The following is a 900,572-nucleotide window of genomic DNA, read 5'->3' on the forward strand; positions in this document are numbered from 1 at the left end:
AGAGGCTCTAGACAGGAACACTGCAAATGATTTTGATGAGTTTTGGTGAAAAATGGTCACACATGGATACAAACTATATTCAGGTTGAAAACAGATAAGGTAATTCACTACCATTGAATATAATGGGTTGCAATGTTTGGTTTTAAAAATGCAGGGTATTTTTAATAGCAGCATCTCTCTAGAAATGGTATTTATTTACTTTAGTGCATGTAAAATATGCTAGAATGACAGCCTGGGAAAATGAAAGCCTCTCTTCGTTCATTCACAGAACAAGTACAGGAGGAGAGTAAGCTTCCTTTCAACGCTCCACCCATATGCCTCAACTCACAGTGGGAGAGGACCATTTCTAGAGAATAAGAGGGCTGATCAGTTTTCATGCTCATTTGGCCTTCGTCCCGTTCCCCTCCACCCATCAAAAGTGCCAACAGCATTGCTAACAAATGCAAGTTTTCATGTGGGGTTTTTGTGCTGTGGACACATGTTCAGCTGGAAGTGAACTGGGATCACCAAACTCATTTCACAGAGGCTATATAGCCATTGGATGGTAATAACATTCCCTCACTGCCATTAGCTTTCCAGTTCTAATTCAGTATATAGAGGTGAAAGTTTTTAGATCCTGGGGTCAATCTCTTGAGTCATTCATTGATCTCATGTGTATCTTTTCTTTCATTTGTCAGAGAGAATATGCCCCATCCTCCACAATGAGCATCATTTCTGTATAGGGAAAAGTGAACACACCAAGTGTCAACTCAGAGTTCACCTGGCATTCTTCCATTGGGGGGAGGGGAGTGGACTCATACGTTTTCCCACTTACAGAAAAGTTTTGACCCACTGACTTCCATGGTATTATCATGGAGGAAGGCAATATTAAACATGAATGAAGGTATCAGAATTTGGCATTTAATATGTGGTATCAAACATATGTTAGTAATATTGTATATTTAAATCCAAATTTAATATACAATATGCATATTAGTAATCAAAATACTGCGTCACAAAAAGTGAACTGTGGAAAGATGCCTTGTATATTCTGTTGTATATCTTATTATAAAACAATTATAATCATGAATTTCTGTGTTTATTAGAGATGTGTAAGATTATACAGTTGTTTTTGAAATTCAAAAGGTTTTATTTGCACCGTAGTGTCTAGGAAGTGGACCTCCCGTGTAGATTGGTCCAGGCTGAGGTTGATGGTGGGGTGGAAGCTGTTGAAATCGTGGTGAAATTTTTCCAGAGTCTCTTTCCCATGGGTCCAGATGATGAAGATGTCATCAATGTAGTGTAGGTAGAGAAGGGGCGTGAGTGGACGGGAGCTGAGGAAGCGTTGTTCCAGGTCAGCCATAAAAATATTGGCATATTGTGGGGCCATGCGGGTGCCCATAGCGGTGCCACTGATCTGGAGATATATATTGTCATCAAATTTGAAATAATTGTGTCTGAGGATAAAGGCACAGAGCTCAGCAACAAGTTGTGCTGTGGCATCATCAGGGATACTGTTCCTGACAGCTTGTATTCCATCAGCGTGTGGGATGTTGGTGTAGAGAGCCTCTACATCCATGGTGGCCAGGATGGTGTTTTCCAGAGTCTACGGTGCAAATAATTGATGAACACATTAACACCACCCTATACCGAAAACCTACCGACCGCTATGCCTACCTTCATGCCTCCAGCTTCCATCCCGGGCACACCACAAGATCCATTGTCTACAGCCAAGCACTGAGGTACAACCGCATCTGCTCTAACCCCACAGACAGAGACCAACACCTACAAAATCTCCACCAAGCATTCTCAAAACTACAGTACCCACACGAGGAAATAAGAAGACAGATCAACAGAGCCAGACGTGTACCCAGAAGCCTCCTACTACAAGACAAACCCAAGAAAGAAACCAACAGGACTCCACTGGCCATCACATACAGTCCCCAGCTAAAACCCCTCCAGCGCATCATCAGGGATCTACAACCCATCCTGGAGAATGATCCCACACTTTCACAGGCCTTGGGTGGCAGGCCAGTCCTCGCCCACAGACAACCTGCCAACCTGAAGCATATTCTCACCAGTAACTGCACACCGCACCATAGTAACTCTAGCTCAGGAACCAACCCATGCAACAAACCTCGATGCCAACTCTGCCCACATATCTACACCAGTAACACCATCACAGGACCCAACCAGATCAGCCACACCATCACCGGTTCATTCACCTGCACGTCCACCAATGTAATATATGCCATCATATGCCAGCAATGCCCCTCTGCTATGTACATTGGCCAAACTGGACAGTCTCTAAGGAAAAGGATTAATGGACACAAATCAGATATTAGGAATGGCAATATACAAAAACCTGTAGGAGAACACTTCAACCTCCCTGGCCACACAATAGCAGATCTTAAGGTGGCCATCCTGCAGCAAAAAAACTTCAGGACCAGACTTCAAAGAGAAACTGCTGAGCTCCAGTTCATCTGCAAATTTGACACCATCAGCTCAGGATTAAACAAAGACTGTGAATGGCTTGCCAATTACAGAACCAGTTTCTCCTCCCTTGGTTTTCACACCTCAACTGCCAGAACAGGGCCTCATCCTCCCTGATTGAACTAACCTCGTTATCTCTAGCTTGCTTCTTGCTTGCATATATAAACCTGCCCCTGGAAATTTCCACCACTTGCATCTGAAGAAGTGGGTATTCACCCACGAAAGCTCATGCTGCAGAACGTCTGTTAGTCTATAAGGTGCCACAGGATTCTTTGTTGCTTTTACAGATCCAGACTAACACGGCTACCCCTCTGATAATATACACAGGGAAGTCAATCTAGATCAGGGGTCGGCAACCTTTACTATCAAAAGAGCCATTTTGCCCCCTCTTCCACTAAAGAAAAATAGTCTGGAGCCGCAAAACATAACACTGCTTATAAACTTTTAAAAGTTTTAATCTTTTTTTAATTTTACCTGTTACAACAACAGAATACAACAAACAGAAGTGCAGTGTGCATGTGTAGGCCTACTTTGAAATAAATTAAACACTGAACTATGCAGGCCTTTTTGAGTCCTTCCCGTATTTGTGTAAAATTAAAATAAAATGTAGCCCACTTTAATATAAAAAAACATATAGTTGCAGCTTAGCAGTTTTAAAAAAGTAAACATAAAATTAGGAACGTTTTTTGACAAGTCCATTTCAGTGTGCTCTCATCCTCTTCGGGTTTCATTCCATTTGTGCTCTTTAGCGAGAGTGGCCTTCTGACGGGCGACTTCTTCGAGATCCGCTGTCAGGCTTTTGAACTTGGACACCAATAAGTCTTTATCCGCTATGTCGGCCAGTTCAATTTCAAGATCGGGCTGACTTATCCCTGTGAATGCGGATATGTTCAGCAGGGATGGGTCGATGTCCAGCGGTGTGACAGGGAAGGACAGAGTGTTTTTTTTCCTTTCTGAACTTGCTGAATCTTTCTCCAAATGCAGCTTGTATTGCCATAATTGCACGGTGTAAATAATCACAATTTATGTGCTTGTTCTCTTCTTTGAACTCTCTCAGGGAGGGGAAGTGAGAGAGCGTACCTCTCTGTACATCTCCGGCAAACACTGTCATCTTGCGCTCAGACGCCAGAACATCCTCCAGCAACTGCAGGGCCGTGCTTCCCTTTCCCTGGAGATTTTTATTCATCGTGTTTAAGTGACTTGTCATATCCACCATGAAATAAAACTTTTCCAGCCAATTGAGGTCTCCCAGTTCAGGATAGCTGAGGCCTTTGCTTTCCAAGAAGGTTTTCACATGTTCCAGACAAGCAGCGAAGCGTTTCAGCACGTCTCCCCTTGACAGCCACCGAACTCTGTTGTGCAGCGGGAGATCCAAATATGCGCTCTCGACTTCATCTAACCATGAACAAAACTGTCGGCGGTTTAACCCATTTGCAATTATTTTGTTCACTATCTTAATAACGAGGTTCATCACTTCCACACATTCAGGGGGGAATGTTTGGGCGCACAGTGCTTCTTGGTGCAAGATGCAGTGAAACGTCATCAGCTCTCGATCCAGCGACTTTTGAAGTAAATTCACAAAGCCCTTCTGTGCTCCTCTCATACTGGGTGCACCATCAGTAGACACTGACACCAGGTGAGTGGTGTTTATTCCTTTGGCTTTTAGACAACTCAAAACAGCCTCACAAATGTCCTGTCCCCACGTTTGGCCCTTTAGCGGTATGAGTTCAATCAGTTCTTCCCATCAGAGTTCACATATCTGCATAACAGTGCTGTCTGCTCAATATCGTTTACATCACTTGACTCATCACAGGCAATTGAATATGCTTGAGCTGAATTGATGTAATCAATTTGCTTACTGGTGATGTTTGTTGCCATTTTAATGGTCCTGTCCTTGACGGTCTTTGCAGAGAGAGGCATTTCTTTAATTTTCTGAATAATTTCCTGTTTGTTTTTGAATTCGGAGAATAGATGCTCTGATATTTTTATGAACGATTTTTTCATGTATTCTCCATCTGTGAACGGCTTCCCCATCCTTACGATCTCATGAGCTGCCACAAAACTAGCAGCTGTAGTTGAGTTTGGAGAGTTGATCCACTTCTTGAAAGTATGTTTGCTCTGCTCAACTTTCCGTAGTAGTTCCGAAATCGCTCTCTTTTGCCCATCTTCAGTTGGGTACTTTTCAGAAAATGCTGAGTGCTTGTTTTGAAAATGTCTTTCAACGTTACATTTTTTGTTGTTTGCTAATTTCTCGCCACATATCAAGCACACAGGTAAGCCAGCGTCGTTGGCAGTGAAGGCAAAGGAATCTGTCCATGCAGAATTAAACTCTATTTTCTTCTGAGATTTTTCTTTTTTGGGATGTATTCATGGTTAGCTTACCGCGGGGGTTGCACACTCAAGAAGCCGCCTGCAGGTAAAGGCGAGGGCTATAGATGTGGATGTGAGGCATATTTTAATTGACAAATTATAAAACTTTTTAAAAATTCGATGTTAAAGTATCACCTCGAACTCCAAGATAACTGTGCAACAAAATAAACAAAAATAAAATAATATATAAATAAAAATTAAATTAATAAATAACCGTTATTCTTTTTTTTTTCTTTTTTTTTCTTTTGTCAAGGCCGAAGGGAGCCACAACAAGGAGGCTGAAGAGCCGCATGCGGCTCCGGAGCCGCGGGTTGCAGACCCCTGATCTAGATTGTAGTGTTAATGAAGGGGAAAAAACTCATCGAATTGCAGCACGGCATAGGGACAATTTAATTGAATGATTTGGGGATTATTTAAAAATTGTTCCAGGGCTTGTTTTTCCTCTTTTTGCATAGAAATCTGTTTTTTTTTAAAGTTGTACTCATTTTTCTGTAGAGCAAAATTGCATTTAGCAGCTATTTACCCAAAATAAACCGGAACTGGACACAGTATTCCAGTAGTAGTAGCACCAGTGCCATATACAGAAGTAAAATAACCTCCACACATCTGCTCAAGATTTCCCTTTTTATGCATCAAGGTGTCCCATTAACCTTTCAGCCACAATGTTGCACTGGAAACTCATGTTCAGCTGATGATTCATGACCCCCAACTCTTTTTCAGAATCACTGTTTCCTTGGGTAGAATCCCTCCTCCTGTCCTAGATATATACATTTAGCCATATTACAGTTCATATTGTTCCCTTGATAAACTGGACATAAACAATCCAGATTGCTCTGTATCAGTGACCGGTCCTCTTCATTACTTACTACTCCCCCAAATTTTAGGTTTTCTGCAAATGTTTTCAGTGATGATTTTATGTTTTCTTTTATAAAAGTGTTAAATAGCGTAGGGTCAAGAACTGATCTTTGTGAAACCCCACTAGAAACACACCGACTCAATGATGGTTACCCTTTACAGTTACATTTTGAGACTTATCAGTTAGCCACCTTTTAATTCATTTCATGTGTGCCACATAAATTTTATATTGTTTTAGGTTTTTAGTCACAATATCATGACATACCAAGTCAAATGTCTTACGGAAGTCTAAGTGTATTACATCAATGCTATTCTCTTCATCAACCAAACTTGTAATCTCATCCAAATCAGTTGGAATAGTTGGCAATGCAGTTGTTGCTTGGCAGATTCCACAGATACTTTCACGTGCGCAGTGCTGTTAGTTGTTCTAACAAATTCAAATTGGAAGTTCTACACCCAGAGGGAAGACAAAAAAAAATTGCAAAATGATTCAGGAGTTATAAAGAACCTGATTTTTTTTTAACGCAACCTTCACATTCTACTAAGTCATTGTGAAATTAACAATACTGAGCAAATATCAGGGCTCATGATTGGTTTACATTTAGTCTACAATAAGATTACTTTCTGGAGGTGAATCTAATTCAAAATTTTCTTCAAAGCATGCAGCCTCAGTGGACATGCATGCTTTCAGTTTGTTGTTGTTGTTAGAGAAACAGTATTTTCAAGTCTTGTGACAAGGAGAAAAAACAGTGGTTTTTAATAAGAGGAAGAGTAATTCAGCTGAGCTTAAGTGGAGTTGTACAAGCAAGCTGGAGAGAACTAACACCAGACGGTTCCATGCAATGTAATCCTCACACTTTCAGAGCCCTCCCACAGGAGATCATGTTAGTTATCAGAACAAGCGCTCACTCACTGGTCATACCCGGGGAGCAAGAGTAGAGCTGGATGGAAAATGGTTTTTCCATCCTGCAAAAAATTGAATTCAAACATTTTCCCATTCTGTCCTGGGATGAAAGAGGCAGCAAGAGACCCACTGAAGAAGATCTCAGTGTGGACACTAATTTGGAATATGACAGACCCCTATTCAAGTCTCTGTTTTGCTCAATTCAGAGCAAACATCTCTCAATATTCACTGGTCCAGAGAAAGAAACATATTCTATACCTCGGTAGTTAGGGCACTCACCCAGGATGTGGGAGATGCAAGGACTTGAACCCACAACTATACCGTAATCTCTGGGCTATAGAGTCAGTTTCTCTCTGTCTGGTCCAGTGAATATTTAATTATTTCTACAAAGTAGAACAGCTCGAACAGGAGAGCTTGAGAGAGAGGCTAACTATAACCTGGTGGTTATTGTACCTGAGCTGTGGGAGACCCAGGTTCAAGTCCCTGATATGTCTGATACAGAGTACTCGGATACAGAGAGCTTGAACCTGGGTTTTGAATATCCCAGGTGAGTGGCCTAACTACTGGACTACTCTTTTTCTCTCTCTCAACATAACTTCTGTTGGGAAAGGTTCTCAGAAACACATACATTTGTGCAAAAAGTTTGCTTCAACAAATTGGTATTTTTGAATGAAAAACTGTTTTGTTGAAAAAATCCCTACCAGTTCTGGGCATGACACTGTTGCTAGCCCTTTGTGGAATCAGAAGCTTTATACAAAAGTTAATTCTTTTTTGGTTCACTTACACCACCCAGACACAATCCCCAGTATGGCTTATGTGTGTACTCTACAATCTAATCTAACCAACTTTTTCATGCAAATGACTACACAGTTTATACGTTAAATAAACAACATTGGTAAGATTTGCTACTTTGGTCTGTTCTGCAACTCTTTTGTTTACAGTAATAAATCTAAGTGCTGTTTTAGTCTCTATTGTTAAATACATATGATCCCAAATCAAGAGATTTAAGAGTCCCTATTCCTGATACTTCTCCCTAAATTGCAGCTTCTTCAATTTTTCTTCTTCTTCTTCTTCCCAGTTATTCATTCCTTCAATCAATCAGGGAACAGAAACACCACCAGGTGATTTCTAACCAGTCACAGTGAATAAATACTGCACAATTTTCATATGTCAAGTATACAACTATTTGTGATCAGTTCAGAATTTTAAAAAATTCCCCAAATATTGAGGTAATTAAATACAATAATTAGTAAATTTGAGAATCACATCGGGCTTGCAGACACTCCAGGAACAGAAAGAGGCCAAATCAATCACCCTGACTTTTAGTTGTTACCATGTACTTAACAAGGTTAAGAGATCACTCTGTATGTCACTGGGCTGGTGACATAGGATGAATCTGTATAAAACCACTTCTTGGATCAGGTTATCCAGTCACGAGCAAGCTCACCAACAGGAAAGCAAGTTTATTCCTCCAGCTTGCTCCAGCTGACTTTATTGCTTGGCTGACAGTACAAACAGAGTTATTCATAAAATCTTTCTACTGTAGTTCCCTTCTCAGACTCCCACTTACATCTTCTAGTTCTTTAAGCAACCACAGTACCAAAAAATGTGACTGATCTGGTCCTTCTCTCACATTGACTTGCCCACACATAAATCATGATTTTACAGATTTGTTTTTCAGAATTGCTCACCAAACATACTTCCATTTTTACAAACGGTGTGAGGCAAACACTCCTCTATGCCTTTGGTCTCTGGAATTCTGTGTGATTGGCTACTGGTTACATCCTATGGTTTCCATTCCCTGAATTGATGACTTGCCCTCTAAATAAATAGGATCAGTGCCCAAAGAAATCACTAAGACATGTAATTTCCCATGTAAAAAGGTAAGGAGAAATAGGTAAGAAGTAAACAGGCTTAGAACATGTTACTGTCCCCTGTGGCAGTAGAACATATATTATATATATGTTTATATACATGGATCCCTGATTTTAAAATAGGTGGATTCCCAGGCAACTTAAGAGAAATACACGAGATTTATTGACTGTCTGATTTAATACTTGTACTTTTTCTTGTCACAGTCCCACCACGTACCTGCATGTATTGACCAGATGAGCACTTTGGGCTTGAAAACACTCATTTATGCATGGATATCTGGAGTTGGATGAATAAAAGATTTTCCCTCGAACATTCATGTGAACAAATGTAATGGATACTAGACAAGGTGCTTAGTGTACCTCTGGAAAGTGCTCAGCTACCATGGTGGCGGGCATGGTATAAAGCACCTGAAAATAAAACCCATTCATACAAATGTTTGCTAAATCCAGCTCATTAGATTTCCTGAACACATTTACAATTTCCTCCCCCTGCATCTCCACACTGTTCACACAGCCAGCTCTCCTGAAACCCCAATGCTCCTGAAACCCCCGAGACCACGAGAATCATTCTACACCCTTATCTTCTTTGTACAGAAACTTCCCTTCACAGGAGGATCTCAGAGGAGAAATCAGCTGAGTTAGCTACACATAGCTCACTCTTGAGGGCATGCATCCAAGTACCTAAGGATTATTGCATTTCATGAGCACTAAAATGACACCTCAGGCCTTGTCTACACTGGCAAGTTTCTGCACAGTAAAGCAGCTTTCTGTGGTGTAACTCCCGAGGTGTACATACTGCCAAGCCACTTAGTGCGCAGAAACTGTGCAGTTGCAGCGCTGTAAAAGACCACCCCAATGAGAGGTGTAGAGCTTTCTGCACCAGGGCTACAGAAAGGCTGGTCGATTACAGTGCTTTGATTGGCCTCTAGGAGGTGTCCCACAATGCCTGTTCTAGCCTCTCTAGTCATCAATTTGAACTCTACTGCCCTGTCCTCAGGTGACCATCAGAGATGCATGCAGCCAGGAGCTCTCCTCTACCCCGGAGGAGGCTAGCCAGTCACAGCTGTTGGAGCTTGGTGAAGCACAAACAGGAGAGGAGGCCCCTCATAAGTGGCTTTGATTTTGGGAATCACTGAAGCGAGTTGTTGGGGGCAGGAGGGTTGCAGAAAGCAGGCTTCTGTTTGTATGATGCGTGTACCACCACATGCCTAGTCTGAACAGTGGAACAGGGTGTTGATTGACTCCCTCGCTTCATGGAAATCTGCCTCAGAGATCTCCAGGAAACTCTCATGGAGATAGTGGGCAATCTGCTGCCACAGATTCTTTGGCAGAGCTGCTTTGTTTCTTTCCCCATTAAAGGTAACCACTCTGCATCACTGCGGGGGCAGAGGGACCATTGCTGCACACAGGTGAGCTGCATAAGGGCCAGGGCAGAAGCCACAGTCTTGGAAAACACGCTCCCTTGATTCCCTGCTCACCCTCAGCAGTGAGATATCTTCCATAAGGAACACCAGCCTGTGGAAAATGTGGGGACAGTAATGATTATAAGGGCCCCCGCCAAAGGCCACATGCCCAATGTACAGTATAGTTCTGGAACACTAATTTCCCCTGCCCCTGCGGTTACTCACCATTTTGGGGGTCTTGTGGCTCATGTGTGCTTGCCGGGGGTCAGCCAGTTAGTGACAGGTATGTGAATAGTGGCTGTGTTTTAAATCACTGAACCAGTGTTCTCTGTGTTACAAACAATACTGCTTCTGTAAAATGTTGCATTTTGGCTTCACAGAGATGACCTTGGGAGCCCAGCTTCCCTCTTTGTTATCACTGGCTGAACGGCTACGCAGAATTAGAAAGTGGCCATGAAGAACTAAAGAGGACTTTCTGAGTGAGGTCATGATGTACTCCACGGCCGAAGAATTGAAGGAGTGGCGGGACGGCGAGAAGAGGGACCGAAAGGATAATGCAGCATGCCATAACGAAGCCACGAAGCGGCTCTTAAGTGTTATGGAGCACCAAGCAGACACGCACCAAGCACTACAAACTGAGCAGCTCTGCGCCCGCCCTCCCCTGCAGCCGCTGTCATAAAACTCTTTCCTATGCGCCCCCCCAGACACCACTAACACACTCTTATCGACCTCCTGGCTCCACTCTGTACCCGCAGCATTCCACTCCTGCCCCGTCACAGTCCAGTCCTGCGGACTCCCAATACCCACTGCATTCATGACCCGTCCCTCTGCAGTTTAGCCCTGTTGAAGTACAGTACCCACTGCACTGTACTCCAAAGGACAAGGTTGCATATGATACCTGGACATACACAAATCTTTAACTGTCCTGGGATCTCTCCTCCTCACTTCCCCCATCCCTCACAGTGGGGATGTGGTTTTTTGTTTGTCTCTCTCCTCTGGTTGTTGTTTTTTTAATAAAAGAATTGTGTTGGTTTGAAAACAATAATTATTCTATTAACTGAAAGCAAACAGAGCCCTGCAAAGCAACAGGCAATTTTCTTAAACCTTCACAGTGCATCATCTGCACCAATCACAATAACCTCCTAGCATTACAAGCACTGCACTCCCAAGTGCAGCAACAAATATCAGTGGCTTTCAGCTTCAAATTGCTGCCTCAAGGCATCCCTGATCCTTATGGCCCCGCGCTTCACCTCTCTAATAGCCCTGGTCTCTGGTGGTTAAAATTCAGCCTCCATGTGTTGAGCCTCAGTGGTCCAGCCCTGAGTGAAGCTTTCACCCTTCCCTTCACAAGTATTATGAAGCGTACAGCATGCAGCTATAAGCATAGGAATATTGTCATTGGCCAGGTCCAGCCTCCCATATAGGCAGCTCCAGCAGGCCTTTAAATGGCCAAAAGCAAGCTCAACAGTCATTCTGCACTTGCTCAGCCTGTTATTGAACTGCTCCTTGCTGCTGTCTAGGCTCCCTGTGTATGGCTTCATAAGCCACGGCATTAAGGGGTAGGCAAGGTCTCCCGAGATCACAATGGCATTTTGACTTCCCCTATGGTGATCTTCCGGTCCAGGAAGAAAGTCCCTGCTTGCAGCTTCCTGAACAGGCCAGTGTTCTGAAAGATGCGTGCATCATGCACATTTCCAGACCAGCCTGCGTTAATGTTTGTGAAACGCCCACGGTGATCCACAAGCGCCTGGAGAACCATAGATAAATACCCCTTCTGATTAATGTACTTGGTGGCTAGGTGGTCTGGTGCCAGAATTTGAATATGCGTCCCATCTATCACCCCTCCGCAGTTAGGGAAGCCCATTTGTGCCAAGCCATTCACAAAGTCATGCACATTTCCCAGAGTCATGGTCTTTCAGAGCAGGATGTGTTTAATGGCCCTGCAGACTTCCATCAACACGAGTCTGTTGGTCAACTTTCTCACTCCGAACTGGTTAGCAACCGATCGGTAGCAGTCTGGAGTAGCCAGCTTCCACAGTGCAATCATGACGTGCTTCTCCAATGACAGGGCAGCTCTCATTCTCATGTCCTTGCACCACAGGGCTGGGGCAAGCTCATCACACAGTCCCATGAATATGGATTTCCTCATGCGAAAGTTCTGCAGCCACTGCTCGTCATCCCAAATGTGCATGATAATGTGATCCCACCACTCAGTGCTTGTTTCCCGAGCCCAAAAGCGGTATTTCACTGTGGTCAGCACCTCCATGAATGCCACAATCAATCTCATGACATAGCTAGAATGCATGGCGAGATCAATATCAAAGTCCTCTTGCCTTTGTAGTTAAAGGAATAACTCCACTGCCACTTGTGACGTGTTGGTCAGAGCGAGCAGCATATTGGTCAACAGTCCGGGATCCATTCCTGCAGATCAAAGAGGCAGGGCGCGCAGTACATAAACCGTTGAAAGATGTCGCCAAATGCGACGGAAGCACAGGGATTTCTGGGATGTGAAACAATGCATCACAGGGCATTGGGACAGGATCCAGGATGCTCTGCAACCCTCCTCCGCCTTCCCACAACTCTTAGAGGCAGAAGAGGAAGAGATGCTCTGCGGGATAGCTGCCCAGAGTGTACCACTCTAAATACTGCTGTAAGTGCCACAAATGTGAACATGCTATTGCTCAGGCAGCTGACAGACAGTGTGAACACACAACACTGGTTTCCCTTCAGCACTCTCTGAGCAGCGCTGTAACTGCTGGTGATGTAACTCTGCCAGTGTAGACATACCCTGAGAAAACTTTCCAGCATCTGACTCCAGAGGAGGAGATGATTACAAAAAAGTGTTGCTTTGAGACTGTAGAAAAGTGTCTGACCAACATCCCACTTTATCTTACCCTTCAGCAGTAGGGTTTGTAGAAGTTAGAAAATGCGGTGAGCATGAAACGACTTAGGCCAATATTTTCAGTACAATGCGGTTATGTTAGAAGTTGTGTGCTTAATTCTCCATGCACTGCCTTGAAAATTATCCCCTTCATATTAGCCTGGGATTTAGATAAAAAAGACAAACCAAAGAAAAGGAACAAGATGCCTGACAGTCAGAAGCCTGGGTGTTTATACAGGAAACTTACAGGGACCAGGGACATTCCTATACCACTGCACGTAACTACTCCAGACATGGTTGTACAGTGATTAGGGCACAGGGTTAAGCAACAGTATATTTGCGTTCCGGTTCCACCTCTGTCACTAATTTGTTGTGTTTCAATGAGCAAGTCACTTAACCTTTCTGTTTATCCATCTCACAGGAGTTTTGTGAGCCTTAACTAGATTTTATTTAAGGTCCTCGTAGGAAAGGTGCTATCTATGTAAGTTTAAAGTATTAATTCATCAAAATTCTGAGTTTTCAAAAACAAAAATAAACCTCAATTACTTGATTAGAAGAAAAAATTCTCTCTCAAATCCAACCACTGAGGTTTTTCATAGTGCCCCATAAGTTTCCATATGCATTAGGCATAAGGAATTGTTATGTAAGAAATTCAGTTCTACTTACTCAGTTTCCCGTTGAAGACGATGTGGCGAGGTGGAAACCCATTTTCAGTGTTGGTGGTCTTGTCCTAAATTACACAGCTTCTGGGAGTACAGTGTTAGTTGCCTACAGTAGCTTGTTCCAGAACTCTGAGCTGGAGCCAGGACAGTAGACAAATGAAGTTGATGTTTGTTTTGGAGCCTGATCCAGTGCCCACAAACTCAATGGGCATCTTTCCACTGAATCTGATGGTAGGAGGACTTGGATGTTGGAGAGACTGTCTGCCAACCTTGGTGAAGTCAAGGCGACTATGGGGCAGATCCTCAGCTGGTGTAAATTGTCTTTATACCAGCTGAGAATCTACCCCTATGACTTACAATGGTCTGTATGCTGAATCTATGGCATACTAGAGCACAAGAGGGAGTGCCTCCTAAATGAGGTCCCACAAATTGACTATACAGGTTCCCTTTTATAAAGTTGGAACTCAGAGTATTCCCTTATTGCTTTCTCCTGGGTTATGTACGGTTTGAACACTTCCACTACTTCTATTTGCTTCCTGTGGACAGACTCTGTAAAGTGCTTTGCACCTCAAATTCCATTGGCTTCTATGGGGCCTTTAAGTGCCTTTCACTGCCTTCTAATAAAATAGAGTCTTAAAAAAATCAATAGGGGGAAAAATTATCAGAACTTTTTTCACGGGCTAATTCCACCCTGATTTGATTATAGTATATTTATTTAATTAATTCTGATTTATACTGTGCTGTCTAAGATCAGAGTGTATAGTGTACTCATCTTGATACAAATTATTATATTATCACTGCATTTTAATTAGTCCAGATTTATGGGCTGAATCCAGAGCCCAGCTCCTCTACTCCCTTTGTGTCAGAGAAGTAGTACAGAGGGATCTGAAAGCAGCTGGATCTCTCCAGCTGCAGTTGGGTTTCCCTAGCTCCTACCTCATCCCTCTTTTAGCTCCTGTTTAGAGGGCATGCCAAGGGTGTTCCCAATGGGAAGGGGTGTTGCTGGATCACTGCTACACTTCTGCGATCCCCAGAGAGGGCTGGGTGTAGTTCAGAGCTATACTAGAGATATGATATGTGGTGAAAGGGAATTATACTTTAAAAAATTTGTCCCACAGTATAGTCAAGCACTTTCTTCAGAAGCAATTGTTCGCACTAATTACCCTCTAGGGATGCAGCTTCCATTCTTTCAGTTAAAAGTGTTTCTATGCTCTGCATTAGTGGATACCACGCAACAGAATAAATGTTACTTATAAGAGTGCTGAATTTATTATGTGGTTGGGAGCTGGGAAAATATGCTTTCTCTGTTACTTGCCAACTTTGTGGTAGCATAAAGCAGAAGACAGACATCAAAACATTAGCCCTCAGAATGTAAAATATAGACTGTATAATATCTTTCACTTACTGAAGCCTTGGTCCAGTTTGAAGCTGTAAAGATATTCACAGTTGCTTTCAAGTATGTCCAAGATGAACATGGCCATGCACAATGGCTTAGTGCTTTTGATAACTGCACTTGAATTAAAATAAACCAGTCTGATAGAGTCATAATTCAGGGCCAGATTCTGCACCCTTTACTCATGCTTGACTACCATATTACTGCTTGCCAGAGTACTGTACTAGTCAAAATGAATTAAGGTAGCAGATTCTCCTGCTCAGCCTTTTAGCTTCAGTGCTTATGATTGCATCAGTCTACGCTTGATATTTAACCTAATTCCTTCACCACAGACACCTATTTCACTTTGGGGTGCAATTGTCTTCTGCAGAGCAAAGCCCAAGAAAATGACCTTTATATGAAGAACAACTATGGGGGGTGGGGTGGGGGGGAAGGAGAATGGAATCTTACCCTCCTAATCTCCCCTCCCTAAACAAACTCAAAGCACAGGGCAATTCTGTAACTACTCTGTGACCACTGCCACAGCACATGGGTTAGAGAAGCAGCCACGACATCTTGTTTTCTGCTGAATCAGGAAGCAGGGCCACGCTTGACCTATAACCTCCCTTGAGGTTATAGGGAACATATCAATTTGTTTGCAGATAATTTGTCTAGATGGTTATATATTTCGGAAATTTAAAAAGCTCTAGTTCCCATTCTAAAAGAAAACATTATAACTAACTAATAGTGCTGGTTAGGAATATTTAGATATGGAACTCCCCACAAACTCAAAGGAAATGGCTGTACTCTGATGCAAGCCGCATAGAAATGATCCCACTGGCTAGAAATATATATATACTTTCAAACACGTGGGCATCTGTTTGTAGTGGGTAGTTGGTGTATTTTTCTACTGACACACAGATGTATGCATTTTTTGTGGCAAAATGTCTATTTTTCAAGAAGGTCCCATATCTTTCCCTCTCCATTTTATTAATAAATTTTGCTCAAATTTCATCAGATATTTTTAAGACATTACTAGGTCTTTATGAACTTTAATTGTTACAACACCCCATCATGAGAAAGGTAAGTATTATCTTACCTATTTTTCATATGAGACTAATAATACTTCATACCATTTTTATTAAGGCAGAAAGGTTAAGGACTAGATTTTGCCTATAAACACAGCCCTGAGCAAAGGGTGCTGTATAAGTGGCACTGTCCCAAGAAGTAGTCCCAGGAGACACTGTGCTTCACAGACACTCCTCTAAAGTTATAATTCCCTACCCACCTGATTCCCCATTGCTTTAGGATGGCCCATAATACAGTAATTTGTTGCTGATCTATAACAGCTGCGTATTATGACAATTTGCAAGCTGGTCTAATTGGTTATTGGGGGTGGAGCCAGTGCTCTGTCAACTTCCCATCTGCTACAGAAGAGAGGAAATAATGGACACAGATGGACACTTACTTCTGCACAGCACACCCACTGTATGGGTAATCTGTGCAGTTGTTCAATGGGGAGGTGGTTACTACTCCTTATGCCCCTGTTTGGGCATGTAGTCCACATCATAGGCCATAGTGATTTGATGAAGGCTACAGAGGGAAATCAGTGTCAGAGCTGTGACCATTCCGTGCTTAGTACACCAGATCCTGCTGCCACTTGTGCTCTTGAGTTGCCCCTCGTATGGTCAGAGGCCATGTTGGCTACACAGGAGAAGAGCTGGGTCAACTGCAGGCAGCCAGCAGCCAGGAGAGAGTACTCAGGAGCAGGGCTTTGGAGCCGTGCTCCGGCTCCACTCCAACTCCAGGCAAAAACCTGCAGCCCTACTGCTCCGGAGCTGCTCCAGGCTCTGCTCCAAAGCCCTGCTCCAGGGCCACCCAGAGAGGGGGGCAAGTGGGGCAATTTGCCCCAGGCCCTGGGCCCCACAGGAGCCCCCACGAGAGTTTTACGGGGCCCCTGGAGCAGAGTCCTTCACTCTCTCTGGGAGCCCCGGAAAAACTCTCGCGGGGCCCGGGCCCCTGGAGCTTCTTCCGCTCTGGGTCTTCAGCGGCAATTCGGTGGTGGGGGGGTCCTTCCGTCCTGGGACCTGCTGCCGAAGTGCCGGGTCTTCAGCGGCAATTTGGCAGCAGGGAGGTCCTTCCGCCCCAGGACCCGCCGCTGAAGTGCCGGGTCTTCGGAGGCAATTCGGCGGCGGGGGACCCCCAGGGCCCCTGAATCCTCTGGGTGGCCCTGCCCTTCTCAGGAGCCTTAGCATCATTGGCAGCAGCCTGAGTGACATGACCCTTTCCCATACTCTCCAATTGGCCTTGAGTTACTGAAAAGATCAAGTGTCCCACAAGTGTGGGTTTCCTGTGCCCCAAGGGCAGCCTTGCATTACTGGAGGGAGCCATAAGTAAACCATGACTTCTAAAAATCATCTTGAAAAATTTTCAACCTTAGGTATAATGTATCATTGGTATTATAATAGCCCCTAAGGGCTCCAGCCAGCATCAGAGCCCTATTGTGGCAGACACTGAGTTCCATTTACAGGGTTGTCTTCACAATAACGGGTTAGATTGTTAAGCCCCAGTAAAGGTTACAACTTCAGCCAGGACAGCAACACAGAGCTGGATGTTACGCTAAGTTTTCACCTATTGACTTCAAATAAGTTGAAATTAATTCATATTTGATATACAGTCTTGGAGCCTTAAAATCTCACCTGTCCTACTGGAAGGTGGGGCCTTTTTAAAATAGAAATCAGGGCCAGATTCACTAGTACACTCCAGCTGTGTTGTGCAGCTCTGGTGACACAAAGCAACCATTATTAACCCACTTTCACTGTCTGGTTAGATGGGGGTTAGAGCTTCTTTGTATTGCCAAAGCAATGCAAAGGAGACAGAACATAACAGTGAATCTGGCCCTCAGTATTGTTGTGCCTTCTTCTGATACCAGTGCCATGTTCTGAGGCCAATGTTGTCCTTCTGCCAAGTGGTAGCAGGTGTCTGGGACCTTGCCAGTTGTCTTCCCAGTGTGGGAGAAGTCAGTGATGTGAAGTCTGGGATACTTTAAGTGTGACTTGCTTAATTTAAACACATAATCCAGTCTTGAAATGAGATGGTCAGACAGCATGCAATCCCTTTCTCCAGGAATCCCAGAACACCACCAGCGCCCAGATCTCAGGGAGCAATTCTGCCTGAAGAACTGACTCTAATCAGAGCCTGAGGCAAATAACAAACTCTTATGCTGATTGCGTAACGCCATCTCTCCACAAGCTGCTTCTACACAAAAGCCTTGCCTAATCCAAAACTAACAGTGACAGCCCATCTCCTCAAGAGTCAAAACTTGCTTGCACACTAAGAAAAAGAGCTTGCAAGACTACGTGAACAGCCCCACCTTATGAAACTTACCATAGGAGTATATTGCTCAAAGGTATTCACGCTGTCGGGCAAATGCTATTATAAGGCTTCAAGACTGTATCTATTCAATGAGAAGTATTTTGGTTTCCATTTAGTCCATAATGTACAGATAGCAGCTAACCTGGGGAGAACTACAAGCAGGGGTGGCTCTGGGTATTTTGCCGCCTCAAGCACAGCAGGCTGGCTGCCCTCGGTGGCTTGCCTGCAGGAGGTCCCCGGTCCCGCGGATTCAGCGGCACGCCTGCGGGAGGTCTGCCGAAGCCGCGGGACCAGCGGACCCTCCTCAGGCATGCTGCTGAAGGCAACCTGCCTGCCGCCCTCGCGGCGACCGGCAGAGCGCCCCCCGTGGCTTGCCGCCCCAGGCACGCGCTTGGTGTCAGTGGTTTCCCCAGGAATTGAAATTGGGGGGGTGTTCGAATTTACGGGGGGGGGGGTGTCAGGACCAATGAGATATATAAAAGAGATATGAATAAAGTAAATGTTTTGCTAGGATTATGCAAATTTAACATAAGGAAAATGCAAGTTACACCAAAACACATAACAGATCTAGATTTCTAAAAAAAAAAAAAGTTAAAATAACATGTATTTAATTTAAATTGACTTTTGAAAAGTAAGCCATCATGGGATAAGAGGGCAGTTCTCTCATGGATCAGTAACTGGTTAAAAGATGGGAAACAAAGGGTAGGAATAAATTATCAGTTTTCAGAATGGAGAGAGATAAATAGTGGTATCCTTGAGGGGTCAGTACTGGGACCAGTACTGTTCAACATATTCATCTGGAAAAATGGGTAAACAGTGAGGTGGCAAAATTTGCAGATGATACAAAACTACTCAAGATAGTTAAGACCCAGGCAGACTGCGAAGAGCTACAAAGGGATCTCACAAAACTGGGTGACTGGGCAACAAAATGGCAAATTAAATTCAATGTTGATAAATGCAAAGTAATGCACATTGGAAAGCAATCTCAACTATACATACAAAATGATGGCATCTGAATTAGCTGTTAACACTCATGAAAGAGATCTTGGAGTCATTGTGGATAGTTCTCTGAAAACATCCACTCAATGTGCAGCAGCAGTCACAAAAGTAAACGATGTTGAGAATCGTTAAGAAAGGGATAGATAATAAGACAGAAAATATCATATTGCCTCTATATAAATCCATGGTACGTGCACACCTTGAATAGTGTGTGCAGATCTGGTCACCCATCCTAAAAATATATATATTGGAATTGGAAAAGGTACAGAGATGGGCAACTAAAATGATCAGTTTTCAGAGTAGCAGCCGTGTTAGTCTGTATCCGCAAAAAAAACAGGAGTACTTGTGGCACCTTAAAGACTAACACATTTATTTTAGCATGAGCTTTCGTGAGCTGCATCCGAAGAAGTGAGCTGCAGCTCACGAAAGCTCATGCTAAAATAAATTTGTTAGTCTTTAAGGTGCCACAAGTACTCCTGTTTTTTTTTTAAATGATCAGGGGTATGAAACAGGAGGATAGATTAAAATGACTGGGAATTTTCAGCTTAGAAAAGAGATGACTGGGAATATGATAGAGATCTACAAAATCTTGACTGGTGCGAAGAAAGTGAATAAGGAAATTTTATTTAATCCTTCACATAACACAAGAACTAGCAGTCACCCAATGAAATTAATAGGCAGCAGGTTTTAAAAAAAGAAAAAGAAGTATTTCTTCACACAATATAAAGTCAACCCAGGGAACTCTTTGCCAGGGGATGCTGTGAAGACCAAAACTATAACAAGATTATAAAAAGAACTAGATAAATTCCTGGCGAACAGGTCCATCTGTGGCTATTAGCCAGGATGGGGAGGGATGCAATACCATGCTCTGAGTGTCTCTAGCCTGTTTGCCAGAAGCTGGGAATGGGCAACAGGGGATGGCCACTTGATGATTACCTGTTCTGTTCATTCCCTCCGAAGCACCTGGCCTTGACCACTTTTGTAAGACAGGGTACTGGGCTATATGGACCATTGGTCTGACCCAGTATGACCATTCTTATGTAAAAATTAATTATAATAATAAAAATGTTTAGTACAGAAACTCCCCAACATAATGACCTCCCAAGATAGCAACAATGTGAGATAACAACCTTGGCAAATAATGCATTTTAAAAATCTTGGCCTACTAGGAAACATATTTATATAAGTTTCCATTCCCAGTCACAAATCTAGCATTCTGGAGCAAAGTGACTAAAATATAGTCCAACAAACAAATGTTTATTTAACATGCCCCTCACTTTTCCCTCCACCGCACTCCACTCACCGGTGTTGTCCTTGGTCAGTGGAGATTCAGAGTTCAGAGGTGCTTTCACATGAATACACCTTCCAGATGGGGGACAAGAAGGCACCTTTCTTGTTCCTCCAGCTGCTCACTGTTCGCTCTGGCCACGTCTGTTAGTTGTGCCACCGTTCACTCCACCACTCTGTTGCCAATGGCCCTGCGCAGTCACCTTCGGCTGCCACCTGCCACTGTGACCTCTGCGAGTTGGTCTCTTGAGGTTCCACCAGCTCTCAGTGATTTCAGCTGAGATCTCAGTGCGGGAACCTCGCTCGCTGCTAGTGCAGTCTGGGCTGTCTCTTACACAAAAACACTGTCCCCACAGGAACACTGTCCCCACAACAGGACTAAGCACTTAGACTTGATTGTCAGTGATTTCAGCTGCAGTGGTCACTTAACAGAACAAAAGACTATCTATGGAGCCTAATCAGCTCTGTCTTTAAACAGTGGAGAGGCACAGGTCCCCACCCTCTCTCTTGATGCCTTCAAATCATCACAGGCTACAGTTCTACTGCCCTTTACTCATACAATAAGAACAACATTTCATCCCCCATTCCCCCCACATTCAAGTGGTTTGTAACCCAACCCCAGCCAAAATCTATCACTTGGACAACACAGCTCTGTTTGCTGGATACCTAGGTAGATTAGGTGTGAATGTAAATATAATCTGGCCCTGAAGCCTTTCCCCGCAGCCCCAGCTCGTCACTAGCTCTCAGGGAGAGCTCATTTAGACTTTGCTTACAAATCAACATTTGAAATTATTAGGTTGGCCAACATCACCGAAATGAATGCACTGACATTGTCATAAAAAACAGCTGTATAAGGAAGCAAGGAAGCTAGTCTATGTTCATACTTTTCAAATCTATTATACTTTTTCAGATATACATATTTTATCATACACTGTATAAGCTTTTAAAGTGTGCATTAATGTTCCAGTTTAAATTCAGATTTCCAAACAGTCACTGAATTGGTATGTAACTAGCTCACAAAACTGGGGGGGGGGGGTGTTGGGGAAATTCAGGGGGAGTGCAGGGAAATCACTGTTTGGCGTGCTGGTGCCTGGAGCCGCCCCTGACTACAAGAAATGCTGCAGTCAAATTTGGTTTGTATAACTCCCAAAGATGTGAATACTTAACAAAAATGTATCCCAATTATACCACTCTAGTCCTACAGCACTATAAGAAAATCTTGGCATCTTTGTATTTACACTTTTAGTCCAGTCTAGAACCAGGCAGTGCAGAGAAGAATGAAAAATATAAACAAAAATTGTTCTGTAATGAGTTCTCTAATCTTTCTCTTAGTTCCAAATCCAAAACTGGCTCCCCTTTCTTCACAGATTTTGCTTTTGTCTAAAAATAAGATTTTCAGGTTAGAGTTGACAAGAATAATAATAATTTAAAAAGTTACAAAATCTTCAAATTCCCAAGAAACCTGAACTTGGTATACAGGGTTTATGGTTACTTTGTGATAGATAAAATACCCTTGAGATTTAGTGGGATAGTGGCCCTGCCTGATGTCCACATACCGAAGGTATAAGGTGAAGGAAGCAGCCATAAGATTCTAGGGAATGAGCCACCCAGATATGGGGAAAGAGGCCTACAGGTCTTCCATGAAGTCATCAATTGTAAGTGGAGGATCCCAGTGATGGAAGCAGAGAGCTTTTGATTATGGTGGAAAGATGTTGGCTGCCTGGCAGTAGAAGTTAATGTATTTCTATGTTGGCAAATGTTCTTTCCATAAAAATCATAAGATATAGTGAACCTAGAACTCATGCCCAATTACCACTAGTTCAAGGTTCCTTATGAACTGCCTTACTAATAGCTTATGTCTATTGAACATATAGTGTCTCTTATCCCCGAAGTTCCCAAATTGCCTCTCAAACAATTATACAGACTCTACATAAGGATCTCCACTGAAATGCAGCCAATTCTGGGATGAAAAACAACAACTGTTTAACAGCACACAGTTATACTACTCAATAGGACAGGAAATTAAAAAAAAGAAAAAGACACTTGTATGCAGCTGCAATTATAGGTAGAATTTTGGACTGCAAAATGTAAACAGCTGAGTTGGAATTTGGCCACGTTCCCCAGAGCTAGTACCCTACTACTAAAAAAATTAGAATGGGATTGTGAAAGACCAAAAGTGACCAGGACCTCATATGTATGTTTTATTAAGAAGACAGAGCTGGAAGAAACATTATACCCCCAGTACAGCATGGAGTTTTGGTTCTGTTTCAGAGTGAAAAATGCCATCTACTGAATTACCTATATCCTATAACACTTAGGTGTTTCTTGAAATCTTCTACAAGTATTGATACCACAGGATTCTGCTTAGCATAAGAACTCTGAAGCAGTCACAGCACAAAGTGGTCATGCTGCACACTTAGAACATTATTATGGGCAAATCAGGAGCATTATGTTTGGTCATTCTAGCACATGACAGAAAAAGAGTAGACAATACTTTCTGCCATCTTCCCTCTATTGCTCTATCTGCAGATGGAACTGTGCATATGAATGGGCACTGTTTTTTTAGAGAAAATCATATTACCTTCTGTGATGGGGTGCACTTGTACTGGTACTGCGAGGGTTAATGCCACTCTTTGGCCCGAGGAGGCCACACCCCCGTGGCCCTGCTGGGCATGCTCCAGCTGGAGATTAGGTATAAAAGGAAGAAGCTCAACTCATTCAGGGCTGGTCACCGGCGGGGAAGGACCTTGAACAGAGGCTCCAGCTGAAGAGCCGTCCCAGTCATTGCCTGCAGGAGCCGGAGATCCTGAAAGTCAGACTGGAGGTCTGTGGCCAGCAGAGTCAAAGGGAATCATCCATGCTGAGGAGCCTGGAGTCCTTGATACCCCATGGACTGTGGCTTCGGGAAACATGGTAGGAAGTGACCCAGGGAGGGTGAGTGAGTGGTATTTCCCACCTGAGTGAGGTCAGTGTGTTTCGGTGGGATTCCCCACTGACCCAGTGGTGGACCACTCCGTCACTGTTAGGGCCCTGGGTTGGGGCCCAGTGGAGTCAGGTGGGCCCGGGCCCCTCTACCCAGGCTGCCACCCCCACCTGATGGTGGCCTTCTGGGTACTGGCCGCTAGGTTGCACTGCTCTGTGTCTAGAGGCCATGATGATCTGCACACAAGGGCCACTATAACTGACCTGGCCATTGGGCCACACATCCTTGAGAGGAGAGTGGCCATATTGACTTTTTCGATTAGATCCCATCACCCCAAGACAAAGTCTGGTTGTAAGGATGTGACCACGGGGAAGTAATTACCACACGTCACCCCAAGAGGGGATGGGGTGTACTTGCCCCATGACACCTTTCTAGCTGGGGCTTAGGTGCTGTGACAAGCATTACTACAGGAACACATCTTCACTTTTGTGGCTGTCAAGCATGAAGTCCTGTAGAACTGCTACAAAAGTGTTGGCAAGAGCATTAGATTTTTTTCCCTCTTATGAAATCACACAGTTTTGTAGCACGTGAACTTTGCTTGAAGGCTTATCAACATTTTTATTACTTTTTAGGAATACTTACAGAAACTTTAATTAATATATCCCTCAATGAAAGAGCGTTATTGAGAGTGGAAGGCAGTCCCAAGAGGTGAACTAAATTCTGAATACTCCCTTCCCTCAAGGTAAAGCGTGGAAGAACAAAACAGTTGCTAAACCGGATGAGCAGAAACAACTGGAAATACGTCTCCTGAAGGGTGGTACATGCTCCCTCCTCAATGTCAGTCAAGAGTAGCAGCACCAATTCTTTGCCTTCTCCTAATCTTGGAAGGGTTTGGAGAGTCACACTTCTGTTTACATGCCTGTATTTCCTCTAACAAACCACATGCACACATTATCACATACTGCCTTTGATCCATGTACAGATCTCCCACTGATGGAAAATCAAGGGTAATAAAGGGTTCTAAATATCTAGGTTGCTTACTTGCTATTTCCAGTTACTGTATGAGCTCCTGATGTGACAGAATCTCTCTGACAGGAGTATAACAGTATGTACACTGCAAGAAGACAGGATAAACTCATCTTAGTAGGGGTGGCCGCTTTGTGAGGGTGTTTCCTAAAAGGAACCAGTTTAACTTAATGACAGTGAATTGTAATGACTGCTACTTAACTTAGACATTATTAACACATTTGGAGTAATAGGGATGCATTTGCCCAGTGCTGAATTTAGGACTAAAGTAGCTAAGTGGGTGGTTAATGACATTAATTGTTGTAATTTTCTGAAGTCTGGTGTCAGACCAGCATAACTTCTGTGACTTCAGAGGTGTTACAGAAGATTTACAACAGAATAAACAGAGAGCAAAATCAGGTCTGAAGTATCTAGTAAAGACATTGCCCAATACAGATCTGTTCCTCATCTGTATGTTCATACAGGAAAATCACTCAAAGTATCTAAGGAAGTTTTCTCCTTAATAAAAACCCACAATAGCTAGTAGGCCAAGTACTGCTTTCTGCTACTCTCATGTATCCTTATTGGGTATTGTTTACACTGCAGCTAGGGCTTCCCAGAACAGGTAGACAGACATGTACTAGCTCTGCTTGAGTTAGCGTGCTAAAAACAGCAGTGTAGCACGGCAGTGCCAGCATGGATATGAGGAGGTCCACCGGCAAAACAAATGTGGTACCTCTAACAACCATTGCAGCTAGTTTCATCAAGCCTTGATTTGGGAATTAAAGTAGTATAGAATAATAACATTAAGAATGCTGAAAGAGAAGAAAAGCATGAACCAGTGCATCATCATGGAAAACAGATGGGGTGAAAGCTGCCCAGCATCCCAGGCACCCTTAAGCCTGACCTCACTTGGAAAGGAACTAAGTCTGTTTTGGGGGAATGGATGCAAAAGCCACCTGGAGGTGGAATGAGACACCTCCAGACATTCAGATAACCATTCTTGTCAGACACCAAACCTGAATTCCTTTTAAAATCTGCCCATTACAAGGAGTAACCAGATTTAGCTGTTCAGCCCCGTGGATTTTAACAGTCATTGGAGGTGATTGTTTCCTGTTTTGCTGACAGAAATATTTCCCATTCTTACATCTTTCTGGTGCACTGCAATGGGTATGATACCTATGGGTTGCAATGAACAACAATTATTTAATGCCTGGCATGTGTGAGGCTAATAGCAAAGAGCAATGTGTTCCTAAGGAAGACCACAGTACAAGTGGGAGCTGTTTCTCCGTCCATCTGCCTTTTTAAATTTATTTACCCAGGAGAGCTATGCTCAGATGCTACATGTGGTTTTTAGAGAGAGTTTCTGCTAAAGGTATATCGATCATCAATAACATAGCAAGAGCTATACAGAAAGACTGCACTCTACATATTCTAGATTGTATTAAATACATACACAAATAAGTTGCATTGTTCTTGTGAGTCTAATCATAATACAAACTGGAGTGTAATTGTGGCCAGGCATCTGAAGGCCAATGTACAACTTCCATTATCTTGACTGGCAGAAGTGGGGCTTCAGTGTGTTGATTCCAGGTTCTCTAAGGTCTAGGGCTCAAACAGGCTGATTTTCAAAAGACAACCTCTAACTGTGGTTGTTTGCACATTTTGTGCACCACCCTGGGGTATGTGGTTAATACAGACTATCACATGTGTAGGTAGAAGTGCAGAAATTGCATAAGCACAAGTGGAGACCAGGTAGAGGCCAAGTGAAAAAATAAGGCCAAACATAGGCGCCAACTCTGTGGGTGCTCCGTGGCTGGAGGAAACTGGGGGTAATGGGGGAGGCCTGTGGCAGAGCCAGAGGTCGAGCACCCACCGGTACTTTGGAAAGTTGGTGCCTGTGATGCCAAACACATGTGTGTATGTGCATTATTATAAATACCAACCATTACGAAAATATCTGTATTTATAATAATTCAACCCATATGAAGATAATAGCCTGAGTTGTTATTTTTAACATCTTTTTTCTCATAAATTAGAAAAAAAATAATTTTATTCAAATTTGGATACAGCTTACTGCCATGGGAGAGGGTCGCTGATCTTAATGCATCTGCTTTCAAACTTTAAAGAACAGAAATGCCATTTATTTTTTAAAGTTTAAAATACAATTAAAGCTGGTTGAAAATTTTCCAATGAATATTTTTTTTAGACTTCAATGGGACCACTCACAACAGGTGAAGTTAAACACATGTGTAAGCCTCTGCTGGATTAGGGCCTAAAACAACAATTGAATTACAAAGGCATCCAGGGGAAAAGTTATAATCAAACATACACCATTTTAACATGTATATATACCTTTCACCTAAAGACCTTTGACCTCTTCAGACTTCTAATTACATAACACAAAAACCAGGGGCCACTCAATAAAATTAATAGGCAGCAGGTTTAAAACATACATAAGAAAGTACTTCTTAACACAGCACACAATCTATGGAACTCATTGTCAAAGAATGTTATGAAGGCCAAAAACTATAACAGGGTTCAAAAAAGAATTAGATAAGTTCATGGAGGATAGGTCCATCCATGACTATTAGGCAAGATGGTCAGGGATGCAACCGCTTGCTCTGAGTCTACACTACTAGGAAAAAAAAAAGAGATAAAGATACAGCTACGCTCGTGAATGACGTGCTGAAGTAATATCTATATATCTTCGATCCGATCTCCGCGGGCGTGGGATCGATGTCGATCGCTCTCCATATCTCGGACGCCACGGCCGCGGTGGAGTCGCGGTTCGGAGTCTCGAGCGCGAAGCGCGTTGATATGATATATCGTCGTCAGAGGCGCGATATATATATCCCCTGAAAATCGATCGCGCTACCGATACGGCGGGTAGTGTAGACGTAGCCTAAGTGTCCCTAACCTCTGATTCGCAGAAGCTGGGAATGGATGAGAAGGGATGGATCACTCAATGACTGCCTGTTCTGTTTATTCCCTCTGAAGCATCTGGCTGTGGCCACCATGAGAAGACAGGATACTGGGCTAGATGGACCATTGGTCTGAGCTAGTATGGCGGTTCTTATGTTTTTATGTAATTAAGTGGCCCATTAAAGGCCAGATGCCAAATCGCAAATATAACATTTTAAATATACATGTAATTGTATTTTTTGGATAAGCATAAATGTGATGGATGGAGCCACCATCACTTATATTCTCTCAGTTTGCAACCTCCACCTTTTGATACATTAAAGCAATACCAATGCCTGTAGAAAATAAATATGTTGTTAACAGTTGTTAATGTAAAGGTGTAATATAAGCAAAAGATATGGTAGCACTGAGCTTGCAATAAAATTGCAGTAGAATTGCACAGAACTCAAATGCTTCAGGAATGAAGATTTAAAATTCAGGTCAGCAGTGTTAGGTTTGGTATTTCTAGCTCAGATCAAAGGGAATTCTCTTGAAGAGAAGAACACTATTAGTCCTCTTGTCCCAGTCTGAAGCCTGCCCCTGCATAAGCAAAATGCTCCAGTGATGGTGTTCATTATATTAACAGGGTATCTTTGTACCGTGCAGTGCACAGCGAATGCTATGCAAATGAAGAAAACCCATGGACTATAGGTCATTTTGACAAAAATAATAGTTCAAAACTACAATTGCTTTCTCCATGATGGCTACATAGTGTGACCAGTTCTGCTCTTATTAACATACCTGTGCTACTCACTGGTGCGTTACATGTCCCCCACTGTGCCTGATCCACAGGGAATGCAAGTCTGTTACAGCCCCGACTAGAGAGCCCAACTCTTTAGTTCAGACTGTAGAGACTCATGTTTTCCCCTCCATAAGTCCCTGGTTCAATTCCTGGTGCTGGCAGCCATCACCTATGTATTCACATTGACTACATGTTAAGCTGGTGATGTGGCCCTAGAGTCAGATCTGCCATGTGTATTGGTGAAGATCTGTCAGAGGTGCCAAATGGATTCAGACCGGCTGGGGATATGACCTTTAATCTGTAGTGTTGTGTGTAAGCACATTTACTTTGTACATGTAACAGATGACTAGCAGAGACTTTGGGTCAGATTCTGTGCTGCACCTCCAAAACAAGGGGTGGGAGAGGGAGAGCAAGGACAGCTTGAAGTAACCTCCCTGCTACTTAGATAATTGTTCCCCCACCACCCTGGGCTGGGGGCCCATCTAACAATTGAACTTATAGCAGCCTCCCCAATGTTGCCTATGCCTTGGCAGAATAAGCCGTTGTGATTTTTGGACCTCAAAATTTACCCTAAGTAACAGTGAAAAGTATGTGAAAGTTCATAAGATGTCACAATAACTTTTGACTTTTTGCCTGCCTAAGAATTAACATGGAATATAGGTCACGTTATTTTAAATAAATGAATGTTATGAACAGGTGTAAGAAACCAGACGGAAAAATGGAATTAGTCCAAACAAAAATGGCTTTCTGATATAAGTCAAAGACTATGGGGAGCAGAGGTGAAAGTAAGCGGGTACGGGCCGGTACGGAGGACCGGTAAGAAAAGGAGACTGACTGAGGGAGGGAGAGAGAAGCCTGCTCCCTGCATAAGAATAGTTTAAACTCAGCTGTTCCCTGATGGTTCACAGCCCCCAGGGCTAGGTTTCTAGCCTCCTTGTTAATTTCACTCACAGTAGCTGGGGGGAGGGGGTTGAGGGAAGGGTGTGTTTGACCCTGGCAGGGGCAGTCCTTTTCTGCCCCCAGGGATGAGGGGATCTCTCCAATACTAATATACATAACAAATACAAGCATTTGGCTGCACAGCTTAAATCCAGAGCTAATAAAAGCAGGTGGAAGGGGAAAACTCACTGTCACACTGGTTTCTCGTCTCCTCCCTCCCCCTCCTCCAGCCAGGCTGCAGGCAAGGCTCTGCATTCCTCCCCATTCCCTCCCTCCCCCCAGCAGAGGTTTTCCTCTAGGCTCTAGCTTGAAGTAGGGAGACTGGCTGAGATGCCTGCTGCTGCTGCCTGCAAAAGAACAGTTTAAACTCAGCTGTTCCCTGTGAAGTTCAGTGCCCAGAGTTAGGAGCTCTTTCTGGCATCCTTGTTAATTTTACTCCCAGTTGTTGTTGGGTGTGTGTGACTATGGCAGGGGCAGTTCTTTTCTGCCCCAGGGATGAGGGGATCTCCTAAACACAATCAAAATCAGGAACCATTTCCAAGTTCAAATCTATCCCATTCCCTCCCCAGCAGAGGAACATGGTTGTGATGTCCAAACTGCTTGCAGATCCTCTTTGAAATGGTACTGTTTAAAAAAAACAACACAAAAAATATGGAGAACATGGTGGAAAGATGTGTCATGATGATTAGGGTTTATTTTGGGCAAAGCAATTTTGCTAAAGCTACTAAAGATTCACAGGGAAAGCAAATAGCCTCCATAGACAAAACCACAAAGGGATTGGAGGGGAAAACTGAATATTCAGGGAAATTATTGTGCCTCCTTTGAAAAATGTAGTTTTCATTCCAATCCACCCTCTTTATATATTGATTTAAACACCTGAAATGTCCTTAGGACATCAGGTGCAATCTCAGATCTCTTTTTGTTTTGTCCTGCCTGCAGAGTGCAGAGGCTGAAATTGACAAAACTTTCTCTAAATATCTTGTATATTTCATGAAGGCTGTTCCAGTTGTCCTTCATTCACCCCTGCGGGCAGCTCAGAGCCCTTTGAATCCTGGCCACGGCTCTGGCGGCCTGGCTGAGGCCAGGATTTAAAGGGCTCCGGGCTTCCCTCAGCGGCAGGACCTCTGGGCCCTTTAAATCTCTGCCCCAGCCCCGTAAAGCTTGGGGTTCCCCCTGGCGGCCAGAGCCCCGGGCCCTTTAATTTGCCCCTGAGCCCCGAGGGGCTCCTAGCCACCTCTGCAGCTGGGAGCACCTGGTTGATTTAAAGGCTCTGGGTCTCCCAGCCACAGCTGGTTCCCCAGGGCCTTTAAATCTTGAGAGGCCACGCCTCTTCCGGATGAGGCCACGCCCCCCTCCAGCAGTACCGGAAAGTCCTGTAAGTTATTTTCACCCCTGATGGTGAGGGTCATACCTGGTAAACAAGAAAATGTGAAAATGAATTTACCCCTGCCAAGTTTGGCCTTAATGGAAATGGATTTAATTGGCAGACAAAATAATGAGGATAAAATATGCTAAACACTTTTACTCCTTTTGGGGGTTTCTTAAAAAGACACTTTGGGAGGGAAAAAAAGGAAGAATCAACCTCTCCCCAGCTCATCCCCTCACCTGCCAGCTTTGCAACTCATCTCAGCTTCCTTGACCTTGAGGCAGCAGGAGCAGACGTGTCGAAGGGACTTTCTTCCTGAGAGGAAGGCTAACTGGCCTTGCTCTTGTTTAAAGAATTTCATTTTCACCTGCCAGTGCTGAAAGTCATCACATTATCGTGCCATCCAGCCACCAGCAGGGCTATTGCGCGATCCGGTTGTTAAATTTAGCAGCCATTTTAGCAACCAGTTCTATAAGGGCTGCTAAATTTAACAAAAGCTCCGGCCCAAGCTCTCCTGCTCCGCCCCCTTTCTCCTCCCCCTGCCCTGCTTCCCGCGAATCAGATGTGCGCGGGAAGCCTGAACAAGCAGCAGGCAGGCAGGCAGGTAAGCTGGGGAGGGGAAGTGCGGCTCCGCGGCGCGGCCTGGCTCGGCTCCTGCCCCGGGCTCCGCAGCGGGGGCTCCTGCCGCCCCGGGGTCCGGGCGGCGCGGCGCAGTGGGGGCTCCTGCCGCCGGTCCGGGGTCTGGGCGGCGTGGCGCGGTGGGGGCTCCTGCCACCGGTCCGGGGTCCGGGCGGCACGGCGGGCGGGCAGGGCCTCCTGCTGGTCCGGGCGGCGCGGCGGGGGCTTGGCTCCTGCCCCGGCGTCCGGGCCCCAGCCCCAGCCCAGCTGGGCCCCCATCTCCAGGCAGCAAGGTAAGGGGAGCAGGGAGGGCATGTTGGATAGAGCCTGGATGGGGTAGGGGTCCTGGGCGGCCATCGAGAATGAGAGGAGGGGTTGGGTGGGGTGGCAAGGGGCAGTTAGAGGACAGGGAAGGGGGGGGATGGGTCAGGGGTCCCGGGGGGTGTGTGTCAAGGAACATGAGGGGTTGGATGGGGCACAACCCCCCCCCCCCGGGGGGGGAGGAGGGAACCGGTTGTTAATATTTTGGCAGCTCATCACTGAGGCCTGGTCTACACTATGCTTTTATACCGAATTTAGCAGCCTTAACCCAAATTAACCCTGCACCCATCCACACAACGAAGCCCTTTATTTCGATAAAAGGGCTCATAATATCAATATCTGTACTCCTCACCGACGAGGGGAGTAGTTCTCAAATCGGTATTGCCATTTCAAATTAGGGTTAGTGTGGTCACAATTCAATGGTATTGGCCTCCGGGAGCTATCCCACAGTGCACCATTGTGACCGCTCTGGACAGCAATCTGGACTTGGATGCACTGGCCAGGTAGACAGGAAAAGCCCCGTGAACTTTTGAATTTCATTTCCTGTTTGCCCAGCGTGGAGCTCTGATCAGCACGGGTGGCCATGCAGTCCCAAATCCAAAAAGAGCTCCAGCATGGACCGTACGGAAGATACTGGATCTGATCACTGTATGGGTAGACAAATCTGTTCTAGCAGAGCTCCATTACAGAAGACAAAATGCCAAAGCATTTGAAAAAATCTCCAGGCTATGATAGACAGAGGCCATAGCAGGGACTCAACACAGTGCTGCGTGACAAGCGTAATGGAAAGCCAAAGAATCAAATGGACGCTCATGGAGGGAGCAGGGGGGGACTGAGGACTCGAGCTATCCCACAGTTCCTGCAGTCTCCAAAAAGCATTTGCATTCTTAGCTGAGCTCCCAACGCCTGAAGGATCAAAAACATTGTCGCCAGTGGTTCAGGGTATATGTCATCAATTTACCCCCCTCCCTGCCATCAAAGAAAAGGGAAAAAAATCGTTTCTCGCCTCTTTTCAATGTCACTGTATGTCTACCGGATGCTGCTGGTAGACGGGGTGCTGCAGCGCTAAACAGCAGCATCCCCTCCCCTCCGCAATGGCAGACGGTGCAATATGACTGATAGCCATCCTCATCATCATCCCATGAGTGCTCCTGGCTGGCCTTGGTGAGGTCGGCCGGGGGCGCCTCGGCAAAAATGGGAATGACTCCCAGTCATTCCCTTCTTTAAGCTTTGTCTCCTGGAGATTCAGTCCTGGCAGACAGTACAGTAGGGCTGGTAACTGTCCTCATCATAGCAGCTGGAGGCTGAGCTCCTCTCCACGCCACCTCCTTCATGTCTAATCGAGATTCTGGACTATCATAGCAGCGAGAGGCTGTGCTCCTCTCCCACCCACCCTTTAATGTCCTGCCTGGAATATTATAGCAGCTGGAGGCTGCCTCCCCCTCATTTTATCTCACTAAAAAGTCATTGTTTCTTATTCCTGCATTCTTTATTACTTCATCACACAAATGGGGGGATAACTGCCACGGTAGCCCAGGAGGGTTGGGGGAGGAGGGAAGCAACGGGTGGGGTTGTTGCAGGGGCACCCCCTAGAATGGCATGCAGCTCATCATTTCTGCGGGCTATCTGGGGCTCTGACCCGGAGCAGTTGTGTTCTCTGGTTCTCTAGTAGACTTGCCCCATATTCTAGGCAGAACTGACTCTATTTTTAGACAAAACATAAAGAAGCGAATGACCTGGGGAGTCATTCCCATTTTTGTCCATGCGCCCCTGGCCCACCTCAGCGAGGCCAGCCAGGAGCACCCATGACAGCAGCAGATGGTACAATAGGACTGGTAACCGTCATCGCCAATTTCCAAAGCAGCAGACGGTGCAATAGGGCTGGTAACTTCTCTGCTACCTTGCAAAGGCAAATGAATGCTGCTGTGTAGCAGTGAAGTACCGCGTCTGTCAGCAGCATCCAGTACACATATGGTGACAGTGACAAAAGGCTAAACGGGCTCCATAGTTGCCATGCTATGGCGTCTGCCAGGGCAATCCAGGGAAAAAGGGTTGTGAAATGATTGTCTGCCATTGCTTTCATGGAGGAAGGATTGAGTGACGACATTTACCCAGAATCACCCGCAACACTGTTTTTGCTCCATCAGGCACTGGGATCTCAACCCAGAATTCCAATGGGCGGGGGAGACTGCGGGAACTATGGGATAGCTATGGGATAGCTACCCATAGTGCAACGCTCCAGAAATCGACGCTAGCCTCAGTACATGGACGCACACCGCTGAATTAATGTGCTTAGTGTGGCCGCGTGCACTCGACTTTATACAATCTGTTTAAAAAAACCAGTTTCTGTAAAATCGGAATAATCCCGTAGTGTAAACATACCGTAATTGGCTGCATCTCAGAGACATACAAGATCCTGCATAGTTTTCCCTTCCCTTGTTGTGTTCCCCTTCCTCTTTCCTTCTATCCTATCTCTTATTCCCACAGCTATTCACTGAATCCTGAAATCAACTGTACTGCATTCATCCAAGCCTGCCTTGCCTAAGGAGAAAGGATCCAAACAGATGTTTCTGACCAGAACACGAACCAGGGTCTAAGCAGGTGTCATGGTGGACTTGTTGGCCAAAGCATCGACTTGTAACTAACCAGCAGTCCAGTATTCCAAAACCTCAGCAAAAGCCGTGTTTCAGCCATCTTTTCTATCCTCTCTTTCCTCCACCTTCTGTCCTCTCCCTCTCCCCCACCTTTGTTAAAAACAGGATAAGTGAATGCCTTGGGCACATCAGTGCTGAGAGTAAAATTAACCATTTCCTTTTAATCACAGAAAGGTTATTAATGAAAATTAAAGACTCTGATATTTTGATTCCAATTGAAGAGTAACTTTGATAGCATCTGACTAAATTTGTTTTTTGTGATTATTCAGCTACAGTTTCAATATAAGTACTTATTTTTAATTCCTTGTTCTTTGGGTGTGTTTAATCAAGAAACTTTCTGCTTGTATGAATTGGGTGTTTGCCAATTAACCAAGTCTATCCACGGTCTCTCTAGAAAATATCCCCCTGTCCATCTATCGCTGTTTAATGTTGAACAGAGGTTAAACACCTTTAACTCTTTAGGCCTCTGAGATCAATATTAATACAACAGGCCATAGTGACATATGCTATATCCCTATCTCCTCCTGCTCCTGATTTGCCCGCTACTATTCCAGAACTTGCATAGGGAAGTCTCTGTAGAGCCAGTAGAGGTGGCCCAGCACAGCAAGAGGAGAATTTTCCCTTTGCCCTTGCAGACTTTTTATGGTCTATCAGTGCCTCCAGACCAGCTAAAGCATTGCTTGGCTTGGTTTCTCTGCAGCAGAGGATTTCCCACTTTTCTTAAAGTGGGCATCTTAATAGACACTTAATACCTTCCTACCATTCACAACTGCACTGACAATATTCTCTCCCATCCCTCCACACCCCTGTAATTCATGGTTACATAACATTCATGTTTACATGGAAAATTAACATTAAAATATTTGCCCAGTATCTGCCATTGTAATCTAGTGATTAGAAACAAGAAGGAACCAATACCATGTGAACTGTCAGATCTCTGGGCCACAGCTTGGGACTTTCTGCTGTAGAAGTTATACTGTAATTTAGAAGACCCTTCCCATTGAGTCCTAGATCAAAATAAAATAAAACAAAAATAAAAATCAGTGCTCATTTACACCCTGCTTAGAATCAACTGACTTCAGTGGTTTTACAAAGTGCAAGTCATTGGAGAATTTGTCCACTAATCTTTAATATACATCCATATTCTGAGATCACAGCTTGAATCGCTCTCTCATTCAACAGACTGGGTCTACTCAGTGCTTGCAGAAACTCACAAGCACTGACTGCACTTCATGTGGACTATATTCATTTTAAAAATTGTAAAGAAATTAAACAACAACAAAAGTGGGTATGACAGAGGGCCAGATTTTCATTTATACCGAGGGTTCTTTACACTGAAGAGTGATGTAAATGGGACCAAAGTATAAACAAGAATCTGGCCCAGTGCAACCAGAGCATATTCTTTAATGGCACCCAGGTTAAGTACATGAAGTAATCTCACTGAGCTTCAGAAGAAAGCATAGACCACCTGCTATCCCAGGGATAGCCACATGCTAGTTGCCAACCTTAAAACTCACAGACTTATTTTAACTTCCTTTCCATGATTACAAAGTGTTTAAACCAAGTACTCTAATAGTATCCCTGACTGAAACATCTGAACAAAAAATCCCATAGTATTTTTCTTATGTGCAGACAGACACACCCCACAATGAGACCATACGGTCTGACTTTGTCACTCCTCCATCAAACTGCTTAGTCTCTCCAGTGATTCATACACAAATCAGAAAAGCTACAGGCCTGGCAGACATGTGGTTTCCTGTCCAGGAATACTGAAGTTTTAAAGGAATAAGCAATGGCAATAGATAAATAAAATGTTAGCAGTAGAATAGAAATGTGAGATTTGGGGCTGTATGTGAATTGAACTGTATTGAGCATTTTTAGAGGATCTGAGTAGAGAACGGGGAAAGCAAATTTGGATAATATATGCACTGTTGTAATAATTGGGGCCTAGCAGGCCTACTTTAATTATTAGCCTAATTGCGAAAAGTGAGCAATTGTCACAACCATCTGTTATATAACATTGTTTAAGAAATGCAAGAAGGAGACAGAAAGACTGAATTAATTTAAACAGAAAGGGTCAGCTGACACCACTCAAGGATTGCGTTATGATTATGACTGGTGACCAAGAGGACCAGAGGAGTAGAAATCAATAAACCAAAGTTGATGTGTCAGAGATTAAGCCTAATTTGCAGACAAATAATGAGATGTATTATTCAACCATCACCTTTTTGAAGTCCTTAAAAAAAAATAAAAGACTTCGGGGGAGAAAAAGGGGGAACTTTCTACCGTCACTGCAGCTACGGCATAAGGATTGTTGCCATGACACCAGACACCTCAATACTCCAATGGGGATACTTGACCATCATTCCTGCACCAGAGAGGACCCCAACAGGATACATGTGAGATCCTGCTTTGTCTTACCTTTCCTCATGGGCTTTTTTCTGTCCCTCCTCCCCACGCCCATCTTCCTTCTCTCTCTGCTTTTCACCTGATCCTGGAATCAGTTGTACTGTATGACACCAGCATGGTGAGCTGAGATGGCTCATTCAGCTCTGCTTGGCCTGAGAAGGACCAGTGAAGAAGAGGGACCTGACGAGACCAACCAGATGATTTTTCTGACCAGGCAAGTGAGCCAGGGTCCAGAGTGTGACAGTCTGTACCCTCATGTTCACTCCTTTACAGAATTAGGATACATTTTCTGCAAAGTATGCCTTGTGAGGTATGATTTGAAAAGTCATAGTCTGCTGAACATTACTGTCCTGTTAAAATATGTGTGGCAACAATATATGTAAAATTATATGATTCTACTACATGGGACTACTGAGACATTTCACAATTCTGGGGAACACCCACAGACCTGTTCCTCAGAGACAATAAGGCAAACTGACACCTCAGACGTGTGTCAACAAAATCAAATGGACTATCACCTGGTTAAGCGGCCATTCTTTGGCTGGAAAGAGGGTGTGAATGAGTTGACAAAGGCCTGGTCTACACTAGGCATTTAAACCGGTTTTAGGAGCGTAAAACCGATTTAACGCCACACCCGTCCACACTAAGAGGCCCTTTATATCGGTATAAAGGGCTCTTTAAACCGGTTTCTGTACTCCTCCCTAATGAGAGAGTAACGCTAGTATCGGTATTAACATATCGGATTAGGGTTAGTGTGGACGCTGATCGACGGTATTGGCCTCCGGGAGCTATCCCACAGTGCAGCAGTGACCGCTCTGGACCACAATCTGAACTCGGATGCAGTGGTCAGGTAGACAGGAAAAGCCCCGCGAACTTTTGAATATTTTCTGTTTGCCCAGCGTGGAGCTCCGATCAGCACAGGTGGCGATGCAGTCCGAAATCAAAATAAAGAAAGAGCTCCAGCACGGACCATGCGGATGTGATCGCTGTAAGGGCAGGCAAATCCGTTCTATCAGCACTCCATTACAGAAGATGAAATTCAGAATCCTTTTTAAAAAATCTCCAGACAGACGCCATAGCAGGGACTCAGCGCACTGCAGCGTGACAAGCGTAACGGAAAGCCAAAGAATCAAATGGACGCTCATGGACTGGAGGACTCAAGCTATCCCACAGTTCCTGCAGTCTCTGAAAAGCATTTGCATTCTTGGCTGAGCTCCAAATGCTTCTAGGGTCAAAAACAGTGTCCGCGGTGGGTCAGGGCATAGCTCGGCAATTTACGCACCCCCCCACCCACCCCCAGAAGTGAAAGGGAAAACAATCCTCTCTTGACTGTTTTACATGTCACCCTATCTTTACTGAATGCTGCAGATAGACGGGATGGTGCAGCACTCAACACCAACATCCTTGCTCCCCCCCCCGCCATGGGTGGCTGATGGTGCAATATGACTGGTACCCGTCCTCGTCATCAGCCTATTGGCACATGGGGCAGTGCAAAAGGGCTGGTAACCATGCGTACTAGCATCGGTCAGGTCGATCAAGGGCGCCTGGTCCTAATTTTTCCTGGTAGATGGTGCAGTATGGCTGATATCCATCATCGTCATAGCAACAGGGGGCTGAGCTCCATCAGCCCCCACCCTTCATGTGTAAAGAAAAGATTCAAGTGCCCCTGAACTAGCAGAGGGATGCTGGGCTCCTCTCCTACACACTCCTTACTGTCCTGTCTGGACTATCATAGCAGCTGGAGGCTGCCTTCACTAACAAGTCACTGTGTCTTATTCCTGCATTCTTTATTACTTCATCACACAAGTGGGGGGACAATGCTACGGTAGCCCATGAAGGCTGGGGGACGAATGAAATGAACAGGTGGGGTTGTTGCAAGAGCACCCCCTGTGAATAGCATACAGCTCATAATTTCTGCAGGATCTGACACAGAGCAGCTGTGCTCTCTGGTTCTCTGATACAGTGGTTCTCTAGTACACTTGCCCATATTCTAGGCAGGACTGATACTATGTTTAGATACCAAAAGGAGGGATTGACTCAGGAGTCATTCCCAATTTGCTTTTTGCGCCCCTGGCTAAGAGCAGCCAGGGGCACTTATGACAGCAGCAAATGGAACAGTGCAAAAGGACTGGTAGCCATGCCCATCTTATTACCAATTTATGGATTGGTAGATGGTGCAGTATGGCTGATAACCATCTCTGCTGTCATGCAAAAGCAAAAGCATGCTGCTGTGTAGCGCTGCTGAATCGCCTCTGTCAGCGGCATCTAGTACACATACGGTGACAGTCACAAAAGGCAAAACAGGGTCCATGATTGCCATGCTATGGCATCTGCCAGGGCAATCCAGGGAAAAAAGGTGCGAAATGCTTGTCTGCCGTTGCTTTCCCAGAGGAAGGAGTGACTGACGACATTTACCCAGAACCACCCGCGACAATGATTTTTGCCCCATCAGGCACTGGGATCTCAACCCGGAAATGCCAAGGGGCGGGGGAGGCTGCGGGAACTATGGGATAGCTACAGGATAGCTACCCACAGTGCAACGCTCCAGAAATCGACGCTAGCCTCGGACCATGGACGCACACCACCGATTTAATGTGTTTAGTGTGGCCGCGCGCACTCGATTTTATAAAATCTGTTTTACAAAACCGGTTTATGCAAATTCGGAATAGTCCTGTAGTGTAGACGTACCCAAATGAACAGCTTGAGATTCCTGTTCTGACAGACTTTCTGCCTCCTGAATCCAGCTGGAGAGGATTCTTGCACAGGAAAAGAGAACTATGAGAAAGGGGAACCGACGCTCCAAAATACTCCTTCATTTCTCTCTGATCATGACATCAACACCCCTGAACAACAGGAGGAGGGGTCCTGGCTGAAAGGATTCCAGCCAGAAACACTGCTAAAGGATGTGGTGAGAGAAACCTCTTGCTTTATATTCATTTAACTTGTTAAGTTAGATATTAGTTGTGTTTTGACTTTTATTTCTTTGTAACCTATTCTGGTATTATGCCTCATTACCTGTAATCACTTAAAATCTATCTTTTTGTAGTTAATAAACTCATTTTATTGCTTTATCTAAACCAGTGTGTTTGGATTGAAGTATATGGGACACTGCATTTGAGATAACAGGATTTGTGCCTATCATTTTCTAGTAATGAAATGACAGACTTTATATGAGCTTGTATTGTCCAGGAGAGTTCTGGGCACTATACAACACACATTTCTGGGGGATAAGTTTTGGACTGGGAATCTGCTGGTATTGCTCTGCAGTGTAATTCAGGAGTGGCTGGTCATAGTGATTATATAATACAGCTGGGAGCAATTTACATCCTGGAGGCCATGTGTGAGCAGACCAGGAGTGGTTGCTGTCATAGCAAAGCAGTGTAAAAGGCACCCCAGATTGGAGAATGGAGGGAACACATCTGTTCAGCAGTCCAGATTATACACTGGGTAATGTCACATACAACAACAGCTGACATGGATGATCTCCAGCCCAAGGCATCCATCTGTGACTGACCAGCCACCCTTTATCCTAATGACATCAGCAAAAGCTGTATTTCCCCCTTCTTTACAATCCTTCTTTCTGCATCTGTCTGTTTTGTCTAAAGCAGGAAAGTCCCAACTCAGAATTGAACAACAGAACAAACCCCTTTCTTTCCCATTGAGAAAGACTTATTTGACTGAAAAAGAAATTTTAACCAATATTGACTGTCTCTAAAAAGGGACTCTAATAGGTTTTGATGAAATTTCTTTTGCAGTTTTCTTTCAGTTTCAGAGCTCTTTACCTCATTTAGACTCTTTTCCTTTTGTGTTTTTCTATCAATATATTTCAAAACCTGGGCATGAATTTTACAATGTTTACCACAGTACAAAACAGGCTAAGATCTCTGAATACCAAGCCTTGTTTAAAACCGTTTAATGTTGGACAGTTTCAGGGTCATGATAACACCTTTGGCAATTTGGGCCCTTTATTCCATCTAAATAAATACACCAATACCTAGCTGGAAATATTAGGCATAAATGAAAGCAGAGCTGGGACCTATATTTATTCATGAAACAAGCAGAACATGCATTTTGCATTATCTGCCATTACATGTGGCACACAAATAGAATAATCATTACATGTTATTGTTATAAAGTAACATTTGTCTGAAGTGACTTCCCAAGGGTCCAAAAAACTCTGGTTGTCTAACTGAGCTGATCTTCTAATCAACATGGAGAAAAATTATATTCAATATGCTTGGGTATATTCTGAAGCAGTGTTACAAGGCAGGGACCATCTTTTTGTACTATGTTTGTACAGTGCCTAGCACAATGGGATGCCAGGGTATGACTGGGCTTCTGTCATAGGTTTCACCCCCACTGTGAACTTTAGGGTACAGATGTGGGGACCTGCATGAGAACCCCTAAGCTTAATTACCAGCTTAGATCTGGTTGCTGCCACCACCCAAATTGTTAATGAGTCATTTGGGAAACTCTGTCTACCTTCCCCCCAGAATATCTCTCCCCCACAAGTACTATAACCCTACCCTGGGTAGCCTTGAGAGACTCCTCCACCAATTCCCTGGTGAACACTGATCCAAACCCTTGGATCTTAAAACGAGGAGGAATTAATCGTTCCTCCCACCAATCCCTGGTAAGTCCAGATCCAATCCCCTTGGATCTTAAAACAAGAAAAAAAATCAATCGGGTTCTTAAAAAGAAGGCTTTTAATTAAAGAAAAGAAAGGTAAAAGAAAAACCTCTGGGAGATAGCATACAAGCTGATCTCACAGACAACAGATTCAAAAACACAGAGGATGGTCCCCTGGGCAAAATCTTAGTTACACAAAAGAATACCCAATTTGATTATCCCTTTTATGCACAAGACAAGTTACAAAAGAAAATAAACATAAACCTATTTATTTCTTCTCTGCTACTCAGTACTCTGATAGGAGGCTGATTCCTGGATCTTTCCTCTCCAGCACAAAACTTAATGAACTCTGAGACAAAGAAAAACTTCCCTCCTTCCTCTTGAAAAATCCTGTCCCCCATTGGTTCCTCTGGTCAGGTGTCAGCTAGGCAAGGTGAACTTCTTAACCCTTTACAGGTGAAAGACGCATTAACCCTTAACTGTCTGTTTATGACAGCTCCTATGTGTTATTGCAATACAAATAATAAGGATAGTGCTACACAAGGGTAACCTATTCAACAGGTTTTCACCTGCATTTACTAAATTTTAATTACATTTAAAAAATATAAATTACTACACATATTTTAGCAGTTTCATTGTTGAGTAACATAAGGGAAAAACTGGGGCCAAAGACAGTTCATGTTCCAAATATCTGGTACAGTCTTATTGAAGTTTCAATAGTCCAGAGGAACATTAGTTCTACATTAAACCCCCACGAAGATCACTACCTTGGTCTATTGCAGCTAAGGCCTACAGGGGAAAGCAAGAGTAAATAACGTATGCTAACATTTTATTTAAATGTGAAATGAATGCGACAAAAAGATATACTTTCAAGTGACACATTTAGGTTATAAATACAATGGGCCAGATCAACCCCTCCTCCACCCAAACTGTACAGGAAAACTTTCAGCGGGGTAGAAAAACTCTGAAGAGTCTGCATAGAATTCCTTCCATATTGTTCTGGGGGCGGCTCCCTTCCCTTCATGGATCAACCAGAGAGATTTATCCACAAACATGTAGTATCACAGACGTTCACTGCAAATCAAGGCCACCTACATAGATGTCCACAATAGCTTCAGCCTCCAGAACCCTGCCGTCTCTGCATCATCAGCACAGCTCTAAGCATCTTGGCTGTAGATGTCTTGAGGACCCAATTTAAATGAGGTCTGGTGTTTGTACGGCACTTTGCACACCTGGTTGGTGGCTCAGGATCCCCTGTGTTACCACAATTACAAATAAATAAGTTTTCAATCAGTTTCTAGGCAATTTCACTTTCTGATTCTCATATTCTAGCCGACCATTGCAGTGTTTGAGAGTTGCTGGAGTCACAAATATTTCAGGGACAGGTTTAAATCTAAGCAAAAAATGTTATTCTCAAAATTTAAATAAAAATCATTGAAAATCATTAAGTGAAATAATTGAAAAAAAAATTTCCAGCCATAGGGACAAAGTCTTTATGTAGAACTTTACTCCACAAGAAGCTCCATTGAAACCAGTGGCACTATTCATGGAATAAAATGCTACTCAGTGTGATAAGGGGGGCTCAACTGCCCTAAATTTGGGATCCGAATTACTCAACAGAATCTTTCTCACATATTAAAAACATTAAATAATATGCAAACTTTTAAAAAAAATGATGCTACGCATTCAAAGGTAGGAAGATGAATGCAGTCATGTTAACCACTCATATTTTCTGTGACTAGATGGATTTCGTTGCAAAGCATTTTTCATGAGTATCAGATTAGTGCATGGAAATAATGGTCAATTAAGGATATGTCTTCACTGCAAAAATATTGTGTTTTTACACTGAGATGACTCTCTTGCTACAAAATGCTAGGGGGAAGACACGCCGCTGCAGTCTTCACCTTGATGTAGTTAGTCAAGGAGAGCCCCAGGTCAGAGGCATACGATTGACCTAGACTAGCTACTTTGCAGTAAAAACCTACCTGTGCCTTGTCTCCACTAGGATTTTACATTGAGATAGCTATATCAATGTAAATACACACCTTTTACCCAATGAAGAGAAAGCCTACGTATGGTCCTGAACCAAAGCCTATTGAAATCAATGGAAAGACTCCTATTAGCTTCAGTAGGCTTTGCATGAGGTTCTGTGTTCCCAAGTAGTATGAATAGTAGTTTAAAGTAGCACATTTACGCCATGTTTCTAGGCTACTGCACTACTATTTTAGCTGTATGAGACGATTACCTAATCCTAGTGGGGTCTGAAGGGAAGGACACAAGGAAGTGCTGGATGGGAAAAGCATCAGCAGGCCAAGTATTTCTGCAGCAATGCAATTGAAATTTTATTTTGCATTGAAAGATGAGTCTTCGAACACTTTTCAGTTTTACTGCCTCTAGAACTCTTCCTACTAGAGCCATTTGCTTCAAAGGCCAGAGCTGCTGCAACGGAGGAAACAGCTGAGACTAGCAGGAATGGGCAAAAGGTGTGTGAACAGTGTCAGTGGTTCAGACTTGCACAGTTGTAAACACATTAAACATATGATGGAAAAAGAGGCAGGATTTAGGACTAGTTCCCTTTTATTGCAGGCTGTATGTTTGAATGCTCACAGAGAAGAAAAGTGCACAACTCCGGTTTTTCAATTTGAGAGCTAAATCTTCCCCTCCCCTACTCTTCTTCCAGACAAGGCTCTCTGGGCCAATTTCTGATTTCACAACAGCATAACTCAATGTGTGCAAGAGCAGAATCAGATACTCACTGAACACAAGGGCTGACACATGGTCGGATTTTTAAAAATGCTCAATGCCCAACAGAAAAGGTGGCCAAAAGGTTTTCGACAAAACAGTTTTCCTTTGAAAAATAAAGTTTAAACAGAATCAAAATGTTTTGTGGCTGTGTGTCAATTTTGACAACACTTTTCAATGGGTATAGGGTGAAACATTTTGTTTTAACACTGTCTTTTCAGTGCATTTAGTTTTGACATATTATATAATTGTAAACATCATATTAAATATAATATAAAATATAAAAGTAAAAACTAAGTGAACTGAAATTGCACTACCAAAACAAAACCTTTAGATGATCCTGTTTTTCGGAATTTTCATTAAACAGGACATTTCAAAATATCAGCTTTTCATTCCAAATGCAAACAATTGTTTTTAAATGTTGGAATTTCCCACAGAATAGAAATTCTAGTTCCCGCCCAGTTCTACCCAACAGCTTCTATTGTTGCAGATGGCCAGCAGGGGAGCTGCAGAGGAAGCAGTGGGAGTCAGCTGGTGAAGCAGCACACAATACCGCCACCTTCCTGTAGTGTTGGGGGTGATTCAGACACTTCACTCACCTCTACTTAAAAGGCACAGGGGTCAGCTCAGGAAACATATTTGCAATTCATAATCAGACACATCTTTTTTCTTTAAAACAGTTGCCCTTGAAGGCCACAATTTAGAGCCTCAAGTGCCAGAGATGAGATGCCACTGTATTACAACAAAGTCTTTAGTTACATAGTCTCAAACTTTTTTCCAAATACAATACAAAGCCAATACAAAGTCAATACAATACAATACCATATTTTCTACAGCCTTAGATACACAATCAGAGACCAAACAAGCCCTTACTCAGTCCTTTCATGTGTTCCAAGATGACCGGAGAAGATAAAGCAATGGTTTGTAAAGCTCTCACTTTACCTGATTGAATTTTAAGGAGTTTAGTACCTCCCCTGCACACGCATCCACAGCGTCTCTTTTGCACACCTACCAAGGTGTGACAGAGGGAGTCCAACTCTAGGACACCGGAACATCTCCATACCTGCCCATGGGGGCAGAGCCAAGGTCTCTGCTGTGCACCTTACAGAGTCTGCAGGCACTCTTCATCAATGCTTTCATATCTTACAAGGTCCAAATGAGCCTTTCCCATATGAAGCACACACTTTCCTGACAGACTAACATCTCTCCTTCCTGTACCTTGGTATGCTGCTCAGTTATGTCAGCATTGAGGAGGCACAATGTGATATTTAATAGTGTCCCAAGGGTACAAAACCCCATGGAACTGAATTCCCAGTAAAGAACCAATGATGGTGGCGATCAGACCAGCAGCAGCTTGCTGACCCTCAACGCAACAGCTACATCTGTAGAACATGACAGAGCTTGACTTTTAAGGCCAACAAAGTGAGCAATGTAACTACAGAACTAGCATTCTGTCTACCAGAATTAAAACTAAGTATGAAGGATCAGACAAGTCTCATATTTGAAATGCAACGACCAACACCAAATTTGAAAGGCATCCCGTTTTGTATGTTAACTCCCTTTGTCTATGAGAGAAATATTACTAAAATTTATGGGGTCAAATCCTGAACTAAGACACTCCTTCGATGTCCATGTGGATGTGTTGCAGAACTGAGGGAGGATCACAGGAACAAGCCCAGCAAACGGGAATTTTACCTGATGGATCTCACAGATCAATTAAATCCAACTTAATTTTCAAAGGAACCAGCGTTCCAGCAGGTTGTGTGCATGCTTTCTAACAGTAACTGCAGAGTCATCATTATTAGTTATTTTACTGGAATACCAAGGCAAGGTCTTTGGGGCAGGGTCCAGCTTTTTGCTCTGTGTTGCAAGTAAATATGTGATTAAATATATTTTTTTAAACATGGTGACTTAAATTTTCAAAAACATGACCCGTGCTTTTGGGTGCCCACTTTCAAGGAGCTTGATTTTTAGAGGGTGCTCAGGACTTGTTGAAAATCAGACTTCTATAAGGTGTTTTGAGTCAGGCTCCCAAAAATCACTCAGCACTTTGTAATTTTAGGCTAATCTATTTTAGTAACCAACAATTTTATCACAGCCATGCTCAATTCTATGGCCAAGGCACATTTTGGAGGTCTGCTTTGCATATTAAAAGGCATATAGCAAATTGTTTAGAAAAGCCAGGCACAGGTAGGTAATGGCAAAATTTACTTCATTTGTAGGTATGATCTGGAAACACCCTTGCAAGAGAAAAAGGTAGACAAAAACCTACTGAAAGCTTGATGAGTTCACTTACTAAGATCCTACAACTGATTCTGAGTTGCAAGAAGCACGACCTTTTATTGAACCCTTTCAGACTGAAGCCTTATATTAATTCTGGCTATAAGAAGCCTTCAGTTTACACCAACACTCAGAATTGTGTTACGGAATTGTTGCCCTTAGTTTAACTAGGTGACACACCAACTGGCCCAAAATATTATACTTTGACCCACACTGACCTCATTTCCCTTGAGCCATTTGGCATTCTCGGCTGTTGGTCTAATAATAATACTACAGTTTGGATTTAAATCTCTTGGGTTAGAGACAGGGCTTTAGTCCAAACAACTAGGTTTTTTCCACATAGCAGTTCCAACCAGAATATTAAATGGTCTATAAAGAGAGAAATCGTTTGTGACAGAGACATGGAACATGCTCATATAGAGTCATCACTTTTTGCTATTTATTCTGCAGGGCAAGTATTCTACATTGAGATGTCTTGATCAAACAGAGTCACAACTTGATGCTAATACAATTATGCACAGTTATCAACCTTGCAGTAAAATCTTTACCCATCCTTTGAACGCATCACAAACTAATTTGTATGCTTAAAAAAAAATCTGGTTTACATTTTTGGTTTTGGTTTGGATCAGCAGTGGGACTATAGAAACACAGTCAGAAAGGCTAATCTACAATATTTCCAGGACAGCTGGCCCCTCACTAGTTGCAACAATTTTTTCATCCATATTGGATTGTTTTTCCAAGGTCATCAGATAGTCACAGTGTTAGTAAAATTTGTGATTAGTCAATGAAAAACTTCATCCCCCCCCACACTTGCTACTAAAAACACTTTGCAGAATTAGGTGTTCTTTAATCTAGACCAGGGGTCGGCAACCTCTGGCATGCGGCTCACCAGGGTAAGCACCCTGCTGGGCCGGGCCAGTTTGTTTACCTGCTGCATCGGCAGGTTTGGCTGATTGTGGCTCCCACTGGCCGTGGTTCACTGCTCCAGGCCAATGGGGGCTGCAGGAAGGGTGGCCAGCACATCCCTCGGCCGGCCCCAACCTGCCAACACAGCAACACAACAAAACTGGGCCCCCCCCCCAGGTGCTGCCCCCCCTGGAGCCATGTGCCAGAGTTTAAAGTGCTTCACAGTATACCTCTTGTGAGTCACTCAACACTTTGAAGGATCTGGGTACCAGCTAGAAACTAGATTATGCCCCCCGTCCAAACCTCGTGTTCTGTACTTCTTTTTCACCTGCTATTTACATTCTTGTAAATGTAATACCCTTAATATTGCCATGCTTTTACCCCCGCAGAGCTTCTAAACTCATCAAGAACTAATAAAACCCTGCTTTGGGACTTAACTATTTACCAGGTAGCAGTTTTGATTTTTTGACAGCTGTCATTTTATAGCATTTTTAATTTAAGCTCCATTTGCCACATTGCACATTTTAAAATTACATCATCTCACTTTGACTACTAAAAATGATGTTTGACTCGCATCCTGGCAGCAATAAGTATCTGATATGAAATGGTGAAGTGCTCTTACCACTAGTTAGTCTGTGCCATAAACACCTTCATATGTCTCTGTGGATTAATATTTGTGTGGGACTGAAGTCCTAGGAACATGTAAAGTGGAGTGATATAAACCAATTAAATGCACCTTCATTGTTTAGTTGAATTTGCTTTGGTTAAGAAGCCCACAGTTATTGGCCTCAAATGGAAAGAATGAATTTGAGCTACTTACATTCTTTATTTTGATTTGTTTACATTGGGTTGCCTTGCACTGTAAGAATTTTAAGTCACCGTAGTCTGTGTTTATTGGCAGCCAAACGCCAATTATTTTTGTACTCTTCTCCAAATAAAACTACTTTCTTTAAATCCAAACCTATTAAAAAATATACAGCTATAAGGTTACACCCATTTCCTTCAAATTACAAATATTAAATCATTCTGTCAGGGCTTCCCCTATAGAACCATACAATGAGACCAAAAAGCAGGAGGGAAATGCTGATAATGCACTAAATTTCATTTTGGAGGCTATCACCAGCCATTGCAAAGAAAAACATATCTTATTTAAAAGGGTTGCACTGAGTCAGCTGAGAGGCCTTCAACTGAGACAAAAACCAAGGGCCTGGCCATATGCAGTTCCTAAGGATCTCATGACCATTTTCATAACAGTAGAGGCATTAGGCCCCATGCTCTGACCAAATTCCAATTTGGGATATTATAGTCTGCTTCCCAAAACATGTCCTTCAGGTTCAGTTCAATGAGGTTTTTATCATTTCCTGTCCTGAGTTATTGTGTAGTGTCCCTGTGTGCTGCTGAACATAAGTTATGTTTTCCTAGGACATCATTCACGTACTTAACAGAGGTATTGTAATGCTTAATTTTCAGTCATTACTAATTGGGCCTAGGCACACTGCACTGTGCCACACAGAACAAAGAGGAGTCAGTGGCCCTGTACCAAGAAGCTTACATTCTTGTTTGTAAGATATCTTGAGCAGTGATGTGCTGAAGGGGATTCCCGGGAAATACTATGAGCCCCTTTCTACCAATCTGAAATGGAGGGATGGGTAGTTTCCTAGCCTGTGGGAATTCACGCTCTCTTTGGATGCTGTTGAATCATCCCTGCCAGAAAGGACTTCACTCCAAAGTTCATTAAAACAATTGTTTGATTTTGAAATGCATCAGATTGTGCCAAAGTCAGATAGATATATAAAAAAATGAATAAGGGAGGACAGCCCTGACTTCCTGCACTAGATATCAGCCTCTCACTGCAACGTCACACGTGCATACACACAGCCCATGTTTCACACTATACAAACTGAGCACTACTATTAATATACTCCATATATTTTTCAGGAAGAAAGTATAAACATTCCTAGCCAGTGCACTTAATACAAGTTTGTTTGCCAAGATACGTTTAATCTTTCCTTGCTTATGACTACAAGCTAGTGTGTTTAAATGGGAGAACAAATGAGTGGATTCTCCAATCTTTGGCATTTCTTTTTTGAGGGGTCGATCCTGCAAAGGGGTCGCACATTCCAGCCCTAATCCAGCAAACCAGTTAAGCGCATGCTTAACTAGAGACATATCTAATTGAAATGGATTTTCTTTCCTCATAAGAACAGCCATACTGGGTCAGACCAATATCCATCTAGTCCAGTATCCTGTCTCAGACAGTAGCCAGTACCAGAGCTTCAGAGGGAGTGTACAGAAAAGGGTAATTTTGGAGAGATTCCCCACATTTTCTCTTCCTGGCTCTGGTAGTCAAAGGTTTAGGAGTGTCCCAAGTATGGGGCTGCATCCCTGACCATCTTGGCTAATAGTCATTGATGGACCTATCCTCCTTGAATATATTTAGTTCTTTTCTGAACCCAGTTGTACTTTCAGCCATCACAGTGTCCCATGGCAATGAGTTCCACAGGCTAATTGTGTATTGTGAGAAAAGGTATTTACTTTTGCTTGTGTCAAACCAGTTGCCTATTAACTTCATCGGCTGACCCTCATTTTTGTATTGTGGGAAAGGATAAATAACCTTTCTTTATCCACTTTTTCCACACCATTCATAATTTTATATACCTCTATCATATCCTCCCTCAGTCTCCTCTTTTCTAAACTGAACAGTCCCAGTCTTTTTAATCTCTCCTCGGATAGAAGCAGTTCCATACCTTTGGTCATCTTTGTTGCTCCTCATGGAACCTTTTCCAGTTCCACTATATCCTTTTCAAGATAGTGCAACCAGAACTGGACAAGTATTCAAGGTGTGGGTGCAACATGGATTTATAGATTGCTGGAGCCCACTGGTAAATATTATCAGTCCCACGGGAGGCTCTGGGGCTCGGGGCTTCAGCCCCAGGGAAGGCACCAGGGCTCGGGGCTTCAGCCCTGGCCACGGGACTTCAGTCCCAAGCCCTGGCATGCACCCCCACCCCCGGGCAGGGCTAAAGCCTGGAGCCCCGAATGGGGAGAGTGCTCTGGGAAATAATATTTGAGAACTGAAGACCTGATTATGATATTTTCTGTCTTATTTTCTATCCCTTTCCTAATAGTTCCTAACATTGTTAGCCTTTTTGACTGCTGTTCTGCATTGAGTGGATGTTTTCAGAGAACTATCCACAATGACTCTAAGATCTCTTTCTTGAGTGGTAACAGCTAATTTAGAACCCATCATTATATATGTGTAGTTAGGATTATTTTTTCCAATGTGCATTACTTTGCATCTGCTATTTTGTTGTCCACTCACCCAGTTTTTGTAATGAGATCCCCCTGTAACTTTTCAGTCAGCTTTGGACTTAACCTCAAATCTCCCACAAAAACAAAACAATCAACAAACAACAGATAATTTTTCACAGTATGCATAAATGCTACACAACTCTGAATGTTTTTCCCACCCCGTCAAATCATTTCATTGCAAGGCTGAACAAGCCCAGCAGAGATAAAACAAGAGCATGCTGTTTGATGTTTGGTCCTTTCACAGGGCCCATCCTAATAAATTCAGTCTTCCTTATGGCTATCCTAATGCTGTTAGAAAAATCTAAGGAGGGCTCAGAAGGTTAAGAGGAAGAGCTTGACGACCTCCAGCTGAGGACTATCTATTTAACTTGAACATAGTGCTGGGGCTACGTACAACCTGGGCTTATTCTTTGCTTTTGGCTGAAAACTTGCAGCAGATCTCTACTTCTCAACCTTCTCAATGTAGACATGATGCTTTTCTGAAAGAACAAGAGAAAAATATTAGTGTCTTGGCCAACATTGTCCCTCGCCAACTGTCTAGGAATCTATTGCAGACTACAGAATGGCTGCCTTGTTTGCCAACATAGTAACCGCCTAGTTCTACTAGTCTCTAATTCACCCTTTTAGAGCATGTTGGAGAATGACTTGGTGCTCTGAGCACAAAATATAATATTTAAGTTGTGTTCCATACAACTTCACCCTGTAAAGTCAGCGGGGGTTGCAAAGCTGAGATCAGTGGGTCAGCAGCTACCTGCAACTCATATAATGGCAAGGCTGCAACTGAATCATATTCAGTGGATTTAGCTGCCAAATAAGAGATGCCTTCAAGGAAGAAGTGTGGGGTGAAAGAGCAATAAAGTAAGGCAGTAAACGATCATTTCCAGATGGCAAACATGTAGTTTGGAAAAAAGTTTGAAGAATTTAAAGAGGAGAGAAAAAACAGTCAGTTGGCTTTCCCTGTTAATAGCGGGAGGCCTGGATAACGTGTGACTAGAGCTGTCCAAACAAGGGAATTTCCATTTCATGGGAAATTCTGGATTGGCAATGTTTCATTTCATTCTGGCTTGCATGAGGGAGGGAGTGCTGGCAGAAAACTAGGCAGGTTGGTAGGGAAGCTGGCCAGTTGGCCAAGTTTCCATCAAAAATGTGGGCAGAATCATCATGTTTCTGTGGAACTCTTTGATTCTCGCTGAAAACTGTTCCATTTGAACATTTTCAGCCAGCTCTGAAAAGACCATATTTTAAAGGCATAAAGAAAAGGGAGCAGAGTTTAAGTCAAGCCCCCAGCTACTGTGTGTCACATTTTGGACCTAAATTATATAGTCATGTCCTCCAATTGGTATTTCAGAGCTCGGGGGAGATTTTCAAAGGCACAAATGGCAGTTAGGCACCTCACTGCTATCTGTACTTTTGAAAATCTCTTCTATGTTGAATTTTCCTGGAAAATGAGAATTACACAGCAATGTTAGTTAATTATGAAATCGTATAACTCTCAGTTTTAGTGAAATAACTGCAAAAATACACCACAAAATGAAAACAGCCAACATACACGTTTTTCATTTGAAAGTACTACCATGGCAACTGGTCAGAAAAGAGTCAATAATTTTCCAACTTTTTTTTTTTTTTTTTGGAAAACAGTTTTCAGTTTTTAATTTAACAAAATGGACAAGAGAAAAAAATCTAAAATTCTCATTTTAAAAAGAAAGGCCTTTTTTTTGGTTGAAAATGTAAAATACAATTCCTGTGTACCCTATAGCTCTGGAGAAAGGGAGCATTACTGGACTCTGTGGCTTGCTGGGAAAAGGAGGACCAGGGATGTGCTGCAGCCTGAGGGACAAAAAAGGAAAAAACATCTATTGTGGGAATCACAGGATGTAGCTGCCATCTAGGATTTATAAACTCTGCTTGGTGGTTACCTCTCCAACTCTGTGCGTCTCTGACTCCAGACAGGACCTGAAGCATTACATGACAGACAGATTCCCCTAAGGAGAGATCTGATCCTCTGAAATCCCTTTTGGCGGCTTTGGGGGAAGAGTACAAGGGAGAAGGAATACAAAACAGCAGGTGCACAAGCTGAGAATCTGGAAGATGACAGGAAACGAGACTTGGATGCAGACTTAAGGAATGCAAATAGATTTATGCAATAACTTGGCATGAAAGGTAAATTGTATGGTCTTTTATGGTGCAACATAACGCATTATAGATGAAAGCTCAATCTTAACCTGGGCCTCATCTTTAAAATCTGCATTCCTGGACTTCTGAATGGTTGATTTCTCAAACCTCAACACTGCTAGGTTTTGCATGGAACACGTATGGATGTTTGGTGTATTTTGTGTTTCATTTACACAGGCAAAATGGAAGAGGAACTGAATTTGCTTTGGGGCATTGCCTCCATTCACAAACTGCATTCACACATACATTCTCTGTATTCTGAGTCATAGCAGTGAATAATGAACTACATCAGTGAAGATTCTCGAGTGAATATATAAGCCGCCTGGTATTCTGTCACTATTCACTGGCTTTCTAATGAATTCTCTTGAAGCAGGTCAGTACTCTGTCTGACCTCCACAATCTTCCATACATGAACATTCTTCCTTAACTTCAGCTTGTACCAAAACACTCCAGCCTACTCCCTTTACATCAGGAGCTATCCTCAAACCAGAAGTGATAGGGGGAGGAGTGAGGGGGGTGTGTCACGCACCCCTCCCCCTGATTTGCTACTTGGTTTGGACTGAGCATGCTCAGTAACATCTGCTGAAGCCACTGCCCTCACTGTGCCTCTCCCACTATCGGCAGGTACGGGTCATCTCTGCCTCAAACAAACTTTAAGACAGGGTTAAGATTGGAAATATAAATACCTTAAGCAAACAGAAACTCATTAAAAGATTGTAGTTTAAAGAAACCAAACATTTGAATGCTGGAGTTGCAGAGCTAAGCTTTCACAAAACAATGAGCCAGGCAGGCCTTAGTATTTTTTTCAAGCCCTGTGAAATATTATGCCACCAACCTTCTCATTTTCTCCCAAATTTCCAATTCCACCCACCCACAAATAATTAGATGCCTAACTTTATGCTCCTCAGATTCTGCTCTCAGTTACACCTATGCAACTTTCATTGCTTTCAGGGCTGATGAAAAGGAAAAAACAGCTCATGCTATGAAGACAATGGGGTTACTCAGGTGATCCTGAACTGGAATTCAGATAATTCTGCTGACATAGCAGCACCAAATGATTCAACATAACCATCCCAGAACTGTGTCACTCCTGAAAGGCTGACAATAGTAAAAAAGGAGGAGAAAAGGGGGAAAAAGTATCCTTAAAGTAGGCAGCTATGAATCTAGATACACAGGGCAGATTTGTTGATAAAAAGGAATTATTTGTACTAATTCATTTTTCAGCATAGTACCACACTAAATCTGTCCCATACCTCTACCACTGTAATGGAGAAACAGACAAATCCATAATTATATAGTTTTGTATAGTATAGTGTTACTACTTATACAAAATCCCAGCTTTCTAAATAAAGCACTTTATAGTTCTCAAGACAATTTCCAGAGGTATATATTGATGAATTCTCATTTCTCACCACTTAGGTGAGGATTCCTGCAAAGAAATCATCAGTGAGTAGGAAGCTTTGAAATTCCATATGCTACTGTTAGCTGGTCTTCACTAAACAGAACACAGAACTTCAGCTGTGCTGGTATGTACCCCTAGTATCTGTAACACCTAATCTGACCCCATCATGATTGGCATAGATAAAATTGCTAGCTCTCCTTAGATCAACAGGCAAAAAAATATGGAATTTTGTTGTATATACTTTGGAAGAGGAAATTATATTTTGGTCTATAATCATTTTAATAACATTTATTACACCCAGCAAAGTAAGAGGTAGCATTATCCATCTATAAAGACTTTTGATGGGGGTTTTAACAGTTTATCATAGGTCAAGAGGTACATTGACTTTAGAGTTCTTTAAATTGAATGCCTACATGTCACACAAGTTCAGTAGCAATTCTTGCTTGGATTCTTCCAGTGCTGGGGGCTCCTGAACCAGATCCTTGGCAGGTGTAAATCTGCATAGCTCTACGAAAATCAGTGGAGCTATATCAATTGAAGTCAATGGAGCTATGCTAGTTTACATCAGTCGACGCTTTAGCTCAGATATTGTTTTGTGTCAATTAGTGTTGTGCAGAAGTGACCCTCCCTGCTCCAAAATGGAAATTTTATGAAAAAGTATTTGCAATGTAATCTCAGGAAATATCATGGCCCATAAGTTTCACTTTTTGTAAAGTGCCTCTTTTTTGCATTGAAATGTGGAAAAAAAAATCTTCACATGCTTCAGGCTAAAAAAAAACAAAAAAACCCCCCACCCTCATCTTTCCCTAAATAAAATTCAAATGAGGTCAAAATTTAAACTAATAAGACTAGAGAGTGCATGCTTTGGAGGAAAAAAAAAAGAGCACTCTCGCTAAGTGAAAGTCTAATTTTCACTCAAATGATCTTAAGTGCATGAAAACAGAAGTGTTTTGTGAACTCAAATTTTCACATATTCAAAAAGGTCATGAACAGAGCAGTTTGAAAAATAGAAACATTTCCAGATATACACACACACACACGAAATCATCACTGATTTTCCCCCCTGCCCTGCCCATTTTGCTTTGAAATATCCAAGCTTGCAGAATTTTCTGAGCACATCTGTTCTCCATGGCCATATGCGGTAAAACAAGAGATCATCCACAAAATGAATAATTAACTACAGAAGTATCCAGGACAACTGGGTGAAATCCTGGCCCTATTGAAGTCAATGCCAAATCTCCCATTTAGCTTCAATGGGACCAGAATTTCAGCTTTGGTGTGTAGCCTATCTAAACTTTACTAAAAGTGGCTCAGCTATCAAAACTAAAAAACATGGGAAGAAAAGCAGACACCCCTTTCTTATGCCATATGCCAGTAGGATCTGCTTTGTAATATTCTTAGAATGCTTGTATAGAATTTTTATTCATTGGATTAAAGTTACTGAGAAATCCCTTTTCTTTCATTACTGTGGCCCCAATTCCATAAAGTACCTAAGCATGTGTGTAACTTTAAACATGCAAGTAGCCTCATTAACTTAAAATGAACATGTATATGTTTTTTCCTGGAGCCTGCATATACACCCACTCAAGGGACCTGAAACATTTTCTATAGCTATGGCCAAAACTTGCTCCTAGCCTCCAGTTTCTTTGTAACAGAGAATATTCTCTAAATTACAAATTGTGGCTTTCATTAGCCAAATTATTGCTCTAAGATTATTGATGCAATCATTATTTCTACTCATGGGATTCAAATTTAAGCAATTCTCTCCTCCTATCCCCCTGAGTGTAATACACTTTTTAAAGATTCACATAGTTCTCAGCAGTGTCCTGATTTAATACAGAACTGTAATGCAGAGACAGCTTGAAATCATTAAGTAGATCCTCTTATTAAAAGAACTAGCCGTATGAATCTAGAAGGACTTCTATTTGGAAGTCTACAAATTATTAGATCAATTGGCAGTCCAGTGGGATTTGGTGGGATTGAGTGTTTTGATTGCATCTACCACAATATTTTCTCAGAGGTAGTTTGTTTTTCATAGCAGGCAGTTTGTCATGGGCTAAACCTTGTTGTTTGAATTTATTCAAAGAAATATATGAAAGCATTATTGTCAGCCTGGGCTCTGGAGCGGCATAAATAATGCATTTCATGTTGACAGGTTGATGGAAGAGGCTATTTCTTGTTTCTGTTTGGAAGATGGTATATCCACCCTCTTGCTTTCTGACCAACCATACCAAAGATTGCCTTGCTTTTTCATCTCATTGTGTTGGGTCCTAAAATTAAACTTTCCTATTACAGTTGTGACATGGATGGACAGTATATTATGAACCACGTTGAAGTTTGCTTGCCTTTGGGCAGGCTGTTAATGGTATTCCTGCTCCATATAATTAACTCTGTTTTTCTAAATCAGAGATTATATTTTTATGCCAATTTCTGTAATGGGATATGTAGAAACCTGATCTCAGATTCTAGCTCTGTAGGCATCTCGTTGTATCCTGCAGTTGGTGCTTTTTCTTTTCTAGTGTTGAAAAATAACCTTGAATTTCTGTCAAAAACTGTGATATAACTTCTTGAGGAACTTGAAAAAAATTAGTATATACATATGTATAATAAAGATGAGTAGGAGTACTACTGATATTTATTTGCATATAAATATATGCAATCCTTTAGATGTCTTAGAGCTTGTATTACATTATGGGAGTTGTATATATTGCAGTACATTGAGGAAGTTCCACTCCTAGTTTTCTTACTTTGGAATTGGGCTAGTTTTAGAGGTGTCTAAAGAAATACCTAGTGGGTAATTAAAATAACTCCCTAAACCTTATAAAATCCTGTGGTAGTAGAGACAGGATAATACCTATTTAGTAGGGCTGTCAAGCGATTAAAACAATTAATCGTGATTAATTGCACTGTTAAACAATAATAGAATACCATTTATTTAAATATTTTTGGATGTTTCCTACATTTTCAAATATATTGATTTCAATTACAACACAATACAAAGTGTACAGTGCTCATTTTATATTTATTTTTTATTACAGGTATTGGCACTCTAAAAAAGCAAAAGAAATAGTATTTTTTTCAATTCACCTAATACAAGTACTGTAGTGCAATCTCTATCATAAAAGTTGAACTTACAAAAACCTGCATTCAAAAATAAAACAATGTAAAATTTGAGAGCCCACAAGTCCACTCAGTCCTACTTCTTGTTCAGCCAATTGCTCAGTCAAACAAGTTTGTTTACATTTGCTGGAGATAATGCTGCCTGGTGCTTGTTGAGTTAACTGTAATTAATTGACAGCCCTACTATTTAGGTTAAAAAAGGGCTGTCATTCACACATCTGGCATGGTGTGAACTTCATATTTTACCTATATGGGGCCCTTAATGAACCATTAGTACCAGCTTTTTTCTTAGCTATAATTTTTTATTAATTTTCCCAAATACAATAAATATGGCAAAATACCAGGTTCATCATAATACACAAAGTAAATAGGATTAAAATAAATGGAGGGGTCGGGAAGCAATATATCTTTCTTCAGTGTCTACATTACTCATAGACCTGTAAACAATCAGTACAAGCACTCTGAATTTTTTGGGGCATGCCCCTTCTGCGGAATGCCAGTCATTCATTAGCTGTGAGGTCAGCCACATCTCCGCGCCAGGCACCAATGTTTGGTGGGGATCAATTTTCCCATTTTTTGCAGGATACATTTTTAGGCGACCAAAGCTGCATGGTGGAACCATGCTGCCTGGTTACCAGTGTGTGTGGTGCGAGTCTCCCCTTTTCCCCAAAGCAGCTACTGTACATATGATGTAGCGCAACAGGATTTTTCTGTGTCTGAAGCAACTTCACAGTATGTTCTGTTTTCCTAAGGTGAAGAAGTTGTTAAGAATTAAACTTAAGGAGTGGACTCCAACTTAGCATAGAAGTTCATATTGGGTCTTTGACCCATCTCCTACCAGAAATTCATGATACAGGGACACCCCCAAAACATCTGAGCTAATGTAGCAGCAAGGAAGTTACATTTCCAACAGTGGCCAGCATTTGTGAGGCCCATTACTATTAGTCTATGCAGGACCATTACATTTGCAAAAGTGTCTTTTGGTGAATAAGCCAGTAGGTCTCAAGTCTATAGCTGCTTTTTTAACATTAGATACAATTGTATTCCATTGTGTTGGGGATATTTATGTATACAAATCTCTATTCCAAGCAACTCTCAAATTATCAATTTTTGGCAGAGTTTTTTGGGGCCAGGAAATTGTGAAAGGATACTGCTAGCTGAGTAAACTCAGGAAGTTTCTTCAAAAATAATAAAAGTTCTTCATGTTTTGGAGCTCCTAATGCATACAGTTAAGAACATAAAAACAGCCATACTGGGTCAGACCAAAGGTCCACCTAGCAGGGCCACCCAGAGGATTCAGGGGGCCTGGGGCAAAGCAATTTCGGGGGCCCCTTCAATAAAAAAAATTGCAATACTATACAATACTATATTCTCATGGGGGCCCCTGTGGGGCCCGGCGCAAATTGCCCCACTTGCTCCCCCTCCACGGGCGGCCCTGGGAAAAATAAACCGTCTGCATCTCAGCACAAACCCAGTTTTGAGAAAACTTCTTTACAAGGTATCACTGGTTCTCAGCATCAGCTAGTGCTAAAAGGCACTAAAGCTCATTAAAAGGGTTGGACAAATATTTTCCGTCAAAACTTTTTCTGGATCGAAAACTAGGGGTTTTTAAAAAGCAGAAAAAAAAATCACGGACAATGTCTGCTTTCCTTCAAAATTTGTTGTGGTTTTTTAATTGAAAAGCTGAAATTAGTCTGCCAAAACCTGAATATGGTTTGGGGTTTCAGAAGTGGTGGCCAAATATTTGCTGCTTGCTGTGTTTGATTGTTTAAAGAAACAATAAAAAAATTCTCCTTAAAAAAAATCCAAAACTTTTGAACCACCTCAGCTTATGACCAAACGCCTGAGCCCATCCAGTCAGAGATTTTTCCAGGTTTCTGTTACTCTGCTGGCTTCCTTGACTCATATCTGTCTCCATAACTTTGGGTTCATTTAGATGAGAACATAAGAACGGCCGTACTGGGTCAAATCAAAGGTCCATCCAGCCCAGTATCCTGTCTACCGACAATGGCCAATGCCAATTGGCATTTATTCCCCAGAGGGAATAAATCTAACAGGTAATGATCAAGTGATCTCTCTCCTGTCATCCATCTCCACCCTCTGACAAACAGAGGCTAGGGACACCTTTCCTTACCCATCCTGGCTAATAGCCATTTATGGACTTAACCTCCATGCATTTATCTGTTTCCACCACCCCCACCTCTGCCCCCTCCCTGTCCCCTGACTGTCTCCGGGACTCCCTGCCCCTTATCTAACCTCCCTGGCCTCAGCCCCAGCCTCTTACCCCGGGCTCCCCCCTCACCGGAGCCTCAGCGTGTCCAGGAGCGTCCCTGGACAGCTGCAGCATGGCTCTGGCGGGGCCCCTGAGCTCCTCCCCGCTCAGAGCCGTGTGATACGGGGGTGGGGCTGAGAGCTCCAGGCTGAGGCTATGTGGTCAATGGCCTTTTTGGCATCTAAATGGCAGCTCAGGGTTCTGTAGAATCTCTCAAAGTAGCAATTATATCAGAGATGGGCAAACTACAGCCCGCGGGCCACATCCGGCCCACGGGACTGTCCTGCCTGGTCCTTGAGCTCCCGGCTCCTCCCCTGCTGTCCTCCCTCCCCCCCAGCCTCAGCTCACCGTGCTGCCAGCGCTCCAGGCGGCGGGGCTGCGAGCTCCTGCTGGGCAGCGGGGCGGCTTGGCTGGCTCCAGGCGGCACAGCTGCCAGCCCTGGTGCTCTAAGCAGCATGGTAAGGGCGCAGGGAGTGGGGGCGTGGATAAAGGGCATGGGATCCCAGGGGGAAGTAAGGAGACAGGGAGCGGGGGCGGTTGGATGGGGCAGAGGTTCCAGGGTGGTCAGGGGATGGGGAATGGGGGGGGCGGGGGTTGGGTAGGCGTGGGAGTCCCAAGGGGTCTGTCAGGGGACAAGGGTGTGGATAAGGGTCGGGGCAGTCAGGGGACAAGAAGCAGGGAGGGTTGGATAGGGGTGGGGTCCCGGGAGGGGGTCAGTCAGGGGACAAGGAGCTGGGGGTTTGGATGCATTGGAAGTTCTGAGGGGGACAGTCAGGGGGTAGGAAGTGGGAGGGGGCAGATAGGAAGTGGGAACCAGGCTGTTTGGGGAGGCACAGCCTTCCCTACCCGGCCCTCCATACCGTTTCGCCACCCCGATGTGGTCCTTGGGCCAAAAGGTTTGCCCATCCCTGAGTTATATCAATCAGTTGACAGACATTGTCTGTTACAAAGGAAGCTGACCTGACTTGTGTGTATAATGTGAGAGAGATCTTTGTCCAATTGCATAGCTTTAGCTAAAATCTTGGCATCACAATTGATTGAAGTACAGTAATTACTATCAGAGGTGTAGCCGTGTTAGTCTGGATCTGTAAAAAGCAACAAAGAGTCCTGTGGCACCTTATACACTCACAGATGTATTGGAACATAAGCTTTCATGCTGAATACCCACTTCATCAGACACATGATATAGTAATTACTATATCATCCAAGGTCTTTTCCAGGTTTAGGAATAACTGAAATTACAGCTTTTCTTAGAGTAGGAGGGAGAGTTTGCTCATTCTTGGCCTCACTGAACATATTCAATAACCTAGGTGTTAAAGTTTTATAGAACTTTTTGTAAAATTCAATAGGCAACCGATCTGTGCCAGGAGTTTTTCCAAACTTCATTTCTTTTATAGACAGAGTCAGTTCCACGATTCTACAGGGGCATTCTGAGTGTCAGAGATCTGTGGCAGGGATAATCCCCCCAAAAAGCTTAAACCAGCCATGAATGTGAAGTACTTGACAAGTATTAGTGTTTCTATGTGGAGATAGAGATTTACCAAGGACTGAGTTCAGAGTTTCGTTAAAGTAGTCAGCAATAAGAAGATAGTGGCCAAAGTACTTTATACTCATAAAAATTATGAAAAAATTAGGGATCATCGTGGTTTGGTCCCTAGAGACTGGCAAAGATTATTATAGAATAGCCAATTTCAGCTTGGAAATTTCAGCTGCCCTCGCTGTCAGATACTGTGCTCAAAATATTAACATTAATTTTTTTTTTATGTATTAGTATAGCAACACTCCTCGCTTTAGAATTGAAGCAACTAGAAACTGAGAGGTCTACCCAAGGTCTATTCAGATTACTTGCTTCAAGTTCTGTCAGATGTCTCTCAATGTCAACATTCTCTATTTTAAGCACTGAATATATATATTTCTTTTAATAGGGTTATTAAAAGCCTTTAAATTCCAGAAGACACATTTAATTATTGGAGCCATCATTGTTAAAATATACCAAATAAAATGAGAACAAATGAGAAATTGCAATTTTTCCTGAGCAGCATACAGTGTTTGCATATCTAAGCAGCAAAAATTATATAATCAAGGGATAAGATGTTGCTTCCCAGTACCTATTGTACCGGAGCAGGAAGGAAAATCTCTGCCTGAGAGGGTCAGAAACAGGAATTAAATAAGTGAAAAAACAAAACAGAAAAGATATTGTATTTCATACAATTAAAAAAAGAAGAATCTGGTTAAAGAATCCAAAAAATACACACTTGCATAGGTGCTGACTCCATTGGTGCTCCGGGACTGGAGCATCCATGGTAAACAAATAGTGGGTCCTTGAAAGTTCCATGCCTGTGCACGCTTGACACCCACAGTGGGTGGCCAGATCAGATGAAACTTGAAGGTCTTAACAGTCCCTGGAATCACAAACATTAACACTAGTAGTCACCTATTACTAGTGCTTAATTTGTGCCAGGACTTAGCCATGGCACCTCTAGGCTTGGCAGTTCAGAGCCCTGGCACCTCTGGACTTGCTGCATCAGTTATGAATGTAAAAAAAATTCTTGAGCCTCAGCACACCTCTTTCATTACAAATTAAGCACTGCGTATTATCAATAAAACCTTGCTACAAGGAAGCACCATCTAATAAAACATTGGTTTTATATATTTTATATACTAATAAACTAATTGATTTTACATTGATGCTCCTTTCCCATGAGTTAAGGCAAAGGAAGCAAATTGATCATCACCCTATTAACCCTTAACTCCAATGAGTGAGAAAAAAAAGAAAAGGAACTAACATATCAGTATCAACCTGTGCCTGCCAACCTGTTTAGAGGAGCCATATTGCATCAGAGAGAGTAATATATAAATTCCATAGGGTCAGATCATTCCATCATACCTCTTGGTAGGGAGGAGTTTGCAGATTTTTCAGGTATTTTTCTACCTCCAGAGGAGAACTGAATTCTCACCATTCTTAATGTGGAGCATTGCCAGGTATTTAATAAAATTCTTCAAGTACATCTTCCCAGCCAAGTATTTTGCTTGCTTAAAAGCTGCCCTTATTGCAGACACATCATGGGCATAATTTTGAAAGAGCAGTATTTTAATTGCTGATCTTTCCCATAACAGCTCCTTTTTACCTCTGGATTTCTGCAATATAAGCTCCTTAGAGGTGAACTGCACAATCAGTGCTTTAGGCCAGTCTCCTGGAGCTGGCTTGGGGGCAAGGGCCTGTGTACCTGTTCTGTATCAAAACAAAACCTAGCTGCAGATCCAACAACTTAGTTAGCAATCTATGGACAAATTCAGAGGGGTTACCTTTCTCTGTTCCCTCAGGGACCCAATCCTCTGACACTACACTTTTGTGAGTGGCTTTCTAGATCAATTAGCTTGGTCTTAATAGTCTTGTTATCATTACAGTTCATCACAATCTGTAATTTGTTCTCTTTGAGATCATCTTCCACACCAGAAATTTTGTATTCTGCTTCACCCATCCATCTGGGTAGAGCTTGTAGGGCACTCTGAATCTTGGTCATGGACACTATAGATTTAATTTCAACAGTATCTGTGGCCACCTATTATAGCACAACCATCGGCGTCATTCCGTCAGGTTCACGCACCATTTTGTTTTTTAAAGGGCAGGGAGGCCTTTCTTCTCTGTTTTTTTTGGTGCTTTCAGATTCGGAGAGGAAGATGCAGAGCTAGAGGCTATCTTGGGGGTTTCAGTAGTTGGGTACAATATTTACAGTGTTGGATGGTGGGTTTTAGGGAATGTTTGGGAATTCCCCGTGGGCTGCTTCAGAACTCAAGCAACCTGCCTCCACCTTTGTCATACCACCTTCTGGTGTCTCTCGAAGCACATGCTTAAGTCCCACTTACTTTCATGAGACTAAAGAAATTTTTTAAGGACTTTGCAGGATAGGGATGGGCTTAATCATGTGTTTAAGTATTTTAATAAATTGGAGCCATAAGGCCCTAGTTATTACAAATTATTAGTCTGTCTCTTACGTTCATGAGTTGAATGAGAGCACTGCAGGCACACGCTAGCTAACAGACCTGTTCAGACACCAGAATTTCCATCTCATGGGAAATTCAGACATTTAAAAACCAATTCATTCCAAATCAGAGGGAAAAGCTAAGATTTTCTGCAAAACGAGAATTCTGAAAAACTGATTCAGAACGATCAAAACTCTTTATTGAAACACTGACTCATTTTGATAATGTAAAACGGTTATAAGAAAATATAAATAAAACAAACGTCTCAATTTTAACATAAGTTGAAACGAAAACTATAAAGTCAAAATAATTCATTTAAACTTTTTCCCATAGAAAATTTTGTCCAAATGAACACATCCCTGAATGATCCAGGAACGCCTTAATGACAACTGGCAAAGAGCACAGGCAATGCACAGAGATTTACAGGGATCCCTTGGTTCAGATATGTGGATAATAGCTCATCAAAGGGTGGCATGTGAGGTCTCTACCAAGAGCCAGCAGCCTATGGGTCATAATTATTGCAAGATGTTTATATGAGAAATAGCTCATTAAGAGCTATGTACAATGTAAAATATTAGGTTCCAAAACTGCTGAAATAAAGCTTGTCACCTGAGTCAAGGCAAGCCTCAGGGCTGATTCAATCAGTATATTGAACAAAAAACGTCTGTGGAGACAAGCTATATTTACTGTCTGGGCCAGATGCGGGCCTGAACATTTACAAAGACAAAAGAACCCCAAGATAAGTCTCGGATGAGGGGTCCTCCTGGGGTAAGAGACAATAGTCAATAACAGCATAACCTACCCCACCCCACCCACCCACAAGAGAGGAGAGGGGCCACGATTTTATCCTTCACCTACGAGTCAAGCAGACAGCATATTTCATGTGATGAAAAAGGGATAACAATCTGCCTGGCTGGAAAGTGCTGGTGAGAGATACTTTATTAGCCATGAGAGTGCCTTTGAGAAACAAAATGGATGAGGTAATATCTTTACTGGACCACAACTTCTGTTGTCCAATAAAAGATATTACCTCACCCACCTTGTCTCTCTAATATCCTGGGACTGAGAGGGCTACAACTGCACTGCATACAATGAGAGTACCTGGTTAATTAAGTGTAGGCTATAGAATCTGTGTTTTGATTTTATTTTACAGGTAACCATTCGTTTCCACTACTTCTACTTGCTATCACTCAAATCTCTATACTTTGTTAAATAAACTTTAATTTGTTTTCACCATAAATTTAGTGATCTGAGGTGAAACTGGTCAGCTGGGGTGTCCTGTTCCTTTGAGAGCAACAAATCTGTGAATACCCCGCAGAACAGGGGCTGGACACTCTAGGGAGATGCGCAGTCTTGGAGATTGGCGAGCGACTATCGCTAACCTGCAGAGAGATAGAGTGGAGCTTGTATAGGCTTAAAGGATTAGGGGAGCTGTATTACCAGAGGATTTGGGGAGCTGACCCCTACCAGGCACAGACAAGGCTTCCTCACACTAAAGGCAGGTGGTAGCAAGGTGTCTCACACTCCTGGGAAGTGTCACACTCTGCCAAACATTTGAATTCAGAAAAAATAGAATTTTCCCAATGGAAAACTTCCGTCTAAAATTTTTGACCAAGCTTTACTAGTCAATATTATTTTTGGCTCTGATCATGCAAAAAGAACTGTACGGGCATCTGTCCTGTGCAGATCTCGAAGGAATTCAATACAAGGTGCAGAGATCCATCTGTGCAGTTCTTTTTGCCAGATCCAGATCTCCAGATGTATATGCCGTGACTTCATGTCATGAAGAAGGAAGGGGATAGTCTCTCTCAGTACAGCTCTGGTGAGACCATGCCTAGAATACTGCATGTAGTTCCTGGAGCCTCCGTGTACTGGAAATACATCAGCTGTTTGAAGGACCATAATAACCAATACATGTGTAGTTTTAGTTGTATATTTTTTCAGTTAGTACATGAAACATCAGATTCACTGAAGCCCATATGAGACCTAACCTAACTCAAAATAGGCCCACCCATGATATTTTTTTTTTCTCATCCCATTTTTCATTTATTATTTGTATTGCAGTAACCTGTGGGAGCTCCAGTTATGGGTCAGGACCCCATTGTGCTAAGCACTGGACAAACAGAGCAGTCGTACCCTTATTTATTTCTAGAGCAGGTGAAGCAGTAATTACAAGGAATGTCACAAATGCTCTGACAGCCATCCACAGACAGTCATTTGAGCATCAGTCTTTTTGGATAAATATGCATTTCATATGGAGACAATGAGCAGAAAGCAAGTTTGTTCATCAGTGAACGAAAGCTCTTTTACTTGGGTTTTGAATTCTACATTCTCTCTTGACACCCCACGCTGGCAACGCAAATTTGCCAGTCCTAACTGGATTTTTTTTTTTTATTGCTGGACTATTTTTGTAACATTTTGATTCAGCTCTGCAATCATAATACACTTGCTATAGACTCCAAATAATTTGCTGCAGTTCCTGTCTCCATCTATACGAGGAAGAACAGGGTAGCTACTACCAGCCCAAGAAGAGTAGTAGTCACTATTTATTATTATAATAAAAAATTGCCATCTAGTAGTTAGACCAGGGGACTGGGAGACAAGACTTCTGGACTCAGTTCATGGCTATAAAGTAGTCAATAGTCTATTCCAGGAATGCTTAATCCAGGCCACGATTTGGAGAAACCTATGTGGTGACACCATACAGCACATGTGTTGCTCAGTCCAGCTCTCATCTAACCCCCCACTGAAATTAATGGAAAGACGCTCTGTGAAGCAGAGTGTCAATGCAATGGCTCCCCCTCTGGCCAAACATGGCTCAGCCCCTGAGCTCTCATAGCCTACCAGGGCTGTCCGTCTATTCCTGGTGCCCAGGGGGTCTGAAAACTCTTTCTTCACACCCAAATCCATTAGGAGGTTCTAGTAGGGGAACCCAGACCTGCCCACTCTACTGGGTTTCAGCTCACGGCCTTTGAGCTAGATAAGCAGGACCAGGATTCTTCAACTCTGACAGTGCCCTGAGCTCCTTCCTACTTCCCCTGGGTCTCTGCAGGCTCTCCAGCCTGTTAGTCAGTTAGTCCCCTTCTGGGCTGTTGTCGCTGGGCAGAGGATCCTTTCTCCAGCCTGCTCACTCCTCTGGTAGCTGCCCCACCCTTCTGCTTCCCAGCCTTTTTATCCTCCCAGCTGCTGAGAGACTGCCATTCAGCAGTGGCTAGCAGTGCCCGTATTAACCCTTTGGTTGCTGGGCTAGCATAGGGTATGTACACCCCATGACACTCTCATAGACATCAAAGGGCTCTGGATCAGGACCTCTGTGAATTGGAGAACTACAGTATCTGTTTGCATCCAACATACTAAATTCCCTTCCCCTTGCACTCACTACAACTGAGATAGAGACACTGCAATGTCAGCCATTGACTTGCTGTTATCATCTTGGGCAAGTCATTTGAACAAACCTGAGTGAGTGAAACTCAGTGGGGATTTGGGCACCTCATGCAATCTCCTTTGAAAACCCCAGCCTTTAATCACTCTGTTCCTCAGTTTCCCCATCTTTAAATTGGGGAGAATAATATTTCAAACCCTTGGAAAGTTGTATTAATCTAGGAAAGATTAAATTATTAATTTATTAATCTAGCAAATACGAAGTGCAATTCATGATGTCACAACAGCAAAAATTCATTAACAGTAAGGGTAACAATGCAAGCATCAAAATAGTCAAGGAGTTATCAGTTCAGATTTATCTCTCCTCCCTAAGTCCGAAAAATGCATTTGGGGGGGTTTGTAACTATTCGCTGAAATTGGGTAGAATTCAACTAATAGTTCTGGTTGAGGGAAAAAAACCTGAATGAGTCAAAATGTTTCATTTAGAAAATGTCAAAATGTTTCATTTTGATTTGAAACAGTGTTGCAATTTCAAAATTTGGCCAGTTATAAAGAAGTAGGGAAGGTCTGAGAAAAACCTGAAGTGGCTAAATTGAAACCAAAAACTAAAAGAAAAAGAATTAGTATAAACCAACCAAAATGTTTTGTTCAACTCTAAATGAATAAAAGAAAAAATGAAAATGTTTCAAATCAACGTGAAATATTTTGGTTGATTGAAATCAAACTGGATTTTTTTTTACTCAGATTTTTGATTTTGGCCGCTGGGCTGGAAAAAAAACATTATTTGCTCAGCTCTAGTTACAAAGCACTGCACACTCAGTGAAAGAGATTCAGTAGCTAGATTGTATCTATCCCTGGGCAAGTTCAGAGAGAAGAGGGTGTGGGAAGGAGGGCAGGAAGTAATTCAAGAAGCCTTCTCCCTCCCCACCCGCTTCTCCTCTGTGTAGGGACCAGCCACAGTCTGAGTCCTTGTGGGCTCTGCAACCAGGTGACTCTAACACCACCAGCAGAGAGCAAGAGCAAGAGAGAGAGAGCTGGGAGGGGGCAAGGTCACGATTCTGTAGAATTAGGCCATCGCAGGGGGAGTGCATGCTGCATCTATAAAGTGAAGCAGATGCCACCGCAGCATGTGCTCCCTGAGGCATTGTGTCTGCCTTCCATATAGTACCTCCAGGATCAACTGATTAGGTTTACTCCCTCATGATCTCCTCAGCCTCGTGCACAGTGACTAAAACCACACAATCTATCCCTGTGACTTTAAACATGAACAATTATTATTCTTATACCAATAGCTTTCAATCACACAACGTTACAGCTTATCATTCATAAGTATGTGGTACTTGAAATACAAAGTTATTTATGTGAGAACAATACATAAGAACAGAGCAAAGAACTCAAACATTGCTCATCAAATATACTTCAGTCTTAAAAATTCCTCTTTCCACTGACACAATGGATACAAGTCAAAGCACTATATTTATTCCTAAGAGATGTAGGTGAGTGGGTAAAACCCAGGGTTGGGAGTCAGGAGACCTGAGAGCTATTCTTGTCTCTGCCACTGACCTTCTGTATGACCTTTGGCAAGTCATTTGAAATCTGTTTCCATTTATCTTTCTTGTAGATTTAGATTGTAAATTCTTCAGGACAAGCACTGTCTCTCACTATGCATTTGCTCAGTGCCCAGTGGGATCCCAATCTTGGTTAGGGCCTTTAAACACTACTGTAATACTAATAAGTAAGGGGGTTGGTTTTTATTTTTTTTAAATAGAATATTTCCTTTAACCTTAATCATAGCCTTGTTGGCACAACACTATCATATACTGCTAGACACTTCTGGAGAAATGCTCAATACCATGCCTTTGATTTGGATATTTTAAAACTTATTATTGCTTTTAAAGTGAACTTGCCACAACACATCTTTCTGCACTTCCAGCTAAGTAGCTGAGGTTTTGCCTACATGGCCACTTTACAGCGCTGCAACTTTCTCTCTCGGGGTGTGTGAAAAAACACCCCCCTGAGCACTGCAAGTTTCAGCACTGTAAAGTGGCAGTGTAGACAGTGCACCTCCCAGCGCTGGGAGCTACTCCCCTCATGGAGGTGGGTTTTATAGAGCTGGGAGAGCTCTCTCCCAGTGCTGGTGCCGTGACCACACAAGCCACGTTAAAACGCTGCCGCTAGTGAAGACATAATAGCACCTAGTGAATGTTACCTCACCACTCCCACTGCAGAGCTGAACTGAGCAATTAAGTAAAATTCCACCTCACTTAGACCTGTGGCTGAATTTAACTCCTTAATGCCAGGAGTCAGATTTTCCTTAAGAGGGACATTCCTTATTTGCTGTGAGATGCACTGATACCACTTCAGGGCCGGCCTTAGGGGTGGGCCACCTGGGCAAACACCCAGGGGTGCCATGTTGCAGAGGGTGCCACAAGGCAGTGTAGAGGTGCACACTGCCAGTATAAAGCCAGAAACTCCTCATGGCTGGCAAGGGAGCTCTGCATGGGGGTGGGGGGTGGGGTGTCCAGATTTCTGCCTGCTTCCTGCTGGTGGAGAAACATGGGGGTGGTGGGGGCGCGAGCAGTGATGCACAGAAACTGCTCATCCCCCTCACAACATTCCTCCATGCCCCCTAGTGGGCTGTGATGGGCAAAACGAGAAGCAACACCAAGCGCTCCGTGTTTCCCCACCTGGGTTGTGCTGTGAGGTGAGCATCAGAAGCCACTGCTCTCCTGTCCTCCCCACAGACAGCCCAGATGGGGAAAGTGACCAGGAGGTCACTCCTCACTCACAGCCCCCTAGGGGTACGTGGGGGAGCAGCTTGGGGGGCGGGAAGGGGGCCCCGAGCAGCAATGCCAGCTGCTCCATGCATCCAGGTCAGTTTCCCCACATGGGTGCAGGGATTGGGGCAAAGGGGCACAGTACTGGGATTAGGGGTGCAGGGGGAGTGTGGGAATTAGGGTGAAGAGGGCACAGTGCAGGGGTGGGGACACAGGAGGGAAGTAGAGGGGTTGGGGCACAGAGGGACCAGGGCTAGGGGCATGGGGGTGTGTGCAGGGATTGGGGAGCCAAGTTCACCCAGGGCACCATTTTCCCTAAGGTTGGTCCTGACTGGAATCAGAAGAATGAAAGCAGTTTTCTTGCTTCTTGATGAAAGGGTACAGGGAGGACTCCAGCTGTCTTGGAAGAGAGACTTAAAAGAAACACTGTATAACTAGAGGGGAAGGTAGTCTGGTTGGACAGGATTTTCTTTTCTGATTTATAAAAACACGCTTAAGGCACTATTCCAGTCTGATTTATGCATCGTCTGGGGTATACTTTATTATATGGGAAAATTGACTCTGCTTTTTCACTGACACACAATTGGGATTCAACCATATTTAGCTCGCATGCAGCAGAGAACTTTGCAACATTTGGGCGGGGGAGGGGAGGAAAGGGGAGAGAGAGAGAGTGCTCCTCCAAATAAGAGGAGCAGAAAATAGAAGTTAAAAAAAAAAAAAGTGCGCACCTAGTATACTGGTTCATAAAAGCACAGGCTGTGGCACTGGAGGAGGGGATAGAATGGGGCCCCAACTGTGGCCACACCTGTCCCCAGCAACCTCTCTTGGACCCAGTAGTGTGCAAAGTAGACACCACCACCCTAATCTGGACTAGAATACTAGTGCCCCAAAATCACCGCCCCTCCCCCCCGTGGCCTTGGGGGGAAATTGCAGTGAGTAGCCAGCCAGAGGCTCCAGCTGAAACAGCCAAAGCAGGGACCTCTGAACATTCAGAGACCTTTCTACAGTTGACTGGACTTCCTATACCTGTGCTGATTGCCTTCTTGCTCCAACCCTTGCTCCCCCTCATCCTCATCACCTCAGTATCCCTCCTTGACTGCTCCTCTTGCTCTCTTCTCCCCTGCCTCATCCCCCTCACCTTGCCTTCTCTTCAATGTCCCATCTCCCTTCCCTTTTCTTTCTATCTGGCTTATCCCCTCTTAACAAAACCCCCTTCACGTGCCATTGGCTTGTGCGTTCTACCCCCTCCTTCAGCTTGTGTTCATCTTGTCTGTTTAGACTGTAAGCTTTTGGGGGCAGGGACTTCATGCTACTCTACCTTAACAGCACCTAGCACAATGAGACCCCATTCTTGGCTGATGCTTAGATGCTGCCATAATGAACATGAATGATTAAATGAAAACCCCATTAAAGTCTTCTGAAAAGTAAAATACCCAAATCATAATCCTTCTCACCCCCCATTTTATGCAATCTGCACTGTGTGGTAAATATGCCCTCCCTAAGGCCCCACAGACCTTGGGTGAAATCTTGACCCCAATGAAGTCAATGGCAAAATTCTCATTGACTTTAACAGAGGTAGGATTTCAACCCCTGATTTTATTAGTAACAATGTGACTAGAGTTTACTGTTCTTGAGTGATTTCTTCAGTGTATGAGACAAACATACTTCTTTGGAAAACATGCTTTGTCGGTAATTTCTCTCTTAATAAACATATTTATTGTAAGGAAAACCCCAACCTGACTGCCCCAGTCAGAGTTGTGATCATTTCAAGTGCCTCTTGCAGTGTTACAGCCCATTCGTGCAGAGGGCACAGGGAGAAAAATCGATTTTATGGTTAAAGTACAGAAGAGTATCCTTATTATTAAATATTAATATTGTAGTAATGCCTAGTGGGCCAGTAGGAATCAGGACCCCATTATGATAAGTACTGTACAAAATACATAGGGAAAGACTGTCCCTGCCCCCTTCTTACAATCTAAGAAAGACAATCTGCCTTTTCCTCTCAGCTCTTTTATGGACATCCTGTGTGTCCTAGGCTAGTTATTTCATTACCCTTTACTGCATTTCCCCCATTTTTGCGATACCAGTAATTACTCACTTCAGAGGCGCATGCCTCCCATATGCCCCTCATTTAGGGAATGAGCCTTAATTTTAGCCCAAAGTTACTTACTTTTCACACTCATTAGGTGCCCCCTTGACTGTTATTGCCACAAATTATTTACATCATAAATAACAAACCAGAGGTTATAGAAAGAGTCATTTATGCTACAGGAAGGACTTGGAATATTGTAAATTTGTTGCTTAAATAAATGATGAAAGTGAGGGACAGGCAACACTGTCTCACATGTGGGCACTGGCAAGGTGTGAGGTATGCACAGGAGTGCTCTGAGGCATCGTTCACTAGGGTTATAGAGCGCTTAGGATGGAAGCTACAATGGAAGCGCAGAGCTCTACTGTATTAGTCTGTCAAGCCCAGATCTTTTTCTCAGCTCCCCTTTCTTTTATAGCTGCCTACAGCGCTTGCAAAGAGGTCCTTGGAAGTCAGCCTTAAGTTACAGTTGTCTTTGCAGTGCCTCAACTGGAACCAGGGCTTTTCAGGACCCTCCATGCCAGCCCTTTTACCCAGCACAAAGGGGCCAGAGCAGGATCTTATCCAACCAGTCCTCTCTTTTCATTCTCTCTCTCTGTTCCTCTGTCCAAAACACAAGGCTAGAGGAAGGATCCAAGCATGGCCAGGAGAGTGCTCTGTTTTACACATACTCCCTCTTCTCTGCGTGGTTTCCCATTCTGGCCGCATGCTAAGTAGATTAGGGACTGCTAGTGATCAGTGTGGTTCGGGGAGACAAGTGCAGTGATGATAGGTAGCCCTATGACAGCAGTGTCAAAGGGATGCAAAAAGGAGGAAGTTGGACTGTGGACAAGGCAGGAAGGAGAAACCAAAAGCAGGAGATAAAAAATTCACTCAGTGTAATTACTTATTGGAACGGTTGTAGAGAGAGATGTAGCAAAATCTCAGATTGCTTGATATGCTTTAAGTCAACCATCAGTTATCAAGCACGAGGAGGGAATTACAGGGTAAAATACCGTGGCCTGTGTTAAGCAGAAGATCAGACTAGACAATCATAGTAGTCCCTTCTGGCCTTAAAAAATTATGAACCCATATATTCCTCTAGAACTGAACAACTCTCCCTGGAACCTGTCTAAATCTAAATTCCACTGGATGTATTTTTTTTTTTTTGGAGGGGTGGGCACAGGTGCCATTAAATTCTGTCTTTCCAGAATCAGAACTGATAATCTACATCTTGGTACATGAGGTATCAGTAGGAAAGATTGGGAATGCAGTAGCAGGGCTAAAGGTAATAACGTCAGCCGCTATGATATGAAACCATCAATTCCTGTCTACTGTATTCTACTGTATCTCTGAATTAGGTGTAAATGTTTAGATCACTCCATGCTGAGACTCACATTCTTCCTTATTGGAGCCAAAGAAATTCATGGCCAAGTATACAGACAGTGAAAACCCCACCCAGATGCTGGCATAAAGATGTATACTCTCAAAGTCATTTCTGATTAGTTCTGTGCTGCAAATACACACTCTGCAAGCAAAGTAAAGCCAATTTCTTGGGTGAACACCAAGTTTAACAGCATAATTCATACCCTGCATTGGAGAGGATCTTCTGTCCCAGAGAGGGAGAAGATACATTACTCTTCAGTCACTCAGACAGCCCGAAATCCATATGGATTTTTAGGCATCTCTGTGAAGGGGAAGCCTCTCTCTGAACTACACTCTCTGAACTTCCTGTCCGCCTATCCCTTGAGGTGCTAGAAAATGTGAAGCCAGGAAGTGTACAATGAATTGCATTAGCTTGTGTGGGAAAGTAGAGTGGAATTTCTGCAGGCTCGGAGATGGATGATGCCACACAGAATGCCCGTTCTGCAACTATGCTAAATTAAAACCAGGAGGAACTACTGGAAGCAATAAAACTGCTGAAAGCTCCCATCAAAGCAGAAAGAAGAACTGCTTTCCTTATCCTTAGCAGTCTTATGCGAGCTCTGAAAGCAGCCAACTGCTGCACAGGAGAGAACCACACTGTACAGATTCCTTTTTCCTCTGCGTGTATCATCAGCAAAGATGGAAGCAGCAAGCTGCAGAAAAAGGTGGAAATTGGACAAGATAGGGAAAAATAAAGAGAGAGAGAACAAGTTCTGTAACCTGGGATGTGTGTCATGCAGGGGAAAAAAATCTCCTTTAAGACAAGGAAGACAAGAAAGAAGTGCATCTCTCCCTCACATCCCAAAATCTAGACTAAATATGAGAGAACCCAGGAAGTAAATATACAATCATTATTGATAAAATTTGCTGATGACACAGATTGGTGGAGTGATAAATAATGAGAAGGGCACGGCAGTCATACAGAGTGAACCAGAACACTTGGTAACAAGGGCCCATTAAAAGAAATGCACTTTAATACATCCAAATGCAAGATCAACCATCTAGGATCAAAGAATGCAGGTCATACCTATAGTATAGGAGACTATCCTGGAAAGTAACAGCTTTGAAAAGGATTTTTTGACCACAGCCACACATTGATCAGAGGTCTTCATTGAGCCCCTTCACTGAGCCCACAATGACACCCAGGTCCCTTTTTGGGGGAGCTCTAATACAGCTGAAAGTACCAATACAGGTGCATATTCTTAGAACTTAATACTTTCAAAACACAATATATAGTAATAATGCCTTACATTTACATAGCACCTATCATCCAGAAGGAATGTACAGTCTCAACCCCATGGCATATTTGTGTGTGTGTGTGTGTGTGTGTGTGTACATTGCTAGCTATTTCATTCACCACAGAGCTATATTTCACATGAGCAAATAAGTAACTGAAATAAAGGCCTTTTTAAAAGAGAGTAACAAAAGTATTTAGCAACTAATAACTGTACCATTTCCGCATGCTGTCACTTTATACACTTAGTAAATCTATCTTTCTACCCCCAACTAGTGGAGCCCACATCTGCAGTATTCTCCTCAAAGAGGCAGCAAATCTCCTATCCTTTCATCCCCTGCTGAAACGCAGCCACATGCCAGGATACATGCCACAGCGCATAGATGGCAGATTGGGATTTAGAGCTCTGTACCAACTCCCTGGACAAGTAACTGATCCTCCCGGTACCTCCATCTCCCCCTCTGCAAAATGGAGATCCCAGTGCCAAAAAGACTAGAAGTGCCACATATGTGTTCCATATCATCCCATGGTGTTTCATGGCAGCCATTGGCTACCAACTATAATTAATAACTATCCTTTTAGAAGAGGAAGCTACTAATGGTTTTAATAAATGAAGCTACAGGCAAATTTGTAGAAAAGCAAAAATGGGTTTGTTGACCTTGCAAGAATGTGGTCTACTGTGAGGTTATCAGTATTACTTGTAGCATAGGTACCTATGTAAGTTGTGGTTCTTTTTGTGCATCCTTACATTTTTATGGGTCTTAGCCTCAAGGTCTTCAGAAGGCAACTGCCATTTGACACAGACTGTCATAGAGGAGACATGCAGGGCCTGGTTCTCCATGGTCCTGCACATTGGGTCATCATTTACACACCTTCACAGTTGGTGCAAGTGCTGTTATTTTGAGCTGGTAGTATTTTACACCCACTGTGCACAAGTGTAAATGATGACACAGGGTGCAGGGCGGAGGAGAGTTATGAAAGAGCAAACAGTATTGGCTTAATGATCTCGCTTCTGTTCTTTGTCTTGTTGTTCACTTACACCAGGGGTCGGCAACCTTTCAGAAGTGGTGTGCTCAGTCTTCACTTATTCACTTTAACTTAAGGTTTCGCGTGCCGGTAATACATTTTAACGTTTTTTAGAAGGTCTCTCTCTACAAGTCTATATTATATAACTAAACTATTGTTGTACGTAAAGTAAACAAGGTTTTCAAAATGTTTAAGAAGCTCCATTTAAAACTAAATTAAAATGCTGATCTTACGCCGCCGGCCCACTCAGCCCACTGCTGGCCTGGGGTTCCGTTCACCTAGGCCGGCAGCGGGCTGAGCGGGACCTGCGGGACCCCAGCTGGCAAAGGGCCGGCAGCCGGGACCCCAGACTGGCAGCGGGCTGAGCGGGGCTGGCGGCTGGGACCCCAAACCAGGGGTGCAGGTGAGAATGTGTGTGGGGGGGTGCAGGAGCTCCAGTTTGGTGCTCAGGGTAGGGGTCGGGATGTGGGGGGGTGCAAGAGTCAGGGCATGGAATGTGGGATAGCTGAGTATGTGTGGGGGGATTCAGGGGTCAGGGCAGAGGGCTGGGGTGCTCGGCTTGTGGGGGTGCTCCCAGCCCCCTGCCATGAGTGGCTCACGGCAGGGGGCTGGAGGGGATATGCCTGATTCCACCCCTTTCCCCAGGGCCCTGTCTGTCCCCATCTCTTCTCTGCCTCCTTCCCAGAGCAGGGAGCACGCTGTGGCTCCGCTCCCCCTCCCCCTTGCAAGGGTGATCAGCTGATCAGCGCAGGGAAGGAGAGGAGGCGGCACAGGAAGGCAGCACACTGGGGGAAGATGTGGGGGACAGGGGAGCTTGGCTGCTGGCAGGACCAAGCTTCTGCCTCCTGCCCCCACAGGAGAGAGCGGTGGGGCTGAGTGGGGCCAGGACCCCGGCAGGCAGCAGCAGGCCATTAAAAATTGGCTCGTGTGCCATCTTTGGCATGTGTGCCGCAGGTTGCCAACCCCTGACTTACACTAAAACTCCTACTGGAAGAACATGGTTATTCTTTTATATGGAAAATATAACACTACTTCTTTCCTTCCTTCCAAACAAGCCAGACTAGAAACTAGATGATCACAATGGTCCCTTCTTGCTTTGGAATCTCTGAAAAATATTGGCTCAAATATGATTTCAGCAATTCTGCTTCTTGTCCAGTCTGGAACCTTGACTTTCAGAAGGGAATAAAAATAATGAAAAAAGTTAAATGAACATTTCTGTCCTTTCAGAATTTAGATTCCAATTCTGTCCTGAAAGTAGAGATCCTTACTTTTTTCCAAACCAGGTTACCCCAGTTCTTACTCACTTCCATTGGGCAAAATTAGACATGGATTGTGTGTCATAGTCCTGGAGCAGCTACTGATTTTAAAGCAGTTATATCCCTCTGAAGGCAAAAGCATTCTTCTTGTCAGCATGACTTTCATCTACTTTGATGCAGCTGCTGAATGAGTTTTGATGCACTTGGAGCTGGGGGATGAGATTCCCAGGTTGCACATACATACTTGCATGAGTGAGCTAAAAATAACAGTGCAGCTGGGGTAGCATGGGCAGTGGAGAGCAGCAGCACAGACTAGCTGTGCCGAGTACAATCCCACCTGAACCCCATGGGTACATATTCAGAGAGGCCCACGCTACCCCAGATACACTACTATTTTTAGTGCACTAACTAGGGCAGGGATTCTCAAACTGGTGGTCAGGACCCCTCAGGGGGTCGCAAGGTTATTACATGGGGGGTTGTGAGTTGTTGGCCTCCACCCCAGACCCTACGTTGTATCCAGCATTTATAATGGTGTTAGATATATTAAAAAGTGTTTTTAATTTATAAGGGGGGTCCACACTCAGAGGCTAGCTATGTGAAAGAGGTCACCAGTACAAAAGTTTGAGAATTACTGAACTAGGGGAAATGGGATACCGTTTGGGGCTACTCCAAGCATCCCCTCGTCCCCCAGGCAGGGCTGGCCCAAGCCGCTTTCCAGAGGTCTGCCCTCCACTCCCCACATGGGGCTGGTGTCACTGCTCACCCGAGCCCTGCCCGCCCCCCAATCAAGCTGTGCCACCCCCCTGCATGGGCTGGCATCGCCAATTGCCCTCCTCCTCCACACACCACTTTTTTGACAAAAAAGTCAGGATGGCCGGGACAGAGCTTAAAAAGGGACAAAACAGGACGTATGGCCACCCTAGCACTAACTCAATAAGTGTTAGCATGAGTATGTCTGTGTGAGCTGGGAATCACATCCCTAGCTCCAAGTGTAGGCAGAGCCTTAAACAGAGATTTGATGTAAGAAATCAGTTCAAAAGAAATACACAAGGACCAAATTCATGCTTGATGTAAACTTACTGAATGAATCTGTCTTTGGGAAATCACACCGGTACAATAGTAGAGATATTAACTGACACTGATAGAGGAAATTAACCAAAAAAGGAAGAGCTCTGGCAGGATATTGGCAAAGCTAACTAGTCATTTCTTATTGTGCAGAAAGGCAGTGGTGAGCTGCAGCCGGTTCGCACCAGTTCGCGGGAACTGGTTGTTAAATTTAGAAACCCTTTTAGAACCGGTTGTAAAGGGCTTTTAAATTTAACAAAAGCTCCAGCAGCTCCCTGCCCTGCCCTGCCCCCGACCCCAGCTCACCTGGCTCCAGCTCTGCCTCTGCCTCCTTCTCTGAAGGCTCTCCCTCCCAGCTTCCTGCCAATCAGCTGTTAGCGCCGGAAGCCTGGGTGGGCTGAGAAGGAAGCGGCAGCTTCCTGCAGGTGAGCTGGGGCGGGGAGGCACAAGGAGGGCTCTAGGCGCCGCTCGTCCCTGGCCCCAGCCCCAGCCCTGGCCCCCGACCCCGACTGTGGCCAGGCGGCGCGGCTCCGGGCCGGCCCCCGGCCCCGACTCCAGGCCAGCCAGTGACTTCAGCTCCCAGCTCTGGGCCGGACCCCCGGTCTTCGACTCTGGCCCGACCCTCAACTCTGGCCTGGCCAGTGGCTCTGGGCTGGCCCCCAGTCCCGACTGTGCGCCGGCCCCCAATTTTGGGCTGGCCAGAGGCTCTGGCCTGGCACCCAACTCCAGCCCAGTGCCCGCGGCTCCCAGCCCCGACTCTGGGTGGCGTGGCCCCCATCTCCAGGCAGCGAGGGAGGGGGGCAGGGAGCAGGGAGAGGGTGTTGGATAGAGGGCGGGGGGTGGATTAGGGTCGGGACTGGGGGCAGTCAGAGGGCAGGGAACAGGGGAATTGAATGGGAGAACAGGTCCTAGGGGGGCAGTCAGGGAGGACCAGGGGTTGGATGGGGCGGTGGGAGGCAGTCAGGGGCAGGGGTTCCAGGGGCAGTCAGGACAGAGAGAAGGGGTGGTAGGATGGGGCAGGGGTCCCGGGGGGGCATCAGGAATAAGAGGAAGGGTTGGATGGGGCGGCAGGGGGCAGTTAGGGGACAGGGAAGGGGGGTGGATGGGGCAGAGGTCCTGGGGGGGCAGGGCAGGAGTCCCGGGGGGCGGGGGGGGACACGACCCCCTCGTGGGGTGAGGAGGAAAGAACCGGTTGTTAATATTTTGGCAGCTCATCACTGCAGAAAGGCAGCTTAAAGTAAAAAGAACTGATTTGTTTGTGTCTATTCTGCACTAAAGATGCATAACCCTTCAAGACTTTGAAACAACATGAATTGCACTGGATTCCATGTAGCTTTAAGTGTAATGCCTAGGACAAACACTGACAACTTAAAAGTTTTGAATCCAAGAGGGCTAGGTTACAGTCTATCCCTCACTGAGCTATCAAAGATTAAGGTTTTGTTTAAAAGATAAAAGGACTGATTCTGCAGCCAAATACTTCACAAAGGTAGTGCTAGTGAAGTCAATGAGCCTGTTCATGTGAATAAGGACTGCAGGACTGGGCTGAAATGACTTTTCTGAAAGGCCAATGGACAGCTTTACCAAGCACGAAAGTTAATCTACTCCTCTACCCCCTTATAACGGCACCCGATATAACACAAATTTGGATATGACGCGGTAAAGCAGCGCTCCGGGGCTGGGGAGGGGAGCTGCGCACTCCAGCGGATCAAATCAAGTTCGATATAACGTGGTTTCACCTATAACACGGTAAGATTTTTTGGCTCCCGAGGACAGCGTTATGTCGAAGTAGAGGTGTATTTGCTGTCTGAATGCACGCTCACATATAATCCTTCAAAAGTGACAACTGAAACAGTTGAAACTCTTCTGAGATTTCCAAGGGCATGTGAAGGGATTCTCAGAGCTGTCTAAATAATTCCATGTAGCTTGTCTGAATTATGTGCAAATTCAAGCAAAGCTTCAGAGCAGTAGCACAGGCTCTAGAATCAGCACCTGTGAAACTGTGATTAGATATTTGTGGTTAGATCTGGCTAAGATGGAAGCAGTGAAACTTGAGTCACAAAGTCTATTATTTGAGTAGTTCATTTTTAATTAAAGGTCTCTGTGTTTTAGCTAGATTTTCACTCGCGTGGTATTCTTGATTTTGAACATCATCTGTTCCTCTACTTTGGCTGGCACCAATTTGAACAGCGGAAGGATCACTGCTTGGTCTATGAAAAAGTTTCTGTGGATGAGAAAATGAAGAAATTCAGACTTTATAGCAGAATGGCTTTGGGGCCAGTTCAGTAAATTGTGTCAGCCGGTGCCTAAGAGAGCTGATGTCAGCTTTCCATTGTTCTCCCCTGAGGCCTTTCTGGTTATTCTGAAAACGGCCCTGGTTTCTATTTTGTTCAGTAAAGAGCAAACAAGTCTGCCAATTAAACAGCTTTTCACTTAAGCAAAAATAGAAGCTGTAATTGATGCACGTGATACCTGGAGTTCAAAGGTGAAAGTAAGAGTCCACGCTGCTTCACAGAGTTTCTCTGCATCTTACCCATGTGATCAGCAGCATTCCTAGTCAGCAGCGACAGGCGAGGAAGGAATGAAAGGCATGAGCAAATCCTCTAAAAGGAATAAAACCAGAGAATCAATAGACAGGAGGCCAAATTCTGCTCTCAGATGTGACACACAACTCCTATTGATTTTACTAGAATACACATTTCCCGGGGCTGAATCTGGCCATTGTAATTACCCAAGTGAAAAATGTTTATTTTAAATTGTACCTTTCCATTTTATTATTTTAATAAAAAAAATATCAGAAACTGTCCTACGTCACTAGATAAAACATATTATTTACATTACTGCAGTACCCATGGTGTGCTAGGCCCTGGGTGATCATCTACAGACAAAAAAACCAGGAGTACTTGTGGCACCTTAAAGACTAACAAATTTATTTAAGCATGAGCTTTCGTGAGCTACAGCTCACTTCTTCGGATGCACGAAAGCTCGTGCTTAAATAAATTTGTTAGTCTTTAAGGTGCCACAAGTACTCCTGTTTTTTTTGCGGATACAGACTAACACGGCTGCTACTCTGAAACCTGTCATCTACAGACAGATTCTCTCACTGTTTCTCTCACCGTTACTCTCACTGTGCAGTACTTTACTCCACATGCAGTCCCACAAAAATAAGAGTGAAACCAGACACAGGCGCTGACTCCATGCGTGCTCCGGGGCTGGAGCACCCACAGAAAAAAATATAGTGGGTGCTCAGCACCCACCAATGGGTCCCACAGATCAGCTCCACCCCCTCCCCCCAGCTCCATCTACCCGCTGAGGATCAGCTGTTCAGCGAAGTGCAAGAGGTGCTGGGGAGGCAGGGGTGAAGGAAGGAGGGGTACAGCTGGGGGAAGGGGCAGAATGGAGGAGGGAAGCCACAGGGCATGGGTGGAGCCTTGGGGGATGAGGTGGAGCAGGAGTCAAGCACCCCCAGCAAATCAGAAACTCGGCACCTCTGAAACCAGGGATTCAGATACTAAGTAAATGAAAGATGATAAAAGAACCTAAATAGATGTATGGATGGCAGAATCTGGCCTACCGGAAGGCACAGTTGCTGCTGCAAAGCACTTTTTTTTTTAAAACTCAGTCAGGGGATGTGGTAGTGGATTTATCACTAAGCCAGAGGCCATTAATATCATCCTTTCATCCAAAGCATTATAAAGATTTTGTCAACAGCAACCAACCCTTTGGTGCTGCTGGATGCTATATTGATACAATGGTCTTCTCCACTGGACTGTTAAATTTTTTTTTTAAAAGGGTTAAAATAATGAATAAAGCCATATTAAAAAGGAAACCTGTAATTTCTTCTTTAACATTTTTTATTCTAAGAAAATCACTTACAAGTCAGAAACAAAATGACCTTTAAGCTCCATAAATCAATATGACAGGCGATTCAATCAACCACATGCCTTCTCTGATTTAAACAGCTGCTAACTCATAGAGCAAGCCGAGTTCAGGTCCCAGTGGCTCTGCAAATGGGGAAGAAAGCAGCAGGTTTGCACTTTTGAAACCACTGAAGCCTGGCTGAGGAAATCACTGACACAAGTGAAATAAAAGGTACTGAATATTTAATTGACACAAGCTACTGGTACTGCACACCTTCCCATTCCATTTTCTCTCCCCTACATGTACTGTCAGAAGTGCCATAGAAAAATCTACTCTCTGAGGATGGAGTTATGTTCCTATTGTGAGGTATGAATCAAGCCTGGTTTGAAATTCAATGCACTTTACAGGCATGTACTTAATGAACTTTAAAGCAAGAACTATAACTACTGTGGCAGTTGTATAACTATTAGCACCAATATGGAGGAAGTAGAATTGAATAGACTCAGGGTGCCAAGTTCTGTTCTGACATACACTTACCAGTCCTGATTCCCCTTGCACTGGTGTTACACCAGAGCAACTCAATTGGCTTCAGTGGAGTCACTTCTGATGTAGACTGGTGTAAGTAAAAGGCGAATCAGGCCCATAGAGTTCAATGGAGTTTCACGGAATTTGTCACAGAATCTACAGGGCATGAACCCCCACAGATTTATTTGGATTCAGTTCACACAGTCCATATTTTTTCCACTCCAACTATTTATTTGTATATACTATATCAAATACTGCAGATTCAATAGCTTAGAGAGTGTCCACATAGCAACAACACTTGCCTTTTCTCAACTTTAGGAAGCAAGCCACAGAAAGAATCACAAATAACTGATCAAAGTGAAAGATTCATAGCCTTCTTTACAAAAGCTATAAAAGTCAATCTTTCAGTGTAAATTGCTAATGTATTCTCAGCTTCATAATGAAGTCTGCTTAGGAATATTGTTTAACCAGCCTTCAGGATCAGTGGGTTTGATGTTTAGCAATTACTTAGAATCAGGTGTTCAAGTCTCTGTCCTGTTTTATTAATGAAGGAAACATACTGTATAGATTAATTCACTGAAAGAAGGGAACAAAAGGTGAAAAAAAAATAACAGAAGATGGTCTCTGTTGGTCTTCACTCCATGCAATTAATAGATGCTCACCTCTTGCTCAGAAATGCACACAGGGGAAAAAGTTAATGCAAAAACTCTGAAAGAACTATGAAGATGGCACAGTCCATTGCTTGTATGTTGTACCAGTGGGGGTGTGAAGTGGGTAGATTCTCAAAAACCAGGACAACGTCCCAACTCCATGGAACCCAGCCAGATGCACAGATACCGTTTCCTTCTTTGACACCCACCAGCCTCAACACAGACCATGCTACCATTGTTTGACTGGCCCATTACCAGGTTTTCTTATTGCCCTTATTGCCCTAGATTATCCAGTGTGAGTTTAGGGATTCACTTTTTGCAACTTTAACTACATAAAAGTAGTATTGCAATCCCATTTCCTCTTTTTCCAAAAGTTATTTTGGCCACACAGATCTGTTGCAGAGAAGAGGTAAGTGATCATCAGAAAACAAGGCTATTCTTTCCCATCTGAATTGCTTTGCCCCCCTTCATACTGTTCCATCACTACTTTTCTCCACGGGTCTGTTCCCATCCACACTGCTTAGGTCTTAGATCCTTCAGGCGCATACTTTTGTTATGTCTCCAGATTCAAATTAACCCATCACGCTTTTTCAGTGAACTGGTTGAGAGACATAAGAAAACAAAGTCGCAAAAATGAAGTGAATTAATAAAGCAGATTCTTATTCACCAGCTACATCCAGCCTCACTTCATTGTTGGATTCCATCTCTAATTTCAGCTGCAATGGCTACTGTCAAACACATCTTTTAAACCCTGTCCCACAGAATGTTCCAAAACCTTAGAGGTACAGTAAGCAGGGGCGGCTCTAGGCATTTTGCCGCCCCAAGCACAGCAGGCAGGCTGCCTTCGGTGGCTTGCCCGCGGAGGGTCCGCTGGTCCCGCGGCTTCGGCAGACTGCGGGAGGTCCTCCGAAGCCGCGGCATCAGCGGAACCTCCGCAGGCAAGCCGCCGAAGGCAGCCTGCCTGCCGCCCTCGCAGCGACCGGTAGAGCACCCCCCGCAGCTTGCCGCCCCAAGCACGCTCTTGGCATGCTGGGGCCTGGAGCCGCCCCTGACAGTAACACTACATTTCTGAAAGCTCCTGTATCACAGGTCATCTCTTGCTCACAACAACAGGAGATTCAAGAGCAAAACATTGAAGTCAAGAGCAGCCCCATGGTTAGGGCAGCAGAATTTTGCCTGAAGTGTGTTGTCTAGATAAGAGAACTATGAAGCTCAGGAGTTCTGGTACCCACAGATCAAACAAAAGGCCATTCCTAGGGGATACTCCACACAAGTTTTAGTCATTTATTATAAGTCACACTAATCTTACTTGAAGCATTTTTTGAGGGGAAAAAATGGAAAATATTTAAGAGCACGGACTCTACCTTCCAACTGGAAGATTCACTTCCTCACCAGCCACAATCCACCAACATAAAATGAGTTTAAACCTTGGAGAAACACAATATTGCTCACTGGATCTTGGTGAACAAATGATTTATGCTGCATTTGCACTTAGTCTAGCTGAAGCCCCATCAATAAATAATTCTTGACATATTACTCCATTTTAGTAGTTGGAAGAAAGACCATAGAGCTAAATCCTCAGCTGGAGTACATCTGTGTCATTGTATTGATCTCAGTGAGGCTACACAGACTTACACCAGTTGTGGACATAGCCCTGTATTTTTCCTAGCTGCTTAATTTATTTACTTTTTAAACCAAAGAATGGAATATTTTGGTGGAACAGTTTATTATATGGATTAAAGGAAAAATGTGAGTTGGTAGCATGTTCCAACACTACAGCTCCTTCAAAGTGCAAGTTCCTTAGGCAGAAACCACAGTGAAATATTTTCAGTCCGTTACTTCATCTGCTCAAGAATTCCTAAATAAAAAAAAATGCATCTATAGTCCAAAACTCAGTCATTTATCCTGCATTGCTTCACTTCTTGGAATCTGCTTGAAATCGCTCTCTAAAAATATTATATCGAGAGAGAGGAAATTAACAGCTGAAAAAGTAACTGCTTGGAAACAGCTTTTCGTCATTCATAGTCATTATTAGTATCCCTGGAACAAGAAAGGATTTGTTTTTGCCACAAGTTCTGTGAAATATGAAATGCAAAAACCCCACTTTGAATTACATGTATGATGAAATATCCAGGGCTAGACCGTGCTTTGAGGCAGAACCCTGAGTCAGGGGTGATGCACAGACAGACTATCCAGAAGGAGCATCTGTGTCTCAAAGATTCCTGCTATCTACGGTACTTATATCTATGGCCCCCACTACCTTAACATCCTAGCACCTCTATCTGTAATATATTTATCTTTACAACTCTCCCTTGAGGTAGAAAAGTCCTGTTGCAGATGGGAGCTAATACACAGGAGACTAAGTAATTTGCCCAAGGTCAGACAGGTGGCACAAGGAACTGAACTCTCAGGGTAGGGCCCTAATCACTGGACCATCCTTCCTCTCAAATCCTCCTGGGCAGCTCCTATTGCACTGGGCAGGGGAGTTATCTGTGAAACCCTATGTAGTACAGCATACTCCCCTCCTCACAGTATGATCAGCTAGCTCTCCTGGCTGCCAATTGCAGGTGGCATGGGTGGATCCCTTGCTCCATCGCTAAATTGAGAGATTATTCATTCAGTGCATTTTCCATTCTTTAAAAAGTTATCCTTCTCTCAATTTACAGAACCTTACAGCCATGTTAGAGCTCAGCCTTGTCTGTTTTCCAGATTCCCTTAAGATTCTCCAAAATTCCCCCCCGGGAGATTACATTTTCCATGCTTAGTCTCTACCCAGAGCTGAATACTCTACTTGTGACAAGTTCAAGCAAAAGCTCACTAGATTTCAGTGGGGATGGGGGAAAAAACAAAACAAAACACAGTCACCTCCCAAATTAAAAATAAATCTTATCCATGTTTTTTCTAGATATTTTTTCAGCAAAAACAGCTAATACTTTAAACTCGACATAGGACTGGTCCTCAGGGGGGAAAAGTATTTAATCAAGTTCTGACCATTTCATTATTATATATAGAACTATGCTCAGTAGATAATCATTGCCTAGAGTTTCACACTTATATGCATGGAACAGCTGCTTATATGTACAGCTTGGGAAGTATGTACCTTTATAAGAGGGTTGAGCAGCTTTACCTGACCGGTATTACTAAAATACAAGCATTCCACCCCCTGGCCAATCCGCTGAAGCCCCTATATTAACCCTACATTTTAAGCACTTATTATGCCTTAATGTCTTAACTTACTCCACCTAAAGGACTTAAAAAAGCTTAAAAGTTTAAAACTTATGGTAGCTGAAACATTCATGCAGTTGACATTTTTTCCCTGTTTATTCCCTACTCCCCCCAACTTTTTTCTTTTAAAGAACTTAGGAAATTAGATGCAAAACAACATTAAGGCACTAGTAAGGTGGTACATTAAAACAAAACAAAACAAAAAGCCAGGAATGGAAAGACTTTATGGGTTACATCCAGAATCCTTGTGAGTAAATGCAGCTACTCATTTCAGGATAGTATTTCCATAGTAATTGACTGATTGCTGCTGAGTGCTCAACACCTTTCAAAGTCACAACACTTATTTAGGTACCTAAATCAGGATTTAGGAGCCTAAAACTAGCTTAAAAATCCTTTGGCTATATGTACAGAAGTTTGTCGGACATTAACTGGCTAATTTTCCTAACATACAATATGAAGGGGGTGGGTAGGTGTAAATTAGCCCCATTTTATAGATAGGGAGACTAAAGATAGACAGACTTACCACCACCACCACCACACAGTGATTGCCTGGCAGAGCCAAGGTTAGAACTCAGTGTGACGCTGTTTAGAAAGAAAATGACTATATATTTTGCTGCTGCTACCACTGATATACAATTGTGATAAATCTTATGCAAAGTATACCTTGTAAGGTATCACTGGAAAAGTTGTGATCTGTTGAACATTGTCCTATTTATGTGTGTGTATTATTGTCATGTATGAAGTTATGAATCTTTGCTATATGTTTGTATCTCAAACATACTGTGTTCCTGGGTAACACCCACAAAACAGATTTACATCCAGACCAGCCAACTGTCGTTGAAGGGCCATTAAGGAGAATCAGCTCTCCCAGTGGGCCCCTCCCAAGGACCCCTCAGAGAACATGTAGACAATGGATGCTCATGACTCAGCAAGGCACATAGAACATGTGATCCCTGACTGCATGTTTGAAACAGTAACTTTCCATGCACATGGACTGGGGGAATATAAATTAGAAAGTGTGACATCATTCCCTTGCCTCTTTCCTGCTTCAGATCTCTGGATTATGATTTCGAACAAAGGAGAGCTTTGAACAATGGACTGAGGACCCCAATATTTGGGATGAACTAGAGAGACTTATTACAAACTAGCAGATTTAACATATTATCCTGATCTACAAATTCTGAAATCGACTGTAATGTATAGGATTCATTTTAACCTCTTAATAACACTTCCTTTTTATATTAATAAACCTTTCATTTTTAGTTACTAAAGGATTGGCTACCAGCATGATTTTGGGGTAAGATTTATAGTATATTTTGACCACGGGCATTTGTCTTGTTCTTTGGAACAGGAAGAACTTAATATACATGATTGTTGGTTTTAATAATCATTTATCACAGAAGACTAGTTTGTCTGGGTGGTACATGAGGGGCTAGAGGAACTGCCTGTGGCTTCACACTAGCTAGTGTAGTTTTGGAAGCACACATTTGTTACTGGCTTGGTGAAACCTTATGAGAGAATATAACATCAGTTTGGGGCACATGCCCTGTTTCCTGGCAGTCTGACCGAAGATTGACGCTCTTAGCTGTGTCCAATACCAGACAGCATGACACTCATGACCTCCTACCTCCAAAACCCATGCTTGGTCTTACAGGGCACTCCTGTTTCTCACAGTCCAATAGCTCAAATTATTATTCACTTTGTAGCACCACCCTTGAACATTCATCCCCTTTTTGATTTTGTCCTTGAACAATTAATCTCAGCTTTGCCCTCAACACGACACCAAAGGGGAAGTCCAAAAGAAGAGCAACGGTTGCATAAAACTTACAAAATTTTATGGAGGAGAAAAAAAAATACTTTTTAATGTGCCAATTTATTGAATCATAATTTTCCATGTTGTAAAATAGGTACAGCATTCCTGAGGTTGGTACATGTTTGTAATGCATTCCCCTTGCAATTATGAAATGACTCTGCTTCCTTTCGGTGTACATTCACCCATAAAAGTGTGTACTGCCTGGTCTGTGGAGAACTGTATGAAACTTTCGTAACCCCAACAACTCAAGCTCACCCAGTGGTCTAGTGGTAAAAAAAAAAGAAAAAAGTAGCGAACAAACTAAACTCCATATTCCCCAAATGCAAAGTGAGTAAACTCAGTTTAACTGCATTTACCATTGACTACATTACTGAGTTCACCATGGTTTGTGAACCTACCAAGCAAACCTGGACCAAGTTTTGAGTGAATCTAGGAAGAATTTCTTGAGATCTCACTCCCACTCCGTGGGAGTCAGAAATGGATTTACTGATCACTTTAAATCATGAGAAAAACTCAAGACTAGGTAAAATGAGGTTAAAATCTTGGTGGTTTCAGCTGAGGGTTTTTCTGCGTTAGGAAATAGTTATTAATTGTGTAAAAATGGTAAATAGCACCTGCAATGATGCATACAATTCTAGAAACCTCATTACCAAGTAAGGCCATTATTACATAGTGAATGCTACAGCACCAATCACTGCGGTACTTGGATACTACGTTTTGCCAAGACATTAAACCAGGAGGGCCATCCAGAATAGTTCAGCAGGTGGGTGGGATCGCTTAGGAGAAAAGAATAAGAGATAGATAGAGTATGCATACTCTACATGATGATGACTAAGAGGAAAATTCATACGGTAAGACAACAAATATCTGGAGGAGGACTTAAGCAAAATAAATAGGATAGAGCTAGGAGCAATGGGATAAAATTTAGAAAGGAAAATTTGGCCTGAAAATTAGATGACAAGAACCACAAGATTTATTAGGGTATAAAGCAGAAAGGAACGGGTACAGGATTAGCAAGGGAAAAGGTGAAAGGCCTATCACTTGGTACATATAACAATACACTAGTACATTGAAGTGTCAGTATTTACCAGTTGTTACCAGAGTCACTGCTGTTCTTTTCTAAGTATATGGATAGTGATCTCTAATATTAGAGAGGGAAATACTGTAGAGAATTCTGCCATAATGGGAGACTTTAACTTCCCAGACATAGATTGGAGAATAAATGCTACTACTACTGGTAGGTCCCAGTTATTCCTGGATGGCATAGATGACAGCTTTCTTCATCCAAATTGTCACTGCACCAACTAGCGGGGAATACTAAAACCAAAGTCTAAAATAGCAAGTCGTGAGGACATCATAGAAGAGTTGGTCATACAAAATAACCGTGGGGCGAGTGATGACAAGCTGATTTAGTTTAAATTAAAAGGAATGATACTCAAAACCAGGTCGTCAGCTATGGGTTTTTTTCCATAGAATCATAGAATCTCTGGGTTGGAAGGGACCTCAGGAGGTCATCTAGTCCACCCCCCTGCTCAAAGCAGGACCAAACCCAACTAAATCATCCCAGCCATGGCTTTGTCAAGCCTGACCTTAAAAACCTCTAAGGAAGGAGATTCCACCACCTCCCTAGGTAACCCATTCCAGTTCTTCACCACCCTACTAGTGAAAAAGTTTTTCCTAATGTCCAACCTAAACCTCCCACTCTGCAACTTGAGACCGTTACTCTTTGTTCTGTCATCTTCTACCACTGAGAACAGTCTAGATCCATCCTCTTTGGAACCCCCTTTCAGGTAGTTGAAAGCAGCTATCAAATCCCCCCTCATTCTTCTCTTCTGCAGACTAAACAATCCCAGTTCCCTCAGCCTCTCCTCATAAGTCATGTGCTCCAGCCCCCTAATCAATTTTGTTGCCCTCCGCTGGACTCTCTCCAATTTATCCACATCCTTCTTGTAGTGTGGGGCCCAAAACTGGACACAGTACTCCAAATGAGGCCTCACCAGTGCTGAATAGAGGGGAATGATCACATCCCTCGATCTGCTGGAAATGCCCCTACTTATACAACCCAAAATGCCATTAGCCTTCTTGGCAACAAGGGCACACTGTTGACTCATATTCAGCTTTTCATCCACCGTAACCCCTAAGTCCTTTTCTGCAGAACTGCTGCCCAGCCATTCGGTCCCTAGTCTGTAGCAGTGCATGGGATTCTTCCGTCCTAAGTGCAGGACTCTGCACTTGTCCTTGTTGAACCTCATCATATTTCTTTTGGCCCAATCCTCTAATTTGTCTAGGTCCCTCTGTATCCTATCCCTACCCTCCAGCGTATCAACCACTCCTCCCAGTTTAGTGTCATCTGCAAACTTGCTAAGGGTGCAGTCCACACCATCCTCCAGATCGTTAATGAAGATATTGAACAAAACCGGCCCCAGCACCGATCCTTGGGGCACTCCACTTGATACCGGCTGCCAACTAGACATGGAACCATTGATTACTACCCGTTGAGCCCGACCATTTGTTGTTGTTGTTTTTTCCGTCTTCCTCCTCCTTCTCAAAAGGGCAGGCTTTGGGAAATAAACTAATTCTCTTAATGAAGTCAGCTGGACTGAAGAGCTCAAGGGCTTATATGGAGGAGGCTTAGAATTTCTTCATATCAAATTATATACAACTACCTGAAATTTGCATCCCAAGAAAAAGCAAAAAAACTTGGAGGGAAAGGCTCCAAACCCAGCTGAATGAATAACCATCTCAAAAAGGTTATTAAGAGTAAGCAGAGAGCCTACAGGGAATGAGGAAAAGTGGTTGATCAGCAAAGAAAGCTACAATGTGGAGGTTAGAAAATGTAAGAATAAAGTGAGAGTTGCTAAAAGTCAAGCTGAATTAACTCTTGCCAAGAAAAACAAAATATTAAGATTTTTGTATTTATATAAATAGAGAATAAGGAAGGATGAGGTTGGACTGGTAAGCAGTGTGGATGGGAAGGATACTGAAGATAATCTAGGTATGGCCCTCCTTGTTGGCCCCAAACCTGAATAGATACTTTGCCCCAGTTTTCAGTAATTATGAAAATACGGAACATGGGCATGAAGGCAGTAGGGCTGATGGAACTGAGTGTCTAGAAATGGAAATTACCACATCTGAGGTGGAAGAAAAAAATTAAAGAGCTTAATGCGCTCACATCAGGGAGCCCAGATAACTTCAATCCCAGAATACCAAAAGAACTGCCACATGAGATTGCTAGTCCAGTAGTAAGAATTTTTAATAGATCTATCTATTCAGTGGTAGTGCCATATGACTGGAGTGTAACTAATGTTGTACCTATATTTCAGAAAGGGAAAATACTGATCTGGGCAACTGTAGACCTGTAAATCTGTCCTTTGTAGTACGCAATGTTTTAGAGCAAATTGTGAAGGGAAGAATAATTAAATTTGTCGAGGTAAATGGTAATGGAGATGTAATGCAACATGGGCTTACTAAAGGTAGATCATGCCAGACTAACCTGATTTCCTTCTTTGAGAAAATAACTGATTTTTTAGACAAGCGAAGTACAATAGATCTAATATATTTGGACTTCAGTAAAGTATTCGACATGTTACAACATGGGACATTATTAGTTAAATTAGGGAAGATGGGGATCAGTGCAGGCATCATAAGAGGAATAAGTAATTTGCTAAAGGGGAGAATGCAAAGGGTTGTGCTGAAAGGTGAATTATCGGACTGGAAAGAGGTTATTAGTGGAGTTCCTCAAGGATCAGTCTTGGAACCAATCGTATTCAATATTTTTATTAAATGACGTTGGCACAAAAAGTAAGAGGACGCTGATGAAATTTGCTGACACTACAAATTTGGGAGGCATTGACAATACAGAGGAGGATCAGAACAGTATATAGGAAGATCTGGATGAACTTGAAGACAGGAGTGACAGAAATGGGATGTCAATAGTACATAGCTCAAGGTCAAGCAATTAGGATCTAATAACAAGAATTTCTGCTAGAAGCTAAGGGTTCATCAGTTGGAAGCAACACAGAAGGAGAGAGACCTGGGTGTGTGGGTTGATCACAGGATGATTATAAGCCATCAATATGATGCAGCTACGCAAAAGGCAAATTCTATCCTAGCTTGTATTAGGTGAGGAATTTCCTGTGAAGATGGAGAAATATTAATGCCATTGTACAAGGCATTGGTTAGACATCATTTGGAATACTGTGTACAATTCTGGTCACCCATGTTCAAGACAGATGAATTTAAACTGGAACAGGTGCAGAAAAGAGCTACTAGGTTGAGAGGAGACTGGAAGAACTTGGCTTGTGTAGTCTTGCAAAAAGAAGGCCGAGAGGGGATATGATTTCTCTCTTTTAATACATCAAAGAGGAAAATACCAGAGTGGGTGAAGAGCTATTTAAACTAAAGGACAATGTTGGCACAAAAACATATCGATATAAATTATCTATGAACAAATTCAGGCAGAAACCTTTTATTTTCCAAACCATCAGAGGGACAAGATTCTGGAGCAGCCTCCCATCAGGAGTTCTATGGGCAAAGAACTGAATTAGTTTTAAAAGAGAGCTGGACAAATTTATGAGTGCAATTGTGTAAAGCAGTTGCTTTGTGATGATGGTGGGCAGGGCTCCATAGCTCTGGGACCCAATTCCAGTTTATGTTCCTCACGCTCATGCTTCAAGGTTTCAGCCAGCCACAGGCAGGGGTTGGAAAGGGATTTTTCTCTCCCCAGTATATTGTGGGAGATTCTTTCATCTCCTTACTCTGAAGCACCAGGAATGGCCATGGCTGGAAATGGGACACTGGATAGGGTGGACAAGGGCAGTGAGGCGGTGCTGAGCACTCTCTCGCTCTCAGGTGCTTGACTGGCTGGTTTTTGCTTACATGCTGAAGGTCTAACTGATCTCCATATATCGAATTGGGAAGGAATTTTCCTCCAGGTCAGATTGGCAGCGACCTGGGCTTTTTTTCCACCTTCCTCTGCAATGTGAGAGTGCGGGTCACTTGCCAGGATTATCTGGGTCTCTCCCACTTAATCATTTCCCTTTCACTGCAGGGGACTCAGGCCACAGTCCTTCCTATTCTCTGCCTATTTCACATCATAATCTAGTCTTCTGAGGGTCTCATTTACTTTGGCCCTACTTCCATTGTTGGGTTTGTTGGTGTGCAAGTGCTAGGTGGCGTTGGTGACCTGTGACATACAGGATGTAAGATGAGGTGATCTAGTGGCTCCATCTGGCCTTAAACTCTATCCAGAGAATAAGGGGAAAAGATGGTAGATAAAGGTAGCAGTGTTTGGTAAACATGGGCAAATGCTGTAAGTGGACACTAGGGAATATGGATATTAGTCTAATCCAATATGGCCATTCTTATGGCCCATCTAGCCCAGTATCCTGTATTCCATCAGCGACCAGTGCCAGATGCTTCAGAGGGAAAGAAATAGAAGAGAGCAATTTATCGTGATCCATCCCATCATCCAGTTCCAGCTTCTAGCAGTCAGAGGTTTAGGGATATCCAGCGCATGGGGTTGCATCCCTGACCCTCTTGGCTAATAGCCATTGATGGACCTAACTTATCTAATTCTTTTTTTGAATTCAGTTATATTTTTGGCCTTTGCAACATCCAGACCGTGAGGCCATACTGAATTAAGTGCAAGTATCTCTGGAGTCCATTGTATTAAATGAATTGTTTATATATTACTGGGGGAATAGGACTGTATGTAACCTCTCAAAGGGAGAGATGTGACAGATATGAGATCTGGCTATTCCAAGGACTATATTGAACCATGTGCCAGACAAGAATGGACTTTTGGAATGAAAGGAGTGGGTTTCCTGGAGACTATCTAGGGGGAAGATGATTGCAAATTCCCCACCTTTGGTTACACAAAAAACCAGCCTTTTGAATCTGTGCCCTCAAGAGTGAGCCATTGTCTGCTAAACACCTGTGACCTGAGGCCATAACTTTTAAAACACACAGGGAGAGAGAGAGAGAGAGAGAGAGAGAGAGATGAAGTGAGGAAAGGCGGAGAAAGGGGGGTGAAGACTAACCTAGGAAGGTAGCAAGATCTGAGCCAAGAGAGATTAACTCTGTAAAGTTATCTTAAGATACAGGCAGCAGCAGCAAGTTTAGCAAACTGAGAAAGGGTATAAAAGAAAACTTAGCCAGTATGTAAAAATATTTGAGAAAGGTGGTTATATTTTTAGCCAGCAAGGAGTGTGGCTCCAGGAGTTAAAGCAGTTGGGAACCTGCACTCCTGGTTTTTATCCTGGCTTTGAAAGGAAAGTGCGGGTCATTACCTGCTCTTGCAAAACCTGAATTTGTTCCCTCAGTATCTGTTGCTTTTGTTTGCATGCCAAATGGATTGTGGGAGTGCTCTTACATGCTTTAGTTAACTGTTTTTGGGCAATTCCATCTGCTAATGCACCAATTCTAGGTGTTAACCTGCTCAATTGTGGTTTTTCACTTTGAAGTTTTTTTTTATTCACTCCCCTGCAATTGAGTCGCAGCTCCTGTCTCCTGATGTGCTTTCTGAACTGTTCCATTTTCCCCTTCATTTCCTTCTGTGTACTTACTCGTCCCATTCTGACAGCCACCAGTCTAGGTCCCAGTTTAGGTTTTACCAGAACGTGGATTTAATTATATGGTGGTGGTTGCAATGCAGTGGACCCCATTTTATCTTTTAATTTTGCTAGGACCACCTTTTTCCATTTCTATCCCATTCTTCAGGCACAGGGGAGCTACCTGAAGCCTGCTGTTGACCACAAGTATTTATAACAAGGGATGGCACATCTCTTTTTTGTAAAATTTTTACAGCTGTTTTCAATGTTATATTCTGTTTTTATTTTCTATTCTATCTTTGGGGATTTGCAGGGAGGGGATGAGGGAGTTCCCTAGCTTGTGGTTTTCTGCCATGTTAGATCATGATTCCTACAGAGGACAGCTCACTTACTTACCTGATCAGTGGTCATGGGTCACCAGTGTGGTTAGATGTTTGGATGCATGTGTGTGTGTTCCGTCTGCCACCTCAGCCCTGCGCAGACAGCTGGCACAGCAGACCTGGAGCAAACCGCCCAATGACCACAAGAACCATTCAGGGACAAAGGCAACCAGCCAGGTTTATTGTCAATGAAGCACAGTACTATTATCCTGCAGACTCCACCAGACCACTAATACATGCGTGTCCATAACAATGGACCAGCTCAGTGAGCAGTGAGACTTTCCGTTCCTCCTCAGGCCAGATATAAATACTCCCTTTGAGATACATCTTTATACCCCAATAGAAGCAAGTTAGAACTGCCCCTCTGAGATAACTAGCCACATCAGGGGGCAGTAACTATCACCCATTACCTTGTACATGTTGGTTCAATCAAAACATCCCTATTACGTACGGTCATCCTGACCTTATCTTTTAGGAGGGGTCAGTGTGTTCCTGTTATCCTCAGGAAATGTATTTGTACAATCCTTAATATTGGGAGGTTCTGGTACCACTTAATATCAGGATGTGTTTGCGTGACTAGCACTTCTTAGGAATGTGTATTTCTGCAATATCAGCCAGATTCTGTAAGCAGGTCCTGCCTCATACCAGGCCTCTAATACAAGAGCTTATGTCTCAGGCTCTCTTCCTATTACATTTTGGTTGCACTGTGCTTGTGGTTTGAATAAACAAATGGCTGTATTTCTCAGGACTGCCAGTCCACACTTGCCAACCTTTCTGTTTCTGCTGGAAGGCCTCTGTTTTGGAGACACCCTCCTAGCCTGTATACGTTGGCAAACTTCCTGGATTTCTTGGAGCCCGTCACTCATTCAAAGACGCAAAACAAGAACGGCACACCAGGCAGAAAAAAGGGCCATTAAAAAAAATCACAATCACTAGGAAATAAGAGTAGGGACCACATTAAGATACATTCTAAATACTGGAAACGAGAGCCATCCTCACAACAGTGAAGGGGAAAAATATCTGAAGAGGTGACGCTGTGTATCAGAGAGAAGATTGGCCCAGACATTTCCCTATTAGACATATGCTACAGAATATATACCACTACTATTGAATTCTATCGGTGGTTACAAACCCATAGAAATTATATTTTTCTATTAAATTCTCTAGATTTGTAAGAGTAATTTCTATAGCATCTTTGTGGTAGCATCTCTATTAAACTCCACGGGATTTTTCATCAGGGCTGGTCTTTATGTCCACAGGATCAAATTTCTACCTTGGAAAAGTCTCTTTGGTGATTGGTTATGCAGATGTATTTATTTGGGAGGGCGAGGGGGATTTTTAGCAGTTAATGACACAATATAACATTTTACCAGGCTCAAACTGCTACAGGCTAGAGCATGCTAGGGATTTGTAAAGCATGAAGCCCAAAAGCAACTGCAACAGAGATGCAGTAAAGCCTCAGACAAGCCCTGAAGAATTCCACAATTCTTTTAGGCAAGTCCTGTCCACCTTTGCCATCTGCCTCAATCATCTTTGCTTCCCCACAATGTTCATTTGGTTTGGATTTTTGCAACCCCCTCCCATAATCTGGTAGGCATGGCTCTCCGCTGCCTTTCTCCTTGTATAGTTTACACTTTTGCAAAGGTGTTGTAAAAAGCTACTGAATGAAAATGGTAACATCGCACACAGGTATAAGGAACTTGATCAAGGTGAGAGGCAGTAGAAAGCCAGATTCCTTAGGGTATAAGCATTACATGAAAATTCATCTCAAAGCTATCTTAAAGAGCGCAGCACAGGAGTAAGCTCTGAGTATCCCTATTTAGCTCAAGTATAGAACTCAATAGACAATGTCTGAGAAACATGGGCGATGGGTATAATAGACAGGGGAGGCTAAGTCTCCCCTAACCCAGGCCATAGGGCCACCCACACACCCCGCCCTTGCTTTCTCTCCCCTGAAGCCATTGGGGCTCAGGGCTTGGGCTGGCTGGTGGCCTGGGCAGATGCTCAGGCCTGCTGGCCAGTGTGGTTAGGGTGGGCTGGCTGGCAGGCCAGAGCTCAAGGCAGCTGGGGCGGGAGGGAGGGGACCAGTCCTCGGGGTGGTTCAGCTGGGGTTCCTCTGGCCATGGTGGGGCAGGGTGGGGCCTTGAGTGGAAGGGGCAGGGCACCTTGGGCGGGGGCTAGCCTCCCTGAAGGGAGGGGTTCAAACACTGCCCATGCTAAGAAAGATAAGTTATAAGAGTGAAGTCTTCAGAAGAGAGTACATTGTATTTCTTCTCCCTAGTAGGTTGCATCAACTGAACATTAAATGGTAGATACCTCCAGCAGACAGAGAATTCTTAGAAACTTAAAGGTGCAGTATGCAGAAAACAGACTACAGTTCATAGCTACATGCCATATTATTGGTTGGGGCTTTTTTTGATTGCAAAACGAAAACATCAAGTAGTTCACAGAGTCCCATTTATCTCAACCTAAAGACTCTGAACACGAGTGACTCTACTTTGGCCTACTTCCAATTCTTAATAAAAATTCAAAAAAAAATAAATTAAGATAATATATTTTATTTGTCAACTAAGCAATTAATCCACATTACAACAAACCTAAATAAGTTAGAGTGGTAATTAGCTTGCTTGAAAAATACTGAAAACTTCTCTTGGGGGTGGAAAATAATTCTTTTTAGCACAAAAGAATTAAGTATAAAATGACTAGGACCAAGAGAACAATCCGATTGACTTAAGTTCCAACTCATGCAATTAATGATTATTATTATTAAACATTTTACTGCAGTGTCTAGGCGCCAACTGCACAACTCAACCATATTATTCAAATAATAAAATTATAAATGGAGCAACACACTCTAGGGCATACACTTGTGAGATAGCTGTACTTCTGGTTGCTTGAAGGACTTCGCTATTTTCCCCGGACCTTACTACAAAATGGAGGTGCGTGATTCTCTCTCACAGCTGCATGTTCCATCATGTATCCTCTCTTTCTGCTAAAACACTCCATTTTCTCATGGGCTTTACTCCAGTGGGCCATATCAAGCTATTATTTTAATGTGTGTTGTGTTTTGAATATGCCATGAGCCAATGGGTTGCCTTGTCCGTGTTTACCTCATGCAAAGTCTTTTGTATTCAAGTTTTTACCAGAGTTTGCTGCTTTTCCTCAATTTGCAGTTTGGCGATTCTAAAACCTCATAATTATGCTACCAACAAATTAAAAAAAGATATAATGTCATGATTGAGCTGTGAATAAGTGAGGCTATGAAGAGTAACCTTTGAACTGCATGAAGCTGAGAGCTTAACTACTCTGTTTAATTAGACAACCCCCAAAGGCACTATTAGCAGAATTATTCATCAGCATCACTTTCATCTGGGACTGTGTGTGTCGAAATTATCCCTGGCAGCTTGCGTGAAAGAAGGGGAGCCCTTTTATAAATTTCACTCAAGACGTAGGATACTCAGTAAACACAGATGTGTGTTTTGACAATTGCAGAGTTGCCAGATTTAACTTCAAACACTTAACAGAGAGCTAAGCAGCCAAAGCACTTCATAGAGGCCTGGGTTTATTTTCTTTAATTGTCTCATATAATGTTTATAGCAAAAGTATGTGGGGTGTTGGGACAACAATTATTAAAATTATACAACCCCCCAAACTGACTCAAACTATCCTGCTCTTCATAAAATCATAGCTTTTCTGAGAAACCAGTGAACCAGAACAAAAACCATCACCATGACCACCAACAACAACAAATACAGGGGAAATTTTCAGTCCAAATCCTGACTGAAACCTTGCAGCCGGATCCAAAGCTCAAACTCAGGGTCTGAAAGCCATACAAGTTCCACAGGCTTCGGCTGACAATGTCCTATTGCTCACTATAGAATGCTGAGTGCTATCTTCAGATGCCTAAAATGCCCCAGTGGACCGTAGTTGTTGTGGCAAGCTACAGAAAGGCAATCTCTCAGATAACTGGGTCCCAAAATCATGCAGCATTTTAAAGATTCCAAGCTCTTGAATACTACACCTGAAACTGAATTATTGGTAATGCAGCATGAGGAACACAAGTGTGAGCTATACCTCATTATACCGGGGTGGATAACTGGGATATGGTCTTCATCAGGAAGGACAGGCTGCAGTCTCCTGGATAGCTGTGGATGGAAGGAGATGTGATGAACAACTGCTGCTGTCTGGGGTTCCAGAAATAGAAAGAACCAGCAGGACAATGAGTGTGGGAGCCACAGTGGAAAATGGTGGCTATGCATCAATATAGTGCATGTATGGTCTTCCCCTCTCTACCTCTCAATTTAGTTTATTTAGATTTAGTAAATGGTACCTGTTTAGCACTACAGGCATCTTCCATTAAATTTAAAAATACCTGCTTGGTTTAATTTTTTTTTTAATATAATCAACAGCCATGAAAAGAATTGCCTAAGAACTACTCAAAAGTTGATCTAATTCACATATAGCATCCATCATTTGCACAGACTCAGAGGATGCCATCCTCTTTGTTCCGTAAGTCATAGATAATAAATGTCTTTTTGCTCCCCTTATGTTTCTCCAAAGTCCATTGTCCTTTGCTCTGTTTACCTTATATGTAAAGGTACCTTCATTGTCCTCTGTCTGCAATCAAGCTGGTCAGACAGGCAAATCCATATTCCTTTGTCTAGCAGGCTGAGTTTATGCACTGGTTCCAACACACATATATAAGAACATATTTCCAGCATGTACATATAACTCTTTGTACCCAATTCGTACATCCATCACACAAGGTTATTCCTGACCAGCGCATTACTAGCTTACACAAGATACTTTACAAGATACCTATTATGACAACAGTGCGTTGGGAAGAGTGTGTCAGGCCTAATACGAGTTTCTGTATAGTGGGCCATCTGCCCATGGGCACTGAGGGCTCTCATGGTCACAGTCTAACTTTTAAAGCGTAACTGTTCTATTGTCTTAGCCACTGGGAGCCCACAGACCCGAATGGCCCAACTCAACTCCTACTGAAGTCTTTAGAAAGACATTGACTGACTTCAGAGGGAGTTGAACTGACAAATCACTTAGGTTAATTTCATGGCTGAGACTGGTTAGGAGTAGCTCCATGCTGGTGAACTAAAAATAAAGATTTCTGCAGAACCCTAATATGTCCCATACTGATCCTGTCAAGTTTTGCACTGAGCTTAATCAAGAGTTCCCATGCTCAGCGTGAGATGCACAAACATGGGAAGAACTCACCTGAGTCAAAGTACCCTGAACTCAAGGACAATCAGTTGTTTACTGCAGCTCAAAATGTATTACTTGTTTTACAGAGTAATTTAAAAAAATACATTATGGGTGCGTGAGCCCCCATCACTAGTCTATCTGCACACCCCTTTCCTTCCCCAGCTATCAGGATTTGAAAGCCTCCACATTTTTTCATCCTGAAGCCTTCCTACAGGGTCTCCTGGGCCCCAGGTGAGTGGTTTCAAAAGGGTCCTATGGTGAACTGATCTCAAAGACAGAAAGCAGAAGAATTAGCTCCAGCCATAGATGGATCAAGGCTAAAGTATTGCCCACACTGGCCATTAACACAAAGCCACAAAACCTAGCAACGGGACACAGGGAAAAAAGGGAAGTCCTTCTCCCCACAGCCATTAGCGCTGAGGCCTCTTTAAGTGAAAAATATCGTGGGGGGGGGCTTTAGGACTGGATTTCTTTTTGGGGTACAGAGTCTGCTGTGGTTGATCCTATCTTAGCAATAGTCCTTGGCATAAGAGAATATGCAGCCTATATATATAAATGACAGCGATAGAGTTATGTTTGTTTAGTTTAAACAGTAGTCATGTCAGATTGTCACCTCTTGAGTTGGTTGTTTACCTTTGAGGGTAACCATTCCTGCAGTCAAATCTTTCCTCTTAGTCTTTGTGCAACAAAGCATGAGCCAGACATGCCATGACTACTCTGGAAAAAAAGAAATGGCCTACTACAGCACCTGTATCAGAACTACAACCCTAGCTACCATTACACGGCAGGCGTGCTGCCTGCACACAACATAGGCAAATAATAATTAAGTGCAAATCTTCTTGGAAAGGCAGCTACAGTAAGAATGGTATTCTCTTACTCAATAGATCTCCTCTGGGTATATTCAGTCACATAATGACTTAAGTAGTAAAAAAATATTTTTGTCACTAGTTAGCTTCTATTTGCCCTGCAGTGTCAACACAGCTCTGAGAAAGGGAGCTGGATTCTATTCTGGCTCATGCATCATCTATACCAGTGCAAATGCATAATAGTTCCAAAAGCCTAGGTACTGCCCTCTATTATAGCTATCCACACCCACTAAGTACAATGGAGTTACCCATCATATTGTGCACCACAGTCAATGTACTAGCTGCTTTGGGAGGAGCGAGAGGCTGGCGACCCCTGAACACTGCATTGATACTGTGAGCACATAGGATGGTACAGAGTGCCTTTCCCCTCATAAGGCATGCAAAACTCCTTGGGGGCGGGATAGGAGCTTTTGAAGCATTCCCCTGGAACAAACCAAACATACATCAGTGACATTATGCATCATTGCCAGGAATTGTGGGATAGATGCAACAATCCATAGGGCCTGAAAGACTGGCAAGGAGAGGTATGGGTGGGTGTGTTGAAACAGTCTGGCTAGTGTGGATTTACCATACCATTGTAACGTGCACTCGGATGATCACACCAGTATACATTGTGATGGTGTAATTAATACTTTTCTGTAGACTTTTTGCTCATTTTGCCACTGTTTGCCACATTTTTCAAAAGAGAATGAGGAAGGCAATTTTGATTCATGGCTAACTCCTGCAGTCTTTTCTCTGTCAAAACTTCCAAGGACTTCAACGAGACATTTGACTGGATTAGGACTGCAAGATTTCGCCCACTGTCTCTCTTTAAAAAAAAAATGGTATAGGATGCAGAGCCATCAAGCTCTTTCTGGTTAGGACTTTTCATCCCTGGACCCTAATGCTGCTCTGCATTGCATAACAGCACACAGCTTGTTTTATTTAGCTTAGATCTGGCCCCTGAGAATTGGTATTTCTTGTTGCAGTGAACGGAGATGAAGTAGAGAAAAGTGAGCCCATTGTTACTTGGGAACATGAGGCAAGGAAATTTGGAAGTGTTCTATATTTGGCTTACAAGATGAGCATGTTTCCTACCCTCACCACCCACAGGGACCAATTGAACTACAGACTTTTGTACATTTAATCCGGAAAAAATATTTATTTCACAGCTGCAATGGCACCGCCAATTTCTCAACATCTCTAGCGAGCTAACAGAGCTCCTTGGCCCCCCTCTTTCATGGCAACCACAGTCATTTTCAGACAGTTAATACATTTTGTTTTCTGGATTTTGCCATGGTGTCTGGTTAAGACTCTTGCCTGTCACGAAGGCCACAAAAAAGCTGTAGGTTTCCCTCTCTCGTTCGCAGTCAGCTTTGTGCTTCCTTTGGGAGAGCTGAAATACTTGTTAACCTCTTACCCTAGTGAAAAAGATCATCTACTGCTTGGAGAGTGCATAGCTCTGTTGGGCTGCTCTCTCTTATAGCCCCCCCCTTCAGCTCCTCACAGAGGTGTTGGATGGCTTTAGCTGTTGGCCTGAATTTCTGGACAACCTGGGCCACAGTGAGGTTAAGGAAGGCAGAACCTCTGCTTCCCTTGCCTACTGTCTTTTTTCCCCAGTGTAGCCTCACGTTATACAGACATGGCATGATTAGCCACTGTGCTACAAACTTTCACAGTCTTTTCCACCACCGCTCCCTAGCTCCTAATCTTGACTTTTCTCCATTTGGTTTCCAACCAGATTTGCCCCTGGCTAGCTGAACCCCTCTCCTAGGACATTGCCCTAAGGTCCCTGAGCTACATATTTATCTTTTCTCCTTGCTTGCTAAATTAACTAATCTGCCCACAAGTTGGTGTGATCCCAAAAGGTGCTGAGCAAATGCAATTCCTCCTTCAGCCCAGTGAGAACTGTCGGTGCTCACCAGACCAACATCTCCCTTCACCACAAAAATATTAAAACAGATGTGGGACTGGCTTTAACCATATAACTTCAATTGTTTTTCCCAGTCCCCACATCCATTTGGGAAGCTGGCATATCAAGCCTGAGCACAGAGAGCTGCAATTAACGCAGTGAGCACGCTGAGAAAACAAAGTGTTTGCTATTAATTCCTTGTATACAGTGTTAATGTAGTTATCCTTAGAGACTGAATCAAGCCACAGAATTCAGGTTTGTTTTAAAGCCGCGCAATATCTAACAACGTTTAATTCCAGGCTTTTGGTTGAGCCTGTTACAGAAGGAGAAGCTATCTGCAGATCTTGAATCTGGCCTCATGCTTTGAATAATCCCAAGGTTTGGAGATGTTTGGAGCTAGTACTTAGAGTAAGATAGGAAATGGAGATGGGGCTCTAAGTACAACGCTTGATTTTAGATTATTATATTGAATTACAATAGTAGTAGTGATCCAGCTGTTTGGGTGCTGTGCCCCAGAAGGATAGTGTTAGGGTTTCCATTCCAAGACAAATATTTCTGGGTGCTATATTCCAATACTTTGAATATTAGCCAGATGATGATTCTTGAATAAAACATCCTTGGGCAGTGAAGCAAAGAGATGTACATATTGTTGGCTCCAGTAATGGTGAAGATGCAACAAAAGGCCTGTTTCAAGTCAAATGTTGAAATTAGCATCTAAAAACAAGATTCCTGCTCCTGTTCAAGAGAAGGCTTATTTTATAAGCTCTGCACTATGGTAAGCAAAGAAAGTGTTAGAAACACTGCTCAGGAAATATGTGCTGCCATGACAGTCCTAACACAGGGATTTTGCAAAATATTCTCCTGCACTTGGTTAACTTTGGATTTCTGACAGCTCATACATCAGGCGATGCATAGTTAAGAGGTCTGCCTTGTAAGACTTGTTTTTGTTCCCTTTTTTGGCTTCTATAACTGAGCTTCTCATATGAGATTTGTGACTTTTAAACAAACTCTTCCTTCAGAATAAGGCATTTTTCATGCTGGAATTCCACAGTGCAATAGTTCTGAATGTATTACTCCATTTGACAAAGGTAGTGTAGCAATTCAAAACTAAGGACCGTATACTGTCCTCGATACACTTGCACAACTCTCACTGGGATCCAGGGTGGTATATTATCTTAACTGTGTACTTTACATAGATACCTGAAAAACAATTGTCTGCTTCTACTGTGAAAGCTTATACATCAATATTCTGGCATATATGATGCCAATGTAGTTCTCTAAGTTCCTTGTACAGCCACATGGATATATGACAACTAGAGCTGGTCAGGAAGCATATCTTATTTCTCAAAAAACAAACAAACAAACAAACACTAATATTTGTTATCTGCAAAAAATTTTAAATCTTTTTGTGTGCAATTTTGGAAAATGAAACCCCTAAAAAAATTTAGTAAAAAGGGAAATGTCATGAGAAAATTTATATTTAGTCAAAAAGATATTTTCTTAAAACATTTGGTGAAACACCTCTGACCAGCCACAATGCTGATGCAGCATTTGCTGGCTAGCTTTTTTATTCAAGGACTTCCATAGGTTGGAGAGGGACACAAGTTACAAGACTAGGATTTGAAGCTATTTCTTCTAGTGACCAAACTCTAAAAAGAATCCTTCAATATAAATGAGATTTAGGTTACAATTAAAAAAAAAAGATATAAAAAAGTGTCTCACTTTAGACTTTTGAATCCGTATTTAAGCATACGAGTTTGTGGCTCAAATTTTAAGACTGCAGAGCACTAAACATACCCTTTAACAAGTGTAATGTCCAGCCTTGGCCCTTCAAAAATTAAACAGATGGTCCAGCCACCCCACTGGCCTCTTCTGTAAGGAACACTGGTTCTGGCATCTGTAACCCTGGTAGATGAAGTCCTGGATAGGGCTAACCTTTGATTGATGGGTCATTTGTGATGGCTCTGGCTGCTAAAGAGATTGACAAAACTGAGGCCATGCTGACAGCTCGGAAGGTATGTGGTAGTTTTATTCACACTGTACAGAAATTCATTTTATTCTCTTCCTTTTTGTTGGTCATTTTACACAGGTATAGCCATGCACTGCTGCTCTTGCTCTGTGCAATACTTGTCTACAGCCTAAGTCCTCCTTGTCCTTTCACAATTTGAATCTGGCAGGTACACAGGTATGGTCTCTGCGTTAAAAGGAAATAAAACACTAGACTACAGTAAATCTGTAGGCCACAGACAGACAAACCATAAACAACAATTAAAGCCAGCCACAATGCTGAAAAGTGACTGCAAAAATGACAATGGGATTTCATATTTATTGGATGACACTTATTTTCCAGATTGCATGTGCTCATCTTACAAGCAATAAGATTTCCTCCAAATTCCAGCTCTGCAAAGTGCAGACCCAACTGGACCAAAGAGCCAGGCTGAGTTCTTTCCTTCCCATGCATCACCACCAGTTATGAAGGGGCTACTGACCAAGTTATGCCCTCAGTTAAATTTGTGTAAGCCCATTGCTTTCACTGGGTTTACCCATGTAGAATTGATTGGAACTTGGTAAACAATTCTGTTGATGCACAAGAAGGAACCGAACCCAGGTCCTTCTCCCATAGCCACATTGGCTCTGCCAACTTCGGGAAAACTTGTTTTTCCTCAAAAGAGTCAGCAGATATTTCAGAGTGCAGGTCAGCTGAGTAAGAAGGTGCTAGTTTTACATAGTCACTTTTCAAACAATAGAACTACAATTTACGCTTAGTATAAATACGATGGAGTAATAAATTGGAGCGCTTTTTCTTTACATACCCTACACAAGATTTCTCTATGTATGGTTTCTGAATCTCCATTCATCTAACATTTGACATCTCTTTGGTTTCAGCTGCCAGCTATAGAGTTGATTTCAGCCTCTTACCAGAAATGAGGATATAGGTCCCTTTCTACACAGAACCATGCACCCAAGTTTGAAATTCTGCTCATTGCTCTACTCCCACCTGGACCAGGTGCCCACAGCTGAAAGGGCCAAAGCAGTACACACAGTAGCCTAAGACAACTACACATGCTTCAACATTTTTTCTTTCCAGGATCAAGCATGAAGAACCCCCTGTAGCTGCAGGCATGTCTGGCTGACTTCTCCCACCTGCCTTAAAGAAATTTTTGTAGGTGGAACTCAGAACTCAGTAGATTCCAAAATCACTGAAAGAACGGATTCTTAAAAATGAACAGAATTCAGGCCCAAAGGACTGTTTGCAGAAACATTCTGCAGTTCTGCTTCAAAGGGTTATATAAATATTTTTTATTTCATAGACTCATAGGAACGGAAGAGACCTCGAGAGGTCATCTAGTCCAGTCCCCTGCACTCATGGCAGGACTAAGTATTACCTAGTCCAACGTTTCTCAAATGCGGCCACTGTGGCCGCATGCGACCACCAGGGGCTTTTTGTGAGGCCATGACAGGCTCCTGGGTGGTGATGGGGTGGGGGGCAAAGCATCAGCTCCTCCCCCTCCCTTCCTGTTGCTCCTGGATGCACTGCCCTGCATCACCTCTGGAGAGAGTGGGGCACAACGTTACAGGACGAAGGTAAGTTCTTACCCAAGTTGGGGGAAAGGGGTTTGGATGGCAGGCTCCAGGAACCTGGCCATGTGGCCCCAGGCTCTGACCACAGGGCAGCAAGTATTGACACCCCCTACCCCCCACCTCTGGACGTGCGGCCCTGGCCTCCAGCTGCGGGGCTTCAGTCTCTGGCCCCTGATTCTAGCTGCATGGCAGCAGGTGCTGGCTCCCGGCTCCAGTTCTGGGCACTGGCTGTGCAGTGGCAGGCGCTGGCCACAAGTGCCGACCCTGAGCCCTAGCCGCATGGCAGTGGGCTTCAACCACGGGGCTTTGGGCGCCAACCCCTGCTTCTGGCCACGAGGCAGCAGGTGTAAAATAGAGAGAGAGAGATTTTAAATGGCAATAACCAAGGATTGCCCCCAGTAAAGTACAGCCAGGCTCATGCAGGCATTGAATCCAATCTTAATCACATTATTGTAAATCTGGGGCAACTCCACTGATCTCACAGGAACCCCAGATCCACCCCAGTGTAAGTCTAAGATAAAAATTTGGCCCATTAGATTTTAAGACACACATATAAAGTTTCCTTGTCAAGTTACGTCTGGGATTTGTAAATTCTTACCCAGAATTTCAACATGACTACAAGAATCTTGGCAAAGCCATTTTTACTGAGTGAAATTCACCCTTGTGCAGAGGGCCCAGAAATTAAAGTTGCTCATGGGGTGAAAAGTTCACCCATCATGAAAACAAAATAGGTGCAAAATGAATGCAGGGTACAAACTATGAAGTCTCACCCCAATGCCTGACAACTGATGTCAGGCAAACCTTTGGGACCAGATTTTTGCATACTAAGAATGTGGCACACGGAAACAATATTTACTGCATGTTATTTCAGGACTTTTAAATCAGACATTACTGGTGGCATTAAGATAGAAAAACAAGTCCATAAAGTCTCTGAGATCTGTTGGATACTTCTCAAAACCAAAGGATGCACACAGAGGTAGTAATTGTGTCATTCCAGGAATAGAGAAAGAACAAACCCAACAAAGTTGCAGATGATGCCTTTCATTGTCCAAACAAATACATGAAAAGAAAGCAACCTTCATAAGATGACGGAAAAGCAGAGCAGACGGTAAAACGGTGAGTGTTTGTTCAGACTCTATAGAATAATTAATTGCAGCAATATAAAGCTTGAATAAAAAAAATCAAGTCAAGGGCCATTTCATCCCCTCCTGGTGAAAAGAACAAACTCTGCTGAATACTCAGTATGTTGCCATAAAATCATGCCATTGGGTGAGTGACATGTGTTCCTGTTTCCGCATATAGTGTTTGAATGGCCTCTCTAGCTGTGATACTTGGTACACTAAATGCCAAATGGGCTGCCCACCCTGGAACTTTTAACACGAAGTTGGGCATGTGCGTATTTGGAGGCTGGAGTATACAAACTGGTAGATTGCTAGCCACATGCCTCAGGGACTATGTCCACACTTCCAAGTAAATAAATCTCACGTGTGCACAATATAACACAGCACCCATGGGAGGCAATGGGGCAGAAGACTCAACCCTATAGACCTGTACTGTACCAAGACTGGTGTGGACATTTTAACATCCAGGGTTTCCATATAGCTTCCTGGACTTCCTCCCCTATAATAATTTCTCTCAGGAGCTATGATCTTATGTGGATCCCCTGGATGGCTGCCCTGGAACTGTGGAAGGGGTTCCTATGGTAGAGGCAGTCATCACAAGATGTTGCCTATTGAGCCAACATTATCTTCCATGGGGAATCCACGTGGAGTTGAGGGAAGAAAAAAGCCACAGTCCTGCTCTATCTCCTGACAAGTGAAGCCGGAGCTTGGAGAGAGTATTCCACCAGAAGATACTATGGAGCTGACATTTCCTCCTTCCACATAGACCCAGCCTTTTTCACCAGGTCTGGCTCGTATCTACCATCATAGCAAAGAGCGAAACATTCCGCATGTTGATACCATACAGATGTGGAGTGGATTGCAATTTCTTCCCTATATAATTGACTTGATTACAGTGACATGAAGCTGTACGGATTATAAAAGGGGTAGGTAAGATTAATGACTGGTATTAAAAATATGTAGAATTTCAGTGCCCCATTCAGGTTGCCACTTTAGAAAATTAGACCATTCTAGATTTTGGCCTCGTAAGAGTGAAGAATGATAAATTATTTTTCCTTTGACAAAAGAGATTTTTTTTAATTGTTTTAATTTGCTCCCAAGATCTTTCTAGACATTTTAGGAAACATCATCTCATGGCTGTCCCTTCTCTAATTGGAAGGATAAGACTTCCTGGGAGCAAGGAACCCAGAGAGATGCTATCTGCATATCATATTCCAGTGATAATTAAACAACTGAACTAGAAGCAAGTCAAGATTTCCATTTTACTTGCCTCCTTCCAGTCATCGCCCTGCCCTTTCTGTGTACTTGCCAAGTCCTCCTGACTCCCCTCTTGGCTGCTCCTGAAGAAGGGAAGAGACTGAATTAGTCCTAATAACTTAAAAGCCTCCTTTGAATGTTTCATGCAGCACATTATCTTATCAGGAGCTCCACACAAAAAAAACATGTCTTCGAGGCATTTCACTTAATAAATAAAATTAGCTAAACAGAACTTATGAGAGCTCAAGCCTGTCAAATTTTAAGGGCCAGGTTTGGAAAGGGGCCTCAACCTGGCTTGTGTTTCTTTATGCTCAGCATTGCCATTTTTGAGCACTGTTACTTGGGCACATGCAAGCAACGCATCTACACGAGCAAAACCATTACACTGCATCTAAGTATGCCCAAGGCGGTTTGTTCATGAACATTCTGCAACAGCTGTGCACACAAACTGCACATGCAAGTTCCTGTGCACATTAAGACATGCAGGTACAAATGCAGGCCACATTTGGAACGCTTGGCCCACGGAGAAGTACAGGATGCATATCTTTGTTCAGTCTTTTAAACTAACCATAAGCAAGTATTCTACTGTCTGATAAGCCCCTGGCCTGCTCCCTTCAGGGAAGTGGATACAGTCAGTGTAAGGGGAAATAGGTGCGCGCTATTTTCAGCGTGGGGGACAAGGTGAGCTTATCTGTCATGTTCCACAGCCAAACGTTTCAAACTGAATGCCTGAAGTTAGGCATCTGAATAAGTGACCAGATCTTCAGAGGTGCTGAGTACCCACAACTCCCACAGACTTCAGAGGGAGCTCAGGGTGCTGAATACCTCAGAAGATTAGGGCACTTAAAGGGGCCTAACATTAGACACCTAGAGATTTGCAAATTGTAGCCATTAGGTTTAAACCGTTTGTCCAGGCAAAGTGTGTTGCTGAGGTTCATTGGAAAACAACCACCACCACCCACCACTAAAACCCTTCCAGATGTTTTGTGAGAGCAAGAAGAGTAAAGAGCATGACTGAAGTCAGAACCTCAGTACTATTCTTGTTTGTCTTTGTTTTCAGAGCTGCTTAATGGACTAGAAAAGCTCCTAACACTACGTGAAAAGTGAGGTTTACATTGTGTAGATAAGGTAGCAATTTACACATAATTTGCAAGGGCCTGACTTAATCTGCAAACGTTTGTAGTTTGCAAACATTATATAAATGCGTGAAGACTAATATTAATAAGCATTAGGTGTGCAAGCTCTCTGCAATCTGTCAATACTTGTTACTGTAATCGTATGTACACTTAGATACTAGTTTACACCACCATCCTTGCTGAGGGAACAGTAAGTCACATTGCTGTGCAAGAGATGTGTGCCCATAAATGGGGGATTTTGAAACATGTACACATTAAGATAATTGCTGTGCCCCAATGAGACACCTACCATGCTATCTGTCAAGTTGCATATGCCATTTCTTCCCAACCCAGCACTTACACACGCCTGTGATCTTTCTAGCACACAAACCCCAGTTCTAATACTGCAACTCCAAGTTACAACCTATGTAAGAAAGAATAGGAGAGTAGCTTAGTCAAGACTTTCCTGCATTAATTCCTAAATCTGCATCCTTCACTGATGTGCTCAGCCCAGGTTGGGAGTGCAGGTGACCTTTGTAAACCAGATAAAGGAAGAAGACCCTGATCCTGCCTGACTACCCCTTACAATCTCTTGTCCAGCTCTGCTCATTGCTCACCTGGCTACCATTTCTCTGGCCCAGCAGGAAATGGCAACATGCTTTTGGGAGTGCCAATCAGTCTCTCTTTCCCTCCCAAGAGCACTCTCTCCTTCTGGCTGCTCGTTACGGAGTCCCTGCAGATTCAGGCTGGAGCACACAATATGTAAATTAGAGGCTATATGACCTGTACATCACTGTTTACTAAAAACCAACCCAGGGTGGCCAAATCTGGCCTAGGGGGGGGGGGGTGGCAGGTGGCCAGGCCGCCTGCCCTGCCGAGGTGTGCACCGCCGCCGATCGGATGAGGCCCGCAGGACCGACGGCGAGGGGCGAGGTCTGCGGGCTCGGCCCCGACCGGACCTCCGCGCGGGCATGCGCGCATGAGCTGAGCCAGCAGCGCCGCGCCCCCGACCCGCAACCGCCGCCCGCCAGCCACTCCACTTCCCGCCCGCTCCGTGAGCCACAGCGTCATGCCCTGGCGGCAGGTCCGCTCGCCCGGGGCCTGTGGCCCTGAAGCTCAACAAGCGAGCCAACCGGGGGAAGAGGGGACCGCTGAGGAAGGAGGAAGGCGCGGCAGCACCTGCCGCTGGGGGGGGCCTATTTTCTAGAGCCGCCCCTGCTGTTTACATATGAATAAACTTTATATTACTTTCAGTGAAATACCCAGGCTAAGACATTGCCTTTCCCCTGCATTTAGAGGGAGACTGTGCTTAAGTAATCAGCCAAGGCGGAGTAGGGGGGCGGGAGGAAGAGAGAGAGAGAGAGAGACTGAGACTTTAGACTTTTAAGTCCATATTGAGGCATCTAACTTTCAAAAGCATGGAGTACTTGACACAGCTCCCTTTGAGGTCTGTGTACACTGTTGGGGGCTCAGGACTTTTAGAGATCAGGTAGGTGCCTCAATAGACACTTAAAGAAGCCTAACATTAGGCTTCTATTTAAAAAATAAAATTAGCTCTTGTCTCATGGTCATTAGCACTGCCTAAAGTCAGGCTACAGCGAACTGGATCCTGATAAGTTCAATTAAATCAATAGGAGCTGCAGTAGCTCAGGCCCTCTTGGGATTCGGCCCAGTATGAGCCGATATTTTGGTTTTTGTACATACACTGTTCTACCAATTCACCTCATCTCTCTCCAGCTATATCCCTCTACTGGGTCTTCCCTTAGCCAAAGGCTGCCCATAAAATAAAGTAGTAATGTACAATTGAACCTCTCTACCCTCTTCCAAGTACGAGTAGAAATACCGTTATATGAACTAACAGATTTCATTTATTGTGTTTTTGTTAAATCAAAGCTGGTTTGGAGTTTTAGAGAAGCATCTGGAAACATTTGTTTAAAAATAAATTGCCTTTAGTCTGGATTTTGGATAGCAGTTTCTGGCTGGAGTGAGCTTTTAGAACAATTTATAAGAGATCTGCTGGCAGATGATTACATATAGTGCATAGCTACAATTAGAGCAATATACACAAAATAATCCCAGAGTTATTTTTACTGCCTCTATTTGGATGTTTATATTTCAGCAGGAAGCTACACCAGACTGAAGGATTTGATCCTGTTCATACTGAAAGTGGTGGGGGCTTTGCCTCTAATTTTCACAACCTTTTCACCGTATGAATGCCATTCACAATAGACACCTTCTTCTGCCCCTAAATAATTCAAGAACAAAAACCCTACCCCAGTAGAGTTTTGACCCCAAAAAGAGAGAAGTGCCACAGACTCCATGAAGTCCACCAAAGACTGAGCTATTGCTACCGATGTTACCTGAAAGGCACTTAGATACTATAAAACCACCAAGATAAATTTTGATGGAAGTCAAGTCAGGGCCCAAATCAATCTAAAGTGGCATCACCTTCATATCTAGAGGTCAATGTAATTGTAATGCAGGAACAAAGGATAATCAATTCAGCCTCTGATAATTTTATATATGGTTCTATTGATCAATTAAAATACAGTAAGTGCTATAATTTTAAAACAGGAAAATAGTTACTAATATTACTACAGGTAAGGCTCAGACTGACCTCCAATGTAAAATACCATATCTCTTCAAATTAAAAAGAAACTAATGGAAGTTTTTGTCTCAGGTTGTTCAATTTTATGACTGTTCTGATGAAGACACTCTCCTAACAATAGCCTTCGCTTGAGACTGAAGTTGAAAGGGAACATTTTTCAAAAAGATCTAAAGTTCACGATTATCAGGCTGAGTGACTGGGTTTTCCTGCCAATTCTAAGTAACACTCTTTTCCCTCTGTGTATTACCCTGACTCAAGCCAGATGGTAGAGTGACACAGAGACATCCAGAGAACAGATGATACATTCAGAATACACGATCAACTTCAGCACGCAGCACAAAAGCCAAGCTAAGTTCCTCGGAGTCAAGCCTCTTACAATATTTTGAGATTTATTTTAAAACTGTTCCTCAAAAGGAGTGAAGAAAACTAGATCTGAGTCTGATTTGTCTGGGGCCTTCAAACTTTCATTCACTTTTTGGTTTGCAGTATTGTTGTAGCCACGTAGAACATTAGAGAGACAAGGTGGGTGAGGTAATCTCTTTTATTGGACCAACTTCTGTCAGTGAAAGAAACAAACTTTCAAGCTACACACAGCTCTTCTTCAGGTCATTAATAAGACCGGAATATAGTTACTCAGCAAGTACTAAGTATCTAGCTCACTTTCTTCTATACAGGAGCATAAATAACAACAGTATGCAAAAATCTGCACTAATAATAATGTAGATATTGCCACAATTTTAGATGTGCACAAAAGCCAGAAAAATTCAAAGCTAATGTTCCCATATCATATGTAACAACCACAAAACAGTATATAGTATTTTGTATTATTTAATATTAGAGATAGTTCTGAGCACAATCGTTGTGAATATCTAGACTGGTTCTGCTGATAAAAGATGGAAGACTACTGCAAACAACAGACCTAGGTTCAGATTTTCCAGAAGTTTTGGATTGTAATGATCTAACATGTTACTTTGGGACCATCTCCACTCTATCTGGCATGTTCATGCCTGTGCCTTATGCATAAAGCACTCCTTGTACATTCGATGTGGCAGAGCCTTTCACCCTGATAATTCAGAAATACTGGAATAGACTTTCCTGGAACTCACCAAATAAATTAATTTCTGGGTTGGAGCAAGGCTGAGAAATATCAGCTTCAAAAGGTCATTTTAAGGAGAAGTTGTAAGCATCTGAAAATAGGGATTTGGAATGAAAGTGCCGATTTCACATACATTTGTTGTGAAATCCACAAGTTACCTAGTGATCAGTTTAAAGGGCTGTGCACCATGCAAAGCAGACCATCCAATGGTTTTAACAATGTTTTCTGATTTTAATCTCTAGGCCACACTCATCCCCATAGTCTTCTGAGGGTGTACACCATTGCCAGGGTCCCTGGTGACAAAGTCCACCAGAGTTAGGTTACGCTAATGCAAATCGGCCTTGGCCTCCCTTCCATCAGGTACAAAGAGTCCATCACTAGCCAGGATGAGATGTGGCCTGGATAACACCAATTCACAGCATTCTTGCTGTGATGCGAGGTGTATATTTTATGAAGCTCTTATGAAAGATGCTATACCATATAAAGTTGTATTGCATTAATCTTGGTCCTGTTAAAACCAATGGGAATTTTGCCTTTGGGTCCTCAGTTGCCCCCTGGAACTAAAAGTTTGTTCCCAATTACCTCATAAACTAGCACTTTTCATTTGACAAACATAAGGAAATCCCAGACTAGACTGGATTCTCTGGTCATCCTAACATGAACTGAAGCAATACCCCCAGTCAGAGATAATCATAAATGCCTTCCTGTGTGCAGAAAATACATTTTCCCCCCCAACTTAGTCATACAGCTGTTTATATAGGTTGGCTCTAGATTGTTGTAATTGGAAGGGAAAAAATCCCCAGCATTTGTAAATTCTTACTGAACAAAGAAGAAAAACCATTTCATCAGCATCATTAAGAGGTGTGTCTCAGTAACTGAACTGAGGTTCTACACTTGGAGATTCACCCACTGGCACATACTGGTGTGATACTAGCACTCCTCTGTCAGCACTGTGTGAACAGGTGGGGATTGCAATACTGGCCTCGTCTTCCCGTTTGTGCAACGAGGAGATATGTTGTGCTATCCGAGGAATGCGCTCAACTTGGCTTTTTCTCCAAAGTACACCAAGCAGACATGAATCTACCCTGTAAAGCTCAGTTCATCCTGTCCAAGATGATCTAATTCCTTTAGAGTGAGCCGCCTGACACTTCTGTTTTACATCTCCCAGAGACTGTCTCCCTTACAAAACACAGATAACAGCTTCATAGCTTCTGAACAGTGTTTCCTCCATCCACTTGGTAAATTTAAACACAACCTTGTCTGGTGCAAAGGGAACCAAATATAGAACTTTTTAGCGCTCTCTCTCTCTCTCACACTCACACACACACACACACACACACACACACACACACGATGAATATACACTGCCGTTTCAGATCCAGGCACTGTTCAAAAACAGTGCACATCCCAGATTCTAAAGCCACGTGTAAGATGGAATTCAAGAGAAAACACAGAATTCTAACATCATTCAGTAAAAATTAAACAAATGGAAGTGTGTTTTTTTGGGTGTTCTGTGTAGCCTCTCTTAGAACTGATAGACATCAAAGGACCTTTCCCCTTACTCTTAGACATTTTTACTTTGTTGGTGGAGATTTAGAACTGTGTGTTTTCCACCTATACCTGCACATGTATATATATTGGATAGCACCATTATGACACTTTGGGGTTCAAGGGCAAGTGGTGACATAACCCCTAACTGGTCTGACCCCCAAAACATCACAAACAGACCTGACTTGAGTGACTTGGAATATATGAAACAACTTGGGATGGTCTTCATTGCCTAGAACGTTGAAAATATTAGGCTGCAAATTGACATAGGGGAGTATTTTGGAATAGGTGTGTAAAACAAGTCTGATGTAATTCTTACTAGAGATGGGTCTGAGCCACAAAGTTCAGATAAATATCTCAAATCCAACCTCAAGCTCAATGGGGTTAGGATCCATAGTTTTGAGTTAGCCCATAGGTGCCAGCTGCAAAGTTCGGATCTTCATCTGAAGCTAGACTAATTCAGACTGGAAATAAGGTGTGACATTTTAACAGTGAGGGTAATTAGCCATTGGTACAATTTACCAAGGGTCATGGTGGATTCTCCATCACAGGCAATTTTAAAAACAAGATTGAATATTTTTTTAAAAAATATGCTCTCAGAATTATTTCAGGGAAGTTCTGTGGCCTGCGTTATACAAGAAGTCAGACTAGATGATCACAATGGTCCCTTCTGGCCTTGGAATCCTTGATTTATGTATCTGCATTTGGATCTCAAAGAGCTTCCAACGGCTTTGCAGACCAGCTCAGGAAGGATATTTTATGTGCACAGAATGGTGTAGAAAAAAAAAAAGAGTCAAGGATGGTGATGAGGGAGCTAGCTAAATAGAAAACTTCAGTCTTCAAGGCTGTCCATCAAGATCTTTGGCCATCATTAAAGTCACTTAGACGAAAAATAAGAAGAAAAACAGCATTTAATTCTACTTTTTCCATTCTATGTTCTGTCCTATGGCTTCTTAATTTTAATCTCCCTTAGACTATGTCTTCACTAGAAACCCTGCAGCAGCACAGCTGCAGCTGAGCCACTGGAGTGCTTCAGTGTAGACACTCACAACAGCAAAGGGAAGCCTTCCCCCATCAACATAGTTAATCCACCTCCCTGAGCAGTGGTAGCTAGGTCAATATTGTCTATACCAGAAGGTAGGTCATCTTGTGGACTATTCACATGCCTGAGCAAAATAGCTGAGTGGACCTAACTTTTTAGTGTAGACCTGGCCTCATTCAGTGTTATGTTCTTCAACAATACCCTTCCAGTGTCTTGGACACTTGAAGATGCATGTGGGATGGGTTGGATCACAGAACACTCCCCCCCGGGAGCTGCCACCCGATGTGCCAAGACTACTTCCACCCCTGCTTTCCCTGCCAGCTCAGGACTCCAGCACCCTGTCTTGCTGAGCCAGACACTCCTGTCTGCTCCAACACAGACCCAGGGTCTGAATTACTTGCCCCAAAGCTGCAGGTTTACCTGAAAGTAGCTAACAGAAGTGTTCCTGTCTTTAGCACTCAGATGCCCAACTCCCAATGGGGTCTAAACCCAAATAAATCCATTTTACCTGTATAAGCTTATACAGGGTAAACTGTTAAATTGTTCGCCCTCTATAACACTGATAGAGAGATATGCACAGCTGTTTGCCCCCCAGGTATTAACACATACTCTGAGTTAAATAATAGGTAAAAAGTGATTTTATTAAATACAGAAAGTAGGATTTAAGTGGTTCCAAGTAGTAACAGACAGAACAAAGTAAGTCAGCAAGCAAAATAAAATAAAACACGCAAATCTCTGTCTAATCAAACTGAATAAAGATAATCTCACCGTCAGAGATGCTTCAGTAAGTTTTTTTCTCAGACTGGACCCCTTCCAGGCCTGGGCACAATTCTTTCCCCTGGTACAGCTCTTGTTCCAGCTCAGGTGGTAGCTAGGGGATTCTTCATGATGGCTTCTCTCCTCTTTGTTCTGTTCCACCCCTTTATATATCTTTTGCATAAGGCGAGAATCCTTTGTTCCGATGGGTTTCCACCACGCCCCTCCCACTGGAAAAGCACCAGGTTAAAGATGGATTTCAGTTCAGGTGACATGATCACATGTCACTGTAAGACCTCAAGCCTTCATTCCTCCCAGCCTGACTCACAGGAAGGCTTGCCTGCAAACAGAGCCATCCAGTCAATTGTCCTGGTTGATGGGAGCCATTAAGATTCCAAACCACCATTAATGGCCCACACTTTGCATAATTACAATAGGCCCTCAGAGTTATATTTCATATTTCTAGTTTCAGATACAAGAGTGTTACCTTTATACAAATAGGATGACCACACTCAGTAGATTATAAGCTTTGTAATGATACCTTACAGGAGACCTTTTGCACGAAGCATATTCCAGTTACATTATATTCACTCATCAAATTTTTATAAAATCATATAGACTGCAACGTCAAAGCATGTGCTTCCACTTATAGAGGAGTCCTGCCCATGCTCACAAGGCTGGAATTTGTCCTTCCCTGTAGGCGATTATAAATGCAAGATCTCTCTTTACAGCAACGGATGTAGGAAATATAACTCTACGCTTTTCATTTACCTTAATGGGAGTCATCTAGTTTAATCCTTATGCTGATACTTTCACAAATAGCTCTTATTTATGTGTATAGTTCCCACTGAAGTTAAGCTTTGCAGAATGGAATCCTAGAATTATACTTTTAGGTGATTAAATATTTGTCTGAGAAGTGAGTCTTTCTAACACTGGTTCCAACTGAACTGAAAGGAATTAAAATTGGTTCATACTTTCTCACTGGCTTTTATAGTACTTTCATACCCTAGGTGTGCAAAATATTTTCACACACAATGGAAAATGGTGATTTTTATTTCCTGCAAGACATTTGTGTAAAAAAAAAAAAAAAACCACACCCAACAAAGCAAAACAAAGAGTGGAACTAAAAACTACTTAAATTAGACGTAGGATTTGTACTGTTGGAACAAACACTTATCTTTTTTTTAGCTTAAAAACAAAACAAAAAGTGCCAAGGACTAAGCTCCTCCATTGGTCTTATTCCTGCATTAATGACCTGACCATACTTTCCATTTCCATGAGAGCTGCAGGCATGTGGATGAATGGCTACATGTACAGAACTTACAGGTGGTTGATGCAGGGTTGAGCCTTGAGCCCAGAGAAGGAGGAGAAGAGAGATGTACAACTAAATGCCACTAATAGAAGCAGGAAGATGCAAATGAAGGGATTATATGGATGAGAAAAAGGACATCCCAGTCCTATCTGTCCCTTATAAAAATTACTCACTATTCTAATGGTCCAACACATAACAGCTTACAGTAATATTACTGCAGCTATGAAGTAGTACAGATGATTAAGTTTCCATTACAGCATAGGATGATCATGGGTGAGCAGCATGCCCTGGCTATTACCTTTTGTTGCTGCCCTGGATACAACACTCAAGCAGAATTTCAAACCAGAAAGTATGGTTTTAACTGATTGACTTCCATTGACTCCAATGGGAATTTGACAGCTAAAACTCAGCATGCTGCTTTGAAAATGTGCCAGTGAAGTCCTTGCTAGGGCAAATTCAGCCCTGTTATAAGCAAGCACAGTGCCATTTTGGCCCATTTATTTCAATAGCATTTTTTCTTAACTACAGTGTTTAACCCACGGAATACTGGGCAATGCATTCATAGAATTTATATTTGAATTTCTTCTTCTGAAATGTCTAACAACAAAACTTCAGACCCAGAACTAGGCATCTTTTAATATATATTTTGATGATGATGTCACCAAATACTACACTCTAATACTAGTTCCCTAGTGTCACTGATCTGCTGATGTTAAAAATAAAGACTTTTTTTTCTATTTTCTTAGGGCTTTTACCTTTCCCAGACACCACATTCACCACAGAAAAACTATTTCAAGTGAGGAAGACAGATCTTTAGCATACTTTTGATGAATAGTTAATATCATATCAGGCACTGGCAGGCAAGCTCTTTTTCCCTGTTAACTTTTAGATTAATTTTTTCCTCCCACTTTGACTTAGTTCCTTTAATAAACATTAACAAATTTTAGCCACTGGCAAGGCTGAGAGGAAAAAAAAAATATGTTTAGCATTTGCTAACAACTGTTTTGCTAGGACTGATAACCCCTCGAAGTCCAATTAAGCAAGCTGTAGACACGTGATAATAACTGGGGAGACTGAAAAAGAGTGAGTGAACGTGTGTGTGTGCATGAGAGAATTTTAAAAATAGAAATATTGCTGCTTCTTTCTGTCATGGAAATTTAATTAAATACTTCCTTAATTCTTCCCTGAAAGAAGGTTAACCATACTGGCAAGAGCCCTAAAGAGACAAGCAGGAAATTTGTCTTATCCATTTTAAATGCCTGTTATGAAAGAGGTGAAAAAAAATGCTATTGATAAAAGTTTTTTTCTGGGAACCTTTTGGCATCTTCTCAGTGATGCGTCATTTCCACTCAGCCATTTGACAAGAAACACAATGTTCCAACTTGTTTGCATGTCTGAAGTGAAGTGGTCCATGGGGCAGTGCTGTAAAATATACATCAATTCCATTCCTCTTTGCTCCTCCCACTCCTCTGGAAGAGGTGGACAAACAGCATTATTTCCTGAGGTAAGGTGCTATTTAACTGCTCTTAATACTTAGAGAGAAAATCTGCTCCTAACTTATAATACTTGCCATCACTTGATAGTAATATTTTCAGCAGAGCCCAATCAGCCATTTCATGGGTTTATTATTATTTGGCCTTAGTGTGCTGTGGAATGAAGTCTGGCACACAAAGTATAAAGCAGGAGGCTTTTTTATTATTATTAAATCTGGCTGACATTTATTGAGCCATTTTTCAGGTCTACAAAAGAAGAACCACCCAATAAGGGAAGTAGTTTTGTTATTGCAGGTTGTTTTTGCTGTCCTGGAACCAAAACGTTGCTTCCATTTAAACAGTATGATTCTGTATGCAATGAGCCCATATTGTGGGCTTTGTACATAAAAAGCTTGTAAGATAATGGGCCAGATTCAGAGGCGATCTGTAACATGGTTCAAGTTTCACATCCAAGACTCATTAAAATCAATGACAGAGTTACCATTGTCTTCGCTGGGACCAGAATTTCACTCCCAGGGCTTGGCTACACTTGAAAGTTGCAGCGCTGGTGGAGGCTTTCCAGTGCTGCAATTAGTAACTGTCCACACCTGCAATGCACATCCAGCGCTGCAACTCCATGGCTGCAGCGCTGACTGTACACCTGGTCTGGTTGGGGTATAACAAGTGCAGCGCTGGTGATCCAGCACTGCTCGTCAAGTGTGGCCACACACCAGCGCTTTAATTGGCCTCCAGGGTATCAGGAGATATCCCAGAATGCTTTTAACTAAATTACTCTGTTTTGTTATGCAGCCTCTCTTTGTTTTGTTGTGAACTGGAGTTCCATTGCTGGTGCTGCTTATCTAAAAAACAAACAGAGCTCCTGTTTGCTGTGATCAATCTGTACCTGGCTGTAAACAATCAAATGAGAGGCAGGCAGGGAGTGAGTGAAACAGCGGGGAGTCGTGTTGGATGCAGGCTGTTTGCAATTAAGAGTTAAGACTAAGGGGTCGGAAACATTTTCTGATTTTTCAAGGCAGGAAGCTAACACACAGTGTTGGCTCCAAAAATCCACTCTCTCTCTTTCCCCCCGCTCCCTGTCACACTAGACCCCACTCCACCCCCCTCTTTTGAAAAGCACGTTGCTGCCACTTGAACGCTGGGATAGCTGCCCATAATGCATCACTCCCAACAGTGCTGCAAATGTGGCCACACACCAGCGCTGTTCCTGCACAGCTGCACGACCAGCGCTGTAACTACCAGCGCTGCAACTTTCAAGTGTAGCCAAGCCCCCAGAGTGTGCAACTTTCATGCACAAGGTCAGGGAGAAGGGATTCAGATGAAAAAAAGTGGAGGAAGCAAAAACTAATTCAATTTACAATCTCTCACACTTTTCTCTTGTGAAAAAGACTCCTATAGAATTTAGTGAGAAACCAAAGGTTTCCAAAGATTTTGGGTTCAAAAAATCTACAGAATATTAGAGAATTATGCTTTTTTCTATAGAATGTTTAAGCCAACCTGTAGAATACAACATAGGATTCTATAGGTCGGCTTAAAATAATTATAATTTTTTACCATTTTCTATTAAGTTCTGTAGGACTTTTCCATAATGACTGTTATTTGAGTCTCTGATTTAGCCCAGTGGCACTCAAATTCTGAAAGTGATGCACAACCTTCCATTGAGGTTATCATTACTTTTTGCATGGGGTGAACACTACAGAAAGGCACTGCTGATGGGCATACATAGGATGCCGGCATTGTCCTTTAAATGAGACATGCCCAAAACTATCAGATGGAAATTTAGATAGCTGGGTATTTCTGATCATCGTGACCACTGCCAAACCAAGGCAGTTACAATGATCACAGTACAGAGCCCAGTGCAGTGAGGCCTGAACGTTATTGGGCCTCTGTGTACTACAGTCATGCAATAATAATATATTTTAAGATTGCCTTTCCCATTCTCACCCTTAGCCAGAATAGGAGGTCAGGTGCCTTATTTTTTCATATATGAAATATTTCACTAAAACAGGTGGCATTTTCCAGTGGTGACAGCAGCAGCACATTATGCTACTGTTCCGAGTTCAAAGGAATCGCCTGGCTACAACTCTGATGGCTCAGGTCAGAGATCAAGTACATAGTGAAGGTAATGGAGATGGGATCTGTCTTTGTTACTCCACCAGTAATCGTGTACAACATGATTCCCCACATACTGTTTATCTCAGAAGTACCCTGACAAGTTAAAACGTGAAACCAATCAACTGCGACATGATACAGGTGATCTATACCCTGGACTGGCTCTTTGACCTGGGTGCACGGGAGATAAAAACTACATGATGTTAAGCAGCACAGAATTAGTGTCTAAAAGGTCAGCGAGAGGATCACTTGTTGGAAGTTAGGTACTTTCCTGCAATTAAATCATTATGTGGAAAGGCGCAGATTTCTGAAGTCGAGTCTGGTTTAAACTGGTACAACTCCACTGGAGTTGCAGCAATTGACATCAGGTGGAAACTTGGCCCATAGACTTTTTAGTTTCCTTATTTTAGTATAAGTGTACAATGTGGTTGAGGGATCATGACCACATTAATCAGAATCTGGCCTGAAGTAAGCTAACCCAGTGCAAAGTTAAAGCAGGATTTTCTTTAAGGGAGAAGGTAAGAGACTCAAACTCCACTTGTGACCTTGCTATATGTGTCTAGATTACTTGGGAGTGGTTTACATACTATAGAAAGCCCCAACGTAGGCAGAATAAAAACCACAGTGAAAATATGCTCAATGAGCAGGACAGAGGGAAAGGGGGTAAACGATCCAGATGGAAAACATACAACTGCTCCTCCTGGTTAAAGTGGAATACTAGAATTTTGAAGAGGAATTTTAACAGAGATAAAAAATGATACAATTCCCTTGAACATTTACACTCAGCCTAATATGACCAGATTTTCAAAAAATACTCAGCACCCAACAGCTCCTATTGAGAACAGTGAGAGTTACTGGGTGCCAAGCACTTTTGAAAAATCTGGCCAGAACTAGGTAGGAAGGGAATAGAGTAGTGCAAGTAACTGATCTTTCAGTTTGCTGGAAGATCTAGAAAAACAAATAATCAAAAAATGTTTGTTTCGAATGAAAACGGAAGGAAATTAAAAAACAAAGTCATTCTGAATCAAATACTCAAAATGTTTCCTTTGAAAAATGCTGAAATGTAATAGCATTATTTTTAAAAGGTTCTCTCTCCCCTCACCCAAAACAATTTGACGAAATCAACACAGATTCAGGAAATGTTTTGGTCAACCCAAATTGGCACTTTTCACTGAAAAAGTTTGTCCGGCTCTAGAAGGGAACAGGGAGACTTTCCCAAACACAGCTAGCTCATGCTAACAGCCTTCTTGCTGCCACTTCTCTGCCTGCTGACTTCATATCCACTCATGCAGGTGCCATGGGAAAGTCTTGGTAGATGAGGCAGACTTTCTAACTTGGATTCTGATCTCAATTACACTGCTGTAAATCCAGACTAACTATTGAAAACAATGAAGCTATTCTCAGTTTACATCAGCGTGAGCAAGGCCAGTGTGATCTGGCCCTGATGCTCCACATGCCATGTGGTAGGAAAGTTATTGGTTCATCACCAATCCAGTGTTCAAGAAATGTCAAAAGTCATTGTTTCAATTTTTGCTTTATGGCACAAGGGAGCTTGAAATGGCATCCAACAAAAACCTAGAAATGCTTTGGAAAAAAAAATCCTGCACTCTCTCACTGCCATGTCATGGCTTCTTGTAAGTGTGACTGATTTGGCAGAAACCGAGCCAAAACAAGCAGTGCGAGAGATTTCCTGTAAATTGGGGACAATAAAATATATCTGCTATTAAAAGCAGACAAAGTTGGAAAGACATGGTCAAACAAGAAAATGGAGGATGATGAAACACATTTGTTCCTTACATACTCTTAAGACTAAAATAATTATTCTCCTGTGAAAAAGGCTAGATTACCTGTTGCTGACAGCAAACATTGTCCCTAATTGACCTAAACTAAACCAAAATATGCCCAGATCAAACTGAAATCAGAATGTCCATATGGACTTTTACATTGATTTAATTAAATCTGTTTAAAAAACAAACATACTTTAGTTAAATTGTGGAACTCTGTGTTTATAAAAGCCCTCAATGCTAAGATTGATGTGTATTGTGCTCATGCCTTCTTGCAGCCTCGTGTCTGAATTTAGCACAGCATCTCAGATCACACCACATAATTCATGGAAATAATCTTAATGATCTGCAGTACCGTAGCACCCAGAGGCCCCGCTTGGGATCATTTGTACAAACACATTAAAAGACAGAACTTACCCCAAAGAGATTACAGTTCAAATTAAGACAGGAGGCAACAAATGAGTTTTAACAGACATTGAGAGAATTGGGGGACAGGAGGACAAGAGTAACAGTGATAAGAATGTGTTGTTATAAGTGATAACCAGAAGGTTTCAAGTAAAATTTTAATTTAGATAAATAACCCAGAGAAATTAGTGATGTCAGTTATCCCTGCTGGCTACCTCTCAAACTATTGTTTGTTGTAATTTATCATGGGTATAATAGCATCCAGTGGTTAGGATGCTAGCCTGGGATTTGGGAGATTGGGATTTGATACTCAGCTCTGCCACAGATTTCCTGTGTGACCTTGGGCAAGTCACTTTGTCCCCCAGTTACTCTGGGAAGTAGGAATAATAGCACTTTCCTACCTTGAAAGGCTGTTGTAAAGATAAATACACTACAGACTGTGAGGCACTAGACACTATTGTAATGGGGGGGTCATAGAGAGAAATGGGGTGAAGAGTGATTTGAAGGACAGAATGGTGGCTTTACAAATTAATTTGGGGATGGCTTTCTATGGGAGTAGCATGGTGGTACAAAGGCTTTCACAAAAGATAATTTTGCGCCTCCCCTCTTAGCTAGGATTTTTATCCGCAGATCAGTAGATCTGTGCTTAAATTTGCATATGCTTGGAGGAGTCCAAGTAGGATATTCAGTGCAGGGACCTCCTGGGAAGTTTCCCTGGAACCCTGCAGTCCAAGCCTGCATGAATACCCAATGTGTAATTTACACACACAAAGAATCAAATCTGCAGGATTTAAATTTAACCTCTACATCCCATCATTTGGGAGATGTGTGTTTTTGTAACCAATATCTACCTGTTTCAACCTCCCTCCCTTTACCTTTGTCTTATTCCAGTAATCCTCCCCTTCTCCATGCCACACATTAGATAAAGAGCAAACATTATCCATTTGCCAGAAAAGTTGTTAATGGTTATTGAATCAAAGAAGATCTTTAACAAAAATTAACTTGCATTTGGCCCTTTAATATTATCCTATATCAAAGTCAAGCACATCATGTTGTAAAAGATTTTGTACACAATTGCCCATAATCTAAAACTACTATGCCAGAAATTGAATTAACAAGCCTTTCATTGAGATCAGCTATCCAGTTGCAATTCAGTTCTCAAATGTCCAATCCAAATTCAGTGCAGTAAGCTGAAGCGAGAGAACAGTAAGAGGCACTGAACTGAGGCAATGAAGCAGGTGAGGCACTTATGAATTGTAATATTTCAGGTTTCTCTGGGCAGAGCATTCATATGGATAATCCATAACCCATTGGTCAGAAAAATTGGGGAACAGCCTGAGGAGAATGTCTGTTTAGTCATCCGGCCTGAGAGCCAGAGCAATATTTTGGATTTGGCTGAAAATCACTCCTATGGGATTTCTGGCACTTGTCACAAAAATGTGTTTAAAATCAAGATGAGTTAAAGCTGCAAAGCATAGATCTGGCCTTCTCCAAAGTTCATTTGACTCCAAGGGTTTAGTTTAAACACATCTCTAAACTGAAGCAGTTGAATGTAACCCATCTAGATTTGCTCTATTTGCTACTTTGGTTCTGCTTCTGTCATACTCAAGAATATAGGCCACAAGTTTGAAACTTGTGTGTCAAAGCTTGGTACTTGGGGCTTGTCTACACACACACAAACCTTGTCTGGGTTACAGAGAAACAAAACTAACCAATTTAAGCCTGAGAAGAGCGTCAACACACAAAATGGCACTGAGCAACAAAAGCAGGTTTAAAAAAAATAATCACTTAGCGTCCACAAACACCTGTGCTCTCAATTAACTATCCCTCCCCAAAGTCCAACCCCTGCAGAACATACAGCTATGCATGGTTTCAACTCAAGACCCTGAAGCCTTCCCCGACTACCTGAAACGCAAGCCAGGTTTGCCCAATTTTGCCCATGTTTGTTGAAAGTGTCACAAATCTTGATGATTTTGCAACAAAGCTTTGCTCAGCCCCATTACATAACCCTTGTCTTCCATGACTACACTTAAAGCGCTACAGTGGCATAGCTGCACCGCAGTGGCACCGGAGCGTAGACCCTCCAGTGACGGAACAAGTTCTCCCATTGTTGTAGGTAATCCACCTCCCCCAGAAGCAGTACCTAGGTCAATAGAAGAATTCTTCTGTCAACCTCGTGCTGTTGACACTAGGTCAGCTTAACTACGTCTCTCAGGGGTGTGGATTTTTCCGGAGAGATGTAGCTACGTCAGTGTAACTTTTCAGTGCTGGATATTTGCGTTTTCCTCCACATCTGTTGCTTACCAGAACAGTAAGAAGTTTACACTATTAAGAAAAGGCTCATTTATTTGAAGTTTTTTGGTATAAGTTGGATAGTTCTCTTTTTCTCTCTCTCTTTTTTAGGGGTGGGGGAGAACAAAAATGGAGACGTGCAGGGCAAAGTCAGGGCAAAGTGCAGGGCAAAGTCAGCACAAGAGACAGCAGGACAAAGTAACAGGTGATAATTATGGGTACAGCTCTCACACCTTTGCACTGTAAATTTTTAAAAATGCTGCTGCTGAGATCCTGTGTTTTGGGAACCTCAAAGATCTCTTTACATTACATCTAGACAGCTGCAGCGGCACAGCAGCCAGCAAGCAGAGCTGTAAACAGGAGAGTTTCAGTGGGAGTTCTGTTGGAGGAGCAGGTTTTTGTATGTATTGTATTTTGCAGTTTGTATGTGTGGAGGCTGGTAGGGGCAGGGTGTTGGGAGAGAAGCTGAGCCCTGCTTAGGGGGCAGGGTTTCCCTGCTTAGGGGTCCTATAAAGGTAGCCAGCCAGCCAGGCAGCAGCATAGACAGCTGCAGCGGCACAGCAGCCAGCAAACTGAGCTGTAAACAGAGGAGTATCAGTGGGAGTTTACAGGGGGAGGTTGCTGGGGAGACTTAGAGACCTAAGCAGAGGAACTGACAGGCTAGTGAAGGGAGTGGGTGGTGGTCTGCCAGTATTCTGGTGCCTGTTGGGGGTTTTGTTTTGGTTTGTGTTTCTTGGATTAGCAGGTTTTATGTGGGAAGGCTATGACCGATACAGAGGCAGCAGTTAAAGACACAATGAGGATGACTGGATGTGGAAGCTGCGGCATGTACATGATCTTGGAGAGGGTACGTGAAAAGAGTTTCGTCTGCATGAAGTGCCGCCTGATAGAGCTGATGGAAGAAAAGATCCGAGGACTGGAAATGCAGGTGGAAACTCTGGTTGAGTTTAGAAGGGGGTTCGAGCAGATGATGGAGCAAAGACAGGAGGAGGCTGAAGAGATAAGCTCAGACTTGCAGATGGCAGCAGGACCAAAGAATTCTGAGGGGAGACTGCTGGGTGAGGAAAGTGGAAGCATGTGACTAAGAGAACCAGGCAGAAGAAAAGACGGGCCAGTGAAGGAGAAAGAGAGCTCAGGAACAGGTTTGCGGAGTTGGAAAATGAAGAAGGGGCACAGCAGGTGGTCACTGAAGGTGAGAGGGCAAGGAAGAAGAGAAGAGCAGCTAGTCCTACAGGAAGAGGGGAAGAGTCAATGTAGACAACACCAAATATGAGCCCCAGGAGGATATGGGATGGTTTGCGGAAGATTGCAAGGGTGAATGGGAATTGAGAGGACTTGCAGCCAGTGGGAGCAGGGGATAGACCAGAGAATCACACTGTCACCAGGAAAAGGCAGGTCTATGTGATTGGGGACTCCTTACTGAGAAGAATAGACAGGCCTGTAACTAGAGCTGATCCGGAGAACAGAAGGGTGTGCTGTCTGCTGGGTGCTAAGATATGGGATGTGGACCTAAGGCTGAAAAGGATCCTAACGGGAGCGGGAAAGAATCCACTGATTGTCCTTCATGTGGGAACGAATGATACGGCTAGATTCTCGCTGGAACATATCAAGGGAGACTATGCCAGACTGGGGAAGACGCTTAAGGAAATCGAGGCTCAGGTGATCTTCAGTGGGATTCTGCCTGTTCCTGGAGAAGGGCAACAAAGGTGTGACAAGATTATGGTGATCAACAAATGGCTCAGGTAGTGGTGCTATAAGGAGGGCTTTGGGATGTACGGCCACTGGGATGCATTCATGGACAGAGGACTGTTCTCTCGGGATGGACTTCACCTGAGTCAGGAGGGAAATAGACTTCTAGGATGGAGGCTGGCACAACTGATTAAGAGAGCTTTAAACTAGGAATTTGGGGGAGATGGTTGGGAGATGTCCAGGTAATCTCCACGCCGGAATTTAACGTTGAGAGGGAAGAAAACAAAGTAAGAGAGGATACAGCCGTGGGTAGAAGAATGGACATAAGGAGGAAGGGTAGTGTAGATACCAGTCTAATAGGTGATACTGGTGGTAGAATGTCTGTGCCTAACCGGGCAAAGGATGTCAGTGAAGCCAAACGGCAAAAATTAAGCTGTCTGTACACTAATGCGAGGAGCCTAGGTAACAAAATGGAGGAACTAGAGCTACTGGTGCAGGACGTGAAACCAGATATTACAGGGATAACAGAAACATGGTGGAATAGTAGTCATGACTGGAGTACAGGTATTGAAGGCTATGTGCTCTTTAGGAAAGACAGAAATAAAGGCAAAGGTGGTGGAGTAGCATTGTATATCAATGATGAGGTAGACTGTAGAGAAATAAGATGGGATGGAATGGATAAGACAGAGTTTGTCTGGGCAAAAAATCACATTGGGAAAGAAAGTTACTAGAGCCTCCCCTGAGATAGTGCTTGGGGTGTGCTACAGACCGCCAGGATCTGATTTGGATATGGATAGAGATATGTTTTTAGTGAAGTAAAACACTAATGGGAATTGTGTGATCATGGGAGACTAACTTCCCAGATATAGACTGGAGGACAAGTGCTAGTAACAATAATAGGGCTCAGATTTTTCTGGATGTGATAGCTGATGGATTTCTTCACCAAGTAGTTGAAGAACCAACAAGAGGGGATGCCATTTTAGATTTGGTTTTGGTGAGTAGTGAGGACCTCATAGAAGAAATGGTTGTAGGGGACAACCAGTGATCATGAGCTAATTCAGTTCAAACTAGATAAACAAAAATAGATCTGGGACTAGGTTTTTTTATTTCAAAAGGGCTAACTTTAAAGAATTAAGGAAATTAGTTAGGGAAGTGGATTGGACTGAAGAACTTGTGGATCTAAAAGGTAGAGGAGGCCTGGAATTATTTCAAGTCAAAGTTGCAGGAACTATCAGAAGCCTGCATCCCAAGAAAGGGGGAAAAAAATCATAGGCAGTAGTTGTAGACCAAGCTGGATGAGCAAGCATATCAGAGAGGTGATTAAGAAAAAGCAGAAAGCCTACAAGGAGTGGAAGATGGGCGGGATTAGCAAGGAAAGCTACTTATTGAGGTCAGAACATGTAGGAATGAAGTGAGAAAGGCTAAAAGGCATGTAGAGTTGGACCTTGCAAAGGGAATTAAAACCAATAGTAAAAGGTTCTATAGCCATATAAATAAGAAGAAAACAAAGAAAGAAGAAGTGGGACCACTAAACACTGAGGATGGAGTGGTGGTTAAGGATAATCTAGGCATGGCCCAATATCTAAATAAATACTTTGCCTCAGTCTTTAATACGGCTAATGAGGAGCTTAGGGATAATGGAAGGAGGACAAATGGGAATGAGGATATGGAGGCAGATATTACCACATCCGAGGTAGAAGCCAAACTCGAACAGCTTAATGGGACAAAATCGGAGAGCCCAGATAATCTTCATCCAAGAATATTAAAGGAACTGGCACATGAAATTGCAATCCCATTAGCAAGAATTTTTAATGAATCAGTAAACTCAGGGGTTGTACCATACGACTGGAGAATTGCTAACATAGTTCCTATTTTTAAGAAAGGGAAAAAAGGTGGTCCGAGTAGCTATAGGCCTGTTAGTTTGACATCTGTAGTATGTAAGGTCTTGGAAAAAATGTTGAAGGAGAAAGTAGTTAAGGACATTGAGGTCAATGATAATTGGGACAAAATACAACATGGTTTTACAAAAGGTAGATTGTGCCAAACCAACCTGATCTCCTCCTTTGAGAAGGTAACAGATTTTTTAGACAAAGGAAACACAGTGGATCTAATTTACCTTGATTTCAGTAAGGCATTTGACACGGTTCCACATGGGGAATTATTAGTTAAATTGGAAAAGATGGGGATCAGTATGAAAATTGAAAGGTGGATAAGGAACTGGATAAAGGGGAGACTACAACGAGTCGTACTGAAAGGTGAACTGTCAGGCTGGAAGGAGGTTACAAGTGGAGTTCCTCAGGGATCAGTTTTGTGACCAATCTTATTTAACCTTTTTATTACTGACCTTGACACAAAAAGCAGGAATGTGCTAATAAAGTTTGCGGATGACACAAAGCTGGGAGGTATTGCTAACACAGAGAAGGACCGGGATATCATACAGGAAGATCTGGATGACCTTGTAAACTGGAGTAATAGTAATAGGATGAAATTTAATAAGGAAAAGTGCAAGGTCATGCATTTAGGGATTAATAACAAGAATTTTAGTTATAAATTGGGGACACATCAGTTGGAAGTAACGGAGGAGGAGAAGGACTTCGGAGTATTGGTTGATCACAGGATGACTATGAACCGCCAATGTGATATGGCCGTTAAAAAAAGCTAATGCAGTTTTAGGATGCATCAGGCGAGGTATTTCCAGCAAAGATAAGGAGGTGTTAGTACCGTTGTACAAGGCACTGGTGAGACCTCATCTGGATACTGTGTGCAGTTCTGGTCTCCCATGTTTAAGAAGGATGACTTCAAACTGGAACAGGTTCAGAGATGGGCTGCTAGGATGATCCGAGGAATGGAAAACCTGTCTTATGAAAGGAGACTCAAAGAGCTTGGCTTGTTTAGCCTAACCAAAAGAAGGTTGAGGGGGGATATGATTGCTCTTTATAAATATATCAAAGGGATTAATATCAGGGAGGGAGAGGAATTATTTAAGCTTAGTACCAATGTGGACACAAGAACAAATGGATATAAACTGGACACTAGGAAGTTTAGACTTGAAATTAGATGAAGGTTTCTAACCATTAGAGGAGTGAAGTTCTGGAACAGCCTTCCAAGGGGAGTAGCGGGGGCAAAAGACATATCTGACTTTAAGACTAAGCTTGATAAGTTTATGGAGGGGATGGCATGATGGGATAGCCTAATTTTGGCAATTAATTTAGCCATTGATCATTGGTTATCAGCAGGTAAGTATGCCCAGTGGTCTGTGATGGGATGTTAGATGGGTTGGGATCTGAGTTACTATACAGAATTCTTTCCTCGGTGCTGGCTGGTGAGTCTTGCCCACATGCTCAGGGTTTAACTGATCGCCATATTTGGGGTCGGGAAGGAATTTTCCTCCAGGGCAGATTGGCAGAGGCCCTGGAGATTTTTCGCCTTCCTCTGCAGCATGGGTCATGGGTCACTTGCTGGAGGATTCTCTGCAGCTTGAGGTCTTCAAACCACAATTTGAGGACTTCAATAACTCAGACATAGGTTAGGGGTTTGTTATAGAAGTGGATGGGTGAGATTCTGTGGCCTGCATTGTGCAGGAGGTCAGACTAGATGATCATAATGGTCCCTTCTGACCTTAAAGTCTATGAGTAAAACTGAGCTTTCACTTCAATTTCTGAATAATTAATGGCATTGCAGAAAAAAATCCAAACGCTTTTCTTTTAATAAAGTATTATTGTGTTACTTTCCTGACTTTCTTCTCTTCTTTTTCACACAGATCATGCTTTGGCAAAAGCGTCCTATAAGTAAACGATGAAAAATTATGGAACATATAGTAGAAAATGTGAAGAGCTACCTATATTTCTAAAGAATGCAGATTGAAAGAACATCTTCAATAAAGGACAAGGTGAAGTGACTGGTGTAAATACTGACAAATTCTTACCAAGACGTTGTCTAAACTAAGCTTTATTCTGAAGAATTTCCCATCATTAACACAGGTGCAGCTCCACCAATGGCAGCACTAATGTAAACAAGACACTGACAGCATTTTTACCATCTTGCGTAAACCAAGCAGGTTTAGATAGCACCATGGTTAGGATTCCATCTACAGCAGCGCCTCCTCCTTTGCTATGGACAGTGAAGATGTAGTGGTGTTAGCAATGATAATTATTTCTCCCTCCTCCCCTATAGTGTTGAGACAGTTATCAATCCCTGTTTTACAAATACCGCACAGAATTCTATTTTCAAAGGGTTGCCTGTCATTGACTGTATATCACACCAGCTCTTAAAGGACGTATCCTCAGTTGAGCAGAGATTGATTTCCACTTCAGCCTCAGTGTACATCCTGTACATGTTCCCAATGATTCTCAGAGGCTCACCTCCTTGTAAGACATATTGGAAATATGACTTGATTTAACTGTCAAGCTCATCCAGTGCCCACTACAGGAGATTGTTATGTCACTTACCTTTTCATTCTGGAAGTGGGTTGCAGTTATTTGATGCACACGCGAAATTATTTTTAACAGCATCCAAAAGCAGGCTGGCAGTTTCCTTGTCTTCATTGCCTAGAGCTGTATCAGCTGCCTCCTCTCTAGGACAGAGAAAGCAACACTGACTTTTTTCCCCAGCTGAAAAAAAATTGTTAAAGTGGAATCTTATCCCCCTCTCCCTTCCCCACTTTGAATGATTTTTACCTCCTCTCCTTCCCACCCCCACCTCCCCCCATCAGAAAAAAGGGAGAAATAATTGAGAGAGATTTTTTTCTTATCAAAACAAAAAAATTAAGGAGTTAATTTTAAAAGATTTCAGCATCACTATTAAAGCATCCATTATTTAAAGCATCACCACTAACACTATTCCAACATCAACAGGAGTACCACTTTCAATGAAGACTCCGACTTTAAGGCCAGAAGGGACCATCATAATAATAGTCTGATCTCCTGCACATTGCAAGCCTCAGAACCAAGAGTGAGCAAAAGAGCAGAATACATTTGAAATTGACAAGAAAATTAAGAGATATAGGCCAGATATTGAAAACAATCTTTCTAGTGTAGAGATTTGATATTTAGAAGTGGAACAAGTGATAGTTTACCTGCTGCTGCACAACAATACTTTGGATTCAACATTCAGACCAGTCTTTGACCACACAGCTATCCGTTCCATTACCAGCTCTTGAGCACTCTCTGACTGACAGCCAAAGACGTGGTATAAAAGCCTTATTCGAATAGACTGTGGAGCACATCCATCACGCTGGTATCTGAGAGCAGTTCCTTTGCACTTCCTGTTACTGGACCCATCACACTCCATCTGGACGAGGAAACAAATACAACCCAGTTCTTCTTATGTAATTGCAGATTGTTCAGTTGTGTCTTTGTTCACTCCACCAGGGACCATCACTAACACAACCTATCAATGAGTGGAGAGGAAACCCTCTTATCTGAGCCATGCTGTCAGTACATTTCAGAAAACACCAGCCTTACTGAAAAGGAGAACTTATACTCTCCTTTAAACCACTGTATTATTCAGTTCATGCAGCTTCTCTGCGTAAAACTAACTCAATATTTGTTTTTTTCACCCTAACGTGCATTTATGCCCAAAAGTTTGGCTACAGCTCAGATCAGGGTCTGATCTTTGGGTGCTTATCCTTAATGAAGTAACTCTCTGAACCTGAGCTTAACCCATTACCAGTAAATTGCAATTTTAGAGCATAAGAGTGTGCTGGTAAATCATACTTGAAAGATAATTAGACCTATAATTTATATCAGTTTTTGTCAAGGACAAGGACAGTTTAGAAACTCACACTATATTCTCCATGCTAGCGTTGAGAATTCCATTCATATGTGGAAATAGATTAGATGAACTAAAATCATGTGTATGCTCTATTGTTACCTATGTGGGCTCAACCAGAGATCTTGCCAGGCGAGAGATACAAGACTGGCACCACCATTCTACTTTCTTTTATTGCAGAGCCAAAATAAATGTTGTGCTGTTGATTCCTGCAGCCAAAATAAGGGTATAGCTGGGCTAAAATTGTCCAATGGCTCCAGTTTGCTGAGCACAACTTGGGTTAAGAGAGGTTTGTAGTATCCCAGAGGCACTGCTCTCAAAGCTCTTGGGTGAATGACTTACTCAAGCATGTCTCTGCAGAGGGTATAAAAGAACACAAGAGGTAGCACCACAGGGCGGGGTTCCCTCACCCTGAATTCTTACCGCAAACAGTCCTCACATAGATCAGTGGCAAGTTCAACACCAAGGGCTTTACACCAAGCCTTTACCTACTACCATGGCACAGAGTGGGGAGGAGAAGAGATCTTGTTTCTCTGAGGTCTTGGGCTTCTCTGGCCTACCCTTCCTCCTTGCTTTCTCCTCCTTCCTCTCTTAACTGTTTCCAGCCAATAAGCTGAATCACGCCGTCAGCTAGTTAAATCACTTATTTAATACTCCATGGGGGAACACTTCCAAAGTGCACAGGGTGGAAAGTCAGGCTGTTCTCACGCGGTCACTGGTAGCAATTCAAATGACAATAAGAAAGCAACGCAGACTGATGGTCTGGAGGACATGCAAACTGTACAGCAATGTGTGCTGCCCATTGGTTGTGGTGCTCACTACTGCAGTGAAAACAGGATGTAACAGCAATAAAGGAGATGTTGTAGTGTTTTAATGATGTTTTCACTGATCTTTTTACATCCATAGCACTGTCTTAGAGGACTCTTTTTTGGCAATAGCTACTTCACGGACAGAATGTAATACACACGTTATTTTAAAGATTACATATATAGAGCAGAGTATGTTCTTATAGTGCTTGGTTTCATTTCCTGTGAATATTCTTGACCATCTGTCAAGATGGATTCATAGATCAAACGGCATCACTTTCAGAAGTGCTCCTTCTCTGAAGGCAGACAGGGGAGAGTCTCAAACTAAACTCACTTTTCAGCAAACCGTTTTGATTTGCTAGAAGCATTTTGCTTAATTGCTCTGCCCCGTGCATATTCTCACCCATTCCAGACATATTAAAAAAGATGGACCCACCTATGCTCTAAGGAGCCAAAAGAATAATGGGATTTTTGGTACTTTCCATTTGCAGAGGGAGTGGCAAAGGTGAATCAGATCAACACCAAGGAGATGCAAGATTGATGTTTCCCTCTCCAGGTTAGATGGGTGGTTGCTAAATTTTCTCTTTCCATTCCAAACCATTACCTAATTCCAATTTAGATAATTACATTCCACCTACCAAATGCTCTCCCTGCAGTTAAAATTGGATATGGTCTTCTTCCCTCCTCATTCCTAAGATATTTTGAAGTGTAAGTGTTGCTGTATACTGTTAAATAGTTGCCACAGTCCATCCTATAATATGGGGGTGGAACATTTTAGTCATGGATGAAGTGAACCCATGAAAGACTATAGGATTGGGATCCTCTGGGTGAAAAGAGTGACAGTGTCATCAGGTCTCTTGGAGACCAGTCAGAGCCCCCGGTCAGGCTTTTCTACAAATGTGGCTCTTCCTTTCGATTGCAATTATAGGGCAGCTGAAGTCAAGTGTGTTTCCTGTATGATGGGCATGTCTGAATGTAGCCATATCCCATTTAAAGGGTGATTGCCCTTGCCCTGGAGCTGCTATTGGGACAAAGATGGTCTATCGTTAGTTTTGTATTAATTAACTCTGCCATGCCTTTTTCTATTTTGGTTAAGTTCCCAGCATAGTTATAAGTTGCTGGACAAATTATATCAAGTGCCTATTTTACACAATACATGGAGACTCACGTGTTTGTTCAGTTCTTCGGCTTGCATAAGCAGCTTTCTAACAGCAGCCTTTAGCAATACACCAGCTGTCTATCACCGCTTGATCAAAAAGACCTGGGCCCAATCTGACACATGTCTGGCAAAGATAGTGGAGTTCTTAGATGTAGGCTAAAGGGAGAAGTAGTACATGTTTTCCTTCCCCTCTTGCTGTGCTGCATTCAGAAAGGGATAATTCATGGTCTGTAACCCTTCTGTTGCCCTGGCAGAAAATCACTCCCCTATTGTGACAATCAGGGTCCAGACACCCCAGGGAGAAAAGAGGGAGGCTGAACACCCCAAATAAGCAATTGAATCATCTAATTGTATACAGTATTACTGTACCATAAAAGTATTGAGGTATGACATAAAAACTGGTGATACACGGATCATGATCATCATTGTATTATATATGTACAGAGGGTGCATAAAGAGTTATGTATGGGTGCTGGAAGTATGTTCTTAAAATATGTTTTTGGAGCATATCTGATAAACAGGTTTGTCTACACAAAGGAAGGTAGATTTGCTAATTTGCCAGGGTAAGCCGGAGACAAAGAAAGTACATTTACATATAAGATAAACAAACAAGATAGATACAGCTTGGCGAGCACACCAAAGTCTGTAGCCCCTAGCTCTGGAAGCATAGACAATGGACTTCAGGTGATATAAGGGGAGCAAAAAGCCATTTTAGTAATATATCACTTAGGGCCCACAGGGTACAGCACCTACAGAGCCTGAGAGAGTTTGGATGCTGTATTGAAATATTCTCTCTGTAACTGGCCTTGCAGACTCTGCTGTGAAACAATGTGTTGGGTAAATTCTGAAAAGCGTAGGGGGGAGCACAGCAGTTGTGATCCTTACTCAGTGCACACCTGTAACTTGTGGGTCTTAATCTAATCACTGGGGGCGGGGGGGAATATGTATAGAGGTTTATGAGTTTAAGCGTTAGAGGCTCATGATTTTTTGTATCTAGAGCTCCTGGGTTCAGCCTCTGCAGAGGACTCCTCCAAAGGTGGTGTGAACAGTGAGTCACAAGCAGTGACCCACACAGGAATTTGAAGTACTATGGATGGCTGAAGCTTGAGGTGTTTTGCTGGCTCGGATTGGGGGGTGCCTAATATGTAACCCACATAAATCCAATGTCAGCATTTGTCTCCTGTAGTGGCCAGAACCTGCATAGAAGGGGGCCACCGGTGCTGGAACTGTGGCCCTGCCCCCTACTCCGCCTCTTCCCTTGGGGCTCGACCCCATGCTCCTGCTCTTCCCCCAGAGGCCCCACCCCTGGCCAGGCCAGAAGCTGGAGCTGGGCTGGGTAAGAGCCACCCAGCAAGTCCCTGACCCGCCACTTGCCCTGGGCAGGGGGGCCCCCCCCCAAGAGCAACTTCAAACCTGTGTCCCCGCCCCCCTGGGCAGCTCTTACCACAGCCCGGCTCCAGCTTCCGGCCTGGCAGGAGCAGGGCCTCCAGGGGAAGAGCAGGAGCAGGGGGTGGGGCCACAGAGGGGGCTTGACCATATGCCGTCCCCGTCCCCCACTTCTACTGAGTTATAGGTCCTGTCCAGAGGTCCCTGGTTCATTCCCTGCAGACAATCTGACCAGGGGCATTGTTACACCATTATATTAAGGTTACTGTAATCAGAGAGTAGAGACCTGGCCTTTCCATGTATATGCCTGGGGACCAGAAAATGGAGGAAGCAAGCAATTGCTGGAAAGGGAAATTAGAGAAAGGGAAAAAAGACAGACACTGGGCCAGATTCTGCTGTTCCTCCAAACTTACTGCAGTACAACCAGGGCCGGCTCCAGGCACCAGCTGAGCAAGCTCATGCTTGGGGCGGCAGATTCTACTGGGCGGCTTCCGCCCAATCCTAGGGCGGCACAGCTGCTTTTTTTTTTTTTTTTTGGTTCGCTGCTCTGGCTGCCCTGTAGGGGGCGGAGGAGGGGAGCGCCCTACAGCAAACTCGGCAGGGCAGCCCGCGTCCTTCCCTCCCCACCGACCGGAGTGGCATGGAGCTGTCCTGGCAGGCGGCGCGGCGGTGGGGGCCGCGTGGCGAGTGCCCCGCTGAAGCACCGGCCACCTCCCTTCTCCCCCCCCCCGCTCCCTTCTCCCCCCACTAGACCGGGCGCGCACTCTCCAGCACAGAGAGTCCCCCTGCACCCTGGCTCCGGCCGCCCTGTAGGTTATTTTGGTTTTGTTTTTCCCCTGCTTTGCCGGCTGTGACGTTGTTTCTCCCCCCAACCCCCCGCTTTGCTTCTCCAGCCACGCCGTGTGTCCCCCCGCCCGCTTTGCCGCTCCGGCCACGCTTTTTTTTTTTTTCTCTTTCCCCTCTGCTTTGCTGGTCCGGTGGCCCCGCTCCCTTTTTTTTTTTTTTTTTAATTTTGTCTTGGGGCAGCAAAAAAGCCAGAGCCAGCCCTGAGTACAACTGAGCAGGATCTGCTCAAGTGCATTCTTGTAGAGACAGATACTTGGAGATCTTCAGCCGCCGGGAGCCCAGAGCCTTTTAAATCCCAGCCGCGGCTGGGAATCAGAGGGCTCTGCGCTGCCCGCTGCGGCGGGGAGCCCAGAGCCCTCTGACTCCCGGCCGCGGCTGAGATTTAAAGGGCTCTGGGCTCCCCGCAGTTGCAGGCAGCCCAGAGCCCTCTGACTCCTGGCCGCGGCTGAGATTTAAAGGGCTCTGGGCTCCCCGCGGTTGCAGGCAGCCCAGAGCCCTCTGACTCCCGGCCACAGCTGGGATTTAAAGGGCTCTGGGCTCCCCACGGCTGCCAGCAGCCCAGAGCCCTTTGAATCCCAGCCCCTGGCCGCTGATTGCCCCCTCCCCTGACCCCTGCCCCAACTGCCCCCCAGGACCTCCACCCCCTATCTAAGCACCACTGGTCCTTGTCCCCCGATTACCCCCTCCCGAGACCCCTGCCCCTAACTGCCCCTTGGGACCTCAGCCCCTATCTAAGCCTCCCTTCTCCTTGTCTCCAACTGCCCCCTCCTGAGACCCCCCCCACCTTCCCCCCAGGACCCTCCTACCGGGCCCCTGATAAACCTCCTGGACTCCCATGCCTATCCAATTGCTGCCTGTCCCCTGACTGCCCCGCTGAACCTCTGCCCCATCCAACCCCCTGCTCCTTGTCCCTTGACTGCCCCCCGGAACACCATACCTCTTCTCCAACCCCCAAACCGCTTACTGTGCCACTCAGACCAGCGTGTCTGGCTCCGTGCAGCTCCAGACAGTTGCTGCCATGCTCCCCCATGGAGCCCACAGCCCTCTCCCACCCCCAGCACCTGCCTTCCAGATTTGAACACCTCAAAATTCAGGAGTGCTCAAGCTCGGTTTGGGCAGCTTTTACTTCATTTCTCCCAAATCAGTTTCCCCTGCAAGGTGCCAACTGAAAGTGTTGGATAACAGAGAGATCGGGTGGCCTCCTAATACCTGGAAAAGAGACAAAGGCCGGAGGAGGGAGTGTCAGTGCCTGTGCAGACTTCTGGGAAGTGCACGGTGTGGAAGGGGTTGCTGTGATGCTTTGGAACAACTCCATACAAAGCCAGTCAGGACTCTGGGGGAGCCTCCTCTCTCTGAGCAGACTGTCTCCAGGGCAAGAAGCTTACACCTTCCTGGGTCTGACCTCGGAGCATTCAGCATGCCCTTCCACATGATGCACTTTCCACAGCGAGTCTGCCCAGGCTGGTCCTGGCGCAACCAGAGGTCCCTGCACCCCAACTCCGCAGTCAGATGTGACTCTCAGCCAGACAGTAAAACAGAAGGTTTATTAGATGACGGGAACACAGTTTAAACAGAGCTTGTTGGTACAGAAAACAGAACCCCTCTGTCAGGTCCATCTTCAGGGGTGGGGAGCCCAGAACCAAGTTCTGGGTCTCTCCCCATTTCCCCAGCCAGCTCCAAACTGACACTCCCTCCTCTGGCCTCTGTGTCTCTTCCGGACAGGGAGGCCACCTGATCTCTTTGTCCCCAACACCTTCAGTTGGCATCTTGTAGGGAAAACTGAGGCACCCACACAGTATTCAGAGAAAATATTAAGAACATTCCCAATTCATCACAACAGGTGCAACAAAATATAATACTGTATATTGAAGTAGGCAAGTGCTGCTTCTGACTTTCCACTTTTAATTGACCCTTGTAATCTTGTGGCACTGACGCGTTGTAGCTTCATTTTATATCGGCTTACAGGGCGGGAGCACCACCATTTTGGGCCCCACCAAAAATTATACAAACCTGCCGCCTATGAGCAGAGGATACACTCCTCATTTTATACCTGGCCCACGGACCACATCCAGCATTCTCTCTAGACTGAGTCTGACCTCTGCTCTAGCCCGCTGGGACAAGACTTCAAGTAAGATAGTAATTGCCAAACTATGCTGAGATTTTGGATAATACTGTTTTAAAAGCATTCTAAATCAAAGTCAAGAGTTAATGTATCATAAGTGGAAAACATATGTATGCTATTTAATTAAGCAGGGCAGCGTGCTTGGCAGTGGAGTGGAGGTTGTTCACCGTCTATGGGTAGCACTTGAGATCATATTACCTCTCTGCTGATGACTGGTGGTTAACGTGAATAATTTATTTTTTTTAAAATTTGGCACAGCACTATTTAGGTTATCTGGGACTTGGCCAAGCCCAGAGGCAGCACTCGTTTTTCTTCAGTTATGCAAACATTTCAAAGTACGTGCGTGCACACACATACGCCCATTTCTCATGAGGAGAGAGAAATGCTGCAGACAAAGGGCCTGATCTTGACATCAGTAAGAATTTTGGCTGATTAAAGGGAACAGGATCTGGCCCAAACAGAAATTAAATGGAGATTTTTACAAAAGGAGACTGAGAGGAACTTTTGCCCAGCGGTTATGGCTCTAACCTGTTCGGCCAATGAATCCCTGAGGTGACTGGGCCAGTCACTTAGTCTCTTTAGGCCTCAGTTTCCTATCTGCAAAATGGGGATAATAGCATTTCCCCATCTCCCACAGGTGTTGCTTTAAAGATGGTGAGGTGCTCAGACACTGCAGTAATGGGGGCGCCATACAAGTATGACAGTTTGTGGTAGGAAGAGACTGATAGACCAGCTGGTCAGAGGCACTACGTAATAACACCAAAAAACAGGTTCAGAATTTCATAGTAGCACTTTTAAATTTACCACACAACACTTCACTTTTCCTGATGTCAGACATGCTAATTTATTTTTATTATTTGGGAAAGGGAGGGAGTAATAATATGGCAGAAACCTCTCTCTCTCCCACCTAAACAGGCTTTCACAAGTGATCCTTGAACTTACAACTGTGTCAGCTCTCTCCCACCTAAAACCAGTAAATAAAATCAAGCCCTATTCTTAGTTACCTAAAAGATATTTACTGGCACTCAGCGTACAGCATATGTTAAGACGACAGTCAACTAACAGATGGCTGCTTACTTTTTCCACTGAAGTCTGCTGTAATCGTTACATAGTAATTCATAAGTAATCATCTGTGGAGAAGATCCACATATTACCCAACGTCAAGACCCATAGGACTTTCAGGATTTCCAAGGCTTATGCCTCACTTCTGACTTAAAGCTGCTCACTGGCAAAGGTTGCAGTGAGTTGAATGAGTGCAGGATCAGGTTCTTAAACTTCTATGTATGGTGTCAGGCCTGTGTTAACAAGCTGCCATATGATATTTTTTAAAACACAGTATGTAAACAAAACACAATGCTGGGTTTAATTAGCTTTTTTGGGTCATTTTCATGAGACCCATAAAAACAGGAGGGGAGGTCTTCTTGGGACCTAGCGCCAGGGCTCTCCATTTTGATCCCTACACAACTTAATCCTGGTTTGGCAATGTTTGGCAGGCATGAAACGCTGAATACTTGTCCTTTGTGATTGGTAGAGAAATGTAGTGGTACAGGTGGAAAGCAATAAAAGCAAGTAAGAGCCACAGCAGAGACTTGGGGTGTTTTGGCCATTCAGAGACCTTTCTACAGTTTTAACTTTCTTTGCCTGTGCTGATTGGCTGTCTGCGCCTGTCAAGGCTAATTCCCCACTCTGGCACTTTGATTGCATCAGGTGGGGGCCTGCAAGGATTCTAAAAATTAATACTGGCCACTCCAGGCTTGTATTAAACTCCGAAGGGTACAGCTTTTCTCTGACCTTGGACTGGTAGATGCTGCCACCACCCAAGTGCAGAACCCCTTTGAGAGCCCAGGAATGCCCACTTGGGAATTCCTTCCTGTGGGGTACCCTCAAGCCCCTTCAGCCCCCATCAAGGGAAGAGCTGAGAGAGAAAAAGAAAAGGAAATCAGCTGTTGCCACCAGCTAATTAAATGATGTGCACAAACCTCTTAAGACACAAAAATCCAATACTGTTCTTAAAAAAAGGTAAATTTTATTAATAAAAAATATACCTGGGAACTAGGCTATTGCTAGATTTAAAAAAGAGCAACTACAAGGATTGGGCACCAAGAATAGCTTTCCTGAGGTCCAGCTTAAAGGTTACAAGCAAAACAAAAGCACCTGGGGTTAGCGCAGAGGAATCCACAAGCCATAAAGAAATAAACCTAATTGCATCTTCCTAGACATTTTCTGATCTACTTACATACCTGGGGTTTTAAATGAGTAGTTTCTAGATATGATACTGGTGATTTTTTATACCTGGCCCAAACTTCTCACAGCATAACCCTCCCTGTTTGCCTATCCCCGGGAAAACAGACAGACAGACAAAAGGGAAGTCTTTATTAAATTTTAAAAAGTTCTAGCCTTCCCATCTTTTGGCCAGGTGTCCACTCACTTCCTTTTACCTATGCATAGCAGAGACACTTTTAAACCCTTTACTGGTAGAGCAATTAGAGAACAGCTACTAAGAGGGATTTTATAACTACTGGCTAGCTGGGTGTCCATAAAAGGGAGCTCCCCCCCTTCATTTACCACAGCACCAAACCTCCCGCACCTTTACAGTCCCTTCACCTTCACTTCACTCCACACCTGCCCATTTTACCCTCTTTTCCTCAGCTCCTTTCCAATCGCTTTTCTTTCTAGTTAGCTGATCCCCTCCTAAGTAAAACCACCCCAAAAATAAGGTAAATCATGGAGCTAGCATGAGGTTTGCAGCTATCACATCATTCAGTTCGCTTGTACGTTCTATCCCTTCCCACACTCCCTGTCTGCCTTGTCTGTTCAGACTGTCAGCTTTCTGGGGCAGGACTGTCTGTTACTCAGTGTTTGTGCAGTGCCTAGCACAATAAGGCCCCCCATTTTTGGTTGGCCGTGAGGCACTACTGTAATAAACAAGATGCATAATACTAAATCAGCAGATACAGAAACCACTGAGAACTTTTGGCTAATGAGACAGAAGTGGCAGAACTTTCCAAAATATCTTACAAGTGCTCATGTACTTAAACGGTTATAGCACAGCAGACATTGCAACCTTGGATTTATTCCTCTGATACCTAAAGAATGAACTCACAATAAGTGTCCTAGTAGGTGTTAATCTCTTTCAAAACTGTGCGTGTGTGGCATTTTGCCATCACTGCACCTCACACAGTGTTATATGCTACAGAAGATTTGCAGGGGTGGGTGGGGGGGAACCACATATCAGTAAAGTGGATTAAATAATACAACCCCTAGGGACTTGAAAGGAACACAAAGCCAGAACCAGCCTTATGCACTAGTAAAGCCTCTTTCAGTAGCATAGTTCAACTCACACTGACCTCTGATTTCGCACTGAATCAACTGGGCCAGAGCTGAGGCAACAATTTCTAATGAGATTCCCTTGGTCTCTGGCAATGGGATTGGATAGGTAGGCAATTTAACCAGGCTTCTGGTGTTTTAAGTCTCTGCAAATGATAAAGCCGGCCACCTCAATGGTACAGTACAAGATACCATGTGACTGAGGTGTACAGTCACCCAGCTCAAACATTGAGCTGCAAATATCAGCTACTCAGAGAAAATAAGAAAGTAAAGCAGTTTGTCAGTGATCTACAAAGACTGAAGCTTGCTTACACAACACATTCAGACTAGGACGTTCAAAGGAGCCTTAGGGAGTTAGGTCCCAGCTCCAATTAAAGATCAGTGTGAGCTAGGGGCTTGATTTAGGCTGCTTTGCAAAGCCTGACTCAGCCAATTTCAATTCATGAACAAGTTTTTAACAGTCTCAAATAAAAATGAAGTGAGTCTGGTTTTGATCATTGCAAACTATTTGTCCAGCTCTAATTATTAATCTCTTTTCATGCTGTCGTATCTTTTCAAAACATTCACCCTTGGCACTCAAAGTTTTCATAGCTTTCTACCTTCAGATGAATGACATGGTATACAGATAGTACTGAGATTTCTCCCCTCTGCTTTCTACTAATCACTACAACATTTCACCTTTTCAACTCTTCTCCAGAGTGGTGTAGCATATAGATCAGCTACAGTTGTAAGAATACTAATGTGACTTAATGACAGAAAAACCCTAATATTGTTTAGTTTAATCTTTGTTCCCCCAGTTCATAATGGTAGGAACTTTTACCTGAATAGGGCAGGAGAGAACAAACCTCATTCTCTCTCCAACTAGATAGAAAAGGTGAACTAACTACTTCCCAATGTGCCTTAGGGTCTAACCAGCTGAAGGCAATTTAAAGTTTCACAGGTGCCAAAATAACCAGTCAGTAGAAAAGGAGGCAGTGAGGGTATTCTGCTGAATAAAAGCCTGAAGCAGAAGAGTAGGTTACATCAAGCAGTTATTTTTAAGAGATAAGGTTCCATTTTAAAACAAGTCACTGAGTGTAGCTCAAGGAGGATATTGTGAGGCTTAATTCACTACTAACTAATATGAGTACAGTCCTTGGAAAGAAGGGCCTGTTTTGGTTCTGTTTGCACAGTACTTAGCACAAATGAAGTCCTGGTCCAGGAGTAGGGAATTTAGGTGCTAGTGCAATATAAATCAAATATATATGTAAAGTTAAACACATTTGTAAATGTCCTTAAGCTATTAAATAACTATGTAATGTATAAGTAACAGTCTGAGTCTTAGGCTGTCTGTTATAGGGATATTAAACTAACCTGTAAAATGAAAAGAAAAATCTGTTTGGGTAGACTGCATTTTTATTCCTGCAGGACACTTCAGTTCCCTGTATTTGATCTTCTCCACATTCTGTAAATCCTTGAATTTTGAGTTTCATAATTTGCCAGTTACTTGTCTGCTAATACTGACCATGTCACCTAGAGGTTTCTTAGGAAAGGTAAGTATTGTAATTTAAAGTCTGGGAAAAAATGAGGAGAAAAAGGCTTTGAATTATCTCACATAACTTCCTGTTACACACACAAAAAAATGTCTTATACCAGTTCCCCCATCCTGCATTGGCTCCTCTGCTCCTAATTCCATGGATGAAATGCATCTTCCTCTGGTGACATCTGTTGCAGAGTTGCTTTCAGAACTCAGTCACCCATTGAAGTAAATGCAATTCTTGCATGAAATACACCTAATTGCGTCTTTTATGACGGGACACTTATTTATCCTGTATGAATGCAAAGGAACAGCATTGCATTATATTTGCTGTATGTTGGGTAAAAAAGTCAAGACTATTATTAATCTCCAAGCTTCAAGGAGTAAGTTGATCTCCAGCTTCAGAGAGCTCACCTGATTACATGCAGCATTATGAAGACTTTAGACTGCTGTTGGCAATGGGACAACAGACTAGAGGGTGGCCTGTTTCTGGATGGCAAGTCTGGGACATCTAATCTATTTTGAACTCTGCTACTCACCTGTGGATGCCTTTGTGGGTTAATGTCACAAAGCAAAAGGAACCAGATGTTTGAAGAAAAAAAGACAGACATTTGTATAGAAATCAGATAAGCCCCTTAGTTTCTTTCTAATAGTTTTGAACAAAAAAAAGTCTGCCCCTCTGGAGACAATAATGGTCCAAATTTCACCCAGATTAGATTCTACGCAACTCCATTGTCTGAATGGAAATTTGGGCATGTGGGTTGAGGAAATGCTGCTGCTGGTGTCACCCATATACTTAAAATATAAAAATTGGCTGTGTTTTAACCTTTTAAATAGCATTTGAGATCCCATCACCTCTAGTTTAAATAGGTGCATATGTAAATATATATTTCCTTTACAGTATGGCAGGCTCTTTGGAAGATGTGCCATGAACACAGAATAGTTTGTTGGATGTGAGAAGAGTCTGCACCAGGTGATGTTCAGATAGACTAGAAGGAACTAATTCATCCTTGGCGTAACTTCACTGAAGCCCTTGAAGTAACACCAGTGATGAATTTGGTCCCAAGACATTTGTTTAAACTATTTAAAAGGAACAGAGACCTAACAGATGGAAAGGAAATAATTTTCCCAGCAAATTAAGATTATGAAATATTGATTTGAAATTCGGAGCCTCTGAGAACCTTATTTAAAAAAGCTTCCTGAAATGGACATCACATCCTTTCACGTGAGGCCAAACAATCCTCTCGCTGATCTCTGGGCTCACCAACTCTATTCAGGTTTATTATTAATTACTTCTTAGAGACGCAGCAGTAGCAGGGAAAGCTTAAATGGGGTGATATATCTAGTAGACTTTTCCTCCATACTAATCCTTTTTATCTTTGAATTAAGGCCAAAGGCTATGGAAGTTAATTCCACAGTGGATGTGATGGAACTGTAGTAACCTGTGAAAACTGCAACCTTGACAAAGAGAGTTAATCACTTCTTGCATGTATAGGCTTGTGAAACTGAGCAAAGATTTACATCAGTAGGAAGTGTGTTTTTCTTACACTGATTGAAGGGCATGAATCTACACGCTAACTTGTTCGCTCAGTGTCAACTAGCAGGGTTAATAAAAAAAAAGTTTACATTCATTCTAGAGGAACAGTGACTGACAATGCAATTTAAAACACAGAGCCAAAAGACTTTTTTATGCAGTGTTAAATAAAAGAAACAAAGTTTAAAAAATTAAAACCTTCCTGAGATGGTGATGGAAGAAAGACTTCATCTTCCCCTCTCGGTAAAATGCAAAATTATTGTACTAATTCCTCAAGGTCCCAAAACAACATTTGGGGAACCATTGTGCAAGCTGCTTTACAAAAACATAGTAAGGACAGGTCTACACTCCTTGAATTTACTTTCTTATTTTTAAATCAAATTCCATTACAGTTTAAAAAAGGCTATAACAACAAATCCTGCATCCCACTACAAAGCCTTCATCTTGGGGGGGTTGGGCGGTTAGACTCGATGACCCTTGTGGTGTCTTCTAACCCTGTGGTTCTATCAAACCCTATGGATCTAGGATTCTACACTGGCACAGCTGCACTGCTGTAGTGCTTAAGTGAAAATGCTCCTATGCTGACAGGAGAGCTTCTCCTGTCAGTGTAGTTAATCCACCTCCCCGAGAGCAGGGGCAGCTCCAGTCACCAGCACGCCAAGCGCGTGCTTGGGGTGGCAAGCCGCGAGGGCGGCAGGCAGGTTGCCTTCGGCAGCATGCCTGCGGGGGGTCCGCTGGTCCCGCGGCTTTGGCGGACCTCCTGTAGGCTGCCACCAAATCCACAGGACCAGGGACCTCCCGCAGGCAAGCCGCCGAAGACCAGGGCCGCCCAGAGGGGGGGGCAAAGGGGGCAATTTGCCCCGGGCCCCGGGCTCCGCAGGGGCCCCCAAGAGAAGAGCGGAGGCTCCCGCCTCCGCCCCTCTCCTGCAGCCTCAGCGCATCAAGCGCCGAGTCTCCGCCGAAGCCCCTGAGCCCCGCCCGGCTCAGAGCGGCATGGGGAGGGGGCGGGGCAGATGCCTCCGCTCGGCGTGGAGCTCCCAGCCCCGCCCCCTCACCACGCGGCTCTGAGCGGGACGGAGCTCAGGCCCTGCCGGAGACGCGCTCGGGTAAGAGGCTGAGGCTGGGGCCGGGGCGGGGGAAGCAGGACCCGCCGCCGCCGCCGCAGCGCAGCCCGGGGTCTTCGGTGGCGGGGGGCCCCTTCTGTTCCGGGACCCGCCGCCGAAGTGCCCCGAAGGCCCGCGGCGGGGACCCCCCCCCTCCGCCACCGAATTACCGCCGAAGACCGGGCTGCGCTTCGGCGGCGGGTCCCGCTTCGGCGGTAATTCGGCGGCGGGGGGCCCCCGCCGCGGGTCTTCGGGGCACTTTGGCGGCGGGTCCCGGAACGGAAGGGCCCCCCTGCCGCCGAAGACCCCGGGCCCCCGGAATCCTCTGGGCAGCCCTGCCGAAGGCAGCCTGCCTGCCGTGCTTGGGGCGGCAAAATACCTAGAGCCGCCCCTGCCCAAGAGGCAGTAGCTATGTCAATGGGCGAAACTTCCCCGCTGACATGGTGCTGTCTACACCAGGGGCAGGTCAGTATAACTCTAGTTTCATACCCCTGAACTAGTTATAGTGATGTAAATCTGTAGTGTAGATCTGGCCTAAGAGAACATTCCTAACCTGAAGATGTAAATAGAAGAGAGACAAAGGAAGAATTAATCTCCCATTTCACAAATAGAGAATTGAGGTAGAGAGAGACTGAGGCCTGGATTTTAAAAGGTATTTACACCGTGCTCTGCTCAGCACTGCAACGCTTGACTGAGGAGCCCAAGTAATTTTCAAAAGTAATTTAAGGCAATTCTAAACTACAAAATTAAAGTGACCTAAGTACGTCAATTTACAGCCACTGCAGTAATTAAACTGCTTTTGTATGTCCACACTATGCTCCTTATGTCAGCTGTACACGTCCTTACCAGGAGTGCTTGCTCAGATATAACTGTTGGTGTGGGGCACTGTGGGACAGCTTCTGAAAGGCAGTAACAGTCGATGTAAGGAACACAGTGTCTATACTGACACTGCATCGCTCTAACTACATCGACATAAGTGCTACGCCTCTCAGGTAATGGGTGAGTTACATTGGTGGGTTACAGAGTTAAGTTGATGCAAGTTGCCTTACATTGACCTAACTCTGTAGTGTAGAGCAGCACTTAGACACTTTTGAAAGTGAGATTTAGGGCTTCTCCACACAGGGTGATCCAGGAAAATTAATCTGAATTAACTAACTATATGAATTTGAAATGGATTAGTTAAACTGCATTAAACCCATGTATTAAGACCCTTTTTCAGCATTCAAGCAGCCTTAATTTGTGTTTATTTTAAGTTATTTCCAAAGTGAATTAAACTAAACCAAATTAAGGCCACTTTAATTCTGAATAACGGCATCAAAGGGATTTAATGCACTTTAATTAATCCACTTCAAACACAGATCTTTAGTTAATTCAGATTAGCTTTCCTGCATGTTCATCAGTCTACAAGACCATTGGCTCCTAAATTAGTTACACCTTCCAACATCCAGATACCTTTAAAAATCTGACCAGGTCACATAAGTAGAACCCAGAATTGAATACAGAACTTCAGTGACTTAGCCAGAAGGCCAACATACTTCTCCAAGAAGTGTTCTTTCTAAACTCTAAATAGGGTTCGTACAACACACATTCAATTGACTTTAAGTTAGAAAGCCCCACATCATTAAGTGGGGCAAGCTTTTAGCTTTGTGTCCTTATGAAAGATTTACTTTTTCACAAGTTGGTGATATTTTTCATTATTTCCTCTAATATAAAAAAGGTACTTGTTTGTTTTCTCTTTATTCCCTACCTGTTCCCATTTGAGGGCTGCCAGCCATTTTCCATACTCAAGGGGTAGCCACATACCTTTAGTCTGGTTTATTTTTGACTACCAAAAACAGGAAGAATGGACAAAACTTAAGTCTCTACGAATGAGCTAAGTGTGCTTCCTTTCTAAAAGGCTGCAGCAACTGCAGGAACAAAATGGCTTCTCTCTCTGCAGAAGGACAGGATTCATAGGTATTTAAAGGAGCTGTGTATAGAACAGAGACTTCACAATTTCTTATTTTCATTGTAACAGCATGGAGGTCACTCCAGCACACGCCCTGTGCTCAGGCACGACGTTGCAGTTGAGTCCTTGCCTCATTTTCCCCTCCCCCACGGTATAAACAAACCCAAGCAGGCTTTCTAGTATGAAAGAGCACTCTCTTCAGAGAGTCTCATTTAACAGAAAGGGATAACATGAAAACATAAATAAAAGCTTCAGTCAGTTACTTCACCAGACACTATCCACCCCCGGGGTTAATCAGGCTTATGTCCCACCCCTCTAGACCCAAAGCACTTTCAGGCTGGATTTCCTGCCTGGAGCTTGGGCCTCTGCTGGGCATATAGACAGATGCCAGTCTTCCCCAAACAGGGCATCACTCTTTGTTGAGCCAGTTCCTAGTAGCTCCACAGGCAGTACCATGCCCAGTTTGCTCTCCTGGGCTGCTCCAGTCACTGGCCTGGCTTCACTTTCCCAAGCCTGCTCTTCTCTCTCTGGACCTCTACTCCCCAGGGAGACACCACAAGGCGTAGTTTCTTGCTCCCTGCCATCTCTCTCTTCTCCAGCAATTCCTCTGTTCTGGGGCTTTTTGACAGAGCTTTTATAAGCCTTTATTAGGTCCAGGTGCTCCTTATCTAATTACCTGCCACCCAGTTACTTAGGTAATTAACTATCCACAGTTGGATCTCGGCTGGCTCATTCTTCTTAGCGTAAGGTGGGTACCTGACGCCCTCCGGGGCCAGCCCCCATGACATTCACATACAACAGTGACAGCCCAGTAAATTGCCAATATTCATACCAAGACCCATGATTCAGAACATCCGGTTTAAGAGGAAAGATGTGCTGCCTGAGAGATTTCTAAATGTCAAACCTCCTCTGAGTGCTACGTCTAGGTTTTATTCAACCAGGAGTTTTGCCACTTTGTTACTGTACATTAAATTACTTGACGTTTTGCACAGAATCATGAGATGATGTGTCATTCCATAACAGGACAACCCTCACATTCTTGTTTTACTGCTATAAACAAACAGTTGGGCCAGGGATTTAAATTCCTCTCAGGGTAGCTTGGCAACTTTTCTGTCTGTGAGATCAGGGGTTGATAACTAAGGCAATGCAAAACTCAGAGGCTTTGACTCATAGGGGTTTGCATGAACTTTTAGATAAATTCTAATTTCTGTTACACCTGTAGCTTTCACAAGCGCTAAATCCACACACAAACACATGAAAACGTATGATACAGATCACATTGACTATAAAGAAGAAAGTTCAGTCTAGCGGATTGACTCAGTCCATTACGCTGTCTGGCTCAGTCAGCCATACTGTTTCAAACATCATGGAGCTGCGTTAGTTTTGGATTTTTCTATGATTGACTCATGAGTCACTAGCAAATTATGGTCTGCCTATGAGTAGGCATCAAATGTGTGGGATGAGCCAGGGTGGATTCTATGAGAAACTAGTAAAAAGGGAGTAGAGGGAATGAAGGAAATCACCTTGTGATTGCGCTCAAAGGACAGTTATGCCAGGAAACTTCAGTTTCCCAAGTACGTCCTTTCAATAAATTAAAATGTAACTCCACTTGCATGTTTTTCTGTAAACAAAATATAATCTCTTAGAGTAAATCATAGCAGGAACATAAGAACATGCCATGGCACATGAGACCAGTGGGCCCTCTAGTCTATTATCATGACCCAGAAAGTGGCTAATGCCAGAGGAAGGCACAAGAAGTCCTGCAGTGGGCAATTATGGAAGAACCTGTGTATAAGAAAAGTTCCCTCCTAATCCCCCTCGGTTAAGAGTTGGTTTATGCCCTGAAGTATGAGAGTTTATATCCCTTCTAAACATTATTTTGATCTTTCTAATCTAACTGCCAAGGTTCACAGTTCCATCTAAATGACCAGTCCTTTTTTGAATCCTGCTGAATTCTTGCTCTCAACTAAATCTTGTGATACTGAGTTCTGTAGGCTAATTGTGGACTGTGTCAAATAGTAGTTCCTTGGATCAGTTTTAAAATGGTTGCCTTTCCATTTCATTGATTGTCCCCTTGGTCTTGTATTATAAGCAAGGATAATTAGAAGCCATTGATCTACTTTCTCTCTACCTATCATTCATTGTCTTGTATACATTTATTATGCCTCCTTTTATTCACTTCCTCTTGAAAGCAAATAGCCCCATTCTTGTCATTCTCTCTTTATATGAGTGGTTTTCCCTGCCTCTATTATCATCAGTATCTGACCACCATTTCTCCTATTCCGTTCATTAACACATTAAAAAACACCAGTGCATGCTGAGATTAAACTAATTTAAAAATGTAACCAAATCATCATATTCCTTTCGTGCAGCAATCAAAACATACGTGTTAAGGATATATTCAGGCATACCTTAGCTTTTTATATACAATAAATGATATTACCAGCATTAAGGTGAAGGTCTGTCTAAAATCTGTTGTAATAACTACAAGTCTGGCTCCATTGTGAAGCGTATTCAGAATTCCCTTTATTCTGTAGGCTTTATTTACTCTGTTTGGGCCTTGACCTTAAACAGTATTCAGCATAGTGTCTGCCCTATAAAAACAAACTATAGTGTATGCACTGTATATCAAATACAGAATGTTATTTGAGGGATTACCGAGGAGAGTTCTTATAATAGTCACAAAGTATTTCTCAAGTGGTCACTATTTACTCAGGGATCTTGACTATCTGGATCTAAATTTCCCTCTATCCTTCCCCACAATGGCATTATTGCTTTACTAAGGGCTCAACTGTACTACATGAAAAGCAAATACAAAGCTTTACTTGTTATATATTCAAAACAATATTTCAGCAGAGACTTCCATGGCCTTTTACTTTATATATTTACTATTATAGCAACCATTTTATTTCATGATGAATTTTATACATTATGGAGTATTTCCTTACACGTCAGGCAGGGGGCATCGAAGAGATGAGTTTGACTGTAGACTGATTTAGGAAAGAAGGATGAGTCCATTGGCTAGGGTGGTAGCCTAAGACTCAAACCTCAGTTCAACTGTCTTCCCTGCAACATACTTCCTGTGTGACCTTGGGTGAGTCACTTAATCTCTCTGACTGCAAACTGTAAAATGTTGACGATAGCAACATTTCCCTATCTCCCAAGGGTGTTGCAAGAATAAGTACAGTAAATTGTGTGAGGTGCTAATGTACTCTGGTAATGAGGAGCTATAAAAGTCAATAAGCTAGAGTTAGAGGTACAGAGTTAATGAGAACAGGTAATTAATATCCCACAGAAACCATGTCACCCTCAGTACCGTTGTGAGATACTTTGCTTATTCATTCTTTCTATTAACAGATGGAATTGTGAGGCAAAGCCTGATTCCACTGAAATCTATGGCAAAGCTCTGACTTTATTGAAACCAGGATTTGGACCTCTTTGTTTAAGGGGATTTAAGTTTGTGCTAGATTATGAAATCTAGCCCCAGGGTTATTAACTAAGATTATGTGTCTGGGCTTTTCCTTTCTGGAGTAGATGGGGTTGATTGCTATCAACCAGCCCGCACGCAAAGGGTTAAAGGATTCGTGTTTAATCCAAATGCATAGAAACCATCCTACTTTGCCCAAAAGGCTGGATCATGGGTGAAATGAGTGTGGGAACCGCACAAAGGGGATTCTTCTCGTCCTTGTCAAGTGCAGCACGAGGTGTGATATTATATTCCTGAAGGAGGTCTGCCAGCGATCGGTGTACAGGCCTGAGCTTGATCGGCTTCTATGTTTTTAACATCTCAATAGTCTTATAAATCAAAAAGATTTAAAAAAAAAACTGCAGAGAAGTAAGCTTAACAGCTCGTGAGAAACCCTGGAGCTCTAGTATGAGCACAGAAAATTAACTCTTTCTCCACTCTGTAGCACAATACACAATTCCACTTTAAGACATGTTATCAGAAGGATAAATAGTTATTTAAAAATTGATTAGGGTTGGGTAGTGTCCAGCAAGTAAGCACCATTCCTCACAAATTTCCCATCTGACGCAATCAAGGCACCTTCATCCTTTTGCTTCCTGTTTATTTGTGGAAGCTTATTATCCAAAAGCTCCCCAATTAAATTTAGCAGCTCCTCAGGAAATTGCCTCATCACCATCTTTTGCAACCATTACATAGCCTCCAGGCCTTCCTCATCCAGGTGATCTACGCTATCATCAAACTTGGGAGCCAAGCAATCCTTTGCTACATGTGGAAGCATTGGCTGCTCAGCTCGGCAATCATATCACTAGTTCCTTTAAACAATTGGGAGGGGCAAACGTGGAGTGACGAGTGTGGAGCGAGTGGAATAATTTCCTTCTGACAGAAAGGTCAAGGCCAGGAAGACAGGTTAAGGTGATCTGCAAAGTGACTGCTACAAATACTCTGTATTAATTGAGCATACAGGGCCTCTAATTGCTTCCACTGGCATAACTCCACTTATTGCAAGAGAGGATGGGCCCCTGAGACAGTCTCTCTATTAAGATGTGGCATGCTTTAGATAAAAGGTCTGAGAAGCCCTGCTGTATGGAAGACTAAGATGTTGTAGAAAGTGTTTGTGATTCCTCCTCCTGAGGAAAAAATGGTGGCCCTCCTCCCTCTGAGGCAGCACTGAACCAATGCCCCAGCTTTTTACAGGTACTCATGGTCCTGAAAGTTCTACCAGTGCTATTTTCTGAGGGGTGTTGTGATAACTGGTGTTTTTCTAAGAGCCCCAGCTCCTGTATCAAGTAATTGTGTGAGAATCTCAGCTTTTATTAAGTATCAGAGGGATAGCCATGTTAGTCTGGATCTGTAAAAGCAGCAAAGAGTCCTGTGGCACCTTATAGACTAACAGACATATTGGAGCAGGAACTTTCGTGGGTGAATACCCAGTTCGTCGGATGCATCCCACTACCGACGAAGTGGGTATTCACCCACGAAAGCTGATGCTCCAATACGTCTGTTAGTCTATAAGGTACCACAGGACTCTTTGCAGATTTTATTAAAAGAAGTAAATTTGTAGCCCTTTTGAGTACAGTAAAATGCTTGGAAAATGGGACTCCTAAAGGCTCAAAACTGAAAATCTCAAATTTAATTTTTTTTTAAATCTCATGGTTTTTGGAAGGGAGACTCCTGGTTTTTGAATATTTGGGACTGGCACTACTGAAGATATAAAATCAAACTAGAGAACACGTGTGGTAAAAGATCACATGCTACTTTTTGCTGGGATGAAGGTATAAATCCTGGTGTCCTGGCAATATTCCATCTGGAGTAATTATATTCTGCTCCATTTAATTCCCTTCAGTTTGAAATGAGTTTTAGTCTGTACTCTCCTACCTCAAAAAGATTGTTGTTTAGAGTTCCTGATGCAGAGTATCAGCTACCTTTTATCCTCAGAGGTGAAGCGATCCCTTTACATATCAGGCCAAATGTTTTTTTCACTTGAAACTCCATTGGTCTAAGTGAAATTACTCTGGATTCTCACTGGTGAAAGAGTAGAATTTGGCACAGCGTCTGTAAAACACTTTGAGATACTTCAAGATGAAAGGTTCTATTAAATGGAAGGAATTATTATTATTAAGTTGTGAGCTACAGCAGAAAATCTATGAGAACTTGGAAGCAAGCCTAAGAGAAAAGTTTTATTAAGCAAGATCAAACTAGCCAATTGAGAGAAGGTGGTGGGGAGTAAGGAGAAGAAATGACAGAAATGTAATTCATGTGGCACAAAGCCAATGCCAATCTTGTTGGTGCATGTAAACAAATCCGTTTTCTTCACCTTCCCGCTAAAAAATTAAGTCTTTATAAGGCGCACATTTCTTCCTTCATGATTCATCAGTTGCTTTGGGGACTGATTCTACAAATTAGGGCTCCTGCAAATTTTGCTCAGCATCTCACAAGATTGGGCCATTGGATTTACTTTTTAATTTGGTCCCTAGCCTATTGCTTTGCATTTCCTTTGGCATGTACATATTGTTCACACTTATCTGATTAAGTGAACTGATTAAAAAAAAAGTCAACAGGTTGTGCCCTTGAGATTTATTTTATCTTGGTCTGGAAGAGTGGGTGGGGACAATATGCTAATATCAGTGATGCTTATCTCATACTATCCCTTTGCTGGATTTCACTCCTTCCTGCCCAGAGCTTGGAAACCATGGGTACATGCCTACATGCTGTATAGGCCCCTCTCTGAAGCTACTATCTTGTTTTCCAGAATCTCAGTTATTTTTTTTAAATCAACAGTAGTAGTACTAGAACCCTCTACCAAGACTGGGGGGGGGGGGGGGTCCATTGAGCTAGGTGCTTGTATATACACATAGTAAGAGACAGTCCCTGCCCTAAAGAATTTAAAGGATACCTAGAGAGACAAGACAGACCAAGGTGACTTAGCCAAAGTCACACACAGGTCAGTGGCGCAGCTAGAGAGGCTCAGTGTCAGTTTCTCCTTCCCCTTTTAAGGCCTCCAAACAACTCACAGTGAAAGCAACAGGAAAGCTCATTTTCAGAGTATACACTTCTCCTTGGAAGTGGCTCTAAAGTTTGGTAGAATGAACAAATCTGAATCTCAAGTGAGCGAGGCTTCCCCTTCCAACAGCAGAGAGGTCTGTCTGTCTCCCAGCATCAGAGAGCAGGGATGTCTCCTGTAATTACGCTAGCACCAGACACTTTAAGTAGCAGCCCTTGCTGTGCTCCATAATTAATGGTCTTTCCCTCTCACTGCCTCTGTCTCCTTCAATAATATAAATGCCAAATGCAGTGAGCTGTCCTTTTAGCTGGAGTTTCTTTTTTTAGTCATATCTTCAGCATATGAAACCTTTTGTTTGTTCAGTGAAACATCCAGCCAAACTCTCTTCACCCTTCCCTTCCCAGCAAGCATAAACAATCGCCAGTCACTCAGCAGTACTGGGCTAATCCTCGGGACATACATCTCAGAGCACAGTTAGGAAATTCTGGTATCATTTCTTTTACTCATCTCATTGGACTCCTGTAATATTTAGAACAAGGCACCTAGAAGGGAGCTTAGACTTTCACCGCAGAAGATGGGTCTTTGGAGATCGGCAACTGGCCTACAGCAGGAGCTACAAAATGTGAAGTGGAAAAAAGCAATTGAAAATCTTCAGCCTTACCAGGAAGGCTTCTTGCTGCAGAATTTTTTACTTTAAACTTGGAACAATATCACTGTTTTGTTTTACAATTCCTATCAAATATAAAGTTGAAAAAGAAAAAAATATTCCCCTGGACAAAATCACAATCACAGAAATCTCTTTATCCACCTGGATGATGCTCCATTACAGTACAGGGGCATCTGTTTCAAATAGAGAGGAAAGTTTCCCAAAGCTGAAAGTTTTGCTCTGATTTCTTTAGGACACAAATCCTAGAATGGCAGAGTAAGCAGAAGACAAGTAACAAAAGAAACCATTACCGAGAAGAAGGGAAATTGGTTCTGAAACATGAGAAATCCCATTTAATTACTCTTCATTGTATTCAGTTGTTATTCTTCAGCTATAAAAAAGATGTGCACTCCCGCTGCTTGAGATGACACGCACTCATTGGCAGCTTTGGGGTGACAATGTATGGGGCACTTTTCAACTGAAAGAAATTATGGTGCTAATGTGACTTTTAGGCCCATCTACATTTATAGGGGAACAGCTGCATTATGCAGCTGCATTGAAAACTGCATCATGCATTCTATGAAAAAGTTACACTCGCTGTGGGGTGAATAGAGAAGCCAACCATGGGATATGGTCATGAAAGGGTTACACTTCTGGGGAGAAGGCAGTGCATGCACTCTTGGACTGCTAGGTTTACATATGGGTGAGTGGCTGCACCCAGTTATTAAATGGTTTCAGCTGCAAAGAAGTGAACTGGGAAGTGGCCGTAGTTGTGCTCTAGTTATGAAAGGCCCAGAGTCGCTGGAGAGTGAATGAGAAGGGGCTGCATGTTCTCTGACACGGACAAGGTTACACTTTCTGGGAAATAAATGGGAAGGAGGCAGAGAAGGAACATGAATTCAGACTGGCCCTATTCCCCTTCATGGGCCAGGGCTGACTGAAGAGTGACTTATCTCCAATCCCTGGCCTTTCAGTCTCCTTTTCTTCCTCCCCACAAGTCCTCCAATTTCTGCAATTTTCTCTGCCTCCTTTCTCTCCCCATTTGGCCTCTATGCTTCCATTAAATCTAATTACCAAGAGCTTTTGTGCTTGGGGACTCTTTCTTAAATGGAGTTGAGCCCAGCTGTCTGAAGTGGGCTCCAGTGAACACATGGCTGAAGGGGACTGGTGTTTGAGGCATTTTTTTGTTTTCTGCTTTTCTTGTCAGCTAATTAAAGTTGTGGAATATATTAAAAATCTTTACTTACATTTGTTGAGAAAGACCCTTTGAAAGAGATAATTTTCTAGGTTCTCTGCAGGAAGAATCTGGTTATATGCAGAACTGGTGAGTTTTTAAGTGCACAGAGTCCTACATTTCACAAATACATTTCTACCTCCACCTACCATTGAGACAAGAAAAGCATTCTGAGGACTGGTGGACCTGAGGATGAGAAAGGAAATGCATGAGTTTGAACAATTACTGTTCATAAAATGAGTTCTAATTCTCATGAAATGTAACAAAAAGACAGCCCTGGAAATTGAAATCTGCTCTCCACAGAACAAGTATAAAGCATCAGTGTAAATTTCACCACTCATCCCACATGTATACCTAAACTGTGTTCTGAAGGGGCCAACACTAATGTGACTGGATTGCCTCCAGTACTCACCCAATTAGTAGTCTCTCCAGGTAGGTGGTCAAAATTGTAAACTGCAGTGATGTTTTTTCTAATGTAGACACCTCTCCACTAGGAACTTTGTGTCTGAACTGCAAAACTCATTTCACATAGGCCACTGCATATGCCATAGGCCATTTCACTGCAGCCACTAAGAAAGGGTAACAATTTTTGGTCACTGCTAAGGTGAAATTCAGACTTTCGGCCAGAAGTTGAAAGGTGCCATATCCCATTATAAATTCTCTGACCAGTCTAGTCACAAGAAAATTAATATTTAAGATGTTAAAAAAAGAGAAGATGGGTGGGAAACAGTTGGGTCAAGGTCTTTTTTCCCCCAGAAGACTTCATTAGACACTTAGGGCTTTGCTACCTAAATAATTGTAGACTAAGCATTGCAGATCCCCTTCAGTCTTTTTTGTTCTCTTTTATCAGTATCAAAAGACATTCTTAAGTGAGTCATACCCAATAACACACTTGATTAAAGAGTAAAATCCCTTTGGTCCAGCTAATTGACAAAACTTGTACCAGTATTTATTTACATAATTTTAGGAAGATTGAAGGATATCTTTCATCATTATAAATCACCAGGAAAAGCATAACTGGAGCTTTCTTTAAGGTATGCAGCTTAATCCTATTGCACTCTACTTAAATCTGATATATAATGGATATATAATATAACACAATTTAGTAATTTTATGTATACACACATACAGCAGAGGTAGGTGATAAATGCAGATTATCATGCATCTTTGATTGTCTCACCTCCATTATGCTCACTAACGCATCTCAACCAGGATTATTTCTAACATTCCAAACTCTGAGTGGCTTTGAACAGCTGCCATTTAATAAATAAATAATTTTTAAAAGGCAACATTTAGCGATAGGTTTCCGTCTTCCCCCCAAATCTGGAATTTATTCCCTCAAAATTATACTGTTCAGGGTGAAGGATATTTAATCCTTGACCAGTGTCAGGAATATGGTCCAGTATCATGCAAGTCATGAGATCCTGGATACTGGCCGTTTGTCACTCTGTGCAAATCAAGGTGAGAGACTGGTCCCAAGGGGCAACTTAGATTGCTCTTCACTAAAAAGATGTGTGGGGTTTTTTTTTACTTTAATATACCTGCCTCAATCTAAAATCCCAGTGGAGATAGAGCACAGGTAGTTTTTACCTCAGTGTAGCTAGTCAAAGTCCGCGCTGTCCCCCTCAACTGGCATTCATCTTGATGTGACAGAATATACCTCTGTGTTTGCACCCTACACATGATTGTAATTATGTTTGTATAAGATATGTCTTCTAAGTTATCATTTGAAAACTCATAATTTTCTGGTCAGTATTATCTTGATAAAATGTGTGTGGCAGTATTGTATGTGAAGTTATAAGATGTCCCTGTATGGTGTTCATGTTCCAAACCCCACAGTCTTGCCCACACAGAAGTGTGCAAACAGTTCTGTCCTAAATAAAGGAACATGCATTCGGTTTAATTTGCATTTAAGCGGTAAACAAAGTAATCAAGCAGGAAGAGAAGACAAAGGAAGTTCAAATAGGTGAAAAAAAACAGCAGGGAACATCCTCCCACATAGTTTGCAACTGGAAATGTTTTTCAGTAGAGGTATGACACTATAAAAAGGAGGGACAAACACCAGAAACGACCCCCTCCTTCTCCCTCTGCCCATCATATTCACTGCACCTGAAGAGACAAAGGAAACAGGCACTGGACTCTGAGGGTGGGGTCCTGACCTGAACAGTTTGGTCAGTAATGCTGCTGACAGCCTGTAGTGAGAAAACTTTGCTTTGAATCTAATGCAGTTTGTTAAATTAGGCATCAGTAAACGTATTATCTTTATTTTTCTGGCAACCATTTCTAACTTTTATGTCTCCTTACTTGTACTCACTTAAAATCTATCTTTGTGTAGTTAATAAATTTGTTTTTCTGTTTTATCTAATCCAGTGTGTTCAAGCTGAAGTGTCTGTGTAACTCCATATGGGGCAAAAAGTTGTGTGCATATTATTCCCTTAAAGGAATCAATATATATGTAATGTCCAAGAGAGGTCTGGACAGTACAAGACACATCTTTTGGGGGTGGAATCTGGGACTGGGTGTGTGCTGGGGTCACCCTGCAGCATAACCAAGGCTTGATAGGAGCCAAGGTGTGATTTAGTCTCAAGTAGGATTTATTCTCTGTAGTTTCCATTTTATCAGAATGTATAGAGTCAATAGAAGAGGAAAAGATACTTAAGACCTTCCCACCCCCCCACCCCAAATCTACTGGCCTTTGTTGTCCTGCAGATGTGACATTTTAATCTATAAAAGCAGGGAGGAGTGGGTGGTAGCCTCATGGTAGGGGAGATGGTGGGGCCATGGGAAGCATAGTTCTGTTCATTTTTTGTTATTTATTTTTCTGTCACTCTTAATTTCCTGATTTAGCCAGGAGTGAAGTGAAAGTACTTGAAATGCCACACAAATGTTATTTTCACACTATATCGGAACTCCATAAACCCCTAATCAAACACCGTAAAGGTGGTCTAATCCATAAACAAGATTATATACACCCACAACTATGTGGGCTTGTAAAGATTAAATATGACACACATTGTATGTACACATATAAATGTTCAAATACAGAAAAATGCATTTGAATACAGTAACTGGTTATACTGATACAAGACATTTTAGAGAAGTGATCAAATAGCAAGGAGTGACATGCTGCTTTTGAATCTACTGCTGTTGTAGATGCCTTGGGGTATTTTTGTTTAGATAACATTGGTTATATAAAAGGGAGAGAGACACTGCAAAGACTAAAATGAAAGATGGGCAATAAACCTAGGTCTGCTGAAGATTTGACATTTTCTTCTCAGGAGTCCACTAGACAGGATATGGGGTTTTCAGCGTCTCACATACCCAAACTCATGGACACTACTACAAAGAGGCTGTGTGTGCTAACCACTATGCCAGCCTGCAAGAAGGGCTTGAAAGCCAGTTTCCACATGGCTCAGAGGGGCAAAAACATCTGTAAATAGTGACTGATGAAGACAAATTAGCTCGGACAGAAAATACTTAGCTAATGCTTACTAGCCTTGCTAGCATGAAAGAGGAGCTGGTATTGTAGTATCTATATTGACACAGTCTGTTAGGACACATTGGGACAGGACAGAGAGTCTTGGCAAAACTGGCAAATGTGTTTCTGTGAGGCTCGGGTATTTAGAGGGATATAGGCTAAATAGTGACTAGCTGGAGACAGGTGGAACAGGTTAGTTTAAAAATGCAAATTTACTGTTTTGAGGCTCCAGTAAACTTCAGGATTTCCATCGGGTTGTACCAGATATGATCTTGACATACTCTCCCCTGCTAAATAATGTTCAAATTGCTGGATTCAAGTTTCAGAACTGAATTCGTTTTTAAACCTTCCTTTGAAGGAACGCTGCCATCTAGTTGTAGCTTTCCTAATGATGATTAGCAGGAGCAAGCTTTTTTAATTTAAAAGACGTTGCTTATAAACCTGCATCAATTAAAACAAAATATTTTACGGACAAAATTCTTCCCTCCACTACAGGTGCAAAATGAAAGTGAATGGGAGCTGTACATACATGTCTCCGAGCAAAATCTGGCCTCAAGGGTATGCTTTTTCAGAGAATACAGTGCATCCGAAATTCCCTGAATCACATGGGTGAAGAGGGAAGGAGGTTGAATACATTTGGATACTTGAGGGTATTTTCAGTGTAATTAATAGTCACAGGGTCGGGGAGGAGGGAGGTGATCCTGTTTCAGATACCAGGAAGTTATGAGTAAATGATAGGAGAACAGAAGTTGCACTGTACTTTAAATCTTACTGGGGTATTTACATGGCCATCATTACTATAGTATCTGAGTGCTTCACAATCTCTAATGTATTTATTCTCACAACACTCCTGTGAGTGTAAGTAAGGTAAGCACTATTACCCCCCATTTTACAGATGGGGAACTGGGGCACAGAGACACTAAAAGCCAGATACTCAAAGGTACCTAGACGCCTAATTCCCCTTGAAATCAATGGGTAGCAGGTGCCTAAATACTTTTGAGTATCTACGGCTCAGTTACTTGACCACAATCACAAACAAAGCCTGTAGCAGAGCAGGGAACTGAACTTGTGTCTCTCTAAAGTACTGGGTTAGCATCCTAACCCTTGGACCATCTCAATAAGCTTGTGAAAAGGATTTATAGACCTCTGAGGAAGGCATCAGAGAGGCCCTGTGTTAACAGCTTGACAGGTCTGGATAGGTGGGACTATCATGTTTGGTAGGGAGGAGACCTTTAAAATGGAGGAAACTGCAGTTAGCTGGGAAGAGAGATCTCCCTGAGCAGGGAATGGCTTGGAGCGACTCCTGAAACTGCAGGAGATATACGCATCCAGGAGATCTCCAACCCTCTGTAAGCCTGACAGAGTGAGCCCAATTCTGTAGCTCAGCAAGAAGGACTCCTAGAAACAGGGGCGGCTCTAGGATTTGCGCTGCCCCAAGCATGGCGGCACGCTGCGGGGAGTGCTCTGGCGGTCGCCGGTCCCGCGGCTCCGGTGGACCTCCTGCAGACGTGCGGCTCCGGTGGACTTCCCGCAGGCATGCCTGCGGATGCTCCACCGGAGCCGTGGGACCAGCGGACCCTCCACAGGCATGCCTGCGGGAGGTCCACTGGAGCCGCCTGCCGCCCTCCTGCGGGACGCCGCCCCAAGCGCGCGCTTGGAGCGCTGGGGTCTGGAGCCGGCCCTGCCTAGAAAACCCTACACAGACAGCCCCAGTGTCAAAAAGTACTGCTGGCCCTTTCCCCTCTTAGTTGACTCCAGGAAGAAGTTATTCTTGGGTGCATTGGAACATTTATTTTCCTTTTGATTCCCCCTATCAGAAAAGGCACAAGTCCCACCACAAAGGGTGGGATCCCCTTGCAAGGACTAAGAAACTGGAGCCTTAACATAGGCCACCTAGTGTAAATAACTGGGCATGGCCAGGGATTCCGACTGTCTGGGAGATAAAACTAGGAGAACTCTTTTACAGAGCTGGTGAATTTTTTCAGATTCTTAATTTAATGCATCCTGAGGGAATTCATGAATGGATCTAAAATAGAGTTCTAAAGTTTGTTACAGGTTTTTAAACACCACCACTCTGGTGGACTTGCTGGGCTAGAGGTATTGCCTTACATTGCCATACAGGGGAAAAAACATTCACATTCCAGACAGTCTTTCACTTCCTGGGAGGAGCGAATGAGTGTTTAGCATTTCTCACCCTTGAACCTATGCCTAATTGGAGAGCAAATAGGAAAAGAAAACAAACCACCACAGATGTCTAATTTTAACTCTGATTCCAACTTCCTTAATCTATGCCTCAATTTCCTCGTCTGTAAAATGGGGATAACACTGTTTGAATACCTCTAGTGGCCGTTCTAATTTGCACTTAATACAGGCAATGTTGGACTAACACCACAGTAAGTGGGATTCTGCTCCGAAGCGTGTCTATGAAAGTGGTAAAGTTGTGATTCTACACACTAGGTCCCTATGTATAAAATCAGAAATATAACTGCCTACTTTACTGGTCTTCTGCTTTTTTACTCCTATCAGCACTGAGGAGCCAGTACAGCCATGAGAGAGTTAGCTACTCTGCTTCACGCTGTCTTCAACAAAATTGTTAGCCAAGTTACGATTACAGAATTTATATTTAATATATATTGCTGGTGTGAGCCAGATAGAACCCAAATTGATTTTCAAATCCCAGGCTCACATTGATGGGAAAAAATTATTCTTTTACCTCTCATCTGAACAGATTTGATGTAGAAGTTACTGAGAAACATGGAACTTTATGATGCAATTTCTACAGTCGCTTGTCAGAGCAGAACTGCACTTTAACAAGTTGAATGTGATGGTTTGGGGGAGACTGAAGGCTCAATGTGGACTGTCAGCAGAGCTCAAGATCTTTCCAAAGGTCCTTCCGAAAATGTAAACTCTTTGGAGGATCAGAACTCAATGTAGCAAAAGAGGTAGTGAACTTAAAAGCAAAGTTATACTGTTGTTGTAAAGAAAGATCAGCAAACTATATCAATGGGCTGAGTTACAGGCTCTGATTCTTTGCTACCTTGCAGCTTCTGCTGTCATTTAAACTTATTCAAAATGGGTGCAAAAATGCAACTACCATTGTGAATGGAGAATTCTGAGTTGGTAACATTTTACTGACATTACATGCAAGTGACAATGATTATAGTAGATGCAAAGCAGTGGAGAATCAGGACCACAGAATATAAGGAAGTAAAACAAATTTTGACTTGTTTTAAGAGGCTGGAGGACTGGCTAGTTACTTAAAGTGAAAAAGGAATCCCTGATTAGAAGCAAACAAATCACAGTCATAATTTTCCATGATTTTTTTTAAATTAACTTCGTTGTTACATAGAACTCCCCTCTCCCCCAATGGCATGATCTCTTTAGGACATTCAGTAGAATTTGTGTCTGAATTGTTCTGCCTAATGTCAACTATAATCTGTATCACTCTTGTTCACACTGTCTGTTCACTTCTTGGCTGCACGTAGCAGCAGCCTGGAAAGCTGCTTTTCTGTGTGTGCAGTTATACACATTGTGGGAATGTAGGGCACAAACAATGAGTGTTGAAAAAGAGCTTAGAAGGGTTTTTTGAACTTGTGTTTGTTTCATTGCTAATGAAACAATTGATTTCTGCTCAAAGCATATGTGGCCACAATTCAAAGAAACATATACAAACTGTTTCTAGGAAGCAAAAGGCATGAAAGTGTTCAAAGACAAACAATGAAAAAGAGGAAAATCAGAAACCTGTGTCCCAAAATCTATGATGTGGCTGAAGAAAGACAAACAAGGAACTAGCCCAGGGGTTGGCAACCTTTCAGAAGTGGTGTGCCTAGTCTTCATTTATTCACTCTAATTTAAGGTTTCGCATGCCAGTCATACATTTTAACGTTTTTAGAAGATCTCTTTCTATAAGTCTATAATATATAACTAAACTATTGTTGTATGTAAAGTAAATAAGGTTTTTTTAAATGTTTAAGAAACTTCATTTAAAATTAAATTAAAATGCAGAGCCCCCCTCAGACCGGTGGCCAGAATCCGGGCAGTGTGAGTGCCTCTGAAAATCAGCTCATGTGCTACCTTCGGCATGCGTGCCATAGGTTGCCTAACCCTGAACTAGCCTATGGGTTGCTAAAGGCAGAAATGGTGCAGAACTATGCTGAAACCTGAGTGTGGGCTGCTACATCTCAAGCGGTATCCTTCTCCCAGATAGCTCATTTCTGTTAACTCTAGTTTGGCATGTCCTGTTTTTGGTAGCAAGCATCCAGATCATAATCTTCCCATTAGCCATATATTTTTCAGCCATTGAGAGGGGTAAGGTAATGTCTCTTTAAGGTTTTAGAGGTTGCGACATTGCTAAAAAGAGGTTAATTATGGCATAGAAAATATACAGCAGAACCTCAGAGTTACAAACTGACTGGTCAACCACACACCTCATTTGGAACCGAAAGTACGCAATCAGGCAGCAGAGACAAATAAAAAAGCAAATACAGTACAGTACAGTACTGTGTTAAACAAACTACTAAAAAAACAAAGGGAAGGTTTAAAAAAAGATTTGACAAGGTAAGGAAACTGTTTCTGTGTTTGTTTCATTTAAATTAAGATGGTTAAAAGCAGCATTCTTCTTCTGCATAGTAAAGTTTCAAAGCTGCATTAAGTCAATGTTCAGTTGTAAACTTTTGAAAAAACAAACGTTTTGTTCAGAATTACAAATAACCTCCATTCCCTCATAACTCTGAGGTTCTATCGTATTATCTCATCTCTCTTCAGTATTTACAAAAATAGAAAGGGATGCAGACTTGAGCTCCGAGTGTTACGCTGTATTAAGTATTACAAACAAGGTGTCATTTAAAGCTATAAGTGTATTGTTCAAACAAGTGGCAAAGGCAAGTTCCAGCACCAGTGGTGTTCTGGCATTTCTCTCTCCACACTTCCTGGTTCTTTTTGGTGTCAAGTGGAACGTTTTGGATCTGCTCAGTGATGAGCTGCCAAAGTCTTAACAACCGGTTCCCTATAAAAAGTTCTGATTTAAGGGGGGGGGAGTAGGGGAGGGGCCGGGGCAGGGGGAGACATACTCGTGGGGCCAGGGGCCCCTGCAGGGCCTGGGGCAAATTGTCCCACTTGCCCCCCCCGGCAGCCCTAGAGCTTGCAGCCCCCTCCCCCCTTACCTTGCCCGCAGCTCAAAGCAGCAGGACGACTCCGGAGCTCAGCTGAGCTGCCCAGATGATGTCAGCGGCTGGCCACGCTGCAGCTGGGGGAACCTCAGCCTCCCCAGCTGGGAATCCTGGGAGCAACAGGATGGTCTGGCCCACGGACCGGAGTTCTTTGCCCCCCACCCCGGCCCCCCCGGAGGTTTAACTCCACGGAGGTTCTTCGGAGCAACCATTTTGGCGAACCGCTCACTGGACTGGTGGGAACTGGGCTCAGCTCTGCTCTGCTCTGGTGCTTGGCTTTTCTCTCTTCTCTCTTCTCTCTGTTTTCTCCATTCTCTCATTCCTTTGTCCTCTTTCCTTTCCTTTCCTGTCTGGTCTTCTCAAGTCAAGTTAAACATAAAAAAAAAAATAATCTTAAAGGCAAAAAAAATTAGTACTTTAAAAAACACAAAACCACAACACACAGACTGTAGACACATTAGTATAATTCTCCTTTTCTCTTCTTATTTTTATTTTTTTTATTTATTTATTTATTTTTTTTTTTATTGTTTTTTTTTTTGTTTGTTGTTGTTTTGTTTTGAGATTTTCATGAGATTTCAGATTTCAGTGTCAGTAAAAGTGGCCTGTATCAGGCAGCCTTTTATGCCTTTGGGAAATTAATCAAGATAATCCTGAGGGACAATCCATCATGTCATCCACCACACTAAATCCACCACCTCCACCAGTCATTTTTTCAGTCTCAGCAGCAGCAGAGAAGAAGCAGAGAGAGATATGAGAATAAAACTGGCCATTCCACAGAAAACTCAGGATTCAGATCAGAGTTCAGGCATGTTGTCAGGGCAGTGTGGACAAGTTTGCATTTCTCCTGCAGTGCTGTATTTGCTCTTGTGATGTAGATAAAAGATTATTTAATAACTAACTTGAGAAACACTGATAATGCAAAAAAAAAAAAAAAAAAAAAAAAGAATGTTTATACAGATGAGATTTATTTAATGTTTTTTTTTTTTTTTTTTTAGAGAAGATAGATTTCCAGACAGAACAGACAGAGACAGACAGAACAAATGATGTGGATCTAATCTGATCTGAGAGTAATGTAATAGTACTGAGTAAATATAATGATTATTAATATCATTTACACTGATGTATATGAATGAGAGATCAGATCTATCTTTGGATATCTTGACTGATAGGATATATTTGGATTTATTTCTGATCTCTTCTGCCTCCCTGCCTGTCCTCCTAAGGTTTTTTTTTTTTTTTTTTTATTTCTTTTCTTTTTTCTGGCAGATCCTGCAGATAATCTTGCAATCTTGATGATTGATTGTGATGTGAAAAGGGGTAGTATGTTACAAATTTTGCATTAAAGAGTGTTGGATTTGTATCCAGGATTCAATACTGACATGCATCCTGAGACAAAACCTTGCTCAAGAATCAAATAATAGGAGCAGGTGGACCATGAGAAAGCAAACTCTTGTTTAACTTTTGGGAATTGATGGATTTCTCTGGGTAAAAACAAATGCTTAATTTAATTTGATTTTTGGTATAACTGTTTTGCTCCTTTAAAGTTCATGTGAAAATATTTCTAAATGGGGATTATATTCAACATTTTTTTCACTGAGTCTGAGTCCAATTTGCTACATTTTTTTTTTTTTTTATTTATTAGAAGCTTGTCTACCTTATTTAAAAGATAGTGGCTGAAGCAAGCATGTACTATAGAGTTCTATATTTTCTGAAAGGTTGTGTTCAATTTAGCAAGTTAAATATCAAGTCTTAACATTTAGATAAAATAAAAAAGTCCCAAGTACTGCTGAAAGGCATTTTGCTTTTGCAATATTCACATTAAAGGGAACACATGAGATTCAATAACAGCCAAATAATAGTACATAATGACAAACTGTCATGCAAGATAAGGAAATCAGCTGATATGGCAAAAGCATTGGTCCATAATAGAATCCCAGATAATGGGGCCAGGAAGAAACCAGTTGGGTCATCCTATCAGACTACATTATACTCAATACATCATAACTTCTACCATCTTATCTAACCTGTTTAATATCTGTAGGGATAGCGCCTTGGCCATCTTGCTTGGTATCAATTCTGCTACTCAATTTCTCTTATCACTAAGCAATTTTTTCCTGATGTCTAGTTGAAAATATCTTGCCTGGATTACTGCAATGAATAAAAACCCCATTGCATTTGTAACTGGAGCCCTAACCCTGGTGTCCTGACCCAGTTCCATTTTGAGTCATTATTATATTCCGCTTACCTAACATTTCCCATCTAGTTTTAGTGGAATATGGTGTTTTTCACTTTCTGTCGTAACCGTTACACGGCGTTCATAGGTGCTGGAACCAAGGGTGCTGGGGGGGCGGCAACACCCCCTGATTTGAAGTGGTTTCCATCATATACAGGATTTACAATTTTGTTCAATGGCTTTCAGCCACCCCCACTATAAAAATTGTCCCAGAACCTCTGACAGCGTTGCCATGTGCTGTTAACAAATGATGTCTTCTACAACAGAAGTGACTGCAAAGTAATCTGTATTAGTATGTAGGGTGTGTGAAGTGTTCTGAGATTAATCTCTTATCATAAATTGGTGTTATGACTATCCAGAGAATCTGTGAGACTGCAGTACTAAATGGACCTATATGCCACAGTGTGGGCTGTATGCTCTGCCATGACGTAATACAGACATTTGCAAACACATACAATGTTGACAAAGTACTCACTCCTTTCTCTGCAATGACAGCCTGAAACGTCTATGATTCCACTGCTATGGGGAGGGGGCAGTCGGGACAGACTAGAGAGAGGACTTCTTACTTCCTCCTGTTGTGGAGCCCTGGTTCACTGTGTTTCTCTGCACAGCTGCTTGTGGAAGAGGAACAAGGCACAAGGAACGGGGAGTAAGAGACCAGGTTCTCTGCAGTTAAGTGGCACCAAGCTACTGGATTAGGGTTTTATGAGGGAGGCATAACTGGTTTGTAACTAGGGCTTCTAGGCCCTATGCCCTAGATCCCCAAAGGTATTTAGGCCTATGGTAGCAATAATAAGGAGAGAGGGATTCCTTCCACTCAACCCAATTTCTGTTATTTTGTGCGTAGAAAGGGTGTTGTGGGTGAAGGACCCTGTCTTAATTTTTTAGAAAGTACACGTTAAAAATAATTCCTGGAGCTCTACCTTTTAATCTTTTTTTGTAAAACACCCCACAAAGCATTGACTCAAAAAAAATTGCTACTTTGGACCATTTATGGGAGGCCAACTAAACAAACATGATGGATTCATTCAAGGTTACGCTGAAACTGAATATATGGTTGGATTTTGGTAACTGATTAGTTTAATCTAACCCTGTTTTTATAGTCTTGTTAGAGAAAGGAAACAGCTGGTTGCAGTATAAAGAGTTTCTATGAAAGTCTTCTCAACTAATCTATATAATATACTGAAATTCTATTTCCCATTATAGTTCTGAGGTTGCAAGCAGCTGAACCTGGTGGATTAAATTACAGCTGGTCTCAACACAGAGTAAAATCAACCTTAAGAGAGAGCTTTTCAAATTTAGGCTCACTCTTAATCAGAGGCAGAAACTCTGAAGTTCAGACAGACAAGCATTTCAGAAGTAAACAATACTACAGATTCATGTTTGCTATTGTAGTAGGCTACAATATATCGGGAAATATACAAAGACTATTTGTATTTGGCAACTTGATGGGCTAGGAGAGGTTGGAAATAGTAGAGTCACCAGCAAGCCCATCAAGAGAAATTTGGGGGCCTGGTGAATCATTTTGCTGGGGCCTCACCCTTCCCATTTCACTTTACTTACACAGATCTTACTGATATTTTTAGGGGTGGGAGGGGTCTTTAGCTCTTGGCCCCAGTACAACTGACCCCAGCCCCATCAGCCCTGTTCACCAGTTCACCACCTCAGTAATGCTATTACCACTCCAATTCCTATGCTGGTAGTATTGGCCTATATTTCCCACTGGTTAGTTTCCATAGCCACATCAAAAACCACCAGCACTCTTGATATTAACTATCACTCAGCCAAGAAACCAAAAATTGGTCTCTCCTCCCTCTGCAACCAGGATACCAATCATTGGGGCAGTGATGAATGCATCTGCTGGCTTACAAGTATTGAGGGCACACCTAATCCAGGTAGTAATGTGTTAAAATATTTTACAAATCAAGTAATTAGGAGTTTCCTTCCACATCATCTTTCCCCACAGGTAAATACAGTTGAGATGAAGTTATTCATGTTAACAGTTCTCCTAAAAAACTGGCTCCTCTCAAAAGCTAAACTTTTCATGACAAAACGCCTGATTGTGCAGTGAAAACACACGCTTCTGGCCAACCTGCCCTCTTTCCTACTCCATTTCAGTCTTCCTTTCACAAGGGATACTCAGGCCAACAATAAAATTAGCATGGATTTGGTCCTAACTACTCTTTGGTGATTACACTTCACAGGGTGTAATGGAGTGTGAAAGAATCAAGTTCACAAATTGAATGAACTGTTTTCTGCAAGGTCAGGTTAACAGCCTAAGGCCAGGTACACACTGCCGCTACCACTGTGATTTTGTAAGCAGTTAAGGGCACAGTCAGCTTAAGTGGTTAAAAATTAAATAGTGTGGTCTGTCCACACAGCTACTTTTCTGCCGTCACAACAATGTTTTTACCTCTACACCTTGCACTCTGCCTAACCATGAGTGAATTCTGGGCAGCAGTCCCACAGATCCTTAGGACCAGTCGCCCCTGCCAGAAACTACAGGGAGTTTTACAGAGCCGACCCACCGTTCTGCCTAGGATCAAGGGATAATCCCCTGCCTCAGGGGTCACTATGGCCATTTTCCATCCTAGACTGTACTGACACTTCAGGATGCTTGATCTGCTTAGCTTCTGCATTCTATTGCTTAGCAGCCTGGACACACAGTGGGTCAGATATGGTAACAGCACCCAGAGCACTCAGGTGTTACCTGAAAAGGAGGCAGAAGCATATGCAGTTTATGTCCGGCTACAATGCCCTCCTTGTAGTTCAGTTCAACAGACTCAGGGCCGGGACAAGTTCTACCTATTGGTGAGACAATGTTATGGGTATCTAGACAGACAGTGACTAGCTGAGACATTTGCACGTAACTAATCCCATTTGACTCTGAGTTCAGAACCAGGAGCTGCCTCACTATGGAAAATCCACCTTTTCGGAGAACTGCTGCCCCTGTTGACAAGAGAGTTACCACAGTCCTGGACAACACTGACTGCAGCAACCAGTCAGGACTCTTTGATGCAGGGGAGAGGTGAGGAGGGAAAGGGTGAGACCAGAGTATTTTACTACAATAAAGCAAGTACCTGTGTGATTAATGTTACCAACATTTGTAAAATAACGGAGGGTTTGGAACCTAACTCTGCTGGGGGTGACTCCCTTCCCAGTTTTTACTCCTCAATCAGGCCATGGAGTTCTCTTGCTGTACGGTCATGCAGGCTGTGGTGGGATAACATAGGTCACTTCCTGGAAATAAACACTGACTAGTCTGGCAAGATTCATGATGCATGAACAAGAAAGAAATCCTGCTTCTACAGGAAGGGACACTGTCCTCTCCACGCAGGAATATCAGTTGTGTTTTCGTGATAACTGTGATTCAGTCTCTTCTGATCAGGGACTGTTAGAACCCAGTCATTCCTGTAGCTAGTTCAACAACATCTTGTTGAACAAGGTCATATCTTTTCTAAAGACATCCCCACAGAAAGAGAACAGGACCAATGAAGGAAGATTTGATCTAACATAGAAGTAACACCAGGGATCTGGGAGGAGAAATTAAGATTTGATCAAAACGTTTTCAGAGATCCTTTTGGGGCCATGAGCGATGAAAGGAGAATACTGTCATGTGACAGCAGTATATAAATCACAGAAAGAGTTGCTTTTTTCCCCTAACACTGAAGGAGGAACCATATCAGAAAAAGAAAAGTAATATTTATAACAGAGGTGTGACACACACAAGAGTGCTTGTAAGAGACTGATCTTAAATTTCCTGGCTCCAGAACATTTACCGTATGCTGTCTTAACTGTCCCTTATGAAGTCAGCCCTCATGGAGCACGGCTTCAAAGGGTTAATACCCAAAACATGATTGAGTCAGTAACCACAAACTAATGGATCCCATTACAGTATTATTCTTAAAACTACTTAGTTTCTTTCTCCTTCCTTGTGGAATTTCTACCTAGAGTTTTCTCCAACCCCTTCTGACCTTCGCTATGGACATAAAGACACTGTACATATCAAAGACAGATACTGGATACTAATCAAAGTGATGTGCCAATAGGTTATTAAGGAAGGTTTGGAGCTTACTGATCATTAGGAAGTCTTTTGTAATGAGAGACAGCCTGTGTCAATATAGTCTGATTAAAAACGCAGAAGGCCAGAGCCCCAGAATTTTGCTTATGATCATGTCAGAACCAATATATATATTTTTTCCATTTAAAGGTTGTGTAGCCTTTCTTCATGACTGGCTCTTTCTACAGGCCCTGAATAGCTATACTGGCCACATCCCCCTCCCCTCCAAAAAAGATTATCCAAACTTTGTACACTGAAAAGTTGAGCTAATAAAAACCTGCTTTTTTAATGAGCCAGAGAAATTTATAACAATTATCAAGACAGTCTGAAGCAATTTTATTTCTCCATATCTCACTGTAACTTTGCTACTATGATACACAGATGTACTGCGGTGCCACCTAGTGTCAAAATTCAAAGAGTTGTTTCACATGCACAGCTCTACATTAGTCAATGTTTAAAGGTGAGCAAATGAGCATAAACAAATATATGCATTTGCCATGACTGTGCATGCTGAAGAATCCATTTTCACATTCAGTTGTCATAACAGTGCACAGTTTTGTATCTGCCAGTTTGGAAACAAATGCACAGGTAAGTGAAAAATTATCCCAACAACAATTTAGGAGTGAGTAGTGATGAAAACTTCTCTCTCATATGATATTTAAGAAAAAGAAAAATCAATCTCAGTTCTGACGAGGTCATAATTCACTAGAGCACATAGTATACCGGACCAATTTTTTTGAAAAAAATCATAAATACCAACCTGTGCCTGACCTAAAACAAAATATTTAACAAGTTCTACTGGATACTAAACAGATCACAGGCCACAAATTGCTGGAGATGCAGCTACGCACATGCCTCATGGTTTGTCAACACATGGAGTTATTCTGGAATAGCTATTGTGGAATAACTATTCTGGAATAAGTGTGTCCATATGTGGAGTTATTCTGGATTAGTTATTCTGCTTTAAATTCACAAATGTTCATGTGTAGACAAGCCCCCATTATCACAGCCTTTGGTCCATGAAAACCAAACACCTGGATTATTATCTGCACCTGTTCCTCAAAACCACTAAACTATACCAATATCCCTTCTGTTAAACTGTTCCTCTTTAGCCTCAATGAAGATGCCTCTTGTTTCATACAAGAGTGAGTTTTACTCATACACTGGACAGAGACACACCCTCCCCCAGTCTCAGAGTGGAAATCAGATTTATCATCTACCATCATAGTGAGAGGGAGGAGGAAACATCTTCCAGTAAGAGTCAATGAGTCAATCTGGACTTGCACTGGGAAATGTGCAAAATATTTTCATGCCAGAGAAGCCACTTTATGATAACATGTTGATACTTTTTTCTCCTTCTCACTCTACCTCTCTCCTTTCCTTTCTTCTATGCTTCGTCCTCAGTTTTCATTTTGCACACATCAATAATATTAACACATTATTAAAAACAAATAAATAAGGTGTTAGCTGAATGCTGTTAATTGCTGCACTCCTACATAATGGCATACCCTTGTTATTTTGTTGCTTTCTATTTTTTCTCTAAATAATGACATATTTAGAACTAAACTGAAACTTTAAATGTTTTTCTTCGAAGTTTGCCCATCCACTGTTGTTTGCTCAGAATGAATGATTGTTTTGTTTTTTAAAGAAACCGCCATGACAATATATGTTTATTAGAACTAGCTGGAAAATGAGGTTTCCCTTCATGGAAAGTTTTGACTAAAATGAATTACACATACACACGCACACCACATTTTCAGTGGAACAAATCAAAAATGTTTTGAAATTTTCTGTGGAAAGCAGATAATTTTCATGAAAAATTTCATTGAGTCAAACCCTCAATTTTCCATTAAAAACTATTTAAATGTAAAAATGTTGGTCAACTCTAATAATTAGTGCTCACGAGTGCTGTCTGTGGCTGTATATACAGGATGGTACATTTCCTGCCCCAGAGAATTTACAATAGACTTCTTCCAATTCATTTTGTTTTGCTGTTGTCTGTTTATATTAAAATATCTATATCTATGGAGAGAAAAGCTTTCTGAATAAAAGGTAGAAAGAGTTTCATAACTACTTTGCTTGTCACTATTTATTCATGGTGAATGTTTACTTCTGCCCTGACACAGCTGGAACATTGAAGTTAGACTAATCAGTTTCATTGCAGCTCATCCGCAGTTCCATTCTCTCTCTCACTCTCTCCGACTTTAGCACTGCGCTGATGTGCGGATGTGTTTATGTTCACTGAACTGCCAGGGCATATTTGTGTCCTAAAACTGTTGTCAATTGTACTTTTAAAAATGTATTGCAGTGTACTCTCTGCTGAGCATCTTCCACTTTCATGGACATCAGTGGGAGTGGAGTGCACTCAACATCTCACAAGAGTCAGGCACAGTTGCAAAGGGGGGCGGGGGTCAAAGGACAATACATTTTCACCCACTGAGGACTCCACATCTACCCACCAGAGGGTAGAGTCTGCAGGACTCTATTGAAAGAGGTAACCTGCAGAGTAGTTAAAGACCAAAAAAAAAAGTAGATGTAGGTACATCTGTAAGGTTAAGACATGCTCAGAATAGATCTTCTATCATCCATAATGGAAAGTATTCAGGTATGAATTCCTCCGGCCAAGTCCCAGAGTAAAATTACCAGGAGTTTCTTTTACCCAGTCACATCAGGCATTAGACGCTTTTGGCGGGGCACTCGAGTGTAATCACAGCAGGTGGTGCCCCCTCCTGGTTATTCTGGAGATTTAGCTCTGCACAGCCAACACCCCTTCCTGCAGTTGCATTCTGCCACACTCTCTCTTTTGCCATCTGTGGCCCCTCTCTTGCTCCAAGAGCCGCTGCCTCCTTTTCGTGACTCAGCCCTCTAGCCAGGTCCCTCACCAAATATCCCCCTTGCGGGGTACCAAAGTCCTTCCGCACGACTGGTCTCAGGCAGTCTTATTGGGCACTACCTGGTGATACCACTTCCCCAGTGCGGGTAGAGGAACCCAGGCCTGGCCACTACTCCAGGTTCCAGTTTAGGGATCCTGTACCTGGCTACTGTGGTTTCACTTAGACCCTGTTGCTCCTTCCCTAGACTCCTGCCTACAGCTTTTGGTTCCACCCACTCTGGGTGTACCAGCTCAAACTCCCTCCTCACAGGGAGTAAATATAGATTACTGAACCTCGCCGTCTCAAACACACCTCCCTTTTCCCAGGGAGTGATTGCAGACCCCTTCTTTGCAGCCCCCAGCTGCTCTTAGCTGTATACAGACCTTTCCTGGCTCCTCCTTCAGCTGCAGCCTGGGGATTTAATTGGCCCCTTAACCCTTCCAGGGCTTGTGTGGGGTGGGTGCTCCTTCACAAAGCTTCAGCCCCAATACACTCCACCTTCTTCAGGCAGCAGTCAGATAGCTTCAGAAACTTTGGTCCAGCCTAAGAGCCTCTAATTCTACTTTTCCTCCAAAGCTAGTTTGGGACTACCTCCTCTTTAGTTCCTCTAGCCATAATGAGCATCGTCTGAAGGATTCTCCCTCCACAAGCAATTAGCAGCTGCAACATTTTTGCCATAAATTCTTTTTTCCCCTTGTAGATTCTAAACCTCTGCTTTATTTGCCTTGGGCTCAGCCATGTATAATTCATCAGAATTTTCTAAGTTGCCAAGTGTCACAATATTTGGTGATTTTATTTAAAGTCCCAGCTCCCAGAGTCAAGTAATTATGTTCATTACAAAAAAAGTTTCTAGCATGCATGGTAGCAGCAAAGAGCTTGAAATCATGAACCAAATGGACTCTAAAGGCTCAGAAATCAGAACACACATAAAAATAATAAAGATGTTATGATTTAAAAATAAAAAGCTCATGATTTTTAAGCCAATCTCATGATTTTTGAGGCCAGACTGATGATGGAAACTCTTGAAGTTGGAAATACTGGATTTTACACACCCAAATTTAGATTTGATTTAAAAACATGGTTATGTCTAAACCAAGTCCCTGATGCTGCAAGCTGCTCCACCTGAGTGGGCCCTTGTGCCTGCAAAGCAATCAGCTGACGTCAAAGAGGCTCTCCCTACCCAGAGCTGCTTGCAGAATCATGGCCCCTTTCATGAACTCAAGCAACTTAAGAGTTTATCTCGATCATATGGCCTATACATCACAAGCAATGCACCCTTTAGTCATGCTCTCACCCATAAATTCCCTCTTCCCTTCAAAGCTCCACATCAAGACCCTGGCCTCCCTCTTCAGTAATAATTCCATCCATCACCCATTTATCTGGAGGCTCCTCACCCAGCTGGTCACGGGCAGCTCTCATTTGCTGCTCAAAACCCTCCCACAGATTTTCTGTTGGCAGGATGTTCAATGTCTTCTTTCCCTCATCCCCTTTTACAGGAAGAATAATCAGGAGAGGAAGATTCCAAACCCTCCTCCCCTTCATGGACCAGTCTTTGAGAAAGTACCAGGGGGATCAAATAGACATAGGCAGAGAAACAGAAATGTGCAAGCTCCATTTGCAGTTTATCTCTGTGTAGCAATACTTAGACTGATGAAGGAAGTGTCTTTGGACTCTTTAACCTACTCTACAGCCCAATGACTGAGTACCTGAGGCACTCATATTCAACTGGAGAGGAGCATTCCACATAGTCTGTGTATACTTGTGCATGTGTCAAAACACTGCCTGAGAAGTGCTTTAATCCTTTAAAAACTGTTTAGATGCAGAAATAAAAAATAATGGAAAAATTCTGTTCATATTTGTGTTTTAATGAAAACAGCAGTTGTACACGACCTCCAAATTTACACACGGCAGTGAGCATGCATTGATTCCTGGGTTTGTTAATGTTTGCTGGGTTCCAGGATAAACTCAGACAATGGCTCAGAATTCTGAGTCTAGCCTGATTCAAAATAATCCCAAATGGATTTTGCGAGAGGTCTTAATGAACTTGTTGCATGCTCTGGCTCTTTTTGAGCTCTCAGTTGTTGCTCTGTGGCTGTTTCCTGTTCCTCTACATCTTTCTCCTGATCTCCTTCCTGTTCTACACAGACCTTTTTATGAGCTTTCTCCCATTCCTCTAAGTCTTTTTTCTGTGCTCTTTCCAGGTCTTCCCACAACATTTTATGAGTTCCTTCATGTTCTTCTGGGGCCTCTTTCTGAGCTTCCTCCTCTTCCTCTGGAACCTTTTTCTGAGCTTTCTCATGTTCCTCCAGGGCCACCTTCTGAGCGTTTTCTGGCTCATCCAAGACCCCTTTCTGAACTCTCTCCAGCTCCTCTAGGGAGTTTTTCTGCGCTCTCTCCAGTTTCTCCAGAGCTTTCTGAGCCCTCTTCTGTTCCTCCAGGGCTTTTTTCTGAGCTTTCTCTTGTTCCTCCAGGAACCCTTTCTGAACTCTCTCCAGCTCCTCTAGAGAGTTTTTCTGAGCTCTCTCCAGTTTCTCCAGAGCTTTCTGAGCCCTCTTCTGTTCCTCCAGGGCTTTCTTCTGAGCTTTCTCTTGTTCCTCCAGGAACCCTTTCTGAACTCTCTCCAGCTCCTCTAGGGATTTTTTCTGAGCTCTCTCTAGTTTCTCCAGAGCTTTCTGAGCCCTCTTCTGTTCCTCCAGAGCTTTATTTTGAGCTTTCTCTTGTTCCTCCAGGGCTTTCTTCTGAGCTTTCTCTTGTTCCCACAGTACCTCTTTCTGAGCTCTCTCCAGTTCCTCCAATGCTTTTTTCTGAGCTTTCTCCAGTTCCTCCAGGCCTTTTTGAGCCCTATCCTGTTCCTCCAGGGCTTTCTTTCGAGCTCTCTCTTGTTCCTCCAGGGCCTTTTTCTGAGCTTTCTCCAGTTCCTCCAGGCCTTTTTGAGCCCTATCCTGTTCCACCAGGGCTTTCGTTCGAGCTCTCTCTTGTTCCTCCAGGGCCTTTTTCTGAGCTCTCTCCAGTTCCTCCAAGGCCTTTTTCTGAGCTCTCTCCAGTTCCTCCAAGGCCTTTTTAGCCCTCTTCTGTTCCTCTGTAGCCTTCTTCTGAACTCTCTCTTGTTCATCTAGGGCCTCTTTCTGAGCTCTCACCAGTTCCTCCAGGGCTTTCTGGGCTCTCTCCTGTTCCTCTCTGGTCTTCTTCTGAGCTCTCTCTTTTTCCTCTAGAGTCTGCTGCTGAACTCTGGCCAGTTCCTCCAGGGCTTTCTGGGCTTTTTCCTGTTCCTCCATGGCCTTCTTTTGAGCTCTCTTCTGCTCCTCCATGGCCTTTCTCTGTTCTCTTTCCAGTACCTCTAGGGCCTTCTGAGCTCTCCTCTGCTCCTCGAGGGCAGCCTTCTGTGCTATCTCTTGCTTCTTATGAGCTTTCTCCAGTTCTTCCATAGCCATATGAGCTTTCTTTTGTTCTGCCAAGGCCTTCTGCTGGGCTCTTTCATGTTCCTCCAGGCCTTTTTTCTGAGCAATCTCCAGTTCCTTCAGGGCCATCTTATGAGCTCTTGCCAGTTCCTCCAGGGCTTTCTCAGCCCTCTCCTTTTCCTTCTGGGATTTCTTCTGAGCTCTCTCCTGTTCTTCCAGGGCTGCCTTCTGAGTTTTTTCCTGTTCCTCTAAGACCTTCTTCTGAGCTCTTTCCAGTTCCTTCAGAGCCAGCTGTTGAGCCCTTTCCAGTTCTTCCAGAGCCTTCATCTGGGTTCTCTCCTGTTTTTCCAGCACTTTCTTCTGGGTCCTCTCCTGTTCCTCCAGCAACTTCAGCAGAGCTCTCTCCTCTTCCTCCAGCTCCATCTGCTGAGTTTTCAACTGTTCTTCCAGCTCAGTCTGCAAAGCTATCAACTGTTCCTCCAGATCCATCGGCTGAACTGACTCTTGTTCTTTCAATGCCTTCTTCTGAGCTCTCACTTGTTCCTCCATTGGCTCCTGTTGATTGTCCTCCTGTTCTTTCAGCACTATCTGCTCAGTTGTCTCAGGTTCCTTCATGGATTTCTCCTGTTCCTCCAGGGCTGCTTTCTCATCTATCTCCTGTTCTTCCAGGGCTTTCTGAGCACTCTCCTGCTCCTCCAAGACTTTCTTTATCCTCTCTACCATCTCCTTAAATTCATCTTCCTTGCACTTTTGCTCATACTTCCTCCAGTGGTGGGTGATTTTCTGGGCCCTTGGCTGCACCTCATTCAGCATGGCATTGGTCTCTTCATCATAATCCAGCTGACAGGCCAAGGAGAGGTCCTTGGCAGCCTCCTGCCAGTAACCCAGGAGTCGGAGTGCTTTCCCTCGCCACTTGTAGGGCTGTGCGGAGTCAGGGTTGATATTTATGGCTCTGTCACAGTCTCTAATGGCAGCATTTGGCTTCTGCAACTGCACATAGACACTGGCTCGGTTGGCATATAAAATCGTAAGCCGTGGGTTCAGTTTGATGGCATCTGTGAACAAATCAACAGCTCTCTGAAGTTCTCCTTTAGCCACTGCAACAAAAGCCTCCCTCTTCTTTTCAATGGCCTGCTTCATCATTTCGTCTGTTACCTTCAGAGTCTCGTCCCCCATCTCTTGGGGCTCATCCTCATCGGGTTCAATCACTCCTTCGTTATCAGTCTCCAACTCACTCTCGGGTTCCTCACTGGACTCTTCCTCACTCTCAGCTCTCCCCTGGGCCTTCAGCTGGAAATTCTCCTTGTCACCATGGGCCACTGGAAGAGCTCCTTCTTGTACTGTAGAGTATTTAAGATGTGCACCCCATTGTTCCCAGGAGGCCTGAAGCTTAACTCTTTCATGTTTCTGGGTATCCTGAGGCTGAGCTCTTTCCTCTTCTTGCCAGGCCTCAAGCTCATCTCTTTCCTGTTCCTCAGGTATCTGAAGTTGAGCTCCCCCTGTCTCCTCCAGGGCTTTCTTCATTCTCTCCAGGGCCTCCTTAAATCTCTTTTCCTTTTGCTTTTGCTCATACTTTCTCCAGTGGTGGGTGATTTTCTGGGCCCTTGGCTGCACCTCATTCAGCATGGCATTGGTCTCTTCATCATAATCCAGCTGACAGGCCAAGGAGAGGTCCTCGGCAGCCTCCTGCCAATAACCCAGGAGCTGGAGTGCTTTCCCTCGCCACTTGTAGGGCTGTGCGGAGTCAGGATTGATATTTATGGCTCTGTCACAGTCTCTAATGGCAGCATTTGGCTTCTGCAACTGCACATAGACACTGGCTCGGTTGGCATATAAAATCGTAAGCCGTGGGTTCAGTTTGATGGCATCTGTGAACAAATCAACAGCTCTCTGAAGTTCTCCTTTAGCCACTGCATCAAAAGCCTCCCTCTTCTTTTCAGTGGCCTGCTTCATCATTTCGTCTGTTACCTTCAGAGTCTCGTCCCCCATCTCTTGGGGCTCATCCTCATCAGGTTCAATCACCCCCTCGTTATCGATTTCCAACTCACTCTCCTCACTCTCGGGCTCCTCACAAGACTCCTTCTCCCTCTGCGCTTTTTCCTGATCCCATGTCGTATCAGCGCTTTCTTTTGCCAGAGCCCTTTTCACTCTCTCCAGTGTCTCCCTGTGCTGACATTTTTGCTCATTCTTTGTTTTGTGTTCAGAATTCTTCTGGGTTCTCACCTGCACTTCCTTTACCACATTACTGGCATCTTCATCATAATCCAGTTTGCAAGCCAAGGCCAGGTCACAAGATGCTTCTTCCAAGAGCCCCAGGAGCTGGAGTGCTTTTCCTCGCACCTTGTAGGGCTGTGCTAAGTTAGGGTTGAGCTCTATGGCTCTGTTACAGTCACTAATGGCAGCATTTGGTTTCTGCAGGTGCACAAAGACATTGGCTCTGTTAGTATATGAGTTGACAAGGTATGGATTCAGCTTGATGGCATCTGAGAACAAGTCAATTGCTTTCTGAAGTTCACCTTTACACAGGACATCAAAGGCCTCCCTATTCTTTTCATTGGCCTGCTTTGTCATCTCATCTGTTAGCTGCAAGTTTTGGTCTATCATCTCTTGGCGATCATCTTGATCTGGTTCAATCACCTCCTCTGCATCAGTTTCCAAATCATTCTCTTTGTTCCTAGCCTCTTTCAGGACCTTATCTGCCTCCCTGACCATCTCACCTGCAGCTGTATGGCTTGAAGTGGGAGACATGGGATTTTCCATACTCACTACTGATTCCCGAAGGAAGCGGCGATCTTCAGAATTTATAAAGCCCTGATTCAATTTTGCCAAGTTCTGGATCTCACTGTGAACTGTCCTAGGATTCATGGTACCCATCCCAGGAGAGAGTATGGGACACAGTTTGGTCTCAATGGAGGTGGAAGGAAGGAAAAGCAGGAAAATGACTCACTCTAGACAAGGATTTGGTTACTATGTTAACTTGAGGCCTCATGGCAAACATCTTTCTTCCTTCTCCCATTGTCCTGAATCCTCTTACAAGGCTAAAAGTCATCCTCAGGGTCCTATTGACTTGGTTTTTGTGATGTCATAAATCATGTCATCATCAGAATCCTGAGATGTGTTCTTAAAGTCATGTGCTGCCAATGTTTTAAGAAGGAGTTCCCACAAAAATGTACCTCCTCAGACTATAATATATTTTGTCTACCGGGATGTGTATGCTGCAAACAGAAGTGGGTACAAGACAGGGGAATTTATTCATTTGTCTTCTCATTTGAACAAAAATTCTTTTTCACAACCATAGGCAGAATCTGGCTACCTATCTTCTATTAAGCTGTGCTTTTCTGATATGTTTATATTCCATTAGTGAAAATATACTAACTATGTTGATACTATAGCACAATGTTCAACTTGAGTACTTTGAAGCGGGGAATGGGAATGAAAATCTCGGGGTGAATGTGAGGGATATCCTCTGGGACATTTTCCAAACATTTGGGAGAACTCGTTTATGCCAAAGTTTTAAAAATTGCTCTTCATAAGCATTTTGAAGCAAATATTTCAGGGAGGATGACCTAGCTGCATCCAGACAAGCCAAGAACTCCACCAGAGTCACAGAAAACACCTCAGTTTACTTCAAAGGGATCCTAAAGTGTTTTCTGCATGTCACTGAGATGTAAGCATCTTTACATAACTTTTTTTTCATCAATTCAGGGTTGATGAGTCAGCCTCTGTGGACCTCCATCGCCTGTGATGCTGGCAAGCCAGATGCCAGCTTATGCCAAAGTCCCCATGCCTCACTTGGATACTGACAAATATATAGTTAGAATTAGTCTGGCTCAGCTATATATTAGTATTGATGAATAGATATTAGAGTTATAAAATGTGCTTAGCGTTTAGACTTTATTGAATGTTTGTAAGTTGCTGCATGCATTAATCTCACTTATAGCACCCATATTGTAAGGTAATATTGGAGCATTTGCATTGTGATTCTCTGTAATTGTGTAAATCACTAGACAGGAAGGAGACATGAATTAGTATGAAACGCTAGCTTTCAACAGAAGGTGTTAGGTCTTGCCTAACAGAGAAGGCCCATAGACACCAGATGAACTACTGTGGAACATGTAAGGATAAACTACTTTTTTGATTGCTCTTCCCATCCCCCTGCTCCTCCAATGAAGAGAACACGTGAGTGAATTCCTCCCATCAGCTGAACTGGCTGCTCAAACAAGGGATGGGGGGAATGGGATAAAAAACCCTAACAAGAAGACTCTTGAGTGCAAGGTTTTCTAGGCATAAGCAAGAGATCTCACGTGTTTAGCCTGGATTAGCCCTAAGGGACATATAGGGCTTGCTTATTATAGAAGTTTCTATTACCTTTTGGAGCCTAAGACAGTAACTCATTTGTGTGTGTATGTTTACCTGCTTTTACCCTTGTCAATAACTCTCATATTTCCTTTTCCTAGTTAATAAATCTTTAGATAGCTTATTATGGGATTGGCTACAAGCGTTGCTTTGATGCCACTGACCTGGGGTAAGTGACTGGTCCTTTGGGACCGGGAGTAGCCTGAATATTGTTGTGATTTTGGGGGTAAGGGACCATCTGTCACAAAGGCAAGGTTGCCTAGGTGACAAGATACATCGGAGTACCCAAGGGGACTGTGTGTGACTCCATGATTAGACTGTTATAGTGCGTGAGGAGTTTATACTTGGTACTTGGTTGACGAAATCTAAGTACAGAGCTCACAGCCGATTTGGGGTTTGTGCCCTGCTCTTAACAGTTTGCCTTGAGTGCCACTTTTGAGCCACTGCAGGACAGCTTCAGTAGGTTGACTCTCCATGGTACAGTCCATTAGATATCAGACTTTCCTAGGCATTGACTTTGTGTCATTTCTAGAATTGGGTTCTGCTCTCGAAGTTCCAACAGTCTGGACTGGCACGGTGGGGTGCTAGAGCAAGGACGTTTCTCAGCTGTAAGATCATTTCTCCAAGTCCCTCCATGTCCCATGGCCAGGCCAAGGCGAAATCCTGCCACTTCTTCCTCCACAACATACAAAAAATCTGTCCTTTCCTATCCATCTCAATGGCTTAAACTCTTGTCCATGCTCTCAGCATCCCACTTCTCAACTACCACTTCCTTCTCCTCCCCTCTGACCTTCTGGATATCCACCTCACCTTCTTGTGTTGATGAGAGAGAGAAGCTTTTGAGCTACACAAGTTCTTCTTTCCCAGACCTGAAGACAAGCTCTGTGTAGCTCAAAAGCTTCTCTCTCGCACCAGTTGAAGCTGGTCCAATGGAATATGTTACCTCATCCACCTTGCCTCTCTAATATCCCGGGACCGACATGGCTACAACACCGCACACTGCACTATGTATCAAGTTCATACTTCTTGGTCTTGCATTTATAGCACTACATCCACACATCTCCAGTGTGTACCTCAGACCTTGTCTTTTTCCAGGTTTCCCCCAACCTTTTTCCAGGTTTCCCAGGTTTCCCTCAATCCTCCCTTCAGCCAATGATGGCCTTGTACATGGAGCTTCCACTCAAAACCTCCTCACCAAGCGACCTCTCTTCACTTAAATTGTTTCTTATAATTCACTTCAGCCAGATCATCTATGCAGAGTCAATACACTTAAGACAAAAACCAATCAAAAAAGAAATGCTCAGTATAGCCCGGAATCAAGAATTAGCACAGGACCAATAGAAAAATTTACTATTCTAAACTATCAGAGCGGCAGACCCTTAATAAAATCAGTTATCCTAAATATGCTAATATGTTATGATAAACATGCTAATTATGCACAGCTCTGGTACTGAGAAAAAATGTCTAGTGATTTCACCCTCCTCAGCTTACCAATCCATTTTTTTAAACTCAAAAAGGGGAATGAATGGAAAAAAAGAGATGAAAAACTAAAACACAAATTAGACCGTGACTTTTACTGTAGTAAGTGTAATGGTGCCACCTAGTGGAAGAAGGTGATTACTTTAAATGTCTCAAACATTTATATTAGCTATGTCAAGGGTTCTCAAACTTCATTGCACTGCGACCCCCTTCTAACAACAAAAATTATTACATGACCCCGAGGGGGGGACCGAAGCCTGAGCCCATCCAAGCCCCACTGTCCCAGGCAGGGGGCGCAAAGCCAAAACCCAAGGCCTTCAGCCCCAGGCAGGGGGCCTGTAATCTGAGCCCTGACACCCACGGCGGAAGCCCATGGGCTTTGGCTCTGGGTGGTGGGGTGCGGCTTGGGCTTTGGTCCTGGGCCCCAGCAAGTCTAAGCCAGCCCTGGCGACCCCATTAAAATGGGGTCCTGACCCACAGGTTGAGAATCACTGATCTACATGTATAATACAATCTCTAAATATATTTTTCTTAAAATGGTTGCATGAAAAATGCAGAAGGAAACACATCTGAAAATAAAAATTCATTTCATGTTACCACTTAATAGTTTAAAGCAATAATAAGTTAAACAGATCTTCAATTGGCACCCTTAAATGTTGATTTTTTTCTCTTTTTTTCTTTACCGTTTTCCTTAATCAAATATGATAAAAAATTGTCTAGGCAGACAGATTGAAAATCTATCAGTCTGGCTACTATATGGTTCTTCATCCAGGTGCTGATTTTGAATGGCCTTAAGAAACCTGGGGAGATGATGCTGTTTACAAAATACACCTTTAGCTCTTTGTATATATAAAACAAAACAGGTGAGATTCTCCACTATGCTACGGCTCCATTGCACTACTCTGGTCCTCCAAGTTGACTTTGCTAAGAGGCTATGCCAGCCTAACCAACTATGTGGGAATTTCCCATCTATAAATGGACGCCCCAGATGGCTGTGAGCTGGATAGCAGCATTACACCACCAGAGCTTTCATCTCCCAGAGTGCAGAGCATGGCTGGGGGAAAGCGGCTTGGCTGGTGTGCTGCCATGCCTTGGAAATGCCAGGCTGTGAGAATGGTCCCTTGTGATCATAGGCAACTGGGTATAAATTACAACAGCCCTATGGCTGCTCCACCTTACATCACAGGCCAAATTGGTACCGGGTGCCCCCCAAAACCATGAAGTGGCATAAAAATCTTGTAGTGAGTAGCATAGCCACCAACTCTATGGGTGCTGTGGGGCTGGAGCACCCATGGAAAAAAATGGTGGATGCTTAGCACCCACCAGACACCTGCCAATCAGCTGTTCATCAGTGGGTGGGTGGGAAGAGTGGTGGCAGAGTCTCAAGGAAGAGTGGAGGGTGGAGTACCCACCTGGAAAAATGAAAGTCGGTGTCTGTGGTGAGCAGAATATAATCTGTCTAGGGCATTAGTAATGCACACATTACTGTAGTAGCTGGGCAATCTTGAATGATCACAAGCAGTCAGAAACTCTGTTTTGTATTTGATCCAGAAGTTAGCACTTCCAACAGTATTATTCCTCCTCTAATACTATGCTGGGCAATGGTTCAGTAAAGACACTTTGCTAGAGGTCTCCTATTCTTCCACTGACTCTGCCTGACCCCAGTTCAGTTTATAAGATCTGACAAGATCATAGCCTGAGTTATTATGGCTGCATATTTATTACAATATTATCAACCTGTGGATGACAGAGTTAAATACATTGTAATCCATGCGATCACAGGTGTGATGAAAAATTCTGGAATTATTTGTCAGAATTGCCAGTCACAAAGCTTATCCTATCAGGTGCTGCTTTCTACTCAGATGATTAAGGAGCAGCGTAAATATTTGTTTACATAAGGATCCATGTATATATAAAATAAAAATCAGGCACATATTGAATTCTGAGGCTGTCATTCTATTTTGGACTTTGGAATTTTCAGATGTTGATCACACACAACTGCAGATGAAATTAACAAAAGCGGTGAGCGCTCAGCAATTCTGAAAATCCTGGTAACTAAATAAATGATTCAAGCTTCACTATTTTAGTTTGATGAACGGTAACAAGGACCCCTTGATGGAATTATAGCAGCACAATTCACAGCTGCCTGTTATTTATGTTCTATAATGTGTCACCAACACCTGTTATTGCAGTAAAATGTTTCTGCTGGTATTGCAATGAGATTGTAAGCTCAGATGTAAATAAAATTTTGCTTTTCTCTTGACAATGGCATAAAAGGTTAGAAACCAGAAGTAATCAGGAATATTTTAAAATCAAATGTGATATAAATCCATTGTGTTGTTATAGAATTTCATATCTATACAAACAATAGAACTTTCATTTTTCAGATGCATTTTTGAATGCGCGCTTGTATTATTAAAGGTTTTCAAGAGATTCATAGGTTACATTGCTCAATCTCCTCCATCATTTCTGCACTACTACTTCTTGTGTTTAATACTCACCCAAAAGGCAGGCTAGCTGGAGAGAGGACTCTTAACTGCATTAGCACCCAGGTCAGTCTCAGGCTCCTCAAGGTTTTGGAAATATCAAATTCACACTCCTCATGCCCAGATGCTTTACACAGGTACCAGCCTAGTCACTCCCATTCACAACTTGATAGCTATTGCTACAATACCTGGTGTAAAACTGGTAACAGGTTGACTGCTCTACTGGGGAGTAAAATACATTGCATGTAAAACTGAGATCCACACTATCAAAGCTATAATTCTTGATTTCTTCCCCCTCCCTGCCACCATACACACACTTAACCAGACAGACCATGATTTTCAAAAGCTTTTGTGGATATTACAAATTTATTAAAAATACACTATCATGCCATCAGGAGTGACTCATGGTAGCTCAGTGGTTTGAGCATTGGCCTGTTAAACCCAGGGTTGTGACTTCAATTCTTGAGGGGACCATTTAGGGAACTGGAGTAAAAATCTGTCTGGGGATTGGTCCTGCTTTGAGCAGGGGGTTCGACTATATGACCCCCTGAGGTCCCTTCCAACCCTGATGTTCTATGGTTGTGAGTGCCTATCTCAGCACAGACACCACAAACTGGTGGTGAGTTCTATAATTAGATTTCACCAAGCCAGTAACAAATGTGAACTCCTGGATCACTATGACAGTCTTACTGTGGAGTCATGGACGGTCCCCTTTAGCCCTCCAGACAAACTGGACTTTGTGATAAATTGTCACTTACACCAAAAATTACACCGTGCATATTCAGGCTGCTCCCAGTCCCAAGAGACCAGTCACTTACCGCAGATCAATTGGTACCCTAGAATGATCTTATACCAATGACAACACCTGTAGCCAATCCTCTATTAAACCACCTAAAGGTTTATTAACTAGGAAAAAGAAATAAGAGTTATTTACAGGCTAAAGCAAACAAACATATACATACAAATGGGTTTATCATCTAAATCCTAAGAGTTGTAGTGATCTGTTAATTCAAAGTGTCTTTCAGGGTGGAACCAGGAGCAGCCCCTGGAGATCACTTCAGTTTGGTGTCTCAAACCCTGTTAAAGTTCGAACACCGAAAAAGATGGAAAATTTTCCTGTGAGTTAGTTTTATTTCCTTCATTTAGCTTCCAAGTCCACAGGATGAGCTTCCTTGCACCTAGCATTTCTAAAGTGTGACTTGGCCATTAACCAGTCCTTTGGATTGTGATGTTCCTTGATGGTCCAGCTGATTTTGATAGTCTTTCTGGATGGGCAAGGGCAGGGGAACAATGCCCGTGCCTGGGCTCACATGTTCAGAGTACACATTTTCAAAGTTATAAAGCAAAACTTACATATTTTCTTACAGCATGGAATACAGACATTGCAAGTGAGATTAATGGGTGCAGCAATTGACAAGCATTTCAAAGTCTAAACACTAAATACATTCTTATAAGACTACTATGTATTTTGAGAAAAACTAACATACAGGTGAACTGGTCTGGTCTCCAGCTATGAGCTTGTTAGTTCTTAGCTAATGCCTGCAGTCTTGGCAAGAGCTGGTACCTGGTTTGCCAGCATCACATACACTAAAATGGAATCAGATGGATCAAAGAGAAAGTGGGTGACAACTTTAATCGCTGTATCAGTGATGTGAATCCAGCCCAAATTGGTGGTGACCATAAACTATTAGCTGGTGCCTATTAGTTGATGTTTGTGGTGGAGTGAGCTGGTGGTGACAGTCCATTTCTCCACGAGACTGCTGCCCATATTACAAAAATGAATCCCACAAGTCGCAGCCACTGGCACTCTTGTCACTCTCAAAAGAGAGGCCAAAGAGTGAATGGGCATAAAGGACAAACTGCCCTATTACTATGGTGGTGGCCTGTCCAGTTCTTGGTGAAGCACAGTGGGACGGCATGGAGAAGTGGGGGCTACTTCAGGCCTGCTCTGGGAAGACAGGATTTCTGTTTCTGAAGTCGTCACCCACACTATTTTCACACTATTAAAATGATATTGTCACGGTTTTCAGAACAATCATTTCCTCTGCCTTTACAGCAATCCCATGTGAGAGTTCTTAACTTCCATATTCCTTAAGGCAAGTTTTGATTCATCAATTCCAAGGCCAGAAGGGACCACTGTGATTATCTAGTCTGACCTCCTATATAACACAGAAGTTAGAAGTTCCCCCAAAATAATTCCTGAAGCAGATCTTTTAGGAAAAAAAAACCCAATATTGATTTTAAAATTGTCAGTGATGGATAATCCATCACAACCATTGGTCGTTTGTTCCAATGGTTAATTACTCTCACTGTTAAAAATTTAAGCCTTATTTCCAGACTGAATTTGTCTAGCTTCAATTTCCAGCCATTGGATCATATTACACCTTTCCCTGATAGATTGAAGATCATCATCATGTTCCCATTACACCTTTGGCATTTAGGGCAGCGACAAAGCTCCTCCACTCCTGTGTTTCTGGCAAGTCTTTCAATGGTTCCCCAGCTGTGCCCCAGGTTTTTCAGCTCGGCTTCCACAGCTCTTCGTTGTTTTTGGGAGGCCTCGTTTTTGTCTGCCTTCAGGTGTCCATCTTATTGCTACTCAGGTGATGGAATTATTGCTACTCATCCGAAGCACATGGACATTCCATCTCCAATGCCTGCCGGCAATGATGGTGCTCATGCCTTTTTGGCTGCACCGTGTAAAGAGATCTTGATTTGAGATTGTTCTGGGACAAAAGATACAGAGGATTTTTCTGAGGCAAGTTGTATGGAATGAAGACAGTTTGGACATCTCATACTTTCTCACTCCCCAGCATTCTGCACTCTAAAGTAGTGTTGAAAGTATACAGCTCTGATAAATCTTGTGTTTGGTTCTGATGTTGTATTTTGATGATTTCCAGACTGTATTTAAACTCCTGAAGGTGTTCCTGGCTTTACTGATTTTTGTCAAGGATGTCCTGGCTTGTTCCACCATCCTGGCTGATGGTGCTGCACAAGTATGTGAATGTTTCTACATTGGTGAGAACATGATCCTCTATCTGTACTGGTGCTGGTGAGGCAATATTAAAGGTCATTATATTGGTCTTATTGCGGTTGATTTTCAGTCCAATTTTTTGGCTGAATGTGTTGAGTCAAGTTGTTTTTTCTTGTATACGGTGTTGGGTATGTGATAGGAGAGCAAGATCATCTGTGAAGTCCAGGTCTTCAAGGGATGAGAAGGGTGTCCATTTAATGCCTCTTGGCATGTCTTCTGTAGTTCGCTGCATTACCCAGTCGATGGCAATGCTAAAGAGGATTGCAGACATTACTCACCCCAGACGTACTCCTGTTTGACTTCAAAACTGAGCTCACTGTGATCAACACTGCATGTAAAGTTGAAATAAAAGCTTTTGATGACATTAATTATGTGGAGTGGGATTCAATAGATTGAAGAGCCCATTATTAAATATTTGTTCCACATGTAGGTACTTATAGATTGTAATCAAGTCAATCATAGACTCAGACTTTACAACCAGAAGGGATTATCATGATCATCTAGTCCAAGGATTGGCAATCTTTGGCATGCGGCCCGTCAAGGAAATCCGCTAGCGGGCCAGGAAGGTTTGTTTATCTGCAATGTCCGCAGGTTTTGCCGATCACAGCTCCCACTGGCTGCGGTTTGCTGTTCTAGGCCAATGGGAGCTGAGGGAAGCGGCAGCCAGCACATCCCTCGGCCCGTGCTGCTTCCTGCAGGCCTGGAACAGTGAGAGCTGCTATCAGCCGAACTTGCAGACGCTGCAGTAAACAAACCATCCCGGCCTGCCAGCAGATTTCCCTGATGGGCTGCGTGCCAAAGGTTGCCGATTCCTGATCTAGTCTAACCTCCTGCACATTGTAGGCCACAGAATCTCACCCACCCACTCCTGTAATAGACCCAAAACCCCTGGCCAAGTTACTGAAGTCCTCAAATCATGATTTAAAGACTTTTCAAATTACAGAGAATCCACCACTTACACTAGTTTTAATCTACAAGTGACCCATTCCCCATGATGTACAAGAAGGTGAAAACCTCCCAGGGTTGTACCAATCTGACCCAGGAGAAAATTCCTTCCCAACCCCAAGTATAGTGATCAAACAGACACTGAGCACATGGGGAAAAACCCACCAGCCAGACACCTGGGAAAGAAATCTCTGTGGTAACTGAGAAAGCTCCCCATCTACTGTCCCATCACCAGCTGTTGGAGATATTTGCAACTAGCAGTCACAGATTGGCTACATGCCATTGTAAGCAGTCTCCTCATACCAACCCCTCCATAAACTTATCAAGCTCAGTCTTGAAACCAGTTAGTTTTTTTCCCACCCACTGCTCCCTTGGAAGGCTGTTCCGGAACCTCAATCTTCTGAGTATTAGAAACCTTCATCTAATTTCAAGCCTAAACTTGTTGATGGCCAGTTTATATTCATTTGTCCTCATCTCACGTCAACATGGGTGCTTAACTTAAAGAAATCCGCCTCCTCCCTAGTACTTATGCCTCTGATGTATTTATAGCGAACAATCATATCTCCCCACAGCATCCTTGGTTAGGCTAAACAAGCCAAGCTCTGAGTCTCCTCCTATAAGGTAGGTTTTCCATTCCTTTTCCATTTTTCCTCCAGCCCTTCTCTGCAAATGTTCCAGTTTGAATTCATCTTTCTTAAACATGGGAGACCAAAATTGCACACAGTATTCCAGATGAGGTCTCACCAGTGCCTTGTATAATGGTACGAACACTTCCCTCTCTCTACTGGAAATACCTCATCTGATGCATCCTAGGACTGCATTAGCCTTTTTCATGGCTGCCTCACATTGCTGGCTCATAGTCATCCTGTGATCAACCAATAGAGACAGGTCTTTCTCCTCCTCCTCCTCTGTCGCTTCCAGCTGTTACGTTCCCTGCTTATAGCAAAAATTGTTGTTGTTAGTCCCTAAGTGCATGACCTTGCACTTTGCACTATTAAATTTTATCCCATTTCTATTACTCCAGTTTTCAAGGTCCTCCAGATCTTCTTCTATTATATGCCAGTTCTCCTCCATTTTGGCAATACTGCCCTACTTTGTGTCATACACAAATTTTAACACACTCCCACTTTTTGTGCCAAGGTCATTCATAAAAATGTTGCTATAGATAGGGATAGATCTTGGGACTTGAGGAACTGCACTAGTAACCTCCCTGCAGCCTGACCGTTCACCTTTCTGTATGACCAACTGTAGTTTCCTCTTTAACCAGTTCCTTATCCACCTTTCAATTCTCATATTAATCCCCATCTTCTCCAATTTTACTAACAATTTCCCATGTGGAACTGTGTCAAATACCAGGTAGAGTAGATCTTCTGCATTTCTTTTGTTTAAAAAATCATTTATCATCTCAAAGAAGGAGATCAGGTTGGTCTGGCATGATCTACCTTAACTACTTCCTCTTTCAAAATTTGTTCTAAGAACTGGCACACAATTGAGGTCAAACTAACTGGTTTATAGTTTCCCAGATTACTTTTTTCCCTTTCTTAAAAATGGGCACTATATATGCAATTCTCCAGTTATTGGGTCTGACGCCCAAGTTTGCAAATTCATTAAAAGTCCTTCCTACTCGGCTTGCAATTTCATGTGCCGGTTCCTTTAACATTCTTGGATGAAGATTATCCAGGACCCCCCCGTTTGGTCCCAGTAAGATGTTTGAGTTTAACTTTCACCTCAGATGGGGTAATTTCTACTTCCATATCCTCATTTCCATTAGCCACCCTGCCACTACCACAAAGCTCCTCATTACCCTTATTAAAAACTGAGGCAAAGTATTTGTCTAGGTCCATCCCTAGATTATCTTTAATCTCCACCCCATCCTCAGCGCTTAGTGGTCCCACTTCTTGCTATAGGGAGTCATTCAATAAGTCCTTTGCACCTAGAACTTCTGTTGAATTTGGCTCACAATTCATAGATACATTTAAAGATTGTGAGATGCTCAGCTACTATGTTAATGGGGGGGGGGGGCATATAAGTACGATAGACAGATAGATAACCAAAAAACTGATAAATGGATTTACATTTATTTTACAAACAAGAAAAAAGTGCATACCCTGCATACAAGGAGCCTCCTTGGGCTCCCTGATACAACCCACAGTTAAACTGCAGCTCAGGGTCAAAAAATCAATTTAGTCTCTGTCAAGATTTTGCTTCTTTCCTTAAACTTGTAGCTCATTATAATAAAATAGATTGTGTTGTCCCGTGCTATTTTACAGTACCATGCATTTTGAAGTGCATACATTAAGTTGGCATTTCATGGCTGAAATCCTGGCTCCGCTGATCTCAGTGGCAAAACTCCATTGATTTAAAATAGGCCAAGACTTCACCCTATATGGTTATTTTCACGCCCAGGGAATGTACTACGGACAGATTCTGTCTTCTCCTCCATGTGCACATATGAGGAGATGTGGCGAGAGCAAAAAGGGAGAAGCCAAAATCCAAGTGTTGACATTCCCTCAGTACAAGCACCAAGGGAGCCATAGTGCCACTGGACATCGTGAATGGAGTGAGGCTGTGGTTAAGTTGGAGAGGGTGCATGCTGTACCACTTCTTAGTGTGCTCTCTCAGCTTCTCTGGAGACCACTTCTGCCTATCACTGCTACAGAGAGAATGTCTCTGTGAACCACTGCTGGTGGGCTGCTTCTCCCCAACCCTCTGCCCCCTTGCCGAGCTGTGGGTTTTACAGTCACAATATAGCCCCAACGTTGTTGCTTAGTAATCTGCCACCTTGTTCCTAAACTATCATGACACTGTGTTTTGTTTCTGGTTGGTCTCTGCTGAATTTGGATCAATAGTCATCACCCAAATCTAGAGGCAAGCTGGGAAAAAAAAGGTAACTGAGTTTATAGGACTGAACTGTTCAAGTTGGAGAAAAAAATGCTTGGCATTTCTACAATGCTCCATCCAAAACAACCATCCAGCTGGATAGCACATAAAATCTATGTAACCAATAAAACAAACAAAAAAGCTTTAGTGTAAAGGACTGGGGTAGTATCCCTTCAAATAGTTGTGTGCCGTCTAGTGGTGCTCCAGTGTTCTATCATCAGAACAAATCCTCTAGCCCAATATATGCTAAGAACAGGTGACAGTGTCTTGCAACCTGTCACAGCTGTTGTTTCCAACCTAACCCTTTGATGGGTGTTACATCTCACTGCCATGACAAACCAATTCTTACAAAACAACGAGTATGGAGTCGATTTTTATTCACCTGATTAGCTATCAATGAAATCTCATGATCTGTAATTGCACTATACCTGGGTAAAGTGGAGGCACTATGGAACAGTCAGACCTGTTTCCTGAGCATTAGAAATGAAAATGACCAGCATATAGCAGCACTGAGGAATTCCTGCCATCTTACTTGCCTATTTCAATTAATATTCCCATGCAAAAATGAATGCTTTTAGATAAGTGCTCCTTTTCTAAACTTGCACAGAGACATATAACAGAAATCTAAATTGAATAAAATTACTGATGTAATTAGGACAATCTTGTGATGTTAGAGGCCTGTTTAATAGCGTTATGCAGGAAGTGCCATAATTAAAGAGCAGATTTCCACACTAACAACAGTAGCATTGAACATAAAAGTTACATTTACAAAAACAAATTAGTGCCACAAAATGTTACAAACTGATCCCTTCAGAAACATGTTTTTCAAACTGAACAGCATACATGGAAAAGCCCTTTTGGGGAGTGCATAAAAGAATCAGATTGTTTTTTCATGGATTATTAGGAAGGGACCTCAGGAGGTCAACTAGCCCAACCCCCTGCTCAAAGCAGGGCCAATCCCCAAATGACTCCCTCAAGGATTGAACTCATCACCCTGGGTTTAGCAGGCCAATGCTCAAACCACTGAGCTATCCCCCTCCACCCATGCCTTTTTTGCTCTAGGAAATCCTGCCATGGACATATGTAAGTCACAAAAGGCATTTCTGAAAAGAACCCAGACAGAGACGATCACATCAGACAGCAGAGTAAGTCTTGTGGGTAGAAAACTTCAGCAAAAAACATGTACTTCATTACCTTCTAAATGTAGGAAGACCAGATGGCTCAGATAATTGTAAAAAACCTTCCACCTTTCCCAACCTTGATATTACTTAAGATTTTCATATTGCTCACTTCAGGCTGGATCACTATGTTTGAATTTTTTTAACAAAAAGTTAAACAGATCAATAACCCAGCCCTGAGAGAACCGGAAAAATGGAAATAGATGTGGGCAACACCCATTTACATGTTCTTATATAGTGCATTAAAAATAATTCCTTGGAGCAATGTTACTTAGTTTAGGATATTTTAAAAATATACTTTAAACATTAAAAAGATTACATTCAGAAAACAAAAACATTTCTCTTTAAAATTGCTGTCAGAGTTTTTATTTGTTAATTACTCACAATATAAACAGTGCTGGCCAAGAAACAAAATAAAGACAGTGTCTAGCCTTAAAATATAAAAAACAGAAACCTAGAAAATAGGTTTCCCAGCACCAACTATTTAATATGTTGTTTGGTAAAGAGTTCACGTGACTAACTCAAGGTTAGTCACACAAGGCGCCATAATCAGAGGTGATGTGTAAGGTGGTGTATGGTGTTGTAAGTTTCATATCTTTAAATGGGCATGAAAGAGTCTAAGGTCCTGTCTACACTAGAAGGGTTTTGCCAGTATAGTTATATTGGTATAGCTATACCAATAAAACCTTCTAGTGTAGACAGTTATGTCAGAATAAATGTGCTTTTACCATTATAACTTATGCCAGTTCTCCTGTCTGGCATAAGCTATACTGGTACAAGTACAATTATACCAATATAATTGCACCTATTCTAGAACTTTTACTGGCATAGCTATGTTGGTAAAAAAAAAAATCACTCCCATAACTGATACAGCTAGTCTGGTAAAACTTTTTAAGTATAGACTAGCCTAAGAAATATCTAGAACAAAACAGAAAGGGTGACTTACTGACACAGTTAATTTCCATGTTTCCATTATATGTTTTACACACTCATTCTTTACTAGTGTTGCCAACTCTTGCTATTTGATTATGGGGTTTGTGATATTTGGTGTTTTATGTAAAGACTCAGCTGCTGGAGACATTTGATTTAGTGAGAATCACAGCTTTCAATTCTTAAAAAAAGTAAGTTTCTAGTCCTCGTGGTTGCAAAGAAATCTTGAAAACGTGACCCAGGGGCCACTAAAGCCTCAGGAAGCAGCCGAAGAAGAAAAAGAACCCAAAGTGTATTGTTTAAAAATCTCATGATTTTTAATTCACTCTTTATGATTTTGGGGGCCTGACTCATGATTTTAGAACACCTGGAATTTGTAATGCCAAGGGCCAGTAAAGCACAGGAAAAACAATTCCCGAGGTCTGGTCTACACTACAGACCTATATATCGGTATAACTATGTCTCTCAGGGGTGTAAAAAATCCACAAACCTGAGCAATGGAGTTATACTGACCTAGCCCCCGTGTAGACAGCACTATATCAGCAAGAGCGCCTCTCCCATTGACATAGCTACCGCCTCTCACGGAGGTGGATTAACTATGCCCTGAAATTGATCTTTCCATGGAAGGTCACCAAAACATCTTTCTTATGGGACTTCAAATATCCGAGTACCCTTTGAACGAGAATGTTTAAATTTGGTTCCTTCATTCATTATGGGCCACCTTTAGAAAATCTTGGAGCTGCTGAACCAGCAGGGAGAAGGAATGAGCCCAGCAGACTCCTGGGCCATTGGCGAGCGGATTGGGGCAACTGTATATGTAGGGGAGAGAGGTGGCAGACAATAAATAGCAGTTGTCTTTGATTCAATCATTTGCATTCCTTAATTTTATTCTAGTTCCTAGTGATTGTGTGCCATATGAATATTAGATGTGAGTGACTAATGACAAATATTACTTGAGAATTTTTTATTCCAAAAATGTTGTGAAACTCACAAATATTCAGGACTGATTTATTATTTTTACCCAGCTCTCTAAATTGGAAAAAATATTTGCAAAATCATTTATTGGAAAAATATTGGAAAATTCTTCAAATAAATTATTTACTGACTATTATCTGACAAGCTGTAATGATAGACAGACCCTGGCATGAGCAAAGATTGCAAGGTCGGTTCTTGTTTCTTCTTGAGGGAGCTCCTTGTACCATCTTGGAGGGAGCTCCTTGTACAGTCTTCCTGAGAAGTTCTATCTCACAGGAACGAGCTTTACTCTTTATTGTGGGGGGTTCCACTGTGTCAGAGGGGCAAAGTTGTCAAACACCGTTTTCATTCCAGAGCATTAGGTGGTCTCTTAGATATCCTGGGACAGGCCATTTGAAATTCCATGGGAAGCCAGGATAGGGAGTGGAGGACAGGTTTGATGTGTTGGCAGTAGCCCATGTTGATGAAGAGACATGCTGCAGCATTCTGTACTAGCTGGAATTTCCTTAGCCTTGAAGGCTTCATGCCCAGGTATATCCCATTCAGACAAGAAGTGACAAATAGTGCGAATAACTGAGGCCAGGTCTTGATCCACCAGGATGGGATGGGCTCTCCTAGCCAGGCTGGCCGACGGGGGAGGTGGGCAAAGGGGGCAACTGCCCAGGGATCCGGGTGATTTATAAGGCTTCCTGCCTGCCCTCGCCCCACACCGATCCCAGAAGCGGTGAGAAAGGTCCTACAGCCCCTCGGGGAGGTAGGGGGCAGGTGGTCTCCGCGCACTGCTCCCGGCCCTAGCACTGATGGGAGCTGTGAGGGCGGTGCCTGCGGGCAGCAGTACGCGGAGACCCCCAGGACCGCCTACCTGCAAGAGAAGTGTACTGGTCGCTTTCAGGAGCTGCCCAAGGTAAGCACCGACCCCCTGGGCCCCTCCTATACCCCAAACCTCTGCCCCAGCCTAGAGCTCGCATCCTGCACGCCAACTCCCTCCCAGAGCCCGCACTCCCTCCCGCACCCAAACTCCCTCCCAGAGCCTGTACTCTGCACCCCTTCCTACACCCCAACCCCCTGCCCCAGCCTGGTGAAAGTGAGTGAGGATGGGAGAGAGTGAGTGACAGAGGGAGGGGGGATGGAGTGAGCAGGGGGGTGGGACCTCAGAGAAGGGGCAGGATGGGGGTGTGGCCTCAGGGAAGGGCAGGGCAAGGGTCTTTGGGTTTGTGCAGTTGGCAACCCTACCAGGCAGGCATGTGGAAGTCCTGGCTGTACTGGAAGAGCAGCCGGCAGCTCACTGGGCACCAGCCAATGCAGGCGCAGCACAGCCCAAATTGTCAGGCAGACCGTGTCCACCTGGGCACGGCGTGTGTGTGTGTGTGCGCGCGCCCGCGCCCATTGACTGTTCTGCCCTGGGGCCCGGAATTACTGTTGGCAGGCTTGCTCCTTGCTAACAGGAGATAGTAGAAAACACTACTTGTGGATACTGCTATGTGAGAGCTTAGTGTCAGCGAGGAATCCAAAAGTACTAAACTAAGGACTGAACTGACCAATTGTGGGGTAGCAGCTTCAACCAAAGGAGACTGCACCCTGGCTTCAAACTCTTCAAAATGCTTTCCTCTGCCCACCTGCATCTGTTGTATTTAAGTTCAGCTTCAGCCAGCTGTTCTTCATCCATGAGCTGATTTCTTCCATGCACCAAGCCATCCTGGTGGTAGTAATGTGGCTGTATAAGATGTAGGATCAGGGCCCGGCCTTAGGGAAAATGGTAACTTGTATTTTGGCACACCCCTCCCCCATCACCGTTCATCCCCACGGGATCCCTGGGATTCCCCTCAACCACATCACCTCTGGGCCCTGCTGCCTCCCCCAGTATTTAATCTGTATTGAAAGAGATGCCAGCGCTCAGCCCTGGCACAAATTAAGCACTGGCAGGGCAGCCTGATACCAGCGGGTGCTGGCTGGGTATGCAGCTCTGAAGGCAATGCCACCGCCAGCAGCAGCACAGAAGTAAGGGTGGATGGCATTGCCACCCTTACGTCTGTGCTGCTGCTGTGGCTTGTGGCGCCTGGTGTTCGGCATGAGGCTCAAGGCGGGCATCGTGGTGTCACATGGGGCTGCATCTTGCCAGCGCCCACGGCCCTCCTGCAGCCCTCTGGCCATCCCTCTGGCACCTGAAAACTCTAGGGTTTTTGCAGATAATAACATAGGAATTAGCTGACAGGAGCACGTCATCTAATTGTTATATACAGAAAGAAAAAATAAATAAAAACACCGATTAAAGACACATTTAAAGTTTATATGTAAGTTTATAACAATCAGAAGATAATACAGCAAGATATTCCCAATCCCAAGCCTTGAGGTATCAATTCTGGAGCTTTAACACAAATATCAGAAACACACACTTGATACTTTGTACTCTATCTTTAGTAGCGATAAATAAAAATAAATAAAATCTGCTAACTTTCTCTAGCAGACACACTCTGTTACACTGCTATTTTAGTCAATTGTTTTTCACTCCACTAAAAACATACTTAATTTTAACATACGTGATTAAGGGTTTTTTTTCTCTTTTATTAAGGAAGGGAATTAATTTTTCTAATTTCTTTGGCATTTATGTTTACCAATCACAAGCATGTACATGACTCACTAACATTTGACTCCATCATTGCTATTGGTATCCTAGTTGGAACTTCGTTTATTTTCATGAACATTTTAAGTTATTTTACAGATATAACTAAAAATACAATTTAAAAATAAGCAACCTTCATCGGCCCAGTGTCTAAAGTTATGTGTTTAGCTAATGGTTTTAAAACTGCCACTGCTAAGGTTAGTACAAGCTAAAGTTACATTCTAGAAGGATACTATTATTTGATTGTACCACTTTAAATAATGAATGACAAAGCACAACACGGTAATAAAACTAATAATGATAATTACTCCAGCCAGAACAGGTTAAGCATTTTAGAACTCACTACTCAAGGAATTAAATGTAAGCATAAGAAAGAAACAAAATTATGAAATGCATAGACCAGTCAAAACACTGAAATAACTGCACTTGAAAGAATAAAATTACAGAGAATATATGTGCACTGCAGGAAGTACCAAGAAGTAACACCACCACCACCACAAGTATGTTTTGAGGGTTGAGTGCAAAAGAGACGTGTGTGTGCGCGCGCGCGAGAGAGAGAGAGAGAGAGAGAATGTGTGTGAGACAGAGTGCTGTCCCTTTAAGCAGAGTGACACTCACCAGTCTGAAGGCTTGTTCAGACAGCAGCAGCCCCCAACAGCTCCATCTCACTCCTGAGCCCTGTCCCTGCTCTTCTCCCACTCTGCGGAGATTGGGTACATGGGCGGGGGGAGGGGGACACCCTGACACCAGTGCCCCCTCCCCCCGCTCTGCCCAGCTGACAGGAATCCTCCGGGGAGCAGCTGGCCAGGGGCGGCTCCAATGCAGGGGCCAGGAGCAGCAGCGGAGGGATGGGCACTCCTGCTCCGGAGGCGCCCTGCTTATAATGGCGCCCCGGGCTTTTGCCCCGTTGGCCCGTATTGAAGGCCGGCTCTGTGTAGGATAGGTAGAGATGTGTCACCTGCATATTGCTGGCACTGGAGTCCATGTCATCTGACCAGTTCTCCTAGTGTTTGCATGCAGATGCTGAAAAGGACCACAGAGAGAATTGAACAAAATTACTATTATCTAGTTTCAGCGAGGAAAAGAGAGCAAAAAGGAGGAACACTCTGGTTTTGTGGCCAACTGTTGCCCCAGGGTTATTTTGTAATCTTTGTTGACACTCCTAGATGATGCTGAATACATAAATAAAATTATATTTAATATAAAAAGTCAGCCCACAAACTAACAACTTACATGTGGCTGAAAATAAAGGAATACACTATATTGGAAATACAATCTTACCCTTCAGCCGTATTAGCATCAAGCTGAAATAAAATATTGCAAGTATTTTATCAAGGAAAACATTAATGAAATAGTTTCTCTTTAATCACCTCTCATACATAAATATGTCCTCTTCTCACGGATGCATCTATTTCTAAGTTAACTTCTTTATCTTCTATTTGCCCTTTCAAAACTTTATTCTGGATTCTTCACACCCTTTGAGTTTCGTTGTCATTTTTTTATACAATCCTTGTTTCTGTCAAAATCATATTTTTAATGCCAATGGAGATACAAATATTCAAAATGACCATGTTCCTCAGTTCTTCTGAATGTTACTGAATAAAAATTTTGGATTAAAAGGTCAACTTTAAAAATGCACACAATAAATTCACTGATAAAAATCTATTCTAACAGCATCCTGCACCTTCTCCACTGCCACACATTACATTATTCATGTCATCTTCACTGAATTTTAAGCAGTGCAAATCAGAAGATGGGGCTTGTTGACTGCTTGAGACTAGCAAAATTTCTTTCGTGCCCACAGTGCTGAAGGCTGATCTAGTGGCACTTCTTAAATTAATGAAGCTGATGCAGGGAAATAGAGCACAGACACTTAATCACTTCCTTCAGAACAAAGAATCTTAGCTATCATTTTTCCTCACATTAATCCCTTAGTATGCCCTTCCTTCACACGCACACTTCCACAGCCATTGTGGAGGGAAAATCATTCTTCTTCTCACTGTAAATCATGTAGAGATGCTCAGCAAATAAACAAAGACTTATAATCACATTAAGATCCCTTAGTGGAATGAAAAATAATTTTTAAACCCTCGGAAGCAAAGATATTCCAAAGATTTCCCAGGATAAAATAAATCACAGATATTTATGATATTATAAAATTAAGAAATAAAGGCCCTATCTATCTTAGGATCTTCCATAGCAGTGGTTTTCAAACTTTTTTTCTGGCGACCCAGTTGCAGATACTTGTTGATGCCTGCGACCCAACAGAGCTAGGGATGAGGGGTTTGGAGTGTGGGAGGCGCTCAGGGCTCCCTTGGGGTGCGGGATTAGGGCTCCAAACGGCTCTTACCTCCTGGAAGCAGCAACATGTCCCTCTCACTCCTAGGCGAAGGGGCGGACAGGGGGCTCTGCGCACTGCTCCCGTCCGCAGCACTGCCCTGCATCTCCCATTGGCCACGGTTCCCAGCCAATGAGAGCTGCGGAGCTGGTGCTTGGGGCAGTGCACAGAGCCTCCGTGGCCACACCTATGCCTAGGAGCCAAAGGGACATGTCGCCGCTTCCGGGAGCCACATGGAGCTGGACACTGTGGCCAACCGGACACTTAACGGCCAGGTCAGCTGTGCTGACCAGAGCCGCCAGGATCCCTTTTTGACTGGGCGTTCTGGCAACCCTATGTCAGCCCCATTCAACTGATTCTTCCCCCCTCCCCAGTTCTTCCAGTCAATTCAGCATTTGCCTCAGCTAACTGACCCTCTTCCTTTAGTATCCCCACCTGATGTCCTGACCCTCCTGAGTCTGTCCCCACCAAGCCATGCAGCTTACTGGTCCTCTACCTCCCCTTTCCTCCCTCAGTCAATTGATCCCGTCTCTCATCCCTCTCAGGCTGCCCAAGCAACAAAACCTGTCTCTCTTTCAGTAAAAAGAGCCTGTGCCCTCCCACATACACACACATCCAGCCATTTTAGACTGTGCCTCGGCCCCCACTCCAGCAAATTCACACTTTGCCTTCTACAATTTATCTGCTGGCTTTTTTCCAGGCTAAGTGATTCTCAGTAGCATCTTGTGGGCTGCACTGGATACCTGCAATGAGAGGGCAGCTATCCTGTAGTAGGGATTCAGGAGAGTGAGTGGAATACCTAACCTAATTCCCCTGTGAGCAGGAAAGAGCTGCTCTCTCTCTTCCCTTGCAGCCCCTGGGATGCAGCAGGCAGCCCTTGACAAGCTGCAGCTGGGGAGACAGAGGATATTCAAATCTCTCCTGGCTTACATGAATCTGCTAAGTACCCAAGGGGCAGCAGGAAAAGCAGTGAGGAGGGGATGGGGAGGTGCCCGCTATTGCATCCCCCTTGCTACCAGCCTGGTGTCTCCTCTGTGACAGTCTGAACTAACTGAATGCAAAATATCAACCTGTCTCTGCAGACAGCAGAGGCCTTAGAGATTTAAAGGTGCAATCCATGAAAAACAAAAGTGTTAACAGTTACACCACCAAGTATTGCACAGATCAAAACACTGATAATTTGATATCTGTCTGGTAGCCTATGTTAAATGAGTTTTGTGGTCTTCGTCTAATTCTAGTGGATAAGCGCCCACATCTAAAAACCATCTCAGCTGACAGTGTCAACCTTTCTACAAGTTTCAGCATAGAACATGAGGCCTGGATGGCAGTGAAAACTGATTATCCTTTGATCCCAATCAAGGATGAGGCAAATCAGTGGAGCAGCAATGGGAAGTCTGTGCTACGGCTCATACTATGGATAATTTGACCGCTTCACTTTTCAGTTCTGACAATCTGCCCCGTTCAACTGAACTCACCCACTCCTGCCTTCTCAAAAAACAAACAAACCCTCAACTCTCTTTTAAAGGACACTGCTAAGTATTACAGTTGTTGTGTGCACGGGTTTAACTCCCTACAGTTTATAACATCTTTGCAAGACCTATTCTAGCCCCATCAAAGCTCTGTACGTTGTCAAATATATTAGACATGGTGTTGAGATATTTATACAACTTGCTTTCAAATGCAGTCTCTCTGATGCTTTAAAAGCATTGCCAAAAATATATAAGATGGCTGAACCATACTGTTCTATTTATTATTAATAATAATAATAATGTTTATTTCAGTAATACCTAGGAATCAACCAAGAATGGGGCATTATTCTGCTAGGCACTGCACAAACACAGAATAGCAACCAGTCCTTGCCACAAAGAGCTTACTATCTAAACAGACAAGATGGATAATGGATAGGGGAAAGGCATATAACAGACAAGCCTAGAAAACAGTGCAATGGTGGCAAACCTTGGTTCCATGATTTGTTTCTGGTGGAGTTTAGTTAGATGGAGATTAGCTAAACAGAAAGACAAGTGTAGGGAGAGGGGATGCTGAAGGGAAGGGGTTGGAGGGCAGGAGGGTAAGAAGTGTAGGTTTAGTTTCTTGTGTGTGTGTGGTTTTTTTTTTTAACATAATACTCATCACCATATAGCTGGGTTCTGCACAAAAGCCTAAAATACCATTAATTAAAACAAGGCAGGGGTTCAAAGACCCAGCGAGAAACAGACACTGCCAAAAGAAAGCTAAAATAAAAATACTCCAGAAAGCATTTTCTCATCCTAAAAATGTATGAAGAGACACAAAATATAAGACAGGGCTCCTGCTTATAAACAATGAATATCCAGAACGAAATCTACATTAGCATATTACACTGTAGGATAATAAATGTTTCTCTCTGCTGAGAGTTATTATTTATTACTTATCTACTGCCACAAATTCAACCTTGTAAAACTCATGAAAATTTATAAGTACAGGCAAAAAACTTACTTGCCCATCCCCATCATGACGACAAGTAAAATGAAGAGAGGTTGGGGTGGAGTAGTAATATTTTAGCCACAAAAAAATGTTCGTCCAGGGCAGGTAGAATTTTTCAAACCCGCTGTAAGGTTTGTAGCTGGCTCTTTATAAATACATAAACAGATAAGATCCTTGCCCTGAAGACCTTAAAGCCTAATTTCATGGAATAACTGGTCAAGGACAAGGAAGGAAGGGACTGTCACTGGAAATATTCATGAAAGTGGATGGAAGGAGGAGAGAGAGCACTTGGTGCACACATAGAGAATCCAAACTGTCTAACTCCAAATCTAGTGCTCTGTCCACTGGACTGCATTGCTTCCCCTGACCTGGACCTGAATAGATAGCCTGTGCAACTGACAGAGATCTACTCCATTCAAAAGGCAGATTGCTGCATTCCACACAATGCTGATTCAGGAAAGAATCCCTATTCATTTATGGCATTTAAGCATCTACTTAAAGTTATATACATGTAAAAGCCTCATTAATTTAAAGGGGCCTTAAGCAGGTGCTCGTGTGCCCTTCCTAAATGCAGCTGCTTTCCTGAGTCAGCACCTCAATAGCTCTTGCCCCAGGTAAGCCATGGTATAGAAATTCAGCCTGGAGACCTAGGTAACCGGGGTGAGGTATTTAAGGTTTTTGTTTTTTCTGTCTATACAGGTAATTTGAACAAAGAAAAAGAAATACAGGTGGCCAATAATACATTTCATTTTATAATGTTTCCAGGCTGTGAAACAACAGCAGAATCAAACCTATAAAAGAGTGAATCAGTGAGCTAAGCAGATAAAATCTCACAAGTCCACATAAAATAAAACTAAATTATTGTGCCAGACCAAAAATGTTTTCCAAACCAAAATGGCCTTTGTAATACAAAACTTGAGACCTCCCACTCTGAGGTGCAGAGAACCCACAACACTGAATCAATGGGAGGTGAATGCACTTCCAAGAGAATGCACTGAACACAGTGCAGGATCCAGGTCTGAATTTATGGCCCTTCTCAACAAAAGAGATGGTATTCTACAAAGCTGAGAGTGCAGAAACAAAGATAATAAGTATTCAGAACCCTTAACAGCTTTATGTGCTTTCCATCCATACATCACTATCATAGGTTTTATCATTTCCATTTTACAGAAATTAAAGAAGTTAAGTGACTTGCAGCAAATCACTATTCATCTATTCTGCCCTGTAAGAACTTAGGACCTTGATTTTAGAAGGTGACATGGTATAACCCATAATTGCACATAATGATTTCAGATGTTCAAGGGTAAAATCTCACTTTGAGATATACCTATCTCATAGAACTGGAAGGGACCCTGAAGGGTCATCAAGTCAAGTCAAGTCCAGTCCAGTCCAGTCCCCTGCCTTCACTAGCAGGACCAAGTACTGATTTTACCCCAGATCCCCAAGTGGCTCCCTCAAGGATTGAACTCACAACCCTGGGTTTAGCATGCCAATGCTCAAACCACTGAGCTATCCCTCCCCTCAAAGACTTCGAACACAGATTTATTCATGGCATGAACATGGACTGCAAACACATCACTGCAGATGACATTTTGTTCCTCTGCTACAAGCATGCCATCCACTCCTACTCTGAAACTAAATGGCTTCTTGAGTAGTGTGGCTACATGTCCCTGAAAATCAAGAATGACCCACTGGTTTTACAAACCCAGTATTTTATCTAAGTTTACAAACGCCCTCCAATTCCCCTTCCCCCCGCCAACTCTAGACAATTTTCTCAGTGCAAATTTCCAGCATAAAGGACAATTCCTCCCCAAAGCTCTCTGTGATCTCCCTCATCCAGATGAGACTTTGAGTCACCCCTCTTTGCCCACAGGGAGTCAGACACTAGACCCCGTCTGACACCAGGCAGTGTTCTGAGGGGCAAGCTTATAGACAACTTAGCCACACCATCCCCACATGCATCTAGCTACCAACCTGTCTGCTGTCCTCTGTACTTCTTCCATCTCCTCTGCATCAGTGCAGTGGTGAAATGAGACTGTAGGAAAGCACAGGGGGTTAGGAAGAGCGGTGAAGGGAGCATGTTTTTGTGCAATGAAGGGGAAGGAAAGAAAAGGATGGAAAGTAGAAAAGTGAGCACAGTTCTCTAAAGCTCAAAAACCAGAAGGCAATAAGAAGAGGTTCCATATAGTTTTCTTAAAATCTCATGAATTTTTAGCTAGTCTAATGATTTTGGTAGTCCCAATTACTGAATTTTGAATGTCTGGGGTTGGCAATACTTATGAATCATAGAAGTGTAAGACTGGAAGGGACCTCGGCAGGTCATCTAGTCCAGCCCCCTGCATTTCAGGCAGGACTAAGTAATAACTAGAGTCTAGTTACTAGACCATTCCTGATAGGTGTTTGTCTAACTTGTTCTTAAAAAACCTCAAAGGATGGAGATCCACAACCACCTTAGGAAATTATTCCAGTGCTTAACTACCCTGACAGTTAGGATGTTTTTCCTAATGTCCAACCTAAACCTCCCTTGCTGCAATTTAAGCCCATTGCTTCTTGTCCAATCCTCAGAGGGCAAATGTCTTCCTAAAGTCAAGCTATACCACATCTACTGCTTCCCCCCATCCACAAGGCTTGTTACCCTGTCAAAGAAAGCTGTTAGGATTGTAAGCTGTATTTGTTTTATGTACTATTAGAACTGTTTGTATATGTTATTTTGTGATTTTATTGAAATCGTCATCTTGAATTTCGTAAGTTGTAGTTGGAACTCCATATTTGTGTCCTTCTTCCCCAGTTAGTTTGGCACCCTTTCTGAGGCGTAATTGCCTGATTGGTTGCAGCACAGACTTAATCTACCTAGCAACCCAAAAGGTGAGAAATACTACCTGACCCTGAGAGACAGAAGGATATGTAGAAACCCAGTGCAGCCCGTGTCCATTCTATCTGTGCTGTCTTCGAGAGGCAAGATCAACATCTTCAAGGAGTCAGAGTTTACCTGAGTATCATGTCTGATCTGAGTTCCTCCTGTGAGATTCCAACATCACAATAGAGGGTCCGGATCCATCCCGCTGAAGCTGAGGCAGACTGAGTTGACAAGCCGTCCGTTTTGTTTCTTGGTGTCATCCATCTGAAAGCAACATTAATCATTATTCATAGGCCTGTAGTCTGTTAAGGTAATTGGTGTTACATATTCGGTTTGTTCTGTTTTATATACATTGCTTCCCCTCTCTCATTACTTTATCTTACCCTTCAATAAATTACTTACCTGCTTTGCACCCTTATCATTATCTCCCTATTTTAAGCGACACCAGAAGATAGGATCTTTTATCCCTCAAGCAGCTGTCTATAGGGGCGGGGGGAGAGGAGGTCCTGCTAAACAACTAAATTAGAACTGTTATGAGCCCATCTAATCTGTTACTACACAACATCCTGTAACAGGTTGGCCCGACATGATCTTGACAAATCCAGGTTGACTGTTACTTATTATCTTCTAGGTATTTGCAAATTGATTGATTATTTGTTCCATTATCTTTCCAGGCACTGAAATTAATTTGACTGATCTGTAATTCCCCAGGTTGCCTTTATTCCCATTTTTTAAAGATTGGCACTATATTTGCCCTCTTCAAGTCCTCTGGAGTCTCTCCTGTCTTCCAGGAGTTTTCAACGATTATTGCGAATGGCTCATATCTCCTCAGACAGCGCCTTGAGTATTCTAGGATGTATTTAATCAGGTACTGCGAACTTGAAGACACCCAATTTGTCTAACAATTTTTAACTATTTTAGCCTCAGATCCTACACATTTTCACTGGCGTTCAGTATGTTACATCTCCGATTACTACTAACTTTCTTGGCGAAAACTGAAACAAAAAAGTCATTTAGCACTTCTTCCATTTCCACATTTTCTGTTATTGTCTTTCCCCTATCATTGAGTAATGGGACTTCTTGTCCTCGTCCTTCCTCCTGCTTCTAATGTATTTGTAGGATGTTTTCTTGCTCCCCTTTGTCTCTAGCTAGTTTAATTTCATTTTGTGCTTTGGCCCTTCTAATTTTGTCCCTACATGCCGGTGCTGTTTATATTCCAGGATGTTTGTATTCATCCTTCATGATTTGACCAAGTTTCCACTTTTTGTAGGACTCTTGAGTTTCAGATCATTGAAGATCTCCTAGTTAAGCCAAGATGATATTTTGCTATACAGTACTTCCTATCTCTCTTATGCAATGGGATAGTTTGGTCTTGTGCCTTTAATAACGTCTCTTTGAAAAACTGTCCTCTTGAATTGTTTTTCCCCTTAGTTTTGCTTCCCATGGGATTGTACCTACCGACTCCCTGAATTTGCTAAAATCTGTCTTCTTGAAATCCATTATCTTTATTCTGCTGTTTTCCCTCCTGCCATTCCTTAGAATCATGAACTCTTGTCATTTCATGCTAATTTTCACCTCAGCTGCCTTCCACTTTTAAATGCTCATCCAGTTCCTCCCTATTTGTCAAAATCAAATCTAAAACAGCCTCTCCCCTGGTAGCTTTCTCCACCTTCTGAAATAAAAAATGGTCTCTAATGCATTCCAAGAACTTGCAGGATATCACCCTTGTTTTTTTCACCCTGAGATTTTCAACAAGTTTGCATCCCATTTCCATCTCAACCTCAGTCCAAGTGTATACATCTTTGATATTCAAGGCATCAACTCTTCCCTGTTTTCCCTCCCTGTCCTTCCTCAGCAAGCTGTACCTTTCTACACCAATATTCCAGTTGTGTATTACCCCACCAAGTCTCTGTGATGCCAACTATGTCATAGTTGTGTTTATTCACTAGTACTTCTAGTTCTTCCTGTTTATTCCCCATATTTCTTTACTATACACACATAAGATAATGATTTCATTTCCCTGCTATGTTTCCTCTTGTCTCCCCTCTGTCCCTGCTATAAGTGTCCATTCTCTCCCACCCACCCCCAGTCTAACCCTTCTCCCAGGTCGCCATGTGTTTGACTTACCTGTGGGCTTTTGTCTCCTAGGTGTCTGAAGTTAAGCTCCTAAATACATATTTGGACAGCTGAATAAAAGATCTCATTTTAGCAGTGCTGAGCACCCCGCACTTCTCCCCCAAAATTATACTGAAGCCAATGGAAGCTAGGGATGCTCAGAACTTTTGAAAATTCTGTCCATTTTTGTGGAGGTGCCTAATACAAATTAGGAAGCCTAAGATCAGGTACCCGGATGTGAACATTTGAGCTCTATTGGGGCATGGGATTTTTCTCTTGCCCAACAAATAAAAAAATGGTGCTCCTGGGTTTGCATGTTATTTGCAAACAAGGAAAATAACAGCCACTGTCCCACTGGCTGCCTGCCCATCCCCCCCTCCACAATGCTGAGCTGTCTGTATGACACCCCCTCCCCTCTACTGTATTGTAGGTTGGGAAGGGCCCACCCTGGGAACCTCTAGCCCAGAGGCTACCCAGCTGGGTAATGCCTGCAAGAGAGGCATTGGATTCCTATGCAGAGAAGGAAGCAGAGCCCATCTTTTTGTTCTGCATTTGTACAGCACCTTGCACAGTGGAGGGATCCTCATATTAGCAAGGGGCTCACAGTCCCTCCTGCAGTACAATTAACATAGTGGCTCACCACAGTGCTGCTACTACTATGGGGCGCTGCACTATGGCAGTGTAACCGCTGAGCAGAAACGAGCGCGGGGGCTGTTACTTCCCCCAAGCCCCCTCCCACGACAGGGACCCATTGGGGAGCAGTGGGAATGGACCGACCCCATTGGCACCCGCACACAGCAGCGAGAAACGTACGTGACGTGCCCACCTAGGCGTTCCACCGCCCGCCCCGCCCTTCTTAAGCACCTAACGCTCTCCACCTGCGCACGCGCGGCTTGCCACACCCATCCTCTCCCCACCCGCAAGGGAGTGGGCGTGGCCTGCCGCATCGCCTCAGAGCGCCTGCGTCAGAGAGGGGCCGGGCCTGCCAACATCCCGGCCGGGAGCAGGCGGCGACGGCTTGGCGGGGGGGGCGCGTAGCGCCGGAGGCGGAAGTTCCGGCGCAGTTTCTCGTTCCGGTTCCGGTTCTTCGCCGTGACTTGTGCAGTTGCTACGTGTCCTTAGCGCGAGCGGTTCGTCCGGCCCCGCAGCCTCAGGTGAGAGCGGTAGCGGCTCCTCCGGTGGGGGAGGGGGCGGCGCCCTCGGGGAGTGAAGCGGCCGCGCGGGGCCCCCGCCCCGGTAGCTCTGAGGGGTGGCGGTGAGCGGGGGGGGGCCCGTCTCTTCCCTCAGCCCCCGGGGGCGCCCCTGGGGCTGTAACGGGCTGGCGGGCCCGGGGCTCGCGGAGCTCGTGTCCGAGGGCTGGGGCCGGCCTGGGGGAGCCCACCCGTCTCCCCTGCCCCGGCCCGAGGCCGCTGCGCTCCGTGCGTGGAGCGGGTGTCAAGGGAAACCAGAACGTGAGTCCGGCGAAAGCTTCGGCTACGGCTGGTCCGCGAAATCCCGGCCATAAACCAGCCCCTCCCCCCCCATTCCCTCTGCCAGCTCCACTAGCCCCGAGTCACTATTCCTCTGCTTCAGGGCGAAGCCAGCAGTGAATCACAGCCGGGTCCCGCTCCCTGACCACGGCTCCTAGGGGGCGTGGTAATAATACAAATCATAAAAGCTAGTGTGACGGTATCAACTGTGGGGCGATCGGATTCCACGAGGAAAAGGGCACTAGTGTCACGTCTCTACACGCTTAATAATTGCCGCTGACAGCAGTGTGTCGCCGAGCTGCCCGCCCCTCACTCTTGTAGGATGGTTTGCCTTGCTAAAGAAACTTCTGATTGCACGTCTGCTTGAATGAAATACCAAAGAAAACTGTAAAACATGTAGTAGATTTGTAACTCGTTGCACCCCTCTAGCAAGTTAAAATTTTGAAAAGGAATAGGTTTTAACTGATAACTTGAAGATATTTGAAAAGTATCACATGGCAGTTGGATCTTGCCCTTTGTAGGTACTAAACCTCCTTTGCTATCTAGGATTTAGATTAGGGCTGTTGATTAATTGCAATTAACTCACTTTTTAAATTGTGATTAATTTTTCTAATTGTAATTAATAGCACTGTTAAAGGGAATACAAATCCAAATATTTAATAAATTTCAATGTTTTCTATTTTTTCAAATATTTATTTCTAATACAACACAGAATACGAAGTGTACAGTGCTCATTTTATGTTTTTGATTAAATATTTGTACTGTAAAAAATAAAGAGATAGTATTTTTCAATTCACCTCATGCAAGTATTTAGTGCAATCTATTTATTGTGAAAGTGTAACTTACAAATGTAGATTTTTGTGTTACATAACTCACTCAAAAACCAAACAATGTAAATCTTTAGAACCTACAAATCCACTCAGTCCTACTTCTTGTTCAGCCAATTGTTAAGACAAAGAAGTTTGTTTACATTTATGGGGATACTGCCTCCTGCTTCTTATTTATGTCACCTGAAAGTGAGAACAGGCATTTGCATGGCACTCTTGTAGCCGGCATTGCAAGGTATTTACGTGTCAGATATGCTAAACATTCATATACCTCTTCATGCTTTGGCCACCATTCCAGAGGACATGCTTCTATGCTGATGATGCTCGTTCAAAAAAAATGCATTAAATAAATTTGTGACTGAACTCCTTGGGGGAGAATTGTATGTCTCCTGTTCTGTTTTACCCAAATTTCATGTTATAGTAGTCTTGGATGATGACCAAGCACATGTTGTTCTTTTAAAGAATGTTTTCACGGCAGATTTGACAAAATGCAAAGAAAGGTAGTGATGTGAAATTTCTAAAAATAGCTACAGTACTTGACCTAAGGTTTAAGAAGCTTAAGTGCCATCCAAAATCTGAGCGGGATGAGGTGTGGAGCATGCTTTCAGAAGTCTTAAAAGAGCAACACTCCACTGTGGAATCTACAGAACCTGAACCACCAAAACAGAAAATAAACCATCTGCTAGTGGCATCTGACTCATGATGATGAAAATGAACGTGTGTTGGTCTGCTCTGCTTGGACAGTAATCGAGCAGAACCTGTCATCAGCATGGACGCATGTCCTCTGGAATGGTGGTTGAAACATGAAGGGACATATGAATCTTTAGCGCATCTGGCATGTAAATATCTTGTGATGCTGGCTACGTGTGGACTTGTAGGCTCTAAAGTTTTACATTGTTTTATTTTTGAATGCAGTTTTTTTGTACATAATTCTATATTTATAAGTTAAACTTTCATGATAAAGAGATTGCACTACAATACTTGTATTAGGTGAATTGAAAAATACTGATGTTTTTTATAGTGCAGATACACCTCTACCCCGATATAACGCTGTCCTCGGGAGCCAAAAAATCGTACCGCGTTATAAGTGAAATCACGTTATATCGAACTTGCTTTGATCTGCCGGAGTGTGCAGGCCCCCCCCCCCCAGCACTGCTTTACCGCGTTATATCCGAATTCGTGTTATTTCTGGTCGCATTATATCGGGGTAGAGGTTTACTTGTAATAAAAAATAAATTGAGCACTTTACACTTTGCATTCTGTGTTGTAATTGAAATCAATATATTTGAAAATGTGGAAAACATCCAAAAATACTAAATAAATGGTATTCTATTGTTTAACGGCACGATTACTTTTTTAATCGCCGTACAGCCCTAATTTAGATCATGACACACTCACTTAAATGTTTACTGTTTGTTGTTCTGGTTGTAGTTAAAACAAAAACACGCCTCCTGGAAGAGTGTTCAGACAACTTATAGATGAAAACTGTAATGTGAAAGTATATCAGTACGCCAGTTAGATTCAGAATGTATAAACTGGTAAATATAGAAGGAATAATGGAGACAAAAATAGAGGAACACTATGCAGGAGAATGGGAACATCAATAAGACTCAAAGGATGTAAAAATTGGAAGTCAAAGTTCATGGTTCTTTGGATTGATTACTTGACTGTGCTAACGGGTGTGGCTCCATCTCCTGGGTACGAAATACATTGCAACAAAATATAGATTTTTAACAACTTTGTAGACTTAAAAAAACCTAGAATCCTGACATAGTGTGTGATTAAATACTGAATGTGAAAATGTTAACACTTTAATGTACATTAAATAAGACCAGCAGAAGGGCAAAGGCAGTATTTGCCTCTTGAAAAATCATTTAACATCTTACATAAAAATGATTCTTGAAACAATCTATGTATTAAAATTGACACTTACTCTTGCAGGCAGTCATGGATCAAGTAATGCAATTTGTTGAGCCCAGCCGTCAATTTGTAAAAGATTCCATCAGGCTTGTTAAAAGATGCACTAAGCCAGACAGAAAAGGTAAAGTATGCAAGAAGGAAGATTAAAGGGAGAAAAAACCTAGGGCCATAATGCTCATTTCACTTTTATTTTCTATCTTATGATATTGTCTGAAACACAAAAAAACAGGAAGTTCATGTGTTTATAGGCATACTAATGTCTATTCATTTTTCATGTTGACTGATTGTCAATTTTGCACTTGTGTAGCAAACAACCTGTTTTGCACAGTTTTGTCTGAAAAATCATGAGATGCACTTAATTCTGTGTATAACAACCAATTTGAATTATTTTTTCTTTTTTCTGGTATACATCTTGCTGAAGTCAAACTTGTGATAGCAGTAAGGTAGTGAGTTTCTGTAGCAGTCTAAACAGCTGAAGTGTTCTGAAATTTAAATTGCTTAATTTCAGAATCCTTTTGATAATGGCTTCTATGGACACTTCACATCCTGATGTTTAGTCTGATCAAATTAATCTTGTGCAGTGTCACTAACTTGATTTTGCTTGTTTTCTTTTGGAAATTGAATACTTTAGTACTTTGTTTATAATATTGTCTGACTTAAAAGTTCAAGTTAGCTTATCTGGCTTTAAGTAATATGATATTCTGTATTTTGTAATCCTACAAGTATTAATCCCTGGAAACCTAGTATTTCTAAAACTTGGGTTATTTTTAGAAACGAAATAACGGTTTCTTTGTCTCGGGGCATTTACCATCTAAAAGGCACGTCTAAAGTGCCTTTTATCTTAACGTTGGGAGAAACTTTCAAACGCACAAATCTCTCCATGGTCATTGTAGTAACCTAATCTACTGCATTTTAAGTGGTAGATTTAAACTTACAGGACTAAAACCTATAACTTCTTAAATTGCAGAATTCCAGAAGATTGCCATGGCAACAGCAATAGGTTTTGCGATAATGGGATTTATTGGTTTCTTTGTGAAATTGATTCATATCCCTATCAACAACATCATTGTGTAAGTAAATCTGATAAAATGGTAATGCCAGTATCAGAACATGAATAAGTGTTCAGAGTTGTATTGATAACTAAGCTTAGTATTTCAATGCACACAATCATAAGGCTGCTTTGGTATTCATTTATCCAAGTACTTATGTGGCCCCCATCACTATAGTACAGTATAGTGAGCACTTCAGCAACTTCATTTATATCTTGCAAACATTCAGGAGTTTTCAGTAAATCAATTTTGCTTTCAGATATTAGTGCTTCATCTTTTGTTTACTAAATAATATACTGCAAAATTTTAGTGCTATTCATTGCATTTGTAGATGAGAGAAGGTGGCCCACGATGTTTAAATACTCCTGGGGGAATTCTGTACCACTGTGTAATGCAGAATTTGTGCAGAATTCCATGTTTCCCCTGTGGAATTGGGCTGCAGAGCTGCTGGCCGCCACTAGGGGCTGCTGGACTTAGCAGAGCACAGTTTACAGTGAGTGGTGTGCCCAGCTCAGTGGGGATAGAGGCTGCACATTGTGGCTGCCCAGCTTGAGCCTCATTCTCCTGGGGACAGGAGAGGGCCTGGGAGACTCAGCTCTGGCAAAGGGTGAGGAAGAGCAGGGTCGCACCACACCATGTCCCCTGGCGGGACAGTAAAGAAATTAGTGGTGCATGCAGCTGGGCTCTGGGAGGAGGGGTGTATGTGTTCTGGAGCATGGGTGGCAAGTTTGTAAAAATTTTGGTGGGGCCCAGAACCCGCCCCCAACTCCGCCCCCACCTGCCTAAGGCTCTGGGAGGGGGCTCGGTGGGGGAGGTCTGGGGTGCAGATCCTGGGCTGGGGATTAGGGTGCAGGAAGGGTGCTGGGTGCAGGCTCTGGTCTGGGGCAGGGGGTGGGTGTGCAGGAGGAGGTGAAGGGTGCAGGCTTTGGGATGGAGTTTGGGGTTGGGAAGGGGTGGGTGGGATGGGGGTGGGAGTTTGGGGATAGCAGGGAGTGCAAGGTGAGGACTGTGGGGCTGAGGATGAGGGGTACATGATGCAGGAGGGGGCTCAGGGCTAGGGAAGAGGGTTGGGCTGTGGATGAGGGGTTCATGATGTAGGGGCGCTCAGGGCTGGGGCAGAGGATTAGGGTGCGGGGGGATGAGGGCTCTGGCTGGGGCTGAGGATTAGGGTGCAGGGGATGAGGGGTTCATGATGTGGGGGCGCTCAGCGCTGGGGCTGAAGAGTAGGGTGCAGGGGATGAGGGCTCTGGCTGGGGCAGAGGATTAGGTGCAGGGGATGAGGGGTTCATGATGTGGGGCGCTCAGGGCTGGGGCTGAGGATTAGGGTGCAGGGGGATGAGGGCTCTGGCTGGGGCAGAGGATTAGGGTGCAGGGGATGAGGGGTTCATGATGTGGGGCGCTCAGGGCTGGGGCTGAAGATTAGGGTGCGGGGGATGAGGGGTTCATGATGTGGCGGTGCTGTTGGCTGGGGCTGAGGCTTAGGGTGCAGGGGATGAGGGCTCGGGCTGGGGCAGAGGATTAGGGTGCAGGGGGATGAGGGGTTCATGATGTGGGGGTGCTCAGGGCTGGGGCTGAGGATTAGGGTGCAGGGGGATGAGGGCTCTGGCTGGGGCAGAGGATTAGGGTGCAGGGGATGAGGGGTTCATGATGTGGGGGTGCTCAGGGCTGGGGATGAGGATTAGGGTGTGGGGGGATGAGGGCTCTGGCTGGGGCTGAGGATCAGGGTGCAGGGGGCTGAGGGGTTCATGATGTGGGGACGCTCAGGGCTGGGGCTGAGGATTAGGGTGCGGGGGGATGAGGGCTCTGGCTGGGGCTGAGGATTAGGGTGCAGGGGATGAGGGGTTCATGATGTGGGTGCTCAGGGCTGGGGCTGAGGATTAGGTGCGGGGAATGAGGGCTCTGGCTGGGGCTGAGGGTTTGGGGTTGGAGAGGCTCAGGGTAAGGGCAGCCTGCCTTGCCAGTACTGGCGGAGGGCAGGCACTAGGACCCTGCGGCAGCAGACAGCAAATCTGCTGGGAGCCCTCCCGGCAGCAGCGCGCTGCGTTCTGTCAGGCAGGGACGCAACACAACGCGGCGGGGGTGGGGGGAAACACGCGGAGGGAGGGGGGTGGCAGGCGGGGGCTGGGACCTGCTCCAGGCAGGGTCGCGGCGGCGGGGGGAGACCTGCGGTGGCTGGGGCCGATCCAGGCAGGACGGGGGGGCGGGAAAAGAGACCCAGCTCCAACTATTGCTGGAGCAGGGCGCCCAGCCCTGAATATTGGTGGGGCCCGAGCCCCACACAAATATATAACCTGCCGCCCATGTTCTGGAGGGGAGTGTTCTGAGGACCCCACACAGCCCACTCCAACACTCCTCAGTGGGAACTGGGTCATTAGAGGGTTTCTTTAACTCCTGGGAGAATCTTTTTAGTTGTATGTATTGTTGACAGGTATTTTGAAATAAATTACCAAAATAATTGAAACTGGAGTGCTTTATTTGTCAAAAACAATATCAATATGCAGAATTGCCCCAGGAGTAATTACTTGCTGCGAGTTTAGGTAGTACAGCAGTTTGTTTGGATTTTGCATTCTCAACTTTCCACTTAATTTTTAATTAGAAATTTCACTAAGTGTCTTGAACACTTGCAGAGAATGTAGTGTAAATGAGGCATATAGTTTTGAGACTGTATTGGAAGAAATCACCCAACAAAGCTAATAAATAATAGTACTAAAAATACCTTTATTAAAAGTAAAGCAGTGTTTCCAATGTTACATAACTTTTGTACAATATACCACAATTTATGTATTAAGCTTTTGCATATGAACATTGAAGCTTAAATCAATCTGGTAAGTAGCACTACAAAAATCACGGATATTGAAGGTTTCAAACACTTCAGTTAAGACTTCTTAATTGGTTAAAAAAGCAGTCATTTTGGCAAAGTTATTCTCAACCATTTCCCTAGTAGGGATGCATATTACAACAAAAGTTCCAGGACCCTTCTCCCATCTAATCAAAGAAAAGAGGGTGACTGGAATCCTCTGACATGTTTCCTGCCTCTTTGGGATAATCCTCAAATTAAGAAAAAACTCTCAGAGCAAAGATGAGACTAAGGCACTGTGTAATGTTTGTGCTGTTTTTAAGGCTGTTTTAGTGGGGATTTAGTTCCAGTTAGAATGAGATGATGTAACTTAAGATAGTGGTCTTACTTGAAACTGATCAAACTCTCTTGTTCTACAGTGGTGGCTGAACACTCATCAAGAAGATCTGTTACCTGAAGTTTGGAGCGATGGACAATGGGCGGGGGGGGGGGGGGGGGTTGTTTAAAAATATTCCATAAATCTGTATCTTGTTTATTTACTGCTATAAACCAGGTTAAGATTTAAAACAAGCTTGACATCTGAGTTAGTCTCATTTTGTTTTACTGAGTCTTTGAACTCTCTAGGTTCAGTAAATAAATAACTTGTCACTGTTGGCTGCTCATTGTATGAGGTGAGGTAAAGTGACTGAACTGCCTTTCTTGGTTTACTGCTTTCAGCAGTAGAATAATTCTTTACATATATTGGCCCAGCATTAGGTGGTACTAAAACCTAATTCTAAATCCATTCATATTAAACACTAACCTACTGCCATTTTCCTGTCTTGTGTCTTGTAATCAGGGGAGTGGAGACCCCTACAAAAAGGAATGTGCCGTCAGAAGCATAAAGCAAGCTGAAAAGACTTCACTTTAGTCTTTGAGCTGAAGTAACCTTTGGTTTTACTTACAAAAAGTAGGGTAGTTTTTCAGATCTTGTTCTAAACACCATCTCTTTAAAAGAGGCAACAACTGAAATATATACTTACAGATCACACTATCAGCTGAGGGCCCTTATCCTTCCTTACCAAACAGTTTTGGATTCCACTAATGTGTCTTTACAGTGCTTTTCAAGATGGTGCAGCTTGACACTAACATTAGCACGAAATTTGTTATATACCGTTGTGTTTAGCATCTATTCAATGACACATGCATTCTGTACCACCTTACGCTAACAAACTCTTTACAGGAAAATATAGCAGTTTGGTTATCACAGCAGTCTGTTCAAATTTTACAAATTAAAATGCAACTTTATCCAGTTTAAAAAACTTGCATGAACTTCTGTATACAAAGCTCATACAGTTGTGACAAATCTAAACTTAATCTATAAAAGCTTGCACACTAACTAGCACTTTATTAGTTTAATGCTGCTTACCGTCTGTTAATTAGAAGTTTGTAAATAGTACTTGATGCTGGAAAGTAGAAGTAAAATGGCAGCACAGAGCAGCATTACAAGAAATACTCAGCCTTCTATTCTAAACTTCACTGCAGTGGTTTTATTGCTGTTTTTCTTTAAAATTTGCAATTAGCTTTTGCCTACTTCACTTGAGTTATGTTACTAAACAGCAGGGTAGATGATCAGCCTGTTCTAGTCACATTAAACAGCACAAGGTTTTCTTATACAAAACAAGAACATACATAATACATCATTTAGAATTTGACTTGAGAACAGATTCTTCAACCATTGATCTAACAGTAATATTAAAACCTAATATGGACACACTCCTGCAAGGAATAAAGTAGGTCAGTCTATGCCCATTAGTCCCTTCAGTGCTGCTGGTTTAGGAAGTGCATGTGTCCTACACATGGAACTAATAGGAGATATTCTGTTTTGTCACTATCTTCCTAAAGATTTTTCACTTGACCGATTGATCTCCATTGTCTTTCCCTTCCTTCTGCTCCTCCAAAAAAAATTATTTATTTTTTTTTACTGCTGGCACAGTAATTCTGTTTCTGTTAATGAGTGAAATTTTCCAGTATGTTTAAAGTCTTTGGTCAGCTGAAAGAAAGGCAGTTATAATTTTAAACATTTTGCTTATTTTTGATACCCATTGTCCACAGCAAGGGTTTATCTGTTTCTATGGTCACAACTCCAGATTCATCATAGGTATTTGAAGTGCTGACAAGCGTTCCAAACTTTAGCACATGGTTAGCTGTAAACAATAAAAATAATTTAAGTAAACACCAGGGAAATCTCTTTACAAAGGCATTTAAAAAACAAACTGCCAAATAAGCAAATGAAGTGACCTTTATTTCCTCTCTGGCTAAGGAGGTTTAAATTTCATGTTTACTGCAATGAAGACAATATACTCTAAAAATCTATATATATATATCCTTTTGTCCCCTAAATGTTTATATCCAAACCATTCTTTTGAATCAATATGTGCCATCTCAAAGGTAATTCTGCATAAATTTAAAAACTAAATCCATCATCTCTACTACAGAATAACCAAGTAAAATACAACCAACTTTAAAGCACAGGCGAGCAACTGACCGTAGCATGTATGTGTTTGAAATTTATTTTTTCTGCATAAACTAATTGAAAATAATAGGTGAGAGAGAATCCTTCATTTTCCACTGTAGGTTAAGTTAAGAATTCAGCTCTGGTTCAGTCATCAGTTCACATTTTTAAAAATACTGGTGCTTTTGAAAGGCAGCTGAAGGAAACAACTTACATGAATCAAGTACTTTTTTGGCCCAGAGTGATTCATAAACAAAATATAGGCATCATCTCCTTTTGGAATGAAGAAAACCCAAGGGTGGAAGAAAGCATCTGTTTAACAATGCACAGCAATAGTTTAGGAAGGGAACTGAATGTAGTAGCCAACTGAAATTCCTGCAAAGGGAATTTTAGGTAGGCAGAATTGTAATTACTCAAGTTGGAATTTGGCCAAGATAGCAGGGTTGATTCCTTTATACTTGCATGAAGTACCATGGGATCTTTAAAGGCCAGTATGATTAAAAGAAGAGAAAATTATCCTACTCCTTTCCACCAATTTAAAGATTGGAGTGGGGGGAGGGATAGCTCAGTGATTTGAGCATTAGCCTGCTAAACCCAGGGTTGTGAGTTCAATCCTTGAAAGGGCCACTTAGGGATCTGGGGCAAAAATCAGTATTTGGTCCTGCTAGTGAAGGCAGGGGGCTGGACTCAACCTTTCAAGGTCCCTTCCAGTTTTAGGAGATAGGTGTATCTCTCCAGTTAGAAAAAGTGTACTTGTTCCCTTGCCACATATCTCCCATGCAAGATGATGTACACCACATACATTGGATCCCTAGTCATTAAAGCTTGTTTCTATTAGAATGATTATTTTTAGCTTTTAATGTAACTACAGCTGGAACTGAGATACATCAGCAACGCTCCACATACCAAAGTTTGGGAACCACTCTTCTAAGCAATTTCTCTTGTAGCTGAGGTGCTCAGGAAGTGAGCTTGTTCCATGCACAGACCGATGAAGGAAGGGCAAAGGCTATGGGCCATTTTTGTTCTAGGTCACCTTCCACTGCCAAGCTGGCAGCAGTTTTCCAGGGAGAAGCAGCTTCTACATTATATAAATGTGGATTTGCATCCACCAGGATCAACCCGCGATCTGCTAGCTTTTACCTCTATCCACACCTGCAGCAGCAAGCCATCTGGAGGGGGAGAGGGGGGTGCCTTGCAGGGAAGAGGCAACACAAGGGCAGGGACTGGGGGGAAGGGGTGGTGTGGAGGAGGCGGACAAGCTGCTGGACAGCCCCAATTCTGACCTGATGCCCAGCTCTAGCTGCTGGCCGCCAGCCCCGAGCACGCTACGCTGCCCAAGCCAGACGCTGTGGGACAGGCACTGTTATGAGACATGGCACCGGAGCCCAGCTGCTACTGCTCAACATGTACCTGCCAGGTACTGGGCCTGCTGCCTCAGGGGACAGGACGGGGCCCAGGCTCAGAGCCCTCGCCACACGCATGGGTCTGCCCTCCCTGCGGGTACTTGGCCTGAGAGGATAGGGATGGGCTCCCAGAACTTCTCGCCCATTCCTGCTTCCTACTCCCTGGGCTCACTGACTTTCATCCCTCTGCTCCCCGAGCTGTCAGCGAGGTGGCCGGGCTCCTTGGCACTTCATGGACTCTCCATCCCCTGCCAGGCATCGACTTTCCTCCTTTCTCCCCCTTCCCTTCTTGCTGCTCCCAGCCTGGTCAGCGGACTTTTTATCCTATTTAAAGCACTCCGAGCTCTGTCAGAAATTGGATTTCCTTTTCCTTGACATGTTGCCTGGCTTCATAGTCCCAGCTCAGGGGAAGTGGTTGTGGCTGCTGCGAATGGAGGCTGGGGACCTGGCTGCGCTTTATAAGCCGCCCAGCGGGTGCTGGGAAGAGGCAAAGCGGTTTGGGGCTTGGCTTGGCCCTGTGTGAATACATCTCTGTCTCCACTCCAGATCCATAGAGCCCTGTGCTGTTGTATCTGCATCCACTGCATTATCCTCAAAAATGATCCATGGATTTGCACGGTTCTATATATAAAGATTATAATATCCATGTGTGTATTTTAAGATCAGTAAATCCTGTACCAATTTCTGCTTAGCAAGAGCATGAACTCCAAGATTGTCCCCAATTTCTGCTAAGCAGTATCACTAGGCTAAGGCCTTTGCAGGCCACATTAGAGGAAAATATTTACAAGATGTGCTTATTTTAGCCATCAGTTACATTATTACTAGCTGATGGGTAAAATAAGCACATAATCCACAAAATGGTAGCACGATCTACATGGCAGGGTACAGGGAGACCTTTGGCAACAGAGCTCAGGAGTGTGTAGAGACCAGCAAGTCCCTGTCTGTGGTCTCTACACCCTATCAACTTATGCAGCAAAAATGCATCAGTTCCAGTGGATCTGAAGCTGGACCCCTCTGGATTTGCAATTAAGTGGCCCAATGTAAATGAAAAAGTCTTTGCCTTCTGGGAGCAGAAAGTGTGGAAAGTTACATCTATCAACTAAGTAGTGGGCTGCCCAAAGAAATTCCCGTTGCAGACATGAATGTGGGCTGGGCAGTTCACGTGTATTGACTGGTTCCTTGCCTTCCACAACTCTATGCGGGACTATCTCCCTCATCTTAAATCACAAACTAGAGGAGTTGCCATAAATCTAGGTCATAGCAATCTCTCTGCATAGCCTCAAGAAGTACGACAGACAAGAACTAGGCATAACTTTATAATATACTTATTCTAAAGTAATCCTTCCTCAGGTCAAACCTTCAGTTGCTGATCCTATAGGCCCTACCCTCACTTTAGTTGCTGACTTGAGACTGTTGAGAGGCTTCTCTCCTCTGTCAGCATTCATTACAGTAGTGTCCAATTCACACAGCCCCTTCAAAATTCTTTCCTAAGTCGCTAACGGTCTTGGAAACCTTTCGGATCACAGAGGGATCTGCATTTTTTACTCCCCCACCCTGATGACATTCCCCCACAGCATGACTGCCATGCAAGAATACAGAAATTCAACAGGAAACAGCTACTGTGTTAGGTCAAGATCATACCCGCTCAAAACTTGTTACCTACCTTTCCAGTTCTTCGAGATGTGTTGCTCATGTCCATTCCATTCTAGGTGTGCATGTGTCGACGTGCGTGGTCATCTGAGATTTTTGCCTTAGCAGTATCCGTAGGGTTGGCAGTGGCGCCCCTTTGAGTGCCGCACTCATGTGCCGGTATATCAGGCGCCACTGACCCTATACCCTCGGTTCCTTCTTGCTGGCAATTCCAACAGAGGGGCAGGAGGGTGGGTAATGGAATGAACATAAGCAACACATCTTGAAGAACAGTTAAAAAGGTAGGTAACCGTTTTTTCTTCTTCAAGTGCTTGCTCATGTCGATTCCATTCTAGGTGACTCACAAGCAGTGCCAATGGAGGTGGGCTCAAAGTTCACGGTTTTGCAGCACTGCCCTGCCGACGCCAGCATCATCCCAGGCCTGCTGGCTCAGTGCATAATAGGATGTAAATGTGTGGCCAGACGACCAGGTAGCAGCTCTACAGATCTCTTGGATCAGTACCTAGGCTAAGAAAGCCACTGTGCTCTTTGACTATTGCCGGTGGAGGCACACTTGCCAGCTCATAGCAGTATCAGATGCAGGCTGTGATCCAGGATGAAATGCTTTGAGCAGACACTGGGTGACCTTTCATCCTGTCTGCCACCGCAATGAACAGCTATGTTGACTTACAGAACGGTTGTGTCCTATCGACATAGAAGGCCAGCACCCTCCGGATGTCCAGGGTGTGTAACCTGCGCTCCTCTTCAGATTTATGGGGCTTCGGAAAGAAAATATCCTGGCCAGTATGGAACTGGGAAACTATCTGGGGCAGGAATGCTGGGTGCAGCCGCAACTGGACCTTATCTTTGTAGAACACCATATAGGGTGATTCTGATGTAAGCGCTCTGATCTCAGACACCCTGCGGGAGGATGTAACCGCCACCAGGAACACAACCTTCCAGGAGAAAAGGAGAAGGGAGCAGGAAGCCAGAGGTTTGAAGGGAGGCCCCATGAGCCACAACAGCACAACATTCAAATCCCGGGGAGGGACAGGATCCCGGACATGAGGGTAAAGACGCTCCAGACCTTTCAAGAACCGGGCCACCACGTCATGTGCGAAGACCGATCTTCCTTGGAACGAGGAGGACGGGAGTGTGGAAAACCGAAATAGCAACCAGGTGGACCCTGACTGATGACAAGAACAAGCCCTGATGTTTGAGGAGCAGAAGATAATCCAGGATCACTTGCAGTGAGGCCTGCTCTGCCCGGATGCACCAATCCAAAGCCCAGCATGTGAATCTTTTTCACTTCTCCCAGTAAGTCACTCTGGTGGAGGGCTTTCTGCTACCCAGCAAGACCTGTTGCACCTGGGTCGAACATTCACACTCTTCCGCATTCAGCCATGCAATCAAGTGCAACGCCTCCAGGTTTGGGTGCAGGAGACTGCCGTGGTTCTGGGACAGCAGGTCCGTCCAGAGAGGGAGTCGCAGCGGAGCGGCTACCGAAATGTCCAGCAGCATGCCAAATCAGTGCTGACGAGGCCACTCCGGGGCTATCAGGATAACCCTCGCCCTGTCCCATTTGAGCTTCACGAGGACTCTGGATCAACGGAACCAGCGGGAAGGCATACATGAGGGCTCCCGCCCACGGAAGCAGGAAAGCATCTGACAGGGAACCCCTGTCCATCCCCCAGAGTGAACAGAACACATGGCATTTCCTGTTCTGGTGGGACACAAACAAGTCCGTCTGCGGAGTTCCCCACTTTTGGAAGATCAGACTGGCTGCCTCCAGATGGAGTGAGCACTTGGGCGAGGTGAGATGGTCCTGCTGAAGCGATCTGCTAGCACATTCTTGGTCCTGAGCAGCTGCGCAGCTACCAGATGAATGGCATGCCGCACACAAAAGTCCCAAAAGTTGAGAGCTTCTTGGCAAAGGGCCAATGACTTGGCTCTGTCCTGCCTGTTGATGTAATACATTGCGGTGGTATTGTCCGTGAGGCCCTGCACCACCTTGCCCCTCAGGTGAGGCAAGAACGCTTGGCAGGCCAGGCGAACCGCACGTAGCTCCCTGACATTGATGCGAAGGGCCAGATCGTCTCTCAGCCAGCGGCCTTGAGTGCTGAACTCGCCCCGGTAGGCTCCCCAGCCAAGGTACGAAGCATCTGAGACCAGGGTCAGGGCTGGGGCTGTGAAGGTAACACCCTCCAACACTGACCCAGGGTTCAACCACCACTCCAGGGATGACAGGATGTGATCCAGCACCATGACTACCCGGTCTAGATCGTGTCTGTTGGGGGTGTAAACCGACGCCAGCCATGTTTGACTAATCATGTATATACAGGCGGCCATGTGGCCCAGCGACCGCAGGCAGGTGTGAGCCGTGATGAGTGGATGGTTCTTCACACGGGAGATCATGTCTGACATGGCCTGAAAACATCCCTCCTGGCTCGCATGGAGTTGAGAACCGCCCCTATGAACTCTATGTGTTGGACTGGCCTTAAGGTGGATTTTTTCTTGTTTATCAACAGGCCCAGGTAGTGGCAGGTGGAATGCACCAGATTGAAGCTTCTCAGCACTTGATCCTGAGACCTGCCCTTGATGAGCCAATTGTCGAGATATGGGAAGACCTGGACCCCTCGACGTCTGAGGTAAGCGGCCACTAGCACCATACATTCGTGAAGACCCTGGGGGCTGATGAGAGGCCAAAGGGGAGCACAGTAAATTGGAAATGGCGTTCGCCCACTATAAAACGGAGGAAATGTCTGTGACCTTGTAATATGGAGATATGGAAATAGGCATCCTTCAAGTCGAGGGCAGCATACCAGCCTCCCGGATCCAGGGAGGGGATGATGCGAAATTTCAACTTTTTGAGAGACTTGTTGAGGCATTGCGGGTCCAAAACAGATCGGAGGCCCCCTTTGCTTTCGGGATTAGGAAATAATGGGAGTAGAAACCTTTCCCTGCCATATGCCGAGGGACCTCCTCCACTGCCCCCATGCGCAGGAGGTTTTTGACCTCTTGAACAAGTAGTTGCTTGTGAGAAGGGTCCCTGAAGAGGGATGGGGGGTGGGAGGAAGGGGCAGGCATAAACTGCAGGGTGTAACCTTGAGACGCTATGTCCAGCACCCAACAGTCTGCGGTGACTTGGGACCAGGCCAAACAGAAGGGACGAAGATGGTTGAAGAGTGGGGTGGATCCTGGAAGGTGACTGGGGTGTCGCTCTCGACCGCACCCCCAAAAGGAGCGCTTCTGGCCCCCGGGGTGCAGTTCTCTCTGCCTCGACCTCTGAGCGTGCCTCTTGCACCGAGCCTAGTGCTATTGGTGCCACCAGCTGTTGGTCCGAGGCGGCGGCTGATGAGAGGTGTGAAGGGGGCATTGCCATAAGCAGCACTCCCCACATGCTCAAATAAGGCCTCTGCGCTGGCCACTGGCCATGCTGCCAAGTCGGCGCTGTTGATGTTGACACGGCCTCAGGTGCCCATTCGTGCCAGTGCAGTCTAGGCAAGGGGCTGAACTGGGCTTCTGTGCCAGAGGAATCCCATTCTGGTGACCACAGTGGGGCAGTCAGTGCCTGGGTTTGTTTGCTGACCATTGCCGTCAGAGACCAGTGCCCAGAACAAGGTGATTGGTGCCTGTATCGAGGGGACCGGTGCTGGTGCCAGGGGAACCAGGGACACAATGAGGAGCACTCCCACGAGGCAGGCGATCGAGGCGTGTGCCGAGAGGATGACTGGCAGGAGGGCGAATGGCATCGGTAGTACGGAGATTGGCGTCTTCCTCTAGGCAATCCGCGTTGAGACGACAGGGACCGCAAACGTGGCACCAGTGACTGAGGGGGAGCCCCAGAGAGTCTGGGCTGTGACTCCAGTGATCTGCGGTGCGGCGGTGGAGAGCACTGCTTCATTTTGTGGGGTTGGCAGCACTCCACTGCTCCCTGAGTGGTCTTAGCAGCTGGCTTGCCCTTGTGGGGAGCCTTTGCCGGTTCCTGAGGTACGTGCTGCATTGGCGGTGCAGGTGGAGGCCTGTGCTCGGTGCTGGGGGAGCCTGTGAAGGTGTCGGTGCTGTAAAGGTGTTAGGTCCCATGCCGCTCCTGGGAGTTGGTGGTGGACCTTTCATGGGGCTAAGGACCCCAACTGGGGAGGTACGAGCATGCAGCTCCGGAGTGGTCAGGCAGCCCATAGCAGGTCCCTTGCCCGATGACCCATGGCCCTTTTTGCCTGGTGCCGGGGAGCTATGCTTTCTGGTCTTCTCTTTGGGCACCAGTGATGGGGGTACACTGCGCACCAAGGCCGATGTACTTGGTGAATCCTGGCAGGGCTGCACGGAGGCCGGACGCAGGGCGAACTCCATGAGGAGCGCCTGTAGCCGAATATCCCGCTCCTTTTGCATGCGGCGCAGGAAGTTTTTACAAATTCGGCACTTCTCTGTAATGTGTGGTTCCCCCAAGTACTTGAGGCATAGGCCTGCGGCAGTCCATGCAAGGCATAAACCCTGGAGCCTGGGGCATGCCCCGCTTGGGGAGAAGTCCTCTCTGGGACCCTAACTGCTAACTACTAACTAAACTTAACACTATTATAGACAAACTATTGACAAGGCCCTAAGGCTCGAAGTCAGTAGACGAAAAACCTCTAGCCCTTGCAATGTAAGGAAAGGCATTCTGACTAACTTACCCATGGGTGGTAAGAAGGAACTGAGAGGACGTAGGGTCAGCAGCGCCTGATATAATGGCACCTGAGTGCGGCACTCAAAGAGGCGCCACTGCCGACCCTATGGATACTGCTAAGGCAAAAATCTCTGACGACTGCGCACGTGGGTGCACGCACACCTAGAATGGAATCGACATGAGCAAGCACTCGAAGAACACCACAGGTTATAGTTCCAGGAGGGCTGCATCAGACCAAAAATACTCCTGAGGGAATTCTGAGCCAAAAATTGAAAATTCTGCACCAAAAAAAATAAAAATTCTGCACACGATACTTTAAAATTCTGCAAATTTTGTCAATGAAGAAATGTGAAGGCTCCATCACCGGCTGCACAGAGGTGGGTGATCACCTTGCAGCTCCCCCCAGGACATGGACTCGGCGGTGAGAGTGCACCTGACCCTGACACAGTGCAAGGGCCAGGCCCACTCCAGAAACACCCTGGGGCCCTGCTCCTCTGCACCAGGCGTACTAAGTGTGGGCAAACAGGCTCAGCCTGGCAGGATCCAAGTGTGGACAGACTTAGTGTGGGGAATCCAGATGTGGACTGAGAGGATTCTATGTGGGGCAAAGTGGGTGCGAGGGGGTCCGAGTGCAGGGGGGGCCTCTGGATGCACAGGGGCTAATCGACGGGATTCTGGATGCAGGGGCAATGGGACTCTGCAAGGGCATCTAGGTGAAGGTGGTTGGCGCTCAGTGAGGGATCTGGGTATGGAGGGAATGGGGTTCGTTGGGGGGCTCTGGGATTCAGGGGCTCAGCAGTGGGGTCTGAGTGGTAAGGGAGTTAGGCTTGGTGGGGTTGGGTGGGTGGGGGGTCTGGGTGCAGGTGGTTGAGGCTCAGTGGGTAAATGTCTGAGTGCTCATTAGGGTGGTCCAGGTACAGGGGTGGGGCTGGTTGGGTTGGGGGTTTGAGTGCAGGGAGCTCAGCAAAGGGTGGTCTGGCTGTAGATGTAGGTTGGGGCTCAGCTGAGGGGTCTGAGTGTGGGGGCGGGGATGGAGCTTTCCGAGGGGCTCTAGGTGCAGGGGGTAAAGGTCGGCACAGTAGGGGGTTGAGTGTGGTAGTCTTGGTGAGGATGCTTTTGGTGCAGGGGGGCCAGGCTCGGTGGAGGCGTTTCGGTATGAGAGGTCCAGATGCACGAGAGTTGGGTGGACAGGGGTGCAGCTCCCTGTACAGTGACCCCTCTCCCATGGCTGAGAAGCAATGCAGTATGAGCTTCTTGCAGCCAGAAGAGGTTTCTGGGTGTGGGTCTGACCCAGCCCCAGCTGTCCCTTACAGGGGAAGAGGAAGTCCTGTCCTCCCCAAGCCCAGCTGGGACTAGCAGCTGAGCCTGGTGCAGGGTAGGAGCCACCTGCCGTGGCTTCATCCTCCTCTCCTCTCCTCTCCCCTCCCCTCCCCCGTGATTTACCTCTCCACCAGATGCTCCAGGCACCCAAAACAACACGACCGCTCTTATGGCTTCCCTTTGTTTCCTCGTCAGAAGTCATTTTTTCTGCAGGGAAGCAAAGAAATTTGCAGAGGATGCAAATTCTGCGTACGCACAGTGGTGCAGAGTTACCCCAGAACTAATAAGACTCATGCTACAGTTATTCTTAGATAAAGGCCAGAAGAATGATTGCCATATTTGGGGTCGGGAAGGAATTTTCCTCCGGGGCAGATTGGCAGAGGCCCTGGAGGTTTTTCGCCTTCCTTGCAGCATGGGGAACGGGTCACTTGCTGGAGGATTCTCTGCACCTTGAGGTCTTCAAACCACGATTTGAGGACTTCAATAACTCAGACATAGGTTAGGGGTTTGTTACAGGAGTGGGTGGGTGAGAGTCTGTGGCCTGCATTGTGCAGGAGGTCAGACTAGATGATCATAATGGTCCCTTCTGACCTTAAAGTCTATGAGTCTATGAGTTAGTGTCGGCTGACTACATAATGGCTGGCTAGCGTTAGAGCACTGGACAGACATGTAGGAGAGACTTGGATTTTAAATCCAACTCTGCCACTGGCCTGTTGGATGAATTTGGGCAAGTAATTCACATCTCCTGGCCTCAGTTTCTCCATCTGTAAAATGGGGATAATCATACTGACCTTTGAAAGTGCTTTGAGACCCAATGATTAAAAGCTCTGTGTAACAGCTAGGCATTTTCATTAGATTGGAGACAATGGGAGAACTACTCCATCATAAGAGAGAGCAGCCTCTGCAGCTGTCTAGTCATAGAGGCCTATGGAAAATGCTTTCCTCTGGAGAAAGCCTTAAAATAGTTTGCATGCTTTGTTTTGCAAGCTTTGCAGTTCATCTTATTTCTTTAAAACCAACTCTGCATTTCTGAATTTTCATGCTAAAAATTGATGATCAAGTTAAACATTTATAACATACAGTCAGCTCGTAGAAGCTGTTTATGATCTGAAATGTTATAAAATTTCTTTACACTGTCTCACAGACATTTAATTTTATCATCTTTGAATATAGTACACAGATTGTACATTGCAGCTTTAGGGAAAAATACAACCCCCCCTGCCCCCCAAACAACCTATCTGTTGTTCAGCCCAGGACTTTTCCTCTAGAAATCTGATGGTTTAATAGTAGTATTTATTGCACCTTGCTTAATATTATGAAAATGATTCCTATTGTTTCATCTCCAAGTATGAAATAAAGGCTCAGTAACAAAGCAAGCATTAAGAACCTGTCAGCTTAATAAAACAAAACTGGAAGCAGTAAATATTCCATGAATAAAATGTTAAAAATGACGTAAGTTAAAAGAGGGACAAGTTTCTCTAATATCCCTGGGACCAGCACAGGAGGTTTTTCGCCTTCCTCTGCAGCACGGGGAACGGGTCACTTGCTGGAGGATTCTCTGCACCTTGAGGTCTTCAAACCATGATATGAGGACTTCAATAACTCAGACATAGGTTAGGGGTTTGTTACAGGAGTGGGTGGGTGAGATTCTGTGGCCTGCATTGTGCAGGAGGTCAGACTAGATGATCATAATGGTCCCTTCTGACCTTAAAGTCTATGAGTCTATGAGACAACACTACAAACATAAGTTAAAAGAAAGATTGTCAGTATAACTTCCTTTCTATCCAATAGGGGGAGCCTTTTATCTTCATCTACACAGGATTTTCTTCTTTGTAAGGATGGAAACAGAGGTGAACATGCAAAAGGATATAAACAACACTTTATTGATTCTCACAGTTCAAATGGAAAAGTTCAGATGATTTGCTTTCACACCCAGCCAACATTTCAACTAGTGTAATTAAGAAAGCACATTTTTAAGACAGCAAATGAGCAGTAATGTGTGGCGAAGTAGAGTTGAGCTGGCAAAGGTAATAGAACTAATGCAGCTTCTATGTTTAACTGTTAGTCTTGCAGGGAAAATTTATTACATCCTAATGTTTGTGTCACAACATCATGATGCTAGGTTATAATATTCTCAAAGTATCAGAAAATAGAAACAGTAAAGCTCTATTTGTTAATATCTGATCCCTTCATTCCCTGGCCAATGCAAGATTATTCACCATAGTCCATGTTCTTACGTTGTATCAAATCTAGCTTGAAAAGTCCCAAAGTAATGGCTCATCTACTCTTTTCAGGAAGTTTTTTTTGCTATTCACTCTAATTAAATTTTCCTTTTTTAAGTGCCATCCCATTATTGCTATTTATACCTCCATATAGACCTAGACAGAGAACAGAAGTTATATTTTTGAGGAGATTTTGAGATTTCAAAATCTGTTTTCATTCAGTTTCAGAACAGAAAAATTACTTTTTTTATTTTGACCTGACTTTATAATTATAATACAGAATAAGAAAATGTATAATGAAAGTCATTTCAAAAGGAAAAATCAAAAGTTTATATCCAATAATGTTGAAAGATCTTGTTTTGATCTTGAAAGTTTTTTCCCTCCCTTTTCCCCCTCAGAATTGGAATTTTGGTGAAAATGAAACGATTTTGCAAAGTGTTTCAATTCAGATGGAACTGAATTTTCTGATGGAAAATTGTTCTGCTGAATTTCTTCTGACAAGCTCTACCCTTATGTGCTATATTATTTTTTCCTATCCCTCCATCTGTAAAGCCACGCTACTCTAATACTATGAGTCTAATTGTCCAGGCTTCCAAGGGAAAAAAAGTATAACATTTTCAAACTGTAAAAATTATCTAAAAGGAGCTCCACCATCTGTGATGCTGTGCTTTTAATGTGTGACATCACAAGACCTTCCAGGGCTAAAAGCAAATGCTAATCTGCCTTCGGAAAAGTGGGGATCTCTTTCTAAATGTACACCTTTTCCCATTTCTAGCCTTGATGAATCACAGCCTGTCTCTGTTGCACAAAGGAATATTGCCTTGTCATTTGGGGGGAAAGTCAATATTTGGGGAGGGAGAAGGAAACAGTTCTCTCATGGTTTTTATATGATATGACAGCCAGATATTTGGAATGCTGGCAATAACGTAGAAAGAGATGGATTAATGGGGCTGATGATAGATGAGACTTTTGAAGGGGCATGATACATATAATTTATTACATGGAGATCACTACTACATACGTACATATTCTTTGGTATATTTTAACCTCTAATGATCAAATTATAAACAAAGCCTCATAATCTGTGGTAAACTCAGTGTTTGCAACTCATGATTTCATTGCAGGTCTCGTGATATTTGGTGTTCTTCGTAAAGTCCCAGTCCCCGGGGACATATGTTTAGGTGATAATCTTTATTTAAACCAAAAAACAGTCAACAAGTTGCTAGCCCTCGTGGCTGCCCAGAAAAGCTTGAAAATGTGACCCAAGACCACTGTAAAGTTTCAGAAACTGGAAGACAAATAAAAAGAACAGAACATTTATTTTTAAAATCCTTATGATTTTAATCTAATCTCACGAGGTACTGGGGCTTTACTCATGATTTATGAATGAGTTGAACTGGCAATGCTGCAAGCTAGACCTAAATTCTGCTGCCAAGCCACCTGTTTTCCGTGGTTCCACAGCACTGCAGACTGGACATTCATCTGCAACATCAGAACAATTAAAACAATTGAGTTGGGTTTTTTTATTATTATTAAATTATAACCCTCAGCCACCATACAGCTTAATTGTGCTAAGCACTTTAAAAACAAAGAGTAAATGGATCAGTCCCTGATCCAAAGAATGGGATTTCAAATATCGTATACATTTTAATAATTGTATGTATTCATATTTTAATATGAATAACCCTTTAGGGTTATGACACATGGGAACCATGCGTCATAAGTAGTATTGTTTAAAGATGAGGTTCATTCCTGCTTGGAGGGGCCTGCATAGGCCTTGGCACCTCTTACAACTCACTTAAATCCTCAAAATATCATGAATGGGAAATAAAGGATGCATAGCCCTCTGCACATGGAAACATTTCACCTTAATACACCATTGGATATGGCATGTAGTGGAGCTGGCCACCCTCTGAGCGCCCCCTTTTGACTAGAGGTAGCTCTGCAGCGCTCCGCCGCCATTGTTTCCTTCACAGGGTTCCTTAAACTCAGAAGTCCAAAGGAAATAAAAACGGTGCCCAAGGGGGTCCACTTTATTCAGTCTCCAAGCACACACTGGCCTTTCAGGCCTGAACACCAACTCAATGTCTCTTTCCCCTTAGTTGGTGGGTTTCTAGCTCTCTTTCTCACACAACTCAAAGTCTCTGTAAGAGCTAATCTTGCTTTGCTGCTGCCGCCACCCCTCCCCCGCACCATAACTTCAGTTTTCTATTTCTAGAACCAGTCCCATCCCCTGCTGCTTTTTATATGGAATCAGCTACTTTCCCAAGGTGTGCCTCCTTTAGTACTCAGGGTTGGCTAGCCCAAGGCCCTCCAGCCATTAAGGGGAGAGCCATTCTGTTACATGGCACAAGGGAATCCTGAAATTAATCTTAAGGGGTTAATTGAACATAGTATTCTCCAAACTAGTTAATTGCATAAATAAATAGCATTAGGTAAGAAATGACATTTTGGGGTGGTGGCGGCAGTGAAGTTTCTGAAGATAATTATAATTATTGCCATAAGTTATTAGTATTACCATAGCACCTCGGACCTCCAGTTACAGACCAGGATCCTTCTGTGCTAAGTACTGTACAAACAGAGAACGGAGATTACAATGATAGACCTCTCCCAACATTAGCAGTTATCGATGCAAATCAGTATTGTCCAAATGGGGAAAGGGGCAGGTTTAGTGGGGAAATTAAATGTTGGGTGTGGGAAGGCAAAGAGCCAAATTGGCCCCCAACTCTCTCTCCAGTCGTTTAATGAATCAGGTCCACAACATTTAGGCCCTGATCCTGTGGCTGCCACCAAAGAATTGGGGCCTTACTTTGACCCAGAAGTTGAAGAGTCCAGTACCCTTGTGACCAGAAAGGTTGTTATGGTGAAGTGTCTGCCTCCCTTTCTCCTTCCTCCTCTTCCCAGTTCTGTGTCTCAATTACTTCCTGCAATATGTAAGGTCACACCTTGCCAGTTTCCATTATTGAAAATAGGCACCAAGGTATAAGCACAATGCCTCTAGTGGCACAGATATGTGGAATATCAGAAATAATTAATAATGAATTACAAGCCTTATTAAAATGCATGCAATCCTCTCTCTTTCCCCCTAGGCAAATGTTGCATTAAAAGTGATAGAAAATTGAGATCAATAAGCTGAAACATACGTTAACGTGAAATATTGAATTACAATTTGCTATCCTATTACAATTTACCTGGAGAGGATTTCCCTGAAGTCCTGTGTAAAGAGCAAAAAATCTGCATTTAAATGGGGATATGTTAGTAATGCATGAGCTTGTGCTTTGCAGGTCACCGTGTGCCTGCAGAAGAGCAAGCATTCACTTTACTATTTATTTTCAAAAAATTATAAGGTTACAGCCTGATTCTCCTCTCACCTCCAGTGTTTTTACTCCTGTGTAACTTGACTGACTTGGATTTATACTGGTGTAAATGAAAGGAAATATCAGGCCTTTAATCTCGATGCGCTGAAAACTGCAAGTACTAAATAAAACAAAACACGAACTGTGATTTTCCACAGAGCTGTATGGAGAACAGCAATTGTTTCGTGGAGAATTTCAGACTTTTGCTTTAGTCCAGTTTGGAATGAATACCAGATATTTTGAAATTCTCTGCAAACGAGAATTTAAAAAAATTTAAAAACCCAAATGGTTCATTTCGATCATTTCAAAATGAAATTCCATCAGGCAGGCTGACAGGGAGCTAGTAAGCACCAGTTCCCAAGCGCTCGGACTCCTGGCACAGCTGGGGCTTCCAGGTTCTTGACTCCCTTCATCCCACCATGCCCTCCCAATCTCACTCTGCTGGTGATACTTTAATCCCTGTCACCGACATACACCATTGTGTTTGTTTATTATTAGGATGAACTAAAGGAGAGAATGCAAGTTAAAAGGTATCAAATGCATCTCCCTTCATTAGCGATTCACCTTTAGGCAGCAGGTGGTATTTTCGTCACCATGCTCCCGTTGGGCAGTTCCAGTGAGGGTGAAGCAGCGTTCGTTTCTGGTGAGGCCTGCTGTTTCGAGTCTGCCTGAGGGCTGCACTGAGTTACCACATCCTCCAGTAAACACTACCCAGTCTGCAATCTGTGGTGTGGGGTAGAGGTGTGTGCGAGGGCGCTACTTTGCCACAACTCCCTCTCCAAGTGGACTTTGACCACAGGGGTCCTATGCCTGCAGCTAACATCACCCAGTGGTGAATCAAACCCAAAGTGGCAGCTTTAACTCTTTGTTTCATTGTTTTCTCTGGCTTGAACCATTTATAAGCATGGTTTTCTATCTGAGTATCAGGACATGATTAATTATTTTTCTCCTGCTCTCTACACTATGTTCTCTGGGTTCCTGATGATTTATGTTACACACCGACTTATGCCTTATTAAAAAGGCCTTCATTTTTGGTTTTTATTTTGTTTAAAATTTTCCAGGAAATTATCAGTGTTTATTACAAAAATAAAAAAAGGATGAAAATCCATGCAAAAAATTAATTTCACAGTTTTCCAGAGCAGGAAGTGAGGTCTGGGGGTCTCCCAGGTCTGACCAAGTTACCAAGTGGCCACCTCTCCTTCCAGAGCAGGGAGCCAGGTCCAGAGAGTTTCAGCACTTCTTTATTTAGGACTTGAGCACTGATGTACATAAATGCATGTTCATGTGTGTATTTTCCACTACATTGCCTTACTTTAACAGACAGTCTTGCATTTATACGTAACCTAATTTATTATTAATATAAATGTCTACCTAATACAGTGTTTTGGGTTTTCTTAAGTTTATTGTTATTTTCATATACTTGAGTGGTCCAAAATTTGTGTGAAAAAACAAACAATAGCTTTTGTAAACTGGTTAAAACTCTCCATAGCCTTACATATTGAGAACATAAGAACAGCTGTACTGGGTCAGACCAAAGGTCCATCTAGCCCAGTATCCTGTCTTCCAACAGTGGCCAATGCCAGGTGCTCCACAGGGAATGAGCAGAACAGGTTATCATCAAGTGATCCATCCCCTGTTGCCCATTCCCAGCTTCTGGCAAACAGAGGCTAAGGACACCATCCCTGTCCATCCTGGCTAATAGCCATTGATGGACCTATTCTCCATGAACTTATCTAGTTCTTTTTGGAACCCTGTTATAGTCTTGGCCTTCATAACATCCTCTGGCAAGGAGTTCCACAGGTTGTGTGTGTGTTGTGTGAAAAAATACTTCCTTTTGTTTGTTTTAAACCTGCTGCCTATTAATTCCATCTGGTGACCCCTAATCCTTGTGTTATGGGAAGATGTAAATAACACTTCTTTATTTACTTTTTCCACACCAGTCATGATTTTATAAACCTCTATCATATCCGCCTTAGTCGTCTCTTTTCCAAGCTGAAAAGTCCCAGTCTTATTAATCTCTCCTCATATGGCAGCCATTCCATACCCCTAATAATTTTTGTTGCCCTTTTCTGAACCTTTTCCAATTCCAATATGTCTTTTTTGAGATGGGGCGACTACATCTGCAAGCAGTATTCAAGATGTGAGCACACCATGGATTTATATAGAGGCAATATGATATTTTCTGTCTTCTTATCTGTCCCTTTCTTAATGATTCCCAACATTCTGTTAGCTTTTTTGACTGCCGCTCCACATTGACTGGATGTTTTCAGAGAACTATCCACAATGACTCCAAGATCTCTTTCTTGAGTGCTAACAGCTAATTTAGATCCCGTCATTTTATATATATGGTTGGGATTATGTTTTCCAATGTGCATTACTTTGCATTTATCAACATTGAATTTCATCTGCCATTTTGTTGCCCAGTCACCCAGTTTTGAGAGATTCTTTTGTAGCTCTTCACAGTCTGCCTGGGACTTAACTATCTTGAGTAGTTTTGTATCTTCTGTAAATTTTGCCACCTCACTGTTTACCCCTTTTTCCAGATCATTTATTAATATGTTGAATAGGACTAGACCCAGTACAGATCCCTGGGGGACATCACTATTTACCTCTCTCCATTCTGAAAACTGACCATTTATTCCTACCCTTTGTTTCCTATCTTTTAACCAGTTACCAATCCATAAGAGGACCTTCCGTGTTATCCCATGACATTCCATAAGTTCACTACATGAGCCATTGAGCCAAGATTTAAAAAATGTTTCCTAATAATAGAAAGCTCCCAGCTTTTGTAATGTATTGTTTATTCCTTTCACTTGTAATATGTTTGTATGGAAAAAAATCCTTATAACAGGCCAGACTGGACTGGGGTACAAATCTTAAATAAATGGGTATTGCACAGCTTGGGAGAGAAGAAATTCTGCTCACACATGCCAGGTGCAGGAAACCAGCACAGCTGTTATAGAGCCCACATAGTGGTGTTGGCCAGTGGATCTGCATAGGCAGCACTGCCCCTCAGCACAAAAAGAGTTCCCATGCATGGCCGCTCCACAGCCTGCCTCCCCATGCACTAGAACCACCATGGCTCTGCTCAACATCTGGTCTCTTGTGCCTGTGGAGGGAATCGAATGTGCATAAGGGCATCAACCTGAAGCCAGTTCCTGGTCTGCGTTTTATCTGAATTTAAACAGGTAGGCCTCATCCTCACGTATACTTACAATGGTCTCCAACAATAATTCAGCTCTATCTCCAGTATCTTACACTGATACACCCAGGTTGATCTGCCACTCTGGGACAATGTGCAAATATGATTAATGTGTGCATGGAAAGGGCTCAATTATGCTTCCAAGCCTGTGGTGTTTTGGTGAGACAGGAGCACAGCACCCCAGTGGCAGTGACTGGAGTAATTAATCATGAGTAAAGCAAACAGGTGGCTACAGTCGTTAGGATTAATGCAAACAAACCCAGTACTTAACCTGTGCATCATAAGCCAACCTCCAACTAAGGTGGCTTAGGAAGAAGCTTTCCCTGGGAGCAGGTTATCCCATAATTGTCAACTGCAGGGATTCTTCTTCAAACATCTGACACTGACCACTGTTGAGGACAGGATGCTGGACTAGACCGACCATTGGTCTGACCCCATATGGCAATTCCTATGTTCTTAATACCTCCCTTGGCACTAGGAAGAATGTAGTCAGACGTGGCAGCTGTTGTTCCAAGTGTTAGTGTGCACTGCCCTTCTTCAAGCACTGGCCTTCCAGCACTAGCCAAGGTGCAAAGGAAATGGACACCAGCTACATTTCCAACCCAGCCAAACATGCCCCTATTGGGATTTGCAATGCTGCTGGCAGTGCTAGTCATTGCATGCAAGGACTGCAGCCTGTCGCATTACGGTTAGTGGGCCGGAGGAGGGGGTGATAAAAGACTCCCTACATGCAAAATTCCAGAGCAGCCAAAATTTGGCTCCGATTATACATAGCAGCCTTTGCTCAAACTAAACCTTACAATAAACAACTCTACTGTGCAGATTTTAATAGTAAACTGCCATTTAGTACAAGAATTTTATAGTGTTTATGGAAATATGATATTGCATTTACATAGGCAAATGAAAAGAACAAACTAGAGCATTCATCCTCATGCACACAAGATCATCATCAATGAAGCAGCTGCGTTTTTGTCTAAACCATTCTTGTTAAAGGGGTCATTATTATTATTTTAAAAATATCCATTGATCTGCTGCAGACAGCTCACAAGGTGTATGCTCATCTCCTTGCTCTCTCTGGCAGCTGATCTATTTTTGAGCTCAGGTGAATGACAAATAAGGCCTATTATATGTCTAATAGAAAAGTGACAACGTTTACCTTTATCCTTTCTAGCAGCATTGGGCTGGGATGTTTTTAAGCTTCCAATATGTAATTATTTTTATTCCTACAACCACTACGTTATTACTTAGAATTTTAGATTACTGCACTTTCTTCATAAAAACAATTAGACACAGATAATATCACCCCAAGGAGGAGGCCAAGCCAATTATTTCTGTTACAAAATGTCCCCTTAGATTTGCATGTGAACTTTCAAGGTTTTTTTATTTTTAATTTTAATCACTTGGTCTTTACATTAAACAAATTCCTTCTACTAGCAACACACTGTATACATCTAACATCTACACTATTTCATTTATAAAATCATTACAGAAACTTTTTATTTTAAGACAGTCTGTTTATATAAAATCTTGCAGATGCAAAATATAGTGAACATACACAAATTGTTGGCATTCATAGAGTGGCAGCCACTGCCAACTTGTTCTGTAGAAAATCAGCAAAGTGTCTATGGGCACCCAGAAAACCCAGCAAGGAATTTCACAAGACCCCAAAGATTAAAAAAAAAAACAACCGAGCCCATGATCCTGCAATTAACTGGTTATTCCCACTGAAGTCAATGCAACTATTTGTATAAGTAAATGTTACAGGACTGGCCATTACTGGTATGCGTAAAAGTTGCAGGGCTGGGCATCAATACATTTTAGCTAAATATATTAGCCTAAATTCTGAGTGGTGCTGAGCACCAGTAACTCCCATTAACTTGAATGGAAGTGATAAACAGCTATCACCTTTCAGGATGTGCCTCACTGTACAGCTTTTTTCTCGATAAAAGATTATTCATTGGGAAGCAGGGAAGGAATGTGAGGCTTTTACAAGAGTCACAGAATTGTATGTTCTGCTCTGTTTTCATTTTGATACAGCCAAACTTGATATCTTTAACATCTGCTTTGCAAAGTTAGGGCTTCCAAAGTCCAAAATTAGCAAGTGTTTTCAGCACTAAACAGAGATGGTTGGTAACGGTTCCAGCATGAAGTCATCCTGTAATATCATATGTGGCAACATTGTGACAGAACATATGTGAAAATACCATGACGTCGCCATCCACCTTGCAAATGGTTACACAAAACATCATTAAACTTTGTTTTCAAATAAAATGGAATTAATCTTGCTTCCTACATTTTTATTTTTTACAATACAAAGTAGGTACGGTTTCAAGGGCCCCCTTTTACAAGGTGCTGAGTGTCTCCTTCAATGCTTTAACTTCAGTGAAGGTGGAGGGTGCTCAATTGCAGGTCAGGGCCTCAAAGCAAAAACTGGACTGAGGTGGGGAAGAGGTGTGTCCTAATGAAAAATCCAAGCCCGCATGTATACAGGGAGTTGAATCTATATAAATCCATGGTGTGTCCAAACCCTTGAATACTGCCTAGTTCTGGTCATTTCGTCTAAAAAAAGAGATAGTGGAACTGGAAAAGGTTCAGATAAGTGCAACAAAAATAATCAAGGGTGTGGAATAACTTCTATATGAGGAAAGACTAAAAAGATTAGGGCTGATCAGCTTAGAAAAGATGACTAAGGGGGGATTTGATAGAGCACTGGTTCTCAACCAGGGGTATGCATATCCCTGGAGATATGCAGAGATCTTCCAGGGGATACATCAACTCAGATATTTGCCTAGTTTTACAACAGCCTACATTAAAAGCACTAGCAAAGTCAGTACAAACTAAAATTTCATACAATGACAAACAAGAGGAAGTACTTTTTCCACACAATGTACAATTAACCTGTGGAATTCACTGCCCTGGGATGTTGTGAAGGCCAAAAGTATAACTGGTTCAAAACAGAACTAAATAACTTCATGGAGGATAGGTCCATCAATGGCTTTTAACCAAGATGGTTGGGGATGAAAATGTATGCTCATGATCACTACAAGTCTCTGACAGCCAGAAGCCAGGAGAGAAAGCCCAGGGTGGATCTCTCCAAAATTGCCCTGTTCTGTACATTCCCTCTGAAGCTCTGGTACTGCCCACTGGGCCATATGGACCACTGGTCTGACCTAGTATTGTTCTTATGTTCTTATCTCTGTAGTTAATATACATTTTTTTCAGCGTGTGCATAAGCTGCCCTGTGTGTCAATGAAGAGAGCATTTTAGAGGCCTGCTCAGCAGTGGAGGGTCCCTTGGATTCCACAGCACCCTTGATAAAACTCTAGAAAAAATTCCACAAGGAACAATCCTGTATCAAATTAGGATAGGCTCTTTCTTCTCTCTTTCTAACTTCTGTGGACTCAGATTTTTATCTAATTGTACAATAGCTATTTCCACGGCTTAAACAAAGCTTATACCAGGCTAATGGGTTCCCTTCCCTCTAGCAAAATGTGCATGGCTTTTGATAGTTTGGGAATGTTTGCATTTGGATGGGGCAGTAAACAGCTGAGCCATTGAGCCACTGAGCTCTAGGTATCTTCTGCGTGACCCATTACTGTAGCAGCTGATTGCCTTACAAATTCTAGAAAGGACACAAATGAACTGTATTGGTATATGAATTTGTACTTCAGATTGCTTATAGCTCAGATATATTGGGAGATTTTTCTTAGTCTCGTTTGTGTACGTTCTTTGGTTTATTTTATCAACATACCAAGGGTTTCTATTTGATGTAAATAAGAGAGGGGATTTATCAGCTTTAAGACAGAGCCAAGTCCCAAGGAACTTACTCTTAAACTGAACTGAATGCAAAGATCTTTATTCTAGCACTGAGCTCAACGTTGAGGTCTTTAACTCAGTTTTGCACTCTGGTGAATTCACATTGGTTTCAATAGTGAGTAGAGCCCACAGTGAATACAATTTTCAATTGAAAAAAAAAGTTCTCAGTCTCTGTAATCTTCTTTGAAGTTCTCCCCACCCCACTCTTTTTTTGGGGAATGGGGGTGGGGGGGAGAGGGATTCCCTTTTGCAAATTGGCCTAGCAATATCTCTGAATTCAGAAATGTGTCACATACTCATGGGCCTGTTATCGTTAAGGATTCAGTGGTTCTGGATATATTTTCCTCCAGAGACCAGAACATAGAACAAGATTTCTGACTAGGCTGAGTGAAATTAAAAGCCTCGGCATTAATCATGCAGTTTTGTATTAGATACCGACCAAGTCATGTGATGCAATCTCTTGACCCTTAAAAACAGAGGCTTGATGCACTACTAAATTAATGAACTGGTATACTCTGCAAAGACATTAACGTTTTAATAGTGCAACTGATTACATGTAGTCCAACCTTCAAATATGTTGTTCAAGATTAATTACAACAGTAACACTGCAGTACAATGATGTAGATGGTCTCTACAATTTTAGGATATGGAGGACCTGGTGTTGGCTTTCAACTTAAACATTAACGCGAAGTAAAAAGAACCTTCACTCTCCATCTTAAGAACACTGGAGGAAACCAGAAGGAATACAAACTACAAAGGCAGTGCCATCAATTGGAATAAAATAAGAGACTAAATCAGCTACATTATACCTTCTCTGGATTTCTGTCAACACCAACTAATTTCCAGCACTTGGGGTTAAAAGACGACGACAACTGCAATTGTAGAGTAAGGAAATACACTCTCAAAGCGTATCTTTTCAGGACTGTTCTGAATTCTTGTCAAGTGAATCTGATTTATAGCATGGGACATGCCTCATCTTGCCTGAAATCTCTGGTCTTTTTCAGCTAGATATTACTCAACACCAAACACTAACATTTGAGAAGCAGATGGAAAGACACATCAGTAATTGCTGAAATCACCTTTCAGTGTTTTATTTTAAATTTTTAAAAAATTGATAGGTGTTTAGTATTTTATTTCCACTGATTGGAAATGGTGTATCCTATTTTGGCCCCGGTGTATAAACACTCCCTGATTTCAGTATCACTTAATAAAATATTTGATATTTATATAGCACTCCCTGTTGCTTTACAGACATTAGTCAATCCATCCTGACAAAACCACCAAGTAGAATATGCCTAAATCTACATAGAAAATGGTCATAGCTGGGATTATAAATCCTCATGGGGCAGGGACAGTCTCCTACATATGTTTGTACGTTGTCTAGCAGAGCGGTTCTCAAACTGTAGGTCGGGACCCCAAAGAGGTTCGGGACCCCATTTTTAATGACGTCATCAGGGCTGGCTTAAACTTGCTGGGGCGGAAGCCTCACCACCCAGGGCCAAAGCTGAAGCCCACAGGCTTCAGTCCTGGATGGCAGGGCTCAGGTTACGGGCCCCAATCCTGAGGCTGAAGCCCTTGGACTTTGGCTCCCTCGCCCGGGGCTGCGGGGCTCAGGTGGATTCAGGCTTCTGCCTCCCATCCTGGGATCGTGTGGTAATTCTTGTTGTCAGAAGGGGGTCACGGTGCAATGAAGTTTGAGCACCCCGGCCTAGCATAATGGGCCCTCAAATCCAATGGGGGCTGCTAGGAGCTCTCATAATATAAACGACTAGAGCTGATTAAGAAATTTCCATTTTTTTTGTTTTCAGAAAAGTTTCCCATGAAAATATTTTATTTGTTTTTTTTTCAATGAGAAAACACAACCTGAACATTTTCAGTTTTTTAAACTTAAAACGTTTAAAGATTTCATCAGTTTTCAATTTCCAGATTTTCATTAAAAATCTCAAAAAAATTGTTGAAAATAAATTTCCGTGAACAACTCTCTCAAATGAAAAGCCATTTTTTGTCAAAACTACTTTTCAATAACAAATTTCAATCAGTTCTATAGACAAACAACAATGGAGAGCTCCTGCACTCATTCTGCACTCAGGTCATGCCTTCCTCAAAGCATCAGAAGGATGAAAATATTACACTGTAAAAAAGCTTCTAAATCAAAGATGCCATAGATAGCAGACTAAGGCAGTTCTCAAAGATATGGCAGGAATATGAGAAGGAAACAAGCCACAGACAAAAGAGATGATGATGATAATGATGATGCAAAGCTGGGCAAGTATTAATACCATCTGAAATTTCCAGGCGATGGGGAAGATAGCTAGTGTGGGTGATTAATTCTAAATTTATTTTTTTTGTTTTCACACATCTTTTAAATTAAGCTAATGATAAGAACATTCCAGCCTATTGTATCTTGAGGTTTAAAAGACACTCAGAACTAGACTGGTACCACATGGTTTCATAAGAGTGGTTTTAATGTACTTCCTATGCCTCACCTGGTGTGTTTAGTGATAGTTTTAGAGATATAATGTCACCTGCATTTGTCCCCTATGTTCTAATCTACAACAGGAACATTCAATGAGAACACAGCAAGAATTCAGGGCCATCCTAACAGAATAATCTGGAAAATAGCATAGGCGTGTAATCCTACTCTCCGATATCCCCATCACCACAATTTGAGTAAAATTAGTTATTGCACAAGCAGAAGTGTTTTACAAGGCACGCAGTGATGTACATATCTAAAGACTGAACCTGGCACAATGTATAGTGATTGTTGGGCATTTTCATGACAAGTCAAATCCAGCTGTTTTAAAATGAGCCAGACCTGAACATGTATTCACAATAGAGGTTTGACTTTTTGGATACTGTAAAGATATGCATACTTTCTTTCTAAGCATTGACTTGGCTAGTGGTCTGGAAAATGCCAGCATTTTATGCGTTATCTGTCATAACCTAGAGATTTCTCATGCTCAGACCTGGGACAGAATGATGTATGCACAATATTCTGTGTCTACTGAAAAATAGAATCTGCTTTTGGCTTCCTTAAACATATTGTTCCTCCTTGTTGATTTATGTATTACACTACCACAATGAGGTGAGTCATGAGCAAGATATGTTTCTTCTTTAGGTGGTCTTCGACTTTCGTCTGAGCATCACTGAATCTGATTTATTCTGGAAGCAATACGAGCTCATATTGCAGATGATCACACACTTGTCTTGTTCCATCAGATTCCTCCCTTGAGAGAAAATTCTTTCCTATTTCGGCTAGTAGTCCGCTTCACTACCTGTAAACCTATTTTTGTTTTCTTTATGCTTTTGCAGGGTGTCCTTGAGCAATAAGTTTGTAGCACTCTCATATAATCTTGCCAAGGTGAAGATTTCTATACAAGAGATGTCCATCTCAAGCAGCTCAGTAGAAGTCATAGATTGGAGTAGTTGTTGAATGGGACAGTTGTCATGGTTCATTGTAACTAACTATCTGTTGTTGTCTTTCCTGAGGCTATTTCTTCTGTTTATCCATAGCCTCAAAGATTAGACTTTCTGTGCTGGGTTCTTCTGATTATTATGAATCTGTTCTTTAAGTCTGGATTTGGATCCTGGTGTTTCCCTAGCTTTTTGTTTTGAATTTGCCTGGATTTGCTTGTCTCTCACATGGAGATGACTGCCCACTTGACAAATTTCTTGAGGATCTTGTTACACCAGATGGAATAGATTTGTACTAGTAAGTAGAATTAGTTGAAAATTTTCTGTGGAAAACCTTTTTAATCCAAAGTGAAATTTCCATTAAAAATGTCTGGTTTTGTTTTGGGAGATTGGAGGTCATCAGAAAGATTTTTGTAGTTTTCAATCAATCAATCTTTCTAAGTACCTACCCACAAAAGTTGAAAAAAACAAGACGAGGACAAAAAAAGTCTTCATTTTTGTGGAAATTTTTAATGGGGAAAAAAACCCATAATCTTTCCCCCATCATCTCTACTGCTAACAAAGCTCATATCTCTGATTGGCAAAGCTTATTTGCTTATGAAGATAGGATTCCTTTAGATCCAGAACTCTCCGGATGGAATAGCTATTAAGCTAGTCTAATATTTCCATCCAGAAACACATTTGTTTGTTGTTTTAGGTCTAGCACTGCTCAGGTACCTCTATAACTTTTGGAGACCAAAAAGAAGACTAAGTGCCTGACAAAGAACTTTTTTGTTGATTCTTCATAGCACTTGTCCCCAAATAATGGTAAATGTGCTTCTTCCTTTAACTGAATCTCCATGGGAATTGTTGATGCTGTTGATTGCATGAATATTATAGAATTCAATGCAAATATGAAATTTCTGGGTCGCCACCACTTAGAATATCAGGATTGGAAGGGACCTCAGGAGGTCATCTAGTCCAACCTCCTGCTCAAAGCAGGACCAATCCCCAACTAAAGCATCCAAGCCAAGGCTTTGTCAAGCCTGACCTTAAAAACCTGTAAGGAAGGAGATTCTACCACCTCCCTAGGTAACCCATTCCAGTGCTTCACCACCCTCCTAGTGAAAAAGTTTTTCCTAATATCTAACCTAAACCTCCCCCACTGCAACTGAGACCATTACTCCTTGTTCTATCATCTGCTACCACTGAAAACAGTCTAGATCCATCCTCTTTGGAACCCCCTTTCAGGTAGTTGAAAGCAACTATCAACCCTCCCCCCGCAATTCTTCTCTTCTGCAGACTAAATAATCCCAGTTCCCTCAGCCTCTCCTCATAAGTCACGTGCTCCATGCTCTTTTGATTCAGAAATTTCCTCTTTCTGTATCTTTTATGTTTTCTGATTTGTTTTCCTTTGCAGGCCTGTGATTTTCACTAGATTTCTTAGAAGAGCTAGAATTGTTGGGAGATGTTCTGTATTTTCTTTCAGTTTCAGTACAAAATCCTGCGCCACCTTAATGTCCCCTTTGGTCTGATAGAAGTATAAGATCAGAGATATTTCAGACTGTGATTTAGAAATCCTTGATTAAATGTATCCCTTGTCTGATTTCCTTGATGGTTGCTATGGCTTTTGGATAGTGTGTCTTATTTCCACAAATTGGAGTCTTTAGTTTTGATTGACATGTTCAGGAGCTTGGACTTTTGCTTAGGTTTTGTCTAATTTATGGTCTGAATCTTGCCTTTGTGTCTTCATGAAGACAGTGTGATGCTCCTTTCCTTGTTCCTGAGATGAGGGAGAGCTTTAACCAAGAGATTCTGATTCCTCTTCTGAGGGGAAAGTATGATCCTGCATAATCTTGAATTTCAGACTCATTGAGAGGAACAGCCACTTCAGCACATCGAGGTACTGAGGAGATTTGAAGACTATTTTAAGGCTTTCCCATAAAGGTGGCATCAATCATTTTAGCACTAAATGGGAAATTCTAAAAAAAAAAATTATCTAGTTGGGGCTCCCTTGTTATGAAAAAGTTGGGGACATCCCCTTGTAACAGGGCACTGCTCCCGAGACACATGTATGACCCAGAGCACCATTTCAAGGCCTCAGCTGAAAGTGAGGGTAACGCAACAGATGGTCACAGAAGGAAATACAGGGTCAAAGGAAGGACTTGGCAGGGGCTCTCCACACCAGCCACATGGAAGGTGTGGTAGGATATACTTGTGGGGTGCATGATAAAAGCCTTAATGGTGAGAAGCTTTAGGAAAGGTTATGCAGCAGGTCCTGAGGTTCCAGAAAGAATCACCGAGTCTAATACAAATTTTGTTTTGAGCTGAGATAGAGAGGTGAGCCCATGCGTGTGTAGTGATATCACTACACCGCATGAGAATGTGACCTTATATGCAAGAATGAAATCAGGTTATACATAAGCTTTATTCTAAGGAGTTCATTCTGGGGCATGTAAGTGGAGAGGAGAGCAATAAATTGTAAAATTTGAAAGTGATGTGCAAAAACGTAGCAACATGATGGTTTTAATGTCAGTGGAAGCCAGGTGGATAAATCTCTGCATGCTACTTTGAATGTGTATCCATAAATAGTCAGCTGATTCTTGGGCAAAGGGCAAGGACCTTTAAAGAAGGTGGGAACTCTGCATAAAATTGTTACTCTGATAACAAGTCTAGAGTCAATCAGCTTCAAAGAATGATTTACAGAAATTCAAAGTATATTATGTTGGAAATGGACCTAGGAGCTTAATGCTAATGTTGTACACTAGGACAGTCCCTTGTTTAGACAAGGAGATGGACTTGCTAGGATATTGCTAAAACCCATCAATTTGGGGCAGGAGGCAAAAGGCAGCCGTAGATTTGACAGTCAGAAGGGAAAATGACATTTGGGAAGTCTGCTCACTTGATGCAATTCACTAGCTGATCTCTTTTGCCTGAGATAACCATAGGTAAACCCCCATAGGATTTTCATTCTCTCTCCTGAATCCCAGACATCAAGTCAGCAGAGGCTGAATGCAACAAGGAGATGACCTGCTTAATTTGTAGAACAGAGAACAGACAATATCATTGACACAGTGTAATGAACCATTTCCCTCCCCCTCACTGTGATTAATGGTGTGGAGAGGAGGCCTGCTCTCTGAGCTGACAGACAGGATTCTGGCCCTAGGGGCATGCCCTATATATCGCTCTGTGTGAACACATGCATGAGAGATTGGCAGCTCAGAGCTGTGTCAAGGACCTCTGCTATTGTCCAGCTTACTCTTTCCCAAACTCCTCACACAATCTGTCTAGCTTCCAGGGAGGCATCTTTAGAACAGTATTACTTGATGGAAGGAATTGCTCTTCTTGATGCACATAGTGCAAAGTAATGTGACAGTGACTGACAGCAAAAGGGGGGGTGGAGAATGAGTTAGAACAGTAAGAGGTGGTCTGGGAAGAACTGAAAAATAAAAGATTCCTCATTACAACATCATGTCTGCACTGGAAGACATAAGAGTGAGTTGCTGTTTATTCTAGACACTAAAATCAGTTAAACTGACATAAGTGTAGTGCGATAAAAATGTTTTTCAGGTGAATATTGTGGGGCTTTTTTAAACCTGATTTTCCCCAAATGGAAATATTTAATATATTTAGGAAACTATCAATGCACTTCCCTCCCCTCAGTGTTATTGGGCATTGCAATGAGAACAGAAACCTCAGAGCCTAATCCTACCTTAACTTAGACTGGTATGGTACACTCCCAGGCACCTCAGGCCCTGACTCTCCTCTCACACCGGAAATCCAATTATGAATTTTTATTAAATAAAACAATTAGGCTGATAAAATACACTAGACTGAGGTGCACTGTGTATTACTGGTGTTTTTGCAGTTATGTTATGGGTTTCAAGGTCCAAGAGCAGAAAATTCTTCCATCACTCATTTTTGTATGAAAAATGAAAAATACACCCTTTGTGCAAAATCTGCTACTCTAAAACATGGTGCTTTCAAAGCTTTGGGGGTTTTTTGTTGTTGATTTTATTTTGCCTTTAAAAAAAAACTTGGGGAGTTGGAAAATGATAGTGAAATCAGAAAACATTACAGTAAAACTTCAGTAAACTGCAATAATCTGAACCAATAGTGCAGCATCTTGTAGTATTTGTTTTCAGAAAGGGGGGTGCAGTGGGAGAGAAGAATGCTATTACAAAATATTGCTAATGAAAAGACCAGAGACAGAAAAAAAGATGTTAATGGGAATTGGACTTATTTGAATGTATACTATAGCTGGATCTGATGTTCAGGGATTTATTTTTACATAAAACACCAACTTTTAAAGTGGCAGTAGTCATACCTGAAACCTCCACCTCTGCTGCTATTTGGAATGATGAGTTCTACAAGCTTTCCATAGGAAGCTGCCAAGCCTGCAGTCAGCCTCAAGGAACTGCCTCGCTATTAAGGTGATAGCACTGTACATTTCCTTCCATTGTACGTATATGCACATCTGAGTATATTTCAACCACACAAGCTAGTGTAGGGCCTGGTCTTAAAACTTATACTATCATACTTACGTCGGTCAGAGGCGTGGAAACACCACACTGCCTAGCTGACCGCTATTGCTGACAAACCTCCCACTGTAGATGCAGCTCTGCCAACAGGAGAGGGCTTCTGTCAACGTAGCTAATGTCACTCAGGGAGGTGATGTTTCTATATGGGCAATCTCCTTCTGTCCGCATATGCTGCATCTACAGTAGAGGCCTATGCAGGCATAGGCTCTGTAGTGTAACTATAGCTTTAGAAAAGGTCTTCTGTGGTAACTGTCACAATGCCAGTGCAGAAATCATTTGGTCCAGGAACAAGGATTGAATTCTGGACCCTCAGATTAAAATTTTCATGCACTACCAACTCAGGTATCCAGGTGCACATAAATAAAGCATTGGACAATATGCTACAGTACACTGCTTGATACAACATTCATACACACTATTTTAGGAGTGCTCTCGTAGTCATCATGAGGCAATGTAGCCAGAGCACTGAACTGGGACTCAGGAGACTTAGGTTTTATTCTGACCTCTGCCACCGGCCTGCTGGATTGCCTTTGGCAAGTCAGGTCATATCTTTGTGCATCAATTCCCCCATCTGTAAAATAGGGATAATGATACTGACATCCTCGGAAAAGCCCTTTGAGATATATGGTGGAAAAACACTGTTTAAGAGCTAGATATTATTATTATTATAAATAAAATCTCCTCCACTAACAGATTAATTTGAGATGCTCCCAAACCAAAATGCTGGATGTAACTGCCCCTAAAACTTTACAGAAGTGGTCCCCATCTCAATATCAGGGTCAAACTTTCTACAGGTTTGAAAGTTCCTGCCATTTCTATTAGTATTCCCCATTCATATGTATAAGAAATCTCTTTCAGCCAATAAAAACTTTGAAGCAAGTAGAGTGTGACCACTGCAATGGGATGTAGCAAAACACTGAAGTGAAACAGCTCTTTGGAGTTCAGTTGCAACCCTGAAGGGCTCAGGCATATCTTTAGGATCAAGTCACACTCAGTTTGGACCTAGCCTTGTTGGGTCAGCTAACTGCTCTTTCCTTTAGCCCACGATTTAGCAAAGCACTTAAGCATGTGCTTAAAGCTAAGTAAATGTAGAAATCCTATTAACATTGATAGGATAGTACATGTCCGAGTGTTTTGCTGAATTGAGACCCCAACCAGTATTAGATCCAGGTTTTGAAAAGGGACATGATGGTGTAGCGAAAAAGGATGGAGTTAAAAATATGGAGTTTACGAGGATTTAAGCAAAAAGGGCCAGGGGAGTGAAGATGATCTTACATCTACAGGACTTCAGAATATCTGGAACCACCAGTGCCTCTAATCCTTAATTATTTAAAAACCTATTTTGACTTAAGCTCTTTATTGATCCTCTAAATAATGGTGAAACAAACCAATAATTGTGGGGTCTAAAACTATTCTCTTTTCCCCAACAGCCGTTTTCCTTATGGTGATTATGGCAATTCCCTCCCCGCCCGTCTCTTGAATAAATGAAGGACACTTGCTTCACTTAGATATGTCTTGTCTGAGCCAAATGGCTATACATTTTGACATGCACAGTTAAGAAGCCCATGGCTCTGAAACTGAAGGGCATTTGCTAAGAAAGGATTGGGGTTCAAAAACCAGTGAATCTGGAAATCAAGTTGTCTCTCCCGTTTTAGCACAACTTTGTTCCAGAGAGCAGCAGTTGTTTTCTTTCACACATTAAAAGAAAATGGAGTTAATTTGACCCTAGTTATGCTGTGCCAATTTGAAGGGCACTATGAAAGCCTGGTATTACTTTCTGAGGAAGTTAAGGAGAGGAGGGGGGAAAAAAAGCCCAAACCACTAGCCTTTAACACATGAACTAGAAATGTGAACTAGGAAATACATTCCATGAAGTGATCTAGACATTCCGACAGCTGCAATTTATCAACATAAATTACTGTGCTTAGCTGCAAAGCTTCTGTCATACAAAGACAGTGCACTTCCTAAATTGCCTACTGCCCTCTTCAATAATAATCTTAGTTTTTAAGATCTAGATATTCACTGATAAGAGACAACTCAGTGCATACAGAGACAGAAAAATTCAAGTCTCATGTACATCATTGGACACATTCACACATTGCTCTATTAATCTTTAGATTAGGGTCATTTTTCTGCCTAGATGTGCCAACAGATTACTTTTAGAGAAGAAAATGGGGGAGGGACACTTAGATAGGGTGCTGTTGAGCAGTAAACAAACCTGCCTGCCTCCCTTTAATTTTAATCAAAGAAAGAACCTTCTGACAAAAGTTGCTGTTAAATCCCTACTGACATCCACAGATAGAATTTGAGGAACACAACAGCATGAAAATATGAGGAGCTACGGTAGCTTTAGTAAATATACCTCCAGTTTTACTAACAAAAACACCATATACCGTAGATCCAGGCAACTAATTCTATATATTTTACACACTGCATCACTGAATTTTGCTTCCTCTGATCTCAGTTCATTGGAATCAAGTTACCCGGAAGTTCTAGAGGTGTTTTTCTTTTTTTAAACAGTCTGGTGTCTCCTGTTTGACCCAAGCCACTCACACAGCTCCTTCACATTTTCTTCATCTCTTTTTCAGTTGTCTTCCTGGGGCCCAAACTTCACTCACACAAAACAGGCATTGAAGTCTATAGGAATTTTACATGAGTGAGGTGAGCAGGATTTGACACTTGAACTTTTTCATCTCTGGCGACTTGTTACCAGTACTGGTGGATGTTCCCTCTTCCCTTACTTATTGAGCAATGTTTTTGAATCATATCAGTTTGCTCCTTAATTTTCATTGCTGATACTGATGCTTGTGTGTTGTACTCTAATGCTCCTTTGCTTGAGACTTTTAAAACTAAACTAGATAATGCACCTGAAAATACACTGCAGGGAATAATCCTACATAGTTAATGGGTCTTTGTTCTGCATTGTTTAATAGGTCTTTTTAATCTTCGATGCCACCTCTTCTCAGTTATACTTTTTGAAAACCATGTCCACCAGCAACTCAGTTTCATGGCAAATGCCCACATTTGTATTCAGGACACTTAATTCCCTACCCACATCAATATAAATCCAGAGTAACTCTACTGAAGTCAATGGAGCAACACCAGTGTAAAACTGGTGCAAGTGAGAGGAGAATCAGGACCAGGAAAAAAAAAAGCTGCACTTAATTCAGTCATCATATTGTGTTCACCCTTCTTTACAGACTTCCTGCTTGTTGTTAGGCTTGACTCTTCAGAACATGCTTTCTAGAACCCATATTGTGTTCTCACTTTCTTTATTGCCAGTCCCTCCTGATGGCATGTCAGGGTGCAGTGAGTGCATGATGAACTCTGACAATCTCAGACCAATGGAACAGCCCATATAGAGCCATTCCTGTAGCTGTAAGTTAGACCAGCACCGAGGATGCTTTAATTTATGCCAAGGGCCAAAATGGCCCCCCAGATGGTCCCAGAATTAGTACTGGAGAAGAGGGTGGAAAGATGCTCCCTCAGGTGTGGTACTCAGCTCAGGAGTACCTGAAAACTGAGATCTTTGGATGCATTTATACAGTACCTATATATAAAGCATGGTCTTAGCAGCTCTGCTTATATATATAGTATATACACACTTTCCAGTGTGTGCCTCTAATTGTCGAGGACTGTTTGTATTTTCATTTTATATATATAATTTTTAAGAGGTATCACCTCAGGCTGTTTTATACTACTGGCTATAAAAAATTGTCAATGAGCATCCCATTTTTAATTTATAAGATAAACCTTTGGTTTTGTATATTCAAGATCTGAAACAACTTCATTGCCTGTTAAAAAAGTTCACAAACAGGTGGAGCCTTACATGGCTGCTGTCTTTTGGTACTGGGGAAGCCAAACACAGACTGGAATGGTTTGAGACAGAAGGAAGATATTGAAATCTGAGGAACAGATTGTACTATCATCAGGTGGCCCCATGCATTTACCTTGGAACCAAGAGTCGTGTTCTCTCAAAGGTTTATCATTTACTAGGCAGCCTTCAAACCCTAACTGCCATTTGCACAAAAGGAGCCTCTTTATAACAGATGTTCATTGATATTAATGACATTTGTCCTACAGCACAGGAAATCCCAAGCTAGACAGGAGAACTTCTAAGGCTTTGGGAGTTTAGGATGTTAACATTATTTTTGCTATATTGTATCTTAGTGTAATGTAAACTGATACATCCATTCACTAGAGAAAGAGCTCTCAATTTTTAGAAGCGTTTCTTGCAGAGTTTGCTGGTTCTTGATATTTCAGATGCTACGACTGATATTGCTGAATTCTACTCCATTTTCAAGCATTCACCACCCAGGGCTGTCTCGTGGTTACACTGTGGAGGTGAGGAAAGAAATTTATTCTGCCACTGGGCGGGAGACTGACCAAATGAAATACAAAGGCAGGCTGGAAGTCGCATGCTAAAGCACATGTACAGGTGTCATGGGCATACACATGTTAGTTCCACCTGGGCACTAAACCAAGGACAAAAGACCTGGCTCGGTTAAACTGTTGACTGCCAAGAATGGCTGGGCCCTGCCACTACATAACAGGGTGAAACAGTTGTACGTCACATTGAGACCGCAAACATTGAACCATATTATGTTAATAAATTCACAGTTTTTGTTCCCACATCAGTGGAATGGAAGCAAAACATTAACCAATGCACTTAAATGCACATGGGAGAAACGGAGGAACTATGGATAACATTTACTTTACCTAGGGGCCCCTCAGCCTTGCGCTTGCTGTCCCCCGCCTGCCCCAGCACTCCTTCCAGGGAAATGGGGTCAGGGTGTGGGGGCTTGTCCCTCTCCACCCACCTGTTGCTCTGGTTGGGGGGTGGGTGGGCAGAGCAGGGCAAGCCCCCGCGCCTCATCCCCACAGCCTGGCTGGAGTGCTGGGTGGGCAGAGGGGGTCGTGGCACGGGGGTTCCCATTTTTCCAGGGCCCCCCAATTGGCCGGGGCCCCAGGCATGGACCCCTTTGCCCAGCGGCTAACCCGCCACTGGATTTACCAATGAAAAATATTTGCCACTTCACAGATGCTTGGATATGAGTTTCTCTTAACTGATAATAGTTTTACCAGTGTAAATCCAGAGTAACTACACTGATTTCAATGGGGTTATTCAAAATTTACACTGGTGCAACTGACAGCAGGATCTGGTCCAGACTCTGATGTTAGGGCTCGTTTATATGAACAGTTAGGCAAGTTAGGGTGTGAATCTACCCAATACTAGCCTACCATGCACTAGCTGTCTGTGTGGACCCCGCTGATGTGCTTTAATAGTTCATTAATGAACTTTGATCTACTCCCATCCCAAAGAGGACTAGATCAAAGTGCATTAACATCAGCAGGTCCACACAGACAGTGCATATCAGGCTAGTGCAAGGCAGATTCACAACCCCTCTTGCTGCAAATTGAGGGTACTTCTACACTTAAAACGCTGCACTGGTGCAACTGCACCGCTGTAGCACTTTAATGTAGATGCTCTAGCCCAATGGGAGAGCTCTCTCCCACCCACATAGTTAATTCACCTCCCCGAAAGGTGATAGCTATGTTGGCAGGAGAAGCTCTCCCGCTGATGTATCACTGTCTACACAGGGGGTTAGGTCAGTATAACTACATCACTCAGAGGTATGAATTTTTCATACTCCTGAGCAAAGTAGTTATACAGATATAGGTCTGTAGCATAGACCAGACCTAAATGTTTATGTATACAGTAACTTCTCACTTAAAGTCGTCCCAGTTAACGTTGTTTTGTTGCTGATCAATTAGGGAACATGCTTGTTTAAAGTTGTGTAATGCTCCCTTCTAACGTCGTTTGGCAGCCGCCTGCTTTGTCTACTGCTTGCAGGAAGAGCAGCCCCTTGCAGCTAGCTGGTGGGGGCTTGTAACCAGGGTGGACCAGCAGCCCCCCTATCAGCTCCCCGCTTCCCTAAGTTCCCTGTGCAGCAGCTGCCCAGCAGGCTAGTAATTGCAGCTGTCCCTCCCCACACTGCCATGTGTTGCTCCTGCCCTCTGTTAGAGCTGCTACCTAAGACTCCTGCTTGCTGTGCAGGGGGGAGGGAAGGAAGAGTGGGGCTAATGTCAGGGTGTCCCCCCCTGCTCCTGCACCCCGCTTACCCCATCTTCCATAGAGCAGGGGGGACACACTAGGGCTCAGGACGGAGACAGCTTGCAGCAGCTGTGGTCTCAGCAAGCTGATCTAATTAACAAGGCAGTGTACTTAAAGGGGAAATGCACATCTCTCTCTCCATTCCTGATGCCTTGTAGAGTGAGAGAGTTAACCCTTGAGGGATCAGCCAATTGCTAGTTCATCATTTAGCAGTAAGGGAAATATCCCACTCTCCGACTCCTCCACCTCAACCAAGCTTCACAATCATCATCACTGTGTATCAAATTGTTTGTTTAAAACGTATACTCTGTGTGTGTGTGTGTGTGTGTGTGTGTCTGGTGCAAAAAAATTTCCCTAGAACCTAACCCCCTCATTTACATTAATTCTTATGGGGAAATTGGATTCGTTTAACATCGTTTCGCTTAAAGTCACATTTTTCAGGAACATAACTACAACGTTAAGTGAGGAGTTACTGTACATGCCCTCAGGAACACCATGTAAATCTAGGGTAATTTTACTGAAGTCAACAGAGTTACTCCAGATTTACTAAGTTCAAAACATGGCCTTCTGTGAATACCCTGTACCTGAAAAGGCTCCAAATCAAGTTAATGATCTGGAAACAAAACATTCTTGTACACGGTCCTGACAGAGGCACTTGCATTGACCCAATCAGATATAATGACTCTAAAACAACACTACAGGTTATTTAGGTCAGTTTCCTGTAAACTGAAAGTATTGGACGTAGGAGACCACAAGCTTTGTGCCAGAAATCTGAATTTTAATAATTATGTAATTGCATGTTTTTTGCAATCTGGTGATTATTACTTATTTTAAGGACATCCAAAGAGTAAAACAGTCATCACTAGACGTTCTGGTACTGTAAATTTCATAATACAGTTTGCAACAACTCAGTAATTACTGTGAATAATTCATAATAAGGGTTATAATAATGTGACATATATTTCAGTGAATCCCTGTGATTCAGGATGTTTAAGTGATTAAAATTAAAAAAAATTAAATTCAAATATAATTATTAGAAGAAAAAGAATTCAATTATTTTTTTTTAAATATAACAAATCCAGTCTGAGTGGAGGAGCTGGTATCCAGATCGTATTATTTCATTAGCAATGTTTGTTTTAAATATAAACATGTTAAATATCTGCAACATTAATAAAAAAGCTAATGCATCTGAATAACTTCATGCATGTACATGGTTTTGTTGTTCAATGGGACAACTCGTGTTTAAATATTTGCAAAATGGTGATCACATTTTGCAGAACAAAACAGTTGTAAAATAATCCATCCTAATTAAAAAAAAAGATATAAAAACAGAAGCACTTCTGCTTCTCTTTTAAAAATCTTCTGGAGGGGTTCAGAAAATAAACAGTAGGGTAGTGCAATACTTACCCCGGTAGCGTAGACAAGGCCTAAGTCGACTTAAGTTACACTACTCCAGCTATGTGAATAATGTAGTCAGAGTCGATGTAGCTTATGTCAACCTACTGCACTGTCTACACCACACTGTGTCAAGGGGAGATGCTCTCCCGTCAACTTACCTTATGCCTCTCATTCTGGTGGAGTACCGGAGTCAACCGGAGAGCGCTGTGGTCAATTTAACGGGTCCTCATTAGACCCGCTAAATCAATCCCTGGTAAGTGTAGACATGGCCTTAGAGTGGCAGTGTTAAAATAAAAGTCATCAGTATGATTTGCTTCAGTGCAGTGCCATTGATTTCATACCACTTCCCATCATCATGTATGCTGATATAATTCCATTGATATCAAAGTAATGCGGTGGGGAATTGGGCACATATTTCTTAACAGTGTTATTACCAATATATTAGATTATGAACATGGAATGGAATTCAGATATTCCATGACCAAATCTTGCTCACCTTACTGAAGTAAACAGTAGATTGGTATAACTAAGGCAAAAACGTTTTGCCCCCGCAATAGACTACTCAACATTTAGCACAAGTCCTGGTGATAAAGAAAATAGTTACATTCTATATTTCAGGCAGCAGCACAAACTGTTTCAAATGTTCGTATTTTAAAAAATAGTTTTAATTTACATTTAAATATTATTTTTTAAACATTATTTTTAGCAGTTTTTTTAAATGGTCAAACAATTTTAGTCCCAAAATATAACTATTGGAATGTTACCATAAGACACCAGAGACTCAGGAAAAAAAGATGTACATCAGTTATTTTTTTAAAAATAATTTTGTCTTTTAGCCAAGGAGTTAGACTACAAAGGGATTTGTGTCCACATTTCTCAAAGAAACATGAAAGGCCCAATTCTATCACCCTTACTTACATTGAGTCGTCCCATTGAAATAAAAATCAAGCCTTTTAACTTTCAATAGTTGCACCGAGGGGATCATTTCATTACACAATAGCCACTTATTTTCCTTGGACTAAAAGGAAAATGCTTATCACAAAAGGCTACACCGGGAGATTATACCAACTCCGGCTTCTTTCATTTTCCCTCTTGAAAGCCAAAGATCAGAATTCTAAGTGGATAGTGAATTTTCCAGCTTCTAATTCTGTTCTAGTATGCTGGTAGGGATGGAGCAAGGCCCTCTATGATTGGATCTACTGTGGTTCCAATAGACATGGAGTTGGCAAACAGATGATTTTGCACTGCTGAGAAGGGGTTCTGTGCTAGGGCTAGAACAGTGCCTCTGGAAGGACTGCAGAGCTGCCCTTACCCAAGAGGTGGATGGATTTTGCTACAAGCCATCCTGTAATTCTCTGTACAAAGAAAGAGGTCATTCACTCAGACTGTGTGGGGGAGAATCTTCACCTGTAATGAACTATGCCCTAATTTCCATTGCACTTTACAGAATGCAATGGAATATTTTTTAACCTAATTATGAAGGTTACATCAAAAATCCAAGGCAGATGAGTTTTTACCTGAAGTTTTAATAATGACCTTTGACACAGCTTGTGGTAGTTTTTTTCTAATTCCCATTTAGCTTCTTAATCATTCATTCTCTTTAGTAGACACAATATGTGCTGTAGCTTTCCTGTTTGACAATTCATCACTTGAATGGCTTTGACTGCATTGAAGTGCCTCTAATGTGCCTATTTTTACAAACACTAGATGGAATAATAAAGTAGGCGGAACTATCAAGCTAAAATACTTAAATACTACACACTGTCCACTATGTAAACACCCCTCTTCCCTGACTGTGATAAGTAAGCAGCAGAGCCTATGGTGATGGAGGCTGCGATAGATAAGATAGGTTCATTAGAAAAATAGAATGCTAGCGTTTCTCTGTATATATTTCTGACTCTTTCTGATGACTATGGTGTACACCAAATGCAGGGCCGGCTCCAGGCCCCAGCACGCCAAGCACGTGCTTGGGGCAGCATACCGCAGGGGGCGCTCTGCCGGTCGCCAGGAGGCTCCGGTGGACCTCCCGCAGGCGTACCTGTGGAGGGTCCACTGGTCCTGCGGCTCCGGTGGACCTCCCGCAGGCATGCCTGCGGATGTTCTACCGGAGCCACGGGACCAGTGGACCCTCCGCAGGCACGTCTGCACGAGGTCCACCGGAGCCGCGGGACCGGCGACTGCCAGAGCGCCCCCCGCGGCGTGCCGCCGTGCTTGGGGTGGCGAAATTGCTAGAGCCGCCCCTGACCAAATGTACACTATAGAGCCTATGCTGGCATGATGTCACCATAGCCCCCTAAGGTAGAGGGAGCACATGCTGACAAAAAACAGCTGGAACACCACCTCCCTGAACAATGCTAGCTATGCCAACAGAAGTGCTTTTCTGTCGGCATAGCTTCATCTATACAGGGTGTGTGTGTGTGTGTTCTATCAGTGTAGTTGCTAGAGGGTGTGGTTTTACCCCTACATTCCTTATTGAGATAGTTATGCTGTATATGTTTTAAGTGTAGACTAGGCCCAATGCTTTTCCCACTTCTTTGTCAGATGGAGGAAGCAAAGCAAAGAGCTTTATTTACTAACCTTCAATATAAAATGATAGAAGGTTGAAAGACCAGTTCTTGATTAGTCACCTATCATTCATTCTTGAGATGCTCAGTGCTATGGTGGCAGCAGCATATTCAATCTCCTGATTCTCATGGCTGCCCAAAGGTGCAGTGTTTGCATGGGACGAAAATAACATTTAATTTTACTTCTTTATTGGAGAAAAACAATTTAACAAACGGCCCCTGAAATGAGGCATTTCTTGGAGAATTGACCAGTTGAGGTTAATGGCCCTTGGCCATGCTGTGGGCTATAAAATTTCCCAGCCAGCCATTAATTTCCAGGAAATGCTGTGTGCCTCATTACTGCTTAAATAAAAACACATATTGTATATGTGGCTGACTCAAATTATTATTGGAATTTTGCTAAGCACAGATAAGGGTGTAAATGTAATGTGCTTTAAAAAAAAAGGGAGGCTTTTTTTTTTTTTTTTTGGCAGACAACGACGTGTCTGGCAGTTGAAGGAGCATTTAGAAGTAAAATACATGCCCTGGGAAATGCTCTTGTTTTGTCCTTATGTGAAATGGTCACGTGATTAGAAACTGGAATTAATGAAGATACATCTTTGTTTAAATAAAAGCAGTCGATTGACTTTATTCTTCTTGCACATTCATGAAGAAATACAGTTGTGGGTTGTTGGGTTAAACCTTGTTTAAACTGAGGCTACGTGTATACACGTAAAATGCCACAGCAGCACAGCTACAGCTGCTGCTGTAGCACTTCAGGGTAGACACTACCTATGCCAACGGGAGGGGTTCTCTATCACTGTAGGTAATCCACCTCCCTGAGAGGCAGAAGCCAGGGTGATGGAAGAATTCTTCCATCAACCTAGCATTGTCTATGCCATGGGTTAGGTTGGCATAGTGATGTCTCTATAATTATGTGGATTTTTCACACACACCCCAGGAGAGACATAGCTATGCTGATGTAAATTTTCAGTGTAAACCAGCCCGTGCTATAGCAACTAGAGGGGTTCTCAGTGCCAAGTCTTCTGTTGACATAGCGGCATCTACACCAGGCATTAGGTGAGCTGAACTGCATCTCTCAAGGGTGCGGATTTTTCACACCCCTGAGAAATGTAGCTATGGCAATGTAACTTTTGTAGTGTAGACCAGCCCCGAGTGTAACAACCACCCTTCACTCAGGTCAAAGATAAGGCCTGGTCTACACTAGGATATTAGGCCAGCATAACTACATTGCTCAGGGGTGTGAAAAAACTATACCTCGAGCAGCATAAGACAACCTAGCCCTTGGTGTCAACCTAGCTACTGCCTATTGGAGTACCTATGCTGACAGGCGAAACCCTCCCGTTGGTGTAGGTAGTGTCTTCACTGAAGCAGTGCAGCTGCCCTGCTGAAGCGTTTTAACTGTAGACAAGCGCTATGAAGCTATTGCAGTCTCCAAGACAAAGGCACACCCAAGATCACTCAGTGTTGTAATGACTTGGGTAGAGGGGTTCTAGCTGGGCATTGTTTTGTGTAAGGGTGTGGGGGGTGCGGGGAAGAGTAGAAGACAGCACAGAGAGAGACAGAGACCTGGTCTACATTTAAAAGTTAGGTCCACACAGCGTTGGTGCTCAGGATGTGAAAAATTCATGCCCCTGAGTGCTGTACCTCTGCTGACCTAAACCCTCAGTGAAAACATAGCTAGGTCAATGGAAGAATGCTTCCATCAGTGTAGCTACTGTTGCTCAGGGAGGTGATGTTTCTACAGTGACAGGAAAAACTCCTTCCATTGCTGTAGGAAGCATCTACTTTATGGCGCTACAGCAGCCTAGCTATGGCACCGTAGCTGTGCCACTGCACTGCCTGTAACATAGAGCTGGCCAGAGACACACATCCTAGACAAGCATGGGAGAAACCCTTCTGGGTCTTGACAAGCTAGCTAAAGAGGCCTGGGGCTGCAAGCAAAGAAGCTGTCTCCTATTGTTTGATTCCTCCATGTTCGGAGAGGAAAGGACTTTGTACCAGGGTACTGAACTTTGACTAGCTGTACAAACAAGACTGGATCAAAGGTACCAGACTCTATCTTTAATTTCTCCTCCCAGCCGCAACAATCCTCATGGCCCTGAATGTTGATCAGCTGCTAGAGTCACAAAGGGTAACAATACATACACCCCACCCCAAAAACCATATATTGAAAATATATAAAGAGTTGTGGTGTAAGATTTATTGGCATGAGTTTGGGATGCTTGTATTATATACCTGTGGCAGCCATGAGTGTATTATGGAGACATCCCAAATGAGCATCAGTAAAACCTATATCTCATAACTCATGTATTCTGTATACGCCCCATGCTACAGAAACACCAGTTTACAAGTGAGAGTTTAACAAAATTTTATTGAGGCTGTATTTTGCATCCCCAGACCTATAAAACTAGGTACTTTAGTTGCCATCAGTCAGATGACACAGGGATTGGAGGAACTGAAAGATTATAACTAGTAAAATTTTAGGAGCCTCTATAAATGATCAAAAATAAATTTTCTATACAGTGTCAAGACTTTAAAGTCCAACAATTCAGGTCTGGGCCTATGACAGGTTTAAGGTCCAGTATCTTGTGATTATGAAAGACACTAATGGGAGCTTTATACCAATGGAACGAGGGGATATACCAGATTTCCAGTGGGACACACAGCATATGTGTCTAGCTGTGGACGACCCAGAGATACCAGGCTTTAAAGTCTGGAGAATTTTATCGAGAGGAAAGTGGTCCTAGCTCAATTTTAGAGGTGTTTTACAGTCATGAGCTATATTTTTTTCTCCCACTGAAACAGAAGGAATCATGGGGTGGATTGTGCTTTTAGACACAGACTTATTTAAAAAGGTAGGACATAGCTGTATCATCCCAGGAGTAGTCTGGGAAATGAATTGTGACTTGCAGTCCTTACCAGCAGCAGACTACTTTCCATTGTCATCTTGGAGGGGCTGAGCAAAGACGCTGTCCACTCCTCACCTATCTGTAAGTTGAGGAAGTGCAGGGCGTGCAACTCTTACTCTGCCCCTTGCACCTCAAGTTGACATGCGAGGAGTCTATGAGAAAGATAGAGAGGTTTTTTCAGCATTCATTCGGGCGGATCTGTGTTACTCGCTCATGGCTTTGCCACTCGTAAGTAACTAGGACATCCTAAATTAATGCTAATAAAACCTACCTACCATAACACACCACCGTGTATATCTTATTTATGCTATATACACACATGCACATAGTGTCTCTAACCTCATCTTCAACTCCTCTGTCTCTTATCTCATTCCATCTCTTTCACCCACAGGACAGTGGTGCCTCCACACACTCACTCCTCTAGTGCCACTCTGCCTTTTCAATCACTCTCTCATCTTCCCCAACAAATATGCCCTCCTTTCTTTTTCCTCTACTCCCCAATCCTCTTTCATTCCCATCTCATATGAATTCTCACAATTAATAAATCAATCCTTTCTCCAGTGAAAAGTGAATGCTCCCCTAACAAAGGAATGACCTCACTTTCAGAGTTGCTGAACACTTACAGTTCCCACTGACATAAATCAGAGTTGGGGTTACACACAACCATTGAAAAATAGTGCACAATGGAAGACTTTCAGCTTTCTGAATTTATCATTTATAACATACAACCTTCCAAATTATTTCACCTTAAATCTGGCTTGTTTTGTAGATATCACCAAGACTTACTAAAGGTAGATCTGAAAATGTGGTAGTGCACCGAAGTTTGTGAAAGAAGGTCCAGTTAGTCGTCTTAAACTGTAAAAGACTCAGCACATACATTGTGGCTTGCTATATATTTGGACAGGGCCTAACACATTATTGGCACTACCATAATCAAGGCTATGTTTTAGTCATGGGTATTTTTAGTAAAAGTCATAGACAGGTCATGTGCAGTAAACAAAAATTCACGGCCTGGGACCTGTCCATGACTTGTACTGTTTACCCATAACTAAAACTTGAGCTGGGACCCGTGCTCTTGGGGACGGGAGGGGGGAGAGAGGACGGTCTGGGGGCACCTGGGTGGTGACCTGGGTCCCCAGCTGGTGCTGGGGAGGCGTGTGGCGGTGTGCAGCCCGAGACCCTGGCTGGCATTCGTGGGTGTAGCGGGCGGCGGTGTGCGACCAGGGACCCCCGCTGATGCGGGGGAGGGGTGGTGGTGGTGGTAGGCTCCCTACTCAGCTCCGTGTATCCTTGCAGCTCCTAGGGGGAGGGAAGGCCGGGGGGGCTCCGCGTGCTGCCTCTGCTGAGCTCCAGTTCCGCAGCTCCCATTGGCCGGGAACCGCAGCCAATAGGAGCTGCGGGGGCAGTACCTGCAAGCAGGGACAGAGCACAGAGCCCCCTGGCCCCTCCGCCTAGGTCAGGAGTTGCAGGATCATGCCAGCTGCTTCTGGAGAGCCCCCCCAGGTAAGCACCGCCCTGTACCCTAATCCCCTGCCCCAGCCCTGGGCCCCCTCCCACACCCAAACTGATGCTGCTGCAAAAGTCATGGAGGTCACAGAAAATCACAGAATCCGTGACCTCCGTGACAGATATCCAGCCTTAACCATAATTAAGGTTAAGATTTTGTCACGGACATTTTTAGTAAATGTCCTGGACAGGTCACGGGCAAAACAAAAATTCACAGAAGCCATGACCTGTCCCTAACTTTTACTAAAAATATCCCTGACAAAATAGGGATCTGCAGAGCCCCACATTACTTCAAGTGGGACAGTTGCAGGGACTAGGAGCTGCAGCTGGGGGCTGTGGGGTACCCCTGCCACCTGCACCTCCGGGTGTCCCCCACTGCCTGTGGGGGCTGGGAGCTCGGGGGTTCCCCGCCACCCAGGTAGGCCAGGAGCTTGGGTTCCTCCGCAGCAGCCAGGAGCTGTGTGCCACCCCTGGCGGCCGTGAGCTTGGGGGTTCCCTGCCACCCCCAGCAGCCCAGAACTTGGGGGTTCTCCCGCTGTCACCCGCTGGGAGCTGGGAGTTCCCCCACAATGCCACTCCTGGCAACACCGAGCTCGGGAGTTCCCTCACCACCCCCAGTGGCAGGTAGCTGTGGGGGCTGCCAGAAGCGGCGGAGGTACCCCAATGGGCAGTGAGGGACCCTCCAGCTCCCGACCACCACAAGCTGAAGTCACGGAGATCACTGGAAGTCATGGATTCCGTGACTTCCGCAACCTCCATGACTAAATCACAGCCTTAACCATAATACATCATCATCATCAGTTGACAAATAACTTCTAATAAAAGGGAGACCATATTTGAAGACAGGCCAAAGGGAGCAAAAGTTAAGATTGAGTTTTCAAACTTAATTCTGCCATTTCCTGGACCATATTCTCCACTGAATTGCACTTAACATAATCATTGACATCTGTGCAAACTGAATGTAAGTGACACCATTCAGCATTTTACAACCACTTTGCACAGGTACTAGTGACTACAACTGGTGCACAGTAGTGGACAATTGGGGCCCATTGATTTTCAACCTTAACATTGTATTTCCTGACAGTTTACATGAGCAAACACTTGTTTGCAAATATGCAAGTTTTGCACACACACAGTATGGAAGCCTATAGTGGGGTGGTCACCCCACTCCAGCCCTGAAGGGGTTAAAAACAGCCCTGGGAAAAGGCTACCCTGGGGAGCCAATAGGAAAAGGCTGGGAGACAGCCAATCAGGCCAGGCTGGGCCCTATAAAAGAGCTGCAGAGCACTCTCTCTCTCTAGCTGTGGAGAGAGAAGGATCTAGCTGCTGGAGAGAAAAGGGTACCTGGAGTAGAGTAGTGCTGGGAAAAGGCAAGAGAAGCTGGGGAGCTCCAGCCTGGTAACTCCCCAGGCTGCAGGCCTTGTGCAAGGCCTAAGGAAGGTAGTGGGGCTGGAGAGGTGCAGTCCGGGGTTAGGCAGAGGCAGCTGATCCAAACTCCCCTTGCCAGTGATGAGTGGTTTACAGACTCCAGTCTGCCCCAGTGAGCGTGGGCTAGAGGATGACTGGCAGTAGCCACTGAGGCAAGGTGGGAATAGAGGGTTGGCAGTTCCCCTGGGAGGGGAGACCCAGACTGTGTGTTACTGCTGGGGGCAGAACCCCAAGGTAAGGGGCAGCAGGGTCCGAGACAGACACGGGGGCCCTAAGAAAGGCGAGACACCAGCCTGCAGAGGGCGCTCTGGGCTGGAATTGAGCTAATTCCCAAGACGACCAGCAGGAGGCACCACACCGGTGACTCTCACTTCACTACAAAGCCCTTTGAAGCTTTGTCCCAAAGTGCTAGCCATTAGTCTGTCCAGGAGCCCACTGAGGCAGTGCACCATGATTAGGAAAGTCAGTAGGTGATTCAACAGAAAATACTCTAGCTCTCTTTCTTCCATTCTACAGAAACTCAACATATTTATGCACATATGTGAAGTCATGAAAGAATCAGGATGCAAATATTAATTTTGTGCCATAAAGCTGATGAGCAGTATTGCAAATATTTGACATCTTTAGCTGGTACTGCAAAAGTCACTGAGAAATGTATGTCCACTTATGACAGCATGAACCCCCTCACACTAATGAATTTTAGTAATTGTTATTATATTTCATGCATCAAACAAATGGTGCATAACAGATTATCTTAAAATGTGAAGTTGAAGAGATGGTGAAGCAGTCTTTCTGCCCTGGCAGAATGAATAGAATGAAATTCTAGCCTGTGCCATCCCTCTAATCAGAGAGCTGGCAGTGGTACTATTAATACATAACTAAGACTTCTTATTTTAGGTTTTAAGCAATAAACACAAAAAAAAAAGAAATTATGTTTATCCAATACACATCAGAAAAACACTGGAAAATAGTTACTTGTATATAAGGACTTGTGTACACAGAAATACAATGTAGAGTATGGGGGTGGGATTTCTAATGCGCACTAACGTGTTGTACATTAACTGGTCCATGTAGACCTTGATGTTGCATACTCAAGGTTCTCTAGTGGGCTTTAATGTAGTGCTGGATGAAACAGTACTCCATTAAAACACCTTAGGAAACAATTACAAAGAGATTACTCATCACAGTATATACTACTGTATTTACAAAGGAAACTAACTCCCCCAATTTTGGGGAATTACTAAAAACTCAAAAATTGCTAAAAATAAAACAAAAAATATGAAAAAACAGAAGTCCTATATACCTATATATATATATATAAAATATGTGTGTGTGTGTGTGCATGCGTGTGTGTGAGAGTGAGTGAGTGAGAGAGAGAGAGGGTATATATAGACATATTTACATAACCATATATTTACATTTATAGCTAATTGCATTTTGTCCTTTTCTAACATTTGAATCTCTCATTCACCTTTCATGCACATTATTAAGTGATATGCCTCTCAGAAACACTATGGTTCCAGGAGAACAAGGGCACTTACTGTGACGACTGAGATCTTTGACAACTGATTTACGCAAATCCACCTGTCTCCACTGTTAGCATGTCCTCCCCACTTTTATTGTTGGTTTATTCACAAGTTACATATCTAAATCCTAGATGAGAGCTCCCTTGGGCAGGGACTGAATTTGTACAGTGCCTCATAAAATATTTGTTTATGCCTTGTTGTGGTTCTCACGCACTATTGCAACAGAAATAGTCAAATAATAAATAGTAAATTATAGCAGCTTAAATATGAGTCACACTTTTCCCATCTTGCAAATATTTGGAAAAAAATCCTTTCTGCACTAGAGACCTTTTGAATTTTTTTGGCAAAAAAAAAAGAGAGATTGTGAGACCGCCCTACCTCAAAACAGCCAATACTCAGTGATTACGGCACTCGCCTGAAAAGTGGGAGTCATAGCTTCAAGTCCCTGCTCTGCCTGATTCAGATCAGCGACTTGCATTTGCATTTCCAATGTCCCAACTGAGTGCCCTAACCATCAGGTGTGAGGGTACTTGGGGCACCTAGGGCTATGAGTCACCGTGTTACTGCCTCCAGTGAGAGGAAATCTTTCTTGTGGTGTCTGGGTGTCAGCTCCCTCACACCAACAGCCTTTCAGCCACTCAAGCACTCTCCTCTGGGCTATCCGAGTGCCCTAACTTTACCTTGCAGATCAGCAGTAGGTGCATCCCTTTGAATTGTTCCCCTGTGGTATCCAGCCCCTGACACTGGCTCCTCACAGAAATTCCAGATACACTGCACCGCAAGCTGCAATATATCCCAGTTTTACTTAAACCACTACTTCTGTAAACTACACAGCACTTGTGAGCACTTACAATAAAACCAAGTAGGTTTATTTGAAAAAGAATTAAAATTTGACTAGAAGTGAAACAAAGTGATGGAAACAACTAGTTACAACACAATCATAAAATGTGAACCTGGGTCTACACTTATCAATAGTTACCTTTCCAATCTAATAAAATAGGTTTCTGCCCAAAGTTGTAGAGTTGGGCGGTTTCACAAGAACCAGGATCCTACCCCTCCCCCCCACTTTTTAAGGTGTTTCCTCCATGAATGGATATAGAGTGCCTTTCCCTCTGTTATAATGAAACAGTCGTTTTCAATTGTCTTTTATGGCTTTCTGTTGATGGTTCTGAGATGTGGCCAGGGCAAACAACAGAACCTTGTATTAAATTATTGGCTGGCTAGGGAGGGGTGGCAAGGGAACGGCCCTCTTGCTTGAATGGGACATTTCTGAGATACATTACCCCTGGTGACTAATTTTTACTCTAAGTCCACAAAGTATATATTCAATGTAAACATGTTAATCCTTAAATATTACCCATACATACATCTTGCAATGATTATGAGACTTGACAAGCCACGAGCTTTCTGTAGATACCTTACATATTAGTCTTTATGGATAAATATCCCGTAAGACGTCTTTGCTCTAGTGAGTTTGTTGGGTCTGAGGTGAGTTATTTGCAAAGAACAGGGAACCCTTTGTCATGGAGCCTGTGTGTCACACCACAACCCGACACATCCTGGCTACACTGGGGTAGGTCTCTCTCTCTCTCTGACCAGAAAGTTGATCCTGGACCTCAAAAAACTTTCCCAATAAAAATTTAGTCCAAACTAGTATGTTCGGACAAAACATTTTGGTTTTGATGAATTTGTATTTTCCAACAAAGTAACACTTTGTCAAAAAATTTCTCCTTAGCTCTAGTTGATGATGCTCAGCTCCTTTGGAAATCTGGATTTAGGTGCCTAACTTTAGACACAACTTTGAACATTTTGGCCACGGGTAACTGAAAAGTGAAAACTTCTGTTTTCAAAATGTAGTTGGCATTGACATTAAAATAGAAAGTTGTGGGAGGATGGTTAAAATACTGATTAGTTCTTCTCTATCATTAATTTTGATATCATTCACATGCTGGAGATGATTAAATGAATCATTAGTACACTGTTCTCTGGCATGTTCCACACACAAGCTCAAATAAATATTTTCCTTCTGAGCTAAATAAATACATATTTTACACCCCCCAGCCCCTCTGAAAACCAATGTTAAAAGAATGTTATTCAGATTGCAAAGTCAAGCACTCAAAAGTTAAGAAATGTCAGAATTATTTGGCATCCTTGTGCATATGCATTATGATCCATTTTTAATCACTTGATCACACTATTTTTTTCCATTGCCTCACTGACTTCAGTGGGTTTTGGATCAGGCCCGTAACCAATTAAATTTGCTAATTATTTTGCCAATGTAATACTCTGGAGCAAAATGACCACTGCATTTATGCCCTGGGGACTGAAAATATGCTGTAGACGGTGAGGCTCAAATTATGATGGTGCTGAATGTGGCGCAGATGGCTGACTGGCACTGAAATAACATGAGATGAGTAGTAGAGTCCTGCCTGATCTTGATATGATTGAACATACATTGCTGGTAAGGTCTTTTGTTTGTATAAAGAATTTTGGGCCAAGCCCTCACAGTGAAAAAAGGTCTCCTGAAAGGTTAACACGTTCTTCAGCATACTAAGGAGAGATTGCTGCTAGCAGCAGTGTGATCCACTTAGCTTCTGCATACAAAAGGAATTTTCCTGCTTCACATTTCTGAATTAGTCCATCATTCTTTGTGACGGATTGTAAGTAATGGACCATAGCCAGCACCTGGCCAGTCGCTGCCTTGTTTTTATTCTGATTTATAGACAAACAACTTCTTCCAAGTGTGATCAGGATAAAAGTTACCAGCCTTTTCAGCTGTGAGATTTCCATAAAAGTATTACCTTGTGGAAATCAATCCTTTAAGATGTGCTCATGGAGATGTAGGATTGAAAACAGAGAGTACCAAAGATTCTTCAGGGTTCGTGTATGGTTTACATATCTTGTAATTCCATAAAGTGTTCTCATGCACTAATGATGAGCACATTATAAATAACCAATTAAAACTGAAAAAGAAAACATCTCTACAAGGTGGAGACAAAAACTGATAGAACCATTTCACATTATTAAGGGCTCGTCTACACCAGCATACTGTAAAGTGCGAATTTAAACCTATGTAGTTTTACTGCTATAACCCTCACTTGGATACTTATTCCTCTGCATACCATTTTTCAGTTTACCTATGCTATTTTGGAAGTGGTTTAACCTAAACCACTCTTATACTGGAATAAGTGTGTCCAAATGGGGAGTTATATGGATATAATTACATCTGTATAACCGGTAATGCTTTCCTCTTGTAGACAAACCCTTATGCTTGTTCAATCTCTACTCAACCTCAAATCCTTCTCTCATGAGAGACTAGCACAATTTCCACGGAAATCAATTTCCCACAGGGCTAGCACCAGAGGCATGACAAACTCCATGTATAAGACCAAGGATGGATTTTCGGTTCCCAGTTTCTTGCTCCCCAGGCCATGCAGAATTGGGTGAATGCTGAGGAAGGCGACATAAGTGGTTGTCAGGGACAGGATGGATTTCACATCACTACACAGTAGCCCCACCCTGGGCCAATTAAGGAAGGATATAGGAATTTCATCCCAAGTCATTCTGCAGCAGCAGAGTGGAGGCGGAAACATGGAGCTTCAAAGCAGTGGGAAACAGCCCAGATCCCTTATGACTCCAACCAGGCCAACCAAACAACATACATTGTCTTTAAAGCTGTGATAAGCTGTGCTACACTCCATTAGCTCTGTGAAGTTCTATGCTACATGCCGTCACTCTGGAAGCAAACATGATCTAATGCAGTGCATCGGAATAACAACATTTAATCTGGACAGAATAGAAGCTGCTCTGCCCAGCACTGTCCAATTTACATTTCTGGAAGAGACAAGAGCTTGTCTGATTCACTGCCCAAGTGCTGCTGACAGAACCTGGGCCACAAGCCTGTGGGAGTGGAACGTCTACCAGGAATGGGAGCACAGTGCTGCAAGCTGCCTACAGCTCTCTCCTGAGGGAGCCTGGTTGGACTGAAGGGGCACTGATTCAGCACATCTCCTGGACAGTCGCCATTGGCAGAGCTTCTGGGGGAAGTTAAAGCTGCCCCTCAGGGAGAGGGGTGGGGAAATCCCCACTCTGATACTTCTGTGCCCCTATGAGCCCCAGGGAATGCAGTCTGCTGTGCAAACCTGGCTTTATGTTTCTAGGGAAAGTAGGACATTCAATTCATGTGGGGAAGCAACTGAAACTGGTGATTATCCATTCTAGCAGCCTCACGCATACCTACTGGGGAGCTAAAAATCAAAATAGTTACAGCTAGAAGAAGTTTAGAAGAGACTTAGGGGTACTCACTAAGGTGGGGTCGAAACTAGAGATGCGCCAGCTCAGCGATTCGCGAGCTGCGTAGCTGAACTCCCTAGTAGTTCGAAATACCCACCCGCGCCAGACGCCATCCCGCGCTCTGCCGCTGGTCCACCACCGCCGCCTTTTGCAGTGGTGGAGAGAGTACCGTCGTCGAGCGCGCGGGGAGTCGAACTATCGTAGATTAGATTTAGACGTAGTAGTTTCGACAAAGCGAAAAACACCGCGCGTCGATCCAGCAGGTAAGTGTAGACTAGCCCTTAGTGAGCTTCAACACCATGATAGCAATAATAAGTGCTGCTAACACAAGTCTTTTGCTGAAAGCCTGGTCTACGCACAAAGTTGTCCTGGTATTAATATGGATGTGACTTCATATCAATTTAGTTAAACCAGAGCAATAGATGATATGAATACTTATTTTGGTCTACACCTGACTTATATCTTATGTCATCTACACTTTATGTCGGTAAATTTACTGGTATGCGTGCTAAACAGGTATGATCAGTTTTAAACTGATATACAATCAAAACCATTTTAAGTTCAACTGGTACAACTTATGTGTCTATACAAGCTCTAAAGCAAAGGTTTATATTTTCTATTGCGGATCCCCTATGGTAGCTCATCAGGATGGCAGATGAGTCCCCTATCTTCATCATAAGATGCCACTCCCATTTGTCTCCTATGCCCCAATCAAGTTTTTGAAGAACAAACCAGGACTTTCCCCAGTTAAGGCTCCGATTCAGCTCAGCACTTGAAGCATGTGCTTAACTTTAAACAAGTGAATAATTCCTCTTTGTCAAGCACAAGTAGTCCCAACTAAAAGTACTCACGTGCTTTAAGTTAAGTAACTGTGTGACCGGAGGCCCAGGGGAGGTCACTCAATTAGGGTGAATTGTAAAGAATGGGGCAGACAAACCCAAAAGCTGATGGATATTTTAATACTTAGATTTACCAAACCAGCACAAAACAACTTCTTTATTACCTCACTGGTTACTCAGAAGTCAACAAAACAGTTCCCTTAAAGTAACCCAGCCTCAGGCCTCCACGTAGTCACCCAACTCAAATATGATGAGCATTAATGAAAATCTCATTCATCATATAAAAGAAAAGGTTCTACCAATCCCAAAGGATCGGACACATTACCTCCCAAGTTAATGAATATTCAAGATCTTACCCAAACACACGCTTACAGCCAATTCTTATTAACTAAACTAAAATTTATTAAAGAAAAGAGAGAGAGTATGGTTAAAAGATCAATATACATACAGATATGAGTTCAATTCCTGAGGTTTAGATTTATAGCGGAGATGGTGAGCTTTGTAGTTCCAAAGAGTTCTGTTAGAATTTAGTCCATAGGTTATGTCCAATATCATATTCAGGGTGTTCCACATTAGGACTGGGATCTCACCTTGCAACTCAAACTTCCCCTGATGAAGCTTAAGCAGATCTGAGATGACAGGATCAAGACCTAAGGGTCTTTTATACAATGTTCTAGCCAGGGCCACCCAGACGATTGAGGGGGCCTGGGGCAAAGCAATTTCAGGGGCCCCTTCCATAAAAAAAAGTTGCAGTACTATAGAATACTATATTCTCGTGGGGGCTCCTGCAGGGCCTGGGGCAAATTGCCCCTCTTGCCCCCCCCCCCGCCCCGGGCAGCCCTGGTTCTAGCATCCACTTGACCATACAATACTGGGTACAATTCAGGGTGACTGAAGCAGGTCTACTTCCTAAGCATCTCTGGTAATTATTCACACAGATTAACATAAGGCAATTGCCTGTTTTTTCCACCATTCACAGATGATTTGCTATACATTTCAAAGAGAGAGTAATACAGCAACACCCTATGTTTACAGTTCATTTAAATAATAGATTCATGGACTTTAAGGTCAGAAGGGACCATTATGATCATCTAGTCTGACCTCCTGCACAACGCAGGCCACAGAATCTCACCCACCCACTCCTGTATCAGACCTGTGTCTGAGCCACTGAAGTCCTCAAATCATGGTTTAAAGACTTCAAGGTGCAGAGAATCTTCCAGCAAGTGATCCATGGCCCATGTTGCAGAGGAAAGCAAAAAAACCCCAGGGCTTCTGCCAATCTACCCTGGAGGAAAATTCCTTCCCGACCCCAAATATGGCGATGAGCTAAACCCTGAGCATGTGGACAAGACTCACCAGCCAGACCAGGAAAGAATTCTCTGCAGTAACTCAGATTCCACCCCATCTAACATCCCATCACAAGCCATTGGGCATATTTACCGCTAATAGTCAAAGACCAATTAATTGCCAAAATTAGGCTATCCCATTATACCATCCCCTCCATAAACTTATTAAGCTTAGTCTAGAAGCCAGATGTGTCTTTGCCCCTACTACTCCCCTTGGAAGGCTGTTCCAGACCTTTACTCCTCTGATGGTTAGAAACCTTCATCTAATTTCAAGACTAAACTTCCTGATAACCAGTTTATATCCATTTGTTCTTGTGTCCACATTGGTACTGAGCTTAAATAATTCCTCTCCCTCCCTGGTATTTATCCCTCTGATATATTTATAGAGAGCAATCATAGCTCCCCTCAGCCTTCTTTTGGTTAGGCTAAACAAGCCAAGATATTTGAGTCTCCTTTCATATGACAGGTTTTCCATTCCTCGGATCATCCTAGTAGCCCTTCTCTGTACCTGTTCCAGTTTGAATTCATCCTTCTTAAACATGTGTGCAGTTCTGGTTGCCCAATATTCCAGATGAGGTCTCACCAGTGCCTTGTATAAGGGTACTAACACCTCCTTATCTATACTGGAAATACCTCGCCTGATGCATCCCAAGACCGCATTAGCTTTTTTCACGGCCATATCACGTTGGCGGCTCATAGTCATCCTGTGATCAACCAATACTCCGAGGTCCTTCTCCTCCTCTGTTACTTCCAACTGATGCCTCCCCAGCTTATAACAAGAGTTCTATGATTCTTGTTATTAATCCCTAAATGCATGACCTTGCACTTTTCCTTATTAAATTTCATCCTATTACTATTACTCCAGTTTACAAGGTTTACAAGGCCAGATCTTCCTGTAGGATATCCCGGTCCTTCTCTGTATTGGCAATACCTCCCAGCTTTGTGTCATCCGCAAACTTTATTCGCACATTCCCACTTTTTGTGCCAAGGTCAGTAATAAAAAGATTAAATAAGATTGGTCCCAAAACCGATCCCCGAGGAACTCCACTAGTAACCTCACTCCAGCCGGATAGTTCACCTTTCAGTAGACCTGTTGTAGTCTCCCCTTTAACTAGTTCCTTATCCACCTTTCAGTTTTCATATTGATCCCCATCTTTTCCAATTTAGCTAATAATTCCCCGTATCAAATGTCTTACTGAAATTAAAGTAAATTAGATCCACTGCATTTCCTTTGTCTAAAACGTTAAGATGTTCTTTTGATCTCTGAATTAACAGAATACAGCATCGCCAGGGACTGTTTGATTACACTGTTGACCACTACCAATATATATGTAAATACATAAAAACACAAACATTATCTCCCCATATGTCTTTAAGGGTTGAATTTGAGTCATTCATCCTGCCGGACACTTAGCCCTTTCTGGTCATGCGTCACAAATGCTTAAGTGAAATATGGGTGCTCAGAACCTCTGAAAGTCAGTTATTTAGGCCTTCAGCTTTTTTGCCTTAGTTTCCAAGTAGAATACCACCTACATAAGAGATATCTTCTGAGGCTTTTCAAATTCACATTTGACCATTTTGGATTCTCTTTCTTTCATCTGTTTCCCCTCCTCCCCCGTGTTGGCTTCTCTCTTCGTCTCCAAAATTATTTTAACAACCTTAAGTTCTGTACCCAGATACATACTGATGAGCACTGTATACGTAAAAATTAATTGATCCAAAGCTGTACAACTCTGTCACACATTCTCAAAAGGTGCTGTATTCCTTGCTAGATACCACTGCAACAGATACTCTATCAAAAGCCTAAGATAGATAAATGTAAATTGCCATTATCATAGTAAACAGGTATACCACTACTTATGGAATCCAAGCTTTTGAGTTTACCGAGGATCTGACTGAGGAAAAAAACAACAAAGAGGCTTACCATGGTTGGGAGTTGTCATAAACAGATAGTTAAGGGTTAATGTCTCTTTTACCTGTAAAGGGTTAAGAAGCTCAGTAAACCTGGCTGACACCTGACCAGAGGACCAATAAGGGGACAAGATACTTTCAAATCTTGGTGGAGGGAAGTCTTTTGTTTGTGCTCTTTGTTTGGGGGTTGTTCTCTCTTGGGACTAAGAGGGACCAGACATCAATCCAGGCTCTCCAAATCTTTCTGAATCAGTCTCTCATGTTTCAAACTTGTAAGTAATGGCCAGGCAAGGCGTGTTAGTCTTATTTTTGTTTTCTCAACTTGTAAATGTTCCTTTTTGCTGAGAGGATTTTACCTCTGTTTGCTGTAACTTTGAACCTAAGGCTAGAAGGGGTTCCCTCTGGGCTATATGAATCTGATTACCCTGTAAAGTATTTTCCATCCTGATTTTACAGAGATAATTTTTACTTTTCTTTCTTTAATTAAAAGCTTTCTTTTTAAGAACCTGATTGATTTTTTCCTTGTGTTAAGATCCAAGGGGATTGGATCTGGACTCACCAGGAATTGGTGGGGGAAGGGAGGGGGAATGGTTAAATTCTCCTTGTGTTATGATCGAAGGGGTTGGATCGGTGTTCACCAGGAACTTGGTGAAAAAACCTCTCAAGGCTGCCCAGGGAGGGGAAGGTTTTGGGGGGGGACAGAAAGTGATCCAGACACTGAAATTTCTGGATGGTGGCAGTGTTACCAGATCTGAGCTAGGAATTAAGCTTATAAGTGTCCATGCAGGTCCCCACATCTGTACCCTAAAGTTCAGAGTGGGGGAGGAACCTTGACAGGAGTGATATACAAGTCCTACACAGATGTACACAAGCCAACATTACACAGACATGCGTAACAGCTAAGGCAGGTTTTGTGCCCCAGTAAATGGTAAATAAATTGCATGAGAACCTGAAGCAAACCCTGCACCCGATCAGCAGGCAATAATTAGTTGTTGACTGGGCTCAGATCACTGTAACTTGGTGACTGGTTAAGAAATGGCTAGGGAGTAGGCAAGGAAATATTTCTCTCAAGAAATCAATTCAGCTGCCTCAGGAAAATATGATTAATGTTTTCTTGGGAGGCTGCTGCACTGGAGGGACAGCTATGTCTTTAGACATTATTAATATAGAGTGCACTCCTGCTATAAAACTCACTCAAGTAAGGCTACCTAGGATTGAATTACCGACCTGTCAAGTCTCAAAGACTTGCCCTGTAATACGAAGTTTCTGTCCAAACCTTGTGTCCGCACAACAAATCTGTTATTTCTCTGTGTTTCCGCAATCTGATGCCATGTTTCTGCAAGTGTATGTGTAGGCTGTTTGATATGTTCCTCCCTCCCACCCCGTGCAACCACTTCTGCCTCTGAGATTAGGTTTAGATAGACTAGACTGGCCATGGAAAATAGAGAGGGACAATAGAGTGACCCAGGCAAAAAGGTGGCTAATGGCAAAAAAATCTTGTCATATTAAATATTTAAACTGTTGTGTGGGGAGAAGAGAAAGTTAAATCTCATCCTTTATCAATGAGATGAAAAAATACTCCTTCCTTATATTTTATAGCTTTATAGTATTGGAAATGGTTTCTTTATAGTGTTGTTTAACTTGCTTTGGAAGCTATTGTAGGACTCACACCTCTACTGAAAACCAATCAGAACACAGCATTACATTTCCTTAGCTACATTTCCTCTGACTGCTGGAGGGGACTTAACCTGTACCAGCCGTATACCTGGCACAGCAAACATCTACCAGCGTGGCTGTGCTGCCATGCCCATTAGGGAAGCAGGGCCTCCCCACCTACGCAAGGAGGGTAGGGGCAGGTCTGTGGGGCCTACTCCCTCTCGGACGCTTCCCCACTGCTACTCGTGATGTGCTCCTGTCAAGGCTGAATCCCCACTCTAGCACTTCAAGTGCAGGAGGTGGGGGCCCGCAAGGATTCTAAAAATTAATACTGGCCACTCCAGGCTTGTATTAAGCTCCCAAGGTTACAGCTTTTTTCTGACCTTGGCTTGGTAAATACTTCCACCACCCAAATGCAAACCCCTCCCTTTGAACCCAGGAAGGAGCACTTGGGAATTCCTCCCTGTGCGGTACCCTTAAGCCCTTTCACCCCACCACCACCCCGGGGAAGAGCTGAGAAAACAAAGGAAATTAGCTGTTGCCACAAGGGGGGAGGGATAGCTCAGTGGTTTGAGCATTGGCCTGCTAAGCCCAGGGTTGTGAGTTCAATCCTTGAGGAGACCACTTAGGGATCTGGGGCAAAAATTGGTCCTGCTAGTGAAGGCAGGGGGCTGGACTCAATGACTTTTCAAGGTCCCTTCCAGTTCTAGGAGATTGGTATATCTCCAATTATTACCTTTAAGACACACACACGTGTGTATTGTATATATATATACACAAACACTCACCTGTCTATACACATGTACATATACAGCAGCTAGACAGTCCAAGATAAGGACACTGTGTTTGAGTTTTTTGTTTTAAATAACATGCTTACAATTTTTAATTCTCTTCCCAAGAAAAAGGACATTACAGAGGTTTATTGGAAGGTTTCTTGTTACTGCAGAATAAGACAATTTAGTCTCATGACACCAATGTCATGATAAAGTACAAGTTACTATGAAGTAACAGGAAACTTTTCTGCACTTCACTTTTTATCTGGGATATTTTTATACATGTGCAAATGAGCTCATATATCATCCAGCTTGTCATTAGCTTATCCAAAACTCGACACAGAGTATAATTGTTCATGATGTGCAAATAATATTGCAAGTACTAAGAGCTGTCAGAAGTATTTAGCAGGGCCAAAAGTCAGCAAGACAGGGTAAATGTAAAACTTTATAATGTAAATATCTTCCTCCTACCATCTGTAAGCCCACTGAATTTGACCACATCTGGTTTGAGGTGTTGGCCTCTTTCCTCTGTTCAGAGAAAAACCTGTTTTATCAACAACCCAACATGCCAGGTTTAAACACCTTTTAGTCAGACTTAAAATCATAATATCAATGAGTATCCATAATTCCGTGCACATCACTGTCGCATACATTTCATATTGATTATTGACCACTGTTATTAGTTTTCAAATGATGCCATACAAGGCATATTTTGTACAAATAACATTGCAGTGTTGTGTAGGATGAGAACACAAGTGTGCCTAGAGGCACGGGGGTAGTTGATATTAACTGCCGACCCTGTAGCTACTCTGGAAATAGACACATATGTTCAGTCTCCAGGGCTGTCAATCTGGTGCATTTTGCCGGCATTGAAGTTCATCTTAAAAATAATAAATAAATAAATAAAGTAGCCACCTGGACTAATTTTCTGTGTGTCCCAAATTACTTCATTTACATAATGATCATTTGGGGAGGGCAGCTCCAGATCTCCCTAGGCAGGTGGAGCGGGACATCATGCAAATTGTGTTAATTACTCTCCTGCAAAGTTGAAAATGATGAGGGAACAAACAATCACATGGCTAAACTACAAGGACCTAGTCGTCTTAAATTTTCTGTTTTCTATCCCCTTTATGTTCTGGATGGGGAAAAATGTAAACAGGCATACAACAGATGGAAGATGAGAATTAATGTGAGAACAGGAGAAAGAGAAAAGAAAGACAAAGAGAATGGGGAGCAAAGAGAAGTTGTGAAGAACAGAGGGAAATCCCAATTTTACATATAAATTTAGTAATAATCCTTCAGTTTTACCCCCAGATTTCAAACCATACTATTCTTTTTAACCCAGAAATGGGTTTACCAAAAGTTGGCAACCTGAGCAGTCATTCAACCAATACACAACACTGATTTCTGAACAGAGGAGATTCCAAACAGGCCTGCTATTAAGCATGGGCAATTAATTGGCCTTCTGTTCTAACAGATTAAAGGAGCAGAGAAAGTCCACATTATCTTGGCTTTTGCAGAAGTGACCTCTTAAATTTATAATAAACACTCAATTGAATGTGCTGATTTACAGCCAATAAAAAAATCTAGATGTAAATGCTTTATCTTTGGTAGCATGGAAATGCCACTAGAGTGCTCATTTTTCAGTCTCAAAGTTGCACTAATTCTTAATAAAATATTTTGAAAAACTCTGATTAAGTATAATAAGAAAATGTTAGTCAACACAGCACTTGTTGCCATTAGAGATTATGCAAAAGTGCCAGATGACACATTTTCCTGTGCTGCTGATTTCAAATGCTACATCAGATTTAATCCCTCCAAACTGCAGAGTTTAGACCATATGTCTTCAGTATGACAACATCAAAAGGTGCATGTAGGGGAATGCTGAGGTGAGTTTGTTTTGAAAGACTGCAGAAATGGAGATGATGTAAAGTGATAAAGTATCAGAGGGGTAGCCGTGTTAGTCTGGATCTGTGAAAGCAGCAGAGAGTCTTGTGGCACCTTATAGACTAACAGACGTACTGGAGCATGAGCTTTCGTGGGTGAATACATCCGACGAAGTGGGTATTCATCCACGAAAGCTCATGCTCCAAAACGTCTGTTAGTCTATAAGGTGCCACAAGACTCTTTGCTGCTTTCAGTGATAAAGTAATCCTTCTGACAGTCAAGGAGTCAGCTGGCTACATTCCACAGGCTCACAGGAAAACCAACAGAGGCTACTCTAGAGAGTTTGCAGCTGCAGCAATGCAGCAGCACTGCCGTAAGCTCTGTAACAGAACTGCTCTAAGCTGACGGGAGAAAGCTCTCCCATCATCTTAACTACTCCAGCCCCACGAGTGGCGGTAGCTATGATGGTGGGAGAAGGTCTCTTGCCAACATAGTGCTGCTTACATTGGCGCCTAGGTCAGTGTAATTTACATCATTCAAGGGGGTGTTTTTTTCACAACACTGAACGACATAAGTGCTGGCGCAGACCTAGCCTGGGGAGCAGACGAACAACAATGCCTGCTGTGGAGCTCAGAGTACATACCTCTAGCAACAAAGGCTCTCACTTGCATAAATGACAAAAGGGAGCCAAATTGTTCTGTTATGTTGCGAGGTACTGGTGACTGCATCATTCTCAAATTCTTTGAGACAGTGTGAACAGGCCTGTCAATTAATGTAATTGTCAGGATAAAATAATCACAAGCCTCCCTCCCCCACCTAAGACAAAAGGAGCTATAAACCTGCTCGAGAGTTTTGGACTGAGTAGCCAGGGGGGGTTTGCTGTTTGGGGAAAGGGAAGATAGGGCAGGGCAGGAGGCAGAACACACAGAATAAGAGATTCCGGGCCAGAACAAGAAGGCCCAGCAGAAGCCTGTAAGCACTGGTGTGGCCGTGGGAGAAGCCTTCAGAGGACACTGAGGTCAGCACTATACCTCCAGCTGCGGTTGACCTTGCCTATGTTAGAATGAGAATCTCAGCCAGTCTTCAGGCAAGTCCCTGGACAGGCAACTTTCCCCCTCATTATCACTGCTTCACCCAGTTTTCTTGTCACAAATTGTAAGTACTTACATTTTATATGTACACATGCTACTGCAAATATATATGCAAAAATAAGGGTTATGGCACCAAAACATACACATCTGTACATAGAAGAAGAATAGATTGGGCTGTGGAGATAAGGCAACAGTGTTATAGATGGTTATAAGCACATCAGGAGATTAATAGATTCCAAGGTCAGAACGGTCCATTGTGATCATCTAGTCTGACCTCCTGTATAACAAAGGCCAAAGAACTTCCCCAACATAATACCTACAACATATCTTTTAGAAAAAAATATCCAATCTGACTTAAAAATTGCCAGTGATGGAGAATCCACCACGACCCTTGGTAAATTGTTACAAAGGTTAATTACCCTCACTGTTAAAAGCATGCCTTATTTCTAGTCTGAATTTGTCTAGCTTTAACTTTCATCCATTGGATTGTGTTATGCTTTTTTGTTTGTTAGAAGGAAGAGCCCATTATCAAATATTTGCTCCCCATGTAGCTACCAATAGACTGTAATCATGTCATCTGTAACCTTCTCTTTGTTAAGATAAATACAGTGATAGACTCAAGGAGCTCAATCTCAAGCATGTTTTCTAATCCTTTAATCATTCTCACAGCTCTTCTCTGAACCCTCTTCATGTATTCATCATCCTTCCTGAATTGTTGCCACCAGAACTGGACAGAGTATTCCAGCAGCTCTTCAATTTAATGTGTGCCATGTTAACTTCCTTTCTTTCTAGTTTTTTAGTCAAAAGTCAAATGCCTTACAGAAGTCTGTCTATTACATCAACACTATTACCTTTATCAACCAAACTTTTAATCTCATTAAAAAAGATATTAAGTTAGTTTGACAGGATTTATGTTCCATAAACTGAGGTTGATTGGCATTAATTATATTACACTCCTTTAATTTTTTTGTTAATCAAGTTGATTATCTTGCCTAGGATCAATGTCAGACTGGCAGGCATATAATTACCAGAATTACCAGGAGAATGTGTAATAAATCGTAGCAAGCAACTCACTGACCTCCTGGACTCTAACAATCTCTAACCATTGTGACCCTAAGAGTACTCCAATGCCAGAGGGAAAGGACCTCCTGGTATCTAGCAGTGAGACTCAACTGGCCTGATCAGCTCAGTGTACCCCATTTCACTGTTGTCACATAAAATATCTTATGCTAACTGGTAACAAGCTGGTCATTAACACAGTTACTTGGTGTATTTATGAGTGATATTTGAAAAATTATAAATATGCGCTGGAAGTATGCCCTTGAAATGTGTTTGGCAGGCAGGGCTTGAATCACCCCACCCTAGACAAAGGAATATGTTCTCCAGTGTAAACTGAGCCAACACAGACAATGGAAGTACATTTATATAAGAGGTAAACAAAGCCGTCGAACTTGAAATTAGAGGAGATAGCCACTTAACTATCATGATACGGGGAGGAGACTGCAAAAATTAACATGACATCAGCTCCCTGATGGACACAGAAAGCTGAGCCCCCAGGAGGGTTTCCTGACTTTGAAAACAAAGAAACTTGGAGGATATAAGCAGAGAAAGCCATTTTGGCACCCTTCACCTGAAGAGACAAAGAAACCAAGTGCTAGGAGCTGCTGGTGTCAGGGCTCTGAGCCAAAGCTGCATGCAACAAAGCACCCAGGGTTACAAGGCAGATGGTGACGCAATCCCTTACTGGTCTGGATGAACCCCCAAAGCATCACAAGCATTTATTTAATAGATTTATTAACTCTTTATGAACTATATATAAATGGAACCGTAATATAAAGGGTGACTAAACTTCTAATCTCCCTGGAAGCATCCACTAGCAGTGTCTTTTCCACTTGTTTCCAACTCTGCTAACCCCCTTGCCAACACTTCCTTGTTTGTCTAGAGCAATTCAAGGGGTTGTGGGAATCAGTAACAGGGAAAGGAAGGTGTAAATGCACAAACAAGAGAATCTGGTGTAGCATTAGGGGGCTCCTTGAAGTGCAACCACCATGAGTCGCAAGGCAGGTTAACAGCATAGAAATGAAAGCAGAGTTATTAAATTAAATAGGAAGGCTGGGAAACCATGCACTAAACAAACAGAGAAGGAAGCAGAAGGCAATCCAAGCTGTTGTGCTCACTCTCACATCCACATATCTAACTTTCAGCAAAACAGTTTTATCATAATTCTGCAGTTGCTGGCAGGAACATCTGAAAAAAAAATCTCCCTCCACGTGCACAAGTTCTTCCACAGCTGGCCAGCTGCTTTACTAGAAATACTTTGTGTTGTCTTGGGGGAGCAATGTCTGTGCAAGATACGTTAAAAAAATTCCGCAGAATGTACCTGCGAAAAACAGTGTGTTCTATTTACTACCATCACTGGGGGAGGGGGAAGGGCAGGTTCAGCTTTCTGTTGATAAAGCACTTATCTACAAAGCAATATTTATAGAAATGTAAGAATTGCCTTCCCAGTCAATATTAAGTGCTGGAAATAATTAAAATACTGAGGGGAGAACACAGTGACCATTGGCTTGTTGCCATGCTGCAGGCTGGAGTCATCCCAGAGATAAGGAGGTATTTTTGAATTTTGGATTCCTCTCCCTCAAAGAGCTGTAGCTTAACAAATTCACAGAAAGCCAGCATTTAGCAAATAGGAAATGATGCGCCAGTTTTGTTGAAACATAGGTCAACTGCAATGGTCAGGGCCATTTATATTGCATGGATCCCCACTCTTGCTGCAGAACTGTAAACAATCTCACTCTCTCAAAATATTTTTTTCTAGCCCTGATCATAAAAGCCAAAGCAATGTTACCCATGCAGCCTGAAAAACCAACAGCTAGGAGATATTCAAAATGCTGCATTCATCACAGCACCTTGTTAACTATCAAACCTGAATGTGACAATTTAAATATCAGTGCAACTATTTCACTGCTGATCATTTTAGCAGAAATATTGTGCTTTTGCCACAATCTCAAGCTGCCTTCCAAGCAGCCTCAGGTGGGGAATTTATATCAAAAGCCATAACAAAGAGAATCACTGTTCCAATTCCACACTTTTAATTCTAGCATTTATTTAATTAAACACTTACTTTTTTTAAAAAAGGACTTGTCTGCATGGGAAAGGCATACTGGTATAACAGCCCCCTTATTTCAGTGTCAGAGGTGCCCTTTTCAGTTGGTTTATGTCCCTTGGGAAGGGAGTTAAGCTAAATCCAAAACCACACTCATACCAGAGCAGAGTGTCCACACAGGGAGTTATATTGTTATAACAGCAGCAGTTAACCATACTAGTATAACTGGGGGAAAACGGAGCCATGGGGCTTTTTTACACTACAGATGCTACAGTGGCACAGCTATGGTGCTGCAGCTTTAGCACTGTAGTGCAGACGTTTTTTCCATCACTTTAGTTAACCCCCGCTCAGATACATTCTTCAATCTAGCCGCATCAGCACTAATTTTCAGTGTAGACCAGACCTTGGATATCATTAAACTGCAAGTAATGTTCAGTAGAAAGTCAGTAATGGGTCCTGTGGAAATCCCAGAGATCTCTGAATATGTATGGGACTGAGCAATGCAGTGGTACCCACAGCCGTACGTACATTACACATGGCACATGCCATTGAAAGGGCTGGATTAAGGCAACCTAGGGACATGTCTAGGGCCCAATTCATTGGGGGGGCACCTGAGCTCTGACTGATCTGGTTCAGGTATTGATGCAGGAGCTGGCCCAACAGCAATGGTGAGGAGGAGCAGTGCTGGCTGCCCCACTGGCCACTCAGGTTTGGTCCCATGACCCTCCGTCATGATGAGGCAGGAGTGGGGCCAAAATGGAGTGAGTGATGTTGAGACCTGGTGCACAGGGGTCAGAGCACCACTCGGGTTTGGCTCTGCAACCCCTCCGTGACAGAGGGACCATGGAGCCAAATGTGAGTGGGCAGGGGTTGGGCCAGAGCTGCTGCTCCTTGCCACTGCCATGGGGCTGGCTCCTGCACCAGGCTCCCTCCATCCTGGGAGCCTATTCTGCCTCCCCCTACTTCCAACAGCCTGTGTGTCCCTCGCCCCACTCTGCCTGCAGGACTCGCTCAGCAACAGCTTCAAGATCCGTTACAGTGTGTAGAGCTGCAGTGAGTGCCTGTGTAGGGAAGCCAGCCAAAAGAGGGGCAGCCGGGAGCCCTTGGGGGTTGGGACCAACAAGGAGTTTTTGCCCAGGGTAGATGTCATGCTAAGTTAAAGTGAGAGTGATTCAGTGCACTGGAGTGATGTGAACTGGAGAATACAGAGGGACAGGTGCCACGTCTACAAATCTCAAGCTATCCTTCCAGGAACTAATTTGAAAAGAAAGGTAGTTTGTGAGACTTTATGGAACACTTCCTTTCACAGCCACAGGACTAGCTGCCCCCTTGCCCCCTCACTGGTCTTTGAGCGCTCAAGTGTTCATCCTCTTGCCCTCACGATTCTTCCACTCCTAAATTGGGACCCCGGTACATTATCTGGTGTGTACCAACTACTCATCAGCCTGCAGGCCTGACTGGGTTTTCAACACCCGCATTTTCTCCCTTTTGGAAGCTGAGAGCCGTGATACTCACCAACACCCTTCTTAGAACAAAGTATTTTTACTTAGCACTTGGCACACAGCATTACAAGGGAAAAAAATAAAAAAGAGAGACATTAAAATAACAGACAACCTACAGGCATATTTAATCTCATCTAATCTTACACTTCACTACAAGCTGAAGTTGGATAGGCTTTCCTCTCAAGTCCAGTTCTTCCTGTCTATGAAGGTCTCTCGCTCTCTTTTGTTCATACTGGTTTGGGTTAGTGCCATTAAAGACACTTGCGCTGGCATTGTCTCTTAATAACCCTTACGAGTCAGATGGTGATGGTTACCAGGAAGGACCTCTTCTCTCATTGCCTCAGTGGGTAGACTCTGCTACCTTGACAAACCCCATGGGTGAAATATCCATTCCCATACATGGAACAGAAACACCACACTAGTGCAGAAATAGTATGCATAATTATTAAAGAGAACTGCAATATTTGTCATAGTAATTACTGTTGAAGATCAGGGAGATTGAAAAAGTAAAACCAAAACAGAGTGAAAAGAATGGAGAGGCACCAGAGTAAGTGCATGGAGAACAAGTCAGAGGGATGGAACAAGCTAAGGTGAAAACAAATGAAGACAGTGAATGGGGAGAAGAGGAATGGGAGGATAGTCTCAGTCTGGAATTTGTTTCCTTGAAATTGAGTGGTTGGTATAAACAAAATGCCCAACTTAGGGCTGGTCCACACTAAGAAGCGGGGTCGAACTAGGGTACGCAAATTCAGCTACGTGAATAGCGTAGCTGAATTCAAAGTACCCTAGTTCGAACTACTCACCCGTCCAGACACCATGGAATCGAAGTCCGCGGCTCCAAGGTCGACTCCGCCACCGCCGTTTGCAGTGGTGGAGTACCGGAGTCGACCGCGGCGCTTCCGGAGTTCGAACTATCGCGTCCACATTAGACGCGATAGTTCGAACTCCGAGAAGTCGAACTCACCACGTCGACCCGGCTGGTAAGTGTAGACTAGCCCCTAGGATGGTGGTGTGGTTACATCTAGATAAAGTTTTCTCTGACAGGAGGAATTCTGTTTGTCAGGGGAACCATTTTAAAAATTACGGTTACATCACAGCTTGCTGCTTCAGAGAAAAGAGCCAAAAGAAGCTGGCTGTGGTTACAAGTACAAGTGAATTTCCAGTTAAAATAGCAACAATAGATTTGAATAATTAAATAGTACTTAGGAGTAGAATGTAGAATATCTGTATTATTGACAGTCCTATAACTTTTGATTAGTTCATAAAGCTTGATTGGCAAATTGATAAGGACTTATTCTGTTCTGTTAAACAATGAAAAACTTTCCAAAATATAGATGCGAGAGTGTTTATTCCTTCCTTATTTAATGATATAGGTTGACAACTGAGGGCATCTATTACTGGATGTAGGTGTGTGCATGATTAGCCCCACCCTCTGACACACCTAAGGACTTCCTCACACTTCCAGAAAGTGGTATGATTGGCATGGCAAAAGACTTCCAAAGTTCCTACACATATATTAAATGTAGCCACCACCTGTGATTCCCTCCATGAGACAAACTCCCGTTGGCTTTAGGAGTTACACCTCTTTCAGTGTAGTCAATCTAAATAAGATTTTCCTGTTTTCAGTCTGCTTATACAGAATATAAGTAATTTGCCTAGTTGAAAAGACAAAGCAAACAAAATTAATGTAGTGCAAGGGCACCTGTGTGTATCTTTTGATAGAACACAGAAGTTTTATACAGTAATTACATAATGTTTTTCTTATGCTCCAAACTAGATGTAAGAAAGAGTCATGTAAGTCGATTAAGTTACAAAATTAGAAACAAATAGGCTTGGGGGGAGGAGGGGACAGGAGCCAAAGGCAGCAAAAGATTTACTGTTTTATGGCAACTTTATATAACTGAATTATTACAAAAGAATATTTAAGACACTTTCACATACAAAAAAATGTGTACGTTCAGAGCTTGCAGTGTTGTTAGATTCCCAAGATGGGGAACTATACTTCTCTTCCCTACTCCGAAAGTCCATCAATAGGTAACAAAAGCAAAGCAGCAAACATTTCCACCTCTCCCTCACTGAAAATATAAATGTCTTAAGTACTTTCCTAGGCCAGTGTAGATACAGTACTGGATATACTGATTATCCTAATGAAGTATTTGACATAAGGGGGAACATTACTGTTTCCCTCATATCAATGCACACAAACAGGGATTTGTGTGCATCTATGTGGAGCAGCTGAGAGCAAGGAAACTCATCCAAAGCCAAGTTCTTAACCCTGAACTTCCCTGCTTCCCTTTTGTGCTTGCTTTACTTTTTATGTTATTTTTCCGAAGCATCTTTTGACTTTCAAATTTAAAAAAAAAAAAAAAAAGTTCAGAGTTGTCTTTGAAAGATTGTGTTCCAGCTGCTGTGTCTCACTGAATTCAAACAGGCTGGGTAGAAGCAGCTAGAAAGAATTCCTTTTTATAATGCTCTGCTACAACCCACTGATTGTGCCATCTGTCCAACACACAATGAAGAATCTCTAAACAGAGAATAGCTGTGGGGGACACAGTACACTATTTGTAGATCTATGTTTGATAAGAGATAAGAGCTTGTATTAAAATAGCAAGCTTGGCTGCTTTGAACATGTTAGATATGCAGTATGTTTCTGGCACAAAGAGGGAGGAAAATGATAGAGCTGTCCAGATGGAAGGGGAAGCAAAGCCACAGGCTGGACAAGAAAAAGGTGCTCCTGCCTGTGTGAAGACCATGTCAGTGAATTCTGCCTAGCATGAATGAAAAGGAAGATCGTAGAATGTGCGATGTTGGAGTTTTAACAGATGAGACTCTGCAATGCAGGAAGACGTGAGGGGGAAAAAAAATACAGCTTTAAATACCATGCAAAGGAAGTGCAAAATTGCACTAATAAAAATGGTAATGCTAAGGACCGTGGATAAGTATTTTATGTAATTATTATGGCAGTTCCAATAAATCTTTCCACACCAAATAATTATGTAGGAATATCTCTTGTTGTGATAATAATTGCTATAAAAAGGCTCCTAAGTGGCTGTTCTGTCATTTTTTATTAGTATGGCTAGGAAACACTTATGCTTTGGACTGGTATGCCATATGATAACAAAAGAGTTACATATGGGCCAGTGCTTAGGATGCCGGTTTATACCTTTGGAGAACAGGGTTCAATGCCCTGTTTTATCGAAGAATTCCTGAGAGACCCTTGGACAAGTCACTTAGCCTCTCTGTGCTTCAGTTCCCCCTCTGTGATATGGGGATAGCAGCACTGCCCTACCTCACAGTGGTGTTGTGAGGATAACCACACTGAAGATTGTGAAGTGCTTTGAGATCTACTGATGAAAAGCGCTATATAAGAGATAAGAGGCAGCTACTTATCTGTAACTGGAGGTTCTTTGAGATGTGTGGTCCGTATTCAGATTCCAGACGTGGGTGCAGATAAGTGCCATATGCCGGAACAATTTGTATCAGTGTCCTTTGACCTGCACATCCGCCATGTCTCACACTCGTGTCTGCAGCTGAGGCTATAAGAGATCATGTGGGTTGATGCCACTCCAGTATCCTTCTTACCATTCAGCAGTATAGTCCACAGCAGAGGGGACGGAGGGCAGGTATTGGAATCAAAATAGGGACCATGCATCTTGAAGTATCTCCAGTTACAGGTAAGTAACCTCCTCTTCTTCTGCAAGTGATGCTCCCTATAGAGATTCCAAATGTGGAAGAGTAGCAAGACGTGATCAGCGTGGAGATGGGTGTGAGGACTCAGGAGAAGTCATAGCCTGTAGTATGGCGCGTCCTACAGCCACATCCACAGCTGCTGCCAGGTCAATGGCATAGTGAGAAGTGAAGGTGTGAACAGAGCTCAATGTAGCTGCCCGGCAATTGTCCTGCCATGGTATGCTGGCGAGGCAGGCCACCATGGCCACATGCACCCACATGGAGCGAGACGTGACTCCAGGAGGTGGAGGTACATTAGAGAGCGCGTAGCATTCATGAATGCAATGGGAGATCCATTTGAAGATGCAACTCCTCCATTGGGAGCTGCAAGGAGAGGGCCTGTCCCTTACAATGTTCGACAATGGCAACAAAGAGCGTGGGTGAAGCTGAAAAGGATGGGTGCGTTGGAGGTAGAAGGCCAGTGCACTTAGGAGATCGAGAGAGTGTAATGTTCTGTCCCTGTGGAAGGCATGGGGTTTGGGATAGAAGACAGAGACATGGATGCACTGGTTGAGGTGGAATGCAGACACCACTTTAGAAATGAATTTGAGGTGCAGGCATATGGAGATCTTGTCCTTGTGGAAGCCAGTGTTGGAGGAGGGGTCAGCCATCATAGTCACCAGTTCACTAATGAATCAGGCCAATGTGATGGCTACCAACAAGATCACCTTCAGTGAGAGGTGGGACAGAGCACATGGTGAGGGGATCAAAGGGTGGCCTGGTGTGGGCAGAGAGGGCGAGATTAAGGTCCCAAGAAGGGAAAAATTTGAGCACCAGTGAAAAGGCATCAAGCAGAGCTTTGAGGAAGCCAATAGTGCTTGTGTGTGTGAAAAAAAGAAGTACTGTCCATTGGGGGGAAGAAAGGCACTGAGCGTTGCCAGGTGCACCCGGATGGAGTTGTGTGCGAGGCCTAGTGTTTTGAGTTGGAGAAGGTAGTCCAGTAGGCTAGGAATGGATATGGCATTCTGCGGGTAATGGTGGTGGTGGTGAGCTCAGGTGTTGAATTGTTTCCATTTCTCTTGATAGCAGACACTTTAGTGACAAGATGAATGAATCCCTTCATTCATGCAAAAGTTTGGGGGTGTCATAGGGAAGGTCCTCAAAAGTGGTTTGAACCTCTTTGGGAATCTGGAAGATTGTAGCCAGGAATCCCATGGAGTACAACGCTGATTGACAAGGAGCAGGAGGTAGTGTCAGCAGCTTCCTTTCATCCAACAGCACCTGGAACTGCCGTTGCTTGTCCAGCAGCAGAAAATCCTTAAACTCCAAGAATTTGAAATGCGAAAATCATATTTCGGCAGCATAGCTTGGTAGTTGGCTATACAAAACTAGAGTCTTATGGAAGAGTAGACCTTCCTGCCCCAAAGGTCCATTTTCTTCACCATCCTGGCTGGAGGGGTGGCCTTGAGATGTTGTTGGCGAGTGTGCTTTGTCGCCGCAAGGACCACCAGCGAGTTAGTGGGTGGACAGTTGAAGAGGAAATCCACTCCATTCAAAGAGACAAAGTATCACCTTTCTGCTTGTTTTGGGGGGTAGGGGCATGGGATGCCGGTGTGTGTCAGACTGTCTGCACCAGCTGCAGGGTGGCCTCATGGACGGGGAGGGTCCCTGCAGTTGGAAGATGTTCAGGAGTTGGTGCTGTGTGTCCTGGAACTCCTCCACTGGGAGCCCAAGATCTTCCACCATGCACTGGAGCAGCTTGTGGTACTGCTTATGATTGTCATGAGGGGAGAGAAAGGTTGGAATCAGTGCCTCTTCTTTCAATGATGAGACTTCGGTGGGAACCAGCAGAACCAGTGGTACCGACTGCACTACTTCCTCCTCCCCTTCTTTGTAAACTGAGGGAGCTGCAGTTTGAACAGGGGATGGCTGGTACAAAGTCATCGATGGTGCACCACTGGTGTAGGGCCAAACAGGTCCCTTTTGACCTTAAAGTCTATGATTCTAACAGGGTCTCCGACCAGTAGTGGGCCCTGCGGGTACTGGTACCATGGCTCCATGGCAGGGTCATACGCTGGAGGATAGGACAGTGTGGTGGGGAGACTGCAAGACAAGGCAGACGAGAAGGAGGGCTCTGGCCCTTAGAGAGTCAGAGGATGGATCTGGCAGTGGCAAAGCCAATGGTGCCAGTGGTTCAAGGTGGATGGAAGGGGCATGACTCTCCAGCAGGAGCAGCAGTGGTTCATCCACCATAGACAGCAGGACCGAGGAGCCCACAGGTCCAGAAAGTAGAGGGGAAAACAGGTATGGCAGCAGAAGCTCCTCAGTGAGCAACAGCAGTTCCAGGTGGCCTGGCATGCAGGGGACCACGTGTGACAGACTGGAGGGGCCAGGCAGTGCCAGTGGTTCAGGTGGCGGTACTGGAGCAGTGACAGAGCTGGTGAGGGCACCGCTGGATCATGCCTGTGCTTCGCCTTGCCCTCCGTCCAGGATTTTTGGGAGCTGGAGCAGCTGGGTCAACACATGACTTCTCACCTGACCTGGCTCGGCTCAGGGAAGCAATGCTGCATTTATGGGCAGTCTCGGACAGGGACCTATCCTTGTGCTCATGGTCATGCTTCTTATGTTCATGGTGGGGCTTGTTGGATCTCGGCAGTAGCAACGGAGCCAGTGCCCAGGAGGTAGATACAGGGGCACTGATGGATGTTGATGGACACTGCTCCAGCAGTTCCACCAGTCCCAATTGTGCACGCAGGTGCACGGCCTCTTCCATGAGGAACTTGCATAGACGAAGTTCCCTAGCTTCCTTCGTGTGGGGTGGGAACGAGAGGCAGATGGTGCAGCGAGTGATGACGTAGGCTTTGCTGAGGCAGTACAAACACCACCGGTGCTCACTGCTCACAGAGGTGTGTTTGTGCATCTTTTGAAGCTGATTTAGTGTGGCATAAACCTCAGGGAGAGGGGATAAACTCCAGAAGAGAGTGAACCTAACAAATTACACTACAAAAACAAGAAAAAAAATACTATCAAGAGCTATGTACAAGGAAAAAAGAATGGGCAAATCACTCTCTTAGTGAGACTAAGAGTATGAAGGAATAGAGGTTCTGACTCAGGCCATGCAGTGGTAAAAGGGAATTGGAGCAGAGTCGACCTGGACAGCCTCTCATAGCCTTGAGTATGGACACGAGGACAACACACGATGCATGTGCGGGTCAAGGGACATTGATATGAATCATTCTGGCTCCAGTGCATGGTACGCATGCACACCCACGTTTGGAATCCATATAGGGATGATCCTGTGAAGAAGTAATCTTATTTTGTGTTACAGTCTTCTGACAGAGAATTTTTAGAGTTTAGAGCACTTAGGTACAATGGTAAAAAGATCTACAGACCAGAAAAGGGCCAACTTCAAATGATGTAGAAGTTCAGTTTGGATACTTATTTGATCCTTTTGAGGTATCCCTTCTGCAAACCTGTGCACTCTTACACCATCCCTTTGATGATCTCTTGCTCCTCGGGAAATGCTGGGTGACCCATTTTCTACTTGGTTGCATGTGCTCTACAGAGGAAGGCTGGGCAATGTACTCCTTTTCCCACTCTGTTGTGACAGGTCTGTTGAATGGGCTCTTCAGCTAGGTGGTGGAAGCCAGTAGCCTGTCCACTGAGTCTTATCTCTTCAGTTTTAGCTGTATTCTTGAGCTTCCTTGGTAGTCATGCCCCAGAATGCACTGCTGACATCTGAAACCCCAGAGTGGGTGAGAGTCTAATGACTTTGGTGCTACTAATACTGAAGAGAATTGACTCCAAATTTCAAACATGTTGTGTAAACAGCTGCTAATGAGTAATACACTCTGTGCTAAGCTTCAAACAACAGCGATGAGAATGCAGTCACTAGAGCAGGGACTTGAATCCAGCTGTCCCTCCTAGATGAGTACCCTAAACATCAGACTATGGAGTCAGTCTCATTCTCTCCCAATGACTAGTCAAGTAAATAGAACAGATTCAATAGGAAAAACTGAGAGACCTACCCCAAACTAGCTAATAGCCTGGTGGTTTGAATGCTCAGGTAGTATGGAGAAGACCTTGGTTCAAGTCCCTGCTTCAAAGCAGAAATTTAAACCAGGTTCTCCCATATCCCAGGTGAGTGCCTGAGCCACTGGGCTATTGAGTATCAGGGGGACACCACACCACCTGCTGTTTTATGATTCTAGCCATGCCTTTCCTTTCAAGTTACAAATGCCTTAAATCAAAACAATTTTTTCAATTTGCTGAAAATGCCAAAAAATATTCAGTTTCGGTTCTAGCCGAGCCAAAGTTCTCTCCCTCCCCCCAATTTTTCAGAACTGCCAGTGAACCAAACATTAGTTATCTATATAGGTCTAGTCAAAAATCAGAAAATTCAACATGTTAAAGTTGCTTCTATTATACATAGCAGGACTACTTATATGATTGTTTACAGGACTGGGACCTTAGAAGATTTATACATTTATTACCCATCAATTTAAGTTATTGTTTATTAGTGGCACAGTACTGGGGTTAACTGCATCTCTGCTCCCTCCAGTGTTTCCTCAATATTGCCATGTTAGGTTTCAGGCCTCCAGCCGTCATCTCCCTACAGGACAAAGTTTTAGGGTTGCAGTCCCCTTGCAATTTACTGAGCTTAACACAGCAGGTCTGATTTGAATCCAGTTCTGCTCGCTCCCAGGGGCTCTGACTAGGGTGGCCAATTTTGGTTGGATGTATTCCTAGAGGTTTTGTCACATGACAATCTAATTCCTGGAGAGTCCAAGACAATCCTTGAAGGTCGGCAACTCTGACAGCGTTTATCAGTGAGCAGCCAACTTTCACAAAGCCCAGTACATTTATTTTGGATTACCAAGAAAAAAAACATATAATAAAACAACAAACAGTCTACCCCCATGCTAAGTTTTGCCAGGTGTTACCCATCCTCCATATGGAGGTTTCAAAGTCCTTCAAACCCTTCTAGCAAGGTTTTGCTCTCTTGGTGAAAGTCTCATGTCAGTTTGTTGATCAAGTGAGGGTCTATGAGTCAATTCAGGCTGGCCCTTTATAGCAAAGCCCTGTTCTTTGTCTGCTGGGCCTCTTGAACCTGGTCAAACTCAGCATATGCTCTCCCCATCCCCCAGGGTGGCATGTCTCCAGAGTTGTGTACTTGTCTAGGGATTTGCAGTAATTACCTCTCACTGTTTTTAGTTCCAGTTAGTTGCACCTCTCCCCCATAGAATCAGCATACAATCCCTAGCTCACAAAGGTGCATCTAACATTTATAGCTATAGCAGTCTCAAAGATATTGCATGTGCCTATAATATGATCTGTCACATCTCAATAGAATAGTTTGTGAAGTCTCCCAACTCTTAAGGTCTCACATCTGTCACAATTAGTATTACAGTAATGCCTCGAGGCCCCCATTGTGCTAGCTACTGTACAAACACATGGTAAAGAACAGTCCCTGTCCTGAAGGGCTTAGGATCAAAACCGAAAAGTATGTTAAAAGAAGGGAAGGAAAACAAAGACACAAAGGGATACACTGACTTGTCCAAGATACACACACAGCAGGCCTGTGGCACAGCCAGGAATAATAATACCTAGCTCTTATAAAGCTCTTTTCATCAGTAGATTTACCGAGGAGGTCAGTATCGTTATCTCCATTTCACAGATGGGGAAACTAAGGCATAGGGAGGGAAGTGACTTGCCACGGGTCACCCAGAGACAGAGCTGGTCTCAATCCAGTGCCCTATCCACTGGACCACTTTGCCTCTTACCTAAATCACAGTTGAAAATTAACAAGAACATAACACACATCATGTTTCTATTATGGTGTTAAACCTCAGTGAGAGCATTCAAACCACTAAGAACACAGCAAACTGATATTCATTGTAACATGTAATTATTAATAGCAGCACTCATGAGGTGCTTTTTATATTCAAAGCACTTTGCAAACAATAGGGCCTATGCTCTCTCCCATCTGTGCAAGTCACTCCATTTGATGCTACTGGGAGATTTCCCTGTGTGAAGGGAACTCGAGTCTAGTGTTGCAAATGGTGCTTTTTACAAATGTCACAGTCCTGAAGTCCCCCCCACCCCACCCCTTATTAATTTTTTATGCATGGCTTGATGAAGGTTAAGTTTACAAACAATATGAAGAACTGTCATGTCCCTTTCTGTACATGGCTGAGCTATCTAGGAGCTCCTGAGCTCCCAAACACCCGTGATCACATGTGGGACTTGCTGATCAAGTCAATGACTCATTCCTCAACTGTCAGACAGGGAGTTTTCATTTTGACAATGTTTAGCTTCTGAAGAAGAAAATGCTGACCCATAAATTCTCTCTTGATCAATATATATCTATAGATAGATAGATGTCAAACACAGGTTTACATGCAAAGAGTTAATATGTATAATCCCCAAAAAGGATCAACTGCCCTTTCAGGCACAATTCTGCTGCTTTTTAAAATTAATCTTATGACATGTGTGATGGGTAACTCCACCCTGTCTGATTAGACAGTAGTTTATTTGTTTCCTGTGGAACAAAACAGCTTTATTAAAGAATCAGATACTGTGTAGCTCTCCGATGTAAATAATGTGTAAAATACAAGAAACTGTAGCATCCATTGTGATCTGGGAAGCTGCTGGGGGGAGGGGTCTGTGCTGGGGAGAGACCTTCACTGAAGTTCCCTCTGTGCCCACCCAAGGTGGGGACTTTCTCCAGGTGAAACTAGCCCCCCAAGGGCAGCCCTGGGCTCTGCTGAGTTTAACTCCTGAGCCAGAGCGTATGCACAGACCCTTTAACAACAACTAACAGTTGTCTTTCAAATGCTTAATGACCTAACTTTGGGTATGGCTACACTGGCGATTTGCAGCGCTGGAAAGCCTCCACCAGCATTGCAATTAGTAAGTGGCCACACCTGCAGGGCACTTCCAGCGCTGCAATTCCCTGGCTGCAGCACTGGCCGTACACCTCACTCGGCATGGGGAATAAGGATTCCAGCGCTGGTGCTGCAGCGCTGGTCATCAAGTGTGGCCACACACCAGCGCTGTGATTGGCCTCCAGGGTATAAGGTGTATCCCAGAATGCTTTTATAAATTACTTTCATTGTTTTGTTATGCAGCCTCTCTTTGTTTTGTTGTGAACGAGCTCCGATCGGAGCTCCGAACAAACAGAGCTCCTGTTTGCTGTGATCATCTGTACCTGGCTGTAAACAATCAAATGAGAGGCAGGCAGGGAGAGTGAATGAAACAGAACGGAGCCGATCGGAGCTCCGTTGAACTGCTTATCTAAAAAAACAAACACTGATCACAGCAAACAGGAGCTATCTGTACCTGGCTGTGAACGATCAAATGAACTTATCTAAAAACAAACACTGATCACAGCAAACAGGAGCTATCTGTACCTGGCTGTGAACGATCAAATGAGAGGCAGGGGAAACAGCGTTGGATGCAGGGTTCGCAAACATTTTGTGATGTTTCCAATCTCTCTCTTCTCCGCTCCCTGTCACAGTACACCACAGGGAGTGAGTGAAACAGCGGGGAGTCCGTGTTGGAGGCAGGCTGTTTGCAATTAAGAGTTAAGACTAAGGGGTCAGAAACATGTTCTGATTTTTCAATGCAGGAAGCTAAACACACAGTGTTGGCTCCAAAAATCCCCTCTCTCTTTCCCCCCGCTCCCTGTCACACTAGACCCCACTCCACCCCCCTCTTTTGAAAAGCACGTTGTGGCCACTTGAATGCTGGGATAGCTGCCCATAATGCATCACTCCCAACAGCGCTGCAAATACTGCAAATGTTGCCACACACCAGCGCTGGTAGCTGTGTGTGTGGCCACACACCAGCGCTGGCCCTGCACAGCTGGATGACCAGCGCTGCAAACCGTAAGTGTAGCCATACCCTTTGATACCATCTCTCCTGCGTACATCCAGTTTCCATTTCTGTTGAACACAGACATGTAACTTTTAAAAAAAACAACAAGAAAACAACAACCCCAACCAACAAAAATACCACCAAAGCTTTCTTCCCTGAAACAAGTTATTGCCCAACTCATCTTCTGTTACGAAATATAAATCATTGCCAGACTCCAAGGCCCTACGCCACAAAAGCTCTTAAAATCTTCTCACCAGCTGAGAAGTTGTCCCGAATATTGTATTGCACAAAGCGTATTGTAATACTGATATTGTCATACAAGTGATTGAGATTGCCCAGAGTACATGAGGATATGCGAACAATTTTACAAACACTTCTGGTTGCTCTATGAGGATTGCTAAGGAGGATTTTAAAAATGAGATTTAAACCATTTTATTTAATTCACCTTAAAAGCTGTTCTGAGCCAAATGTTTTCAAAACTCAGATATTTTAAGGGAAATAATGAATACTGTTAAGAATCCAGTTTATAAAAGGAGAAAATCATGGGGAAATGAGGCAAACTTTATGCGAGAATAAAATTATGGCAGAATTGCTGAAGAACATTCCCAAGTTCAGGAGATACCATTCTTTATTCTAAATTATTTAATAAAACAGTAACAACACTTTGTGCTTATAAAGTTCCATTGCATCCCACAGTCTCAATGTCCTTTATTAATTATTTAAGCTGCCAAATGCTCCTGTGAGATTCAGCAGGTAAGCATTATTAGACCTATTAAACACATATAAACCAAAATTACAATGCTAAATTATATGTAGAGTTATTTCTTTTTAAATTGATTTCTCTCTATAAAAGAAGATGCCAAGATTACTATTACTTTTAGAACAGGATTTTATGGGTCAAATCTTTAGTAGGCAGAGTTTCACTGCACATTTGCATATACAATTACCCAATTAGCATGCAAAACCTGCATAATAGTGCACACAAATGGATAGCAGGCCAAGCACAATCCAAACCAGAGTTGGTGATGAGATGGAGAAACTGACATGCTGATCAGTGGTCCATCTGCTCCTGTTTCTGACAGTGGCCAGTTCCAGTCAATTCAGAGGCAAGCACAAGAAACCCTGTATTAGGCAGTTAAGGGATAACTTACCTCCAGGGAAAGTTTCCTCCTAATCCCCCACAGGGTTGTTACATGCTATGAAACAAAAATGTTTATATGCCAAAGTCTTTTTAAAATATTTACAATTTTACCTCTGGATGGTTTCATTACCTATATGACTATTCAGTAGTCTTGGATTCCTGCTAAGCTCTTGGCCTCAATAACATCTTTCAGCAATGAATTCCAAAGGCAAATCACACATTGTATAAAAATTGTTTTCTCTTATCAGTTTTCAATTTTCTACCTTTCAATTTCACTGAATGTCCCCTGCTGACTATGTAGTCTGCATTTTGTTTAAGTTCCAGAAGAAATGGATATTTACAGCAGTTATCACTGATAAGTAGTGCCATTTTAACTAAGGTATCAGAGGCATACGCTGAATTATGACTTGATAAAATGCAGTGCATCTGTTTTCAAATGTTAGGTACACAGAGTAGGATAATTTTACTTATTGTTTTGTTACAAAAGCTAATCTTACTGTATAAAACTACTCAAGCCAGCTATCAATACAGGAATAACATGATTTCCTTACTTTTGCATTCAGAAAAGCAACTGGTCCATTTCTTTGGTGCTGGCAGTTCTGAAGTTCACATGGAATAATTACTGTGGTTGTTACTCCCAACCAGATTAGTGACAGTGGAGACTGAACTATTGTGTCTAGGCTGTAGCGGGAGCTATATATTTGAATCATACTGTACCAGCACTAGCAAACCTTAATCTGACAAGGCCTAAGAACTAAAATACTAAATAGTTTCATGTATTTTTTTCTTTCTCAGACAAGAAACAATGGCACATTTTTTCTTTTGCTGAAGGGAATAAGCAACTTAGAAACTTAGACCCTCATTGCCAATACCATACATTAACTCGTCAACTGTTGGGGATGTTGGCTTCAATGTCATCTGTTCCCACCAGGCTTTCAATTTATTACAGAGGAAAAAACTTGGACCAAACCATAGAGCCAGTTCATTGATGATGCTACACTCCTATACTCTACCAAGGGGACCTGGTTTCAACAATTAAAGATAATGTCTTTGAACACACTGCCAGAACGAGGTCAATACAATGAACACCCATGGAGATTTTGGACTGGATAAAATACAACTGTGAGAGGGCCTCTCCTCTTTTACAACTTCTCAGATGTCTGCTGTCAGAGAATGCCTTCAAAAGGCTGGATTTTGCATTTTACTTCTTTCAGCCTGCACAAAGTTTATGATCATTTTATTCTGAGATGACATGAACAAGCCGAAGTTAGCAGGTGCAAGTCTCTGGTACTAGAAAGTATGCAATGTCAAATTTTTAAAATAATGTGATTTTATCCTCTGATTTATAAAGACAGTTCCTTTGATGCTTTGGTTTATCTGAATGGAATGAAGAAATTCTTCCTCACCTGGTTTACGTCCGCTCTCAGCTATACCCACACTGCTCCACTGACCTGCACTGTATTGCAGGTAGTAGAGCAGAACTGTGTACAATTTTTCCAACTACACCCAGGTATATACAGAAAACTGGCAAAAATGATTCTGCTACCCTTATAAACATTCATCGACTCTGAATACAGACACAAGGCTACACAGGTCCGAGAGCAGAAGCCAAAACAAGATAAAGTATTGACTACTCAGACGTTTTCTTTATAATATAGTACATGAACAAGTTCCCCATGTACTCAAGTTGTATTTGTTACAAGGTATGTATTATTTATTTATATTGCTTGGACTATTCCCTGCATTGATTCCATTATATTTCAAGACGTCTGATTGAAAAGTCAGTTAAGAGGGAAAGGGCAGATCCATTTATAGGGACCTTTGACATCCTTGGGGGGCTCTGTCCACTTGATGTCATGTAATTTTTTGCCTCTACCTCATACATTACTTTTTCATGTATCTCCATTCCCCTATACGTAAGTCAAATGACCTGTTCTAAAATCAAAAGTAAAATGTTTTAGCTCATGGCAGAACAATTCAAGGAATAAAAAAAGATCTTGAACTTCTAATTATTCTACAATGGCCCAACTGAACATAAAAACAATAAATCAAGTAAGAAAATACTACAGCGGTAGTCAGCAGACATATTTCTCTCCGATTATTATATACTCTGTCAATGTTAAACTCTGTCATTAGCACGTGCACCCCCTTTTCTTTCCCTCCCTCTCCCCCATTACCCTAGGGAAAATGTTTGGTGGTGGCATAAAAGTAACGGAGAGAAAATTGCTGCAGTCAGAATTCTGACTCCTTAGGTTACTACCAGCTGCCAGTGTGTTTCCAGGACATCAAAGAGTTTATAGAGTAACTACAATATTGAAAACTTTTTCCATCTAACGAGCTAACACTACACTGCAGTTTTGCCTTTTCACTATAGGTGGTGCTATGAGCTACAAAGGCGCTTATGGAAGTTTGCAGGCTCATAAAAAAAATCCCTAAACGCAACATGCACTGGACTTGGGTCTTGTGTGTTCATATGCCTTGCTACTCTCACACTTCCCATAAAATGATTCTCAAAGACCAGCAGAGAGAGAGTATATCAGAGGGGCTACATTCAGAGATGAGTCTAACCAGACAACTTATTGTAGTACCTCCCTTAGGGTCCATTATTTTAAACTCCCTTATGTTTGTTTATTCCCCCATATACATCAGACTCTAATTAGCACTCAATCTGTGGAAGGAAATCAGTGATCATATTGGCCCAATTTAAAAATGAGTAAATTTAGATAGAATAATTAGGTAATTCTTCCTATTAGGGTTAGGCTCTGGAATAGTCTCCTAAGCACAGGTGCAAATGCCTGATTGTTTGGAACATTTAAAACCAGGCTGCCCAAAAGACTAGGGCACAGACCCTCAAGATGGTGTAAACTGTCAATGGATTATGACAATTTACAACAGCTAAGAATGTGCCCCAGATAATATTTTTAGAATACAATCCTGCATTGGCAGGGGAAGAGTCTAGAGACATTAAGATTTTCTAGATGTGTGAGCCTGTGAATTCACATCCCACATGGAAACACTGAGGATCTGTTACTGTCAGCCGCAAGAGATCAAAAGTCACCAGCTGGGAAAAAAAATGAAATTACAATAAAAAATCAAAATACAGATCAAAATGTATATTTTAACACCCCCTTCTAACCCCCATTGTGTGTGATAATAAGTGCTGCCCACTCCCCCAAAATTTATTGGGTAAGATCAGTTCAGCTTCCTACCTCTGCAGCTCATTCCCCCGCTCCTCCTGCGGTTCTTTGCCCCCACTCCCAGGCCTGAGGGTGCTGCTGCAGGCTCTCCCTTCCCCTTCTTAGTCTGGGAGGGAGAGCTCCAGGGGCTCTACACCCCCCTCCCATAACTGTCCTGTCCCAGGAAGTAAGGGCATCCCTACCAATTATGGTGCCCTACGCAGCCCGAGCACCTGCACCCTGCCCCCCAGTGGAGGGTCTGGGCTGTGCTCAAGGCCTGCGGGGCCGTGGAGGCAGGAACTGTGGGGGGCCCCACAGGCCCAGCACGGGGGATTAGCGGGTGGGGGGGCTGGCACCAGTAGCAGGAAGCGGAACGACCTGGCCCCAGCCAACTCTGCTCCCCCTGCCCCAGCCATGTCGCTCGGGGGAGGGGTCCCCCGCCTCTGGTGGCGGGAAGCAGAACGATACAGCGGGGATCCAGCAGAGTGGAGCACGTGGAGCCAGAGGAGTGGAGCGGGCTGGGGCTGAGTTGCTGTGCTTCCCACCACTGCCAGTGAGTGCAGGGGTAGGCCTGACCCCTGCTACCATCGCCAGGCCACCCCACTAATCCTCTGGGAAGGGGCTTGGGAGAAGGGGTGGAGAGAGTTGTCCCAGGCGCCACACCCCCCTAGGAACACACAGGGGGGCCAGCTGGGGACAGGACTGGCTGCTGGTGCTGCTGCATACGAACCAAGCAGCTGCATAGGGCACCATGAAATTTGGGGCAATTTGTGCCCTATGCAGCTGCATATTCTGCATATGCCTAAGGACAGCCCTGCCAGGAGGGGTGCTGCAGTAGGGAGGAGCAGATACGCTGTCCTGTCGCTCTCATGAGGGGCAAAGGGGTAGAAGAGGGAGCAGAGCTGCACTAAGCTACTGGGCTCTTTGCTCCCTCCTCTCCCCTTGTGAAAGCAGGGAGCATGGAGAGAAAGAATGCAAGATGCACTCCAGCACCCTTAGATATCCTGTTGCCAGGGCCGACTCCAGGCACCAGCATTCCAAGCAGTTGCTTGGGGCAGCAATCCGTGTGTTTTTGCCCCCAAGCAGTGCGCTGAATTGCCGCCGTGGACAGCGGGGGGCAGTCCGTGTGCCCTTAGGGCAGCACGCACGTTTCCGCGGCGGCGGCAATTTGGCGGCAGCTTCTGAGGCGCAGCTTCTGTCTTCTGGCTGAAGATAGAAGCTGCCGCCGAATTGCTGCCGCTGTGGAAACACGCGTGCCGCCCTAACAGCACACGGACTGCCCCCGCCATCCGTGGCAGCAATTTGGCACACTGCTTGGGGTGGCGAAAACAGTAGAGACGGCCCTGCCTGTTGCTTTAAAAAAAACAAACCACCACCATGAGTTGGCAATACTACAGATATTCACTTTCCAAAGCAGCTACCTCATCTCCTGGTTAACTTTACTAAAAATAGCAGTTACGCTGGCAATATCAACAAGATGTTGACCCTGGGACCAATTTTATAAGATTTTGAATAAAATTTCTACTCATGGTTACGTACAGCCTATGTAACATCTAAGTGCAATGGGGGTACATAAGTGTAATAGAGCAGAATTTGGCCATCTATTATGAAAATAAAGTGATAGTGGTAGTAAAAACTCAGACATTTTCAAAATAATAAACTGGGTTTATTAAAAGTGAAACAATCAATTTCCTTGATCTATTTTCTTTCTTTCCAGGAGAAAAAAAAAGATGATTATTTAGTGCGGACACATGCTTGGGAGTTAAAAGACCCAGGCTGGATTCCCAGTTTGTCCACAAACTTCCCATGTGACTTTTAGCAAGCTAAGCCCCCCATGCCTCAATTTCCTATTCTGTAGAACGGGAATCGTGACACAGAACCCATTTGTGGTTCACTACTCTGTCAGCAGCTCTTGTCACGCCTGACATACAGATTACATGTGTGTTAAGTGTAGTGAGTATCTAAAAGGTGGCATGTAAGATATCATTGGAAAACTAATAACTCACTGATCATGAATATTCTTTCATTGTGTACGCATAAGCATGTACAAAATGTTATGAATATGCACTAGAACTATACTCTTAAAATTTCTTTGGCAAGCAATGTATAAGCACAATCTACCTTAGATAAAGAAACGTGTATTTGATTCTCTGAGCCACTACGTTGTCAGGCAGAGACAATGCAGGTCCATTTTTACATATGAGGTAAACAAAGCTATCAAGTCAACAAGTGTGGGAGATGACAATGGGGTGTCTACACCCAGCATGAGAGAGAAGCTTAGTATGGGTTTTTCTTTTCAAAGAATACATTTCAAAGGTTTACTGGTCTATAAACATGGGGGTGAGGGGTGGGGGAGGGAGCTGAACCTCAAGTGATAAGCAATTCAATCAACCGATTGTATACAATATTACTATATTAACAACAAGTATTGAGCTGGGTCTTTTATGAAAGCCTGTGTTACACTAGTGATTAATATCATTGCAAAGTGCATATATTAATACTACATAAGGAATGAGGAATACTCTTTAATATTATGCTTTACAGTCTGTGACCCAAACAAAGGGAGAAACAGGTCTCTCTCAGCCACGAGGGAACACCACAGCTATCTACCTGTCTCCAAAGAAATTAAGCAAGGTGTGACCAAAACAAAAATGAAAGCTCCGTTTACATAAAAATCACACAGAGGGTTCGGAAGCCGACAGAAAGGGAAGAACAGCATGAAGTCATCCTGTCTCTTGAAGCAAGGTCATTGACCTATGGAAGATATAAGCAAAGACAGAAGCCATCTTTGGCATCCATCACAGACAAGGGAAGAGCACTCTTGCAAACTGAGAAAGATGGTTCCTTCAACCAAAAGAGGCTGAAGTCTCTGGGAGGTGAATATCAAGGAGAAAAAAAAACAACCCATCTTGAACAAAGAGAGTACCTTGCTATGTTAAAGCAACAAAGAATCCTGTGGCACCTTATAGACTAACAACGTCTGTTAGTCTATAAGGTGCCACAGGATTCTTTGTTGCTTTTACAGATCCAGACTAACACGGCTACCCCTCTGATACTTGCTATGTTAAGTTTTTTATGCTTTTAGATGCATATTTTCACCTATAGTTTCTTGTAACATTTCCTAACTTTATTCCTTTTACTTGGCATCCCTTAAATTTATTAACAAAAACATCTTTTTTTTTTAAACTATAAACCAACACAGTGCTGTATTTAAGAGGGAGGATGTATTTACTACAGTTTAATAAATAAGCTGCAATGTGCTTTTGTGTCAGCAGAAGTACAAACAAAATTTATTTCTCTGAACTGTCCAGGAGAGGGCTGGATACTGCAGAGCACATTGTTTCCCCAAAATTCAGGACTGCGAGTGTGTTGGGGTCACAGTCACTTTGCTGGTTGTAACCAAGGTTGGTGGAAGCCAGAATGGGGCTGTAGCCAGGCTGCTGGGGTCAGAATAGCTAAACCAGTGCTGGCTGCATAGCATGCTGACAGTCAGGGAGTAACCTGCATGCTTGCACAGTGGCTGAGAGTGTCCCACACTGGGAGCTACAACAGCAAAGCACTGTAATGGCACCCAAGATTGCAGGGCAAGTGGAAACACAGCCCCTTACTGGTCTGGATTGTATCCTAAACCCTGTCACAAGAATATAGTATTTTTCCTACCACACAGATGTTGTCAGGTTAACAAATATATTAAAATTCATAAAGTGCTTATAGATCATTAGATGGCAGGTGCTATTTAAGTGCAATAAATCATTTCTTTATGCATCTCCACTTCCTCCTCTGCAGAGATGCAGTAAGGAGAAAACTTGTCATTCTTCCTTTTATTAGTGAATGCAGCTGGGAGCTAAATACACTGGTGACTCCAACTAACTGATTTGCTAGTGTTTATGCACTTTGTAAGGAAGGAACACTAAATCAGAGTATAAACAAATCTTAGGTTAAACCCTAGCACATAATAAAAACGATGTTCTTGCAATTAGCAGTTCCCAATTTTATTTTCCCTGTTTAATTTTCAAATAATTCCCATACTAAAACATAACAGCAGATTGCACAGAGAGAAAATACTGAGATGGTTATTTTCCCCAAATTTAGAAACCATCTGTTTTGAAGTTTTATTTGGCTAAGCAAATTACAGGATTCACAGACCATCTAACTCTTAAATACATACAAAATACCCTTTTCCTAGTTTCCAAGAAGAATGTGTTTAGATGAGTTATTTTGCATAATACGTCCAATTTATCCCTTTTCTATTAACTCTGGCATCTGTTTTGCTGTTGCTATGTGTAACAATCGCATCAAGGGTGCTCACAAAGGTTAATGCAGACAATAGACTGGCAGTACTTTGAAGTGTAAGGAAACAGGGCTACCATTTCACTTGCATCTTAAAAGGTCAACAAAATACAACCTAATTCACTTCTCTTATACAGACACAAGAACAGGCACACAAGATATGCACAGGCAAGTTTATTTTCAGTACTGCAATGACACAGTGAAAGTACGGTAAGTTAGATTTCAGCACTATAGATAAACTGATGTCAAGAACCAGAGCGTATAGAGCAAATATGTACAGAGCTACAACAATTCTATGGCTGTCTTTGGTAAAGTTACCAGTGAATAGTTTATGTACAAAGAAAAGTTACCTTCTAATTAATAACTGAGTTATTTGTCATACAATACCAAGAGCCAGTGTTGAATCCAATCTGCTGTAATACAATCTCTTTCAATTAATCTAGTTACCAAATATTGTTGTAGTGATTGTCAAGTGGCAAATCAAATGAAATTATAGTATAACCCTGATTACATGAGCCCTCATCATCCAAGCCTCCCTTTCTAAGGAACTGCTTGCTCATCTCATTCCATCAGCTTCCAATTATCAAAACACACCTGGTAGTGCTCAAGTGGCTCATATAATGGGAACTCTACTGCATGCTCTCATACAGCCCTAAGCATTGCATTTTAAATTTCTTACAGGTCTCACCACTCTTACTGCCAGAAGTAAGTAATATACTCCAAGAAAGCAACACAAAACATTGGAGAGTAAGGACAGAAATATAAAATATGAGAGATCACTAAAGAGTGGTAAGAAATGGTTGGGTTCCCCTTTTTCTCCCCCCCTTGAATAATGGATGAGCTGGCTCCCCCAGTACACACAATTTACTGAAGCTCAGCTGGGCTTAAAGTCTCCACATGCTATGTCAAACTTTTAATTGTTTCCTTCTGCTAAACCTACTTACCAGCTCCTCTTGTGTCCATTGTCTGAGACTTATCTTGGTACCAGGCATGTTGACAGCAATGGCAAAGTTAATCAATCAATCATGCAACATCCCTGCGCATACCCCAGAATTATATTCTAGATCCCATATACTGTTTAAAAGTTGTGGTTTGAATTCAAATTTGGTACATCAGCTCATAGACGCCAACTCCGGGGCTGGAGCACCCACAGAAAAAAAAATAGTGGGTGTTCAGCACCCACCAGCCATCAATCAGCTGTTCAGTGCCACCCTCTGATCAGTCCGTTTGATGGCAAGTGGGAGGCGCTGGAGAGAAAAGGGGCAGGAAAAGGCGGAGTGAGGGCAGGATGTGCTTGGGGAGGGGCGGAGTGAGGGCAGGAAGAGGTGGAATGGGGGTGGGGCCTTGGGAGAAGGGGCGGAGTGGGAGCTGGGCCTTGGGGCGGAGCCAGGATGGAGAACCCAGCCAGGAAAATGAAAGTTGATGTCTGTGCATCAGCTTGTTGCTTACAGGTTCCATCCTTGCTATGGAAGAAACTAGTTACAAGGTTATATAATGGCAAACATATAAAGCCATCAATCACTTATCAGTTACAATTACCATTTGCATCCATTTATCTAATCACAGTCTGCAGTAACTGCCATACTTCAGCAGTTCAAAACCACTTTATTTAAAGATGGAAATGTTGAGCATAACTGCAACATAATTATTTTAACATTCTGTAGAGCTCTGTTAACTCATATTTCTGTCCCTTTTCAGGTTTAATATACATTAAAGAAAATGGTGTTAATTTACATATACATACCCCCCACTCTCTCAAGCAGTGATATCCATGTGCTAAACTGCATTTGGCATGAAGCTTCGACCATCTCCTAGGCACTAAGCCCACTGACCCATCTCTGCTGGTACTACTACTATTTCAAACCTCTATGCTACGTCTAACACACATCATTTAAAAAACAAAACAAAACAACCCACCATAAAAATATTTCTCATTTTCCCTCAACTGCAGCATCCTTCCCATCCTCCTATCCCAACTACACTGGCCTGATGTGTAATACGTCCCTTGGACTAGTGACAGCTTAAGTCTGCTGCCTTGCAACCCAGGAAGGCTAGAAATAGAAGCATTTTATCTGTCAATGACGGGGACATGAGGGCAGTCATGCTTGGGTTAAGAGCAGGAGTCTTGCCTAGTGGTTAGAGCAAGAGCTGCTAGTCAGGAAACGGAGCCCAGTTTCAGAGCTGAAATCAGAAGTCAGGACTCGGAGCCAAGGGTCAGCCCTGGGCTACCTGGAGCAAGGCAAGGTAGGAGCTAAGCTGGCAAAAGCAAGCACAGAAGCTATCATAGCTAAGGGTGAATGCTTTGAGCAGCTGTTGAACTATGGCTGCTGCTGGGCTTAAGAGCTGGTCTGCTGACTTGTCCAACCAAGGAGGCAACCTGCTGTTGTTAGATTGCTCAGAGACTGGCTGTGCTGCAGGCCCTGATTCCTGACATTATCGCTGGCGGAGTCCTACTTTTCCAACGACCATGACTCTCTTTGCTAGCTTGCAAGGGGATTTTTGCTATACCAAGTAAACAGTGAAACCTTGAAAGTGAAGTGGTTATTCATCTATATATTTTTCCAGAATAAGTGGACTATGGGTGTAATTCAGCCTTCTGCCCCAGGATTTGTGTGAACAACTTCATGGGGATTTATAGGAACCAAAATCCAACTCCCCAATCAACAGAGAGGCCCACAAGGCTGCACTACAGTTCCCACTCTGCAGCTGCTACACCAACCTACATAAGTGCCCATATAATGCTGACAGACCCAGGTTGTTGGGGGGGCAGGATTGAACCTGGGATCTTTGGACCTAAATGCATGAGCCTCTACTGCATAAGCTAAACACCACATGGCTCTTAGCCAAAGCTGTAACAGATTCATCAATCTCTACATGGCCTAGGTGCCACTCGAGAGGGACAGAGCACCACACCAAACAGGCATGAGTTACACCGCTAATTCCTTCATACCCCAGTGCAAGGTATTTGGATGACTAGATCCATGTCTTACACTAGAAGGTGCTAACGACTTACATCAACTGGGTCTTTGATCTTTATACAACAGACCTCATTAAAGTCAATGAGTGTCCTGTGTGCTCTTCATTCAGGGCTAAATGAGAAGAGCGGTTAAGCCCCTTTTACAGAATCACAGGTGGAAACAATGGAAGCCATGGCCAAGGCTTGGCAGGCCTGAGCAAGGACAGGGCGAAAAAGGGGATGTCTACACAGCCCAAAAAAAATACCCACGGCTGGTCTGTGCCACCCAACTCAAGCTCGCGGGTCTTGGGCTTGGGGACTGGGCCTGAGCTCTAGGACCTCTCCCACCTCACAGGGTTCTACAGCTTGGGACACCACCTGGCAAGGCCCAGAATATTAACAAAGGGGAACACAGTTAGGTGAAGATTTAGGGTACGTCTACACTTAAAACACTAGAGCAACTCAGCTTAGCCTGGGTCTGCCTTTACAAAGGGGTAAGCAGGTACCATAGTGCATTAAAACAATGAGTGCACCTTTCTTTCTTCTGTTTCACTACAGTATAAAAGGAGGTTTCTCAATATATTTCTGTGCACTGACACGCTCATGTCATCCTTAGATTATAATTTAGCATTTACCTGCTATGGTTAGGCTTATGATCCATTTTCTGACTGTGCACATTCATGACATATTGTAACTACAGGGGTAATCTGTACTGCGACAAAAAAATAAAAAAGGACTGACAGTACTTTCAGACTGCCTGGCCTATTCTGTAGATGGCACTGTATGTTAAACAATGATCTTTTCCCCCCGCCTACCCTACAGATACTGTGAAGCATTATCTAAAAACAGTATCTAACACAGCATGAAAAACATGCTTACTTACATCCAAGGGATCATTCCACAATATTAACCTTTAAGCACAACTCTGGAAGGGATCTCAAATTTGTAATTTAATTACCAGATTCCCCTTGGTAGGTCACTTACATGCAGTACTGCCCCAGTGAACCTGCAGGAGTACTGCGTAGAACGATTCCTAACTTCAAATTTTATATATTTTAAAAAAAGATTATTTCTAATTATAGCAAATGTGAAATATGTACTGAACAATGGCTCACATCCGTCCTTTTGAGAATTAAATGGCTGTGCATCACACAGTTAACAAGAGCCAGAAAGAAGCAGTGTGAAAACAAGACTGATTGGAGCAACCGGGCATCAGAGCCATGTAAATCGAAGATTGAGAGAGACAAAGGAACAGCTGATTTTTGCAATGGGACACAATTTTTCAAGGTGAATTTAGCTGGAGAACTGAAGTAATACTGGAGTCATTAAACCACATCCTTCACTCCTTACTCAGACCGAACACTCATTGAAGTCAGTGTCAATTTTGCCTAAGAGATACAGGACTGGGACTTTGACTTATAAAGCTGAGGAGGAAAGTCTTAGAACCATGGAGGAAAAGAAGTCCAAACTGTTTCAGGAGTACTCTATTTAGCTCAATAGCTCTTCCTCTGGCCTGCTAAGCTGGGTGACCTCGGGCAAGTCATAGCCCATCTGTGCCTCAGTTTCCCCATGGGTAAAATGGGGATAATGATACTGACCTCCTTTGTAAAGTGCTTTGAGATCTACAGATGAAAAGTGCCACATAAGACCTAGGTAGTAGTAGTATTTTATATGAAAATAGTTAGATAAATTACCAGTAGGTGGCACCAAAGAATATGTAGCATACTTCTTAAGTTTGGCAGAACCAAAAAACTTCTTGTGCACTGCAAGTGGCGTTTCCCAGCAGCTCTTTACATCAATTCTTAAGAAAAAGAAGGAAGAAAACTTTATTTAAAAGACTTGCTCCAGATTTTTGGTATTTTATGCAGTTCTATTATGAAAACTTAATATTTCATTTTAACTACCATTACAAAAATGCATTTTTGTTTTAGCTAGTTTGTCTGCAGGTTAATATTTCATAGACCCCAACATATAACGTTATGTTAAACTTCTTTTCCATCCCCTCCACTAGGAGTGCCTTTTGCTATGTAGGGTATTTGTATTAGTGGCATAAAAAGTTTCAACCCCAGTGAACAGTTTTATTACCAAATATGAAAATAGACAGTATGGCCATTTTTAGGTCACATGAAGGCACAACATGTGGCTACTGGAAGAAGCAATTTCAAATTTATTATGGGTAATTCTTTAACTCAGAAGTGTTATGTCCTCTTACTTACAAATTTGCAGGTTGGTACTATACCCTATTACTTTTGGCTATTTGAGACAAAATCTAATTGATTAGAAACATTTCTGTATGTACCAGAGTATGTTGTCAACCAAATTGTCATAAGAGAGTGTACTTGATGCTTCAATGGCAGCTGTACTGATAGGATCTTATGTTGAGTTATAGGTCAACAAGCAAGAGAGTTGGGATATGAACAAGCTATGAACAAAATGTTTGAAGAACACTTGTTCACACAACCCTAGTCATGGTTTCATACTTCGCCCTGACAATCCAAAGTAAAATTAGGAAGAACTCATGTAAATTATGATTGCCATTCCAGAACACATAATATACGGGTCATGATTTTAAAGTCTGTTATTTTGCCAACTCGCAGAGATAGAAATGGGAGCTTTACAGCAGTAGAGAGAGGAGATATTAGGGGGACTCAGCACTCATGAAAACTCCTGAGATTTAGAGATTTAAAGTTACTATTACATTTTAGGTTATTTTGGAGGTTATGTCTACACAGCATCTAGGAGTGAACCTTCCAGCCCGGGTCCACAGACTCACATTAGCGGGGTTGACGCTAGTACTCCAAAAATGAGTTGTACAAATGGTGCATTTATGTTGTGGCTTGGGCTGGAGCTCGGGCTCTCAAGCTTAGAGAGAGGGGTGAGCTTGACAGCCCACGCTGCATTGTAAAACACCATCTACACAGTGAATAGTTATGCACATGTTTAACTTTACTCAGTGAGTAATCCCATCTGGATTTAGCAGAGGAAGGATACACCAAGAAGTGCTACATAATTCCCTAAGCCTTCAGAATTAAGGTGAGTGAGACATTTTCCCACTACTTCAATGAGCACAGAATCAAGCATCTATAAAATATTAATTCTGCAACATATATGGCATATACAAAATACAAGACAATGTAGTAGGATTGAAAAGGTTTTATTTTATAGGTTCCTTACTCATGAGTAGTAAAGCTGCTCATAAGTTATGCAGGTCATCCCAAGTTCATGTTGTTAAAACCTTTTTAGTCATGCACCATATCACCATGTATGCTGTATTTGCATATACTTTATAGAAAATCTTACAAATGGATTAGAGAATTAAAAAAGTTACTGTTCCTATGACATAACAAAAGAATAAAGTAGCTACAGATAAAGTATGAAGAGCAATCAGTACCTTTTGCTAAGTAATAAAACAAACAGATTCAAATATGTAGAGCCTTTCCAAGTTTTACATCTAGATACTAGACAAAAAGTACAATATTTGGAACTGCTGTGAGCCTGACTTTTTTTAGCTGCCCACCATACCGTGTAGAACAGCAAATAATGTATTATTGCTATTAAATAGGGTGATGATTGGAAACACACCAGCAGTTTATAAATGAAGATCCTATATTTTAAGTAATTATCAGCCAATTTCAGAACTGCTAAATGCAGTAAAAAACCCTGAAGGATACTAATTCATTCACACCTCCAAATCAGTTCTTGATTTGACAATACCACCGTGCTAATAAGGGCACAATACAGATTTCTGAGGGAAAAAACAGCTTTCTACAATTAATGAGTTCATAACATTTTTCTATAATACATTGTTTTATAAAATGAACATGACTGATTTTTTTCTTTACAAAAATAAAACCATACCACCATCCCTGATGTAGCACCTCCAACTGATTTGCTTCAAAATTAAGAGCCTTATTTTTGATGAGTGCTCAGATAGCTGATTAGAAAATTGTCTTACAAACACAGTGATTAAACAGTAAGCCAATCAGGAGAGCTACAGTGCTGCTGGAGGCAGGGTGTAAATTATAATAAACTAATGTGCCATACTGGGGGAACCTAGCGGTGCAATTATGAGACATTTTTTATTGATCGTTAGATTATAACTGCTACACTCTGGCTTGTACCAGCAATTTATTATATATATATATGTGTGTGTGTGTGTGTGTGTGTGTGTTTTCTATACTGTAGGTGCAGAATATAGAGAGGAATATGCATTCGCTATCTTTTTGCTGTATGTCATCGAGCTATGATCATTATAGATGAAGATGTTTTGACTGGTTTGAAAATGTTTATTGTTTTTATCAGTAATTCCTTATAAGTAAATGAAATCTCTTTCCAAACAAAATATTAAGTTTGGTCATTATATACAGACATATATACACATACTCACATATTATGCATGTGTGTAGATTACTGCTCCCGCCCCCTCGCCCCCCCAATGGAAAATACCTTAAAAGAGCATTAAGGTTGCAAAAGCAAGAACTCCAAAGTCATCTCTGCAACTTTAATATTGCCCCTTTGTGTGTATGCATTATAACACAGTCTTTAATTACATGATCTCATACTATTTTTTTCACAGGACTCCTGATTCACTCAGTGCATAGGATGGATCTGCTCTGGGGATGAATCTGAGTTATGTAGTGAATGAAGCTTTTATGTGTATGACCCCTGCCGAATTCCATCATGTGGAGTCATAATGACCTCTACATGTGTCAGCAGCACAGTTGGAACCTTCAGATCGACAGCACAGAACTAAAGGAATAACTGACAGCAAGATAAGATTGTCATCCTCTGTTTGGACCAGCCACTAACAGGACTACGTGAACATGAAATAGGTACCTTTTAAAGCGTACTAACAGAGCCTACCTGGGCAATTAGAGAGCAGCACATTAGACAAGCCCACTGTTTGGGGAAAAACAGATTTGCCACAATGCTCTATATCTGGAATCTAGGCAGAAAACAGATAATTCCAAATCATACCCATTTTAGTCAAGATTGCTACAGGCTACAATTAAGTGTCACACTGAATCATGAATGAGCATGGACCGTATATTTTTCTGTGCATTGTACAGAGCCAAAAGCATGCATGGTGTTCAACAGAATATCACTACCAAGACCACTATACCATCACATGGTGGCGAGGGAAAAAGCCTTTACTCTTCTATAGAAATAATTAATGGACTGATGGCATAAACCAAAAAGAGACCAGAGCGCTGTAGGCACTAGAGCTGGGTGAAATTTCTCTGAAAAAATGTAATTTAGGAGCAACCAAAACTATTCACAAATTTGTGTTAAGTTTAGCAAATAGTTTTGGCCAAATAAAAAAAAATTAGATTATTTTTTGTATTTTGAAAAAAGTCAGAATGGTTCATTTTGAATTGTCATTTCGTTTGACCTGAAGGAAAGTTTTTTGGTGTTTCATTTCGCAAGGGAAAAAATAAAATAAAATCAGTTTTGGTTTGAAATCCTCCTCCTTCGGTTTCAGCCACCACACTGAAAAATCAATTATTTACTCAGTTCTATTAGGCACCCTTTGGAAGCGAACTGTTTAATCCCACACTGAAGTACCAGAACTCTGGAGTCTCTTTACTGTTTGACAAAACACACATTTATCCCACTACACTGGTAGGTGGAAATTCTAACAACTGACAGAATGTGGGGAACAGCTACACCAAGACACAAAATGGAAAGTGAAGGGTGGGGGCAAAGGGGGTGAAAAAAGGAAAGGGCCAAAGAAGAATAAACCAACATAACAAGCACCACTTGGCACCTTTATTATGGCAACTTAGGTGAGGACAAGGGCACAGAGAAGGTAATGTTTCTCAGCAGCCCTGGGATGAAGATAACAATGAATTACACTGATTTTTGCAGTATACAGACTTAAAACATACGTTTGCAAATATGCTAATTGGAAACAAATCAGTTTTTAAGTGTACAGTTTAATATCTAGCTCTATCCACAGGCAGTTTAAAAACAAATACAATAGGATAAACTATATAGTTCTTTACCTTAGCTCATAAGCTAACACATCCCACTTTTCAGTTACTGGAACTTGAACCAGACATGATTGATTTGTCCTTCTTTCAGTCCTTGCCCTTTTGTGATTCTGCAGAGAACACTAGGAACCAGCAATAACTCACCACATGCCTCAGAGATCTTTTTTGTTTTTGGAAATCTCTCAGCAACATGACATCTCACATTTGTTATGGTTGATTCTGGGCATTTAAATATGCAAACAATTAAAGTATATTTGCAAGGGATATGACAAATGAGCATTTGCACACTGGCCAATTTTTCATTGACTTGCATTCAAGAACACGATTATATTTCAGCTTTGCCTCCACAGTTGTCTAAATGAGTTGATTTCCTAATATTCATGTGGGCAGGTTGACTGATGAGAATGACTTTAGTATAAACTCAAGAGTCTCTCTCTCTCTCGGACAAATTCCACTTCCATTATACTGGTATAAATTCATAGTAACGGTTGAAGTCAGTGGAGTCACTCTGGATTTAAAATGGTGTAATGAGAACAGAATCTGACCCTTTTCCTCTTCCGACATCTCTTCCCCTGCCACACAACAAAAAGCCTTCTAAATTTTTTACACTTCCTACTTGGCCTATTTCTGTTGATTTTTAAGTGATTTTAGTATGTTAAATTAAGTCATTGAGCTATATAAATGAGTTGAAGTATCAGAGCTGGGACTGGAACTAAACTGGTCTTGAAAGGACAAAGAGGAGATGCAAGGGGAAGAAAGATTTCATTGTCCTGAACCTCTGCTACACCAAATGTCTGAAGGAATGCATGACTGTATTTAACAGTGGAACACAGCAGGATTCAAACATCGGCCAGGCTAATTCAGTCTGGTTTTACTTACAGTTATGTTCCCAAACCATATAAGAGGGGGAAATTTCTCTGTTGCAGAAGAGCGGGAACCTTCCCCCAGATTTCAGTGGATGTCTGGATTTGGGGAAGAGGTCCAGACTTGAGGTTTGCGCATAGACTCTGCTTTTACCAGGAGGGACCAAAAACCCAGCTCCAATGCCTCCACCACACACTTCTGATCCAAATTTTCCAGCTCAGTCACAATTGCAAACATTACTTTTAGCTTTTAAAAATTGCAGCTACCATACACTGAGCTGAGCACTGCTTTAGTGTGGGACACTTCCTAGTTTCAAAATATGTTATGCATTAGGCAGCGCCCCTGTCGTTGCTTTGTTAACTGTTGCTCAGCTTTGACATCAGTCCGCCCGCACCAGGACACCAGCCTCACTGTGAGTATATTTCAGCAGGCCTTGTCTTATAACAACTGATCAGCCTCCTCAAAGGCAGACAACAAAATGCTTACAGCTGAGCAGCTCATTTGCTGGCAACAGGCAGACACTGCCCAAAGTGACTGTGGCAGCAGCACTGATTCTGATGCCCAGTGCTAAACAGAATTTAAAAAATAAGGAAACTGGAAGGAAGCAAGGTACTGCCCATGGGAGCTCTGAAAATGTTTCCCAGTTACTGAACTAGAAAGATATTTATTTACTAATGGAATAGAAGGGGACTGGATGCTTCAAACTGTTGGTTGTGAAGCCTTTCACCTACTGGTTACTAGTTAAAATCCAGCCCACTTTGGAAGTTGCTGCCCTCTGACAGCTGTTTTGCAGCTTGTAGAGATGAGTTTCATTTAGTTGTCTCTATCCAATTTCTAGTGGCCAAGTCTCAGTATCATAAAAGCCATCATCACAACCAGGACCAATCATATAACACTCTGAGAAGAGGCACCAAGGATTAAAGGAGTGTGTTGATTATCTGCCCTTCCTAATTGGAAGGAGGCCCATTGGCAGGGCATCATGGGGAAGCTTGGATTGCGGTGGACCATACCATATCCAATTTGGGGGGTAAACATCTCTTCAAAGTCTCCACTGATGTTAATTCAGAACTTTTCCTGAACAATAAACCCATAAAATAAGAGAGACTCAATTGGTTTAAGATTCCAAATCAGTAGTTCAAATGCCATCTAAAATACACTTAAACCACAAGCCTGAAAATCAGCTGCTTCTTCTCTTTGGAGTTCCAAATTCTGTGTTTCCTCTGCAACACTTGGCCATAAACACTTAAAACAGTGAAATGCCTTTAAAATAAAATTGTAGCCCTAACAGTAATGGTAGCATCCCTTTTTCTTTTGTGGGTGGGTGGGAGGATTCCTCAATTTTATGAGCACAACAATTAAGCAGTTTAGAAACAAACAAGGAACACAAAAATAATAAGTAACACAGCAAAAGTTTGATTTTTACTATCAATGGCAATATTTAAAAAAAGTTTTGGTTGATATTAGCAAAAACTATTGACAACAACAGAAGTAAGAGCTTTCTCTTATTAATTATTATTATTATTATTGCCTCCTTGTAGTCAAACAATAGGGAGACTCTGTTGCATAGAAGTAGTTCACAGCAATATAATTCCCACCCTACAAAAGCCAGTTTGCACAAAAATTACATGGAAAAACACTACGCACACTGTGCTAATTCACTTGCAGAGGCTAATAATACAGGTATCATAAGGTACAGCATATGAAAGGAAATATGCATTGAGTCATAACTTACTATTTGCTAATGAGATCATTCCTTACTATAGAAAATTCTTAGAATGCCATTAACCTCCAGCCAGGTTCCCTTATCAATAGCAGTACTGCAGCTTTCTTTCTTCATCCTCAGTTAACCTCCATGAAGGGACCTCAGAGGATATATACTGGATAACACTAGCACTTGGATATTTCTTTTCTTTTTAAATGGTATGAAGCTGTTATCAGCAAGCAGCCAGATGAGTCAAATCAGAGCTAGTATTATCTAAATTCTCTGTTGTAAATCAGATTTTAATGGAGAAAAGATTTATATCCCTTTGGGACCAGGTAAGGAATATGTTATTAGTGTGATCCAGAATGTGTACTTTACAATAGTAAATACAGCTAGGAGTTGTTCCCCTGAGCAATTTTCCAACGTCTCCAAATTTCTTTGCTCATAAGGTGGAAACTAAAACAAATGAATCTCCCATTTTTTCCCAATACTAGTAAATGACAGTTTGTAAGGGAACATTTACACATATATATGCACATGTGTGTACATACACACACACACACACACTCATTTTCTATAGTATTGTATGTGAAATCAAGACGTAAGCTGTATTTGCTTGACCATTGGAAGGAGAGTTTATGGATTTCAGTTTTAATTATTACATCATAGATGTGAGAGGTTTGGTAGCATCCCTCAGCACAGTTTCTGTCATAGATATTTATCCCTTTCATAGACTTAAGGTCAGAAGGGACCATTATGATCATCTAGTCTGACCTCCTGCACAATGCAGGCCACAGAATCTCACCCACCCACTCCTGTAACAAACCCCTAACCTATGTCTGAGTTACTGAAGTCCTCAAATCGTGGTTTAAAGACCTTTCTATTCCTATCCAGAGCCTACAAAGTCTCACAGTATTTGTGAATTGAACGTAGATCACATTTGACTAGCATTTGAGAGCTTTTTATACATTTTCATCACATGGGAATTTACATATGCCCAGAAAGAACACTGTGTTAAACTCATAAGTAAGGTTGATAAGTGAACCAACACTTAAATATACTGTAGTCCAAGGAAGTTTGAGATAAAATAACAAAAGAAACTAAAAATGCTTGAAAAATGTTATTTGTATTACAATAATGCCTACATGCCCCAATAAAGATCCAAGGCTCTATTAATAGCTAAATCATCAGTTGATTCGTCCAGCTATTACAGCACAGATTCTAAATTAATTTATAGTTGAGACACTTAAAAATATGTGATGGTCCAGAAATCAAGTTTTTAAAACAAGCCTTTCAGATTTTTTTTCTATTAACTGATGACAAAATGAGGAAAAGTCTTTTACTTTTTGTCACATTTAGCATGAAAAATATCATAGATTTACACACCAAGGGTTGAATTTATAATATTTATAAGCATTCTGTCCATTAAGGTTTACCGGGGAGGGGCATGTCTCATACTTCCATGCACAAACGAACAGGCAAAGGTCTGCCATACCCAAGCTATCAGCAAAAATGACGACACTTGAGTCACACTTCATAGCAATGCGTGGCCTCCTTCTCTTTGCTTCTTTATATTATCCTTCGTGGGTGAGTGCCATTTTCAATTTAAGTGTAAAATCACAGGCAGTACAGAAGTCAGGAGGATAATTAGTGATAGCTAGTACTAGTGCTATGGTATTTTTCCAGCAATTTTAATCTAGAGCTTGCCATGAGAAAAAAAGCTTGTTGCAATGGAAATTAACATGCATTCTAGATTTGGGGTCTTTGTTTTTACTTTGTTTCACTGTTTTTTGTTTTACCATCATCTGAATAATAATCAGATTCAGAATTTGAGTTATTAATGGTTAGGTTCAGCCGCTTACTTGGGCACAGGATCAGTTTCAGGTTTTAGAGTCTCAAGTTGCTTTTGGAATACCTAGAGAATCCCGGCAGTCTTAGGTTCTATACTTTAGTGATGAAGAGGCTGAGGTATAAATAGTAGAACTATCCAGATTTTGTGATTAAAACATTAATAATGAGACCAACCAAGTCAGTTGGAGCAACTGATGTGCAACGTGAACATTACCCAGTCAAATAATGCAAAATGCAGTGTTTGGCTTCTCATTGAAAACAGAAAGGAACAAGGAAAGGAAGGAAGTAGAGCTGCTGTTGTAATGTTAGTTTCCTACCGATAGGGTCACATTGTCATTTCTATGCCTGCTTGTCTCCCTGCACAAAAAAGGTAACTGAACAAAATGAAAAAAATTCCAAGTTTTTTCCCTATATAGTGCTCGTCACCATAGTATCTAGATGCTGTACCTCAGTGATGAGCTGCCAAAATTTTAGGAACCGGTTCCCTACCAGGTCGTCGGTGGCACAGCTCCAGCGGGTGAAGGACCCACCGCCGAAGACCCGGTAGGGAACCGCCCGGTGAGTACACCTCCCACCCATGTCCTGCCCCCGACTGCCCCCCTCAGAAACCGCAACCCATAACCCCCCCCGCTCCTTGTTCCCTGACCACTCCTACCCGAGACCCCCCACCCTAACTGCCCTCCAGGACCCCACCCCCTGCCCAACACGCCCAGCTCCCTGTCCCTTGACTGCCCCGACTCCATCCACCAACACCCCGACAGACCCCCAGAACTCCCACGCAGCGCCTACCCACCCCCCCCTTCTCCATCCCCTGACTGACCCCCCAGAATCTCTGCCTGATCCAACCTCCCCCGCCCGCTCCCTGTCCCCGCCTTATCCAACCCCCGCCCCGACCCCGGCCTCTTACCCCTGCCGGGGCTGGGCTGGAGCGGTGCCACACGGCTGGAGTTGGGGCTGGGGACCGGAGTCGGGGCCCGGCCCGGGCTGGAGCCACGCGGCTGGAGTCGGGGTCGGGGCCCAGCCCGGAGCTGGAGTTGGGGCCTGGGCTGAGGCCCGGCCCGGAGCTGTGCCGCGTGGCCAGAGTCAGGCCGGGCTGCGCGGCGCCTGGAGCCCTCCTCGCGCCCCGTCCCCGCCCCAGCTCCAGCTCACCACTGCTGTACCTCCCAGAATTCAGCAGCTAATCACAGTATTGTTGGTATCATAAGCACTGAGGACAACTGAATTCCCAGTCCCATGCCATCTGCAAATTGTGTCTGATATCATTCCAACCCTCCAACCCTCAAACCAACCATGGAGTGGTTAGTAACCCATGTCTCCATAAAAAACAAACATCTCTTTGGCCAATAAAATAAGGTTTAAACTCAAACTTCTCCATACAGAACATGTCTGAATGGATCAACCCAATTATGTGTGTGACAGATTTTTAGTATCATTTTAGTATACATTTTAGTACACAGTCTCAGCCTAACATATTCCGAATTGCCTATTCCCACTTCTCTCTTAAGTAAAACATCTATTAACATAAACTAGACTGTAAACAAAAGGTACAGGAGAAGAGGTGAGAGCACCTACTAGAAGACAATTATGCACCTATTACACAGATGACCATTTAGCAAATTCTCTGGTCAGATGCTGCTGCTTATACTATTTATACTTTTGAAAATGATTCTGCACCCTCCTGCCCAAATGAAAAAAAAAACAAGCAAAAGCGGCTCAGTATTTACATACACAACAAAGCAGACAGCCACTCCAGCTGCACTTTGCGAGTTTAGGCTCCTTTTTTAAAATTCTAGCCTACACGAGTTTGGTGCCCCAAATCCATGGAACTTGGACTCCTAACTCTCTTAGGCTCCTTTTAAAACCCCAGCCTTAAGTTTTCAAATAACCGCATTTGAGGTTATATAGTGTAATAATGACTGCACACAGTGCTATCTTTAACAATAATGATCCACGTTAGCCTTTTGTGGTACTTATGTCATAGAAAGTTCTGGATCCCATTCACTTCATGCATGACCCTATGCTAGGGGATTCCCCATACCTCTGCATTTTCTTGTGATTCAAGAATGCCCAACATGGAATATGCCCGACTGTTATATATGTAGTTACTCTAGCAAATATTTAGAATAACTCTTGCCCATTGCCCAACAATATTTATTTCTATCTGGTCAGGGTATATTTAGTTCAAGCAGGTCAAACCAGCACATTTTGGACATTCTCTTTTCTCTTTGATCAAGGGCAATCTACCCTTTCCTTTCCCTGTTGAAATGTCACTATGGTAATAGCCTCACTGACAGACATGGCGGGCTCTTCCCATGAAAATGAACATCATCAGGTTGGACATTCCCACTGGATTCTCTATCTGATTCCATAGAAGGCTGGGAGTGGTAAGGCAAGTTTAGAATTGACTATCTGCTAGCAATGGTCTTCGGGGAAAGAGCTATCACAACATTTTCCAGACTTTAATTACAATCAGGATCTACAAATGCTGAGTTACGATAAGCTATGGCGCTTTTGCCAAATTGCTATCATCATTTTTTGCAAATTTTCTCTCATGAAAGAGACCACTGCTTTAGAAGCAACAGAAAATTCCATGGGACATATTATATGGGGTAGCCCGCAGACTCTCCAGAATTACCCTGACAATCCTCTGTTTCCCAGACAGGGACCTTGTTAAGGTAACAAAGGTCATGTCATTCAACTCAGGGAAAATTCGATGCATTTGAAAAATAACTAGCATTTGAAACAAACAAAAAGTTTCCTCACAAAGTTCATCACATTTTGATACAGTGCAGTGTGTAACTTCAGCTGGCTATTTTACGAAATGATGTGAACTCCTTAGATTCTGCTTCATTAACTTAATGGTGGTTTAAGCTTCCTTCGCCTACTCTCTGTAAGTCTGGGAAATTTATTGAGACATTATGTTACTCATTTTTTATACAGTAGACACAAAATTCATTGTACAGCCAAAAGCATACGAGTGAGGAGGATTTAGAAGAATCTCATCCTATCCCTATCATTGAGAACACATTATCATAGAATATCATTATTGGAAGGGACCTCAGGAAGTCAGCTAGTGCAACCCCCTGCTCAAAGCAGGACCAATCCCCAGACAGATTTTTGCCCCAGATCCCTAAATGGCCCCCTCAGGGATTGAACTCACAACCCTGAGTTTAGCAGGCCAATGCTCAAACCAAGCCTTTCAAATTAGAAGATGAGTGCTCCTTTTACATGGTACAGACCAGTTGAACTGTGCCAGCCAGCCAGCACTTCACCCTGATCTCCTGCATCTGGAAACTTCCTTCCATTCTTAATTTAATGCAGAATTCAGAACCCAACTACTAGTGAGCCATTGCTAACTAACTAGGGATTTCAATTGTGCACACTCACATCTGCAGCAGAATTTAAGGGTTTCCAGATGCTGAAGTGCAAGAGACCATGTAAAACTATGTTTTGCCAAAGATTAAACCCCTAGTAAAAGATAAAAGCAGACAGCTAGATGTGAGGCAGGCATCAGTGGCACAGTAGGCCCCAGCAGAGTGGCTGGATCTCAGATTCAACATTACGATAGAGAAGGTATTCCTGTGGGGGCCATATATGTGGGTGGGCACAAGGGTCTACCTATGTAGATCAGACTGCAGGATTAGGACCTAGGTTAGAATCATAGGACTGGAAGAGACCTCGAGAAGCTATCTAGTCCAGTCTCCTGCACTCATAGCAGGACTACGTATTATCTAGACCATCCCTGACTGGTGTTTGTCTAACCTGCTCTTAAAAATCTCCAGTGATGGAGATTCCACAATCTCCTTGGCAAATTTATTCCAGTGCTTAACCATCCTGACAGCTAGGAAGTTTTTCCTAATGTCCAACCTAAACTGCCTTTGCTGCAATTTAACCCATTGCTTCCTGTTCTGTCCGCAGAGGTTAAGGAGAATAATTTTTCTCCCTCTTCCTTATAACAATTTTTATGTACTTCAAAACTGTTATGTCCCCTCTCAGTCTTCTCTTCTCCAGACTAAATGAACACAATTTTTTCAATCTTCCCTCATACTTAATGTTTTCTAGACCTTTAATCATTCTGGTTGCTCTTCTCTGGATTTTCTCCAATTTGCCCACATCTTTCCTGAAATGTGGCACCCAGAACTGGACACAAAACTCCTTGTCAGCCTGGACTAGAGAAGAATTACTTTTCATGTGTTGCTGACAACACTCCTGCTAATACATCCCAGAATGATGTTTTCTTTTTTTGTGTGCAAATTTTACACTGTTCACTCATATTTAGCTTATGATCCACTATGACTCCCAGATCCCTTTCTCCAGTACTCCTTCCTAGGCAGTCATTTCCCATTTTGTATGTGTGCAACTGATTGTTCCTTCCTAAGTGGAGTACTTTGCATTTGTCCTTATTGAATTTCATCCTATTTACTTCAGACCATTTCTCCAGTTTGTCCAGATCATTTTTTATTTTAATCGGATCCTCCAAAGCACTTGCAACCCCTCCCAGCTTGCTATGCCATTATCTAAATCATTTAATAAAGATACAGAACAGAACTGCACCCAGAACTGATCCCTGGAGGACCCCACTTGATATGTCCTTCCAGCTTGACTGTGAACCGCTGATAACTACTCTCTGGGAATGGTTTTCCAGCTTATAGTAGCTCAATCTAGATTATATTTCCCTCATTTGTTTATGAGAAGAGCATGGGAGACTGTATCAAAGTCAATTACTGAAGTCAATATATACTACATCTACCACTCCCCCTCTCCCCCCTTATCCACAAGGCTTGTTATACTGTCAAAGAAAGCCATTAGGCTGGTTTGACATAATTTGTTCTTGACAAATCTATGATGACTGGTTTTAGAGTGGTAGCTGTGTTAGTCTGTATCAGCAAAAAACCTGTTAGTCTCTAAGGTGCCACAAGGACTCCTGGCTGTTTTTCCTATGATGACTGTTACTTATCACCTTATTATCTTCTAGGTGTTTGCAAATTGATTGCTTAATTATTTGCTCCATTATCTTTCCAGGTACTGAAGTTAAGATGGCTGGTCTGGAATTCCCCAGGTTGTCTTTATTTCCCTTTTTATAGATGGGCACTATATTTGCCCTCTTCCAGTCCTCTGGAATCTCTCTGTCTTCCATGACTTTTTGAAGATAATCACTAATGGCTCAGATAGCTCCTCAGTTAGCTCCTTGAATATTCTAGGATGCATTTCATCAGGCCCTGGTGATTTGGAAACATATGACTTGTCTAAGTAATTTTTTAGTTGTTCTTTCCCTATTTTAGCCTCTGATCCTACCTGATTTTCACTGACATTCACTGTGTTAGATGTCCAAGTAACACATTCACTCCCCCCACACAATCAAGTAACAGGCCTACCTTGTCCTTGGTCTTCCTCTTGCTTCTAAAGTATTTGTAGAATGTTTTCTTGTTACCCTTTTTATTTGTTATTTGTTTATATTAATCCTTTGTAATTTGGCCTATTTTCCACTTTTTGTAGGACTCAGTTTCAGATCATTGAAGATCTCCTAGTTGAGCCAGGATGGTCTCTGGCCATGCTTCCTATCTTTCCTATGCAGTGGCATTGTTTGCTCTTGTGTCCTTAATAATGTCTTTTTGAAAAACTGCCAACTCTCTTGAACTGTTTTCCCCTTTAGACTTGCTTCCCAGGGGATCTTACCTACCAACTCTCTAAAGTCTGCCTTCTTGAAATCCATTATCTTTATTCTGCGGTTTTCCCTTCTACCGTTCCTCAGAATCATGAACTCTACCATTTCATGATCATTTTCTCCTAAACTGACTTCCACTTTCAAATTCTCATCCAGTTCCTCCCTATTTGTCTAGAATAGCCTCTCCCCCTACTGGATTTCTCCACCTTCTGAAATAAAAAGATGTGTCTGGGTTAGTAGAAGATGGCCTTTATGGAACTTTCCAGTGCTTGTGAATCACTTCTTTGGTTCTTTCCTTTTCAATTTTAATGCTTCTCCACAACAACAAAAAGTTGACTTCATTTTCTTGGGTAAAAATACCCTGCATGACTCAAAGGAAAAATTTCCTCTTTCTATTTTTCTGTCAAAAGAATTTTTGTCATCTTTTTCTCTTATAACAAATACTCCTGTTTTAGGGCAAATGAACTTTACCCATTTTAAATAATAATAAAGAAAAGATATATTCATCCAGAGTTGACAAATAGACGGTACATGTCAAGCAGTTCTCAGAAAGTGAGGTGGCTTTAATAATCTATATCACATTATTATTTCTCTCTCATAACTTTATGGCTTATAGGCAGGAGTTTAGGCACTTGCAGCCTTACCTCCCTGAAGAGTAATGTATCAGGATGGTAATGCATCATGACCTCAACAAATGTTCTATTTAAACAGTATTATGATTCCCAAAAGCAAAACATATTACAGCCTGTGATGTCTTAGGTTTTAATGTAATTCATGCATTTCCTTTTCTGACTTTTTTATTGCTGGAAAAACTTGCTCCACTAAAGTTTACTATTTCCCCCTCCCCTCTTAAACATATAGGACAAGATTTAAATGTGCACGGGTGTAAATCTGAAATAACTCCAATTAAGCTATCCCTAATTTGAAATGGTGTAAGCAATGAGACATCTGACTTACTGAGGTTCCATTTTAGGCCCGTCGTAGTAACGTTGTCACAAGGGTTCCCAACTGGAATGAGGCCACACCACTTGCTTTCAAGTCCTGTGTTTACATACAGTTTGTGCTTTCCCTGCAATACAGAAAGAAGTCTTCTTTAGACAGTAGCAACCAAGGACCAGGAAGTCATTTATACAAACACATTTAAAAAATACAGTAGAACACATCTGAATTAGAGACAGGACTGATCTTAATTCTCCCAAAGTTCAGAAGTATTTGGATCTGGGATTTCAGTGTGGCCTATCATACAGAGAGGGACCAATCAAAGATCCAGATTTGAAAGTACGGGATTTTGAACCTGGGCTTTTGGTTTGGCCCCATCTTTAATCTGAATCCAATACTGTTCATTATTCTGCACTAGCAGTCACACCCAAAGTTAAGTTGGTTTTTCCTCCATTTTGGAGGAATCCTGATCTAGTCATTAATTTTTTTTGAACTGTTGACTTTCCACATGAGCTGTGTAATACTTTAGAAACAAAACTAGGCAACATTTACCTAGTTTGGGGGGTTTCATCACAAAGCCAAAATTTTGGTCACATTTGTATGTTTCAAGTACTCTCCCTTCTGGAAAAAGTTCTAAACCAGTAATGAAACTAATGGGGTTCTACAAAGTTTAAAAGTGTTCCAGAGAAATAAATCTAAAATCTATAGAATTTAAGAAAACGACATCCCCCTTGTTAGGTTTTTAAACAGCATCCAAAATAATTCCATAGCAGGGATACAATTATCTTAAATATATATTGATATAGAAAAAGTCATTTTCTATTATGCATTATAGGACTTTTCCATAAGGGTTTGAGTGAATCTTAGCTGAATTATAATTTGGAGTGAAAAATTAATACCTGTTTCAAATGAAACTGAAGAGGTGTGAATCCATTTGAAATATAATGATATAAGAACACTACAGTAGGACATGAAGTGAAACACTCTCTAGTTGAAACTGAGTTTCTCATATCTCTAATGTTAACTCATTTCATAGCTGTTAATATTCTCTGAAAGAGCTACTTTTAGTGATGACTTATTTAGGCTTATATAGGCTTCTATTAGCTGTCCTAGACCCCCAATTCAGCATATTACTAACTTTAAGCATGTAAGTAGTCCCAATGAATTAAAAAAAAGAGTGGACAGTGCAAAGTTTAGAGGGAAAGGAAAAGCAGCATTTCACAGTACAGGGACAACAATGATCTGTACTCATTTATATATGAATTTTTTTCCTGTAACAGAGCTAGCAGGAAACATCAAGGAAGGAAAGAAGGAAATTGTGCTAATATTTGTGGAAAAAATATCAGATTCTTCCTGTATAATTAATTTGTTCTACATAACAAAAGAGATAAGATGCTTCAGAAGTACATGATTTTGGCTTTTATTCTCTCGGCTGCATGGGAGCACTTAACTCCTGTAAGTGCTAATCGGAGTCACGGACATAATTCCCTCTCACAACAGTGAAACATTTAAGTTTTTTTAATGATTTATTAATTTCTCTATCAAAATGGGTATTTAAAAACACAAAACCAAGAAACCCAAAATGTATCACTTACTGAGTGTATTACAAAGATTAAGATCCTGTTTAAAGCAAAAGAAAACTAGTTGTGTAACTCAAGAAATATGCTAAGTGGCAAGTAAATAACCTTTTACCGAAAGAAAATATTGTAAGCTTCAGCCTTGTATTTCGTGTTTCCTCTCCCACAGCAGCCTCCACCACTGTGAAGTGACAAGTTAGAAGATGAAAATAAGGAAAAAATACCTTACTGCCAAGATGAATTATCTGAGGTGCTTGACAAATTCTACTGCTTATGCCAAATACCTTATAAAAATCCTCAATATGAGCCAGGCTCTGAGTTATCAAATGAACTTTAGAAAAGTTGTCAATTAAAAACTATCAGAGTTCATAGCTTTAACCTGTTTGATTGTTTGCAGAGCAAGACGGAGAACAGTTCAACTTTGTCTATCTTCTCAAATCACACAATTTCACAAGGTGCTGAGCCACAGGTTTCCATGGGTACTGTGGGTGCTCCACAAATGCAGGTATTTACAAATTCATGCCTAATGCCCTTTTAGCCATGCAACAGGCATAGCTATTTCTCTACTGCAATGTTTCTCATCTCTTGTGAGCATTACCTTCCTGGGAAATTGCTCTGGGCCCTGGTCTACTCTACAAACTTATGTTGGTATAACGTCCCTAAGCAATGCAGTTATACCAACCTAACTTGGGGAGGTGGAGTACCTACATCAAAGGGAGAAGCTCTCCCGTTGGCACATGTAGAGTCTTCACTAAGCACTGCTGTGGCACAGCTGTGCCGCTGCAGTGCTTTAAGTGTAGACAAGCCCTGAGTTACTCCGCAAGAGGCGCAAGCTACACTGAAGTGTATCTCTATTCTGACACCTATTGGTAAAAGAATATGAAAAGCAGTGAAGTAAAGATGGCTGGCCTAAGAGGGACCTGGATTAATTCCTGGCTTCTCAATCTCAATTTATTTGGATTGCTAATCTTGAGATCATTCTTTTTTAGGCCCTGATTCAACAAGAGGGCTACTCACATGCTTAAAGTTAAACACCTGCTTGTGAAACAGATGCCTCTAAAAGTATGTTACTTATTCAAAGAACATGAGATCTTTAAAACAGAAATACCTAAAGTAATTATCAAAGTGTTGTCAATTCTCAGGGTTTTATCACAAGAGTTGTGATATTTCACGTTTTTCTCAAAGCCCCAGCTTACACAGCCAAGTGAGTACAGAAGAATCTCATCTTTCATTTAAGAAAGAAAAGTTTCTAGCCTTCATGCTTGTGGAGAAAAGTTTGAAAACAAACACTAAACACTCAAAACCCAGATGGTAAATAAAAATAATTTACAAGCTAAATACAAATTTATCTTAAAATAAAATCTCATGATTTAAGCCACTCATGATTTTAGGGGTCTGAGTCATGATTTTTGAATGCTCAGAGTTAGCAATATTTAAAGGTCCTCTGTTTTCAGTTTTCACTAATTTTTACTGAAATTCTGGAAGTGCTGGATCTCCGCAGATATACCTCTCTCCTTCTGGAATGGGGAGCCAGCTCCAGGGGATCTCTCTGGCACCTGAAGGATGCTCCAGAAGGACAGACGGTCACTTGGTAAGCTGGGTGTCCTGTCCCACAATACTAAACCTAATATTTTCCCAGAAAACTGTGAAGTTAATGTTTGCATTGATTTCTATCTGTTTTTAAATTTTTGTAGTAAACACTGACACATTGCTAGGAAATTTTAAACAAAGTAAAGCCAGAAACAAAGGGCCTTAGCAATACTGTACAAAGAAAGGTAATAATTGGAGATATACCAATCTCCTAGAACTGGAAGGGACCTTGAAAGGCCATCGAGTCCAGCCCCCTGCCTTCACTAGCAGGACCAATTTTTGCCCCAGATCCCTAAGTGGCCTCCTCAAGGATTGAACTCACAACCCTGGGTTTAGCAGGCCAATGCTCAAACCACTGAGCTATCCTCTATTTTTAAAAAGAATAAATTGACTTATTTTTTTAAAAAAATCATACATTCTTAGGGAGTTTATTTTGTTTTGGGAAAGAAATATCTTAAAAAGTTAACAAATGAGTTCATTTCTTTGGCAGAAAGATTAAAAACAACAACACATTTGTACAGAAAGGGCTAGACAGTCAAAGCACTGTGAGCCTCCCACAGGGAAAATTAGGTGCAGAATGATATTTTCAACTTCCCATGTAGAAATCTTCTACAGAAGCAACATTTAAGGGAGAACTCACAAAAATCAGAGTAATCGTTATTGGTAAATTGCAACTACAAAAATTAATTTGCTCTTATTTTTAAACTTTAAGATTAAATAAGCAAATAATACACTGGTGCTAAAAAATGAAACTGGTACTGTGTTTGTAGAAACCTTTCTAGAAACCAAAGTTACAAAGTTTAAGAGTAAAAAGAAACCCAAAGATGGATTAAAATTACTTCCTTTTAAGTTTTTACCTCTGAAGTAGACAGCTGAACTGCTTTAGCATTTTAACTTACAAATCAAATATCATTTTCTAATGTTACTGGTGATAATAATGGCAAATAATATAGCCGTATTGATTTTTATCTTGTAAAGTAGTTTTGAAAAAAAACATTGATCAGTTTTGAGGATTGATTCAATTTATTTTTCCCACTTTGTGTCTGGTGCTGGGAAATGAGATCAACTTCTAAGTTTAGCAATATGAAGAAAATGTCAGAAGGTTGTTTTTTTAGTGTGTTTTATCCAAACAGGCTTAACTTTTACCCTTGTTTCTGATGTGTTACTCATTTTAGGTGCCATTTTAATAAGAACGCACTAACCGAATAGGGGACAAACACAAAAATACTTGGTGGTGGTAAAGAAAATCTGAGAAACAATTTTCCCTCTGTTAAGTTTCCTAAGTCAAAGGGAACTAATGAAATAATCAGCTGAACATTGGGTGCACTGCTACCCAACTAACATATCAAAGATAACAGGAATGTATAACCTTTGGGGGTGGGCTAGCTCAGTGGTTTGAGCATTGGCCCTCCTAAACCCAGGGTTGTGAGTTCAATCCTTGAGGGGGTCATGTAGGGATCTGGGGCAAAATCAGTACTTGGTCCTGCTAGTGAAGGCAGGGGGCTGGGCTGGGCTCAGCTCAGCTCCATGACCTTTCAGAGTCCCTTCCAGCTCTATGAGATCAGTATATCTCCATATATATTTGTTCAAAACTATGAAAGTTAAATGTGGGTAACAAGTAGAGTATCAAGTTGCAAGCACCTGGGCTTTTAAGTCATTTAAAGTGCCTAAGTGTCACTTCACAAAAACACAGAGGCAAGGACCCTGTCCCAAGGCGCTTATAGAGTAACTTCAACAAATCCAATACAACATGCAAATAATAGAATATATAATATAATTAAGGTGGTTCAAGCACAAAAAGGTGTGCAGACATGATAGGTGCAGAGCTCAGCATAGGCTGACAAAACCAATTTTAGACAGATCTAACGGAGGAAAGGGGATAGGAGTTGGCACATGGCAGTTGAAAGACTGTTCTAAATATAAGGCGGAGTATGGAAAAAAGGCACAAGGTCACAAGGAGGAGGAGACAAAAGATTTAAACAGTTAACAGAGAGGATGCTGGGAAGCATACGAATGAGAAGGGGGGTATCAGTGGAGAAGTAGGAAGTGGATGTTATGGAAAGTGTTGAAGGATGAGGAGTGTGAACTTTAACATGGAAGAAAAACGAAATCAATGAAGAGACCTAAGGACAGAAGTCATGGTCTGAGCAGGAAGGAAGATAGGCCTTAGCAACATCATTTGGGGTAGATTGGAAAGAAAAATAAGGGAGATACAGATGGTCGGGGAGGGTTCTGCAGTAGAGGAGATAATTAATGCATGGACTAGTGTTTCATTAGTGGGGATTCAGAGGGAGAGACAGATTTTAAGGTATTGGGGAGGAAAATGCCTCAATTTGGTGACAACCTATATATAATGAGAGAAAGAGAGGAGCCGGACATGACAAGGAAGTTTTAAGCTTGTGGTTTTTTTTCAGCAGTAAAGGGAAATCGATGAGAGTGTTTATGTGGAAAGATAAATTTAGTTTAGAACAATATGGAGCGTCAGGAGATGAAGGGATATCCAGGAAGACACAGTGAGGACATATGGAAATGTGTGACAGGACAGATGATGAAAGATCATAAATAGAGGAGGCAGATGTAGGAGACAGCAGCATCGAGAGGGATGTGATGGGCAGCTAGTCTTCTGCTTCAACAAGACTCTGCTGTGGAGCCCACAAGGCTCAATATTATCCAATATTCAACACACACAACAAGTTAAGCCACAGACTTCAGTGACAGCAGTATGCAGTTGACACTCTGTTCTATACAATATCAATACTTAGTTCTGCCATGAGTGCAGGAGACTGGACTAGAAGACCTCTTGAGTCCCTTCCAGTCCTACAATTCTCTCTACTTCAAACACATGCAAAGCCATCATCCATCTTGCCCAGTGTCTGGGTGTGGTAGCTCTTTGATGAAGAGTAGATGGCTGAAACTAAATCTGGGTAAGATGGACACAATGGTGACAAAAGAAGTAAATCATTCTGAAGAACTGGCTGAAACCATAACATCATCCTCAAATAAAGGAATCTGTCCTCCAGTCAAAGCTTTGTATTGTGTCAGGGTTCTTCTAGTCTTCCAGCCTTCATCTAGACTCTTCGCTGCTCCCGGACACCCATATGGCATTAACAGTCACAAATGACTTATCAACCTCTGGCTGGCCAAAACATTGCACCCCTTGCTATTGCATGAAGCCCTGGCCACAGTAATGCACACTCAGGCTTGAGTACTGAAGCACTGTATACTTTATATGTTAGACGTGAATGTCCTGAAGAAGTTCCAAATGGTGCACCCACAGGGTAGCAAGTCTTCTGAGTAAAATCAGAATTCATCACCCTGGTGCTCTGCCCACTGCCCTGTCACCCTGTCCAATACAAATTTAATAAATTTGTCTCAGGGATCACCTATTTCCATGACCATGACTTTCCATGGCAGCTTGCCCTTCATCTGTCCCCATTGTGACACTCAAGTGCAGGGAATCAGGAGTTCCTGGGACCTTTCCAGCTACTATACTGACTATGATTCCCACAATATTCTGAACAAAATTTAAGACTGAACTCGTTATATTAGCTTTCTTTCAGTGGCAGCACAACAAAGTCTGAGCACAGCTGTCATTGTGTTATGTAAGGAAAGGGCAGAGAAAAGACATAATAATGCTGAGTACAAAAGATTACCTAAACGACAGGCAGATAGTATTTGAGTCCGTGGGAACAAATTAAATCTCCAAAGTTACAATGTAAATGGAAGAGACGAAGGGAACAACGATTAAACCAAAGAAGAATATGTTTATTTGTTTAAAAGCAAATGTTTTGACAGGAATATTTTAAACAAATTCTGGATCCATTTCTAGTGGTGTGGGATTTTATAAAAACTGTTTTTTTCCAACCTTGAAATTTCCAACCTTGTTGCCAGAATCTTTCTGAATATGATAAAACTTTCTGAAATGAATATCCTTTAAAAATGTAATATTGTAGTATTGGTATAAAGAGGTGTCACAAAGCAAGTGGTTGTGTGATTTGTCAAAGGAATCTATGATGCAGTGTACCAATTGTATCAACATTAATTACACAATGGGGTTAGAGCTGGTCAAAAGTGGGAAATTTTTGTGATTTTTTTTTTTTAATTCTGACCCGCCATAGATGGGATCTTCTTAAATCAAAAAAGAGAAGATCATTTACATCTGCTGTAGCGTCTATTTTAAATTAAATTGATTGATAGTTCTGTGTTACCCTACAATGGATTCAGCTACTGTTTCCCTTCATGATTCTCTTAGAATGGGAGATTCTTAAGAGCACATGCAGAATAAATACGGTGACCACCAACACTGTTACAAGTAGTCTTGTTTGCATTATAAGGTATAATTGTAGCCAGTTAGTTCATTTTATCATTTAATTGTTATTGATGTAGTTAACTCACACATTATATGTAATCAATGTGTGATGAATAGATAAGTAGGACAGGATTAGACAAGTAGAAGAGTGACAAGTATCTAGGAGTAATAGATTTGTATTACAGATATCAGTCGGGTAAGGCAGTAATGCACAGCCCACACTATGTTGGGAAGGGACTCTTCTAAAGTGCTTGGTGGAATGTGTGATCACTAATATTACATGGTGCTGTAATCTCAGGAGAGTCAATTATTTGCTCTTTGCAGATAATTTATATTTTGTATATACAGCGGTGACCACTTAAATGTTTAACCTTGAGGGATACTAAATCTCATTTACTGGCATTCACCACTAGAGGGATTTCATCCCATAGACTTGTCATAAATTGTTTGAGGCAGATGTGTTCATTAATTGGGTCTAATAATCGTTATAATTCACTCTCTCAAGTACCTGGGATTTAATTCACTGTGCAATAGTTCCTTTATTAGGTGTGCCTCTTCTAGGGTAGCACTAGACGTGTAAAGCCCTATCTCACAGACAATTCAAGCAACCGGCACATGCAGTCCCATTAATTTCAATGCAATAGAACTATTTACAGTTGATAGGAAAAATGTGCAGGACTGGGTCCAAAGGTTGGACATTGTTTTGAAGTGCAATACATTTACTATTTTTCAAGTAAAGTGTAGTTAATTTGATCATTTAATCGTGGTGTTGTAGTTAACTCACATGTTATATGTAATCAATGTGTGATGAATAGATAAATAGGACCAGATTATAGGAGTACTAATTGACTCCTGAGATTACAGCATCATGTAACATCAATAATGACACTTTTCACCAAGCACAATAGGTGAGTCCCTTCCAAACATAGGGAATAGCGGGTAAAGTACCTTTCTACCTTTGGAACAGTAATTTTGTCCTCTGCTGTCAAGCCCATATGATGATTGGTGAGTGGTCAGCAATGGTAAGAGGGAAAAATGATGCAATCTTCAGGGGGAAAATATGTTTCCATCAGTTAAACTGCCAGTGGTGAAGACATTACAAATATACACACAAATAAAGTGAAATTACAACACAGTCTGAAGTGAGCAGCATGGTAGATGGGAGTATGAAATAGTTACTATCAGAGGGAACTTGGGAATTCAGTTCTTGCACACAAGAGCATCTTCAGCATTCACAGGTGCCTCATAATTTAACTGTTAATCTGCTGTATGAATGTCCCCTCCAAGCACTCATTTTATTAACCTTTATCTGCCAATTACACATGCACCTACACAACTCTTTTCAGATGACCAGAAAGATACAGAGAGAAGATGCAAATTGGAAGTACAATAACCAAGAATATTGTGTTTCTTCTCAAATTTCCAACTAGCTTTTTATTGGTCCATTGTGACATTTTATCCTTAAGCCTGTGAGTTTGATGTCCTGTACTCAGCAGGCCTATCATTACAGGCTAAGTACAAGTATTAGCATTTCTAGTGATTTCATGCTTAAAAATCAAAACCACTCTAAAGGCCCTAATATTCTGCAATCCCAAAGTGATGAGTATTACAACATAATTTTCCTCACAATCCATTATTTTAGGACATTTAATATTATCATTCAGTCCTTTTTAGTGCAATTCTATGTGGAAGAGTTTAGATAGTCTTTCATCTACATTCATTCTGTCCTTTTCCTATGATACCAGAGATCTGTGTGAGTTAATTCACATGGCAAGGATCTTTTCATATATCTGTGGCACAAATAACTTGCTGTGAGAGCCGAGAGGCTCAATTGCCTCTTCACTGCACTATTAGACCCCTACTTATTGCTGCCAGATGCCTCTGTACCAAGTCAAGATCAGCTAAGCTTCAAAGCGAGTAGATGGTTTCATTGCTTTCTTTGTACGAATATCACATCACATATCAGAAGAAAGAATGCTACAGTGGTTTCAAAATCAAGTTAGCAAATCTGTATTATTCTTCTAAGGAACTATGTCAGGGTTTGGCTACACGTGGTAAACAGTATTCACTTGCTGATCTTAAGCATGATTTAAACAGTTGTGACTGAACTGGTTTGTTTAAGCTTGTTATTAAGCACGGGTTAAACAGAGATGTGGTCAAACTGGATTATTATGAAGCGTGGCCAGCTAGCCTAAATGCAACCAAACCGTTATGATGAGTCAAAAATCAGTCTTCTCTTCTCCAGACTAAACAAACCCAATCTTCCCTCATTGGTCATGTTTTCTAGACCTTTAATCATTTTTGCTGCTCTTCTCTGGACTTTCTCCAGTTTGTCCAGATCATTTTTGAATTTTAATCCTATCCTCCAAAGCACTTGCAACCCCTCCCACTTGGTATCGTCCTATAAGAGTATGCCATTATCTAAATCATTGAAGATATTGAACAGAACCGGACCCAGAACCAATCCTTGTGGGATCCCACTCGTTGTGCCCTTCCAGCATGACTGTGAACAATTGATAACTACTCTCTGGGGATGATTTTCAAACTAGTTATGCACCCACCTTATAGTAACTCCATCTAGGTTGTATTTCCCTAGTTTGTTTATGAGAAGGTCATGTAAGACAGTATCAAAAGTCTTACTAAAGTCAAGATATACCACACCTACTTCTTCCCGCCTATCCACAAGGCTTTTTAACCCTGTCAAAGAAAGCTACCAGGTTGGTTTGACACAATTTGTTCTTGACAAATACATGCTATTATTTATCACCTTATTATTTTCTAGGTGTTTGCAAATTGATTGCTTAATTATTTGCTCCATTATCTTTCCGGGTACAGAAGTTAAGGCGACTGTTCTGTAATTCCCTGGGCTGTCCTATTTCCCTTTGGTCACTTGGTCCCTTTGGTCACATGTCCCTGCAGCCATAACCCAGAGGCTGTTTGCAGCATCCCCAGAAAAGCTTCTCAGTGGGTGATTAGCATTCTAAGACCTATTGTTCTCCCTAATGGCTCTTCCCAACTGGCCATCCAGACTGATTGCATTCTGTCTAGTGGGCATTCCCCAGGTGTAAAAACATTTGTAATAGATCAGTGGCTCTCAAACTTTTGTACTGGTGACCCCTTTAACATAGCAAGCCCTCCCCCTTATAAATTAAAAACTTTATATATTTAACACCATTATAAATGCTGGAAGCAAAGCGGGGTTTGGGGTGGATGTTGACAGCTCGCGACCTCCCCATGTAATAACCTCATGACCCTCTGAGGGGTCCCAACCCCCAGTTTGAGAACCCCTGTAATAGATGCATAGACAACATTCCTAACTTCAGATACAAAAATGATACATGCATACAAATAGAATTATCATATTCAGTAAATCATAACCTTTCAAATGATATTTTACATGACCCATCTTGCATAAAATATCTTAGTTATGCCATAACCATATCATAACCATATCTATGAAGAATATGGGGTGTAGTGTCACAACTACATGTACACCTTTTTGGTTTTACTTCTGGTTCTAGGAAGGAGTAATCTGATGCCCTTGTAGCAGTGCTCTCATCGACAGACCTTGCTTCAAAAAACTGGGATCTTTCCTCTCCCAGCTGACTCTGAAGAGAAGTTACATCTCAGATGTCTGTGCTGAGGATGACTGATTATCCCCAAGTTCCAACCCTGCTAGCATTAAAGACAGAGAGCCCTGTTCCCTAAATCAGGATATATTAAAGACTAGGGTGTCCTGCAGAAGCAGTTTCTTCCCTACCACCATCCCTTTCTCATGTAACAGCAGAGTCAATGCATAGAACATATTCCTTTTGGTAACAAAATGTACAGTGACTGTGGAATTTCTATTAAATATTTGTAGAGCACATGCTGGTACAACTCCCATTCATTTCAATAGGAATTGTATCCACTAATATCAGGAGTGAATTTGATCCTTAGAATCCAGAGCAGAATCCCTGTCACATTAAAATAATTTTAAATGGGCCACATTTGGTCCTAAACTATTTCACAGTGCTGTAAGTGTTACAGTCAAACTTGCACCCTTTCTCAAAGGTCTCTGACGGTCTGAAAGTAATATTTGCATTTTCCTGGCATCCCATTTATCACCACAGCCATAAATCTGAGAGATTATCGCTACAAAATTAAATTGATATATTTAGAGTACCACCAAAAGGTAAAAGAAATTGTATTGGTTTGCAGCAAGGACAACAAAAAGCCCTGACGATATGTAATTGCTTACTGCTTGCTGGACAAGGCGCTGACCGCCTGCACCTGGAAAAAATTAGTATTTAAAAACCTGAATCTACTGACTGACAGCACATCTAAGTCTTAACACTGATTTACACCTCATTTGACTTTTATACACCAAACAGCATTTGCACTCTCAAAATATGTGACCAATAAAGGCAACCAGAATTAAATAATGCTGGACAAATTGCAGAGCAACATGAGGCAAAAAGAAGAACCATTACACAGAAAATATAAAACTAATGATCAATGTAATCACACTTCATGTTGTAACAAAAACCACGTAAGTGTTGAGAGGTTGTAACAAGTAATGTTGCTTATTCTATGCCTTTCATGTGATACTGTAGTGATATATGCTCAGTATACAGAAACTTTTAGCCAGTTTCAAACAGCAGCAGGTTGAAAATAGAGGGTACCTTCCTGGAGAGAAACTAGACTTCAGGTCCCTTGTGTCCAAAAGCAATAAGGACTTTTGATAGGAGACAGGGGCTCTAAATACACAACGCAAAACAAAAGAACAGAGACTGATAAACAGAGACAGGTGAGATTATTCACAGCCTGTGTGTTTCCAAGGTAGGAAAGATAATTTTGACAAGAGCTGTCCAAGTCTAAAGAGGAACAAAACAGTTTCTTCCCAAGAGAGAGGTAGCAATAAAGAGACATTCTGAATAAAATAGGATGGATGGGAAGAGCACATACGGTTGAGTTGTTGAAAGCCTGAAAAGCCAAGCAATAAACTCCACATAACCTGAAGTCAGGGGCGGCTCTAGGAATTTGGCTGCCCCAAGCAGTCATGCCTGCGGGAGGTGCACCGGAGCCGCGGGACCAGCGGACTCCCGCAGGCATGACTGCGGAGGGTTCGCTGGTCCCGCGGCTCTGGTGGAGCATCCGCAGTCATGCCTGTGGGAGGTCCACCCGAGCCGCGGGACCAGCGAACCGTCCACAGGCATGACTGCGGAAGGTCCGCCGGAGCCACCTACCGGGAAAATGCCGCCCCACGCGCGCGCTGGGGTCTGGAGCCGGCCCTGCCTGAAGTACCAGTAACTTCTGGAAAAAAAACTACATGGATGTGCCCAGCATTAAATAGCATATTATCAAGGATCATTTATTAAATAGGATGCAACAAGGAGGGGGCACCCCTGAATTCTGAATTCCTTTGTTCTGAATCTTGTCTGGCTATAGAGGCAGCTTCCCTTTGGAAAATAGGAGTGCTCTTTAACTCATTCTTTCAGCCCATGAAATGAGAAGCCCACTTACACTAGTAGAAGAGATATTAAGCATAACATTTTGAACTGAAATGAAGATTCTGTTTTCTGAGATCCCAGCCAAACACAAATTGTCAGCAGACAGAGTATTCACACAGAGCTGAAGAATTCGCATCCAACGTTGGCTTTAATTTGTTAAGTTCCAAAGACATTATATATTTATATATTATTCTCCAGGTGATGGACTAATTATTTTAATCAAAAAGGCTCAGATTATCATAATCATTTTTAAAGAAGTAATTAAAAATTTTTGAGGCCTCAGTTTTTTGGAGGCCAATCTGATACACCTTAGAGATGCCTGATTTTCAGAGAGCAGATACTTAGCACTTTTTGAAAATTAAGTCACTTTATGGTGTCTCAAGTTGAGTAGTCAAAATCTGAGGCACCAAAATTACTAGTCAATACTGAAAATCTTAGCAAGTGTGTAAATGAGCTATAGAAAGCCTATAATGGCTTAATCACTACATTCACCTTAATTGTATATTTATTTATATTTGAACAATAACTAGTTTTATATTGGATGTGTAGGGATTGAGAATGATTGTTCAGCATTCTGACACCTTGAAATTTATTACGTGAAGTATAGGTAAAGAGGAGTATTGTTATACCAGATGAACACAGCCCATTACTGTTTATAGGTCTAAAGCAACTTATAACTCAAAGAGTTAAATACTTAAAATGACCTCCTAACATCTGAAACAGTAAGAAACTGAAAAAAATCAATTACTTGACTTAATTATTTAAGGATTAGACTCCTGAAGAATTTACCTTTGTTTTTAGCTATGGTTAAACCAGGAAAAAGAAGTTAATTACTTTTAAGTCATACCTGATTAGTGAATTTCAGAAGAAAGGAGAGAAAAAAAGAGTTTAAAAACTATTCTATATGAGTATCTGAGTTTGTAATAGACCTTATCTACAGATGTGGAAAAAATTAATTATGGTTTGTTTTTATTACTGCTGGAGAAATAATTTGGTTTTAAACTAACACTTGAAAAACAATAATGTTCAAATAGTTAAATCTATTCTAAAGTTAGAAGTTGAAATTAACAACAATAAATACTAATGGGCATAACTCTGATTAGCCAGAAGAGGGTCTGTATTAGGGTACTGTGTGAACAAAATTGTCTTTCTAGAATTAGTTGAAGAGAATGAAGATGGATTAATATTGAGTTACATTTGGATTTCTCTCTGTTACTCTGCCACAGCTGCAATCAGTGGGACCTACACGGAGCTATACTTTAAGGCAGTGTCTCTCAACCTTTCAAAAAATTTGTCTTGTGTACCCCTAAATGTCACCTAATTTAAAAACTACTTGCTTATAAAATCGGACAAATACACAAAAGTTTCACAGCACACTATTACTGAACAATTGCTTATTTTCTCATTTTTGCCGTATCATTATAAAATAAACCAATTGTAATCAATATTTCAGTGTATAGTATATAGAGCAGTATAAACAAGTCATTGTATGAAATTTTAGTTTGTACTGATTTCGCTACTGCTTTTTATGTAGCAGGTTACAAAACTAGGCAAATATCTAGATGAGTTGATGTACCCTCTGCAAGACCTTTGCGTAACCCCAGGGTTGCGTAACCCCTGGTTGAGAACCACAGCTCTAAGAGGAGATGGCTGAGGGTATGCGGGTGCATGTTCTCTCTGGGCTTGTATTCACTGCTAAAATGTTGTGGTTTTCACCTTGGGCTTATGGTGCTGACCCACTGAACATACCTTGTGGTAAAAGTGAAGTACCTTGTTTTCACTATGTTTTTACCTCAGGAATTACACATACATTAGTAACTCAAAGGGAAACAACACATCTCTTTTTCAGCAGCAAAAGACGATCCTTGTGATGGCTACTCAGCTTTGGAACTCAGTATCATCCTTGGTCTGTAAAAACCCTAGTTTATTGATTTTTAAGGAATGCTTCTAAATCTACTTCTTAGCGACATGTATTTCAAACAAACTGGTGAGAAAAGCATGAAATAGTTCATTAAAATTGTGTAACCCTTGTCTTTTCCACCTGTTTGACAGGATTTCTGGAGATGGCTGAGCATACTACAGACTAAGCATACTATGGCTGAACAGACTACAGAAGGCGGAAAGGAGAATTTTTGTAGCTAATACAGCTGGCTGGCTGACCTTGAGATCATTCCTGTTCAATTATTTTTTTCCAGTGCTGCTCAGTGTATTATGTTGTTGTAAGATTAAGTGTTATTAATTATTTGTATTACATAGCATTGAGGAGCCCTAGTCATGGATCAGGATGCTATTGTGCTAGGTGCTGTACAACATGATAAGACAGTTCCTGACCCAAAAAGCTTGCAGTCAAGTGTCACGGTACCTGGGTAGGCTGCCCTTTTTGAGACCTCAAAATGTACCCCTTTCAAATAGTAGGCCCATACTTCCACTTCTCTCTGAGATGGTATCCTGCAATCTGGCCACTCTCTAACTGGGTCTCTAGGTTACACCTCCCTGGGTGCCAATTGTGTTATCTAGCAAGTCCAACTGGGCTTGGACCCTGCCAGAATTCTCCTCTGGGAGCCTGTGACACAGAAACTATCCCTGTCAGCTTCCAGATGAGCTGACCACTTCCCCCACTCTGCTTCTACAAGGAACTGCATGCCATCCTCAGCGGCGACCATACCTCCACTGCCAAGAGCCCCGTGGATACTTCGGGGGGACTGGAGGCAGCAGCCAGCAGAGTCAACCCTGAGGACAAAGTGGTGGACAAGGATGTCAAGTTGGACGAGGATGTGGGACAGGCGACAGGGTCATCTTGTGGAGTGGCAAGCCAGGACCTCTTTTTGAATCTGGAGGGGTCTAGCCAGTCCCAGTACTCTGTCTCTAGCACACCTGAGGCAGGAGAGGAGAGCTCCGGTAAGTACTCAGTTTGCTTTTATATTGCACAGCGACATGAGTTAGAGATGTCCTTTATTTTGATACATGGTGCCCTTTGGAGAAGGGATAGAAATTAACAACACTGTTTGCATCTGCTTCTCATTCCTCTGTGCAGCTTTGCAAAAGTTTGTTAATGCACACTGGGATCTCCCAGGAATCCTTCATAGAGATCTCTAGAAAACTTTCCTAAAGGTACTGTGCAATCCTCTGCCAAAGTTTCCTTGGCAGAACTACTTTGTTTCTTCCCCTGATGCAAGAAACTTTGCTGTGCCAATCAGTAATTACTTCTGCAGGACCCAAAGCAGCACACAGGCAAGCAGCATATGGACCCAGTCTAAAGCCACACGCATGCAGGAGATGTACTTTTGCCCACCTCCATGATGCGCTGTGATCCATTCTCAAAACTCCTATCGACAGGTGGTGGCAATTTGCACAGTGGGATAGTTACCCAGGTTGCACTGCTCTCTCAGTCGGTGCTCCACCGACACAAGGAGCATTGTGTGAACAGTCACAAATGATGTAATTACAGAGGTTTATGAGCATTGACATAACTTAAGTTGACTTAACTCTGTAGTATAGACATGGCCTAAGAAATAATCCAACCTTTTCCCAATTTGTCACATCAAGCGTAAGACAAGGAACTACAGCTGGCTACAGACTGACTGACTGGGAACATAAGGAAAGCCTAGAGGTCATGTAAAGAGATCTTTTTCACTTTTATTCAAATCTAAAATCATAAATCAAATATATATCCCCAAACCATGCTGCATTTTAATAAGAATGCTTATATAATGAGCCATATCTATGCTGGTGGCAGGATGGGGAGCAATTGACTGAATGGAACCAGAGAAGGCCTTTAGAAATTACCTGACTGGGTGGGGCAAGTCATCCATTTCTTCTGCTTTTTGAAGGCTTTAGAAAGACACTATGCAGAAGGCCAATGTGCATTTCTAACCTTAGGTCCGACGTACTTGTCAGTCAACACATCCAGGATTTTTTATGCATATGTTAGATCAAAACACCATCTTCCCTCTAAGAAAGGGACATACTTCATTTCAAAAAATAAAATAAAATGTGTTTTTTGGAAAAATACACAGAATAATCATATTTTTGTTATTAGAAAGCCAGTTCAGGAATCCAGGTTTTCTTTGGAAGAGTTTTCCAAAAAGGGTTTCCCTATACTGATACCTCCCTAACGAACCATGATATCACAATACATTGATTCAATTTATAGACTTAATTTCTATTCAACTGCATTAGTGGTGTGATAAACACTTTCCAATTTATAATTCCTATGTAATTAATGCATAACTAGAGTGGTTGAAAGCTAACCAATTGTACACAGTCACTTAACATATTTTCTTATACTTAAGCAATAAGCAGGTGTGGCACGGAGACCCCTTGGAAGACGGTCCCCTGTTCTTTGCAATATCTCTCACCTCAGACTCACTACACCAAACATGTCTCACAGGATATTTATCCATGAAGACCAATATGTAAGGTATCTACAGAAAGCTCATAACTTGTCAAGACTCATAACCATTATGAGATACATATACAGGTAATATTTAAGGAATAATGTATTTATATTCATGTATGCTTTATGGGCTTGGAGTAGAAATTAGTCAGCAGGAGGTAATGTATCTTGGTGGTGGCCTATTCTGGCAAGGGGGAGTTGTCACCTCACCCTGTTTGGCCAGTGGGACGATGCAAGGCTCAGTTGTTCAACTTCACACAATACTAAGACTTTGAATGGGAAACCATCAGAAGCAAGGACAAATAATCAAATCACTTACAGGTAAAAAAGAAACTTTACAACAAGCCAGGAGTTTGCACCTTGTGTGAACAAAACAAAAGGTTGTTTTCAGTATAACACGGAGGGAGAAGCCATTTCCTCAGGGCCGGTGCAAGGATGTTTCACACCCTAGGCGAAACTTCCACCTTGCGCCCCCCACCTGAGGTAGCTCCCCCACTCCGCCCTGAGGCATCCCCCCCCCGTGGCAGCTCCCCCCCTCTGCCCTGAGGCGCCCCCCTTGCGGCAGCTCTCCACCCTGAGGCACCCCCCCCCCCCGCCCCAGCTCACCCCTGCTCCACGCACGAACACCTCGAGCACGCCGTGGCTGCTTCACTTCTCCCTCCTCCCAGGCTTGCGGCACCAATCAGCTTAGGAGAAGTGAAGCAGCCAGGGCGTGCTCGGGGAGGAGGCAGGGAGGGATGAGCTGGGGTGGGGAGTTCCCCTGTGTGCTGCCCCTCCCGCCCCTTACTTGCTGCAGGTGGCCCTCCCCTGCCCCAGCTCCCTCTGCCTAAATGCTGGCGGGGACCGGGGCCGGCTGACGCTGTCGCTGCTGAAGAAAATGGCGCCCCCCCAAATGCCAGTGCCCCAGGCGACCGCCTAGGTCGCCTAAATGGTTGCACTGGCCCTGCATTTCATTGACGAAATCCCTTGAGGAAGGGAGTGCTTTCATGAAGGTTTGAATCCTGGTTCTTGATAAATGGACGGAACTTTAGGGAGGAAATCTACTGGATTAGATAGGAAAGTTAACTATTGTTACCATTTACTTTAATCAAACTCTCATTTCTAGTTAAATCCTCATTCTCTTTTAAATAAACCTTCTTTTGTTTTATTACAAGTGCTCCCCGGTGTTGTGTGGTTTACAAGGTAAAACTGGAGTACACTGCACCTCTGGGTGCGGAGGATCTGGAATTTATGTGAGTAGCCAGTTTCAGAGACTGGGATGGTACAGGGGAACGATTCAAAGGGATTTGGGAATTGAGCTGATCCTATTGTTAACCGGCAAAGTGAAGTCAGGGTTAGCAGAGCCCAACGGAGATGCTTAAGTGGCTGATAGGCTGGTGATGTGAGGGAGCTGACACCCAAACACCATAGGTAAGATTCCTTCTTGCTGGAGACAGGGAGAAACAAGGTGCCTCACAGTCCTAGGTACCCCAAAAACTGTCACTGCAGGATGTTACATATCAGCATTTATTAGACATAGCTACTTGGCTAACAAGTTACTTCAAGCAACCACTGCTACAGGGTTCTATTGGTCAGTATGAATTTACTAACTAGTTTCATTTTGATATTTGAAATTAATTAAAAATAGAACTTCCAATTAAAATATCCTGAATTAAGTCAATCCAACTAATTAGCAGGAGACATGGTGTCTCTTTCTTTAAAATATAGACCTGTGTCAAGAATTAAATTTAAAACGACAATTAGTAAGATGAAATATCTGAATTGTTATCAATTCCCCTATAAGCACAATGAAATTTCTACATTTTGGTCTTTTAAAATGTCTAAATCCAAATTCAAATTAAGATTTGGAAAGGGATCATATATACAATGAAAGAGTATATAAAATGTAACCAATTTTCATAGCTCTCTTACTCCTTATTTCAGATCAAAGTTGTGATCAGATGTGGTCAGCTGGGACATAAGGTAGCAAAAGTTTGCTTTCTCAATTGGTACAGTTATTTTCCCCTCCTTTCCTCTTCTACTCCATTAAAATTTTCTGTTGATAGTTTTAGGATAGCATTTTATCAGCCTCAAGGAGCAATAAATCCTTTGGAGTATTTCAGCTGGTTTTGAGGAAACCCTACTTCTGATAAGAGAGATGCCACTGTCTTGTCACTATCTGCAGGGGCGACTCCAGGCCCCAGCACACCAAGCACATGCTTGGGGCGGCACGTTGCGGGGGGTGATCTGCCGGTCGCCGGGAGGGTGGCAGGTGGCTCCAGTGGACCTCCCGCAGGCGTGCCTGTGGAGGGTTCGCTGGTCCCGCGGCTTCGGTGGAGCATCTGCAGGCACGCCTGCGGGAGGTCCACCGGAGCCGCGGGACCAGCGGACCCTCCGAGGTCCACTGGAGCCGCAGGACCGGCGACTGGCAGAGCGCCCCCCGTGGCGTGCCGCCGTGCTTGGGGCGGCAAAATGGCTAAAGCCGCCCCTGACTATCTGTTATCCTCCTGCCCAGAATCCCCCATAAAAGTTCTAAGAAGAATGAGAAGAGAGTGTTAACCTACCATACTTTCATTTTTTATCATCATGGATCCCATTTTCCAAATGGTTCCACTCCCCACCCTTACCAGAGTCAAAGAGTCTACCAAAATAAATGTTGCATTGTTCCAGGACCTCCTTGTTCCATATGTTAGAGACAGTATTCATGTAAAATCAAAATAGAAGAGAAATACCACTTAACAACTTTAGATTACTAACATGCAATACAACAACTGTAACCCACCTAGAATCAACCCCATATTGGCTAACAGAAGATTAGAAGCTTGGACTTGTGAACTACTCTTTTGGTGTTATTACTGTGATCATGCTGCAGTGAAATGGGCTTTAGAACATAGGAATTACCTTGCTCAATCTTAATTCTCTTTAAAAGACTGAAGAGCATAGGTCTCCACTGGCGTATTCTCTAACATAACTCTGGTTCCAAGTGCAGACACAGCTAGACAAAGGGAACTTTATTATCTTGATGCATGGATAAGAACATAGTATAAAGACCCTTACTATTAAGCACTAGGGAACTTTTTGAGGAAGAAACCTGAGTGTTCCTCCACACCTATCAGCTGTCCCCCCAGCTCCTGCTTTCAATAATGCTCAAATATTTTTTGGCTTAAACTACTGGTGTTCCTGATCAGGAAAAGGCTATTGAGTATCCAGTAGTGAAAGAGAGCCAATGAAATATAATACAAAGGTGTTAATAACTGATTTCAGCTACTTGCATATAAACTAGTCAAGTGTCACAACAGGGTAAGATTGAGGGAAGCAATTTCTTGAAACCTTAAAATGATTGCTGTTGCAGATGAACTGTTCTATAATGGCCTATGGATACTGAATGTTGACCTGCTTACTGGAAAGTTTACAATATATTAGTTTAGTTTAATAGTGGGCTGTAAGGAAAATCTGCAGGAAGAGCCCAGTGGCTCTAAATAAGCCACTCATTAGTAAACACTTAAGGCTTAAGAGTCAATGCTCTATTAGCTGGGGTAGGGGTGGCAGCCAAAAGCCTGGGAATTGACAAGAAAAAGGGACTCGGGCTGAGTTACAAGGACTCTCTCTCTCTCCAGAGCAGGGGCTGTGGCTGGGTTGCTGTTGGGAAACCAGACTGTTAGACAGGCATCCACTGGAGTATCTGAAGAAGCTAGGACTGCCTCGGCCACCACCGCAGGATGAAAGGGCTTTAGGTAAGAGACGTACCTGTAGACCGCTGCTTTAAAATCCTGTCTCTCTAAATGCTCAACCCTTCCGCCCCCATAGTTAAAGCAAACAATACTTTGTTTGCAGAAGCCTGTCTGGCCTTTATATACACCACTGGTCACAGACTCCCAAAGGGAAGAACTGCACATGACAAACCCAGTCGGACCTGCCAGGTAACCACAGTTGATAAACAGGGTACTGTAGCCCAGGGCTTGGCCTAAAAGTGGAAGAACTGCATGATTCTACCCCAGGAGAGGTAAAGGCTTGAGAGGCCCAGCAACAGAAGGGACACACTCAGAGATCAGGAAGGGAAGAGAGGTGTAAATAATTGCTACTTGGAACCAGTCGCTTTGCGACACACAAAAGCTATTCTTGACTTATTCCTAAAGAGCCTAAAGTTGGTTCAAGGAGTAGATGTAGTTGACCACAATATAATAAAAGTAAACATCTCCAGGAATGACCACAATGAAACTAAACTCTTGTATTCTGGAGTCACATTGCTAAACATACTCAGTCATGTATATTGATTTAACAACATATCATTGACACAGCCATTTATGCCACCTTTGATTTACAAAAAAAAGTGGGACAAATTCAGTCAGGCTTACTATGATAGTGCCTAAAGGCCAGCAAGAATTGGGCCCCATTGTTCTAGGCGCTGCACCATCACTGAGTAGCAGGCAGTTCCTGCCCTGAAGAGCTTACTATGTAAATGGGCAAGACAGACAGAGGATCGGGGAAGAGGTAGAACATACAAGTATGTTAGTGCCATTTATCTGGGGGGTATGGATTCAGTTAGGAGGGGATAAGATAAATGGAAAGAAAATGGAAGGGAAGAAGGGAGAAGGACAGGATAGGGGAGAAGAGGGTAAGAGGCGCAGGTGAGGAGTGAACCTGAGGTGAAAAGACTGTGATGGATGGGGAGGGTTGGTGCAAACAGCCAATAAGGACAGGGTAGAGAAAGTCCAGTCAAAACTATAGAAAGTTCTCTGACTGTTCAAAGGACCACAGGTCTCTGCTTTGGCTGCTTGTGCTCCTACTGGCTGGAATCTCTGGTTGGCTTCTTTCTGCAGTCCTGATTGACTTGAACATTCTGCTTTACCCAGTGCTAGCTTTTTCTTTTATTCCACCTTAGCTCGGGGGTGAATAGAAACCAGCAGCATACAGTTAAACATGCAGTCTCCCACACTGCAAAGAACTGCATTGTTGAAAAAAATATACTAAGAACTTAAGCTTTTGAGGAAGGGACTGTCATTTATTACATATTTGCAAAGCACCTACCACAATGTAGCCCAAATCCAGGTGTGGCCTTTAGAATACACACCATAACATAAATGTTTAATTATAAAATGAAAAGGCATATTATTTACTATTAAGAATCCCAAAACTCACTTTGCAATCACAATTGTAATAATCAGGTAAAATAGACCAGAGATCAAATGGGAAGAAAGAAAAACAAAACAAAAACAAACTACGAACACACACTCAAGCAAACAAACCCAGAATCGTCCATTCTTCTGACATGGTTTATATTGGCTACCAGACCCGAGATGGTCCTGAGCTGCATAGTTCAGATAACAGATATTAGTATCTGTATTTTAAGTTGGAGGGTGTTTAAAAGCCATGGTTAAAGTTTGGCCAGTTAGCGATATGAAGCCACCATAAAGTTCAGATCCCTTTCTGGATCCAAAATTTCCCCAAACTTTGTTGGCAGTAAGACTCTGGGTTTTCGTAAACGTCTCTCTCTATACCAGACATTCATAAACCTGGAAAACATGTCACTATACAAGCTATAAAGAGCTATAAAGATATTTTATTTAAAACATGGAGTTATCTTGAGAGAAAAGTTTGGGATTTTTTTAAGTGAGAAAATTTGAGAGTTTACGAAACTGTGAATTCCCCATATTTGAATTAATAGTTTTGTCTCTTTTACATATGTATTGGGTGGATAATATTTTATGGAGACATTTTCTCCTACCTGCAATTTCTAAAGTTTGCAGCTGCTGCCATCCAAACAGGAACTATATTATATAGCCCAGTGATACTCACACTGAGGCTCGCGAGCTGCAAGTGGCTCGTTAATGTGTCCATCTAAGTTATTAACCAATCACAATGTTTTTACTATGTTATTAATGTTTTTATTATGTTATTAGTAAAAAATAACAGTACTTGGTCAGTCATTTTGCTGTGAGAATAATATAAAAATTAAATATTTCCCGTCATATTGTTTAAATACAAATATATAGTGCTATCGTAAATGAAACAATGAATTCTCACCATTGTGGCTCTTTTGGATAATGATGATCACTAATTTGGCTCTTGAATCACTGAGGTCTGAGTATCACTGATATAGCCAGTCCTACAATCTCCTGAGATGTTGATTTGTCTTCACTCTAGAAAGATATTCATTACAGAAAATTCTCTCTCAAAGTACACTTGGGAATATCTGCTATAAGTCTACTGGTAGTTCTGTTTTGAAAAGGGCTTCATTGTGTGTGCATGGTTCTTTTGTTTTTTTAACGTCGAAGTTAATAGTTGCTTCAGAACTGGTATCTTTTTTTCCTCTTGCTGTCTTTGCAGTTTTCTTATCAACCACATAATGCTTAGTCTTTGTATTATTAATACTGTATATTCCTTCGGCAATTTCCATCAAAGCAGCTGGCAATTCTGTCCAAAAATTTCAAACACTCAAAAAAGGTTTTCTAGCAAGAAGTTGAAAAACAAGGGAAGAGAAAGACCTAACACAACATAACAAATCATAAGCTATTACCCTGACCTAGAGTTACTGAATGCATATATCAAAGGAAATTGACTGATTCCTTGAATGTCACAGTTAAAATGCTATGTTTTCTTTCAGCACGTTATATGTCGGCAGCTTAAGATTCAAAGTTTAAAATGCCATTTTGTTACTTAAGACTTGTATTCTCTTAACATCCTATGGGCTGATTCTGTCTTTTGATCCAATCTGCAGTTCTGTAGTTTGGGATTTTTTTTTTTAAACTCCCAAACACTTTGGGCCAGATTTCTAAAGCCTGCTCTCTCTTTCAGTATCTGCCATTTGTAGGCATAAATAATTGCGGACACAATTCAGTTCATTTAGACATTTAAATACTTTATTGTAATAGGTCAAGAATTTAAATACATAAATAGCCAAAACTGCACAAACAGAGAGGCCTGGACAGGGCTGGGCTGAAGACCAGCCCTTTACACAGCTCTCTTCAGGGCCTGATCCAAAGCCAATTGAAAGCAATGGGAGTCTTTGCACTGACTTCAATGGATTTTGGATTAGGCCCTTGAGGGGATTCCTCACAACTTGCTCACAAAATGTTTGGCCAACTAGCAGTCTCTCATCTGCTTCAAGGCCTTAGAGATATGCATGTCTTTTACATCTAGGAGAGATTTTAAACAAGATCGTTTTTCTATATTCCACCATCAGGAGCAGGACTATCCGGTGCAATTTATTAGATAATATCTCTAAACCCAGGCTGGCCTTTTCATATATAACTTCCGTATAGTGTAAGAAGTGGCATTTGGCAAGTTACCACAGAATGAAATCAGATACTGCAGTTTTCCTCTATATTCAGAATAGGAGCTGTGAGATAAATGGAGAAGTAACTGCTGGCTTTTTTAATGGCAAACACTGTAAAAAAATGCAAAACTGGCCACTTAGGAACCCTACAAAGGATATGAGATTACGCATGCAGGAATTTTGATCCAAAAACTGTTGACTGTATTACACTAATCCATGGGTAACTATATATATCCATACATATATTTCTTTAAAAACTGTGACCATTGTAACAGAAATAATTGTCCTCATTTAAAAAAGGCTGAATATAATGCAGTACCAGTAAATTAAATTACTCTGCAGTATGTAAAAATGAAACACATGCTAGATGCTGAACTGGCTGATTTATACGTAATGACCCATACCACACATGGAGCTTAAACACAGGTTATATTTGCTAGAAGCATAGATATTTACCCCCTGTGCATAACCAGATAGATCTTAAAGCACAAGAGAATCACACATGGTGTATAATCACACACCCCTTAAGAAATGCAGCCATTTTTGTCTTGTGTACTCTTTGCATCTAAAAGAACAGAAATCTACCCTTATTTCTTCTCTTTCACAGCATAAGTCTTCTGTCTTTCATACAAAGAATAGGTGAATGAAAGAGTGAGAAGGCTTAACAGGAGTCGAAGGCAGACCTCACCATAGGGACGTGATTTTAACAAAATAAATTTCTTGGTTAAGAGACACAAGGTGTGTGAGACAATATCTTTTATTGGAGCAACTTCTGTTGGATCAGGTCCAATAAAAGTGAGGGGTGGGGGGAAAATAAGTCAATCTTCGGCTCCAGTATGAAGTGTATGGCCATTACTCAGTTACCTGTTAATGTTTAACTCCAACAATCTTCCCTGTAAACCATGATAATGACTTCTGCAACTACTGGCACAGAGGCAGTGTCAGTTTGAGTGAAACAGCATTGCACATAATTATGCAACACAACTAAAATCCAATAGGCTGCAGGCCAAACCTTTGTTCCAGTGTAATCAATGGGACTTTTATCACAGTCTTCAATGGGATGAAGGTTAGATTTTGTCGCTTTAAGTAGCTCCTTCCAGAACTTGCAGATTTCAGCTGCTACAACATCCACTGCAGTGACTTCAGCATGTTGAAGTGGGCTAAGATTAATGGGTGGGTGAGTGAATGCCCCAGCTACATAAATTACACAGTCTCCTTCCCGTCCCTCCCCCGCACATTAGGGTTGCAAAGGTTTTATCATCATCTCCAGACTCAGCTTATAGAAAATGCTGCCACTTTTCTTCCTCCCAGACACAAAGAGCTCAACCCCATCTATAGCGCCAATGGTTCCCCATTAATTTAAGGCATGATGCAAAGCCTGTTCAAGTCAATGGACTGGGTCCCAGAACAAAAATGCCGTCATTGTTCTAAAACACTCCATGGAATTACTCTGCTATCTTTCCTGGTCACTGCCCTCACCTAAAACTGGACTGCTCTCTTTCCCTCCATGTAATCTCAACACTGTTGATGTAAGATACCATCCCTCTGCAGCTCTGGTATCTGCACAGAACAGCCTTCCTCCATCTCTCACATCTTCAACTCTCCATCCCATTTAAAAACGAAAAAATCAGCTGAAAAAATACCTTTTCTCCCTTGCCTATAAAATACCTCTTATTTTTTCCTCGCTCTACCGCAAAGTGTGTTGGGTGCAATTTGTTTGAAAGACAATGTGCAAAATAATGTTGCCAGGGACTCGGTTACTATAAATTCTACAAGAGAGATGCAGCCATTTTGAAGAGGCAGGCTTTTTCTTGACACAATACTGTGTCATCACTAGGCCAGTATGACCTCTGATGCAGCTGCAACTGTTCTAATTTCTTTTTTAACTAATAAAAACGAAATCTTACAGAACTCATTCCAATACTTTGTTACAATAATTTATTTGTAATTACATAGATGGTAAGTCACTGGCTAAACCAGAGGACAGTCCTTGATTTAACCACCACAATTTTTTCCGAAATGGAAGATCCTCATAGAGACATCCCTGTACAATTAAAAAAACAGCTAAGTACAAGTGCCGTAGGTGTGAGCCATTTACGATTATCTCCTCTACTCCTCACCTCCCTGCCTTTAGATTATCTACTCATTTTTTAAAAAGGCACCAAAAGATCCTCTTCCTGTAGTTATCTAAGCAGTTCCACAGTACATGCCTTAGGGAGAGAAAAAAACAAAACAAAACAGAATTTGAATGATTCCACTGACTCATATTCAAACTATAGAAAACTGCTTCTGAATGCAAAGGGTGTACATTAACTGATGTACCTTACACTTCCTTGCAGATTGGGGGTCTACACTACTTCTGCCCTAGTGTAAATAACTACCATAGAAAGGCCCCATCTCTGAGAAGTACAGCACTTCTGTAACTCTCACTAATTCTTAACCTCTTGGGATCAGCCCCTTTGGATGTTGCACTTCAGTTCTTCATCCCATAGGTGGAAGGATGAGAGGTATCAGAATTAAGCAGGTTAGTTTAGGCCACTGGCATCAGTTATAATTAGACTTGGAAGAATTAGATTTATATAGGCAAATGTCAGTAGATGTCAATTTCACCATATATAAACACACACAGCGAAAAAAATTATAGATAGGCTTGAAAATGTATCTGAGTTTCTGAGTTTAAGGATACTTTTTTTTCCCTTTCATATTTTGACATGTGAAGTTGACAATGTGATTTTTAATGGTTATACAGCTTTAACTTTTTGAATCTCACCATCTACTGTCACTAAATAATTATTGTCTGACTCTCTTCTTGTCTGACCTCCCTCCCCAATTTTTTCCCCCCACCACTGTGAAAATTTAAGGTAGATTAAAAAAATATATAAACATTGAGATCTGTCAAAATTATTAAAAATAAAAATTGAATTATGCAAAGTATAGTTATAATTATGCTTGCAACTGACAGCTGTGTGACTGCTATGATGTGGTAATTCTGGCATCCTATTTACATTTAATTAATAGTCATTTGAGGGGTTACCATACAAAATATTTTCATTTGAATACAAAGGGACATCTTTCAAAAGACACTTTATTAATTCTTTTCATAGCGCAAGTTTGAATTCTGCCTAATATTTAAATATGAGAATGAAGGTCAAAAAGGAATATGTCTTGTTAGTCAAAGTTACTGAACCAAGGCCATTACATTAATTATTATGGAATGTATACCACCATTAGGAATTAAGATTGAAATAAAAATTAACAAGGATAGGCAAATGAATGTACGAAGCATTTCTCTGAAACCAAACTCTCTTTGTAGTCTTTGCTCTGACAATCATTAGTTTCTAAGCAAGGTAAGCACTCTTGATTGTTAACTTGACATTTTAGAAAAATAGTCAGCAGCATAAAAGCCCCAGAACCTCTCCAGTCAAACCTTATTTTAGTACAACAGTTAGTGTTACAACTTGATGGACACAGTATCAGCATATACAAAATCTTTTCCCTGAACGGTTTGCCTGTTTTCCTTGTATTTTCCTACAATTTCTTTTTGATGTCTAATGATATCATTTTATTAATACCAGAATCAATTTGTGCTTTCAAGATGTGTTTCTCACCCTTCTTTTTCCCACATAAATATGGGAAAGTGCTTAGTTAAGCCAGTTATCTTTGAACGCCCAAACACAACAAGCAACTGAATTTTTTAAAAGACCAAAATATGAAATTGTGTATGTGGGGTCTCTTTGCTTTCATTGGGAGATGCAAGTGCACTTGACCTATATTCTTTTAGGCACATATTTTCTTCTCGACATGTAGTAGGAAGATGGCCTGAAACACAAGCCCATGTATCAAAGGCCTGGTATGAGGCCTGACCTAAAGTAATCAAAACTTTGCTGATATAAAGCAAAGTTAAATTGTGAGCAAGAGGCAGGCTCTGCTCACAGAATTTGGCAAGCATAGGGCTGATTCTGCAAAAACACATATTCCTAAGAGGTCCTAGGCACAAAACACTCATGCAAGCACATTCCAGAAGGCTGGTACCACAACACCCCAATAAATGCATTCCCCAAAGATCACAGGAACTTGCTGACCCATCTTAAGGCATACGGTCGGGATGACAGCATGATGAATAGAGATGTTTTGATTGCCGCTGGGGCGGAGGTGGTGCCAGGCGGGCCTGAGCAGCAAAGTGTGTGTGTGGGGGGGGAACAGCTGCAGCTGGAGGGAAAAAAAAACCAAAAACCTGAATTTGGGGTTAGAAAAGTGGGGGCGTCTTATACATGGGGGCGTCTTATACATGGAAAAATACGGTAAATAACTACCATAGAAAGGCCCCATCTCTGAGAAGTACAGCACTTCTGTAACTCTCACTAATTCTTAACCTCTTGGGATCAGCCCCTTTGGATGTTGCACTTCAGTTCTTCATCCCATAGGTGGAAGGATGAGAGGTATCAGAATTAAGCAGGTTAGTTTAGGCCACTGGCATCAGTTATAATTAGACTTGGAAGAATTAGATTTATATAGGCAAATGTCAGTAGATGTCAATTTCACCATATATAAACACACACAGCGAAAAAAATTATAGATAGGCTTGAAAATGTATCTGAGTTTCTGAGTTTAAGGATACTTTTTTTTCCCTTTCATATTTTGACATGTGAAGTTGACAATGTGATTTTTAATGGTTATACAGCTTTAACTTTTTGAATCTCACCATCTACTGTCACTAAATAATTATTGTCTGACTCTCTTCTTGTCTGACCTCCCTCCCCAATTTTTTCCCCCCACCACTGTGAAAATTTAAGGTAGATTAAAAAAATATATAAACATTGAGATCTGTCAAAATTATTAAAAATAAAAATTGAATTATGCAAAGTATAGTTATAATTATGCTTGCAACTGACAGCTGTGTGACTGCTATGATGTGGTAATTCTGGCATCCTATTTACATTTAATTAATAGTCATTTGAGGGGTTACCATACAAAATATTTTCATTTGAATACAAAGGGACATCTTTCAAAAGACACTTTATTAATTCTTTTCATAGCGCAAGTTTGAATTCTGCCTAATATTTAAATATGAGAATGAAGGTCAAAAAGGAATATGTCTTGTTAGTCAAAGTTACTGAACCAAGGCCATTACATTAATTATTATGGAATGTATACCACCATTAGGAATTAAGATTGAAATAAAAATTAACAAGGATAGGCAAATGAATGTACGAAGCATTTCTCTGAAACCAAACTCTCTTTGTAGTCTTTGCTCTGACAATCATTAGTTTCTAAGCAAGGTAAGCACTCTTGATTGTTAACTTGACATTTTAGAAAAATAGTCAGCAGCATAAAAGCCCCAGAACCTCTCCAGTCAAACCTTATTTTAGTACAACAGTTAGTGTTACAACTTGATGGACACAGTATCAGCATATACAAAATCTTTTCCCTGAACGGTTTGCCTGTTTTCCTTGTATTTTCCTACAATTTCTTTTTGATGTCTAATGATATCATTTTATTAATACCAGAATCAATTTGTGCTTTCAAGATGTGTTTCTCACCCTTCTTTTTCCCACATAAATATGGGAAAGTGCTTAGTTAAGCCAGTTATCTTTGAGCATTAAACACAACAAGCAACTGAATTTTTTAAAAGACCAAAATATGAAATTGTGTATGTGGGGTCTCTTTGCTTTCATTGGGAGATGCAAGTGCACTTGACCTATATTCTTTTAGGCACATATTTTCTTCTCGACATGTAGTAGGAAGATGGCCTGAAACACAAGCCCATGTATCAAAGGCCTGGTATGAGGCCTGACCTAAAGTAATCAAAACTTTGCTGATATAAAGCAAAGTTAAATTGTGAGCAAGAGGCAGGCTCTGCTCACAGAATTTGGCAAGCATAGGGCTGATTCTGCAAAAACACATATTCCTAAGAGGTCCTAGGCACAAAACACTCATGCAAGCACATTCCAGAAGGCTGGTACCACAACACCCCAATAAATGCATTCCCCAAAGATCACAGGAACTTGCTGACCCATCTTAAGGCATACGGTCGGGATGACAGCATGATGAATAGAGATGTTTTGATTGAACCTACAGGTACAAGGCAATGAGTGGTGCCCTAAAACGTCAGAGGGTGACACCCTGATATGTCAAGGGTAATATGTAACTTGTTTGTATTGGTGTATAAAGAGGTATCGCAGAGAGAGAGTGTCTTTGTCCAGCCAAGGGGGCAGCGGAAAGTCCCGCCACTGACTGAGCTGCATCCATTGTCATGGGCATAAATGTGCTAGTATAACTGTAGACATTGATCTGGGGAGCTAGGACTGTGCTTTGCTGACAATAAACCTGACCAAGCGCCTTTGCACCTTAAGGGATTTTGTAGTTCCCTCGAGATCTGCTGTGCCAGCTATCTGCGCAGAGCTGGGACTGCACACAGGGAGAAAACACTCGCAGCCGAACATCTGACAACACGACATACAACTCATATTGAACACACAGAAAACAGGTTTGTTTCAGAGCTTGGACAAAAAAGTATTTTTATTTTACCAGCACTATACCACAGTTAATCATGTGAATGTTTTTTTTTCCCTTATAAAAACCTTCTTTAAAGTGCTTATTTCTAGACCACAAAAATTTGCTTCAAGCAGAGATATGCAGAAGTTAATGTTCCTAGCTTCTGTCAGAAAAAATGAGGTACTTTCCCATTCTTAAGTCATTGGTGCTAGTGGGTTCAGGTTAGTTTAGTAAAATTGGATTTTATTTTAAAGTTTAAATTTACTCACCATTAGTATACAGAGGTATTGGTGCCCTGAGGTTCCTTTTTAAGAAAAGCAGCAAATTAGAAACAATTGTATCTGTTTAATTTATGGAAGGAATTTAACACAATAGAAATACGTGAACTGAAAAAAAATTGCAGAGAGAATTTCTTCTCCCCATTTTTTCCTTTTCTTTTAGTTAAGTTTCTAATAATCTTTCACACTGGGTTTTGGTCAGTTACCACAGAACATTGACCACGGTCATAAATCCATACTTTGGAGCAACCTTAAACCCATCTATATTGTTTCCAGCGGTCAGAGCTTGCATCGGTAAATTATACAAGATGATGATAATTTTGTAATGCCAAATATCCAAGTATAAAACAGTCTTTTCTCTGATTATCCCAATAAGGATGATCATTTTGGGAGCACAAAACTTATTTAGTTTAATTCAGTGAACCTTCCCATCCAACATTAACGTCTTAAAAACACTTAATGCTTCCAGGCTCAGCATGGTGTGGTTAACAGGAATCATGAACATCTTTCTCTCTTGGTTTAAGTGTGCCGTTCTTTAAGCACGGTTACCTTTTGATTTTACAGAGCTGTTTGAGTTCAGCATCTTCTTGTATATTAGTACCAAGATACTTGTCCTGATTTGCTTCCTGTGGTGTTGGCATTGCATGAATACCATAAATCAGTGATTTCTTTGGCTGAATTGAATAAGTTGTCTCAGAGAACAAGCAACCTCTGGAAGACAAGAGGTACCAGTAATCCTTTGCCTCTGTAATTAGAAAACTCTCTCTTATACATATCAGGAGACTTTTCTACTCATGAACCCTCACCAACCACAGAGACTTTTGACAGGAGAAATTCAGAACAAGAACTGCAGTAGCATGATGTGTAGGAGAAATTCTATAGCAGCATTACTGAAAGACGGTGTGGAATTTTCAAACACACTCAGTAGTGGTCTAATCTGTTCCCACTGACGTCAATGGCAAAATTCTCATTAACTTCAGCTGGAGCAGAGTTAGGCCAATACTGAACACTTTTGAATCTACTCCTCAATTTTTTATAACACAATGTAAATGTTCAAGTATAATTTCTGTATGGTAAAGATTTCTCACTTTTTTCTTGATGTTACTTAAAATATATTAGCAAACTGTACATTGTTGGGTTTTAGTTTGGTGTGATTATGCGATTAAGGTAATTGTTTTTGATCATATATATAACAATGACCACAATCCCATAATTATACACACACACACACAAATTAAGGCTACAATTTAATCAAGAGAATTTTTAGTAAAAGTCATGGACAGGTCACAGGCAAAAATAAAAAAATCATGACCCCTGACCTGTCCATGATCTATACTAAAAATACTCATGATTTAATCTTGGGAGGGAGGAGAAACTCTTCAGATGGGGAGGGAAACCAGGGGCCCGCTGCTGCTCTAGCCCTTGCCAAAGAGGTAGCCCCGAGTGCTCTGCCGCTGCCAGAGAGTCCCGAGGGCCCCGCCACCGCTCCGGACACTGCCAGGGAGTCCCTAGGGTCAGCCACACTGGCTGCTGCAGAAGTCACAGAGGTTGCAGGAAGTCACAGAATCTGTGACTTCCGCGACAGACACGAAGCCCTAACTATAATACACCCCCCCCTCTGTATGCACAAAGTGGTGTGGTGTGGAGTGTGTGTGCACGCATGTATGTATACACACACACACACACACACACACACACACACACACACACTGAACATACAGGTGCGTGCGTGCGTGCATCTGTGTGTATTTATATAGTTTGCAGACTACATATATATATAGTCTGCAAACTTTCTTCCCTCTTCCAATTCCACCCCAAAGTCAATTCAATTAAAAACATAAAAAGGATCTCTAGCTAAACTGTGGTATGTGATTATCATTTAAATCAGCGTCTGTACCAGATGACTGGACGATAGCTGCAATGCCAATTTTTAAAAAAGGCTCCAGAAGCAATTCAGGCAATTACTGGCCAATAAGTCTAACTTCAATACTAGGGAAACTGGTTGAAACTATAGGGAAGAACAGAATTATCAGACACACAGATGAACATGATTTGTTGGGCAAAGAGTCAACATGATTTTTAAAAGCTGCAAAGAGTCCTGTGGCACCTTACTGACTAACAGACGTATTGGAGCATGAGCTTTCATCCAACGAAGTGGGTATTCACCCACGAAAGCTCATGCTCCAATACATCTGTTAGTCTATAAGGTGCCACAGGACTCTTTGCTGCTTTTACAGATTCAGACTAACACGGCTACCCCTCTGATACTTTACATGATTTTTGTAGATTCTATTCTACTAGAATTCTATGAGGGGGTCAACAAGAAGGTGGACAAGGGTTATCCAGTGGATATAGTGTACTTAGATTTTCAGAAAGCCTTTGACATGGTCCCTCACCAAAGGCTGTTAAGCAAAGTAAGCTGTCATGGGATAAGAGGGAAGATCCTCTCATGGACCAGTAACTGGCTAAAAGATAGGAAACAAAAGAAAGGAATAAATGGTCAGTTTTCAGAATGGAGGGAGGTAAATAGTGGTGTCCCGCAGGGGTCTGTACTGCGATCAGTACTGTTCAACATATTCATAAATGATCTGGAAAAAGTAAACAGTGAGGTGGCAACATTTGCAGATGATACAAAACTACTCATGATAATGAAGGCCAAAGCAGACTGCAAAGAGTTACAAGGGGACCTCACAAAACTGGGTGACTGGGAAACAATGACAGATGAAATTCAAAGTAATGCACATTGGAGAACATAATCCCAACTATACATAAAAATTTTTGGGGTCTATATTAGCTGTTACCACTCAAGAAAGATCTTGGAGTCATTGTGGATAATTCTCTGAAAACATCCACTCAATGCGCAGCAGCAGTCAAAAAGCTAGCAGAATGTTGGGAATCATTAGGAAAGGGATAGATAATAAGACAGAAAATATCATATCGCCTCTATATAAATCTGTAGTTTGCCCATATCTTGAATAATGCATGCAGATCTGGTTGCCCCATCTCAAAAAAGATATATTGGAATTGGAAGCTGTACAGAAAAGGGCAACAAAAATTAGGGGTATGGAACAGATCCATATGAGGAGAGATTAATAAGACTGGGACTTTTCAGCTTAGAAAATAGACAACGAAGGGGGGATATGATAGAGGTTTATAAAATCATGACTTGTGTGGAGAAAGTAAATAAGGAAGTGTTATTTACTCCTTCTTATAACACAAGAACTGGCGGTCACCAAATGAAATTAATAGGCAGCAGGTTTAAAAAAAAACAAAAGGAAGTATTTTTTCACACAACGCTCAGTCAGCCTGTGGTACTCTTTGCCTGAGGATGTTATGAAGGCCAAGAATATAACAGGGTTCAAAAAAGAACTAGATAAGTTCATGAAGGATATGTCTATCAATGGCTATTAGCCAGGATGCGCAGGGATGGTGTCCCTAGCCTCTGTTCACCAGAAGCTGGGAATGGGCAACAAGGGAAGGATCACTTGACAATCACCTGTTCTGTTCATTCCTGCTGAAGCACCTGGCATTGGCTACTGTCAGGAGACAGGGTATTTGGGCTAGATCAGGGATCAGCAACCTTTGGCACGTGGCCCATCAGGGAAATCTGCTGGCGGGCTGGGACGGGAAACAGCGGCCAGCACATCCCTCGGCCCACGCCACTTCCCGAAGCCCCCATTGGCCTGGAACGGCAGACCGTGGCCAGTGGGAGCTGCGATCGGCTGAACCTGCGGACACTGCAGGTAAACAAACCATCCTGGCCTGCCAGTGGATTTCCCTGATGGGCCGCGTGCCAAAGGTTGCCGACCCCTGGGCTAGATGGACCTTTGGTCTGACACAGTATGGCAGTTCTTATGTTCTAAAGGTAAGCATGTGGTAATTATTAGAGATCGGACAACATTCCCAAAGCCAAAATGTTTTGGTGCAAGTAGGTGCCTACACATAGTATAATGCATATATAAAGCATTAGACAACTTCAAAACTACAGGCATTACTACCAACTCCTCCTAAAATATATACTGCTTATATTTTTCATTAGCTTTCTCTCCACCTCCTTGCCCCGGTTTCTCTACAGTGATATTTCACTGTGGTCACTCTGCTCTACTGTTCACTATGTTTATCCCCTGGATATTTTCCTCTCCCATTTATATCAAGTCTAGTACATGGAATAAAAATCAACCCATGTTTGAGCTTAGCTATTTGCACCACAATGATCATAGCCAAAGATTAGCAAAACAAGTTCACTTATCCATAAATAAAAGAATAGTACAGATGGGCTTGAATTGGAACCTCAAATCTGAATTCAAGAGTTTGAGGAAAGTTCAGATATGAGTTTGGAACTGACCTTTGTTATTCAGGCCTAGGAGTAGAGATAAAAATCCATCAAATTTTGGTACACGAGAATAAAATGAAAAAGGTATAAAATTTTGAAAAATATAGAAGGAATGAAAAAATGAAAAGTATAGATATTTAACAGAGGTAAAAGTGTCTTGTCAAGCAGTGGACTTTTTTCCTTCTTATTCTTGACATATAATGTCAGTAATGCCAATAAGAGTTGCTAAACTAAGACATGTCAAGGCACCATTTCTTAGCTTGACATAACATTTTGACAAGAATTTTAAGTTCTCAAACTTTAATGAATATGGAACCAATAATATGAATACTCTGAATATATGTTTTGATTGCTTGCTGTCAATTAGCATCTTTCTCTAGTATGATAAGCACTACCAGTAACCTCTCCAAGTATGGGGCAGGGCAAGCCAATGAATTTGTGAGTAACACAATAATCTTTAAAATGCGTGTCATTAAAACTTTTACAGCACACAATTGCATATTTTATGTATAAATATACACATACACCAGACCCTCGCTAGCATGCACGTCTATATAGTGTGAATTCACATATAATGCGGTCATGGCCATGGATTCCAAATTTAATTAATTTAATTGCAATTCATTTTAACGCAGTCCCCTCTATAACATTTTAACGTGGTACCGCGCATGGATCCCAAATCCCGCATTCTAGAGAGGGTCCAGTGTATAGAGACACACATACCACAAACATGCATACAATTTAAACAGACATTGGACTAAATTCTGTCCTCTGCTACACCCAGAAAATCAATTTTACAGTTGTAATTTAGGCCAGGATTTTGCTCACTAAACAGATATTTAATTTTTAAACAAACATATATACACAAACATGCATACCCCCAGAAATCCCATTATAGGATGTTAAATTAAATGTGTCAGGAACCAAATTTCCCTGCTTGACACCAGGGTCCAAGAAATCATAATTTAAACTAACTTCTGCCACATCAATCACACGTTTTCTGCAGGCACTGTATTTTGAGAGCAACACCATGGACTCAAGTGCTTTAGGGAATGTGACTTCCACCTCCATGACATAACTTTTTGAATAAAGCTAGAGAACGTCCATCTCTAAGAGCCTGAAGCCTGGTCTACACTACGCGTTTAAACCGGTTTTAGGAGCGTAAAACCGATTTAACGCCACAACCGTCCACACTAAGAGGCCCTTTATATCGGTATAAAGGGCTCTTTAAACCGGTTTCTGTACTCCTCCCTAGCGAGAGGAGTAGGGCTAATATCGGTATTACCATATCGGATTGGGGTTAGTGTGGCCGCAGATCGACGGTATTGGCCTCCAGGCGGTATCCCACAGTGCACCACTGACCGCTCTGGACAGCAATCTGAACTCGGATGCAGTGGCCAGGTAGACAGGAAAAGCCCCGCGAACTTTTGAATATTTCCTGTTTGCCCAGCGTGGAGCTCTGATCAGCACGGGTGGTGATGCAGTTAAAAATCAAAATAAAGAAAGAGCTCCCGCATGGACGATGCGGACGTGATCGCTGTAAGGGCAGGCAAATCTGTTCTATCAGCGCTCCGTTACAGAAGACTAAATTCAAAATCATTTTTTAAATATCTCCAGACAGATGCCATAGCACGGACTCAGCGCACTGCTGCGTGACAAGTGTAACGGAAAGCCAAAGAATCAAATGGACGCTCATGGACTGGAGGACTCAAGCTATCCCACAGTTCCTGCAGTCTCTGAAAAGCATTTGCATTCTTGGCTGAGCTCCAAATGCTTCTAGGGTCAAAAACAGTGTCCGCAGTGGGTCAGGGCATAGCTCGGCAATTTACGCACCCCCCCACCCACCCCCAGAAGTGAAAGGGAAAACAATCCTCTCTTGACTCTTTTACATGTCACCCTATCTTTACTGAATGCTGCAGATAGACACGATGGTGCAGCACTCAACACCAACCTCCTTGCTCCCCCCACGCTATGGCTGGCTGATGGTACAATACGACTGGTATCTGTCCTCGTCATCAGCCTATTGGCACATGGGGCAGTGCAAAAGGACTGGTAACCATGATGACCAGCATCTGTTAGATCGATCAAGGGCGCCTGGTCCTAATTTTTCCTGGTAGATGGTGCAGTATGGCTGATAACCATTGTCGTCATAGCAACAGGGGGCTGAGCTCCATCAGCCCCCACCCTTCATGTGTAAAGAAAAGATTCAAGTGCCCCTGAACTAGCAGAGGGATGCTGGGCTCCTCTCCTAGGGCTGGTCTACACTAAGGGGGAAAATCGATATAAGATACGCAACTTCAGCTACGTGAATAACGTAGCTGAAGTCGAAGTATCTTATATCGATCACTTACCCGTCCTCACGGCGCGGGATCGATGTCCGGGGCTCTCCATGTCGACTCCGCCACCACCGTTCGCGGTGGTGGAGTTCCGGAATCGATAGGAGCGCGTTCGGGGATCGACATATCGCGTCTAGATGAGACGCGATATATAGGTCCCTGAAAAATCGATCGCTACCCGCCGATACGGCAGGTAGTGAAGACGTAGCCTAGTACACTTGCCCATATTCTACGCAGGACTGATTCTATTTTTAGATACCAAAAAGGAGGGATTGACTCAGGGAGTCATTCCCAATTTTGGCTTTTGCGCCCCTGGCTAAGAGCAGCCAGGGGCACTTATGACAGCAGCAAATGGAACAGTGCAAAAGGACTGGTAGCCACGATCATCTTATTACCAATTTATGGATTGGTAGATGGTACAGTATGGCTGATAACCATCTCTGCTGTCATGCAAAAGCAAAAGCATGCTGCTGTGTAGCGCTGCTGAATCGCCTCTGTCAGCGGCATCTAGTACACATACGGTGACAGTCACAAAAGGCAAAACAGGCTCCATGATTGCCATGCTATGGCATCTGCCAGGGCAATCCAGGGAAAAAAGGCGCGAAATGCTTGTCTGCCGTTGCTTTCCCAGAGGAAGGAGTGACTGACGACATTTACCCAGAACCACCCGCGACAATGATTTTTGCCCCATCAGGCACTGGGATCTCAACCCGGAAATGCCAAGGGGCGGGGGAGGCTGCGGGAACTATGGGATAGCCACGGGATAGCTACCCACAGTGCAACGCTCCAGAAATCGACGCTAGCCTCGGACCATGGACGCACACCACCGATTTAATGTGTTTAGTGTGGCCGCACGCACTCGATTTGATAAAATCTGTTTTACAAAACCGGTTTATGCAAATTTGGAATAGTCCCGTAGTGTAGACGTACCCTGACAGTCAGAACAGCCACTGGGGGAGGAAGCACTGCATCTCTGACTGAGGAGACTGCTGAGGAGACCAAGGAGCATGAAGCTGTGAGTGAATTGAGTGACTTAACTACAGGAGACATTCTAAGGTTAGGCCCCGCCCACCTCACTCTGTCCTCTCACCCAGAGGGACCTGAGGCTGTGGCTGGACACTGCGAAAGATCCGCAAGGGGCAATACTCGAGCCAAGCCACCACAGACTGTTTGAGGCTTGGCCCCTATAGGCCAAACTGAAGAAACAGAGGTAAGAAGCAAGGGGCTGGAAATCAGGCATTCCCACTAGGGAGCCCAGCCCTCTGAGCACCCTATTACAGGCATATCATGACAAATGGCCCAGAAATTAAATATGATAAAACGGAAACAGCCCTTTTAACCAGGGGAAGCATTGATCATGTTGGCAAGAACTATAATTCACAATGGAGTAGTATACAAATAATTTGCAGTAGATACCATTATGTTGCTTTTTCCCCAAATAGTAATAAAACAGTGGCACAAAACACTGCTCCCACATGACTTATAACTGTACTCAAGTCATCCTTTCTATCCATTCATCTTATTCCTTTATATACAACAGTTATAACATTATGTTTAATAACTCCCCCTTCAAAAATCATGTTCCTTTCTTGAGAACACATTATGGATGTATAAACATGATGAAATGTTCTTAGATAATACATAGTGAGTACATAATTCAAAAAAAAAGTAAGTAAGAATATAGCTAGGGGGAAAAAGTTGAAGAATATTGTGTGTGCGCGTGCACCTACAGCCATATTTGTCCGCAGGCTCTTACTCTTTTGTAAGGCTAGTTTTAGCTTTGTGATAGATGTGAATTATGGATCTATGTGAATGTGTGTGTAATATACATCACAAACTACATATGTAAAAGCAGCAAAGAGTCTTGTGGCACCTTATAGACTAACAGACGTTTTGGAGCATGAGCTTTCGTGGGTGAATACCCACTTTGTCGGATGCATGTAGTGGAAATTTCCAGGGGCAGGTATATATAAGCAAGTAAGAAGCAGGCTAGAGATAACGAGGTTAGTTCAATCAGGGAGGATGAGGCCCTGTTCTACCAGCTGAGGTGTGAAAACCAAGAGAGGAGAAACTGGTTCTGTAGTTGGCAAGCCATTCACAGTCTTTGTTTAATCCTGAGCTGATGGTGTCAAATTTGCAGATGAACTGAAGCTCAGCAGTTTCTCTTTGAAGTCTGGTCCTGAAGTTTTTTTGCTGCAGGATGGGCACCTTAAGATCTGCTATTGTGTGGCCAGGGAGGTTGAAGTGTTCTCCTACAGGTTTTTGTATATTGCCATGCCTAATATCTGATTTGTGTCCATTTATCCTTTTCCGTAGAGACTGTCCAGTTTGGCCGATGTACATAGCAGAGGGGCATTGCTGGCATATGATGGCGTATATTACATTGGTGGACGTGCAGGTGAATGAACTGGTGATGGTGTGGCTGATCTGGTTAGGTTCTGTGATGGTGTCACTGGTGTAGATATGTGGGCAGAGTTGGCATCAAGGTTTGTTGCATGGATTGGTTCCTGAGTTAGAGTTACTATGGTGCAGTGTGCAGTTACTGGCGAGAATATGCTTCAGGTTGGCAGGTTGTCTGTGGGCGAGGACCGGTGACACCATTGATTTCCTGAGGAAACTACAATGCATTGGTGACCTTCCAGAAAACACCATCCTAGCCACCATGGATGTAGAGGCTCTCTACACATATCTGAAAACTTATCAGGTCCCTCTTCAATCTTCATAGGAATACTATGCTTGTGCTTCTCCAGTCTTCTGAGATCTCACCCATCCTCCAGGACTTCTCAAAGATAATTGCTAACAGTTCCAAGATTGCTTAAGCTAATTCCTTAAGTTCCCTAGGATGAATTTCATGAGGCCCACCTAACTTAAAGACATCTAACTCATCTAAATATTCTTTAACCTGTACTTTTCCTATTTTGGCTTGTTCCTTTCCCCTCATGTTACTCTTGTCTTTGCTCTTTTACCAACTGGACTTCTGCAACACCTCTAGTGGAAATATTTTTTCCTTGCCTTCAAGGCAACTGCATAACTGTGGCCCTGACTATATAGTTGATCTACATTCTTGCCTGTCTCCCCTTGCTCCTTTTATTCTGCCAATATGTGATGCTGTCTGACTGAAATATGACTGTGTATATAATTGTTGCTACCATTGTTATACAATTGAAACAAATCTTGTACAAAGTCTATCATGTAAGGTGTCAATGGAAAAATTATGATCTGCTAAGTATGTTGATCCTGTGATACAGAGATGATACATGCATAAAGTTATGAATATTGCCTGTGTAGCTGCATTTCAAATGTGTTTGCTCCTGGAATAACATCCGCAAGATAATTTACATCCAGTCTCACCAGCACATTGCGAATGGACTATTCAAACTCTTGGTCCATTAAAGAAAACTTAACTCTCACAATGGGCCATAGAGGAAACTTGTCCCATCCAGCAAGTCTCCCTGTGGATGCCTTAGCCTCCAAGTGGGCAATGGCTACTCCTGTGAGTCATCAAAGCTGGGTAAGGGCATGTGACCTGCTCATGTGACCCTGGACTCCATCTTGTAACTGTAATTTTCCATAAACTGAGACTGAGAGCTTTGTTTGGGACAGTGACATTCCATCCACATGGGAGAGGGTATAAAAGACCCTGGAAACATCACAATTGTGTCTTTATTTCCTGCTTCATTTCTCTGGATTGGATTTCTAACAAGGAAGCTCCAAACAAGGACTGATGACCCTCAAGATATTTGGGTAATTTCCAGGGAGACTTTTGCAAACTAAAGCAGTTTATTCCATCACTCCTTCAAACTTGATACAATCATTGCAAAGTTATTGTAGGCATATAATCTACTGACCATATTAATTCTCCATTTCTTTTCTTTTAGAAACAAACCCTTAGATTTTAGCTATTAAAGGACTGGCAACAGCGTGATTATTGGGGAAGATCTGAGTTATATATTGACCGGGCTATGTGGCTGCTCTCTTGAGATCAGAAGAGCCCTTTGTTTGATTAAATTGGTTTTCAATAACCGCTCATCATAAAGTCTAGTGTCTAGGTGGTGAAATAAGGGCTGGAATGCCTAAGGGGACTGCATTTTTGACTTCTTGTTAACCAGTTAACCAGTGGGGTGAGACAGAAGTTTATGTTTGTTACTGGCGTGGTATATCTAACATTAGAATAATCAACAGTTTGGGGTGGGTCTGCCCTATTTCTTAGGGGTCTGTCCTGAATCTTGTATTCTCAGCTGTAACCCACTGAGGCACAGCGACAGAACAGTACTAGCTTTGACTCCCAATTCATCTGCTTCTCCCACAACCAATTCAGTACCTTTCTCCATGCTTCCTACTACACTTTAAAATATTTTGGCCTGCCAAACCACATCTCATCTTTTTTTTTTTTTAAACCAACTTTTAGGTCAATATCTACTGAGCACACACCATATGCATTCCTTGGTTAGGAAACACCCAGAACTAGAGATGAGGTAAATTTAGAGTGTGGAAATTCTCCCTGTCCTCTCATCCACAAATGTTTTTTTCTGATTAAAAGAGTAACATTACTGTGCTTCAGTATTTTGTGTGGATGACAGCTCATTGCATTGGCGACATAATGTATGAATTTTCTGTGAAAATTCTTGGAATGCGAGCAAAACTGAAGTCTAACTGTAAGCTCATTTCTATGCTGTTCTATGCTTCTCTTGTGCTCATCCATCTGTGAAAGACTGTCACATGTATAATTATTTTTCTCTTTACAAATATTTTAGGCAGGTGAAGGTTAGGAATGCTTAAAAAAGAATTTAATGAAATAAGCATGCACACAACCATCCTTTAACCTGCCATATGTGTGATCTATGATGACAATCGTGAAGGGTTTTGTAATATTTTGATGAGGGGAAAAATATACTTGGATGCTAAAACATCCACTACTCAAATACAAAGAGAAGAGGAGAAGGAGAACCTTGTGACACAGGTTTTCAAATGAGTTGAACAGTTTACCAGAATTTGACTAGCTAGTCCTCTTCCTCCTCTCTCTTTGGTGAGGTTGTTCATAAAAGATAACTTATGAAATTAAACTAACAGCTGTTGATGTAAGATCACTCTTGTGTTTTTTAGAATTGAGATTATTAATTTTCTATATACATCTTATTTTCTCCTAAATGTAATGCTGCTGTGCATCACAGAATACATTTCTGAATGCTATAATGAAGTTAGATCCAGACTAACATGGCTACCCCCGATACTATAATGAAGTTGTTACTGTTCAGGGCAACTGTTCCCGTACTCGGCCTGTGTGGTCCAGCAAGGGCACTTACTCTTTGGCTTCCAGCTCCCCAGCTCTCTCTCTCCCTTCTGACCAGAATATTTCCAGGCTGTACAGTTCCCTGCCTATATGGTGAATCCCCGAGAAAGTCAGTCTGCATTAGCAGGCCTGCTTTGCTTTCGTCCTCAGAGGCTACAAACAGCACAATTGCCCACAATTAAGTTACCACACAGCTTTTCCTAAGCAAGCACATTTATTCTTAAGGAGAAAGCATTACGGAGAAAACATTAAAATAATAAAAGAAACTACATACATGCTAAGAAGTTTACTAGAGATCAACCTCCAACTTCAATAAGGGCTCTGGCATGTGAACAGTCTTTCAAACCCCTCCAAGAGGTTCTTCTGTGGTTACATGTTCATAACAGCTGTTAACGCACAGCAAGCACACCCATGAATCAGTGAGTTTCTCCTTTGTAGAGTAAGGTTCAAAGACCCAAAGAGACCCTGAATGGGTAATCATTCAGACAACGAGCTTCTCCTTAGAACATAATTTCAAAGGATTAGGTCAGGTGGGGGTAGGAGGAATTTGCATTCCCTTCCCCCCAGGTACTTCCTAGGAAACCCACTTAACTTTAATTCACATTATTCCAAATAGTCCTTTGAAGCTCATAACACTGCCTTGGAGACATTAGCCATGTCTCCCCCTTAGATATGTTATATATAGTCCCACAATAAACACACAAACATTTGCATTTTAATACAATGAAGTCATACGATCTTAATTTAATAAGGTTTGTCCAGAATATTGCAAGACACTGCCATATTTATAACAGAAGTGATTTTATATTATGAACTTTTTGTTGCTTTTTTGAATTTCTGAGAATTCATAAACAAGAAAAATAAATATTTTAGTTTGGGACTAGGTTTGTTTCATCAATAAGGTAGCTCACGGTCAAGTTAGGGAGGCAAAATGACCCAGTGGATAAGGTATTTAAATTAGGACTCAGAAAACCTAGGTTTTATTCCCAGATCTGCCACTGGCTTTACTGGGACTTTGGGCAAATCATATCACCTCCCTGTGCCTCAGTTTTCCAATCTATAGAATGAGGATAATGATATTGCCTACCTTTATAAAGTCCTCTGAGATCTATGGATGCAAAGTATTATATGGGTTTGATCCTTGATTTCTGTAGCACAGGATCAGGGCCAATATAAAAACTAGGTATCAGTATTACCACTGCATCTTGCATCCTCTCAACAAGACAAGAACATGGCCATGTCAAAACAATTATTCTCACCAGGGGCTCACTATGTCAAGCAACATCACAAGATCAACAGTATCACAGACAATTGATCGATTTAATGAATTCAGCACGGCAATCCTCATTCGTTGCCAGCAAGAAATAAACAAAACCAAACCAAACAAACAAACACCTTGCCATCTCTGTACCATACCCAGACCTAAAACTACATTGAGCAAGGGCTGAGGAAGCCTGAACTCTAGAAGTATTCTTAGATTTACTTTCCCACCATCTATCTCTAACTTTTCTCCCAAAGAAGATTAAAAGCCAAGGGGTAATTAGCAAGATGACAAGTGTCAAAAGATGGTTTCTGAGAAGGCCCTAAAATTACTGCCTCATTGTAACCAGTGCGGGCCTGAAGCTCCCCAAGCATCTCCAGAACCTCGGTGAGAAATAGTGGCACATTCAAGCAGAGAAGATACTTGTTTTTAATCCCTCCAAGGAAACAAATCTCAATCTGCTTTTCAGCAACCATATCTATAAAGTACAACAAGAACTCCTTCCCATAAGAGATTTTCACTCTGCTCCTAGGAGGACACAGTGATGTTGTGTCAACTTCAAGCAACATTTGTCTGTGCCAGTTGCAAGTCTAGAGACTTGTGCCATTTTTAAAATGAGGAACTTTCAAATCACAGCACAAAGTTTCCTGACACTACACAAATAAGTTATTACCTTTTCTTTATTATCAGAAGATAGTGGTCAAGTAAATGTTGGTGACCAGGTGTACCAAAGGGGTGAGCAAGGAGGAGATATGTCTCATCAGTTCTATTTGAGTAGCACCATTTTGGACATGGTTAACTATGTCAGCTACCTCAGCCTAGTACCGACAGTTATTTCTGAGTGCTTTGCACCTTTTAACGGATTGCACTGAATAACAAACTATTCTCAGTTACACATGACTGGGGATAAAAGGTAAATGTTCAAGATTTGTTTGTTTTTTAAATATAGTTTCCTGAAGAATGGATTTGATATTTGAATGTGTCTGTTCCTAGCAATCAGAGAAAGGCTTTTGTTAAGAGACCTAATTCCTAAATTCATGTTGGTATAAGACTTCCTCAAGGTCAAATGAGATATATAGCAGAATGTAAAGTGCAGTAGCTTGGTACCAGGTCTGTACAGAGTGGTTTTTACGAGGAGGAATTACTATTAGTAAATGAATAAACCAATGATGGTTGTTTGGTATTTACGCTGTGTCATAAATAGTGGATGTGCTGGGAAGAAAGGAGTTCCATTGAAAAGTCAAACACACAAGTGACCTAGAGGCAGCTAAGCCACTGACAGTGTAGCACTTCAACTGAATTCATTGAACCACCACCTAAAGAAACTAAAAATGTCTGTAAGAGTGAGTGGGGTGGAGTTTCTTTAAATGGACAGGTCTCTAACTAGATGTACTTTCATTCACAGCATATATGAACAGGCACAATGGATAATATTAGTATTTGTGTGCTCCCAAGAACTTCGCTTTCCTCGCGTAGAGGGACAAAAGTAGGCTCTTCAGTCACAGGGAGGTGTGGAGAACCACTGAGAAGGAAGGAGGCTTCAGAGGGTGGTTAGCAGCCCTGTACACAAGGAAACTACTCTGCAGCAGCAATCAAGGAGCAAGAGGTTGTTGGGTTTTGAATTCTGTCTCTTCCATCTTCCACCCATAGAAAGCAGGGAAGAGGAATGAATGCCCCTCATGGAGACGACGCTGGTATCTGCCTTTCCCACATGAATCTGCCAGGTTTCGTTCATTTAATTACTTTAACATTTCCATTATCCCCAAGTGAGAAGTTATTGCCAATGCCTTTCTAGTTCCCAAATTCCAGTGGCACAGACCATGTGGGTAGCTCTTCCTTGTATACAAATTTAACAGGTTTGCTGTTAATGATAAGCTCTTACTTTGGCATGCTTGAGTTAAGCCTACCACCGTGACCTTCCACTGGCCTCTTCTTCTGAGGTATTTCCCCAGCTGAAAAAAGCTGCCAGTAGTTATAAATTGGAGAAAAATACCTATTTATTAGGAAGAAGTTTTTAATTTTATTTTCCCCAAGAGAGATGTCAATGGGGACAGAATATGCTGGCCTCTATTTGCCTCAGGAAAGGCATTCTACTGTACTACACTTTTTAGCGGAATACATGTAAGAGGCTTAAAATGGCTCAGATTCAAGAAGCAAGTTCTTGTTTTACTGCCAGCACTTTGGTTTCTACATGGGAACCATGCGAGCTAATTACTGGTCCATCAGATAATTTATTCCTTGAGTTAGATCAAAAGGATTCCGTTCTCGGCGTAGTTCTTTCATCTGCCTCAGGTGTTTGACATTGCTAAAACTGAAGACTGTAATTCCATTAACAAAGAGTGGGAACTTCTAATAAAATTAATCATTCAGAAACAGATGTAGAAATCAGTAAAGTTTAGATATTTCCCTATGAAGAATTCAATGAGTATTACATACTGATGGAAAAATACAGAGAGAAGACAGACATTAATTTAGCATTATGGACTGGATGGAAAATGGGATACTATACCTTTATACTTGCAGGCCTTGATTCAACAAAGCACATAGCACATGCTTAAGTCTAATTGAATTTAACTGCTGTATGCGTAAATCTAACCTGTACAAGTAATACTTTTGCCTTTTGGACTAGTATAATGCTCCTGGCTGTTGAGCTTCTTTTTAAAATTGTATTTCATTTATTACAGAGTTATATAAACATTATGCCTAGACTATAGGAAATAGTTAATAAAAACATAACCATCAAAAGTGAAGGGGAAAATATGTCTGCAACAAAACACATCAGTAAGGCTACAACAAATTCTAACCATTCTAAAACCACATTCAGAAGCCAAAGAAGAACACAGATGTTGCTGGGTCTGGTAAGATATCTCTATAACCTCCAGAGAAGTTAATAGCCTCCTGTCCTAACAGCTGTAGTTCTATGCCCATTCCTGCTCTGGGTAAAGACCACTAGAATTTTGCCATTGACTTCAATAGGAGCAGGTTCTCTGTTCCCATATGACTCTGGTCTCTTAACACTTTGTGGCACATGTTTGTTCTTCAGACAGCCACTATCCATTGCTGGCCAGGGTGTGTTCTCTGTGCATATCTGCAAGACAGAATTTGCCTAGAAGGCAGTGCAGCAGCTGAGTATAGAACCCAGGTGTCCTGGTTCACAATCCACTGCTCTAGCCACTAGACTGCTTCCCACCTCACCACTCCACTCCTGGAGCTGAGGACAGACCTCAGAAGGATATGAGTCGACAGTATGCCCTTGTTGCCAAGACGGCTAACAGGATTTTGGGCTGTATAAGTAGGAGCATTGCCAGCAGATTGAGGGATGTAATCATTCCCCTCTATTCAACATTGGTGAGGCCTCATCTGGAGTACTGTGTCCAGTTTTGGACCCCACACTACAAGAAGGATGTGGAAAAATTGGAAAGAGTCCAGCGGAGGGCAACAAAAATGATTAGTTTTCAGAGTAGCAGCCGTGTTAGTCTGTATCCGCAAAAAAAAACAGGAGTACTTGTGGCACCTTAGAGACTAACAAATTTATTTCAGCATGAGCTTTCGTGAGCTAAAGCTCACTTCTTCGGATGCATAGAATGGAACACACAGACAGGAGATATTTATACATACAGAGAACATGAAAAGGTGGAAGTATGCATACCAACAGGCAGAGTCTAATCAATTGAGATGAGCTATCGTTAGCAGGAGGAAAAAAAACTTTTTGAAGTGATAATTAAGATGGCCCATAGAAGGTGTGAGGAGAACTTAACATAGGGAAATAGATTCAATTGGTGTAATGACCCAACCATTCCCAGTCTTTGTTTAAACCACAGTTAATTGTATCTAGTTTGCATATTAATTCAAGTTCAGCAGTCTCTCTTTGGAGTCTGTTTTTGAAGTTTTTTTGTTGCAAAATTGCCACCTTCAAGTCTGTCACTGAGTGGTTAGAAAGGTTGAAGTGTTCTCCCACTGGTTTTTGAATGTTATGATTCCTGATGTCAGATTTGTGTCCATTTATTCTTTTGCGTAGAGACTGTCCGGTTTGGCCAATGTACATGGCAGAGGGGCATTGCCGGCACATGATGGCATATATCACGTTGGTAGATGTGCAGGTGTACGAGCCCCTGATGGTGTGTCTGATGTGATTAGGTCCTGTGATGGTGTCACTTGAATGGATATGTGGACAGAGCACATAATTTATGAGGAGAGACTGAGGGAACCGGGATTGTTTAGTCTGCAGAAGAGAAGAATGAAGGGGGGATTTGATAGCTGCTTTCAACTACCTGAAAGAGGATGGAGTTCTCTCAGTTGTACCAGATGACAGAATAAGGAGTAATGGCCTCAAGTTGCAGTGGGAGAGGTTTAGGTTGGATATTAGGAAAAACTTTTTCACTAGGAGGGTGGTGAAGCACTGGAATGGGTTACCTAGGGAGGTGGTGGAATCTCCTTCCTTAGAGGTTTTAAAGGTCAGGCTTGACAAAGCCCTGGCTGGGATGATTTAGTTGGGAATTGGTCCTGCTTTGAGCAGGGGGTTGGACTAGATGACCTCCTGAGGTCCCTTCCAACCCTGATATTCTACGATTCTATGGTACTATTCAATATTTTCATTAACGACTTGAATAATGGAGTAGACAGTATCCTTATAAAACTTGCAGATGACACTAAACTGGGAGGGATTTCAAGCACTTGGGAGGACAGGATTAGAATTCCAAATGACCTTGAGAAATTAGAGAATTAATCTGTATTCAGCAAGATGAAATTCAACAAAAGACATGTACCAAGTATTTCACTTAGGACTCGTCTACACTGGCAACACTAACATGCCTTGTGTAGTTGTGGTGCAGTGCTGGGAGAGAATTCTCCCAGCGCTCTAAAAAACCCGACCCCACGAGGGGCTTTGCTCCCAGAGCTGGGAGCGTGGCTTTACAGCGCTGAAAATTGCTGCGCTCAGGAGGGTGTTTTTTCACCCCCCTGAGCGAGAAAGTTTCAGTGCTGTAAATAGCCAATGTAGACAAGCCCTTAGGAAGCAAAAATCAAATGCACAACTACAAAACAGGGAATAACTAGCTAGATGGTATTACTGCTGAAATGAATCTGGGGTTATGGTGGATTACAAATTTAATGAATCAACAATGTAATGCAGTTCCAAAAGAGGCTAATATCAGTTCGGGGTGTATTAACAGGAGCGCTGTATTAACAGGAGATGTGGGAGGTAAGTCTCCCATTGCACTCAGCTCTGGTGAGGCCTCAGCTGTAGTATTATGTCTAGGTCTGGGTACCACACTTCAGGAAAGATGTGGACAATTTGGAGAGAGTCCAGAGGAGAGCAACAAAAATGATAAAATGTTTTGTAACCCTAACCTATAACGAAAGGTTAAAAAAATGGGGCATTTTTAGTTTTGAGAAAAGAAGACTAAGGGGCATACCTGACAACAGCCTTCAAATATGTTAAGGGCTGTTACAATGAGGACTGTGATCAATTGTTCTCCATGTCCACTGAAGGTAGGAAAAGTAGTAATGGGTTTAATCTGCAGCAAGAGAGATTTAGTTTAGATATTAGGAAAAACTTTCAAACAATAGCAGGGGGAGGGATAGCTCAGAGGTTTGAGCATTAGCCTGCTAAACCTAGGGTTATAAATTCAATCTTTGAGTGGGCCACTTAGAGAGCTGGGGCAAAATAAGTACTTGGTTCTGCTAGTGAAGGCAAGGGGCTGAACTCAATGACTTTTCAGGGTCCCTTCCAGCTCTACCAGATAGGTATCTCTCTATATATATTTTTAAATAATGGTGGAATAGGCTTCCAAGAGAGGTTGTGGAATCACCATCACTGGAAGTTTTTAAGAATAGGTTGGACGAACACCCATCAGGGATGGTCTAGATTTACTTGGCTCAGTGCAGAGGGCTGGACTTGAGCTTCTCAAGGTCCCTTCCAGCGCTACATTTCTATGATGTGAATCATATTACAATTGGTAACCAATATGAATATCATATTTTATTTAACTATAAAAATGGGAAGCATTAAGAGAATACGGAACGCAATGAGCAATCAAAGTTTCACTGGGTTTTTGTAAACATTTATCTCCAAAATTATGTTTTGTTTGATTGTAATAAAATATATACTGCCAATGGTCAGTATTACAGGGCAGAACCTGTTCCTGCTGACGTCAATGAACCTGATCATCATCAAACCCTCTCAATTCCAACCAACTTTAAGGTGATAGCCTTCTGCATGGTCTCTACCAGCACCTATAAAGACATTGTAGGGGGTGATACCTGATAACTGCACGGCTTCGGCAAAACTGGGGATATATCTGTACATGGATTGGAATAATAAAACCATGTTGGTAATAACATAAGAAAATTCAGATTTCAAAGTCACTTTCTGTGGTGAGACTGAATAGATCTCACTAAGTCAGTAAGGACATGTGCTCATTTATCAGAGTGGCATAGCATTCTCCCCTGGACCTCAGATATTACTGAATATAATCCTTCTTTCCAGGTGATCCTAAAGTAACAATAAGAGTAAATGTAGTCAATCCATATATAGCTCAATCCACCAAGAAGGCAGAAACAGAATTAACACTGATACTAGAAGGGATTTGAAAATTCCTGAGCAATTTTACAATGGGATCAAATTTAAGAGATAACATTTTTCAATATCGTTATGGGACTTGAGTATGGATGAACTCAGTACTCTGAGATTTGAGCATTCAAAAACATTTCCAGTTTTTCTGTAAAGGAAAATACTAGTAATTAAAGCTTTGATCAGACTGAGTATTTTGCATTCTGAATTTTCTTGTTTTCGTAGTAGATAATAATTGAACGTTGTTCTCTATCAGCTCAATTTTCCTGGCATTTACATTCAATCTCGGAATACAAGTACTCATTTTTCCCCTTCTACAATTTTAATAACATGTAATAAAATACTTTTCAGACATTTATTCTCCTTCCAGAAGCAACTGTTTTATAGATTACAGATCCCATGACACCTGCCAATTTCTCTAAAACACTCAATCAAAATTACATGGAGGACAGAGGAAGAATCTCACCTGTTACATACCCCACCTATCATGAGAGTCCTGCTAATATTAGAAGTGGGAACCAAACCACAATATCATGTTTCCCCTTACAGAACCTTTTAGGAGAAATTCACCTCAAATAAGGCAGTAGGATAGGGGAAAAGATGCTCTATGGAGAGGCAGTGTGGCCTACTGGGCAGAGCATTGGCAAATCCTGGGTTCTGGTCTCAGCTCTGCCTGATGTGCTGCATGATCTTGGGCAAATCACTTCCTCTGTTTTCTTTTCATTCTTTTGCTGTCTTGTTTATTTATGCTGTAAGCCAGGTCTATTTCTAACTATATGGCTTCTAACTGAGGCTTTCTTGGCAAAATCTGGAATTGATACTGTTTCCCGTATTTGGATAAACCAAGCAAAATGATGATCTTCTAGTATTTATTATCAATATGAATTCATTGTTACAAGCATATACATGCATGAAAAGCAAGTGTATTCCAAAGCTGTAGTTGAGAATCTAAGAGTTGACTGAAAAGAAAAACTCTTCTGACCCTTTTGTTATGAATAAAATCTTCTAGCTCAATAGAATCTGAACTGCTCACTGCAGTCTGCCTGTCTGCAGAGAGCCTAAAGGTATGTCTACACTGAAGAAGAAAAAAGTGTTCTTAACTTGGGTTATCTAACCCACATTAGCTCATTCAGGTTAAAATAGCAGTGGACACATCGCAACTCCGCTTTTAACTGAGGTTAGCAGTTCACGTAAAAGCATATAGAGGAACCTGGGTTTGAACTCGAGCTGCTAATCTGAGTTAAAATCTGGTCTGCCAAGTCTTCATTGCTATTTAATCCGAGTTAGCATCATACCTTTTTTGCTTGCAGATCCCAAGACAAAACATGAGAGGTATGATCTATTCCCATCAGTCTGAATGGGGTGTTAACTCTGAAGCCTGAAGACCACAGTGTAACAGTCATATTATTTCATTGTTGACCCTTTTAGTAGAAACACCTAATTAATGTGGTTATCCTACTACTTTAGGTTGCCTTCCCCATATCTCCTTGCCTAACAAACCCAGCTGCCCATACTTCCAGCTATTTCCCTCAACCCATCATAACTCCTGAAGTGCAGTCAGGAACTAATCAATACAAAAGTCTGCGGCACAGTAAATAAAATCTGAAACTGTGCAGACAGTGTCAAAAAAGTCAAAATAAATATCACAGAGGCTACTGTACTGAGTGTATTATTCTTTTTCCAATATAACTCAATGGAAATTCATTTAAAAAGAAATTAATGGAAATTGTTCAGCAACTTCCAGTCAGATATCATATATGAAGAATTTGTTTGTATGGCAAAAGAAAATATTTATATTGCATCACACACACAAATGAAGGGTATCAGAACACTGCAAAAAGAAGTTAGTAAAAATCAAGATTACAAAAAAAGTGAAGAACAACAATGCCAACATGAAAATCCCAGCCCTAAGAAAGTTAGTCTTAACAGAAAGCTTCTTTTGGTACAGTGCACCCTGTTTTCATGAAACTGGAAGGATCAGTTATTAAAATACTAAGAGAGTCCATTACAACAGCTAGGGTCAACAGCAGAGGTAAGCAATCTCCCAGGAAGAATTTTATTAGATTCAGGATGCTCCAATATGCTCATGTATGAATTGTTGTGGGACCTAATTAGAAGTTTGGACAAAGATTGAATATTTGACAGCAGAACCATAGGAGAGTAGTGAAATCTGGGTATTGACTCAAACAATATCAGAGTCCAGATTTTAGAAATACAAAAGAAATCTAATTAGTTCATTTCTAGTTAAATCAGTATACTCTTTGGAAGATGCATTCTCAGAGGTTAATAGGAACAACAGATGTGTGATTAATCTAACTGGCCACAGGATATTACCCTTGAATCATAGAAAATAAGGCTAAAAGAGGATTTGTTTAGTAATGAAAAATGTACCTCATTTGGTAGTGGCGGTTTGGATATATAAAGCCTGTGTTAAAAGTTAAAGCCTAGCATCCTGCAAGCACTGTCTTCAAGTTTCATTGCAATTTAGTGCCCTATCCTGCAACCCTTACTCATGTGAACAGCTCTTACATATGCAAATTGACCTCTGAATTCAAAGCAGTCACTTGCATGAGTACAGACTATTTATGTATGCAAGGGTTGTGTATGCAAGGCACATAAAATCTTTAATATTTTACATGTATGCTTGCATTAAATAGAAACATTTTGTAAGTATCTGCTGTCATACACTGCAAACAGTCCCTCCACTTACCCTACAAAGTGCTCTGTCACCACATTTGAATTACACCATCTCACAAAATTCAGGATTATTCTAAAACACTCTTCTGAAAATTGGTGTAATACTGCACTTCTCTACTGATACTAATTATGCAATTCAAAAGGATAAGAGCATTTACAAGGACATTTTTAACACTTTTTATTTAATATTTCTAAATTTATTTGACAGCAATCATGTGACATACTGGAACAAAACAACTCAACAAAGTATCAGTATGAGAAATTTGCCTTTAGATTTTCCTGTGGAAACAGCAAAAAGTAGGATAGCTTATAAATTCCACCCAACTCTTAAAATGGGAATGGGAAAAAAATTAATCACATCTGGATCAACTGAATTCAGTAAATGCAGGAAACAAATGGTGACAGTTACACAGCCTTGACCAAAAGAAATAGAGGCTTTTGTAGGCCACTTTTATACAGTGTCATCAAAGCTGCAATACTACAATAGTGAATCCAATGACTGTTAGCCCACCGATATTTTCCTACAGGAGTTGGGCGGGAAAGGAATTCTTTCTAAAAAAAAGTGTCGGAGTGCTGAGTTGCATTTCTTTTAAGGGTAGAAGCTGGGCAAAGCTATCTTCTTGTGAAATCAAATGAAGTTTCTGTTTCAGCAAGGATATAGTGCATTCCTCAGGGTGAGCTTCTTAAGAAGCGAGGGAGCAAGGGTACTGGCACTTTTAAGACTTTAATTAGGACTATATTTATATTACTATATACCCATTTACATAAACATCACCCTCACACCCCAGCTGAGAGGCATGCTGTACAAATGCATATAAAGACATGGAACTTTCAGTATATGGAGCAACCTATGAATAGGCAAGCAAGTACCTCACATTGATAGGCTTAGCTACATCCAAAGACTTTAGAGGCAGCAGGACATTTGCCCAGTACTGGAATTAGAGCATCATGATTAAATCTGACTGCAGGGAAAGCCAATGTAAAATGACACAGCTTTAGGGGTAAAATAAAATGGCCAGAGTTTCTATCATGTCTTATTCTCCTAGATACTTCTGTTTTGGCATTCCTCAAGCAGACACTCACTCCTCTGGAACCATCTTTGGTAGCCAATAACTAGGGGAGAACTTCAAGTGGTTCAGTATTGTTTGAAGTATAAATCCACCTGCTAAGCAAGCCAAAGTAAAGTGTATTGTAACCTTTTCTGGAAGGCATTAGTATATCAGTCTTATGAAGCCTTAGAAACACAACGTAGTTCACAACAATCCCAGAACCCTCAGTGAAGGTTCAGACTCCCAGAGGAGGAATTCAGTCCATTTTCACTGTTGCTAGTTTTAGACATCAGCCATTCAGCTGGAAAGAAATGCCTTATTTTCTTCAACAGGCAGCCACAGAAAGATTTGCTTTCTCGGGAGGGAGCATTTTATCCTTAAGAACTCCATAAAATGCAAGGTCCTGAATTAGGCCAGCTGTACAAAAAGAGGTTTTGGAAGCAGAAGAAGAGAGATTTGTTGCTTTGATTCGAGTGGTGATGTCCTCATGCTAGAAACAGAAACACTAAATGAGATGCAACCTTAGAGGAGAAGGAGGAAATTAAATATTTTGATATCTCTAGAGCAGAATCTTAAAGAGCTCTTTCACTCAGACTACTATGGCTTCATTGTAAATGAGACTACCCTCACAATATGCCAAGAGTATATTCAAAATAGACATTGATGTTCCAAAATTTTTGGAGGAAGAATGAGGAGAGACTCAAGAATTGAGATCTGCCGATTAGGAACTTCAATAGGAGTGAGATCAGGACCTTAGAGACAGCCTTGCATCAGAAGAAAGGAGCGAGACCAGGAAACTCAGAGGCTGACCACATATTATCTGGATTTCCCATTATCTTTTACCATACAAGCAGGGACATCCTGGCAAACAAGGCAAAAAGATGTTGCCACACCAAACTGCAACAACAAACCACAGGAGAGCAAGTACCTAATCTTATATTTTTTCTTGTTGATGCATGCTGCACTGACTGTGTCTAGTCACAAAAGGAGCAGAAGTTTTGATTGGTGTGAAATCAGTTCACAGAACTTGACATGTGTGTATGTGTGAGAGTGAGAGAAAGACAGGCAGACATTTGCCTCTGTTGAGTAGTTTGCCTATTAATTGAGAGGATGGACTTGGGCCCCAGTCCTGCAAAACCCTGCACTGTGCAGAGCCCAAATGACTTCAAAGGCATATGAGTCTGCCCCTGTGGAGTCACTGGCAGGATCAGAGCCTGAATCTGTAGAGTTGAAGAAATGGTACTTCCCACCCCCGCTTTTTTTGTAGGTGTAGATCTGGAAGCTAATTAAAAGCCTGTTTGTTGTTATTACAACTATTACCAACAGCATTATCTTGCACTTCTATAGAGGTTTTCATCTCAGGATCTTATGGTATTTTACAAGTAAGTAAACTCCACAACACCCAGTCTGGTAATTGTATTTCACTCACTTTACAGATGGGAACACTGTGGCACACAGAGGTTAAGTGACTTGCCCTAGACTACACACTGAGTCAGCAGTGGAGCTGAGAAAAAAACCCCAGGAATCCTGACCCCGAGACCTTAGATTTAACCACAAGGGTTACACTCCTAATATTATCAGCATTCTATTTCCTTCCTCAGTTTCTATGAGCATTATTACATTCCTCATTATTTCTTATGGGAAGGAAAAACACGAGGAAGTACAACACAGCATGGAAGAAATAGGTCAAACAGCATTTCTGGAGAGTTAGATAACTGACAAAAGTATTCTTGTGCAACATATTTTCAAGTACAAGTAGCAATACTTCTTCCCACATCTCAATGGTGGAATCCTGCATGGGGAACACGGAACTCTGCTCAGTATAATGAAAAGACATGCCTCATTAACTCTTGGACATCTTCTCATTTCTTGGTCATAAATCCTATTACCTTGTATTACAAACTGCCATAAAACTCACAGATAAAAGATAATTTATGCTCAGTGTACAGAAGCTAATGTTTCTGTACTCCCGAGAAGCACAGTACCAGAAAATGAGAAAGTATGTATGTGAAACCTTAAGCCATTCATACTGAGCATGGGTAGCATGATAAACATGACTCTGAGGGCCTAATGTTCTTCAGCCAGGGTATATCCTAATGGTAATTGACATTAGCAAAATTTCAAGCATAAAAAGTATGGACTGGTACATAAAATATCCTGTTCATAAGAAATGATTATTCCTTATTAAGGATTCTTTTTTCACCACAGAGAGAAATATGATCACTCTTCATTGCAGAGATATGTATTCTATTTTTAATTCTTTGCTTAAATCATCACATTGGAAGCTGCTTCAAAGGAAATGTCACCTGCTGGAGCATCTACTCTGCCTCCCTATTTATAGTCAGAGGAATGAGACATACTAAAAAAAAATAATTTTCATTAGTATGAAAGCTTTCCTTTGAAGAAACCAAAGTGCTTTACAAATGTTCAGCCTAAAAATGAAGCTCTTAAAGGTATTATTTTACCCATTTTACAGACAGGTAAATAAAGGCACAAAGAGAGGTTATGTGACTAACTAAGGGCACAACATGAGCCAGCAGCATTGCTGCTTTCCTGACCTAATCATGTTGTCCACTTCTACAAACTTAGCCATACATAAAAGAATCAATTGACAGATTGAATGCTAAGATTCACAATGAATGAGGCAGGAGATCATTCTTAAAAAGTATAAAAAACTGACATTAAATTGATTAAGTTATATACTTTTATATACTTAAAAACACATTTTATGAACAGGGATTATAAATGCTTTACCAAGCATTATATATCTGTCCTCTGATAGATATATTAATTTATAATACAGGTTACTGCAGTTAACTCTACCTGGGGCTACATCTTAAAACAATCCAGAAATTTAAACTGATTAAGACCATGGCAGCCTCCTTAGCAAGTGGCATATCTCAATGGGAGATGACACCAGTGCCCTGGGATCAGCAGTAGCTTCCAAATCTGTTGATCTTCAGGGCACAATGAAAGAATCACTGTTTAGTCAAGCTTTTGGGGAATGAGAAAAATGATAAAGACTGATGTTTGTGGGTGAGGCAAGATAATTTTGGTGTGTCTGACTATCTCTGCCGATTATTTCTGAGGGGTGGGACTAGGGAAAGCTGCTGGCTTTATGTTGATGTCACCCTGTTTCTAACTATGTCAAAGATGTGTACAGCATGGGGTAAAAGTGTACTCTCTATTTTGGTTATAAATAAAAAAAACAAACAACATATAGGGAGGATACATAATATAGAACTATACTATACTCTTATGTTAACAGGAAAGTCTAATTTTATCTGGAGATAAAATGCTTTTTGCTCATACTTTGCTGTCCCAGAAACCCAACAACAAAAATGGATCCTTTCTCCTGAAAAGAGAATGGTTTCTGATCTGCATGTTACATGAATGTGAAAGATTTCCTTGCAAGACATTGTCACAGTTAAGGGCAACGGTCTTGTGATCTCCCTCTGTGGTCCAGCAAGGGCACCTATTTTTAAGCTTTCGGCTCTCAGCAGTCACCTCTCTTGGGCAGAAAACCCTATCTCTTCCCTACCTAACTGGGATTTTTCCAGGCTACACAGTTCCCTGCCTACATTGTATTATTCCCAGGTAGCCAAACTACCTAAACAGGCCAGAGTCAGTGCTTTGCTTTTCCTTCAGTAGCTATCAACATCATAGTTGCCCACAGTTATAAATTACCACAACTCTTTCTAAGCAAGCATATTTATTCTTAAGGTGACAGCATCAGAGAGAAAACATTAAAACAATAGAAGAACCTACTTGTACACTAATAAGCTTACCAGAGATCACCCCCACCTCTGGTAGGAGGTCAGTCCTTTAAATCTGACAAAGAGGTTTTCCTGTGGTTACAAATTCCTAACAGCTTCAGCTTGGAGCAAGAACTCAAACTGTGCATATCAACCTGTTTCTTTATACAGCTTTGGCCTTTAAAAGCTCCAGCCTACAGGAACAGGTGAACTGCAAACAATGGATCTCTCCTCAGAGCATAGCTTCCAAAGGTTTCGATTCTGAACAACAGGTGGAGGGCATTTGCTTTCACCTCCCCTTCAAGTATTTCCCAGGAATTCCACTTCACACATACTGGCCCCCCCCCAAATCATTCTTGTCTGCCACATTGTTCAGTATAAGCAGCAAAGAGTCCTGTGGCACCTTATAGATTAACAGACGTATTGGAGCATGAGCTTTCGTGGGTGAATACCCACTTCGTCGGATGCAAGGGATGCAATTGTTCAGTATAGTCCTTTGATCATCCAGGCCCACAATAATATGTAACCTTTGCATTTAATGCAATGGACTCCACAGATAGGGCTTTTCAAGAATATTGCAGGACACTGTCACATGTATGTCAGATGTCCCTATTAATTTTATAATTTGTCTTTGTGTATCATGCTATCACACTTCTTTTGTTCCTCACTTGCATTATTTCAAAAAAGTCAGGTCATCTCCCACTGTGCTCTAATTCTCTCCTACCTTGATTTTAAATTACAAAGAAAAAAGAGCTGTCATTTTCCATAGCTATTTACAAGAGAAACTATCATAATGTAAACCTAAATTGAACAGAACAGGAAGAAAGTACTTCAAATATAGGATTATTTATTCCTATTTATAAACCACTTATTTGATTTTATCTGGAAAACAGAGAGTTAAAATTATTTTCCAAAAGGACCAAGGCAGCGGATGGAAGATAATGGAGTGACAAGTTTAAACCAGCAATGAAATGGAATTGTGCGTCAGTTAGTTTTAAGATTGCTGTAAGATTCCTGCCCCCTGAATCTGCCCTTTATTTCTGAATACTAGAAACAGCCTGGAGTTATAAAAATCATCAGCTGGCAATACTGTACATCAGCCAGAAACTGAGTGAAAGAAGTATTAGCCTATGCCAATGAAAAAGAGTGTTAACATGTTTTGTAAAAGTGTAATAAAGGGGTTAAAATTATCAGTAAAACAAAAAACCCACTTAACACACTGCATAAATAAGTAATAATGATACAAAGGACTTTTGTTCAAGTTGTTAGGGGGTGAATTATTCCTTCAAAATTACATAATCTTAGCTCTGCCATTTTAGAAGCCATTTTTAAATACAAAGAATTAAAATTGCTACATGATAAAAGCAAATATTTTAAACGCTAAACTGGGCATTTCTAATCTTATTGAAACTCCTCAAAATGCTCTAGCTAGCTTTCTCAAAAGTTTCCTAAAATTAATTTAGTGTCAGTACAGTATGTGCAAATCATTCACAGGTAAATTACTTCCCACTTTCAGATCTGATCGCAATTATCCTTCAGCCCAGGTTTTTCCTCACTTTGTTCCATATCTAGCCTTTTAGCTCTGCAACTAATAATCACAGTGATTCCTTGTCATAGTGGCAAATGAGCTCCTGTGCCCAACATCCCTCCTACAGACAGAGTGCCTCATGTTGATAATGTAGAATTCGCCTCTGTGGATTTAAATCTGCAATCTCTTATAGAACCCTATTAATACCTCTCAGATTACAGTGAAGCATGCATGCATAGTGCAGGCTTGGTCATCAACCTTGCCACTGAATCTCATTTTATAAAGACAAACTGGATAAAAATGTATAGCTAGTTAAACTTCTAAAAATCCAGCCATCAGAAAAAATATTTCCAAACAGAAGCCAATAAGTAGCTGTTAGGAAAAAAAGCTCTTTTACTCAGCTTTTGCTTCTAAATTAAATCTTAAAAGTGAAAGCTGCACAAGATATCATTTGTGTTATTTTCTGAATCAATAACTGGATAAAAACCTGATCACCACAAAATCAACACATTTCTAAATAGATTCCCTCATTAATCACATCTGGATTTCAGGCAAAATAAATTGCAGCATTCGGACTATATGAGAATTCTGTCTGACATGTTTGTTAAGCCCTTGAATTTTCCTCTTGAGTGTCTCTCTCATGTGTCAGTCATATATTTCTGTTTAAAATGAAAAAGGGGAGAGGGAGCTATGTTTAATTCCATTGGAATTCAATTTAAAAGTTCAAAGATATTTCCATTCATAACCAATTACAAAACTGAATAAAGTTTTAGCACTTACTAAATTTTCACTTCTTCAGTTTCCCACCCTCTATTTAAAATCTGTTCTTGGTGAGTTAATCCTGATCTCTACAGAAAGCAGGTGCAAAATATACCATTTCTGCAGGGGTGTGGCCAAAAGTCATCTCCCAGCTGCTAGAAATCTATTTTAAATCTAGAGTCTAATTCTACAATCCTGATGCAAGTGAAGCCCTGGTGAGGGAAATGGCAGTTTTGACTGTTGGAACTGCAGGATCATGTTTATTGTGGTCTCACACTTCATTTCACTTACAGGTTGAAGTAGGCAGATGAGGGAGCACTCTTGAATAACTATAACTGGAGTGGGAGTGATATTAGTTGCATGAAAGAGAGTCTCCACTGATGCCATGATTTGGTCAAAGCGTCCTCCAAGTCCACCCAAGGTCACAATCATATCAATCTAAAAGAAAAAAAAAAATCAAGATAAAAAAAGGAGAACTTTAAGGACAATTCTCTAAATACAAATCAAAAGATCAGAGTTTATATGACAGGAACACAAACAATGCTTTAACTTCAGAGGCTTTCGCCCAGATGAACAGTCTTTGGAATAGGAATGTTACTCCAGGATTTGGCAATCTGTCTGCTAGCGACTTCTAAGTATCTATGGGTTAATACCGGTCAATTTGCAAATCCAGTGACTTCAATTAATTTGTGCCTATGTGTTTGTGAACTCACTGGCAGCTCAAAAGTCAAAATCTTCAGAGGGGTCCTTTAGCTCACGTTAGTTGTCCATGTGCTCATGAATTAAACCCAACAGCCACAGCCGAGGACACTTTTGAAGATACTATCTGTAGAGGCACTTGCTCTGTGTTCCCTTAGCAAACATAGAGTCTGATATTAATGTCATTCTAGTACCATTGAATACTATTATGTGACTCCTGGGTTAATAAAACTTCATGTGTTTGCCAGGACTGTAGACTAATGCTTTATAAATTCATGGTCAGTGACGGTTAATCCAATAACGAAAGAACAGCTATAACATCACACACGCACATAGTATTTTTCATCCAGAGATCTCGAAGTACTTTAACAAATATAAGCATTATCCCCATTTTACAAATGGAGAAACCAAAGCAAATAAATGCTTACGGGCTATATGCTGCCACACCCTTATTGCATAGTACCTTACTTCAGGAGCAGACCCATCAATTGATTCGGTCTACTCAATCAGTTAAGTATTGGTGAGTGAAAGGATGGCAGAATCTTGTCCTGAGTGATCTGCATTTCGCCTCATAGCAAGTCAGGGGCAGAGCCAGGAATAATATTCAGGTCATCTGTCCAGTTGCCTGGCCAATAGAAAACACTGCTTGGAATAGGTCGCAGAGTCTGCAGACTGGGTTATAATCTCAACTCTGTCACTCAACAATCAAGGCACAACCTCTTCATGTTGTATCTTTCCTTATCAGTAAAATGGGAACATTTGCCAGTCTTTGTAAAGTGTTTCCAGACTCTCAGACAAAAGGTATCATCTACATGTAAACTATGATTAGTAGTAGTACCATAACATAGGTCAGTTATGCTCAGTAATTACTTTTTTTTTTTTTTTTTTAAGATGCTATTTTCACATTAGCCGTAACTAGGGCCTTGCCACAACGCAGCTCTAAAACTTTTATGTCTGCTTTGAAATGGCCATCTGGTGGAATTTCCAGTTTTATAGAGCTTTAGTCTACAGCCAGGGTGGCAACATGACATTTTATGCAACCCATGAGCCACATAATAGTACTTCATGTATCTGGAATGATATATTAATAAACATCAGCTTCTATTTTTATTACAAGGGCTAAGACTTTATGATTGTACCATACTTGTTTGCATGCAAATTAAGCCCCTTTCTTTTAGTCAAGAATATTGCCACCTTTCCTACTACTCAGGGCTGGCCTTAGTGAAAATAGTGCCCTGGGTGAACTTGTATTTTGGTGCCCCCCTCCCAACCTCCTTGGCTCCTACGGGCTACCTGGGCTCCCCCGCACATCACCTCTGGACCATTACCTATACTGCATATGGAATGTCCACAGGAAAGTCCATTCAGTGTAGATGGGTGACTCCCATGGTCCATTGTGAGTTATGTGTAGGATGACCATATTTCCCTATACAGGACACCTGGCAAAATTACTCTTATTCAAGTGAGTTCAACAGCAATCAATTGTACAAACATTCAAATTAACATCAAGTTGATTGAGCCCCTGTTAAAAAGAAATCAGAGTATCAGGGTTGGAAGGGAGATCATCTAGTCCAACCTGCTGCTCAAAGCAGGACCAATCCCCAACTAAATTCCCCAAATGGCCCCCACAAGGATTGAACTCACAACCCTCGGTTTAGCAAGCCAATGCTCAAACCACTGAGCTATCCCTCCCCCAACAATACTGCTAGTTGGATTCTTTTTATTTACCTTCTTATCCTTAAGGCTTTAGGGTTCACATAGGAAAGGGTGACACACAAACCCTACTGTCCCCCCCCACACACACACACAGGGAGGGGTGACACACACACACTCCCGTACATCTCTCTCGCACATGGTGGGGTGGGGGTATGTGACCAACCAACCCAGCGTCCTCTGCACGGCGCTCTCCACCCTCCATGCCTGGCTGAGCACCTGGGATGGACCTGCCTCTCCTGGTACCTGCCACTGCGTCTTCCTGAGGCAACATGTGTGTGTGGGGAGAATGCAGAGTGATGTGCCCCCTCTCCCTAGATTTCTGCTAGGGTTCACATGAGATTGTGGCCGCCAGAAGCCTTTCGGCACTGCGGGAGGGAAGGGACGGGAGCTGCTTCCAGCTGCAGGGGAGGGGAAGGGATGAACTGGCCCATGTCTTTGCAGAGCTCATCTCCCCACCTGAACCCTCCCCCATGGCTGAAAGCAGCTTGTCCCTTCCTGCCCACATAGTGTCAAAAGGCAGTTAACACCTCCAGGCTGCTGCTGACCACCGACATAACCCAGCCGTCTCCTATCCCCCAGCTACAGCGCAGGCAGGAAGGGGTTAAGCCCGAAGAATGCATTGTGGACCAGGGCCCAGGGAAGCTGACTGCAGGGGCTTCAGCAAACCCAGCCAGAGAGGTGATTCAGCAGGGGACGGTGCCTAGGGGACAGAGCAGGCCTAGGTTCCCTGGGGCAAGACCCGCTGGCGGGGGTTTGGTGAAGAGGTGCTAAGCCTCTGCCCCGGGGGGGGGGGGCTGCTGTGGAGCCTGCAGGCTCAGGGTGTGAACAAGCTGGAAATTGCTTTGTCCCTCCCCTCCCTCCGGCCACTCCACAGCTTAGCTGAGGGGCAGAGAGGCTTCCCTGTGCCAGTGCTGTGCGGGGCTTTGGCACATGCAGGGCTCGGCTCCTCCTGTCCAGTGCCCCAGGCCAGAAGGTCTTCAGCTTTTCCGGGGGTGCCGGCCCAGCCAGAGGCAGTGGGGGAAGGAAGGAGCCTGCCGACCAGGGACTGCTTCTCTGCTCAGCGCTAGGAGTGGGATGCACTCTGCCAGGGGGTGGGGGGGCAATATGGAGGAGCAACGGAGCTGGGGGGGGCAAAGGGACAAAGCAGGGAGAGGAGAGCGAGGGAGGAAGCACGTAAAGGGCCCCACCATCAGTTTTGCTCAATTATCCACATCGTTGGCCACTGGATCCCCCCACTCACCACTGGTGGGCAGATGACTGGCTAGCAGGGATCTGGCCAGCAGCAGGACCCACCAGTACTGATAGGGGGGAGGGGGAAAGGGAGGTGACACAGAAAATATGGGACAATTTGCCCGTTTTTAAGAAAAAGTCGGGACACTTGCAGACGGGCTTAAAAATGGGACATCTGGTCACCCTAGTTAAGTGTCCCTTGATAAGCCACTTACTTTGACTAGTCCCTCCAAGATCTGCTGGATAACTACCTTGTGGGCATTACCCCAGAAGAAAACATTTGAAATACAGGTATAGCGTCAATACTTGTAACTTCAAATACAAAAATGATACTTGCATACAAATAGGATAAACATATTCAGCAAATCATAACCTTTTCATAGACATCTTACATGCCACATTTTGTTGCAAATATAACAACAGTGGTTGCAACACTGATCTACATGGTCATGTTTTAATCAGATAATGTCACAATGAGTAACTGCTACAACTAGCAAATTCCTAGGCCACTGTCAGCAAAAGTAAGGGTGGCATGGTATATGGTGTATTGTCACATTTCTGTGCTGCTGCGGTGGCTTGTGGTGCCTGCTGCCGTCACACGGGGGCTGCAACTTGCCTGAGCCCACGGCCCTCATGCAGCCTCTAGCCACTCCTGGCTCACCTCGAGCATTTTGACTGGAAGTACCAAGCAGTAATAACGTGCGTGTGTGTGTGAGAGAGAGAGAGAGAGAGAGAGAGCGCGAGCGCGCGTGCGCCAGTGTGTGTGTGACTGTGTGTTGGGGGATTGTGTGAGACAGTGTCTGTGTTGAGGAATGTGAGACTGTGTGTGTGTGTGAGAGACACAATCTGTGTTGGGGGACTGTGAGAGGCAGAGTGTACGTGGGTGTGAGAGCCTGTGTGCGTGAGGGAAGTTTGAGAGACAGTGAGCGCACTGTCACCTTAAGTCCCCCCTCTTCTCCTGCTTGGTCCAGCTCCCCCCCGTGGAAGTTTCACTCCTCCTGACCCCAGCCCGGCTGGCCCCCGCCGGAGACCGAGCGGCACAGGGCTGAAAGCAGAGAGGGAGCCGGCTCCACTTCGGACAGTGAGTGGTGGGCCATGCCGCTGGTGACCAGCCCCGGCCGCACCACTCTGGGCTCCCCAGGGGTGGGGCAGAGCCGGAGCCCTCAGCCAGCCAGCTGAGGAGCAAGGGGGTGGGGGTCGGGGAGAAGCCTGCCGACCCAGTGCAGGGGAGGGGCCGGAGAAGAGAGGAGTCCGGCCACAGGCAGCCAGGGGAAGCCCGAGCCCCTTATGGCACCTCCCAGGCTATGGCGCCCTGGGCGTGGGCCCTGTTTGCCCAGCCTTGCTACTACCTCCAAAAAAATGACATTGAACTAATGTAATAATTTTTATTAGCTGTGCACATTTAAATGAGAAACATTGAGAGCCTTCCAATGAAGAAAGCACTATTTTCCTATATTGATAAAGATCACACAAATCTAAAATAGAACCAGCATAAACTTGGGTTTTCCTCCACTTTCCCTGCTCGTCTTACCGGTCTTCTGTTTAATAAAGTTATACAGCCTAGATCTCTAGCTAACTTAAGCTACCTTTTTCATTCTATTGATTCTATTGTAGAAACAAACTGCGTTAGTTTGACTGGCAGCAATTCCTATTCAACAAAGCTGAATCTGATGTTACATGGTTACAAAAAAAGAATTCCTTTAAATCACTAACAATAGAAAGGCCCCAAACCCGCAACTGACAGCATGTGAGTGGATTGTTATACCCGTCTGGAGCTTCACTGACATCAAGGAGGCTCTGCAAAGGCTCAGTGGGTGACCTGCATACAACATATGGTCAGCTATAGGATTGGGGCTTTAATTAGCCCCAATGAGCCAATTTTCAGAGAGCTGCTCTTTAATTTTATGATATGGGTTTTCTACCATATGGGAACCTGGAAGGATTGTGTTCTTCCGTTTGACTTTGATATTTTCTGTCTTTTAATAAAATGGAAGGGAACACACTTTATTTTGACTTGTTGGACTGTTATGCTGCAATTTTAATATTACACCTGACAATATTTAAGTACACACTATTTAACTTGGGGTGGAGGAGAGGGATGGAAATTTGACTAGTTTTCCTCATACACTACACATTTCCCTCCACTGAAAAACTGCCAATTTGGATGCTGAATTTTGCTCTCAGATACGTACACAAATGATACCTCTTGTCATGAACTATAGGGCCTATTGAAAATACTACTGTAAAGTCCTGGCTGAATTATTTTGTGATACTGGTAAAAGATTGCCCGTTTAAAAAAAAATAAGGCTTTTCTATTTCTATTAAAGTGTACTATAGTACTAAATGGTCTAAAATATTATTCCATTTAAAATAATAGCACCACACTGTTTTGGTAGATTAGTGAACAATACAGTACTTAAAAAAAAGTTTAGTTCTACTTTAGTGTTTTAAACATCACATGAATATCCTGCTGAGCACAAAGCTATAAAATATCAGGGTTGGGTGAAAAAAGATGATATTCATTTTCACATGATCCTTATATCTATTATTCAGGAACTATTTGGACTTGGGAAGACATATAATAGAACTGTGATGAGTAGGCAAGTGAAGATAGTGCAGGATCACAAAAGCAGGAAGAGAGAAGTCAGATTTTTGTTGTTTTGATTGTCAGCATCCCTGCCTTACAAAAGAATCCTGGCATCTGCAGTGACAAACAGGTGCAGACAATATACTGGTTTATAAAAGATCTGTCTGAAGCACTAGGTGTCAATGCAAACCTCTCTCTCTCTCTCACACACACACACACACACAAATGCACATCCACACCATCCAAAAATCATAACCTCCACTTACAAAGTAAAATCATGAACCAAAAAACAAGAAACTCTTTCCTGTCTTTGATATGCCAATGGATATGCCTTGCAGTGTGCCCTAAAAACACACACAGACAAAAACAAACAGTCCCCCTTCCCCACCCCAAAATCCTGCTTATTTTAGGCTATGGGGCAAAAGAGAAATGAATTCCAAAGCCCAGAACCTCTCACAGATTCAGAGATTTTATGGCCAGAAAGAGATCATTAGATCATCTAGTCTGCCCTCCTGTACAACACAAGCCATAAAATTCCACCCAGATACTCCTTTAGTTAAACGCAAGTTAGGGAATTCATTAAAGTGCATCTTCCAGCAAATCTTCATTTTGATCATCAGCCCTTTATCTAAAATTTGTTTTCATAAAGTGCTCTCCATCCACAGCAACAAAAATACAAAATATTTTTTGAAGTTTAAATCCTTAGAAATCATGGCCATTTAATAGCTGTGTGTGGACAGGGTCGTACTCCTCACATACCCACTGCACCTTCTTTAAGACTTATCCATATTGTTCAGCATTTTACAGGACAACTCACTTTAATTCTGAGACAACTGGAGTCTAATTACCAATGTGGCAGTCTTTAAATGATGTGCTTGTGAATTCACGACACACAGGATTTCAGGAGTTACTAACACACAATAAAATAATACAGCAAGGGAGCCAAAAACATATTACTTTGTACCCGCAGCTCAAAAGAAACTGTTAGATTCCTCTCTCGCACAATAAGACTTGAGTCTGAACACATGGTAACCACAGGGAACATGATCCAGTTGCCTAGTTTTTGCTACCTTTCCTATTGAGACCATTTAAATGGACAACTGGCTTTAAACAATATTCCTCCATATACATTGGTCTCGCTGACTTTCTTCCTTTTTGTGTGGACAGGTTAATTACCATGTAATTAAAGAATGTGCATTTAAGGAACACAGGGTCGGCCCACAACATTTTGGCACCTGAGGCGGGGAGCTCAAATGATGCCCCCATGCCCACTCGCTTGGGCCAAAACTTTGAAAGGTCTCAGTTCTGCCTTTTTCCTGTTCTACTCCTCTCATGGTACTGCTCTGCTACCTACCCCAATAAAGGAGAACTAACAACTTAAAATGACTTGTTCAAAAATTTTAAGTACGGTATATACTCGTTCATAAGCTGAATTTTTTTAGTAAAAAAGGGAAACACCAGAGAAGGGGGATGGCTTATGAACGGGTATAGAGCGGGAGAGGTGGGACACAGCCCCTCCCCCAGAGGGAGCAAGGAGCGACAGCAGAGACTTAAGGGAAGAGGCAGGGCCAGAGTCTCTCTGCTTCTGGCCACGCTGCTTTCCCCCCAGCCTCCGAAACAGCTGCAGCTCTGGGGCTGGCAGGCTGCAGCCGTGCCGCTCAGCCCCGCTCCCCAGAGCAGGCTGTGGCCATGCTGCCCGACCCGTCTCGCCGGAGCAGGCTGTGGCCGCGCTGCCCAGCCTGACGGAGCAGCTCCAGACAGGTCAGAGACCCTCCCCAGATAAGGAAGGGATGGGATGGGGAGAGTATAGGGATCCTGGGCTAGGGGTGGGGTCATGTGGGGGTGGTCACAGGGGTTAGTCCCCTGACTCCCAGCTTCTCCCCCCCTCAAAAATTTCCCCACCAGTTGCTGTCCCGGCCCGTCAGGGTAAGCAGCTGGCGCGCCGGGACATTTTCGATTACTTAGGTTTACCTCTGTGCCTGCGGATGCTCGGGAGCCAAAGTTTGCTGACCCCTGAATTATAGGGTCGGCTTATGAACAGGTTATAAAATTTTTCCATTTTTACTTATCCATCTTGGGGCGGGGGGGGGGAGTCAGCTTATAAACGAACTGGCTTATGATCGAGTATATACCGTAACACTTAACTTTCAAATGCCTGAACAGCAAATATAACTTTTCTTGTCTGCTTAGCAAACACTGGCATTTTTATCTATTTGAATAATCAAAGTGGTGCTTTCCGTGCCTTCTTGGTTGCAAAGTTTTGAACTGCTTCCTGCTGAAGGTCCACAGTCTGGGTCAGTTCATGCTCTATTGAGATGGTTGCAAGGCCGACCAGCCTCTCCTGTGTCATTGTGGAGCATAATGTGTTTTTATTAACTTCAGCTTGGAGAAGCTGCATTCTCCACTGGCAACTGTTACAGGAAGTGTTAGAAGTATGCACAGAGCAACAAAAGCATTTGGAAAGATGGTGGTCATCTTATTTGTGCAAATATATTCCAGAACAGCCTTTGGAGTTGATCCTGCTGAAACGTATCTTGAAAGGGCTTTCAGTGCATCACCTAAATCACTCACATCAATATCGCTCATGTGATCATGTGTCAACACTGTCTCTAGTGCCCTGCATTGCTGGTGTAGGTCTTCTTCAGGTATCATGAGGAGTTTTGGAATATCATACAACATCCCAAATATACTGCTGTGTTCCTTGAGCTGCATGAAACTGACTGTATTGCACAATCTAGCACCTGGTTAAAGAATTCAACTTTGAATTGTTGTTTGGGGTCTCTTGTGGGATTATCCTGTGCCTCGTAATCAAAATGTCTTCTTCTTCGGTGACTCTTGTATTCTTGAATGGGTGGGAAAATAGCTTCAATGTGAAGTTCCTCTGCCAACGTCTGTGCACTCTTCAGAACGTTTTGAAATCCCTCATCTGACCGGTAAGACTGTAGGTATGACATTGCTTTGTCCAGTTGTTCCACCGCTCCAGATACATCACGGTCAACACCTTGGAGTCTCTTGCTTACAACATTTATTTCAAATAATATGTCATGCCACAACACTAAGCCACACAGAAATTTGAAGTTATGTATGTTTCTCGTGATTCCATTTCCCTCTGCCACTGTTCTCCCACAAACAGTTCCTGTCATAGCATTATCCTCCATAATGGCAACTATGGCATCATCTATCTTCCCAATATGGTGTTTGATAGGCTTTATTGTGTGGCACTCTGGTTTCAGTGTCAGAGAGGATGTTCCCAGATGTTGCTTCAAAATTTGCCATCGATGAGTTGATGCAGAGAAAAATACATAGATGCTTTTAATTACATTAAAAAATTCAGCAGCTTCACTAGAAGCTGATGCTGCATCACTGACCACCAAATTCAATGAATGAGAGAACTGCATGGGACAAAAAAAGCTCAAGGGTTTAACTCTCGGATCCGTGTCTGCACTCCTCTGTTCTTTCCTTCATGTTGGCATCATTATTGTAGCCCTGACCTCTCATGTCAGCTATCACAATTCCCGTATCTTCAAGTTTTTAAGAAGCACATTTGTCATACCAACTCCTGTAGTATCATCATTGTCAATAAATTCTAGAAAATGCTCTCCCAGTCACCATTGCAGGGACATTTTCACTAGGTTCTGTTATTGTTACAAAATGTATCATTGAAGTCATTTGTTCTGTATGGCTGATGTCAGGTGTGCAGTCCAGAATAACAGAGTAATATCTTGCTGACTTCAGCTCTGCCACAATCTTCTGTTTGACTTTTGTTGCCAGTAACTGTATGATCTCATTTTGAATTGTTTTTCCAAGGTAGTGGTGTGTGTACATTTCTTGGATGGTGACTCTTCTTAGATGCTCCTGGAGTACAGCATCAAACTCAGCCATCAGCTCCACAATTTTAAAGAAGTTTCCATTGTTTGGCACATACAGCTGATCTGAAGTGCCAGGTTTTGGGTAGCAAGCATTCTCACAATGGCAATGAGCCTTTTCAGAACATTTTGCCAGTAAAGAGACTCTGATGCAATCTTCTCTTGATGCTGATCCTCTATGGTGGCCTTTAAACTTAGTCTCATCTCAAGCTCTTTCCACCTATGGAATGCTCTCTGGTGATTTGCTGCCTTCTCATGGCATGCCACATTTTTCCAGTCCTTTATTCCTGTAGAACACAACGTGGCTGGAACATAAGACTGGAAGAGTTTGCAACAGAAACAGTATGCAGCATTCTGGGTTTTTGAGTACATAAGCCATGGTCTCTCCAGTTTGTCACCATTGGGGATTTCACGTCAGTAATGTGTTGGATGGAAGCTTCTATTTTCATTGTCTTTGGGGAACATGAAGTTTTTCACTTGCTGTGGCCCAGGCAGTACAAGGAAGTCCCTCAGGCTACTGCTCAAGTGGGTCCACAGTCCTGGATCATCTAGACTTAAGCAATTAAATTCAGCAGCAGTTGATTCTGAGCCTTCATCACACTCTTCTCTGATCTACACTTTTCTTCAGGAATGTGCAGGGTTAATCCATTTGAGATGGAGATATGTATGCTGCAGTAGCTGTCAGGTCACCTGCACTCTAACTGGAAGATCAGGCATCTCCTCACCACTCTCATCCTCACTGGGGCCGGAACGCTCACTGTGAACATTTGTGTCTATATCTCAAGAGATTAGTCATATGAGCATGGATGTTTTGTCCCCTCTCTGTGACTATGGAGATCCTCCATCTCTAGTGCCATTTCTGTGCCATATCCTGGTTAGAAACTGGATTGTGAAAGGGCTGAATGTTGTTTCCTTCTACTCTCCCATTCCTCTACTAGTTCTCATTCATAAAGAGATTATCCCTTTGTCCTTGACAATTTTTTTAAAATTTCCCAATCGCTCATCCCTCACAGATATTGGAGAGCATTGCCCTTCATTTAATTACTACAACACATAATAAAGGGTGCGATTCGGAGAGTCAGATACCTTAGCAATAACCAGATGCTTGCATTTACCTGCTGAAAAATGACTGTATAAATGGCACTGAGTTATATTTATTGTCTCTTGGTAACACTGTACCAAGTTTGATCAGTTTAGAAGAAAAAAAACATTTTTCTCAGTCAGCACTACAAATTCAGCCTGCAATCTCTATTTCCAGCTGTACTTTTTCTGCTTCATACATCAGCAGCAGTATTCTGCCATTTGGAAAGTAGTTGATAATTCCTTTGATGATGCACGAGCCAGAATAGATTTCAGTTCACCTTCCCATAGCTGTATTAGCTCTCTAGTGCTAGCTGGAGTGTAAAGTAGTCAATACATTGTGATTTTACTTTGCAGCGTGTGATATGCACATTTAGTAATTTATAAATATGTCAACATTTTTAGTCCAAATAGCTGCTAAAATCAATAATTTTTGTTTTACAGTATATGTTGGCCCTTCATTTCCTAGTAAAATCAATCATAGATTGACATCAGAAGTTTGCTCGGGTACAATCCTCTTACCTCTAGCAAGAACTTGCTCATTGCTCTAGCCAACTGACTCTCCAAGGGAAAAAGAACTCTCAGATGATGTCTGTCACTGTACCTGAGATGATAGCCCTCAATCAATTTCATTGTCATCTCACTGATTCCATTAATCTTGACATTATTTCGTTCCAGGTCAGTTGCCAGCTCCTTCACAGAGTCTCTCTCTTCTTATGTTCCTTCCCTTACATTTTTGCTACAGTACTTTTCTATTCATAGCCTTTTTTTTAATTTTAAGAAGAGAAGATTTAATTCACTGTGATAGCAGCAATAATATGCCAATGGATTGTGTTGGTCTGCATAAACTGAGCAACATATTTGACAGTGAGATACAAAAAGGGAAAAAGATGATCTAATGGCTAGATCATGGAATTGCAAGTTAAGGGATTTTCTCAGCTCTCTTATGTAAGCTTGGGCAAGTCACAAATTTCCATACCTCAGTTTCTCTACCTGTAAATAAAATAAATAAATTATAAATATATTTGTTTTACCTGTATAATACCGTAAAACATAACACAGTGTTTGACAGTTCTGTAAGTAAGGAACGGCAGTCTGTGGTAAAGACACTGGATTTGGAGTTCATTTTCTGACTCAGCCACAGACTGTGTGTGACCTTGGACAAGTCACCGAATCTCTTTGTGTCTCAGTTCTCCATCCATAGAACAGAATAATAATATTCCCTTTCTCCCTCTTTTTGCCTGTTGGAGTGAAGTGCTATGGCCTGTGTAATGCAGGAGGCCAGACCAGATGATCAAAATAGTTCTTTCTGGCCTTAAACTCTATGGATGAAAGGTACAGTATTAAAGCAGTACACATCCTTGTTGCCCAGATTTACAGCATATATTTGCAGGTGGTTGCATTAACTTTCTCTCAGTGATCTCTATGGGGATTATGTAAAATCTGTATCTAGCACCAGAGATGTGCTTGACACTGTGCACATAAATTAAAAGACAGTCCCTGCCCCATGGAGTTTCCATCATCAATTAAGAGCTCATTGAAAAATTATCCAATTTTTTTCCATGGTAATTTGTTCTTTGTGAATGGTTTAAATCTCATGTTTCATTTAAATAAACTCCCTCATTGTCTGATTATTGGTTAAAGCAATAGAGGGCCTGATCCAAATAGAGGGCTCACTTTACCTAATAAGAGTCTTTCCCATGTCTTTGATTTGGTTTGGTTCAGGCCGTACATGATTTTCTAACCAAAGCTCTAAATTTAAATCTAAACAGACTTTCTTCTGTAAAATACACTAAAGCCTAATCAAGCTTTATGCCTGTTGAGCTTTCGCAGGTTTTAAAAAAAAACTAGGAGTGCAAGAGTTCCAGTGAAATCAACCACAGAAAATCCAGCAAAGCAAATCACTGCTCTCAGGAAATAATTTAACTGAGATGATTAAACAGCTTCCCTTTTACTTTCAGAGACCAGTTCTTCACTGCACTGAGGCCTGAACTGAATAATGCAATTCTCTGGTCTGGTAGTTTGATGCTGCAATCTGAAAACAGAGAACCCTGTGAAAGACTGGAGAGGAAAAAGCTGGATCAAGTATGACTGAAAACAAATTAACTGACAAAGGTAGTAACAGTGAATTGAGCTTTAATAAGACTGCAAAATATAACCCCAGCCACTGGCCAAAAGTATCATGATCAACAGGGGACTATACCATAGGCCTAAATTTTTGCATTTAATCATTAATAAAAATAGCTGTAATGAAAAACAAAGGATGTGAACTATTTTTGACAACTTGTGGAAACAATTCTGTCAGGATTCCCAATACCAGCCCATTTTAATATTTTAATCTATGACCAAAGAGTCATAGCTAAATGAAAACTGTATTAGTGACTCTGTTTTCTGATGGGAGAGAGAGAGAGAAAAAAAAGGGGCTGTTAGAGGCTGACAATGAAGTGGAAGTTTTTTGAAACACTGCAGACAAACACATGCCCCTGAATTTGTGTTCTTTAATACCGTCACCTATGTTAAGTATTCATTCACTGAGATGTGATCCAAAAAAAGAAACTGAGCACCCATGACCTACATTTAAAAACAATACCACAGTAGTTAAAATACATAAATCATCCAAAGCAGCAGGACTACTTCTCCTGTCATCTAATCACTAGTCAGCAGACCAATATGATTCAAACCCACCACCTGACACCAAACAGAAATCCTTCCCTCCTTTCCTCAGTGCTCTACCCGGGCTTCTTAAATCACATTTGCTTTGCAGCATATCCAGGTGGCCAACAGATTCAAGAAATGTCAATCAGAGAAGAGAAGCATTCCAAAGGAAAGGCACTCTTCACTGTGAAGGCTCTGCCAGCAGTTCCCTGCTGTTTATACTGGGGGGCGTGGAGGTGGGGTGTCCAGCTTAAGCACCTCTGCAGATCTGCACTGCAGCAGTAAGGCACAGACTGAGAAACAGTCTCATGTAGGAAGGTCCCAGATCATTCAGGGCTGGAAAGGGCCAAAACACAGCTTTAAATTCCACCAAATAGTTCAGAGCCAGAAAGCACAAATCCCAGGGCACCGATCAAATGGGGATATACACCTTCTCACACCTCCCTTATCCTCAGACAACTCCCCATTCACTTCACAATAGACCACTTTTTAAAGTCCCTTTCTAAAAAAATCTTGCTTCAGCCTCACCTACACAGAGTCAGTATTTCGTAAGTTATTTTTGTTCTCTAACCCAGATAAATATTTCCATTCACTTGAAGAGCACTGTAGCAGAATTTCTTTACAGCTTTGTGGATAGAGTGCCTCCCGTTTTAAGTTCATATACTTAGATTTAATTTGTGTAGGTAGGGATATTTTGCTGTTTAATGTATGTAGAAGAGAACTGTAATAGGTTCTTTAAGTGACATGGGGAAAAATGCCCATGTCTGCCCCTTTAACTGGGCACAGTCAGCTTGAAATATAATCAGGTTTTATTTTTTGTAAAGATCAGTTTAGTTTCAGAGACCACTCCTTAGCACTGCACCATCCCCACTTCTTTCAATTTTTTTCACATTCCTATTTTTAAACAATATTTCTCTCTTCCTTGCTGCTATATTAAACTCTTACAAATAGCAAGGCACTGACGTCACAATAAACTAACTATTCACAAAATTTTGTCCAATATATCAAGTAAACAAGGTGAAAAAATATATTTTTTTCCTCTGATCTCATTCAGTTATAACCAACTGAGGTGTTTTCTGTCAGGCATGTATGTTTCAGGTTGACTGTCTCTCTTTAATATGAGAGGAAAAGTAAGTAATGGAAAATGGGTAATTTTCTCCCATTTGCTAAGCCAACCTTCAAACATTGGACAAATCACTGGGGTATTACTTCCAATAAAGTCCTTGCAACTCCATAATTCTGCTTAGGGTCAAATTTTTAAAGGTAATTAGGTGCCTAAACATGCAAATAGGTGCCTAGTGGGATTCTAAGCACGTAGCCACCTAACTCCTGTTGAAATCAATAGGAATTGGCCACCTACATGCTTTTGAAAAGCCCACTTAGGCACCTATCTGCATCTTTAAGTGCCTAATTACCTTTAAAAATCTCACTCTTAAGAACCAAGAACTATGATGAAAAGCAGTGCTGAATAAAAGCTGTTGAATGGATTAAACTTGAGTACTCTGATATGATTTGGCTTGATATTATTTCTCTTGCAGTAGCACCTAAGAGCACAAGTCATAGATCAGGACTCCATTAGGAGCAAGTTTGGTAAGGATCCATGCTTAGGTTTCCCATAGTGCCATCTTTTATTCTTAGAAAAAAAAATCTAGACTTAGGAAAAATTCACATTGTAAAGATTTTTTGTTTTAAAAAGGGTAACCATTTTTATTTGTATTTCAACATTCCATACCCCTATGTAATGACATTCATCTCCAAAAATTACTTATTTTGCAGGGGAAGAGAGCGAAATTTCCATTAGCTAATAAGTGTATAAAATGGTAACATTCTAAAACACCAACAGTGAGACTTCTAACATCGGTGCCTAAAGTTAAGTTCACCAAGTCTATATTTAAGCCCTTAAATAAGTGGCCTGATTTTATAAAGTGTTGAGCACCGAACAGATCACATTAACTTCAGTGGGTTTGGTAAACAGGTCTTCCTTGTGAAGGAGTCTATTCTATTTCTCTTGTGGCAAGGATGGGTTAGGTATTGCAGCCCGAGGCCTCTTTTAGAACTACTGCAGTGTATTCTTAAATGAATCCACATGTTCCATAGGATCTCTATAGATAGAAATTTCATGCTCTAGTAAAAATATAACATTAGGGATCTATTATTGACCACCTGACCAGGACAGTAATAGTGATGATGAAATGCTAAGGGAAATTAGAGAGGCTATCAAAATTAAGAACCCAACAATAGTGGGGGATTTCAATTATCCCCATATTGACTGGGAACATTTCACTTCAGGACGAAATGCAGAGATAAAATTTCTCAATACTTTAAATGACTGCTTCATGGAGCAGCTGGTACGGGAACCCACAAGGGGAGAGGCAACTCTAGATTTAATCCTGAGTGGAGCGGAGGAGCTGGTCCAAGAGGTAACTATAGCAGGACCGCTTGGAAATAGTGACCATAATACAATAACATTCAACATCCCTGTGGTGGGAAGAACACCTCAACTACCCAACACTGTGGCATTTAATTTCAAAAGGGGGAACTATACAAAAATGAGGGGGTTAGTTAGGCAAAAGTTAAAAGGTATAGTGACTAAAGTGAAATCCCTGCAAGTTGCATGGGCCCTTTTTAAAGACACCATAATAGAGGCCCAACTTAAATGTATACCCCAAATTAAGAAAAACAGTAAATGAACTAAAAAAGAACCACCGTGCCTTAACAACCATGTAAAAGAAGCAGTGAGAGATAAAAAGACTTCCTTTAAAAGGTGGAAATCAAATCCTAGTGCGGCAAATAGAAAGGAACACAAACACTGCCAACTTAAGTGCAAGAGTGTAATAAGAAAAGCCAAAGAGGAGTTTGAAGAATGACTAGCCAAAAACTCTAAAGGTAATAACAAAATGTTTTTTAAGTACATCAGAAGCAGGAAGCCGGCTAAACAACCAGTGGGGCCCCTTGACGATCAAAATACAAAAGGAGCGCTTAAAGACGATAAAGTCATTGCGGAGAAACTAAATGGATTCTTTGCTTCAGTCTTCACGGCTGAGGATGTTAGAGAGATTCCCAAACCTGAGCTGGCTTTTGTAGGTGACAAATCTGAGGAACTGTCACAGATTGAAGTGTCACTAGAGGAGGCTTTGGAATTAATTGATAAACTCAACATTAACAAGTCACCGGGACCAGATGGCATTCACCCAAGAGTTCTGAAAGAACTCAAATGTGAAGTTGCGGAACTATTAACTAAGGTTTGTAACCTGTCCTTTAAATCGGCTTCGGTACCCAATGACTGGAAGTTAGCTAATGTAACGCTGTGACCGGGCGGGTCGGGGCTCAACCCTCCCAAGGGTGGAGGGGAGCCACACCGACTCACTACAGGTCCTCTGTCTCGCAGGGGCTGATCCCCTTCTGGGTTCCTGGCGACAAAGACACAGTCAGAAGGCTCAGTCCCCTGGTGCAGGGGCTGAGCAACAGTCAGTACCAGGAGCTCAGGCCCTCTGGGGCGGGACTGAGCAGCAAACAGTACAAGGTGGCTCAGGCCCTTTGGGTCAGGGGCCGAGCAGCAAATAGTACAAGGTGGCTCAGGCCCTTGGTTGCAGGGGCTGAGCAGCAAACAGTACAAGATGGCTCAGGCCCTTTGGGTCAGGGGCTGAGCAGCAAACAGTACAAGATGGCTCAGGCCCTTTGGGTCAGGGGCTGAGCAGCAAGCAGTACAAGGTGGCTCAGGCCCTTTGGGTCAGGGGCTGAGCAGCAAGCAGTACAAGGTGGCTCAGGCCCTTGGTTGCAGAGGCTGAGCAGCAAGCAGTACAAGGTGGCTCAGGCCCTTGGTTGCAGAGGCTGAGCAGTAAACAGTACAATAGGCTCAGGCCCTTTTGCTGCAGGGGCTGAGCAGTAAACAGTAGGCGTATAGGCCCAGGTCCTTACCTGGGTGAGGGGGAAAACTGCCACCCATGAGTGGGGTGACAGGGGGGACACAGGCCCGCCCACTCCACTGTGTCCCAGCCCGGGGCCCTAACAGCGGCTATCACTGGTCAGTGGGGTCCTGACCGCAACACACTGACATCGGGACCTCTGCATCTGTAGCCTGACAGGGGTCAGCTACCCCCGGGCTACTTTCCATTTCCCCCTCAGGGCCTACCTCGTTGGTTGCACTGGATCCAGGCCAGTCAAGCTGCATAGGCTTCTCGGGACCAGGGCTTGGTGGCAGGTCCGGTAGCTCTGCCGGGAAGTCCGGCCAGGCGTGCTCAGGCGGCTTCTCCGGGTAACAGCAGGGACGGGGAAGCCCCGGCAGCTCCTCTTCGTAGTGGGCGTGGGGGGAGTTCCAGCGGCTCCTCCGGGTACCGGTCACGGGGAAGCTCCGGTGGCTCCTCGTCGTACCGGGCGCGAGGAAGCTCTGGCCAGTCAGGACAGCTGCCTCGGGCCCTGGAGGGTTCCCAGTCAGGAGCTCCCACTGGCACGTCTGCTCCCGGCGTTGGCTGGGCTCTGACTGAGCTTTGGCGGACGGCTTTTATACGTCCTGTCCCGCCCCTTGACTTCCGGGGGGCGGGAACAGGCGGTGGTAGCTCCGCCCACTTGGGTGTCTGTACCGGTGCTCCCTCTGCTGGGCAAGAGGGGAGCCACACCGACTCCCTACAAACGCCAATATTTAAAAAGGGCTCTAGGGGTGATCCCGGCAATTACAGACCGGTAAGTCTAACGTCGGTACCGGGCAAATTAGTTGAAACAATAGTTAAGAACAAAATTGTCAGACACATAGAAAAACATAAACTGTTGAGCAATAGTCAACATGGTTTCTGTAAAGGGAAATCGTGTCTTACTAATCTATTAGAGTTCTTTGAAGGGGTCAACAAACATGTGGACAAGGGGGATCCGGTGGACATAGTGTACTTAGATTTCCAGAAAGCCTTTGACAAGGTCCCTCACCAAAGGCTCTTACGTAAATTAAGCTGTCATGGGATAAAAGGGAAGGTCCTTTCATGGACTGAGAACTGGTTAAAGGACAGGGAACAAAGGGTAGGAATTAATGGTAAATTCTCAGAATGGAGAGGGGTAACTAGTGGTGTTCCCCAGGGGTCAGTCCTAGGACCAATCCTATTCAATCTATTCATAAATGATCTGGAGAAAGGGGTAAACAGTGAGGTGGCAAAGTTTGCAGATGATACTAAACTGCTCAAGATAGTTAAGACCAAAGCAGATTGTGAAGAACTTCAAAAAGATCTCACAAAACTAAGTGATTGGGTAACAAAATGGCAAATGAAATTTAATGTGGATAAATGTAAAATAATGCACATTGGAAAAAATAACCCCAACTATACATACAACATGATGGGGGCTAATTTAGCTACAACGAGTCAGGAAAAAGATCTTGGAGTCATCGTGGATAGTTCTCTGAAGATGTCCACGCAGTGTGCAGAGGCGGTCAAAAAAGCAAACAGGATGTTAGGAATCATTAAAAAGGGGATAGAAAATAAGACTGAGAATATATTATTGCCCTTATATAAATCCATGGTACGCCCACATCTCGAATACTGTGTACAGATGTGGTCTCCTCACCTCAAAAAAGATATTCTAGCACTAGAAAAGGTTCAGAAAAGAGCAACTAAAACGATTAGGGGTTTGGAGAGGGTCCCATACGAGGAAAGGTTAAAGAGGCTAGGACTCTTCAGCTTGGAAAAGAGAAGACTAAGGGGGGATATGATAGAGGTATATAAAATCATGAGTGATGTCAAGAAAGTGGATAAGGAAAGATTATTTACTTATTCCCATAATACAAGAACTAGGGGTCACCAAATGAAATTAATAGGCAGCAGGTTTAAAACAAATAAAAGGAAGTTCTTCTTCACGCAGCGCACAGTCAACTTGTGGAACTCCTTACCTGAGGAGGTTGTGAAGGCTAGGACTATAACAATGTTTAAAAGGGGACTGGATAAATTCATGGTGGCTAAGTCCATAAATGGTTATTAGCTAGGATGGGTAAGAATGGTGTCCCTAGCCTCTGTTCGTCAGAGGATGGAGATGGATGGCAGGAGAGAGATCACTTGATCATTGCCTGTTAGGTTCACTCCCTCTGGGGCACCTGACATTGGCCACTGTCGGTAGACAGATACTGGGCTAGATGGACCTTTGGTCTGACCTGGTACGGCCATTCTTATGTTCTTATGTTATTCAGAGTCATCTATGAGAACCAGGCCTATCTATTTGTCATCTTAAGTTAAATGTCTGCTGCTTTCTAAAGAGGAGCAGCAGAAGCTGGGACTTGAAGTGCTTTTTTATCACGATCCTCTAGGGACAACTGAATCAACATAACTAGTGTTCCAGCTGTGGGTCATAGATGCTACAGACACATGTATAATCTGGGTTTGATTCTCCACTTGCATCAATATCTCTAGTGAGGTCAATGGAGTCACCTCAGTGGTATAAAACCAGTGCAAGAGGTGAATCAGGTTCACGTACAGCAGTAGTGGAATGGTTGTCAGTCTGAAGCACTAAGGAACATGCAAGCCTATACCCATGCCCTGCTTGAGTATTTACTCCTGGCAGTGAGGCTCCTGGTGGAAGTGTCTGCCACTAACCAGAGGGAATTCAGCCACTGAATTCCCAACTGTTTTAATCCTCCAGAGTATGAGCAGAGACCAGACACTGCCGCTGTCTTAGGGCCTCTGGGAGAGCTCTCAGGGTGAAGATCTTCAATCTGGCACCCCTGCCTAAGAACTGTGTCCATATGGCCCCCTTCCTAGTCCCCAGTGCTGCCTCCTCAGACACTTCCTGTAGCTTAAATGCACATCCTCTTCCCAAATCCCACCCAATGGTACGAGCCTTCTGGGTTACCTCTTTGAGGGGGCACATAGTGGGCATAACTTATAAAATGCACAGACATGTTGCACAGAAATTTATCACATAAACACACAGATCCTCAGAAAAAAATCCTACATATATATCCCTGCCTCAGTTTCCTCATCACTCCAGAGCAGGGGTTCTCAAGCTTCATTGCATCACGATCCCCTTCTCACAACAAAAATTACCGCATGACCCCAAGAGGAGGATTAAAGCCTGAGACCACCCAAGCCCCACCACCCCAGGTGGAAGGTCCTGTAACCTGAGCCCCATCACCCATGGCTGAAGCCCTCGGGCTGTGAGGCTCAAGCTTTGGCTTCAGCCCTGAGTCCCAGCAAGTCTAATGTCAGCCCTGGTGACCCCATTAAAACAGGGTCATGACCCACACTTAGAGAAAATAAATTGGGGAAAGTTTCCAGCCAGCCCATTGTCATTCAGAGATTTCTTCCCGCATAGGCAGTCCTTGAGTTCTTATGACCCAGCATAGCTCCTGGTCTGACAAAAACGTGGCACAGCCCTGCCAGCTCAGGGTAGCTTCCACATTTACTTAGAGGCAATAATGCAGAAATATTTATGGTAACTTCATTATATCAACCAGAATTCATAAGCTGTAAAGACAGAACCCCCAAATCATCACAGGTTGTCATTTAATCCCTTCTGGAAAGGGCCAAGTGGCACGTAGTGCTAATACCCTCAACTCTCAGTGATCATAATGAGAAATGAGGGTGTTCTGCACTCCTCAGGATCAGGCACTGGGTTGACAACACTTCAGATTCCATCGTCCATTCAGGAAAGATTTACTAAGGGCTTGTCTACATAAAAAAATAAAATGAATTAACTAAAGTTATGAAGTTAAAGTGCAGAAGTTAACTTATGTGCACTAACTTCACAACTTTAGGGTATACCTACACTGCATGCTCCTTTCCGTGGTGTGTAGCATAGATACAGGCATACTCCCCCTAGCCCGGATATGAACAGCAGCATAGACTGAGGCACAGCTTAGGAGAGTAAAGACAGGCCTGAAGGGCCTGGGTATGCAGCCAAGTACATATCCTACATGGCTCTCTGCTTACTCAAGCCATGTCTCCCCCAGCTACATGCTCTTTTTAGGAACAGAATGCTGACTACCTGGTGCTGGAGCCCTTCCCCACTACAGGAAAGGCTCTGGCAGTCAGAAGCCAGCAGGGAAAGGGTCCTCCCACTTCAGGAAAAGACTCCAGCAGCAGGGAAAAGGCTTTGGCAGGGCCAAAAGGCGTGCACGCACACGCACACACCCACCCACACACCTTTCGTCCTTGTCGTGAAAGGCTCCAGTAGCAGGGAGCAGCTGAAGCCGTTTCCCCACTACCTCCCCCCACCACAGCCTTTCATTGGCACGTGTAAGCTACACACCGCAGTATGGACACAGCCTGCTTTTCACTGTGACGTGTAGATACATGTACACTACACGTTGCCGCCAGTGGTGTCTAGTGTAGACATAGCCTTGTTAACTTAACTTTCCCGAGTGTCCCTGTGTAGACAAGCCCATAAAAGGGCTTCTTAATAACTAATGAAGAGACTTCAAATATAAGCAGTCCTCAAAAGCACAGGCTCAAGAAGTCAAATCAGCTTTAATTTATTCATCCATTATTCAGATTTACAGGGATTTTTTATAATCCAGTGATAGATAACACTTTAAACCTTTGTCTGGAAAGTACAGATTGTTCTTTCTTTAACTGTTGAATCTAAAATACCATCTACTTTAAAACTGAGCTCTGAGACTTTTAATATAGCTTTATTATACTCCTTGCTAAAAACAAGGTTATAGCAGATCTTCATTTCCTTATATAGGCCAACAATATAAAAATGAATTTTACTGAAACTCCTATTGCCTTTCAAAGGTTTAATGCTAATGCTTTTAAATTAATAAAACCATCAATGTCAGTGTGGAAAAGTTAAAGAAAAAAAGACTTTTTTTAAGGTCACTGGTAATATATTAGCATTTTCATTTAAAAATCACATTTTTCAAAGCATCTCAACAGCTTCAGAACCTAGCTCTTTTAAATGGACAGTATAAGTCTGAATCTGAACTTTTTCTTTTTATCATTCTATAGGAAGTGTTTGCATTAGTTCAGTCCCTTTTCTATTCAAGAGAAACTATCACACACACACACACACGCATTAGTAAAGTCATGGGTTTATTTTGCAGTGTGAACTAATGTTGATACTGCTGGGAGACTTACCACCTTGGGAAGTGACTCATCAAGTCTCATACAGGATGTTAAGCTGGGTCTGGGTTATACATTACACACATAGAAAATGTAGAAGGAAAATCCAGGGTGCTGTGTGAAGTGGTACCGGTGATTCAACAGGTGAGGACTCATCTCTTTGAGTCACTACTGAATCTGGTCCACTGTGGTAATACAGGTATGGAATGATAGGAGGTGCCAGAGTTTGACTGAATATAAGCCCAGGCTAGATGAGTCATGGTCATTGATGATGACATGAAATTTTTGCCAGAGCAGATGTCTTAGCCCCAGCACTTGAGTCAATTCAAACCTGGAAAATTATACTTTATTTAAAATTAAGCAGGTAGTTTCAACTGGAGAAGTTATTCCTCATTTTCCCTCCTGGAAACTGATTTGTAAAAAGGAGGGCACCCAAAATAACAAGGGGTATGGGTGGTGGTTAAGCTAGCCAGCAGCAGGAGCTGATGGGATAGGGAGGGAAACAAGTTGGCAAGTACCAAAGATGGGGAGAAAGACAAGCTGGAAGGCAGCAAAAGCTACATGAGGTTTGACTGCACAACTTTTTCTGATCCTGAAATTCCTGGCTGCCTCTCAGAATCCCAAGTGGAAGGGAGAGATGGGGCAGAGTGTAAACTTAGTTAGCTTTTGTGGTGTGGGGCTTTAAATACCAGGGCCGCCCAGAGGCGGGGTCAAGAGGGGCAATTTGCCCCAGGCCCCGAGCCCCACAGGGGCCCCCATGAGAGTTTTTCAGGGCCCCTGGAGCGGGGTCCCTCACTCGCTCCGGGGGCCCCGGAAAACTCTTGTGGGGCCGGGCACAGGAGCTTCTTCGCTCCCGGTCTTCGCCGGCGGGGGGTCCTTCCGCTCCGGGGTAGAAGGACCCCCCACTGGCGAATTACCGCCAAAGACGGACCCGCCGCCGAAGTGCAGCCCGGTCTTCGGTGGTAATTCGGCGGCGGGGGGCCCTTCCGTTCCGGGACCCGCCGCCAAGGTGCCCCGAAGACCCGCGGCGGGGCCCGAAGACCGGGCTGCGCTTCGGCGGCGGGTCCCGCTTCGGCGGTAATTCGGTGGAGGGGGGCCCCCGCCGTGGGTCTTCGGGGCACTTCGTCGGCGGGTCCCGGAACGGAAGGGCCCCCCGCCGCCGAAGACCCCAGGCCCCCAGAATCCTCTGGGCGGCCCTGTTAAATACTCTATTGAAATTCTAGATTAAGTTAAATTGTATGAAGAAAGGTTATTGGCCTAATTCTCCCTTCACAAACATTGTTGGTAACTTTATAGACTTCAATAGAGTTACTGATTATTGTCACTAAGAAGCGGTGTGGCTTAATGGAGACAGAACTAAACTGGGACTCAGGAGACCTGGGTTCTATTTCTGGCTCTGCCACTAGCCTGCTGGGTGACCTTGGGCAAGTCATTTCCCCTCTGTGTGTCTCAGTTTCCCCACCTGGAAACTAGGGATAATGATACTGACCTCCTGAGTAAATCACTGAGATATATAGTGCTTTGCATCCGTAGAAAAGCTAGGTATTATTACTGTTATAATAAGTGTGTTCAACGCCTAAGTTTAAAGGATTCCTTGTAGTAATATGCACTACATGAGGGGGAGTGGGGAACGTGCTGTTTATCTAGGAAAGCCAGGTTTCATTAAACAGTAGACACAGTAATATATTACTCCAGAGAAGAATAATCCTAAATAAATTTATTGCAGATATTAAAATGAAATGAAATTGTCCAAATACTGATATGAAAAAGGACTTCATGATTAAAGTGGTAAAACAGGATGTGCATACTGAAACATCAAGTGACTTAAACAGTATAAAAAGGGCACATGCCAGAAGGACAGAGAGCTTTCCTTACATGGAACTGTCTCCCATGGACCTTAAGAGAGCCATAAACTAGAAGAAAGATATAAAACAGAGATATAAAACCTTGGAAACAAAGTCTAGTGTCAAATTCTGTGTTTTACTTCATCCTCTCTCTTATCCATTCAACCCCCATTACAGCGAATAGGGCGTACAAGGGGAAAACAAGTCAGAATCTGGCTTTTAGAATTTAAGAAGTGTAGTCTTGCTTGTATCCTTCTGCAATGTACTACAATGTCTAATTTTGCACACATATAATTTGATTATTCAAAAATTACAGAATTATATTGTTATTTTATTGCACATTATTTGGTTATGGATACACAATGTGATACCAAACGAGGGCACGTAAAGCAAAAGCAAGCACTCCGGAGATGTTAGATGCCATATTGAATCTGTACATGAGAATTTTTTTTTTGACTGTCTAAGGAAAAGTAATCACATATGATTAACAAACGATGCTATGAATTATTTTTGTTAGCGAAAAATTCTCCTTAGAGACCTGCATAATAGATCTTGACTGACATTTAACTTTCCCATCGGACATAAAAGAAGCAATTTCCATGGTGAGTATAAGCAACTCTCATGCCGATCCAGGAAAAACTCTGCTCAGATATCCAGGCTTCTAAATGTTGCATTTTGTTCTAAGACAGACTATGTTACAGTTGATTGTGAGCATGCAATACATATTGAGTGCACCTAGTTTCCTAGCTTTTTATCATTGCTTACCTGAAGAGCAAATAGGGAACACAGTGTAAGCTCAAAATATTTTGAACAAGTATGGATATTACAAAAAGTAACAAACAGTAGTGCAAGGGAAAAGATGTTGGGGCCCTCTTTATACTTAATATATGGAGATATACCTATCTCAGAACTGGAAGGGACCCCAAAAGGTAATGGAGTCCAGCCCCCTGCCTTCACTAGCAGGATGAAGTATTGATTTTGCCCCAGATCCCCAAGTGGCCCCCTCAAGGACTGAACTCACAACCCTGGGTTTAGCAGGCCAATACTCAAACCACTGAGCTATCCCTAGTTGACTAGTGTGATCGCCTCAACCCTAGCTGGCCTGAGGGTAAAAATGAACTTGAACACATGGGTTTAAGTTCTGGCACCAGGAAAACATCTTTTACTCAGTAACCACTCACATAAGGAAAAGGATTCTCTGAAGCCAAAATCCAAAAAGTACAATGGAAGTCTTCCTACATTCCAAAAAGGCGTACAGGACAATACCTTTCTGTTCTCCTCAAAGTTTCAGACACCAGGAGGTGCTTTCACCCTCTGCTGCTTTTATTTTTTTGGGAATCAAGTGATTGTGTGACTCATCACCATTCCCTTCTAGAGATGAAGCTGGCCATCCTGGTAAGCCTTCTGTCACAGAATCAGATGGTTGCTACCTTATCCAATGTCAGCATTGCTTGTATCTGGCTGTACTCAACATCTGGTTTTGGTGTGCATTTGACTCATCCCTTGATACTTGTAAGCAAAGTTTTCCAATTTGGGTGTCAAAGGTTAAGCACAACATTTATTCAATAGGGGCCAGATTTTCAGAGGTGCTGCATCTCCAACTGAAGTCACAAAGAGCTGCGAGCACTTATCTTTAAATCAGGATCAAGGTTTCTCAGGCGAGGCCCCTAAAAATTGAGGCACCCAAAATTAGTGTCCAGGCTACTCCTGACAAATTACACTTAATGCTTGTAAGCAGAAGGAAATGTCAACAAAAACTAAAACTTTAGATTTGTGATGCAGTCTGGGATTTCATTTGTGTCATTTATGTATATCGAAGCAGTGATTGTTTCTGCCATAAGGTGGGTGCTAGAAAGAGAAAGGTCAACAATAGAAAAATAAATGTATGTATTCCATCCAATTGCACAGCTCACAACTGATGGCAGCTTAGGTATTTTATGCAATAGACGCCTCGAACAAGAAGTAGCCAGCATTTAATAAACACAGTAGCTATGTTCGGAGAAATCATGCCCTTTTCAGTTGATTGTATCCTCAGAAAAGCAAAAGGTTAGTACCGAATTCAAAGTCAACACCTCAGCTGTCATTACCTATAGCAGCATAACAATCTAGTTGAATTGAAAAGTTAGGTATTGTGCTATAGTAAACATTCGGAACAATTAATGCAATTATACTTAGGTTTGTGCTTCACAAAATATCAAGGATTTGAAGTGTGATATCCTTTATCAGTCTTAACAATACAATACATTATACTAGTAAATGAAAGCGGGATCAAAGCAGTCAAAGATTTAAGGACAAGGTTACTTGTTTCTGAAATGCCTTTGTAGATGTCACACTCCTACTGCACTCATTTCAACTGTGTGGTTATTATTCAGTTTTAAACCTCTCGTGACATCCCTTTAAAACCCATCTGTCCACAGTAAATTGGACTGGTAAGAGCATAGGGTGCAGAACTCAATCAAGTTTAGGTTTACTGTAGTCTCTCCTCATTCTGGGTCCAATTCTGCCACCCTCATTCATAATGAGCAGCACTTGACTGGCTCTGTGGTCAAAGAAGATTCCAAAGCTCACCAGATCTTGGTGTTACAGGGTGAGACAGCCTTACACTATCTTGTGCACCCAGGAGATGAGGTAGGGTACAAAGGAGTAAACATATTTCAAAGGGTTTCCTGATTCATAACTAGCCAGACAACAGCATCTGCAGTGTGTGGAGGGGAATCACCCACCCCAGTTTTTATCAGAATGGAGAATCTGTATTGATGGGAAAAGCACATAAAAAGGTGCATGGTGGGAGATTCTTCACCAGAATCTTTAGAAATGCCTCAGGGAATTGCTTCCCTATTAGAAAGTGAAGACATTTCAAAAGGGATTTTAAGCAAAATAGATGCATTATGTATTTGCACAGAGAACAAGGGAGCAGGGTAACATTAACACTTCCTTCTTCCCCACTTCCACTGTAAGGGAAAGAGAGCTGGTGGACGCTGGAATCTTTACCCCCCTCTACCACCGAAGTGGAGAGAGTGAGTGAAAGGCTAGAGTCTCCTTCACCTCTCCTCTCTGGGAGAGGCAACAGGAGTTGGTATTTCCTTTTTCTCCTTTCAGGATTTGCCTTTCGCCCTATAGGTTATCCGTGGAAGGGAGAGATCTTTCTTTAGAGGAGGAGTAAAAGGGGATTCCCTTTTCTTTCCCTATCAGGTGCTGTTGCTCTTCTACTGGAAGAAAAAGATAGGATCCCTAGAAACTCCTCATCATCAGCTCCCCCAAGCCAGAGAAGGGGGAGCTAAATTCCACCTCTCTCACTCTTGGCTTAACCTTTGCTTACTCTGAAAATAGTCCCTTTGATTTCAAAGGGAGTAAGCCGTTGGTCAACCTGAGGTTCTTTGTTTTCTTAACTCCTTTTCGGAGGGCAGCATCAATGTCCAGAGTGCCAAGATTTGAAGAGTTATTTACATACCCAAGTGGGACTCTTGCTTTGAACACCAGCAACCGCCCACAAATCACTTTTCAACATGTTAGGCAGTTCATTAAACACAAATCAATACAAGCTGTCTTAAGAAAGCTGTTTGTTTGTCCGTCTGTCTAGGGTAATTTCACCTAGCAAAAATAAATATTTACTCTCCATGCAGATTGTCAGGGCTACAGTAAATAACCATTTCATTTCAGTGCAAGTTTAATGCAGCAGCCTAGGATCTCTCGGGAGGAAGAGTTATAACTAGGGTGACCAGGTAGCAAGTATAAAAAATTGTGTGGGGGGAATAGGTGCCCATATAAGAGAAAGCCCTGAATATCGGGACTGTACCTATAAAATGGGGACATCTGGTCACCCTGCTTATAACACTACCACAGATTGAAAGATTAGTTGGCTTTACCTGGAGACCTTTTTCTTCTATCTTTTTCTGAAGTATCTGAAGGCACTTGGTGAAGTCAGTGAAGTCTTGATCCGGTGTCTCTATCAACTCACACCCCTAGCAATAAAAATAGGAAATGAAAGAACACAAATGGTCAATTATTTCTCAGTTTCAAGAACAAGAAAAAATGGTTTCTCTAGTCGTTTGCTGGTCTTATGATGTACATCATGACTATGTAGATTGGATTATATATTGGTGTATGTTGTTCTTAATGAAATGAACTGTGGCCCATTTGCCCACAAGTCTGTGCACAGAGATTCAGAATCAGAATCAAAAACTGTAAGGCGGAGAGATGCTGAGGACCTAAGCCCCACACCTAACTAGATACACAAGTTACCCTACTAAATTCAGAGAGAATATTTGAGAGTCTGGATACGCATGTCCTTAAGTGGTATGTTGGATCGGTGCCTTCCCAAGAAATGAAAGTTGCAAGTATTCAGCGCCTTGCAGGATCACACTCTTTTCCAGTAGTTGCCCTGGTGCTGCAATTGTTACATTTCTACTATATGCTGAAACCCGTGTATAAATGTAAGGCCACAAGAATGTCAGTTTGCTGCAACTAGCAACGTTGTGTAAGTTAATTTGGAAGGATTTAAAAAATCAAGCCTCCTTATACTACAGTAAATAATAGAACACGTTAAAAATGGAACAAAGCAGGAGTTCAGATTTCTTAATTCAGAGCTAAAATAATTCCTAAGCCTCTGCCAAAGAGCTGAGTAAGGAAAAAGTAATGTCTACCGTATAAAGTCACCATTCAAAGAGGTTTCAAGGATACAAAACACCCGTATGGCATCATAAATTATAATAAGAACCATACTTGCTAGATTTAGAGGTTCCCTTACCTACCACTTCAAGGTCTCCTTAAAAGCTTCCTGGCTCTGTCTGTCTGATTCATTTTATATTTCTGCCCTACACTGTATTGACCGATAAGAAAATTAGGTTCTCACCGCTCAAAACATATGATAAGAGTCTAAAAAAATATTGCCTACAATGTTGGTAAGGCAAATAAAACAAATCTTGTCAAGTTTCTCCCCCATCTCCATATTTAAAATATAGGGCCAGAAACTCAAAACAGAGGCAGAATTCACTAATGCAGCATGCAAGTAGCGCTTAGTTATTCGCTTACAGCAAAATGACAAATCCGCAATAGGAAAACGGGGTAAACTCTTATTTTGCTGACTGAAAATGTGTTTTCTGTTTACAGCTGGAGTTTATACACAAACAAACAAAATGGCAGCAAACTGGGGAAGGGGGGAAAGAAAGGGGAATCGTTGAGAAGGGAATGGAACATATTTTGTTCCCAACACATGTGCTCACCTCGAAAGCCTTTGAGGCCAAACCAGTTTATTTGTGAAGAATGAAGTGGTGGCTTTTCTGGCACCTGACAGTACTCTAAAGTTCAGGGGCATATTAGGGTTGTTCCAATACAAGTGCACAGGGAGTTCCTTCCCCACCCAGCAAGCCTGTGAAGAAGGCAGCAATAATGCTATTGCCACCATAGAGAGATAGGGAAAACCTAGCACTGATTGTAAGGCTCCAGGAGGTGATAGGTAGTTTGGAGTGTGGCAGTGTTCCCACTACTCTGTCCAACAGTGAAGGCTTGGAGGCAAGCACTGTGGGGAGCTACATAGCTTCTACAGGTGTAGAAAGAGCTATAATGAGCATGCTCTTGGAGGTTATATCCACTTCAATCCTATGTGGGTATAATTCTGCAACCCACCAACGCCTCCCCTTCTCTCTCCCTCCCAAGAAAACTATGGAGCCTTAACTGAGCATTAATTACAGGAAAGAGAGTCCTTTACTTAATCAGGATAAGGTGACTTGTAGAAAAAGAACAAGCAATGTTTAGAGCTGCTCAACAGCCAAGGAAACTTTTCAAATGTATTTAATGTTCAGACCCTGTGGGCAGCTGGGAAAACAAACAACGCTGGGGGAAAAAACAGCACTGCTCAATGCCTATAGAAGTGTTCCAAATTAAACCTGCTGCCTGCAACAAGTGGCCACACTGGAGGCTGCCCCCTCCTGCCTTTGGATACAGCCCGTAGGGCTGCATCCCTGCTGGTTCCATCCACCTTATCATACATTTCTTCGACTCCACAGAAAAAAAAGTCAGATTGTTTTCTGGCTGACTTAGAATCTGTATCCAACTGTTTCTCACATAATCAGCAACTTCCCTGAGGCTGATAAAGCATCTATTCCTCAAAGCATTTGATCCTTGGACTTTCCTCTCTCTAAAATGACCTGAACAAATGGGAGCTTTTTTAAGAAAAAAAAAAACTTCTGGAACTTGTCAGCTTTCTTTCTTGTCTGCACTCCCAAGCCTTCTCCTCTGGAAAAAAAAAACTCACCTCAGGTCTTGAATAGTGTCATCTCAGCTCACCACTAGACCCAAAGCTATTAGTGCCTCCACAGTCACTTCAAAGCATCCATCCTGATTACAACAGGTATCCAACCTGTTCAAAATACTCTACAGACAGCTTTTACACTCAAACTCTTGGACAACAGAAAGAAACTGTCCACAGAGTATTTAGAAGAGGATGGACACTCTTTAAAGGGAAGTCCCCTGACCTCAATGAACTCACTGGGATACAGCCCAGATCTGGCGAGATCCACCTTTAAACGCCTTCCTCTCATATTGTGCATGTGGTACGGTCATGAAAAAAGCCTCAGAGAAGTTGTGAAGATTTGTCATATTACCCCAAACCAAAAAGGATTTTCATCTTAACCAGAAAGATGACAGAAACCAAACCCAGGGAGGTTAGCATGTTGTAGGGTTTCGCAGTGGAATGTTGCTAATACTGTGAGATCCCTTTCTGAAGATACTGAACTAGCACTGAGTTGGACAATAATATTGCTAAATGTGATTCCTTAACTGAAGCCCACTTGAGAAGAAGAGTCTGCTCACTCGCTAATAGTGGGGCAGAGTCATTATTTTATGTCTCCAGTGACAGGAGAAACTAGGTTGTGAACGACTGCATGAAAAGACAAGAACCCTCCTCAAACTGTTCAGAGTTCCCTAACCCGGAAATCCCAGACTCCAATGCAAGGCTCAAGTCGTGCTGGAAAACTCTGGAACACTATCCTAGCACTTCTTTGGGAGCTAGACCACCATTCTGGCACTTTCAGTACTATCACTTATGGGTTATAGAAGTGCCAGAACACACTTTCAGTACCATTTTTCCATCTTGAGCATAGCCCCCATAGCCAGTCTTATAACAACAAGAAAGTGAAGATGACAGGTGATGACTAAATCAATGGCAGGAATGGTTACTCCCAAGCTTGGGGAGAAAGGACAGGAGAGTTTAGGACAGCTCCTAAATTCACAACAGAGAAGGAGGGTCCTATCTTTTGACAGGATCATTCCTTGGCTCTAGAGTGCTGGCAGAAGTAAGCAGTTTATAGGTCAATTTAACCCCCCCCCTCAACAATGAAGTATCCCTTTCTGCAATCACCAGCAGAGAGTCTTATCTCCTCCCTGCAGAGTCAATTTCTGGCAATTGCAGGCAGACTATAACTCTGCATTAAAATCTAGGAAGGCTGAACTACTTTACACTCTATTTTTCAACTGAGGGTCTATGGAAGCTTTTACCATTTACCATTTTCTGTTATTAAGAAAGCCGTCTTGTAAGATGCTCTTGGAAAATAAATATATATATTGAAAAGCAGCTACAAGGCAGTTCTCAGAAGACTCAACTGCAAGCTGCTGGATGTAAGCTGCTGTAGTGAAATATCACAGTTCTTGGAGGAACCAGAGGTATGCCACACTTCAAGTGCAAACACCAAAAATATTCTGAACAGTCTCACTAGAACCTTCACAGCATATTGACTGTCAAAGACCTGGAAGAAGGATTCCAGGAGTCCAGTTCTCTAAATTCAAAATGGCATTTGAAGTGCTTAATTTAGTAACAAATTAAAAAGGTTGCTGTACCCATGGTATTGCTAACAAGATTAATAGCAAAAAATGAAGTCATAACTTGAAGAAAGGAACCCCATAAGAAGGAGGGAAAAGAAATATGTTTCTACTCAAACTCCATAGCTGGTACAGCTTTGACAATTGCCCACATTATCCTGTGGGTCCCACTGTAAGTCATGTTGGAAAGTAATGACAAGAATGTGTAGGTAAAAACACCTGAGTGATCATGGAGGACTTCAATTTGAGTGACATATGCTGGAGGTCTCATACTGTCAGTACTAAAACATCCTTGGAATTTCTAAATATTATAGATGACCATTTCTTAATGCAGAAAGCCTTGCATACCAGCACAGGGGAATTCTATATTAGACCTTGTCTTGATGGATAAGGAGGAACTGATCACAGATTTAAAATTAATAGTAGCTTAGGTACAAATGATCATGACTTGACCACTTTTATAGTGTGCAAACAGAATTCAAGACCAGCGCAGTAATATGAACACTTAGTGCTTTAAAAGGGCCCATTTCACAAAGCTGAAAATAATTATGACACAAGTCAGTTTGGAAGAATTTAATCAGAAAAATGTGAATTTTAATTGGGAATTGTTTAAGAACACTTTATTAGATGCCCCCAAAGCCACAATTCTACAATTGAGGAGGAGGCTGTACTGTTTAAAAAAAACCTGATCTGGTTTAGAGGGGAAGTGAAGACAGTTATTTTTATTTTTTATATAACAAATGGAAGAATGGGGAAATTGGCAGTAATGAATATAAATCAGAAACAAGGAACTGTAGAACGTTAATAAGGGAAGAAAAGAGATGCACAGAGAAATTTATGGCCAACAGAGTTAAAATAAACCTCCTTCTGACAGTCTTTATTTATATTAGTAACAAGAAGAATCCTAATAATGGTATTGATCCACTACTACATGGAAATGATAAAATGATCAATAATAAAGCAGAAAAGGCAGAAGTGTTCCATAAGTATTTCTGTTCTGCATTTGGGGGTGTGTGTGCAGGGGGGGAGATAATGTAGTCAGATAATGAGGAGGATGTAAAACATTCCAATCTTTCAATTCCACCAGTATCTGAGGAGGATGTTAAACAAGCTACAGAAGTTGGACATTTTAAAATCAGCAGGTCAAGACAACTTACATCCAGGAGTTTTAAAAGAGCTGTCTGAGTGGCTCACTGGACCATTAATGTTGATATTCAGTAAGTCTTGGGACAATGGGTAACAATAATAAGTGCCTATGCCCCAACACTACTTATTCCCAAAGAAAAGATGACTCAGTTTTATGGCCAGTTGAGTGACACCTTAGGAAACATACCCAACAATGACAAAATCTTATTATTGGGTGACTTCAATGCTTGCACTGGAAATTATTACATCACTTGGAAAACAGTCATGAGCAAATTCAGAAATGAGTCTCTAAATATAAATGGCGAACTACTCCCTAGCAAGGTCAAACTCTGTGCAGAGTGTTATTACAAACACCCTTTTCAACGTGCCAGAAAAATGGTTCTATTCTTGGCAGTACTGTCGGTTAAAATGAAGACACCTTCTAGACTAGTCATTACTCATCATAATGCCTGAGGGATGTTTACATTACCAGGGCTAGGCGAGGCACAGAATGTTTTGTGGATCACCAGCTTATTCATACTAGACAATCTCGGGATTCACAGTCCTAGACTGAAAATTGCCCCCAAAACTAAACAGACGTGTCCAGGTCTTGAAATTTTGCACAGAAGAGGGGAGAACCCAGTTAGTAACTTCCATTCATGACGCACTATTAAGCTGTGCAAATTCAAGAGTAAGCGGACTGTCGCTGAAAAGTGGGGTGCCTTTCAAATTGCAGCACAATCAACAGCTGAAGAAATCCTTGGTGTCCAAACTTAGCATCAAACCAGTCCACATTTTGTCAAGGACAATATTCAAGTACTCTTTGTGGCCCATCAAGCTATGCACAGAGTTGAACAAGCCCTCCTCCTCAAAATCTGAAGTGCAGAAAAAGCTGCAGGAGATGGAAGACACTTAGTGGAGAAATAAAGGAACAGAACTACAAGCTCTTACTGATACTAACAACACCTGAGGTTTTTTTTCAGGAGTTAAAGTCCATTTATGGACCATGAAAAGCCAATAACTGTCCAATCCGGTCCACTGATGGCATCACCCTCCTGACTGAGCACAGTAGGATATTAGAAAGATGGAAAGAACATTTTAGGACTTGCCTCAATCATGAGTTGAGTGCATGTGATCAAATAGACTCAATCAAGCAAAGAACAGTCCGATTTGAACTTGAAGGTCCACCAACCTCGGAGAAAACCAAGAAAGCATTTATGGAAATGGCAAACGGAGCTGATGAAATCCCAGTTGAAATGTTGAAACACAGTGGTCCTACACTTTGTAAAGCTTTACTAGACTTACTTTCTGATGGGAAAATGAGGTTTTACAAATGTAAAGGGTACAGACATGATTGTGGCAATTATCATGGCATTTCACACCTCTCCATCACTGGTAAGACCCTTGGTAAGCTGTTGCTGAAAAGACTTCAGGCTATTGAAGATGATATACTCCCTGAATCCCAGTGTGGTTTTCGTTCATCACGCAGCACTGTTGACTTATTTACCCTACACCAGTTACAGGAGAAAGCTTCTGAACAACAAATGCCCCAGTAGGTTGCCTTTGTTAACCTTAGTAAGGCGCTCTACTCCATCAGATGCTCTGTTCTGTGGTGCCTTCTTGCAAAGTTTGGCTGCCCAGACAAATTAATCTTATATGCTGCTTCCATGACAACATACAGACCCATGTATCAGTGGGTGCCGACTCATCTGATCCCTTTCCTGTAGCCCATGGGGTTAAAGAGGGCTGTGTGCTTGCCCCTACATTATTTACTTTGTTCTTGGCTAGAGTGCTAGAAGTTGCCTCATATACTACCCCTACAGGTGTGACTTTAACAACCCTATTTGATGGCAGACTTCTAAACCCTCGCCGATTCAAGGTCAAAAGCAAATCCCAGCAAAATGAAATAAAGGATCTATTGGATGCTGATGACTCAGCATTTGTCGCCCTTTCTGGGAATGACCTGCAGCATTTGCTGAATTCCTTTGCCCATGCTATATCCCTTTTTGGCCTTTGTATTAATATAAAGAAAACAGAAATCCTGTGTCAACCATCTCCTGGCAGAAGCCCATTACTTCCATCATCACAAGAAATAAAACTGAATGGCTGCCAATTAAATAACGTCAAGTCCTTCTGCTACCTAGGTAGCACAGTTACATCAGCAGCATCGATAAAGAACTTTCAGCACATTTCAAGTCAGCGGCCTCAGCTTTTGGTAGTCTACAAAAAAGTCTTTGGACAAGATAGGGGTGAGGGAGAGGGAAGGTCAAAGTGTCCACAAAATGCCAAAAACTTACAGAGCTGTGCTCCCTTGTCTTCTATGCTCTTTAGAGACCTGCCCCCTTTATTGTCACCATATCCCACAACTTGACTGCCTGCAACAATGCCACCTACGCAGCATAATGGGAATCAATTGCTCTGACACACACCAACAATTGAGTACTACAGCTAGCAGCCATGCTAGCATGGAGGCAAATGACTTGGGTCAGCCACATCATATGTACGGATAACAATCGACTAACTAAGAGTTCTAGATAGTGAATTTGAAAAAGGCAGTAGGAACTCCACTACAAGGACTGCATCAAGCAGCACATACAGTCTGCCGGGATGGACTTAATGACCCGGGAGGATATGGCACATGACAAGCAAGCTTGGCACTCTGCTATGAAGGAAGCAAAATGTGCAATAGAACAGCAGTTCTCAACCTTTTTCTTTCTAAGCCTCTCCCCCCCATGCTATTAAAAATTCTACGCCCCACCTGTGCCACAATAAGTGGTTTTCTGCATATAAAAGCCAGGGCCAATGTCAGGGGGTAGCAAAGCAGGGCAATTGCCTGAGGTCTCATGCCACAGGGTCCTCTGCAAAGCTGCACTGCTCAGGCTTTGGCTTCAGCCCCAAATGGAAAGGCTCATGGCCCAGGCTTCAACTCCATGTGGCAGGGCTCCAGCTTTCTGCCCTGGGCCCTAGTGAATCTAATGCTGGCCCTGCTTGGTGACCCCCCTCAAACCTGCTCGCAGCCTCCTGCAGGCCTCGGATCCCTGGTTGACAGCCACTGCAATAGAAAATTGTCATGCCACCTTGGTGGACAGTAGGAGGGAACAGACACCAACTTGCCTTGGCACATTTCCTGAACTCTACATGTGGAAACTGATTTCCAGTTGTAGTCATATTTAAAGACAAGTGACAGTCATTACAGGAGCAAAGGAATTACAGCTGTGCTTGCCTGTTGCACAATGGGTTACAAGAGTGAAAGTCTTAATCCTTCTCCATCTACAAGCATCTTTGTACACTGAAATTTTTCTTCCAGCCCCATAACTTTTGAACCAAAAAGTTTTCACAGAAATACACATCTTTGCCACCGTTTGTGTCCTTAAGTACACCCGGCAGTATGGCTATTGAGGAATAAGGTACGAACCCATTTTTAAAATCTCGACGTCAGAGTCTCCATACGGCCACTGGCCTCGACTACCAGGTCAATGTAAGAGGGGATCGCTCTGTGGCTTGAGAGAAAACAGCTCTAACACATCTTAGAAATGTTGAGATGCTACTCCTGACAACATTCACTCTCAACATGCTTCTCAGGCTGACAGACCTTAAATCAAGTTGTGGAGTACTGCCTCATTTTATATTGTTCAAGTGCTCAGTCAGTGCCCCCAGAGCCTGAAACTGATTTTTGGATGGGGACAGACTGAAATGCATCATGAGGTTTTCACAACAGAGAGAGAGAGAGGATATGAAGAAATAAAGGAATATTTGGTTTAAGCAGCTGTGAAGCATGAGTGATTCATACATTTTCCACAGGCCAGGCTAATTTAGGATGGACTGGGATCTAAAAACATGTAACAGACTTGAGCTGATTCATTTGTTTGAATTATCAATCAGTAGGAAATTAGTGAATTAAATACTTTTTCAATTTTTGTGAAGGGACAGAGCGGGGCTCACTGATTTCTTTTAGGAATTCCAAATGATGCTGAGTAGAAAAACTACTGAATGATTTCCTTTTGGATCAGACTTATCCTAAAACTAAAAGAAATCGTCTCACTATTTTAGAGAACAAATCATTTAATTATTTTAGAAAACAAAACCAATTACTGTAATTGGTGAAAGGGACTTTAAAAGTCCAAAGGCACAAAATAATTAAGTGAAATGCATTCTTTCCAGTTTTTGGACTCAGCCTTTAGCTTATTGTTCAGCAGTACTACAGAACTAATATTATGCAGACCACTTGTCTTAACTATGGGGTTATTTCATTTCAGACTATAACTTTGGGGTGGGATGATCTGATTTGCTAAAACTTCACAGTGCAAGTGACATTGCAACTCAAGATGAACAAAAGCAATTTATTAATCAGGTTTCAGTATATGCAGCAAAGTCCAAACAATCAGTACTCCTAGGGGAATTCTGTGCCACTGTGTGTATGCATAATTCATGAACCATGCATATTTTAATTTTTTTTGCGCAGAAAAAGCTTCTGCTGGAATGTTGCTGCAGTTCCACCTTTTGTCCACCAGAGGGCAATGTGGCACTAGACCAGAGAAGCCATTCCCAGCTAGGGAAGAGAAAGAGCCTGCCTTCTTCACGGAGCCTGCCAGACCAGGTCAAGAGACAGGAGATATGGGGAGACAAACAACATGGGGCTGCTGCAGGGTCAGACAGGGGCTCATAAGGGCTAGTGGGGGAGGAAAGACTGAGTCAGGGGCTGAATGGGAGTTAAGGCACAGAGCTACATGGGCAGAGGAGGAAAGGGTGCAGGGCCACATGGGAACAGCGGTGTGAGAGTGTGGGGTGGAGGGACATGTGGACAGAAGGTTCAAGGACACATGGGGGTGCAGGGAAGATGTGTCTCACTGAATGGGAAAGGCTAGGGGTCAGCCAGAGTCTGCATGGGGGAAAGCTCACTAACAGTCCCTCCACAACCCCCCAAAAATCTGTTCCAGACTTTTCCCACTCATACCAAACAATCCTTCAAGTTCACCCACAGACTTTTTCCCAGCAATTACTTCCCTCTCCCTCAACTCCTCCGTTACCCCGACTCCCCCAAGCCTTTGCACTGCCTCCAAGGGGTGCAGGAAATACAGTTCTGTATTGAAATTTAAATGAATTATTACTCAGAGTTCTGTATTAATATGCCTAATAAGGAATCAGTTTGTCAAAAAACATTTTTTGAATTTTTTTGGTTGTCTATATTGTTACAGACATACTTGATGACAGGTATTTTGAAATAAATGACCAAAAATAATCAAAACTGCTGTGATTATATTGACAAATAAAATATTCAAAATTTTGCAGAATTTTAAAATATTGTGTGCAGAATTTTTTGGTGCAGAATTCCCCCAGGAGTAAACCAGAATTCTTACTCAGGCAAGACTCTCTTTAGCCAAAAAAACAAAAGTAAGGACATGACTTCTTACTAAGCAGGCATAACAATTTATCAAATGAATACCACCTGCTGGCATGAAAAAGAAAATATAAAACATATGTACCCCTCCACAAACCAAAAGCTACATGAACTTGTCAGATTTGACAAGTGCTGAAAAAAGCTCCACAGCTGAAACTTTGACTTCAACATCTGCAGCCTCCTTCCCTGCTGGTTCCGTTCTCAAATGTTATTTTTTCAAAGTAAATAAGATGTGGGGTAGTTTTTGTTTGTTTGGTTTGTTTTATTTCAATGAAGCAGCATGTGGCTTCTGGTGGAAGATGGTTTTTTCATACCATATATTCGATGCTAAAACAGCAGCAATGAAAACATCGTCCACCATTGAGAAAAAAAGAACTGCATATTGTTTTAAGAGATTTCAGTGATTTCCTAAATGTGCAAAGTAGGAGAGAATTTCCTTCTTCTTTATCCTCCCACACTTGCAGGTGCTTAGGGCATCCACCAGTTTATGCCATTTATTCCAATCTTGTGCTGGTCTGTTTAGCCTTCTGATTGTCATGTTGATTGTTTTGGTTTCATTCTCCGTTGTTCTGATTAATGTTTCTCTATACTGCCCTTGCTCTCTGTTTCCAGCTTGTGTCCATGTTTCTGACATGAAAGCCATGATAGTGGCATCCTTAAAGTGTGTCCTAAATATGTCCATCATTGTGTTCTTACAATATTTGATGTTTTAGATTAGTTTGCTCTACTTAGAGATTCTGATGTTGCAAGAAACTCTTTGCAATGGACTCTGAAGATCTTTCACAGACATTTAACTTTGGAATGAGTAGATCATCTCACCAATTTCTGTGGATTTCCTTGACTCTGTCCATAAAGGAGGACAGACATGATCCCTATGTTAAAAATTCATATTTTGCATCAGTGCCAATCATACTACTATTCCAAATATTTAAAATTCATGTAAATTATTTGCTACTTTTGATATTTGTTACTTGACATCTAGTGTGGTGTCAACTCACTGTACATCTCCCTCCCTCAATATGTAAAATAACTTACTTCTTCTAGTGTTTCTTTCTCTACTCTAATGATTACTTTGTACATATGGAACAAAAGTATGTATAACAAACGTACAAGTTAATGCACAAAGTATGAAAAATATTGTTTAATTACAGAGGAAAGTTGGGAAACAAGGCAATTTGCTAACTATTAGAAATGCAAGATCAAAAGTAGAAATCTTTAGAAGGACCCTGGGCCTGGATTCTGCAGTCACTTACAGCAGTGTCCATCAAAGACACTGGGGTTACATGGACACAAAAACTGTGTAAATGGGAGCAGAATCAGGGCCTGTAAGTTTATTTGCAGGATACGGTCCCAGAGATTAATCACATCAAAGCAAGAGGCAAGCCAAAGACATCCAACTGCAAAGTAAAGACATGCAATAATAGTAATAGTCATCATTGTGATGGGTTCGGTCACAACAATCCCCTGGGACTATCGCCTGATGAGCTGAAATTACCTCTGAGCTAGTTTTCCCTGCCAGCTTGGGTCAGTCACAAAGCTGGGAAGAGAAATCACCTGACTCACAGTCCAGTGCCTTAATCCCTGCAGCACATTGCCTTTCAAGTGAGAAGAGATTACAGTACATAGTTTGAGGATTCTGAAATGTTATATCTTTATCCGATATACCTAGGATATGGACAAGTGTGGGGTGGCAACTCTCAGATATCACTTCTTAGAGGTTACAAAAGCAGGATTGTTCACGTTATTTTGGATTTTTTGTAGCTCTGTGAAATGACTAAGAACTTCTTCAGATTTCATTAAATTATAGGCTATACTCAAATACAATTAGCTTATACTGTATTAATGTTCTTTTTTGGGGGGTGGGGGGGTGGAATGTATGCCTTCTTGGTGACCTTCAAGACACTTGAACAGTGTCTCTTATTTTCACTCTAAAAATAGAAACTAGATATATTTTAGTCTCCAGCACTGTCATAAATTACTGTAGTATGCTGACTATCACCCTCCCTGCACCTTAGAGACGTCCCTTCCACAGGTTGATGTGTTATTTTGCTTTGGCTTTTTTCCCCCATTCTTTTAATTCAATTTTGTTACTGAACAAACCAGCTAATTGTTCTGCACTGCATATCTTATACCTGTATGCAGATAGGTCAGGGGATCTCTTTCTCGTGTTACCTAGAATATTTTAGGCTGTGCCTTTCAAAGGGGGTCTAAGAGGAATACAGGAATCAATATAAGAATAGGTTCCTCCTTCACCTTATTTGGGGTCAGACTTACTCACATTAAACAGTACATTACTACACAAAATAGTCCCACTGAAACCAATGCACAGGGAAACAGTACTCAGCATGAGTCAAGGTGTCAAAGTCTACAGCTTTGGTAGGGCTGTGATTGTCACATCCCTGAAGAAACTTTTTGTAAAACCATTCACCTGTATATATTAGATTTCTTTAATCTACGGCCCTTGCAAATTCCTCTATTGTGAGACATTCAAACTGTTGGGAGTCCCTCCCAGGCCTCTTTCCACTCAGCTTCCCAAGAACTCAGTTCGACTCCAGACTTGGTCACTCAGCTATCTTTATTTGTCATACAGCAACGCTATGCTGAATTGATCAGATTCAAACACAGGGGGATGGGGTGGATGCAGAGTACATCACAGCTCCAAAGTTACACAGAAACTCTCTCCCTTATTATAAATCTCATTGCATTTACTATACATTGTACCACACTTTGGGATTTTGCAGGAACCAATCCCCTGTGCAGCAGGCACTGTCCATGTGCTGTCCATGCTTTGACTTCCTCTCTACCTCATACCTACATTCCTATCTTATTTTGTCCCATTATCTAGTTCATAGTAAATTGTTCCCTAGGCCTCCTTCCTCTTATCTTAGTTGGCTCAGAAATTCTGTATTCTTCACCTACTGACCTATTAACTTATCTTATTCAGCACAAACTTTCTGTTTTCAACCTGATGATTCATTTACCTCCCTAATTCTAATCTTCCAAGAAATGAGGCTTCCTCCATGTGTTAATTGCTCATGTCAGGCCAGGCCTCAGCTACACTAATAACTACTAGTGTGAAAATGCGTGAAATGCAGAATTTACAATTTCTGAAGAAAGGTACGTCTTAACTCCATCCACATTTATTTCAGTCTTTTATGCATTCTGATAACCTCTTTCCTTCTCCTCCCCAAACCTGAAACGCTGGCACTAAAAAGTTTATGTGTCACACATCAAGTCATCCTTGTGACCACACAAACCTGATCTTTCCCTTCTTAAGCAGGCAAAACTCCCACCGACCTCAATGGCAGTTTTGCCTGCATAAGTTGAACTGAGCAGGTGAGATCTCAGTAGCAAAAAAGTTTAGCTTCCTCCTAGCTTAATAATTTCATTAGAGTGAGCCAAGAAGCTGACTTCTCTAAAAATTCAGAATCTTTTTTCATATAATGGAAAAATAAATAAATCCAAATAATATTTAAACCTAACTACTCCTTTTTTGTCTAGTGCAAGTCATTAAATATAGCAACTTACACTATGCAAATTGTTTGTGGCATGTAAAGAAGCTCTTATTCTAGAATCTTTTGCTTTACTTTTTAATATAATGAATCATGATTCCTCCGAGGTAACGTCATGCCCCAAAGAAGTGAGAGAGAAACCACATCAGTATCATTTTCTCAAAATATATGTTAGCCCAAATAGTTCTCTAAACATGCAACTTTCATTTAATACAGCCCAATAAGTATGTTTCTTTGTAGAAAAATATTTAGATCTTTTTGGCATGGGATAAAACTGGGAATTAAGAAATGCAAAATTTCCAGCAATAGATATATTAAATTTACATATATTTTGGAGATCTAATATAGACTGTGCTATTACCCCAGCAGAAGCATAGACAAGGGATATACACAACTCTATTGAACATTAGATAGCAAATATATATGGAATATAAACCCCTATGCTTCAGAGTGAAAGCCGGCTACCAGTTGATGAAAGTTACGAAGAAACTTCCCCTTTGGAAGGTTATTTCATAATTATCCATTCTTTGGAATCTAGTGTTATCTCTGCAGTAACTGGTATTGGCCACTTTTGGACATAGATGGGTCATCGAACTATATGAAACATTGGTCTGATTCAGTATGCCAGTTCCTATGTTCCTGATTTTAAACTGGGCACTTAACTCTCCACTAAAGAGTTCTTGGCCAGCGGAAACATCCTCCTTTGGTTTTGCTGTCTTATCCTTGAGTGGCACTTCTCTTACCTCTTGTATGAATGAAGGGTTGATTTTAAACCTTTGTCTCCCATGTGCTGGTCATCAGGAACAGGGATTGCATAGCTGGACTTAACTTTTTTTAATGTATTTGGTTGCTGAGGAAAAGTGTCAGGTTCATAATGCTGAAGACTGAAGTCTTGTTCATTTGTGAAACAGGGGCAGCATATGCAGCAGGCTTACTCCCAGCATGATCCTGTCAGAACATCTAACCACTGAAGGAATATTTCTAAGTGTGGGATTCTTGAGTCTGAAATTCATAACGAGAAGGATAATTCAGATGAAAGTTGTTACTTCCCTCTGAAAGACTTGATTCCTTGGATTACCTGCTATAGCTACAACCAAAATAAAGTACTGACCCCAAACTTTGACAAGGAAAGAATTGTAGAAATTTAATGGATTTTTCAGCTTCAGTATTTTGTTACTCTCTTGGTAGGCAGATTTAAACAGGTTTTACCCGTTCAAAAGAAAGTTAAACAAACTGTTCTGTGAATAAGCCAAATACTCTGAACCTAACAATGACAACAAACACCAACAAAAGGATACTTTATCAGAAGCTTTATCCTCTTCCTCTAACAAAGATCACCAAACCATCTGGTAGCTCAGTACATGGTAACTGGAACACCGACATCTGGACAGACCCAAGGGAAACCTCAGACAAAAATTAAACCATTGGCCTGCAGAAATGTTTTGATACCATTACTGTTAAGTATGCCCTAGCTACCAATGAATTACTGCTAGAAATGTAAGGTGCTTGCCTTAAGTTAGAATGCCCTCACTGGCTTGGTTCCAGTTACCTCAGAGGTCACCTCTCTCCTTTACAACACTATTGTAGCTGATCAGCAGAGGTGCTCAAGTTCACTCTATTTAAACAGGGGGATGATGAGAGACCATTTGCCATGAGGGGTCTTCAACACCGGAAAAAAAATTTCTTAATTGGTCTCCAAGAGACTGGATTTGTTAATCTTCTGGGCATGGTTTCAAGCCTACCTTTTATCTCAAGTGGACTACGGAGGTTTGGCAGTTAGGCAGCATTTTTTCCACCCTGTGTAGGACTCTACTCAAGTGAAGACCTGTTCAGCTCAGCTGAAGAACTGATTTAGTGTGTTGACACACATTTTTGTGGCTGTGGGTTTTAAATAGTGTGAGGTGCCTCAAGATTGGGAAAGATGCCAAATGCATGAAAATGAATAAAATAAAGTGCAGTTGGTTAACAGCAGCAGCTCAGCAAGCACAGTGCATTACTATACAGTGTGTTGGGACCCTTCCTTGTTAGGTTACCATCACCTACATCTCATAGCAGGAATATTCCAATTCCCTAGATTTTCCTATACTCTACAGAACCTATCATCGGCATATCCAATACTCCTACAGGCTGTTTCACACATGGTGACGGTAAGCTAATACTGTGTGTGATATTACACACCATATTCTTTATGGAAATATGCTTATGTTATGGATATGACAGAATAGAGGTACTTTATGCAAGATAGGTCTTGTAAGATATCATCAGAAAGGTTAAAGTTTACTGAATGTGATTATCCAATTTGTATGCATGTATCATTTCTGTATCTAAAGTTAGGAATATGGACTATGTAACAATTACAACTGGGTGTGTATTTGGAAGACATCCACCAGATGACAGGCCATCAAATTCGATGGGCCATTAGGAAGGAACAATAAGACCATGAAGATACTAATCTCTCCCCCTCTTGGGATGTGTCCAGGGGACGTAACTGCGACATTACTAGGTCAGGTGGTCTTGTCACCTGATACTAAACATTTTCTGGGATTTCTTGTAACTTTCCACTAAAAGGAAAGGGAAACAAAGGATTCCCACCTTATGTAACCCTTATTAAGGGTGGGGAGGAAGGCAAAACGGGACTCCTCTCCATGGCCGGTCTGCCCAAGAAGACAGATTGTTAAAGACATCTGAAGGGAAGGCAAGGGGGGGGGAGACAAATGTCCAGTTTGAAAAGAAATATAACTGGAACTCTAAGCCACAAACTTTGCAACCTGCCTAAAATAATATTTAGGGTAAGAAATTACATTTTGTAACTTGTTTCTTAACTACATTAAGCATAGTTTGCATATTTTATTTGCTCAGTAATCTGCTTTGTTCTGTCTGTTACCTCTTAGAGTCACTTAAAATTCACCTTTTTAAGTAGTTAAACTTATTTCTTGTTTATAATATAACTCAGTTTGTGCAATTCATATGGGGAGGGGGGAAGACTGTGCATACCTTCCCCAACACTGAGGGAGGAGGCAGATTTCATAATATACCTTTGGGTCTGCACTCCAAGAGAGGTGGACACCTGAGCGCTGGGGCAAGTCCCTTAAAGCGGAGTCTTCCCAGAGCTGATCTCAGTGTCTGTGTCTTTCTGCTGCTGGATGTGGCCCTGCCAGTGTGCTGGAGGAGGCTTAATAGCCTGGCTCAGCAAGACAGGTAAAAAGGGTGCCCAGGTTGGCAGAACAGGAGGGCTCAGTGGTATCCCAGTACATCAGGTGGCATCCTAAGGGGTGCAACCTGACACACTGTGCAATACATAAACTATTTTATGCACACCTCTCTGTCCCCAGGGGGAAGAGTTTTTCCTCAAGCAAGTTTTGTTGTGGTGATTCTCACAGGGCCTGTTCAAATCTCCCTCTGTTCACTGCTCCTACTACACTAATATACTGTATCCGCTTTAGTCGATACTTTGGGTCAGATTCTGATCTCTGCTACACGGGTGTAAATCCAGAATGAGTTACTTTAGCTTTGCACCAGAGTAATAGATCAGAATTTGACCATATGCACGCCAGGGTAATTCAGGTCAGATTCTGACCCGACATCCCCCAGTTGATGAGGGACAACGGACCAGTTAGTGCATCTACACATATATCAAATTGCAAGCTAAAATCCTTTGTATAAATCCTGGTAGTTATGGAAGTTTATCCTACTGTTTTTGGAACAGAACATTAGAAAAGCTTTGTAAAGAGTAACCAAGTAAAGGCTATAATCATATATACTACTTACTTTAGAAACAAAAAAACTGTCTCTAAGATAAAAATGCACAAATTGTGCTGAAGTCAATGAGCGTTGTGTGCAAATATCTGAGGTCCTACATGAAACTTGGCCCTACGTGAGTCAATGTTCTTCTCCGAAAAGGTAAACCTCTGCCTTGGAAAAGTGAGATGTTTCATTTTCTGTGGAAGTGTTCATGTGTAAGAATCAGCTTTGGAGGTATCCTCCTGTGCTTTTAAATCCCTAGCAGTTGCTTCTATTTACATGTTAAGTTTACTGGTGTATGAACCTGACCTAACATGCCCTCATTCTGACACTGAAGAGAGCCTGGTGCTGAAGTGGAAATTCATGTTAGTGTACTGCTGTATAGACTGACAGTCATATCTCTGGGTAAGTGCATTATAGTAGAAATCATTTGCACTGGGACCAGGGAAAGAGCATATAGAAGCTAAACAAGTCAGAAGGTGAAGTCTTCACATCCATGGTTTTGGCACATAAAAGCAAGTTTTAGGGATTTCTCTTTGTTCCTTACATCCTTCCAGTCATATCTTAACAAAAATACTATTTAAAAAAAAAAAACAGAATCAGGTGTAAGTAAAACTTCAAAGCCTGCTCCTTTTTGCATTTGTATTAATGATCCAAAAAAGCCTACAACTTGAGAAACCAAGTTATGGGAGGAGAAAATAGGACAGCAACACATTTGCTTGTGCACAATCTTAAGAGGTGACAATTCCCTTACCACCAGGAAAACCATTTTCTGAAGAATATCTGTCAAAATAGTTTCTAAAAGTTTTTTTCCTTCTCAGGTCACAGTGCATAGCAGCTCTGCACACACATCACATTTGAACATGTATGCTACGCACACTTTCAACATCTGTAACTTTCGGGATTTTCTGCACTCGTTTAGCAAGCACCTATAGAAGGTTAAAAAAAAATCAACATCCCATCCCCTCCCCCACAAGTGCAATGGGATTATCAAGAAGTGAGAAACTTGAGAGAATTACCCTTTAACTACGTTAAATTCTTGTCAGGCATTGCTCAAACAGTAAATATGCTTCCCTTCTAAATTTTCCAGAGTGGGGTGCCTTGTGTGACAGTGATTAATAGAATCAGATCATAGGAGCTAGAGATTAAATTGACCTATTTGTTCATCTTGTCCATCTTCCTGCCAGTGGGGAATTGTTCCATACAGTGTATTCTTAAATGCTGAGTGCAACTTAATTTTAAAATGTCTTCCCTTAGAAGATATTTCACAGCGTAACAGGTCCCACCAGAAGCTTTTCCTGATATTCAGCCTAACTGTTCCTTTACTTAATCACATCCCATTACTTGCAGGCACTATAAAATAATAAATACTCCAACACCTGTGTGATTCCAAAGGCTTTAATGAGACTTTGATGGCTAAAAATGTAGAAGTGAGTGTTCTGCCAGAGCTCACTTTTGCGAATAACTATATCATGTTCTCTTCCTCGTCAGCGCCTTTTCTTTAAGTCACATTTTGAAATCCCCAGCAAGGGGAGAAAAATTAAAAACGTTACATGCATAAAAGAAGTGCGTACAATAGATGAAAATCTCTGATGATGGAAGCCAGCAAAGCTCCTCCTTTCAGTTGAGCTCATGGTGCATTGACTTAGACAATGAGACTGCAGTTCCATGATTGAGTTCTGCCACACGCGATTAATTTGGGGAGTGGTGTGTTCGTCTGAGAGGTTCTACTTTTAGACTGGCAGGTACTACTCTGCAAACATTTGTATTAACCAGATGTATAAGGTCTGAAATCCACTGACTATTTTTAGAAAGTGAGAATTCCATTCATGCATAATGACGAGTTGGATACACTTGGCATCTGGAAACAATTCCTGGGGCTTACTATTAATTGCAAATAACAAACCATTGGTGTAGCCTTCTTTTCACTCATCTGTCTTATCTATGTAGCAAAAAACGGTGTTGTGATCAAGACACTAGGCTAGTGTCAGAGTCATCGGCTGAGGCTAGAGTGGATGTAGGCCGGAATAGGGTCTGACTAGCATGGAAAAAACATGATTAGAAGCAATCTGTTGAAATTACTGGCAACGGGAGCGTTCCTAGCCAGATAGTGACCATTAGCAGCTTGGAGAGACTGCGTCCCATAGGAGCTTATATACCTGCCTTGGGATCACCTGGGGTGGGTCCTTACCTATGGATTGGCTGAACCCTGCTTGAATGGCATGGGTCCTATCATAATACCCGAAGGTAACCGCCTATGATGATTCATCACACACCAGCTCAAGGATAAATCATCAGGCTTAAGCAGGCTCCAAGGTACCACAGCTGGAACTCCAGAGATGTAGGTTCACTTACTGACTCTAAAATGTAATTCCTGTGTGACCCTGTGCAAGTCCACTGGAGAGCCACATTCAGGTTGCATAACCCTGTACAACAAAAAGATCTGCAACAGCTTCCTGTGTGATCAGCATGCAACGGGAATTGCAAATGCTGGAGGATTTGCTGTTATGTGGACTCTCCTGCACTCCTACCAGTTCACAGAAGGGATGCAGGAAGGTCTCAGAGCCACAGCAGTAGCCAAATAATAGCTCCACAGTTGGAGGTGCAGAAAGGGATTCCTCTGTGCACCATTTCCCTAGCTTAGCTCTTCTACTCTAAGCCCAGCTATTCTATTTCTTTCTGCTATGTCCAGCCCAGCTATGCTACTCAGGCTGGAAGCTGAGCTAATGATTTGGTCAGTGAGGTTGATCTAGGGTGAAATCTACTCAACAGTAAAATTCCCAGGAGACAGGATTTCACCTCCAATCCTTTACTTTACAGAAGCAAGTTTTGCCCACAGGGACAGCTATAAACATAGCAGGGTGCAGTATAGGAGACTAATGCTCCAATAAATCTTTACTGTATATGCTCTGTAGGTATGTGCCCAATACTGTATGCACTGTTTAGTGTTATGGGCTAATTAGTCAATTTGTGTGCCGGTGTAGGGGTGCAATTACCTACAATTACTGCCTGGAACAATACTATCAATTTTGCATGCAAAACTTGCATACAATTTTTCAAGAAGTAGCTATGAATAGTCATCTGTGCTTTGGATAAATAATAAGCTCTTAAAACAAAAAAAAATCCCAATCTTTATTTTTATTGGTGGATAGATTAGAAGGCATACAAATGCATCAATTAAAATCTATTCAACAGCTCTGTTCTTAGCCTTGAGGCAAGTTTCTGCTTCCGTTTCATAGAATGAACTCTCTCAAAGGCCGAGGCTGGAAATTAAGGATTCCATCAAGTAAAAATAACAGTTCCACTGCAGAGGATGCGAATTGCTGGTTTTCATTTTGAATACTTCATTGGGAGTTCATAGCAGAAAGGATTTAATAGCAGACTTAAGGCAAAGGTTGTGCTCACTAACAAATTATATTACTACTAAGTGAAAGATGATGTTACTATTTAATACTTTTCCTTCACGTAAACATTTAGCATCATTCTATTACACTCCCAAGTATTTTACATGACCAATAGCTTTTTCATATAGCTGCTTTACCTTTCCTAACTTTATTGGTGTATGTTATGAAAATGGAATATAAACTGGAGTCTTCAATCTGACAGTATTTTGAACGCGACAGCCAACTACTGAAATTATGATCTTAATGGAATAATATACCATATTTTAATGGTTTTTCTTGAAGTGAAAAACTCTGCATACTTTGTATTAATTTGAATGAAATGAACAAAGGATCTGATTAGATTATTAGATTAATGAAAAAAGAATACAAAGTTAGCTAACAATGAATGCATTCTACAAGGTACAAGTACAAGGTAAGAGGTACGTACTCTGTATGTTTCTGGAACACACCATATTAGTGTGTCTTAATTATAGCAGAAACTTCTTCCTTCATAGCAAGATCATTCAAAATTTTGCTAATATCATGCCTTAGAGAGCTACAACATAGGACATTTTCATTAACTATTTATCTGTTCCCATAAAATTTGGCTCAAAGTGTTGAGAATGAACAGTACTCCTTATAAAACAGCTAGATTATACTACACAGGAAGAAATATAGTTCTCCCTATGAGAGGAATTAGTAAGACACTCTAAATAACATCTGCACTCTTACTGTACATCATTTTGGTGACAGACGGTACCGCCATGGAGTCTGATCAACATTACCACTGAAGCAAAGCCAATTATCTTGATATGTTTGTATGACAAATTGCTGTTATTAGTCAACATTAGGATGTTCGATGAAGTTCCATGAGGCAGACATTAACCCCAGACAGACTTGTTTTGTACTCTCAAAAGTATCTATGTAAAAATTTAACAGGAGTGGGGGAAGCGGGAGGAGATTTATTCACTTTCAGTTACAGCAGGGGCAGGCAAACTTTTTGGCCTGAGGGCCGCATCGGGTTTTGGAAGTTGTATGGAGGGCTGGTTAGGGGAGGGGGTCGTGTTCTGGTCTCTCCCCTCCCCCCCGGGACTCCTGCCCCATCCAACTCCCCCCCACGTTCCCTGATGGCCCCCCCCGAATCCTCTCCCCGCTCCCTGTCCCCTGACTGCCCCATCCAACTCCTCCTCTCATTCCTGATGCCCCCCGCCCCCCAGACCCCTGCCCCATCCAACCACCCCTTCTCCCTGTCCCCTGACTGCCCCTGGAACCCCTGCCCCTGACTCCCCACCCCAGCCAACTCCTCCTCTCATTCCTGACTGCCCCTCAGGATCGCTGCAAACGCACAGAAACACACACTGTAATTAACCATTAAGGGCCTGGTCCAGCACACTTTACTCAATGTATAAAATTCCTACTGACTGCAATGGGAAGTGAATGCACTGAACTACTTCCAGGAAACACTCAGCACCTTGCATGATCAGGGCCCACCAACAGCCCACACAGTACAGGAGTTTCTATGCTATTAAACAGGAACACAGAAAAAGCAGCAATTGTCATATTCTGGGGTTCAATTCAGACCAGTGAGACACTGTCTCACCACTTGTATTACAACCCTGAGTACCTTGAAATATTTGTGGCTCCCTTCCTGGGACATTCACACAACCAGTACCCAGCATGCACTTGTTATTCTGTATGCCATACAGCTCTGATTCAACCACGTTGAATCCAACGGTCTGCCAGCAGTTGTCAAACACTTGGTTGAAATTAGCAGGTGACCTGTGGAGAGTTATTTTCAGGTACGAGTACTGCATTATATGTAATTTGATGAGTTACTAAAATTATATTATGTGCCCTACTATTGTAAATATATAATATGCATGCTTATTAAGACAGCACTGTAGATTTTCTGTGTGCAGTGTATATGGTTAGTTAAATGTTTAGATGGCATACGTTTGCTCTCTACAAAATTCAGGAGTTTTATTTAAGTATCTTTGCATATTACTTGCAAATCATACCAATAATCTTGCCAAAACTTAGGAGAAGTGGATTTGTGAAAAATGATTGCAAGAAACTTTGTGCCAATAAATCACTTTAATTTCCAAATACCAATAGATAAGTTAGCAGTGTCGTAGCTGTGCTGGTCCCCAGATATTAGAGAAACAGCGTGGCTGAGGTAGGTTTTTTTCCTTTTTTTTATTGGACTGAAGATATTACCTCACTCACTTAGTCTCTCTAACTCAGGAATTAACACCCTACATTATTTGACAATTTAATTTATCAATTTAATTATCATTAAAATAAAATCTATGTTCTCTACATAGCAAAAGCAAAAATAAATTCAAATCATATTAAGCTGACTATTAAAGTGTAATAAACAGGTTAGGTAATTTTAAAAATACCTTTCTCAGAAGACAGGCAAAATTATTAGTACATATTAAATGTACACAGAAAGGCAGTGTTGGCTCAGGATTAGAGTTTGGGACTGAAAATCATGACTCCTGGGTTCTGTTCTTTGGTCTGACACTGACTCTACAGGGGATCTTGGAAAAATTATCTAGGCATTTAAGTTGAGGATCCAAAAGTTAGAGGTTATATTTGAAAAGTTGGACTTAGAGGCTAAGTCTCAGCAGACCCATCTGAACAATAAAATACTCACAATGGTATTGCAAACATTTAATGAATGGTTATGGACTGCTCTGAGATCCTTCCATGAAGACATCACATAAATATACTAGATATCAGTACAGTGGGAACCCTCAGAAGTAATTGACGCACCGATTTTAAGAACCGTGTGAATCAGGTACCCAGCAACAGCAAGTACAAAAATACATGCACACAATTTGTGCTTGAAGTTACCATGACTTCATGTCTAATCACAGTAATTGCATATGCAGGTGACCAGAGGGAGGTGGCCAGTTAAAAGGCATTTCTGCAAATCACAACATGCACAAATGGAGTTCATACAGTGTTATATAGACAATTTCAAAGCCTGGAATTCCTGTCACATTTTAACTTAACTCCTTTGGTCAAATCCTGAGGTCTTTACTTGTTGGTTACTCAGGCAGTACTCTCAGGAAGTAAGGATTAGATCTCTTCACTTTACATTAGAAATAGAAATCTTTTAAAGAAGTTTGGGATTGTGCTGAAAAGTGTCCTAAAAAATGGTTACAGTTTGTGACTCTGTTGTCCCTTAGAGTTCCATATATATGGCTGTAGCGAGGAGACTCCTTTAAGTGTATTTAATTTAATGGGAGTACACAGCTTAAACATTTGAACAAGTGATAGGAATAGACTACACATCTTTTAGGGATATACATCTTTCTATATCCACCAGACAAAAATCAGATTTCGCCCAACTTTCTAATGCATCTTGTAATCTTCACGTGGAAGGCTGTATATAAGTGTGAAGTATTATTACCTAAAGGAATCTTATCTTGATCTACTGCTCTCTCTGAGCATTCCGCTCATTGGGCACCAGCCTCCTCTCTGTCCCATCAACCATCTCGCTTCAGTCAGTGTGGGGATTTACAGCTGCTCTGTAGCTTGCACTATCTGGCAATCACCTTCTTGTATCCATCAACCTTAAGGAAGCCATCTCTCATACAAAAATCAATATTTAGTCCTTTTCCCACAATACTTCATTTTGCTACCCCTCTACCTAATTGTATGCAAGTCTGCAAAGCATTGAGGGACAGAGTTTACAGGAAACAAACTTGTGTTGTATTATGTACTGCTTTACAGTAGATAATAAAGGAGATACAGGATACAGGAGATTCTTGAAGCTTAAATCAGAACATAACAATCCACTTCGATCCTCGGAATTGTGAAATCCTTCCCACCCACCCCTTCCCCAGCCCCCTTTGATAAGCCTTCCTTAAAAAAATGTTCTGTGTCATGTCTTAATTTTAAGACATGAGATTTAAGGCAAATGGTTGGCAAATTCACTAGCAACTTCAGTCTAATAAACCAATGCCTAGTTGCACTGCAGTTCTGGCTTCTGGCCCATTTTGCAGATGACTGTAATTGTTGGGGGTACAAATTGCACAAGTCACCAACAACAGGTTCGTAGTCAAGTAGCTACATAAAATTATGTATATAATGAGATCAGTGAGTCACAGAGACATGAAGACTTTAGTTCCATACAAACCAGCATCATTGCAGTTACAGAAAAAGAAATAGAAATATAGATAGCAAAGTAACCTCCACTGAATTGTGCATACTCCCTATTCAATGGAGACCATTAAACCGAGAGAGAGAAAAACAGTATGTAGGGGAAGCACCACAAGTGGGCATGGTTATAATACCAACAAAGCGCTACAAATACTTTACGTTGAGAATAAGCTGTTTTACAGTTTATTTGTCTATTACAAGCTACATACTGTTAAATCTTACATCCCTTGGTCAAGCATTCATACTAGCTACTTACGTAAACTACCAGACCCTATAAGCCTCTGACTTATTGCAAAACCTATTCAAATATTAATTTATGTATTTTATGTTTGCATTGCAGCTTTAATGGCTTTCATTATTAGCACTTCCTTAAGTATCCTATCATGGGAATTATAGTTAAGTTTAGATTTCAATCGAAGATCAGGTTAGAGCTCAAAGGTCATCAGTTATTTCAGTCAAGACCAGGCTGAAAATCCTGGCTCCAATGGGAGTTTTGCTATTGATTTCAGTGATTTCAATGGGGGCAAGGATTTCATCCAAGGACAGTTGAATTGTGTAGCACTGTTCAGGTTTCATTGAGAAGTATGGCACTAAAGGCTATAATTAAGGCATTATTCATAACTATTGTAACAGCTTATTACCATCAGGTGGGATATTCCTGGTTGAAATATATGCAGAAAGGCTTTCTACTGAAGAAAGAAGCTTCTTGACAGTTTGTAGCACCACTTTGATTCTCAGCCTGTCAGTCAGATTCTGAAGAGGGTTCCAACCTGTTCAGTGAATTCCTGTGAAGATCTCAGACAATGCTACTGGGATGTTCCGCTGTGGTAGAGGGAAGGACTGGAAAGGAATTGGCCCTGGTGCAGGAGGTGGTGGCGGTGGTGGTCAGATATTGTCATTATGAGAACAAATTCCCAGTCAGACTACATGGGCACCAAAAACTCTGAGACGGTGTTGGTATTATTGTGCTGGGTAGGTGTGCTGCCAACAGAGCTCCAGCTCTTTTCAAAAGGGAGCAACAAAGCGATGGAGGCGTTCATACTATGGCCATATCTACACTTACTAGATATCAACGCTGCTGCAATCGATGCAGTGGGGGTCGACTGACCAGGTCTAGTGAAGACCTGCTCAATCGACAGCAGAGTGCTCTCCAGTCAACTCCGGTACTCCACCGGAACAAGAGAAGTAAGGTAAGTTGACAGGAGAGCATCTCCTGTCGACGTAGCATGATATAGACACTGCAATAAGTCGACCTAAGCTACGTCAGCTCCAGCTGCGTGAATAATATAGCTGGAGTAACGTAACTTGGGTCGACTTACCCCAGTGAACATAAGAACGGCCGTATCAGGTCAGACCAAAGGTCCATCTAGCCCAGTATCTGTCTACCGACAGTGGCCAATGCCAGGTGCCCCAGAGGGAGTGAACCTAACAGGCAATGATCAAGTGATCTCTCTCCTGCCATCCATCTCCATCCTCTGACGAACAGAGGCTAGGGACACCATTCTTACCCATCCTAGCTAATAACCATTTATGGACTTAGCCACCATGAATTTATCCAGTGCCCTTTTAAACATTGTTATAGTCCTAGCCTTCACAACCTCCTCAGGTAAGGAGTTCCACAAGTTGACTGTGCGCTGCGTGAAGAAGAACTTCCTTTTATTTGTTTTAAATCTGCTGCCTATTAATTTCATTTGGTGACCCCTAGTTATGTATTATGGGAATAAGTAAATAACTTTTCCTTATCCACTTTCTCAACATCACTCATGATTTTATATACCTCTATCATACCCCCCCTTAGTCTTCTCTTTTCCAAGCTGAAGAGTCCTAGCCTCTTTAATCTTTCCTCGTATGGGACCCTCTCCAAACCCCTAATCATTTTAGTTGCCCTTTTCTGAACCTTTTCTAGTGCTAGAATATCTTTTTTGAGGTGAGACCACCACATCTGTACACAGTATTCGAGATGTGGGCGTACCATGGATTTATATAAGGGCAATAATATATTCTCAGTCTTATTCTCTATCCCCTTTTTAATGATTCCTAACATCCTCTTTGCTTTTTTGACCGCCTCTGCACACTGTGTAGACATCTTCAGAGAACTATCCACGATGACTCCACGATCTTTTTCCTGACTCGTTGTAGCTAAATTGGCCCCCATCATATTGTATGTATAGTTGGGGTTATTTTTTCCAATGTGCATTACTTTACACTTATCCACATTAAATTTCATTTGCCATTTTGTTGCCCAATCACTTAGTTTTGTGAGATCTTTTTGAAGTTCTTCACAATCTGCTTTGGTCTTAACTATCTTGAGCAGTTTAGTATCATCTGCAAACTTTGCCACCTCACTGTTTACGCCTTTATCCAGATCATTTATGAATAGATTGAATAGGATTGGTCCTAGGATTGACCCTTGGGGAACACCACTAGTTACCCCTCTCCATTCTGAGAATTTACCATTAATTCCTACCCTTTGTTCTCTGTCCTTTAACCAGTTCTCAATCCATGAAAGGACCTTCCCTTTTATCCCATGACAGCTTAATTTACGTAAGAGCCTTTGGTGAGGGACCTTGTGAAAGGCTTTCTGGAAATCTAAGTACACTATGTCCACCGGATCCCCCTTGTCCACATGTTTGTTGACCCCTTCAAAGAACTCTAATAGATTAGTAAGACACGATTTCCCTTTACAGAAACCATGTTGACTATTGCTCAACAGTTTATGTTTTTCTGTGTGTCTGACAATTTTATTCTTTACTATTGTTTCGACTAATTTGCCTGGTACCAACGTTAGACTTACCGGTCTGTAATTGCCGGGATCACCCCTAGAACCCTTTTTAAATATTGGCGTTACATTAGCTAACTTCCAGTCATTGGGTACCGAAGCCGATTTAAAGGACAGGTTACAAACCTTAGTTAATAGTTCTGTAACTTCACATTTGAGTTCTTTCAGAACTCTTGGGTGAATGCCATCTGGTCCCGGTGTCTTGTTAATGTTGAGTTTATCAATTAATTCCAAAACCTCCTCTAGTGACACTTCAATCTGTGACAGTTCCTCAGATTTGTCACCTGCAAAAGCCAGCTCAGGTTTGGGAATCTCCCTAACATCCTCAGCCGTGAAGACTGAAGCAAAGAATCCATTTAGTTTCTCCGCAATGACTATCGTCTTTAAGCGCTCCTCTTGTATTTCAATCGTCAAGGGGCTCCACTGGTTGTTTAGCAGGCTTCCTGCTTCTGATGTACTTAATAAACATTTTGTTATTACCTCTGGAGTTTTTGGCTAGCCATTCTTCAAACTCCTCTTTGGCTTTTCTTATTACACTCTTGCACTTAAGTTGGTAGTGTTTGTGCTCCTTTCTATTTGCCTCACTAGGATTTGACTTCCACTTTTTAAAGGAAGTCTTTTTCTCTCTCACTGCTTCTTTTACATGGTTGTTAAGCCACGGTGGCTCTTTTTTAGTTTTTACTGTTTTTCTTAATTTGGGATATACATTGAAGTTGGGCCTCTATTATGGTGTCTTTAAAAAGGGCCCACGCAACTTGCAGGAATTTCACTTTAGTCCCTGTACCTTTTAACTTTTGTTTAACTAACCACCTCATTTTTGTATAGTTCCCTCTTTTGAAATTAAATGCCACAGTGTTGGGCTGTTGAGGTGTTCTTCCCACCACAGGGATGTTGAATGTTATTGTATTATGGTCACTATTTCCAAGCGGTCCTGCTATAGTTACCTCTTGGACCAACTCCTGCGCTCCACTCAGGATTAAATCTAGCGTTGCCTCTCCCCTTGTGGGTTCCCGTACCAGCTGCTCCATGAAGCAGTCGTTTAAAGTATCGAGAAATTTTATCTCTGCATTTTGTCCTGAAGTGAAATGTTCCCAGTCAATATGGGGATAATTGAAATCCCCCACTATTATTGGGTTCTTAATTTTGATAGCCTCTCTAATTTCCCTTAGCATTTTATCATCACTATTACTGTCCTGGTCAGGTGGTCGATAATAGATCCCTAATGTTATATTTTTATTAGAGCATGAAATTTCTATCCATAGAGATTCTGTGGAACATGTGGATTCACTTAAGATTTTTACTTCATGTGAATCTACACTTTCTTTCACATATAGTGCCACTCCTCCCCCTGCACGACCTGTTCTGTCCTTCCAATATATTTTGTACCCCGGAATGATTGTGTCCCATTGATTGAGTCCACCAGGTTTCTATGATGCCTATTATATCAATATCCTCCTTTATCACAAGGCACTCTAGTTCACCCATCTTATTATTTAGACTTCTAGCATTTGTGTACAAGCACTTTAAAAACTTGTCGTTGTTTATTAGTCTGCCTTTTTCTGATGTGCCAGATTCTTTTTTATGTGACTGTTTATCATCTGATCCTGCCCTTACATTAGCCTCTTCCGTCCTCTGCTCCTGACTATAACCTGGAGATTCTCTATCATCAGACTCTCCCCTAAGAGAAGTCTGTGTCTGATCCACATGCTCCTCTGCAGCGGTCGGCTTTCCCCCATGGTGTAGACAAGGCATATGAGAGCCCAGGGCTGCAGAATTCAATACCCAGATTTGCAGATCACAGGCAGACCAGTATAATAAGGGTAATACCAGAAGACTAAACACAATTTTCATAACTCACTTGGATCTGACTACCAAAGAAAGTAAAATTGTTCAAAATTCATGACCACTGGGTTGTAGGACAACAGATGGTGACACTTCAGAGCATCTAGTTCTGCAATAAACTGTAAAAATGTCTCTCCTACATCTGCCCACTCATTCTCTACCAACTCCTGGGACTGTTTTAATACTGCAAGCCCTAGAACATCTAAAGATGCTTTTTTTTCCCCCCTAAAATCAACTTGCCAAAGAAATCTCCCCTCCTCTGAAATGTAGAATTTCTCCCTGAAATTACACCTGCCTGAAGCCTAATATGGGCAAGACTCACATAGGCACCAGTAACAGCTTCTCTAGACAGAAGAATGTCACTAAAAAGTTTTAAAGTTTACTTTAACAGCTCCACAGAGACAAAAATAGGAACTTATAATATGAGACTGGGAGATTCCCAGCAGGACACAACACATGCTTCTAGCTCCAGAAGGCCCATGATATTGATCTTTAAAACTGTAGGGTACTAAAAAGCTATTTTAGGTTGGTTAGGGGTTTTAATAGCTCCTCTTAGGCCCAGCACAGTTAGATTTATGGCAACTGAGGCACTTTTTTTTTTAATAGACAACAGAATAAAAAAAATATTCCCAATACAGTTTAAGACCTCTCTCCACACGCACAATAGTGCAGTCAGCTGTCCATTCCATAGCTGTGAAAGTCCAGATCAGAACTTAAGGAGAGCCTTCGTGGTTACAGTAGGCAGTAAATAATATTTTTATTTCCTCAGGGATTTTGAGAGAGCTACAAGGATCTGTATGTGATAGAACACGAGGTTAGTCTGTCCTGAAACTGCAGAAGAGATCGCAGAGAAGGACTGGGCAGATTTTGGAGCTACCACTTTTTGTTCCATCTGCAGGTTTTCTACCAAGACGTGATCATAGCTGAAATTGCAGGGGCTGGGCCTCTAGGGGGAATGAAGTTTCCAGGAACTCTTCCTGATCTTTCCTGGCCTTTAGCAGGTTGACAAGGTACACCTTAGCGTCTTTTCACTTGCTAGGTTCCTAAATCTCAGTTTACTGCTCTAACTCATCTGATCACTTCAGAGGGGCCTTGCCATCTGGCCAACTATTTGGATTCTAAGGTGTGAACCAGGAGTAACACCCAGGCCCCTGGTTGGAACTCTTGGACACAGCTTCCCTTGTTGTACGCCTCAACTTCCCTTGTTGTACGCCTGTGCTTGCCCCTTTTATGCCTTGACTAGATTCTCTCTTGCAAACTTGGCTAAGAACTTTAACTTCTCTCAGCAATAGCACATTCTGTACTAAGGTTGCGGCTTTGGAACTTCATTCCTCCCATGTCACCTGAAGGAGGTTTAGGATTCCCCTTGGCTGTCTCCCATAATTTGAATGGGGAGAACCCTGTTGATGCCTGATTGACTTTGCGGATAGTGAACAGGAGTTGCAGAAGTATTTGATGCCAGTAGCTAGGTTCCACGGCTACCAACTTCCACAACATACTTTTCAAGGTCTTATTACATTTCTCTGCCAGGCCATCAGACTGGGGGTGGTACACACCAATCTTATCAAGGCTTTTATCTTCAACAGGCTATGCAGTTCCTTCATGAGTTGGGACAAAGTTGGTGTTGTGATCTGTTATTTTCTGAGCAATTCCCACCCACACAAACACTTGCATGAGCCTTCCTGGGGTGGAGTGGAATCACCTGGAGGTATTATGTGGCATAGTCCAATAGATGACTATTCTGTGGTGGAATCCAGCTGCACTCGTCTCCATCATGTCCATGCCAATCCTCTCAAATGGGGTCCCTATCAAAGGGAGAGGTATCAGTGGGGATCGGGGTACTGTCTATTGACTTGCCCACTGCCATTCTGGGTAGGAGGTACAGTACTTTTGGTGGATGCCTGGCCAATAAAATAAAAGCATCACTCAGTCAAGTGTTTTCTCCTGATCAAGGTTTCCCCTACAGGGTATGGGCCGTATGGCATATACCAGGCCTAGTATTTCCCTGTGGGACTTCTCTGGGATGGAGGTACTGATTCTCATCCCTCAGTGAGGGTTTTGGGATGGTGGCTGTAGCGGGGCAGGAACCCCGTTCCTGCCATGAAGGGCTTAAAACAGCCCTGGGAAAGGGCTGTGGTAGGGGAATACCTGCGTTGATTGGGGAAGTAGCCACAGCTGGGGCCACGCCCAATCAGACTGCAGCTGGCCCTTATAAAAGGCAGGTCAGCAAGCCACCATAGCAACCCTTGCAACAGGGACCAGGAATGCCTCAGAGTCATCCTGCAACCCCATTTTTGTTAGCTTTAGTGGAGGTCTCAAAACAGGGAGTGGGCTGTTTCCACACTCCTCAGTGTACCCTGATCTGAAACAGCATGGCCATCTGCTGCACCACTTGTTGATCTCTTTGCTGGGAGGCTAATTCCCCAGTAAGCTGTTGCAAGACTTGCTGCTGTTGATGTGTGGTCAGCTGCTGGAGCAACTGAGTCTGCTGCTACTGCCCTTCATCCATACGCATTTCAACAGCTTGTCCACATTCATCTTTAGCTTGCTCTCCTTTTTTAGGTTGCCCACATTCTCCACTACTTTGTAGTGGGCTTCATTCGAAGGCTAGCAGACCTAGTGGTCAGGCCATGACCAAAGAATCCCTTTAAGTCTGGGGACCGAGGGGTGGATGGTCAAGTCACAGTTCATCACCTTCCCTGGAGTCTTCAGACAGCCAGGGGAGGAGAGAAGGGTAGGGAGACCTTGGCCTTCCCCTCTCTACCTGGTCCCAGCCCAGAGCCCAAGTAGAGAGAGGGGCAAGGGCTGGGTCAGTCTCTTTTTGGCTTCCACTCCAGACCTGCCTCCACTGGGCAACTTCCTACTTTCTCTGTTTTCCTTCGGTTTGGTGTGTGGCCCCAGACTTTTCCTTCCACAGGCTCAAGAATTCAGAGCATCAGCTCACCCTCAGAATCAGTCGTATTGCCTAGACAGGGCGAATGGGGGACAGGCCCTCGGCCTCCCACCTGAGTCTTACAGTCCCAGTCCTTCCCCTGAAGACGAGTCTGCTTCAGCAGCTGCTGCCTGTCTGCCTTCTTGCAGCCACTCTTCCTCCATCCGATTGCCAGAGCTCCCTATTAAGCAGGTCCTCCATAGAGACTGTGCCCAGCAGCTGCTGAGAGGCAGGGCCTTCGAGACGCACTATTTCTCAACCACTCCTTTTAATGTCTGTAAATCACATCACTTGCCCTTAGTGTCAGTTTCAGATCTCTCATGGCATGGAAGGAAATAGGGCTCCTAGTATGTTCCCATCACTCCAACAACCCATCCCATTAGAAGCACACAGCTTGCATTCCCCCACACCTACTGTTGAATTGTGGGCAGACTTCTTCTCAGGCAGATCCACAACATAGAATGACTTGTCCCCAATTGTGTGGATGAAGCCAAAATCTGGCTGTATGTTTTCTATGACTATGTTCCATTCTTTGGTATCAATGGTTCACTTAAATGTCAGTGTCACCTAGACAGGCATACTAACTGCTGCCACGTTCACTCAAAAACTTGGCTCACACTTACACCCCTTTCAAAGAACCTGACCTGCATTCTGAGTTTGTAGCAAAACCAAGTGAGTTGGGGGGTTTAAGTCCTGCAATGTAAGAGCACAGCTCTAATTACTTACAAATAACCAACAACAGATACCGAACGTAAGCTCTTTGAAATGTTCTGCCCTCAAAGATAAATAGTGAGCACCTAAAAATGAAGACAAATTTTCTCTTGTATTTGCTTCAAGGTGAAATAGATGGATAAGGCCCCCTACATCATCTATTCTAAGAGTCTTCTGCAGCTGGTGCTATATTACAGCTGTCTTTTGCTTGAAAAGGTTTAATCACAAAATAACTCTGTTCAATTTTCTTCTCTAGATTAAGCAATCATTGTTTAGTACACTCCCCCCCACAACCCTTGTATTTATTTTCTTTCTAATGAATTTCTGCTTTTCTAAGTGTTCCAGTGTTTTCTCCATCACAGATTGACAGACTGGAGAAATGTCTTTTTAAGAGATCACAGAATTAATTTCTTTGGAACTCTCAGGAAGAAGTATCTTCTAAAGCAATATGGTCTTTACTTTTTTCTAGACCGGCTTTCTCAGACTTTTGTACTGGTGACCCCTTTCACACAGCAAGCCTCTGATTGCGACCCCTCCCTTATGCATTAAAAATACTTTTTAAAATATATTTAACACAATTATAAATGCTGGAGCCAAAGCAGGGTTTGGGGTGGAGGGTGACAGCTCGCAACCCTCCATGTAATAACCTTGTGACCCCCTTAGGGGTCCCGACCACCAGTTTGAGAACCCCATTCTAGACATTTATCAAAGGGAGGAAAAGAAAAAACACTTTCACCTTGGACTGAAAAACAACCCTATATTGAGGGCCCTACCAAATTCATGGTCCATTCTGGTCAATTTCACTGCCAGAAGGTTTTCAAGTTGGTCACTGTCATGCTTTCAGCTGTTTATATCTGAAATTTCACAGCTGTTCTAACCATGAGGGGTCCTGACCCAAAATGGGATCATGGAAGTGGGGGTGGGGGGTTGCAAAGATATTGTGGGGATGGGATCCCCAAGATTGCCACCCTCGCTTCAGGAGCCATGGGGGAATGAAACCCCGAGCCCAGCTACACTGAATCCGTCTGAAGCCACAGGGGCTGAAGCCCTGATCCCTGGCTGGAAACACGAGGGGCAGAAACCTCAAACCCAGACTGCCCCAAGCTCCAGCTGGAGAAGTGGTGGGCAGAAGCCCCGAGTCCAGGCAGCCCCAGCTGCAGCTGCCAGGAGCAGAAGCCCCCAGCCCCGGCAGGAGACGCTGTGGGAGGAAGCCCTGAGCTCCATACCCCGAGATGCGGCAGGAGCCCCAGGTAAGGGAGAGGTGAAAGCCAGTATCCCAGCTCCTCGACTGCTCCAGTGCAGAAGTGAGGGTGTACCACCACCCTCATTTCTGCACTTCCTCTTGAGGGGGGTCTGATCTCCCCACCAAGAGTGGCCGTGCAGGGGAAGGACAACTCCTGTCCCTCCCCAGTTCAGCCGAACTGGCAGCTAGGAGCTCCAGGGTCCCAGCATCACAGGGAAAACAAATCAGATTTCATGGTCTATGACACGTTTTTCCACGGCCATGAAATCCAGAGTTGAAGAATAAGATGGGGGATCACTCAGTAAGCTGGGTGGATGCAAACAATATGCATTAATACAGCTAACTGTAAAGTCATACATCTAAAAACAAATATAGGCTATATTCATAGGAATAAAAACTAACATGGGAAGCACGTGACCCAAAAAAGATTAGGGAGACATGTGGATAATCAGCTGAACGTGAGCTCCCCATGCAATACGGTGTCCAGAAGTGCTAATATGGTCCTCGGATGTGCAAACAGGAATATCAAGTAGCAATGGGAAGATACCATAACCTCTGTATATGGCAATGGTGCCGTTGCTACTAGAATACTGTATCCAGTTCTAGTGTTCACAGTTCAAGAAGGATGTTAAACGGGAGAGGGTTCAGAGAAGAACCACACAAATGATTCAAGGATTCGAAAAATATACTTTAGTGACTGACTAAGGGAGCTCAATCTATGTAGTTTAATAGAGAAGGTTAAGGGGTGATGACTGTCTGTAAGGACCTACATGGAGAAAAGAAATTTGATAGAGGCTCCTTCAATCTAGCAGACAAAGGTATACAAGATTCAATGGCTGGAAGCTGAAGATAAAAATTTGCACCTTATTTATAGTCTAAATTTGTCTAATAATGAGCGTAATTACCTATTGAAAGGGTTCCGGTAGATTCTTCATTACTGGAAATTTTGAAATCAAGATTAGATGTTTTTCTAAAATATATTCTCTAGTTCAAACAGGAATACATTTAGGGAAGTCTGATGGAATGTGTTATACAGGAACCATAATTTTGACCATAAATAAAATGACCCTTCTGACCTCATAATTTAGCAATAAAATAATCAGTGTAGTTTTTGGTTGACCTATGAACAGTTTTGTTATGTAAATTATTGTTAAAGAGGTGCATGATCCTTTGCTCCTTGGAGAAAGCACATTTAAAATAAGTTAGTAGCACCATCTAAAAAAAGGAAGAATTAAGGCTGGAGTTTTTAGAAGACCCAGAGGTGGACTGGCACCCAACTCCAACTGAAGTAGTCTCAGTTATATCAGCATAATGGCCCGATTCCAGAATAAACAAAGTCTCTCATTGACTTCAAAACAAGCTGAATCTCAATGGAGTTACTCTGGATTTAGAATTTGACTCCATTTCTTCTCCTTAAAAGAAATTCCTACAAACAACAAGAATGAACCAAATTTTTATTTTAGGGAATATTCATGCAGTTGTATCCAGGAGCGGTGCCCGGGTTTTTGGCGCCCTAGGCAGGGGTCCTTCTGCGCTCCCGGTCATTGGCTGCAATTCTGCAGCGGGGGGGTCCTTCCACGCTCCCAGTCTTCAGGGCACTTCGGCGGTGAGTCCCAGAGCGAGTGAAGGACCTACCGCAGAATTGCCGCCGAAGACCCAGACCCCCCAGGACCCCCCGCCGCCGAATTGCTGCCCCCCCAAATCCTGGTGCCCTAGGCCACCGCCTAGGTCGCCTAAATGGAAGCGCCGGCCCTGGTTGTATCCATCTGTCTACTACAAGTCTTTTATGCATTGGAATAGGTAATTATTCTGCCTTTTCCCAATACAGACACTAGCTTGGGAGGGGATGGTTAAAAATAGAGGTTTCAATCATACTTGGAGATTAAAAAAAAAAAGCAGCATCTAAAAAGTGGTAACAAAAGCCCAGAGTCCTAAAATGTCACCAGTGCTGCATGTAAAGAAAGTGTCTATTTGACAGAAACTCACTCTTATTTTAGGATATTCACTCTGCAGGGTAGAAAGTGGCCTGCAAGACAGAGAATTTTCAATATTTTAAAAAAGAGGAGCCTAAATTAGGCTCCTGAGTAAGTGGTCTGATTGACTTCATTGGGAATTTGTGGGCCATCACCACTTTTGACAAACAGCACATTTATTTAGAAACCGACAAGAAGTATTTTCAAAAGCACTTAAGTGCCTTAGGAGCATGTTGCAATTCCTTTCAATGCAACATATACTCCTCAATCACTTAGGTGTTTATGAAAATCCCACCTGGATTAGGTCTCAGGAGTACAAATTTAAAGTCCTAGTTTTGAAGACATTGCCTCAAATGTGCAGAAGTGTACTATATTGTAAGGATATATGTTTTTAATAATATTATGGCATAAGGGAAATAAAAGGTATAATAAGACTGCCATTATAGATCATTCACCATACTTCCTGTATGGACAGGAAGTTGCAGACTGCAACAGTGACAGTATTCAATAGAGCACTGTTCAATGTATGCAAATGTTAAAGCCATGAGACGTAATCTCAAGAAATTTAAATCTAACTGTAGCGGTGCGGCGTCACACCGGTGCAGTGCTTCCTGCTGGTTGTCCTGGGAATTAGCTTTTCCAGCTCTGGAGAACCCTCTGCTGGCTGATGTCCCACTTGCCGCTGGCTCCCTGTGTCCCTCCCGGATCCCGGTGCCCTTTACCCAGGGGTTCTGCCCACCGCAGCAACCTCCAATCCAGGTCCTTCTCTCTCTACAGGCAGAGAGAGACTGTCTCTTGGCTTCTGGCCCACAGCTCTCTTATAAGGGCCAGCTGTGCCCTCATTAAGCCAGCCACAGCTGTGGTCAGATACCCACTCAACTTCCCCAGCTGTTCTTAATCCCTCTTACCCTGCTGCAGCCCTGGAGAGGGCTGCTTTTACCCTTTCAGGGCCGGAGCGGGGTGACCACCCCACTACACTAACACTCCTTGTCCTGTAGTTGAAATATTGGAGGCTTGACTGGTTTTAGTTGCCCCTGTACACTAAAATATTTTGGCTGTAAAATGGAGCTATCAGCAAGAGAAGTCGGAACTACATCCTCATGGTGGCTGGTAGAGAGAGAAGAGCAGACACACAACCAGTCATAAAGGAACTTACTCTACAAGTTGTCCTCAACTGACAGTTTAATGAACTAGAAAGGCTATTGCAGTCTAGCTCCGTAAAAGGAGGGAGAGGAACCAAGACGAGTATCCACTGAGGATCTCCTGCATCCACACAACCCTCACATACCTGAGATATCTGTTGGACAGGTACAGAGCTTGCTTATACTTTGGGGCTTACTCTATTTGTCCTTACAGCCATGTATGCAAACCACCAGACTTAGCTGTTTGTAAAGAATAGCTAATGCTACCTATCTTTATTGTCATTCACTCTGGCAGAGAAAACAGAATGGGTGCAGTTCATATTCATCAGGACCTTAGGGAACTAATAATAATCTTATTTTAGAGTGAAACAAAGTAATTACACATTTAAAAAAGATGTTCCTTTGTTCTACTCGGGGAGCTTACAAAAAAAAAATCATTTCAGCAAACCTTTAGCAGGCCACTAGTCGTTTGTTTGGGTTAGTTCATCCTCCGCAGTCACTTGATGAACAGAGGCCAATTAATGTGTGTAGTTAACCCACTTCTACAAAATTGCCTATCCATCACAATAGCTCTTGATAATTTGACAGACATTTCTGGAAGGGTACAATACTACTTCCATTAGTCTTCAGCAGAAGACCAACATAACCTAAGTCATCTTTTACCACTTGTTAGAAAACCTGATCCCAACAAGATCTGAAAAATATTGTTTCAGAATAGAAAAATATATTAGTGGCATAAATACTATAGTTGTTAACATAGCAAATACTTTGGCTTCTGCTGAATAATTACATGGCATATAATCAACTTAGTTACAGAAATCTCAATTGTGTATACAATTTGCCCTGTGAAGAATGGAATTATCTTGTCATAAAAATATTTAATATACTTGACAAACTAATATTATAATATAGTAAGGGCCCCTTAAATGAATACCTGTTAATGTAGAGTTTTATAAGAAGAGTTATTTAAGGCTTGGTTACACAGAACTATGATTTTTGCTATAAAACTGATGTACTGGGTTGGCTGAGCAGCTCTCTGTGGTGAGGAAACACTGGATCCCCCTAAAGTTCAGATATATCCAAAGCTTAAACACACTAACCTACTATCATTCCCTAGATCCAACCTCTGCTGTAGTAGAGCTCTGCCATATGATCTGGCAGCAGCCATCTGCCAACTGTGCCAGGTATCTCTAAAGGGAAGGTCCCACACTTTCCTCACACCCCAGGCAGCTGTTTTCAGCAGCCTTCCCATCATTATTTGAGGGAAGGCTTAACAAAGTGCTGCTTTTGGGGATGGAAGTGGTATCTTTTTGAAAGCGTTACAGAACAGAAGCACGTCCAAGAAATCAAAAAGGACATGAAACGTGAGCTTTCCCAGAAAGGCTGAGCTCTCTGGGACATCACTAGCAGGAAAACCACAAATCAACGTTAGCAAATGGCCAGCACAGTTAGAGATTGGAGGAGCAACCAAGGAGGCATTAAGAATGTTCTTCCAAACCTAAATTACATTTCTATTTGAGTCCAGTTTATGAATGGATGAAAGTTTGTGGTGCCGTGTGGTGACAGATTTAGGGCTGGTCTACACTAGAAAATTAGATAAAAAATCCACACCCCTGAGTGACATACTTAAGACAACCTAAGTCCTTGGGTAGATGGCACTAGGTGACCAGAATTCTTCCGTTGACCTAGTTACCGCCTCTTAAGGAGGAGGATTTACTACAGTGGCTTTTATAGGTACATGTATGGAAAAAACCTGACTCCATACTATTAGAGGGTCAAACAATTCTCCCTCTCAAAATTCAATGAGAGCTGTAAACCCAAGGGAAGAATTATGTCCTAAATGCAAACCATTTTTACTTTTAAAAATATTCTTTTAATTAATTTTAATGACCCAGTTAAATTCCTCAGGATTCAGTTTTATCCCATACCCAGTCATAGAATTTAAGATTTAGAAAAAGAAATACATGAGAATACACACGAGATATTTATAACCTTTAATATATGTGTTAAAACTGATAACATAACTAATTTTCATCAGTTAACATGAGGGATAACTGTTCATGTCTCCTGACTACAAGCATTTTCAGCCTCTAACAGACACATGTAGCAATTAGTGAGCAAACATTTATAGCTGAGCAAAACACTTCCGTGTATAAAGTAAACATACACATTAACATATTTGTAATACTGAGGCAATGTTCCTGAACCTAATAAATACATTAGCAGGGAATGCTCTTTGTCAGCACTGTATGCATTTAGCATTAACACAACCTTGATGAACAGTAAAAATCAGGAAATGTAACAGGAATGCCAGATGTGGAAGCAACTGATGACTTATTAGAAAGGAAAGTTTTGCAGTGGTAGCCTCTCTGTAAAAATAAGCAGTTCTCAAGGTCTTTTTAAAAAAAAGAAAGGATAGAGAAAACAAGCCTCTAAATAATCAATTAAAAGAGATACTGGACCTATAAATGCATATATTTATAGTGTCTGATCACAGATTTGAACTAATGCCCATAGAAATCAATGGCAAACCTCTCCCGTTGATTTCAATGGGGACTGGATTGGGCCTTCTGGTTTTAGGCATAAAAGTGTGAATCCTGTATTATTTTAGGAACATCCCGACAACTTCTTTACTTTCAAAAACTTTTTAAATTAGGCTTTGTTTGAGGCACAACAGCAGTACAAGTGGTTGTTTCATCTTTTAATGTAATGTTTAAAAGATTTGAATAGAAACGCTCAGCTATATTAACAAGGCGACAACACTGGTGAAAGCAGCATCACCACATGTCCTCTCCATGCATGGTATCTTTTCCCCTAGATATTTCAAAGTATGCAGGCCAATGGAAAAGATAGCTTAGTCTTTTATTATGGGATCACACAATATGAAGTTAGTGCAATTTTATACGCTTTAATAATCAGAGGGGCAGGAGTAGTGAAGGGTATGTTAAATTCCTGTCTGCCGCAGATATTATATATGGCAAATCCTAATTAAAAGGGGACGTGAGATATAGTATTCCAAAAAATTATTTGACAGTTGCAGGGTAATTTTGTCCAATTTTAAATAAGGGCGGGGCAGGTTTGAAATAATTTTTTTAATGTAAAGGTTGAATGATTTTAGGCAGCCTTCTTCTCTACTGAACAAGCAAAACCAAGACTGTAGCATAGAAAAACAAGGCTCAGGTTGACCTTTTTATTCAGTAATAAATGTTTGTTCTCTTCTGTCCCCAAAACAAAGCGCTCTTAACTCATCATCTGTGCTTCACATTTATAATCATCCAGTACGCAATTAATATCCTGTTAAACTTCACAATCAAGTGGCTTTGTTCTCACACCTCTTCATCCACTACTACATGTCACATCTAGAGAAGATAAAACCAAGATAAATTGTTTTATGAACTTATTTAATTTAAATCAGGGAGCACTGATTTAAATTAAAGTGATTTACATCACTGATTTTAATAATGATTTATATCAGTATGCAGGAAGTCTTGATGTAAATACTTGATTTAGTCTTTGGAAAAAACAAATGTACAAATGTCAAAGAAGTTTTATTTTCACTTGTTGGTAAATATTAAAACATGTTGATTTATAATTACATACAGTCCTTATACCAAAGGTGATGATTTTTGCTAACCAGTAAGATATAGTAGATCACATTAAGCAATTTATATAGCTTAGCAAACATTAATTCAAATTCTTTATTTTTTTTAACATTTATTATATTAGAAAATGGTGGCTCATTTCTTATTTACTAGATAAAGTTTAATACAAATCACGAGTAAAAATTAATTTGGATAGAAATGGAATTCAGTGAAAATGCACAAAATACAGCATTTTAATTTTTTTCGTTAGTTACATAAAGCTACCTTATGTGCACTGTATACATAAGAAAAGTGTAACAAAACACATTTGTATTCAAAACTGATTTATTAAACAAAGGAAGCATCATTGGTAATTAGTGAACTGAACTGATCACCATGTCCTTCAAAATTTTAAGAACTAGTAGATCTCATCTTCTCACACCTCATTTTTATTCATAGGTTAGAAGAGGAAAACAAGTGTTACTGTTTTTTTCAACTCCCAATCAGTTTCTCAATTTTGAATGAACTAATCATTGAACTGATTGAACAGAAATAAAGAAAATATTCTCTCTGCACCTGTGTAAGAGACTACTGCGGTCAAAAGCTGGTTTAGCCTTTCAAACTGATTCTTGGTATGTGGCCAGTGACTTCCACCAGCTCAGTGGTTTGACTTTCTTTAAAAATGTTTACTGCTTGAATTTCTAAGTTTAATTTAAATTTTAATATATTATAGTCCATTTAGGCCTTCATATAGGTTGTAAAAATTAAATTTGAAGTCAATATATTACAAAAGAAAAATATAATTTAAATTAAAATCTGTTTTAATAAATTGCAACTTGATTTAAAAAAAAAAGTTTTTTCCCCACTCTGATTTAAATGACTGCCCTGTAACACATGACATAACATTGCTGAGCCTGCTAAGGTAGAAAGGAAGGTGTTGCTGTATAATCCTCACAAAATATTGCTTGCCTATGAGTATGACAACAAATCAACCTAAGGATTCTGAAGGAGCTTACCTGTTCCATTTAAAACCTTTTGACTTTCTGAATATACCAAGGGATGCCGTATTTCTTATAACATTAATGTCATAATGAAGAAAATGGACCTGATTCTCTTCTTATTTACGTCTGGTAAATAAGGAATAAACTCACTGAAGTCAGTGGACTTAGTATGAAAATAGTGTGATGGGAAAAACAGGCCCATAACTGTCTCTTGCTCCTTGACAAAACTGCTTCCAGATCAGTATATTTTATATCATATTTAACTTCATATGTGGGATTCAATACTTCCTCTTAACCAGTGACAACTACTTGCAAATGAGTATTGTATGACATGATTAATTTCACATTTAAGCTTTAACAACTAACTCCTCTTATTCAGACACTTCAAAAGTAATGCATTTATCTCAGTCAATCAATCAATGCTGCTTTCAAAAGTAGGGTTTGACACACTGACATTTTATGCATAAGTGAAAATTAAATGAACTATAAAATACATTTATAAAACCAGAGAGAAATGTAGCTTGTTTTACAAATATGAACAAACTTACCTGCTGGTGTAAATTAGCAAAATGACAATTTGTTTCGGACCAGTACCTTCAAATATTTGAACACAACTTGCCCTTTATCTAGCAAGTATATCAGGAGTATATGACATATAAATTAAGTATCATACAAACTTTTCCACCATTTAGCGTCTGATAAGCACATAGGGTGGGATTCTCCAAAGCACTCAGGTGGTAGCCTAACTTTGCTCCATATGAACCCATACAGTTGTCCAAAGGCATGTCTACCCTCAAAACGAGCACAGCAGCGCCTGCGTAGTGCTTCAGTGAAAACACGACTTGCCAATGAGACAGCTCCCCCCAACCCATCAGCGTAGTTAATTCACCTCCACGAGAGGCGATAACTATGTTGACACTAGCAACCCTCTCATCAACGTAGCGTTGTCTACACCAGGGGTTTTAGGGCTGGTATAACTGCATCGCTCAGGGGTGTAGATTTTTCACAATTTTATCCATCTATGCAGAGCAACGAAAGTTGCTCCGTTTTCCCATTTGCAATCATTCACTCGGTTTCCTAATATAAATGTTTCATTTAACAATTTATCTATATGCCTTGATATCTTGTTCATCCCAGTCTCTTATTTCATGCTGTAGAAGCCGAGCTCAAAGGAAGGGGAAAGTTAAAGATCAATTATTTTTGTAGCAGTTGTCTTCCCATTTAAAATGTCCAAAAAACCACCTCAAATCAAACTAAACCAATAATATGGAGCAGTGGAGCGCATATAGGCAGGCCTCTACGAAATTCATGGCAATGAAAAAGTGTGACGGACTGAAATCTGATCTTTTGTATGCTTCTACCCTGTACTATAGGGATTTCACAGGGGAAACCTGCGTTTCTCAAACTGGGGGTCCCGACCAAACAGGAGTTGCGGGGGGGGGGGGGAGACAAGGTTATCGGGGAGGGGCTGTAGTATTGCTACCCTTACTTTTGCGCTTCCTTCAGTGGAAACAGGAGAGTGGCGGCTGGAGAGCAGCAGCCCGCCAGCAGCAACAGAGAAGTAAGGGTGGCAATACCATACCATGCCATCCTTACTTCTGCCCTGCTGCTGGTGGGGGCTCTGCCTTCAGAGCTGGGCTCCTGGCCAGCAGGCACCACTCTCCAGCTGCCCAGCTCTGAAGGCAGCACCTTTGCCAGCACCCGTGCAGAAATAAGAGTAGCAGTACCGCAATCCCCTCCACCCCCAATAAGTTGTGAGGGGGTCACAAGCTCCTTTTTGGGTCAGGACCCCTACAATTACAACACCGTGACATTTCAGATTTTAATAGCTGAAATAATGAAATTTACAATTTTCAGAATCCTATGACTGTGAAATTGGCCAAAATGGACTGTGAATTTGGTAGGGCCCTACATATAGGGGAGCAGAACCTTAACTGGTATAATTCAGCCTAGCTTCACTGAAATCAGATCAGTGTCGCTCCACTGATTTAAAAAGGAAACTGCCATTTTACACCAGCTGAGGACCTGTCCTAACGTATCTGGGTAAGCATCATCTGTTTTTATGTGATTCATAGGTGTACTGTAAACAAAATGAGACGGCTATCGGAACTGAGCAAACTACAGCTAGTCCTTTACTAGCCCAAATGTTGTAGCAGGAGATAAGAGTGTGGAGTACTAGTCAAACCCTACTGTTTTGACCCCGACAGAAAAATTACATACATTTACATCTGAATTTCAGACCAAATTATTTCAGGGTTTTTGTTTGTTTGTTTTTATTGAAGTTTCTTTCCCTCAGCCAAGCACACCCTCAAAGGTTCTCAAGTCGAGCGGTGTCTTTTCTGGCTCAGGCACCACCACCAATAGCACAGATTCTTCAGGTTAGATTATGCCCTCAGTTACAGTCATACAATCACATTGAACTACTTGCTAGCTTTACATCACAAATACAAAGTTACAGGCTTACAGACACTTTTCAGAGTTGAATGGTACATAGGACAAAATTCAGAGTGGACTAAGTCACAGAATCACAGAAATGCAGGGCTCGAAGGGACCTTGAGAGGTCATCAGGTCCAGCCACCCCTGTGGTGACACAGGACCTAATACATTTAGACCATGCCTGACAAGCGTTTGTCCAACCTGTTCTTAAAAATCTCCAATGACAGGGAGTTCACAACCTTCCTTAGAAGCCTAGTCCAGAGCTTAACTACCCTTATAGGTAGAAAGTTTTTCCTAATATCTAACCTAAATCTCCTTTGCTGCAGATTAAGCCCACTACTTCTGGTCCTACATTCAGTGAACATGGAAAACAATTGATCAGTCCTCTTGATAACATCCCTTAATACATCCTCCCCCACACCCTCTCTTTTCTCTTCTGATGACTAAACACGCCCAGGTTTTTTTAAATCTTTTATTGCTCTCCTGTGAACTCTCTCCAATTTATCCACATCTTTCCAATTCTGGGTGCTATACTTTAGGACACAGTAGTCCAGCTGAGGCCTCATCAGTACAGAGTAGAACAGGACAATTACCTCCCATGTCTTACATATGACACACCTGTGAATACACCCCAGAATATTAGTCTTTTTTGCAACTGCATCATGCTGTTTAGCTCATTCAATTTGTGATCCACTAACCCACAAATTGTTTTCAGCATGACCACCACCTAATCAGTTATTCCCCATTTTGTTGTACATTTGATTTTTCCTTCCTTAGTGAAGTAATTTACACTTATTGGATTTCATCTTCTTGATTTCAGACTATTCTCCAGTTTGTCAAGAGTGTTTTGAATTCTAATCCTGTCCTCTCAAGTGCTTGCAACCCCTCCCAGTTTGATGCCATCCACAAATTTTAGTCTTTATACCATTATCCAAGTCATTATTGAAAATATTGACTAGTACCAGACCCATGATTGGGCTCTGTGGGACCCCACTAGATACATCCTCCCAGTTTGACAGCAAACCATTGATAACTACTCTGAGTACAGTATTTAAAACAGATGTGCATACACCTTATAGAAATTTTCTTAGTTTGCTTAGGAGAATGTCATATTGGTCTGTGTCAAAAACTTTACTCAAATCAAGATAGATCATATCTACTACTACCCCCATCCAGGAGGTCAGCAACTCTGTCACAGAAGGAAACAGATTTGTCAACAAACCAACCATGCTAAACCAACTTATGTTGGCTAGTCCTTATAAACCTTAATATCCTTTAAGTGCTTAAAACATTCCTTTTATCATATAAATTATAACAGGAAAAGGAACTGGCATAAAAAGGTGCAACATCCCCTGATATAGCATACACCTTCTAACACTCTCCTACTAGTTCTCCCTCACCAACCCCACCACTACATTACAGCAGTCCCTTGTTTGAACCCATCGGCATGTAAGCTATACCCACTTACCAATGTGTAATTTACAGCACGATGTACAACCAACTATTAAGTCAAATATTCTCTGTGGTAACACTCTTCAAGCCTGATCTCCCACTACACTTTGAAATTAGCAGTTTACTTAGACAGAATGAGTCAGATAAACACTAATAATTAGCACAAAGAACATTTTTTAAAACTTCACTTTGCAAACATTAACCAATTAAGCATGAGCTCTTAGGAATTAATTTAGTTGCTGAATCTGCATCAGATTCACAAATTGTTAGAAGATGGAAACTCCAGGTCTTAGGTACACAACACATGAAAACTCATGATCAGAAGGGAGCTCTTCGATCAGAAGGCAATGCCAACAAAGCACCTTATATCCATTGTGCCTTAAGCAAGAACTCGTGTTGGGCCTGGAGTGGTAGCATATTCCAGTTGAACTAACAGAGGGGAATTGGGCCATTAGCTATTTTCCATTTCAGTCTCAATAGGAACGTCCTTGTGTATGTTCTCCTATACAGCTGAAACCCAAAGAAGAAATATCAAATCTGTGAGTTTCTGAGGCTAAGTTACCCACCTCATGCAGAACTCAGTTATTTAGCATGTTTGTAACTAGTGCCTGCGGTGCTTATAAGCAGAGTTCTGCAAATTCACAGATGTTACTCCAAAAGGTCAGTTTTCTTAGGCCTGAGGTTCTGAGACTCAGAACACGAAGTCCCAGACAAACAGACTGCTAAAGTGTTATGTGCAGTCCAGTAAAAGATTGTACCTCACTCACCATTCTCACTAATGTACAGTAGTTTAAGAATAGTGATTCTAAACATGATGTGGTGACTCTAAATAGCCAAGGCAAAGACCTAAGAAAAGGGAAAGTGTTAATATTAACTGTGTTGGTGGAAAATGTGCTGGCTGTGTTAGCTACAAATTAACATATGCAGGGATCTGTCCAGAAGTCCCATTGAAGTCTGTATTAGTCAAGTGCAGAGCTAGTCAGTGCAGGACTCTCTGTTTCAATATGCTATCGAGAAAGCAGCAGCAAAAAAGTCTTTACATACTGTTTGTTGCTTGAAGGATAAAATATTATAACCCATGAAAAAAATCACATTTCTGAAAATATCTGTAGAGCTTATGTGGGTGCCTTTCAAACTCAGACTTTCAGAAAGTTCACAGTAGTTTCTTGTCAAGAAAATCTCTACACATCTCTACCATGTTGAGGTGATGCTGCAAATTCCCAACTAAAAGCCAACTGTATCAAAGTCACTTTGTTTTTTCTATACATTATTACTTATTAAATTGTATTGAGCTACTCACATATAACACAAGGCCTGGTCAAATTCCTCAGAAGCCAAGAGGAACTGAGGATGACCAATAGGTGGTAAGGATTTCTCACTAATGAGCTGGGACCCATCATGCTTTAACAAAAACCAGTGCAAATACATTAAAGGGATTTAATTTACCTTGACCTTGTAATATTCCTGGACTTCAGGCCTAATGGAATCAAAGTCACCGCTGATGTAATCAGGCAAGAAGCTGAAAGAAAAGCATGAACAGTAAAATGAAAAATTAAGGCATCTTATATTCTTAAATTTAAAAAAAAAATGGGGGAGGAATATTCCTCTCTCAAAGGAAAAGAAACAAGGTTATAAAATAGTCTACATCCAAAATTAATAGTAAGCCCCTAGCTTAACATGCTACAGGTCTAATAAACTGCTGTTCTCTCTTTTCTAAGGGGCAAATACTACACCTTTACATAGACACATGCAACTCCCAGATAGAGTTCAGCAGGAGCTGTGCATGCATATTTTAAGAAAGATTGGCTCTAAATATCCTTTTTGTTTGTATAATTTAAATACACTGCCATCAACAAAACAGCTTAAAAACCAATTCATTATACCGTACCGTCTAGTCTCTTAGAATCTTGTTCCTTTGCTAACAGCAATAATAGTTTCAGGGTGTCAGACATTTAGCAGAATTTGTTCTTTTATCCAAGGGTTGCAAGACATTATAAGCAAGTGGAATCCAACATAATATCTCTGCTTGCATTGGCTTGAAAGAATAATGGATTACTTGATAGGAGAGGGAAACCACAAAAGGCCTAAGTGTGAGCTTCTACGTTGGCAAGCAGCACATAGAAAGTTAATTTTAAATCTACCTCAAGGGATCTGAATTAGCCCTCTGCACCTTCAGATGTCATGAAGCCTTTAGAGCTTTTGTGGGCTGGCAGCCACTAAAGATAATTTGTTGCCCAATTTAGCACTCAGGAATCTGTTCCATACATTGCACCCATACACAAAAAATAGCTAATCAAATAAAAGTTACATGAAAATCCATTTAATTTGGCTTTCATTCTCCTAGTGGTTTAGTACATTAGAAATGTGCTGAATAAAGACAGTTTGGTTAATCTTCTTCCTGCTGTGGTGTGCTCGGATGCATTGTACGAGATGCTGGATTTATTTTCTCTCTAAATATCTATGGAGAAGAGGACACACTGTATTAATATTGGCAACTGATCATTTGGTTTTTCAGGTGGTTTGTTTAAGTTATTACTGATTTTCTATTTTATTATGGTTCCCTATTACCCCCCACCTCCTTTTTTTTGTTTTTAAACTTGCCAGTGATAAGTACTCCTAATATTATCTATGCCTGAGGTTTTGGAAACATTATCTCCTAAAAAAAAATAAAAAATAAAAAGAATGGCAAAGATCCATAAGAATTTAATGTAAATTAAATTCTTAAAAGCATGTCTTCTAAAGTCTCATTGTCTTTGCTGTAAACAACAGAGGAATGGAGATTTTAGGGTATTTATTTTACCTTAAATGGGTTGGTTTCTCCCCAGTATAGCTTTTAAGTGCATCAAACAGATTTGTAAACTCCATTATTATTTTCAAATGTATAATGAAACTTTACCTGTGCTATACAAAGTATCATTTAAGGGTTTTGAAGAAAGTAGTTTTCCCCCTTACTAAAATCTTGTAAATTTAAATTTAGATACAATAGCAAGAGAGATGAAAAGGCAAGATAGCATTATGAAAGTGCTAGTTACTGTTCCACAGATAACTTCAAAACTAATTTCAGCCTTAAATAGGGATTGGGCCATTCTGTAACTTTCTCTTGAGGTCAGCATGATTTTTCAAAGGATTTATACATAAATTCACTCACTAGCTTATAACTTAAAAAATTAAATTAAATTTTAAAAAGGTCCTTAAAGAAATTTAGCACCACATCAGGAAAATTTTCTCCCACTTGATCTTAACAGAATAACACATCTTCTTTAAAAGTTCCCACATGATTAAAGCTCATAAAAATCTTCTGCACTGGTTTTATTAGATTTTTTTTCTTTAAAGACTTAATAGTTATTTGCCATCATTGTTCTTAATAACTGAAAGTTGTTTTTCAGCAGGGTCTGGATGTGATACTGTTTTACACAGCATTCAGCATAGAACTACCCTCTTTCAAAACAGCCACCAGCATTCCCAACAAAAGCAAATCCAACCTGTTCTCAGGGAAATTAGCAATCCCCTATGCTGTCTGAGTTTTACCCAAGACTCCTGTATATTTGAGCTGGACACACCATGTTTTAGGTAATGCTCCTGCACACCGACTGCAGTCAATCCTAAAACTCTCTACACCTGAGCCTCTCATTCTCAACAGTATAGCTCTACTGACTTCAACACAAGTGTAAGTGAGAAAAGAATCAGGCTCATTCACTTCAGTGGAAATAGGACTGGACTCCTAGTTTGTTCTATTCAGACAAAGAACACCTGTGCAATAAAGCTGGTAGCAATTTAGTTTGCTACTGAGTCTAGGTATACTAATTAGAAGATCTCAGAAGCCTGAGAAACTTCAAAGGTCAACTCCTATACTTTGTTCTTTTCCCTGCTTTCCTACTTGCTAATGCAGAGAGGCTATTAAAACTAAGTTTACTCTGGATGTAAAAAATGGTCCCCTCACAAGTCAATTCCTGCCCTTCACCCCACCTAAGAAGAAAAAACAGTCGTTATGAAGAGCATCATATGATATCTCACATTTACTTCTATGGCCTTCCATAGATCATTAGCTGTTTTATAATTAATCTTGCTCAACAGCACACACAATCCAGAGGTTTTAATGTGGGAAAAACTGTCATTTATGATCACCTGTTTTCTTATGCTTTAATTCCTTACACTAATTACTAGCTGCAGTGTTTTTCTAGCCATTAAATGTTTCATAACATTGAAACATAGATGTTTCAAAAGACATATTGAGGGGCTAGGAGCAGAACTACAAGAGAAAGCGAAACAAAACACATCCTCTCCAGGTAGCAATTTACCCCAGAGAGTCTGGCTTAACCCAAATTGATACTAAGAAACTGTTGCTAGTTGAATTTCCATCCATGGAATTTTACAAACAGTAAACTCAAGAAACAAGTAGCTTTGCTGTGTCCCTAGAACACACTGCTTTGGCTTCTGATCAATACTGCTACACATGGGTGGCAAGTTTGTAGAAATTTTGGTGGTGCCCAGAACCCGCCTCCCAACTCTGCCCCCCCAAACTCCACCCCCACCTGCCTAAGGCTCTGGGAGGGGGCTTGTGGGGGGGAGGTCTGGGGTGCAGATCCTGGGCTGGGGATTGGGGTGCAGGGTGCAGGCTTTGGGATGGAGTTTGGGTGCAGGCTCTGGGCTGGGGGTGGGGACATAGGAAGGCATGAGGGCTGCACCCTCAGGGAGGGAATTGGGAGATAGGAAATAGTGCAAGGGTGAGGGCTGTGGGGCTGAGGATGAGGGGTTCATGGTGTGGGGGGGGCTCAGGGCTGGGGATGAGGATTAGGGTGCGGGGGGATAAGGGCTTTGGCTGGGGTTGAGGATGAGGGCTCTGGCTGGGGATGAGGATCAGGGTGCGGGGGGATGAGGGTTGGGGCTGGGGATGAGGATTAGGGTGCGGGGGGATGTGGGCTCTGGCTGGGGATGAGGATTAGGGTGCGGGGGGATGAGGGCTCTGGCTGAGGATGAGGGTTTGGGGCGTTGGGGAGGCTCAGGGCGAGGGCAGGGTAAGGGCAGCCTGCCCTGCCATTAGTGGAGGGCAGGCACTAGGACCCCAGGGCAGCAGACAACAGTTCTGCCGGCAGCACAGAGCAGACAGGGGACAGGCGCGCTCTGCTTTTTGTCAGGCAGGGACGCGGCGCAGCGGGGGGGGGAGGGGTGGCAGGCGGGGGCTGGGACCTGCTCCAGGCAGGGACGCGGCAGGGGAGGAGGGGGAGACCCGCGGGGGCCGGAGCCCGATCCAGGCAGGGCCGGGGGAGAGACCTAGCTCCAAATATTGCTGGAGCAGGGCACCCAGCCCTGAATATTCCTGGAGCCCGGGCACCACACACACATATAGCCTGCCGCCTATGCTGCTACATAGTTTTCTCTCTTCTGGCAAAAATACATCTTTTTAAAATGTTGACTTCAAATGGATTCAGCTTCACCTAATTATCTCAAAGATAGGCATACCTTCCTGAGAGGCATGTGAACTCTGGCTGAAAATTAACCCTCCAAGCCCCAGGCCACTGCCTCCCCCTAGAAACACCACTGGGCGCTGGACTAGAGCACGGCTTCAGAATCCCCCGCAGGGGGCACCAAACGGCCTGAGTGCCCAACCACAAGGTTATTGTAACTTCTCCTTTCTTCTCTTTCCCCCAAAACATACAGAAACAAACAAAGGAGGAAAATCTTTGAAAGGGTACAGCATTCCTGAAGGATGCAAAAGACACGCACCATGGGTTAGATCCACAAAGTAACTTAAATGAGTATCACCATGACTATCTTTTAGGTGCCTGGAAAAGCACTGGGATTCACAAAATCAGGGTTAGCCATCTAGGCTTTCTACACAATGAATGGGGAGAGACAGGCATCTCAGAATGAGATTCACAAAAAAACAGGTGGCTCCTTGCCTAAGGTAGCCCAGGAGAGCTGCTAAGTCCTGCTGCCTCCCTCAGAGATAGGCATCTAAATCTGGCCTGCAGGGGTGCAACTCTCTCTGCCTGGGAGTCTCAGCTGTAAACCCTGTTCTCTGTGACAGTCTGTACCTCAAAGCAGCACCCTGGAACCCCCATATTCACCACTGTCATATAATTATGATATTTTGTACAAAGTATGCCTTGTGAGGTATTGTTTTAAATGTCTTGATCTGTTGAACATTAATATCCTGTTGGATTGTATGTACTATAGTTATATGTGAAGTTATGAAGTATTGCTATATGTGTTACTGCAATATGTTGTGAGGTTGGGAACACCCGGAGCCAGCCTTTCAGTTACAACAAAGGAGTAGCCATCACTGGCCAGACGCTCATTAATGGGTTATCAACACACAAGCCACTATCAAAGAGGCTCCTTAGAGAAGGCACATATGCAATAAAAACTGTTTGACCAATGGAACCTGCCTGGCCCCCACGTCACAGCAAGGATCTTTGTAACAGCTGGAAGAAAGTATAAAAGAGGGAGAATTATATCATCATGTGGCTTCTCTCCCCTACTCCATCTCAACACCTGGAGGAAAAAGACTTGAACAGTGAAAGAATGATCCCAGGCTGGAAAGGGAGTCGAGGATGTGTACTGAGGAAATGTAAGCTGTATATGCACTTTTCTTTCTCTCTGTAGGCTATCAACAGCTATAATTGCCAGCAGTTGCAAATTATGACACAGCTCTCTAAAAACACACACATTTATTCTTAAGGTGAAAGTATTACAGAAAGAACATATTTAAACAATAAAAAAACCTACATGCATGCTAAAAAGCTTTCCAGAGGTCACCCGAACTCCAGCCTTGGGGTCTTATAGGTGTCAGTTCTTCAAAATCCACAAGTGGTTTTCCCTGAAGTTACAAATTTGTAACTATCTCAGATTCAGAACAAAAACACCCAGGAATAGTTCAGTCTTTCCTTTACACAGTTTGGTCATTTAATGTTGGCCTCAGAGAACAGGTGATTAGAAGACAAGGCCCACCCCTCAGGTCGTAGCTTCAAAAAAGCTAGTGAGCATCATGTTGAGTCTGAAGTGTTTGCAGAACTGGGACGGGGCCTTTCCTAACTCACTTTCAAACTTTAACTTAAAGAGTAAAATGCCTTTTCATACAATTAAAAAAATCACTTTAGAAGTCATTTTATAATAAAATACAGTGTGGTTTTCTTAAATAAATTACTCTGGCATAACTACTCAGTTGTATCATTAATTCAAAGTTACAATTTCCTACTATTGATTTTCCTTGTGATGTAGCTCCTTTAGCATATAATGGTGTGCAATGAACCTTTTTAAAATAAATGTTAACACTGGAGACATGAACATTTGAAGACAGAGTACAGTACAGTTTGCTTTCAATTACAATACAACAAACACCTTCAGGCAGCCAGCCCGTCCAGAAGTCCATATTTCCACTTAACCCTAAAGTGGGCTCTTTGGCTGCTCTGTTGTGAGTTTTACCCTAAGGGAATGAGGGTTGGTTTTTAGCAGGGGTGTTCTGTGAACTTAGCACTTAGAAAAGGATGCAGTAGGATAGCTGTGAGGACTGACGTGTCCTGTTCATCCTAAGAACAGGTACAGCAGGAGATTTGATTTTTTGTTTTTTGTTTTACATTCAGTTTCCATGCCTATTCAATCTATCAATTCTCTACTGAGATTATGCACAAGATTGTCTGAGACATGGAAACTGGTCACTAAGGGCTGAGACAACTAACTACAGTAACATTGTTACGTTGCTGATCAATTAGAGAACATGCTCATTTAAAGTTGCGCAATGCTCCCTTATAACGTTTGGCAGCCACTTGCTTTGTCCACTGCTTGCAGAAAGAGCAGCCCATTGTGGCTAGCTGGTGGGGTCTTGGAACCAGAGTGGGCCAGCAGCTCCCCTGTCTGCTACCCCAAGTTCCCTCTGCAGCAGCCACCCAGCAGGCTATCAACTGACGGGCAGTTCAGCTGTCCCTCCTCCCATTGTCGTGTGCAACTCCTGTCCTCTGCCTTGGAGCTGCACCCAGGAGCCTCCTGCTTGCTGTGCAGGGAGTAGGGGAGGGGAAGAGGGGTGCTAATGTCAGGGTGTCCCCTGCTCCTGTACCCCATCTCCACAGAGCTGGGGGGGACACGACACAGGGCTCAGGATGGAGGGAGCTTGCTGGCAACAGCTGCTGTCTCAACTTGCTGATCTACTTAAAAAGGCAATGTACTTAGAGTGGGGTCAGCGTACTTAAAGGGGCAATGTGCGTCTTTCTTTCTCACAGACACGGTGTGTGTCTCTGTCTTTCCCTTGGTCTCTCACACACGCACACATGGTGTGTGTCTCTGTCTCTCTCTGCCATGCTGTGTCTCCTCCCTCCATTCGTGCTGCCTGTAGAGTGTGAGGCTACATTAACAATAATGTGTTAACCCTTGAGGGCTCAGCCAAGTGCTAGTTCATCATTTAGCAGTAAGGCATTCCCTAGGAAATATCCCTCCCTCTTCCACCATCTGACTTCACCACCTGAACCAAGCTTCACAATCATCATTGCTGTGTACAGTATTAAATTGTTTATTTAAAACTTATACTGTGTGTGTGTGTGTATATATATATATATATACACACACACACACACACACACAGAGTATAAGTTTTAAATAAACAATATATATATATAGTCTTTTGCTGGTGAAAAAAATTTCCCTGGAACCTAACCCCCACATTATTTACATTAATTCTTATGAGGAAATTGGATTTGTTTAACATCTTTTCACTTAAAGTTGCATTTTTCAGGAACATAACTACAACGTTAAGCAAGGAGTTACTGTAATTTCAAACACATCATCAAAAAAGCTACTAGATGACAGCAACTTGCAGTCACAGCTCCTTCATCTGTATTTGAACTAGTCACCCAAGGTTAACAGACTCCATATGCTATAAATGTACTGTTATGTCCTGCAGAGCAGTGGCTCTCAACCTTTCCAGACTACTGTACCCCTTTCAGGAGTCTGATTTGTCTTGGGTACCCCAAGTTTGAACTCAGTTAAAAACTACTTGCTTATAAAATCAGACATAAAAATACAAAAGTGTCACAGCACATTATTACTGAATAATTGCTTTTTTTCTCATTTTTACCATATAATTATAAAATAAATCAATTGGAATATAAATATTGTACTTACATTTCAGTGTATAGTATATAGAGCAGTATAAACAAGTCATTGTCTGTATGAAATTGTAGTTTGGACTGACTTTGCTAGTGCTTTTTCTGTTGCCTGTTGTAAAACTGGGAAAATATCTAGATGAGTTGATGTACCCCCAGGAAGACCTCTGCGTCCCCACGGGGGTACACATACCCCTGGTTGAGAACCACTGCTGCAGAGAATAGTTTTTTAGCAGAATTACAAGCACGGGTTCTCACGATTTTTCCATAGTGTGAACCACATCTTAAAATATAGATTATGGACACTTCCACTTCTGTTCATGATCCCACAGTCTACCGCCACTTTCACTTGCAATCACAAAACTTCCCTTATTATTATTTGTATTGCAATAGCACATGGTAGCCCTCATCCTGGACCAGGACCCAACTGTGCTAGGTACTGTAAAAACAGAACCAAAAGATGATCCCTGCCTCAAAGAGTTTACTAATTCTTAATGACAGCAACAGTAACACCTTACACAGAAAAGCAATATTTGGAAATTATATAGTGTACTTTTAGCTTCTTGTAGTGAGATTTAGCAGTTAGAAATGTGAGAGAGAACCAGCACTCTGGCCACAATTCAAGCAAATCACTTCAGCACATACATAACTGCTTTGCTGAATCAGGACGCGTATGACCGACCAGCCTGCTGTGGACTACCCGAAAGTGCTGCATAGACCACAGTGTTAAGCTGTTTCCTAATATTTGGCAGTCTTGGAGATGAATTTCTTTCCAATGCCTTTGAATAGCCTTAACATTCAAGAACATTAAGTATTATTTAATTTGGAAATGTTATGATTTAAGGAAAAATATAAAATTGTGTGAGGCTATCACTTCAATAATGTATGCATTTATGCTTACCTCTAATGTAGTGTGCCACCCTGCAAATAATAAAAATATAGTACTTGAAATAAATTGTAGAATAGATTATCATCATCTCTAACTACTACCCAAAGCATACATCAGGGGGAAATTTTCTGCACAGGGACAGCCAAGCAACTTCCATTATCATTAATAAAAATCATGCTGCAAAATTCTCTGTTCTGAAAACCTACCCTTTAGTGACAAGAAGAAATGTTAACGGTAAGTAGAACTATTGGGTTTATTTTTGCTAATGTTTGAAATGGTTCTCCCGTCACTGATGAGCTATGCAATATAAACTAAAATGCTACTCCAAGATTTCAGAACTAATAGCCTGACTTTCAAAGGTGCAGAGCACCTGAAGATCCCATTGGCTTCAATGGGAACTGGCGTTGTCCTTCTGAAAAATCAGGTAATAAAATCTTCACAGAGTTGCTGAGCACCCTTAACTCCCTCTTTATTATTTATTGCTACTGACACATTACTTAAAAGGTAAGTATAACTGCATGCTCCACTGCAGTCATAAGTTTACTTAATTTGAAAGCAATGAGAGCTAAGGGCATTCAGCACCTTGCAGGAAAATTCTTAACAGCTCACAAGATCAAGCACTATACGTGGTTTTATTTGTTGGAGTCATGGTGGTTTGAAAAAGGAGGAATGGAGGTTAACAGAATCATCCATCCAAAATATGCCAGCTTAGCTCAGGGCAGGCCAGAGGAATTTTGTAGTGGGATACACCCTGCTGTGTCTTCAAGAAAGGAGCATTGTAAATGCTTACCTAGCATGACTACACACCACAGCACATGGGTCTGAGAGCTCGGAGGATGACTACTTGTCCCTTGCTGTCAGACTATGGTCACAAAAAGCAGCCAGTGCAGAGGACAGGCTACGGATACAGAGTGATCTGGATTGCTTGGTATGCTGAGTGCAACCAAACAATATGCATTTTAACATGGCCAAATGCAAACATATACTGTAACCGAACACACTCTATATTCACATCCCACACGCTATTGTAATAATCTTTGTAAAACATTTGCCTTGTGAGGCATCATCTAAAAACTAACAACTCACTGGTCAATAATATCCTGGTGAAAAGTATGTAGCAACATGACATGTAAAGTTATGAACATAAGCTGAAATTACGACAGAAATATGTTTACCAGACAAGTCTGGGTAGGGTAAACCTGTTCCTCGAACACAAAAGAAAAGCTGACGCCTCTAGCCAGGTGTCACCAAAGCTGATTGTCAGTCACCTGTCAAGTGGCCATTCTTTGGCAAAGAAGGGGGGCAGGAACAGATTGATCTGCATTTTAGCAAGCTACCACATGGAACCTCTTTCTCCATGAGACTCCATGTCTCCGTCCTCACAGTGGAAAGCAACTTTATTTCTAGGGGTAATCCTCAGGAAAATACATTTCAAAGGGTGTCTGGACTATTCAAGTGAGGAGGAAAAACACCCCCAGGGTTATCTTTTTTCCCCTCTCCCTATCTCTCTCTCTCTCTTTCTTTCTCTCTTTCACCTAAGAAGACAAAGGAACCAGCCCTTTGATTTTGGGAGAGATCCTGAAAGGCTGGTTAGCAGTGTTGCTGGGTACATGTGGTAAAGATTTTACCTTGAAGCAAGTTGAGTTTGTTGAGTTGTAGTTACTAGAAAGTGTTTTATCTTTGTTTCTCTTGTAACCATTTCTGACTTTAATGCCTTATACTTGTTCTCATTTAAAATCTCTTGATAATTAAATAAACTTGTTTTATTTTTTAATCAAAATGAATCCAGTGTTGTGTTTAAACTGAACTGCTTGGTAACCCCTGTTAAAAAGCAAACTGTTGAATACTGACCCCTTACCAGGGCAATGGACCTCTAATATCTGAACTGTCCAGGAGAGGGCTGGGAAGTACAGTGCAGAACACACATTTTTGGGAAAATTCAAGACTGGGGTCATTCTGCAAGTGGTAACTGAGGTTGGTAGAAGCCAGAGTGTGACTGGAGTGTTGTTGGCAGGCTGCAGCTATCCACATATACTCAGGGTGTGACCTGCATGCTATTTGTGACGGGCCCAGGTTGGCAAAGCACTTTGAGGCACCGAAGGTTGCAGGGCGGGTGGTGACACACCTCTCTGGATTGCACCCTGGAATCTGACATATATATATCTATGAAAAAAGAATGTAGGCCATACTTACAGGATGGGAGACTCTATCCTCAGAAGCAGCAACTCAAAAAAAGATTTGGGGGGGGGAGGGGGAAGGTGGACTATCACTTGAGCATCAGCTCCCAGTGCAATGATGTGGCCAAAAGGGCCATTGTTATACTTGGATGCATAAATAGGGGAACCTCAAGTTAGGAGTAAAGAGGTGATTTTATCTATGTATTTATCTATGTATTTGGCGCTGCTTGAATATTGTACCTAGTCCTAGTATCCACAATTCAAGAAGCATGTTGATTAACTGGAAAGGGTTCAGAGAAGAACCACAACAATGATTTAAGAGTTAGAAAACATGTCTGATAGTGATAGATTAAAGGAGCTCTATCTATTTAGTCTAACAAAGAGGAGGTTGTGGATGAATTGATTACAGTTGATAAGGACCTACATGGGGGAGAGAAATTTGGTAACAGAGGGTTCTTCAATCTAGCAGAAAAAGGTGTAACACGATCCAATGGCTGGAAGCTGAAGCTAGACAAATTCAGACTGGAAATATGGCATAATTTTTTTACCATTTGAACAATTTACCAAGTGGACTCTCCATTAGTGGCAATTGTTAAAATCAAGAGCAGATGCTTTACTCAAACATATTTTCTAATTCAAACAGGAATTAATTCAGGGAATTTCTACAGCCTGTGTTATACAGGATGTCAGGCTACATGATAACAGTTGTCCCTTCTGGCCTTGGAATCTATGAATCAACAAACTACACCTGTAACAGGATAAGGGAAAATGAAGAAAGAGTGTCAGGTTTCAGAACGGACCCAGTTCAGTGTGGCAACAAGGGGCTCAGCAATGCAAATGGAATCCCGATTGTTAGCTCTCAAACTCCGGAGCCTCGGCATATAACAATGGCATCCAGAATGCGTAATACAAGTCTCTTTCCTACCACTCTAATTGTCTGATGCATCACCTATTGCTAACAAAACAATCACTCGTCAGCATATCCCTGAAACACTTAATTAAACTTTAAGCATGTGCTTTAGTCCTACTGACCTTAAAGAGACTTTAACTCATGCTTAAAGTTAAGCATGTGCTCAGGTACTTTGCCAAATAAAAATGGACTTAAGAAGCTGCTCAGGTGCTTTGCTGAACTGGAGTCCTAGTCCCTGATCCTACATTGAACTCCACATGGCAGAATTACAGGAGTGGGTGGGTGAGATTCTGTGGCCTGTGTTGTGCAGGAGGTCAGACTAGACAATCATAATGGTCCCTTCTTACTTTAAAGTCTATGATTCTATGATTAAAGTCTATGAATGCCATTGAACTCACTGGGACTCCACACAGATGCAGGCATCCACTCACCAGAGATTAGTGCAGGACTGGGCCCTTATGTCCTTAATGTGGGAGACAGGGCTTGCATGTTCATTTTTCAGAAAGCGTCTTGCTTGGGGGCACATTCTCCTCTTTATGTCCATACATAAGTCATATCAATGATTCAGTTGCCTAGGTGCACTGAGCAGAGAAGAGATGCCTTACAATTATGGCAATACAAAAAGAAAAGAAAAAGCAAGAAAAACCACCAGGACAAGAACTACTGCAAATATATGTTTAACCTGAAGACAAAAGGGTTTAAAGAAAAAATAAAGTGTCTAAAATGACACCATATCCTTATTGATTTGACAAGACGACTCCCCCGTGGTTAGTTAAAATGTCTCTTGCTCTAGGTTCTAACCTAGCAATAAGTCAGCTAGTGTGAACAAACTCCCTCCCCTCTATTAATTTAAACTCTCTCACTCCTCAGCGTCATCAAGGATGTATTTGAGCCTTGCAGATTTATTTCTATTCTTCTTTCCTTCCTCACTCCAAACAATGCTAAACATGGCGTAAAGGAAAACAGTGCCTTGTGGGTTCTGAAATGTTCCTATTAAAAATATACATTAAAAATAAATTGCTCCATTTCAAAAATACACATGAACACACGGGGAGACGAAGAGTGGAGGATGGGGAGAAGCCGCATAGTGTAGAACTGTGAACAGCCAATTGTATTTGTCTAACTACTGTACAGCTGACATTTGATAAATGAGTAGGAGATGGAAGTCTTATGAAACCTTTTGCTGCTGTCCTCTACTGCAGCTTCCGTGCACTGGTGGAACATAGTGATGTTCCATTGGACCACTGGCATTTTAAATACGACCACAACTAGTACACAGTGTATCACTGAAGCACATAATTGCAGAGACAGAAGATAAATGTATGTTCAGAATGAGTGCTGAGTTCATGCTGGTGCCTAGTGATGTTTACAATATTTTTTCCTATTTTCAACAGTGCAACTCAGACAAATATTCTCCATTTTCTATGTACCTTAATTATAACACACGCACACACACACACACACACACACACACACACACACACACGTCTGGGCTACCAAAAATGGCATTTGGGACAAGAAATAAAGGATGTAGCAAAATATTTAGTAGGGAGTTTCACTCTTTCGAGGTTAATACCTCGGTGAAAATTAGACAGCAAGAGGTCTGCAGAGACCACAGGGAAATTTGGATGTCTAAGTCAGGACTTGGACAAGGCTTCTGGCTTGTCAGGTAGTAAGATACATGAACACGTGGGAGAGCTGGGTTTGTTTTTTCTGTTCCAACACAGGGATCTGTGTCAGGACAAGATATGAAAACATCTTATGAGAAGGTGGCACATACAGATTCTCCCTGACTTACGCAAGCGTTCCATTCTGGAACACCTTGCATAACTCCAATTTTGCATACATCAGAAACATATACCCGACCATTACGCAAAAAAACAACAACAAAAAAACCTATTTATAGCTTACGGAACTTTTTCCGTAAGTACGGATTTGTGTAAATCAGGTTTGCATAACCTGCATTGCTACTGAACACTACCAAGAAGATCAGCATGAGGGTGTGGGGCAGAAGGGGTGGTTCACAGCTTGAGAGACACACTTGCACTAGTTCTCATCAAGCTAGCATGCTGAAAATAGAAAGGTAACCACAGTAGCACAGGCAGCAATGTGTGGGAGCCCATGCTAGCTGCCCCAAGTACAAACCACCCCAGACCCCAGGGGTACATACTCAGGATGGCTAACCTGTGCCTCCTCTCACCACTGCCTGTCCTAGTTTGAGTGCACTTGCTGATGAGAGCTAACATGAGTATGTCTAATCAAGCTGGGAATCACACTCCGAGTTCCAAGTGTAGACATAGCCATAGGGTAGTCTCTCGGCACTCTCAGCCTCAAGTTTTATACAGCCATAGAGCTGCAGCTGATGCACCAAGAAGGTTGCAATGACATCTCATGTGCAATGGAGTTCCATAACATAAAGGTGTGTGAAAACTCTCATCACACTAGAATTGGCCAAATATTCTGAACAAAGGTGAGATCTGTTGTACGTTCTAGGCCAGGTGGTCATATGAATCACCTTGAGCATTAGCTAGAAGATGCTAAAGCATATTACGTGTTGCTATGCTACTGTGATTGGATGCAATCTTTGAGAGTTAGAAGTTTCTGGAATGGTATGGTACTACTGCTACATTCTAATTTCAATAATTAACTGTAACACCTATTTATGTATAGTCATTGTCTAATTGGCATAATTATGTATGGAAAACATAATGTATACAATATTGTTCTCCAAAAACCATAAACTCCTATTCCTTGAGCAAGCAAAGAGTATCTTTATGTTGTTAGCAGTAGTGGGTGTAAGTCCTCTTTTTCAAGCGAGCAAGACAAACGCCAATCAATACTGTTGCCAACCAGATAAGTGAGACCATTATGAGGATCTGTAAGGAGGCATGGGATGCGATGTTGTCATTAGGCTGATGACGCCCAACTGTATGTGTCGTTATCCAACTCAGATGGTGTAGTACTGCTCTTCGGTCATTGTCTTGATGAGATTGGGGCATAGATGAGAGCAAGCTGGATGAAACTTAACCTAGACAAGACTGAGCAGCTGGGAGAAGATGGCAGAGGTCGTATCAGTCCCTGTGATTGAGGAAGTATGTCGACAGTCAGTTACTAGGATTCTCAACTTAAGGGTTATTTTAGACTCCCCGCTGCTGTTCCATTACCATATTACAGCTGTAAGCCGGTCAGCTTTTCATCTGAATCAGGCTAGCGGGTTGTGACCTTTTCTTTCATATACGGACCTTGCCACTGTTACCCAAGCCTTAATTACTTCAAAATTAGAAACACAGGGATGTGCTCTATATGGGGCTTCTCCTTGCAACCATTCAAAGACTGAAACTGGTGCAGAACACAGCAGTTCACTTACTGAGTGGGGCATCTCGCTGGGAGCACATGTCACCAGAGCTCCAGGAACTACACTAGCTGTCCATTGGTCTCCAGGTGGAGTTTAAGGTGTTGCTTATGACCTACAAGCTCTAATTGTCCTGAGACCAGGCTACTGGAGGTAGCCCCTCTCTTTCCAAGCCATAGTGCCACATCTATGGTCAGCAGGGCACTTGAGCTGGATCCCCTTCATTATAAATGAGACAGGATGGCTGGCAAGGTGTTCTCTGGGAGGGCTCCAGGACCCTAGAATCTGCTCCCTAAGTTTTGAAATAGCCCAAATTTGGTGACCCTTCCAGGACAAGACAACTGTTTGGTAGGTGTTTTGGAGAGTGCTGAGAGTGATCTTTCCACAACAATGCAGGGCTGGAGAGGAGTTTCTGTAGGTAGCTGGCTGAGTTCTGGTTGATATGATTAATGCTGCTGGGATTTTGTATTATTAAGGCATCTGAGACCTTGGATAGGCATCTTTTTAATTATTTTAAATCTAAATAAACAAACTGACCATACTAAAGCTGAAACCCCTCTTGAAAGACAGATTTTCCTAGTAGGGTACAGCACAATTTCCCTGATCACTGTGGAAACTGATCCCATCTCCCCTCATCCCCATCAAGGCTATTGCTAGAATTTTTTTCTAAAAATTCTCTATCTACAGAGCATATAATACAGTGTAGACATTGTACCCAATGCCCTGAGAAACTCTTAGCAACAACTACATTTTAATAGGTAGGAAAGTGTTAAACTGATCTGCACTTGGGCCTGTGTCTTTTTGTTAGTTTGTGTCTTTTGGGACTTGAGCTTCACCTGCAGGGTTAACTGGAGTAAACAGTACCAAAAAATTATATGAGTCAGTAAAGCCAGCTGATGTGAATTTGAATACACACGAGGAGCTGGGCTCGTCAGGAAGACGACAGTATTTTAAATAAGTTTGTTTCTGACCATAACTGCACTTTGACCTCGCTGCTCAAACTCTAGTTAAATTTCAGAAAACAATAGAAGAGTTTCTCATCCCTACTTCTCACATGTAAAAAACAACACAAAACAAAAACAAACTAAGCTGTGCTCTGTTCCACTGAAGTAAATTACTCAATCCTCAGGCTTTCTTCAGTCTGATTTATTAAATTTAAGATTATTTGCATTTACAAATGTATTTCTTCTTTTATTTTCCTAGTAGGGCTGGGGGAGGGCAGAATGGACAACATAGTGTGCATCCATTGGAATGAAATCTGCCACTGCCATCTGTAGCAGTTTACTCCTGTAAGATGTTGAAGTCACTGAAGCAAACATCCAGGTTCATGCCTACGCTCTGCACTTTAATCAACAGAACAGGCCGTTTGGTTGACAGTGACTTGCTGTGGGTTTGATTTGGTTTGATCTTTTTTTTCCTCCTCCTTCTTCATCCTGTTCCTTTGTGAACAAACTGAGATGTAACAAATAAAATCCAATAAACACAGCCAGGGGCAATTCCACACCGATCACTAATGGGCTGTCTGCTTTCCCAAAGACTGACCACTGAATATAAGAAGAAAAGTCAGTCTTGTTAATGTGTTGCTTTTGCTGTGTTTGCAGGCACAGATTCCCTCTTGCTTAGCAGTCAGTACAGTTACTAAATGTTCTCCACAGACAAGTAAAATATTTCTAAAAGTCAGCCATCCCCAGTGCCTAACTGCCAAAGCATGCAAAAGGGACAAGGCGAGGGAGAGGAGGGGAGAAGAATAAGATATCTTTTACTGGACCATCTTCTTGTCTCTCTCACCAACAGAAATTGGTCCAATAAAAGATATTCCCTCACCCACCTTGTCTCTCTAATATCCTGGGACCAACACAGCTACAACAACACTGCAAACAAAGCATGCAGAAGAAATCTGTAAACATTATATTTTAGAGTGAAGAGGTATCTGAAAACATGTGTAGTCGTTAATCAGCCACAGAGTCTAACGTTATAAGGAGGAAGGGCACTAGTTTAGATAATTAGTTAAAAATCACAGGACCAAATCCTGATGTCTCATGGACAGCACACAGTTTTGTTTGAGTATGGACTGAGGGGCCTATCCTCAGCCGGTGTAAACTGTGAGAGCTCCTTTGAAGTTAATGGAGCTATGACAATTCACAACAGCTGAGCATCTGCCTTTGAGCAGGGACTTCAGAATTTGTTAAACCAGGCAATGTAGTTAAGAAGAGAGAGGTTGTATAATATTTTACGGAGTGTTTATTTGATTTCAGAGCATTTGACAATTTTGGAGTAAAGCGTCTTTCTGCTCATTATATAATCTACCATACAAATTGAAACTGCAATGGGTATCATCAAAACATTAGGTGTTTGCCAAAACGTGGTATTTACCTTTACCACGTAGCACTTGTAGTAACTATGTGTAGAAAGAGAAATACTATAAATACTGCAGTAAAATTAACTACTCCAGATGGTAAAGGTTTTTAAATAGAACTTACTGAACTAAACCATGTATTAGCAGCTAGTTGTCAGTACAAGGATTTAGCAACAACACTCATTAAGAGGCACTGTGGATCTAAAATCCCATGTTGAAAATTCATCTGTTAGGGCCCAATCCTACAAACACACACTTGATTAACTTTACACACATTAACAGTCCCACTGAGTTCAATGAAGCTACACATGTATGATGTTACTTGTATGCATAAGTGTAGGATCAGGTCCTTACTGACCGGTAGATATTTATGTTAAGATTTCCAATATTGTTGCTACTTTAAGTATATTTAGGAATGAAAGAAACAAAATACACACCAAAAGTCTCCATGTCAAAATTATATGTTTTTGTACTTGAGAGTCAAGAAAGGATCACAGTTCAATACAACATTATTGGTTTAGAAAGAAAAGATGCATTACAAGTGCTATGGAGCCCCATATTATGTTAAATTTAATGTCATAACTTTGGCTGCCACCTGTCTGCTAAACTCGTTCACCCTTCGTAGATCTAATTATCATCATTAAAAGCAGTGACATTCATTTCTAAGGCCAACTTTTAAATAAGCCTCAACCAGTCCTTTACTGTATCTGCACCTTTAGTCTTACATCAGTTCCTGATGCAGAATTTTGAGTGTAAATGCCAGCATTTAGTTATCTAACCAGCTGATGAACAATCCGGTAGTTAAATGTCTAAATTAAGTCATTTGCACTCACAAATTTGCACAGACGATCAAAGGACTCAAATTATAGGCTGTTTTTAAAAATACTGCTGTTAACATTTACTTTTCATAGATGCATTAGTGTACCATATGTTAAGAAAGTGTAAGGATGATATTGTGTTTTGATTTTTAGTTCCCACACTTTGTTTTGACTGTAATCTTACAGTCTTACTGTGTGTATGTATAGTACCTAGCACAAAGTGCCCCCATCTTTAAAAAAATATATATATCAGAGCAATCATAAGGGCTAAACATACTTTTCATTTTAAAATATTGAATGTTGTTAATGTCAGCCTCAGAGTTTGAGAGTATAACATCCTTCCTTACCACCCTTCATTATGGATTAGGTTGAAAGGGGGTTACAAAAAATATTATTTGTTGCCTTTTAATTAAGTTACGCTATTGTATAAATACTGTATGTAGCAACTACCATTTTTATTTATTTTATTAAATTTCAAACACTCATTAATGCTTCTTATGGAATCAAAAATTCCATTTTACAGTTTAAGGATATATATAGTTACAGATACATATAATATATAACACTATAAGAAGTTACCAAATATAGTAATCTGACTTGCTCCTCCAGAGAAGACATTTACAGCCTGATTAAACACAACCTCACTCCTTGTTCAGCCATTTACACTCGTCAACATTGGGTATAAAATGCCACCATTCCAATTTGGTAGCATTTTACACTCTTGTTTGCTCAAGTGTAAATGACTACACACAATGCAGATGAGTGGCGAATCAGACACTTTGAATTAATTTGTACTGAGCTGCCCTGAGGAGGAGCCCATAGACCACTTCCAGTGACAGTTACATTACATTCAATGTCATTAGAGATGGCATTTAGTAGTTGGTAGAATACTATGGATGACAGTCCATTCTTTCTGTGAAAGATTCATTGCTAGCTAAAATTTTCACATCATTTTAAGACTAATATTTGCATCAGGTTGTTTATTCATGAGTTTGAAAGATTTTCAGGCGTATGCAAAGTTGTGAGGGAGAATCCAATCTGCCCGATAATGAGACAGGTGAAGGATGCATATTTTAACAGGCTTCTAGAAAACATTTTTCTAGCTGAAGTTACTTCCTTAATTGTGTTGAAGAGACGATGAAAGTAGTGCTGAAGATACAGAGGACTTGATTTCATCATGTTACCAAAATACGAGCCAAAGTACAAATATTGCAATTCTAGATTATTAAATATATATGTAAAATGGGTGCAAAATAAGCAGTAAGATTCTAACATGTGTGCCCGCAAATCAGGGTTTGAGTTTGTGTATTGGCGTTCATATGCAGGCCAATGGGCACCATTTAGATAATTCGCTTTTGAAAATTTGTCTCTAGAAGATCTAAAGGATGAGACCATCCAGCGGCACCTAAGCAGCTTTAAAAAATAATGTTGGTTAGACTGTGACACCCTTACTCATGCTGGTTAATGTACCACTAAATGAGCCTACTCACTTTCATAAGTGCTGACCACCGTGAGCAAAGACTGCACAATATACAAACAGAGGAAGGCAGAATCAGATTAAGGGAATCTGTTACCATACACGTAACCCACGTGTCCCACTAATGCCATCCTCATGCCATACCCCATCCCTTCCTTGGGATGACAGTGGCTAGTGCCACCCACAGAATCGTTGTTTAGTGAGAGTCCACCATCACTCCTCTTTGGGCAGAATACTTGTCCACCCTTTCCAGAACACCATCCCCATTATCTTCAGGTGCACTGAGGTTCAACTGGAGAAAGGAGGACACAGCCCCCATTACCCCTATAAGAGCCATGATTAGGTGGCATTAGTGAGGGCCCCCTACCTACAGAGTCCTTTCTAGAACTCAGGATGTTGTCAGAGGAGTGCCCCAGAGCTGCAGGTTTCAGATTTAACATTGTACTGTGATGAATGGGGGCAATTAACAACTCTCACAGCTATTTTTTCAGACTGTCTGCAAACTCAGGCAGACAAAGCATCGGTTACACTCAGGCCATATTTGAGGGCTAGAAACATTTAAGGTGAAAGCTGACATTCCAATATCATGTGATTCCAGAAGCCAGGCCCCTTCGTGTATACCCATAATTAATTTAGCCTTAATTTAGCCCTGAGTAAAAGTAGGGTTTCTTCTATTTCCCATGTTGTTTTTTATATAATATGGCTATTGCTTATAAATGCAATTTATTTTGCCACACAAAATAACTAAGGTTTTAACACCTAAGGGGGGAGGGATAGCTCAGTGGTTTGCGCATTGGCCTGCTAAACCCAGGGTTGTGAGTTCAATCTTTGAGGGGACCACTTAGGGAGCTGGGGCAAAAATCAGTACTTGGTCCTGCTAGTAAAAGCAGGGGGCTAAACTCAATGAACTTTCAAGGTCCCTTCCAGTTCTAGGAGATAGGTATATCTCCAACTTTTTTTTTTTTTTAGCACAGAGTAATTAGGAGTTAAAACTGCCAACTGCTGGTAGCTTATGTTTCTGTCTAGATAGCATAGTACATACGGTATAGAAGATTAATTAATTCTTCACTGATCTCTGAAATTACAAAGTGCAATATCTGGGCACAAGGCTGTGAACAGAAGTCTGAATCAGCTAATTTATACCTTGTTTTCAAAAAATCCACATCTGGATTGACAACTTGTCTCCAACTCTTGTACCAAGGTCCCCCCCAATACACTTTAAAATGTTGAAATGCTACTGAAAGCACAAGGACTATAAGGAAAATTCTGATGGGACTCTTAAATAGGGTCATGGCGATGTTTCTATAACACTGGTGTGAAATTTAAAGGCATGAAAACTTGTGGCAGTCTTTCCAATGTGAACACAGTAAAAAGCACATTACACTCTGATTGGAAATGAAGTTCTACCTAGCTGGAAAGGCACTGCACTTTTGATGAAAGTTCTCTTAAGTATGTCAGGAATGTTATTAAAGTTCCTAGAACTGCTCTTGAGATGTATTATGATTACATATATGCATGGCAGAGCTGACCACTTAATCCCCCTTCTGTCATATCCAAGTTCAGGAATAAAAATTACACTGACACCCAGGGGTATTTTATAATAGAATATGTAATAAAATAATAAATTTGCAGATAATTTCAGCTTTGCCTTGTGGTACTGCATCATACACCAAATACTTCACAGCTCCTCATTCATTACTATTTAATTACAACATAATACCTTTCTTTCAGACTTAATTAACCTTTCAAAAAGAGTTTCTGACCTTGGGGCCCTTCTGCACATTTGCAATGTGCTGTTAGAATATTACCCTGCCAGGAAACATTTCCTCTTATGCTGAGATTTAATGAAATACAGAGGTATTCATGGGGAATGTATGAGAGATGAGATAGATCCCTGCACATGGCTGCTTAATAAACATGATACGATTAGCATCCAAAATCAACACTGAGACGGTAAAAGATGATAAGAGTTTTTGAAAAAAAGAGAATAATTTCTTTTTAAAATAGTTATTACAGAGAACAAGACCATGGAAGCTGTCCCTACCACTTCCACAAATGCTGCTATCATTTTTGCCTAGATAATTCTTATTTGCTTAAAACAGCAGAAGATTAAGTAGTCCAGCGAGTCCCACCATCGAGAAACAGGGGATGGAGAAGAAAACAGAGGTATGGGTCCAACTCTCAGAAACTGCTGTCCAATTTGAAATTCTTTGATTCTAAAAGGAAATCAGAGAGCAATAACCTTTTTACAAGATGGGAGCTGGAACCACAGAGCATGCAAGCACTTATATTTCTTTACAGCAAAGCTTAGAATTATGGAACAATATTGGCCTCACAGTGACAATCAGCACACTTGCACTGAGAGCATGTGTAGGTACAGTAATTTGCTTGCTAGCACAGCTGTTAATTCCTCTAAAAAGATTCTTATCATATGAATTCCCACAGAGAGTCAATATCTCCGGAAATCCATCATGCACTCCACAACAAATCCCCTCCACACACATAAAAAGCCTCAAACCATCATCCACCTAATACATAATGTTTATTTTATCTAAAATAGAGATCCATTTTTAAAAAAAACAAAGAGATGGTTTCCCTCTTCTTTGTCCATTTGGTGATTCAAAGGAGAGTTGTCAAATGCAACTCAAAGTTGATTTTTTAAGAGAAAATGTCACTAAAATTATTTAGCCCTTCTCCTTTCCTGAATTATATGTTTGGGATAGTCTCTCCCTCCACCACTTGTTATGCACAAATTCAAATGGACCTGCCCCCAACAGTGAACATTACCTGCTGAAACCTACTATATAGGACAAGAGCAGCAATCCTATTGCTAGTAGTGCTGATGCTTGGATAGCCAAACACATATTTTGTTTTACCTATAAAGAGCCCCACTTGCTTTCTTAAAGCCCAACAGTGGAGCAACCACAGTGATGTTGAGTAATCTTTGCTCCTCTGGCAATTGCACATGCATGAGTAGTCATGAACCCATCACAGTCCAGACGCTTTGCACCATTTTGACTGTTAATCGTGTTTTCTTCTTCCTACATCAGGTCTTTTGCCTTTCCTGGGTTGAGCTTCAGCAAAATCGCTTGATTTCTAACTAATGGAGGATGCTGATGATGGCAGAAGTTGTGCTGGCAGAGAGACAGACGTACAGTTGGGTTTCATCAGCACATGGGTGTCACATGACTTCACAACATTTCATGATCTCTCTCAGCAGTTTCACGTAAATGTTGAAAAGTCTACAGACTGAAGGTAAAAAATAATGGCCAGTTCTTGAAATCTGGCCCAATATTTGCATGTCTAGCAATCTGAAGACTATAAATGAATTTTAGAGCTCCCAAAATATTACAGTTTCCAAATAAAGAACACCACAATCTATTCCCAAATCAGATGCTTAAAAAAAATTGTACTAACACCACGAATTGTATCATCTAAGCCATACCTGAATACCAAAATATTGCTCTTTAGCCATTTCTGCACTGCAGAATAAGATGAGAGAATTGTCAAAGATATCATCCTTTATCGACTTTGTCATTACTTCATAGCTCAGGCAGTCTAAAAATACTTACCTACAGCTCTGCTCCTTATCAATCTTCTTTCTGACATTCTATTAATCCTCTTCACAATAATGGGATCATCCTCTGTCTCAAGCCACAACGACCCTAATAGTCTACAGTGAGATATCCATCCCTCTCTGTCCCCAAAGTTAACGATGGATAATTGAGTGGGGCAGATAAGTAATTATTTGCTGTTCTTACATACCAATCACCTCTTTCACTGAGCTTAAAAGATAAAGTACTTTGTATTTTGGGGGGAACCCTCCCACACACTGTGACCCAGATTCAGGAAGGCATTTAAGCACATGCTTCACTTTAAGTGGATTTCCTGAACTAGGGCCCTGGTGAGGGCTCTTCAACTTTGGGATTTACTTCTGTCTTTAATCTGAAATAGTCTGAATCTGTCATCTACCAGGCCATGCTGCAAGGCCCAACCATTTGTTTGGGCTTTTAGAAAGTGATGAGATGCTTGGGTGGGTGGGATTTCAATCAGAACAGGGATTGGAACATTTGTCCAAGCAATTGCCTATTTAAGGAATGATTATTATAGAATGATCTGCTGCAGTTATTATTTGTGGTAGGTTGAGCCCAGGATAAAGTCTGGAAGCATGTGTAATCCAATGGGAAAGTTAATGATATAAAGGTAAGGGAGGTGTCATTTGAGTTGTAAAACTATATAGTATCAATTTCAATGGTGTCACCCTCTGTGGTGTGGCAGGGGGGAACTCGCTGGGCCTCTGTTTGTTGGAAATGTTGATAATACAATGTCATCAGACACAGGTCAAGTTGGATAGCATTCAAAAACCTTTATCCCACGAACACTATAGTCCCAAACATGACAAACCTAGAACAATTAGGTAGCTATAGATTCCAGAAAATGTTTAAAATTATATACACTCTAATACAGCCATGTCAAATATGCAGCCCCAACAAAGTTACTTGTGACCGACAGTACTGTGTTATCAGCTAATGCTCAGAAAATGATAGCTGATAAAAAAAATTAATGTTACAGATTACAATAAACTGAAGGAGTGCTTCAATATGATTTGCCATCACTGCATCAGGACACAGTTTAGTGGTACTGATTATCAGTTTTGTTTATTATGCCAAGAGTTGTAATAAGGCACAGGTTAAGACATCAGCATCCAGCCAGAAATTACTGGAATCCAACCGCAAACAATATGCACATATTTGCAGAACTACACAGCACATCACATAATTAATTACAATCCCAAAGTAATTTATTACAAAATCCTTGTTTTTCCTTTGGTCATGATCATTTTTAGGCATCAATGAGGAGACAAAGGGTACTGACTAGTAACTGAATCTTTGGAGAATACGACCCTGGAGGACCTGGTCAAACACTGCTCAATGGCCCCTTACATGCTGTAAGAAGTGCACCCATAAACTGAATTTGGCAAGATTGGAGAGGAAGTACATAGAGCATCAGGAAAAAAATTGAAGATGCTGGGACAAGTGCCACACTAGGCCCCATGACATGCATTTTGAGAAGACCACCTTCTTTTGCCATAAGCTAGAAGCCAAAGGGCATTCATTAAGCACAGTTTTAACATATAAGACAGGTGAGAAAATGTATGAAGCAATCACTCTTAAAGAGAATGTTGCACAGGCGGTAAAGTGTATGTATTGACCCAAAAGATACCCATGCATATGACATTGCATATCACATCGAGTGCCATACCAAGAGTATATGTAAAGTGTCCCATCAAAAGGTAAAAGCAACAGAAACCAACACTAACTTTATTACTGAGACTCAGCTGGAGTTCATAAATTGCCTCACAAAGATTCTAATGAATGGGAAAATAGCAGCAGTGGCTGATGCAGAGGCAAAGTATAGAGAAATATGCTTTGAACAGGATTGGAGAGGAACAAATGCTTAGCAGAAAGATTCTTAGAACACTTATTGAAGATGAACTGTGGGATATGGACATAGTTTTTAGCAATCCTATCCAGAGAAATCAATTACAGCGCATAACCTTCAAAGCTGCAAAAGATCGGGCACTATCAAAAGTGGAAAAAAGCACTTATGTCAGGGATACAAATGTTTCCAGATGCCTTTTCTTTATTTAACAGAAAAGAATTTTGCCCTGAAGTACACCAAAGTTTCAGGGATCTATAGCTGATGCCCTACCTGAAAACAATACTTTGTGGCCTGTACTTCTTTAAGTTGTGTACTGGTGTTTGCAGTGACTTCAGCATCTGTGAGTGTGACAGTAAGCAAGTGGAGCACAAGGCAGCCCTTGTATCACAAAATCTCATGTACAAGTGGAAAGGCAGGGTTCCAACATATACATGACAACCATGCAGCATACGAATAATCTATCAGTAGTGGCTGTTAGTTCAACGATTCATTCCAAAACCCACAGTAAATTCCTTGTGCAGCTTCCACACAACATTGGCGCTTCTATCGACTACAACAAAGTACTCTGCCTGGAGACTGCAAATGCAAACGTTGTTCACTGCATGGAACTTAATGAAGGATTCTACATTCCCCCAAACCTCATCAAGGGTAGGTTAGTATTTTGTGCTGCTAATAACTTAGGCTTCCTTGAAGATACAGCAGATGGCAAAGGTACCCCTTATGCTACTCTGCTACCTGGAGCATATTAATAGGGACCAATCCCAGCATCAAGTGCTGTTTGGACCAGCAAAGAACCACTCTTTGAAGGAGCTTCCTGACTCATTCACTTTCCAATCAAGGTCCAAAAATTCTAAAGCCAAGAAGTCCAGTTTTCAATGAAGCAGCAGTTACATTGACTGTAATAGAGCCTTCTACATTCACCAACCTGGATCTCACTTGGTTATTGTGCAAAAGTGGGATGCATTCCAGAGGCAAAAAAATCATTGCTGAACAGATAGAAGATCTGGATACCCATGACACACATATCACACCACATTATTTCAGGAGAAAAGGTACATTTCAACATGGTTAGCCTTTAACTTGGTGTTAAAGCTTTGAACTACAAAAGGTGCCAGAGCAAATTACCTATGTATGCATCCTACCAATTATACTTGCTAGCCCCACTGATTGTTCACTTCAGTTAACATTTCTTATGCAGCTGGAATGCATGAACAAATAAATTTGTGGTACTGAATCAAAACGTGTCACAACACTAGTGACGTTCCTCCGGTATTATCTGGACCAGTGATCTGTTAGGTCCCTCCAAGCCTCAACTCTGGGAGCCATCCATACCCTGCTCTGCTGTGAGAATCCCCACTCACAGGCTGTTCACGCACAGCCTCTAGCATGTAAGCAAATCCCGGCTACATGAGTGAACACTTTTGGCCAGCCGCTGCTTGGATTGTGCAACCGAATGACACTAGCCAATATCTCCGGTCTCAGATACAACCCTAGGAACCTCCGTCTTGCAATGTCCAGTTACACCCGCTGAATGCTGCAAGCTTGTATGAGTTGATCAATTTAAAAAAGAAATTGATATTTACCAGGCTTGTTATCCCAAGAAAAGTCTCTGACATGCTTCAAACCAAACGCACTGCTTCAAGTATAACAAACAAACAAATTTATTAACTACAAAGATAGATTTTAAGTGATTATAAGTCAAAGCATAACAAGTCAGATTTGGTCAAATGAAATAAAAGCAACACACATTCTAAGCTGATCTTAACACTTTCAGTGCCCTTACAAACTTAGATGCTTCTCACCATAGGCTGTCTGGTTCCCCTTCAGCCAGGCTCTCCCCTTTGATCAGCACTTCAGTCGCTTGGTGGTGGTGTCCGTAGATGGAGATGGAAGAGAGAGAGCATGGCAAGCATCTCTCCCTTTTATCATGCTCTTTCTTCCCTCTTGGCTTTGCTCCCCTGCCTTCAGAGTTAGATGAGCATTACTTCATCGTAGTCCCAAACTGACCAAGGGAATGGGGGTGATTCACTCATGAGTCCAACAGATCCTTTGTTGCTGCCTAGGCCAGTGTCCTTTTGCTCCTGTGAGGCTGGGATGGGTTTGTCCCATACGTGCCCTGATGTGGTGTGAACTGCCCCTCTGCTCCTGGAGAGTTTTGCCTGGGCTTGTTTTAAGCCATGAGCACATATTTTAGCCTCATAACTATATATATGAAATTACAACCTATAACATTACTATAACAACAATGCTCAGTGCATCATGAGCCTTCCGAAGACACCCGACGTGACAAACTTTGACTGGATACCACACAATCATATTATAAGGATGAACATGGGGGTGCAGGGTGTTCTCCCGAGGTACAGAGTGTCACAACTAGACATGGGCCTTTACAGGCCTGTGTCTAGCAGTGGTGGCCCTAAATAGAGATGTCACCGATGAAGACTTTGATAAATGAATGTTTTCAGTCCTATGTGCCAAGGCTAACTCCCCTAGGACTAGTTAAGATCAATGTCTTTTTTAGTTAAGCAATACATCCCTGTGTTTAAAGTATAACTTTAAAAATGTTAATTTTTTAACATTTGCTCAAATATATATCTACATAATTGTTCTAGGTTTGTCATATTTGGTACCATTGTGTTCATGGGAGAAAGGACTTTCTAATGATACCAACTTGACCCATGTCCAACATCACTCTATTATCAACATTTCCACCAGCTGAAGGACCCTGAGCTGGAAAAGAGGGCAGAGAGTCTCACCTGCCATGCCACAGAGGGTAGCACCATCGAAAATGTGATTCTGTAGATTTTTTACAGAATCAAATGAGACCTCCCTTACCTTTCTCCTGGTAACTTGCCCATGGGAGGAGATTTTAACTACATTATACTCCCAGATGCCTTTTAATTTTTGCATACAGATCATAAATAAATACATTTATCTAGATCCCATTTTATACTTCAATAAAGTCACTTAAAACTTACAATGAATGAGAACTATCTGTTAGGAATGTAAATGGTGGCCTGGAATCTGAAATCAGAATGGCACTTATCTGCAGTTCAACTGGATGGCTAAAAAAGTTTGCTCCTGGACCACTGTAGTTGAATATACATGACTAACAAGTGATTGTTACAATGACCAAAAGTCTTTCTATCAAGTGGTTTTGGTTCTCCTGAATGTTCAAGTCAGCTTACAATGTTGTGCTGTGTTTTTTTTTACTCCTTCAATTTACTCTCCTTTCAATTGGAGCTAGTTGAAAAAGGCGGGAAAATGTCTCCATATTATTTTTTTTTGCAGTCTACTTTTGGAAAATTTCAGTGAGATAGATAAGTGGTCAAAAACAGAATGATTATTTTTCTCTCTCACGCACACCAAATCTGGAAAATTCATCCTTTTCTTTCAATAGAAATTCAAACAGAAAATTGAAAAAAAAAATCAAAATTTCAACATGCTGTATCTACATTAGTGATTGTAGATATCTTCCACACCTACCCTAAAATAGCTTACTTTATCTACTCATTAATAGTATATCTAATCTCCAGTCCCTGAAGTATCTAGTACTTGGTTGAGATTATGGGTGAGATCCTCACCCCCTCTCTAGCCCTTTACGGCAGGGAACGGGCTAGAGCTAAAAGCCTCATGTCCAGCTGGGGGAAGATTCCCCAGTGCAGGCATTATGGAGGACAGCCCAAGGACCACCTTGCAAGCCTTGACATAGGGGGCATGCCAACGCAGGAGGGATATGTTGTGCTGTGGAGGTTCTGGGCAGTACTGCAGCCTATAAGGCAGCCTGGAGAGGGGGCTGTAACTCAGACAGACCTGCAGCGCTGTCAAAGTTATACTAGAGACCTCTCCAGCTCCCGGAGCAGCCTCCAGTCAGAAGGTAACAAATGTGGCTTAAAGCCACCTTAGCTAATACACCCCCTGGGCTGAGAGATGTGTGTGGATCTCTTCAAGATTGCAGTACAGAATCTTACCCTATGTGTTTCCAACATTTGCATCCAAGACCTAATGTCAGATAATCCAAAAATAAAGTGTGCATCAGTTTGATCTAAGGCATTTAAGGTTTGATGCACTTCCTAATGAAATCAATAGGAGACTTTGCACTGATTTCAACAGGAGTTGGATTGGGCCCTTATTTGACAACTGCTGTCTCTGTCTATTCCTGTGTTATGAAGTTAGTACAGGAAAAATCACCACCACCAAAATTAAAATAAAATCAATTTCAGCGGAGCTCCAAGCACACTCATATAACTCATTGGAGCCACAGCTTCCCCACACTCACCAGCTGCTTTTTAACACAAAAAACAAAAATAAAAATTGAATATAGCACAGAAGCAATTTGCAGTGTGCCCGCAGATAATCACTGGTCATGGTTTTCTCCTAAAAAAAAAATAAGAATTGCGAACATGGAGAGTTTTATTAATTCTCATATTATGTTTGCTTCCAAGCATTATTTATATGACCTTTTCTTTACTTTGCAATCAATTTAGTTCAACATTCATGGGCAACTCAGAGGAATAAACCATGAAAGGAGTGCATATCAAATAGTCTTGTGCTTTCCCATGGAACACACATCTCTTTCCAATACAATTTCAAGATGTTCTGTATACAGTGCATTCAACCTGTCAACAATACAATATCGGTAAAGCTGTTAAAGTTAGGCAGGCAGCCCATCCCCTTCCTTGGGGACCTTTTGTAAATATTCAGATTGATTTTATTCAAATGTCTAAATGTTGTAGTTATGAATATGTGTTAGTTTTACTTGATGTATTTTCAAACTGAGTTGAGGCTGTTCACTGCAGAAAGGCAGATGCCAGAACGGTTGTGAAACTTCTGCTTAAGGATTTTGTACCACGATTTGGCATTCCTGTGAGTATCAACAGTGATCGTGGAACTCATTTTACTGGACAGATTGTAAAAGAGTTATGTGCAGCTTTGCAGATTCAACGCAACCTTCACTGCCCCCATCACCCACAGTCTGCTAGGACAGTGGAACGTCAGAATGGGATTTTGAAAAATAAGCTAGCCAAGATCTGTGCTGAAACAAACTTAAAGTGGCCAGATGCCCTCCCACTGGCACTGATGAGCATGAGGGCCACTCCCAATTGACCCTGCCAGCAGGTAGGGGATCTTGGGGGACAACTACTGCACTGGTGGGGTGCAAAATAAGCTTTATTAAGAAAAATGCAAAAACAGGGAAAATTCAATAGTGAGGGGTATGGGGGGTGTCAAGGTAGACAATTGGGGAGGGGTTTCTTTTAGTAAATAGTATAGGGGGTTTTAATAGTGGGGTACAATACAGTTGGTAACCAATTAACACTAAAGTATAAATGTAACAGGTAGCTAACAATTTCTATGTAAAGGGTGTGTCACAGCAGCATATAACCAACTAACAGTAAAGGGTAAAATGTGTTAAATAACCAACAACTCTAGGTAAAAATGAGTTACAGTGGTGTAAATGTAAAATGTGAGGGTAACCAATGGGGTTTTATGCTAACACGTGGGGGAAGGGATTAAAAGAGAGCAGAGACCAAAGGCAGAGGCACTGCGGAGGGAGATTTAAACTTAGAGAGACGCAGAGGGCAGACAGGCTGCAAGTTTAAGCAGCAAAGAGACTGCAAGGGAGACACAGAGAACAGACAGGCTGTGAGTTTAAGCAGCAAGTGACTGGGGAAGCCGGAGGGGGGGGGGCACGGGGAGAACAGGGGAAACACAATTATACAGAACACAGCAAGGTCTTTATCTATGATCTAACTTAACCAAGACTACACAAATTAGCAAGTAACAAAACACAATACAACAATTCTCTAAGCCTAACTTACAGAGTACAATGCAAACAATTTTTAAACCTAACTTAACCACAGCTATGCACAATGAAATTACAATTTATCTAGACTAAAGGCTAAACCTAACCTAATGGGTGCACCTTATACTAGGGGTAGTTCCAGAGGGCAGAGTGGTGTGTGCCCAGGATACAGCTCCAGAGGGCGGGGGGTTTAAGGTGGTGGCTGCAGCAGTGGGACAAGTAGGCTGCCCAGGATAGAGTCCAGGGAGGCACAGCTTAGCAGCGGCACAGGTTTATTCCTAGCAGCAAAGACGGCTGCGGAGCAAGAAACAGATTACAGATACAGACCAAGGAGTTAGCTTGGGTCTGTCTGCTGGGGAAACAAGGCCAGCAGCTAGGACAGGGGGAGTTTGCAAGAGGGAGTTCTTACCAATCCCCAGGACAGCAGCAAGCACAGAGACAGGAACAGCAGTAGCATCGGAGGATGGAGAGAGGACTCGATTCGCTTACAATAATCAGGAGATCTCCAGGCACAAATTCGTTGTTCGTGGAAGGGGAGTTTAAAAATGGGGGTACGCTCAAAAACAAACAAGAGCGGGGAGAGGGCCCCCCAAAGACCCCTAGCTGATCAGACCAGGTGGCAAAGCAAGGACCTTCTCCGGGAGTCTGATCAGAAAATGTCTGCTTTAAAAGGCAAACTTAGGCAGTTTCCCACCAGTAACTCTAATTGGTTCCTTTTCATACAGGGGAGGAGAGAAGGCAGGGAAAAACTGCAGGTGAGCACAGAACATGTCTGGGCAAGTTCTGAGTCACAGGTATGACTCATATGCTTAACTATTTTGGCCACTTTAGGTCTTGCACTCCTGGGCAGAGCACCCTACACTGAGCCGGGTCTGAACAAAGAAGAAGCCCCCCTCCCTGAGCAGAGCAATGGCTCCAGTCAGTCTGCACAAGCCATTCCCATGAGCAGGGCCAGGTTGTGACTTTGGTAGCAAGCAGTTCAATGGCCGGGGGGGCGGCCACTTAGCACAAACAGAAAGGAGGGGTGGGGGAAAGGAATACAGCAGGGGGACAGCTGTAACAGACACCAATCAAAAGACTGGACTCAACCCTCATGAGATTCTGACAGGGCGCCCGATGCGATTACCTCTTGCGCCTCCACTGACCCTAGCCCAGATGGACATTCATTTCATGGATGACACAATGCTTAATTATTGTCAGGCACTAGTGAAATGTGTTAAGTCTTTTTATACAAAGGTGAAAGAAGCCCTACTCAAGGATCCTGAGCGTCCCTGCCACTCGCTGGAACCAGGAGTCTGGGTCTACATAAAGGTCCATCAGCGAAAGACTGCCCTGGCTCCACGCTGGAAAGGCCCTTTCCAAGTTCTGTTAACCAACAACACTGCTGTGAAGTGCCAAGGACTACCTACCTGGACCCATGCTTCTCACTGTAAAAAGACCCCTTCACCTGGAGATGACTCTCCGACTGATGATCAGCCTATTTCTCCTTCTAGCTCTGCTGTGCCTTCCAGACAGCAGGGAAAAAGAACAAGGTGAAGTGCTAGTAACCTCTCCCTTGTCCACTGACAGACCTACTGTGCCTTTGGATTTTTCTAGAAGAATCAAACCATTACAGGGTGATGTGCTAGTAACCTCTCCCCTGTACAATGCTGAACCATGACTGTTTCTGGAGAAGAGCAGAAGGAACACTCGCTCCACTGAAACCACCAAAGTCCAGGGATTCCTGACTACAAAAGACATTAGGAATTGGCCCTGGTGGAAGAGACAGAGTATTGTTACTTGGCAGGGTGAGACTTGTGGGGATCATGCTTGGGAATGCGGGGTCGAGTGGTGGTTTGGATTTCTTCCAGGGGAGGGGCTCTGTGCTTAGGGACAAGTACCATTAGGATGCACTGCCCTCCCTAATTGGCTTCCAGATGATGAATACCAAAACCGCCTTGCTGCTACGAATGTTACCCCCACCAGCCCCTCGACCCTTGCCACTACCACTGTAATTTACCCAGATACAGGCAATACTGTATATTCTAATGAAACCCATTGGCCAAGGCCTTCACAGCTTAGCGATTTATTGAAATTTTGTTCAAAAAGATTATTTTTTAAGGTTCAGAATAGTTCGTATGAGCGAACAATTGAGTGGAAAACAAATGGGTCAGTGGAGATAGAAATATATGATATTACTACAAATGAACCCCAAGAATCTGTAACTGAAATTGATGGGTTCTAAAGTGAAGTATATATGATGGCTGTTCCTGGAGTTTGCAAGGTGTTAGATGAAAGAGGCCCTTATTGTATACTTTACCTGTATAGAAACTATTCCAGTAACTAATAATGTAATTTGTACCCTACTACAATATACCCTCTCATGCCATTAATGCCAATGCCTCTCAGAAGTATATAAAGATGTACAACCAACAGATGTGGTATAGTACTACACCAAAGAGATGCATTAGGATATCGATGGACTGTGATAAATACTACACTAGGGACTGTCAAATTTACATTGCCCTTATCCAATTTCCAGATTACCTCTACATACCCAAATTGCTCACAGGGGGCTGCCATTAGATTAGCACAGCCGGATCCCTATGGGATGGGGCCAATAGTGCACCAGCAATTTGGAATGTTTTTAAAAGCCAAGAATATGACAAGAAACTAGGACAATTAGAGAAAGCCACAGGCCTTATCACTGGAGCACAGCTAATCCAGGTGCAAGCTGGAGCTGGTGAGTTACATGTTATTTCCACCCTTAGTTCTATGACCCAGAAGCTGTTGACAAAGATGGTATTGAATATCACTGAGGCTGGGAAGGGATTGCACTGGGATTTGACATGTTGGGAAATTCAAGATGTCCTGAATGACCAGCTAATAGCCATTCAGAGTGATCTCGAGCACCAGGCATGGCCCACTGCCCTTTCAGACACTTCAGGAGTACCATCTGATCTGTGGCCATGGAGACATATTTGGGAGATTTTCTGGGTGGAAGTGTGGACATTCACAGGGCTCCTTCCAGGCATACGGACCGGTTGGAGGGGTGTGGGCTCCAACATATCGAATTCTGCCAGGTCCGTTGGGAGGATGGATGTGGGATTGGGTGATTCATCGAGACATTTGGGAAATTAGACTACCTGGAATGCCTAATCGATTTTTAGTCAGTGATCCTGGGATAACATCCGACATTTGGATGGGGATAGGAATTCGATGGACATTTTGGCCGTTAGAACCCCCACAGCTTCAGTGTATACGTAAACTGAAGCCAGGGGAAGTTGTCACTGTTCATGACAACATCTGCTGGGAGGGTAGGGGACAAGGAACTACCCTGACAGGACACCTACTTTTCCAAGCTAATGATAGCTGTATGTTGAAGCCACCACGTTGTGAGATATACATTTTAATCTCACTACTGCTGCAGCCAATCATATTATTTACTGGCCTGCAGATAGAATTTTACAAGTAGTCCTTAGATTTCAGATACCCTTTAATTGGACTAGTTTAGTATGTGATTGGTTTCAAAATTTGCTTTCACTGTTACCAGAGGTTCAAAGAATCTCTGAATTACAAGGGCAAATTCATATGCTTCAAAATATATATCAAGTTGGAAAGAATGCCTTTCATACAGCTTACAGAGTGTCTACTTTATGCACTAAGTATGATGTATTGTGCTTTGTGACTAAAACTGTACAACCACCCCGTCATATTATTACCATGGGAATGTTACTGCTTGTATTGCTGTTGTTTAGTTTAGGATTATGTTATCGTTGTTGTAAAGGAAGTAATAATAATAATAATAATACTTTCCATGTCCATGCTAATCATGCATTGTCATTGCATCCAACCAAAACCCCTAAGGTTGAAACATTTCGTGTAGAGTCTGAAATACAAGGCTTGATGCAAATGGAAGTTTAAGAATGTTAATTGTGCTAGAAGCACAAAAGAGAGGAGTGTGGAGTAGAGAAAGAATGGATAGGGACGTGAAGGGGATTTCAATGCAAACAGTCTATGTGAGCAAGAGTTAGGCTAGCTGTAACACTAATAACGCGAGGTTTGTAGAAGCGAGGATTGTGTGAGGCGAGTGGGACAGAACTGTGTGAGAAGTTGTTGTGATCTTGTGTTAGATAAGTATGGAATGCAGACTATAGTCTAAATAGAGGTGAGAAAAAATAAGGATGATCTATGTATAAACAAAATGCAGCTGTTGCTCATTATTGTATGTAACAAAGGTATAAATGCTTGCTGTAATTGTCTACCTGAGAGAGACCGTTTAGCTCTCTCCCTCCACGCAACTGCTAGACAAAATAAAGTATCTGACTTGCTGCACCCAACCTGAGAGTGAGAACTCTGTTTTTCTCCGACAAACCATACTCCGGGTTAACTAGAATTACTGAGTATGGACCATTATGTAGATACATAAACTGCATATTATTCTAGGTGCTTTCAGTATTCTTCTGAATTCACCCATGCTATTATCTCCACTCAGCAAGACTACTGCTATTCTCTTCTCTGATCACTCCAGAGCCCACTTCTGACATGCTGTGAAGCATGAAGACATCCTTCTTATCTGCAGACAACTCCAGTGGGCCCTGATGCATTTCTATTTAGTTCAAGAACCTCCAAATTCTTAGATCCAGATTACCACATGGATTTTATAGTCCACCTCTTCCATGCCTGTCTGTCTACTTACTGAAAATCTTGTCAGTGTGGGGTAAGAAAGTTCTTCTGCACAGCTCCCGTCAACTACAACAGCCTTCATGCGTCTCTCCACATCATTGATGATACATATTCAATTATTATCCAAAAACACACCTTTTCATCCTTGCCCAAAACTCTTAAATTCTCCATCTGCTATTAATTTGACTATAAAACTTTTACATGCATTATTTAAAACAGTTTCTATGAAAGGCAATTACAGAAAACACTGTATTCCATTTTATCATACTATGTGCAGGACTTGGAAAGTAAAAACATTCATGTGGTCCTTCTTGATTTTCTATTTCACCAACAGTGTCTTAGAAAAATAATCTAGCAGTAGATGTCACAACCCAGCCGGTATATTTGTGTTCATAGTTCAGTGTGCAGAGTAATATGCTTGCACAAAAGTCTGAATTTATGCATGTGGATTGAATTTAGATGTGTAAATTTGAGTTTTTGTGAGAACAGTGAAACTAAGATCAAAGCTCAAGAGATATTACTGTGTATATTAACGCTGATGGATAAATTGGTTTTGGTGCATAACAACTTGAAGTCGGCGCCGTGATCACTTATAACTCTAGCTTCTAGCCAAGGACACAACCCATAGTCTTCAGTGACAAAAAGCTCAGAGTAGCATAGCAATCCACCATACAGATTTCTTAATGGATGACTGGCGGTATTAGCCACTTGCCAGGGACTACTTTATTGGCTATCTTAGATGGCAGTCGTTGCCTAGCCAACCAATGGAGGTTGCCTCTTGATCTGTCTTTGCCCGAACTATGCACTAGGCAAGACTGCCGCACAGTCATTTTTTAGTAGTTCCAGCACTGACAAGGAGATGTATCTAGAGCCAAAATTACAAAAGAGAAGACTACCTTTCCTACCATTCACCATGTCAGCCTGGATTTTTCACTACACAAATACAAGTGTGAAAGTTCATGGCCAAACATATAAGAAGCTAGGGTAGCTAATTTCCCTAAATGGTTAATTTCTGGGAGTCTAAGTATACATTTTCATCTTATTCTTCTTTATTCATTACAATAAATATTCTGTCATAGTTATAGGATGCAATTCTTTGTTCTTAATAGCATTTTCTGTGAAAACAATTGTGATGCACAACATTTTAGAATGAAAAAACTGAAGGAGGTGATTCATAAAATGCAAAGACTTGCCTGGGACTAAAATTAGATTAAAAAATCATAGAAGAGGAACTAGGAAAAACAGTTTAAAAATAAATGGATTTACATTTGAAAGTTATATTTCCCCATTACCGTCAAGTATGTACAAAATCCCTTTTTTGTGAGCTACTGACTTCACTAACAACACTAAATTTAAACAGATTTGTAGTACATAGTAATCTGTTTTCAAAATGAAGGTGCATATTTGAATGCAAATTGTTTAAGTTAGAACTTCAGGCTTTCACATATTTATAAAAAGCGAGCAGGGCCTAGAGGAGAAAGAGAACGGGAAAATCTAAGAAACATTCAGAATCTATTTACGCTCTAACAATCACTAATAAGTTTACTGAAAAAGCATTCCAGTGACAGCAGAAAGTAATCTGAATAATTTGTGTTCAGGTGCCATGCTTACTCCCATTACCCAACTTCCCATAAAATTTGAAGTTTTGTGGCGTTCTCTCTCCTGCCACCTTCAGCTTCTCTCTGGGCTATGAGTACAAAAGCTCTGAAAAAGAAAACAGGTACTGGAACACTGCTAACCTTTGTCTAGTTCTCCATGTGGCAGCGCAGCATAGCTCACTATAAGGCTTGTATGTTGAAGCTGTTGGCATCATGCACAGTTCTGTACCTATGGCTTGAATGCTCTTCCGTCTTCTTGGCATTCTTCTCAACCCTAATGAAGCTTCCTTTAAATTGCAGATAGATGTTGTTGAGTCTGAGTTAATGTTGTTTTTTGAAAATTTAAATATGAACAAAAAGTCATATGAGCTTCCTGGTATGTCCATCTGTCTTTCTTCTTATTTATTTATTTTTAATAGGAGAAACTCATTCCCACATGGTGTTAAAATTGATTTGTAATTCCTTTTTCTTCTATTTTTATTTAAATACTAATCTATAAAAGACACTATCACCCACCTGACCCTTCATTTCTATTGATATTCAGGGCCGTAATAACTCCACTGGCATAATTTTCAACCTTAATGCCACACAATTAACGAATTTCTCAGACACTGGCAGTTACTCCTAATGCACAATGAACTGGAACGCTAAACAAGAGTACTTTAGACTAACTCAGATTTCTTTCTGAACTTCTTTTCCACTAGTGACTCAGTGCACAGTATTTCATTGCTAGGAAATCCTAACTCCTGTCACCAAGATGGCTATAAATGACTTACCATGCCATAAAGCTGGAAATCACCCAGACTGCAGCGACATTGCTCTACTTACAGTATGCTGGAGGCACAAAAGCAGTCTATCTGCCCATGGAGCTGAAGCAATAAAAACCATTAGATTGTGGGAACAAAGTTTAGATGAATATATCCCTATTTTACCCCAAACAGGTTCTCTGTCTGGCAGCTGTCACAGCTTCCCTTACTCCCCAATCTTATTATCCATTGTGGAGTAATTGTATTTTCATGAATTGCTATCATGTATAAAACATGATCCACTTAGCTTACCTCCTCCTAGTCTCTTTTCTAACAGAGAGGCAGAATTATTATACTATATTATATATATTATATCGAGGGAAGTGATTATTCCCCTCTATTCGGCACTGGTGAGGCCACATCTGGAGTATTGCGTCCAGTTTTGGGCCCCCCACACTACAGAAAGGATGTAGACAAATTGGAGAGAGTCCAGCAGAGGGCAACAAAAATGATCAGGGGGCTGGGGCACATGACTTACAAGGAGAGGCTGAGGGAACTGGGCTTGTTTAGTCTGAAGAAGAGAAGAGTGAGGGGGGATTTGATAGCAGCCTTCAACTACCTGAAGGGGAGTTCCAAAGAGGATGGAGCTCGACTGTTCTCAGTGGTGACAGATGACAGAACAAGGAGCAGTGGTCTCAAGTTGCAGTGGGGAAGGTCTAGATTGGATATTAGGAAACACTATTTCACTAGGAGGGTGGTGAAGCACTGGAATGGGTTACTTAGGGAGGTGGTGGAATCTTCATCCTTAGAGGTTTTTAAGCCCCAGCTTGACAAAGCCCTGGCTGGGATGATTTAGTTGGTGTTGGTCCTGCTTTGAGGCACACTGAGGCACAGGATGGTAAGCACCTGTACCACTAACTCCTGATTCCCAGTTCCCTGCTCTGACAACTAGACAACACCACCCCACATAAGTGAAATTTACTCCATTATGCCTGATACATCTCCTATACATAGGGATTCAGTTAACTTATCAGAGAGCTGATGTGCATGAAGGCATTACTCTAACAGTCCTTATTGGTTGACTAGAGAAATCACAGCCATCTGTCCATGGCTTACGTTATAGTTATTTTTGCTCCCATAACATAAAAAGAAGCAATCTACACTGAGATAGAAGAAACTACCATTTCATAAAGTTAACAATAATGTGTACAGAAGATGCCATCTTTCTGGTTAAGTTCTGATTTTGGAGAGTTACTTCTCAGGGCCGTAATTCACCTGCGACCTCTCTCATGTGTTTTCCTATTGAAGAGCTATGATAATTTGTTGGAAATGAGCAACACCTTCTGATAATGCTGGTTATGTGATTTCCATCTTTAATTGCAATAGCTGCAGACATTCAGATAAGAAAAGCAGTTCCACCTCAGTCTTGTAGTGTAACTGGTAACTCAATTTCCTTGCAGCTGACTTTCTAGTATTTTACTTCCAAAGGACCTACCCACCCGAACAAAGTTTCTCAGGAACATACTGTATGTAATATAATAACTATAATCAACAGTGCCTCTAAGTAAACTTAGCTGTAAAATGGCTTTTGCAGCTGCTTCCAATGATATCTCCTTCAAAATGTATTCCCACTTTGTGTGATCAGAAAACCATACTACTTCTGGCCTTCCAACAATCCTATAATGAATCAGGATAATGCTTAGGCAACTTTTCGATCTCCAGTTTACAGCATCTGATAACCAACTGTCTAGAAATATATCATACTGACTTAGTCAATAATTCAAGATAAATACATCCTGATGCTTTGGATCTATATTGCTCTTTTATACCAAAAATCCAGTAGTAAATCCCTCTCAGATGTACCAATCATTTGCACCTCTCATCACTTCTGTGAATGTCTGATTCAGAGACCCAATAAGACTGATATGCTTACATAATGTAGCAATTTTATTGACCACATATCTTTAGGAAATATTTATTGATGCAGGGAGCTAATTTTTGCTTAAATTTAGGATTATAACCACCAAAATTTTTAAAGAGCTTTGCTAATTCTGAAACAAACTTTGAATTTCATTATCAGAGTAAAACTATTAGAAGAACAATATATTTGAAAATGTACGCATGTGTATCGAAGTTTAATTAGTAAAATTTTAAATAAATATATGAAATCTTAATTGTTCCTACTATTAGAGACCTCATCTGCACTAGAAAAAAAACAAAACAAAAACACATTAGCTAATCCCACTGTTTTTGTAAATAATCTTTATCCTCGAAACAAGGATTTTAAAAAGACTCGGCCAAAAAAAAAAAAAGAACCCGTTAAAACCATTTTGTACTCTAGCCATGGGGATAGTGTGGAAATTAGTTTCCAAAAATAAGTTTGTTTTTAATAATGCAGGCTAGATCCAGCATCTCCTAAGAGATCAGGCTGGATGGTAGATCTACCGAACACTGATCTTGCATGAATCAGGAGGCTGAAACCCTGATATTGGACCTTAAGAGCTGTAGTCTTTTTTAGGGTTAGGCAGAGAATGTTTAATGTAAAAACTCCTTCCCTAAAACTCTTGCCAAATAAACTGATTTCTCTCTTTTAAACTTTTTAGCGGTTTCTAGAGGTTCTTGAACTCTGGGCCTTGAGTTCCAAGGACAGTTCCCAACCATCAGCTGACTGATGGTGCAGAGAGTAATTTCAAAAGATATTTTTCTTTATATTCTGCCTCATAATTTTCCTCAATTACAGAAATGTACTTTGGGTACAGAAATATGTTGCTCTTTTTTTTTTAAGGCAGCTTGCATCCTCCTGAACACAAATGCTTCATAGCTTTATAAGGGATTATGATGATCATCTGACCTCCTGTATATAAGACAGGCCATAGAACTTTCTGTATCAAGCCCATAACTTCTGTCTGAGCTCTAGAATATCTTTTAGAAAGACACTCAGTCTTGATTTAAAGACTTCAAGTGATGCATGAGCCACCAGGTAAGACATCTCTAGGTAAGATGTCCCTAGATGGTTAATTACCCTCACTGTTAAAAACTTACACCTTATTTCTAGTCTAGAATTTACAATACTCTGTTTTTAAAACACATGAAATTTGTATTCTCTGCTGCCCTATTAAAGAACACTTCTGTTGTTCTTGTCCTCTCAATTCTACTCAGTTTTCTTTACGCTATGCTGCCAGCAATGACTTATGCGTCTTCCTTGGATTACTGATGAGGACAGGAGCCTCCTATGATTAGGCAAATTCTAAATTAAAAAAAATCTTATAAATATTAAATCAAAATAAGTCAGGCTGGCTGCTGAATTGGCGCCACTAAATTGTGCTTACCTCTGGAGAACACAGGCAAGGCTGTTGAGATTTACTGGCTCGTCTCACCATATGTGATCTTTCCATATTTCATTCAAGGGAGCATGCTGCTCACCCTCAAGTAGACGACTGCTCAGTTCTTCATTTCAGTAGCGAGTATGCTGCTTACCTTTCAAAATCCTGCGGTGAAATCCTGGCCCAAATAAAGTCAATGGGAGTTTTCCCATTGACATCAATAGCGCCTGGATTTCACTGCTGATCTCTTTATGCATACATAATCTCCTAGTTATTTCAACTTCAACAGACTCAGGCTCTGAGTGACTTGCCCAAGGTCACACAGGAAGACTGTCACACAGCTGGAAATTGAACACAGGTCTCCTGCATCCTCTGAACCACAACACCATCCTTCCTCTCAGACTGTCCAGTTCTACTTTACTATGGCCTTAAGTTCTAATTAACAAAGGTCTTAATGCCTGTAAATTTGAAGTAAAGACTACAGAGCATTTATCAGCATTCTAGAAAGTAGTATTTCAGAGACACATGAGTGAGTGTAATAATTGCTTTTTCCAGTGTCAATATTATAACAGTTTTTAAGGCAGCTTCACCTTTATGTGCCTCAGACTGTTAGTCACATGGAATTAATGCCTTAAATCTTAATCAGAAAGTGTTTAAAAAAAAGTTGTTCAGAGATGGACAGTTACGTAGTAACGCACTTGTAGAGTGGATACCATCACTCCATAACAATTCAGTGAAATGTGCAGCAGCATAGGATGATCAGACACAATAGAATAGAACTAAAAGGTTAATTTTATTTTTTTTGTGGTGGGTGGAACCCCCTTCTTGCTGTACATTAGAGCTGACAAAAAAATAGGAAATATATTTGCAAAAATGTTCACAAAATATTTGTCCTGTATTCTCATTGATTCTAAGGCCAAAAGGGACCATTATGATCTAGTCTGACCACCTGCATAAGGAAGGCCATAGAACTTTCCCAAAATAATTCCTAGAGAATATCTTTAAGAAAAAAAGCCATCCAATCTTGATTTAAAAATTGTCAGTAAGGAAGACTCCACCACGAGCTTGGGTAAATTGTTCCAATTGTTAATTATTCTCACTGTTAAAAATGTATGTCTTATTTCCAGTCTAAATTTGTCCAACTTACACTCCCAGCCATTGGATTGTGTTATACCTTTTTCTGCTACACTGAAGAGGCCATTATTAAATATTTGTTCCCCAAGTAGGTATTTCTAGACTGTAATCAAGTTACCCCTTAGCTTATTTGTTAAACTAAATAGCTAGTCAGGAGGGAGAGGGGAGGAAGGATAGCTCAGTGGTTTGAGCACTGGCCTGCTAAATCCAAGGTTGTGAGTTCAATCCTTAAGGGGGCCACTTAGGGATCTGGAGCAAAAACTGGTCCTGCTAGTGAAGGAAGGGGGCTGGACTCAATGACCCTTCAAGGTCCCTTCCAGTTCTAGAAGATTGGTATATCTCCTATTATTATTAGATGGAGCTTTCTGAGACTATCCTTTAATCATCCCCACAGCTCTTCTCTGAACCCTCTGCACATTAATCAGCATCCTTCTTCAACCATGGGCACCAGAACTGGACACAGTATTCCAGCAGTGGTCACATCAGTACAAAATACAGAGGTAAAATAGCCTCTTTTCTCCTGCTCAAGATTACCCTACTTAGGTATCTCAGGATTGCATTAATTTTTTGGCAAGTCACCCTTCGTCACACTGGTCACCCTTGGTCACAACAATGTCACATTCAGCTGATCATCCACCACAACCCCCAAATCTTTTTCAGTCACTCCTTCCCAGGATAGGGTCCCCCATCCTGTAAGTATGGCCTGCATTCTTTGTTCCCAGACATTCATTTACATATGTATTCATTACATTTAATACATATGTATTAACATGCATATTGTTTGCTTGCATTCAGCATACCAAGCAATGTAGATTGTTCTGGATCAATGACCTACCCTTTTCATTATTTACCAATCCCCCCAATTTGTGTCATCAGCAAACTTTATCAGTGGGGTTATGTCTTCTTCCACGTCACTGACAAAAACATCAAATGGTGTAGGGCCAAGAAACAGCCCCTGCTGAACCCAATTGGAAACAGACCCACTTGATGATTTCCCATTTCCCATTTTATTTAGAGATCTATAAGTTAGACTATTTTTAATCCATGTAATGTGTTCTGTGTTCATTTTATATCTTTTATGTTGCTGGAATTTTGAAATTTACTGTCTCCATAGCTGGCTGAAAAATGGGATTTTTTAAAATGAAAACTGTTGTAACAAATTCATCTAGATTTCACTCCCACCCCAACTCCTCCAATTTAACAAAATCCTAATTTGGAAAATGTCAGCAAGCTCTAATGTACATTCATATTTCAGAAAAACAAAATAACTTATTTATAATAAGAATTCCATCTGCAGTTTTTAATATTTTAAGCTAATGATTTTGGGCCAGGGTGCAACCTAATCTATGTGCTGCAGCCTATAAAGCACCCTTTCCCCTGTAGCCATAAGGTTTAGCATCATAAGGTTTAGTGGTTCTTAAACTTTTGCACTGGTGACCCCTTTCACATAGCAAGCCTTTGAGTGTGACCCCCCCTCCCCAAATTAAAAATACTTTTTAATATATTTAACACCATTATAAATGCTGGAGGGAAAGCGGGGTTTGGGGTGGAGGCTGACAGCTCACAACCCCCACGTAATAACCTGAGGGGTCCCGATCCCCAGTTTGAGAACCCCTGGTTTAGCCAGATAAAAAGTCCAGCATGTGGGGGAGAAGGAGACAGGAAAAAGGATGGTCAGTGGAGCAGCTACACCTGGATACCTCACCTGTGAGCAGGAAAGGGGCACTGTGATGGGGGTAGACTAGGACCCAAAGGCTCCCTGTTGGAGGCCTCAGGGTCCAGCCACACCCATCCCAGGAAAGGAGCAGTGGAGAGGTCCTCCAAGCAGGCTAGTTTGGCTGCAGGGGAAGCAGCCATTCAGAGAGGTTGCAGGGAGCAGCCAATGAGGGCCCAGCAGGCTCATATAAAAGGAGCTGAAAGAGCCTAGATAGAGTGATCTGCTTGTAGGGACTGAGTCTGAGGATATGGTCCTACTGGGGCCAGGACTACTTACTGAAAGAACACAGACACACCCTGCCATAAATATAAAGGGAAGGGTAACAACCTTTATGTATGCAGTAACATAAAATCCCTCCTTGCCAGAGGTACAGAATCACTTAGCTGTAAGGGGTTAATCAGTTCAATTAAGCTAATTGGCACCTGACCAGAAGGACCAATGGGGAAAAAAGATACTTTCAAATCTGGGGAGGAGGGGGGAGAAGGTTCTGTTTGTGCTCTGTTTGTTGGTTCCTTCTTAGGACAAAGAGAGAAACCAAGTAGGTAAACCAGCTCCTAAGAAGATCCTGAAATGATACATCTAGAATTACAGAAATTGTAAGTAATTGCAAGGAAATGTGTTAGATTATCTTTTGTTTTAGCTTGTGAATTTTCCCTAGGCTAAGAGGTAATTTTATTCCTGTTTTGTAACTGGGAAGCAGCGTCAGAGGGAATCCTCTGTGTTTTAAATCTTTTTATTTACCCTGTAAAGTTATTTTCCATCCTGAATTTGCAGGTGTGATTTTTACTTTTTTAAAAATAAAATAAAATTCTTTTAAGAACCTGATTTTCAGTGTCCTAAAAACCAGGGATTGGTTTGTATATTATTCTTAAACCTCCCCAGGAAAGAGGGTGAAGGAACTTTGGGGGATATTTTGGGGGGCATAGGGCTCCAAGTGGCCCCTCCCTGAATGTTTGTTTAAATCATTTGGTGGTGGCAGCAATACCGTCCAAGGACGAGGAAAGGAATTTGTGCTGTGGGGAAGTTTTTAACATAAGGCAGTGGAATATAAACTTAGGGGGTCTTTCATGTGGGTCCCCACATCTGTACCCAGAGTTCAGAGTGGGGAGGGAACCCTGATACACCCAACCAGAGGGGTACTCACAAGAGGTGGGTGCTGATCCCATTACATTTGGTACTAGAAGTGGGATTCTTCAGACCAACCCCGGTTATTTGCCTGTTGGTGGCAGGCCAACAGCAGCAGGTAACTGAAATGCAGCAGCAGTGCACACAGACCCTGCTGATGCAGCTGACAGATAGCCAGCAGAGGCAACAGGAGACCCAGTTTGAGACACAACAGTGGTGGTGTGAGATCCATTCCAAGAAGCAGAAGCGAACAGAAAGACACTTGATCCACATGACACCTTGTAACATAGGCCTGAAGCCCAGCCATGGAGATGCTATGGGTGGGGACAGTTGAGGCATTTAAGAAGGGCCTATGCTGGCAGGAACCAGGGAGGTATGGGAAGGTTTAACTGCTTTTATAGTGGAGAGACCGGCCACATAAAAAGATTTTGCCCTTTAAAGAGCTGGGCTCACCGCAAGAAGAAACGCAAGGGCCTGCAGGATAGGCCAGATGAAAAGGGGACTCTAGGCACAAATCCCTCTGATTTAGGGGTATGTGCCCCAGAGCTGACAGGGGAACCAGACAAGGGTGTCTCTGGGCAGCAGAACAGTAGGGCTATTGCAAGGGTCCCGAGAGATACGCAGCCCATGGCCAAAGCAACGGAAGAAGTGGTATGTCTTGCCTGCAGGCTGGCAGGGCATTTAAAGAGATATTTCCCTCTCAGAGAAAGGAGGGGCAACAATGGAAAAGAAAGATATCCCAGGCTGAGGCAAGACTGGAACAGTCAAAAGAGACTGGGTGGGTTTCTCATGCAGGAGAGACCAAGACAGTGGCCCAGGATGGGGAGGGTCCAGGACTGACTACGTAAGAAAGCAGAGGGACTGGGAACCAGAAGAAGGATAGCAAAAGGGGTTCAGATGGTGCCCCAAGTACAGAAGGATAGTCTGGGGATCCACACAGAATCCCAGGAGCAGCAGGATACAGTTGGACCCCAGACAGATTTTCAAGGTCAGCCAGTTACGGTGGGAACCTAAACTAGACCTCACAGTGAACAGATTAGCATAGGGGCTCAGCCAGGGTCACCCCAAAGGAAAAAAGTAGAACAGAATAGTTCTACAAGTCCCTCATAAATGTTGATGAGCTAACCAAGCATCTGGAGTCAACAGAGCATGAAGTGGGGATCTAAAGTGCCTCAGAGAACAGCTGGTCATGGATCTCCAGCTTGCTAAGGCAGAGTAAAAGCACCTGCTCCACTTGATATCTGACCCTGAGATGGAAGCAGAGGCTCAGCATACAGAGATGGATAAGCTGTGGTGTGCAGAGACCCCAAAGCCCAGGAGGCATCGGTGAACTGAAAAGACTCTTAAATGCTCTCCAGGTAAGAGAGACCTGGAAGAGTAGACCCTGACTAAATGGGGCAAAAGGACAAAGAAACACTCTCCAGACCGAGAGGTCATGGAGGGAGGAGACCCTGCTAGAGTGGGGCAAGAGATAGTAGTAAAACTACCGCCTTAATCCTATTGGGAGGGGAGGAATGTGATGGGATGCACTAGGCCCAAAGGCCCCCTGCTGGAGGCCTCAGGGTCCAGCCACACCCATCCCAGGAAAGGAGCAATAGAGAGGTCCTCCAAGTGGGCTAGAGTGGCTGCAGGGGAAGCAGCCAATGAGAGCCCATCAGGCTTATATAAAAGGAGATGAAAGGGCCTGAATAGAGCGGTCTGCTTGCAGGGACTGAGCCGGGGGATATGGCACTACTGGGACCAGGACTACTTATTGAAAGAACACAGACACACCCAACCAGAGGGGCACTCACAAGAGCTGGGTGCCTACCCAATTTCAGGCACGAAGTGGGCAAATGTAGACTCTGCTTCTCTTCCTACCCCCTCCCCTCCAATGCACCTCCCAGCATGAGGTGGGAATAGGAGGTATCCTGTCAAGGGCTGCAATAACTTACTACATCTCCAGAGCCAGATGAAGTCCTCTGGGGAGGCACTGTTACCAGCTGTACTTAACACAAGGGAGCTGTAAAGGATGCGAGTCTTATTTACTCTAAAGACCCATTAAAATGTTGTAATTTACTCTCATTTTAAATGATCTTTCATGCTACCAGGACAATAGTAAAGTGCCCTTTGTGTGAATGAGAATCAGACCCAAAGTCTCAGTCTAGTATTTTTAGTAGTATGCCTTAACACAGGGGTGGGCAAATCTGGCCCCTCAGGGCTTTGGATCTGGCCCGCGGGATTGCCACTCCTGTGGCGCAGCAGGCACCGCACCACTTCCAGAAGCGGCCAGCACCACGTCCCTGCGGCTCCTGGTGGAGCAGGCAGAAGGCTCCGTGCGCTGCCCTCACCTCCAGGCACTGCCCCTCACATTGGCCGGGAACAGGGAACCTGGAGGCGTGGCAAGAGCAGCACGCGGAGCCCTCTGCTCCCCCTCCTCCAGGGGTCGCAGGGACGTGGTGCCAGCCACTTCTGGGAGCAACGTGGTGCAGGGCCAGGGCAGGCAGGCAGGGAGCCTGCCCTGGCGCGTGCTGCTGCCACCCCAAAGCTGCTCCAGGTAAATGGTGCTGGGCCAGAGCCCGAACCCTTCCTGCACCCCAACTCCCTGCCCTGAGTCGCCTGCTGTACTCCGGACCCCTCCTGCACCCCCAACTCCCTGCCACACTCTGCAACCCTCCCTGCACCCCTGCCCTGAGCCCCCTCCTGCACTCTGCACCCCAACCCCCTTCCCTGAGCCCCCTCATACACCCTGCACCCCTCCTCTGCCCCAATCCCTTGCCCTGAGCCCCTTCCTGCACACTACATCCCCTCCCGCACCCCAACCCCCTACCCCGGCCCTGCATGCAATTTTCCCACCCAGGTATGGCCCTTGGGTCAAAAAGTTTGCCCATCCCTGCCTTAACACTATAATTAATTTATAATTAACATACTGTGGCTTTTAGTTCTTGATACAATACTATTAACTACCAAAGCTGTAAATTAATAAAATAGAAGACTATGCCTGCATTAAAAAAATAATTAACATGTCAGTAGTCTCTGAAGAGACAGTTCTTGAATAGTGTTGGACAGGGAATTTCAAGAAAAAAATATCTTAGAAAAGTAAATGAATATTCTTTCCAGCAGACTTAGTTTCTTTAAAGGAAAATATAAAGCCCTGCTGGATTTAATTTTTAAAGGTTGACTTTGATGGTATAATTTACCTCCCCAAAAAAGAACACTCCAAGGGCCAAGTATGTAGAGAGTATATGAAACTATTCAGTCAAGATACAATCAGCTATTTTTCCTGAATTGCATTTATATTAAATTAATTAAATGTGTGCAGGAGAGATGAATGGGGTATGGACTGAGGCAAGATGAGAGTTATAGAATATTGTTGTTCATATTTCACAGCTCATTTTGTCTCCATCCGCAAAACATATCATGTTTTTTATCAACCAAAACTGCTTGCTTTGAGTCAAACAGGTTCTAGTTCACATTAAGGGTCAGGTTGTGTCTGCTGATGCACTGGGGCAGAGGGGAAGGGGAATACAGAAAGTAAAGGCGAAGCCTTCATTCTTGCAACCCTAGGCAGTGGCCAGCCTCCATCACAGTCATTGCAATCACTGATTTTTAGGCATCATGTTCCCCACGGATGCCAGGTACAGGTTGCGTTGTGATTTCCCCCAGCTTGGCAAAAAGGCAAAAAAACCATCAAAACAACACACCACACACTGCACCTTTATTTGGAGCTGATCAGGAAAGGGGGAGTGGGAATCTCATGAAGTTTTAAATAATTGAAACACAAAATTCATGCTATGGGATTCTCTTTGCAAACTAGTAAGCTTGCAATTCTGTAAGGAAAACACAAGGCTCAGGAGTGAATCCCCCTGTTTACCAGCTTGTTAGGCTTATCTCCCTTTCATATCTACCCTTAAATATAACTTTACTTTCTTACTTGGTTTATTGTCCTTATCCATTCGTGAAGCTTTGACCAAACCAATCCAAACATACTAAAAACACACTCAGTTGATCCAGCGCAGGCTTCAAAAGAGTGCACGTCTTTTAACATTGACAAGACTGAATCCAGTTGTCCTGTCTTCCATTATTTTACTTCCAAACTATTACACCATTTTGACGCAATGCACTGTGACACAACCTTCTTTGCAAACAGACGTGGGAGAGAAATCTGCTGGAAGAAAAGGAATGAACCTCGGGATTATGTTCCATCAGTCACATCCTTTCCATCAGTCACAGCCTCTTCTTTTCAGGACATTGTGACATTTGTATTTGGGTTTGGTCATGTATAAAGCTGCAGCTTTGGCTCAAAGGTGACTTAAAGTAAGTATCCCTCTTCCTCCTATCTCCAATATCATCTCCTACAAGCACCTAGATTTTCCTTAGAGGCATCATTGAACCTTTCTTGGGACACTGCAGAAGCACCTTCACTAGGAACGCACCAGTGGATGGGATTTGCAAGGTTGCTCCACATGCCCAACTCTGCTGAGCATATGAGGAGTGACAGGACCATAGTACAAAGTAAAGATGTCAAAGGATAAGAGGACTAGGCTTACAATAAAAAAAGAGAAATGTTTTAGGCTGTTTCACATTTCTAAATGTTGTAATATAAGGCAGAGCTGGTAAAGTCATTAAATACACCAGGAAAAATTGCTATCCAGTGCCTCTTCTATACAAATCATTACATAATTGTATATTGAATATTTAATTAGATGATGTGGTGGATAAGACTAGTGGATCCCTTACTTAATACAAGTATACAAAATACAAGTATCACTACAAGGTTAGTAAAGAATAACAAATCAATTGCTTATAAACAGTCCTCTTTAACTCTCCCCACCCTCAACCACACTCTCCTCTTGCGTCCTAAGCGTGTTGGCTAATGTCTCATCATATGAATGTAATTTTAGCGCCCTTGTGGCCAAGATGGAGTCTGCTCTGTAGGCAGCTTTGGAGAAGAGAAAGCGCGCACAGGAATGCAGCAGGAGAAATCCCTTCCACCCCAGGGGCACCTGTTCCAAACCCCCCAGAGTGAACACACACACACACACACACACACACACACGCACACGAAAAGTACAATGGATATAACAAAGGGAGGTATTTATTTACAGAGGGATAAGAGGAGAAATACAATAAGGGGAAATATAGGGGGAGCGGTAAAACAGGGTTGCATCCAAACCAAGGCCCCATGGGCCCAGCAGTAGCACAGTCTGGAAGGGCAGACACCGAGCAATGTGTCTGCACACACAGTTCAGGAGCCCTGAGCAAAGTTCCAGTCCAGTGGTGAGTCTTGGGTGCTCCTGGTGGTCTTCGGCGCCAGTGAACTTTCCCCCAACAAACCCCTCCGGTGCCCTCTTCTGCCGCTCTCTGCAAAGCCACACAGAGCAACCACCTCCCCCACTTCACTAGCTACAGCCTCCCTCCTTGTTCCAAAATGCAGAGTCACAAGCCCCAGTACTCAGAGCCCCATGCAGCTCTGGGCAGGCGTGATACTGGGTCCAGCTCTGGCCTGTCCTTCTCGGGCGACTCCTCCCTGGCACAGGGCTCCTCCTGTCCTGAGGTGTCCCCGATCGGCCACCTTGTCCTTCCCAGGCTTCAGGCAGGTTCTCTGCTGCTTCCATTGTGAAGGCCTGGGGGCTGCTGCCTCTCTCTACCTCCCAGCTTCAGAGTCACCCCCTGGAGCTTCCCTCCTTTTTTCTCATTCTCCCCCTCCCCCCGGGAAAAAGATTTAAAGGGGCCATGTTCTCTAAACTCCAAAGGGGTTACATGAAGATTTAAGGAGGAAAGAAAGAGCATGGCAACTTGTTATGGGATGTACCAATCATCTCTCAAGACAGGAAATGCTCAGAACTCATAAGTAATTACAGAAAACTAAATTATACTGGTCTTTTCTTGGTAATGCTGTAAAATGTCCCCCTAGAAAAAAAACAGTCAAGTATGTATTTCACAATTTTAGGGAACTGGGGTGCTACTTCCTTTACTGTGCAGATGCTGTATGTTTACACTCTACCTCAGTTAAAATGATGGTGAGTTTAATGAAAATATATTGATCAGAATAGAGGAGAGGGATTAGAGAAAGAATGTGCAGACAGAAAGTGCAGGCCCATTGATGCACTCACTCAAGATTAAAGGTAAAGTATTAGAAAATATTATTATTAATGTACCTCTCATGATTTCCTTCTGTGATATGATACAGGTGATTAGCACCTCCATCAGCGCAAGCTCTTAGAACGGCTGAAAATAAAGAAATATGTTGTTAAAATACTGGCTCTATAAGCAAATAATCTTATTTTTTTACTTCTAGACGTGTCTGTGATGATCAGCACAACAGTGACTGAGAACCTTACAAACATCAGTAGACAAAGCTTCACAACAACTGAGTGGTGAAAACCTATTGTTAGAAGCATTATCCCAATTATATGGTCTATGATACCGAGGTACAGATGTTATTGTGAGACCTTGGGTAAATCAGTTATATCCATGGCGGAGTAGAGAATAAACTCCAGAATTCTTTGGTTCCCAATCCTTCATCTCAACCACAAGACCACTCTTCACCTCCTCCTTTCTCAGGCTTTAGGACTTCTTATGTCTACATACAAATTTGCACCAGTTTAATTAAACTGGTTTTCTTAAACAAGTGCAACCCTCCATGTGAACAGTCTTATTTCAGTTTGGCTTTAGCTTGCACTTGAATGAATGCAAGGTAAACCAAAAAAGGCACTCAAACCAAAATAAGAATGTTCACATGAATTTGCACTTGTTCAACTAAATACACCTCTACCCCGATGTAACGTGACTCGATATAACACAAATTCTGATATAACGCAGTAAAGCAGTGGTCGGGGGGATGGGGCTGTGCATTCCGGCGGATCAAAGCAAGTTTGATATAATGAGGTTTCACCTATAACGCGGTAAGATTTTTTGGCTCCCGAGGACAGCGTTATATCGAGGTAGAGGTGTAGTATTACTCCCGCAGGAATTCTGTGTCACTGTGCATGTGCAGAATTTATATCCCCCGCAGATTTCTTTGCTTCCCCAGAGAAAAATGACTTTCTGACAGGGAAGCAAGGGGAAGCCACAAGAGCAGTCATGCAACCCTCCCCAGCAGTATGTTTCAGGTGCCCACGGCAGCCGACAGAGAGGTAAATCACTGTGGTGCAGGAGGCATGACTGGGGAAGACCCAGTTCCCTACCCCGTGAAAGGCTCAGCTGCTAATCCTGGCTGGGCTGGGGAGGACGGGACTTCCTCTTCTCCTGCACGGCATCCAGGGCTGGGTCAGACCCAACCCCGATTTCTACCCCTGCTGCAGAAAGCCCTGCAAACACCTCTCCCACTCCCTGCTTCCTAAACCCATCGCTCCTCAGCTGCAGAGGGAGGGATCCCTGTACAGGGAGCTGCTCCCCCATCCACCCAATCCCTGTGCATCCAGAACCTCTCATATCCAGACCCTCCCACCGATCCTCACCCCGCCATACACTCAGAAACCCTCTAGCTGGAAGCTTCAGCTAGTATATAACTTGGCAGTCCATTCAAGCAGCAGTGCTCCTTGCAAGAGAGCATATAGCAGCTGTGTTAGTAGTGTAGTGATCTACACTAGCCATGAGCCCCACTCCCCCTGCACCAGGACCACCCCAATGAGCCACCTATACTCGGATCCCCACCCCACCAAGCCTCACCACTGAGCCCCACTCCCCCAGCATCTAGACCCCCCTTGAAGCCTCCCAGACCCTCCTGCCAAGCTTTAGCCTCCTACATCCAGACACGTCCCCCGCTGAGCTCCAACCCCCTTCACCTGGACCCCCCTTGCAGAGTCCCATTACCATTACACCCAAAAAACCCCAACAAGCTTCTGTGCATCCAAATCTCCCCACACCCAGATCCCCCACTGAACTGCCCACACCCAGATTTCCCCTCACAGAACCCTCTCAACCCATACCTGGATCCCCCGACACTAAGCCCCTGCACACTTGGATCCTGCCTTGCTGAGCCTGCCTGCCCACACCTGGTGCACACAGCATGGAGGGTCAGGGCCCTGGGATGTTTCTGGGCCAGGCCTGGTGCTTGCGCTGTGTCAGGGTTGGGTGCAGCCTCCCCACTGAGTCCGTGTCGGGGGTGGGGGAGACAGAGGGGGAGCTGCATAGTGATCTCCGACTTCTGTGCAGCCAGTGGCCTATGTTCCCCAATGCCATGCTGAAGCCTCCACATTTATTTGGCAAATAAAATTTGCAGAATTTTAAAATATTGCGTGCAGAATTTTTAATTTTTTGTTGCAGAATTTTAAAATTTTTGGCACGGAATTCCCCCCAGAGTAAAATAGGTTTAAGAGGTGAATTTAAACCCACCAACTTTCCCATGCTGTCAAGGCCTTAGTAATAGTACCCGCACTGGGTATGTCTACACTGAAATTAAAAACCTGCAGCTGGCCCATGCCAGCTCACTTGGGCTCACAGGGCTTGAACTGCGGGGCAGGTTAATTGCGGTGCAGACTTCTGGGCTTGGGCTGGAGCCCAGGGTGTAGGACCCTGCGAGGTGGAAGGGTTCCAGCGCTCAGGCTGCAGCCCAAGCTCTAATGTCTAAACTGCAATTAAACAGCCTCGCAGCCCGAGTCCTGTGACCCCGACTGAGCTGGCACGGGCCAGCCGCGGTTGTGTAATTGCAGTGCAGACATACCACAGACAGTGATTTATGCACAAAATGGAATAGGCTGTTAAAAGCACTATGGTCCGGTCTGATCCGATCCTGTTTTAATTTGTTTGCTTTCTTTCTTACATTCTCTGTCCCCCAAGGCACAAGTCTGGCTCGACAAATGGTAACCAAGTAGGCAACTAATTCCTGTACTGTTCCACAGATGGTTTGACTCAATTGATATACCATGGTATTAGCTTTAATTATTAAATCTTTAGCTAGCCTGGTCCAGAAGAAGCAAAATCACAATCAATTTGGCTGCCATCATTAGGTCACCAATTGATTTAAATTGTACTAACAAGCAGAGATGTGAGGCTTTATTTTAATCCTGTAGTTTGCCATATTTTACCTTACATTTTATAAGAGGGAAATGTATCCTAACTGTATCATTATAAAATACAACGAACACCCAGACATTATTCATAAGCAACCCTAGTAATGATAACCTACTAGGCATACAGCCTTCTCTCACACAGGGCTTTAAAATATGACATGCTATTAAAAAAGTAAATGACCATCTTATATTACTTACACTCAGAGAGGTGCAAGCCTCTTAACAGCAATATCCAGGATAAAAGAAGCCCTTAGACCTACATAGGGTCAGATCATTCTCTCCGCTTCCACAAGTAGAGGATGATTCTGATCTCATGATCTGGGGTGGGATGGGTGATGGCTGAGGAGGGTCGGGGTGGGGGGCACATCTTTCTCTCTTTCCTCAAACTCCAAAGAAGCTCTGCAAGTGGGGTAGTTTGCAAGATTTTGGAGGAGGAGCATTGCATAATAGCAGATCAGCCTGGATTGGCTCCTGCTAACCCCATGGATTTCAATGTGAAAATCCAATGATGAGTTAAATACTGCTCCTTCCTGCATCCCTTTTTCAATCAACCAACACAGCCCATACCAAAGACGCAGCATGGTCCAGTAGGTAAGTTACTGGACTAGGTTCTATTCCTGGCTTAGCCACGGACTTCATGTGTGATCTTGGGTAAGACACTTAAGCTTTGTGTGTCTCCTCTCATGCTGTGTCTGTCTTAACTATTTAGATTGTAAGCTCTTTCATAGAATCATAGACTCATAGACTTTAAGGTCAGAAGGGACCATTGTGATCATCTAGTCTGACCTGCTGCACAATACAGGCCACAGAATCTCACCCACCCACTCTTATATCTAGCCTATGTCTGAGCTACTGAAGTCCTCAAATCATGGTTTAAAGACTTCAAGGTGCAGAGAATCCTCCAGCAAGTGACCGTGCCCCACGCTGCAGAGGAAGGCGAAAACCCCCCAGGGTTTTGAGATAGGGAGTGTCTTACTAGGTGTCCCAATGGTACTTTGACGATTCGACCCCAATCTCAGCTGATGCCTCTAGGTGGCAGTGGAATAGAAATACTAAATAATAAAAGCATGGCCCCTTCTGCCCCTGGACTGGGCATACGCTTCCCTGCAGCTCACTAATATCTGCAGGATTATGAGGCACCATGCTAGACACTTCAGTCTCTCCACAAATATTCCAGTGTTTCTTGGAAACTTTTCTGTGCCAGCCTATGCAACATTAGTGTTTTTTTTTAAACTTGGGAATTAAACACAAAGAAGCTAAGTTTTTGAAAAAGCTATCTGAAAACCAGAAACTCCATCATGTGTATTCACACTGACACCCACATTGGCCATCAGTCGGGCTGGAACCTTTCAATCCACCCCACAGGCCTTTGCCACTTGAGCTAACAGAGTACATGATGACAGCTGGCATTCTCTATGTGAGCCAGCTACAGGGTGGAAGAGAATTAGACACATATATTTTGCTAGTGGGGTTCAGATATTTGTTGACAGAGGAACGGCAAGGATCAAGAATTTGGGGTTCCATTCCAGATTTTGAGCTCTAATGGTCACAGACCCTTTTGCTACTTTCCCCAAACCCCAATCCCTTCTGCCCATGACTCCTCCAGACTCTTCTGGTGCAAATCCTGTCTCCCCACCACAGCAGCTCATCCCCATCCCCCTATCAAAGGCCAGGTCTATAAACTTACATTGGTATAACTGGGTTGCTCAGGGAGGGGTGAAAAATCTATGCCATCACGGAGGCAGGAGTTATTCAGCTGACAGGAGAGCTCTCTGCCGTCGGCTTAGAGCATCTTCACCAGAACCACTGCAGCTGCGCCGCTATAAATGATGTAGTGTAGACATACCACAGTCTCTTTAGCTTCACCAAGCCCAGTCTCCACCCCCTGAGGCTCCTCATCCTAGTATTAGCCTGCTCGGCTAGTCCAGTCTCCCTCCCTGGGATCCTTGCCTAGCCTGTTGCATTCCTCCTGCCTACTCAGAGAGCTCCTTATCCCAGTTTCCCCCAACCTGCAGGCTCCTTGTTCAACCTGTTTCTCACCCACGAGCTCCTCCTCGCACCGGTGCCCAGTCCCAGTAGATTTGATTCCAGCAAGACAGAGTTCATTCTTGTTAGCAGGAGCAAACAATCAGAAGACCTGACAAAGGTTGTTTCAGAGTCTGTCCGCAGTTTGTGATACATTATCAGGTTCCTAACTGCTTCTGAGTAATCAAATAGCTTATGGCAAAGAATACATCTTTTTTTCACCTGCGTTTGGCTGGAAGGTTGTAACCTTTTCTCTCAAATGAAGATATCATTACAGTTACCCCATGCCCTTGTTATCTTGAGATTGGATTACTGGAATTTATTTTTACACAGGGATATTTGTAAAGATAGCTTCAGCTAGTATACAATTGGAAGCTTCAGCTAGTATATAACTTGGCAGTCCATTCAAGCAGCAGTGCTCCTTGCAAGAGAGCATATAGCAGCTGTGTTACGTGATCTACACTAGCCATCAGCTTGTTTCAGAGCGCATAACAGTCTTGTAATCTAGAAGCCGAGCAACGTTTGGAATCTGGCTACGAGCCAGGTTCTTTCTCCTCTTACAATACCACAGCTGTAGATCAGCTGCAACATTTGTCCTAGCTATAGCCACAAGAGGACTGCGGGCAGGGCATTCTCAGTGAATGGCCCATCGATTTGAAACCTGCTTCTCTCCTCAGTTCAACAGAACCCCAAGTTTGTTATCTTTCTGGGCATGCTCCAATGTCCATCTCTTTTCCCAGAGCTTAAAAAAGTGGACAGGTTAGAATTTATGGGGATGTTTATACAGATAAGTGAGAGGGAAGAGCCCATTACTAGTCTTTGGTTTATTTGGAAGTGGCTTAGATCCTCAGCTGCTGTAAAGAGGATGACTTCATTGGAGATACAACCATTTATACCAGCTAGTGATCTGGCCCATTGTTTTTTAATATGTATGCACCCAAAAAACAAACCAAAATAAAATAACCCTCATTTGTTCTGGTAATCACTGTTGGGATTCTAATGAAGACCTGAAGCTCAACATTCTTTCCCTCTCATGTGCCACTCTCAAATTAAAATAGTTGCCTTATGTAGCTGGGGTTTAAAGAGCCCCCCTCCCCGCCCCCTTCAGTCCTGTAAAGTTATTTAGAAAGCCATTTACAAAGTGCTGATCCTTTACCTGCAAGTTAATGACTTACATTGGTATGGACCAAAGCCCCAGGTGCTTTAGGTAGCTAGCAGGTAATTAACTGTTGGGCAAAAAGTCAATAACTCACAGTATGTTTACAGCTCTGGACCAAATCTTGCTTGATAAAAAGTAATTATATGTATTAGCTATAAGAACATGCAGCACTATTATCCAGAGGAGTTTAAGCAGACAGTCAGCAATCTTGACCTTACGATTCAGATGGAAAAATTCTCTATGCAAAGATAAAACAAGAAAATAGAAGCTTATTTTATACAGTGCCTTTTATATTAAAGATGAAAGTGCTTTACAAATAGCTAATCGGCTTAGTGCACCAACTGTGTAAGCAAATGTAGCAGGTTCTAGGCATTCATCAGCAGCTCACCCAAAATCATTAATTATTATTATTATTATTATTATTATTTGCATTACAGCAATGCCTAAAGGCTCCAGCTAAGATTTAGGCCCCATTATGCTAGGCACTGGGTACAAAGCACATAGCAAGAGAAAGCCCCTGCCCTAAAGAGCTTACAATCTAGAGAGACAAGACAGACAAAAGATGAGGGGAAAGAGGCAGAGGTGCTCACGGTCACAGCAGAGCTGAGAACAGAACCCATATCCCTTGCTAGCAAAGACGCTGGGAGGGGGGGTGAGATATGGAATATCAGCCAAGATACGGATGTTATCCCCTGCTCTTTAACATCTACCTACACAGCCCTTAGACACAGTTTAATATTTAATCTGAAAGATATCTCTAGCAGTGCAGCACTATGATCTGGACAACATCCCAAGGGAGGCAGACTCGAAGAACACAGCAGACATTTTGATAGGTCTCTTACAAGAGATACAAGAACAAGAAAAAACCACTAAACAAATGGGAAAATTATCCTATGGTGAAGCTGCCAAAGAAAGGAGACCTCAGTCAGTGCAAAAACTGGAGGAGCATTCAACTACTGTCCATCCCAATGAAAATAATTGCACGGATTATCCTAAATAGACTAAAGAAGGCAGTAGATCAGAGATGGGCAAACTACTGCCCAGGGGCCACATCCGGTCCTCCAGACATTTTAATCCAGCCCTCGAGCTTCCACCAGGAAGTGGGGTCTGGGGCTTTCCCTGCTCCGGTGCTCCAGCCGGGGTCTTGCCCCACTCCACACGGCTATCGGAAGCAGCAGCACGACCCCACTCCAGCTCCTCCACATAGGGACAGCCAGGGGGCGCCGCACGCTGCCCCCACCCCAAGCGCCACCCTCACAGCTCCCATTGGCCAGGAACCGCAGCCAATGGGAGCTGCAGGGGTGGTGCCTGCGCACAGGGCAGAATGCAGAGCTGCCTGGCCACGCCTCTGCATAGGAGCCAGAGAGGGGACATGCCGCTGTTTCTGGGAGCTGCTTGAGGTAAGTGCCACCTGGAGCCTGCCCCCCTGGCCCTCTCCTGTACCCCAACCCCCTTCCCCAGCCCTAATCCCCCTCCCGCCCTCCGAACCCCTCAGTCCCAGCCCGGAGCACCCTCCTGCACCCCCAACTCCTCATCCCCAGCCCCACCCCAGAGCCCGCACCTCCAGCTGGTGCCCTCACATCCTCTTGATCCCCAGCCCCCAATCTTGTGAGCCTTCATGGCCCGCCATACAATTTCCATACCCAGATGTTGCCCTCAGGCCAAAAAGTTTGCCCACCCCTGCAGTAGATTCAAGGCTATGGCAAGAACAGGCAGAGTTCAGACAGAAGAAATCATACATAGATAAGAACATAAGAACGGCCATACTGGGTCAGACCAAAATGTCCATCAAGCTGTGGCCAATGGCAGGTGCCCCAACGGGAATGAACAGACAGGTTATCATCAAGTGATCCATGCCCTGTCACTCAATCCCAGCTTCTGGCAAACAGAGGCTAGGGACACCATTCCTGTCCATCCTGGCTAATAGCCATTGATAGATCTATCTTCCATGAATCTATCTAGTTCCCTTTTGAACCCAGCTATAGTATTGGCCTTCATAACACCCTCTGGCAAGGAGTTCCAGAGGTTGACAGTGCCTTGCATAAAAATATATTTCCTTGTGTTTGTTTTAAATCTGCTACCTATTAATTTCATTTGGTGGCTCCTTGTTCTTGTATTATGAGAAGGAGTGAATAACACTTCCTTATTTACTTTCTCTCGTGATTTTATAGACCTCTATCATATCCCCCCTTAGTCGCCTCTTTTCCAAGCTCAAAAGTCCCACTCTTATTAATCTCTCCTCATACGGAAGCCGTTCTATACCCCTGATCATTTTTGTTGCCCTTTTCTGAACCTTTTCCAATTCCAATATGTCTTTTTTGAGATGGGGCGACCACATCTGCATGCAGTATTCAAGGTGTGGGCATACCATAGATTTATATCGAGGCAATATGATATTTTCAGTCTTATTATCTATCCCTTTCTTGATGATTCCCAACATTCTGTTCGCTTTTTAGATTGCCGCTATCATTGAGTGGATGATTTCAGAGAACTATCCACAATGACTCCAAGATCTCTTTCTTCAGTGGTAACAGCTAAATTAAACCCCATCATTGTATATGTATAGTTAGGATTATGTTTTCCAATGTGCATTACTTTGCATTTATCAACGTTAAATTTCATCTGCCATTTTGTTGCCCAGTCACTCAGTTTTGTGAGATCCTTTTGTAGCTCTCTGCAGTCTGCCTGGGACTTAACTATCTTGAGTAGTTTTGTATCATCTGCAAATTTTGCCACCTCACTGTTTACTCCTTTTTCCAGATTGTTTATGAATATGTTAAATAGGACTGGGCTCGGTACAGATCCCTGGGGGACACCACTAACATAACATTCTGAGACCGTGGCAAGGCAACAGAACCATAGGGCAAATGATACCACAAGGAAATGAATCCAGCTGGAACCAAGACAAAAAGTCATGCACCTTATAGGAGACAGGCAAGCAACCTACAGATCACAACACTGGGTGTTCAATAATATTGCACATTCATGTGGGAAAAAAAGATGCTGTACATGTACAGCATGTTCAGCTGTGATGCTCTGAACAAAAGATAAGGTAAAGGCACATAAGGTAAAGAGAACAGGTTTTTCTAACCACAACCAGCCCAGGAATACAAACTTAACTGCAATCATGTCTTGTAATTGCAATACTATGTATTCAATTCTCTTACAAGAAGGGCCTTTTAGGGATGTTGAAATTAACAAACATAATTAACTCTCCCAGTTATGAGAGTTTATCCCATCTCCTCATATTGCCCCACAACTTTCTCTTGCCATCTTTTTCTAAGCATAGCTGTTCACATCTATCTCCCCCATTCATTTATTGATTTGGTAACCTAGTTAGCATATTTAACCTACTGAAATAATCTACATGTAAGACAACCCCTACCTAATAAGTGACTTGAAAATGTGACATTTATACATAAAACTATATGATAGACATGCACAAAATTGCTTGGATTGTTTGCTACAACATATGACTAACAAGTTCTTTGCCTTATCATTAAAGTAATAATACTAGTGATCAGGAGCAATGGAAGTCTTTAGAATTGTGCATTTATGTTTTCTGCACATTTTTGCTTAGTTCTACAGAAGTTATGAGAATACAGTCACAGAATCCATGGATTCCTTTTGCTCCAGCTCTCCATGCAGAATGTAAATCCATGTAATTTTCTGCTCTGCAGCGAGACATTAATGTAACTATAATGTCTACTTTTGACCATTTAAAGTAAGTATATTTTAAGCTAATTCATCTACAAGTAAAAATATCTAGTCTTGTCGCTGATATTTAATTGTACAACATTTATCCCTATATTTTCAGTGCTGCACAGGGCTTGAAATAACCATGATTAAGCATACCATCTGTGCTCAGGTTACGCTGTGATATCAACCAAATTAACAAGATATACGGTTCTTTCCTAACCAGCAGTTACAAGTGTGCACTCACGCTGTTGTAAGTCAGTGGGAAATGAGAGCAGCATCACAGACAAGCACTCAGGACTACACAGGATTGAGCCAATAGTTATGACTGTGTCTGCAATTGCATTTACAACTTTGCATACGCCATTTCAGCCTCTGAACAAGTTTTGTTTTTAACAAGTGTTCTAAACAAAATGATGGTTGCTATTGTAAAATTCTACACGTGCAAAAAGAAAAAGTCTTATCAGTTGCAGATGTTTTATATGAACATCATTCAAATGGGCAATTTAAAAAAATCACATCTGTCAAGCATATGTCATAAGTACTGTAGTTGAAGGTCCACTTCTATATGCCATGTTGGTGCCTAGAGCAAAAGACAACAATGTACTTCTGGTGAGGCAATTCTGGGTTCTCTTGCAAAACTACTGAATTCCTCCTGCAGTTATTGCACTGGGAGTTGTGAAGTCTTTAGATCTCACAAGCCAAACAGGGGCAGGATTGATCAAATAGTTAAATGGGAGACCATGAAAGAAAAGCCAGGATGCTGCACAGTTTTGTTACTGATTTAGTAAATCACATTTTTCCCTCAGAGTCAATACTGAATCAATGAACTGCTATATGGTGTTCCGGGAGGGCAGGAAAAACACCACGTACATCATTATAAACTAGAGTTGGTTTCCCCCAGGGAAATTTGACAAAAATAGAAAAATATTTTTGTTGATGTTTTTCATGGACATTTTTGTGTTTTCAGCTGAAAAACCAAGATATTGGCCAAAAGCTGACAAATATCAGCCAAAAACACACACTCTCTCTCTCTCTCTCACACACACACACACACACAATTTCAGCTCTAGGAGATGTTTTAAGGCCGTATCAAAGGCAAAATTCTGGCATCTACTAAAATTTGTGAAGCGGAAGGGACTCCGAGGATGAAAACTGATAGCGCCTATAAAATCAAATATATTCTTATTCAGCTTTTTCCTCGTATTTATTTATATTTTAAGATGTGCCTATACATCACCCATTGTGCATAAACAGTAAAAAAAATTTATGAACGAACCTGGTCAAAAAACTGAAAAGTTTTTCATTAAAATCTTCACCAAAAAAACACCGTCTTCTGCTTCACTACCCCAACTCCTTCATCTCTATTTATATGAGTCATGAAATCCTCCTTTCCCAATTACCCTTTCAAAGTCAACAAACATCACATCTTACCCCTGTTAAGCCTGTTCAGCAAAATGCTCAAGTACATACCTAACTTTAGGCATAGAATTGTTCCACTGAAGTAAATGGGACTGGTCAAGTATCAAATATCAAGCACATTGCCTAGTCAGACCGTAAGTTCCAAACCAATCGGTGCTTTAATAGGATCAAAACATCTTGAATTGTGACCAGAAACTAACTGGAAATCAATGCAGATCGCAAGTATAATATGCCTAGTTGAAATTAGGGGGTCTGATTCCCCGCTTGGTTAGACAGGTTGACACTAGCTCTCATTGAGCTAGCATGCTAAATATAGTAATGCAGTCCTGGTCGCATGGGCAGCAGCAAGTGGTATGGGCTAGCCCTGCACAGTACATATCCACAGGGTTTAAGCTGGTTTGTACTCAGCATGGCTAGCTCATGCTGTAGCAACACTATTTTTAGCATGCTGGCTCAATGAGAGCTAGCACAGGTATGTCTATATGATCCCAAGGAACCTGATCTATTGGGAACTGATTGTCCACATCAAATTCCTTGAGCTAAAGGCAGAACAATTGTTCCTCCGGGCTTTTAGGTCTTGGGCAACAAACCCAAGGTAGCGCACATGTGAATAAACAACAGTGCAGTGTTGTTTATAAGCCAATAGGTTGACACAAGGAGCAACAAGCTAGCTCGGTGGGCTACACAGAATGCCATGCTCAGATACCTTTCAATGCTACTAGCCTACCAGTTCTGTCCAATCTTCAGTCTGCCTGCAGTTATCGTAGGACATTACCAGGAAGAGCTGATTGCAGCCAAACAAATGTCTCAGAGAAAGGGGGATTCTGGTGGCATCTTGTAAATTGCCCTTCTGTGATGGAAGCCGCCAATCTGCAAGTCTTACCGTTTTTTCCTCTCCCCTCCCTCCATCCCTTTCTAATCAGAGTTCTCTGTTCTGAATTTGTATTTGAGGAAGGTCTCGCTACTTGCACATTTAGTTTGTAGAGAGCTTGGAAATCTACCTCGCACTTCACTTGCCTACCACACAGTAATTGTTCATGTGGAGCCTGCTGGCACACGCTAACAGTTCTATAGCGCTCTTTTATCTACTCCGCTTTGAAAAGGAACTAAATCAAAGTGCACTAAGGAACTGTTAATGCACAACAGCAGGGTCCAAATGGACAGCTGGGCACAACGGGCTAGTGTGGAGTAGATTCACACCCCAGCTTGCCGCCACTGTGAACAAAACGTTTGTGTAGACAAGCCCAAAGGGATATTTCATGGTATCTGAGAAAGAGAGGTTTCTGTGAGGAGTGGTTATACTGGGCTTCAAAAGCTTAGCAAACAGCTAGGGGGAGCTGCTACCTGCAGCAATAACATTTAGCAGCAGCCCTGATTCTAGAGTGCTGCTTTGTGTTGTATAAAGGCAATTTACAAGATACGATCAAAATCTCTCTTTTATGTGCACAAAATCAAAGAAAACAAAACAGTTAAAATTAGGATATCTGAAAATCAAAAGTCAAATGAACATTCATTCGGGGAAAAGTGCTTTTCTTTTCCTGGTTTCAGGGTTTTCACTGAGTTCTCAGCTAACAAATGTCATTCTTGGGCAAAAAGGAAGAGATAGTTGAACAGAACATTATTGGCTCATGTCATTTTTCTTAATATTAACCCCCCTTTTAGGACAGACATCACCATCCTCCCACCCACCCACACTGAAAAGGAGAAGATAAACAAGGACAACAAATTTCTCTGAGGCTTCCTCCACTGGCAGGTGGCAAGCTGGACACATGGCCACATAGCCATGATCCCTCGTGAAGACTATGGGAGCCACCACAAGGCTCTAGGGCAAGGGTTGCCAACCTGAGCCTGAGAAGGAGCCAGAATTTACCAATGTACATTGCCAAAGAGCCACAGTAATACGTCAGCAGCCCCACATCAGTTCCCCCCACCCCCGCTCCCAGCGCCTTCCACCCACCAGCAGCTGATCAGCACCTCCCACTCTGTCCCCGCACCTCCCGATCAGCTGTTCCGTGGTGTGCAGGAGGCTCTGGGGGAGAGGCGGGAGGAGCGAGGGCACGGCTGACTCAGGGGAGGGCGCAGGAAGGTGTGGAGTGAGGGCAGGGCCTGTGGCAGAGCCAGGGGTTGAGCAGTGAGCATCCCCCGGCACACTGGAAAGTTGGTGCCTGTAGCTCCAGCCCCGGAGTCGGTGCCTATACACGCCGCACATTAACTTTGCTTGACCCAGAGCAAAGCAGAGCAAGGTCTATTTGTGTGACAGATATTGTTAAGATGCCTTTACTGTGATTTGGGAATAGGAAACAAGGAGGAAAACTAGCATAATCTGATCAGTCAGGTGTCTGCAGAACAGCAGCAAGTCCAACCTGTGTCACTAGTGATCCATAAGCCATAGGATGGGATTCACTAGTTACCAGAACCTGGTTAGCTCTGAAGGGGCTTTGCAGCTGTTAATGCCAGGACTGAATTTAGTCCTGCATTCATAGTGTTTTTCTCTATTAAGCAGTACTTCAAATACCACTCTCCTTCCACTGATTTCTTAAATACATCCTGCCGATACTCCAAGACTTTATATCCATTTCACCACAACTTGTCCACAGGTGTCTTGAACTTGAAGAGAACATGCACATAAAATCACAAATTAAAGTTAAAACTACTGAAAGTGTTTTGTTGCTGGGTTTATTCTACATCTATTACCTGATTTTGCAGATGAAATTGAGATGTTTCAGTGCTGATGGTATTTGTGAAGTTTTAAAATTAGATTGTTTAATAATTCAGTACTACATGCAATAACTTTAGGTTTTGACTGACTTTTTATTTCTTCATTTCATGTTGTTTTCCATAGCAGCATCATTGATTTCTGACACAATGAAGACAAACAGCTACAAGTATGATGGAATGCTCCCACTATCTGTGATTTTAATTGCCATTCAGGATTTCCATCAAGCAAACTTTAAAAGCAAACTAACTTCATCCTTAATGGAAAAAATAAACTCTCAACGTTGACAGCATTTATGAAAACATATTTGTGAAAAGCAAGATTGTCTATGCACCCACTCGGGAAGTTCAGCACCCTCTTATTCCCTGCACAAGCTATAGGGCTGCCAATCCTCCAGGTTTGACCTGGAGTCTCCAGGAATTGGCATCAACCCCACTCCTATTGAAAGCAACCCAGGAGATTTTAATAGGATATTTTAAGAAAATGGCATTATGTCATGTTGTGAAAAAAAATCTCCTGGAATAGCTTCAGTCAGAGTTGGCAACCCTAATGAGCTATTTCTGAGTATGGACTCAGCACAGGTGGGGGAAGAGCAGCTATTTCAAGCCCACCACTCCCATCGCCATGGTGCGTGGGGAGGGGTCAGACAGACCTGGTGAATGGGCAGGCTTTGATTCCACACTTGAATATGTTGACCAGCAGAGCTGAGACAGCATGGAAAGGAAAATAATCTGCTACTATTATAGACCAGTAGCAGAGTATTTCCCCGCTGAAGCAAGCATCACAATTTCTTCTCTAGTGTGCTCCTAGGGCAGTGCGCCTAGATGCTGTCACAGATCCACCCACCACACTGCCATGAGGGAAATCCAAGCCTCTAGATCCCTGGTTTTTTTTAAGTCTGCTGGGGCTGAATGGGGTCCAGACACTGCCCTGGTCTTTGGGGTCCCTAAGCACGCGCCTGGGGTAGAGATCCTTTTTCTACAATCCCATCCTGAGAGCTGGGACCTGCTGTCCAGTCGCTAAGCCCCTTGGCTCAGTGCTGATATTTCAGACTCCCCCATGCTTAAACAAGCCCTCTCCCCAATGTATGAGTCTTCTGGTTTACAGTTTAACTCCCTCTGGAGGCTTGTGGTAATTGTAAACCATTTACCACACACCTTGCCCAGAGTCTAACACAATCATATAAAGCACAAGAGAGCACAAATAATTTAGAAAACAAGCAACCTAATGGCAATGCCCCTTACTAGCTTACCCTACCCTTAGGACTTCTTGTAGGGGGCAGGAGGGGGAATATGGGCTCAGGAAAGCAGGCAGAGGCCCAGCCTCATGAAGGCCCCTATGTAACCCACACACCTTCTGGATGTGGTGTTCTGTCCCATCTAGTGGCACCGAGACCACTTACAGAGAGATATTAATGAGTCTGCTCTACAGCCTTAGCTTACAGCCAGTTAGCTTTTAGCTCATGCGGAAGAGGTTCATGCACTAAGCTCCAGGAGTCCCAGGTTGAATTCCACCCGCCAATAACCGGGGTCTGTTGGCATTTCACTTACATGTTGGGTTGCTTCTCTCTCTTCAGTTGGAGATCAAATGGCCAAAGACCCCACATAGATCAGCTCCTTATATAACTTTTAGTCCCTCTGTCAGATGATGTCCTGCTTGGTGAGCATAAACCCCGGCTACGTGACTTCATTTTCAAGGTGACTTCTCCTCTGCTAAGCCAGTCATCCTGGCTGGGAGCCAGTCTATTGTCTATAGCAGTTATATTTCCATAGTCAAGCGCTTAAATTCAATGACCCTCTATTGTTAGGCCTGTGTCCCCTACCATTGTTGGAACTTTCTTCCAACACGGAGTTGAAAGGACAACTAGAGAAGGCAACTAGTCCCCGCCCCCATTCAAAATGGAGTTTGCCGTCTAACAAAGATACATACAGAGAGGCATTTGGGATATAGCAGTTTTCATAGTAACACTTCATAATCAGTGGCGCCCTCAGCTATTTGCACGGTGTTTACCACTGGCAAGGGTGCCCAGATTTCAGACTGTTGCAATTGGGGTGAGGGCTGGGCAGGCCACCCGACTGCCCACTCATGTTTGGCCCACTTATACTTTTCATGGAGAATAGGTCTACCAATGGCTATTAGCCAAGACGGGCAGGTATGCAACCCCATGCTCTGGGAGTCCCTAAGCCTCTGACTGCCAGATGCTGGGACTGGACAATGGGACAGATCACTTGACAATTGCCCTGTTCTGTTCACTCCCTCTGAAACATTTGGCACTGGTCACTGTCAGAAGACAGGATACTGGGCTAGATGTACCATTGATCTGACACAGTATGGTCATTCTTATGATCTTAACACTGCAGCCCCTTCACCACATCGTAATACCACTCATTCAGTTTTGTCCCCGCTGCCATGTGAAGGAGTTTGGGGCCAAACTTGAATGGGCCGTTGGGCAACCAGTGCTGCTCCTCCTTGCCGCTGCTGTGGGGCCAGCTCATCCACCAGAGCTCCCTCCCAGAGGCCTGCCTGGCTCCTCCGCACTTCCAACAGCCCGTGTGCCCCCGCACTCTGCCCGCAGGATTTGCTCAGTGATGGCCTACAGACCTGCTACAAGCAGGTGGAGCTGCAGTGAGTGCCTGCATGGAAGAGCTAGTCAGGAGAGGGGAGGTGGGGAGCACTGAGGAGTGGACACGAGGGAGGTCAGTTGTGTGTACTATGTGAAAAATTTCTGAGGGGCACCCCCAGTCATAATATCACCCAGAATTCATACAGTTTGTATAGACAGATTCTAAATTGTCACGGATGCCATTTTTCACTCTGGGCACAATGTAAACGTACAGTCTAACCCAAAATAAAGAAAATGTAAGATGAGTACTCTGATTTCAGACACAGTTATGATTTGTTTTTAAACATTTTTGGCTGATCAATTGATTTGATTTTGTTTTCTGACACTGGATTATACATGGCTTGCACTTGCTAAATCTGGTCATTTTTGGTCCCTCACTAACATTTAGCAGCATGAAATATATTAACCATGGTATCCCCAGGACCAGAGTAAAATGTCTGGTTCTCCTTATCACTACAGAATATATTTCCCAACAAGCATCTTATTCTGGAATCCATCTGTAACCCTAAATGGCAACTTTATTTCATTGAAATTTCAAAACAAAAATCAGATATTCCAATTTTCTTAGAAGGAGACTGGAATACCACAGTGCATGAATTCCTGAACAAACCCAACTCAAGTGGCACCTTGTTGAAAAACAACCCAAGATAGCCCGCGTTTCAAATTGAAAGATCTCCATCTGAAAGTTGCTTGGAAACTTAAACACGTAAAAGAAAGTGACTACCAAGTCCAACTAGAGATTAAAAGGACCTATTAGGGTAAATCCAATCCTTCAGCCAATGCATAATTTTTCCCCACAGTATATTTTGAAATGCTTTAATGGGGTACATTAGAATCATTTGTTCACTTCTTGTATAGATTTCCCATCCACCCCCAGTCTTTACTTAATAAATACATTCTGCATGGATGCCAAAATAAGTAATTACTCCTTTCAGATCACATTCAGCATTCATATTCTCAGTTAGTTTCAGAGTATGGGATTGCACCCCAGGCACACAATGAGTGTGTGAAGGCTTAAAGAAAAAGCGGGAAACACAGAGTACAAGTAAATAATAAAAGCAAGAGAAATGGAGCACAGAAATAGGAGAACAGAAAATGGGATGGAGATAAAAAAAGAAAATTGTTAATTAAGGTACAGCTCAGTCAAAAGAGCGAACAACAAGTAACCCAATTAAAAAGATTGTTGGTTTCTGTTAATGGATGGAGTAGGTTACTCTGTGGGTGGAGAGTATACATTTTAAGTTAGCCACAGTTAACAAATACCTAAAACTGTCTAGTCATGCTACTCCATTTGAGTTATGCTCCTGGGGGAATCCTGTACCACTGCGCAATGTGGCAATCAGCAGAAATTAACATTGTACATGCAGAATTTCCTTTCCACCAGAGAAATGGGCTGCAGTGCTGCTAGCCACCACTAGGGGTCACTGGACCTGGCAGAGCCCAGCTTGCACATAGAAGACACTGGGAGGGAGAGGGAGTCAGAGCAGTGGTTCCCAAACTTGTTCCGCCGCTTGTGCAGGGAAAGCCCCTGGTGGGCCGAGCCGGTTTGTTTACCTGCCGCGTCTGCAGGTTCAGCTGATTGCGGCTCCCAGTGGCTGTGGTTCACTGCTCCAGGCCAATGGGAGCTGCTGAAAGCGGCGCGGGCTGAGGGGTGTGCTGGCCGCCCTTCCCGCAGCCCCCATTGGCCCGGAACAGCAAACCGCAGCCACTGGGAGCCGCGTTCGGCCGAACCTGTGGGCGCGGCAGGTAAACAAACCGGCCCGGCCCGCCAGGGGCTTTCCATGCACAAGCGGCGGAACAAGTATGGGAACCACTGAGTCAGAGGGTTCCTGGAAGCTGCAGTTCCCAGCATGCCCTGAGGGAAGGAGAAGGCAGCGCGCAAGAAATTCTGTGCAAGCCTGAACTATCAGGCTGTTTCTTCCTCTGAATCCCTGGGCTCTGGGGTGGGGTGGGGGGCAGAGGGGGACAGGAGTCTGGGCTCTGGGGTGGAGGGGAAGAGGTGAAAGTAAGCCGGTCTGGTCCAGCGTACCAGTAAGAGCCGGCAGGGGGCAGCTTCCTTGGGGCCAACAATTTAAAAGAGCCCGGGGCTCCCGCCAACTTTGCCACCACATTATTTACTCTTTTTTCAAGATCCACTCACTATATAAACTCTTTCCGTTCTAGATCTGTCTCCTCTGCTACTGGAGGCCTTCAGCCACTTGTCTTTCCCTAATATCTGTTGGAAGAGACATCAATATCTTGTTGAAACAAGTGACTCAATGGCTGTAAAATGACAGAACCTCCTGCACTCCATTTTATGTAGACTAGAAATTGCCATGATGAACACAGCTTTGTGTTTGACAGTCTACTGTACTTCTCAAAATCTTCCTACAATAAGTAGTCAATAAACTAATCATGGACTTCGTATGGGGCAAGAATAGTGATGGATATCAGGTCCTTATGTCCTCAGGCCCTAATTCGGCAGTGCATCATTATTCAAAGCAGTCAGACGTGCTTTAAGTTAAGCACATACTTAAATGGTTTGCTGAATAGGAATGAATTTAAGCATGTGTTAAAATGATGCTTTCCTGATTTAGAGCCTTACGGAGGACTGATGGCCTTTTAGAACCTGATGTATAACTGTATTATTTTACCTTCAACATCAAGAATCACAAATCAAAACTTTTGTTCAATATGGAAGAAAAATACTGCTCTGCTTTTTTCTGCATAGTGGGATCTCATCCATCCATTAAGTGAAAACCTATATTTAGCACACCCGGAGCTGTACTACAATATTGCTTCAAGAAGTTCACTCCAGTTGAAAAAATTCCCCATGCACTTTGTTGTCTGAATTGTAATGCAGTAATATGATGTTCTTTGTTCACTTATTAAAACTGTTCAATAAAAACCATATTTAATAGATGTGAATTCTATTATTGTGATTCTTCCCTTTAAACTTTGCTAGCTAATAAGAGCAGGTGAATGTGAAGACAAGGGTTCTTAAAATGTGACTTGGGTCACCATTACATCAATCCTGTGTTAACCTAATTACCAGATGTGCTGCATTATCAAATATTTGACGCTTTTCATTAAAAAGTAGTATGTTCCACTCCCACTCCATCCCGGTTTAAATACACAGCACTGAGAAGACGGCTTTGAATTATTTAACTGGGATTTTATCTTTCACAGACCCTGACAGCATACAATTTATATTATAGGTATTGAACCTTATAGCTTAAAAATTATAGTTATTTCCTTATGCACGTTCTTATGTTCTTTCATCTGCCTCTTGGTTCCTTGTTCTACAGAAATAAGATTTCATTCTTTTCCCCCTTGCCTATTTTGTCCCTGCACATCCATCCTCACTTCCCTCTGTCCCCCCTCAAACCACCAACACTTCTGGGCTTTACAGGGAAAACAACTTAATTTTAGGGATAGTAGTCTTATGTGCTAATAGATCTATCTATCTACATATACAGTAGACAGGGGCGGCTCCAGGCACCAGCGCAGCAAGCACGTGCCTGGGGCGACAAGCCGCGGGGGGCGGCCTGCCGGTCATTGTGCAGGTGGCAGTCAGGCGGCCTTCGGCAGTGTTTCTGTGGGAGATTCGCCGGTCCGCAGCTTCGGCGGCAGGTATGCCGAAGGCGCAGGACCGGCAGACCTCCTGCAGAACCGCTGACGAATCCGCGTGACCGGGGCGGACCTCCCGCAGAAACACCGCCAAAGGCTGCCTGACTGCCGTGCTTGGGGAGGCAAAAAACATAGAGCCTCCCCTCACAGCAGAATCTCAGAGTTACAAACACCAGAGTTACAAACTGACTGGTCAACCACACACCTCACTGGAACCGGAAGTACGCAATCAGGCAGCAGCAGAGACAAAAAAAATAAATAAAGGGCTGTGTTAAATGTAAACTAAAAAAAATAAAGGGAAAGTTATAAAAAAGATCTGACATGGTAAGGAAACGTTCTGTGCTTGTATCAATTAAATTAAGATGGTTAAAAGCAGCATTTTTCTTCTGCATAGTACGAAAGCTGTATAAGTCAATGTTCAGTTGTAAACTTTTGAAAGAACAGCCATAACATTTTGTTCAGAGTTAAGAACAACCTCCATTTCCGAGGTGCTCATAACTCGGAGGTTCTACTGTATATAAAGGCAACATCAGAAAAGCAAAAAGCCACACCTGAAATGAGGCAACTTCTCCTTCTCCTGCACCATATCAGCAAAGATATCTATATACTAGTCATCCTCCCATTGCCTGCAGTCAGTAGAATGACTCCAAAAGCTACTTTTGACTATTTCAGTGGTTCTCAAACTTTTTGTATTGGTGATCCCTTTTGAATACCAAGCCTCTGAGTGCGACCCCCCCCCCCAAGAAATTAAAAACACATTTTTTATATTTAACACTATATTAAATACTAAATTTAAACTCTATTACTTAAAATGAATTTACCTTTTCTCACTGCTTTTAAATTAAGACTAAAACACATTTTTATCAAATTAAATATAAGTGGAAAAGTTATTTTTAAGTAGAATTTTATTTTCATACTTGACAGCAATTAATGACCTGAAGCAAGTAATAACCCTCCGCATGGCTGGGCTCCGCCTGACAACCCCAGTACAGGGGTGGGGCTCTCAGCGTCCTGGATGCCCCAGCTCAGAGCTCACAGCCTCTCTCCTGGTTGGGGTCAGGACTCGCAACCCCATGTGGTGGTCGGACTCAGGGATTGTAGCCCCACTCCTGGCCAGGGTTGGGGTCAGGGCTCGCAGCCCCATGGGGGGGTCGGGGATCGCAGCCCCACACCTGGCCGGAGCTCACAGCCCCGCTCCTGACCAGCCCCTAGCCTGGCGCAGGGGTCGGGGCTCGTGGCCATGCATCCCTGTCGGGGTTGGGGTTCACAGCCCGGTGCCGGGTCAGAGTTCGCAGCTCGGGGTCGAGGCTCGCAGCAATGCACCGGGGTCGGGGCTTGCAGTCATGCACCGGGGTCGGGGTCAGGATTCACAGCCCGGGGTCGGGGCTCACAGCCACGCGTCCCTGTCGGGCTCAGGGCTCGCAGCTCGGGGTCAGGGCTCGCAGCTGCGCACTGGGGTCGGGGCTCGCAGCTGCGCACTAGGGTCAGGGCTCGCAGCCATGCGTCCCTGTCAGGGTCAGGGCTCATAGCCCGGCGCAGGGGTCGGAGTCAGGACTCACAGCCGCGTGCCCAGGTCGGGGCTCGCAGTCCCGCAGCTCCACACAGGGGTCGGGGCTCGCAGCCATGCGTCGCAGTCGGGACTCATAGCCTGGCACAGCAGTTGGGGCTCGCAACTTGCAGCCACACGCTGAGGTCGGGGCTTGCGACCCCCCGCATAACCGGGTTGCGACCCCCTCAGGGGGTCGTGACCCCCAGTTTGAGAACCAATGGACTATTCTGTACCTGTAATACTTCACTATCAAGTTCAGTTTATTCACAAACTCCTCTTTGGTATGAGTTTTCTTGCTGTAGACCCCTTCTTCTTCCTAGGATTATTGACAGGGAGACCAAGATCTTTTATATTTGATTTGGTCTCATAAGATCATAAGCCCATTGGAACAGCCACTTGTGTTTTTGTTGTATGTGTGTACAGTGCTTAACACAATGGGGCTCCAATCTCTGACCAGGTATTCTAGAGTTTGTCACAAATGCAAACAACTAAAACTAGAGCCTGTCTGATCAGTCAAAAATATTTCATAATCTGTCTCCATGTATTATTTCATCACACAGAACTTTAAAAGCATCTTTTTTACCTGTTAGAGGCATAACAAGCCCAAGCCATCAGCTGCAAATAGATTTCCTAACTTGCCTCCCTGAGCTTGGATATTGTTTTTATACAATAGAGAGAAAGGTAGTTTCACTGACAAAGTGAAAAAGGACCTTCTGTTGCTATCTTCAACAGCAGAAGGCCTTGGCACCTGGTTGAAATTTTAAGTGGAGCAACAGTTTAAAAAAAAAAGATTAAATGATTCCTTTATGAAAGCAGATCAAACTTCTGTCTTTATAAAGTTAAAAAGACACCATGGTGATCTCATTTATTCATTAAGTGCACAGGTAAAACTGAACATTATTAACTCACAGTTCAATCTATCAATATTCCCCTGGTAGAGAAAGAGTTTCACAAATTTGGTTTAACAGCTAGCCTTCCAGTCTAAGAAATATTTGTTGCTGTTGCCCTTTTAGGAAACCAAAATCAATAGGCATGAAAAACAAAAAGCATATTAAAACCAGAGAAACTAGGTAAGTGAGTGTGGTGACATACTTGCTTGGGTCCAGATTCTGAAACCCTTACTCGTACTAAGTACGTTTTCTTTGAGAAGTGCTACATGTAGTATTGGAGGCTTTTTCCTGCTACTGGAGCCCCCTGTAGGTTGTCAATCTCACTTGTTGAATGTTCAGTGACTCGGCCTTCTGGCCCGGGTCACAGACAAAAATGAACCCCTTCTGGGGTAGCAGAGTTCAACAAACTGTCTGCCTTCACCAGGGTCTTCAGCCTCAATTCTGGGCCCTTTAAATTCAGCCCTTCACTTGGGCTTCTAAATGAGTCTTACCCCCTCTCAGGGCTTAAAGGCCACTTTGCCAGTAGCCAGTGGGGAAACCTAGATCTGCCCTATTCAAGGTTCCAATCAGGGACCCTATGAACAGCAGCGACCTACTGCTCTCTTCAATTAGTTGCCTCTGCTTTCCTGGGTCTCTTCCCATCTGGTCCCTTTATCTTCACCCCTTGTCTTAGGGTCCTCTTTCTCAGCTTAAGCAAATGCAGCCTCTTGAGCTCCTGTGGACAGAGAGGAGCACCCTTCCTCGCTCCACTGATTCCAGCCAGGAATTGACCTACTAAGGCCCTGCAGCTACTTTGATATAAGCCTGCAGGGCTCTGATTGGCTGCTTCCGTGCAGCCTCCATAGGCAGAGCTGGAGAACCCACCTTCGCTTCCTCTTTCCTTAGGCAGGGTGTTGGAGGACTGGCGGGCCTTGTACACCCCATCATAGGCTACTTGAGTATTACTCAACATGAGTAAAGGTATCAGAATCTGGCCCTTACTGAATACCTACCATACTATGTTCAAATATAGTGTGCCCATAACTCTGGTGACATACCTAACTTCCACCTATTAAAGCTCCACGCCTCAAACATTATTTCCTCTTCTCCTCCTGCTGTTTTGCCCCTATTATCTTTAATCCCCTTGGCTTCTCCCTTTGTTGTTTCACCTATTCTTGTTTCCACATTGAATATCACCAGGCCTTCAATTCGTCAACACTACAAATGTAGTCAGTCACTTTCTTTGCACAGCTCACACAAAGCCATGCACTGCGTGGTCTCCCTTCTACTGTAAAGAACTGTCATCCCCGCAGCATCTCCTATTGTAAGAATGGCCACACTGGGTCAGGCCAGTGGTCCATCTAGACCAATATCCTGTCTTCTGACAACGGCCAGGGTCGGATGCTTCAGAGGGAGTGAACAGAACAGGGCAATTTACGGAATGATCCATCCCCTGTCGTCCAGTCAGAGGTTTAGGGGCACCCAGACAGAGCACGAGGTTGCATCCCTGACCATGTTGGCTAATATGAATTGATGGACCTATCCTCCATGAATTTATCTAATTTTTTTTTTAACCCAGTTATACTTTTGGCCTTCACAACATCCCCTGGCAAAAAGTTCCACAGGTTGACTATGTGTGAAGAACAAATTCCTTGTGTTTGTTTAACCTGCAGCCTATTAATTTCATTGGTTCATGTGTTATGAGAAAGTTAACAAAACACTTCTTTATTCACTTCCTCCACACCATTCATGATTTTATAGACCTCTACCATTTCCCCCTTCAGTCCTCTCTTTTCTAAGATGAACAGTCCCAATCTTTTTAATCTCTCTTCATAGGGAAGCTGTTATATACCCCTTATCACTTTTGTTGCCCTTCTCTGTACTTTTTTTCAATTCTAATATATCTTTTTTGAGAGCATGTGACAGAACCGCACATGGACATACCATGGATTTATACAGAGGCATTGTATTTTGTGTCTTATTATCTATCCCTTTCCTAATGGTTCCTAACATTCTGTAAGCCTCTTTGACTGCTGCTGCACACTGAGCAGATGTTTTCAGAGAACTATACATGGTAACTCCAAGATCTCTTTCTTGAGAGGTAACAGCTAATTTAGACTCCATCATTTTGCATATATTTTGGATTATGTTTTACAATGCGCATTACTTTGTATTTATCAACACTGAATTTCATCTGTAATTTTCTTGCCCAGTTACCCAGTTTTGTGAGATCTCTTTGTAACTCTTCAGTCAACACTGAACTTAACTATCCTGAGTAATTCTGTATCATCTGCAAACTTTGCCACCTCACTATTTACCCCTTTTTCCAGATCATTTATGAACATGATGAACAGCACAGCCCAGTACAGATCCTCCGGGCACCCTGCTATTTTCCTCGCTCCACTGTGAAAACTGATAATTTATTCCTACCCTTTGCGTCCTATCTATTAATCAGTTACTCTTATCCCATGACTGCTTACTTTGCTTAAAAGTTTTTAGTGAAGGAACTTGTCAAAGGCTTTCTGAAAGTCCAAGTACACGCTATCCACTGGATCGCCTTTGTCGGCATACTTGCTGATTTCCTCAAAGAACTCTAATAAACTGGTGAGACATGATTTCCCTTTACAAATGCCATGTTCATCTATGTGCCTGATAATTCTGTGTGATATATTTGCAGTATTTCCTAGTCTCTGTGTAAGAAAATACCACATATTCAGCAATTAGGTGAAGCAATGCCAATTGTTTAATAATGCTCACTGTATTAGAGACAAAAATACTAGAAAAAAATTATGGTTGTGTAACAAAAGATAACTAAAAACATTAGAAACCATAAAAACATTGAAATAATTAAAGCTAGATCTTAGAAATAATGATTATTACAGTTTGGCTGGAGAACTACAGCAAACTTTAATAATGATGTCTGTAACTACATCAGTCATTTTGCTCTTGCAGAAATCCAGTTTTGGCAATGCAGTAGTAACATCTCACAAACAACATTAAGTTTCCACTTTATATTAAAGTAAAATGGAATTAGCGTGGTGCACTATGTCTACTCCTGCTGGGATTATTTTCATGCTGGAAAAAACAGTGTGATTTTTCTATTACCAAAATATGTTATCTATTTTAACGGTAGAAAATATATTTCACCCACACAAAACCTTTCATCAAAGAGGATATCAATAAACTTTCTCTCATTATGAACTTAAAATTTGTAGCCAGCAGTAACGTAGCTAACTTTTTTTCATTAATCAATATGATTTACATAACACTAATGCACTTGCGTACTAAAAGTAATAAATCAGCATTCAGTCCTAACATTCTTGCTCAGTTCTTACCCTCACTAGGAACTTTGCCTGAGTAATGTCTAAGTAATATGATTTATAATATATTTATATCAGAGTAGAGCCCAAAGACCTCACTCGGGATCCCATTGTGCTAAGCACCGTTCAATAATAGTGGTAGACACAGGGTATGTCTATACTGTAATCATGGGCTACGACTGAAGTTTCAAGTAGACATACTTGAGTTAGCTTTAATTTAGCTAGCTCAGTTACAAGAGAAGTAAAGCCACGACAGTGCATGCAGGCAAGATGCCTGAATAATGCCTCAGGGTTCCAGTGCTGAAGTGTGTGCGGGGCTTGGCGGTTCCAGCAGCCGAGGTAGCTCATTAAAGCTAGCTCGGGCATGTCTGCTCAAGCTGCAATCACACCCATGATTTATAAGTTTACAATCTGAGAAGAGGAGCAACCACTGTAAGATCCTTGGGGCAGGAACTGTCTTTTCGTTCTGTGTCTGTGTAGCACAAGGGGGTCCTAGTGCATGACTGGGAATCCTAGTGCTTCCTGCAATACAAATAATAATATAAAGGGAGAAAGGGACAAAATCAAATAGACACATTTATTACACACACATAAACAGGTCAGATTCTGAAAAGCACACAGTGTTGGCCTAGCTCTCCTCCCAGTTTAATCAATGGGACCATTGACTTCCACGAAGTGGAGTTAAGGCAAGTGCTTGTGAAAGTCCATCTAATGTTCTGAAAGCCCAAACATTTATGTTTTGTAATAACAAATAAATATCAACTCCTGCAACTGTCCCTTCACTATTAAAAAGTGGCTGATTGCTTGTAGGTCCCGTGGTAGAAATGAGTTTGGATAAGAGACTTGAAAAGGAGGTGGTCGGTGGCCTTACATTTCAGTTAGGGGAAGGATTAGTTTAGAATAAAGTGCAAACGTATCTATGGCAGGAGCAGAGACGTAGGTGATGCAAACTGGTAGCATTCCGAGGATGAACGATGTGGGGAGACCAGGCTGTAAGTGACACACTTCACAGCACTTTTGTTGCTGAACTCTCACTGACCCATCTGAATTAGACCTTGATATTCAGAGTGAAATTAAAAAAAAGTTATGTGATAACACTCCAGATTATTATTTTTCTTAAATGTCAGAGTCAATTTAACGCAGGTAAACAGTGCCAGGTAAACAGCCTGGAGGCTGAAATCCTCTATATGTAGCAGATGACAAGGAAGGCGGTACAGATTACATGTTGGTAGGTGGGCAAAAGAAGTCTACAAAACTGTACAGGAATGACAAGGGACATTAAGAGCAAGACTCACTATCCACTAAATTCATTTTGCACCATTTATACAGTGCAAAGTGAAATTAAACTGGCCAGGGATTCCCCCTGGAGAAATCCCCCTATGTAGGAGGAATCTCTACTCGTGTAAAACTCGTGGCGGTGATGAAACTGCCTCCTATGCCAGCTGCTCAGCACTCCAAGGTGTAAGTGGAATGAAGGGAGATTATCAGGGTTGAGCTAGGGAGGTGGGCCACGGCCCTCCTGCAACTCTAACATCTGCTGGGACCAAGCAGCCAGCCATAGGACTGCAGCCAGCTCCCTGTAGCCACCACTATTCACTACATCCAAGCAAGAAGTGGGACCTGAAAGAATCAAAGACTTGGTATGTAACATAGGTATTTAAGCACAAGCCTAACTTGTAGCACTTGAACTCAATGGTACTACTTACAGGTTTTAATCTAGGCACATGTTTAAGTAGCTTGCTGAACTGGAGTCTTATTCCATTGTGCTGGATAATATTAAAGTAGTGGGTGAGCTACATGAAATCTACACCTTCTTACACCCTCCACTTACTTACTTTTTTGGCTACACTTCCCTCTTCCAGACCCTTAATAGGCAAGTTACACTTGCACACTTTCTCTTGCATCCCTTTACCAATGGGTAATTTACATCACCTTACCATGATTTCTGAGGGCTGATTCTCATTTATGCTGAGGCCGTTTTACACCACTTTGGCAATGTAACAGAGCCTAAAAAAGTGGGAGTAAATTATATTTGCACCCACTTTACGTCTTCTTTAAATGACTAGAGCAGTGTAAAGAATCCTTAGTGTAAATGAGAATCAGGCCCAATGAAGCACTATGTGGATCAGAATTGCTGGTATGAAGGCCATTCCTTGCCTGGTGATAAACTGGAGACAGGAAACTTAAATATGTCCAGGATAAGCTGCTGGCAGGTGATACAGGTGCAGAAAATTAGACACTAAAGATAAGAGGCAATTTGTTTATTCTAGTCCTGTCTCTGGCAGCAGGTGTCACTATAAGGCAGCTGTAGGAGAACTCTGGGAGTACTGAGATACGGGGGCGAGCATAAAAACAAAGGATGAGGACAACTGAAAAATGAGGAGGAAAAAAAAAGTATTATGGATGGTCAGGCAACAGCATCAAGAATAGTGACATGGAAATTCTCAACAGCTGGTAAATGGGCACAGTTCTCACGTTAAGTGATATTTTGTTTGCAAACAAGATCAGTGGAGAGCAGCTTGCTAGTATACATCTGATAAATAAATACTTAAGTATGGAAAATCTCACATTGTTAGAATTAGAAGCAGCTATAAATAGCATATATTATATCTGAGGGGGTTTCCATTTATATGCAGACTGTTCACTCCTTTATTGGTGTCAGTTGTCTGCTGTGCATTTAAACCATAACTACAATATTTAGTGAAAATAAAAAGCTATCTACTGCACAAATAAAGCACCTCTCAGGTGGAATTGTTCATTGGCTTCAATGGGAAGAGGTAGGACAATGTGCTTCTGAAAAAAGCCATCCTAAAGCTTTTCTAGCAGTGGTTCTTTTGAACCTAAAACTGCACATTTTAAAATTCCAATCAAAGTTTATACAAATTGTTTTAGTAAGAAACACGAGAGGTGGTGAGGTGGGATCATTGAAAAAGTCACAGCTGTCTTTTCCAAGTTCTCTTTGGGTTTGTGAAATCCTGAACTCTGGAAAAAAATGAATAGAAGCCCTGCCTTGATAAAACTGACCATCTATCCAATATAATCAAATAATTAAATGGGAAATTTATATTAACCTAGCACTGAGGCACTGAATTTAACTCTCAAAGGCTCCTAAATTATAGTGCCTATAAAGGGCAAGTGATCACAGAGTTAGGATTAGGTGGATTATTTCCAAAAATCTGAACAGATTCTCATTACCTCCTCCCCTCAAAGGCTCCCTCATTGTTTCTGTAATTTAGGGGTACTACCTTGTGGCTTTGCCCTGCCCAGAATGCTAAATTTTAGTACCAGTAGTCAAATTTGTTGGTCTGGTCTTTTTCTCATGGTGATACCTGGGATAAGCCACTCTCTACTTTAGATCATACATCATCTTGGGACTAGTCTGTTAAGCATATAATTAAAATGTGAGTGTAGCAAAATTTATTGAGACTCTTGAGAGTGCCGTTTGAAGACACTAAATAAAACTCTTGCAGTGATCACTGAAACCACCAGAGCAAAAGAACCATCCCAGTAGACTCAGCATAAACAGGGTCTAAAATGTTGTATGAAGTTATAAGTAGAATAATGGAACAGAAAAAGGGAGCCAACTAGAGGGCAGGACAGAAGGATGAGGCCCTTTTAGTATCTGTAAAAGCTTTTCTTAATGTATTCAAATAGACCTCAACTTAAACCCAGATGTCAGGACAAAAATGGATCTCAACTACCACATTATTTAGTCTAGGAATACAGAAGACAGAATTTCCCACACAGAACATAATGGAGTAGGGTCATGAATTTATTTAGGCATCAATTAAGCAGGGTCGTAAAGACATGATTAATTTTAAGCATGTGAATACCCCCTTACTGAGCTCCAGGGGACCACAAGTGCCTAACTTCAAGCCTGTTCTTAAAGTAAGTACCTTTTTGAATCAGGGACTATTACCTAATCTGCGCCTATTTAAACCATTTCCCCCTTTTTTGTTCCTTTATTGGATACTAAGAGCAAGGTGAATACAGCTGAAAAACAAATCATTGGCCTGAGGAATGGTTTTCTAACCAACTGTAAATATGCAACTTTGAAAATGAATTTTGCCATCTAATACATAAGAGAATCTAACACATAAGCTGAAACAGGAGAGGCGAAAACATCACAGGTGAAAATTATTTTAAAATGTTAAAAGATCAACAAGTGCACAAGGGATAGTTTCCTAAAATTCTGAATGAACATAATTGGCAAAAGAAGAAACATGGACCCGGGAGACCCTCAGTATTGGGGGTGCATCTAAAATACAGTGGATAGGTAAACTAGCTAGTCTTAAACTTTTGAGATCCTAGCATCTCTACATGCTCTTTAGTTCAAGAAGTGAAGGCACTTTATCTGGCAGTAACACCATTACATTCAAACAGGCTGATGCCAGTTCACTTCTGCTTGCCCTAATATGGAAATTAAGTATTTAGAAAACCCCTGTTCACTTTGATATCTAAGTACTGGGCACAGTTTAAAAATACAGTAAAAGAATGTCCAGAAGACAGTCAGTTTAGTTCTCTACATGTAGTCCAGACACCTGATTTGAGTGTGTTCAGGTCTCCATCCTGCTATCAGGAGCGCCGCCAGCTTTTTTGGCGCCCTAGGCGGCGGAAGGTCCCACCCCTGACATGGCGTCCCCGACAGAGGCGGCAGACGGTCCCGCCCCCGAAATACTGAGGACGACCGGGGCGGCCGCCGCCCGCCAAATGTTAGCGCCCTAGGTGACCGCCTAGGTCACCTAATGGGTTACGCCAGCCCTGCCTGCTGTACCTACAGGCATGGTTTGTTATTAAGGAGTATCCTTTTGGGCAGTCTGCTCCTCCAGTTCTCAGGGGAATCTTTGAAGGGTTTCTTACAGCATGGGCTGAATGTGGCAAGAATTGATTCTTTCCCTGGTCTAATTTGAGAGGGGAGATTGACCTGCTGTCAAGAAGGCTCTGTCCTCTGCTGCTTCAAGTCTGAAACATTAGCTGTCAGTTATCATAGTCACAAGGCCCATATTATAAACAGACTGCCAAAAAAGTAGAAAACGACTCATTTTTAAACAGGTGCTGCAAAAGCAATCCCAACGCTTCCACAGGGAAGTGCGAATAATTACTAGACTGGAAAAGCGCTGCATCACCAGTCCAGAGATTGCTAGAACATTGCTTCCTTGATTTACTGAAGCTGATGGAAACAGGACGGCTCAAACTTAATATGTTAGAAGCAGCTTGCAATTGGTCTTGCTTTAATGATTATAGGCATGGAATAGGAGTCAGCGCTGTTGCTGCTGCTGCTAGAGACAAATATTATACATTCTTGTTTAGTTCAAGAGGTAAAGCTAATGCTTACAAAGTAGGGTCAAATTCCAGTAGGGGCACATAGTGCTGAAACTTAAAAAGAGACTGACACCGATCACAATCTTGAAAGTGCTGTGCACCTGCAACTCTTATAGAAGCAAATGGAAGTTGCAGGTGGTCAGAATCTCTCAGTATTTGGCCATAATTCCTGCTAGGTGACCCATTAAAGTAGAATCAAGAGTGCGTGTAATGTTCCCATCGATGCCAGTGTGAACTCCCCTTTCAGCTTTAATTGAAGTGAACATTTATTTAGCAACTGTCTTTTTCAAGGGCACTGATTTTATGTTGTTTCCTATGAAATATTCTTGTAGCCCATGTTTTCCTTGGGGGAAGATATGAGCACTTACATAGCACACAACTGTACAACTGAGGTATTCTATGAGAGACACAGACACTACAGAGCATACAAAATTGCTCATTGACATGACTTTGACCCATGAACCACCCAGTACCAATTGGAAAGGGAGTTACAAGAACATCCTTCTTCTGGTATGTACACTCCAGTTCACAAAAGAATGTCATGTGAGGTCTCAAAAAACCAAGGTCACACTGGTCATTAATATCATTGTGAAATGTATGTACAGATTCTATGTGTAAGGAATTTTGGATATATACTGAGAATATGTTTTAAAGTCTGGGTCAAGGCATAGTTGACAAACGGGTTTCCTGTTAGACCAAAGATGTTTATTCCCCGGTCTCTTTGGTTATCACAGTGGAAAGTCATTTACATATGAAGGGACTCAGGGACTGGGGTGCACCTATTGTTAACGGGCAAGGGAAGAAGAAGGCTGGCCTAGCCCAGAGGAGAGTGCTTGGATGGCTAACAGACCGGTGGTGTCAAGGAGCTGACACTCGGTTAAGCACCAGCAAGTAGTCTCTCTCCCTGGAGGCTGGGGAGTAACAAGTTGACTCAGTCCTAGGTATTCTGAGAACTGTCACAATGCAATAGCAACATCTCAAAAGAAGCACATATGGTTTATTGCAACAATGAACTTGCATAAGTCTGTATACAAAATTATCTTCAGTAAAAGGTTTTTTTTAAATTTTCTTTCTTATCTATGTCACATCTGCTTTCCCTCTCTGAGTTCAGCACTAAAAAGGTTGCCAGCCAATAGTTCTATAACACCATTCCATTCCCCTTCTGCAACGGCTTCAGTGGAGCAACAGCATGTACTACCTCGCAAGAAATGGTAGTCAGGTCTCTTCAAGGATGCTTCTGCGGGGAGCAATGTTGCATGTGGTTTCTCTTGATGCTGCTGGCTGGCATAGCTTTATATCTAGTCAAATCTTTGCCAGGATGAACTATGAACCTCTGCTCTGGAAATGGGAAAGTATTGTGGATTTTCAGCCTTCTCAGATTATTGGTGTGGTGGACAGTCAGGAGACCATGGCTCTGTTCCTGGCTCTGCCACTCACCAGCTATGAGCCCTTGGGCAAGACACTTCATCTTTCTATGCCTGTTTCCACTGTCATCCTTTGTCTTGTCTGTTTAGACTGTAAGGTACAGAGTGACTAGCACAACAGGGCTCCAATACAAGTTGGGAACTCCAGGCACTACTGCAGTACAAATAACTTACAAAACACATGCCAAAAATAGACACCTTACAACATTATCTACAGCAGTAATCACCAAGCGGTCGATCCTAGAGGATCTCTCAATCGATTGCAATCTCTGGTGGTGCAGTGGGGCTGCCGCTAAGACAGGCTCCCTGCCTGCCCCAGCCCCTAGTTCAGTGGTAAAACCGGAGACCACTTTCCAACAAATGTTCTACTTTATTTTAAAGTAATGATTTTAAGGGCTTTTTGGGGGGAGGAGGGAATGTAATTATGATGTAGCAAAAAGATATCAGGATATGTAATGAAACAAATATTGAATTAGTTCCTAAATATTCAATATATTCAGTACATTCAGAACATTTCTGTTCCATAGAGTAGCAAAAGCATGTTAAAATTCTATCTGTTTTCCTTATTTACTTTCTTCTAACAACATTAAGAGGATTGTACCATTGGCTAGTTTTGCAATTTTTTTTTTATTCTTCCCTCTTTTGTGGTTGCAAAGACTTTTCTTAAGCTGTCCACATGCATGTGTACACACTCACTTCCTGAAGGCAATACTGAACTTTGTTGTCAAAATGCCAGTGTCGCAAAAGTATGGCTTTTAGGCAAAATGCAGATGTTTGAGTTCTAAAACATGGATTATTACGACATTGTTGCTTTACTGCTTGTGATCTCAACCTGAATTTAAATCTCCACCTGCACAATAAAATGAGAGCTATCAGGTTGTATTCCATTTTTTATGCAAACCAGCTGTAGCAAGTTGCCAATACGTCTCACAGTTTGCAGAAGTTGGAGCTTTTCTGCCCTTATGTGAATCTAGATATGTAATTTATCTATCTTTTTAAATGTTCTACAACAAAAGAGCAACCATCCTAAGCTCTGGGCACCCGTAACAATCTCTTAAACAAAAAAAAATCCAACACAGACTCTTACAACAAATAGACTCCCTCAATTATTCCCCACACACAATTCAGAGCAAATACAACAAAAAAATTAAAATTCTCAATAAAGAAATCCCCACCAGAGTCCCTCGCCCACGACTCCCAGCCTCATCCATCTTCGTGAAGGTCAGGGAGAAAAGATGGATCTTATATCATATTCTGGAAGTAAAATTCAAGCCATTATAGGAGGGGTGGGGAGGGGAGAAGAGTAAATTCTAATGGTGCAGGGTCCTAACAGAGTACACCCTGGCAGCAACTCCCTCTCTTTTACACCAGTGGCAATCCAGCTCAGGTGCCACAGCTCACCACTGTTGTGGTAGTTTCTCAGAGAAGGGTCGGGTCTCTTAGGATCTGAACCACAGCTTACTAAAGTCAATGGGAGTCTTTCTATTGAAGTCAACAGGCATTGGATCAGGCATTTAAATGGAAAGATCCCAGGCCATTTAGCTGCCATGTTGGATAACCTGTGCATGAGCTTCCACAGCTGTTTTTTTTGGGGGGGAGGTGGTTGTATATATAAAATCTTAAAAATGAAAACACTTACTTAAATTTCCATTCCCCATCTGCTTAACTATGGATCAGCACTCCAACAATACCTCCAGAGACTACTCTAGCAAACAGTGGCATACCATATACAGTAACAATACAATTTACACCAATATGCATCAAAAGAAAGTAAGAGCTTAAATAAAGTACAAGGACATATATACTGAACAACATATTTGACTGAATGAATTGTCCTATTAAAAAACATTCAGTAGAGTATGGAATGGGAAAACCCAGACCTCGCAACATCTGATGAACTTTCAATCGGGACACTGTAAGCCAGGGGTCGGCAACCTTTCAGAAGTGGTGTGCCGAGTCTTCATTTATTCACTCTAATTTAAGGTTTCATGTGCCAGTAATACATTTTAACGTTTTTAGAAGGTCTCTTTCTATAAGTCTATAATAAATAACTAAACTATTGTTGTATGTAAAGTAAATAAGGTTTTTAAAATGTTTAAGAAGCTTAATTTAAAATTAAATTAAAATTCAGAGCTCCCTGGACCAATGGCCAGGACCCGGGCAGCGTGAGTGCCACTGAAAATCAGCCCATGTGCCACCTTCGGCACGCGTGCCGTAGGTTGCCTACCCCTGCTGTAAGCAATTATCAATTTCTGATGTGTTTGTTCTATTAGGAGCCCATGCTCCTCACCAGGGCCGGCTCCAGGCACCAGCTTAGCAAGCAGGTGCTTGGGGCGGCCACTCCGGAGAGGGGCAACACGTCCAGCTATTCGGCGGCAATTCGGCGGAGGGTCCCTCACTCCTGCTCGGAGCAAAGGACCTCCTGCTGAATTGCGGCAGATCACGATTGCGGCTTTTTTTTTTTTTTTTGGCTGCTTATGGTGGCAAAACCCCTGGAGCCGGCCCTGCTCCTCACTATTCATTCATACATACATTTGCTCTAGCCTCTCACACTTGAATTATTCCCATGATGCTGCTCTATTCCTGCCTATGTTTCTCTCCACCAATACCAACATTGAGGAGGAGAAGCAAGCAGGAAGACAACAAAAAAAAGGAGAAAATAAACTAGTGCAGCCAAAGATTTGTGAAAGTTTTTTTTTAAAATGCATACAAAAAATCTTTACCTTTAATAATGTTTCTTTAGTTAAACACTTCAAAGAATCTTTTCCTTATTTCTTGCCAGTCACTAAATGCTGCGGGTGCTGGTCCTGTCAACAGGGTGACTTGCATGGAGCCCTCAGTTCTGTCTGCTTTCTTCTGAGTATGATGCTTTGCTACCTATCTTCTGTACGTATACATGGCCCCCATTTCCATAGGATAAGAGTGCCTCACAATTTTTAAAATATTTGTCCTCACAGCACTCCTGTGAGGCAGGGGAGTACTATTATCCTGATTTTACAGGTGGGGAACTGAGGCATAGACTTGGCCATGGTCATACAGGAAGTCTGTGACAAAGCAGGGATTTGGATCCAGGTCTCCCAAGTTCCAGACTAGTGCACTAACCTCTGGACCACCCTTCCTCTCTAATCAGAGAGACACTGATACTGTCCCTCTGCAAATCCCATGGGTTTACTGTTCTCATGCTTCCAGGGATTTGTAATGATAGGCTAATCTGCCAACCCCTTGCCCATAATGTACACATTTAGGGTGAGATTTTCAGAAACAAACAGTGTTGGCCTATCTCTGCTCCCACTGACATCAAATGTTTCCCACTGACTTCAATGGGAGCGGACTTAGGTCAGTGCTGAGGACATTTGACAATTCTTTCCACCCTTAAATTGCCCTCCAGAGACAATCTTCAGAGTGGCATTCAAACAGCATAAACAAGGGTAGGGGGGAGAGTTCTGCAGTGGGCTCAGAATAGTATCAGTTTGCACATAATACAACTTTGATATGTTTTCTTCAGAACTCTAAAGATTTGAATTCCCCTTAAATAACAGATTTTACAGATATTAACATCATGTTGTGCTGCCCTTCCTCCCTAAATCCCCCACTGAAAAAGACCGAAGACAAGTTTTATATAATATACATATGTACGCACATGAGGCTAGATGCATCCAAAGCCTGAATACCGTATTAATAAAATTCAGAAGAACAAGACAGAGAACAGAACATTACTGAACCATAATTTCTTTGTTTTCCCAGAGTTATCTTAAACCCAAGAAACACATTTTTCATGCTGAGGCTGCCTGGAAGAGGATATCAACGGTATCAAAAATTCATTACGTTTGTGAATATCTGGAGATCAAAATTTCTCCATTGTAAAATATCACAGGTGGTTTGAAAATGAAAAAGCATTTATTAAATTTGTATTTTTGAAGATGTCAGATAATTTACCAGAACCAACCAGCACACATTCAGGAGCCTGTCTACCCAGCAACTAATCCATCCTGCACCAGGGCCGCCCAGAGGCGGCAAGTTGCCCCGGGCCCCACAGGGGCCCCGCGAGTCCTGGTCAAGAATCCCTTTTCATTCACCTGGCAGCAGTCCGGGTCTTCAGCGGCATTTCAGCGGCAGCGGGGCCCTACAGTTGCTCTGCCGAAGATGTGGAGCAAGTGAAGGACCCAACGACGACGACGACGACGACTCGGAGCGCCGCCCGGTGAATACAAGCACCCCCCGCTTTGCCCCAGGCCCCCTGAATCCTCTGGGCGGCCCTGTCCAGCACATATCTCCCTCCTCCAAGCCTGACCCAATATAAACCCAATCTAGAAACTCCCCTCAAGCAGACAGTGAGATTTGGGGGCACAAGAGGATTCTGTGGCAGGATTTTGGGGTCAAGAATGGAAAATATTGGAGACTCACTGCACACTAAAGTGAGCACTTCTGAGATGCCACAAGACTGAAAACAGTATTTTTATACTTTAAGCTCGAATGCTACTTGTCGCCTTCAGGAGAAATGGGTATTCATGTGCAAAACACTACTAAAAGTGAAGATAATTTACCATTGAAGATGGTTGGAAATACAGAAAACTGAAATTTTGACAAAAAATGTAAACAACTTTTGTGGATTCTTTTTAACATTTTAAATCGAACAGTAAAAAAATTCTCATCTCAAAATAAAATAAAAGACTCTACAGAGGGTTGTTATCTTAACTTGGAAAATAATGAAACTTTTATTACTCCAGTTTTATGTTTGAAATATCCATGCTCTAAAGAGACACCTGAGAATGCAGAGTAGAGTCTGATTTTACAGTGAAAGGTGGGGGAACTCATTTCTAGACTTGCATTACTCATGGGCTTGATTGTGCAATGTGCTGCACATTCTCCGCTTCCATTGCAGTCAGCCATAGTTAGGTCTTGACCCAGTAAACAACTTACACACATGTTTAAGTTCCATTGGACTTAGTGGGGCTACACATGTGCTTGAAATTATGCATGTGGTTATGTCTTTGCTGACTAGGGATTTATTCACGTGCCTAAAGCTAAGCATTGCTTTGGTGACCTGGGGCTTTGAGAGAAGTCAGCATGTCACAGGAGTGATCACAACATTTTACAGGTCTAGCTCCCTCCACTTCATTTTATTCTTACATGTTCTGTAGCTTGTTTACACAGCATCTCACTTTCCGTAACACAGAATGGCAGACAAACTGACCTGGCATTCTCCTGCCACAGGCACAGACCCAACTAGCAGCAAGTCATTGTGTTAGTCCAATGTAGCCCATTTTGAATTTGGCCCCACAAATGTGTTAACATCCATAGATAAACTGAGACACAATGTTTGGTGACTTCCCCAAAGTTTACACAGCGTGAGAATGGCACAATCAGGAATACAACCCAAAATACCACCATCCCTCTCCACCCTCTCCCATCCCACATACACTTTTTCCTCTCCACTAGACACACTCAAGCACAAGCTTCTTGTCATCATGACAATCATCAAAAGTAACCGTTGTTATATTCTGGCTAATTCTTAGCGGGGGGATATATTAAAGTATTTTATTGACTGTGTACTTCCCGACTTCTACCCTGTTGGAGGGAGGAAGGAACATGCGGGCACTCAAAAGACATGAAGAGCACATGCACCGTGAGCTCTCCCCTATCAAACATCTGCTTGTCTAGAGTGGTGCTCTACATTAGCCCCCTCCCCCCACACCTCCACCCCGCACTCCAAATGATACAGACTCCAGAGACCAGGAGAGCAATAGCTGAAGCTACCACATGTTCCCGGATTTCCTGCTCCCTCCCACTGAGGCAGACAGGGCCACCCCAGATTCTCTATTCCATGCAAGAAGGATTTAGCTTACAGGGTTAGTGCAACTTCTCAATAAACAGCCTCTGTGCTATTTCCTGCACATCAGTGACGGCCTGATTTGTGACTCCTTTACACACACTGGCGAGTAGTTACTCACACGAGTAGTCCTGCTGACTCCAGTGGTGCCATTCAAGTGTGTAACTGCTCACCAGAGTGCATAAGGCGGTTGCTGTCTGGCCCTTTGAGCCTTCTCTGCATGGTGATAATCTTGCTTTTATGGGAGTTTTGCCATGGTTTCTGGGCCCGGGTTAGCTCATTTACAATCACTCTTGCCAAAGTACTCTCAGCAATGAAAGGGAAATACATACCTATATTTCAATCCCTAGCCTATTAATAAAATCTGAATGATAAGACACTATTTAATCATTATTCTAAACTGAATATAACATTAATATAAGCACAAAAACTGAGGAAGTCTGAGTACACAATTTTACTTTTTTTTCTTTTAAGGATGACCATTAAACTCCACTTTCCACTGCCATTTATGAGTTATGTGGTAATCCCAAGCACATGAAAATAAATTATTTACTCCACTTCCTCCTCCTCCCCTATGTTCTCTGTATTTATGGTGGTTGTAACTATGCTACTCATAAACAGTGATGGCAAACACAGCATTAACTAATACAAAGTCAGCATTAACTAATAAAAGAAAATCCCATCAGGGAAGGGCAAAGTTATCAGCAAATTTAAAAACCATTTGAAGTTAGCACACAAATCCAGTTCATAGTAGCTTTTGAGTAAATTCAAAACAAATTCCCCTCGCTGAACACTGAATTTAGACAGAAGGGGTGCAGGGGGGGAGGGAAGGGAGTAGAGAAATATGTGAGCAAGTAGAGCCAATACGTATACATTCTTCTGTTTAGCATAGTTACTTGGCAATGCTATTTCCTATGCTTTTAAATATACAGCTTTAATTTATTATTTCCTGTGCTTTTTAAATATACAACTTCAAGGGCTTCCAAGTCATTATATTTAATGCAAACATCTGGGGGAAAGGAAATTTAATTTATATATATAAAATGGGCAATTTTAGAATGAAGATAGACCAAGCAGAATTCCAGCTAAGACTTTTTTCAGAAGCAATGGAATAATCCAAACAAATTTATCACTGATGAATGATTCCTTCTGTTCGCGTCCTTCTACGAATACATTCTGATTGATTACTGTCTATCTGAGACCATCTCCTTTCTTTCTGATATTACTTTCTCTGGCATGATGTATCTGTAAAATCTCCTGGAACCTCAGGAAATCTCCTAAAAGGTAGATATACTTTAATACCTTACATCAAAAGACACAAGGAATTTTTAAACATTGCAGAAAAAAGCTGGTTTGTATAATTTAGGAGCAGAGAATCAATACCTATTGTCAGTACCATGTCTCTTCAACCGAAAATGCAGTTTCAGAAATACTTTGATTCATTAATTAACTAAAAAAAAAAAGCATTGCTGTTCTACGACTGGCCCTGGTGAGTCTCAGCAAAGCAGTGTATGACTAAATAAATCATTCCAACCATGTAATAAAATAGTAATAAATACGGTAACATAAGGGATAATCAAATATGCTTAATCCTCCTAACTTGGGCAAAATACTAAATTTTAATGGAGTGCGAGATAGCTCAGTGGTTTGAGCATTGGCCTGCTAAACCCCAGGTTGTGAGCTTAATCCTTGAGGGGACTGTCTATGGATCTGGGGCAAAAATCTGTCTGGGGATTGGTCCTGCTTTGAGCAGGGGTTCGGACTAGATGCCCTCCAGAGGTCCCTTCCAACCCTGATATTCTATATTTTATGTAAACAGAATTTGATAACTTTAGTGATATTCCAGCTAATATGATATGCTAATATATTTGAAAAAAAATATTAATATGCAGAAATAATATATATTTCTGGTACAGTTACGTAATAAAAGAAAATATAGCCTCTTAAAGGAATGCCCTGGACTGCCAATCAACACTTTAGAGCAGGGGTCCCCAACGCAGTGCCAACGGGCACCATGGCGCCCATGGGGGCTCTAAATGCGCCCGCGTCCTGGCCGGCGGTGGAGTATCCGTTGAAATGCCGCCAAATTTCTGCAGCGTTTCAGCAGCGACACCTCTCGATGCCGTCACTTGTCGGCGGCAAGTGACATCATCGAGAAGCGTCGCCACTGAAACGCCGCAGAAATTCAGCGGCGATGCCTCTCGATGACGTCACTTGCCGCCGACAAGCGACGTCAGCGAGAGGCGTCGCCGCCGAAATGCCGCACAAATTCGGCGGCATTTCGGCGGGTGCTCGACCGCCGCCACAGTCTTTCTTCTGGCGCCCGCCAGATGAAAAGGTTAGGGACCACTGCTTTAGAGACTCACCTGGAGGGTGGAGGTATATATGAGAGTACATATCCCACATGCTCTCTATTTACCCCGTCTACACAGCTAGTTTTAGCCATGTAGTATTCCGCTGCAGCCCTGCTGCTGGAGCCTTTCCCCTCTTTAGGAAAAAAGACTCTGGGAGCAGGGAAAAGGTCTGGCAGGGGAAGGCAAAGGAGAAAGGCTCAGCTTTTTCATACCGCCAGACCCTTTCCTTGCCACAGCGAAAGACTCAGGCAGCAGGGAGCTGCTGAAGCCTTTTCCTACTGCCTCCCCTCTGCCAGAGCCTTTCACTGACCTGCGTAGCCACACACCGTAGTCTGGACGCAGCCTACTTTTCACTGTGGTGTGCAGCTACACATACCCAATGTGCCACTGCCAGTGGTGTGTAGCGCAGACATAGCCTTAGTTCGATCCCACAGATGACTCCATACTGTGAATTCCTGCACCCACGTGAAGCCCCACTGAAATCATTAATGTCAATTTAAGAGGAATTTTCTAAATGCCATTCATCCTTTTCTGTCCTATGTTACAACCAAAACAACCAGAGTTTTGCTATTGGGTATACTGTAATACTAACTTTATATTTACATTCCCCTCACCCTTTCCCCCAATTCAGTCTTGTGCTGCAAGTATTTTATTTGTTTATATTAGCACACTTCATGTGAACTGAGCCCATATCGCAAATTAAACTGAAGTCAATTTGGAGAGCAGTTCGGGAGGTTAATTAAGTGCTAATGATTTTGGCATTTGTTTAGGTTAGTCTCTTTACTTAATTTATTGATGTGACAGTATATGAATGTGACATGGTTTATAAAAGACACTTGAAAAGCAAAAGGGTTGGTCTTGGAACATTCAGTATTACATACCAAGAAAATCAACAGGTGTAATAAAATTATTTTAAAGAGAAACTGTTAGGTTAAAAATCAGTCTTACAAACCAATTTTTTTCCACTTATGTAACTGTAACACTTTAGAGCAGAATTATTAGATTCATTGACTGCAATGGGAACAGAGAGGTTTTCCCTTTTTCCTACAGCCCCTGTTGTGTACTATAGCTGGGTGAAAAATTTCCATCAGAAAATGCAGTTTCATCAAAATGTTTCACAGGAACGTGTCAATTTCAGTTAAATTATAGATAGAAGAAAGTTAAAATGAATCATTTTGATAATACATTATACATTATGTTTCTACCTTATCAAAATGAAATGTTTCAACGGTTCTGAATCGAAATTTGTTCAGAAGTTCCATTTCATGGGAAATGTTGAAATTTCAGCTTTTCATTCTGAGGCAGAATGAAAAAAAGTTTTGAAATGTCAGAATTTCCAGTCTTCTGACCACCCCCAGTAACAGGTTGTGCATCTTCTACCAAGAGGTGCTGAATTTCAGTTGAGATGATTGTATTTGGGACAACATTTTCATTGGGAGCTGTAGGTGCATAGCATCTCTAAAAATCAAGGCACTTACCTAGCTACCTATTTGAAAACTCTGAAGATAATTTTGGGAGTCTTTGAGATACAGACATTATACAGTGAAATTCATCCCTGTACAGAGGACCCAAGACAATGCCTGTGCACCACTTAATTCACACATAAGCCCTATTTTGAGGCTTTAAGTGGAATTTACTATACAGGCTCTATGTTGATTTCTTAGTATGCACAAGAGTGCATTTCATTCTCAAAAAAAACCACTAAATTATTTTATTGTGCTTTGAGCAGAGAAAGGAAAAAAAGGTCTGATGAAACCCTACAGTATCTGGACTGTATATTAAAAAGACCTTGACAATATTTCTTAGTAAACATTCTAATCCATGAAGACAGGACACATGGGGAAAGGGATGCAATAAAAACAAAGTGTTTATATAGCAATCCAGAATATCTGCATAAAAGATAATGAAGAGATAGTGAACTTTGACATCAATCAGCTATATCTATCAACAATGGATTATAGCTAAGGCTGGGGTAAAGGAAAAAAAATAGAGGAATCATTCTGGAAAGCATTTTAAAAATGGTTTTATAGATACACAACACAGAGCACACAGACTTATACAGAACATGAATTTCAAGATGGATGTGTACTAACAAGTGTGGCTGCTTGACCAACAAACTTGTATCAAAAGATACAATAAAGACTAATGACATTTATTGTTAGGAGAAAAGAGCAGGAACAAAAGAGGATTTGCCTTATGTAGAACAATAAAGTGACAAAGGAGCCATTTGATCAAACAATCTTCAATGGACTTATACAAAACTAAACATTTGCACACACTCAACCATAATCAGTAAAATTGCAAGAAATAAAACAGCAAGCTGCATCGAACCAAAACAGCAACTCTCAGTCTCACTGCTCCAACAGAACACTAGTAACAAAGGAAACAATATGCATCACAAGTGAGAGAGTTGCCAGCATAGTCTCTGCTCCAGTTTCTTTGTTTGCACAGCACCTGTCACAATAGGGTATCACTCTAGTTAGTCTCTATGGACTTCCACAGTAGGTATGTTAAATAATAAGATTTTGAGAGGAAGAATGGTCTTACGGCAGTAGACTGGAACTCAAGACATTGAGATTCAATTCTCAGCTCTGGTACAACACCCTCTGTGACTTTCAGTAAGTTACTTGGTTGCTACATGCCACCGTTTCCGCATTTGTAAAATGGGCATAATACTACTTCCTTTCTCTCACCTTTTGACTGTCTTGCCTTTTTATTTTTAACGTTATATTTATTGTTTTAGATAAAATATAAACACATAAAACAAAACATATATAAACTACATGGACAAGACGGAAATACCATATAAATAACTAAATTCAATGTTGCTTGTTTGTAAAACCTTGGGGAAAAACCAACCAAACAAACAAACAAAATAAAAACACCTGAACCCCTAGAGGTCATGCAGGGCATCAACTGTTGAAGTGACTAAATAGATAAATGAGAACATAACCTATGCGTATTGGGGTCTAATATACCCTAAACTGCAAAAGTATGCAATAGATTCATGTGTCACCAGACGTCTTCATATTTTTCCAAGCATTTCTATTAGACAGTCATTTTTTTTTCCATTAAGGCAGTAGTAGAGAGTTCACTAAACCAGTCTGTGTATGAGAGAGGAATGGCAGATTTCCATTTTCTCTAAATAATTCTTTTGGCCACTAAAATAGTTACTGCAATCCATTTCTTAATGTTAACTGGTAATACCAACTCATCCAGCACTAATAAAACACACAAGCCTAAGCTTTAAGGTGGCCGTTTCTTTAATTCCCCTGGTTTCAATGGCAGTCTTTTATAGCTCATTTTCCAAGCAAGCCATTTGGGAGTTTATATCACATACATCTATAGAGAGGCAATTCATATATTTTGAGACTGAATCCGGTCATTCTGTGAGGAATTCTTTCAGTGCCGCGATATCCTGGCCTAGGTTCTGTGGTGGCCTAGGTTCTGCAGTCTCCCCCTTCAGCTGCTTAAGTGATTTAGGCTCAGCTCTTTTGTTGCCTCTCATTTGTCCACTGGAATCCATATTCAACAGTTTGAAGTTTATCCAGGGGATTAATTTAAACTTTTATGACAGAAACTTATTGCCAATTTGCTAGAAAAGTAATTATTAAAGATGAACTGATCTGTGGGGAGTGAGGTGGTCTGGGACTAGGCAACCATCTTTTTCACGGGTACCATGTGACCCCCATCTTGTCTTTATAGATTGTCAGCTATTAGAGGTAGGGACTGTCACTGTATGTTTGTATAGTGCCTAACACAATAGAGCCCTGATTTTGGTGGAGGCCTCTAGGTGCTACTGTAATACAAATACTAAACAACATAAATAACGATATGAGCAAGAAAGAACCTTGCTTCCCGCCTGCTTTTTGTCATATTAAATCCACGCAGCACAAAAGAACACCAGTGCGACTCACTCAAAGAATCAGATCCCTGAGGGTGCTGCAGGTGGTTCAGCCAGGGGCACTTATTACAGAAGTGATGCTCCTTGTGGGTGGTGTCAAAAGCATTGTGCTGCTGAGATGACATCTTTGTGATGAGATGCAAAGCAAGGTTCAAACCATTTGCGGTCATTGAAGGTATCTTGATGTTTTCTAAAAGGGATGGGGTACTGTCTTTAGGGCCAAAATCTGCTATCAGCTATGTCTGTGTAAATCCAAAACTCCACTAGCTTCAACTAAATTAGCTTGGATTTACGCTGGTGTAACTGAGAGCTGAACGTGACCCATCATTTCCTGGCCCAACTCTAATTTAGGTAATAACATCCTGCCAACCTGAATTTCCTGTACAGTATCAAAGGGATACCAAAGACTTCTTCCCTAGTTACCGTAAACTGTTGTAAAGTAAGGTTATAGCTGAAATAATCTCTACCTACTCAAGGAACAAAATTATTACAATTCTACATTCTAATCCCACTGGCCAGGAGCCAGCAAAAGTGTAATATTGCTCATATAGCTCTCGGAAAACAACAGGACATTTAAAGGGGACGCTGCACATATTTCAGTTGTTTTCATCCCTCAGTACCCCATCTTCAGGCAGCTACCAACTGCTGCCCCACTTACATATGTATCGATGTAAGGAAAGAATACAGCTGCCTCCTTTGCACTCTGGCTTTCCACATAGCTCTTCACTACTCAACGCATAAAGGTTCAATGGGAATTTTGCCTGAGTAAGGACTCCCCTTCTTATGCAACAGCAAGCATGACGGGAACTCCAGGAGGCATTCCACATTATCCCTATATATTGCCTGTGCCTAGATAGCACAATTGAGTTCTTAGGTATATCCTATCTGGATGCCCAGCGTCCCATGAACTAACACAATCATAAAAATGCAGGGCAGGAACAGACCTCAAGTTGTCATCTAGTCCAGTGCCCTGCACTGAGGCAGGTCCAGGTATACCTAGACCACCCCAACAGGTGCTTGTCTAACCTGTTCTTAAACACTCCAATGACAGGGATTTCACAACCTCTGATGGGCCCCTATTCCAGTGCTTAACTACTCTAACAGTTGGAAAGTTTTTCCTAACATCAAACCTAGCTCCCCTCGCTGCAGATTAAGACAATTATTTCTCTCTACCTTCAGTGAATATGGAGAAAACTGATCACTGCAGTACCTCACTGGCTACATTCCATTCTCCCCAGTTTGACAGCTAACCTCTGATAACTATTCTATGGTCTTTCAAATAGAAAGACACCTTATTGTCATTTCATCTAGATCACATTTCCCTAGTTTACTTAAGAAAATGTCATGTGGGACTGTGTCAAAAGCCTAACTAAAATCAAGATATATATCAAATCTATAGCTTTCCCTCTATCTACTCGGCCAGTAACCCTGTCAAAGAAACAAATTAGTTTGGCATGCCATGGTTTGGCATGATTTGTTCTTGAAAAACCCATGCTGGCTATTCCTTATAGCGCTATTATCATCTAGATGTTTACAAACTGGTTGTTTAATAATTTGTTCCGGTATCTTTTCATGTATCAAAATTAGGCTGACCGGTCAATAATTCCCTGAGTCCAGTTTGTTTCCCTTTTTAAATACAGTTACTATGTTTGCCCTTCTCCATTCCACTGGAATCTCACCCGTCCTCCATGAGTTCTCAGAGATAATCACTAACAACTCTGAGATTGCTTCAGCTAGTTCTTTAAGTACCTGATGGTAAATTTCATCAGACCCTGCTGACTTGAATACATCTAACTTATCTAAATATTCTTTAACCTGTTCTTTCCCTAATGTGTCCTCCACTCCTTCCCCCTTGTTAATATTGATTGTGTTAATTATCTGGTCACAATTAACCTTTTTAGTGAAGACTGAAGTAAAACAGGCAGTAAACACCTGGGAGTTTTTGATATCATCAGTTATTAACTCTCTTTCACCACTAAGTAGAGGACTTAACACTTTCCGTCATCTTTCTCTGGCTCCTAGTGTATTTACAGAACCTTTCTGCCTTTTATGTCACTTGCCAAGTAACTCATTTTGTGCCTTAGCCTTTCTGATTTTGTCCTTAAATGCTTGTGCTATTATTTTGTACTCATCCTTAGCCATTTATCCATATTTACACTTTTTGTAGGTTTTCTTTTGTTTTTCAGCTCATTAAATAGCTCCTGATGTAGCCATATTGGCCTCTTACTGTTCTTCCTATCTTTCCTTTGCATCGGGACAGTTTGCTGGGAAGTCTTTAATACTGCCTCTTCAAGAAACTGTCAGCTCTCCTAAAATCCTTTTCAGGAGACTCCTTAGAGTTTCTTCCCATGAGACCTTAACTACCAGTTCTCTGAGTTTGTTAAGCTTTTTTGAAGTCTATTGTCCTTATTCTGCTGCTCTCAATCCTTCCTTTCCTTAGAATCACAAAATCTATTATTTCATGATCACTTTCACCCAAACTGTCTTTTATCTTCAGGTTTGCCACCAATTGCTCCGTATCAGTCAGAATCAAGTTTAAAATGGCTGTCCTTCCAGTTACTTCCTCATGAAAGAAAAATTGTCCCAATACATTCAAAGAACTTATTGGACATTTTCTCTTTTGCTGTATTACTTTCCCAACAGATGTCTGGGTAATTAAAGTCCTCCACTACTACCAGGTTTTGTGTTTGGGGTATTTTTGTTATTTGTTTTAGAAATGCTTCATCATGGGTGGCGCGTGCCTCCGGCATTTGGGGAGGCTGGGCAGAGCCCAAACTGAGCCCTCGCCCACTGATCCGCCCTTGCCTGGCCTCCTCTCTCCCAGACCCCACCCATGCTCTCCCGCTTGGCCCCCTCCCCATACGCCCCTCCCCCAACCCCCCCTGCCCACTGGCTCCTCCTTCCTTAAGGGTGTGTGACGGGGTAGGGGGTAAAGAGGAGCGAGTGGTGGGGTCCTGCCTAACAGCTGACAGGTCAGGCCGGTGCTGGGGGCCTCAAATGTTAGTGGCAGCAGCATGCCAAAGGCAATGGGTCAGCCTGTTTGGGGAGGCTTAGCCTCCTCTGGCCTATGATACCTGCCACCCATGTGCTTCATCCACCTCATCCTCTTGATCTGGTGGTCTATAGTAGACCTCTACCATGACATTGTACCTGTTTTTTCCGCTTTTATCTTCACTCAGAGATTTTCAGCCGGTCTGCCTATCACTGGCTTCTGGACGTCAGAACAAGTGTATATATTCTTGATGTTGTATGCAACACCTACTCCCTTTTTTTCCCTGCTTGTCCTCCTGAACAAGCTATACTTCTCTCTACCACTATTCCAGTCATGAGGTTTATCCCACCAAGTCTCTGTGATGCCAATTAAGTCATAATTTAGCTTACACACTAATACTTTCAGTTCTTTCTCTTTGTTGCCCATACGCCTTGGATTTGTGTATAGCCATCTAAGATTTGAGCAGATTCTCTCACTGTTACCCCTATTGTTACTCCCATAACCCTACTGTAATTTTCCATTTCCTCCACAAAATTTAGCCCTGTGTTAAGGTCACCTTGTTTTATACCTATCTGGTGGCTTTTGTCATCTGCTCCTTTTGGACCTAGTGTAAAGCCCCTCTCACTGGGCTGACATGTCAGTGTGCAAAGATGCTCTCCTTTTCTTGGTCACATCAACCCTATCTCCTCCAGTGTGAAATAACACAGCACAACTTTGTTAAAGAAAAATAATTATGTAGGAACTGAATGTTTTCAAGTGCTTTACTAAAGCTTTTAGACCCTACAGGATGTGCTTTATTGACTGATTTATATATGACTGATGCACTGTGAGGTGACCTCATGCGTTTAACTACTCAAGGCTTGTATGAATGGACAAAGAAAAACACTCGAAACTCTTAACGTTATTCTGAAAATCCTCCAGTTCACCACCTCTTTTGTTTTGCTGCTAACTTACTTTGAATCCTCCACGATATTTTCTCTCTACCTTTTTGTTCCCTCTATCACTTTTCTCCCCTTCTCCTCTTTCTAGCTATTCATCCCACCTCTTCCCTTTGATTCTTCCACAGCAGTAGCACTTTAGATCACTGTATGCACAGAAGCACAGGCCTGGCTGACTATATTCCTCCTTTGTGCTGTGCCAGCAGCCAGGCTGCTTTCTAGCTTACTTCCCCATTTTTTTTTTAACCTAAGAAGATAAACTAGAGACTGTGATTTATCTTCTTAAGTAAAAGTTCAAAGCTGCCTAGTTGCTTGCAAAGTGCTGAGGAGTGCAGTGGCTAGGCTAGAGGACAAACATGGCATTTCCTTTTGAAGTTCAGGCGTCTGAGAAGAGCTGGCAGCCAAATCTCAAAGGAAATTGCTACGGCTCTCCTACTCTTGCCAGCCAGGCCTCAGTACATTTTGACTTTCACTTAGAAACCTAAGTCTGCAACACTTAAGAAAAGGCTCACTTTAGCCTTAGGTAAAGGCAAACCTTCAAATATGCCCAGCTAGCCCCAGAGTGCTTCTGAGACGGTGGATGGAAGCCGGGTGGAGGAAACAGATGCTAAAGGCTGCCTTTATAACTAATGGCTCATAGTACATTTTAAAGCAATAAAAAGATCACAAAAGAATTTCTATGGTGGCTTCCCCCCACCCATTTTATTTGTGTAACAGGTGTCTCGAAAGCAATTATGCAAATATGAAGGTCAAATCCTGCTTCTTCTGTGTTAACATGTCCTTGGGAACTATGGTCCTCCAGGACTCTAGAGCTGCAAAAGAGAAATCCTCAACATCAGCCAGGTACAGGAATGGAGCCAGGATTGTAGCCACCAGCATCAGTCAACTCCTCAGTATCAACCAGGCTTGGCCCAAGAAGAGTTGGTGTTAAGGGCTGACGTCATACTCACTTGCTCCACAGCAGATTTAAACACAACTACAATCTGCCCTGTCCTTCACCACACATGCACACACATGCACGTGCACACACAGAAAAGGCCCATTCAGTTAATCAGAACTCAACTTTGCCAACAAAGGTCAAAAGCTATATTATGATGCTAGAATTCTAGTAGCCAGCATATTAAACTTCAGATTTCTCAAGGAGGACACTGCATTTTTAAAAAGGGCACATTCCTTTTGTAATATATAATATGTGGAACTAAGGAAAGGGGATCAGGTTTCAGGAGAGACCTGGACTGGAGAGAGACTAAAAGCTCAGAAATGCAAACTTGGGGCAGGTGGCTGGGAATGAAACAGCAGAGCCTGACTGAGTAATGCTGGCCTCTCCTCACATTTTATAAAGCTGTTTTTTACAACTCTGCTTGCTTGCTTGCTTGCTTGCCACATCACTTATTGATATCAAACACTAGGGAGAATATTTTCATAAACAGCGCTCTGGGCAAAGTTCAGTGTTATTTATTACTTGTTGAGCACTAATCACATGGTCAGTGCCGCACAGAACACAGCAGAGGTAAGAGCCTACATTTCAGAACTGACTAGTGACAGTAGAGGCCAAATTTGAGACACCAGATGGGCCTTATTTTCAGCAAGCACTGAGCACCAACTCTTCTGCCCCAAGGAACGTATGGCTGAACTACCAATAGATAGTAATTCAGACATGCAAAATGCCATAAGACCAGCAGCTGAATCCAATCCGTAACAGTGCAGCAGGTTTTTGTTTCCTTTTTGTGAATAAATGACAACTTTTTGTGGGGTGATGGATTAACAGAGATAGGCTTCCTGGATGACATGTTTTGAGGAAGGATCAAAAGGAAGAGGGAGTAAAGATTTGGTACCCCAAGATAGAGAAGTAATTCTAGGGACTAGAGGTAGATAATTTTAAGCTGTTCTTCAAAACTGAAGCACATGATACTACACAATCAAAGTTATGTCCTGGCCCAGTTGGAACAGAGTGATTCATATGGCAATGGCTACTAACAAACAAACCTGGAAAATATTTCTCTGAGATTTACAGTCAAACCCTTCCATAGCCCCTTTCTGCTTTGCTTTACTTATCTCAGCCACAAGAATTCCAAACCCAGAAGAGAAACAGGGATACAGTTGACATTCCTGCTGCAGAGCAGGTACAGTGGTTTACAGGTGTTCACTAATGAAAAAAAAGCAACCTAAAGCTTCCAACATGCCATGCACATTGTTACACCCAAAACCAGCAACAGCATTTGAAGTGTCTCCTTACCTACTGTGACAAGTCAGCAGTTTATACTGTGAACACATTTTTCTTTCAGTCAAACTACATGACAGCTAAAAAAGACTTACGCCAGGGCCGCCCAGAGGGGGGGGGCAAGAGGGGCAATTTGCCCCAGGCCCCGAGCCCCACAGGGGCCCCCACGAGAGTTTTTCGGGGGGCCCTGGAGCGGGGTCCCTCACTCGCTCCGGGGGGCCCGGAAAACTCTTGCAGGGCCAGGCGCAGGAGCTTCTTCCACTCCCGGTCTTCGCCGGCCGGGGGGGGTCCTTCTGCTCCGGGGCAGAAGGACCCCCCGCCCGCGAATTACCGCCGAAGACGGAGCGGGACCCGCCGCCGAAGTTCAGCCCGGTCTTCGGCGGTAATTCGGCGGCGGGGGGCCCTTCCCTTCCGGGACCCGCCGCCGAAGTGCCCCGAAGACCCGCGGCGGGGGCCCCCGCTGCCGAATTACCGCCGAAGACCAGCATGTGCTTCGGCGGCGGGTCCTGCTCTGGCAGTAATTCGGCGGCGGGGGGATCCCCGCCGCGGGTCTTCAGGCACTTCGGCAGCGGGTCCCGGAACGGAAGGGCACCCCCACCGCCGAAGACCCCGGGCCCCCGGAATCCTCTGGGCAGCCCTGACTTACGCTGGGTCAAATGATATAAGACAATTTAGAGAGAGCCAGGTAAAACAAGGCAAAATATTGACTAACAGTTCAGCTGCTACTGTTCACAAATGATTATAATGATTAATACTATATATTTTAAATTATATATAACCATAAACTAATAATGAGCTAATATAACTAATATATTTTAATGTATATGGCACCACGTGGCACGAAGTCTATGGGTGCCTAACAACCACAGCTAATGTTGCGCCTGCTGCCCATTCTCTTCAACCCACCGTAACTTGACATCATCCTGAGAGGGGGAACACAGAATCCAGGTTCTTCCTTTTGGCAGCCAGCCTGCTGCTCCTGCCATTTAAAGTATGTTCTCCAACAAGCAACCCTGCTGAGATCACCAGGGATAGGGAGCCTTTAAGACCCAATCTCTCCCTTGCTCCAGCTGGTCTCCTGCTCCACCTGTGCCTCAGACCTCATCACTCAGGCTGGATATATTTTTTTGTTAAGACCAGGTTCTAAAGAATTTGAATTCTGCCTCTCTCTTTGTACTGCAAGGAATGAAGCTGACACCTCAAGAACACGTTTATTTGTGCCTTGAGGCTGCCTTAGAGACAGATGCCAGCTTGAGTATCAGTTTCCCTTATAGTGCTGTCTATTGGGTTTTTTCTACTTGTTTCATTGACAGATTTATACATCTGTTCTGATAGCTTCTCAAAAACATCCAAAGAAGAAAGCGAGATCCCTAATGCATTTTTGGCCCCTTCAGTAACATAGTTTGTATGGGATAGAAAAATATTAGGAGTACTCCACATCAGCCGCCATCCCACATAGCCAAGCATCTACAAGGAGCCCTGCCTCATTCAGAGCTAGATTTTTCAAAGGGCTACAATTTGCAAATGGCCTGGCCTCTCTATTATATAGTGCTAATTCTTCAGGCAAAATCTGCACCACAAAATAAATTACTGGCCTAAATCTAAGTACTGGTGCCTCTGGCTACCTGATCTGTGCCCACAGTTAGGCAAATAGAAGTGAAGTCACTCCAAGATACCTTGAGTCTTTGGCCTGGTCTACACTTGGGGGTGGGGGGCAGGTCGATGTAAGATACACAACTTCAGCTACAAGAATAGTGTAGCTGAAGTCGACGTATCTTATTTTGACTTACCTCCTGTCCTCATGGCGCGGGATCGATGGCCGCGGCTCCCCCGTCGACTCCGCTTCTGCCTCTCGCCCTGGTGGAGTTCCAGAGTCGACAGGGAGCGCGTTCAGGGATTGATTTATCGTGTCTATTATCCTTGTATTCCAACACAGCTGAACCTTTTTGTTCAGTTATTTTTAATTTTAAAATCACCATTGTACAATTACAAAATCTAGAAAATTTCATCTCAAAAGATGAAAGTTTTAGCAAGTTATAAGCAACTGACAAGGGGCTACAATAGAAACTTTCACACAACCTTGACTACAGATATCTTTAGTGCTTCAGCCATAATAAAGAGAAAAGAGCTGTTTTAGGCCTGGATATAAGTACTTGTCTTAGCTTTGCTGTGCTTTTTTTCTTTTTATGTTGTACCACTGTGTGCACGTTTATACACTGTTATAATCCATAGAATATCAAGGTTGGAAGGGACCTCAGGAGGTCATCTAGTCCACCCCCCTGCTCAAAGCAGGACCAATCCCCAGGCAGATTTTTGCCCCAGATCCCTAAATGATTGAACTCACAACCCTGAGTTGAGCAGACCAATGCTCAAACCACTGAGCTATCCTTCCCCCACTGTTAAAATTTAGTATTTTGCCCATGTTAAGAGGATTAAGCATATTTGATTATCCCTTATATTACTGTATTTATTACTATTTTATTACATGGTTGGAATGATTTATTTAGTCATACTCTGCTTTGCTTAGACTCACCAGGGCCAGTTGTAGAACAGCAATGCTTTTTTTTTTTTTAGTTAATTAATAGACAACGTGTTTTTATTGTGGAAGGTAACAAAGACAGTGAACTCCCACTGTACCTGCAAGGTGTCGGGGTCACAATTCCTTGGCACACATTACCAAAGGGATCTGCCTGATCCCCCATAGCCACGTAGGAAGCATCAACACTTTTATTTCCTCCATTCACTCTAAGTTGTATTTGCCGCAGGTCTGCAGAACTGGCTGAGTTAACATTACATCTGGGAGCTGGATATTTTATCCCACATCCATTAAACTTGCTTCCTACACAGATTAGCCTCAAAGAGTCACTAGATAGGTTTCTATTAAGTTTACAGACTCACTTGTTCATCATTACCTCTTTTTAACTAGCTTTGATTCAGCCTTTTTTTTTTTAAAGCCCATTAAGATGTTTCTAAGAAGAGTATTATGCTCTCCAAAGGAGAGCAACAAAAATGATAAAAGGTTTAGAAAACCTGACCTATGAAGAAAGGTTAAAAAAAATTGGGCATCTTTTAGTCCTGAGAAAAGAAGACTTCAAGGGGAATCTGGTAATGAAGAGGATAGTGATCAATTGTTCACCATGAAGGTACGACAAGAAGTAATGGGCTTAATCAGCAGCAAGGGAGATTCAGGTTATATATTAGGAAAAATTCTGTAACTATAAAAAACAGTTACCTACCTTTCGTAACTGTTGTTCTTCGAGATGTGTTGTTCATGTCCATTCCATTCTAGGTGCATGCACGCCCATGTGCATGGTCATCGGAGATTTTTGCCTTAGCGGTATTCATAAGCACAACCTTGGGCAGAAACGCTGGGTGCGGTCACAACTGGGCCTTATCCTGGTAGTAGACCATATAGGGTGGCTCCGAAGTAAGCGCTCTGATCTCGGACACCCTGCGGGCTGATGTTATTGTGACCACGAACAAAACCTCCCAGGAGAGAAGCAAGAGATAGCAGGAAGCCAGAGGCTCAAAGGGAGGCCCCATGATACTTGACAGCAGGAGATTCAGGTCCCAGGGAGGGATGGGATCCCAAACGTGCGGGTAGAGACACTCCAGACCTTTCAAAAACTGCCATTATGTTGTAAGCGAAGATCAACCTGCCCTGGAACAGAGGATGGAATGCCAAGATAGCGGCCAGGTGGACCTTGATCAATGACAGGGACAAACCTTGCAGTTTGAGGTGCAGCAGATAATCCAGGATCTCCTGCAGCTGGGCCTGCTCGGCCAGGATACGCCGTTATGAGGCCCAGCATGTGAACCTTTGGCCAGGAAAGTTGCTGTGGTGGAGGGTTTCCTGCTACCTAACAAGACCTGGTGAACACAGGCCCAGCATGTCCATTCATCTGCGCTTAGCCATGAAGCAGCCAAGTCGTCAAGTGCAGCGCCACTAGGTTAGGGTGCAAAAGGCTGCTGTGGTTCTGGGACAGCAGATCCAGCCAGAGGGGTAGCTGCAGCGGGGCAGCAACCAAAAGGCTCAGCAACATGCTGAGCTAGTGCAGGTGAGGCCACACGGGGGCTATTTGAATAATTCTCAGCCTGTCTTGCTTGATCTTCACAAGGACTCTGTGAATCAACAGCACTGGTGGGAAGGCATACAATTAGCACCCCCGAACATGGAAGGAGAAAGGCGTCTGATAGAGAGCCCCTGTTCATCCCCAGGATCGAACAGAATACATGGAATTTTCTGTTCTTCCTGGACACGAACAGGTCCATCCGGGGAGTCCTCCACCTCTGGAAGACTATGCTGACTGCCTCCAGATGGAGTGACCACTCGTGGTGAGATGAGAAAGTCTTGCTGAGGTGATCTGCTAAGACATTCCTGGATCCGGACAGGTATGCAGCAATCAGATGAATGGCATGCCACACACAAAAATCCCAAAGGTGGAGAGCTTCTTGACAACTTGGCATTGCCCTGCCTGTTAATGTAATACACTGTGGCGGTATTGTCCATCAGGATCTGCACCACCTTGCCCTTCAGGTGGGGCAAGAAAGTCTGGCAGGCCAGGCAAACCGCTCTTAGCTCTCTGACACTGATGTAGAGGGCTAGATCATCCCATAACCAGCGGCCCTGGGTGTTTAGCTCACCTAGGTGGGCTCCCCAGCCAAGGTTCGAAGCACTGAAGACCAGGGTCAGCAATGGGGATGGGATTATGAAGGGGATTCCCTCCAACACCAACCCGGAGTCCAACCACCAATCCAGGGATGACCTGATGTGGTCCGGACCCTGATTACCCACTCTAGGTCATGCCTGTTGGGGATGGAGGCCAATGCCAGCCATGCTTGCATGTGGCCCAACAACGGAAGGCAGGTGTGAGCTGTGGTAAGTGGGTGGTTCTCTGGCGATCAGGTCTGACAAGGCCTGAAAACGCACTTTGGAAGAAAGGCTCTGGCTCACATGGAGTCGAGAACTGCCCCGATGAACTCTATTCACTGGACAGGCATTAAGGTGGATTTTTTTCTCATTTATTAACAGGCCCAAGTCGCAACAGGTGGAACGCACCAAATCGAGACTCCTCTACACTTGCTTCTGAGATCTGCCCTTGATGAGTAAGTTGTTGAGATATGGGAAGACCTGGATTCCTCAACGTCTCAGGTAAGCAGCCACTGGTTCCAGACATTTGTGAATACCCTCGAGGCTCATGAGAGGTCAAAGGGCAGTGCCGTGAATTGAAGATGGCGTCAGCCCACTATGAAATGGAGGAACTGGGTCCTTTGCCCGATGACCCATGGCCTTTCTTGGCCAGTACCAGGGAGCTGTGCTTCTTCGCCCTCTTTCTGGACACCAGCGATGGGGTGCACTGTGTACCGAGGCTGAGGTACTAGGCGAGTCTTGGCAGGATGACTCAGAAGCCGGATGAAGGGCAGCCTCAATGAAAGGAGCCCTTAAAACAATATCCCGCTCTTTCTGAGTCCTGCGTCAAAATTTTTTACAAATATGACAATTGTCCTTCACATGTGATTCCCCCAAGCACTAAAGGCCATTTCTATGTGGGTCACTTACAGGCATAGACCTGTTACGGTCCACGCAGGGCTTAAACCCCAGTGACAAGGGCATGGGGCGAAGTCCCGGCTGAGACTTTAACTTCTAACTCCTAACTACACTTAACAACTACTAAACACTAACTACTATAAACAACTATTTACAAGACCCTAAGGTTTGAAGTCAGAAGAGAGAAAACCTTTAGCCCTTGCTATGCAAAGAAAGGTGCTTTGACTAACCACCACGGGTGGTGAGAAGGAAATGAGAGGGTATAGGGCCGGTGGCACCTGATATACCAACGCATGAGCACGGCACTCAAGGGGGCACCAAAGCCAGCAAGGCAAAAATCTCCGACACCCACACAAGTGGGCGCACACACACTTAGAATGGAATCAACATGAGCAAGCACTCAAAGAAGAAATACTCAATCTATACCTGTTCCTGACTCAGTGCAGAGGGCTTGACTAGATGACCTCTTAAGGTCCTTTCCAGCCATGCATTTCTATGATTCTTTGATAATCAGAAGATATAAGAGATTACTCCACTCTACAGTTTGATCAATCAATTGATACACTGCAGATTAATCTGGGTAATTCCCATGAGCTTTAATAAGTGTTATACATAAATCCTAAATTCACTGCTGATATATTCAGCTTCTTTGAGTACACACCCCTGAAAACCAGCTAAAGCATACAGGATACAATATTATTGCAATTAGTGTATTTCCTTGTCAGTTTTATACTGATGCCCCACAGAAATTGCTGCTGGGCAGTTGTGGGAGGGAGAGATGTGTTTATGGCTTTTCAGTAGATAGCCAGTTGTCTACAATCCAATCTCTATACGTCCTGGGCATACAGACTATGATTTATTAAGGTGGATAGCTCAGTGGTTTGAGCATTGGCCTGCTAAACCCAGGGTTGTAAGTTCAATCCTTGAGGGGGGAACTGGGGTAAAAATCTGGGGAATTTGTCCTGCTCTGAGCAGGGGGTTGGACTAGATGACCTCCTGAGGTCCCTTCCAACCCTAATATTCTATGATATTCCAGTATTTTGCATACTAGCCATTCAGTTCTGTGCCATGTATTCCTTTTAGTTTGTGATGTAAATTCCTGGGAGGGAACAGAACCCTTACAATGCAAAAACATCATGGGGAACCACTAAAAATATTGTATGGTCATTTAAATCAATCTAGTTGGGGATGTATCTGTCACAGAAAAATTATATATGAAATATGATCAACAGCACAGCAATCATGTTATGCTATATATACACAGAGGTCGAACATTCAGGAGTTGGGACGAACAGCAACAAAACAATTACTAGGGTGAGATTCTCACCTGGGATAGATCAGTATAGCTCCATGGATTTCCATTGAGTAATAGTAAATCACAATATGTGGGATGTTTATTTTCATCTAAACTACACCTCTACCTCGATATAACGCTGTCCTCGGGAGTCAAAAAATCTTACCGCGTTATAGGTGAAACCGTGTTATATTGAACTTGCTTTGATCCGCCGGAGCGCGCAGCCCCGCCCCCTCTGGAGCGCTGCTTTACCGCTTTATATCCGAATTCATATTATATTGGGCCGTGTTATATCAGGGTAGAGGTGTATATGGCTTTCTTCTGTTAAAAAACAGTCAATACAGTGGAAAATCTGACAAATATGTATAGAATAATACATGAATGTAATCTACAATGCGCAGTAACAAGGCAATCCTGGGTGTTCAAAAACAATTTTTTCCTTGTTATTGTGCACATTTATATTATTTTATACTAGCTTCCTTTATGATCCTCAGCCATGGATTTTAATTATTGTCAATAAGCACTAATGAGATCAGGGAACCAGAACAAAAATCAGTGTACACACATCAAAAAGACTGATTAAGTATTATGCATAAGATGTGCAAGTGATTAGATTAGAGAGGTTTTACAAAGGAAGTTTCTCATAATAATGCTGAATTACAACTCCTTTATTTCTCTCTTTTTAAAAAAACATTATTGTTCAGGGCTTTCTCCTGTTATTAGTCAAGACAATTTGAAAGTTCACTTTTAAAACAAAGATTTTATTTTCTATCTTTGCACTACTGGCATTGACTTTTTAGTAGTTTAAAAATATAGTTTCTTTCACCTACCACAAGCCTGTCCTTTTGCACTTAACACACATTGATTTTTCTCCCATCTTTTTAAAGGAACACCAGCATTCATGGCTCTATTTTGTTTACTTCATCAATGAAATCAGTGGAAACGTGCACCAGACATTTGAGAACAGAGTTTGGTAGTTAATTGCTGTAGCAGAGAAAGTAGGGAGAAAACAATATAGTGCTCTTCCGTAGGTCTTACTAAACACAACAGCTTTTTACATACTTTATTGCAAGGTCTTTCTCTGGACCAGGAGAAATGAAGCATTCCTGTGACAACAAACTTCTTGAAGCCAGGAGTAAATCCAATCAAGCATTTGTCAAAAAATCATGCAAGTTCCTGGGTGAATGTTAAAGTATGACATTCAGTGTGAATTCACACAAATAAAATCAAACACAACTTACCTACGATAACAGTAGAAATAAGACAGTGTACTATAGTTCGTTTTCTTCATCTTAAGAAGCGTATTCAATAACATTGGGTCAGGCTGGGAACACGGTGATTTAGTGAGGCAACACTTAAAACAAGGGTCTCACATGCGGCCCACGGGCCGCATGCGGCCTGCGGAGTTATTTCCTGCAACCCGCCATAGGCGCCGACTCCTTGGGTGCTCCGGGGCTGGAGCACCCATGGGGAAAAATTAGTGGGTGCTCTGCACCCACTGGCAGCCAAGCTCTCCCCCGCCACACCTCCTCCTTCCTCACCCCCAGTGCGCCGCATCCCTGCTCCTCTGCCTACCTCCCAGCGCTTCCCGCCACCAAACAGCTGTTTGGCAGCGCTTAGGACTTTCCAGGAGGGAGGGAGAAGGAGCGGGGACATGGTGCACTCAGGGGAGGAAGCAGAGAAGTGGTGGGGCCAGAGCGGGGATTTGGGAAAGGGGTTGGAATGGGGGCAGAAAAGGAGAAGAGAGGTAAAATACTAATTAATGGATCCTTGCAGCATAGCTACATTTAGCATTTCTTCAGCAGTAATTTAGCAGGGACGTAAAGAATATAATTTGCACTGATGTCTTTGAGCTACTCATTGGGGGTGGAGATTCTTGGGGCAGCGGTATGAAGGAGGTAAATGGACTCATTCTTGTGAATGATGTTAGTTACTTTAAATCCGTCTGTTCTGTGGAACAGGACAGGAGCTTTCTTCTTTCTGTATGACTCAATTCTTTTCTGCCCCCATGTCAGTGAGTCTCCCTCATTCTGTCTTTTCCCATTCTCCCAGTCACTTTCATTCTGCTTTTTGGTTAGTCTTCCAGACACTTACTTTACAAATCCTGTGGTCTGACTCTCAGGGCCATTTCCAACAAGGCCTCAAGTGAGTGAGAGAGAGAGAGGCAATTTTAGACCTTAGGGCTAAACATGAACACTGCATACAGCTGGGCACACCATCGGCTGGGGTAAATTGTCAGAGTTCAGTGGAAGTCAGTGGAGCTATGGCAATTTACACCAGCTGAGGATCTGCCACGGCCTTTCTATTCTGTAGGGCTATTATAACATATCTAAGGTTTCAGTGATGTGACCCTTGGGCCAATGTACTAGTCCTCATGTGGCCCTCATGATGATTTAAGTTTGAGATCCCTGACTTAAAATAATGCCAATTTCAAATGCTTAATGTCCGTTCCAACAAATGCTCAAATTCTTAAAATAAAGCCAAATGAATGCTTAAATTCCAATTCCAGCAATTTTTTATTAAAGAACTACTAAGGGTACAACCTGCTCACATATGTTATTAGGAGCCAAGTTACAAAACACCTCTTATGCACACATGTGAAGCACCACATTACACATGACATTAAACACTGGCAGTCTCTACCCTGCCAGTAAATTCCCTTCCCCCTCCTACACAAAGAAACACACTGCACACAACACAATAATTTAGTCTGCACGATAATGCAAAGCCTTGACTAGAACCTCAGTAACATAAACATGTAGTCTGCATGGACACACATACACTGGTTATGTGTGATCTGTCATGTGGTAGAGGGGGAAATATGAGGTCATAGTTAAGGTTTTACGTTACAGTGCTGGAAAAGGGACCAAAACATTTCATGTCTTGGCTGTACACACATATTTTCCAACCCCAGCAGATCTATTTTTAGAAAACATTTATTTTTTAAAACATAATTTAAGTTTCTAAATAGTTTTGTGTCTATTTGGGGATGGATTTCTCGTGACTGGGAAAAGGCATTTGATCGAGTGGATTATAACCATCTATTTAAAATTATTTGTGCTTTTGGGTTAGGGCCCAGTTTTGTTTCCTGTATAAAGTTACATACAGCATTGTATACAGAGTAATTAAAGTGAAAGGTGGTTTGAATTCTCTTTTTTAATATACACAAAGATTGGGCAAGACTGACGTCTCTTCAGGAAGTTTTAGCCTCTCCCCCTCCCCTCCACGGAGCCTCTCTTAAAAAAAATGAGAATTTGCTTTAATAGCACTTCCCTTTCAATTCCAGACTGTGAATCAGTTTGTCAGTCTATGATGAGAACCAAAATGCTCGTTGCTCATAAACATAATGTACAGGACTTACTAGATAGTCAATGTTTTTGAGAAAGTCTCGTCTGCTCCCACCCCTCTGGGGTGGGAAGGTAGAGGGCTTGAGCCACCAAATCACTCAAGAACGTGTTTAATTTTAAGTAAGTGAGGAATCCTGTTGAATTCAATTCAGTGGAAACGTTTCCTCACCAGGTTTGCTGGGGAGTTTGTGTCTGAGCCAAAATGGTTCAAAAATACTGGGTGTTATCTGTGGAGAAATGATTAACATAATCAAAACTGAGAAGCATCAGAAAGAAAGAAGGATTTCCCCTGCCTACGAGGATCCAAGAAGAGTTTGTAATGAGGAGTGGGGGAGAGGAAGCAGCTGACACTATGCTCACAGGAGGATGGAGAGGGAAGGAGCAGAGACCCAAGCAGCTCTCTATGGCACTTTTCTTTCCCCACCCCTCCAGTAATAATTGGGTCAGCAGCTCCTCACCCTCTCCCCAAAGCCAGGGAAGGGGAATATCCTGAGACCTAGGAAGGGGCAAAGGAGGGTGAAAACCTCCTGGAGCTGCCCCTCTCCATACCTGTGGAGAAGAAGAGGAGGCCCCTGCTACAGCTGCCTCTGCCCCACAGGCTGGGGAGTAGGGTTGCGGGGTGGGGCCAGAAATGAGGGGTTCAGGGTACGGGAGGGGACTCTGGGCTGGGACAGAGGGTTGGGATGCAGGGGAGGTGAGGGCTCCAGCTGGGGGTGCAGGCTCTGGTGTGGGGCTGCAGATGAGGGATTTGGGATGCAGGATGAGGATCCAGGCTAGGACCAAGGGATCTGGAGGGCAGGAGGGGGATCAGGGCAGGGGCAGGGAGTTGGGGGGCAGGGGAGGATCGGAGTGCAGGCTCCAAATGGCACTTACCTAAAACAGCTCCTGGAAACGGTGGCATGTCCCCCTCTAGCTCCCACACGAAGCTGTGGCCAGGTGGCTCTGTGCGCTGCGCTGTCCACAAGCACCACCCCTGCAGCTCCCATTGGCTGTGGTTCCCGGCCAATGGGAGCTACAGAGCCAGCGCTTGGGATGAGGGCAGCGCACAGAGCCCCCTAGCTGCCCCTATGCGTAAGAGCTGGAGGAGGGGCATGCTAGTGCTTCCCAGAGCCATGGCAGGCAGGGAGCTTGCCTTAGCCCTGCTGCGCTGCCAACTGGACTTTTAAGGGCCCAGTCATCAGTGGGGGTGGGTGGGGGCAAGGGGCTGACTGGGGGAGGGGGTGCATAACAAATTTCTAAGTTGAAGGATGGGCAGATGTAGGGCTGGGTGAGCATGACCGAATATGGAGGAATACAGAATTAATTAGAATGCTGGTGCTTGGAGAGAAGCTGGAAGTTCTACACACCTTCAGCCAGCCAGAAAGAGCTCCTGCCAGGTGGGAGACAAAAATCACTGGACTCGATACATTGGGAAAGCTGGCAACACTAACTGCCACACTCAAGTTGAAGGTGGGCAGGTGAGTTCAAAAACCAACAAACCAAAATCCACAACATAATCTTAAACAAAAAGTCAAGATTTTGGGTTGACTTGTGGTTTTTTGAACTTTTGGGGGCTGGCAATCATGGGACTGATAGTGGTGAATTCCTGGCTTTCAACAACTGTTTTACATGTTTTGAGATTTTTGAACAAGGTTATTGGAAAGTGCTTCCACAAGACTCCATGGTAACTGCAAAAGCCTGAGCTACTTTCTAACCTTTAAAAGTCTCAAAACATTCAACACTCTTATAGAAAGCCAGTAATGCTTGTTTTCTGTTAACTTTATAGATTTATTGGTACAATAAGTCATAAGAAAACTGTACAGAATTGTAAAACTGTGCCACGTTCAGATGTTCAATAATGTTGCTAGTGCTGCCTGGGAGGGAACAGTTGATGGTGGATGGTCTATAAAATCACATATGCAGGCCTGCATGTAAACTTATTACTCAAATGAAATCAGGTGCTCTTCACCAGAGGTCTCTTACTACTATAAATGTGTTTGGGAACCACCTGACTCATGAGGTGTCTACGTCCTACCCACTGTGTACAGAAGAAGACTCTAGTTTTCATCTGTTCTCGAACGTTTCCTAGATTGCAACCCCTCTTTGACCTGATTAATTCATAGTCATAGATTCCAAGGTCAGAAGGGACCATTGTGACCATCTAGTCTGACTGCCTATATAATGCAAGCCATAGAAGGTCTCTAAAATAATTCTTAGAGCTTCTCTTTTAGAAAACCATCCAAACTTAATTTAAAATTGTCAATGATGGAGACCCTTGGTAAATTGTTCCTGGTTAATTATTCTCACCATTAAAAACTTATGCCTTATTTCCATTCTGATTTTGTCTAGCTTCAACTTCCAGCCACTGAATGGTACTTCTAGACTGTACCCAAGTCTCCCCTTAACCTTTTCTTTGTTAGGCTAAATAGATTGTGTATATCACTATAAAGACATGTTTTCTAATCTTTTAATCATTCTTGCAATTCTTCTCTGAACCATCTCCAATTTATCAGCATCCTTCCTGAATTGTGGACAAAAGAACCGGATACAGTATTCCAGCAGCAGTTGCACCAGTGCCAAATACAGAGGTAAAACAACCTCTTTACTCCTATTCAAGATTCCCCTGTTTATGCAAGGGTTGCATTAGCCCGTTCGGCCTCAATGTCACACTGGGAGCTCATGTTCAGCTGATTATGCACCACAACCCCCAAATCTTTTTCAGAGTCACTGCTTCCCAGGACAGAGTCCCCCAACCTGTATGCACAGCCTACATTCTTTGCTCCTAAGTTTATACATTTACATTTCACCATATTAAAACAATTCAAAATTGTTTGCTTGTGCCCAGCTTACCAAGCAATCCAGATGGCTCTGCATTAATGACTTGCCCTCTTCATTATTTGCCACCCCCCAATTTTTGTGTCATCTGCAAATTTTATCAGTGATAATTTTATGTTTTCTTCCAGGTCATTGACAAAAATGTTAAATAGCGTAGGGCCAAGAACTAAGCCCACCAGGACACCACTAGAAACATCCGTTCGATGATAATTCCCAATTTACAATTACATTTTCACACCGATCAGTTAGCCTGTTGTTAATCCACTTACTGTGTGCCATGTTAATTTTCTATCTGTCTAGTTTTTTAATCAAAACGTCATGCAGTATGAAGTCAAATGCCTTCCAGAAGTCTATAATATCAACACTAATACCTTTATCAACCAAACTTGTAATCTCATCAAAAAAGATATCAAGTTAATGTGACAGGATCTATTTTCCATAAACCCATGTTGATTGGTATAGGGTTGCTGGCCCATGAAATGAAATTGAGCTCAGCAATCCTGTTCCACAAGAGGGGCTCCCAGTTGGGCCAACTAAGAGGGGGCAGGGCAGAACCTGGGGGCTATGACACCAGGTGTTAGAGCGGAGTGAGTCAGACAGGAGTCAGACACAGGAGGGGCAGGAGATGATAGTTGCCAAAGAGAGATGGTGGTTCCTGTGAGCGGGCTGATGGCAGGAAAGCACCAAGAGGAATTTGCTGGCTGGCATCCCCAACCTAGACAGCCAGGTCTGGGCAGGGCTGAAGGCAGGAGCAGCAGCAGGAGATGCTTGCTGGCTCTAAGCTGGAGAGCCGGAAGCATGGGCCAGAGAAGACTGAAGGAGGGAGAGCAGCAGAGGGACTTTATGTCCTGATATCTCCTCTCTGGAGACCTGGGCCCTGGAGGAACCAGGTGAGGTTCCCATCAGAGAGGCTATGGGAGCTCCCGCTGGGAAAAGCAAGGTTGCATCTAGAAGGAAGAGCTGGGTTGGCTGTTTTGGCAGCATGACAGAGGAGAATTGACAGAGTCCAGGTGAGGCAGAAGACATCAGGATGGTGAGAATGAAGCCGGGTTTTAAGACTACTTGCAAGGGGGTGATGTGAACTCTGTTTGGGACTTTAGGTTATGGACTTTTGCATTATGGTTTTGTGACTAAATTATGTTAATGGCCTTGAATATCAGCTCATATGGCGTTACTGGGGACCCAGGAGGGAAAATGAGGTAAGGGGCCAACATGCAGGGCTACCACGGGGATGTGCCTCACAGGAGGCCACATGCCTACAATTAGCATTAATTATATTACCTTCTTTTAGTTCTTTATTAATAAGTCCTATATGAGACTAACGTTTTCAATGTTCTGTGTATTGGCTTTTCACCAGGTGTATTATCTTTGGCATTAAGTAGCAGTTTAGCAAAAGATAAATAATATGCATAGATTACTATTTGTTGCGGGTCAGTGAAAGCTGGTAAATGTAACAGAAGGTAGTAAATAATTCTAGCTCCAAGTGCGAGTGAAGTTCAATGTTTACTCGCTTTCTTTTGGTTTTAATAAATAATGTTGAAATTACATATTTAAAGATATTTTTCTAACTTGACATGTTTTGAAACGGACTGTTTAGAATGAATGCAGAATTAATGTTATGAATGGAGAATTGTTTGCATTTTTACTGTTCTATGTATGTTATTTAACTGATTTGGGCTGGAGTTTTAAGAAGAATCCTCTGAGAATTAGGAGGCTAATTTCCAAAGGCTCCTCAGGTAATTCAAGTCTCTTTAATGAACTAGAAGGAGCACTTCAGAGGGCCAACCAGAAGGATACATGCATCTTAGAGGAAACTCTAGTGAAGAGCTTATGTCGGGCACTTGTTTTTCAGGGTTTACTAATTTCATTTTTCTGGGTTTATTTTTAGCAACATTTGAGTTTTCTGTAGATGTCCAAAAAGCAGGGGCCTTGGGAGCTCTCTCTTTATATACATTGTAGTGACAAATGTATATCTTATACATGACTCAAGTATAGCAGTATATACTGTAACACACAATGTCTTTGTAAGGTTCCCTATGGGGAGGGGCAGAAAGGAGGTTACATAATCATGGAGAGTGGAGCCAGTGGGGAAAGGGCAATTAAGTACCTGTACGCTGGTGGGCCCATATACTAGCCAGTCCATTAAAAGCTACATTCAACAGCATCAGGATTTCAGACCCTTTTCTTCAGGGTTGAGTTCTATTTGTCCCAATAAAACAGATCAGCATTTAAATTGGGTCCTTTCCCTTGACCCAGGGTCTCCAGCAGGAGCCTACCCAGCTTTTTGTAGGTCTCACTCCCCAGGACCTCTGCTTGGGAGTTAAGGTGAGTCTCTCTTCTTCCTCTGCTAAAGCAAACTGGCTTCATGCCTTTCTAAACTGCTCCTTTCAGAACTGTACTCCCTAGGTCACCTGCCTAGAGACTAAGAAGAACCTCTCTGTACCCTCTCTGCCCCCAAACTCAGGCAGCCTGTTTCTGATACAGCTTTGACCCAGAGACTTATTCCCTTCACCTGGGGAGGTGGGCTGAGCCCAGCTCAGAATGGAGCTGTGATCCAAACCACCCCCTCCCAAAAAGGGCCAGCTTATCCTGTGACAGGACCCAATTCCCATTGACTTTCAATGTCAAAAACAACTCCATTGTTAGCTCTGCTCCAAGGCCCAGATCCTCAAAAGTATTCTGACTCCTGATTTCAATGAAAGTTAGGAACCTGAACACCTTTGATGATCTAGGCTCAAAAGGCTACATACTGCTACTGATAAAAGGAGGAAACAAGTATGATCCTTTGGTAGGAAAAATCAGGATCCAGGTGGTTCAGAAAGGACTTCCCACCAATGTCTATTTAAATAAAAATCTTACTTGTGTGTAAGAAAGCCACTCAACACCTTTTCTCCCTTCCACCTCTGAACAAAGTCCACAGTTCTCCAGGGAGCAAGAGGTTCACTACTGGTTAAAATTAAAAAATTGATAACACCAATTTATTTAAAAAAACAACCAAACAAAAACCCTTTTCTTCTTTCTCGCTCAGGGTCACCAGGCCCCTCAGGAGTAGTTCTGCATTGTTTTCTGTAAATTATTCTAGAAGCCTGTTTACCCAAACACCCACCTCCCTTTCTAACAAGCTGCCAGCCTATTTCTCTGTTCTATTGATTTCCATTATCTGAACTCCCAATTATGCGAACATATTTAGCCTCACCCAAGCAGTTTGGATTACCAGGATTCTGCTGTAATTTAAATTACTGTCATTGTTAGTACTCATTTATTATTTAGACTCTCAGTCCCACTGAAATACCAGCCAGCTTCTCTGCAGCAACTGTTTCTGGTTGTTTGCTTGCTCTTTCATTTCACATATGAGCAATGCTTTTTTCGTTTTGTTTTTACAGCTACAGTTAGGAACATTTGCTCTCACTACTTTTCTCTTCCTCCCCACCCCCCAAAAAAAACACCACCACCACCACCACCACAAAAACTAAGTAATTTTTAGATAAATAAGAAACAGGTACTTTGGTGACTCAAAGAAGCTGGCCACGTAGTCTTTCCTCTCTATGTAATTGGTGTGAATCCAGTTCATGTAAGTATGCATAGCATATGTAACAGCAAAAGTATGCATAGCTGTTGACTATTTTGTTTTTAACTGATATGAAAACAGTTTGGTGTTTCCAAATGGATAAGTGTCCAAACTATAAAGTATACCACAACAACTGATAACTGGGGACCACCTCAGCAGAGGTTCCACTGAAAAGACATTTACCTTTTTCTGTAACTGGTGTTCTTCGAGATGTGTTGCTCATGTTCATTCAACTTAGGTGTGTATGTTAGCCACATGCACTGGTGCTGGAAGTTTTTCTTTCAGCAGTATCTGTAGGGGACCAACTCTGTTGCCCCCTGGAGCGGTGCACCTATGCCGTGGCATATAGGGCGCTGCCGGCCCCCTCCACCCTCAGTTCCTTCTTGCTAGAAACTCTTGACAGGAAGGCGGGTTGTGGAATATACATGAGCAACACATCTTGAAGAACACCAGTTATGGAAAAAGGTAACTGTCTTTTCTTCTTCGAGTGATTGCTCATGTCCATTTAACTTAGGTGACTCCCAGCAGTACCCCTAAAGTCAGGTAAGGCATTCACGGACATGCAGATTGCAATAGAGCTCTGCCGAAGCCAGCATTGTCCCTGGCCTGCTGAGTGATGTGAACGTGTGCACCGAGGACCATGTCGTGCCTTTACAGATGTTCTTAATTGGAACATGTGCCAGGAAGGCCACCAAGGATGCCTGCGCTCTGGTCAAGTGGGCTCTGACTATCGGCGGTGGAGGGACTTCCGCTAACTCGTAGCAGCTCCGAATGCAAGAGGTGATCCAGTTAGAAATCCTTTGCGTGGACACTGGGAGGTCCTTCATCCTATCAGCTGTAGAGATGAAAAGCTGAGTCGACTTACGGAAAGGTTTTGTCCGATCTAGGTAGAAAGCCAGGGCCCGTCTTACATCCAGAGTGTGGAGGCGCCTCTCTTCACTAGTCTCACGGGCCTTAGGGCAGAAGACTGGAAGGAAGATGTCCTGGCTCATGTGGAAAGCAGACACTACCTTGGGAAGGAAAGCCAGGTAGGGCCAGAGCTGTACCTTGTCTTTATAGAAGACTGTGTATGGCAGTTCTGAGGTCAGGGCTCGCAGCTCAGAGACTCACCTCACCAACGTCACCACCACCAGGGAAGCTACCTTCCATGATAGGTGAGATAGGGAGCATGAGGCCAAAGGCTCAAAGGTCAGGCCCATGAACCTGGTCAGAACCAAGCTGAGATCCCACTGAGGGGCTGGGGACCAGACTTGAAGAAAGAGCCTCTTGAGGCCTCTAAGGTACCTGACAGTCATGTCATGGTAGGACACCATCTGCCCCTGGATTGGCAGATGAAAGGCCGAAATGGCCGTCAGATGAACCCTGATAGAGGAGTGCACCAGGCCCTGGTTCCTTAAATGAAGCAGGTAGTCCAAGATCGACTGCATCAGAAAATGCGAAGGAGAGGTGCCCCGTTCGGCCGCCTAGTGGGAGAATCTCACCCACTTTGCCAGGTAAGTCAGCCTAGTCGAGGGCTTTCTACTCTGGAGGAGGACCTTCTGGACCCCATCCAAACAGGACTGTTCATCCGGGTTCAGCCACGCAACATCCACACTGTAAGGTGGAGGGATGTGAGGCTGGGGTGCAAGAGTTGGGCATGATCCTGTGACAGCAGGTCCGGTCGGTTTGGCAGGGGCCAGGGAGGGATTGCTGACAAACTCGATAGCGTCCCGAACCACTACCAGTGGGGCAACCCCAAGGCAATCATGATAACCTGCGCCTTGTCCCTCTTGATTTTTGCTGGGACCTTGCTGATGAGCAGAATCAGAGGGAACGTATACTTTCAGCTTCCTGTCCATGGCAGGAGGAAGGGATCGGAGAGGGAGCTCTTGGCCAGACCCTGTCTGGAGCAAAACCTGTGGCACCTCCTGCTCTGCCTGGTACCGAACAAATCCACTTTGAGAGTTCCCCACCTCTGGAAGATCATGCTGGCTACCTCCGGGTGAAGCACCCACTCGTGGTGAGAGGAAAAGTCCCTGCTTAGGTGAGCTGCTAGCATTTTCCCGGCACCTGGAAGGTGTCATGCTTATAGATGGATTCCGTAGTCGACGCAGAAGTCCCAGAGATGGCATGCCTCTTGGCAAAGGGCCAAGCATTGTGCTCTGCCTTGCCTGTTGATGTAGGGGCCTGGCTGCGGTGCCGCCGACTTAGTCTGCACCGTATGTGCTGGAGCCTGTCCTGCCACTAGGGAACCTGAACCTGAGCCAGAGCCTCAGCGGTCGCTCCTCTGCAACCAAGATGGGGCTGATTGGTGGCTCTGTCCCAATGGGTACCCATCACCCCTCCTGGAGTTGGATGTGGCTGACCTTGACGAGCATCTGGATCAGGGCCTCAGCGACTGGCAGCGCTTGGTGGATCCACAATGGCACCAGGACGGCTATGTATGCCTCATGCTTAATGAGCGGTATCAGGACGTGGTGTGGGATCAGGAATTAGAGAGGGCTTGACTTTGTGAAGATGTAGCCGCATGCCATGATGCCGCCCCGGGGGATCGGTGACAGTCCATGGAACGGTATTGTTGGTCCCTCGACCTGTCCCTAGAGCGGTATCAGTGCCACAGAGATTCCGGACGCCAACTCTGAAACTCCTTCTGGGGGGGGTGTGCCTCCAGCAGTCTGTGCCCAGCTACCAGCAAGCCACTCTTGAGCCTCTCTGCCCCGTCTGAGGTCTGGAGACCAGATGGGGCTGTGAGACTTCTGCCTAATATGTTCAGAAGCATGTCAGCTGCAAGAGGGCGACCGATGGCGGGACATCCCCCGCGATGGGGAGCACTGACGGAAAAGTTTACCCTGATTTACCCCGGGACAGGGACCCTGGAGGGGCTGGAGTGAGCAGCACTGGGAGGGACATAATGTCTTGCACTACTGGCAGGGCCTCCAGCATAGATGGCACCCGAGGTTGACGAGGACCTCCACCACTATCCGGGGTAGTGGGCGGGGAGTGGGCTGGGCTACACCGCTCGACCTGAGCTGGGGCCCAGGATCCCGAAGTCGACCCCAGACTTGTCCTTTCCCTTGCAGGAAGCTGGAGAAGTTCCTCGCCCTGTCTTCCTGGGCTTCTTGTCTGGAGCCACGGAAGGAGACCAGTGCCAGCTTGTAGACGGTACCAGCGGGGCGCTGCACCAAAGTCGTGATGCTCTGCGCCAAATTGGAGCACTGCTCCAGCATCGGGGTAAGGGCAGACTCCATCAGGAGTGTCTTCAAATGAATGTTATGCTCCTTCTTCGTCCTGGGCTTGAAGGATTTGCAGATTTTGCACTTATCACTAATGTGACCTTTGCCCAAGCACTGTAAACAACTATTACGTGGATCGCTAATGGGCATGGGCCTTTTACAGCGATTGCAGGGTTTAAAGCCCCATCCTGAGGTAAAGCCCCTTTAGGGACCTATAAAGTCTCTAACTTAACAAATAGGTTGAACTAATTAGAGGGAAACTATATACAATCATATTTGGAAGAGGCGAATGAGTTCGATTGAACGAGAAGCAACAGCTCTAGCTTTAAGCAGCACCAGTTCCTTGCACTGTCACTGGCGGCAAGGAGGAACTGAGGGTGGAGGGGGCCAGCAGTGCCCTATATGTCACAGCGTATGCACGACACTCCAAGGGACGCCAGAACCAGTCCCCTATGGATACTGCTGAGGGAAAAACTACTGGCACTACGGTGCATGCGGCAAGTACACATGTTATGCTTATAAGAAGCACAGGGGATCTTTTTCAGGGGAAAAGGCAATACGCCGCATTTATTGAAGATATAACAATTAGCATATGCATTTAATCAATCACACACACACACACACACACACAGAGTCCCGCCAGTTGGTGTTATACTTACCAGTCCAGAGTCCTGATCAATCTAGTGGCCAGCTAGGTTGATCACATGTAGGTAGGAGCCGGGTTCTGTTGGTCGTGACACGATGCTCCAGGGAAGTCTTGGCAGGATGAACCAAAGTTTCATGGCAAGACACCCTGTTTATATAGTGATTTTTCTTCATTGGGACCAATGAGTTTTGCACCATCATGCTGTAATCAATTGTTGTTTAATGAGTGCTTGTTTTCTTAAATTATCCTTCGTATTTTTTATTTTGTTTTTTTATAAAGTCTTTTAGGGAGTTATTCCAGGCTGGTTTTGATTACAGCTATTTTGTCCCCATTGATAGGTATCTGTTTCATTTTTAGAGTCCATAATCTGCCCTCTTCCTCCTCTATTTCAATAGGGGCATGTTGCAGCCCTTGCATCTGTCTCTGGTTTTTCACTAGAACATTTGGTTCAGCGATGACCTTCAAACTTCTCTCTTAACACACATTCCTCATTCATACACAAAACAGAATTAATTTACATAGAACATTTTGAACAGGAACATCAAATTGCAATGCAAAAGAAAAACAATCATTGCATTCTTTTACTTATTTTAAAATGCTAAGCCTACAACAAAGTGGTGACCCTGAAAAGGTCTGTTACTGCCTTGAAATCAGCCCAGCCACAGATTCCAGCTAATGCATCTTTACCAAATGGCCCATTAGGCCATTCCTTTCTGCTATTCAAAAAGGGGAGCTGGAAGAATATGGTCAAATCATACATCAATACATTTAATACATGCTACATTATTATTATTTTTCATTCTTTATTCTAAATTATACAAAATACAAACATAAAATCCTACTACTACCCACACACCTAAGTTGAATGGACATGAGCAATCACTCGAAGAAAAACTAATATTTCTCCCACCATGACACAAAGTGTCACACTCGATTTCTGTTATCATTTGCACTGAGAGAGAATGCCCAATAGTTGATATTAAGTTTGTGCTTATTTTTTCCCCACAGAGTTTGTCAGCCCTTATAAAGATGGAATCAGGTGTCAACACAGACAAAACAGTAGTAGTACTCGCCCAAGTTCTCTGCCAAACCCAGTCCCACCCACTTGAGGTGAAATAAGGCATCTGAACAGGATGCCAATTACACAGATTGAGCAGATCTTCATAATATATGTCTTGCTTCTTTCTTAAGTATCTTGATCAGCAGGGAAATAATTCACAACATTAATATTTAAATTGTCATTAAGCTTCAAAGTCAACATTCCTCTGATGTCAATAGGAGCAGTTTTTGCAGACTGTCTACAGATTCAGGCAGTTTTCACTCTGCTCTCAATTCAATGATATCATCAATAATAAAGTCCAGAATTTTTTTAAGCTGGAGCGCAGCAGAATGGAAGTCTCCAGAAATCATACCAGCTTGTCGAGTTGCCATGATCTGGCCCAATTTGTCCTCTGACAGGAATATTATGTTCAGGGTTATGTCTTCTTTTAAGGGAGTTGCTACCGAAGCTTTATGTGGGTGTAAGAGAAGAAAGGAAAGTTTTGGGTGGTTTGGTGTGTTTAAAATATTTTACCACTGATCTCGACTCTCTTGAGGTAGCGGTCATGCATTTTTATAAAGAGATCTGTGTTGAGCTTTATATTAAGGGTGCATGTATAAATTATTTATTAACCCTTTATGAACTATTAATACATGTTATATGCATGTTACAGACATGAGTCGTACGTGTTATAAATGTTAAACACCTTCATAAACGGTAATAAGCAACCTAACGACCTGCTGGACTCAAGAACTGAATAACCATTTATTAAAAAATCCTATTATTTATTTACTAACCCTTTATAAACTATTTATAACTGTACAGAGTGTGACCAAGATCTGAAAGAGTTCTCCAGATTTGCTCTCACCTATGGAAGAGTTTCTTTTCGGGGAAAGCTCAGGCCTCATTACTACTTGCAGCACAGACTAAACTATGATGGTAACTTTACTAAAGGTCAGAAGGCTGTCTACGCTACTTGAAATGACATAAAGAGAAGCAAGAGGAAATGTCACACCTGGTGGGTTAGACAGAGTCGGTTCTGATAAATGTGCAGCCAAAAACCACCCACACAGATTGTGGGAATTTATTAAGTGCTATTGGGCAAACAGAGTTACACTGAAAAAGAGTGAGCATAAAATAGAGTAAAGCTTCTACATCTTGGGTGAAATCCTGGCTGCACTGAAATTAGTGGCAAAACTCCTATATACTTCAGCAGGGTCAGGATTTCACCCACAGCATGCCTACACTGCAGTGAAAGCCCATGCTTCAGCCCAGGCTCCAGGCTAACCCCCTTGCAACTAGGCACCATTAAAGTTTTATTGTTATTTTTCTTGTAACCATCTCTGATCTTTATGCCTCATTATTTGTACTCACTTAAAATCTCTCTCTTTGTCATTAACAAACTTGTTTCATTTTTTTATCTAATCCAGTGTGTTTAAATGGAAGTGTTTGGGAAACTCCATTTGGGATGGCAAGTTGTGTGCATATTATTTTGATTTACGAAATAACAAGCTTAATATAACTTGTATTGTCCAGGAGCGGGCTGGGAAGTACAAGATATACATTTCTGGGGGGAAATCTAAGACTGGGGGTGTGTTGGGGTCACCCTGCAGTATAACACAGCCTGGTCAGAGCCAGAGTGTGACCCAATGTGACTGGCAGGCTGCAGTTACACAGAGACACTCAGGATGTGGTTTGCATGCTGGAAGGCTGTTTAGAAGTGGCCCAGATGGGAGTTTCTTCAGCAACGCATTGTATGGCACCCAAAGTTGCAGGGAAGGGTTGACACGTCTGCTCATTAGTCTGGATTGTACCCTGGTATGTCACAGGCACATTTCAAAAGAACTAAATTTAAACTAAAAAAATTAGACAGCAATGTCACTACCCTCAATTGGTATTTAGTACAGATAACAACAAAGTTGTGGGAGATAACTGAAAGCGAGACTGGAAAAAAAACTTTGAAAGTGGCTCTTTAATAATTTAAGGTAATTTTACTTCCCCCTATTCTTTCCAAGAATTAATATATTGTATTAACTACTTGTTTACTCTAGGCTTTTCTTTTTGTTTAGTTAAAACCTGTTAATCCGCCATTTTGCAAGTGCATTTGATGTCTTCATGTGGAAGTGCATATCTAAATCACGTGCTAGCTCACAGACATTTCATCATAGTCTGAGAAAAAGGACCTGTTCTCAAGCCTGCTGAAATCAGTGGAAAGACTCCTGTTAATTTCGGCCTGGTTTGGAGCAGAGCCAACAAGTGCTTGTGTGTATGTGTCAAGTTCTTTAGAATGTTTTGCCAACAAGAGCTGTGGGAAGCTATTTCCACTGTTACTCTCTACGCACTAATAAATTACCGTCTAAAATAAGGTGGTAACATGATCAAGGCTGTATGGCCATGCAGCTATGTACAAGCTTCACAGGTGCTGAAGGCATTTGGCCTCCTGCCTTATTACACCCAAAGTGTCCATATAAGTCTTGCAGCCATAAACTATGTTGAATGTTATTCTTTATACAGTTCTCAATAGCCAGCAAAAAATCGATGCGTTGCTCTTCAGGGATACCCATATTTTAGCATGATGGTAGCTTTGTGCCATCTTCTGCCTATTAATCAATACTAAATGTCAAAGATTCTCACTTACATCAAAATGTATATTTACATATTTGGCTGAGATTTTCCAGTTGAAATTCATTGGGATATGGGCATCAAAGTCCCTTAGGTTCCTTTGAAGATCCCATCCTGTATTCATTTATGTGCAGTTAGGTTATTAATCTATCAGCTTCTCTGAAAATGTCTGTATTGTTTCTCTATAAGGATATTACGCGGCAGCATTTTAACCATTTAACTATTCCTGCCATGGACACAGGATGAAGCTTGTAATCTGCATATACCTATAATATTAGGCCATTTTTATTTCTCAAAATCAAATTAAATAACATTTTATTATTCAATTTATTCATAAATGATCTGGAGAAAGGGGTAAACAGTGAGGTGGCAAAGTTTGCAGATGATACTAAACTGCTCAAGATAGTTAAGACCAAAGCAGATTGTGAAGAACTTCAAAAAGATCTCACTAAACTAAGTGATTGGGCAACAAAATGGCAAATGAAATTTAATGTGGATAAATGTAAAGTAATGCACATTGGAAAAAATAACCCCAACTATACATACAACATGATGGGGGCTAATTTAGCAACAACGAGTCAGGAAAAAGATCTTGGAGTCATCGTAGATCGTTCTCTAAAGATGTCCACGCAGTGTGCAGAAGCGGTCAAAAAAGCAAACAGGATGTTAGGAATCATTAAAAAGGGGATACAGAATAAGACTGAGACTATATTATTGCCCTTATATAAATCCATGGTACGCCCACATCTCGAATACTGTGTACAGATGTGGTCTCCTCACCTCAAAAAAAGATATTCTAGCACTAGAAAATGTTCAGAAAAGAGCAACTAAAATGATTAGGGGTTTAGAGAGGGTCCCATATGAGGAAAGATTAAAGAGGCTAGGACTCTTCAGCTTGGAAAAGAGAAGACTAAGGGGGGATATGATAGAGGTATATAAAATCATGAGTGATGTTGAGAAAGTGGATAAGGAAAAGTTATTTACTTATTCCCATAATACATAACTAGGGGTCACCAAATGAAATTAATAGGCAGCAGGTTTAAAACAAATACAAGGAAGTTCTTCTTCACGCAGCGCACAGTCAACTTGTGGAACTCCTTACCTGAGGAGGTTGTGAAGGCTAGGACTATAACAATGTTTAAAAGGGGACTGGATAAATTCATGGTGGCTAAGTCCATAAATGGCTATTAGCTAGGATGGGTAAAAATGGTGTCCCTAGCCTCTGTTCGTCAGAGGATGGAGATGGATGGCAGGAGATAGATCACTTGATCATTGCCTGTTAGGTTCACTCCCTCTGGGGCACCTGGCATTGGCCACTGTCGGTAGACAGATACTGGGCTAGATGGACCTTTGGTCTGACCCAGTACGGCCGTTCTTATGTTCTTAACATTCTGAAAAAAGGTTTCAGAGTGGTAGCCATGTTAGTCTGTATCAGCAAAAACAACAAGGAGTACTTGTCACACCTGAGAGACTAACAAATTTATTTGGGCATAAGCTTTCGTGGGCTAAAACCCACTTCATCAGATGCATGGAGTGGAAAATACAGTAGACAGGTATATATACACAGTACATGAAAAGATGGGTGTTGCCTTACCAAGTGGTTACCAAGTGGGGGATCAGTGCTAACGTTAGCACCCCCCACTTGGTAAGGCAACTCCCGTCTTTTCATGTACTGTGTATATATACACCTGTCTACTGTATTTTCCACTCCATACATCTGATGAAGTGGGTTTTAGCCCACAAAAGCTTATGCCCAAATAAATTTGTTAGTCTCTCAGGTGTGACAAGTACTTCTCGTTGTTTTTATTCTGAAAAAAGTGACTATTATCTTAATCAAAATGTATGGCTATTTATACAATACTAGTTGATGATAAATACCAGGGCTAACTCATGATCATCAGGTTTTACAGTCAAAGAAACGCATGAACAAAGGGATATCACAAACATGGTTTAACATTAATTGCTTTGTTACATTGGTCACGCAGAACACTTGTGTGAGAAGCTCTGCTGTGACTTCAGTTTCTCTCTCTCCCTCCAATCATATACTGTGTCTGGAGCCTCATTAGCACTTTGAAGCTTCAAAAGAGAGACCTGCCTCATAGTCACAGTCAGTGGGTGCCATTAAAGAACATTCTGATTTTAGACATATTACTGACTCCAGAGACATCCCCTATACTTATAATGGGGAATGCTGCTGGAACTGGTGATGTCTCTAAAACCAGAAGGAACTGTTTAAGTGTACTCACTATACCCATCCAAGGACTGTAGAATTAGCCGCTGGCCCATGTTAGGGGCAGTGCAGAAATAAACTAACCTGGGGGGAATTTGGGAAAGAATTATCCCTCCTTGAAATTCCCCAGCACCCTGAGGACACTATGCTACTTTTAGGACAGTGTCAAACGAGCCACCCAACAGGACAGTGTGAAAGGGAACCATGGCCCCACTTTCTTCCTGCTCTTTTGGGGCTACTGACACTCATCACAGTGCTAAGGAAAAAAGTTCTTCAGTCTCATGGGTTCAGGGAGTGCAGTCCAGGCCCCTGCATGGGGAGGGGGAACTATGGAGGAAATGGCTTTTTTCGTCTTCCTTCACTCCCCCACACCAAGGGCAGGAACATTCTAGCCCATAGTATAGTACAAGTTTTGTTTCCAATCATGTCACCATTTCTCAATGCAGCTTTTAGGCCTTCTGTGAGGCTTAAAGCCACTATCAGCTGGTATCTGCTATTGCACAGCTCGCAGTGCTGCCTCTCACAGAAGTGCCAGCACTAGATCCTACACACCTGATGAGGAAGAACAGGTGAAAATAAAAGTTAGTTCCAGGTAATCTCAATGAACGATCTCCTTTCTTTCAATAATTTAATGTTTATATGTCGGACTGAACATTTTCCAGAAGACATGCAGTAGCATATCTTCTGAGCTGATGTTGTTTTAAGTATCCAGAATAGTGAATGGGAAATATCTGTGTTCTTCCATTATAATACGTTAGATGCCGTAAAGCAAATAAAATATGAATGATGCTGGGATGAGGAGTAAAACAAAAGGCCTACCTATTCTTTCCTTAAAAGAGCACTCTAATTGATGGAAAGCATCTTCTGGAGCTTGGTAGGGACTACTAAAATGGATGCCTCCTTATGGAATCTAAACAGACACAAAATCTAAGTCAAATCTGTTGTCCCAAAAGGGGCTTCAAGACTCATTTTTCCCTTCTTTATGGTTTGTGAGATGAGTCATCAACTAAAGGATGTTACACTGTCATGATAAATAAATGCTTAGACTATGCAATGCTACCATAAAAGCTGGAACCCAGGTTTAATATGTAGTTACTCATGTTACTTTAAGAAGTCCCAGAAGAACTCACTAAGACGGCAAGCTTGTAAAATAAACGGCTAAGACTTGCAGCAAACGAACAAATTCTGCACATCTCTAAATTTAATATCTAAATATGAAACTGAAGAGCAGCATGCACCAAGCTTCTGCAGTGCATACTAAAAACCTGTTTTAGCAAAGATTTACTGCATTAATAACTTTGGAACCTACCTATTGTCCTGCATGTTTCAGAAAGGACACTGTACTGTGTCTTTTAAATTATCAGAGATAGAAGCTGGATTGCAAACAAACTGTAAAATGTTCAACTGCATCAGCCAAACTGTTGATGTGTTTATTATTTCTATCCTTTCTCCGACTTTCAATTTAGCAAGATCTGTTGCCAAAGCATTTTCAGAAGGTGAATACAAAGGGTATCTTAGCATTGTAAGTACTGAACGAAATCTAACTGATGCATTAATGCTCATTCAAATCTCTAGATCTAAAAAAAAAAGCAATAAAGTTAAATGAATGATTTGGAAGTGATCTTAAAAAACTAACCTGCTCCTAAACTCACTGCAGAAAGCAAGCTTAAAAAGTCCCTAACAAGAGCATTACCTCTCCCTCTTCCAGCCAAAAGGTGAACCTCAGAGGTACAGGCTTCCAAAGGGATGGTCAAGAAAAAAGGCAGCCCAGGCAATGTAAATTCAGATTTAGGCTACTGGTTTTCAACCTGGGGGCATGACCACCCTGCCTTTCCCAGATTACAAAATGGAATGGGGGGGTCTCAACTAGACAGGAAAGGGGTGCAGGGTGGCAATGGTGTCCTGGTAGGGAAAAGGCTGAGAACCACCGAAGTAGACAGCAGCTCCCACATGGCCTTTGCTTTTCCTAGCAAACTGACCAAAGAAGCAGGCTAGAACAACATCCTTGCTGCTAAAGTGAACCTCTCTTTCTTTAATGAACAGAAAGCAAGGGATTAAATTTGGCTTTCACTGGCCATTTAGGTCTCCCCACTTTCTCCTCCTCTTCAGCAACTGGAGGGAAGTCTGCTCCCACACATTCCTACTGAGGAGATAGGCAGCGAGAATTATTATTAATAGTTATTTATATTACCGTAGCGCAGAGGTAGGCAACTTGTGGTACGTGTGCCAAAGGCAGCATGCAAGCTGATTTTCAGTGGCACTCACACTGCCCGGGTCCTAGCCACCGGTCTGGGGGGGCTCTGCATTTTAATTTAATTTTAAATGAAGTTTCTTAAACATTTTAAAAACCTTATTTACTTTACGTACAACAATAGCATAGTTATATATTATAGACTTATGGAAAGAGACTGCCTAAAATTATTAAAATGTATTACTGGCATGTGATACCTTAAATTAGAGTGAATAAATGAAGACTCGGCACACCACTTCTGAAAGGTTGCCGACCCCTGCTGTAGCGCCTAGGTGCCTCATGAAGGATCAGGGCCCCACTGGGCTAGGTACTGTACAGACATGTAGTACAAGACAGTCCAAGACCAGAGCTTTTATAATCTAGGTAATCCTAGTTGCTCATAATCCCTCCTTGTCCGAATCCAGAGTTTAGTTCTATTATTGTTATTTGTATTGTGGTTGTGCATAGGACCCCAGTCACAGACCAGAACCCCATTGTGCTAGGCATTGTACACAAAGAACAAAAATATGATCCCTGCTGTAAAGAATGTACAGGTTAGGATGGGGACACTATTCTCCTTTAGATTATTGCTCCTGTCAATTTGTGGGGAAGAGGCAAGAGTTACTGCAATAACTGCAAAGAGTTACTGCAGGTAGTCTACAATCTTTTAGGCAATTTGAGTATGCCTTTTGGTTATCAAACCAAAAAAAAAAAAGGGGGTGGGGGGCACATATCATCCTAGTATAAATTTACCTAAACGATGGGATAGCTCAGGGTACCGGCAATGAGACACAGAGTTTCACAGCTGTCATCTGGTAACTGTTTACTGGGAATTTGACTGAGATCAGCAGACAAGTGACCATATCAGGCCCCACACTACAAGAAGGATGTGGAAAATTTGGAAAGAGTCTAGCGGAGGGCAACAAAAATTATTAGAGGGCTGGAGCATATGACTTGTGAGGAGAGGCTGAGGGAACTGGGATTGTTTAGTCTGCAGAAGAGAAGAATGAGGGGGGATTTGATAGCTGCTTTCAACTACCTGAAAGGGGGTTCCAAAGAGGACGGATCTAGACTGTTCTCAGTGCTAGCGGATGACAGAACAAGGAGTAATGGTCTCAAGTTGCAGTAGGGGAGGTTTAGGTTGGATATTAGGAAAAACTTTTTCACTAGGAGGGTGGTGAAGCATTGGAATGGGTTACCTAAGGAGGTGGTAGAATCTCCTTCCTTAGAGGTTTTTAAGGTCAGGCTTGAGAAAGCCCTGGCTGGGATGATTTAGTTGGGAACTGGTCCTGCTTTGAGCATGGGGTTGGACTAGATGACCTCCTGAGGTCCCTTCCAACCCTGATATTCCATGATTCTATGATATCACAAACAACCCCCAAATGTTAGCACTTCTTGACATCTTTTATAGTAGCCAAGACACCAAAGCTTAAATGAACATGGCAAATGCTTCTTTTACTTGGGGAGTTGCGTCCAGGTGAAGATTGAGCCACGCTGACATAGATGTTTGCATTACCACCGTTTGTGTTGTACCAATAATGGAGAACATTAATTTCCCACAGCATTAAGTTTGTCAATCAGTTTCATTATCACACCAAAGAACTGTTCTCCTGACACATGGTCAGTAGATCTTGAAGCTCATTCAGGTGGGCCAGAGTTAGTGGAAATTGACTATGACAACTAGAAAAAGATCATTTGAGTGCCACACCCATGATCTGAGTCTGCATCTTAATTTAAATAAGGTTTATAAATCTGGAAAAGGATTCAGAGTATTTTGCAAACTGAGCGAGAGAGTAGAACTGAGATGATTTATATCGTATTATGTAATACCATCTACAGTCTAGTTTACTTTTGTGTTTGCTATCAGAAAAGTAACTGGACTGGTCAGACATTAAATATGTAAATAAAATGGTGAAACAGTGCTAAAGGATGATAAAACATAAGCCAAGATTCTGAACTAGCAATTTTACAACTAGTTATTAGTTGTTTTGAACTAGTAATTTTTAAAGCCTCAATTTCTTGCTGCCTACCTTGAAATACCTTCTGAGGGCCTGATTTTCAAAGGGTGTGCAGGTAACACTTTTTGAAAACTGAACCCTTTTAAGATGTCAATTTTGGCATTCTAAGTCACTTGCCCTTTTTGAAAATCTTGGGCAAAGTTCCCACTTTCTTATACTGAGCTCCCACATACTTGAGTATTGGTGTGAGCACATACAACTCAATTGACTTGAGTGCACTTATACCTGCTTAAACCAGTGTTGAATCTGGCCCTTAATGTTTTGTTTAACTTTACTTTAAAACATTTTTAATGGATTAAAATAACTTGATTAAAATCCTTAGTAAAGACCCAAGTTAATTATGTAAGTACAGATTTGTACAGACTCCAGATAATTTTAAATCACTTTGAAAGCATCTTCTAGACTTACAAATATATTTTCTTTCTGAAGCTGCTCATGCAGCCAAAATTGTGAAGTCCAGGTGAAATCTGAGCTTATCGAGTTCCTTAACTTCAAAATATTTGGGCTTCCTTCCAAGATCAGGAGGAAAGTCAAATTCAACTCAGTGTCTCTGGACACACCAAGATGTAATCTTCCAGGTTCCTCTACCTTGTCCAGAGTGGAAACACTTCTTTCATAGCTTATCATTCCACCCAAATGCAATGTCCTGCCAACACTCAGGGTTAATGAGAGTTAAGGACTAACCCAGAGTGATTAGTGTATCTGACCCTAAAGTAGTGAAGGGATAAATACAGGTTCAAAGATGAAGCCAAAATTTTGTTCATTCATGCAGTCACTCCTCTTGCGAGAGTGTAAAGGGCCAAATGTCAGCCTTTGCCTTGACTTTTGCGGATCATAACATGTATCTCCCAGTAATTTTGTGCAGCAGCTTCTCTATCAAGTTTCACAAAGTTGAAAGTTTCAATTGTTTGAGTGTACCAGTGATAATATAGCCTGGAACTAATCATTTATTTTTCCTGTTTGGGGAAAAATACACGTTATCCATCATCTCTCATTCACTACCTAGCTGTCAATGCTCAACTCAGATTCCATGATGCCAGTCTCCTACTGCCCACTTGTTACATTTTGAAACAAACACATTCATGCTTCTTCCCATGCTGCCCCACACCTTTGCCCCATGCTTCTTGTAAACATCTGCAAAGCTCTACCTCATTATCCATCTTCAAATCCCTCTGCAAAACTCTCCTTTGCCCTAATGGCTACAAAAAAATTGATACCCGTCAGCCTGGTGGTGTCCTGACACCACTGCCTATCAAGCTGGCCAATATTGTCTCATTGTTCACTTGTAGTCTCCCATCTGCCTGTATCCATCTGTTGTTTCTTGTCTTAGACCAGTGGTTTTCAACCTGCGGTGACTGGAACCCTGGGGGTCTGCAGACAACATCTAAGCTGGGGTCTACAAAAGGTTGTCATTACCATAGAATAGTGGTTTTCAACCTTTAGTCCCCAGACATCTGGGGGTCCATAGATATATCTAAAATTTCCAAAGGGGTCCAAACCCCCATTTGAATTTTTTTTTAGTGTTCCACAAATGAAAAATAGGTTGGAAACCGCTGTCTTAGACTGTAAGCTCCAGGGGGCAGGGACTGTCTTTTTGTCCTGTGTTTATACAACACCTAAAACAATGGAGTTTATGACTAGGGTTTCTAGGTGCTACACTAATACAAATTATAGATCATCACCATCTCCTGGACACCCTGGCCTTAATCTTTCTCCCATCCCAAAATCTGACTTCAACAGAAGCATGAGCAAGCCCCTTGTATGCCAAGCTTCCAACTAAGGGCCTGATCCAAAGTCCATTAGCTTGAATGAAACTATTCTTATTGACTTCAGGGGGCTTTGGATCGTGCTCTAAATTATAAACTCCTGATAACAGGGGTTTAAAATAAAAAATGATGCTAGAAACCTATGGAGTGATCCTACTCCCCCTACCATCAGTGGAAGTTTTTGCTATTCTCTTGGATGGAAGCAGAGTCATACCCATAACTAGGGCTATGACTTTGTCAGGGAGGTCACGGAATCCATGACTTCCAGAGACCTCTGTGACTTGAGACCCCAGTGCCTGGGAGTTGTAGGGTCCCTGCCACCCCTGGAGGCTGGGAACTGCGGGCCCAAGCTCCCATCTGCCGCGGCCAGTAGAGGTACCGCGCAGCTCCCAGCCCTGTGGCCAGCAGGGGTGCCCCAGAGCATGGAGCACTGCAGCCAGCGGGGGTGTCCCAGAGCTCTGAGCCAGAGCCACTGCAGGTGGCGGGGGTGCCCCAAGCTTGGAGCCACCAGTTGTCTGAAAATTTTGCCACCTCACTCTTTACCCCCTTTTCCAGATCATTTATGAATATCATAAACAGATCCTTGTGGGACCCTGCTATTTACCCCTCTCCACTCCGAAAACTCACCATTTATTCCTATCCTTCATTTCCTGCCTTTTAACCAGTTACTGATTCATGACAGGACCTTCCCTCTTATCACATGACTGCTTACTTTGCTTAAGAGCCTTTGGTGAGGGTCTTTCTGAAAGTCCAAGTACATCATCCACTGGGTCACCCTTGTCCACATGATTGTTGATATCCTCAAATAACTGGAATAGACTGATGAAGCATGACTTCCCTTTACAAAAGCCAGGTTGACTCTTCCTCAACATATCATGTTAATCTATGTGTCTGATAATTCTGTTCTTTACTGTAGTTTCAAGCAATTTCCTTGTATGGAATTTAAGTTTACCAGCCTGTAATTGCCAGGATTACCTTTGGAGCCTTTTTTAAAATCATCACGACATTATCTATCCTCCAGTCATCTGACACAAAGGCAGCTTTAAATGATAGGTTACAATCACAGTTAGTAGTTCTGCAATTTCATATTTGATTTCGTTCAGAACTCTTGGGCGAATAACATCTGTTCCTGGTGATCAATTTGTTCCAAAGCCTCCTCTATTGACACCTTAATCTGGGACAGTTCCTCAGATTGGTCACCTTAGAAGAATGGTTCAGGTGTGAGAAACTCCCTCACATCCTCTGCAGTGAAGACCTATGCAAAGAATTCATTTAAACTTCTCTGCAACTGTCTTGTCTTCCTTGAGTGCTTCTTTAGCATCTCGATCGTCCAGTGGCCCCACTGATTGTTTGGCAGGCTTCCTGCTTCGGATGTACTTAAAAACATTTTTGCTGTTAGTTGTTGTGTCTTTTGCTAGTTGCTCTTCAAATTCTTCTCTGTCCTACCTTATTATACTTTTACACTTAATTTGCTATTTACATTACTTTCTATTTTCCTCAGTAGGAGTTGACTTCCAATTTTTAAAAGATGTCATTTTGTCTCTAACTGCCTTTTACTTTTGTTGTTTAGCCATGTTGGGGGTTTTCATCCTCTGATTGTTTGGTGTGTGTGTTTTGTTTGTTTGTTTTAATTTGGGGTATACATATAGTTTGAGCCAGTATTATGGTGTTTTTAAAACGTTTCCATGCAGCTTGGAGGCACCCCCACCCCCCACACACAAAGAGATTAAATATAATTATGTTATGGTTGCTTATACAGAGCAGTTCAGCTATATTCACTTCTTGAACCAGATCCTGTATGCCACTTAGTCATAAATTAAGAATTGCCTCTCCCATTGTGGGTTCCAGGACTAGCTGTTTCAAGAAGCAGCCATTAATGGCGTCTAGAAATTTTATTTTGGCATCCAGTCCTAAGGCGACATGGTCCCAGTCAATATAGGGATAGCTGAAATCCGCCATTATTATTGAATTTTCTGTTTTTGCAGCCTCTCTAATCTCCTTCAGCATTTCACAATCACATTCACCATCCTGGTCAGGTGGTTGATAATATATTCCTACTGCTATACTCTTTTTATTCAAGCTTGGAATTTCTATCCATAGAGATTCTGTTGCACTATTGGATTCACATAAGATTTTTACTATATTTGAATATGCTTTCTGTCACATACAGTGCCATTCCCACACCAGTACCCTGGTATTACTGTGTCCCATTGATTATCATTGTTCCTCTGCGTTTCTGTGATGCCTATTATATCAATATCCTCATTTAAGACCAGGCACTTAATTTTACTCATGTTAGTATATAGACTTCTTGCATTTCTATACAAGCACTTGTAAAATATATCAGTGTTTAGTTATCTGCCATATCTGTTAGTTATGATGCAACTGAATGGGACTCTTTTGTTTGACTGTTTCTCTTCAGTTTCTACCTGTATTTCATAGAATCATAGAATATTAGGGTTGGAAGAGACCTCAGGAGGTCATCTAGTCCAATCCCCTGCTCAAAGCAGGACCAACCCCAACTAAATCATCCCAGCCAGGGCTTTGTCAAGCCGGGCCTTAAAAACCTCTAAGGATGGAGATTCCATCACCTCCCTAGGTAACCCATTCCAGTGCTTCACCACCCTACTAGTGAATTTCATCAACTTCTATCTTCCTCTTTAGGAGGACATAGCGTATCCCCTTTAATTAATGTCTGTCTGAACCATGTGCTACTCCACACCTTTTGGCTTCCCCCAGCCCTTAGTTTTAAAACTCCCCTACAACTTTTTTAATTTTACATACCAGCTATCTGGTTCCATTTTGGTTTAGGTGGAACCCATCCTTCCTTGATAGGCTCCTCCTTTCCCAAAAGATAACCCTGTTCCTAATAAATCCCTGCTGCCAACATTGTCTCATCCATGCATTGACACCCTACAGATCTGCCTATCTAACTAGCCCTGAACGTGAAACTGAAATCATTTCAGAGAATGCTACCAGGGACATCCTGGAATTTAAATCTCCAACCTACCAGCCTAAATTTGGCCTCAAGAATCTCTCGCCTATCTTTCCCTATGTCACTGGTAGCTACATGTACCACGACCTCCGGCTCCACCCTAGTACTGCACATAAATCTGTCTAGATGTCTTGAGAGGTACATATTCTTCACACCCAGTAGGCATTTCAGCAGAAGGTTCTCCCAGTCATCACAAAGCCAACTATCTATATTTCTAATCCACCATTACTATTACCTGTCTCTTCCTAATAACTTGGGTTCCATCCCCGGAAGGGGTATCCTCAGTATGAGAAGATACTATGACATCATCATGAACATGGGCGGCAGGTTATATATTTGTGTGGGGCCCGGGCCCCAGCAATATTCAGGGCTGGGCGCCCTGCTCCAGCAATAGTTGGAGCTGGGTCTCTTCCCACCCCCCGGTCCTGCCTGGATCGGCCCCGGCCACCGCAGGTCTCCCCCCGCTGCCGCGACCCTGCCTGGAGCAGGTCCCAGCCCCCGCCTGCCACCCCGCCCTCCGCGTGTCCCCCCCCCTCCGCCGCGCTGTGTTGCGTCCCTGCCTGACAGAACGCAGCGCGCCTCTCCCCTGCCTGCTGCCCGGAGGGCTCCCAGCAGATTTGCTGTCTGCTGCCGCAGGGTCCTAGTGCCTGCCCTCCGCCAGTACTGGCAAGGCAGGCTGCCCTTACCCTGAGCCTCTCCAACCCCAAACCCTCAGCCCCAGCCACAGCCCTCATTCCCCCCGCACCCTAATCCTCTGCCCCAGCCCTGAGCGTCCCCACATCATGAACCCCTCATCCACAGCCCTCACCCACAGCCCAACCCTCTTCCCTAGCCCTGAGCCCCCTCGCATCATGAACCCCTCATCCACAGCCCTCACCCCACAGCCCAACCCTCTTCCCTAGCCCTGATCCCCCTCCTCTACCATGTACCCCTCATCCTCAGCCCCACAGTCCTCACCCTGCACTCCCTCCTATCCCCAAACTCCCTCCCCCTTCCCACACACCCCTTCCCAACCCCAAACTCCATTCCAAAGCCTGCACCCTTCACCCCCTCCTGCACACCCACCCCCTGCCCCAGCCCAGAGCCTGCACACAGCACCCTTCCTGCACCCTAATCCCCAGCCCAGGATCTGCACCCCAGACCTCCCCCGCCGAGCCCCCTCCCAGAGCCTTAGGCAGGTGGGGGCGGAGTTGGGGGGGGCGGAGTTGGGGGCGGGTTCTGGGCCCCACCAAAATTTTTACAAACTTGCCACCCATGATCATGAAGGAGGGTCTCAACTATGGATCGTTTCCCTCTGCTCCAGCTTGATGTTCTCCTTCCCCAAGACTTTCATCCTCCTCAACAGCACAGATGCTGTCAGCTGGAGGATGGGACTGCCCTACTCTGTCCCAAAAAGTGGCATCTATGTTCTACTGTCTTTCTTAACTCCTCCAGTTCAGCCACTCTGGTCTCAAGAGCCCATGCTCTGTCTCTGAGGGCCATGAGCTGTTTGCACCAAATGCTCACATATGCCACCTGCCCACAAGGCAGGTAATCATACAAGCTACAGTCAGTGCAATAAACTGGATAGCCTCCAGACTTCTGCCTGCATTATTCTTACTCTTGCTGGAGTTTGTTTATTCTGTGTGTGTGTGTGTGTGTGGTCGGTTTTGAACAGTGTTCAAGAGTACTGTACAATACACAAAATATACCACAAATAATTTTAGAGCACTTAAAGGATAGGAGACAGTTACATTAAATCTATACTGATGACTTGCTTTGTTTTGGTAGGTTTGTCTGTGATTTTTTGTTCTTTAATTTATCACACAATACTTAGTTTCAAACTCTAGGCAATGTGACAAACCATTCAGCAAATAATACAACATATAATGGAAAAATAACTGCATGTCTTTCCAAAACTTTAGATGTGCATACTGTTTTTAATACTACATATATGTAGCGAGATCACATAATGGAACATCCTATTATAATGCATCTGCACAACCAAGCAGTGTTGTAAGAGAGGTGAAAATTTTGACACTGAATTTTCTGACTTGTATGATTTAAATTTCAACCTTAACACTGCATTGCAAATATTTTCCTGAATATTTACATTTTGCATGAGACTCACTTGCCAGCTTTATTTACAGAGACTGCTTATATGTAGCACAGTTTGCTTAACAGACCTTAACCGAACATGTAAATTGCTCTTAAGAGTTTAAAAAAAAAACCCACCAAATTTCATTTAAAATGTAGTTGAAGCGCAAACATTCCTTCAGACAGTAAAGAATACACATTGCATCAACCAAGTAGCCCAATAAATACCGTGATGGTCCCAACTATTGCAGAATAGTTCAACTATTCAGTGGCTGAGTTCCTCAGTATTAGAATCACGGTCACAAAGCAATCAAAACTCTTAAAAATCTAAGGTTGGCAATATAACAAAATCTAAGTAATTTAAAAAGGGGAGATCCACTCTTAAAAAGCAATCAGTGATTGAAATAAAACCACCAGGCTAAGACTAGTGGAGAGGTGTTTGCATCAATACAAGCCTTTTTTTGTTCCATTTTTCTGCCCCAGCGCAGGCCTGGAGTAACAAGAAGAGAGACTAAAAGGTGAGCATCTGATTCAAACCCCAATGAAGTCAGTGAAAAGACTTTCATTGACTTCAGTGGGCTTTGGATCAGGCCCTAGATTAATTACTACTACTATAAGGTCTCACACTTTGGGCCTCTTTGCTAATGTAATGGATCCATACTAAGATCTGCCTACAGAAACAATATTCTTGATAGGTATTTACTCCTGAAGAGCAACCCCTCAAACCCTGGACTGTCAAGATGGAGTGAAGTAGCCACTGGATGCCTAGTAATATCCCAACTATCTGATGTATCACTAAAATGTGGAAACTTCCTCCAGAACACAACTTTTTCAATGCACATAAAGTGACCTCTCCTTATGTGAGTACTCATGCACTCCCCAATAAGCTCTTCTCATCCACTCTCACTCCTGCTTTCTTCCCCAGTCTCCTGATCTTTACTTCTACCATCTCAGTTTTCCACTCTATCCTCTCCTCTCCCTCTACCCGCTGACTTCCCCCATGTAGGATGATCATCTGCATTTCAAAGAAGGACAACGGCATGCGAATTGCATGACAAAGCTATTTTTTAAAAGGATGGCACTTCACAACATTTTGTCAATAAAACAAACATAATAACGGCCATACTGGGTCAGACCAATGGTCCATCTGCCCCAGTATCCAGTCTTCTGACAGTGGCCAATGCCAGATGCTTCAGAGGGAATGAACGGAACAGGGCAATTGTCGAGTGATCCATCTATGTTGTCCAGTTCCAACCTCTGGCAATTAGATTAGGGACACCCAGAGCATGGAGTTGTGTCATGATTCATACACGTATCGGTCAAAAATTTAAGATTCACAAGTTCAGCAAAAACTTGACAAAATTTTGAATTTTAGTGAAAAAATAGCATGCAATGTTTGTAAATATTTTCACAAATTATGCCCCTCTTTTCAACCAGGTCTAACTCCAGCATCTGATCGTTTGCATCATTATTGCTTGAAACCATAGGTTTTATCTGCTCAATTGTTTCTTTGTCGTTTGTTACTGACCTAATTCATGGACATTAGTCATTGAATGAGGAGCATCCCTTAAAATAGGCAATCCCACTGCCATCAGCCTATGGACTGCCTCCCTCTGCTTCATTGTCCACAGCCGCATAACTCCCCACACTAACTGTTCTTCAGTCTGGCAGCAGAGTTCTCCCGGCCAGCTTGTCCCTCACCTCACTGGTCCTCTCCCTCCCTTTATTCTGAGGTTGTTTTGCCTTGATGAACATAATTCCCTTCTAGATGGCTATGGCTACAGCAGGCAGGTCAGTTCTAAGTGTAATACCAGTGAAAATCCAATGGCTATTTTAAGTGAAGAACTTTCTCCTTTCTCTCAGCTCAGGCATCTGTGCCAATTCTGTATACTTACTCCTGGCCCTTGGCTTCCCATGCCACAGCTCTGCAGCCAAAGCACTTGCTGGTTATATTCTTTTTTTAGCAGCTCATCCCTTCCATCTTTGTACTGGGCGCTCTGAAGTTTCCTCTTGATAATACTTTCTGAAGCTTCATGTTTTAAATATCCTCTGCAAAATGTGATGGCAACAGGATATATAGTAGGATGCTATCAAAGGCTTCCATATAGCAAAACTTTTGACAACAGAAGTTCCCTAATGGGATCTGCATCCCAGCTCAGTAGTAAAAAGCATTGTAATAGCTTCCCTCTCCTATTTTTTTTCCACTTCTGCTCTAATCATCTGTTAGGCTTTTCCCTAGCACTTCAAAGCAATTCTCTATTGTTCTGTTACTCTGAACTAAAGCTCAGCAGGGTTTAGCTTTTCAAAGCACCACAAAGGGAGTTCTTAATTATTCATCATTGTTCCATTTAAAAAAAAACACACAACAAATCTGCAATTCTTTAAACAAACCATCTCCTCTTAGATCTCAGCATTTCCAGTTGCTGAAATTGTGCAGAACTAAAAACAACACAAAGGTTACAGTCTAATGGCCATCTACCATAGCTACTAGCTAAGGACTTTATTCTGTCTTACATATTAAGGGAAACAAGACTTAATGGTGGTTACAGCATGAAACAAAGTCAAGGGACTTGCATTCTGTGCTTAGCTCTACCAATGACTTACCGAGTAACCTTGGGCAAACCAAATTAGACCTTCATTTTCTAGCGTCCACTAGTTTTGGATAGCTCAATTTTAGAATGTGCAACTTGAGTCACCTGAGCTATGATTTTCAAAGTGCTGAGTAGCTGCACTTCTGAGCAGGAGGCATTTGCTGTGATTCTAACCTCTGAAGCCTCTCATCTTCATGAAAAGAAATGTAAACCTCTGGGAACGTGGTAGGGGAGGGATAGCTCAGTGGTTTGAGCATTGGCCTGCTAAACCCAGAGTTCAATCCTTGAGGGGGCCACTGAGGGATCTGGGACAAAAATCAGTACTTGGTCCTGCTAGTGAAGGCAGGGGGCTGGACTCGATGACCTTTTTTAGAGGGGAGGGATAGCTCAGTGGTTTGAGCATTGGCCTGCTAAACCCAGGGTTGTGAGTTCAATCCTTGAGGGGGCCACTTAGCAATCTGGGGGAAAAAATGATCCTGCTAGTGAAGGCAGGGGGCTGGACTCAATGACCTTTCAAGGTCCTTTCCAGTTCTAGGAGATAGGTATATCTCCAATTATTATTAAAGTTAATTTTCTTCATTTGGCCATTTGGGAATGGAAACTCTTGGGACAGAGCCTCAGCTGATGTAAAATGCTGTATTACCAAGGATCTGACCATTGTTATTGTTTTGTTTTCAAGTTTAAGGTGCAGTAATAGCCCATGCTAACCTTGACCACCTTTTCTTGTTTATAGTAATACATTCTCAAGCCCATACACTCAAGAAAGCTGATAACTCTGCTCAGATTCCTGTAGTTAAAGAAAATTAACTCATTGCATGAAGTCCAACATCAAGCCTTCTATACTTGGAAAATATTAAAGTTTTAAATCTATAGCATGTGTACAGAATGGTGAACTTAAATTACTAAACATGAAAAAGAAATTATATTCTTGATTCAATTTAAATTTTTCAGAAGGAAAAATATACTCCATTGTTGACTTATCAGGTGCCTAGCATCACCTCAGAAAGGATGAAGAAGTTTTGCTGAGGCCAGCAGTAAGAGTTACTGCTAGTCCGGATGCCTGCATGAAATTGCAATAAAGCACATAAGTCCATGTGACATTCCAATCACCATTTTATGAACATTTTCCTATTTATTAATAGTAGCTGCTCTAAATTCTCTTAAGTTTAATGCCAGCTGCCAATTCTGGGTCTGATACAAATTTGAAATGTATTAGAAGTATGTTCAGCTGGAAATGATGAAAATAAAAGGTGAGGAGAGAGTACAGCATATGCCAACACAGCAAGTTCATTGCAGACTAGTAACAGAGCAACTGAATGTATGTATGTATTTAATAATTTCAAAGGCTTAGATGAATTGCTCCAACTCTTTTCATCATGATAAATTGAAGCAATGAAGGAAAAGATAGCAGTCACAGGGGAGAATAACCTAGATTTTCAGCCTCAACCTCAGAGAGTTAAAAAAATAAGTTGCTGGGTATATTGCGGACAAAAGCATATGGAACATGACATGTAAGATGGTATATGGTATTTGCAGACAACCTGCACTGTGATACTTAATATATGCTTCTAACTTTTTCCTTGCAAGAGTTTTTGTAAGAGGTAAATAACAATCTGAGTCATAAGTAACACAAATTACTCAAAAAAAAGAAGTAACATGTAGTTATTAAACAACTTCCAGTGATCACTTACTCCCTTCAATAGCTGTCCTATCATAGTTCAATACTGAATAAGACTGACCAGCAGTTACGTTGGCACAATTGTTATAATGGGGGTTGCTGAAAGCCATTGAACGAAACTGTTAACCCTGTATATCAGGGGTTCTCAAACTGGGGGTTGGGACCCCTCAGGGGGTCACGAGGCTATTACATGGGGGGGTCATGAGCTGTCAACCTCCACCCCAAACCCCGCTTTGCCTTCAGCATTTATAATGGTGTTAAATATATGAAAAAGTGTTTTGAATTTATAAGGGAGTGTGTGTGTCACACTCAGAGGCTTGCTATGTGAAAGGGGTCACCAGTAAAAAGTTTGAGAGCCACTGCTGTATATGATGGAAACCACTTCGAGCCACCAGGTGCTACTGCACCCCATCTGACCTGGATAGATAAGCTGGCCCACATTTAGCTCTAAATCTGATAGTGATTTTGATAGTGGAAAGGCCTTTGTAAGATTTCTCCTGTCTTGGCTGTAGAGCAGAGTCCAGTTTCTAACCCCCCTGGTCTTCTCCTCAAGCTGTTCATCTCTTTTTCTTGCTTTTACCTCTTATCCATTATCAGAACTCTCATAACATACCTATGGATCGTTTTGGGAGGTAAGAAGGAAATTGCTGGCAGGAAGCATAACAAAACCCAGCTAGATCTCAAATTCCTGAAGAGAGAGGAATCCCACATGGAAGACAGGAGGAAGAGGGAACCTTCCTCCTGCTCTCCATACCTAGGGAGTGCTCCCAGAAGGCAAGGAATTTGGCTGGCCAGTTTTAGGAGGAAGTTGAGATTAGCCCCACCCCCACATTCATAGATTCTAAACCAGAAGGAACCATTATGGTCATCTAGTCTGAACTCCTCCATAACACAGACTACAGAATTACACCCAATGATTCCCTACTCAGGAAGTCCTGATCCATTCAGCTGCTTACTCAGCATGTGCCCAGTACCCAGAAGTGCCTAATCACTACTGAATATGCAGCTCACAGTCAAGGTTTGGCCAGCCCCAGTGCTCTGAGAGTGTGCTGGTAATATATTTCAATACAGGGGCGGAAGGATATTTTGTAGCAAGAGTGCCTAATATTTAAAAGAAAATAAGAACCTGAGCTGTTCTGCCTGATTTATAACTTTCTGTGACAGCCTTTATTTTCTGATGAAGTCAAAACCTGCCTCAGGATTGGACAGCAGCTAATGCTATGGAGTATCAATGGATCAGCAAGATAATCACAACCATGCCTTTCTTACACAAGGCACAGACATAACATCTGTGAACAGCCTAGAAACAGGACTTGATTAACCAACACTCAAACCTGCAACCAGATTTTACTAGTAAGTCCTTGGATACAAACCCACCCAGTTTGGAGCAGGAGAGAATCTAAGGAAGAACACTTCTATAATACATCTTTCCCCACTCACAAACTTAAAGAGACTATTTAACAGCATAGCCTAACATTTCTAGAAATACAATACTGTACAGGGTTTATCAAAACCCTGTAGAACGCTAACATATTATTCTAACTCTTTAAGTAACAACCTTATTTTTTCAGTGCATAACTGCTGCACTTTATAGCTTTCATCATTAATCTTTCAGCCATGGAGAGGATTCTGAATGCACAATTAGCATTCTGCCACCAAGTGAGGGCACACGGACATTGCCAGAGCATTAGGATACTAGAGATTATAAGGGCAACATTTTCAAAAATGAGAAGCAACTCCTGGTGCCTCAAATTCAGGTGCCCAACTTGAGATACTTTTCAGAAAGCAGATGTTCAGCATCTTCTGAAAAATCAGATCCCTTTCAAGTTGTCTCAGAAGTTGGGCATTCAAAAATGAAGGCATTTAAAATTGCTAGTCACTTTTGGAACAATCCGGCATAAGTGACCTACATTAATAAGAAAAATTGGTCTTTTAGAAACGTTTATTTATTGTACCTTCCATATGGACTTTGTGATTTTGGTGTCCAAAGTCTGGGCTTCCTTGGGTTCTGAATTAACGTGGAAACTGCTTCAGTCTTTAAATCCAGAATCCATCCTTTTGTAGGCATATTATATTTCAAGTGTTACCATTTTTTCACACCATCTGTAGACCAGCCGTAGTAAAATACAGACTGATAGTATTTTAAGTGAGAAGCAATATTGATACTGGAAGCTGTAGAGGTTGGTGAAGTTTCTTATGAAGGCAAAGATCCATGTACAGCATGACTGAAGAACTATCAACAGAAGACAAAAGGAAGTGCTACTGCTCTGGTCCACAGTATCCTACTACCAGAACCTGGAAGACCTCATGTGGGTAGAGTGGTGAATGTTGCTATATTTATTCCTAAAAAAGGGCTAATTAAGTTCAGAAATCACATTATAGTGGCCTTCACAAAGCACAGACTGGAAATAACTTTATTCAAACCTATGCAATTTGAAGTAGCTCTTCGCAAATTATGTCAGTAAAAATATCTGCCAAGAAAGTCACAAATAAAACAGAGGCTAATTAGCTGTAACAACTGATTCTTGAGGTCAAGCGAAATTACACCAGGGATGGATTTAGCCCAGAACGTCCACATTTATCCACGTGACTCGATAAACTCAGGACAGAGCAAAATGCGTAGATCACCTCACATCTTTGTTCTCACCTATTGCTGCGATGATAGGACTAATGAAACAAGTTATCTTGTTAAAGGGACACCATTCACTTGAAAATAACATTTCTGTCTGAACACTTTGTACCTGCTGTAACACCAAAGACTGCTGTAACTGAAAGAAGTTAGTAAAAAAAAATATTTTTCTCCATTCTTCCCCAGGATCTCTCCTTTATTTTTCACTTTGGGAATTTGTAGTAAAAAAAAATATTTTTCTCCATTCTTCCCCAGGATCTCTCCTTTATTTTTCACTTTGGGAATTTGACAGCGCGTTGTGTACAGCCGGTTCTCTGTTTCTCCTGTAGTCACAAAGAGTGGTATTTTGAACAGATTCTAAGTGACTTATGAGAACAAGTCCTATTGGCTTTTAATTCACTTAGACACTTTTGAAAATTTCATCCTTCCTAGTAGGAGTAATTGTTATTTTCACTGCAGTAGCCCTAAGAGGACTGGGTCCCATTGTGCTACGCTCTGTCCAAACACACTGTTGTATTAAATTGTATTCAAGTTGTTATTTCACTCTCATCACTGTAGTGTAGCAAAGGAAGTATTTTTTCACACAACGCACAGTCAACCTGTGGAACTCTTTGCCAGAGGATAATGTGAAGGCCCAGACTCTAACAGGGTTCAAAAAAGAACTAGATAAATTCATGGATTATAGGCCCATCACTGGCTATTAGCCAGGATGGGCAGCGATGGTGTCCCTCACCTCTGTTTGCCAGAAGCTGAGAATGAGCAACAGGGGATGGATCACTTGATGATAACCTGTTCTGTTCATTCCCTCTGACACACCTGGCATTGACCACTGTCGGAAGACTGGATACTGGGCTAGATGGACCTTTGGTCTGACCCAGTATGACCGTTCTTACAGTAAAAAAGTGTCTCTGTCCCTAGAGCTTACAGTCTAATGCTCCTATCCTGCAGTGGTCCTGTGCAGGTCTAAGAGTCACCACACACACATCTGATTGCAGGAGCAGGTTTTAAATATCAAAGAACAGACCAAAGGAAAGGTATACCAGAATACAGCATACAAGCAATGGGGTCAGGGTATTGCAATACCATCAGAAGGCGATTGTTGGTATGTCTGGTATATAGCTTATGGGAGAAAGAGACAATTGCATGGTCAAAAGCAACACAAGACACAGAAGTAGATAAGAAGGGAGCGGCCCACAGCTGGTAAAGGACTTTAGGATACCAACAAAGAAGCTTGTGCTTTGTTGTGGAAAAGGGGGAGCTACTGGAAAGTTTAAGAAAAGTGATGTGGTGAGTAGAAAAGATGATCTAAGCAGTGACATTCTGACTAGACTGAAATGGGATAATGCAGGCTACAGGAAGGCAGAGAGGAAAAAGATGCAGTAATTAGGACAGCAAGTGACCTGGGCCCTGACAAGAGCTTTAGCTCCTGAGATGATCAGTTATTCTTATTCATGTTTAAATTATGGTAGAGCCCAGAGGACCGATTATGATAAAGGCCCCATTGCGCTTGGTGCTATATAGCTATAAAGTCAGAAATATTCCATGTCCTGGAAATTTTATAACCAAAGTTTCTTCCCAGACTGTATCATTATCCTTTCCACAGAGCACCACCCTCCCTCAGGACACCTGTACATTGTAGCCATCCTGCCAAGGAGGTAAGGAACTGCTTAGGGACAAAACTGGTGCATAAACCTCTCCCTCAGCATGGCTATTCCTATGGTTTCTCTGAAGAGACTTCTCTGTCTCATACCCTAGTTTCCTACAACCATGGAGCCTCTCTCACCCTCCCTCATGTCCAAGGTAGAATTATCAATTCACACCAGCCACAATGAATCAGCAGGAATGACTCTCTGCAGGATTCCAAACTTGTTAACAGGTTACACCAGGGGTCGGCAACCTTTCAGAAGTGGTGTGCCGAGTCTTCATTTATTCACTCTAATTTAAGGTTTCGCGTGCCAGTAATACATTTTAACATTTTTAGAAGGTCTCTTTCTATAAGTCTATAATATATAACTAAACTATTGTTGTATGTAAAGTAAATGAGGTTTTTAAAATGTGTAAGAAGCTTCATGTAAAATTAAATTAAAATGCAGAGCCCCCCAGACTAGTGGCCAGGACCTGGGCAGTGTGAGTGCCACTGAAAATCGGCTTGCGTGTCGCCTTCGGCACCCATGCCATAGGTTGCGTACCCCTGGGTTACACCCTGCCCCAGTGCTTTATCAGAAGCTAGATTCTTTTTTTAAATTGGTCAATTAAAAATATTCAAACTGACAGCATCTCTTTAAGTCAAGCGCTGTTCGTAGCAAGTAAGAGTAACTCCATGAATGAATATTGGAAATTAGGTGTCTATCTCTGTGCTGCAGCATTTTAAGAATATTTTAGGCAAGAATTCCTAGCAACCTTCTGAAAGATTGAGCTTCTCCACTGAAAGAATGAACAGCTTAAAGCATGTAAAAATTTGTAACAAAAAATCCCTACAAAATATTAGACTAACAGACATATTGGAGCATAAGCTTTCATTGGCAAATACCCACTTCATCAGACGCATGTAGTGGAAATTTCCAGAGGCAGGTATAAATATGCAGGCAAGAATCAGTCTAGAGATAATGAGGTTAGTTCAATCAGGGAGGCTGAGACCCCGTCTTCTAGCAGTTGAGTGTGAACACCACGAGAGGAGAAACTGGTTTTGTAGTTGGCTAGCCATTCACAGTCTCTGTTTAATCCTGAGCTGATGGTGTCAAATTTGCAAACGAACTGAAGTTCAGCAGTTTCTCTTTGAAGTCTGGTCCTGAAGTTTTTTTTCCTGCAGGATGGCTACCTTTAAATCTGCTATTGTGTTTCCAGGGAAATTGAAGTGTTCGCCTACACGTTTTTGTATATTGCCATTCCTAATGTCTGATTTGTGTCCAGGGAGGGGGGAGGAATAGCTCAGTGGTTTGAGCATTAGCCTGCTAAACCCAGGGTTGTGAGTTCAATCCTTGAGGGGGACACTGAGGGATCTGGGGCAAAAATCAGTACTTGGTCCTACTAGCAAAGGCAGAGGGCTGGACTCAATGACCTTTCAAGGTCCCTTCCAGTTCTAGGAGATTGGTATATCTCCAATTTATTATTATTATTATCCTTTTATGTAGGATTGTCCAGTTTGGCCAATGTACATAGCAGAGGGGCAATGCTTGCACATGATGGCGTATATTACATTGGTGGACGTGCAGGTGAATGAACCGGTGATGGTGTGGCTGACCTGGTTAGGTCCTGTGATAGTGTCGCTGGTGTAAATATGTGGGCAGAGTTAGCATTTAGGTTTGTTGCATGGATTGGTTCCTGAGTTAGAGTTACTACGGTGCGGTGTGTGGTTGCTGGTGAGAATATGCTTAAGGTTGGTGGGTTGTCTGTGGGCGAGGACTGGCCTGCCACCCAAGGCCTGTGAAAGCGAGAGATCGTTGTCCAGGATGGGTTGTAGATCACTATTGCTGCGTTGGAGAGGTTTTAGCTGAGGACTGTAGGTGATGGCCAGTGGAGTTCTGTTGGTTTCTTTCTTGGGCTTGTCTTGCAGCAGGAAGCTTCTGGGTACACATCTGGCTCTGTTGATTTGTTTCCTTATTTCCTCGTGCGGGTATCGTAGTTTTGAGAATGCTTGGTGAACATCTGATTCTTGCCTGCATATTTATACCTGCCTCTGGAAATTTCCACTACATGCGTCTGACGAAGTGGGTATTCACCCACGAAAGCTTATGCTCCGATACGTCTGTTAGTCTATAAGGTGCCACAGGACACTGTCGCTTTTTACAGATCCAGACTAACATGGCTACTCCTCTGATACTCTACAAAATGTTAGTAGCGTTACAGCAATCATGCCAGAGACGATTAGCTCTACATTTACTAAACAAAGCAAACATGCCCAATGATTTGCACATTTCCAACTGAAAAAAATTCCCATATTTTTATAAATCTTTGTACATGGTTCCTTTGATTTTGATTAAAACTAACACATTTTGCTGATGGCCTATCAGGAACGTTCACTTCCTAAGTGATCAATGCTGCACTGATCTACTGTACTCTGTCAGCAAAACCACCATCATTCCTGAGAATGCCTCTGAAAAGCTGCAGCTTTATTTTACATAAGTGCACATACATGCACCCCTTCCCAGTCCATGAAGTTCCCACTGAAATGCATAAGAGATGCAGAATTTGACTAATCTGCTCATTTGCTGCACTCAGCAACAAGGAATGTATTCTGCTGATTCACATTCTCACCCGGTCTCACATTGCTCTAGTTAGTGGAAATTGCCACATTGAGATCCAATGGATATAGGGTAGATTAGCTAGGCAGCAGCTAAGTAAATAAGCAAATGAAGATATACGTAAGTTATTAGTACCTTTGCTCCACAGAGGATGAAAGTAACCTTTGTCCAAAGGCTGATTAAGAATCAAAAGGCAAAACGTCAGGTTTCCTATAAAAAAAGAGATGATAGTGCTCATTAACAAGTAAATTGACTTCTCCCCTAATTGTCTTTGTTTTATTTGCACCTAACATCCCTTCCTATTTAATGTTAGGCTAGAAACTTTGGAGCACTTCACTAATTGCCCTTCTTCTTAGGTATCATCATTTCAGATATATAGAGGCAGCCAGAGATTCATTAGAAACATTTTACTTGGTAGTTATTTTAGCAAGTCCTTTTCATTTATAACAGTTGTTCTCTGCTAATGGGCCCCCTCAATAGGACCCCATGTCTGTGCAGCAATCTTGTTCAAACCTCTGTCTTGCTGTTGCCGCCTGTGCTTGACATTTAATGGTATTAGCATTTTTGGGAGTATGCATGTGTTCTATTAACAGCAGAGGCTGTTGCTGTCTCAAGGTAAAGTTCTCCTCTCAGATCTACTCAGAAGATCTAGGCTCTGATTGTCTGTTCTCCCTTCAGGTGCAGTATTCCTGTTGACATCAACAGCATCTGCACCTGCGTGGAGAGTGGATAACAGCAGTCAAGATTTGCTGTGCGGAGCTGGAAGAACTCTGCCATTAAACTGTTAGTTGACACACTTAGGGAGCACTGTGAAAAAAAGTTATACAAGCTAAGAGTTCTGAGAGACAGAAAAGACTGCAGCTACATTATTCAGCATTACTGTTAATTATTTATTAGTATTACAGTCTGGCCCAGGGCCCCACTGTGCTAGACACTTCACAAACACAGAACAAAGAGATGTTCCCTGCCTCAAAGAGCGTACAATTGAAGAAAACAACACAGGGAACATACTTGACAAGATATAATTATTTTACCAACACATATTCTTTTTAGCATATGTCTGTTATCATGGTGATTCCACCGCCTAAATCTCACTCCTGGAAACAGACTATCACCAACACGCAGCTCTGCGAGCCTGCAACTAACTAGTCTACATTCCCACAGCCTGAACTGGCTTGTAAGCCCCACCATCCTTAGGCTTTGTCCAACACAAGTGACAAAAAAACACACAAAATGCAAAAAGTTTTTAAATAAATGGATACTTGCTATTCCAGACTGTGGCTCCAGGGAGCAAATGTAACCCCCATGCCTTATTAGGGTTGCATATGCTGGGAATAGCATTTATTTCATTTCCTAATTATCTATCTTGGAATAGAACTTTCCCCTGGAGCTTGATTTCCTTAAGCTACCAGGTTAATGAAGTCTATTTGTTCATGTGAAACCAATGTAACTGCAAGGAGAAATGATCTATCCCTAGAAGATCTTCTGTGCCTCTGCGTACATTTAGTAGAGCAGAAGAAAGAGTCATGTGGAAGTATGAGGAAACATAAAGGTGAAGAAAATCTCTGCAATGTGCATGAAAATCTTGGCAAAACAAGAAGGAGTTGCACAAGTTGAGCCACAAATGAATGTGCATGACAGGTAGCAACCTGAAATCCACTAAAAACTACATCAGTCTTATTGTAGGGCAAATCAGACCATGAATGTACAAACATAAAAACAACTTTTCACCTGAGTATCATTATATGCTGTGATGTGGCATTGGAATGATATGCTGGAAGAATCACATGCTCACCACCAATGGGGATGCCAGTATTGAGATAAGAGCACCATAGCTCTGCTATAAATGAGAAGCTGCAGCCTGGCTCCTGCTAGACTCAACGAAGAAGACGATCAGAAGAGAGGTCAGCAAAGTACAAGATTCAATACTAACTTATCTTTTATTGCAAACATCTGAACTGAGTGGTCGTAGGCTTGTACTTACTTACATACACCTTGGGTGTCATTACAGTCTTGGCCTTTACCTCATCACAGTACTTTCTGATGGGTGGTGTTATGCAGAACCTAAACTGCTGAGCATGATGAGGACTGCTCCCCATTTCAGCACTTTGTTGATGTTGCTCTACTCTTCTGCCCATTCGCTCTATAATCTGCAGTAGGGTAGAAGCTAACACCAAATATGTACGGTAAGAGAAGAGAAGAGTTGAAGAGACCACAGTAAATAAATGAGAGGTGGGTGTAGAACTCTCTTCCATCCTGAGTTTGAATGTGTCTTTACCGTGTACTTGAACTGACAGAGACAGATAGGAACAACACAGCTGGGAACGGCGAACCATGGCCACTGGGAGCTTTGGGGGACCGTGCCTGCGGATGGTCAATGTCAGCAAAATGTCTTGTGGCCCGCAATCAGATTACTCTGATGGGCCGCATGTGGACCACGGGCCACAGGTTGCCCACTGCTGCTTTAAACCACATCAAGTGAAAAATGACTAAATGTTAACATTTGTGCCACCAAAGCAAGCACAAACATCAATTTTTTAGCAGTGCTTCCTGTTCTGATATACAACTAACCAAAAAGGGCCAGAACCTCAGCAGGCATAAATTGACAGTGAAGTGTAAACTGGAGCTACAACAATTTACACTCACTGAGAATCTTGACTAAAAATGGCTAATAATAAAAATGGAGATTTCTGATAAATGTGAAGACCACAGAGAAACTTCAGCTAGTGCAATCTACAGCAGCACTCTTGCTATTCAAGAAAGATTGTTAAGAGTAAACTACAGAATTGCTCCATGATCTCTATGGGCTTCTCATTTGAAAAAAATCCACTTCCACTTCTTCATCTTTAAAATCTCTTAATAAGTTAAGAAGAATCTATCTCAAGGGCCGTCTGTCCATCCATTACTCAAAAACGCAATTAGCACAAACTGAAGGTTAACCAAACTGGGCTGGGCTGTACTAACAGGGGAAGAAAATTCCATAGTCAAGGGTCCAGCAGGGAAAATAACTTGCCGTCAATCCCCTGATATGGAGATCTCTCCTGAGAGGACACGTATTCATCTCAATTGCTGCTGAGGTGCACAAGGAGAGAGTTGGTCCCTCACGTGGCTTCTTACAGTTTTAGTGCAATTCTCTTTTATTATGTACTTTTCCTGTGGACTTTACTATTGCAGACTTTACAAATCAAGCCATCTGTAGCATGAGGAGTAAAAAAAATAAATACTTGCGTACAACATAAAGCTTAAAATATAAGATGCTCAATTTATTTTGGTCCTTATGGCATACACAAAAAAGAAAAGGATCAAAATCCAACAATGCCAGTTCCTTCATAATCTCAGGAAACTGATCCTGTGGGATTTCACGCTTGATTCCTAATTTTGGTTTTACCTTCTGATTTTTAAAAAACCTCCATCTATTTAACCAACTACATGTTTATTTGTTAATTTCCAATCATATCTATGTTTTCCTATTTGCTGCTTATAGATCCTTACCCACTTTTCTGTGACAGTACATACCATTTTCAAGCACTGTCCTCCATATTTACAGGCATAGTTTATGGGCACAAATTATTATAGGTGCACAAATGTGCCACGGTCAGTTATACCCATAAAACTACAGGTATAAATGTGGGGAGACAGTTCAGGCAGAACTGATCATTTGGCTCACACTGTTTTGTTAGGTCTTCCTAAAGGAACTTCCAATCCTTAGTCTTGAATAACCTGATAATTTTTATGTCAACAACAAAGTATGACTTCTATTCACTCTCTTTTCTAGATTGCAAATAAGTATGTTAAACAGCAATACTCGTATTTACCCCGGCATACTCCCACTTAACTATTAACCCCTTTCAGTTCTGAAAATTGGTCACATATCTGTCCTCTTTGCTTTCTAACACGTACCCAATATTACTCCTCCTGAGTTTTCTTAGTAGCTGCTTATAAATGACTTAATCAACTTTTGAATCTCTATATAAATTATATCTAATATTTTCCCTTTATGCATTATTTAATTCTTTCAAAAGAATTCCAATGTCTTTGAGAGACACAAATTTACTATTATAACAGCCTTTCTGGCCTGTCCCTATTATCTTACACTCACTTAGGTGCACTATAAATATTTATAATATCATTATACTTTTTTTTTTTTATAGATTGTCCCTTGCTATACACCAGTCTGCAGGCTATATGGCTCCCACAAAATCAGCATATATATTTTTAAATATCAGCTTTGTCTGAGATCTAACATAACAACATATACCCCTTCCTTATTTCCCTTGGGTATCAGAAAAATATCTTAAGTTACCTTACATACTATGAGTTTCTTTTCTGTGTGTTTTGAGGCTAGAAAACATTTTTATTACATCAAATAAAAAGGCCTTTGGGGAAAACAAGTACTACGCTTGTTCTTAGCGGAATGATGTAAGCAATAAGACACAATAGGGCATGTGTTGTGCTAAGATATTGCCATGCCTTTGGGTGCTACTGAAGTATGAATCCAAAGGCTGAGCAACTTCAACCATACAAAGGGTCTCCTGTCAACCAATATTTACATTTTATTGCTTGCCTGAAGAACCACCATTTCTTTACCATTCCCAGTGACCTGATGAGTAGTATTCTAAAAGGGGAAGAGGAGAGGAAAAAGGAGAAGAGATGCTCATTTCCATGGAAAGAGAAAATTTTACCTTCTAGAAAAATACTGCATGAGTCTAAACAGAAAGTTGCAAAGTAAAAGGAAATAAGATATACAAAAATGAAAATATTTCCTCCTACCCTGTAAAGGATATTTCAGGGATCTGGACCATTAACATTAAATTGCTTTTGGCATTCACAGAGGAGCTAGGACAGAGTGATGGGAATCACATCATTATGCAAGTCTGGGATGATGAGCAGTGGCTGCAGAACTTTCGGATGCAGAAAGCCACCTTCCTGGAACTGTGTGATGAGCCTGCCCCAGCCCTGTGGTGCAAGGACACCCAAATGAGAGTTGCCCTCTCAGTGGAGAAGCACGTGGTGATTGCAATGTGGAAGCTGGCAACTCCAGACTGCTACCAGTCAGTAGCGAACCAGTTTGGAGTGCGAAAGTTGACCGTTAGGGCTGTGCTAATGCAAGTGGGCAAGGCCATTAATTGCATCCTGCTGCAAAAGACCGTGACATTTTGCAGCGTGCATGAAATTGTGGATGGCTTTGCAGAAATAGGTTTTCCTAACACTGCAGAGGTGATAGATGGCACGCATATTCCAATTCTGGCACCAGACCACCTTGTGACCGAGTACATTAATCGGAACTTTTCCATGGTTTTGCTGGTGCTTGTGGATCACCATGGGCATTTCACTGATATTAACACGAGGTGGTCCGGAAAGATGCTTGACACACGTATCTTTAGGAACACTGGCCTGTACAGAAAGCTGCAAGCAGGGACTTTCTTTCCAGACCAGATCACTAAAGTGGAAGTTGAAATTCCCATAGTGATCCTGGGAGGCCCGGCGTACCCCTTAATGCTATGGCTCATGAAACCATACATGGGAAACCTAGACAGCAGTAAGGAGCAGTTCAACAGGCTGAGTAGAATGACCATTGAATGTGCATTTGGCCGATTGAAGGAATGCTAGCGTTGCCTATATGGCAGATAAGACCTGAATGAGGAAAATATTCCAATTGTAATAGCCACGTGTTGTACGCTGTATAATATTTGTGAAGGGAAGGGCGAACGGTTTACTCAGGGATGGACTGCTGAGGCAGAATGCCTGGCTGCTGATTTTGAGCAGTGAGACACCAGGGCTATTAGAAGGGTGCAACGTGGAGCAATAAAAATCAGGGATGCCTTCAGGCAACACTTTGAAGATGAAAACCAGTAATGTTTGTTGCAATGCTTTGGACTGCAATGGTTAATTACATTTGGTATGCTAGGAAGCAGTTGTGATTATTAAGGCCTAAGATTCAATGTAAGGAACTAATAAAAGTGGCTGTTGATTTGCAGGTGCCATAAGGTATCATACCTTGCATGGAAACAAACAGAGAGCTTATAATTCAAAGTTTTTTTGCTTTTACTGCCAAATAAACACCACCACCACACAGACACTGTTGGTGGGGGTGAAGGTACTGGGGGGTCAGGGGCTGATTTTCATAGCTGAATATTGGTGCAACTTTCATTTGAAAAGCTGTCTGTGGGGTGGAGTGTAGAGGAAAGTGCAAAGTGTCAGAAAGTGGAAAGAAATGTGCAGGGGGAGTTTGGGGAGTGCATGGTACAGAGTTCTGAATGTGCTGAAGGGGAGGGCGGGCCTGCATCTGCTCAGTTTGGAGTGTTACGAGAGTCTGGAGTATGTTGGTTTGACACTCCAGAACTTTAATCAGCCTCTCTGTGGCATCCCTGTGTAAGAATCCTTCTCTTGTCTTTCCCCTCCACTTCTTGCGTTCAGTGTTTTCTGCCTCTGACTGCTGCAGCACCACCCAGAACATATCTTCCTTGGTCCATCTCAGCCGTTTTCTTATCTTGCACAGACGCTCTACTGCTGTTGAGGGCTGGTTCTGAAGGTCAAAGTCCGGACAGGGCCGGCTCCAGACCCCAGCGCGCCAAGCGCGCGCGTGGGGCGGCATTTTCCCTGGAGGGTGGCAGGCGGGTCCGCCGGACCTTCCGCAGTCATACCTGCAGGAGGTCCACCGGAGCCACGGGACAGTGGACTTCCCGCAGGCATGACTGCGGAGGGTGCGCTGGTCCCGCGGCTCAGGTGGACCTCCCGCAGACATGCCTGCGGATACTCCACCGGAGCCGCCGGAGCAGCGAACCCTCCAAAGCTGCGGGAAGTCCACTGGAGCCGCGGGACCAGCGGATCCTCCGCAGTCATGCCTGTGGGAGGTCCGCTGGTCCCCCCGGCTCCGGTGCACCTCCCGCACGCATGACTGCTTGGGGCGGCCAAATTGCTAGAGCCGCCCCTGAGTCCGGAGAAGCATATCAACAATAAACAGAAGCACTACTGTCAACTACACACAGAGCACTGAAACAGTAACACTGTTGGTAACATACCGATCACTTTCTCAGTGACGCTAGGCAAGTACACATGAGGCAGAAGACCACAAGAATGGTGAGTGAACCCAGGGACAGAAGTCTCGTGTATTGCAGAAAAGCAATCTGAAAAGGTCGTGGGGCACTTATGGGGGCAACACTCTAAACTTTCCCACTGTTTCCCACAAATGTCGGTCACTATGGAAGATATCTCACTCCTGAAGGTAAGCAGGGCAGCAAGGGTACATCTGCTACATGCTTGTCGCTTCCGCCCCAGTGCCTATGTTGCTCACCTGTGTGCACCTTTGGTCCCTACCCAAGTAATTTCAGAGTGGCACGGGAAATTGTCTCTCAAGGGGGGAAGGAACAAAGCAGCTCTGCCCAGGACCTTCTGGCAGAGAATTGCTGAGTACCTGCAGGAAAGTTTCCTAGAGATCTCTCTGGAGGATTCCCGTGAAATCTCAGAGTGCATCAACTCCCCGTTCCGTCATACTGCCTAGCTGTGCGGGGAAATGCCCAGCACACAGAAACAAAGACAGCCTTCTACATTTCTCTGCCCCCAACCTGCTTCAGAACTTCACAAAGCAAAACCACTTGCCAGGGGTCTCCTCTCGTGCATCTGGCTCACCAGAGAGTGACTGCAGAACCTGGCTAGACACCTCTGGAGTGGAGAACAGCTCCTGACTGGATGCATCACAGGACTCCACATCTTCAGCCTCCATCTCTTCATCAATTACTTCCTCCTCTGGGGTAGGTCCACTTTCCACTGGCTCTAGACCCGCCAAAATATCGATGGTGCTCTTTGCAGTGGAGGTGGGGTCGCCACCTAGGATAGCATCCAATTCCTTATAAAAATGGCAGGTCTGGGGCGCAGCACCGGAGAGACGGTTTGCCTCCCTTGCCTTCTGGTACGCATTCCTCAGCTCCTTCACCTTTGCTCTGCACTGCAGCATGTCCCGGTCATATCCCTTTTCGTGAAAGCTCCACACAATCTAGCCACAGGTACTGAAATCCCTACGTCTGGAAAACAGCTGGGCCTGGACAGCTTCCTCTCTCCAAATACTTATCAGACCCAGTAACTCTGCAGTGATCCAAGCGGGAGATTGTTTGCTGCGTTGAGCCGCCATAGTCAGCTGGGAAGATGTGATATGAGCTCTGCACACCGAACAAACAGGAAGGGGACTTTCAAAATTCCTGGGACTTTAAAGGAGGAGGGGCGGAAGGTTGTTGACCTGGTGTCAGGGCAGCAGAGTTGAAACTGCTGACCAGTGTGGTCAGGATGGGCATTGTGGGACACTGTCCAGGGGCCAATAATAGCGCTAAAGTCAATCCCAGTGTCTACACTGGCACTAAGGTGCAAAAAGCCTTATGACTCTCATTGGGGTGGTTTTATTACAGCGGTGCAACTGAGAAGTTTCGGCACAAAAAGTGGCTTTGTAGTGTGTACCCTCTGCTGTTTCATCGCCAAAAGTTGTCTTTTGGTGAAAAAAATTGGCTGTGTATACCAGGCCTAAAACAAAAACAGTTGAATGACTTCCTGGAATGTGTTTTTTTCCTGTGATGGGTGATGTCTCCACTATTGTATCAGAATTTCCACTATAGCCTGTGATTCTATTGCAAAGAATTCATTTGCAGTGGGAATCTGTCACAACAACAACACTGGAATGGCTAAGAACACAGTGCTTTATGGAGCCAGCAGATAATCACAAAAGAATGCTCATGCAAACTTGTATCCTGGAAGTGGAAAGAGTATTACTAGAGCTGGTCAAAAAAATTTACTTTGAAATTTTATTTTTTAAAAGTCAAAATGGAATGTTATTGAAATAGGATTTTCCAATCAACTCAAAACATTTTTTTAAATTCCATTTTGCAGAAAATTTCAAATATTTTCACAGAACAGAAATCCTGGTTCCTCACAGTTCTAGGTACTACTAATTTTAAAAATGTTAGAACAGGAATTTTTTTTCTATTCAGGAATGAGAATTCCACTAACACAGAATGACTGAAAAACATCTACTCAATATGAGTGACTTAGTGAAAGCATGGGATACATCATCAAATAAAACCTGGCTTTTCAATTCCAGGAATTCTAACAAGCTGTTTTTAATGAAGGCTTAGAAGAAAAAAAAAAAGTTTATATGTCATCATTCCTGAGATTAAAAATATAGTTGGTGGCAGAATAATGTTCTACCATTTTATCAGAGCCCAGATTTTTGGGTAATGGTCTCAGTTCTGTTCTTATTCACACTAGTGCAAAGCTAGAATTACTTCATAGGTATCACCTCAGTTATTCAGGCTTCACATAAGTGCAAATGAGAAAAATTTGGCCCATGACCTTATGTACTCCCCAGCACCAGGGTATGAATGCCTTTAACTTGCAGAAAGGAAGATCATTCAGACCACTAATTATGATCTCATACTTCCTCACTAGGTCAATTTCTTTGTTACCCTTAGCTAATTTAGGCTCTTTCTTGACACCCCTCAGCCTTTTGATTATAGACATAACTGGTTTTCTTTTATATAGCCCCAGACTTTAACATAAAATGCATTTTTTTAGAATAATCAAATGAAGATGCAAGGTATGCTCATTTTACATTGTAAAAATGAAGGAAAGAGAACAGACACTTCACACTTCTAGTATGTGAAGGGCTGTAAGGGTGTGGACTCACCCGGTGGCGCCTCCTGTTGGTCGTCCTTGGGAATTAGCTCACCAGCCCTCTGGAGCGCCCTCTGTCGGTCAGTGATCGGCTACCACTGGGCCCCCGTGTCCCTCCCGGACCCTGGTGCCCCTTTCTCTGGGTTGCTGCCCCCCTGGCAGTACCCCCACACTCTCAGGTTCTGGGTCTCCTCCACCCAGGGGAACCCCCACCCACTAACCCCACCTCGCCTCAGTCTGGGCTACTGCCAGTCACCATCTAGCCCCACTCCCTGGGGCAGACTGCAGTATAAGCCACTCATCACAGGCAAGGGGGTTCGGACCTGCTGCCTTCCTCTACCACCCAGTACCCTTTTAGGCCTTAAACCAAGCCTTGCAGCCTGGGGAGTTGCCAGCCAGGAGCTCCTCTGGCCTTTCCCCAGCCCTGCCTCACTCCCAGTATGTTTTCTGCTAGGCAGCCAGGCCCTGCTCCCTCTCAGACCACAGAGAGCCTTCTGAACTCCTGGCCGCCCTGACCTGTATAGGGCCAGCTAGGTCTGTTTGGGGCATGTCCTCCAGCTGAGGCTGCCTCCCAATCAGCCCAGCTTTTCTCTCAGGCCTCTCCCAGGGGTGGCTTTAAGCCCCTCAGGGCAGGAGTGGGTGTCTACCCCGCTACAAGGCATTTAGGAGATTATCTCACAGCATAAGAGTGTGGATTCTAAGATGGGGTAAATCAATGCAGTTCCATTGGAGCTATGCCAATTTGCACCAATTGAGCATCTGAACCAAGATTTTTAAAAGTCAGAAATATAATTTCTTTTTCTGTAGTGCCATGCTAGTTTCTAAAAGCGCTATTGCCAGCTCTTTGAAGCCAGGCATTTATTTCAGAGATGTTTTTAATAGCAGTACCATGGAGTTCCCAAACATGATCAAATGGAACCACCCCCATATCAAAAGCTGAGAGAGCAGAGGTTTCATTCAAAAAAATATATATATATTAGGCAGCACAGTTATCTGAGAAAGAGTTCAGCAGTCTTCTGACCATCATGTACTTGCTGCTGTAAATATTTTGTTTTTTAAATGCTGTAACTTCAGAGTCAGGAGTTTCTTACACTAATTGCAGATACAGTCCCCTAATCTACGTTCTGGTGTGAAGATGATTTTGCCAGTTAAGTTTTGATTCAGAGGGCCAGATTCTGATTTTATTAACACTGTTGTAAATCAGGTTAGCTCACTCACATCAGATCAAACAGATCATTACAAGATCAAAACCTAGCCCAGAGTATTGATAAGTTTCTTTCTATGACTCTGTACTCCACTCTAACACCCTGCGCCCATATCTATATATCTATATCTATAGACACACACACCCCACCACCATATCAACTGAATTGTCAGTCCAGGACCAAATTCTGCTTTCTCATGCTCAGGAGACTGCAGAGGAACAAAACCTCTGATTCCAGATCAATTACTACTGGTGAATTTAGACCCAAGAACCCAGCTTGACCCTCAGATCTGCAGTTGCAGGGCTCACAGCTAGGGGAAAAAAATTTTACCTGAAAAATAAGCACTGTAAGTTACTGAGATACAGCAGACATGTAACCTTGCAATGCCATTTTGAGAGTCACTTTTCAGGCAGAAACTCATTTTATGTGAAAGTCAATAGAGAGACACTTCTAACATACAGTGTAACACAACTGATGCTCAGTCTTCTGCTCCATAATTTGAAGCTACTTACGTGTAACAGTCTGTACCTTATCTGCTTTAAGAACTAGCACTCTGAAGTGTTATAAGGAGTGATAAAAAGAATATGGGACACAAAAATACAAAATTAGCCAATATTCTACTATTTAATATTTAAACAAATTCAAAAGTAAACTGATTTCCCAAGTAACTGATATTTCTAAACCTGAAAATCTTCCATAGCATCAGTTTCACTAAAGTCTGTGCCCTGTGTCTGTGCACTTGCTAACAAAGTAGTTGTCAGCCCTAATTCTGAGATGCAGTTAAGTTAATTATTCCCACTATTTATAAATTATTTCTGTAGTTGCATTTTACTAGCCTGAATCCCAAGTCACCAAATGAGATGTTTACTCTTCCTCTTAAGAGTGACAACTCCGCTAATAAACCAGCAAAAATTATGCCAATGGATCACAGCCCCTACAAATATGTTCTCAGACTTTTTAAAATTAATAATTCAAATCTGCACGACCAATTGCTTTTCCTGTGAATGCAGTGTTAGGAAATGTATTTTCAGTGTATTTTTGCTGTTAATTTTTTAATGTACATTCTATTGATTTTTAAAAGTATTTTACAGCCATTAATTCTCAAGGTAAATTCCAAGAGGGATAGGAAGAAACAGGGATTTGTGCAGACACACATATATCAGTCTTAATGAAAAGGAGGGAACTGGCATTCTCTCAAGAGCTTAGCAGTAGAATATATGTGGAAGAATTCAAAACAAATCAAAAACTAATTCCTCATAAGAATCCACTAACACGGCCATGCTCATTTATATTTTGGGCTCACTGCTGCTCAAGTCAACAGCAAAACACCCAAAAAGAAATCCTGTCAACTATGTCTGGGTGCCCAATTTGAGACACTTAGGGCTGGATTCTTCCAGAGCATTTAGTATTTCATAGCACTTTATGTGCCCAGAGCAGAGCTTCTATTGACTACAGTTCTGAGTGCTCAGCATTTCTGCATGTCAGATCCTCGGTGTCTAAATTTGGGTACTGAGAAAATGAAGAACACATAGTGGCCACCTGGAAAAGTTTGATTTCAGTGACTCGCCCAGTATCGTACAGGAACTCTGTGGTACAGGCCAGGCTAGAATCCAGTTCTCCAGGGAGCATGCAACTCCTTTTAACCACAAGATCATCCTTTCTCTTCCTAGCTATCTAGATATTTTAATTATTTACGTAAGAAGTAGCCCAGAGTGGTGGACTTAGATTCTCTGCAGTGAGGACCCTGTCAGTTTTACTTGCTACAAGGCCTTGGGCGGCGACCCAGTGGAGGGAAATCCCAGGTCTCCCTACCACACCACACCTAAAGGGAAAGGCCCAGATGTGGGTGGAGACCCATACACTCCTGACCTAGGATCAAGAACCAGGCACCTCTACGATCCCCAAAGAGAGAGACAAGGAGCTGGTGGTCAGGTGTGCTAACCACTAAGCCACCTGGTTCTCCCTGTACCCTATCATTTTTTTTATCTAGTAAAATGCTTTAATGGGCAATCCAGGCCAACACTGAAATAAATCTCTGAGCAGAACACTGATGCATTGGTTTTTAGCTACTGCATCTCCCAATCTCTCAGTCAAAACATTTGTTTAAGTAAGTGAAGATGCCACAGAACTAACAAAGTTTGATTATCTAGGTTGTTACATGGTCCTCATCACCATGTAACACAATCATTTCTGGATTTTACCTTCCTAAAACCCCATGAGGTATCAGTTATCATCATGACATTACAGATGGGAAAGTGAAGCACAGAGTAAATGATTGCCCAAGGTCACACAGGAATTCAGTCCCAGTCCAGTCCCCTATAAGCTAAGACCATCCTTCTTTCCTAATACAGCATAGGAATGACCAGCAAGGAAATATGGAGCCATTTGTCATAGGTATAGCATCTTCCTAATTTGCCACCTTATTTCTCAAATGCCCAGGAGATTTTTATACAAGTTCTATGAAATCTAGCAAGCATCCTAGACGCATAAACAAAGTAATTTTTTGAAATGCTACCATTTTTCTTTAAAGTCCTTCTAAGTGGCCGTGACCCCCTGAAATCCGTTTGCAACCCCCACGTGGAAAACCCATGATCTGGAAGCAACATAGTCAAGTGGTTAGAATAGGGGACAGGGAGTCTGTAGATCATTAGTAGTGGCTAAGTCACTTAATGTTAATGGACACATGTATTCTAAAGCACTTCGAGATCCTGTGATGATGGGGGAGAGAGGAGGAAACACCTTAGAAGCAAAACATTGATATGGAGAACTACAAGGGGCATAGTTAAGGTAGAGATGGAAACCTTATTGGAATATTTCTTAACTTGCTAATGTGAAACTGTTTTGCTAAAGTGAATTAATTTCCAGTGTTCACTGTGCATCAAGAATCATTTTTGCTGTGGGATAGGATGTTAGGTACATAAACAAGGGAATAAATTACAAACCAAAGAAGAAAATTATTCCACAAGATAAAGCTCATGCAAGGCCACATTAGAGAAACTATGCAGAATTTTTGCTAATGACTTTAAATTAGGATATTCTTTGTCTGAAAAAGCAAAAACTGAAGTGGCAAAAAAGCCCTAAAAGAAGTAGGATTATTGAACTAAACAAGCTCAGGCTAAAAAAAAAAAAATAGGTCACTATTTTCAGACAAGCCTAGCACTACGTTCCTATATCCATATTTAGGAATGTAAATGGCTTAGTGCCTGTATCTCCTCTTGGAGTCACCATCACACCTGGCCATGGACAACAATCATGGTAAGCAAAATATTGCATATAGAACTGTATTCTTCACCCCTCTCATTTTATGCCATTTGTGATCACAGGGTCTTCGGTTTAGTTTTTGGATTACCTAAACTGCTTGTCTTCAGGAATGTGTTACTGGGCCATTCTTCGGACACCATATATTTTGGGAGGTCTGTGCAAAGAGAAGGGTCTTCCATTTCCCTCTGAGGGTGTTGAAATTCAGCCTTATCTGAAAGGGAGTTCTATAGTTGAGGCAGTATCATGTTGCCAAGAAAATACTCTTAGGAACAAGGCCCACATTTATCTTGGCTCATTGAGCCATAGAGTCCTGTTGGCTTGAAAGGAGAAGAAACATCTGATGTAGCCAAGGCCCAGTTTACTGAGGGCTCAGAAGATACGGGTCTTGAAACAGATCCATTCTTAGCTGGGGAAGTATATACAGGGTAGTACACAATGCACCAGACTAATATGCTATTGTTAGTTTGTCTCACCTAATAGCCAGGCCATGCTATACTGAGTGGGCTGGAGCTTCTGTGAGGGTTTTAACTGTTATCCTCACCTAAAACACATTGCAGGAATCAAGCTTTGAGGTAATTAATTGGTCTACAGCCAGTAGAGAGAGATGTAGCCTCTTGGCGAGCCTGCCGGTGGGGAAGAGCACCATGGACTCAAGAAGGGCAGACACAGTGGCTAGAGAACAATTCCCAGATGGTTTATGGTCTCTAACCTGCACCTTGAAGTGGGACTGAGAAGAGAATCCAGGAGCCACAACTGACCAGTAGGGGCGGCATTTTGCCGCCCCAAGCACGCCTGCGGGAGGTCCTCCGAAGCCGCGGGACCAGCGGACCCTCCGCAGGCAAGCCGGCGAAGGCAGCCTGCCTGCCGCCCTCGCAGCGCCAGCAGAGCGCCCCCCGCGGCTTGCCGCCCCAAGCACACCCTGACCAGCCCCCAAACCAATGCTGTTTAAGCCTGACATAGCAGAGAAGCTGACCATAGGATTGCAAACCATCTTGATGATCTGAGAGATGGACAGGCAAGTCAAAATTTTTGCCAGTTCTTGGGAATACTACTCTCTTTTCACAATGCCTGGGGTGAGTTTTATCCACCTGCTTTTGATTAAATCTTTCTCTCAGTCACTGAGATGGCTGGGTAATGACACTCTCTGCATTTGACAAGAAAAAGGGACTTGGGTTATCTGCAGTAAACTGAAAGCACTGAATCACACTGTAAATTTGCTTTCATAGTACAATGCTAAATACTCAGTATGTTTATCTTTGAGGTAATAACGGTGAGCTCTCTGCACTCTTGACAAAGTTAATCATTTAACGGCTTGTTGGCAAAAGGATCTAAGAAAAGTTAAGTAAATCTAGACTTATACAGCTGAGAAAGATTAAACAGGAGCTGGTAACAGTGAACAAAGCAACTGCACATATTAGCCTTAAAGTGATACTATACAACTGTGGTATCAGGTAAGCTAGACCATTTAGAAGTTCTATTTTTGTAGCGTACTGTATTATTTTTTTACTTTGTAAATGCAAAGCCAGGGATAAGTGCTTAATCCAAATAAAAATATACAGACACAGACTGACAGACAGAAAGGGAGAAAAATTAAATTTTCTCTACATTCTTTCCTATAAAGCCTCAACTTTTAGTTATTACTTCTTTCTTCTGAACAAGATATTGAAATATCTTCACTTCAATAAAATTAGTGACAGGAGCCCTCTAGACATGTTACTCTAGATATGCCTGCAATTTCAAAATTGAAAAAGAAAAGAAAAGGAAAAGAAAAGAGGTTGTGAACTTTCTAACTGGTCACTAACTATCCCCCAAGGCCATGCTACAGGGTGTGACGTTATTGATATAAATTGGGACCATATAGAACATGGGTTGCAACCAAGGTCCTGCAGTGGCACCAAATCTTAGATAAAGGGGGTCATCTAAGGTGTTGAAGACCAGATTATGGGTTGCTGATTATAATTATGCTGTCTATATGTCTAATGTCTATAGTTTGTATTCTGCTCTGCCTCTGGGAAGTGTCCCAGACAAGCTGATGTTAGCGCCGCATAGCTGGGCTGATGGCCCATTAAAGAGCCATCAGCTACACAATTGACCCATGGAGAACAAACTGAAGCTCACCAGGGGACTGTTGACCCATCCCAGCGGGGGATGTTCCAGAGACTTAATCTGAACCTGCAGTTTACTCCAGCGCTGCTGCAAGCCTGAACTAAGAACTTTGCCATTACTGTATGTAATTGATTCCATTTAACCAATTCTACCTCTCTTCTCTACCTTTTTCCCTTTGTAAATAAACCTTTAGATTTTAGATTCTAAAGGATTGGCAACAGCGTGATTTGTGGGTAAGATCTGATGTGTATATTGACCTGGGTCTGGGGCTTGGTCCTTTGGGATTGAGGGCACCTTTTAAATTGCTTGTGTGACTTGTGGTTAGCCAGTGGGGTGAGACCAAAGTCCTTTTGTCTGGCTGGTTTGGTTTGCCTTAGACTGCCCTGTTTGAGCAATTGGTCCTGATTTGGCACTCTCAGTTGGGTCCATCCACAGAACCAGGTCAATTAAGCGGTGGGTCAGAACCCCACGCTATCCAAATTTTAACTTTGGGATTGAGAGTTTGGTTGGTTAAAGATCAGTGACCATGAGACAGAAAGCATCAGGAAAATTCGCAAGGAAACTGCAAGCCTTGAGAGACAGCCTGCAGTTTGATTATGAGCAAGAACTGGCAAACTGAGAGAAAGAGACAGGCAGCTGAGAGAAAGAGAGAGGCTGATGAGAGAAAGAGAGAGGCTGCTAAGAGAGAAGAAAAGCTGCTGGCTGCTGAGGAGAGAGACCGCAAGGTGCAGCAGGAGACTCACAAAATGCAACAAGAAACTGCTAGACTCCAGCTCCAAGTCAAAAGAGACTGTATCCTCTTGAAAATCCAGTTTGTAACAATGATGGTATGTGGTATAACTCTGAGCAGTTGTCTGGGAACAATGCCACCTTTTATGTCAATGCTGTTACTGTGTGTTCAGTAGGGGTGGCCCCATAAATTGTGGCAGTGCTATGTATGAGTGTAAAAGTCAATGGTAAAATGGCTTCTAACATCACTCTTGTTAAAGCAGATCTGGTCAAAGAGGAAGATTATTTACCAAATCAGAGTGTGAATGTTGTGATCCTCTGTGAGTTTACTGTCCAGAATCCACCTTGAGTGGAATGGGGCTCAGCATGAAGTGATAGCTGGCGTCAGAAAGTTATTGCCTAAAGATCTTTTAATTGGGGAAAATGTTAAAGCTTTGTTCAATCCAGGTAGCCAGTCACAGGAGAGGAATGATCTTAAACCTGTGTCTATTGTGAGCAATGATTTGCCTGAGGAGGGTTGCTCCAAAGGTTTGTCTGTGCAAAAAAGCAGCTTGTCTGGGAATGAAGTTTCTGAATGTCTGTCTGATGTCTCAGAAGTTAATCTGGAGTTAGATCAAGAGCAGAAAGATCTCATTGGTGAGGAAAATGTTTCTCAGGAGCAGATTAAAGTAGATGGTCAGGTTAAAGCCCTAACTGAGGAAGGAGAGGGTAAATTTGTAATGGGTAATGAATTGTTGGCTAGTGCAGCTTGTAGAAGTAAACCTGAAATGGGTAACTGTGATTTGCTAAAAGTAGCTCAGTGTAGTGAAATGAGCAGCAGCTTATCTGTTGGGAGAGGCAATGTGCCTGGTAAGGAAAGTTTGGAGGAGCCTAGGCAGCCTTGTGAGCTGATGGCTTTGTCTAATCAGCAGTTTGGGAAGGAGGGATAGTGAAAGATGAGTGTCCATATCCCTTACCTGTTTCCTGTGTGGAGAAATGTGACAGTGAAGGGAATGTGCCTGTCTCTGTCAGGAAATGAGATCCCAAGCTGTGTGTCTGGTGAAGGAGAATGTGTCTCGGCTCTTCTGTGTCTGTGCAGCCTGTGATGGTTGAGGGTGATTCAGTTGTCTCGGAGTTGGTTGTAAATACAGCTAAAGCCCAGGAAGGAATAGTCCTGAGTTTGTGTCTGCTGGGGAGAATGGCACTGTGACTAGGTTGCATCCAGTTAGTGTCAATGTGTGGTTGGAAAGGTGCAGCAACTCTGTCTGATCAGGGGGTGATACCTAGCCAGGGCACAAGGGACCTGTTATCTAGAAAGTCTGAAGGGCAGAATTTCTGTGAGGGGTGCTGCTGCTTAGAGAAGCTCTAGGGAAAGGAATCCTCATGGTAGCCTGTGCAAGCAGTTTACTGCAACTGAAGGGTGTAAAAGTGATTTAATCAGGGAAGTTTCAGTTCCTAACAGCCAGAAATTTTCTGTTGTGAATGGATCCACTGACTTTCCTTTGGTCTCAGGTGGAGAAGCTGTTAAGGAAGTTGAGCAGCCCTATAACCACCTGGCTGTAGACAATGCTGTTGGGACAGGAATATCTCCATGCTGAAGGATCTGAGGACAGATTCAGTTACTGGTTTTTCAAAGCAGAACAGTTTTATGGCTGAATGCTTGAGGAGGCAGGAGAGCAAGCCAGCTCTCACCCTCAGACTCTTCAAGAGAAATCAGGGTTTTTTGAAGAAGAAGAAGGAAAAGAGAGAACTGAATTTTGCAAAGGGAACCTACAGGTTAACCTAAAAAGCCCAAAACTCAATAGTATTGAGCCAAGGGTGTGGCATGACAAACATGTTTGTAGATGGACACTTGCAATCAATTGGAATACATAAAAACACACTTTATGTTAAGGGCCTTGCTATACTGATGTTTCACAGTTAATGCCTGTAAACAGTGTTGAAAATACATTCCAGACCTGATGTATTGCTTTCATGGCTAAATGCCAAGATTCCTGTTCTATGAACAACATCAATATCTACATTGGTGTAATGTTAATTGGGTTCCAAACATTGGCCAAAGCTGGTATGGATAAGGTAGCTTTTTTTTTTTTTTTTGGCAAGATCACATGAACACAGGAGGAACCATGCGCAAAAGCTAACAAAAGTTATACTTAAGTTTGTAAGGAGAGTCATTCATGTTATTGAACATGACTTTGATAAACCATTAACATGGTTTGCAACCAAGGTCCTGCAGTGGCACCAAATTGATTATAATTATGCTGTCTATATGTCTGTATCATTTGTAGTTAAAGTTATAAGTATTGGCTCTGTAATGTCTATAGTTTGTATTCTGCTCTGCCTCTGGGAAGTGTCCCAGACAAGCTGATGTTAGCCCCGCATAGCTGGCTTGATGGCCCAAAAAAGCCATCAGCTACACAATTGACCCATGGAGAACAGTGAAGACAAAGAGATTCTTACACCTGGAAAAGTCTATATAAGCCTGATGCTTCATCTCCATCTTGTCTTCAATCCTGCTTCTGACCTCTGGAGGATGTTCCAGAGACTTAATCTGAACCTGCAGTTTACCCAGCGCGCTGCAAGCCTGAACTAAGAACTTTTGTAAATAAACCTTTAGATTTTAGATTCTAAAGGATTGGCAACAGCGTGATTTGTGGGTAAGATCTGATGTGTATATTGACCTGGGTCTGGGGCTTGGTCCTTTGGGATTGAGAAATTGCTTGTGTGACTTGTGGTTAGCCAGTGGGGTGAGACCAAAGTCCTTTTGTCTGGCTGGTTTGGTTTGCCTTAGAGGTGGAAAAACCCCAGCCTAGGGCTGTGACTGCCCTGTTTGAGCAATTGGTCCTGATTTGGCACTCTCAGTTGGGTCCCGCCAGAATCGCTCCGTCACACAGGGTGTTAGGCCTGATGTCCTAGCCAATTTCCAGTTTCCATTATAATTACAATACTTCCCATAATGTTTACCTAGCTCCTTCTGCAGTTTCAGTGAGATATAATAGTCTTTTACTGCACTAGACCTTGATATAATTTTGGTGTGCTGTTCAGTAGCCGCTGCATGCAATCAAAGAGGGGACTTTAATCAGTTGTGGATTAACTGATTTGTGAAGTGCACTGAGATCTTTTGAGATTAAAGTAGATATGTAAATGGAAGGTAATCTCTGCATCCACAGAGGATTTGCTCCTAAGGAAGTATGGGTGAAATTCTGGCTCCATTGAAGTCAATGGTAAAACTCCCTTTACTTCAACGGGGCCAGGATTTCACTTTATTCTTTCTGACAAGCACTCATTTGCCTAGGCCTATGTTGTGAGGTACTCTTAGGATCATGGTCAATCTAAGGCACATATTAGGACCACAGAGAATAATGCTACTATAGTAGCAGTTATAGAGCTGCTCACAGGCCTGGAAAGCCCCATGACAATCCCCACTAAGTTTGCAGGCTGGGATCTGGACTTGGGCTATATTGCACAAATAGCCATGGTTCTCAATGTTGTCACATGCAATTTATCCCATATGTATCCACAAGGGAAAGCTGTGATTAATTTTTAACTGAACAGACTTAACGATAGTTCTCCAAGTGCCAGTTGAAACTTTTGAAGTTTAAAAAAAAAAAAAAAGTTATAAATACCCTAAAAAGGAAAATACAGATTCGGAGCCCTCAAAGTGAGATTCTGTTAAAAATATAAATCAAGGAAATATTTACATTTTTATCCCACAGTTCTTATCCTAACAGATGAAGGACATAAAAGGAACGACTGTGTTTTGGCAACAACATTTAAAAACATTTGACTTCTAAAACAATGTCTTTTGTCTTCATTTGCTTCTCTTAGAAGTTAATACTTGGAGGCTGAATTTACTACCTAATGAAGGTATAACACAGATCAGTTGCTGGTATGAAACATTCTACAATTCTAAATCCATTACAGGCTCCTTTTGACAAATGGCTTTTAAGATCAACTTTTGTTTACTGCATCATTAGATAAATCTGCATCTACAGAAAATAAGCTAAAATATATTGAAAAAAAAAAAGCCAGAAAAATCACATTACAATATCAGAGCCACATAAGGAATTTTTATGTACTCTGGAGAAGGGCTTGACTTCTCATTTTATTGTACAATGTGTCATTCATGTTGCCTTATGGTAGAAAAATACGATCAAAAACGACTGTTGTAAGCACGCTGACACACCATTAAATGGGTCTACTAAAATCAGAAACTGGCTAACATTTATAGCCAGTAGTTTTATTCCAAAATGTTAAAGAAATGGCTTTAGGCTACTGTTGCAGCATTGACATTCCTTCTAGAAATTTCCAAAACTACATGATACAGAATATTAATACGCATCACCCCTTGCTTAAAACCTTTCATCCAAGAATCTCAAAGCACTTTACAAAAGAGAGTAAATAATATTAGTCAAAGTTTACAGTCAGAATAAACACTATGAAGCATATGCCCCACCCCTGCAAACCCCATGTTACATATTTAGTTTTACTTATACAAGTAGTCACATCACAATTAACGGGACTATTTGCATGAGTAAAATGCTATTCAAATGAATAAGTGTTTGCAGGCCCAATCCCTACACAAAGACTATATTTAAGGCTGCGAGTCTGTAATGGAGGTCATGGAAGTCATGGATTCCGTGACTTTCCATGACTTCTGCAGCTGCTGGGCTGACCGGGCAGGCCCTGGGCGAGCAGCAGCAGTTTGGGTGCGTGGGAGGGGGCTCGGGGCTCGGGGCAGGGGGTTGGGGCAGGCACTTACCTCAGGGTGAGGGGCCCCCCAGCTCCCACTGGCATGGCCCTGCAGCTCCTAGGTAGTGGAGGAGCCGGGGCGGGGGGGGGGGGGGAGGGAGCTCTGCATCACACGCTGCCCAAGCCTGCAGGCCCCGCCCCCGCAGCTCCCACTGTCTGCGGTTCCCAGCCAATGGGAGCTGCGGCAGTGGGTGCTTGTGGCGGGAGCAGTGCGCCAAGCCCTCTGACCACTCTGCCGCCTAGGAGCTACAGAGACACAGAGCCGGGTAGGGAACCCCTGCCAGGCCCACCAACCATCCCACCCTAGCAACGGTGGGGGTCCCAGTTGTGCACCGCAGCCCTCCCCTCCCCCGTCAGCAGCAGCGGGGTCCTGGGCCACACTGCCCGGCCTCCACCCCCACCAGCAGGGTCCCCCGGGCCACCTCCCCCAGCACCCGGGGTGCACCCTGACCGCGCTCCCCCACCCCCTTTGAGTACCCATGGCCCCCCACCCAAGTTTTAGTCACAAGTATTTTTATTAAAAGTCATGGACAGGTCACGGGCCATGAATTTTTGTTTACTGCCCGTGACCTGTCCATGTCTTTTACTAAAAATACCCATGACTAAAATGTAGCCTTAGCTATAACAACTGCTTTTATTGTAAGCTGCTTGTGCTTGTTATGGTTATGTGCTTTGACATGTTGCCGATCACGACGATAATTAAAGATAACTATTTCTTTCTTTCTTCCTCCAAAATACAGTAAAGCCTGTAAATAAAGACAAGCTTTAGGGCCAGTAAGAAAGGTCCTTATTCTCAACCTGTCTTTCTAACTAGATCATTCAACTTTAATACTAAAACTGTCAGATTTAATTAAGACTTATGGGGCATAACCATTTCAATGCCATAAATCCATATTGCAGAAAAGTAACATGACTGTCTCAGTGAACATCTCTTTTCAAATAAGCAATGTCTCTCTCTGAGATCTAATTTATGTTCTTTATATGGACTTTCATACTGTAAATAGCTTTGGTTCCTGCTGTCAGGAAAGAATTTCATTCTGATGTTTTCTGGTTTATTTGACTATTTAAAATGGACTTTAATGCACATTCCAATGCTTATGCTGCTATTCTACCCAAACCAACTGTAACTTTCTGAGATTATTCAAAATTCTGCAGAGCATTACACGTGTCTCCTATTCCCTTTAATCCTTGCCTTTTAAGGTCAGACGTACAGACTTTGAAGTACATACAGCTGTATGTAATTAAGTAGAATTATTGTTAAAAGAGGATATATCAGCAAAGAGATCCTAAATTAAGCCTGATTCTCAAAAACACTTCTAAAGTCCAGCTCTGAGGCCTGGGTGATAAGCACTCTAGCCTGGTCCAGGAAAAAGACTTCTATACATGTTTAGCTTTAAGCATGCGAATAGTCTCATTCATTTCAGTGGGATTACTCTTGCGTTTAACTTTAAACACATGCTTACACCTTTCAGTGGATCAGGCCAAAATGCTCAGCACTTCTCAGGATCATGCTCTACTAGACAAGTAACCAAATCATAAAACCCACTGCAATTAGCACCTTTGTTGTCATTTTCAACAGAGAGATCAAAAACTTGACAGGCACGTAGACTGAACTATTTACAGTGTATCCAAGTCTGGAGTCTCACACTATTTTGTGTTTTTCTTAGTCTATAAAATTTTGCAGGTTTTGGTGGATTTTTGTTGTTTGTTTTAAAGCCCTAGCTCCTGGAGTCATGTGATTATGTGAGACTCTTAGGTTTCGTTTTAAAAAGATGAACATTTCTAGATGTTGTGGCTGCAGAGATAAGCTTGAAAAGGTGAACCTTAAGGGTTCAAAACCCAAAAGACAAATGAAAGCAACTTCAAATTTGTTATTTTTAAATCTTAAGATTTTAAACCAGGCTCGTGATCATTTTGGTGTGGTGAAACCCTCTCATGCTACAGACTCAACCTGGTCTGTAGATAAACAGAAGTCTTCAGTCTAGAGGCCTGCCAATCCATCATACTCAATTTATTGAAACACAATAATAAAATTTAAAAAAAAACTCTCCTCTTTTGAAATAAACATTTTTCTCTCTAATTTTTAAGTGAGTTCTGGATGTCCCTTTTATGCAGTGGCCACCATCTTATCCTGAGGATTGAACCAAAAACCTCCAGAGCTAGCACCATAAACTGCTACAGCTTGAGTTTATGAGCTCTCCAACAAAGAGCTCACACAGACCCATGCTGTGTGCAGATCAGTCCCAGAGGGCGGCACATAACAGACACCCGGGGGCTGCAGGCATCCAGGAGATTATTTTAAGAAAAACAGCCAAGTCACTGAACCTTTCTGTGCCTTATTACACCATCTGAAAAATGTGTTTAATAATGCTGCTTTGCACTTACATAGTATTTCCATCTGTAGATCTCAAATCACTTTACAAAGGTGCATACACATTATCTTCCTCATTTCACAGTTGGTCTCACTAAGTACACAGATTTGAAGTAATTTGTATGAGAGGCACCGTGTTTTAATGAATATGCTTTGAGACTGAAATTATCAGCCAGTGGTTCTGTTCCCAGCTCTGCCACTCACTTTGATCCCAAACTTACACTGAGATTCACTGGGATAGACCCAAATAGAATCCAGCTGAAGTCAGTCAGACTCTGCAGGGGAATAGGAATCTGTACTAGAGAATCCCAATGCTGATTCAAGGCCTTTCTATGTAATGTTGAGCAAGTCAATTAAACTTCATTACTTTTCCCATCTGGAAAATGGGCCTTTGCACACTCCCCCAGGTCACTGTTACTGCCAGGCAGGAAGAATGACAATACACAAGGGATGTGGTTTTTCAGGCTGCAACACTGTTAACTTAATGCCTCAGTAGTTCTCCTGCAATAACTCACACAGTGCAGGTCATGATCCTTAATAGTTTCCCCTGGTGGAGGGCTGTTGCCACCTCCCTCCCCTCTACAGAGGGTCCCAGCCTGTTACTGGGATTCCACCACCCACACAGGAATGGGGAAAAGGGGGTTATCTCCTCACAGTACCAGACATGAAGAGCTGCAACCTCATTCCCTAGCTTCTTTATGGGATGCCTTCCCCTAAGTCCATTTCCAATTCTGGAATACGAGGAAACCGGGCCCGCTGTGGAACAAGACCCTGCACACCAGGTGTCAGAACCCCAACAAGGCAGGGCCAAGGGTCAGAGCAGGGGAAAACCTGAGGCTGGGAGTAGCCTCAGGTTTCATAGGGAGTTCATAGTCAGGTCCACGCTAGGATTGATACCTAGGGTGAGAGTCCAAGTCAGGTTTCAGGGTCTGAGTCAGGATGCAAAATCCAAATCAAGCCACAGTCAAGCCAGAAATTCAAGAGCAAGGAGCAGGAACAGTCGTGTCAGCTACAGAATCATAATACTGAAAGGGACCTCAAGAGGTCATCTAGACCAGTCCCCTGCACTCATGGCAGGACTAAGTATTATCTAGTCACACACATAGGTGTTTGTCTAACCTGCTCTCAAAAACCCCCAATGATGGAGACTCCACCACCTCCCTAGGCAATTTATTCCAGAGCTTACCCATCCTGACAGGAAGTTTTTCCTAATGTCCAACCTAAACCATCTTGCTGCAATTTAAGCCCATTGCTTCTTGTCCTATCCTCAGAGGTTGTCTGGACACTTTCTGGAATGCTCTTTGGGTTTCTATAGGGTAAGCAGCCAACCTGGAGCAGTGGGGCTGCTGTCTGTCAACTCCTTGTGGCAGAACTTCCCCGGTCTGTGTCCTCAGCAGGTCAAGGGAAGTGGAGCACTGGTTGCTCTACAAGCCTAGGTTCTAGACCCGTGAGGCCTTACACCAGCAAACAGCTTGTCTGACTCCCCACACCTCCAGCTGGGTTCTCAAACAGTTAACAATTCCCTCCCTGACAATCAGGCAAAAATACACCCGGCTCCCTGGCCAGAGAGGTGAACCCCATCATTCCCTGAATAACTCAGGTACCAAACATAGTACTGTTAGTGGGTAATCACCAATTCCTACACAGTATTGAGAGGTAGTTTTCAGACTAATTTTCCAAGCCAAAGTTAGGGGTGAGGGAATGCTAAAATCTTAAATATGAAGAGGCTAACATCTCTGTATAATATAGTTTGTAGATTTTAAAGGGGCCCATTAGAAGGGACCATTACATCATCTAGTCTGACCTGCTGCATAAAACAGGCCAAAGAATTTCACCCTGTACTGAGCCCAATAACTTGTGTTCCTCTTGCGTATCTTCCGGAAAGGCATCCCATCTTGATTTGAAGACATCAAGATAAGGAGAATACACCACTTCCATTGGTAGTTTTTTCCAATGGTTAATCATCTGCACTGTTAACATAGAGCAGTGGAGTCAAGATCTATGCCTGTGGGCCAAATCTTGTCCACTTGAGGTAGTTATATTAAAAGTGCATCTTCTGCAGAATATACACATGCAGCTTTTACACTGTGGCACTCACTATTTCTAGCATTCATAGATGAAAACAGAGCAAGTCAAAATTCACCTTATTTCCAGTTTTTGATGGAAAAAAGGGCTGAATTTTTCACATTTTTGAGAAAAATTCATCCATTCTGACCCGCTTTTGAGCCAGCTGAAAATTTACAAAATTTGAAATTTCAATGAAAAGTATGAATTTTTTCACAAAAAATGTTCATGACAAATGTACCCATTTTTCAACAAGCCCCAGTTTCAAGTACTGTACATAAACCATTGCTGAGTCTGCTGCAGAGAGCCCGATACATTGGTCTCATTGGGTTATTAATGCGAGAACGTCATGACAGTTTAAATGTCAATTGTCAATGTTAGCTTGTCATTGCTATTATTTTAGTAGATCGGATGGCGAACGGTGTGGGAATGAAACCCATATGGTAGAAATAGGGAGTTGCTGCAGAAAGAGAAATGAAGAGAGACAGAAAGGAGGAGAGAAACCAAGGCAGAAGGGGAAAGGAGCAGAACTAAGGGTGGAAACTGCAATGGTCACAAAGATGAGCATATTTTCCCACTGAGTGTGACAAGAGGGTCCTTAACAGTAATAGCTAAAACCTTCATTACTAAATAAAGGACATATTCTTGCCTTAATCTTTGTGTAAACCTCCCACTGAGGTTAGCAGATGTTATGCTGTAGGCTAGGGACAGTATGCAGTCCTGAACTTATACTCAGCCCATGAACCATAACTAAAAATGCACATGGTCTTTATTTCTTTTAGAAATTGACTAATCATTGTCTTTCTTTCTCTAGCATTAAGCATTTTTATTTTACAAACCTACATGGACTATCAGGGATACACCCTTAAGTGGTGTTTTTCTAACATCTGTCTCTTTGCCTTTTTATATTAATTATTATTCCTCTAATCCGCCTCCTGAAGTCGCCATAGATGATCCTTCTCCTCTACCTGACACTCTCTTCCTTTACTCTATCCCTTTTCTCTTTACATCCATCTTCATTTCTACAACAAAGAGATACATCAATGATTTTGACTCAAAAGAGTCACCGAGGGTAAAATTTTCAAAAGTGCCCAAGTCCCACTGAAAATCAAAGGAGCCTAGGGGCTTGTGAAAATTTTACCTTTAAGGTTTCTCTGATTCTCTTGTTTCAGTTTTCTACCTACCTATGTTACTCTGTTCAAATTCATTAAAAAGAACTGAGACTTAATTTTTCTTTAAAAAAGGAATTTGGTCTTCTCCATGGAATGGTTTAGCACTCACGGTGCAGATCAAAGAGGGAAAAATTAGAGAATGCAGTTCTCTATAATGAAATCATTATTTTCCAATAGAAGACTTTGCTATGGGTTCTGTTCACTTCCTAGACAGCGTGGGCCTGATCCAAAGACCAATGAAGTCAGAAGGAATCTTTCCAATTACTGCAATAAGTCTGTGTAGGTGAAGTACAGAGGCTTTACAGAAGTGAAATACATTTTCACAACTCAGGGCCAGAGTACTGAAGACTATGAAACTTGAATATCAGCTGCAGCCCCTCCTGCTGACGTCTTCTGTACATTGTGGCCATTGGATCTATAAAGAAGCAGATCATTTTTCCCACCCTCCATGCAGGCCCACATAGGAGTGGCCCAGGGGCCTCTTCCTATGGCACCCAAGGGGAGTAGAGCCCTCTTTGTGGAATTATGCTGCCTGCAGACTTCCTCAAGCAGCCCCAATGTGGGACTTATGAGATTCCTAGAGTCTTTTGTTGAGGTTTTGCACTATGGCTGAATTTCACCGGAGAAGTGGATGTCATGCAATCTGTGGGCAGGTCTACACTTAAAATGCTGCAATGGCGCAAGCTGCACCAATGCAGTTGCACTGCTGTAGCATTTTAATGAAGATGCACTAAACCAACAGGAGAGAGCGTCTCCCATAAGCTTAGTTAATCCACTTCCGTGAAAGGTAGTAGCTATGTTGGCGAGAGAAGATCTCCCACCAACATAGTGCTGCCTACACTGGCGCTTGGGTCAGTATAACTACCTCTCTCAGGGGTTTGAATGACCCATGCCCCTGAGAGAGTGATGTAGTTATACTGACGTAATTCTGTAGGGTAGACCAGGGCTGTGTATTTTAGTGCACTGAAACAATGAAGGACTTTCATTATATTGCACTATAACTGGATGTTAACTATATCCAAGTTCACTTTAAGAGATCTCTGGAAACACACTGTTATTTTTTGTTTAACAGCTTTTAGACTTTTTATACAACTACTACACTGCCGCTGTATCACCCCCACCCCAAAAATAACCAACCCAAAATTGTGATTCTCATTGACGGATGTGATAACCATTACCAAGGTCAGAGCCGATAAACTGCAGATTTGATCCAATCTACAAGCTTCATATGCCTCCAGCAGATATAGATTTTTAATAGGTGGCTGAAATTTTATCTGAATGTAGTTAAAATAAATAAAACATATGAAATACAAGTGACTTATTCATATAGCATGTTCAAACGTCAATGTGGAGTAATGTGAACAGCATCACTAATGGTGAAGAGAAGAAATAAACAGCTGTCTTTGTAGGACTATGTCAATTTTGTACTTGCAATATAAAATATAATTTTAATAAAAGTTCATACTTTCCTTAACAGTTTAGGACAAACTTATTTTGACTCCCATTGGCTTCTATTTAAAAGCCAATGAGGAGAAAAAACAACTGGCTAAACATATCTTGCGTTATGAGATGATAATGCTGTATTCAGTTGGCAGACCAATTCAATAAGGTTTTTGTTTTGTTTTTCTTTAAATCAAAAAGCCAAATAAAATGTTCTAATATGAATAAGCCAAGGATTTAAAAAAGAAAAGCCTTTTTAATGAAGAACAAATGGCATTTAAAACGCAATAGCCTTGAGGCCTAATAGCAAATGTCAAGTTATTTATTTAAAAATATATTTTTTTAATAATCACAGTCACCATTATGTGCAAAGGGAACCATTTTTAATGAAATGGGTGCTACTTATACCAGCCTGACTCTCTGAAGACTACTGGTTGTTCTAATGGAAAATGAAAATACATATGCCTGGAAGCAATATAATAAACACAATAAAAATCAATGAAGGAAAGAGAAACTCTAGAACTTAATACTGTCAGTATCTTTGCTGTTCTTCATGCTTCACTGCAAAAAGTTCCATTGGTTATAAATTCACAGCTTGCACTTAAGCCCACAGACATCCACTACTTTTGCTTGCTGTCCTGACAGCCTTCATATTACCTTTCTCAATAGAACCAGTTAGAATGCAGGCAGCAGTTAATGTTTCTTTAGAGTACACAAGATGTGCATATTAATGACAACCATAATTGAAATGATTACATCAAAATGGAGATAGTATTGACCTCAGTGGCCAATAACTATTTCTTTTAAGATCAGCTTTATCATTGACAATTCTTTGTTATCTTTATCAGCCACAAGGATAAATATATTTGGTGACACTTATTTAATAGTTATGTGAGGCTGCATATGGGGAAATTTTCAAAATTAAGTATGTGCAGTTGGCCAGACAACCACCTTAGCCCAAAACCTCCATTCCTGCTAATACACAGCCTATTTTTTCTCTTCACTGGGTATCTTTGGCCCTTTTGGAGTCCTCTAGTCTGAGATAACCAATACAAGAGTGCACGCTCAACCCATGTATCTTTAAGAGCTGCATTAGACGTGCCTACATGAGCTACTCCTGGGGGAATTCTGTGCCAAAATATTAAAAATTCTGTGCCAAAAATTTTAAAATTCTGCATCTTTTATTTGTCAAAAAAACACAATATAATCATGCCAGTTTCAATTATTTTTGTGATGTATTTAAACTACAATACAATGAATGGAGAATGGGAGTGGGAAGCATTGGAGGAAATCCCCCAAACCCCTTTATCTAATAGTAATGTAGCTATATTTGATCCGTTATTTCTAGTTCTTAGTCAAATATATGCAGCCATATGCTCAGTATTACATCATAGGCAACTGAAGAGCAAGTGAGGGTTGGAGAATCAAACTCACAATTTATATTGGCTACTAACCATCTCAGAGAGGTCAGTAGTAAACAGTTCATGAGCACATTTTGATTTCAGTCCAAAAATTTAGACCAGTTCTAATCACTAAAGCACCATAAGCATTATAAGGCCATACTGTCATTTACAATAAGGCTCCTTACATCACTCTGGCAATGTAAAGGAGCATTAAATCTTTTGGGGATTCACTAAGAACAGTGGGAACAATTGACTAAACAGGCAGGCTGCTACATTCTCCTCTTCCTGAGGGACACAGCCTGCCCGAGTGGACAGAGCCTGCCCCATGCCTACCTCCTCAGAAACACCCCAAAGCCCTGCCCCTCCATGTCAGGTGTGCTGCAATAGCGAGCGAGACAAAGTCTTGTTTGCTCACACACTCAGCTCCACCCCCCAGCAGTGACTGACATCTCCCCAGGCACGCATGCTTGCCCAGCCTCGCACCCATACCCCAGCGGTCATTTACGTCTCCACAGGCTGCTCTGGGTGCCCGAATCAATGCACCTGTGCTGCTGGGGAGGGGTGCATGACTGCTTTTGCGGCTTCCCTTCGTTTGACAGTCAAAAGTAATTTTTCTGTGGGGAATCAAAGAAATCTGCAGGGGACATGAATTCTGCATGTGCACAGTGGTGCAGAATTCCACCAGGAGTAATGAGCCAGCTATTATCGAATACTGTGAAGTAACTTTTGCCAGGTCTCCCTTAGTGTAATCATTTTTATGAAAAGTCAAGTTCTTTTATCTCAATAACTCAACAACATGCATTTCTTTACTACCTTTGCCAGAACCATACTGTGGTAAATTAACATGATTTTGTTATTTTACTAAAGACAGACACTATTTTGGATGGGTTTGCCCAATCAATTGTGGTAAGCAACTGAATTTTAAAAGTTTAGCACCTGTGGCGTAAATCAATGGAGTTTAGATGGTGTCAAACTGCAGTAAGAGAGTGGAGACTCTAATTCCCAGTTCCTCAGAAAGCCAATCTCACCACCAACAAAATATAATTATATATGGTACTCACCTCTGCAAAACTTTTCTTGCTGAGTCACTTTTTAAAATAAGTAGAAACCTGTACTTCAAGTATTTTTGAAATTCAAATGACAATCCACTAGGCTGCTCAGTGCACTTTTACAGACAAGCAAATGAATCTTTTCTTCTAATTACCTCAGTTCTGTGATGTGGAATGCTAAAAATAAAGCAATTTCTGCATTAAAAAAGTGATTAAAATGCCCCATTTGGCACCAAATGCTACCATCATAAAAACAAACGAAGGAACCTAAAATGCATTTCCACTTTCTGAATATCCCCATGAAATCTAAAAGCCATGAATTTCAGATCCATGTGGATTCAAGAGTCTGGTCACTTTTTTGAACATTTACATAATTCTGGAATGACAGCATCAAAACTGTTCATAACATCAGACCGTCAATAGCTAGAAGATACTAAAATATTAGTTGGCTCATAAGGGGCCAGACTTTCAAAAGGGGTAATACACTCTTCACATACCTGACTGCTGTATTTGCAAAAACTGATGTGTATGCATACATACACCGATTTTGCATGCACCCTTTCGAAAATCTTGCCCAAATTAGCCATCTAGCAGAGGGATCCTTTGTAAACTCAGTAGTAAACTAAATGGCAGGCTTGTTCTTGGAACATCCATGTAAAGCACTAGACTGGTGTGAATATAAAAAGAGATAGAATGTCACTCTCTCAATTATTTTGGTGACTGTGACCTTCTTGCAAAACAGTTCCATTCACTAAGTGATGTACTTCCTGATAAAAAGCAATTAAAACCAATAAATTAAGTTAACTAAATGCAACACTAAAATATTGTGTTGCGACACTGCAATGGGTCTTTTTGCATAAGTCTAGTTTTATGAGGAATGACTTAGAGAATTGGGTCCTTTTTTTCCTAATAGCCCAATTTCACTCCCATTGAAAATAAATGGGAACCGTTACCTAATAATGTAGAAAATTATAATTATCCTAATATACATGGTTTGTTTCTGTGATAAAAACCAAACTGTCCATTTAAAGTTAACCTGTCACCCACGTTAAGACATAGGTTTGTAAATATCATTTGTGTTAGTGATTTTGAGCATAGTTTGCAGTTAGGAAATCTTTGTAAAGTGTTTATAATAAGTCAACAATATTAAACTGATAATAAATAAGATTTTTCTGAGTTAGGGCCAGTTAGATGATAGGAGACTCATTTTGGAGGGATCAAAGAGGGTTGCTAGATTTGAACATTAGTTCAATTTGTACATTTTGTTTATTAATAAATTTTGTATTTTCCCCCAGAATTCTGGATGGCAGGGGTTTTTGAAACTAAATCAAAATCAATAATTAGTAAGAAAATTGGCAGCAAATCTCATGTTCTTTAATTAGAGTGCTGCCTCTTATGAAAGATTTGCCTTGCTTTGATGCAGCCACTACTTCTCGTGGAGACCTGGCCAATCTAATTTCAGAAAGAGCAGAACATGAGGTTTTTGGTGCCCAAAAGAGGGAAAATATGAAGAATGTTCCATCTCTTAGTCTAGGTCACTTAGTGCTTTGAGCAGGGGGTTGGAGTAGATGACCTCCTGATGTCCCTTCCAACCCTGATATTCTATGAGTCTATGACTAAGTCACAAGCATCTCCTAAAGCTAGAAGTGTGCAGTGCTGTATGAACTTTAATATAAGAGATTCAATCTTGTCCTTTGCTGTTAGTGGTCATGGAAGTTTCTTCTGTTTAGAGAAGCAACAAAATGCACCCACAATACACCATTCCAGCCTGGCCTGTCAGATCCTATCCTGGCAGGATTCCTGGGGCAGAAGATATACTAGATCATGCATCTGTTCTGCCTCCCTTGCAATAAGATTTGCTCACCTGTCTACCTCTACATCCCATTTATAAAATATATTCCAAATTAGTGTATGTACAGCCCTTTGAGTAGTTTGGTCTTGAGGATGCAAAGCTTCTTGTTGAGAAAACTGGGTAGTAATTCTGTTTTCAGGTAGGTCAGTTCATCACTTGGGCCATATGAAATATCCAGCCATGGAAAGAAGAAAAGAGACACTATCAAGTCAAGAAAGTGAGAGAACAAGGAGCTGTGTTTGCAGTCCCCACAATATATCACAAGCATTTACACTGCATTTGCCAATCTATTATGGGCATACTGCATGTGGCTCAAATGCAAAAGTCTCTCTTTACAACACCAGACTTTTTTTTTTTTTTTTTGGTGTGTGTATGGCTGTCCCCTTGCCGCTTCCCATTGCACGATCCATACTGCTAAACAAGACAAGACTGATGGTAAAACATGCTTAACCCCCAGAAGTCCTGCAAAGACAGAAAGAATATTATGAGCCTACACTTAAGCATTCTGAAGTGACTCCATGTCCACATCTGGACCCATTAGCAGCAGATAATAAATGCCTGACCCCAAAACTTGCGTAGATGTACCTCTGTTGGATAAGATTTGCTCTGCCATAAAGAAACTTGTGAAAGGGGTGCACTGCCAGACCCGATGGCATAATGCCTGAACTTCTCAGGTATGCCATAGAGCCCCTAGAGATAGTATTATACCAATTTTGTGCCATAGCCTGGACTACCGGGAAGGTACCTGCAGCATGGAAGGAAGGGATCCTAATCCTGCTCTATAAGGGGACATGCACTGTGTGCAGTAGCTATAGGTCAATAACTCTGCTCTCTAGTCTCTGGAGCAATCTTCACATATGTCCTATTCACCCAGCTCCAGCCTCTCTTTATGAAATACCATCACCCAGGGCAATCGGGCTTCACTGTTAGCTGATCTACAATGGGCACTATACTTGCTCTCCATCTTTTATCTGAGATCCACTGTGAATTGAACTGGCCTCTGACAGCAGCACAGTAGTCCCAAAGGCAGCCTTCAATTCTGTCAATGCAGCTGCCTTATGGAAGGCCTTGGGAGGCATCAGTGGTCCCGACATCCTCTTGAGGCTAATTCAAGATCTACATAATGACTATGGGGCAGAGGTGCGTTGGGGGACCCATAGGTTTGACAGGTTTCACAGCAGATCAAGGCTGAAACAGCGATGTGTCCTGGCCCCAGTCCTGTTCTGCAACGTAGTGAATTGCCTCCTTGAACATAGCTCCACAAATATCGGTATAACTGTCAGTTCAACCTCTTTTATAGATCTGGATTACGTGGATTAGGTTGTCCTCTTTGGTGCAGACACAAATGATCTCAAAGATGTGACAGCTTCCAGCATAAGGCAGTTGTTCTTGGGTTAAGGGTTTCTTGGGCAAAAACAAAAATCCCAAGTGTTGGCACAAAAGTTGTGATTGAAGACATCTGTGCATCAGGTCACATGGTGAAAACAGTGGTTGACTTCAGCTTTCTAGGCAGATAGTCACTGAACGGGCACAGTCAGCCAGACATCCTAAGGAGAATGGGTTTAGCCACCTCAGCCAAGAAGGATCTACATAGGGTCTGGAGCCAAAAGAAGGTGAAACAGATTTATCAAACCTGAATACTTCTGATCCTCTTATATGGATCTGAAACATGGATGTTGCTTAAACAAGGCATGGAGCCATTTCATATGCACTGCCAGTGGTAACCACTGAGTATAAGATGGCTTGACTTTATCAGTAATAGGGATGTATCATTGAGAACTGGTCTCGAGAGGACTGAAGTCATCATCATTGGCCAGCCGGCCCTTGTTTGGTCATGTTGCCTGCCTCGGAGACAAAAGTCCCCACCCAAGCTCTGAAAATAGGACTTGAGGTAAGGAGGGGGCACTACCCAGTCAAAGACTGGCAGTGGTCATGAAGTCACCCATGATTAACCTGGCTGGACCAGATCAATAATAATACCCCTGTGGAGCTCTTAGACACCTGGAACACAGCTGTGTGTGGGCATGGGCACTCAGCACTACACACCTCTACTATCTAAGCATAGTGATGCTAAGAAATTTATGCATGTACTTTAGGTCAATATGGAGCAAGAGCTGTGAGATGTGAAGATAAGCATTAGTTGTAGAGATTTTCAATGAATACAGCAACGCTGCTATCTACGAAGCCGGCTCCCCTTGCACAGGTATTTCATATTTCTAGTATTCCAGTGGAAAATAATTTGATGTCTTTTGAAAGCAGCACTTTAAATTATTCCCCATGGGGGACCATTTTCCTCTAACATACTTTGTTTACTGTCTCTGCTGCTTCTAGCAAGCTACTTGATAGATGCCAATATAGATGATAAGCTCTACAATGCACATTTTTCGATGGCTGAAGACAAAACTCTCTGCTTCTTGGCATAGTTTCCCGACTGATTATGATTCCTAAAGAATTCATTACTGTGTCATGAGGTGATCTATATTTCTGTCCAATCATGGTATTTCCAACTTATGGAGAATCAAGAGTGATATTTCAATGTACAAATCACATACTACGTACTATAGGAATGTTTTCTGTGCTCATTTTTTCCCCCTGTGACCTTGGTGTCCTTACACCCAAATGACGACAAGGGGATATTAACTACCACCAGACTTGAAACAGGATTGCCAAGAGTATAATAAAGCACTCATACCACAGTGAATGCATTCAGAGATCGTGGTGATAGCCTTTTAAAATCACAAACAGACACACAGGGTTAGTGCACTTTAGACTTTGAGATCTACTAATGCAAAGCATTATATAAGACTAAGTATTATTATACCGTTATTATATTTTTTTTATTTTACTGGACATTTTTCCTGTATTGTTATTTGTATTACAGTAGCAGCTAGAGTCCCAGTCCAATGATTCATGAATGAATCCTCTGGCCCATGCTACCTCTGCACACTCAATCAACAACAACAAAAAAGGAAATAACCTGCATTTTAAAAATGCTCTGAATTCTGTAAGACAAATTCATATCGTAGCGCTGAAGTACCTAAGTAGGAATACGTTTTTAAAATCTCAAATATAAAGGCTTAGTAACGACTTTAAGGTCACTACAGTCACACTATGGTGCTGCAGCTGTGCTGCCATAGTATGTAGACACTTCCAAGAGGCTTGTCTGTCAATGTAGGCAATCAGCCTCTCAGTGAGGTAGTAACTAGGTCGATGGACAAATCCCTCTATTGACCTAGCCATATGTCTACACCAGGGGTTAGCTTGACCTAACTATGGTGCTCAGGGCATGACATTTTTCACAGCTCTTAGCAATGTAGCTGGGTCAACCTAAGTTTTAGGTGTAGACTAGGCCTAATACTTTAGCACTTGTATGTTGACCCTGTTGATTGCAGAGGCATCGAAATTTCACGTCCAAGCATTGCTGCATAGCTATATGCATAATTAATGCTCATATCCAACACTCACAAGCTGGATTCTTCCTTATTTCCAAACAATATCTTCTGTTTGTGTAGTTTGCTTTGCTGTGGAGCCAAAAATCCCTTTTGGTTATACAGTATATTTTTCTGAGTAAAGATTCCCGGCTTTTATGGCCAAGAATAAACTACTGTATGTGTTTTTATAATTTGGTCATGACTGATTCACTCAAAATATATTCATGCTTACAGAGTAGAGCAATTTCCTACTATTTATTTAACTTGTGAGAGTTCTAATTAAAAACAAAACAAATAATTATTTTGCAAAATGTTTTTCAAAAACCCCATTTCGGCAGTTTCTTAAAAAAGACTATGACTATTCCTCCCTAACATAGACCTCCTAATTGCCATCCACACCTTTTGTCATCTCCTGAGTAAATTGCTACAATGATTAGGGCTACCCCCTACATGTGCTATGGGGCTGCCTGCTACTTAACTGGTGTGAATCTTTCTGAGCACATAATTACAGAGTTCAAGACTAATTACTTCCTGTTCAGCTTCAGGCTCCATTCAAGCTTCTGAGGATGATCTTAAAGGCCCCAATGTAGAAAGGTATTTAAGCAGTTATCTCACTTTAAACATGGGAGTAGCCTCCTTGCAGTAAATGAAATACTCACATGCCTAAACAGAGGCAAGTAAAGTGTTTAAAGTACCTTGCTGAACTGGGCCTAAAGCCCAGGTAACACATATGTCCATTTGTGATTGTAATCAATGTAATATGTACTTAAAAATGTGACTATGTTTAGCTGATAGAGAGCTTTCAGACACATGTATTTCATAACTTTGACATGTTTTGTCACAACAAAGTTCATGCTTTTTCTCCAGATTTCTCCTGATGTACACATAAACCATAATTATAGGCACACAATTTCTCTCAACTGCATTTTCTTCATCTGATCTACCTTAAAAATACAATTAATGTGGCAAATCAAAACTGTTCGCATTTGCCACTAAAGACAACCTTACTAGATATTTCCAACCCCTTCCGGTCCTTATTCTTAAGATTAGGATTATGTTCGTTTCCCTACAGTTCTCAGATACTTCTCTTCTATGTCCTGGGAACAATTACAAATCTGTCATTGGCTCAGTAATCTCTTTACAGTCTGAGTTCTTAAATGATTCAAGGCTGGCCTTGAAACTCTATCCTCAGCAATTTTAGCTTATATAAAATTTGTTGTAAAATGAGATGGAATTGTTGGGTTGAGAAACATATAGAATTTAAACGTTTGTATCAGAAACTCTGCACCTGTGAATGTTTTGCAAGAAAAAGGCTTTTCTTAGGTAGCATTGACTTTAAATTACCAATGTTTCAGGCGTCATTTAACCATGTCACTGAGCGATTGTAGAAACAATTGTTGGCAGGATTTTTTTTAAATGGTTTTGGTTACAGCTCACATGGCAGTAAAGGCTGAGCAACCTACACAACATCCTGCCTATTTTAAGGAAGGGAGAGGTCATTTCAGCATTTTCACCTTTCACCTTCTTCTTCCTCAAATGTCCCACTTCGCAGTAATTCTCTAGAGCACAGGAGAGTTGGACGTGACTAACTCCAGAGCCCATGACCAAGTGTAGTCAGAGGTGCCGGAATGGGGGGGACCAGGAGGCCATGGCCCCATTACTTTTAAAAGTGGGAAGGCTATGCCCTCCCGCTTTTTACCTGCCTTAAGGGCGAGTGATGCGGGGGATGGGGGGCAGAGAGGAGTAAGCAGGGGGTCGGGGCCTTGGGGTGAAGAGGCAGTGCGTGGGCGGGGCCTTGGGGGAAGAGTCAGAGCAGGGGCCAAGGCCACAGTTCAGGCACCGGTGGCTCCACCACTTCTAGGGATCTTAAGGGCTTCTGTATGCAGAAACAGGGCAGACACCAGTACAATGGTTACACAGTGGGCCTGAATCTGATCACCTGGTAAATCTGGAGCAGCTTCAAGGTAAACTGATTTATAGTAGTGTTTAGTGAGAGGAAAAATCAGACCCTTCGTGCACAGGAAGGGCAGATGGTTTGATTCCAAAGCAGTCTAATTTTTATAGCCAATTAATGCTGATGTTCAAGGAAAAACTGTCTTTGAAAGGAAGAATTTGAGGTAAGAGAGAATGGCTGCATGCGCAAGGAAGGCAGTTCCAGGTTAAAGAGGTAGCAGGAAATCAGGCATGCAAACAAGAGTGGGAAGAGGATACAAAAGGGAACAATGAGGTGGCAGGCTTGGAGGAACAGAGGGAGCATGGACTGAGATGAAGAAAATGATAGAGTTGTGCAGAGCCTTTAAGGCATGGGCAAAATACTGAGCTTGATGGAAGATGGGAAAAAAAATGTTATTGAAGAGTTTCAACATAAGGAGTGGCACTGTCCAAGCAGGGACATTTTTTAACAGCTCTCTCAAAGGTCCAATGTGTTTGATAAGGAAAAACACTGAGAATTTTGCTTGCAATTTTGCTGTTGGATAAGTGGGTCTAACAACTTTCCATAGGCAAGCATGGAGAAAAACTGCATGTTGCCACTGTAACTTTATTCCATTCCACTTTTATTTTTCACTTAGTCATCACTAGGCAGCAAACTTTGGTAGGAAGCTTTCTGACAATACACAACAGAGCAATTAAAACAGAATGGGTTTTAATACAAAACCTCTTGTTACACATCTCTGGATTGCTACATTTCACCTCACAAAAATGTTTTCATACATGACACCAACTGGGAGGGAAATAGATCAACTGAAACAAATATTATACGTGATTTGAGTTCCTTCACATACCGGCTTGATTATATTTTTAACACAGTCCTCAGATTTATGGTCTATTGCAGGGGTCGGCAACCTGCGGCACGTGTGCCAAAGGAGGCACGCGAGCTGATTTTTAGTGGCACTCTGCTGCCAGCCAGGGTCCCAGCTGCCAGCCCTGCTCAGCCCACTGCCTGCCTGGATGAACGGAACCCAAGGCCGGCTGTGGGCTGGATGGACAGAACCCAGGGCCGGCAGTGGGCTGAGCAGGGCCGGCGGCCGGTACCCTGGCTGGCAAGGGCCGGCGAACGGAACCCCAGACTAGCAGCAGGCTGAGCCGCTCTGCCCGCTGCCTGCCTGGATGGACGGAACCCCGGGCCAGCCCCACTGCCGGTCTTGGGTTCCGTCCACCGGCCCCTGTAAATGTAAAATGTATTACTAGCATGCAAAACCTTAAATTACAGTAAATGAAGATTTGACACACCACTTCTCAAAGGTTGCCAACCCCTGGTCTATTTGTTACAAATTAAGACATTTTATATGCATGCAAATAGAGGGAGATGGGATAACAGGTGTGCATGGATATTGAGCACACTTGTCAGACACATCAGTTGGCACATGCCCAGCTCACCAACAACCACAACATACACCCAAATATCATTGAAAAGAAATACTCATAGGAGGCATAAACTGGCACCAAAGCAGAGATCACTACTAAGCACTTATGACTATGAAGATACAATCATTTAATATCTGCTTTACACAAATTTTTAACAGGTGAATCTGTAACCTACTTGTCAGTGTTTGTTACCTGTCCTGCTCTGCACTCAATCCAGAGAGGACGTGGGTCTGTTACTACATCCCCTGGCTAGAGAATCTGGCTCCTTAACTCTAACCATTAGAGACTCATGCTCTCAAGCTCTGGATGCCTCGGGTTCAATTTCTGATATTGCAAAGGTGGTGGCCATCACAAAGACAAACACCAGGATGTCAATACTCTCTCCTAAGAATGAAACCACCAACCTTGATAAAGCTATAACTGGTTCACAACACAGAAGCCTGTCTGCTCAGTAATATGGGCTGGTGAAAGAATATCACATCCATGCTCTGCTCTTTTCATTGCCTTCTCCCTGAATACCAGCTCAAATGTAAGATTTTGGACTTCATCTCCAAAAACCACCCCCTGAAATTAACCCAAGTTGTCAAGGGGAAGTGCTTCAAGTCTATACTACCATGAACCTCCCAACACTAGTTCTTTCCTCTGTAACTATTCACCTCAAGGGAAAGAGAGCACACTTCTTCAGCAATTGGACACAAATCTAGAACTTGTTACCAAAAGATATCTAAGCAACCACAAACCTCGGAATCTCTCACTTCTTTGACTCAACTTAAGTTAAGTTTAAAGCAGGAGAAACTGACTCTCAAGAACAAGAATGGAAATAAAAGTATCCTATATGACTCAAAAGCATGAAGTCTACTAAAGCAATTAACTATACGAAGAGACCAGGTTACACATTTTTGTCCTCCAACAGAGTCAAAACATGCCTCAATTTTGCCATGTAGATATGACCTACACATTTTAAGCATCATGTGAAAGCTTTACCAAAGTCCCCTGAGCTCTATCACAAATGAGTCAAAATATGGTTCAAATCCTGTCTATACAACAAAACCATGTTTGAACCATGTTAATATTGTTATCTGGTCTCGCAGCATAGTAGCATTCTTTACTACAGATGGGAATGTTGCTAAGCTCCATTGTGTTTAACACTACCATAGATATTTCAGCTCCCCACAGGATTCATCCATACCAGATATATTTATAGAATTTTCTTTGCAAAGAAATGGATAAAAATATAATGCCAATGGTTTCTACTGCTATTAAAACTTGCTATCTCCATATGTAAAAAGAAATCAACATACAAACTTGAACTGTTAACTCTGGAACTGTTAAAAGCAGTTCTTTCTGTGGCAAAGAAACTTCATATTCACAAGAGCAGCTTTTCGGGCCAGACCCATAGCTGGTGTAAATTAGCACAGCTGCACTGAAGTCAGTGAAGCTATGTTGATGTATGATTGCCAAGGGTCCGGCCCTATTTTATTTTATTTTATTTTGCTTAATCTCTGTGCAGTATGTAGAGGGAGTAGAGCTAAAAGAGTTGTTTTAAAAAAACAATAAGAACAGAGCCAGCATCAGTGTGGGAGGAAATATGACAATAATACATTCAAAGAGCATTCCCAACAGACCACCAGCAAGATATAGTTTTTATCTCAAGGTTTGTGGTCATTTTTGATAGCATAAAACCTCGCATGGTGCTGCACGCCACCAGCTTGGTAATATTTTGAAATCATCCACAAAAGAATACGACTTTATTGAATCTGCTTTGCTAAGTAGAGAATTTCGGCTGCAGAATGGGTATGAATTGAAATATTAATGAAAGGAGATTGTAAGGGAAACTAAAGGGATTCTTTTGTCTTATTTCAAAAAGTTGGCAAACTTTCTTTAATTTTTAGTTTTAAGCAAACATTAGCAGGCTGAACAGGTCAAAGAAGGGTGGATGGAGTAATTGAGTACAGTTTAAGAACATGAGCAGTTTGTTCTTGCTGATAAATTAGACAGCTGCTCTGAATTACATTTCATGCTGTTTTCACACAACAGCTAATTTCCTGCTGCTAGTTTTAAATCTACTTGGAACTGTACGCAATTAACTCCATCACCTTTCCTTTATCCTTCAAGAAAAGCATCAATTTTATTTGCTTACAGTTAGTTCTCAACATATTTTCATTTTTTCCCCCCTCCTAAAATATCATAGAAAAAATATACACTTGTAATAGAAGAAATGTGTTAGCATCCAAATGCACATTCTAAAATGGGTAGATATAATAAATTTTTTTAAAAGGCAAAAATATCTATACTCTTGTATTATGGTATATCCATTTCATTGCAAGCTTTATTAAACTAATGGATTTCTTTCACTATCTGCATATTTTACAGTTCATAAAATATTTTTTCTGTATACAGAAAAATTAGTCTTTAGTATCAGCCTTTTTGATTGCTGAATCCAATTTACATTTTTACTTCAAACCACTTCCAATCAACATTATGCAAATTATACCATAATTGAATGCAACATAAAACTGCAATCCTTTCTAATGAAGATTTAGGAAAAAGGGGAGGAAAATACCCACAGTTATAAAGAGCATTTATCAAGAATAAGATCACTTTGCTATAATTCAATATAAAGATACGTACAAAACATATTTTTGAGAGAGATGCCTCCTTCAATGGTTTATTTGCCATTAACCTCAGTGTATCGATGGTACAGGAAGAACGGTGGTTCTTTGGTTTAAGGATTCTAAGGTCCAGATTTGAAGGACAGCACTTAATTAAGTTCTTAATTTTAATCAGAGGCTTAAATCTCACTGCCTTGAGTGGGACTTAAACATGTGCTTAACTGCTCTCCTGAACAGGGATGGATTTAAGCATTCATATAAGTGCTTATCTAAGTAGGGGCCCAAAGACCTGATCCAAAGTTCACTGAAGTCAATGGGAGTCTTTCCACTGACTTCAATGTGCTTTGGAATCAATCCCAACAGACACTACAGTATCATATATATTCCTATGAACAAACACATTCATTCAAAATAAATTATAATACTTCTCTCACAAAGGAGTTGAAACCAACTTCAGCTCCAAGCTTTATTTCTCTCTCTCTCTCTCTCTCAAACACACACACACACACACAAGTTGGTTATTATCTTTGTCATCATTAATAAAAACTTCAACATAGCACCATGACTTTTTTATGAGACTTTTTAAAACAAAAAAAATTCTGATTGTAAATGCAAAACAGTAGATTTTTTGTAGTAGGTAACTTGAGTTATGTCATATTAAAATAATTTATCTTGCAATTTAAATTTCATTCTGATGTTTCTTAGCTACGAATGTAGAGAAATTTTAATTTAGTTCCAAACATCATATTACACACTAGAGGTTCAAAACAAAAATATTCCTATAACAATGGCATAAATTGCTTTCCTCCCCACTCATTCTCTCTCTATATATGGTTCTATTTAAGTCAGTTTTTCTATTTGCCACCATAAATTGTTTGATACTAAAATAAAAGAGCTTCATTTCAAATTCTGCCAAGCTATTAAAAAAACTGGAGCATGTGCAAGTTGAAATTATTTGTACTAATTCATAAAACATATCCACACATTACAGCTAACTTCTCTGGGAACAAGCAATGTCTGCTCACAACATTATAATTCAAAATTATTGATCCACATTTAATATAGTTTCTACAGTTGTTTTCTTGTTACTTGTTTGAATGCTGAGAGTGCAATCATAAGGTATGTTTTCAGCTGTAACAGCCATAACAGTTCAGCCATAACAGCAGCAAACACTATTCCCAGTGAAGTCAATGAGAGCTGTGCCATCGAGGCTAGATCTGGCCCAGAATTTAACCACATTCTCCTGATAAAATTCATTTATAAATACAAAAGTACAGATGTCTATTAATCGCACTTAACTCATGTGATTAACTCAAAAAAATTAATCACAATTAAAAACTTAATTGCAATTGCAGTTTTAATGGCACTGTTAAACAATAGAATACGAACTGAAAATTATTAAATATTTTATATGTTTTTCTACATTTTCAAATTATTGATTTAAATTACAATACAGAGTACAGTGTACAGTGCTCACTTTATATTATTTTTATTACAAATATTTGCACTGCAAAAATGATAAACAAAAGAAATAGCATTTTTCAGTTCACCTCGTGCAAGTACTGTATTGTGATCTCTTTATCCTGAAAGAGCAACTTACAAAACTAAGGGTTTTTTTGTTACATAACTGCACTCAAAAAACAAAAGATTGTAAAACTTTAGAGTCAACAAGTCCACTTAGTCCTACTTCTTGTTCAGCCAATTGCTAAAAGAAATAAGTTTATGTACATTTATGAGAGATAATGCTGCCTGCTTCTTATTTACGTCACCTGAAAGTGAGAACAGGCTTTTGCATGGCACTTTCATAGCTGGCATTGCAAGTTATTTATATGCCAGATATGCTAAACATTTGTATGACCCTTCATGCTTCGGCCACCATTACAGAGAACATGCTTCCATGCTGATTATACTTGTTAAAATATTAATGTGTTTATTAAATTTGCCACTGAACTCCTTGGGAGAGAATTGTATGTCTCCTGCTCTGTTTTACCCACATTCTGCCATATATGTCATGTTAGAGCAGTCTCAGATGATGATCCAGCACGTTGTTCGTTTTAAGAACACTTTTAACTGCAGATCTTGCAAAATGCAAAGAAGGTACCAATGTGAAATTTCTAAAGATAGCTACAGCACTTGACCCAAGGTTTAAGAATCTGAAGTGCCTTCCAAAATCTGAAAGGGATGAGGTGTGGAGCAGGCTGTCAGAAGTCTTAAAGGAGCAACACTCCAATGTGGAAACTACAGAACCCAAACCACCCAAAAAGAAAATCAACCTTCTGGTGGCATCTGACTCAGCTGATGAAAACGAACATGCATCAGTCCTCAGTGCTTTGGATTGTTATAGAGCAGAACCCATCATCAGCATGGACACATGTCCTCTGTAATGGTGGTTGAAGCATGAAGGAACATATGAATCTTTAGTGCCTCTGGCACATAAATATCTTGCGACACTGGTTACAACAGTGCCATGAGAATGCCTGTTCTCACTTTCATTGTAAATAAGAAGCAGGCAACCCATCCTGTATCCTCCTGGGGCTCATATTTGGTGTTATCTCCATTGACTCTTCCTCTTTTCCTATAGGACTAGCTGCTCTTCTCTTCTTCCTTGCCCTCTCACCTTCAGCGACCACCTGCTATGCCCCTTCTTCATTTTCCAACACCGCAAACCTATTCCTGAGCTCTACTTCTCCTTCACTAGTCCATCTTTTCCTCTGCCTGGTTCTCTTAGTCACATGCTTCCACTGTCCACTTTCCTCACCCAGCAGTCTCCCCTCAGAGTTCTTTGGTCCTGCTTCCATCTGCAAGTCTGAGCTTTTCCCTTCAGCCTCCTCAAGTCTTTGCTCCATTATCCGCTCAAACCCCCTTCTAAACTCAACCAGAGTTTCCACCTGCATCTCAATCCTCGGATCTTTTCTTCCATTAGCTCTATCAGGCGGCACTTCATGCAGACAAAACTCTTTTCAGGTACCCCCTCCAGGATCATGTACATGCCGCAGCTTCCACATCCAGTCATCTTCCTTGTGTCTTCCACTGCTTGGGTCATTACCACTGCTGCCTCTGTATCTGTCATAGCCTTCTCACCTAAGTCCTGTTAGTCCGGGAAACACAAACCAAACCAAAACACTACCACCCACAGCAACACAAACTCCCGAGCACCAAAACACTGCTAGACCACCACGCACTCCCTTCACTAGCCTGTCGGTTCCTCTGCCTGGCTCTCTTAGTCTTCCCCTGAAGCTCCCCTTGCAAACTGCTGCCCAAACTTCCCTGTTTACAGCTCTGTTTGCTGGCTCCTGTGCCGCTGCAGCTGTCTAATTCTACATTTGTATATTCATCTTTCATGATACAGAGATTATACTACAGTACTTGTATTAGGTGAATTGAAAAATACTACTTCCTTTGTTTTTTTACAGTGCAAATATTTGTAATAAAAATAAAGTGAGCACTGTACACTTTGTATTCTGTATTGTAATTGAAACCCATATATTTGAAAATGTAGAAAACATCCAAAAATATTTAAATAAATGGTATTCTATTTTAACAATGAGATTAATCACGTAATTAATATTTTTTAACCGCACAATTAATCACAATTATTTTTTTTAATCACTTGACAGGCCTAGTACCAAGTAATAAATTAAGGCCCTGATCCTGGGGTGAGCTCAATGTTGCCAACCCTCCTGTGTATATAATAAATCTTCTGATATTTGTGTCTATTGGGATATGTGAGACACAAAATTTTGTACAAATTTAACTACACCTCTACCCTGATATAACGCTGTTCTCGGGAGCCAAAAAATCTTACTGCATTATAGGTGAATCCATATTATACTGAACTTGCTTTGATCTGCCGGAACGCGCAGCCCTGCCCCCCCGGAGCGCTGCTTTACCGCGTTATATCCGAATTCGTGTTATATCAGGTCGCGTTATATGAGGGTAGAGGTTGAATTTTGGTTAGAACTGTGATATTATTGGGGCCTTTGTTTTCATATTTTATTTTATTTTCCTCAGGAATTTATCAGTGTTTATTACCACAACAAAAACAGGTGGAAATAACTATTAATTTTTCTGGGTAAATATCACGGTTTATTTGGTGGACGGAAAGACGGGGGGGGGGGGAATATTCAGTAGATTAATGCTCTGAATTCCGTTCATCAATGTGGTTTGCTGCAGAACTAAAACAGAACTCAAAACACAATGCCACCTCTGAGTTTAAGAAAACAATACATCTCTAATCCCCAAATAAAACTTTTCAGTTGAATAAACAGTTTACTGTTGTAGACTTAGAACTATTAGCCTATAAATATTTACATTTAATAATTGGGCCATACCATTTGCAGCGCATACACTCAACTTCATCCTTTTCTCCTGTTTTTTTTTTAATTTTCAAATACTTCCTTGTGTTCTGAAACGTATTCTGACACAGATTTTCATTTTCTTACCATTTAAATGTGTCAAATCTTTAAACCATTATCTGCTAGCAGCTTGAAATGTGTACGTGATGGACGTGAGATTCAGCAGTACGTTCAGAAGCGCACGCTCTTCAAAGCTTGCATGCGTGCCTGTTTCTTTATTCTGTGTATCTAAATAAGAATCAGGCTCAAGGAGTTAAATTCATCTCCAGTGCACCCCTACAGGCTTACAACAAGGAATGAATTGTGAAGCTCATTTTTTGCCTTTCCATTTTGTTGTGATCCATTTTTGTTTGTGCTAACAGCCAGCTACACTTTATTTATTCTTTTTCCTTACATAAAATGATGGATCTTGTGATTATCCCAGAAGAAAAAAAGCCTATTAAAAGTTGCCTTTTTTTCAAACTGTGTTTATTTATAATGAACATACAATGTTAGATTTTTATTCCACTAGAGAGACACTTTTTGCTGCTGCTAGTTTTCACTATTATTTATATAGCAACCTAGCTGTACATGGTGCTTGGCAAGAAATTTTAAACAAAACCAACAGCCTAATTCCAAGCACAAACAGTTTGCAATATAAGCATATGTACAAATAAAAAGCAGAGCACACAGGGCATATGCAATGCAGTAGCTGGTAGGCTTTGTAAAGGAGATGACAGTTCAGCAATCACATGACAGAGGAGGGAGCTTAATGTATGGGTGGTTTGGAAGCTGTTCCAAAGCTGCAAGGAAGAGGGCATGAAACTGGAATAGGAAAAAAGTGGCAGTGAAGAGAGAGATTTGGGTAGAATAAAGGGAGCAAATGGGGGAAGAAGAAGAAATAAGGGTACAGATATGTGGCTTCATACAATGATTAACATGGTACACATTAAATGAATTAAAAACTGGCTAACTGATAGGTCTCAAAATGTAATTGTAAACAGGGAATCATCAGCAAGTGGGTGTATTTCCAATGGAGTCCTGCAGGAATCAGTTCTTGGCCATATAATATTTAATATTTTTATCAGTGATGTGGAAGAAAACAAAATCATCACTGATAAAGTTTGCAGATGACACAAAAATTGGGGGAATGGGTAAATACAGAAAAAGACAGGTCACTGATTCAGAGTGATCTGGATCATTTCGTAAACTGGGCACAAACAAACAATGTGTGTTTTCACATGGCGAAATGTAAATGTGTACATCTAAGAACAAAGAATGAAGGCCATATTTACAGGATAGGGGACTCTATCCTGGGATGCAATGAAAAAGATTTGGGAGTGGAGGTGAATAATCAGCTGAACACGAACTCCCAGTGTGACACACTGGCCAAAGAGCTAACGGAATCTGTGAATGCATACACAGGAGAATCTTGAGTAGGAATAGAGAGGTCATTTTACTTCTGTATTTGGCACTGGTGCAACCGCTGCCACAATACTGTGTCCAGTTCTGGTGTCCACAGTTCAAGAAGGATATTGATAAATTGGGAGGGTTCAGAGAAGAGTTACAAGAATGGTTAAAGGATTAGAAAACATGTCTTATAGTGATACGCTATACGGATTGAGTCTAACAAAGAGAAGGTTTATAAGTACAGTATATAAGTACAATACGATGGCTGGAAGTTGAAACTAGACAATTTCAGCTGGGAAATAAGGCATAATTTTTTAACAGTGAGAGTAATTAACATTTGGAACAATTTAGCAAGGATGGTGGTGGATTCTCCATCACTGAATTTTTAAATCAAGATGAGATTGGTTTTTTTTAAAAGATATTTTCTAGGAACTATTAAGTTCTATGTCCTGTGTTATACAGGATGTCAGACTAGATGATCACAATGATGCGTTCTGGCTTTGGAATCTATGAATCTTAATAGTTCATAGCTAAACATCATTCCTAAACTGATTTCTGAAGTTACAAGATGGCTTTCCCAAAAATTCTCAGATAATTTGCTTTTATAGTTTTCTACTATCAGAACCGCAATATCCCCCTTGACCTACATGCAACTTTGAGGATGGAAATGGAGAAGAAAAGGCACACCTCTCAGCATCACAGGGTTAGGTCCCCATTGACCATCCTGTTGGACAGCACATGGACCAAATTGTTTCTGTTGGCACCATCTAAGACTGTGTGACTACATTACAAACACAGCTTTGCAAGGAAACATTGCTTTACAAAACACGGTTGAGGTTTAGGACAGTAAGTACAAAGTGGGGTCATGTTCATAACTTGTATAGAGAACAACTATATCCTAATCAGGTTTCCTGGCACAGCTGGATGTGTAGTGTTGGCAAAACCAATAATGGGAAAGTGAAAAGGTAGTTATGGCTTGTGATTGGGGTTTGTGGATCTATATTACAGCCCACACTCCAAGTGCATTTCCACCTGATCATAAGTGGAAATGTAAATCTGTCTTCCCAAGTGGATGATTTAGTCGTAAGTATTTGGAAACGTTACAAAGCTGTAATTAGAAGCATTAAGGAAAGGAACCTTTGTCTGCTGGTTAGCACATAGGATTGGGAGTCTGGAGACAAGAGTTCTGTTCCCATCTCTACAAATGACTTGCTGTGTTACACTGGCAAGTTAATTGGCCTCTCTGTGATTCAATTTCCCCTTCTTTAAAACATAGGTAACACCTAATTCACCACAGTGTACTGACGCTCAATATACTTTTATTTGTAAATCATTTTGATATCTCATACGAACAGCTCTGTAAAAGTGCAAAGCACTATTGTTAGAGAATTGCAGCTTGTGGTATTTCTGTAATATTAAGTTAGCTCATAGCTGACCAGAAAATTACTGTGTGTGAAAAGCTGAATGCTACACTCAAAAATCTTCTCTCATTTTCACCAGTTTTACACAGCTTAACTCCAATAATTTAATTTGAGCCAATGCCAATTTGAACCACTGTGACAGGAAATAAGCCATCTGTCTGTGTGGTGTTAACCACTATCATACCTTGTGAAGGGCTATTGACCTAATTCTACTGAACAACTGACAGTGTCTCTTCTGTAAGAAGATGCAATTCTTGAGGAGTGCGGGGGTGTTAAACCATCAATTACACCTGCAGTCATTCTTTGGGAATTTAACATTCTGAAATATAGAGGAACACTTTTACATTTTCTTTTTCCCTTGAAGTAAGTTGATAAGCTAAGAAGTAAGAGGCAGAAATGGGTAACACGATAAGTAAATTATGAAAAAAAAGTGTGTCAATACATCCACAGGATTGTTTTTCCTCTCTCTCCCCTAGTATACAGATTTCCATGGCTGTCCATGCAGCGGAGGAGAGCAAAAGGGGTAGTTTTCCCCAAGGCACCACCCCCCCCAAAACTGAGTGCCATTGCAACCTGCAGCACTGGGCTGCAGTACCACTCAGGTTTACCAAAAAGTGGCCGCCAGACCAAATTTGAGTGAGTGGCATGACCTGGCATATTGGGTCACAGCACCACCCAGCCTCTCCTCCGCAAAACCTGAGTAGCGTTGCGACCCCATGTGTCAGGTCACAACGCCCAGAGCAAGCAGCCAGGTCCAGCTCTACGGTATAGGAGTCATCACCTGCTGAGTGCAAGGTGGGCTTACTCGCCAATCTCTCCACCAGCACCCGGAGCCTCCCTTCATTGTTTCTGCACCCTTGGGGTTTTTTTTGGAAGAGTGGGGAGGGGCCTCTGTTTCAGATTTTGCCCCAGGCCCCCAAAACCTCTGTGTGGCCCTTAAAATTTCACTGTGTAACAGACTATGTTTCCGATATTTAGTTACAAGATTACATAATCTGGTACTGCAAAATTTTAAAAAAATGTTTTTTCAGCTAATTGTTTTTAATCGATTAAAAACAGTTTAGGGAGAAATACATCACTGTCTGTCAACCCTCAGGAAGCAGCTAGGATCTAAAGTGAACAGTAAATGTTCTAACAATACAACAATCTAACTCATGAGATTTTGTTCCATATGATACTATATTTTTATAACTCACCTCCTCCTCGTACACAGATTCATGAGGCTTTTAAAGAGAGAAAGTAAAAAAAATAACTGTGTGATAAAGCACTCCTAAACACATCTCCATGGCTTAGCATCTGCTGGCTTCTGTAAATTTCACAGGAAGTCTGCTGGACAGCAATATAAGGTGGGAGCTAGGTGGAGATCAGTTTTCTAGCTTGCCTAAGGTCTAATATTGCAGTCCACGTTTCAAGTGAACTCTTCATTAGATGTCACTTCAATAAGTTCCGAACGGTAATTAAACCAAAGAGGACATGTTGCTCCATGCTCCGTGTTCAATCCTCCGGAGACATCGAATAGAACTTTTTCTGTAGTCAGCCCATCGTATTGACACACTGCTATGAATATATTTACATTTTAATTTCAGTGGTGGTTAGGAAACAAGTTTCATCGGTTTGCTCTGATGGGAAATTCCTCTTACAAATTGTAATGCTTTGTGGCTCACAACAAGCTCATAACATCTTCATTGGCTATGTTTAATTACAGCTCTCTTTTAAAAATAAATCTATAATATTGTGTAACGGATGAAGGTATTTTTGCTAGTCTTTTGATATAGGCTTGTTTTATTTTTTTCCAGCCTCAGATATTAAACTAAGTGGCAGGTGGAATGAAAATATGAAGATTAAACATTTCTTCTAACTTCCCATTTCCAGTCAGATTTACTTTGCTTCCATACTGCTTTTATCTCTTCTGAATGATTAAAAAGTACGAAACTGCTCACACACATATGGGGGTTTTTTGGGGGGGCTTTTTGCCATGGGGAGAAAGGTCTAATCATTTTCCTGCATCATTTTCCTAGCTGCTTTGCCATAATAATAATAATAATTTTTCATTTCTATAGTCTTTCATGCAAGGAACTCAAAGCGCTTTACAAACCATTAAAAAAAGGAAGAGTGAGATTTTGCCCTCTGTACTTGTGTCAAATGGTGCTTTATTCCAGGAGTAGTCACATTAATTTCAATGAGGGCTATTCACAGAGCAAGTTTGTATTCAAAGTGAATATACGGTAAAAGAACCTGGCCTTAAAACAACATATGCCCTCTCTGTTTTTACTTTATTTTATATTTTACCAAATCAGCAATGAATGTAAAAGTTCTGCACCAGTGGAAGTGAATACATGTGATGTACTCAGGGGAAAGGACTGGAGATCCAGGGTTCTATGACCACATTCTGCATTGGGAAATATAATAAACCTTTGTGCAGGAAAGCACCCAAGTGTTCAACACCTTCAAGAAATTTTTCAACAAAAATATTTTTTTCCCCTGCAAAATGCCAATTTATCAAAGCTGAAACTGTTCACAGGGGAAATAATCAATTGTGATTAATTTCCTGTTTTGAAAATATTTTGGAAGAAAGATTCAAAATTGTCAAGATGTTCCATTCTGACATTTTCTGAACAAAAAAATCCAGTTTTTTTAGTTCAATACCACAACTTGTTTAGAAATTTAAGCTAGTTATAGTAAAAATAAAATAAAAATAAAAGAAGTTGAAATCAAACCAAAACCATATGAAATTATCTAAATGAAATATTTCAGTTGACATGAGTCTTTCTGCTTCTGTGCATGGCTTACGGGATACAATATGTACCATTTCCCCCCCTTGGTCAGCTTGTTTCCTTTGTCCTTGATCAGTCTCACCCCTTCCATAGGGAGTCCCTGGGGCAATCTGGCATCCAGAAAGCAGGGGCCCCTGACTGATTCAGGCCTCTGCTAAAACATTTTCCTCTTTGGGAGCCAGTCTAGTGTCTAGAGCAATTACATTTCAATAGTCAAAGCACTTTAAATCAATGACCCTCTTGTGATATTCTTTTTGAATCTCATCCCAACATGGAGGCAAACAGACAATAGAGAACTCAAAAAGGCTGCACATTCAAAATGGAGTTTGCAGATTGGTAAAGATACACAGTTCATAATCTCACACAGCATTCATCTATTGTACAGATTCCCAAATCGCCACAGATGCCTATTCTGTGGTCTTCCTGTGGTCCACAGGAGCAGGGATCCTGCTTCTGTGGACTGCTCAGCTGGCTAGGTACCATCATTTTTCTTTCAAAAGAAGCAATGTTGTACATTTAAATCACTAGAGTGATTTATTTTATCATTTGATATATAATCTTTTATCCATTTCCAGGACACAGACACAATAATTACTAACAATGCTAATAACTTCATTCTCGTAATTGTTTTTATTTTTTTTTAAATCCAACTTATGCACAACATTTTATTTAGTTCTACATCTATCAGAAGTTACAAATGGATTTATTTTTAACAATTGTATGATAGGTGGAATCTAGAAAAAAATGGAGACACCAGTTCCAGATTTTTGAGGAAAGGGGTGATTTTTCAGTTTTAAGCCTATAAACTATTGCAAGGATTGACTTGTAAGTTTCCAGAAAATTAAATATTTACTAAGAGAAACTTTTTCCTATAAATATAAATATTTACTAAGAGAAAATGGGGTAAATTTTGTAATGATCTTCATTTACTTTAATGCCTAACAAAGCGATTTAAAATCCCGTCCAATAGAAAAATAGAACACAAACTTTAACTATGGATGTTAGTGCGGCTTCCATAACGTAACACTTTCATAACTGAAAGATTCCCAACATGCTTTGAACAAACTAAGGCCCCAATTTTGCAAACTCTTATATGTGTGCTTAACTTTAATCTCAGGAACAGTCCTTTTGAAGCCAGGATCGGGGCATACTATACAGACATGGATCACTTACTTAATCCACAAATGAACTGTAGTCAACTTCCGGAGTGGAAAATGGCAAGTGATTACCAGTGCACAGCAAGACTGAGTATTGTTAACCCCAACCATTCAAAAATCATGAGTGAGACCCAAGAATGTAATATCCATAGCTGAAATTTGGCCAGGACACCATAATAAACATCCCTAGTCTTGCAAAAAGTTTCATGTGATCTTTAATACCCCAAACTGACACTGATTGTACACAATTTCAAAAAGATTACTGGAACATCAAAACTGAAAACTGTATCAATATCTAAGTCAAAATTAAGACACTTTCTACTTGACACTTCTACTGGTGGCAATGAGAGTGGTGGAGCACCATTACTTAACTGTCATTATGTACCATGTAGAATTAAAGAGGGAAAACAATATGTTTGTTACAGCCAAAGAATACTCTAGGTGATAAACCCCATTTGTTTGCAGCATCTGTTTGCTATCTCCCAAGACTAATTATTTCTGACAAATTAAACAAAAAAAATGGTAATAAAATGCTTACTATGGGCAACTTAATGCTTATATAGACTTCTATTCCTGTAAAACCACTAAACACATCAGGCATTAATGTATGAAAAAATAATAAAATATTTTAATTTAGTGCTATAAAATAGTCTATATATTTTAACATTTCAAATATTCCGTTCCCAATTTTTAAGATCTGTTTCCTCCTAATTCTGGAATTGCTCCATCAATAGGAATCCCCAGGTTTCTAGTGATGTTTAGAAAAGATCATCAACTGATAATACTTATTTTGTTAACTCTCTTCAGAAGCTTAATTCTTAAAGAAAAAATCCAATACAACTATAAAAATGCTAATTAGGAAAGTTTTGGGGAAAATGCTGCAGACTTAATACCACTATATGCACAGGAAATTAATTCTGTAGATGATGTGGAAAAGATGGCTTATAAAGTTAACGAGATATTACTTAAGGCAAGAGAAACAATTAGGCTATTAACAGTGAAGATAAACCAAACATTGTGCCATCAAATATAATGAAACTAATTAAAAGTGAAATGAAAATTAAGACATGAATATGAACACAAAACCAAATGAGATAAACGGGAAGAGTTAACAGACTACAAAACCCCAACTGTGCTGTAACGGGTAGCATCTAAAAAAGCTAAAGTAGTAGTAGTAGTTGGGTTTTCGTTTTCTGTTGTGTGTTGTTGTTTTTCTTTATTTCTTTGTTTGCAGATGCCTAAATAGAAAGATCTGTTTTCCTTCGGTGTTTTTTGGAAGGATAAAAGACATTTTTATGGACATCAAAAATAAATGATCTTCTCTCCTCAAAGACAGGATATACCGTAATTATAATAATGAATTCTGAAAAAGCAATAAGCTGTAACGTACCCTTAGCTAATCATTATGAACAATATACAATGTGTAGGGATAGATTCTCTTGTCAGATATGCAGGTATACAACTCATATGCTTAGGTGACTTTACAAAATAGCATCCTGTCACTGTAGAAGTGCAACAGGTGCCAAAATACATTACTAGAGCCCTGCAAATCTGCGGATATCCGCGGACCATTTTTGCGGATCACAGATCAGACGCAGATACAAATTTTGTATCCGTGCAGGGCTCTACAGATTAGGCCTAATTCTGATTTCACTTACACTACTTTTTAAGCTGGTAAAACTCAAGTGACTTCATTCACTGGAGTAAATGAGATCAGTATTGGAACCTTTGGCCCAGCAAACTAAGTTTCTTACATGCAATGCAGCCACCAACTTGGATTCCACGTGGCCCCTTTAGCAACGTAACAAGCATACTTTCAAAGGGAGGTTTGTACAGAGAAACAAAGCTTTAAAAGCTTTAAGTAGCCATGAGAATTCAACCCTTCTGACTGCCTCCAACACATTTAACCAAACTCTTTTTAAAATGTACACTGTCCTCTTTTACCACCTATGTCATGATACCTACAAAATACACAATAATGCTTAGGCAGCTGATATGCTGTAACCACTGCATGTCACACTGATCTTATCTTTTGCTCTCCTCTGCCCATCTTCCTCACCTGTTGTCCCTCATCTTAAAACTTAGACTGTAAGCTCCCTGTAACAAGGATCATCTTTTTATTATGTTTGTACGGCACCTAGCACAATGGGGCCCTGGCCTTTAGGCACTACTGTAAATAAAAAGGTAAATAATAATTATATTTATAATAACCACAAAACCACTCAAAAGGGTAATTGCCCCAGACACGCAGAGAAAGACAGGTCCTGGTAATATTAAAAAAAGGTAATAATTGGAGATATACCAATCTCCTAGAACTGGAAGGGACCTTGAAAGGTTGAAAGTTCAACCCAGGATTGAACTCACAACCCTGGGTTTAGCAGGCCAGTGCTCAAACCACTGAGCTATTCCTCCCCCACAAATACTGTCATCAGGCTATTTTCCAGTAATAAGCGGGGGGAGAGGGAACGTTCCCTGACTAACTGCAAGGATGTAATGATCTCTCCTTTAGTTCAGAACTACCCCTTACTAAGTTAGGCTGTAAGCAACATCGGGCAATGTCGTGTAATTTACTTGTGTGCAAACTATTCAGTTATTAAAGAGAGGTGACTTGATCACAGTTACTTATACATGGCAAAAATATGATAATAGGGAGCTTTTCAATCTAACGGATAAAGACATAACAAGATCCAATGGCTAAAAGCTGAAGTTAAGCCTAGTTTACACTTAAAACTTATACCATCGTAACGATTACTGTGAAGGTGTGAGGGAAAAAAAAAAAAAATCACACGCCCTCAGTGACATAGCTATGCCAGCAAAATCCTCAGTGTAGACTCAGCTATGCTGACAGAAAAGGCCTTTTGTTGTATAGCTAACATCATTCAGGGTATGTCTACACCTAAAACACTGTAGGCAACACAGCTACAGCTGCACTGCTGCAGCTCTTCCGCACAGACGCACATGTGTCTACACTAAAGTGTCTACACTGAAGCAATACAGCAGCATAGCTATAGCTGTGTTGCTGTAACATTTTAAGTGTAAACATGCACTTATAAAAATCCAGGGGGTTGGGGTGCGGGCTCCGGCTGGGGCTGTAGGCTCTGGGGTGGGGCTGGAGATGAGGGGTTTGGCGTGCAGGAGGGGGCTCTGGGCTGGGGCCGAGAGGTTTGGTGTATGGGAGGGGGCTCCAGCTGGGGCAGGGGGTTGGGGCATAGGAGGAGGTTCAGGGTATGGGCTCCAGGAGGGAGGCTGGGTGCAGGAACGGGCTCAGTGCTGGGGCAAGGGGTTGGGGTGCGGGCTCCGGGCGGCGCTAACTTCAGGCAGCTCCCTGAAAGTGACAACATGTTTCTCCGGCTCCTAGGCAGGAGGACAGCCAGGGGCCTCCACACGCCACCCAGTCCACTGGTGCCACCCTCGCAGCTCCCATTGGCCGTGGTTTCCAGCCAATGGGAGCTGCAGAGCTTGCGCTTGGGGAGGGGCAGTGCACAGTGTCCCCATGGCTGCCCCTTTGCCTAGGAGTTGGAGAGACATGCTGTCTGCTTCCCAGGAGCTGTGCGGAGCCAGGCAGGAGGAGCCTGCCAACCTACTGCACCGCCAACCGGACTTTTAATGGCCTGGTCAGCAGTGCTGACTGGAGCTGCCAGGGTCCCTTTTCAATCGTGTGTTCCAGTCAAAAACCGGACACCTGCCAACCCTAGCCATATTCAACCTTGAAATAAGATGCAATTTCCTACCAGTCAGGGTAATTAAACACTCAGATTTGGCCTGCCCCCACCTCACCATCAGGGCAGGCAGATCAAACCTGAACAGTGCTGCAAATCTTGCTCTGGGTCACAATATCTCTCACAAGTGTTTGACCCACCCATCCCCCATCATGACAAAGGGAGCAAGCCAAACCTGAACAGTGCTGCGACATAGCCCCCTAGATCACAGCCACACTCATTCAAGTTTGGCCACCCACTCCCGCCATAGCAGCATTTTGTTTTATCCTCTGGTTTTCATTTTAGTGTGTATTATTTTGCTTTTACTAAAAACAAAGGGCTCTACTCACTGGGTTCTCTGGCTGTACACAAAAAAGCCACGGGCCCTAATGTGTTCCTGTTGAAATTTTATAAAGATCCTGGCTGACAAAATAATTCCCATTTTACATGTTTGAATTAGCCCAGTCACATCTGGTCTCTTGCACATGTTAACGCATACCTAGGAGTGAGAACTCCAACTTTCTAGCCCTTTGGCTTTGTTTTTAAGGAAATTAAATGCCAGGTTTAACAGAGGACACACTGGAAGGAGGTTGGATAAGAGGAGGAAAACAAGAGGTGATACACTTGTAAAACTCTATCTACAATCCCAACTCCACTCTGTCTTAAAAGTAGTTGGATATTTCTGCCAAAAAATAATCAGCATTTATAACAGAGTCATGGGGGGAGGGATAGCTCAGTGGTTTGAGCATTGGCCTGCTAAACCCAGGGTTGTGAGTTCAATCCTTGAGGGGGCCACTTAGGGATCTGGGGCAAAAATCAGTACTTGGTCCTGCTAGTGAAGGCAGGGGGCTGGACTCAATGACCTTTCAAGGTCCCTTCCAGTTCTAGGAGATAAGTATAATCTCCAAAAAAAAAATTTGTTGTTAGTCTTCAGAGTCAACACCCATTTTACATAGAAATCTGTACCCTTTTAAGGTGTGCTGTGTTAGGCTAAGCTATCACTGAATTGGTTCACATTCAACTAGGCACAAAAAAAATTAAGGTTATTAAAGGTCCTGATTATTCCCAGACTTGGCACCTGATCCTTAGAGGTGCTGTGCACCCATATTTCCCACTGACTTCAATAGGAGTTGCTACTGCTCGGCTTTTCCCAGGCTTTACGTATGTGACTATCTTCATATGTTTAAAACTCATGCTCTTCATACTGAAATACTGCAATTTCAATGTCATCAATTCAATTTTGAATAAAAGTCTTTTTTTTGTCCATGACTGATATAGAATTTTTTTTTATCAGTCACTTTGAATTAGCAATGTTCTAATACTACAGGGATGTTTTAAATGCCACAGAATAACACTCATTCATAATTATACTATTGATTTAATACTACTACTACTACTACTAGTAATAATAATAATAAAAATAATATCTAGCTTTTCCTCCAAACATCTCCAATACGTTTACAAAGGCGGATAAAATACACTTTGCCTGTGGGGCAACTGATGCACAGAAAATGTGTGATTGTAGCACAGGTACATAGACCCATGCCAGCTTTAATCCAGCTAGTGTAGGTAACAATAGCAGTGAAGACATGGTTGCACAGACTTCAGCACAGGCCCGCCAAGTGAGCTGTAGTGGGGCAAGGAGCTCATGCTGAGTACATGCCACTATGCCGTCACTCCTATTCTTATCTGTGCTATAATTACACCTTCATTTACAGTGTATATGTACCCTAAATGAGTTGCTTAAGTTCACACAGCAATACAGGAGTAGAGTATGGAAAATATACTTGACACCCAGTATCATCCATCAGACCATGCTGCATCAGTAAATAAACAAAATGGTGTTGTTATGATTCTACTGTATAAAAATGAAATTCTAATTCGATACGAGTTTCCAAACATTTATCTTTCTATGTGCTACACCAGGGGTAGGCATGGGTGCCGAAGGCAGCACGCGAGCTGATTTTCAGTGGCACTCGCACTGCCTGGGTCCTGGCCACTGGTCCGGAGGGCTCTGCATTTTATTTAATTTTAAATTAAGTATCTTAAACATTTTAAAAACCTAATTTATTTTACATACAACAATAGTTTAATTATATATTATAGACTTATAGAAAGAGACCTTCTAAGAACATTAAAATGTATTACTGGCACGCGAAACCTTAAATTAGAGTGAATAAATGAAGACTCGGCACACCACTTCTGAAAGGTTGCCGACCCCTGTGCTACATTGACACAACAATTTTCTATCACTTTTACTATAACTGGATCAATCCAGTTGTGGTCAGTTGTATTCTATTCCATGCTGTGCACCATCAACAAAACTATCAGTTAAATTCTGACAGGTCACAGCAAAGAAGTTGAACCTTTCACCATAATACTAAGTAATTCACTAAACTAGTTTTCTTCTTGTGATTTCTGTCCAACAACTCTGCTGCGTCATGACCAGACAGCAGCAGCCAAAACAAAATGCACAACAGATTGGCTTGAAATAAAAAAGCACTTTGGTGGAATTGCTGTTTTTCCACATCAGGTCTGTTCAACCTTAATACAAAAAAAAAAAAAATTCCCTTGCTACTCATGGTGACATTCAAAGGGGTGGAAGTAGATGTTATAATCTACAATAGAGTTATGTCATCACTATCACACAGGACAAGGGATTGCTTCAAGAGCTGATGAGCCAAACATAAATTTAGTGGGAAATTTAAAATTCCCCATAATATTTAAAAATAAATGGAAATGGAAAAACCCTGTGTCCACATGGAACCCTAGGGGAAGTCAATGGGTTCTATGCAGACCTGGAGGTCTTTGTGCAGCTTATTTCAACACTGGGGCCTAAAGTTTAATACAAATCAAAGTCTTATACACATTCAATGGAACAGTGGCTAAACATGCTGAAACATTAACTGACAGGTTACAAAATGATCCAGATTCATGCTCTTGAATTTCCCTCTTGCTGCTTTACCCACTTATCTGTCATGATATTTGTCAGTATTTGATGGTACATATTATTTGTCAGAAGCCCCTGACCACCGCTCCGCTGGCTTTTTGCAAGTTCATTTTCCTCAGCTACCCATAGCTAGAGATGTAATCCTTTCCTGCACGTTCATGACCACTGACATCCATTTTTTTCCCTCCAAAACTTCACATTGAAAAATTTGCATGTATCAAATTCAGTGGAACTACTCTACCTGCGCCCTAGCTTACACTGTATATCTCCTATTGCTCCCAACTGTCTTATTTTGGAAACATGACAGCATTATTTTAGGATCTGGTGCCTATGCTAGCACATTTCAGACCTTAAACACATTCAGTTCATGCTATGCTCTCACAGGAGACTGGCTATTTACTTCTATCCTCTGAGAAAGCTCATAGCACGAATGACAAAATGTCAAAAATAATTAGGAAAGCTAGTTCTATATACCCCCCAAAGAACAAAATGTCTTTTTTTGTCCTTTTAGCTTTTTTTTTATTTAAAGAAAAAAAATTTGGCCTTTGCCATCCAGCAAATAAATACCATTCCTCATATCACTTAAATGTTGCCTGTATTCATTCCTACAACCTTTCATTTTTGTTTGAATTCTGTTCTCTGACATTATCCCTTGTCCTCTACATTCATGTACATCCATCTGTAAAGGTGCCAGGAGAGAGGCTTTGCTTCCTCTCCCCAGTGAAATCACCTATAATTCTGGCTACTCCAAAAATGTGTGATAGCTTCATGGTATATAGCAGTTCTGAAATCGCTCTCTCTTTTTCCAGTTGTGTTTTAGGTTATGTATACACTACAGCTTAGGTCAATAAAAGTTATGTTGCTTAGGCTGCCAGTCCCAGGGGCTGGGGTAATTAAAAGTTGATGGGAGAGCGCTCTCCAATCGGCTTAAGGCGTCCACACTGTAAGTTCTGCAGTGTAGCCATAGTCCCATTTTTGTGGACAACCATTAACATTTGACACACCTACTTAGGCGTTACATTTACAGACAGAAGGTAAGATACAATTGATGGTGTGAGCAGAAATGCCTCTTGATGCACAATATTAGGGAAACCATTATAGGGACATAACCCATTTCTAATAACAATTGTCTTTTTGTTATGTTTAGTAGGTAAGGGGTTTTTTTGGTTTGTTTTTATTTTTAAAAAAAGGAAAGAAAAGCAAAAGCAACAAAAAACCCAAATATAATATGAATACTATGAGATGAGGCTGACTCACCTGTTCTAAAACCACACCTAATTCGTAAGAATTTTCCATGGGACAAAAGTCCATCACGTACCTCCCTTCAAGTACTGCTTTTGTGCTGCCACCAATTATGACCTTAAGCTAAGTAGAGGCCAATCATTCACCTTACTCACTCTCCCTTGTACCAGTTTAGTTTATGGATAACATGATTCACAAAGGCAGATCTTACAGATAAGTGTTATGTCCTAGCTCACTGGGAGCCTCTTAAATCAAGAAACTGTGACTTCTTAAGAGCGGCACATTATTATATAAGCAGTATTGACTATGTCTGTGTTGTGGGAATATTCATTCACACTGTAAACTCTCAGGGTAACATCCTAGCTCGTTTTCCCTAGTTTTCACCCTCTAAGTCCCATCCTAGCATGCACTAGGATAAAGGTAAACTTTGGGAAGGATTTTGTTAAGGATGTTTTTTTTCTCTATTTGTTCAAAGTCCCATTTAGGAACTTAGGATGTCCCAGAAAAGCAGAGTCAGACTCTTTACAAGCAACTTTGCTGACACTCTGTTATAAATGAATCTTTGTATTATAACTAATATGTGCACAATAGAACTCATGAACCAGAAGTCCATTATCTAACACTCTCCTGCAATGCATTTACTCACTCTAGATCAGTGGTTCTCAACCAGAGGTACATGTCACAGGTCTTCCAGGGGCTGGGGTAATTAAAAGTTAACTCATCTAGATATTTGCCTAGTTTTACAACAGGCTATATAAAAAGCCCTAGAGAAGTCAGTAGAAACTAAAATTTCATACAATTACTTGTTTATACTGTTCTATATATTATTCACTGTACTGTAAGTACAATAATTTATATTCCAACTGATTTATTTTATAATGATATGGTAAAAATGAGAAAGCAAGCAATTTTTCAGGCATAGTGTGCTGTGACACCTTTGTATTTTTTGTATGAAACTTGGGGAACACAAGTCAAATCAGACTCTTGAAAGGGGTACACTAGTCTGGAAAGGCTGCGCCACTGCTCTAGATACTCTATCTAATGTATGCAAATATGTTACGTAAATGCTGAATATCAGTGGCGGTGGTGCTAAAGTGAATTTACCTCAGGAGATTTTGCCATCTGGTGCACCTCACCGTACACCCCATCATCTCCCATATCTCACCCTTTACTTTGATCACATGGAGCCTCAGACACAGTCTCAGTAATTCCTATATTTACATACCTTTAGTTTTATCTCTGTGATTAACTCTGTTAGGAATCATATTTGGACAAAGCAAGTCAAAATGTATTGACACTCTAAGTCTTAAAAATGCAAATTCAGACTGCAGAATGAGCTAATGTAAGGCTTGATCCTGCAAACCTTTTTCATGCATGATTGGTCTTCCCACTTCTTTGCCTTCTGCAGCTTTCCCCACTGGACAAACAATTGGACTCATAGATTTTACATTTTTTTTAACCAATGCTTTGTGCACAACATATGTATTCTCCTGCAAAGATTAACCATGCAGATGGGAATGGAAAGGGAGTGACATAGTACTATTAGTAGCATCCTGGTCACTGAACTTACTGCAGCACAGAAAAGGCTACAGAAGCAATTGAATACTTTTTGTTGGAGGATTATGAGTACCTGGGTGATAATCACTGGGCTAATGATGTAATTGGCAGTAACTGAGTGGATGCAAGTAGGACAGGAAGCAAGGAGAACTCAGAGGGGAAGCTCAGAAGGTGAGCTGTGCTGAGGCTGCATGGAAAGCTCCTGCTACACCAGGAGTCGGCAACCTTTCGGAAGTGGTGTGCCAAGTCTTCATTTATTCACTCTAATTAAAGGCTTCATGTGCCAGTAATACATTTTAACATTTTAGAAGGTCTCTTTCTATAAGTCTATAATATATAACTAAACTATTGTTGTATGTAAAATAAATAAGGTTTTTAAAATGTTTAAGAAGCTTCATTTAAAATTAAATTAAAATGCAGAGCCCTCCGGACCGGTGGCCAGGACCCAGGCAGTGTTAGTACCACTAAAAAGCAGCTCACGTGCTGCCTTCGGCACGCCTGCCATAGGTTGCCTACCCCTGTGCTACACGATGCCTGTGGCACGTTCAGTGTGTAAAAGTCCATAGGCATAAAAGATACATATGATGAAAGGAAAAGAGCCTGGGCAAGTTTATGACCATTAGGTGACAGAAATAGGCTAGATAGTGTGGCACAACGGAGTAGCTGAGGGAATGCCCTGTGACAGGGTGAAAAACTAATGCAAAGATACCCAAGGGTAACAACAACATTCAGACTACAAAGCTTAAAACATTTGTACAGTCATACAAAACATTCCAGCTCTTCATTTTGCCACCTAAATTTACATTTCTTCTCTCCTGTTCTCATTTACATCCTGTAGACTGTGTGACTGCACTACTTTAGATTTCAGTTCTTTTGTTAGCGCTCTGAACCCCTTACATTTATTCAGTTCCAGCTTTGTTCTCAAATGAGACTGGCTATTTATTTCAGTAAATGTATTCAGTACATGTAAATTTGGGTAAGAAACTGAATAGTTTGGCATAATGGTTATACAAGTTCAGCATAACTATTTCCACTGCTATCTACATTAGGCTTTTTCTTCCCCCTCATGGAATTTACAATTATTTATAGATAAATAAGGATACAAACTATGGAAATAATATAAAAAGTTTTCTGATATCTCGCAATAACTGGCAAAATAAATTCAGCACTATATGCACAATGTCTTATTGCTGCAATCAGTTCTTCTGACTACTTACAGGAATCTTAACTGATCACTACTGCTTTTATATTTTTACATGTATTGTACATGTTCAAAATGTTGAGAAGAATGATAGTCATATGGTGAAAAGTCCCTAGACTGAGCATCAGGAGAGCTAGGTTCAATCCCCAGCTCTATCAAAGACTTCCTGTGGGATCTTGGGCAAGTCACTTGATCTCGTCTTGCATTAATTCCCCATTTGTAAAAATTGGGATAATATTCCTTGTTCTCACTCTGTCTGTCTTGCTGTGATGGGGCGGCTCACTGGCAGAAAAGGGGTTAAAAGCAGCCCTAGAGAGGCTGCGCCAGAGGCAGCCAATCAGAGAAGGGCTGAAGGGAGCAGCTAATCAGGGCGAAACGGGCCCTTATAAAAAGGGAGGTGCAGGACAAAGGCTGGCTCTGCTGCGAGCCCAGGGAGGAAGGACTGTGTCTCTGGAGGGCTGAGAGAACTGCCAGCACCCTGGACAGAGCAGTGCTGCGAGCAGGGACCAGGGGAGCGAGACATAGCTCCTGTCTGGCTGCTGGGGTTTGCTGGCTGAGGCAAGGGCAAAGAGGATGCTGGGGCCTTGAGGAAGTGGCCAGACAATTCGCTGCAGTAGCCACTAAGGGAAGTGGCTGAACAGCAGACGGCAGGTCCCCCAGAAAGGGGGAGCATAGTGTGTGGCATGGCCAGAGGGCTGTGTCGCTGAAGAGGATGCCATGGTTCAGGGAGAGATGTGGATCCTAGAGCAGGAGTAACAGCGGTGAGGTACCACCTGAAGGGTAGCTGATGAGTGAGGGTAGCCGATGAGTCTGAGACCCTCGGTGAGTTAGGGCCTGTCTACCCATTGCATGCGAAGTCTGGATCCGGCTGACTGAGGAAACCTGGTTCAACGGTCAGGAAGGCGATGACAGCAAGCGTTGTGGAACGCTCAAGAGCACGACAAGACACGTAGGCGTCCTGGTCATCCACTGAGCCCTGCCCTATCTCCAGCCGTCTCGACTCTTGTCCTGCCACTGGATACAGATAGGAACTGGGAAGAGAGAGTGAGGTTGACGTCGCGCAACTCTCCCTCACTTTAATCCAATTCACGCACAAGTCTCGACATCATATCATATCACATCATATCAAGTCCTGTGGCAATGGGCGAGCAACGAAGCAGCAGGTGTGGATACACTGGGAGCTGTAGCCGCGGACCTGCACACAGGCGGTTCAGGTATAATGGTTGTTCCTCACTGACCGAAGCAGCAGTGGAGCTCGGCATCTTCTTGAGCGACTGAGCAGCCCTATTCAGGATTGCACTGCTCACCTCCGTAGAATGAGGAGGGGGCTAGAAAAGGTGCCCTAAACATTGCCTGCTTTACCTTACCCTGGGGCCAGCATACCGCGGCTGGCAGGGATCCCATAAAAGCGGTAGAACAAAAACAAAACTTAGAGTGACACCGATCACCATTGGCACATGGAATGTGCGCACACTACTGGACAACATCATGGCAGACAGACCGGAGAGAAGAACAGCACTTGTCGCCAGAGAGCTCACACGCTACAACATTGACATTGCAGCCCTTCGCGAAACTCGCCTTGCTAATGAAGGACAGCTGTCCGAGTCCGGCGGAGGCTATACATTCTTCTGGAGTGGCCGCAGCAGTGATGAGCATCGCGAATCTGGAGTTGGCTTTGCCGTCAAGAATCATCTTGTTCGGAAACTTGCCAGTTCCCCCAAGGGTGTGAATGACCGAAGGATAAATTCTACGAAGAACTAGATGCTCTACTATCATCAGTGCACCACACAGACAAGCTGATCCTGCTTGGCGATTTTAACGCAAGAGTCGAATGCGATGCTGCAGCCTGGGAAGGAGTCATCGGGAAAAATGGAGTGGGAAAGTGGCCTGTTACTGCTGAAAACTTGTGCAGCACATGACCTTCCGATCACCAATACGGTCTTCCGCCTCCCTACCCATAACAGGACTTCGTGGATGCAATCCCCGTTCCAAGCACTGGCATCTGATCGACTATGTCATCATCAGGAGAAGGGACAGACAAGATGTCAGGGTTACAAAAGCTATGTGCGGCGCTGACTGTTAGACGGATCACAGGCTCATAGTATCCAAAATGAAGCTCCGTATCATGCCAAAGAGACGACCACAAGGCTGTAAGGCTCTCAAAAGGATCAACGTGTCGAAGCTGAAGAACAGCCGCATCACTGAAAATCTAGCAGCAGACCTACAGAATGAGCTTGCTGATCTTCGTATTGAGGATAACGCTGAGAAAGACTGGGAGCGATTCCGCAACACTGTCCATACAGCTGCATCGAAGGTATTGGGGCCCTCCACACGCAGGCGGCAAGACTGGTTTGATGAAAATGATGCAGAAATCCAGGCCTTACTTGCTGAGAAGCACCGCCTGCATCGTGCATATCAGAACGACCCATCCTCAGCGGCAAAGAAGACCGCCTTTACCAATGCTCGCAGAACAGTACAGAACCGACTGCGGAAAATGCGGGACTTGTGGCTGAGCGCCAAAGCAGATGAAATGCAGGCGTATGCGGACAGGAATGACTATAAGCAGTTCTATGAAGCCCTCAACACACTCTATGGTCCACAGTCTTCTGGGAGCTTTCCCCTCCTGAACTCTGATGGCACTGTGCTCCTTACAGAGAAGATGCAGATTCTCCAGAGATGGGCTGAACATTTTGAAGCCGTTCTCAACTGCCCCTCAGTCATCAATGATGAGGCCATTGACAAGATGCCCCAGGTTGCAATCAATGACTCCATGGATGCTTCACCAGAAGAGGACGAAGTGAAGAAAGCCATCAACCAGCTGTCAAGTGGCAAATCCCCAGGGTCAGATGCCATACCAGCAGAGGTGTACAAAGTCGGTGGACCCGTGCTACTACGGAAACTCACTGAGCTGTTTCAGTCCTTCTGGAAGAAGGGATCCATTCCACAGGAATTTAGAGACGCGTCCATCGTGCACCTCTATAAGAGGAAGGGCAATCGCCAGGTATGGGACAATCACCGTGGAATCTCGCTGCTCTCTACAGCGGGGAAAGTTCTTGCCCGGGTTTTGTTGAACCGATTGATCACTCACCTGGAGCAGGGCTTACTGCCAGAATCACAGTGCGGCTTCCGCAAGGGACGTGGGACTATTGACATGATCTTCGCTGCGCGTCAGCTACAGGAGAAATGTCAAAAGCAGAATCGTGAACTCTACACAACTTTTGTGGACCTCACGAAAGCATTCGACTATGTCAGACGCCAGGGCCTGTGGAGGATCATGTCGAAATTCGGCTGTCCAGACAGATTCATATGAATGGTACGTCAATTTCATCACGGTATGATGGCTCATGTCCTGGATGACGGTGAAACATCTGAGGCCTTCCCAGTCACCAATGGCGTCAAGCAAGGGTGTGTTTTAGCACCCACTTTGTTCAGCATGATATTCTCTGCCACTCTGACTGATGCCTTTCAACACTGCACTGAAGGAGTAGGCCTGAAGTACAGAACTGACGGGAAACTATTCAATCTGAGGCGACTGCGTGCCATCACCAAGGTGAAGGAAACTGTACTTCGAGGCTTTCTCTTTGCCGATGATTGTGCTCTGAATGCTAGTACAGAGCCAGAAATGCAAGCCAGTATGGACGAGTTTTCATCTGCATGCAACAACTTCGGTCTCACCATTAACATCAAGAAGACTGAGGTCATGCACCAGCCAGCTCCCCACGCTCCGTACTCAGAACCATCCATCACTGTAAATGGACAGAGACTTCAGGCAGTGGACCACTTCACGTACCTGGGCAGTACCCTTTCCCGAGCAGTGTCAATCGATGATGAAGTAAACTGCAGAATTGCTAAAGCCAGCTCTGCATTTGGCCGATTGCGCTCCAACGTCTGGGAACGTCGAGGGATCAGCCTACCAACGAAGCTGAAGGTCTACCGAACAGTGGTGCTTCCAACTCTGCTGTATGCCTGCGAGACGTGGACTGTCTATCGGAGTCATGCACGAAGGCTCAATCACTTCCACATTTCCTGTCTGCGAAAGCTTCTAAAAATCAGATGGCAAGACAAAGTGCCCGATACTGAAGTCCTTATCAGAGCCAGTCTGCTGTCAGTTCACACACTGCTGATGAGAACCCAGACCAGATGGGCCGGACATGTCGTGAGAATGTCAGACGAGCGCATTCCTAAACAGCTCTTCTACGGAGAACTCACCCAGGGAAAGCGCTCCCATGGAGGACAAAAGAAGCAGTTCAAGGACACGCTGAAGACCTCTCTGAAGTCCCTCAAGATCAACACCGCCACATGGGAAACCCTCGCACTGAACCGTCCAGCATGGCGCAGCCTCATTCACACAGGCAGTAATACCTCTGAGGCGAGGCGTACTGCTGAGGCTGAAAGAAAGCGTGAGCTGCGCAAGTCCAGAGCTGCCCGCATATCATCGACAGTGCCATCACATGTCTGTCCGACGTGTGACAGGACGTTCCACGCCCGAATCGAACTGATCAGTCATCTTCGGACGCACAGAGCCCGGTCATCGAACGAATGAGTTGTTGAGGTCTTCATTGACAACGATGGACGAACATCACCACCTAAAGAGGGTGCAACATGCAGAACTAATTCCCAAGACAGTCTGCAGAAGGCGCCAGAGTGGTGAGCAAACCTCATTACACTTGCCTATTTAGACAGCAAGCTCTTCAGGGTACAGTATTCTCTCACTATGTGTTTGTAAAGCACCTAAGTACATCTGTCCTTTGTCTAAGCACTACTGCATTATAAATAATAATACATAGTACTCTCAGTCTAGGGACTTTTAACCATATGACTATCCTTCTTCTCAACACAACATACAATTGACCAAATTCTCACAAGTGGTCATCTTCAGCATAAACACCCTCATGACATGAACATATTGACCCTGGAAGCGTTTCATTTAGTGCATCGAGCAAATTTATGGGATCCGATGAGTCAACTCAGCTGCCCATGGCCTTGAGCTGAACGCCCATTCTGCTTTGAGATCTCAAATACGCGGGTGACATTGTCTGGTTGGTTCAGTTTGGTGAATCGCTGCAGCTGAAGGCCAGTCTGGTCAGGCAAGAAGCAATGCACACTGACATGTGTCCAGATAAAACTAAGTCTTTGGCCATTACCATCAAGCAGCCTCCAGTCCCAGATTACAACCAGCTCAGTATTACCCTATCCGGATGAGACATCAAGCAGATGGCAACTGTCAAATACTTCTGCAGCACCATAGACTGTACTGGAGGATGCATGAAAGATATTGGCACTCATGTAGCAGCAGTTTCTGCCTTGTTTTGGTCCTTCAGCTTGCTAGGAAACTGCAGATCTATAGAACCAGTTACACCAACTTCACCTGGATTTGGATTAGTCCCCATAAATTTAAGAATTGAAACTGTGACCTTGTAACAAGGTAGCAAACTAAGAATGTGAAGAAAAGAAGGTCCTTCTTTTCAGTGACCCACAGGCTCAAATGATAAAACACTGAATTAAGAGTCATGCTGGTAGGTGGGCACAAGCATCTTGTATCAGAACATGAAGAGAACCATTAGGGAGCTAGGAAAAGCAGATTCTAGGGGAAACCCTAAAAACAAGGAAGTTCAAGCAGGAAGCTTAGGCTAAAGCTTATGTTGTATTATTGTTTTTGAGTTACTATCAGCACAAAACCTCACGAACGAGGTGAGTTTAGCCATTAACGGTTTGATCCTAGACCTATTGAAATCAATGGAAGAGCTCCCCTTGACTTCAGGATCAGGCCCTAAATCAAGATTTGTGCGTTTTCTTGAAGGAGTCAGCCTGTTTACAGCCCGGCTCTTGAGGTCCTAGGAGTGGAGAGGAAAATGGAACATTCTGGCCCTGAGAATTTAAAGGAAGTGTCAATTTAGAAATAATGTTACTAATAACAATTACTAAAGATTATTAACCCTGATGACATTTTTCAAATTCCAGTTTACTCTTCCCTGTTTAGGCTTTTCATTTATTTTTTATTTCTCTCCACTTGAACAATGAAAAAAATGAACAAAGTAAGTTTTGCTTTTGTTTCCAGCCTGTTTCATTTTCAGGTTCTCATTGCTAGAAAATTTCAGTTTCAAAGACTTCAAGCAAAAGCCTATATGATTATCAACAATTTTTCCCTTACAATTTAAAGGAAAACATTCATAGAATTATTACTATTGGTTTTGTAAAAGCTTGTTTTTTTCAGAATCTAAATTTTGGGTCAAGGATGAGATGATAGAGTTGGGCCTCATTATTCCAGTTTTAAACCAGTTAAATCAGTTACACCAGCTTAAAACTAGACTAATGAGGTGATAAGTCAGGCCCATTAATTTTAACAGCAAAAATGTCAGGAAATTCAAACATTATGGTTCCCGCAACAAAAATAGTGAAGCCATATTAAATATATTGTTGCCTCTTTAATGAGTGTGGATACAGTGTATACCAGCAAAAGCCCAGTTTGGCCAGCATAACTGTATCGAAACTAAGCTATTTCTCCTGGCACAGCTATGTCGGTCAGGGATGACTCCTCATTCACACAGCTATGTCAGCAGAAGCTTGTATTGTAGCCATGGGGTTTTTTCACCAAAGAACCCCTAGGCAAAACCACTTGCAAGAAGCACCAGATCTCAAAAAGATGAGCCTGAAAATAACTCTCCTGTTGTACGGCCATCCGGCAACACAAAGAAACCTCAAGAAAGGTTGGAGTGCCCATCCAAAGGAGAGTGCTTTAATCGACACAATCTGTTTATTGACTATCTGGGTGACTGGGGTTACAGTATGTGGTGCCTTTAACTCTTTCTATAGGAAGTTTCCTACTGTGCTTATACATTAGCAACTCATGACATTAACATCTTTTGCTAAAACAATATTTACCCCTTTTTAAAAAAGAAATGCATCCAACTCTTATCACAGAAGCAACTAAGTACTTCTGAGACAAATTACAATCATACATTTTTCCAACTATTCCACTACCACGGTGGCTGCCAAAAAATAATTTGTTGGGGGAGAAAACAAGAAAAGTAAGAATAAAAAACCCCAGGAAAATCCAAAAAAAAAAAAAAAAAAAGAGGAGTCATTAAAAAAAAAATTAAATAAAACATAAGAGACCAAAATCCTGCTCCCATTGAAATCCGTGGGAATATAGTCAGGGAACTTCAATCGGAGCAGGATGTGGCTTGACAGACAGGCCTTACATCGTACCCTGAAGCCTTCCAGATGTAGGTTCTGGCAGACAATCCATGAAAACAAGTTACAAAGGCAGGACGCTCTACTGAGAAAATGCTGCTGGTGTTTAAAAAAAAAAAAAAAAAAATCAATCCCAGGAAATGACAGCAAGAGCCTCTCAGTAGCAATTGGGTATAGGACAAGACACAAATTTAACAGCGTTCCAAAAATGCTGTTTGTAGGTATCTATATATAGCGTAGCTGAGTGAATGTTGCTGAAGAAAATTTAACTTTAACTTTTTAATGATGCAAACTTAAAGATGCATTAACATAGTTATTTGCATTCATCAAATATAGAAGTCACTTGTCCTGGTAGAATCCTCTATTCACATACACATGCTGGAACACATATGCATATAAAAGATGCTTTTTAAACATCATTCTCAATTTACAGAAAGACATAGGCCAAAATAATCAGACTTGGATGTCTAAAAGTAGGTGGTAGCTCTGGGCCGTGATGGTGGTGATGAGAGCCATTTTAGGATATAGATAGGAGGTGTAGGAAGGATAATCTCTTTGCCTTTAACATTTGTTTGACCCTTAGTCCAAAACAGTACAGATCGTCTGACCTTTTGAGCATACTGCAAACTCCATCTATTTGGACATGGGGTTAAGAATAGTGGGGAGAGGACTCATCTATGGCAGTAGGGCTAGGTGGGTTGTATGCAGAGTAAAGATAATTGTTTTCTTGCGGTATTTTGTAATGGGTGAGATCTGCCACTACTTTTCTTTTTTTATATTTTTTTTATTTTAACTGAACTTCGTCCTTAATAATTGCCAAGGAAGCCTCTAAGATAGGCTTCTTTTAGTGTGTTAAATTGAGCTACATTTTCACTAGCAATTGAAAAAAGTTTTCTGGACTAAGCTGTCAATCAACAATGTTGTTAGCAAGAAGCCGGCTCTTAGATCCATGCCTAATAAGCTTATTAAATTTGGAAGCCAGTAGAAGGAGGATTAACAACCATACTTGGCAGCCTGATACTGTGTTTTTCATTGAATGGGGGAAGAATTATATTTGTATTAGGTTTTGGTCTAAAACTTTGGCGTCAATAAACATAAATGTGATCAAGTGCAAAATTTTAACTATCCAAAAAACTTGCACTGAACATGGGCTAATGGTCTTCACATGTACAAGCTGAAAACAGATGACAAATACAAGTATTGTGTTTTGGGGTGGGTGGATGGGGGATAGAGGGTTTTGTAATTTTTGGAACCCAAGACTTCCAAGCCTGGACCAGTCACCACCTATAGTTTTTCCTGTGCAACAATTTACCACATGTTCCTACTTCATAATCAGCTTCTACTTTATTCAGACTGGGTTTGTATTTGCATACAATTTCTTATATTGTTTTCCATATTCAGATATCAAGCCTAAACGTGGACTTGTATCTGAAACCTTTATGCAGTTTGTATATGATTTTATAAAAAGGCTGCTGTGAAACCACAAAATATGTATCTTTAAAAACTCATTGTGGAGGGCACCAACAGGACTAAGGAAGGAAGTCAATATCCTTCTGAAAGCACGGTTGCTTCATTGACTCCTGGTCCTTTCAGCAGGGCCATTATACTGTTATGAGCTGGGTAAAACATGTTTATGGGTTAAGTTAAAACCTTGTTAAAAATTGTGTGTGAACGTGCTGCCCATTTAAGGTAGTGGTAAGAGATATTTAAGGAGTCACATCTAAAACAGAGAGAGCACAATGGAGTCTGCCCAGAAACTAGCAACATGTGAGAGAAAGGTTTTTCTGATCAGGAGGGTGAGTGTAGAAAAAGTATAGCTTGGGGAGATGTGGGGGCAGACAAGAAACTGAGAAAGACTCAGAGGCAGGAACAAAGCCAGCACAAGGCCCAAGCAATAGCCTGTAAGAAGGGGGAGACCCTGGAGAAGCCTAGTGGACAGTTTTGGGTCTAGTGCTGGCTAAAGAGGCTTAGGGCTATAAGAAGATGTCCCATTGTGTGGTTCCGCCTGTGTTTACGGAAGCAGGACTTTATACATTCTTTGTAAATAAATAAGATTACATCATAGACAATACCAGACTCCAATATCAATTTCTATTCCCATCTGGACCATCCCAGGACCCCGAACTTTGACTAGCCACTTAGAACACAAGAACGGCCATACTGGGTTAGACTAAAGATCCATCTAGCCCAGTATCCTGTCTTCCGACAGTGGCCAGTGCCAGGTGCTTCAGAGGGAATTAATAGAACAGGTAATCATCAAGCGATCCATCCCCTGTCGCCCATTCCCAGCTTCTAGCAACTTATCTTTACCCATTTGAGTTATAGGATGATGAATAAAAATGTTCTTGCCCCACCTAGCCCCATTTTTTGAAAAAGATTAACAGCAGAAACAATTTCTATTCACTTGTTTGAATGGTAAAATATTCTCATATAATTCAACTGTCAATTAAAAACATTGTTATTCACATGTTATATCATTCCAAGTATAGCAGTGGTTCTCAACCTATTCACCATTGTGGGCAGCATCCAATACTACCTGTATGGCCCGGAAGATGTCACATGGGCCGCAACCATGTGCTGACTGGGCCGCAGGTTGAGAACCACTGATGTATAGTAACTCTTTTCTCTGTTAGAAAATAGTTTACCCCTGACTACACACAACATTAAGCTATCAGGTGGGGGGGTTCAGGTGATATATACACTTACAGAGCAGAGTTTAAGTGACAAGTGGCTAGTCAAATTTCACAGTTCCAGGGAATGATCCAGTTGGGAGTAGAAATCAATGATGAAGTATGGTATTGTCTTGGGTGTAGTCTTATTTATTTACAAAGAATGTACAAAGTCCTGCTTCTCCAAAAGCAGGTGGAACCAAAAAACAGGGGACAGCAGAAACAGTTTCTATTTCTAATTGGTTAATATGCCATCTATAGCCCACAATTTTTGCGCCTTTTTCAAAAATCCCACAAACTCACATAGCCCTCCTCGCTGTTCGCCATCTCTGACAGAAGCATTCAGCCTGCACAGCTCTGCACTACTGTCATAAGCGTTGCAAGCACAGGACGCATGATACTCCGGTATTTGCAGCAGAGCCAGAAGAAGAACCAAGCCAGTGGGGAACATGATGATTTCTTGGAGAACAGATCACCATGTGACATAGCAAGAACCAATTCAAGTGTGTTGGTGGAGTGCCACTTCTGGGCCTGAAAAACGAGCACTGACTGGTGAGGAGGGAATTGCTCAGTTGCATGAAACTATAGGTACAGTATAGGGCAATATCACTGAGTACAGTCACAATTTTCCATAGGTGGTCGTGATTTTAGCTGGTATCTCACTCCTGAAGGTAACAAAGGCATAGAGAGCATAGCTACTGCTGGCGTCCCAAAGCTGCCTGGGCCCGTGTGCGGTTCACCTATCTACTGCAGTGGTATTTGCTGAAGTTATCGTTCACTAGCGTGGGAAAGTGTCCTACTGCTGAGGAAGAAATAAGACAGCCCTTCCTAGACCCTTTGGGAGAGGACTGCAGAGTACCTCCATAAAAGTTTCATTGAGATCTCTCAGGAGGATTCAAGGGACATCTCTGTGCATGTAAACAAACTGCTCCTCATGGCCTCCGCTCCCTAACTCTACAAGGGAATGGAAAGCCTATAACAACTCTACCTCTCCTTGTTGTACCACTACCTCTTCTAGTTAGTAGGAGCAAATCAATGAAAAGTCAATAGCTGTGTCCTGCTAAGCTGGGGTTGCCATCAGTATCATTGTAATGGGAAATACAATTACACACTTTCCTGAGGTTCCTTCCTCTGCACTGGGCTTACCCATGCTTGACAATCAGGGCTGATTAGACAGTGGTAAAGTCTCAAACAGTCCTGGTTCATGACATAGCTAGATTCCCTGGTCGCATGTCCCCCATCCTCCTCCTCTTCCTCCTCCACCTCCTCCTTGCTGTTTAGGCCAGGGACCTGTGGTTTGGGCTTCTTGAAAGTATCCACTGTGGTCAGCAGGACAGAGGGGTCTCTGCCAAGTACGGCACACTGTAAAAGCAGCATGTCTGCGGCTCGGCACCAGATTGACTGTAAACCTCCCTGACCTTCTGATATGCCTGCTGCAGTGCCTTCACTTTCACACAGCCCTGCTGCTGATCTCTGTTGTACCCCCTTCTCCTGCATTCCGTGTGCAAGCTGCTCATAGATGCTGATGTTTCTATGGCTGGTCCATAGCTGTGCTTGCACAGCTTCTTCTCCCCACAGGCCCAAGAGAACCAATACTTCCTGTCTACTCCAAGCTAGAGAGCATGTGGCCAGCATGGTCAGCTAAGCAGTTGTACGCAAGAATGGAGAGCAGCTCGGTATGCTTGCCAAACTGGACAATCAGAGAAAGGCATTTTAAACATGTTGCAGGGCTTTACAGGGGAGGGGGGCTTTTCAGTCTCTGTGACCCCTGGACAATGGAGTTCACAATTGTGACCAGAGCAGTCAGTGCTGGGCATTGCAGGACAGCTGCTCGAGGGCTATTAGGGTCGACATAAGTAATGTAACGTCCACACTCGTGCTATGTCGACCTCGATATTTCACCCATGGATCAATGCTTCTCAGGCAGCTGGTGTTACGACGTCAGTATAACGGGAGGCTTACATCGTTGGGAGACAAATTTTTAGTTTAGACATATGCACAACTCGGTCGATGCAAGGCGCCTTATGTCAACCAAACTTTGTTGTTTAGACCAAACCTAAAGTCTTGTGGATTTATGGAAGAGCAGTCAGGTTGCACTGTTGCTTCCTCCTGCTCTCCTTCCCTTAAATTTAATGCATAACTTCATAGTTTCTGTGTACAGAAACAACTATACTGCTATATAGTTGTAAAACACTCTTTATTCTCTCCTGTGGCTCTCTTGTGACATACAGGTGACCTTGCTTTAACAGAACAAAGCTCTAGTTTCAAATGGAGAGGGCGGGAAAGGGGCGGGAAAAGATGCAAAGGGTTACCTGCAATAAATGGACATTTCAGCTTTACAGACAGTTTACCTGGCGATAGTCTTTTAAAGCTGAAACAGCTTTGGCTCATTTAACTGGAGACAATGTGATTCCAGACACCAGTGAAATAACTATAACATCAATATAGCCCATATAAACTTAAGTTTTAAGAGGTTCTTAAAATAATCATCTTGATAAAACCTCAAAGCCCATTCAAGTTGATGAAAAGGGTAAAGAGACTATCAAAGAATACATCCTCTTCTGAAGGAATCAAATCCAAGTCCCAACTACCACCCCTGGAACTGGTGTGGTTCTGATGCACAGTGGATATGGGGAATAGGATATAAGGGAGACAGCCCCCACAAATGGCTCACACTCCCAGGGCGAGTGCAAGGATGTTTCGTGCCCTAGGCTAAATTTCCACCTTGCACCACCACCCCCCGCGAAACCTGTGGCAGCTCTCTGCCCCCCTCTCCGCCCTGAGGCACCCCCCCCCACAGCAGCTTCCCCCCTCTGCCCTGAGGCACCCCCCCGCGGCAGCTCCCCCCAGCCTGGGGAGCTGTGCGGCAGCTCCCCGCCCCAGCTCACCTCTGCTCCGCCTCCGTCTCGAGCATGCTGTTGCTGCTCCACTTCTCCCGCCTCCCAGGCTTGCGGCGCCAATCAGCTGTTTGGTGCCACAAGCCTGGGAGGGAGAGAAGCAGAGCGGGGTGGTGTGATCAGGGGAGGAGGCAGAGCAGAGGTGAGCTGGGGCGGGGAGCGGTTCCCCTGCATGCCGCGCCCTCCCTTACTTGCTGCAGGCGGCCCTCCCCACACACCCCTGCCCCAAGTCCCTCCGCCTAAATACCGATGACGACCAGGGCGGCCGAAGATCTGGTCGTCACCAAAGGATCTGAAATGCCGCCCCCCCAAATGCTAGCTCCCTAGGCAACCGCCTAATGGGTTGCACCGGCCCTGCACACTCCCCACATGATGTGAGAAATAGTTTCATGGAACTCTTTGTGGGCCAGGATAGAGAGCAAGGCAAGAGGATTCTCTGCTATGCAGAGCCTTCCCCTCTGCAGGAGGGCTGATAAGGAAGTGGCCACCAGGGAGCTACCTTGCTGGTGGACTTGAGCAATGAAAGATGTGTCTTTCTCTTTGATCCTCCTCATCTGGCAGAAGTTATGAAATGACAGAAGTTGTATTGGGGCCCCCTTAAACTAAATAAGGTCAACACTTATGCTGTAGATGAAAGGGCTTTTGTACATCAAAAAGTAAAGTTTGAGTTACACGTGAGAACAAACAGAAATCCAGTGTAGATTATGGCATACAATGCTCCACGATAGAAATATTGCTGAGTAAATGGACCTAGCATACCCTACTACCCAAAGATTCCAAGTACTAATCAGGTGAAGGCCTGTCTAAAGCATACAGCAGCACACCAATATTAAGGAGACAAAGGCATGGTATGGAGCTCTCAAAGTCCACTGTAGTTTAAGTTTAGTAAGACTAGTCTCACTGCAGAACCCACAATGGGCAATCTAGGCACAACCAACCCGCGCAGAAAGGTTATAAATAAACCATAGGAGGGAAACAGAGGTGGTACACTGTAGAAGGCCCTAGATCTTTTAAAAAAAGAAAACAGAGCTGCTTTTTAAATGATTTCACAAACTGTAATGTGACAAACTGTTATGAGCCCTGTGCATCTGCTGTATCACACGTGAACGGTTATGTATACATCTACCCCACGCCACATAGCTGTGCCGCAGAATCTAAGTTTTCATTTTTTTAAAAGTATCTAGGCCCCTTGGTTGCAAAAATAACATTCCGAATGTGAAACAAATCTAAATCAATGGAATACTGTCTGTAGAGACAGTTTCTCAGAGAAAGCTGGAGAGCCACTTAGTACCTTCCCCCTCCCATTCATTGCAATGGAGCATTAACTGATGCCTGCCACTGACATTTTAAATATCACCATTTGCTATGCCTTCACTGCCAAACTAAATGTTTTCCATTTCAGGATGACTAACGCACCTTAACTATCCCGCTGCAAAATCCTAGTGAAGACAAAGCACTGTAGTTTTACATTGAGATGAACTAGGTGAGGCCCACTGTGTGAGTTGGAGGGGAGTTGTGGGGGAAGGGGAGATGGTACAAAATATATCGGAAGGACAGAACAGGTTGCGCTGGTGTGGGTGTGGCAATACATGTGAAAGGAAGTGTAGAATCAAATGAAGTAAAAATCTTAAATGAACCAAACAGTACCATTGAGTCTCTATGGATAGTAATTCCATGCTCTAATAAGAAGATTATAACAGTAGGGACATATTACCCACCACCTGACCAGGTTAGAGACACCATTACAATAAAAAAAACTCAGTAATAATGGGGAATTTCAACTATCCCACATATTGTCTCAGGCCAGCCTCCTCATCAGCTTTAGGCCTTGTCTATATATGAAAATTTCATCAACTAAACTAAAGGTATCAGAGGGGTAGCTGTGTTAGTTTGGATCTGTAAAAGCAGCAAAGAGTCCTGTGGCACCTTATAGACTAACAGAAGTTTTGGTGGCATTTTAAACTGATTTAGTTAAGCCAGTGAAAATCCCTGTGTAAACACTTTTACGGTTAAAATCATTTATCTTATTTCCATTTAGTTTAAATGGATTAGGAATCAGTTTGAAATATACTGAAATAAGAGTGTCTACACAGGAATTTGCACTGGTTTAACTAAATTGGCTTAAAAGCAAATTTAAATTAAACCAATGCAACTGTCTAATATAAACATAAATTGGTGCAGTTTACCCAAGGCCTCAGGCTCACAGAATACGATTTGAAAGGGATATAGTTAATCCAGTGTAAACTCAGGTGTGCGCACACTCTTATTTCAGTTTAAGATTGGCCTATTTCAGTTTATCTTAAACCGAAACACACAGGCACTTGCACCAATTTAACTCAATCTGTTTAAAGCATTTTTTAAATTAATATGGTACAACTTTGTACCCCAGTTGCACAACGTGCCCCCTCTCTTTATGTCCTCAAGGGACGATTCCCATCACAATAACATCAAATTGGCTCTACTAGCAACACATGAAGGGGAATATTAGGCCTTATATATTAACCTTTCAAAGTAATAGATAATAATCGAGCTGTCCTTCAAACCAAGAACCTAATTCTTAATGTTGTGCACACAAAATATGCTTATTTGCAGGGTAAAGACTCCTGAAAGAGATTTAAATAGTAAGAAGAGGTACAATACCAGTGGGAAGGAGACATTCCAGCGGAGTAAACTCATGTTCCATAGCTTATTAACTTTCTGCTTTTAAAAAAAACACAGAGAACGATGTGTTAAGATTCTAAATTCTTGCAAACCTCAGCTGTCAATTAAACCTCGCTTATTTTATTAGCATATTCTTGAAAAAAGCACAGTTCAAGTTTACTCTGAGCGGAGGAAATGTACAGACCAATGTTTGTTTTCCAAAGAAATAAACAAACAGCTTTAAAAGCATTGTAGGCTGAGCTGCGGGTCACTTCCAGCACGCAGGGCGAGTCCGTTTCACATTTGGCTCTTGCCAAAACCTGATACGTTTCGCCACACGGCGCCAGCGCTTAAAGCCAACGCAGAGCGGGGCAGGAGCAGGAACTACGAGCATCCTCTATTTGCTGAGCTGAAACAGCTGCTTTTAGCTGTAAACGCGGCTAGCAAACTGGGAGGGGGCTCCACGTTTAGATCTGAAAGGCAGAAGTGAGAAGAGGAGGCAGAGGTGGGGGGGCTTTCCCCCCTAGGAGCCTGTACCCCACTGGGGGGGGGACGAGTAGGTCCCCCCCACCCCCCAGGGAAGCAAAGGGTGACAAGAGGCGCCTCGGAGGCAGCAGCAGCAGCAATCGCGGGGGCTGCTGAGCACGCAGGTTTCAGCCTAGGAAGCAGCCGCAGCAGCAGCAGCTGACCGTGCAGCGCCCCCTGCACCAAGCACGGGAAGGGGGAGCGGGGCGCTCGCGCCGGGTACCTGAGCCTGTTCCCTGCTGCTGCGGGGCCTGGCGCTAGGGCGGGCGCGTGCAGGTGTCCGGGGGGGAGAGGCGAGGACAAGGGAAGGGGAGGAACGGCGATGGCATCGATTCCGGCGCCGATCTGTTGCTCCGCGATCGATTTAGAACGGCGGCCGCAGGAAGCGCGAGCGGGAGAGTGCCCAGCCCATGCAGGCAGAGAGCGGGAGGGTGCGTGCAGGGGGCAGGGAGTGCAACTGCAGATGTCCTCGCAGGCTGAGCACCTTTCGCGGCTGCTGCCGTCTCTAGTGGGAGCTGCAGGTGCCCAGCTCCTGCGAGATCATTCCTGGCTTGTGCGTTTTAGATGCCTGACTTCAGGCACTCACCCACCTCTGTGACTTTTGGCCCAACCGAATAAGCTGTAAAGAGAGAGAGAGAGATGACAGCTCTTTGTATTTAGGCTCTGCCCTCTTGTATGAATGCTTTACTAACCCCACGTGGGGCACTAGTAATTTGCACTGGCTTGAAAATGTTATATTTTGCGGGGGATGGGAGAATGGGAGACATCTTTAAAGGAAAAATATTAAGCTCTACAATCAATCTGCAAAGAAAGTCAGCAAGAGGACAACAGCTACAAAAAGAAAAGGGGTGCTTTAATAGCAAAGACAACTCAGATTTTCTTGCATCACCTAAATAGTGTAGGATATATGAGAACAGCATGCTGAGGAGAGTGGCAATGACCCAGTTCTGCTCCCTGTAAAAGCAAGTCAGACCAGCTTTCCACCACAACCCCTGCCAGCAAACCAAAAGTCATAGAAGAAATAGGTGCAGAAAAAGAGTTGCAAATAATACAAAAAAGCTTTTGCTGATGTTTGAATATTTTATATTTTTTTTCAGTTAGTGTCATTACTGGATGTGTGTAACAAAAAACAACTTGGTAAGAAAAAATTGTGGGAGAGCCCATTTGTTTTTTATTTCTCTTGAACTAGATTTGGGTGGAGTGATATTTTGGGAAAAATATTAAATAAAGCTGAAGGACTGCAAAGAACAGTGTTAAAAGCATTGTATTAAGATGTGAGGAAGTACAGTTCTAGGGTTACAAATTGCAAGATCTCTGGGACAAAAATTGTCTGAGTTTGATTCTGCAAACACTATAAGGCATGGTCCATTGACTTCAATTTAAGTACTTATATTGCTCTCATCACTGTAGTATTTGAATGTTACAGTCATTAATGGACTTCTTGCTTCAGAATATCCCCCTGTGAGACAGGAAAGTACTACTTCCATTTTAGAGATTGGGATCAGAGGCACTGCGTAGATTAAGTGACCTGCCCAAGGTCACACAGGAGGGCTGTGGCTGATCTGAGAATTTATCCCAGATCTAAAGTCCCAATTGAGTACTTTATCCCACTAGACCAGCCATCCTACCCCAATAGAACTATTTAGGGTGGTATACTCTTTGGGTCTGATCCAAAGTGCATGTAAGTCTATGGAAGGGCTTTAACTGATTTTAGTAGGCTTTGGTTGAGGGCCTGTAGCCAGTAGAAAGTACACCTCTACCCCGATATACCATGACCCGATATAACACAAATTTGGATATAACACAGTAAAGCAGTGCTCCGGGGGGGCTGCATACTCCAACAGATCAAAGCAAGTTCGATATAATGCGGTTTCACCTATAACATGATAAGATTTTTTGGCTCCCAAGGACAGCGTTATATCGGGGTAGAGATGTATGTGTTTAATTAATGAAGAGCCTGACTCTGCACAGGCTTACAGATTATCAGTGCTTAAATTAATAATAATGAATGTTGTAGATCTGTGTTACTCTGAGATGTAAAGCTGAATATATTAAGATAACTTCAGATGTGTACTTGTTGGTATAACAAGTGATTATATAATGGCTAATGCTAATAAAAATCAATTTAAAATCTAAAGGTGTTTTTTAAAAACAAAAAAAACTTTCTTTGTATTAACTTTTTCCAAACAAATGGAGGTGTTACATGAAGCAAATGAGAGAAACCATCATGCTTAATCACACAAAAAAACCCAACACCTGTTAGAAACATTCTGGTTTAGGATTCTTTATATGATTATGCAGTCAACATACAAATAATAACTATCACCCTAAATTATTAAAACTAAAAGAATCTGGGGCCTAAGGTTGCAATTCTATAACAGGACTCCTGCATCTGTATGGAAGTTAATTGTCTTCAGGGGGATTCTATGCAGGCATAAAGGTGCACTCATGCAGCTCAGATTGCAGGATCAGGGCCTGGATTACTGTATCCTTTCTGAGGTCTACTTTTTTCAATGCTTTTGGCTTGGATCATGAAACTAGACTTCACATAAAAGGATTTTGTTCCTAGTCAGTTTCACTTTCTAGTTTCCCTGCACTCACAATATAGAAGGATGATCTTTAAATCTAAATAAGCATATTTTCTTTTATATTTAAGAAAGTCATGGAAACTGTTTCCATTTAAGATTGGGTTTTGTAAATGTATGCAAAATATATAACAACAGAAAAACAAACAAACAGCATGAGGCCTAAAGTATCTGACAATGTCTCTTTAAATTTAACTTTTAAAAAGTTCTGGATGGTTCGATCATTGTTCTTTGAGGCCCTGAAAATACGGCTTTTAGTTGCCATCTTTTAGGTTGGCGTCTGATTTTGCTGATATTTCATATTGACACTACTAGAGCTGGTTGTCCTGTAACTAATGCCCTTTCTTACTTTATGTTACTTCTCAACATCACCTACCATCTCTTTCTTTTTTGAGTTCTCAGTGTGTTTTCCTGGGTTTCAAGTCCTGCTTTGACTGGCAGCCTCTCAGAGGAAATAGAAGATTGCTCTTTTTTTTGGCAATTTAGAGGAATTATACTGAGCCCTGCAGTAGAGGGCAGCAAAGGAACATGGCTCAAGGATTCAGATGGCAGTTGCTATTTTCAAGTTTGCTAGTTGCATTTATTTCCAGAAGAACAGAGACAGTTGAAGCAATGGGGCTCCTGCAAACCCATTCAACTGGAACACCTTGCTCCAGGATTTAACATGCCACCTTCTCTTCCATTCAAACTCTATATTATGTTGGTTCAGAGGTCGTGTCAGAGAAGAGGAAGAGAAATAGGTAATGTATCCAGAAATTATATATGCATTGGGGAAATTAAGAAAGGCAAATTAAGCGAACAGAGGTTTGCAGTTAAACTGGAGGATAATGGAGCTAATGTGCCCAATATAAAGGAAACAACATCCCAGTTCCCTAGAGATATCAAGCTCTCAGTTATGACTCAGCCAGTACTGCGTAACATATGGACCTGAGGCATGATCAAAAACACACTGTCCCTAGCAGTGGACCCCATTAACAGACTCCAGTGGCTTTAGGTTTGGCAACATTGGTATGTCTACACAGCAAAGAAAAATCTGCGGTTAGCCCATGGCAGCCAATTCAGGCTCACAGGGCTCGGCCTGCAGGGCTGTTTCATTGCTGTGCAGACTTCCGGCTCAGGCTGGAAGCTCAGCTCTGGGACCTTCCCATCTACCAGAGTCCTAGAGCCTGGGCCCCTGCGCAAAGCCCAGAAGTCTACACAGCATTTAAACAGCCCCACAGCCTGAGCCCCGCGAGCCGGAATCAGCCGCGAGTTTCTCTTTGCTGTGTAGACATACCCATTGTCTCTGAAAAAGGACGTAGCCTTTAGGCATTTTTGATCTTTCAGGTGTGTTCTCCAGCAGTTTGCAAAGACATTAAGGATAAAGATTAAAATCTTCACACAATTTTACTCTTCAAAGTTAGCAAGAAAGTCAGGGCAGTGGTAGCTGAAGTGCTCTTATCTCGAAGAAGTCGGGGGGGGGAGGGAAATAGATGCAGTCTGGAAGCATTTTAATGAAAGATATTAAAAAATGGTGATGGACTTACTTTATACTACACATACCAGCAAGGCCATCCCCATGACAGCCCTTAGGATCAAATCACCTCCCTATTTCCAAATTGTCTTCCCAGTCTTGAGATTCTATATTTCAATCGAAGGATCAAACAGATCTGGACAGTATTTTGGAGCATATCAACATCATTCTTTAGACAGAGTAAAGAGCAAATTTTACATAGGCTGAGTATGCTGCTTCCACAACATACCTGGCTCAGGGAGGAATAGAATGATGGTAATTCATACCTTGCTACCACTAAGCTTCTGTGGTGCCTCTGCTCTCATTCTCTTATTTAACATTCTCATTGTCTTTTTTCTTTCAGTTTTGCTGATTGTTTTCCTAGCCATGAGTTCAGTGATTCAGTCTCTCCTGATGCTGCTTCTGCTTCACCAACATCTGAATCAACCTTTCTGGGAACAGTTTTCTGCCTGTCCTGAGTGGCTAATCTGTCCAGCTGATGTGAGGTGCTGGTTTGGAACAGCATGCCTTTTGGTCTCCCTCTTGTGTGTCTTTTCTGACCCCCCTTTCACCAGTTTTCTGCTGCTGTTTCTCTCCTGTCTTTGTCCTCCTCTCAAGTTCTGCACCTCTCCATTTGTCTTCCTTACTCTTCTACTTTAATTCCTTCTCTACTCCTTCACTGAGTTCTTTATCTGTGCCTGTGAGTATGTCTACATTGCATCTAGAAGTGAACCTCCCCACGTGGCACCACACACTTGTGATGGTGGGGTTTGCACTAGTGTGCTCAAAAAGTAGCTACAACATATACACAGCTATTTTTAGCACAATAGCAGGGGCTGCGCCACTTCAAGTCTGGGAGGCTCCATCCCAGATGCAATGTAGACATACCCTGAAAGATCTGGGTGTAGTGGTCAACTGCCTGCCAGCCACTGTTGTAACAAAGTAACCGTTTCTCTTTCTAACTGTTTCTATCACAAGGGAAGTGTTGCAGGGGGAAATCAGTCATGAGTGAGTGAGCTGACAAAGGGACCTTTCAATCCCGTCAGCATGTGCAAGAATTTGTAAGGAAACATACTTTATCTGCATGCTCTGCTGCAAGGAAGGGGAGGATTTCATGCTATCCGATCTTCCTTCTTGCTGATTGATGAGCTTTTTGAAAAAACGCTCATCTTACTTGGGTGCACCTCTTTTATCTAACATAATCTTAAAGCTTTTTAGGAGTTAACTCAGCAGCAGCAGAAGTCCCTTGATTCGAGGATGATCTCTACCACAGATTTACATTAAGAGTTAACTATACAGGAATCAGCTCACTCCACAGTGAAATGCCATCACCTCTAGGGTTAAAAAGTGAGGTGGCAAAGTTTGCAGATGATACTAAACTGCTCAAGATAGTTAAGACCAAAGCAGACTGTGAAGAACTTCAAAAAGATCTCACAAAGCTAAGTGATTGGGCAACAAAATGGCAAATGAAATGTAATGTGGATAAATGTAAAGTAATGCACATTGGAAAAAATAACCCCAACTATACGTACAATACGATTGGGGCTAATTTAGCTACAACAAATCAGGAAAAAGATCTTGGAGTCATCAAGGATAGTTCTCTGAAGATGTCCACGCAGTGTGCAGCGACAGTCAAAAAAGCAAACAGGATGTTAGGAATCATTAAAAAGGGGATAGAGAATAAGACAGAGAATATATTATTGCCCTTATATAAATCAATGGTAAGCCCACATCTTGAATACTGCGTACAGCTGTGGTCACCTCATCTCAAAAAAGATATACTGGCACTAGAAAAGGTTCAGAGAAGGGCAACTAAAATGATTAGGGGTTTGGAGAGGCTCCCATATGAGGAGAGATTAAAGAGGCTAGGACTTTTCAGCTTGGAAAAGAGGAGACTAAGGGGGGATATGATAGAGGTATATAAACTTATGAGTGATGCGGAGAAAGTAGATAAGGAAAAGTTATTTACTTATTCCCATAATACAAGAACTAGGGGTCACCAAATGAAATGAATAGGCAGCAAGTTTAAAACAAATAAAAGGAAATTCTTCTTCACACAGCGCACAGTCAACTTGTGGAACTCCTTACCTGAGGAGGTTGTGAAGGCTAGGACTATAACAGCGTTTAAAAGAGAACTGGATAAATTCATGGAGGTTAAGTCCATTAATGGCTATTAGCCACGATGGGTAAGGAATGGTGTCTCTAGCCTCTGTTCGTCAGAGGGTGGAGATGGATGGCAGGAGAGAGAGCACTTGATCATTACCTGTTAGGTTCACTCCCTCTGGGGCACCTGGCATTGGCCACTGTCGGTAGACAGGATACTGGGCTAGATGGACCTTTGGTCTGACCCAGTAGCCGTTCTTATGTTCTGACAGTTAACTAACAGAGAACAGCAACAGTATCACACAGTTCAGGACAGAAAGAAAGAGAAATGAAGTGTCCAGCTGAACACTGCAAAGGAATTTCATGTAGACAAAATGTGTGGAAAGTGCCAGGGGCCTTTAATGACAACAAGCAGTCAGGCCACTGATTTTGCAGGAGCTCTGAAAAATCAAGCATCTCCAGCAGCATCCTGCACCTTATCACTATGCTGGGACATCAGTTTAAAATTCCAAAGTAAGAGCTCACTTAATGACCACCAGCACCACTTCCCACTGCACAAAGGAGGTCCTCCGTTAAGTATGGACCCAGTACATCCCTGGTTAGCATAGAAGATTTGGCAAGATTTCCTCCTCCTTTCCAACTTGGCTATCAAACCTAAAAGGTGGCTTTTTCTACTGTGTTTGTCCTTGCCCAGCCCCCATTACCTTGGAAGGGCAGTGAGAGGTTGCTGCTGTGAGGCTGCTCAAGAGTGCAGTTGGTGGAGGGGTGCCTAAAAAGTAGAGGTCTAGATCTTTTGGGGGTTTCTTTCCTTTGGTTTAGTTAAAAGGGAAGAATCTTGGGACGGGTGGAAAGCTGTATCCTGTGTAAGAAAATACATTAAACAGACAATAGAATTAATATCTGATAGAGGAAGTTCCTCAGATTGGCAGAAAACCTTATGGAAGAATTCATGGACCCTTTAAAATTTCCCTGATAATCAGTCAAGTCAGGCCATGGACTCAAAACATTTTTCCTTCTCTTAGTTTTGCACAGGTTTAGTGAGCTGGCATTTATATGGAGACACTGCTTAAAAAAATAAGAACTATATTTAATTTTGGATACATAAGACTTAGGGTGAACTAATTTTGTTTAAGAAAACTATCAGTTAGTTGAGCAATTGCCACAGAATGCAGTTGCTGCATCACTAACACAGCACTTTAGCGTTACTAAAACCAATCAAACAGGAAGAGTTGTAGGATGATTAGTAAGGAGGTTCTACAGTATTTACATAGAAATGTATATTAGCCCCAGAGGTCCTTCAGGCTTGAGGCATGCTGATTGGCTAGTATGAAGAAATTTGCACTGATGCTGCCTGTGCTATTCCTATTTTGTAGCTAAACAGAGAAATTCAGTCTTCACGGCTGTCAATCTGACACCCCCATTCCTTTGAAACTAAAAGTGAAGAATATTTTCTCCTTGTCTTTCTCTAAAATAATCCCACAGTTAAAATGGAGCTGCCTAGGAAGAGCTCATTCCAGTGTCTTTATGCAGAATAATCTGGTTAGGAATGATTAGCTAGCTCAGCTGTCTGATTGTCTGAACATCCCTAAATGCTTTATAATTCAAAAAGTGCAGACATCTTGTAGATAAATAGGATGCTTTATTATGGATATTATATCTGTGCAACTCTCCTGTGTCAACCATTTAAGTCCCCACAACTCCCTGAAACACCATTTTGAAAGGTATGATAATTCAGCGCTTAGGTCAGTGTAACTCATGTCACTCGGGGGGGGGGGTGGCTTATACACCCCTGAGTGACATAAGTTATATTGACAAACCCTAAGACAACCAGTAATAATATTCTGTGGTAAAGATCTGTCAAGGCAACTTTTTGAAAGAAGAGGATGATATTCTTATGGATAAGTAGTATAGCTTTTAACACTATAATGCTTTTTTCACAAAACCAACTCCAGTCTACAGACTACTGAGGCCATTGTCCGCAGATGGCATCTTACGCTTTTCAGACATGTCGCAAGAATACCAGAGGATGTGCCTGCAAACGCCGTTCTCGGGGGGGCTTGTACATCTGGGATAAAATTCCACCAGCCTAGGGATGGAGGCGGCCCAGCAGCAGATCCCCTATTACATGGGTTCATCAAGTCTGTTCCAATGTTGGACTCTCGGGCTGTCAAGCCCTTGAGCAGCGAACAATTGCTATGGCTGACTGTTCAGATAAGTGTTGAAGAAGAAGAAACTATTATAAGTGTGGAAAGTGGTATATGGTGACCTCTGAGGCAGAAGATCTGGATTTGATTCTTGATGCTGCTCAGTAGATTTGCTGTGGTTTTAGGCAAGCTAGTTATCTAATCTAGCTAGGAATTTATGAGATGCCTCATTTGCTGTGATGTCTAGGCACAAGAATGAAGACATGCTGCAAATGGGGAACTCCGCACTCTGTTCTGCCTATTGCTGTTACTTAAAAGGAGGGTATTCTTTTGGGTGTATAAATTTTGTCTGAGAAAAAAATTGTCTCCTCAGTGCAGAAAGGCCAATGTAATGAACTGTTTTGCATTTTCCTCTAAAGACCTGTCTCTGACTCAGTCTAATGTCTTGTGGCAATATATTCCATAGTCTAGGACAGTGATACTCAGACCTCAGTGGTTCAGGAGCCAAATTAGCGATCAACATTACCCAAAAGAGCCACATTAGTGTGAATTCATTGTTTCATTTACTATAGATACATATTATTCTCCCACCAAAATGACTGACCAAGTAGTGTTATTTTATCAACTACAATTGGTTAGTAACATAGTAAAATCATCCTGATTGGTAAATAATTAAATCTCATAGTGCTTTAATATCATGTGCTGCAAAGAGCCACATTAAAAAAAAAACCACTTGCAGCGCAGGAGCCTCAATCTAAGTATCACTGGTGTAGGACCTTTCACCAAAAATGCCTTGCCTCCTGTTTTTGATAACTTCACCTCAAGTCATGATAGGGGCTCTGTCCCTGGCAAGTATAGTTCTCTCACTGGCCAGTAGATGAGGAGGCAGTCTTTGGTAAATCAATACCAGGCATTTGACTGAATTAGGCCTGGAAGCAATTTTAGAAGGTGCATGAAGCCCCTGTGTGATACGTGTCTGTCCCACCCAGAACAAGTGCTGCTGCATTCTGAATGAGATGTAGTGGATGCAGCCAACTGGTAAAGAAAGTTACAGTAGCTAAACTTAGCAGTGAGGAAGGCATGTGTCACAGTTACCAGGCCCTCAACCCATAAAAAAAAACAGTTATTGCTTCCATCATTTCAGCATACAGGAGTCAAGATACCAATTCCGAACCCACGAACTCTTGTTGATGATAGGAGGATGAACGATGTCTATGGCAATGTTAGTGAACTGAGTGAGCTCCTGTAAGTGCTTTCTTCTTAGAATTAGCATAATTTCTCTCATATGTGGGTTTAGCTTGAGCAACTTGTGCTTCTGAGCTTTGTGATATGTGCATGACAGTATTTGACATGTCTGTCCAAAAGAAGACAAAGCTGGGTAACACCCATGGCTGACATGGTCTGAGCAGTTATGCTTGGCCCGTCTCCATTGCCACTGAGAGGTCATCCATTAGTGCCACCAGGGCCGTTTCTGTACCCTCTTCGGGCCAAAATCTATTTTGACTAACATGCTTGCTGGTTTTGAGTTTGGGTCCCAAGCTGACAAGAGCTGCACATGCTACAGGGGACCTGGTGTCAGAGCTCAAACCCTCAAGTATATCTACTGAGGACTTGAGTTGAGGAAAATGTCTCTCTCTTACTATAGTACTCTTCAGCTAGAGCAAGGAGCAGCACTGACTAGCTGCTGAGGATTTCCATTGGCATTTAGGGATTTGAGTAAAAGGAGAAATTACTGGTGTACAATATTTAACAATAAAAACCTCACAATGCATTCTGGCTGTCACACCACTTCCTGGTTTACATTTACAGGTTTCATCTCAGTTAACACCAACAGGCAGAGTATGCTCATACAAATATGCTTATAGATAAATATATTGCTTCTACTTTTAGTTTAGTTGCTTAAGTTAGCTGCAGGCTAACCTATGAAAGCATTCATATTTAAATCTTCAGAGTAAAGCACTTTGAGAGCAAACCTATTAAGGTTAATAGAATGAACTTACAATGCCCATGGTTAGGGAAGGGGGAGTGAGACACTCAGTAAATTGTTCACCAAATAGCCTGTCACCTCTGGGTTTGCAGCTCAAGTCCTACCAATGTATCACTCTATTATTTTTAATGAGCTTAATTTTAAAGTGCTATGCTCTTCAAATTTCAAATATCAGTGTCAGCTTTGCTATCTGCCACCTGACTCTCCCCTTAAATGCTATAATAGAGAATGTATATGGGATGTAAAATGCAAGGATATTCTAGATAAATACCAAATGTCTAAAGTTAACATAAATGCTTTTTTTTTAAAGGCCCACTGATCCAATCTAACTAGAATTAAACATTCCTAGAAAGAAATCTTAAATTGGATGAACCCACAAAGTTAACTTTTTCAAGGGGCGAGACATAGGGGGGAAATACAATTTGTAACAAGTAACTTTCTAGTTAACATTTCTTTTCTCTTAAGAGTCAGAGATTTGCTATTTACTAAAGAAGTAAGGCCAGATTTTCAAAAGTATTTTGAAGCCTAAAATACAGATAGGTCCCTAGTGGGATTTTCAAATGTGCCTAATTCCCAATGGACTTTTGAAAATCTTACTAGGTAGCTATCTGCATCTAGGAGCCTAAATACCGTTGAAAATTTGGCCCCTATTGTGTGACCACTGCACTTAGTTGTGCTATACCTCTATTTGATGAGCTATACAATGGAGGTTCTCTCTCTCTTTGGAAACTGTGGTCTCCTCATCATTGTACTAACCATATTGGTTCATTAAACACATTTGGTTGATGCCACATTTGAAGAATAGGTGTGTTAATCCCTGTATCCTGGTCAAATTGCAGTGCATTTCCTAATGTACCCTCTGCCACATGACTAGTATTCAGAAATTAATATGATCATCTAACCTGACCTCCCATATAACACAGGACATACAATTTCCACAAAATAATGCCTTTTGAAGGAGAACATATCTTTTTTTTCTTTTTTTTTTTTAAAGACAATCTGATTTGAAAATCGGCAGTGATGGAGAATCCATCATTATCCTTAGTAAATTGTTCCAATGGTTAATTACTTTCACCATTAAAAAGATATGACTTTTTTTCCAGTCTGAATTTATCTAGCTTCCAGCCATTGGATCGTATTATACCTTTCTCTGCTACGCTGAAGAGCCCATTCTCAAATTTCTGTTCTGCATTTAGGTACTTGTAGATTGTACTCAAGTCATCCCTTAACCTCCTCTTTGTTAAACTAAATGGATTGACCTCCTTGAATCTATCACTGTAAGGCATGTTTTCTAATCCTTTAATCATTGTCATAGCTTTTTCTGGACATTCTCCAATTTATCCACAATTGTCTTGATTTGTGGACACCAGAACTGGGCACAGTATTCCGGCAGTGGTCACACCAGTGCCAAATACAGAGATAAAAATAATCTCTCTACTCTTACTCAAGATTCCCCTGTTTATACAGCCAAGGGTTGCAGTAGCCCATGTGGCCACAGCATCAGGGCCGGCTTCAGGCACCAGCACAGAAAGCAGGTACTTGGGGCGGCACGTCTGGATCTTCAGCGGCAAGTCCCCCAGTCCCTCTCGGAGCAAAGGACCCGCCGCCAAATTGCCACCGAGGAATGAAGCGGCCCGGTTGAGCTGCCGCCGAAGTGCTTGGGGCGGCAAAAAAGCCTGAGCTGGCCCTGCACAGCATCACACTGAGAGTGCATGTTCAGATGATTATTCACCATGACCTCCAAATCTTTTTCAGAGTCACTGCTTCCCGGGATAGAGTCCTCCGTCCTGTAAATATTGCCTACATTCTTTTTTCCTAGACGTATTCGTTTACATTTAGCTTACCAAGCGATCCAGATTGCTCTGTATCAATGTCCTATCCTCTTATTTATCACTTCTCCAAGCTTTGTGTCATCGGTAAACTTTATCAGTGATGATTTTTTGTTTTCTTCCAGGTCATTGATAAAAATATTAAATACTGTAGGGCCAAGAACTGATTGTTGCAGGTCCCTGCTAGAAACACACCAACTCGATGATGATTCCCTGTTTACAATTACATTTTGAGACCAAGTCAGTTAGCCAATTTTAAATCCATTTAATGTGTGCAATGTTAATTGTGTATCATTTGTTTCTTTTTTAATCAAAATGTGAGTACAGAGTCAGTCTATTCTATCAACACTTATCTTTTTTGATGGGTTTTGTTGATAAATGTATCAAGTTAGTTTTACAGGATCTATTTTCCATGAACCCACATTCATAGTCATTAGTTATATTACCCTCTTTAATTCTTTATTAATCAAGTCCCATATCAGCCACTCCATAACCTTGCCAGGGATCGATGTGAGACAGACAGGCCTATAATCAACTGGGTCATCCCATTTACCCTTTTTAAATATTGGCACAGTACCTTTCTCCCAGTCCTCTGGAACTTGTCCAGTGTTTCAAGAGTTACTGGAAATCAGCATTAATGATCCAATGAGCTCCCCAGTCAGCTCTTTTAAAACTCTTAGATGCAAGTTATCTGACCCTGCTGATTTAAAATTGTCTAACTTTATTAGCTGTTCTTTAATATCCTACTGAATTAGTATTGGAATAGAAAGTGTTTCATCATCATCATATGGTACAAATATATCATCTGTTTTTCTCCCAGATACAGAACAGAAAAATGTATCAAACACTTTAGCCATTTCTGCATTGTTACTGATAATTCTATCATTTCCATCTAGTAATGGGCCAATTGTTAGGATTCTTTTTATTTCTAGCACATTTTAAAAACTCCTTATTTTCCCTTTACTCTGCTGGTCATAGATGTCTCCTTGTGTACCTTTGCTTATCAATTTTCTACAGCTCTTAGTTTTGTCCCTGCCAGCAGGTATATGGGATCTTGGGGAGCAATTACCACACGGGTGGGGTGCAAAATAAACTTTATTAAGCAAATGCAAAAACAGGGAAAATTCAATAGTGAGGGGTATGGGGGTTGTTAAGGTAGAGAATTGGGGAGGGGTTTCTTTTTGGTGAACAGTAAGGGGGTTTCAATAGTGGGGTACAACACAGTAGGATACAATACAGTGGGTAATCAGTTAACACTGAGGTATAAATGTAACAGGTAGCTAGCGATTTCTATGTAAAAAGGTGTGTCACAGCAGCATATAACCAACTAACAGTTATGGATAAAATGTGTTAAATAACAAACAATTTTAGGTAAAAATGTGTCACAGTAGTGTAAATGTAGAATGTGAGGGGTATCAGAGAGGAAGAAAGTAACCAATGGGGTTTTATGCTAGAGACTTAAACTTAGTGAGACAGAACAAACAGGCTGCAAGCTTAAGCAGCAGAGAGAGTGTAATAAGGTAGAAAGACACAGAGAAGCTGGGCGGGGGGGTGTTTGCAGTGGGAAGACAGACAATTACAATTATACAGAACACAGCAAAATCTTATCTATGTTCTAACTTAATCAAAACTACACAAATTAAAACACAACACAATGCAACAATTCTCTAAGCCTAACTTACAAAGTATAATGCTAAACTTAACTTAATGGGTGCACCTTATGCTAAGGGTAGTTACAGAGGGCTGAGTGGTGTGTGTCCAGGACACAGCTCCAAAGAGGGTGGGGGTGACTGCAGCAGTGGGGTGGCTGCAAGCAGGCTTATTTCTAGCAGCAAAGGCACTGCAGAACTAGAAACAGATTACAGATACAGCTTGGGTCTGCCTACTGGGGGAAGAAAGCCAGCAGCCAAGACAGAGGGAGTTTAAGAGAGGTTTTAAGACACAGACCAAGGTTTAGCTTGAGTCTGTGTGCTGGGGAGACAGAGCCAGCAGCTAAAATAATAAAATAAAAGTATAGAAAGTTTCACAGAGGGATTCTTACCATCCCCCAAGGCAGCAGCAGAGGCAGAAGCAGCAAGAACATCAGAAGGCTCAGTACAGTCTTGATAATCAGGAGATCTCTCAGGCAGCAATTCGTTCTTCGTGGGGGGGTTTTCAAAAATGGGGGTACGCTCAAAAATAAAACGAGAGCGGAGAAAGGACCCCCAGAACCCCTGGTTGATCAGACTAGGCAGGAGTGCAAGAACCTTTCTGAAGTCTGTTCAGAAAATGTCTGTTTTTAAAGGCAAACTCTGACAGCTTCCCGCCAGTAACTCTGATTGGCTCCCCCTCTTACAGGGAGGAGAGAAGGCAGAGAAAAAAAAACTGCAGGCAGCCACCAAGACATGTCTGGACTAGCCCTGAGTCCAGAGGTATGACTCATGCCCAGGATCTTAAAAACACAATAGGTCTTGCAGCTCTGGACAGTGCTCACCCTACACCAAGCCCAGGTTTTAACAAGGTGATAACAGGACTAACCCTTTGAACAGGGCAGTGGTCCCACTTAGCATAAGTGGCCATCCCTTTGAGAAGGGCAATGGCTCTTGTTAAACAACTTAAGGGGCCCTCCCTTTGAGAAGGGCAGAGGCCCTGGTAAACAACTTAACAGCCAGGGAGGGGCGGCCACAGAGGAGAACAAGAACAAAATGGAGTAAGGGGACAGCTCTAAGAACAAAATGGAGCTGTAACAGACAAGTTTCTGATTTTTATTCATTAGTGTCAACTTCCCCTTTCTTCCATTTGTTATATATACAGGTTTTTTTTACAGCTCCCTTCACTTTCCTTTTAAGCCAGTTGTGTTTTTAAGCAGCATGTCCTTCCTGATTATGGCTTTTTAGGCATCTAGTAAAGTATTCTTAAATAATTCACAATTATCATTCACCTTGCTCTGTTTAAATTCTACCTCCCAGCTGATTTGGCTCATAAAAAGACTAAGTAGAACATGATGTGAAAATCCTTCTGCCAAACAATTTGAGGATGCTCAGATCACTCCCAGTCCCATTAGTGTAAGTTCTGTATGTGCGTGTCACTAACTGCTTCCCAGAGTAGATATTAAATGCCTAAAAGCTTGTTGTCTAACTAGTAAGAGCTCTCTGGGCTAAAGGAGTGTGTAAGTGGGGTGACAGCCTCCTTTTGCATAGGGTTACACTACAGCAGCCTGCCTCTGTTTCTTCTCTTGGACTGTTCAAAAAACTCAAAAAACACTTTTGCCCATTCCCAGCCCTTCTCAAGTTGTGCTTCATTAAATTAACAAACTTTCAAAATAAAGTTTTCAAGTCCATCCAAAAGTTCACAGAAACAAAGGTTTCTCTTCCTCTACCCAGGCCTTCCTGCCTGGGGCCATTCTTGCTTTGATAGGCCATCCCAGGCCCTACTTGGCTGGAATCCCAGAACCTTCTGCTAGCGCTTGCTCACTCCTAGTAGTCTCTAATCCTTGAACATTCCCCCATTCATTGCAGCGTCCTGCTGCTCTTTATAAGGCAGTCACCCTCATCACTCCCAGCTGCAGCTCATTCTGTAATCAGGGTCGGGTAGCCCCAGCCTTCCAACTGTTAAGAGGCAAGCCACCTTGTTACAAATGTCATTCTAAAGGTGATGGATGTGTGGGATTCTAAAAATCATTTTGTTACTGTGCAAGACTGCCAGCAGGACTTATTGATTGTATTTCAATGATAACCTTGATTTGACTATTGCACAGTATTATTGTAAATTAAGCTCGGAAACTATAAATTAAATGTGCTAGTGACATTTCACTTAAACTCATATTCGTTTTTATAACTGCTTGCTTATTCTTTTAATACATTTATTAAAAAAGAGACACTGGACTGGTTTATCTCTAAAAACTTCCATGCAAACAAAGTAACCAACCTAGAGGAAAAAGGTAAAATCATGAAAAATGATTCTTGAACCCTGGATAATATTTTAGTTACTTAAAATAACATATTATTATCCCCATGAGCCACTCTTGGAATGTTGACCTAGTTAGCATGCTAAGCAAAAAGAAGCTTGGGTTAAAGTTGAAAACTGCCTTAAAAATGCATGTGAAGGAGTTGTTCAAAAGTTCGCAAAATGTTGCATTTTTTAATTATGTTTTTGTTTATGCATCATTAGTGAAACAGATTTAATAATGTGATAGATTTGCCTGGCCTCAGTACAGGAATTGGATACAACAGAATACTTAAAAAGATAATTCTGAGGGAGAGGAGAGGCAGCGTAGGGCAATTTTAATTGAATGTGGATTTACATGAACAATCATGCTCTACGATTTAAGAGCAAAACCCATCCCAGATCAGTAGAAATTAGAGATGAAAGAGAGCTAGTATTAGGTCATCTATTCCATCCTGCTCCCTGACGGTGAGATGTATGCTTCTGAGCCCTTCAAAACCAATCTAATCCAGAAACACGCTGCTGTCTTGTACCTAAATGGATTCTCCCTGTGCCTCACTGGGTAACCATGACCTTTCTCAACTTTGGCAAAAAATGGAGTAGAGACTTCAAAAGTTTGCTCTTAAATACCCATTCAGAAAGCATAATGTAACAATCTGTTGGTGCTGAATGGACACAATGTTCCGCCTTTTTCCATTTGGTTAGTCACCTGTCTAAAGCACAGGTCTAGCCTCCTACATCACGTGATTCATTTAAAAGTGGTCTGGATAAAGCACTTGTGAGTAGAGTGTAGTGAACAACCCAACAGGGACATGGGGTGGATAAGAGGTGTAATAGGTCTTCCCCTCTCTCTCTAAAGTCTATGATTTAACGGGAGTCTATATTTTAAAACGCATGCTTGCAATGAAAGGTTAGCATTCTGACTCAGAATCTAATCAATTGTCTGGCATACAACATTTCAGAAAATGTTGTTACTCAAAAGTGAACATACCTTTCCTTTTAAAAAATATATAAATAGAGACATGTAGTATATGATTTTTTCTTGATATTACTGGTAAGTTATTTTTTTAAAAAATATATGTATGCAGCATGGTATAGTGGATAGGGCACTAGATCATATCAGACCTGAAGAAGAGCTCTGTATGTGTGGAAAGCTTCTCTCTCTCACCAACAGATGTTGGTTCAATAAAAGATATGATCTCACCCACCTTCTCTCTCTCTAAGGCACTAGATTATGAGTCAGGAGTCAGTGGTCTATTCCCAGTTCTGCCACTGACCTGCTGCGTGACCTTGGGGAAGTCACTTCAACTATCTCTGACTCCATTTCCCATCCCGCCCTGTCTCTTCATTTGAGATCAGGTCCACATTATCCTGGATGTTGTAGAAACATAGCAACAATACAGTATGTTATTAAAAAATACAAGTGGTACATGAAGGGTGGAGAAGAAGATACAATCACATACACGTATTTTTGGTATTCATTTGCATGGATTTAAAATTATTATAAATAGCCAAATATCATCTAACCCCATCTGCTCTTCAAGCCAGCGTTAACTGGTTCATTTCTTATAGGCATAAAACTAGAGGTGAATCATTTCCCTACAGATCAGTTCAGGCAACATGTTCATGTATAAGGGGCATCGCAGAAAAAGGTGCAGAAAAAGGCACAGCAGACTATTGGTTGAGCAATGTGATAAGAGGCAGACACCTAGGGATGGGAAGAATTGTGAATGGCCATGAAGCTGGGAAGAAAAAGCTTGAACTTAGTGCAGGGAAGGGATTCAAAATGTGATTAGAGCAACGGGCAAGGATGGTGAACTTGGCAGCTGCATTTTATATGTACTGGAGCAGGATGAAAAGGATGTTAGGGGAGACCAGAGATGTGGTGGTGGTGGTGGTTATAGTAATCAAGGTGGAATAAAAATAGCACAAATGCGAGTTTTGGCTGGCTGGCTGGTGAGAAAAAGATGGATCTTAAAAATGTTATGAGGCAGTAGGAGCAAGATTTGGACACAAAAATGGATGAATTGTCAAAGAGGGAGAGGATGAATATTTAGGTTACAGACTTCAAAGATGGAGAGGATGGTGGAGTTGTCAGTGACGTAGAGGGGGGAGGTGAAAATGAGAAGCTTTGGTCACGTTAAGGGGAAGAGGAGGGTAAGACCCCAAGAAGGAGATGTAAAAGGGACAAGCTAAGATGCAGGACTTAATATAAAGAAACAGATCAGAAGTGTAAAGATAGATCTGCACATCAATGGCATAGGCAATGTTCAATGACATACTTATCTTTTATTCTACAGTAATTGCCCAGAGCATTGCAATAGCACTTTGTCAAATGCACTGTTTAGTACCTTTACTGTAAAATGCTATAGTGGTTTCTTTGTAAAGGTCAAAGATCAGCATGCTTGAGCTGGGAGAAGTTAATAAAGGAGATAACAATTCCTGTAGCAAGACCACATAGTGAACCCAGAGGTACAAAGACTCCCCAATAGTCAGCATCAACAAGCACAAAATGCTGAGAAAAAAAGCACTCTTTTAAGTGATTCCATCTCATGCAACCCAAATGGTTGTCCAGTTTGATATAAAGTGAGCGCTTCAACCTGCCTCTCTTCCATTTGCTCAAATGTTTAATTGAGTCAATTTATGCAGCTCTATGTAAGGCAAGTATTAGCTCTGTGAAAATGTCATTCTTCAGGAAGGAACAGAACCAAAAAGAAATACAAAACTATGTACCTAAATAGTCACCCAGAGCTCCATGTTTGAGAAGGATCATCCCCTGTCCCTGTGAGAAGGGGACTTAATCACTTTTGCATCATGGCTCCTAGTCTACAGAGAAGATCACCTCCCATATACAGATCCTTGACTTGATGAACAGGACAGGAGAGAGGGGCCCTTTCTCTCTGAGCCCTGCCTGGTACAGCAGCACATAGAGGGAGCTACACAAGAGCCCTGTTGATGGAGGGAGGTCATGGAGGGCAATGTGGGATATAGCCTCGTGCAAATGGCTCTAGACTCTGACAGCTTTCTGAGGTCCCATGAATCTTAGGGCAGATTTGAGGTGCTGAAATCCCTTTGCACATTAGGATGTGGGCACAGAATGACTTCCTGCCCTCTTCCCCAATAAAGACATATGGAGTAGAACTGGCTTGCCCCACTGTAGTGAGTCGGTGTGGCTCCCCTCCTGCCCGGCAGAGGGAGCTGCCCTGCCAACACCTCAGTGGGCGGAACTTCCGCCCCCAGTCCCCGCCCCCCAGAAGTCAAGGGGCGGGGCAGGAAGTAGAAAAGGCACATGCCCAAGCTCAGTCAGCACCCAGCCATCGCCGAGAGCAGATGTGCCTGTGGGAGCTCCCGGCTGGGAGCCCTCCTCGGCCCAAGGTAACTGCCCTGCCTGGCCGGAGCTTCCCCGCGCCCACTACCCAGAGGAGCCCGCAGAGCCTACCCGGAGCCCGTACTGGGAGGAGCCCCCAGGATTGCCGAGCGCCCGCTACGAGGAGGAGCCCCCTCGGCCCTGCTGTTACCCAGAGGAGCCGCCCGAGCAGTCCTGGCCCAACTTCCCAGAGGAGCTGCCGGACCTGCCGCCAAGCCCCCCCCCGGACCCGATGCAGACCGACTGGCCTGAACCGGGTGCCACGGACGAGGTAGGCCTTGAGGGGGAGATGGAGTGTAGCCCGGGGGTAGCCGACCCTTGTCCGGCTGAGGGCACTGAGGTGCCCATGTCAGTGTGTTGCGGCCAGGATCCCCACTGACTGCAGCGGGTCCACGCCGCTGCTAGGGCCCCGGGCTGGGACACAGTGGAGTGGGTGGGCCTGTGTCCCCCCCTGCCACCCCACTCACGGGTGGCAGTCTCCCCCTCAACCCAGCGTTCCGGCATAAAAGCTTGCACTTGCCTGTTGCTGCTCAGCCCCTGCCCGAGGGTCTGAGCTAGAGCTGTTGTTTTGCTGCCCCACCCTGACTGAGGGCTTGGGCTTTATAGATTTGAACTGCTGCTCAGCCCCTGCCTGAGGGCCTGAGCTACAGCTGTTGTTTTGCTGCCCCACCCTGACTGAGGGCTTGGGCTTACAGACTGAACTGGTGCTCAGCCCTGCCTGAGGGTCTGAGCTCTGCCTCTTACTGTTGCCCCGCCCTGCTCCAGAGGGCCAGGGCTTATTTGAAGTACTGTTGCCCCGCCCTGCTCCAGAGGGCCAGGGCTTATTTGAAGTACTGTTGCCCAGCCCTGCTCCAGGGGGCCAGGGCTTATTTGAAGTACTGTTGCCCAGCCCTGCTCCAGGGGGCCTGGGCTTATTTGAAGTACTGTTGCCCAGCCCTGCTCCAGGGGGCCTGGGCTTATTTGTACGGCCGTTGCCCTGCCCTGCTCCAGGGGGCCAGGGCTTATTTGTACGGCCGTTGCCCTGCCCTGCTCCAGGGGGCCAGGGCTTATTTGTACGGCCGTTGCCCTGCCCTGCTCCAGGGGGCCAGGGCTTATTTGTTCTGCACTTTGCCTAGCGCCGGCACCAGAGGGCTCGGCGATTTAACGTTGTTCTTAGTGACTCCTACAGGCTAGCAGGCAAACAGAAGTGAGTCGGTGCGGCTCCCCTCCTGCCCGCTGGAGGGTCGAGCCCCGACCAACCGATTACACCCACATAAAAACAGGTTTTTTTTTAAATATATATACACATATATAACATACTATATATAATTTAAATGATAAAAATATCTAATATGCCCAGATAAGCCCTAGTGGAATTTAGTGCAACTGCACTGACACCAGTGGGTCTGTATCTCCCTTCACAGGACTGGAATTTGACACAATTACTTTATCGATCCAGCGGAAGCTGAAAGCATTTGAAAGATGATGCTTTTCATTCTGTGTGTGCAAATGTGGGAAGAAAAGGCTACCACCCTGACAACTGGCACTTGTGCTCTAAAATCAAAGGTTCCTTGCCTATCCAGCTGCAGTACCAATATGGCTACCAGATACAGCTGCTACAAATGGAGACAATGTAAGTTAGAATTGGGGAGGGAGGAAAATAACCAAAATAAGGCATGGATTAAATCATTTAATATTCTCCTTTACAGATTAAATGATTCTCCATCCTGTAACCATTGCCTAGGCAAAGTGATAAGAGTAGATCACCTGTAGCAGACACCTTTACCTGAGTCAGTGAGGAAATGAATAGAGGCTTCAGACTACTCAAATGGGAAAAAAAGGCTGGCATTCCACTTGTATATTTGAAAATAAAATACAGACACACCAATTTATTACTGCTTACAATTTAAAGATACATATATTTCTAAATCTGCTCTTGCAGTAATTGCTCATCTCAAATTATGGTATTTAGCACATCTTCTCACTCCTTCCCCTGCACGTCAGCCTCTCTCTCTTACAGAAGCAACATAACTTTAAATCCATAAACACCATGTGTGGCTCTTTCCTTTGCTCTGGCTCAGATCCAATATCCTGATTATTATTTTGGACAGAGCCATTCAGAGGACCATTGTTTCTGACAGAATAAATGATAATCACTGCTCATTCGTCTCCCACTACTAAAGCTGTTTAAGTTGGACCATGGCACCAGTCCAGTGAAGACAAATTTTGGTAGTTCCTGTTTATTATTCATTTCCACAGTGCTTTCTCATCAGCCAGTGGTATCCACACAGGGATGAAAAGTGAGGCTAAATTTGGAATTTTATTAGTGTTTACTTGACTGCCAAAGACTATCAGCAGGATACTAATTCTTCTCCCAAAGTATTTTCATGCAACTTTCTACAGGACAGAGATCTCGGGCCATATTCTGATCTCAGTTACATGTTTAAATCAAGCACAGCTCAGTTGAGTTTGAATTTATAAGAGTAACTGGGATCAGAATTTGACCCTTTAACTGCAGAATGTAGACATTCTTGGAATAATACAAGTTAGAGGCCAACGGATCTGGGGAGGTTTGTACTTGGGGTGGCCGCTCATAGACTTTAAGGTCAGAAGGGACCATTATGATCATCTTGTCTGACCTCCTGCACATTGCAGCCCACAGAACCTCACCCACCCACTCCTGACTCACCGCTGCCTGTGCTACCATGACTATATTTGTAGTACACTAGTTTGATGAGAGCTAGCACAAGTATATCTATTCTAGCTGAGAATCACCCCCCCAACTCCAAGTGTAAATATAGCCTTAAAACCACCTAGCCCATCCCCTACTTTGTTACCTTTGATGTTCTGTTGTTTTGTTCAATTTAATTTCAAGTATAAACATGAAAAAAGAGGAAGATAAAGAAAACTAACTTCATCCCTTACCATGAATGTGAATAAACTACCTTTGTAATTTAAGGTATACTTTACTCACTAGTCTACACAGTCTTCCATTAAAATCAAGTAGTAGGATGTAGTAGCAGCAGCAACAAGCTCCAACTATGGGACCTACAGAAGGCTATCTTAACCTGCTGCTGTGTTCCACTACTCAGAATACTTGCTGGAACATCTGTATTTGCTATACTGCATCAGACCCAGACATAATATCAAATATCAGGTATTCACGCTCTGCACAAGTTTAAACCAACACATTGAGGGCCAGAGTTTCAACAGAACTCAGCTCCCACTAAAACACACTTTCAGCTGAACTCTTTTTTTCAATCAAGTGTTTTCATATGGGAACACAGGTAGCTTCAAGGCCAGAGAGAGTTCTACTCTCATTTAGGCACTTAAACGAAGCATGTTTAATGGGAGTGACTGGTTGCTGAGTGCTTCTGCAAATTCACAAATTCCACGGCCAGAAGGGACCGCTGTGATCACCTAGTTTGACTTCCTGTATAACACATGCCATAGAAATTCCCCTTAATTCCTAGAATACATCTTTTAGGAAAACATCTAATTTGATTTAAAAATTCTCAGTGACGGAGAATCCACAGCCACCCTTGGCAAATTGTTTCAATGGTTAATTACTCTGACTGTTAAAAATGTACACCTTATTTCCAGTCTAAATTTGTCTAGCTTCAACTTCCAGCCATTGGATCTTGTTGTATCTTTCTCTGCTACACTGAAGAGGCCATTATTAAATATTTGTTCCTCCTGTAGGTGCTTATAGATTGCAATAAAGTGTAATCTATTTGTTAAAATAAATAGATTAAGCTCCTTAAGTCTATTATGATAAGGCGTGTGTTAATCATTCTCATGTCTCTTCTCTGAATCCCTCCCCAGATTATCAACATCTTTCTTGAATTGTGGACACCAGAACTGGACATAGTATTCCAGCAGTGGTCGCACCAGGGCCAAATACATAGGTAAAATAATCTCTCTATACCTGCTCATGATTCCCCTGGTTATGCATCCAAGGATCACATTAGCCCTTTTGGCCACAGCTTTGCATTGGAAGCTCATGTTCAGCTGATCATGCATCATGACCCCCACATTTTTTTCTGAATCACTGCTTCCCAGGATAGAGTCTTCCATCCTGTAAGTACATTCTTTGTTCCTAGATGTATACATTTATAGTTAGCCATGTTAAAATGCATATAATTGTTTGCTTGTGCCCATCTTTTCAAAAATCTGACTCTGACTCAATAAGATTTGCCAGATAACAAAGTAGAGTTTAAAAAAGAGTTAACACTGAAAGTGTGTTCCACAAGAGTCCAGTGAACACTCAAAAGAAATGCTACCATTTCTTTACAAAATTTGACAAACTTAAAGTAAACCATTATGGAGTTCAATCAGTTTACCATTATCATATGATCCATTTTCACCCTCTCTGACTTACAATGCCTCCTTGTGCTGCTTGATATGTACTGTTGACATTATATATTCATTATTAAGTGTGTAGTATAGAGTTCAAAAGAAATACACTGTGTTGGAGTCTTGGTCCATGACAAGGGCTCCTAAGTACTATAGTAATAGAAATAGTAAATAACAAAAAGGGTGTGTTAAGTCAATCTAAATTCTCACAGTGTGATGTGATGATGGAGTAGAATACTCTTATGAATAGAACTGGAATGACTGATCTGTTCTGTATTAGGAAACATATTGCATGTAAGCATGTTAACACTGTAAGTGGGAACTTTTAACTGTTGTGTACCTAACGTTATATTTTTGGAGTGAATAATAATATAGCATATATTACTGTTATAATATATAGGAAATTATAAACTCCTAGTCAGATGTTATTTTGATATTTACATAAAACTTGCAAATTTTTTAAGTACAGAGATAGGATTGCATGAGGCGATAGACCACAATGAAGAATTACATGGCAAGGGGGAATTGAGATGTCTTCACTGTTCATTTTATTTAAAAAATTCTATACTTTTTTTAAGGTAAGTAATATTTTACATATTAGCAGGACTCCACAGAAACATACTTTTAACTCTCTTAACCAAATGCTTTGTTTGGGAATTTCCCTGCTGGTTTTTTTTTTTTAAACAAAGCATCAAAAGTTGAAATTTGACTGGTGGAGAAAGTCCATAGGAAGGAAGCTGTGCTCTGTTTCTTCTCCTGCAAGACTATAAGTGGGGAGTGATTAGGGAAATAGGTAGTAAGGGCATGATTTTATCCACTGAATATTTTAATCATTTAGTAATGTATATCTAGAGAAGTTTTAGAATGGATAAGAGACTGGCTTTCTCTGTCCTTCTCTCTGCTTCCCTTAATCTCCTGTACTCCCCTCTTCACCTTCTCTACTCCATTATAACACTCCTTTCAGGAACTGAGGGCTTGCCTACACTTACTGGGGGATCAACGAGTGGCGATCAATGCATCTGCGGTTGATTTAGCGGGTCTAGTAAAGACCGGCTAAATTGACTGCAGATTGCTCTCCCGTTAACTCCTGTACTCCACTGGATCACTAAGAGTAGGGGGAGTCAATGGGAGAGCATCTCCTGTTGACATTGCGTAGTGTGGAGCCCACAGTAAGTAGATCTAAACTACATTGATTTGAGTTACACTATTCACGTAATTCAAATTATGTAGCTTAGATCAAATTTCTCCTGTAGTGTTGACAAGGCCTGAGCTCCCCACCCCCACTTCCTGTCCCCAAGAAGAGGAAAAAACAAAAAATTTGGTGTTCACAGGACAAGCCATTTTCTGAACTATGAGGAGGCAACAATTTTTTTTCTGCACAATAAGTGAACAAGAGGAGAATTAAAAACAAAATAAGCCTCACCCCTCAACAAACCCTTTAAAACTACTTTTCTGGTATTTTCAAAACTTCCCCCCAAAAGTCTACTATTTGATGAGATATGGCATGTGAAATTTCAGGAGGATTTAATAATTTTTGGGAGGATGTTAAGGAGAATTTTTTTGAAAAAATATTAGGCAACCACTGTGTCATAACATTTTTATGTATAGGTTATCTCTGCAATAATATGGGAAGACACCCTTAGCACTGGATCAGGTTTTACTTTCCACCTTCCTATGTCAAGGCCGGTAATATGATGCTCATCTAAACAGCTGCAGAAAAGATGCCCTCACTTTTTGCACACCTCCCATGTTTAAACAATTTATTTTATAGTTCTACCCCCTTAAATAGGAGGAAATATGGTCCAGTTTTAGTGGGGTACTGGGTGTCAGAACCCCCTTGGTTCTATCCACAGCTCTGACATTGACTCACTGTATGATCTTCAGGTAGTCCGTTAAGCTCTCAGTATCTGCATTTGCCCATCTGTAAAACCAGTACCTGCCATGGGTTTTATGGGGCTTAATTAATGTTAAGCACTTTGAGAATCTTGTTGAAAGGCATTTCACTCCATAAAGGTAGGCTATTATGATAGCCTCTGACAGGTAAAACCTGCAATTATATGGCATTGTTTTAATATTCGTAATATACAGCGCTGTCTTAACCCCTCTTATGTGTGATGCTAATTTCCTTCAACTGTATGGTTTGAACCGGTTCCCCTCATTTGGGAATCTAAACAGGGGATACTTATCTAATGGCTCTTTGTTATAATGCTTTATTGAGAGAGCTATACACTCTTACACACTTTTTATGCATTTTTCTTCTGAAAACTGTTCTCAGTAATTGTTTGTTTGTTTTCCTAATAAAAGACTGTGCAGTACATATTTCTCTCCTTTTCTTCCTCGTGCCATCCATTTTCTAGACAAAATGGGTCCCTCCCTCCAGACTTTCATTTAAACACCATGTACCTTCAAAGTGCTCAGACTCCGCATCCAGATCCAAATTTGGGGGCTGGCCTGTATCTATAGAAATCCATTATTTGCCAAATGGAAAAGGGTGTCGGGGAAAATAGATTCCAGGGGAAAAAACAATTTTTGTATTTCTGAGGCTATTATGCACCAATGTACAGTTAAAAGAAAACACCTGAACAGAGTTACCAGAGAGCGAGACCTTTAAACTGGGTAAGAGCTAAATATGATGGGATGGTCCGATTGCTTTTTTAAAATTTGTTCTTTGTTCTTCAGAGTATATAGAGGGTGCTCATGAAACACTAAGCTACAAATGCTTGCCAAATTAAAGCCCACACGGCGATAGCATAAAAAAGGAACAGTTATAATCACAGATGTACTGTACATAAAGTAGCAATTTCCTTCTTCAAGGATAATTGCAAAAGTTGTTTGAAAATAATCAGGTCCTTATTCAGCAGCTCTGGAGGACAGAAGGCAGCTGTACAAATAGCAGCAGCCATGACAGAGTGTAGCCAAAAAACAAAGCTGAGATTGAAATGTGTTGGTAAAAAAAATTAAAAATCATGTTTTAAATGATGTATAGCTACCTCTGAGCTTTTTGTGTGTGCATACACACGCGCACATCATATGGTGACAATACTCATACATTAAAAGCAATTTAACATGCACCTTTTTATCACCTTACCTGTCCTCTGCCCACTAGCCACCTCCTCCATGACTAACATTCAAAATCTCTGAGCAGCTTCTAATAGCCACCTTTCTTGTCTTTATCAGCTACATTTCCCTCCCCTCCCCCACCTTCTAAAATGGGGGGCTTCAGTCGTGCACTAGGAACAGATTTAAGGTCTGATAATTTGTGGACTAGACATAGGGACCTTATGCTCCTGGAAAAGGAGTGATGCCATTTCAGTGATTCCCAAAAGGATACACAGTACTTGCTAGTGGCCTGATATATTTTAGCTGTAGCACAACTTTAAAGTCTAATTTTTAATATCTAGCAAAGTTATTTTGAATATTTTAGATATTATTTCTTGCCTTTTGGACCCTATGTGACTGAGTTCATGGTAACTAAGGTCTCCAGTGGAGGGATACAAAAATAGTTCTAATCATTTTAAAAAAATCTATAATAGTTCTCTGTAAAATATGATACACAGAATTCATGATGATTTAGTGTGGCATGAAGTGTTTATTGGCACTCAGTTGAGACGACCTTTAATTCACTCAAGACTTGACAAGCTCAATTCCCTACAACCTTTGTACAACACTATCAGGTACTTAGAACAGAAGCTGTCTCATGTAGACACACAAACACACATGATCCCCTAAGGCTGACCAAAGATGGAAACAGATTGAGAATATTTTTGAGATCAAAATGCCTTGTCACCAGCCCCCTCATCATAGGAGTTTGTTGGCTCAAGAACCTCGGAACATCTCAACCACTGCAGTGTAGTAGCAGGATTGAGGTGTTCTCCAATGTAACCAGAACCTAACCTGTTTGAGGTTAAAACCCAACACCTTAAATTGCACCTAGAAATGAATTGGGAGCCAGTGTAGACTGAAGAATACAGTGGGATGTATTACAGTGGGATGTATTCCCTGCAGGAAATACTTGTAGCATCTCCAGCACCTCACTGAAGAAATAGGGACAATCCTGTGTTGGCACCTCAGTCCTTTTGACAACTGGGAGTTCAGTCTGAATCCAGTCAATCCATCAAAATATAATGAAAAGTCCTTATAAGAAATCCTTATCTCATCTTTAGAGGCAGCAAGCACTTATAAAACCACCTACAGCCAGGAGCAGGTCTGCTGACTGGGACTTTGTGGATATTACAACAGAGGCAAGAAACCCCTTGGCATAGAGAGCACATTTTTATTCCTATACAGATGGTAATGATCCTGCAAAGCTTGACCTCGGACTAGGAGTACAACCACTGGCAGACAGGGGGCAGCTGGGAGTTGCAGAAAGGGAAGGCCTAGAGTGATGATAAATGTATTAAGCTTTTTTTCAATGAAGAACAAGCAGTTAATGGAATGGGAGCATTTGATAGTCAATAAACAGATAAATAAGAGACCGACAGCTATAGATTACTAGGGTTCTGGTGACATAATAAATCACAGGAGCACAGGTCATCTGGATAAGGACATTACCGAGCTCCTTCATGTACTTCCTTGTAATTTATAGTGTACATATTACAAAACAAGCCTGTGAACAACACAGACTAATAGAATTTCTTTTTTATTTTTTAACCCAGGAGCTATAACCAGCTAAAGATTGCAAGTGTCAATTATTTTTTCTCCACAAGCAATCGTTCAGAGTGAGTCTTCTCTATAAAACTCAATAGTTTACTTTTTGTGATACAAGATCCACATATATTTATAATTCATCATTGGTATGTCATGCCTGTGAATGACATTTTTCACAGCTGTATGATAAATAATACTTTAGAGTCTTTTTTAGCATCTATTAAGGGAGGAACTCAAAGCACCTTACAGTGATGGATATTTCTATTTTAAATCTGGAGAAATAGCTGTGCCTAGCCTGAGATTTTCTTAACACTTTCCACCCTCCGTTGCAATGGTGGTAATCCTTGTGTAGATAGACAAGGTGCTGCCATTTTTACAACCACATCATCTATTGCTGTTCACAGCAAGTCTAGACAACATACTGTTAAAAAAATGACAGCAGCTAGAGCTGATTGTGACAGCATAGTTAAGGTTGAGGCAGAAATGTTCAGTTTATCCTGAGTTTTGAAGCTTCATTTTGTAAAAAGTTCATAAAAATGGCAAAAAAATGCAATGTGGAATGTTAACTTTGAGTAGTATTTTACGATTTTATGATGGTTTGATGAAAATTGAATTATACAAAGAGAATAATGAGTTGTTAATTTTAGACGTTTGGAAACATTGGACTGTCTCTCCTTTTATCAGACATCTTTTGCAATAAATCTAAGACATGATTTGTTCCACATGTTGCTCCTCATGTGCTCATTAATATTATATATAGAGAGAAAGTATTTTGTCTGTCTCATAATTTGTCATTTTTTTCCTCCAGAAACTGAAAAGTGCCAAGAAAAGCTTGCTGTATTTGGCAGCAATGATATAACACATCCACTGGGAGACACTGAGTCTGGAAAAGTGAAAAGAAAGGGACTTTCACCAAATATTCCAGCAGAAAGGTCCATTTCCATGAATTTGCAGCCAGGAGACTGAGTTAATATCTCACTGCAACTGATTGCTGTTCTAATTTTCATGCATTTCCCCACTCTAATTATTAACCAAGGCCATAAACACCAGCCCTACAATGCTAGTATAAGATGCCCTGTTTTACAAATAAACTAACACAGGCTACTGCAGGCACAGTTTCAGAAATGAGACCCTGATCCCTGCTTTGGCCCCTCTATACTGGGTAAAAGGGCAGAAGTGGCATAGAGGGGCTCTCAAAGCCCCAGTTCCAACAGGGGAGGATTCCACTGGGACAGTCACAGTGGAAGGCAGCTATATGGCTTCCCTCTCAGGCCTCCCATGCAAGCCATGTGTGTACGGAGACCAGATCACCACACTAAAATATCGGGACACATTGGGATGCCATCAGCCCCGCCCACAGTCCAGCCTCGCTCCTCCCAGGCTCCAGCCCTCACCCAACACCCCCCCACCACACTCTTCCTCATTCTCCAGCCTACCACTGGCTTGCTGTGTCCCTCCGCAGTTCCCCACCCACCGCTCATCTCCCTGCCCGCTTGGTTGCCCGCCCTCCACCTACCTCTTCACCCCCCCCGCCCACCACTCACCCCTACGGCACTGACTTCCCCTCCGCAGGGTGGGTGCTCACCCACCCCCTGCCTCTTTTCGCCCCTACATGGCCCCCAATCCACCCCCTTCCCTCTAGTCCCTGCCCCTGCCCTGCCTCTTCTCCGCCTCCTCCCCTGAGTGCCACTTACCCGCTCCTCCTCCCTCCCTCCTGGAAAGTGCTAAGTGCTGCCAAACAGCTGTAGGCAGCAGGAAGCGCTGGAGGAGGGGAGGAGTGGGGACATGGCATGCTGCAGGGTGTAGAGGGAGAAGAAGAAGAGGAGTGGAGAGCTTGGCTGCAGTTTTTCCAGCCCCGGAGCTCCCACAGGGTCAGCGCCTCCCTCCCGCTCGCCTCCTTACCTGAGTATTCGGACAAATGGCATCCCGATTGTACATTGATCGGGACGCGGGACAGTCCCAATTTTATTGGGACATCTGGTCACCCTACATGTGTGAGCATGCTGGGAGCAAGCTTTTCCAGGGGGTCTCTGCCAACCAAAGCACTGAGGACATTCCAGCATTGCAGCCTACAGAACAGCTTGAGGAGGCTGCTGTGATGTACGCAGGCCCCCAGGGTGATGGAAGTTATGTAAGGAGGCATTACAGTCCCTGTAGCAGCCCAGGATTGGGAGGAGACAAAAGGTGTTTTATAAATCTCCTTTAAATCCCCACGGTCTTTGAGTTGTGAGTTCTGTGCTGAATTAGAGACCTGGGTAAGATTCTAAGCTGCTCCTCTAATATGGTAAACCTAAGCCATAAATACACTGCTTTTCATTCTTGATTGTGCTTCAATTATTCTGTCTCAAAGAACTAAACCATGTACTCTTTTTTCCAGAGCCAGGAATAGAAGCTAGGATTCCTGATCTCCAATATCTTACTGATGTCTAGCAATCATGTAACCCACTAGGAGGCAGTATTATTTAGTGGTTAGAGCACCGGACGAGGATTCCGGAGACCCGAGTTCTATTCCCAGCTCTTTCGCTGGTCTGCAGCATGATCTTGGGTAACATACCTTCCCTGTCTGTGCCTCAATTTCCCCATCTGTAACATGATACTGAGTTCCCTTTGTAAAGTGCTTTGAGATGTGATGAAAAGAGCAATATCACCTGAGAGATTGGATCACTGAGCTACTGTCAATGTTCAGGAAGATGAGATCGAGTCAGGAGCTGGGTCATTGCCACCTGTGCTTGTTATAATATCTGTATAGTATTTTAAGTACACTTCCCCTCCCTCTCAACATGGCTGTACTTTTGGTTTCCACATGGCAAGATATTTACCAGGCTGCTCCTGTTATTCTTGATGCTGGGCAATGAATCAGTGAAATGAATTGCACAGGTAACATTGGTGTGGGTAGGGCAGCCCCTTTTACTCAATGGCAAGTACTTACCGGTACATGAACAGTCCCACTGCTCTCCAGTGGGAGTAAGGTCTGTGTGCTGTGAATGTTAGTATTGTGCTTCCAGTGATATCGTTTTATCAGTCATTAACATTCATTACACGGTTGTACCTAAGTGCTGAACTGCACCACTGCTCACTCGGGCCACGTAGTTCAGACAAGTACTTATGCACATCAGATACAATTTTCAAATGTGTTTTAGGAACCTACATTCCTTTTGAAAGTGGGATGTAGGTTTCCAAGTCACTTAAGCACTTCTAAAAATTTTACCCATCCTCAACTTCAAGCATGTGATTAGTTCCAAAAAATTAAGCATCTTCCTGAATAGGTCTTAATCATTGTTAGCAAATTACTCTATGCACCTAGTTACACTAAATTTTCCAGTTAATAATAATATTATTACAACTTGAATTTTCCAACATAATCCATTAATATGTGAAGGATATTTTGGAGGGCTTTTTATTACTAATAAGCAGGATCTTATTACTGTATTGAGATGTCATCAAGAGATATTTTATATACAATTGCATTTTTTCTCTCTACCACTTTATTGACATGATTTTGTTTCTCACTTGTCTGATTCATTTATTTTACAGCAATGATTCCCTCATTAGTAAATACTATAAAGTGTTTTTTGTAACTACTTTGTAGGGTTTCTTTGAGGAACAAAATAGGTACCCGGCCTAATTTTGTATTGATTTCTACACCCAGGGATGTGCCAAACAGAGTACTGATTACAGGCTAAAGGAGCAAAGGAAACTGCATGTTGTTCTCTTTCAGTTACAGAAAATCACTTTACATTTTTAAATGACATTAAAAAAATCTTATAGCAGCACCTGTCCTTTGGGGGATGATCGAAAGTCCAATGGCATTTAGGTTATGCTCCCTGGAATGCTATGTTTATTTCAACACTGTATATTTTCTTTAACACAAAAAAAATTATTAAGTTAAAAGAACATCCATGTTGCAAAGTCAAACGTTCAAAAGTTAGGAAATGCCAGAATTAAGGTTGTCTAGGCAACCTTAATTTGGCCTTCTTCTGCATATGCATCATGATACAGTCTTTAATTACATGATCACAGACTATTTTTTCCATAGGACTCCTTCCTCATTCAGTGCTCAAGTGCTCTGGAGATTAGTTAGGGTTATGTAGTAAAAGAAGTTGCCTGTCTGGCTCTTGCCTAATTTGTTGCAGAAACTCCCACTCTAGACTCCTAAATCAAGTTTCCCCCAACCTGCCCTAGTATCTTTGCCTAACCAGTCCCAGTTCCTCCCATCTTCTAGCTCTGCATCCAATCCATCTCTCTCATCTTCTTCCCTGCACCGCACTTGGCCCCTCCCACAGACATTCCTCTTTCCCTCCCTGGCCGCCTTGCCACAACTCAGCGCCTTTTCCTAATCCCCCAGTGCCTTTTCCTAATCTGTTTGCCCAACTGGTCCCAGTTCTTTCCCCCTCCCGCCGAATCCTGGCTCCTTGTCAGATGTGCCTCCCATTCTCCCAATCTAATTCCCACCACTCCAGTGGTCCACAGTCTCTTTAAACAGCCAGTGCCAGTCTCCACTCATCTCCCAGTCACAGTTTCCTACTCCACCTTATTTTCAGAAGCTCTTTTCTGTGACTATATCTTCACTGAAAAAATGTATGTTTTTTCCCCCTTGATGTAACTAGTCAAGATCAACCCTGTGTTCCTCTTAAAGGCTGAGCTGAGTTTGTCCTTGTAGAGGATTACTGAGCTACTGTAATCTATCCAACCTTTGGAGTCTGCATGCTTCCAAGCTTACTGGGTCTGAACAGCATCCAGACACTCTAAGTCTGGCTCCCAGGAACATTCCTGGGAAGCAAACTGTCTGGCTCCCTCCTTGAAAAGTGGGACCCCTCAGTCCAGCTGCCCTAGTCCCTGGGACCCGTGCTGAACCTTCCAACTCTCCCCAGTAGCTTATGTACAGTGTAACCAGAACTCCATGCTCAAGTTGTGGGCACTCTGATTTACACTCTAACTCTTCTGGAACCCCAAACCTGAAGAAGAATGAAGCTCAAAAGCTTGTCTCTTCCACCAACAAAAGTTGGTCCAATAAAAGATATTACCTCACCTACACTATTTCTCTCATATCCTGGGACCAACAGGGTTATAACATTGTCCTTCAAGGTCAGACTCCAGATTGGTCCCGTAACACAAGAGTGATGAGGCAACCCAACATGGTGGTACAGCAGATAATGAAAGACATAATCAAGGTTACACTCAAAATGGAGGCTGAAATACAAGATTTTTTTCAGAAAGTCAGAATGGGGACATACATAAGCCCAAAATGTCATAACCACCCACCTTAACTAGCTAACAGTGAGGAAAAAATGACCTACGCCTGGTCTCCAGTAGGATTTAACACCAAGATAGCTATCTCGCTATTACCACACTATTTTTTTTTTGCAGAGAGTCAAAGCTTTAGTTTAATACAAGTATTTAATTAAATCAGGAATCTCGGAGACTATTACTTTACATCTCCCCTTGAATTTTTTTCTGTTATATATAAAAGCTAATACAGGGTGACAAATATTTAATGGTTAGAGAAGGTTGCTCTGAGTGCAAACTCCCAGCTTTGATTTCCAGCTCAGCTACTGACTCACTGTATGAACCTGAGAAGACCACCCAGTCCCTCAGTTTACCCACCTACAAGAACAAAATAATACAAACACTAAACTGCTCCATGGTGAAACTTACTTATTTAGCATATACAACATTTTAAAATCCTCAAATGAGAAGTGCTATATAAGTAAAGATATTTCCTGAATCTTCACTTTTATGTACATTCCTAAATAGTGTTGTTTTAGGTGCATGCTTCTACTGCTAAGCCAGTATCACAAGTCTTGCAGAATCAGACCCCCACAAAATAGTGAACATTCTCTTTTGCAGGCCAGTGCCCACAGGGCTCTCTGTCAAATTCCAAGTACAATTTTTCAATGGAATTTGTAGCAAGGGATTGTGAAACTTTGTTAAAATGGAATTTGAGTAACTTGAGCATTTTGCTCTGTTCTCTTTATCAAGGTTTCAAAAAAAGACCACACCAGAGTTAGTTCAGATTCAGGTCACCTAACATTTGGGGGTTGGGGGATATAAACTGTTCAGGTTTTGATCCTCCTTAGCACTCAAGGCCAAGTATGTTCTGAACTTCAGTAGTTACATCAGAGCTAGTTTGGCTAATATGTATTCTAGCTCTGCTAAAAACATACCAGTTGCTTTGTTATGCTATCGCACAGGCGAGCCAAAAATAATTTGTTTTTCCAGGGTTCTTGATGTAGCTTTATAACACATATACTTGGTGAATGTAAATTAATGGTTATTACAGCATCTGCTCTGCCTTTCACTTGTTTTTATAGTGAAAAGCTGACTTGATTTTTTTTGTTTTAATAACACAATAGTCACACACCTGCTGGAGCCCTGTTATATTGCTACTCCAGGGAAAGATGGTTAATTGCATTTCCCGCCTATTAGAAGTAGGGTTTGCTAGATTTAGTATCCTATTCGGCGAGGTTCTTTAAGCATCTTATCAAAGCTTTTTAACACTGTTAAACCTTGGCTTGCTATATTTTCTTAAAAGGCCACGGTCGAGATAAAAATCATGGTGCCCGATTCTGATTTCAGTTATAAGGTTTAAGCCTAGAAAAAGGAATTCCAATTTTTTATGATTTCTTTTAAAACACCACTACCACCACGAACAACAACACAACACAGTGGGTGGCCTGAGAGCTATATCTGGCCCAGGGAGTAATACAATGCAGCTGCAGGGTGACAAAGGAACAGGGTTGTGATTATTGGCAAATTTGGAGAGGGGAAAAATCAGTTTCAATTCAGTTAGCAAGTAAAAGAAAACATTTAGTATCTTTTATTATATCTAAGCGTATCTGCAGTTTAAGGTAGGTAGGTAAAACATGATAGATAAAAACACCCCTTAATGTTAATAGGAGAAGCAGACCCTAAGTATGGAGTGAGCTGCCGAGACTTTTAATATAAGGAGCTATCTATGGCTGGAGGTATGGAGGTTAGTGATGAACAACTAGTCACAGCCCCCAACTTGTCTGAAAAGGCCCATGGATTTTGCAAGTCCACTGACACTAGGAAGAAGGTAGAGTGCCTAGGGCCATGCTATTTTGGCTGATCTGGGCACAGAGGGATATGGTCATGTGCTCCTCAGTCACTGCTCTAAAGAGTAAGGAGCAGGTGTTGGAGACACAAAAATCCTGGAGGGACTATGGCAAATTAGAAGCAGCAGTGATCAGGCACCCACACTAAGAACAGCTGCTTGATGATGCCAATTACAAAAAGAGAGAATGAAAGAAATAAGACTGGGGTAGCGAATAATAAAGGAACAGGAGCACAATAAAGTCAAAATCTGGAAATTACGAAGTAAAGCCAAAGCCAACTTTTGTCGTTCAGTATTATGATTATCAATGGAACCATTAGCAAAAATACAAACACTAACCATAAAAGTTTTCCATTGTTTTGTCAGTTCCTGGGGACTCCCCACTTTTCCAAAGACAGCACACTGCTGTACAAACTGGTATGGGTCCCTGTTATGGGATGCATCGTAACACTGAGTATAAATTAGGAACCTCATTTAACTGCCTCTATCTACATGAGAGGGAGGATGTTTATGTTGTGTATGTAGGAGACTGGTTTTGAAATCCAACTTCAGTTGCAGGAAATTGATTTCCTTATGGTTTCAGGCAAGCATTTCCCTGTACTGGAATAATTACATTTCTAAAATCCCTTTTACAGTAACAGACCTACCAAGTATCACATTCATTGGGCCAAATTACATCTAAGTCTAGAGGGAATCAAAAGTGGTATACTTTAGGATCAACTTTTAGCCTGTGAAACATGAATGTTGCATCCGTGTACTTATACTACAACTTAAGTATGCTTGAACCCTAAGGCCACGTCTATGCAAGTCACATTAGAGTATAGCCACCAAAGTTTGTATATTGCTCGAGTGCATGCATTCTTGGCCGCTTGCATCAGCACTGCATGTACTCACCAGGGGTGAGTGTGTCAATGCAAAGTGCAGTGCACCATGGGTAATTAACCCAGTGTGCCACATACTTCTGTCCAGTGCAATGCTTTTGTGGAAATTTTTGCAATATGTTGTAGGATAGAAATGACTTGTTCAGAGATCTCTGGGAGGTAGGGATCAATCTTCCATCATGCAACTTTCTCCATCCATATCCCATAATGTTAATGCTTTTTTAATAAAAAGAAATCTTACAAACCCACATGGCATTTTTTGGTGTCCGCCATCTTTTTCAGAAGCATGGAGTCCACAGAGCTCTGCACTATTTTCATAAATGTTGCAAATAGAGGCTGCACAGTTCTCCTGTATTTGCAGACACCAATGAAGTATCACAAAAATGGGGCCATGATGATTTCTTGGAGTTTGCAGCGTTATTGTAGCCATGTTGGTCCCAGGATATGAAAGACAAAGTAGGTGAGGTTATAATCTTTTATTCGGGGAAAGAACAAGCTTTTGAGCTACACAGAGATCTTCAGATCTGAGGAAGGAAGCAGGGTGCCTCAGCTAAATACAAATTGGGACAGGTTGTTAAGCATATGGGGTAACACATGTTGTAGAAGGTCACTTGAAATGGAGTGGGCAATAAGGGTTAGGTTAGATTGTTATACTTAAAGGGTTTGAAGTGGGTCATTAAGGGTTAGCAGGCAGGTATGTGCTACAAATTATTGTAATGAACCGTAAAATCAGTGTCCCTGTTAAATTCATGATTTTTGATGTCTAACAGACTTATGAATTTTAGTTCACAGGCTTGCATTTTGAAAGTGTCATGTTTCCTTTGAGGATAAGTATTGAAAGATCAGATATAGTGACCACCTTGTCATAAGTGTTCTCCCATGGGTGATAGGGTGTTCTTTTCTTTTATCATTTTAATGTGTGAGTTCATTCAAGTGTGTAGTGATTGTCGCATTTCACACACTCAGTTGTTATTAGGGCATTTGATGCACTGGATGAGATACACCATATGTTGTGATAAGCATTTGTAGGACCCATGAATCATGAAAGGTGTGTTGTGGGGGGGGTGTTGATCATCAGAGGAATGGCAATATGTCTGCATGTTTTGCATTTGGTGTTCTGGCAGGGTCTGGTGCTGCTTTGAGTTGATGTCTCTTGGTCTGTGGAGAGCTTGCTTCTGATGACTAGCTTTGTGAGGTTGGGGGGTTGTTTGAAGTCCAGAAGAGGGGGTTTAGAAAAGATTTCTTTCAGGATGTGGTCCTCATTACGTATGGGTAGTAATTGTTTGATAATACCCTGCCTGGGCTCTGGTCCGGCAGACCAGGCTCATTATCCTGGGCAATTTGGCAACTGGTGTAAGAGAAGGTCACTCTGAAAACAAACTCCTTCAGTTTTCTCTGTTTACCTTGCCACTGGAAGTGTCAAGGGAGTGTCCGAGTTGGTGCACAACTGCTTGTTCACTTTAAACAAATTCTCGTGGAGCCTTTGACAATCCAGCAAGTCCTGCTGCTATGGAGGAATGGTGAAAGTAACAGGTAACGGAAATTTTTGGGAGTCATAGCCATGAACTGCACAGGTCAAGACTTTGGTTACTCTGTGTTGACCTGGGATGACACCATAGTCTGACAGCATCTTGATTGATTCAGCTGTCCTATTTAGGGACAGCACGGCTGACCTCAATCTGAAGAGGGGTCTAAAAAAAGGCCCCTAAAATTGCTTATCCTAAACAGCTCTGATTAGCTTACCATAGCTGGAGGGTGACCCATCATGTGGTCAAAATTTAAACAAGCCTAAAAAAGTTTCCTTTTCTCTTTATGTTGTGACGTGGACTGTTCGTACATTCCTTGATCATCCAAACCAAATTAAATGTCCTGCCAGGTGGACTGCTCTTATTGGTCAAGTGCTTGAAAGATATTGTATAGATGTAGTGCTGCTGAGTGAGATGTGACTTGCTGAAGAGGGTCAGCTGATTGAAGAGAGTGCTGGGTATACTTTCTTCTGGAAGAAATGCCTATAAAACAAGCCATGGATGCAGGAGTCAGCTTTACAATCAGAGAGAAGCTTGAAAAGAATCCTGTGGCACCTTATAGACTAACAGACGTTTTGCAGCATGAGCTTTCGTGGGTGAATACCCACTTCTTCGGATGCAAGTAGTGGAAATTTCCAGGGGCAGGTTTATATAAGCAAGCAAGAAGCAAGCTAGAGATAACGAGGTTAGTTCAATCAGGGAGGATGAGGCCCTGTTCTAGCAGTTGAGTGAAAACCAAGGGAGGAGAAACTGGTTCTGTAGTTGGCAAGCCATTCACAGTCTTTGTTTAATCCTGAGCTGATGGTGTCAAATTTGCAGATGAACTGGAGCTCAGCAGTTTCTCTTTGAAGTCTGGTCCTGAAGTTTTTTTGCTGCAGGATGGCCACCTTAAGATCTGCTATTGTGTGGCCAGGGAGGTTGAAGTGTTCTCCTACAGGTTTTTGTATATTGCCATTCCTAATATCTGATTTGTGTCCATTTATCCTTTTCCTTAGAGACTGTCCAGTTTGGCCGATGTACATAGCAGAGGGGCATTGCTGGCATATGATGGCATATATTACATTGGTGGACGTGCAGGTGAATGAACCGGTAATGGTGTGGCTGATCTGGTTAGGTCCTGTGATGGTGTTGCTGGTGTAGATATGTGGGCAGAGTTGGCATCGAGGTTTGTTGCATGGATTGGTTCCTGAGTTAGAGTTACTATGGTGCGGTGTGCAGTTACTGGTGAGAATATGCTTCAGGTTGGCAGGTTGTCTGTGGGCGAGGACTGGCCTGCCACCCAAGGCCTGTGAAAGTGTGGGATCATTGTCCAGGATGGGCTGTAGATCCCTGATGATGCGCTGGAGGGGTTTTAGCTGGGGACTGTATGTGATGGCCAGTGGAGTCCTGTTGGTTTCTTTCTTGGGTTTGTCTTGCAGTAGGAGGCTTCTGGGTACACGTCTGGCTCTGTTGATCTGTTTCCTTATTTCCTCGTGCGGGTACTGTAGTTTTGAGAATGCTTGGTGGAGATTTTGTAGGTGTTGGTCTCTGTCTGTGGGGTTGGAGCAGATGCGGTTGTACCTCAGTGCTTGGCTGTAGACAATGGATCTTGTGGTGTGCCCGGGATGGAAGCTGGAGGCATGAAGGTAGGCATAGCGGTTGGTAGGTTTTTGGTATAGGGTGGTGTTAATGTGACCATCAATTATTTGCACCGTAGTGTCTAGGAAGTGGACCTCCCGTGTAGATTGGTCCAGGCTGAGGTTGATGGTGGGGTGGAAGCTGTTGAAATCGTGGTGGAATTTTTCCAGAGTCTCCTTCCCATGGGTCCAGATGATGAAGATGTCATCAATGTAGCGTAGGTAGAGAAGGGGTGTGAGTGGACGAGTGGAGAGAGAAGCTTGTTTCTAGTTTGGAGAGCCTACCCATTGGTACAAATGACAGACTAGAGAAGCTCCAACTTCCCCTGAGAGGTGGACGTTATGCTTCACTGATCAGTGCTTATTCAACAAAAATGGCTAACTCTGAAGTTAAGGAGCATTTTTATTTTCAACTAAATGATCTGATCGACTCCCCCTGAACACAAGTTGATTATTTTAGATTACTTCAATGCTCATGTTAGCTGTGATGATTCTGTGTGGCATGGTGTTCTTGGCGAATGTGGCATTGGCAAGATGAACAGCAAAGGCTACTTCTGCTGACATGCGTCAAGCACCATCTAATTATCGCAAACACTGTCCTCCAATTCCATGATATATACAAAATGACCTCATTTTGCACCCTCATTCACATCACTGCCATCTGATTGACTATGTGTTAGTCCAACTGCATGACCTATCAGATGTGCACATAACTCGGATAGAATGAGGAGATGATTGTTGGACTGACCACCATCATGTTTAATTAAAAGCTTTCCCTCTCTATTTGGCTGAAAATGGATTAAAAATCAGTCCATTAAGCATGTAAATATTGCCTGGCTGAAAGATCTGTCAATCACCAAATAATTTTCAGCACAACTAACTCCTGCTTTAGAAATTCTTCCAATGATCAGTGATGACATATCTGTTGAATGGGTATCCCTGCATGGAAAAATTTGTAGCATGGTTGTGGATTGTTTTGGGTATACAAACCACCATCATAGAGACTGGTTCTAGGATAATAACCCTGAAATATTGAATCTCCTTGATGTCAAGTGACAAGTGCATGCCACGCTCTTAGCTGACCCACACTCTGAGTCAAAAAAGGCCTGATATAGGACAGCTTGCATCATGCTCCAGCGCAAACTCTGCCAAATGCAAAATATGTGGTTTGACTGTAAAGTGGATAAACTACAGGCCCTTGCTGATAAACATGATTCCAAAGATTTCTATTATGCAGTCAAATTTGTGGATAGGCCTATCCAATCTGCCTTCACATGGCTAACAAGTGCTGATGGTGAATCTGTCAACACAGATTGCACTACCATGCACCAAAGTGGCACAAATATTTTAGTGAACTACTTAATCATTTTTCTACTGTTTCTGATGATTTACTGGATAATGCCCACAAATTGCCTACATCTGGTGCAGTTGTATGTCCACCCACACAAGCCAAGTATTGAACGCTGTTCAAGTAATGCAAAACAACAAATCTGGTCCTGTTGCCATTATAGTTGATGTTTTCAAATATAGAGGAAATCTCATTGACAGGCTTTTTGAATTTTCCTTACATGTATGGCTTCAAGAAATCATACTGCAACTACTGAAAGATGCCAACATCATCACTATCTATAAGCGTAGAGTCTCAAAGAGCAACTGTGGTAATTACTGCAGTATCTCTTTCTTCTCCGGGGCTGGCAAGAGTCTTGCATGGATCCTCTAGAACCAACCCTGACCAAAATGATTGACAAGGTTGTACCTGAGTGTCAGGGTGACTTTGTGTTAGCCAAAAACTGTTGACATGATTTTCATCATTTGACAATTACAGGAAAAGTGTTGTGAGCAGCATCAACCTTTGAATATTATGTTTCTCATTCTAACCAAGACATTCAGCATGGTCAACCACACTGCCCTCTGGAAATGACAACATTTGTATGTCCAGACAAATTAATTAACATCATTCAGCAATTCTTCAAGGCCTGGCTGGAAGAGTTAGTGTTGATGGTTATATATCGGACCCATTTCCATTCACGAACAGGGTGAAGCAAGGATGTATTCTTGCTCCTAACCTTTTAAATTTATTCTTTGCTTTGATGCTAGAGGAACCCTTTCATGGCTCTTCAAATGGTGCCTTTTGACACTTCTGCACTGGTAAGCTTTTCGATCTTTCCCATCTATTTGAAAACATGAAAGTGATAGAAGCGTTGATTCAGGAACTGCTCTATGCCTACAATTGTGTCTTGATGGTGCACTCTAAAGAAGCACCACAGTATCCCACAAACTGCTTTGCTCCTGGGGCTTGTAACTGCGGTCTCACCATCAGTGGAACAACCAAAGTTATGTACCAGCCAGGTTCTGAACAACTCTATCAAAACCCGTCAATAAGCTTGGATGGTACCATGCTCCAACCTGTCAAACAATTGACTTATCTTGGCAGCATGTTGAACAACGAAGCAACAATGACCACAAAGTGGATGTGCAAATTAAGATATGGTTGTCTCCATCACTGAATCAGGAATTAACATGGAATCTGTCTGTAGACAAAAATTAAAGCCTATAATGCTGTTCTCACAACATTGCTCTACCGGTGTGAAATATGGACCTGTTATCAATGACAAATTAAAAAGCTTGACAGTTTCCATTTGTGACAGCTATAATTATTACAGGGAATCAAATGGCAAGACTGGGTTTCTATCACTGTAATCATGGCAAAAGCTGTTTCAGTCAGCATTGAGGCCTACTTGATCTGCACCCAAATGAGATGGACTGGATATTTAATTCATATGTGTGAGACCTGTCTATCAAAACAAGTCTTATATTCCAAATTAAGCCCTGGAAATCTAAACGGCAGATGAAATGCTTCGAAAATACCCTGACACAAAATCTGCACAAAACAAATATTTCTGATTTGATCTTTGAGCAACTGGTGATTGATTATATTGCATGGCACCACACCTAAGAGCAGGCGTCCATGACTTTGCAAAGAATCATGTTGATCAGCTGGAAGCACACGCCAGGCATGAGAACAATGTGCAGCTCAATCAGCACTACTAGGCAAATCTTCTGTGGCCCATGCAGTAAGCGTTGTTCTTCCCGAATTGGTTTATGGAGTCACGGAAAGAGCCATTAGTACGAACTATGATTGTTGATGTTGCCCTTGAAATGAAGGTGACTAGCATCATCACCCCATATGGGTTCCAGTGTGGGGTTGTAGGTAACAACTAGGGGTGGTGAGTTTTATTTTTTTTCCTCTATGGAAGCTGGTTTTCCTGGGGTATTTGGATGGCCCCTTCCATGATCTGAGTCTAAAGGAAACTAAGTTGCTGTAATTTACATGCTAAGGGGCATGAAACAATGAGTGTAGCTAATAAGGCTCTTCATGGACTGGAATGGTGTCATACTATATGTATGGAACAGCTGTATGTAATACCTAGTACAATGGAAGGCCTCATTTGGGGCCTTTAGATGCCTCTGTAATACAAATAATAAGAATAACTGACTTCATTACTTGCTCTAACCATTAGTTATATTCTCTCCACACTGAAGAAACCTCTTAACAATGGAAGTGGTGTAAGCAATCTACATAAACAATTACAAACAGTAGTTGTCCTTTAAAAAGGTACAACAAAGACAATGACTTCTCAAATATGTAAATGGAATTAAAGTACATTAATTGGGGAAAAAAATCCACCTTGGTTCTTGCTAAGGTGGCACACTGCTTTTAAAAATATCTGAGCCATGACCAAAATAAGACAACAGAAATGCCCAAAACAGGACACTTTGGATAATGTAACAAAACAGTTACTAGCCACGAGTAATAGTTTTCATAGGCCTGCTCTTCACCAGTCCAGAGTAAGTGACTCATTTCATTAGGGCATTAATGCTAAACTTTCAGCAATGTTACTGAGTTTGAGTAAGGCAGCCTCCTCCATACAGTATCACCAGCATGTTCCTGAGATATTTGCCCAAAGGAAAAGGAAAACAGCAATTTAAGAGAGACATTCACCAAAGACAGAGAGGCTAAAATGGTCTTTGCCCTTTTAGCTGGTTAAGATGAATGAAAATGTCTGCTTTGATGTTTTAGCTTGGAGAAAGTTGCTCTAATGAGGAGTAATTATGAAAATGGCTGTTGGGAATAGGATGAATTATGTTATGGAAAGGAGTAAAGTATAGAGGATTTGTCATCAGGCTCCTTGTCTCTAAGTGACTGCAGGCTACTATTTCCCTGTATCTCAAATGAATTTAAACATCTGTAAAATGGTATAACTGTTCTCACCTACTTCACGGTGGTGGTGTGTGGCTTAATTATTGGACTGAAAAGTAAGAGATCATCAGGTGTATAGTGCTATAGAAATGCATCACACTATTAATATTAATTGAAAATAGCTTACCATGGGGAATGTAGAAGAGAAGGGGTGGCCTGAGGCAACTGAACTACATTTCTCATGAAGTACCACTGTGGCATGTCCAAACAGAAATTGTTCACTTTTTGGGTTTCAACATTTTAATGAAAATTTGAAACTTACTGCCAAAACCAGCCACTTTTCATTAAAAATTTTGTTTAGCCCAAAACCCAATTGTGCTAAAAAACACTTTTGATGGAAAATTTTCAGCTAGCCTGTAAAGGCATGGCACACCTCTCGGGAGCACCCCTTGTTGGAGTGTGTATGCCTGCCCTTTCTTTCCCTGTAGCTCTCTTTGTTCAGGTCCTTAATTAGTCCCACACCTTAAATGGTCTTGGCCCGAGTATCGCACCGTACTCCATGGCTTGCCTCCCTGGAGGCAATGTCCTCACCCTCTCTGGGCCTGTCTGGCCCCAGCTCTCCTACTGGGCCACTAAATCAGTTCAGTTCCTCTTCTGGGGTACATCAAAGTCCAGGCCTCTTCCTCAGTGGCTAATGGAGGGGACCCAGGTCTCCCCTCTACTCCAAGACCCAGCCCAGAGAGCCTAGAGATATCAGCTGGTCCACATTGTCCCATTATCTAAGCTGTATTGCTGCTATGATACCCTGGGCCACTTCCTTGCAGTCCCAGCAAATTCTTCACCCTTACCTCAGGACCTTGTTCTGGTTGAGTCCCATCAGCCAGCCAGGGGCTCCTTCTTTCTCCCCATGGTCTCTGCCAGTACTGCTCTGTCCAAGGTCCTGTAGTGACCTCAGCCAGCACTCCACCATCCACACTCGTCCAGCAAGGAAGTGCCCTCGCTCTGGCCCTGCAGCTCTTTTATACTAGGCTGCTGGGCCCTAATAGGCTGCCTATCCTGCAGCCTCTCTAGGCTGCTGGAGGACCCCACTCTGCCTTTTTCTGAGGCGTGCTATGATAGGACTGCAGGGCCTTCTGGAGGGCCTCAAAGGGTCTGGTGCACCCTTCACACAGCCCTATTTATCATTTTAGGTATAGTAATAAGCAAGAGGGAATTTGTTCCTATATTAGACAGCAGTACTAGGAATCTGATGCTAAACTCCAGTATGGTAGGCCTTCTTTTCAGAATGTTTGACAATGCTTGCCAGTAAACCACCTTCATAACCCAGGAGGCAGCCACCTTTGAGGCGGAAATGCTCTTTTACAAAAGTAGTAAGAAGTCACTTATAAATTATGTAGGGCAAATTTCATCAACCCAGATATGGAAGCATTCAAAGCCTTCCTATTCCTAAGAATACAGTACCGGTTTGAATCTTCCCTGAAGCCAAATTTTAACCAACCTGGGAATGGAAATATTTTGAATAAATAGCTGAAAGCTCTTTCATTAATACCTATTAAGCAGTGAAGTAACCTAACCACCCAAAGCATGAATAGATCAGAAATGCATAATTAGTAAAGGCATCTATATATGCAATCCTGTAATATTGCAGAAGGATTGCATGTGTGAACTAGAATATTTATGAATCTATAAGTGTTTAAGAATATCCAGATTTAGGAGTTAACAGTGTTGTCAGAACAGTTTTAGGGTAGGATATATTTTAGATGCAGCCAAGCAGAAATTGCAAAAAAATAAATCAACACTTTACAACATCTATCAGAGGAAAGAAAATTAGAAGGTGCAAAAGGCACTTTTCTAAACTGCCCTTTTTCCACAGCTGAAAGTTGCATTCATTTAAAAAAGATTTTCCTGACCTTTGCTCTATGCCTTATATCTTATTGTTGTCATGTGTCAACAGTTACCAAGGAACACTGAATTCACCGCAGGTATATAGAGCACAGTGCTGTAGGCACACAGGTTAAAACCACAGCTTGTTGAAAATATTTCAACAGAACAGTTTTCCATTGGAAAATGCAGTTTTGTTGAAATCAAAATGTTTCTCAAGAATGGGAAAATGAAAATAAATTATTTTGACTTCATCGGTTCAATTCAATTTGTTTAGATTTTTATATTAAAGTGTTTTTATTAATATATCTATTCTGGTTATATATTAATTACAATGTTTCAGCGTTATTGAAATGAAACCAATTTGATGATCCAAATCATTTTTAGAAGTTTTATTCTATGGGAAATTTCAAAATTCTGATGTTTTGTTCAGAGTCAGAACGGTTCCCATTTCTCCCATCCCCGAAATGTCAGAATTGCCCATAGAATGGAAATTCTAGTTTCTAATCAGCTCTAGTTAAAACTTAAACTCCTTTCCCACATGAGAGTTACATTCTTTTGTGCCCACTCTATAGAATGTAGGCCAGATTCTGCTCTGTTATACTTGTGTAAATCTGGAATAACTATGGGATTCTTTGGAGCCTTTTCTCTAATGTAACAGAGGCTATGTCTACACTTTAACTGCTTCAGCTGCAAAGTTGCAGCTGTAGTGCTTCAATGTAGACACTCCCTGCAGTGACAGGAAGGATTCTCCCATTGCTATAGTTAATTCATCTCTCCAAGAAATAGAATGTAGATGCTGTCTACACCAGGGTTTAAGTTGGCTTACCTGCATTGCTCTAGGGTGTGGATTTTTCCACACACCTGAGCAACGTAGCTTGGTCGACCTAACATTTTATTGTAGACCTGGCCTTAGAGTGCTGTTGGGCCCAGTGGATAATGTGTTGGTCCTGGTAGGGGCCAAACAAAGTTAGTTTACTGGAAACCACCCAGATCTTCTACATGCGATTCCCTCATCCTGAACTCATTGGCCCCAGAGTCTCTCCAGTCAGTGCCCTTTGTACTTTGTCAGCATCTTTACTGTAATAATAAATGTTTTAAATATGTGTTCCCCTCCTTTGCTAAATACAGATGAAAAGACTAAGCCACAGAACATCAAGCAAACAGTGAGTTGCAGTGGCTGAAGATGTGCACACTGCTAAAATTGCTTTATGAGGAAGCCTTCGAAGGAGTTCTATTTCTCAATTACTATTTAGCTCTTTTGGGTTGTTTTTGTGTTTCTCTTATCTCTAGAGTGAAGAGATTAAGGAATTCATTCATGTGGAACTTTTTAGGCACTTATTCAAAGTGAGGAGTAAGAGGTAAACCCTCAGATAAAAGCAGTGTTGATGGACTGCAAGCAGGACAGTTCTTGAAGTGTACACAGATGAAAAGCAGGTGTTATTTGCCATACCACTATGGGATCTGACCCATGACTCTCACTTTTGGTCAGACACAGTTTACAGTAAGTGGAGATCTAAACTGGATTGCCTGATTCTTAAGGTATTTACGCTATTCGATTTATAATATAGGGAAATGGAGTTATTCAATATAAACCAATTTTTGAAATGCAGATCTGCATACAGAATGTTCAGTGAGAGACAGAGTGCATAGATTTAACTCTGCATCCTGTTTTGTGTAACACAGCCCATTCAATGGTGTCTTCATTAAGCATCTTTCAGCTCAGACATTCAAAGTTCTGCTGTTGACTGCACTGGTGCAAATCCAGACAAAGTAGTGTAACACTGTATTTATAGTGGTGAAAGCAGAATTTGGCCCATTCTGTTTAGATCCAGCAAGGAGTATGGAATGTTACGGGGATAAACTGTATTATAGTTGCAATAGTAGCTTTAAATTATTAGCTCTTTGGGGTCTTTTTATTTCATGCCTGTACAGTCCCTAGCACAATGGGCTCAGTCCCTGACTGGGGCCCTTAGATGCTACTACGATACAAATATATTCAGCACTATAGATAAACAAATATTAAAAAAGACCGCTAATTTCAAATACTGGGGCAATCTCTATTCTTGTTAAAAACTCTACTGTAGTCAGTCGCTCTGACCTATTGAACACTTTGCAGTAGTATTACTGCAGTAATTTGGGATATTGCTGTAGAACATTGCAATATTTTAAAGAAGGGTTTATTTTGTTTATGTAGGCAAAAGGCAGCAGTCTCCATTTTGTAGTGAAGGCCAATTAGATTGCAAGGAGTATGGACACCAGGAAGATAACATGAACAAAGACAGACCACTCCAGAAAGTAGCTAGAAATAGACTCCATCAACTGATCAAAGTCTTCAAAACTGCAGCATTAGTGTGAATGCTCTGAAAGCTTGGTTGAAAGGTGCACCTCTCTTGTCATCACTAGCTGGTGTTGTAGAGCAGTTTCCCTTTGGATTAATGAAACTGATCTTCAGAACAAATAGGTACAAACTGGCCATGAATAAAGGTGGGCTGGAAATTAGATTTCTAACCATCTGAGGAGTGAGGTTCTCGAACAGCCTCTTACTAGCAGGGGTAAACAGCCTAACTAGTTTTAAGACTGATCTTGATAAATTTATTAAAGGAATTACATGACAAGGTTGCTTGTGATAGCTAGAGACTGGATTCAATGACCCAAGAGGTTCCTTTCAGTCCTGTGTTTCTATGGTAACAGTTATTATATTTGTGATATAACTGTTTAATTTGATTATATTAACTTAATAGGGCTTGGGAATCCAGAGAGAGGACTAGAATGAGAAGCTGAAAGGGCTGCTTAATAGCCAAAAGGAATAATCAGTTACGGTTCCTTTTTTGCACACAAAATGTATGAAGCAGGTAAGGTTTGGAGCTGAGGAATAATTGGAGGTAACTGGACAGACTGTAAAAAGAACTGAAGAAGTGGAAGAAATTGGGAAATGAAACCACCAGGGTTGTATTGTGTCCTGATTTGGTTTCAGCAAGGTAAAGGCTGATCCTTTATAAAATCCAGAGATAGGAGTTGGGAGTAGAGCTGGATGACATTTTTGGTGAATAGATTATTCACCAAAAATTGAATGGTTTGGCTCAATTGAAATTGCACATCAACTGTCCCTGAACAGTTTTGACAAAACAAAACAAAACAAAAAACAAAAAAACCCACCAAAATGGTTGGGTAATATGAAAATGAAGTGGTTCCAGTTTCAACCCAACTTCAAGTGCCTACTCCAAATACGATTTAATCATTAGACAAAATGGATCAGCTTCAACAGGAGACATTGAGAGAGAAACTCACACCAGAAAAGTGCAGAGCCCAGTGGCTAGGGCACTCTCCAGGAACTTGTAGCAGATCAGAGCTCAACTCCCTCTTCTATATCAACCAGAGCAGGTGTGATGCTTCCCACGGGTACCCAGGGAGGGTTGTGAGGCACCTCACTACCACCTGCCCTTAAACTAAGGAAACCTTGCCTGTGCCTCTGTTGGTCATCTCGCTGACTTCACAAACAGGTAACACAAACAATCACCTCTCAGCCTATGCAAGCTCGGCTGTCCCTCTGCAGGCTAGCGATAGGCACGCTTCAACCTCAAAGTATCTGCCTGGAGTTTCTACCCCTGTTCCAAAGGCCACTCAGTGTTCACAGGTTTCAGAGTAGCAGCCGTGTTAGTCTGTATCCGCAAAAAGAACAGGAGTACTTGTGGCACCTTAAAGACTAACAAATTTATTTTAGCATGAGCTTTCGTGAGCTATAGCTCACTTCTTCGGATGCATAGAATGGAACACACAGACAGGAGACATTTATACATACAGAGAACATGAAAAGGTGGAAGTATGCATACCAACAGGAAAAGTCTAATCAATTGAGATGAGCTATCATCAGCAGGAGGAAAAAAAAACTTTTTGAAGTGATAATTAAGATGACCCATAGAAGGTGTGAGGAGAACTAATAGTCCAATCAGACTGGGAATGGTTGGGTCATTACACTAATTGAATCTATTTCCCTATGTTAAGTTCTCCTCACACCTTCTATGGGTCATCTTAATTATCACTTCAAAAAGTTATTTTTTTTTCCTCCTGCTGATGATAGCTCATCTCAATTGATTAGACTTTTCCTGTTGTTATGCATACTTCCACCTTTTCATGTTCTCTGTATGTATAAATGTCTCCTGTCTGTGTGTTCCATTCTATGCATCCGAAGAAGTGAGCTATAGCTCACGAAAGCTCATGCTAAAATAAATGTGTTAGTCTTTAAGGTGCCACAAGTACTCCTGTTCTTTCAGTGTTCACAGACTCACTGTCCCAAAGAAGCAGTATACCTCAGCTTATCAGTTTCACCTAAATCACTGCTCTGTTTAACACACAGCGCTTAGCTATGTTTATGGTGAAAACAAGCAAAAGTTTATAAACAATCGTTCAAATGATAGCAAATTGAAGCACTGGAAACAAATGGTTACATATAAATTAAAATAATAACATGCACTGTAGAAATTAGACTTATTTAACTAGATATATTTATGGTTATAGAGCTAAGCTCACCCCAAAGTCCTTCCAGCATTTTTCAGCCAAGCCTGGCTATGATCCTTTTGTCATGAGACAAAACATGCTGCCAGCTTGTCCCCTGGGTGAAGGATACTGTGTCTCTCTTTGTAAACTCAGATATATGAAAACAGTCCTTTGATCTTTATTCCTAAATGGGACATCCTCCTGCTTTATGTTCCTTCCTGTGGATTTCCTTCCCTGTGATCACTTGTTGATTTCATGGTCTTGATTAACTAGTGGCTTAGTATGCAAATAGATTTACATTTTGAAAGGCGCAATACACAATGACAGACAGAGATAAGCATCTGCCATCCCCTGCCTGAACAGAATATGTCCAAAGCATGTCGCCTTTTGGTGACCTGTCTTTAACTTCAAGGTTTTAAGAACATATTTTCCAGTATAGGTATATTACTTCTTAAATATTATCCATTTTGCAAGGATTATGATGACCTGTGTACTACTGGCTCTCAGTAGAGACCTTATATGCACAATAATTCACTAAAGGTTATCATGTACTTGACCCAGGGGATCACTGTAAAACTCTTGCCCTTCTGTGTCCTCTGCCAGTTGGCACAAATTGGATCCTGGGTCTCCTACATTCCAGGGGAGTGCCCTGACCGCTGGGCTAAAAGTTATAAGGAGACCACCTCCCTTTTGTCCTCCTCTGTGAATCTAATTCTCCTTTGAATTTGTTAAAATGCGCTGTCATAGGTTTTACCCCCACTCTGGACTTTAGAGTACAGATATGAGGACCTGCATGAGAAGCCCTAAGCTTACTTACCAGCTTAGATCTGGTTTTGCTGACACCATCCAGATGTCTGAGTCATCTGGAAAACTGTCGTCCCCCCTAAAACCTTCCCCTCCCTGGGTAGCCTTGAGAGACTCCTCCACCAATTTCTTGGTGAACACCGATCCAAACCCTTGGATCTTAAAACAAGGAAGAATTACTCCTTCCCCCTCCCTTTTCCCCTCCACCAATCCCGGGTGAGTCCAGATCCAATTCCCTTGGATTTAAAAAACAGGGGAAAAAATCAATCAGGTTCTTAAAAAGAAGGCTTTTAATTAAAGAAAAGAAAGGTAAAAGAAAAAAAAATCCTGGGAGACAGCATACAAGCTGATCTCACAGACAACAGATTTAAATTATAGAGAATAGATAATAAAAAAATAAAAAAAAACAAAGTGTTTCAGTTATTATTGTGTCATGGGGGGTAACATTACAGTGGGGGGGGGTTGTTTTTTTTGGCAGCGGCAGCATATACATACACAGTCTGTCATGTCCCCAATGCGGGGTATACGGTGGGTGAGTTCAAGATACAGTCAGTAAACAGTGAGGGTACATCACTCATACAAGAATACCCAAATTTGATTATTCCCCTAATTGCACAAAGACAAGTTACAAAAGAAAATGAACATAAACCTATTTATTCCTTTCTAAAGCTTACTAGTCTGATAAGAGGCTGGTTCCTTGATCTTTTCCACTCCTGCTGAAACTGAAACTGACTCTAAACAAAGGAAGCTTCCCTCCTTCCTTTTGAAACATCTTGTTTCCCCATTGGTATCTCTGGTCAGGTGTCAGCTAGGCTAGGAGAACTTCTTAACCCTTTGCAGGTAAAAGAGGCATTAACCCTTAACTATTTGTTTATGACATGCCCCAAATCAAAGCAAAAACCACTGAGTTGGAAATTTTGAAAGACATTGTTTTTGGTTCAATCCAAAATGAAATTTGATTTTTCACAATTGTTCATGAACTGAATAATACATTATCTGCCCAGCTCTAGTTAGGAGTGCATGTGTGTCAGGAGGAAAAAAACCCAGCTACTGCCATCTTCTAACTAAGGAAGAGAACATAAAAAGATGTTTTTTCTTAGATTACACCAACAAATAAGAATCTGGATCTCTGTAAATGCAAAATGATTTATTTTTCAGTCCATGTTTGAGATGCATTGTTCTTTGTGAATATTTGTTCTTGCTAACAAAGAATACATGTGCACTAGCAGAAATAAATCCAGAATCTAGTAGAGGGCCTCATTTCCTCAGAAATATTTTCAACTCTGTAGAGCTAGAACCTTTGCCAAACTCTCATAGAGGGGCATTTGTATGATTAGTGGGGAAAAAACATGCTGGACAGACGGGTTACAGCCAAAATAATCAAATTTAGATACCTCATGTTAGGCACTTACACCCATATGTAGACAACTTAAGAAGTGGCCAATTTTTAGAGGTGCTGAGCACGCTGTCCCCCATTGAAAAAGTTCACATGGCTACTCTTTACCAAAACCATACAGCCAATCAGCAACACAGCCAAGAAGAAAACTCAGGAATAGGTTCTGAGTCTTGCATTTTACCTGCACTGCCTCCTTATAATCTACAGGAGATTAATTCAAAACCAGAGTGTAAAAAATTCAAAACCCTTTTAAATAAAATTCCAGAGGGACTTATACATTTTACTAGTCTCCTTTCTAGGGATAGTTTACAAATCCAATTTGTGAAAGATCCTTACTAGAAAGTATTATACATATTTATTTTTTAAAATGTTTGCCCCTCTCTGCCTCAAATTAAATTAAACATGAATTGACTGTAAATTAAATAGGAGAAAGAATTATTTAAATTTATTAAGTGGCCAACCTGTTTCTCATAATAATAATAAATGGAAAATTATTTACTTCTCATTCGCTTGTGTTCAGTGTCTATACAACAGGTGAAAGCATACAAAAAAGTTTAACATAAACTTGTGGCATCTGATTTAATGTCTGGGGGAAGAGGATTTAATACATACAGAGCTGACATTGAGAGCTTGGGGAATCATTTATCTAAGCGATTTGGAACTGTTTGATCAGATGAAGATTCAAAGCCCCCCAAAACTCTGCTGTACTTATGGAATTACTACACTACAGGATTTATTACTTTTAGAGGAGCAGATCAATAACAGTCTGTGAAAAGCTTGAGTTAGAAACAACTTGAACTAAGACAAGCGTTCAATATAGAGTTTAGAGTTCACAGACTTCAAATTGTCCAGTAAAAAAGAGACTGATTCTTGACCTTCACCTGGCATCCCATGCTAGAGGAAGAGAACATTTATTTGCAGCAAAGAAGAAAAAACTGGAATCTGTGTGGGAGGGCATGTACACTTGTTACAGACACTAGGTAGCCATTTCGAAGCAGAGACTGGTACAGCAGCATAAAAGCTGATACTCATTTTAAAACAAATTTGTATATGTTGAGCTAGCCTTGCCTTTCTCCAAGCTCTGAGGTGCATCAGCCAATTAGCATAGGCATGTGACAAACATTAGGCAATAATTTAGATTACTTAATTACTAATAGATGGATATTTTGAATTAAATTACAGATTTACTGCTTTGTCTTTCTCAGATCCTAGCCTCATTGATTTCAGTGGGACCAGGATTTCACCCAGGGGCTTTGGTGAAGCTCCATGTGGATGCCACAGTTGGCCTGGACACAATAAATTGCATTATTCAAAAAAGTCATTTTATGATATTTAATCCCTCCCTACTCCAAACCCAGTCATTTAAAAATAAACATATAAAATTGTAGGATGTGAAAATTTAGATGCTGATCCTACAGCTGAACCTGTGTGGGCAGAGAGATAAGCTCTCATAGATCTGGTTCCAGAGCCTGGGTTTAACACTTTACACCAAGGGCCCTATCAGTGGGAGGTTCTGCCATTGACTCCAGTGGAAGCAGTAGGAGCATTATTACAGAAAGACATGATAGATAGGGACACAAAGTGGAGGAGGTGTAATATCTTCTACTAGAACCACCTCTGCTGGTGGAAGATGAAAGCTTTTGAGCCACACAGAGCTCTTCTTCAGGTCTAGAGAAGGAAATGAGAGTGTTTGAGCTAAATTCAAGTTGGGACAGATTGTCAAGCAGAAGGGGTAATGCATGTTGAAATGGCGTGTGCAATAAGGGTTAGATTGTTATGCTTAAATAGTTAGAAGTGGGACATTAAGGGTTAGCAGGCAGGTGTTGTGCTACAAATTATTGTAATGAGCCATGACACCAGTGTCCCTGTTGAGTCCACAGTTTTTGGTGTCTAGCAGAATTAAGAATTTAAGTTCCCAGGCTCAACTTTTGAAGGTACTGTTGTGCCAGTTTCCTTTGAGGATGAGTATTGAAAGAGCAGTTATGGAGTGATCACTTTGTGAAACGCATTCTCCCATGGAGTGATAGGATGTTTTTGTCTATTATCATTTTTCTGTGTGAGTTCATTTGAGAGCATAGTGATTGCCTAGTTTCACCCATATAGAAGAAGTTGTTGGGGCCTTTGATGCTCTGGATAAAGTACATCATATTGTGATAGACATGCATGGGATCTTGAAAGGTGTATTGATCAATATAACAGTAGAGATATGTCTGCAGGTTTTGCATATGCAAAAACAACAACAGATGTATTAGAGGTAGGGAGTCAAAGGGAGGCAGATGTCATAATGGGGAAAGCACTTTGACTGCATTGCATATGGCCTGGTCTACACTACGCGTTTAAACCGGTTTTAGGAGCGTTAAACTGATTTAACGCCACACCCGTCCACACTAAGAGGCCCTTTATATCAATATAAAGGGCTCTTTAAACCGGTTTCTGTACTCCTCCCTAACGAGAGGAGTAGCGCTAATATCGGTATTACCATATCGGATTAGGGTTAGTGTGGCCGCAAATCGACGGTATTGGCCTCCAGGCGGTATCCCACAGTGCACCACTGACCGGTCTGGACAGCAATCTGAACTCGGATGCAGTGGCCAGGTAGACAGGAAAAGCCCTGCAAACTTTTGAATATCATTTCCTGTTTGCCTAGCATGGAGCTCCGATCAGCACGGGTGGCGATGCAGTCCAAAATCAAAATCCAAAAAGAGCTCAAGCATGGACCGTACGGATGTGATCGCTGTATAGGCAGACAAATCTGTTCTATCAGAGCTCCGTTACAGAAGACAAAATTCCAAAGCATTTTTTAAAAATCTCCAGACAGAGGCCACAGCAGGGACTCAGCACACTGCTGCATGACAAATGTAACGGAAAGCCAAAGAATCAAATGGATGCTCATGGAAGGAGGGAGGGGGGACTGAGGACTCAAGCTATCCTACAGTTCCTGCAGTCTCCGAAAAGCATTTGCATTCTTGGCTGAGCTCCCAATGCCTGTAGTGTCAAACACATTATCCGCGGTGGTTCAGGGCATAGCTCGTCAATTCACCCCCCTCACCCACCCCCAGAAGTAAAAGGGAAAAAAAATCCTCTCTTGACTCTTTTAAATGTCACCCTATGTTTACTGAATGCTGCTGATAGACGCGATGCTGCAGCATCGCTGCAGCAGTGAACTGCAGCATCCTCGCCCCCCCTCCTTGGTGGCTGATGGTACAATATGGCTGATATCCATCGTCTTCATCTGCCTTGTGGCAGATGGTGCAGTGCAGTAGGACTGGTATCTGTCCTCATCTTCAACCCGTGAGTGCTCCTGGCTGGCCTCCGGTGAGGTCGGCCGGGGGTGCCTGGGTAAAACACTCCTGATCATTCCCAGTACATGGTACAGAACGGCTGGTAACCATCTTCATCATAGCAACAGGGGGCTGAGCTCCATCAGGCCCCGCCCTTCATGTGTAAGGAAAAGATTCTGTTCTGCCTGGACTATCATAGCAGCGGGTTGCTGGGCTCCTCTCCCCCACACTGCTTAATGTCCTGTCTGGACTATCATAGCAGCTGGAGGCTGCCTTCCCCTCATTTTATCTCACTAACAAGTCACTGTTTCTTATTCCTGCATTCTTTATTACTTCATCACACAAATGGGGGGACACTGCAACGGTAGCCCAGGAAGGCTGGGGCAATCAACAGGTGGGGTTGTTGCAGGGGCACCCCCTGTGAATGGCATGCAGCTCATCATTTCTGCGGGATCTGACACGGAGTGGCTGTGCTCTCTGGTTCTCTGAGACACTGGTTCTCTAGTACACTTGCCCCATATTCTAGGCAGGACTGATTCTATTTTTAGGTACCATAAAGGAGGTATTGACTCAGGGAGTCATTCCCATTTTTGTCTTTTGCACCCCCGGCCGATCTCAGCCAGGGGCATCTATGACAGCAGCAGATGGTACAGCACAGAAGGACTGGTAATCGTCATCTCATTGCCAATTTACAATGGCATGGTAGATGGTACAGAACAGCTGATAACCATCTCTGCTATCATGCAAAAGCAAATTAATGCTGCTGTGTAGCGCTGCTGAATCGCCTCTGTCAGCGGCATCTAGTACACATATAGTGACAGTGACAAAAGGCAAAACAGGCTCCGTGGTTGCCATGCTAATGGCGTCTGCCAGGGCAATCCAGGGAAAAAGGGCGCAAAATCATTGTCTGCCGTTGCTTTCCCAGAGGAAGGAGTGACTGACGACATTTACCCAGAACCACCAGCGACAATGATTTTTGCCCCATCAGGCACTGGGATCTCAACCCAGAATTCCAAGGGGCAGGGGAGACTGTGGGAACTATGGGATAGCTACGGAATAGCTACCCACAGTGCAACACTCCAGAAATCGATGCTAGCCTCGGACCGTGGACGCACACCACCGAATTAATGTGCTTAGTGTGGCCGCGTGCACTCGATTTTATACAATCTGTTTTACTAAACCGGTTTATGTAAAATCGGAATAATCCCGTAGTGTAGACGTACCCTAAGATGGGAACCTCTATCCCTGCTTAAGCAACACGCCTCTCTACCATAGATTCCTCTTGTGCACTCCTGACCCTTTCAGTGGCTCCCAACATCCCTCTTTTGAACTCTATTGGGAGGATTGGTGGGTGGGCCAGACCCCTGGATCAAAGAGCAGTGTAGCCATTTAGGCTCAACAACTTAAAAAGAATATATTATGCTCAGAGATGAGTGACAGGCAACATAATCAAGGCCAGTGGCAAATGTACAGAGCTATCTTGCATGGCCTGCACTTCTTGGTTTTTGAATTTGAGTTAGCTGCTTCAAAAACTGCATGGAAATAGATGTAGCTGGAGATTTTTGCCAGGTTAGCGTCATTTTGGCTTGAATCATATCCCTGGACTAACAAACTCTACCTAGAGAGTGGGTTTTCGAACCTGAGCTTTTGGTGAACTCTCTCCTGTTGTTCTGCCTCTGACCATGTTACCAGAACTAAATCTATATGTCTCATACAGCCTCTACACAGAGGAAAGAAGAGGATGCATAGGAGCTTTACAAGCACCAGAGTAATCAAAGATTTTATACTCTAAAGGACTTATTTAATCTGTCCTACTGCCAGTGAAAGAGGTTCCCTATTCCTATGGCTTTGGGCTGACTAGTTTTAGGTGCCTCTACATGACAAATATTCTGCTAGCTTGCTCAAAAGTTTAATCCAATCTAATGTGGTATCATTCTGTCCCCAGGTACACCTCTGCATTGACTTTGAAGAGTGCAGATTGTGGCTCACTGGAGAGCAAAGGTGGCTCCTAGCACAGACAGCAGAGATGGGAGGGGGAAGGGGACAGGTCAGTGCCCTGGGGAGGTGGGTCCTCTGACCCACCCCTCCACTGCAAAACAGTACACCCACACCCCAGTGCCGGCCACCGAAATGGAGGGGACAGCTCAGAGCACAGGGTGTGTGTGTGTCCATGATGTTCCCAATACAAAATAGCAACACCTGCTGCCTATAAGCCAGACACTGAGGAAGGGAGGAGGAAACCTTCCAGCTGTGCCTCTGCTGCTCTCCTGACCCCAGCTTCCCCCTCTCCCCTGAAAAATTCCTCTCTTCCAGACCCCCTACACATGCTTTCCATGCAGGCTCTGTCAGGAAGGGCAAGTGGATGGGGCTGCGTGCCCTGGAGCTGTGTTGATGGACCAGGGTTGGGAGTGAGTGGAAAGATGCAGTTGGGGAGGAGGGGAGCAGCACCCCTATATGTCCCCCAAATCTCCAGCCCCTGCCAGCGGACCACCCGGGACTGTGTCATGGCCCATCTTTGGGCTGTGACCCACTGTTTGGAAAATAAGTGTTCTGTCTTACATGGAATAATCGAGACTCAAAGAAACGTGTTGGATAAATAATGGACATGAAAGTAGCATTCATATCTAGCAGGAATGGACCAGCCTTGTGGAATTCTTTTGCTTCATACAAGTACATCTCTCAGTACATTTTGGGCATCTGAAAAACTAGTTAGAACTTTATAATCTTTTTTAAAGACAAGCCTATGTAATTTATCATGGGCAATACTATTAGACAGCCAAAAAACAACCACTGCCACTGCATCATCTTAGAGCTGCAGTGTATCCATCTTGCCGGGTGATAAGCCCAGACACTCCACAGGAAATCATAAGCAGCCCTAGGACATACCAGATACAGTAGCACATTTTATTAGAAAAGGGAGAGTGTGACATCACCAGCCAGAAACAACTTCAGAAATCTTAATTTAGAAGTTGTATGGGCCTATGAATGCTGGGGAGCGAGGAGAAAGACAGCGCTAGAATAAAAGTAAAGCTCCCTTGTGAATCTAATCCACTACATTTTCCATATTCATTAGAAAACATTCAAGTTCTTATGCATATCCAAGAGATAATAGCTGCTGGACATTTTAAAAGCTCCTGTTCCTGGAAGTCTATCAGCAAGTCTTTTCTGCTTAATCACCTTGGGACTAACAGCACTCTTAACTTTGTCCTAAAATCCTCTGAATGATTTCATTCAATGAATTACTCATTGTCTTAAGTACAAAAAGCCTTGGTCCATAAATAGCTCTTATGAATATACAGCCTTCATTGCCAAGATTATTAAACACAGCTAAAAGTGAGCCAAAAAACTTTTACCAGTGCACCTGGGTGGCCATAAATAATAAATTGCATACAGTTCTGCACGTAGAACAGTTTCCACCCATTGAACATGCTGTCCTTTGCTTTGTTCTTCACTCTGAGGGTACATCTACACTGCAGTCACGGAGTGTGATTGCAATTTGTGTACACACACCCAAACTAGCTTTAATCTAGCTAGCTCAGATACTGGAGCAGTGACGTTGCAGCAGTACATTCTTCAGTGCAGGCGGTACGCAGCTGCCTGGAATCCTGGGTAACCACAGCTAATCTGTCTGTGCTGCCATGGCTTCACTTCTCCGGTACGTAATCTAGCTAGGGTATATCTACATGTGCTGTGCTCCAGGGTACGTCTACACTCAAATCCTAAACTGCTTCTCTTGATTCGGATTCATCCAAAAGAAGAACAGGTACACATGCTACATTTTGTAACTTGAACCAATAAAAGGAATTCCTTAAAAAAAAAAAAGTATATGCTTTAGCTTTTCAGTAAAGTGAGCAAAGAACTGGGGGAAACCATGTACTCTACCCCTATTCACCTGAATATTTCCCTCCAAGAATAAAGAAGCCTTAGAAATATAGAATGCCTTTTCCTCAAAAAAAGAATATGTGAAATGCCAGTTGCATGTCCAGGATATGAAAAGGTTCCAATCTCATCTCTCTCACATAACAGAACACAGTATTCATTATTTATTCATTGAGCACCTAAGAGTGTGCTAGGTGCCACCCAGGAACATAAAGAAAGATATGGTTCCTGTCTCAAAGATTTCACCATCTCAGGCCCTGATTCTGCTTCTGGAGCCATTAGCACAGAGCCTGAAATCATGCCGAGTGCGGTCAACTTCAGTGTGATGCTGCGTGGCTACTTCTGTCCATGCAAGCGGATCCAATACAGAATTGGGCCTAAAATCTGGACAACAACAAAAAAATTGTTACCAACAAACAAACAATGGGGCAGGGTGAAGGGAGAGAAGGACAAGTCCTACAAATACACAATAATGGGGCTATTTTATAAACCCAAGGGGGTTTCTTTTCCAGGTTATTTGGGGTCTGGTGTCCCCAAATGGCCCATCCTACCACGCCATACAACCAGTTGGCTGCTCATGAATTGTTGTAATCATCATGAGATTCTGTAGAAAAGGGCAGGGTAGATAGATTGGAGAAGTGACAGCAGGAAAACTGGAGAAAGACAATGCATGAGGGTTACGACTTCATGGAATGGGTATTCTTCAGAACCTTCCTAGTCTAGCAAGACTCCACTTGTCTGTTTCAAGAGCTGGTAACTCCTGGCCCAGCTTTCTAGTCCAAATTCAATTATATACATTGACCCCCAGTTCTGGCATCACTCTTACAGATATCACGTCTGCGTCATCTTTCTCTGCAACAATTCTGAACAAGCAGCTACTGAGTCAGCCCGACAGACTTGGTTTAGCTCAGTCAAGTCGTCGAGCGTAGTCTCTCAAGCTCCTCACCATTGCCTCTGACCTCACTATGGACAGTCTTAGGGTCTGCACTGAGAAGTAGCTCTGCTCTTGTAGGGTCCACCATCCCAACTACTTTAAGCAGTCAGTTCTTAGGGCTCCAGACAGCGAGTCCCAAGACTTCAGACTATCCCTAGTGGTAAAGAGAGACAGCGTAGATGTTCTACACAAGAACCCCCGGCATTCTCAACACAGTGGTGATAGGGTGGCTTTTTGTAGCCTTACTACACAGGATTGTGCGGTATTGACTTCAGGGTTTGATATTCACCCTACAGGAGTGGGTAGCAGAGCCTCAATGGCAACCTCCAAGAAGTAAGGTGTTACTGGCTGGCACCTGGAGAGGCTGAGATCTCTATAGTGCTGCCCTGGTAACTAGATCCAATTAGGGGAATCAGCAGTAAACCATGTCTTCTTCCCCTAAAAGGTTCAGGAGTAATGAGAGAATTGGCAAGCATCAGGAGGAGACGTGCAACCTTCCTACCCCAATGGGTTATTAAAACCCCAGCCACTCAGGAGAAGTCAACCCCTCTTCATGCCTCAAGAGCCCGACTCAGCCTAAGGAGAACTGTTAACACTCATAGGCCTGGTCTATACTGTGGGGGGGGTCGATGTAAGATATGCAACTTCAGCTACGGGAATACCTCACGGTGTGGGATCAATGGCTGCGGCTCCCCCGTCGACTTTGCTTCTGCCGCTCGCTTTGGTGGAGTTCCGGAGTCGATGGGAGCGCATTCGGGGATCGATATATCGCGTCGAGATGAGATGCGATATATAGAGCCCCGATAAATCGATTGCTACCCGCCAAGAGAGTTATGGTTACATCTTGAAAGTACTACTAAATAGGTAAATATTTACCTAGACATATGCATGCCTACATGTGTATAGTTTTTTAGATATAGGTACCCACTTGAAGTATGCAGGAACTTCAGTTATATAACAGCATGAAAGTCATATCCTTTGTTTGCGGTTTGTGATGGGAGAGGAACAGAGGAGGAATGTCAAGGGGTAAAACTCAGAGGGATGGAGAAGCATGGTGCTTGGAAGAATAATAGGCTCCAATGGGTAGGGTTCTGGCACACATCTGAGGATTATGGTATGGAAAAGAACTGCCTGTAATTGGAGGAGCTGAACACATTCTGTAATATTTACCCAGCTGGTTTCTTAATATCGAATTAGAAATAAATGTATTGTACAAATTACTGGCATGTTTACTCACACATCAAGTGGCTAGTAAAGAGGAGAGATGCATCATTAGCAAAGGCAATAACAAGGATTTACAAATAAGGAAAAAAGGGAAAAATCATTATTCTCTATTTATGGCTGTAACAGGAGTGACTGAGCTTTTCAAATTGGTCTCATATATCAGTTACTTTCAATGACAGATGAATATATTTTATCACAAGAGGTAACTTCAGGATTTGTGTTAAGCCAGATGAAAGTTCATCTTATCAGGAATTATTGTATATAGGAGGAGCGTCAAAAAAAAATCCAGCAGAGTTGCTTCATCTTTCTGAAGTAGATATATTGAATTCTATGAAGTTTACTGTGTGTAGTGTCTTTCAAATGAGACATTAAAAAAGCAGCCCTGTTGGCTTTCTGTAAACATTAAGTACATTAATGTAAAAATAGGATCGTGCTGCTGAGCTCTTGGTCAAAACTTTCCCTTCAGGCTCTGCTGTGTGGTATGCTTAATAGTTACTTCTCTGCCATGCCAGAGATGACTGCATTCTAGTAGTGTTATATGTACTGTATATAGTTAAGCATGTTTGGGGTACAAGGTTATAATACATTTATTTCCTGCATCAAAGAGAATTCACATTTAATTAATTTTTACTCTGTGAAATTAATATGGCAGATTATAGAGGATAATATCTTTTCAGACTATATACCACTGTGACTCAAGGTTTTTTGAGATGTATGCAAGAGTTTGGCACCTAAACCACAAGGGTCTAAATTGTTTTTCTATTGCTCATTTTGTAAAAACAGAAGTGGAGAAACAATCCACTTGTCCTTGGTAAAGTTGAGACATTTTACCATAAAAACATTACAAAATACAAAAAATCAAAAAATGGCCAAAGACGCTGAGCCTCCATAAAGAAATTCAGATGGAACCACAAAATTAACATTTATGTTGTGGTAGTACCTTCATCCCATGGCATTTAGACTCAAGTGTCTAAATCCCTTTTGAAAATATGAGATTTAATTTTTTAATTCAGGTAGGCATTGCAATGCGGAGTGCAGCAATGCCTACATAGCTTTAAAAATCTGAATCTAATGCCTTTGTGTTGGGAGAGAGAAATTTCCCCACCCAGAATAATCAAGTTTCCAGTCCTTATATTGGAGATAATGTCAAGGTAAACCAATGCACTCCTCTCCTGCAGAATGTGCAGCTAAATTGACAAACAATAGCACTTAGCAAAGTGGGAAGAACCAATTCCATTCACCACAATGGGGTATTAGCTATGAACTTTAATTATCAGGGACAATGAGGAATATGGAGTTAAGAAGATATAGTTGCAGCAACTGTAAGCATACAACTGATAAAAACTCACCTTTTGCTTCACAGTTAAGCAAGGAAACCCAGAGACCATTCGGTGGAAGAAGACCACTACTATTCAAATAAACTTTAGCCTGACCAAGGCTAAGCAAAGCATGTATATGCACAATTAGCTCCCATTTCAAGGAGTTCAAAGAAATGCTTGCAATTTAACTTGGGAAGGAACAGGAGAATGACGACACCAGAACTACTCATGGAAACAGGATGCTATGCAATATTGAATGACCATGTAAGTGGCAGTAGATATTGGAAACCACATTATTCTCAGGTGCCTCTAATCTAGATGGTATATCATTGTGACATTTCGGAATGCAATCCAGACCAGTAAGGGGCTGTATCACTCCTGCCTTGCAACCTGGCATGCCTTACAAAGCCTTGCTGCTGTAGCTCCTGCCTGGGCTGTTCATAAACAGCCTTCTAGCAAGTACAAAGATTACTACAAGATAGAGTATAGGGTGTGAACACAGGGGTGCATTCCATCACAATCATATCATCTCTCATATAAAGGTTCATAGAGGGGGCAACAAAAAGACAGTAAAACTTGATGGTACAGCATTAAAATCTATGTAACAATTTCAATGCCTTGGTTCAGTGATGAGTCATGTGGGGATGTGGATGTTAGGAGCTCCATGAAGAGCGATTGATGTACATGGAAGGAGTTGACAGGAATTCTCTGTGGTAAGACTATACCAAGTAAACTAAAAAGAGCAAAGTGTACAAGATCATGATTAGGGCAGCTGTGATGTACAGGTCAGAATGCTGGCCAATGAGGAAGAGAGAACAACAAGTGCTTCACAGTGCTGAAATAAAAATGCTCAGGTGGACAAGGGCTACTCAGTGAAATGGTATGAGCCATGATGCAGGTAGCCTCCATCACAGAAAAGCTAAGGGAGGATACTGAGATGGCTGGGTCATATGAAGCCATGAGATTGCATATGTTGGCTAGAGACAGAAGAGCTAGTAGTCTCAAGACAAAGGCCATGAGAATATTTTGAAAGAGGTGGTTTGAGGTGCTGATGGAGGACATGGAGAAGGTTGGTGTCAGCTTGTAAGACCCACTTGAGAAGAATTCTTGGACATGAGAACAACAGCTGGAAACTCCAAAAGTGGGACAGGACAAAGAAGATCACATAAACCATCACTGCAGCATCTGACCACCTATTGCACAAACACTATGGTCAGGATGTTGACCACTAAGGAGGAATTCATTCACTCCTTACACAATAAGAGTGACCACAGCTTTTACTTTTAAAACTTGCTGGTATAGGAACAGAGAAAGAGAGAAAGGGTGGGCAAAAACACTTTAGAGGGTTGATAAGGTCAGTCTGATCTACATAGGGGTCAGTGATGAACAGGTTGCAGTGCTGACCAGCAAATATTTCAACATGAAGAAGACATAGAATGTAAGATACCTATCTTTTCTGAACTGGGAAAAACTGTACCTATAAATTATCATTGTACCTACATAATTTTTCCTTGTGTAGGCACTAAAAGGGCTTTCATTAGATTTGATAATTACCTTTTAGGTTTTTTCCTAACTAAGTTGTTTTCATTATGACATTTGGGATTTAATCTGTTTTCTGGGGTAAATTCACACAAAGGTGCCCAGTGGAGGAATAGGATAAGCTTCCACCCTCTGAGAAGAGATGATAAATCATTTTGAGTCATAGTATTGCTTTGGATTTCAGTAGAGCCGGTCCAGAAATGAGTTTTCCAATCCTGCAAGTGTTTGAGGTTTCAAAGTTTTGTCCCGGATCTGAATGAAAAGTCAAATTTGTGACTTTTCATGAACCAATAATCTAAAAAAACTGGATCAGGTCAATAGGAACATTTAGAGATTATTGTAACAAAATATGTTGTGTTTACATTTTAATCTTTGATTTTATTTAGACTTTTTAGGTATAAATAAGTAAAAATTCAAAACCTGAAGACAAAGGGGCATTGACAAATTCCTTCTTTTCAAAGATGTTTTGAACTGGGAGATTTGCCAAAAACTGACCCTTCCCCACTAATGGTTTCAGTTTTGAAAAACTGACATTTTCTAAAGAAAAAATGTTTTGTTGGAAAATTCCTGACCACCTCTAGACTGCAGTGAAAGTCATGGAGTACAGATTCCTGTCCCATAAAGGTTGATCAATGCCAGGAGTAAGGTCAGCTCCATGCAAGAGAAAAGCCTGAAAGTCAAGGCTGAGAGAGTATGTCTACACTGAACCTGGGAGACGTGATTCCCAGTATGGGTAAACAGATTCATGCTAGTTCAGCTTGAGCTAGTGCACAAAATAGCAAAATATTGTGGAACAGGCTAGCCACCTGAGTCCAAGCCTGCCTTACCCAGAATCCTAGCTCAGATAACTAACCTGAGCTGCTGTCCATATGGCAAGTACATACTGCTATTTTTAGCATACCAGCTTGAGCTGAGCCAGTGTGAGTCCACCCCACAGCTGCAGTGTAGATATACCCTCATGAGAAGTGAAGGTATAGCAGAACTTATTCAGTGGGAAACATTAGGTGCTCAGTAGAGTACAGCCACAAAATTAGTTGGGACATCCTTGCAGGGAAGCACAGAAATAAGGGCTAAATACATTTGTCAACATATTCAAACCTGGGTGACATCAGTGGTTCAGCACCTCTGAAAAATCAGGCCACTTCCATTCAGGTGCCTAAATATGGCTTTAGGAGCCTAACTTTGTGCAGTCTACAGGGTAAAAGAGGCCAATGGGGCTAATATGAGGGTGGTACAGAATAGGCTCGGAGAGGGAAACTTTTTGTTAAGCCATCAAATACATTCTTTGAGAATACAGGCGTTCTTGGGGATGCTTTTCATTTAAATAACTGAACTTTCATGTATGGATGGATAGTGAGCTGCTTATATTACATATGCACATATACCAGCCAAATTCCAACAAGCTGTACATGAAATATATACCACCATCTCAGAACTTCATATCGCAGAAGCAGAATTTGTTGTTTTCACTTGCCATGTTTCTCTGGAGGGGGCAAATTAAGCAAACAACAAAAACACAAAACACACTGGGCAAAACTTCATCCTGAAGAAAGTCTGAAAATTTCTACTATGGTATAGGAAAGTGACAATCACACCTTTCATTCAGATCTAAAGTGTTCAAAAGCCCCTAAGGAACTTAGGCTATTAAGTCCCATTTTCAAAATGAACTTTGGCATTCAGTAGCCTAAATCTCATTGAAAGGCATTGAGACTCAGGCTGATAAATGCTCAAAGGGCAGATTTTCAATGGTATTTAGGCACCTAAAGATGCAGATAGGCACCTAGAGTGATGTTCTAAAGTACCTAAGCAGCTCAGGCACCTATGGGAGTTAGACCCTTAACCAGCTTAGATGCTTTTGAAAATCCCACTAGACACCCATCTGCATCTTTAGATGCCTAAATGCCATTGAAATTATGGCCCCAAAAGAAGTTTGGAAAAAAGAAGTTTTAGGGTTCTAAATCACTGAGTTGCTTTTGAAAATTTTATCACTACTGTTTTCCCTTCAAACTGAAGTGCCTCCAGGATTAATTAGTTAATTCTAGTAAAGGATGAAGTCTGGCTTTGAGTTTTATTATTGCAGGCTGGATCTTCTCTTCTACAAGATTAAGATTTTTGTTCTTTCACAAAAAATTGAAATGGACTAAACTCAGAAAATAATGATGTACAAGAGATATCCAGGGGATATATTATGGAGTGGTACATTTAGAATTTACTGTACCTCAGAGGGTCCATTATTTATTAATGCCTCTACAGAATAACATTAAACAGGGCAAACCAGAATGAGTTAGAATTCTTTGGTGTTCAGTTAGCTGCACATCTAACATGCAACTACAAGCACCAAGACAAGTCCTTTGGCAAAGAAACAGTCTTTGTACCAAATATGCCTAGTAGTTATATTTTTACATACAGAGACTTAATATGCACTTTTCCATCTGATGTACTCCTCTTGGGAGGAGGAAGAGAAGCCAAGCAAATTTTTAGCATTTAGACTTTAAGCAATCGAATAAGCGATACCTTATTTTGTCAGTCTGGATAAATGGAGACAAGTTGATGACAGGTCAACAGATTATCAATTAAAGATATACAGCTTTTTCAGAGCCAATCTCTGGATTTAGTAAGGATAAATGACACCAATGTGCAAAGTGCCCTATTTCAGAATGAAAGGCTAGAATGCATTAATGAGGAGGAGTCTAAAGGTATACAGGAATTTCCTGCTGAATTGTATGAAACTATGCCTGCTTTATTAAAGCCCTCTCACTGAGATCCCACTTTAAGAGAACACTGATATTAAAAAAAAGAAAAGCTTTTGGCTTTTCCTTAGCGATGTAGTAACTAACAGAAGTATAGAAATGATATTCAGATATGAATATACTCAAGTAATTCTCATTCTGCTGTTTTTATTGAACTCTGGTTGGTAGGTTTAGCTGAAAATTCTATATCGTAAATGATAAAATAGGAAGGTAGCTCCCTGGGTTGAGTTTTTGGCTAATAAGGAAAAATGGAGAAATATTTGGCAATTCCTTCATGTCTTCTAAAAAGATCTCTATACCCCTCTTCCCACACATGTATTGGCACTGTTTAAGCAAGGGTGGCATTGCAAAGTGTTAGGTGATGGATTTAGAGGACAGATTCTGATGATACACAGTGATCCATAAGCATCTGTCATTTTTCATGCTTCCAGCTAGCTGCACTTATGGACTGCCATCTCCTCTCTTTCTTTTGGCTGGTGAGCCATTGGCAATGAAGAAATATAATGATCTGCAAGTGACAGGGAAAAATGTAAAAGAAAGAAAATACACATACAGAGCTATTTTAGATGATTAGAGACTTAGAACATAATTAATCTCTTTCAATTAAGCTCTATCAAATTCTAGTAAAGCTTTTCTCTCACCTCCACTGCATCTAAAAGATTTCTGATTACCAGATCAACAAAAATAATCCCCATACAGTATGACTAGAAGGTCTGTTTACTCTGTTTTAGCAGATATGCTTTTAGTGGGATTCAAGGATTGTTTCTTGTTACAGTACCAGAAATCACCCTATTTAAATAAACCTACACAGCTCTATCCTAATAGGATGATCAATGTTAGTGCATTTTAAATTAGTTATGTTTTCTAAAATTAAATACACAATAATTAGCAGCAGTCTTTATAATTTAGCGAGCCAGATGAGAAAGGGATAGCTCAGTGGTTTGAGCATTGGCCTACTAAACCCAGGATTGTGTGCTCAATCCTTGAGGGGGCCATTTAGGAATCTGGGGCAAAAATCTGTCTGGAGATTGGTCCTGCTTTGAGTAGGGGGTTGGACTAGATGACCTCCTGAGGTCCCTTCCAACCCTGACAACATAGATGTGGGGTGGGTGACTGTAGCATGTGACTTTTTGTTCTGCAAAGTCTGTAGTATATAGACTAATATTTATAGCATCAGAAGTGTACATGGTACCATACAATGGGTAAACTTTGCCATAAAAATAATAGGGTCTTGCCCCAATGGGCTTATCTTCTAAAGACACAATTTTGAACAAACCTTGAGTAGCATATGGTCATTAAATTATTATATATTTCAGGACAAATGCTGATAGGCTTAGTATTATTTATACACTGCCCAAAGGTATGCTGAGCACTTTACAGCACAGACATAGTTCCTTCCCCAAAGAGCTTATAATCTGATTTTAGGCATGATGCAACAAGCAAGAAACAAATAAGCAAGGATGGGGTGAAGAAGGACAAAGGTTACAGTCATACTGTTACAGTCATACTGCTTGCATCCGAAGAAGTGGGTATTCACCCACGAAAGCTCATGCTGCAAAACACCTGTTAGTATATAAGGTGCCACAGGATTCTTTGCTGAGTCATAAGGTCATAAGTTATGGCATGTGCACATTTTAAAGTTAACTTACTGATATCATGTTACACATTTCAGAACAACCCTATAGCCCCTCAGAATCAGATCTGGAATATCTCACTACGCACACTTATTCTGTGAAATTTGGGAGAGAAGAGGGGGAACAAACTTGGTGAATATTAACTGAGATGTGATTCCAGACTTATGGAGCAATATGAAGGACAACATGGCATCAGCAATAGGTGAAAGAGCCAAACAGAGCTGGAAGGAACTTTGAGGTGGACGTTGTTGACAAGGAAAGGAGAGTAGTGTCAACAGCACTGAGTTAAAGAGTGCTTTGTAGGGGACAAGAAAACTTGAACTTTATGGGGAAGGGGAAACTTTACTACCAAGAGTAGTCCCAATGAAATCAATGGAACTTCTCACAGTATTAAGGTTCAACGTGTGTTTGCAGAATTTGAATGTTAGTAATCTAATAAGTCTTTTTCTGGTTCACATACCATTCACCTTTAGAGTTATTGGATAATATCACTGCTCTCTTCTTTAGACTTTCACTTGACGTATTCATAGAATCATAGAGTATCAGGGTTGGAAGGGACCTCAGGAGGTCATCTAGTCCAATCTCCTGCTCAAAGCAGGACCAATCCCCAACTAAATCATCCCAGCCAGGGCTTTGTCAAGACTGACCTTAAAAACCTCTAAGGAAGGAGATTCCACCACCTCCCTAGGTAACCCATTCCGGTGCTTCACCACCTTCCTAGTGAAAATGTTTTTCCTAATATCCAACCTAAACCTCCCCCGCTGCAACGTGAGACTGTTAGTCCTTGTTCTGTCATCTGATAACACTGAGAACATCCTCTTTGGATCCCCCTTTCAGGGAGTTGAAAGCAGCTATCAAATCCCCCTTCATTCTTCTCTTCTGTAGACTAAACAGTCCCAGTTCCCTTAGCCTCTCCTCACAAGTCATGTACTCCAGCCCTCTAATCATTTTTGTTGCCCTCCGCTGGACTCTTTCCAATTTTTCCACATCCTTCTTGTAGTGTGGGGCCCAAAACTGGATGGGCACTACATTAGCCATTTTCCAGTCATCCAGGACCTCCCCTGATTGCTATGATTTTTCAAAGATAATGGCCAATGCCTCTGCAATCACTTTCGCCAACTCCTTTAGCATCCTCAGATGCAGCGCATCCAGCCCCATGGATTTGCTATCATCTAGCTTTTCTAAATAGTCCCGAACCACTTCTTTCTTCACAGAGAGCTGGTCATCTCCTCCCCATTCTGTGCTGCCCAGTGCAGCAGTCTGGGAGCTGACCTTGTTCATGAAGACAGAAGCAAAAAAAGCATTGAGTACATTAGCTTTTTCACTAGGTTGCCTCACTCATTCAGTAAGGAGCCCACATTTTCCTTGACTTTCTTCTTGTTGCTAACATACCTGAAGAAACCCTTCTTGTTACTCTTAACATCTCTTGCTAGCTGCAACTACAAGTGTCATTTGGCCTTCCTGATTTCACTCCTGCATGCCTGAGCAATATTTTTATACTCCTCCCTGGTCATTTGTCCAAGCTTCCACTTCTTGTAAGCTTCTTTTTTTTTGTGTTTAAGATCATGAAGGATTTCACTGTTAAGCCAAGCGGGTCGCCTGCCATATTTACTATTCTTTCTACACATTGGGATGGTTTGTTCTGTTACCTGGGGTTCTTTCAACCCAAGGCTCTTGGTAACTTTTACTCTGTGTGAGGTGGTCAGGAAATAAATCAGGGGAGACACGTCCATCTGACTGAAAGATGGCTGGCACAAACAGGACAACACAAGAGTGCTTTCACTTAAAGCTAAACTTTACTTAGTCTCAAGCACTTACACACGTCCGCAACAAGTAAGTAAAACACCCCCAACCCTTGATAATTACCTAAGCTGAGTGTGGCTCTCGAGTGACATAGCGACAGGCTTCCAGTGGTCAAATCTTCTGTCTTCCGGTGGGAACCGCAAGATGTATGCAGAGGGAGAGTCCCAAAAGAGTCCCCAAATGAGTCCAACTATCCCAAGCTTCCCCCCCTTATTTATACATTAGTAATAGAATGACATGTCCCTTAAAGAAAACTTAAGTAAGCAGTTTCAGCGGTCAAGCAAGAGGTTCCTTCTGATTATTGATTAACCAGGTGTGCGTTTTTCCAGAGTTTGCAGCCTTGAGACCCCAATAGACATTCCTGGGGCACATCCTGCTCTTTTAAAATGCATGTATCAGCAACTTCAACACAATTCTTATCAGGAAGGCCGCGGGGTCAAGCTGCCCTTTCTGTGGCACCCCAAAACTCCCCGCCCCTCCTGTCTTGGTCAAGCTGAGACTGCTGAGTGGCCAATTTACAGCTTGCTGACTAGGCTGCCTTTAACAATAAGCCATAGTGGTTTCAGGCACTTTACTAGTTTGCCAAAGTCTCCCCGTACAGTTTCTGCAACCTCAATAAGGAATTCTATTTAACTTAATTCATTCAGCATGTCTATTTTTCTCACTTTATGTATGTTTGTCATGTCAATATTACAAGAAGTTTCAGGAATGTTAAAAGGAATCTTCAATCCAAGTGAAGTTAACTCAAAGTCACAATTCTGAAAGTAGTCCGGATAGGTTTAATATAGAATACTGTACTTGGTTTCAGTCACCAGAAATTGATGATGAAATGTTTTTTGTCTATTCATCTTTTAAAAACAAACTCCTGACATTCCTCTTTTCCCACCTTAACACTTACAGAAATCCATTCCTATTTTGAGGCTTAAGTAGTGCCATAGGCCTTTTGCTGGTTCTCTGCACTAGGGTGAAATGCACTTTTACTGAGTAGTATAAATAGTAAGGATAAAGATGGTGGTTTTCAGCTGAACATACCTAGCTTAACCACTCCATAAACTTGCCATATTAAACTTATCTTCCAACTAGTATTATCATGAGCCTAAATTTTTCCATTAAATATTTAACATACACTTTTATAAATACTTCACGTATGACGCATAAAAACAAGCAAATTTATTTCTCCCCATTCTGCTACTAAGTTGATATTTCACACTTTAATATATTTTGTGAAACAGGACTATAAACAAAGCTACACTAATAATGTCTACTGGGATAAACAATAAGACATCGTTATCAGGTATGCAGAAGATTCGAGGCATAGGAGACATAAGACCAAGTAGGAAGGAGGTTAGAGGCATCAGTATAATACAGAATTCTTCCAAGATGCATACTGAGACCTAGGAGTTTTTATTTTATGAGATACTTAAACCACACATTACTCAAGTCATCTGCTGTTGGACTTTATCTGATCACAGCCTCTCCAAAGGCTTAGTATTCTTCCCTTATGAAGTAGCCCTGCAGAATTTTATAAGAATGAAACCAATAGGATTCTACAGAAATTATTCTTTAAAAAACGGTAAAGTTTAATAGAGAATGATATCCATTTTATAGGTGTTTCAGATTCCCTTATATAACAGGCATATAATTATCTATTAAATTGTTTAAGATGGTCAATAGAAATAGACTTTAAGAAATAACTTAAGCTTTAGAAAAAGTGGATAGTTGTCTTACAGTAATGAATTTGACCTTAAACCACTGGCATCAATAAAACCATTGCTACCAATTTCAGAGACAGCAAGAACTGGCTCAAAATTTAATTTAGTTCCAGGAACTTAAACTCAGATTAAAATCATGACATGATAATCATATGGTGTGGAAATCTCCTGAAGGTCCTGAAAAGCTATTTTGTATCATTTAACAACTTCCATAATGAGGGCTCTCCCCACCCAACTTCTTCCTAAACAATTCTCCACCCATGATTCTTCTTTGTGCTTGTATTTTGACTACAATTTTATTTTTAAAATGTTGCTTATTGTAAGCAGAGTCAAGATGAGCTCTATCCTGACATCTGGTGGTGAATTGTGGCGAGTTGTGGAAAAGAACTTCAGGGGCTGATCTTGTTTGCATAGGCACACCCACCCCACCTAGCACGAACCCACAGCAGCCCAAATGGTCATCAGTTTCTCTGTTATTGGGGCAGGAAGAATAATGTGTTGTTACCTTGATTATGTGAATCCAGGACAATGAAACTGTTTTATGCCGGAGGGACTTGCCATCAACTAAGTAGCACTTGCTAGACAAGGGACATGGGTTCCAAAACCTAGTGAATTGAGAGAGGCCAGGGACAGGTATTTGTACCTGATAGTATGGGCCCCCTTTGAGGGCCTGAAATGATACTTGCACCTCTGTCTGTCTCTACTGAGGAATATCAGAGCTAATTTTAATTCTATTAGGAGTCTTGTTACAGGCTGCTGAGCTGAATTTATGTTGGGCCAATGGTGCACCAGCACTGAGGTTCCCCTACTACAAGCTGAAATCACTAAAGAGCTAAAATCACTGAGTGCTGGGGGGGAGGGGCTTGAAGCTATGTTGCTGAGTGGCTGGTGGAATGGAGCGGCGCAGGATGACTGGAGTGGCTCACGGGACAGCTGGCAGAGCAGAGTGGAGCAGTTCATGGAATGGCTGGAGCAGCTCATGGGATGGCTGGTGGAGTGGAGTGGCTGGTGGAGTGGCTTGTGGTGAAGGCTGCAGCAGAACCCCATGGAGAGGAGGGGCGGTCGGCCTCAGACCACGTAAGGTGCCCCTTAACACTGCCATGGCGCTCCCTCTCCCCCCCCCACCTGGGAGGTAAAACTCTGCAGATAAACTTTTGAACTCTGGGGCTGCACTGACCAGGGACAGAGACTTTTGAGTTGCTGGACTCGAGAGACTTTTGGGGTGTTGGACTTTTGGGACTTTGGGTGATCTTTTGGGTTGCTGGACTTAAGACCCTGAGGGGAAAAGGATACTGCCAAACTTACTCAGGGGTGGGTCTTTGGCTCATGGTTTGTGTTATGAATCCTGTTTGTGGTGTTTATTCAACATAATGCCGCATTGTTTCCCTCCTTTATTAAAAGGATTTTGCTACACTCAGACTCCGTGCTTGCGAGAGGGGAAGTATTGCCTCCTAGAGGTGCCTCAGGGGTGGGGGTGGGGTAGCGTGGTATGTAATTGTCCCAGGTCTCTGGGTGGGGGCTCGAACCAGTTTTGCCTTGTGTTACTGAAACGGAACCTCTGGATACTGAACCCGACCCTTGTTGCTGCCAACTCAGACGGGCATAAGGGTTACATATTATTGAAGCCATATCCATACATCTCAAACCAATCATGTGTAAAACTTTTTTTTCCTGCTACACTGTGTTTGAACTTTAAACTTGGACTTTGTGTTATACTATGGCTATACCTCCCCTGCTCCATATTGGGAGAACTGAACTGAAGATAAATAAAAAAGCAGATGCTTGTTTAAATAAACTAACAAGCCATATCACAATGCCCTGTATTGCTATTGTTCATTATGCAATATGCAGCCAAAGAAAAACTCCCCATTCTATTCCACTGACCCTTGCAAGTTTTTACTCTTTTCAGAACATAGAATTAACACTAGTCCAATTTCAGTTTAACTTTTTCATCAGCCTATTTTTCGTGTCTCTCTACTTCTGCACAACTTAAGGATTATTGACCCCATAACTTAAAGAGTCCATAGTTTTAAGCTTCTTTTATTTCTTTGGAAAAGAATAAATCAAAGGTCCATTTTCATTACATGCTATCCACTGCACAGCTTGTCATTGTGGGTTAAATTCATCCCTGTGCAGAAAGCCTATGCATGACTTAAGTCCTATCTGAAACCTATTTTGAGGGCTTATGTGGTGCATGGGGCTCGCATTGGATTGTTCCTCTGGATGAATTTTTTCAGAGGTTGACACTGTGGGCCAAATCCTCATCAACTGGTGTAAATCTGTGACTCCAGTGAATCTACAAAAAATGTCATCCACAAGATTATTTACCTCAAACTTCCAGGTTCTTACAATAGTACATTTCTGTGCTAGAAATAACAGTCTCAGAATATTGGTGGTTTTTGCTCCGGCTGTTTTAGTATTTGGTACTTCAAATACGACTATCTCTGGGGAGAAATTTATATTTCTGATTCCAGTAGTATTTTTGGTAACATTTATATATTTTTTAACCAATAATTCTGTATTTTTGGGAAACACACAATTATTTTCTAAGTTATTTTCTCTATTGCAATCTTTCTAGCACTGCTTCTGAGGCAGTAATTTTATGCACAACAGCCTTCCTGGTGTATAATAGAATCTATTAGAGCTGGTTGGGTAAAGCTATAAATATATTTTCCATTAAAATTTGAAATGAAAATGACACATTTGTCTTTTTTTTTATGAAACCAATCTCTTTTTTAACTTTTTGTCCATTTTCCATTGGAGAAGGGAGGAAGACTGCAAGAAAGTGTGGATGTGTGAAGGAAGAAACCTACTTCTTTTGGGTTTTGAAAACATTAGTTTTTGCCAGGTTTTGGGTATATGTTTTGGTAAAAATCTTTTTTTAACCAATATTTTCTGTGTTCAGTTGAAGAGCCATTTTTCCATAAAAATGTTTTGACAAAAAAAAATTCAAAAAACAATTTTAAATTTCCATGAAGTTTTCATCCAGTGATAGTCCTCCTCGTGTGCATAATTTCTAAGTCAAAAGCTTTTCCTGCTTCTTCTTTAACTTATTTTGATATTTTTATTCAGAACTATGTAAGATATCCTATCTGTAATCTCTTTCCTTGAGTGTCCAGGAATAAAATTATCCCCAAACCAGATATTAAAAAAGTTATATAGATTTATCACAGAAAAAATGGGGGCAGGAAAAGGAATATTAAGTCCCTTCCTATTTCTTATATTATTCAGTGTAGTATCTTCTTCATTCTCTAACAGATTATTGTAATTTTTGTGCCACTTTCGATTAAGCTGCTTTATCAATTATCTTAAAAACTTTGGAGCAAGTATTTTAAATTCAGTAATTGGAGTAACTGTAGTTATCTTTATTCTTTATCCCTTTTTCTTTATTAATGGAAGACTGTATCCTTTCTATTGTCATAATTAGAAATGTTGTTGGAATGTTAGAACTCTCATTGGTTTCGATGGAAGCAAAATTAGGCCAACAGAGATTGCTTTTTGAAATTCCACACCTAGTACGTATTCTTTACTCTTGGCCTATGGAAACACTTTCAGTATGAATCCAATAAGTTCACTGGCTAATAATACAGCTTGACGTTTGGGAGCCCTGTGACTCCATTTTTTGGATATTACTATAGAATTGTCCTTTCAACTTGTGGATTTAAAAAAAAAAACAAGCGGGAACATTTTGCAGTCTTTTCCTTATTTCTCAAAGAAAATCCTATGCAAGCATATAGAAAAGACAGCCAGCTCACGTCTACTTAAGTAGGTACATGGCTCATTACTAGTTTTTTTTCCATGCTCTGGCTTCCTTTCTGAATTGTTGCAGGAGGCAGGGGCGGCTCCAGACCCCAGCACGCCAAGCGCGTGCTTGGGGCGGCATGCTGCGGGGGGGCGCTCTGCTGGTCACCGGGAGGGTGGCAGGCGGCTCTGGTGGACCTCCCGCAGGCGTGCCTGCGGAGGGTCCGCTGGTCCCGCGCGGCTTCAGTGGAGCATCCTCAGGCACGCCTGCGGGAGGTCCACCGGAGCCAGGGGACCGGAGACCGGCAGAGAGCCTCCCGCGGCATGCCGCCCTGCTTGGGGCGGCGAAATGTCTAGAGCCGCCCCCTGGCAGGAGGAGGAAGATAATCTTACAGGGCCAGCTTTTCTAGAATGCTGTGGACCATTTACACTGTGATGGTACAAAAGGGTGTCAAACCAGCTGGATCGCTCCTCCTGTGCATATCCCAGGTTTGTATATATGTGTGGGGGGAAAGATAGATCTATCACAGCCCTCTTCCTCTCCTCCAGTAACCCTCATGCGCTGAAGAGTGGAGTGGTATTGGCCAGGGCAAAAGGATCTTTGGAGACATTAGGCAAAAAGGCATAGGATAGAGCAGCCCCAAGGCTGTTCTAAGCTACCCATGCATAGAACTGGCTCCACAATGAGAGAACCTTAACAAGCTCCCTTGTGCCCCTCTTTTCCTCTCCCCGATCCTCTGGCTAGGCCCAGCAGACTCTGAGTAGAGCAGAGGATCTGGGCCATAAATGTAGTCTGCTTTATCTATTACATACACATTTAAGTATTTTATTTTTGCAGAAGCCCATGAGAAATTGCATGAAGCTTTGAGCTTACCTGTGTTTTGATTTATTAATATAGATGATAGCGCTAGTTTTTGATGATTTATTTTATAACCTGACACTTCACTAAAGCTAATTACAGTAGCACCTGGAGAACTGGAGGTAATGAGGATAAGAGCAATGCAAGCTGACACATCATCTATTTACAAACCTGTTTTTTGTTCCTTGGTTTCTATTTTGGGTTGTGTAAAATAAATAGATTTTTAAAGCCGGAAGGGAGTATTGGGATCATCTAGTCTAACCCACATAACACAGGCCATAAAATCTCACTGAGTAATTCCCACATCAAACCCAGAACTTTTGCTAGAACTGGAGCATGTATTTTAGAAAGATAGCTATACCAACTAATTTTTCAAGGTAGTGGCTCTATTGCTACAACAAATAGAATTGATGACAATGTACTTTTATTTTTCTGTATTTATCTTGCTGGATACTTACATGGTCCTCCATACCGTAGTATCTAAGCTCCCTAAAAACATTAATTGATTCTATCCTCGCAAAACTCCTATGGCATTATCCTGTTTAAGGATGCAGAACTGAGGCACATGACAGATTAAATGATTTGCCCAAGTTTATGGATTGCCACAAAATGAATTTAGGCCTCCTAAATGCCAGTTACTATATTTTGGTGTTAAGTACATAGCATATTACTGGTTTTCTAAATTTGGGGTGAATACATGGTTTATAATAGTCCATTAAAAATAGCCACTCAACCATATCAAAGGCCTTCTATGCATCAAGGTGATTAGACATGTTTCTGTTTCTTTAAGGCCAAAGGGATTAAGTTAATTGTAGGTAATAGATTATCTGATTATTCCCCTCCAATAATAAAGGCTGTTTTTTTGGTTAGTTTTTTTTGGCCCATTCTTGCTGCCTATATTTTAGAATGATTTTAAGATCTATATTTAAAGAGAAATTGGTTACTAAGAACCACAATCATGTAGCAGAGCTGGTGATAAACAGGAATTTCAATTCTGCAGAATATTCTGACATTTCTAAACTTGTTTTCATTCCAAGTAAGAGCAAAAAGAGAGTGAAGTTTTCTGCAGACCAGAAGTTCCGAAAAATTTCAATTTAGAACCATCATATTTCATTTTGCTAACACTGAAATATTATAACAGTATAAAATATTACATATATTATGGTAATAAACATGATTATAATAGAATAGTCTAAATGCAATGAGAAAGTCAAAATTATTTCTTTTAACTTTTTCTGCATTGAAAATGTTCTCAAAATCAAAACATTTCTGCAACAAAGTTTTGATTTTAAAGAAAATAGCATTTAACAGCAGAAATCTCTTCCATTGCAACGTTTTGACTAGCTCTACTCTATAGGTTTGATCTCCTTGAATAACAATGTAATGGCAGCTTTCTGCTTTCCAGGGGACTACCCCCTTTTTAAAGTTTCAGCAAAGGAAAGACGTTTTTCCTAAAAGTTTTTTTTTTAATAGATGTTTCAGTCTCCACTTGATATTGGCTCCTCTAATCTAATTGCATCTTCTGTTATAAGTGGCAGCTTCACTTTTTAAAATATTATTGTATCTACTCTGTATTGGGATGCAATATGACAATAGGTATAGAAATCCTGAAAAGCAGATTTAATAGATCTACGATCCCTTATCATGCCCTTTTTCAGTTCCTATTTGACAAATTGCTTTCATATGAGCTCTCCTAAGGATATAAGGAGAGCAATATAATATTGCCTAAGGATATAAGGCAATATTTTTTTTCAGCTTTGTTGCCCTTTTCATAAAAGCATTTTAGCTAATTTTCTTTACCATGCTGCTTTGTCACTCAATAGCTTATTAAGTCCTTCCCTTATAAGTGCTCTGTATTCCCTTTGATTTCATACAGTCTTATGAAGAGGTTCCAATCTTTGTTTTTTGGGAGGATTTTTTAAAAAGAAGCAATTATTTTCTTAACTTAAGTTACCACATATACCAAGCAACCTCCCTCAAATTACTACCTGGACCACTTTCCATAGGGTACAATCACTGCTGTCTGCTAGATCACTGAGTTTTATGTAGTCATATATATTATTTTAGCAGCTATCCTTAGGATCTATAATAAGGTATCATAGAATCATAGGACTGGAAGGGACCTTGAGAGGCCATCTAGTCCAGTCCCCTGCACTCATGGCAGGACTAAGTGTTAACTAGACCAGCCCTGACAGGTGTTTGTCTAACCTGCTCTTAAAAATCTCCAGTGATGGAGATTTTCCTACATTTGCCACTGCCATTTCAGAACTGCCAACATAGGGGCATAATCTACAATAGTATTATCAACCCCAACTTCATACACCTTTCAGAGATGTTTTGGTTCACAAGGATAAGCTCTATTTTGAGTACAAGCACTGACTATTTGAATAAAACATATACACTCTCTCTATATTGTATTCTCCACATATCTATTTGTTACAGTTCAGCTATGATTTGGGGCATCATTTATGCTTTTTTCTTACTACTATATAACCCCCCCCACACACATACACACGCTGATTGACATTTTGAACTATGTCACTAAGCACTTAAGATGGCTTCCTGCCCTTTTGATTCTGGGCTGCTGCAGGGACTGGAGAGTAATTTAGGTAAACCACAGCAATCTATTTCCAGCTGCCTATGTGTTGTGGCCCTGCTTCTTATCTCCACCTGCCCCTTACAACTGGACCTGTGGTGGGGATCTCAGAGGGCAATATATGTGTCCTTGCACGGGGAGAATATTCTCCTGGCTGCAGCAGTCTAAGGAGGCTTAATGGAGAAGGGAATTCCTCCCTTCATGTCTAGCTTTGGGTATGAGGCCCAGTTAAGGTTCTCTCTTAAAATACCCTTGACATGTGGGGCAAAGGATAATTAATGTATTCTTTTCCTCCATTTAAAGAAAGCAATCTCTTGCCCTCACACACATGTACATATCCACCCACTATCAAATAAAAGAGCGCTTTTTTTCTAATTAAGGTAGCAACTTCTGTTTCTTCTTAGAGAATGCAGGCACTCATGTCCAATCCAACCCTTTTTAGTTTAGCAATCTCTTTTCAAGGAGATTAATTTTTGTGTATCTATGATATTTGGAGGCAGTTTTGTAATATGTTGCTTTCCCCCCTTTTTTCCTTTTGCTGGGTTATCTAGATGTTAAGATTCCAAGAAACTATTTTATAAATTCTATTAGGAGGCAGAATTAGGGAAGGACATATTTAAACCAACTATTTTTTTTTAAATCTGTTATATGGACAGTATACAAGAGATGAACATCTCTATCAAATAGAGTCATTATCATTGAAAGAAAAAGGGTGTATAACCAGGGGCGGCTCTAGGAATTTCGCCGCCCCAAGCACGGCGGCACGCCACGGGGGGGCATTCTGCCAGTCGCCGGGTTGCCTCAACGCCTCCACGCCGCGCTGCTCCCGGGCGGCACGCCCCCAGGATGTCGCGAGCACGCGCGCCACTGGCGCGCCGGCCCGCCCGCCACCAGCCAGAGCGCTGGAGCAAGCCCGCCGGCCAAGGCCCCGGCACTCTGGTAGAAGGGAGGAGCCCTGGTGGAGTGGAGGATGGTGAGGCAGAGGAAATGTAAATTGCATCATTTCTAAATTTTCATTATAAAAATTAAAGGTTGAACAATTTAATCTTTTTGGTTAGGATTTCATAGTGAACATTTCATATCCTACCTGATTAGTATTTATATCCCTAAACCATTTTTTATTCCATTATCCTTCCTTGCCTTATGCCATTATCCATTTCACAATTTAGAAACATTAAATAATTTAAACAAATAGAACAATGTGAAAAAAGAAAAAAAGAAAATAAAAAAAAAAAATTAATTCTAATTCAGGAAAACAACATTTTTAAGCCGGTTTCATTCACCCACCACATACACTTTTAAAACAAAAAAAATAAAAAAAAAGAAAAAAAAAACAATTCTAAAAAAAAACAATCCAATTCATCATACCAGAACCCATCCCCCAATAATACTAGTAAATGAATCTTTATTACACATGCTTAATACATAGCATGTAATTTAATTAATATTTTTTAATATATCTGTAAGGTTCTTTACTGCCCTCTTGTAATCATGCCCTTAATTATTTATCTTAAATTTTATTTTTAAATTGAAAATATAAATTTATATTTTGAAACTTTTCTTTAGATCCTCTTTAGATTAGATTTCTTCTTTAGATCCTTAGCAAATTTTAGAGAATTTTTTTTTTTTCTTCTTTTTGGTTTCAGATTCTCTCTTCAGGTTCTCTCACCCAGGATCTCAGAGCCAGAGGGGGGGCTCAGGGGGCCCCCTCGCAGGGGGCCCCAGGGCCCCGGGGCGGAAGAACGTGGAAGGAGGGGGGGGGTTGGCCTTGGGAGCTCCCCTCCCTCCTGCCCTGAGCCCTCCCCCTCCCTCCTGCTGTGCCCTGAAGTTTTTGGAAAAAGGTGGAGAACCTCTGTTCTAAATAACAGTCTTGCAGGACCCCAAAGAGCCAAGGATATACAGATTCTTCTTGAGAAGATTTCTTCATTCTTCCTTCCTTTCTCTAAGGGCCAAAGACTTAAAGTGCCACAATGACTTAAAGATTTAGAAAATTCAATGCTGTATTAATGAAAATCAAATCAAGCAAAAAAAATCAAGACGCGGGGCAAAGAAGCAGCAGATAGCAAGAGCATAGCTCTTAGGGATGGCAAGCGGAAGCGTTTGGTATGCTAGTCTGAGTAGTTTGCTGAGCCTGAGAGATATACAGGAGATATACTAAGGCTACATTACAATCACAAATAAAAAATTCCAATTGATTGAAAAAATTAATTTCACAGATGAAAAATTAAACAAGCCCCAAATCAAATCAGAAAGGCACTTTGGCATCAAGTCACTTGAAGTAGTTTCATTGAAAACAAATGAGCTAATTAAGAGCCTCCTCTAGCTCTTCCTCTCTAAAAACAACACTTACTTAGTGAGTAAGGAGGATTGCTCAAGTGACTAACTACCATTAAAGAGGAGAGAGTTTCATCATAATCTAAATTGACAATCAACAATACAATTTATTTTTTTTTTTAAACAAATTTAAGGGTTTAGGTTCCAATCCAACAAAGCATGTAAGCACATGAATAAGTTTCCATTGATCTCAAAATTACATCTCATGCTTAAAGTTAAGTTACAGGGTACTACTTACTGCTGATTAGGGCCTTACTCTCTTCCTTTCACCATAGCACATTCATTTCATTTTCATTTTGACCAACAAACAAAATTTCAATTGACATTTAACATTTTAGTTCATTTTTTTTAAAGTTTTTTAAAACTTAAATTAAATTCAAGTCAAATGCAAAATGAAAAGTGGTTGCAAATCAATTTTTTTTGAAGTTTTGGTTTTTTTTTAAATCAAGACAAGAAGACGAATTTGACACGTTTTGTTTTTTTAAATTTGTCACCAAAAATGCAAACACCTTTTCGCTGAAAAGTTTCATCCAGCCCTAGTTGATATTCATAGTAAAGTGAATAACTGAAACATTTGCAGAAAGTCTTCAGTATGTGGCCATATTGTTAGGCCACTTCATGATCTAGTCATTTAAAAATGTCCTCTTGCCCTCATGTCATATCACAAACAAAACAAAAGAAAAGAAAAAAAATTTTTTTTCCTCTTCTAACCCCCTGACCAACACACCAACTCTCATACCATTCCTATTATTAAATGGCACAATAAGTAGATGCATATAAAAAGATAAAAGAGTCAAGAAAAAAAAAAAAAAAAAAAATTTTTTTAAATGAAACTCTTTAGAGAAGAAACAAAGAAGGCTGCATTTTCTTTTTAAAAACATTCCTCTTTTACGGACAATGGGAGCAAATGGACTCACTTTTCAGAAAAGGTCAAATCTTTGGAGTCAGAGAATCCTCAGTATCATTTGGCAGAAAAGACAGTGCCACCTGGGAGGCACTAGAATGACTATATTCCCATTCAAGATAGAAGGAAGAGAGGAGATTCTTCCCCCCCCCCCCCGCACTGATGAACCTGAAGTTGTCAGAACTGGATGAGCTGCCCTTGACTGGACTGGGGGATACAGTGGCAACAGGAATTTTAAAAGCTTAAAAACTTGAGATGGATACCAGTTGGGGAACCAGTGAAAGACATAAAAGGAAGCTGATGAATGGAGGACATCTTAATCTTTGGGTCTTTAAATATCTACATATATCCCTGCATCATCTTATGTAAATTATCTTTGTAACATTTAAACTATAATAACTACACCAGAAATAAGTTACCATGCTACATAGGATTATGTAAGGAATTATTAGAATTGATTTTTCTTTCTTTAGAAAATAAAGAACAAACAGAATATTATGGTGAAGTAGAATCTTTTTTTTCCAGTAGGAATAAGTCTAAGGACAAGTTCTTGCAGCTTTTTCTGCTAATCTGACTCCTCTGAATGGTCATTAAACTTTACAAACACTGGCTTTGAGATAAGCAGAAAGTTCTTGAATAAAGAGACCACAAATGTGATACCTGTTCCAAAAAGACCAAATATGATCTAAAGCCCATATGAATTCTAATAAAATCTAATAAAAGAATAAGTGGCTACAACTGTGACCTTACTACTATAGCATAACATTTTTAAAAGAGTGATAATACATAAGGATCTAAATTAGATAAAATCTGTTTAGTTAGTGTATGTGACAAAGTGCAGCCCATAGAGCACTATATGCTAACTATCAATAATAAGTTGCAAGCATCATGATATTTAGCATTTTTCTTAAAACCTCTGCTCCTGGAGGTATGAGAATCTCAGCATGCTTTATTTATTTTTAAAGAAAGGACGTGTCTAGCTCTGCTGGTTGCAAAGAAAAGCTTGAAAACATGAATCCAACACTACAAAACCCAGATGGTAAATAAAGAACCATCTTGCCTTTTTAAGCAAAAAACAGCAACAACAAAATCCACCGAAAAATAAAGCCATTTGGTGATGACAATACTGAATCTGACTCATGGCCACCATAATCATTAACTGGGCAGTGTAGCCCACCATGATTAATTCTATTAAATAAGAATATGATGATTAGCATAATTAGGTTGCCAGTGTGGTTCACAGCTAGGCAAAGGTTGGGCATTCAAGAATAAAATAGGCCAAGAAGCCTCTCCACTCCCAGCATTTAAACTCAATAACAGCACATACTTTATAATCAAGCCCAGGACTAAATGCGTCTGAGCAGGACTTTCCCTATCATTACTGCTCCCAGCTGTGGCAGGTCTGGGTCCATGCACAAGAATCGAGCAGGAAGTCTGTCTCACCCCTGAGCTGAAGCATTGCTCATGGACAGTATATTTGGGGAATTAAGCTGTAAAGCTCAAGCAAGTCTCCCCTGAGCATCTGCTAACTGCAGCTTTTAAAAGGCTTATATCTTGGCCAAATTTGGATAGATTTTCATGGTGATAGTAAAAAGGCCCCACCCAGCCAAATCTCAAGTCCCTGCTCTAAAGCCTGGGGGTGCTAGAGTTTCTCAAAGAAAAGGTTACCAGCATTTTTTAATATGGGCAAAACAATGTATTTCCCCTCTCCCCCGCCACCCCAAGCTGCATTTTTAGAAACAAGAGATCCATTTTGAGTGAAAATTTCCAAAAAAAATTCAACCCGAGGCAAACACCTGGCGTGTAAAATTTCAGCCCAGCCAGTTAAAGTTTGGCAAAGTTATAAGCGTCTGAAAAATGGTGTTATAATGTGCAGCATTGGGCAACCTTAATAATAGGCAGTGTGAGCAGCCCACACACATACAGGACTAAAAAAAAGAATTAAGACCTTGCTCGATAATGAGGCAAAAATACGTTCATAATTTATCTTTTACTGGTAGATACTTAAAACCCACTGAAGAGAAACTCTTGCTACAGATTTTGCTTGGTTGTGAACAAGGTTTAAGATTTAAATGAAACATATTTCATGCCCTGGGAAATCATTCTGGTGATGAAGCCCTCTAAATCTGACGGTGTGGTTGAAACAGAAGTTTGTTTTGCCTCTAGGAATTACAAATTGCCTGTTTGAGAGTAATTGAGCCAAATGGTAGCGTTAGCCCCCAAGTGGAATTAGTCCCACTATATGGAGTTTAAAGCAGCTACAATTTGTTCTATGTTCCTGACACCTAAGCAGTGACATTATTACTTGGCAGCAGTTAGCCAAATACCTGCATCTCTTTTTAATTAAGATATCATTGCTGCACTCTTTTTGTAAATATATATAAGCAAGACCACTATAATTTTCATTATGTCTAGGCACTTCACATGCTAAATAATTTTTTTTTACACCATCTATAAAAGAAATGACCTCATCACCAAAACATACTCGCATCTGAAGTGGAATATAGATTCAGGTTTTTGGTTTAATTTACATTTTATTTTAATGTTTTAAAAAAATCCATCTACAAATAAAGCAGTTCTCTCTGCATTTCGTGTGCAGGTGACAGTGTGAGAAAACAATAGGCCATTACCTAATACTTGGGCCCTTCTTTATGCTAAATTATGGTGGTGCAAGAATAAAGCATACATACATGCATCACAAAAACATAACTAGAGTAAAGGATTACTTAGGCTGCAAAGTCAACCACTCAGAAGTTAGGAAATGCCAGGATTAAGGTTGACTGTGCAACCTTCATTGTCCCCCTTGTGCATATGCATTTTGATACAGTTTTTAATTACATGATCACATACTATTTTCTCCGCAGGCCCTCTGTGTCATTCAGGGCACAGGATGGACAGTGCTCAGTGAACAAAGCAGTATTGTATAATGAATGAGGTGGATGTCTATTGATCTCCCTAGCATGTTTTGGGATTGTTTCACTTGTAAATTAAATGTATACCTGAGGCTTATAGTGCAGTCAGCTGTGGTGTAACAGATTCTCAAATTTGAAGCCAGTTTAACATAATTTCCTTTATCAGCTTTTAAATACCATTAGTACTGATCATTCCAAAGACTCAAACATACATACGTTGTACACTTACACAAAAGAGAGAGATCAGAGGCATCTTGTTCTGTTCTATGTGTGGAACCTCAGGTTGGATAGTGCTCCCCTCTTGTGGACCTTAGGAATTCAGCAGAGTAGGGAAGGCACCAGCATGGAGCAGAGGGGTATTTTAATAAACAACCAGGTTCCTAAGCCACTACGAACTATTGGGATGGACTATCAATTATTTTGCTTATTGGTAGGAATAATTATGTAGTACATCTTTGTAATAACTTAGGTAAGGCAAAGCCTGAAGGGAGGAGGGGTGAATCTGATTCTCTGTGCCCTTTTCTTGATGTGCGGAGGGTAAGTGTCAGTGAAAAACAGGCATACTGGAAATATTTACACCTGCCAGACTAACCACTGGAAACCACAAAACCACATCCTGTTTTAACTTCCTTTGTAACCAGCAACTGATTCTATTTGATCAGCTATGTAACACCTTTGATTGACATGTCTTTGTAACTTTGGGGTATAAAAGAGGAAGTGTGAGTCAGGGTTTAGTGGCTCTCATCATGGACACATTGAGAAGATCTCCAGCCACAGATGGGAAGCTGGCCACTGGAATGCTGTAGCTGAAGAATCACCCAAAGATCACTACAAACTCCTGAGGGGTGTTTTGCAGTTTGGGGTACTCTATAACCTATTGTATTTGTGCATGCTTCAGACTAGATAAAGCAGTGACTAAGTAGAGGCATTCCATTGGGAGTGCAGGGAATTAATAAAATACTGGCTTTAAGTGAAAGCATGTGGTTTGATTTGTTTGTGCCAGCCACATAGCAGACAGAGGTGCTGCATCTCCCTTGGTTTGTCCTGATACCAACTCAGACAGAGAAAAGTTACCAAGGGCTTCACATTCACTGGAACCAGGGTACTGAGAGATTAGGGTGACCAGATAGCAACTGTGAAAAAACAGGACAGGAGGTGGGGGGTAATAGGTGCCTATATAAGAAAAAGTCCCCCAAAATTGGACTGTCCCTATAAAAATGGGACATCTGGTCACCAGACATTCGGGTTCACTGGAACCCCAGGTAATAAGGGTAACAGAGAGTTTGGGGTTCACTGGAACACAGGTACTGAAAACTTCAACTTTACTGGAACCCCAGGTAACACATGACAGCACCCTTAAGAACTATATAGGATTGAGAACTTAAGCTATATATAAGTCAGTGGTCCCCAAATTGTGGGACACCTCCCCCAAGGGGACACAGAGGAACATTGAGGGGGGGCACACAGCGGAGCCTGGAGAGCCCCCATGCAGGGTGGGGAGCTCTACTCTGCCCCCAGGCCAGCTCCACCTCAAGCCCCTTTTCCTCCCCCAGCTCCTCCTTCACCCCAAGCTCCCCTGCTGAGCCAACTGTGCAGTCATGAGGGGAGGGGGCACAGACAGATTCCATTACTGGTAAGTGGTGGCCATGACAGGAAAAGTTTAGGCCACACTGGCTGAAGAATTATATAGGCCAGGGTCCCTCAGATCCCTGAATGATATTTGGTTGCTTTGAACACCTTCTATGTTTTTTGAAGGAGGATTTTGCTATGACTCCACATGTGAAATATGTGGCTCGGGCTCATCTCTAATTTCAGCACATTACACAATGAAATGAGGCCCCATGAGAGTGAACATATCTTCTGCCAAGGTGATTGAAACAAGATAGTAAGATGAAGACAGGGAGTGTCAGAGTTTATGTGGAACAAACAGAGGAAGTTACTTGAGATATGGCAGATATAAAAGTATAGGAAATAATAAATAAGGAAAGAGGAAAAAGTACGGCAACCATACGACAAATTTCTGAAGTATCTGTACATGCAGTAGACAAGATGGGAAACTAGTTACCTCCTCCTGATAAGGACATAAGAACAGGTACATTGGGTCAGACCAATGGTCCATCTGTAAAGGTCCATGGACCAGAACCCAGGTCTGCAGAGCCTGGGATGGCTGGTTTTTCCACCATGTCACTGGTAAGCCATGGGAGCACTGTGGCGAGCACGTGCTCCAGGAAGTACCACCCAAGGAAGCGAGAGTGATAGTATCTTACAGCCCTCTAATGGGCCAAATGCCCTATTTAACCCTAGGGATTACCCCAGGAAGTTGTCTGGACAATCACACAGACTTTGACCTGCTGTGACTACAGACATTGTCTTGTCTCCTGATCTCCAATACAAGCCTGACTCTGACCCTGATTCCTGCCTGGTTCTACCACTGACTTCCAGTCTCTGATCCCAGCCTGAATCTGACCCAGACTCTTGCTTATTGAACCTGACTCTTGTGATTCCTCTAGCTCCTGCTCAGCAACTATCGTCCCTGATGTGCAGATCCCAACCCAGCTGCGACTGCTCGGCCAGACTGCATACACCCCAGTCCCTTATACCATCTAGCCCAGTATCCTGTCTTCTGATGGTGACCAGTGCCAGATGATTCAGAAGGAGTGAACAAAACAGGGCAATTTATCCAGTGATCCATCCTTCCATCCAGTCCCAGCTTCCAGCAGCCAGAGGTTAGGGACACCCAGAGTATGGGGTTGCATCCCTGACCATCTTGGCTAATAACCATTGATGGACCGATCATCCATGAACGTATCTAATTCTTTTTTGAACCCAGTTATATTTTTGGCCTACACAACCCTCCCTTAAGCCTGTTGCCTATTAGTTTCATTGGGTGACCACTGGTTCATGTGTTATTTGAAGGGGTAAATAACCCGTCCTTATTCACTTTCTCCACACCATTCATGATTTTATAGACCTCTATCAAGTTCCCCCCTCCCCACCACCTTGGTCATCTCTTTCCCAGCTGAACAGTCCTAGTCTTTTAAATCTCTTCTCCTTTGAAAGCTGTTCCATTCCCATAACCACTTCTGTTGCCTTTCTCTGTACTTTTTTCAAATTCTCATATATCTTTTTTGAGACAGAACAACCAGAACTGCACACAGCATTCAAGGTGTAGGCATATCATGGATTTATATACTGGCATGATGATACTTTTTTTGTCTCATTATCTTTCCTAATGGTTCCTAATATTCTATTAGCTTTTTTTCCCTTTTTTTTAAACTGCTGCTGCACATTAAAAACATCTACTCAGAGAACTAGCCACAATGACTCCAAGATCTTTCTTGAGTGGTAACAGCTAAATTAGACCCCATCAGTTTGTATGTATAGTTAGGATTATGTTTTCCACTGTGCATTACTTTGTGTTTAGGAACTTTGAATTTCATCTGCCATTCTGTTGCCCAGCCACCTAGTTTTGTAACTCTTGATCCCTTTGTAACTCTTGACACTCTGCTTTGTACTTAACTATCTTGAGTAACTTTGTATCATCTGCAAACTTCGCCACCTCACTGTTTACCTCTTTTTCCAGATTATTTATGAATATGATGAACATCACTAGTCCCAGTACAGATCTTTGGGGGTCCCTACTATTTACTTATTTCTATTGTAAAACTGACCATTTATTCCTACCCTTTGTTTCCTATCTTTCAACCAGTAACTGATCCATGAGGGGAGCTTACCTTTCATTCCATGACTACATATTTTGCTTAAGAGCCTTTAGTGAAGGACTTTCTGAAAGTCCAAGTACACACTATCAACTGGATCACCCTTGTTGACGCCTGCAAAGAATTCTAAGACTGGCGAGGGATGATTTCCCTTTACAAAAGCCATATTTACCGTTCCCTAACAAATCACGTTAATCTAGGTGTCTGATAATTCTGTTCTTTACTATAGTTTCAGTCAATTTGCCTGCTACTAAGGTCAGTCTTGCTCGCCTGTAATTGCCAGTATCACCTCTGGAGCCTTTTTAAAAAGTCAGCATCACATTAGCTGTCCATCAGTCATCTGGTACAGAGACTGGTTTAAGTTATAGGTTACATACCACAGTTGTTAGTTTGTAATCTCCATGCAGCTTGCACACTTTTCAGTCTTGTGACAGTTCCTCTTAATTTCCATTTATCTAGCCACCCCATTTTTGTGTAGATCTCCTTTTTGAAGTGAAACCCTGCTATGGTGGGTTCCTTTGGTATTTCCCTCCCCTACAAGGATGTTACATTTTATTACATTATGGACCCTTCTACCAAGCGGTTCAGCAATAATCACATCTTGGACCATATCCTATGTGCCATTTAGGACTAAATCAAGAGTTGCTTCTCCCCTTGTGGGTTCCAATGACAACCTACTCTAAGAAGCAGTCATTTGTGGTGTCTAGAAATTTTCTCTCTGCATCCAGTCCTGAGATGACATGTTTACAGTCAATATAGGGATAGTTTCCTATATTGTTATTGGGTTTCCTGTTTTTGTAGCCTCTCATATCTTCCTGAGCATTTCCAATCACCATAACCATCCTGCTCAGGTGATCAGTAGTGTATTCCCACTGCTATGATCTTATTATTCAAACATGGAATTTCTATCCATAGAGATTCTAAGGTACTTATGGATTCATTTAAGACTTTTACTGTATTTGATTTATCTCACATAAAGTGCCACTCCCCCTACTCTATCATTCCTATGTAATTTTAACCAAGTATTACCATGTCCCTTTGATCATCATCATTCTACCAGGTTTCTGTGATGCCTATTATATTAATTAATCTCATTTAATACCACACAAAGTTCATCCTTGTAGTATTTAAGCATTCTAGCATATATATACAAGCACTTATAAAATCTATCAATGTTTAGTCAGCCTTCATATAATGTAACTGAATGGCACTATTTTGTTTGACTGTTTCTCTTCAGTTCCCACCTGTATTTACCAACTTTTATCCTCTTCTCTTTACTAGACTATTGAGTAGCCCTTTTAATAAATCCTCCCCTAAGAGACCATCTGTCCAAATCGCATGCTGCTCCATGTCTGTCAGCTTTTCCCCAGCCCTTAGTTTAAAAATTCCTCTAGGACCATCTTAAATTTACATACAAGCAATCTGGTTCCTTTTTCATTTAGATAGAGCCCATCCTTCCTGTATGGGTTCCATCTTTCCCAAACAGTTCGATTGTTACTAATAAACCTAAATCTTTCCTTCCAACATCATCTCATTCACACATTGAAATCCTATAGTTCTGCCTATCTAACTGGCCCTGGGTATGGAACTGGAAGCATGTCAGAGAATACTACCATGGAGGTCCTGGCCTCTAACCTAGCAGTCTAAATCTAGCCTCAAGGACCTCTCCTATCTTTCCCTATGCCATTGGTATGTACCATGACCACTGGCTCCTCCCCAGCACTGGACATAAGTCTATATCTAGATGTCTTGAGAGATCTGCAACCTTCACACCCAATAGGCAATTCACTATGCTGTTCTCCCAGCCATCACAAACCCAACTACCAAATCTTCCATTACTATTACCTGTCTCTTCCTAACAGGGATTCTCTCTCCTGGAGAGGTATTCTCAGTAGGAGACGAGTCATGACATTATCTGGAAGGAGGGTCTGAATATGACAGCTCACATTGTCCTAAAAGTGTATGTCCATTTCTACTCTGAATAAGAAAAAGGTAACAATATATTTTCAGATTTGAAGATAATTTCATTCCAAGGAAGACTGTCTTATGCCTCATACATTTTTCAAATGTATGGAAGGAAACAGCTGATCAATATTTTAAACTTAAATTCAGACCATGCAGCGATATGCAAGGATTTAATGAAATGAAGTCTTTCAAAATGACAAAGTTTTCTGTGGGAGTATCGCGGCATTAGGAGCAATTATATAGGGTTGATTTAATCAAACAAGATATTTGCTGGCAGATCTGACTGAATTTCTTTCTCTGAAAGCATCTGTCTAAACTTTTGAAAGCTTATTGTACCCTTTGTTGTGTGGATATTAGGGTGTTTAGAAAAGACACCAGGGTAGAGAATAAATCTCATGTAAATGAGGCTGAGTGTGTGCATATTTAAAAAAAAAGTTTGCTTGTAAGTAGAACTGTGCTGAAAAAAGCCCATTTCCACTTTGAGCATTTGCATACAAATTGATGGAGCAATTTGAAGTCTATTTACAACTTATTAATTCTGTTTGATGATGAACTCTATGTTTATCAAATTACAAATGCTATTTTGATTGAAAGGCTAGTTTGCCTTCTCTGCTGTCTTTTTATCTCCATCCTGAGTTGAAATTCCAAGAGATAGTGCTAATAATGTGGAGGAGGAGGAGGTCATTAAACCTTTATGGTCCTCTATTCAAGTGGAAGTACCTTTGGACAAAAAGTTCACTACTGCCCAGAGGAACCAGTCTACCCAGGTGAGCTGGTAACTAAGCAACTGATCAGCTGATAGGGGTTTTGGAGCTCACCAGGATATTATCTGACAAAGGAAACTGGAGACCTATAAAAGGAAGGCACTCTGATCAGCCATTTGAAAGAGGTGAAGAGACCAGGACCCCAAGCCCAGGCTCACCAGAAGGAGGGAAGGAAGGACGATGAGTGTAAAGCAGAAATCCAGACCCCATGAACAGATACTGACCAATTCCAAAGAGCTCTTGGAGTGTAACAAAACAAAGGCAGGGATTTGTGATCAGCAAACAGTAAAGAATGCCCACAAGCTTAGAGCTCTCGGGAAGGGGGTGCTTAAATTACTAGTGTGTCTTAGGGGTCAGCAGTGGTCCTGGGTAGGGTTGCCACCTCCAAAACGCAGGAAAAACTGGTCATTGGGCACTCCCACCAACAAAAAGGGTCCTGCTCTCAACTCTGGCTAATTATTAAAATGTTTTAGAGAACGATGTTACACAGTCAGTCTCTCTCTTACACGCAGTCTTTTGATGTTAATTTATCATTGTTCTGGCCTTATGCTAACATGGCACTGCAGTCCAGTCTAGGGGGTGGGAGTTGTATAGCAAGCTAACATGTCCCAAGTTGTGGGGAGGGAAGAAGCACATTAAATCTTTTAACTGGGAAGGTAGTACAAGAACTGGCCAGGCCAATTAAAAACCAGCCAGATGGCAATCCTAGTCCCATGGACCTAGGGCAGCTGGTTTGCAAGATCACGCTTCCACAAAGGGGTAGCTGACAGAGGCTGTGCTGAGGAAGCATTCCAGAGTGACCAAAGACAGACAGTGCTGGACCCTACCCTCATTAAGGGAAGCTTAGTTACATCACGGTGGGACTCAAACACAGCAGCTCAGTGAACGTGCAGAAAGGGGCTCAGTTAGGGCTGTGACTACTATTATAAATGATATATGTTGTGAAGGTGTGATTTTTTTTTCCTATTAGTGAGAATTTTATCCAAATACAGTCCCAGATGCTGAGCTGGGTTAACTAAAACCTTATGTTTGCTTCCTCCCTGAGCATCCTGAGCTATCAAATATCACAGGTGTGGGTTCAAAATACTTGTACTCTGCTCAACCTTGCCTGTTCATTTCAAAGTGCCTTGCCTGAAACCTGACTTTTGGAGGAAGGCTGTTGGTACTGCAGCCCCCAGCCGCTGGATTAAGCTACGTTATCTGTTCCAATGAGAGGTAGCAACACAATGTTGTTTTAAGACATTTTTTCCATCTTTGAGAGGTTTTCGCGGGGAAATTTTAACTGAAATCTTGTCTGCTGTTCTAGATTATGTCCTTTTTTTACATTTTGCTATTCAATATTATGGGCAGTTTCCTTAATAATGCCCACATGAAAATGAGATGTGTATCTGATGAAATTGTCCTAGTGATTAAGTGTGTACATAAATAGATCAAGTACTTTCTTGCCAGGGGATTCAGTCTCTATTGGCCTCAGGACAGCAGGAAGACATTCCTTCCCCTCTTCCCCACTTTTTTAAAGGATATTTTCTCCCAATCCTGAGGGGTGTTGAGCACCTGTATTTTTTTTCTAGAGTCAATGAGTTGCAGGTGCTCAGCAACACTCAGGATTTCTATGTCTCTTATGAAGGGAGACTGGCTTCATGAACATGCTTGCTAAAGCCTGTCTAGGGGAGAGGGGAACATTTGAGATTTGAAAGATGCCAAAGACTCAGAGTTTTCTGTGTTCAGAATTTCATAGAACACATGTCTTGAGCACCTCCCTGGGGGATAAACTGGTGACCGCTAGAGCTGAAAGCATGAGTCTCTATAGCTTGAGCTAAAGACTCTAACTGAAAGCAATAACAGAACCACATCCTCTGTGGAGTGAGCAGAAGGGGATGCTAGCGCATGCTGACCAGTAGGTTATGCCACCATGCTGGAGAACTTTGCACTTATGCCATAAGCCAATTCTGTGGATGCATGCTGTAATATTTAATAAGCACTCAAGTTGGTTGGACAGAAGGCATTATTGCATGGCACTCAGCTCAATCAGATTCACATAGGGCATGTTCTAGGCAAATATGCCTCTGTCACTCCCATGTCCATCTTACATCATCTTATTAGAATAGCTGTTCACAGTAACAATAATCCCTATCCTTAAAGGTGCATAGTTGTAGAAGCTTTTGGAATTTATGATGGAATCAGCCTACAGAGACACACACAACTTTGAATGAGAGTCCTTTGTACGTGCAAAAGCTAAAGAAACTGGAAAACCCTAGGTCAGATAACTTTAAAAAGAAGATGGGAAATAGTTCTTGGTTACAGCAATGAATGTGACTAGAAAGCAGCATGTTGTAGCTTAGTCTAGAAATGAATAGATGCTCAAAAAGCTATTTTGTAGCAGGTGGGGGAACTAACATAGCACTAGATCTTGTTCCGCTGTTGGCAATGATAAGAATGTGGATGGAATAATCCCTTTGCTTACTGCTGCAGCATAAAGAGCCAAGAAAACTGAGCACATGCCATGCAAAAAAACAAACAAACAACAAACCCCAACCCCCTCACCCAAAACAAAAACAAAAATCTTCTGCTGAGGAATTTTCTGTAGGCTCTAAAGGGCAAAACAAGAGAGAAACAACTGAATTTTATCTGTGGCTCTAAAAATGTGACTATCATTTAAAATAGGATAGAAACACTCATAGAAATTTGGATTCAGTTGCAAGATTAACTTTAAAAAAAAGACAAAGGAGAGGGAATAGAAGATATAATATTCCACACAAAAAGCAGGTAGAGTCCAATTCAAACAACCCAATTTCTTTTTCTAACAGACTGAAGTCCAGAGATGTTGATGAATTCTAATTTAGACAAGGAAAGCAGTAGGCTATAAATCCAATCAGGGATTTACTGGTCTTGTCAACTGTCTTGTGTAAGATAATAAATACCTCCACATCTATTAAGAAAGTGAGGAATGAGACTAAGGTCTGGTCTACATCTAAAACGTAGGTCGACCTAGCTACATCTTTCAGGGCTGAAAAAAATATTCACATCCTGATCAGTATAGTTAGGTTGACCCACTCTCAATGTAGACACAGACAGGAAAGGTGGATGACTTACATTGATGGAAAACCCTCCTCTGTTGAGGCAGGCAGCAGCTATGCTATGGTTTACAGTGGCACAGTACTGTAGCTGTGCCGCTGTAGTGTAGGCATATCCTAAGAGCCAGATCCTGCTTCCATTGAAGCCAAATGGTAAAATTTGCATTAAATTCAGCAGAAGCAGCAGTAATCACTGTTGAAAAGTCATTCACTAGCTGGTGTGCATCTTTGTGGTTGGGTGCAATGTAGCAGGCTCTTTGTCTCTGTTGCCTCATGGGCCACAGCTTGGGCCACTCAGTGGTCTATTCCTTTTCTCAACTCCGGCCTCCAGTCAGGTTGCTTGGAGCCTCATCCCTTCCAGGGTAACAGAAAAGTCCAAACAAAACCCGAAGTTCACTGACCTTATCCCACCTCTTCAGTCTTGGTTCAGGTGCAACCACCTGGGGTGCTGGGGTTGGGGGTGCCGGGATTAGGGTGACCAGACAGCAAGTGTGAAAAATCAGGACAGGGGGTTGGGGGGAAAATAGGAACCTACATAAGAAAAGGACCCAAAAATCAGGACTGTCCCTATAAAGTCGGGACATCTGATCACCCTAGCCTGGATTGGGGGCACCGGGCTCAGGGTGCTGTTTTTGTTTACGACAAAAGGGAAAATAGAATGGCTGAAGTAAAATGTTTCGGGTATTCCATATGTGGACTCATTTTTCACTAACATCCTAGAATGTTCTGGACCTTTGTAGAATCTCATGGAACCGTCCAGACTTTTTGAGAACCACATTTTCCTCCAACTTCCTAGAATATTGTCAGCCACGTAAGGTACATAAGGGGTGGGGCCTCACCAGTCAGTCAGCACGCAAGATATAAGTGTGACGGGTTGGACCCCTCCCCCCGTCCAGGATGCCACCTGATATATTGGGGTTTAACTGAGCCTCTCTTGCTCAACCAGTCTGGGTTCCCTCTACACACACACACACACACACACACGTAGGGCCACACCTGACTACAGACACAGACTGAAGTCAGCTCTTTGTGAGACGGCTCCCCCAGCACTCACATGCCCACCCAAAATAATACTGTCTTGCACTGTATAGAAATATCTGCAAAGCACAAGCTCATAAAATTCACCTTCTTCCTCAATGTGAAGAGAGATATGCACAACTTCTTGAGCTCCCCCCCCGGTTAGAAAACTGCATAAATTGGGTTTAATAATAAGCAAAACAAATTTTATTAACTATAACATGCAGATTTTAAGTGGTTCAGGGGATAGAAAACAGAATAAAGCAGAATATTAAGCAAATAAAACAAAACACAGAAACTAAGCTTGACACACTAGATAGGGTGAGAATTTGCTACTTTGTATCCTCAGTGATAAACAGGCTGGCAGATTCTTAAGGAACAAGTTGCCTTGTCTTTCCCTGGTTTTCTTACACAGGCTAAAAATCCTTCTAGCCTGGGACCATCACTTCCCACCATTCAGTCTTTGTTCCTAAGGTGTTTCCAGGTGTGTTGTTGTAGGGAGAGTGAGGCCCCCTCACATTATCATTGTCCCTCTTTTATATTTCCCCCCCACTTGCTGGAAAGCTTTTTTGCTTTGACCTGGGTCAAACAGTTCCCATTGTATAGAGCTATCTGACCTGGGTCAAACAATGCCCATTGTGTAGTGCTATCTCTGAGAGGTTTCTATTGCACACAGTTCCTGGGGTTATCCTTATGCTTGTGTGCATTTCTTCAACAAGCCACTAACACTGTTTGGCATCATCCAACGTAGCACATTTGAAATACAGAGACATGGTCAATATTCCCAGCTTCAGATACAAAAATGATACAAATTGGATAATCACATTCAGTAAATTATAACTTTTCCAATAGTATCTTACAAGACCCATCTTGCATAAAGTACATCTCAGTTATGTCATGTCAGTATCATAAGCATATTTCCATAAAGAATATGAAGTGCAACATCACAATAAGAACAAGCTGAAGAGAAGTGAGAGCCCAGCTGTGATATTGTGAATCTTGTTTTATTGTGAAAGTGTACTTGTGTTTTAAGACTTGAAGAGTAAGTAGCAACTAATAAAGGACATATTTAATGAGATGCTATAGAGATCTATCGAATGCCGGTCTACCCAACAATATAAAAGAAATACTTTTACGTCTTTTATCATGCTTAACACGTAATGTTTGATGACTGTCTAAGACTGCAGAACATAGTCTTTTGCTTGCCTTTCCCTAATACAGTCTGTTTTCCCCCATAGAAAATAAAAGCAGCAGCCTTCAGGAGCTCACCATAGGAAGCAAAAAGTTCAATTGCAGTCTAGCTTGCAGCAAGGGGCAAATTTGATGGGAAACAAATGGGGTAGGGAGCACCAAAGATGCTCCTTGTCTGGGGTGCCATTTGGTCTAGGTCCAGCCCTGGAGGAGGGCGGTAGGGAACGCAGGCTGAGACTTTTTCTCTGGGGTCTAGTCCAGGGCCCTTCTGATAAGCAGCTAGGGTCTATTTCTTATTGTCCCTCTCTAGCTCCTTGCGCTGCTTCCTACCTTTACCCCTCTGAAGACATCTATCATGGAGCTGCTTTCTCCAGTCCCCTCTGCCTTATGTTTGTCTCTCTGCAGCTTTCTCCCAGTCTGTTGCCAAGGAACTTTCTCGGGAGACTCCTAGTCTCTCTAGTAGTTACCCTCTCCTGTCTGAGCCACAGCCTTTTACCCCAGCTGTGGTTAATTGGCCAGTTAGTTGCAGCTGGAGAGGTAGCTGGGCCATCTACTAAACCCTTCCTGGCTGCCACAACCTGAGGTCTATCCTTCACAGCCTTCACAGCCCCCTATTATGAATGGGACTGAATATAGCAGACATGCCATTTATAATGGAGTTTACTTTGTTTCTGCTGTGTCAGCTTGAGCACTGTAGAGCTGTTCATGCGTTCACCCACTTAAACACTTTAGTTTAACCCTTTCCAGGATCAAGCCCTTAATTGTGATGAAGAAAATGTTGGTCAGCAGGTGAATGCATGATAAAGGCCGGAGACTCTCACAACTGGTAGAAGATTATTTCTATTATTTTTCAGGGGGAAAATGGAGGACACAGAATTCATGGTGAAAGTTTCAAAGCTATTTAACTGAGTTGGATGCCCATTGATTTCTAGGGATAACTGGACATCCAGATTCCTTCAAGTCCTTTGAAAAATCCCAGCTCCGACCATCCCCACTTCCATGCCCTTAAATTTGTCTCCTTGTCCAACCAATCCCGGGGTACGTCTACACTACAGGACTATTCCGAATTTGCATAAACCGGTTTTGTAAAACAGATTTTATAAAATCGAGTGCGCGCGGCCACACTAAGCACATTAATTCGGTGGTGTGCGTCCGCGGTCCGAGGCTAGCGTCGATTTCTGGAGCGTTGCACTGTGGGTAGTTATTCCCTAGCTATCCCATAGTTCCCGCAGCCTCCCCCGCCCCTTGCAATTTCCGGGTTGAGATCCCAGTGCCTGATGGGGCAAAAATCATTGTCGCGGGTGGTTCTGGGTAAATGTCGTCAGTCACTCCTTCCTCTGGGAAAGCAACGGCAGACAAGCATTTCGCGGCTTTTTTCCCTGGATTGCCCTGGCAGATGCCATAGCATGGCAATCATGGAGCCTGTTTTGCCTTTTGTGACTGTCACCGTATGTGTGCTAGATGCCGCTGACAGAGGCGATTCAGCAGCGCTACACAGCAGCATGCTTTTGCTTTTGCATGACAGCAGAGATGATTACCAACCATACTGTACCATCTACCAATCCATAAATTGGTAATAAGATGGGCATGGTTACCAGTCCTTTTGCACTGCGCCATCTGTTGCTGTGATAAGTGCCCCTGGCTGCTCTTAGCCAGGGGCGCAAAAGCCAAAATTGGGAATGACTCCCTGAGTCAATCCCTCCTTTATGGTATCAAAAAACAGAATCAGTCCTGCCTAGAATATGGGCAAGTGTACTAGAGAACCACTGTATCATAGAACCAGAGAGCACAGCTGCTCTGTGTCAGATCCTGCAGGAATGATGAGCTGTATGCTATTCACAGGGGGTGCTCCTGCAACAACCCCACCTGTTGATTCCGTTCTTCCCACAGCCTTCCTGGGCTACCATAGCAGTGTCCCCCCACTTGTGTGATGAAGTAATAAAGAATGCAGGAATAAGACACAGTGACTTGTTAGTGATAAATGAGTGGAAGGCAGCCTCCAGCTGCTATGATAGTCCAGACAGGACATTAAGGAGTGTGGAGGAGAGGAGCCCAGCATCCCTCTGCTAGTCCAGGGGCAATTGAATCTTTTCTTTACACATGAAGGGTGGGGGCTGATGAAGCTCAGCCCCCTGTTGCTATGATGAAGACGGTTATCAACCATACTGCACTATCTACCATGAAAAATTAGGTGCACATGGCATTGGGGGACCTGACAGATGCTAGTCTGCATGGTTACCAGTCCTTTGCACTGCACCACGTGCCAAAAGCTCATGATGATGAGGACGGATACCAGTCATATTGCACCATCAGCCACCCATAGCGGGGGAGGTGGGAGCAAGGATGTTGGTGTTGACTGCTGCAGCATTGCGTCTATCTGCAGCATTCAGTAAAGATAGGGTGACATGTTAAATAGTCACGAGAGGATTTTTTCCCTTTTACTTCTGGGGTGGGTGGGGGGGTGTACATTGCCGAGCTATGCCCTGAACCACCATGGACAGTGTTTGTTTGACCCTAGAGGCACTTGGAGCTCAGCCAAGAATGCAAATGCTTTTCAGAGACTGCAGGAAATGTGGGATAGCTTGAGTCCTCCAGTCCATGAGTGTCCATTTGATTCTTTGGCTTTCCGTTACGCTTGTCACGCTGCAGTGCGCTGAGTCCCTGCTATGGCATCTGTCTGGAGAATTTTTAAAAATGATTCTGAATTTCGTCTTCTATAACGGAGCGCTGATAGAATGGATTTGCCTGCCCTTACTGCGATCACATCCGCATGGTCCATGCTGGAGCTCTTTTTTTATTTTGATTTCGGACTGCATCGCCACCCGTGCTGATCGGAGCTCCACGCTGGGCAAACAGGAAATATTCAAAAGTTCGCGGGGCTTTTCCTGTCTACCTGACCACTGCATCCGAGTTCAGATTGCGGTCCAGAGTGGTCAGTGGTGCACTGTGGGATAGCTCCCGGAGGCCAATACCGTCGATTTGCGGCCACACTAACCCTAATCCGATATGGCAATTCCGATACTAGCGCTACTCCTCTCGTTAGGGAGGAGTACAGAAACCGGTTTAAAGAGCCCTTTATATCGATATAAAGGGCCTCTTGGTGTGGATGGGTGCAGCGTTAAATCGGTTTTATGCTCCTAAAACTGGTTTAAACGCGTAGTGTAGACCAGGCCCCAGTCTCTCCCCCACAGCTCCCAGTGTCTTCCTCTTGCCAGTTTTCTGTCTGAATCTATTCCGTCAGCCATTCCCTGTACATCCATCTCTTGCCCCCTCTACTATGCTACCTGGGAGTCAGTAGGAGGAGCACTGAAAGCACAGGGAGAGACAGACTTCCTGGTCTCAGTTCCTGAGATTGTTTCGCTTCCTGAGCCATGGAACCGGTGGGATGAGAACCCGGGAGCTCTGGCACCCTATGTGAAAGCACTGCTTCTAGGCCACTAAGCTTCTAGGCCACAGCAGCCCACAGCCACTAGGAGCAACAATTGCAGGGAAAGCCCAGCTCAGCCCCTACAGCTCTGGGATGGAACATGCTCCATTCTGTGGGGACCGTGCATGGGCAGGACAGTCACAGGTGCTCCGAGCAGAAAATCTTTGCAGAATTTAGGTGCCAAGTTATAATAAATCTGAGCATATGCAAACAGCTTTTTTCCCCCAGAGGCTCATAACTTGATCAAATTTGGGTAGCATTCCCATAGAAACAGCAAATTGACGATACAGCCCCAATCTTCAACATGTATTTCCCTACTCTTGTTCTTGCAAATGTGGAACCATTTTTTTCTGAAATGTTAAAAAAATATTAAACTAACCAAAACAACCTCTACCTCTTTCCCTCCCCCTCCCACAAAAAAACAAAACAAAAACAAAACCCTCAACTCAGCCTGAGGCAGACACCCAGTATGGAAAATTGCAGCCCAAATGATTTAAGCTCGGCAAAGTTATAAATAACTGGAAATAGAGTTTTATAAAGGAAGTGTCCAGGCAGTATTAACTGTAGGCAGGCTACTAGCCCTCCCTATAATAATGCAGACTGTGCAGAGAGGCTCCACTGTATGCTTTCTCATGGACACTTGGTTATGCTTTCCTGTTTTGTTGTTCCCTGAGACTAAATTCAAATTCATTTAGGCTGAAATGATCCGTTTGCTGTATCAGTATGGAGGAAAGCAATAATAACCATGCAATTCATAAAAGCCTGCTAGCTTGTATATATGTATAAATGTCTGTTTTCAATGCAAACTGACAAATCCAAAAAAGGAGGAAAATACAGAAGAAGTGTTTAGTCTTCCCTTTAAGCAGAGAGAGAGAGAGAGATATCTGTAAAGCATAGCAAGTATACTTGGTAGAAAGCCAGGCTACTCTTCAACATATAAAATGTGTTCTTATTAAAGGCTATATTTCAGCAATAAAAGACAATACTAGTTGAGAATTCGGGGCGGGGGGGAGTGTTGTCAAATGTCAGATTGTTTGCAAGTAAGTGGATCCAGATGATCTTTTGGCAGTTATATGAGCGGGTTCAGGTATATACACTTTGTCTTTCATTCTTCAAACTGATATTTTAATATAAAGCATGGAAGTGTGGGGGAAAGGTTTACGAATGAAGGACTAAATGATAGAATTTATAAATGAAATTTAAAGAAAGTTACAGGTCATTTTTCTAAACATTGTCCATAAGTTTTAATATATAGATCTCTTCTCAGCAAAGCTGGTTACAAATGCTGTCAATTATTTTTACAGAAAATTAGGTTTTCAATACAATTCCCCCTCCTCCCCACAAAAAGTATTTGCTTTCTATGGAAAATTTTGATTTTGTCAAAAACAAAACAAACCACCCAAAAATGGACACATTTTTATTCATATATGCTGCCAGAATGCCTCACAGTAGTTGTAGTTCAGCTACTTTATGCCCCAGTTCTTTTCTTTTGGCCAGGTTCCCCAACCAGACTACATCTCCCATGGCAACTCAGCAAGAGGGGAAAATCATGGTGCATCATGGGAGGTATAGTTGAGAAAGGGAGCCCATATAAAACGTTGGCATGCTGCACCTGTACTACAACTCTTATGAGAAACTACATAGCCTTTCCGAATCAAAATTTTGGAGTTTCAATTTTTTTACTAAAAAAGTTGAGAGATTCCAGTGAAATTGTGAACAATTCTTTTTCATCTAAGTTTTTCTGGGAAATGTTTTTCCCATCCAGCTCTGCTTTTAGCTTGCTTCTGTTATTTAGTATCTGACTCAGAGAGTCACTGGGGGGTGCTGAGGGCTCTTTGATGAGAAGGTGAGCCAAGCATGCTCAGTGCCTTATTGGATTGATTCTTTATTCCAATGATAAAAGACCACATTGTCAGTGACACCTTGTGAGTGATCACTTATGAATAACTTGATTTCAGTTTACCAGGAATGATGAGCTTCTGCTGCAAACTGCTATTAAAAATCATAATTTCCCTACCTGTCAGGCTGATGCTCAGTGCAATAGATACTTCTGTGAATATTATATATCACTGCATAACTAAGGTGAGCAATGATTCTGCATTTCAAATGATGCCCCAAAAGCAAGTCAGATACAGTAGATTCTTATATATTTTATAATTTTGAAAAGGCTATTATGCAGATTCCTGAGCTTTATCTTTTACTCATCCCCATAAACAACATACACTATAATTAAAGCAAAGCATGTCTTAGAAGAACAAAATAGATTTAGCATCTTCCATAAGCACAACTTTGTGAAGGGGGAGAACAAAAAACTTATAAGACAATAAGAATATACTCAGTGATTATGTGCTCTGGGGCCTATATGAGAACAGTTCATACTGTAAGCATGAGAGGGATTACAAATTTGCTTGCTCTGGCAGCAAGTATATGCCTATTAACTGCATCCAGCTGTTCCAGAAAAAATGTACTGCCAAATATTTAAAGGATCTCATGATTTAGCTTCAGGCCATGTTTCTTACAACAGAAAAAACTGGAGAAACTGTGATTTCAATACAATTAATAAAATATCAGTTATTCTACACAAAATATAAAGAATAGTTCACTGTATCTTTTATCTGTCATGTTTAAAGCCACTCTCACCACCCAAGATGTCTTTTCCCTAGTTGATCCTCGTATTTACAAGTGTATGACTTATTGTTGCAAGAAATCCTCTGCCTTACTGTGTAAATAGTATAGTATGCAACAAGTATAGCAATAAAAACTCATCCTCTGCCACGGTCTCCTTGCATTGCCTGAAAAGTCATAGAATGGTTTCCACAGAGCAAGAAAGAGAACATGTGTTGGGTTAGAACTAAATTTGCTATAGAATAATCCACTCTTCTGCCCATCCCTCACTTCCCCCGCTAACAGAGAGAAAGCAATATTATAGAATCAAGACCTTGTGGGTACATCTACACTGAAATAAAAGACCTGCAGCATGGTCACAGCTGGCCTAGGTCAGCTGACTTGGTCTCATGGGGCTTGGGCTGTGGGGCTATAAACTGGCAGTGTAGAAAGTTAGTCTCAGGCTGGAGTCTGGGTTCTGATACACTGCAAGTGGGGAGGGTTTCAGAGCCTGGGCTCCAATCCAAGCCCTAACATCTATGCTGCAATTTTTAGTCCTGCAACCCAAGCCCTGCGAGCCTCAGTCATCTGACCTGGGCTTGGAGGCTGGGTGCTGCAGGTTTTTTTTAATCACAGTATAGGCGTACCCTGAGACAAGCTGCTCCCCATGTGGTAATAAATAAATAAATTCCTGTTACCATTGAAGACTACAGTGGTCTCTTCCTTTCCTAAAGGTTCCATTTAAAAAAAAATTCCTAGCCCTTCTGTGGAACCATCATTATCTACACCACACTTTTTAATTTCTACTTTTAAATTAAATGAGACTTGCGGGAAAAGATTTCAACAATTCAACCTGTTTATGAGGTTCCTAAAGAATCCCAGAAGTTATAAATGGAAGATCTCATGCTAACCTAATATTATCTTGTTCAACCTCTTACCAAGACAGTGTTGCTTTCCACAACATATTCTGAGGTGCTTTATTCAGTCTAATTTTAAAGCAGCGAGACTTCACAAGTTTCCTTGGAAAACTATTCCAAAGCCTAATAGTTTTTTTTGTTTGGAAATGTTTCCTGAAGCCCCACTTTCTGTGTGGTCAAGAAGATTGAAATTCAAGGAATGAGTTATTTCCTTGGAAGAAAAAAATCCTTTGTGAACATGAGTTTTCATCCTACAGTTCATGTCACCCCAGTGAAAGGAATAAGTCTGAAAGAAATGGGACAGTCACAACCACCATTCCTTTCTATAAAGTTAGATGGAAGGACATTCCCAAGACTTTTTTTTCTGTTGTATCATGGGTCACTTTGATATCCTGTCCCTTTAAATATTTGGGCACTTTGTACTCTGCCCATCACAAAGCCTCACTTTTGTCTTGGTTTCTGTTTTGCTGCCACAGCAATAAAGCCACCACAGCAGACAGCTCCCCTTGTGTCTATGTCTTTCTCTACAGACCATAGGCAATGAGGATTTTTTAGCCCACAAATGTCTATTGTCTAATGCTCTCCTGCCTGCACATAGTAAAAGAAAAAGGAAGCAAATAAATAGCCAATAATAAAAGGAAAAAAAGTTCACCTGAATGCACAAGGTGGCAGACTGCTACTTTTGCGGTAAGGGATGGTGTGAGCCAGCAAGGAAATAAGGGCAGGACAAAGAAGAAGGTGGCTGCCAGAGACAACGCAGTGAGGAGGTAACAGCCATATTTGTTCTCATGCAAGCTAGGGAGAGAGACAACCTTTAGTCTGTGCTGAGTGCCTACAGCCAGCAGTGGGAGCCTAAGTACAATCAAAGGAGTGATTCTGCAGTGTAAGCACCCAGCCAGAAAGAGGAGATTAAGGGCAAATAATGCTCAGTAAAGAAAAAAAACAACAGTTTTCCTTTGGAAGAGAAGATGTCTGGGAGGCTGTGAAGTGCAGTGGGGCGGGGGGTGCGGGACAGAAAAATGGCTATTTTTGTGGGCAATGTTAGTGAATTCGACAAAAACAGTGAATAATGGGTGGTGTACCTCAAACAGTTTGAGCAATTTTTAACTTGAATTCCATTCCAGATAAACAACAAATTACAACCTTGCTGACAGTGATCGGTCTGAAGGCATATGGACTGCAGTGTGACCTATTGTCTGCATCTGTGCCCGGAACTGTCATATACATCACAGTTACTGCAGCAACGCAGGAACATTTTTCTCTTACCCCATCAACGATAGCAGAATGATATCGGTTCCATCAGCAACATTAGGGAAGTGGAGAGTGGGTAGCACAGTTCATTGCTACTCTAAGGAAGGTGTCAGAGCATCATCAGTTCAGATAAACATTAAGTGATGCACTGCATGACCAGTTGTCTCTGGATTATATAATGACCAGATCCAAAAGAAGTTACTGACTGTATCGGTGCTTACATTCAAGAAGGTTGTTGAGATAGCTATTGCCATTGAAGCCACAGGGAAGGATTTTCTGGAATTTAATGTGAGCCAAGAAGTTCATCTCCTGAATTGGCAGGACAGAAGACGATGAGAATGCAAGAAAAATTCCATATGGCTGTTGTGCACAAAGCTATGTTCACTGAGGAGGATTGCTGGGAACGCCAGGTCATTTGCAGAAAGGACACATTGCTGTGACTTGTTGCACAGTTTAATGATCAGCAACACAGAATAACTTCCATCCAAGAAGACACGTATGAAGGCTGAACCTAAGAAAGGATGGAAGGCAAGAATTCATAATGTGGTAAAAAACAAGAGCGCTAGTCAAACTGATCAAGACCTAACACTGAACGTGTTATCAGAAGCTGGAATCAGAGATGACTTGTGGGTCACAGCCTTGATTGAGGGAATTCCTACAAGAATGGAGCTTGATACTGAAACTGCTGGACTATAGCATGCATTGTGACAGATTTTCGTTACCAATCTGCCTGGACTGTCAGTTGATCAGGCTGATGCCACAGGATCGTTTGGGGAGATGACGACAAAATACATCAAGTGTCCAGATTGTAAAGCTTTATTGATAAAATAATAAAATAACAGCAGATAGTGCTGGGAATGCTCCCATGTCACTCAGGGGAAGAAAGCAAGCATTAGAGCCCCAAGCCCTAACCCACTTTCATTCTCACACACACTCTACCCAAAGCTGACCAGGCCTTTGTGTAACATAAGAAGAAGAGGGGAAGGGGTGGACGGAAGTTCTTGCCCTGGGCCCAGGTCATCCGGGGGAATCTGCTGTAATCTCCGAGTTGCTCCAGCTCTCAGGAGGGTTTTAAGTCCTGGGCTCCTGGGGGGGGGCATATTCCATTCAGGGACCTCTGCTTCTGGTGCTCTTTGTGCCCAAAACACACCGGCTCCAGAGAATTTGTTTTCCCTTCTGTTAGCCTTCACCATCGCCGTCTCATTCACTCTGGTTTCGCTGCTATCTTTGCAGCTCTGCTCCACTTAGTTCTCCTCTTCTCACGACTGGGCAGCTGTAGATTTTTTGTCTGTAGATTTCTCGTGAAGCCCATGACCTTGGGCCGGGACCAGCATCTTATCTTCACACAGAGTTAGCTAAAGTGCTGAGTTAACCTGTTCTCTGCTTTTTCTTTCTCTCTCCTCCTCCACTCCTTGACCTCTTGTACTCCTGCAAAGGAATCTTCCATTCCCCACTCACACACCTTTGACCCTCCCCAAAATGCTTTGCGATGCTTGCAACAGCGTTAGCCACATAAAATGCTGATCTGCCTTCCCCAGGGACTCCCTGAGGGAGGGGCCCATGCATCTTCTTGGGGTGTGACAGCATCTTCTTTTGACAAGTTTTCTTCTTTTGACATCTCTACCCTGTCTAATACAGGAGTACATCGTTACTATGATAGAACTTTACTATCTCCATATGTCCTGCTTTTGCTGGGACAGCCCTGGTTTTTCCATATTGATGTCCTGCTATCCCAGGAACTTCTTTCAAGATACCTGAAATATCCCAGTTTATTTTATGCAATCAAAACACATGATTTAAATAACTATAAAATATACAACTCTACCAAGTGGAATGTGCCCTGTCCTATATACATTTTCTTAATTTTTTTTAACCAACTTAAAAGTAAATTGATATAGGACACATTTCAAAATAAGAGTGTTCATACACAGACATCAGCACACTGGACTTCTATCTAGTCAGAAGAAATTTGAGAATCACATGTATAGAGAGATGGACCCATCATTTCTTTTTTCCCCTGCGCCTCCCCACTATCTTGCTGGTTTCATACCTTTTATATTACCATAGTATCGAAGCAACTGAGATGCCCACTACTCACTCACTTTTCCCTGAACTAAGGCTATTGCCATATCCACCCACTTGCTCACCTCCTGGCCTAAAGACACGCCATACACTCTTGTTTTCCATTTCTTTCCAGTCACTCCAAGCTCTGGTGCTTTCTCAGCCAGGGGAGCTTTATCAACAAGAATATTTCACATACAGCTGCCCATTCACAAATCCTTGGGACCAGCTCTGATGAAGTCTTATAAATTAAAGTCGAACTACTCTTGCTAATATAAATTGACAAGTTACATTCCACTATGCCATTTATAGCATTTGTCCACTCACCATTTAAAAAAGCATGTGGTAACCTGCAATGGTTCTTCTATTCATTAGAGCAAATGAGTGAAGTTTTCACTCTAGTTTCCAGATTTTAGTTTAACATATGGTTGGAAAGCAGTAAAGCATTTAGCGAATAGTGCAGTTTTATCCATGTAGATAGATGGAGTGGTCCTCCTGGTGTACATTAAAGGGAAGTGTGTTTACAGAAGACGTCTATGATCAGGAAGCCCTGGGTGGCATCTCTTGAAAGCTCCAAAATTTGGTTGCTAAATTGAGAAATAAAGAGGTGGCTAGTAGCTGCTAACATTGTGAACTTACGTATAGTCTCTTATTCCCTTAAACTCCCTGTTGAGGACCTTACACATACTAAATGCCTTTAAAACTTTTTCAGTTACTTTACTTTAGAGCAAAGATAGGTCAGAGACAAACCTCTTATAATAAAAAATTTGTATTTAAGTGGCATTCTGGTTGGGCAGAGGGTACACACTTATCTAAATTGTTGCTATTGAAAAACAAACAAACAAATAAACAAATGACGCTCTCCTTTCTGGAACCAATATTTTTAAAGGCTTTTTCTAGTGTTAACTATTATACACTTATTTATTCTGAGACTTTAGCTGAGTACAAAGACTATGCGTTTATTAATTAATAATAACCAGAGCAGGTGGGAAGGTCCCAGAGCTCGGGCTGCAGCCCGTGCCCAGAAATCTACACAGCAACGAGCCCCGCGAGCCTGAGTTGGCTGGGATGGGCCAGCCCTGGGTGTCTAGTTGCTGTATAGACATAAGCAGAGAGAAAAGGGTGGGAATCAAGAAGGACCAGGACAGCATGAGTCTGCGCTCCAGGAGAACAAATGGAATCAAAGGAAGCAATTTTATATTGTAAGCTCTTTGGGACAGGGACTGTAAATAAATATTTGTACAGAACCTAGCACAGATGGGACCCATCTGATCCTGGACTGTAGGTATTACTATAATTCATTGGTGAGTGGGTGTTACACGTCATTGTGATGGGGGAACTCATCATCAGAGTGCCCCCATGCAGGGCCGGCTCTGGCTTTTTTGCCACCCTTAGCAAAAAAAAAAAAAAGGAGCAGCAAAGCAGAGGGGAAAAAAAAAAAAAAGCGCGGCCGGAGCGGCAAAGCAGGGGGGGGGGGACGGCGCGGTTGGAGCAGCAAAGTGGGGGAACAACAACACAAAAACGAGCAGCAAGCGGGGGGGGACAACACAAAAACGGTGCGGCTGGAGCAGCAAAGCGGAGGGGAGGCGGGGGGAAAAACAACGTCGCAGCCAGCAAAGCAGGGGAAAAACAAAACCAAAAAAACCTACAGGGCAGCCGGAGCCAGGGTGCAGTGGGACTCCCTGTGCTGCAGAGTGCGCGCCCGGTCTAGGGGGGGAGAAGGGAGCGGGGGGGGGAGAGAAGGGAGGCGGCCGGCGCTTCAGCGGGGCGCTCGCCACGCGGCCCCTACCGCCGCGCCCCCTGCTGGGAGGGCTCCATGCCACTCCGGTCATTGGGGAGGGAAGGACGCGGGCTGCCCTGCCGAGTTTGCTGCAGGGCGCTCCCTTCCTCCGCCCCCTACAGGGCAGCCAGAGCAGCGAACAAAAAAAAAAAAAAAAGCAGCTGTGCCGCCCTAGGATTGGGTGGAAGCCGCCCAGTAGAATCTGCTGCCCCAAGCACAAGCTTGCTCAGCTGGTGCCTGGAGCCGGCCCTGCCCCCATGAGCCAGAGTGTGGCATTGCAGGAATTTTTGTACTCTACCCCCCTCTGTTGTCTGATTCTAGTTCCCCAGCAGTCTGCAGCTTCTATGGTCCAGCCCTTCAGCCAGGTCACCTTTCCAGGGATAAAAATACATTGAGAAAAAACAGTTTAATGTCTTCAGCCCCATCTGGGACTATCAGTTTTTACCTCTTAATCCTGAGGTTTGTGCTTTTCTTGCTGGGGAAGGGGAACCCAGGCCAGCCTTCCCCTCTGGGTTCCAGCCCAAGGATCTTGTATTAGGCAGCTAACACCTGCTCCTTCCAATCTCTCGCCACTTCCCTGGGCTGCTCCTACTTTATTTGCTGTTTGTCTGAGTCTCTCACAATGCTGCAGACCCCACTACTCCAATTCTGGAGTTCTGTCTCCTTGTATGGTTTCTTCCCAACCTGCTACTAAGACACATCAAGGCAACTTTCAGCCTCTGAAGACACCTTTCTCTGCCTGAGCAGCAGCCTTTATGCGAGCTGTTTCTAATTGGCCCCTTCAATACAGCTGGAGTATTAATTGGTTCGTATATCAACTCTTTCCTGGCTGTTACAATGTTGGGTTTATCTACCCCATAGTTCCCCTTTATGACAATCCATAGAGGATATGGATTTGTTGCTGCACCTAATTACAGCTCAGACTGTAGCAGCTCATGCTTTTAGCTATAGAGGTCCCTGGTGTGTCAGCTAAGATGATGCTCATCACACCACAACATAAAATTACTAAACATTTGCCAATATCAAAGTAGAGGGGAAGAATAATATGGTCAAGAGGGAACTGAAAAAGGAATGGGCAAGAATGTAATTTGTCTGGCTAGCAATGGATTCCTCTTTCTCCTCGGAGGCTGTCGTCTTGTTCTCTAGAGTTTCTTTTATAAATTATTACTTGAAACCTTTCTGATTGCAAACAGAGTCTTCAGATTGTGACCAGGGTGTAAACCAATGCAACAGTGTCCACCCAAGACTGCAGGCACACAGAACAGTAATTCTGAGTGGTGTGAACTGCCTCCATTCATCAAAAGTTGTGTTGACTCTGAAGCCTAAAAATGGTAGTTTAAAATGTTAGATTTCTTTTGCGGCTCATCAAAACACACAAGAAAGTGAAAAGAATTGTGACATTACACCCCATATTCTTTATGGAAATATGCTCATGATATGGATATGGCATAACAGATATTTTATGCAAGATTCATTTTGTAAGGTATCATTGGAAAGGTTATAATTTACTGAATGTGATTATCCAATTATTATGCATGTATCATTTCTTTATCTAAAGTTAGGAATATTGACTTTTTAACAATCACAACTGTGTGTGTGTATTTGGAACAGACCCACCAGACAATAGGCCACCCTTGATGGGCCATTAGAAAGAAACAATAAGACTTTGAGGATACTAATCTCTCTCATTCCTGAGAGGCATCCTGGGATGTAGCGGTGACATTACTAGGTCAGGTGGTCCTATCACCTGGCACTAAATACCATCGTGGACCTCTAGTAATTTTCCACTAAAAGGAAGGGGAGGTCAAGACTGGGACACAAAAGATTCCAGCCTTATATAAATCTTATTTAAGTTTGGGGAGAAAGGCAAACAGGACTTTTCTCCATTGCCTTCCTGCCCAAGAAGAATGGCTCTTCAGGTACTTTCAGCAGTCTAAGGAACTAAGATGAGAGGAAAGGCAAGGGCTGAGTCTGGACTAAGACAGGAGTCTAGTCTGTAAAGAGAAATAACTAGGCCTCCAAGCTACAGAAACTCTGCAACTTGCCTAAAAGAACATTTAGGGTGAGAAATTACTTCTTGAAACTAGTCTTTAAAATCTTAAGCTGAGTATGCATGTTTGGTTTTATTTGTTTGGTAATCTCTGCCTTTTATAGTTAATAAATTTGTTTATTATTAAACCCAGTTTGTGCAATTTCTAACTGGGTGGGGGGGGGTGAATTATGCATATCTTCCTCCACATTGATGGAGAGGGAGAATTTATGAGCTTATGTTGTATAAATTTCTCTACAGTACAAGACAATATTATTTTGAGTGTATTTTCCAGAGGGGAGCTGCACTAGTGGAGTCTTCTCATAGAGAGCTGTTTGCAGACTCTGTGTGATTCTACAGGTGTGTGTGTGTGCTGCCGAGGACGGAGAGCCTAATTCAGCAAAACAGGGAGAGGGAGCCCAGGCTAGGGGAGCAGGCAGGCTCAGTGAAATCCAAGTACATCAGGTGGCATCCAACCCATCACAAGAACATCACATTATGAAGATCTGTACAATATTGCAGTGACCCGGTTTGGAAGGGAACAAGGGGGCAGAGCTTGATTTGTAAGTAAAGGTTAGGAGAATGTCAGGCAGGCCAAACTTTTAAATGTATGATTAAATGATTGATAGGTTGTTTACATGGGTAGGAGAAATCATGTATAGAATATTCAATACTCTCCTCCAAGACCAAACAAAAAAAGCCTTTGAATTCCATACATCATCCTCATTTTACTTCTGACCTATGGTGTGCTTCAGTGGACATTATTGCCCTTATTAAAACATGCTTCCTTACCTTCCTAGAGAGTGATTTATTTGCTTCTTGCATGGGGCTCAGAAATTTTTACTTTATTTTAGAAGTTACTGGACTTATTTGCTTTAAGAGGTTTGTTCTGAACAGTCTCCTCCACCAGGATGGCAAGTCATAAACTTATATTATTGACTTAATGGTATGGCCAGGGGTTATATGCCACGAGGGGAGGGATAGCTCAGTGGTTTGTGCATTGGCCCGGGTTGTGAGTTCAATCCTTGAGGGGGCCACTTAGGGATCTGGGGCAAAAATTGGTCCTGCTAGTGAAGGCACGGGGCTGGACTTGATGACCTTTCAAGATCCCTTCCCGTTCTAGGAGATTGGTATATCTCCAATTATTATGCACAACAGCACATTTCCCCTATGTTCTGTCCTCTAGTGAGAACATGGGATTTGTCTTCCCCTTTCACAGGGGAAGACAAAGTTTCACGAGTTATAATAGTTTTTAGTTAGAATTTTAAAAACCTAGCTCCAGCACCATGGAGATGAAGTAGCCTCTCCCTATTTAAGATTGAGAATCTATTTATTTTATTCCCCTGTGAAATTCTTCTTTTCACTTCAAAGTTTGCCTGTGTAGTCTGTTGCTAGCAGATAACTTTTGTCCTAATTTAAGGTGATTTAGACACATTTTTTAGATAGGGACTATAGAGTGCTAGATCATAGAATCTAGAGGTGGGATAGATATATGCAATTGTCAATCCATCTCTTGCTCACTACAGGACTCTTATTTTAACTCCACTACAGTTCCTCTTATTTTAACTCCATTTTATACTCCACTTTCATCTCTCAGTTTGCACAAAGCTGACTTTTAAATAGGAACATGTATGGGTAGAGCAGTAGAAAGCTACCAGTCTCTACACCCTCTCTGAGACCAAAGAAAGTCTCACTGAGTATAAGATCATATAATCTCAGTCATAACCTTCTCCTAAATTTCAACAGTGGCTCAGTTCTTGCTTCACACAGTCAGAATTGGCTGTCAACACACTAGCATAAATTTAATCTTTTTTCCTCTCATTTGTCACTGTAAACTTAATAGAAGCAATGAAGCTGAGTTATGATGAAGGACTAATACCCAGGTGAATCAAAATAATTTCACTTGGTTTGGTTGCACCAGGTCTCCAGAATCTGCAATTGTAGGGAAACAATTCCAACTGTACCTCTCATTTGAACAATCGTCTCAAACATATGCTTCCAAGCTAGCAAGTTTACATTTTAAATAGCTACAGATCAAAATGTTGCCCATTTCTATACACTGTCTAAGAGCTGAAGAAACAAAAGAGCACCAAAAAGAAATATTCAATCCAGGGCATTGAAGTTAAAGATGATAAGAGAATTTTGCAACTCAACTGCTAAACATTTAATACTGCTGCTTGGCATGAAGTTTTAAAGCAGAAACAGTTTAAGCTTTCTGATACCTCTAGTGAATTGGGTAAGTGAGGGACTTGTATCCATGTCATTGATTAAACACCATTTTAGGGACAGTGTGGGATGATATTGGATTAAAAGAGAAGTTTGAGATGGTGTTTTTATGTAAAAAGTTCAGATAGGAACAAATAATATAGACATGGTAATCGCTAGTAAAGCAGAAAGTGTAGAAACCTAAGAAAATCTTATACTTACCTGGAGCAGACAGAAAGAAAGGAAAAAAAGAAAAAAAAAAAGGAGACGAATGACCTCTGACTCTCAGTATAGGAAAGATTGTTCATGTATACATTCATATTTATCTTCTCCTCCCACAGCCTGTGGATTACCTTCTTGCTTGATGCAGCTTCTTTCTATTAAAGAAGCAATTCATTCTTGTAGTGTCAGCTTCACATTTTTTTCTAGTGTCGCAGGAGAGCAGTCTGTGCTGTCACTGTGATAAAAAAATAACCCAAGAGATTTTCTTTTGACAGCCCCTGGAGCCTAGACTCATCATATAGGATACATATTTGTGGTATGTCAGGAAGCTCAACTTTCATGGTGATCTATTCTAGCCACTACAATTCTAGGGGGAAAAAAAAGAAAGAAATCAAGCCATTATTTTTCACAGCCTAACAAACATGTTTATAATTACCAGACAGACAAAGGCAGCAGCAACATGCAGCAAGATCTCTTGAACCCAAATGATTGGTTTTTGATGTAGTGATGCTATTGTGAGGGGCAGCATCTGGAGCAAATATTTTTATTTTAACGTGGTTTACTTCCACACTGGCTCCCTGTTGTCTTGCATATCAAGCTTAATTGTCTTGGCTGAGATCTTCAAAGGTTTTAGCTAAATTCCCATTAGAATTAATAAGACTTGTATCGTTGAACACCCTAATGGGCTTTGAAAATCTCAACCCTTGTCCTTGTTGTATACCATACACCTCCTGCCTATATCCCTGGCCTGCTCTACTTCCTTATTGTCTCCTGCCCTCTCCACTACCCCTTCGTTTCCTTCTATGGACCTTCTTCCATGCTGCTCCTTTGAATGCCAACCCAAAACAAAGCAAACTGCCTGACCTTATTCAAAGAATCCTGTGGCACCTTATAGACTAACAGACGTTTTGTTAGTCTATAAGGTGCCACAGGATTCTTTGTTGCTTTTACAGATCCAGACTAACACGGCTACCCCTCTGATACTTGACCTTATTCAGTTCCCTCCCAAAAACTTGCTTCTGCCACTAAGCTTACAGAAGGAGAAAGGGGAAAAAACCAAACACCACAAGAACTCAGCAGCCAATTGAGAGGTGTGCTGGCCTCTCTGACTCAGGGACCCTTGCAATCGTATTGTTCCTGTTATGTCTCTTTTTATATGCTTAGGGTCTTCATTTATGTCATGTCAAATTTAGTCCCTGATCCTGCACATACTTGTATATGAGAGTAGTCCCATTGACTACTAGGGTAACTCACTGTAGATAAGTAGTCTCCATGACTGTTTTTTGGCATAAAATATTGTCATTTTCAGCTACTTTATCTCTGCTATCTATGTCTTCATCCCTACAGCTATTACTGGTGTAGGTATCAATCAGAAGCAATGCAGAAGATTCAACATCTGCATCTTTCACTCCAAATACAAATCTGGGCAGCTAAAGGAGCAGATCTTTGGGATCCACTCTAAGAGAAAGTCTACTGTCCTCCATTGAAGGCTGGCATCACATGTGAGTGCTCACACACAGATTTGATCAAGTACATTTTTGTATTTGATGATAGAGAACAGGAAAGGCCTGACCCAAAGCCCATTGACGTCAGTGGAAAGACTCCCCTTGGCTTCAACAGGCCCTAACTGCTTTGCTGATATCTGATCCTGGTATTACACTGGTATTACAGTGAGTTCCACCCAAATACACAAAAATTGCAGTTTGCAAATAAAATTCATTGTAATATAAAACATACACATGTAAGTTAGATTGGGTTATGCTGCTATGTGTATTGCTATGCTATTAAGAAAATCCAGACTATATATCTCAAGAAGGGAAGTTTAGAGATTCATGAAGGAGCTGGCCAATCCTTGTTCAAACAATAGTTATGAGGATGGGGGTGAAGGGAGCATGAAACAGTGCTCCTTACTGGCAGTACCCACAAATATAGACCTCACTGAAGACTTAGGGAATGGGCTGTCAGACCTGGAGATAGAAAAATGAAGGTGGACCTCCAATGTTCCTCATTACCATCACTTCTGCAACAGCGAAGGTACATTGGTGGGTTGTAAGGCTTGCTGGAACGTAGGACAACAGCTTTGGTGGGGGAGGAAGGGCTGTGACGTGGCTGGTGTTGAGAGGATGTTCTTTGTATGAGTTTCCTCCCCAGAGATTCTCAAAATATACTGTAGCTCAAAATCAGGCCCCAGGCCTCTGTGCAGCAGATTCAATGTTTATTAAAACTGAAATTAGTTAAATATCAAACATTTACCCAGAGAACTAGGCACTGTACAAGTATGGTGTTTCTTTTAAAGCACGCCTTATTTCACACAATGTTGCCAAATCCTGCTTGTGCCAGAAGTGATCACCGAGGAGCACAATAAAACTTTAACTTTGTTTTAAAAAGGTATCCTCAGCTAACCTAGCAAACAAACTTTTGAGGTAACAGTGAGCACATTTTTGTATGGTTCAGTACGTACTGCTCACAATAGAGGGAAACACGCGTGCCTTTTCAAGGAAGTGCAGGACTCCATGTGGGTCAAACAACCTGCATCTGCTTTTTTCTATTTAGCATTTTGCGGACCATGCTGCCTGGCACCACCCTCACTGCAAGCTGCCAAAGCACTGGCAGAAGAACGAGATATCTTGGCACCAGCCTATATATGTTTTCTAAAGCCATACAAAAAGAGGACTTAAGGGATATGCAAATCACTCTTCCATTGCAAAAGGTTTGTTACATATTATCCAGCTCGCCTCACCCAAATCTGTTTTATTGTGTTTTAGTAGCCAAGTTGAAAATGGAACAACACATAGACTGCATGTTCTTGTTTTATGTCCCAACAGTAATGGAGCTTATTTTGATTTATGTTTGTGTGTATATGGTTATTCAGTTGCAGTTGCTACAGAAGTATTTAAGAGAAATCGCTGCATGCAGGAGTAAAGCTTTTCATTAATTTCCATTGTGCTTTTTTCAGATTTGTAAGAATACAGACAACTGTAAACTGGTTTTTGGCAGCATGTGCCAATAGTAGATCTGTGTGTGGTGACTCTCAGCTATCCTGTGCTGGAAAGACTTAGCAATGATCATCATCGAGCTAGGCATGATTAGTGGCTTCACAAGGGACATGCCAGAGTGGTCATTGACATCCAATCCTAAATGGTGATGAAGACTGGCAAACAGCAGTAGTTTCACGGTTTGTTTTACAGAGGTCAGTCCTCAACCCTCCTTCTGCCTCCCCTGTTATTCCCTTTGTTGCACCCTCTAAGCTCTATGTATGAATATTTGCTTCTAAGGCATGCCACACAATTACAGGAACTTTCGCAGAAGATCATTAACCCGTAACCATCAAGCCTCTCCATTACACTATGGACTTGATTCTCCTCTGCCTTGTACCTTGTATAGTCATTTACATCTGTGCAGAGCGAGAGTAAAATGCTACCTCTGATATAAGTGGGCTGAGAATTCTGCTATGGCACTATTCTACACCCACTAAGCACTTATTTTGAATGTGTATAAATAATTATATGTAGTACCAGTAATAAGTACATTAAGCAGCTGAACTCTTAAATCTGGCTCATGTTGCACTGAGCTTGTAACAAAGGGCTAATCATACACTTCCTGAAAAGATTTTTTTTTTTAAAAAAGGACTTTGCAATGTTTAGGCCTCTGCTATGCTGTGACCCCCTATTCATCATGCTGACTAACGTTGTCTCTTTGTTTCTTTGTGCTTCTCATCTATATCCAGCTGTTGTCCCGTCTTATACTTAGATTTAAGCTCTTTGGGGGTAGGGACTGTCTTTTTGCTCTGCATTTATATAGCACCTACCATAATGGGGTTCTGGTGTATGACAGGGGCTCCTAGGCTTCAAATAATAATAAGTGTCACTAGTTCCCCCAGTCTGGCAAGTGATTCTGCAATATTAGGTGTTTTGCACATTTCTTGTCCAATAGTAGCAGTTTATTAGTTACTAGGTTTGCTCTCACTAAACACTTTGTATGACGTGATCTTGAATGACTGTTAATATCAACTAGTGAAAGAGTTTTAGGTCAGATGGAATAGCAATAGCCAACCCCCTCCTCCGCCAAAAAAAATTATGCATGGTTTCCTTCCCTAAAGTAATTTTACTGTAGGGATAATTTTTTTTAAATTATCTGGAGATTAGCTCTGATTCTCAAGCTCTTCCACTCAGTACCATTTAGTCTGATTGGTGTGAGTAAAGATTGCAGAACTGAGCCCTTTGTGAGCACAATAATTTGGGCAATTTCAACATTAGGGCAAGGAAAAGTCTGGACTTGTCTCCCTCTGGAGCCCATCAGGGTCAGTTGGCCAGAAAGTTTGCACAAAAGACTCTCTGCTCCTCGAGGGACAAGCGGAGTTCACGATTTTTGAAGCACTTCTAGCTAGACAGCAAAGGACAGAGGTTTGAACCCAAGCCAGTCCACCTTTGTCTTTGTTTTATTTAATATCAAATTCTAAGTAATGGTTTAGCAGTTGGCAACAAAATAAAGGGAATAAAATCAGAGTTTAGGACCTATGCTCATTTCCTAGATCCTAGGCTGCCAGGACCCTAAGAACATTGCTGAGATATTTTACTTTGCTAACAAATGGAACATCTGACTGTTGTTACTGAGAACACTCAGCTGGAGCAGCACTGATGCAGGGTGTCCTCCATCAGCTGTTGTAAATGGCTGATATATTTCCGGCCACTTCCTTTCTGCCCAGGTAGCTAGCTCACAGTTAGCTATTCTGGGTTGGGGAAATCCAAGGATTTTAGCCCATCAGAGCAGCCCCGGCTGCATTGGAGGCTCTACCTCCTAATCCAGCTGGGGTGGATTTTTACTTTAGTTACTGGATAGGGATGCCTGCACCTGTGTCCCTTGGTAGGCTGAAGCTCTCTGTGGCTTCAGCCCAAGTTGCCTAGCTCTGCACTGTCCATCCCCTCTAAGGTGTCACCACCACTGCGCAGCCTTGGAGCTACTGTCACTGCTCCTTGGCCCCATCCACCTCTCCCCAGCTGCTGCTGCTGCCTCCGTGGATCTGCCACCACTCTGCATTGTTCACTGTTCAGCAGTCTCAGCTCAGATGTCAGGGAGGAGGGTCAGTAATGTCTAGGACCTTTGCCTTGATAGAAGGCTTACTGGTGAGCTGCTCCCAGCTGAAGGCAAGACCATATTTTCTCCTGTGTCCCTTCCCTACCTCTGTCCAGGCTCCCTTCACCACTGTTGTCGGCACAGGTGGGTATCAGGGTGACCTCCCGAGCACACTTGATACTCATGTCTTATCCTTGTATCTCACAACATGGGCAACTGCATGGCCCCCAGGCTCAAAACTTAACTGCATTTTAACCAAAGTGCCCCAAACAGTCCTGGAATTAAAATGACACGGAGGTCTGGCTTAGTCAGTCAGCTCTCCTACAGCTGGCACAGAGCTCTGTCAGTGGAGCCCTGCCCATCTGTGGTTCTTAAGCAGCTCTGCACTGCTCCTTTTCCACTTCACTAATAGGTGACAGCCCTGAGCTCCCTTCTCTTTTGGGCTTCAGCTCTCAGGGTGTACATTATTGGGGGAAGGGAAATGCAATTGGAGGTTATAGCAGTGTTCCATCTGCACAATCTCGAGCTGTTCTTTAATAGGCCTAGTGAAACATGCAACTACTTCCTTGGTACCTTAGCCAGTAGAGTAAGAAAAGTGACAATGGCACTGTAGCCGACTCACCATCCCAGAGCACCCTGTTATGGACTTTTGGACAGTCTCCTATGCCGAGGACCTGACCCTCTGGCCAAGTCCCTCTAGAGTCCGACCACTTCCCTGTTCACCACTTAGACTCTCAAATAATGTTCACCATGACTTGGTAAGCATATCCAACTTAAACATCTTCAGCCCTTCCTTGGATCCTCACTACTCCTCGCTCATCTCTGCAGAATGGTGACAGATAGAATACTGTCAAGCCATGTCCACATTTTCCAAATTAGGTATGCACAATGCTAATTTTTAGACTTCACTGAGACTACTCAAGTGCTTAGAGTTAAGCACATGCCTAAGTGTTTACAGGATCAGGGACTTAGATATGTGATTTTAGGCACTCAAGTGTCGACAAGAGTTTATAAACACACGGGGGAGAACATGAAGCCTCTAACTTTATGCAATGAAGTACTCCAGATATGTATTCATGCTCAGCAGATAACATGCTCAATCACAGGAAACTTGGGGGAAAATGAATTAAAATATGCCTTTAGACACAAAGTGGAAATATTTAGATATAAACATGGGCATTTAGTTTATTGCACTTTAGACCCATTTAGGCCTCACTAGAATTAAAATTTGTTAATTATGACTAAAGTGTGCTATAAATCCAGGATGGAAACATATTTGCCATGTATAATCAAAGCTGACAAAGGCTCTTTATAAAAAAAGTAGCATAAATCTAAACCAAATTAGAATACTTGTAATTATGAATAATTTAGAGAACTGATATGCTGAGGATTGTGTACTTTATCATGTACTGTATTTAAACATCACAGGGAAAATGAAGGAATCTTTCAGGCAGAGGGGTGGGTAGGTAGGAATACTTTATCTCTCAGGCAGAGGGGTGGGTAGGTAGGGGCAGTGGAGAATAGGGAAGAAGAATCTATTGTGTGGAGGGGGAAAATGGACTGAGGGAGGAAGTCTCTCTAGACCTAGTGCCCCTGAGGGCATTTTGATTGACAGAGAAGGTAAGCTGGCTTTAGTGTAAATGAAAATAAGGATTGTGTGCATTGTGGTTCAGAATTGAGGATCTAGGACATACTTATAGTTCAGTTAGCGATACAGTCAAGTGTAAGAATTCAAATATGGATCCAAATTTTGAACTCACAAAAGTTAGGGATGGTAAAATTGGTGCTGCCAATTTTATAGATGAGGTCTGCAATGGACACATCTGATAACAGGCTTAATTTTGGACCCCCCATGCCTGCTCAAATCTCAGTTGGTGGGTTCCTCATCAGAATCCCACCGTGTATGCAAAGCATTATGGATTCTTGAAACTTTTACAGTAGAATTACGGAGAAACAACAACAAAACATGCAAACGTCAACATGGGCAACCTACATGCAGAAGCAATGTGTTGCAAAGCAGCCTGAAAACTATACTCATGAGCATAATGGCATGAACTAACCTCCCAGTTATACACTAACAAAAGAACAACTACAGTCAGTCTCACTGTAACTAGTCCATAAACGTAGTCTCACCATAATAAAGCTGTACATCTAATAATATGAGGATCCTCATGAGTTCAAGAGTCTGAATGCTTATTGGAACTAACTGTTATGGAACTTTGCAGGTTAGACATTCCCCGATCTTGCAACAACTTCTGTGAGAAACATTTTCCTCAACAAACACACTACACCCTAACTTAATGGGGTCTTCTTGTGGAGAGGGGTGGTTGTCATCTATGCTCCCTACAGTATTACTAGTAGTTCCCTCTAGTGTTTTCCAGGAAGCCATCAAGCAGGGCATCTGTTCTGGTCCCAGATTGCGTTGGGAATCAAAGATATTATGAGCCAATGTCTAACACAATGCAACAGGAAGCTACACAAAAGCTGCCCACTAATGTTTCTTCTCACTGCTTTTTTCTGACTAGCTCAAACAGGGCACACAAAACACCCCCCTACCCACACAGTCTTTGAGAAAATGATTGATGATCTTCCTTCCTGACCACCTAGGCTTATTCAGTCAGGGAACCCAAGCTAGTACTAGTACCATGTAACAGATGTCACCAATCATAACCAAGCAACCCACCAAACTTAAAAGTGCAAAAAATAATTCAAAATGTGCAATATTTTTGTCCTCATACCAAACAGTTTTGGTGCAAAATTTCATTTTAAAGATGTAAGAATATCATGTAATTGCACTACCTTTCAAAAGCCCAATGACAGGCATATTCTAACAAAAATTGTCTTACTATGAAAGTGTCACCCAGTCCTAACTGTAAGCCCGTGGAATGAAAAGGTACTATGGATAAAAAATTCAGAAGTGCCTAAGTTCCATTTTTAAAAGTGACTGAAATACTTAGAGCCCAGATCCTCAAAGGTCTTTAGGTGCCTAATTCCCACTAAAAGCAATTGAAGTTAGGTGCCTAAATATTTCTGAGGGTCTGGGGCCTAAGGGTATGTCTACACTGTACCTGGGAGCAAGTCTCCCAGGGCTCGTAGACAGACTCATGCTAGCAGGCTCACCTTAGTTAGTGTGCTTAAAATAGCTTGTGGATGTTGGAGTCCTGGCAGAGGCTCAGACCCATGCTCAAGTCTGAGCTCATGCAGAGGCTTGGGCTAGCCACCCATATGGCAACATCAACCCAGCTATTTGTAAGCACTTCAGCACAAGCACTGCTTGCACGAGTTTGTCAGCCCAGCCTGGGAGGCTCACTTCCAGCTGCAGGGCAGACATACTGTATGTGCCTAAATCACTTCTGAAAATGGGACTCAGGTGCTTATGAAAATTTTACCTTATGGACTGCACCCTTCTCAAAGGAGACTATCACCTTCTTGGTCCCGAACCTGTGGTGAGAGCCATGTAGAGGAACACCCTGAGCCTGCCTGGATCTGTACTGAGTAGGACTTCTGTGGTTTGTATACTGGGGTGCTAATAATAATAGAAAGCCCAAGAATACACTGAGAGTTTAAATTATGATACAGATTTTAAAAAGGCAGGAATATCTAAGGTCCTTATTCAGCAACTGCTTATGCCTACACTTAGCTATACTATTGTGACTAGTCCCATTGATTTCAATGAGCTACTTATGGGAGAGCATGTGCATAAATAGTTGCAGGATTGTCACCTAAAATGGTAATTATGTCCTCTGTATTACTGAAATACTTTGCAGCTGTGGTACATCCAGTGGCAGATTGGACAATATTATGTGGGTTCTGTCCAACCCCCCAATTTTGTATTCTGTGATTATGAAGAACACATTTAGGTGTGACATTTATCCTCTGTGTATATTTATCCTGTAATCCCGATTCATGTGAGTAATCCCACTGAAGGTAAACTCAACAGGACTGGGCTAATGACAATTTGTTAGGAAAGACTAGATATAGATGTAGATATAGATAATATTTTAAATAGCTGGAATGAATCTGAATAAACCAAACCAGAAAGGAGCTCATGGTGATAAATTCTCTTTTATTTATGAAACCTAACCCCATTTAATTGAAAATTATTCAAAATAGAAATTCCTTTGCTGCTAATTAAATTATTAGGAGTAATTTAGGATGTTCTTAACTCTGTCTTTAAACGTATTTGTCTAGACTTCAATGATATAATCACAGTTATAGAAGAAGCTACTTCTATTAAAAAAATAGCAGAATATGCTCATTCATAAAGTAATTTCTCTTTGAAGGTGTGAAATAGCAGCAAGGGATTATAGAAAGATTTTAAACAAATCTCTCTCTCAAAACACATTTTAGGATATACTTCCTGATATTTTTCGATGCATAATGTGATATACACCAAATTACAAACACTTTGTACATATAAAATGCAAAAACAATAAGATCTGCATTTATGTAATATCAAAGCTGCAATTTTAAAATAAAGCGCTGTAAGTGTGCCTCCATGAATCACAACTGAGAATACCAAATTCAGGACAAACTTCTGAGAAATAGGGCAGACACACCCCAAAACTGGTGGTTATTCTCCCATAAGATATACCAAACCAGCAACAAAAGTAGATTTCTGTTTCATCACACTGGCTAACAGAAGTCAGAAAAGCAGTCTGCTTCGGCATTCCAGTTCTGGATTCAACACCCAGATACTAGACTTAGGCCTGGTCTACACTGGAGGGGGTGGGGGTGGGGAAAAATTGATCTAAGACACACAACTTTAGCTATGAGAATAGTGTAGCCGAAGTCGACGTATCTTAGATCAACTTACAATCACTTACTTCACGTCCTCACGGCGCGGGATCAACAGCCGCCGCTCCCGCCTCTTGCCCTAGTGGAGTTCCAGAGTCAATGGGGAGCGCGTTCAGGGATCGATGTATCGTGTCTAGACAAGACACGATACATCGATCCCTGATAGATTGATCACTACTCACCGATCTGGCGGGTAGTGTAGACATACCCTTAAAGATGAGTGGTTATTTAAAACCAATTTAATCAAACAAAAGGGTTCTTGTGGATCCCAAAGGACCAGCCACATACCCACGTCAATGTAGAACTCAGATCTCACCCAATAACCACGCTGTTGCCACTCCTTTAGTATCTAAAATCTAAAGGTTTATTAATAAAAATATAGAAAGATGAGTTAAAATTGGTTAAAGGAATCAAATACATACAACAATTGCAAAGTTCTTGGTTCAGGCTTGTAGCAGTGATGGAATAAACTGCTGGCTTGATAAGTCTGGTTGCTTCCAAATCATTGGAAGGTCCTCGGCAATGTTCCCTCTAATTTTTTCAATCCATGTGCAGAATACATTTTTTTATGTGCACCGAGATATGCGTCACCAGTAGAAACAAAAAACCTAGATATAATACATATTTTTAAAAAAGTTGCCATAGGGATAATTACTCCAGCCAGGACAGGTTAGGCATTTTAGAACTCACTACTCAAAGAATTAAATTTAAGCATAAGAGAAATAAAAATTATGAAGTGCATTGACCAGACAAAACACTAAAATAATACATTCAGAAAGAATAAAATTACAGAGAATATATATGCATTGCAATAAGTACCAAGAAGTAACAACAATAATACAAGTATGTGTTGGGAAGTGAGTGTGAAAGAGACAGTGTATGTGACCCAGAGACTGTGTGCATGTGTGCGCGTGCACGCACATGTGTGTGACACAGAGAGACAATGTGTATGCTTGCTGCTGGGGAAGTTTCTGAGATATGCTGTGTGCTGTCTCTTTAAGGCACTCACTGAAAGCTGTCCTGAGCCCTATCTCCCCCCTCCCCAGCTCTGCGGAGATGGGGTACATGGGCAGAGGAGAGGAGGAGGAGGGACAGACAGACTGTGTGAGCTGGCTGCTGAGGAAGTCTCAGAAACCATGTACTGTCTCTTTAAGAAAGGCACTCACTCACCATGCAGACCTCAGAAGCTCTGAGTCCTTCTGAGCCAGGCTGTCCCCTCTCCCCTGCTCTGTGGAGACGGGGTATAGTGGCAGGGGGAGGGGGACACCCTGACATAGGCACCTCTCTCCCCACCCGCTCTGCACTGCCAGCAAGAGGGTCCCAGGAGCAGCTGCAGGATGGAGTAACAGGGCTGCAAAGCAGCGGCGCGAGGGGCACCTGAACACATGCTGCTGGCTGTGCATGCTATGCTAATCAACTGGGTGGCACTTGAATCTCTTCTGGGTGGCTGCCCAGCTGCACAGCTTACAGGGATCACAGGTCCTCAGTCCTTTGTTTAGGATGCTCCCATTAGTACAAGTTCATAGTCCAGAGGTTTGAGCAGGAAAGAGGCAAAATGGAGATGTTTCCAGCGCCTTTTATAGCTTCTGCCAATTGAAGGGAAACCCATTGTTCTCACTGTGGAAAATTAAGGTAGCAAGATGGTTTTTGGGGGTCACATGGGCAAGTCACATGTCCATGCACGATTTCACTTAGTCACAGCAGAAGCCATTAACTACACTCCAGATGGAATATTGATGGGAAAGTCCATTAGGTGTAGATAAGCATCTCCCATGGTCCATTGTGAGTTAAGTGTTCCTTTATGAGCCATTTAACTTGAATAGTCCCTTCAAGATGTGTAGGCTAAATACCTTTTGGGTGTTACCCAAACATTTAAAAATCCAGGTATAGCGCAAATACTCATAACTTCAAACACAAAAATGATACATGAATGGCATAATCATATTCAGCAAATCATAACTTTTCTATTGACACCTTACTTGAAACACTATTTAAGATTTGTTGCAAACATATAACAGTGGTAGCAACAACGATCATATTTTAACCAGACAACGTCACAAGCGCTAACACTATTGTAGGAATCTTAACTGAGCCACATTACACACATCAGTAGGATTCTCTTCCTAACCCTGGTTTTACACTTATGTAACTCCATGGACTTCCATTGAGTTACTTCTTGTTTACACCAGATTAAATGAGAGGAGAATCAGCCCCATGCCATCTTGCAGCATTGTGGTAACAATTCCATAGCGAAGGCAGTAAGATTACTTTCCCACCATCCTGTCTTCAGGAAAGTCAAGTCAAGTGCACCTTACACAAAAGAGTATATATGTTTTCTCCATAAAACATATTGAATTCCACTTTGCCCCTCAGCAATTACTAACTCCCTCCCCCCCACCCCTGCCATGGTACAACATGCCTACAGAAGCTATGGGAGAGGAAAACTCTTCAGGGTTCCCCTTGTGGGGATCTTTCCAAAATTGATAGGAGTTTTGCCTGAGTGAGGACTCCAGGATTGAGCTGCTTGGGGTGAAGGTAGGTCCAAAAGAGATGGGGATGGGACATAATAGAAGACTAAAACAAAGATTGTGAGAGGAGGTAGGAGCTATGATAGGAAAAGGGATCGTGAAGGAAAGGAAAGAGATCACAGATCAGACTCTGAAGTCAAGAATGGGAAAGACACTACAGAAGAGAACAGCAAATAAAAATAATACTGATAAATGAGAAAAGAAAGCAAGCGGAACCAAGAAAAGAGCTGTGAGAAATGGAGTTAATGAGAAAGAGGAAATAAAGACATGAAGAAAGCAAACACCAAGCCACCAAACAAACATCTTCCAGAGCCATAACTTTGAGGTTAGTGCATTTTAACTACTGAGGCTACGTTTACACCACACACCTTACAACGGTGTGGCAGTGCTGCTGCAGCCGCGCTGATATAAGGTACGCTGTGTGGCTGCTGTTGATCGCCAGGAGATACATCTCCCAGCGACAAAATAAAATCACCTCCAACGAGGGGCAGCAGCTTCATTGATGGTAGTGCAGCTCGTGCTGTCCACACAGGGCCGGCTCTGGCTTTTTTGCCGCCCCAAACTACCAAAAAAAAAAAGGGGGGGGGGGTGGAGCAGGGGCTGCCGGAGCGGCAAAGCAGGGGAAAAAACAAAAACAAAACAACAACATAAAACCACGGTGGGGCTGGAGCGGAAAGGGGGAGGGGGAAACAGGGCGCTGGAGCGGCAAAGCAGGTGAAGAAAAGAAAAGAAAGAAAACACGGCGCAGCCAGAGCGGCAAAGCAGGGTGGGGGGAACAAAAAATGGCGCAGCTGGAATGGCAAAGCAGGGAAGAAGAAAAAAAAACCAGCAGCACAGCCGGAGTGGTAAAGCAGGGTGGGGGAAAAACAAAAAAACCTGCACGGCTGGAGCGGCAAAGCAGGTGAAAAAAAAACCAACAACCTGCGGCGCGGCTGGAGCGGCAAAGCGGGGGTGGGGGAACGGGGTGGCCGGCAAAGCAGGGGAGAACAAAACAAAAAAACCCTATAGGGCGGCTGGAGCCAGGGGTGCCGCAGAGTGCGCGCCCGGTCTAATGGGGGGAAGGGGAGGGAGCGAGGGGGGAGCGAGAGAAGGGGGTCAGCCAGGGCTTCAGGGGGGTGCTCACCCCGTGGCCCCAACCTCTGCGCCACCTGCCGGGAGGGCTCCGAGCTGCTCCGGTCAGTCGGGAGGGAAGGACACGGGCTGCCCTGCCAAATTTGCTGCAGGGCGCTCCCTTCCTCTGCCCCCTACAGGGCGGCCAGAGCAGCAAACAAACAAACAAACAAAAAAAGCGTCAGTGCTGCCCTAGGATTGGGTGGAAGCTGCCCCCTAGAATCTGCCGCCCCAAGCACCAGCTTGTTCAGCTAGTGCCTGGAGCCGGCCCTGTGTTCACACCAGCGCTTTTCATCGTTAAAACTTTTGTCATTCAAGGGTGTGTTTTTTCACACCCTTGAGAGACAAAAGTTTTAGAGATGAAAGTGCCAATGTAAACATAGCCTGAGTCACACGCCTACATTGTGTTGTGCTATTCTTTTACAAAAAAAGTTTGATAGGCGTGTGTGTTGAGGGGACTCCATTACAAATCCAGGAGACCAGATTACATCTCTCATGATGCACTGCAGTCTTCTCTCTGGTGGGAATGTCCTGGTATACTATGAGAGATGCAAGCCACTTGGAGCCCAGACCGTAGCAGGAATAGGGACATGAGGTATTCATATAGTTCCTCCCATGAGGTACCACAACTGCTCAGGAGGACACAGATTAAATGTCAAATGGACCTGAAACAAAAGTTTTAATTCAGTTTGGACAAACCAACATTTTGACTCTTCCAAATAAAAAAAACTTTTCAGAACTCTTAATTCCATAAAACCAAGGTTTGATATTTCAAAATTTTCATCCAATTCAGGAGGGAAACAAGTGATGAAATATCAGAAATTCTCACTGCCTGGAAATTCAGATTTTCAGACACTCCAGGGAGCAGTGAAGGGGTTTCAGGCTGACGGTAGACAAACTGGATGGGAGACAGTATTCCAGGAGTTTTAATTTTCCACATTAAGAAACAGTATCTTCCACTGCTTCCCAGGATCTTTGCCGCTCACAGGCACACCTCTTCACTTCCCCACCTTATTTTGTCCCGTCTTCCTCCTTTTCACACCTTGAGGGTCTCTTTTCTCTCTCCCATGGATACTCCCTGTCCCTGGCTGTATTGCAGGACCTTTGGCTATCAGGGATTCTCAGACAAACAGCCCCTTCAAAGCTTACAAGCCTGCTACTATTTAGCTTGTGGGCTGATGTGGCAAGGTTCAACCTGTCGGAGAAAAACTCAGTTCTCGCTTTTTGTTTGGGTGCAGCAAAATCAAATACTTTATTATTTCTCCAGTAATTACAATGGAGAGAGAGAGTGTCCTAGGACACAGGGTCGCCCCAGTCCTGGACAGGTCTCTCAACTGGTAAACAATTACAGCAAGCCTTTATACCTTTGTTACAGACAATTTCTAGCAATAATACAGACGGTAAAAAGAAACAATTGCATTTGTTTATACATAAGCCTTTCTGCTATCTTATTTGTCTCACTACTAGAAAAAGCAAGCCTGCATATTTGGTTATCAATGCAAGGTCGTAATAACTTTTTACACAGTTCGTTCGTCTGTCCCACACTATCTTTGCTTCTACAAGTCTCACGTCATTAGGGTTACAGCTAGGCTTGCTAACTGACTGACATGCATTAAAATCCCCTTCAAATCCTTGTTAATTATTTCCCTGCTTCCACAAACCTAAAGAGTAGATTGGGTGGGGAAGATGCATTCTCCTGAGCTGGATTTATTATAACTCATCTAAGGAGAGGTTGTAGCAGTGTATGTCAGGGGTTACTATTTGTCTTGCTAAGCTTTTATAAAAAGTCATCCCTCACTACAATATTTGAGTGCCAACCACAAAAACAAATCTCCTACAAAAATCTTTCTTAACCCATCTAGTAGGAACAAGCTTAAGGTTGTTGATGGGTTTTTAAAATATAAAGGGAACTCTTAAATCAAGGCACTGAGATACAGAAGTGAGGTACATACTTATGAGGTTTATTGATCCTATTTGCATACAGAGCATAGTCACGTATCAAAGATTAAACTCCCAAAATCATGTCCCAGCATGCTTTGGGCCCAGCATAAAACCTGGGGACAGCCTCTTCTATGGTTATTCTGATCAGGAATCTGAATAATCCTGAGGATATCTCCTGTGCTAGATGTCACACAATGAACATCAAAAGCAGGAAACAACTTTCATAAACTTGAAAAAGATTTGGCAAAGTGGCACAATTGGCATGGATACAAAAGTACAAATTCTTAACAGCAGCATCATGCCTGTCCTTCTGTACAGAGGAGAGTCATGGAAATCTACAGCAGAAATGGATAAGAAGATTAATTCAGAGTCCATCAGAAGAGTTTCCTGCAGCATCAGAAATTCTAACCAGAGCAAGCCAATATAAAGCATCAAATTTGGTAAGAAGGAGTTGATGGACATATTTAGGACATGCTTTAATGATACCACCAACAAGAATTCCGTGGCAACTGATAATATGGACACCATCTGGCAAGAGGAAAAAAAGACGGTGACCTAGAGAAAAAACACTCAGAACAATAGAGAAAGAGGCCAAATCCAATCAACACTCAGAAGCCTGAACAGACCAGCACAAGACCGAAATAAATGGTAGAAACTGGTGGATGTGCTGTGCACCAGCAAGTGTGGGAGGGTAAAGAAGAAATCTCCAGTGACAGCAGTTTCTCTGATTTCATTCTGCAATTCAGAGAGCCTGAGTATGTGTTGTGAGAGGAATAAGTGGGGAATGCAGGCAATCTGAGAGATTTGAAAGTTTTGTCCATTTCATTACCCTAAAGATGTTATTGGGCCAAATTCTATGCATGTAGACTAGTGTATATCCAGAGTAATGCCACTGATTTCAGATTCAATTAAAGTCAATCTAGATTTATACCAATCTGAGAGAAGGATTTGTCAGTGCATGTGTGTTCTGGATAATGATGAGTTAAGTATCAGAGGGGTAGCCGTGTTAGTCTGTATCCACAAAAAACAATGAGAAGTCTGGTGGCACCTTAAAGATTACCCACGAAAGCTTATGCCCAAATAAATCTGTTAGTCTTTAAGGTGCCAAAGATGAGTAGGTACTTAATTGGAACCCTAGAGTGCAGAGCTGACCTAAAAATGTAGCAGTGTGCCTTCCCAACATTGATATAAGCACGCTTATGTATCACTGGCTGGAAATCCAATTCAATTATAAAAGCCTATCAGAAGCCAGGAGCTCTGGCATTTTGGAAGCTGACAGACTCAAAGAGATCATAGTGCCTGTTCCTGTACATGAGTGGCTGATAGGCCCGAACTTAAATTCACTAATGAGAAGTTCTCTTTTTCTACTGCAGATGAGTCAAGGCACTACAGCACCAAGGAACAACACAGATAGTTTGAGTGCCTGCCATCTTGCTGCTGAAAGAGTCACATTTATGTCAAGATCCTACTTAAGTCCTGGGGACATTCTGTCATAGCGTAATTTTAAATATAGATTGATCCCCACTCAGAGAGGGAGAATTGATTTTCTTTAAGATCCAACTGTATTAAAACTAACTGTCTGAAATGGACCAAAGGCCAGATAAACTTTTTAAGCATATCTTTCTCCACGGGTTTTATTGATACAGGTTTTTGGGTGGGAAGAGAGAAAATAATCTTTCTGCATTGAGCCTTTATCAGGTCCATTAAACTATTCCCCAACCTTTAACTGGTTGACTTTGAAGTTTTAAACTCAGCATCTTTCGTCTGATTCTTTAACTTTAGCTTCTTTACTCCCCTCAGCCCCAATGCAGCCATCAGAATAGTGGTTAACAAGGGAAGAAAACAATCAAGGTGAATGATCTGTGGAGTTTAAGTAATTCTCTACCTTTTACTTGGCATTAGAGTGGGAAATTGCGGCTTTTTTATTGCAATGCTCTTTTGTCCCTGGAAGGACATAAAAGCTGTATTTAAAATGATTACAGAGACGCACAACATTAGTAAACTTCTAACTGGAGGGAGTCTATTGTTATTTTTGTCTGGCTGGGAAATGGACAAATCTGAAGGGAGCACCACTAGAGCTCCAGTTTTAATGCACTTTTTTTTCCCCTCCTGGACCTGGGAAATGAGGAGACATGAGATTGGATTCTTTGCCATAAAACAGGGCTTCCCTAAGCTGGACAGCATGCAGACCATTGAAACTCAAAGGAATCTCCAACCTTACCTGAAAAGGTGATACTATCGAAAAATATTTAGAAGCATAGACCGAAATGTACATTAAAAAAAAAAAAGATAATTCACATTCTCTGACTGAATCTACAGTGTGCTCCAGCTTTCACCAGCTAGCATATGGTCCCTAGAAAGCCATACCCAGTATGGAAAATTAGAGCAGCCCCTAAACTGGTCAAATTTGCACTGGAGTTGGGGCTGCAAAGAGAGCATTAACCAGCTCCCAGGGACCCATTGGACACAGCATAGGATCCACCCCATTGTTTAATATTGAACAATCTGTTCCCAAGTTTACAGAGCTGCTCAGTCTTGGGAAGGAGCACATGTTGCCTCCTATCAAAACATACCTGAGCTACCACTACAGACTGTGGAGATTTCAGAGACCCAACGCAGAATCCATGTTGCTAGCTATCAGAGACCTTGGACAAATTCTGTCTGAGTCATTCTTCCATCTGCAGCTCATCTCCTCTTCACTCCCTGCCACATAGGCCAGGACTTAAAGCCATACTTCGTTAACTTGGAGTTAAGGCTGTACATATCCATTTACTGAAAGGAAAACAAACTCTAGGAGAATGTCATAGTTAAAGAAATATTACCTTGAATGTCCCAAATCAGTATTATACTTAATACAAAACTATGAAATAAACGTAACTCTGCCCCACCTGCATAATTTTGCTCTTAGAATAAACACTATCCCCACAAAAAAACCCACTCCTCTCCCCCCCAACACATACTGGCACACCTTCATCAGGAATCTGATCTCCCAGTTATCTAAAACTTCCAGGTGTCCCTGCGATATCGTATGATACAGTATTTAGTATTTTTATATTATCAACAAAGTAAGTGCAAACTTCACTGCTTATCCCTACACTGTGAACCTGCATGGCATTCTCTCCTTTCTTTTCTACCCTGTGGATGAGAGATCTGCAGAGTAGACAGAAGAGGTGAAATTTCCCTTTGTAATCCAAATTGTTTTAATGCATTAGAGTTAAAAGATATTCTGAATCTGGCCTCTAAGGTACATCACTAATAAACTCTTTGCTTTCAGACATTTCTTTACCTCTCACTGTTTCCCTTTTCAGTTAAATTTTCTATGCTGAAGTTATTATTTTAACCCATGTATCATAACTGTCTGCTTTATTAAATTATCTTCAGCATGGAATCTTATTACTTTTTGAAAATGTAAGTATACAAAACACAATGTAGTTCCCTTGTTTGCCATGGCAGCAATATCTCTCAAGAACTAAAGCGAGTTAAAAAAAAGACTTTTATAAATCCTTGTTAGATATTTAGAATCAAATTATGTATTTCAAGGTCTTTCATAGCACATCCTTCAAAACATTTCCACCATTTATGAAGCTAAGAAATCTATAATTGCCCGCGACAGTATATTTTGTGGCTTTTTTTTGTTAAGATAGTGGTATTAGGTTTGCCATTTTTTCAGTCCTCTGGAGTATGTCCTGTCATTAGAAAATAGCTCTCCATATTCTTTGTCCTCCGAAAAGGCTGAAGCAAAAAAACTGTTTAACAAATCTGCCATCTCCATCCTTGTCTCCAATTCCCTACTATAATTTTTTAGTGGACCAATTTTCTCTTTTATAGTCTGTCAAATGAGACTATATGTGAGGAAACCTTTATTGTTAGTTGAACATGCCCTTGCAATTTGGACATGGCAACAATGAGTAATTTTTACACCTCTAATTGCGAAAAGAACATGAATTCAGGTTAGCCTTTAATACCCCCAAATGGCAATTAAAGGCGTCCTGGTCAGGCTTTTTACTGATATCACTTAAAAACTAATTCTGCTCCATTATTTGCCATTAAAGAGTGGCCCAATCACATCAAAAGCCAGGATCATACAAACCCACATTTTTGGGAAATTCGCATCAACATCCAGATTTGAAGTTTGTGGTTGATCTCAGTATCAAGTAAGGGCTGGTCTAAGACCCATCCCCTGACCCTCATATCTGATCACTCCAGCCGTAGGGAAGGTTTGATCCAGATCCTATAGTGTAGTCTGCAGGCTCTTCTATGACTGTTCGGCCTAGAGGAGGATTTGGGCAGACTTTGTATAGGGAAAGTAGGCAACACCGACTCTGTACATTTAATATGGGCACTAAAAAGCCAGAGAGAGAATGCCAGTTTTCTATGTCCAGCAGTCTCAAATAAAGCTTCTCTTTTACATTGATCACAGCAGAATAATCTCTTTTCTGGTGTGAGGAGCATTATAGATTAATTCTTTCATTGAAAATGTCATTTATTTCCTGACACATCTGATGTGACCACTAGTGGCCAAATCCTGCTTTATTCATAAGAGTAGGGGCTCTTTTGCTTTAGACTGTTTCCTTTGTTATTTCTTCTTAAGTGACATTGTCATTGATCAGTTATTGAATAGCTTTAGACATTTCCACTGAAACAAACCCTTTCAAGATTGACAACAAAATTTGTTTTTATATTCACTTGCAAACTCTGTAAATCTTGCTTTTCCTCAAAAAATAAACACTTTACCTCTCCTTTTACCCCCAAAGGCAAAATGGCAGGAGTTCTGCAACACTGAGTAACTCTATAATGCCAAAATCTGTGTTTACGCTGGGCAAGAGAATGGGAATGACTATGAAAATGGATTTTAGATTCAAGCTTCTTACTGAACAGTGCTGAGGAGGGTTGGGCCATGTTACTACCAAAAACCATGTTACTACCATCCACTTTTGAGGAGACTAGTGATGGTTCTTCTCTTGAGCAAATACTCGGTTCCCCATGAAGAGCATGGCTGGGCGCTGTATCCTCTCACCCTCTCTTAGGTGAAACCACATTTTTGTCCTGGGAATTATCAATGATCAGCATTGCAGCAACCTGCATGGAACGTGTTGGGAGGAGCACAGGTTGCAGGAGGGAAGAGTATGGAGGAGGCAGCATAGTGCCCCCCCAAATTTCTGCTCAGCCTGCTGTGCAGGAGAGAGAGGGGCTGTGTCTCTCTCTCCCCGCTTCTGATGCCTGGCACGTTTGGCCCCTGTCACCGGGTAGGGAGTGGAAGAGGTGGGACCAGCCACTTCTCATGCTAGCTGCTCTGGGTCACTGCTCTGTGCAGTGTGGCAGTTGCCTGAGAGCGAGCCTTGTTGGGGTGGCGGCCTGCTCCACGTCTGGGCCCAGCTGCTGGGGACAGGGGCTGAAGGAGCCGGAGTCCCCTCTCCCTCCATGCACATTTCCGGCTCACTTGGCCCATCCCCAGCAGCTGGGCCCAGGTATGGAGCTGGCCACCGCTGCCACCTCCCCAGCTGGGATCCCTCTCAGGCAGCTTCTGTGCTGCACAGAGGCAGTGCCAGCTTCAGCCGGTGTGAGAAGCGGCTCCATCTTACTCCCCAACCAAGGTAAAGTGACCAGATGTCCCGATTTTATAGGGACAGTCCCGATTTTTGGGGCTTTTTCTTATATAGACTCCTATTACCCCTCACCTCCTGTCCTGATTTTTCACACTTGCTGTCTGGTCACCCTAAACCAAGGCCTGCCTACCAGGGGCCAAACATGCCGAGGGGAGGTAACTCTGGTGGGGCAGGGAGAGCGCAGCAGCCCCAGGCTGGGTGCAAGGTGGAGTGCGGGGGTCACTTGGCAGAGGAGACATGGGGCAATCATGTGTCCTCCCCTTTAGACTGTGCCCTCCCCAGTATCGGGAGGCAGAACTCGTCTGTGGGCAGCAGTCAGCCAGTTTGCACATGGCTTAACTGCTAGTTGCAGTTGTAACATCTCTAAATAGTTTTCTTAACAAAGAGCCAGTTTAGTGTTACAAGCAAGAAGTCCTTTTATGTTATTACCCAGTAAGCAGTACATGAAATAGTCGGGTATAAATGGAAACTCAGAGAGCCAGGTTCAGGCTGTAAATTGTTCTGAAATTATGCGTAAGTGGTAAAGGAGTATAATTTGCACTGCTCTGGCATTCGGTGGTCATGCAAAACCAGTGGAAATAGGTGTGAAATAGGAAAAGCATTGAATAAAAGTGTGCAAGTTCAAGTAGGCTTCCCATTACCTGGTTTTGCCCCCTTCTGTTAGCTGCGACAGCCCCCTGCCTGTGTATGTTATGCACATTTTCTGAAAGCCAAATATGTGCATGTTACATTGCTTTACTTTGCTTTAGAGCAAGTTGGTAAAGGCACCTGCTGACATGTAAAACATGCCATTCTGTTCAATTGTGTTGAATCTGGAGAGCTGATTCTTTGATAGCTAAAACCAGAAAAAAACAACCCAATAACAAAAACCGGGCCAAACCCTGAAGTTCTGACTCAGTGACAAAGTCGCACTGACTCCAGCGGGCATTTGGTTTGAAGAAGAATTTAGAAGGTCTTCAGAATGTAGATCTTTGTATGGGCATAATTTAAAATCTTCTTTTATTTCCTATTCACTCATTCACTGAAAACATACTTCAATGAATTAATTTAATTGGCTTGCTAATGGAACTTATTTATTATGTTTTTCTTTTTACATAAAACATTCTATTTCCCAGTGTGACATTAGTGAAGTCAGAGGATTTTTTTATATTTTATTTAGCTGCTCTATAAATGCCAGCATACAAAAGCCACAACATACTCTCCTAAATACCTCTTTTTTTTGAGAGAGAGAGAGAGACACAAAAATACAGTCCATTCACTTAATCTGTTCTTTAGTAAGCTAAGTAGCAGCTTGGCTCTTCTTTCCTGATATTTTTCTTGCTCTGAGCCACTGACATTTTTGATGACTTTGATAAAGAGTCCCTCAGTTCAGTAATGCCAAGTAATATTTTCAAGCATTACAGATTGAAACTAAAGTTCAAACTGATTAAAAGAACATTACGTTTTATCCCCAGAACCAGTTCTAATCAATTGTTGGAAGGCGATTTTAAAAAAAGTAATAATTATACTCGGGCAATTCTGAATTGGACACACATGCCAAAGTCACACAAATTGCACAGGTTTCAGAGAGCTATAGGATTAAGAAATAAAAATAAAAATATTTAGACAGTAGTAAATCTTCTGTTGCATGTTATGCAAGGAGTAGGTGAGCAGAGAAAATGATGTGTTTTGCAGATTGAACTGCAAATGACGTTTTTTTAGAATAAAATATTTGTCCTAAAAGACTTGTTTAATTAGAATCAGAGTTTAAGGCCAGAAGGGCTCCAGATAATCTAGTCTGACTCTTGCACATCACAGGTTACTAAACCCCACCCAGGTACCTCTCTATTATACTCAGTAACCTGGATTACACTAAAATGTTACAGGAGACTAAACTATATGGTGTACCACAAGCAGAGAACAGGAGGGACCAAGGTGTATCAATACTTGAGGCCCTTGCAGTGGCAGGGAATTCATTTGAGGATACATATACCTGGATGATCCAAGCAAGCAAGTGATCCACACCTCACACTGAATAGGAAGACAAAAATACCCAAAGATCCTTGCCAATCTAATCTGAGGGAAAATTTGTCCCTGAGCTTGAAAACAGTGATCGATTTGACCTAAGCATCTCCCACCAGCTATACACCTGAGAAAGAATTCTCTATACTGCCTCAGAGCACTGACCCACCCATTTGCTGTCTAGGGCCACCTGATGTTTCAGAGTAAGGAGAACAACATCCCCCACCCTCCCCAGGATAAACAAAACAAACCAAACCAAACCCACTGCACCACATACACAAAAAACAGAACACATCAACAGGAAAAAAATTGCTCCCTGACCCCCTGCAGGTGTCTGGCTGAAGTTCTGAAACATGAGATTTAGGAACAGAAGACATGAATTGGAAGAGTGATCCAGGGCTGCCAAGCCCAGCACCCTGTTACCCCAGATCCACCCAGCTCATACGATTCCATTCACAAATTTATCAAGCTCTATCTTAAAACTAACTATGTTGCTTACCTGTGCAATTCCTGTCAGAAGGCTATCCCAGAACTTCACTCCTTTGATGGCATCATAAACATAGAGATAAGGGCAGCTGTACTGAATCGCTTTACCTGTAAGGGGTTAAGAAGCTCAAATAACCTAGTTGGCACCTGACCAGAAGGACCAATGAGAAAAGAAGATATTTTCAAATCTTGGGGCGGGGAGAGGTTTTGTTTATGGCTCTCTTTGTTCCCTCTCCAGATGGAGAAAGAGACCAGGAAGGTACAACATCTCCTGAAAAGATACCTGAAATGAGCCATCTAAGATTGCAAAAATTGTAAGTAAGGCAAGGAAATGCATTAGGTTATCTTTTGTTTTAGCTTATGAATTTTCCCTATGGTAAGAGGTAGTTTTATTCCTGTTTTTGTAACTGTGAAGCTGAGTCTAGAGGGGAATCTTCTGTGTTTTAAATCTTTTTATTACCCTGTAAAAGTTACCTTCCATCCTGATTTTGCAGGTGTGATTCTTTTACATTTTTCTTAATAATAAAGTTCTTCTTTTAAGAACCTGATAGATTTTAGAATCCTAAAGATAAAGGGTCTGGTCTGTACTTTCATTAAAGGCAATTGGTTGGTATATTATTCTCAATCCTCCCCAGAAAAGAGGGTGAAGGAACTTGGGGGGATATTTTTTTGGGGGGGGATAAGGATTCCAAGTGACCCGTCCCTGAATTTTTGTTTAAGTCACTTGGTGGTGGGAGCAATACCATCGAAGGACAAGGAAAGGAATTTGTGCCTTGGGGAAGTTTTTAACCTAAGCTGGTAGTATATAAGCTTGGGGGGGGGGGGTGTTCCATGCGGATCCCCACATCTATACCCCAGAGTGGGGAGGGAACCCTGACAGATGGTTAGAAACCTTCTTCTAATTTCCAGCCTAAAGTTTATTCATGGGCAGTTTCTACACATTTGTTCTTGTGCCAACATTTTCCTTTAACTTAAATAGGTCTTTTCCCCATCTAGCATTCACTCCCATGATGGATTTATAGAGCATAAATCATCTCCCCTGTCAGCCTGTGTTTTACTAGGCTACACAAGCCAATTTCTTTTAGCCTATTCTCGTAAGGTAGGTCCTCCATTCCCCTAATAATCCTAGTAGAATTTCTCTGCATCCGTTTCAGTTTGAATTAATCTTTTTTGAACATGGTGACCAGAACTGCATATAGTAGTGGTGGTTCACATCTTACTATTACCTTGTACAGTGGCATTAATACTATATTTCCAGAAGAAGTAGGGAAGTAACTCCTCATTGTTTTGTTATGTTGCTGATCGACTAGAGAACATGCCTGTTTACAGTTGTGCAATGCTCCCTTATGTTGTTCCACAGCCACCTGCTTTGTCCACTGCTTGCAGGAAGAGCAGCCCATTGGAGCTAGTGGTGGGAACTTGGAACCAGGGTGGACCAGCAACCTCCCTATCAGCTCCCCGCTCCCCTAAGTTCCCTGTGTGGCAGCCGCCCAGCAGGCTATCAGTTGTCGGCAGTTCAGCTGTCCCTCCTCCCACTGCCTGTGCTGCTCCTGCCCTCTGCCTTGGAGCTGCTCCTGGGAGCCTCCTGCTTGCTGTGCAGGGGGAGTGGGGGAAGAAGGGCTAATGTCAGGGTGTCCCCCCCCGCTCCCACTTACTCCATCTCCATAGAGTGTGTGGGGGACACAACAGTGCTCAGGACAGAGGGAGCTTGCTCACAGCAGCTGCTGTCTCAACTTGCTGATCTACTTAAAAAGGCAGTGTACTTAGAGTGGTGTCAGCGTACTTAGAGGGGAAATGCACATCCCTCTCTCTCACACACAGGATGCGTATCTCTGTCTGCCACGCTTTCTCCCCTCCCTCCATTCATGCTGCCTTGTAGAGTGTGTGGCTACATTAACAACGTGTTAACCCTTGAGGGCTCAGCCAAATGCTAGTTCATCATTTAGCAGTAATCATTTAGCCCTGGGAAATATCCTACCCTATGACTTCACCACCTCAACCAAGCTTCACAATCATCATTGTTGTGTACAGTATTAAATTGTTTGTTTAAAACTTATACTGTGTATATATCTATAGATCTATAGATATATAGTCTTTTGTCTGGTGAAAAAAATTTCCCTGGAACCTAACACCCCCCATTTACATTAATTCTTATGGGGAAATTGGATTCGCTTAACATCGTTTTGCTTAAAGTCACATTTTTCAGGAACATAATTACAACGTCAAGCGAGGAGTTACTGTGCCTCATCTGATATATCCTAGGATTACATTTGCCTTTATCACAGCTGCATCCCATTGGTGGTTCATAGTAATCTGGCAATTGACTAATACACCTAGGTCTCTTCATTGATAGTCATCTGAATCCCTAGCTTATAGCAGAAATTCTTCTTAATTCCTAAGTGCATGAGCTTGCACTTTGTACAATTAAATTTCATCCAATTTCTATTATTCCAGTCCTCTAGGTCATCCAGTTCTTCCTATATATTATTCCAGTCTTCCTCTGTATTGACAATGCCCCCCAACTTGGTATCATCACCAAATTCATTGGCATACTTCTACTTGTTGTGCCAAGGTAATTAATAAAAACATTAAATAAGATCAGTGGCAAGACTGATCCTTGAGGGACTCCAGTAGTAATGTCTCTCTGGCCTGATAGCTCCCTTTTCAGCATCACCACTTTTATCAAGTTCCCTACCCACCTTACAGTTCTTGTCCGAAACCTCATTATCTTCAATTTAAACAACTAATTTTCCATGTGGTATCATCCCAAATGTGTTACTGCAGTCCAGATATATCAGGTTTACTGCATTTCCCTTACCTAAAAAAAATTAATCATATAATCAAAGTTAAAGTTAGACTGGCATGATCTATCTTTGGTGAGCCAATGTTACAATTCATTCCCTTTACCTCCATGTACTTAATTATTTTTTTCCTTCAAAATTTCTTCAAGAGCCTTTCATCCTATTAAAGTCAGATTAACAGGTCTGTAGTTGCCTGGATCTTATTTCTATTTCTTAAATATAAGTACAACACTGGCTATTCTCCAATCGTATGCTACCACCACCAAGCTGATAGATTTATAAAAATCCTTGTAACTAAACTTGCAATTTCACGTGCCAGTTCTTTCAATATTCTGCAGTGGAAATTATCCAGTCCCTCTGATTTGAGCACATTAAGCTTTCACCATTTCTATACACATTTCCATCAGTCATCCTACCTTTGTGCCCTTATTCTATATTATCCACCCTGTTAAATGGAGGCAAATATTCATTTAGTTTTTGGGCCACACCCATATTACCTTTAACCTTTACCCCCATTTTACTGTATAGTGGCCCCACCTCTTCCTTTCTTGTTCTCTTTTTACTCGTATATTTCAGAAATGCAAGAGCAATATTTAATATTTTTGTGTATGTTTGGGGACAACTGCAAACAAGTGGGAGCTGCTGTAGAACAACATCAGCAGCATGGTCTTCTGTTGATGGAAATATGGATATGAACATACAGACCTATCAAAAAAGAGAGCTGTGAGTTCAGATCACGAGTCAAATTCAGATCAGAACTTCCCCCCCAGTTTGAGGCTGTGCTTGCATCTGGAATTTTGCCTTGGTCCCACTCCTAATATGTCTGAAATTCTATGCATAAAAGGTTTGGACTGTTCAAGAATATATTGGTGCACTGAAGAGACCAAATGAATCTGTAGGTTCAGAGGTATTCACAGTAAAGTATTAGACATCTACATTTAAGAGCTAGCCCTTCAAACTATTCCACAGGGACAGAGAATTATATCTTCATAGAGCCCCATTGATTTCTGTGGAGATCCATATGGATTCACAGGTCTGGGTGCATGGCACAGCATATGCGATCTGGCTCTTATCAAACAGGTGGACTCTTAAGATGACCTGATGGGTGAAATTCTGGTTCTACTGAAGTCAGTGACAAAACTCATTACATCAGTGAGGCCAGGATTCCAGGCATTGAAAGGAAGATAAAGAATAATGCAAAAAAGCTGATTCTGATGATAAAATAATCAGGAATAACGTTACGATGGTCAAGTTGCCTGAAAGGCTAGAGAAAGAGAATATTGTTTTTGATACAGACCATCCCCTTTGCTTCTGAGAACACTAATGGGAGGAGCAGGATCTGGCCTTTGGCTTTCCTTGTGTCTGACTGACTGTGCCATTCCCTGGAAATTATTTTTTCTTTGTGCTCCAATACATACATGACCTGGCCTATGCTCCAGGATTTCTGTATGATACTACACACCATTTCTCTCCCCTCCCAATCCTTTATCCATGACTCTAAAAAAAGAATTAAAAACAAATGACTGGCTTTTAAGGAACAGGGATTTTAAATGCAAAAGATGCAAACCCACTAATTTCCACATGAATATTTTAGAACATGTATTTCAGCAACAATTACTTAAAATTATTGCTTTTGAAAATGGTTTCACCCCATGCTATGCTGCTGAACTCTAAACACAATGACCTTAAAGTCAGATATAGTTGTGCCACATGACCATACCCAATGGGATTCTTTCATATGGAGCAACAATTGCTGCAACATTGTAGCAATCCTATTAGACTGTACATAGGCAATAAGGGTTGGATCCATGAAGGGACTTGGGTGTTGCAAGGTTGAGCACCACAGCATCATAGCACCTAGAAAAATCACAGGCACCACACTGGGATCAACAAAGTTGAGTTAGGCATCTAGGCTCCCTATAACACGCAGAGCGAGAGAGACTCCTAAGAACATGGTCCACATGCTAGACAGGGACCCACCTAAGCTAGCCAATGGGAGATGCTGACCAGAGGGATGTCTGCTAAGCCCCATCCCTCTCAGATATAGGTGGATGAGTCCAGGCTCAGGGAGGCACCTATCTCTGCTAGCACTCCATGAACGGGAACCCACTGTCTGGAGTCAGGCAGCTTAGGTGCCTAAGCTTTTTGAGGGAATGAGTTAGACACCTGCCTTGCTCCACACAAAGTGTCTGGAGGAGGTTGTGGTGATGCCTAACTTTTAACTAACCCAGTGGTTAGAGCACTCACTAGTGATGTGGAAGACCCAGCTTCAATTCCCCTCTCTCAGCCAGAGGGGGATAAAAGATTTGAACAGGGGTCTCCCCACTTTCAGGAGAGTGCTCTAACCGCTGAGCTACCTGCTGCTCTGATGACTTTAATAAGATATTGAAATGCTATAGTTTAATGTATTACACAACTTTTCCTGTTAAAAGCCCCATTGTTTAGACTGTGTACTTCTGGAAAGGAGATGTAAGCCAACTTTGATAAACAGAGAAATCATAGGATTAATTTGCATTTAAGATACTTAATATTTATTAATTTGCCTGTCTCAAAATGGCAGAGAAACCCATCTCACTAAAATAGTGGGAGTCAAATTCCTGGACTGGCACTAGAAGACAATTACTACAATCGGGCCTATCATTTCTTATTTCTCTAAACTAAGATTTTAGTAACTTTTAAATACAATTTCCTGGTGTTTGACACCTTAGAACAGTGGCAAGCAACCTGCAGACTGCACATGGCCCATCGGGGTAATCTGCTGGCGGGCCGCCTGCAGCTTCCAGTGGCCGCAGTTCACCGTTCCTGGCCAATGGGAGCTGCGGAAAGTGGCGCGGGCCACAGGGACGTGCTGACTGCTACTTCCCGCAGCTCCCATTGGCTGGGAACAGCAAACTGCAGCCACTGGGAGCTGTGGGTGGCCATGCAAATGCAGACTGCCAGCGGATTACCCTGATGGGCTACACGTGGCCCATGGGCTGCAGGTTGCCCACCATTGCCTTAGAACAAACCAACCCCACACATTGAACACTGCTATCTTAGCTCCACCTGGCCATCTACCTCTTCAGGTTACTTTCTGTGAGCCCCTTTGGCCACATTTTAATGACTGTTGCAAAGTTTCCACCACATCACACCCTCTCATGGCTCTATATGGTAGCTGTACCTCCATTTCCCCCGTGACCTTCTTCAGCCTGATTTGGCCATTGGTATGACCTGACTCTCTGGCCAAATCACATAACTGAGTCCAACCCTTTACAGGGCCTCAAAGTCTTTCAATTAAAGTCCAAGAGAAGACAGCAATACAAATGAAACTTCAGCCCATTTGGGCTTAGCTAGTAGACTTCTTTGCAGGCTAGCCCCATCTTCAAACTATCCCAACTCTGGCCCCAGTTCTTGGGTCTCACGCCCACTACTTGGGGACTGTCATGTTCTGCTTATACCCAGGATTTCAAGCAGGTGGCAGCTCCTGATTATCTTCTCTCTCCAGTCAGGCATCTCTCAAACCTGTGCCAGAGAGAAAGCCCCCAACTACCTCTCACTTCAGTCTCCTCCCTGGCCCCTCTTTTGACAGCCCTTTGCTCCTTCCTTTATGAAGGCCCAGCTCCTCCCTAGCTGGACTTGATCACCAATTAGGCCAAAACCCCCTCCTGGTTAGCTCAGTAGGTCAATTGGCCTCTCTAGTCACTAACCTTTTAAGACACCTGCATGTGGTGGGTACACACCTCATGACAGACTCCATACTCTTTCCATCAGCACTTTAACTATCTTCAGAAATGTCAGTTTTGAAGTTAGAACAGAATCTTTGTGTAAAGCATCTTCATACTCCTTGATGATTCTGTCCTTGTGTAATAGTTCATGCTGCAATATAAAGTCATTTGACTCATTTGCTTGGTCAGTCACCAGTACGGGATTACAATAAATAAAATCATACAAAACAGCTGCACACACCTGTCACTAGTTAATCTCTGCACCTCATATCACATTATATGAGGAACTCTGTTCTACTGCCAATTGTACAGTTAATCAGGCCTTATGCTCATGTAGGCTATATAAAATTTCAGTTGGTTCACCTTAAAGATGTGCACTTCATATTGAGAAGCCAATGTACCACTTCAATTTATCAACTTCTTTAATACAAAACCAATATTTCATGGTATTTCTTAAATACCACTAATATTTAACAAAGGTATCTTATTGATCACATTTCTAATTTATAAAAAGACAGCATGGTCTGAACTATTTGTAATACTTTGTGATCAGGTTGCCTAGGCAATGAAACTTCCCTGAACTGAAGGGGATTTTTACAGAACGTTTTGTATAGAAAAGGTTTGACTTTAATTAACAGACACCAGGAATTGAGAGTGGTGAAGTCAGCTGTTGGAGTTAGTCAATCTATAGCTCCTGGGTGGGAGGCTTGGGCCTAAATTGTGTCGAGGATTCTGGCCTTTGTGTGGATGCATACATCATTAATAAGATCCACCTAGTTTGTATCACTACTACATAGGACAGCATTAAAAATTAGAGGCATTTCACAATTATAAAATTGATCTAGTGTTGATTTGTAATGTCTTAGTTCAAAGAGACACTTACCTAGGAATATGTTTTATTATGTAGTGCTCAGCAAAGGCTGATTTTGATTACTGAGAAAGACAGGCTAGGGCATTTTTATGTTACTTAACCAGTTTTTGTGAGGTTTCATGTACATAGTTATGTCTGTAGGCGCCACAGGTAGTGGATATCAATATTTCTGGGAGCTCAGGCACTGAAGAGGTGGCTCTGGGTGTACTTAGTGTTCTGAGAAGTAAAACAAAAGAAGAAAGGGCAGTGTGGAAGTACAGAAAGAACTGACAGGGATTTGTAGGAGATCTTAATGCATGACAGTCTGTTAGCAAGAGTCAGACTAGTTGTTAGCAAGAGTTAGGCTAACTGTAACCCTAATAACGTGAGATTTGTAGAAGCAAGGATTGTGAGAGGTGAGTGGAAAAAAACTGTGTGAGAAGTTGTTTTTCGACCTTGTGTAGATAATACAAAATATGTAGACTGGTGTCTTCTAGAAGTGAGAAAAATAAGATAGCAGGATGACCTATGTATAAACAAAATGCAGCTGTTGCTTATTATTGTCTGTAACAAAAGTATAAATGCTTGCTGTAATTGTTTATCTGTTGAGAGACCTGTCCGGGACTGGGGTGACCCTGTGTCCTAGTGCACTCTCTCCCTGTTGTAGCTGCTAAACAGAATAAAGTATCTGACTTTGCTGCACCCAAACAAAAAAGCGAGAACTGAGTTTTTCTCCGACAGCAGGAATAGAAAAGCGGCTCCAGATGTGATCAAATTTGTATTATTCGGGGACTCCTGCAAGGCCCAGATGTATAACGACTCCAGCAAATTTTATAAACCAAGTAAAAATCTCTTTGGGTTTTATGATCTCTATGGGGACTTTGGCAGAAATGATAAACCTTTCAGTGACTCCTAGGAAGTTTGTAAATCCTGTGTGATTCCTACAGGGATTATTAAATCTGCTTGAGTCTCATAAAGTTTGTAATCCCTGAAAGGGTTCTTGAGAGGATTATGGACTTGATCCAATACCCACTGAAATTAATGAAAATCCTTGCATTGATTTACAGGGCTAATCCAACACCCAGCGAAAGCCTGTTTAGAATCAGGCAGGGGTTATAAACCTGGCAGGAGTGATGCAGTGGTTTATACAACATCAATATTTCACAGATACCAAATACTTTCCATCTTTTCAAACCAATAATGTACCGTATATTGGAGTGTCACAAAACAACATTAAAAATGAAGTTTCTAGTTACAAATCTTGATTAAGCCATAGTTAAAATACTTAATCACTTATACGGGGGAAAAGCTGAAAGAAGGTTTAAACTTCGCTATCCACTGGAAACTGGAAAATTCTAAATCAAAGATGAAATTAAAACAAAAATCAATCATTAGAAATAATGGTGATATAATTAAACTACATCAAGGAGTCTTCACTTTGTACCTGTATTCCCTGTCCATCATCCATCCCAAATCATGAGACAGCTTTGTGTCCACGCATCCTATGGTACATCTTCACCCCTGACAATGGGAGCCACATTAATACTCTGTATCATACTCAACATACTGCAGCACCCATACATTATATATGTGCAACCCAGCACAACCACAGATCCTCTCCTCCAGTTCAGCCTTTGTTCGCAGAACAGTAATAGTGTTTCACTTCTTACAATTCTTATACATGAGAAATTCCTACCCAACACCCGTTGTACTGTCCCAACTTGTTTGTCTTAAGACAGACCTTGATAACTTTTACAACCATTTTAACCATTTGTTATTCATAACTTGTCAGCTACCTCCAAATGTTGAATGACATCTACCTTATGTTATTCTGCTGGATAAACCTAATCCCAAGTAAAGATGGTTAAATATGTCTGCAGACACAGGCTGTGGAAGTCTTAAAGTTCATAGATCAGCTGCCACATGGCTGTGTGTGTTTTTTAAACCACACTATTGTTATTCTGAGTGTCTTTAATGGGAGTTGGTTTGAGCCCCTCTGGCCTCTTGCTCTCCCATTTCACTTTCTATGCTCTGACAGCTATTATTTGGACTCCTATAGGTTCCTGACCTGCCAGAATTTCTTCCTTCTGCCCCTGAAGTCTGAGCAACACAGAACTTTCCCTCTGACTAGCTTCCTTTTTTTTTTTGACTCCTGTTGTTCTGTCTCTTCACAATAATGTGAAATATTAGTCTCTTCTGAGTTGATGGGGTTAGACAATCATTATCCTTGTATCGCACATACCAGAAAAGAATATGAGTTTTAGGCCTGGTCTACACTAAGAATGGGGGTCGAACTAGGGTACGCAAATTCAGCTACGTGAATAGCGTAGCTGAAATTCGACCCTAGACAGTTCCACGCACCACGCCCAGACGCGCCGAAACCGAACCCGGCTCCAAGGTCGACTGCTCTAACTCCAGCTGCCGAGGTGAGAGTACCGAGTTTCGTTCGAGTTTCGAGTTCGAACTCGCTCGCTAGATCAGCGCCGATAGTTCGAACTCCGAATCGAACTCACTCCGCGGACGACCGCGGTAAGTGTAGACTAGCCCTTAGAGGACTAAAATAAAAGCTCTCACCTACTCAGGAATTATGTTACACTACAGAAGACCTAGCTTCTTTAGTTTTCAAAGAAGCTACTTATATTTTGATTTATGAAATTTCAAGGTAGCACTTAGCTGTCCCTTAATTGATCAGTAAGCTTTGCCCCTCCCCCATACATTGCTTTTGCCAGTAAACCATATTGCCATGGCAGAAATGCACTATTTTCCATTTGCAATAGGGAAGAAAACTATTGCTCCATTGCTGGATAATTAATTCTGATTTACAGTTTTGCACTTGAAAATAAAGGTTAATGTCCTCTCGGTCACCCAAAATACATAAGGTTCCTGCAACATGCACTGCCGTTCTCTCTCTGCTGCTTGTGTTGATTGTCTAGACGGGAGATTGAAATTATTTCATTAACAGTCTATTTTAAATTGGACCTCTGTTAGTTAAATATCTCATTCTATCAAACTGCTGAGTGTTTTCTGAAAATAGTCCGGTCATTTTGATGACAAATACGGTTCTGTTGGTTCACTTCATACTGTTTTACTGTACTGGAGATTCATATTTGTTACATGATTGCAAAAAGTGTCATTAAGCCAAATTAATTCCTTTAAGGACTATCTTTAAAAATGTATGAAACAAACCTGACTGTGTTTGGTTTTCTAAAATATTAAAACAGCCTAAATCTGAAGCTGAGGGTCTATTTACAAATGGGAGGGATAAAGGAGACTCAGAAAAACGGAATTTAGCCAAACTTCATATTAATAATTCAGACTTTAAACGCTGGCTTGTCTAATATTTTCCTCTTTGTGCTTTTTGAGCCATGTCCTATGTAATAGAGGATTAAAGGGCTACTGACATTTAATATTTCTATAGAGATTTCCTGAAAACTAGAGAAAGGGGCCTGAGCCACAAAATTAACATCTGGATGTGGATCTAGCTTTGTCAAAGACTGAAGGTGTTGCAGTTTGGGGTTTGGTCCCATCTTGTTTACAGGCCTTGTGAAAATAAAAAAAAAAAATACAAACCCCACTCCTAAAAAACCCTTTTCTGATTCATGAACAAAGATCATAGAGTTGGAATGCTGTGATTCATACTCTGTTGTCCTAATAAAAATCATATCCATCATATAGCATTAGACTAGTTAGAGTTTGGGATGTGGTTTCTTGTAACTTAGATATATTTGGTCCTTCCTCAGCTCAGGGGGCTGGATTAGCCCCCTCTCACAGTCCCTCACAGCTCTACATTTCTATGATTAGAGCAACACACAATGGATTTGTTTCATTTCTACCAGCAGATCCTGGACTGTGGGTGGCAAGTCTGCCTGGTAGATAGAATTGTAGTGGTGCAAGGTGTCACTGGAGGCTGGTTGCAGTATCTGAAGTAGGGCCAGTATCCTTGGACAAGTGCTCCCATTTGGCTAGTTAAGCGGGCAAGGCAGCACTTTGGATATGCAAAGGATCAAGAGAGACCAAGTGAGTCTGTCAGGAGAGACCCAATGAGAGGGAGTCCCAGTGAGTCAGAGCAAATTGCTTCAGTCAGGAAGGGTAGGTGAGAGCTACCAAAGACCAGTGGACTTGAGGAGTCCTGGAAGGAGGCCCAGGGTGCAGGGGCGGCTCTAGACACCAGCGCGCCAAGCAGGCGCTTGGGGCGGCCGTTTCCCGGGGGGGCGGCATTTGGCTCCAGTTGAGCTCTCGCTGCATGCCTGCGTAGGTCCACCGAACCCGGGACGAGCGGACCTGCCGCAGGCATGACTGCGCGGGTCCCGCCTTCCCGCTGCCCGGTTGAGCTCCCGCAGGCATGACCGCGGCAGGTCCGCTCGTCCCGGGCTCCGGTGGACCTGCCGCAGGCATGCTGGCGGGAGCTCAACCGGAGCCGCGGGAAGACGGGACCCGCCGCGGGACCGGGGAAGGGCGGCGCAGCGCTCCGCGCTGCTTGGGGCAGCCCGATTTCTAGAGCCGCCCCTGCCAGGGTGGTTCCTGTGAGAAGGCTGAAGATCAGTAAGAGCTGGCTGGTGTCCCCAGTGCAGGTCTAGAGAAGGATGAAGGTAGGGGAGCAAAAGAGGAGCTTACTCACGGATACCAGGAACAGAAAGCTGGACCCATAGGACTATGAGAGGGCCCCTGGGAATGATAGATTCTCCTTTGGCAAGGAGGCTTCCCAGTAGAGCTGGCGGGGTGGGGGTTCCTTCTGAGGTGGGCAAGGTTGTACTCCACTTGAAGGACTAGGGTGGCTGTTCTGGTACAAGGAGAGGGAAAACAGACTGGGAGTGGCTTAAGGCACTGGTGTATGGCATGTGCATCATGCTGGGACAAGCCATCCGGTGATCTTAATGATTATTTGCACTGGGGGTGGTGGATGGAATTATTTGGGATTTTGATTGTGGACTGTTTTGAGCTGTATTCTGGTAACAAAAACATATTGATGCACTAGAGGACAGTCCTGCTACTATGGACTCTGAAAAGGCAAACTAAGGCAGGTGTGCCTGCCATGCTGTGGCATGCAGGAGGGTGTTCCCTAAGACAGACCCCTAAAAGCAGTCATAGCTGGGCAGGAAAGAAGTATGAGCAGTTCCCAGAGAGATGTGCTAAATTGTTGCATCTACTGGGGATTGGCGTTTGGGAGGTTCCATACTTTTAGACCTGCTTTCTCCAGCAAGGGTGACAAACAGTATCTTCCAATGGGGAGCAAGTTTCCCATGAGGCAATTGCCTTTGTGTTGGATTAGAGCAGTGGTTTCATTTTGTGCCCAAGTTGATTGAGGGAGATCTCTATTTTGTATGATTATATGCACCTCAGTTTACCTGCTTGATCTTATTGGACTGGATGGAGATAAGCCCAGGGGGCTGTTAGGAAGAACAAGGAGAAAATGAAACAAGTGGAGTGGAGACATCTCTGGGTAAGCTTAAAATGGGTAAGGAAACAATGGCTGTGCCAGTAGTTGGGAAGGTGCTGGTTCCAGGCACCAAATGGAATTACACAGCTGGTTTGCCCAGGCCAGAACTTAGAGCACAAAAGGGGCATAAACCGTTAAAAGCACCCCATGCAGAAAGTGGCTGCAGGGGAAGGGAAAAGAGTTGCTAGTTTCTGCTTGAGGGGAAGACACCGACAAGCAGACACACAGAGAGAGACAGAATACAGCAGCACAGCCTCCCAGTCGAGAAGCCAGGGAACTTGGGCGAAGTGGAACTTATCAGGAAAGGATAAGGGTTAGACCCAGGCCTTTTGTTGTTTTAACCCTCTTCTCCACTTGTTATGTATCTTTGGCTGAATAGGCTAGTTTTGAAAAAGCTGTTTTGAGGCACTGTAAGTCAGGTAGTGCTCTCATCTCCAGAAAGGAAGTTTCCTGCAAGGACAAAACCCAGGTGGTCCTGCTAGAAGAGCAATAGTGGGTAAACAGGGGGACTGCAAACCACAATCCAAGCTCAGAGTGGTTGAACTGCAGCTTTCGGAGAAGTGAATGAATCCAAACTTAGCACCCGAGGGGAGACTTGAGCAGCTCTGCATAGGGGTGTAAAGCATAGTTTACCCTATAAATCTGACAGTAACCATCAATCTTCATGTGTTAAATATCTGGCACCTCTTGGTACCTACCATCAATACTATGCAGTAGGATACATTTCATAGTGTTGTTGATGCATTTCATAGTGTCAACTGCGTAAAGACTGCGATGTGGCTTTGTGCTAAGGAGACAAATGACCACAGTCACCTTAGTTTCACCTTCAGTTAAAATAAAAATAAACTACATGTTTCAATGGGAGCTTATGGTACTTTTACATCTCCTTAGATTTGTAAGATATTCCTGCAGCAATACATATAAACAATATCTAATGCAAGTCAAGGAAAGTGACTCAGTTGCCTTAAATGTAAGTTTCTGAATGCCTCCCCATTGTCATGAATCTCTGCTAACCTACCTAGGTAGAGTCTGTTCCTCCCTGCAAGAGCATGCTGCCTCTAGCAATTTGAGATTTGTACAACATTGACAGCCATTTCTTCTTGTCCTTCTGCATTGCCAGCTGTAAAGCACCATGAGTGTGCCAAATACTAATGGGTAAGTCTACACTGCAATTAAACACCTGTGGCTGGCCCATTGTCACATGCTGGGACGCAATCCAGACCAGTGAGGGATTGGGTCACCACCTGCCCTGTGATCTTTGGTGCCTCACAATGCTTTGCTGTTGTAGTTCCCAACCTGGGCTGCTCCCAAACAGCCTCAGGCCACACCCCAAGTGTCTGTATGCTCGATAGCCCTGGGTCAATAGCTCTGACCCCAGTAGCCTGTCTGCAGCTCCTTGACAGCTTACACCAACCATGAGTATTATTTGCAGGGTGACTCTGGCACACTCCCCATTCCAGAATTTTCCCCAAACCATGTGCTCTGTAATGTCCAGCTGTCTCCTAGAATGTTCAGAGAAATAATATGGTGACTTTGCTCCTTTAAGGAGCATTCACTTTATCACAAACACAGCACTGTTGGTTTAGATTAATAGTAAATAAGTTTAAACAAAAAGAAAAGGATGTTAAGTGAGTTGAAGTATCAGAAAATTAGAGAGAGTTACAAGCAAAAAAAGTAAAATACATCTAAAAGTCTAAAACTTAATCTAGCAAGTTTTGGTTCAAGGCTTTATTCAAGATGATCTCTTTCACTCACAGTTTTCCAGCAAGATGGTGATTGACCTCTCCTTGATCAGGATCTCTTCAAGAGGTGTCCAAAGGAGCTTGTGCCTTTGTCTTCTTAGGTGAAAGACATAACTTGGGGTTTCTGCCCCTTTCTTTTATAGTCCAGTGAACCTTTGAAGTGAATTCTTCTGAAGGCTATCCCTTAAGTAAAGTTTATTCAACTGTGACCTAAGTTCCCTCTAAGCTGTGTGGCTGTGCAGGTGGGGAGAGGCTCCCTCCCCCTGCCCCAGCCCAGCCGCGGCCATGGAAAAGTGCCTCTCACCCGGCTCCAAGCTGCAGCGGCAAGAGAAGGCTGGAGGGAGTCCTTTCTCCCTGCCACAGCCCCAGGGCAGCCCAAAGCTTTCATCCCCAGCCCCACTCCAGATCCTGCATCCCCAGCCAGAGCCTTCACTCCCCAACACTCTACCCCAGGCCTGAGCCCTCTCCCACACTCCAAACCCTCAGCCCCCCACCCGCTGCACAGCACCTCCATATTGGTGCACGTAACAAAATCCATTCCACCCAGGGATGCGAAAAATTAGAGGGATTACTGCCTGTGACAAAGGCAACATACAGCATGGAGCTTTCTTCATCATCAGACTCCTTCTCCCCGTACTTGTGGTTGCTGAAATGCAAATTGTTCTTTTTCCTGCCCTTTCCTGCTGGCTTGATGAACCTGTTTACAAGTATGTAGTAAACACCCAGACCCATTCCTTTGTTTAGGATTGACCCTGTTTAATAACTTTTGCTTAGGCAAAGCTGTCTTGTTTTGAACATGAGCTTATAACATCGTACATGGGGAATTCTGAACCTGGGATCTGAAACCAATTGAGCTGCCTGCCCCCCTAATCCAACCTGCTCTGTCTTTCCTTTCCAGGACCTCTTCCTAGGTACTCATCCTATAACTTCTTGCTGCAGCTTTCCTGTCCAGATTCTACCTTTTTAGTAGAACATTTGCTTTTTCCAGCATTTCCTCTTACTGAGCACAAGCTGCCCTTATTTCTCCCAGGAGGCCTGGTTCTTAGTCACAAGCTCCCTCTCTCCTGAGACCTGTACTCATTCCCTTCACCTGGGAAAGCAGGCTAAAACTGGCACAGGTGAGACTGAGCCCTAACCCCCCACCCCTTAAAGGACCAGCTCACTTTGTGACAGGGAGCTAAAAACAGGGCTTAGAACAGAGCACTTTAAGTTTGACCATTGTTCCATACTAATATTTTTTGTACTTCAGTGCATAAAGTGTTATATGCAGCGGTCTCTATTCTGAACTATTTTAATCACTTACTGAGTTTAATGCACATGAGCTTTATGGTCTAGGAAGATTTTATGACTGATTCCAGCCTTACAAACTCTGCATACAGCAAAAAGACCTATGGCTTTAAAATTTCCTGCAAGGCTCCTGAAAGGCTTAGAGTAGATATTCACTGCAGAGCCCAACTAGAACAGCCCTGCTTCAAAGCCCTATCTGTGTCAGAGCTGTGTATGTGCATCCATGCTGGGGGATGGATAGCTCAATGGTTTGATCATGGGCCTGCTAAACCTCAGGTTGTGAACTCAATCCTTGAGGGGGCCATTTAGGGAAGTGGGGTAAAAAAATCTGTCTGGGGATTGGTCCTGCTTTGAGTAGGGGGCTGGATTAGATGACCTCCTGAGGTCCCTTCTAACTCTAATATTCTATGGTTCTACTAAACCATGTCCTGAGCTGGACTTTTGCCTGGACAGGCTCTGAGTTCTGCACAAGCTGCACTGTGCTAAGAAGTCATTCACTGCATATTGTGGGAGAACTTGTTTGTCCTTTCTGAGTCCCTGTGCAGAAGCTCACCAATTTTGTAAAGTTAAACCACAGATGGCAGGGCATGGACCTACTCTGGATAATGACCTATTCCAGCAGTTGTTAATGCAAGTCACGTTTTGGGAAAAGTAGAAGAGGAAAAAGGAGACAGGTGCAGGGCATGGGACATGGTCAGGAATAGTAGTTGTTTGTTGCCCTGGGAATGCAGTGGTGTGTCTTGCTAAGGAGTTCACAGACATGGTGGAGTGAAGATAACTGATACAGGGTTTAATAGCTGGGGAACCCGCCTATGCTGACCAGTGGTTCTGAAGCAGGATCACAAGTACAGAGTGGTGGGATCACATCGTTATGCAGACCTGGGATGACCAGCAGTGCATCCAGAATTTCTGCATGAAGTTGTGTGTGCAATGTGTCTGATCCTTCAGTGCCTGGACACAGAGATGAAGGAGGCCATACCAGTCCAAAAGTGGGTTGTGATTGCCATCTGGAAAGTGACTGTCCCAGACTGCTATAGGTCTGTGGCTAATCAGTTTGGTGTTGGCACATCAACTCTTGGTGCTGTAGTGATTAAGGTTTGCAAAACAATAATTATTCTGGTTCATCCAGGGGTGGTGAAGATTGCTAATTCCCCCTGCAATGTCCTCAGATTGTGAGGTTTCAGCAAATGGAGCTCCCGAACTATGGTAGGATCATTGATGGCACATATGTCCATAGTCTACCTTCAATGGGTGCACATGACTATGTAAACTGGAAGGGATACTACTTGCTCATTAGGTAGGTCTTTATCAATCATAGAGAGCGGTTCAAGAACACCATGGAATTCAGTAGCAGGGTTCATGATTCCAGGTTATTTTGGAAAACTGATGTTTTCAAATTGGCACAAGTTGGGACTTTGATATCCCTATTAGTGTTTAGGACTAATGGAGTGTCTGTGCCCAATTATTTTGGGGTACTGAGCTTATCTTCTACAGCCCTGGCTCATGATGCCTTTAGGCTATTGGAAGAGAGACTGATAGTAGAAGGTTTAATTAAAACAGTGAATGGTTGCAGGATTGTTTTCATTTGGAACACACTTTGGATTCTGGGAGTCCAGCCCAAGAAACTCATAGGTGTGCCCCAAAGCAGTCTGTGGGGTAGAGGCCACATCAACTCCATGTCCTCTCCTTCCTCCATGCACTATAGCCCCCCTTTCTCATCCAAAAGCCCACCCAACAGGAAAGTGGGGTACATGTCAGGAGGGATAGCTCAGTGGTTTGAGCTATCCTCTTTCTAAACCCAGGGCTGTGAGTTCAATGCTAGAGGGGGCCACTTAGGGATCTGGGGAAAAATCAGTACTTGGTCCTGCTAGTGAAGGCAGGGGGCTGGCCTCAATGACCCTTCAGGATCCCTTCCAGTTCTATAAGATAGGTATCTCTCTCTCTATATATATATATGCTCAAGGCAGTGCCAAGTACCCAATCAAATTCATTGTTGATCAGGCACATTTTTAGTGAATTGCTGGTTGTGGCATTGTGATCCTTAGCCTTTCCATATGCCATCTTGCAGGCTTTTGTATTCTCCCTGCACTGAAGGAGGGAGGAAGTATAGAGGGAGAGGGTAAGAAAATACAGCCCAGGTAGAACTGCGGGGAGGCACTGGAGAGCTATCAGCATCCAGGCTTGACTAGCCTTCCTCCTCACTTCAAAGTCAGTGGGTTGGCAGCCTGGGCTCAAGCCCATACCCTCAACACTGTATGGTAGCAAGGGTTTATAGCACTCTCAGGCCTGTGTGAGAGGTTTTTGTGTGTAGATAGCAAGGAGTTGGGGCAACACCCAGGTTAGAATCTGGGCTAACTCTGCTGTGAATACATATTTACAAGCAGTATGTAGCCTTCTGTAAATATTGGACTTCAGCTCATAAAGGTTTATGGTACAAAATGTCCAAGTTGTCCCCTTCATCTGAGCTGGTGCTTCTCTCTCTGCATGAAATAAATTCTGGTGTTTCTGTTCCACACTCACTCTCAAAGTCCACATGGAGACCTTAGGCTTTTCATGGATAGAATTTTTGAGCACATCATCCCAGTTCTGTGGTAGAACTTGACTTGTAGCATGGAGTCCCACATTCTGGTTCATCAGCAGATATCTGACGGGGCTGGAAGGGAGGGAGAACTGGGCACCGTTCTTATTGAGCCAAGGGCATGAAGTATTGCATACAAATGTTTTCATATGCTCAAGTCTCTCCATCACAAAATTGTGTGTATAGTATATGCTGAATTATGTTTTGGGCATCAGTGTTTATGAATACAATTAACCCCAGTACAAAAGGCCAACATAAAGCATATGCAATGCACTACTAGGGCCTCAAATAGGGCTTATACCGAGGACATAAGTGAGACTTAGATGAGGTATAAACTTGTCCTGGGACTCCCAGCCCTTTACACAGGAGTAAATTTCATCCCATGTGCATACCACTTAATGCAATGAGAAGACTACAAAACTTAATGGCTTCTTTTCTCCCCCCCCGCTCAGAAGTCATTGATCTAAAAGATCCCTGTTACCCCCTACCTTGTAGCTGCCATAGACTTTCCCCATCAAAACTAAGTCTGAAGTGGCATCTCCATACTCTCTACCAGTTGCTCCAGTCCATATGATGCTTCCAGCCTTAGCTTGAAATGAACATGAACTTAGGGGCACCATAAAGACTGGGGCTACTGTGTTTCTAAGTTCCATGGTGGTCCTTGAAGTTCTTACAAGCACTGCATGGACCAAATCTGCTGAGAGGAAATGTGATCCAGTTTCATCAAATTTAATTTTGTGTGGGCAGAAGACTAGCCTCATAGAGCACATGGAGAGTAGGAACAATTAAGGCCCTTTTGAAGAGAGCACTTAAGCCCATGCTTAACTTTAAATATGAGTTGCTTCATTGGTGCTATTCATGTGCCTAAAATTAAGATCATATTGAAGTGCTTTGCTGGATTGATCCTTAACAAATAAAGATTTATTTGCCGCAGTTCAACTTTTGCAGGAGTACACTTAAGAAGTGTTTTCCTTGTCAAATGCAATGAAATTCAGAATTTGCCCTATTGAAACTGCTCACATTGAATTTTTTGTACACCGAGCATTTCTAAAAATATGATCTTTATGTTTAAGCATTGGGAAGTCAGAAGCATTAAAAATGAAAAATGCTAATAATTCTTTAGATTTTTTTAGTTAGGCTATGCAAGATGTTTTATAAAAAACGTCTTATTCTGAAAGACAAGTGCAAGAGGCAAGAAATTTTGGTGTTACAGGGATTCCAAAAACATTTTGATCCAAATTTCAAACAAGGATCACATTTAAAATCCTACAGCAGAAAATAATGGTTTCATCATTTTAGATGAAATTAAATGTAATTGAAATTAAATTTAAGTTGAACTCCTACCATTGACAAAGCAAAGACCACAAAAATGTTGCTGATGTCAGTTCCCCCTCCTCCTCCCTCTCTCTCCATTTAAACTATATGGGTAAAAATTGGGCTTGTAATGGAGACCTGATTCTAACTGTAAGTATGAAGTGACAGTGGGTCTCCATAATGCTGTACCATGTATATATCTCTTTCCTTGTGTTCCTTATATCGCTGATTATTAGAGTTACATCTCTAGCAAATGTAAAATTTATGGAACTCCCCAAAAGAGCTATGCATTTGCTAGACAAAGAGAAAGAGGAAATATTATTGCACATAAATATTGTCAAAACCTGCTTCTTTCCACATGAACATTTTTCCTTCATATTTAAAGTTTATAGCAGAACACAGGATACGGAGTTTCTCTTCATATCCAAAGTTTATAGCAGAGCTTGAAATACATATTAATATAGAAGCTGTAATGTATTCTGAGTTAAGCTGTCATAAAATCTGGGGCTTTTCACATCATCACTTTTGAAGGTCGGTGACACAGAGAAAAGAGGCATCTGTATTGGATCACCATGAAGGTTTGTAATACATTGCATTAAATACTGCAATATATATCATTTTTATATGTTTTTGATGAAGAGGCAAAAGTGCATCTTCTACAGTTGCTTTTCAAAAATTGCTCATTTGTTTGGAACGAGAGTAAAAGAGATTGAAGCTAAACATTATTTATGGATACATTACCACTCCTCACTCCCGCCAGAGCTGAAATGAGAAGAGGATTCCAATGACATTTCATTTAGAGTATTGATTTTTCTGAGCTCATCCTATGAAGCTATCATATGTGCATTCCAGACAAATATGAGAAAAATGCAGAAATGCTAACTGGGTTTCTGTATCCCATTTTTTTTTGGCTTAGATTTTCTTGTGTTGCTAATTTTGTGGTTTTTACTTTCCTAGAAAAATCTACTGATAGCAAAAACTCTGCACTGCTGTTCCAGACCTTTTCCTATATTGCTCATGTGAACCTTCCATTCAGAAGGTACCCAAATGACTTTACAAATGACGGGTCAGAAGCCTTTTGCCCACCAATGAACAGCAATAAACGGTGGCAGCTGTTTAACAGCACACAAACACTGGTCAACTGTTTAGTATACTGCAGCCATTAGGGAATACATCTGGACAGTTGGAGGAGTTTCAACCTAGAGAACCAGCATAAGAAGAGAGTGCTGTTTCTAGTCTTCCTCCATATGTGGTCCAAGACAAGATAAAGAGGTGTGAAGACTAGGGGCCAAATTCAGAGGTAATATGTAAAGAAGTCCAAGTTATCCCTGGTAGAATTGATATGCTTAGACCTGCTTCCCCACTTATATATAAGTGGATGTCATTTAGATGTCAAAAGGATGGAAGGAGTAACTGTATTTATGTTAAAGCTAGGTGGAAGCTACTTTAGATTAAGACATCATGTGTTAACATGTGAGTTGTACCAACATACATCCCTCATAATCAGACTCAATGGGCCAAGGCAGAGACGAATATGAGAGTTACATATTGGTAAATATATAGTAATCTAAATAAGTAATTTGGTCAAAAAAAATCTTCCTATTCTATTGTTTTTCCCCATAGCCTACAAAGGTTGGCTCTCTTGGTGTGGCCTTTCGAGAGGGCCCCAGCTTCTCCTGGCTAACCCTCATTAGCTTGTCATCACCTTTAATTAAGGCAAGCAGCCCTTCAGTTTTAGGGCTTGCAGTCTGCTTCAGACATTTGGTTATTTTCTTGGAGGCAGCTGGTGAAGAGCTGTCTCTCCTTTGCTGTCCCAGGCATTTCTGCCTCCCCTTCCTTCTCTGTACTTCTTGCTTTATAACAGGCCTTGTTTCCTCTATTGGTTGTAGCTGTCAGTGCCTGTCCCCAAAATTGTCAGCCTATAAACAGGAGAGGTTCTCCTCGCCCCGCTGTCTCCATTCTCAGAATGGAGTTTGTAGACCTCATTACAGGTTCCTTTCTACAAAAAAATTTCAAAAGAAAGCCATGGAACTAGAATTTTTCTAGATAATCTTCCATTTCTTTAATGTCTGCAATAATTTAGATCGTTCAAACCAGATACTCTTAAGACAATTCAAAGGAAACATTTCTGTTGCCTTTCTGAATTTTCAGAATTTGGCCTTACACCTGTATACATTGGGAGTATTTGGTAATCCAACCCTTCACCTCTCTCTGGATGAAATAGCATGGGAATGAGGGGAGAGGAATGAAAGATTAGTTTCTCTTTTGCTTCCTTACACCTTAGTTCCTCCTGTGCTGCGGACACATCGGGCAGTCCAATTCTTTGATAGACTTGGCCAATGAGAGTGTCTAACGAAAAGAATGGAGACTGTCCTTCACACATGGCTGAGGGAGATACTACAAATTTAAAGGAAAGACAAAATAACAAATGTGAGAGGAAGAGAGCTGATAGAGCAACATGTTAGGAAATATCAAAGAAAGCAAGTTTTTGCCCTCCACTACAGAGAATTACTTGAAAAGTCTTGAGGCATACATCCAAGTTCCACCACTGAGTTCAACTTGATTTTTTTAAAAAAATTATCTACCAATTTTATCTGAGTGAGGTCAAGGGAATGATAGAAACTGAACATGGTCAACATTTTTTAAACAAAAGTTTCTGTTAAAAATAAAAGAAATTAATACAATTTTTTAAGAAAGCATTTTTTTTCCAAAATTGTTTGAAGAGCCCCAAAAGGAAGAGTATTTGGTCTTAGTTTACCCTTCTCCTCACCTTCCATCTCAGCCCACTTTTTCAGTGGCAAAATTGAAAAAAAGAGTGGGGTGGGGGAAAAGTTAAAAGTGTGAAAAGTTTCAGATAAATCAATCTATTCTTGTTCTAAACCTGAACGAAAAAACCAAAACCAAAAAACCCAATCCATTTTTTCCCCCATCAGAACTCTCCACTATTTATGAGATAGTCCTAATACAAACCAAGGCCCAGATCTTCAAAAGTATGTAGGTGCCTAACTCCTATTGATTTCAATAAGATTTAGCTGTCTAACAACCTTTGAGTATCTGGGCCCAAATATTTCAGAGCAGAGTTACTAACTTTCCCTTAATCTCAGGAAATCACTTTTCTCTGGGAATGCGTTATTGGGCCTTCTTTACCATTAACTACTCAATGTGTAGGGCATTTATACAGGGCCGGCGCAACCCATTAGGTGACCTAGGAGGTCACCTAGGGCGCTAACATTTGGGGGGCATCGACCGCGGTGGCCGGATCTTCGGCTGCCCTGGTCGTCGTCAGTATTTCGGGGGCGGGACCTTCTGCTGCCTCTGTCAGGGGGTGGTATTTCGGGGGTGGGACCTTCCTCCGCCTAGGGCGCCAAAAAAGCTGGTGACACACCTGCATTTATACTAGTACAATATTATCAACTCAGCATAGTAGTGCTGTGCAACCCTTGTGCATCAATGTAAGTGACTACACAAAGTATCAATTGGTAAATTGGGCCCATTACGTTTTGTGACTTTGGCAATATTAGAATGGGACATGTCCACACACTAGGACCACTAGTTGGAAAATGCAGAATGCACCTTTCTGACCCAGATTATTATTTCCAGGGGATTCTCTAACAGTTAAACTATTGTACTTATTTTGGAGATTGACTAAGGAATGAATGGACAACTGAGCTCCTCTCAAGATGGTCTCTCCAGGTCAAGATTGATGCTCAGTGGGCAGCAGAGCAAAAGCTAGTGTTATTGCTGCTTCTCAGGATAGTTTAAGATTTAGCAATTTAAATCAATTGCACTATTGGCAGTGTAAGATACTACTCAGTGTCAGTAAGGGTGGTAGAATCTGGGTCTGCATAACACACAGGAATGGAAATTTCAATTCACGGAATGAGTCTAGTGGCTGCTATGAAGAAATCAATAGTAGGTGCTCATCTCTTTCTGAAAGGCGCAGCCCAAGGGAAGAGGGAGTGGAGGTTATTTTAAACTACCCTGATGCCCCCAGGATTGTGAGCCGCTCTGAGGGCCAGTGAGACACCTAGGATAGCTTCATGGCTGCCTATGGGCTACTCTTCATCCTGGAGCTGCCCAGAATCTCCATAGCAGTATGAACTATCAGGTGTCGCCTCTTGACACCTCCCATCCAACCCCTTTGCTGGCGGTTGCAAGGGTGCTTGTGTTGGCTGCCTATGTTGACTCTAGGGGAATTTCTCCTTATCTAAGTGTGGGGCTTTCATGGCCTCTGTATAGCAGAAAACAGAGGGTCATAGTGTTGGGGAGAAACCTTCCTGATATTTTGCCAACCGCATATGGGATTTATGAATAGGAAACGACCAGCTTTTAAGCTGTGGCATGCCTCAATAGAAGCCAGAGTTGACTTGCCTTTCTTATCGTCTTGCATCCGACGAAGTGGGCATTCACCCACGAAAGCTCATGCTGCAAAACGTCTGTTAGTCTATAAGGTGCCACAGGATTCTTTGCTGCTTTCTTATCAGAGGGATGCTACAAGAATTCAAATGCTGCTCCACTTTTTTTTTTTATACGCAATATCCAGTTGGAGTTTTTTTCCATATATGGCTTTATGGAACAGATCTATATTAATATTTCACACTGAATTATAATTGCATGACTTATTAACTGAAGAACATTATCAATATTACTATACATCTGTTACAGATGAAATGGCTACCTGTGTGGCTGAGAATAACCCAGTCACTGTTTTATGGACTCACGATCCTCTATAGAGAGTCACCAGTTTACATGATGTTCTCAAGTGTGGATTTTATATTTAAATCTTCCTTATTTGAAAGATGTGTAAATAATAAATAGGCAGAGTTTTTCTTTTTGAGTGTTTTCCCAAGCATATTTTAAAATAATGACACATAACTAATCTTTAGCATTTTTGCATTACTTTTGGTCCAAGGTTCTCAAAATGTTTTCCAAATCTGGGTGTTCACACTTTACAGATGTGTAAATGGAGACTGTGGTGGGGCAACTGCCCCACTCCCTGAGAAAAGGGCTGGAACAGGCCTTTGAGGCTGTGCAGGCCGGCAGCCAATTGACAAAGGCCTGTAGGGAGTCAATCAGAGCAGAGGCAACCAATCAGGGCCGGGCGAGACCCTATATAAAGTCTGCCTAGCAGAAGGAGAGGCAGTCTTTTCCTGGCTGACAAAGGAGAAGGACCGGCTCCTGAGGAAGGAGCTAGTACCTCCGACAGAGCAGTGCTGGGTAGGCTCGGGGGAGCAAGAGAGAACTCCAGCCCCATTACCTGCCAGGCTGTGGGCCCTGCTACAAAGGGCTGAGGAGGAGCACAGGGCCAAAGGGGAAGTGGCCCAGGGAAGGAAAGCGGACAGGAGGGGAATGAAGGAGGGCAGAAGGAGGCTGCTGCTAGAGGGTCCCTGGGTTGGGACCCAGAGTAGTGGGTGGGCCTGGTTTTCCCTCGCCCCCATTTCCCCTTATACTGCACCTGGCCACAGAAGATGGTGGCCAATACAGACTGCAACTTGCCCCTGAGCTAAAGGGGCTAGACTCTGGGTTGTGGTTGGCCACTGAGGCAGGTGCGAGTCCCAAAGACTGCTGTTAACCCCCTGCCCTGGAAGGGGGTGAGTCTGGAGTAGTGGGCACTGCCCAAGGGAAGTGTCCTGAAGAGGATGTTGCTGAGCAGAAAGCAATGTGGGTCCCAGAGCAGAGCAAAACGGAGAGTGGACAAGACAACACGCTGAGGGTGCTCTGCAGTGGAGAGAGCTAATTCCCAGAGCAACCAGTGGGAGGTGCCAGTGGTGGTGAGTCTTGACCTGTCACAGAGACCAAGATTTTCAAAAGTGACTCGTGATTTTTGCCTCAGGTTTTTGGTGTAACTTGATACATGTTTAAAGGGGCCCAATTTTCAGAAAACGTGGAGCACAGCACCCGTCATCTGAAAATCTGGCCCCATAGGTATTTCTAAGTGGGCACACAGTCTCCATTCACTTTTGAAAATCTTGCCTAAGGCAATTATTTTTTAAAGGTTTTATTATTATTGTATAGAAACACCTGGAATAGGCTGAGACAATTACAGGTAAATATTGAGCTGGTTTATTTCAAAATCTGCATCTTCATTGATAGCTGCAATAAAGCTTTCAGTTGTATAAAAGCCTAGAAAAAACATTGCCTGAAACTGTGCTCAACTTGGTTCGTTTTTCATTCAAACTGCATACTGTATGTGGGCCATAAACTGCCACAGGGTCATTTAACATGGGGCACCAATTCAAATAAAAAAACCTATAACTTTGTCTCAAACTTTTACCAAATATAGATTTTTGTCGTTTGAAGAATTCAGTTTATTTTTAGCAAAAAAAGAAGCAGCACACGCTTTGGCACTTTCTGAATTTGGCTGGAGGCAAAAATACTAAAAACCTTTGAAAAGGTTAGTTCTTGTGCTATTTCTGAGTCCAAAAAATCTAACAATAATGGAAATTGAAAGAAACAGACTGATTCTTCTGAGATTTCAGTCCAATTTCAAAGACCAAAGAGGTAGACTATATATGTGAATAAGCACACAAACTAATGTACTGAAATTCCAAACTAACACAATCACAGTTTTCACATCTGAAGTTCCTCTGTTATGGCAGAGCAAACAGACATGAAAATTAAGGCAGAAGTTCACTTCCCTAAATAAGAAGTAAATTTTTCACCTGTAAACATTCCTTACACTCTTACGTGCCTCCTGTATAGACTTATTGCCTATTTCATCATTAAGATGCTCATTATATTCCCTCAGTTTTTTAAAACAGTGATCCTGGGTAACTAGTGATTTTTTTAAATAGGTTTTTAGTAACATTTTATACCTGTCTATTAATGCTAGTATATGAGCAGCAGAAACACACAATTCCTTCAGGATTATTTTTATGCTGACAATTTTATTACTATAAAAATTTCAGGGCTGTTTAAGTTAAGACCAGGAAAATGGCTAGTAGGGTGCTTTAAGAAATGACATTTAAACAACCATGTGTCTAGTTTTACTAAATGAACCTATTTAAAGCTTCCTGTACAAATTTAAAAAGATTTTAGTAATTTTTTCAGAAAAACAGCAAATTCTGGAGATAGCTATCTTTTTACTGTTTCTGAAGTGTAATAATTAAAGTGATCTGCTTACCAAGCAGTAAAGGGAAATTCTGTTATTGGTCACTCTAGCCTGAACAATCTTTGGTAGGCAATAAACCAAACAAAAAAGCTTTCCTAAATATATTTAGGGGAATATGATTGCTGACTTTTCAAAGGCCTGTATTTGCTACCTAAAACAAGTTAAGTATTACAAAGTTACCACCAGTGCTGTTACCACTGGAATTTCTGCAAAGGAGGGATGCTAAACAGGAGTTGGATTCTGCTAGAGACAACTCAACCATTTCTTTGCCGTCTTAGAAACTATTGCAAAAACACTTCTCAGGCTATCCTGAAGTCCTTACCCAAGGAAAACTGCAAGTCATTTCAAGGCAAAATGAAGTCAAGTGATAAATTGTGATTATGTAAGAAAACAGAACCAGATCTACAGACAGAGCGGATATTAAAATATGATACTGAATCTTAGCCTACACACTAAGCAGCAGAAAATACTGGAGTGTAAAAAGTAATGCTGACGAGAAGTTTTTTGGAGAAGGGAAAACTAGGGAAGGAGAACAAAGGATAGGAAGGGGTAGGGAGCCAGGGTAGCTTCCCTCTGAACCTGAGGGTAAGGACCACTCTCTCAGCCTGAGGGGTGGGGCCAGACCAAGCTTACTCCACATCCCGGAAGGGGAGGGGTGGAACAGGAAGTACAAAGGGCGGGGCCCTTAGCCCAGTCAGGGCAGTACCAGGGTGGGAGGCAGATGCAGATCGCTGTCTTCTCCCTTCAGACCTTGCTGCTGGTCCAGGGGTGAAACCTGGACCTGGAGGAAGGATAGGGGCTACCAGGACTGCCTGCCACCGAGTACCTGGAGGAGCCTGAGTACCCGGATGAGCTGGAGGGACTCGCTCAAGGGACCGAGTACGAAGGAGCCCAGGGACAGAACTGCACAGTGCGATGAGTCTATTTGGTCAGCGTATTGTGGAGGGACCCTGCTGACCCAGGGGCGGGACCCTTGACCCACCGCTGTCAGGGCCCTGGGCTGGAACGCAGTGGAGTTGGGTGGGCCTGCGTTCCCCTACCCCGCCAACCTGCCTCGAGTAGCAAAATCCCAATAGCGCAACAGACCTTTGCTGGCGTCCCTCCCTCCGCTAATGCCCTAGTGACAGATGGCCTGATGCAGGCTGGCCAGTGGGACAGTAGCTACCCACTGCCCCATAGTGGCTCGGTGGGCCAACTGACATGGGTCACAGAAAGACTGTAGAAGTTCCATCTCTTATGCATTCAGGGGCACATACTTAGTTTTTCTCCTCCTTTATGTTTATAGACTCAGGCCAAGATTTTAAAAAATGATTAGTAATTTGGGTGCCTCAATTTTTAGGTGCCTGCTGAGTACCATTTGCTGAAAATCAGGCCCCTCTAATCTGTCTCTAGTGGAGTATCCAAAATTTAAGTTGGTCAATTTTCACTAGTTACTAGAGCTGGATGCTTTAAGAGAATAGTTTATTCACTGAAAAGTTTAGTTTTGGTCACTATTCACTGAAACTATTCACGAGTTTGTGCTGAGTTTGACAAACAGTTTTGACCAAACAAACTGAAATTGGCTGGTAATGTTGCAATCAAATGGTTTGTTTTGACATTAGTGAACCATTTTGATATTTTTCAGTTTGGAGTCACAAGCGGGCTGGGGGAAGAGGTAGGAGCAGCGGTCTCCTATCTGTTAGCTCAATGGTGAAGACACTTACCTGGGATGTGGAGAAATTGAATCTGGGTCTCCCATATCAGCCAGAGGTAGAAGGGATAGGAACTTGGGTCTCCTACACTGCAGGAGAGTGCCCTAGCCACTGGAGCAGGGACCTGAACTTGAGTCACTCACCTACAACAGGACAGCTCTATCCCCCAAACTATAGAATCAATCTCACTCTTTCCCTGGCCTAATGACTAGTCATTGTTACCAAATTTCCTCCTCCTCCTCCTCTGTGAAGCTAGTCCTCCTCTGATTTCAGGCCATTAACAAAAGCAAATATTTCTAGTTGGGCCAAATGAAACATTTCATTCAACTCGACTTGAAACATTTTCTGACTTTTTGACTCACTGACAATCAGAGGAAAAATCATTTTTTGGATTGACCTGAAATGATTTCCCCCCCCCGGGCCCTCGAATTGCTAGTGAACCAAATAATCCATTATTTCTCCCGTTCTACTAGCCACTGGAAAAATCTTGGCCTTCAAAGATATCCAAGATGCATTTTTCCTCCAGTGTGATCACAAGGTACTCAAAGATACCTACTAATTTTACCCTCTGTAAGCGCCTCTTTTCACAAACCAGCACATTTCAAAGATCAATCTACGGGAGGCCTACAGATCTTGGAGCCTGTCAACACAGCTAAGAAATCATTCACTAGGTGAGGTTTTTTTTAATAGAGCACCGCCCTCCCAAGAGTAACTGCATCACTACTGTGGTTGCAAGGCAACAGTTCTTGAAAGACCTCTGCCTGTGTTGGTTGAAGTAGTATTCACAATATAAAATACCACAGTATGGAATATATTGCAAAACTATTCAGAGAGTGCTCTGCCTTTGCAAAGATACAGCCTGCGCTGTGTTTTCCATGCATAAATTTTGAATCAGTGTTTTCCCCTTCTTCCTAAACCAGGTAAATACATCACGTTACAGTTAATAGTGCTAATATTGTAGTTATATTTTAGTGACAAACTTTCTATAATTTCATTTTTACAGCTGTAGCAGCATCTTGTTGGAACCTTTTAACTTCTCAGCTCAGCAGAGAGATTCATTTAAGAAGGGGCCCTATTTTCTGGGGGGTGTTGTTGGCCAGATTTAATAGTTTGTTAGATTTGATGAGCTAGAGAGCTTTTTATCTTAATCTCCCTCTACTCGGCAATACATACAGAATGGGTCCTAGAATCAAACTACTTTGGTTTTGCAAAATGAAAACTAACCGATAACATATTGCAAAAAAATCAGAGAATTCTTCCCTGGGTGTTGACTGGTGAGTCTTGCCCACATGCTCAGGGTTTAACTGATCGCCATACCTGGGGTCGGGAAAGAATTTTCCTCCAGGGAAGATTGGCAAAGGCCCTGGAAGTTTTTTGCCTTCCTCTGCAGCATGGGGCACAGGTCACTTGCTGGAGGATTCTCTGCACCTTGAGGTCTTTAAACCACAATTTGAGGACTTCAGTAGCTCAGACATAGATTAAGGGTTTGTTACAGGAGTGGGTGGGTGAGATTCTGTGGCCTGCATTGTGCAGGAGGTCAGACTAGATCATAATGGTCCCTTCTGACCTTAAAAATCTATGAGTCTAAAACTAAAGCATAGCTTCTGCCACCCATCTCTAGGTTTAGTTATATTTTTAAGAGGTGTCTAAAATACTGATTGGTAAATGTTAAACATACATTTTAGTAATATTATACACAATAGAATATCACAAGAAGTTTATGGCTGTTTGATATGTTTGGATACACTTTGCAATAAAGCCTTGAGTTCTTTCCCCCCCCCCTTTCTGTACTTGCATTTTCACATATATGGAGGGGGTCTGTACAGCTTGAAATGAAAGAGCTGAACATGAGCTTCCTGACCAGAGTCCTCTTCTGTCTCACAGCAACAGTAAGAACAGGTTGCCTTCCAAGGAAGCCTCACAATCTGCCCAGCAACAATGGTACACAAAACTTGGTTCACTATGTAATTCTTGCAGGGAAGAAACTATCACATAACAGGCTTTCCAAAGGTTGTATTTATGTACTATGTATTGGAGTTGTGCAGCACTTTAAGAAGAAAGGGCAGGTGTTCTTGTGCTTAAGGCATTGGACTAAGCCTCAGATGATCTGGGTTGAATCCCTCAATCTACTCTAAGCGTCCTGTGTGACCTTACCAAGCCACTTTTATTTTACAGATCGGAGACTGAGGCATAGGGGAGTAATATTTCCTCTCTCTCATCTTCGCTTGTCTTGTCTATTTAGACTGGTTGTTAGTTTCTGCCTCAAATAATGGTTTCCTAGTAGGTGTATGTGCAGTGCCTAGCACAATGCAGATCTCCACAAAGGCACACAGGGGGAGAATACCCTGTCATGTATCACTGCTCCTGCTCACACACTAGGGGGCTCTATAGCGCCGTGTTCAAGCACATTCCATTTGCAGACTGCTAGACTAAAGCAAGGTGGGGTGAGTTGTGCTTCTCTGTTTTAGGAAACAGCCTGTTCCTCCCTACTCCAGGGTTACTGAATTCTAAAAACAAGGTGGCGTTACATTAACCTTCCAGCAAGAGTATTTGTGTTTTTAAACAAACTTCTCTGTGTACATGCTGCAAACATAACACTCCTCACATGTAGCAGAGCGGCCGGGGACACATTATTACTCTAACCTAGAGTAGCCTCTGAGCAGCATGCACTTACCCTCCCACCTTAGGGAGTAAGTGCAGCGGAAGGACTGTAAGCACATGGGGGCAGGAACTGTTTGTTGGTTACAGGGCTCTGGTCCATGAATGGGGTTTCCTGTCTCAATACAAATAAATAATAGTAATCCACAGACCCTGGCATTCTATGGACCACCCTTGATTCCCCACTGCTCTCTATAAGGCACTGGAAGGTGCTTTGGAGCTGAGCCTTGTAGCACTCAGAAGATACATCCCCTTATGCCAGCTCTCTTGCGGAGAGAGAGAGATCCCATTGTTTCTACTGCTCACTGGAGGGAGGGATTTGTTCCATAGGGCTCACATTGAGAGCCAGACCCTATTTTGCCTGATTCTGAGAAGCCATATGAACCTGAGTCTCCTACATCTTTGTTATAGGGTTAGTATCTGTCCCCTCTCCCTCGCCCTCTTCCACCCTCGTTGGAATGGTTCCCCTTTGTATAAATAATAAAATGCTCATTGGGGCCAGAGAGAGACAGACAGACTTTATTGCACAGTGATTAGGGCACCCAGTCAGAGCCTAGGAGGCTCGAGCAAGTGCCCTAACCACCAGGATATTGGCTATTCTTGGGTCTCTGTCTCCCCCTCCATCCTGGACCTGAGAAAACTTTTGTAGAAACTGATACACATTTCTGTGGAAAGCTTCAATTCTGATAAATTGGCTTTGAAAATTTCCCAGCCAGCTCTAGTCCTAGAGCATGAGAGACAAAGCAGGAACTATGTAACTATAACTTACCATTTCCCTCCCTTTATCCAAGCTTAGGGAAATGAAAAATAAGCAAAATAGTCAGTGAACCTAAATTAGGCATTAAATATTCTTTTAACTTTAATAATCTATGGAGTAATGTTAAAATTCTAAAATTTTATTGTAATTTATTTGGCCAGTCCCTTTAGCATTTACCTTAAACTGTACTACTATTACAATTTAAAGGAACAAGCCACCACTTAAAGACCAACAAGAGGACCTTGATGAATAATCAAGGCTAGATTGTCTACACTCTAACAACTTTCCACCAAAGTTTTAGTATTTATACTTAATCATAAATAAGTGAAGAACTGTATAAAAGTTCACTTATTTAACATGCTGATACATGCTGTGTAACTTTGGACACGTCTATTGAGTATTTTGTTTTACTTACTTGACCTAGTATTTGCTGCCATTTGTGGGAAGAGTTAGAATTGGAGCCAGTCAATTTCTCACCCACCCCCTGCAATTTAGAAGGTTTTTGACAAAACAGACACATTTTTGGCAAAATATTTGTGGAAGACGCTTCCATTTTCCCAAGCAAACCTAATTTATCTTCCCTCTGTTGCCAGAACTCTAATGGCTGGAAGATAATGTGGACCAGATCCTCAGCTGGTGTTAATTGATGATAGCGCAACTGAAGTTAACTTTAAGCACATGCGTAAGAGCTTTGCTGAATCATGGCCTCTAAGGGTGTTTTTACACTGGAATAAAAGACTCAGGGCACGTCCGTGGCTGGCCTAGGTCATCTGACTCAGGCTCGCAGATCTAATAATTGCTGTATAGACCTTTGTGGGGTCTCAGAGCTCAGGCTCCAGCGCAAGCCTGAACACGAACATCGACACAGCAATTTTACAGCCCTGCAGCCCATGAGTCTGAGCCAGAGAACTGGGGCTAGCCATGGGTTTTTAATTGCAGAGTAGACATACCCTAATAGCAAGAACTATGTTTACAGAGTGTAGAGCAGGGATCGGCAACCTTTGGCATGCGGCCCGTCAGAGTAAGCCCCTGGCAGGCCGGTTTGTTTACCTGCCGCGTCCGCAGGTTCGGCCCATCGTGGTTCCCACTGGCTGCGGTTTGCTGTTTCAGGTCAATGGGGCTGCGGGAAGCTGCGGCCAGTGCATCCCTCAGCTTGTGCTGCTTCCCACAGCCCCCATTGGCCTGGGATGGCGAACCACGGCCAGTGGGAGCTGTGATGGGCTGAACCTGTGGACGCGGCAGGTAAACAAACCGGCATAGCCCGCGAGGGGCTTACCCTGATGGGCCGTATGCCAAAGGTTGCCAATCCCTGGTGTAGAATATGAACTGATGTCAATATATTTGAGGTAGCTTGCACTTTCCTTTGCCAGACACCCTCTCCTGCTGTAGTTCCCACTTTTTGGGTTGCTTTGTTTAGCAGAATCTGCCACCACAAACGCTGTGTCTGGCCCTTTGTCTTTCTGTTCGCTTTCAAAGTGAATCATCTTCCATCCAAATTGCTTCACTGAAACAATCTAGGCCTGTCTATTAATCTGCTTCAAATACATGGCGTTGAAATAGCTCTGAGGAAAGTAATCTATTAATAGTATTGATCCTCATTTGTCCCTTTTTATTGCTAGTATTTTCCTCAGGTGGATACTGTTTAATCTAGAGATTGTATTAAATCAAAAACACCACATACAAACACATGACCTCAGAGTGAGAGTTTAAAAACTTGATGTAGATTTTGTAACTTGGGTCCATCACAGGTTGAATGAGATAGTGACTTTTAAATCACTCAGCCATAACATATAGTGTCCTCTTTTCAAAGGTGTGCAACTCACCACTCCATTGCCTTCTGTTTGCTGTCATGGGGATTAGCTCTTCTCACTAGTGCACCCTCTTCTGGTGGTGCCTCTCCACCATCACTTCTGGTCTGGGACCCAGGGCCGGCTCCAGACCCCAGCGCGCCAAGTGCGCGCTTGGGGCAGCGTCCCAGCGGGAGGGCGGCAGGCGGCTCCGGTGGACCTCCCACAGGCATGCCTGAGGAGGGTCCGCTGGTCCTGCAGCTCCAGTAGAGCATCCGCAGGCGTGCCTGCGGGAGGTCCACCAGAGCTGCGGGGCCAGCGGACCCTCCACAGGCACGTCTGCAGGAGGTCCACCGCAGCCGCGGGACCGGCAACCGCTAGAGCGCCCCCCACGGCCTCCCGCCCTGCTTGGGGCGGCGGAAATCCTAGAGCTGCCCCTGCTGGGACCATGTCACTCCCAGGACCATGGCGTCCTCTCCAGTGACACAGCCCTCTGGCCATGTTATGCTCTGAGTTCCCCACTTCTGGGAGCTCTGCAATAACTGTCCAGTCATTTCCCTCAGTGGCAACTGAAGTCCAGAGTTCTGCCATTTCCCCAGTGATGACTGGGGGAGGGAGGTGTGTGGGGTGGAGACCTAGTCCTGCTCACTACTCTGGGTCCCAGTCCAGGGACCCTGTAGATGGTCTCCACTTTCTGCGTCCCCTCTGACTCCTATGTAGATCTCCCTGGGCCACTTCCCCATGGCCCCAGCACCCTGTTTGCCCTTGCCTCAGAGCCTCAACTTGCAGATTCCTGCAGCCCACCAGGAGCTGCCTTTAGATTCCCAGATCTCTGCCTGCAGCACTTCTCTATCCAGGGTGCTTTCTGTCTCCAGCCTGCAAGGCAACCAGTCTTCCTCCCTTCTCAAGCTCCAGGGAGTGACTGAAGCTGCGCTGCTCTGCAACCCTTCTTATATGGGCCAGCCCAGCCCAGACTGGCTGCTCCTTACAGCCCCTCTCTGATTGGTCGCTTCCCAAGGGCTCTGTTAACCCCTTAGAACTCAGTGTGGGCCAGGGGGCCCATCACACAAGGCAATAATTAAGCTCTTTTCTTATCCACGAGTTCAAATGACAATTTCTCTATCTACTCCCACAAGGGTGACTCTAATTTACCCACTAATAATTCCATAGGGCTTTAAGATGCATAACTAGCACAATGCATTTTAAATGAGAACAAAACCATGCTGTAGCTGAGTTGTCTATTCAGCCAGCATGCTTAGTAGTCAGGAATAGCTCTCCAGTCTCTTTTAGTTCAGTGTGTCAGGGACCCCCTGAATGGGGTTCATCTGGGTCAGCTTCCTTGTTAGTAAGTCTCTATTCTGCCTATCGCTGGACTAGGTGTAGAGGGATCTGAGGTGGGTAGGAGGACCCAGGCCCTCCTGCTCCACTGGGACCTGGCCCAGGGCCCTGAAATTGTGCCAGTGCGGGATGGCCTACACTCATCCCATCTCCTGCTCACCTTCACATAGGCCATTTCCTACCCACCTAGTGTCTTAGTTTGGGGCAGGGCTGCTGTTTAATTGTAGTCCTTTGTTCCAAACCACAGAGTCTTGGGGCTGATGCAGGTGACCCTCTAGTGGTGGTTCTCTGTACTTCTGGGGTGCTGTCTGGAAGGGTCAGGGAGGGACTCACAGCTGGACTTCCTCTGCAACAGCTCCTTCTCCTGGAAATGGCTTCTCTCCATCCCCTGCCTGGGCTGCTGGAGCTGTTTTTATACTTCTCCTTTCTTCACAAGCATGCTTAGCAGTGTCTGAGGGTGGAGCTTTCCTGGCTCAGTACTGCTTCAGCCTTTCTCTGCCTCAGCCTTAGTGTGGCGCTTGTAAACCCCACAACAAGGGTTTGGGGTTTTTTATTTTGTTTTTTTGTAATGATTTGGTGCAATACAGGCCATATTCCTTGTATGGGCCTATTTGGAGTCTATGTATACTAAAAGCAGAGTTCTATAACTGTTTTGGCTGATAGCTCTAGTTTACCAATATTTCAATGAAGACTTCAAAAACCAATTGTTTTTATAAAAACAATCTGTTCCAGGTCATTGGCTGGGCATCCTTGACGAATAATGTCACAGGGACTCATGGTGCCCACACAGAGTTTAAGGCCACAAAAGGCAACTCATACAAAGGGCCTAATTTTATTCCCTTTCAAGTCAATAGCTAAACTCCCATTGGTTTCAATGCGAACGGGATCATTCTGGTATGGATCATGGTATTTACTGGTGACTGCAATTATGGGCCTAATTACTTAGTTACACCAAATTCAATAGAATTACTCCAGATTAATCCTGAAAACAGAACATGGCTCATGCCTATCAATAATTTAAAATTATGAAGAATTATCAAGAATATTTTAGGTATTATAGGAGAAATTAACACACACAAATTTCTGCAAGTCCACTCAACATATTTATCTTCCTACCTATGGTTACTTAGGGTCAGATTGAAATTCCTTTACTCATACTACACCCCACAAATACTGCAGTGGACATTAATGAGACTACTCATGGTGAGAGGTACCAGGGCATCACAATCTGGTCCTTAGATTTTAATAGTAGTTAAAGGCTCTTTTCTCCAGTGTTGACTAATTCATTTTACTTTTTTCATTGTTTCATCACTTACCAATTCTGATTGCGGCCTATTCCTGGCCAACAAGCCATGCAATACTGTCACTTTCTAAGTTATTGATCTCAGACCAGCACTAACATGACTGCTGTCAGAACCTGTTGTGGCTCCTACTTCTTCTGCATTTGTACCAATGATCAGCCTAATATGGAAGCCAAGAGTAGATGCCCCCCCTTTTTTAAGAGGGCATGTTTAGTTTAAAATATAGAGTACTAGAAATGTATAATTTGAAGAAATGAGCAGGTTGCTTTGCTCTTATTATTGTTTGCAAAATGTTCCTTTGTCATGGTAACTGCAAACAGTGTGAACAAGAATATTTTAAAAAGCACTCTTTATTGCATCCACCAATCTCTTCCCTATATATTTTTTACCATAATGGCGCTCTCTATCATCTTTCTGCATATATTTTGGCACTGCCATCTAAAGTTTCTCAACCCTTTGAGCTGTAGGAAATACAAAAGAAACAAATGTATGAATTCTCAGTGTTTCTTTTTTACTGCTGTGCATGGAAAGACAAATATTTATATCATCTATACAAGTAAACAGTCACATGATAGCAGTATAGTGCAGAAATAAAAGTAAAAGGATAAAGATGCAATTAATCCTGTATTTCAGCAATTTTACCACTACTTTCAAAGATTACCCTACATATTTACTTGCCCATTCTGTTATCACCTGTATGAAGGCTGGAGCCTTAATACTTTATGAATATGTAAAGAAAAGAGCTTGTTTTTGAAATGTTACTATCACTTTAGCTAGTTTAAAAAAGCATACAAAATTGCACATCTTTACACTTGTTAACACTGTGATATACTCAGGGTACAATATAGACTAGTGAGTAGCTGTATCACCCCAGACCTCTAGCCTGAGGTGCCCTTTACACTGCTTTGCTCTTGTTGCCTCCACTCTTAGCCTTGATCTACATTACGAGTTTAGGTCACATTTAGCAGCGTTAGATCGATTTAACCCTGGACCCATCCTCACGAAGCCATTTTTGTCAACTTAAAGGGCTCTTAAAATTGATTTCTATACTCCTCCCCGCTGAGGGGATTAGCACTGAAATCAACATTGCCGGGTCGAATTTGGGGTAGTGTGGATGTAATTTGATGGTTTTGGCCTCCGGGAGCTATCCCAGAGTGCTCCATTGTGACCACTCTGGACAGCGCTCTCAACTCAGATCCACTGGCCAGGTAGACAGGAAAAAGCCCCAGGAACTTTTGAATTTCATTCCCTGTTTGGCCAGCGTGGTGAGCTCATCAGCACGGGTGACCATGCAGAGCTCATCAGCACAGGTGACCATGCAGTCCCAGAATTGCAAAAGAGCTCCAGCATGGAGCGAACGGGAGGTACAGGATCTGATCACTGTTTGGGGAGACTAATCCGTGCTAACAGAGCTCCATTCCAAAAGAGGAAATGCCAAAATATTTGAAAAAATCTCTAAGGGCATGCTGGACAGAGGCTACAACAGGGACCTGCAGCAGTGCCATGTGAAAATTAAGGAGCTCAGGCAAGCCTTCCAAAAAGCCAAAGAGGCAAACGGCCGCTCTGGGTCAGAGCCCCAGACATGCTGCTTCTACGATGAGCTGCATGCAATTCTACGGGGGGGGGCACTACTACCCCACCGCCTCCATGGACACCTGCAAGGGAGGAGTCTCATGCAACATGGATGAGGATTTTGAGGATGAGGAAGATGAGGAGATGATGGAGGAGGAGGATAGTGCACAGCACGCAAGCGGAGAAACCATTTTCCCCAACAGCCAGGAACTGTTTATCGTCAGCCCATAGCCTCCCAACCCGGGCTCACAGACCATGAAGCCAGAGAAGGCACCTCTGGTGAATGTACCTTTGTAAATATAATGCATTGTTTAAAAGCAAGTGTGTTTCATGATTAATTTGCCCTGAAGACTTGGGATGCATTTGCGGCCAGTACAGCTTCTCCTTTTAAATGGCCAACTCAATGGGTGCTTGGTATGGGAAAGGAGGGTGCTGCTGTTTGAAACCATTCCCACATATTATGAAGGTTAAAGAAGCCAAAAGACTGTGGCTTACCATGGCTGCCTGCAAGCTGAATTCTCTCACCAAACTGGCAGGCCCACAGTATAAGAGGCAAAATGTGACCTTGTATTAAAAGCACATATGCTGTGTAATGTTAACAGCTTAATTCACCATGAAAGAGTCTACCCATTGTTCTCTAAAATGTGTCTTTTTAAATACTACTCTACCTTTTTTTCTCATGCAGCTGCAAATGTTTCAACGCTCCCCCTATCATCTCCATCCCAAAGGCTAGCGCAGATAAGAAGGTGAAAAAAACTCACTCGTGATGAAATGTTCTCTGAGCTCATGCAGTCCTCCTGCACTGAAAGAGCCCAGCAGAATGCGTGACGGCAAACAATGTCAGAGTCCAGGAAAGCAGAAAATGAACACGGAGGGACAAGGTGGCGGGAGCAAGAGGAGAAGTGGTGGCAGCGCAATGAGAGGAGACAGGATGCAATGCTGAGGCTACTGGGGAATCAAACTTATATGCTCCGGCGTCTGGTGGAGCTGCAGGAAAAGCAGCAGGAGCACAGACCACCGCTGCAGCCCCTGTGTAACCGCCTGCCTTCCTCCCCAAAGTTCTATTTCCTCCTCACCCAGATGCCCAAGAACGTAGGGTGGAGGAGGCCTCCGGCCACCCAACCACTCCAGCCCAGAGGACTGCCCAAGCAACTGAAGGCTGGCATTCAATAAGTTTTTTAAAGTGAAGTGTGGCCTTGTCCTTCCCTCCTACCCTCCTTCATCACCCCACCCAGTGCTTCCCTCCTCACCCACCCCTCCCGGGCTATCTTGGCAGTTATCCCCCTATTTGTGTAATGAATTAATAAAGAATGCATGAATTTGAAACAATAATGACTTTATTGCCTCTGCAAGCAGAGATCAAAGGGGGAGGGGAGGGCAGTTGGCTTACAGGGAAGTAGAGTGAACCAAGGGGGCAGGTTTTCATCAAGAAGAAACAAACAGAACTGTCACACCATAGCCTGGCCAGTCATGAAACTGGTTTTCAAAGCTTCTCTGCTGTGCTCTTCTAATCACCCTGGTATCTGCCTGTGCATAATCAGTGGCCAGGCGATTTGCCTCAACCTCCCACCCCGCCATAAATGTCTCCCCTGTATATCATGGAGCACACAGCAAGCGGCAGTAACAATTGGAATATTGGTTTTGCTGAGGTCTAACTGAGTCAGTAAACTGTGCCAGCGCGCTTTAAAAAAGTCCAAATGCACATTCTACCACCATTCTGCACTTGCCTGTAGTTGAACAGCTCCTGACTACTGTCCAGGGTGCCTGTGAATGGCTTCATGAGCCATGGCATTAAGGAGTAGGCTGGATCCCCAAGGATAACTATAGGCGTTTCAACATCCCCAACAGTTATTTTCTGGTCTGGGAAGTAAGTCCCTTCCTGAAGCTGTTCAAACAGACCAGAGTTCCTGAAGATGTGAGTGTCATGTACCTTTCTCAGCCATCCCACGCTGATGTCAGTGAAATGTCCCTTGTGATCCACCAATGCTTGTAGCACCATTGAAAAGTACCCCGTTTGGCTTATGTACTGGCTGCCAAGGTGCTCCGGTCCCAAGATAGGGATATGCATTCCATCTATTGCCCCACCGCAGTTAGGGAATCCCATTGCAGCAAAGCCATTCACTATGAGCTGCACATTTCCCAGAGTCACTACCGTTGATAACAGCAGCTCAGTGATTGCTTTGTCTACTTGGATCACAGCAGCCACCACAGTAGATTTACCCACTCCAAATTGATTACTGACTGACCAGTAGCTGTCTGGCATTGCAAGCTTCCAGAGGGCTATTGCCACTCGCTTCTCAGCTGTGAGGCCTGCTCTCATCTTGGTATTCTTGTGCTTCAGGGCAGGGGAAAGCAAGTCACAAAGTTCCATGGAAGTGCCCTTACGCATGCGAAAGTTTCGCAGCCACTGGAAATCATCCCAGGCCTGCAACACTATGCGGTTCCGCCAGTCTGTGTTTGTTTCCCAGGCCCAGAATTGGCGTTCCATGACATGAACCTGCCCCATTACCACCATGATGTCCAAATTGCCAGGGCCCATGCTTTGAGAGAAGTCTGTGACAATGTCCTCATCACTGTCGTGATCATGCTGTCGTCGCCTCCTCACCTGCTTTTGCAGGTTCTGGTTCTGCACATACTGCAGGATAATGTGTGAGGTGCTCACAACAGCAGCGATGAGCTGAGCGGGCTCTATACTTGCCATGGTATGGCGTCTGAAGGAGAGCAGGAAAGCAGAGTTGCAGCCGAATCGGTGGATGATGATGGATGCCATGAGAATAGATATTTATGCCAAACGATGAGAGGACCTGTGAGGTGGTTTCATGGCACCAGGAGAGCAGAGTTGCAGTGGAAGCGGTGGCAGATGACAGTTAGCACCATATACATTTCCCAAGGAACCGGGAGCCCATGATAGACAACATGGAGAAATTCGCTATCAAGACAATATCAGCAGAGTTGCAGTGGAAGCAGTGTATGATGATGATTTGCAGTCCTACTGCACTGTCTGCTGCCAGCAACACCCAGGACACAACAGTGGCGGAGTCGTTGAGCTGAGCTGAGTGGGCTGCATGTTTGCTGTGGTATGGCATCTGAAGAAGAGCAGGAAAGCAGAGTTGCAGCGGAAGCGGTGTATGACAATGATTATGGTTTGCAGTCCTATTGCACCACCTGCTGCCAGAAGCACCCAAGACACCACAGCAGGAGTGTCGGTGAGCTGAGCTGAGCAGGCTGCCAGCTTGCCATAGTGTGGAAAATAGGCGCGAAATGATTGTCGTCTGTTGCTTTCACGGAGGAAGAGAAGACTGATTACATGTACCCAAAACCACTCGCAACAATGTTTTTGCCCCTTCAGGCATTGGAAGCTTAATCCAGAATTCCAATGGGCGGCGGAGAGTGTGGGAGCTGTGGGATAGCTACCCACAGTGCATCTCTCCATATGCCAATGCTAGCCATGGTAGTGAGGACACACTCCGCCGACTTAATGTGCTTAGTGTGGACATACGCAGTCGATTGTATAAAATCGATGTCTAAATATCGACTTCTATAAAATCGACCTAATTTCGTAGTGTAGACATGCCCTTAGACTGCTCACAAACACTCCCACCTATGTCTGTCTGTGACTGCAACCTGAATTATACTGCAGGGTGACCCCAACACACTTCCAGTCCCAGATTCTGCCCCCCCCAGCCCTCTCCTGGACAATATGAGTGCATATAAAGTCGGTCATTTTATTAATAGAAATTATATGCACAAATCCTGTTATCCCAAATGGAGATTCCCAAACACTTCAGTTCAAACACACTGGTTTAGATAAAACAATAAAACAATTTTATTAACTACAAAGAGAGAGATTTTAAGTGAATACAAGTAATGGGGCATAAAAGTCAGAAATGGCTACGAGAAAAATAAAGATGAAAGACAACTAATACCTAATTTAACAAACTATGTTAAATTCAAAGCAAAAGTTTTCTTACCACATGCTCTCAACAGTTTTATGAACCAAACTTCTTAGGCCAGGCTCCTTTCCTTTGTGTGATGGCTGCTTTCTTTGTTCTTCTAATGCAGTGAATCAATGGACAGGAAAAGAGTGAGGAGGAGTGGTCCATTGGGGTATTTCCCCTTCCTTTTTTAGTCTTCCACTCCCCTTTGAGAAGCATTTCCAGCTGGGCTCACAGTGACCAGCAGTCTTTGTGGACAGGAACCCTATGCTGTTTCTTTGCTAAGATGTAGAGTTTTCACCCACGACCCCTTTCCTGCCAAAGAATGGCCATTTAGCAAGTAATGGTCCATTGACTTTGTTGACACCCGGCTGAGATGTCAGCTTGCCCTTTGTCTTTGGGGAACTGATTTGGCCACTACCCAGACTTGGGACATGTTTTAGTAACACCATACCGTGGAATCTTATAACTCTATGTATAATGTTGCTACTCATAGTTTACCAGGACAATAATGACCAGCAAATTATGAGTTTTCAAATGATACCTCAACAAGGCATACTTTATAAATATATTACTACAATAGTGTGCAAGGAGTGAATACAGGGATACAGTCTATCACAAACATATAAACAAAAACATAATTAACCTTTTAAAATATTCCCTGTTATTTAATGGACAGCTATTTTATCCAGGGCACTACTGTAACTTTTAGTCTCCTATTCCCACCATTCCTTGTGGTTGGCTGGATTTTCTGTGCCCTGCTTATCATAACCAACAAAACTGTTGACAATAGGGCTAGTAAGAAAATGGTAGGAAACATTTTCCAAACTATTCCCCCTCGCTTTTTTAATAAACTTCATCAACATTTTCAAAAAGTGACCAACTCTAGTAAAAGATGGCACAAATTTATCATAAAAGTTTCTCTCATTCTTTCACAAGGAAAGTTCATGGAAACTTGAAGAGTTTCAGCTAGCTCTGATAGGCTTCATCAGGATGCCTTCTGTTTAAGTGTTGGTTTGGCTAAGCGATTCCAGGATAAGTGTCATTACCTCCCTAATGGGGTCCCAAAGGGAAGAGATTGTTTGGCAGTAAAGTCATTGCAGAATGCTCCTAAAAAGAAAAAAAAACAATCTAAATTATCTCACATTTATTAAGGAGAGAGAGAGAGAGGGAAAAAAAACAGGTAACAAGAGAAACTGTGCATTACATATTTGTTCCTAAACTCTGCCAGAGCAAACCCAGAGAAGCACCATTCATGCAGATACAAGGAATAAGCTATAGCTTATATTTTCCAAGTGCCCATCCTCTCCGCTTCTCTTGTCTTTCAGTGACTCTTTGACAAAACATGTATAACACATCCAGGCTCTGACATCAGGTACCTTCCCTTCTTCCTTATGTCCCCCAACATTTTACAAGAGGCAGTGGGATGTAGCAGAGGTCAGTTTAAATTCCTGTCTCTGTTCCTCTAAGGAAGGAAGAAGCACCTTGTGTCACTGAAGAGATATATCTCTAGCCAACTAAAGAGCTTTTCCTGCTCATCCAGGAGACTAGCGGCCAGGATATGGGATCTCAAGAAAGAGAAGAATGGGAAAATTGGGATGAAGGAGAAATACAGACAGCCTGAATTTGGGACTGATCCTGCCAGGTGCTGATCAATAAAGTCAATGAGAGTACTGAACTTAGCACTGAAGGTGCTGAGAATTGAAGTTAATGAGAACGGAGGGTGCTAACACCACACAGGAGGCTGTCAGCACCGTGCAGAATTGGGTCCCAAAAAAGTGGTTATTCTTCATCTGTCCTCTCCTTCAAATCTGTCAACATTAAGTGTCAGATTTAAAAAACCAAACAAAACCAAACTACAACCCAACACACAAAGTCAGTAAAAATATCGCCTGTTTAGCTTGCACTAAATTAGACACTGTAATAAAACTATCACTTTATAATATTAACTCTCAAAGTCTTCATTTCCTTCACTGTCACCTCCACTAACTCATAGAAACATAAAAATTAGTGAAAGGAAGGATCTGCAGACAATTTCTATTCCATCTTCTTCTCAGTGCAACATATACCATGTACTACTTCAGCTTACACTTTGATTAATTGTAACTAATATTTTCAGAAAATACGAGTTATCTGCCAGTGCAGTTAGTTTCACTCTTGCTGTTTTACTGACAATATTTCATTTATCTCACACAGGTGGGTTTTGTTGACAATGATACCCTGTTCTTTATTGTGGTTTATGTAAAATAGTAGTTCAGTTCGGATAACTCCTAGTTCACACACAACAAATCTGTAGTAAAAATCATAGGGTCTGATTCTTTTCTCGCTAACGCCCATGTAAGTTTATTGACTTCTGTGGAGTGATCCCAGATTTTATACCAACCTGAAAAGAGAATCAGGCTCCTCATATGGCTCTTACTCAAATCTATGGAGGTTATCACTCTTTATTATGAAAAACTCATCAGACCATATTTTAGAAGGGAGTGAAAATATTCATTGACGAGAATAAAAACTCTTTTATAATGTACCTGACATTAAAAACAGTAGCACAGTAAGCTGACTTGTGCCAATTGCTTCTCAGCAGGCCTATTGTCATTTAAGTATAGGCATGACAGTTAAAGTACAATAAAGTATGATATTAGTTGTATTATTGAAGACATTTTACCTACAGTTACAGCTATTGAAATGATCTGCATTGTTGTTGAAATATATGTTGTTTTGGAAGCCCTGCCTGCAAGGCAGAAATATGATCCATTTTTTTTCATAGCAATATGTTATGCCACATGCTTTGTTCTCTGGAATTTCAGATGAGTGGGCGAATAAATGACAGGAGAGAGAAAGCTATTATTTTGCAAGACTGGAAAGTCAAGATCATTGAGGCTCTTTGATAATTATGGCAGAACACTAACAAGCCACAGAGCACAGTAAGTGCTGTTTACATGGCAGTGGTAAGATTGCTTGGCCACAAAAGGAAAGGAAGGCGAAAAAAGACAGACTATTTCTCTAAACAAAAGTTGGTTTTCTGAGTTTTCAAAGATGCTGAGCCACCCCAGCTCCCATTCATGCAAACAAGAACTACAAGTGCTCAGCACCACTGAAAGTCAGGCCACCTCCCTTTAAGCATCTAACTAGGGACTGAGGCATGGTTGCTAACCCTCCAGGATTGTTGTGGAGTCTCCAGGAATTAAAGATTAATTAAAGATTATGTCATGTGATTGAAACCTCCAGAAATATCTCCGACCAAAACTGTCAACCCTGGATATTTGTGCAAATCTGTTGTCCCTAAAGAAATCTGCTACTGCAGTGATATCTGGCTATTCTTTAACTCTTTCCTTTTCAAAAATGATGCAGTAGCAGAAGAGGAAACAAATCCAGAGGATAGACTTTTTTTTTCCTGTTGTACTAGCAAACATGATAGGAATGGCAAAAAGGAAGCTTCTATCAGTGAAATTAAGATGCCCTAGGCCTCAGTTAGCTGAATTTAAAAATTTGCTGCTGGTAGGCTGTGGTTATCATACTATACATGAATGACAATTTAGATTTTCACTTAACTTGCTGCATAAGACTGATGACAAGTGCCATAATTAAGGAAAAAGAAATTTTACTGATTCTGGATAAGGGCGCAGCACATTTTAAAGTTTCCTTGAGAAATGTGTCACCTTTTTCTCTCCATTGCTTAAGGCCACATCTTTAATCCAATGAATAGACCATTATGCCAGAATCTTAAACAGAATTACAAGAAAAAGAACATCGATGAGGAAGCTACGTATCATAGATGATGGCAACATGCTCACATGACCCAGTACAAAGGCTCAAGAAGTGTTGCTCTTCGGTACTGCAAGTTGTGTTTTCCATTCAAACATAAAATGCTAGATAATAATCACAACAGTCAATAAGTCTTTAACAAAGGCCAGAAGCTGTTTTGTGCTAAAAGCAGCAATTGTTAGGCCCCATTCATACTACAGCTATAACTGTGATTATGTGACTTATTAGAAGCACAATCAACTTAGGTTAGAAGTTACAAAAATTAGCTTATGTCCACAAGATGACTTTTTCATCAGAACCATACTTTCATATCCCCATCCGGCATTCTGGGCAGCTACCTCCAAGTGCCTCAGCAACCATTTCCTGTGCCACAACAGGGATGTTAATGGTTTTTCTGTGCCAACTGTAATTTCTGGGGACCCTGCATCCTCAAAAAGCAGGAATGTGTGGGGTATTGTCCCAAAGAGGAGTGAGTGCTATGACTGGTAAAATAAATGTGGAGCATTTTCAGCCTGGTCATGGCTTATAAGTGACATATTCAGATAAGTCCTGATGCATGGTACAAAGTTACCAGAGGTTACGTATACAGAGTAGTGGGAATGTACACCTTGGGATAGCTAACTGCCGAGAGTTTTGGGAGATAGGAGAACCTGGTTTGACAGCTACAGTGGCTCCCATTAGAGGCGACCATCTATACAACAATGTAACTAGAGCTGGTCAAAACTCAGCATTTCCAATCTGCAAAAATATCCAACATTTCAAAATTTGACTTTTGCCCCAAATTAGACTGAAAAGGCGAAAATAACCTGTGAAATGAAAATTCTGAAAAAAATTCGTTTTGGAAATACTGGAATGACCTTATTTAAGTGTTTTGTTTCCATAAAGCTGAAGCCCTCACTTTTTCCTTTTATAATATAATTTTGAAACAAAGCACTGCAGCCTTATTGAATTGAAATCTTTTGATACTTTTTTTGTTGGAAATTTTGACAAAGTTGGCACGTTCCCACAAAACGTTTCAATTTCAGCAAATCGGCATTTCCTGGTGGTTTACTAGTCTGTCGGAAAATTTTCAACCAATTCTAAAAATAGCCATGTGCCTAACTACTTACAGCTACTAAAGTGTGTGCCAGATTAGCCCACTAGCAGGGACTGTGCATGGTCAAAATTAGCTAGTTATTAACTAATGGCTAAACATTTGCTTTATAGACATGAACGGTGGTTTTTTCCAATTGTGCCCCTAACCAAATGGTATCATGGGAAAAAAGTGGTTGTATGGACATTTCCAAATTTGTGAACTTACATTTGTAATACCAAAGTGGCTTATGGCCATAGACTTAACTGATTAATATATTAGTCATCTGACAGACTGAAATCTAGAAGCGAATTCTGGAAAGATATGAAGAGCTGAGAACAAATAAGCATGGCATTCACCTACTTTGTACATGATTACTTGTATCGGGAGATACTCAGCCAATGTACTAAGACTGAAGACTTAAAGAGATGTCACTCTTTTTAGCACTGGACCATAACATGCAAGAATCATCTGTATGCATCATCTGGAAGTCAACAGTAACTTATGTTATGTTCAACTATTGGAAACTGTTACTAGTTGTGACAATGGCTACAATGTATTTTTATCATCAAATAGAACTCCCAGTGGTCATAAATGCCTTCCTTGGACACCTGTAAATAGAAAAGGTGAAGAAGCTTTATTCATATCTAATTAACTTTGGCATGAGGTAGACCAGATGGTGGAAACACCAGCTCTTCAACATACTGTACTAGGGAGAGAATAAACTAAGATGGATTTTCATTGCTTGCAGGTGAAATCATTGCATTTTTTCTGACTAGAATGCATTTGCATAACAGTACAGTTAAGGTAGCTGATGAAATACAGCACAGTACTTTTGAAATTGGCTTTTCAGATTTTTAATTAGATGTGTAGGTGGCAACTCATTCTTTTTAGAATGAAGCAACAACATCTTCAGTTATTTCTAATTGCTTTCAGTATTACAGCGTAGCACAATATTGTAAATGCACAGAATATATGGGGATTTGAAAGGAGGGAATAATTTCCCTGATTTAAATGAAAGCAAGCATAACACTACTTTTTTTTTTGACAACCCACAGTTCAGTGTGAAGATTATTTGCTTCTTCCTACCTTGTGAATTCCAAATTATAGCTAATATTAAAAGACCAAATTCTGAAGTTCTTGATCAGTTTTTCCTTAGTTGTTACTCAGACAAAATTCCCCTCTAACCATAATGTTTTGCAAGTTCTTGCCTTTCCAATGAATATTTTCATTTCACAGGCTCTTTAAAAAGAGTACGTCATACTTGATTAAGAATGGTATTAAAAAGATAGTGGACAGACAACTCACTTGTCTAGAGTGATGACAATGAAAAGAGCAACATTTGGAATTATGTCAGATGGGCAAATAATTAAATGATGCAATTAGCAACATTGCAATTAACTGAAGTAGCAAAAACCCAATTTAATGGGGCCTGATCCTGCAAGGGACTGAGCACTCCTAGCTCCCAAGGAAGTCAATAGGGACACTGAGTCCCATGTGTATAAAGAGATCATGAACCAGAGCCTTAGAGGTACCAGGCAGAGCTAGTCAAAAGTTTATGCTGGAAAATGCTATTTTGTCAAAATTGAAACTTTCCTTGGGCATATGTTGATTTGGTGAAATTTTGGTTTTAAAAAATTGAAATGAAGCATTTTGCTAAGGTCAAAAAAAATTGCATTTTGACCGTGTCATAATGTTTCTATTTTTCTTTTTGAAATCTCTTTGCTTCCAAATTTCATTGTATGCATAACATTTTAAAAAAGTCAAAATCAGAATAAAATGTCACAATTTTGATTGGCCTAAAATGAATTTGTTGTTAAAAGGTTTCAAAGTGTGAGAATGTTCTGCAGAATGGAAACTCAGATTCCAATATTTCACAAAGCTCCCCCTGGAAAGTGCTTCACATTCTCAATTTCCATTGAAATCAATGGGAGGTGAGAGCATTAGCATTTTACAGAATCTGGCTCTGTGCTGGTTAAGTGTATTGCAATGTACTTACCTTTCATCATTTGAGAACAAAATTTGGGATATAGAATTGTGCAAGGAAAGTTACAGTAACCCTCTCCCCCCCAATATCTAGTAAAATGTGAGTGAATTTGCTGCAATATTAACACATTTGTGTTTGTTTTCCTTACATGAGAGTGTTTTTATGAAGATGTACTGATTTGTTAAGAATACAGAAAAAGATGTTAACCACATTACATTGTTTTCTTTCAACTTTTACTCTAAATCACATGGCACTTGATGCAATAAATGAATGTTCACCTGTCTGGGTTAAAAAAAAAAAAGGTTAATTTTATAGCAAATTAGAATAGATCATCTGTCTCCGTTTGCAACTTCATCAGGAACTGAAGCCTCACCTCAACACATAGTCTTGTAGTTATTTATTTATAGGGACACTATATAGTTTAGAATTCTTAAGTGTTTAGAATGATGCAGTTCCCTTTTTGCTGTCTAAAAAAAGGCAAAGTGCTGAAGTGTAGCAATCATACACAGAGCCATACATCTTTCAAACTGGCTTTGCCTCTCCCTTTAAATTTGCACTCTAAAGTCATACTGCTACCCCTTTGGCCTGAGTAGCCAGCCAGTATTTGGGGCCTTACAGGGTTGTATCTATTAAGAGAAGTCAGTGATATAAATCAGGTATATTCTTTGGTGGTGAGGCTTGCGTGTTTCCATGACCCCAGAGTGATGCTGTCTGGAGTCATGTACTCCCTTAGGGCTACCCATGGCAGAATGGTCAAAGCCGAGGTTCCAGACAAAGTGTGATCCAAGAAGTCCGTAATGGCAGAGCAGATGGAGGATAAATGCACAATGGAGGTGAACTGTTGTGTAATGTTACTCTTAATACAGCCTAACCCCCTCCCCCTCCTGCGGTTTTGGTCAGGCCGCCTCTCGACCCCGCAGCGAAAAGGGGCCCACGATAGGCTGCACGACTTTATTAGGGCATAGTGCTCATCACAGGAAACTTGTGTGGGTTGTTTCCATAGTGTTTACTGCAGAAACCGTTTCTTCAGTTTCCACATCGTACTGGTCTTCCTAATAAGGGGAAAAACAGTTAGGGCACTTAGCAGCCAATCAACGTGTGCCACACTCACCTTCTGAACTATATACTTAGTAACCCTTGTAAAGTAATCAGAGGGTCCCAAAAATGACTCAACGTCACTGCCAGTCCAGGTCTGATCAACCAGGACTTGACCCTCCCGCTCTCGAATCCAGCCCAACCGCTTGTTGTGGAGCAGCCCGAACTCACTATGTATATACTCTCCTATCTGGCTGTCATATGCCTGGTCATAAGTAACTAGCTAGACAGAATTTTCTGTTTGTTTTTGTTCTGCTTATTTTCCCCCATTGTGTTTTTGTTGGGGGAGGGAGGTTTTTTTTTCCTTATGTGCTTCCCCTCCTTTGCCTTACTTGTTTAAATTTACTCATACAGTATTGTAGTTGTTTGATAAGGAATCTCAGCATTAATAATTGTTATACTTACCATCCTGTAATAAAATTGCATTGTATCTAGTTCTCCTCGTCCTGGGTCATTCATCGCAGTCCTTCACCGAGAATCCCAAAGAACCCCTACCCACAATTGGGTGGAACAGTTACAATGGCTGTGAAGGTGGATTAAGGCTGCAGCAGATAGAGGGTCTCCAATCGTCATGGTGTCCATGCCATTGGTTTCAAGTCCTCTGTATGTCAAGGACAGTGGGATGACTGTTGTGCACCAGTCTCCCCACTTTAACAGAAGTCCTGCACAGGCATCTTCCAGTTTTTGGGAAAATAACATTTGCACAAGTCAAAAGTCCGAGGGCATTGGTGAGTGGCGACAAGAACAGGACTGTAAAATCCGGAAGTTCCTATTCACAGACCAACACAGTGGGTGTGTGCTTGAGGATTGAGGTGGGTCAAGCATCTCAGCAGCTGCATCCAGGGCTGAGCAGTTCTTTTTAGGATCCACTCTGCTCACCCCACATGGGGAGGAGATTAGCAAAGGTACTGTATATATAATCTTGCCTCTGTTTTTCCTGGCTGGATAGCTGCATCCAGCAGGATCACCACCTCAGCAGTTGAAGATGTAAGAAACTTTTTAACTTTTGAAACTTGGAACATACGTTACCCTGATGGACAACTTAAACAGCGACCGACCAGAGCAACGTACAGCCACTATTGCTCATGAATTGAGTCGATTTAACATCGATATTGCTGCTTTGTCCAAAACTAGAAGAGCTGATGAAGGACAGGTGAGGGAGGAGAAAGGAGGATGCACCTACTTCTGGAACGGAAAATCTATAGATGAACCCTGATTGAATGGAGTGGGTTTTGCTATAAAGAATAAGCTTGTAAGGTGCCTCTCTGAGGTACCAGTTGGCATCAATGAGCGGTTTATGACACTCCAATTGAGGCTCACCAAAATCAACAGACAACAATTGTGAGCACCTATGCACCAACACTGGATGCCGATGAGAATGTAAAGGAAGATTTTTATTCTCAGTTGGAACCCATTTTATTGGCGATCCCTACAGAAGACAAGATCATCCTTCTGTGGAATTTCAATGCATGTATTGGATGAGACTCAGACCTGTGGAAAGGAACAATTGTGAAAGAAGGAGTTGGCAAAAGCAATTCAAATGGAATTCTGCTCCTGACCAAGTGTGCTGAACATGAATTTATTATTACGAACACTCTTTTCCAAGAAAAGGAAAAGTTCAAAACATCTTGGAGACACCCATGGTCAAAGCACTGGCATCTCCTCAACTAAGTCATAGTTCGCGCCCGAGATCGTAGTGATGTACTTCTCACAAGAGCAATGACAAGTGCTGATGACTGGTGGACTAATCATTGCCTTATTCGATCCACAATGAAAATTAAGGTTGCTCCCAAATGGAGGCTGCAAAAGAAGCAGGTCAAGTGCAAGTTGAAGGTTCAAGATTTGAAGGACCCTATTAAGCGTGACCACTTCTTCTAAGCAGTCATAGAAGAAAAGCTCCCATCAGAATGTCCAGAAGAAATTGAACAATGGAGCGAGTTGAAAGCAGTAATCATCAATGCCCATGAGGAAACCATAGTCTACCAAACCAGAAAAAAATCAGGACTGGTTTGACAGAATGATGCTGAAATTGAGCAACTCATCAATGAGAAGAGAATGGCATTTCGTGCTTGGCAGAACGACAAATTGTATTATAAAGAGAGAAGTCGATGCCAAGGTGAGGGCAGAAGTCCAACATAAAACCGGAGAACTCAAGAACAAATGGTGGATTGAGAAAGTGCAAGAACTCCAACATCTCGCGGATATCCACAATACATGTGGTTTCTTTAGTGCCACTGAGGCTGTTTATGGACCAATTTTGCCAGCTCTTTGCTCTAAGGATGGAACCACACTTCTGAAGGATAACAAAGCCAAAATTCTCGCTGGAAAGAACATTTTGAAGATCTCCTTAACCGTAATTCTATGGTTGCAGATGAAGTCCTTGAGCAAATCGTTCAGCTACCATTTAGGGATGAGCTCAGAGACTCTCCCAATTTGTATGAGGTACACAATGCCACCAAGCAGATGAAGAACAACAAGGCAGCAGTTCTAGATGGGAATCCCTGCTGAAATCTTTAAAGACAGTGGACCACAGCTAATTTGGCAGCTTTACCTGCTTATCTTTAAAATTTGGATAAAGGAGGAGATACCCAGTGAAATGAGGGATGCCCGGATTGTCACCCTCTTCAAGAAAGGGGATAAAGTAGATTGTGGAAATTATCATGGTATTTCCCCTCCTAGCCATTGCAGGCAAAGTTCTGGCATGGATCCTTGCAACCTGCCTTCTGCCCCGTCAGAAGAAATTTTTCCGGAGTCACAGAGCGATTTCTGACCATTTTGTGGAACTGTGGATATGATCTTCACAGCACAGCAGCTGCAAGAAAAGTGTTGGGAGCAAAACTGACCACCGTACATGGCTTTTATTGATCTAACTAAAGCCTTTGATTCAGTGAATCACCGTGGCCTCTGGACTGTACTTTCTAAAATTGGATGACCTGATAAATACATCAATGTCCTAAAACTGCTTCATGATAACACGAAAGTGACAGTTCTGAGCAGCACTGGCTCCCAGAGTGAACCTTTCAAAGTACAAACAGGAGTCAAACAGGGCTGTATCATTGCTCCAACCATGTTTCTGGTTTTTATTGCCGTCTTTCTTTACCTAATTGCTGGGAAGTTTACAGCTGGCACTGAAATCATTTACAAGCCAAGAATAAGAGCTCCACAACATCTATTGTGGAACTTCAGTATGCTGATGACAATACAGTCTTTGCCCACTCTGAGAAAGATCTTCAAACTATCTTGAATGCATTTGCCCATGCTTATGCATGTCTTGGTTTCACTCTTAATATCAAAAAGACTAAAGTGCTCTATCAGCCCTCTCCAAATAAGGTATTACATGCCCTATCTATCAAAATCAATGGAGTGGCACTGGAGAATGTTGATCATTTCCTCTACCTTGGAAGTCACCTTTCATTCAAGGCAGATATTGATGCAGAAATTCAACATCGCCTGAGCTGTGCCAGTGTACGTTTAGGGCACAGAGTTTTTGACAATCACAACATTCGAACAGACACCAAGCTTCTTGTTTATCAAGCCGTTATCCTCCCAACACTGTTGTATGGGTCCATAACTTGGACAACCTATAGACACCACTTGAAAGTCCTTCAGAGGCACCATCAACGCTGCCATCATAAGATTCTGAAGATCAAATGGGAAGACAGGCACACCAATATTAGTGCTCTGGAAGAGCCAAAGACCACCAGTATCGAGGCAACAATCATCTGTCAGCAATTCCGCTGGACTAGTCACAGTGTCTGGATGCCAGACCATCGCCTCCCAAAACACATCCTATCTCCTCAGCTGAAAGAAGGGCACTTTAACGTGGGTGGACAATGGAAGTGTTATAAGGACTTGCAAAAGGACAACCTAAATAAGTGTAATATTGACATTGACACTTAATGGAGTGAAGTCTTAAGTGATGGCCCCTGCATTTTGAACTTGCTCTCCAACAAGCTGAAGAGGACAAGAGGCACAGGAGGAAGGAGAGACTGGCTCCCAGTCATGGTCAACAGCCTCCTGCTGAGCCTGAAAACATCTGCCCTCATTGTAATAGAACTTTTGGTTCAAGGATTGGCCTTATTAGCCACCTGAAAACCCATAAGTCCCATGGAAGATGATTATACTCGGTAATGAGTGATCTTTGGTGTAATCTCATTTACAGAATGAACAGAAAGTTCTATTTCCCTGAACACAGTAGAAACAGCAAGCAGTTTCCTTGCTCAGAAATCCCACATGTGCCACTCCAGCAAGTTCTGTGCACAAGAAGCACTGTTCATCTGCTTTCTCTCAAGGTTATTCCGGTCTCCTTGCCTCCAGCGCCACCAGCCTGTAACAGCAGTATCCTAAATCCTGCATTTACAACCTGGAAACCCCCAGTCCACCCATCTTAGCTCTGAATAGAGCTGGTCAGAACTCAGATTTCCTGTTTCACAAGAAATTCCAAACTTTTTCCATTCTGAATTGGAAGAATTTTTTTTTCCATGTGGAATGAAATACTAAAATTTTGTTTTGAAAAAAATCAAAACAACATTGATTTGTTTAGATGTTATATTGTGACTTGATGTAATTACACATTACATCAAGTCATGATAGAATAGTCAAAATGTTTCAACTTTTATACGATAAATTATAATATTTTTACTTTGTTCTATTTTTGTTTTTTTTAAATTAGGGTTTAAAAACTGTTTCTAAATTGCAATATACAGTGGGTGATTGGTGATTGGTACTTGGTATACTCATTGGTAATTGGTATTCTAATCAGTGGTTGGTAATTTCCCTGTTTACATGGTATAATATACAAAGATAAATAACAGAGAAACAAAATTTAAAAACAGCCAACCTGCCTGTGCCAGTGAGCCAGCCCCCGCACCACAGTCACCCAACTGTGTGCCTCCCACTCAAAGTTTTGATGATACTGACACTTTCCCACAGAACATTTTGATTCCATCAGATCAATATTTTCTGACTGAAAACTGTTCTGTTGGAAAATTTTTGAGGAGCACAGTTGCCACGTGGCCTGTTGCCTTCAGCAACAGTCCTCATTGTCTACAGCCTGTTTTCATTTTTCATTGTGGCTGACCAAAGACACAGAGGGCTAGATTTTCAAAGATATTTAGGCCCCTAAAAATGCAGAAATCAATGGAAGTTAGGTGTCTTCGAAAATCTCACTAGGTGCCTATCTGCAACTTTAAAATTTGGCCCTGAGCCACTGCAGTAGTGGCAGTGAGCAACATTCAACTCATTATAGCAACACAAATCCATGGAGAAATCTGTGAAAACTGGAATTTTTCAGGGCCTCTTGAACAAATTATGAAGTACTTGTAATACTGGACAAAAATAGTACAACAATCAGAATAGTCATGCTGAATACAGCAATGTTAAAGGCTGTTTGCCAACTTGTCAGCACTAAATGTGAGCAGACAAAGAAAAGGAAGGTGTAACTAACCTTAGCAACGAGGTCAGACTTCATAAGCAGGTATAGTATCTGCAAGGAACACCTAGCAAATCAACAATGGGAACCACTCATAATGCACAAAATACCTGATCGACCATGGAGCAAGCAAGGCACAGACTGATGTATTTTGGAAAATAAAGTATAACTGTGATGGTTGATTACTATTCAGATTTTTGAAGGAAGATCTCTTACATACAACACCAGCATCTTCTATTACTGAAGAGACTACAAAGCTCAGTTTGTGAGGCATGGAATTCCAGAGGCTGCTCTCACAGATAATAGACACTGGATTTCCTGGCAGCAGAATTTGAACATATCACATCCTCTTCACATTACAGCCGGTCTAATGGCAAAGCAGAAGACACTATCAAGATTGCCAAGAATCTATTATAAAGGCATAGTGGGGAGTACAGAGGTCCATTGGCAACATTACTGGAGTAGAGTATACATCAAAAGAAGGTGTGGATAACAATACAGTATAGTGTCTTATATCCCACTGCACAAAACCCCCACTGTCTAGAGAAAATAGACATTTAAAGCCAGCAGTAGTGGAGAAGGTGACAGAACAAATCAAGCACTGGTGACAGCAAGCCAAATACTACCATGACAGAGGTAGAACAGCCAGTGAGAGTACAACCAGCACCTAAGAACTAACACAAGAAACAGAGTGGCAGTGAAATGTTTGCAAAAAGTACTGCCAAGCTCATGGTAGAAGAAGAAAAACAACTCTACTTCCCATAACCACTCTTGTCTATGAACCACCAAGGAACAACACTCCTTTAGAGAAGCCCTAAATGAGTGTCACCAGATAGGGGGGAAACAGACAGTGGCTACAATAAGAGTTCACTAGTGACCCTCATGGGTTGGCAAAGGTGATGCCAGAAAATCTAGCAGCACAGGAATCTCCTGAAGGCAAAGAACAATAGAAGGGACTTAAATCAAATTATGTGAAGTGGAAGAGCAGAAGAGGGGCTTCATCGTTTCAAAGACTATATTTTTCACTGTTTGTAGGAATGGAGGTGGTGGGAGAGTGCTCTACAAAAGAAAAAGTCTGTGTGCATGTAGATAGTTAATAGAAAATGTTTCAGTAGAGAGTGCTCAATGACATGCAGCATTGTACAGAGATTTTGTAGGACCAACAAAAGTTGTTATGCACTAAAAATGCCTGTTAGCCTCTCTTCAAAAGATCTCTCTGCACACTGTGGAAAGGCTCACCTTATATAGTCCTGCCTCTTTTCCCAACAGGCCTGGCCTTAAAGAGACAGCACACCTAAAAAAAACACAGGAAAGTTGAAGGAAATTCTGGGCCAAATCCTCAGCTGGTGTAAATTAGCATAGCTCTATTGATGTCAGCTGAGCATCTGCTCCATTGCATCAAAGTCAGTCACAGACAAACAAATCATTCACATCTTAATTTTCTGACATTACTCAGTGATATTGTGTCAATTCATGACAATACTGGGTTAGGATCACCTAATGTCATGACACGCATCACAATTCTATGCCAAGGTAATCATAACACAATTATTTTGTGGTTCTTTGCAATAGATTAGATGACAAAGTGGCTCTCCAATTCAAGGCTGAATATTACTTTTCTAGCAACTTCTCCAATATGGATTAAGCTAAGAAAGAAGAGCTTTGGGGCCAGGTAAATAGGAAATGGAAAGGCCTACCTAAATAAGAAAACCATGCCCCATCTCAACTTAAGGCATTAGTTCTATGGGTTGCTTTGGCGAGTTTAACAGAAAAAGAGAGATTTTCAGTTTGACTGCAAGGTGTCCAAAAAGTGATCAGTGAATAAAGAATGCTGAACTAAGGGAAAAACACAGATTGCAAACATAAATGAGAAGTGCATGCAAGGATAAGGAAAGAATGAGAGGTGTACAGTAACAAATGAAAGACGAGGAGCAGAGAATAGAGGAGTTAGATGAAGTGTTCCTAAAGAGAGAAGAATGGAGAGACAGACCACAAGATGAAGTATAGAAATACAAGATGTTGAAATCAGTCAAATCAGAGCTGTAGAAAATAGAGCTTGAATACAAGGATGGGAAGCAAGCCAGCATTTGAGTGTCTGGACAGAGATTTAGAGGAAGGAAGAAGTGAAACTTTCTGGAAGAAGTCCAAACATGACAAGTTGAAAAGAGAGGGGGAATGGGGTAGAAGTAAAAGATAAAAGAATGAAAACAACTTTGGAAAGTAAAAGGAAAGAGAGAACACAAGCTGCAAGAATAAACAAAAGGTGAATCTGTAAGAGCAGGAAAGGAACAAGAAAACAACTTTGGAAAGCAGAAAACTTGTAGCCATGCTGGGAGAGATACTGTATTAGTGACTACTGATATAAGTGAGACTATAAAGCTGGCTAAGGATAAATTGTTGAGCTGAAGTTAGGGGAAAAAAACACAGAGAAGAAAGTAAACAAAATGATAAAAGAAATGAATGGATTTGGTGTGTTATGGGATATAAGACATCCCTCAGCTTATCTGTACACTAAAAGGCACTAGACTCTCCCTTTGAGGGACAAGTGCATAATGTGGTCCCTGTTGCAGTCTTGCTGTGACGAAAGATTGCCTGAGTTTCTGAAAATGGTATTTGCATGTTTCATGTCTGCAACAGCTTCTCAGTGGAAACACTGCTAAACAGCAGCTTTTAAGCAAACCCTGCTCCTGTGGGTATATTCCAAATAGACAGAACGATGTGAAAATAAGGCAATACAATCCATTTTGGAAGGTTGAGAAGAGGTTTGCGTGTTCCAATGAATACATTTCCTAACTGGACAGACTTCCTTTTTTCTTGCTATTTTATAATGCCCAGCTTAGGTGAAATACAAATTATTGTAGATACAGTAAATGATTCATATTCTCAATTAAAAAGCCAACAGCAATCATAAGGGGGGAAGTTTTTAGAGACTGGAAGCTAACCTGTACCTGCAAAAAATGCACGTGTACTCTTTTCACCCTCAACTTGAGTGCCATTTTGAATATGTAAATGTGTGTTTGCACATGCAGCTAGATGCACATTGGGTCTCGGGCTACAATTCAGATGCCAATGTCTGAAAGTCCGGGCTTGAGTTTAGTTTTACAGATACGCACTTTGCATCTCAATGAGTGAGCTAAAAATAACATCAATTGTGTTCCTGAAGCAAGATTAAAATGATTGTTATTCATTGCATGTGGACAGAGTGCTCAGTGCCGTACTGAACATGCAGCAGACATGGTCTCCAACATGTTACAATTCTTGGGGGGTGCTCAGCTGACTTAACATGGGAAATGAAAATGCTCTGCTCCTGATAGGATTGTGCCCTCTGAGCCCTTGCAGAATTAAAGCAAATGCTATTTATGTGTGGGCTGCTCAAGTTTTGAGGTAACCAGAAACAAATTAAAATGGAAATAAACTCAAGTGAAGACCAATTGTAGCTGTTGGATTACTGCACATTAGGGGCAGGCTCAGCTGGATAGAGCCAGTTAAGTTAGGGAAAGGCGGCACAGGTGCTTTTTATTAGGAGAGGAAATCTTTTCAAGTATGTTGCCTGAAGATGATGTTAAATTGTATTTCCAAAAAAAGAACAAAACCAGACTGTCAATGGCTCTTAGGTGCAGTGAGATGCCTTGAGGAGATAAAATGTTTTGTTTTAAAATCTTTTCTGGAAGAGCACTGTTCACGCTCACCAATTAAGAATCAGGGAATACATGACTTTTCTTAGAATATCTTTTGATAGGCTTACAGAGCACTCTGGAGTATGGCCTTGATACATGAAACATACAGATCTGCAGTAATGGCTTAATGGAATCACTATATCCTGACTCCTCAGTGAAAGCTGTAAGAGCCTATTTTTTTCTGCCTCCCTTTAACTAAAAATATTTTGCATTGCAATTTCACACACTGCTTTTCAGCCCAAAGGAGGCTTTGGGTTTTATTTGGAAAGTTTGAACAGTCCCCAGAGGATTTTCAGATTATTTTGGGCCAAAGGTGGTCCAACTCTTAACCCAGCTTCAGAGTCAAAAGATGGCTCAAAGCCACCTTCCTCCCACTCTGGATTCTGAGCATAGTTCAGCCAGATTGGAGGACCTGGGTCAATGTCTGTTAAAATGGGGTACCGGAATTAATTTGCAAACTGGATACCATCAGATTAGGACTGAATAAAGACTGGGAGTGGTTGGGACATTACAAAACCTAAACCTAATTTCCCCAATACTAATTTCCTCCTACTGTTACTCACACCTTCTTGTCAACTGTCTGAAATGGGCCACTCTCATTACCACTTCAAAAGTTATTTTTCCTCCCTTGGTATCCTGCTGTTAATTGAATTGTCTCATTAGACTGACCTAACACTTGGTAAAGCAACCCTCATCCTTTCATCTATTTATACCTGCTCCTGTATTTTCCACTCCATCCATCTGATGAAGTGGGTTCTAGCCCACAAAAGTGTATGGCCAAATAAATTTGTTAGTCTCTAAGGTGCCACAAGGATTCCTTGTTGTTTTTGCAAATGGAGAAAGGTGAATCTGACATAATTTGTGTCAATAAAAATATTGTCCACTGAATTAAGGAATTCCTGAAAACTTGCAAGGGAAAAAAAAAGAAACACACACACACATATATATATACACACACATATGAGAAGAATATTAGCCAGGTACTTATTTTATATCCAGTCTTCCCCTTCTTAAAATACAGTGGTGACTGGACTATTTTTTTCTGCTGGGAAACATTTCCAGTATTTCATGACTGAGTACAAGAAAATTAGGTGGACTCAGAGAGGTGATTATATTTATGGGAAAGAACTTCTTTAGAACAAAGGAAGGACATAACTAGTATAAGATGCACCTTTCTCCCACAAAACCGTGGGGGTGGAGGGGAAATCTTATCACTTGTCCATGGGTAGCTAGGACTTCAGATTTGGTTCTACATTTCTCTGCCCACCCACACACTTGTTTGTTTTGATCTTCCTAAGAATGCCCTAGACTCAAATTACATCAGCCCCAGCTCAGTTTTTGCCAGTTGTTCCAAGTGAATGGCAGCTGAGTGACAATTATGGATCATTGCTCTGGCCTGACTATCAACTCAGCATAGGTGACAGACACCTCCAAAACAGTAAACTCAAAGGAATAAGCTGAATTTGAGGTTGTCATCTCCTTTCAGGGGTTAAATAGTAAAGTCTTACAAGATCTTCCAAAGTAAATTCAGACTTGTAATGATCCAGACTAGTAATCTCAGTGGCTGATATGGAGCCGAACTACAACATAAAATGTATTTTGTCTAAAGTTTGCCCTGCATAAAGAGCCCATATTTACTGCTGTACCAACTAAATTCAGGCCAACCAGTTTTCATTTGAGTTCTCCTGACTTGATCCCCATAGTTCTTAAATATATCAGTATTCCCTGTGTGGTACCACCAGCTGTCTCCTATTTTCCAAGTCTAGTATGTCAAAGAGATTACTATGTTTCTGTGATACTACCTCTACCTCTCTGACATCAAGATGGCATAGTGCCTCAGTTTCCCCTTTTTCCTGGGTAATTCAGCTTTTTGGCCAAATTCTCTTCTCTTTATGGGGTAAATGGAAGTACAAAGACCACCACCACAAATATTAAGCCTTTATCCTGGGTGCAGGGGCTCCACAGAGTCGTCCTTCATCCCTTGCATCAGAGGGCCACAAATACCTTCACTTTGGTTGCAAAGTGATCAGCTCACTGCCTCCAGTTGACACAGCTAAGTTGGAGCCCTTGCTCTCTCTACACCTTGGGCACCAGCCCCACAGTCACTAAACCTGATTTCACTTTTGGAAATTTCAAAACCCCTTAAAAGGAAATCATGATTATCAGCTGCATTAGTGGTGTTAAAGTGGTAAATGTTTGGACCTTAGAGAAAAAAATCAGGTAATAAAAGCTTTATGTGGACAATGTAACACATTTTCTGCTTCCATGAATCACCTGAACTCCAGATCTGTCAAATACATGTAGAGACTCATTTCTAAAGGTCTTACACCTGACCATAAAAGAGCTGCTATTTTTTTTTCTGGCAAATTACATAAGACATTTGATCTTTTTGATGTGAAACCCATGTTTTGGCTTTCCCTGAATTCTGGAAAGTGTGTTTATGTCCAAGTTTCTCAAGTGCCATATACTTTATGCTTGCCTGGCCCAAGGTCTTCAGTTCTGGGCTGGCACTTTGATTTAATCTTAGCAGGGTGGTTTGATGTGTCTTAGACATTTTTCAGATAAATATATATTTAAAATCAACCAAGTCTGTGTGCATACAGATTATATACCAATGTATTTGATAAACAAAACAAAACCCACAGAAGTCAAGGATTGATTAGCAAATTAAACTCTGTAGTCCTGGCTGCAGAAGTTAAGTTTGTAACTCATAGGCTATCATATAATATTATAGAGAAGGCATTGCCCTCCTAAAAGTCCAAATCAAACTATGGTTGTAGCAGCAGGTAATCCAGTTGTAGTTTATTTTGTTACAAAGTTTAGTTTTTGGATTTGATGTCAAATTAAACTACTGCTAGCCTTTCTGGCTAGCTTGAACTATCTGGCTGCAGCTCACATCTTGCAAGCTTTCATTTCTTTTTAACAAACAACAATTAAACTGATTAAACAACCGGGGCGTTTTACGCTTTTGTCAGTCAAGCGCCCGCCCGCAGTCGGAGCGGAGCAGCGGAGCAGCGGAGCAGCGGGAGCTCCCGCTGGCTGACTGGTCCCGCGCTGGACGGCTGGCTGGCCCCGGGCGGCTCGGTCGGCTCCGGGTCCGGCGCGTCGCGGCGGCTCCGCGTGCCTGCGCGTGGCGGAGCGGCAGCCGAGGATGGAGCGCGATGAGAGAGCGCCTCCGCAGCCTGCTCGCAGGGTCGCCGCGTCGCCCGACCCGTGGACCTCCCGCAGGCATGACTGCCGCAGCCGCCCAGCGCCCCGCCGCCCCCCCGCGGCGGGACGCGCTTTTATTTTTTGCCCTAGGCACCAGCTTGTTTTGCTGGTGCCTAGAGCCGCCCCTGTAAACAACAACTATTAAACCAGTGTTTCTTTTTGCTGTTCAACCACTCTTAGACATTGACCTGAGATGCTAAATTGAGAGCTGCATTTAGATATGAATTTTCCCCAGACATGGGGGTGGTTAGCTCTGGAATTTAGGTTTCCTCCTATCCCTCTTCTGTTGTTTTCTGACTCTGAATATTTCTTGTTTTCAGAGACGCCTGCAGGGAAGGTGTTAGTTAGATGCAGATTATTTTTGGTGTTGATTCATCATGAATTTATTTTTGCAGGAATTTTTTTTTCTTTGCTGTCGGGCATTCTTTCCTGCATCTCTGAACTTCAAAAGTTTCACATCCAGCTTCAGTGATTGAAAATGAAACAAAAGGGATGAGAGGGCTATTGAACCACCAGGTGCAGTAGCAAAGGATGCGACTCCCCTTTCTCTTCTTCCTGGATTTTATTTCTTAGAATTATTTTGCTTTTTCTTTGTATTATATTTCATACACATCAAGTGTTGGAAAGAAAAATACCTTTTAAGGAATAAGAGACTGTCGTCCCCCATGTTTGGTGTGAGGTGTCCAATGCAGCAGTTGTTTCATAGATGTGAATGTGCCAATTTTCTGATAAGTGTATTATGTTTAGCTCATGGCATCTCCCCCCACAATGCTCTATTCAGCACAGGTCCAGATCCAGCACAGACAGACCTGGGGGCAGAGTAGTCATTTTATTCCTTCGGGGGCTGAAATACAGAAAGAGCTCATTTCACTCAATAATATGATCTGTTACTCATATTACCAGAGCACTGAGGAGCCCTAGTCATGGACAAGGACCCCACTGTGCTAAGTGCTGTATATAGAACAAAAAGACAATCCCTGCCCAAGAAGTTTACAATCTAATTAAAAGACAAGAGATGAACACAGACCAATGGGGGAATAAAAGGAGTCAGCGTGACAGACCGTTGAGACCACTGCCTACAAGTGTTTTGCAGGCATCATGGCAAAGGAGAGTTTTGAGAAGGGATTTGAAGGAGATCAATGAGGTAGCTTTGCCGACGTTTATGGGAAGCATGTTCTAAGCATGAGGAGCAGCAGGGAAAAAAAAAAGCACAGTGGTGCTTGTTGGAAATTTAGCAAGCGGGCCATGGAGGCTGGTATCATGGGCTCATTCAGATCCTTTGTGTGTTCACTTAATCAGACAGTGAAGAAACGGAACAAACCTGGGCACCTTTCTACTGTATAATCCCTCAGAAACCGAAGGCTTCCTAGAGGAGCTGGTAAAGTTGTTGTCCAACATGGAGGTGATGGTCAGCTCTTTCATTATCTCAAGAGATTTCAACCTCTGCCCAGACATCAGATCAGGTAGGCTAGTCCAAAACCGATTCCTACTCTCAACAGTAGGATCCTCAGTGTGGTGCTGAGTCTGTTCTAAGTCTCAGTATTATGCTGAATAGGCATTTCTGGAAATGGCACTCAGCCTTTCTGAAAATGTTCATTCACCAAGGCCTGGAGAGGGATTTCTCACTCAGTGCCATTGCGTATTCAACTCACTGACGGGCATTCCTGTGCCAGGATTCTGAAAACTGCAACTCCCAGAATAATTTATCAGGTTATTGTCATGGTGGAAGGGGATGGTAACAACCATCGTGCACCTCTTTGATCTGTGGGCAATCAGAGACCTTGGTGCAGGCTGATGGGCATGTTAGCCACCTTTCATTCAGGATAATGTAAGAAGCAATTAAGCTCCTTATGGAGTAAAAGGGCTGAAGTGATAGAGGACATCAGCCAAGGAACTAGGCCACCTGCAGAAGCTGAATCATATGGGCAGAGCAGTTTCCCTGGGGGATGATGGCAAACTCAGCAAGTGAGAGTGTCAGAGGCAAAAAAGCCGAGAATTATCTCTGCAAAAAGCACAGAAAAAACCAAGGCATGACTGGAAGCATGTCCCTGGGAGGACACTGAAAGAGTGTGCTTCTCTTGGGCAGAGTAGTGGCTGGAAGCGGGCTTGGATTTCTGAAGAAGGAAACTGCCTCCTGTTGTTTTATTCCTGCTGTGTTCAAGGAAATGGTACTTTGGACATTCTTTGTAAAGAAACAGGATCACACCCAAGAAATATCGGACTATCTTCAATTTCTCCTCCCAGCGGAAACGACCCATCAAGGTCCGGAATATTGGGTAACCACTCAGGCTAAAAATGGCAACACTATTTATGTTGTGGATTAGCTAAGGAGGAAACTCAGTGAATTTTCAGTATCTTAAGAGAGAGAGAGAGAGAGAGAGAGGGCGCAAAAAATAAAGGTATACTGCTTACTGAGAGCAGGTGTCAGACAGCTCTCTCCATTCACATTTAAACCATAATAAAAGCTTTTACACCTACATATAGAGTAATGTGAAGATTCTGCCACAATTTTATCTAATAATTTCCTTGCTTTTATAATTTTGTCTTGGTTGTAACATTTTTAATATCATTATACAAATTTCCTCAGGCAGCTCCAATTTCTGTATACTGGAAACAATACATCAGAACATGTCTGAAGTTCTTCACGTGGCTCAAAAATGTTGTCTCATCACTATATCTGCCCAGTATCATAGGCAGCTAATGTTAATGATATTTATGTATGGCTTTTCATTCAGAAAGATCACAGACTAATATAGAGACTGCATATAACCATTTCACCCATTACTGAAACTCATCTACCTCTAAATATAGCTGTGTGCCTCACAATGCGCACATAGACCAAAAAAATATATCCTCTCATATTTTAATGCTGCAGAACATTCCTTCCTGTAGTAAGTTTTCAGGGTAGTGAAATAACTATCATCTTACTATTTTTTTTTTGGATGGTCATTTTTGTTTTTCACACATCTGAGCTCAAACAGATTCTATGGAAAACAGTTTGGATTCTTTTGTTCTATAAAATATCAGAGTCATTAACATCTATGCATCCCAAGTCTCACAAGGGCACTTTCTCTCTTCCAAAGTGTCTCTGTCAGATATTGTTAAAAACAAATTATTCTTACACTTCAGAAATGCCCTGTCAGGTTAAACCAAAATAGTCTTGTACTTGGTTTGCCACTTGATCTTACATTTTATAATCCAGCAAAGCAATTAAGCACATTGTTATGACTCAGCACAACATCAGGAATAAGGAGGCTATACAGTCACTATGAAATTCCAATACACTAAACATGTGCTTAAGTTTAAGCACATAAAGCAGTTCTATTGAAGTCAGTGCGGACTACTCAGGAGTTTAAAGTTAAGCACATGCTTCAGTGCATTACTGGACTGGGGCCAGACATTTCTTTTGCCGTCAACCTCTTCTCTCTGCTTAATCTGAACCTGGATTATAAAACAACTAGTGATTGACTTCTTATTAAGGGACCAATTCTGTGACCCTTACTTATGTCAAGTAGTATCTTACTCTGAGTTCTTCCACTGTAAATCAGTGGGGACTTCTAGTGAAGTAAGGCCCAGATCCACAAAAGAACCTAGGCACTGCAATGCTGAGAAATATGGCACCTAAAAGTTATCACAGGAGCAACACTGCCATCCACAAAGCCAGAGTCAGGTGACTAGGCTCACTGCGCAGTGAATAGGTGCCACCTTGGAATGAGATCTACAAAAGCCAGCATATTGGGGGAGGGGGGAGCTGCCTAAACTAGTCATTAGGAGATACCAACCAGATGGGGGTGTCCTAAGCCCTCTCCCTCTCACAGCGAGGGGTACCTATCTCTGCTTAGCAATCCACAAACAGGACCTCAGCTCCTAGACTCAGGAATTGGCTAAGCAGTTTCTTGTGGCAATGAGTTAGGTGCCTGCCTCACTCCACACAAAATTGCCAGAGTGGGAGCAGTCCATGTTTTAACTTTTAACTCAGTGTTCAGAACACTCACCTATGATGTGGGAGACCCAAGTTCAATTCCCTTCTTTGCCTGAGCAGGAGAAAGGATTGAACAGGAGTCTCCCACCTCTCAGGAGAGAGCTCTGAGCTGCATGATGTTCTGATGAGGGAATCCCTCAGTCTCTCCTATTAATACTGTTCCACTGTGGATAAACAATGAAAGAGTGATTGGACCCTAGGTCTCCCACCTTCCAGGTGGGAGCCCTAATCATCTGACTACAAAGTCATTCTCTCTCTTTTTCTGGCCTAACAACAGTTCCACTGTGTATAGATACTTAAAGAGTCATGGGGCCAAGAAGAGAACCTCTGTTCAGACCCTTTCTCCTCATCAGGCAGAGGCAGGGAAGGAATGTGTGTCTCACCCATCCCAGGTAAGTGCATTAACCACTGGGTTTAAAGTTAGAAGGTGAACACCAGCACCTCTTCCTACACTGGACAGATTTTGAATAAGACCCTATCCAGTAGCCAGCCTTGGAGCATAAGCCTCTGAAGATAGGTGGACAGAGGCCTATCTTCCACCAGTTTGTGAATTGCTCTGTGGGTTAGGTGGGAGATAGGCCTCTGGACACCAAGCAGAAGGTAGCAGTGCACATACCTAGAGGCAAGAACTTATGCACCTATGGAACTTTTACCCTAAAAACTTAGTTACCAAGTGAGTTTAGTGTATACCAGATTCAGTGGAAGTTTTGTGGATCACAGTGGAGCCAAATCTAGGACTTAGTTGCCTAAGTCTTGGGTTTAGGAACTGATGTATCTTTGTGGAACAGTGTCTAAAGTGCTACTCAGCATTATGAAGAGTGGCAGAATCTGATTCTTAATGAACAGACCATTTTTTCTATTAATATTCTCATGGTTTTCCAGGGTGGTAAACAGGCTTGCCTAGAAAAGAGCTAACCCCTGCAAAGATAACTGTTGTTAGTTATGCGGGTGGGAATTTCTGAAGGACTATTTTTTAAAAGCAGATGTTAATGGTGGTAATGATGACCTCAACGTTTCACATGCTGAGGCTATGTTTGATTCTGTGCTTCCTATAGCAGGGGTAACATTAACTATTTTGGTGAAATTTGAATAATAATTGGAAGTAAAATAGGAGGACAATGTAAGTTGGCTCTAGCATGGAATTTATTTATAAAAGGCCAGATTCTAACACTGTCATGTTGAATAGCACTGTACTCCATGAGTAGTTCCACTGACTCCAATGAGATTACTCATGGAGTAAGGTCCCATCATCTAGCCCATAATGATATTTAGATGATTAAAGAGCACTTTCTGATACCCTTACTCAGACTGGCAGCATGGTACTCCACAAGTAGCCCAGTCGATTTCAGTTGCACTTGTAGTGGGGTAAGGTTCTATTCAACACTGAAATCTTGAATGGAGTGAAGCAAGGCTGCATACTTGCTCCAGTGTTGTTCAACTTTTCTTTGCCTGTGTCCTCAGCCATGCCACAAGGGACTTGGATCAGGGGACTTGCTGCTGACTCGATGGCTCTCTTTGATCTTGAAGACGTAATGCTAAGACCAAGATGCTGGAGAGATTTCTCATCGAGGCACTTTTGTAGATGACTGTGCCCTGATGGTCCATAGACATCATAACCTTCAGGTCATCCTTGATAGATTTTATGAAGCATCCCAGCTCTTTAGCCTTATCACCAGTCTCGGGAAGACAGAGATCTTGTTCCAACCAGCATCTCATTCCAATGCCCCAGTGACAGCCATCTCCATCCAAGGCACATAGCTGAAAAATGTGGATCAGTTAAAGTATTTGGGCAGTACCATATCTAGTAATGGTCCCCTTGACAAGGAAATTGCCTCCAGAATTTGTAAAGCCAGCCAGGCTGTTGGCTGACTCAAACAAAAGTCTTTAACCAGCATAACATTGTTCTCTGCACCAAACTGAAGATCTACAGTGAAGTGGTCCCAACATCTCCCCTGTATGTTTCTGAGACATGGACTTTTTACAGACAGCATATTAAACAGCTTGAGCAATTTCACATGTGTTCTCTCCACTCAATAATGAGTGTTTGCTGGCAGGGCAGAGTGACGAATATTGAGGTCCTTGAGAGAGCAAACACAACCAGAATCAAGGAAATGCTACTGAGAGCACAATTTAGTTGAACTGGACATGTCATCAGAACAGAAGACCATCACTTCCCAAAACAGATCCTGTATGGGGAGTTGAGGCAGGGCAAAAGAAAGAAGCATTGTCCATATAAGTGCTTCAGAGATAACTTGAAGAGCAGTCTCCAGTGCTCTGGCATCAATCTCAAATGGCTCAGAACAGGGCTCACTGGCAGTCTCTAACAAAATTAGCATGCAACAGGTTCAAGTGGGATCGATGAAATCATCTCCAGGGTGCATGTGAAAGGCCTCACAGAACTGCATCGTCAAACATCATGGATGTGGACTTCTCATGCCCTCAGTGCGGCTGACTGTGTATCAGGGTAAGGACTTCAAAGTTATATGCGTAGCCAATATGAGAATAGCGACAATATTATCATTGTCAGTGATGGACTATTACTGCTACTAACATGAGCTCTGGTATCAAAATGTAGCCCTAAAAGAGTAGTCAAACATTTTGGGCCAGATTCTGCCACCTTTACTTAAACCGAGTAGCACCTTTCTCTGCAAATCATCCCACTCACTTTGATGGAGTTACTTGCTGAGTAAGGTGCTATTAAATTTAAGTAAGGGTGGGAGGATATAGCTCTTTGTCTGATTGTATTAAGTACACTTATTGCTTGTCTAATTTCAGAATATATTATTGACAGGCTATTTTCTCCTCTATGGAAATTTCTTAATCTTGATGCAAAATATATTCTTATGAGACTCCTGTGGTGTTGAGTCTTAAGAAGAATTTTTTTTTGATGGTTGCATTGTCCTTGAGTTCTTTAGAAGTTTTCAACATTGACAGTGTTTTCCTGGAATACTTTTGACATCTCTTTATTGACAAGTTTTGGGTCTAAGATCCTTTCCTTCTCTCTCTTTCCCTATTCTTGTTTATCAAGATGAATCAATATTTTTTATTGATGTGATACAGTTAAAATAAATTTAAAAAAAACAGTAAAGAGAAAAGAAGTTCTCTAACACGCAGTTCTTCCAGGAATCCTGCCTGCATTTTTAGCCTTACCAATATCTATCCCAATCTCCCTTGCTTGAATTGATGTCTCCTGTCTTGTAGAGTGTAAGACAGACTAGACAAACAGCCTGATTCCATGAGGTACTGAGTACTTTTACCTCACATTGATTTCAGTGGGAGTTGAGGGTACTCAGCACCTTGCAGAATCAATCCCTTAGATTGTAGCAGTTTATTTGGCTTCAAGGTGTTTAGGATCAGGCCCTAGGGTAGGGAGTGTTACTTAATCTATGTTTA

General features: G+C 42.3%; 3 protein-coding genes and 6 long non-coding RNA genes across 43 annotated transcripts in view; 3 read left to right on the forward strand and 6 right to left on the reverse strand.

Annotated features, from left to right (window-relative positions):
* Positions 1–57,439: 57,439 nt before the first annotated feature.
* On the reverse strand, positions 57,440–149,720 carry LOC120396786. 8 transcript variants are annotated; one of them, XR_005593382.1, is made up of 4 exons: positions 143,870–143,941; positions 132,709–132,923; positions 132,083–132,207; positions 57,440–57,705 (listed from the first exon to the last, which is right to left on the reverse strand). It is a non-coding gene; the product is annotated as an uncharacterized LOC120396786 (long non-coding RNA). The 8 variants fall into 8 exon arrangements; XR_005593378.1 differs by lacking the exon at positions 57,440–57,705 and adding an exon at positions 79,628–79,667; XR_005593379.1 differs by lacking the exon at positions 57,440–57,705 and adding an exon at positions 98,530–98,593.
* Positions 149,721–177,153: 27,433 nt separating this feature from the next.
* LOC120397358 (trichohyalin-like) lies at positions 177,154–181,760 on the reverse strand. Its single transcript, XM_039523051.1, has one exon. The coding sequence runs from the start codon at positions 181,579–181,581 to the stop codon at positions 177,301–177,303; it is 4,281 nt and encodes a 1,426-aa protein (XP_039378985.1). The 5' UTR covers positions 181,582–181,760; the 3' UTR covers positions 177,154–177,300.
* Positions 181,761–199,268: 17,508 nt separating this feature from the next.
* Positions 199,269–210,369, reverse strand: LOC120397364. Of its 2 annotated transcripts, none has more exons than XR_005593759.1 (4): positions 210,239–210,369; positions 207,378–207,509; positions 206,363–206,423; positions 199,269–200,610 (listed from the first exon to the last, which is right to left on the reverse strand). It is a non-coding gene; the product is annotated as an uncharacterized LOC120397364 (long non-coding RNA). The 2 variants fall into 2 exon arrangements; XR_005593760.1 differs by lacking the exon at positions 210,239–210,369 and adding an exon at positions 209,373–209,441.
* A 14-nt stretch (positions 210,370–210,383) lies between these two features.
* On the forward strand, positions 210,384–217,927 carry SEC61G (SEC61 translocon subunit gamma). 5 transcript variants are annotated; one of them, XM_039523071.1, is made up of 4 exons: positions 210,384–210,514; positions 213,598–213,697; positions 214,544–214,646; positions 217,842–217,927. In XM_039523071.1, the coding sequence occupies exons 2-4, from the start codon at positions 213,604–213,606 to the stop codon at positions 217,849–217,851; spliced, it is 207 nt and encodes a 68-aa protein (XP_039379005.1). In that variant the 5' UTR covers positions 210,384–210,514; positions 213,598–213,603; the 3' UTR covers positions 217,852–217,927. The 5 variants fall into 5 exon arrangements, with proteins under 5 accessions (XP_039379005.1, XP_039379002.1, XP_039379004.1 ...); XM_039523068.1 differs by lacking the exon at positions 210,384–210,514 and adding an exon at positions 210,680–210,811; XM_039523070.1 differs by lacking the exon at positions 210,384–210,514 and adding an exon at positions 210,998–211,146.
* TPK1 (thiamin pyrophosphokinase 1) lies at positions 217,324–693,980 on the reverse strand. Of its 17 annotated transcripts, none has more exons than XM_039523052.1 (10): positions 693,842–693,980; positions 693,094–693,150; positions 613,636–613,710; positions 514,128–514,197; positions 462,807–462,879; positions 414,988–415,083; positions 386,701–386,847; positions 325,457–325,568; positions 229,055–229,138; positions 217,324–219,608 (listed from the first exon to the last, which is right to left on the reverse strand). In XM_039523052.1, exons 2-10 carry the CDS (start codon positions 693,134–693,136, stop codon positions 219,478–219,480), a joined length of 831 nt encoding a protein of 276 aa, XP_039378986.1. In that variant the 5' UTR covers positions 693,137–693,150; positions 693,842–693,980; the 3' UTR covers positions 217,324–219,477. The 17 variants fall into 17 exon arrangements, 14 of the variants coding, with proteins under 14 accessions (XP_039378986.1, XP_039378988.1, XP_039378987.1 ...); XM_039523054.1 differs by having other exon boundaries at positions 693,094–693,153; positions 693,842–693,893; XM_039523053.1 differs by lacking the exon at positions 693,842–693,980 and adding an exon at positions 693,299–693,522.
* On the forward strand, positions 305,553–343,316 carry LOC120397363. Of its 7 annotated transcripts, none has more exons than XR_005593757.1 (9): positions 305,553–305,678; positions 306,150–306,257; positions 313,001–313,256; positions 327,185–327,265; positions 327,413–327,520; positions 328,470–328,606; positions 340,459–340,625; positions 341,040–341,304; positions 341,953–343,316. It is a non-coding gene; the product is annotated as an uncharacterized LOC120397363 (long non-coding RNA). The 7 variants fall into 7 exon arrangements; XR_005593756.1 differs by having other exon boundaries at positions 328,501–328,606; XR_005593754.1 differs by lacking the exon at positions 328,470–328,606.
* On the forward strand, positions 343,851–346,701 carry LOC120397366. The gene is made up of 4 exons (XR_005593761.1): positions 343,851–344,034; positions 344,726–344,764; positions 346,399–346,515; positions 346,616–346,701. It is a non-coding gene; the product is annotated as an uncharacterized LOC120397366 (long non-coding RNA).
* Positions 693,981–873,970: 179,990 nt separating the features above from the next.
* Positions 873,971–897,943, reverse strand: LOC120396732. Its single transcript, XR_005593333.1, has 3 exons — positions 893,833–897,943; positions 887,550–887,604; positions 873,971–874,070 (listed from the first exon to the last, which is right to left on the reverse strand). It is a non-coding gene; the product is annotated as an uncharacterized LOC120396732 (long non-coding RNA).
* Positions 897,944–898,071: 128 nt separating this feature from the next.
* The window catches only part of LOC120396731, a 12,198-nt gene continuing 9,697 nt past the window's right edge, over positions 898,072–900,572 (reverse strand). Inside the window, exon 4 of the long non-coding RNA XR_005593332.1 lies at positions 898,072–900,572. This exon is cut by the window's right edge and continues 854 nt beyond it. This is a non-coding gene — a long non-coding RNA (uncharacterized LOC120396731).

The sequence above is a fragment of the Mauremys reevesii genome, linkage group 2 (genome assembly GCF_016161935.1).
Source record: "Mauremys reevesii isolate NIE-2019 linkage group 2, ASM1616193v1, whole genome shotgun sequence".
In the NCBI taxonomy this organism is placed as follows: Eukaryota; Metazoa; Chordata; order Testudines; family Geoemydidae; genus Mauremys; species Mauremys reevesii.

Excerpts from the sequence above, each read along its gene's own strand:
- LOC120397358 (XM_039523051.1), bottom strand. The coding sequence starts at position 181,581 with ATGGGTACCATGAATCCTAGGACAGTTCACAGTGAGATCCAGAACTTG.
- SEC61G (XM_039523071.1), top strand. The coding sequence starts at position 213,604 with ATGGATCAAGTAATGCAATTTGTTGAGCCCAGCCGTCAATTTGTAAAA. Across the intron at positions 213,698-214,543 it reads CACTAAGCCAGACAGAAAAG|AATTCCAGAAGATTGCCATG; the intron begins GTAAAGTATGCA and ends CTTAAATTGCAG.
- TPK1 (XM_039523052.1), bottom strand. The coding sequence starts at position 693,136 with ATGGAACATGAGTTTACTCCGCTGGAATGTCTCCTTCCCACTG. Across the intron at positions 462,880-514,127 it reads ACAGAAGGAAATCATGAGAG|CTTCTTGCCTGATTACATCA; the intron begins GTACATTAATAA and ends CTTTTCTTTCAG. Across the intron at positions 219,609-229,054 it reads CTGGAGCATCTGGTGGAGAG|CTAACCATGTGCTAAAGTTT; the intron begins GTAAATCACGGG and ends TATTGTTTACAG.